The sequence below is a fragment of the Triturus cristatus genome, chromosome 2_2, assembly GCF_964204655.1.
Source record: "Triturus cristatus chromosome 2_2, aTriCri1.1, whole genome shotgun sequence".
NCBI classification, from domain to species: Eukaryota; Metazoa; Chordata; class Amphibia; order Caudata; family Salamandridae; genus Triturus; species Triturus cristatus.
In genome coordinates, this window is record NC_140582.1 from 1,222,056,089 (window position 1) to 1,223,209,521 (window position 1,153,433).

Consider the following 1,153,433-nt stretch of genomic DNA (forward strand, 5'->3'; position numbering starts at 1 on the left):
GGGTGGGGGCCTTGATCTACTGTAATCCCTTTGATGTGAGGTGTTTCCCTTACAGTGGGGGCAATAACTGCATCCGCAGGGCTAGGTGATGGCCTGGGGTCGGTTCGGACAATCGGGCGCAGAGGAAGGGGTTTATCAAAAGGATGTATGACCATGTATGGGATGAAAGGAGGTGTTGGTCAGGCGCGGGATGTGGTTCCATGGCAGGGTCACGCAGAAGGAGAGGGTTTATGGCCCATGTATGAGAGAGCGGGGGGTGGCCGGCGCGCGGGGGGATGTTCGCAGCGCCAGAGGGACGCGCTGGCGATCGGCAATGAGCGGAGAGAGGGGCCATGGTGTCTAAAATGGCCGCCGTGTGTTTCTGCGTGCGGCGCTGGAGAGAGACAAGATGGCGCAGATAATGTTCAGTTACGAACTAAATTTCCACAGTCCTCCCTTTTAACATATCTCGCCAGCTTGTTTAGTTCGGATCTATCCCCATAATACCACGTACTTCTACCTCGTACAGAGCTTTCATATGTTCTACTTCAAAGTTCAGAGTCTTAGGGCAGATGCAGTTCGTGAAAAGTGAACATAGAGGTGGCAAGCATTGAATCCCCAGGCAACATCCACACAGTACCACAATTGGTATTAGGATAAACGTAAACAACCTCCACCCCCAACTTTTAATAGTGTCCCAAAACCAACTCCCAAGCGACCATCCTTCTTGCTCCTGATGAACCTCAGCGGAAAGTCTGTGGAGGTGTTCAATCGCCTTGTAGACTGAGGGTGAGTTATCCGGTACGTAGGTGCAACAGCTGGACCCAATGATGCGGCATGCTCCTCCACGATCAGCCAGAACCACGTCTAGAACGAGGCGGTTCTGAAGAGCTACCAGGCGGACGGCCTGAAGCTCAGCGGTGTTGTTGGTGAGGATGCCGGCTGTAATGTTCATTGTGGTTTCGACTGCCTAGGTTAGGTGCCGGATGGCACGGCTGTTTGCCATTGGACCCCATAGTGGAACAAGTCCCTTTACTGCATCCATGAACTGTGCTCCAGTGGAGTCGGCTTGTACAATGTCCTTTGCACGTTTCTGCCGGTGATGGTTTGCTGGAGCCACATATGTTGGAGGAAGGATAAAAGCGATGTAGCAGGTGCCTCCCCAACCCTTCGGAAGCCAGGTGTAGGCCATAGTACCACAGACGAAGTACATATTTGGGGAGGCAACAAAGGAGGGTGGGTCAACTGAGTCCAATGTTCGGGTGATGAGACAGGAACTGTCGCCTACCGGCTGTGTCCCTAGGCCTTCGAGGCACACCAGACCTGTGATGTTGACGACGGATAGGGCCACTGTTAGGGTGGCTGCCGTTCGATCCGGAGGTAAGAGAAGGTGGGTCTGGCTGGGTTATTGAACACCTGCATTTCAACTCGCTCCTTGGCAGGGATGTCCATATGGAAAGAGGTGTTTGATCTCAGCGGACAAAAGGGGGCAGAGGTTTTTCCAGTTTGGTTCAGCCAGAACCCATGATAGAAGTGCGACACCGTTTTGCCGGAAATGGCATTGTCCTTGTAACTTTCTTGCAGGAGGATTAGCCAAGCGAGGCAGGAGCCATGGACAGAGAAGGGCGAAGGGATGAAAGGGATAGAATGTCCAGTGGCATGTGGTAGCAATCCACAGATCCAGCAGTTAGTGGCATTGGCGGCAAGATTGTGTTGGTGGAGCAGTTGCACAAAAGAGTTATTCCAGAACTCCTTACGTCTTTCTCGGAGTTAGGGTGAGAGTGAAATCAGATGGTGTTCTTTCATGGTGGTGGGTTGAGCAGTGGTCAGCAATGTCTTATGAGCGGGTGCGTTTTCTTCCATGATCCAGAAAGTGACCATGAGAAGGAGGCAAAGGAGAAGGGTAATAAAAAGTGCAATAGTCTTTGAGCTGTGCATTTTGTCAGTCTTTGGGTTTTTGTAGTGGATCTTCGGACGTCCGGTTGCTTCCATCATCTTCATATCGGGCGCTTCCATCACCTTCAAGGGACTCGGTAGCGGGCAGGACCACAGACTTTGTTTAGTTTCTCTCCTGGAGGCCTTTGAGGTGACTAGGCTACCGCTCTGAGATTTCAACCTAGTTCGTGGTCTGCTTAGCCGAAGTTCCCTCCTTTCGCCGTAGGTTATACCCTTCTTTGGATGGCACAGTGGGATCGGGATATTCAGTCAATTCAAGTGTCTCTGTATTCGGGTAGCAGCTCAGGGATGGTCGGTCTTTGTCCAGAAGTTCCTCTTGGGCGGTGATGTTGTCGGTGGTCGTCAGGGTCGATGATACCTTCTTGCAGTGGTGTGCATGCAGCCAATTACGTTTCCCCTCCACTCGAAGAGCTGTTCGGGTGGTGATCAGGACTTGCAGGGGGCCCGTCCACCGGGGCTCCAGTCTCTTGGTGCGCTGGAAGTTGCGCACTAGGACAAAGTCACCGGGTTGGATGTCGTGTCCGGGGCCCCTGGAAGCATCGGGAATGGCTTGCAGCACCTGCTGATGGATAACAGACAACGTTTTAGTTAGATTGTACAGATAGTCAGACATGAGGACGTCCGGGACGTCGTGAATGGATGCTGGTTTTGGTGCAGTCCAAAGGTTCATGGGTCGCCCGAAGACGACCTCGGTGGGGGTTAAGTGGTGTTTGGTAGGAGTGGAACGCATTGATAGCAATGCTAGTGGGAGGGCGTCTGGCCATTTCATTCCTGTGGTGGCAACTATTTTGGCTAGTTTGAGTTTCAATGTGGCATTATGTCGCTCAACCAAGCCTGCAGATTGGGGGTGGAAGACCGCATGAAACTTCTGTTTTACACCCAACCCTTTTAAGATGAGTTGGATAACTTCGGCTACGAAGTGGGGGCCGTTGTCGCTCCACAAAATTCGACAAAGGCCGTAGCGGGGGAAGAATTCTTTCAGTAGTACTTTTGCGGTAGTCATAGCAGTGTTGTCGCGGGTTGGGTAGGCTTCCACCCATTTGCTGAAGGCGCACACAACGACAAGCACGTACTTCAGGGTTTGGCACCTTTCTAACTGAATGTAGTCCATCTGTAGGACTTCAAAGGGGTGACTAGGAACCCCAAACCCTCCCCGGGGTACAGCAGTTCCTTTACCAGGGTTGTGTTGGAGGCATATCAGACATTGTTGGACTAGGCGTTTAGCTGAGTCTGGGATTTTGTCGTTGTGCCAGACTTTGGAGATGAGTTCAATCATGGGGGCAGACCCTATGTGTGCGGGGGAGTGTGTCATGGTCAGCATGGGAATCAGGTATGAGTCAGGTAGCAACCATTTGCTCGTGTCTCTAGTTCGCCAGCAGCCTTCATCATCTTTCAATCCCACCCGTGCCCATTCAGTCACTTCGTGTGGTGAGCTGGCCAATTGTATGTCTCTAATGGTTTCCCTAGCATCCTTCCATTTTTCAGTTTGTGACCTGGTCACGTACATGCGTGTTGTTGACCTATTCTCGGCTGTGGTTCGGGCAGTGATGTCAGCCAGCGCATTTCCCTGTCCTATAATGTCCGTCACCTTTTTGTGTGCCTGGCATTTGATCACAGCTAGCCGTGTGGGGAGGAGGACTGCTTCGGTCAAAGCGGAGACTAGATCTCCATGTAGGATGGGTGTGCCATGGGAAGTCAGGAATCCCCTCTCCTTCCATAGGAGTCTAAAGTGGTGAACCACCCCGAAGGCGTACTGGCTGTCGGTGTAAATGTTTGCGGTTGTCCCTGCTGCTAGGATGCACGCTCGTGTGAGAGCAATCAGCTCAGCCGCCTGTGCGGATCGCTGTGTGATGCGGGCGGTTTCAACAACTGTTCGGGCCGTGGTGACTGCATAGGCAGCTGAGGTGGTGCCGTCGGGGAGCTTGATGCATGAGCCATCCACCCACAGTTCTCCGTCAGGGTCCGGGAAGGCAGTGTCTCGGAGGTCGACCCTACTCTTGGTCTGTTCATCGGTGAGGGTCACGCAGTCATGTATAGGGGACGCATTGGCGTCCGTGTCAGGGAAAGGTAGCATAGTGGCTGGATTCAGGGTGGTGCATCGTTTCAGCGTGATATGGGGTGCAAGCAGAGTCAGCTCGTAACCAGTCAGTCGTGCGCTAGTCAGGTGTTGAGTCTTGGTCTGGTTCAGGAGGGTGTCAACTGCATGGGGTACTAGCACGGTGAGGGGGTTTGAAAGCACGATCCCCTCACTTTGTCGGATAGAGACAGCAGTGGCGGCTACTGCTCAAAGGCAGGCGGGCAAGTCTCTGGCTACAGGGTCGAGAGTGACAGAGAAGTAGGCGCAAGGGCGTTGCTTGGGGCCTATGGACTGTGTTAGGACAGACAATGCGCACCCCTCCCTTTCGTGGGTGAAGAGGGAGAAAGGTTTAGTGTAGTCTGGGGTCCCTAGGACTGGTGCTGAACAAAGGGCATCTCGTAATTCCTTGAAGGAGGATTGGCATTCGGGTGTCCAGGGGAGGGGGAAGGGGACGTCTTTGGCCAGCAGGGAAAGCAGAGGTTTTACGATAAGACTGAAGTTTGGCAACCACTGTCGGCAGAAGGAGGTGAGGCCTACCAGGGACCGCACTTGCTTCTGGGTTTTGGGAACGGGGGTTTCTAGGATGGTCTGAATTCGATCAGGAGTAAGCTTCCTCCCATCTTTGGATAGGAGGTGGCCTAGGTATGTCACTTGGGGTTGGCAGGATTGTAACTTCTTCCTGGAGACCTTGTGACCATTCTCCGCGAGGAAGTGGAGGAGGTGGATGGTGGCTGTGACTGCGAGTGGAGTGGTGTCGGCCGCCAAAAGAATATCATCGACGTATTGTATTAACACCACTCCATCTGGTAGTTGGACTGCATCTAGTTGTCTTTTGAGGGCTTGGCTATAAATGCTGGGACTCTCAGTGTAGCCTTGGGGTGCCTTACAGAATCTGTACGAACGGGCTTTTAAGGTGAAGCCAAAAAGGTAGCGGCTGTCTGGGTGGATGGGGATGGAAAAGAATGCGTTCTTGAGATCAATAACAGTGAAGGTAGTGGCAGTGGATGGAATCAGGGTGAGGATGGTGGTGATGTCTGAGACTACGGGGTACTGAGGTATGACTACTTTGTTAACTTCTCGTAAGTCAACAATGAAGCGGTATGCTTTCCCATCTCCTTCGCCTTGTTTCTTTACAATGGGTAGGATAGGGCTGTTGCAAACATTACTGACTACTTCTTCTACCACTCCTGCGTCGACTAGGGACTGGATGATTTCCACCAATGCCTTCTCGCCTTCGGGCGATATCCGATACTGTGGAAGCTTGGGGAGCACCGCGTCCGGTCGGACAGTTATGCGTACAGGGTCGATCACCATGCGTCCTACGTCTGAGTCGGTTTTAGCCCACAGGTGTGAGGGTAACGTGTCGAGTAGGGACAAGTCAGCATCGGTTATAGAGAACATACGTCGCGTGAGGCAAGGCCTGAACAGATCTGGGTTATCGTGTAGTATAACTCGGACTCCGTCTGGGGAACATCTGATGGTAGCTCGGAAATATTTTAGTAAATCAAGACCCATAATAGCGTCGGGGGTGTTGGAGGAGAGCAGAAACGTTGTGTCAGTGGTGTTATTTTCCAAGTCAAAGGAGATTGGTGCGGACAAGGGATTTGTGGAGGGCGTTCCATCGAAGCCTATCGAGGTTACGTGTGAGCCAGACAAGGGTGCCCTCGGAATCAGTCGTTTAGATAATGCACTACGTGTCGCCCCGGTATCTACCAAAAATGGAGACTTTGTGCCCAGGACCTTAGCAGTGACGTAAGGACCTTGCTGGTCAACACAGAGTTCGACTGGATCCCTCCCTTGACCCTGGCGGTCCTATGCGAAGTAATGAGCGTTTTCATAGTCGGACTGTTGACACTGGTTCTGTCGGGGGCGGTCAAAGATGTTTGGTCTGCCTGGCCTGTCGCTGGTGGTGTCGTTCGTGTACCCTCGTCCCTGTCCTCTATTTCTGGGGCTATTTGCTATGTCTCTTGTGTCCCTATTCTTGTTCATATCCAGAAGGACCGGGCACTGGGATTTCCAGGTTCCAAACCCTTTGCAGAACGCGCAATGATTCTCGTCTAAGTCCCTGCGTCCACCGTAGGGTGTGGGTGCATGGTCTCTAGGGGGTAGTTTTCTAGGAGCAGTCGGTTGGTAATTTCCCTTGGGAGGTTCCCTTCCTATGGTCACCCCTTGCAGCTGTGCGATCATTACCCTTTCCTTCAGTTCCTTTTTCTTTCTCTCGGACGCCCTATCGTTCTCGTTCTTTTGGTGTTCGTAGTACTGGGCCATCTGGAGGATAGCCGCGGGTTTGGAGGCTGCCCAACTACTCTCGCTGGTCTGTAACTTCTGGGAGACTTCCTGTGACAGACCCTTCACATAATTCTGGACAAAGAGGTGATGTCCGGTTGCAGTGGCCATGTCCTGGCCACTATAATCGGAAAACACTGTTTCGAATCTTGAGAAGTATTCGGACACATCCTCCTGGGGTTTCTGGCGGCAAGCCGTCACTATCGACCAGTCTACCTTCCTTTCTGGGATTAGGGTCTTCAATTTCTGTACAATCTTGTCTGGGAGTTCCAATATGGCTTTTAGAGGTTTCTGTCCAGGTCCTCGCTGTTTGTCTATGGTATCGAGTTGTGTCCAGGTATATCCGAACGGCTCAGCGTGGTCGACTTTCCGGATTTGCTTCCACACATCCGCCGGCAGACACAACCCGAAGAACAAGTCGATATCTGCCAAGGTCATTATAGTTGAACCTAAGGCCGTACCTAGTTCTGTGTAAAAGGCAGTCGGGTTCTTTCTTAAGTCGGGTAGGGTTTTTCTAAAGGTCAAGATGTCTTGTCGGTCCCATGGCTGATAGACCCAGTTATATACAACCCTTCCCTTCGCATCTTGGTGGTTGATGTCGTCGTGTGTTCCCTGACCTCGTGGGGGGACCCAGTAAGAAGCAGCTTCCTTGATGGGCCTCATGGTATCAGCTTTTCCTGCCTGTGGTTCAGTCGCTATGGGGGTCTCTGCTTTGGTTGTCTGTCTGTGTTCTTTAAGATGCCGGAAGACTTCGAGTGTACGAGTGAAGAGGTCCGTTACATCTCTCTCTCCCCCCTCCCCAATATCTACCTTCCTATACAAGGTTGCTAAGCCTTCGGGACCTCGATCTTGGTACCTATCCTCATAGGCATTCAGGGTGTGATAACAAAGTCGTACGACAAAGTGTCGTCTGTGGTGGTCAGCATGCGAGTTATACAGGTCTGTTACAAACTCCTCACTTTCCTTCCGTTCTACTAGTGTTCTTACTACCTTATCGATTTTGGCTCGTTCATCCTTTGTTAGTCGATTCACTCTGGCGGAATCCCTCTTTCTCATCTCAGGGTCATCTAACGTTATTGCTAACGTTGTGTTCAGTACAAGTGGCTCGGCCGGCGCGGAGGCCGTGAGGACCGAGGCCTTGGTACTGCTTTCGCTTGCGTTCGGGGGTTGCGGGTACTGCACTATGGGTTGGGAGGGAGCATATGGAGGGGGCATGTAGATGATCGGGGGACCTAATAGTAATTCGTCATTCACTCGTTGCTTGGAAGGTAACTCAGGGTAGAGCGTAGAGGAGGCCCTAACAGGGCACTGGCCTGATGTTTCAAACTCCTGTTTTAGTTTAGCTTCCTTTCTCTCCTTTATCTCTTCCTCTAACTTTCTAGCGGCAAGGTGAGCTGCCTTACGCAATTCCTTTTCTGCTTTTACTTCTTCCCTCTTTTTCCGTTGTGTTGCTTCTTTGCGCCACATGCCGATACTGTCAAGCATAGTATGCGTCGTTTTATTGCTACGTAGAGCTATTTCTAGCGTTTCTATTTTATGATCATCAAAGGATCCCATCAGTGGCCACTGACTCTCGGGGTCCTTCTTTGTATATTTATGCCATAGTTTGCTATAAGCTACGGCGACTAGTCCATATTTAGTAAACATGTCCTTATTAGGGGTGCCTTCCAGTGGAGCCGGATGGTTCATCTCTAATAAGCGGTCCGGGCATAACCAACTACCAATCAGTGGGGAGAAGATAGGCATGACGGGTTACAACGGGGACAAAAGTCTGCACTACCTATCTTTTCACTGCTTGCAAAGACTAGATAGAATATCTCTATTCTACGTTATTTGCAAGTAGAGAATACCTCCAAAGAACCAATATCGAACAACCAATGTTCGGACAATCACTCAACCAAATGGTGAGAAAGAGATAGGCACGACGGGTTACAACGGGGACAAAAGTCTGCGTTACCTACCCTTCACTATTTGCAAAGACTAGACAGAATATTTCTATTCTTCGTTATTTGCAAACAGAGAATATCTCAAAGAACCAATATTCTTCAAAACAATCAATGTTCGGACAATCAATCAGTGGGGAGAAAAAGATAGGCACGACGGGTTACAACGGGGACAAAAGTCTGCGTTACCTACCCTTCACTATCTGCAAAGGAAGAGAGAGTATTTCTACTCTTCCCCTTTTGTAGACAGCGAATATCTCAAAAAGAACAATCAAATAAGCAATACTAGTATTTTCAATCAATCAATCAATCGTTTCGCAATTTGTCGTGTTACACGACCTTACCCGGACCGCATGGACAGTTTCTCGTCTTCCGTCTCCAGCGACCGATCGTCCTCTACTCTCCGTATTTGCCGCGGCACTCCTGATGGTTCCCAGTCAGGACCGTAGATCACTCGAGAGAGGTCTGCTCGGAACCAGTGAAGTTCGGATGATCGGCTGCCAGACGAGGGTCTATCAGGCAGGAGCTCTTCCCGATCGTTGCAGTCGTTCACTTTGTCGTCAGAACCTCTCCCACTGGATCCACGTGTTGCTGATGGGCCCCACGCTTGGGACGCCAATTGTTAAATGGTAGCGGCACCTTCAGTCGATAACCTTCAAGTATTGCCCGGCGGTAATCGCCTCTTATACCATTCGATGATTAACCAACAAAAGAGGCAGGCGCCGGAGACTGGAAGGCAGGAAACAAAGTTTTATTCCGTCGGAGCAGAACACGTCAGATCGGACAGCAAGGTATCGTTTCGAGGTGCTCTACCCACATCTCTGAGGCCTGGCCTCTTATACACAGGTTTATTGCTTTATTACACGTGGCACATTCTTGTTAAGACTTTGATGTACGGAAAGGCATCCTTGGAATCCCCACTTCAAGCTTGTTCCTACACATATCTACAGTGGAAGTCCCCACCCCACCCACAGTAGGAGATGGCTATCACACAGCTGGACATTCCGCCAATTCCCGGGGGTGTGTGCGACTGGTCGGGTCTCAGGGGGTGGGGTGTGGATCTACTGTAATCCCTTTGATGTGGGGTGTCTCCCTTATAGTAGGGGCAATAACTGCATCCGCAGGGCTAGGTGATGGCCTGGGGTCGGTTCGGACAATCGGGCGCAGAGGAAGGGGGTTATCAAAAGGATGTATGACCATGTATGGGATGAAAGGAGGTGTTGGTCAGGCGTGGGATGTTGTTCCATGGCAGGGTCACGCAGAAGGAGAGGGTTTATGGCCCATGTATGAGAGAGCGGGGGGTGGCCGGCGCACGGGGGGGATGTTCGCAGCGCCAGAGGGACGCGCTGGCGATCGGCAATGAGCGGGGAGAGGGGCCATGGTGTCTAAAATGGCTGCCGTGTGTTTCTGCGTGCGGCGCTGGAGAGAGACAAGATGGCGCAGATAATGTTCAGTTACGAACTAAATTTCCACACGCTTACTTTAAATCAAGATCCGCTCCGTGGAGCAGACCCTGGTACCTCTTGGTTAACGTTATTTGCCAGTCATGAAATGTCGCACCTGTGAATAGCCAGGGTGACTGCCTATCAAAGGTTCAATGAAAGGGCGGGCCAATGTCAAAAATAATACTGCCCCTGTGTCTAATGACGTATATCGTGCATTTTTTCTTGTATCGTGACTGTGCCGGTGGCTGGGCTGTTATAAATCTTCACTAGCTGCAATGTGAAAATAAACCTCCTAGGGGAGCACCGCTGCCGGGAGAGCGCAGAGAGCTGCAAGGGCCATGGAGGTCAAGGACACCGAGCTCTGCGAGAGCCTCATCCTGTGGGTAAGTGACTGGACGGGCAGGGAGCGCAGTGTTGAGGTCGGGTAAGAAGGGTAGAGGGACAGAGGGCACCTCTCCTGGCTTACGCCTTTACCGGGCAGTCAGATGCACCCCAGTCTCCAGCTCCCGTGTACAACTACTGTCAATAGAAGCTCCATCATATATATACATGCCTACGGGACAGTAGTAACACCTGCCTCGACCGCGGCGCTGCAGGCCAAACACCTGAACACAGAACTACTTCCAGGGACATATAATCAGTTAGAAAAGGGGTGGTAAGGTAGGTTAAATAATTATATAATATACAGTGACCAGAAACCACTTCAAGAGGGAACAGTATTTGTATCGTACAAGTATTGCATAATATAGAAGGTGTGCGTTCAAGCCACCTTACAAGGAAATAACTTAATAATGGAACACGCCATGTTACTGGAGTGGTGAACGACTTAACGGGGGTAACATCATCAAGAGCTAATAGGGGCATCAGACAACTTATTGCGCCTTACACATTTATGTCTTATTTCGTATTCGTTTATTGTGACAGCAACACATGTTGGCATTAAATGATGTGCAGCACACGTAGCATCCGGTGAGGGTGCAAAACATTTTACAAAGGCACTTTGTAATAAGCTGAACGTTTTACAGCGATGCGCATTGTAGCATTTTAGAGGGGCGCCGAATGTCAGATGCACAAATATTTACTATCGTGCATAGACTCAGAACGTCTTACTGGAGTGCAGATATGCCAATTTACAAGGATAGACAATGGAATATTGGTGTTAATAGCCTGCCGTTTTACCTGGATCTCTTACAGGTGCAAGGATTAAATATGTGGCCCCTGGCACGCAAGTATACATTTAACTGGTCAACATACAAGCTCCAGAACCTTTAACTACAGAACACACGTGGGTACTTTCTGGAACACGGAATATTTCAGAAGGGTGCATGAGCATTGTAGCATCTTGCAAGGGCACATCGTTCCCTACAAAGGCACATACTTAGCATATTGCAGAGATGTAGAACGTCTTAAGGACCACAGACCTTCATCTGCATTACAAACACAGAGACTGGCATGCACATTTGCACAAAATGTATACTTACAGGGAAACCGATCCTCTTGTAGGGGCTCATTAATTGCCTTTTATAGAACAGAGCTTTCGCAAGGACGGAGGACATAGCATTTAGCTGACCACGTTATTTTAAAGGGGCACATACTTTGACTGGGCACACGTGTATTACAAGGAACATACATATCACCGTACCGTAGATTAGAGCATGTTAAGAGTCCATGTACTTGCTGCACAACAAGGTTACAGACTATCTTGAAGGGTCACATACAAAGTATGTTAATGGAGACGACTCGCGTGTAGCCGCCGATAGGAGCACTAAACAACGTATTTGCTCACAGAATTGCCTTTTGAGCTCAGTACGTAGATCAAAGAAAATAAAAGGCTCCCTTTTCTGCCCCTACACCCAGCGAGACTCTCCTTGCGTCCTCTGACCCTGTCATTTCAGGTACTATCCTTATCCTGCTGTAAAGTGTTGGGCTTTGTGCAGTAGGAAACTTCTAGTGGCTAAACAAACAAGTCACAGTACGAATTATTTCCGGTGCTTTGTACTGTAATGCTGTGGGAGACAGTGGAACAGTCCACGTCTTCCGTAGTGGTAGGGGGAGGTCCTGTTAGACCACCACCCCCCTGAATAGTGCAATAAAGGTTGGGCTCGGCGGATGCCGAGACCACGTGACCAGGTTCATAAAAAGCCCAGGGCTCTGGGCGTGGCTCAGTTCAGAGCTGGCCACTAACTTATTATATGCGTGTCATCATAGTGCCATATTTACCCTACGCCTGGACCCCGGGCCGCGACCCTACATGTACTACGTGTGTTTACATCGTCGATATCACAAGTTTATACCACAGGGAAGTTGAATAAATGAGCTAATATTTCAGAGTTCTCGACGTAGTCAGAGAGGTAGCAGTCACTGTACTCAGCAGTTCGGCTGATTTCTGTGCCATACATTTATAGCTCGGTGCAGGCATGATGAGTCGCATGGGAGATCTTGTAGTTCGAAAATGGAAATTAATCATGAAGCTAAGATAACCGTAGAGTGTGTACATCGAGGCAATGAGTATGTAAAAGTCTGTCAGTCAGTCAAAAATTCCTTATTGAACCAAAAGCTAGTCATAATAGCACAAAGAATAAATACAGTCATAATTGATAACAGATAAAATAATCAGATCGACAGGTTACTAATACAAAATATTTTTAAAAAATCGAAAAACAGAACAGCGACATTCACATTCCATAAAATGTACTAAATTTCATATCAATTAAAAAAAGGTATGGCCATACGTATTTCTGGAGAGGCGAAGGATTGAATATATCCTAACCCTCTTTATATGAACTAAAGTGCTTTTATAGGAGAAATGAACGTAAAAAACAAACTCTTACTGAATGATAAAAAAGTGCAAGATAGCATAAAGTGTATGGTCGATTGACTTTAAACAATATCACAGGGATATTTCAAAGAAATGGCAACCCATAAGCCAACAAGTGGAAAAGCTTCAAAAGGATGGTTTTAGCCTCAAACTAGTCAAATAGAATATGTGCTGTGGTGTAGCAAACCATTTTTAGTATGATTCAATGCCAGAGATTTTAGATATTTGCATATAGCTTATAATAAACTTGATCCAAGAGATTTTTCAATTCGCACCTTTTCACGATGTGAAACAAAGCTGTTTTCAACTCTCTCCTTAGTCTGTGGTCCTATATTTTCAAGGCAATTATAGAGCATACTCAAATCCAGGGAGTCAGACTTTTTTAACGTAGGCCAGTCATAGAATGGTGTTCCTATTATCGAGATTTAAACAGTCTTTTAGAACTTCCCTGGAGAAGCCAGCTCTAGGGGTACTCCAAAATTTAGATGTAAAAAAAGGGGTAACAGGTCTGTGACAGTGGTACAAATAGCATTTGCAATGCAATAGGTCTCGCATTTACGCGAGTTTGAGCTATTGACATTGCAAATACCAATGCCTTATATCTTAAAAGGCATTGTCATTTACAATGCTAATAGCTTAAACTCGCGTAAATGCAAGATCAATTGCATTGCAAATGCTTGTTCTTGCATGATACCAATGCTCGGACTATGTGATTATTCCGGGCCTATAGGGTAGACTACAGCATCCTTCCTTGACCTGTAATGTGTTGTTATGCTCTCTGACCTTCCCGGACCTGTCTGGTTAGTATTGAGTGGCTTGTTTTTTGTAAATGTTTTTATTAATTTATAGCCGTTCAATCATAGTACAATACTTTAAACCAGTGTTACATTTCGTAAACAATTGTATATAAGAGGTAACCCCTCAGGGATATAATACCATCCTATCGAGAAATAAATGCACATAACCAGCTTCTTGTATCAATACATACAGTATTGTACTGGAACGTAGATAGGTCACTCTTATCAAGAAAAACATAACATCATAACTTAACTTGCCCATCCCACCACCCCCGAGTCTCATAAGGAAAACCTAGATCCTGATACTTGTACTACAGGCCAGGTGATGCGTGTGTACAGCCATTTCTACACTGCGCTCAGGGTAAGAGTCCTGTGGACTTGCTAGCTCGTCAGGACTGTCACCTCCAATATTTTGTTCTCCTGTTACTTGTGAAGTAAGGCCCTCCCCCTTGTGGACCTCCATGATCATGACATACCAGGCCCCCACATCTTTTTCTAGTTTATTATCCCTTCGGACCCGTCTCATCTGAATTAGCTCTGCCGTCGCCCATTCCTGCAAATTCCCAGTCCACTTCCCCTCCGTGGGGGGCATCAGATTCAACCAACTAATCGCGATCCTTCTCTTGGCCAAAACCAACCCCAACTGGAGCAATCTACGTGTAAGCTTTTTCCCTTTAGGTCTCGGGAGTAGTCCCAGCAACACCTCTTTAGTAGATTGGGGTAGCGTCCACCTTGTCACTCGACGTAAATTCCCCAGTATTGATCCCCAAAAGAGACACAGCTCTGGACAATCCCGTATCATATGTAAGAAATGAGCGTTGCCGTACCCACACCTGGGACATCTAGCAGGGCAATCCGGTTATATTTTATGGAGTACACTTGGTGTCAGATAGGTTTTATGTACTATATTAAATTGTGTAAGTTTAAATCTGGTATTTGAACTTATGCTTTTAACCCCTTCATGTACCTTTTGCCATTCGGAGTCCGTTAGGGGTTCTCTCAGCACCGCATCCCACTTAGCTTGAATAGGGAGCGGGCGCATATGCAAGTCCCCCCTCACTGCCCTATAAATGTGTGATACCAGTCTAAGACCCCCCGCAAAAGTCACAAGAGCCAGAAGAGTGAGGTAATGGGTGGCTCTTCCGGGATCACCGGCCACACCTCTCGTGCGACTGCTGAAATCTTGGTGTATTGAAGATATTGCCCCCTGTGTAACTCGAACGTTGATTCCACCTCCTCGCTGGTGATGAACGTTTGTCCCCAGTATAAACCCCCCATCGTGCAACAGCCCCCCTCCGTCCATCTGAGAATTGACATGGTTTGACCTATTTGTTTAAACGGCACCACCGCCCACAGCGGGGCCTCCAGGGCATAGGGTGCTCATTTCACCGCAGTATTAATTGTGAGTTCCCAAATTACCCCTACATGTCTGATAATATATGGGAGGTCCTCTGGTACTCAGGATCCCATCATAAGGAGGGGAGTGAGTACTTTCCAACAACCGCCTCTCCCTGTTGTCATTCTCATCTAGCCACTGGGTGGCGTGTTGCAGCTGTGTCGCCATGTAATAAAAGCCCAACCTAGGAACCTCCAATCCTCCCCACTCCCATGTCCTTTGTAGTGTATCCAGTTTCACCTTTTTCCTTTTGGACCCCCATAAGAGATCCACCAATAGGCGATCCAGCTTACGGAAGTACATCCACAGAATACGATAGAGGGAGTTCTGCATGGTGTATAAGCACAGCAGGAGAATCACCCTTTTTATTAAGGCTACTCGTCCCATCAGGAACAGGGGTATTTCATTCCAGAATTTGATTGATTTAAGGATACCTTCCACACAATTCCCCATATTGCGTTCCAGGTAGGCCTCCTGTGTGCACGACAGCTTAATACCAAGATAGTGTATTGAGTCTCTAATCCAGATCATCCCCACCATGGGTAACTAACCCTCCTCTTTGCCCACCAGGCTCCCCATTCGGAAAAGCTTAGACTTCCCTGGCTTAAGGCAAAGCCCTGACATTTCACCATAGCCATTTAGCTCCTTGAGGAGCTCGTGGACTGCTTCTTTTGGAAGACCGGGGTATACCAAGGTATCATCAGCATACATTGACACCACATGAACCGTCCCCCCCAGCAAAATCCCCCGGTGTGCCATCCTACATCTAAGGGAGGTCGCCAAGGGCTCTATCGCAAGAGCGAAAATGAGCGGCGGCAAGGGGCAGCCTTGTCGAGTACCTCTCAGCAGTACTAAGCTAACTGATACCCGATTGCAAAGGCAGATCCGAGCCGTTGGCTTATTATATAACATTTTTAACCATCTCAAATATCGATCTCCCAGTCCCATCCGCCCAAGCACCATCCGCATATAATCCCATTCAACAGCCAAAGGCCTGTCGGATATCCAAGAGACACAGAGCCCAGTCCTCCTCCCGCAGGTGCGGCGTGTGCCAGACATGTGCAAGTCGGCGCAGAGTATGCATTTTATTCCGACCGGGAACAAACCAAGCCTGGACTGAATGGACCAATTGGGTCATCTATAGCAAGAGCTGCGCCGCTAATACACCACTCAGAATTTTCTCATCAATTTTCAGCAGAGAGATGGGCCTGTATGACGAGCCTGGGGAGAGGGGATCCCTATCTGGTTTCAAAATCATGGTCACTGGTGCTTCTATGGAGGCAGGAAGGATCCCCCTATCTAGAGCCTCATTATACACTGCTAGCAAATGATCTACCAACTGTGGGGCAAATGTTTTAAAAAATTCAGCTGGGAGACCGTCATTCTATGTGCACTTTTCCGGTTTTAATTTTTTGATCGCTGCTAATATTTCTCGCCCAGTGAGTGGCGCCCCTAGAGCTTCAGTATCTTCATCCTCAAGGGTGGGAAGTGTATGTCCCCCCAAAAATCCTGTAATGTCTGCGGCCGAGTCTGTTGCAATCAAACATGTCTGATGTAAATGAGTTGTGAATTCCTGTATAATCGCATCCTGGGTATATACCTTGTTTCCCATATTATTGCGAAGCTTAAACACCGGATTATGTAACATCTCTGTGCAGATGAGTTGTGCCAAGATACAATTGTTGCCTGTAAGTGGTATATTTGTGTTTCTCTAATCAAGACCAAGCCTCAAGGAGGTCACCACGAAGTCGAGTCCACTCTGTCATGTCAGCGGAAGTCTTATATAGTATATGCTCTAGGGTCTGTAGATGTTTTTCTAAAGTGTCAATATCAGCACTAAGTTGCTGCCGGACTCCATAGGTAGTCCTCATGCAGACCCCCCTAATAACAACCTTCATTGCCTCCCAATCCATGGAACTAGCAGCTGTGAATCCCCAGTTTCCCCCAAAATAATGACTAAGGGCCTAATGTAGGAAGACAAATACTGATCGCAAACGCGGAAATTCGCAGAATTTCCACGTTTGCGATTGCAAATCAGCCATGCGCCATATAGGGGCAGAAATACCGAATCACTAATTAAAGAATTGATAAAATAAAGAAAAACAGTTTGCGATTCTTTATTCAGCGAATATGCCACACAGACTCACTAATTTGCGGGTCGCTAAATAAGTAATCGCAAAATCAAGTCGCAAACCAATGTACATAAACTCGAAAATACCGATTTCTTGAAAAATCGCTAATTTGGAGTCGCAAAGTAAAACTGACTCAAAGCAGGTGGTAACCAGGTGCACTGCATATAAACAGCCCCAGAATGCATCTGCGTGAACACAATGGCAGCCCTCTATGTCATTGCAAGGCGGATGCAGATGCAAGCTGCAGCACTGATGATCTGCAGATGACAGGAACGCGTATACAGATTGCGCATCACACTATTCCAACTGGCAGAGGCAGAAATCTATGAGAGGTACAGGCTTCACCCCACCACCATCCTAGACCTGATACGTGACCTGCACCCACTCCTGGAGCACCAGACACCAAGGGCACACGTGATACCTCCACATGTACACGTCGTCTGTTTCCTGCATCTACTAGCATCCGGCAGTTACCAGGGGGTAATAGCCATGGCTGGTGGTGTCTCACAGAGTTGCCTGTCACGCTTCTTCAACACATTCCTGGATGCCATGTTGCAAAGAATGCACCACTACATCCTGTTCTCCAACACACAGGCGGAACTGCATAAGACAAAGATGGACTTTTATCAGAAGGCCCAGTTCCTACATGTAATAGGGTGAATTGACGGGACACATATACCAATGTGCCCCCCCCTCTTCTACTGAGTACATCTACCGCAACCGCAAATCTACACATTCAATCAACGTACAGGTCATATGTGATGCGACTCACAACATTACTGACATCGTTGCTAAATTTCCTGGGAGCACGCAGGATTCCTACATCTTCACGAACAGTGGGATCTACATCCTTCTTGCTGGGGGGGATTTGGAGAAGGATACCTGCTAGGTAAATCTGTGTGACACGCCCTGATGTATACCTTTGATGTATCTATTGCTGACTGTGAATAATCTTTCTTCCTTTAACAGATGGCAGCGCATATACGATGCGTGCATTTATCCTGACTCCATACCTCAACTCATCTACCCCAAGTAAAAGGAGATTTAATGTTGCCCATAAATCTATGGGGAATGTGGTGGAACGTACATTTGGACTCCTGAAAAGCAGGTTCTGCTGCCTCCACAAAAGTGGAGGTGCACGGCAGTACCGGCCTCTGATCTGCTGCAAAATAATAGCTACATGTGCCATGTAGGCCACAAAGAAGGGAACACCCGTGGAAATCACTGAATCTGAGGATGAGGGTGACGATTGACCACAGAACAGCTCTGCAGGTGTTGCAGCAGCACCAGATGGGAGACAGAGACGGGCTGAGATCACACACAACTATTTCTGAGTAAGTAATGAGACAAAGCGAGTAAATGCAATTGTGGTACGGTGTTTTATTGACCTTCAGTCAGGCAATTGGACAGCACACCGCCACAAAATCCACAAAATGAAGGCCTCACAGTGCCTCAACAACCCCAGCATGGCATAGATACTCTCCATGCAAATTCCCAAATCCCATCATTTGGTCAAATGGGTTAATTCACTTATCTCCCAATTTCAGGTGTTGCCTGGTATTATTTTCTGCGCCAATGCGCAGCACTGCTGCCTTTACTAGGCACACTGTCCTCCCTAGAGGTCTGTCCTGCGGCTAGTCTGTGCCTTCCACTGTGCCTCCTGGACTCCTGTATTCGGGGAGTGATACTGCTGCGGCTTGTTGCCTCTTCACTTTCCCCAGTATCCTCCGATCCTGTGGTAGCGATTTGCGTGGTCTGTAGCACTTCCAAGGAACTGGTGACTGTGACCAACCCCCTGGCGACGTCACGGCTGCAGTTGGCCATCTCTAACTGCATGGCCACCGTGCGCCTGCTAAGGACAGAGGTGGCTGTGCATAGCCGGTTCACTGCCTTCGTGTAACCATCCATTCTCTCTGTCCCTGCGCCTTGCCCCACGTTCATTGTCCATCTTGCTGCACACAGTCTCACAGCCTCTGCCATGTCCCGCATGCCCTCAGTCACAGTGTTGTTAAGGCAGTATGTGCCCTCCTTCATGTCCCCCATGTTTTTGTTAAGGGCCACCATCTGGCATCACATTGACTGCATTGTTTTACCTTGAAGCCACTGCACCTTGAGCATCTTCCCCTCCAGGCCTGCAAAAACACTGGACTCCTCGCCCTGTGCATCAGGACTGTGTACCCTTGGTCGGTGTCGTCCGGCACCTGGGCGGCCACGCTCCATGGGGGATTGTGTCCCTGGTGTCTGTTCAGCCTCCTCCTGCATGGACTGTTGGGCTCCCATGCTCTCCTCCTCTGAAGCCTCCATCTCCTGGAGCCTACCCACTGTATACCTCCTGGCTCTTGGTGGTGGTGGGACCTCAGCAGGTGACAGGGCCTCCTCATCCTGGGTGTTGGGCTACCTGGGTGCCTCTTCTGTCTCCCTTTCTGCAGCCTGGCGCGCTGGGTCACCTGTGGATACAGAATGTCCATTTACTCACTTGTCTAGCAGCATTAGCTTTTCAATAAATGTCATGACTGCCAATCAAACTGACTGTCCCCCGCATGCTTATTTACTTATGTGTGTGACATACATTTGGGTTGAGGGGACTAACTGTTATGCTATGTGTTAATTGGGACTACATCTCCCATGATGCATTGCTGGTTTTTGGCACAACATGGACTGGAGTGGGATTCATACTGGGTCATTAGGGATTGGGGCTAGGGAGGGGGGGGGGGGCACAGCATGCTGTGCATGCATCTTACCTTGTCTGTTGGCTCCTCTGGCAGAGCTGTCCGCGTCTCCGATGCCAATGACGCTCTCCGGCTGGAGGGTGGACTCTACCAATTGATCCAAGTGAGTTGGTATAGGCGCATTAGATAACCCGCCATCTGTCTGTTTGGCTTGTTTGAGCCGGTCAGCCACCCTCTCCTTGGCACGTTTGCGGAGGTCGTACCAGCGCTTCTTGAGTTCGTCTATCGAGCGCTGGGTGACGCCGATGGCATTGATTATTTCCTGGTTTAAAAGCCAAATTCTTCTTTTCTGTGATTCAGGCACGTGCAGGGATTTTTTCCCGAAGAGCTGGTCATGATCCTTCACCACCTCCTCAATTAACCTCCAACTCCCTCTCACTAATTTTGTGTTTTCTCTTCCTCTCACCAGCCTCCTTTCCCTTCTCCTGTGTGTCCATGGTTGTTTTGGATGTGTGCAAGGTGGTTGCTGTGCAGCTCCTTTGTGTTTGGTTCTGCTCCCTGCCTCTCCCACAGCTTCAGGCTCAGTGTAACAGCATGTGCCTGCCCACTTCCTGGTTGTGAGGTCATCAGGATGCACCGGATTGGCTGATTCACATATTAGCGATTTTTTGAAATAGCGGATTCGCTAATACTGATTTGGTAATGCAAAATCGCTATTACCGATTCGGTAATGCGAAATCTGTATTTATTTTTTGTGATTTTTACCGAATCGCTATCTTTTAGCGATTTTTTAAATTTTTATCTACATTGGACTTTGCGAGTTCTTAATAGCGATTCGGTAAAAATCGCTATTAAGAACTCGCAATTTGGGTTTTACCTACATATGGCCCTAAGTGCCTCTGTCACGATTTGCACTTATGAGGGGTCTGTAAGGGCCTCAGCTCGAAGCCGCCATAGTGGAATAGGTGGATATCCCGGTCAACTGGATAGCGTCAACAATAATGGTGCATGGTCGGATAGATATCTCGGTAAATAGGAAATGGCCTGCGTGGTAGCGGACAGGCCAGCGGTAAGACAACAATGGTCAATGCGGGAGAAGGTATGAGCTGCGGGGTTATAACAAGAAAACTCCCTTTTTGTGGGATTGCACTCTCCATTCGTCGCAAAGTTGCATACCTTGAAGGATACCAGTGAGGGATCTCAGCATGCGGGGTTTGGTAAGATCTGGGGGGTTCCCTATCCAAACCCCCGTCAAATATACAATTAAAATCCCCAAAAAGAAGGACCTCAACCCCTAAGTACGGGGTCGACGCCTTTAAGATTGTTGGGAAGAAATTAGGGCAGTCCGAATTGGGGGCATAGACATCGATAATATATATTTCCCTCCCCTCCCACCTCCCAAGCAGGATAAAATACCGTTCGTCAGGGTCTACAATATGTTGAAGGTGTTGAAATGGGATGCTTGGTGCCACCCATATAAGTGCCCCTCATGCAAAACCAGAGTATGATGTGGCGTAGATCTGCCCCCTCCATTGCTTCCGTAGGCTCAGTAATGTGTTCCCCCATATATGTGTTTCTTGCAATCCTGCTATTGCTATCCCGTACCTCTTCGGGAGGGCATGTATCTTTCGACGGTTATCTAGGCCTGCCATCCCACGGACATTCCAGTTACGGACCTTCAACATTTGTACTGTCATGACAATAGGACATTAAGCACCTACTGTGCATGCCCCTGAGGTCAGTGTGCCCATCTTGTTGGTTCCCCAGCCTGTGTATCCAAGTGCAATTCTGTGTGATTCTTTTGGTTGGTTCCCTCATAACAAAACCATCTTATAAGAAATGAACAAACCCGTATCCCCCTCCCACCCTTGGGCAGTAGTATAAATTGGTATTTGCATCTCCTGTTCCTCACACCAAACGATACATACCGCCCCAAACCACCCTCCACCACCCCTCCTCCCTTAGACATTCCAAGATCAGTTTAGTCTGCTTAAGGCATTGACCCAAGCCTTCATTATCTAATATGTCAATAATTGCGTCTTCTAAACGCTGTGCAAGAGAACTGGTGACGCCGGGGCGCGAGATTTCTCTCAAGCCTCCCCGACGGTCCTGGTCTCTAGTGGAGCCATCCGTGCTCCCAATGGAACAAACGCGCCATCTGACCCCCAACCTATATCTAATATAAATTAAGGATAGGCCATAAAGAAGAAACGTATTGGAGCAGTCAGAAGTACTGCGCCCTCAATCAAAAAATATAGATCTCCCATGGACCCATAATGTAACAGTTTCGATCAGATATGTCAGATTGCCGTCCTATTTGTAATACAAAACAGAACTTATCTGTACATTACAGCAAGCAATGTTCAGTGCATGGAGTTCATTCTTTGGTGCTGCTGGGTCTGCCAGCCCCCCGCTCAATGTCCACCAAATCTGCAACCACATCTGAGTCTGAGGCCTGCAACGTGCCGTCCTGTCTGATTGTGATATGACCCAGGCTCATCGTTCTTTTTTGTTGTTTCTGACGTGTAGGCTGTCTCCGTCCCCTCGAGGAGGACTGCGAAGACGGTGTCCCAATTGAACTCTTAGAAGGGACCAGGCATCTCCCATCCAGGGCCCTGGTATTCAGCCAGTCACTCGCTTCCCCTGCCGAGAAGAACAACGATCGCTCCTCACTCTCCACCCTGAGTTTCGCCGGGTGCATGAGGCTATATTTTAAGTTCTCTAAGTCTCTGTTTCCACTGTTCTTGGACCTTTGGGTGTAGTCCGGGAATATTGCTATGGAATGTCCCTCAAAGAAATATAGCTTGCCGCTGCGGAAATGTTGAAGCAAAAGATCTCTATGCAGGAAGTTGAATAATTTTCCAATTATGGAACGAGGAGGCGCTCCAGGCCTAGGGGGACAACCAACGCTCTGTGTGCCCACTCCACACTAAAGAACTTAGACAAGTGTTTGGGATCCATTTCTCGAGTTATCCAGTATTCCAAGAACAGACCCACATTCGGCCCTTCCACTCTCTCAGGAAACCCCACAAATCTTAGGTTCCCTCTCCTGGAGCGACCTTCTGTGTCCTCTGCCCAGTCGTCGAGCTTGATCATCTATCGCTTCAGCTCCACCACTGACTCGCTAAGGTTCTTTACCTCTTTCTTGAGGGCCTCCGTGTCTTTCTCAGTGGTTGTCACTCTGTCAGAGACTTTCCTGAGATCGCACCTTAGTAAATTAACATCTATGGCCACAGCATCTATCTTCTTGATCATATCGTCCCTGGTGGATTGGACGGCCTGGATAACATCCATCAGTGTTGGTGCATCCTCGGCGGCTTCTTCCATTGTTCCCTTTTCCGTTATAGGGTCCTAACTGCTGTTCTCCGGACCATGGGATATGGGTTGAGCATAGTTTAATATCTTGTTGGATTGTGATTTCCCTGTTTTATCTTTTCCAATACTGTTCCAAAAGTTGCAACAAGTTTATCTATATGGTCCCTCTCCGTGGGAGGTGCAGCCAGACTGTATCTCTCCCCACTGATTCGAACTCCATGAAAGCTCTTGCACTCTCTCACATGAAGTACCTCCCCCCTTAACACGTATAAACAGAATACCAGTTATAAGTGGACAGTTCTACTATCCTCGGTTCCGGAGTGAGAGCCTCCTAGCCACCTCACCGCTTAGCTGTCATTCAAGGTGGGAAGTCTAATCAGGCAGTCCACGACCACCTGTTAATGGGAGCTCTTCAGATCACTCTTCACGTTTCCAGGCTACAGGGGTAGGACCCCGAAATCGTCTCCTTTTCTGTCTAGGCCCTCCTCTACCAGACACCTCTGGACACCACAAGATTCAAGTGGTTTCCCTGACATTTCCCTGGGATCCCACTTTTCCAGGATTCATCAGTCCTACCTCGCACTCAAAGGAGGTGGGTCTCCAGTCTACGCCGCACTTATCTCCTGGGGTGCACCACCCTCGACCGGCCCGTTGCTTGGGCATTGACGGCATACTCAGTTGGATCTTCCCCAGCAGGTGCTCCAATCGTGTGTCACTGTGTCTTCGGCCCTCAGGGTGCGTTTCTGAGCGCGTACGTCTGCTGCACTCTACTCAGTGCTGCCGTAGTTCAACCTCCGCCATCGGGTTGGATCGCGATTCCACCTCTGCAGGGGTTTATCTAGCTTCCCGGGACCTGCCCAACTCTTCGGGTACTTTAGTGTACCGAGACTGCCTGTCCGGGAGCCATCTCCTCTCACAACTAGCGCAGGACTGTCTGCCTTCTCCCTCTCTCCCAAAGCAGGCAGCGCCGCTCCTCCGGGGGTCGCAGCACGGTTATTCCACCCACATTGGGGCCCGTTAGAGCTGCAAGGTACAGAGCCTCCACTTAGTCCTCCTCAGGCCACTCCCAAGATGGCGCCAGTCGCTCGGCCAGGCCCAAACTCAGCGATCGTCGCCCTGGGATCCACGGGTCCGTTCAGCTCTCGTCTGACTGCGGATGATCTAATGGGTCTCTGGGGAGCAATTCCTTTACTGTTGGAAGGAAGGATATCTCAGGATTCATCTAAATCGGGCGACGGCACAGAGCTCTCTCAAAGCCCGTCTACGCAGCCATGATGCAAAGCCCCGCCATTGAGTGGTTTGTTAAGTCAATTGAAATTGCCTGAATCTGTAACCTGGAGTTTGGCAGCAAAACGTCACTGATTGTTTAATACATTAGGGAGCATATCAATCAAAAAGTCATGCTGCGCAGCAAGCTACCTTAATGCGCTGGGTGACAGGGAAAGGGCAGGAATGCGCTGTATTTAACACAATATTGCGCATTCCTGTCATTTCCGGGCGCTGGCGTGCAATGTGCTGCCTAGCGCCAACACAGGCACCCCTGCACTATAGTTGTAAAGGACACCTTCCTGCACAAAAACAATCCCCTCAGGCATTTTCCTCTTTCTATATGTGCTGCACAATGCAGTACACAGAGAAAGAGGAAAACATTAGGAGAACTAAACATATTTATAATTGCTTCGCCTCCCCTCGGGATGTGTAGCATTATGGTGCATTCCCAGGCCTACCACTAATGATAATTCTGGGAATGCACCAAAATCATGGATGCTGCGAGGTAAAACACCCATGCACCACCCATGAAATGCCTCCTCGGGGCAGAGTAATGCAATGCAGCGACTTGTGCTGCGTTGCATTACTCTAGATTTACCAAGCCACTCAGTGACATGCAGGGGGGCTTGCATGGCTTGATGAATCTAACCTAGGAGTTGCTTCGCTCTTGCGCCCCGTTGTGTGGCACAAGGACGACGCAACTCATGATAAATTTGGCCCTATATGCCTGTCCCGTTGATGAGCGATCAAGTAGTGATTTTGTATAGAATATCATAGCATAACATGGATTTTATCAGATTGAGAATCCGAGGATTGCTAGGGTATAGTTTATTTTGAGGTTACTGGTAGTAGTGTGTTATTTTGTGGTTACAGGTAGGAGGTAGAACAGGCATAGGGCTTGATTTAGAGTTCGGCAGACGGGTTACTCTGCCACAAACGTGATGGATATCCCATCCTCCGTATTGCAAGTGCGTTCTATCCTATGAGTCTTGTAATACGGCGGACAGGATATGCGTCACGTTTGTCATGGAGTACCCCGTCGGCGGAACGGTAAATCATGCCCATGGTTAAATATGTGTGTGATGTGTGTGGGAGGGGCCTATAGGTGGAGTCCTCCATCTCATTAGTCTGGAAGCAGGGCTTCAGTTGCCAAGTAGCTGCCGCTACTTCTAACATTAGGTGGAGACGTATTATTTATGGGTGGGATGGCGTTTTTATTGTATTTTATCTGTATGGTGAGATCATTGCGAGGCTATGTTGGTTGGGGTTCCTCGGTGTTGGCATGATGTCCTCATTGGCACTGTTCCATAGCTCTGGACCGTACTCTACTGATAGAAGGCATTATTATTATTATGGCCCAATCCTGGGGTCAGTGTTTGACGACATCATCTTAGGACCAGCCATGTTTCACTTCTTCTGAATTTGAAGTGTTTTTTTAAGCTTTGAATCTAGATATTTTCAAATAAAAAATTTACCCATTGGGACAAATGTATGATCTAATATGCATATAGCAACATGCAATCCGTGCACACATTTAATGACTTTGAAAACAACATTATAAAGTTTTAAGTTTAATTTGAGCATCACAGTCAGTGCTCCATGAATGGAACCATTTATTAGGCAAATGATAACCCATCAAATGCGATATTTATTCACTTTATTCCTAGTGTCGCAACGCATCTTTGTAGATATTTGTGATGACGTGTTGGTCTGCACATGACTGGGATCCTTGAACAGTCTTTCAGAATATTTATAGCGTCTGAGTATATTCAGCAAGGTGATCACACAATTGGATATACATGTCTGTTTTACCCATTACATTTTCAAAGCATCAGAATGGGATATCGTTCAATCATCTCCACAGCCTCCTCAGGACACAGCACAAGGAATGTGAATTATTCACAGAAATACACAGGTTGGACCAACATCCCAAAATACTTCAAAGTTACACTGAGCTAAGAGATCGCTATTTGATATAGTAGTGGAGAGGAACCATATTTAATGTACAACAAATGAGAACACTTTAAATTACCCCACAGCACCTCAAGCCGCACTGATGTAAAAGCCTATAAGGTCTGACTCCTTCCTGTCGGACCCTCCAATCCATCTCAGATCACACTCCTTCTAAAATTCTGTCATATCTGTCATTTGTTATTGTTTAGTGCACGGTTACTCGTGAGTGTCCCGGCGCGATGTCTTTAGGGGAGCAGGGGACTAGCAGATGAAAAGATACGTTTTAAAACATTTCTTGAATGCTGACAGGTCATCAATACTGCGTAAAGCCAGGGGAACAGCATTCCACGCGGCCGCAGCCCTCCGAGTCAGAGACCTTCCTCCCAATAATAACACCATGAACGTCGCCCACCCTCATCATTCATTGAAATGGGAAAGAAAGAAAGTGTTAAGGTGTCCCGATAATGGCCAAGATATGACACTAAATAAGACCCTAAGTCTGGAACAAGTAATCAATATGTCAAGGCCATTAAGAAACAGCCCTATACAATTCATCAAATAGATGCAGTTAAAGCTGACGTCCACTCCTCTCCCATTTTCTTAAAGATATGTCCAGGACCCCATCTCTGACGCCTGTAATATACACCCATTTCTAAAACTATGACAAAGGTATTCAACCCTGATAACGTTTAGTATTTAAGACAACACGTGGCGTAGGACGGAGAGGATGGTCCGCCCCAGGTAGCATGAGTTTTGGGGGCAGCGGCCTCCCCCCAGCTCTTACTGGCAATCGCCAGAACGCAGTAGCGACTCGTGGAGGGAGTGCCACGGGGTGGCGGGGCGGGGAAGGGGCAAGGTGGGGGGTAGTAAACTCTGGCTCACGGCCGACCGGAGTAATGTAACGAAATAAATAAATAAAACTAATTTCATTTCGCCAAATGTCTTTCAGTGTGCGCTACTGCCCCCCACCCCACCTTCGATGCAGCAATCGCAGGTGGCAATTCGAGAAATGGCCATCACCCGGCCCGACTCTTCATTATGGGGGCCGCGGGGTGGCAAACGTGGAGACCGACCCATGCAGTAAAAGGTCTAGCTATGTAACTGATGACAACCACTCGATCCCTTAGGTAGAGAGGTCTTTCGCCTCGTGTTATCCTACAAGATACCGTCCGAAGTTGATCTTGGTAATTGGCGACATTCTGAGACGCTCATGCATCTTGCCTGAGCTAATAAGAGGCGAGTACACGGGGAGAACTGCTACCGCAGTGAGTGTTTGCCTCTCGCAGTGAATGCTTCCTTCTTGGCTCTTCAGTTAACAGCAGCCTGAGCTGTCCACAAGGTATGCAGTCACCACTTTATCCCAAGAAACACTAGTCCACAGGCTACTCTGCTTCATGCTCTCCCAGGGTAGTGCAGAGAAGTAGGTTTAGATGACATTTTAACTATGTTAGAAATGTTAATTTTATTTTCATTGTTTGCAATGTGCCCGCTTGCTGTTTTTAAGATATCCTGTGTATTGTTTTCAGATGGGCTATTATGTCCAATGTCCCTGTTATCCATTTGTGGCACTGTGTTACACTTCTGGGCTGTGAGAAGAGATTCTTATAATTATTTTACATCAAATCTCTTTCCGCGCCTGGTAGTATTATAGCCTGTAGACGGTTGCCTTGACAACGAGTGTGTTCATTAACAAATAAATGTGTGATTGGGCCGTAAAGTGGTCAGTGACTAAAACTAAGCTTAACAGACAATATGGAACGTCAAGTATGTGACCGGAAGAATGGGTAGTATAGGTGCCCAATTGGTAGCCAAAGACTTCCATGTTAGCGAGAACAGGGGAGACCTGGCATAGTGCTGGTGTGTCAAGCCAGATGCTAAGATCTTCTGCTAGGTACAGGTTCTCGTGATCCAAAGTGATGTCCACTATTCAGTCCAGAAGGGAAGCTGTGAAAGCAGTATTGTGTGGGGTGGATTGGAGATGGAAAGCAGTGTAGGGAAGGAGATGTGGCATAACGGCCTGAGCTCCCAACTTTGAAAATGGATGGACTTCCAGCATCATATAAACATCCTGTGATTCTGGGCATATGACTTGGGGCCATATTTATGAACTGGTTTGCATCACGTTTGCACCACGCACCGTGGTACATGCGCGACGCAAATATTAAGTGAGATTTCTCAACCCACACAAGCCACTTTGTGTGGCGTTGAGTTGCTCATGAAAGCTGGAGTAAAGCAACGCAGTGCAAATCGCTGTGGTGCCTTTCTCAGCGCTAGAAGGACATTCCATGGGTGTGAGTGGGTGTTCTATGCAAATGCCATAGTTTTTGACGCATTTCCAAATTTACCAGAACTTGTAAACCTTGGAATACGCCAAAAAGATATACCCTCCCAGGAAAGGTGTAACGTGGAGACATTTTTTTATTTTTCTTTTTTCACCTCCATGCACACCGCCCTCCAATACTCATCACGTCTCGAGGGCCACCAGAAGAACAGCACCACCAAATTCTTCATAATGAGGTAACTCGTTATATTTTTCAAAGTTTCAAATAGCCTCCATCGCTCACGGGGCCATAACAAGCAAAGTGCAAGAGTGCATACAAACAGAAAAGTGACCTACGCGTTTCGGCTTGCGCCTTCCACTGGGTCATAGAGTATTGTGCTGAGTGTCAATTTAAAGGGAAAACACTCCCTTTCGCCACCACCAATTAAAAACACGTATCACTTTTAAAGGGGACACAACCACTCATTAGGTTAATAAATTCATCGTTTTACTATACCAAGCAGATTTCATGTAAGATATATTAAGCAGCATGTAAAGATAAATGAAATTTCTTTTAACCTGTAAAGTATACATAGTCAGGGACCTGTTGGTAATTGGTCTGACCAGGATTAAAGGTTTTTCGATGTTTTTGTCTGAAACATGGAGTATGCTACGGTCAGGACAAATTGTATGTGGAAAGATACATATATATGTACATATGATGTTGTATATATTGCTGGAACAGAGGTGCTCCTTCACTTACTTTTAGAATAAAGTTCTATGGGGATAAAGTAACCACCTCCATGACAAAAGGATTAATGTATGAGTGTGTAAATACTTTTTTATGTAAAGCACTCATGTCAGCCTACGAATTATATATGGCTGATTTTCCACCAGTAGTGTTATCAATCCACATGTTAATTGATACTATTCCCTGGATATACTAGATATACATAAAACACAAAATAATCACTTCTCAATATATATGCAAAACAGTAGATTTGCTATGCTTGATAAACCATGACGGTGTACTCCTATACTGATCACTTATTATAATGCACAGAATAACAGATTGGTTCAAGTTCATGATAAGATATGTATGGTTAATTTCCACCACATGTTTAACATATGTCAAAGTGCAAAGTGCATGTTTCAATCTCAAAAATGCAGAAAATACCTGCTAGTTCTATAGTTTTCTTTTTATCGTTCACTATATTGAGAAGAAGTCTAATTCATAGTGCAAATTACTACTCAAGAAGTGACACATGCTAGCATAGAGCATTCTGAATAAAGTGCATGGTGCAATATTCCACAAGATGCCTAAAACCATCAAGAAGAAACACTAACTCAAGGTTCTGTTTTCCGTTAAAGTGTATGGTGCATGACTCTTAGAAGTACCTCAAACTACCAAGGAGAACACCTGCTCCTAGTTCTATGTCCTTACTATAGCATTTTCCTTTAATTTATGTTCATAAGGTGGTCAATATAATTTCCCTCAAATCTGGTTAAAGTGCAAAGTGCAACAGTACTCTGTTATATAGAAAGTGACACGTACAATCTTAGGCTACCAATAAACAAGTATTATCCATAGTTATACATTACTTCTGAGATCAGGTCATAGCATTAGTATTGGTTAAAACACAGAAATCTATATGGAGGAGAAAAATATAAAAGCCACTGTTGTCATAGGTTCACGATCTAGTAAAAACCGCTTTCAAACACAATAGTCTTACAGAAAGGTGTACAGTTCTGCATCCATATTCAGGCCCCAGGGATTTTCTGTGCCCAAATTAACAATCCATTGTGATTCGGCATGCCTCAAGGCTAATTCTCTATCCCCTCCTCTGATCTTTATTGGGATATGTTCAATGCCGGAGTAAAACAGGTGGTTTGTGTCAAAGATGCCATCATGCTGTTTCAAAATGTGCTTAGCCATTACATAAGTAAAGTATTTGTTGGTCACAGCCTGCAGATGCTGGAGGATGCGTAGCTTAAGTTTATTCACAGTACTCCCAACATAGCGTTGTCCGCATCCACACTGCAATATTAACAATAATGGGGTGACCCGGTGTCCCTCAGAACCTGGGTATTAAATATTAAACAAAAACGATTGGTTCTGTTGGGATATGTGCAATTGCTTAGGGTACTGTTTGCAAATACAGAGAACAATTTCTTTTTTATAAAACATAAAGCAATGTTTCCCGAAGGAAATTTATTCACACAAGGAGAAAACACACACACAAAAATAAGAGTAAAAAATGTATTTTAAATGAGTATCAAATACTAAACGGCTATCACAGTTATACATTCAATTATATCAAAAAACAATGAGTGACCGTGGTGAATAAAGTGACAGTCAGTGAATAAGTGATATAAACAGTACACTTTATACAAAACAAATACATGTGGAATGAATGAGGGGGGGGCGGGGAAATATGGAGAAGGTTTTGTCTTGTTCCTGCATCCACACTCCAGCAGATACACCACATGCGTGGTCTCGCATGTGATCCTTTCTTTGATGGGTTTTTTAAAACCTTGGATAGTTGTTATTTCCACCATATTCCGCCCATAATTGCAGGCTTTGCACTTATGGCATTTGACAAACCCCTTGTGAGATAACCAGGTGCTTTTTTGGGCATTTTTGTTGGTGAAGTAATGTTCACATGTTGTGCAATGGCTGGTTTAAGATCTTGGTCCTTTTTAAAAATATTCCAGTGTTTATTGCCTGCTTCACTCTGATGTTAGAACTATTAAAATCTGTGATGAACCTTGTTGTTTCAGCAGTGGATTCAATCTGTATCTTAGTGCTTTTGGGTAGTAGTAGATCCTCCCTCTTCATGTTGGTAGCCCTTAGCCGTGCATTTTCCAAAACCATAACGGGATATCCTCTCCGTAAAAAACGGTCGAACATTAGGTCTACTTGTCATGTGTACTCCCCTTCCTCAGAGCAATTCCTGCAAGCCCGCAGGAACTCGCGATACGGGATGCTCCATTTTAGGGCTAATGGGTGTGCACTGTTTGCTGATAGAATGCTGTTGCTAACCCTGGGCATAGTACTACGCTACGCTCATGGAGCCTGCGTAGTTTGTGCTACTACGCACTACGCAAATTACACATAGCACAGTGCAAAAACTGTACTGAAACACGTAGCCTAGCAGCAAAATCAACAACACCCACAAGTGCTTTGATGAAGCAATTTTACATGCTAAAAAGCATATAACCAATTCACAAAAGTGAACTTGGAGAATGAAAATATTAGGCAATAATCCTAATCTAGGACCAAGCAGATGCCTTGAACACAAAGAGCATATCATGCTGAACGATTCAGTGGTGGTCCCTTCCTCCTAGGACCACCCCAAGCACAGTTATGGGCAAAAATACAATCCCAACCAAAGGCCCTGCAAAGCATTATGGAACGAGATTAGCAGTGGGCAGTGAATATTATAGTGTCCAATATCAAAATAATTCTACAAAGAGCTGCAGTTGAGCTAGTCGTTACTAGATGTCCCTCACGAGTCAAGTGCAAAAGAATTGAAACCCTTTCATGAAGCTTTTGCATTTGACTCGTGAGGGACATCTAGTAACGACTAGTTGGACTGCAGCTCTTTACTGGGGTGAATGTATGGAATTGTTCTGCATTCTGTCCAACTGTTTTTGTCACCCCGAGTGGGATGGGTATGCCCAGATGTGGGTCCTGTGCTCTCCATGCCACTGGAATCAAGCTATCCTGGCTGAAGAGGGGTGAAACCCCGAAACCGGTCCTAGGATGCTTTTTTCTAGTCCAGGGAGGACCTGGCTTGGCAGTTCGGGCTGGGCTGTTCCCATGAGGCACAGGTCAAGACTAATTTGCATATGGCTCAGTGCTTAATTTGTGCCGGTGCTTTCCGGTGCTTAGCACCGGCACCTAATTATCAGGGCCGGGTCTACACACTCAGGTGCACGTAATTGATTTATACAAGTAATTTACTTGCTTCGCTAATGCTACGGGACTTGGCAGTGGCAAAACTCAAGTGTTTTACTTCCCGTACGACTCCAGACTCTGGAGACACTGTCTGCAGACTGTACGACTTGTCACTCACACTTCACTTCACACTACTTCTGAGTTCTCAATGATCAGATTCTTTCTGATCTCACATACTGCTCGCTCGCGTTTTGCGGCTCGATTGTTGCACTGGCGCAGTGGGCGCCGGCCGGGCGGGACACTTGAGCAGGGCTCGATTTTGGTTCTCGGGGGTTGGGGGCGGGGGCTGTATGCGGCAGCGTGCGCACTGCGCAGATTTTTTCAAATTGTGGATTGATTGCACACGCCACGCATTCAGTGCCACGCCCCAGCATAGCCGCACCTAGTCTTCTTGGTTCTTCGTTCAACGGCCGTTCACTGACACTCACTATTAGTACTGAGTGACCCGGCCGGACGACGTTGTGACTGAGCCTTGAGTTAGCCAGGGTCTGGCAACAGCGGCTGCACCAGGTGAGAGTGAGACAGGGCCTCCTAGCAGGCCTAAGCCCTAATCAGAGAAAGAGACAGTTAATAAAGCTGCGCAGCAGCTGGCATTGCATAGAGAGAGTCCTAGACCACTAGTCCCGAGTGCCACGGCCACCCACGTCTCAGGTCCCACTCACTCAACTGAACCCCGCCACTGTCTCCGGCGCCCGGCTGTCCCATTCCCATCATCCAGTCCACTCCCAGCCAGTTTGCGAAGTGTGTTGCGGCCTGGGCGCTCCTCTGACTCTGAGCCTCAACCTGACCTGTGCGTGCCCTGGCTCTGGCTGAGCCGAGGAGCTAGAGATTCATGAATGATGAATGAATCTCCAGGCAGGCAGGCGGCAGGCCTAATACAGCAATGAGCAATCAATCAGTTAATAAAGCTGCGCAGTAGCCGGCAGAGTCCCGAGTCTCACGGCCACTTGACACGTCCCAGTGGTAGTGTAGGAAAGAATGTCTTCGTCTCATAAGGTTGTATTGATTATAGATAGCCGAGGTCGAAGTTTCTTTGCATCAACCCAAAAAAGTATCCCACCTCTGGCAAGCAGTGCAAGGACCAAACACGCTATCTGTAAGTGTCGTGCCTTCAACCGCCCAAACATCAGTTAAATGAAGTAAAAATTGTATTCTGGGCCTGATGAAAATGGATTTCTGGTCATGAAATAGAAGCAGTTGGTTGTCACTTTTTTTTTAAAAAAAAGGTGTCAGCAGTTTGCTTCAGCGAGTAAGGTGCCAAGTCAGAATGACAGTAAACTTGTGATCTGGGCAATCAATAAGGTGCTCCGATAACTTCTGCTTCATTACACTTATAATAAGAAGCTATAGATCTGCGGCACATAAAATGTTGATAAAAAGGAGACGTGGGCACTGCTGCCGGAGGGCTCGCCAGCACCTACAGTAGGTGCAATATTGCCATCTATAGTTTGTGCGCGTGTATTTTTTCAAAGAGGAAATTCGGTGTCGGGTTGGGGTGTGGGTTGGGTTGGCCGGTTGGGGCTGTGTGTGCGCGCTGACTTCCTTTCAGATTGCGCATTCGCTGTATGATGAGGTTAAGGTTGGGCTGGCCCGGCTGGGGCATCATATGTTCCGGTCTGTTTAGATTTCTGGTCTCTGTACTGCAGCATTTTGGTTTTATACTTTCTTAGTACAATGCTGTCGGTTTCAAGTGTTTGGTTTAGGGCCCCTAGGGGTTTGTTATTTTAAAGGTTTCAGTCTCTGGTGTTTTGGCCTCTGAAGTACACACAGACGGAGTATTAGATCTTTATGGTCTCTGGGGGCAGTAAGCGTGTGGCATCACTGATGCAATGCAACAGTCAGCACCACCAGGTGACTCGAGGCAGGGCCGGCCGGTCACCGTGTCGTAGTGTAGGAATGATGAGCAGTACTGATGATGAGATGCACAGACCGGCGGCTGACTAGTTCTATCCGCCGCCGGCCATACACAGGCACACTGACTGTAGTACACACAGGTTTTTTTTTACTGAAAACTTAATGGAAGTGAAACCCCAGCTTACAATGCGTCGAGAGAGACTGCTGCAGCCTGCTACTGATGATAGCTCGCCAAGCTCGGGGTGTATACAGCCTGCTGCTGCGAAGATTGGTACACGAGATGAGGGTCATGGTCATCTGCATCATATGGATGGTGGTTGGGTCAGGTCCATGCTGAGAGGACTGCAAGACTCCCAAAGTCCCATGTTATCTATAGCACTACAGCAGTAGCGCGGACGCTATAGACAGCGCATGGCACCCATGTGGATTGTTGTTGATTCCACAGGGCAGGCTGATATTACTGTTTATGCATTGGGCATGCCATCATCATTCACAATGCACTGCCATTGATGGAGCGGCTAGAGATTCTCCACTCGGTGCTGCTGTGCACCATGGTGCAGTACTGCCATGGTAGTGCTAATGAAAACCTGTCAAGTGTCACTAAGATGTCTCAAGTTTGGGACTTTTTAGATGCCCTAGCTGGCCCTGCTGAAGTGTGGGTGCAGAGCAAACTGCAGCTCCCTCCAAATTATTAAAGTGCTCTCTTAATAATATTGAGATACTCTGCTAAACAAGGCCCATATCTTTCTTCATATTTTTACAATGCACTCTTTATCCGTATATGTATGTTTGTCATAACTGTGTAGATAGGTAGGTCAGAATTTCCATAGCAAGAGCTTCGTTGTTAATTCTGGTGGTGCTCAACGAATCTGCATAATGTTAATACACTTATCACCATCAGGCACCAGCACAGTGGGCACTGCACAAACCGATACTGACTAATCTAATTTAAAATGGCCCGGCCGGGGTTCAGTTAATGTTAAACTGTCCCGCCCTGCCATGTCCTCCATTCACAGATTCCTCCCTGGGCCCTGCTTCAGAGTGGCTAATAATGCTAAAGCTGGCAAAAAAGGGCCCGGCCAGCCTGCCCTCGTAATATCCTCCATTCCTTCCCCCCTGCAGAGTGTCTAAATTAAATGTTAAATCTGTGCAGGCTTGCAAAAAACTGCCTCATCTGTGTCTCGCTATCGCTCCTCTCGCAGTCCTGGAGAATGCCCGCTATCAGGGATGGCGCAGACTGCAGACAGGCAATTGAAACCTCAACCTAAGCTCTAACTGTGGGTGCAACAGGTCTGACGGCCCATGGTTCCATTGCCTGCCATTTGAGCAGTAAGAAGTTGCAAATTTTACTATTATAAATCCAAGATCAGTATAAAAAATATGATGAGCCATATATAAATAAATCCCATTAAAAGTAGGATGTTAAATAATCTGGTTGCCTTCTTTCCTGTACCAGGCAGTAAGTAAATAGTTGCACATGCAGCACACCTAATAATGAGCACAGCATAGTCTTAAAGGCTCTTTAAGTGTGCGGCATGCCATGGTCTGTGCTTGTACATTTGTAATGTGTAATCGTGCCCAGTGTCCCTTAATATGTGTTAAAAAAAGAGATGATGTGCAAAGAGACTGACAGGAGTAGGTCAGCGTCAGCCATCAGCCTCGCAGTGTCCTCCATTAATTAGATTCGAACTTCAAAGCAATATATAACGTGCGCCGCCTGAGCATTTGATTAAACAGGAGGCCCGTGGACTTTTCGTGCCACTGGCTTTCTTCAGTGAGTCGTGCGGATGTATTTTTCTCAAGAATTGTTTGCTTTTATTTATGGCGGAGACTGACAGAGCTGCAGTTTGTGTCTACTAAGTAGACAAATACCTTGGGCTTCATGAAGTTTATTTATGCCTCTCTACTTTCTTAACTTCCTTATTACTAACAGCCGCAAAACAGAAGCATGGTAGCAAGAGGGAGGTGAGCTGAGGAATAACTTAGAAGATGCCAGTAGGGAGGAAAGGGTAGGAAGCAGAGAGAGAGACAGAGGTAAAGAGGGGTGAGCCCTGAGGTCACATACCAAGAGAGAGATGACAGAGCAAGAGATGGGTGAGGAGAGAAGGAAAGATATATAGAAAGACAGGGTGTTGAGGGAGGGATAGGTAGACTAGAGAGAAACTAAAGTAAAGACAATAAGAGTTGGAGGTAGACAGGGGGGGCGTGGCGGTGAGATTTAGAGAGAAAAATAGAAGCAAGAAGAGAGAATACTGGGGACTTTGCTACATTATGCTGCCAAACAGGGCGATACGCATCTGTGATTGTTCAACAACTTTGAGCGATGTTTTTAATTTCCAGGACAACAAGGTTATGGTGAAAATGTCTCTATTTTGCTCTGGAGAAAAAATATTTGTCTAGTGTGGCCTGCAACAAAACTGTAGTCCAAATTATCTACTTTAGGACTTCGTTTCTTACTCCCGAATGTCATTACATTGAAGTTTATTTATCAAATGTGTAAGTTTGATGATGTCTTAAATTAGCCTGCACAGGTGCTCAAGCCCGAACATAGATGTAAAGTTATCCCTCACTGATACACCCTAATAGTAGCTACAACACACAGTTGTTGCAGGAATCTCAACAAAGAATCTCTGCCAGCACAGTATCTCTGGGAGAGGCTCGGGATAGCTTGCCATTTCACACTAAACACAGGCCTACCGGCTGCCTGCAAAGTGCCCTTGAGGCCTTGCTTAACCCAAGAAACGGGTCTGCATTTCGGCTCTGGGTAAGTCATTTTTTCCCATTTAGAGGGATGACGGCTCACCTCGCTAGCCCATTCCTTAGATTGCCTTAAGTTAAAGTGCCAAGCCCTGGAGGTACCAAAGAAAACATACCGAATGTGACAGCAGGAGTAGGGTCCCTATACAACCTGTGTCTTCCTCACAGGACTCACGTGGCTTCAGAGACCTATGTTAAGCCATCTTGAATCATTACTGCTGTTTCGTAGAGCTATTCCTACATACATATCATTAACAAATAACAACTAGCAATGTCTCTGGTAGCTACTCAACTGTCCAAAGCATCAGCCGATGTGCAGGTATTCTACCACAGCACTGGATAGAGCAGGAAGTTGAGGCACTTGGGGTTGGTGAGTTTAGGATTGTGGAAAGATTTGGTTCATACTTTTGAGTTCACCAACATCACTCAACAAGCAGTGGGCTTCTAAATGCTCCACTGTAACATACCACACTCTCACCACCTGCGCCGGAATGGGCAAGGCTCATTTGCTAGGTTTGTCCTTAGTGTGATGTTTGGATTTTTCTCAATCTTATGACTTCATTCAGTGATGTAACATTGAGGGCAGCACCAACACTCTGAAAATTGTTCCAGCCCCAATGGCTTGGGTACCTTTCTTTGACATTTTCATGCTTTTTGGCCTGGCCCGGGTGCCTTTGTGTGACGTTTCTATGCTTTCTGGCCTGGGTGCCTTTGTGTGACGTTACCATGCTTTCTGGCCTGGCTCGGTGCCTTTGTTTGACATTTCTATGCTTTCTGGCCTGGGTGCGTTTGTGTGACGTTTTAATGATTTCTGGCCAGGGTGCCTTTCTGCGACGTTTCCATGATTTCTTGCCTGGGTGCCTTTGTGTGATGTTTCCATGCTTTCTGGCGTGGCTGGGTGCCTTTGTGTGACATTTCTATGCTTTCTGGCCTGGCTGGGTGCCTTAGTGTGACATTTCCATGATTTCTGGCCTGGGTGCCTTTGTGTGACATTTCCATGTTTCCTTGTCTGAGTACTTAGGAGTGTGAGATTTCCATGCTTTCTGGCCTGGGTGCTTATGTCAGGTCATCATTTATGATTTACTTTGCTTTGAAAGTTAATACAGCGAAATATGTAATGGAAAATGTGTTGCGCACCATTTTGGTTTTTCTTTTTGCAAAATGTTTTTGAGGGGAGAATTCCCCTTCAGGCAAACACCTCTGGCAGTCATCTAGCTTGCTGTGCTCGTGTGCTATGCACCGTATGGGGGCTGGTGTAACAAAACTTGCCATGGCTGCTTTGGGTTCCCTTAGTGTCAATTAATTAATTTTTGTGAATAACAGTGTGTAACTAACTCCGCACACTGCCACCTCACCCTGCTTTTGTTATACCGGAAGCCAAAGCATAAAATTGAGGCAAACTTTATAGACTTTGTGTCTCTTTCGAGTGAGCGCTGCAGGGCAGGCAGGGGTATGAGTTGGAAAAGGCCTGAATTTGGGTGGCCATAGTAGGAGGAGGATCCATTTGGATTGTACTTGTAGTCAGTCATGGATGGTAATATATGTGCAGATGCAGAAATGTCTTTGGTGCAAACTGCAAATAAATATTACTTGTGCATGTTACTTAGAGGAATTGACATCACACTTCGCACAAGTCTAGCGTGTTTTCTTTCACTTTGCTTCCCTAGAATGTCGAACACTGGACAGAAGAAGTTTTCAAGCTACTTCACAAAATTTAAGCCCAAAGATGATGAGGAGCCTGCAAGCAAACTTGCTAGAAAAGACCATGTACTTCCAGTGGATGAAGGGAACAAGTAAGATGATGAAGTGCGAGAGTAGGCACTAGATGAAAGGGACACCACTGCTAGCAGCAGCGTGATCACCTCTACAGAAGAAAAGACACAAGATAGTCCTCTTCGAGATGAGCAGTATCAGGCTGTGGATATTGATACAGAGACAGAGGAAACGCCAAGCACTAGCAAACAGTTTGACATATCAATGAAACCACATTCAGAGTTTTTAGGAAAAGCATTCTTCCTAAAGGTTGGAAACATGACCAAAAAATATATTTCCAACGCAAGAATCCGTGGTTAATTGTTAAAGGCCCTAACCTTGGCTGTTCTGTGTGTCGCCAAGTCCGTGATCTTGGTGCTAAGAAATCCAGGGGAATGAAATTGTCCAAAGAATGGACTGAGTCTACTGTGAAGGCATATGGCACCAATATAGAACAGCAGAAATCATTGAGGGAAAAGATTGGAGAACATGCACAAAGCAAGGCTCATATTACAACTTTAAAAATCTTAGAAAATGCAAAAAAAGATCCTTTATTGAAAGTAACTGCAAAAGCGCAATCTTTACAAATGTCAGCAGCAGCCAGAATATTCTGAGTAGCTTATAAGGAAGCAAAGCGGAACAGGCCAGCATATGGTTTTGAAACCGAGATAGACTGCCACCAGTTGAATGGACTAGATATGGGGTGAATTTTGCACTCCAATGTAGCTTGCTCAAACATACAGCGCCACAAAGCCTCAGAAATGAAGAGGAAGATATTTGCCAAAATTATTGAACTTTCCCCAAAAGTAAGTACTAGATGAAGCCACTGCATTAAATAGGAAAAGTTCTTTAATTGTGTACATGCGAATGCAGCTACCTGGCATGGGCTCCCCAGCTAATAATTTTGTTGACCTCATTGAGATGAGTGATTTGTCAGCTGACGGCACAGTAAACAGTTTACTATCTGCACTAACAATAGATCCAGTTAACATAGGTGAGGACTTTCTCTCCAAATGCCTGGTTTCAGTTGCCTGTGATGGAGCTTCTGTGATGTTTGGCCGCCACAGTGGTGTTGTGAAGAGGTTGCAAGAAAAAATCTCTCCCAATATTGTAGCCTGGCACTGCTCAGCACATCGCCTGGAACTTGCCGTTCATGATGTTATGAAAAATATTGGTGCTACAAATCATTTCAAAAACGTACTCGATAAGCTGTATTCTCTATTTGCCACATCTGTTAAAAACCGTTTGGAGCTAAAAGAACGTGCAGAAGCTCTTGACATTCAGCTTTGCAGAATAGGTCGAGTGAGATACTCGTTGGGTTGCATCAAGCTTCAGAACAGTGGAGGCTATTTGGAATGCTTGCCCTGCTCTCTACAAGTACTTCACTAGAGCAGCCGATGATGGTTCCCGTGACAGTTCAACACAAAATATGTACACAGGCCTAGGAAGGCGGTTTTCATCTATCCAGTTTGTTGCTAATCTTGGGCTCATGTATGATGCTCTTCAGGAGTTATCAGAGTTATCACTCGAGTTACAGAAACGTGAGTCTACAATCATTGATGCTCAACGAGTTATTTGTCGGCAAATTGCAGTGTTTGAGGCAATGGTAGACAGGCAAGGGAACCACTCCTCACAGTGTAAAAAGGGCATAGAAGAAAATATATTCCAAGGTGTGATGCTGCACAAAGGAAAGACCACTGATAAAATCATTGAACAGGGACAGATTTTTCGTAGTCTTGCAGAAAATCTAAGACATTGTTTGTTGTCTACAGGAGGTACTAATTGTACCGACAAAAAGACGGAGTATGATACACTGATTAGCGAAGTGAAAGTTTTATACAAACAGTACTGGCCTGATGAGCTACCTGTTCTTTATGGTGAAAGTGATATTGAGTCTCTGTGTAAACGATTCAATATTGCCAGTCGAGAAACCATACGAGCTTACAGAGAGTTTAAGGAATCTGGAGGGAAAGAAATTAAAAGGCAGTTCAAGGAGCTTTTGATGGCCTTACACACTATTGCAATCAGTACTGCAGAATGTGAGCGGGGCTTTTCTCAAATGAATCTTATTTGCACATCTACAAAAGCATCGTTGCTGGCTGAAACAACATGTTCTTTAATGTTTTTAAATCCTGTTGGCCCATCGTTGAAGAGATTCAACCCGATCCCCTATGTTCAGTCATGGCTTGCAAAAGGACGAAGAGCAGCTGATGACACTAGGAGTAAAGAAAGGAAAGAGGAAGACTTGGAATGCACAGGCAATTTAGACTGTTTTTGGGCATTTCTAGAAAAATAGATGCTAGCCAATTCCAACCGACAAAACACTTGTCATTGCAATGTTTTGAAAAAGTTAGGCTTTTCTGTGTTTGGATATTTAATTATTGTTCTAGTTTATATAGGTTATTTATTTGAAATTATAACACTTTGTTGACAGTGTCAATTTATTTAATTTTTTGCTATATTTATGTCTTTTCCTTTTTTTTGGATGTTATATATATTGTTATATTTTATATGTTATTTATTTTGTTTTTATGAGACAATCCTTTTTCGTTTTTCATTTTAGAACATGTATATATTTATTTGACTGTATTTATCTATATTTTAGTTTGAGTCATTTTGTCTTTATTTATTTATATTTTGTATGGTACTCTGGTCATTTTGCGCTAATGGGTATGACTTGAGATACAGAAATTCAAACTGCCCAGCCAGCCACTACCTATTCTTTTGGCTTGGGTACCTAAAGGACTTTTTGGGGGAGTTAACATTTTTCTGTGCTTTGTTAATATCCAAATCTTTAATTAAAAAAAGTCATATTTTGAATATATATGCCTCTTTTCTAATCTCTGTCTTGTCTGTATGATGCAGAACTACATTTGGAAACGCCAGTTAAGTTCCATGTTTTTTACTATTCAGAATGTCTAATAAATGCACATATAGCTCCATGCCAGGGAGTAAGTTATAGTAACCAGCCCAATTGTTAATCACCCTTTTTAATTGTTTTGTCACATAAGCTATGTAGAAGTTGTAGCTTTGATCTCATAGACTCTATTAAAAAGGGCATGCCCTACCCCAAATCAGCACATAGAGCACTGGAATTGTCCCTTTTCATTGCATTAGTTATTTTATCTAATTTATTCCAAAATTGTACTTTAAATGCACTTTTGATTTAATCTTTTTCAAAATGTTCACAGGGCAGGGGAACCTCCTATCTAAACCTTACTATGAGGAAGGCAGGCTCCCTTGCTGAACTCATCTGACTTTTCGCAGTGCCAGTTGAGGATGTGGGTGGAGCTAATAGAGGAAGTGGGTGGAGCCAGTGGAGGAAGTGGGTGGGTCCAAAGAAAAGTAGGTGTGGCCTCCGACAAAGATTTGAGCACTTGCAGTTCAAATTTTACAAATTAAGCACTGGGTGAATGTATGATATTGTTCTGCATTCTGTCCATCAACTGGTTTTTTGAAATTGATGAAATGTGTGGCGTACAAAAGGGAAAAGTATTTTTAGAATGACATTTTTCAAGCACATTTTGTGAAACCGGATTAACAAGAATCATTCAGGCGTCAGCTTCGCGTGTGACTTCATATTCAGAGTTACAACAGGATGAAGTGGTGCATCTTTTTATTTGGAAGCTTACACCTGGCCTCAGTGCCACAAACATGTCCGCTGAACTGCTGCCATTCAAAGGATGTAGGACCTCATTTAGACAATACTTTGACACATGACAGAACAGCAAGCCTTCCTGCTGCACTGTTGTGTGTCAAAATAAAAGGGCAGTAATGCACCATGTCTACATGGTACAGCGCATTCCTGTCCTTTAGCCCTGCGCTAGTGCACAGTGGGCTGCCATGTGCCAACGCAAGCACCCTTGCACCATTGAGTTAGGGTGTCTGCATTGTAGGGGGGATTGTTTTTGTGCAGAAAGGGACACCTTCCTCCACAAAAACAAGGACAAGAGGTGTGTTTCTGTGTGTGCTGCAGAATGTAGAGCACATAGAAAAAGGAGAAACAAGGAGAGATAAAGGTATTTCTTCTCTTTGTACCTCCGTTATGCCTCTCCTGGGCAGGTGTAGGAGTCTGGCACATTCTCAGGTGTACGTAACCATGTAAATCTGGGAATGCATCAGAATCCATGGGTGTTGCATGGGAACACCCACAGCAACACCCATGGACGCAGAGTAGTGCGTTAACGGGAGCATATTTACAAGTCTGTGAAGGTGATTTTACACGGCCTTGTAAATATGGGCAGACACACTGCGCTGAAGGTGCATCAAAAAAAGTGACATACCGGCGGTACAATGGGCTTGTAAATAAGCATCATAGTAGCTGGTAAAGATGTTTTATAGAAAAAGGTGTATACAAGTTAAATGACAGCCCTGTTCTGTAAAAGCAAACAAAGTGGCACCTGGTGTGTGAGAATGCGAGTGAATGTAAGTGGCTTGAATGTTCACCATTTTATCTTCTTTCTCACATACATCCATGAATGAACAGACTCTTGTTTCGGCGCCTGGTCTGCTGTGTTATTTGGTAATTCTATGAATAAGGCAACAGGACCCTTTATAGCTGAGCATGATGACTTTGTTTGCCTAGAGGAAGGAATATGCTACTTACCAGTATGCATCTGTTCTTGGCATGTAGAGCTGCAGATCTACACACTTTTGCATAGATCGCCATCTGGTGTTGGGCCCGGATGTTTGCAGTTTGTTTTTCCTCTTGGAAAGTGTTTGGAAGTCACGAGGTCGGTGACTCCTCCCTTGGTTCGTATTGCGCATGGGCTTCGGCTCCATCCTCAGATTGTTTTTCGCCAACAGGGAAAGATGGAGCGTAGTAATAATAGTGAAGAAACCCATGTGTGTTGTATCTAAATAAGATAGACTGGAACAGATACAGGTAGCCGGGGAGGCGGGTGGGCATGTGTAGATCTGCAGCTCTACATGCCAAGAACAGATGCATACTGGTAAGTAGCATAATCCGTTCGAGGCATATGAGCTGCAGATTACACACTTTTGCATAGACTATATAGCAGTTCCCAACCCTAGCGGCGACCACCGGTATCTGTTGCAGTAGTTTGAAAAAGTGTTTTTAGTACAGCCTGACCCACACTAGCTTGTTGCTTGGTTTGCACATCTACACAGTAATGTTTAGTGAAAGTGTGCGGTGTTGACCATGTAGCTGCTTTGCAGATATCATCTAATGGGATGTTCCCTAGAAAAGCCATAGAAGCCCCTATCTTTCGTGTAGAGTGGGCTTTAGGGGGAACAGATAGCGTGCGTTTTGCCTTGTGGTAGCAAATCTGTATGCATTTTACAATCCACCTAGCTATCCCTAATTTAGAGATGGGGTTGCCTTTATGTGGTGGAGAGAAAGAGACAAAGAGTTGTTTTGTCTTTCTGAAAGGTTGTGTTCTCTGGATATAGTAAAGTAAGGCCCTTTTAACATCCAGTTTGTGTAGAGCCCTTTCTGCAACAGTTTGAGGTTGCGAGAAAAAAAACGGTAATTCTACCGATTGGTTTAGATGAAAGGGGGGAATGACTATGGGTAGGAATTTTGGGTTGGTACGGAGGACAACCTTGTTCGGGTGCATTTGGAGAAAAGGTTCTTGTATAGTAAGTGCTTTTATCTCACTGACCCTTCTAAGGGAAGTGATGGCTACAAGGAAAGCTGTTTTCCATGTGAGAAATTGCAGTTCACATTTATGCAAAGGTTCGAAAGGCGGTCCCATTAGCCTTGTGAGAACTATATTTAAGTTCCACACAGGTGAGGGTGGTACTCTGGGGGGAATTATTCGTTTGAGGCCTTCCATGAAGGCTTTAATGGCAGGCACTCTGAAAAGTGATAGGTGCTGTCTGTTTTGTAGGTAAGCGGCGATTGCGGCGAGGTGTAGCCGAATGGATGTATATGCTAGGTTACAACTTTGTAGATGGAGTAAGTAGCATATGATGTGCTGTATAGACACGTCTAGAGGATTGATTGTGTTGTTATGGCAATAAACAACAAATCTTTTCCACTTTGCTGCGTAGCAGGCTCTAGTAGTAGGGCGCCTAGCTTCTCTGATGACATTCATACAGTCAGGGGGAAGGTTAAGGTATCCGAATTCTAGGATCTCAGGAGCCAGATCGCAAGGTTGAGCTGAGCTGGGTCCGGGTGTCTGATCTCTCCATGGTTCTGGGTTAGGAGGCATGGTGAGAGGTGTAACTTTTGGTGTGGCACTACCGAGAGTTCCAGCCGCGTGGTGTACCACGGTTGTCTGGCCCATGTTGGAGCTACTAGAATCAGTGTGAGGGAGTGCTGTTGTAGCTTTCGCACCACTAATGGAATTAGTGGGAGAGGTGGAAAGGCGTACGCAAATTTGCCTGACCAGTTCATCCATATCGCATTGCTTTTGGACAATGGGTGTGGGTATCTGGCGGCGAAGCTTGGGCATTTTTTGTTTTCGTGGGTGGCGAAGAGGTCTATGTGTGGATGCCCCCACATCTGAAAGAATGGGTGAAGAACCTGCGGGTGAAGTTCCCACTCGTGGATCTGCTGCGTTTGTCTACTGAGCAGATCTGCCATGGTGTTTTGGACTCCTGAGACATGTTGGGCTAGGAGAAAGATTTTGTGTGGAATTGCCCATCTCCATATGCTCTGTGCTAGTTGAGAGAGCTGTGGAGAGTGTGTGCCGCCTTGTTTTTGAATGTAGTACATGGCCGTCATGTTGTCTGTGCGAATAAGGACTGCCTTGCCTAAAATGTGAGTGTGAAAGGATTTTAGGGCTAGAAAGATTGCCAGTAACTCCAGATGGTTGATGTGGAGTAACTTTTGTTGCGGCGTCCATGTGCCCTGCACTGTGAGGTGTAATAGATGAGCTCCCCAGCCGGAGAGCGATGCGTCTGTTAGGATTATTTGTGGAAGCGGGTCCAGGAACGGTTGACCTCTGGAAAGATTCGTGGTGTTCCACCACTGCAGAGAGCGATGGGTGCGACCATCTACCAACACCAGATCTGTCAGTTGCCCCTGGGCCTGGTTCCATTGGCGCGCTAAGCACTCTTGGAGTGGACGCATCTGGAGTCTTGCATGAGGCACTATGAAAATGCAAGAGGCCATCATCCCTATCAGTTGCATAAACACTCTTGCTGGGAGAGAGTGTTGAGGTATGAATCTTTGACGCAAAGCCTGAATGCTTGCAATCCTGGCTGGATTGGGGTAGGCTATGGCTTTTGAGGTGTCTATGGTGGCACCGAGGTATTGCTTTGTGTGGGATGGTATTAACTGGGATTTTTGGTGGTTCACCGTGAAACCTAGCTGGTGAAGTAGTTGGATTGTAGTGGCGGTGTGATGTACACATTGATTGTAGGACGTGGCTTTTATTAGCCAGTCGTCCAAATATGGGAAGACGTGAATGTGCTGTCTTCTGAGGTGTGCTGCCACTACCGCTAGGCCCTTGGTGCTTTTGTGACCCCGAATGGGAGCACCTTGAACTGGTAGTGTTGCCCGTCCACTAAAAATCTGAGGTACTTTCTGTGGGCATGGTGTACCGGAATGTAAAAGTATGCGTCTATCAAGTCCAGTGTGGTGAGAAAGTCGTTCTGGGAGAGGAGCGGAAGTACCTGCTGAAGTGTTACCATGTGAAAATGGTCCGAATGTATGTATGTGTTTAGAGGCCGGAGATCTTAGATAGGTCGTAGAGTCTCGTCTCTTTTTGGTATCAGAAAATATAGGGAGTAGACCCCTAAATTTTGCCGATTGGCGGGGACCGATTGGCGGGGACTTGTTCTATCGCCTCTTTTTGTAGGAGGGAGATTACCTCCTGTTTTAGTAACGTGGAATGTTCTTGTGACATTGGGCGTTGCCTGGGTGGAATGTTGGGGGAGGTAGATGTCAATTCTAGGCAGTACCCGGAGCGAATAATTTGGGTCACCCATCTGTCTGATGTGATGGACTCCCAGACGTGAAGGAAATTTTGTAGTCTGCCCCCGACCGGAGTGGGATGGTCTGGAGGGAGCAGGGGGAAGTCATTGGGTAGGCGGTGTGGCAGAGCGGGCGGTATTTGTTTTGCCTCTGTCTTTATTGTTATTGCCTCTATAGCCGCCTCTTTGATAACCCCTTGTGAAGGTGGATTGAGCAGGGGATTTATAGGACGTGGACGCGCTATCTGAGGAGTAGCCTCTGTCCGTGCCCCGAAATGAAGAGTGGTGAAAAGAGCGCCTAGGAGGGTGTCCCATAGATTTCGCCATATCTGTGTCTTTCTTCATCTTCTCGAGGGCCTCATCTACCTTTGGACCGAATAGATGTTCTTGGTCAAATGGATGATTTAATATGGAGGCTTGTACCTCAGGTTTAAAACCTGAAACTCTCAGCCAAGCATGGCGACGGAGGAGGACGCTAGTGTTAATGGCCCTGGAGGCTGTGTCTGCTGCGTCTAAGGCACAGCGTATAGAGGTGTTAGTCATGGTCTTACCCTCTTGAATTAATTCATTGGCCCTATTTCTGTATTTTTCTGGGAGATGGTGCATGATGGTTTCTAGTTCATCATAATGCGCTCTGTCGTATCTGGCCAATAGCGCTTGAGTGTTGGCGATACGCCATATATTGGCTGCCTGTGACGCAGTGCGCTTTCCTGACGCGTCCAGTAGCTTTAACTCTTTGTCAGGTGGTGGTGCTTCGCCTGACGCCTGGGAATTTGACCTCTTCCATGCAGTGGATACCACTAGGGAATCTAGTGGCGCTGGCCCTTGGATGTAGGCAGGATCTGTGGGGGCAGCTTTATACTTTTTCTCTATGCGTGGGTTTAGGACCCTAGCCCTGACTGGCGCATGTTTTATTACCCCTTTGAGCATAGGTAGTATAGAAGTAGACCTATGTGCGGTATCAAAGGTGTCTAGGAGGAAATCTTCCTCTACTGGGTCAGTGTGTAGCTCTACCCCATGATAATGTGCCGCCCTCTGAAGTAGGTGGTGAAAACCTAATGAGTCTTCTGGTGGAGATGGCCTGGATGGATAAAGGTCATCTTGTGGGACATCTGGAATGTCTGGATTATTATAATCGTCCCATGGGTCTGGGGATCCTGTAGGGGTGGGGTCTTGTGGCACATCTGCTGGAACGTAGTATGGGTCCCCCTGATCATCATGGTCTGGAGACGGGGTCGGTGAGCGATGAGGCAGGGGTGGAGAAGGCGGAGGGGGCGGAGGTGGAGAGGGTGGAGGAGGTGGGGAAGGCACTCTGAAAGGGGAGGTAGCACAGTCTTTCCTCTTTGGAGGTGGAGGCGGAGCTGGTTGTGCTAAATGTCCAGTTTTTGGATCCTTGGTAAGTGTCTTTTGCAAAGGATCTGGTGTAAACAGTTCTTGAGACAATGGCTGTTCGGTCGGCGCCGAAGGTTTCGGGGCCAATGGCTTTTAAGGCTTGTCCATGCCGTGCTTTTTTGGATCCTCCGATTTTTTGGTCGGCGCCGAGGCAGGCTTCGGCGCGGGAGTGTCGGTGCCGAGGGCCTTATGATGTTTGGTCGGTACCGAGAGGCTGGGTTTCGACACCGAGGGCTTTGGTGCGGAGCTCGGTGTCGTGGTAGAGGCCGATCTCTTTTTCGGTGCAGAAGTGTGTTTATCGGCACCGCTGGCAGGCTGGCTCGAGCCAGAGCCGCCGGAAGGCTTATTAGGCTTCTTTACCGGGCCCGAAGGTGGGGTGTTCGAAGCAGTGTCTTTGGTCTTGCCTAGGCCCGGAGGTGAAGGCGTGACCGAAGCCTTTTTGGGTGTCGGCGCGGGTGTGGGAGGGGGTATTTTACTCACGACCCTCTGCGCAGGGGTGATGTCCTCCACATCCGAGTCGTCGGCTTCGGAAGCACTGACGAGGTCCTCTTCGGTGTGCTGCTGTCCCGGAGCTTCGACGTCGTCCCCGAAGATGTCGACTGGAACGGAAGTCGAGGAGTGCGCCATGTTTCGTCTGGCCCTTCGATCTCGAATAGTCTTTTTGGATCTGAAAGACTTGCAGGCGGGACAGTCTCAAGCCTCGTGTTCAGGGGAGAGGCAGAGGTTGCACACCTCATGAAGATCGGTGTGGGGAATTTGGACCCACATCGAGGGCACTTCTTGAATGGAGTTCTATCCATCAGCCGGGACAGGAGCTTGGATAGGCCCGAAGGCCGCCGTCGACGACTGGAATCGAAGGTGTATCGAAGAGAAGGTGGTTGAGGAGATCAGGATCTGAACAATACTGCGAAGAGCGAGGATTCGCTTCGATCGTCGAACTGGAAATGTTCGGAACCGGAGCGCGAAGTATTACATCCGAGCCCGATGGCGGAAAAAAACAATCGGAGGATGGATCCGAAGCCCATGCGCAATACGAACCAAGGGAGGAGTCACCGACCTTGTGACTTCCAAAGAGTTTCCAAGAGGAAAAACAAACTGCAAACATCCGGGCCCAACACCAGATGGCGATCTATGCAACAGTGTGTAATCTGTAGCTCATATGCCTCGAACACAGAATTATGGAAATATCAGATTTGCTATTAATATTATAATTATTACCAGTTTTATCAATATTACACCTCCTGAAAGATAAAGGCAACAGCAGGAATAGACTTCATTAGTTAATGAACAAGTTACTACATTCTTTAGCCACTGTTTTTTAAAGCAGGTCAAATGTTACAATGATTTTTTACAGAATTTCAGAATGTTGTAGGCGTTGCTTCCCTCACTTGCTGGCGACGCATTGTTTGAACACCTGACGTCACTTGGCTCTTGCTGGGTCTGCCTCATATGTCGCTACACACCACACTCACATCCCTCACAACAGCTGTGACATCTGTACCCATCCCATTATTGCAGCCCTCATTTCTCAACACAGCCTTGTCATCGCAACCCATCAAATTGTCACAGTTGTTGTCACTCACAAGACTCACTATTGCTGCCTCTCACATTCAAATCGCTCACCATCACAACACATCCCCTTCTTGCACTACTTGCTACAGACCCATCATCACAATTCGAGTCACTATCACTCACCATTACTACCCATCACATACACATCGCTCACCATCACAAGACATTCCACTCTTGCTCTACTTACTACAGACTCATCATAACAACTCACCACACTTCCAGTCACTATCACTCCTGATTACTGCCCATCACATACACATCACTCACCATCACAAGACATTCCACTCTTGCATCACTTACCACAGCCTTCCCATCACCATCCATTACACAGCGACATCACTCACCAGTCTTGGCGCCTTCACATTCCTATCACTCACAACCCTCATCAGCACGACACTCTCACATGATTTACCTCTGTCACCAAAGTTATCAAAACCACTCTTACTGTACTCACCGACCTCATCATTGCCACCCGTCTGCTCTCACATCACTCACTACAGTGTCAACAATATTTCTGACTGTCTTGCGTTACTCCCCAGTCCCACCATCGCTACCCTTCACACTCTGGAATTACTCACCACATTCTTACCATTGTCATTCCTGTGTTCAGCACCCTGCTGTCCCAGTCCAACCATAGTGATACTTGTGCAGCCTTGAGGGTGCTTGCTGTGTCCTGCCCCCTGACACAATAGTGCACTGCACAGCCCCAGTCTACATAGGCACCTGGAGGCAGTGTAACACATGATCGCCTCTACTTGCACAGCACAACCTCAACCTACAGAAGGAATGTGTGCAGCTCACGACCTGCCGCCTTCCTGCACCGTACACCTCTCGCCTGCCATGGGATGTAGACTCTGCCTCCACAGGTGAGCAGTATAGCGCCTTCATCTCAACTCTCACCCTTTATCAGCTGGCAAGCCAATCACTCAGAAGCGCACACTCTCTCTCAGGGTAGAACCCCCCAGAATCAGAAAACAAACGACCTACACATGCGCCTTTTCCGGATCAGCTTCCAGGATTTGGAACTCTCTAAAACCCAAGGTTCGGTCTAACCCATCGATCCACGTGTTCAAAAAAGAGGTGAAAAGGATCTTAATGAACAGCTTGGTCTCTTAGGAGTCACGATGAGTCCGTCCCCTGATCTCCGTAGCCGCTACAATGACTGGAATACCAGTACAAGGCTGAAGCACATGCATTCCCAGCAGAACCCACACAAACTACCACCCGGGGTCCTGAAACGGACCCGACACAAAGCAGAAAACTATTCCAATGATGCATAAAAATGGGAGATTGTCCATTAATAACTCTGTTACTGCATACCAGCCATATCTGACTGGGGTTCTTAAAAGTTGATATTTGTTTTTTTTAGAAGTTATTCTTATGTATCAGATCTTTGTTTATGGTTGTCATATGTACAGTGCTCTGAAATAAATACAAATAAATAGAGGGTTTTCATAGCTGCTGCCGGCAACGGCTGACTCTTGACCTGTAACTTCAGCAGCAGCGCCTGCGCGCAGCTGGATGATGCTGACTGTTGGAGACTCTTGGAGGGCTGTGATATTAACAAAACAGCCCATGCTCAATTCATGCACTCAAACATTCATCTAGCGACCCATCCACCCATAACGTCACTGTTAAACCAATGCACTCAGTCACTCACCCATTCTCTCTCTTTCTTCCAGTCTGTCCCCTGTGCTTCAGACTCACTCCCCAACCATGCTCCGCACACTTCCCCTGCCTCTTTAGTTGTACATTCATTCACCCATTCATCTCCCCTCCATCCATGCCCTCAATCACTTACTCATTCTCATGTGAGTCTACAACTACACAAGCAGTCAACAAAGAAGCACTTTGCCTTATAAACCTGACCTATTGGCTTTGCCAATGCTTGTTTTCATTTGCAAGTGATATTAATGACCTGCTCCCTCCTTCCCTTCCTCTCCTGGCCCACGCACCACCTCTCCCTCCCCTTATGCTGTTCAATTAATCTCAGCCTCTCCCCACCCTCCCTCTGTTCTCATGTTTTGTACACTCCCTTTCTTTTATCATCTGATCACTTTCTCATGTCACTCTTGTACTTACATGCGACGCTCCTCCTGTTTCACTCAAATCATTTCCAGTGAGCTACAGATGTTTAATAGCCAGTCCTGTGCCCTTCTCTGTATTTAAGACAGTTTATTGCTTAAGGAAATAAAAAGTAATGTCTATATCATAATAACAAATTCAACAGAATCACTATTGGAAATTTTGACAAAATATCTGAGCTTTGCTGGTGATTTGACAGGTGTGAACAAGCAATAAAGAAGACAAATCACAGTTACATGCCAGATACAATTACATGCAGATCACAATTACATGTCACATACAGTTTCATGTCAGATTACAATTACATGCCAGATACAATTACTTCACTGAGAAAAGATGACCCAGGATAGTGGAAGCAAAACTGATAAAGACAACTAGTCGAGAGATTCATGCTTCACACCCAAACTTCTAAGGGCCGAGCAAAATATTAGAAATATCTGTGCGCAACAAGATGTTTCCACCTGGCTTTTCGGACCCTGCTCCCTTTCTTTCCGGATCCCGCGTCCCCTCCTTTTCTCTGCACTCTGGATGTCCTCAATGTATCAAGCCAGGGCCTCAATAGCCCATGTTGATGTCTTAGAGGCAAGAATCAATCATAAGTGTTCGTGTCCTGGACATATCTTATCTGAAGCTGGACTAACACCCATTCAGAAGAAGCCTTTCCTCGAGGGTAAGTAATTACTTCACAGCTGTGATGCTCGGCTTTAAAATAAGAAAATTGACAGATTATTCATATCTATGCTGGAAAATACACCATTTGTGACTCTTCCTTTATAAAAACTGCTGGGGAGAATTACTTTGGATTAGAAATCTGTCAATAACTTAATCCAGAATTCCTTATTTATGAATTATCCAACTTGTAATATTGTGAAAGAAACCCCTCCTGGTGTTTTTCCCAGAGCTCGAAGGCGCCTGGCCTGTTGGCATTAGTTCCTCTCCCGCAGAGACTTTGGTAATCAGCACAGCCCGCTCCCTCACGGCCATCAGTGATTGGATGCGCTCCATGTAGCCCGGGTTGGCTTCATCTTTCTCTGACTGGATCAGCAGGTCAATGTACTCCGGCGTTGAGAGCGGGTTTGGCTTCAGGGCGATATCTTCTAGTCTCCGGAGACACTTGCACAGCGCGTCAATGAGATCTGCAACTCTTTCTTCAACGCAAGCAAGCTCCTCGTTCAGCTGCTGAAATATCCCTTCAGTCGTCATCACTTTACCACGTGCCTTCTCATAGATCTCCTTTAAATTGTGGTAAGTTCTTTTCTCAGTCTTGGTTTCATAAATCCATTTGTATTTCATATTGTAATGAATTTTCCAGATACAGCGCCCTGGACACACTCTGCAGTTCTTATTTTTATCCATTGCCGAACAGTTATGCTTCTCATCATCATCAGCAATCAGACATGGATAGTGACAGGTGTAGTGACACTTCTGACAATTAGTTATGACACCAGTTACATCTTTTTTCTCTGGTACAGTTACAGACACTTCATACTCAAAGTTATGATTGGCTTTCATCTTGTCCTTGTTCTGCTCCAAGATCGCCTTTGTTTTCCTGATCTCCTCCTGCTTTGCCAGACCAGCTTTGATCTGAGGCTGCAGACCTTCCACAACAACCTCTAGCTGCTTGCGCTCATCAAGAACTTCCTTGGTTAATTGCAAGCTTTTGGTTTCCAGCGTGTTTAGTGATGTAAAAAACCTCTGGAGGTTGTTCACACCCATCTTCCAGAACATCTTATCAAAGTTTTCATCCTCTTCTGAGTCCTCTGTGGATTCATCGTATCCATTGGAAGCAAACAGGGCAGAATTGTTAAATTTGAAATGGGCAGGGGCACCGTTGACCATTGGACAAGGCATCTCTGCCACTCTAATTGCTTCAAGCACTGGAGGTTTTTGTCCATCGGCGAAGGTGATCAGTACGAGTATGTTATCGGCCACATCTTTCCCAAAAATAGAGAGGATGGAATCAAATATATATCTCTGTGAATGGGTGAGACGAGCCAATGAGGACTGGACTACAAAGCATACTGCGTCTAGATGATCAACACCACCGGATGTAGAAAATAACTCTCTGATCTGTTCAACGAGGAAGCGGTCTCTCTCGATGCCCCTAGTGTCGCCGAATCCTGGAGTGTCTATGATAGTGAGGCTGTAGGGCACCTGGAAACCCTCTTGGTGAATGAGGCGATACGAAGTTATTGAAGAGGTCTGGCTCTCCGCTTGCGATCGACTGGTCTCTTCATCAATTAGTTTAAATCGGAAATCATCCTCCCACTTAACTCCTAAGATGTAGTTGGCCATCCCATTAATTAAAGTGGTTTTTCCTGACCCTGTTGCTCCAAGTAGCATGATCACCTTGTCATCATAGGTGGGTTTTTGTGGTCCAAATGTGCACTTCTGCAGATGTCCATCCGCGTCAATCTTCTGTCTGTGAAGCTGAAGTTGGTGAATGGATGGATTGCTCTTTTCTTTCTCAATCGGAATGCTCTCATTTAGAAAGTCCTTTGCTGAATGGAGATTACGAGCTGTTGAGAGAAAAGTGTACACACTTTTACATATTTGTTTAAATAATTGAATAATGCCCAGCAGATTATTATGCAGTGTGAATGATCAAAATAATTATTCAGCAAGTGGTTTCCTGCATGCCTCTTATATTTATAGATTCATTAGTGGTTGTTTCATCTCTGTTTGTTTGTGCATTGGGCAGGATTCACAATATTTTTTAGCACCTTAGTTAAATGTTGGGGCACAAAATATGGCATCTGAGGGTATAACCTGGATGCTCCTATTTCAGGATTTGCAGCTATTTAAATCCACCGAACTCACTGCCAAAAAACGTGCGCCAATCTGGCTGAATTCACGTTCTTTATTTTGAAATGGGGTAGGGTGACCATTAGAAAGATATGTAGCATCTACGGAGTGGTAATTCATTGGACATTATTCTATTTGTACTCCCAATAAGGTAGGAGGGAGGGCACACATTGGGCGGAATTCCACAAAACCTTGATATTTTAAGGCAAGAAAATATAAATATACTCAGTTGTAGGAGGACAGCAAGGAAGGGTGGGTTTGTAGATTTCAGCAGACTGCTGAGGTCACTTTTAAGTTGAGAGTTCATGGTGCTATCTATCTATCTCTCCGTCCATCCATCCATCACAAGTTTTGATGTGGTTATCACACAGGATGAAGTGGTATAAAAATACACATATAACAAGGAACCACAAAATAAATATTTATAACCATAACAACAAACTCCAAATCACCCTTCGGAGCTTTAACACTCTCAGGGCTACTAGGATCGTGCCATGGAGGACCCAATTATATTCAAGGATATCCAATAATGCAGCAAAAAATGCTAAGTATGTGGCACATTTTCTGGCAGTATTACTTTCATCCATTCAGTTAGAAAACAATAATTTTGTTAAATCTGCAAAATATGCAGCATAAGCAGAATATCTCTAATCATTCAGCATTCCTGCAGCCAAAGGATCACAAATGCACTGACATCGTTTTTGCCCATATTTTCCCAGCAATTTGTTTAAGAACGGTAAAAAAAAAAAACATTCTAATTCCAATTGTAGGAAGCTGGCTCTGTATATACTATACCAAATTAAATATCCAAGAAAGAAGTGACTCAAACAGATAGATTCACCAAAGAACAAAAATATATTTCCACTACAACGTTTCAGCTTCCGCCTTCCTCGGGTAGGACAAGATGGTTTGCTCTGTGGCTGCACAGATGACACAGCTGAATTTCAAAAAGCATCAGGAGTGAAGATTCCATTTGGAATGTGGAATCAATGCAGTCCCGAGAGCTCTTGAGATATGCAGTAATCAGCTTGTGTTGTCAGTAATGTTCAGTCCATCTGGATGCAGTGATTTTAAACGGTACATCCAGAAGTTATCCCTGGAGTCCAGTAGTTCTTCCTTTGAAACATGTTCCACAGGGAAAATCTTCAAATCTGATAGTGAATGATCCACAAGGTTCAAATAATTAGCTACAGGCTGGTCAATTTTCTTATTAAATATTGCAGATTTGTGGTTCCTGAATCGTGTATGGAGGTCATTCACTGTTTGGCCTATATATTGTTTTTTTACAGCTTTGCCGTTGGCACTGAATCACATAAATAATGCATGTTGAGCAACATGTAAGATGCTGCCTTATTGCATAGGTCCTTCTCGTAACCGAACTAGTTACAGATGATGTTTGTTAAAGATATTCACACGTGATGCACCTTTTAGAGTCACAGCACTGAACCCCTGCATTTGTTACAGCTTGCTTGAGTTCAGCTCCCACAATAAGAGATCGTAAATTTGGAGCTCTGCGGTAAGCAATGACTGGTAGTTTTGGAAAAACCTTTTGCAATTTTTCACAACTGGACAGTAAGGGAAATGTTTTTGGAATTATACATCTGTAGTTAGGAGCTGATGGATGATAGTCAACTACAAATGGAGTTCTGTCTCTTTTGTTTCTGCCGTTGGTATTCCAAATAAGTGCTTCTCTGGGTAACTGCAAAGACTTGTCAATTTGTTGCTGTATGATATGCAGAGGATAGCTTCGCCTTTTAAATAATGTAGCAAGCTCCTGTAGATGGTCTTTACAGGTTTCCTCATTGCTGCAGATGCGTCTTATTCTGAGTGCTTGGCTGTAGATGATGCTCAGTTTACTGTGGTGTGGGTGACATGGAGTCCAGTTTAGATACAAATGAGCATCTGTAGGCTTGTGGTACAGATCAGTTGTAATTTTGTGTTCATGAATTGAGTAGCACATCCAGAAAAGGGAGATGAGGCTTCTGTTTAGTATTGCTGCTGGTAAATTTGATGGCAGGATGGATATTGTTGATATAAGCTGTAAATTGTTCCAATGTTCTTCTTCCTGCATTCCATATTATAAATATGTCATCAATGTATCGTAGCCATACCAGTGGTTTGATGCTAGAAGTAGCAAGTATACAGTTCTCTAGTTTGCCCATTAAGATATTTGCATAGGATGGAGCCATCCGAGTGCCCATGGAAGTCCCTTGTATCTGCAGATAGTGTTTTCCATTGAATGTAAAATTGTTGGATTTAAGGATAACTCTTGCAAAGTTGGTAAGCACATTTGTTGATGGCTTTTTCACAGTTCTTTTATCAAGAGCTTCAGATAATGCCATAAGCCCATCCTCATGTGGTATATTGGTGTATAATGATGTAACATCAAATGTAGCCAGAAGAGTATCATCATCAAATGTGTAGGTTTGGTTTAATTTTTCAATAATCTGAAGGAAGTGACTGGTGTCTTTAATAAATGATGGAAGTTCCTGTACAATGGGCTGGAGGTGCAGGTCGACAAATAAAGATAGTCTCTCAGTGGCTGTGTCATTGCCAGAGATGATGGGACGGCCAGGATTGTTAATTTTGTGAATTTTGGGAAGCATGTAAAATCTCCCAGGTCTTGGTTTGGGATGAACAAGTATATCTGCTGTTGTTTTACCAATGAGGTTTAAACTCCTGTATCTTACAACCATGTTCTTAATGTCTTTGATCCCACAGAAGACTTGAACAGTTTCTACAGGTTTGCAAGTGTTGGTATCCATTAGTTGTCTCATTCCTTCCTCAATATAATCACTTACTTTCATGGCAACCACTGCACCACCTTTGTCTGCCGGTTTTATAATGACACCCATTCTCTATTGAAGGAGGTGGAGAGCTTTTCTTTCTTCTCGGGTGATGTTATCAAAAATCCTTTTAGGTGTTGATTCCTTGATGAGTTTCTTGATGGATAAAATGTATGTATCAAGGACAGGATTTCTACCACATTGAGGAGTCCTTGATTTGGGATGGCGGAACTTCTTAAATGGATCTGGAAGGTAGCTTGGCAGATCAACATTAGAATTATTGTAAAAGTATTCTGCATCATGTCTCGAAGGTTTTTAGGTCTCTCATCAAGTTGGCAGTATTATGGTCCTTCAGTACAGGACAGAAAGAGGCCTTTGCTCAACAGGTTCAATTCCCATGGTGATAGAAGCCCTCCAGTCAGGTCAATAACTGGGTCGGGTGTCTGGAAGGGTTGTAGCTGACTGATGCTATGCAGCCTTTTTTTCTTATAAATCTTCTATTCTTTTTATGCTGTTTACTCACAGGGCGTTCACTGACAAGAAAATCTCAAAAACAGAATGATTTATGAAGTGGTGAGTTGGAAGAGGAGGTATATGAAATCTTAACATCTCTTTTTAGTTTTGCAGATTTAATTTCAATCACGTATGAATATCTTTTACAAATATCATCTGTAACTAGTTCTGTTACGAGAAGGACCTATGCAATAAGGCAGCATCTTACATGTTGCTCAACATGCATTATTTATGTGATTCGGTGCCAATGGCAAAGCTGTAAAAAACAATATGTAGGCCAAACAGTGAATGACCTCCGTACAATATTCAGGAACCACAAATCTGCAATAATTAATAAGAAAATTGACCAGCCTGTAGCAAATCATTTCAACCTTGTGGATCATTCACTATCAGATTTGAAGATTTTCCCCGTGGAACATGTTTCAAAGGAAGAACTACTGGACTCCAGGGAAAACGTCTGGATGTACCGTTTAAAATCACTGCATCCAGATGGACTGAACATTACTGACAACACAAGCTGATTACTGCATATCTCAAGAGCTCTCAGGACTGCATTGATTCCACATTCCAAATGGAATCTTCACTCATGATGCTTTTTGAAAATTCAGCTGTGTCATCTGTGCAGCCACAGAGCAAACCATCTTGTACTACCTGAGGAAGGCGGAAGCTGAAACGTTGTAGTGGAAATATATTTTTGTTCTTTGGTGAATCTATCTGTTTGAGCCACTTCTTTCTTGGATATTTTATTTCTTTGTGACTCATTGTATCCTTTGGGATCCGGATTTTTGCCCTGGCTGGCTGTTGTTTTCTTGTGATCCTTCATCTTCAAGTATACTATACCAAATTAAGGTACAGTGTGCACTGAGTCCAGGGAAATCCCCAGAGGTAGGCAGTGGCTAAATTTTGTAAGTACCAACAGCTCTCTTTGTGATAGTTTGGGAGAGCAGTTAGGCTTATTCAGAGGGTATTGTATTCACTCAATTAAGACTGAAGGCACTCACTCAGAGACTGAATCCAGACCTATTAGGTAACTATAAAAAAGGTGTACGTATGTTTTATCTTTAGAACCAAGCAGGTCTTGGCACAGGTAAGTAAAATATACTCTCAAATGCAAGACTGTACTAGGAAATGCAGTTGTGGTTGAATTTACAATCATTACAGGTTGGTATTGGTTCAAAAACAGTTTAATTTACACAGTAATTACTTTTGGATTACATCAACTACTCAGGGTGGTATGCCTAAATACCACAGCAGGGATCTCACAATACACCGTAAGTAAGACTTTTCAAGTTTTACAGTGTAGTTTCTTTTTTTGCATACAAAACATGAGTTCAATACCTAAAACATTTTAGGTACAAAAACACATAACATCGGTTCTCATGAGAGAAAAATGGGTATCGGTTACACAGGTAAGTACTTGACTCACAAGTGGGAGTTATGGGGGCTAGGACCAAGGTTCCCCAAGGTCTAGGTTGGCTCTCAAGTTGCACCACCAAAAGCACTGGGGCAGCCGTGTGCAGAGTGCAGGGGCCCAATGTTAGCCAAGGGAGCCTTCGGTCAGGGGCTGCTTATGAGCAGGCCACAGAGGTGTGGGAGCAAAGCTCCTGGAGTTAAGATCAACACTGCAGGGGCCAACAATCAGCACAGGAGCTGCACCACCAGCGGCACTGGGTCAGCCGGGTGCAGTGTGCCAAGGTGACGTCGGGGACCCAGTGGATGTCAATGGAGATCTTCAGTTCAGTAAAGACACTGTAGGCTGGGGCAGGGAGAATTCCTGGAGGAAACCACTGGCTGGAGAGGTAAGGTGGGACCTTGGGGGATGCCTGGACACTGTCGGTTGGGCCACCCAAGGTCGTGGGCAATGGGTGTAAGGGGCTCTTCTAACCAGCTCCGGTCGCGGTCAGGTTTGATCTGTCCGGTTGAGGTTGCAGGCGTCGTCTTGGAGATTGAGGGCAGTCAGGGAACACCAGGTCAAGTTTGCAGAGCCACCTGGATTCAGATTCTGTGGGTGAGTTTTGGCTTTAGCAAATCACGGGAGACAGAGTCTGTTAGATGACTGCAGGCAGGTCCTCCGGGCTCTAGGGGTTGTTAGCTGCTGGAGTGGCCGGGGTTCTCACTGTAGGCAGGTTTAAGTCGGGACAGGCCAGTAGATCTGAGGTCCAAGCAGTAGGCATCCTCTGCTTCCTGTGTCAGCATGCCTCTTCGGTCCTTCTTTCTATCTTGAATCTGAGGAGACAAGTTTAGGGTCGCCCCTAAATACTAAATGTAGGGGCTTTACAGGGGCGTTTAGGTCGAGACCAATAGTTCCCTTCCTTGGGGTGAGTACACCCCCTATTATAACCACCCTCCAGTAGGAGAGGGGAATAAGCTTCTTCGTAATGGATTGGGTCCCCTCATCTCTGAGATGGACGGGACTGAGATGTGTGCTTCACCTCGCCTCCCCCAATTGAGGGTTGGGGTTGGCAAAGGTGGGCACACAGCTCCTCCTATCTCAGTTTTCCGCCGATTCTTCTGCCCAAAGTGGGGATCAGAACCAGTGGGAGCCAGATGCAGGGGCAGCAAAAGGCAGGGACAGCGTACAAAGACGGCAGGCCTTTGAAGTTTCTTCTTTCGTGGACCCAACTAATCCTGGGGGAGGAGGCATGACACCTCTGCCCAGGATGAGCTTTGTCTCTGGACCCATAGAGTGGAGGCTCTCTACCCAGGGGTCCTGAAACCAGTCTGGTGGTGGTAAATGACAGGTAGCTATTCAGGAACCACACCAAGGCTGGACGTTTTTCAGGGGGTATCTCGAATATGCCCTCTGCGTGCATTGTACATTAAATCCCACACTGGCATGGCATCAGTGTGGGTTTAATGTGCTGAGAGGTTTGCTACAAAACTTCCCAGGTTTTAGTAAAGCCATAATGGAACTGTGGAGTTCATATTGACCAACTCCCAGACCATGTACTCTCTATGGCTTTACTACACTTACAATGTCTAGGAATGGACTTGGACACTGTAGGGGTACAGGGCTCATGCCACTGTACCCTCAGCTGAGGCTAGTGCACCCTGCTAGAGGGGTGACTTATCTAGCCCTGTAGTATAGTGTAGTCCCAATAGTACTCCGTCATGCAGGACCTACGATGTTTATGGATAACATATACCGTGCGTCTGGTAGCAGACAGACTCCGTACACCCCGCCGCATATGTTAGCCTTTGGTTTGCATTAGCTAGCTCGCAGTGCCACTAGAATCTCCTATTATCAGAGAGATTAGTTTTTGGCAACCTCAGAACATAATAAACCTCAGACTCATGGAAACAATAGATTACTTTTCACCCAGTCACTCATGCTTGCTTGTTTTGCTCTCAGAGAGATACAAAGAAGAAACAGTCGAACATGTTTACAATAAGAATTTATTGTACAGTAGTTCTTCTCATGTAGAATAAGTTCGCAGTTACTACTGTAACACAGTGGCAGAGATAAAGAACCAGCAGAACAGTGAATAAGAAGGAAAAGTATTCTACCATTTTGCAACAGTCATGAACATATACATGAATATAAAATGCATTTATAAAATAAATTGCGTACTCCTAAGATGCCTGTCTAGATTTACCTAAGTGTACCTAGCATGTGAGTAGGTACTATATAGCCTAAGCCTAAGAGCCCATAAGCCAAGAATCCCACTAGGCTTTAGTCAAACCCCCATACATGAATAGTGAGAGTATGGGACTTCGTCCTGGACTTGAGCTGGATACCCCGCAAGGGATCGTTATACCACTGTCAGCTGGCACGATCGCATGCCGGAGCTGCAGCGTCTCTGGTCAGTGTGTCTGCCTTGAAGTCTTGGTTCCCTCCTGCCTTCTGATAGCAAGAGGTGCTGTATTTATACAGTCTATGTATGTGTGTTACCCATTGTTCAGTATGAGGATGAAATCTTGTGCGTCGATGGGACACGTGAAGTGTACCGCCTGGAGAGTGTACTCATCAATTATTCATATGTGCTAAGGATGACGTCTTTGGAATTTTGATTGGGAAAAACCCACCCTCGGAATGGAACTAGGTTAAAGGTTTAGTCCATAAAAGGTTGCAGTCCTTATAAGGCATTTTGTCATTATTTGGAGTTATGTCCTTATAAGGGTCATTCATATGAAATAACGGGAGCTGATGTATGGAAAGTGTATGATGTTTCCTGGACATATATTAGGGTACCAATATGAAATATAACACCCACTCCACCTTATACTTAACAATAATAATACACATTTTGTAAATACACATTTATAACAGTGGCAGTGTATACATTTATTAAGCAGTGTTTAAAATGTTTCTTAACATTTAAAAAACAAGGAAAATTCTTTGGTAATGTTTGATATTGTAATAAAGTTCAGCAAATCACGGTTCTAAATGAGTTCGATTACACAAGTTGAACTACTGTAAGCGTACTTGGAAGACCATGCTTTGGTATGGAAAGTGTCAATTTGCAAAAAGTTATTTTAAAAATAGATAGGGAAGGAAAAAGTTCCATATTCGTTCCCAGCACACGGTGAGCCAGATTCAGATTAGAAGTCCTGGCTGGGAGACATAACATTATCACTGCCTGCTACAGCAGGGGACAATTATTGCAGTACCTCGTATAGCACGTCAAGTTAGCATAGATGCAACTACTCATTGTGAATAGCTGATAGGCTGCCACTGCTGAATTCGGAACCTCAGTGTCAATGCTGGAGCTGAAATTTAATTAAGTCATAAATGGCACCTGCGGCTCCTCAAGAGAGGCATGCGTCAAGATGGGAATACGCTGGGGACAGAGTTGTGCATGGGACCACAAGGGTTCCAGCCTGGAGTCTAAGTCCGCTGGCGTCTCCGTCAGAGGTGTCAGACAGATGTCCAACTCGCATTCGCTTCCGCAGAACAGGCATCGGAAGACAGTTACGATGCAGTCCTCAAAGACTGGTCTGAATGATAAGAACCAAGAAGCACTTAGTTCTCGTAGGTGAGGTGCACCGAAATGCCGTATCATGCGCTCACGGTAATGTCTTTCCAGGAGAGCTTTCGCAATCTCGCTGGCCGATGGTCCGTCCATTGCGCAGCAGGTAGACGATAATCAGGATTCCAGCTACAGCGAGCAGTATCAGAGGTAGACCCCTGAAAATGCTTTCAAACAGACAGTGTATGAAGTTAGAAATAACTCAGAGGATTGTCTGGAATGTGCTAAGAAATTCGGACCCTATGGTCTTAAATAGGTGAATAATGCCACTCGTATCATACATGTTAAAGATACGACCCACCATTTCTACGAAATGTAGGGGGCAATTTGTTCGAATTAGTGCCTGGATCTCTGTTGAGGTCCTTGTACCCTGAAGTTCAAAGGTTTCTTGAGCGGAGGTCAGTGGCACGGTTTGCTGTAAAAGCATGGTTTTCATTCTCATAACAGTAACAAACTGTATCAATGAAACATTCAGTGAAGGCCATACTAGCGCCTCCCTGACTGTATTTGTCGGAGGAAACAATACTTGCATACAGCAAGTAACCCTGGTATTCACGGTTACCAGATATGCAATGCCTGGAAGCATGCCACAACAACCTTGATCGTTCAGCATCAAGTAACTCCGATTCGAAAGTAACTCTAACACTGGCGATATCACAGCAGCTGGTGTTCCTTTCATGTGGCAAGACAGATTTGAAACTGAACCATTACAGACTCCGTGCAAAACGATATCTTGGCATGTGAGAGAACCTCTTAAAGCATCCTTGCAGTTGGTACCACTAAGAAAAACTTCTCGATCCCCACTCCAGTATCGAAACTTATATGGTAAATCCCAAGATTTCTTAATGTATTCTTTACCCAATTTTTCATATGTGCCTGCCTGCCATTGGTCGAGGCAATAGTGAAACTGAACTGTAGTGACCGGGAGAGTGATTTGGCCATGGATTAGTTGATGCTAATTAAGCCACTGTAAATGGTAGCCTGTCCAGTTTTTCAATTTGCAGCATTGTATATTTAGCTCCCCTTTGTGCCATTTCTATCTGTGTATCAGTTAGATTGTATTCTGAAGACAGAGATGTACCGTTTATAAAACGCCAAGGCACAAGGCCTGCACGCAAAGATTGCAGCGTCCAGCTCAATAACATGATAGAACGGAACTGTGATTGGCCGTTTTGTAATATGGCTAAATCCTGTTCCAGTATGACAGTAGCAGAAGATACAATGTTGCCCAATGAATATACTCTGGAGGTCAGAGTTGGTGACCCATTATCCACCAAAGCAAAAGGTTTTTCTAAGTTTATACGGTCTATTTCCCGTATTCTCTCTGCGGCTTCTTGTTGGGAAATAGTCCAGATTTCATTATAAGCAGCATAAATGCCTGCATATATGAAACGTTTTTGACGTCGTTCCCTAGGTCCTAGTAAAAACTCCCCAAGATCCATATCTTGTGAGAGTAAAGATAAGTGTTGCTTCACTTCTGCAAGTGTTGAGGTCTCTAGCCATTGTAGGCACAACTTCCCAACACTATAGGATGTCACTACCCCTGGATGTTCTCTCTGTACATAACGCGGGTCTGGCCTATGCATACCGAGTCCCTCGGTGATGTGCAGGAACTGTTTATGACACGTGTTTGTGTCTAAGGTAGGCCTGGGCGAAAATTCCGTTCCGCTTGCGGAAATTGCGATAATTTGACAGTTTCGCGTTCCGCGGAGAGCGCAAAAACGTCAATTTCCCCAATCCACATTTTTCCGGATATTTGTTTCTTGCTCGCACCGTCAAAAAATACATTTTCTCGTGCGCGCGATCGCCTTACCTGAATCCCCGCGTTTGCCGACAAGTTTTACCGATCCGGTCGCGTTCTCCACGAGATGTTTGATTGTTGGTAGCCATTTGCGCTGTCTCGCGACCGTTCGCGCCTGCATTGACGTCATTCGTCGCGCGATCACGTCATTCGATCACGTCTTTCTTCTCGCGATCATGCACCGCGAGACAAGTGAAAACAAGATGGCTGCGCCCGTGAGCAACCGCATGGGTAAGTTGGCCAGCCGTGATCACGCAGAAAATACCGCGAACGGGCGGGAAAAAAACTTCCGCGTCGTCGCGATATTTCCACGTGTTTGCGGAGATTATTAACATTTTTGCAATAGTTTGCGAAAGTGAATTTCGCAAATTCCGCCCACCCCTAGCCTAAGGGCCAAACCGCTCACTTCTTCCAATTGAGGTCTGTTCTATTGTACTTTAGTATGTCATCTACTGTTGCCCCTTTCGTTGTAGGAGAATTCTGCCACCCCTTTGTTGGTGTTGGAAACTTTAGTGTTTAGGTCCTTTATCTTGGCTATTCCAAGACAGGATGTCTGTTGCACAGTATCATTTAAAAAGATCTGCTGTGCAATAAGGCATGCTCTAAATAGTGCCTCTGTACCCTGGACTAGCCAGTTCCTTGAACCCCAAATCGATTTTGTGTCAATTTCGTCTTGCCATAGGTCGAAACACTGTTCAGACAATTTGTCCAAAAAGGAAGCATAGTAAATCTGTTTAGTGTTTGTCAACATAATTTTCAGCGCTGATGTTGGTGCAACCTTATAATAAAATGTGGCTGAATCTGTGGTGTTAAACCCTGAAAAGTATGCAAATTTTTGTGCAAATGTTTGTGAACTACTTCTTGGTGGTGTTGGGCAATGTTCCCACTGATTGTATTCAAATACATTCCTAGGAGAAATGGATTTGTGCAGAAAATAATGACCATATTGCTGGTAACAGTACAATTTATCATAATCTGATGAACCATTTAACATTTCATTATTAGAAAATGCAGCAATTTTCTCCAAATCAGATAACATGTTATGAACTGTTTCAGTGTCCTAATCCTCGGAAAATGTACTGGAGGTAATAAAATCACTTAATGAGATTTTAAACACATGATTAAGTTTGGTCGGTCCGAATAGGTTGAAATCAACCTTGTCCCATACTATACCATCGGGTATAGAAAGAGCTGTGATGTTCACTGATGACAAGTCTCTTTGTTCACGATGGGACGATGTGTGTGGCTTCAGGAGGATGTTGACCTTTCGGTCTGCGGAATCTTGTTGAAGATAGTGTCCATTAGTTCAATCCAAGGTGATACCAGGTATGTCTTTTGAAGAAAGATAAGAAAGTCCTTTAATTCTTGCTTGAATGGTGCTTTGGCTGGCGTTGTTTCCGGCTCACTTGGGTCCAGTGAAAATGTATCATAGTTCATGAAAAAGCCAGAAGCTGTACGATCAATTGTTTTAATTGCATCGGGATTAGTTGAAATGTTATTTTCCTCTCGTGAAGGAATGTTGCTGTAGACGTCTGTATTAGGTCTAATTGCAACTTATGAATTATTCAGATTTGCATTTTTAATTTGAATGTTTGGTTCAAGTGGAACAAGTTCCATAGCATTGTTGCTTAGTCCTTCATTCCTTACAGGTGGCTCTTCAAACGTGATGAGTCTTTCTGTTTGAACTTCTTGGATTGTAGCTAGAGGAGGAAGTCTGCTACATTGGAGTCCACTGGGCCTACTATTTAGTGTCCGCCACATAGTATGGTTTGATTAAGTCGATTGAGACAAATCTTTTCTCCTTTTTACCAGCAAGAGGCAGGAACAGCACAGTTCTTGTTCAGTATACTGCAAGGACTGGTACAGGTTTTGTGTAAGAGGGTCCAAATTTCTTTTTGTCTGCAATTTTCTCTCTGACCAGATCCCCCACTTTTGGGATCCAGACAGGTCTTGTCGTGACTACCTTGACTTCTTCAATGGCGGTCTGCTTTAGATGGACATTGCTTTGTTTTGTCCTGGATTCTTTTAGATCCTGTAAAACAACCAAACTATCATGGATATCAAATGGTTTTTCCATCCACCACTGTGCCTTGACACTCAAGATCAGGTACCCACATTTGTGTCCCAAACAGGACCTCACATGGAGTGACTCCCCCTAGAGAGCTTCTTGGCTGGTTATTTAATGCCCGCTGAACCCCATACAGGTGTGTGACCCAACTACCGCCCTTGCCTAATATCCTATCTGTTAAAGATTGCTTTATGTCACTTTTTTCTCTCCACAACAGAATTTCCCTCAGGATGATACGGAGATGAGAACTGCAATGCTACGCCCATTCATTCCATGGCCTCTTCGTATGCCCGAGAGCTAAATGCAGGGCCGCGGTCAGAGTGTAACGTGCTAACTGCGTATGTACCGATGAAGTTTCACAAATCTTTTATAACAGTTTGAGCGTCAGCAGAATGCTGAGGCCAAACCCATAGGAATCTCGAGCATGAATCCACTGCTACCGTGATATACCTGTAAGCCCTGTCCCTTTCTAGGGGCCACAGGGGTCCAAGTATACATATGTGAGAGGTTTGTCTGATTTCAGTAATGGCGGGAGTGCAACGGTGGAGTCTTTCATCTGTTGGCAGATGTCAAATTTCAAGATATAGTCCTTCATTTGCTTAGTTAACCCTGGCCACCAATAGCGCTGTTTCAGTAAAGAAATAGTCGCATTTACGCCTGTGTGCGCAGAGCCCCAAAACTCATGTGCAGCTAGTATTAAACCTTGCCTACAATCCATATTTGGTATTCCTCTATCCCCCACTCCAGGAATCCGAGCATATGGAATGTTTTGTGCATCTAACTTGTAGGAGTATTTGAGTGAAAATGTTTTAGGTACAGCTGTGCTGCCTTTGCGTGATGCGATGACAGCCACCATTATATCTCCATCTATTCTCGTTTTTGAACGAGTCAGCACAGATACGGACGCTGTGCGTATAGCCCCTTTCGTGGCTTCATCAGCCAATGAATTCCCTTTGACGTGCACGCCATCACGTTGATGACTCAGTGTATGGATCACGTGAGTCCTTGGTAGTTTCTGAAGGCACGCCAAAGGCAAGCCCGTCTGCACCCATCCGCGCCTGACCGTCACCTGGCACCAGTCACTCTGCCCGTTTTTGTCTTTTCCCCCTAAACATTACGGTCTTATATTCGCCCTCATCAATACCAGTGATGACGATCATCAAATATACCAGCCAGGAGTTACACTCCTTAAACAAAACTTGTACCCGGGGAACATATGCCCTTCCTTCCTCTATCACCGATAATCCAGAGTACCTACACACCACTAAGGCAGCCGTACCAATAGTGCACAACACCACTCTCCCTCTGCCCACCGGTCCAAAGCCTTGATTTCGAGTTTAAGGCACTATATTGTAACACACGCTCCCTCCCCAAACACTCAATTGAAGTCTGGTCTCTACTGGAATCGGAGAAGCCAGACCTCTGCTTTTTTACTGAAACATGGCTAAACGAGTCCTCACAGCATGATGTAGCAACAGTACTCCCCCTTGACTACCGAATGATCAGGCATGAGAGGATAGGGAAGAAAGGAGGCATAGCCATTGCATTCAAAGCAAACATCAAATTACACACCATAGAGGCCATCCAGGCTGACTGGGGCGAAATCTGTGTGTTTGCAATAGAGAGCACAAGAAGCAAAACATGGAAAGACGCGCTCTTGTACAGACCCCCGGGAAATAAAACCCATTTCTCAAATAATCTAACGGAAACTATTGCACCACATGTTCTCGCGGCAGATAAGTTTATTCTCCTCAGAGATTTTAATCATGCCGAGCTTAAAAATTACCCCTATTCAGGAGACCTGATCACCAATCTGGCCTCACTGGGCCTAAAACAATTGATAACAGGCCCTACCCATATCGCCGGTCACACTCTAGATCTGTTATTCACCAATTCACCTCACATAAAGATCAATCAAACCCTCCCCATCCTATGGTCAGACCATCACCTTATAAGCTTTCAATTGTGCCAAATGTTGTCTCAACCTGCCCCAAAGAAAGAGCAGAAGCTTAGTCGACCAAGGAACAAGATTAACTTGGAAACATTTTTGACAACTTTTGTTCCCATTCCCCCTTCTGAAATGATTAATGTAAACGAGGTTGCGAAAAAATTTGATGCAGCCATTATCAAGTGCTTGGACTCTTGCCCCAAAGAAGGAAACAAACTGTCCTAAAAAACTATCACTCCTGACTTAAAAAGCACAAAAATAGCCGTCAGGAAGGCAGAACGCAAATGGACACACACAAAAAGTGTACTAGATAGGCAACACTACACCAATAATACATGGATAACATAGCCACTGCCAAAAAATTCTATCTTGGAGTACATATCAATCAAGCCTCCAATTCCCACAAGGAACTTTACAAAATCGTGAAGGAATTCACCCCTCCCCCAACCCCAGATACATCGATACAAACCATCTCACAGGAGTGGGTGAACTCAACTTGTAATAATAAAATAAACAATATCCACAAAGGTTTTCCACAGATCACAAACACACTGTATAGTCAGAACAAAACCAAACTTCGAAAACACTTATTCTCTCAAAGAATTTAAGAAACTTACAGAAGAGGACACCTCCGTTCTACTCAGTAGGATGAAATCTGGTTCACCTACTGACCCTGCATCCTCACAGATCCTATCCAAAATTGGTCCAGCACTCATTCCCAACCTAACCCAAATCTTGAATCTCTCACTCTCAGTGTGCCTGCACACTGGAAGAAAGCTATTATCAGACCTATCTTAAAAACAGCTGACCCCAAACAACACGCCAACTATAGGCCCATCTCTCTCCTACCCCTGTTTGGCAAGGTAATGGAAGCAGCAGTAAACCAGCAATTATCAACATATCTGGAAAAAAACAATTTATTGGATCCATCCCAATCAGGCTTCCTGTCCTATCATCGTACCGAGATAGTTCTGGTGGAGATCATTGATAACATCAGGCTTTCCCTGGATGCCAGACAGTCGGCTATTCTCATCCTGCTAGACTTGGCAGCGGCCTTAGACACCATCTCGCATGGCATCCTTCTGGAACATCTATGGGAGCTTGGTGTCGAAGACCCGGCCCTGAAATGGCTTGAGAGCTACTTGTCGGAACGGTATACAAAAGTACAAATAGGGAGTTTCTGTTCCAAAAGTCAACTTATTGAAAAAGGTGTCCCCCAGGGATCTATTTCAAGTCCCACACTTTTCCACCTTTACGTGTCGCCCCTGGCCAAAATTATTAGAGACTATGGCTTTGATACAGTCTCCTATGCCGACGACACGCAGTTGATCACTCTCGACCCAGATCCCACTTACACCCAACGCAGATTTAAACAGTGCATGTCATCAGTAAATGAATGGATGTCAACTAATCACTTACTCCTAAACGCAAGCAAAACAGAAATTATGCTCTTTGGAGACGCACAACACGCATGGACCACGGCCTGGTGGCCCTCCTCACTGGGACCATGCCCTCCACCCAAAATAACAGTTCGTAATCTGGGAGCTATCATGGACAATAAACTCTCCATGATGGACCATATCAACTCCTTGGTCCATACCAGTTACAAAATAATGCGCTCCTTAAGGAAAATCTTCAAATGGATTCCCCTCTGCTCTAGGTTGCCCCTTGTACAGGGCTTAATCATCAACAGATTGGATTATGGCAATGCGCTGTTTGCATCCCTAAATGAAAGACTCCTGCCAAAACTACAAGTGTTGCAAAACACGGCAGCTAGATTGGTCCTGAATCTGCCTTCCCAATCCCCATCAGCTCCGAGCCTTAAAACCCTCCATTGGTTACCAATAAGGAGTAGGGTCTCCTTTAAGCTATGTTGCTTGACTCACAAAACCTTGAACAACCAGGGTCCGATCTATCTAGCTAAGAAACTGGTTAAATATCAGTCGGGGCGCTCCCTCCGCTCATTAAACAAACACTTGTTGAGGATCCCCAAGGTTTGGACTGTAAAACATGGGGACAGATCCTTTTCTAAAACTGCACCGAAACTATGGAACTCACTGCCGCTACTACGTCGCCCGGAAACAAACCATAAAAAATTTCGGAAAGATCTCAAAACATGGTTATTTTAAACTCTGTTTCTCCCTCTAGCTTCTTGTGTTGGCAAAGCGATATGAGACCTAAGGGTGAAATATGCGCTAAATAAATATCTACTACTACTTGGATTTCAATTCCGCTACCTGTTCCCATAGCATTTTGTGCCACCTTTTGCATCTTTAAACCCGTTCTGCTCCCAATGTTGTAAGTACTCATTGTACGACTGTATACAATAACAAATCGCACACGATTAGTGCAGGGAATTCGTGATCCGTATTTTTAAGTGCAAGTATTAGTGCTTTTAATTCTGCCAACTGAGCCGTGCAATCTCCGAGAGTTTGTGTTTTTGGGCAACTAGGATGAAACTTGCCATCATGCATGCAACCTTTAACGATAGCACATGCTGAAAAATATTGCTGCTTAACTTCCTTTGGCTGGATGCGCAGATCCGTCAGTGTATATGATATATTCATACTGTTCAAGAGGCAAGATTTTATTTGGTAGAGGATGTTCTTGTTCATATTGCAGGAATGCCTGAGTTTTTAAACTGGGATCATATCTGTATTCAACGTCTGTTGCAGTAAGAGAATTAGCCCATTGAATCCACCTGGGATGTAGCGCTTTTGCATTTGGGATGCTGGCCTTTGTAACAGCTTCTAAAGCTATGCATTTCCCCTGAGCCAGTGCTCTTTCTCTTGCTACCGCTGTCTGAACGGCTGTCAGGATTTTCTCTGCTGAAGTGAAACGCATTTCTGAATTTGTGTACAGGTGTGATTTGTAGGCGATTGGTACAGTTTCTCCCTCATTAAAGGTCAAATATGTGTACCCGCATTGACCCGCTATTATTCGGATCACTAAGTGGCGTACGTTTACGCGTGTCTGTAAGTATTTGGAAGCAATCATGTCTTCCTGGAGTAAACGAAGAATATTAGTATGTTCCTGTGTCCAATCTCTGGCTGAAAAGTCAGATTTAATTAAGCCATAGAACGGTTTTACCCTTTGTGCGTAATCTAAAATGTATGTCCTGGCGAAATTTAGAAACCCTAGTATTGATTGTAAATTTTTCAATGATTTTGGAGGCTGGAGCAGCGCACACTTTTCTAAAACGTTCACTGCCAGACTTTTTCCCTCACTTGACAGCTCATATCCCAAGAATAGGACATTGAGGTGGGCGATTTTCGACTTTTTAAAGTTGAACTTGTAGCCCTCTGCGGCAAATCCCATAATAATGGTGCTTACCCTGGTCAAGTGCCTCATCAAGTCGTTGTCTGTCAGATATATATCATCCACATAGTACAACACTTCTACATCAAATTTTTTAAGTAACTCTGTTACTCTTGCTGAAAATACACCTGGGCTGTTTTTATACCCTTGTGCTAGATGACAAAATTGTCGTTGGGACCCTAACACCCTCAAGGCGGTCAGATATCTGCTTTCAGGCGCTATATATTGGCAGAAAAATCCATTTGAGATATCAAGTGTGGTTTTGTATTTTTTGCGCACAATGTTATTCATTAATGTGGCACTATGTGCATTGTGGACAGCAAATGTCTTTGTGCATGAGTTTAAATGTCTGTAATCTAAAATTAGACAATAGGTATTGTCAGGTTTAGAGACGGGAAACAAAGGATTGTTCATTGGAGAGGTACATTTTTCAATGACCCCCTAGTATTCAAGTTGATCTAAGATCTCCCTGACCTGTTTTTTAGCTTCTTGTTTTATTGAATATTGTCTCTGAGCACTAGGTGAAACTTTTAACGGGATCACATGGTAGGTTGAGTTCTCATCCCACCCTGCATGATTTTTGTACAGTGCTGGAGCTTGGGCTACTGCTCACTTCTGTGCATATGCATGTTTTAAGTGATCGGGAAAGTAGTTTGAAAATGCAGGAAAAATCATACTTTCTCCTCTTGGGCACTCCATAACGAATGCAGGCGGCCAATCTTGTTCTGCTAACAGGATGTCATAACCAGATGATAAGTTCTTCCAAAAAAGAGCTTTTGCTTTCCTGGGCTTGTCCCCCTCCAGCCGGAGTGTTACCTCATGTAACCTATGTGGGACGCTCACCCTGGTGTCTGGTGTTTCCACCGTGATGTAATCATTCAACTCCGCTGTCACGAGAAATTCCTTCAGGTTCAAGCGAGCTATTGTAACTTCTGCCACGCTGTCTAGCATCGTCAGAGCCCATTCCTCGTTCAGACGTCGTTTCCTCAGAATTCTGGGCATGTCTGATTTTCAGATCAGCAACTTTTTTTCTTAAATTGAGGTTTTGGATTTTGCTTCTCTTCTTTTTAAGAAGTAAAGTCTTGAGAGCGCTGCTTGTCTCTAGACTGTATGCGCTCCTCTCTGTGTTCTGACCGTCCTTCTCTTTCGGAGCCTTTCTTCGAGCCCTGAAAGGAATGAGAGGAACGTGTATCAGTATCCTGATACCTGTCAGGTTTTCGAATATTGTCCCTATTCCTAAGGTTGTGCCTCTTTTCAGAGGGATCCTTTTGAGGAGACCTACCTCGGGAATGAGATCTTTTGTCTTTAGAGTTTTCTTTTTTTGTTATCCCACTTCTTTTTAGTAGAAGTCTGTTTTAACTGTCCTTTTCAGGACTGCCCTGTAGTTGAGGTTTTAAAGCTTTCCCCCCAAACTATCCCTGCCTAATTCTGCGTATGCAGTTGCAATTATTTTGGGTAGTTCATTCTCCTGTTCTAGTGGGGAGAACTTCCGTAGGCATTGGCGGATTGCCATTGATGCTGCTTCCTCTTTAATGTTTGCTAGTATTATGGCTGAAACATGGTCGTAGTTCTTTATAATTTAATCCCTAAGTTAAGGGCAGGTTCTGCGCCATAGTCGTTTTGTATTTGTCTTAATGCATCTGGTATTACTGCCAATGAAGGAATACCATGAGTTCTGGTATATATGGCAGCAAAGACTGTACTCCAAGAGGTGTAATCCTCTAACTGTGGTGTTATTCCCATGGCGAAACAGATTGTTAACCTTCTGTGTTTTTCAAATGGTGTAGTATTTGGGAATACTGCTTCCAACTGGGTTAGTTTTTGAGCTATCCAGAAAGGAATTTGTTCACGTTTTGTGGGCACTTTGTTCCTTACCGCGGGTAATGTTTGTGGAGTAATTTTAGTACCTGAGCTCTTTGTAGGAGCTGCAGTAGTTGTAATTACTGTAGGTTGGACTGCAAGTGTCCTCAAGACAAAATGTGTCATGTTTCTCTAGAGTTTTATCAACTCTTTGTGCTGAACAAGTAGTTCATCCTGTGGCATTGCGTCAATGTCTGAATGTGGTGCATAGGTTTGCTAATATCGGCCATGTTGATCCTCGTATCCCTAAAGGACCAAGTCTTGTTCTTATGTGGGGCAGGGCGCCATTAAACCAGAAGATATGTTCCTGGAAAGTAAGCGGAATCTCAGTCTCCTCAAAAGGAGTGTAGACCGCTGCAATGTCATCATGTATGTAATAATGAAAACATTTTGTTACAGCATCTGCTGCTGGGAATATAACCCATGAGTAGAATACCTCTGTTCTGAAATCTTCGTGTACCTCTATCACGAATATTACTACACTGTTTGAGTAGATTAACTGTTAAAGTATGTCTTACTTTGGCTGCTATTTGTATTGCATTTGCATCTTCCTCACCAGACTGATTAAGTCCTTGGTTTAAGGCTCTCTCCTCGTCAGACATCGTGTTTAAGACACAGAATAACTGTCCAAGGAAATTATGAAAAAGATTGTATGCAAAGGTTTTATGCCCAATTTGGGGAATTTGTCTTTCAAGCTTGATTAACCAACAGCCAATACATAGGATATCTTGCCTACTCAGCTGTGGCACAGTTTTTCCCACTTACTCCAGACGTCTCTGGGTTTTATAAGTAGGGTCCCTGAGAATAAGAATAAGCACGACTGAGCTACTCAGTTTATACTGTTGAGTAAGTGCGCCTTCAATATACCACGTTGGGCAATATTAGACCACGTTGGGAGCCATGTAGTGTAGTCCCAATAGTACACTGCCATGCAGGACCTACGACATTTACAGATAATATATACCGTGGGTCTGGTAGCAGACAGACTCCGTACACCCCCGCCGCATATGTTAACCTTTGGTTTGAATTAGCTAGCTCGCAGTGCCACTAGAATCTCCTATTATCAGAGAGATTAGGTTTTGACAACCTCAGAACACAATAACCTCAGACTCGTGAAAACAATATATAACTTTTCACCTAGTCACTCGTGCTTGCTTTGCTCTCAGAGAGATACAGAGAAGAAACAGTTGAACGTGTTTACAATAAGAATTTATTGTACAGTAGTTCTTCTCATGTAGAATAAGTGCGATGTTACGACTGTCACACAGTGGCAGAGATATAGTTCTGTACAGTGAATAAAAAGGAATAGTATTGTTCTACCATTTTGCAACAGTCATGAACATATACATGAATATAAAATGCATTTATAAAATAAAGTGCATACTCCTAAGATGCCTGTCTACATGTACCTAAGTGTACCTAGCATGTGAGTAGGTGCTATATAGCCTAAGCCTAAGAGCCCATAAGCCAAGAATCCCACTAGGCTTTAGTCAAACCCCCATACCTGAATAGTGAGAGTGTGGAACTTCGTCCTGGACTTGAGCTGTACACCCGCAAGGAATCGTCAGACCACTGTCAGCTGGAGCGATGGCATACCGGAGCTGCAGCGTCTCTGGCAGTGTGTCGGCCTTGAAGTCTCGGTTCCCTCCTGCCTTCAGATAGCAAGAGGTGCTGTATTTATACAGTCTATGTACGCGTGTTACCCATTGTTCAGTAGGAGGATGACATTGGGGATTTAACCTTGTGCGTCGACGGGAGAGGTGAAGTGTACCCCCTCGAGAGTGTACTCATCAATTATTCATATGTGCTAAGGATGACGTCTTAGTAATATTGATTGGGAAAAACCCACCTTCTGCATGGAACTAGGTGAAAGGTTTAGTGTATAAAAGGTTGCAGTACTTATAAGGCGTGATGTCCTTATAAGGACTTATGTCCTCATAAGGCTCGTTCATATGAAATAACGGGAGCTGATGTAGGGAAAGTGTATGATGTTCCCATGACCTATATTAGGGTACCGATATGAAATATAACAGCCCCCAGACAACGGTTGCAGGCATGGCACACAGGGATGTGTACTATGTCGACTCTTTACTTTTGTCTGCACCAAAACACGCAGCTTGCAATGATAGTGTGTTAGTGTTAAGGTACAGGGCTTCTATCCATGGCCCAAGAGGTGCTGCAGCCCCTAGAGGCCTTCCCTGGTCCCTTGGTAGCCATGGTACCTTTTACATGGGGCTTACATTTGGCCAGAGATGTGCCAATTGTGGGTACACAGGTACAGCTTTGGAAAAGAACACAGGCCGTGGGAACCTGTTTGGCAGGGACCGAGGGTACACCAAGTCAAATTGTGTATCACGTGTCAGGCAAAAAGTCAGTATAACCTTCAAAAAGGGACACTTTCCCACACAACCCCCTCCCAAAAGAAAGAGGATGAGACTAATGAGACTAACCAATAGAGTCTTCATTATCTAAGTGGAAAAATCTGGTAAAGCCATCTGCATTGGCATTGGTAGTCTCAGATCTATGTTCCACCTGTGAAGTCCATTCCCTGTAGGGAAATGGACCACCTCAAACGTTTTGGATCTTCCCCTTTCATCTGCATTTGCCATTTGAGAGGTCTGTGGTCAGTTTGAACCAGGAAGTGTGTACCAAACCGGTACTCAGTTTATTTAGAGCCCAAACCACAGCAAAGACCTCCCTCTCAATGGCACTCCAACGCTGCTCCTGGGAGTAGCTGTCTACTTATGAGAGAAACAGGTTGGTCTTGTCTCTCATCATTGGTCTGGGATAGGACTACTATCCCTAGCTCAGAGGCATCAGTCGGCACAATGAACTGCTTGGAGTAATTTGGAGCATTGAGAATAGGTGCTGAACACATTGCCTCTTTAGGGTGTCAAAAGCCTTTTGGCAGCCAACTGTCTAGTTCACTCTCTTGGGCATCTTGTTGGAGGCAAGTTCTGTGAGAGGTGTCACAATGGATCCATATCCCTTCACAAACCTCCTGTAGTACCCAGTCAAGCCTGTTACAATAGAGTTTTAGGTGGTTCACATGTATCACCCTTTTGGGGACATGCTAGGGCCCAGGTCTACCAAGTAGGTGACCTCACTTTTTTTCTTAAGGCTAGGGTAGGGTCACTCCATTTGTCCTGGACCCTTGGTGCCACTGGCTCCACAACCCACACCTGTTCTGGTTGGAATTCTGCCAGTGCAGCTTTTTGGTCATACCAGAACTTCTGGAGCTCCTGGCCGCCGCAAGATTCTTGGTTGCTTTCTGCATATAATCTGTCATCCTGGAACAAAGTACATAGTCCACCACATCTTGTTTTGGAACATGATGGGTGTTAGAAATGGGGGTCTCTAGTTGGCAATGGCTGGCCACTGTCCAAGTAGGGACCCTTCTTCCTAAGTCAGAGTAAGCTGACTACACCCTTTGATAACCCCTGCTCAACCCTGTGGTAACATAGCACGAGCAGCTAGGCTTATCTCAGAGGCATTGTGTGAAAAATGTATGACCATACACAGTAACACAGTGAAGAACACTACAAAGAGAGCACATAAGGAGTTATATAAAAAATAAGTATCTTTATATATATATAGACTTAACACAAGACCAATAACAGTAAAAAGCCACAATAGTAGAAAATTAGGGTTACTCTTAAAATGTTGCAAAAATAGTTCAAGGTGTGGAAAGAGGAGTTCAGTTCAAGGCAGTGGTCTCTGTGACCCTTTCACTCACAAGGTACTTGGATTCTGTAGCAAAGCAACAAAAATGTCGCTAAGGAGTTGTGGCGATGATTTTCCTCACGCTAACCAGCGATGCATTGAATCCTTGCCGCAAGGGAGGATGATGCGCTGATCTGTGTGCAGGACAAAGCGACAAACTTCTGCACGCTAAGCCGGCGATGCGATAAAATCCTTGCCGCGAAGGGAGGATGTTGCACCGAGCCTGTTGCGTGTGCAATCATGTTGCGATGAAAGAAAATTACGCTCCGCGAGGGAGCGACGATCCTGATGCGATGCGATGAAAATGGCGAATGCTCGGCGTCCGCTCTGCGATGTCGTGAAGCGATGAACTCTATGCAGTGATCTTTGGTTAGCGAGCGTTTTGAGGCCCGCAAACATGCAATGCGATAATCTTCGGGTTAGCGAGCGTTTGGCAGCCCGCAGACAGGTGATGCGATGATCTCCGGTAGCGAGCACTCGGCGGCAGCAGAGCGACGATTTTCCTTACGCTCTTCAGCTGCAGTGGCTAACTAACGGGTGGTAGCGATGATTTACAGCACTCTCTTCTCCACAGTAGAACTAGAGGCCCTGGAACTCACAGGAGCCTCACCTGCAGATAGAAATCCTCGCTGGGAGGAAACAGGAGGCTGGTAGTGAAGTCTGATGTGCCTGAGACTCCTGCAGGAGGCTAGCTCTCTTCTAGCCCTTGGGTGATTGTTGTAGCAAAAATAAAAGTTCCTTCAAAGTCCTTTTCCTCTTCTTCCAAGTCCAGTAGTAACCACTGCAGGCCAGTCCAAGAAACAGCACACAAGCACAAGGACAGTCCTTCTCCTGCAGATTCCTTCAGTTACACGGACAGAGGTTCTTCTTGTTGTCCAGGAGCAATACAAATTGTAGGGGTTTCAGCACAGATATTTATACCCCAAAAGTCTTTGTTCTCAGAAGCTACAAGACACTGAACCCAGCCAGAACCAGTTCTGCCCAGTCCTGGAGCACTTTGTTTACCAGGCTGCATCCTTCCTTTCAGAATGCAGGGCAGAGACATCAGACGCACCACAGGCGGTGGAGCCAGCATTGTGGAGGGAAGGCACAGTCCTATTCAGGTCCCAGGTGCAACTCCTCCCACCCATCTAGATGAGGATCTCTCTATTTACTACTGGGACACCTCACCCTGTCTCCTGGAATTCCCCAGCCCTGTCACTTCAGAACCAGACAGCCAATACACATAACAGCAGAGCACACTGGAAGGCTTAGGCAAGAAAATGCCTACTTTCTAAAAGTGGTATTTTCAAACACAGAATATAAAAATAAACTTCACTAAAAGATGTATTTTGATATTCTGAGCTCAGGCATACTAAATTCGTTTTTCTACCATGTTCTTTGGGTCAGTTAGGAGTATAGAATGTAATGGTCAAACTGCCCATTCTGGTCTATGGAGAACAGGTAGCCTTACAGTAGTGAAAAACGAAATTGGGTGTAATTCACTACCAGGACATGCTACACACAGCAGGGCATGTCCTACCTTACACATACAATGCACCCTACCATAGAGGTGACTCACATTATGCCAAGGGAAGGTTCAGGGGCTGGGAAGTGGGTGCACTTCACAGCCAAGATGGCAGTTCTGGACTGCACACAGACACTGCAGTGGCAGGTCTGAGACACACTTTACAAGCGGCTTCTGTAGGTGGTGCAAACCAGCGCTGCAGGCCCACCAGCAGCATTTGGGTTACCAGCCCTGGGCACACACAGGCCACGCTACTAGGGACAAACAGGTAAACCAAATAATCCAATCAGGGATATACCAATTCACTGTCATATTTACCAAGGGAGAGCATATGCACTTTATCACTGATCAGCAGTGGTAAAGTGCCCAGAGTCATAAAGCCAACAAAACAGGTTAGGAAAAATCCAGGAGGAAGGCAAAAAGCTTAGGGATGACCCTGCAAAAAGGGCCATTTCCAACAATGGGGTTTTTCCCATCCTTCCCTCACAAGTGAGTGTTCCCCTTACAGGGTGGCCAAACAAAAGTTCAAAGGGTGAAAACCCTACTCTCCTCTGTGGCACCTCTTTGTAGGCAAAAGAAGGCTGGGCAATAGAATATCCCATCTCCTTTTGAGCTTTTTAGGGGGTCCCATTATCATGCCTTTCAATGTCTTGCTGAACCTTAAACAAGACCATTGATTTGTGGATGGTAAGGTGTTGTGAACTTGTAGATCACTTCACACTCATCCCACACGTGTTTTAAGTATGCAAACATGAAGTTGGAACCTCTTTTTGATACTACCTCCTTATGAAACCCTATCTTGGTGAAGACACCAATAGGGCCTTGGCTACCACAGGGCCTGTAGTAGTCATTAGGGGAATGGCTTTAGGATACCTAGTAGCATGATCCACTACTACTAGTATGAACTTGTTTTCTGAGACTGTGGAAGGTTCAAGTTTACCCACTATATCCACACCTAGCCTCTCAAAGGGGACCCCAACCACTGGTAGTGGAATTAAGGGGGCCTTTGGGTGTCCTCATGTATTGCTACTGGCTTGACAGATAACACAGGAGTTTACAAACCCCTTCACTTAAGTGGGAGACCTATCTTTCCCATGTTTTGGCATGGCCCAGGTGTCTTGCCAGGGGGATGTCATGGGCTAGAGTGAGTAAAGAATTTCTATACAACTGGTGCACTACCACGCTCCTAGTGGCACCAGGTTTGGGGTCTCTGCTCTCAGTGTACTGAAGTGCTTCCTCCCAATAGACTCAATGGGAGCCACTGACATCTCCCTGCTCCTGTGCAGTAGCTTGCTGCCTCAGGCCTACAAGAGAAGGGCAGACCTGCTACCCAAGGCACAGCTGTTCCCTAGAGGGTCCCTCTGAGCCCAACATCTCCATCTCGTAAGGTTCAAGCTCCATGGGCTCAGTTCCCTCTGGGGCTGAAAAGTACTCTCCCTGAGGAGAGGGGTCCTGATCTTTTTGCTGTGGGGAAGCTGTTTCACCAGTCTTCCTATCTTTTCTCTTGGGAGGTTGGGCCATCATTTCAGGCTCCAACTCTCCTTTTTCACTCTGGGCTAGGCACTGTGCTCTTGTTTTCACACACACACACACACACACACACACTATCTCAGGGATTTGCAGCATGGCTGCATGTGTCTTTCTCTCTACCTCAGCCCAGGCTGAGGTTTCCACATACTTTCCAAGCAGACAGGCGGCTGTGAGCTTTGGACAGACCACTACCTGCTTCAGGCCAGCCAGCAAACCCAACCCCCCCAATCTAATGTTACCATAGCCATGGCATGGTGTAACACTGACAGCATTGGTAACTGGATAAGTTTTTCCATTAAGTATTGCTCTGGGGAAACCAGTGTAACCCCTTTCATTTGGTCACCCCTAGTGGTTGTCTTGGTAAGGCTTGTCTTGACCCTGTGGTCCACCTTCTTTCCCAATTCTTGGGGAGAAAATGAACCTAAATCGACCAGATACTGCAGTTACTTAAAATGTGTTCCCTCATAAACAAATTATAAAGTCCCTCATAATTCTGCACTTTACTACCAGTCAACCAGCCATCTAGCGTCTTTACTGAGTAGTCTACAAACTCCACCCGGGACCCGTGTTAGTTTTCACAGCTGCTTAGCTTTGCTGCCGCCGATCCTGCTCTCCTTTGCATATTTTGCACACATCCTAGTACTGTATTAGAACGATTTGTTTATGGCATTATTTTAAAATGTTGATGTGATATTGTTAACTTATTTTTTTTAAAACAAAAACGACTTGATTTTATTGGGAACAATCTTAAGAGGAGGGTGGTGGGTATCGAACCAGGGATTCCAGGATATCAGGAAGTGGGGAAAATCTTTTGTTAGCGACCCGCCATCTTGGGCAAGGCGCGGTCTAGTGGTTCAATCGACGGAGATGTTAAAACAGGACGCTGCGCTGGCGCGCAGCGGGCAAGCCGCTCGGCGCGCCTAAGGCAAGCCCGTCTGCGCCCGTCCGCGTCCCGGATGTGGCGGATGGCGCCGGGTCTGGTTCCCTGGGTAAGAGGACTGGTTGTCAAAACGATAAGCGCATCAGCTATAATAGTAGCGATCTCCAAGACCTTGGTAGGTGTGTAAATTGTTGCCCCCATTCCTTCTCTGTCGGTAACATGAGGGAACTGAGTTGTGAGATGTGTCACTGGACTCTCCCCCTCCCCTCTACTATAGCTAACAAGCCATTGCTTGGAGAACATACCCCTGGCCTTTCAGTCTTAACTAATCAATTGGTTAATAGTGACTGAACGTTGATGCTCCTTAACACCCGCTCTATGAGGCAGCATGAATTTCCAATTTTTGATCTACTTTCGGAGCTTAAACCTGATGTGCTGTTTTTGACAGAAACATGGCTTCACGAAGGATCTAATCCAACCATTGCCAACGCCATCCCCCCCTAATTACCTTATTTTAGGGAAAGATCGATCAGGGGGACGAGGCGGAGGAGTTGCGATTATTTATAAAAATACATTTACCTGTACTATTTTACCTAATTTTGTCTTGGAAGACGCTGAAAGCCTAGGCTTCCTGTTAAAGATGTCGCCCCATCAGTCAATTGCAGGTATATCTATCGACCTCCTGGTCAAGCAAAAAGCTTTGTAGATATGCTTAACACGGCCATTGCTCATCTGACTGCAAAATATAAACAGTTTAGTTTTAGGAGATTTTAATATTCATATGGATTTGTGCTGTGATCACGATTCTCTGAAGTTTTATGAATCTTTGAATATGTTACACCTTACTCCTTATGTCTCCCTTCCCACCCAGGAAAGGGACCACACTCTTGATCAGGTTTTTTCCTCGGACATGATTGAAATGGCTCCGCCTCATCCTTTGGTATGGTCTGATCACTATTTACTTACCTTTAAAATAAAGAAAACACTTGTCCAGTCTCCTAAGCAGTATATGGAGCGTACTAGTAGTCTTAGATCTTTTGACCTAATGACCCCGGCGGCCCTAGGAGCTTTTCTTAAGGACAGCCTTACGCATGATGCTCTCACCCTAGAGAGCTGGTTGGAATCCTGCGTAAATGAGCTTGCCCCCCTTAAACTCCATGTGGCAAATGGAGGCAGAGCATCCGCTCCCTGGTTCACGGAGGCTCTCAGGAAGAGCAAGAGCCTTTGCAAACGCTTAGAGAGAATCTGGAGGAAAGATTTTAACTTTATGGCTAAACAAACGTATAAGGCGACATTAAAAGCATATTATACTAAAGTTCGCCTGGAAAAAAAGAACTTTTTAAACGGAAAAGTTGAGATGGCAGGCAATAAAAGTAAAGAACTTTTTTAAATTGTTAAAGATTTTACGGCCCCTTGCGCGATAAAGAATCCTTTTACTCCTACAGAGGAATGGACAGTGAGTATAGCTCAATACTTCGATACCGTACCGCATGACCTTCTTCTTGATCGCCTTTGTGGATGCGGTATTGGCGGTACTGTCCTGCAGTGGTTCCGGTCTTACTTAGCAAACCGTCAGCAAACAGTCTGGTCTCCCCCTTTTGCGGCACCCATTCAATCTATGAATGTGGGTGTCCCTCAGGGATCCATTTTGAGACCGACCTTGTTCAATGTGTTTATGGCCCCCTTGGCATTACTGGTTGAACCTTTCGGCGCTAGGATCATTTCCTACGCCGATGATACACAACTATTGTTTACCTGCTGTAAGGGCGAAGTTCTTGATGGGAAGAGGATAAACCTTTGCCTATCCGCAGTATTTGGATGGTTTAATCAGAACCAACTTCTCTGCAACTCCGAAAAATCTGAAATGAATTTCTTTGGCTGTAATCCGGGGGACGAATGGCGAGAATGGTGGCCATCTAATATGTCTCCTCCCACCACCCTGGCCACCACAGTCAAAAATGTAGGGGTCAAACTGGATAAAGATATGTCCATGAAATCCCAGGTCCAATCGGTGGTTGGTACCCGTTTTGGCCTCCTGAGGATGATACACAACTTTCTTCCTTTACTTTCAGTTTCTCATAGGAAGATAGTTGTGCAAGCTTTGATACTGTTACGTCTTGATTATGTGAACGTCCTCTAACTTGGCCTACCAGACTACCTGATTAGCCGTCTTCAAGTGATTCAGAACGCTGCAGCCAGAGCTATACATATGGTCGATCGTAGGACCCATATGACCCCACACCTCAGATCTTTACACTGGCTCCCAGTATGCAAAAGGGTGTTTAAGGCACTGATATTGGCCTTCAAGGCATTTCACAATATCGGGGCTCCGTACTTGAGAAATAGATGTCAGCTCTATCTTCCATCTCGTAATCTACGATCCTCAACTTCTTGTTTGTCACGGATCCCAAGGTTCTCACGCTCCCGATTGGGTGGTCACTCCTTCCAGGTGGTGGCCTCCGGGCTTTGGAACAACTTACCCCTTGAGTTGCGTCGTGAAGAGAATCTTCTGTGCTTCCATCACAAGTTAAAAACATGGCTGTTTGCATGATCGGCGGCTCGGAGACACCACAGATATGTTTTTGTCACTGGTCCCCCCTGTTAGCGCCGGGACACTCCTGGGAGTAGCCGTGCGCTTTAAAAATACCCAGTAACATTAACATTAACACCCAGGACTGACTGGTATTTCTGAGCCCCCTGAATTTAATTCTGTACTCCTGAGTTGTGAATCCAAATCCCTCCATCAAGGTAGCCTTCATGAGTTCATAGGACTTTGCTTCTGCCCCAGTAAGGGACAAAACTTCGCAGTAGTAGGGTAGAAGTAGGGCCATAAGTCTCTGCAGTTACCAGAGAACAGTTCCCAAAGAGTGCCCCCCAGTGTGCATTCTTCACTTTTCTAGCTTCACAAGCCCTCTCAAAGGCTGTGAACCACTTGGTGACGAGATAAACAAAGGGAGAGAGAAGAATGGGCTAATTCACTTCCCCTGCTATAAATTATGAATGTGAGGACATTTTGGGACCCTACAGACAGCCTTAACCTACACTCTCCACATCAGCACTGCACACTCACCTAACAAAACCTGCTCCGCTGTAGCCAGGTGTCAGAGCACACCCAAGGTACACTCGGCGCCTTGGGTGGGACCCGATGATGAAGCACGACACCAACTAGGTTGGTGTGCGAGGGTCCTCATAAAAAACAAATGTGTGTTTTTCATGTCTACCCCTGAAAAGCGCAGGTGTCTTTTCTGGCGTATTTACAGACACTAGCAGCTTCCTTTTTAACTAGTAGCTAGTTCTCATGGATTCATAACCACTTGGTTATATCATCACCATCCTCACATTTAGAGACAATCCCTTTGGGGATTTTGGGATCATAGTATCATTCTCTTTCTTGATTTTTTGGTCGAACATTAGTGCGCATGCACTGTCTGCAAGTCCTGCTGTTATCACTCATACGGAGTGTAATCATGCCTGCTTTTACAATTGGTTTACTCTTGCGTCCCTTTTATTTCTTGCCTTCGTATGTGATTGCACTCCGATACATTTCCAGTTTTATGCGAGGAGCATTGGTAAATTACAGTTTCCCTACATTGATAAGTGTTGTTTATTCTTTGAGGACTACTTCTCTATTTAATTGGATGCTTCTGTGTGGCACGGCGCACTTTCACTTTAAGCATGGTAGCTGCCTCTTGCTTTTGTTTATGCACGACGCGATTTCAAGTATGGCTTCACATATTCGTTTTGCTGCTTTTGTTCATATGTTTTTACCACTTCCCCAAAAGTAATGTTTTTAATTTTTTCTTCCCATTATTTTTTGATCGGATACCGATTCCAAGTGCACCGTGACAAGCTATCATGCATTTACGATCTTTTAATGTTAGTTTCTGTAAATGTATTATTGGAACTGAGGACTTACTACACCTTTACATGCTCTGCCAACTTTAATACATTTGATTACAGTTTGTGGTGAGTTTTACAGCAACTTTATATCCCCTTTTCTTTGCGCGGTTTTACACGACCAAGTGCTCCAGTTTATAAATTTATCCCAAATCCCCAATTCATAATGTAGTTTAATTTCTTTTTCCATTAAGTTTAGAACGGCCTTGGGGTCTTGGTGCAATTGTGATGAAACCCGGGGTCTTACTGCACCAGAACATGCTTTTATGGTTGCACAAGTGCAATGTCTTCATTTATCTTTAAGGTGGGTCTCCATGCCTTGAATGGCCATAGGGTATAAGTAGGTTTGATAAAACCCGGGGACTTACTGCACCATTACACTCTCTTATGCTTCCCAGAGTGAGTGCAATGTTTTAGTTTCTGTTTAAGGTGGGTCTCCATGTCTAACTGCATCATGACACGCTCTCCCGCGTCCACGACATTAAAGGATTTTACTTTATAATTGCCAGGACTTTTACAGCAACCTATTTTTATGAAGATAATGGGTACTTTTTTTTTTAGGCGTGTGTGCCACACATTTCCCTCGCAAAGGGATGTTAGTGGACCACGACAGCTATGTCTATCAGATATACAATGTGATAAAATATATTGCTAATGCAGGTAAAATATATTTGCTCTACAACAGTGCTCACTTTTATATTTCCTGTGGTTTTGCTGTCATAAGAGCAACACACTTCCCCGAACCATCTCTAACTGACACGCTGTCATGCTTTTTTACGACAGAAAAGGAATGTGTTTTATATTTTCTGTAACTTTTACAGCAACCTATTTACATGAACATATTTGTTATAATCATTTTAGGGGTGTGTGTGGAATGGATAAAATATATTGGCAATACAGGTAAAATATATTTGCTCTATTGGAGCGCTCCTTTTCTATTTTTGTGGTTTAGCAACTATAACAGAAAGACACTCCCCCAAACTAAAAGTAATTTTTAAAGTCAGATTTGCTCTATGCGGTGACTTACCCGTCCTAAGGTTTGATTGCACCGTCACAGCGCATAGAAGCAAATCTTTCTGGTAGGAGCGCTTTACTTTCTACAGTCGCTAAGGGAGAAGTGCTTTCTCACTTCCCCGACTATAAGACATTTTGTTTAGTGACATATAGTGAAGCTACAACGGTTAAAAAATATAATCATGTACTTATGGCTGTTGGGTCAGGTAGGCAAAACAGATAACAGCAGATACAAGCCATTATTTGTGTTGCATACAGGACACAAGTCCTAAAAAAAGAAGTGGGGGGACGCTGACGTCACGACAGGAAGTGACGTCACGAAAGGTGGCTTGCACCATCACTCATTGCTTCTCCTCGCTCACCCCTTAGGTGCGATTGCATCAGAGAAGCCAGCGCGTGAGCAGCGTTCTGAATGAGCTCCGATCTCGCCCCAGAGAGGCCAAAGAGTGAATGTGTGGCTCCATTTGCTCCAGTTATCGAGCTCCCGGTAAAATAAGTGGGTGGACGCCGTCCACCCGCGTGGTACCCAGACTCGAGCCCTGGTTGCATAACATCCCCTCAAGCAGTGAATTTGGCATGCCGTTGAAGGCCTTTCATCATTATCTGCGTCGCCATCTTTTGTCAATCTGGGATCAGCCCCCAGACACTAACAATAGGAGCTTTTCACCACATGCTGTTACACTTTACACTCCCTTCAGAAATCCCAGCCAGTTGTCTACTTTCTTTCTCTGCTTCTTTCACTTTAAGGTTGGAAATACAAACACTTTACAATTAAAAGAATACAAAGCAAACTAAGTTCCACTGGAAAATGTTGGTTATTTCCAATTTACAGTTGTAAACACTAAAACAGTTGAAAAACAATCCTACTTGTTTAGTGTATTTTAGTGCAACATTGGTGTAGGCTACTTTTTTTGGCGCACATTATAGGTGCGATTTTACCTGCAAAACGACTCTTAAATTCAACAAAGTGTAAAATATGTTTCCAATGTACCCAACAATATTTTTAGCCGATTGAAGCATGCTTTTTTAATGTATTTACCATGCTTGGTACTGTTTAGAAGTGTGGTGCTAGGAAATTTATAAATCATACATACTTTGTGCAAGCCGCTCCCTTTATTTGTTTATGTGGTTTTGCAGCCATTACAGCAACACACTTCCCTGAACCATCTTTAACTGACTCACTCTCTGGCTTCCACAACAGTAAAGGAATTTGTTTTATATTTGCCATAACTTTTACAGCAATCTATTTCCATGAACATTATGTATAAGATTTTTTTGCGCTGTGTAATGCATTGATGTTGTGTTTGACTTTTGCTCTGACCCTGGTTCTTCATGCACCATGACACGCTCTCGCAACTTTAAATTTTGATTTCTTTTTGCAATGAATTTTAGAGCAACCTCTTTAGGTCGAGCCTAGCGCAGTGCGCATGCGATGCTCTAGCAAACCGGCCTCTAAGAATCACTTCAGCTTTTGTAGAAGCTTGTGCATGTGGTGCTCACATACCATTGGCCTTTGCGTCTGACTTTAGCATGCAATTGGCCAAAGGCGTGTGGATGTCCCAGCTTTTTGGGAAATGTTTACTCCCAGAACGTTTTGCTCTCAGGAGCCAGCAGCGGCGTGCAGGGGCCATCTGTTTTGGCTCAGGCTTCCTTTCCGCTTTCATTAGCAGGTGCGTCCCCTCCACCCTGGACAAGGGACACACCCCACCTCCACATTTCTGTTTGCATCAGCTCTAGCTCAGTAGATGGTTTAAGTTTAGTTTATGAACACACACCACATTTTTTGTTTCCTGCTTGTCTTGTGCTCTTATATTGATACATTACCGGAGCAGATGTTACATGTTTGGTTATTTTTATTTTGGGCCGTGACACGAGGTGTTTGTACTACACACCCCCCACCCCGCCTTCGGACACTTCTGGGCCATGAGACAAGGTGTTTGTCCTTCGTTGCATGTTTGGTTATTTTACTTCTTCTAAAATTATCCACCTTACTAAGGCAAACAAGAAGCCTCAGCACTCCTTGCAGCGCCACTATAGCCATACAGGGGCTTAATTTGAACAGGTGTCTGCCGGGACACTCATCAGCAAAAGGTATTAAAACATGCAAATTTGCAGGTAAAACGTATACCATGCCATAGGGCAGTTCATAAATGGGCCCAGTGGCACTACACCACCTTTAGTAGCTACATATTTGCATGTTACTAAACACCGTGTTTTAATCAGCAACATTCCCACCTCCCCTCCCCCTCTTGCAATATCCACATTAGTAAGGCAAACAAGAAGCTCCAGCACGCGCCACCATAGCCATACAGGGTCTTAATTTCAACAGATGTTTGCTGGGACACTCATCAGCAAAAGGTATTAAAACATTCAAAATTGCGGGTAAAACATATCTTGCCATAGGGCAGTTCATAAAAGGGCCCAGTGGCACTACACCACCTTTAGTAGCTACATATTTGCATGTTACTAAACACCGTGTTTAATCAGCAACTATTAGACTTGGCATTTTTTGGAACGTTTCGCCTGAGTTTTTGCTTTCTGACCTCCCGGTTTTGACTGTTTTTGCTGCCGTAACGTTTCTGCGCACTTATCGCACTGCTGATTAGTGGTAAGGTGCAGGTGCTCCTGTAGTAAAGTATGTTATGGATTGATGTTTTCATGATTGGATATTTGATTTGCATGTCAGTCCATAGTTGTTGGAAAACGAGGCAGCATCTGTGAGGCCTGCACAAATAACCTGACTACATTTGTCCTTCACTGGGAACCAAACACCCAATTGTAGCACCTGACTCGGAGGGTAGCGTTGCAGAGCAGTCTGATGCTTACTCAAGGGAGGTGGTGTGGGCTAGTAATCGCCATTTGCAGGTGCACCAAAAATAACACTCAATAATTGATTGTCCAGTCTGTACTTTGCTTTATAAAAGTAAGAGTACATTTATTAAACACACAACCTACTCAATACTATGCACCAATTTACAAATATACATAAGCTGTTGGAATTACTTTGTGACATTGCATAACATCTCCACCCCTCCTGCGGGGGGGGGGGGGTGGGGTCTAGTACCACCACTCCCGTGTATGCACATCAACTTGCCCCCAATGCAAATAGTTAAACATAACCTGGAGCGATGGTCTTGCGCACTGGCACCATCCCAGTGGCGACCCACCCCATTACCTCAACAAGCATTAAAAAGGGGTAAACCTGCCTTGGTGACACATGACCCTGACTGAACATCTCCTACTGACCTTAAAGTATGCACCTCTATATCTTAAGGGCTAGCAGCTGCAATTACAGCCCCTAAAGGCATCACAGATGAAATCACAGGATTGCGCATATACAGCCAGACACCCTAGCAGGACTGTCTGGCAACATAACCCCACTTGGCTTATGACATCTCCTTACACATGTGACTTACAGTCCCTTCAAAAGAAATACTCCTGGCAACTACACTTCTCCTGCAGTGCGCCTCTTCACTTTAAAAGGAATCACAGGTAAAAGCATGGGATTACGTAAATACAGCCAGACCCCCTAGCAGGAAGGTCCAGCAACATAACTCCATTTAGCTTAACATCACCTTACACAGGTACTTCAATTTACACATGTGATTTTCAGTCCACCTAAAAAGAAATAACCACTAGTAAATGCATTTCGGTGCAATTACACTACTTCACCTCCAGGGGTTGCACTTCTCCACACATCCCCAACTCAGCCCTTCACTTCATGATGCACTTCTCCACACACCCTCAGCTGTAGAACAAAAGTTCCAGCCTAGAAGGTGCTTAAATGCTAGCTGAGCCCTTGAGGGGTAGTTTCCTTTAGGGCCCCATGACACGGAGGGTGGGACTTTTCTTCGTGCTGGAGGGGAAGACTGCGCTTCTCCAGCAGCTCCCCCAGCACCTTTTCACAAGTGAGGGGGACCCCCCTCCTCTGGGGACCACAAAGCACCAAAACAGCAGATTTCTTCGTGCTGAAGGGGGGGGAGAGACTGCGCTTCTCCAGCAGCTCTCCCCAGCACCTTTTCACAAGTGAGGGTGACCCTCCTCCTCTGGGGGCCACAAAGCACCAAAACGGCAGATTTCCAAATGCCCGGCGAGGCATTATGGGGCGCCTCATGCTCCTCTTTACCAGCCCCAGCCGCTGGGAACACTCTCCTCTGCCCTCGGGGTCTCTGAGAGAGTAGATTCAGCAGGGTGCGGTCATCACTGGCTCCCAGCGCCAGCCTTTTGCCGGGCTGTCCTCCTTGGCCTCTCTTCTCCCTGCGCAGAGGCCACTGCTCCTGCGCACCGGTCCTGGGCTCTTCTTCTGGTGCTGTTAGGGTCCTGGGGGCAGTCAGAGGGTCTCTCCTTACAACTGCCCATTGCACCAGGCCCCAGCACCTTCAGCCTCAGCAGACCACACCCCAGAGAGAGCTTCTCTTCCTGTGCAAGCACTTTTTAAAAGTTGAGTAGGGGGCTGGCAGGAAGTCTCTGTTGGTCCTATCAAACAGCGACACATCACTTTCCTGCCCCTGCTCCCTCCTTGTCCAGCCTCTGGGTTTGTTCAAAATGGCGTCATCCAGTGTCTCTGGCCACATGGCCTCTGAAACCCAACTCCTTCCCTCCTTGGTGCAGCCTGGTGCCTGGCACCTAGTGATGGATGAGCCTGTAGCCCCACCCATCATCTCTTCAAGGAGAGGAGGCCCTCGCTTGTGGAAGAAAGGTTATCAATCCATCCAGCTGAGGTCAGCCCTCAGCCGGGGTCTGGTCATGGCTGGCTCAGAGAAATATGACAGTTCTGGATGACCCAAAAGCAGTACAAATATGACTTTGGACTCTGCAGAATACTTTTTTTCACATTCGCTACATTGACTTAAGTGCGTGTCTGGAATCAGTAGGTCTAATGGAAGTTAATCTAGCCATGGGCCCCACATCCCCATAGGGGAATATGAAGTGAAAATACAGTAAAACACACTGACTTTCCCTGGCATGTTTCTTTCCAGTGTATAAAGCCTATTCCATGTCACCACCCAATACTGCATAAGTCCTGCCACACCATTCACTTTGTAGCTGCTCCTGGACTGCGCACGCTAGGAATCTCCCCTGCGCAGCCCGTACACGTGTGCACATGCATGTACACACGTGTCTGCATGTAACCAGCCCGGTGTCCCTTACTCCAGCTGCTGCGCAGTGGCCTGGTCAAGCCAGGGGAACACCAGTAAAATCCCCATGCAGTCTCTTACATCCTGAGTTTACTGTGGGTAAGTCCCAACTTATGAGGCTCCCCCCACAGTAAAAGCTCAACAATTAGATGCTCAAAAAGCTAAAAATCTGGGCGGCCCATAGTGTCAGAACCACCTTCTAACAATAGTAAAGTGCACTAAGGGTGCTTGCGAATCAAATGCTACTCGTGGGCCTGCAGCACGGAATGTGCCACCCACGCACACAACACGGAAAAAGGTATCTCAGACCTGCCATTGCATAGTCTGCACGCAGCTGCGACAGCCATGTTGACGCGGCCCGTGCCCACACTGGTCCATCACAGAACTTTCCCTTTTCGTACATGTCAGGTGCCCCTAAGGTAGGCCCAAGGTACCCCTATGGGCAGGGTGCATTGTATGTGAAAGGCAGGACATGCCCGAGTGTGTGTGGTGTGTCCTGATAGTGAATACAGCCAAATTGTCTCTTCACTATTGTAAGGTCACCCCTTCCCCTGTAGGATCTATCGGGCCGTTCGTTTATAACATCTTATAAATCCAACAGGCCTGGGGAAGGAGTTAAGGAAATTAAGTTTAAAATGCATGAACTCGGAATTTAAAGATGCAGCTTTAAGCCACGGTGCCCTTTTTATTGTGAGTTCATAAAGGCCACTTTTAGAAAGTGGGTATTATTTTGCCATCCTGTGTGCCTCTGCTGGAATGTGGATTGCCGGTCTGAGTTTTGGATGACAGAATGCTGGGGAGCAGGTGTGGCTCCAGATAGTCTAGGTAGGTGACATCCTTGCACCTCAAACTGCCTCCTCTCCCTCTGCCAATGCCATCTCCACCTCCTGCCAGGAAATCACACTAGAGTAGGCTGGACTGGTTCTGGCCAGACACAGATACCCTCTGCTGAAAGATCAAAGGATTTTGGTGTACAAATACTGGGGCCCAGACCCCTGAACTTTAGAACTCATCTGGATCAAGAAGAGTGGCAAGAAGAAGAGCCGGAGAAGCTGTGAAAAGGAACGACTGCTTTGCTGGGTGCTTTGCTGGGCTGGCCTGCAGTAGCTGCTTCTGTCTTGGGCAGTGAAAGGCCTGGACTGGATTTTCTGCGACCTGAATTGCGAGTCTCTCCAAGGGCTTGAGGTAGAGCTTGCCCCCTGTTCACGAAGCCTCAGGAACAACAAAGACTTCAAGTTCTTCTGCCCGCTGCACTGGGGACTGTGTGTTTTGTCCTGCAAACAGAGGAAAAGCAACTCAACAACATCTACGACGCCGCTGCAGACTCCGTGTCCTGAAGGCACCGCAGAGGGCACCGCCACAACGCCGCACCACAACCTTGGTCTCATAGACGATGCCTGTTGACGCCGCCACCGAGCTGCTGCTTGCACCACGACCTAAAGGCACCTCACTCCGCACCGCCTCACGCCGAAGTTTGGCCCCGCAGAGAGCACTGCCGCAATGCCGCACCGCAAACTTGGTCTCACCGGCGACACCTGTTGATGCCGCCACCGAGCAGCTGCTCGCATCGCGACCTGGGGGCAACGCACTTTGCACCGCCTAGCTTTAAGAGCCTAGCTTCAAGAGGACGCCACCGCCCCACGGCGAAGTCTACGCTGCTGCTTGCACCGAGGTTCAAAGGCACCACTCGTAACTCACACGATGCACCATCCTCATCCAGCACCGCAGCCTTGGCCTACCGACTCCCGTTCGTCAGCCATCGACAGTGCTTCAGCAGCGACAATGCTGCTGCTTGCACCGTGACCTGCTAGCATCGTGACGAGCACCACCTCCAACTCACACCAAGAACCTGGTCTCACCGACGCCGCCATCTGACACCGCCACCGAGCCGCTGCTCGCACCGCGACCTGAGGGCACCGCACACCGCAGCACCAGACGCCTGGAGCCCGACCTGCAATGCGAGTGACTTGAAGGGCCTCAACGCCCTGCATTTCTCACAGGTACTGTTTGCGGGTCTTCCGGACACCGTAGCTGGCCCACGACCCCGCGACCAGCCAGAACTGTTGGATTTGTTGTTCACGACCCCGTGATGGCCCCGGACGGAGCTATCGACATCAAGGAACTGTGTTTGAAACTTATTTTGATAACTGCAGATTTTTAGGTATACTATTGTAGATTTTTATCGTATTTGGTCTTGTCTTAAAGTATTTAAAAATATGGACTATTTTTCTAAACTGGTGTTTTACTGTTGGTTATGTGCAAACGCTTTACACACTGCCTAGCTGCTCGTGCCAAGCTACCAAGGGGGTGAGCAGGGGTTATTTTAGGAGTGTAACTCCCTTATCCTGACTAGAGTGGTGGTTTCTGCCTCGCTTTGGCGCAAGTCTCAGCTAGCCAGAAATCCAATTTCTAACAGCAACATACCCCACCCCCACCCCCACTCGAAATATCCACCTTACTAAGCGAAACAAGAATTCCCAGCACTCCTGCCAGCGCCACTATAGCCATACAGGGGCTTAATTTCAACAGGTGTCTGCCGGGACACTAATCAGCAATAGGTATTAAAACATGCAAATTTGCAGGTAAAACATATACCATGCCATAGGGCAGTTCATAAATGGGCCCAGTGGCACTATACCATCTTTAGTAGCTACATATTTGCATGTTACTAAACACCATGTTTTAATCAGCAACATACCCACCTCCCCCACCCCCACCCCCAATACCCTGAAACCGGTCCCAGGATGCTTGTTTCCGGTCCAGGGAGGACCTGGCCTGGCAGTTCGGTCTGGACTGTTCCCATGGGGCACAGGGTCAAGACTGATTTGCATATGGCTGGGTCCAAACTGGGGTGGCGTAGTGGGCAAAAGAACGATGGATTTAACCCAGATCGTTTGACTGGGGGAGAATGTTTGCATTGTCAGCATTCCGTCCATCATTTGTTTGCTGTAACACTTTTTGCCCTATTTGGGATGGGTATACCCAGATGTAGGTCCCTTGTTCACTGTGCTATTGGATTCAAGCTAGCCTGGCTGAAGAAAGGTGACATACCCTGAAACCGGTCACAGGATGCTTGTTTCTGGTCCAGGGAGGACCTGGCCTGGCAGTTTGGTCTGGACTGTTCCCATGGGGCACAGGGTCCTCCAAGGTGAGGTTTGCAAAGGTGAGCTCACCACTCCTCTTAGCTCGGATTTCCCGCCGATTCTCCCTCCCAAAGTAGGGGTCAGAACCAGTGGGAGACCATTTCTGGGGGCAGCAAAAGGCTGGGATACCACTGGAGTTTTTCATTTTACTTGTCCATTACTTTGCTTGAAGCTCTTATTAAGTTTTGAGATACTATGTGTATGTGGGTTAGTAGATTTCATTTAACTTCTTTGTTTTTGGCTGCAAGGATTGGTGATAGGAAATAATTTGTCAGTCTAACCTGACAAGATGCACAATTGAGGGAGCAGATGCTAAGTTAAGTGTATACTTTGGAACTATATTCTGCATTGTGAGGGGCATCGTGTCTAATGTTTACTGTAGTGCAGGGCGATGTGTAAGTGATGCTTGCTGGGGATACCATCCCAAGATAGCAAACACTTGTCACCTGTATGGTTTGGAGATGTTTCGTGTGCATGATGTTAGTAGGAGTTGTGTCCAATGTTCGTCAAGGAACTCGTAGGAACGCGTTACCCGTATACCCGAACGCGTATACCTGTTTTCTGTTCTTCACCGGTCTGTGAGCGGGCACTGAAGGATCCGGTCAATAAAGACTCTTCTCTGCCGAGTTCGCCTGAGAGTCCTTTCTTAACAGTTTGGCGATGAGCTGTCTCACCGTGTTGGGGACGGTGGTGGAATTTTTCCCCAGCCTTCTTTTTGCCTGCTTACCTGCTGGGTCGTTTTCTGTTCTTCACCTCCAGAACCCATTCTCCAGCCACTGTTGTTCGAGCTAGTTCCAGATTGGTGTGGTGTTGGTCTTCATTCCCTGGTGAGTCCGCTCCATATTAGAGACCCCGCATCTCACTGGGAACCCTCTGACTAGGATGTACTGCACAGCGCGACACCGCTCTGTTGAAGCCTTGTGGTAATTTCAACTTCTAGTGTTGCTTGGCGTTCCTACGAGTTCCTTGACGAACTCTCAGTTGCTGCGGCGCACTTCTTTGCGCAACGCCACCTGGAGTCTGCCTTGCACGGTCCGCCCTATCTTCCTGTCACGGATCTTACTGCCAAGCTTCTCAGGGCTCTCCTGGGCCTTCTTCATTACTCTGCTCCGGTTGCCTCAGAGCGCTCTTTTCCTCTCAAGGCTCCCGATGCTTCTGTGGGGAGCGGACGTTTCCGCCCCTCCCATGTGACTTGGGCCTAACTCCTCCCGCTTTCCCTTCAGCGGCCAAGACGCCTCTTTCCTTTCATCAAGGAAGTTAGTCGTCCCTGCTATTGCCTGCCTGCATTTTCCGCTGACGGGCACAGCCCTACTAGCCTGCCAGCACTTCAGCGTTGACAGGCACAGCTTCTGTTCTCTTCTATTGACATCTGTGTGTTGGCATAGTTTCTTCAGGCACAGTTACCTCTGCAATTGCCTGCCTGCCTGCCTGCTAATTCTTTGACTGGCACAGTGTTATTAGCCTGCTGGCACCTCATCTCTGACAGGCACAGCTTCTGCTATTCTTTCATTTATATTTCCATTTTGAAATGTTTTTCTTCTGATTTTCTCATCGTCATGCTACATTGGATTTGACTTCATCCAATCTTTGTATATCATTGTTGGCTTTTCGTTATTATTTGTGTATTCAATTCCACTCTTTTATGTTCTCTTCTCGCTTTCCCTTTATTCTCTGCACTCTTACTTTATCATTCTTCCCGTCTCCTCACAAATCCTTCCTTTCATCATTCATCCTTCCTCTGCTTATTTTATTTTATTTTCTTTCCTGCCTTATTATTATTTATTTTTGCCCCCCTCTCCTTTGCTTTCTCTTTCTGTCATGTCTGCGTTTGATGTCACAACCTCCATCATTTCTTGATGAGGCAGGTGATCCCCTCATTCCATGGAAAAAATGGATACATTTATTTGAGTCTTATCTTATTGCCATTAGTGGTGACAGGTTTTCCGCAGTACGCAAACATGTTCTCCTGCACAACTTAGGGAAGCATGGTAGAGAAATGTGATGACTTGCCTGATTCAGTATCCGATAATGCAAATATTGATGCTGAGGGGGAGGGAGATGTTCAACATGACGTGTATCAATTAACCTTAAAAAAATTGGAAGCTCAATTTGGGGAAAAAATTAATATTGCACTAGAGCGTCACAAGTTTTTTATGCGTGTTCAAGAAAAAAACGAAAAAGTGATTAATTATATAGCTGTATTAAGGGGTTTAGCTTCAACTTGTGATTTTGGAACTTTGACAGAGTCTCTTATTAGGGATCAGCTTGTCAGATGCACTAGTGATAAGAAAATACAAGAAAGACTTTTGGCGGAAGCCCCAGATCTAAAACGCGCCATTGACATTGCTAAGAGTATAGAACATACTGCATATTGTATGAATGAGATGAAAGAAGCAACTGAAGTCAAGCAAGTTTAAGACGGTAATGTAAACAAAATCTCTAACAGAGACACCAAACATAAAGTCCCACTTACGGATTCTGCGAAGCAATTTGTCAATGGGAATAGACTTAAATGCTACAGGTGTGGTAACCCTAACCATTTGGCAAACAATGTAAAGTGTCCAGCGAGAAGTGTCACTTGTAGTAAATGTAAAAAAAGGGGGCATTTCTGATTCCCAAATAAATGTCACCCACATGATTACGAGTGAACCAGCTCCTCAAGTGCCCGGTGAAGACATTGTTTTACAAGTTTGTAACTTTTCTGAGTGTTGTAGCAATGCGTACCTAGATCTGTTCCTTTGCTTGTAAGGGAACCCCTAAAAAATGAACTTGACAGGTTAGAAGCTAGTAAGGTCATTGAAAGAATAGAAAGCTCTGAATGGTTGGCCCCCATTGTAGTAGCGGCCAAGCGTGGAGGTAAGGGCATTCGCTTATGTGTGGAACTCAGAGATTTAAATGCCAATATCGGGGTAGTTAGACACCCTCTCCCCAACATTAATGAAATGCTTTCTGTCATACAAGGAGCTAACTTCTTTACGGTTTTAGACCTATCTTCAGCCTATCATCAGGTTGCTCTTCATCCTGAGTCAAAACCCCTTACATCCTTTATAACTCCGTTTGGAGCATACCAGTTCTCAAGATTGCCGTTTGGTCTAGCATCTGCTGCGGCAGTATTTCAACGCATAATGCAATACATATTACAGGGTCTAGATAAAGTACTTTGTTTCCAGGACGATATCCTGATTCATGGAGCGTCAGCTTTGGAGCACAACAAAATTCTGGAAGCTGTTTTGACTAGACTCAGCAGGCAGGTTTCACTACTCGAAGAGAAAAATGCAAAATTGGGGTGAAATCTGTTGTCTACCTAGGCCACACAATTTCAAGTGATGGAATCAAACCTAAATACAACCTGGTTGACTGTTAAATTGGCTCCTGCTCCCACGAATAAAGAAGAACTTAAATCTTTTTTGGGTTTGGTTGAATACATGTCCAAATTTGTCAAGAACTTTGCTGACCAAGTCCAACCCCTCAGAGAACTACTTAAAAAAGGAGTACCGTTTGAGTGGAATCACCAGAGTCAACACGTTTTTACACACATCAAGGAAGCCATTGCTAAAGCGCCTGTTTTTAGTGCATTTGACCCTAACGCAAAAACCACCTTGACTACGGATGCCAGCATGAAGGGTTTGGGAGCTTCACTTACTCTGCGAACAAATGGTCAAGAAAAAGTAATAGCATTTACATCAAGAACATTAAAAGATGCCGAACTCAACTACTCCACAATAGAGAAAGAAGCCCTTGCATGTTACTGGGCCATAAATCACTTCAAATATTTTTTATGGGGGATTCCATTCTCATTGAAGACTGATCAGAAACCTCTGCTCCCTTTGTTCACTACCAAACGTCTAGAATGTGCCACTCCACGTATTTCTAAGTGGGTACTGGGTCTTCAAGGCTTTAACTACTCCATGATCTATGTACCAGGAACTGAAAATCTAGTAGCTGATTGTCTTTCAAGGCTCCCGTTGACCAATGAGAATCCTTCGTATAACCCACCTGATGAGACCATCCTCTCAGTCGAAATTCCAGCCATCAATAAAGAAGAATGGGAAAAATCCGTAAAGGATGACCATGATCTCTCTTTGCTTAAGAACACAATTTGTAAGGGTTGGCCTGAAACCATAAAAGACGTACCAAGTTCTGGTTTGTGAGAGAGGAATTGTCTATCGTAAAAGACCTTGTCTACAGGGGGAGTAGAGTCATTCCTCCAACTGACATGTATGAGCGCATTATCCAAATTGCACATGAAGGTCACCCTGGTAGAAACATGACAAAAAGCAAAATCAGACAAGACTATTGGTTTCCCAACATGGACTCCATAGTTGAGTACCGAGTAAAGAATTGTGTGGCTTGTGGAACCAGTGACAAAACCAAGGTCATCCGGAAATCGCCTCTTTTGCCCATGTCAATCCCCAACAAGCCCTGGGACAAGTTGGGTCTGGATAGAATTGGTCCTTTGAACCTACTCAGGCATTCTCAAAGATTCATGTTCGTTCTAATTGATTATCATTCCCACTGGATTGGACCATAATATCCTAGCAGAGTAAACAGGAGACCTATTATAATGACCTTCAAAATTGCCATCTGCCACTTGGGTCAACCAGGTAATATAAAATACGGGCATTAGCTTGTTTTTTAAAGAGAATAAGAACCCCTCTAATATTAACAGATTGGTTTGAACACACAGAGGAGTCTACCCATTTTTTATTTTTAAGAATTTCAATAGTCTCTTCCTTAAGAAGATGTGTTTCCTGGAGGACCTGCGTGGGGAATCTTTTAAATATTGCAAGATTTTAGCCCTTCTGGACCTCACGTGCAAGCTATTGACATTCCAGGACAATATCCGAGTTGTTTTAATGGCTGTTTAAATCCGAAAACTCTGGCCCGCTCAGGACTATGGAAAGACCAACACCAGACCGGTCGAAATCCAACAGCGACTATCTGAGCTAACTCTGAAGCGAATGAGGACATTTTATGTTTTATACCCCTGTGCTCCCCACCACACACCCAGTGTGGCCCCCCGGAGAACCCCTCCCCCATTTGTCTGGACATATGGAGTGCAGATGCTGGCACCCAGAGCAGCCAGTCCTGTCTCTATATGTGTGTAAAGTTTAAATAAGTCAAAAAAGAAGAAATTTCAACCCCAACTAAGGAATAAACGAAAATGAGTGAATTAAAAAAAAAAAAAAGTTTTAAGTCATCATTATGTCATTCTATATAAGAAACAGAGAGAAGGCAAGATCTAGGGAGAGGAGGCTAGGCCCAAACTTAACCTGGAGAGTATAGTACGGTCATTAGGAACCCCCCCCCCCCCCCCCATAGTTTCAAGTAACTCGTCTGCCTTCTGAACTGATCTAATGTTGTGCATTTTGTTGTTATACATAACTTTCAGAGATGCTGGAAATTTCAACTGAGCCACGGCACCAAGCTTTTTAAAATCATCCAACTTCCTCCCCAACTCCCACTGCCTTTCGAGGGTTACTCTGGCAAGGTCTGAGCGGATTTCAAAAGAAAAGTCCCTGGCTTTCAATGATTTGGCCTTTAAAGCCATGTTGAGGATCTTATCCTTCAAAGAGTAGGTAAGGAAGTTGATGAGAATTTTCATAGGCTTGGTTCGATTGGGATTCCTACGAAACGGGTCCCTATGTATTCTCTGTATGTCGTTACTCAGGGTCTCCTCTGATTCAGTAAGCTGCAGAGAGGCTTTAAGCAGAGATAATATACGGCTTGAGGTCGGCTCCTTCACACCCCTCCGGAATGTTCAAAAGTGAATATGCTACTTACCAGTATGCATCTGTTCTTGGCATGTAGGGCTGCTGACATTCATATCTGTGCATAGATCGCCGCCTAGTGTTGGGTCCGGATGTTTGCACGTTGTTGTCCTGGAAGAGTCTTCGAAGTATCCTTGGATAGGTGACTCCTCCCATGGACTACAGTGCGCATGGGCATCCTCTCCATCCTCAGATTGTTTTTCGCCATTGTGGCAGTGATGGAGTAGATACAGAAAGTGATGACCATGCTTGCAATAATTCTGAGAGCTGCAGCTGCGACAGGCGCCGGGGAGGAGGGAGGGCGATATGAATGTCAGCAGCCCTACATGCCAAGAACAGATGCATACTGGTAAGTAGCATATTCAGTTCGAGGCATGTGGGCTGCTGAATTCATATCTGTGCATAGAATACATAGCAGTGCCCTCTATTGGCGGCGGCTACCCGTGCCAGCTGCAGCGGTCTGAAAAAGTGTTTTGAGAACAGCCTGTCCTACAGCTGCCTGCTGTTTTGACTGCACATCTACGCAATAGTGTTTTGTAAATGTGTGTGTAGTGGACCATGTGGCTGCTCTGCATATATCATGCAGGGGAATATTTCCTAGGAAGGCCATGGAAGCCCCCAACTTGCGTGTTGAGTGGGCTCGTGGTGGAATAGTTAATGTGCGTTTTGCCTTTTGATAACAGATTTGAATACACTTAACTATCCATCTGGCTATCCCTGCTTTGGAGATGGCGTTACCTTTGTGGTGTGGGGCAAAGGCAACGAATAGTTGTTTTGTCTTCCTGAAGGGTTTAGTCCTGTCGATGTAGTACATGAGGGCCCTCCGTACATCTAGTGTATGTAATGCCCGCTCTGCAACAGTTTGTGGGTTTTGGAAGAAAACGGGCAGTTCAATAGTCTGGTTCATGTGGAACTGCGATATTACTTTGGGCATGAATTTGGGGTTGGTACGTAGTACGACCCTGTTGGCGTGAACCTGAATAAATGGCTCTTGAACGGTTAGTGCCTGGAGTTCACTAACTCTTCTTAGGGAAGTGATCGCTACCAGGAAGGCTACTTTCCAGGTAAGGAATTGAATCTCGCATGAGTGTAGAGGTTCAAAGGGTGGACCCATCAGGCGTGTGAGGACCAAGTTGAGGTTCCACATTGGAGCCGGTGGGTGACTAGGTGGAATGACTCGTTTGAGTCCTTCCAAGAATGCTTTGATGGCAGGCACTCTGAATAGAGAGAGGTGCTGCCTGGTTTGCAGATAGGCTGATATTGCGGTCAAATGGACACGTATAGAGGTGTACGCCAGATTGCATCGGTATAGGTGTAAGAGGTAACATATGATGTCGTGGATGGATGCGTCCAGCGGGTTAATGTCATTATTACCGCAATAAATGACGAACCTTTTCCATTTGGCTGCATAGCAAGCTCTTGTAGTGGGTCTCCTGGCCTCCTTGATGATGTCCATGCAGTCAGGTGGCAGATTGAGATAGCCAAACTCTAGGACTTCAGGAGCCAGATCGCCAGGTTCAGCTGTTGCGGATCTGGGTGCTGAACCTCTCCATGGTTCTGCGTCAAATGCGCGGGTTTGATCCGCAGCCTTTGATGCGGTACCACGGAAAGTTCGAGGAAGGTGGTGTACCACGGCTGGCGTGCCCACGTGGGAGCAACTAGGACGAGTGTCAGGGAGTGTTGTCGGAGTTTGCGAGCCACCAGCGGTATCAACGGTGCTGGGGGAAAAGCGTACGCAAATCTGCCGGACCAGTTCATCCATATCGCATTGCCCTGCGACTGCGGATGTGGGAATTTGGCGGCGAAGCTTTGGCATTTTGCGTTTTCGCTTGTCGCGAATAGGTCTATCTCTGGGTGACCCCACTGCTGGAAGTACGGTTGGAGTACTGATGGGTGTAACTCCCACTCGTGCATCTGGTGGCTGTGTCTGCTGAGCAGATCCGCCATCTGGTTGTCCTTGCCGGGGAGGTGTTCTGCCATGAGGAACATGTTCCTCTGAATGGCCCACTTCCACATGCTCTGAGCCAGATGAGACAACTGTGGAGAGTGTGTCCCTCCCTGTTTCTGTATGTAGTACATTGCGGTCATGTTGTCCGTCCGGATCAACACGACCTTGTTGCACAGATGTACTTTGAAAGCCTTCATGGCCAGGAAGATTGCCATCAGTTCCAGAAGGTTGATGTGCATCTTCTTCTGTTGTGTCGTCCATAGTCCCTGCACTGTGTAGTGTAGTACATGAGCTCCCCATCCCTGGAGAGACGCGTCCGCTGTCAGTACTATTTGTGGAACAGGCTCTTGGAACGGTCGCCCCTTGCAAAGGTTTTGTGGATTCCACCAATGCAGAGAGTTGTATGCCCGACCGCTCACCAACACTAGGTCTTTCAACTGTCCTTGAGCCTGATTCCACTGACGTGCTAGGCACTCCTGAAGTGGGCGCATATGTAATCTCGCGTGCGGGACTATGAAGATGCAGGAGGCCATCATGCCTATCAACTGCATAAACACTCGCGCTGGAAGCGAGTGATTGTGTTTGAACTTGGAGATCAGCAGTTGTATGCTGTTGATCCTCACTAAACTTGGCTGAGCTGAGGCCGCCAGAGTGTCTATAGTCGCGCCCAGGTACTGTTGTACGTGTGCGGGCTGGAGATGGGACTTTGGGTAATTTAGTGAGAATCCCAGACTGTGAAGAAGGTGAATGGTGCGGGACATATGGCTTGCACATTGCTGGGCCGACTTCGCTTGAACGAGCCAGTCGTCTAGGTAGGGGTAGACGTGTATATGCTGCCTCCGTAAGTGTGCTGCCACCGTAGCTAGGCACTTCGTGAAAACCCTGGGCGCTGTTGTCACGCCGAAGGGAAGGACTTTGAACTGATAGTGCTGCCCCTGAACAGTAAACCTGAGGTATTTTTTGTGTGAGGGGTGGATGGGTATGTGGAAGTACGCATCCTTGAGGTCCAGTGATGCTAGGAAGTCTCCCTGCTTGAGAAGCGGAAGGACTTGCTGTAGAGTGAGCATGTGAAAGTGCTCTGAAAGAATGTACTGGTTCAGGGGTCTCAGGTCTAATATAGGCCTGAGCGACCCGTCCTTTTTTGGAATTAAGAAGTAGAGGGAGTAAACCCCCGTGCCCTGCTCGTGGATGGGTACGAGCTCGATAGCGCCTTTTAGAAGCATACTTTCTACCTCTTGCTGTAAGAGCGTTAAGTGCTCTGAGGACATAGGACGGTTTCTTGGTGGTATTGTGGGTGGAGTGGAAGTTAACTCCAGACAGTAACCGTGTTTTATAATATCTTTGACCCACCTGTCCGTGGTGATGGAGTTCCACGTGGACAGGAACCGTTGTAGCCTTCCCCCGACAGGTGTTATGTGGTCGGGAGGAAGGGAGAGGGCGTCACTGCTTGTTCTTGGGGGAGGACCTGGTGTTGCCGTAGCCACGTCCTCTGCCCTTGGTACTGGAGCCACGATAGCCACCTCGGGTGTTCTTATCGTAGGTGGTCTGCGTATTACCCTTGTTATATGTTTGTTGTGACCCCTGTCCTCTACCTGCCCCCTTGTTTCCGGGGCGACGAAAGGAGCCGCTCCGAAAGGACTGAGTTTGTAGGGCGCCCATGGACTTTGCAGTGTCCGTGTCCTTTTTTATCTTCTCGAGGGTGGTGTCAACCTCAGGTCCGAACAAAAAGTCGGGGTTGACGGGCTGATTAAGTATATTGTTTTGTACCTCAGGCTTGAATCCTGAGATACGTAGCCAGGCGTGACGTCGTAGGATGACGCTAGTGTTGATGGCCCTGGCAGCCGTGTCTGCAGCGTCTAGTGCACATTTAATGGCAGCATTTGTGAGTAGCTGTCCCTCTCTGATAAGGATTTCTGCACCTTCTTTGTAGGGGTCAGGGAGGTGCTGAAGAAGTTGCTCCAGTGTGTCATAGTGCGCTCTATCGTAGCGAGCGAGGAGCGCTTGAGTGTTAGCTATGCGCCATATGTTTGCAGCTTGTGCGGCAACTCGCTTGCCGGAGGTCTCTAGCACCTTGGACTCTTTGTCCGGGGGAGGAGCGTCACCCGTTGTCTGCGAGTGTGCCCTCTTGCGGGCATTCGCCACAACGATGGAGTCGAGTGGTAATTGGCCTCTGATGTAAGTAGGATCCCCAGGTGCTGATCTGTATTTTTTATCGATCCTGGGGTTTATCACTCGTGCCCTGGTGGGTTCCTTGAAAATGTCAGTGGCTGGCTTGAGGACCCCCTTCAACATTGGCAGAGTCTTTACATGTCTTTCTGAGGATGCAAAGGTGTCCATTAGAAAGTCATCTTCGATGATATCAGAGTGAAGCTGTACATCATGGTTGTTTGCCGCACGTTCAATCAGAGCGTTGAACGCCGCAGTATCCTCTGTGGGTGATGTTTTTGGCCCATATAGTTGTGTGTCCTGTGCATCAAGAGGTGCACTGGGGTCTGCAGGGTCGCCCCAAGTTTGGTCAGGGTCCTGCTGGTCATCAGGGTCCGTGTCCACATGGTAGGGGACTTGTTCATCCAAGTAGTCCCCCAATGCATCCGTGTCGGAGCGTGTGGGGGAGGCCCGGTGTGGATCCTGGTAGGGTGAATAGAAGGGTTCATACAGGAGAGGTTCTGAGTCCACAGGCAGCTTCCTCTTTAGCGGGATCCTGAAAGGCTCCAATGGCGGTTCCGAAGTTATCCTTCGGCCGTGGAGAATCATCCTGCCAGTGTCGGCGTCGATGACGTGTGACGGAGACGGCTCGACAGGTGTAACCGCAGTTTTGGTGACCTGTGTCCTGAGTTGAAACGCCTTCGGGATTGTGGGTGGAGGCAAGCCGAAGGTAATGCTGGTCGGCACCGACGAAACCGCCGGAGCCGAACCGGAACCCGACGGGTCCTGGAGGGCGTCCTTGGATCTGCAGCCTGGCATCGCGCCAGGCCGTACTCGGGGCGCCTTAGAGGTCGTGGCCCCCGCCAGGGTCGTCGAGGCGGCTGCAGATATCTTCTGCGCCCGTGGCGCATCGAGTCGAGGTGCGGAGATCACCGTCGACGTCTTCGACACGTGAGGTTTTGGTGTCGTCGAGGGAGTGCTGCGAGGCGTAGCAGGCGGGACGGCCCTCGGTGTCGGTGGCGTCGACGCCGGTAACCGGGCAGGTTTGTCGGCGCCGATGACCTTCTTCCGTTTGTCGACTCCCATGTCGCCCGTCTCGAGTTCGGCACCGAAGTCTCTCTTGGTGCGGTCGGTGCCGACCCGGTGCGCTGGCGTCGAAGGTGTTGAAGGCCTCGATCCGACTAGCGCCACTTTCAGTTTCGGTTTCGTAGGAACCTGAGCAGCTTTCGGTTTCGGTTTCGTGGAAGGGAAACCAGCTGGCTTAAGCGGTAATGGCTGCCGCTGAACGTCCGAGGCCGGGCCCGAGGGCGGGGCCGAAGGACTGCGTGATAGGTCTCGGGTAAGGCCCGAAGGCGATCCCTCGACCGGAGCCATAGTCTGTGGCGCTGGTGAAATTTCGGTCTGAACAGGTAGGCCTTGTTCATCATCGGAGCTACTCTCTTCGGCTCCTAAGGCCTCCTCGTCGTCTCCTACCTCGGTGTCGTCTTCACCTCTGTGGAAGAGTGACTCGTCGGCCTCGTCCGATCCGGGTTCGTGTTCGTGTTCGGAAACGGGACTGGAGGGTAAGACTTCTACTTCTTCGACGTCGTCAGCCTCGTCGAAGATGTCAGCTGGGGCCGGTGCCGCGTGCTGCGCTTCGAGCCTCGCCGCTCGACGATTCCGCAGAGTCTTCTTTGAACGGAACCGGGCACAGGCCATACATGTCGATTCGTCGTGGTCCGGCGAAAGGCATTTGTTGCACACCGGATGGACGTCGATGTGTGGGTACTTCGCATTGCATACCGGACACCTTTTGAATGGCGTCCTGGATTCCATCGTCGAAGTAGAGTCGATGGACAGGCAAATGCGAACAAAGTCGGTGCTGAAAGTTAGTAAACTAACAAAAAGTATCGAAACCCGATCGATAAACAGTACCGACGCGAACTAAAGGCCTTGTGGCCTCGACAAAAGTTTTTCCTAACTTGAGCTAAGATAGCACATCCGAACCCAATGGCGGAAAAAAACAATCTGAGGATGGAGAGGATGCCCATGCGCACTGTAGTCCATGGGAGGAGTCACCTATCCAAGGATACTTCGAAGACTCTTCCAGGACAACAACGTGCAAACATCCGGACCCAACACTAGGCGGCGATCTATGCACAGATATGAATTCAGCAGCCCACATGCCTCGAACCTGAAGATTATTCCTGCGGGAGTTATTCTCCAACGTCTCCATTCTGCCACGCAGGGCCTCTTCCTCCTTTTTAAGAACCTGAATGTCAGACTCACCCGCCCCAAGATGGTTTTTTTAATTCTCCAACAGAATTCTCTAAGGTGTCAGGCCTGGAGTTTAAAAGATCCACCTTTCTCTCCAACGACTCATAAAAATTTCTAATCTCACCCTGATTAGCGGCGGATACCGCAAAACCCTTCTTTATGTCCTCTGATAATGTGGAGAAAAGGACCTCCAAAGAAGCTACTGAGGGGCCACTCATTTCCTGATTCTTGGAGCCATTCACTGTCCCTCCCCCACCTTGGTCAACTACTGCCACCTGACCTACAGGGCCCGTCTCTTTATCAGGTCCCACCTTTAGCGAACTCTCAGTGCCAGGCGTTAGTTTTGCTGCTGGGAAAAGCGGGCTATCAGTGGACTCCATGCTGTCAGGGACTGATTTTACTGATGGTTGCCCTTCTGACCCTCTGCTGAGGACCGCACCCTGCTTTGTAGTGTCCAATACCTATGGCTGAACTCTAAAATATGACCGTAGAGATGGGATGATCTTAACCTTAATATCAGCAGGATTACTTTTAAGCTTCCCAGGCTTAATGCTTCTGCCTTTAACCTGATATGTTTGAAAGGCTGAACTACCGGTAAATATTTCTGCAATAGGGGGCCTGCCGAAAGCCTGACTTTTACCAAGGCCGTCTCTTCCCTGCTCTTCTGGGGCCGTTTGTTACTATTTGCACCCAATTTAAATTTAGCAGATCCTTGGGTAGCCCCCCGCATTTTTTCCTTTTTTGTTCTGGCCTTTAGTTTGAATAACAAAAGCCGATCTCACCTGAGGTGTGGGACGAACCTGGGGACAAAACTGGGGCTCCTGAGCTCCCAGTATCTGTGGCTCCCTCAGTAGCTGAACCGGCGACTACGCAGACAACACAGACGGGACAGTCAGTTCCAGAGTACCCGCTTTTACTGGAGCCTCAGTTTCCTCTGCTCGTCCCCGTCGTTCCCGTCATGTTTCAGTGGGTCAGGATGCCAGCAGGTGCTGACGCTGCCCCGGAGGAGCCCGCGAGCGACTGCTCTGTGGCCCCTCCTAAGCTCCAGGGCGACCTCTGACCAACGGGACGGGCAGGAGAAATGGCGATCTGCCTGTCCCCCCAGGTACATCCCAACAGTCCCGGCGCGACGGCCCAAGAGGAGAGTCCAAAATAAACGGCCCAAAATTAGACGTGCTGCAGCCTTATAAATGAAGCCATTCTCGGTGACAGGAATACTGCTCTCCATGCAGCTGGGATCAGAAGACCCTAAAACTCAACAGCCCCCACACGCGAGAGTCAGTCAGCTAAGATGCATCAGCGTGATGATGAGTTCAACAGTACAGTTGCTCAACCTTTCACCCTTCCGGACAAGATGAGCTCCAATTTTGTTGGGCAATCAATGACTGTATCCAATCTGAGGATCTCAAGAGACCCCAGCCAAAAAGCTAGGGACAGCAGGCCTACCGGAAACGCTGATAAAAAGCTGGGTGCGGTCAGAGGGAGAGGGGGTGCCAGGGATGGTGCACTCCTTCAAGACTTACCTCCATTCCAAGCATAGTCCACTCACTTTGCTCCAACCTTGTGGAGCAATCTAGGAAAACATTCTGCCCTGACTTCCAACCCCACGAGGCGGTATAGGGCATGAAGGGGGCCACAGAGCAGCCCATGACCCTCTTCCTGTGGGGCAAGGGAAACAATAAACTATGTTACTCAAGGAAATGCCCAAACTAGAGGAAAAACACCCAAAAAAATAGCCCAAAAAGAAGACGCTGGATAAAAAGGCAGGGTCGAGATCAGCCTAAGTCAAAGTAACCAATGTCCCAAGGGAGTGCCCCGTAGCACACCAGGTGCTGTGAACAGGGAGATGCACAAACATAAAAACATATTTCTGGGGCACGTTGCAAGCATCAGATACAACAAACTGCAACACAAACCCGCCTCCCATATTTCTGCTCACATGTAGTGGACTCACAAGGACTGAAAAACACAACTCACATCAAGTGCAACTGGGGGCATTATCAAAACGGGTAGCCCCCCCCCCCCCCCCCCCCTCCCCAGCAGGAACATTTCTCGGGAAGGGGCCACACAGCAACCACGCTCTTATGCATGCACCATGCAAGGCGTTTTTTGAAACACTGGTGACCCCCATAGAACCCATGCCAATGTCCCAATCCTGTCCCTCCCTAAACTCATGGGACCACTCCACACCATACCCAACACTGGTCTGGCCACCCAGAGCCAAAATGTCAGAAAAGGTCTGAAAACACCCTAGTAGGAAAGGGTGGTTGTGGGGGGGGTGGGCTTAACGGCTTATAAAAATAAGATCTGTCTCTTTATAATGTTTTTAATAATCATCCTTATTCCCCTAATCAATGAAAGACGTATCCAACAGGGGCCATCTTCAAATACCTCATCAGATCGCGACTGGAAGGTTGATGAGATCACACCCCTGTGGAAATATACAGTTTCTCCAAAACCACTGAGAACAGATCATATGTAACTAAGCTGAATTAAGAGTCAACAAAGTTCTTATTCAAAACCAGTAGCTGCACGGGCAACAAAGTGCACCAACGCCGACTTGTCATCAACCCCCAAGACCAAAAGAAAAACAAATTAGAAGGAAGAACAAACCATGGGCCCTCAGTGAGGGGTCTGCTTAACACACACAGCCCTCAAAGAGGAGGGGAAAAGGGCGTTGGTGCGCCATTACAACGTGCGGTTGAGCCCTTCCATGGCGATATCACCCTAGAACTAAAAACTGCGAACTTCCATGAATTGGTCAGAAGGTACAGAGCCACCGAAGGAGCGCAGATGAGTCCCAGGGGACTCATACCTAGAACTGCGGCGTTACAACAAAAGTTATGTATATTTATATGGTTATGTGTGATCGGTCTACTATGGATAGTTCCACACTTGAATACTACCGAGGAACTGCAGAGTCGAAAGAAGTTTACTAAAAGAGAACTACAGTGCCTGTGCAGCGTTCTCTCATACATTACCTATAATTACACGAAACAGAATACCAGCATCCCACATGCACTGCAGTGCTCTTTTGCATAATACATGGTGCCAGCACATGACCACAGTCACCTCCCTAGCATCTGCCAGGTCACGTTATACCTGTTCATTAATCCCACATATGATAGGTGCAGACAGGCTTTACTTGCCCCAAGAAGTAGCCCCAGAGAAAGCAAAATACCTTATGCACCTCTACCTATGTAGAATAAGGGCCAAGATCCAATGAAATAAGAACCACACAGGGTAGTTGTAAATATAACACGATACGACACCATCCCAACAGCTCAATACATCCTAACTGAACCCAATGATATTCAAACTGGGCTGGAAAGAATGTGTAGATAGGCCAAATAGAAAATATATCCCATGGCCCCATGATTCCTCAGAGAAAAGATTTGAGGTGGCAATACCCCCAACTCAGTGCAAAAACACATCTTCTCCAGTGCCCATCTGTGACCAAGAATGGCTCTTAGTGTAACCAGGGCAGTCTTCTTAAACAACAAATGGTCTACTGACATGGATTCCTATATACGGCCGTCCAGCTCGGGGATGAAAAGGGGAACACCCCATGTCAGGAAATATGGGACACCGAGGTGGGTGGATACACTTTGTTAGAAAGGAAGGGTCAACCCCGGATTGTACGGACACTAACACTGTATTGTAGGAAAGTGCCTCTTTTGACATGGTTAGCCCCCAATTTTTGCCTGATGAACGATGTCATTTTGAACTGTAAGCGCACTGGTTCCTAACCAGGATCCCAGTGCCAGATCTTCTTCCCAAAAACTGTACCGCAATTAGCACAACTTCAGTTACCCCTGTGGGTCCCAAGTAAGTGGTACCCCTGGTACCTAGGGCATGGGTACTGAAGAGGGTCCTTTACGGCTGCAGTACTGGTTGAGCAACCGCATGGACCCCTCACAAAGACTACGCATACTCAGTGGCCAGTATGGTACAGGTGTGGCGGGCGGGGGGCTTGAGAAAAAAGAAATTCACTTACCAGATTGCTGCGTCTCTCCTCTGTCTCTCCCATGTCGTGTCTCTTTTGCGCGTCTTCCATGAAGCACCCAGGCTCCCCATAGCCAATCACAACACTGAAATGCAGTGTTGTGATTGGTTTGAGCACTGTGATTCAATGCTCAGATGGGAACAAGGAGCCTGGGCATGTTCTCCACCCAGACTGTAATGCACCCTGTGTGGAGAACATGCAAAGTGTGCATGACGGTTTGTCCGAGCCAAGACGGCCAGCCAAAGCGTCATGAGCTATTTGGAGTGCAGCAACCACTCCTCCTCCCCGACATCAGGATAGCCAAGCCACGCCTGCGCGAACCTGGTGATACTAAAAATAAAATGATAACTTCCGTTGTTATTTCATTTATTTTTTACACTGGCCCGCGAGCAGTGGGGCGACGCTCCTTTGCCTTAGTGGAGGAGCCGCCACTGTGTATACTGCCACTGCAGACTGCGTGTCTTATTACAGAGAAATCTGAAGCGTCAACACAGCACACAGCCGTGTTCCATGCCTCCTATACACTGCATAAAGTATAGGTAAGTCACCCCTACTGCAGGCCTTCTAGCCCTAAGGCAGGGTGCACTATATCCTATGTGTGGGCATATCAGCATGAGCAGATATGCCCCTACAATGTCCAATCTAGTTTATGATTCTGTAAGTGAACAGGGAAGCCATAAAGAATACATGGGCTGGATACTTGTCAACACAAGCTTTATAGCTCCATGTTGGCTTCACTGATTTCTAAGATGTTTGGTACCGAACATCTTGTCTTAACAAATCCTTTTTAAGCCAGTGTTGGATTTATTAATAAAAAAATTTTTTAAGAGTTATATAGCGCAAACTTGACCCGAAGATATCAGGTATCAGAGCGCTTTACATGAGCACCCGTTTCATTACAGAAGGACACATTCATTTTTGTGAGGCACGGGGAGATTAAGTGATTTGCCCAGAATCACAGGATGTCGGGTGTCCCTGCCAAGACTCGAAAGCAGTTCCACAGCTTCGAGGTCGACCGCTCTAGCCATCAGGCTACATACTCTCCCCAATTAATTCACACAGGAGATCCTTTTAGAGGGTCCCCTGAAAACCTACCAAGCACTGGTGTGGTCTCTGACTTGTTTTCGCCAGTCTGCCACCATCAGACATGTTTGTGACCTCCGAAGGTGCGAGCCAGCACTCTCAGAGGTCAGAGACAAGGCCTTTTCCTCCAGCACTGGATGGCCTTCCTGGGCGGGAAGCTTCAAAGGCAATGCCGCCTTTGAAATCCAACACAGGAACCTCCAGATAGTGGGGGAGGTCAAGCCCCCTTTCCTTCTTCACTTTTGGTGGGAGAAAAGACGGGAACATTTGTTAGATTAGGAGGAGGGTCCCCACTTAGTCTACACCACGCCTAGAGCGGGGCAGATGATGCAAACCCTCTCCTGAAATTCCACCATCTTGGCATAGGGGAAAAACAACCTATTGGGGTTAGGGTAGTGCCCATTCCCACAGGATGTGGTCACTAGATGGTATAGACACTCCAAAGGTAAGTAGCTTTCAGTATTTATCTGATACCCCACAACCGGAACATCAGATTTGATGGACCAAAGAAAACCAGGACAAAGAAGATCCGCTGCAGGAGAAATTAAGCCTTGTTGCAGAAGAAAAAAGGTGCAAAACCCTGCCTGCTGCCTGAAGGACTCGACAATCGCTGCCTGCTGTGTCCTCCTGAATCTGAAAGGACTCTAGGAACCCTGGAGCACCTCCAGCCTTTGAGAAATCACCAACAAGCTTCCTTGGAGTGAAGGTATCACTCCCATGCACACCACAGGCACCAATCCTGTGGAGTCTGGTTTGTCAAATTGCTGCTCCCCGATGGCCTTGACACAGCACTAAAGCAAGAAAAGGTATAACCCCTCCAGGGGGGTAGATCTGTCTCCCTACCAAGTTTGGGGATACCAGAACCAACCGGAGCCGCAGCGTAATAATGCCCAGGGTACAGGACCCCCAACAGCAAACATCAAGATGAAGAGTCTACACTGGACTCCCAAAGTACCAGAAGCAAGCAGCCATTGAGGGAAATTGAGACACGCGAAAACGACTTCCTGAGTGGGCCAGCTGTCCCAAGATGCACGCCGCTCGACTGATCTGTTCGCTCTGTACCCTGCCAGACTAACAAGCTGTGCTCCCAGAGTCCCCAAGGCCTTGTGACCTGCTCCCTCTAAGGAGACCCACCGGATTTATCTGTAAGTCCTCCAGTGCAGTGTACTTTCAAGTACCTTATTCGTCTTTACGTGCCACCTTTCAAGACCCTCAGCCCTCTGTTCTCGGCCGATCTGGGTTGCTCCCGAACTTCTCCTGCCGGAACTTTGGCCCTAGTCCCGACATTAACCTACAACGAGAAGGTGAACTTTGTCAAAGCATTGCCTGAATTTATATGCATTTTTCTACTTCTTTCCCATTACTTTCAATGGTGCGTAATAGCGCACAAGTGATATATTTTCCGAACTTTGAAAAATCGTAACTCTGAAAGTACTTACCTTAACTGTGTTCATGGTCTTAAAAACTACATAAAAATCAATTTTATTTTATAAATTGGTCTTGGATTTATTTTTGTGTGTGTCTCATTTATTGCCTCTATGACCACCACAAATGCTTAGCACAACCCTCTGATAAGCCTAACTGCTCGCCCACACTCCCACAAAAAGAGCATTAGTATTATCTAATTTTCCCTCCGTATACCAACTGGTGATTAACTGGACTCTCTACACAGTGTACTTCATTTTAGTACGCTATACAGAGAGTTGGCTTCCTACATTGTTGGTTCAGCTGTGGGATAGAAGTCTGCATTTACAGGAACTACTTTGTCAATTTTTTTCAATTGGTTTATTTTTTGTAAATTCCTGCTAAGGCCATGGTTAAGTCCCTGAAACTAAGTGGCTATAAATTTAAAAATCTGTACTTTAGTTAGGGCAAAGTAATTTAGTGTGAAGTTATTTTTTGACTTCATAAATAGGTCCCAACTTTAGTAAAATAATGCATGATACTCAGGAGCTTGACCTTACCCCATACATAGACCTGAGCCATGCTCAAAGTAGGGCCCTCCGTATGGGCTATGGTATCAAACCAGGCAAAAGTCTCAAGAAGGAATATCTCACACAGCTGATAGCTCAGTTTGAGAAAGATCATCCAGAACGGGTAGCCCGGTGTGAGGATTATGAGCTTGTTATTGTATATGATGCCGAGAATGGACATGAGTCATTCTACTCAGAATCATGTGAGGGTTCTTCAGAGGAGGACCTCCTACTAGAAAGATTGACCAGGAGACTGAACTTAAAAGCTCTGCTAGAAAGGCAAAGGAAAGAGATGGGCCTCTGGTGGCAGCATACAAATAAATAGGGAGAATGAAGGTTCTTTTGACTCTAAACTCCCCAAAGGGGATTGTCCCAAAATAATCAGATGGTAATGACATCACCAAATGGTTCACTGCATTTGAGAGAGCCTGTATAGCAAGAAAAGTGGCTGGAAAATATTGAGCTTCATCTTGTGAGAACTATTCTCAGGAAAAGTCAGGGATAGACTCCTGACATTGAATGAGAAAGATGCGGAGTCTAATGACCTCAAGAAGGGTACCCTGACCGCATGCTTTGGACTAACCTCTGGGTTTTTCAAGTCTCCCTGAATCTTGATCTGTATTCTTCAGAGTCAGTCCTGGGTGGAATTTGTTGACCTTTCACTGAAAACACTAGGTGGTTGGTTAACAGGTAACAATATGAATGGCTATGACGGGATTTTCTATTTAATTATGAAGGAGCATCTTTTAAGTAATTTTTACAATGGAAATTTGCATCAACATCTGATAGACCAAGGTCCACTTTCTCCTCTAGAGTTGGGGAAGAAGGCAGATTCCTGGGTCAAAATAAGGGTGACCAAAACTACCACTGTTGGTGGTGACCAGGAGAAATAGGGCAAAAAGCCCCTGCCCCCACCAAGGGAACGATGGAGACCAAAAAGAGAAAAACAAAAAGGAGTCTTCAGGCCCCCAAAAACTGTTCAGGAGGGTGGGCCCAGAAACTCTTCATAGCCCAATGGTGGGTACGAGGGTAAGCACTGAGATCCCAAAAAGGCTTGGTGTCAATACTATAGGTCACTTTGACACTAAACTGGAGACCCGGTCTGTAAAAAACCAGAAAAATGCCTCAAGTCCACCTGCAATAAATGCAGTTGCCAACCTCCAGATGTGATCACAGGAGAGCACTTGCCATGTCAGGGAGCTCACTGAGGAGACTCTAGTAGAGGATATGGATGTAGCCACCTTAAGCAGTCTGGCCCACTAACATGCAAAAATACAGACAGCACCCTGTTAATAATGAGGTTATGATAGAGGCATTAAAAGACCCTGGTGCTAGTGTCACCATGGTGACCAAGCAACCGGTGTCCTCTGAACAGTATCTGCCTGGCCAGACCTATCAGATCACCAACGCTGGCACTTAGACAACAAACCATCCCATGGCGATGGTGTCCTTTGACTGGGGAGAGGTTGCTGACCAAAAAGAGGTAGCAGTATTTTCATTCCAGTTGATTCTTGATTTTGCAATGATTTGGAGTCCTCAGCCTGGGCGGAGTCAGAACTGAGAATCTATGCAGAAATGCCTGGAATCCCACACTGGGTGGGTGTAAAAACCAGAGCAAAGAGCAGAGCCCAGAGTGGAAAAGAGGTGCTGGAGTCGAGAAGAATGGTCCAGCCCTCCAAGAGTAAAGGCAGACAGACTGGGAAACCAGCTACAAATCAGACACCAGACCCTTCTCCTCAGATGGAAGAAGAGGGAGCTGAGTCTCAGGACTTGGAGCCTCACCAGGCTGAGCATTTGGGGCCAAGGGGACCCTCTAGGGAAGATCTGTGCCAGGGGCAAAGAACCTGTTCCACTCCTGAAAGCCTGCAACAGCAAGCAGCTACACAGGAAGGGGGTGATGACAGTGGTTGTCCCAGGACCAATTGGGAGGATGGGATGCTTTACACTGAGGCCAGATACCCTAAACCTGGTGCCACTAGAAGAGTGGAAGTGCCTCAGGCATTTAGGAAATTCTTCCTCCCTTCGGCCTATGACATCCCCCTAAGCTGGACACCTTGGCCAGACCAACACTTGAAGTAGGCTAGTCAGCCACTTCTAATGGCCAGGGATACACCAGAAGGTGATGGAGTTGTGTAACTTCTGTGCAACCTGCCAAGCCGGTGTCAAGATAGATGGCCACCCATAAGCCCCTTTAATTCCACTCCCAGTGGTTGGGGTTCCCTGTGAGAGGGTAGGGATGGATACTGTTGGACCCTTGATCCTCCTACAGCATCTGGAAAACAGCTATTTTCTGGTGGTAGTGGATCATGCCACCATGTATCCTTAGGCTATTTGCCTTAGGACTACCACTGCCCCTGGGGCCTCATTGGTATATTTACCAAGGTGGGCTTGCTTAAGGATGTGGTTTCAGACAGAGGTACAAGTTTCATGTCTGGATACCTGAAACATATGTGGAAGGAGTGTAGAGTGACGTACATGTTCACTATCCAATTCCATCCACAGTGTAATGGCCTTGTTGAAAGATTCAACAAGACCATGAAAGGTATGATTGGTGGGCTCCCTGAAAAACTCAGAAGGAGATGGGATGTCTTACTTCCATGCTTGCTTTTTGCCTACACGGAAGTTCCACCGAATGGAGTGGGGTTCTCCCCATTTGAACTTTTGTTTGGTCATCCTGTTAGGGGACCATTGTGCCTTGTGAAGAAGGGATAGGAGAAGCCCCTTGTTGAACGTAAGCAGGACATAGTGGACTATGTGCTTGACCTCTGCTTTAGCATGGCTGAATACATGGAGAAAGCAAATAAAAACCTTGAGGCCAGCCAGGAGCTCCGGAAGCAATGGTATGACAAAAGGCTGCTATGGTTGAGTTGCAACCGGGACAGAAGGTAGGAGTTGGAGTCAGTGGCTTTTAGGGCTCTCTAAGATAAGTGGAGCGGGCCCGACCCTATCCTAGAAGGAAGAGGGGAGGTCACCAATCTGGTGGACCTTGGCTCTTGGAGGAACCCCAAGAAGGTCATTCATGCAATCCGCCTTAAACCCTACTATGACAGGGCAGCTGTGACCATGAGGACCAAGAAGCAACATTGAAAAAGGCGGGTCAGACGAAGGAGTGGTCTTGCCAGACACCCTCACTGCCCAAGAGCAAACTGATTGCAGGCAAGTCCTAAATAGATTTGCTGATGTCTTCTCTTTGACCTCTGGTCAGAGTAGCTAGTGTACACATAATGTGGACACTGATGAAAGCCTACCTGTCAAAAATAAAATATACAGGCAGTTTGATCATGTGAAAGAGAGCATCAAGATGCTTAAATTGGGAGTCATAGTGCCATCTGAGAGCCCCTGGGACCGTTCAGTAGTCCCAAAACCTCATACCCAGAGGGATAAAAAAGAGATGAGGTTCTTTGTGGACTATAGGGTCTCAACGCTGTGACCAAAACGGATGCACGCCCAATTCCTAGGGCAGGTGAACTGGTTGACAGGTTGGGAGAAGCCAACTATTGGAGTACCTTTGAACCCACATCAGGGTACTAGCAGATAGGTCTAACTCTAACTCTGGAAGCAAAAGAAAGATCGGCATTTTCAACCCCAGATGGGCATTATCCGTTTACTGTGATGCCATTTTGTCTGAAAAATGCACCTGTCACATTTCACATGTTGGTGAACGAAGTCCTTGCTACATTGGATCCTATAGTGCAGTTTATCTAGATGATATTGCTGTCTTTAGCTCCACCTGGCAAGATCACTGATCCTCCTTGGAAAAGCACTAGAGGCTCTGAGAAGTGCAGGCCTCCATATCAAGGCAAGCATGTGCCAGATAGGGCAGGGAAAGGTTCTATTCTTGGGTCACACTGCTGGCGGAGGACAGGTTCAACCACTCCAACCCAAGATTCAGATCATTCTGGACTGGGTGGCTCCAACAACCCAGACTCAAGTCAGGGCCTCCCTTGGCTTGACTGGGTACTTTAGGAGGTTTTTGAAGAATGATGGCACCTCTCACAGAACCAACCTCCAAAAGAATTCCCAAAAAGGTCTACTGGACAGTGAGCTGTCAAAAGGCTTTTGACACTATGAAGGAAGCAATGTGCTCAGCACCCATTCCATTCTGAAAGCTCCAGGTTATGCTAAGCAATTCATTGTGCAGACTGATGCCTCTGAATATGGGATAGGAACAGTTCTATCCTCAAGAAATGACCACGGTCAAGACCAGTTTGTGACTCATCAGTAGAAGGCTACTCCCCAGGGAACAGTTTTGGAGTGTGATTGAGAGGAAAGTCTTTGCTGTGGTCTTGTCCCTGAAGAGGTTGGGACCATACCTGTTTGGCTATCACTTCACTGTTCAAATCGACTACAGGCCTCTCAGATGGTTAATGCAAAGGAAAGGTGAACATTCCAAACTACTAAGGTGGTCCATATCCCTACAGGGAATGGGCTTTGAAGTAGAACACAGACCTGGGACTGCCCATGCAATGCAGATGGTCTTTCCAGGTTCTCCTACTTAGAAGATGAAGACACTCTAGGAGAAGGTTAGTCTCATCCTCTTTGGTTTGAGGGTGTCATGTAGAAAAGTGCCTCTTTTGACATAGTTAGCCCCAACTTTTTGCCTGATATGATTTCGAACTGCAAGCACAATGGGTCGCTGCTAACTAGGTTCCCAGTGACAGATCTCCTTACCAAAATCTGGACCATGATCGGCACACCTTCAGTTACCCCTGTAAGTCCCTAGTAAGTGATACTGCTGGAGCAGGGTTTTCTATTGAAACTTGAACTTCAGTTTATGTTCTGTTTGTCATAATTAAAACTATTAAGAATTAATTACTAGATATTAATTGCTGTTGAGTGGTTTTTTACTAATCAACTTTACTAATGAAAGGATCACACGTGGGAATGCATTTGTGTGGCTATATTAATACGTGAACTAAGTTGTTGAGCTAATTAATTGAATACGTGTGGCTAAAGTGTTATTTGTTATGTGTTTGCGCTTTGAAATAATATGTTTTAATGCTTCTTTATGTTGCAGATGGCTAGATAATTACATACACATAAGGGTATTAGTGGGAATTAACACTGTATAATTATTACGATGTAGTAACATTGTTTGTGTTTCTTTTAATTAAGATTGTCCATTCTGGCCTAGTGAAAGATGGCCGATATTTACAGCCTGCATTTGAGTAGATGAAATACGAAGAGAGGCCTCGCTGAATATGGTTGAAAACCTGACCTCGGCCTCTGATGACTGTATTAAAAGTTTCCGTGAGGACAGCAGCTCTGGGCTCGTTTCCAGCTATCCTTGGAGAGGAACAGTAGATACAATGAACATTTTGATAATCTTGCATTGGCTTCACTATAATTCCGGAGAAGAGCATCTATGAATGTTGCAGTTTTCAGTTTGTGCTTCCTTCTTCAGTGTTTTTATTTTTGTGATATTCGAGAGCGGAGGGTTTTTCTAAATGTTGCGAGCCAACATCCTTTCCTGCTCGCTCTGCTCAGCGGACGTTTGGAGCTTGTTTGTAACTTTTAATGTGTAAGTTTTAGTATAAATATTGTTAGACTAGAGAGGGTCTAGGCCACTTCTTCCCGAACTTATGCTCGAGAGGATCGATGCTGATTGAGAGGACGGCGACTCGGGAGACTTTACTGAGAGACCTGTCCTGACCCAATTACGACATTTAGCTAGAATAGGTAACTATGAGAATAATGATTTTGCTATTGGATGTCTTTCATTTGAATTAATTTAGATAAATAAATAACCTTTGTTTGAATTCCAGTGTCGGGTGGTTATTTCTTTGTCATTTATTGACATCTCAAATGTGTTCTTATTGTTTAAATCATGACTCAAGACTAATCAATTAGGTCGCATTGACCTCAGTTTAGATGCAGATTGATTTAGGAGTTCTCTCGTATATTTAGTGTGGATAGAGTAATAGAATGAATATTGGTGTGATGGGCCCTAGCGTGTGATGAGTGTCTGTGCGTATGACTGTGGAATTACTCTGTCCATGGAAGTAGGGAGAATTTATATGCTCTGATCTGCAGCAGTTTCCTGGTAGCAGTATGATGGTTTGATTATTGTCTTGATTTGATAGATTGCTTGTACATAGGCTTTTGGATTTATTGGTTATTGATTGATGTTGATATATGTACTAACACTAGATGTTGAAGTCGTTGTATTGAGTTATATGTAGTGTGTACGGCTTCTGGAACGTAGGGAGCTGGTGACGGTTCCGTAGTAGGGCAGAGGGAAGTGAGTGCTGCTCTCGGGAAAAACAGGATTGTTGGCCCTGTACGTATGCAGGGAAAAGCGTGTGACAATTGAAGTTGCGCGTCGCATTGTCTGGGTTCAGAATCAGTGACATCGTCGTGTGTTACTACTAGAGATATATTTCCTGTATAAGAGGAGTGTGTATGATCGCGAAGGTTATCTGTGAAACTCTGGTCTTAAGTCCCAGGGATCCGTAAGGTTTGCCGTTAAAGCTTACTGCTGGAGAAGTAATAGGTATTCTCTGAGCTTGTTTGAAGGACTGGGCAGAGGTAAGCGCTGCTTGGTTAACGTGTATTATAATTCTGTAGCAGGACAGATTGTTCGCTGTTCTCGGGAAAAACAGGATTCTGTGTAAATGTGCTACATTTTCTGGTGTGAAAGTGCATGAATGTATGAGCATTTAGTTGATTGTGAGACTCTTTGGAGCATTCCGGGAGGAAGCAGTTAATGGATGCATGTTAGAAGGGCAGAGTAGAGGGATGTGCTACTGTGTCAACGAAAGTAATAATTCCATAGTGGAGCAGAGGTAAGTGCTGTTCTAGAGAGAAGCGGGATTCTTGTGAGAAAGACCTTTCTTTACTATTCTGTGGTTAGCGAAGCAGACAATGGAGATGTTTATATGTTGCAACTAATAGATTTTGTAGAATCTGAAACAGAGTCTACCAAGAAGGCTTTGTAAAGGAGGGGTAGACGAGTGACAGGAGACAGGAGTAGAAGCGACTGCAGCGACTACTGACGTCAGAAAAGACCGCGCTGTGATTGGACGGTGGATTAGAACAGTGCTCGCGCTGTGATTGGTGTGTTGGTGTGAGTCGCGCAGGGATTGGAAGGAGTACAGGGTGACGTAGACGCTCCAGGATTGGTGCGTTGGTGTGAGTCGCGCTGTTATTGGACAAAGATCGTACAGTTGCGGAAAAGTCTAGAGGTTGTGGTAAACGCAAAAATGTATTACCAAACGGAGGAAAAGAAGAAAAAATCCTTTCCATTAAAATTAAAAAGTGGTTCGACAAGGATAAGAACGTAATAACTAGAGAAGGTGAATTACTACCTCCGACAAGAACTTCTCCATCCTTTATGGTTGCGAAATATGGGTATCATACTTGTATTTGGTTAGACAATTGGGCGAAGTACACTAAAGAAGATGGTGTTTTAGCGTTTCCGGAACATGGTTCATTTAATCTGGCCGTGTTGAGAAATTTACGGGAGAAAATGATGTGTCTAGAGCCTAGACCAAGGCCGACACAGTTTGAGGCATTGGTAGAATGGGAAGATGAGGTACATGAGCGAGAAAAGCAGAGGAGTGGAGGTAATTATAGATACATTTTTGGGAGGAAATATGATCGTGAAACTCATCATGATCGGATGAGGAGATGGCGAGATGCTAGTATGTCAGAGGGATTGTATCCTATGAGAACTATTGAAGAGACGGAAGGGAGGAAAGGTACGGAAAAGGTACCTGATGCAGAGTTAAGAAGGTATGGGGCTAATGATTATGAGGATGAAGTCTTGGATGACATGATTTACAAGAGACCACCTCCATATAGACCAGAACCAGAAGAGAGAACGCCAGTTACTACTCCCATAAGAGATACTTTGCGGATTGTTAAAACAGAAATTGCGACACCTGATTTGAAAAGTGGTAGCTCTTTCGCAGAAAGGGAAAGAGAGAGGGAGCGAGAGAGAGAGAATGCAATCGGGGATGAGAAAACAAGAGAATTAGCTAGAACCACATCTGAGTTGACTGAGAAAATTAGAGAACTAATGAAAAATCTAGAAGCTGTTACAGTGCCTGTAACCATTGGTCCGGTTATGCCTATTTTTGATAAGCAAAGAATGGGTGAAAATGGTTTGACAGTTCCCTATGTAGGAAATGGTTTGGTTGGTTCTTCGGAAGAGTCAGGAATGAGGACGGGAGAGATTCATTTGAGACAGTTGAGACATGACATATGTAGTGGAGAGTCAGATGTACAGCCTAATTCAGGATTGAATACTGGTTGTTTAGGAGGATCAATATTGAAACCACAGAGGATGGCAGAACAAGTGGGTGCAGTGAAAAGATCTACAGAAATAACAGCTGAGGATTTGAATGATTGGTTGAAGGTTCTCCAAAAGAAGGATAAAGATTCTCAGGCAATTGATGTAGCTAGGTTGCGTATAGAATTGGAGGAGCTTATTGCGGGAACAATTTGTACAGAAATGTTGAAAAATCGTGATGGAGAGTTGTTATTCATGTGCAAGAGTATCACCTGGAGGGCTAAGAGTACACATGACAGGTTAAAAGGAATAGCAAGTGAACTAGGAGTTGATATGGATAAGGTAAAAGCTTTGCAGAAGCCTTATAGAGTGGATTTTTCTGACAAAGATATTGAGAATCTAAATGATGTTGGCAGAACAGGGCAGATTAAGGAAATGATTTCCTTATTGCGAAAATGGGGTGATGTGGAAAAGTGGAAGGATAGGTGGTACAAGAAAAGGGAAGATTCAGTGGACAGGACTTACTCAGCATTTCCCATGAGAGAAAAAGAGAAAACAGTGGATGCTTATCCTATGAGAGAGATTCCTGGAGGAGGATATGTACATGTTCCATGGACTAGGCAGGATATTTTGTCATTTACGAATGATTTCCCTCGACTGAGAGAAAAGCCCGTCGAGTGGTATAGGCAGGTAGACAGGTTTGTGAAATTGTCAAAAGTGCTGTGGATTGACTTGAATAGTCTATTTGATATAATTGTTCCATCAGACTTGTGGGCAGAGTGTAAAATAGTTGTGGATTGGCCTGCTAAAGAATACCCAAGGGATCAGAAAACAGGAGCTCCAGACCCGGGGGTTATGAGAAAATATGAACAGGTTATTGTGTTTCTGAAGAATAAGGTACCCCCTAAAGAGACAGACTGGGTAAAGATAGATCGAACACATCAGGAAGCAAAAGAATCAGTTCATGCTTTCTATGAAAGGCTGATATTGGCTTTTAAACAGTTTAGTGGAGATGAACACCTGGGTGATAAGGATTTGAGTCATTTTGTATACAGATTTGTATATGGCTTGAGACCTGAAATCAGTGAGATGATTCGTGAGCACACAGTCGATTGGCAGAGTAAGAAGATTGATGAGATCTTAAGACATGCGAAATATTTCAGTGATGAAATTGAGGCAAAACAAAGAAAGCTGAAGGAGAAAGCAATGTGGGCACAGGTGAAAGTTGCAGAAAGACAAGAAGCACAGCTGGTGGAACAAGCAAATAATCCAGGAAATAGGCCCAGATATGGCACAAGGAAAGGAAAGGGGAATTTAGAAGAGGCCAAAAAGAAGTTCCCGTGTCACAACTGTGGACAATTGGGGCATTGGAGATCCGAGTGTACGAATCCACCATTAGTAAGTAATGAGAATAAATCATTGAATCAACAGGTGCAGAACGAGGGGTGTATTCATCAGCAACAACAGCAGAAGGTTGTCAGACAGCAGAGTCAAGAGCCAAAACCGCCCTTGCCGCAGAATAGAGCGTCTCAGAAATATAACCAGGACTCAGGATTCTACAATGATGAGCAGGTAAACAAACCGAGACGTACTAACCCGATACAACAGTACTGGTTAAAGAATGAGGGGAGTGAGTCTGAAGGGGACTATTGACGGTGCCGAAGAGAGGAGGAAGAGTGCATACTTGGAGCAACTCTAGAAATAGACCAGGCAGGACCATTTGTAGATGGGAAAATAAATGGGGAAAGTGTTACTTTTTTAGTAGACACAGGAGCGACAAGATCAACTGTCAGGTCAGCAGATATAAGAAATCTTCCTCTCTCGGACGAAGCAATCCAAGTGGTTGGCGTAGCTAATACACAGATTAAGACTCGTCTTACTGAACCAGTAAGGGTAAGAATAGGGAAATTTTCAGATATGCACAGATTTGTCGTGTGCGACACTAGTCCAGTGAATTTGTTAGGTAGGGTCTTATTGTGTAAAATGAATTGCACAATTTTTTGTACTCCGGATGGAATAGCCTTTGAGACACCGGATGAAGATGTCTTATACAGGATGACTCTAGATAATAGAGAAAGTGAGATTGTTGGAACATATGCTGTGTTTAATCCAGATGATTTGCCTCAAGAGCTGAGGAACACAGTAAAAGCAGCAGTTTGGGATTTTACTGGAGAAGATGTGGGATTGATGAATAATGTAGATCCAGTGAAGATTACAGTGAAAGAGGGAATCACTTACCCTAATATCCCACAGTACAGACTGACACCAGAAATAATTGAAGGAATAACACCTATAATAGATAAGATGATTCAGCAAGGTGTTTTGAGAGAGTTACTGAGTAGCCTGTGTAATTCACCGATAATGGGGCTGAAGAAACCTAATGGGAAATTCAGGATTGTTCAAGATTTGAGAAAAGTTAACAAAATTGTGGTATCATGTTGTCCCATTGTGCCAAATCCATCAGTGATTTTGTATCAGATTCCTCATGATGCTGAGTGGTACACGGTAATTGATTTGTGTCATGCTTTCTTTTCAATTCCATTGCATCATGACAGCCAGCCGATTTTTGCATTTCGGTTTGGACAGCGTATTTTGGCATGGTGCCGTATCCCACAGGGGTATACAGAGAGTCCTTCAATATTTAATCAGTTGCTGAAAAAATCATTGGAGAGTTTGATCATGCCTGAAAGCTCAGTACTAGTACAGTATATTGATGACCTACTGGTGGCATCGAAGACACGTGAAGCTTGTGAAGTAGATACCATAGCTTTACTGAATCATCTGGCAGATGGAGGGTTAAAGGTATCTCCAGCCAAATTGCAGTTAGTACATTATCTTGGACACAATATTGAAAAGGGTCTGAGAAAAGTGACCAATGACAGAATCAAAATTATCAGAGGAATGAGAGCCCCAATGACCCAGAGAGAGGTGAGGATGTTTCTGGGAATGGTGGGTTATTGTCGTCAGTGGATAAGTAATTTTTCCCTGATAGCAAAGCCACTGGTTAAATTGACTAAAAGTGAAGTGAGAGACCCATTGGAACTGAATGCAGAACAAATGGCAGCATTTGAAGAATTAAAGAGCAGATTGTGTGAAGCTCCTGCTCTGGGAATGCCAGACTATGAGAAGGAGTTTGAATTGTACTGTAGTGAGAGAAATGGATGTGCACTTTCAGTGTTAATCCAGAAACATGGACGTCTGAGGAGGCCAATTGCGTACTTCTCATCAACACTTGACCCAGTAGCTGTGGGTTTGCCAGGTTGCCTGAAAGCAGTAGCTGCTACATGTAGAAGCTTGGAACAGAGTGAGGGTATAATAATGGGATATCCTGTAAGGGTGTTCGTACCTCATGATGTGGCAATTCTTTTGACAAGAAGCAGAACTCAATATATGTCACATAGTCGGCTGACTAAATATGAAAAAATCATTCTGGGAGCATCAAATGTAACTCTTGAGAGATGTGTGAATGTGAATCCAGTGACACTGTTGCCAGATGCTGAAAATGTGAATGTGGGAGATGATGTTGATCATGATTGTTTGGATGTGCTTGATTACTGCACAAAACCTAGACCAGACATAAGAGATCTGCCACTTCCTGAAAGTGATCATGTGCTGTTTGTGGATGGATCATGTTTGAGAACAGAGGAGGGTGTGCTACGTGCAGCATATGCAGTGTGTAAGGTTTCAGAAGTTATGGAAGCTTCGTCTTTGAAAGGAGTTAGATCTGCTCAAGTGGCTGAATTGGTGGCATTGACAAAAGCTTGCAAGATTGGGAAGAATCTGAGAGTGACTGTGATGACTGATAGTCAGTACGGATTTGGAGTGGTTCATGATTTTGGCCAACTTTGGCTACAGAGAGGTTTTTTGACGTCGAGTGGGACTCCTATAAAGAATGCTGAAGTGATTGGGAAGTTGCTTGAGGCGATACAGCTGCCTAAAGAACTAGCAGTTGTGAAATGTGCTGCTCATGGACAAGAAGATGATTTTGTTACCCTTGGTAATCGCTTTGCAAATGACATAGCAAAGTATTGTGCAAAGAACAATCATTCGATTAACAGGGGAAGAGAAAGGGAAATGTCTTTTTGTTCTGTGATGTTTACTAATGTCCTGGAAACATGGGATGAAGTGAAACAGTTGCAGGATGAAGTAGGAGATGAGGAAATGAGAGATAGGATCAAGGCAGGTTGTGCCCCAAGAGAGAAAGATCATGTTTGGATCTATAGGGATGGAAGACCAGTCATGCCAAATTCCATGTTGTCAACAATGGCAAGAATGTATCATGGCCAGGGACACCTAGGGAGGGACGCTATGATTAGGTCCTTTAAACAAACCTGGTACAATGCAAAGTTCAGGCTGATTGCAGAGAGCATCTGTCAGAGATGTTTGATTTGTCAGCAGTTCAATACTGGAAAGAAAACAGTGGTGAGCCTAGGAACAATAGGCAGAGAAGGAGGTCCTTTTATCAGGATGCAAATAGATTTCATTGAAATGCCCCAAGTGAACAGATTGAGGTATGTTCTAGTGGTAGTCTGTTTGTTCTCAAGGTGGGTGGAAGCATATCCGACTAGGAGAAATGATGGAATAACAGTGGCGAAGTTACTGTTAAGGGAGTTGATTCCTAGGTACAGGTTCCCAGTGACAATTGAGTCAGACAGAGGGGGACACTTCTACAATGAGCTTATGAGTTTAATTTGCGAAGCATTGAGCATACAGCAGAAGTTACATTGTGCATACAGGCCAGAGGCTTCTGGTGTTGTTGAACAGATGAATGGCACAATCAAAAACAGAATTGGTAAGATGTGTTTAGCCACTGGAATGAAATGGCCTGATGTCTTGCCTCTAGTGCTAATGACTATTAGGTCTACACCAGACAGAACTACAGGGTTGAGTCCACATGAAATATTGATGGGACGAGCAATGATACATGCATTCGTGCCTGTCAACAAGTTGATGACAATAACTGATGACATGATTTTGGATTACTGTAAAGGCCTGGCTGACGCAGTTCATTCTGTGTTTCACCAGGTTGGAGAAGACGCCACCACACTTGAAAAGAAGCAAGCCCATGATCGGAGTCCAGGGGACTGGGTGAGAATAAAGGTGCACAGAAGAAGAAATTGTTTGGTTCCAAGGTGGGGAAGGCCAAGACAAGTCATTCTGACTACGACGACTGCTGTGAAGTGTGCTGGAGTGAAGAACTGGGTGCATGCAAGTCATACTCTGAGAGTTCCAAATCCGAAAGATGGGACTGGTAAAGAATACTTTGAAGAGTAGCGCCAAGAAACCGCAGGTGTACGAGCGCTTTACAAGTATTTTAAAACTCAAACTCAAGAGTCAGATTTCAGTGATGATGCAGACACTGAACCAGTGAGAAGAAAAAAGAATCCTGAAAGGGGGGGGGGGGAGAAAGAGAGACATGTGATTCTTTTTTCTTACCAAGAGAGGCTTCAAGAGGAACATTGAGGATCTCAGGAGAAAGTTCAGATTCTGGAAAGGTGCCTGAAGTTTCAACGAGCAGTGAAAAAGAAAGAAAGAAAGAAGAGGAAAGAGCAATTCTACAGAGACTACACCTGAGTCAGATGAAGGGATTGAGAATCCACCTGAGATTACTTTTGAAGAAGTAGGGTCAGAAGTAGATAGAGAGGGACAGATTGCGGAAGACCCCCGAGGAGGTGTAGGGAAAATTCCTGATAAGCTAGGTGAAGGGACAAGTAGACAGCAAGAAGTTTGCGTGTCGGAGACTCGAGGAGGGACAGTAGAAGGGAAATCTCAATCGGTGGAGACGAAGTCTGTGGGAAAAGAGAAAATCGTTGATGAACAAGAGGCAAATGAGACAGAATCGGATGAGAGTGAGAATGAGAAACCAGAGGGTCGAGTTCTGAGAAAGAGGACTTGGATTGGAGAGAGAAACAACAGGGAAGTGAAACAGAAAAGGAGCGTAAAGGGAGATCTTTGGCCTAACAAGATAAAGAGGCTGAGGTATCGACTGACACGAGCAAATTCATCAAAGGCTGAACAGGTGAATGAGGTGTCGAGTCAGAATCAAGCAAAAGGGGAAGAACAAGAGAAATCAAAGGAACCAGAGGAGATTAAGAGAATCAGAAAGCCCAACCAGAAGTATAGGTCACCGGAATGGACGTATGTGGCACTGTCTGAAGAGGAAGAGGCAGAAAGTCAAGGAAATCCAGAGGGGGCCTTACGGGAAGTGGTTGAGGAGGAGAAGTCTGTTGGAATCCTGAAAGTTATCTTGACTGACATTGGAGAAGAGTCAGATGCTCAGGATATTGAAGATCTGATACAATTTGATGTTGCTGAATAAGAAGTGAAAAGTGATGAAAATCCAAATTGAGTGAACTAAAGGAGTCACTTGGGAAAGAGTGAAAAGAAGAGTTCTGAAATTAACAGATTTTAATTCTAGGGATTCGGTAGTGGTGTAGTAGAGGCTAAGCCAAAAGACACTGCCAAAGTAATAAGATGGCTAACACAGAAAATAATCAAAGTAGATGTACCTTCTTGAAAAGATGGTGTAGAATGTGCTGCTGTTGTACAGGATTATAAATGCTACTATGGAGCGTACTTGCTTTACTAGTTACTTTTAGAGTTACAATAGATACTTTTGGAATACATACTGAGAATGTGACTAACATAGAGAAGAGTTCACAGAAAGTAGTTCCAACTATAATTAGTAACATTTACATACATAAAGATAGGTCAATTAATGATTTTTCTAGCAATGTTTTTTCAAAGTTGTTGTACGAATACGTAAAGACAATGGAAGTAAGGGATTGCTACGTCTATATGCAATTGCCTGCATCCGTTTCGGAGGGAGTTACTTATCATCATCTTCCGGCTACGTATGGGATTTCATATAGTGTGTTAAGTAGTGTTTTTTATTTGCTAGGGAAAATAGATTATGAGATGTCTAATAAAGATAACAGTTTTGGGCAATTGCCTATGAATAAAAAACTGAATCCAGCTAAAGAAGCTAACATTTTTGGTGAGATTTTTATTGAGACAGAAGAATTAACATTAGATTATATTTTTAGAAACAATTTAACTTGCAGTTTGAAAGAAGAAGAAAAGGCTTTCCTAGACATGGTAGAGAAAAGGAGAGTGAGCATGCATGAAAAGGCAGGGGAATATAAAATGAGTGAGACAGTGTGGGACATTGAGATGGGAAAGGAGTTGAAGAATGGGGCCAGTCCAACTTTGGCTTTGGATGCACCACAGAAGGGTAAACTATGCATTACTAGAAGGAAATCCCAATATGATAATTATTTCGTTGGGACTAGTGAGTGTCATGATACATACTTTATTGCAACAGGATGGGGATTCAAAGGAGGAGAAGATCCAGTTTTCCCGGGAGTGTATTATATTTGTGGGAATAAGGCTTATTACAGGTTGCCTGACCATTGGTATGGCACATGTTATGTTGGCCTGGTCTTTCCAAAGATTTTCCATATAGATAAGATAGAAGATGCAGAACAGATTAATCTACTAACGCGCTTTAAAAGAGAAAGTTGGTCAGAAATTGTAGGAGATATTTTTGGAGCTTTAATTCCAGCAGTGGGAATTTCATTGAATGCATATGGGATTCGGAAGCTGTCAACAGTGGTGGATCGCTTATCGACAAGCACCGCTGGAGGGTTTCTGTTGGTGAATACAGAGATGGTTGCCTTACGCGCCATGTCAATGCAAAATCGACTTGCCCTTGATATTCTATTGGCCAAAGAGGGTGGAGTCTGTGGAATGCTGAAAGTTCAACATTGTTGCACTTACATTCCTGACGAAAGCAGAGATCTAAAGGTCTATATCAAAAATATTACTGATTTACATGAAGAATTAGTACCACTGGAAGCCGAAAGTATCTGGACTAAAATGGCTAATAAGATGATTGCTGTTAAGAATTTTATTGCTAAGATAGGTAGTACCATATTTGGTAGAATATTATTTCAATTGACGTGTGATTGTTGCTTTATTAATTCTTAGATTAGGGTGTTTATGTTGTAGAAATAGGAGGAGTAAGAAGAAAATAGTAAAAGAAAATCTTAAAAAGGTCAAAAAGAGATCCACAAGAAATAGAATTAGAAGAATTTAGAGAGAGCATGTATTTAGAAACTAGAAAAGAGGAAGAAAGAGAAACTGGTGTGTAGCATGTATGCAAAAAGACATTTGAACTTCTCCTAGAAATTGGGAACTAAATTTTTGGGGTTGGATTTTTGTGGTGATAATATATCACCAAAGGAGGGATTGCTGGAGCAGGGTTTTCTATTGAAACTTGAACTTCAGTTTATGTTCTGTTTGTCATAATTAAAACTATTAAGAATTAATTACTGGATATTAATTGCTGTTGAGTGGTTTTTTACTAATCAACTTTACTAATGAAAGGATCACACGTGGGAATGCATTTGTGTGGCTATATTAATACGTGAACTAAGTTGGTGAGCTAATTAATTGAATACATGTGGCTAAAGTGTTATTTGTTATGTGTTTGCGCTTTGAAATAATATGTTTTAATGCTTCTTTATGTTGCAGATGGCTGGATAATTACATACACATAAGGGTATTAGTGGGAATTAACACTGTATAATTATTACGAAGTAGTAACATTGTTTGTGTTTCTTTTAATTAAGATTGTCCATTCTGGCCTAGTGAAAGATGGCCGATATTTACAGCCTGCATTTGAGTAGATGAAATACGAAGAGAGGCCTCGCTGAATATGGTTGAAAACCTGACCTCGGCCTCTGATGACTGTATTAAAAGTTTCCGTGAGGACAGCAGCTCTGGGCTCGTTTCCAGCTATCCTTGGAGAGGAACAGTAGCCACAATGAACATTTTGATAATCTTGCAGTGGCTTCACTATAATTCCGGAGAAGAGCATCTATGAATGTTGCAGTTTTCAGTTTGTGCTTCCTTCTTCCGTGTTTTTATTTTTGTGATATTCGAGAGCGGAGGGTTTTTCTAAATGTTGCGAGCCAACATCCTTTCCTGCTCGCTCTGCTCAGCGGACGTTTGGAGCTTGTTTGTAACTTTTAATGTGTAAGTTTTAGTATAAATATTGTTAGACTAGAGAGGGTCTAGGCCACTTCTTTCCGAACTTATGCTCGAGAGGATCGATGCTGATTGAGAGGACGGCGACTCGGGAGACTTTACTGAGAGACCTGTCCTGACCCAATTACGACATTTAGCTAGAATAGGTAACTATGAGAATAATGATTTTGCTTTTGGATGTCTTTCATTTGAATTAATTTAGATAAATAACCTTTGTTTGAATTCCAGTGTCGGGTGGTTATTTCTTTGTCATTTATTGAGATCTCAAATGTGTTCTTATTGTTTAAATCATGACTCAAGACTAATCAATTAGGTCGCATTGACCTCAGTTTAGATGCAGATTGATTTAGGAGTTCTCTCGTATATTTAGTGTGGATAGAGTAATAGAATGAATATTGGTGTGATGGGCCCTAGCGTGTGATGAGTGTCTGTGCGTATGACTGTGGAATTACTCTGTCCATGGAAGTAGGGAGAATTTATATGCTCTGATCTGCAGCAATACCCCTTGTACCTGGGGCATGGGTACTGAAGATGGTCCTTTGGGGCTGCAGCACTGATTGTGCCACCCCAGGGACGCCTCACCAAGACTATGCATACTGCCATTGCAGGTTATGTGTCTTGATGCAGAGAAATCCGAAGAGTCAACATGGTACACTGCCCTGTGTGCCATGCCTCCTATACACTGCATAAGGTAATGGTAAGTTACCCCTACTGAAGGTCTTATAGCCCTAAGGCATGGTGCACTATGTCCGATGTGTGGGCATTTCAGCATGAGTAGATAAGCCCCTACAATGTTCAGTCTGTTCTGTGATGTAAGTAAACAGGGAAGGATACTTGTCAACCCGAATTTCCTAGCTCCATGATGGCTTCACTGATTTCTAAGATGTTTGGTACCAAGCATCTAGCCTTAATAAATCCTCACTGATGCCAGTGTTGGATTTATTCATAAATTCACACAGGAGACCATTTTAGAGGGTCTCCTGAAACCCTACCAAACTGTGGTGTGGTTTCTGAATTGTTTTCGCCAGCCTGTCACCACCAGACATGTTTCTGCCCTCATAGATTGAGAGCCAGCACTCTCAAAGGACCGGGACAAAAACTTGTTCTGGGCAGAGGTGCTTCACACCTCCTCCAGAACAAGATGGCCAACCTGGGCAAGAAGCTTGAAAGGGAATGCCGCCTTTGAAGTCCAACCGAGGAAATTCCAGATAGTGGGGGAGACCAAGCCCCCTTTCCGGGTCCATTCTTGGTGGGACGAAAGGCAGGAAAATTAGTTGGATTAGGAAGAGGGTTCCCACTTAGCCTGCACCACCCCAAGGGCAGGGCAGGCGATGTGAGCCCCTCTATTCAAATTCTGCCATCTTGGAATGGTGAAAAGACAACTTATCAGGGCTAGGCGAGTGTTCCATCCCGCAGGATTTGGTCACTAAAGGGTGTAGACACCCTAAAGATAAAAAGCCCATTGGCAACCCTCCTGTGGTACTTTTAAAAGACTGGGCTGGAGGTAAGGGCGAGGAGGCTTACCCGGTTCCACAATAATGCCTTTTATTCAAATAGGTTTGATAGTTTAATAGACAGGAATTGTAATCAATATAAGATTTCCATGAGTAATGGTTTTCTTCTTTCCTTTCTTCTCTTTTTTGGATGTCAGGCGTGGCTGGAGTTCCCCCAGGATGTTCTCGGTATGGAGAGAAAAGGAGTATTAATTTGGGGTTTAAAGGTCCTGTCTATAAATATCAGCCACCAGCACCAGTTTGTGGGAGAAAAAGACAGAATAACTCGGTGAAAGTATATTCCGAGGTACGGAGTTTGTCTTCTTTTTAAAATGTGAAATGGAAAATTAAATAGGTGTGTCCCTTTTTCCTTTCATTCTTGCACACATCCTCCCACTCCAATAGATATAAAGCAATTGGCAAAGAAAATACAAAATATATATCTATATATGTCTATAAAGGTGTTTTCAACTTAAAGCAATTTGGTCCCAAAATCTGTAATATTTGTATTGTCAGCTTCACAAATATTGCATTAGGGGACTTGTAGTCCATTGTGTTGGACCTGTAATCAGGGTAGAGAAAAAGAACAAACTCAGGCGTCCCTCTATGATTGTGGCCCGTGTTTCTTCCCCCACTCTCCTCCCTCAACCCTTTCCCCAGCAGCGCCCCCTGGCCACGGTTCCTCATGCGCTCAGCCGCAACTCTCAGTTGCGGCGGCTAGACTGCAACCTCCCGGGCTATCGACCACTCACCTGGTCCCGATTAGGAGTCCATCTCCCGGCAGGGAGTCGCCCACTGTTTCAGGACATCGGCTCCTGTAATGGCTTTGTCGCCAGGCAGACACATCTTCTCTTCCACTGGCGAGGTCCACGTCCATCTGCTCCTGGGCAAAGGTTCCCATCGCTCCTCCTGGGAACTCACGATCTCGTTCCTTCTTCCTCTCTCGTCCAGGGTCAGAGCTTTTTTCTCTCCCGCAGTGATCTCCCATTGGCCAATCTCTGTTTAAAGAGATAGTCCCTTGTTTTGGTTTTGAATGTATGAGTTACCTTGTTTTCTTTATTCAAGGTACGACTGCTTCGAGGAACACCATCGTGCTGCCAATCAGAAGCAGGGCTGATAGGAGAGGACCCCCAGGTAAGTGAGTTCTCACAGCCACTAATATTTAGGTGGCACACCGAGATCTGAACATCAGATTCAAAGGACCAAAGAAAACCAGGGCAAAGGAGATCAGCTGCACAAGAACTGAAGCCCTGTTGCTGAACAAAAAGGCACCAAACCATGCCTGGCTGGCTGCTGTGCCGTCCTGAACGTGAAAGTACTCCAAGAACTCCGGAGCACCTCTTGCCTTCGAGAAATTACCAAGAAGCTCCCTTGATATCACTGCCTTGCACATCACAGGCACCAATTCTGTGAAGTTTGGCTTGTCAACTTGCTGCTCCCCAACAACATTTGCCGCAGCACCGAAGCAAGAAAAGGCACAACAGCTTCGGAGGGTCAGATCTGTCTCCACACCAAGTTTGGAGACACCAGGACCTACCAGAGCCGTGGCGTACCAATACCCGGCATGCCGGGCCCCCAAAGGCAACACTGAGAAGAAGAGACCACACAGGACTCCCAAAGCACCAGAAGCAAGCACTCATCAAGGGATGTCAAGACACCTGTGACTCACTTCCAAAGTGGCCCAGCTGTCCTGAGATCGCCTCTCCAAGTTGCCTGCTCCGGACCACAAGGACCTCAAGACACACGCCACCTGGCTGACCTGTTCGCTCTTCACCCAGCCCTACTGGGCCTGGCACCAACAAACCAGCTGTGCTCCTGTGGTCCTCAAGCCCTGGTGACATCAACCCTTCAAGGCGGCCCACCGGACATACCTGTAAGTCCTCCTGTGCAGTGTACTTTCAAGTGGCCCCTTTGTCTTCACGCGTCAGCTTCCAAGACCCTGAGCACTCTACTCCCAGCCAATCTGGGAAGCTCCAGAACTTCTCTTGCTGGAACTTTAGATCTAGTCCTGACATCAACCAACAATGCGAAGGTGAAATTCGTGAAAGCTTTGCCTGAATTTATATACATTTTTCTACTTCTCTCCCATTACTTTCAATGGTGCGTAATTACACACAACACTAATATATTTATAGAACTTTGTAAAATTGTAACTACAAAAGTACTCACCTTAGCACTGGGTTCATGGTCTTAAAAATGGCACTAAAAATGTATATTATTTTTATAAATTTGTATCGGATTTATTCTGGAGTGTGTCGCATTTATTGCCTCTGTGAGCACAACAAATGCTTAGCACTACCCTTTGATAAGCCTAGCTGCTTACCCACACTACCACAAACAGAGCATTAGTATTATCTACTTTTACCTTTGTATACCTACTGTGGATTCACCGGACTCTCTACACAGTGTACTTTATTTTAGTACACAATACAGAGAGCCGGCTTCCTACATGTATTCCTTATGTTAGGAAAAGGAACACTTCCGATGGGCACGAATGCTAACTGCGGAGTGATATTATATATCCCGGATATGCAATGGAGCATTTCCATGATGGACTATTACTGGCTGTGAGGCGCTTATGCCCCCACTTAGCTCTTTTCCAGATGGAAGGGACTGTGTTCCCTGGTCACCTTGCACACCAGACCCTGGTCCTTCCTGGAGACGAGTTATCAGACTTGTACCAGCAACCGTAAAGAAAAAAGACAACCTTGCTGTACCAAGCCTGTGAAAGGAGAGCTGCTGACTATTTTGGCTGGGCACAATTCGAATTTAAACTATTCACAGAAGCACAACTGGAGCCAGGGGGACCCTTCTTAACCCTGCAAACAAAAGTGAATGCCCGCTGGTTACAAATAACCCGGTGGGAGATGCTCAAAATGAGAGCACTGAGCTCGGCCTCAATTCTATCAAAGAAATGAGAGCGATCCGCCTCTTGGGAATGCAGCACTGATATGTACTGGACTTAATGACAGCGAGGGAGTGGTGTGTGCCAACATCAGAGCCGCTTGCTGTACTTTCATCACTGGGAATGACATGGAAAATGGAACCGTGATGCTTGCCATTCAAGAACTGCACAATCTACAAAGAAACATGAGCAAAGAAGAAGGTGCCGATGAGCATGAGTGGTTTTCGAACTCATTCTCCTGGCTCCCACGATGACTATCCGGTTTATGTAAATCACGGTTACCAGTTATCATTATGTTGCCATTGGTATGTGGGGTTATACAATTGGGGTTAACCTGCTGTAAAAATGCAGTCCTCAAACTGGAAAGAATGCAGGTAAATAGGAAGGTAGTTGCCAAAAGCAAGCATAAGGAACAAGAGGCCCTAAGTAATGTAGCTGTCAGATCCATGAGTTAAGTAGTGTAGTTGAAAAATCAACAAGAGGGGGGAATGTTAATATGGAATTCTATGCATTCAACAATGAAAATGAAATCTCATCCTTATTAACAGGATGGCACGTTGTGAACTTCACATCAACCTCAACTCGCAAATATGTAGTCAAGCAGTAAACCTGACAGACACTGCCACACATGATTTGAGGGGAAAGATCCAATTAAAAGAAAAATAGTTCATTTTTTCAGGGGGTTGTTTCACCCCAGAAACCCTGCCTAAATATATGCCCTGTGTCGCCACTGCTGAACCCCGCTACAGAATAGCCTCTGCTACAGGGGCAGTGTGGTGGATGTAATTCCACTGGAGAATGTTCCACTGGCAGAGAATCTTCCCGATGAGAGATTCCCATTGCCAGTCACTTCTAGATCCAACTTATTGCTACCAAATACAGACTATGCCAAAGTTAGCTTTGAATTTGCACCATAGTCAGACACAACCATTTTTCTTAAATCTGAATGTCTGAAGTAAATATAGGTATTTTTTGGCATAATGAGAGCTTGAACTAGCTGGAAATAAACAGGGGTCCCCAAAATACGTCTTTCAGGGGCCCTAAAAATCCTTAAGACAGCCCTGATTGCTGCAGCTGCAACTTGAACATCAAAAGGTACAGACTGCCGCTCATTTCAGCCCAGGGCGCGAGTCCAGTTTCCATCTCACTGCCATGAGATGCTTTCATTTGAAAAGACTTGCAAGACTGGATCTTGTGACCAGTGCCAAGTCCAGACCGGGATCGTAACTGGGGTGCAAGCTGAGAGATTCAACCCCTTACCACCACCCCCCGGCATAGACCTGAATTCAAAGCTGCCTGCCCGCGGTCTCCATTTAGTGCAGCCCACTTGAGGTCTGTAACCTCCTTGAACAAAGTGCCTTATTGGATCTCAGCCCTGAGAGCCTAAGCCATTTCGATGCAGCACCTTACTACCACAACTGCTTCCACTTTGGTGTCAGTCATCCAGACCCCTCCTGATTCCCCACTGACCACTGTTGTTTGCAGTAGGTCTGACTTTTGGCTGTCACACAGTCCAGAGACCATGGACCTGTGACCCTCTGCCATTGCAGCAGCATCTGAGCAACGTATTCATGTGACTGCTGAAAACCAAGAGTGAATGGCTCTTGTGGTGAAGCTCACCTGTTCTAACTGGGGTCCTCGCTAACCAGTGAACCACTGGTTTCAGGTTCCTGCACATGATCAGTTCCAGAGCCCTGCATCTTTGTCACTGCCTGAAGCATTGATCATGTGTTGTGGGCCCTTCAAGAACTGAGATCTAAACTCTTTCCTGCTACTACTGTCAAGAAAGCCCTGTGGGAGGTCTTCTGGAAGCACTATAACATGGTTTTCCGTCCCGCTCCCATACAGGTACTCTGTTCTTTCTCCAAACCTTTTAATTACGCCTGGCCGGTGACCAACACTACTCTTATTCTATCCCCTTTTATTCTCCCTTGTACAGCCCCGACAAATGCAGTTGTAACCCAGTCCTGAAGATGACCTGAATTGATCACAGGTTGAAACGTCGTCGACCACCCAGCACAACTTTTGGTTTTCTAACTTGTTCATGACTCTGAATTTCCATAACAATTTCATAAGGACTTGTTGCTTTTTTTGCAACCATTTAAGTGATTGTATATTTTTCTTGTGCTGTTTTTGCAGTTTTTCCTTGCCTCACTTGTGCTGTTCACTTATTTGCATGAGCACTGTTGTGCACAAGATTGTATGGGTTACACCCACATTTAATGTAAATAGTGCTAAAACTGTTTTTTTGTATTCATTCCCCTTAAATACAAACTACTCCTAACATTTTCGAATAACCATTGATGTCTACTTAATTCATTCTTTCTGCAATTATTGTGCATGTTTTATATAATTGTCTATGTATACCAAAGTAACACCCAGCCTTTACGCCGAGATGTCACACTAGGAGCAGTAGTATCAAGTTTTCTTGAGTACCCCGACTTAGCAGAAATAAAGAATTACTTTGTCAACCAAAGGCACAAAGCTTCCTCAATAGTCATACAATTGCAAGATATATATGCTGTAAACTAACTGGACCTTCTACCATTCTTCAGGAGTAAACTTTTTCCTTCCAACATCTCTAGAGAGTGAACGTCAAAGTCTTGGGAAAAGGTAGTTGGCAATTCAGTGAGCTTGCAGGAGTATATGTGCGACACAAGGTGCAGCTGCAGTGTTTGTTGAAAGGAGTGTTAGTGGCCCCAGAGTTCCTGAAGTCGACTTTATCATGAGTCGTCGCAACTTCACTTGTTGCCAATCTTAGCAACATGATTCCTTTTGCGATGTAAACTCATATCCAGTGGAATGATGCAGAGATTACAATTACACATGCGTGTGTCCAACACAGGCTCCCGACTACCCCTCTTACCTGCAGGACTAATGTGGCAACTTTCTTGAGGGTTGCATCCATGCCAATTGCTTGTATATATTCCATCTTTTGTAATAATTCCATCTTCTGTATTTATTCGATCTTTTGTTTTCAGTTCATCATCTGTATTCAGTCCATTTGTATTCGTTCCATCTTTTGTATTCAGTTCATCATTTGCATTCAGTCCATCTTTTGCATTCGTTCCATCTTTTGTACTCTGTCAAGAGTAGAAATTAAGTACAATAATATTTATAAAAAAAATATACAATTGTTCTACATAACGCCAATTCATAAAAACTCTAGTGCAATATATGACTATTACCGTGGTACACAAATGATTAAAAACCTCAGGCCATATGTATCAATGTTAGGTTTTGCGATTCTCAAATAGCGATTTTTTGCGAATCGCTATTTGAGAATCGCAAAACGCTATGTATGTAGGATTTGCAAATGTTACGAATCCTACATATTCCTTAACTGCGAATTGCAAATTGCGATTCGCAATTAAGCAATACCTCCCCATTCTTTCCTATGGGCCTAGAGGCCCATAGGAATGAATGGGAAAACAGTCTCAATATGCGATTCTCAATTAGAGAATCGCAATTATACATACCGTGTCTGTGTTCTTCCACAGACTCCTGTCTGACCCATTTGAGGGCAACAGGATAAGCAGGGTTTGTTTACTGGGCCTCTTCCGAGTTGGACTTTTTCCAGTGGTGTCCTGGGGCCTGGCCTACTCTGCCTCATCTTTCTTCTTTTCCCCTCTTTCGGTCTCTCACTCTCTATCTCTCTCCCTATGTCTTTCTTTCCCTGTCAGCCTCTTGCTAATTTTCTTTCACTCTCTCCTCAGAATGTGGGCCCGGCTCTTTCTGGCTTCACTTTTTGCTCTCTTTAGTTCCTTACTTTCTCTCTTCTACCTTTATCGCTCTCTTTTGTCTGCCATTTTTCACCTTCTTTCACTCTTTCTTCCCTTTTCCCTGCAACTTCTCTCCTATCTTCCTGTTTTCTCCCAGTTCCTGCAGTCTGCCCTGTGCTCCCAGCTTCAATGGGGATGTCTCCAGACAGTGTCCTCTATCTACATAAGGCTTGTAGCCCTTCCTTTCTGCCTCCCCTGCTTCCTTTCAGGGCCAGTGCCACAGGCTTTTTGATTGTACAAAATGGAAGTAGCAGGTCCCTCCTCTGCTGCCCACAGAGGGGTTTGTCGAGTGGTGGGATGGTCCATGAACAGCTGCGGGGGAAGGAAGATGCTCTGGCTACATTCTTATTATTTCATCACACACAACCCCCTTCCAGCCTTCTATGACTCAGTGTCACACACGCGTGGTTTTTCGAACAAAAACTCCACGGGTGCTTAGAGTGTGTGCACGCTGTAATGTTCTCGGTCTGCACCGTCAGCAGTCCCAGCTTTTTCATTCTACAATGATAATCGCAAAATAACCTTGTCCACAAGATGGCAGTACATACAAGGGAATGGATATAGCAGCCCATAGTAACCACATTCTTTCACTTTTTTAGGTCGAGCCTAGAGCAAGCGCACATGCGCTGCTCTGCGAGGCGTATTATAGAGGAGTAGGTGAATAGAAGTTCTGCCCATATTTGCGATTGACTTGTGTCATTGTCTGTCCTAAATGCTGGCTTCTGATTTGTCGATAGGCTTGTTAGTCCCTCCTTAGTACCTTATCCTCTTCATTTGTCACCTCCCTTGGCGACTGGCTCCTTTACTTTGAGTGTTACACGGTACTGTTATTTAGACTGTGAGCACTATTTTCGTTAATGAGGTTCTCCTACTGCAGGCACGACGTGCTTTGGTGCCTTCCCCCCCCCCCCGCCCACCTGCCCTCCCTCACGTTGTCCGTGCCTTCTCCCCCCGTATTGTCCGTGCCTTCTCACCCCACACCACCCCCACCCTCCCATTGTCCGTGCCTTCAAAATCCTCCCGCCTATCTCCCTCCCTGTTGTCTGTGCCTTCTACCACCCCCCAACCTGCCCTCCCTCCCTCCCGTTGTCGTGATGCCAATTATTTGCAATGCAATAGGTCTCGTGTAAATGTTTGATCTATTGCATTGCAAATGCTTGTTCTTTCTACTCTCTCCTCGATTGTTATTTTTGTTTCCTGCTTGTGTCTTTGATGCTTGTATTGTTTAGGGAATTTACGAACCGTGTGCAGCTGTAGCTGCGGCGCTGCAGGGGCAGTGTATTCAGGTGCACTGGGCTTCAAGAGACTGCGCTCCTGTGTTGTACAAATTGGAGTTTTGGTATATTTCATTTCCTTACCTTACTTTTAATATTTATAACACATTCAGTAACTGCACCGCGTGCAGCTGCGATGCTGTGTATGCGGACTCGCCGGACTTTGAAAGGGGCACGCCTGCGTATGTAGGGGTAGATTTACAAGTAACTGACACATCTGCACAGATGCGTCAGTTTCCCTGCGCCTGCGTGCAAAACCCCTGCGCCACCACGGATGCGCCATATTTACAATACAGCACACGATGGCGCAGGGATTGACAGATGTGTCAGAAATTCTGACGCATCTGTTGGCGGAAAAGTCGTGCATTGCTGGAGTCGTGTCGCAAGCACGATGAACTCCAGCAAAGCATGCCGCGGTCTATTCTCAATGCACTGTGTCACTCCTTACGCCTGCTTCAAGCAGGCACACAGTTTTGACACAGAGGTGTCCTAGAAGTGACGTAGTGAAATTTTGTAGATTTCACTGCATCACTTTTATGAGGCTTTCCTGCGTGGGAACGCCTACACTTTATACATTATACCTGATGCTGGAATTAAGTCACGCAGGGCTTTACAATGTGACGCATCTGCCTAGATGCGTCACATTGAAATTTTCCAGCATCTTTTACACCACGGTGCCGTTGTGACACAAAAGTGTCGTAAGGGGCTTGTAAATCTGCCCCGTAATGTTTAACTATGGCTTCCTGCTGCTGAATTCCTGAGCAGCTGTAGCTGTGGCACTGCAGGGGAGGTATATGCGGGGGCACTGGTCTTCAAAGGGCTGCGCTCCTGTGTTGCAGAAATTGGAGTTTTGGTACATTTTATTGGCTTACTTTTAAATATTTGTGGCACATTCACTTACCGTGCCGCATGTAACTGTAGCTTGCGCGCTGTGTATGCGGACTCACTGGGCTTGAAAGGGGCACGCCTACGTATGAAATGTTTCACAAAGGCTTCCTGTTGCTGCATTCCAAGTGGAGTGGTTTGAAGCAGGCACAGCTGCAGGGGAGCACTGGCCTTTAAAGATACGCTCTCATGTTGGTATGTTTTGTACGTTGTCAGACTATGGGATTGTAGTTCCACCAGGTGGATTATGGGAAGTGTAGGCCAACTGTGGCCATGCTTACCACAGCTCACAAGGCGGCGAGCTGGGGGCTGTTTTCAGGAAGAGATTGAAGCATAACTCTTGTGATTCTCACATACCCCCTCCCTTCACACAGACTGCAATAAATGGAGTCTCTCACCTAGAGTTTACTCGCTCCTCAAGCCCCTGATCAGAGGTTTATGTGTAGCACCCTGTCAGGTCAAGGGATGCACATGTGGCCACACCAGGCTCCTCCTGTTCCAAGCACATGGCCGTGGGTACTGCACGCTTCTTGTTTATGCTGGAACTCTCAGCATAGAAAACATAAAACCACACTTAGCTTGCTTTTTTCTCATTTATGTCTGCGTTCTAGATATATCCTCAAACCTGTATATGGGGGTGGACTCCCCCATGGGGTCAATCAATGCCTAAGAAGGACCTCTCTTAAGGGTTTCTGTTCATTTATAAAGTGTCAGATAAGATTACCGAGTGCCTTCGCTTTCCAATACTGCATAGAGTCACTTATGACGTCTTTTGTACGTACAGCAGGTAAAAGAGCGTGATGAGATCAAAAGAAGTTTAGTGACGATAATACTGCTTGCGAGCAATTACTGTAGCCCTATTAGCTCCATAAATTGATGTTTAAAGTGTACCATTTTTGAAATATCTAAAGCAGATATCATTCACGCTGTACATCTACTACAGTTCAAAATGTTAATAAGTTTGTGGTAGTTTATAATGTAAAATGTACAAGCTTCCGTGCAAATGTAAATGGTTTATTTTCTCTGCAAGCAAAATGAATGTTCCTAGAAACAGAAAAATAATAAGAATTGATTAAGCTATCGATTTAACCATTTACTCAATGTAACACACCTCTTAGCTATCCATTTGGTAATTGTGTCCCAGATGGAATGAATATGGCCATTAAAGAAACAGTTATTTGACCGTAGAAATAATGGATTAAATGGAATCAATTCATTTAGGGTGATGTGAACATCAAATAACATTACAAAAGGACTACTTGCTTACTGCATTCACTAACTCAAACATGTTCAAGTGTAATTTGTTCAGTGTCAGAAAGGAATATGCTACTTACCAGTATGCATCTGTTCTTGGCATGTAGAGCTGCAGATCTACACACTGTGCATAGATCGCCATCTGGTGTTGGGCCCGGATGTCTGCAGTTTGTATTTCCTCTTGGAAAGTCTTTGGAAGTCACGAGGTCGGTGACTCCTCCTTTGGTTCGTATTGCGCATGGGCTTCGGCTCCATCCTCAGATTGTTTATCGCCAGCAGGGAAAAAATGGAGCGTAGTTATAACTGTGAAGAAACCCATGTGTGTGTATCTAAATAAGATAAACTGGAACAGATAAAGGTAGGCGGGGAGGCGGGTGCGCGTGTGTAGATCTGCAGCTCTACATGCCAATAACAGATGCATACTGGTAAGTAGCATTTGCCGTTCAAGGCATATGAGCTGCAGATTACACACTGCATAGATTATATAGCAGTACTCGCTCCTAGCGGCAACCACCAGTATCTGTTGCAGTGGTTTGAAACAATGTTTTGAGTACAGCCTGGCCCACACTAGCTTGTTGCTTAGTTTGCACATCTACACAATAGTGTTTAGTGAAAGTGTGCGGTGTTGACCATGTAGCCGCTTTGCAGATATCATCGAAGGGGCTGTTCCCTAAGAATGTCATGGAAGCCCCTATTTTACGGGTAGAGTGGGCTTTAGGGGGAACAGATAGCGTTCGTTTTGCTTTGTGGTAGCAAATCTGTATGCATTTGACAATCCACCTAGCTATCCCAGATTTGGAGATGGGGTTGCCTTTATGTGGTGGTGAGAAAGAAACAAACAGTGGTTTGGTGTTACGAAAGGGTTGTGTTCTCTCGATGTAGTAGAGTAAGGCTCGTTTGACATCTAATGTATGGAGAGGTCTTTCTGCAACGGTCTGTGGTTGCGAGAAGAATACGGGTAGTTCCACAGATTGGTTTAGGTGAAAGGGAGAAATGACTTTAGGGAGGAATTTTGGATTAGTACGGAGAACAACCTTGTTATGGTGCATTTGCAGAAAAGGTTCTTGAATGGTGAGTGCTTGTATCTCACTGACCCTTCTGAGGGAAGTGATGGCTAAAAGAAAAGCAGTTTTCAATGTTAGGAATTGAAGTTCACATTTGTGTAGAGGTTCAAAGGGAGGCCCCATTAGTCTCATGAGAACGATGTTTAGGTTCCACACAGTTGAAGGTGGCACTCTGGGGGGAATTATTTTTTTGAGGCCTTCCATGAAGGCTTTTATGGCAGGTACTCTAAAGAGTGATAGATGTTGCCTGTTTTGTAGATAAGCTGCTATGGCTGCAAGGTGCAGTCTAATAGACGTGTAGGCTAGATTGCATCTTTGTAGGTGTAGTAAATAGCCTATGATGTGTTGAATGGTCACATCTAGGGGATTGAAGTTATTGTTGTGACAATAGACCACAAAACGTTTCCACTTGGCTGCGTAGCAAGCTCTAGTGGTAGGTCGTCTAGCTTCTCTAATGACGTTCATACAGTCTGGGGGGGGAAGATTTAAATAACCGAATTCTAGGATTTCAGGAGCCAGATGGCAAGGTTGAGCTGAGCTGGGTCCGGGTGCCTGATCTCTCCATGGTTCTGGGTTAAGAGAGGTGTAGCTTTTGGTGCGGTACTACGGATAGTTCCAGCAATGTGGTGTACCACAGTTGTCTGGCCCAAGTGGGAGCAACTAGGATGAGAGTTAGGGAGTGTTGCTGTAGTTTGCGCACCACTAATGGAATGAGTGGGAGAGGTGGAAAAGCGTACGCAAATTTGCCTGAACAGTTCATCCATATCACATTGCCTTTGGACAATAGGTGTGGATACCTGGCGGCGAAGCTTGGGCATTTGGCGTTTGTGGGTGGCGAAGAGGTCTATTTGTGGATGCCCCCACAGTTGAAAGTACGGGTGAAGAACTTGTGGATGTAGTTCCCACTCGTGGATTTGTTGTGTTTGTCTGCTCAGCAGATCGGCCATAGTGTTTGACTCCTGGGACATGTTGGGCCAGGAGAAAGATTTTTTGGGGTATGGCCCATCTCCATATGCTCTGTGCTAGCTGAGAGAGCTGTGGAGAGTGTGTGCCCCCTTGTTTTTGTATATAGTACATGGCTGCCATGTTGTCTGCGCGGACTAGGACTGCCTTGCCGGATATCTGTGTTTGAAAGGATTTTAGGGCTAAGAATATGGGTAGTAACTCCAGATGGTTAATGTGGAGTAACTTTTGTTGAGGCGTCCACCTGCCCTGCATGGTGTGATGTAGTAGGTGAGCTCCCCAGCCAGAGAGCGATGCGTCCGTTGTCAGTACTATCTGAGGAACCGGGTCCAGGAACGATCTCCCTTTGGAAAGGTTTTTGGTGGTCCACCACTGCAGAGAGCGATGGGCACGACCGTCTACCAACACTAGATCTGTAAATTGACCCTGGGCCTGGTTCCATTGGCGTGATAAGCACTCTTGGAAAGGACGCATTTGGAGTCTTGCGTGGGGTACTATGAATATGCAAGAGGCCATCATTCCTATGAGTTGCATGAACACTCGTGCTGGAAGAGAGTGTTCCGGCTGAAATTTGGTGCGTAGAGCCTGAATGCTTGCTATCCTGGCCGGACTGGGGTAGGCTAGCGCTTTTGGGGGTGGGGGGGGGGAGGGGGAAGAGTCTATGCTGGCACCGAGGTATTGTTTTACGTGGGACGGTTGCAGATGGGACTTTGTGTGGTTTACTGTGAAGCCCAGTTTGTGAAGTAGCTGGATAGTGGCGTGAGTCTGTTGTACACACTGGTTGTATGAGCTGGCTTTTATTAGCCAGTCATCTAGGTATGGGAAGACGTGGCTGTGTTGTCTTCGCAGGTGTGCTGCCACTACCGCTAGGCATTTGGTAAACACTCGCGGTGCTGTGGTGACTCCGAATGGGAGCTCTTTGAATTGATAGTGTTGACCGTCCAATACAAACCTGAGAAACTTTCTGTGAGCTTTGTGAACGGGAATGTGGAAATAGGCGTCCTTGAGGTCTAGGGTGGCAAGGAAGTGGTTTTGGGAGAGCAGGGGAAGTACCTGCTGGAGTGTGACCATGTGGAAATGGTCCGAGTGTATATAGTGATTTAGGGGTCTGAGGTCCAGGATGGGCCGTAGAGTGTCGTCTCTTTTTGGTATTAGAAAATATAGGGAGTAAACTCCCATATTTTGTTGGTGGGCAGGAACTAGTTCTATTGCACTCTTTTGTAGGAGGGAGATTACCTCCGGCTTTAGAAGTGACAAATGTTCCTGGGACATTGGACGTTGTTTGGGTGCAATGTTTGGGGGGGGGTAGATGTTAGTTCGAGGCAGTAGCCTGACCGAATTATCTGTGTTACCCATTTGTCCAGACAGGAAGAAAATTGTGGAGTCTGCCCCCGACTGGAGTGGAATGGTCTGGGGGGAGTGGAGGGAAGTCATTGGGCAGGGGTGGAGGCAGAGCGGGAGGTGTTAGGTTTGCCCCTGCCTTTATTCTTGTTTCCCCTGTAGCCGCCTCTCTGGTAACCCCTAGTGAAGGTGGATTGGGTAGGGATTTTATAGGCTAGTGAAGGTGGATTGGGTAGGGGTTTTATAGGAAGTGGAGGCGTTGTCTGAAGAGTAGCCTCTGGAGGTGCTTCGAAAAGAAGAGCGGCGAAAAAAACGCATGGGAGTGTGTGACTGTAAGGCTCCCATAGACTTTGCCGTATCGGTGTCCTTTTTCATTTTTTCCAGGGCAACATCAACGTTTGGCCCAAAGGGGTGGTGTAGGATGGAGGCCTGCAACTCTGGTTTGAAACCTGAAATACTTGAAACCTGAAATACGTAGCCAGGCATGCCTGCGGAGGAGGACGCTGGTGTTAATTTCCCTAGAGGCGGAGTCAGCTACATCTAGGGCGCAGCGAATGGAGGTGTTGGTAATGGTTTTATCCTCCTGGATTAGTTTGTTGGCTCTATTCTTGTATTTGTCAGGGAGGTGTTGCATTATGGCTTCTAGTTCGTCATAATGTGCCCTGTCATATCTTGCCAAAAGCGCTTGTGTGTTTGCGAAGCGCCATATGTTGGCCTCCTGGGATGTAGTGCGCTTGCCAGAGGAGTGTAGGTGTTTGGACTCCTTATCAGGTGGTGGTGCTTCGCCTGATTCCTGGGAGTTTGCATGCTTCCTTGCAGTGGAGACTACCAGGGAGTCTACTGGTGCGGGCCCTCTGATGTAGGTGGGGTCTGTAGGGGCTGCCTTGTACTTCTCGATGCGAGGGTTGATAACTCTGGCCCTGAGTGGGTCTTTAAAGACCTCCGGCGCATGCTTGATAACCCCTTTAAGCATGGGCAGGATGGAAGTGGTCTTGTGTGTAGTATCAAAGGTATCGAGGAGGAAGTCCTTCTCAACGGGTTCTGTATGGAGATCAACTCCGTGGTAGTGTGCCGCCCTATGGAGTAGTTGGTTAAACCCCATTGTGTCTTCGGGGGGGGGCGGGGCGACGGTCTCGAAGGGTAAAGGTCGTCCTGCGGGACGTTGGGGACGTCTGGAATGTTGCAGTCGTCCCATGGGACTGGGGAGTCTGTAGGAGTGGGGTCCCCTGTGGGCTGGTCATGGGGCCGTCCCCTGTGTCATCGTAGACATTGTCATCATCCTGGTGTGGGGGAATGATAGATGGGGGAGGTGGTGGAGGTGAAGGCATTCTCAAAGGGGAGGTAGCAAAGTCTCGTCTCTTTGGAGGTGGAGCTGGGGCAGGCTTGTCCAGTGGTCGCTTTTTGATGCTGAGCATCAAATGTCCAGTTTTAGGGTCCTTGACCAGTGTTTTTTGTAGTGGATCGGGCTGAAATAGTTACTCTGTGAATGGCCGATCCGTCGGCGCCTAAGGTGTCGGAGCCGTAGGTTTTTTAGCCTTGTAGTCTTTTGAACTGTGCGGCTTAGAAATGTTCGGTTGTTTCCTCGGCTCCGAGATGACTTTCGGCTTCAAGGTGTGGGTCTCGAGGGCTTTGGATTATTTGCTCGGCTCCGGGGACGGTGTCGGTACCGAGGAGCTAGTGCTTGTCTTCGGCGCCGAGAGCTTCGGTGTGGAGCTCGGCACGGAGGAAGAGGCCATTTTCTTTTTCGGCGCCGGTGCGGAGGAGTGTTTCTCGGCAACGACGGCAGGCTGGCTCGAGCCCGAGCCGCCAGAAGGCTTGGTGGGCTTCTTAACCGGGCCCGAAAGCGAGGTATGGGAAGCAGTGTCTTTGGTCGTGCCTAGGCCCGAGGGCGAAGGCGTGACCGAAGCCTTTTTCGGTGCCGTCGAGGGTGGGGGTCGATGTTAGTACTCACGCCCCTCTGTGCCCGAGTGATGTCCTCGACATCTGGGTCGTCGGCTTTGGAGGCGCTGACGAGGCCCTCTTCGGTGTGATGCTGTTCTGGGACATCGACGCCTTCTCCGAAGATGTCGTTGGGGATTGCTGTCGACTAGTGTGCCATGGTTCTCCTTGCCCTTTGGTCCCGAATGGTCTTCTTCGACCGGAAGGATTTGCACGCCGGACAGTCTCGAGCCTCATGTTCTGGAGAGAGGCAGAGGTTGCACACCTCATGGAGATCGGTGTGGGGAAACTTGGACCCACATAGAGGACACTTCTTAAATGGAGTCCTTTCCATCAGCCAGGACCGGAGCTCAGGTAGGCCCGAAGGCCTTTGTTGACAACCGGAATCGAAGACTTCGACCGATGAGAGCCACTTCGAGTGTGGAGATTGCGATCGAAACAATATCGCGGAAAGGGAAGGATTGCGCGCCGATTAGAAGAACTGGAAACGGTTCGGAACCGGAGGGCGAAGAATACATCCGAGCCCGATGGCGGAAAAAAACAATCTGAGGATGGAGCCGAAGCCCATGCGCAATACGATCCAAAGGAGGAGTCACATACCTCGTGACTTCCAAAGACTTTCCAAGAGGAAAAACAACTGCAAACATCCGGGCCCAACACCAGATTGCGATCTATGCACAGTGTGTAATCTGCAGCTCATATGCCTCGAACATAAACATATTGACACATGCCGGCCAGCGCTGCCAAGCTCGAGCGTCTTTTGGTGGCCCACCTGGTGACTGAAGCAATCGGCGTAATGCATTTCCAGGGTATCTTTCAGCATGGCCCCAAGAAGCCCTTAGCAACCAGCTGGCTGTACTGAATGAATGACATTTTTAATGTATCAATTAACAAAAACAAAAAAAATCACAGAATTTCGGCATTTGCGATCACAATTGAGCTCAGTGGTATGTATGAAAGAAAAACAGCATCGCAAAATAAGGAATTGCAAAATTTGCTATTTCCTATTTTGCGATTGCATTTAAGGAATCACAAATTGCTATTTCTTAAATGCATTAGCACAGAAAAAGTGCAATTTGGCCTTAAGGAATTGAAAATTGCCACCAACATCAAGTTGGTGGTAATTTGCGATTTCTCTGAAAAATTCACTTTTTTGCATTTGTCAAAGTGCCTTAGGGCATGTATGTGTGCCACATGTGCACACATGCACATTTCAGGGGTGCAGCAGGGTGTCGTTTTGACACCCTGGCACCCTTGAAATTGCATTCTCAATTTGCGATTCTCTAATTGAGAATGTCTTCCCATTCATTCCTATGGGCCTCTAGGCCCATAGGAATGAATGGGGAGGTATTCCTTAATTCGCAATTAAGTAATATGTAGGTTTCGCTAAATTATTTTCAAATCCTACATACATAGCGTTTTGCGATTCTCAAATAGTCATTCGCAAAAAAAAAAAAATATGGCAATTCGAGAATCGCAAAATCAGAGTTTGATTCATATGGCCCTCAGTCCTTTTCCCCATTTATTTTTAGGTCGAGCCCTGAGCCAGTGCACAAGTGCTGCTCTGGGGTTGAGTAGTGATGAAAGCCCCGCCCACTCCCCCACCCATCTTTTTCATTGGCTTATGTGTTCGTTCTTCCTAAATGCTGCTTTCTGATTCGTTTATAGGCTTGTTAGTCCCTCCTTATGACAGCCATGTCATTTGCATCTTTCCATGGCTATTGACCCTTTACTTCAAGTGTTGCACGGTATGTGTTATTTAGAATGTTACAGAAAACAAATCATGGTCGGAATGCTGACAATGTGAGCACTATTTTCTTCCTGTGCCTTCTCCCCCACCCCCCTCCCTCGGTCCGTGCTTTCTCGGCCCCCGGCACACCCTTTGTTCTTGCTTTCTCGCCCCTCTGTCCGGCACCTGCCCGCACTCCCGTTTGCAATGCAATAGGTCTCGCACAATGAGAGTCCTATTGCATTGCAAATGCTTGTTAAAATGAACATCAGCGATAATTACTGCTCTGATCTGGGCTGTGCCGCTAACCACAAACAAGAGGAAAAGCTGTGCCCACAGAAAGGGCCCAGAACCAACATATTTCTCAAAGCACAGACCTGGCACTCTATTCTACGGGCCTTCGGTGTAGACTGAAGCCCAAACACCAGGAATGATACATATATATATATATATATATATATATATATATATCTCGCTCTCACGCTCGCATTTTTTTCCTCTCTTTCTCGCTCTCTCTCTCTCGTATTTTTTCCTCTCTTTCTCCACTATGTTGAGGTTCCCAAACTGTATACTGAAGAGAAAGGGATCAAATTCCTGGACACAAAGCTCGTGAAGGCTTCCGGTCTGGCTTGGTTTCACTTACCTCACATAAACCACTGACAAGTTGTTCATTATGTACCACACGCCCACATTTTTCCAAAGGTACATTTTGGATGGTCAAATCTGAAATTTACCAGGGGGTGAAAAATACGTGGTAAATAACTGGATATGCCGATTTGGGGGATGTAAGTACAAAAATACGCTGCATGTCCCATTTTGAGTAGAATAATCATAATAAGGTGCTACTTAATGGACGGATACATTTTGCCCCCTGCGCGCGCCCGGAGCATGTTCGGTGCGATAAATATCGCTTCCATTTTCGGGCCGAGCAGAATTTACGCCAACGTAGGGAGCAGCACATGGCAATGCCCAGGCATGCGATGAATGTGGAGTACAGTGAGAAGTGTAACCCGCAGGTTCCGGTTGTGTACGGCTGTCGTGCTGTTCGCATAGCCGCCTTTTCATTTTATTTTTAAAAAAAACAGGCGTCCGGAGCAATTCTCTTATGGTATCGGAAGTGGATTCAGAACTTTTGTCCGAAGATGCAGAAGACCTGCCTTCAGATTTATTTACTTGCATTTCTCCTCCTCCAGGCTGGCAATGTCCTAGCTCCTTTTGTGGCTTAATTTGAGCCGGTGGTTTCAGGTAATTGGCAGCGGCACTTAATTGTCATCCCTGGGGCCCGGGACAGTCTGCCATAAGGTAGTACTATCTGGCTAATTCAGCAACAGTCACTTTTTAACTCAATATACATTAAATGATTATCACTTGCCGCCTTAGCCATTCTTATAGCTTTGGGGGCCTGGATTAGTCCTTATTGTCACGCTTGCAGGAGTGTGATGGGGAGTACTTGTGTTGTTACTTTCATTGGCAGGGTCAATATGTGGTACAAGCTGCAGAGGCCTGGCGAGAGCCGCAACACTAATTTTGTTTAGCAAATTAAGCACTCGAGTTATATCTCTCCCATATACAGGGGAGATTTTGCGGCTGCCCTCATTATACATGGTAAGTCAGCTGGTCCAGAAGGTGGCGTGGGCTTGAAATAGGATGATGTGATGTAGTTGAACTTCACCAAGCCCCAGGAGAGACGTGCCCCTGGTGAGGAGAGCGCTGTACCCGTCGAGGGGAAGTGGACCAAGGTTTATTATTCTCAAATCGGTCTCAATATGTGGCAACCCCTTTGATCACTGATGACCTCATAACCTACAAGAACTGCAAACTAGAAACAAGTCATGCTGTTGCCTTCAGGAGCCTTGAGACCCCCCTGTTGCCATGGTAACGGCAAGGATGAGAGGGATAGCAGCTGCTGCCAGATTGAGGTCCATGTGTGGAGGTCCCAGGCCCGCATATGGAGGCCTGAAAAGCCCATCTCAGCCCCAACATAGATTGAGGGTCCTAGACAGAGTGAGGGTGCCTGAAGTCGATGCATAACTACTGACAACCAGGACCCTGTGAGGGTCCCGGCTCCCAGGTACTCGGGGAGGGATTGAGGTCTGGGTGCAAAGCATGTGCAGGCTTACACATGGGCAACATAGTCCAGGCACAGACACAAATGGAATTCAGCCCTAAGCTTGGGAATGGAGGGGTCGAGCATACCCAAACTGGATTCATCAATTTATTTTTATTTTAGTTGATTTTTTAGTGCACAAACTCCACTTGTACAGAAGAAAGTGCACAAGCATCAGCCGGAGGCCAACCATGCACTGAAACCATAACAGCAGATGTTTTACAGAGCAACTTTGGTCATGAATCACAGGGGTAGAAAGCTGGCAGCATATGGGAGGTGTACAGTGGCAAACGAGATGTTGGTGCATGAGAAGTGGGGATACAGGGTTTCAGCGGCCTATAGCACAGGTTTAAAATCAACAAAAAATAGATGGGAAAGAGGTTGGAGCAGTAGTGAGAATACAGGAGAGTAAAAAGGCTGCAAAGGAATCTGTTCTAGGGGCAACCCTCTCACTGATGGATGGTGACTTTGAGAAGGGGTCTCACAGCAGCTTTGGTTTTGAAAGAATGATACACATTCAGACCCTGCTTGTTCCTGCTGTGAGGCGAGAAAATAAACAAGGCAAAAAAGGTTTTACTCAAGCAAAAATGTTCATAAATTGTAAAGAATTTCTTTAGGTTTTTCAACTCCACACTTGAAAACTTTTCACAGAAAACCAGTCAATGTTATCCTATGGAGGAAAAACGTTTTATTGGTTTTAAGATAAGTACTTGGTTGTGGGAGTTGGTGTTCTGAGGTTAGTCTCAGGGGTCCCCCAGGGTCAAGGATGCACTCTTGTTACACCCTCAGAGGCACTAGGGCGGCCGGGTGCAGCGTGCTGAGGCCCAATGTTATCCAATGGGTGACAGGTGGCCTCAGGTGTGTGGCTGCTGGCGAGCAGGCCACAAGATTGTGTTAGGCTCGGGGTAAAAGGGGATCCTGTTTAGCACAAAAAGTGCACCCTCAGCAGCCCAGGGGTGGCTGGGTGCAGGGTGCTGGTTTGGCTTCGGGTGCCCTGTTGTTTTCAATCAGGATTTTCAGTTTTGGGATTCAGGTGCACGCTCGGTCCAGGAAGACTTCCAGGAGAAACCAACAGCTGGGCAGGTAAGTTGGAGGGCTCGGGGACGTAGGTGCACCTCGGGTTCTCTTCTCCAGGGCGGCTGGATGCAGGGGTGTATTTCGAGGTTGGATTTCACCTTACCGGGCCACTCACGGTTGGGTGAGTCTCCGTGCAGAGGCTGCAGGTGACCTCGTGGAGTCCTGGAGGGGTCAAACCACAGTGGACTCAGACTCTGGAGCACTGGGAGACCTCACTGGGATTGGTGGGCCACACAAACTCGGGCCATAGGCGACTGGTGAAGTGGTGGTTCCAGGAGTCAGGTTTCTTTTTCCTCATCAGGCTCGGACTCATTCTTTGGTGTTTCTTCTGAACAGAGCTGCTGTTCACAGTAGATTCAGTCTTTGTTGAAAGCAGTCAGTCAGTGCTCCCAGGGGTTCTGGAGGTAGATGCCTGTAGGACAAGACGTGTTTTGGTGCAGGACCTCAGGAAACTGCAGACGGGCCGGTAGGGCTGGGGCCAAGTCAGTTGTTCTCTGCAGTCTACTCTGCTGGGCATCCTCTTTCATCCTTTTTAGGTCGAGGACTACCGGTCTGCTGAAAGGCAGAACCGGAAGTCGGAGATTTAATGACTTGGAGAAGAGGGGCTTGAAACCGCCCCTCTTCTCCCCTGTTCTCCATTGGCTGGCCTCGTAAATGCTGGCCAGCCACTGGATGTGGTAAATATTTAAATTACCTGTACTATTTTTTATGCGGTAAAGTCTAGTAAGAATAACTCAGTCAAAATAAGAGGCAGAATCCGTGGTATTAGAGGTTCTGAAAAGGACTTTATTCCTTACAAAGGAATTATGGTTCGAACCAGGCAATCATATTCCATCACCACGAAGGTTCAGGAAGGGATAGGCAATACATTATTGACAAGTAATGATATATATATGAAAAGCATTACATTAAGACAGATGCAGGAGGCGTAACAGCTGATAATACAGATAAGAATACACATACGTAATGAAAATAGGCGTAATAATAGGCGTATACTAGAAACGTCATTTAAAATGATGTCACAAGTGGGTGGATCCATAAGAGAATCCTGCAGTGTCAGCAGAAATATTTGGCAGAGATGCGCGCGCAGCCGCATGACGTGTGATTGACGTGCAACTAGAGGGTGAAGGGGAATTGACATTTAGCTCTACATGTGGAGACAGAAGTCTGGGGGGTCAGGTCAACCTAATCCCAAATCGTATCTAATATCTTTGTTTAAGGAACTGTTTTATCCAAAAGGAAAGGTCTCTCGGACAGAATCTATTCTATACTGACTGTTAGTGCATGTACAAGCGTCTAAGTGTCTACATGAGATGCGAGGGGGCAGGAATCTTCCATGGTAACAGGGGCTATGAATTACTTGCATGAAGACAGCGAGGCCGGGCCCTTTGCTCGGTAGCTGGAAGGATGTTTACCTAAACTACTAGACAGGAATGCATTGGATGAGGAGCGGAGCAGATAACTTGAAGGCTGAATACAGTTTTTGGCAGGCAACAGGCCGCGTCAGGCACCGTTAGCCGCGCAGGGAGTAGGACAAAGTTCATGGATATGAATGCAGGTCCAGGCTGGAGCATTTCAGAGGCAGAAGCAGGAAAAGGCTTGATGGCAGAATTCAGGGCCTACTCGCCTGAACTGTAAAACGTGAAAAGTGAACCATATAAAGTCGGTGGCCAATCATACTTAGGAATGGAATATCCGACCCATTCATGGCGGATCTGAAAGAGGACATGTTGACGTTGGACGCACATGTATTTGCGTCTTCATAGCTGGAACTGGAGGGAACATACATGTACTTGTAGCATGTACATGGAGCCGTTGGGGTCTAAGATAGGGGACATAACTGATCATAAAATTCATATTTCCTCATTCCCTCCTTGTCCCCTACGGACCCTTCATGAAATATCCATCTTCATCAATCCATCAATCTGTTCATATAGCATCATTTGTTCTTCTTTCTTCTTCCGGGATCTTGAATGAAAATTTGAAGGCGGGATACACGATGTGGCACACAGACCACAAATCGCTGGCCCACATTGTAGACACAAGCAGCAACTGAATAGTATGAGAAAGCCAATACCTAGGAAGGATAGGATACTTCATCCCCAGGCTGACAACACGCTCCAGAACCAACCGGACCAAGTCCAGGTGCCTGGATTCTGGTGTATCTGGCTTACGATTTTATGAAGTCGAGTTATGGCTTTATATACTGACGGCGCGTTTTCTGGTATGAAAACACAGCAACTTGATCCGATGACCCTACAAGCTCCGCCCCTATCGGCCAAAATGACGTCAAGGACAAGACGATTTTGAAGAACAACAATCCGCATCGCAGACTGCTCCTCTGTTAAGTTGCCTAAGGCGGAAGTAGTTTCATTCACTACTGCTTCAAGGGTTCTAGTTAATCTACGTATCAGCTTACTATTAGTGACTGTACCTATGTAGGGAAAGAAACCTTTATTGAAATCTGTGTATTGCTCCCATGCTGTTTCAGTGTAGTCGACAATCGGGAGATCTCTCTGCTGTCTATTGTGTATTAAATGGGTATTCCTATGGTAATCAGGCGGGGCTAGGAAAACAGGTGGCAGAAGGAATGCAATGTAACAGGTACCATCCCAATCTAGGGGTAGGCGCATATATGCGGTGTGACCACAGATGAAGTAGGAGTGACGGGAAGCTCTAAATGTGGACTTGCCTTTATCACTGAATTCTATTACAGTGGTACATTTACTATGACCCATGTGTATTGAACCATTCTTTCTTACACATAATTCGCCTCTAACTGGAAATACTGACATAGCGGGCAAGATTGGTGTAGCTTCGGATTCAACATTCAGGATCATGAGGTTAAGTGTAAAGTTACCTAATCCATATACTTCATTTTCTAGATCAGTCCCTGTTCTTTTGGGAAGTCCCTCCTTGTTAGGGTAGCAGACTTTAAGTAAAACTAGGTTCAGGTTTCCCCATACCCAGTTGTCTTGATAAACTACTGAATTTGAATCTAAGGAATTAATCAAACTAAACCATGCTCCACAGGAGCCATTGTGTGTGAATGGATACGGAAAGAGGGGCAGAACTCCCCTGTATTTCTGATAGGGAGGGAGTCGGCCACATATCCAACAATTTGTAGCATTGCTGGTCTGATGAGAATGATGTAACATACTAATGAATGTATTGTTGCGCAGCGCAAATCTATAGGACAACTCATGCGGAGGTAATTTGCTAAAAGAATGTTCGGCAGTAGCATTGAAAGCACGCTTGGAAATAGGGTAATACATGTGTAATAATATACTGGCAATAATAATCAGAAGACTTAGAGAAAACATAATTAATAATGTCACTATGCAGTGACTACGAAGTGATTTACAGTACGCATGTTTCTTGAGCTGTTTCTGTCTATTTCTCTCTCTATTTCGGTCTAGAGGATACATGTCAGAGACAAATTCAACCGATTCACCTTGAAGAGGACTTAAACAATCAAATTGTCTGACTTGCTAGACCTTAGTTTCAGTTTATAATTCTCCTTTTCTGGCTTATCAACCAGGGGGAGTTTTGAGTCAGTCTGTGAGGAAATGCAGGGCTGAAAGTTCAAGTCAGATGGTAATCCATGAAATTTTTTGATATGGCTCGAGTGCAACCACCCTTTGCGTCCCTCAATCTTCACAGCTGTCCTTGTGGTCAATAAGACGAGCTTGGGCGACTGCCAGCGAGGCTCCAGCGGGTTCCTTCTGTCGAAGTTCCTTACAAGCACAAGGTCCCCCGGAACCACGTCATGGGGCTTCACCTCAGTGTTATCGGGGAAGGCTGCAGCTACCTGTGAACGACAAGATTGTAGTGCAGACATCAAGGAAGCCAGGTAATCTGTCAACATATTACAATCAACATCAGTGATTTTACGAGGTATAGGCGTCCCCCACATATTTGGTGGTCTACCGAAGATCACCTCATACGGGGATAGCCCTGTTCGAGAGTGTGCTACCATTCTCATGTAAAAGAGCGCAACTGGTAAAGCTACTATCCAGTCGACACCTTTTTCTCTACATACTTTGGACAGTCTAATTTTCAGAGTTTGATTATGTCGCTCCACGAGACCTGCTGCCTCGGGATGTCGAACACAGTGGAATTTCCATTGGTAGCCTAACAGAAGTGAAACATGTTTCATTAGCTCGGATGAGAATGGCTGGCCATTATCTGAGTACACGACACTGGGCAAACCATACCGTGGGAAGAATTCTCGAACTAACTGTTTGGCAGTAGTCGGGGCAGTGTAATCTGAGACGGGATACGCCTCTGTCCACCGGGAAAGAGCGCATACAACTACGAGGACATATTTGAATCCTCGACATTGTTCCATCTGGATATAATCCATCTGGAGGACTTCAAAAGGGTGATCGGGAGGTTGAAATCCACCCTGCTCTACAGGTACGCCTTTTCCTGGATTGAACTGACAACAAATCATGCAGGTACGTACTTTCTGTTTAGCTGCTGCTCGCAAGTGTTTATTGAACCAAATGTGTTGAATACTGTCTAGCATAGCTTTCTCTCCTAGGTGCGCTGGACTATGTATTGTGTTAATGATGACTTGAACCATGGAGTCAGGAAGAAACCATATAGATTTTCCCTTCGTCATCCATCCTTGATCCGTTTGGATCCCTCCTAATTCAGTCCATCTCTTTATTTCTTCTGGTGTAGCATGTGTCTGTATGTCAATTACATCAAGGGCGGGATCCTTAACTGTCATGCAGTGTGTTGGTGTCGGAACTATTGTCTTTGTCGTGTCAGTTGTATGGGTCTGATTCTGAGCAGTCTGTTTAGCTGTTCTGTCAGCTAGGTCGTTACCCTGAGAAATAATGTCAGTCACTTTCGTATGGGCCTTGCACTTCATAATCGATATTGCAGTAGGCAGATGTATTGCATCTAACAGAGCTTGAATAAGGGGACCGTGCTGGATGTGGGCACCGTGAGAAGTTAAATAACCTCTCTCTCGCCAAAGCACGCCGAAGTCATGGACGACTCCGAATGCATAACGTGAATCTGTGTATATGTTGACTTTCTTATTTTTGGCTTGAATACAGGCTTGTGTCAGAGCGATGAGCTCTGCTGCTTGAGCTGACAAGGTATCGATACAATTTGTTTCAATAACTTCAGTGTCTGTTGTGACTGCATAAGCGGCCACTAACTCTCCTGTATTTGTTCTCATGCATGAACCATCTACATACAATGTCAGGTCTGGATCTGATAATGGAATATCTGTCAAGTCTTGTCTGGGTTTCGTCGTAATAGTAATGACTTCAATACAATCATGTGCCAATGGGTCTGTTCCACTTAATGGCAAAAGTGTGGCAGGATTTAATGTACTACAACGTCTGATTTCTATGTGAGGCTGGAACAATGTCAATTCATAACCCGTCAGTCTTGCTATAGTCAAGTGTTGTGTTTGGGTCCGGTTCAAGAGAACCTCTACTGCGTGTGGTACTTGTACTGTCAATTGATGTCCTAACACTATGGCATCGCTTTGTCTGATTGCTAAAGCTGTTGCTGCGACTGATTTCAGGCACGCAGGAAGAGCCTGAGCTACGGGATCTAATGTACTAGAAAAATAAGCACATGGCTTGTGTGATCCTGCTTGTTCCTGCGTGAGTACTGACAAAGCAGTACCTTCACGTTCTGTGACAAAGAGTGTAAAACGTTTGCTGTAACATGGTGTTGCTAAAACAGGTGCTTGACATAAAGCTTTCTTTAAGCTTTCAAAAGCTTGTGTATGTTCCTGAGTCCAAGGGAGGACAGTCGATGTCGCTGCCTCCTGTGTTGTCAACTGAATGAGTGGTTTTGCTAGAAATGCATATTGAGGGATCCACTGCCTAAAGTACGAAGTGAGGCCTATGAATGCCCGCACCTCCTTTTGTGTCTTGGGTGGCGGCATGTTAACAATTAACTGGATGCGGTCGGGTGTAAGCGGTCTTCCCCCCTTGGACAGCAAGTGCCCAAGGTACACAACTTGCTGGTCACAGAATTGCAGCTTCGAAGGGGACACTTTGTGCCCCTTGTCGGCTAAGAAATGTAAAACCGTCAGTGATGCTTTTTCACATTCAGGTTCGCTTCGGGCGGTGATCAGCAGATCATCGACGTATTGAAGCAGGGCAGTGTTAGCTGGCATGTGGATACTGTCAAGTTCTCTTTTCAGTGCTTGGCTATAGATGCTGGGGCTTTCTGTGAATCCTTGAGGTGCGCGTGTGAATTTAAAACTTCGTCCATTTAAACTGAATCCGAACAAATATTGGCTTTCCGGATCGATTGGGACGCTAAAGAAAGCGTTCTTGAGGTCAATTACAGTAAAGAACGTTGCTTCTGAATCTATGGCTGTTAGCAATGAAGAGATATCTGGGACCATGGGGTATTGTGGTACAATGCATTTATTTAATTCTCGCAGATCAATAACTAATCGATATACTGGCGGTGCTTTTGGATCAGTTCGTTTAAGAATCGGAATTATCGGGGAATTACATACATTGGAGTCGGTTTCCACGACCACTCCTTGTGCAATGAGCTCGTCAATGATTTGCAGCAAAGCCACTACAGCATCTGGGGGTAACTTGTATTGTCGCATTCGTGGTAGTACCACTCCTGTTTTGAGTGTGACTCGATATGGTGTAATGTGCATACAACCTACATCAGTGGGGCCTTGTGCCCATAAATGTGCAGGTAAGTTCTGTAACCGGTGATCCATGTCTCTAGACACGTAGTGACCTTTAAAGTCACGCAAAAATAGTCGTACTCCGTCCGGAGAACAACATATTATAGCTCCTAGAGCCTTCAATGTTTTTATACCTAACAAGTTTTCTGGACATGATTTTGTAAGCAATAGATCTGTAGTCCGTGTTAATGGACCGACTGTGAATGCAAGTGGTTGCGATACTTCGTTAATAGTGGGCTTTCCCGAAAAACCAAGGGAAATATTTTGTGAGCCTGAGAGGGGTGCCCCTGGGACTTCGTTGTGACTTATAGTTGTTCTGCTTGCCCCTGTATCGAGTAGAAACTTTCGGTCTTTCCCTAATACTTGACTCTGCACATAGGGACCCTCCTGGTCTACAGGAACCTCAATAAGGGGTAATCCAACTTCCCTCTCTAGGCTATTTCATGTGTAGCGCTGATACACTGGATAGTCATTTTGTGCATACTGGTACATCTGTTGTGTCGTGTTTTGTGTTGCAGCAATAGGCTGTGGCTGTTGTTGTAGTTGTTGTTGTTGTTGTGGTGCGGTCTGTTGTACAGCTGGCATAGGCTGTATATTCGGAGGTACTTGTTGTTGGATCTGATCCTGTCTAGGCGGACGTGGTCTCTCCTTCGTTATACCCGTAGAGATATTATGTTTCAAGACTGCGCAATCGTGTATATAATGACCTGGCTGTTTACAATAGTTGCATGTCCCTCTAACAGGACCCGCTGAATCATTGGACTGCGTCGTACCCTTTTTATGACCGTCAGCTGGAACTGACTGCGCAACAAGCATTTTCATTTTCGTGTCTTTCATACTTCTTTGTTCATGTTCTTGTTCTTCTCTAATTCTATTGTGATGATATTGTAACATTTGTAACATCTGTGACGGTGTGTTACCTTGCCAAGTACTCTCGAATTTCAGTACTCTATTCTTAACTTGGGGCAAGGAATTTTCAACTAATTTTGTCACAAACAGATGTGGATACGACTCACTACTTGCTTTTATGCCACTATTAATACCAAAACATTTTTCAAATCGGGAATAGAAATCACTAGTGTCTTCATCTCGTTTTTGTTTACAGGCTGAAATTGCACCCCAGTCTTCCTTTTTCGTAGTCAATAAACGTGGTAGTACCTGCACTAATAATCCTGGTAATGCTGTAGTCTTTTCCCCAAGCCCTGAACCTGCAGCTCGGGCCTTTTCTTCGTTCTCTAATGCTGTCCAATCTATCTTTTGGTCTCCCACCTCCCATTCCTTTTCCTTGAGTTTCTCGTAAATACCGGCAGGCAATAAGACTTTTAATATTTTCATAATGTCAGGGTAAGTATACTCTCCCATGAGTAACATGTCTTTTATCTCACGGTGGAAACCTGCTGGGTCTTTGTCATGGCTAGGTACTACTTTCTTCATTTCTAATAATTCAATTTTAGTTATGGGCGCGTACACAAACACGCGTTTAAAAGTATTGTCATCACCTCTGACTGGGTGCACTTCGCGTAAGGGATTCTGTCTGTCTATGTGATACGTTTTTCTTTCCTTGGGGGGGACTGAAACATGTTCTGGGCATACGAAGACAATGTACTGGTGTCGATATTCTAGAATTTCTTTAATTAAATCAGTACCTGAACCTCTCCATTTGTTCGTGAGTAATTCTATCAGTATATCAGGTAGGGGACCAGGATCGGAGTGTTGGCTTTTATACAATATAAGGAGGTGTTGTATCATGTATATACCCGCTAAACGCTGTTCGTCTGGGGTAAGATTCAAAAACGTGTGTGCTAGCGCATCATCACTGTATTTTTCAGAACTGTCAGCCCATTGTACTGCTGACCTGGCTAATTCTTGTTCATCCATAGAATCGAGCATGTGATACCCCCTTCGGTCTCGAAGTAATTTATCAGCAGCCTGGAATAGGTGTTCAGGGGACCTTGCATTTAACATAGGGGCTTGAAAATGTCTGTTGCATTCCGGACGTATCGGACGTATTGGATCATTAAAGTATCTGGTATTGTTACGAGGTCTTCCCCTACCTACATAAGCTATCGTTTCTAATTGTCCCGTGGGCATTTCTGATTCTTCCTCCTCCTCTCCCTCTGATTCAGTTTTGTCTGCCTCCAATCTGGCTTTATGTATTCGTTCTATTTCTTTGCGGATCTTTCGGCACATAGCTACTATACACGTCTGTTTATCATGTTTTCCCTCTGATATATTCTAACCCCATCTGGTAAGTACTTGCATTTCATCCTGATCTACCCCAGGCCTATCTCTGTCTCTGATCAAGCAGTTTATGAAGAAGCGTAACAGTAATCTCTGTATATCCACTTTCTGGTAATCCATGGCTTCGTCAATACTTTCAGGGCCTTGCCCTGTTTGGACAAAGCGATATATATTGTGTAGATGATTAACCATTCCTGGTAGTGTCGTTAAATATATTGAAGCTCGTCGTATACGCAGTGATGATAGCAGCATTCTGTCATTTTTACCGGGCACTTGATCATATCTACAATCCACAAGATGTTCCTTAAACATGTCGGACGTTGCTATTTGGGGAGTACGTTGGTTTGCTAAATCTCTAAGAGACGATTTACTTCGTGACGGTGGTGTGGCAAAAATTGCTGTCGCACCTCCTGTCGCACCTTCCGAGGTGCTAGGCACGAAAGGATTTGTGGGATGTAAGGTAGAAACTGTGGATGCAGGAAAAGCGGTGGAAACAGATGGACCTATTGGAATGTGCGGAGGAGTTTGTTGTTGCGGAGTTGGGGGCGGATGATCTCGGGGTTGAGCACCATCGACAGGTGGCGTGTGTGGTGGAACATTAACATATTCGGGAGCTACATCGTCTAAATAGGAGGAAAGGAAAATATCTTTTGCGGTCTTGGGATGTGCTTTAATCGGGAGTAATGGGGGTGGCAAATCTTTCGGTATTTCCGGGGTGGCCTTAGGTAAACCTTCGGCCAAAAGAGGATACATACCATTCATAAGAGTGTTTCGTTGTCTGTCTACTTGTTCTGTTTTTACTCGGATACCTTCCTCAACTAATACGTTTTCTCGGGCTTTATTTGAGTTCTCCCTACTTTTCTCTTCCTGTCTGAGCGCTTTCTCTGTGCGCCTATGCGATTCTTTACGCCATAACTCAATGGCATCTTTCTGTGACTGTCTGGCTTTCTTTTTCCATAATTCTTCTTCTACCCTCATGATGCAATCTGCATCCCATGTCCCAGCTGCGGGCCACCTCTGACTTTCTGCTAAATCCTTGGTGTAGTTCACCCATAAGTCAAGATATAGTACGGCATCTAGGCCATGTTTATGATACATAAAGTACCCTGGAGTGTCCCTAGGTGGAATGGGAACAGCTTCTTCGAGTACTCCTTTTCTAGTTTTGATCTGTCTTAATTTTGAAAAGAACGGCATCTTTAAACCTTGCTACTTGATTCTTATTCAAACTGGACTTGAACACAATTAATACAATAAACACAATAAGGAACACTCATTCATACCACAATTTTTAAACACATTAAAACATTTAACATTTAACATTTAGCATTTAACGAACAATGATAATTAGAAGGAAACTAGTCACTGACATAATACTAATACTAGATAATACTGAATTATATACAAAACATACTAGATATACTGCTAAACAGTACAGATACACTGCTAAAACAGTGCAGACCGGATCTGTGTACCCAAACCCGTCATGACCGGCACAAATTAATGTGCACGTCTAAATGCCTCCCCAGCAACGGTACTCACCGGGTAGCACGGAACGGAAGGCCTCGGAACTGAACTGAACTGGACCGGACTGGACTCGACTCGACTCAGAACTTCGGAACCTGGTGGGCCTCTGTATACCTCGGATCTTGCTCTCTCAGCTAGGCTCTGGTCGGGATACTTCGCACTTCTCACCGCCTCGTCTGGGTGTTGATCGCAGCCTCAGTCACCCCCGCTTGGCCGGAGGGAGATACAGGAAATCCTGCGGGTACGCGTTTTGTCCGTCCAGCTGTGGCAGGAGACCGGGCCTGCAACGCACCTCCGGCGCGTGAGATGAGAAAGTGTCCCTGTTCGGGCGCCAATTTATGTGGTAAATATTTAAATTACCTGTACTATTTTTTATGCGGTAAAGTCTAGTAAGAATAACTCAGTCAAAATAAGAGGCAGAATCGGTGGTATTAGAGGTTCTGAAAAGGACTTTATTCCTTACAAAGGAATTATGGTTCGAACCAGGCAATCATATTCCATCACCACGAAGGTTCAGGAAGGGATAGGCAATACATTATTGACAAGTAATGATATATATATGAAAAGCATTACATTAAGACAGATGCAGGAGGCGTAACAGCTGATAATACAGATAAGAATACACATACGTAATGAAAATAGGCGTAATAATAGGCGTATACTAGAAACGTCATTTAAAATGATGTCACAAGTGGGTGGATCCATAAGAGAATCCTGCAGTGTCAGCAGAAATATTTGGCAGAGATGCGCGCGCAGCCGCATGACGTGTGATTGACGTGCAACTAGAGGGTGAAGGGGAATTGACATTTAGCTCTACATGTGGAGACAGAAGTCTGGGGGGTCAGGTCAACCTAATCCCAAATCGTATCTAATATCTTTGTTTAAGGAACTGTTTTATCCAAAAGGAAAGGTCTCTCGGACAGAATCTATTCTATACTGACTGTTAGTGCATGTACAAGCGTCTAAGTGTCTACATGAGATGCGAGGGGGCAGGAATCTTCCATGGTAACAGGGGCTATGAATTACTTGCATGAAGACAGCGAGGCCGGGCCCTTTGCTCGGTAGCTGGAAGGATGTTTACCTAAACTACTAGACAGGAATGCATTGGATGAGGAGCGGAGCAGATAACTTGAAGGCTGAATACAGTTTTTGGCAGGCAACAGGCCGCGTCAGGCACCGTTAGCCGCGCAGGGAGTAGGACAAAGTTCATGGATACGAATGCAGGTCCAGGCTGGAGCATTTCAGAGGCAGAAGCAGGAAAAGGCTTGATGGCAGAATTCAGGGCCTACTCGCCTGAACTGTAAAACGTGAAAAGTGAACCATATAAAGTCGGTGGCCAATCATACTTAGGAATGGAATATCCGACCCATTCATGGCGGATCTGAAAGAGGACATGTTGACGTTGGACGCACATGTATTTGCGTCTTCATAGCTGGAACTGGAGGGAACATACATGTACTTGTAGCATGTACATGGAGCCGTTGGGGTCTAAGATAGGGGACATAACTGATCATAAGAAGAGGTCAGTCACTCCGATTAGGCCCCGTCCTTTTCGGATCGGGGGGCGTGTTTTTTAAAGAAAGTCTCATTCTCTCCTCCAGCCAATGGCTGGAGGAGAGAAAAGACAAACACGCCCCCGAATCCGAAAAGGACACTGCGTTTCTCCGAGGCATTTCTTCTTGACCTCGGAGAAAGGCAGTGGTGTGCCTTTTGCTCTGCCTTGTTTGGGAGAAGCGTGGGGGGCTTGGTGTGGAGCAGAGAGCCTCTTAGGTAGCTCTCAGCACAAGGCCCCCTCCAAGGCCCCTCCTCAACGTGGCATTAATTTGTAAATTGGCAGATGTAGGAGTACAGATAGCTGGACATGGCTGGACGGAAATCAGGGAATTCTTTTTCCACCGTCACGTCCTTTAGAGCACTGGGCAGGAAGTTGGAATTCTCAACAGTTGCCAAAATTGGAGTCTAAGTTTTATTTTCAAAATTACACCAAAAAACAAACAACTAGGTTAGGTCGATGGCCATTTAGAATGCGCCACATTTTAGAAATGCTCTGTACAGCATTATGCAAATGTTGTTTCCGCGATAACCACCGGGAGAAAAGCACACACTGTCTGTCTCAACGTGATTGCGTCGCCCTGTGTGTCAGAGCCGGAGGTCGCCGTCGTTATTTTGCGGAATCTGCGAGAGATCAGCAAGTGACCAGCAACAGCACAGGGGCCTCGCGCTCAGGTCATCAATCAATCCATCCAGATTTTAAAGGAAGGGGCTCCAAATGGTGAAGGTGGCAGCGCTCCTTATTGTTTGCGCATTATTCAGTACAAGAGGCTGCGACCGCCCTCCATCTTTCATCTCCCAGCACAGGCAGCGTCGAGGCTCGCGCTCTTCTGTCCCTCCAGCAGAACCTCCGCAGGACAGACAGAGGCCATTATCAATCTTCCGCAGCAGCATCGCAGCAAAGAGGCCCTTCCCGCCCATACAGCACCAGTGAGGCCCGCGTCACACCTCCGAGATGCCCACCTTCGTAATGAACACCAACGTCTGCAAGGACGCCATCCCCGAAAACCTGCTGGGCGAGCTCACCCAGCAGCTGGCCAAAGCCACGGGCAAGCCGGCCTCGGTGAGTGCAGGCAGTGTGGGGTGGGGGGTGCAGAAGCACGCCTCTCCCTTTCTTTAGATTACATGAATGTTTATTTATTTGTCTTGAAGTTTCATTTCGGCGAGGACAAGCCCCCTCGGATGTTAGGGCGCATCGCATTAATGCAGTTTATAATTGATGAGGTACACATGGCCACCTTACCACATATTGAAGAAATAACATATGGCAGGCGCGCAACACCCATTGAACTCAAAGGGCTTCAGCCCCCCCCCCCCCCCCCCGTCGTGCGTGGCAGCCCGGGATGAGACCGCTTCCCGGGCAGACACAAATTTGCGCCCGAGCACTTCACAGGTCTTTAAAAAGACCATTTGCATGTTCATGAGGCCTCACTGTTGTTTCACCCTTTCTAAAAGCCCCTTCAGCTCCACTCTGCCTAGATTCAGCCCCCCCACCCCCGAAATCAGCGCCACTCTGCCTACTGTTTAAAGATTCAGCCCCCCCCTGAAATTTTTGCTTAGCCCCCCCCCCCCAAAAAAAATTGTCTCTAGTTGCGCCTCTGACATATGGGATACAGAACGAGCTTGCAGCGCCCCAGCATCATAAATTACAAAACGTTTAGTTTAGTATTAAAAGTCTGAAGACCAGTCCTGTATCTTCATTACACACGAGTGCATTCTGGGAATCGTAGTCCAGGTTTAGTTCACTTGGACCAACAGACCTGAAAAAATAAAGTCTGTGCCATGCTTTTGAAGTTGATCCAATTAGTACCGTTGAGTTGGATGATGTAGCTCGTGCTAGTCACAGCACTGAAGATGGGAGATTTTAATGGTGTTCTGTACAAAACAAACGCATTCTACGATAACGGTATTAAAGTAATATAACAAGCATTTACAATGCAATGGTCTCGGCATTGGTAAAGTTAGAGCTATTGGCATTGCTCATTACATTATTTTTGTTTATGTTTTTGTTTTCAAAACATTTAAAGAAACGGCATTGTCATGAGCAATGCCAATAGCTCTAACTTTAACAATGCCGAGACCGTTGCATTGTAAATGCTTGTTGTTCTTAGGTTGTGGGAATCTGCCTTCTTGGTTCAGGGCTGCCCCTAAATACTGTATTTAAGGGGTGTTTTAGGGTTCATGAGGTCAGCACCCATTGGATACTGAACTTCGGGTGACTACACCCTTGGTGTGATCACCCTACGTGGGGGAGAGAGCACAATCCCTAATCCTGATTGGGGAGTGCCTGGCATCTGCAAGATTGCAGGCACTGAAGTGTGGGCTTCACCTCGCCTCCCCAACCTGAGGGGTGGATTTGGCAGAGGTGGGCACACCTTCTGGGCTGGCTAATTTTTCCCGCCTGTCGTCCTGCCGAAAAGGAGGGGAGGCAGGAAGGGGGATTACTCCTGATAGCAGGAGAGGCGGGGGGGGGGGGGGGGGTCGCATTAGAAATGCTGCAAGGCCTTTGAAGCTCCCATGCCACAGATGGCTCTTTCTGGCCTGGGGAGGCGTGAACACCTCCACCCAGGAAAGGCTTGGTTTCTGGGCTCAGGGAACAAAGGCTCCCACCCCAGGGGTCCAGAAACATGTCTTGTGGCGGCAGGCTGGTGTGTACCAGTCAGGGAACCCACCAGAGTCTGGTCGTTTTTTCAGGGGGCATCGATAAGATGCCCTCTGAGTTCATTTTTCATTAAATCCCACAATGGTATGTGTGGGTTTAATGTGCTGAGAAGTTTGATACCAAACTTCTGAGTTTTCAGTGCAGCCATTATGGTGCTGAGGAGTTCTTAATGACAAACTCCCAGCACCATATACTCTTAATGGCAGCACTGCACTTACAATGTCTAAGAATGGACTTAGACACTGTAGGGGTACAGGACGCACGCAGCTGTACCCTCACCACTGGTAAAGTGCACCCAGCTAGAGGGGTGACTGATCTATGCCAGGGCAGTGGGTTGTAGGCATGGCACACAGGGATGTGTGCCATGTCGACTCTTCACTTTAATTTGCACTAAGACACACAGCCTGCAAAGACAGTGTGTGTGTAAAGGTATAGGGCCTCTGAGGGCGGCACAATAAGTGCTGCAGCCCTTAGTTGTCTTCCCTGGTCACAGTGCCCTGGGTATCAGAGATGCCAATTGAGTTTGTGTTAGTTTTGGGGAAAGAACACAGGCCCTGGGAACCTGATTGGCAGAGACCCAGGGCACATCAAGTGAAAGGGCATCAGTAGTCTGGAAGAGGGTGGTTACGGCAACAGAAACCCACTTTCCTACACAAATCTATTGTTTGAGCTCAGAAAAGAGAAAGTAGCAACCTGTGGAATGCTGCAGTTTGTGGAACCTGGGACTTAGATATTCTTGACACTACAAGTCCACATGCGTCATATCGGATTGGAAAGGTTAGGTTGACAAGTGAGCCATAGAGTTACATAGGCTAACATTCAGGGCTGGATTTTCTACCCTTTCAGGTAACACAAAGCAGCAAGGCAACTTGCTGCGCTGTGTGAAAGGATGAGAGCAGAAATGTTACACATCTGCTAAGATATGGCACATTTTTGCTCTCATTGTGCTGGAGCACTAAAGGTAGCCTAGCGCCATCAAAGACACCCTGGCAAGAGTGCCTGCATTACGGGCAGGATTGCTTTTGTGCAGGAAGGAATACCATTCATAAAGGCCTATTCTTCTTTCAATATGTGGTGCCAAATGCAGCACACATGGAAAGAGGAAGTAACAGGGATAAAATGACGATATTTCTTCTAGTTACGCCTATCTCAGGTAGGTGAACCCTTTTGGCGCAAACCCAGGTTTACTCCCATTAGTAAATCTGGGTTTGCGTCAAAATACATGGGTGAAAGCATGGGACGCCCATGCTCTATCCATGCAGCGCCATCCCACAGCAGTGCAATGCGAAACAGTGAAAGGTGCTGTGTTGCGTTCCATTTCCTTACAAAGTCACGCAAGGTGATGCAAATGCGTGGCTTTGTAAATCTCGTCTAACATTTTCGTCCAAAAAGTGGCACAAACACAATGCAAAATGTTAGTGAATCGGGGCATAAAATCTTGTCCATCGCTCTCACCACACCATAATATATGAAGGAAGGAACTAAAATGAAGAAAGCTGTAATAAAGGGGAAACATATCAAGAAAAGTGATAGGCAACAATTATTTTTACAAAAAGTAATGATGACAAAAATACAAAATGTTTCAAACTAATTATTAGGTAGAGCATTCAAGACCTCTAGTATATACTTATATATGTATGTACTTTGTGGGCTTTGGAGATCAGTCCTAGGACTTGTCTGCTTCCGCCTAGGGACATTTTTTTCTGTTCAACTGCCTCTATTTAAAACGACCAGCAGAGGTCAGTAAAATACCAGAATCACTTTAGCATTCTCTATATTCCAGTCCATAGAAACTGTCCACAAGCACCCGTAGACAATAATATTTTTTTCAAATCTGGTATTTTCAGTGATATGACCAACGAAGGCCCTGATTTTATATTAAAAAAACAGAGCTTTGGACTATACCATTTCCAGCTGAAAGGCAATATTTCTCTCCATGTGTTCTCATACCTGGTGTTGCACGCAGTTTGGTACTTATTTTCCCTCCATGTTACAGAACAGTAGATGTTTCAGCACCCTAATGTGCTGCATAGCTAAATACATATAAGGTCCCAAAGGTGAGACCGATGCATTGCAAATGCTTGTTATATTTTACTACTAGACAGGGAATCACAAATGCAGTTATCTTGCAGACAAAAGGGGCATAATTTGAATGGTGCAGCAGGTACAGTGGCACAGGGCCCAAAAGTTGTCAGAACTCCTCTAAACACATAATATTGCTATTATATCAAATGATGCTATTATTTTTCAGTTTTCAAAATTTTGCTTTTACTTATCCACACTCTACCACTAGTAACACAATATTTTGCCTTTTTGCACATAAAGTCATAAAACTTTAACAGACTTTCTGCAACTTATATTGTACAACTACTCAGCAAGCTACAACTTACAACAAAAACAGCTTATTATTAATCACATAGGAAAAACCTAATCGATTTACCAAAGCTTGTTCTGTATCCTTTGTCTCTCACGCCAACACTCTTCCCACTTCTCTCTCATGCTATCACTCAGCAGACCTCTCTCATTTCTATCTCTCAGTTCCCTCCTTCTCTAATCTGTCGCTCTATACTCACCTTCTTTCCAGCTCTTTCCCACAGTTCTATTCCTTTTTCTCACCCTCGGTTTGCTCATTGTCTCCCACCCCATTACTCTGATCTCTCAGCCAATCTCTCTGGCCTCTTCTTCACACCATTACTCTGCAGACCTTCGGTCTTTCACTTGGTCTCTCAGTTCTCCAACCTTTTCCCTCTGTACTCTGCTTCTATATCCTCTTTTCTCTCAGTTCTTTAAGTCTCTCTCACCCTACAGTTCCCTTCTCATCACTTTGATTTTTCCCTCTCATTCGGACTCATCATCAAACAGATGTATTCACATTTGGTAAATGCATAAAAGTATAGAGAAATATCACAGTGCAAAATAGTCAAAAACATGTTAAAATCACAATTAGTTGTTTATTAAAATATTGATATTCTAAGACATATCCACCGCTAAAAACCAACAGCATAAGTTACTAAGGTATAAAAAAAAAAACAACAATTAATTTTCAGCAATAAAGATAATAAAAACAAGTTATTAAGACAGAGAAGTTAAATCAGCACCACTCCTGCGTAAACTCATTCGGAGTCCCACAGCATACTATGGCTAATATTTTAAAATCCTTACATTAGCTCATTATCAGGGAATAAGCAGTTATAAACAAACTATTGAAGCTGAGCCAATAAAACAGCCCCCTTCTCGGATTAACTTTTCCTGGTCTGCAAAACTGAATTTAAAAGGTTTTCAGTCATAAAACAGACGAAAAGGGTTTCCAATGTATTGATCACGACAAGGGCTACGGAATGAGAGAATACACTCAGTTTGGTTAACATCAGGGTGATTAATTTTTTCCTTTCCATTTTATAAAAAGAGCAGAAAAATAAAATATGCAACATAGTTTGTGGGGATCGGTCATCACTAGGACATAGCGATAAACGATTTAATGAATATGCTTGACCTTGGTAACCTACCATTAAAGGAAAAAAAATCAGTCTCATCCTAGTCAATAAATATCGGTGCATAATATTTGTAACAGAGGAGAGATAGGAATCATGCCCCGTGGCCACTCTAGGCAGGGGCTGGTAAGATAAAACCGTAATTCAACTTTGATTACGTTGCCATCTTTCTAGTTCACACTTATTGACAAAAACCTCTTAACTTGGATTTAGAAAAAGACAAACATTTTGAGGGTGATCCAAACAGGCAAGCTAGGCCCAGATCTGTGAGGGACTGCTTAACGTATGCTAGCCATGGGATACTGTTGGCTCGGTCAAGATTGAGTATATCTTTTATTATCACTTGATTTATCATAACTGAGTCCCTTTTCAGATATTCAACCATAAAAGGAGTGGGCCAGTTTGATCGAGTCAGTAATGAAAGGGAGGCCAAGTTCTTTATGGGCAATCAAGCTCAGGTACGCCGGAGGGGCTGAGAGCAGCTTTTTAACAAATTTATCCTCCGCTCTCTGCACGGCACCCGTTTGAGCTTTGCCCCACATTTCAGCGCCATAAGTGGCTATGGCTACAGATTTTGCCAGCTAGATTTCTACCATTTCCCTGCATGGGTTTTTACCCAAGTTGGAAGCAAATTTCCACAGAGCAGCTATGCTTCTTTTCAACATGTTTGTTCTGTTTTCAACCATAGCAGACCAGTTTAGTTTGGAGTCGAAAAAGAGACCTCAGCAAGTGAAAGACTCTACACATTCTAGGGAACCCCATCTAGGTGTAGTGAAATTGGCTTTTTTCTTCAAATCCCTGCAGCCATAACAAAAGTTTTCGATTTGTTGACAAACAAACCCAGTTCAGCCATATAATTCGAATTTATATCAATTAAACGCTGTAGGGCCTGGGGTGTTCTGGCCATCAGGACCGCATCATCTGTGCAGAGCAGGCAATGAAAAGTCACCTGCAGATGGAATGTCCCTAAATTTGCAGTCACATCTTTGTTAAGTTTGTTGGTATATAAAAAGAAAAGAAAGGGGGCGAGGACACACCCCTGTCGATCCCACTTTCCAATTCTCAAAAATTTTGTGCATTCCGCCTGTTTTCCAAACCTGATTACAGCCCCTGTCTCTCTATACAACTCTAATAAAAAGGATTATGTAGTTGTCCACACCCATCGACTCCATATGACTCACAATTTTGTGTGGCTCACACAGTCGAAGGCTGCGGACAAGTCCATAAAAGCCATATAAAACCAAACTTTTTTTTTTTAGTTTAAATAGCTTTATTGAATCAAATAAAGAACAAGGTACAAAAATGTAACATCAGTCATCATATACGAAGAAATAATGGATAAAAGTTAAGATAACGAATTTTGACATAGAAAACTATAATCAAAGTTATAAGCAATTAAAGAAATATGTACCATAACACATTAGCATTTTTGGGTTTTATATGAAAAAAGAAAGAAAAAAAGAAAGGGAGAAAGAAAGAGAAAATAGATCGAGAAAGAAAGAAGAATAGCAAAAGATAGAAAGTCAGCACTTTTACCCGATATATTAGATGCAAATATCCAATAGGGAATATTGTACAATCACCAATGTCAAAATAATAGCAATCAATTATGAAAGAGGTTTAACACTATACTCAAGGCGGTTGAAAAACAAAGGTAGTGTCCTTGTTACGTAATGCAGAAGAGGATAAGTAATTGGTAAGGGGAGGCCAGAAGGCTTCTTTTCGGAGGAGTTGTTGAGAGGTGAGTGCAGATGCCCTGTCCAGTCTGTGATGGGAACATAAAAGATTCCCCACGCGGAAACATTGACTTTAGAAGCCTCCTTCCAGTTGGAAGTGATAACCTGAAATGCAGTGGCAAGTAACAGATCTACAAAAGTGCCCATCCTATAAGCACCGAACCAATGTATGGAATTACTACCCAGAAATATGGAGTAGTTAAAGTTCAAGGAAAGCTTTATTCGGCTGCTTTTTAAAACAGACATAAAAGCACATAATCATTTCATAATATTTACAGAAGTATAACAATAAAACAACTCAGTAATTATGTAACATTTCCTGTATTGAAGCACCTTCTTTAAAAACACTGCTAATCTCCACGCTATATGCTCATTTTCCAGTAGCTGGAGTAAAAACATGGCTGGGCGACACTGGCTAAGCCCCTGACTTTTTTATAAATGGAATAATCCATACTTTCCTTGGCTCGATATAAAATTTACAGAACAAGACTAGGTGCATAGTGGATTGTTCAGAGATTTTGTCACAGGGACACGGTAACAAATCATTTAATCTATGTACATTTCTCAATCTGAACCTACTTAAAAGAAATCTGTCGAACATTCCGGGTACGAAGGATAGGTAAGGCTCCATTCCCAGGGTTATACGTAACAACTGATGTTGCCTCACACTAATTTTAGAAACTTCCCCTACCATTCTGATAGATTCCAGTAATTGAAGGCCCTCTTTTTTTAGTGTCTTTCTAGGAATCTCCAGCATGGAGGCTGGGTTTGAAAAATATTCTGGATGACCCAGATCGTTCATGAAATCGTGGACAAATCTAATCCAGGGAATCATTAAGGCCCCCTCCAACTTCAAGGTGTCTTGCAGGATCTCCCTGTTTAACCTAGTCTGATCTTTACACTAAACTCTATGCCACAAGAGTATTGTCTCTATTTTTATGAGATCGGCTATATAATGAAGACCCATCTCCTCATGGCAGACATACGAAGAGGTACTGGGGGGTACAGAAAGAATATACCTTAGAAAGGTGTTTTCAACCGTTTGTAGCGGAATGGTGTTTACAAAACCCCACAGCCCTGCCCCATAGGTTGCCATTGTAATTTGGCTTTGTAGATTTGCAGGAGTTCTAGGGGTGGTTTGCTGCCTAGTGTTTTGGCAAAAGTTACTAGGGCTGATGTTGATCTAGTAAATGCCAGTTTTTTAGCAGAAATGGTTTGAACCCATGAATCATGCTGATTGAATAAAATACCTAGGTAGGAAAAACTTCTGGTTGAAAGTAGCTTCTTCCTGTCTAGGAACATTTCTCGTGTCCTCTGTGTCCCTGGTCTGCATCTCATGACGTAGGTCTTAGAGATGTTAGTATTAAGACCTAAATCCTTCATAAAATCGCTGAAACTATCCAAGGCTCTCTGGAGGCCATTTTGGGTGCGTGCAATTAGCACGGCATCATCCTCATAGAGAAGTGCGAATATGAGCCGGCCTCCAGCTTGGGGAAAGTCTTTTCCCTTCAAATATAGAGTATATATCAAAAGGAAAGTTAGAGGATTAGATGGAGGAAATTAATTTACAAACCTTGTTCCAAAAAAAGAGAATTGTTAGGTCAAAGGAAAAGAGAGTGTAAATATGTGCCAGGGGTGTTTTTACAGGACTAACAGTTGGGGGATAGGTCAAAACTGAATTTAGAGAGATATAAAGAGGTTGGAAACATTTTTTGATAGAAATAATAAAGTGTTTGAGTGGTGCTAGCATTGCATGAAGTATGATGAATTTGTGACCAAATAGAGTTCCATGTATGTATAGGAAGAGTGTGTTGCAAATCCGACTCCCATAAAATTTCAATATTACTCTTGGGATGAGTGGGGAGAGAGAAATGGAGATATTGATATATATGAGAGGCCCAAATGGAGAGGGAAGTAAATAATGGATTAAATGATGGGTCAGAAGAAGAGGATGCTCCAGACAGAAGGGAACGCTGTTGAGTTAGGAGGAAAAGTAACAGGCAAGTCAAATTTAGTTTGCAATTCCTGAGTGGATAGAAACCGCATATCCTGTAATAAGTGTTTAACCTGGAAGATCCCTTTAACAGCCCAGACTTTTCAAAAAAGGGTACGATTGGAAAGTTTAATGGATTTATTATGCCATAGGGGAGAATCCAAAAATAGTTGAAAAGGCGAAAGTGATTTTTTAAGGACCGGATTTAAAGTCAATTTGAATTGTGAAATTGTTGGGGATTTAAACAAACAAGGGAAAAGCGTGAAATTGGCTAACAAGGAAAAGGGAAACGGATGAACCACAGACTCCTCCAATTTATACCATAGAGGCGCAGTGGATTAATCCGAAGAAGACATATAAGGTAAAACCTGATGTATTAATAAGGAGGAGTGGTATTGACGGAAATTGTGAAAGTTGACACCTCCCCTATCCTTAGGAGCAAACAAGGACGATAGAGATACGGGCTTTCCAGCCGTTCCATAGAAATTTACTCAAAATACCATTAAGAGTTTTAAAAAAAATTACAGGGAGCCTCACTGGTAGTATGGACAGGAAAAAATTAACAGGAAGCCTCATCATTTTGGATGTATACAACTTGCCCCACCAAGACAAAAATAGGGGGGACCATTTTTCTGCCATACCGGATATCCTTGAAATAACATCCTCCAAGTTAAGATGCACCGTTCTAGCGATTGAAGAAGTGTATTTTACTCCCAAATATTTAATGGAATTGGTGTTCCACTTAAAATCGGTTCCTTCAATCATACTTTTCAAACAATATTTATTTAATGGCAATACTTCGGATGAGGAAAATTTAATTTATATCTGGACAGGGCTGCATATGAAGATAAAAGATCTGAGAAAGCGGGCAAGGAGATGGAAGGATCAGAGAGATATAATAAATATCATCCGGATATGCGGTGAACTTGATCTCAATTGACTTATGTGTAAAACCTCTAAATGCGGAAGAATGACGTAGAGAAAGAAGAAAGGGTTCAAGGGATAAGATAAAGAGCAAAGGAGAAAGAGGGCAGCCTTGACGAGTCTCTCATTGGAGGGTAAAATAGGAAGAGTGAAGTCCATTGACAAAAACTGAGGTGGTGGGAGAGGAATTTAACAAATTTATAAAAGATAGAATAACAGAACCAAAAACCATGCCACTTAATTGCGCCCATCATAAAAAGCCAGTGAATGCGATCAAAAGCCTTCTCCGCAACCAAGGAGATGGCTGCAACAGGAGAGAAACTCTTAGACGCAAGATGAATGATATTTAAAAAATTTCTAGAATTATCCGCCAACATTCTGCCTTTGACAAACCCAGTCTGCTCATGGACAATCAGATCAGGGTTGATTGGATTAAGACGGACGGCCAGTACCTTAGTAAAAATGTTGCAATCTAAGTTGATTAAAGAGATGGGCCAATAATTAGCACTGGATGGATCCTTCTTTGGGATTAAGCAGATCATGGCCTTGAGAAAGTAACAACGAGCCTCATTCTGAGAAATAAAATACTGAAAGAGATAAAAGATGAGGAAGAAGAGTCTGTGAAAAACGGGAATAAAATTCTGCGATAAACCCAACTGGGCCAGGGGCCTTATCTTTAGGTAACATAGCTAGGGCTGCCTGGAGCTCCGAAAGGGACAAATCTTTCTCTTATAAAGAGCAATCAGGAGAGGAAGGAGAACGAGGAGGCAATGATGCAAAAAATGACTCAAAAGCAATATCCGATGGAGAAGATTCAGGAGTATATAAGGACATATAGAAATCCATAAAGCATTTTAACATCTCCTCATCTTTGAAATGATTAAGTCTGTTATCATCAGTGATATTAATTATTTTGGAGCGTTGCGACTTGACCGTCAAGTAGTTCGCAAGTAATTTACCAGCCCCATTACAGCCACCGTAAAATTTAGGTTTAATTTTAAGCAACATCCCAGCAGCCTGTTCTGTCGATTTCCTGTTAAAACTCAGTTTGGCTTGGGCAAGTTTAAGGGTATCATCGTTTTTAGAAGAGAAATAAATATGTTTAAGCTGTTTAATCGAGGATAGTAGAGCAGCTGATTCATGGAGAAGTTGTTTCATTTTGACGGCAACATAATCAATGATAAAACCTCTGGCTGTTGCTTGAAAGCATCCCAAATGGGGTGTGAAAAGGGATGTCAGGACTAGTATTGATGATAAAAAGTTCTGACAAAAGTCTTTGAAGCGCGCAATAAATATGGGGTCTTTGAGTAAGTAATTGTTAAAGAGCCATCTACGAGATTTGGAGGGCTCCGAAGGGAGATCTAAATTAATAAAAACAGGAGCATGGTCGAAACAACAATAGAGCCAATTTCAGCATGGGTTAGGTTAAGAATGAGATGAGGACTCAAAAAATATAATCAATTCTGAGTGGGGGAGTAAAAAGAAAATTCCAGGTTGTCCGGATTATATATTCCCCAAGCAACCACCAGCCCTCGTGAGTGAATAGTATTAGTAAATGTTGTATGTATTTTATTAGGAATGTATTTTGCATTGAATTTTCTGTCAATGAAGGGATCAAAGACCTTATTGCAATTCCCACCCACCATGAGGTTAGAGTCAGGGCAGGAGTGAAGGGTATGGGATATAGACTGCCAAACCTGTGTCTACACCAGTGGGACCATAAATGTTAAGAAGAGAGATAGGGTACCATTTATGGTAATATGCAAAAGAAGCCATCTGCATCCCTCTCCTCCTTGTCAACAAGAATAGAGAGGGACTTGTGAAATAATGTAACCACTCTATTTTTCCTGTCTTTAGCAGGAGAATACATAGATCCTACCCATTGTTTTTTTTAGAGAATTAATATCTGCATCATTAAGGCGAGTCTCTTGAAGCATAGCAATTTTACAACGCATTCTAGATAAATGGGTAAGTACCCTTTGTGTCTTGACAGGATTAAGCAAACATTTCATGTTCCAAGATATTATACGAACATTGTCAGTCATAGTAAAAATGAAGAGATATTAAATAACATCATGAGCAATGTAATATTGATAACATTAAAAATAGAACAGGCAAACATTTTGAACCAACAAGTAGAACATTACATAATAAAAGCAGATAGAGAAGATGAATAATGAGAGAGTGAAGGGCAAGAAAAAAAAAAAAGAAAAAGTGATCAAAAATGGTATATTAAAAAAGCTCAAAGGGTATAGGAGAAAATAAAAGAAAGAAAAGGAAAGAAAAAGAAAAGGAAGGAAAAAGCAAAGGAAGAAAGAGATGATGTAGAAAGAAAAGTTGACTAGAAGTCCGAAGACTCCAGTCAAAGGAGCCAAAGCATATTGCCAGAGTGAGGAAGTTAACAAATGGTGGCGAGGAGCTGCGAAGAGAAGACAGACGAGAGTCAAGGTAGACAGGGAAAAGTGACTGAGACCAGTAGATAAGTAGGAAAAATATAATAAAATAGGGAGCAGCAGCGTAGAGGCAGAATATATAAAGTAACCTAAGGAACAACTATAATGTGAACAATTATATGTACAAACTCATTGTAATGGAGAGGGAAGACTTACCAATAAGTGAAGTACTAGAGACAATAGGAGTAGGAGGGGAAGCACACTGAGGAGATAACAGCAAGGAATGGAGTCCATACTGAACATGGTGAATCTGTGAAGAAAAACCACAGAACCATTAGAAGATGTTAAGTTATGAGGATAAACATGCAACGTTCGCAAAGTAGACAAGCAGGTAAGGACAAAGAAAAACATCTAAATTGAAAAAAGTTAAGGATTTGGGATACAAAAATCACGGTATAACATAGCTGATTAGGTCTGCTATGGAATGGGAAATGAGAGGATTTGAGCTAGCCTGTGACCTTGAAGAATGTTGTAATTGCCCCTTACCCATAATTTCGTGGATGGTCACCTGTGGTGGGCAGTACCTAGGATCCAAACCTATATGGTCTAAACCATTAGGATCCAAACTAGGGGCCATCTGATTTGACATCTGATTTGCAACACAGGGGAGACCAGTGAAAGTTTGTCTGGCTCATAACCAAGGTGTCTCTTTTTACAATTCAAACATAAATTATGACAATACAAAATACGATTTTTGCAAATTTTAAAGGCAACAGAGGAGCTGTCCATAGCTTGTGGTCCGGGACTAGAATTAGCAGGGCTACTATTAGACACCACCGCCGTGTGTTGCACTAGATTGTTCAATAACAAACATTGTACAGTGCGATCTTTGGATTCTAAACGGGCATAGATCGATTGCAGAAGTTGTTTAAAGTGATCAAGAAGGTCGCACCAATTTGGGGAGATGTAGTCTCAGGGTGTAGCTGGCCAATCCTACATGTGGATGCCATTGACGGGGCGGCCTTTCTGATCTTAGCGGGTCAATTAGGAGGCAGTATTGCAGGGCCCCTTTTCCTTTTCCCATTTATTGTGCAACCTGTGAGATTTTGAGGAAGCAGCGGAGTGACCACAGATGGTTCGGGAAGAGCATCCCCATGTCATGCCGTTCCCCCACCTGACTTGGAGAGTCAACTGTGTTAGATTCCTTCCCTGCCCCCGTCCCCAAAGAAAGTCTCTTTTCAGTGAGGGTGATTTATTTTTCTAGGGCCGATGTTGCCTTGGACAAAAAGGTATCTAATGAATGAAAGAAAGGATCTTGTAAAGCGCAAAGCTACTCAAACAAGAGCATCCCGGCGCTAGAGGAACACAAGTGACAGGACCCTGAGGCGCATCTAGTTCTTAGAGACAGGTTTTGAGATGTTTCTTGAAAGCGTTTAGATCAGTTGTAGCTCTCAACGGGGCAGGTAGTTGGTTCCACGCTTGGGTGCTTAGATACCCAAAAGATCCATCCCCCATACGGGCCAAGAATACTTTGGGGATGCGGGCGAGGTCAGATGAGGAGGATCTTAGTGGCCTGGCTGGGGTGTAGCGGCTAGCGCACCTATAAAGATAGCTGGCCCCCTTGCCATGAAGGGCCTTGAAGAATAACACCAGGGCTTTGAACTTAATCCTTTCCTTCACTGGAAGCCAGTGTAGGGTCTTAAGGTAAGGGGCCATGTGCCACCTAGGTTTAGGTCTAAGAATCGCCCTGGCCGCAAAGTTGCCCAGGTGCAGGATATTAACGTAGTCCACTCTAGAAGTCACCAGAGCCTGGACCACTATTTTCCTGGTGTCAGGTGGAAGCAGCGGGAGGAACTTTTTAACATACGAAGCATGTCAAAACATTTGTCAGGGTTACATTTCAGGTGATTAGCCTTGAGCCAGTTAAATACCTTTGTGAGACAAGATCTGAATATATTTCCATCAAAGTCAATTCCCTTGTCGCAGGTGAAGATCAGCTGAGTGTCATCAGTGTAGGATATAATTTTGGCGCCATTGGCCTGTGCCAACGGTGTGAGGGGGGACATATATGAATTAAAGCCCCGAGGAACTCCTACATTCATACTAGGCATGGGGGATGAAAAAGGGGCACCCATATTTCCTAAGATCTATCTGTTAGGAAAGTGGTAATCCAGGCTAGTGCCATCCCACCAATGCCCAAGTTGGTCAGTCTATTGAGAGGTTTCTCATGTGGGACCGTGTTAAACGTCGCTGACAGGTCAAGTAAATATAAGGACGGCACTACCCCCCCGGTCAAGTTTTTCCTTTAGGTGATCTGTTAACTTCCAACAGAGCAGTCACTGTGCTATAACTGGCCTAAAAGCCAGATTGGGTCATATGCAGCAGGTTGTGGCTCTGTGTGATCCGAAATTGCTCTGTTCATATGTTTCTCTAGAGCCTTAGAAAGAGCCGAGAGGAGGGAGATAGGCCTGTAGTTCTCTGGATCGATGGGTCAGAAGTTGTTTTTTTAATGAGTGGCAAGATTCTTTGAAGTCTCAGTTACCTCCTCTGTCGCAGGCGTCTTTGTTTTTGCCCATGTTGGACCAGAAGGTTTGGAATGACGATGTTAGAGGGGGGCCCCGCCCAGCCTCCTCTGGACTCTGATGAGCATGGATAGGTCTGCCCTTGACCCCGGCTTCACCCGGGCACGGCCTGTGATCGTCCCGCACAGTGGGGGGGCCGCTGTGTCCTTTCAGAGCATCTGGGCGTGGGAAAGGTGGTCCGGCATGTGGTGGTTCCTGGGGGCTGTAGTCTATAGCCTGGCTCAGCTCATCTGTGTCCCCCCACAGCGGGGCCTCTCGGCGTCATTTAAGCTCCTCCGGGTGCGGGAAAGGTAAAGCGGCGTGTGGAGGAGCCTGTAGTCTATGCCCTGTTTCAGTTTGTCTGTATCTGACTCAGTTCTCGCCTCCTCTCACCACACCACCCGCTCTCGACACTCTTGCACCCTTAACACTACTCCATTCTTCTATTTTAGGCTATTGTGCCTTTCTTCGTTTTTTTCTCTCACTCTGTGCTCCTTTCCGTTCCTCGTCTCTCTGGTCCCTTCTTCTCTCTGTCCTTTCTTTTTCATGCCATCACTCTATTCTCTCACCCAATCAGTCTGTCTCATCCTTATAATTGCCACATTGCTGTTGCATTGCTATTACACTCTATCTTGCAGTTCTCTCTCACCTGCTTTCTGAACCTACTTCTACATACGCTACTTCCTACCATATACGTACACTTTCTTCCCTCATCTAATTTCCCATTTAAGTTCTCTCTGTCTCTCTCCCAGTTCTCCTCTACTAACTTTGGCTCATCACTAGTTCCATGTCTATCCCTCCTTCCTCCTTTGCCCCTCCTCAGAGGTGTTTGAGAATGGGCGCTCCTAGGGACAGAGCTTTGCAGAGTAAATGACACAAGTGGCAGGACCTCGGAGTAATGAGATGGAAAGAGTGGGAGTTCTTGGTGCCCTTTTGAGGTTTAGATTAACGTGGGTCATTGGCTAGGCAGATACTTCCGCAAAGTGTAAGGAATATGCTACTTACCAGTATGCATCTGTTCTTGGCATGTAGAGCTGCAGATCTAACTTTTGCATGGATCGCCATCTGGTGTTGGGCCCGGATGTTTGCAGTTTGTTTTTCCTCTTGGAAAGTCTTTGGAAGTCACGAGGTTGGTGACTCCTCCTTTGGTTCGAATTGCGCATGGGCTTCGGCTCCATCCTCAGATTGTTTTTCGCCAGCAGGGAAAGATGGAGCGTAGTAATAACAGTAAAGAAACCCATGTGTGTTGTATCTAAATAGGATAGACTGGAACGGATACAGGTAGCCGGGGAGGCGTGTGTAGATCTGCAGCTCTACATGCCGAGAACAGATGCATACTGGTAAGTAGCATATTCCGTTCGAGGCATATGAGCTGCAGATTACACACTTTTGCATAGACTATATAGCAGTACCCAACCCTAGCGGTGACCACCGGTATCCGTTGCAGTGGTGTGGAACAGTGTTTTTAGTACAGCCTGGCCCACACTAGCTAGTTGCTTGGTTTGCACATCTACACAGTAATGTTTTGTGAAAGTGTGCAGTGTTGACCATGTCGCTGCTCTGCAGATGTCATCCAATGGTATGTTCCCTAGAAAAGCCATAGAAGCCCCTATCTTCCTTGTAGAGTAGGCTTTAGGGGGAACAGATAGCATTCGTTTTGCTTTGTGGTAGCAAATCTGTATGCATTTTACAATCCACCTAGCTATCCCTGATTTAGAAATAGGGTTGCCTTTATGTGGTGGAGAGAAAGAGACAAATAGCTGTTTGGTTTTTCAGAAAGGTTGTGTTCTTTGGATATAATAAAGTAAGGCCCTTTTAACATCCAGTGTGTGTAGAGCCCTTTCCGCAACAGTTTGAGGTTGTGAGAAAAAAAACTGGTAGTTCTACCGATTGGTTCAGATGGAAGGGAGAAATGACTTTGGGTAGGAATTTTGGGTTGGTGCGGAGAACAACCTTGTTCTGATGCATTTGGAGAAAAGGTTCTTGTATAGTGAGTGCTTGTATTTCACTAACCCTTCTAAGGGAAGTGATGGCCACCAGAAAAGCTGTTTTCCATGTGAGAAATTGCAGCTCACATTTATGCAATGGTTCGAAAGGCAGTCCCATTAGCCTTGTGAGAACTATATTTAAGTTCCAGACAGGTGAGGGTGGTACTCTGGGTGGAATTACTCTTTTGAGGCCTTCCATGAAGGCTTTGATGGCAGGCACCCTGAAAAGTGATAGGTGCTGTCTGTTCTGTAGGTAAGCAGCAATTGCTAAGAGGTGTAACCGAATGGATGTATATGCTAGGTTACACCTTTGTAGATGGAGCAAGTAACATATGATGTGCTGTATGGATACATCTAGAGGGTTGATTGTGTTGTTATGGCAGTAAACAACAAATCTTTTCCACTTTGCAGCGTAGCATGCCCTAGTAGTAGGGCATCTAGCTTCTATGATAATGTTCATGCAATCAGGGGGAAGGTTAAGGTATCCGAATTCTAGGACCTCAGGAGCCTGATCTCAAGGTTGAGCTGAGCTGGGTCCGGGTGCCTGATCTCTCCATGGTTCTGGGTCAGGAGGCATGGTGAGAGGTGTAACTTTTGGTGTGGCACTACCGAGAGTTCCAGCAGTGTGGTGTACCACGGTTGTCTGGCCCATGTTGGAGCTACCAGGATGAGCGTGAGGGAATGCTGTTGTATCTTTCGCACCACTAATGGAATCAGTGGGAGAGGTGGAAAAGCGTGCGCAAATTTGCCTGACCAGTTCATCCATATCGCATTGCCTTTGGACAATGGGTGTGGGTATCTGGCGGCGAAGCTTGGGCATTTTTTGTTTTTGTGGGTGGCGAAGAGGTCTATCTGAGGATGCCCCCACTTCTGAAAGAACGGGTGAAGAACCTGTGGGTGAAGTTACCATTCGTGGATCTGTTGCGTTTGTCTGCTGAGCAGATCTGCCATGGTATTTTGGACTCCTGGGACGTGTTGGGCTAGGAGAAAGATTTTTTGCGGAATTGCCCATCTCCATATGCTCTGTGCTAGTTGAGAGAGCTGTGGAGAGTGTGTGCCCCCCTGTTTTTGAATGTAGTACATGGCAGTCATGTTGTCTGTGCGAATGAGGACTGCCTTGCCTGAAATCTGCGTCTGGAAGGATTTTAGGGATAGGAAGATTGCCAGTAACTCCAAATGGTTGATGTGGAGTAACTTTTGTTGCGGTGTCCATGTGCCCTGCACTGTGAGATGTAACAGATGAGCTCCCCAGCCGGAGAGGGATGCGTCTGTTAGGATTATTTGTGGAACCGGGTCCAGGAACGGTCGCCCTTTGGAAAGATTTGTGGTGTTCCACCACTGCAGAGAGCGATAGGTGGGACCGTCCACCAACACCAGATCTGTCAGTTGCCCCTGGGCCTGGTTCCACTGGCGTGCTAAGCACTCCTGGAGTGGACGCATCTGGAGTCTTGCATGAGGTACTATGAAAATGCAAGAGGCCATCATCCCTATCAGTTGCATAAACACTCTTGCTGGGAGAGAGTGTTGAAGTATGAATTTTTGACACAGAGCCTGGATGCTTGCAATCCTGGCAGGATTGGGATAGGCTATGGCTTTTGATGTGTCTATGGTGTCACCGAGGTATTGCTTTGTGTGTGATGGTATGGGGACTTTTGGTGGTTCACCGTGAAACCTAGCTGGTGAAGTAGTTGGATTGTAGCGGCGGTGTGGTGCACACATTGGTTGTAGGACGTGGCTTTTATTAGCCAGTCGTCCAAATATGGGAAGACGTGAATGTGCGGTCTTCTGAGGTGTGCCGCCACTACTGCTAGCCACTTGGTGAATACTCTTGGTGCTGTTGTGACCCCGAACGGGAGCACCAATTGGTAGTGTTGCCCGTCCACTACAAATCTGAGGTACTTTCTGTGAGCATGGTGTACTGGAATGTGAAAGTATGCGTCTTTCAAGTCCAGTGTGGTGAGAAAGTCGTTCTGGGAGAGGAGTGGAAGAACCTGTTGAAGGGTTACCATGTGAAAATGGTCCGAATGTATGTAAGTGTTTAGAGGCCTGAGATCTAAAATAGGTCGTAGAGTCTCGTCTCTTTTTGGTATCAGAAAGTACAGGGAGTAGATCCCTACATTTTGCTGATTGCCAGGGACTTGTTCTATGGCATGTTTTTGTAGGAGGGAGATTAACTCCTGTTTTAGTAACGTGGCATGTTCTTGTGACATTGGGCGTTGCCTGGGTGGAATGTTTGGCGGGGGTAGATGTTAATTCTAGGCAGTACCCTGAATGAATAATTTGGGTCACCCATCTGTCTGAGGTGATGGTCTCCCAGACGTGAAGGAAATTTTGTAGTCTGCCCCCGACCGGAGTGGGATGGTCTGGAAGCAGCGGGGGAAAGTCATTGGGTAGGCGGTGTGGCAGAGCGGGCGGTATTTGTTTTCCCTCTGCCTTTATTATTATTGCCTCTATAGCCGCCTCTTTGATAACCCCTTGTGAAGGTGGACTGAGGAGGGGATTTGTAGGACGTGGATGCGCTATCTGAGGAGTAGCCTCTGCCCGTGCCCCGAAAGGAAGAGCGGCGAAAGGAGCACCTAGGAGTGTGTGACTGTAGGGCTCCCATAGATTTTGCCGTATCAGTGTCTTTCTTCATCTTCGAGGGCCTCATCAACCTTTGGACCAAATAAATGTTGTTGATCAAATGGGTGGTTTAATATTGAGGCTTGTACCTCAGGTTTAAAGCCTGAAACTCTTAGCCAGGCGTGGAGACGGAGGAGGACACTGGTGTTTATGGCCCTGGAGGCTGTGTCTGCCGCGTCTAGGGCACAGCGTAGAGAGGTATTAGTTATGGTTTTTACCTCTTGAATCAATTCATTAGCCCTATTTTTGTATTTTTCAGGGAGATGGTGCATGATGGTTTCTAGCTCATCATAATGCGCTCTGTCGTATCTGGCCAATAGCGCTTGAGTGTTGGCGATACGCCATATATTGGCAGCTTGTGACGCAGTGCGCTTCCCTGACGCGTCTAGGAGCTTGGACTCTGTCAGGTGGTGGTGCTTCGCCTGACGCCTGAGAATTTGATCTCTTCCTAGCTGTAGATACCACTAAGATCCAGTGGTGCAGGGCCTTTAATGTAGGCAGGATCTGTGGGGGCGGCTTTATATTTCTCTATGCGTGGGTTTAGGACCCTAGCCCTGACTGGGTCTTTAAAAACCTCTGGCGCATGTTTGATTACCCCTTTTAGCATAGGTAGTATAGCAGTAGACCTATGTGCAGTATCGAAGGTGTCTAGGAGGAAATCTTCCTCTACTGGGTCAGTATGTAGCTCTACCCCGTGATAATGTGCCGCCCTCTGTAGTAGGTGGTGAAAACCTAACGAGTCTTCTGGTGGGGATGGCCTGGATGGATAAAGGTCATCCTGTGGGACATCTGGGATGTCTGGATTGTTATAATCATCCCATGGGTCTGGGGATCCAGTAGGGGTGAGGTCTTGTGGCACATCTGCTGGATCGTAGTAAGGGTCCCCTTGATCATCATGGTCTGGAGACGGGGTCGTAGAGCGAAGATGCAGGGGTGGAGAAGGTGGAGGGGGCGGTGGTGGAGAGGGTGGAGGAGGTGGGGAAGGCACTCTGAAAGGGGAGGTAGCACAGTCCTTCCTCTTTGGAGGTGGAGCTGGTTTGTTCAAATGTCTCTTTTTTGAAGACAGTGTCAAATGTCCAGTTTTTGGATCCTTGGTAAGTGTCTTTTGCAAAGGATCCGGCGTGAATAGTTCTTGCGACACTGGTTGTTCGGTCGGCGCCGAGGTTTTCGGGGCCGACGGCTTTCTAGGCTTTTCTGTGCCGTGCTTTATTGGAACCTCCGATTTTTTGTTTGGTCCCGAGAGGCTTCGGCACGGGAGTGTCGGTGCCGAGGGCCTTATGATGGTTGGTCGGCACCGAGAGGCCGGGCTTCGACACCGAGGGCTTTGGTGCTGAGCTCGGTTTGGAGGTGGAGCCCGATTTTTTTCTTCGGTGCCGAAGGGTGTTTTTCGGCACCGCTGGTAGGCTGGCTCGAGCCCAAGCTTCCGGAAGGCTTATTAGGCTTCGTTACTGGGCCCGAAGGTGGGGTGTTAGAAGCAGTGTCCTTGGTCTTGCCTAGGCTCGGAGGCGAAGGCGTGACCGAAGCCTTTTTGGGTGTCGGCGCGGGTGTGGGAGGGGGTATAGTACTCACGACCCGCTGCGCCGGGGTGATGTCCTCCACATCTGAGTCGTCGGCTTCGGAAGCACTGACGAGGTCGTCTTCTTCTGTGTGCTGCTGTCCCGGAGCTTAGACGTCGTCCCCGAAGATGTCGACTGGAGCAGAGGTCGAGGAGTGCGCCATGTTGCGTCTGGCCCTTCGATCTAGAATAGTCTTTTTCGATCTAAAAGACTTGCAGGCGGGACAGTCTTGAGCCTCGTGTTCAGGGGAGAGGCAGAGGTTGCACACCTCATGAAGATCGGTGTGGGGGAATTTGGACCCACATCAAGGGCACTTCTTGAAGGGAGTTCTTTCCATCAGCCGAGACCGGAGCCGGGAGAGGCCCGAAGGCCGCCGTCGACGACTGGTATCGAAGAAGTGTCGAAGAGAAGGTGATTAAGATGATTTGTATCTGAAGAATCCCGATGAACGAGGATTTTGCGTCGATCGTTGAACTGGAAAGTTCGGAACAGGAGCGCGAAGTATTACATCCGAGCCCGATGGCGGAAAAAAACAATCTGAGGATGGAGCCGAAGCCCATGCGCAATACGAACCAAAGGAGGAGTCACCGACCTCGTGACTTCCAAAGACTTTCCAAGAGGAAATACAAACTGCAAACATCCGGGCCCAACACCAGATGGCGATCTATGCAAAAGTGTGTAATCTGCAGCTCATATGCCTCGAACAAATAGTTTCATCTTTGATTGAGAACAGAAAGGACCCCCTGATAATAATCAACGCTCCTAGGAGAGGGAAAATATATTGTAAGTAAAGACCCTAGGCAGCCTACTGTTTGACTGTGAAGTTCGGTAATATAAGGAGAGCCAAGCAAAGCAAATAACATTCACCATTCCTTTTTTATTATCAAAAATATTAATTTTAAAATCAACACAGAATATTGATCACTCTATTGAATCATTCCTGTTCAACAATTGTTGTCGCACGAGACGAACACGGTGCAGATCACTGCCAATAACACTGAACATGTAAACCTCGATATCCATGACACTATCCAATAACAGAAAGAAAAGAGAGGAAACAAGATTACATTAGGGCTGCTGTCTCCTAAGCAGTCCCACTAACATTATTTAAGGACACATACTGTGTATACACAGTCTACTACATATTAGTTTGGACTGGTATCCATACCTCATCGTGGTTTTGCCCTAACTTTTGGATGCCTATTTTATACCAGTGGGAAGGCGGTTTGGTAGCTGAAACACGCGTTGATACGATTCTACCAAGAATTAGCCACGACCTAAGCCAAATATACTGCATTGTACTTATGAAGAAAGATTATTTCTGCGACCTGTATATTTATGTATCCTATTACGATATGATTATCAGACAACTTTATCTAGTTCTCATAGAGCAGGACCGATTCAATGGAGTCACCAATATTCTGTGTTGATTTTAAATTGTATATTTTTGATAAGGCTGCCTAAGGTCTTTAGTTACAACATAGTTTCATCTTTTACACTTCTAAAATACTTGAAATCAAACTTAAGCTAACATAACCAAAGATACACTGTCTTCCATCTTGAAATAATGCTGCACCACACCCTGCATTTGCATTTCTCGCGAGGAATGCGCATGTGTGGGTGCCCGCGCACGTGCAGTTTTCAAGAAGAAGTTGCGATGGAGGAAGAGGGACGCCGCAGATAAGGTAAGAAGTTTTTGTAATCTTTAAATTGCTTTTTTTTCAAACTTAAACAACTTTGTTAATAGCACGGGTGGGAGGCGGGTGGTGCGTAGCGGGGCTACGCGGAGTGTGCGAAGATTATTTTCGTCGCCGTGGCACTTCGCGTAGCCCCGCTACACCCACCCCTAGTTATAACAAGACTCATCACATCTGAAATAACATAATTTATGAGAACATTGTGTATGATAGCAGGGTGAGTTATACTTTATGTAGTGTGGATAGTGAGTCGGCAACACTCTGAAGGTGTGTGAGTTTTAGTACTTCGACAGGGGCATTAATTATAATTGGAAGTTATAAATGTAGAATTTCAAATGTTTGGAGAAGTTAAAAAAAAAAACAAATGAATAGTTTTCCTAAATAGAAACGTATGATGAACCTTTCTTTTTTCATTGAATGACAATCGATTTACATTTTTATAAAAATGTGTTCCAAATGGTAGTGCTTTGAGTGAAGTGTCGTAGAGTAGAGTGTCGTAAAGTGGCATAGAGTGCAGTATAGTGTTGTAGAGTGGTGTGACAAAGAGTGGCGTAAATGTAAATGTATGTGTCTTGTAAAGCACACTGCTGCCCTGAGGCGAGTGGAGGAGTGTCGCAGAGTGAAGTGTCATCGAGTGGGCAGTTGTACAGTAGAGTGTTGTAGAGTGTAGTAGAGTTGTGAAGAGTGAAGGGGCATACAGTGGGGTAGAGTGTTCTATAGTGGAGTGTCATGTCGTAGAGTGGAGTGCATAGAGTGGAGTGTCTTAGAGTTAAGTATCATAGAGTGAAGTGTCATGGATTGTAGTGTCCTGGAGTGGAGTTTTGTTGAGTGGCATAGCATGGAGTACAGAGGAGTAGCGTGTCCAAGAGTGGAGTGTTGTCGAGTGGCATGTTGTACAGTAGATTGGAAGAGAGTGTCATACAGTGTAGCAAGGTGGTGTGTTGTACAATGGAGTGTCATACAGTGGAGTGGAGTGTCATTGATTGGCTTAAAGTGGAGGGGCATAAATTCGAGGTGAGTGTTCTAGAGTAGAGTGGCATAGGGTGAAGTGGCGTGTTGTAGAGTACAGTGGAGTGGTGTAGAGTGGAGAAGTGAGCAGAGGGGAGTACTGTGTCAGAGTACAGTGGAATAAAGTGGTTTGGAGTGGCATAGAGAAAGTTACGTAGAGTGTTGTAGTGTGAAAGTGTCGTACAGTGACAGAGTGGAGTAGAGTGTTGTATAGTGTCATAAAGTGGAGTAGAGTGAAGTGCTATAGAATGGAGTAGAGCAATAAAGTGTGGCAGAGTGGAGAGGCAATGCATGTTGTAGAGTGAATTAGAGTGTTGTAGATTGGAGATGAATGGCGTGGCATACAGTGGAGTGCCGTAGAGTAGTATGTTGTACAGTGTGGTGTCATAGAATGTCGGATCGTAGAGTATTGTGATGTACAATGCCATGGCGTAGCATGGAGTGGCATTGAATTGCGTAGACTGGAGTGGTGTGTCAGAGTAGAGTGTCCTCTTATAGAATGATGTGTCGTACAGTGTCTTACAATAAAGGGTCGTACAGAGCAGTGGTATAGAGTGGAGTGGCATAAATTGAAGTGCCGTAGAGTAGAGTGGCGCAGAGTGGAGTGGCTTGGAGTGGTGTAGAGTGGAGTTGGAGTGGCGTAGAGTAGGGTGGAATGTTGTAGAAGAGGGGTGTGCAGCACAGTGTCTTACAATAGAGGGGCATAAAGTGGAGTGGCTTAGAGGGTAGTGGCATTGAGTCATAGTATAAAGTGGTGTAGAGTCGAGTAGGGTGTCATAGGGTACAGTGGAAAGGTGTAGGGTGGACTGGCATGTCACAGAGTGGTGTGTCATACAGTGTCTTACAATGGAGAGCCATAGAGTGGAGTAGATAGAGTGGCGTGGCGTGGCGTGGAATAGTGTAGAGTGGAGTAGCATAAAGGGGATTAGCATAGAGTGGAGTGGTGTGGAGAAGAACAGTGTAGAGTATATTGATGTACAGTGTAGTGGCATGCGGTGGAGTGTGGTAGAGTGTAACATGAAATAGTGTACAGTGGAGTGGCGTTTGACTGGAGTGTCATAAGGTGGAGTGGTGTAAAGTCGAATAGCGTTTGGTGGGGTTGCATGGAGTGGGGTGTTGTGGAGTAGAGCGGAGTGTATTAGATTGGAGTAGTGTCACATACAGAAGAGTAACGTCACGTTATAGAGTGGCGTGCCCTACAGTGTCTTACTATGGAGAGGCGTGCACTGCAGTGGCGTAGAGTGCAGTGGGATTGAATGGATTGGCGTAGAGTGAATTGGCATAGAGTGGCATAGCATAAAGCGGAGTGGCATTGAGTGAAGTAGAGTGGCGTAGAGTAGATTGGAGTGTTGTGCCATAGAGTAGCGTGTTGTACAGTGTCTTATAGTGGAGGGCGTAGAGAGGAGTGGCATTGAGTGGAGTGGTGTGCAGTGGTGTAGAGTGGAGTGGGGATTCGTAGAGTACAGTGAAGGGGTGTAAAGTGAGGTGGTGTGTCTTAGAGTAGAGTGGAGTATCATATAGTGGTGTGTCATATAATGTCTTACAATGGGTGGGTGCCGAGTAGAGTAGCACAGAGTTGAATAGGGTAGAGTAAAGGGGTGTACAGTGGAGGGGTGTAAAATGGAGTGACAGAGTGGAGGGGAGTGGACGGTCGTCGAGTGGAGTGATGGGGTGTATAGTGGAGTGCTGTAGAGTGGAGTGGAGTCGCGTGGCATACAGTAGAGTGGAGTGTTGTGTCATGTTGTACAACAGAGCGGAGTGGCATGTCATGAAGTGGCGTGTGATACTGTGTCTTACAGTGGAGAGCCATAGAGTGGAGTGGCAAAAAGTGAAATGGTAGATCATAGAGTGGAGGGGATGTTGTAGAGTGGAATGGTGCGTAGTAGAAGGGAGTGGAGTAGAGTGGTGTGTCATAGTGTGACATGGACTGTCGTAGAGTGCCGTAGATTGCTGTGACTTTTGATAGTCGAATGGCATGCCGTACAGTGGAGTAGAATGGCGTGTCGTAGAGTGTTTAAATGAACGTAGGGGTAAAATTACTGATCGTATTTAGATGAAATCTGGCAGGAATATAGATTATGGGGTAGAAAGGGACGGATTTCATAGTATATCTAAAGGGGTTCAGTAGTTTTGAAATTACAAGGCACAAACAGTGATGTTTTGGGTCACAGTATACTATGGTTATTTCATGGTATATGGTGGGACATCGCGATCACAAAACAGCATAGGATTGGGTAATAAAGTCATCACAAAATTAAAAGGTAGCCATATTGTGTAGACCACACTAAATGCCTTATTACGAGAAAGGTCGTCCATTGACTGCCAGACTCGTAGGGTTGTGGAGGTGGCGGTCCAGCCACTGCCTCACTAGAGGTTGGACGTATTATAAGTTTGGCGGTCAGACTGCCATTTGACTGCCGCATCTGCCAGGAAACCACGTTACCTGGTGGTCAAGGGCTCAGCATATGCTGGCAGTGTTGCTGCAGCACCGCCATGCATACTTTGATTTTCCCTACTGCCAGCTTTACATGGTGGTCAGCATCCATTTAAAGCTGGCAGTGGGAAAACAAAGGGGATCCTTTAGGGCCCCCTTTGCCCCAAGCAGGTATGTGCATGCAGTGGGCACATGTTGCATCCCCCTGGGGGCAGGCAAACCCCTAGTTCTAGCACGGCATGGACTTTACAGTCCATGTAGTGCTGGGACATGCTGTGGTGGTCTATGGCATGGCTGTATTAAAGGCTCATTGAGCCTTTGTAATGCACCTATGTGGGACCGCCACATTGCGTGTCCACCAGACAGCAATTTGTATTGTAATCTGGCAGAAGGGCAGCGTTTGGGTTTGCGGTGCGGTAGCTGGGCAGTTGTGAACCGCTCGCTCCCCACCGTCAAACTTGTAAAAAGGCCCTAAGTCTGCGTTCTGGGTTTTAAGGAGAAATATAGTGTAGTACTGTTTTAGAAAAGTATAGGAAGGAATGAGGCAGTGTAGCTAAGTCTGTAAAGGTAGGGAAAACTGTTTTTATAACTTTATATATATTTTTTAAAAGTGTATCATGGTACTTACAAATATTTTTTTTAAATGAAGTATATTAAAAATGAAAAAATAACCTGTACCGCACTATATCTACCCTGGTCTAAACAATATTTTGCTCTTACAATATAAAAACAAGCCATATTGTTTAGACTACACTTTTTAAAGGGGATATACAGTGTAGTACAGTGGATTTCAAACTTTAAAAAATAAAATAAAATTTAAGTACTGCAGTACTTTCTATGTAGTACTGTGGTACTCAGGGAAACATTTTTAATATATCAAGTAATAAAGCTACTTTTCTCTACCTTGACAGACATAGCTAAAGTGCATTTCTAAAACAGTGGTACGCTATATTTCCCCTTACAACCCAGAATGCAGATAAAGGGCCCGATTACAATGTCGGTAGGACCACCACTGACAGGCCATCGGTGGTGGTCCGACCGACAGACAGCCTTTCGGTCTGACTGCCACATTATGATGCAGGTGGTTAAACCCTTGTCAGATCTACTGATCCTGATGGGGAGGCAGTCGGAATTGCAATCTCTAATGATTGCGATGCCGAGGCAGGCATTGCCATCGGGATTACGATTTCCCTTTCTGACAGCCTTTTCATGTCGGTCCGTCTGCCACGAAAAGGCTGTCAGAAATGGACTTTGGTGTCCCCAAACAGGGCTCCCATCACTCGTGGACCACTGTAAAGTGGCCCTGTGGCGCATTTAGTGCTCCCACTCACATCCATGCACCTTGTATATTAACAAAAAGGACCCTTTCTACAATATAATTGAGATTCTTTCCAATTTCTGGTCATTTTGCTGGTCCGTCCCTAAAAAGTCTGAGGAAAATACGTAGGTGAAAAAATGCACTCTGGGGCCCCCCTTTTAACTTTGCACCCCCTTAACTAATCACCACAAAACTTTGCATCGTCAATCAATGCAGAAAAATGAATACGTTTGCAAAGTTTCGTAGAAATTCGTCAATCAGTGGCAAAGTTATTATAGAGCAAAAATCAGGGAAAATTCCTATATTTCGGAATCATTACCTACAGTTGCTACGGCCGCTCTCTCATATATATACACAACTTAAATTGGGGTTCATTAAATGTTCCTCTTGTAGAGCCTGTAAATTCGGAGTGAACACAGATACATATTCCACCCCTTTTAGCCCCAACTTGGTAAAAATCCAGGGTAGATTCACTTGCAAAACAGAATTTGCAGTGTATGTTCTGACGTGCACCTGTGGGCTCAGTTATGTGGGCAGCACCAAGCTACAGGTGCACGTCAGAATCCTACAACATTTGCGAGCCATAGTCAATAATGATTCTTCCTACCCAGTGGCTAGGCATTTCAAAATGGTGCACAATAACGATTTGAAATGTTTGACGTACTATGTAATAGCAAATGTACCCAAATTGCGACGTGGGGGAAACAGGGAAAGAATCTCAAGGCAACTGGAATCTAAAATGATTGTTGAATTAGATAGTAAGACCCCTAATGGTTTAAATAACACAGATGAGATGTATCATTTTTTGTAAGTACTATAGTGTTACACATTTGGGCTTACTCAGGATAGAAAACATTTTTACATTTTTGGATTATGAATAATAATAAATCGATTTACTAATTTTTAATTAATCTTTGGGTACTCCCGGAAGTGTGTTATTGGTTGTTTGATCTTTGATCATTCAGTTAAAATGACTGATTCCTCTTCCCTTTTCAATTTGCACAGAAAAACATCAATAGGTTTTAGTTAGGTTTTAGCCCGAATTTTAACTTTGTTGAATGTGGGTTTTAGCCTTCTTTTACCTGTTTTAAGGATGTTCTTATAGGTTTAGGTGCACACACTTTTACAGTTTTTTATTGCACTTGCACTTTGTGGTGATCCATGGATGGATCAGATAGTTAGCACTTTTAACTTAGGTGTGTAATACTTCATTGATCTGTCTGTCAATATAAGATTTAGTTGAATAACATAGCATTTAGGCTGACATTTTTTACTTGTTGGGACATATATACGATCATAAGACTAATACTGTTCTATCCTCTTAAATTGTTGCATTTTGGTCATATATTTATTCACCAAAGGCGTTGACAATGTTAACATACTTTGAGGATTAAATGTGTTTTTTAATATATAAATAATTTTTTATTAAAAACTTTATTTATTAACATATTTATTAGCTTTTAGAATTAGCTTGAGTATTTATGTCTCTTTTTGGTCATAAAATGTAACACAACTGTCAATTTATAAGCATTTAAGCAGCAATGATTCAACATATGTGGAGAAAACAGACTTTTCGTAATACCAATGTTGTGCAGTATTTTACCCACTTTCTATGTCTATGCACCATGTGGTGTGGACACTCCAATCACTGTTTAGCATTTAAAAATAATGACGAAAGTGTTTCAAGCTGACTTGTGAGCAAGGGCTTCTGAAGCCCGAAACGCGTCAGGTTCGAGGTTGAGAAAAGAATAAACGTCATCTAACCTCATTCGTTTGGGTTTGCGTCTCTGTTCGCCATTGCTGTGGAGGTGCAGGGAAATCTTCGTTGTATATATATATATATATAAATAAAAGGGAATTTCAATGAGGTCCCAAATTGTCAAAAGTAGCCCTGAAATTCACTCTAAAAAATGTGGCTACAGCCAAGAGAAGGGTTCTACAAATGCTCAACATGTAGAGCATGTAGATTTGGAGAAAATACTACGAATTATATGACCCCTTTTAGTCCCACTGAAATCACGATCAAAGGCAGCTACAACTGTAGAACTGAGTATGCTGCGTATGTTCTGACATGCACCTGTGGCTTAAGATACGTGGGCAACACAAAGCTACAGGTGCATGTCAGAATATTACAACACCTGCGAGCAATCGTAAATAACGACACAGTGTACCCAGTTGCCAGGCATTTCAGGCTTGAACATGGCAATGACAAAGTGCTTAAAATATTTTGTCATTGCTGCTGTTCCTATCCCCCGTAGAGAAGGGAATAGGTAACGGTCATTGCGCCAACTAGAATCTCGCATGATCTTAGAGCTAGATAGCAGATCCCCTAGAGGGCTTAACAACACGGAAGATCTGCACAATTTACTGTAACTTATAAAGAGAAGATATGCGATCCAATAGCGATCATGCGGACAAAAAATGCCTATGGCCACAATAGATGTAATAGTACGAAAACTAGTGGACACATAAGACCAAACCAAGATGGCCATGTTGTGGCATGAATATAGGAACTACCTGTTCTTCAGCTGCTAATTCATTGTTTTTTAAACCCACTGTCCTTTTTAACCGTATAAATGTAGTTGCACTAGCACTTTATACCTTGGTCAGGGCGGCTGCCCTCCCAAGACAACAGCACTTGATTTGCATTAAGGTATGCACTTTACACATAAATCTATCTATGCTCTAGCACTCATCAGAAGACATCCCCAATATATGTAGATGCTATAATATTGTGGATGGTGGACCAAGAACATATGGGGCTACAATAATTTACAGCATTAAGGCAGTAATAGGAGGAGCACTCCGGATATGTCCGATTGGCAGTTCAGTCGTCAAATTAATATTAAATAATTTTAAATTGCATTCATGCAACAATGTAGAAAGGTTTTTATATTATATATTCGTTATTTATCATGAAATGAATCGCATAATATTTAATTATATATGTATTTATTTATTGAATCACGATACATCTGAATATTGTGACTGAACCAATGCTTAAGTAGTGTAACAATATATCTGCATTTTTGCAGTTAAGAAGCACGTGCACTTTTAAATTTTGTGAGACTCTAGGCAATGTCGCCTACTGAAACATAATTTACAGCGCAGTAAAGAGAGATAAATATACAATTGCCTGATGTATAGAGCACACCGATTGTAAAACTGACTATGTGAGACAATGCAACATGCGATGTTGTTTATGTTTATTCATCACGTGACACGGGGAAAGCAAAACACAATAACGTAGGTGGACTGCGTTTCCGCATGTGAACAAGGACACTCTAATGTCCGAAACGTGTCATATGGCTATGTGAGATAAAATAAAGACTTGATTTTACCATGCTATACCGAAGTCCGTGGATCTCTCTTCGCTGGCTGGAAGTGGGGAGAGCCAGTATCCTGTTCGATATAGAGATATATATATATATATATGTGTATGTATAATTTTTTTGACTGAAAAAACCAAAGGCTACAGGGACGTTCTAGTTAGACACAGATTTCACTCATTCAAAACCATTCAAATTAAGCCGTTATAGTTACTTGAGCTAACTATAACTTTGTAATACACTCAGAAACTTTTAGAAAACACTCAATCCCTGGATGATGTCAAGAGTGAGGTCATCAGAGGTGTCATTCATAATATCGTCAGTGATGTCACTGACCATGTCATAAGTAATATGTGAGGGTATAAGCAGTGCATTGCGGGGGTGTAAGTTATAGTTCGCACAGGTGACTATAACTGCTGAATTTCAATAGTTTTGTACGAGTAAAATCAGAGCCTAACTAGAACGTCCCAGTAATCTTTGTGTTTTTTTCAGTGAATTTCTAAGGGTATTTAAATTCTATTCTCTAACTAATGTCCTTGTAACCTCTGTTTTTTTCCAGTGAATTTCTCCAATTTTTTGATGTTATTTGCAAACTATAACATCCCTGTAACCTTTGGTTTTCTAAGAAAATTCTTAAGATTTTTACATTTGTATATCCTAACTGTAACCTGTAACCTGCGCCATGAGACTCACGCTGAGTGATATGTGCGCGATATAAACTCTCCTGATTTGATTTGAACCTTTGAGAGTTAGTGAGTGCATGAGTGTTTCAGGGTGTGTGTTTGAGTGTCTCAATAGGCATGTGAGTGTCTGAGTGGGTCTTAGAGTGGCTCCAGAAGTGTCTCAATGGGTGTGAGTGGGTCCATACATGTCTCAATGGGTGTTTGAGTGTGTGAATGAGTGTCTGCATGGGTTTTTGAGTGGGTGTCAGAATGTCTGAGTGGGTTTGCGAGTGCCTCCATGAGTGTGTGTCAGTCTGTGAGTGAGTGCATGAGTGTCTGAGGGGGGTCTGTAAGTGGGTGTTTGTGTGTCTCGAGTGGGTCTGTGAGTAGGTGTGCAAGTCTCTGAATCGGTCTGTGAGTGCATGTATCTATGACTGGGTCTCTGAGTGATTGCATGAGTCTATGAGTGGGTCTGTGATTGGGTGCGTGAGTCCTTGAGTGTGTCAGTGTCTGAGTTGGTTCATAGGTCTCTGAGAGGGTTTGTGAGTGGGTGCATGAGTGGCTCAGTCTGTTAGTGGGTGTGTGAGTCTGAGTGGATCTGTGAGTGGGTGTGAGTGTCCGAATATGCTGTTTTACCCTCTTCTGCTCGGTTTTGCCTTTCTGCCCTTAGTTTTGCCTTTTATTTATTTATTTCGAAATTTTTATTGCGCAAACAAATACCCGAAGGTGTCTCGGCGCATATGACAGAATAAGAGGCTAAGCCGCAGGATTACTGGTTAAACAGCCATGTCTTTAAGAGCCTACGAAAGCTTTTGTGCTCGATTTTCTGTGGCCCACTCCCTGGGCCTATTTCAGCTCCGGGACCTGGCCAAAATTCAATGTGGGGGCCATGTGGGTAATTTTGGCCCTGGGGACACAATACCCTGGGGACCAGTCACAGCTACCTGGTTGCCCTGCCCCCACCCAGGACATCCAGTGTGTATCATTGGGGACTATGGGGAAGAGTCTCATGGCTCCCGCGTTCCCAGCCTGCTCCTTGCCTTCTATGGAAGCCAACATTGCTTCTGCATGCAATGAGCTACTAAATATGCAGCTCCCTGCTTTTGGGAGCAATCGTTTCATCTGTTTCCTATACCGCATGGCAGGGAAAGAGATGACAACTCTGCTCCTAGCAAGCCGGATCAGTTTAACAGCTTCTGCTTGCTGACAGCAGAGTTAGTGATGGCTCTCACTTAGCGAGAGCGGTCACAACTCCTGCCAAGCAAACAGCTAACTCCAGAGGGTGGGCACATCTGGAGATAGAAGGAGCCGGCCCTGGGGGTGGCGGTACCCAGGGCCATTAATGGCTTCAGAAATGGGGGGGGCTGCGGAGTACCCCTTCTATTTGCCATGCATGGACCGGCCCCGGGGAGGTGGTGGTCCCCAGGGGTGCCTGTGGCCCGAGAGGGGGCCATATGGCCTCCCTCCCATTTTTTATATGTATTTGCCCTGGGGTGACGGTGGTCCCCAGGCATATGTGCGCCGCAGGAGGGGTGGGTCCCCAGGGCTCTTAGAGTCCAACGGCGAGGGGTCACACAGACCCCTCCTTAATTTCAATAAAGCCCTAGGAGGTGGTGGTCCCCAGGGTTCATAAGGGTCTCAGGAGGAGGGCTCGTGCCCCTTCCTTTATTTTTTTAATTTATGTGCATGCCCCCTGGACCTGGCCCACCCAGGAGCTTTGTTGAAAAAAGTACGGAAGCCTGTGTTTGTTTTTTTGCCATGAAGGCATGAATCCATTGGTTTTAGATGCTAATTTGTTTTTAATAAAAGCTATTTGGCCCTAGCAGGGTCCGTTTGGGACCCCAGCCCCACGGCTAGGGGGGTCAAGGTATTCCTACCCTGCCCCCTTCATTTATTTATTATGTAGGTTTTTTTTTTGGGGGGGGGGGGGGGACTCGGCCTCTTGCTGCCAGTAGTTCATGGTTGAAGTGTTGGCAGCCAATCAGATCTCTACATGAGATTGGGAAGATTCACAGAGGGTTCTTGTCCCTAGATATACTAATTTGGTTTTCTTTTAATAACTCTAAAACTACTGAATGGATTGACACCAAATAACAAAAAGGTCGCTTTCTGGACCAAGAGCTACCGGTCTGCGAAATTTGGTGCCATGCCGTCCAGCAGCTAGTGCTAAAGTCGTATAAAAAAATTCCTATTAGAATTTACATGGGAAATGCAAATTTCTTTAGCCCCCCCCCCCCTCTTTCATGGCCCACGCTTCATGGATCACCACAAAATGTTCCATGCACAACTAGAATGACCGGCATACTTTTTGGGAAAATTTCTTAGGGATTCGTCTAAAGGAAGATAGGGATGGGTGATTTGACGGTCAATGGCACCCAGGGATAAATCACTAAAAGCATTTATCCTTTTTTAGGTCTCGCTGAGTCAGCGCATGCGCTGCTCTGCGAGAAATTGTGTGTGGGCCTAGCGCTTATGTGCACGCGCGCAGCCGCCATCTGTCTTTGATCGCGATCACTTTCGCGGGCCGCGCGGTCGTGTCACTTTCACGGCCGCGCGGCCAATGCTTGTTGGTGGGATGTTTAAGCTGCATACTTTTTTAGTGTTGCCGATACATACCTATAACCAATGGCAGAAACTGCCATGACCGTATTATCACTTTTTAAAAACAAAAAATTAAAGCAGCAGATTGGCACCATTTCTGACGTTATTCGTAATACCCTTTCCTCCACCATTTACGCCCAGCACAACAGCACTTGTTCGTAATTGCGGAGGGGTGCAGTGAAGCAGATCCAGTCAAGGTGGCCATACTCAATGTCACGCGGTGAATGCAGCGCTGTTGGCCCTGACACTGCATTATGCTGACCGGTGTTTTGATGCAAATACAGTCATTTGGATTTTCGTCCCGACGTACTAAGTGTGGGCTCAGGTGTTGCATGTGTGTTGCAACATTGCTGCTTGTGATTAGGTCTCGTGTGTAAAGATTTTACATCCAGGCTGTGCATTCGGACAAGCATTTTGACCAACAACAAGGATTAATGCGTTTTACGGCCCTTTGTGCACACTTTACACTACCCCCATTGTGGTGTACGCCAGCCCTTTGCCAGCCTCTGACACTCTTGTTTTTACCCCTACATTTGCCGCTGACCGCGGCCCCCGCAGGGGGCCACTCGGCGCCTTAGTGGCCCCGGGGCCCCGGTCACCCCTCCCCACTCCCTCCTTCGGGGGGGGGGGGGGCGGGGGCGGGGATCCCGATTGTTGCCCCCCTCCGTGTCGAGGGCCGGAAGTGACGCGAAAGGCGCGTCACTTCCGGGCCCAGGTGTGAGGGGAAGACTATTTAGCCTTCCCCCACCCTCACTGGCGACCTCTTTGTCGCCCACCTCGCCTTTTGCGCCGGACACGCCGTCTCGGGAGGTCGTCCATTGTCCCCCCTGCTGGACACGATTTCAACTGGTTGGCTCGTTGTCTGTCGATCGTCGTTTTGCGGTGAGTTTTGCGTTCCTCGGTGACCTGATGTTGCCACTGGCCACGGTGTTCATATCTAGGCCCGGGTGCTGGGCCTCCAATTTTGTATCCGCGGGGGGACAAATTGAGCGGGAGTCGGGGCCCGCAGTCTGTCGGGTGCGCAGGCTCCTGGCATGGATCAGGACAGGAACCGGTCAGAACGAGGCCGATGGGCAGAGAGGAAGACCAGCTTTCCTGGGCAGTCTGGTTGGTGGTAATTAGCGCCGTTGCCTTGGGTTACAGGCCCGGGCCTGTGTTCCTTCGTCGCATTATAGAAGAATGTCGGATTTGAGCAGGCGGGTCTTGGTACACTTGGTGACGGAATCAGTCTATGGCAGTTGTGACTATGTGAGCGGTGGCTCTTTCGGGATCCCCCGGTATGTGCCTTCGCCTAAATGAATAAGGAAAGCACATAAATTAATTTGAATGGCCAGCAGGTGGCAGGCAAAGGCTACAAGGGAAGTAAGTTGTCTCATAACAGCTGAGATATGTTTATAACGATCCCGGTTATACCAGTTTCTTGTGTGCTGATTTTCTTTGCCGTATTCATTTCAATATGCTTCCTGGCCCTACCATAGGACAGCTAGACACAGCAGGGAACTGTAAAGTGAGATCGATTTGTTGGCATGGGAGGACATTGAGTTTCACGAAGCAGCATTTCAGCTGAGGTTTCGCCGCAAAGAGTTTCAAAGGCTCTTTCATAATTAAAGCTTCTATTGCTACGACTGAATAAGAAACCGGATTAGGATAGTGCCCAGGGGAGGTAGCCAGGATGCTGTTCTTGGTGTATTTTAAATAAAGGGATTTCGATTTGCTGGTTAGACGTCGCCGATTTTGTGCCCTAGGGGCCATATGTATGCCCCGGGTGGAGCCCTGTTGGCCTGATTGTTCATGCCCTTCGTGCCTCGGGTTGATCGGCATGTTTCCCTCAGGTGTGGGGGCAGATACTGGTGCTTGTGCAAACACCTGGGGGCAGGTAGCTTACACAAACACCTGGGAGCAGGTAGAGACAGTAAAAGTTTGATGGGCGGTGCAGCTCAGCCGGGGTCCCAGGCTGGGCAAAGGAGCGGGCGGAAGTCCACTTCCTACGCCCATGCACATAACTATCCCTGAATATTAAATGTAAATATCATTAGAATTTGGACGAGTGCGCATGTGCATTTTCAATGATCCATCCAAAGAGGGCATGAAAAAGCTGAAATTGGATCATGAATTCAAAACTGTTCCTAACAGGGGCCCCCAAAATATGCTTGGCCCAGGGCCCCCAAAATCCTTTAAATGTCCCTGGGCGGAACTTCTCGCATCACCGACTCCCGAATGCCCGGCCATGCGTGTGATTTTCAAAGCTTGGGGCAAAGGTGACCGTTGCGGAAGTTGGGGAGTGCGGGCCACGCATGGCTGATGCCATTGAGCTGCGGCCCCGTCCCCTTGTGTCGATGGTTGTGCCCTGCAGCCTGCCTGCTCCCGGGCGTTGAAGAGCCTGGGGCAGGCCTCGGGCCGCGTCATTTCGTTGCATCGGGGGAAACGGGGCGAGTAGTGCAGGGCTGCCCTCGCGAGGGCGGCGCCGCCCACCGGTGGGGGTGGCGTCCAATGAGCTGTTGAGGCTCGCGATACCGACGACTGTATTGCCGGAAACAAAGGGGAAAGGGTTGTGGTCCGTCGGCTGCGCGCCGCCTCTGGTGCAGTAATGCAGAGGGGGCGAGACGCGAGGTCGCGTCCACATTCTGTGAGTCACTTAATCACTAATTCACTCAATTCCCCGTGCCTAATTATATGTACGTAAACATGAATTTAATTATGGTTCTATGTAGAGCGTTCGCTACGATGAGGTGGCCTAACGGCCAGGGCGCTCGACCTCGGACCTCGGGAACTAGGTTCGAGTCTCGGTAATGCCGATGAACTTCCTGTGATTCGGGGCAAAACACTTGATCTCCCCGTGCCTTACAAAACGTGAATGTGGGTCCTCATGTAACGGAACGGGGGCTATGTAAGGCGCTGTAATACTTAATTGGTTTCGGGTCAAGTTCGCGCTATATAAAACTCGGCAAATATTTTCAATGCCTTCGGGTCGAGCTCGCGCTATCTACAATACGCGTAAAGGCGTAACCTATACATGAACCGAGGCTCATGTCCTCAAGGTCCGCTAGGAGCGGTGCCAGTTCACTGAGGCTCGGAGAATGGACGGGAGCGGTGGGAGCATCCCAGTCCCATGGTGTGTCCTCCTGTGCGGGACCCTAATCTTTAAAACGGTGTCTTTTCACCAATATCAGCGTGAGAAAAGAGGTTGTGGCGGAACGGCCAGAGCTGCCGACATTGTAAATAGGAACCAGGTTCGAGCCTCGGCGTCGGCAAAACATCCCGTGATTCGGGGCAATTCACTTAATCTCCCCGTGCCCAACAAGAAACAAGCAACCTCGGAGCGGGGGTCCAGGGTGCGAGAGTCGGTATTGTCTTTTATATTGAATGCGGAGACGATTCATAAAATATGCATAAAAGCATAATCGAGACATGAACCACGCCTCATGGCTTCAAGGTCCGAATCTGGTTCGGCAGACACCTTCATCCCCAGCGAACGGATATGGCCCAAGGGAGAGTGGGGAGCGGTGCCGGTTTCTGAGGCCGGGCGTATGGACGGGAGCGGTGGGAGCATCCCTGTCCCATGGTGTGTCCTCCTGTACGGGGCCTTGTCCGCCTGTCGTGGCATCTCCTCACCCCCGCCGCACTGACTCTGGGGGTGCGAGGTCTTAGAGCTTCGGAGCCGCGTCCGCATCGCGAGTCGATAGGCCTCCCTGATTCCACTCGTAGGGAGCAAATGCGTTTGTCGGCTTTTACATCGGTGCTCGGGTACAGCGCTTTCAGACCTTCGCGATGTACAACTATAGTTGGGTTGTGATTTGAATAGCGAATGGCCCTTGGCCCTGACAACGATACAGGGTACTTAACCAGGGGCGAGCCGCGAGGTCGCGTCCACATTCTGTGATTCGGGGCTAATCACTTAATCACTCCGAGCCTCAATGTGTATGTAAATACGGTGCTACGGGATATATGCATAAAGAGCGAAACGTATACAAGGACCGAGGCTCAGGTCATCAATCTCAATCTGGTTGGTGTTTCGAGTCTCGGGGCCGCATTCTGTGATTCGGGGCACATCACTTAATCTTAACGCCCCCGTGCCTAAATATGTATGTAAATGCGGTGCTTCACGCTCCAATACCTTCGGGTCGAGTCGCGCAGGATAAAGAAGATATGCAGAGATTTCCAACTTAGGGGCAGGGAAGCAAGGTTCGAGTCTCGGGGTCGACGCCACATCCTGGGATTCCGGGCGAATCACTTAATCCCCCCGTGCCTGAATGTAAGCGGTGCTCATGTAAAGCGCTCTAATACCTTAGCGCTATATAAATCTACATTAAATAAATAACACTTGAATGGTGCTTGGCCCTGACAATGATACAAGTGACCCCAAGATGCGGGGGCAAAAGTACAAAATAGCCATTGTCATACAAGGCGTATTTGGTCCCCGGGACATTACGTCACATGCTTGACAGAACCTGGTCGAGCGCCTCCTATACCTTGTTCAATTGCGCTCACCTTTCAATTCTCTCTCCTAGATCGTGCTTGGTGTCCGGTTGACCGACGGAACCCGCTGGTGACAGGACAAGGGTGTAAGTGGCGCAGGGGGCAAATTACCGATACCTTTGCGCTGTTGAAACATGCACAATTGGAACACTAGGTGGGCTCTCCCCACGTTGCCTGTGATGTGTTTATCGCCGGTTTTGAATGAGGGAATGGGACTAGATTGCTTGCTGGCGGTGGACCTCGTGCACGTTAGTTGGTATGGGAGCAGACAGCCAATAACCCGCGCACCCGGCGCACGGTGGGAGCGGGCATGAGCGTGCGTGGGTCCTTTGCCTTGGGACGCTTGCTCGCAAAGTTACAGTTTCAGGTTACATTGATTCTGTATCGGTTGGCGTACCTTTCGTTTGGTCCGGTAGAGCACACAGGTTAGTGATCGCCCGCGGGGCATACTTCACAATGGCGGTCGCCCTCGCGAGCGAAGTAAATTAACGGGGGTGCGGCCGGCTTGAAGCCGCATACCCTGTGCCGTGGGAGCCGGTAGGAGACTAGTGTGGGTTCACAGCCCCAAGGCACCAGCACTGCAAGGCTGGGAGCTGCCTGGGTCCCCGCTGATCGCGGTAAGTGCAACCCCTGTGGCTCTCCCTGGTTAAGGTTAAGGTTATCGCCCCCCCTCCAGTCGGCTACGCTGCCGTCGAGGGTGGGGGGGGCATGCAGTGGGCTGCGTGCGGCAGGCGTAATGGACCTGGCTCGGGGATCGTTTAGTATGACACGAATCTGGTAAGCCCCCCGCGCTTGAATGTGTAATGTAAATAAGGTGCTCAGGTAAAGCGCTCCAACACCTTCAGGTCGAGTTCGCGCTATATAATTCTGCAACATGTATTGCTGATTTCCTATAGGGCAGTTAAATGACACAAGTGCGTGCATTGTTCACATACGCGATTATGGGCATTAATAAACCCCCGGCACCTCAATGAAAATCTGGTGCGGTGCTCGCGTGATCCGGTTGGGGAGCGGGTAATATGGTACGAATTTCTTAAGCACCCCTTGCGTAAAGATGTATTGTAAATACGGTGCTCATGTAAAGTGCTCCAAATGCCTTCCGGTCGAGTTCGCACTATATAAATATGCATCATGTAATTGCAGGCTTCCGATAAGGCAGATACATGATACCAGTACATGCACTGTTCACAGCATGCGATTACGGGTTTACTAATCCCTCCACGCACCGCAAGGGTTAATCGGGTGCGGTGTTCGCGTGACCTGGAATGGGTTTCGTGTTCTGTGGTACGAATTTCTCACGCTCCCCGTGCCTGTACGTGTAACGTAAATACAGTGCTCATGTGAAGCGGTGCAATACCTTTGGCGGCGAGTTCGCGCTATACAATATGCAACAGGTATGTGCTGGCTTGCTATAAGGCAGATACTTGATAAAAGTGCAGGCTTCGTTCACAAGTCTTTGCTCTGATACCTTCAGGTCGAGTTCACGCTAGATAAATATGCAGCATGTATTGCTGATTTCCTATAATGCAGACACATATTCCACTGCAACCATAGACAGAGTTCGGGTTGCTTATGTGGGCCGCCTTCAACGGTCACTGATATGGGGAACTCACACATATCTAACTGTAACCTAGACACCCGGGTGGGTGCCTAGTCGGGCAGGGCAACGCAACCGAGATAGAATGGTAGTTATTATCTAATGCTAAAGGAAGTCTGGATTGAGCCACTAGATGGTGTAGATATGGGTGCAGCTCAGCGCCCCAATCCCATTGAATTCGGGGACGCACTGGCATAGCGGCAAAAGAATAAGTGGTCACCACATAGCGCATCACTAGGGCCTAAATCACGGCAAGGTTACCGGCGTGATTGTCCAAGTGGTTGCGGGTGCGCCGCTCGCGAGCGGATTGCAACCCGTGGTTTTCCTCTGTCTCAAATCGCCGATAGTTCATGGTTAAGCCGTTTGGCCTGCAGAACACTGAGCTGGGCTCCATAACCAAGAGTTAGGCCTGCAGGAGGATTAGCTGAAGGAACCATATAGGAATAGGTCCAGATGTACTTTGGCGGGCATTCCCCTGCAACCAAAGACAGATTTCGGGTTGCGCAATGAAGACCTTCCACCCGGCTGGTGGGTGGTATGGTTGTTATATAGCAAGTGTGCGGTCGTTCAAAGTTTGGTAAAGACCACGTAGAGCCCCAGGGCATCAGGGCATTATTGACCGTGCAGCACTCGCTACGTTCAGAATAGGGCCGGTATTTGCACCAAAGTCTCCGGTTGGTTCCCACAGACTTGTCTGCTCCCAAGGTTATCCTCCAGGGGTAGAACTTGAGACTAAGGGGGTATTGCCTGCTTCGGCGGCACAAATAAGCGATAGCTACGCCGGGATGGAGTTACCATGCAGGTCCTGCCACCACTGGGTTCCCCCCAGGTGATGGGATCAAGTTAGGTGGGACCGCGAAGTCTACGGTTCTTGGGAAACTTCCTGCAGTAGGGCATTTAGCAACAGATAAGATACCAGCGTGTGAGTATCAGATATCTGCTTTCCAGCAGCTCCGTGCCCTGGGAGCACACGCGTTGCCCTAACTCTGTGGCCCTCCCACAAGGGAGCCGGGTAGCAAAACAAGTGAATAGGCTCCTTAGGCGGGCCTCTGGCCTTCAGCTGAGTGTAATCACCATCAATTGAAGAGAGGCCCAGGTAAAAGGGGCTTTCCGTAATGCTTGGAGGACCATTGCGGTTGGTGGCACCCCCCACCGGAATCACTGGTCGCGTACGGCAGCTGCAGGAGACTGGTGCTGCTGTCCTAATATCTGGGGTGTCAGCGGGGCAAATACAAGGGGACATTATGACAGCGCGCAACGCTTAAGCCAAACAGATTCCCGAAGCTGGTATGCCTATGGGATCATCACTGAGGGATCCGTAGGGGCATAATTCCTATAAGGTATAAGGGATGGTGGGCAGGGGCAAGAGTCGCCCCTTGCCCATGGTCACGCGCTGGCAGTGAGGTGCACTCCTGTGCCCCAGGTTAACTATCTGAGGGGACTGTACAAATGTTAAGTAACCCTTCTCGTCATAATAGTCAAAGCGGGCAGGCCCAGGATTGTGAATAGGTGTAACCTTCCCGCTGGGGGGCGAATAGTTATCGCACATCTTCACAGGCCCCTCTATTTCAACAGACCCCATCCGATTGGGATAGCGTCTAGGGATTGGGGACATAGATGGGGCCATCTACAATCCAGGAGCTATAGCTCACTGGTATGTCTTGGGCCTGTGGTTATAAGGGATCTCACAGGGTTTGAGTCCCGCCCAAAGGGGTTTGGGCTTTATTCGCCATGAGATGATCCGGGGGAATGTAAAGGGGTACTTCGACTTGGATGGAGTACACCTCTCCCAAAGAGGCATGGACCTGTTTTATTGGATTTAAGCGAAGCATTGGTGAATAGAGGGTGCAGGTAAAGAGCTAGGTTGGTGGGGGGCCCTGGCTGCGACGGTTAGCCGCCTCCAGGGCTGTGGCGGAGTTACAGGGCGATCTGGAAGCAGGCCGGTACAAAGGGTACCTCTGCGCGGCACCACGTGGTGCCTGAGCCAAAACGAGGAGCCTCCAGAGAGGTCCCGGAAGCCGGTCGGCGCCCCGCTAGGCCTGTGGGCGGTTGTGGGCCTGAACAACCGGGGGCTTGCTATGCGACGCTCCGCCCCGAGAGGGGGGGTGTGAGTAGAATCTCAACGGCACGTGATCGAAAAAAGAATCACTTGGGGGGCAGCACTTGAGGGTCGTTCCCGTGCTGCCCGGCTCATCAGGCGGGGCAGGTGAAGTAGATGGCCGCCTGCCCTTGGATTGCCCGTAAGATAACCCACCTATTACATATCCTGGAATTATGTAATAAATCCTGCAGCATTTGTTACCCAGTTACAACTGTTTCTTGTGTCTTCTTTGGGTAACCTAATTTGGGGGAGGGGGGAAAGCGGGGTGCCCCTGGGGGTACTATGCCGCTGACCGCGGCCCCCGCAGGGGGCCACTCGGCGGTCGGCGCCTTAGTGGCCCCGGGGCCCCGGTCACCCCTCCCCACTCCCTCCTTCGGGGGGGGGGCGGGGGCGGGGATCCAGATAGTTGCCCCCCTCCGTGTCGAGGGCCGGAAGTGACGCGAAAGGCGCGTCACTTCCGGGCCCAGGTGTGAGGGGAAGACTATTTAGCCTTCCCCCACCCTCACTGGCGACCTCTTTGTCGCCCACCTCGCCTTTTTACCCTCCCTACCGCTTACCCGGCGTGGTGTGGTGGGGTGGGGTTTTTGGCTGAACGTTTTAATGTTTTCTTTTCGTTGCAGGCGGAGTTACAGGGCGATCTGGAAGCAGGCCGGTACAAAGGGTACCTCTGCGCGGCACCACGTGGTGCCTGAGCCAAAACGAGGAGCCTCCAGAGAGGTCCCGGAAGCCGGTCGGCGCCCCGCTAGGCCTGTGGGCGGTTGTGGGCCTGAACAACCGGGGGCTTGCTATGCGACGCTCCGCCCCGAGAGGGGGGGTGTGAGTAGAATCTCAACGGCACGTGATCGAAAAAAGAATCACTTGGGGGGCAGCACTTGCGGGTCGTTCCCGTGCTGCCCGGCTCATCAGGCGGGGCAGGTGAAGTAGATGGCCGCCTGCCCTTGAATCGCCCGTAAGATAACCCACCTATTACATATCCTGGAATTATGTAATAAATCCTGCAGCATTTGTTACCCAGTTACAACTGTTTCTTGTGTCTTCTTTGGGTAACCTAATTTGGGGGAGGGGGGAAAGCGGGGTGCCCCTGGGGGTACTATGCACTTTTACATGCAGGAAGTGTGCGCGTGTGAAATGTACATAATTAGCATCGCATATACTGTGCATTTGAAGAATGCTTTATGTACTTATGAGATTGCCCTCAAAACCTGCTGTGTGTGTCCTCAATACAGGGATAGGCTTGTCCTTGTGCTGTAATGTGCGTAGAACTTTGTATTTAGATTGAGTAATTACCACAGAAATCAACGTTTGAGAGTCTATTTCCACATTTCCCAGCATTTCACCATGTTTTATTGGCAAAATCTGTGTATAGAAAGAAACTCGTAAATGCAGTTTTCAGCCAACTTCCGTTTCCACCACAAACGCAATTACAACAAAACTCATCAGGACCATATACGTGACTGCATATATACACTTATGGTCAGGCAGCCGCTTTAAATCCCTCCCCTAATGGAATTCAGTTTACACTACACAAGATCAAAGGAGAGGCAGCCAGGATTCGGTCTGACAGGAGTCATATAAACCGGGCACTGGAAAGGAGCGGCTGCATCGCGGGATATATAAATATGGCATTTCACTCTCTCTCACTCTCGTAACTCAGCCGTGGAATGGCATTCTGAGAATATACTGGAGCCCAGGCTACTCCAAATAGCTCTGTCTTGCAAATACATCAAAAGTGGCGCGAAAACTTAGCACGAAAGTGGAAAATCTATAGAAAATAAAAAAAACTTTACTTACCTTTCTCCGCGACCGCATCCCGCGTCGCCGCCTCAGCTCCTGGTGCGTTTTAGGCAGCCTCCCTCCTCCTGCTCCCCTAAGCCAATCACAACGCTGCAGTGGCATCGTTGTGATTGGTGAGGCGCAGCGGAAAGCGCCCCAGCTAGGCCATTTTTTGTCTATGTAGGCTGCTGCATGCAGCCTACATAGATCACAAGCATTGGCATAGCCAATAGGTCTCGCTTTTGGGACCTTAGAAGTATTTAGTTTTGCAGCACAATATCCTTGGTGCAACAACATCAACTGTTGCATGGCTAAAAACTTATAAGGTCCCAAAGGCGAGACCTATTGGCTATGCCAATGCTTGTTTTATATAGCCCTTACATGCAGTGTTTGAAGAGGAGAAAGTGATTCACCCTACTTCCCCCAAACCATTTATGCTAATCAGACAAAGACTGCACAAATCTCTAGCACACGCTAAATAGAGTGTTCAAATTAAATCAAACAGCCAATTAATGCACATTGAGCCAAGTAATTTGCCCTTGCTCAGGAATTTCTTCTTTTCTTTACTATTTTTGTCTCTTGTTGGACTCTTTTCTTGTTTCTGTAGACAGCATGTGTTTCGTCTTATAGGGAATACCCCAAGACCTCTTCAGAGCTACAAAAAAATAACAGTTCACCCTCATCACATATCATTATCCATGCCATTTTCTACACAATTGTCGTCTCATTGCTGTACGATTAAAAATCCAGCCCACGAATAGTTACATGGAATGGTGAGCAGGCATAGGCACTATTCACAGGTAGTGAAAACCCTAACAAAGCCAATCTTCAAATTCATAACCCTTATTTATGGACTATGTATGTCGATCCAATCAGACACATTGGTGGCGTGGTATCACATGGTGTGCAAATAAATTATCGCAAGTTGGTGTAATAAATGCCCAAACGTGCACCTACATCCCTGGTGGCGTGAGCAAAATCTTGTTATCTTTACACCAAATTGAATCCAAAGTAGGTAATTGTAAGACCTGGGGTCACCAAGCCCTAAGGGGGTAACGTGACTCGAGCGGTTGGGTACCCAAAGGCTTATGTGTAAAGCGACCATACAACACACACATCCTCTGAAGCAGGGAACGCACACAATAAGGGACGCCACACTGTAGGGTTTATGCAAACAACTCAAGTTTATCTAAACAGATAGGCGTAAATACAGTTCACTAGAGGTAAATACAGTTCACTAGAGGTAAATACAGTTCACTAGAGGTAAATACAGTTCACTAGAGGTAAATACAGTTCACTAGAGGTAAATACAGTTCACTAGAGGTAAATACAGTTCACTAGAGGTAAATGCAGTTCACTAGAGGTAAATGCAATTCACTAGAGGTAAATGCAATTCACTAGAGGTAAATGCAATTCACTAGAGGTAAATGCAATTCACTAGAGGTAAATGCAATTCACTAGAGGTAAATGCAATTCACTAGAGGTAAATGCAATTCACTAGAGGTAAATGCAATTCACTAGAGGTAAATGCAATTCACTAGAGGTAAATGCAATTCACTAGAGGTAAATGCAATTCACTAGAGGTAAATGCAGTTCACTAGAGGTAAATGCAGTTCACTAGAGGTAAATGCAGTTCACTAGAGGTAAATGCAGTTCACTAGAGGTAAATGGCCTTCTCCACATAGGTTAGCATCTGTTGCACCAATCATACATAACGGTGGTGTAGGCAGTACCTGGTGACCTCAGCGCTATATTCCCCCACAATTCCCCCTGGGGCCCTAGGCCACACTCGTAGACCTTGACATCCGTTGTACGGACGGGGAATCGTAGCGCCACACCTGGGGTCTAGTAGGGGCTCAGGACCGACTTCGCGGGCTTCCCGCCCTCCTGGTACCCTTAGCGCCTCAGTGGGCGGTTACCGCGCTACTCGCACCAGTCAGGCCTTGTACACTCTTGAACCATGTTCACGAACCCAGCGCTACTCATGATAATTGCGTCGTGAATCCTTGTGAGCAGAGCCTGCGAACATAGCGTTACTTGTACTAATTGAGCATCGAACACTTCAGAGCAAAGCCTACCAACACAGCGTTACTCATAATAATTGAGCATTGAACACTTCAGAGCAAAGCCTACCAACACAGCGTTACTCGTAATAATTAAGCCTTGAACACTTCAGAGCAAAGCCTGCGAACAAAGCGCTACTCGTACTAATCAAGCTTCAAGTACTTCTGTGCAGTTCGTGGGGCACAACGCTGCTCAACAGTCTCGGAGGAGAGGGGCAATCCCTCGGCGGGGTGTCACAGTCTCGGGTGAACGGGGGGGGAACTCCCACAGAGGGGGAATCCGGGTGTCGGGGTGCGGTGCCGCTCCCGGTCTGTAGGGGGCGCACCGGGTCTGTCCCAAGCCTCCCGGCTTACCTTCATCTCGACGTCTGGAGGCGTCCGACCCAGCTCCGGACTCCGCAGTAGATCCTTCCGGGACGGGGCCGGCCACGGCCTTACACACCTCCGCATGCAACTGCCCCGGCAGCGACGGGGCCCCGGGCTTCTCCGCGGGCCACGCTGTGGTGATGATGCACACTTCAGGCTTCTGGGCCGCGGCGGTGAGCGCGCTCTGGTCCCCGCACACAAAGGGGGGGGGGGGTCAAATTAAGCGGGAGAGCTCCGCGCTCAACGGGGATTGATGCAGGGGATCCCAGGCCAGGTCAGGGAGCGCAGGGGTCTCAGCGCTAGTACCTGGTTGATCCCCAGCCGTTCTGCAATCAGCTTGAGCGTAAAGTTTCAGTGTTCAGGTTCGACCTGAAGTCTCAGCATTCAGGTTCAGCATTCAGTTGTGACATGAGGTCTCAGCATTCAGTTTCAGCATTCAGGTTCAGCATGCAGTCGTGACATGAGGTCTCAGCATTCAGTTTCAGCATTCAGGGGTGACCTGAAGTCCTGATGGCGCAGATGTTTCCGGCGCCCTTGGGGGTTTCTGTTCCTGGGGGGTAGGGATTGAGTTGGCGACTAGGTCCGTCCTAGTCAGGCGGGCAGAGGGTCTCTGGGTCCTCCTACTGCTGGGCAAGATCAGTGGGCTTTACAGGATCCCTCACTCACTTAACAGGCAGCAACTAAATCCTGTCACTCTCAGAGGCATAAGTCCCAGGCTAGGCCCTACCGCCTAAAACTCCTGCATGGATTTTCCAGCTCTGCTCTACCCCACTGGCCAACTAACTAGAAGGTTCCAGCACATTCCAGGAGCTTCCCCATTCTACCTATGGGACAAAAAAGGCGGGCTGGTGTCGCAACATTGTTGTGGGGTCCCAGACAGCTCCTGGCAGCTAGGGTGCTACTAATAAAGACCACTCTGCAGTAGCAGGGGTCTGTGGCAGCCATCTTGGGAGAAGGGAGCACCTGCACCTTAACACTGATTGGCAATGAAAAGGCGCCCGGAGACCTAAGTCCAACATAAAAATGAGGGTGGAAAAAATGAGGCACGATCAAAAATAGAGGGGCTGACAGGTCCAACAGTAATCATTCCACACAATCAATAACGCCTGTATATGGACAAGAAGCTATCCTGAGAAATTTGGACCAAAATAAATATGAAATTTGAAAGTGTGATGAGTATCCATCAAGCCCCATCACTCCAGGCTTATCAATGACAAAACTAAAATAGTAAATTGCATTATATCAGAATAACAGTCAACTGAGTCAACACTCACTGCAAAGTATTTAGTCTCCCTTAATCCTTTCATGTGTAGAGCAGATGTGGATGTCCCTTAACTTTCTTGTGAGCCTCCCCTTTCCAATTCTATCCATGCAATCTGTTAGTCATTAAATCCAAGGATCCAGTGACAATACCACCAAACTACATTATGAAGCATGGTAAAGTAAAACTACCACGCTTAGCTGCAAAGCGGGACATGTGTGCGTGAACAGATATTCAGCAATGTAACAGAACTAAACGGCCAAGTCCCCGCATCAGTAATTTTTACAATATATCTCCTCGACTGGGGAGCACCAACCAATCTGTAAAGGGATACAAGTATAAACCATTAGTCCCAGTTAGAACCACACAATCACCACATTAATCTATAGAGATGTTCGCCCATACTTCAGCTTACCTAGTCGTGGTTGACATTCCGTATCTTGTCTTGCTGCCAGTACATTGAAACTGTCAAGAGTACCAATCGGAGCCGAAAATCCAGATGAACCCAGTTGCTAATCCTTCCAGGATAGATATGGAGATGGGACTCTCTCAAATTGGGCATATATCATGTCACCATATTTGTGTGGTGTAACCGGTGAAAATGGACTAATAAGCTAGTATCGCTCCTAATGGGGACCACACCACCTATGTTAATGTTAATTGCGATTTGTAGAGCGCTTAATACCGGCAGGTCTCCAAGTGCTGCAAGAAAAATAGCTACAGTCCCCACGAGGGAATGTTACCCCTGATTGGTCTGCGTTATGCCAAGGCTCCTGTGAAGAGGAGAGTGTTCAGTTTCTTCCTGAATGGAAGGAGGGATTTTTCGGACTGAAGGTGGCCTGGCAGCATATTCCACAGTTGCGGGATGATGACAGAAATTGCTCGCTCTCCTTTAGTTGTGTAGTTAAACCGTGGGTATTTTAGTTGCCCACCCCTGGATGACCTTAGGGTGCGGCCAGGGACGTATTTCCCCAGGCGCTCTTTGATGTATCTTGGGGCCTGTCCATACAGGGCCTTGTGGGCAATACAAAGGCCCTTGAATCTAGCCCCCTGTTTGATGGGGAGCCATTGAAGTTTTTGCAGCATGGGAGTGGCGTGTGCATCTGGGGAGCTTGACAATCAGCCTGGAAGCATCATTCATCACCACCTGAAGTTTGCCTAGCAGCTTGTCCGGTAACCCAATGTAGAGCAAGTTACCATAATCTAGTCGTGACATGATCAAATAGGTCACCATAGTACCCATGGTGGAAAATGAGAGGAGGGATGATAGTTTCCTCAACTGCCTTAGCAGGCCCACACAGGTCCCGAACACCGTGGATACTTGGTTGGACAGTGCGAGTTTGGCATCTATTTTAATATGCATCCAGACATGAGCTGGTTTCTAGGAAGTTGGATAAGGTTCTTGTGACTAACTTCTCTATGACTTTTATAGGGAATGGTAACGACGAGATGGGCCTATAATTGGCCGGGCATAGAGGGTCTAAAGAAGCCTTTTTTAGCAGAGGTGTCACTACTGCCAACTTCCAGCTGTCTGGAACCACGGCTGTCGCCAGTGACTGGCAGCAGATGGTATACAACGGGGGCAGCAGCTCTGCCTGAAGCGCTTTCCAGATCTTATGTGGCAAAGGGTCAAGTGGAGAGCCCGAGGATACACCATTAGCCAATGCATAAAATTCCTCCAAGGAAGGGGTGGGAAAACAGGACAATTGAAGTTGCCCCACTTTAACCTCAATCCCCTCAGCACCCGAAAGATAAAGGGGGTTCTGGTGGAGAGAGCCTTGCCGAGGCCGGCTGGCCCGAAGTCGAAAGGCCAGTTAAGATGGTCTTAATTTTTTCCTCGAACGCAGAGGCCAAAGAGTCGCACAGTTCCTGAGATGCTACAGTGACTGGTACTGCGCAGGCTGGATTAGCCAAATTATTCACCAGTTTGAAAAGGGTCTGTACTTTATTAGAGGCCTTAGCCAGGGAAACTTCCAAAAACTTCGCTTTGGCCATCCTTAGATGGGCTTTGTAATCCTGCAAGGCCTGTTTATAAGCCACACGGTCCGGTTCCCCGTATCCTCTCCTCCAAGCGCGCTCTGCCTGTTTACAGCAAAGTTTTTGCTGACTAAGATCGCTAGTGAACCAGGCATTAACTCTCATGGGTTTGTCCTTCACCCTCCTTAGGGGGACCAGTTCATCTAAGGATGTCAAAATTTGCTGACTAAGGGCAGCATAGCTCTTATCCACAGTATCCCCCACAGAGAATGCTTTGGGCAGTAGTGTAGGTAGACTTGACCCCCTTAACAGGCGAGACCATTGCCTACTGAATTTAGGCCTATCCGGACCACCTTCACTTCGCAGTCCTCCCGGCAAAAAGATAGACATGAGGACCAGAGCATGGTCAGTCCAGCATTGATCCATGACCCTATTAACTACAACCAGCTCCTTGTCAGCGAATACCAAGTCCAGTGTGTGCCCCTTCGCATGAGTAGGAGACTGCACCAGCTGTATATTACTACACGCTTGGCAGACTTCTCTAAAGGCCAGATCTTGCGGGCCAGAGGGCCATAGATTAAAATCGCCCAGCACTATGAACTAACATGGGAGTTAGATAGATCATAGATGAGATCAATAAATTGCTGGAAGGACGAAGCGGTTCCGGAAGGCGGTCTGTAGCAGAGAAGATCTGCTAATACTGTACCACCCCGAGCCGTTAGGGAGAAGCCCATGAGCTCAAACGCTATCACTTCTTTTACTTCAAGCTGTGAAAGGGAGAGCGTGTCCCTACAGATGAATCCCACCCCTCCCCGAAGTTCGGGGGATAGGTCTTATGAAGTAGCCCGGTGGGCAAGCCCAACCGAGCTCCATTCCACTGTCCGTTCTAGTCCAGGTCTCGGTTATGAATAAGATATCCAATTTGGAGGACTTGACTAGCAAGGCGATCTCATCATGATGTTTAACAAGAGAGCGAACATTGAGCAGACCACAAAAAAGAGTGGTCTGAGTAGGTGACCGCATGGTAAGTTGAATATCTGGAGCCGTGAGGCAATTCAAAGCGCACAGTTCCTCCTGAGTATATACCAAGTGCGGAGTAGCCGCCATTGTCGAACCGGGAGCAACCGGGACGTGAACGGGCGCAAACGGGCTTACCTCTGGCGCACCTCCGGTGCGCCCACGGCGCGCCCGCTGCGCGCTTACGCTGCGCGCCTGCTCACCCATTCCAATTAGTAGTATTACGCCACGCGTGGTCCGCCTAGTAGAGCCGCTGGACCCAACCAATATGACGCCTGAAGTGTCCCAAAGCCTTCACTCACCCACCCAAGATGGCGGTCGGAGCGCCGCAAGCCAGGAACCCCCACTGACTAAATCCCGCTGAATGCGGGTGCAACACCAATTACAATGCAGGTAAGCCTGACTATCCCCCAAGTAGCAAGCGCCTAGTGGCTGGCAAAGAATTTAAGGCAACACGAGCAGCGCAAATTTAAAAGCAAGTGCCCAGTGAACGAGAAATAATTAAAATGACAATGCACGCGATGACAGAAAGGTCAATTGGTTGAATCCATGGGTTGCTGTCCATAGTAATGGCCAATATCTCCGTTTTGTCTGGGTTAACCTCAAGTGAATTGGCTGTCATACAGTTTACCACATATCTCGTATGTCTTGCACATGTGTAGGCTTGTGGGATGTTGTCAATTTTTAAAATCATTTGTGTGTTTTCCGCGTAGTTAAACACCTGGCAGTCCATCTGGGCAAAGTCCCTCACTAGTGGTCTGAGATAGATGTTAAACAGAAGTGGGGACAGTGCAGACCCTTGCAGGACTCCACAGGTTATAAACCCCCTGTCAGACACAGAATCACCTGTCTGAACTTTTAGGGTGCGATCTGTTAGGAAGGAGGTAATCCAATGATGTTTCGTCTCACCGATGACAATGTCCCGGTTTCTTGTCAGGAGTTGACAGTAATTGTCTGTCGAACGCCGCTGACAGGGCGAGGAGGACCAGGACACACAGCTTCTTGCTGTCAGCTGTGAGCCTGATTTCGTCCAGTACGGACAGCATCACCAGCTCGGTGCTGTGGTGGGCTCTAAAACCTGCCTGTCCCAGAGTAGTTAACATTCTTCCTAAAGAAGAGGACGTGTTGTTCCATAATTTTAGCCAGAAAAGGAAGTTGAGAGATGGACCTATAGTTTTTCATGTTGGTGGTGTCTGCTCCCATCTTTTTAAGTAGGGGGATTACTCTAGCTTCCCTAAATTTCCTGTGGACCTTTCCTGTTTCTAGCAAGAGGTTAATCAGGGAAAGGACTTCACTCAATCGCAGGGAGGGCTGGTTTGAAAATCCTTGGAGGGCAGGGGTCCGCGGGTGAGCCGGACTTGATTCTGGTCACGATGTGGAGCAGAGACTCATGGTCTAGCTTTGGGAAGGAGGTGATCGATTCTACCCTGTCTCTGTGAGGCTCTGCCCTTGCAAAAACATGCTGGTTAATGGGGGTATTGTCTATGTCTGCTAGGATATCTTTTACTTTGTCTAAGAAGGCGGTCAGGAACCTGTTGCAGTGTTCCTGGCTAGTGGGAGCTTCTTGTATCTGATTTTGGCTGAGATCCATCAGGATTTTGAAGGTTTCTTTTTGTTTGTCTGCCTCCATAATCCTAGATTAATAGAATTCAGCCTTTTTACTGAGGATGGCATTTTTGTAGATGGTTAGTCTGGACCTATATTCTGAGTGCCTGCGGCTCATAGGCTTTGTGCCACTGTCTTTCGCAGTGACGGAGGGTCCGTTTCAGTCCCCTTAGCTCTTCCGTGAACCAGGGGGCACCCTTGCCCTTGTATTTGATGTCTGCTACCAGTTAGTTGGAGATAGATTCACTCCTCTATTCGAGATCCTCTGTCCAAGTATTCCTTGGTGTGATCTCGCAGAGTGTTCCCTAAGCTCTTTTCCTCAATTCTGTTCCAGCTACGCACCGTTTTCCACTTAGGAGGAGGGCGTGTGGAGCGGCTAGTTTGGGGGATCTGGAGACTGATTAAGTAGTAGTCTGACCACCCACAGGGAGTCGTGTCCACCAGATTAACCTGTGGCTGAGTCGACCAGATGAGGTGTAAGGTATGACCTTACTCGTGGGTGGGTGTAACCACAATCTGCTGCAGCCCCAGTGTGGACATAGTTTCCTCTAGCTGTTGGGCCTGTGCCTCTCTTGGTTGCTGGTCCCAGTGGTAGCTAAAGTCCCCCACCACCACAAGTTGTTTGAACCGTGAGCGAAGATAGGTGACAATTTCGGTGAGGTGGTCAATGAACCGCGGGGGAGCTCGGGGGGGGGGGGGAGGGTGGGTTGGGGGGCAGTACAACACTGAGAAGTTGGCCTGGCATATGCTGTCTCCTAGTTATAGGAACACCTTGCACCAGCCCAATTCGACTCTTATTGATGATAGGTTTAAGACAACCTTTAAAGAAAGCTTTCCTAGTGGTAGTTGTGGAGAGCAGCCTTCAGGCTAAGTCTTGAAGGAGTGTTAAGCTTATTGTTTTACCATAATAACCTCTTGAATAACCAAATGAAAGAGTAGCCCACACAGGTATATATATAAAATATATGTATTTATTCTAGACAGAATCCCACAGTCTCTTTATGAAGCTGTGGCAAAGTTACAATATCAAACAAGCATTGATAGACACAATAAATAGCACTATTAACATTGGGCCCCGGGGGGGGGACCAAACCATATACTAAAAAAGTGGTATAAGAACCACGACAATTCTACAGGCAATGCCTAGGGCATTTAGGATCGCTGGCCCCTTAAGAATCCACCCCAGGTTATGAGGAAGGGGACCCACGGGAGGCGCGTGCAGTGGAAGTAGCTGCTATCGGGATCTCTATTACAGCCTATGGAGAATGTCGCGGTCGGAAATAAACAGTTTAAAAATACTTCTAGCAGGAGTGCAAAGTTAAAACTTTAGACTTCAGCTTTTGAGGAGCCCACTACCACGAGAGTACCGAGGTACCACTGTTACCTGCCCTAGGGAAGCCAGGTGCATAGGTCGTTTCTGCTGTCGGGTCGCGGGCTGATTTTCAATGGGAAAATAGTCAAAAGTTCTGCTAGCCAAAAGCGTCGATGATTCCGTGACGATCAAAGATGTTAAGATTGTAGAGAAGAACCTGAAAGCAGAGGGGACAGAGTCTGGGTCACGGCAAAGTGACCGGGAGGCTCAAAGCAAAGAGCCCTTCGATGTTGGGTGCTTCAGGTGGAAAGTGGTGTAGCTTGGATCTGCAGCCACGAGCTCCGGGAGGCTTCAAGGAAGGCCAGCTTGTGGAGGACGACTGTCCCACGTCGGATGAGGGTCGCTGCGGTGTTAGTGTCCGGAATGGATCCACTAAGCCTTGGCAACCGCAACCCACCAAAGATGAACAAATCTGCTACAGTGCAGACCCACGAGGTCTAGGAGAGGTCTCCTTCGAGAAGGCTGTAGAGCAGGCCTGGAGCAACCAGGGGAACTCTTGACTTTGGAGTGCGTAAAAGGGCACCCACGGGCCACCGGAGGCGGCTAGGGCGCTGGTCTTTGGCACAATTGCTGTAGAGTGGTTGGCTCGAAAATGGGCCAAAGCACAACTTTCACACTGGTCAGGGTTGTGTGCTACGCAAGAGGTGGCCGGTGTCCTGGGGTATTGGGGATCTCGGCACCCACGCGGTCCACGGTGCCCAAACTCGTTGAGCACACTCACTGGCCTCTGGGATGCGCTGGAAACCCACCTCAAGGGTTCTGGAAGTCGTCGAAGTCCGTAGGAGCAGCGAGGTTCCAACCGGGTCACTTGCAGTGTTTCAGGTGCCTGCCAAGCAGGGGAGTAACTACTTTATCCCAAGGGAGATTTCTTCCGTCAGCTGGGCAGCAGCAAGTTGAAGGTCAAGACTGTAAAGTTCAAGATTAATCTGAGGCTTTGGGGCCACGTTATTCACCTTTATCCCCAAGATTAGGGGAGTGTCCAGAGTAGTGTCCACCAATGAGAGGTGAGGCGGGAAAGGGTGGCTACACCCTCTCCCCTTTGTGTGTTTCCCGCCTGGGCGAGGGGCAGGATGCCCCTGAACCGGTTCCAAGCAGTGTATGCAGAATGAGGTCTCTGCAGCTGCCTACGTGCAACCCTGAAAGGACATTTGGTGCACCCACCCTGTTCTAACCCACATTATCCTGTCTGGGGAGATGCTAGCACCTCCCTGCCACAGGAGCCCTATTGTCCAGCTGGCGAGGCTGGGGTTTTCCCCAGCAACAGCCAGCCAGGGTCGTGTAGGTGGCGGGCAGTAGCCATTTTGTGTTACTTGTGCACTTTTAAATTGGTGTCCAAATTCTACCGCTTTTCCCATATTGCCCCTCTAGCAGGGGGAATCATACCCTCATGCCCATGGCTGGACTGGGGGTATGATTCCTACATGTTTGACACCAAACACGATATGGTTCTGTGTAGCCATTCTCAAGTTATCGCGTTATCGCGATAGACTTATAATGCGGTTAAGAGTATATGGTATGGCTACACTACAAACAACCCAGCAATGATTTTATGAAGGTTGCAGAGAGGCCCTACTCATGTAGGGGTCCCCCCTCACACATACCTCAGCACCCTGCCTTGTAGGATTACCAAGGCCTGCTATAGGGGTGCCCTTTGAGAGTATATGTGTTGTAATGGGGTGGGATATAGGGTACCTATATCCCTGTAAGGGGTGCTAGCACCACCTTACCCAGACTACAGTAGTGGTCTGGTGGTGTCAGTTTGTATGGCTGTCCCAGGGTGGCACAATAAGTGCTGCAGCCCTGGTAGGCCTACTGAGGGACCCATGCCCTGGGTACCATCTACAAGGGACTGTCAGGGCACCCTCAGCATCCAATTGGTTTGTACCCAGGGTACTTCACATTAGATTTAGGGAGAAAGCAGATAGGCTGGGGTCCTGGATAGCAAGCGCCAGGGACTCTGCCGGTTTCCGCCCGTTTACCGAGTCTATCCTCAGATATGACACCCTAACCTTGCTAAACCTTAGAAAAGGGACCACCTTAAACTGCCCTTGCCTGGTACCGAAGGATCTGCCCTTAATTCCCCCCAGACTACTGTTCTGGCTGTGCCTCCAGTATTCCGAGGATTCTTAACATCCCCATTTCCATTAAGGAAGGGAAGAGGGGAGAGGCCGAGACCAAGAAGGATCGCTCTTAAGCTTGCATTTTGTTAAATGCAAGGTCCTTAGTCAAGCATAGCCTTGAGTGTGCTAGACTTATGGAGGAACTGGAGGTTAAGGTAGCCTTCATAACGGAAACATGGACCGATCCATCTGCAGGGCCAGACATGGTGAAGGCCACCCCCCCGGATTTCCTTTCCTATATTATGGATAGGCCATTAAGGAAAGGCGGAGGTTTGGCGGTGATATATCACGATTCCGTCAAAGCTTCCTTCCAACCCATCCCCATGGACACTTGCGAAGCACTATTTTTTAATCTCATGTTAACCCATCACCAATCTTTTAAGGGCTGTCTTGTGTATAGGCCACCTGGGACCCGGAACTCCTTCCTGGCCTCCGTCGGGACGTTATTGGAGGAGGGGCTGCTTTCCAGGGCCTTTACAGTCCTGGGAGATTTTAACTTCCACCTAGAATCAAGGGAAGATGGGGACACCATGGCTTTGCATGACCTAATGCTGTCAGCAGATCTTAGGCAGCAGGTTGAAGGACCCACGCACATGGGAGGGCATACCCTGGATGAGATTTTTTCCAACCAAAGTAATCTTCATTTCCAGTGCCTTCTCCCTCTGGCCTGGTCCGACCATGCTGCAGTTCAGTTTGAGATACGACTTGGCAATCTTGGTAAGGAAACCATTGGTCGAAAAAACAATATAAAAATCCGAGCCTGGAATAAGGTGGAGGAAGCTTCTCTTAATAAGATGCTATCCTCCTCAGCAGCCTGTATGTCAGATGAAGTGGAGAGCGCTTGTCAAAATTATACGGGCTGGCTGCAGCAGGCCTGTGACAGACTGGCTCCGATTAAAGTACTAAGGCCAAAGAGAGCACAGCCCTCCGCCCCATGGTACTCGCAGGAGCTCAGGATCCAAAAGCTCAACTGTAAGCAGCTTGAACGCGCTTGGAGGAGCAACTATAAAGAAGCCGAGAAAAAAGCGTATAAAATTGGCCTGCAGACCTATAAACAAGAAATTGCGTCAGCCAAACAAAGATACTTTGCCGCTCAAATTTTAGTCTAAAAACGCAGCAAAAGAACTGTTCAAGACGGTGGCGATGTTGGCATCGCCAAAGCCAAGGCCGGTTCAACCGAGCCAACAACTATGTGAAGACCTGGCCGAATTTTTTCTAGCCAAGGTGGAAGTTATTTTCGGGGTTTTTAGTGAGGGAAGTACTGGCTCTATGGACGTGAGCAGGGAAGGCCCGAGGTCAGAGCATGTTTCCGGCCCAACCTTTGACAAATTCCGGACAATCTCTACACTGGATATACAAAAAGGTTTGATGGAAATTAACTCAGGCTCCCCTTTTGACACCTGCCCCAGCAGGGTGGCTAAACTGGCTTCGGGTCTGATTGCAAAGAGGCTTACAAGCATATTTAATCTTATGTTTGAAACTGGTCTCTTTCCAAGGCAGTGGAAACTAGCATCGATTTTACCATTACTAAAAAAATCCAACCTTCCAACCAATGATCCTAATAGCTTTCGCCCGATCGCCAGACTTCCCCTACCGGCCAAGCTGGTCGAAAAATTCTTGAACAGACAACTCAGTCTCTTCTTGGTAGATACACAGGCGCTTGACCCTACTCAATATGGCTTCATGCCAGGTCACAGTACGGAGTCCGCTTTGGTTAAAGCCACGGAAGAGATTAGGGAGGCAGTGGATCAGGGAGGTAAGGCGGCACTGATCCTGCTCGATCTGTCCGCAGCATTTGATACGGTCCACCACTCAATACTCCTTAATCACTTAAAAACGTGTGATATCGGTGGCAAAGCATGGGACCTTATCAGATCCTTTCTTACAGATAGAAAACAAGTGGTAACTCTGGGGGAGTTCCAGTCTAAACCTTTTTCCACACCTTGTGGTGTCCCTCAAGGGTCATCACTTAGCCCCACCCTTTTTAACATTTATGTGAGCGCACTGGCACCTGTTATTGGCGCATATGGATTTGGTATCACCTCCTACGCAGATGATACTCAAATTGTGGTATCTATGTCTCCAGGGGGGGAGGTTGATACGGAAGGACGTCTGTGGGAGTGCATGCTGGCAGTAGGGAGCTGGATGGCTAAGAACTGCCTCAAATTGAATTTAGAGAAAACTGAGGTTATTCTGTTCGGAAACACCTCCAATTTCTGGACCCCGGCCTGCTGGCCCGATTCTATGGGTACGCTCCCAGTTCCGGTTGCAAAAGCCAAAAACCTCGGCATAATACTCGATGATAGACTGACGCTAGAGCATCATATTAAGGAGGTGACATCCAAAACTGTACACCATCAGGATGCTGAGGAAAGTGCTACCCCTGTTGCCCCAGGATAGCAGACACATGGTGGTCAGGGGGCTGGTTTTGGCTAGACTGGATTACTGCAATGGACTTTATTTAAACGCGCAACACAGAGCATTGAGTAATCTACAGATTCTGCAGAATGCTGCAGTTCGTCTACTTACGGGCTCCTCAGGATTTGCTTCGGCTTCCTTGGGAAGAAAAACCTTGCACTGGCTCCCTGTCAAAAGCCGAATTCGGTTCAAGGCACTGACCATGACCTTCAAGGCATTGCATGGCCTAGGCCCAGAATTCCTAAAGGACCGACTACACTGGTATGTGCCGGGTAGAAGCCTGCGGTCAAAAGAAGCTAATCTGGCCCATGTTCCGCGCATTAGGAAAGCCCGCTGGGGTGGTAGGAGTTTCATCTATGGGGCCACGAAGGCTTGGAACGACCTTCCTCTCTATCTCAGGACCATGACAGATCTTCTGCAATTTAGAAAGCAACTCAAGACCTGGCTGTTCCTTAATGAATAACACCGGTCATCCATTTATTAGCTCCCCCAGTTTCAGGACTCTCAGGGTATTCTAGACAGCGCCAGGACACCTCCGGGTAATTGCTGCGCTTTACAAATTTCAATAACATAACATAACATAATTGCTATACTTGAGGTGTTGGTACAAGCTTTGGCCATTAAAATATCTGCTCCTTCTGGTTTTTCTCCAGCTAATTTTTCTACGGTCAGCAGTTTGTTAAACCGTATCGCCACCCCTCTACTCTTTTCCCGGCTGGCCTATTATGCCAAAGGGCATCATAACCTGAGGGTACTGCTGCAACTATATTTGGCCCCCGAGTCATCGTCAAGCCATGTTTCAGTGAGTGCGAGGATGTCGGGAGAGTCTTCTTGCAGGAGTGTGAAGATCTCCAGGCAGTGCTTCTGGAGTGAGCGTGTGTTGAGGACCAAGATTCTTCTCCCTCTTCTTCTGCATAATGAGGAGTTCTTCTGCCAGGAGTAGACTACCTGTGGACCCAGGGGGAAAGCCCTATGTTCTAGAGCCCTTAATTCTGCCCCAGAGTATGACAGGATTCGACCAGGGGTCCTGGCCCCTGGAGCTGTTCGGGCACGGACGGGCGCAAACGGGCTTGCCCTAGGCGCGCCCGCTGTGTGCATCTGCTCCAGCGTGCAATCGAGGCATTTTGCATCCCTCACCCCTCCCCGCCAATCAGCCCTGCAGGCAGCAGCAGCTGACTTCCCCCGTGGCCAGTTGGAGTCAGGTCTGTGCCCCAATATTAAAACCACATCAAATTCAAGTTCTATTTACACTGCTCTACAGTATTTGAAAGGAAAAATTAAAAAGCAGGTCTGCTCTGTAGATTAAACAAACATGCACCACCTGGGATGCTGTAGCGCGTCTTCTCTAAACTGCGCGTCTGCTCCAGTGTGCAATTTTAAGGCGTTTCGAGTCCCTTGCCCCTCCCCGCCAATGAGCCCTGCAGGCAGCAGCAGCTGACTTCCCCCTGTGCCCACTAGACCGTGTCCGTGAAGCGGAAGTGTGGAGGGGGAAAGCCCGGTGAGTTGGAGCCAGATCTGGGCCCCAATACTAAAACCACATCAAATTCAATTTCTATTTGCACAGTTCTACAGTATTTGAAAGGAAAAGTTAAAAACCAGGTCTGCTCGGTAGATTAAACAAACATGCACCACCTGGGATGCTGTAGCGTGTCTTCTCAAAGAACTACAAATATATCCCGGAAAGTATCCATTTCGCTATCCAAATGTGAGATACAATAATAACATTAGTAGAACAAGATTTAGAAAAAATAAAGTCACTATTCCTTTTGAACCTCAGCATACATGGTACTGGTTAGAAATCAGTGCTTGTCCTTGTAACGATATAGTAAAAAAAAAAATTGCGTGGGATACAGAATTCATAGAAGTCAAATTTGTGAGTGACAAAAAAGTGTCTATGTGTGTTCTCCACTTTGTTGAATACATATCCATAATTTGATACATAATCCTTCTTTGGCAGTAGCATTGTAATGGCAGAATTACCCATATATCCTCATAACAATACAGTACCCAATTTGACACAGGAAGTGAAATTATAGCATGTGATTATAAAGCTATACCAATTCTCCTCTGTTAATGTAGATATCAATACTTCCTCGAATAACAAAATAGGGTCAATAATATCAGTAAGGTGGCAACACCTAACGCGCCATGATTGTTTGTGCTAATTAGGAAAGCAAAGTCCCTTTGGATATGAAACTGAAATATATTTAGAACATCCGTTAAACCTGCATCAATCCCCCAGGAAGTATTGAAATTCGAGATCTAAATTTAATCCCTTTTCTACAGCCTGTAAGCACATGATCCACATGGCTTCTTTATTCCTTAGTACAAGTTCCCGGTTACCTCCTCTGGGGTCTCTGTGTATATGTGCAATCCCAAAGAATATAAAACCCCTATGTGGTCCCTGTGCATCACATTCTCTCACATTTATCGCGATAGGGTATCTCTCATTTTTGTTTTTATAGCCCTTATATGGTCACTCACTTTCTTTCAGCATCCTGATGGTGCTACCCACATATACTCTGTCACATTTGCATTTGACAAAGTACACCACACATGTGGTATTGCATGTTATATTAGGGCAAATGTCATAAGTCTTACTTTGGCACTAGCCCCCTTACACATACCTCAATGTCCACATTTAAAAAAAACTGACTCAGGTCACTCATCCAATGATTTCTAGGTACAGTGGTGGGGAAACTCGGACTCCATCTGGTTAGTAATGTATGACCCCTGCGAAGGGTGTTGAGAGGGTTTTATCTGCTCTCAGTATATGCCAGTGTCTCCTCATGCTCTTAAGTACCTGTCCAGATGTTTGTGTGTAATCAGTAATAAGGCGTTTCTTTTCAGATCTATCTTTCTTAATGCTTCTAGTACCCTGGGTATTAATTGTTTATATTTTATCCTTGGCCTTGTGAATAGTCTTCGAGTGATACCCTCTGATTGTGAAACGGTTTCCTATGTTCTGTATACATGCATGGATATCTTGATCCTGACTGCAGTTACGCCTAGTACACATCATTTCACCATAGGGTATTGCTTGAATCTGACTCGTCGGATGTGTGCTAGAAATAGGGGTGGGCGGAATTTGCGTAGTCGCGCTACGCAAAGCTCCACGAAACGGTAAAAAATCTCCGCGAGCATGCAGAGTTCCACGAACACGCGGAATTGCTTATTCTGCCCATTCGCAATGCTTGTTTCCTGTTCGCGAATGCTGTTTGCGTGCTCAGGGGGAAATATCTTGCAAACACGTATTTCGAAAGCACAAACAAGCAAAAAATTCAGTGAAGCTACGGAATTTTGGGCAATTCTGCGTTCTCCGTGGAACGCGAAATTACCCAAATTCCGTGAGCGGAACGGAATTTACCACCCAGTCCTAGCTAGAAGCATGTAGGAGTAAATTACAGACTGTCGGTTTCCGGTATAGTCTACTATGCAGGACATTATTTGAAATGAACAGTTCCGTGTCCAGAAAGGGGATTCATTTTGTACTACTGTAATGTGTATATTTGATTTCTGCCTCATTAGTTTTAAGAAAGTCACAGAATTCCGTCAGTTTTGCTGTTGTACCGGTACATATCATTAACCATTCATCAGTGTACCGACCCCAGTACAGAATATATATTCTGTACACTGGCCACCCTTTTGGCCCTTTTTCATGGCTCCCGCTTTATAGATCACCCCGAAACTTTCCATGCACAACTAGAATGACCGGCATACTTTTTGGGAACATTTCTTAAGGATTCGTCTAAAGGCACCCACCGAAGATATAGACAAGTCAAACGCTTTTTCTACTGAAACTATGTCCTGGGTTGTTATAGTTAAGATCTTGTTTCCATAGGAAATGCATTATTGTGTTGCTAATAACTTTGGCACCATTTGACGAATCTCCAATAAACCTTCCCAAAAAAGGGGTCTTTTTTACCTACTTTGTGCATGGAAAGTTTTGGGTGATCCGTAAATTGGGGGGCGGGGCAAGAAAAAAGGGTCCTAAACAGGAAAATCCCCACACATTTTCTACAGACTTCTTTAAGAAGAATTACCGCAAAAAATATAGTTGTATATCTAGACGGTTCAGTCCGCGAGAGGCTTGCAAAAGTCTCATGGGAGCACCAGTTTAAAAATAGAGGATTCTGATTAGCTTAGGGACCTTTTCTCCCTTGGGCCAATTCACTTCTGCAGGAGACAGACACCCATGAGAGTGAGCTCTGAGTGGCTGCTAACTGGCATTTGGGATGCCATCAGTGATGTCACAAATGATGTCATAGAACACGTCATGAGTGATGCCATAGGTGAGGTCAAAAGCAGGTTATGTCAGGGTGCAAGTTATAGTTAACCGGTGAATACCTGTGTTTTTTTTTAGTTCAAAACGTTAATGCGCCAGGACACTCTCGAGTATTAGTGCGCGTTATAAGTATTGTATAACATAACATAAGTATTGTATAACATAATGTTGTTACTGACATATTCACCTAACTATAACATTACTATAACCTTTGTTTTTTCTTTACTGAATTTCTAAGGTTTTTAAACAAAAACATATTTACCAACACACCTAAATCTAACATCACTTTAACCTTTTTAGGTCAAGCGTGAGCCAGCGCGCAAGTGCTGCTAGGTGAAGAGCTGTGGAAGTTCAGTACGGAGAGAAGCTTTGCTCACTTCCCGCCCTTATTTTTCATTGGCTTGTGTGTTTGTTGTTTGTAAATGCTGTCTGATTCATTATGAGGCTTGTTAGTCCCTCCTTAGTACAGCCATGTCGTCATTTGTATGCTCCCATGGCTACTGGCCCCTTTACTTGGTTGTTACACGGGGCATGTACTATTTCATTTACTACGTTTCTCCAATCTTGGCCTTGCTGCTGAGCAGCGCAGATCCAGTGGTAGCTGCTCCAAAACAAGGGGGCGACCAGCACCCCAGTCCAGGGCTCTGCCAGCCACAGCCATGTCTCGGGGCTCCATCGAGATCCCCCTGCGGGATACTGAGGAGGTAATATGAGGGGGCGGGTGGATCGAGGGCAAAATGGGGAGGGTGAGGGGTGCACATGCACTGCAGCACCCTCTTTCTGCTGTAGACTTGGCAATCCAGTTTCCGGGAGCCCGACAGCTGCTCTGTGTAGCTGCAGAAGGATAGAAACAAAGGGGACTAGGAACAATATTAAACCCTAGTGGCTTCACTGTTTACGAAATCTAGCGCAGCAGATTGTATGATTCCCTAGAGGAAAACCAATCGGATTTGAGGCGCGGCATGTCACTGAATGCCTTCTCTCTCTTAGTGGTTTCAATGTAATGCTCTGCTATTTGTCTTTACAGTACATATCCTAGACCACTGAAGTGCCACTTACTGTAACTAGCACCGTCTACTCTCAGTGAACTTCAGTGTAGTTGTAGACTAGCTAGGCTCATGTACTCTGATGACTCAAGGGGCAGGTCATTTTATTCTTGGGCGTTAAGCATTTTGTACCACAGAGAGACCTAATTTTTTACACCGCAAGTTTATTTTTGTCAACGAACGCTCCCTTTATGTGTCCTCTTTTTGGACACCGGTTTGTGAGCTTACGATGCGGTGTTGCAGGGCATGGCTTGACCGCCAAGCATGAGGACTACGAGGCGGTAGAGCTCCTGACGTCGATAGCCTAAAATTGCCAAATATCTGTCACATATCTGTTTGCTACCCCCCAAACTGTCGGAGGGGTGTATGTGACACCTCTGCTGTGGTGCTGACCACGGAAAAGTGATTTCTCCAAGACTCCTGGGCAGCGATGGACAGGAGTGACAATCAGGACCCACTTCCCCGGGCTCGAGTAATTGAGTGGCTGGCCGAGATCTCCACAAGGGACGGCCGTGGATGCGGAGTTGTTGAGGCGCCCTGAAAGTTTGTGTCTACCATCTCGCTCCTGGCTTCCGCTATATACAGGGGACATCTTGCTGCTTGCCCCCGAACCCTCCCTCTTCTACCTACTGAAGCCATGCGAATGCGGTAGCTGCACGGACCTGAGGTGTATCGGCGGTCTGTGGCGCTGCTCCGGATTTCCTGACTGTTTATTGCCCAGCGGTCCTGTCGGAGGTCAATGGGCAGGGACGCAGCTTGGTGCGCTACTTGCTGAGGAGGACGCCCTTTGAGAAGGAGGACCGGGAGCTGCCCGATCGCTTTGCCCGCCAACCAACAACGAGACAGATGGCTGGAGGCCACGCAGCCACAATCCGGTGTGAGTTGCTAGGGGAGCAGTAAACTCTGGGCTTATTCTTTCGCTGCTGTGTTTGGTGCGCGTCAGACTCTCGACTCCCGGCAACGCATTGGGGGTCACCCTGGTCATGTATAAATGGCAGCCGGCCGTCCTTATCATTACTGAGACCCTTCCCCCCCCCCACCCCCAGCAAGTAATAGCAGGACACTGCGGTGGGGTTGGTGGAATCTCTCGTAGTTACACGTGGGCACGGCTATCCCAGTGAGCCAGGTATGTTCTACCAGGGGTGCCTAGACTGATACATCAGCATAGCGGCCAAGGAGACCTTTTTGGAGCACTGGGATCAGTGCATGCTGCATTTGTTAGCCCTGGCGGCCCCCTGAGTGTCTGATTCTGTGTGCTGCGGGTGGCAAGTGGACCGCGTGTGCGCAGTACTGGTGAACAGTACCCTGTTTGCAATGCTGCACCATGTCGGGCCGAGGGGGCAGTGGTCTTCACTTGCAAATGAAGTTGGATAAATACACAACACCTAAAGGAGGCAAACAGGAGGGGAACACTAAAGGGGAGACGGAGAGGTCGTTGATATCATCCGAAGGAGAACCAACGCTGGCGTATGTAAAGGCATCCATAGCGGGGGTGCGTACCTCTCTGGAGCATCGAATGGACACCATTCCAATTGATATGGCATTGCTACTGACTGATTTGAAAAACACGAGTGAGAAAGTGAAAAATATGGAGTTGATGACCAAAGACCTGAGTAGCGACACCCAACGAATGGGCAGGGAAATCAAAGATCTCCAAATGGCGCAGAAAAGAATGGATGCCCAATTAGATGACTATGAAGGCCACGCACGACAAAATAACATCAGAATTATTGGAGTCCCTGAACGAGCGGAAGGACCGCCCGCGGACTTGTTTGTCGAGGACTTAATCATGAACCACTTACGTCCCAAGACGCTCTCTAAATTCTTTACGGTGGAAAGGGCACAGAGTGCCAGGAGGAAGAACTAAGCCGGGTGCCCTTTCGAGACCTGCTAACTTCAGGGGCCGGGACTGGGACAGTGTTCTACAGACGGCACGTGCTAACCCCCGTCTAAGAATTGATAACAGTGAACTGTCCTTTTTCCTGGATTTCACCATGGCGGTTCAGCACCGGCATCGCACCTACCATGATGTTAAGAAACTGCTGAGGGATAATGGAATTCATTATGCAATGTTGTTCCCGGCCAAGCTACGCGTAGAAGCAGATGGCAAGACCTGGTTTTTTGACACGCCGAAGGCAGCACAGGAATGGTTGGAGGGCTGGAAACCTGCGAAGAGTCACAACAGCAGATGAACTGTAGACATTGGGACTGCTAAAGGACTGTATTGCCAAGCCGTACACCGTTGTCACGGATACATCAACATCGCCCCCCCGCTCTCACCGACACAAGATGGATCAAGACGCTGACCTGAGCAGGTCAAGTGAACATTTTCCGCATTATTTGCATGTGATGTATGTTCATATATAGTTCTTCGGGAGTGTACAATAGCGGTGGAGGGTCCATTGGGTGGGAATCTACTGCCTCTGCCCCCCCCCCCTTTAATTACTAGTTAGTTTATTAGTTAGGGCGACAGGCACTCTGCATTATTGGGATCATGGGCATTTCCGAGCCCAGAGTGCGGATGAGCAGGGTGGGCAAGTGGGGGGTGTGGGAGTTTTGTTCTAGTGAGTATAGTTTTTTTCTTGTCACAGTATTGTAATTAGCAAGCCTAAACACAGAATATGCATTGACCAAGGGCTTGACGTTGAAAACACTGTGATTCACACAGGGATCTATTGTCTACGGGTGTGTGCTCCGGGGACACAACTAAACATCTGCCCCCCAAAGGCTAATCTTCGCACGCGCTATGGGCACCCCGAGTGATAAGCAAATTAAGTTACTATCCTGGAATGTAAATGGTCTGCGAGATAAATTTAAACGAGGAATTGTTTCACAGTTCCTTCGGCGCCATGCACCAGAAGTAGTGTTACTTCAAGAGATGCACATCATAGGAAACATGTGCAGTGCCCCAGCCAAAAAGTATCTACTGATGATTTGGGGAGATACACAGTGGTATCGGGGAAGTGGGAGGGAGAAGCGCTGACACTCTTGTCATTGTATCTACCACCGGGCTTGCAAGACACTACACTCATGGACCTGGGGAGGACACTACTTACGTTCCCCACAAGTAGATTGCTAATAAGAGGCGACTTAAACTCAGTAGTTTCGGGGACAACGTCCCAGAGACATACCTCAAATCAAATCAGGTGTTTGTTAAGCGCAACTACTCACCCGTAAGGGTCTCAAGGCGCTGGGGATGTGGGTTCGCAGGTTCCAGTCCATCAAGGAGGGGGTCTGTCGAAGAGCCAGGTTCTGAGGTTTCTTGCGAAGATGAGGAGCGATGTTATCTGTCTGAGGTGGAGCAGAAGGTCGTTCCAGGCTCTGGCCGTGCGAAAGGAAAAGGAGCGGCCTCCCGATCTGGTCTTTCTGGTGCGGGGGACCACGGTGTAGGAGAGCTGGGCTGATCATAGGGTCCTATGGGGTGCGTGGAATTTGAGTCGTCTGTTCCGGTGTCATGGAGGGCCTTGTGAGCGTGGGTTAGCATCTTGAAGGTGACTCTAGCTTCGATGGGGAGCCAGTGGAATGTGCGCAGGTGATGGGAAATGTGGCAGTGTCTTGGCAGGTTGAGGACCAGTCTTGCGGCGGCGTTTTGGATGTTCTGTAGCTTGCAGGTGAGGTTTTTGTTTATTCTGGCATAGAGGGCGTTGCTGTAGTCGAGCCTCCTGGTGACCAGGGCGTGAGTGACGGTCTTTCTGTGTTCGAGGGGGGATCATCCATTTGGCGACTGCTTCCATGCCTTCTTGAAAGTTGTCTGGCGGTGTTGGGTTCGTAGGATAGGGAGAGGATGAGTTGGGTGTCGTCTCTGTATGACACAATGTTGAGTCCGTAGGTTCCAACGATGGGGGCAAGCGGAGCCATGTAGACGTTGAAGAGCGTAGGGCTGAGGGAGGACTCTTGGGGGACTCCGCAGGTGGTAGGTGTAGGGTCTGAGAGGAAAGGGGGGACTCTGACCCGCTGTGTTCTGCTGGAGAGGAAGGAGCGGATCCAGTCGAGGGCCTTGTCTTGGATCCCTGCGTCGTGAATTAGGGTGCGGTGAGAGACTGTGTCGAACGCCGCTGAGAGGTCGAGGAGGATGAGGGCTGCTGTTTCTCCTTTGTCCAGTAAGGTACGGATGTCGTCTGTTGCGGCGAGGAGGGCGGTTTCCGTACTGTGCTTTTTTTTTTAAGCCGTATTGGGAGGAGTCGAGGATGTTGTGCTCTTCGATGACTGTGGCGAGTTGGCTGTTGATGGCTTTCTCAATGACTCGCTGGGAACGGGAGCAGGGAGATGGGTCTGTAGTTTTTGAGGTTGGTGGGGTCCGCCAAGGGTTTTTTCCTGAGGGGGTTGATCTCGGCGTTTTTCCAGAAGTCAGGGAACGAGGCGGTTGCCAGGGAGCGGTTGATGGTGTGGCAGAGCATGGGTGCAATGGTGTCGGCGGCTCTGTTGAAAATGTGGTGGGCGGGGGGGGGGCCCCGGAGTGGATTGACTTCATCGTCTTCAGTGTGTCTTCAGTGGTGAGGGCTGTCCAGTTGTCGATCGCTGGCTTCCTTGTGTCGGGGGTGGTTGGTGAGGGTTCAGTGTGTTGGTTGTCTTCGAAGTTGTCGTAGATGCTCTTGATTTTGTGGTGGAAAAAGGTGCTGAGTTTGTCGCAGAGGTCTTGTGAGGGAGGGATGTCGGTGGACTCGCTGGTGGGTTTGGCTAACTCCTTGATGATGTTGAAGAGTTCTTTGCTGTTGTGTGCAGGAGTGGAGATGGTCTTCAATTGCTTTTTTCCTCGTTTTTCTGATGAGTTGATGGTGGGCGTTGGTGGCGGCTCTGAAGTTGTTGTGTGCTTCTGTGAATTTGGTGTTCCACCAGGCCTTTGAGGCGGCGGCAAGTGCGTCTGGACTCTCGAAGTTCGGTGGTGAACCATCTAGCTTTCTTGGCATGTGTGTTGTTGTTTTTCTTGAGAGGTGCTATGGTGTTGGCGCTGTCGGAGATCCATTTGTGCAGGGTTCGGGCTGCAGCGTTGTTTTTCACGATGGTTGGGGTGGAGTTGCGGAGTGATGAGGTTAGCTGGTCGTCTGATTCTAGTCCAGTTTCTTCGTGGGAGCAGGTGCTGGTGTCTGTGGATGGTGGGTGTTCTGAAGGTGAAGTGGACGCATCAATGGTCAGTCCATGGGAGTTTGGTAGTGTGGCTGAAGGTGATGGAGTTTCCTGTTGTGAAGAGGGGGTCGAGGGTGTGTCCTGCTGAGTGCGTGAGTTCGGTCACTATCTTACGGAGTCCAATGTTGGAGGTTGTCCAGGAGGGATGTGGTACTGGGGTCCAGTTGGTTGTCGAGGTGGAAGTTGAGGTCTACCAGTAGGGTGTAGTTGGTGGACGCGATGGCATGTGGGGAGATGTCGGTGATGGAGTTGGCGAAAAGTCCACGGGTGCAGGGGGGGGGTCGGTAGATGAGGGTTCCTCGGAGGGTGGAGGTAGGGCTGGCCAGTATCTTGAAGTGAAGGTGTTCAATCAGGTCTGTGGGCTCGTCGGGGAGTGTGCTTAGGCGGAGGGTGGATTTGTGGACGATGGAGATTCCTCCTCTCGGGCGGGTGGGGCGGTCCTTCCTGGAGATCTTGTTTCCTTGGGGAATGGCGATGGCGATGTCCGGTACCGAGGTGGTGTTGGTCCAGGTTTCGGTAAAGAATGCTAAGTCCAGGGTAGTGCTATCAAGGAGGTCCCAGGTTTCGGTGGCATGTTTGTGTAGGGATCGGACGTTGAGGAGGATGCATTGCAGGGTCTTCGGTTCGGTTGTGTTCTTGCGGGCGGATTGTGCTGGGTCAGTGGTCTTGGCGGTGCAGCAGATGTGCTGGCAGCGGTGACAGCTGAAGGGTCTGTGGGTGTCGGCTGGTGATGCTAGCTTGCAGTTGTTGTTGCGGCCTGGGTTGAGAGCGTGGAGTGCCACTGGATCGTAGCGTTGGAGGTGCAGAGATCCAGGGTTCCTGGCGCTGGTCACAGTCGGGTCGCGAGCGGGCGCAGACCGGCTTGCCTTTGGCGGCCGCCATTGAGTAGGGGTCGGGGAGGGCTAGACAGCTGGGAGGCGGGAGTGGGGAGGGGAGCTGGATTGGGCCGGTTGCACTGTTCATGCTGCGGTGGAGGGGCCACAGGGGCAGCAGCGACGGGGAAGAACGGGCTGAAAAAAGCAAAAGGAAACAGGCGAAAAGAGAGAGAAAAGTGCAAATAAGGCAGCAAAAGTGCAAGAAAGAGTGGAGGAAAGACACAGAGGACACAGGAGAGTGAAGGGGGAGCTTGAAATGAGGTGAAAGTGACAGAAAATGGATGTAAGACCCAGAAGGAGAGAGATAGAAGTGAGGGAAAAAATGAGTGAAAAAAGGAGAGAGAAAAAACAGAGCAAGAGAATGGAGACAGAGGTCCACTGGACCAACAGGGATGAGTTGCAGATGAAACCTGCGGGTGGGAGAGGGCCTCAAACACCAACACTCGAGAGTGCAGGGGCTTGGGGAAGGCCTCACTTAATGGTGGAGCTGCGAGGGAGGGAGAGCAATTTCACGGACAATGAGTCAGTGGTCTTACCTCACAGCTGCACCGCCCGCGTTTCTTGGAAGCCATGGGTCTGGTAGACATGTGGAGGGTGTATCACCCTGCAGAGACACAATACACGTTCGACTCTGGGGTACACAAAAGCTTTTCCCGCTTGGATTATATCCTCACCCCGGCTCTGTCAGAGAAGTACTATATCTGGCCAGGGGGGATATCTGACCACTCCCCAGTTTGGTTACATATGGTATATGGGAGGGAGGAGTGTACTCGGGTCGCGCTGACCTACCCCGGGTCTCTTCGAAACTCAGTTAAATTAAATAAAAGCAAGAGATTGAAAACTACTTTGCTGAAACCTACGGCACGGTTGCCTTGGCGCCGGTCCTTTGGGAGGTCTTTAAAACAGTGATACGAGGATATGCCCTGTCCCAGATCCCGACTGGAGGATGAAATTCTCAGATTGGAGGAAGGCCTCCTGATGTCCATGGACTAAGACGCAGCACACATTCTCCACTTGAAGCAAGAGGAATATAGTTCCGAGGCACGAGAAGCCGCTAAAACTATACTCAATCGCAAACTGGGGAGCGTGTACGAGCAGGGGGCCAGGACCGGGAAATTGCTAGCCTGGTTGGACAGGAGGGAAGCAGTGAGCCGACTGGCCACAGAACTCAGGGCAGCGGGTGGGGAAAAACGTACTGATCCGTAGGCTTTCAAGGACTAGTTCGTCCGACACTGACTTGGTCTACACTTCTAGGCCCCTCAGACAGGAGGTATTTCTCAGTTGCAGATAGCACTTCGCTGGAGGAGGACATTGCCACAGACGATAGCGCAGGCTATTCCCTCCTAAACGGAAAGGAGATGGGCCCTAAAGGCCTCCCAATTGAACTGAGTAAATTGAGGCCTGATAAAATAGCCCCATACCATAGAGCCATGTTCATGGAGAGTCTAGAGGAGGGATCTCTTCCCCAGGACCAAAGATTGGCTACCCTGGTGGTGATACACAAGGAGCTGCACGTTGTATCGACCCATATCGCTGTTAAACACCGAGGCCAAAATTCTGGCCAAATTACTCGCCACCTGCCTGATTCGCGTTCTTCCAGAATTGGTCCAATCCGGCTTTATGCCATCTTGTAACACATCCCTGAATTAACGAAGGGTGCAGGGTGTTCTGGGAAGGGCTGCCACCATTGCGGAAGATGCAGTAGTGATGTCTTTGGAGGCCACTATGGCATTTGACACCATTGAATGGCCATACCTGTTCACCATCCTGGAACGGTTGGGGTTCGGCCCTAAATGTATTAGTTGGGTCCGACTTGTACACTGACCCATTAGCACAGGTGGTGGTCAACAATAAAAAAATCTTCTGACTCCACAGGGGAACTAGACAGGGATGCCCCCTGCCCCCCCTGCTGTTTGCTCTTACACTGGAACCCTTGGGCGGCTTGATCCGACGTGACACTTTCATAAGAGAACAGCGCTGGGCTAATGACTGGGAGGACGGGATATCGCCATCTGCAGATATCTTGTTGTACTTGCCTTCCCCCAACAGATCCCTGCGTAGAGTCCTTAACATCTTCACCAATTTGGGCACGTACTCCGGATACACCATTAATTGGTCAAAGTCGTTAATTTATGTGCTACAGGGTAGGCCTCCAATCCCACAGCTTAAAATAGTGACAGACTGGTTTAAGTATTTGGGGATTTTAGTCACCAAGGATCCCAAATTATTTTACAGCACTAACCTCTCACAGCCGTTGCAGCGACTGAAATCTGACGTAGCACATTGGCAGTCTCTTCCACTATCTCTATTGGGGAGAGCCGCATTGTTTAAAATGATGTCTCTACCCCGGTTTTTGTATGTCCTCCAGAACTCGCGTAGTCCGGTCCCTGAATCGTACTTCAAGCAGGTGGAGAGCGCGCAGCGGCCGCTCCTTTGGGGGAGTGTTCGGCCAGGTATTGCGTTCACAGTTAGTGTGGAGCTGGTATGATGGGGGGATTGGTTAGCCCAATATTAAAAAAATACTACCAGGCAGCACACCTAGCTGCTATTAACCATTGCACATACCGGCCCCTTATGGATCCAGGCTACGCCATGGATGGATGGCTCGTCCCCGGGGGGGAAATTACACAAGAGCATTGTATTCAAAACTGTCCAAATTTCCTCTTACGGCCCCACACAGCACTCGGCACAGATTTGTCACTAGGCCCAGAGGAGATGGGATGGGCGACAACTATAACACGACTCACTTCATTATGGGACTCTGAACAATTGGGGGATTTCTGGAAAACAAAGGGGTTTGATAAATGGGATAGGGATCTCCAGAGTGGGTGAAAAAAAAAAAAAAAAAAAAAAAAAAAGAGGTAATGCCATTTACAGCCCTGATTCTGATACATGCTGGTGCGGCACACGCTCTACACTGTTATTCCAAAGGGGTAGACCCCTCCTGAGGCTTCCTCTCTCAAGGATAGGCACCTGGACGGCTATATGCCCAAGAGGGCAATCTCCCTGACCTACCTAAAGCTTACAAATCCCTCGCCTGACCCCCTCCTTCGGCTCCGTGCAGCATGGGAAAGTGACTTAACAGAACTTGATGAGGAAGAGTGGGTGTAAGTGCTGGCATCACCGTGGGAGGGGGCTATATCCTCTAAGCTCAAACTGGTGCAACTGAAAATATTGCACAGGAGATATGTTACCGGCACGGCTCTGGTTAGAATGGGATATGGCACTGACCCTAATTGCAGGAGGCGGTGTGGTTGGGAAGGCTCCTTTTTTCATGTTCTGTGGGAATGCCCCAGCATAGCAAGGTATTGGAGGGAGGTCACCTCATGTATGGGGGAAGTTCTGGGACAGCAAATAACAATGGAAGCCAAACGGTGTCTCCTCAATATATGGAAACTGACCGATTTAAATAGTAAAGAACGGACTTGGGTAACGTTAGGCTTATAGTCGCTAAAAAGAACATTGGTTGGAAGTGGGGAGTACACATGGCCCCGACGCTGGGGAAATGGAAAAGGGATATGGACTGGTCCATGTTTAGAGAAAAAACTGTATGTCACAAGAGGATGTCCCAGGAAATGGATGCAGATATGGGGGAAATGGAACGAATATAGAGGGCCCATTTTTGAGCTTAGTACCCTAATAGCTGATCATAAACTAGATTATCTACTTCGCAGGATAGTCTGAACTGTGTTTTATGTATCACAAACTGCCATGCCTTGAGCCTTTTCTGTAAATGTATATAATGTGAATATGTCTTTTCTCATTGACAATAAAATAAAAAAAGAATGCTGTGTTGCGTATAACCTCGCTAACGACACCACAAAACACCAGGAGCCACCACAGCTGGTCGGTAGGCACTTTTTAATAGAAGAAAGCCGGAGGGCTGCTGTGTACTCTTTTATACAGCTCCAAATGTAGAGTTAGTGACCCCAATGTGCAGACTAACACACCGGGGGGCTTTATGGAAGCAGAGCTTTGTGAAAAAATCTATATTTGTGTTCAAAGTGATATCTGTGAATGACACAGATGTTAGGCGTACCTGTTAGTATTAGTTTAGTCCCTTACTCATATTGGTTTTCGAAAGTGAACTGGGGTGTCCAGCGATAGTTAGATATTTTCCATTTGGCCTGCTCAATGTAGAGGGGCTACACGTTTTAGGTTAATTTAGATGCCACACCGAGTACAGTATCCAATAGTTATGGTCTAATTAAATTCCAAAATAATGTGTTAACTGTAATAGTGTTCATTATGATACATGGGATTCTATAATCAATGTATTAAAACCTGGTGAATTCTTTTTGATAATCAGCGAATTGTGATGTACCTAGTAGCAGATTATAAAGAAAGTACATCAGAACACAAGTATAATAACTTGTTCGGGTAGTGCGGCTCCTCTGGAAGTCCAAGGGCACATAGCAGGGCCAGAGCCTAAGGGAGCAGCTGGAGCCAGAACCCGCCGCATGAGACGGACCAGGTAAATGTGGATTGTGTAGAGGGGCACACGTAGCGTTACACAGCTTTTCAAACAACATGGGGGATGTGGGGTCTAGAATCATGCAACACAACATGTTTTGGTGCCTTCTAGCCCCTCCTGTTTTGCCTTCTTCCCCCTCTACCCCCCCTCCCTTTGACTGTGCCTTCTTTTCACCTCCCTCCTGTTGTCCGTGACTACTACCCCACCCCCACCTGCCCACCCTCCCATTGTCCGTGCCTTCTCCACCCTTCTCTCCCTTTGTCCGTGATGCCAAGTTGCCAACATTTGCAATGCAATAGGTCTTGCAGAAATTGGAGACCTATTGCATTGCAAATGCTTGTCTAACTAAGCACTTGATTCCACATTTCTATTGCTTCCAAGCACTGTAAATAACGGGAGCCACTGTTACCTAGTTTAAAACTACTCAGTTTACCAAAGGCTATGCTGGCCTTGCTAGTATGCCCATCTGTAATCTGCAGAGCACCACAGGTTTCAACTGTGACAGATTAACTCACTGAAATATTCCTTCACCTCTTGACCTAGCGTCATAAGGGAGCTGCCTGAGTCCACAAGCCAGGCTTGGTCTGAAAGAGGCTTTAACTTCTATGTCATTTGCTTGTTACTGACCAGGCCATTGGTGAACTACAGGCATGCCACCTGGTAACAGGTTCAAAGACTAGAAACACGTCACACTTTTTAGCAGCAAGATACAAGTTCTTTTGGGCAAGTATGGTTCCAATGCGCATAGACACCATCCTGATAAGGCACTAGATTATCAGCCTGACCAACGAGGCAGTATTCCATTAACCTGGAATTTGAATCACCCTCTGGCGAAATAGGAAACTTAAAGGGGACTTTGGAACCAAAAAGGATCCATTTTGACACTGCAGTTCCTCAGGTCACACAACGTTCTACAAGCTGTTATGTTTTGGTGCAAACTACTGGAACTGCAGTAGCTGGTAGATTCCTCACAATTTCCCTATATTCCAGGCGTATATCTTTCAATTACAAAGCATGTAAGGTGAAGTGTCCTTTCAAGTGCAGTGATGGTTCATACATTCTTATTATGTAAATATAGAGAATAGTGTCCGTGTTTATTAGCAGCGACAGCGGTCATCTAGAGGAGATGTTCCAATCAGGAACATGATTAATTAGGAGTTTAACAAGGGGCAGATTCTGGGAGGAGTGTTTAAAGTCAGGCCTCATGGCATTACCTGTGTTTGCAGAAGGACGTATGTGTTTGACAGAGAAGGAAGATGGCTGGCTTTTAGCAGAACGCAAGAAAGAAACTTAACAGTTTTACCAGTGTTGTTAGTTCAAGTCTAATTAGTACAGGCCCAGCAATTCTGCGGTAGAGACCAGCTCACAAGGTCAGTGCTCTCAGCCTACCAGCGTCCTGCTAGCCTGACCTCATCTCTCCCTACCCACTTCCCTTCTCCCAGGTCAGCTTACTCGTACCACCGAGTCTGTGAAGGCTATGAATTGCTTCTCTGCTGGTACCAATGTGGGCACAACACTGCGGAAAATGGACGGTGGGTGGAAGCAGCACCACAAACTACAGGAGGGAAGGTTGGAGGAACACGGAGTGGGAGATGTACACGAGGAAGCCAGCTCAAAAGACACTCTGGAAGAGTGCTTAAATACAAATAAAAAGTAGCACCTAAAACAAGCATTTGCAATGCAACAGGTCTCGCATACATAAAAGGCAGTGCCATTTACAATGTCAATAGCTTAAACTCTCGCAAATGCGAGATCAACTGCATTGCAAATGCTGTTTTTATTTTTTGTGAAATATATAATTATCTACTGGCGGTCGCCACGGAGGTGCGTTGCAGAGTGTTGTAAAAAGGGGTGTGGCTTCTGCACACCTCTCTGCAACGCAGCTCCCTGGCGCATACTGGAGGTACCTGGTGGGCTAGTTGGCCCCCGGGGGACCTCAGGATTGAAGAGGAATTAATTCCCCAACTTAAAACGCGCCACAGGGCGTGTTTGAAGACATGTCACCTCAGGCCCGCTCCCTTCCTTCACCATTGTGCAAACGCGCCCTGTGGCACGTTTTAAGTTGAGGAATTAATTACCCTTCAATCTTGAGGGTCCCTGGGGGCCAACTAGCCCACCAGGTACCTCCAGTATGCGCCAGACAGCTGCGTTGCAGAGAGGTGTTCAGAGGCCACGCCCCTTTTTACACCTCTCTGCAAGGTGCTTACTGGAAGTACCTAGTGGGCTAGTTTGACCCTAGGGACCCTCATGATTCAAGGGGACTTAATCTCCCAACTTAAAATGCGCCATGGGGCGCGTTTACACACTGGTGAAGGGAGGCGACGGGGCTTGAGGTGATGTGTGCAAACACGCCCTGTGGTGCGTTTTAAGTTGGGGAAAAAATTCCTCTTCAATCCTGAGGGACCCTGGGGGCCAAGCAGCCCACCAGGTGCTTCCAGGAACTGGCACTGCGCTGCGTTGCACAGAGGTGGTGCAGGCCGAGCGCCTTTTTACATCTCTCTGCTACGAAGCTCTGTGGCGCTTACTGGATGTACCTAGTGGGCTAGTTGGACTCTACGGACCCTCAAGATTGAAGGGGAATTATTTCCCCAACTTAAAATGCGCCACAGGGCGTGTTTGCACAGTGGTGAAGGGAGGGGATGGTGTAGGAAAGTGGCTCTATATATACTGGACCGAAGTAAAATCAGCCGAACTACGAATTCCGATTTACTCACCTGTTATCAGGAGAGACCTCAGTGCTGAATCCTTAAGCCCAGTACTGATCCTGAAAAGTAATTCTAACCGTACTTACCAGTAACTTGAATTTCATTCCATAGGCTAACATTGACTGGTTTCACTTGGAAATTCTTCTGTGTGGGGAGTTATGGAACTTACAAATATTCCTCTAAAATCAGCCGAACTACGAATTCAGATTTACTCACCTGTTATCAGGAGAGACCTCAGTGCTGCATGTTTAAGCCCAGTACTGATCCTGAAAAGTAATTCTAAGCGTACTTACCAGTAACTTGTATTTCATTCAATAGAAATCCATTATGTGGTTTTCAGCAGAAAAGTTTCTAAGTGTCGATTTTTGGAATGTACAAAAATTCCTCTAAAATCAGCCGAACTACGACTTCCAATTTACTCACCTCTTATCAGGAGAGACGTCAGTGCTGCATCTTTAAGCCCAGTACTGATTCTCAAAAGTAATTCTAACCGCATTTACCAGTAGCTTGAATTTCCTTCCATAGGATATCATTGCCTCCCACCCCTGTTCCGGTTTAATAGTACTTCCGTGAGTCATTGAACTCACGAGCTCGTGGATGAAGCACCCGCTTGCCTGTGAGAGGTACCAGACCTGAGAAAGATGTTGGCAGCCTACTCAGCAAACCCCAGATTTCAAAGACTGTAAGCTCTACTGATGACTGTTAAAGAACCAGAACCACGTGTCTAGAGGTCAGCACTATCTGCGCCAACTGTGGCAAAACACTCGAACACTCTTGAAGCAAGCAAGTAACTGAAACTGCAATTACCACAATGTCAGTGGAGAACCTTGCTGGGAGGTGAAGCGGTGTGCTCCCACCCCTGTTCCTGTTTAATAGTACTCCCGTGAGTCATTGAGCTGACGAGGTCGTGGATGAAGCACCCGCATGCCTGTGAGAGGTACCTGACCTGAGAAAGATGTTGGCAGCCTACTCAGCAAACCCCACATTTGAAAGACTAATCTCTACTAATGACGGTTAAAGAACCAGAACCATGTGTCTAAAGATCAGCACTATCTGCGCCAACTGTCGCAAAACACTCGAACACTCTTGAAGCAAGCAAGTAACCGAAACTGCATTTACTACAATGCCAGAGGCGAACATAGCTGGGATTTGAAGCGGTGTGCTCCCACCCCTGTTCCGGTTTAATAGTACTCCTGTGAACATGGAGAGACCACAGTGCTTCATCTTTGAGCCCAGTACTGATCCTGAAAAGTAATTCTAACCGTACTTACCAGTAACTTGAATTTCCTTTCATAGGCTAACATTGACTGGTATAACTTGGAAATTTTCTAAGTGTGCAGTTTTGGAACTTTAAAATATTCATCTAAAATCAGCCGCACTACAAATTCCGATTTACTCACCTGTTATTAGGAGAGACCTCAGTGCTGCATCTTTGAGCCCAGTACTGATCCTGAAACGTAATTCTAACACTTATAAATTCACCCAGGCATTCTCCTAGCAGTGTTCTAATCATTCAGTCAGTATCCAAGTACTCATGCAGCGAGCCAGGCATTAGCACATGGACTGCCTCAAACCCCTATCCACTATGCATGCAGTATCCTAACTAACCAACACACTTATAGTTCTGCACTTATACATTCAACAAAAAAAACAATATTTCAGTTTCAATAATTTAAAAAACATTTTTATTTCCATTGATATTAAAAATATAATGTAATTGAAAAAATAAAATATGTAAAAATAAACAGTCAAAAAACTGTAAAAATCAGTATAAAAAATACACATAACTATTATTACATTTTAAATTATCATTTAAAAAAACCTTCGAAATTCACTGAAAAAACCATAGGTTTCAGGGCTGTTATAGTTAGCTGGACATTTCACTCATAGAAAACCATTGAAGCACTGAGTGGTACTGTGTAAAGTGTATGTTGCATTCAGTAGAGTTTAACTATGTGGTGTGTAATTATGTGACACTGAGTGGTATTTGGAGTGTATGTTGCATCGAGTGCAGTGTAATTATGTAGCATATAATTATGTGGCACTGTATGTTATTATGTGAAGTGTATCGATGTTGCATTGAGTACAGTGTAATTATGTGGCACTAAGTGGTATTATGGGGAGTGTATATTGTATTCAGTAGAGTGTAATTATGTAGCATATAATTATATGGCACTGAGTGGTATTTTATGGAGTGTATGTTGCATTGAGTAGAGTGTAAGTATGTGGCATGTAATTATATGGCACTGAGTGATATTATGCCGGAAAGGGAAGTAAAATACCGCACCAACAAGCTTTACCTAACACTGGGAGCAAGAACAAATGAAAAAAACATTCTCCTCTCCCCCCTTATTGCAACTGGCTGTGAGCGTCGCAGGTATACTCAAATATATTGGTGGATAGGATAATGTTTACAGATCACCTCATAGGTGATTCACATCTGCAAAATACATTTTAAATGCACATGATAATGCTTGCGACTGATAGAGCGCACATAACACTAACTTGTGAGGGTGCACTATACTCATGATTACGATGCACCCATATATCATAGTGTCACAATGTATTATGTTTAGATAATGCATTTATTCTACACAGTAAATAAGAAATGGAATGTGCATATTGAAAAGAATGTGCATAGTTTAGAAGACACCTTTATTTCGACATATATAAGTGAGCAATTTAAAAGTATATTCATGAAAATATAACTGAATGTGTTAAAGTAGCCTGCAGTCTAGTCCTAAAGCTGCAGGCTGCTTAGGAGTTTGTTCTCAGCTACTGAAGAAATAATGGAATGTATTTTTGGATGTGCCGAAACAGTGAGCTTTCCTCCCATTGCAGGTATAAAGAATTTCACATCGTTATTTTAGTTAGGGAGCTAACTGGAATGTCTTTGAACAGCCTGAGAAGCGAGAGGGGAGGATATTTTCTTTGCCTGGCCTACCTACACTCCAAGGTCACAAGAGGCAAAGAAGATTTAATTAAAGAAGTCCTGGAAATTCACCAAAACTTTGGAGAAATGAAACAAATGTCACGTGATACCTTTGGGAGGGGGCTGAATTCATCCTTTTTGTATTGTGCGCACGGACAGAAAAATCAGACTTCTAGATTTTCGTCGGAGAAGGAGCTCCATAGCCTTAAGCTATTTTGACTCTTTCGACAGGAGTACTTCTAAGGAAGTCTGCACGTGAGGACACCTTTGAGAAAGAGATAAGGTAACCAACTAGAAACATCAGAAATGAGTAGTGTAGGGAAAGATTATATATGCTTTCCTTCCTAATGAAAAGGGACTTGGACTTCGCCTCCATCTTGGGTTGTGTGTTAATCTTGAGTTTATTACTCTGTGTCTTTTATGCCGAATCAATTATATGCATAGATTTGGCTCTGTATTCATTTTTCTGTACCTATATTCATTGACACTTCAGTGTGTGTATATCTAATTATTTTTGGCCGTATAAAAAAATCCATAAACTGGAATTCGGAGTCTGTGGTCTTTAAAGCAGGACTACATTGTAAGTATAATAAGTGATATATGTATTTCCCTCAACTTTCAGTAGGCAAATAAAAGACCATCGCGCTAAATTTGGAAGATAAGGCAAGGTCCGAATTTGGCGTTACCAAATGGTAGCAGAGGATGGTTTGCCTCTACAGTGAGGGAAATTGAGGGATTTAGAGTAGAAGTGGAGTTTAATCTGGTTCTGGACTTGGCGTAGAAGACAGTGGAAGAACGGTGAGTGACGGAGATCGGCGGATGCCGATGGTGCAGCGGAAACAGTGATAGAGCGAGTATGAAATTGTGTGGTGTTCGATTTCGGTGATGTTTTAATTATGTGGTGTCTAGCGAAGTGAGTATGCCAGTTGAGTGAATGTGGGTTAATCGGTTTACTGATCTGGACACGTGCAGATCAGGAAGTTTTGGTGAGCGGACTCAAGAGAAGTCCAAGATCCCGGGATAGTTGTGTCTGTAATTGTCCGATTAGAATTTATGTCGTGAAGCGCTATCGATGATCCACTTGTGGTAGGGAACTTTGTGTGAATGTGTGAGTGAAGTCGCGGTGGAAAGCCTCAGGTACCGGGGGTAGACTACGGTGATTAGGTGACCAACGCAGGTCGAGGGTCACAGCGGACATTCTTGTAAGAGTGTTCTATCGATCTTTTAGCGGACGGACAATTTCTTGTTTATATTACTGTTAGTTATTGCGGCTGTTGTAGTGTGCGAAGAGAAATTGTAAAGGAGGGTGAGCCGCTGCAAGGAGGGAGTTGTGACGTCAGACAGAGCAGCGCTGGGATTGGTGGGTTGGTGTAACACCGCGCTGGGATAGGTTGAAGATCGCCAATAACTTTCATAACGAATTCGGATTGCAAATATTGATTTTAGGATGAGGTGTTTCAAGGTTTTGCGCTTTGTGTAACGGTGACACCGGAGTGGTAACTAGGGTGGGAGAGGAAGCGCCACCGGAGGACACTCCAGCACATTACATGGCAACTAATGTAGGGCTCCATACTATAGTGTGGTTACAAAATTGGCACAAAATTACTGACGAGGGGGATTTGGCTTTTCCTCGTTATGGGTCATTTCGGATGGCGGTATTGTACCAGCAGCGAGGGGCGATGAATGATATAAAGCCTCCGCCTAGACCAACACAATTTGAAGCTTTAGATGCATGGATGAGAGCCGCAATGGTGAAGAGAAGCCACACAGGGAAGGATAAAGAAGGCAACAAAGGAATATCAGGATGCTAGATGGGATGCACAGTTGAAGAGGTGGAGAGTAGACACTATAGAGGGAGAACGCCTATATCCATTAAGGTTGTTAAAAGGGGTGTCTGAGGGACAGAATAAGACAGAAGAGGATAGTGATACAGATGATAGCTTCCTAGAGAGATTGTTAGCGGAACATCCGCCACCCTAGACTCCAAGGTGGAACAAGAAGGATTGAAGCAGCCTGAGGGAGCGTCAAGAGTAGATTGAACAAGTTCAGAAGAGCAGACACTAGGAGTACGAGGAAGAATAGGACTCAGAATTCCAGGAGGTTATGGAGGGCCAGCATATGTAGATACCGAGCATAATGGAAGTGCATGCGCTTGACAGTTACCAGACTCCCTTACTGTACCAGTTACAATTGGACCTGTGGTTTCGAATTATAATCCAAATGAAAGAGCAGGTGACAGACAACAACAACATATTAGGGAAAGAGAAGAGACTATGATAGGGGGAAGTCTTACCATGAGTGGGACAGGTATGGTTCAGAGGCCAGTGGAAGCTAGCACTCCATTACCGGCTACTGCCGATCTGTTAAGGATAGACAGTGGGTCGGAACGAAGATGCACGGGAGCCTTGGCAAATTGTAGGTCAGATCTTAGAATGTGGGTCCAACCAGTGAGGGAATCAATGCTACCGAGAGACGAGCGGGATATGAGCAAGAAGCCCTTAGAGTAACGTTTCCACTGCACGGGTTGTGTGAAGGTAACCATTGGAGAAGTCGAAGTTTTGAAAGAGAAAGCAGTCCAGTGTTGAGAATGGAGGAAGGTGCAATCCCAAGAAGGACACAAAGTTGTGGCAGGGAAGATTGTGGGAGTGATCAGAATCAGAAAATGATACAAATGGCAATAAAAGCTCCATTGTTAGATGTAGTCAGATTGAAAATTGAAATAGATGAAGTGATAGAAGGGAATCTGCCATTGGAAAGGATTGAAACGTATGATCCCAGTGAGTTGCTATTTTTAGCTAAGGATGTGACAAAAAAGGCAAAGCGAGCTCATGGAGCATTGGTGTAGTTAGCCCGAAGGTATGAGGTGGATTTGACCAAGACAAAATTGATGCAGGGAAGTTGCAGATTGAATTATACGGATCAGGATTTAGAGGAAAAACGAACAGGATTGAAAGCGCAGATTAGAGATTTGATTATAGCGATGAGACCATGGAGAGAATGAGATAGATGGGAAGAAAGATGGTCGAAAAAGAAAAAGCGCAAAGAAAGTACTAGGAGACACAGCGCCTCCAGGTGGAGGGACAGGAGCAGCAGGAAATTACCCTTTACGAGAAGTACAGAATGGAGCAGGGGTGATTTGGCAGCGTTCACAAATGATTTTCCTCGGCTGAGGGAAAAACCTGCAGATTGGTATAAACAAATTCATCGGTTTGTTAAGATCTCGAAGGTCTTATGGATTGACTTGAATACCCTATTTGATATAGTGGTTCAGGGTGATTTATGGACGGCATATAAGGTGGCTGTTGACTGGCCTGTTGCAGAACCAGCTAGAGATCCAGTGACGAATGGTCCTTCAGAGGAGGTGATGAAGAAATATGAACAAGTGATTACATGGTTGCAGTCTAAAGTTGCTCCACAGACTGTCGATTGGCTTAAAATTGATCGTACTACGCAGGACCCTAAGGAATCGGTGCATGATTATTATGAGAGATTGTTAGTGGCCTTTAAACAACATAGCGGATTGGATACTGTTGAGCCACAGGATATGGGACAGTTTGTTTTGAAATTTGTGTTAGGATTAAGAACTGATATTAGTCTAATGATACAACACCATTTGATATGTTGGCAGAACAAATCTGTTGACGAAATTTTGAGATATACAATATATTGTAGTGAACAGGTAGAAGCCGCACAAAAGAAAACGAAGGAAAAGTTAATGTTAGTACAGTTGAGAAATGCTGAACATCCAGATTGGGGGAAAGGAGCAATGGGTTGAGGAAGTGGAAGTGGTAGAAGAATGAATCGACAGAGTGTACCACAGCCTGGACAGGGCAGGGGAAGGGGTATGGGAGCTGAATGGCTGGCCAATCAAAAACGAGTGACAGCAGGTCATTGTCACAAAATCGGGCATTGGAAGCACGAGTGTAGATCAAATTCAGCAAATCAATTGCAATATGAGGGAGAGGGACAATTGCCAGAGGGGGAAAATACTGTGACAAGACCCTTATCCATGTATGGAGGCAATTGTAAATCTCAAGTGCAAATCCCACAGCCTCCAAGAATACCCATGAATAATCAAACGTATCGTCAAATGCCTTACTTTGGGATAAAGGACAGATTACACCAAATACTGGACCCTCATGAGTGTCAGAGGGGGGAGCAGGGAGACTACACTTTGAGTGCTGCCCTGGAAGTGGATCAGAGAGGGCCATTTGTAGATGCAAGGTTGAATGGACATTCTGTTACCTTTTTGCTAGATACTGGAGCTGCGCGTTCCACTGTACGGACAGAAGTAGTCCCAGATTTAACACGATCAGGCAAATGGATTCAAGTGGTAGGGGGGACCAATTTAAATATGACTAACGCATTGACATATGAACTAGCTGTGCAATTAGGAACATTTCAGGACAAACATCAATTCGTAGTGTGTGATTCTAGTCCAGTCTGTCTATTGGGATGAAACCTGTTGTGTAAATTAAACTGCACCATATCATGCACTCCGAGAGGTATAGAGTTGCAAACATATGATGATGACGCAGATTTTAAAATGGCTAACATGAGTTTGTGTGCAGAACTGTTTGTGGTTCTCACGATCGACGATTTACCATATGATTTGAGAGAGCCAGTTTTACCGAAAGTGTGGGACTTTACCGGTGAGGACATTGGATTGATTAGAGGTGTTGTGCGTGTGAAAATACAGGTCAAACCTAATGCTGAATTTCCACGTATTCCAAAATACAAATTGACTCCAGAAACTATGGCAGGAATACAACCTGTAATTGAATCCATTATTGCACAAGGCATTCTGAAAGAGATAAGAGGAAGTCCCTGTAATTCACCAATTATAGGACTACAGAAGCTTAGCGGCAAGTACAGAATAGTGCAGGATTTACGCAAGGTCAATGAAATAGTGATCCCATGTTCTGTGGTACCGAATCCAGCGCTTATACTTTTCCAGATACCCTGTGAAGCCGAACGGTTCACAGTCATTGATTTGTGTCAGGCATTCTTTTCTATACAATTGCATGAAGACAGCCAGTATATTTTTGCATTCAGGATAGACAACCGTGTGTTAACATGGTGTTGTATTCCTGAAGGGTACACAGAAAGCCCCTCTAGCTTTAGCCAGTGTTTGAAAAAGAACCTTGAAGGATTAGTGATGCCCCAAAATTCAGTCTTGGTCCAGTACATTGACGACCTGTTGGTCGTGTGTGAGGCTGAGGATACTTGCAGGATTGACACAGTGGCTTTGCTCAATCACTTGGCAGAAAATGGACACAAACTGTCTCCAAATAAGCTCCAATATTGTCAGACAGAAGTGCAGTATCTAGGACATCAACTGAGAAAGGAACACGCAGGGTGTCACCAGATCGTATAGACAATTTTGCAAATGGGAACTCCCAAAACACAGAAGGAATATGCTACTTACCAGTATGAGTCTGTTCTTGGCATGTAGAGCTGCAGATCTACACACTTTTGCATAGATCGCCATTTGGTGTTGGGCCCGGACGTTTGCAGTTAGTTTTTCCTCTTGGAAAGTCTTTGGAAGTCACGAGGTCGGTGACTCCTCCTTTGGTTCGTATTGCGCATGGGCTTTGGCTCCATCCGCAGATTTTTTCGCCAGCAGGGAAAGATGGAGCGTAGTAATAATAGTAAAGAAACCCATGTGTGTTGTATCTAAATAAGATAGACTGGAACAGATACAGGTAGCCGGGGAGGCGGGTGCGCGTGTGTAGATCTGCAGCTCTACATGCCAAGAACAGATGCATACTGGTAATGAGCATATTCCGTTCGAGGCATATGAGCTGCAGATTACACACTTTTGCATAGACTATATAGCAGTTCCCAACCCTAGCGGCGACCACCGGTATCCGTTGCAGTGGTGTGGAACAGTGTTTTTAGTACAGCCTGGCCCACACTAGCTTGTTGCTTGGTTTGCACATCTACACAGTAATGTTTAGTGAAAGTGTGCGGTGTTGACCATGATGCTGCTTTGCAGATATCATCTAATGGGATGTTCCCTAGAAAAGCCATAGAAGCCCCTATCTTCCGTGTAGAGTGGGCTTTAGGGGGAACAGATAGCGTTCGTTTTGCTTTGTGGTAGCAAATCTGTATGCATTTTACAATCCACCTAGCTATCCCTGATTTAGAGATGGGGTTGCCTTTATGTGGTGGAGAGAAAGAGACAAATAGTTGTTTGGTCTTTCTGAAAGGTTGTGTTCTCTGGATATAGTAAAGTAAGGCCCTTTTAACATCTAGTGTGTGTAGAGCCCTTTCTGCAACAGTTTGAGGTTGCGAGAAAAAAAACGGTAATTCTACCGATTGGTTTAGATGGAAGGGGGAAATGACTTTGGGTAGGAATTTTGGGTTAGTACGGAGGACAACCTTGTTCTGGTGCATTTGGAGAAAAGGTTCCTGTATAGTGAGTGCTTGTATCTCACGGACCCTTCTAAGGGAAGTGATGGCCACCAGAAAAGCTGTTTTCCATGTGAGAAATTGCAGTTCACATTTATGCAAAGGTTCGAAAGGTGGTCCCATTAGCCTTGTGAGAACTATATTTAAGTTCCACACAGGTGAGGGTGGTACTCTGGGTGGAATTATTCGTTTGAGGCCTTCCATGAAGGCTTTAATGGCAGGCACCCTGAAAAGTGATAGGTGCTGTCTTTTTTGTAGGTAAGCAGCAATTGCTGCGAGGTGTAACCGAATGGATGTATATGCTAGGTTACACCTTTGTAGATGGAGCAAGTAACATATGATGTGCTGTATAGATACATCTAGAGGGTTGATTGTGTTACGTTACAACAAATCTTTTCCACTTTGCAGCGTAGCAGGCTCTAGTAGTAGGGCGTCTAGCTTCTCTGATAATGTTCATGCAGTCAGGGGGAAGGTTAAGGTATCCGAATTCTAGGATCTCAGGAGCCAGATCGCTAGGTTGAGCGGAGCTGGATCTGGGTGCCTGATCTCTCCATGGTTCTGGGTTAGGAGGCATGGTGAGAGGTGTAACTTTTGGTGTGGCACTACAGTTCCAGCAGCGTGGTGTACCACGGTTGTCTGGCCCATGTTGGAGCTACTAGGATGAGCGTGAGGGAGTGCTGTTGTAGCTTTCGCACCACTAATGGAATTAGTGGGAGAGGTGGAAAGGCGTACGCAAATTTGCCTGACCAGTTCATCCATATCGCATTGCCTTTGGACAATGGGTGTGGGTATCTGGCGGCGAAGCTTGGGCATTTTTTGTTTTCGTGGGTGGCGAAGAGGTCTATCTGAGGATACCCCCACATCTGAAAGAACGGGTGAAGAACCTGTGGGTGAAGTTCCCACTCGTGGATCTGCTGCGTTTGTCTGCTGAGCAGATCTGCCATGGTGTTTTGGACTCCTGGGACATGTTGGGCTAGGAGAAAGATTGTGTGGAATTGCCCATCTCCATATGCTCTGTGCTAGTTGAGAGAGCTGTGGAGAGTGTGTGCCCCCCTGTTTTTGAATGTAGTACATGGCAGTCATGTTATCTGTGCAAATGAGGAATGCCTTGCCTGAAATCTACGTCTGGAAGGATTTTAGGGCTAGAAAGATTGCCAGTAACTCCAGATGGTTGATGTGGAGTAACTTTTGTTGCGGCGTCCATGTGCCCTGCACTGTGAGGTGTAACAGATGAGCTCCCCAGCCGGAGAGCGATGCGTCTGTTAGGATTATTTGTGGAACCGGGTCCAGGAACGGTCGACCTCTGGAAAGATTTGTGGTGTTCCACCACTGCAGAGAGCGATGGGTGCGACCGTCTACCAACACCAGATCTGTCAGTTGCCCCTGGGCCTGGTTCCACTGGCGTGCTAAGCACTCCTGGAGTGGACGCATCTGGAGTCTTGCATGAGGTACTATGAAAATGCAAGAGGGCATCATCCCTATTAGTTGCATAAATACTCTTGCTGGGAGAGAGTGTTGAGGTATGAATTTTTGAAGCAAAGCCTGAATGCTTGCAATCCTGGCAGGATTGGGATAGGCTATGGCTTTTGAGGTGTCTATGGTGGCACCGAGGTATTGCTTTGTGTGGGATGGTATCAGCTGGGACTTTTGGTGGTTCACCGTGAAACCTAGCTGGTGAAGTAGTTGGATTGTAGTGGCGGTGTGATGTACACATTGATTGTAGGACGTGGCTTTTATTAGCCAGTCGTCTAAATATGGGAAGACGTGAATGTGCTGTCTTCTGAGGTGTGCCGCCACTACTGCTAGGCACTTGGTGAATACCCTTGGTGCTGTTGTGACCCCGAACGGGAGCACCAATTGGTAGTGTTGCCCGTCCACTACAAATCTGAGGTACTTTCTGCGAGCATGGTGTACCGGAATGTGAACGTATGCGTCTTTCAAGTCCAGTGTGGTGAGAAAGTCGTTCTGGGAGAGGAGCGGAAGAACCTGTTGGAAGGGTTACCATGTGAAAATGGTCCGAATGTATGCAAGTGTTTAGAGGCCTGAGATCTAAAATAGGTCGAAGAGTCTCGTCTCTTTTTGGTATCAGAAAGTACAGGGAGTAGACCCCTAAATTTTGCTGATTGGCGGGGACTTCTCCTATGGCATGTTTTTGTAGGAGGGAGATTACCTCCGGTTTTAGTAACGTGGCATTCTTGTGACATTGGGCGTTGCCTGGGTGGAATGTTTGGGTGGGTAGATGTCAATTCTAGGCAGTACCCTGAACGAATAATTTGTGTCACCCATCTGTCTGAGGTGATGGTCTCCCAGACGTGAAGGAAATTTTGTAGCCTGCCCCCGACCGGAGTGGGATGGTCTGGAGGGAGCAGGGGGAAGTCATTGGGTAGGCGGTGTGGCAGAGCGGGCTGTATTTGTTATGCCTCTGCCTTTATTGTTATTGCCTCTATAGCCGCCTCTTTGATAACCCCTTGTGAAGGTGGACTGAGGAAGGGATTTTTAGGACGTGGACGTGCTATCTGAGGAGTAGCCTCTGCCCGTGCCCCGAAAGGAAGAGCGGTGAAAGGAGCGCCTAGGAGGGTGTGACTGTAGGGCTCCCATAGATTTCGCCATATCTGTGTCTTTCTTCATCCTCGAGGGCCTCATCTACCTTTGGACCGAATAAATGTTCTTGGTCAAATGGATGGTTTAATATGGAGGCTTGTACCTCAGGTTTAAAGCCTGAAACTCTCAGCCAAGCGTGGCGACGGAGGAGGACACTAGTGTTGATGGCCCTGGAGGCTGTGTCTGCTGCGTCTAAGTCACAGCGTATAGAGGTATTCGTTATGGTCTTACCCTCTTGAATCAATTCATTGGCCCTATTTTTGTATTTTTCTGGGAGATGGTGCATGATGGTTTCTTGTTCATCATAATGCGCTCTGTCGTATCTGGCCAATAGCGCTTGAGTGTTGGCGATACGCCATATATTGGCTGCCTATGACGCAGTGCGTTTTCCTGACGCGTCCAGGAGCTTTAACTCCTTGTCAGGCGGTGGTGCTTCGCCTGACGCCTGGGAATTTGATCTGTTCCTTGCAGTGGATACCACTAGGGAATCCAGTGGCGCTGGCCCTTTGATGTAGGCAGGATCTGTGGGGGCAGCTTTATACTTTTTCTCTATGCGTGGGTTTAGGACCCTAGCCCTGACTGGGTCTTTAAAAACCTCTGGCGCATGTTTTATTACCCCTTTGAGCATAGGTAGTATCGCAGTAGACCTATGTGCAGTATCAAAGGTCTCTAGGAGGAAATCTTCCTCTACTGGGTCAGTATGTAGCTCTACCCCCGTGATAATGTGCCGCCCTCTGAAGTAGGTGGTGAAAACCTAATGAGTCTTCTGGTGGGGATGGCCTGGATGGATAAAGGTCATTCTGTGGGACATCTGGGATGTCCGGATTGTTATAGTCATCCCATGGGTCTGGGGATCCTGTAGGGGTGGGGTCTTGTGGCACATCTGCTGGGTCGTAGTATGGGTCCCCCTGATCATCATGGTCTGGAGACGAGGTCGGAGAGCGATGAGGCAGGGGTGGAGAAGGTGGAGGGGGCGGAGGTGGAGAGGGTGGAGGAGGTGGGGAAGGCACTCTGAAAGGGGAGGTAGCACAGTCCTTCCTCTTCGGAGGTGGAGCTGGTTTGTCCAAATGTCTCTTTTTAGAAGACAGTGTCAAATGTCCAGTTTTTGGATCCTTGGTAAGTGTCTTTTGCAAAGGATCCGGTGTGAATAGTTCTTGCGACACTGGTTGTTCGGTCGGCGCCGACGTTTTCAGGGCCGATGGCTTTAGGCCTGTCTGTGCCGTGCTTTTTTGGAACCTCCGATTTTTTGTTCAGTGCTGAGACAGGCTTCAGCGTGGGAGTGTCGGTGCCGAGGGCCTTATGATGTTTGGTCGGCACCGAGAGGCCGGGTTTCGACACCGAGGGCTTTGGTGCGGAGCTCGGTGTCGAGGTAGAGGCCGATCACTTCTTCGGTGCCGAAGGGTGTTTTTCGGCACCGCTGGCAGGCTGGCTCGAGCCCGAGCCGCCGGAAGGCTTATTAGGCTTCTTCACCGGGACCGAAGGTGGGGTGTTGGAAGCAGTGTCTTTGGTTTTGCCTAGGCCCGGAGGCGAAGGCGTGACCGAAGCCTTTTTGGGTGTCGGCGCGGGTGTGGGAGGGGGTATAGTACTCATGACCCTCTGCGCCGGGGTGATGTCCTCCACATCTGAGTCGTCGGCTTCGGAAGCACTGACGAGGTCTTCTTCGGTGTGCTGCTGTCCCGGAGCCTCGACGTCGTCCCCGAAGATGTCGACTGGAGCGGAGGTCGAGGAGTGTGCCATGTTGCGTCTGGCCCTTCGATCTCGAATAGTCTTTTTCGATCTAAAAGACTTGCAGGCGGGACTGTCTCGAGCCTCGTGTTCAGGGGAGAGGCAGAGGTTGCACACCTCATGAAGATTGGTGTGGGGGAATTTGGAGCCACATCGAGGGCACTTCTTGAAGGGAGTTCTTTCCATCAGCCGAGACGAGCCGGGATAGGCCCGAAGGCCGCCGTCGACGCCTGGAATCGAAGAAGTGCCGAAGAGAAGGTGATTAAGAAGACCTGGATCTGAAGAATACCGATGAGCAAGGATTTTGCGTCGATCGTTGAATATTACATCCAAGCCCGAAGGCGGAAAAAAACAATCTGAGGATGGAGCCGAAGCCCATGCGCAATACGAACCAAAGGAGGACTCACCGACCTCGTGACTTCCAAAGACTTTCCAAGAGGAAAAACAAACTGCAAACATCCGGGCCCAACACCAGATGGCGATCTATGCAAAAGTGTATAATCTGCAGCTCATATGCCTCGAACAGAAGTCTGCATGTTTTTGGGAATGGTCGGCTATTGTTGACAGTGGATCTCAAACTTCTCCTTGCAAGCAAAACCACTTTTGAGGTGGACTTGAAAAGACATTAGTGATCCGGTACTATGGGATGATGACAGCTTGAGTGCCTTCTATGAGCTGAGAGAGAGCCTATGTCGCGCTCCAGCACTGGGAATGCCAGATTACAATAAAGCATTTTCGCTCTTTTGCTGTGAGAAGGACATGGCGCCCGTAGACCAGTGGCTTACGTTTCAGCTACATTAGATCCTGTAGCTTCTGCGTTGCCCAGATGTATCAAATCCATTGCTGCAACAGGTGTCAGCATTGAAAGATGTGAAAGCATAGTGATGGGTCATCCACTTATGGTGTATGTGCCACATTCAATGGAATTAATAATGACAAGGACAAAGACAGCACTTCACGAACAATAGGCTTACGAAATATGAGCAAGTCATATTAGCTGCTGAAAATGTTACAATGAAGCATTGTACTACACTGAACCCTGCTACATTGTTACCTCTGCCTCAAGAGGACAGAGAAGATTGTGAGGAGTACGACTGTCTAGATGTTACTGAACTGTCTACCAAACCCAGACCTGACATTGTTGATGAACCGCTGCCCGAATCGGATTTGATCCTTTTTAGGTCTCGCTGAGAGACATTTTGTATGTGGGATTTTCAAAGTTCTGCCTGTGGCCTAAAGCTTGTGTGCACGTGAGCGTGCAGCTGCCACGTGTTTTTCCTCCACAGTGCTTCGATAGCGATGCGATCACTTTCACGGGCCGCGCGGCCAATGCTTTCTCTAAATCCGTTTGCCCCTTGTTGTCTACTTTTTTACTGTCCTTCGCTTCTGCCCCTCTAAAATGTACACGATTTATATGTACACTTCTGTTTATCCGATCCTTGTTCCGCATCTCTGTTTTTCCCCTTTCTTTCTCCCCTCTCAGTCTTCGCTCTATGTTACTTTGCCTAATTGTGATTCTAATTGTGATTCTTACCCTCTCCCTTCCTCTCTCTCGCCACGTCAGTTTCTCGCGCTTTTATCCAACCTTTCTACAATTCTCGATTTCTTTGCCTCTCTAATTGCCTTCATTATCTACCCCTTTATAGTCCCTCTACAGTTCTTTCACTTTGTTACACGCTGGGCCGTCTTTCTACTTGCCCCTCTTTTGTTTTCTTCCTTCTTTTATTGCAGTTTTAAATAGCGCGAAGTCAACTCGAGGTTATCGGAGCGCTTTACTTGAGCACTAGTTGCATTACGGACGGACACATTCATTTTTTTGGCACGGGGAGACTAAGTGATTTGCCCAGAAACACAGGATGTTTGAGCCTCCTGCCAGACTCGAACCTGACTACCCAGCTACAAAGTCGGCTGCTCTAGCCACATTGATTCTATCTCCTCCCACGCTTCCTCCTCGCGTACTCTTGCCTCAGGGTATTCAGCAACTCCTGCCTGCCCTGTTTCCTGACCTCACATCTGCACCCTGCCCCGCCAACCACGGGAGATGTGTTTGCATTCCTTACGAATATACCTGCTCCGGGGCTCCTCTGTTCCCCTTTCACCTACCTGCTTCAGAGCGCCTACATCTCTCTTCATCGTTACTTTTGCTTGTTCCTAGACTCCTATCTACCTGGTGTCTCGTCCGTCCCTCTGCCTGCTCTGCTCCTGTATCTCCTTGCCAGCTTCGGCTTCCCTCTTCCTACCGCTCTGCCCGCTCCTGCCTTCTCTCGCTTTATCCTTCTGCCTGCTCCGGCTCCTACTGTCTCTCTTCTTACCTCTCTGCCTGCTCCTTCTCGTGCCTCTCTGCTTGTAGGGTCCAGTTTCTCTGCTTCTCCGCGGTGGGGCGCCAAGGATTGGGTCCAGATGTGCCCCAGCTGCAGGACGGGATCGCACAAGACATGCATGACACACATCTCACAATTGTGCAGCCTCCTCGTTATCACCTGACTTATGAGGAAGACAGCAACATAACTCCAGAAATATATTGGACCACCCACCTATGTGTTATAACACATGTTGCATCTTCAACAATCCACACATATACAGTGAATAATGTGCTTGTAAAGCTCATAAATGAGCATACATACCCAGGCAGGCTTTAGGGCAGTGCGACAGGTGCGGCTGCACTGGGAGCGGACCTGGGGAGGGGGCACGGACCTCAGGAGGCGTTATGTGTTTAGCAATAACTTACAATTTCAAACACCTTCTGCAGATTAACTTGTGCATCGAACCTTCGGGCATAAAATGCATAAGAAACGTGGGTATCAAGGTTATAGTGATATTCAAACATATTTATATTTCATAAATCATTAATGTCTTAGTTAATTTATTGTCTATCTTCATATGTTCATATATTCATATAGAATTTGCTTATAGAACTTGTTCTTGCCAACATAGACATTATTCTTTACAGGGATAGCAAGTACGAGTTATGTTCACTGTGCTCGTAAGCTTTGGGCTTTTTCAAGTCTGAAAAATGTTCCAATGGTAATCATTATAAATGTAGTATGGGCAAAACTAGATATGAATTTCATAGGCTTGGATAAACACTTCGCAAGCCACAGTCCATGCTTGTAAAAGGTAATCACACTGCGGAGGCGCGACACGTGGTGCGCATAAAGTAACATGAAATTAAGTCATGTCTTCCAGGTGTTAAACCTATTTAGGTAAAAACTTAAAAACTATACTTAATAATTTATTATAGCCTAGTCATGTCCTCAAGGGTCCCTAATGTGAATTAAGCAGGAATCAGACTGAGACAAACTGTAGGAAAAGAGCAACAGAATGGGGAAAGGATGGACCAGAATGGGGTCATATGATGAAGTTCTGGCAGCTTGTTGTATTAAGATATTTACACTTCAGGCCTACTTTGTGCTCACACTATCCGCTGGTCATTTTGTCTTCTTCAGAAAGAATTATAAAAATTGCAGCTAAATGAATGGCCTTTGTGTGTAATAATTGAATATTAACTTTAGTGAAAAGCCTGCTATGTCAGTAGTTTGGACTATTAATTTATTTATGTATGTACCGTATCACAAACCAGTAGCACAGCACCTTAGTGACTAAAGAAAGCTGAATGTATTAGAACATAAAACATTTAATAAAGGGTTTTGACTATGGCCTCATATGGGAGGACCTTCATACCAAATTGTTTAGTTGCTCCCGACGTGTTGACCGTTCTAGTTGAATGCTTTGCAGAATAAATAGGTTTTCAGGAGTTTTCTGAACCGGAAGTAGTTGTCTTCACAGTCAGGCCCCCCCCCCCCAAGATATTGCAGCCTGGACTACCAAACTTGCGGCACAAAAGGGGGCCATTTGTCAAAGTGTGGTGCATGTATTTGGTTCAGGTAACCAGATGCTGGAAGAGAAGGAAACGCTTTGGACTAGTGTACAGATGATACACAAGGATGTCTGCTTGTAGCACACATTTGTAATGGGTGGCACGACTCTCGTCGTTTTATTTTACATCCATGACATTGTTTGCACTCCTTTTTGATGTAAATTCTCAGAAAAATCTTCTTCAGATTAATTTTTCGCAATTGTTGTAAATAAATCTTTGTACTGTGTCACATTCCCACTACACCAGGCTGAATTTGTCTTCTTGAAAGTGTTTTAATGACTTATTTGTGAAGCTTTCTATTACCATATACACAGTAACTTTGAGGAGCAAGACATGCACACATGGTCACCCTCACTCTAATAGAGTTTAAAGCGGTTTATTGTTAAAGCTTTACACTGCTTTGCTCTAGTCTTCCAAACATTTCATTAACAAGCATTGTCATAGCCAATAGGTCTCGCCTTTGGGACCTTCTAAGTGTTTAGCCATGCAACAGTTGATGTTGTTGCACTAAGGATATTGTGCTGCATAACTAAATACTTATAAGATCCCAAAAGCGAGACCTATTGGCTATGCCAATGCTTGTTGTTGATGGTTCATGTTTAAGAGACAATGAAGGGTATCTTAGAGCTGTTTTTGCGGTTTGTACTATTTTGGGAGTAGTCACGATCAAGGACCACGTCCTCTCAAGGATCAGCTTATACCTTACAGACCGGCCAGACAGCTTCGATCCACTACTCTCAATCAATTAGTGGTTCCACGTTCCAAAACAGTCTCCTGGGGTGACCGCCGATTCTCAGTTGCGGCTCCCAAGATATGGAACACTGTGACACAACATATCAGAACCAGTCCGTCACTCTCTTTGTTTCGCAAGAAACTGAAAACCTGGCTGTTTAGTCAGTGACATTGCTCATGATCTTTTGACGTCTTCCACACCTCGGGGAAAGACAGCTGCCTAGTCTAGCGCCGAGACGCCTACGGGTATTCGTTCGCGCTTAATAAATGTCAAAAATAAATAAATAAAGCTGCCTGTTTAACAAGAGTATATTCTACTCAGGTGGACAAAATTGTTGCTCTGACACGTGCCTGTATTGTTGCAGATGGAGTTCGAGTGACCATATATACAGACAGCCAATACGGGTTTGGAGTGGTTCACGACTTTGGACAGTTATGGTCTCAGAGGGGATATTTAACGTCATCAGGATCCCCATCCCTAATGGAGAGTATGTGCAACAATTACTAGAAGCCTTGCAGAGACCAAAGTCCATAGCAGTGTTGAAATGTGCAGCCCATGGGAAAAGGGATGATTTTGTTACAAAGGGTAATAACCTATGCTGATGAAGTAGCCCGTTTCTGTGCCGTACATGTTTGTATTTTAATGCAGGCTATGTAGGGGAAATTGCAGAGGAGACTGTGCTCAGCAGGATGTTGGGTGTAGCCGATACATGCGATGAGGTTAAGCGACTGCAGGATGAGGTCTCAGAGGAGGAAGCAGAGTCATGGGTCAGAGCAGGCTGTCAGAAAAGAGATGATGGTATTTGGGTATCAGATGAAAGCAGTACTACCCAATTGTTTACTGAGCCCAATGGCAAGGCAAATTCACGGAGCAGTTCATCTTGGAAGATGCCATGGTGCGAGTGTTTAGGCAGACGTGGTTTAACCCCCGATTTCACAGAAGCAGTCTGTCATAGGTGTGTCACATGTCAGCAAATGAATGTGGGAAAGAGAACTGTGGTTGCAATGAGTCACATTGGAAGATTAGGAGGTCCTTTTAATAGGATACAGTTAGACTTCACTGAAATGCCCAGATGTAACAGGCTGAGATATGTTTTGGTGGTGGTCTGTATCTTCTCACGTTGAGTTGAGGCGTATCCCACTAGGCAATGTGAAAGTCTCACAGTGGCAAAACTGCTCTTAAGGAAACGGATACCGAGGTTTGGAATTCCGACCTCGGTGGAAACAGATAGAGGAACACATTTTCATAGTGAACTCATGAAATTGTTGTGTGCAGCTTTAAAAATCGATCAAAGACTACATTGTAGTTACAGGCCCGAGGCTTCTGGTTTAGTGGAGCAAGTAAATGGCACAATAAAAATGAGTGTCCAAGGTGTGTTCGTCGACTTTATTGAAATGGCCGGATGCGCTCCCTTTGGTCCTCATGAGTTTGCGCAGTACACCTGATAGGAGAACAGGGCTCTCTCCCCTCGAGATATTGATGGGAAGAGCTATGCAACTGCCTACGGTGCCAGCTACAGCATTGATTAACATCACAGATGATTTGGTTATGGATTATTGTAAAGGACTGGCTGATGTGGTTACTTCTGTGTCTCACCATGTTGAGGCTGCGACTGCATCCACCTCGATAGACTTGCTGCATGATTTGAGCCCTGGCGACTGGGTCGTGGTTCGAAAGCACGTGAGGAAAAGTTGTCCCGACGTCCGTTAGAAGGGACCCTACCAAGTACTTCTCATCACAAGTACAGCGGTGAAGTGTGCAGGATTGCCAAACTGGATCCATGCTTCCCATACTCGCCGAGTCCTAGACCTGTGGATGAGACAACTCCTCTTGTTCCGAGAAGTGCAATCGAGAGTGCAACAGAAACAGAAAGAACAAGACCAATTGTGAGGACTCTCGACAAAGCAGAACAATCGACTGAGCAAGAAAAGACAAGTCAGACCATTCCAGAAGTGAATGCAGACTCAGATCGATGATATTGTGGAGGTGAACTTTGAGCCAAAACAGAGTGAACCCTCTGGTACAAACGGATCAGATCAAGAGGAAGAACGGAGAACAGAGATCGCAGCTGCAAAGTGGCCAACAAAGAAAGAAAGACTGAACTTAAGGCTTGTATCTGAAAAAGATCTTACTCCGATTCCTGAAACATCTGAATCTGATCAAAATGAAACTGAAGACAGACCGGACGGTCCGAGACGATCCAGAAGAGAGAGAGTACCGTCTCGAAAGTACGCCTCTCCTGAGTGGATGTACCCGGCTACAGATGCAGAGACCGAGAGAATCTGGGAGACTGGGGACCAGTACAGTGAGTCACGAAGAGAGTACCTTGAAAATTGAACTTCAATTGATAGTCCCTGGAATCGATGCATTCGGAATACTGACTTTGACAGTTCCCAATTTACCAAGGCTGAGTGGATTGCGCTTTTTGATACTCAATCAGGTCCATTTCCCTACCTTTGGTCGACAGCCAACTGCACAAGAAATGGGAGAAATTTGTGCTGAAATTCTGAAACTTGTTCTTACTATGCTTGGTTCAAATATCAATGACGAAGAATGAACTATAAATTAATTTTTATTAGCCGTATAAAGAAGATAACCTAGCCCGAAGAGGAAGAAGACGTAAATTTAGGAACTTTCCAATAGAGAGAAGAAGTGAGAGTAGGACCAACTACATCTCTTCAATAGGCTTAGTATGGTTGAATTGGACATGGAGTGAAAAATACAAATCGAATAAAGAAAAAGACAACAAAGACATTGTACACGGTTACACTAAGCAAGAAATAAATACAGAGACTTTGATCAAATAAAGAATCAAGATGGAGTCCAAGAAATCAACACAGAAACAAAAATGCATAATTGGTACCCTTAGAGTTGTGGTGATTATTGTCATAACTGTGGTGATTGTTGCATCGTTGGTGGGGTCTCACGATACTGAGAGGAATGACATGACACCAACCCCATCCACAGCAGATATAGGCGAGGGTGCTTCAGCCAAGGAGTAAGATAGGATTAGGGAAACTAGTTGAATGTTACATGTAGATTTGTCAACAGGAGATTTTACCTTGAATGCATATGCTCGTTTGTTATACGAGTATGTGGACATGATGGAAGCAAAAGATTGCTACTTCTGCATGCAGTTACCCGCATCAGTAGAAGAAGGCATTTGATATCATCACTTACCTTTGACTTATGGCATCACATGTAGTGTGTTGCTGAGCAGGTTTTATAGTAAGGCCCACTTTGAGTACTATTTCTCTAATTATGATGTAGTACTCTCGGAAGTTCCAGTTCTAAAGTATATGAATAAGTATGATTATTATAAGGAGGTGAGAGGATGTCTAAGTATTTTGTGCCTACCATCACATTAAACACTTCTTATGCTCACAGGCACAATTTGACCTGCATGTTAACCGATATTGAACAGAAATTTGTAGATCAGATAGAAGACAGTCATAGACAGACCTTGTTCAGACCAGACCCAAAGCATAAAGTTATCCCATGGATAAAGGAAGAATTAGATCATAAGGCAAAAGGAAGCTCTGGTCCTATAGCATTAGACTTTCAGCAACAAGGCAAGTTATGCATTAGACACCGTTCAACTTATTATCACAAAATATTTGTGGGTGAAAGTGACTGAACATATTTTCCTCATCGAGGAAGCAATAAGACAGGCTTTACTGGATAAATTAACTGTAGTACCAAATGTGTATTTTGTGTGTGGTAAAAGTGCACATGTGAAATTGCCCAAAAATTGGTATGGCACTTGCTACCTGGCAGTAGTATTCCCCAAAATGTTTCATGTAGATGATCTATGGCCTTAAGAAAGAAAAGGCGGCCACAGAGGAAAACGTGGTGCAAGTGCTGCAGAAGTTGTTGGTGATATATCTGGAGCTATGATACCAGGTGTAGGTGTAATTCTAAATGATGTGAAAATCTGAAAATTGGCTACGATAGTAGATAAACTCTGTAAGTATGTGGCGTGTAATTATATGGCACTGAGTGATATTATGCCGGAAAGGGAAGTAAAATACCGCACCAACAAGCTTTACCCAACCCTGGGAGCAAGAACAAATGAAAAAAACATTCTCCTCTCCCCCCTTATTGCAACTGGCTGTGTGCGTCGCAGGTATACTCAAATATATTGGTGGATAGGATAATGTTTACAGATCACCTCATAGGTGATTCACATCTGCAAAATACATTTTAAATGCACATGATAATGCTTGCGACTGATAGAGCGCACATAACACTAACTTGTGAGGGTACACTATACTCATGATTACGATGCACCCATATATCATAGTGTCACAATGTATTATGTTTAGATAATGCATTTATTCTACACAGTAAATAAGAAATGGAATGTGCATATTGAAAAGAATGTGCATAGTTTAGAAGACACCTTTATTTCGACATATATAAGTGAGCAATTTATAAGTATATTCACGAAAATATAACTGAATGTGTTAAAGTAGCCTGCAGTCTAGTCCTAAAGCTGCAGGTTGCTTAGGAGTTTGTTCTCAGCTACTGAAGAAATAATGGAATGTATTTTTGGATGTGCCGAAACAGTGAGCTTTCCTCCCATTGCAGGTATAAAGAATTTCACATCGTTATTTTAGTTAGGGAGCTAACTGGAATGTCTTTGAACAGCCTGAGAAGCGAGAGGGGAGGATATTTTCTGTGCCTGGTCTACCTACACTCCAAGGTCACAAGAAGCAAAGAAGATTTAATTAATGAAGTCACGTGATACCTTTGGGAGGGGGCTGAATTTATCCTTTTTGTATTGTGCGCACGGACAGAAAAATCAGACTTCTAGATTTTCGTCGGAGAAGGAGCTCCATAGCCTTAAGCTATTTTGACTCTTTCGACAGGAGTACTTCTAAGGAAGTCTGCACGTGAGGACACCTTTGAGAAAGAGATAAGGTAACCAACTAGAAACATGAGAAATGAGTAGTGTAGGGAAAGATTATATATGCTTTCCTTCCTAATGAAAAGGGACTTGGACTTCGCCTCCATCTTGGGTTGTGTGTTAATCTTGGAGTTTATTACTCTGTCTTCTATGCTGAATCAATTATATGCATAGATTTGGCTCAGTATTCATTTTTCTGTACCTATATTCATTGATACTTCAGTGTGTGTATATCCAATTATTTTTGGCCTTATAATAAAATCCATAAACTGGAATTCGGAGTCTGTGGTCTTTAAAGCAGGACTACATTGTAAGAATAAGTGATATGTGCAAAACGTTCTAACTTTCAGTAGGCACATAAAAGACCATTACGCTAAATTTGGAAGATAAGGCAGGGTCCGAATTTGGCGTTACCACACTCAACTAGCAAAATACTACAATGTAAGATTTATGTTGCCATCGTCTGACAGGAGTCTCCTACAACTCTATCTTCGGAATAGAATGGTCGGAAAGCTAGGGCTCCAACACCCAGGCGATTGTGACTTCAGCCTTTATGACTCGCCTAGGAGGACCGAGTCTGCATAGCACATGGCAGTCGGAGGCCTGGAGGCATAGGAAATCTGCATACCAGAAGTTCTTCACCCTCCCAGTCCGACAGCCTGCGAGTAGGAAACCCAACCCTTCCTGCTCGGCCATGCCTAAGACTCCGATCCCTATATAACCTCTTACAGGAAATGTACCCCCTCTCTTTTAAACGTAATTACTAACTAGAAGCCTCCACCCCATTCCTCGATGGTGCTCCAATAGTTTATAGCCTCATTCCAGAGCACCTGTAAACCTGGACAATAGGTGGTCACCAGGGTAAGCAAGACAAATCGCCCCTTTGGCCCCCCGTTCCTGATTTAAGCACAGGAACATCCTATGGGCAACTCATGGGTCTGGTGACTAAAAGAATACAAATATATATCCTCGGTCCCACGTCAGACCCTCTGTTATGGATAGGTCTGAACTGGGTGATTCTTGGCCTCCCCCGGCCCCATGGATAGTGACCTCAATAAGATCCTCTTAGGCCCCCCTCAGACCCAGGCCCGATAAGGCATTCAGACCGCTTGAGGTAGGTGATAGGTCTGCCCAGGACATCTGTTCTGTGCGTCCGTGCGGCTCAGGTACCTCTGGCTGATGCTGGGAGCAGAGTCTGGTGCGTGCCACCAGCTGAGCAGGCAGGGCAGAGAGGTTAAAGTGGGGGCAAGCAAGAATCCCAGAATACGAAGGGCTATAAAGGCTGCCGTGGACCCACTTGACTACAGCACATGCAGGGGCACTGCAGACATTAACACTGCAGTATGGTTTCTACTGGGCAGTGGAGTGGGCACGCAAGGAAAACAGGCCTTAGGATGGCATTACCGGGCCATACAGGGACAATAGTGCACGAAAACGGCAACACCAGGGCCATGCATATACCACTGCACATTCGGGTTTATGCTGGAGTACGGAAGGACTACAGTGTGCGAGGCTGGCTGTGCCGGAGGCATGTGTGCACATCTGCACTTTAGGGTTTGTGCTGAAGTATGGAGGGATGATAGTGCGTGAGGATGGCCGTGTGGGAGGGAGGTATGCACGCACACACTGCTGTGCACTAGGGTATATACTGGAGTACGGAGGGACGATAGTGCTTAAGGATGAGTATGTTGGAGGCATGCGCAGGCACGGCTGTGCACTAGGGTTTATACTGGAGTACAGAGGGACGACAGTGCACGAGTACGGCTATACTACAGGCATGTGCACATGCTGCTGTGCTGGAGCAGAGTTTTCTGTTAGAAAATTCTGGGGCTTTTGAAGCTCTGGCATGTCTATGCGTTTTATTAATTTATTAATAATTAACAACTAATTATTTGTCTTGTGCAAGTATGTTTTACTTATCAACCTGTTTGTCCTAACACGAGAGAAAGCTACACGAGGGTTAGCTTATGTTTGCTGTTTCTGTATTTACAATAACGTGCAAGTTTTCATGTTTAAATGTTGCTGTGTGCTATTTATTTTGAGCACAAAACGCTGTCTGAATTAATGCTTTTTATGTCGCAAAGCTAGATAAATGCATACACATAAGGGTATTAGTGGGGTTAACACTGTTTAATCATTATGCTGTAGTAACCTTTATTTTGTCTCTTTAATTAAAGATGGTCTATTGTGGCCTATGGAGGCCTTTATGAAATGGCTGAGAATATTTTGAAGCCTGGCTGTGCCGTGGCGCAATCTGTGATGTGGCAAGGGAGACCCCTGCTGGAAATCGGTTGAAGACAACTGACCGTAGTCCTTGAATGAAAATTTCTATGAGGACATCAGCAGTTTGGAGGATCTCCAAAAGAAATGATTTGTCCTTGGTGGACAAAGGAGCTTCTGAAACGAACAATGAGCTGTAGCCTGGCTGCCGAGGGAAGCGGAATGAGTTAGATACTTTAATAGTTTCTGTTTCTTGGTTCCTGTTCCGTGGTTACGTCCTGTGACTTTTCCGGAGCGGAGATTTTCAGATGTTGCAATGTTACATCTCTTCCTTCTCGTTCTGCTCAGTGATACAGTTTTACTTGTCAATTTTATGTGAGTTTCCATTGTATTTTTCATTATAAAAACTGTTAGCTTAGGGAGGGCCCACTCCCACTCTTTTGCCACTTGCCATTTTACCTTCGCTGCGTGAACTTGCGTTGCTGAGGACTGATGCTGAGGACTGTCCTGGGAGACTTTGCCAAGAGACTGGTCCTGACCCGTTCTGACATTTAGTTAGAATAGGTAACTATGAGAAATGATTTATTCTGATTTACTTTGACTAATTTTAGATAAAGCAATATAACTTTTAAACATGGTGTTGAATATTTCTTTCCTTGTCAATTATTGAGTATATTTTTGGTCATTGTTGTATAGATTGTTTATAGTATGTTTAGGGACAACCACTATAATCAGGTCCTATCGCCTAGATATAGATGCAGGGTGGTTTAGGAGTTTTCTTCCCACAGGTTTATTGCTGGTAGAGTATTTGAGCGTATGTTAGTGAAATGGGCCCCAGCGTATGATGAATGTATGTGCGTGTAACTGTGAGATTACTCTATCCGTGGTAGTGGGCATATTTTTGATACCCTGATCTGTATCAATTTCTCTGGTAGCAGAGGATGGTTGTAGATGGTTGTCTTGATCTGATAAGATAAGATAAGATTGCTTGTAAATTAGCTTATTGATTATTGATTTATTTTGATGTTGTTGGTATATGTACTAATATTATATGTTGGAGTTGTCATGTTGAGTTATATGTAGTGCTTCTGGAATTTGGAAGCTGGAAACAGTTCCGTAGTAGGGCAGAGAAAGGTGTATATGCTGCTCTCGGGAAAGACGGGATTGTAAGGAATTACGTGTGACAATTGAAGTTGCGCGTTCACATTGTCTGGGTTCGGAATCAGTGACATTGTATGTTACTATTAGAAAACATTTCTGGTATATAAGGAGTGTGTATCGTAGTGAAGGTTATCTGTGAAACTCTGGTCTTAAGTCCCAGGGATCCGTAAGGATTGCCGTTAAAGCTTATTGCGGGAGGAGTAATAGGTATTCTCTGAGCTTGTTTGAGAACTGGGCAAGGTTGCTTAGTTAATGTATGTTATAATTCTGTAGTGGGACAGATTGTGCGCTGTTCTCGGGAAGCAGGATTCTGTGTGTATGTACTATATTTTTTTTCTTGTATGAATGTGCGTGGATGCATATACATTAATTGATTGTAAGACTCTTTGGATAAGTCCTAGAGGAAACAGTTATGAGATGTATGAAAGTTGTTGACTCTTGAGAAATAGACACTCTTTTACTATTCTGTGGTTAGCGAAGCAGACAATGGAGATGTTTTATGTTGTAACTAATAGATTTTGTGAAATTTTGACACACGAAGTCTACTGAGAGTTTTTGTAAAGGAGGGGTAGACAAGTGACAGAGACAGGAGACAGAGACTGCAGCAGCTGTTGACGTCAATAGGTCCACGCTCTGATTGGATAGTGGATCAGAATAGTGCTCGCACTAGGATTGGTGTGTTGGTGTGAGCCGCGCAAGGATTGGTAGAACTGTTTAGTGACGCAGACACTCCAGGATTGGTGCGTTAACTCGTATTGTATATTTATAATACGGAAAGAGTAGAGAGTTTGATAAGCGCTTACTAAGATGTATTACCAAGAAGAGAAAAAGGAAAAAACCTTCTTTGGAAAAGTTAAGATGTGGTTTAGCAAGGATAAAGAGGTTAAGACAAGAGAGGGTGAGTTGCTATCTTCAGCGAAAACACCTGCATCCTTCAGCCATGAAGAAAAGGTTCCTGAGTCAGATATGAGAAGATATGGAGAATATGAGGATGAGGTCCTGAATGACATGATTTACAAGAGACCACCTCCATATAGACCAGAACCAGAAGAGAGTACACCAGTTGTTTCTCCTTTAAGAGATGCAGTTGAGAAAGAAAAAGTGACATCTGAATCAAGAGGTAGTAATTCTTTCAGAGAGAGAGAGAATAGAGGTAGTGAGGAAAATGCTAGACAATTAGCAAAGACGACAACAGAACTGACTGAGAAAATTAGAGAGTTAACGATGAATCTAGAAGCTGTTACGGTGCCTGTAACTATAGGTCCGGTAATTCCAGTGTTTGATAAACAGAGGACAGGTGAGAATGGACTGGTAGTTCCATATATTGCGAATGATTTGACAAATTCAGCTGGTCCTTCAGGAGATTCAGATAAAAGGACAGGGAGAAGTGACCTGAGACAAACAAGACATGACACATGTAGTGACTTGAGACAAACCAGACATGACACATGTAGTGAACTATTGGATGTTAGTGAACCTAGTTGTTCAGGGATGCCAATTTTAGAACCACAGAAAAAAGTGGTTCCAGTGAGAAAAACTGCAGAAATAACAGTTGACGATTTAAATGATTGGATGAAAGTTCTTCAGAAAAAGGATAAAGATTCACAAGTTATTGATGTGGTTAAGTTACGTATAGAATTAGAAGAGCTTGTGACAGGAACAGTTCCAACAGAAATCCTGAAAAGTCATCATGATGGTGAATTAATGTTTATGTGCAAGAGCATAACATGGAGGGCAAGAAATACACATGACAGGCTGAGAGCAATAGCAAATGAGCAAGGAATTGACATTGACAGAATAAAGGCTTTACAGAAAACGTACAGGATGGATTTCACAGAGAAGGACATAGAGAGTTTGAATGCTACTGGTAGAACAAGACAGATTAAGAAAATGATAGCACTATTGCGAAGATGGGGTGATGTAGAAAAGTGGAAGGATAGGTGGTATAAGAAAAGAAAGGAATCTGAAGATAGAACAACTTACTTAGCATTTCCAGTGAGAGAAAAAGAGAAACTGAATGTGAATTCAGCGACACTTTTGCCGGATATTGAGAATGTGGGTATAAAGATGGAAGATGATCATGATTGCTTAGATGTGCTTGAGTACTGTACGAAACCGAGACCAGATATCAGGGATATTCCCTTACTTGAGAATGATTATGTGTTGTTTGTGGGTGGATCATGCCTGAGAAATGATAATGGTGTGCTATGTGCAGCATATGCAGTGTGCAAAGTTTCAGAGGTTGTGGAAGCATCACCATTGAAAGGAGTGAAATCTGTGCAAGTTGCTGAATTAGTGGCATTGACAAAAGCTTGTGAGATTGGGAAAGATTTGAGAACAACAATATTGACTGATAGTCAGTATGGATTTGGAGTGGTGCATGACTTTGGCCAACTATGGCTACAAAGAGGTTTCTTGACATCGGGTGGAACTCCGATAAAGAATGCTGAGCTGATTGGAAAATTGCTTGAGGCGATACAGCTGCCTAAGGAGTTAGCGGTTGTAAAGTGTGCAGCACATGTTACAGGGGAGGATTTTATCACTGTTGGCAACAGGTATGCTAACGATGTGGCGCAATATTGCGCTAAAACGAATCAGTCAATTAACAGGGAAAGAGAGAAGGAAGAAATGTCTTTCCCTTCTGTGATGTTTACTAATGTCCTAGAAACGTGGGATGAAGTGAAGCAGTTACAAAATGAGGCAGGAGAAGAAGAGAAACAAGATTGGGTTAAGGCAGGATGTGCTCCAAGAGAAACAGACCATGTTTGGGTCTACAGGGATGGCAGACCAGTGATGCCAAACTCAATTTTGTCGTCAATGGCAAGGATGTATCATGGCCAGGGACACCTGGGGAGGGACGCAATGGTTAGGTCCTTTAAACAGACCTGGTACAATGCAAAGTTTAGGACAATTGCGGAGAGCATCTGTCAAAGGTGTTTGATTTGTCAGCAATTTAACACTGGGAAAAAGACAGTGGTGAGTCTAGGGACAATTGGCAGAGAAGGAGGTCCTTTTACAAGAATGCAAATTGATTTCATTGAAATGCCCCAAGTGAACAGACTGAGGTATGTTCTAGTGGTAGTCTGTTTGTTTTCAAGGTGGGTGGAAGCTTACCCGACTAGAAGAAATGATGGATTGACAGTGGCAAAATTACTGTTGAGGGAACTGATTCCTAGGTTCGGGTTTCCAGTTACAGTTGAATCTGACAGAGGTAGACACTTCCAAAATGAACTCATTGGTTTGATTTGTGAAGCATTAAAAATACAGCAGAAGCTACATTGTGCATACCGACCAGAGGCTTCTGGTGTGGTTGAGCAGATTAATGGCACAATCAAAAACAGAATCGGAAAGATGTGTTTAGCCACTGGCATGAAATGGCCAGACGTTTTGCCTCTAGTCTTGATGACCATGAGATCTACTCCAGATAGAACTACTGGTTTGAGTCCGCACGAGATAATCATGGGACGTGCTATGCGCCATGCATGCGTGCCTGTAAATAAGTTGGTGACAATAACTGATGACATGATTTTGGATTACTGTAAAGGCCTGGCTGACGCAGTTCATTCTGTATTTCACCGGGATGGAGAAGAAGCTACCACACTTGAGAAGAAGCAAGCCCATGATCTGAGTCCAGGTGACTGGGTAAGGATTAAGGTGCACAGAAGAAGAAATTGCTTGATTCCAAGGTGGGGAAGGCCGAGACAAGTCATTCTGACTACAACGACTGCAGTAAAATGTGCTGGAGTGAAGCACTGGGTACATGCAAGTCATACTCTGAGAGTTCCAAGCCCGAGAGAGGGAACTGGTGAAGAGTATTATGAAGAGTCAGATTCCAGTGATGGTGAAGATCCTGAAGATACAGAATCAGTGAGAAAAGAAGCAGAGAGAGCTTCAAGAGAATCACTGCGAGTATCAGAGAGAAGATCAGATTCTGTTAAAGAGCCTGAAGTTTCTGAAGTTTCAAGTAGCAGTGGAGGAAAAAGAAAAGAAAAGAGAAAACACACAGAGACTACTCCTGAATCAGAAGAGGAGGAGATTGAAGAACCACTTGAGATTATTCTTGAAGGAACAGGGTCAGAAGAAGATAGAGAGGGACAGATTGCGGAAGACCCCCGAGGAGGTGTAGGGAACATTGATGAGGAGCTAGGTGAAGGGACAAGTAGACAGCAAGAAGATTGCGTGTCGGAGATCCGAGGAGGGACAGAAGTAGGGAAGTCTCAAATAGTGGTGAAAGAATCTGTGGAAGAAAAGAAAACTGCTAAGAAACGAAAACAAGAGGCAATTGAAACAGAATCGGATGATGAAAATGAACAAACAGAGGGTCGAGTTCTGAGAAAGAGAACTTTGATTGGAGAAAGGAGAGTTGAAAAAGTGAAGCCGAAAAAGGTTGTGAAAGGAGATCGTTGGCCTAACAACCAAGTTAAAAGGGTGAAATACAGAATAATAAGAGCAAATTCATCAAAAGCTGAACAAGTGAATGAAGTATCCAGTCAAACTTTAAAAGCTGAAAAAGAAGAATGGAAGAAATTAAAAGAACCAGTAGAAATAAAAAGAGTTAAAAGACCCAACCAAAAGTACAGATCACCGGAATGGTCTTATGTGACACTGTCTGAAGAAGGAAAAGAAGAAACAGTGACGCGAGATAATCCGGAAGTGGTCTTGAGAAAAGTGGTTGAGGAAGATACTGGTGAAATCCTGAAAGTACTCTTGATTGACATTGAAGAAGAGTCAGATATTGAGGATTTAAAAGTTGGAGATCTGATACAATTTGATGTTGAAGAAATTGGAGTGAAAAATGATGAGTATCCAAACTGAGTAAAAGAAGGATTCACTTGGTCTAAGTGAACGGAAAGATCTTTGAAGAAGCTGAAGAGTTTGGAACAAACGTTGAAGATTTGAAAATTCTAATTTCAGTAGTGGAGTAGTGGAGGTTAAAGCAAAATGGCTAACATAGAGAATAATCAAAATAGATGTGCCTTCTTTAAAAGGTGGTGCAAGATGTGCTGCTGTTGTACTGGATTATTAATGCTTCTATGGGGTGTTTTAGTTTTATTAGTTACTTTTAAGGTTGAATTTGGGATGGACACAGAGAACATGACTAATATAGAGAAGAATTCACAAAAAATAGATCCAATTAGAAGTAGTAATTACATACACAAAGATAGGTCAATTATAATTTTTCTAGTAATGTTTTTTCTAAACTATTATATGAATATAGAGGAAAGGAGAATAAACATGCATGAGAAAGGGAGAAAATATGAAGTGAGTGAGACAATTTGGGATATTGAAATGGGAAAAGAGTTGAGAAATGGGGCTAGTCCAACTTTGGCTCTAGATGCACCGCAGAAGGGTAAATTATGCATTACCAGAAGGAAATCCCAATATGATACATATTTTGTGGGGACTAGTGAGTGCCATGATACATACTTCGTTGCGACTGGTTGGGGTTTCAGAGGTGGTGAAGATACAATTTTTCCAGGAGTGTACTATGTGTGTGGGAACAAGGCTTATTACAAGTTGCCTGACCATTGGTATGGCACATGTTATGTGGGTTTAGTTTTAAGGATTTTATTGCAAAAATAGGTAGTACTATTATAGGTAGAATATTGTTTCCTTTGTCTTGTATAATTGTTGCTTTACTGATACTAAGTTTAGTGTGAGTGTGTTGTAAAAACAGGAGAGGGAAAGAGAAATTGAAAAAATGAAAAGAAAAATAAGAATTCGGAAAATTCGAAAAGAGAACCAGAAGAGATTGAATTAGAAGAATTGAGGGAGAGTGTTTATTTAGAGACAAAAAGGGATGATGAAGGAGTGACTGGTGTTTAATGTTGTGTAAGGGGAAAAGACATTTCTGATTTCTCCTAAAATGGGACTAAATTTTCACAAATTTTTTTTTGGGTTTATTTGGTGATAAAATCACCAAAGGGGGGATTGCTGGAGCAGAGTTTTCTGTTAGAAAATTCTGGGGCTTTTGAAGCTCTGGCATGTCTATGCGTTTTATTAATTTATTAATAATTAACAACTAATTATTTGTCTTGTGCAAGTATGTTTTACTTATCAACCTGTTTGTCCTAACACGAGAGAAAGCTACACGAGGGTTAGCTTATGTTTGCTGTTTCTGTATTTACAATAACGTGCAAGTTTTCATGTTTAAATGTTGCTGTGTGCTATTTATTTTGAGCACAAAACGCTGTCTGAATTAATGCTTTTTATGTCGCAAAGCTAGATAAATGCATACACATAAGGGTATTAGTGGGGTTAACACTGTTTAATCATTATGCTGTAGTAACCTTTATTTTGTCTCTTTAATTAAAGATGGTCTATTGTGGCCTATGGAGGCCTTTATGAAATGGCTGAGAATATTTTGAAGCCTGGCTGTGCCGTGGCGCAATCTGTGATGTGGCAAGGGAGACCCCTGCTGGAAATCGGTTGAAGACAACTGACCGTAGTCCTTGAATGAAAATTTCTATGAGGACATCAGCAGTTTGGAGGATCTCCAAAAGAAATGATTTGTCCTTGGTGGACAAAGGAGCTTCTGAAACGAACAATGAGCTGTAGCCTGGCTGCCGAGGGAAGCGGAATGAGTTAGATACTTTAATAGTTTCTGTTTCTTGGTTCCTGTTCCGTGGTTACGTCCTGTGACTTTTCCTGAGCAGAGATTTTCAGATGTTGCAATGTTACATCTCTTCCTTCTCGTTCTGCTCAGTGATACAGTTTTACTTGTCAATTTTATGTGAGTTTCCATTGTATTTTTCATTATAAAAACTGTTAGCTTAGGGAGGGCCCACTCCCACTCTTTTGCCACTTGCCATTTTACCTTCGCTGCGTGAACTTGCGTTGCTGAGGACTGATGCTGAGGACTGTCCTGGGAGACTTTGCCAAGAGACTGGTCCTGACCCGTTCTGACATTTAGTTAGAATAGGTAACTATGAGAAATGATTTATTCTGATTTACTTTGACTAATTTTAGATAAAGCAATATAACTTTTAAACATGGTGTTGAATATTTCTTTCCTTGTCAATTATTGAGTATATTTTTGGTCATTGTTGTATAGATTGTTTATAGTATGTTTAGGGACAACCACTATAATCAGGTCCTATCGCCTAGATATAGATGCAGGGTGGTTTAGGAGTTTTCTTCCCACAGGTTTATTGCTGGTAGAGTATTTGAGCGTATGTTAGTGAAATGGGCCCCAGCGTATGATGAATGTATGTGCGTGTAACTGTGAGATTACTCTATCCGTGGTAGTGGGCATATTTTTGATACCCTGATCTGTATCAGCTGCACATTAGGGTTTATATTAGAGCATATAGAATCTATAGGTTTTGTGGACTATACGGGGGCATGACCACACTACAGTATGTAGGGGCACGGCACGTCATGCAGAGGTAATGGGGTTTGAAGATTGCTTTACCGCAGCATGCATATACACCAGGCGTGCAACACCCCTTGGTCTCACTGGGCTTCAGCCCCCCCCCCCCTCCCCCCGTCGTGTGTGTCAGCCCGGTCGGAGATAGCTTTGCGGGCTGGCCTCCGTCTAATATGCAGCCGCACCCGAGTACTTGTTAATCAGGCATTTGCTGTGTTTTCACCCCTTCTTAGAGCCACTCTGCCTATGGCTGGAGGAATTAGCCCCCCCAAAAAAACTTATTTCAGCTCTAGTTGCCCGCCTGATATACACAGCAAAGCATTAGGAATCTTAATAGGTATGAATGCAGAGACGATTATATATAATGGAGCTAAGGGTGTAAAATGAAGTCTCCCCAGCATACTGCAGCACGCAATGGTTTGTACCGAGCAGGGTTATAGGGACGCTGCAGCACCAGGGCGGATACTGGGCTGTGTGGGAGCATTGCAGGGCATGGAGGACTATAGAAGAGCCCATGAAGGAACAAAGAGGTAGCAGAGGGCTGTAGTGGGGCACATGTGCACGCTGCAGCAGACGGGGTATACTGTGCAGGAACAGTGCAGACTGTGGAGAACAGGAAGGAGACATGCAGAATGAGATATGCAGGAGCTAGATTTGGGCATGTGAGCACATTGTAGCTGGCAAGGGTTAACAAGACATAGACAACGAGGCACCGCACCTGCTAGTTCGCGTAGGCAATACACCGTGGGATGCGAGGAATGCAGCTGAAGCGTCCCGTGAGTGGTGTGCGTGCTGTAAGAATGCATCCGCGAAAGCGATGAAAAACCAAGCTTTTAAGTGTGACCCGAAGCAGATGGCACACTGCGTGCCTCTGCGCATAACCGCAAAGTCTAGGCCGTAGGCGTCAACATTCTAAGAAAAGGTGGGACAAAAACCCGCCTTTACCCAATGGCGTTCTGTCTTTCAAAGAAAGACGCACGCAAAGGCCAATAGGCTGTCACGTGCTCGAAAGTCTGCTGGCAGACTTAGGAGCACGTGTGACTACAATTCACCGTCCCCTGCAAGGACCCATGCTGTAGTACCTCTTCATTTTGACCATTTATTAATGCATTCAGAAGTCCTGAAGGCGTGAAATTATGAACCATGAGTAATCCGGTTCCCTACGAGGCCATAGGTTAGGGTACACCTTAGCGAGTGCATACCGCCATGGTCCCTGGTCCTGAAGAAAGCCTAGCAACTGACAAACACAGGCTAAAACAAGTAGACCCAACGTTTAAATTGGCCAGTCACATCCTGAATTAACTCAGTTGCAACATCCACCACACATTTTTAATCTAGCCTTACTATCCCACCATTAAAAATTCTTCAGGAATAGTAAAGACTATTTGATCTCCACCTGCTGCACCATCACTTGCACTTATCAAAACACATCCCGCTCCACTGTAATCAGGCGTTGAAGCACACCGGAGAGGGATTCGGCCTCTCTGGTGGGGGCCCGATGATGAAGCATGTCACCAACTAGGTTGGTGAGTGAGGGACCTTTATAGAAACATGAGTGAATCCGGTTGATAGCCTAATTTCTAAGTATGCCTACAGAGGTAGGACATGTGGAGAAAGAGGAATAAAGGTGCAGAAAGAAACAAGAGAAATTCAGAAAGAGGCAACAGAAGTCCTGAAACAGGAAGAAAGGTGCATAAAGAAGCAAGAAATATGCAGAGAGAACAAACAGGTGCAGAAAGAGGCCTTATTGCAAAGTCATCCTGTGCCCCTAACTTTTTGCTGACTGGTACTGGTGTTAACTCACTCTGACTAACCAGGCCTGGAGCCAGAGCTATGCTGAAAGACACTTAGAATACAGTGAAAACACCTACATGCACTAGGGTACACTATGGGTTGGGATAACCCTGTAATTGGCATGACCGCCCCTTTAAGGCCCTGATAGGGAAGGGGGATTAAAACTACCTTTAAGTCAGAGGTGCTAAAACAGGCAAGAGAGGTACAGAAAGAAGGAAGCAAGAGAAGTACAGAAAGATGCAAGAGAATTGCTGAAAGAAGCAACAGAGGTGTAGAAAGAAGCAAGCGAAGTGCAAAAAAGGCAAGTGAGGTGCAGAAAGAAGCAAGAGCAGTGCAGAAAGAACTAACAGTGGTGCAAAAAGAGGCAAGAGAGGTACAGAAAAAGGTAGGAGAGGTGCACAGAGGCAAGAGAGGTACAGAAAGAGGCAGGAGGGGTGCAGAAAGAAATACGAGAAGTACAGAAAGAAGCAAAAGAGGTGCTGAAAGAGGCACAAAAGATACAGAAAGAACAAGAGAAGTACAGAAAGAACCAACAGAGGTACAGAAAGAGACAAGAGCGGTGCAGAAACAGGCAGGAAATGTACAGAAAGAGGGACCAGGGGTGTAGAAAGAGGCAGGAGAGGTGCAGAAAGAGAAAAGAAGGGTACAGAAGGAGGCGAGAGGGGTACAGAAAGAAACTAGAGCAGTGCAGAATGAACCAACAGAGGTGCAAAAAGCAGCAAGAGCGGTACAGAAAAAAGTAGTAGAGGTGCACAAAGAGGCAAGAGAGGTACATAAAGAGGCAGGAGGGGTGCAGAAAGAAGGAAGAAAAGTGCAGAGAGAAGCAACAGAGGTGCTGAAAGGGGCGTGAAAGGTGCAGAAAGATCAAGGGAAGTGCAGAAATAACCAACAAAGGTACAGAAAGAGGCAAAAGAGGAGCAGAAACAGGCAGGTAAGGTGCAGAAAGATGAAACAGGTGTGCAGAAAGAGGCATGAGAGGTGCAGAAAGAAGCAAGTGTGGTGTAGAAAGAGGCAACAGAGGTGCATAAAGACGCAAGACCAGTGCAGAAACAAGCAAAAGACATGTAGGAAGAGGCAAGAGAATTGCTGAAAGAAGCAACAGAGGTGTACAAAGAAGCATGAGAAGTGCAGACAGAGGCAAGTGTGGTGCAGAAAGAACCAATAGAAGTGCAAAAATAAGCAAGAGCAGTATAGAAAAAGGTAGAAAAGGTGCACAAAGAGGCAAGAGGGGTGATGAAAAAGATAGGAGAGGTGCACAAAGAGGTAAGAGAAGTACAGAAAGGAGCAACAGAGGTGCTCAAAGAGGTGCGAAGGGTGGAGAAAGAGCAAGAGATGTGCAGAAAACCAACATAGGTACAGAAAGAGGCAAGAGGTGCAGAAAAAGGCAGGAAGAGGTACAAGGGTGCAGAAACAGGCAAGAGAGGTGCAGTAAGAGAAAAGAGGGGTGCAGAAAGAAGCAAGAGGGGTACAGGATGAACCAACAGATATGCAAAAAGAGGCAAGAGGAGTGCAGAAAGAGGCAGGAGGGGTCCAGAAAGAAGGAAGAAAAGTAAAGAAATAGGCACAAGCTGAAAGAAGCAACAGAGGTGTAGAAAGAAGCAAGATAAGTGCAGAAAGAGGCAAGTGAGGTGCAGAAAGAAGCAAGAGCGGTACAGAAAAAGGTAAAGAGGAGCACAAAGAGGCAAGAGGGGTACAGAAATTTGAGAGGTGCAGAAAGAAGCAACAGGAGTGTAAAAAGAGGCAAGTGAGGTGCAGAAAGGGCAAGAGAACTGCAGAGTGGAAATAGTTGCAGAGACAGGCAAAAGGGGTGCAAAAAGAGGGAATAGGTGGGCAGACTGAGGCAAGAGAGACGCAGAAAGAGGCAAGGGGTGCAGAATATGACGAGAACTACAGAAAGAGGAAATAGGGGTGCAAAAAGAGGCAACAGGGGTGCAGCAAGAGGCAACAGGGGTGCAGCAAGAGGCAACAGGGGTGCAGCAAGAAGCAAGAGTCAAGGGGAGTAGAAAGAAGCAAGAGTCAAGGGGAGTAGAAAGAAGCAAGAGAGCTGTAGAAAGAAACAAAAGAAGGACAGAAAGAAGGAACAGACCTGCAGAGAGAGGCAAGAAAGGTTCAGAAAAGAGGAAAAGGGGTGCAGAAAGAGGCTTGAGTGGAGCAGACAGAGGGAAGAAGGGTGAGGAGAGAGGCACAAGGTTTGCAGAAAGAAGGCACAGAGGTGCAGAAAGAGGGGTGCGGAGTGGAAAAAAAGGCAAGAAAAGTGACCCCTTTGAGCTAGAAACAAGGCTTTTTCTGTTCAAATCTGCAGATTAGGCAGCACATGATGGAGTATGTGGCTAATGCGGAAAATGTATAATCGTGTGAAAGTTGGTGCAGCCAAACAGTCACATAATTCCAGTGGCCCTGCTTATACCTCTGACTAGGTCCAAAAGTGCTCCTCAGCGAGTTCTTTTTTTTTTCTCATTGAGTTCATAGTTTAGCTTCTATGGAAACGAGGAAGACTAAACCTGAGGTTACCACTCCACAACACAGACTACCATACCACATAATTGCTCTCCATAACAAATAATCCCCACTCTACATAATTCCTATACACTAAATACCACATACTTTCTATCCACATAATTTCACTGCACAACGTACCACATAATTCCCCTACACACAACGTACATCCACTCCATGTACGTATTTAAGGTCGAGCATTCAAGACCTCTTGTATATACTTTAGTATATACTTACATTTGTATGCACTTTGTGGACTCTAGAGATGACACCTAGGACTTGTCTGCTTCCGCTTAGGGACTTTTTTTTCTGTTCAACTGCCTCTATTTAACTGCCTTGAAATAAAACGACCAGCAGAGGTCAGTAAAATTCCAGAATTGCTTTCTGCTGAGAAATTTTTTTTATGACAACTGCCTCTAACTAACTTTCTGCAGAAGTAATTAAAGTACCAGAATCACTTTAGCATTCTCTAGATTCCAGTCCATAGAAATGGTCTTCCACAAGCACCCATAGACAATTTTTTTTATATCTTGTATTTTCAGTAATATAACCACCAAAGGCCCTGATTTTATATTAAAAACAGAGCTTTGGACTATACCATTTCCTGCTGAAAGGCAATATTTCTCTCCATGTGTTCCCATACCTGGCGTGTCACGCAGTTTGGCGCTTACTTTCCCTCCATGTTAAAGAATAGATGTTTCAGCACCCTAATGTGCTGCATAGCTAAATACATATAAGGTTCTAAAGGTGAGACCGATTGCATTGCAAATGCTTGTTTAACTGGTAGTCACGTTTGCAATGTGGTGGAGAAAGGGGGCTGGGCCTCCAACCAGCACTCAGGTATTCCGCTGCGTAGGACTTACAGGAGGTACCAGGAGAGCTTCTTGGCCCCCAAAGATCCTCAGGAGTAAAGTGGACTTCATCATCCAACCAGTACTGTGCCAGGAGACACGATTGCAGAGTGGTGGAGAAAGGTGAGCATGGCCTCTGAAGACCTCTTAGCAATCCCACTGTGTTGGACTTAGTGGAGGTAACAGGAGGGGTAGTTGGCCCCCAAGGACATCCTTGGGGGCCACCTACTCCTCCTGTTACCTCCAGTAAGTCCCACACAGAAGCATTGCTAAGTTCTCATAGCAGGCCATGCCCCCTTTCTCCACCACTCTTCAAATGCACCTCCCATCAGATTATGGGATGGGGATAAAGTCCACTTCACTCCTGAGGGACATTGGGGGCCAAGAAGCCCTCCTGGTACCTCCTGTAAGTTCCACATAGTGGAATTCCTGAGCGCTGGTCAGAGGCCCAGCACCCTTTCTCTACCACTCTGCAAATGTGTCAACAAAGCATATTTCTCCGCCTCTGACTTACAGGTAGTTTAAATCTCCCTGCCCTATTATGTACTAGGGCATTACAGGGGAGGTCATGCCAATCACAGGGGTACCCCAACCCATAGTGTACCCTAGTTTATGTAGGTGTTTTCACTGTATTCTAAGTGTCTTTTAGCATAGCACTGGGCCTGGTTAGTCAGTCAGTTACCACCTGTATTATTTCCCCAACTTAAAATGCACCACAGGGCGTGTTTGCACTGTGGTGAAGGGAGGGGATGGTGTAGGAAAGTGGCTCTATATATACTGGACCGAAGTAAATCAGCCGAACTACGAATTCCGATTTACTCACCTGTTATCAGGAGAGACCTCAGTGCTGCATGTTTGAGCCCAGTACTGATCCTGAAAAGTAATTCTAACCGTACTTACCAGTAACTTCAATTTCCTTCCATCGAATATCATTGCCTGCTTTTTGCTGAAAAAGTTTCAAAGTGTCGATTTTTGAAACTTACAAATATTCTTCTAAAATCAGCCGAACTACTTACCAGTAACTTGTATTTCCTTCCATAGGAATCCATTGTGTGGTTTTCAGCAGAAAAGTTTCTAAGTGTGGAGTTTTGGAACTTACAAATATTCCTCTAAAATCAGCCAAACTACGAATTCCGATTTACTCACCTGTTATCAAGAGAGAACCCAGTGCTGAATCTTTAAGGCCAGTACTGATCCTGAAAAGTAATTCTAACCGCACTTACCAATAACTTGAATTTCCTTCCATAGGCTAACATTGACTGGTTTCACTTGGAAATTCTCCTAAGTGTGGAGTTTTGGAACATTAAAATATTCCTCTAAAATCAGCCGAACTACGAATTCCGATTTACTAACATGTTATCAGGACACAAAGAACCAGAAACACGTGTCTAGAGATCAGCACTATCTGCGCCAACTGTGGCGAAACACTCAAACACTCTGGAAGCAAGCAAGTAACCGAAACTGCATTTACCACAATGCCAGGGGTGAACCTTGCTGGGAGGTGAAGCGGTGTGCTCCCACCCCTGTTCCTGTTTAATAGTACTCTCATGAGTCATTGAGCTGACGAGCTCGTGGATGAAGCACCTGCATGCCTGTAAGAGGTACCAGACCTGAGAAAGATGTTGGAAGCCTACTCAGCAAACCCCAAATTTCAAAGACTGTAATCTCTACTGATGACAGTTAAAGAACCAGAAACACATGTCTAGAGATCAGCACTATCTGCGCCAACTGTGGCGAAACACTCGAACACTCTTGAAGCAAGCAAGTAACCGAAACTGCATTTACCACAATGTCAGGGGCGAACCTTGCTGGGAGGTGAAGCAGTGTCCTACCACCCCTGTTCCTGTTTAATAGTATTCCCATGAACATGGAGTGACCTCAGTGTGGCATCTTTGAGCCCAGTACTGATCCTGAAAAGTAATTCTAACCGTTCTTACCAGTAACTTGAATTTCCTTCCATAGGCTAAAATTGACTGGGTTTCACTTGGACATTTTATTAAGGTGCCGATTCGGATCCTGGAAAAAATTTCCCCATACGAATCGTATCCGGGATTTTTTTTCCGTACGAATCGTACAAGTAGCGTACAAACTGCCAAGTACGATTCGTATGGGAAAAAGTCCATACGAATCGCATTGGGAAAATATCCCCACACGTCCTCGGGTCGGAAAATGTGTCCGACACATCCTCGGACGATTTACCCTACGAATCGGAAAAATGAAGTCCGACTGCGCAAGTACGATCCGTCCCGTCCTTCCAATTTTACAACCGTATGGAAAATACACCGTATGGACCGAACTGCAATAGCAACCATGGAGACATGTGCCCGCATACGCACCGAACCCCCCCCCAGCTCCTGCGGATGTACGTGCCGTACTCCCACCCGTGTATGTACGAGTCGAACCCCCACCCGTGTATGTACACCCGTGTATGTACGAGTCGAACCCCCACACGGGGGTTCGACTCGTACATACACGGGTGTACATACACGGGTGGGGGTTCGACTCGTACATATGCGGGTGGGGGTTCGACTCGTACATACACGGGTGGGGGTACGACTCGTACATACACGGGTGTACATACACGGGTGGGGGTACGGCACGTACATCCGCGGGGTCTGGGGAGGGGTTCGGCGCGTACCGGTCCCCCAATTCCACTCGCATCGCGCCGTACTTCGCTTTTCCGGCACTTATTGGGTGCCGTAAAAATATTGCCGTCCGGACTGGTGTCGGTTCGAATCGTACTTCCTTGTTCGTGAAACAGAGCCGGACTGTGTCCCGATGTCACGTCGGCCCTTTTCTCGGATCACATTTGTATGTATATTTTCGTCGGTCGGTGTTTTTTACGATTCGTACGGAAATGGTGTTTCCGTGCGAATCGTACTTCCATGTTTGTAATGTTTTTTTACCGGGTACGAGTCGGACGGAGAAAACCCTCCGACCGACGTTTCGTACCCGGTTTTTCCAGGATCGGAATCGGCACCATAGTGTGCAGTTTTGGAACTTTAAAATATTCATCTAAAATCAGCCGCACTACAAATTCCGATTTACTCACCTGTTATCAGGAGAGACCTCAATTATTCAGTCAGTATCCAAGTACTCATGCAGCGAGCCAGGCATTAGCACATGGACTGCCTCAAACCCCTATCCACTATGCATGCAGTATCCTAACTAACCAACACACTTATAGTTCTGCACTTATACGTTCAACAAATAAACAATATTTCAGTTTCAATATTTAAAAAAACGTTATTTCCATTTATATTAAAAATATATAATGTAATTTAAAAAAAATTAAAAGTTAAAAAACTTTAAAAATCAGTATAAAAAATACATATAACTATTATTACATTTAAAAATTATCATTTAAAAAACCTTCGAAATTCACTGAAAAAACCATAGGTTTCAGGGCTGTTATAGTTAGCTGGACATTTCACTCGTACAAAACCATTGAAATTCCTCCGTTATAGTTAGTTGTACTCACTATAACTTGCGCGCCCGCAATCCACTGCTGATGATGTCACATATTACATCATTCATGACATGGTCAGTGACATCACTGATGACATCATCCACGTGACAATCAGATACACCTCATCATACACTAGTATAACCTGTCATCACTCACTGTAAAATACAGAGTACCATATTTGAATCTATTGACACACCAATACAAGTTTCTAAAAACCCACTCGGTGATTCCTAGATCTACATACACATGTAACACTTACCTATAGATTCACTCATACATGCTGTCAATGATCACTAGAACACCATCAAATATACTTATACACCTATATCGACATTACACACCAGCACACATCCTAATCACTTATGAAGTCATTCTACTCATTTATGCAAACAATGGATCATACTTACATTTACTCAGCTACACACACATACAAACACCACTTCATTTATTCATATAGATAGTAACTCATACTTAGTGTTATAAAATCACTATAACAAGTATACAGTTATCTATACAGTCACTCATACAATCACTGAGTCTTATGTATACTTATTTATATACAACTGTTACATACACTGCCTTTTATTTTTCTAGTTTGTTGGACATGTACCATTAAGAGATATATTTGCTCATGAGCACACCCATAAAGATATTCACTCACCCACACAACTGTTATAACATGTAGTCTTAACCTCATACCTACTGAATCAACTATTCACACATCTTTCGGCAGTCACACACCCCCCACCGAATCACACACACATTCACTCTCCCATACAAATACTCAGTTAACTAATCAACAACTAATATAGACTTTCACATAGCTAGTAACCAACTGGTACAGCAGTTTACACAACAACTGACAAAGTGATACAGATATTCACACAGTTTAATCACTATCCAATATATTTAGTGAGACACTATAAAATAGTCAGGTAAACAGTCAATCACACTGCTACTAAATCCTCCATCCAGATATTTATATATCCACTCATTCTTCAATGAAGATTGCTATATACATCATACATTTTTAACTAACCAACCAAACCACATTCACTGGATGATGTCATCAGTGATGTCATTTGAGATGTCATCAGTGACGTCATCGGCAGTGGATTGCAGGCGCGCGAGTTATAGTGAGTACAACTAACTATAACGGAGGAATTTCAATGGTTTTGTACAAGTGAAATGTCCAGCTAACTATAACAGCCCTGAAACCTATGTTTTTTTCAGTGATCTCTAAGGTTTTTTTAAATGCTAATTCCTAACTACAACAGCCCTGAAACTTATGGTTGTTTCAATGAATTTCTAAGGTTTTTTAAATGCTAATTCCTAACTATAACAGCCCTGAAACCTATGGTTGTTTCAATGAATTTCTAAGGTTTTTTAAATGCTAATTCCTCAATATAGTATGTCTGAAACCGATAGATAGGTAGATGCCATGGTGTATTTAAGAGTGAGTGGGTGTACAAGTGTCTGAATGGATGATATAGTAGGTGTGTGACAGACTCTATAAGTGAGTGATTAAACCGGTCTTCTTGAATGCATGCGTTAGTGACTAATCTGTGTGAATGTCTGTTTGTCTGTCAGTTGGTGTGTAAGCGGCTGCCTGGCTACATGAGTGTCTATGAGTTATTGATTGGGTGTCTGAGTATCTGTATTGGTGCCTGCGTGTGGGTGGTTGATGTGTTGCTGTGGTTAGATGTGTGAGTTAGTGATTTACTGGGTGTATGGGTTCAAGAGTGTATCTGTGCAGGTCTGTAGGGTGGGTGAGTGTGTGTGTGTGTATGGGTGTGTTGGTGAGTGGATGGATGTCTCAGTGGTACATGTTGATGGTGGTGACCATCAATAAACACAACTTCATAGTGAAACAAGTGGCTATACTGCAAAGGTGGATTCTTACCATTATCTGCGGACAGGACAGCAGGTGAGCCCCAGCCCAAGTTGAGCTAGATCTGGTTAGCATCTCGCCTACGTTGGATATGCAATTCATCTACTGCTGCTATAGGCTGGGACAAACTCATTATGGGCAGGAATAACTGGGAACTTCATGGGTCAAACATGTCACTGCGTAAACAATTTAAACAGTGGTGTAAACCAATTGAGGAGAGCTGAATTGTTGAAGCAATCTGTAACACAATGGATTTTGAAGGTTGGCTAAAGATTCAAGCAAATATGGCTCTTTTCAAGAAAACCTAGGAAGATTCAGACAATCTAAACATTTTATATTGGAAACAGTACTAGGGCTGCAGTCATATCGGACTGATTGTCTCAAGGGATTCACACAAAATTCATGAAGTTCTGTTTGCACGGATTGCTTACCTAAGAGGCGACTGCCTGAGGGATACCAAACTTTCCTCCTGTTGTTGAAGATTCTGTAGAGACAAATTGGAATCTGTATCACACTTGACTTGACATCTGCACCCAACCATTAAAAGATCATAAACGCTCACAGAGACCAGGGCTTCACAGACTGAAGGACACTACTATAACACAGTCCATGGGTGAGTGCCTAAAAGGAGATGGTCAACAGATTAGCCGCTTAACCAAATTTACTGACATAATATTGCCAAAGCTGGACATCACCTCACTTACAAAACAGTGAGTGACACTAACTGTTGTTGGACATCCTATTCCATGTGCTGTTACCCGGACTTCTGGACTCATAATTATCCTGTTCATGTTTTATCAGTCACCATGTCCCATTTAGTCCATACTCCATGTGTCATATAGTCAATGGGATTCTGGCAGCTGAATGGCACCCTGTCTCAATGACTCTGAACATTCAGCCGCTTGTGTCCTGTAGAACCCCCCCCCCCCTCTTGCCGAGAAGAATACAGCCACCCTTTCCCATATGCTCTTAGCTGGCCTGTGCTATGGCTCCCGAGGGAACAAATAAATATGCAACATTGCCAATCTCTCCCTTGTCTCTTACGGTTACTCAAGTCCAAGCACACCTCCTGACCCGTGTGTCCTAAGGTTACCCTGTCCCTTGTGCCCTAAGGTCTGCTTCCCCTACTAACCTGGCCACCAAATATATTTATATGTTGGGTATTCGCTCTGCTCCGTACGCATTTGATGTGGTTTGAGACATTAAAACCTTCAAGAGGTCAAGCACCCACAGATCTGTCAACAGACACCGGTAGAATATTGCCAGGCATCAGTAGATCTGCCTACAGACATGGGTAGAATAATGCAAACCATCCACAGATGTCTACAGATAAGAGTAGAATATTGCCAAGCATCTGTCGACCTGTCTACAGACACAAGTAGATTACTCCCAAGCATCCGTAGATCTGTCTACAGACACGGGTAGAATATTGCCACGCATCCTTAGATCTGTCTACAGACATGGTTAGAATATTGTCAAACATCCGTAGATCTACCTACAGACACGGGTAGAATGTTGCCAAGCATCTGTGAATCTGTCAATAGACATGGGCAAATATTGGCAAGCATCCGTAGATCTGTCTACAGAAAAGGGTAGAATGTTTCCAAGCATCCGCAGACCTGCCTAAAGACACAGGAAGGATATTGCCAAGAACCCACAAATCTGTCTACAGACATTGGTAGAATATTGCCAAGCATCCATTGATCTGCCTACAGAGACGGGTAGAATATTGCTTTCTCCTTGTGGTGTGCAGACAGACTATCGACTTGGAAATGTCAAACTACAGAAATATCAAGCCCTAAATATTGTGAGTCAGAAATATCGACAGCAAGAATACCGTGGTCAAGAATATTGATTTTAAGGTAACAAATAGCGTTTAAAAAAAATAGAAGCCAATAAGATCATTTGCAAAAATACAATTGTTTAAAATATCGATTTTTTTAATTAGTGTTATGTATTTTAGTAAATATTTTAAATGTATGAGATGTATTATTTTTGTACAAGAATGTATTTTTTATGTGTTACATTTTTTTGTAGTTATCAATTTTATTTTTATTCATTTTGTGTTTTTTAGTTCCGTAGCGGGTTTAGGAGGGGGGGGGGAGAGAAATAGGGTGGGAAGTAATTTAATTATAATAAATTAATGATTTTTTTATTTACTCATATTTATTTAATTGAAATTTTATATTATTAATTGTGGGAAGTAAATAATTAACTAATTAATAATTGGCTGTTATACAATATTATTTAATTAATTGCTAATTAATTATGGTAATTGTGTAATTCTTTTGGTGCGGGTTGTGGGGTTTATAGGGATAAAGGGTGAGAAGTAATGTATTTTTAATTAATTATTATATATTAATTAGTATTAATTGAAAATTAAACATGTAAATTGTGTAATTAATTTTAGGTGCGGGTTGTGGGGTTTATAGGGGTAGAGGATGGGAAGCAATTTTTTTTAATTAACAATTAGTCGTTAATAAATATTAATTAATTGGAAATTAACTATGGGAATTGTGTAATTCATCTTAGGTGAGGGTTGTGGGGTTTATAGGGGAAAGGACGGGAAGTAATTTGTGTTTCAGTAATTAATAATTAGTTCTCAATTAATATTCATTAATTAAACGAAGATTAAATATAGAAATTGTGTAATTAATTTTAAGTGTGGGTTTTGGGGTAAAGGTTGGGAAGTAGTTTATGTTGAAATTAATTAATAGTTGATCATTAATATGAAATAATGAATTGATATTTAATTAGGGTAATTGTTTATATTTTTTGTGTTTGGGTTTTACTTTTATAGGGGTAAAGGGTGGGGAGTAAATTAATTTTACTTAAAAATTAGCTAAATAGTATTACATTTTTTATCGAAAATAAGTTTTAATTTTGTAATTAATTTGTAACTGTTTAATTTTAGCTGTGGTTTGTGGGGATTACATGGGTAAAGTGTGGAAAGTGTATTAATTTTTATGAGTTTATTTGTTTTTTAATTGATATTTCTTTGATTGGTAATTAATTATGTAAGTACATTTTGTTTTTAATTTAGATGTGGGTTGTGAATTGTGTGGTATTATAGGGTAGGGAAAAAAAGTACATTTATGTAATTAATGTTTGTTTCTAAATAATGTGTAATTAAAAATATTTTTGTTTGAAAAGTATACTTTATTTTATATAATATTTGTAGGTATGTGTCATATGCATTTAACAATATGTTTGTTAGTTTTGTAATGTTAAATATATTTGTATTTTAATATATTTATATTTTTTGTATTTATTTTTTAAATATTTTTGTTGTTAATATTTAGTTTGTTTTTAATTATTTTGAACTGACTGGAGTGAGAATATTAATTGTTATCCCTCCACAATCCAACACTTTCCCTACTGTTGCACTCACTGGAGTTGGAATAGTAATTTTTACCTCTCCGCAATCCAACACTTTCCCTATTGTTGCACTCATTCGAGTGGGGATAGTAATTTTTACTCCCCCGCTATCTAACACTTTCCCTACAGTTGCACTGACTGGAATGAAAATAGTAAATTTTATTTGTCCGCTATCCAACACTTTCCATACTGTTGTACTCACTGGAGTAGGAATAGTAAGTTTACCTCTCCGCTGTCCTACAATTTCCAATACTGTTTAACTAATTGGAGTGGGAATAGTAAATTTAACTGTCCGCTATCCAAAACTTTCCATATTGTTGCACTCATTGGAGTGGTAATAGTAATTGTAACCCCTACGCTATCCAACACTTTCCCGACTGTTGAACTGACTGTAGTGGTAAATTTAAGTTTAAAGATTTTTAAATAGTTTAATGTTTTAATTTCTAACAGAATGTTTTTTTAATTTATTTTAGGTTATTGGTATATGTGTTTAACTGAATTTTAATATTTAACATTTGCAATTTATAGAAATTATTTATTGTGAACAATATTAATTCAATGTTAATAATGGGTATTTAAACCAGTATTATAAACATAAAGCTAATGAAGCAGCAACATACCAATGGTACACAAATACAACAAATATGGCACATTGAGACTAAGTCAGTGTGAAATTACATTGTAACATTAACAGACAGTATGGTGCTGATTCCAATCCGTTAAAAATATTCCCCGTACGAATCATATCCGGATATTTGTACGTACGAATCGTACAAGTCCCGTACAAACTGGCAAGTACGATTCGTATGTAAAAAAATCCATACGAATTGCATTGGGAAAATTGCCCAACACGTCCTTGGGTCGGAAAAAGTGTCTGGCATGTCCCCGGACATTTTTACGTACGAATCGGGAAAATGAAGTCCGAGCGCGCAAGTACGATCCGTCCCGTCCGTCCGAATGCACAACTGTATGGAAAAAACACCGTACGGAGCGAACTCCCATAGCAACCATGGAGACGTCCAAACATGTGTCCGCATACACGCCGAACACCCCCCCAGCCCACCCCCCCCAGGTACGCGCCGTACCCCCAGCCCCCACCCCCCATGTACGCGCCGTACCCCCACCCCTTGCTGGTCATCCTGTATAGAAAGGTCACCATTGTCCTCATCTTATGGGGCATTCTTAGCTCTTGTGTATGCTGAATTACCTGCGCCATGGTTCCTACTCTCCCTTCACCCTGTCCCTTGTGTCCTACATTGGCTTTGTGCCGTACACCTATGCTATACGTGCCCCTGGTGTATTTGGTCACCCTGTGCCATCTGCTAGATGTAGTCTCCACTCTGTGAACACAGTCATCCTGCCGCCTGTACCCCTTTCCCCATGTACTCTCAAAGCACCCTTCACGTGCCCTAAAGTCACTGTACCCCAAACACACTCTTCCCTGTGTGCCCTGTAAGAGTCCTGCCCCATGGTTTTCTACCCCTTTTGCCCTTCTGTAACCCTGTCCCATGCACTCACGGTGCCCCATCTGCGCTGTGCCACCCTGTACCAGGTGCCTGGGCTGATAGTCACCGGTCCCTCTGCTCTTGAACACCCTGGCACATGCATTGTTACCCTCCCTGTCCTAGCACCACCACGTACACTCACTGTTCACCATTAACCATGTGAGTGAACATGGCAGACAGCCTCACCCATGACGTGGGTGCACCGGGCAGCCCTGTGCATTCAGTTCTTTCGGGGACTTGCTTTGGTGTCTTCTTTCCTTCCGGTTCTCTGCTCTACAACCCCTGCACGTGCTTCTCTCTCACGGTCCGTGGCTTATATAACGTGTCACGTGCACTCTACAGCATAACGCACCAGACACAGATATCAGAAGGTCGGATCCTGGAAGTCACGTGAACGCTGTGTTTGTGCACTGTGCTTTAAAAGGGCCGGTGCTGTTCGGTACTCCGTACCTGCACATCTTAACCTTGATAGGGCGAGGGCCAGTACTTCTTGGCACTGGGTACCTGCACTTCCATATTTCCATTTAATGAACCCTAACTCGAGCTCGGGGTAACTGGGATTTATCATACATCTGCCAACCGTCGCCTCGACTATGAGGTCCATATAGACCTCAGCTATAAAATAAAGACTGGCATCTTTGGTGACTTTAATCGGGTCCGTCCCTTCAGCCCCCGTCTCGTCCCTCCGAAGCGTCACATTGTTGGACACACTAAGTCCTCATGTGTTATATTGTTACCTCAATAGGTTACTCTGGCCGTCGGCCTGTGCTGCGTCCAGCGCGGGGCGGGGGTTATGGTTCGGGGTCACTAACAAACCTAGCGTGAGGCCTGGTGGGTCATTAACAGTAGCCCACTACTGCAAACCACAAGCGCTCTGTCGCATTTCTAAGCGCTACAAGCCTACCGCCATACCTGCCAACTCACATGATGCCACCGTGTGACACACGGAATCGGCTCCCATCACACGTCTCCAGGTGAAGAGCCGATGTGCCACCGTGTGACACACGGAATCGGCTCCCATCACACGTCTCCAGGTGAAGAGCCGATATCACACGGTGGCAGGGGAAACGAGCTGAAAACCACTGTAAATAGTGGCTGTCCAGCTCGTTTTCTGAGGCGTTGAACTGCCGAGGCCCTTTAAGCGGTGTGAAAACACCCCAGAACATCGGCACCAGCCTCAACAAGCTTTATTTTGTTTGGGAGGAGGGGGGTTGGGGCCAGGGTGGGGTTCAAAAGTGCCTCGTAGGTACAGCTTGACACGAGGCCCCTCCCCTTTCTAGGCCTCGCCCCTCCTCACATTGTGAGATTGTTCGGCTGGTATTCTACAATTTAAAACAGGATCAGAGCACCACGTCTTTCTGGTAACACACAAAACCACAGATTTCATAGCAAATAACCTTCAAACCAATTACTAGCCCAACCCACAGTACAGCGCTTTGGAGTCTGACAAGGGTTATGAAGCGCTACACAAATGCAGGTACAGTTGCTGCTATTTTTCATCTGTACTGTTTTTTCTATATGGTTTGTTTGGACTCATCGAGTCTACTCCCAATATTCACCGCCCCCCTCCTCCAAGCCCCCACCCGGCCTTGCCATTAACCCTTAGTTTACTTCGATTGACTACTCTTTCATTCCTGTAACCTACAGCCTCAGACTAACATGTACACCACACGAGGACTGGGACTACAACCCCCAGAATGCACCGAGTCGCTAATTAAACCCCCAGGACTAGCACAGGTGAGCTCGTCTTGTCATGAAACGTCACAGCATAAATAAACTGAAGTAAACAAGGCAAGGCATGCATCTTACGGAATCTCTTCTTTTCAGTCGTCTTCGTTGCTGCCTCGGATTTCTCTCGAGTGTCCCAGATAAAAGCCCTCACCCCTCCTATTTATAGCGCTACACTTGGAATAAACCTAAGTTCCTGCCTTCCGCTGATTGGCGGATGAAAGCGGGACGGTTATGCGACCCCTTTCATCCAAAGCCATGGTCAGCGGAGGGGCGGCTCTAAGGGGCTTTCACTTTGTGCCTGCCCCGCCCTCGGGATCTCCCTTCCTTTCATGGAAAGCCGTGATTTACAGGAAAAAGAAACTTGAGGGGGGATAACAAGCACTGGCAGAGTCAATTGGCCGCGCGTATGCGAAAGCTATTGACTCTGCCTGTTTGACAATATCGTTAGGCTATGTTGTAGAGCAGTGTGACCGAGCAGCAAAAGTAAAGATAGTAAAAAGGCACAATGATGGGGTCAGCGCTATTTTGTTTTACAAACAGGGTGGATGTGTCAACGCGGACAATGGGAGGGAAGGAACAACAAGGGGGTGGGAGTTAAGAGGCAATAAAATAAAAGTGCTATACCGCGGCTGGCCGCCCCACAGCGCTAGTTAAACTTGGACAACAGCGGGGAGGAGGGGTGGAAGAAGCAACACGGATTTTGTGTGGGTGCAACTCGGAGAAGGGGTGGTTGCAACACAGAGAAGTGGGTGGGAGGGGAGGAAGCACTTTGTGCAATGGGGGCATGGGAGGGGAAGAAGCAATAGTACCTCAATCACATGGCGAGCACCTGCAGCGAAAGGACACTAATCGCGATTAAGCAATCAGTACTTGGTCCATGCTCCACACAAAAGACAAGGAAGTTAAGCCGACATGCACGGCCCAATCAGGAGGCAGCAAAGAAGAGTGACAATGAAGCCACGCATGGTAAGCAATATGTAGGCTCAAAGCCCCTTATACTAGGTGTTAGAAAGTCACCCTTTTGGCATGTTAATCCCACCCCCCCCTTTTTGTGCGCTGACTGGTACTGATGTTAGCTGACTCTGACTGTGCCCTGAGCCCTGCTAGTCAGGCCCAGGGCCAGTGCTATGTTAAACACATGCACATGCATTGAGGTACACTTATAATTGGCATTACCTACTTTATAAGTCCCTAGTAGACAATAGGGTAAGGAGATTAAAAACGACCTATAAGTCCCTAGTATGTAGGGGGGAAGAAGGGGACCACAGAGGACTGAATGCAGTCTCTAAGACTGATGTTCACCCTATATGTAGAGCTGATGTGCTTATTGATAGGATAAGGCTGCTAAGTATCTGATTAGATTTGATTTGGCTTCCGGCTACTGGCAGGTTTCCCTCACTGAAGGAGCAAAGGAGAGGTCAGCATTCTCCACCTCGGAGTCCATCTCAGAGGGACATTACCAGTTCAAAGTGATGCCCTTTGGCTTAAAGAATGCCCCTGCCACCTTCCAAAGGTTGGTGAACAGAGTCTTGTCTGGGTTGGAGCAGTGCAGTGCAGCACATCTGGACGATATAGCTGAATACAGTTCCACCTGGGAGGATCAATGAGGGAAGTGCTTCAGGCCATGCAGCAGGCAGGTCTGACTATTAAGGCAAGAAAGTGCCAAATAGAGCAGAGTTCTGTGGTGTACCCAGGCTACCTGGTAAGTGGAGGACATGTACAGCCTCTTCAGGCCAAAATTCAAACTATTTTGGATTGGACAGCTCCTGTTACCCAGAGTCGGGTCAGGGCATTCCTTGGACTGAAAAGGTACTATAGAAGGTTTGTTCAGAATTATGGGACCATCGTGGGGCCCCTGATAGAACAGACTTCTAAGTAGAGGCCAGAAGAAGTGGATTCGACCCCAGAGTGTCAGAAAGCTTTTGACACTTTGAAAGCTGCCGTGTGTTCAGCACCAGTGTAACTGCTGACAAGGTTTCTTTTCACTCTCTAAGATATTGATTTCATACAAGTGGATGTATTCTTATGCTGCGGGGGGATTTGGTTAGGTAGTCTGGGAATTGTGAATGTTTTTACTTGTCGCTAGGGGACTTGCTCATTTTTAGTTGGGGGAAGTAATTTTGAAAACAAGTGCTGCTATTTTAACTATTTGGAGCTTCCTCAACTCCTGTTCTTAAAACGAAACGCTGGATCATTTTTTTATGCTTTTTTGGAGTGTGTGTAACTCCTCTTCTTTTTCGCCCTTCACACTATCTGCATACAGGGCATAGCGGCCATCTTGCCTGTGCCGTCTGCCATTTGCGAGTAGCGCTCTAGCTCTCACACGCTGCATGCGCCCATTTCTAGCCCTATTTAATGGGCTGGGCTCGGACGCGCAGCGGGCGCACCACTGGCGCGCCTAAAGCAAGCCCGTCTGCGCCTGTCCGCGCCAAGTCAGCGGCAGAGGCTAGTTATGCTGCCCGTTCTGCACTTATTGTTGGAGCCCGCCTCCAGTTGTCAAGTGAGTTCCTTAAATCACTTCGGCCGCCCCCCCTGCCCCTGTCTTGGTTGCAGGCTCGCACCCTTTAGAGCTGATTTCTCGTGTGCTGACTGCAGCTCTGTTTTCAATCTTGAGCTCCTCTCCGCTCTCACCAACTCCCCGAGAAGGCAGCGTGTGAAAGCTGCCTTGATAAATGCTAGATCAGTGAGGAAACATCACTCTGAGGTCTTTGAATTGCTGACGGATAACGCCCTCGACTTGTTGTTTGTTAAAGAGACCTGGCTGAATGCCAGTTCCAACCCTATTATTGCACTGGCCACCCCTGTTGGTTTTAAATTCTGTAGGGTGGACTGCCCTGTTGGTAGAGGAGGTGGTGTAGCGATTCTCTATAGAGAGAACTTAATATTTCACAGTGAAGTTTCTAGCCTACGGGATGGGTGTGAGGTTTTGGATTTCACCATTCATTTTTCGGATCATTTTACATTGGGCGGCTCTCTTATTTATCGCCCCCCTGGCCAAGCCAGTGCGTTCTTGATATCTTGTGGGGATGCCCTAGCTGAACGCTCATTAAGTTTTTTCCACTTCTTGGTTTTTGGTGATGTGAATTTTCTTCTTGACCAATAAGATACAAAAGAGTCGGTGGATTTCCTTGATTCTCTTCAACTTGCTCACCTTTCTCAGTGGGTTTCTCTACCCACGCATCAGGGTGGCCACATTCTCGACCCTATTTGCTCTAACTTCCCAGTGGTAGTGGACGACCCTTCTCCGGTCCCTTGGTCGGACCATTTCCTCATCTGTTTCTCCTGGGATATTAGTTGGCCAGTTCAGCCCTATTGCTCTACCCGTCCTCCGATGTTTACTAAAATCGATCCTTTGCAATGTAAGATTTCCTTGGCTGCTTCTAGGCCCACTCTCCAGCAAGATCTTACGGGGTGTGTGGCCGGGTTTACGAGGTGGATTGCTGATGCAGTGTCCTCACTTTCGCTGCCCCGCACATCCAAGCTTACCAGGGAATCGCCTTCTAAACCTTGGTTCCTGCCGGAGCTGAAAACCCAGAAACATGAGTGTAAAGTGTTGGAGAGGGCCTGGCGCTCCAGTGGCTATTGCCCCTTGGCTAAGCTCACGTTGAGTACTAAACAAAAGAGCTATTATGCAGCGATTGCGGTGGCTAAAAGTCAATACTTTACATCACGTATTGACCAGGCGAATAATAACTCCAAAGAAATCTTCTCAATTGTGAAAGTTTTATGTCCCCGTTAGCTTTGGTGCACCCCGCTCCTGTTACAGAGGATTGGTGTAACATACTGGCCAGGTTTTTTCAGGACAAAATTTTGGACATTAAAGCCACTTTTGCCATGAACACTTTCACACCTGTCCCCTGTACCCCTGTTTTTCTGTCAGCTGAATCTTCCTACAATTTTTCTTCCTTTTCTGTGGTTGATCTTTCTACCTCCCTTAAAATTTTGATGGCCTTAAAATCAGGCTCGCCCACAGATCCTGTACGGCTAGACTTTTGGCTTCCGTTGCGGATTGTGTTAATCCGGAGGTCAATCAGATCATTAATATGTCATTGCGGGAGGCCTGTGTTCCAACATCTTGGAAGCAAGCTAAAATTCTTCCCCTTCTTAAGAAACCATCTTTGGACCCTTTTATTCCTGGAAATTATCGTCCTATTTCGTTGCTTCCTAGCCTGGCCAAGGTTTGTGAAAAGGTGGTCACTAATCAGCTTACTGAATATGTGGAGGCCTCTGGCCTGTTCCATCCAGCACAATCAGGGTTTCGGGCGGCTTTTAGTACTGAGTCTGCCTCACTGGAGGTGTCTGAGGTGATTAGAGAGTGCCTTGATGCCGGTGGGAGGGCAGCGCTGGTTATGCTGGACCTCTCGGTGGCCTTCGATACGGTGCCTCATGCCCTGCTTCTCAATCGCCTCTGAGAGATTGGAATTTCTGGATCTGTGTGGGGCTGGATTAGGTCTTTCTTAGAGGGCCGTTCTCAGCAGGTTTGGCTTCTCCGGTGTGCTTCGGCTACACGGATAGTGGCCACTGGTGTTCCACAGGGGTCATCCCTTAGTCCCCTCCTTTTTAACATCTATGTTACTCCGCTTGTTTATCTGGCTGAAACCTTGGGGGCTAAGGTGATGGCCTATGCGGATGACACCCAATTGCTGTTTTCCTGGGGACGGGATGAGGACTCAGTACTCCCTGCTCAACACTGTCTTACTTCATTTTTTCCGTGGCTCACTCAGCTTAAATGCAATGAGGAGAAATCGGAGAACCTCTTGTATGGTGCCTTCCCTGACGACTTCAGAAGGAGATTATGGCCCCCTGGTTTTCCCCTTCCTTGTTCTAAGGGTGATTCCGTCAAGAACCTTGGGGTCTGGTTCAGCAAGAACCTGATTTTTTCCTCGCAGGTAAAGAAGTTAACGGGTTCCTGCTTTAGCATTCTTAGGTCTTTGAGGAAGTTCCTTCCTCTTCTGCCCAAGGCTGCGAAGGAGACTGTGGTTTGTGCGCTAATCTTTTGCGCCTTGATTATGCCAATGCATTGTATGCTGGCATTCCGGGTTACCTGTTGGATAAATTACAGGTGATTCAAAATGCTGCCGCCCGTCTTCTGCTGGGCCTTTCCAGCAGATGTAGTGTGCGTTTACACTTGCGATCGCTGCATTGGCTTCCAGTTAAGGCCCGTATAAAATTTAAAATCTTATCCATTGCTCATAAAGCCCTGTACGGGTTGGGCCCTAATTACTTACAGAACAGGTTAGCTTTCTACACCCCGGTAAGACAGCTGCGTTCGTCTTCTCAACTTCTGGCAGAGACTCCCCGATTTAAGCGCCTTAGACTGGGCGGCTGTTCTTTTTCCCGGCTGGGAGCGCAGGCTTGGAATGCTCTGCCATTGACTTTGAGGGGCATCAAAGACCGTGCGATTTTCAAAAAGAATCTGAAAACCTTCCTGTTCTAGTCTCCTTATCTGCGGCTGTGTTGATCCTTGTCTGGCTCGCGCCGGGACACTCTTTGGAGTATCCGTGCGCGCTACAAGTGTATATAACATAACATAACATAACTGGCCCCTGACTACACAAAGGAATTTGTTGTTCAGACAGATGCTTCCGAACAATGGATTGGGACAGTGTTGTCACAAGTAAATGAGGAGGGCCTTGATTAGTTAGTTGCCTTCATTAGCAGGAGACTCCTCCCCAGAGAAAAAAGATGGTTCGCCATTGAGAGGGAGGCTTTAGCTGTGGTTTGGTCCCTGAATAAGCTGAGACCATACCTGTTTGGTAGTCTCTTTCATGTTCAAACTGACCACATACTGTAGGAAGCTGGCTCTGTATATATTATACCAAAGTGAGGTATAGTGTGCACAGAGTCCAGTGGAACCCCAAAGGCAGGCAGAGGTAAAGGTAGATAGCACCTCACTCTCTATTTGTGGTAGTGTGGGCGAGCAGTAAGGCAGTATCAGAAGACAGTGTTAAGCATTTTTTGTACACACTCAGTCAGCAAATGAATTCACACACTCAAAGACTGAACTTCATACCAATTGTTTTTGTATAAAAATATTCTTTTAGTTATTTTATTTCCTAGAACTGTGCAGGCTTCCAAGCAAGCCTGGCACAGGTAAGTAATAAGTAGTTTGCAGTAAATATACAGATTGTAACACAGTTTGGATTGCAATTGTAAATGCACTTTGTTTTGATTTACAGTATTTTTAATGAGAAATGCAATGCTTTGTAAATACAGTACATATACTTTGTATAGGATTTTGAGTAAAATTGCAGGTAAGTTACTTTTTTACACAGTGTAGTACAGTGTAAACTGGTAAGTAAAATTGTTTTTGCTAGTTAGTACAATTTGAAAGAATTTCTTTTGGTTTTCAAACTCCACACTTAAAAACTTTTCCAAGAAAAACAGTCAATGTTATCCCATGGAGGAAAATAGTGTTATCGGTTTTAGGGTAAGTATTCGGTAGTGGGAGTAGAGGCTCTGGGGGTAGACTCAGGGGTCCCCCAGGGATGCACTCTCATTACACCCTCAGGGGCACTAGGACAGCCGGGTGCAGAGTGCTGAGGCCCAGTGTTATCCAATGGGGGTTAGGGGGCCTCCGGTTGGTGGCTGCTGATGAGCAGGCTACTTGTTTGTGGGAGCAAAGCGTCTGGACTTTAGCTCAGGGCAAATGGGCAAACAAAGTAGCACCAAAGTAGTACCCTGAGCGGCACTAGGGCGGCCGGGTGCAGGGTGCGGTTTCGATGTCGGGCGCCCTATTGTTTGCAATGGGGAACCTCAGGTTTGCAAAGGCACTGCAGGCTTGGGGACGAAGGTCTTCTGGGTGCGACCACCACTTTGAGAGGTAAGTTGGGATTTTGGGGGTTGGTTAGGCACCATTGGTTGGACCACCCAAGGCCGTGGGGCGTCGGATGAGGGGGGTTCCTTTTAGGGTCCTTGGTGACGGAGGAATTACACATTTCATTTCCCCTATTATAGATACTTGGCCTCATAGGCTAACATGCCAATATTTTATAGACATTAAACACCCAAGCACACATCAAATTGTTATTGAAAATTCTTCATATGTCATAGTATCATGCAAGGTACAAAGAAACTGTCCATTTCTTTCTGTTTTTTTCTTGTTTGTTCTTTATATTTAATAGTTCTTCATGTTTCCAGTCATTATGCAGTTCCCAAGCCAACACGTGTTTCGTCGCCTCAGTTGTTTGTACATGCGACTTGATCACGGCTAGGTAGAGAATAGTATATACTTCATTTAGTTACGCCAGTTGTTATTCGCAATTATTTATTACTACTCATAAGCAAAGGGAAAACACTTAATGATAAAGTGCTACCAGGGGAAATGGAGTGGCGCGATGCCGGTTTAAATGTGAGCACCTTCTAGTGTAGTGTTTAAACATGCACAAAGTGCCTTTTGTGACATCATAATCGCATATTCGTAAAGGGGAAGAAAAATATTGGGTTATGTCTTTTTATGCATCTAGCAAAGACCACACAATTGAGAAGTGTTTAAAATGTGAATGTGCACGTGACGGTGATTAGCCTTATGATCAGAGTCCAAATCAAGAAGAAATAAAAATAAAAGAAGTGGTGTTCTTAAATTTAAACCTGAAGGATCACCCAGTGACAGAAACCGAACTGCCGCCTCTTGGAGAAAAAATATATCAGGTAGAAGAAATTTCAAAAACGAAAAACCACTTAACACAGAGTCTCACTGACCTGAAAAGAATCGGTATAATTATATCTGTGCAGAGAAACAAGAAGCAAATCCCCAAAAGGGGTTAATATTACAATACTGCAAGATTCCTGTAGAAACAAGTCTTAGTAGGTAAGTACTGTGTGTAAGAGTTAAGAATCCAATGATTAAAAACACCTAATTGAAGTGTTCAATCTTCTATAATGGGGGCAGAAATGTGAGCTGAAGGTGCTGAGCAGAGCACAAATTAAGCAATAATAACAACATAAATGATGACCACGGTCAATAAATGGGTGCAAGGGCTGCAATCTACTTTAAGCGGTCTGAAGTTGTCAAAAGCGAGAAGTTATCGTGGCATGGCTTCGATGTCTGAAACTCACAAACACGTAAAAAAGGCATTGAAGGAAATTAAACTCACTTGTTTAATTATGGTACCTTCGAGCTGAAGTTTGCCATTTTGGGCATACATGAAGACATTGCCAAAAAGGCCAAGCGGAGCAAGGAGCACAGCGCAGTCGAATTTTTTCTTTGCCTCTTGAATCCTGTTGGCATGACTTTTGTGCACTTTTTTCAGGTGGTTTGGGAGGGGGTAGTGTTGCAGGGATTCTGCTCATGCACAGAACTATGCGCAGGAAACCAGCACCTCAGTGAATTGTGGTGTACCAAAAACTCACCTCAGAACCCAGAACCCCTATCCGACCAGCATCAGTGTCCCATTCGTTATCCGTATTATCTCGGAGGTCCCAATGTATAGACAACCCAGAACAAGCGACTTAGAGTATTCTCAGGAATGGTGGGAATCAGAAATACCTGTTCGTTATTATTCTCATATCAGTCCACAACAAGAGGAAACAGAGACACGATAGAGTTTAAAATGTTTATTTTATAAACTACGTGTACTAAGATGCAATACTTTGGCTAACATAAGCAGGCAAATGATTAAAAATAAAACCATCAGCATTGTTACAATACCATAGAAAATAAAGGGAGAAATCATGTTATAAATGACAGTGGAATACAGCCACCTTCCCTTCACAAATGAGCTAATATTATTAGACTAATAGAAGGTGTCTAGGCTTGAATGGGGAACCCCATACCGTAAAGAACAGCTTAGTTGAATCACATCACAGGATCAGGTGTGCTCTGCTCTTGGGAAAGCTCTTCTTCAGAGTGTGTGTGTAAAGCACGCAGACCGCAATATTAAAAGCCCTCGACTTTCAGGTATTTGCAGCTGTGTGCGTGTTATGGCTAAATAGTGGGCCGATCAACCTGAACTCAAAAACATGCATTGTCTGGCGACCCAGACTGTTTCTTTACACAATGTTCAGACCAAGGTCGCAGCGCATGTCTAGGGATGTGAACAACAGGCAGTTCTCATTTGAAGAAAAGGCGAGCAAGCAGTTTTCAAATAATAACATGTATCTGCAGTGTCGTGTGCAAAAGCAGCAAAAGTGGCAAGATGGCTTTCTAATATCTAACGCGCTTATGCTAACATAGCAATGTATGTATATAAATCGCAGCCCTCACTAAAGTAGGCACCAACGAGAGGGAGAAGGTGGGGAGTGGACAGGGAAAGCAACAACAGGTAAGGGGGCACCCCGGACAGCAACAACGCAGAATGGCAGTGAAGGGGAGGGGCAAGCAACAATGCAGTAGGGGAGAAGGATGAAGGGGCACAAGTAAAACGAAGAAAGTACCTGTGAGCAGTGGAATGACATCAGGCAAGGGGAACAGTACTTACACCATGCTGCAGTTTATCGACAAAAACACAAAGAGGAAGTAAAGTCGGCACTCGCTGGCCAAAGAGAAACAAGGAAACAAGAGTGACATTGTAGCTAACCCATGATAAACAATGTGCATTCTCCAAGTCCCCTGTAAGTAAGCAAATGTCTCAAAAGTAACAGGATATGCGTTGCCTTATGCATGGCCTGATGTGTAGAGCATGGGGGCGTGGCAAATAGTCAAAGAGGTGAAGTGGCAAACATACTGAAGGACATAAAACAATCAAAAAAGCCCCCAAAACATTTAGGGTCTCCAAGGTGAAGGCAAAAGAGTTTATAGGGAGCGGGCAAGAAAGTATGCCGCCTCAGGGGAAACAGCTATTACGAGCAGCCTTTGCCACGCAGGTAAGTATTTTATTTTTTTAAATAACATACTTTTTATGTAATTTTAAAACTAAATAATTTTTTCTTTTTATGTAAATGAAAAAATACAATACATTTTAAGGTTTAGTGATGGGTAGAAATAAAGGTGGGTAAGGGTGATTTTAGGGTTTAGGAGTGGTTAGAAGTAAAGGAAGGTAAGGGTGATTCCAGTCTTTAGGGGTGGTTGGAAGTAATGGGAGGTAAGGGTGATTAAAGGGTTTAGGGGTAGGTAGAAGAAATGGGAGGCAAGGGTGATTTTAGGGTTTGGGGACAGGCAGAGATGAAGAGACTTAAGGGTAATTTTAGGTTCAGGGATTGTTAGAGGTAACAGGATTTATGGGAGATTTTAGTGTTCATGGATGGGGAGATATGGGAGTTTTCAGGGTTCTGTGGTAGATTGAGGTAAAGGGAGGTAAAGATTAATATAGGGTTCTGGGTGGTTAGAGATAAAGGGAAGTAAGGGTGAATTTAGGGTTTGGGGTGGGTAATGTCGTAAGTCCCTCGGAGGCCTCTCAGGATCTGTTCGTTGCTCAAATGGGTCCACCTATTGACACCCTCAATTCCGATTTGCCATAGAAGCACGGAAAATTAAGGTGGTCAATCGGGGGAAGGAAAGGATGGGAACAGCGGGGAGGGAGACCTGTGAACATAAAAAGAGATATTCAAAACAACTGATACGTTCACAATATCTAAAGCACCAATCATTTATGAGAACCTTCTTTCTGATATACCTGTAAAGGAAAATAACTGGCGTCTGTGGTCACCTAGGAAATATGATTAAGTAATTTCAAAGCCTTCCAAAAGGCAATACCATGGTTTTTTCAAGTCACCGAATTTTGAATGACTCACGGTGCGTATACTGTGAACAGAAATCAATGTATCAGGTTTGTGCACTGGATATACTTAGAACAATCACACCCGTAGTCACGCTACCACTCATACCCACCATACGTGGTGTTTGTTCGGGCTTCACAAGGGAGGAAGGTTTAACTTCCACCTCTCACTGCTCCCCCTGCTAGAAGACGAACAACAAGACATATGCCACATATATTAACACCAACTTAATGAACAGCAAAGTACTCTGGTTGCAATAATTATGATAACAGTGTGTTACGTCACATACATATAAATGATGATTGTATGAATGTTCTTTCTATACCACCTGGTATAATTGTAGCATCATTCAGAATGTCTAGAAGAGACTTTTATGTGAACCCCGCCTTGCTCTCTTTTCAAAAGCAGGTATCCGGGTTTCCAAGGAAAAAAGGAATGCTCGAGAAAATGTCATGCGCTATTCGAAATAAAGACTTCTTAATCTCTGTGCGGTCATCAGGCTCAGAAGAAAGGATTTGTTGGTGTCAACGACACCCTTACCGCACATCAAGGAAACACGGGTCCAATTCCAAAACGCAGGGATCGCCGACCCGAACAGGATAATCTGCGGCGTCTTCCTCGATGCTGCAGACTTACATAGCCTTCTGGGAGTTTCTAGCATCACTTCCTGTGTGCGCGCGACACAGCGCACCGGCTTCTGGGAGCTGTAGTTTCTTGTGGCGGCGCGTCATGGAGACGGCCGAATTCTTCCTCCCAATTAATTCGTAACCCCTTGAAGATGGCGAGATATTTCCCCTAAACAGCCTCCTTTTGTTGTTGGGGCTGAGGGGAGTGTACAGCGGTTGTTGGGTCCAGGTATGTGAGAGTACATCCCTCTTCCGAAGACCGCTTACACGAATTAGGTTTGTTGGGATATTTCGCATGAAAGGCCTTGATTCTCGTTGGAGCATGCATTCCAGGCCCTCTTTCCCACAAATTCTCCTCTACTCCATACCCTTTCCAGGACACCAAATACCACAGTTTGGAGCCTCTCATTTTGGAATCCAATATTTCACGGACTTCATATTCCGGCTCATTATTGACCTAAATGGGACAAGGTTTCTTCTTCACAGGCGTATAAGAGGGTTTCAAGAGGGATACATGAAAAACAGGATGCATTTTCATGGTGTTTGGAAGAGTCAATAACATCGCAACAGGTGAGATAACCTTCTTTATCCTGTAACGGCCAATGAACCGTGGATTAAAAACACTATATTTACGGAAACAAATGTTTCGAGTGGATAGCCATACCACATCCCCCACCTGATATTTAGGATTAGGTTGGCGGTGTTTATCGGCCGTTGCCTTATATCGGATCTTGGCTTCTTTCAGGTTTTTGTAGGTTTGTTTCAGGGTTTGTTGTATGTGGGTTATTCGTTTCTGCGCTTTAGGCACCTGCGGGTTGGCTGCAGGTTCAATCAATCAATCAATCACTGCATTTGTAAAGCGTGCTACATACCCGAGAGGGTCTCAAGGCGCTGGGGAGCGGGGGTGCTACTGGTCGAAGAGCCAGGTCTTGAGGAGTCTTCTGAAGGCCAGCAGGTCCTGGGTCTGTCGTAGGATGGTGGGGAGAGTGTTCCAGGTCTTGGCGGCGAGGTAGGAGAAGGATCTGCTGCCGGCGTTGTTTTTTCAGATGCGGGGGACTGTGGCGAGGGCGAGGTTGACTGAGCGGAGGCTTCGGGTAGGGGTGTGGAAGCTGAGTCGGTTGTTGAGGTAGGTGGGTCTGGTGTTGTGCAGTGCTTTGTGTGCGTGGATCAGGAGCTTGAAGGTGATCCTTTTGTTTACGGGGAGCCAGTGCAGGCCTCTCAGGTGGAGTGTGATGTGGCTGCGGCGGGGGACGTCGAGGATGAGTCGGGGCCGAGGCGTTCTGGATGCATTGGAGTCGTCTCAGGAGCTTGTTTGTAGTTCCTGAGTAGAGGGCGTTCCCGTAGTCGAGTCTGTTGGTGATGAGGGCCTGGGTAATGGGTATAACTCAGGATGAGTCAAGGGTATAACTCGAGGATGGAATCCATAGCTACTGTAGAAAGGTGCTATTTTAGTGGATTGATGCTTTGCGCTATTATAGGCGACTTCAGCTAGACATAGTAACTCAACCCACTCATCTGAGTTCTTCGTTAGGTAACACCTTAAGTATTGTTTTAGCGTTTGGTTCAGTCTTTCGGTTTGTCCGTCTGATTGTGGGTGAAAACTGGCTGACTTGGAGGACTTCATGTGAAGAGCCTTACACCATGCTTTCCAAAACCTAGCAGTGAACTGTGGTCCCATATCGGAGACAAAATTAGTCGGGAGACCATGTAACCGAAACACATGCTGCATCAGTAACCCTGCCAGTTGTCCTGAGGTAGGTTCCTGTGCACAGGCAATGAAATGGCCCATTTTCGTAAGACAGTCCACAACCACCAAGATGGCTGTACAGCCTTTGTCTTTGGGGAGTCCCACAACGAAGTCCAAGGAAATAGTTTCCCAAGGCACCAACGGGGTAGGAAGGGGTTGTAGCAATCCTTGTGTTTTTCCATGTTCTACTTTGGACTGTACACAGGTTTCGCACTTGCGGATCATATCTTTAACTTCTGTTTCCATCAAAGGCCACCAGAAGTGGCTTTGTATCCTGTCAAGAGTTTTTTCTATCCCATTATGTCCTGCACTGTGATAGTTATGACACCATTAAAAAACGTATTTTCTTAAGGCCAAGGAAGGCACTAACAGCTGTTTACCTTTCATAGGTAGTCCTTCTCGAACTCTTTCCTAAACTCATTCCAATCATATAATAAGGGATCATCCCTACGTACGAAAGGCACTGCCCACTGCGCTGCATCCCCAGTTAAATAGGAAATCATCAACGCAACCCTAGCCTCATTGGTAGGAAAGGCCTTGGGCCTGCAGGTTAAGTGTAGCAATATTTGGGTCATAAAGACCTGAACCTTGGTGGCATCTCCGTGGAAGCGCTCTGGCGCTGCCAGAGGTATAGGACTAGGAATCTCCACCATAAGTGGTGCCTGAAGAGGAGAACTTCCAAACTGCCAGGAACTACCCTCAGTACTACATCCTGCTTGGACACGGAAAGGATTTCTTTGTATGTTATCTACCTTTTCTTGTAGAGCTGCTGTTTCGACCCTAGAGGCCGCCACATCTTGCTGAGCACTAGGGTGGCCAACACATCCTCTAAGGTGGCCATAGTCGCAACAAACCAACCAGGACAGGTATATTATTTTAAGGCAGATTATTCTAAGTCCCTCGGAGGCCTCTCAGGATCTGTTCGTTGCTCAAATGGGTCCACCGATGGACATCCTCAATTCCGATTTGCCATAGTAGAACTGAAGCTTAAGGTGGTCAATTGGGGGAAGGAAAGGATGGGAACAGCGGGGAGGGAGACCTGTGAACATAAAAAGAGATATTCAAAACAACTGATACATTCACAATATCTAAAGCACCAATCGTTTATGAGAACCTTCATTCTGATATACCTATAAAGGAAAATAACTGGTGTCTATGGTCACCTTAGGATGATGAGTAAATCATTTCAAAACCTTCCAAAAGGCAATACCATGGTTTTTTCAAGTCACCGAATTTTGAATGACTCACGGTGTGTATACTGTGAACAGAAATCAGTGTATCAGGTTTGTGCACTGGATATACATAGAACAATCACACCCGTAGTCACGCTACCACTCATACCCACCATACATGGTGTTTGTTCTGGCTTCACAAGGGAGGATGGTTTAACTTCCACCTCTCACTGCTCCCCTCTGCTAGAAGACGAACAACAAGACACATGCCACATATATTAACACCAACTTAATGATCAGCAAAGTACTCGGGTTGCAATCATTTTGAGAACAGCGTGTTACGTACCACATATATATATATATATAGTACTCGGTTTGCACTTTTTCTGAGAACAGCGTGTTACGTCACACACATATAAATAATGATTGTATGAATGTTCTTTCTATACCACCTGGTATAATTGCAGCATCATTCAGAATGTCTAGAAGAGACTTTTATGTGAACCCCCCACTTGCTCTCTTTTCAAAAGCAGGTATCCGGGTTTCCAAGGAAAAAAGGAATACTCGAGAAAATGTCATGCGCTATTCAAAATAAAGACTTCTTAATCTCTGTGCGGTCATCAGGCTCAGAAGAAAGGATTTGTTGGTGTCATCGACACCCTTTCCGCACATCAAGGAAACACAGGTCCGATTCCAAAACGCAGGGATCGTCGACCCGAACAGGATAATCTGAGGCGTCTTCCTCGATGCTGCAGGCTTACAGAGCCTTCTGGGAGTTTCTAGCATCACTTCCTGTGCGCGCGCGACATGGCGCACCGGCTTCTGAGAGCTGTAGTTTCTTGTGGCGGCGCGTCATGGAGACAGCCGAATTCTTCCTGCCGACTCGTTCGTAACCCCTTGAAGATGGTGAGATATTTCCCCTAAACAGCCTCCTTTTGTTGTTGGGGCTGAGGGGAGTGTACAGCGGTTGTTGGGTCCAGGTACGTGACAGGTAAAGGTAAAGAAAGGTAAGGGTGAAATTAGGGTTTGCAGAGGGTAGGGTTAAAGGGAGGTTAGGGCCATTTTAGGGTTCGGGTGGGTAGGGGTAAAGGGAGGTAAGGGTGATTATAGGGCTCAAGGGTGCATAGGGGTAAAAGGGAGGTAAGTGTGATTTTAGAGGATTTGAGCGCGAATTGAGGATTGGGAGGTAAGGGTGATTCTATAATTCAGGGGTGCACAGAGATAGGGGCGATGTTAGTATTCGGGTGGGTAGAGGTAAAGGGGTAAGTGTGAATTTGGGGTTCAGGATGGGTAGAGGTAAAGGGAAGTACTTATGATTTTGGGTTTCAGGTGGGTAGAGGTAATGGATGGTAAAGTTGACATTAAGGTTTGGGTGTGTAGACGCGAAAGGTGGTAAGGGTTTTTATGGTTTGGGGTGGGTAGAGGTAAATGGATGTAAGGTTAATTTTAGAGTACAGTGGTGGGTAGAGGTAAAGGATAATTGGGGTGATTTTATTGTTTGGGGTGGGTACAGGTAACAGAATGTAAGAGTGATTTTAGGGTTTGGTGGTAGATGTTAGGGGTAAAGGGAGATAAGGGGAAATTGAGGTTTTAGGGAGGGTACAGGTAAAGGGAGGAACAGGTGGTTTTAGCATTCTGGAGTGGGTTGAAGTAAAGGGAGGTAGCGGTGATTTTATGATTTGGGGTGAGTAGAGGTAAAAGTACATTTGGGTGAGTATAGGTAAAGGAAGGTAAGGGTAAAAGTAGGGTTGCTAGTGGGTAGAGGGAAATGGAGGAAATTGTGATTTTGGGGTTTGGGTAAGTAGAGGTAATGGAAGGTGAAGGTGAATTTAGGGTTCGGTGGGTAGAAGTGAAAGGAGGTATGGGTGAATTTAGTATTCAGGGGTGTATAGAGGTAATAAATGGTAAGGGTGCTTTTACTGTTTGGGGTGGGTAAAGTTAGAGGTAAAAGTAAGTAAGAGTGATTTTAGGGTTTGCCGTAGATAGCAATAAAGGAAAGTAAAATGAATATAGGGTTCAAGGTGAGTTGAGGTAAAGGGAGGTAAAGGGCATATTAGAGTTTGGTGAGGGTAGAGGTAAAGGGAGGAAAGGGTGATTGTAGGATTTTGTGTTGGGTTGAGGAAAAGGAAGGCAAGGGTAATTTTAGGATTTAAGGTGGGTAGAGGTAAAGGGAGGTACGGGGAATTTAGTGTTCGGGTAAGTAGAGGACAAGGAAGTTAAGGGTGGTTTTAGGGTTTGGAGATGGGTACAGTTAACAGAAGATAAAGGTGGTTTGAGGGTTTAGGGGGTGGGTAGATGTAAAGGGTGAATTTAGGGTTCAGGTTGGGTAGAGGTAAAGGCAGGTACTTGTGATTTTGGGGGTCAGGTATGTAAAGGTAAAGGAAGGTGAAGGTGAATTTAGGGTTTGGGGCAGGTAGAAGTTAAGGGAGGTAAGGGTTTTTATGGTTTAGATTTGGGTAGAGGTAAAGGGATGCAAGGGTGATTTTAGAGTTCAGGGGGGGTAGAGGTAAAGGAAGGTATGGGTGATTTTGTTGTTCGGGTGGGTAGAGAAAAAAAGGGAGGTAAGGGTGATTTTAGCGCTTGATGGTAAATAGAGGTAAAGGGAATTAAAGATGAACATAGGGATCAGGGTGGGTAGAGGCAAATGGAGGGAATAGTAAATTGAGGGTATGATGGGCAGGGTTAAAGGGAAGTAAGGAGGGATTTAAGGTTTAGTGAGGGTATAGGTAGAGGGAAGAAAGGGTAATTTTTGGATTCTGGGGTGGGTTGAGGTAAAGTGAGATAAGGATGATTTTTGCGTTTTGTGTGGGTAGAGATAAAGGGAGGTAAGGCTGATATGAAGGGTTTGATGTGTAGAGGTAAAGGGAAGTAAAGATGAATATAGGCTTCTAGGTGGGTGAATGTAAAGGGAGGTAAAGATGAATATAGGGCTCTGGCTGGGTAGAGTTAAAGTGAAATAAGGATGCATTTAGGGGTTCAGGTGGGCAGAGGTACAGGAAGTAAGGGCGAATTTATGGTTTGATTAAGGCAGAGGTAAAGGAAGGTAAGATTAATGTTAGTGTTATGGATCAGGAAGGTCAGGGTGATGGAAATTGTGGGTAGTGGTAAAGAAAGGTAAGGGTGATTTTAAAGTTTGCGGCTGGGCAAAGGTAAAGAAGGGTGAGGGAGGTAAGGCTGATTTTAAGGTTTGGGATGGGAAGAGGTAAAAGAAGGTAAGTGTGATTTTAAGGTTTAAGAGTGGGTAGAAGTAAAGGAAGGTACAGGTTATTTTAGGGATTAGGGGTGGGTAGTGGTAAAGATGAAACATAATCCTTCTGAAATCACACTTTTGATGATGAATAAAACATCCACAAAATTATAAAGGGGTAACCAACAAATTAGTAAATGTAACACAGCAGCAAACATCAATTCAGAAAAACACATACTGTATGATAACAGTCTTAATCTAAGGGAGTATGTTTACAGCTTCATCATTAATGAAAGCAACTGGCGGATGAAATGTACATTTCGTTAATTGGTCACTGTAGCATCTTACCCAGCCCGGGTACCCGCCAATGACAGCGCCACACATGGAGCTTGGTATTGCACATTGTTATTCTTCTGCGTATAGCTGCAAACTCCACATTCTAAACCATCCTTCACTGCATTCCGCTCTACCACATACGTCACAGCTCTACAGAGTCCATCAGGAGCCAAAAGGGTTCCGTCATTGCAAACTAACAAGACAGTACATCTACCTCTCTGTTAAAAAAAACTTTAAATTGTTTACAAAAAATATATATACATGTACAGTTAAAGCTCCCCAATCAATCTTTTTGGCACTCATATAATTCAACCTGATCTTGCCACTGCAAACTGGCACTGTTAATATCCAGGCTCTGCATTGACGTGTAGGAGCAACAGCATTCTGAGGTTCCAGAGCCCGTCTCTCCTTTAACATCTAGATCAGATGAGTGATGAGCCAACTGCCTAAAATTAGAAGAGTCTCTGGTGATAGACTTCCGAGGGCACCAGGCAATTACCATGTGTCCCTTTGTAGACACTACTTGAAAAGGTTCTGCATCGAATGGAGCATCAGACTTTCTTCTCTGCATTTGGCGGGTGAGCACTCGAGCTCCTTCCTTAAAGATTAAATGCTTTTTGTTCAGATGCTCTAAAAAGCCTTTCAACTCTCGAATATTAAAAGGCGGGCCATTGTCAGATTTCAGTATGGCTTGGCTGACACACCCCATGTTGCAAAGAGGCCATCTATTCTCTCAATGACTTGGTCTTGATTGGTAGATTGGATATCTTCGATTAATGGAAATTGTGAGCATTTGTCCACAATCATCAGGTGATGTCCTTAGTCAAGTGGCCCGAAAAAATCAATCGCTCCTCTCTCCCATGCGTGCTTTGGGAATTATGACATGCGTAAACTGTGGTGAGTAGTTATTGTAGAAAAGCAGTTGTATATATGTCAAGCCTTTAATTCTTCATCAACTCTCTCATTGAGATAAGGAATCCAAACTCGGTCTCGGAGTGCTCGTTTAGTGGCAACGATTCCACAATGTCTTTCATGAGCCACTTGAATTTTTTTCTGTCATAGACTCTCAGGAATCAGGATTCTTAACCATCGCAGTATAACTCCTTCCTGTTGTATTGACTGGTCATCTTTGACATTTTTGTATTATTAACCATCTCTGGTGAGAGGTCGAGTGTGTTGGTTCCATGACTGATTTGTAAATATATCCTTTAACTTTAGCATGTCGCTGTAATGGATTGTGGCTGCGATAATTAGAGCTAATGAACTGGCAGCTGGTGTGTTAGATTTTACAATGAAGTTAATATAGGCTTCAGACGTCTTGGATCCAGTACCATGACCTTGTATAGGCACTCTAGAAAAGGAGTCCGCAGGGTTGGGAGCCTTTCCTAGGCAATGCACAGTGATATAATTGTATTCTTGTAATCGTAGTCCCCATAGTTCAATGCAAGGAGGCATGTTGGTCTTTGGTTTGCCAAATATATTCAGAAAAGCTTGATGATCAGTTACCAGCGTAAACGGCATTCCTTACTGGAAGGCAGGGAAGCCAATACCACTGCTAAACTTTCTTTTTCTGGTTGTGAATAAGCATGGTAAACACAAGTACACTGTTTCAAAGTATATCTGGGTCCGTGGATGATGGCTAGGCCAGTTGACCTCAGCTTCCTGAATCTATCATTGAAGGTGATGGAGCATCCATATTTTCCCAAGGGGCCCAAGCCTGAATCTAGGAGGACCACCTAGAAGAGATATACATACACCAACGTAAGTGCGGTAGGTTGTAGTTAAACACTTTAATGAGAGCACCCTTACTCTCTTAGTGATGACTAGGTTTTCTATTTAGGTCCTGATGAAACGCCATTAGATCCTTTTGGACTACTGAGGGTGTAAAAAATGTCGACCCATTGTCTGTAGTGTAGGAAGTCCCGCACATAAACCTATCTAATTTGTTTCCCTGACCAATTCCCATTTCCTGTTTTTATCCTTGACATAGGTCCACTTCCAAGAGTAAAACTACAGCACCAGTACCTATAGTCAATTTTAATTCTCCCCAGCAAAGATCACTCTTGCGGGGCCGATCGGGCATTGCAGTGAAGGCCCAGCGAGGAGCACACCTGATGAAGAAGCATGCCACCTAATGGTGGGTGAGGGCACTTGCTCCTAAAATGCAATTGCTTTGGGTGACCACTTTTCCTCCTCGAATTGATAGTGAGGATTAGCTACTTTGGAACAGTGTACCTTTGTTTACCATAAGTGCTAATTTGGGTTAACAACGTACACTGGTCCATGTAGAATCTCCCAGTCCCCTGATTTTTTTGTGTGAATAAGCATGTTATGTTTGGGACAAACGTCTACTTGAATATGCCAAAATATGCCTTCGATCATTCATGTGTCCACTGTGCTGCGCAAGAATAGCTCCTAACCCGACTGGGCTAGTGCCAACAACAACCTCTGCATGAAGCTTCAGATTGAAGTAGGCCTTTTTAGTCGCTTTCTCAGGGCAGGTTTGATTTTCTTAAAACTTTTCTCAGAATCATGTGACCAATGAAATGAAACATTTTTTTTATCAAGTCTCTTAATGGAGCACTTATAGTAGCAAAGTCTTGTATGTATTCAAAACAGTAACTGGCCATGCCAAGAAATGAACGTACCAAAGACACATCTTTTGGGGGAATCAGCATTTTGACAGCGCTGGTACTTTAGGAGGATCAGGTCTCATACCCCCATCAGAAAAGATATGTCCTAAGAATTTTAGCTCTGTCTTATGGAACTCACACTTGTCTGCATTCAAGGTCAAACCTGTATCAGCAAGTAGATGACACAGCTGTGAGAGATCAATATCATGCTCCTTTTGTGTAACTCTTTAAACCAATATTTCATCACTGTAATTGAACGCATTCATCACAGGCTGTATGATACGTCGAACCAAGTCTTTGAAAAAGTTTAGCAGCTGAAGACACCAAAAACCTAGGGCATCATTAGGATGGCGGGCGGATCCTGCCGGTAAAAGGGACCGCCACCCATGTGTGCGGGGGTCTCGTGTGTGACATTAGGATGCGCTCGCCACACTGGCGGAGGCATCCTGCATTTTTAACATTGCGGCGGGCGGTGCTTTCTGCACCGCCCTCCGCAATGTTAAAAATGCATGTTGTGCATGTGCGTGCAAAACATGGCATGCACCCCGCGATGCCTGCCATTTTGTGCATGCACATTTAGGGGGGTACCATAGGTACCCCCCATGAGCCCCCCCAACATCCTGGGGGCCCGCAACGGGCCCCCAAACTTGAAATCCGCATGCCATTGCCGCCACGGAAAGGCACCCTCCCGTCTGCATCCTGATATTGATGGCGGTGTCTAGCAGACACCGCCACCATATGAAATCCTTTTCTGCCCGGTCGACTTGTTGACCGGGTGGAAAAGAGGCGGACGGTCTTCCCATCCGCCATGGTCCCCCCGCCATACTAATATGGCTAGGATGTAGGGCGCCATGCGGGCGGTGGTGATCCACCCTACATCCTAATGGGCCCCTTAGTCTTTTGCATTTAAACAAACCAACTTGCATAGAAGGTTGTACTGTACCTGCAATTTATTTTTAGCTATAACTGATGCTAACCTTTATTCAAATCAATGCGAGAGAAAACCTTTGCATCATTCAATTGCGTTATCATGTTAGCTATGTGTGGAACTGGATGGCGTTCTCATTCAATTGCCTTGTTTGCCTGACGCATGTCAACACAAATGCGTACTGCTCCTTCACATGCCTTTTTAGGCACTACCACTAAGGGATAATTCAATGGCATTGGATCAGAAGAATGCTCAATGATATCATGCTGGGGTAACGATTCAAATTCGTTTTCAACAGCTTCTTGGAAAATAAAAAACAAAAACAATTCCTTTATGTCTTTGAGCGATAGGTCTGACATCATTAATGTGCAACTTTACTTTCATAGTCTTAAGTTTTCCCAACCAATGAAATAATGAAGGAAACTGACTTACTATTTTGAGCTGAGCATTCCTGTTGTAGTTTACGGCAATCAGCCCCATATCAGCAGTTGTGCTGAAGCTGAGTAAACGGGCACTTGACGCTGTACCTTGAAGCACATGCATGGGTGCTTACACCTTCGTTTTCTTGTGTTTCATTGCCGCTGCAAATGAACCTTGACAATTTAATGGCTTCGTGGCAGCCCACGTATACACTTTAGTTTTCAATGGCATAAGTTGCAGTAATGGAAACAATTCATTATATTGTATTCATTGTATTTCTCCTCAGGCATGTTTATTGAACCTTTTATTTTCAGGCTAATCTTCGGACAATGCTTGAAAGACTTTGGTGCTTTGGCATGTCGACTTTTCTTGGACTGACATTTTTCTTTATATGCAGCTAGTCCAACATGTGCGTGCTTTTCTGAGGTAAACAGCGACATGGCACAACCATCTTCTTCACTTTCACCTGTTATCGAGGCAGAAGAATTAGTTGACACTGATTTACATGACGGTCAATTTCGTTCAGTGTCGATCAACTAATGTCGCTGTTCACTGACCGCTACCTGAGACCTTTTGTGCTCCAATTTGGAATTTTTATTCCAATTTAGACTAGATGTTTTTCAGGAAGTGAGCCGAAACCAACCCATATCCGGGATACTTAACTCAGACTGTATGGTACAATTGAACTTGAAGCTGAGATAATACCAGATTCTAAAATCCTTTCAGGTGAACGTACTGTCAATGGGATATTGTATCAGACAAAATTGGCTAAATTGGAACAAAGCTGTTTTGGAATAAAGAAAATGAAAATGCTCAAAACCAAGAACAATGTTTGAAGACTGGATTCTTAATCATTGCATGTGCCATAAGGCTATATTCAAGTTGGGGTCCATAAAAAAAAAAAGGTTTATAAAATGAGGTTGAAAAGTGTTCTAAATTTGCTAAAAAGCCCTAGGCACTGGAAATGCACTCCAGAAATATTCAACTATTTTCATAGTGAGCTAAGTATGTGTTAATATTGATAAATACGATGTCAATGTACACCATAATATATGTATGTATAAAAACGAATTTGCATCACCGTTGTTGAATTCACCCGATGTGACCTCCCTCTCAACCCTAGTCAGAAATACATGGTTAGGCAGGCCCTACGACCTAGGCCTGAAACAACTGATTGACAGATCACAGGTGTGAGGACATGTTAAACGTAGACAGAGCACGCCAACAGGAAAACCAAGATCGATCCCACAGATAGGCAGTGACACCACAACAGTCTCAGGAGGTTGGCACCAATAAAACAGGTTGGCCAGAGGGATGTGCATTCTCAAAAACACCATAAAGTTAGATTCCACACTAAGTTAGGAATACACAGCTAATCAGAGCACAGCATGCATATCACAAGAAGTGATCGTGCGCTCCTCATGATGGTCATCTGGACACATACCCACACAAGGATGAGGCCCATCTTCACTCCTTCTCAGGGCTCGAAAAATCTGAAAAATGGTACTAGTCCTGCAGGACTAGTACCTTGAAAAATCTCCTCGCCCTAACTGTGACCTACTTGACCTCCGTCTCTGAAAGCGGAGCAAAAGTGACAAGATAACAAGATTTAAAGGCATTTTTATTGCTCATTTGCTTTGTGAGCAATAAAAAGGCCTTTAAATCTTGTTATCTTGTCACATTTTGCTCCGTTTTCAAAGACGGAGGACAAAAGTTAGTATGTTTTCTTACTCGCCAGAAAGGGCGAGTAGGACCTAAAAATAGCTCGACCTCATAAAATTTACCTCGCAAATGCGAGCAGTCGAGTGGATTTGTCGAGCCCTGCTTCTCAAACCCACGATTTATGGCTTAGTGACTAGGCCCAAAGATCTGTCACCAAAGGAATGCATAAATTGTTTTATCATGATTCATGTAAAGTATAAAAGGATGGCCGAAAGCATGTACTTTGAGACAGTCTTCAGACCCCGAGTCTGTTGCCTGATCACCCGGCCATTGCGTTTAATTAAACAATTCCTGTTTTGCCAAACGCCTCTTGTCTTTCATTTTTTCAAAGGTTAATTTGTATTCGAGCAACACGTGTATGGTCCTCCATGGAGTATTGCAAGTTTGACTATGCTAAGTTACTTTTTAGAAACCCATGGAAAATATTCAACACAGTTTCACTTAAAAAGATTAAAAATCCATACATGAAATAAGGAGTTGAGATATAGCAATTTCAAAAGGCTTACCTTTTATCATGTTACTTATTGACACATATACATTTCACTTAATTTCATTTTTCTATTCGCCCACTACAGGTCAAGCCTCAGTCATATATTATGACATATTTATTTATTTAGTGTTTTATATAGCGCAAACTAGACCCAGGAAAGGGTATCAGAGCGCTTCACATATACAAAGAAAAGTCGTATTAAACAGTACTAGAGCGGTTAAAAAAAAATATATATAGCATTGAAGTTTTAAACATTGTAATAGAAACCTATAAATGTAGTTACCTCAAAGGTCAAGAGAGGCGAGGAGAGAATAAAATGGAGAAAAACATTTGTACAATCATTAATACAATAAAAGTAGCGTAGAACATAGCTTATCATACATTCAGGCTTGTTCTGGGTATTCTCAGTGTGACAGTAGGGGAAGCAGTCTTCATGCAGAAGTTTCCGTGTGAGTACGGACCATCACGATGCACCTAGTGAGAGAGTGAGGAACTTCAACTAGAGTCTGGTAATGGATGAGATTACAGACAAAGATACTCCCCCGGCTTGGGTGAGTAGAGTGATTATCTGAATGAGGCTTCTAGGACATGTATTGAGTGTTACTGTGGATTAAGGGAGCCAGCCAGCCAGCCTGTGAGAACCTACATTTCACCCTTGAGTTCTCCCCATCCACCACTTTCTCTGGTATTCTAGTCTATCGACCACCTGGCACCCTCAACAACTTTATCACTAACATGACGGATTTAGCTGCCAACCTAGTGCTCACCTCGGCAAATTTCACCTTGCTGGGCGATCTTAATTTACACCTAGACGATCCGCTTGATTCAATAGCCAACAGTTTTCGAACCAACCTTCAGTCCATTGACCTGTTCCAGAAAGGCTTTCAATCAACGCATGTCAAGGGGCATCTCTTCGATCACATCTATAGCAATCTAGATAGCTTAACCGTCGAGGATCCAGTACCACTACCCTGGACCGACCACTTTTTAGTACCCTTTACATGGTCCACATGTTCCCCCTCCATCTCACAAAATCACAATAAGCACCGGGGAAGAAAATGGGCCTCCCTCCCACTTTCTAAGTGGAAACTGGCTCTTATAGAACATCTACCCCCAAAAGTGATCAATCCCAATACAGCCACTGTCAATTTTGATAAATGGATCTCCAGTTCCCTTGACCTAGTCCATAATAAACATGAAACAAGTATTGAGTGCAACTTTGGTGTTCAACGCTCATCCACCTAGGGTGCCAAGATCCGTATACACAATCATTGGAACAGATATAATTTTAACAAAAACCACCAGAGCACATCATATGTAAGTTACTCTCATCCTTTGTGCAATCTGCACTCTTCTTCAATGAATGTTCTTATATTAACGAGTCCCCAATCAATAAGAATCACGTGGTGTAGATCAATCAGATTTATTTAGTTTATATGGCATAATGTTCCACATGCATTTCCAACATGTGTGTACAGTCCCTGTATTTCAATTCACAAATCCACAGTCTATTCCAAACATGAATAGTGATGCAAACAGACAAAGAAAGAACAGCCACCGCGTGTAAAAACCAAAATCTCCAATTCCAAGTGTATGTTTTAGTGTTACAAATACACATTAATATGTTAAGAATATAACGGGGTATAATCACCTATAACCATGTGAGGATTACAATTCCCAGATAAATTTAGGGCGTCTCACCTTACTAGCAATGTATTTCACACCCTATTTATCTCAATCAGTATAACTTCCAAGAGCGTATTGTTCAATATTCAAAGTACTGGGATTTTTTTATTTTTCCTACTGTTATATAGATAAAGCTGTTTGTTAATAATCTTATTTGAATACTGATATTTATAAGCGAGGGAAATCAGAAATTCCCAAGTCTTACCTTAATGTAAGATTCGCGTTTTAAATCTCTGCACTCAGTCATATATATATTGTATCCAATCCTAGTCCTCTGTCTTCACCCATGTTATGGAGCTATAATACGTTCCATGTATATTATAAAAAATATTCTATTAAAAACCGCTATTATATACTTACATGGCCTTAACTCACATGTACTTGTAAACATATCCAACCCCATTGCTTACCTCCCAGTATAGTCAAATGAACTTGTTGCCTCTCTATCAGTCTCAAATTCAAAATGTGAGACATGAGCAAAATTACATCTTTGCTATATGCCCGTTAGTTCTTGATTATATAAACACTACGAAGTACTGTAATTAAACCCTGCTATTCTTGCGTCTTTGTTAAGACTTTATATTTCCATTATACTGCTTCCCTTGCAGCGCTCTTTACCGTTCGCTCCCATCCTTAAATTGTGTACCCCAATGGTCCCAGCTTGTGTTCTACGGCCACTCCGTTTCTCATAGGTTACGGCATTTATTATTCCTGTCTCCACCTATAACTCACCGCGCGGTAGACTTGTAATCCACGTCCCAGCCTGTTTCCGAAGTTCGTTCAACCGCCTGTCTTTCCCCACTCTCTTTTTCAACTCTCACGTTAGTGCCAAGATAGAAGAGGGACAACTATTTCCAAAGTAAATGTATCGCATGCTAATATGGCGGCCATCTTATAGTTTCATTTCAGAGATCGGTCACGTTTCTATTGCTGTTTTACGTAGAAAGCTACAAATTTATGCTTAACGATTCCAATTCTTTGCCAATAGTTAAAGGACTGTCCTCCTTTATCCAACACATCACTTATAACATGGGATTAATTAAAAATACCCCAATTCGGTATCATCTCTTTTCTCAAACATCTCAAGTTAGTACCCAAATTTATAGAGAAACAGCTCTTTCTATAATCACTATACCGCATATTAATGTAGCGGCCATCTTGCAATTGACTTACGGGATTAGTCACAATTCTATCGCAAATACAAGCATAAAACTTCCATTCTCTTATCAATAATTAAAAGACTGTCTTCCTTAGTCCGATGCATCACTAACAACATGTAATGATTTAAAAACAACCTAATTTAGTATCAACCAATTTCTAAATATCATGAAATATACATAGGTACCCAATGTTCAAACATGTTGTGCTTTCCACATAATTTATGCCCTATTTGACACAGTACATTTACATCCTATAATTTAGGACTTATTTCTATTAACAATATATCGCACCAATTATGCCTGATTTTTAGAGGATCCCTTCCATGTATAAACATGGAATCTGTGCAAGCCCTTTAACCATTTCAACTTATTTTATGCATTTTCTCTCCAAATCACATTTCCAACAAAATGTACGTCAGATCATTAGAGAAGGCGACGTGTAGTCATCTCAGTATAGCATCATTTAGCTGATTTTAATCCTACAGTGATATTTTCTTACTATGCAGGAATGGTATATTACGCCATAGGTAGATGTTTAAACCTCTTTTATGACACTTTGCATTCATTTTTACTATATAATCTCTATTCCAATAAATCATATTGCTAATGTAACACATAAGCTCACTCCAGTGCATCCAGCGCTGCCCGACTAGTGCTTAGACTACCCAGAAGAGCCGCATCTTCAGCGGCCCTCCGGTCTTTGCATTGGCTCCCGATCAGAAGCAGGGTAGAATTCAAAGCACTATGCACGTGCCATCGGATCATCAATGGGAGGTCTCCTCTCCCTTTGATAGGACTGCTGACGTCTTATGAGCCGTCCCGCTCCCTGAGATCTTCCGGCTCAGGACTCCTGGCTATCCCCAAGGTGTCTAGAGCACGGATGGGCGGAAGATCCTTTAGGTATCTTGCAGCTTCTAGATGGAACACACTACCCATAGCATTGCGACTAGAACCATCAGAACTAATCTTTAGAGCCAAGCTTAAAACTGCACTATTCGAACAGTAAGGTATTCCACTTCTGTAGGTTCCAGTAAGTATCTGCTCCTCAGCGCGGGGACACGCCGCTGGGCGTCACCAAGCGCTTTACAAAACCCCCTAAATAGAAATAGAAAATAGAAATTCGAAAAAGAGTTCCTTATCAATGTTAATTCCCTGTTCCACAGCACGTAGGGAGATAATCCATTTGCTTTCTATCTGACGCAATTTAGAGATTCTGTTTCCACCCCTTTGTCCCAGTTGTACAACATCAATGCCATGAAACCCTATATTAAGGATCTCTTTGTTTGCATGTATAGTATTAAAATGTAGTGCAAGTGGGTATTGGGTGTTATTATTGCGGATAGCCCATATGTGTTCTTGTATTCTTTCTTTCAAGGGCCTTACAGTACTGCCGATATAGATTTTGTTACAAATACATTTTATACAGTAAACTACATATGTAGTATTGCAGTTAATTAAAATGATTGACAGTGTGTGTTTTAGCACTATTCGATTGAAATTTGGTAGTCTTATTCATGGCAAAACAACATACACTACACATTCCACATTTGTAGAATCCCTTGGGGGTGGTGGGTAACCATGTACTAGTTCTCTGAGGTGGAATGTAACTCGAGCATAGTTCTTGTCTTAATGTTTTCCCCTTCTTAAATGTAATTGAGGGCTTGGTGCCAATCTTCTCATGTAGGCTCCCATCTTCTAGTAAAAGATGCCAATGTTTATTTAAAATTGTATACAGGTCCGTGCTTATCGATGTATAGGGTGTAATGAATCTGATTTTTCTAACCTTAGACCCCTTTTTATTACATCTGTGTTTAAGAAGTGAGTTCCTATTTCTTTTATTAACCTTTGCTCGAGCCTTCTCAATACATCTTTGCCATATCCTCTGGCCAAAAATCTCCTTTCCACTAGTGAGAGGTCTTTATTTAACATAGTACCATCACTACAATTTCTCTTTGTTCGCACCATTTCTCCAAATGGGATTGAATTAATCTGTGAAATTGGATGTGAGCTTTCTGCATGTAATAATGCATTACACGCGGTTGATTTTCTATAGGGAACTGAAAGTAATCTACCATTATCAACCATAATGGTAATATCTAGAAAATTTATGCTAGAAGTACTTTGTTCCTTTGTAAAGCTCAAATTGAAGGAATTATCATTCAAATATTCAAAAAACTGGTCTAGTTCATCAAAAGTCCCTGCCCAGAACATTAGAATGTCATCAATACATAGATACAGAATGTTGTTCAATAGGTTCACAGGTCCCCTACGCCATATATGTATCAGCTCAAAATACCCCATATAGAGGTTGGCCAAAGACGGGGAAAATGTTGCCCCCATGGCCACCCCTCTAATCTGGCGGAACCAGCTTTCATTATGCAAAAAGATGTTATTATTTAAAACCAATTCAATCATTGCCAATAACATTGTAGAATGCTCATAAGTTTCTATCGGTCTTGTGTTAAAAAAATGACGTACTGCATCCAAGCCAAGTTTACCTGGAATACTTGTATACAATGCACACATGTCCATTGTTACCAAGTAGTGCCCAAGAACCAAATCAACATCTCCATTTTTATTCAAAACATCTCCCGTGTCCAAGGTGAATGAAGGCAAGTTTGTAACTAGCGGCTGCAAAAAAACGATCTATATATTCCGAAATTTTCTCCGTGGGAGATCCGACACCAGATATGATGGGTCTCCCCGGAGGAAACTTTCCACCTTTATGTACTTTGGGTAGACAGTAGATACATGGATAAGTAGGTACATCATTAAACAGATATTTAATTTCCAAATCAGAGATCAAACACTGTTCATTCCAAAGTTTCAGAAAACTATATATTCTCTCTTTAGTTTCTTTTATGGGATTACCACTCAGTTTTATATATGTCATAGTATCACTAAGTTGTCTGTCTATTTCCGAAACATAGTCCAGATGATTCATCAGGACTATATTTCCACCCTTGTCAGCCTCTCGGATGACAAGGGAGTCCATTTTCTTGAGGTTTGCCACCGCATTTCTTTCTTCTACAGTGATGTTCTGTCTGTAAAATTTGCGTTTAGTGTAAAATGTATCCTCCATTTTATAGAGGTCAGACATGACATTCTGCTGGAATTTATCAATGTTATTGCCTCCCTGTAACTGGGGAGTAAATCTAGATTTAACTTCGAATCCACTATCAATTTTTGTGTAAGTATCTAAGCCTAAATCTGCAGCCACTGTTTGTAATGTTGGATCGTCCCCATGGTCATCGAGACAGAGTAGAAGATGTACATCCTTAATGTCTTTAATGGATGGGTTGGAGTCACTCAAATTTGATGGTAAACATATATTGGTAATGTTAGGTCTATCTTGGAAATATTTGAACAATTTAATATTTCTGACAAATTTGAAACAACTGATATGGAACAATGAAAAATCCGGTATTGAGCTCGGACAAAAACCAAGTCTCTTGCTTAATATTTTTATTTCTGGGTTTGACAGTACATGTTCAGAAAGATTGACAATATTGAAATCATCACATGGCACAATATCATGGGGGTACTCTACATCTTTTGAGTGTGAGCCACCGATCTTGTTGTTACCCCTACTTTTTCTTTTTGATCTAGTTCTTGATTGACCCCTCCGCGTTCTTTTGTGGTCATATCTTTTTTGAAGGCTTGTTTGTTGCCTTTCCTGAATCTTTGCAGTTCTAAAAAAAGGAGTCAGAACCCGTAGCTACTACACTGCTGTGGGCTTTTGAAGACTCGCCACTCGTCACACTGCTATTACTAGACACATTGGACATACTTGTTAATTCTGGCGTCTGTGATGTGCATTCGGACCCTTCTTTATTCATATTTGGTTTTATGTTGTCAAATTTTCCGGCAAAGGTATATACCCTTCCACTGCGATAATCTCGCTCATCCCGTTTGATTTTTTGGGATTTCTTTTCTCTTAAATACATCTGATGTTTCTGCAATTCGTCTTTAAGAATAGCCCAATTGCGTTCTCTGACACCTGGTAGATTTAGATCTTGTATCTCTTTCTCCAAAAACTTGATATAAAGCGTACATGTGGAAGGAGATGTTAGCCTGCTGTAGTATTACAGTTAAAGGTTCGATATAGAGATTAAATAATGATGGGGATAGTGTTGAGCCTTGTGGTACTCCTAGTAGGTTGGGGGATGGTGTGGATAGATTTCGATTCACAAGGAATCTTTGCGTTCTGTTGTCTAAGAAGGATTTAAACCATGTTTGTACCGTTCCCAATAAACCCATCCTGTTTAAGTCTCTCGAGAATTTTGCCATGGTTAACAGTGTCAAAAGCAGATGAGTGGTCAAGTACTATAAGCAGACATGATTCATTACGGTCTAATGCTAGTTGGGCGTCATCCACAATATGTAGGATAGCTGTCTCGGTGCTGTGCTCGGGTCTGAAGCCTGATTGGCAGGTGTCAAGTAGCTTGAATTCCATAATGTGTTGGTTAAGCTGCTGAACACATTTTTCTGTTACTTTGGCTAACATTGGAATGTTGGTTATCGGCCGGAAATTGTTTGGGTCCGCAGGGTTATCTCTAGGTTTTTTTAGGATAGGGTGACTTTTCCGGTTTTTAGGCAGTTCAGGATGGATCCTTGAGAGAGCGATGCATTGATCATCTTGGTCCAAATGGGGATGATGGCTGTCAGGCAACTCGACGGGAGGGGGTCGTTGTAATGGTTGTTAGGTTTTTATAGACAATAGGATTTTGGTGATGTCTCTATGGTCATAAAGGTTGAAGGAGGACCAAGTGGGCTTTATTTTTGGATCCTGACAGAGTAAGTTGAGTTGGATGAGTGATTGGGGAATTTTTAGGGGAAGCGGGTTATCAGCGGCAGTCTTGAGTTCCTTCTCCAGGGAGGTGGCATTAGCAGTAAAGAAGGAGGAGAATTCTTCGCTGCTTAAATGAGATTTCGATGTCAGGGGTGCGGATTTGGGCAGTTTGTTTTATTGCTGTTTTAGTATTTCGAATAAATTCCTCGATCAGTTTTTGGCGTTGTCTAGTTCTAACCTGAAGAAGTCTTTTTTAGATTTTAGAATACTTTTGTTTTAGGAGTTTCTGGACTTTCTTAGGAGTCTTAAGTGAGGGGATGAAGGATGTTGTCTCCATTGCAGTTCAGTTAGTCTCAGTTTGCGCCTTTCTTCATTAAGAGAAACATTGAGCCAAGGGTTTTTGTCTTTGCCTGGTATCCTTATGAGTTTTGGCGGGGCTAGGTCGTCAATAATGTTTGTCATTGTGGAATTTTAGTGTTCCGTGAGCTCATTGACGTTCTCCATATTGGTGGGAGGGAGAAGTTCTTTCTTGTATTGTGATGTTAGTAATTCAAATTTTCGGTTGTTTGTGTCACATACCCATTGTTTAGGTTAGAACCTAGATGGAATGTGTAGGGTTAAAAAAATAGAATTCGGAAAATCTTGCAATCTTGGGTAACATAATCCAGCTCAATTGACTGTATAGGCTTGTACAGCTGTGCTGTCTCTGCAGGTACAGGGATCATACAGGCAGTGATGTGATAGTTGTCCTAAAATACCATCTCTCCAAGAATATCCTTCATATGGAGGAGGACGCGCTCTGGCACGCCATATCAGTCACCCAGGCCCTCTGATAACCCTTCGGATACTCACTGCATACGCTGACCACTTTCTACCCAAATGTATGCTTGTTTTCTGGTTCCACAGCTGCTAGGATAGCGACTAGACACAACCTGTTCCTTCATAGCTGAAGACATGCTGTTCACTGAGTCTATCATGGGACTGGAGGACATGGTAACTTCAGCAAATTGGTTTTTGCAGCAGCCCCCCATTTCCTCCCGCAGTCCTTTATGGAAAGGATGAAGATTCTGCATCTAGGCAGTAAACTGGTGAGCTACATTCTGCCAGTATGGGGGCGCTGGGCTTGTTTTATTTAAAGTAGAGACACCACTGTCGATAAAATTGAGATAAATCTTCAATGTGAGTGTGAAGAACTGGGGTTTAGCTGCAGTTATCCCCCCACCCACCTGTTGCCCCCTTTATAGCTACTGGATGCCAATTTTTGACTCTGACAGTGCACGGAGGACTGCTAACCAAACCTCAGTGCCAGCGCTCCTTCCGCAAAACAAGGTGTTGTCTAATTGTGCTATTGGCTAAGGACATTGGAGCCCCTGTAAGTCCCTAGTAAATGGTACTGGGGCACCTAGGGTACGAGTGCTAAAAAGGGTCCCTAAGGGCTGGAGCATATCTTACACCACCCGGAGGGACCCACATGCAAATTCCACCCAAACTGCCACTGCAGGCTGTGTGACATCATGCAAACCATTAGTGGATGCACAACATGACACACTCATGTGTGCCATGACAACGTCACTGCATCTAATATATGTAAGTCACTGCTACCACAGGCTTTTGAGTCCTAAGGCAGGGTCTGGCTTCTCTCACAGGAAAGGACCCTTTTGTCCAGAGCCCTTTGGCACCTGGACAGGCGGGAACATCTGCTATGCCGGAGGCGTGTTGCAATGCCATGCTTGACACACCTTTAGGGTGACCAGCTGGTAGTGAACACAACTTTAGAAATTCCACCGTATTGTGTGTGGTGAAATTAAGAATTCTGGGACAGGGTGATTCCCACTCCCCACAAGAATTGGTCATCTGGGGGTGTAGTGACCCCAGGGGTAAGTAGCCCCTTGGCTACTACCCTTCACTCCCCTTAATGCCCCTAAATGGAGTATTTAGGGGACTCCCCTGATACCAGAACTTCAGATGGATCAAGAGTGGGGGTGGACGAAGAACAGTCCTGCCACGAGCACCGAGAAGCAACAACTGATTTGGCGCCAACCCTGCCAGCCTGACTGCTGCCCCCAACAATCGTAGAAGAAGCAGACTCGTCCTGCCGTTGTGCAGTCACCAAGAAACCCGGAGGGCTGCCAGGGCTTCAACAATTGCCTGAACAAACTCCCTTGCGATAGAGGGGCTACTCCACTGCTGCAGAAGTAGCAGCAGGCACCAAAGGCGCAAGGTGCGGTCCACCGAGTTATCGCGCCAATCAATCAGTCAGGGGGTTTAAAGCATGCTACTCCCCCGTGCAGCTCCGGTTCAGACGAAGAGTCAGGTCTTGAGGCTCCTCCTGAAGGTGTGCAGAATGGGGGAGAGTCTGATGTTGACTGGGAGCTCATACCAGGTTTTGGCTGGGATGTAGAAGGCTCATCCACCCGCTCTGGCTCTGCGGATGTGCGGGGTTTCTGCGAGGTCAGCAGAGTGGAGGTTCCTTTTGGGTATGTGGAATAAGAGTGGGTGAGTAGCTTGAAGGTTACTGTCTTTTCGACGGGGAGCTAGTGGAGATTTCGCAGGTGTTGGGTGATGTGCTCATGCCATGGGATGCCAAGGACGAGTCTAGCCGCGGTGTTCTGGATGGTCTGGTGTTTGCGTAGCCCTGGCCATCCGACACAGTAGCTGCCCAGAAAGAGGACCCTGTGCTCCTGAAAGACAGGTCTGTTCTCCCACTGAGTGAGAGGACACCAGGACCAACCGGATCCGCACAGGACCAATACCCAGGTAATGGACCCCTTGCCAAGGTTTGTTGCGCTCAGTTCAGACACCAACGCCAAGGAATACCGACCTGCATGTCGAGGGACTTCAGGGACTGTGAGACCCATTTCGTGAGTTGTCCTGTTTGCCCCTGTTCTGCAAAACAAAGAGATGAGTCTGTGACCGCTGCCACCAGACGCCTCAAAGCACCAATGCACCCACAATCCAGAGCCCAAGCCCAAGGGAGGTGACAGTGCCAAAGGGGTCCCCAGACCCACAAGAGCTAAGCCAATGCTTAGGTTTGCCAAGAGTAGTCTTCCAGTCACCACCTGCATCCTCTTTCTGCAGGCCCCCTCCAACCGCGAGAGACTTCTGTACCAGAATCCAATACAAAAAGACACCACTGCACCCGTTTCCCACACGCTGAGGAGAAGTGGACCGAGGATCTCACTGTGTAACCAAGGAGCGCATGGGTTGAGCTCACCAATGGGTTCCGCCGAACTAGTTCCCTGGTCCCTGCTTGCATCCCCATTCTGACCAGACCGTCCTCCCATTGAAGTGAAAGGGACACCTAATGCCCTGCCACACTTCTGCACCCAGATGTCCTAGAACCTCCTGAAGTGACATGTTGGTGTGGCCTTGGACCTTGCCCTATACTCACCTTAAGCCCCAAAGAACAGTCCTCTAAATTGCTGCTAAGTGCCTGAATGCAATACATGTTTTGCCTTCATAGGATAACATTATTGGTGCATAGATTGCAGTGTCCATTTTTTAAAACTGTAAAAATTCATAACTTGAAAGTACTTACTCGATTCCGATAATCTTAGTACCTGAATTTATATAAAAGTATGTGTTATTTTTAGGTCTCGCGCCTAGCGTTGCAGATCTTTTGTAAGGGGTTTTGAAAGCTGACCACATGCTCATGCGTGTGATCAGGCTTTCGCTGGCAGGCATTGGCATTCGCGTGTTTTTTTTAAATTTTTTAAAAAGGCACGCGATTGGGCAAAGGCGGGTGCGTGTCCCGCCTTTGCACGCCCATTCCCACCGGTGGCCAGCACGTGCAGCAGCGCGCGTTTGCCTAGCTGCCGCACTTCCTCCCCCCCGCTCCTCTGTGGTGCACGCGCACCACTGGTTTGTGATTTTTGTTCTATCCCCATCTCTCTCCGTTTCTTTTTTAGTAGAAGCAGGGTTGCTTGACCAGGTCATGACAGCGCCCATGTTTATCTGATTTCCTTGCTTTCACTCTTGATGCGCTAGGCGCACTGTTTGCTGTGGTTGTGTATTTTCAGAATTCCGTTATTGTTTTTAGAATTCCTGCATGCTTTTGGTGCCTCAAGGTGCGTGAAAGAGACTGAAAGATGGCCCAATAGTGCTATACAAAACACCTGTACAAAGGCAAACATACATCCATGTTTTCAGAACCACGTGGATTTAAAATAAATAGGAAAATATGTTCACTTCATCAGGGATGTTTTAAGGACTGCAACATTTCAGTGTCGAATTTCTTGTGACTAGAGGCATGGATCACTATTCCTTTCAGTATATGAAACCGTTGAGGCATTTCCATGCCAATAATATTTGTGAAATAAAGCTTGTTCTTTGTTATTTAGGGACAGGGGTCTCCGTAGGGGGCACAGAGCAACGGGAAACCAAAGGTACAAACGCAAGGACGGGGAAAAAAGAACGAAATGACACAAGGACGGGAAAAAAACGAAACGAAAGCCCTTCATGGTCCTCACAACCCCATAGCATTACAGACCCTCACAGCTGTGCGGGGCAGAAAAACGTCGTCACGGTTCCAAGGCAGTGTGAATAATCATTTCTGGAGCGCAGCCTGCTGGCTGCGCCGCCTTTGTCAGGTGAAATTGTGTTGGGTCATCACGCTGGCCCCTGTCCCACCCCCTTCTCACATTCTAGAGACCCGGGGCATTTGTGACCTGGGCTGTCATTTGAAAGTGAAATAACAGGCTAGCATTGAACTAGGAGGCTATTCTGTAGAGTTGCGCTCTAGTCTTCGCTAGCGCGATGATGTAGGCGCGTGTCGGCTATTTTGTAGGCCGTTAGTAGCGCCGGACCCGCGATCCTGTTGGACGTTCCCCGGCGCTCTCCCTGCAGTATTAAATGTTATATTTGGCTAATAAACCTACTATACCCAGTACCAAGGTGTGAGATCTAATGCTTCCTAACCCGTAACACCCACACTACAAATGGCGACGAGGGTGGGATGTGCAAAGAAGAAGACCGAAGAGAGCTCGAGCACTAGGAGCACGTGGCCAGGAACCAGGGAAGCAGGCCCAGAACCACACAGGTATCAGGAGGGAGAGCGCGGCACAGGGGACGTTCGGGCCTCTAGCAATATTAGAAGGAGCAGGCACCTCGTATCGCACAGGGAGAACCCCTCAGCCACAGCAAGGGCCACAGTCATAAGAAACAAGGGGGAGCTACACCAAGCCTCAACCGGCCAAGACAGCACACCACTGGGCAGGCAGTGCGGGGAAAGCGGTGACTCCTTCCAGACCACCCAAGGAAGCCACAGGCAGTCCGGGAGACAAGGGGCCCACCAGTAAGAGGCCAGCCAGGCTAAAGACTTGAGAGGCAGAGGAGACCCTGGCGGAGCTTGCATTGCATAGTAGAGGCGGCGGAGCGGCGGCACACCAGAACCCCCCACGCCAGCAGAGACAGAGTGCGCCGGGCAGTCCAAGGGGAGAAGACGAGTCACGGAGGGGAGGAGCGGAAATGTGCGCCCAACCGTCCTCACTCACGACACCGATCCCCTTCCTACCCAAACCGGGTGAACCATCTATGAAATGGGAAGACTGGAGAGAATACTTCATGAACTATGTAGAAGCCCTGGAAGACGAGGCAGGAGAAGGGTTCCCCAGCAAAAAGAAGAAAAGGATTTTGCTGCACAATCTGGGACCAGAAGGAATCAGAGTCTTTCAGAATATAGTTCCCACGCCGAGGCAGGCGGCAGATGACGACGTGTTCCAGCATACCTTAGACGACTTAAACAAACACTACAGACCAGCGGTATGCACGTCCATAGATAGATACAACTTCCAACAAAGGAAACAGGCAGAAGGGGAGTCCATAGACGAATACGTAGCGGCTTTAAGGAAATTAGCCGTCACATGCAAATTTGGCACGCTACATGATGAGTTCATCAAAGACCAAATAGTCATGCACACCAACAACACGACGATACAGGACAAGTTGTGGGTCAACGGAGACGCGACATTAAAGGAGGTTACAGCCATGGTGAAGAAGGCGGAGTTATCGAAGCGATGCGCAGAAGCAGCGAAAAAGGAGGCGTCCTCGAGGCCCATGGTGAACAAAGTCACGGAGGCAGAACCGCCGGAGAGAGGGAAAGGAGCGGCGGGGGCACGAGGACGCAAACCAAGTGGACGTCCAGACCGACCCCGGCGAGGAAACCGGGCTCGGAGGGCAAGAACATGTGCTACAGGTGCGGCAGTCTAGCACACCCAGCGTACGACAAGCGATGTCCGGCCTTCAAAGCCAAATGCATGTTTTGTGGAAAAATTGGGCATTATGAAAAAGTATGTCGCCGCAAGCTGAAGAAAACAGCGGTCAAATATGTTGCACGAGAGGAGGAAGAAACGGAAAATGGAGAAGATGATGACAGCGTACTGTGCATAGACGAACACGTACTGGGAATAAGTTGCAACCTCTCAAAGAAACCACAGAGTGACCTGGTGATACGAGGGGTACCAGTACAGATGGTAGCAGATTTGGGATCCCCTTATACCATCATACAACGCAGCGTGTGGGAGAAACAATTCAAGAACCACCTAGGTGACCATCTGGAGCCTCCAGACATCCGTCCGGTAACCTTCACAGGAGAACCCATCCCGATAGTGGGATACCGCTGCCTAAAGTTCGAATTCAAGGAACGACACGCCAGTTGCAAGTTGTATGTGGCAGAGAAAGGCCCATCGGTCCTAGGATGGGTAGATCAAGGAGATCTAGGGATACAGTTGAATCCAGGCGGTGTCACACAGGTCTTGATGACCGGCGACGGAAGACGTCCAGAGACAGGGAAGTTGAAGACAGAATTCCCCAACGTGTTCGGGGGCAAAGTGGGAAAACTAACAAAATTCACGCACAGGATTGAGCTCAAAATGGATGCCAAACCAGTGTGTCACAAAGTGAGGAACATCCCGCTGGCCATCAGAGAACAGGTGCAACAGGAACTTCACAGACTGGAAGAGAACGGCATCATAGAACCAATAACGAGTGGTTGGCCCCATTGGTGGTCGCAATGAAACCAAATGGGAAAATACGTCTCTGTGTGGACTTGAGGGAACAGAACAAAAACATAATTGTAGAACGGTTCCCCTTGCCAAGGATAGCCGAGATGTTAGCTAAAACCAAAGGAGTGAAGTGGTTCTCGACTATAGATCCCACGTCCGCGTACCACCAGATCGCACTACACTGGACTTGCAGGAAACTAACGTCCTTCATAACTCACTTCGGTTGCTACCAGTTCCGCATAATGCCTTTCGGGCTGGCCTCAGCGGCAGCCGTATTTCAGAAGTTGATGCACAGACTATTCAGCGACGTAGAAGGAGTGCAATACTTTCAAGATGACATCCTGATAATGGGCATGGACAAAGCTGACCATGACGCCAAGTTGTTTAAAGTCCTACAAGTGCTGGAACGCAACGGACTTACAGCTGAATGGGAGAAGTGCCGGTTTGGAATGACGTCGGTTACGTATTTAGGGCATGTGATCAGTGACCAAGGGATCACCCCCAAACAGTCCAACATCAAGGCGATATGCGATGCTCCACCGCCAAGGTCCAAGGAGGAAGTAAGGTCGTTCTTAGGCATGGGCGAATTTTATAGCAAATTTGTACAGCACTTCACCACAAAGACGCACCATTTGCGACAACTTCTACGGGACAAGACCAGATTTGAGTGGACTGAAGAAACTCAAGCGGAGTTCCAGAGGATAAAAACAGACATCAGCACAGCCGTCCCCCTGAGCGGGTACGACCCACGAGCCGGATCGGTATTGACGACAGATGCCAGTGAGCGGGGACTGGGAGCAGTCCTGATGCAGGAATCGGAAGGAGGAAAACTGTCCACCCTCAGCTTTGCATCCAGATCGCTGTCCCCCATCGAACAAAAGTACAGTGTGATAGAAAAGGAAATGCTGACGGTAGTCTGGGCCATGGACAAGTTCCGTCAGTTCCAATGGGGCACGAGATTCAAGCTGAGAACGGACCACAAGCCCCTGATCAAAGTCCTCACATCATCAGGACATGCCACGGCGACACCCCGCATCGCGAAGATGACGTTAAAATTGTTGGATTACAGATACGATGTGGAGCACATCCCAGGACAAAGGAAGAAAGTGGCCGACTACCTGAGTCGAGCGTCAGCCATGGAGGAAGCGCCCAAGGCGTCGGAAGATGAGGACATCAAAGTAGCATTCATGGAAGATCACGAACGAGTGATAAGCGAGCAAGAGTGGAAGGAAGCGTATGAAACAGACACAGACTTGGAGGCAGTCAAGCAATGCATCATGAGAGGATGGCCAGACAAGAGGCACATGGAGGCAACGCTCAGGAAATTCTTCGAGGTGAGAGAAGAGTTGTCTGTCTGTGATCAAGGGATTTTCCTGAGGAGAGGAGAGAAAGTTGTGCCTCCCAACAAGTTGATTCCCCACCTTCTAAATCTCATCCACGAGGGCCACCTAGGAATCGTAAAGACTAAAATGATGGCGAAGCAGACGTACTGGTGCCCGGCGATGGACAACCAGATAGAGAGGCATGTGCGGGAGTGTGGCCAATGCCAAAAAGCAGACAAGTCACTGAGCCTGATGCGACCACCCCTAGGGAAATTTGACAACCCAGAGAACCCATGGGAGGACCTATCCATAGACATCCTAGGCCCGATATTGGACAACCAGGGAACCCAAAAATATGTGTTGGTACTCGTGGATAGGTACTTCAAGTGGCCGGAGGTGGATGTACAAGAAGACATGGATGCTGATAGAATATTAAAGTTCCTGACGACTGTATTCCTGAGAGAAGGAATCCCACGCTCTCTCCTAAGTGACAATGGGCCTCAATTTGTATCAGAAAAATGGAACACCTAAATGGGAAGGAATGGCATCAAGATTAAACACAGGTCTATATACCACCCAGCAGGGAATGGCCTAGCCGAAAGATTATTATTATTATTTTTTTTTTTTGAGTTTCCAAAACCTTTATTTGCAAGTAGGAGATACACCGGGCCAGCTGCCCACACTTCACATGACAATAACTGGGCACCGCCCAAACGGGTGAGTCACCCCACCGATATTTAACACAGCCATTCAGCCGACATCCCGGAGGACCGGCGGCGTCTCGGTTGCCCGACGTGGGAGCAATACATCCTTCAGTGACTAACTGCTGTGTGCAGCCCCGTCGCCGCCAGCCTATGTAAAAGCCTGTAGATATCTCAGGGAATCAGGTACTGTCAGCCTGAACTGGCGAACCCAGCCACGCTCCCATGCACTCCACTCGCATCCCCTCCCCCCACCCCCCCCCCCCACCCTCCCTTCGCACGCGCACTGTCCCGTCCGGTCATCCTTCCCCATCTGTGTGTATCCGTCGTCACATCAGCCCAGCCCTGCCAGTCACCACACTCCGCCCCTATCATACAGTTTCCCAATCCATACCGCACTGTCACTCTTCACGTTGCCCCCGCACCAACGACCCTGCGGGTCCTGCTATAGACCTTCACGCAGGACCCCCCCGACTATCGTCCTCGCCATTTCGCAAGCCATCGCCACTCTTCCCCACGGTCATCCCTAGTTTGGATCAGGGGTCGGGGCACACTCAGCACTCTCACTTCCATCGGGCTCCTCCCCCTGGGCCGCCTCCCCGGCCGCCGGCTCCGGGGCCGCGGTCGAGAGGTACGTTCTGTATAACCCCCAGAAATTCTTGGGACGACTTTTCAGCGGCAGCAGTTCACTATAGGTCTCCGCCTGTGTACTGCAATACAGCATATCCCTGGCCCACCGTTTCTTGGTGGGAAGGGGCCCCCTCATCCAGCAGGCGGCAACGACCCTTCTAGCAATGAGCAACGCCATGTCCACTAAACGGCGCAACGCCACCGGGAGAGGCCGGGAGTACCCTATCAGCGCCAGGGCTGGGTCTGGGGCAATCTCCGTGCCCAGGATCCGGCTCAACTCAATGAACACCTTGGCCAAAAACTTAGCGATCCCAGGACAACGCCAAGACATATGCATAAAGTCCGCCACTGGGACATGGCAACGTTCGCACTCTGCAGACGCTCTGAGCCCGTACCGATGCAATCGCTCCGGGGTATAGTACACCCTCTGTAGGTACTTGAAATGCACCAATCTGTGCCGGCCGTTAAGTGATATCGCCTTGGTGCTGACGCAGCAGTACCTCCACATCTCGTCTGTGAACTCTAAATGCAGGTCACCCTGCCAGGCGACCCGCGCCGTGGCGTGTATACGCGCCGTTTGCCGGTCTCCCATTCTTTTAAGATTCGAGAGCAATTTAGGTGGTGCTACCGTTTTGATAATGTAGGTGAGTTCCGGAACCTCCGGAGGCTCTGCCATGCCCGGGCCCAGCGCGACCGACAGAGCTCTGCGAACCCTGTGGAACTGAAAGCGCTGCAGAAGCGTGTGGGCAGACTGCGCCAGCCCAAGCTGGTCTCATGTCTTGACCACCCCATCCGCGAATAAGTCCTCCATCCGTGTGATGCCCAAGGCGCCCAATGCCTGTACCACTCCTCTCTCACGCAGCGGGGGGAGCCAAAGCACCCATTCCACCGGCAGCAAAGGGGAATACAGAAGAGCGCAGTCGTGCGCCCTCATTAACGCCTGCCATGCATGAGTTGTGGCCTGGAGGGAGTCCAGTCGCCCCACCGAGCGGCTCACCGGTTGAAAGACGACCGCGGGCAATGGGAGCGGGTCCGCGAACAGACGCTCCAAGATAACATGTGGGACATCAGCGCTGGCATGTATCCACGCGTGCAGGTGTGCCGCCTGCGCAACCCTGTAGTATCTCTCCATGTCCGGAGCCCCCAGTCCTCCCAGTTCGTACGGAAGAGTTAACACCTTCCATTGTACTCTAGGCTGTTTGCCACCCAAGGCCAACCGTATTAGGGTTTGGGTCAACTGCTTAAAGAAGGCCCTAGACAACACGATGGGGATGTTGGTGAAGAGGAACAGGAATCTCGGTAAGATGACCATTTTCATAATGGCTATTCTGCCCAGCAGAGATAGGGGCAGTCGATTCCACGTCTCCACGTCCTCAACCAGCTTAGCGTACGCGACTCCGTAATTTTCTCTAAGTAGCACCTCAGGGTCTTTATGTAGCCGGATCCCCAGGTACCTAACTGCGTCCGTAGTCCATTGCAGTGGGTAGTCCATTGGAAAAGGCACCGTAACCGGCGTCAACGGGAATGCCAGTGACTTGCTCCAGTTCACCTTGAGGCCAGACAGCGCCCCGAACCTGACCACTTCCCGCAGTATGGACGAGAGGTTCGTCTCCGGGTCCCGGACATAAAGCAGCGTGTCGTCTGCATACGTGGAGATGCCAATTTGATAGGTGGGAAAGTTAATGCCCTCATAGCGGTGGTACTCTCTAATAGCGCACGCCAAGGGTTCCGCCACCAGGGCATAGAGGAGAGGGGAGAGAGGGCAGCCTTGCCTGGTCCCTCTGCTGATCCGGAAGGCTTCCGTGACCCGGTCGCCCAATCGTAGCCTGGCTGTGGGCCGATAATATAGTGCTCCCAGCATCTGCAGAAAGGGCTCCCCCAATCCGATCTTACGTAGCACCCGTACCATAAAGGGCCACTCCACCGAGTCAAACGCTTTTTCCATATCCAGGAAAATGGCCAAAGCCTTGTTTTCAGGGCGCACATGTTGCATGGTCCCCAGAACCGTGCGAATATTGTATGTAAGGTTTCTGGCCGGTATGAATCCCGCCTGTTCCGGGGCCACGAGTTCCGGCACCAGCAGTGCCAGACACGTGGCCAGCACCTTAGCGTACAACTTTGCATCCACATTGATGAGGGAGAGCGGCCGGTAAGAGCCACACGCGTTAGGGGGCTTCCCTGGTTTCAAAATAGTGACTAAAAGCGCTTCGCGCTTAGTGTCTGGCATGTAGCCATCCTGGCATATGCCGTCGAATAAGGTGATCAAATGGGGGAGAAGCTTATCTTTGAATGCTTTATAAAAAGCCACCGTCAGTCCATCGGCCCCAGGGGCGCTGCCAGACCGCATCCCCTCTAGTGCCTCCAAGATTTCGTCCTGCTGTATGGGGAGCGACAGGAACTCCCTCTGAGAGTCGGACAGGAAGGGCATTTTGATATAGCTGAGGTAATCCTCTATTTCCTCCTCCATCTGGGCGGACTTGGCTGTGTAAAGCCCCGCGTAGTAGTCCCGAAATTCGGCGCATATCGCCTCCTCCCCAGTGACCACTGTACCGGCCCCCGTAACCAGCTCATCGATGACCAGGGGCGTCCTGCTGTTGCGCAGAATTCTCGCTAACAGTGAGCCCGGGCACTCACTCTCCCCATACGCTCGGGCCGTGGCATACTTGCCCATATGTTGCACCTCCCTGTCCGCCTCCCTATGATATTCCGCGACCAGCGCTTGAATCTGGGCCCCCACCGCAGGGTCCGCAGAGGACCGCTGGCACTCCTCCAGAGTTGCTAGCTGCGTCTCTATGGACTTAAGGCTCCCCCGTATAGATTTTAGGACCCCAGAACCTAGCCGAAAGATTTAACAGAGTCATAATGGGGTCCGTACAGTCGGCGATAGCGAGTGGTAAAGATTGGGAAAAAGAACTGAAGAACATGGTATGGGGGTATAGGATCACACCTACCAGCACGGGGTACAGCTCATTTCAGATCCTAAGGGGAAGAGACCCCTTCACGAAAGACAATGTAGCCTGGAAGGAGCGTACCATCACGAGCATGTGGTCCCCTGCCGTACTACACCACAATCTAGAGAAAGCGCAGAGGATCTATACGGACCACTACAACAAAAGGAGAAATGCAAAAGAGACTGAGCTAGAGCGAGGTGAATGGGTGAGAGTCAAACTGGCCCAGTTACGGAAAAAAGGGGACAGTAAATTCAGTAAGCTGTTACAGGTGGAAGAAGTTTTCAACCGGTCGCCCCTACTCAGTGATGGGAGGGTGTGGTCACAGGATCGTATGTCCAAGTGCAACAAGATCATGCAATGGAACGGAAGGGAAAGAGGACAGGTAATACCCTCCCGGACACAAGGGACTGAGACTAACCCGGTGGACACTACCACAAGCAACCCGGGAGACAAGGGAGAAGATACTAACGCACAGGAGGGTAGTGAACTGTGTACCTCTGAACTCGGGGAAAACTACTACGGATCTCCCAACAAAGAAGTTTCCCCAAGTGTCGAAGGGGGAGATGCCAGGACCTCCCAAGAGGGTACCAATCACGCCTCCAGCACTCCAGTGAGATACACTCGGACTGGTAGGACTGTGGTGAGACCATCGAAGTTCAGAGACTTTGAGATGGGAGATGGACGGGAGCGTGCACGCAAGTAGACGCTTTGTGTTAATTGTTAATGGGAAAAAAAGGGAGATATGTAGAGTTGCGCTCTAGTCTTCGCTAGCGCGATGACGTAGGCGCGTGGCGGCCATTTTGTAGGCCGTTAGGAGCTCCGGACCCGCGATCCTGTCGGACGTTCCCCGGCGCTCTCCCTGCAGTATTAAATGTTATATTTGGCAAATAAACCTACTATACCCAGTACCAAGGTGTGAGATCTAATGCTTCCTAACCCGTAACACCCACACTAAATATTCCTTCAAAAGGAAAGCAAAGCCCGCATGCGACACTACTCCACTCCAGTCTCCTGCAGATTAAAACGGAACACGGAATTCACGTTTTACTGTGCGGAGATTAAGCCTGTTACCTTGCCCTGCGCCCGGGACAAAGGAGGCCTTATCTATCTGTCGGATTGGGTTTAAACAAGTGATAAAAAGTCGTGTGTGGATGATTGGCACTCTAAAGAAGGCGGCGCGAGAGACGTTTAGCCTCATGAATGAAGATGAAGCAAGATGTCGTGTCGGGGCACACTTCAGAACCGAGCAATGCACGCCAGAGTTTAGCTGCGGGGCCCCCGAAAGAGCGAATTACAACAAGCATTTGCAATGCAATAGGTCTCGCATTTACACAAGTTTAAGCTATTGGCATTGTAAATGAAAATGCCTTTTTTAACATAAATAACAGGCATTGTCATTTACAATGCCAGTAGCTTAAACTCGCGTAAATGCGAGACCGATTGCATTGCAAATGCTAATTTTCAAAGTGCTGCGAAACTACCAAATGGGCCAAATGCGCTGGTGGCTTTTAACCGCATGGAGCCCAGAGCGATGCGAGAGTTTATTGGTGTGGCTGTGTTTTCAAGAGAAGAGTGAGGCGGGCTCTCAGTGGACTGCAGGGGGGATCCGCTCTCACATCAAAGGGAAGGCCCTTGCTAATCCCTTTTAATGAATCGCCATTTGCATGAGGTGACAACATGCGCAGGGATAAACACGGGTCATCTTAAGCAAACACTTTTGGTTGCCCACAACCCCCTCTGCGCCCCCCGTTCCATCTGATCTGCTTAGAAAACTATTGCGGACTGAGAGCCTTACCTTGCGAGCTTGTTTTTGTTTTAATTCTTTGAACTCACTCACCATTCCCTGTACTCCTTAATTTCATGCATGGGGGTCAACAGATAAATGTTAGTTCTGCACGCTGAAACCCACCCCTGCAAAATAAAAATAAACAAGCAGAACAGTAATTTTTAAAAAACTGAATTTCCATGAGGCATTACTCCACACAAACGAGATTTCATGGCAGGATGTTTTCAGTCAGATGGTCTGTGCCACTGAAACACAGTGCACAGGTCACGAGTGTGAATCCTTGTGAGGCCCTATCAGCCTTCCATCCTGCCCAGCTCGATAAAAGAGTGCCATTAAACTGGTTAACAGCTACATGGTAACATTTACACCATTATAAAAAGTGTAAGTGAAGCATGAAGCACAAAATTTAAAAATCAAAGTACAACTGCTGTTTTAGTCAAAGGGGTGTTTGGCAATGACCGGCAGTGAGCGCACCCAGTCCATTATTCCTCCTGTATGGCCAGCGTAGAAACATGCGTATCCCCAAAACAAAGCTATTACGAAACTAATGGCAATCTACTACCCAGCGAGAATGTGGCGTAACATACAGAGCTACGGACTTCGGGCCTGGGATACCAGGTTCGAGTCTCGGTTCTGTCTGTGCTTATAAAAATATGTCGATCATACGAATGAAATGAAACAGTAACAGACTCGTTGAACTCCCTTTAATTGCTGAATATTATAACCGCAAAGCGAAGCCGCTCATAACACTGAAAGTAAACAATGGCATACCCAGAAGCCGGCAGTGGTTGAACTCAAGATTGATTTCCAGAGCATGGGCTCCGCATTTCAACCACAAGTAAATATTGATGTGAATGGAAAGACAATGGAGGGCCGAGAGCACTCTGTAGGCAACTATTAAAAAGTTCATAAGTTATAATCTCCCGAGCCCTTAAGGGCACATGTCTTGTGATTCCAGCTGCCGCCCTTCGCCCCAGATGGAGTCATTTGAGTCAGACATACCTTCGCAGGTTAGCAGACTTTCAAACATTGATTACTAGAGAGACAAACATGGCATCCAAGCAGAACGGTGAACTTTAAAACAAGCAGGAAGGGGGTGGCAAATGGTGTTCACGGGCACTTTGATGTCCTCAGTGGCCGCGCGGCTCACTGAAAACATCAAAGCGCCCGCGAAATGTAAGTGATCGCAATCGCGATCACACTTCAAAGCGCGGCTGTGTGACAGGCGAAAGTGAAAGAAAACGAGTGCTTTCAGGCCTCCAAATGGTGCGCGCGCCCGGCACACATGCACTGTATTTGGAGGCCTGAGAGCACTCGTTTGCACTTCCAAAAGTGCTTACTATAAGTCTCGCCAGAACAGCGCTAAAGCGCTGTCTCAGGCGAGACCTAAAAAGCATACAGCTCGCTAAAGCATGAAAACGGCCCTAAAAAGATTAGCTGCCCATGTTTATATTGTAAGTTATTTTAAATGTTATGCAAATACGCTCAATGTATGTCACCCCAGTGCAGTCATCACACACCACATCCAATCGAAGGGACTGCGCAACACTGCCTGTATTGTAGCTTTCCTTTGACCAAAAGCCCATATGTTTACAACTACGCTCTCACACTTATGTGGCTAGCACCCCGGCTTCATCTGGCCACCACTGACTAGGATTGAGGAGGGAGAGCAGCTAAACAGGTTTTTTCTCCTGGTAATGGCATTTTTCTCCTCACTACACGAATTAAGCTTGTTTCTCACTCTTTTGATCCCGTGAGCGACATCATCTACATGCACTTCCAAAGGTACCATGAACGCATTCGCCTTTTTATTGCCACGTTAGATGCTTTGGTATATGGTTTGCCCAGGTTGTTTTTTTCTTTGCAGAGCCCACAGATATTTTTGGAAAATGATCTGCTCACTTGAGGTGCAAATTCTGGGAGTGGCTTATAGTTTTGAACTTTCTACTTTTCCCCAGAAAAGCCAAGGAAAATCGTTCTCAGTTTTGAGGACACATTGGCGTTTGGTGTGATAAACAGACCATTTGATGAAGGACGAAGCCTCCTGGGATGTTTCCATTGCACCCGTTAGCGTGAAGTCGGACACATTTGGTTCCAGCGTTGGTAGTTCTTAGGTTCGTTTCCAATAAATAAAGCTCAGGATCAGGAAATGGCTGCTGGGTACAGGCTGAGTGTAACAAGCCATAATAGTTTAACAGAGCAAGATCTGGTTAGAGCTGTTCCACTATAGTGGAGGGGTACCCGGAGAAGAGGGAGCCATCAATTTCTGGTATATGGTGGTGAAGGAGGAAGCTCAGAAAACGCATCAGTGTGCCATCCCACATCCTAAGTGAACGTTCCATTTTGGTTGGAATGCCAATTGTACAGAGGCATTATCCATTTTCTGGTAACAGCCTGTGTGTAGGTAGTGTGGATATCAGCTATCCTGCAATATTGAAGGTAGCTCCAGTTCTGCCTTCTTCATTCAGAAGATGTTGAAGGATAAGGACAGGATCCCAGATGGAACTAATGTAGAACCAGAACAATTTTTTTACTTAAAAATGTGCACAACATCTATAAATCTAACTTTATTAAAATATGAGGGGTTGTCTGTGATTTGAGTGTTGGTGCGAGTGCACAACATATACCACAATTCCCTAGTAATGAACCATTAAAAACTTTCAGAAATACACATATGGAGCAGGTCGAGATCATTGGGCCCTTTCTCCTACAGTTTTTTCCCCATTCATTCATTTTTTCCTCACATATACATCATTCTCTTGTTGCTGTAAATAACGACTACAAAGCCGATTTTCTGATCGCTCTGTTCATATGGAGTCTATGAACAATGACAAATTACATTACCCATGCTTCCCGGTTGCAGTTCCAGGTGAAACAAGCAATGCAACAGGTCTCGCATTTGCGAGAGTTTGAGCTATTGGCATTGTAAATGACAATGCCTTTTATTTATGTGTTGTTATTCAAAAAGGCTAAATAAAAGGCACTGTCATTTACAATGCCAATACCATAAACTCTCACAAATGCGAGACCTATTGCATTGCAAATGCTTGTTATAAATTTGTGTCGGATTTCTTTATTTAGTGGGTGTCTCATTTACTGCCTTTGTGTGTGCAATAATGCTTTGCACTAGCCTCTGATGTGCTGAACTGCTCGTCCACACTACCACAAAAGGGAGCATTTGTGGTGTCATTAGTTCCTCTGGAATTCCATTGGGGTTTTGGTGCACTACATAGAGAGCCAGCTTCCTACAGTTAGTCAGAACTAACCTAAAATATTATCACTGTTATTCCCAGAATACCTTACAGCAAAGTCATATGAAATGACTTAGCTCTTTATTATGACTTTGGCGGTCTTAGAGGAGCCGTTACACTGCCGCCTGCTCCAAGACTGCCAACGCGATAAGAAACAACCTGCCAAATCACAACTTTTTTAGTCTCTGGTGGGCAATTCTTTAACAGTCCCACGGCGGTGTCTATGAAAAATGGAATAGGAAAGGCAAAGGCAGTTCCTGCACTGCATGAACTGTCAAGTCCATGGCCTGCAGGGACCTGGGTGCATGCATAGAGGGAGGGGGGCTCAATATGTGCCCCCCTGCATGTACCCCATGGCCCTGAGGCAACAGGGAACTCTGTAGGGCCCCCTTTTGATTTGTGATTTATAGAGCACATGGCTACCCGAGGACTTCCCAGCGCTAAGAGACTACTGCTAAACGAAGGCTAGAGATAGATTAGTGATACTGCTTAAATAGCCATGTTTTGATCGACTTCCGTAATGCAGCTTCCTTTGTCAGTATTCGAGATTCACGTGGTAATGAGTTCCACAACTCGGGTGCAAGGTGAGAGAAGGCTCTACCTCCCCACCTGGCTCTCCTGATTCTTGTCGATCTTACCAGTCGTTCGGAGCTGGATCTCAGGCTTCTGTTTGGGACGTAAAGGGTCAACAGGTTTCTAACTTTACTTGGGCCCTAGTTGTGTAAAGCTCTGTGAGTCATGACGAGTGCTTTGAATTTGATTGTGGCCTCCACCGGAAGCCAATGGAGTTCTTTGAGATGTTTCCTAGCTGTCTCCCGGATTGGGGCCTTGCACACTAGCCTTGCTGCAGCGTTCTGGACCGCCTGGAGCCTGTTGATCATGAATTTAGGAGCCCCTAGGAAAAAGTGAATTTCCGCAGTCCAGGCGTGACGTGACCAAGGAGTGGACTACTGTCTTTCTAAGCTGTATAGGAATACGCTCGAGGATTTTGTGGAGCATTCTAAGTAGTCCTAAGCATGCACCTGTCAGTTTCTTAGCTTGGGTCACCATTGTTGGGTCCTTTTAGAGCCAGAGACCCACATTTTTAATAGATTCCTTCGGAGTGGGTGGGCTACCTAGGCAATTGGGCCAGCTGATTAAAGGCCTGGGGACAGCCTAGTTACTGAGGAGCATTAGTTCCGATATATCCCCATTTAATTTTAAACAGCTTTTGTCATCCAACCCATCACTCTTTCCATACAGGGAGCTAAGGTGCCAGAGTCCCCGTTGATTCTAGGGTCTAAGGAGATCACCAACTTGGTGTCATCAGCGTAGGTTGTCATGAAGACATTCAAATCCGAGAAAACAGAAGTCCTCATTCTTGGGTCCACCCCCTCTGCATAGGACGATACCTGGTGACACCCACCCTCGGAAACACCCCCACCCTGATGGATCATGCATGAAACATCGGCATCATACTAGACTCATCGCTCACAATGAACTGCCAGATCAACACCTTACCCTCGGCCTGCTTGAACACCGTCTGCCTACTCCAAAACACATTCAGAAGGATCCCCATCTGAATCCATGAAAACAGTCACGCATGCCCTCATCACTAGCAGACTGGAGTACGGCAATGCTCTTTATGCCGGAAGGAACAAGAAACTACTTAGCAAACTTCAGACCGCCCAGAGCGCTACAGCCAGGCTGATCCTAGACATCACCCATCGCAACCACATCACCCAGCACCTCACGACCTCCACTGGCTCTCAATTGAAAGAAGAATAACCTTTAAGCTCCTCACTCACACATAAAAGGCCCTCCGCAACACCGGACCAGCATATCTGAACAACCGCCTTTCCTTTCACTCACCCAAGAGGCACCTTCGATCAGCTGACCTCTCTCTGTTCACCATTCCACGCATCTACAAGACTAGAATGGGAGGAAAGTCCTTCTCCTACCTCACAGCCAAGGCCTGGAATAATCTCTCCCTCCACCTCCAGCAAGCCCCTACACTGCTCCAGTTCAGGAAGGACCTCAAGACCTGGCTGTTCGGATAACCCCAGCACTCAATGGAGCCACCCCCTCCCCTCTAGTGCTGTGCGACCCTCGCCGGTGAGTAGCTGCACTTTACTAACCCCTCATTGATTGATTGATCCCCCAACCAGTACTGCACCAGGAGGCTCATTTGAAAATTGGTGGAAAAAGGGGGTGGGCCTTGCAGGAGCTCTCAGCAATCCTGCTGTGTGGTGACGGGAGGTGTTCTTGGCCCCTGTGGACACTCAACATACAAGGGGACCTCATTCCCCAACCAATAGTGTGCCAGGAGGTGGAGAAAGGGGGCGGGCCTCCGGTGATCTCTCAGCAATTTCGCTGTGTGGGACTTACTGGAGGTAACAAGAGAGATTGTTGACCCCCAAGAATGCTCACCAGCCAAGGGGACTTCATCCCCCAACACGTTGTGCACCAGGAGGCCCCTTTGCAGAGTGGTTGAGAAAGGAGCAGGGCCTTTGGTAACTTACCCCGGGGCTGGCCTTTTAAAAAAAAAAAAGAATTTATTAGGGGAGGGGGCCGAGCAGTCCCACCCCCACGCCCATATTAACCCTGCGGAGCCCATCTCTTGGCCATTTAGAAGTGGGGGAGGGGGCTGCCCGTCCCCACTCCCCGGGCCGAATTCGGCCCCGGGGACTCTATCCGCCGGCCTTTTTTAAAATTATATTGAAGTTTGGGGAGGGGCCCCCCTCCCTGGCCAATTTCGGCCCCATGGACTCCATTTCCTGGGCCTGGCCATTTAGAAATAGGAGGGAGCTGTGTGGATCCTCTGCCCGGGCTGATTTCGGCCACAGTTACCCCATCCCTTGGAGCCTAGCTATTAGTCTTGGGTGCCCCAGGGTACCCAGTTTGCATTGGGACCGCGGGGGGAGCTTCAAGGCCCCTGCGATCCCTGCAGGCTCCCTGCCTGCTAAACATGCAGCTACCTGCTTCTGAAAATAATTTGCCTGTTCCCACTTGCTTGACAGTGAGCAAGAAAACAGATTAAAGCTCCGCTTCCAGCAAGCGAGAGCATTTTCACTGGTCTCGCTTGCTGGACGCAGAGTGTTTGCTGTGGCTTGGTAGGAGCTGTTAAAGCTTCCGCCAAGCCACAGCAAACAGCTATGCCCCTGGACATAGCAGGAGCCGGCCCCAGGGGCCATCTAGGGTTTGATGCAGTAGAAACTGCCCCAGGGAGGAGGTACTACCAGGGGCGAGAACGGCCAGGACGGGGGCCGCGCAGCCACCTCCCATTTAAAAAAATTAAAGTTGGCCCCAGGAAGGTGGTGGTCCCCGGGGGGTCTGTGAGACACCCATTGAAAAAGGAAATAGCCCTGGGGAGGTTGTGGTCCCCAGGACACTGGGGCCCACCAGCCCCCAATTTATATTGCAATAGTTTAGGGAGGAGCCGGTCCCCCGGGGCACATAGGTGTCCGCAAGACTGCCCATTTCTTTTCCATATTTATGGCCGCTTTCCCTGGGATCTAGCACACCCGGGGGCTTAACAATAGAGAAGCACAAGAGCCTGCGCTTCTTTTTTTCATATTTAAAAAAAATGCTATTTGCCCTTCTCTTTTTTATATGTTTTTTTGTGGGACTCAGCTCAAGCCGAGTACCAAGATGGCTGCCAACATTTCCTGGTTTGAACTGTTGGCAGCCAATCAGATCAAATTGAATCTCTTTTAATAACTCAGCAACTACTGAATGGATTTACACCAAATCAGAAAAAGGCTCTTCCCTAGACCAATATCTACCTTTCAGCCAAATTTGACGTAATTTAATTCAGCAGTTCTGTAGCCATGTTTAAATTTCCTATGGGGATTAACATAGGAGAAAACGCGTTTTGGAACCCCTCCCCTTTTTCACAGCCCCATTTGACGTATCACCACAAAACTTTCAAGACTGCAGCTTAAGTAAGCGTTGTATTAGTTTTGAGAATTTCACGACGATTTGTCAAACAATGCCAGAGTTATTGGCAAAACAAAAAATACTCATCATATGGAAACTAGGTTTTAAATATAACTACCTACTGGCGGACGCCAGCAGGTAAGATATATATAACAACATATGTAAATGTATTTTACATACGTGTTCTACAAATTACTAATGGTGAAACTGCGCAGTGCTTGTGGAGAGTGAAAAAATGATTCATAACTAAAAACATGAGGGAAAGCTTGGTTTGTACTAATATATTGAATTCACAGCAACCCCATCCAAGCACTAGAACAAAAATAGAGTTGACATTTTGACTTGTTAAGTTAAGATTTTAAAATGAACCAAGTCTTCTTCAGGACAAAGTGGTGTATACACCCTCTGTGGTGAAAGGAAATTGGGGTCAGACATGTGTAAACAAGTACATACAAGTAGAGTGCAATGAGATCCACCACCTAACAGGATTGATTGGAGATCACTGGCTTGACTGAATCAACGATATGTGCTATTCTAAGAGACAAACAAACAACAGAAGTGTGAGAAATTATACCCTAAGGCTATATATACTCTAGGAATTGGAAGTAGCAATCTCTACTCCAAATTGTAGTGAACAGGTTTGAAAAACTCTGGGGTATATTTACAAGCTCACAAACAAACACCGATTGAAAACAAGAGGGTCCTGAGGAAACTTTTAAAGACCACCCGGGACTTATTCCCCAAACTACACTTACATAACAGTACGAAATCCCTGGGTCTATACTATTTACTATTAAAGAATGTGTCCACAACTACATGACAAATAAAGACAAACACAGATACCACCATGGAAAAAGTTAGGCATTTCCCTTTTTAGGACAAAATCCCTCACTCACCAAAAGGTGACATGCTTCATCATAGGGACTCTCCTCTCAAAGGAAAAACCTAGTTCCTTTGAGGGCTACAACCCTCTCAATGAGAGGGGAGCTCAGGGATGTTTTGTCACACCGAGGATAAACTAAATCCTCATATGAAGAGCAATAAGATAGTTCAAAGGTGAGGGTGCAGTGCAAAACAAGTGAAAACAGTGAAACTAAAACTAGCTAGGAGGTGTCGATACTGAATTTATTCTAAGACACCAACTGCTAGGATTAAAACCAGAGCACCAGCGGTATGGATTTATAACCGCTAAGGTGAAAAAGAAAGTTGGTCAACATGTTACAACCTTAGTACCCAAACGTGGGTTAGGCTTTCTTCAGACCTCAGTCCAGCCGTTATAGTATGGACGAGTATACCCGCAACTTCTGGGTACTCAGACCCACCTCAGCCTGGCAGCCGCTCAGGAAGGGGGCACCGCTCTCTCCATCGGTACTCCGTGACAAATTGAGCCGGCGACCAACAGAGAAAGCGGTGCCCCCTTCCTGAGCGGCTGCCAGTGCCAGGGACCACTGCCTGCCCTTAAAAAATTAAATGAAAACGTTTCATTTTTTTAAAGTGCATCCGTTAAGGAAAACGGGCTGCATTTATAAAAAAGAAAAAAAAAAAAGCTGCTTTATTTAAAAGCAGTCCTGGACATGGTGGTCTGCTGAGCCCAGCAGGCCACCATCCATGGGAGGGCCTGTCATTCCCAATGGGCTTGTAAATTGCGAGAGGCTCATTAATATTCATGAGCATCACAATTTGCGACCCTATTGGGAATCGCAAACAGTGTTAAACACACTGTTTTACATGTCAAATAGTGCCTCGCAAATTGCGAGTCGCAAATTCGACGCAATTTGCGAGGTGCTATTTGGCGGGTTGTACAACAGGCCCGTAATTTTTAAAGACGTTTCTGTGGCAAAATGGCTCTGCCTTATTTACAAGGCGGTGTTAAGCCACTTAATGTGGCTTAACGCGGCCTTGTAAATAAGACACCCTTTCACGCTTTAGTTAGCGTGAAAGGGTTGGGCAATGGGTGTTGCAGTGGGCTTTCTGCCACAGGGTGGAGTAAATATGGGACAGCAGCAAAATTAAGCCCAACTGGCGCAGTGAGGAGAAATGCTTTATTTCTCCTAGTTTTTGCTGTTTCTATGTGCGGCAAAACGCCATGCATAATTATTGATGGGCAGGAAGGTGTCCCTTCCTGCACTTAAAAAATCGTTTTAAAAATGACGAGTTGCAACTTTTATGTGTGCTGCACAAAGCAGCCCGTATAGAAGTTACAAACGCCATTTAAGATTGATTATGTGCAAGGGGCACCTTCTGCACATAAGCAATCATTTCCACAATGCAGGCCCCCTTGCACTATGCTTGCATTGGCAATAGACAGCTGTAAATAGCGCCAGCACAGGGGGAAACAAAGGACTGCACTGTATTGCAAATACGATGCAGCCCTGTGTTTCCAAAGTGGCGGAGCACGGCGTTAAGCCAAGACGGCTAACCCTGTGCTCCGCCACTTCCCTTGTGTATATATATAGCCCTCCTTGTGTAAGTAAATGAGACTGTGGTTAGGTTTAATTTCACCAAAACATATAATTCGGCCTGAAAAACACTGAAAAGAAACTCATCAAGTATTGATAGGGGGCTATGTAAATCACAAAATCCACGATAGTCTGAAAATTACATAAGCAATCTGTTAGAGAAATGGATGAGGAAGGGACTATATGGAGCCAAGGAAAAGTAATAATCACCTTGTGCTTCCACTCGAAGAAATGAGAAGCTGCAGGTGGCCTTATGGTCAAGATTCAGGTTATTAACACCGCCGAAAGGTGTCTGTCAAATACAAAAAGAACAGATGATGGACGGAATGCTAAACAAATCAAACTTTTCACCCCAAGTCACAGATCAGGGTTAAATCGCTTTTTTGCACGCCACGCCATTCCACTTTAGACCCAGCCATATGCAAATCAGTCTTGACCCTGCTGCCCATGGGAAGAGTCCTGCCTAAACTGCCAGGCCAGGTCCACCCTGGACCAGAAATAAGCATGCTAGGCAATGTTCCCTACTAATTTGTTTCCTCTGTGTGCGGCAGTGTTAGGTCTCTGTGCGCTGCAGCCAATGCTATGTGCGCCAAGAACCAGACCGTGCATGTGGGTGCAGCGACAAATATCAGTGCAAAAATCACTCCAAACGTTTTGCTTAAAAAGTGAAAATATGGTGCATTTCAATACATAAAGCACCACATGATGGGTTTTAAGGCACGTTTGCAATTTACATACACACACCATGACATGAATTGGTTACACAAGCAAGCTCACTTCGGCTTTAGTAAAAGTACAAGACTCCAACGGTGGTACGAAGATACGATTTCACTAAAGATTCTCAACTAGAGCTCCGTTCATAGGTTGGGGAAATGTTGGGAGCCTCTACAAGATCGCATAACTGGGGGCACATGTTATGCCCCCTGTGTGCATGCACCCCTAGTGCCTGCAGGGCATGAACTGTTGACATAGCAACCTCGAGTCAATGCTTTGAATGCTCTGAGAATACTTTTGAATTTAATTTGGAAAGTTCTCTTTCCAATAGAGGAAGACTAGGTGGCTCTCCCTCCTCCAGACCACCAAACTATACATGTTACATGGACATTTATGAAACGGACACCTATGTATAAATTCTACCTGTACTGAGTGAGTTGTGGGTGCCTACATACCCCGCCACCTTCCTTTTCTCTGTATATATATATATATATATATATATATATATATATATATATATATATATATTACCTACTGGCGGTCGCCAGTAGGTAGTTATAGTTAGGACCACGTTTCCATAGGAAATCCGCAACATTCTATTTTGAATAACTTTTGCGCCGGTCGACGAATCCTCGCGAATTTTTCAAAATAGGTGGGGCGCTACGCTCCGCTCCTACCCTGAAAGTCTCGGGGGGATTCGTCAATCGGGGGCTGAGATAAAAGGGGGGTCCCAAAACACGTTTTTCCCATGCATTTTTCCATAGGACCTTTAGACACAGCTACAGCCCGAACGGCTGAACAGAATTACTTGAAATTTGGCAGAGAGGTAGTCCTCAGGTCAAGGAAGTGCCTTTTGTAGGTTTGGTGTAAATCTGTTCAGTAGATTCTGAGAAAATAGCCTTTAAATCAATATATATATCTGAGCCAGCTTACGGTGCGCTTACGGTGCGCTTACCGTACGCGTACGGTGACGTGCGCGAGCGCGATTCTGATTGGCTCTTAGATCTTAGTAAACATTCGAATCGGCCGAAACCAGGAAGCGGCGGCCGCCATTTTCTCTCTCGCACTGAGAGTGTGGATTAAAATACAAAGCACAAAAACATGTAAAGGGGCTGTTTGGACAGCTCCAAAGCACCTAGCCATGTTGAGGGAGTCCCCAAAGATCCCCCAAGGCCAAAAACGGAATTTTTATTTTTTCGCTAATTTCGCCGATTACGATTACCGTACGCGTACGGTAAAAAAATATTTTTAAAAAAAAATTATCCACACTCTCCCCACCCCGTGTGCAAATGGTGCCCGAAGGGCACCATTTGTGCATCGGTTATAACAGGTGTGAAAAATTAAAATATTACCTTTCAAAAAGAAGTGCATCATATGTCCTCCATGTGCGCACGGTGCGCGAAGCGCATCGTGCGTACATGGCCCATCTAGCGTAACGTAGGCACGCGGTGCACGTAGCGCACCGCGTGCCCACCGTGCGTGCACGGCACTAACTGCGTAAAGTGGGCGCGTGGTGCACGAAGCGCACCGCGTGCTCACTGTGTGCGCACGGTGCGCGAAGCGCACCGTGCGTGCACGGAACGAACTGCGTTAAGTGGGCGCGCACGCCACGAATGGCGTAAAGTAACTTAGCATTTAAAAAACCGTACAAATTCACTGAAAAAACCATAGGTTTCACACACGTTATAGTTAGGAATTAGCATTTAAAAAACCTTGCAAATTCACTGAAAAAACCATAGGTTTCACACATGTTATAGTTAGCGGAAATTTTACTGATAAAAAACCAATGAAATTCCCCCGTTATAGTTAGTGCAGGCAACTATAACTCACGCGACCGCAATCTTCTGCTGATGACATATGTGTCTTTATGAAAAAAAAATATTTGAAATATATGTATAGCTAAAAATTTATGGAAGAAGACATGGGCAAATAAGTGTCTAAATACAGTATTAGCATCAGCAGAGGATTGCGGTCGCGTGAGTTATAGTTGCCTGCACTAACTATAACGGGGGAATTTCATTGGTTTTTTACGAGTGAAATGTCCAGCTAACTATAACATGTCTGAAACCTATGGTTTTTTAAGTGAATCTGCAAGGTTTTTTAAATGCTAATTCCTAACTATAACGTGTGTGAAACCTATGGTTTTTTCAGTGAATATATATATAGATATATAGATATAGATATATATATATATATATATATATATAGATATATATATATATATATATTAGCACTCCAGAATTTCTTTGTTGAATAAAGAAATGAAAGCACTCACAGGTGGCGTATCCACGGGTCTTTTATTCCCAGAACAAACGCGTTTCCGCGAACTGCCTTCTTCGGTGTTGTCGGCACACCGTAAGACGCCATTATTTAAACATCACTACGTGTCTTAAACATAGATATCGACAGAGGACAGCGTGAATGTTACAGAGTTTAGTGACGCCATTTTGTAACGTAACAATTTCATATATATACACACACGATACTAACCAGAGAATCTGTAGGCCAGAGTAGTATGGTACACATTGTTTACAGTTATTGATTCATTAACCGAACAAACTTGAATAAATTAAGGCAGTGACCACATTGAATAAAATGTTCACCGTTTGCATCAAGGTTGATGTCCTGCTAACTATAACATGTGTGAAACCTATGGTTTTTTAAGTGAATATATATATACCATCTACATTTTAACAGCCGCATCTGAAGAAGGCTAACCGTGCCGAAATGCATTATGCCCATGCTGTATCTAAATAAAGTCTTCCATGGTTTTCCCGAAGAGGCCTCGTACCTTTCCTTACTTGGAGTGGTTTCCTTTGGATATATATATATATATATATATATATATATATATATATATATATATATTCATGCTCAGGCTTGATTTCCGTCAATTCGGGAAGCACTCGGACATCGTTGCAGGGCTCCAAGCATCAGCCCCATTTAAAAGGTACGTGAACGCCAGCCATCCGACTTCATTAACAGTCCTTCTGCCAAAACGCCCGACGCGTTTCGAAAATCTTTCTTCTTCAGGGGCATGGTTTCAGGGAACACTCGTATTCACTTCCCAACTCCTTTTGTGCACATAGTGACGTGCCCTGGATGGGCGGCTCTGATGAGACTTCGCTGTGCCTTGTGGGAGTTGTAGTGTGACCGGACAGTGTAGCGTCCATTGCAAGTGCACAACATGTACTGTAAATGTTCAAAGCTCACAGATGAGCCTCAGTTGGCGGGAGTTCACTAAATCCAGCAGCGATGTCCCACGTCTTGGGGATTGTGAGATACTTGTCCCCGTGGCCCCCAAGTTACCAGGGTGGTGCTTCCCGGCGGCACGGACGCCGCCTCATATTCATGCTCAGGCTTGATTTCCGTCAATTCGGGAAGCACTCGGACATCGTTGCAGGGCTCCAAGCATCAGCCCCATTTAAAAGGTACGTGAACGCCAGCCATCCGACTTCATTAACAGTCCTTCTGCCAAAACGCCCGACGCGTTTCGAAAATCTTTCTTCTTCAGGGGCATGGTTTCAGGGAACACTCGTATTCACTTCCCAACTCCTTTTGTGCACATAGTGACGTGCCCTGGATGGGCGGCTCTGATGAGACTTCGCTGTGCCTTGTGGGAGTTGTAGTGTGACCGGACAGTGTAGCGTCCATTGCAAGTGCACAACATGTACTGTAAATGTTCAAAGCTCACAGATGAGCCTCAGTTGGCGGGAGTTCACTAAATCCAGCAGCGATGTCCCACGTCTGGGGGCTTGTTAGATACTTGTCCCCGTGGCCCCCAAGTTACCGGGGTGGTGCTTCCCGGCGGCACGGACGCCGCCTCATATTCATGCTCAGGCTTGATTTCCGTCAATTCGGGAAGCACTCGGACATCGTTGCAGGGCTCCAAGCATCAGTCCCATTTAAAAGGTACGTGAACGCCAGCCATCCGACTTCATTAACAGTCCTTCTGCCAAAACGCCCAACGCGTTTCGAAAATCTTTCTTCTTCAGGGGCATGGTTTCAGGGAACACTCGTATTCACTTCCCAACTCCTTTTGTGCACATAGTGACGTGCCCTGGATGGGCGGCTCTGATGAGACTTCGCTGTGCCTTGTGGGAGTTGTAGTGTGACCGGACAGTGTAGCGTCCATTGCAAGTGCACAACATGTACTGTAAATGTTCAAAGCTCACAGATGAGCCTCAGTTGGCGGGAGTTCACTAAATCCAGCAGCGATGTCCCACGTCTGGGGGCTTGTTAGATACTTGTCCCCGTGGCCCCCAAGTTACCGGGGTGGTGCTTCCCGGCGGCACGGACGCCGCCTCATATTCATGCTCAGGCTTGATTTCCGTCAATTCGGGAAGCACTCGGACATCGTTGCAGGGCTCCAAGCATCAGCCCCATTTAAAAGGTACGTGAACGCCAGCCATCCGACTTCATTAACAGTCCTTCTGCCAAAACGCCCGACGCGTTTCGAAAATCTTTCTTCTTCAGGGGCATGGTTTCAGGGAACACTCGTATTCACTTCCCAACTCCTTTTGTGCACATAGTGACGTGCCCTGGATGGGCGGCTCTGATGAGACTTCGCTGTGCCTTGTGGGAGTTGTAGTGTGACCGGACAGTGTAGCGTCCATTGCAAGTGCACAACGTGTACTGTAAATGTTCAAAGCTCACAGATGAGCCGCAGTTGGCGGGAGTTCACTAAATCCAGCAGCGATGTCCCACGTCTGGGGGCTTGTTAGATACTTGTCCCCGTGGTCCCCAGGTTACCGGGGTGGTGCTTCCCGGCAGCACGGACGCCGCCTCATATTCATGCTCAGGCTTGATTTCCGTCAATTCGGGAAGCACTCGGACATCGTTGCAGGGCTCCAAGCATCAGCCCCATTTAAAAGGTACGTGAACGCCAGCCATCTGACTTCATTAACAGTCCTTCTGCCAAAACGCCCGACGCGTTTCGAAAATCTTTCTTCTTCAGGGGCATGGTTTCAGGGAACACTCGTATTCACTTCCCAACTCCTTTTGTGCACATAGTGACGTGCCCTGGATGGGCGGCTCTGATGAGACTTCGCTGTGCCTTGTGGGAGTTGTAGTGTGACCGGACAGTGTAGCGTCCATTGCAAGTGCACAACATGTACTGTAAATTTTCAAAGCTCACAGATGAGCCTCAGTTGGCGGGAGTTCACTAAATCCAGCAGCGATGTCCCACGTCTTGGGGCTTGTTAGATACTTGTCCCCGTGGCCCCCAAGTTACCGGGGTGGTGCTTCCCGGCGGCACGGACGCCGCCTCATATTCATGCTCAGGCTTGATTTCCGTCAATTCGGGAAGCACTCGGACATCGTTGCAGGGCTCCAAGCATCAGCCCCATTTAAAAGGAACGTGAACGCCAGCCATCCGACTTCATTAACAGTCCTTCTGCCAAAACGCCCGACGCGTTTCGAAAATCTTTCTTCTTCAGGGGCATGGTTTCAGGGAACACTCGTATTCACTTCCCAACTCCTTTTGTGCACATAGTGACGTGCCCTGGATGGGCGGCTCTGATGAGACTTCGCTGTGCCTTGTGGGAGTTGTAGTGTGACCGGACAGTGTAGCGTCCATTGCAAGTGCACAACATGTACTGTAAATGTTCAAAGCTCACAGATGAGCCTCAGTTGGCGAGAGTTCACTAAATCCAGCAGCGATGTCCCACGTCTGGGGGCTTGTTAGATACTTGTCCCCGTGGCCCCCAAGTTACCGGGGTGGTGCTTCCCGGCGGCACGGACGCCGCCTCATATTCATGCTCAGGCTTGATTTCCGTCAATTCGGGAAGCACTCGGACATCGTTGCAGGGCTCCAAGCATCAGTCCTATTTAAAAGGTACGTGAACGCCAGCCATCCGACTTCATTAACAGTCCTTCTGCCAAAACGCCCGACGCGTTTCGAAAATCTTTCTTCTTCAGGGGCATGGTTTCAGGGAACACTCGTATTCACTTCCCAACTCCTTTTGTGCACATAGTGACGTGCCCTGGATGGGCGGCTCTGATGAGACTTCGCTGTGCCTTGTGGGAGTTGTAGTGTGACCGGACAGTGTAGCGTCCATTGCAAGTGCACAACATGTACTGTAAATGTTCAAAGCTCACAGATGAGCCTCAGTTGGCGGGAGTTCACTAAATCCAGCAGCGATGTCCCACGTCTGGGGGCTTGTTAGATACTTGTCCCCGTGGCCCCCAAGTTACCGGGGTGGTGCTTCCCGGCGGCACGGACGCCGCCTCATATTCATGCTCAGGCTTGATTTCCGTCAATTCGGGAAGCACTCGGACATCGTTGCAGGGCTCCAAGCATCAGCCCCATTTAAAAGGTACGTGAACGCCAGCCATCCGACTTCATTAACAGTCCTTCTGCCAAAACGCCCGACGCGTTTCGAAAATCTTTCTTCTTCAGGGGCATGGTTTCAGGGAACACTCGTATTCACTTCCCAACTCCTTTTGTGCACATAGTGACGTGCCCTGGATGGGCGGCTCTGATGAGACTTCGCTGTGCCTTGTGGGAGTTGTAGTGTGACCGGACAGTGTAGCGTCCATTGCAAGTGCACAACGTGTACTGTAAATGTTCAAAGCTCACAGATGAGCCGCAGTTGGCGGGAGTTCACTAAATCCAGCAGCGATGTCCCACGTCTGGGGGCTTGTTAGATACTTGTCCCCGTGGCCCCCAAGTTACCGGGGTGGTGCTTCCCGGCAGCACGGACGCCGCCTCATATTCATGCTCAGGCTTGATTTCCGTCAATTCGGGAAGCACTCGGACATCGTTGCAGGGCTCCAAGCATCAGCCCCATTTAAAAGGTACGTGAACGCCAGCCATCTGACTTCATTAACAGTCCTTCTGCCAAAACGCCCGACGCGTTTCGAAAATCTTTCTTCTTCAGGGGCATGGTTTCAGGGAACACTCGTATTCACTTCCCAACTCCTTTTGTGCACATAGTGACGTGCCCTGGATGGGCGGCTCTGATGAGACTTCGCTGTGCCTTGTGGGAGTTGTAGTGTGACCGGACAGTGTAGCGTCCATTGCAAGTGCACAACATGTACTGTAAATTTTCAAAGCTTACAGATGAGCCTCAGTTGGCGGGAGTTCACTAAATCCAGCAGCGATGTCCCACGTCTGGGGGCTTGTTAGATACTTGTCCCCGTGGCCCCCAAGTTACCGGGGTGGTGCTTCCCGGCGGCACGGACGCCGCCTCATATTCATGCTCAGGCTTGATTTCCGTCAATTCGGGAAGCACTCGGACATCGTTGCAGGGCTCCAAGCATAAGCCCCATTTAAAAGGTACGTGAACGCCAGCCATCCGACTTCATTAACAGTCCTTCTGCCAAAACGCCCGACGCGTTTCGAAAATCTTTCTTCTTCAGGGGCATGGTTTCAGGGATCACTCGTATTCACTTCCCAACTCCTTTTGTGCACATAGTGACGTGCCCTGGATGGGCGGCTCTGATGAGACTTCGCTGTGCCTTGTGGGAGTTGTAGTGTGACCGGACAGTGTAGCGTCCATTGCAAGTGCACAACATGTACTGTAAATGTTCAAAGCTCACAGATGAGCCTCAGTTGGCGGGAGTTCACTAAATCCTGCAGCGATGTCCCACGTCTGGGGGCTTGTTAGATACTTGTCCCCGTGGCCCCCAAGTTACCGGGGTGGTGCTTCCCGGCGGCACGGACGCCACCTCATATTCATGCTCAGGCTTGATTTCCATCAATTCGGGAAGCACTCGGACATCGTTGCAGGGCTCCAAGCATCAGCCCCATTTAAAAGGTACGTGAACGCCAGCCATCCGACTTCATTAACAGTCCTTCTGCCAAAACGCCCGACGCGTTTCGAAAATCTTTCTTCTTCAGGGGCATGGTTTCAGGGAACACTCGTATTCACTTCCCAACTCCTTTTGTGCACATAGTGACGTGCCCTGGATGGGCGGCTCTGATGAGACTTCGCTGTGCCTTGTGGGAGTTGTAGTGTGACCGGACAGTGTAGCGTCCATTGCAAGTGCACAACATGTACTGTAAATGTTCAAAGCTCACAGATGAGCCTCAGTTGGCGGGAGTTCACTAAATCCAGCAGCGATGTCCCACGTCTGGGGGCTTGTTAGATACTTGTCCCCGTGGCCCCCAAGTTACCGGGGTGGTGCTTCCCGGCGGCACGGACGCCGCCTCATATTCATGCTCAGGCTTGATTTCCGTCAATTCGGGAAGCACTCGGACATCGTTGCAGGGCTCCAAGCATAAGCCCCATTTAAAAGGTACGTGATCGCCAGCCATCCGACTTCATTAACAGTCCTTCTGCCAAAACGCCCTACGCGTTTCGAAAATCTTTCTTCTTCAGGGGCATGGTTTCAGGGAACACTCGTATTCACTTCCCAACTCCTTTTGTGCACATAGTGACGTGCCCTGGATGGGCGGCTCTGATGAGACTTCGCTGTGCCTTGTGGGAGTTGTAGTGTGACCGGACAGTGTAGCGTCCATTGCAAGTGCACAACATGTACTGTAAATGTTCAAAGCTCACAGATGAGCCTCAGTTGGCGGGAGTTCACTAAATCCAGCAGCGATGTGCCACGTCTGGGGGCTTGTTAGATACTTGTCCCCGTGGCCCCCAAGTTACCGGGGTGGTGCTTCCCGGCGGCACGGACGCCACCTCATATTCATGCTCAGGCTTGATTTCCATCAATTCGGGAAGCACTCGGACATCGTTGCAGGGCTCCAAGCATCAGCCCCATTTAAAAGGTACGTGAACGCCAGCCATCCGACTTCATTAACAGTCCTTCTGCCAAAACGCCCGACGCGTTTCGAAAATCTTTCTTCTTCAGGGGCATGGTTTCAGGGAACACTCGTATTCACTTCCCAACTCCTTTTGTGCACATAGTGACGTGCCCTGGATGGGCGGCTCTGATGAGACTTCGCTGTGCCCTGTGGGAGTTGTAGTGTGACCGGACAGTGTAGCGTCCATTGCAAGTGCACAACATGTACTGTAAATGTTCAAAGCTCACAGATGAGCCTCAGTTGGCGGGAGTTCACTAAATCCAGCAGCGATGTCCCACGTCTGGGGGCTTGTTAGATACTTGTCCCCGTGGCCCCCAAGTTACCGGGGTGGTGCTTCCCGGCGGCACGGACGCCGCCTCATATTCATGCTCAGGCTTGATTTCCGTCAATTCGGGAAGCACTCGGACATCGTTGCAGGGCTCCAAGCATCAGCCCCATTTAAAAGGTACGTGAACGCCAGCCATCCGACTTCATTAACAGTCCTTCTGCCAAAACGCCCAACGCGTTTCGAAAATCTTTCTTCTTCCGGGGCATGGTTTCAGGGAACACTCGTATTCACTTCCCAACTCCTTTTGTGCACATAGTGACGTGCCCTGGATGGGCGGCTCGGATGAGACTGCGCTGTGCCTTGTGGGAGTTGTAGTGTGACCGGACAGTGTAGCGTCCATTGCAAGTGCACAACATGTACTGTAAATGTTCAAAGCTCACAGATGAGCCTCAGTTGGCGGGAGTTCACTAAATCCAGCAGCGATGTCCCACGTCTGGGGGCTTGTTAGATACTTGTCCCCGTGGCCCCCAAGTTACCGGGGTGGTGCTTTCCGGCGGCACGGACGCCGACTCATATTCATGCTCAGGCTTGATTTCCGTCAATTCGGGAAGCACTCGGACATCGTTGCAGGGCTCCAAGCATAAGCCCCATTTAAAAGGTACGTGAACGCCAGCCATCCGACTTCATTAACAGTCCTTCTGCCAAAACGCCCGACGCGTTTCGAAAATCTTTCTTCTTCAGGGGCATGGTTTCAGGGAACACTCGTATTCACTTCCCAACTCCTTTTGTGCACATAGTGACGTGCCCTGGATGGGCGGCTCTGATGAGACTTCGCTGTGCCTTGTGGGAGTTGTAGTGTGACCGGACAGTGTAGCGTCCATTGCAAGTGCACAACATGTACTGTAAATGTTCAAAGCTCACAGATGAGCCTCAGTTGGCGGGAGTTCACTAAATCCAGCAGCGATGTCCCACGTCTGGGGGCTTGTTAGATACTTGTCCCCGTGGCCCCCAAGTTACCGGGGTGGTGCTTCCCGGCGGCACGGACGCCGCCTCATATTCATGCTCAGGCTTGATTTCCGTCAATTCGGGAAGCACTCGGACATCGTTGCAGGGCTCCAAGCATCAGCCCCATTTAAAAGGTACGTGAACGCCAGCCATCCGACTTCATTAACAGTCCTTCTGCCAAAACGCCCGACGCGTTTCGAAAATCTTTCTACTTCAGGGGCATGGTTTCAGGGAACACTCGTATTCACTTCCCAACTCCTTTTGTGCACATAGTGACGTGCCCTGGATGGGTGGCTCTGATGAGACTTCGCTGTGCCTTGTGGGAGTTGTAGTGTGACCGGACAGTGTAGCGTCCATTGCAAGTGCACAACATGTACTGTAAATGTTCAAAGCTCACAGATGAGCCTCAGTTGGCGGGAGTTCACTAAATCCAGCAGCGATGTCCCACGTCTGGGGGCTTGTTAGATACTTGTCCCCGTGGCCCCCAAGTTACCGGGGTGGTGCTTCCCGGCGGCACGGACGCCGCCTCATATTCATGCTCAGGCTTGATTTCCGTCAATTCGGGAAGCACTCGGACATCGTTGCAGGGCTCCAAGCATCAGGCCCATTTAAAAGGTACGTGAACGCCAGCCATCCGACTTCATTAACAGTCCTTCTGCCAAAACGCCCGACGCGTTTCGAAAATCTTTCTTCTTCAGGGGCATGGTTTCAGGGAACACTCGTATTCACTTCCCAACTCCTTTTGTGCACATAGTGACGTGCCCTGGATGGGCGGCTCTGATGAGACTTCGCTGTGCCTTGTGGGAGTTGTAGTGTGACCGGACAGTGTAGCGTCCATTGCAAGTGCACAGCATGTACTGTAAATGTTCAAAGCTCACAGATGAGCCTCAGTTGGCGGGAGTTCACTAAATCCAGCAGCGAAGTCCCACGTCTGGGGGCTTGTTAGATACTTGTCCCCGTGGCCCCCAAGTTACCGGGGTGGTGCTTCCCGGCGGCACGGACGCCGCCTCATATTCATGCTCAGGCTTGATTTCCGTCAATTCGGGAAGCGTTTTGGCAGAAGGACTGTTAATGAAGTCGGATGGCTGGCGTTCACGTACCTTTTAAATGGGGCTGATGCTTGGAGCCCTGCAACGATGTCCGAGTGCTTCCCGAATTGATGGAAATCAAGCCTGAGCACGAATATATATATATATATATATATATATATATATATATATATATATATATATATATATATATATATATATCAAAACCACACTCCCTCTTGGTATATATGTTACCCAAGAGGCTGGCACACCCAAGGTAAGTTTGACGCTTCTGAAATCCAGCGGCAAAGTCAGGCAAAACCTCTCCGTTAATTTCGGTCCGACGCGTTTCTGGCTCATAGCCCTTAATCATGGACCAGAAGAACGGTGACAGCAGGCAAGGTTACTACTAGTGAAATCCCTCTTTTATTTCCAATTTCGGCAGTTGAAATTCAAACAAGTATGCATGCATCTTGGGATTAGTAGTTTTCTTCAATCAGACCCCAGTGGGTGAGCTTGCACGCTGTCACAGTCCTTTACATAATTATAAATCGGGAAACAATTGTCCTTCTTTCCGCGATGCAACAATCACCAGAGCACCCCTCATTCCGCCCTCGTCAATTCACACGAAGGCAGACCCGCACCATAAAAGCAGTGGTGCCGAGCCGTGGCCTGGGTGGGCCACTAATGTGTTTGCAAAAAGGAGTTACCCAAGAGGCTGGCACACCCAAGGTAAGTTTGACGCTTCTGAAATCCAGCGGCAAAGTCAGGCAAAACCTCTCTGTTAATTTCGGTCCGACGCGTTTCTGGCTCATAGCCCTTAATCATGGACCAGAAGAAAGGTGACAGCAGGCAAGGTTACTACTAGTGAAATCCTTCTTTTATTTCCAATTTCGGCAGTTGAAATTCAAACAAGTATGCATGCATCTTGGGATTATATATATATTATCTACTGGCGGTCGCCAGTAGATAGTTATAGTTAGGACCGTGTTTCCATAGGAAATCCGCAACATTCTATTTGGAATAACTTTGGCGCCGATTGACGAAGCCTCGCGAAATTTTCAAACTAGGTGGGGCGCTCCGCTCCTTCCCTGAAAGTCTCGGGGGGATTTGTCAAGCGGGGGCCGAGAAAAAGGGGGGGTCCCAAAACGCGTTTTCCCCATGGATTTTTCCATAGGGACTTTAGTCGCAGCTACAGCCCGAACGGCTGAACAGAATTACGTGAAATTTGGCAGAGAGGTAGCCATAAGGTCAAGGAAGTGCCTTTTGCAGGTCTGGTGTAAATCTGTTCAGTATTTTCTGAGAAAATAGCATTTAAAGGCATATAAATATCTATACGCGTGCAACGTGCGCGCTGGGTGCGCGCACCCTGCCGTGCGCATGCGCAATTCTGATTGGTTGTTAGATCTTTAGATCTTTGTAAACATTCGAATCGGTCGAAACCAGGAAGTGTCGGCCGCCATTTTGTCTCTCGCACTCTGAGGGGGTGAAAAACAAAGGTGGAGAACGTGAAAAGGGGGCAGGCTGGACAGTTCCTGACCCCCTAGCATTTGTCTGGGGGTCCCAGAAGGACCCCCAAGGGCCAAAAAAAGATTTTACTTTTTTTGGGAAAAATCGCTGAGTGCGCGCAACGTGCGCGCACGGTGGAAACGGAAAAAATTCAGCGAACTTCGCGCAATGTGCGCGCATGGCCTGAACTGCGTAATGGGGGCGGGCGGTACGCGAAGCGCACCGTGCGCGCACCGTGTGCGCACGGTAAAAAAAAAAATATATATATATATATATTAATAAATACATAACTTTGCATTTAAAAAGCGCACAAATTCACTGAAAAAAACATAGGTTTCACACACGTTATAGTTAGGAATTAGCATTTCAAAAACCTTGCAAATTCACTTAAAAAACCATAGGTTTCACACATGTTATAATTAGCAGGACATTTCACTCGTGAAAAACCAATGAAATTCCCCGGTTATAGTTAGTGCAGGCAACTATAACTCACGCGACCGCAATCCTCTGCTGATGACGTCAGATATTACATCACTGATGACATATGTGTCTTTTTGAAAAAAAAGAATTGTAATATATGTATAGCTAAAAATTATTGGAAGAAGACATGGGTAAATAAGTGTCTAAATACAGTGATGTAATATCTGACGTCATTAGAACAAAGACTTTTGGGGTATAAATATCTGTGCTGAAACCCCTACAATTTGTATTGCCCCTGGATCTCAAGACCAACCTCTGTCCGTGGAACTGAAGAAAGCTGCAGGAGAGGACTGTCCTGGTGTTGTGTGCTGTTCCCTGGACTGGCCTGCAGTAGTTTTCATTGGACTGGAAAAAGGAGGGAAAAGGAGCTGTAAGAGAACTTTTTAATCTTGAACCTGCAATCACCCAAGGGCTAGAGAGAGAGCTAGCCCCCTGACTGAATTATCGCTAAAGCCTAAAAATTATCGCTACAGAGCGTAAAGAAAATAGTCGCATCGCTGCTGCTGAAGACCCGCTGGCCTGATCATCGCCCCGCACGTTTGCGGACAGAAAATTATCGCTACAGTTGCTGAGCGTCCGGAAAATCGTCGCTAACCCCCGTTAGCGAGCGGCCGTGACCAAAGCGTGAGGAAAAACATCGCTAACCCGCCGAAGCGACATTTCTTGTGGATTATTTGACACCATCTCAGAACTGTGAGTAAAAAGGGTCGCAGAGACCCCTGTCCTGAACTGAACTTTACCTTTCCCATTGGAACTATTTTTGCAGCATCCAGAGAGAACTATTTCTGTACAGTATCGTGATTTCCACGTTATTTGGTCTTGTGATAAGTCTCTATAAATATAACTATTTTCTTTGATAACCACTTGTGCTGTGTCCCTTTGTAGTGTTCCTCACTGTATTTGCTATGTATGATCATCAACGCTTTACACACTGCCTCTGAGATTAGCCTAACTGCTCGTGCTACATTACCACAGGGTGGAGCAGGGGTTGTCAAAGGGGTGCAGCCCTTCACTCTGACTTAGAAAGAAGCGTCCCTGCTTGGACAGTGGCCACCCACTGCCAACCAGAGACCCCCATTTCTAACACTGTCCATGTTATAGGAATGGTGTGTGAGCGGATCTTACATTGTCACTTCCCTTGCTCTCACTATGTGTGTGTGTGTGTGTGCGTGTGTGTGTGTGTGTGCGTGTGTGTGTGCGTGTGTGTGCATGTGGGTGTGTGTTGGATATTGCTGCCTGTTCTGAGTGGAAGCAAAGCTGAGGTACGGGACACTTGCACACATCAGCCATGAGTGTGTCTGGGTTGGAAGGGTGTGGGAATGTCAGTGTGGCCCATGTGGGAGGTGTTTTGGTGCCTTGCATGAAAGGCAGAGGGTGATCTCATAGTGTTAATGGTTCACATATTTACACTGATGCTTGGAGAAGTACAAAGGTGACAACCTGACATCTTTATTAAAGAAAGTTCTTCATAAGCTACTAGTTGTAAATTGTGCACCACTGAACCTGGTTATTTTGGACCATTGCATGCCTTGGAATCGTATTGAATAAAAAAATAAATGAACTGGTTGTTGATATAACTAAAAACAATCAAATGCAGCTAGGGAAGAAACAGCCTCTCTGCTCATGGAGCATTTTTATTCAAAGCGGGGGAGGGTCCATCGCACTGTCTTTGCTGTGCTTGTTCCTTGCACTTCTGTTTGGAGAAGGGAGCTTTCATGGCTGCTGTTCAAGCTGTGGAAATATTTTGCCTTTAAAAACAATGCAGGACAATCTCCAAACAGGAGTAATACCTTTGTAACCTTGAATCTGGTGTGATATACAGTGGAATTCATAGAAAAATGTGAGGTTACTTCTGCAACAGGAGAGCCTGACGCTGGACTGAGGAGCCAAGTGTTCGTGTCCAGATCTATTTTTATCCTTCAAGTTTCACTTTCCCCAAAATCATGCTCTTCCAGGAAACGGGTGGTGGAAAAACGAAAGCGAAACCTAGTTTGCAGCAGCCTGCCTACTAACAAATAAGACAGGCTGAGCATTGGGCGCTTGGCACAGGCTGGCATTGTGCAGATGGGGCACCATGAGTGCATGGGACACAGTGACCCTAGGGCAAATGGGATCGGAATAGAAAAGGGAACACGGGCAGGACATGTACAGATGCACATATGGAGGAGAATGTTTGGCGTACAGTGACTGGAGGGCACAGATGGAAGGGTGCTTTGAGAGTACACAGGGAAAGGGGTACAGGCAGCAGGGTGACTGTTCAGAGTGCACAGGCGACCGGTATAGCCTGGCAGCAATGGGCACAGGAGCATTGACAGCTTCATACACACACACAGGCACACACGTGCACAGGCATGCAGACACTCACACACACATACACACACATTCACCCACTCGCACTCACACACACTCTCTCCCACACACACACACACACACAGTAAAAGCAAGGGAAGCAGCAATGCATGATCCCCTCACACACCACTCCTATAACATGGACAGTGCAGTGGAACTTTCTCACCTAAGAAACAGGTATGCTATGATGGCAGCAGGAATCAGAACAAGCCCTGAGCAGCACTGGCACGGAGGTCACAGTCATAGCCCAGCAGCAGCCAAGCAACTGCCCCTCACACAGCCATGCAACAAGTATGGAGAAAGTGCAGGCTCTTCTGGCAGCACTGTGGAGGGCAGCAAGGGGAGCAGGAGCCTTGACCATTACACACACTCACACTCACACGCACACCCATACACACACATGCACACACACACGCACAGGTGACCGGTAAAGCATGGCTGCAAGGGGAGCAGGAGCCTTGACCATTACACAAACACTCACACCTCCAGTTATCACACGAGAAGTAAGTAAGCAAACACCTTTAGAATTCTTAGCCACCAACGGGCATCAGAGGTGCAAACTCCCAACAAACAACCTGTCACACCTGTATGGAGTTTGTGAGGCACACACTCAGATGTATCTAAACTGGGGCGACCACCGCACTCCATGTCATCAGACACCACATCCAGTCCAGGGCTTCAAACCCACCACTCGTGGCTTCCAGGTGTGTCTGTCTCATTAGCTAAACAGAAGGAAACTAAGACCACAACATTGAGAGTACGTTAGGGTGTGGCATCGGCCCTGCACTAAAAACAGCACGTAACTCTGCAGATCACATGAATTTCAACGAGAGGCTCAGCTTTCTTTTCGTCTTCCACCAACAGACTCAGGGGCGAAATTACAGATCCTGTGGTAATTCCCTATTTCCTAGACATCTCTTAGTTCCCAAATATAAGGACCTAGTACTGGTAGCATGGCTGAGGAGCAAGATGGCAGACGTGTGCTGCTGAAGCTCCTGGAGTCGCTGAATATAATTAACAAATCCTGCCTCCCTGAGAAGCGTGGGCTCTGGTGGAGTTGCGATCACGCCTTTTTGGGCCGACAGACGAATTTGTAGGGAGTCGGGCCACCGCTGCCATTCTGAGTGGCCCCGCAGACTGGAGTGGCCTGCAGCAGCATTGACGGGCCTAATGACGAAACTCCGGCACCATCTGCTGGAGGCTATGGGCCCAGGTGAAGAGGTCTAAACCCGCCAGACCCCCATGCTGGATGCCCGTGTGAACCGGATCACGCCCCTCTGAGACGCCCCTATTGGACGCATAATGGGGAGGTGGGAGTGCTCCCACCTCCTCCTTTCCTCCGGGGACCGGTCTGACCGCCACAATGGCGGCGCGCGCTAATTAGCGCTCGGCCTTTTTCAGGAGGCACGGCCCCCTCCAGGAGGACTGAGAAGAAATTCCGTCTGCAGCCGCTGAAGGCTGTGTGGCCCGGGCCAGGGGGCACTGCCCCCTCCAGGAGGACTGTGAAGGACATCCGGCTCCAGCCACTAGAGGCTGCACGGCCCGGGTCAGGGGACATTGCCCCCTCCAGGAGGACAGTGAAGAAAGTCTGGCTCCAACCACTGGCCCCTCCAGGAAGACTATAGGCCTGTGGTCGATGGACGACTTTGGAGGGAGCCGGGGGGCGCCACAGCCATTCCAAAAGGCCTGCCGCCGCCTTGATGGCCCAATGATTATTCTCCAGCCATGGCCACCAGGAGCACTGAAGCCAGGACAGGAGGTGCCGCCCCACCCCTACCATGCCTCTGAGGCTCCAGGAGCGAGCCGAGCGGGTAGAAGGCGAGCAGGGCCGGACTACGAGCCCAAAGCAGCCTGGCAATTTTGTAGGACAAGCACCCCCACCCCTCAACCTGGGCAAGTGTGAAGCACTGCTGCTTTTGTTACTGGGGGCTGATATTGCAGCACTGCTGCAAACACTGCCCCCAGTCACAAAACTGGCCCCCACCGCTGGAAAACCGGCCTCCACCCTTCCAGCCTCCTGGGGACATGTCTGATGCCTGCTACGGCCAGTCCGGCGGCCCCTGAAGGCAAGTGTCACTGGCCACCTCCCCTCTCCCCTTCTCTATTCCTCTATTGCTCAGCCCTGTGATCTGAGTGCCGGGGGCGGGGGGGACTGCAGCATGGGCTTCCTAACTCCCTGACTTCTGGCCTCTGGGGCACAGCCCCCTTTACTACAGTTGCGCCCTGGAAGGACCGAGGGGCTGTGACTCCCTTTCTACTGTGAAGAGGACCTGGGGGTGCTTTGATCATTCATAGGGGACCTGAAGAGAGTCATACTGGTAGTGACAACACATCTTGGATATACCCCGGGAGGCATCCCGAAGCTTGGACGGTCCTCACTCCTATCGTAAATCTAACAATGCATATATTCACTTTCTACGTGTCCCCTCTAGAGCCTACGGCACGGTCAATGACTTGCAGCCTCCAGATCCCAGCAAACTAGCAAACTACGCAAAATAACTTCGACGGAGTTGGCTTGCGCAAGGGGTACAGCTTATCAGACGGATACTTTCCCCCGGGCCCCCCACTGCGCCCTGTGCCTTAAACTCCATTACGGGGGCTGCAGAAATTCTGCATACTTGCGCCCGGATGCGCATGCACATGCGGGGGTGGCCACAGGCCCACTGGAAAGAATGACTCCCCCGGCCCCCGCACCCCGACAGCCTACCTATCGGCTGTCACTGCCCCTGGAGTTACATGGTTCTGACCGCTAAGGACTGAAGACTATTCTTACCAATCATGACCTTACCGCCACAGGACAACATAGGTGCCCGGCTATCTGTCCTCCCCCTCAGCCCACTAGGAAGGTCATGCCCTGTAAGACTCAACTACAACCCTTCGCCCCCAGGAGAGCCGGGTCGTTACCCCCTAGGTGCATGCCCATGTAACTATACTCTCGTTCCCACATTACGCACCGTGTCCTCGGGAAACTGCAAGCAAGCATAAAATTAGCGCATCCGTCAGTGTACTGCCCTTCTGACAGGCTATAATCGTACACTACTGTGCATGATACTATGTACCAATGCACTGAAGCAAACTTCTCCCTGAGTCACAGGGTAAAGAAGCTTGCCATTCACGTGAGACAGAACCAATGGGCTAACTCTATTCCTGTTCCCAACTTACGCCACATGACCTTGTGAAACTGTATGCAAACATGAAAATAGAACATCTGTCCGTGTATTGCTCTATTGCCAGGCGAAAACTTACACTACGTACCAATGCACTGATGCAAACTTCTCCCTGCGTCACAGGATAAAAATTGCAAATCATATGAACAGAACCGATGGGCTACAGCAAATCCGCCGAAACCAACCCGGCGTCGCGGATGGCGAAACTCATGACTCTTGAACTGGAAGATGGTGAGGCGTGACCCATCGCCACGTAGCAGAAGTGGCCCTGACAGCTCACCGTTATCGCGGTGTGGGGCACCTCACAGATGTCACCCTCATGGATCCACCATACCTAAAAACACTGATGCTTAGTGCTCCTCGCCTTTGCATAGGTACCGTGATACAAGCATGGAGGGTGACGAAACCCCAGGCATGTAAATCTTGATTGCACCAGCACAAAGGGTGCATAGGTACCGTGTGACATAGCCATCCCAATGCTTCCGCACTCAGGCACCAGGGTGCCGAGATTTTTCTTGATGCCATACATAACTCATCCTAAGTATATGCGTACAAAAAAGTGCATAGGTAATGTGTGACAAATCGCAGGCCTGTCTTGCGTACGTGTACCAGCACACAGGTGCAGAGCTATAGGGTGACATACTAGCGTCCAATGCATACGTGTACCTGAGATGGGTGCATAGATGTTATTTGAGAATCGACTTCTAATTCATATTCATATTTCTAACAGCACCTGCTTGCTTATGAGACTCTCGAAGGTGCAACCGTGAGGTCTGGGATGTAGTGACATCATAAGTACTAATAATGCATGTAAATGACCACACAGAGGCAGGCGCCTCTCGAGACTGTCATCAAAAGACTTGTAGAATATTGACGTGACGTCACCCCGGTTTGAAACGCCTTTATGCAATGCCCATAGTAAGCAGCTAACAAAGCCGTCTTCATGCTTTAACACGCAGGGCTATGTTCGCAAGGCTTTACTTGGAACTACAAGAATAACGGATAATATACCGTATATATACACCTTGCTGGCTGACCTGAAGCAGGGCTTTTACACTTTCCATTGGCATCGGACTTTCAATTCTGACCGCCTTGCATAACCTCAGTTCCATTACATAAGGAACATTGCATGTGACTTTCAACGGGAGCGCCTAGCATCGCGCCATTTGCATTGAGGGAAGGAAGATTGACACTCATATTACAATCAAGAGCACCTAGCATGGCACCAGTTGCATGTACTTGAGGAACATTGCAATCAGACTTTCAATTCTGACCGCTTAGCATAGCGCCATTTGCATTACGTGAGGCACTTTGAAAATCATATTACAACTAAGCGCGCCTATTATAGCACCAGTGCCTTTACTTGAGGAATATTGAACTCGGACTTTCAATTCTGACCGCTTAGCATAGCTTACATAAGGAACAGTGCATGTGATTTTCAATGAGAGCGCCTAGCATACCGCCAACTGCATCAAATGAGGAAAATTGAAAAACATATTACCAATTAAGAGTGCCTAGTCTAGCCCCAGTTGCATTTACCTGAGGAACCTTTGAAATCAGACTTTCAGTTATGACCGCTTAGCATAGCCTACATAGGGAACATTGCACATGACTTCCCCTGAGAGTGTCTGGCACACACTCTGCCTTTTTTTAAAAATTTATTAGATCCCATATGCCACCCATGGTAAACCAATCACTGTCATCAGATAGAGAGCATATGCCCTACCGGCACTGATCAGTAGTGCCCCTGAATCTAAAGGCCTCTTGCTTCTGCCCATGATGTTGTTTTACATTGAAAATACAGTTATTGAGCACTGTGGTGTAGAGAAGTACCTTCTACGCACCGTATTAGCTGTTAAATTCAGTTGCTTCCTGTACAGTTTTTTGCAGAGCTCACGTTCACCAGAGGGCAACTTGGCGCTGATTCACAGATATTCATTGTTACCCAACTCAATGGTATTCAGTTTATCAACTCAGAGCTCACGTTCACCAGAGGGCAACTTGGCGCTGAATCACAGATGTTTATTGTTACCCAACTCAATGGTATTCAGTTTATCAACCCAGAAGGATAAAGGCTGAATGAACCCCCCGAGATTTGAAACTGGGACCAGGAGGTCCAACCCAGGCCCCTAGAATGGACAATTAGCCCCTTAAGCCCCCAGGCCCAACATTAGTCTGACTCCTATGTGTTCTGCCTAGATTCAACAATATCTAAAAAAGAGTGGTGTATGTGGTGGCCAACAATATTACTGAATGTCCCCTGCCCAACCACTGGTTAGACTGTTAATAGGCTGACCTTAGTGCTTGTTGATAAAATTCTCATTTCAAATCCCCCCCCCCCCACCGAGTGTTACAAAAAAATTCACTTACCACCCACTCTGGCCTGTATCATTGGGCGTGACATGGGTGTCCAAACAATCAGCCATGCGTGTTTTCATAAACCGCTGTATAGTCTGCCTCGCCACAAGGTAGCGTGCTAACATGATGGTAAATGGGATGACTCCGCTATACTCTTCTTAAAGGGAATAGTTGCGTACTCATGTTATGCGCTACAAAAAGGAAGCCTCAGGTGCGTGCGTAGAACACTGCTGCCACGACAGTCATCCCTACTTGTATGTGTGTGAAAGCGTGCTGCCCTTCTCGAGCATCCCGCCCCTATAACACCGCTTGATGTACTGTGCATGGCGCCTCCCACAAATGCCAAGTGTTACCGGTGTGCGTATCAAGGTTCCATCAGGCTTACATCGTGCTACACTTACTGTCCGATGTAAAGAGTAACTGCACACCCATTCACAGTTTCGAAACATCTTTCCAATCTATTGCGAAACCTTATAAACAATAAATAACTTCTCAACATTGCGTGCCAAACCTTCTTGGAGTGTCAAAAGCACTATACATAACGGGCGCTCATATCACCCTGCTGCGCTCAATCTACCCACGTGAGAAGGTTTACAATTATACTGGCTCCACCCCTGGATACCCAAACCCGGTTGAATCTGTGGGGTCCCTTGTAAGCGACCAACATTGCCGACACGCGTAGGTGTACTGGGCGATATAAAGACGCTTGACAATTCAGAGGTAACACACGCTGTAACACCCATGTGGTAACAGCCACTTTGATAAAACATGGTAAAACTCACGCACTAACAACCCCTTGTTAACACCTCAGAGGTAACCCTTACGCAGATTAACACATGGTAACAGTCACGCGGCGCTCGGCTTTTTCCAGACACTTTTGTGGTTTTCACTACATCTCCAAATACAGGAATTTAACCACTCCCATGGGTCTGATGTGTACATTTAAAGACACTTTGGTGGTTTTCACTACATCATGCATTGCAATTCCAGCTTTACATAACAAAGTCTTTAAGAGCCTTCTTCAGACTAGCCAGCAATTACTGTGTACTAATGTAACATCTGGGGACATCAGACAGTCCACAGTGCGCCTTCTCTCAGCTGTAAAACCATTGCACAATTCCGAGGTCAAACTGGAAACTAACGTGATGATGTAGTTTTCCAGCACCCAAACACACCTTTTCTTCTTTATTAAGCTCTAAGTAAATGTCTCCAAATTTGTGGTGGAAAAATGTGCCAGACTAACTAAATGGTGCTTCTAATTCTTGCCTTTAAAAAACTTGGCTTCTAGATAAAGTTCCCTCCAACCAATAAGCTTTGTTTAATTAGGCCTAGATTTACTAAGGGCTGTTCTGGCACTTGTGTGATGCTGCACAAATTTGCAGTGCGCCCCCAGGCTTTTATGATAGTAAGAAAATCGACACAGTGCTTTGTGTCACTTTGTGCCACACGAACGCCTGGCCAAAGCCCTACTAAATATAATCCTTTATGTCTTAAAAAATTCCAATAAATTCGTTTTAGGGATAATTGATGTGCAAATAACTTGCAACACACCACGACTTGTCTCTATGTGCAAAATAGTTCATAGCAGAAGTTTAATGAAGAAAAGAGCAGATAATCACAAGAAGAAAGATTATAAACTAAAAAATATACTAAAGATTATCACTTGTTAGACAGACCTGGACAACTGCGCATTTCTGTTGAACATGACCGACTGTTGATTATGGTCTGAACTTTGTCCACCGCCATCATTTGACATAACGTGTATGGTCAGGCGAAAACAAATGACCATAAACGAAGCGGTATTTTCTTCTTTTGCTCGTGTGTAACTGTTTATTTTTATCGTTCAAAATGAACTGTTGAAGCAAAATTAACTATTGAACTACGTAGACGGGGCCCACCGCACCCGAGGCCTCACTCTGCTCACCCAGGCCTGAGAGGGCGGTGCCGGCCGAGCCCGCGTTTCCGCCTGGGCCTCGCCGCCTTTGAACCGGAGCGCGCCTTGAGAGAGTTGGATTGCATATTTTAGGAGTTTACAAAACTCCCTGGAGCCAGATAAGAACCAGCGGGTATCAGTCACTTCACCGCAGTCCTCCGCTCTACCACCTGAGCTATCGAGGGCTCAGCCAGCCGCGTGTGCTCAAAAGGTCTGCCAAACTGCTGCCGCACGCGCCCCGTCACCTCACCTCGCTTTAGAGCTTAGTTATTTTATCAAGGCGGGCGACTGACTGCGAGGAGAAATACCATAACTAGCGCGCAAAGAGATCTAATGAAAATAATCAATAGGAATTGAACCCGTATCCGTGCGAGTAAGAGTCTCCGGCCTCAACCCTTATGCCAGAGTGACTTTGTCAACCCGCACGGGGAACTTACCAACTACCCATTGGCAGGGCAGAGCGATGCACACTGGTCCCACCGAGGCTCGAACCCTGTCTTCCAGCACCCAAGGCGGCAGTTCAGCCGACGGACCACATCCTCTCCCCTATGCTGCCCGCCATGCCGCGATGTCTCCGGCGCGAATCCTCCTCGGTGTGCCGCTGTCTGCTCCTCCCCGGGACCAAAAGCTCCTTCGCCACTCCTGCGCTGAACCCACGATACCGCAAACCTGTAGGGAAACAAAGAGGAAAATACATTACGGGCCGCTGGTGGCCCGGGTGCTGAGCCCATGGGGAGAGCAGAACAAGAGACTGTTCTGCTCCCTACACCCCCTTTTAAGGGGGGGGGGGGTGCACGGGCCAGGCCGGTCTAAATACGCCGGACCCCCATGCTGGATGCCCGCGTGAACTCACGCCCCTCTGAGACGCCCCTATTGGATGCATAATGGGGAGGTGGGAGTGCTCCCACCTCCTCCTTTCCCCCGGGGACCGGTCCGACCGCCATAATGGCGGCGCGCGCTAATTAGCGCTCGGCCTTTTCCAGGAGGCACGGCCCCCTCCAGGTGTACTGAGAAGAAATTCCGGCTGCAGCCGCTGGAGGCGGTGTGGCCCGGGCCAGGGGGCACTGCCCCCTCCAGGAGGACTGTGAAGGACATCCGGCTCCAGCCACTAGAGTCTGCACGGCCCGGGTCAGGGGACATTGCCCCCTCCAGGAGGACAGTGAAGAAAGTCTGGCTGCAACCACTGGCCCCTCCAGGAAGACTATAGGCCTGTGGTCGATGGACGACTTTGGAGGGAGCCGGGGGGCGCCACAGCCATTCCAAAAGGCCTGCCGCCGCCTTGATGGCCCAATGATTATTCTCCAGCCATGGTCACCAGGAGCACTGAAGCCAGGACAGGAGGTGCCGCCCCACCCCTACCATGCCTCTGAGGCTCCAGGAGCGAGCCGAGCGGGTAGAAGGCGAGCAGGGCCGGACTACGAGCCCAAAGCAGCCTGGCAATTTTGTAGGACAAGCACCCCCACCCCTCAACCTGGGCAAGTGTGAAGCACTGCTGCTTTTGTTACTGGGGGCTGATATTGCAGCACTGCTGCAATCACTGCCCCCAGTCACAAAACTGGCCCCCACCGCTGGAAAACCGGCCTCCACCCTTCCAGCCTCCTGGGGACATGTCTGATGCCTGCAACGGCCAGTCCGGCGGCCCCTGAAGGCAAGTGTCACTGGCCACCTCCCCTCTCCCCTTCTCTATTCCTCTATTGCTCAGCCCTGTGATCTGAGTGCCAGGGGGCGGGGGGGGGGGCTGCAGCATGGGCTTCCTAACTCCCTGACTTCTGGCCTCTGGGGGACAGCCCCCTTTACTACAGTTGCGCCCTGGAAGGACCGAGGGGCTGTGACTCCCTTTCTACTGTGAAGAGGACCTGGGGGTGCTTTGATCATTCACAGGGGACCTGAAGAGAGTCATACGGGTAGTGACAACACATCCCGAAGCTTGGACGGTCCTCACTCAGTGGACCGATGGCTATTCCTTACTCCTGACACGAATGAAGATGTGGCCAATGTTCCCCGTGTGAGTCCCTAGGATGACCAGAGGAATGAACCATTGTTGCTCTCCTCCAACCCCCAGAGCGACACCTGGGCTCGCTCCCTTGCAGAGCGCACTTACTCTCAGGTTGCTCATGCCTCTCCCACGATGGTGGTGTTGCAGGCACTTGCTGTCACACCGGCAATAGCCTGGAGGTTGCAAAGATGGCAAAAGATAAAATGCCCCCAGGCAGAGCAAGCTAGTTAAAGTCACAAAGCTGATTCCACAAAATGAAGACCCCCCCCAGACTCCTCTCATCGAAGGCCCCTGCCGCCGGCTCCACCATAAGCAGTGAGGAACTACTCTGCGCTGTTCATGACTCCTCACAGGGAATAGAGCCCAGGATAGGAGAGGTACGGGAGGATGTTGTGCAACTTCAGCAGGAGCTGTACGACTCTATGGGTCCTGTGGTGGTGGGCCGCATCTGTTCCCTCGAAGACAAACTACAACAGACGGTGAGGCGCTTGCAAATAACGAGGGGTAAGATGGAGGCAAAGATTGAGGCCTTGAAGGTTCATAACCACCTGGTTTAGCTTTGTTCCCTTCCCTTCCTTTTCTCGCTCATAATGCATACATCACTACAACATCACTTCCATGACATCTGTGACCTGTGTCCTCCAGCCTATTACAGACTCCGAGATGTGGCCACAACTCAAGGTACTGACCTGGAGTGATAATGGGCCACTAACTAAAATCAAGAGGGGAGCAACTCTCAGATATGTTAAAAGAGTGTCGGCAGCAGTTCTTCTCCTTCAGGATATCTACTTATTGGGCACAAACAGCCCCTTCCTCAGCCGCTCTGGCTACACTAGTGTATTCAATGACTGGTTCACAAGTGGAGCTAGGGGAGTAGTTGTCCTGTTACACCACACTTGTCTGATAATTATCACCAAGTCTCGTCTGGACTCTCTGGGCATGTACGCGATCCTGGAGGGCACTTTGTATGGACAGTTATGGACCCTAGACAGTGTTTATGTGCCCCCGGACTTGCTTGCCACCACGCTAGGAGGCTTATCAGACATGATGCTATGTTCTCAGTGGGGCATACTGATTCTGGGTGGGGATTTTAACACCATCATGGATAGATCCATGTTTAGAACCCTGGCCCTCAACAGATGGGCCATCTCCTTGGGGTTGGTCGATATACGGTGCAAGTGGCATCTCCATGAAACAGCATTCATGCATTGCTCTGCATTGCATAAAACGCATTCCAGACTCATCTTCTTTTTTATTCCAGCTGACTCCCTGCCCATGGTCCAGAACACCCGTATCCTTCCCCAAGACCTCGCAGCTTGAGTTTAATGTGTAATAGCTCAGGGAGGACACCTTGGTTGACCTCCTACGTGTTGCCATAATGCAATACTTTTACTTGAACCAGCACTCTGTGCATTTCACACTGTGTCTGTGGGAGGCCTTTAAAATAGTGTCCAAGCAAGAGTATTTGTAGCTGTTTCTGACTGTTAGAAAGACAAAGATGTTAGTGTCCTGGAGACCCAGATCTTCTCGCTGGGACAGTTACCCTGAGGTGAGGTAGTCTGCCGACTGTGCACAGTGCCTAGGGGATCTCTGTGAGACACAAATGCAAGTTCCATTATTCGGCAAGAGGCGCTAAGCATAAAAAAACTAAGACTGGATAAAAAACTGGGAGGGGTAAACCTAGCAGACTTTAGAATCTTCCAGACAGCATTTCTGGCAAAACAAGGGGTCTACTGGATATCACCTCCTCACAGATACACACCGGTATGGCTACAAGTCGAGAGAGCCATACTGAACAATTTAAAACCAATTGTGCTGTTAACAGCTAACAAGCATCTTCACACCTCCAACTCCTTTTTTAAAAATCACAAAAATTGCCCTACTAAGAATAGATTAAAAAATGGAGAACAGCATAAAGGACTCGAAGCTGGAGTCACTCTGGGCCAATAGCAAGATCAGATACAAGGGAAAATGCCTAGCCCTCGACACATGGATAGAGAGAGGCATCTCCCACCCAGCCCAGCTAGAGGAAGGGGGATACCCCACCACGTTCTGCGTACTGAAACCTAGACATAACCTAACAGACATTGAGTTCTACAACTTCCTGAAAATCAAAACAGCCCTATCCAAAGCCTTAAAACACATAAACTAACAAGCATTGGCATAGCCACTAGGTCTCGCCTTTGGGACTTATAAGTGTTTAGCCATGCAACAGTTGATGTTGTTGCACCAAGGTTATTGTGCTGCATAACTAAATACTTATAATGTCCCAAAGGTGAGACCTATTGGCTATGCCAATGCTTGTTCGAGTTGCAGTGCTGCTGGACACCCTGCTGAGTCACAAACGGTGTCTTGACAGGGTTACCACGGTTCAGGCCAAAGACAAAGGGGTATTTTAGTGTCAGGCACATGTTTGGTCTGCTTCAAATATACTGATATTTTTTTGGGTTTAGTACTGCAAATGTAGCCGTTTCTTGTGGCCAGATGTGCCATCCCTGGCTGCAACATCCCGGGAGGCCCATTTGTAAAATAATGCATCTTAAACTCAGACTTGTATAAATAAACACAACGGTGACAGTGAACAGTAGCCCTTTTACATATGTCCAATCAAAGGGGGATTTCTGTATCTAATTCTTCTCCACTCCGAATAAACACTAGAGCAGAAATAACTCCTGACCTCCCTGGCTAGCGAAATCTTTTTAATGCAGTACCCACTTTCGAATTCAAGAGCAGTGTTACTGCATTAATTATTCAGACATAGAGAGGGGGTGAAACGACCAAAATTAAAGATAAGAAAAAAACCTAAAAAAACCAGAAAGAACAAGTAGGAAATATATACTTCTGAATTTACTGTATTATTTTATGTAAAGTATTATGGAGTGTAAACAAGACAAGGCCACAGCGTAAGTAATTGCTTAACAAAAATCACTTAAACGCCCCAGACAAAAATATAACCAACTGTGGAAATCCTAGCTCTACCACAGATTCGCTGCGCTTGCAAAAAAACAGAAAATCAGTCTGTTCATTAGGTTAAGCCCTTTTCCAGGTAGGAATGCACTGACTTGCAACAAAGTCCTTATTTCGATTCCTGTCACATTATATTACACCTACGAACAAGCTTTTCATTTACCATGGCAGGCATTACATGTTTTATCTAGCACTGTCGAAAATAAAATTCATTCATGTTCTAAGTTTACTGCAAAAAATATGTCTGTCACGCTCTGAAATTGTGTACTCATTTCTTTTTTTGGAAACCGCACATTTGTGTATTTATTTCTCACAGGGTTATGACTAAAACTAATTCACCTGTGTTGACCAGGGATACCAATTTCAAAATATGAAAATTGATACTCACTTTTCTGTCTGTAGTTTTTTTCTTTTCTATGTGCTTACGTTCAAATACGCAGGCTGCTAGAATTAAGTCTCTCAAGATGGGATTAATACAGGGCAGTAGGAAGTCAAATGTATTTTTAGGCAGTACCATTCATAGGAGGCGACTGCCATCCACGCAGCACCGAGAGCAGACCAGTTTAAGGAGAGCCTGAGACTCAGATGAGGACCCTCCCTTAGGGAAAGAATATTTATTCGAGCGTCTTGTTAAATAGCGTAGGCTGTGTCCGGTTTATTCTTGGTGCCCAATTAAATGGCACCGTTTACTCTCGATTTTTTAGCGCATCTTCTTAAAATGGAAAGAATTTCGACCATTTAATCTAATGGAAACAGACAGTGAAAACATAGGTATCCTGCTCAACCAATTGTACGTGTAAAGTTTGGATCATGTAACTCATGGTGCCTTCCCATAAACAAGCATAGGCATAACCAATAGGTCTCGCCTTTGCGACCTTGTAAGTAAAGAACAACAACTGAAGTGTAAGACTTCACGTTTACATTTACTGCATCCTAAATACGAAGTAAATGTAAACGTGAAGTGTTATACTTACTTACAAGGTCCCAAAAGCGAGACCTATTGGCTATGCCAATGCTTGTTTGTATTACTCTTGCATTTGACTCTACATAGAGCATTGGTTTGGAGGTGGGTTGTCTCTCTTTTTCCTGTACTTTATTCAACATAAGTTACTTTTGGGAACCCTGTGTTGTTGCTGTTTTACATTTATATCATGATGCTGTATATTATTAGCTAAACGCTAGTTGACTAGGAGCATCATTTTCAATGCAATATCAAGAATGTAATGAGTAACAGCAAAATTGTCCTGCATTTGTACAATGTTACGAACTAAAAAGTATTTTTTTTCTATGCCTGCATTTTGTTGATCTGGGAATTTTAAGGTGATTCAAAATGACCTTCAAAGCGACGTTCTTTGTTGCGAAGAAAGGGTACACAGTATCCGAAACGTGTTGACCTGGCTGTGGGTAATATAAATAAACACAACTGAAGTCAACTTATAGATGCCAGCACTTCTTTAGTGACAAGACACAGAGGATTTTCTCATATATATTTGTACATGTAGAAATAATTTAAAAAGCACTTGCCTTAAATGATGTGAAGTAATGGTAGTCCCTATGTAAAAACTCCTGATGTAAAGGTACTCTCGGTGTACTTACCTCGAAGTAATGACACCTTATGTAGTGGACCAAGATATAACAGCCTATACGATACTCTGATTTTTAATAATGGTAATGTTAGTGATGCAGCGCGGAAACCTAGGTAACGGGGAAAAAGGACGAGACCCGTACCAATATCCTCCCTTCATCACAGACCAGACATCACACTAACGCTTTCACACATGCAGTCATTGGTGGGACCCATAACACCAACATCCACACGTCACTTCACACTGGTCTGCACATACAGGAGAGATGAGCGGTTCAAGCGCTGGACATGAAAAGAATACCTTATTACTTCTAGGAAGAAAAGTTATAGTACATATCTATACATTAATACCCTTTCTCCTGAAGATCTCAATCTTAAACATCAAGGCACTCCTCCCACGTGATCGATGGATCAAATTGGTTTGATTGGTTGATGGTGATTTAGAACCAGCCGAAACACATTTCAAGATTTCGATCTTACCTCCCTCAATAAATCACAAACGCATTTGCTTGTTAATAAATAATTGTTTATCTATTTTATCATAAAAGGTTAAGTTTGCATTTAGAAAGTTTATATTAATTTTTATGTAAATCACAGAACACCATATTTACCTAATCTGGCTATCGGGCGTCCTCTAAGTCATTGGCTTGTCAAAATCAAATTGGCTGTCTTTCGGTCATTAGCAGCAAAATTCTTCGTGCAGCACGCTACAGTCCCAAAGAATAGGCAAGGACCAGAGACATGCAAGCATCAATCAATGCCCATAGATTTAAGAAAGTTTGCAGTTCATCAGATTAATGGGCAGCATTCGGGCCGTCAAAGATTCAGGAACGCAACAGTCACCCTAGGCAGTAGCTTCGCGTAGCGTCACCGTCTTCCTCGTCGAGCAAAAGGAAAGGGTAGCAGCAATCGATCGGATGGACTTTTTTTGTCTGTATTCTACCACGCAATTTATAATAAAAATGGGGTAAAGAAGATACAATTTGTAAAATTTGGACAGTCATGATTGGTCGGTTGAGATCGTCCGGCAGAGTCTTTGGGAACTTGGTACAGTTCAAAGATGACATTAAAAAGTCAGTCCGTTCTAGTTCTTTGTTAAGAGTCCTTTGTTTTTCAGTTTGGCTGCGATCCCACCGTGGCCTTGCTCTGGAACACTAAGGCACAGATCATGACGAGGCCACAGGGACGTTTTGTCGCACAGGCGCACTTCACTCCAAACCTCGTGGAACAGTGGCCATCACCTCATGTCGTGTCAGCGGCCATATTGGATTTTAGGCCCAAAGGATAACGTAAGCGAAACAAACACAAAAGAGTAATTAATACATAGAAATAATGAATCTAATGTTAACCCCTTGCTAATCCCTCTATGTGTATGTATTTATCTAGCGTATAGCGACATTTAAAGCATTCATATTCACCTTTAGGTCTTCCTTCTCGAGCAATATTACGAAAACGTTACCAAAGCCACATATATCATGCAATATTCTATTTAATACCTATACTACTGTTAGTATGCGTACGGATTTTAGTCATAAAGATTATTTAGTCATGCAAATTGCAGATCCCATGTATATTTTGTATATTAATAATGTTGATTAGGAAACATGCAAAACTCATTTAATAATATTATGATTAATAGATTATATAATTAGTATATTCATGCAGAATAGGGGGGGTATACAAAATGTTGTACTCCCCGCTCCATCAATCCCCCCTTTTGTGATTTTATCAGCACACCATTAAAAATGTTGTATTCATTTTGTCATGAAAGTTAAATGAATTCTTGTCTTTTAATTTACATCTCTGTTTCCCCAAATTCTTTTCTTCTGGCTGTCTGATACATATTTTCTTTCATCTCCTCTAATTCTTTAAACTCTCTCTCTTGTCTCTTATTCTGTCTTCTTTTCAAATTTTCTCTTTTTAACTTTTTCTGGATTTTCTTTCTTTTATGACATAGACATCCTAATCCTAATATTAATACTATGAAAATCACACATGTTAATGGAAATTAGATTTTACCTAAAAAGGTACTACCTAAGTTTACTAAGAAATTTTTAATAGAAGAAAGTTTCTTTCCAATCTTTTCCCAAACACTTTCAAACTCCAGTGGTGCAATTTCCTCATGCAGATCAGTTATATTGTTAATGTAAATTTTCAAATCTTTACTTTCCTCTGGAATGTAAGTACAACAATGTTGAACTTTCAGCATTCCACAGACTCCACCCTCTTTTGCCAATAATATATCAAGGGCAAGTCGATTTTGCATTACCATGGCACGCATGGCAACCATTTCAGTATTTACCAATAAAACTCCTCCAGCGGTGGTTGTTGACAAGCGATCTACTACTGTTGATAGTCTTCTAATTTTGTTTGCATTCAGAGATATTCCCACTGCTGGTATCAATGCTCCAAAGATGTCACCTACAATTTCTGACCAAGATTCTCTCTTACTACATGCTAGATAACTACCTAAGTTATGTACACTATCTTCTCCTCTTCCCATGTGGAATATTTTTGGGAAAACCAGACCTACATAACATGTGCCATACCAATGGTCTGGCAAACGATAATATGCCTTGTTCCCACAGATGAAATATAACCCAGGAAAAACTGGATCATTTCCCCCTTTAAATCCTCATCCACCCATGATTCGGTATGTATCATGGCACTCACTGTTACTTACAAAGTAATTATCATATGCAGTTTGATTCCTTTTAATACACAATTTTCCTTTCTGAGGCCAATCTATAGCCATAGGTAGACTAGCTTCTCCTTTCAAATGTTTTTCTATTTCCACATCCCAAACAGTCTTTTGATCTGTTCCCTCATGAACTTTTCTTTGCATCTTTAATCTTCTTTCTTCAACCATATCTAAAAATTTATTTTCCTCTTTCTTTAAACTGCAAGTCAAATTGTTTCTAAATATATATTCTAATATTAGTTCTTTAGTCTCTAAGAAAAATTCACCCTAATACCTTTGCAGGTTTTACCTTATTTAGCTTGTTAATTGTAGGTACTTGTGAAAATATGTTATCTACATCTGAAAAATAATATTCTAATTTCCCTGTTTTGTAAAACAGACTAGCTATTACACTACATGTTATTCCATAAGTTACCGGAAGGTGATGGTAAGTCACTCCCTCCGATACAGATGCAGGTAACTGCATACAAACGTAGCAGTCCCATCCGTCCATTGTCTTTACATATTCATACAGTAGTTTCGAAAATACATTGTTAGAAAAATCAGTTATAGACCTGTCTTTATGCAAATAATTTCTATCTATTTTAGTAAGAAATACCCTTTGAATCTTTTCTATATTAGTTTTGTTTTCACTATGTCCTTCTATTGTGTCTATGGTAACCTTAAATGAGATCATCAGAGCTAGTACACTCCACAGAGCATTAGTAATCCTGTACAACAACAACACATTTTACACCATCGCTTCAAGAATACACATCCATCTTTTCTACTATCTGTTTTTGCCATCTTTGTAAGAATGATCAGTGACTTTTGACTTAGCCTCTTCTACTTCACTACTAGTTTGTCTAACCCAAGGCTCTAAGCACCTACTTGGTTCTACCAGTTTTGTCTTTTCCCGTATTCTATTGTCTTTCCATTAGCAGCATTCTTGTCTTATTCAATTTGGCATTTGATCGTCCTTCACTTTTCCTTCGTAATCTTGATACAGAACTTCCTGAACATCCGTTTCTTCTCCAATATCGGACAAGATAACTCTCAGGATTTCAGATTCTTCGTCTTCCTCAACCACTTCCGGTACAGTCACCTCTGGGTTTTCTTGGCTATCCACCTCTTCTTTTATTTCAGGCAGGGCCACATAAGTCCATTCCGGCGACTTATACTTCTGGTTAGGTTTTCTCGTTCTTTTGCTTTCCTCTATTACAATTATTTCTTCGTCTTTTGATTTTTTTTGACTAGATACTTCATTCACCTCTTCAGCTCTTGGTGAATTTACTCGTGTCAGTCGATATCTCAGCCTCTTTATCTTGTTCGGCCAAATTTCATCTCTTGCCGACCTTTTCAGCTTACTTCCTCTATAATTCTTTTCAGTTCTCCATGCTCTCTTTCTCAAGACCCGACCTTCTGGTACTTCGTCTTCACTTTCCTCCGATTCTGTTTCAACTTGCTTTTTACTTTCAACAGCCTTTCTTTCCACCACTTCTTTTGTTTTCCCTACTTCTGTCCCTCCTCGTGTTTCTTGCACACAATCTTCCTGCTGACTATTTGTCCCTTCTAACTGGATGCTGGAGTTCCCTACACCTCCTCGGGGGTCTTCCGCAATAATCTTTCCCTCTCTCTCTGTATCTGGCACCTGTCCATCTACTTTTGTTATTTCAGGTGGAATCTCTCTCTGTTTTTCATCTGGAACTTCCTTATCAACAATCTCTTTAATTGTCTTTTCACTGTCTTTTTCTTTTCTCGAATGTAAAGTTACTTGTTCAGTCTCTGAGTCTGAGCTGGTATCAGAAATCTGTAACCTTCTTCTCAAAGAAATACTTCTAGGGGCAAAAGTCAGATCTGGCTCTGTTTCCGCCCTTTCAGAATTTTCTCTTGTTCTTGTTTCTTCATCATCCGATTCAGAACTTGATTCTGATTCATTGAAATATTCTCTTGTTGTGGATTTCCCCACCGTGGGACCAAACAGTTCCGCCTTCTGTGTACTTAGATTCTCACACAAAACAAGAACTGGGGGTCTAATGACAAACAGCACAAAAGTGATGAAAAGGACTAAACTTTAGTGCAACAAACCAAGCCTAGAGCAGAGCATGGGTTACCATCAATCTTACTCGAAGGACGGAGCAAATGGTGAGAGAAAAGTAGCTCTCTTGATCATTTATATCATCTGGTGATCCAACTATTGGCAGAGGTGTGTCCCTTGATTATGGGGACTGCCTCGCTAGCTTGAAGCTCTATTGCTCGATCGGGCTGATGAATGTTAGCCAGAGAAAAGCCAGATGCAAAAATTGTAATGAACAAGGATAGTAATCCTGTGAAGTGCAGTGCAAAGAAAAGGAAACAGTGAGGACTAAAAAAGGTTGTCTAGAGAGAATAAACCTTAATATTCCAAGTGCTCTGCACACCTTGATTAAAAGAGTGTAACAAAGTTATAGCAGTGCTTCCAAGTGACTGCTATATAAAGGTCAACATGTTTCAGCCATCCGGGTATACTACCCACGGCTTTCTTCAGGACCTATGTTTCTCTAAAACATGCTGCTGCAAATAATTAATACACTTCTGAACGTGAAATGTGACCACACATATCCATCATGTGTGGGGTTAAACAAGATTGAAAAGAATACGACCTTAAACATACTTAATCCTCTAGATCGCAGGGTGCAATCATCACCTAAAAGAATAGAACAGTTATTGCACAAAATCTATGCACAAACCTCAAAAAAGTGCTGTCATTAAGACATAAGTCTGTCTTTTCATTGATTCAAAGCATATATAAATTGCTTACCCCACGTAATCTGGGATTGTACCTCACCTACCCTGGAACCTGGCTCGGGTGTAGGAGGCCCCGCTCTATATCGTGGGTGACAAAAGAAGAAAACATTTTTTCTCTATTTTTGTTTTTTTAATTTTTTTATTTTATTCTATTATTTAATACCCGAGAAATCCACTCGTATACCCCGGTATTGTTATGGCATGATGCTCAAAATAAAGAATCTACACTCTCGCTGAAGCATACTCTCCTTAAAATCACTGCTTGCTGCCAAATTCTCATTAATCACCTATACAAGGTCTCTCTTTAAAAGCTATAGTCTAGGCAAACTCAAAGGTCGACCATCTTGCTAAGACCACAACTAGATATCCTTGTGGCTGTGATTTAACAGTAGAAACACAAAACGAAATAGTGTGTCTTTCATGATGGGCCAAAAACGCACCAAAACGCACAAAAAGCACCAAAGAACACAGGCTGGACCCATCAAGGAAACCAGCGCTTACCTGTCCGTCATTGCCCCAGGACTAACCGAGCAGGATGGGAGGCAACGACGAGACCAGGACGAGCGCTTAAATCCCGCTGTCTAACTCAGCTGGAAACAATCAGCGATGTAAGCCACACCCGCTGAGGCCGCACGCCGTTGCGTCCACGCGGCGTCTGGTTAAGACTACAGGATGATGTCATCCTACATGGGACATGTAGTTCTGTTAGTGTTCCAAAATATAAACCACCAATTCTGCGACAAACAAGTGCTATATAATCACATGTTGAGTAATGTCTGTAATACTACACGCCATGGAACAATGTATATACACCAGGGTAGTCTGTCGGCCGCATATACGGCCACCTAATCGCCGAATGTCAGCCTTAAATCGTAAAACTACAGAATGATGTCATAGAAAATGGAGTTGTAGTTTCTGTAGGAGTCATAGTTAGAGTGACGTACTACATTCATATTATGCTATTTGTAACTGGTACTTTCGTTGTTACTTAGCCTTACACTACTTTACATACATGTGTGTATATGCTTTCATTCTTAAAATTCCGTGTCCTGCTCCTCAATGTTGATATGGTAGGAGCGGAATTATTAACCCTTGTAGGTGCACCTACATACGGTATACTGCGTGCGCTCTAAGTGTTTTGGTGGACCACCGAGTTGAGGAAATATGAATTTTTATGGTCAATTGTGTCCCCTATCTTAGACCCCAACGGCTCCATGTACATGCTACAAGTACATGTATGTTCCCTCCAGTTCTAGCTATGAAGACGCAAATACATGTGCGTCCAACGTCAACATGTCCTCTTTCAGATCCGCCATGAATGGGTCAAATATTCCATTCCTAAATATGATTGGCCACCGACTTTATATGGTTCACTTTTCTAGTTCTACGGTTCAGGCGAGTGGGCCCTGAATTCTGTCATCAAGCCATTTCCTGCTTCTGCCTCTGAAATGCTCCAGCCTGGACCTGCATCCGTATCCATGAACTTTGTCCTACTCCCTGCGCGGCTAACGGTGCCTGACGCGGCCTGTTGCCTGCCAAAAACTGTATTCAGCCTTCAAGTTATCTGCTCCACTCCTCATCCAATGCATTCCTGTCTAGTAGTTTAGGTAAACATCCTTCCAGCTACCGAGCAAAGAGCTTGGCCTCGCTGTCTTTTTGCAAGTAATTCATAGCCCCTGTTACCATGGAAGATTCCTGCCCCCTCGCATCTCATGTAGACACATAGACGCTTGTACATGCACTAACAGTCAGTATAGAATAGATTCCGTCCGAGAAACCTTTCCTTTTGGATAACACAGTTCCTTAAACAAAGATATTGGATACGATTTGGGATTAGGTTGACCTGACCCCCCAGACTTTTGTCTCCACATGTAGAGCTAAATGTCAATTCCCCTTCACCCTCTAGTTGCACGTCAATCACACGTCATGCGGCTGCGCGCGCATCTCTGCCAAATATTTCTGCTGACACTGCAGGATTCTCTTATGGATCCACCCACTTGTGACATCATTTTAAATGACGTTTCTAGTATACGCCTGTATTTACGCCTATTTTCATTACGTATGTGTATTCTTATCTGTATTATCAGCTGTTACGCCTCCTGCATCTGTCTTAATGCAATGCTTTTCATATATATATTATTACTTGTCAATAATGTATTGCCTATCCCTTCCTGAACCTTCGTGGTGATGGAATAAGATTGCCTAGTTCGAACTATGATTCCTTTGTAAGGAATAAAGCCCTTTTCAGAACCTCTAATACCACGGATTCTGCCTCTTATTTTGACTGAGTTATTCTTACTAGACTTTACCGCATAAAAATAGTACAGGTAATTTAAATATTTACCACATAAATTGGCGCCCGAACAGGGACACTTTCTCATCTCACGCGCCGGAGGTGCGTTGCAGGCCCGGTCCTCTGCCACAGCTGGACGGACAAAAACGCGTACCCGCAGGATTTCCTTTATCTCCCTCCGGCCAAGCGGGGGTGACTGAGGCTGCGATCAACACCCAGACGAGGCGGTGAGAAGTGCGAAGTATCCCGACCAGAGCCTAGCTGAGAGAGCAAGATCCGAGGTATACAGAGGCCCACCAGGTTCCGAAGTTCCGAGTCGAGTCGAGTCCAGTCCGGTCCAGTTCAGTTCAGTTCCGAGGCCTTCCGTTCCGTGCTACCCGGTGAGTACCATTGCTGGGGAGGCAGTTAGACGTGCACATTGGTTTGTGCCGGTCCTGACGGGTTTGGGTACACAAATCCGGTCTGCACTGTTTTAGCAGTGTATCTGTACTGTTTAGCAGTATATCCAGTATGTTCATGTATATATAATCTAGTATTATCTAGTATTAGTATTATGTCAGTAGTTAGTTTTCTCTTAATTATAATTGTTCGTTAAATGTTAAATGTTTTACTGTGGTCAAAAATTGTGGTATGAATGAGTGTTCATTATTGTGTTTTTTCGTATTAATTGTGTTCAAGTCCAGTTCAAGTAAGAATCAAGTAGCAAGGTTTAAAAATGCCGTTCTTTTCAAAATTAAGACAGATCAAAACTAGAAAAGGAGTACTCGAAGAAGCTGTTCCCATTCCACCTAGGGATACTCCAGGGTATTTTATGTATCATAAACATGGCTTAGATGCCGTGTTATATCTCGACTTATGGGTGGACTACACCAAGGATCTAGCAGAAAGTCAGAGATGGCCCGCAGCTGGGACATGGGATGCAGATTGCATCATGAGAGTAGAAGAAGAATTATGGAAAAAGAAAGCCAGACAGTCACAGAAAGATGCCATTGAACTATGGCGTAAAGAATCGCATAGGCGCACAGAGAAAGCGCTCAGACTGGAAGAGAAAAGTAGGGAGAACTTAAATAAAGCCCGAGAAAATATATTAATTGAGGAAGGTACCCGAGTAAAAACAGAACAAGTAGACAGGCAACGAAACACTCTTATGAATGGTATGTATCCTCTCTTGTCCGAAGGTTTACCTAAGGCCACCCCGGAAATACCGAAAGATTTGCCGCCCCCATTACTCCCGATTAAAGCAAATCCCAAGACCGCAAAGGATATTTTCCTTTCCTCCTATTTAGACGATGTAGCTCCCGAATATGTTAATGTTCCACCACACCCACCACCTGTCGATGGTGCTCAATGCCGAGATCATCCGCCCCCAACTCCGCAACCACAAACTCCTCCGCACAATCCAACTGTTCCTGCATCCACAGTTTCTACCTTACATCCCACAAATCCTTTTATGCCTAGCACCTCAGAAGGTGCGACAGGAGGTGCGGCAGCAATTTTCGCCACGCCACCATTACGAAGCAAATCGTCTCTTAGAGATTTAGCAAATCAACGTACACCACAAATAGCAACGTCCGACATGTTTAAGGAACATCTTATAGATTGTAGATATGACCCAGTGCCCGGTAAAAATGACAGAATGCTGTTATCATCACTACGTATACGACGAGCTTCATCGTATTTAACGACATTACCAGGAATGATTAAACATTTAGACAATATATATCGCTTTGTCCAAACAGGGCAAGGCCCTGAAAGTATTGACGAAGCCATGGAATACCAGAAAGTGGATGTACAGAGACTATTGTTACGCTTCTTCATAAACTGCTTGATCAGAGACAGAGATAGGTCCGAGGTAGATCAGGATGAAATGCAAGTCCTTACCAGATGGGGTCAGAATATATCAGAGGGAAAACACGATAAACAGACATGTATAGTAGCTATGTGCCGAAAGATCCGCAAGGAAGTAGAACGAACACATAAATCCAGATCGGAGGCAGACAAAACTGAATCAGAGGGAGAGGAGGAGGAAGAATCAGAAATGCCCACAGGACAATTAGAAACGATTGCTTATGTAGGTAGGGGAAGACCTTGTAACAATACCAGATACTTTAATGACCCGATACGTCCGATACGTCCAGAATGTAACAGACATTTTCAAGCCCCTATGCTAAATGCGAAGTCCCCTGAACACTTATTCCAGGCTGCTGATAAATTACTCCGAGACCGAAGGGGGTATCATATGCTCGACTCTATGGATGAACAAGAATTAGCCAGGTCAGCAGTACAATGGGCTGACAGTTCTGAAAAATACAGTGATGATGCGTTAGCACACACGTTTTTGAATCTTACCCCAGAAGAACAGCGTTTAGCTGGTATATACATGATACAGCACCTCGTTATATTGTATAGAAGCCAACGTTCCGATCCTGGTCCCCTACCTGATATATTGATGGAATTACTCACGAATAAATGGAGAGGTTCGGGTACTGATTTAATTAAAGAAATTCTAGAACATCGACACCAGTACACTGTCTTCGTATGCCCAGAACATGTTTCAGTTCCCCCCAAGTTGGAAAGAAAAACGTATCACATAGACAGACAGAATCCCTTACGCGAAGTGCACCCAATCAGAGGCGAAGACAATACTTTTAAACGCGTGTTTGTGTACACGCCCATAACTAAAATTGAATTATTAGAAATGAAGAAAGTGGTACCTAGCCATGACAAAGACCCAGCAGGTTTCCACCGTGAGATAAAAGACATGTTGCTCATGGGAGAGTATACTTATCCAGACATTATGAAAATATTAAAAGTTTTATTGCCTGCCGGTATTTACGAGAAACTCAAAGAAAAGGAATGGGAGGTGGGAGACCAAAAGATAGAGTGGACAGCATTAGAAAACGAAGAAAAGGCCCGAGCTGCAGGTTCAGGGCTTGGGGAAAAGACTACAGCATTACCAGGATTATTAGTGCAGGTACTACCACGTCTATTGACTACGAAAAAGGAAGACTGGGGTGCAATTTCAGCCTGTAAACAAAAACAAGATGAAGACACTAGTGATTTCTATTCCCGATTTGAAAAATGTTTTGGTATTAATAGTGGCATAAAAGCAAGTAGTGAGTCGTATCCACATCTGTTTGTGACAAAATTAGTTGAGAATTCCCTGCCCCAAGTTAAAGGTAGAGTATTAAAATTCGAGAGTACCTGGCAAGGTAACACACCGTCACAGATGTTACAAATGTTACAATATCATCATAATAGAATTAGAGAAGAACAAGAAAATGAACAAAGACGTATGAAAGACACGAAAATGAAAATGCTTGTTGCGCAGTCAGTTCCAGCTGATGGTCATAAAAGGGGTACAACACAGTCCAATGATTCAGTAGATCCTGTTAGAGGAACATGCAACTATTGTAAACAGCCAGGTCATTATATACACGATTGCGCAGTTCTAAAACATAATATCTCTACGGGTAGAACCAAGGAGAGACCACGTCCGCCTAGACAGGATCAGATCCAACAACAAGTACCTCAGAATACACAGCCTATGCCAGTTCCACAACAGAACGCACCACAACCACAACAACAACCACAGCAACAGCCACAGCCTATTGCTGCAACACAAAACACGACACAACAGATGTACCAGTATGCACAAAATGACTATCCAGAGTATCAGCGCTACACATGAAATAGCCTAGAGAGGGAAGTTGGCCTACCCCTTATTGAGGTTCCCGTAGATCAAGAAGGTCCTTACGTACAGAGTCAAGTATTAGGGAAAGACAGAAAGTTTCTACTCGATACAGGGGCAAGCAGAACCATTATCCGTCGCAGCGAAGTCCCAGGGGTACCCCTCTCAGGCTCACAAAATATTTCCCTTGGTTTTTCAGGAAAGCCCATTATTAATGAAGTATCGCAACCGCTTGCATTATCGGTCGGTCCATTAACACGGACTACAGATCTATTGCTCACAAAATCATGCCCAGAAAACTTGTTAGGTATAAAAACATTGAAAGCTCTAGGAGCTGTAATATGTTGTTCTCCGGAAGGAGTACGACTATTTTTGCGTGACTTTAAAGGTCACTATGTGTCTAGAGACATGGATCATCGGTTACAGAATCTACCTACACATTTATGGGCACAAGGCCCCACTGATGTAGGTTGTATGCACATTACACCATATCGAGTTACACTCAAAACAGGAGTAGTATTACCACGAATACGACAATACAAGTTACCGCCAGATGCTGTTGTGGCTTTACTGCAAATCATTGACGAGCTCATTGCACAAGGAGTGGTTGTAGAAACGGACTCCAATATATGTAATTCCCCGATAATTCCGATTCTTAAACGAACTGATCCAAAGGCACCACCAGTATATCGATTGGTTATTGATCTGCGAGAATTAAATAAATGCATTGTACCACAATACCCTGTGGTCCCAGATATCTCTTCATTGCTAACAGCCATAGATTCAGAAGCAACGTTCTTTACTGTAATTGATCTCAAGAACGCTTTCTTTAGTGTCCCAATTGATCCGGAAAGCCAATATTTGTTCGGATTCAGTTTAAATGGACGAAGTTTTAAATTCACACGCGCACCTCAAGGATTCACAGAAAGCCCCAGCATCTATAGCCAAGCACTGAAAAGAGAACTTGACAGTATCCACATGCCAGCTAACACTGCCTTGCTTCAATACGTCGATGATCTGCTGATCACCGCCCGAAGCGAACCTGAATGTGAAAAAGCATCACTGACGGTTTTACATTTCCTAGCCGACAAGGGGCACAAGGTGTCCCCTTCAAAGCTGCAATTCTGTGTCCAGCAAGTTGTGTACCTTGGGCACTTGCTGTCCAAGGGGGGAAGACAGCTTACACCCGACCGTATCCAGTTAATTGTTAACATGCCGACACCCAAGACACAAAAGGAGGTACGGGCATTCATAGGCCTCACTTCGTACTGTAGGCAGTGGATCCCTCAATATGCATTTCTAGCAAAACCACTCATTCAGTTGACAACACAGGAGGCAGCGACATCAACTGTCCTCCCTTGGACTCAGGAACATACGCAAGCTTTTGAAAGCTTAAAGAAAGCTTTATGTCAAGCACCTGTTTTAGCAACACCATGTTACAGCAAACGTTTTACACTTTTTGTTACCGAACGAGAAGGTACTGCTTTGTCAGTACTCACGCAGGAACAAGCAGGATCACATAAGCCATGTGCTTATTTTTCCAGTACATTAGATCCCGTAGCTCAGGCTCTTCCTGCGTGCCTAAAATCAGTCGCAGCAACAGCTTTAGCAATCCGACAAAGCGATGCCATAGTGTTAGGACATCAATTGACAGTACAAGTACCACATGCAGTAGAGGTTCTCTTGAACCGGACCCAAACACAACACTTGACCATAGCAAGACTGACGGGTTATGAACTAACATTGTTCCAGCCACACATAGAAATCAGACGTTGTAGTACATTAAATCCTGCCACACTTTTGCCAGTAAGTGGAACAGACCCATTGGCACATGATTGTATTGAAGTCATCACTATTACGACGAAACCCAGACAAGACTTGACAGATATTCCATTATCAGATCCAGACCTGACATTATATGTAGATGGTTCATGCATGAGAACAAGTACAGGAGAGTTAGTGGCCGCTTATGCAGTCACAACAGACACTGAAGTTATTGAAACAAATTGTATCGATACCTTGTCAGCTCAAGCAGCAGAGCTCATCGCTCTGACACAAGCCTGTATTCAAGCCAAAAATAAGAAAGTCAACATATACACAGATTCACGTTATGCATTCGGAGTCGTCCATGACTTCGGCGTGCTTTGGCGAGAGAGAGGTTATTTAACTTCTCACGGTGCCCACATCCAGCACGGTCTCCTTATTCAAGCTCTGTTAGATGCAATACATCTGCCGACTGCAATATCGATTATGAAGTGTAAAGCCCATACAAAAGTGACTGACATTATTTCTCAGGGTAACGACCTAGCTGACAGAACAGCTAAACAGACTGCTCAGAATCAGACTCATACAACTGACACGACAAAGACAATAGTTCCGACAACAACACGCTGCATGACAGTTAAGGATCCTGCCCTTGATGTAATTGACATACAGACACATGCTACACCAGAAGAAATAAAGAAATGGACTGAATTAGGAGGGATCCAAACGGATCAAGGATGGATGACAAAGGGAAAATCTATATGGTTTCTCCCCGACTCAATGGTTCAAGTCATCATTAACACAATACATAGTCCAGCGCACCTAGGAGAGAAAGCTATGCTAGACAGTATTCAACACATTTGGTTCAATAAACACTTGCGAGCAGCAGCTAAACAGAAAGTACGTACCTGTATGATTTGCTGTCAGTTCAATCCAGGAAAAGGCGTACCTGTAGAACAGGGTGGATTCCAAACCCCCGATCACCCTTTTGAAGTCCTCCAGATGGATTATATCCAGATGGAACGATGTTGAGGATTCAAATATGTCCTCGTAGTTGTGTGTGCTCTTTCCCGATGGACAGAGGCGTATCCCGTCTCAGATTACACTGCCCCGACTACTGCCAAACAGTTAGTTCGAGAATTCTTCCCACGGTATGGTTTGCCCCGTGTCGTGTACTCAGATAATGGCCAACCGTTCTCATCCGAGCTAATGAAACATGTTTCACTTTTGTTAGGCTATCAATGGAAATTCCACTGTGTCCGACATCCCGAGGCAGCAGGTCTCGTGGAGCGGCATAATCAAACTTTGAAAATTAGACTGTTCAAAGTATGTAGAGAAAAAGGTGTCGACTGGATAGTAGCCTTACCAGTTGCGCTCTTTTACATGAGAATGGTAGCACACTCTCGAACAGGGCTATCCCCGTATGAGGTGATCTTCGGTAGACCACCAAATATGTGGGGGACGCCTATACCCCGTAAAATAACTGATGTTGATTGTAATATGCTGACAGATTACCTGGCTTCCTTGATGTCTGCACTACAATCTTGTCGTTCACAGGTAGCTGCAGCTTTTCCCGATAACACTGAGGTGAAGCCCCATGACGTGGTTCCGGGAGATCTGGTACTGATCAGGAACTTCGACAGAAGGAACCCGCTGGAGCCTCGCTGGCAGTCGCCTAAACTCGTCTTATTGACCAAAAGGACAGCTGTGAAGATTGAGGGACGTAAAGGGTGGTTGCACTCGAGCCATATCAAAAAATTTCATGGACTATCATCCGACTTGAATTATCCGCCCTGCTTTCCTCACAGACTGACTCGAAACTCCCCCTGGTTGAAAAAACTGAAAAAGAAAACTATAAACTGAAACTAAGGTCTAGCAAGTCAGACAATTTGATTGTTTAAGTCCTCTTCAAGGTGAATCGGTTGAATTTGTCTCTGACATGTATCCTCTAGACCGAAATAGAGAGAGAAATAGACAGAAACAGCTAAAAAAATATGCGTACTGTAAATCACTTCGTAGTCACTGCATAGTGACATTGTTAATTATGTTTTTCCTAAGTCTTTTTATTATCATTACTAGTATGTTATTACACATGTATTACCCTATTTCCAAGCGTGCTTTCAATGTTACTGCCGAACATTCTTTTAGCGAACTACCCCCGCATGAGTTGTCCTATAGATTTGCGCTGCGCAACAACACATTCATTAGTATGTTACATCATTCTCATCAGACCAGCAATGCTACAAATTGTTGGATATGTGGCCGACTCCCTCCCTATCAGAAATACAAGGGAGTTCTGCCTCTCTTTCCGTATCCATTCACCCACAATGGCTCCTGTGGAGCATGGTTTAGTTTGATTAATTCCCTAGATTCAAATTCAGTAGTTTATCAAGACAACTGGGTTTGGGGAAACCTGAACCTAGTTTTACTTAAAGTCTGCTACCCTAACAAGGAGGGACTTCCCAAAAGAACAGGAACTGATCTAGAAAATGAAGTATATGGATTAGGTAACTTTACACTTAATCTCATGATCCTGAATGTTGAATCCGAAGCTACACCAATCTTGCCCGCTAAGTCAGTATTTCCAGTTAGAGGCGAATTATGTGTAAGAAAGAATGGTTCAATTCACATGGGCCATAGTAAATGTACCACTGTAATAGAATTCAGTGATAAAGGCAAATCTACGTTTAGAGCTTCTCGTCACTCCTACTTCATCTGTGGTCACACCGCATACATACGCCTACCCCTAGATTGGGATGGTACCTGTTACATTGCATTCCTTCTGCCACCTGTTTTCCTAGCCCCGCCTGATTACCATAGGAATACCCATTTAGTACACAATAGACAGCAGAGAGATCTCCCGATTGTCGACTACACCGAAACAGCATGGGAGCAATACACAGATTTCAATAAAGGTTTCTTTCCCTACATAGGTACAGTCACTAATAGTAAGTTGATACGTAGATTAACTAGAACCCTTGAAGCAGTAGTGAATGAAACTACTTCCGCCTTAGGCAACTTAACAGAGGAGCAGTCTGCGATGCGGATTGTTGTTCTTCAAAATCGTCTTGTCCTTGACGTCATCCTGGCCGATAGGGGCGGAGCTTGTAGGGTCATCGGATCAAGTTGCTGTGTTTTCATACCAGAAAACGCGCCGTCAGTATATAAAGCCATAACTCGACTTCATAAGATCGTAAGCCAGATACATCAGAATCCAGGCACCTGGACTTGGTCCGGTTGGTTCTGGAGCGTGTTGTCAGCCTGGGGATGGAGGATCCTATCCTTCCTAGGTATTGGTTTACTCATTCTATTCAGTTGCTGCTTGTGTCTACAATGTGGGCCAGCGATTTGTGGTCTGTGTGCCACATCGTGTATCCCGCCTTCGAATTTTCACTCAAGATCCCGGAAGAAGAAAGAAGAACAAATGATGCTATATGAACAGATTGATGGATTGATGACGATGGATATTTCATAAGGGTCCGTAGGGGACAAGGAGGGAATGAGGAAATATGAATTTTTATGGTCAATTGTGTCCCCTATCTTAGACCCCAACGGCTCCATGTACATGCTACAAGTACATGTATGTTCCATCCAGTTCTAGCTATGAAGACGCAAATACATGTGCGTCCAACGTCAACATGTCCTCTTTCAGATCCGCCATGAATGGGTCAAATATTCCATTCCTAAATATGATTGGCCACCGACTTTATATGGTTCACTTTTCTAGTTCTACAGTTCAGGCGAGTAGGCCCTGAATTCTGTCATCAAGCCATTTCCTGCTTCTGCCTCTGAAATGCTCCAGCCTGGACCTGCATCCGTATCCATGAACTTTGTCCTACTCCCTGCGCGGCTAACGGTGCCTGACGCGGCCTGTTGCCTGCCAAAAACTGTATTCAGCCTTCAAGTTATCTGCTCCACTCCTCATCCAATGCATTCCTGTCTAGTAGTTTAGGTAAACATCCTTCCAGCTACTGAGCAAAGAGCTTGGCCTCGCTGTCTTTTTGCAAGTAATTCATAGCCCCTGTTACCATGGAAGATTCCTGCCCCCTCGCATCTCATGTAGACACATAGACGCTTGTACATGCACTAACAGTCAGTATAGAATAGATTCCGTCCGAGAAACCTTTCCTTTTGGATAACACAGTTCCTTAAACAAAGATATTGGATACGATTTGGGATTAGGTTGACCTGACCCCCCAGACTTTTGTCTCCACATGTAGAGCTAAATGTCAATTCCCCTTCACCCTCTTGTTGCACGTCAATCACACGTCATGCGGCTGCGCACGCATCTCTGCCAAATATTTCTGCTGACACTGCAGGATTCTCTTATGGATCCACCCACTTGTGACATCATTTTAAATGACGTTTCTAGTATACGCCTGTATTTACGCCTATTTTCATTACGTATGTGTATTCTTATCTGTATTATCAGCTGTTACGCCTCCTGCATCTGTCTTAATGCAATGCTTTTCATATATATATTATTACTTGTCAATAATGTATTGCCTATCCCTTCCTGAACCTTCGTGGTGATGGAATAAGATTGCCTAGTTCGAACTATGATTCCTTTGTAAGGAATAAAGCCCTTTTCAGAACCTCTAATACCACGGATTCTGCCTCTTATTTTGACTGAGTTATTCTTACTAGACTTTACCGCATAAAAATAGTACAGGTAATTTAAATATTTACCACAGAGTGGTCACGCACGCTAACGTGAAGATGTATGAGACAGCCCAATGGATGTCTTCCTGATCCTTTGTCATACTCCCGATCATGTGCCACAGGGGTAACCGACTTATTAGTAATACTCCCATCAACTACAGGCAAACAATCAAAAGAAAATGTATTTATAATGCCTGAAGCAACAGAGACTTATCAGTGTGTCGTGGGCAAACCCTGAAATACCCAAAAACTCATCTAGGACAGAGTATTGTATCCCCAGTGTATTATATCCAAGCAGCACCTCATTCTAGGAGTAAGCGACTTTTTAGTATCACTTCCAAGCACTTCAGGTGATCAATCACAAGGAAATCTATTTATAGTGCCAGAAGCAACAGAGACTTATCAGTGTGTCGTGGGCAAACGCTGAAATACAAAAACACTCATCTAGGACAGAGTATTATGTCCCCAGACAGCATCTCATTCAGTCATGGAGGGAAACACCTTTTCTGACAAAACTGGCTACGTTCCTATGTCACAACTATGCCAGATTGTAAACCAGGTACCTACAAATTGGTCCAAGGTATATCGTCATTTAGACCCAGAGTGTCACTCTGGAGCTTATGGACCCATTTTTGTTCTTTAATGAACAGGTATCTGGAAATATCACTAGTATGGGAAATCGGTTTCTCCAATACTGTCCAATGAAAATCTTCTGCGGCATGATTAGCTTCTGCGAAGTGTCTGGTGAGTCTAGTAGTCAGTTTTTTGCACCTGAACGTGCTTTTATGTTCCAGCATGCGTGCCCTCACTTTGCGGGTTGTCATTCCCACATATCGGGTACGGCACGGGCACGTGAGTAGATAGATTAAATTGCTACTGTTGCAGTTAGTAAACTGGGTTTGGATCCAAGGGCTGTTGGATCCTATGTCGATTGTTGTAGTGTGGGTGGTTTGTGGGCAGACAGAACAGCCCCCGCACGGGTGGTGTCCAGTAACTGGCGATAAATCCCATAATGTTCCCACTGGCCGAGTGATACCCACCTGGGGGCGTGTGTGAACCAATCTGTCTTTCAGGTTACCTGATCTTTTGAACGCAAACAGCGGCAAAGCAATCTTCTCGTTGCAGCTATTTAGGATCCACCAGTGTTTCTTGATACTTTTCTTGATTTTGTTAGATAGAGTACTAAATGTATTGACAAACGTCAAACGTTTGAGAGATGGTTTAGGTACAGGTGGGTCTAACAGAGCTTCACGGTGGTTATTAGAAGCTCTCTTAAAAGACCGTTTGACCAGTTTGCGTGGGTAGAGTCTCTCTATTAGTTGTTCAGTTAAGAGACTAGAGTGTCTTGCAAACCCCTCCGTGGTAGAGCAGTTCCTTCGAACCCTTAAAAACTGGCCATAGGGCAAATTATCCCTAAGGGCTTTCGGATGCTGGCTGTCATATCGTAAGAGCGAATTACGCGCCATGGGTTTCCGATACAATTCGCTCGCAAGACCCTGTGGTGTTACAAAGATGGATAAATCCAGAAAGGCCAGGCGCGTCTTATCACTCTCTACTGTAAATTTTAAGTAGTCATTGCGTGTATTTAACCACTGGTGAAATAGGCCAATGGACTGTTGGTCACCCCGCCAAACCACCAAAACATCATCAATATAGCACTTCCATAAGCGAATAGATGTAAGGAAGGGGTTAGTGGGGGTCAACACGTGTTCCTGCTCAAAAGAATGGACATATCGGTTCGCTAAGCTGGGCGCGAAAACGCTGCCCATGCTGGTACCTGAGATCTGCAAATAGATGGTACTCTCAAACTTAAAAAAATTCTCTTTCATCGCTAGTCGAGCCAAAGACATGATGAAATGTACGGGTGCAATGGACTGCAAATCCGTAGCTTCCAAAATAGAGCATACTGTGTCCAATGTCTCATTTTGGGGGATTGATGTATACAAAGATTCGACGTCGAAGGAGACTAAAAAGTCTGTCTCCGGGTCGAATTCAGTCCCCTGGGCTCAGATCATGAGCTTGCTTTTTTTCAAGGGTGGTGGCATCCGCTCCAACTTGATGAAACACAGAATGAACTGCGTCAGCCAGGCCCTTTCAGTAATCCAACACCAAGTCATCAGTTATAGGCAACAGCTTGTTGACTGGTATGTGTCAGGGTCTAGCCCTCGCGCCTGCCGAACGAACTACATTTCCCAGAATTCCGGGGGTTGGAACTACTACTCCCATCAGCCTTTGCGGTAGGACCGGATATAGGAGACGCTAACTGAAACGAAGGCGTTCGTGATTTTGTGGAACCAAGGGAGCGGCGGCTACCCTTCAAAGGTCCGGTAGTTTTCCCTTTTTTTGGAGTGGTAGAGGTGTACACGGACCGGGGACTTTGTTGAAGTGCTGGCGTGCGGTCGACTGAATTCCCGAAGACGCACTCGACCAGACACTGACACCCAGGCGATAAACGGAGAGATTTAAACGGAGCCGGACGACAGTACGGTGAGTCCGGGAGCAGCCGAGAGGCGGTGCCTTCGTGCAAGTATCCCAGCGTACATACAAGTGGCGGAGTGCGAGGGGCAGGTATACTCTGCATTGCCGTCACGAAGACAGCCTTAAGTGGATTACAGGTGCCAACGCGGGCGTCGGTAGTTGATCACTACGCCCTACCGTGGTTGGAGGAATCCCAGTGTGGGGACAAAGCCTTGGTTAAAAACTTCGGGGTATATGCTGTTAATATACCCCGCAACACGATATTCTTGTTTTGTTTACTTTGCTGCTACTTTAGGGGGGATTTGTTGAGGAGCAAAACCCTTCGTACTCAGGAGTTAGCTCCATGGATTCTTTTAGAGGTTAAGCAGCCCTCTCATGAGGGTAGGTAGTATATATCTGCATTTTCTATAGAGCATGACAGGTGGCTTGTCTTCATGTTTATGGATCTGGGTTCTTGTGTGTCCATAGGAAGAAGGGATAGCGGAAGCGTTCCAGGGATAGAGCCAGTGTGCTGAGACCTCACAGGTGAATCCTTAAATGATTGTAGCGAGAATCTAATGAGAGTAGCATGTATGCCTTATGTTAACCCTTTTGTTTATGTTTTCCAGCTTCCTTTCCCTGCTGACCCTCCCTTTCCCTTCCTTTTGGGTTTTTTCCCTTTTTGGGGATTTTTTCCCTCACCGTATCGTTCGAACACCCTGTGTTTCATACTTCAGGGTGTTGGGAAGGTCCGGAGGTGGAGCTTATTGCTGCGTCTGGATTCCGCAGAGTGAGAACCTGACAGAATCACGAACCCACGAATTGCATTCTGCCCGATTCAGTCGCAGCAATAATGGCGTCCATGGAGGAGGTGTTACATGCCTTAGTATTGGTACAACAGGAGTTGGCAGCATCTAGAGCCGAAACTACGGCGTTAAGAGATAAGGTGGACCAATTATCTAGGAACCCTTTTAGTGCCTCCTCTTCAGCATCCCCCATTCAGGTCACGGTGCCCCCTCCCATTCCGTTGGCTACTCCCGAGAGGTTTTCTGGCGACCCTCGGAAAACACAAGTGTTTTTGACTCAGGTGCTAATGCACTTTTCTTGCAAGCCAGCCTCTTTCCCCAGCAATCATTCGCGCGTGGCCTTCGTCATATCATATTTGGCAGGGGGACGCCGCCAATTGGGCTGTGCCTTTGGTAAGACGGAACGATCCTATTTTATCAGATTGGCCAGCCTTTAAGGAGGAATTTGAAAAAATGTTTGATAGAAGGGCCACTACTTTCAGCGCCGACAAAGAACTCCTGGAGTTACGACAAGGAAAAAATGAATTAATTACCTATTTAACTACTTTCAATCGGTTGGTGGCTGAGGCAGACTGGCCTGAGGAAAAGAGGATGTCCCTTTTTTACCAGGGGTTGAAGGAGGAGTTGAAAGATGTAGTGGCCCAAGTGGACCCTCAACCAACCACGTGTGTGGATATGATTAATTTGGTTCTACGTCTGGATAGTCGTATGACAGAGAGAGGGGGTAGCAGGAGACGATGGGACAGAGGGCTAGGTCCTTCGGAACGGCCAGGTCGGAAGTCAGGGGGAGGACCAGAAGAGAGTGTCGAACCGATGGAAATTGGGGCTCTTCGAGCTCAGTTGTCCAAGGAAGAAAAGGAAGCCCGGAGAACGCAGGGTCTCTGCATGTACTGTGGTAAGAAGGGGCATTATGTTAGAGAGTGCCCCTTCAAACCCAAAGCCTCTGGGGGCAATCGATTCAAGAGAATAGCGGTCTCTTCTGTAGTATCAGAGGAGGAACCGGTTGAGGCCCCTAGACAGAGGGAGGAGGGAGGTCAGACTTGGAAACTCACCTCTTTATCCACCATTGGGGTGGGTGAAACTGAATCACATCTTGTTCTGTGCATGGAGCTTGCATGCAACCTCCAAACCCATCAAGTCTCGGTGATGGTGGACTCCGGTGCAACGGGTAACTTTATAGATGACGGGTTGGTATCCCGTCTAGCCCTGCCCCGGGTTCCCCGAGATAACGCTGAGGACGTATTAGCAGTAGACGGACAGCCGTTGAAATCAGGTCAAATAACCGAAAGGACCAGTGAGGTGGGGCTCACCTTTAGGGCACAGGGAATGGTACACTCGGAGATAGTGGCACTTAATATCATAGCCGCCCCCCAATACGAGGTGATCTTAGGTATGCCCTGGTTGCGCCTACACAACCCTGGGGTGGATTGGAGGTCTAAGTCGATTCATTTTTTGCCTGAATACTGTCAGGAACACATGTCACATTCTCCTTCGACTCATATAGCAGTGTTAGCTTCCCCGTACTTGGCTGCCACTGCAGTGGAAACCGATGTACGACTTCCTGTGGAGTACAGTAGTTACAGTGATGTGTTCAGTGAGGTCAGAGCGGAATCATTACCCCCTCATAGGGAGTACGATTGCCGCATAGACTTGGTGGAGGGGGCGAACATCCCAACCTGCAGAGTATATGCCTTGTCGGTTCCCGAGACCATCCACCTCAAGGAGTACATTGATCATTATCTTCGGTTGGGTTTCATCAGGCCTTCACGCTCTCCGGCAGCCTCTCCCATTTTTTTTATTGCGAAAGCCAATGGGGATCTAAGGGCATGTGTGGACTATCGCGTCTTGAATAAAAACACCGTACGCAACCGTTATCCTCTCCCCCTCATCCCAGTGTTGCTTGACCAGGTGAGGGAAGCCCAGATCTATATCCGCTTGGACTTGCGGGGGGCTTATCACCTGGTTCGAGTACGCGAGGGGGATGAGTGGAAGACGGCGTTCAAGACGCGATACGGCCTCTACGAGTACACAGTAATGCCGTTTGGGCTATGTAATGCCCCGGCGGCTTTCCAATTCTTCATCAACGATGTGCTGAAAGAATATGTGGACCGTTTCGTGGTCATGTACATAGACGACATCTTGATTTACTCCACGAATGAGTCTTGTCATACCGAGCATGTGTGTCGGGTATTAGAAAAACTGAGAGAAAATAGTTTATATGTCAAATTGAGCAAATGTGAGTTTGGTGTACGTGAGGTGGAGTTCCTGGGGGTGAACCTCAGTCCCCAGGGGTTACAGATGTCGGATAGAAAGGTCAGGGCGGTAGTGGATTGGCCCACCCCAAGAAACGTTCGTGAAGTGCAAAGTTTTTTGGGGTTCGCCAACTACTATCGCCGGTTCATAGGGCAGTTTTCTCACACGGCTCTTCCTATTACTAGGTTGTTGAGGAAAGGGGTTCCCTTTGCTTGGTCCCGAGAGGCCGATGAGGCCTTCCAGTCCCTAAAAAGAGCGTTTACTACAGCCCCAGTTTTGGCGCATCCTGTCCCAGAACATCTGTTTGTGGTGGAAGCAGACGCTTCGGAGGAAGCAATTGGAGCTGTGTTATCCCAGCGTAATGCACTCACTGGTTTTCTCCACCCGGTAGCCTTCCTGTCAATAAAATTGAGCCCTGCTGAAGTCAACTATACTATAGCGGAAAAAGAGCTTCTGGCTATCAAGAGGGCTTTCCAGGAGTGGCGGCACTATCTGTGGGGGGCCAGTCAGGCGGTAACCGTCTATACAGACCACAAAAACCTGCAATACATGACCTCGGCGCGACATTTAACGCAGCGTCAGATGCGTTGGATGTTGTTCTTCGCAGGGTACAATTTCGTGGTCACCTATAGACCGGGCTGTGAGAATCGAAAGGAGGACGCACTGTCCCGTCAGGAGGTGCCGGGGGAGCAACCGGAGACCACCCCTCAGGCTATCATTCCGGCTACCAAGGTACTTGGTGTGATTCGGGTTGAGAAGTTTTTGGACACCATTAGGGAGTCCAGATCCCTAGGAGCCTGGGAAAGATGGGCGGCGAGGAAACCCGGCAGGGCAGTGAAACAAGGGCTACCTTTTCAAGGAGAGGGACTGTATGTACCCACGAGGAAAATGCAGAAAAAAGCCTTTGTCTGGTGTCATGTAACGCCCATGGCTGGTCATCCAGGAGTAACCAAGACTGTGCATTTACTTCGGAGACACTTTTGGTGGGATTCGATGGTAACGGATACTCAGAGGTGGGTAAGGGAGTGTGCAGTTTGCGCCAGAGCCAAGGGGGAGAACACCCACAAGAAAGGTCAACTAATGCCCATGCCCACGCCAGCTCGCCCATGGCAGAACATAAGTTTGGATTTTATAACTGGGTTGCCCAGGGATAAAGGACATTCAGCTATCTTGGTAGTAGTGGATAACCTAACCAAGATGGGTCACTTTGTGCCATGTTCAAATCTTCCCACCGCCAGTCAGACTGCTCAACTACTAGCTTCTCAGGTTATACGATTGCACGGCCTGCCCCGAGTGATAGTGTCTGACAGAGGACCTCAGTTTGTTGCCCGTTTTTGGAAAACATGGTGTCAGGCACTAGGGGTGGAAGCGGCGCTATCAACAAGTTTTCATCCACAGACTGACGGGCAGACCGAAAGGTTAAATCAGACACTGAAGAAATACCTCCGGTGTTATTCCGAGGCAGCTCATGAATCATGGGTGGATTTGTTATGGGTGGCCGAATTGGCGTATAACAATGCCTGGCATTGTTCTACGGGCATGTCACCGTTCAAGGCCAATTTCGGGTACGACGCCAATACGATACCCATTGACATCCCTTCGGCCGTTCGGAATCAGCCCGCTGTACTGGCACACGTACGCAGGTTGAGGAAAGTTCACAAGGCAGTACACACCCAAGTGCTGAAGGCAAAAGCTGCATACAAGCATTGGGAGGATAAGCACAGGATCCCGGGTCCTCAATTCAGAGTGGGGGACAAGGTGTGGTTGTCAACCAGATACATCCGTTTCAAGCTACGAAGCATATTCCACCCACGCTTCATTGGTCCGTATCCTATAGTGAAACAAGTCAACCCCGTGGCCTACAAATTGCGGCTGCCGTGTTCGTTACGGATACATCCTGTGTTCCATGTGCATTTACTAAAGAAGGCCTTCACGGCTCAAAGGAGGACACCCCCACCGGTGTGTGGGGATGACGGGCTTGAATATGAAGTGCGGTCGATCCGCGATTCAAAGCTGCGTAGGGGACGGTTGTGGTACTTGGTCTCCTGGAAGGGGTATCCGGTCGAGGATGACTCCTGGGAACCCTGGAGCAACGTGCATGCCCCAAAAGCCGTGGCGTCTTTTCATCGGAGGTTTCCATCTAAGCCTGGTCCTAGGAGGCGCTGGGGAGGGGGACGTACTGTCAGGGTCTAGCCCTCGCGCCTGCCGAACGAACTACATTTCCCAGAATTCCGGGGGTTGGAACTACTACTCCCATCAGCCTTTGCGGTAGGACCGGATATAGGAGACGCTAACTGAAACGAAGGCGTTCGTGATTTTGTGGAACCAAGGGAGCGGCGGCTACCCTTCAAAGGTCCGGTAGTTTTCCCTTTTTTTGGAGTGGTAGAGGTGTACACGGACCGGGGACTTTGTTGAAGTGCTGGCGTGCGGTCGACTGAATTCCCGAAGACGCACTCGACCAGACACTGACACCCAGGCGATAAACGGAGAGATTTAAACGGAGCCGGACGACAGTACGGTGAGTCCGGGAGCAGCTGAGAGGCGGTGCCTTCGTGCAAGTATCCCACCGTACATACAAGTGGCGGAGTGCGAGGGGCAGGTATACTCTGCATTGCCGTCACGAAGACAGCCTTAAGTGGATTACAGGTGCCAACGCGGGCGGCGGTAGTTGATCACTACGCCCTACCGTGGTTGGAGGAATCCCAGTGTGGGGACAAAGCCTTGGTTAAAAACTTCGGGGTATATGCTGTTAATATACCCCGCAACACGATATTCTTGTTTTGTTTACTTTGCTGCTACTTTAGGGGGGATTTGTTGAGGAGCAAAACCCTTCGTACTCAGGAGTTAGCTCCATGGATTCTTTTAGAGGTTAAGCAGCCCTCTCATGAGGGTAGGTAGTATATATCTGCATTTTCTATAGAGCATGACAGGTGGCTTGTCTTCATGTTTATGGATCTGGGTTCTTGTGTGTCCATAGGAAGAAGGGATAGCGGAAGCGTTCCAGGGATAGAGCCAGTGTGCTGAGACCTCACAGGTGAATCCTTAAATGATTGTAGCGAGAATCTAATGAGAGTAGCATGTATGCCTTATGTTAACCCTTTTGTTTATGTTTTCCAGCTTCCTTTCCCTGCTGACCCTCCCTTTCCCTTCCTTTTGGGTTTTTTCCCCTTTTGGGGATTTTTTCCCTCACCGTATCGTTCGAACACCCTGTGTTTCATACTTCAGGGTGTTGGGAAGGTCCAGAGGTGGAGCTTATTGCTGCGTCTGGATTCCGCAGAGTGAGAACCTGACAGTATGAACACATGACGCATTGCTCTTCCCATGATAATTTCATGGGGAGTCAAGCCTGTGGCTCTGTCTGGAATTGATCTAATAGTCATGAATACTAGAGGCAAGACATCAGGCCATTTCAAACCCGTGGCTAAACACATTTTCCCTATTCTGTTTTTGATAGTACCATTCACTTGTTCCACCACACCAGAAGCCTCTGGGCGATAGGCACATTGTAGTTTTTGTTGTACATTCAATGCTTCACAAATAAGTTTCACGATCTCATTATGAAAATGTTTTCCTCTATCTGACTCAATTGTTACTGGGAATCCGAATCTGGGAATGAATTCCCTTAACAGCAATTTTGCTACTGTAAGTCCATCACTTCTCCTTGTTGGGTATGCTTCTACCCATCTAGAAAACAAACAGACCATTACTAGAACATACCTCAACCTGTTGCAGGGAGGCATCTCAATTAAATCAATCTGCATTCTGGTGAAAGGCCCTCCTTCTCGACCTATTGTTCCTAGACTCACCGCTGTTTTTCTTCCAGGATTGTACTGCTGACATACAAGGCATCTTTGACAAAGGCGCTCTGCTACAAATCTGAACTTTGCATTGCACCAGGTCTGTTTAAATGACCTAATCATGGCGTCTCTCTCTATGTGTCCCTGTCCATGATACATCCGTGCCATAGCAGACACCATGCTATCAGGCATAACTGGTCTTCTATCCCGATAGACCCACACGTGATCCTTCTCCCTTGATGCACATCCTGCTTTTACCCACTGCTTGATTTCCTCATCTCCTGCTTCTTTCTGCAATTGCCTCACTTCCTCCCAGGTACCCACAATGTTAGTAAACATTAGGGTGCAAGAATTTGTTTCTCTCTCCTTCGCCCGATTTATAGAATTCTGATTTCGTGCACAGTATTGGGCCATATCGTTGGTGTATTTGTTGCAGACAGCAGTGTAATCTCCTCATTGGCTATGAGCAGCACACTTCACAATGGCTAATTGCTTAGGCAGCTGTATCGCCTCAAGCAACTTCCCAGCTACTTCAGCATTCTTTATGGGAGTTCCACTCGAAGTCAAAAATCCTCTCTGTAGCCACATTTGGCCAAAATCGTGCACAACACCAAACCCATACTGACTATCAGTTATCACAGTCACTCTCACATTCTTTCCTATCTTGCATGCTCTAGTCAAAGCAACAAGCTCAGCTACCTGGGCTGATTTTACTCCCTTCAGGCAGGATGCTTCCATTACTGCTGCAACTGTGCATACTGCATATGCTGCACTCAACATTCCGTCATCTGTTCTCAAGCAAGACCCATCTACAAACATCACAAAATCACTTTCTGGCAACTGTACATCTTTTATATCAGGACGTGGTTTGGTACAGAAATCGAGTACATCCAGACAATCATGATCCATTTCGTCTCTGACCTCAACATTCTCAGCGTCCGGCAACAACGTTGAAGGATTCACATTCAAGCATCTCACAAGGCTCACATTCGTTGCACCTAATATGACTTTCTCATATTTAGTCAGCCGACTATGTGTCATGAACTGGGTGTGACTCCTTGTTAAAAGGATTACCACATCATGAGGTACAAACACTTTCACAGGATATCCCATCACAATTCCTTCACTCTGCTCCAAACTCCTACAGGTAGCAGCCACTGCTTTCATACACCCAGGTAAGGCTACAGCTACTGGGTCTAGCATAGATGAAAAGTATGCAATTGGTCTTCTCAGTTTTCCATGTTTCTGTATTAATACAGAGAGTGCACATCCATTCCTCTCACTGCAGTACAACTCAAACTCTTTTTCATAGTCAGGCATTCCTAATGCTGGCGCTTCACACAAACCATCTCTCAATCGCTTAAAAGCTGCCAATTCTTCTTTATTCAACTCAATGGGATCTCTCACATCACTTCTCGTCAAGCGTACCAAAGGCTTTGCAATCAGGGAGAATTTACTTATCCACTGACGACAATATCCAACCATTCCAAGAAACATTCTCACCTCTCTTTGCGTCATGGGGGCTCTCATTCCTTTTATGATCCTGATTCTGTCTATTGTTATCTTTCTTAGTCCTTTTTCAATGTTATGGCTTAAATAATGTACTTCCTTTTGGCAAAATTGTAACTTTGATGGTGACACTTTAAGTCCTCCATCGGCCAAATGATTCAGCAAGGCTATGGGGTCCATTACGCAAGCTTCACGAGTTTTCGACGCCACAAGCAGGTCGTCTATATATTGTACTAACACTGAATTCTAGGGCATTTCTAGGTTTTCTAAGGACTTTTCCAATATCTGATTAAAAATTGAGGGGCTTTCTGTATACCCTTGTGGGATTCGGCACCAAGCCAAAATACGTTTGCCAAAACGAAACGCAAACATTTGCTGGCTGTCACAGTGCAATGGAATGGAAAAGAAAGCATGGCATAAGTCAATCACTGTATACCATTCTGCATCATGGGGAATCTGATACAAAATCACAGATGGATTTGGTACAATGGGACAACATGACACAATAATTTTGTTTGTCTTTCTCAAATCTTGTACTATCCTGAACTTCCCATTAGGCTTTTTAAGTCCCATAATTGGGGAATTACATGGACTACTCATTATTTCTCTCAAAATGCCTTGTTTTACCATTTTCTCGATTATGGGAGTAATTCCTTCAATTATCTCAGGTGACAATTTATATTGAGGGACATTTGGGTAGCGTATTCCTTCTTTCACTGTTATTTTTATTGGGTCCACATTTCTCATTAATCCTACATCTTCTCCCGTGAAATCCCAGACTTCTGCTTTTACAGTCTGTTTCAATTCTTTTGGTAGTTCATCAGGGTTAAATACAGCATAGAGTTCAGTAACCTCATTTTCCCTATTAGCCATAGTCATTTTATACAGTACGTCTTCATCAGGGGTCTCAAATGCTATACCATCAGGGGTACAGAATATAGTGCAATTCATTTTGCACAATAAATCTCTACCTAACAAATTCACAGGACTTGAATTGCACACAACAAAGCGGTGCATTTCAGAGAATTTCCCTATACTAACTTTCACTGGTTCTGTAAGATGCATTTTAATCTGTCTGTTGGATACACCAACTACTTGGATTGTTTCATCCGAGAGAGGAAGATTCTTAACATCAGCTGACCTAACAGTTGATCGAGTAGCACCAGTATCTACTAGGAAAGTAATATTCTCATTATTTACCTTTCCGTCCACAAATGGGCCTGTCTGGTTTACTTCTAGAGTTGCGCCAAGTACGCACTCCTCTTCCTCCCTTCGGCACCGTCAATAACCTTCTTCTGACTCACTCTCATCACGTTGTAGCCAATACTGCAAAACAGCGCTAGCGTGCGGCAGCTTAGTTACCTGTTCTTCGTTGTAGAATCATGTCTCATTACTGTATTTCTGTGAATTTACGCTCTGTGGAAAAGGCGGTTTTGGCACCTGATTCTGTTGGGTAACAACCTGCTGCTGTCGCTGCGGTTGACCACTCACCTCATTCTGCACCTGTGGATTCAATGATGCATTTTCATTATTAGCACTTGGGTGAAATTTACACTCAGATTTCCAATGCCCTATTCTCCCGCAATTATGACATGGCCATTTATTTTTAGCTTCTTCTATATTAAAATGTCCCTTACCTTTCCCGGGAGTGAATTTTGGTCTGGGTCATGTATTATTTGCTTGTTCCATTAACTGAGCTCCCTGTCTTTCTGCTATGTTCATTTGTGCTCACATAGCTTTCTCTTTTAATTTACGCTGTTTGGCTTCAATTTCATCACTAAAATATTTTGCATGTCTTAATACTTCATCTATTTTCTTATTCTGCCAATCTACAGTGTGTTGCTTGATCATTTCACAAATTTCAGGACGTAGACCATATACAAATTTGTATACAAAATGACTCAAATCCTTTTCGCTTAAGTTTTCGTCACCACTGAACTGTTTAAAGGCCAGAATTAATCTCTCGTAATACGCGTGTACTGACTCCTTACTTTCCTGATGAGTTTGATCAATTTTTACCCAATCAGTTTCTTTGGGAGGTACTTTATTTTTCAGAAAGGCAATAACCTGTTCATACTTCTTCATGTCTTCCGGGTCAGGGGCTCCTGTCTTTGGATACCTAGGGTATTCTTGTGTAGGCCAGTTTATCATAAGTTTGCATTCTGTCCATAGATCTGCTGGCACTATTATGTCAAATAGACTGTTTAGATCAATCCATAATACTTTCAATAATTTTACAACCCTATCCACTTGCCTATACCACTCGACAGCCTTTTTGCGTGGTCAAGGGAAATCATTCATAAATGACAAAATATCTTGCCTTGTCCAGGGGACATGTACATAACCTCCACTTGGAATTTCTCTCATAGGGCATTCTGTCCCTTCTTTTTCTTTTTCTCTTACAGGGAAAGCTACAAAAGTTTTATCTGAGGCATCATCTCATTTTCGGTACCACCTGCTCCTCCATTTATCCACATCTCCCCATTTTCTTACTAAAATAATTATATCCTTAATCTGACTTATTCTTCCTGTGGTGTTCAAATTTTTAATATCTTTTTCAGTGAAATCTACTCGATATGGTTTTTGTGGAGCCTTTACCTTTTCAATATCTATACCCATTTCATTTGCTACTTCTTCTAACCTTTCATGCAGATTTTTTGCTCTCCAAGTTATACTTTTGCACAGAAATAGTAATTCCTCATCCTGATAAGTTTTTAACTTTTCTGTGGGAATAGTTCCTACTATTAATTCTTCTAGAACCATTCTAAGCTTGTCCACATCTATTGATTGGGATTCTCTGTCTTTTCTCTGTAAGCTCCTCAACCATTCGCTTAATTCTTCCGAAGTAGGACCTACTGGTTTCTTTTCATTGCTTCGTTCTAGGTCTTTTGGAGACTCTAATACTGATTTCATAGTCATTGTATGTCTTTCTGCTATATTTGGGCTTAATATCAGGTTTCTAGGAACATTTCGCTTGATTGTACTCATTGTTTGTCTCCATGGGTTTTCATCTGAATTTTGCTTTGGCCTCTCAATCTGTTTATTACGGTTATAAGGGACCGTTAAACAATGTTCACTATCTTTCTGTTTGTCAAAAATAGGCATCACAGGACCTATAGTCACGGGAACAGTCACAGCTTCTAAATTTTTAGTCAATTCTCTGATCTTTTCTGTTAATTCTAAGGTTGTTTTTGCCAATTCTGCCGAATTTTCACCACTCACTTTATCATCTGATTTTCTCTCTATCTCTCTGAAGGAATTATTTTTCCCTAGTTCTTGGGGTACTTGTTCAATTTTAATGTTTCGTAGAGTTTCTCTCATTGGGGCAGTAGGTGTTAACATGTCAGATTTTGGTTGATACGGGGGTGGATTTTTATAAAACATGTCATCAAGAACATCATCCTCCGATTCATGCACTCCATACCCTCCTGATTCTACATTATGTCTCTTTTCCGTACATTTTCTACCTCCAACTTCTTCAGCATTTCTTACAGGAAACAAACCATCAGTCATACTTGCATTTCGCCACCTCCTCATTCTGTCATGATTTTCATGTCCATATCAACCAAACATGTATCTATATCTTCCGCCACTCCTCTGTCTCTCTCTGTCATGCATCTCATCTTCCCATTCCGTCAATGCTTCAAACTGTGTTGGTCTAGGTCTTGGTTCTAGATTCATCATTTTCTGTCTCAAATTTCTCAAAACCGCTAAATTAAACTAACCATGTTCTGGAAATGACAAAACTCCATCATCCTTCGTGTACTTTACCCAATTGTCTAACCAAATACAAGTATGATATCCGTATTTCGCAACCATAAAGGATGCAGGTGTTTTCGGTGGGGGAAGCAACTGTCCTTCCCTAGTCACAATCGGTTTATCCTTTTTAAACAATTTCTTGATTTTCCCAAACCAAGACTTTTTCTCCTTCTCAGGTGGATCGTAATACATAATTTTGTCTATTCTGGGTATCGCTAGTTTTCTCCTACGACTATCCTGTTGTTTTAACCAATCGTGGAGCGACTCACACTAACACACCAATCCGAAGCGTCTATGTCACTTCTGTAATTCTCCAATCCCAGCGCGACTCACACTAACGCACCAATCCGGAGCGTTGACGTCACCCTGTAATTCTCAAATCCTAGTGCGGCGTACACTAATGCACCAACCAAGAGCGTCTAATTTTTCTTACTGATAGCCAATCCCAGCGCGGCTTTTCTGACGTCAGCCTTACTCGCTGTGGCGGCTCTCACTCCTGCTCCTGTTGACCCCTCCTTTACAAAATTTTCTAGGCAAGCTTTTCACGTTCTTTAACTCACAAATTTGTTAGTAACAACACAAAAACGACACCATTGTCTGTTTTGCTAATCAAAAACAGTTAATGACCTTTCTCACAAGAATTCCGTCTTTCCCGAGAGCAGAGCTTACCTCTGCCCTACTACGGAATTATTACTTCCGTTGATAAAGTAGCACATCCCTCTACCTTACCCTTCTAGCAAGCATGGGTTAACCGATTCTCCAGAATTAAGACACCTAGTTGGAGACGCAATGCTCCTGAGAAATAAAACCAGAGTTTCGCAATTATCCTGAATGCCTTTCATTCACGCGCTTTCACACGGAAAAATGTAGTTCATTCACACAGAATTCTGCCTTTCCCGAGAACAGTGAACAGTCTGTCCTACTACAGAATTATGACACTCGTTAACAAAGTAGCACTTCCCTCTACTTTATCCTTCTAGCAAGCTTAGGGAACACCTATTATCTTTCCAGTGATAAGCGTAATCAGAGCTCCTTCTGGACTCCTGGTACATAAGACCAAAATTTCACAGGTGACCTTTGCTACCATGCACTTCTGTCATACAGGAAAAATCTCTAATGGCAACACACGACGATGTTATTGAATCGAACCCAGACAATGCGTCGTGCAACTCCAATCGTCACACGTTTTCCCTGTGTACCCACAGGACAACAACAATTCCATCTTTCCCGAGAGCAGCACTTACCTCTGCTCTACTACGGAACCTTTACAAACTCCCGACTTCCTAAATCCCAGAAGCCATCAAACAACATCGAACTCAACGCGACTCAACATAGAGTGTTAATACATAAACCAATACCAATCAATAATCAATAAGCAATTTACAAACAATAATCACCAAGCCAAAACAATAATAACCAAAACTGATGCAGCGCGGAAACCTAGGTAACGGGGAAAAAGGACGAGACCCGTACCGATATCCTCCCTTCGTCAATGACCAGACATCACACTAACGTTTTCACACATGCAGTCATTGGTGGGGCCCATAACACCAACATTCACACGTCGCTTCACACTGGTCTTCACATACAGGAGAGATGAGTGGTTCAAGCACTGGACATGAAAGGAATACCTTATTACTTATAGGAAGAAAAGTTATATTACATATCTATACATTAATACCCTTTCTCCTGAAGATCTCAATCTTAAACATCAAGGCACTCCTCCCACGTGATCGATGGATCAAATTAGTTGGATTGGTTGATGGTGATTTAGAACCAGCTAAAACACATTTCAAGATTTCGATCTTACCTCCCTCAATAAATCACAAACGCATTTGCTTGTTAATCAATAATTCTTTATCTATTTTATCATAAAAGGTTAAGTTTGCAATTAGAAAGTTTATATTCATTTTTATGTAAATCACAGAACACCATATTTACCTAATCTGGCTATCGGGCGTCCTCTAAGTCATTGGCTTGTCAAAATCAAATTGGCTGTCAAGCAGCAAAATTCTTCGTGCAGCACGCTACAGTGCCAAAGAATAGGCAAGGACCAGAGACGTGCAAGCATCAATCAATGCCCATAGATTTAAGAAAGTTTGCAGTTCATCAGATTAATGGGCAGCATTCGGGCCGTCAAACATTCAGGAACGCAACAGTCACCCTAGGCAGTAGTGTCGCGTAGCGTCACCGTCGTCCTCGTCGAGCAAAAGGAAAGGGTAGCAGCAATCGATCGGATGGAGTTTTTTCTCTCTATTCTACCATGCAATTTATAATAAAAATGGGGTAAAGAAGATACAATTTGTAAAATTTGAGCAGTCATGTTTGGTCGGTTGAGATCGTCTGGCAGAGTCTTTGGGAACTTGGTACAGTTCAAAGATGACATCACAAAGTCAGTCCGTTCTAGTTCTTTGTTAAGAGTCCTTTGTTTTTCAGTTTGGCTGCGATCCCACCGTGGCCTTGCTCTGGAACACTAAGGCACAGATCATGACGAGGACACAGGGACGTTTTGTCGCACAGGCGCACTTCACTCCAAACCTCATGGAACAGTGGCCATCACCTCGTGTCGTGTCAGTGGCCATATTGGATTTTAGGCCCAAAGGATAACGTAAGCGAAATAATGAATCTAATGTTAACCCCTTATCCCTCTATGTGTATGTATTTATCTAGCGTATAGCGACATTTAAAGCATTCATATTCACCTTTAGGTCTTCCTTCTCGAGCAATATTACGAAAACGTTACCAAAGCCACATATATCATGCAATATTCTATTTAATACATATACTACTGTTAGTATGCGTACGGATTTTAGTCATAAAGATTATTTAGCCATGCAAATTGCAGATCCCACGTATATTTTGTATATTAATAATGTTGATTAGGAAACATGCAAAACTCATTTAATACTATGATTAATAGATTATATAATTAGTATATTCATGCAGAATAGGAGGGGTATACAAAATTTTGTACTACCCGCTCCATCATTAGGATCCATGCTTCTGATCAGAACGTAAAAGCCTTAGATAAGCACTTCCTTACCTACTGCATACCTGAGTTATCTGCGATTCTTCTACCTGTATAATAATTGAGTAGGAACAGGTTAGGCCTGCCAGAGGCACATCACGAACCAGCTGCCTGACACCCCACATCAGCCCCCTGCCAGGTTGGATATGCTGTATGTCTGAACAATCACAGAGACCTTGTCAGACTGTATAGATCATGTTCTTGAAAATCCATCTCCCAACCCTACCCATTTTTGTCCACATTCACAAATCCAGTGATAACACACCCCACGCTCCCCTCTCTCTGCCTCAACTGATATGGGCTATCTGCCCCTCCCTTCATTAGCCAAGCAGTAACCAATATGAAAAAAAGAAAGTAGAAAGAACAGGACAGAAGACAGAGTGAACAGCACAGAGAAGCAGAGTGAGCAGGACAGAACAGCATGGACAGAGGAGTAGAGGTCCGTGGGTGGGTAGCAGAGTGAACAAGACAGAAAAGTGGAGGGCCATAGAAAGAGGAGAAGAGTAAACGGGATAGAGCAGCAGAGTTGCATGGACCGAGAAGTAGAGGGGCATGGACAGGAGAGAGGATCCGGGTGAACAAGAAAGAAGTAGAAAGAACAGGACAGAGAAGCAAAGTAAACAGGACGAAGGAGTGCAGTCAACAGGACAGAGGAGCAGAATGAACTGGACAGTGGAGCACAAACAACCAAACAGGAGCAAAGAGAAGCGAGTTCACCAGCGAGAATTGGATACAGACAGTAGAGAGTACACGACAAAGGTTGCAGAGTGCCAGACAGAGCGAGAAGAGAGTGAGATAGTGGGAGGGCCTGATAGAGAGGCAGAGAGCCAGAAAGAGAGGTGTGGGCAGGGTCAGAGAGAGAGAGGGGTCAGACAGCCCGGCAATGGAGGAATTGTGATAGACCGAGCGGGCATCGTGCCTGACAGAGAGCTATAGAGCCGGATGGACAAGTAACAGAATAGTAGGGCAGGGAGACAGTTAGAGGGGGTAGAGAGACATTAGAGGGCTCATCGTGCCCGACAGAGGGTAAATATAATGCTTGAGGTAGGGTGCAGAGAGCCGGGCAGAGGAGGACAGCATGCCTGGCAGAGTGGCCATCGTTCCAGATATGAGGTGGAGACTTACTCAGGGGCAGTGTGCCAGAGAGAGAAGGCGGCAGTGTCCCGGACAGAGGGATCGGTGTGCCAGGCATTGAGGCAGCGAGCCAGAGCGGGGGCGGCTGAGCTGGAGAGAGCAGGAGGAGAGATGACGTGACAGGAAGGAGACCAGGAAGCGCAGGTGTGGAAGAGGGCGGGGCCAGCCATGTGAATCTTTACACACTGATAAGAATGCCGAACTGGAACCGGCAGTGATGCAGAGGACTCCGGCAGAAGCTCGCATGGGAATGTTGGTAGAGTGCAATGGCGCAGATAAACTGTGTAATGCATGAGCAGAGCAAGCGATGCAGACAACAGACTGAGGCTTGAGGTGATTGAGGAGCAAGGGCTGGGAACAGGTCCTGCATCGTGAGTAACAGCAGACCTGGGAGACAGTGACGGATGCAGCACAGAATGACAGCTTCAAAAGGGACAGGGATAACAACATAAACATTGACGCTCACAGTTCTTCTGAGACTACCCATAGTGAAACCAAGGTCATCTTCCTGTTACACCCCAAACTGCACCGAAGTCTAAAGAGTCAACGCATCCTCAAAGATAACAAGAGTGCGTGTCTCGCGCTGAAAGAGGAGGAGGCAGCAGGGGGAGCGGAGAGAGGAGGGGGCCTGCACCTGATTCCCTTGCGGGAGCAAGCAGGAACCATCTGTTAATTACAAACAAAGTTCAAAGCTCGCTCCCGCAAGGGAATCGCCAAACGTGCACGCATTGTCATTGAAAGCAATGCAACGCGTGCATGTTTTTGAGGCCAAAATTAAATCGATTAATGAAGGTCTCCTGTGTAGCGCATGTGTGCTGCGTAGGCGAGACCTAATAACAGCTGCCTGCCTGTGCTTACTGCTCATGTCGCTGTGAGAGAGTCTACGAGTCACGCAGCTGATTGTAACTAAGTTATGAAGGTCTTTTAGTGTGCTTTACCTATTGACTGCAATTTTGGCTAGAGTCTGGTAAATGGATGTCGTTTATATTTCTTACGCTTTGCAGGTCTAAAGTCAGCCCTCACGCCCTTCCTTGCCTCTCTCTGAGAAGTCATTTTTCCCAGACTCTGATTTCATGTTTCTCACCACACAGCCTGCACTCATCACAGAGAGACTGTTTATTGAAGCGGAGCCACCCCCACCTGGGGGCTTTCTTTTCACCGTAAAGCAAACAGTGGTGCTGCGTGCAGTGCTTAATTTGTAAAACAGTTTGAGCCAGTGTCCTTCTCGAAAGACCACTGCAGCCTGCACCGCCCATACCCTACCAGTGCTACCAATAACAGAACACACTCACTTCCGCCTCAGCTCCGGACCACCACCTCTTCCCAGGCCTTCAAAACTGACCTCAAAGCTCTCCTCCTTCAAAGACATTCCGAAATTTAATTCACGCCCTCTTTTTTCTGAAGGAAGTCCTTCCATTATAGGAAATTCTTTTCTCCATGCCTATAGAAGTGCCTTCCCACTGTGTTCTTGTGGTTTGAGTGTCTGCCATTTAGTGCAGGATTATACCTTGTACTTTGTACTCTTTTGTAACATGCACACGTCACCTTTCCTTTTGTAACGTATAGTTTGCTACCTCTTGTATTTTGTTTGCTTTTGAAACATGCACAATTGCCACCATTGCCTCATGTAACGTAACGTTTGTTTTAGTGTTTTGAGTGTCTGCCATTTATTGCAGTTTTTTACCTCTATGTGTACTTTGTACGCTTTTGTAACCTGCACACGTCACTTTTTCCTTTTGTAACGTATCGTTTGCTCCCTCTTGTATTTTATTTGCTCCTGATACTTGCACAATTGTCACTATTGCCTTATGTAACGTAACGTTTGCTTTTGTAACATGCTCACTTGTAACTTTTCTCCTCATGTATCATCACTGTTCGTATTGTGAAGCGCTCTGACACCTTCGGGTAAAGTCCGCGCTATATAAAAACACATCAAATAAATAAATAAATAAATACATCACACTTATACAAGTGTGACAATTCAGACTATTTCAGGCCTCACAAACCTATAATAATAGCATGAGAGGCTAATAGTATTCATTTTCAATGTATATTGATTTAATAAACACGCTTGCTGTGCTCACCTCAAAATTAAAAAGACAGCACCACCATGTGGTGGACTGTCACTAGAGTGAAAAAACTCGAGAGGTGGCCCCACTGTCCAAGGGAACAGGGCCCTCTATATCAGTGTGAAAAAGACAAGTTTCCCCTGGATTTAAAAATTAACATCATCACTTACACTTACTTTCAAATCATTCTTACGGAGCATATGCCTTTACTTAAATCAACATAGAATTACAATCATAACAATGTAAATAAAAACAAATTAATATGTAGCGCTTACAAATATTCTATTTTGTATTAAAAAAGGGGAAACAAGCATTGGCATAGCCAATAGGTCTCGTCTTTGGGACCTTATAAGTGTTTAGCCAGGCAACGCTTGATGTTGTTGTGATGCAGCGTGGAATCCAAAATCCTCCCTTTACCACAGACCAAAGGTCTCACTATCACATTCAATCAATACATTCACTGGTGGGGCCCATAACACCAACATTCACACTTTACTGGTCTGTTTTTCCCGGGAGAGGATTGTTCCAAATGCTGACATGAAAGGAATACCTTATAACCTAAAGAAACAATAAATTTACATAGCTATGCTTTAACATATCCTATATCAATCCTTCTAAATATCCCTTCCATGTGACACGATGGATCTGTGTTAGTTGCGTGTTTAGGTGAACTTCTAATTCTCTCTCTTACCTTCTGATTTGAACATTTCTCATGAATAAACAACACAAAAAATTTAAATGATTAATAATTAAACTTTATCTCAATTAATGCAAATCTGGAAGGAAATGTTATTCAAAACCGCAATTTACCATATTTACCTATTCTGGCTAAATGTCGTCCTCTAAGTCTATCAGGTGGTCCTGCAGCATGCTACAGTCCCACAGATTGGGTTGAGACCATAGGAGCGTACCCGTCAATCTATGCCCATATAATTGGTTCAGTTCATCAGGAAATTGGGCAGCAATTCAGTCCGTCAAAGATTCAGGGAAACAGCCGTCCTGCAGGGTCACCGTCCTCTCCGTCAGCATAACGTCAGGAAAACAAAAAGCTCGTCGACAACCTCACTTTTCTATCGATTTTTATAATAAAATCACTGTCAAAAAGTATCAAATATTTGGATTTCGGCTCTCCTGATTGATTAGATCATTACACTTGCTGGTTCCGGTTTTTAAAGAAAGTCCATTGTCTGTTATTTTGGCGCTTTTCCCAGGGCGACCTTGGTGGGTACACTCTGCCTGGGGTCAGGAGAAGGCCACTGCTGTTCTTTCTTGCGCCGGCGCACTTCACCCAGAAACTCGTGGAGTATCGTCGTGTCAATGAGGTGGCCATCTTGTGCAGGGCAGATTGGTCAACTTAAGCAAAACAAACACAAAACGTAAGTAATACATAGAAATGGCTAATAAAATGTTAAACCCTCACTAATTCCCCTATGTGTGAGTAATTATCTAGCATGATAGCAACATTCAAAGCAATTATACTTATTAATTAATGCGACCTACAATTTACGTCACAAAAGCAAAATTTAACATGCAATATTCGAATTTCTCTAATATGAATATGCGTACATATTTTAGTTTACATATTAATTAAGCCATGCAAATGAAAATCCCACGTGTAATTCATTTATGTAATACGGTTGGTTAATACTTCTCACATCAAACAATTAGTACGATTATAATTAATTGATTTTTCTAATTAGTATAAACATGCAAATGGAGAGGGTATACGACATTTTGCATTACCTGCTCCAGCAATCCCCCCTTTGGTGATTTTTATCACCACACCTATCAAAATGTTGTGTTCCTCTTTACGGAAATTTTTGAAATGTGTTCTTGCTCTTATTCATAATTCAGTTTCTCCTAATTCTTCTCTTTTTGCTGATTTATACATGCTCTCCTTGAACTCTTCCAATTCTATCCCATCAAATTCTCTTTCTTGTTTCTTGTCTTTTCTCCTTAATTTTTCTCTTTTTAATCTTTTCTGATTCTTATTATTTTTACAACAAATACAACCTAATCTTATCACTAATATTATGAAAATTACACATGTTAATGGAAACAATATTTTACCTATAAATGTACTACCTAGCTTGACTAAGAAATTTTTAATAGCTGATATCTTCTTTCAAAACTTTTCCCAAACACCTTCAACCTCCAGTGGTGCTATTTCGTCATGCAATTCTGTAATATTTTTAATATAAATTTTAAGATCTTTACTTTCATCAGGAATGTAAGTGCAACAATGTTGAACTTTCAGCATTCCACAGACTCCACCCTCTTTTGCCAATAGTATATCAAGGACAAGTCGATTTTGCATTACCATAGCACGCATGGCAACCATTTCAGTGTTTACCAATAAGAATCCTCCAGCTGTGCTTGTTGACAAGCGATCCACTACAGTTGATAATTTTCTAATTTTGTTTGCATTCAGAGATATTCCCACTGCTAGTATCAATGCTCCAAAAATGTTGCCCACAATTTCTGTCCAAGATTCTTTTTACTACGTACTAAATGATTACCTAAACTATGTACATCATCTTCTCCTCTATCCATATGAAAGATCTTTGGGAAAACCAGGCCTACGTAACATGTGCAATACCAATGGTCTGGCAAACAAAAATATGCCCTGTTCCCGCAAATAAAATATAGTCCAGGGAAAACTGGATCTCTTCCACCTTTAAATCCCCATCCACCCATGATTCGGTATGTATCATGGCACTCAATGTTACCTAAAAAATAATTATCATTTACAGTTTGATTCCTTCTTATACAAAATGTCCCTTTCTGAGGCCAATCTAAAGCCATAGTTGGACTAGCTTCACCTTTTAAGTGTTTTTCCATTTCTACATCCCATACTGTCTTTTCCACCTTTCCTTCAGATGCCTTTCTTTGCATTTTCAGTCGTCTTTCTTCAACCATGTCTAAGAATGTCTTTTCTTCTTTCTTTAAACTGCAAGTGAAATTGTTTTTAAATATGGATTCTAATGTTAGTTCTTTAGTTTCTAAGAAAAATTCACCTAATACCTTAGCAGGTTTCACCTTATTTAGTTTATTAATTGCAGGTACTTGCGCAAAAATGTTATCTACATCTGAAAAATAATATTCTAATTTTCCTGTTTGATAAAACAAACTAGCTATTACACTACATGTTATTTCATATGTTACTGGAAGGTGATGATAAGTCACTCTTTCTGAAACAGAGGCAGGTAACTGCATGCAGACGTAGCAGTCCCTTACATCCATTGTCTTTACATATTCATACAATAATTTTGAAAACACATTGTTAGTAAAATCAGTTATAGACCTATCTTTATGTAAATATTTTTAATCTATCACAGTTGGTACTACCTTTGGAATTTTCCCTACATTTGTTTTATTCTCACTATGTCCGTCTAATGTATCTATAGTAGCCTTAAAGGAAATTAAAAGGGCAAGTATGCTCCATAGAAGCATTAGTAATCCTGTACAACAACAACACATTTTACACCAGCTTCTCATGAATGTACATCTACCTTTGCTACTATCTATGTTAGCCATCTTTGCTAGAAATGGACAGTGTCTTTTGACTTAGCCTCTTCTACTTCACAACTAGTTTTCTAACCCAAGGTTCTAAACCTTCTTGGTTCTACCAGTTTTATCTTTTTGTCTTATTTTATTGTTTCTTCATCAGCAACTTTCTTGATCTATTCAGTTTGGCATCTCATCATCTTTTGCCTTCTTTTCATGATCCAAATACAGAATTTCCTGAACTTCCGTTTCTTCTTCCCCAATGTCGGATAAGAGAACTCTCAGGATTTCTGATTCTTCCTCTTCTTCAACCACTTTCAGTACAGTCTCCTCTGGATTTCCTTGACTATCTGCCTCTTGTTTTCTTTCAGGCAGAGCCACTTACGTCCATTCCAGTGACTTATACTTCTGGTTAGGTTTCCTTACTCTTTTGCTTTCTTTATTCACAATTGTTTCTTCTTCTTTTGATTTCTCCTGACTCGTCACTTTATTCACCTGTTCAGCCCTTGGTGAATTTAATTGCGTCAGTCGATATCTCAATTTCTTTATTTTATTTGGCCAGCTTCATCTTTTGCAGCTCTTTTCAACTTACTCCCTTTGTCATTCTTTTCATTTCTCCAAGCCCTCTTTCTTAGAACTCGACCTTCAGGTATTTCATTTTCGCTTTCTTCAGACTCTGTCTCAACTTGCTTTTCTTTTCAACAATCTCCTTTTCCACCACTTGTTTTGATTTCTCTACTTCTGTCCCTCCTCGAGTCTCCGACACGCAATCTTCCTGCTGACTACTTGTCCCTTCACCTAACTGGATGTTGCATTTCCCTACACCTCCTCCGGGGTCTTCCGCAGAAATCTGTCTCTCTCTCTCTCTGTACCTGTCCCTTGTTCACTTAAACTGGTTATTTCAGGTGCAATTTCTCTCAGTCTTGCATCTGGTACTTCCTTCTCACTTATTCCTTTTATTGTCTCTTCATTGTCTTTTTCTCTGATCTTTTTATGTTCTTTCCTGGAACATTGCTTTCCTTGTTTGTTTTCAGAATCTGAACTAGTATCAGAAATCTGCAATCTTCTTCTCAGAGAGCTACTTCTGGGGACTAATGTTAGACTTGATTCTGTTCCCCCCCTTTCAGAGTTTTCTCCTGTTTTTGACTCTCCGTCATCTGACTCAGTACTTGATTCTGATTCATCAAAATACTCCTTTTCTGTGCTGTCCACTGGATTTGGAATTCTTAAGGTATGACTCGCATGGATCCAATTTTTCAGTCCAGCACACTTTACAGCTGTGGTCGTGGTCAAGATGACTTGTCTCGGTTTTCCCCACCTTGGAACCAAACAGTTTCTTCTTCTGTGAACCTTTATCCTTACCCTGTCCCCTGGGCTCAGATCATGGGCTGGCCTCTTTTCAAGGGTGGTGGCATCCGCTCCAACCTGATAAAACACAGAATGAACTGCGTCAGCCAGGCTTTTACAGTATTCCAACACCATGTCATCAGTTATAGTCATCAGCTTGTTGACTGGTATAAACACGTGTCTCATGGCGCGTCCCATGATGATTTCATGGGGGCTTAACCCTGTAGTTCTGTCTGGAATTGATCTAATAGTCATGAGTACCAGAGGCAAGACATCAGGCCATTTCATACCTGTGGCTAAACACATTTTCCCTATTCTATTTTTGATGGTACCATTCATTTGTTCAACTACACCAGAAGCCTCTGGTCGGTAGGCACAATGTAGTTTCTGTTGTATATTCAATGCTTCACAAATCAATTTTATGATCTCATTATGGAAATGTACTCCTCGGTCTGATTCAATTATCACTGGGAACCCAAACCTAGGGATGAATTATCTCAAAAGTAGCTTCGCCACTGTCATCCCATCATTTCTTCTTGTTGGAAATGCTTCCACTCACCTGCAGAATAGACAGACCATAACCAGAACATGCCTCAATCTGTTACAGGGAGGCATTTCAATGAAATCCACTTGCATTCTGGTAAAGGGCCCTCCTTCTCGACCTATTGTTCCTAGACTCACTACTGTCTTTCTACCAGGATTGTATTGCTGACATATTAGGCATCTCTGACAAAGACTCTCTGCTACAAGTCAGAACTTTGCATTGTACCAGGTCTATTTAAATGACCTGATCATAGCGTCTCTCCCTATGTGTCCCTGGCCATGATACATCCGTGCCATGGTAGACACCATGCTATCAGGCATAACTGGTCTTCCATCTCGATAAACCCACACCTGATCTTTCTCTCTTGGTGCACATCCTACTTTTATCCACTGTTTCATTTCCTCCTGCTTCTTCCTGCAATTGTCTTACTTCTTCCCATGTTCCCACAATGTTAGTAAACATCAAGGAGCAAGAAAACGTTTCCTTTTCCTTAGCCTGATTGATAGTATTCTGATTTCGTGCGCAATATTGTGCCATGTCATTTGCATACCTGTTTCCCGTGGTGATATAATTACCTCCGTGTCTATGAGCAGCACATTTCACAACAGCCAATTGCCTAGGCAGCTGTATTGCCTCAAGTAACTTTCCAACCACTTCAGCATTCTTAATAGGAGTTCCACTTGAGGTTAGGAAACCTCTCTGTAGCCATAGTTGGCCAAAGTCGTGGACAACTCCAAAGCCATACTGGCTGTCAATTATCACAGTCACTCTCACACTTTTCCCAATCTTACATGCTCTAGTTAGGGCCACTAATTCTGCTACTTGGGCTGATTTTACTCCTTTCAGATAGGATGCTTCCAAAACTGCTGCGACTGTGCATACTGCATATGCTGCACTCAGCACTCCTTCATCTGTTCTGAAACAAGACCCATCAACAAACATCACAAAATCACTTTCTGGTAAATGTACATCCTTTATATCTGGTCGTGGTTTTGTGCAAAAATCAAGTACATCCAAACAATCATGATCTGCTTCATCTCTGACTTCCACATTCTCAGCATCAGGTAATAGCGTTGCAGGGTTCACATTTAAGCATCTCACAAGGCTTACATTAGTTGCACCTAATATGACTTTTTCATATTTAGTCAGTCGACTATGCGTCATATACTGAGTACGACTCCTTGTTAAAAGGATCGCCACATCATGAGGTACAAACACTTTCAATGGATAACCCATCACAATTCCTTCACTCTGCTCCAATCTTCGACATGTAGCAGCTGCTGCTTTCAAACACCCATGTAAAGCTACAGCTACTGGATCAAGCATTGATGAAAAATATGCAATTGGTCTTCTCATTTTCCCATGCTTCTGTATCAACACAGAAAGTGCACATCCATTTTTTTCACTGCAATACAACTCAAACTCTTTCTCATAGTCAGGCATACCTAATGCAGGTGTTTCACACAATCCATCTCTCAATCGTTTAAATGCTGCCAATTCTTCTTTATTCAAATCAATGGGATCTTTCACATCACTTCTCGTCAATCGCACCAAAGATTTTGCAATCAAAGAAAAGTTGCTAATCCACTGACGACAATATCCCACCATTCCCAGAAACATTCTCACCTCTCTTTGGGTCATGGGAGCTCTCATTCCTTTTATGATTCTGTCTATCGTTATTTTTCTTAGTCTTTTCTCAATGTTATGCCCTAAGTACTGTACTTCCTTCTTGCAAAACTGTAATTTTGATGGTGACACCTTCAGCCCTCCATCTGCCAAATGATTCAATAGTGCTATAGTATCTACCTCACAGGCTTCACGTGTTTTCGACACCACAAGAAGGTCATCGATGTATTGAACTAATACTGAATTTTCGGGCATTTCTAGACTTTCCAAAGACTTTTTCAGTAGCTGATTAAATATTGAGGGGCTTTCTGTATACCCCTGGGGGATTCGGCACCATGCCAAGATACGCTCGCCAAAACGAAATGTAAAAATTTGCTGACTGTCATGGTGCAATGGGATAGAAAAGAAAGCATGGCATAAATCTATCACTGTGTACCATTCTGCATCATGGGGAATCTGATATAAAATCACTGATGGATTTGGTACAATGGGACAACATGACACAACACTTTTGTTTACATTTCTCAAATCTTGTACTATCCTGAATTTCCCATTAGGCTCTTTCAGTCCCATTATGGGTGAATTACATGGACTACTCATTATTTCTCTCAAAATTCCTTGTCTGATTATTTTCTCTATCACAGGAGTTACTCCTTCGATTATTTCAGGTGTCAATTTGTATTGAGGGACATTTGGATAGCGTATTCCTTCCTTTACAGTTATTTTTATTGGATCTACATTTCTCATTAGTCCTACATCTTCTCCAGTGAAATCCCAAACTTCTGCTTTCACAGATTGTTTCAATTCTTTGGGTAATTCATCGGGGTTGAATACAGCATAGATTTCAACAGCTTCATTTTGTCTATTGGCTATTGTCATTTTATACAGTACATCATCATCTGGTGTTTCAAATGCTATTCCATCTGGAGTACAAAATATGGTGCAATTCATTTTGCACAGCAGATCCCTACCTAATAAATTCACAGGACTGGTATCGCACAAAACAAAGCGGTGCATTTCTGAGAATTTCCCTATGCTAACTTTCACTGGTTCTGTAAGGTAAGTTTTAATCTGTCTGTTGGACACACCAACTACTTGGATCGTTTCATCCGAGAGAGGAAGATTCTTAAAATCAGCTGATCTAACAGTTGATCGACTAGCACCAGTGTCAACTAGGAAGGTAATATTTTCATCACTAACCTTCCCATCCACAAATGGTCCTGTCTGGTCTACTTCTAGAGTTGCGCCAAGTACGCACTCTTCTTCCTCCCTTCGGCACCGTCAATAGCTTTCTTCTGTGTCACTTTCATCGCGTTGCAGCCAATACTGCGAAACAGTGCTAGCGCGTGGCAGCTTATTTACCTGTTCTTCATCGTAGAATCCCATTTCTGCTCTGTGGAAAAGGTGGTTTTGGCACCTGATTCTGTGGTGTAACAATCTGCTGCTGTTGCTGCAGTTGACCACTCACCTCATTCGGCACCTGTGGATTCAATGAGGGATTTCCATTATTAATACTTGGGGGAAATTTGCACTCGGATTTCCAATGCCCTATCCTACCGCAATTATGGCATGGGAACTTCTTTTTAGCTTCTTCTATATTACCCTTTCCTTTCCCGGGACCAAATTTCTGTCTTGGTCCTGTATTATTCGCTTGTTCCACTAATTGAGCTTCCTGCCTTTCTGCTACCTTTACCTGTGCCCACATAGCCTTTTCTTTCAGTTTCGCTGTTTTGCCTCAATCTCATCACTAAAGTATTTAGCATGTCTTAGTACTTCATCTATTTTCTTATTTTGCCAATCAACTGTATGTTGTTTTATCATTTCACTAATTTCTGGACGTAAACTATATACAAACCTGTATACAAAATGACTCAAATCCTTTTCACTCAGATTCTCATCTCCACTAAACTGTTTAAAAGCTAGTATTAGCCTTTCATAATAGGCATGTACTGACTCCTTACTTTCTTGATGTGTTCGGTCAATTTTTACCCAGTCTGTCTCTTTGGGAGGTACTTTGTTTTTCAGGAATGCAATAACCTGTTCATATTTCTTCATAACCTCAGGGTCTGGAGCCCCTGTTTTTGGATCTCTAGGGTATTCTTGAGTTGGCCAATTTATCATGAGTTTGCACTCTGTCCATAAATCTGCTGGTACTATTATGTCAAATAGACTATTCAAATCTATCCATAATACTTTAGACAATTTTACAAACCTATCCACCTGCCTATTCCACTCGACTGGCTTTTCGCGCAGCCGGGGAAAATCATTTGTAAAAGACAAAATGTCCTGTCTCGTCCATGGGATATGTACGTATCCTCCTGCTGGAATCTCTCTCATAGGGCATTCTGTTACTACCTTTTCTTTTTCTCTTACTGGAAATGCTGCAAATGTTTTATCTGAAGCATCATCACGTTTTCTATACCACCTGCTTTTCCATTTTTCCACATCTCCCCATTTTCTTAACAAGACAATTATATCCTTAATTTGACTTATCCGTCCTGTGGTATTCAAATTTTCAATATCTTATTTTCAGTTAAATCAATTCGCTATGGTTTTTGCAAGGCTTTTACCTTTTCAATGTCTATTCCCATTTCATTTGCTACTTCTTCTAGTCGCTCATGTAGATTTTTTGCTCTCCATGTCACACTTTTGCACAAAAATAGTAATTCCTCATCTTGGTAAGTTTTTAATTTCTCTGTGGGGATAGTTCCTACTATTATCTCTTCTAATACCATTCGTAATTTGGCCACATCTATTGATTGAGATTCTTCGTCTTTTCTCTGCAGACTTCTTAACCATTCACTTAATTCTTCTGTAGATGGTCCTACTGGTTTTTCTATGCTACCCTGTTCCGGATTCTTTTGTGGTTCTAACAATGACTCTACTATCGTTATACTCTTTTCAGGATAATTCTGTCTTATGAATGGATTGTTTGAAACATTTGGTTCGATCATACTTATTGTCTGTCGCCATGAATTCTCATTCTGGCTCGGTTTTGGCTGTTCAACCTGTTTATGGCTTTTATAAGGAACTGTCAAACAATGTTCGCTATCTTTTTGTTTATCGAATATGGACATTACTGGACCTATCGTTACTGGAACAGTTACAGCTTCCAAATGTTTTGTCAGTTCTCTTATTTTCTCTGTTAAGTCTAAGGTTGTTTTCGCTAATTCTACAGAATTTTCACAATTTATTCTATTCTCTGACTTCTTTTCAACTTCTCTAATGGAGGTACTCTTCTCTAAATCTTGCGACATTGGTTCTGTCTTAATAATTTGTAAGGTTTCTCTCATTGGGGCACTTGGTGTTAACATTTCTGGTTCTGATCGATACGGTGGTGGATTTTTATAAAACATGTCATCAAAAACATCATCCTCAGATTCATTCACTCCACACCCTCTTGATTCTACATTATGTCTTTTCTCTGTACACTTTCGTCCTCCATTATCCTCTGCAGTCCGTACAGGAAACAGACCTTCAGTCATATTAGCATTCCGCCACCTTCTCATCCGATCATCATGACTTTCATGTCCATACTGTCTACCGAACATGTACCTATATCTTCCTCCACTTCTCTGTCTCTCTCGATCATGCATCTCATCTTCCCATTCTGTTAATGCCTCAAACTGCGTCGGTCTAGGTCTTGGTTCTAAATTCATCATTTTCTCCCTCAAGTTTCTCAAAACTGCCAAATTAAATGAACCATGCTCTGGGAAAGCCAGGACACCGTCATCCTTCGTGTACCTAACCCAGTTGTCTAACCAAATACAAGTGTGATATCCATATTTCGAAATCCATAAAGGATGCAGGGGTTTTCGGTGGAGGAAGTAACTGTCCTTCCCTAGTCACAATTGGTTTGTCCTTTTTAAACCACCTTTTAATTTGACCAAACCAAGACTTTTTCTCTTTTTCTGGTGGATTGTAATACATTTTCCTGTTTTCCGTGTATCGCTAGTCTCTCCTTACAACGGTACTGTTAATTTGTCCAATCGTAGCGCGACTCACACTAACGCACCAATCCGGAGCGTCTACGTCACCTCGATGATTCTCCAATCTCAACGCGACTCTCACTAACGCACCAATTGTGAGCGTCTTCGTCACCCTGTAATTCTCCAATCCTAGCGCGGCGTATACTAGTACACCAATCAGGAGCGTCTACGCCTCCAGACCACTGGCCAATCCCAGTGCGGTCTTTCTGACGTCAACAGCCGCTGCTCCTGCTCCTGTTTCTACTGACCCCTCCTTTACAACATTTCTCGGTAAGTTTTCCAACTTTTCAAATTTACAATTCTGTTAGTAACAACATAAAAACACCACCATTGTCCACTTCGCTAACCATAGAATAGTAAAATGACCCTTTTCTCAAGAACTCCATCTTTCCCGAGAGCAGCGCTTACCTCTGCCTTACTACGGAATCGTTACTTCCGTTGATAAAGTAGCCCATCCCTCTACCTTACCCTTCTAGAAAGCATTAGCTAACCGCTTCTCTAGAATTAAGACACTTAGTTGGAGACCCAATGCTCCTGAGAAATAAACCCAGAGTTTCGCAATTAACCGGAATGCCTTTTCATTCACACACTTTCACACGGGAAAATGTAGTACAACCATACAGAATTCTGTCTTTCCCGAGAACAGCAAACAATCTGTTCTGCTACAGAATTATAACATTCCTTAACAAAGCAGCTCTTCCCTCTACTCTGTCCTTCTAGCAAGCTCAGAGAACACCTGCTACCTTTTCAGTGATAAGCGTTATCAGAGTACCTTCTGGCCTCCTGGTACCTAAGACCAAAATTTCACAGGTAGCCATCGCTGTCATACACACTTCTCTTATACAGAAAATGTCTCTAATGGTAACACACAACGATGCTACCGAATCGAACCCAGACAATGCGACGTGCGACTTCACTCGTCACACGTTTCTCCTGTGTACCTACGGGCAACAACAATTCAGTCTTTCCCGAGAGCAGCGCTTACCTCTGCTCTACTACGGTACCGTTACAAACTTCCGACTTCCTACATCCCAGAAGCCATGCAAACAACATTAAACTCGACGTAACCCAACATAGAGTGTTAGTACATAAACCAATCAATAATCAATAAGCAACGTACAAGCAATATTCACCAAACTCAAACAAACCATAACTCTGCTACCAGAAAAACTGATGCAGCGTGGAATCCAAAATCCTCCCTTTACCACAGACCAAAGGTCTCACTATAACATTCAATCAATACATTCACTGGTGGGGCCCATAACACCAACATTCATACTTTACTGGTCTGTTTTTACCGGGAGATGATTGCTCCAAACGCTGACATGAAAGGAATACCTTATAACCTAAAGAAACAATAAATTTACATAGCTATGCTTTAACATATCCTCTCTCTTACCTTCTGATTTGAACATATTCTCTCTCTTACCTTCTGATTTGAACATTTCTCATGAATAAACAACACAACTCATTTAAATGATTAATAATTAAACTTTATCTCAATTAATGCAAATCTGGAAGGAAATGTTATTCAAAACCGCAATTTACCATATTTACCTATTCTGGCTAAATGTTGTCCTCTAAGTCAATCAGGTTGTCCTACAGCATGCTACAGTCCCACCGTGTTAGACCCGGCCTTGTGGCATGGCCATCCCTGACCCCTAGCCACACTCCCTGACCCGTACACCTCATTCAGTCCCTCAGTACACGGCCTAGCCGGTCCTGCCCGCCAGGACCCACACACACCCGACCCAGACTTCCCTGTCCGTGCCCTCCATCTTCCCAGCACCACAAGGCCCGCGTGCCCACTTCATGCACCTACGATGGCCGCCCGGCCCCAGCACAACCCAGGCCTAGAGGCGCCGCCCCGGCTGGGGAACATCGCGCTCCCATGGAGTGAGAGAGGGAGGAGCAGTTTCCACCGCACCTCTGGCCTCCCCTCGGGAGATGGGTTTCGATCGGCCCTCCGGCCTCCCTGAGGGCTGGCTCCACGCCTGCTGGGTGTCTGGGACTCCTCCCGACCCGGCCCTGAAAGGATCAAAGGACAACATGGCAGGAAACTCCAACGAGCGGCCCCCAGGTGCTAAGACCCCTGCCTACACGGACCCCGGACATCAAAGAGGGGTTGACCTATAACAAGGGGTGCTCTGAGACTATCTGGCAGATTCGACTCTGGAACGACGAGGGCCCTGCTGACGTGGTCGCGGCTCCCTTGCAACCTTGAAACCTCTGAGCCCTGCTGAGTGACTCGCGGCTCCCCTGAAGATCGTAAGACCTCCGAACTTGTGCTTGAGCCCTGCTGAGTGACTCGCGGCTCCCCTGAAGATCGCAAAACCTCCGAACTTGTGCTTGAGCCCTGCTGAGTGACTCGCGGCTCCCCTGAAGATCGTAAGACCTCCGAACTTGTGCTTGAGCCCTGCTGAGTGACTCGCGGCTCCCCTGAAGATCGTAAGACCTCCGACCTTGTGCTTGAGCCCTGCTGAGTGACTCACGGCTCCTAACGACTCCCTTGGACCGGCTGGACCGCAGCGTATCCCCAGCTCGAGGATTGTGAGCTGTGCGTTGGGTACGCCCCTGCATTGATCTGGATCCCCAAAGACTGTCCCGCTACCCCCTTTCCCTACCGAGACTCTCTGAGCCCGTGCTCTATTTGTACATATCCACCTTGGTGATCATAAAGATCCGACGAAGTTGAGTAGATAAAAGATCTGTTCCCAAGAACCTACCGTGTGGTGTCTCTTTGTCGTGTGGTGCCGTGTGTGCGATCCTAGATACGAGACTCTTCCCCTGAGGAGTCTCCCGCCAGTGCCCGGCTACGTTACCCCGAGGGTAGGTCTCAGGGTGTTCAGGTAACCTCCCTGTCTCCCCTGGGGTCGCCTTCCAACATTGGTGGCAAGCGACGGGATTCGGGCCCATCATCTAGAGATCGTACCGTAAGCGGCTGACGCACTACCGGCAAAGACGGCAGAAGAAAACGCCATGAGTCTCACAGAAACCAACGCGAGTGCTGTGTTCCAGGTGGAACAACTGGAAGAGTACGCGCACAAAGAACTGAAGCAATTCTGCAAAGAACTAAAAATCGCTACCACTGGTCTCAACACCAAAGAAGATATGCAGAAGGCACTGAAAGCTTGGGTGGAATCCGGAGCCCCCCGCCCAGAAGGAGCGGTGGAGCTCCACGACAAAGCTGGACTCTCCCCAAGAGAAAGCAGCAGCAACCTGGTACGAAGCTTCGTACCAGACGGGGGTCTATCCCCGGAAGAACTCGCAGACAGAGAGAGAAGTCGTAATCACGAACTCGAACTGGCCAAACTGAAAATTGAGGGCGAGTTAAAATTAGCTGAGAAGAAGCTAGCAGTGGAACAGATGCGAGTACAAGGCGAACTGGAAGAGAAGAAACTCCAACGAGAGCACAAAGGACGAAGACTTCAACTGGAGCACGAACGCAGCTTGAAAGAAATCGAGCTCAAGGCAAGGAGCGAAGAAGCTCGACCCCCGGAGAACCGGGGGGCGCCACCACCGGCGGAACAGAAGGTCCACATCCCCAAAGATGTGGTCAAGGAATATTACAAAAACGATGACATCCAACAATGGTTCAAGGCCTACGAGGTCGCCATGACCTCCCACCGAGTCCCGCAGAAAGATTGGGGGGCCGGGTTGTGGGCCGATTTTTGAGCGAGGGGAGAGACACCCTGCTCGACCTACCATCCTCCATGCAGACCTCCTACAGCCACATGAAGGAGGCCCTCCTCACAAGGTATGGCCTCACCCCGGAGATGTACCGCCAGCGGTTCCGGGACTGCAAGAAGATCCCCGGCACCACGTGGGTGGAGTATGTGAACTTTTTCAGCCGTGCATTCGACGGGTGGATTAAGGGCAGCAAAGTAACCACCCTGGACGAACTAACCAACCTTATGTTATGGGAACACCTGGCGGCGAACTGCTTTGTGGAGCTACACCAGCATCTGCTCGACAGCAAGCTCACGGATCCGAGGAAGCTGGCTGTCGAGGCGGATCGCTGGACCAACACCCGGGTCTCCCGGGGCCCTGTAGGAGAATACCCCCGAGCCAGTCAGGGACCACCCTGCCAGAGAGGGGGGGGAAACCAGGGAGGGCAGAGGGAATCCCAGTCCAGTCCTCCGAAAAGCCAACCTCCGCACTTCCCGGCACCCCCACCAGCTGTATCCGGTCCACCCGTGAGACGGGGGCACCGGGTGACCATCACTTGTTTCCGTTGCCAGAAGCCCGGGCATTACGCCAATGACCCCGAATGCCCCATGGCCCTGCACATCCCCACTACAGCCCCCCCAGCCAGACAGATAGCCAATGTAGCCCTAGGGGAGGAGATTGAGGAGACCGTAGAATGGGATCCCGCCGCCATGGCCTTGGTATCATTAGGAGACAGAGATATGGTGCCTGGGAGCCTCCGGCCCTCCAACACGAAGAAATACGGGCAGCTAGTGATGATCAGGCCCTTTGCGACACCGGGGCGAGCATCACCGGTGTCCTCAGCCACTTAGTCCACGAAGACCAGATCCTCCCCAATATATTTTGCACTGTAATTGCAGCTGACAACACTGAGAGTCTCTGTAAGGTAGCCCTGGTGCCTTTTGAATGGGGCGGAGTGGTCGGTAAATTGAAAGTAGCAGTAAGAACCTCCCAGCCGGTCGACTGTCTCCTGGGGAACGACCTAGAAAGTTTCCCCTGGCAGCAAGTCGAGCGCAAGGCCCACCTGGGGATGATAGGTCTCCCCGAGTGGGTGTGCGCCACCACCCAATCTATGGCGGCCCAACTGCCCCCCCTTGGGGAAGTCGAGGACGCACCTGCCAACGAGGACAGGATTGTCCCAGCCGAGGTCCCCCACACCTCCCCACGTGGAGAATCTGTGGCCAGCGACGAACCCCTACCGTCCGACCCCGCACAGATCGCAGAATTAGGTGATCTGCCCGAGTTGGCCCAGTGGCGCCACGAGGGGGGCCCCTCCTGAGAGGAGTTCTGCCAGGAGCAAGCTACCTGTCCCTACCTGGTCGGACCCCGGCAGCAAGCAGAGGCCCAAGCCGCGGGCGACCAATCTGGAACACACCGGCTATATTGGGAAAATGGCCTTTTGTACAGCGAGCAGAAGTCGGTGGAGCTAGGATCAGCCCGGATGCTGGTGGTACCCCTACGCTTCCGAGACTTCCTCCTGGGCTTGGCCCACGATGTCCCCCTCGCAGGCCACTTGGGCCAAGACAAAACCTACAGTCGCCTAGTGACTAACTTTTACTGGCCTAAAATGAAAGCAGATGTAGAAACCCACTGCAAGTCCTGTCCCACGTGCCAGGCTAGTGGGAAAAGTGGAGGAAAGCGCAAGGCTCCCCTCCAACCCTTCCCTGTCATCAATACCCCGTTCGAATGGGTCGGGATCGACATCGTGGGGCCCCTGGACCCCCCAACCTCACAAGGTCTCCGCTTCATCCTCGTCCTAGTGGACCATGCCACCCGATACCCGGAGGCCATTCCCCTACGCACCATCAACGCCCCTGTGGTGGGCCGGGCGAAGATGGGGATCTTTTCCCGTGTGGGTTTTCCCCGCGAGGTCGTAAGCGATCGCGGGACGAACTTTATTTCCAAATACATGACGTCCCTGTGGCAACAATGTGGAGTGTCCTATAAGTTCACCACCCCGTACCATCCCCAAGGAAATGGCCTAGTAGAGCGGTTTAACCGGACTCTGAAGGGGATGATCGCGGGCCTGGAAGAGCCCCTCCGGCGCAAGTGGGATGTCCTGCTCCCCTGCCTTTTGTTCGCCTACCGGGAAGTTCCCCAGAAATCCTTGGGGTTCAGCCCCTTTGAGTTACTCAACGGGCACCCCGTCCGGGGGCCCCTCAGCCTGGTCAAGGAAGGGTGGGAGGCGGCGCCCCGAGGCCCCCCCCGAGATGTGTTCCGATACGTTCTGACCCTCCGAAACCAGACTAGGAAGTTTCGAGAAATGGCCGAGGCCAACCTGGAGGCGAGCCAGGTAGAAATGAAGCGCTGGTACGACCAGAATGCCACTCTGGTCGAGTTCCAGCCGGGCCAGTAGGTATGGGTCATGGCCCCCGTGAAACCTTGCGCCATCCAGGATAAATGGACCGGGCCCTTCAAAGTCGTTGAGCGGAAGAGCCAGGTCACGTACTTGGTGGACGTCCAGTCACCTCGGGACCCCCTTCGGGTCCTTCACGTGAGCCGCCTTAAGCCTCACTTCGTGCGGACGGAGTTGAGTCTGCTGCTGGCCACCGATGACGGGGCTGAGGAGGAGTCAGATCCCCTCCCTGACCTCCTGTGTACCAAGGAGAAGGATGGCTCCGTGGAAGGAGTGAACCTCTCTCCATCCCTCACTTCCCAGCAACGCGAGGACTGCCGCCAGCTCTTAGGGCAGTTCCCCGACTTATTCTCTCTCGTCCCCAAAGTCACCGACTGGTGTGTCCATGACGTGGACACCGGAGACAGCCCGCCGGTGAAGCAACGAGCCTACCGAGTCCCTGATCGAGTCCGGTCCTGCATTCAGGCCGAGGTCTCGAAGATGTTGACCTTGGGGGTGATCGAACCCTCAGACAGCCCCTGGGCCAGCCCCGTGGTACTGGTCCCGAAAGCAGCGGCCCCCGGTGTCGCCCCAGAACTCCGATTCTGTGTGGACTACCGGGGACTCAATGAAGTCACCCGAGCTCATTGACCGTCTCGGGTCGGCTCATTTCCTCAGCACATTCGATCTAACCTGCGGGTACTAGCAAATTGCACTCACAGAAGGAGCCAAGGAGCGGTCCGCCTTCTTCACCCCGGATGGGCACTATCGCTTTCGCGTGATGCCCTTCGGGATGAAAAATGCCCCGGCCACCTTCCAGCGACTGGTAAATAGAGTCCTGGCCGAGCTAGAAAAGTTCAGCGCCGCATATCTAGACGATATCGCGGTTTTCAGTTCCGAATGGAGTGAGCACCTCCAGCACCTCCGAAGGGTGCTAACGGCCCTGCGCCAGGCAGGCCTCACAGTAAAAGCCAGCAAGTGTCAGATTGGGCAAGGTTCGGTGGTCTACCTAGGGCACCGAGTCGGAAGCGGGCAGGTCGCCCCTCTGCAGCCTAAGATCGACGCCATCCTAGCCTGGGAACCACCCACTACCCAAACGAGCCTTTCTGGGCCTCACCGGCTACTACCGGAGATTCATCCGGGGGTACGGCAGCCTTGTCGGTCCCCTCACAGGACTCACGTCCAAGAAACAGCCCAAGAAAGTGCAGTGGACCTCTGCCTGCCAGGAGGCGTTCGATGCCCTGAAAGCGGCCATGTGTACTGCCCCCGTGCTCCAGGCCCCCGACTACTCCAAGGAGTTTGTGGTACAAACTGATGCCTCCGAGCATGGCATTGGGGCAGTCCTGTCACAGGTGAATGACCAAGGCCTAGACCAGCCCGTAGCCTTCCTCAGCCGAAGGCTGTTACCCAGAGAACAGAAATGGAGCACCATTGAGCGCGAGGCGTTCGCCGTAGTCTGGGCCCTCAAGAAATTACGACCCTATCTGTTCGGCACCCACTTCAAAGTCCAAACCGACCATCGCCCCCTGCGATGGCTCATGCAGATGCGAGGGGAAAACCCTAAACTATTGCGGTGGTCAATCTCCCTCCAGGGGATGGATTTCACCGTAGAGCACCGCCCTGGTACTGACCACGCCAACACTGACGGTCTCTCCCGGTTCTTCCGCCTCAGCGAAGAGAACCCCCAAGAGGATGGGTAGTTCTCTCCGGCTTTCAGCTGGGGGGGACGTGTGTTAGACCCGGCCTTGTGGCATGGCCATCCCTGACCCCTAGCCACACCCCCTGACCATACACCTCATTCAGTCCCTCAGTACACGGCCTAGCCAGTCCTGCCCGCCAGGACCCACACACACCCGACCCGGACTTCCCTGTCCGTGCCCTCCATCTTCCCAGCACCACAGGGCCCGCGTGCCCACTTCATGCACCTACGATGGCCGCCCGGCCCCAGCACAACCCAGGCCTAGAGGCGCCGCCCCGGCAGGGGAACATCGCGCTCCCATGGAGTGAGAGAGGGAGGAGCAGTTTCCATCGCACCTCTGGCCTCCCCTCGGGAGATGGGTTTCGATCGGCCCTGAGGCCTGGCTCCACGCCTGCTGGGTGTCTGGGACTCCTCCCGACCCGACCCTGAAAGGATCAAAGGACAACATGGCAGGAAACTCCAACGAGCGGCCCCCAGGCGCTAAGACCCCTGCCTACACGGACCCCGGACATCAAAGAGGGGTTGACCTATAACAAGGGGTGCTCTGAGACTATCTGGCAGATTCGACTCTGGAACGACGAGGGCCCTGCTGACGTGGTCGCGGCTCCCTTGCAACCTTGAAACCTCTGAGCCCTGCTGAGTGACTCGCGGCTCCCCTGAAGATCGTAAGACCTCCGAACTTGTGCTTGAGCCCTGCTGAGTGACTCGCGGCTCCCCTGAAGATCGCAAAACCTCCGAACTTGTGCTTGAGCCCTGCTGAGTGACTCGCGGCTCCCCTGAAGATCGTAAGACCTCCGAACTTGTGCTTGAGCCCTGCTGAGTGACTCGCGGCTCCCCTGAAGATCGTAAGACCTCCGACCTTGTGCTTGAGCCCTGCTTAGTGACTCGCGGCTCCTAACGACTCCCTTGGACCGGCTGGACCGCAGCGTATCCCCCAGCTCGAGGATTGTGAGCTGTGCTTTGGGTACGCCCCTGCATTGATCCGGATCCCCAAAGACTGTCCCGCTACCCCCTTTCCCTACCGAAACTCTCTGAGCCCGTGCTCTATTTTTACATATCCACCTTGGTGATCATAAAGATCTGACGAAGTTGAGTAGATAAAAGATCTGTTCCCAAGAACCTACCGTGTGGTGTCTCTTTGTCGTGTGGTGCCGTGTGTGCGATCCTAGATACGAGACTCTTCCCCTGAGGAGTCTCCCGCCAGTGCCCGGCTACGTTACCCCGAGGGTAGGTCTCAGGGTGTTCAGGTAACCTTCCTGTCTCCCCTGGGGTCGCCTTCTAACACACAGGTTGGGTTGAGACCATAGGAGCATACCCGTCAATCTATGCCCATATAATTGGTTCAGTTCATCAGGAAATTGGGCAGCAATTCAGTCCGTCAAAGATTCAGGGAAACATCCGTCCTGCAGCGTCACCATCCTCTCCGTCAGCATAACGTCAGGAAAACAAAAAGCTGGACGACAACCTCACTGTTCTATCGATTTTTATAATAAAATCACTGTCAAAAAGTATCAAATATTTGGATTTCGGCTCTCCTGATTGGAGGATTCGATGTCATCCGTCGAAGTTCTCATGAAGTTTGTCCATTAGATCATTACACTTGCTGGTTCCGGTTTTTAAAGAATGTCCAATGTCTGTTATTTTGGCGCTTTTCCCAGGGCAACCTTGGTGGGTACACTCTGCCTGGGGTCCGGAGAAGGCCACTGCTGTTCTTTCTTGCGCAGGCGCATTTCACCCAGAACCTCATGGAGTATCGTCGTGTCAAAGAGGTGGCCATCTTGTGCAGGTCAGATTGATCAACTTAAGCAAACCAAACACAAAACGTGATTAATACATAGAAATGGCTAATAAAATGTTAGACCCTCACTAATTCCCCTATGTGTGTGTTATTATCTAGCATGATATCAACATTAAAAGCAATTATACTTACTAATTAATGCGACCTACAATTTACGTCACAAAAGCAACATTTAACATGCAATATTCTAATTTCTCTAATATTAATAGGCGTACATATTTTAGTTTACATTTTAATTAAGCCATGCAAATGCAAATCCCACGTGTAATTCATTTATTTAATAAGGTTGGTTAATACTTCTCACTTCAAATAATTAGTACGATTATAATTAATTGATTATTCTAATTAGTATAAACATGCAAATGGGGATGGTATACAAAATTTTGCATTACCCACTCCAGCAGTTGCACCAAGGATATTGTGCTGGATAACTAAACACTTATAAGGTCCCAAAGGTGACACCTATTGACTATGCCAATGCTTGTTTTACTTGTTTGTCATAAGTTACAATCCTACGAGTGCACAGTGACCTATAAACTGTCATCAAAGTGCTGCATGAAAACTGAAAGGTATAGGTTAGACTAGTATGAATTTTCCAAAGTCTTAAATTATCCTAAAAGTGCTAAAAGGCTTTGGGTAGAAAAGCATTCGTCTTAGTAAAGCCAACCCCAACCGCTGTGGCACATTTTAAATACTGAGCTTGCGCTTCTCCAGACCAAACACGCTCAAGACCATGAAGAGCCTGGATGACATCTGACTCATACACCTTGTAATCCTCCTTGTTTTATTTAACATTTCCTTAAGATTACTTTGCACACGTGATTCATTGTCTCTTTATAAGGTCAGAACACCTTATACTGGTATGGTTATCACTCATAAACAAATGAAATGAATGTGGGAGAGGGTCGACACTGGGTATTCTGGGCTAGCGGCCCCAAGCATTTCCTCCATTGGCTGCTTGAGCGAGTGCGTTCAGCAGCCCTTGAACTCCATAGTGTGTGTCCTTGGTTTCTGACAGTATTAATTACAAAGAGGAGGAGAAATAGTGTTCAAAGGGCAAGCAACATGCACTTCTCCATCTATAGACACAGTATTGACTTTTTTGATACAACCAAGTCGTATCTCCTCTCTCTCATGCTCTCTTGCTCCTTTCCTCCCATACCATCTTTTTATTTCACCTCCTGTCTGTTCTCTACCTCATTCCACTTCTTCTTTTCCTCCATGTATCGCCACCCTCCAAATCCCTACGAGTCTCTCCTTCCCTTGTGGTTTTTAATTCAACCCTGCTATATTTACTGTAACTCTGCATAGATAAAGGCCTTAAAACCCAGTCTGTATACCCGGCAGGGGCACGCGCCAGGCCACCACATCCCACAATGCCTTTGTGGGCTCCTGCCTTCGATGTGGATAAATTACTAGACCTCCTAAGTATTAACAACTTTACAAACATAATGGAGCTCGCAGAAGTGTCGACTAGAGCGGCCCATATTAAACCCACCTATAGAGGCAGGGGCTCGACTTCCACTATTGATTATAGTTTTACTACTGCCCCTTTAGGGAATTGTGTATTAAAAGCTTAGGTGATTCCCACACTACAGGGGGATCACAATCCTGTCAATCTAACCCTGAGTTCTATGTCTAGACCAATCTATGATATAGAGTGTGGTGCTAGGGACTTGTCCCCCTCTACTGACATTCTCAGATTAGTCTGGCATGGAATAGACAACAAAGCCATATTTGGCAGGATGGTAAGAACTCACCCTGAACTGATCGACACTTGTTTGTCGTTTAAGGAACATAACCCGGAGGTAGTCGTCGCCTTCTCACATCTTTGTGCAGGAGTTAAAACCTTGTTGTCTAGGCCTAATAAGAAAGCCCACCTGGACCCAGGTTGGTTCAATGTTGATTGCTCCTCAGCTAATAACAAACCAAGAGATAGTTCCCTTATTAAATCTCTCAGATTATGTTATAAAAGAGCTATAGCAACTAGAAAGTAGGCAATCATAAGAGAGTATTGGGACAATCTTGCACGGGCCACCGCGTTAAAAAATGGTAAGGATTTTTGGTCGGCCGTTAAAGGCATGAGGTCTCTAGGGAACCCCATGTCTCCTATTAGTTGCAATATCTCTAGTGAGTCCTGGGAAGCGCATTTTAGTAAGATCTATTCTGCTCCGGCTGTACCTATAGTCATTAATGAGTATATAATGACTAACAGGGTTTCGATTGACCTATCGGAGGTAGAGGAGGCTATCGATCAGAGCCTGGGAGGTAAAGCCCCTGGCCCAGATGGCTTGCCCATCGACCTTATCAAAAGTCATCCTGATTTTTGGGCGCCCCTATTGTTGAATGTTTTTAATAATTTAATTAATTCCCCTATACCCCATACTTGGTCCTTCAGTATTATTGTGCCTATTTTTAAAAAGGGGGACCGCTCAGACCCGAGTTGTTACAGGCCAATTTCCCTGATTGATAATATGCTGAAAATTTGGGGGAGGGTCCTGTTTAACAAAATTAGGTCATGGGCCGAGGAGAGTCAGATTTTACATCCTTGCCAGTTGGGGTTTAGGAGTAATATCGGTACTGTTGAACAATGCCTCAACCTCAACTTGATTATCGGCAAATATAATGTAGCTAAGAAAACACCTATATATTTGGTATTCATGGATCTCACGTCGGCCTTCGACTTTGTTAACAGGTCTCGGCTGTGGACTACCCTTTGAAACTATGGTCTGGATGAGTCCCTTGTATCCTTTTTAGCTTATCTGCATAAAGACCTACACGCCCAGGTGCGCATAAGCAGGGACGGGGAGGTCTAAAAAATTATTGAAGTTAGTAGAGGGGTCAGGCAAGGATGTGTCCTGGCCCCTCTTTTATTCATCTTGTATATCAACGATCTGAATAAGTCTCTGATAACATTGACCCAAGACGTCCCACGCATTAACGGCAATAAACTTCCGGCCCTGTTAAATGCCGATGACGCGGTGCTGATGGGCCGCACCCCAAAAGTCCTTCGTATTCTGGTGCGTGGTTTTGTAGAGTTTATGGCCGCCTTGGATTTATGCACTAATTTAAAAAAATCTTTTTTAATGGCGTGTGGGTCAAAGAAGCATTTTAAGTCATCAATAGTTTTAAATTCCAATAGTTTACAGAGCACTCGCACTTTCCCATATCTTGGTCTGGTATTTGCCTCAAATGGATTATGGGCGGACCATGTGGCTTATTGCAGGAGGAAGTTCACAAACTCTACTAACACGATACTCGGGCTATCAAAGCCCAGGAATACAGAGGTGGTGTCTGCCACTGTTAAAAGTTTTAGACTCCAATGTATACCTATTGCCACTTATGGCGCTGAAGTTTGGGGACATACTAATAGTGGCATCATCCAGGATGAGGAGAATAGATTCTGTCGTAAAATCCTGGGTGCAACTAATTCTTCCTCTAAATATGCCTGTCACTGTGAACTTAACCTGCCATATATTGAAGATTACATTAAGGCTCGCCCAGCATTATTTTGGCTGAGAGTTTGGAGAAATCCCGCGGCCCAACTAACCAGAGAGATAATATCAGACTGTTTGAAATGTGATAAGGGAATGAACATACCTTGGTTGGCAGTGGTACACAAAAGTTTATCCAGTGTGAATTGCGAACACTTATTTTTAAATCCTTTAGACCTCGGCACTATTAGCAGTAAATCCCTTCAGATGGCTCTCTATGCATTCTATAGGGATGCCAGATTGGATAAAGAGCGCAAGAAAGTGTCAGTCGCTAGATATATGTGTATTGAGAATGTTTCACGTACACCTTGTAGCTATTTATTAAAACCAATTAGTAGCTGGGAGAGGGGGCTACTCTTCCGGCTGAGGACTGACACCATGAAATTTATGCTCTCCTTTCCCGCTGGGTTTACCTCTAACCTTGATCTACTGCCATGTCCATGTAATAGCCAACAGAAACAATCGATGTTGCACTTTTTATTTTTCTGCTGCTATTATTCAATACTCACTAAAAGGTTTTTACTTCCGTTTTTTAAAGCCTCACTGGAGACTGACTATAAGGTTGCATATGGGAAGGTCATTGCTTTAAAAAATGATGAGCTAACCTTTCGGGTTTTCTCTTTTTTGAAGGCGGCGGTACGTACTCGTAACTCTATGTGCCCCTGCTGATTCCTTTGTATTTTACCTTGATATTTTAACTTTTAAGATTGATGTCATTTTAATGGATACTGCACTTTCTATCTTGTGTACTGTACTCCTGGAGGACTAATTTTAATTTCAACTGGATTCTTTTTAACTGTCCTTTTGTTGCTGATATCTTTCGTTGAATATGCTGCTGTTTGTCTGCACTTTTATGGATATGTATTTGTATCCGAATAAAGTTTATATTGATTGATTGATTGATTGATTGATGTGGATAAAAAGGGAAACAAACAGACTGTCAGTTTGCCTTCATTCAATACAGTGCAAACGCATTCCCTCGCGGACTTCTCCACCAATAGGGGAGGCGCAGTGTGTAACCATGCTAGTCAAGCAGCACCTTACAACTGTGCAATCAGTTGCTGTGCATGGTCTCTTTGTCGGCAACCCCCAGTGTCAGGCTCAAACCCCAGTGTAAGGCCTCTTTGCTCATGCTGTTGTGTAACCTAAGAAACACTGCATTCATCCACTATAGAGTGCGACATGTCTTATTGCGTGAAGCTGAGGGTGGCCCCAGGCGCTCGGTACCTCCATGGCGTCGCTAAGATGATCCGGTGAGCCAAAACAACACACAAAAAAACAACTAAAAAGGCCACACTCAGCCGAAAGATGGACGGTGGGAGGGGGTGTCAAGCTTGTCCTTTGTACATTAACCTGTATACCGCCCTTGGAAAAGTTTAAAGTTATACTGTGGCTATCGCTTGATATTTTCCCCCAATTTTAGCACCATATATTTCATGTTGGTGTTTTTGTGCCATTCTCAGCATAAACTGTGGGGTGATGTTTTTTCCGACAGGCACCCCATGTATGCATTCTGGGACACGGCGAAAGTGAACGGGCAGGTTGCTGGAGGCAGATCGCTACAAAGCTCGAATTTCAACACACGTAACGGAACGCACATTTCCAGAAGTTTTTTTTCCTCATGGGAAGCGCGCACAAACGCGAGCAAGCAACCATCACCTATTGCGCAAACATTTGGCTTCCTCTGTGAGGGGATGTTGCTGCAAAAATCAGAAATGAATGTGTATTTATTTATTTAATTTATGCTAAGAGACAGAGCAAATCGAACGCTCCTCATGTGATTTTATTTCTGGGAAAGTTTTAGTTTTTTTTTTCCTTCGAGTCCTTCATGTTTGTAAATATGCTCTATTTCTGTGTCTTACTTTGCTTCCATGCAGAACGATGTTGATTTTGGCATGATTTTGCATTAATGCAGATGGAAGATGGAGGCCGGTTAAAATGTTCCGAGGGCATAATATAACAAGCGTGTTCCTCACGCTAAAAGGAGGCAGCAGGGGGAGGGGCAAGAGGAAGGGGTGAGTGAAAGTGTTGCACTTGCGAGAGCGAGCAGCGCCAGGAGCGATAATTGCTACCATATGTCGGCGCTCACTCCCGCAAGTGAATCTCCATGCGTGCACGCGTTGCCATTGAAGGAAATGGAACACATGCACGTTTTTGGCTGAAAAGCCAAAGCGATCGGAAAAGGTATTTTTGCCTATGCAGCGCATGCGCGCTGCGTAGGTGAGACCTAAAAAGTGACTAGGAGTACATTGGCTCTGAGATCCAGAGCGTACAGTACAATCACATCAATAAAAATTCATAAAAAGCATAAAATTAATAAACATAATTCAATTCACGCACAGTGAATTAAAATACGACGAAACAATTAAAAAACATATATATCAAACTACAGACGGAAACCCAATTTGCACAGTTCTATATAATGTTGCCCAATTTGATCCAACACAGCATGTTCAGAAAGAAGACCTGGTGGAATTACTAATCCTATCCATGGAATTTGTGTGGGTTGGATTCTTTAAAAAAACTGGTGTCGACACGTTTCGGTGGTTTTAGAAATGATGATTAAAAAGGCCTCCTTCTTCAGGACTCAACACATATAACCAAACAGCAGATTTGTATTGTGGCAAAAGAAATTTGTCACGTACTGCAAATGGCAGATGGCTGGCCTCTATTTCGAAATCTCCATATGCATAAATGTGCGTACAGATATAATTGTCTGTCTCTTGTCTCCTAGTGGTAAATATATCTCTGGTATAACTGGTAGCTTTTCCTCTAGTTATTGCACTGCCTTCTATTTGGCAATTATTTACAACAGTGTTACCATTGTCCAAGGAACATATAAAATTATCGCAGGGTTTATCTCACAATGTGGATTATTTTACACATCCACCAGTTTATTTGCGTAGGTCTGAGAGGTTCATATCCCCTATTTACTCATACCCTCTCGGTATCTTATTTTCCTTATTTTTTTATTCGGCCCCATCAGGTCCAATAGAAGAGTTTCCTTTCAATTTCGGCGTCACCGCTTCGTTTTCATAATGTCACATTGGACATTATGACATAGCCTCGACGTAAAAACTCAGCGCTTAGCATAGTGTGCCGCCCCACTGGTATTTTTCTGCTTCTGTCATTGCATCCAGATATATAATTGAGCAAGTAACATTAAACCTACAACAAGCCAGAGCTATTGGCTTTGTCCGTGGTTGTTAGTTGCATATAATAAATAAGAAACAACTATGGCTTTGTTGTATATAATATTGAAAATGTTTCGGTTCTGAAATGATGAGACTGTGAAAGAACTAAAACGAGTCTCTATGAGTTACATCAAAGTCTTTGAGCAGTGGTACTGTTGCAGTTTAAAGATTTTCTTTTCCAACCTGAGGATGAAGCCAGAAATGGACAGCCCGCTAGGGACCTATCTCGGGCACCCGCTTTTAAGAACTGTCAGTGCTCAGCACCAGCAAGACCAAACCCGCTTAAAGCCCTGCAACTTCCATAATTTACAGTTCTTTAAATACTTATAGTGCCCACCAAGAGGCATTGGAAGGACCCCCTGACTTTAACCCACTAGAGGCTAGGCTGATGATGGGCCCGCTGGGTCGTCAGCGCATGTCCCCCCTCTAGAGGTCCCTGTTAATTAATACCCCAGAGTAGACCCTTTATATAAACTCTGGATGAGCTGGGACGCTGACGTGGGTGCGCTTGACGACGACTGACAGGAGCCTACAATGTCAGCGCGGGTCATAGTAATCCTGTCTAATCTTAGAAGTCAACGGAGTATATATCATAACCCTGATAGGCTGTGGAGATGGGACGGGCGAGGTCACCATGCTGCATGCAATGTGGGGACCCCGGGGGTCCTTCTTTCGTGTCATGTGGCCCTGTCCTGCCCTTACAATGTACTGGACTTGAATCCGTGACCAGATGACCCAATTGCTACAATCCCCGGCAGAGCTGGGCCCCAGGGTGCCGCTTCTGGGGATCATGGATGGCTAAGGTAACAAGGGGTGACTAAGGGCGTTTGCACTTACAGGCTATCGAATGCCCAACGACACATTGCTACAAACCCCGGCAGAGCTCGACCCCAGAGTGCCGCTTCTGGGGATCATGGAGGGCTGGGCTACCAAGAGGTGCCAAAGGGCGCTTGCAAGTAGAGGCTATCTAATGCCCAATGACACATTGCTACTGTTGGACCCGGCCTCGCAGAGCGGCCCTCCGTGCACCCGCACCACCGGAACCTGGTACCTGCAGCCCCAACCACCCGGCCCAGCCGGTCCTTCCTACCAGAACACCCGCACCCGGCCCGGACATCCCCGTCCAGGGCCTCTCTCCTTTCGGCCACCCCGGGCCCGCATGCCCCCTTCATGCGTCAAGATGGCCGCCCGGCCCCAGCGCGACCCGGGCCTAGAGGCGCCACTCCGGCTGGAGGACATCACACTTCCAGGGGGATGAGAGAGGGAGGAGCAGTTTCTATCGCACCTCTGGACTCCCCTGGGACGATGGGTTTCGATCGGCCCTCCGGCCTCCCTGAGAGCTGGCTCCACGCCTGCTGGGTGTCTGGGACTCCTCCCGCCCCGGCCCTGAACGAGATCAAAAGACAATAGCAGGAAATCCCGACAAGCCCCCCCAGGTGACAAGACCCCTGCCTCCACCGACCCCGGACATCAAAGAGGGGTCGACCTATAACAAGGGGCGCTCCGGGTCGGTCCGGCAGATTCGACGCTGGAACAACGTAAGCCTGCTGAGTGACTCGCGGCTCCTGAAGATCGTAACATCTCTGAACTTGCGCCTAAGCCTGCTGAGTGACTCGCGGCTCCTGAAAGATCGTAACATCTCTGAACTTGCGCCTAAGCCTGCTGAGTGACTCGCGGCTCCTGGAAGATCGTAACATCTCTGAACTTGCGCCTAAGCCTGCTGAGTGACTCGCGGCTCCTGAAAGATCGTAACATCTCTGAACTTGCGCCTAAGCCTGCTGAGTGACTCGCGGCTCCTGGAAGATCGTAACATCTCTGAACTTGTGCCTAAGCCTGCTGAGTGACTCGCGGCTCCTGAAAGATCGTAACATCTCTGAACTTGCGCCTAAGCCTGCTGAGTGACTCGCGGCTCCTGGAAGATCGTAACATCTCCGAACTTGTGCCTAAGCCTGCTGAGAGACTCGCGGCTCCTTGAAGATCGTACACCTCTGAACCTGTACCTGAGCCCGCTGAGTGACTCGCGGCTCCCCCAGACTCTCACGGTCCCGCCGGACCCCGACTACGACCCCGTATCCCCCGGCTCGAGGATTGTGAGCTGTGCGCCGGATACGTCCCTGCTTGAACTTTTGCCAAAGACTGTCCCGCTACCCCCCTACCTTTCCGAGACTCTTGAACCCGTGCACACCTTGTACATAGTTGCCGTGATAACCCACTTGATAAAGATTGTTTCTGAGAACAACCGGTGTGATTCCTCTGTGTCGAGTGGTGCCAGAAGTACGATCCTAGCTGCGAGATTCCTCCCCCTGGGGAGTCTCCCGCCAGTGCCCGGCTACGATACTTTGAGGGTGGGTCTCAGGGTAGTCAGGACCCCCTTTCCGGGCTCCTCTGAGGTCGCCGTCTAACAGCTACAAATCCCAGCAGAGCTAGACCCCAGGGTGCCCCTCTGGAGATCATGGATGACTGGGCGACTAAGAGGTGCCAAAGGGTGTTTGCACGTATCTAATGCCTACGACACATTGCTACAAACCTCGGCAGAGCTTGACCCCAGGGTTCCGCTCCTAAGTATCATGGATGGCTGGGCTAACAAGAGGTGCCAAAGGGCATTTGCACGTATCTAATGCCCAATGAAACCTTGCTACAAACCCCGGTGGAGGTCGACCCCAGGGTGCTGCTTCTAAGGGATCATGGATGTCTGGGATGCCAAGAAGTGCCAAAGGGCGTTTGCACGTATAGTCTATCTAATGCCCATGGCACATTGCTATAAACCCCGGTGGAGCTCGACCCCAGGGTGCCACTTTTAAGGGATCATGGATGGCTGGGCTACCAAGAGGTGCCAAAGGGCATTTGCATGTATTTAATGCCCGACAACACATTGCTACAAACCCTGGCAGAGCTCGACCCCAGGTTGCCCTTCAGGGGATCATGAATGGCTGGGCTACCAAGAGGTGCCAAAGGGAGTTTGCACGTTTCTAATGTCCAGGACACATTGCCACAAACCCCAGCGGAGCTCGACCCCAGGGTGCCCTTCTGGGTATCATGGATGGCTGGGCTACTGTTGGACCTGTTTTTTTTTTTTTCAGGTTCACCCCTATGTTTATTTTTTGCAGGTTCACCCCTAAACTTTTTGCATTTCTCCCAGCCTTTTTCTCTGTGTAGCGTTAGTGGTTTTAGGCCTCTGGGCACTTTAGCACTGTAGTTCAGTGTAAAGTGCGTGCACATAGGATTGCATGGGGGATTCCCTGCTCAGTGTGTATCAGTAGTAATCCCTGTTATGAGAGGAGCAGTATGGTCAAGTCTGGTATGTAGGAAATTATGAGAATAAATGCTGCGCAATGGTGTGCGCAGATTTATTATGACTATGTGAGAAGTGCCACTTGGCATTTCTGTGTGCTATGTGTCTGCCTGCCTGATATGAATTGGGATATCCATAATTGGCTCATTTGGTTTAACTGTTAGTCCCTAGTATAAATGCACTGTGTGTGCCCAGGGCTGGTAGACCAAATACTGCTGGTGGGCCTGCAGTGCTAATTTGCACCACCCACAGAAGCAGCTTTTAAAGTATGTTTCAGACCTGCCATTGCAGAGTCTCTATGCAGCCAAGAACTGCCTTTGTAACTGTGAAGTGGACCCACTTCCCATTCCCTGCACCTTCCCTTCGCACCATGTAAGACAACCCTATGGCAGGGTCCATTGTATGTGACAGGAAGAACATGCCTAGGTCTGTGTAGCATGTTCTAATAGCGAGTTAACCTCCCTTTCACTGTTTACTAGTGTGAAGCTATCCATTCTCATAGGCCGGAATGGGCAGTCTAAGTATTACATTCCATAATCCTACCTGACCCAAGGAACCTGATAGGAAATTCGAATTTGATATGTCTGAGCTCAGGATATTGAGATACATCTTTTAGTAAGGATTATTTTTATATCCTGTGTTCGAAAATACCTCTTTTAGAAACAAGGTATTTTCTTGCCTAAGCTTTCCAGTAGGCCTTGCTAGTATGTGTACTGGCCGTCTGGTTAAGGAGCAGCAGGGCCAGCTGGGTCAGACCTGGCTGGAGAGAGAGATCGGCATTCAAAGCATGAGGAGGGGGGATTCTTTGATCTGAGCAGGGCTGTGCCTGGCAAGCTAAATGATGGCTCCACCTCCCACTGTGCGTCTGCTAGCAGACCCCCTCTCCCTGGACGTCAGGATGCAGGCTGGTAATAAAGATGCCCCAGGGCCACACAGAACTGGTTCTGGCTGGGTTCAGTGACTTATGACTTTTGAGAACAAAGACTTTTGGTGATATAAATATAGGGGCTGCGACCCCATGGTTTGTTCAGTTCCAGGATGCCATGATGCTGTACTAATCCTGCTGGGGCGTGCTGCTGCTGGGGCCCAGGAGGATCTGCCATGAGGACTGCCCCCTGGGCCCTGCATTGCCCCCTCGATCTCCATGGACTTATTCCTTTTTTTGTTGCAGGACCTTTGCTTGCTTCTAGCGCCTCGTGAGCGCTACGTTTTATTTTACCTTTCTCCCAAGGGGGAGCATGTAGGCTTCTGCAGCGCTGCGCTGCATGAGGAGGAAGAGGGATTCACCCCCCGAGCTGCGGAGGAGCGGGTGCACACCCAGCTTCATGCTGATTTTTCTTTGATGCAGGTGCCCACCCTGCGTTGTCTGCCCTAGCGGATGCCCACCCCGCTTTAGATCGTTTTGTGCCGAGGCAGGTTATCCCTCCTTGCCGCCATGAAGAAGAAAGCCTGACCGTGATCCGCTGCCTGCCTGGTTGTGGGCGGGGCCTTGTGGATGGAAGCGCAAGAGGCGGAAAACGTCCCAGGCGGGAGCCTACCCCGCGCCGGGACGTGCCAAAGAGGGGACAGAGAATGCCTAGCGGGGCTCCCGTGAGTGATGAGAGCCCTGATGACAGGAGAGAAGTGGAAGGCGCCTGGAGCCTGGCGGGCTCCACATCCAAGTCCTGGGTCCCAGGAGGGGCCCCGGGTGAAGTGAGGAGAGCCCACCAAGGCCGCCGATGCCGGACGGGGCTCCTGTGGTGAAGAGGGAGCCCCGCGTGCAGCAGCCGTCTGAGAGTGAGGCGGAGGGGGCCTGAGGCACATTGTCGGTGTCTGCCCCTGCCACATGAGAGTTCTGCCGCAGTGGAAGCTGGGGGAGTCCCTCCAGAGAGCCCGGTGAGTGGGGGCTCGGTCATTGATTCGGTGGGGGTGGTGTCGGGGCACATGGTCGGTGCCCGCCCCCTGTGGCAGCCCTGAGGGCCACATGGTGCCTGTGCTCGTGTCACAGCTGCCCCGTCTGATAGCGGGCAGCTGCAACGTGTAGTGCCTTCATTTTTTCACAGTCGCGCCGCCATTGCTGGTAACTGCATCGTGGAGGCAATTTTGTTGTAAAGGCTCCAGAGTGGGGCCCCCCCAGGCACCGTGGTGCCAGGCCCCTTCCCTATTCACAGCTGTGCCGCACCAGCACGGGCAGCTGCAACGTTTTGCGCACACTTGTTCAGGGGCCCATTGAGTGCCCAGGCCCATGTCAGCTTCACAGCTGCCCAGCAAGTAGTGGGCAGCTGCAACGTTTAGGCCAACGGTTCTTGGGGACATTTTCTTTTAAGAGAGAAATAGGAGTGAGATGCACTCCTCTGCCTCAGTACTTCCACAGCTGCAAGGCAATTAGCGTCAGCGGCACCGTTTAGATCTGCGCAGTTGCGCACATGGATTCCGCTGCCTTGGCAGAAGCTCGCACTTTGGGGCATAGGGCATTTGAGCCCCTTTGAGAAGGCCAGATGGCCAGGGAGACTGTTAGGTTTATAGGGCGCCAGGCCCTAACGTGATTTATGTGGTGCTAGGAAATATGATGCATGTAGTATGATTTACACACCCTGTTTTATGCCTCTAAATGTGGTTTTATGTATGAGGTTTATGGCATAATGTGTTTAGGCTTATGTATTTTACACCTAGTGTAATGATGACTGGATAATATGATTTATGATGTCCTAATGTGTTTTATACTTGCAAGGCCTATTGCCTCAGGTGATGATTGGATAAGGTAGTATGCTTGCGATGCCCATTGCATCTTGTGATTTATTCCCTACTGTGGTTTATGTTGTTGATTATGCTGCTGAGACTTATCAGCTAATATGAGTTATGCTTAGGAGGGTGTCTAACGCTAATGTAGTTATTACCTCATCCCATGTTATGACCTTCTAGGTTGTTGCCTCCTGCTAATGTGGTTTCTGCTTGCGAGGCCTATGGCCTCATGCAAGGATTACATACTGAAGTTATGCTTGCGATGCCCATCGCATCTTGTGATTGATCCCCTATTGTGGTTCATGGTGGTGATTATGCGGTTGATACTTATCCACTAATGGGATATATGCCTAAGGTGGTATGGCAACGAGATTCATCCTTGATGGGATTTAGGTGCCCTATGGCGGGGCTTCCGGGCCGGAGGCGGAGCTTCCGGCCCGGAGGTGGGGATTCCGGCCGGTGGCGGAGATTTAGCCATGGCCGAAATCTCCACCTCCGGCCCGGAAGCTCCGCCTCCGGCCCGGAAGCCCCGCCTCCGGCCCGGAAGCCCCGCCTCCGGCCCGGAATTTCCAGCCCGAGTGCGGACGTAAAGTTAGTAGTCGTAAATCCATTCTGTGAATACCATAAGTAGTAAGTGCATTCTGTGAATACCAAAAGTAGTAAGTGCATTCTGTGAATACCACAAAGTAGTAAGTTTAGGATTTAGTCTTAAGTTAATTCTGTGAATCGGGCCCTAGGTCTTTATATAAAAGATTTCTTGAAGGCAGGTTGCTAAAATACAGTTCTCTTGTAAGTACTAATCCAGTTACTCTTAAAGGCTTAAAGGCAGTCCACAGTTGTAAAAAATGGCACAGTTCTATAAAAAATAAGCTCCTTTGGGGGGTTGTGCGCTTCGTAGCGCCTCAGGTACGCTTCGTACCGCTATTTTCGTACGTCGTGCTGTTTCTCACGCTTCTCGCGTGAGTACGCGTATGCAGGCGTTGAGCCAGACGGGCCGTACCTACGTAGGTACGCGTCGAACTTGTTCCAGGCTTCGCTTGCCAAGTCTCACGCTTCCCGCGTGTGCGCCGGCAATGCTTTTCGATGCTGTACGGTCCGTACAGTGACAGGGACGTGCCGTACACAGACGGCAACACGGGTACGGCTCGAACACGGGCAGTACGGGTCAAACTACGGTACAAGTCACAAGGTATCTCAAAGGCAGGGATGCGCCGTACAAAGGCAGGTATGGGCCGTCCCAAGGGGTACAAGTTGAAAATACTTTAAAAGCAGGTACGGTCTGTACGACGGCAAGTACGGGCCGTATCACGTGCACAAGTCCCAAATATTCCCAATGTAGGTACGGCTCGTACGAAGGCAAGTACGGGCCGTACTTTAGCGCGAACAGTCCCAAATACCTTTATTCTTTCACGGGGATGGTCACTGCAGCCTCATGTTTCCACGGGGAGGTGTCCCACGTCGCGGTGTCGTCCCTCACAGTCATAGGGCGGCGGTGCTTCGTGGTGCACTCGAGGAAGGTCTCAGCCACACGACCAAGGTCAGAGGAGGGGGTAGCAGCTCCTGGGCAATTCTTTGCGCGTTGCAGCGCCGATGGCTTCTCAGTAGATCACCAGTATGTCGCAGGTCTTTGCGGGTTTCTCAGCGGCGCGGGGTCGCCCAAGTTCGGTGCACAGACGCTCCGGTTCCTTTCCTTACGGTGCGAGCTACGGCTCGGAGGGGCAGGTACTCGCGGTGCTGGGACCAGGTAGACAGGTTCTGGCGGTGCTCGTGGTAGCCCCAGGTGGCAGATGTCGCGGTGCTGGGAAAGGGGGAGAGGCACACAGGTTCTCTGGGAGTCAGCTTCACGAAATCGCTTCCAGCCACTTCTCCTCTTCTGGGGAAAGGTAGCGCCCACTGTTCCTGGGGCGCAGATCAGGGGGCAAGTTCACTAGCAAGCCCTTGGAGATTGTTTCAAGCACAAGTTGATCAAAAGTCTTTTTCTGTAGTCTTTTCCTCTCCTTCCAGCAGACAGGTAACCACTGCAGGCCAGTCTCTTAGGCAGAGAGACAGTACTCCTCCTTCAGCTTCTCCAGGTCCTTCTCCTTCAGGCAGAGGATCGTCTTGGCGCAAACAGGATCTGATTTCTTAGGAGCAGGGCTCCTTCTTTTATAGCACAATTCTTTTGCTCTTTGTCGCCAGGGGTCCTGGGCCTGGCTCAGTCCAGTTTTGGAGCACTTTGTTGTGGTGACTCTGCTCTTTCTTTCAGCAGTAGGGCAGAGACATCAGCCGCTCCACAGGGGGCGGAGCCGGCATTGTGGAGGCAGAGCACAGGTCTATTCAGAGTCAAAGGTGTACTCCTCCCACCCATCCTGGTGTAATCTCTCTACCCACCACCTGCCAGCCAGCCTGTCTCCTGGAATTCCCCAGCCCTGCTCCTTTACTGTTACTAGGCAGAACACACACACACAGCAGAGGCGGACTGAAATGGCCAGGTCAGTAAATACTAACTTTCTAAAAGTAGTATTTACAAACACAGGATATTAAAATAAACTTTACTAAAAGAAGTATTTTATTATTCTGAGTTCAGGCATACTAAACTTGACTTTCTATCATGCTCTCTGAGTCCACTGGGATTACAGCATGTAGTAATTCCAGCAGCCTATTCTGGCCTATGGAGAGCAGGTAGCCTTCAATAGTGAAAAACGAAAGTGGCTGTAATTCACTATTAAGACATGCCACACACATCAGGGCATGTCCTACCGCATGCCTACAATGCACCCTGCCCTTGGGCCTACCAGAGGGGTGACTAATATGTAGTTAAGGGAAGGTTTAGGGACTGGCAAGTGGGTGCACTTGCGCAGTCAGTGCGACAGTACCAGACTGCACGCAGGTTCTGCAGTGGCAGACCCTAGACACATTTTACTAGGCCGCTTCAGTGGGTGGCACAACCAGTGCTGCAAGCCCACCAGCAGCATTTGTATTTACAAGCCCTGGCACTCCTGGTGCACTTTACTAGGGGCTGATAGTAAACCAAATAAGCCAATCATGGAATCCAATCAATGTCAACATTTTACCATAGGGAGAGCATATGCACCTTAGCACTGATCAGCAGTGGTAAGGTGCCCAGAGTCATAAAACAGCCAACAACAGGGCAGGAAAAATACAGGAGGAAGGCAAAAAGTTTAGGGATGACCCTGCAAAAAGGGCCAAGTCCAACAGCTATCTAATGCCCAACGACACATTGCTGCAAACCCCGGCAGAGTTCGACCCGAGGGTGCCCTTCTGGGATCATGGATGGCTAGGCGACCAAGAGGCGCCAAAGGGCGTTTGCGCGCATAGGCTACCTAATGCCCAACCTCACATTGCTACACACCCCGGCAGAGTTCGACCCCAGGGTGCCCTTCTGGGGATCATGGATGGCTGGGCTACCAAAAGGTGCCAAAGGGGGTTTGCACGTACAAACTCCCGCGGAGCTCGACCCCAGGGTGCCCTTATGGGTATTGTTAGACCTGGCACCTTGGCGTGAGTCTCCCTTCCTCCTTTTGTCGCTGTGCCTCATGTGATTTTATGGTGTTGGCCGCTCAGCGCGCTGTGCCACTGCCAACCAGTGTCGCGGTGCGAGTGCTCCCTTGTAAATTGTATATGTTGGTTGGATTCCCTGATTGGATTGTTTGATTTACTATCAGACCCCAGTAAAGTGCGCCAGGAGCGCCAGGGCATGTAAAGGCAAACACCGCTGGTGGGCTTGCAGCACGGGTTGTGCCACCCACAGAAGCGGCCGGTAAAATATGTCTAAGGTCTGCCATCGCAGAACCTGCGTGCAGTCTGGTACTGACACGCTGACTGACAAGTGCCCACACTTGCCGGTCCCTGAACCCTTCCCTTAGCTGCATGTTAGTCACCCCTCTGGTAGGCCCACGGGCAGGGTGCGTTGTGAGCCTAAGGTAGGACAAGCCTGGATGCGTGGCATGTCCTGGTAGTGAATGACCGCCATTTTGTTGTTCACTACTGCAAGGCTACCCTGTTCTCATAGGCCAGCATGGGCGGCCTGGATTGTTACACCCTATGATCCTAACCGACCCAGGGAACATGGTAGAAGATCGAGTTTAGTATGCCTGAACTCGGAATAATAAGGTACATCTTTTCGCAAGGTTTATTTTAATATTCCGGGTTTGCAAATGTCGCTTTTAGAAAGCTGGCCTTTGCTTGCCTAAACATTTCAGCCGCCTCTGCGTGATGTGTACCTGATGTCTGGCTGGTGTGAGTGACAGGGCTGGGGGAACCCAGATGGGCAGGGCTAGGTAGCCTGGTGGTGAATAGGACGATCGACAGGTAGATGGGTGGGAGGAGTGCTCCTAGGCTCTGAATAGGACAGTGCTCTGACCCCTCAGTGCCGGCTCCGCCCCCTGTGGAGCGTCTGAGAACTCTGCCCAGCACTCTGAAAGAAGAAGCCTGCATCGCGTAAACAAAGTGCTCAGAAACCGGACTGAACTAGGCAAGGGCCCCCCTGGCCTGGGAGAACAAAAGATTTGTGGTATAAATGGAGGAGCCCTGCTCCTGAGAAACCAGATCCGCTTTTGACCAAGAAGAATCTCTGCCTGAGGAGGAGGCACCGGGAAAGCTGTAGGAGGAAGACTGTCCCTATCCTGGGGGATTGGCCTGCAGTGGTGACCTTGCTGCCAAAGGGGAGAAGAGAACCTGTTGCTGAAGACTTTACTTTACTTTTACTTTCAAGACTTGTGCTTTTCCAAAACGATCTCCAAGGGCTTGGAACTGAGCTTGCCCCCTGAACTGAGCCCCAGGACCATTGGGCTCTACCTGATCTTCACTCGCCTGCTGCTGGACTGTGGTGTCCTTTCCCTCGCCGGAGCTGTGACCCTCGTGCCCAGTCCCTCCCTGAGCCGTGACCAGGACTGCTTAGCCGCCCCCGCCTTGGGAAGAGCCTCGCTCGATCGGAGCCGCTCCCCCTACGCTGTGCTGGGCTGCCCCTGTCACCTCGCTTGCTGGAGGCTCACTGTGCACCTTCACCCTCCCGCCGGAATCGGCGTTGTGAGCATCTCCAAGCCTCGGACGGCCCGGACGCATCTGCGTGCCCGGCTGCCCCGCTTTGTTCACCCGCCACCTGCAACACCCCGCTCTTGTCGTGAGCCTGAAGATCAGACACCCATCGTGAAGTGTGGGAGCCCCGGACGCCACCTCGCTCTTCTGTCGAAGGGCCGCTGAAATCCCGCACCCTCCTTCGCATCAAGAAACAAGGTACTGTACTTACGAACTCGACCACGAGCTCGCATCGGATCAAGGGTCCGCAACGTTCTGATTTCCCTGTCATCTGCCGTGTGCTTCCCGGTCGCCGCTTCAGCACGGAGTACGCTGAGGCCTACAGCCACCTTGTGCCCGCCTAAAGAACTTTCCGTAACAAAGAGAACTTTACCGTATTCCTACGAATTGTGGCCCCACCAGTTCAACGTTACTGGGCCTTGTATTTGACTCTGCTGAAACTACATAAAAGCTTATTTTTATATACTACCTGATTGGTGTCCATTTGTGGTGCATGCAAGGGGTTTACTGTATGTGTAATTGCATTTGCTTAACCGTGTACGCCTGAGACTTAGCCTAGACTGCTCGCGCCACGCACCTAGAGGGTGAGCAGGGGTTATTCTGGGGAGTCATCCTTCGCCCTGACAAGAAGTAAAGGGTCCCTGCTTGTTGTGGGTTCACACCTGCGTCAACTAGAGCCCCCTCATTTCTAACATTGGTGGCAGCGGTGGGATTTACGGATTTGCATTTGTGGTTTGCGTATAGTGAATCACTGATCACCACGTAGTGAGAGCAGACCAGTAACACAGCCACAAGGCTAGCATTTGTTTTTGTTTTGCCAAGAATCTCCGTTGTTAGAGCCATGCCTGGTTCACTTTCTGCCGGAAGGGCGGCTTCCATAATCTCTGGGTTTGAAGACGTAGATTGGGAGGAAGACGCACTTCAGAATCGTACCAATGAAGAATTGAAAGGTTTGTGCTCCAAGTTCAGGATTGCCCAAACTGGATTAAAAAACAAGGCCCAATTCGTGAAGGCGCTGAGGGCCTGGTATGAGTCAAAGGCACCAGAGAATCAGGTGGAAGTGGTTCCACCAGAAAGTGTCCATGAGTTTGGCAGAGGCCTGTCGCCAGAAGAATTGGCAGACAGGGCAGCAACCCGGGCACACGAGGTGGAAATGGCAAAACTTCATGGGCAGATGGATATGGAAAAACATAGATTAGCCATGGAAGAAAAGAAACTACAATTAGAGCATGACATGAAGCTGAGGGAGCTGGAGCTGAAAGCAAAAAGTTTGGAGCTTAATCCCTCTGGTGGCAGCACACCGCCAGTACCGGCGGAACCAAGAGTTTATATTCCCAAGGATGTAGTGAAGGAGTTCTTCAAGAATGACGACATCGGGCAGTGGTTCAGAGCCTACGAGGTAGCCATGTCTTCCCACCGGGTCCCTGAGAAAGATTGGGGAGCGGGGTTGTGGGGACGGTTCCTGAGTGAAGGGCGGGACACACTGTTAGATTTACCTGCTGATGTTCATAATTCTTATGCCCATATGAAGGGAGCATTGATGGCTAGGTATGGGTTGACCCCTGAGTTATATAGACAGAGGTTCAGGGGTTGCACTAAGATTCCCAATAGTACGTATGTGGAGTATGTGACTTTCTTTTGCAGAGCGCTGGATGGTTGGGTAAAGGGTAGTAAGGTGAATGATTATCAAGGGCTTCTTGATCTAATGGCATGGGAGCACTTGTCCAGTAATTGTTTTCCTGAGCTACGCCAGCACCTGATAGATAGTAGGCTGACTAACCCGAGGAAGCTTGCTGAGGAGGCGGACCGCTGGGTCAGTACCAGGGTCCACAAGGGTACCGTGGGAGATTCCGCCAAAGGTGGGCAGGGTCCCCAGCAGAAGAGTGGGGGGGACAGGGGTAAACAGAAGCAGTTCCAAAAAGGGCCCCAAAATAGTCCCCAAGGGAACCAAGGGAAGGGTTCTCAGCCTCCCCCACCCCAGAAACCGACCGGGGCCCTGACAGGTCCTCCTGTTCAGAAGGGGCCCGTAAGATGTTACAGGTGTAACAACTTGGGGAATTTTGCCTCTGATGTAAAGTGTCCGTTGTTTGGTAAGCCAGCACCCACTGGTGCTCCACCCCGGCAGGTGACTAGTGTAGCCTTGGGGGAGCAGAGGGATGTCCAAGGTGGGTGGGGTCCCGCAGAGATGTCCCTGGTCTCGCTAGGAGACCGTGAAGTGGTCCCTCCAACCCAGCTGCCTGAGAACACTAAGAAGTACAGGCAGTGGGTGACCATAAATGGCCATAGGGTGGAAGCTCTTAGAGATACAGGAGCCAGTGTGACAGCTGTCAGGTGTCACCTGGTGTCTCAGGAGCAGGTGGTCCCCAATGCATTCTATCCCGTTGTTGCCGCTGACAACACAGAGAGGCACTGCAAGGTGGCTCAGGTTCCCTTCGAGTGGGGGGGGGTCTCTGGTACTCTTCAGGTAGCTGTGAGGCCCGCCATGCCTGTAGACTGTTTGTTAGGGAACGATTTGGAGAGCTCACCTTGGGCTAAGGTGGAGCGGAGTGCTCACCTGGAGATGTTGGGTATGCCAGATTGGGCGTGTGTCACCACACGGTCCATGGCAGCCAGTAGAGGTACTCAAGAGGTCCTGGAGCCTGAGAGGGAGGCCCAGGAACCGGCCTCAGAGAGAAGGAGCAAGGGGCGCGGGAAGCCGGCCCCTGAAGTTCCCACGGTCCAGGAGGAAGCAGACCTTGAGGGGGATGCCCTGGAGCCTACAGGGGAACAAATAGCTGAACTGGGAGACCTGCCGGAGCTGATCCATTGGCAGCAGGAAGGGGGTCCCACCAGGGAGGACTTTTGTAAGGCACAGAAGGAGTGCCCTTCTCTCGTGGGTATGCGGCAGCAGGCTGCAGACCAGGCCGCAGGTGATCAGTCAGGATCACATTTCGTTTACTGGGAGAATGACCTCCTATATACAGAGCCTAAGGTTGCTGAGCCTGGGTCAGCCCGTGCGCTGGTGGTACCCCAGGACTTCAGAGCCTTCCTACTGGGGCTGGCTCACGATGTGCCATTGGCAGGGCATTTGGGGCAGGACAAGACCTTTGAAAGGCTTGTCACCCACTTTTATTGGCCTCAAATGCGCAGGAGTTCGGATACTCACTGCAGGACATGCCAGACTTGCCAGGCAAGTGGAAAGAGTGGGAGGAAGCAGAAGGCTCCACTCCAGCCATTCCCTGTGGTCGGTACTCCATTCCAGCGAGTGGGGATTGACATTGTAGGGCCACTGGACCCCAGGACAGCGATGGGCAATAGGTTCATCCTGGTCCTGGTGGACCATGCCACCCGGTACCCGGAAGCCATTCCTCTGAGGACAGTGACGGCCCCCGTGGTGGGACGTGCACTGATGGGAATTTTCTCCCGAGTGGGATTCCCTCTAGAGGTGGTGTCTGACCGAGGTACCAATTTCATGTCCAAGTACATGAAATCTCTTTGGCAAGAGTGTGGTGTAACCTACAAGTTCACCACACCTTACCACCCCCAAGGAAACGGGTTGGTTGAGAGATTCAACCGAACCCTCAAAGGCATGATAATAGGCCTAGAAGGACCCATGAGGCGCAAGTGGGACGTCCTCTTACCATGCCTTCTCTTCGCTTACCGTGAGATGCCACAGAAGTCTCTGGGGTTCAGTCCCTTTGAGCTTCTGTATGGTCACCCAGTCAGAGGACCTCTAAGTCTGGTCAAGGAAGGCTGGGAGCAATCTCCCAGGAAACCTCCCCAGAATGTATATAGCTACATGCTGGCCTTCAGGAATCAGACTAGGCGTTTCAGGCAACTTGCTGAGGCAAATCTGGAAGCCAGCCAGGAGGAGATGAAGCGGTGGTACGACCAGAATGCCACTCTGGTAGAGCTTCAGCCTGGGCAGAAAGTATGGGTCTTGGCCCCCGTGGAGCCATGTGCGCTCCAGGATAAGTGGACCGGTCCCTTTGAGGTGGTGGAGCGCAAGAGTCCTGTTACCTACGTGGTGGACCTGAAGTCTCCTAGGAACCCCTTACGGGTCCTACATGTCAACCGCCTCAAGCCCCACTTGGAGAGGTCCCAAGTGGGCATGCTCTTGGCAACAGATGCGGGGATGGAAGAGGAGACAGAACCTCTTCCTGACCTCCTGTCAGCCAAGGAGCAAGATGGGTCAGTGGATGGTGTCATCCTCTCTTCCACCCTGACCCCTGAGCAACAGAATGATTGTCGCCAGTTGCTGGGACAATTTTCTGATCTGTTTTCCCTGGTCCCTGGTGTCACTGATTGGTGCGTCCATGATGTGGACACTGGGGATAGCCCACCTGTGCGGCACAAGGCCTACAGGGTGACTGACAGGGTGAGGACATGCATCAAGGAGGAGGTCTCCAAGATGTTTGCACTCGGGGTCATTGAGTCTTCTAGCAGTCCTTGGGCCAGCCCCGTGGTCTTGGTCCCAAAGACTGCAGCGCCGGGAGCCACACCCGAACTCCGGTTCTGTGTGGACTACAGAGGACTCAATTCAGTCACTAGGACTGACGCACACCCCATCCCCAGAGCTGATGAGCTCATCGATCGGCTAGGGGCTGCCAACTACCTCAGCACGTTTGATCTAACGTCTGGGTATTGGCAGATCGCCTTGACCGAGGGGGCCAAAGAGAGGTCAGCATTTTCCACCCCAGATGGGCACTACCAGTTCCGGGTTATGCCATTTGGGATGAAGAATGCCCCTGCCACCTTCCAGAGATTGGTCAACCAGGTGTTGGCTGGGCTGGATTCGTTCAGTGCAGCCTACCTGGATGACATCGCCGTGTTCAGCTCCACGTGGGAGGAACACTTGCGTCACCTCTGGGAAGTGTTGATGGCGCTGCGTAAGGCAGGCCTCACGATCAAGGCGAGTAAGTGCCAGATCGGGCAGGGTTCAGTGGTGTACTTGGGACACCAAGTTGGGAGTGGCCAGGTGGCACCCCTTCAGCCCAAGATAGAAACCATCCTGAATTGGGAGGCGCCCAAAACCCAGACAGAGGTGAGAGCCTTCCTAGGTCTCACCGGGTACTACAGGAGGTTTGTCAAGGGGTATGGCAACATGGTTGCCCCCTTGACAGCGCTGACTTCGAAGAAGCAGCCCAGGAAGGTGATCTGGACTGACACCTGTCAGAAAGCTTTTGAGGCCTTGAAAACTGCTATGTGCACGGCGCCCGTGCTCTTGGCTCCCAACTTCTCCAAAGAGTTTATCGTTCAGACAGACGCTTCAGAGCATGGTGTGGGGGCTGTTCTTTCACAGATTAATGAGGAGGGCCTAGATCAACCCGTAGCCTTTCTTAGCAGGAGGTTACTTCCACGGGAACAGAGGTGGAGTGCTATTGAGCGTGAGGCATTTGCTGTGGTCTGGGCGCTGAAGAAGCTAAGACCCTACTTGTTTGGGTCTCACTTCCGGGTTCAGACGGACCACAGGCCCCTCAGATGGTTGATGCATATGAGGGGTGAGAATCCAAAGCTGTTGAGGTGGTCCATTTCCCTACAGGGGATGGATTTCACGGTGGAACATCGCCCTGGTACGGATCACGCCAATGCTGACGGTCTGTCCAGATTTTTCCGCCTCAGTGATGAGGAACTCCCTGGGGTAGGGTAGTTCTCCCCACCTTTCAGCTGGAGGGGACACGTGTTAGACCTGGCACCTTGGCGTGAGTCTCCCTTCCTCCTTTTGTCGCTGTGCCTCATGTGATTTTATGGTGTTGGCCGCTCAGCGCGCTGTGCCACTGCCAACCAGTGTCGCGGTGCGAGTGCTCCCTTGTAAATTGTATATGTTGGTTTGATTCCCTGATTGGATTGTTTGATTTACTATCAGACCCCAGTAAAGTGCGCCAGGAGCGCCAGGGCATGTAAAGGCAAACACCGCTGGTGGGCTTGCAGCACGGGTTGTGCCACCCACAGAAGCGGCCGGTAAAATATGTCTAAGGTCTGCCATCGCAGAACCTGCGTGCAGTCTGGTACTGACACGCTGACTGACAAGTGCCCACACTTGCCGGTCCCTGAACCCTTCCCTTAGCTGCATGTTAGTCACCCCTCTGGTAGGCCCACAGGCAGGGTGCGTTGTGAGCCTAAGGTAGGACAAGCCTGGATGCGTGGCATGTCCTGGTAGTGAATGACCGCCATTTTGTTGTTCACTACTGCAAGGCTACCCTGTTCTCATAGGCCAGCATGGGCGGCCTGGATTGTTACACCCTATGATCCTAACCGACCCAGGGAACATGGTAGAAGATCGAGTTTAGTATGCCTGAACTCGGAATAATAAGGTACATCTTTTCGCAAGGTTTATTTTAATATTCCGGGTTTGCAAATTTCGCTTTTAGAAAGCTGGCCTTTGCTTGCCTAAACAATTCAGCCGCCTCTGCGTGATGTGTATCTGATGTCTGGCTGGTGTGAGTGACAGGGCTGGGGGAACCCAGATGGGCAGGGCTAGGTAGCCTGGTGGTGAATAGGACGATCGACAGGTAGATGGGTGGGAGGAGTGCTCCTAGGCTCTGAATAGGACAGTGCTCTGACCCCTCAGTGCCGGCTCCGCCCCCTGTGGAGCGTCTGAGAACTCTGCCCAGCACTCTGAAAGAAGAAGCCTGCATCGCGTAAACAAAGTGCTCAGACACCGGACTGAACTAGGCAAGGGCCCCCCTGGCCTGGGAGAACAAAAGATTTGTGGTATAAATGGAGGAGCCCTGCTCCTGAGAAACCAGATCCGCTTTTGACCAAGAAGAATCTCTGCCTGAGGAGGAGGCACCGGGAAAGCTGTAGGAGGAAGACTGTCCCTATCCTGGGGGATTGGCCTGCAGTGGTGACCTTGCTGCCAAAGGGGAGAAGAGAACCTGTTGCTGAAGACTTTACTTTACTTTTACTTTCAAGACTTGTGCTTTTCCAAAACGATCTCCAAGGGCTTGGAACTGAGCTTGCCCCCTGAACTGAGCCCCAGGACCATTGGGCTCTACCTGATCTTCACTCGCCTGCTGCTGGACTGTGGTGTCCTTTCCCTCGCCGGAGCTGTGACCCTCGTGCCCAGTCCCTCCCTGAGCCGTGACCAGGACTGCTTAGCCGCCCCCGCCTTGGGAAGAGCCTCGCTCGATCGGAGCCGCTCCCCCTACGCTGTGCTGGGCTGCCCCTGTCACCTCGCTTGCTGGAGGCTCGCTGTGCACCTTCACCCTCCCGCCGGAATCGGCGTTGTGAGCATCTCCAAGCCTCGGACGGCCCGGACGCATCTGCGTGCCCGGCTGCCCCGCTTTGTTCACCCGCCACCTGCAACACCCCGCTCTTGTCGTGAGCCTGAAGATCAGACACCCATCGTGAAGTGTGGGAGCCCCGGACGCCGCCTCGCTCTTCTGTCGAAGGGCCGCTGAAATCCCGCACCCTCCTTCGCGTCAAGAAACAAGGTACTGTACTTACGAACTCGACCACGAGCTCGCATCGGATCCAGGGTCCGCAACGTTCTGATTTCCCTGTCATCTGCCGTGTGCTTCCCGGTCGCCGCGTCAGCACGGAGTACGCTGAGGCCTACAGCCACCTTGTGCCCGCCTAAAGAACTTTCCGTAACAAAGAGAACTTTACCGTATTCCTACGAATTGTGGCCCCACCAGTTCAACGTTACTGGGCCTTGTATTTGACTCTGCTGAAACTACATAAAAGCTTATTTTTATATACTACCTGATTGGTGTCCATTTGTGGTGCATGCAAGGGGTTTACTATATGTGTAATTGCATTTGCTTAACCGTGTACGCCTGAGACTTAGCCTAGACTGCTCGCGCCACGCACCTAGAGGGTGAGCAGGGGTTATTCTGGGGAGTCATCCTTCGCCCTGACAAGAAGTAAAGGGTCCCTGCTTGTTGTGGGTTCACACCTGCGTCAACCAGAGCCCCCTCATTTCTAACAGGTATCATGGATGGCTGGGCAACCAAGAGGAGCCAAAGAGCGTTTGCGCGTATAGGCTTACTAATGCCCAACGACACATTGCTACAAACCGGGGCAGAGCTCGACCCCAGGGTGCCCTTCTGCTGATCATGGATGGCTGGGCTACCAAGAGGTGCCAAAGGGCGTTCGCGCATATAGGCTATTTAATACCCATGACACATTGCTACAAACCCCAGCCGAGCTCAACCCCAGGGTGCCCTTCTGGATATCATGGATGGCAGGGCTACTAAGAGGTGTCAAAGGGCATTTGCACTTATCTAATGCCCATGACACATTGCTACGAACCCCAGCAGAGCTCGACCCCAGGGTGCCGCTTCTAAGGGATCATGGGTGGATGGGCTACCAAGAGGTGCAAAAGGGCGTTTCCGCGTATAGGCTAACTAATGCCCAACGACACATTGCTACAAACCCTAGCGGAGCTCAACTCCAAGGTGCCGCTTCTAAGGGATCATGGATGGCTGGGCTACCAAGAGGTCCCAAAGGGCGTTTGCACACACCCAGTGCCCAACGACACATTGCTACAAACCCCGGCAGTACTGGACCACAGGGTGCCGTTCTGAGGATTATGGATGTCTGGGATACCAAGAGGTGCAAAAGGGCGTTTGCGCGTATAGGCTATCTAATGCCCAACGACACATTGCTACAAACCACAGTGGAGCTCAACCCCTAAGGTGCCGCTTCTAAGGGATCATGGATGGCTGGGCTACCAAGAGGTACCAAAGGGCGTTTGCATATACCCAATGCACATTGCTACAATCCCCGGCAGTGCTGGACAACAGCGTGCCCTTCTGGTGATCATGGATGACTGGGCTACCAAGAGGTGCCAAAGGACATTTGTTCATAGAGGCTATCTAATGCCCAATGACACATTGCTACAAATCCCAGCGGAGCTCAACCCCAAGGGGCCGCTTCTAAGGGATCTTTGGATGCCTGGGCTTCCAAGAGGTGCCAAAGGGCGTTTGCACTTAGAGTCTATCTAATGTCCAATGACACATTGCTACAAACCCCGGGAGAGCTCGACCCCAGGGTGCCTTTCTGGGGATCATGGATGCCTGGGCTACCAAGAGGTGCCAAAGGGTGCTTGCACGTAGAGGCTATCTAATTTCAAATGACACATTGCTACAAACCCTTGCAGAGCTCGACCCCAGGGTGCCCTTCTGTGGATCATGGATGGCTGGGCTACCATGAGGTCCAAAGGACGTTTGCATGTAGAGGCTATCGAATACCCAACGACACATAGCTACAAACCCCGGCAGAGCTCGACCCCAGAGTGCCCCTTCTTGGGATCAAGGAGGGCTGGGCTACGAAGAGGTGCAGAAGGGCGTTTGCGCGTATAGGCTATCTAATTCCCAATGACACATTGCTACAAACCCCGTCGAGCTCAACCACAGGGTGCCCTTCTGGGATTATGGATGGCTAGGCGATCAAGAGGTGCCAAAGGGCGTTTGCGCGCATAGGCTACCTAATGCCCAACATCACATTGCTACAAACCCCGGCAGAGTTCGACCACAGGGTGCCCTTCTGGGGATCATGGATGGCTGGGCTACCCAAAGGTGCCAAAGGGAGTTTGCACGTACAAACTCTCGCGGAGCTCGACCCCAGGGTGCCCTTATGGGTATCATGGATGGCTGGGCTACCAAGAGGAGCCAAAGAGCGTTTGCGCGTATAGGCTTACTAATGCCCAACAACACATTGCTACAAACCGGGGCAGAGCTCGACCCCAGGGTGCCCTTCTGGGGATCATGGATGGCTGGGCTACCAAGAGGTGCCAAAGGGCGTTCGCGCATATAGGCTATTTAATACCCATGACACATTGCTACAAACCCCAGCCGAGCTCAACCCCAGGGTGCCCTTCTGGATATCATGGATGGCAGGGCTACTAAGAGGTGTCAAAGGGCATTTGCACTTATCTAATGCCCATGACACATTGCTACGAACCCCAGCAGAGCTCGACCCCAGGGTGCCGCTTCTAAGGGATCATGGGTGGATGGGCTACCAAGAGATGCAAAAGGGCGTTTCCGCGTATAGGCTATCTAATGCCCAACGACACATTGCTACAAACCCCAGCGGAGCTCAACTCCAAGGGGCCGCTTCTAAGGGATCTTTGGATGGCTGGGCTACCAAGAGGTGCCAAAGGGCATTTGCGCATATAGGCTATCTATTGCCCAATGACACATTTCTACTAACCCCGGCAGAGCTGGACCCCAGGGTGGCCTTCTGGGGATCAAGGAGGGCTGGGCTACGAAGAGGTGCCAAACGGCGTTTGCACGTAGAAGCTATCTAATGTCCAATGACACATTGCTACAAACCCCGGGAGTGCTCGACCCAAGGGTGCCTTTCTGGGGATCATGGATGCCTGGGCTACCAAGAGGTGCCAAAGGGTGCTTGCACGTAGAGGCTATCTAATTTCCAATGACACATTGCTACAAACCCTTGCAGAGCTCGACCCCAGGGTGCCCTTCTGTGGATCATGGATGGCTGGGCTACCATGAGGTCCAAAGGACGTTTGCATGTAGAGGCTATCGAACACCCAACGACACATAGCTACAAACCCCGGCAGAGCTCGACCCCAGAGTGCCCCTTCTTGGGATCAAGGAGGGCTGGGCTACGAAGAGGTGCAGAAGGGCGTTTGCGCGTATAGGCTATCTAATTCCCAATGACACATTGCTACAAACCCCGTCGAGCTCAACCACAGGGTGCCCTTCTGGGATTATGGATGGCTAGGCGATCAAGAGGTGCCAAAGGGCGTTTGCGCGCATAGGCTACCTAATGCCCAACATCACATTGCTACAAACCCCGGCAGAGTTCGACCCCAGGGTGCCCTTCTGGGGATCATGGATGGCTGGGCTACCCAAAGGTGCCAAAGGGAGTTTGCACGTACAAACTCTCGTGGAGCTCGACCCCAGGGTGCCCTTATGGGTATCATGGATGGCTGGGCTACCAAGAGGAGCCAAAGAGCGTTTGCGCGTATAGGCTTACTAATGCCCAACAACACATTGCTACAAACCGGGGCAGAGCTCGACCCCAGGGTGCCCTTCTGGGGATCATGGATGGCTGGGCTACCAAGAGGTGCCAAAGGGCGTTCGCGCATATAGGCTATTTAATACCCATGACACATTGCTACAAACCCCAGCCGAGCTCAACCCCAGGGTGCCCTTCTGGATATCATGGATGGCAGGGCTACTAAGAGGTGTCAAAGGGCATTTGCACTTATCTAATGCCCATGACACATTGCTACGAACCCCAGCAGAGCTCGACCCCAGGGTGCCGCTTCTAAGGGATCATGGGTGGATGGGCTACCAAGAGATGCAAAAGGGCGTTTCCGCGTATAGGCTATCTAATGCCCAACGACACATTGCTACAAACCCCAGCGGAGCTCAACTCCAAGGTGCCGCTTCTAAGGGATCATGAATGGCTGGGCTACCAAGAGGTCCCAAAGGACGTTTGCACACACCCAGTGCCCAATGACACATTGCTACAAACCCCGGCAGTACTGGACCACAGGGTGCCCTTCTGAGGATTATGGATGTCTGGCATACCAAGAGGTGCAAAAGGTCGTTTGCGCGTATAGGCTATCTAATGCCGAACGACACATTGCTACAAATCACAGTGGAGCTCAACCCCTAAGGTGCCGTGTTAGACGGACCGGGAGGGTCGGCCGAGGACAAGGGGAGAGGTCTCCGGGGAGAGCCGTCTCCAGCGATCGTACAGACAAATAACTTCCCCCCCCACAGACAGATACCACACAAGGAGATGAGTTAGCGTTCTTTATAAGCACTTCTTACGGTACGATGAAAAGTTACAAGGAGGTCTGGACTCAGGGGTCCCCTCGTTTCAAGTCTCTCAAGATGGGAAAGGGGGTAGCGGGACAGTCTGGTTACCAGTCTGGTAGTTGAGGTGGTATGGTGGGTAGCTCACAATCCTCGAGCTTAGGTGGTCTAGCTGGTACGGGCCGCGGCAGCGCCAGCAGGTCCCAGTGAAGATGGTCGATACACGGGCCGCGGCAGCGCCAGCAGGTCCCAGAGAAGATGGTCGATGTACGGTCCGCGGCAGCGCCAGCAGGTCCCGGTGAAGATGGTCGTTACAACGGGCCGCGGCAGCGCCAGCAGGTCCCGACGAGGATGGATGTTGCAGAAGGCCGCGGCAGCGCCAGCAGGCAGGACGATAGATCACAAGATAGGGCTACGGCAGCGCCAGTAGTCCGTCAAGGCTGAGTTCTCTCGGTGTCTCTCGACTCCAGGATACAACTGCCTTCCTGCTCCGCAGCTGCTCCAGTTATAGGGCAGGTGCCCTTTGATGTCCGGACCCTCGCACTTGGGGGTCGGAGGGTCCGGGATGAAGGTGTCCAGACACCCAGCGGGGGGGTGGAGCCGGTGCCTGGGGGAGCTGGAGGCGATCCTCACCTGGCGGGGGAGAGTCCTTGGCACTTCGTCCTCCCATTGACCTGCCAAGTGATCCGCTCACCTCCTGGGTGGATGGTGGTGCCGGGATGTCGGGGCCGGCCAGGCCCAGGGTTAGGGTCGGGGGGAGGCCACGCGGCCTCGTGGCGCAGGGCCCAAGATGGCGGCTTGACCCTGCCGAGGGAGCCGGTGGTGGCTTGGGCCCGTGCTACAGGGAGGTCCGAGGGCAGGAGTTCCGTCGGGAGACGGGGTGCGGGTGATTCTCGTGGGCCGCGCCTGGGGGGCCGGGGCTTGGGCCCTGTCATGCGGGGAGGGCGCAAGCCCTTCGTGTGGCCTGTCCAACATGCGTCCCCCCCAGCTGAAGGCGGGGAGAGTCACCCATCTCCTTGGGGACTCTCTTCGTCGAGGCGGAAGAAGCGGGACAGGCCATCTGCGTTGGCGTGGTCTTGGCCTGGTCGGTGCTCCACGGTGAAGTCCATTCCCTGCAGGGAGATGGACCAGCGCAATAGTTTTGGGTTTTCCCCCCGCATCTGCATCAGCCACTGCAGGGGTCTATGGTCGGTTTGTACCCGGAAGTGGGTACCGAAGAGATAGGGCCGGAGCTTTTTGAGGGCCCAAACCACTGCGAAGGCCTCCCTCTCGATGGTGCTCCAGCGCTGTTCTCGGCCCAGGAGACGTCGGCTGATGAAGGCCACCGGCTGGTCATGACCCTCGGGGTTCACTTGGGAAAGAACCGCTCCGATGCCGTGGTCGGAGGCGTCTGTCTGTACTACGAATTCCCGACTGTAATCGGGGGCCTGGAGCACAGGGGCGGTGCACAGGGCGGCCTTCAGCTTTTCGAAGGCCGCTTGACAATCGGGGGTCCAGTTAATCCGCTTTGGTTGGTTCTTGGACGTGAGACCCGTGAGGGGCCCCACAATGCTGCCGTAGTCCCTCACGAACCGCCGGTAGTAGCCGGTGAGCCCCAAGAAGGCTCGGACTTCGGTCTGAGTGACGGGGGGCTGCCAGGACTGGATGGCAGCAATCTTAAGTTGCAGTGGGGCCACCAGCCCGCTCCCCACCTGGTGCCCCAGGTAGGTCACGGACCCTTGACCAATTTGGCATTTGCCGGCCTTAATCGTGAGGCCGGCCCGCTGGAGGGCCTGTAGGACCTCCTGGAGGTGGAGGAGGTGGTCGGACCAGTGGCGGCTGTATACAGCGATATCGTCCAGGTAGGCAGCGCTGAACTCTTCGAGCCCCGCCAGGACCTGGTTCACAAGACGTTGAAATGTAGCGGGGGCGTTCTTCATGCCAAAGGGCATGACCTTGAAGTGGTAGTGGCCATCGGGGGTAGAGAAGGCGGATCGTTCTTGAGCTCGGGGTGTGAGACCGATCTGCCAGTAGCCCGCTGTTAGGTCGAAGAGACTGAGGTAGCGGGCGGCCCCCAGCCGGTCGATCAATTCATCCGCTCTGGGGATAGGATGAGCGTCGGTTCGGGTGACAGCGTTCAAGCCCCGGTAGTCGACGCAGAATCTCAGTTCAGGTGTGGTGCCGGGGGCAGCGGCTTTGGGGACCAATACAACTGGACTGGCCCAGGGACTGTCCGAGGGCTCGATGACCCCGATCGTGAGCATTTTGGCCACTTCCTCTTGTATGCAGGCCCGTACCCGATCTGGTACGCGGTAGGCCCGGTGCCGGACAGGGGGACTGTCCCCGGTGTCTACGTCGTGCAAGCACCAAGGGGTGACCCCGGGAGTGAGGGAGAACAGTGAAGCGAACCGCAGCAGGAGGTCCCGGCAGCCCTGGCGTTGCTCTGGGGTGAGGGCATCGGAGAGCCGGACCCCGTCCACGGAACCGTCTTTCTCCTGAGTCTTCAGGAGATCAGGGAGAGGCTCGGAGTCTTCTTCCGCCCCACTGTCTGTAGCCATCAGGAGGCTGAGTTCTGAGCGCACAAAGTGTGGTTTGAGTCTGTTGGTGTGGAGGACCCGAAGGGGGTTCCGGGTGGTCCCCATGTCGATGAGGTAAGTGACGGGGCTTTTGCGCTCGACCACCTTGAAGGGCCCCGTCCACTTATCTTGCAAGGCACATGGTTCGGTGGGGGACATCACCCACACTTGTTGTCCAGGTTCGAACTCGACGGAGGAGGCATTGTGATCATACCATCTCTTCATGTCTTCCTGGCTGGCCTCGAGGTTCGCCTTGGCCATCTCCCTGAAGCGCCGGGTCTGATTACGTAGGGCCAGGAGGTACTTGAAGACGTCTGGAGGGGTCTTTAGGGGGGCCATCTCCCAACCTTCTTTGACTAGGCTGAGGGGCCCTCGCACAGGGTGCCCGTACAGGAGTTCGAAGGGGCTAAAACCGAGGGACTTCTGGGGAACTTCCCGGTAGGCGAAGAGGAGGCACGGGAGTAGTACATCCCACTGGCGACGGAGGGGCTCTTCCAATCCCCCAATCATCCCCTTGAGAGTGCGGTTGAATCGCTCCACTAGTCCGTTCCCTTGGGGGTGATAGGGGGTCGTGAATCGGTAGGTGACCCCGCACTGTTGCCAGAGGGACTTCATGTATTTGGAGATGAAGTTCGTGCCTCGGTCGCTGACGACTTCTCGGCGGAAGCCCACCCGGGAGAAGATCCCCATTAGGGCCCGGCCAACCACCGGAGCTGTTACTGTTCGTAGAGGCACCGCCTCGGGGTAGCGGGTGGCGTGATCCACCAGTACTAGGATGAACCTATGTCCTTGTGCCGTGCGGGGGTCCAGGGGCCCCACAATGTCTATTCCTACCCTCTCGAACGGGGTGGTGACCACCGGGAAGGGTTGTAGAGGGGCCTTCAGCTTACGGCCACTCTTCCCGCTGGCCTGGCACGTGGGGCAGGACCGGCAGTGGTTCAGGACGTCGTTCCGCATCTTCGGCCAGAAAAAGTGGGTCACTAGGCGACTGTAAGTTTTGTCTTGGCCCAGGTGTCCAGCCAGGGGGACATCGTGGGCCAGATTGAGCAGGAAGTTTCTGAAGCGGAGAGGTACCACCAGCACTCGACCGGCCCCTAGCTCTGCGATCCTCTGTTCGCTGTATAGCAGGTCGTTCTCCCAGTAGACCCAGTGAGTTCCGGTGGAGTCCCCTGCGCTCTGGGCGCTGGCTTGTTGGCGGAGTCCCTCGAGGGAGGGGCAAGTCTTTTGCTCCTGGCGGAACTGTTCTTGGGTGGGCCCCCCTTCTTGACGCCACTGAGCCAGGCCAGGGACGTCCTGGAGGTGCGCGTCCCCTTCGGTCGTTGGCTCCGGGGGGTTGGCCTCATCGTTGTCTTCTACTGGGGCGACCGGGGGCGGAGGTGCTGGCCATTCCGGTTCTTCTGGTCGGGGAACGGCACGGGCTGCCCTGGACCGGGTGGTTACGCAGGCCCAGTCCGGGAGGCCCAGCATCCCCAGGTGCTCTCTTCTCTCGACGGTGGCCCATTGGGAACTCTCAAGGTCATTCCCCAGGAGGCAGTCCACGGGGGCATCATCCCGGACCGTCACTTTCAGCAGGCCGGAGACCCCTCCCCATTCGAAGGGGACGCAGGCCATTTGACACAGACTTTCGGAATTGTCAGCTGAGCGGACGGGGCAGAGAATGTTCGGCAGGATCTGCTCGGGTTTCACCAGGTGACAGCGGACGGCCGTCACACTGGCGCCTGTGTCACGTAAGGCCTCGGCCCGATGCCCATTAATGGTCACCCACTGACCGTATTTCCTGGTGTTGGCGGGTAGGGGAGCCCGCGGGACTATGTCTTTTCCCCCTAGGCACGCTAGAACCATGGCGGCCGGTTCCCACTCTTGCTGGGCCGGCTCATACTCTTCCTGTTCCTCTGACAGTCGTTCTTCCCCCAGGGCGGCGGCAGCTACCTGGCGGGGCTTGGGTGTTTGGTTCTGCGGGCAACTCGGGTCATTGGCGTAATGGCCGACTCGCTGGCATCGGTGGCACGTGACATTGGCTCGGAACCCTGGACGCATCGGGGGGTTTCCCCGGCCGGCCGGGGGCGGGGTGCTGGCCACGGGTGTTGCCGGGAGGGTGTCTCTCCCTCGCCCCTGGCCTCCTCCTCCTCCCCGAGGACGGTGCTGGCCTTGGTTGCTTCGGTTCTGCTCGTGCGGTCCTCTCCGGCCCACTCGGGTGCTCTCCCATCGGTCAGCTTCAGCGGCGAGCTGCCGGGGGTCGGTCAATTTACTGTCGAGGAGGTGCTGCCTGAGCTCGACGAAGCAGTTGTTCGACAGGTGTTCCCATACCATGAGGTTAAAGAGTTGTTCGTAGGTCGTTACATGGCTCCCCTTGATCCACCCCTCGAAGGCTCTGCTGAAATAGTTTACGTACTCCACCCAAGTTGTACCCGGGATCCGGGTGCAATCTCTGAACCTCTGGCGGTACATCTCGGGTGTGAGGCCGTAGCGGGTGAGGAGGGCAGCCTTCATGTGGTCGTAGGACGACATTTGGTGATCTGGGAGCTGCAACAGGGCATCGCGACCTTCGTTGACGAACCTCCCCCATAGTCCAGCTCCCCAATCACTCCGGTCGATCCGGTGGGAGGTCATGGCGATCTCGTAGGCTTTGAACCACTGTTGTATGTCGTCTTCTCGGACATACTCTCGGACAACATCCTTGGGGATGTGGACTTTTTTCTCGGTTGCCCCTGGGGTGTGCGGTCGCTCAGGCACCCCCGTCTCTTTATTCTGTTTCCGAAGTTCTATTTCCGCCAGTTTGCGCTCGTGTTCGAGTGTTATTCTTTTTTCCTCAAGCTCTCTCTGTCTCTGTTTTTCTTCTCGCTCCTCTCGGAGCCGCAGATGCTCTAGATTTAGTTTCTGCTCGGCTAACTTTAGTTCACCGTCCATCTTGAGTCGTGCCATTTCCAACTCGTGTAATCTGGTCCTTTCTCTTTCCTGGATCTCCTCCTGCGAGAGGCCCGTTCCCCTCTCCTCGGGAGCCGTGGCGTTCCCCTGTGGTGCGACACTGTTTTGGTCGGAGGATCCGGTGATCCCAGTTTCTGCCCACGACTCAAGGGCGCGCTTCAAATCCTCTTTGGTACTCAGGCCGGTGGTAGCAATGCCTAGTTCCATGCAGAATTGTTTAAGTTCGCGGTGGTTATACTCTTCCAACTTATCCATTTGGAACTTTTCAGTGGAACTGCTATCTTTAGCTGACATCGTGGTTTTGTCGTGGGGTGAGCTACTCTCTGTACGATTACGCGTTGATTCGGATCGCGCCGCTGGCCACCAATGTTAGACGGACCGGGAGGGTCGGCCGAGGACAAGGGGAGAGGTCTCCGGGGAGAGCCGTCTCCAGCGATCGTACAGACAAATAACTTCCCCCCCCACAGACAGATACCACACAAGGAGATGAGTTAGCGTTCTTTATAAGCACTTCTTACGGTACGATGAAAAGGTACAAGGAGGTCTGGACTCAGGGGTCCCCTCGATTCAAGTCTCTCAAGATGGGAAAGGGGGTAGCGGGACAGTCTGGTTACCAGTCTGGTAGTTGAGGTGGTATGGTGGGTAGCTCACAATCCTCGAGCTTAGGTGGTCTAGCTGGTACGGGCCGCGGCAGCGCCAGCAGGTCCCAGTGAAGATGGTCGATACACGGGCCGCGGCAGCGCCAGCAGGTCCCAGAGAAGATGGTCGATGTACGGTCCGCGGCAGCGCCAGCAGGTCCCGGTGAAGATGGTCGTTACAACGGGCCGCGGCAGCGCCAGCAGGTCCCGACGAGGATGGATGTTGCAGAAGGCCGCGGCAGCGCCAGCAGGCAGGACGATAGATCACAAGATAGGGCTACGGCAGCGCCAGTAGTCCGTCAAGGCTGAGTTCTCTCGGTGTCTCTCGACTCCAGGATACAACTGCCTTCCTGCTCCGCAGCTGCTCCAGTTATAGGGCAGGTGCCCTTTGATGTCCGGACCCTCGCACTTGGGGGTCGGAGGGTCCGGGATGAAGGTGTCCAGACACCCAGCGGGGGGGTGGAGCCGGTGCCTGGGGGAGCTGGAGGCGATCGTCACCTGGCGGGGGAGAGTCCTTGGCACTTCGTCCTCCCATTGACCTGCCAAGTGATCCGCTCACCTCCTGGGTGGATGGTGGTGCCGGGATGTCGGGGCCGGCCAGGCCCAGGGTTAGGGTCGGGGGGAGGCCACGCGGCCTCGTGGTGCAGGGCCCAAGATGGCGGCTTGACCCGGCCGAGGGAGCCGGTGGTGGCTTGGGCCCGTGCTACAGGGAGGTCCGAGGGCAGGAGTTCCGTCGGGAGACGGGGTGCGGGTGATTCTCGTGGGCCGCGCCTGGGGGGCCGGGGCTTGGGCCCTGTCATGCGGGGAGGGCGCAAGCCCTTCGTGTGGCCTGTCCAACATGCCGCTTCTAAGGGATCATGGATGGCTGGGCTACCAAGAGGTGCCAAAGGGCGTTTGCAAATACCCAATGCACATTGCTACAATCCCCGGCAGTGCTGGACAACAGCGTGCCCTTCTGGTGATCATGGATGACTGGGCTACCAAGAGGTGCCAAAGGACATTTGTTCATAGAGGCTATCTAATGCCAATGACACATTGCTACAAATCCCAGCGGAGCTCAACCCCAAGGGGCCGCTTCTAAGGGATCTTTGGATGGCTGGGCTACCAAGAGGTGCCAAAGGGCATTTGCGCGTATAGGCTATCTATTGCCCAATGACACATTTCTACTAACCCCTGGCAGAGCTGGACCCCAGGGTGGCCTTCTGGGGATCAAGGAGGGCTGGGCTACGAAGAGGTGCCAAACGGCGTTTGCACGTAGAAGCTATCTAATGTCCAATGACACATTGCTACAAACCCCGGGAGAGCTCGACCCCAGGGTGCCTTTCTGGGGATCATGGATGGCTGGGCTACCATGAGGTCCAAAGGACGTTTGCATGTAGAGGCTATCGAATACCCAAAGACACATAGCTACAAACCCCGGCAGAGCTCGACCCCAGAGTGCCCCTTCTTGGGATCAAGGAGGGCTGGGCTACGAAGAGGTGCAGAAGGGCGTCTGCGCGTATAGGCTATCTAATTCCCAACGACACATTGCTACAAACCCCGTTGAGCTCAACCACAGGGTGCCCTTCTGGGATCATGGATGGCTAGGCGATCAAGAGGTGCCAAAGGGCGTTTGCGCGCATAGGCTACCTAATGCCCAACATCACATTGCTACAAACCCCGGCAGAGTTCGACCCCAGGGTGCCCTTCTGGGGATCATGGATGGCTGGGCTACCAAAAGGTGCCAAAGGGAGTTTGCACGTACAAACTCTCGCGGAGCTGGACCCCAGGGTGCCCTTATGGGTATCATGGATGGCTGGGCTACCAAGAGGAGCCAAAGAGCGTTTGCGCGTATAGGCTTACTAATGCCCAACAACACATTGCTACAAACCGGGGCAGAGCTCGACCCCAGGGTGCCCTTCTGGGGATCATGGATGGCTGGGCTACCAAGAGGTGCCAAAGGGCGTTCGCGCATATAGGCTATTTAATACCCATGACACATTGCTACAAACCCCAGCCGAGCTCAACCCCAGGGTGCCCTTCTGGATATCATGGATGGCAGGGCTACTAAGAGGTGTCAAAGGGCATTTGCACTTATCTAATGCCCATGACACATTGCTACGAACCCCAGCGGAGCTCGACCCCAGGGTGCCGCTTCTAAGGGATCATGGGTGGATCGGCTACCAAGAGGTGCAAAAGGGCGTTTCCGCGTATAGGCTATCTAATGCCCAACAACACATTGCTACAAACCCCAGCGGGGCTCAACTCCAAGGTGCCGCTTCTAAGGGATCATGGATGGCTGGGCTACCAAGAGGTCCCAAAGGGTGTTTGCACATACCCAGTGTCCAACGACACATTGCTACAAACCCCGGCAGTACTAGACCACAGGGTGCCCTTCTGAGGATCATGGATGTCTGGCATACCAAGAGGTGCAAAAGGGCGTTTGCACGTATAGGCTATCTAATGCCCAACCACACATTGCTACAAACCCCGTGGAGCTCGACCCCAGGGTGCCCTTCTGGGGATCATGGATGGTTGGGCTACCAAGAGGTGCCAAAGGGCGTTTGTGCGTATAGGCTATCTAATGCCCAACGACACATTGCTACAAACCCCGTGGAGCTCGACCCCAGTGTGCCCTTCTGGGGATCATGGATGGTTGGGCTACCAAGAGGTGCCAAAGGGCGTTTGTGTGTATAGGCTATCTAATGCCCAACGACACATTGCTACAAACCACGGCAGAGCTGGACCCCAGGGTGGCCTTCTGGGGATCATGGATTGCTGGGTTACAAAGATGTGCCCAAGGGCGTTTGCGCGTATAGGCTATCTAATGCCCAACGACACATTGCTACAAACCCCGGCAGAGCTCGACCCCAGGGTGCCCTTCTGGGGATCATGGATGGCTTGGCTACCAAAAGGTGCCAAAGGGGGTTTGCACGTACAAACTCCCGCGGAGCTTGACCCCAGGGTGCCCTTCTGGGTATAATGGATGGCTGGGCTACCAAGAGGTGCCAAAGAGCGTTTGCGCGTATAGGCTTACTAATGCCCAACAACACATTGCTACAAACCAGGGCAGAGCTCGACCCCAGGGTGCCCTTCTGGGGATCATGGATGGCTGGGCTACCAAGAGGTGCCAAAGGGCGTTTGCGCATATAGGCTATTTAATACCCATGACACATTGCTACAAACCCCAGCCGAGCCCACCCCAGGGTGCCCTTATGGATATCATGGATGGCAGGGCTACTAAGAGGAGTCAAAGGGCATTTGCACTTATCTAATGCCCATGACACATTGCTACGAACCCCAGCGGAGATCGACCCCAGGGTGCCGCTTCTAAGGGATCATGGGTGGATGGGCTACCAAGAGGTTAAAAAGGGCGTTTCCGCGTATAGGCTATCTAATGCCCAACGAAACATTGCTACAAACCCCAGCGGAGCTCAACTCCAAGGTGCCGCTTCTAAGGGATCATGGATGGCTGGGCTACCAAGAGGTCCCAAAGGGTATTTGCACATACCCAGTGCCCAACAACACATTGCTACAAACCCCGGCAGTACTGGACCACAGGGTGCCCTTCTGAGAATCATGGATGTCTGGCATACCAAGAGGTGCAAAAGGGTGTTTGCGCGTATAGGCTATCTAATGCCCAACGACACATTGCTACAAACCCCGTGGAGCTCGACCACAGGGTGCCCTTCTGGGGATCATGGATGGTTGGGCTACCAAGAGGTGCCAAAGGGCGTTTGCATATACCCAATGCACATTGCTACAATCCCCAGCAGAGCTGGACAACAGCGTGCCCTTCTGGTGATCATGGATGACTGGGCTACCAAGAGGTGCCAAAGGACATTTGTTCATAGAGGCTATCTAATGCCCAATGACACATTCCTACAAACCCCAGCGGAGCTCAACCCCAGGGGGCCGCTTCTAAGGGATCTTTGGATGGCTGGGCTACCAAGAGGTGCCAAAGGGCATTTGCGCGTATAGGCTATCTATTGCCCAATGACACATTGCTACTAACCCCGGCAGAGCTGGACCCTATGGTGGCCTTCTGGGGATCATGGATTGCTGGGTTTCCAAGATGTGCAAAAGGGCTGTTAGAAAGGCTGGCCTCAGGGAAGGTCAGAATAGGTACCTGACCACCCTGCGCCCCACCCTTCTGGGAGAAGTAGCCGAGCACTAGCCGGAGACCCCCTCAGGGCCGGGTCTCGTGCCTAGGATCGTACATGCTGATTCAGCACCTGGCAACACAGAGACACCACACCGTAGATTCTGGAGTACGTATACTTTATCTTGGAATATCAGGATCTTTATGATCCGCAGAGGCATATGTACAAGTAGAGGAAGGGCTCACAAAGTCTCGGTTGGGGTATGGGTACCGGGACAGTCTTAGGATCTGGGTAAATGCGGGAGCGTATCCGGCGCACGGCTCTCAATCCTCGAGCCGGGGGATACGAGACGATCTTTGGGGCCCAGCCGGACCGGAGTGTCTCTTGAGTATGTCCAAAACTGCAGGGCTCGAGTCCGGGTGTCGGAGGTCGGACAATCTTCCGGGAGCCGCGAGTCACTCAGCAGGGCTCAGAGTTCTCTAGGGTGCAAGGTGAGCCGCGACCACATCAGCAGGGCTCGGGTGTTTTTAGGCAGAAGTCCGTCTCTGCCAGGGGGAGCCGCGACGCTGTCTGCAGGGCACACCGAGGTTCCAAGAGTTCCGTCGGGTTTTGGGAGGATGTTCTTCAGCCGCGACCACGTCAGCAGGGCTCGTTTCGTTCCAGGATTCAACTGCCGAGGGTCCCAGGGTGCCCCTTGTTATAGGTCGACTCCTCTTTGATGTCCGGAGTCCTCACGGGCAGGGGTCTTAGCGCCTGGGGGCCGTTTGTTGGGGGTCCCTGCCACGCGACCCTTTGATCCTTTCAAAGCGGGTTCGGGAGGGATCCCAGACACGCAGCAGGCGTGGAGCCAGCCCTCAGGGTGGCCGGAGGGGCGATCGAAACTATCTCTTGGGAGGAGGCCAGGTGTGAATGAAACTACTCCTCCCTCTCCTGCTCACCAGGAGCTCTCTCTCCCCCCAGCCGGTATGGCGCGGCTAGGCCGGGGTTGCGCTTGGGTCGAGGGCAGCCATCTGGGGTGCTGGGCCGGGTCACTGGAGGCCGCGAGGCTGATGGAAGGGGAAGGGTGCCCGGTGTCGGGAAGATGGAGGGGAGGACGTGGGTAACCCCGGGTTCTGGGTCGGGTAGGCTACGTGAGTCAGGGTCGTGTGGGGTGTAGAGGTCAGTCTGGTGTCGCTACGGGTCTGAATGGGCCACGCCACGAGGCCGGGTCCGACATGGGCGTTTTCGCGTATAGGCTATCTAATGCCCAACGACACATTGCTACAAACCCCGGCAGAGCTCGACCCCAGGGTGCCCCTCTGGGGATCATGGATGGCTGGGCTACCAAGACGTGCCAAAGGGCGTTTGCGCGTATAGGCTATCTAATACCCATTGCTACAAATCCTGGCAGAGCTCGACCCCAGGGTGCCCTTCTGGGGATCAAGGATGGCTGGGCGACCAAGAGGTGGCAAAGGGCGTTTGCACGTATAGGCTATCTAATGCCCAACAACACATTGCTACAAGCCCCGGCAGAGCTCGACACCATTGGTGCCCTTCCGGGGATTATGGATAGCTGGGCTACCAAGAGGTGCCAAAGGGCGTTTGCGGGTATAGGCTATCTAATACCCATGACACATTGCTACAAACCCCAGCGGAGCTCGACCCCAGGGTGCCCTTCTGGGGATCATGGATAGCTGGGCTACCAAGAGTTGCCAAAGGGCGTTTGCACGTATAGGCTATCTAATGCCCAACAACACATTGCTACAAACCCCGGCAGAGCTCGACCCCAGGGTGGCCTTCTGGGGATCATGGATGGCTGGGCTACCAAGATTTCCAAAGGGCGTTTGCACGTAGAGGCTATCAAATGCCCAACGACATATTGCTACAAACCCCGGCAGAGCTCAACCCAAGAGTGCCGCTTCTTGGGATCAAGGAGGGCTGGGCTACCAAGAGGTGAAAAAGGGAGTTTGCGCTGATAGGCTATCTAATGCCCAACGACACATTGCTACAAACCCCAGCGGAGCTCAACTCCAAGGTGCCGCTTCTAAGGGATCATGGATGGCTGGGCTACCAAGAGGTGCCAAAGGGCGTTTGCACATACCCAATGCCCAACGACACATTGCTACAAACCCCGGCAGAGCTGGACCACAGGGTGCCCTTCTGAGGACCATGGATCTCTGGGCTACCAAGAGGTGCAAAAGGGCAATTGCGCGTATAGGCTATCTAATGTCCAACGACACATTGCTACAAACCCCGTGGAGCTCGCCCCCAGGGTGCCCTTCTTGGGATCATGGATGGCTGGGCCACCAAGAGGTGTCAAAGGGCGTTTGTGAGTATAGGCTATGTAATGTCCAATGACACATTGCTACGAACCCCGGCAGAGCTTGACCCCAGGGTGCCTGATGGGGATCATGGATGCCTGGGCTACCAAGAGGTACCAAAGGGCGTTTGCACGTAGAAACTATCTAATATCCAATGACTCATTGCTACAAACCGCGGCAGAGCTCGACCTCCATGGTGTCTTTCTGGGGATCATGGATGGCTGGGCTACAAAGAGGTGCCAAAGGGCATTTGTACGTATCTAATGCCCAACAACACACTGCTAAAAAAAAACCCGGCAGAGCTCGACCCCAGAGTGCCGCTTCTTGGGATGATGGATGCCTGGGCTACCAAGAGGTGCCAAAGGGTGCTTGCACGTAGAGGCTATCTAATTTCCAATGACACATTGCTACAAACCCCGGCAGAGCTCGACCCCATGCTGCGTTTCTGAGGATCATGGATGGCTGGGCTACCAAGAGGTGCCAAAGGGCATTTGTACGTATCTAATGCCCAACAACACATGGCTACAATCCCCTGCAGAACTCGACCCCAGGGTGCCCTTCTGGGGATCATGGATGGTTGGGCTACCAAGAGGTGCCACAGGGCGTTTGCACGTATAGGCTATCTAATGCCCAACGACACATTGCTACAAACCACGGCAGAGCTTGACCCCAGTGTGCCCTTCTGGGGATCATGGATGGCTGGGCTGCCAAGAGGTGCCAAAGGGTGTTTGCACGTTTCTAATGCCCACAACACATTGCTACAAACCCCAGCAGTGCTCGACCCCAGGGTGCCCTTTTGGGTGTCATGGATGGTTGGGCTACCAAGAGGTGCCAAAGGACATTGGAACGTATCTAATGCCCATGACACATTGCTACAACCCTCTGCGGACCTCGACCCCAGGGTGCTGCTTCTAAGGAATCATGGATGGCTGGGCTACCAAGAGGTGCCAAAGGACATTTGCTCATAGAGTCAATCTAATGCTCAATAACACATTGCTACAAACCCCAGCAGAGCTCAACCACAAGGGGCCGCTTCTAAGGGATCGTGGATGGCTGGGCTACCAAGAGGTGCCAAAGGGAATTTGCACGTATAGGCTATCTAATGCCCAACGACACATTGCTACTAACCCCGGCAGAGCTGGACCACAGGGTGCCCTTCTGGGGTTCATGGATGTCTGCGCTACCAAGAGGTGCAAAAGGGCGTTTGCATGTATAGGCTATCTAATACCCAAAGACACATTGCTACAAACTCCCGCGGAGCTCGATCCCAGGGTGCCCTTCTGGGGATCATGGATGGCTGGGCTAGTAAGAGGTTCCAAAGGGCGTTTGTGCGTATAGGCTATCTAATGCCCAACAACACATTGCTACAAACCACGGCAGAGCTCGACCACAGGGAGCACTTCTGGGGATCATTGATTGCTGGGCTACCAAGAGATGCCAAAGGGCATTTGCACGTAGAGGCTATCTGTTGGAAAGGCGTCTGCCGGGAGGGGGTTCGATACACGTCTTGCCCACCCCTTTGACCCACCTCTCCCAAGTAAGCCGAACCAGGCGCGCACACCCTGATCTGCACTGTGAACAGAGGGATACCACACGTATTCTTTGTAGGACGATAAGTTCTTTTATCGATGGTTTCAGGGGATCTTTATGACCCAAAGGCAAATAGTACAGCAGTGGCACAACGTACCACAAATCAGTCGTGGGGAATGGGGGTAGCGGGACAGTCTTTCACGATAGTGTCTCTGCGAAATACCCTGCGGAAGCTCACAATCCTCGAGCGGGAGGGTGTCGTGTCTCTGGGCGATCTCTTTACGAGTCGTTCTCAAGGGGAGCGCCGCGAGTCTCTCAGCAGGCACAGGTGGTCGGAGTTCAGGAGCCGCGATTCCGTCCGCTGGGCTCAGATGGTTCAATAGCTGGGGGGCCGCGAGTCACTCAGCAGGCCTAGGTGGATCAGTGTTCGGGAGCCGCGACCTCGTCCGCAGGGCTCAGATGGTTCAATAGCAAGAGGCCGCGAGTCACTCAGCAGGCCCAGGTGACTTCAGCGTTCAGGAGCCGCGACAGCGTCAGCAGGCTCAGATGGTTCCAGGTCTTCTCTGTCCTTGTTCCTCCGGCACCCCTTGTTATACTCCGCTGGTCCTTTGAAGTCCGGAGTGCTCGCAGAGGGGGGACTGGGTGACGGAGGGGGTTCGGCGGGATTTCCTGCCGCTCACTTCTTTGGTCCTTTCAGGTGGGTCTGGGAGGGACCCCAGACGCTCGGCAGGGGAGGCGCCTGCTCCCCAGGGGCCGGGTGGCCGATTGAGTCCTCCCGGGGAAGGCGACCCGAGGTGTGACTGTGCTGGCACCTCTGGGTCTGGCTGGAGGGTTCCCGCTCCCTCGGTTGGGCATGCGTGGTAGGGTGTTGAGTCTGTCAGGTCTCTGGCCGGCCCGTGTATCGGGGGTGGCTGGGGCGGCCGGAGTCGGGGATGTCGTGTCTTGAGGGTGGTTGCAGGTTGGCGGGACGATGAAGAGGGCAACGCCGTGAGGCCGGTCTCACACGCGTCCCCCCCAGCTGAAAGGCGTGGAGAACTACCCATCCACTGGGGGGTTCTCCTCGCCGAAGCGGAAGAACCGGGACAGGCCTTCGGCGTTGGCATGATCCGTCCCGGGGCGATGTTCGACAGTGAAATCCATTCCTTGGAGAGAGATGGACCATCGTAGTAGCTTGGGGTTCTCCCCCCTCATCCGCATTAGCCACTGCAAGGGCCGGTGGTCCGTCTGTACTCGAAAATGGGTTCCGAACAAGTAGGGCCGCAGTTTCTTGAGGGCCCAGACTACGGCAAAGGCCTCTCGCTCTATAGTGCTCCAACGCTGCTCTCTCGGCAGCAGCCTTCGGCTGATGAAGGCTATGGGCTGATCAATGCCCTTGTCATCAAACTGCGAGAGCACGGCCCCGATGCCATGTTCGGATGCGTCGGTCTGGACCACGAACTCTCGGGAGTAGTCGGGGGCCTTGAGTACGGGAGCGGTGCACATGGCGGTTTTCAAGGCGTCGAACGCCTGCTGGCACTGGGGGGTCCACTGCACCTTCTGCGGAAGCTTTTTGGAGGTCAACTCTGTGAGGGGCCCTGCGATACTACCATAATTTTTAAGGAACCTCCGGTAGTACCCCGTAAGGCCCAGGAAGGCCCGAACCTCTGTCTGCGTGGTGGGGGGCTCCCAGGACTTGATGGCATCGATCTTCGGCTGGAGAGGGGCGACCTGGCCGCTGCCCACCTGATGCCCCAGGTAGACCACGGAGCCTTGTCCGAGCTGGCATTTGCTGGCTTTCACTGTCAGGCCCGCTTGGCGCAGGGCCATTAGTACTTGTCGGAGGTGCTGGAGATGCTCGTGCCATTGAGAGCTGAATACGGCGATGTCGTCAAGGTACGCTGCGCTGAACTCCTCGAGTCCGGCCAGGACCTTGTTCACCAACCGCTGGAACGTGGCTGGGGCGTTTTTCATCCCGAACGGCATGACCCTGAAGCGGTAGTGGCCATCTGGCGTGGAGAAGGCAGAGCGCTCTTTCGCCCCTTCCGTGAGAGCGATCTGCCAGTACCCACAGGTCAGGTCGAAAGTGCTGAGGAACTGGGCGGCCCCCAGGCGGTCGATGAGCTCGTCGGCTCGGGGAATAGGGTGAGCGTCTGCGCGGGTGACCGCATTGAGCCCCCGATAGTCTACACAGAATCTTAGTTCGGGGGCGACCCCTGGGGAGGCAGCCTTTGGGACCAGAACCACCGGGCTGGCCCAGGGGCTGTCGGAGGGCTCGATGACCCCTAGGTTGAGCATTTTCTGTACCTCGGTTTTGATGCAGGTGCGGACCCGGTCAGGCACCCGGTAGGCTCGGTGTCTCACAGGTGGGCAGTCGCCGGTGTCCACGTCGTGGACACACCAGTCGGTCACCCTTGGAATGAGGGAGAAAAGGTCTGCGAATTGTCCGAGCAGCTGGCGGCAGTCGTCGGCCTGCTGGGGAGTGAGGGTGTCCGACAGTCTCACACCCTCCACGGAACCGTCCAGTTCTTTTGTGCACAGGAGATCGGGCAGGGGTTCAGTGTCCTCTTCTGCCCCCTCATCGGTGGCCAGTAGCAAACTCAGTTCTGTCCTTACGAAGTGGGGCTTGAGACGGTTTACGTGGAGGACCCGGAGGGGGTTCCGTGGGGATTGTACGTCGACCAGATACGTGACCTGGCTCTTCCGTTCGACCACCTTGAATGGGCCAGTCCATTTGTCTTGTAGGGCGCAGGGTCTCACCGGAGCCATGACCCAAACCTGCTGGCCCGGCTGGAACTCGACCAAGGTTGCGTTCTGGTCATACCAGCGCTTCATTTCTTCTTGGCTGGCCTCGAGGTTAGCCTCTGCCAGTTCCCTAAACTTCCTCGTCTGGTTGCGGAGCGCCAGGATGTAGCGGAACACATCTGGGGGTGTCCCCCGGGGGCTTGTCTCCCAGCCCTCTTTGACCAGGCTTAGGGGCCCTCGAACGGGATGTCCGTACAGCAGTTCGAAGGGGCTGAACCCCAGAGACTTTTGGGGAACCTCCCGGTACGCGAACAGGAGGCAAGGGAGGAGGACGTCCCACTTCCGGCGCAGGGGCTCTTCGAGGCCCAGGATCATTCCCTTCAGAGTCCGGTTGAAGCGCTCCACCAGGCCGTTGCCCTGGGGGTGGTAGGGGGTCGTGAATTTATACGTGACTCCGCACTGCTGCCACAGGGACTTCATGTAGCGGGATATAAAGTTCGTGCCGCGATCACTCACAACCTCGCGGGGAAATCCGACCCGGGAGATGATCCCCATGAGAGCCCGGCCCACCACGGGAGCCGTCACGGTGCGGAGGGGGATGGCCTCGGGGTAGCGGGTGGCATGGTCCACCAGGACGAGGATGAATCTGTGGCCCTGGGCGGTCTTCGGATCTAGGGGTCCCACGATGTCGATGCCGACCCGCTCGAACGGGGTACTCACAACGGGGAACGGTTGTAAGGGAGCTTTGCGTTTTCCGCCACTCTTCCCACTGCCCTGGCACGTGAGGCAGGACTTGCAGTGTGTTTCTACATTCGCTCGCATCTTGGGCCAATAGAAGTGGGTCACCAATCGCTGGTAGGTCTTGTCTTGGCCTAAGTGTCCTGCCAAGGGTACATCGTGGGCCAGGCCCAGGAGGAGGCTCCGGAACCGCAGGGGTACCACCAGTACTCGTGCTGCGCCTAGCTCGGCTGACTTTTGCTCGCTGTAGAGGAGGCCATTGTCCCAATAAACCCAATGGGTTCCGGTCTGATCACCGGCGACCTGGGCTTCGGCTTGTTGTCTAAGTCCCTCGAGGGAGGGGCAAGTGGTCTGTTCCTGACAGAACTCTTCGCGGGAGGGCCCCCCTTCGCAGTGCCACTGGGCCAACTCGGGCAGTTCTTCGGGTTCCATCGGGGCCTCTGGGGAGGAAGGTTCCGGTCCTTCCCCTCGGTTAGTGTCTCCTTCTTCCTCGGAAGGAGGGTTGTCTGCTTCTGGTAGGGGGTCCCTGTTCTCGGGGAAAGTGTTCGGTAAGAGGGCTTCACCGCCCTTGGAGGGGGCCACTCGTGCGGTCATGGAGTGCGTGGTGGCGCAGACCCATTCCGGTAGGCCCATCATCTCTAGGTGGGCCCTTCGTTCTACCTGCCCCCACGGGGAATTTTCCAGGTCGTTGCCCAGGAGGCAGTCTACGGGCTGCGAGTTCCGGACCGCTACCTTCAGTTCTCCGGAGACCCCTCCCCACTCGAAGGGCACCAGGGCCATCTGGCAGAGGCTCTCAGAATTGTCGGAGGATACGACCGGACAGAGGGCCCCGGCTAGGATCTGGTCTTCGGAAATTAGGCTGCGGTGGACCGCGGTGACACTCGCCCCGGTGTCGCGAAGGCCCTCAACTCGGTGGCCGTTGATAGTCACCTGCTGTCGGTATTTCTCTGTGTTGGCGGGCAAGGGTGTCCCGGGGACCATCTCTCGATCCCCAAGGGAGACCAGGGCCATGGCCGCCGGTTCCCATTCCTCGGAGTCTTCCATTTCCTCCCCCAGAGCCACGGAGGCCATCTGCCGGGTCGTGGGGTTGGTCGTCGCGGTTCGCTGGTACTGGGGACACTGGGGGTCATTGGCGTAGTGTCCGGGCTGCTGGCAGCGGAAGCAGGTGATCCTAGCTCGTGGACCTGGTCGTCCTGGGGCTCCGGTGCTGGCTGGAGACTGGGCCGAACCCGCCGCTGGTGGGCTGCTGGGGGGGCTGGTGGAGGACCCCCCGGCAAAGTCTCTTGGTCGGCCGTGGTTCCCTCCGCCCCTCTGGCGGGGGGGACCCTGACTGTTGCGGCCGTAGTCCCCCACGGGGCCCCGGGTGGCCCGGGTGTTCACCCAACGATCAGCCTCAGCAGCCAGCTTCCGAGGGTCGGTGAGTTTACTGTCTAGGAGATGCTGGCGCAGTTCTATAAAGCAATTGGCCGCTAAATGTTCCCAGGCGATCAGATCGAACAGTTCTTCGAAGGTGGAGACCTTGCTGCCCTTGATCCAACCGTCCAGAGCTCGGCTGTAGAAGTTCACGTATTCGACCCACGTGGTGCCCGGTATCTTTTTGCAATCTCGGAACCGTTGTCGGTACATTTCGGGGGTGAGTCCGTACCGGCCCACGAGGGCTTCCTTCATGTGGCTGTAGGAGTTCATGACCGCGGAGGGCAGATCGAGCAGAGTGTCCCTTCCTTCGCTTAAGAACCGGCCCCATAGGCCAGCCCCCCAATCCTTCTGCGGGACTCGGTGAGAGGTCATGGCGACTTCGTATGCTTTAAACCACTGCTGGATATCATCGTTCTTATAATACTCCTTGACCACATCCTTGGGGATGTGAACTTTGGTTTCCCCGGCGGGAGCGGGCTGGGGATTCCCGGGCGGCTGTGACTTTTCGTGTCTAGCCCGCCACTCAATTTCCTTCAGGCGGCGCTCATGTTCTAGCTGGAGTTTCTTTTCGTCGTGCTCCCTTTGGAGTCTCTTCTCTTCGAGTTCCCGTTGTAGCCGTAACTGCTCGACGGCTAACTTCTTCTCTGCCAGTTTTATCTCTCCCTCGATTTTTAGTTTTGCCAGTTCCAGTTCGTGGTTGCGGCCTCTCTCTCGGTCCCCTAGTTCCTCGGAGGACAGGTTCCCCTCTGGCCCGTTGTTTCTCGCCGGGGTGCTCGTTTGTTCATGGGTAGAGTCTCTTTCCGTTTGGGTCGGGGGCGCCCCCGTCTCGACCCAGGCTTTCAGTATCTTCTGGTAGTCTTCCTTTGTGCTCAGTCCGGTGGTAGCGATGCCAAGGTCTTTGCAAAACTGTTTTAGTTCTCTATGCGTGTAATAGTCCAATTGATCTTCTCGGAACGGTGAGCTTATTTCGGTACCTGTGGCACCCAGGGAGGTTTCTCCTTCCATTTCTGTTTGGTAGTGTGTCAGTCGTTTACTGCACGCTCTCCTTCGGTGTCGGCTCGGATCCCGTCGTCTGCCACCAAATGTTGGAAAGGCGTCTGCCGGGAGGGGGTTCGATACACGTCTTGCCCACCCCTTTGACCCACCTCTCCCAAGTAAGCCGAACCAGGCGCGCACACCCTGATCTGCACTGTGAACAGAGGGATACCACACGTATTCTTTGTAGGACGATAAGTTCTTTTATCGATGGTTTCAGGGGATCTTTATGACCCAAAGGCAAATAGTACAGCAGTGGCACAACGTACCACAAATCAGTCGTGGGGAATGGGGGTAGCGGGACAGTCTTTCACGATAGTGTCTCTGCGAAATACCCTGCGGAAGCTCACAATCCTCGAGCGGGAGGGTGTCGTGTCTCTGGGCGATCTCTTTACGAGTCGTTCTCAAGGGGAGCGCCGCGAGTCTCTCAGCAGGCACAGGTGGTCGGAGTTCAGGAGCCGCGATTCCGTCCGCAGGGCTCAGATGGTTCAATAGCTGGGGGGCCGCGAGTCACTCAGCAGGCCTAGGTGGATCAGTGTTCAGGAGCCGCGACCTCGTCCGCAGGCCTCAGATGGTTCAATAGCAAGAGGCCGCGAGTCACTCAGCAGGCCCAGGTGACTTCAGCGTTCAGGAGCCGCGACAGCGTCAGCAGGCTCAGATGGTTTCAGGTCTTCTCTGTCCTTGTTCCTCCGGCACCCCTTGTTATACTCCGCTGGTCCTTTGAAGTCCGGAGTGCTCGCAGAGGGGGGACTGGGTGACGGAGGGGGTTCGGCGGGATTTCCTGCCGCTCACTTCTTTGGTCCTTTCAGGTGGGTCTGGGAGGGACCCCAGACGCTCGGCAGGGGAGGCGCCTGCTCCCCAGGGGCCGGGTGGCCGATTGAGTCCTCCCGGGGAAGGCGACCCGAGGTGTGACTGTGCTGGCGCCTCTGGGTCTGGCTGGAGGGTTCCCGCTCCCTCGGTTGGGCATGCGTGGTAGGGTGTTGAGTCTGTCAGGTCTCTGGCCGGCCCGTGTATCGGGGGTGGCTGGGGCGGCCGGAGTCGGGGATGTCGTGTCTTGAGGGTGGTTGCAGGTTGGCGGGACGATGAAGAGGGCAACGCCGTGAGGCCGGACTCACACTATCTAATGCCCAACTACACATTGCTACAAACCCCGGCAAAGCTGGACCACAGGGTGCCCTTCTGAGGACCATGTATGTCTGCGCTACCAAGAGGTGCAGAAGGGCGTTTGCGCGTATAGGCTATCTAATGCCCAACGACACGTTGCTACAAACCCCGGCAAAGCTCGACCCCAGGGTGCCCTTCTGGGGATCATGGATGGCTGGGCTACCAAGAGGTGCCAAAGGGCGTTTGTGCGTATAGACTATTTAATCTCCAATGACACATTGCTACAAAACCCGGCAGAGCTTGACCCCAGAGTGCCGCTTCTTGGGATCAAGAAGGGCTGGGCTACGAAGAGGTGCCAAACGGCGTTTGCACGTAGAGGCTATCTAATTTCCAATGACACATTGCTACAAACCCCGGCAGAGCTCTACCCCATGGTGCCTTTCTGGGGATCATTGATGGCTGGGCTACCAAGAGGTTCCAAAGGGCGTTTGTGCGTATAGGCTATCTAATGCCCAACAACACATTGCTACAAACCACGGCAGAGCTCGACCACAGGGAGCACTTCTGGGGATCATTGATTGCTGGGCTACCAAGAGATGCCAAAGGGCATTTGCACGTAGAGGCTATCTAATGCCCAACTACACATTGCTGCAAACCCCGTGTTAGAATCCGGGGTCTCTTGTTGGCGCAGGTATGCACTTGCGACAAGCAGGGACCCTTTCCTCTAAGTCAGGGCGAAGGATTACTCTGGGAAAATAACCCCTGCTCACCCTCTAGGTAACGTGGCGCGAGCAGTCAGGCTAGATTCCAGAGGGCATTAGGTTAAGCATTCAAGATGTCCCACACAACAACCACCAACCCACCACACAGAGACACAAGAATGTATTTTTGTAAAAATAAACTCTTTATATAAAAAGGTTTCTTCAAGCAGGCTTTAAAAATACAGTTCTTCTCTTCAAAGTACGCTCCAGTTACTTGTACTGATTTTTCAGGAGTCCACAGTTCTTAAAATGGCAAGTCTTACTTCAAAATACACTTATTTGAGGTCTGTGCGCTTCGTAGGGCCGTCGGTACGCTTCGTAAGAGTTTTTAGACGCGTCGTGCCGTTTCTCACGCTTCTCGCGTGAGCACGCTTTACGAGGACTTGAACCGTACGGACCGTACCCTCGTAGGTACGCGTCGTACAAGTCCGGTACGCCTCTTGCCAAACCTCACGCTTCCCGTGTGAGCAACGTCTATATATTTTCACCGGTACGGACCGTACCTTCGCTGGGACGCCTCGTACAGCTGGTGCGACCCGTACCAAAGCTCACGCTTCACGCGTGAACAGCGCGACGCCAGCGCTGGTACGGACCGTACAAAGGCAAGTACGGGTCGTACGAGGGCGCTTTCAGCTCACAGTACCTGGATCTTGGTAGGGGGTTCGTGGCGGCCTCAGCAGTCCCGCAAAGGGCGTCCCGCGTCGCGTTGCAGTCCCGACTCTTCAGTGGACGGCGATGCTTCGGGGGCGCTCGGGATGATTCTCAGCACACCACGGAGGTGTCAGAAGCAGGAGGGGCAGCTCGGGGGTAATCCTCAGCGGCGCAGCGCTGCCGGCTTCGGCCAGATGGCGAACCGGGTGCTTTTGGGTCCTCACAGTGGTCTCGGCGGCGCAGGGTCGCAGAGGCTCGGCGCTTGGACACCAGTCGTCTCTCCTCACGTTGCGAGCTACAGCTCGAGGGGGCAGTTGCTTGCTTTGATCAGACCAGGCAGGCTGGTTTTCACGGTGCTCACAGCAGCCCGGGCAGCCAGAAGTCGCGGTGCTCAGTGAGATGGAGGCACACAGGTTCTCTGGGGTCAGCGTTGCAGGGTCACCCACAGCAGCTTCCTCTTCTTCTAGGGGAAAGGTAGCGCCCAATGTTCCTGGGGCGCAGTTCAGGGGGCAAGTTCACACGCAAGCCCTTGGAGATTGTTTAAAAGCACAAGTTGAATTTCAAAGTCTCTCTCAGTCTTTTTCTCCTCTCCTTCAGCAGCAAGGCACCCACCACAGGCCAGTCTCTCAGGCTTAGAGACAGTACTCCTCCATGCAGCTTTCCCAGGTCCTTCTCTTCGGGCAGAGGTTTTTCTTGGCGTAAACAGGATCTGATTTCTTAGGAGCAGGGCTCCTTCTTTTATACAGCAATTCTTTTGTTCTTTGTCGCCAGGGGGCCTGGGCCTGGCTCAGTCCGGTTTTGGAGCACTTTGTTGTGGTGACTCTGCACTTTCCTTTCAGCAGCAGGGCAGAGACATCAGCCGCTCCACAGGGGGCGGAGCCGGCATTGTGGTGGCAGAGCACAGCCCTATTCAGAGTCAAGGTGTACTCCTCCCACCCATCCTGGTGTAATCTCTTTACCCACCACCTCGCAGCCAGCCTGTCTCCTGGAATTCCCCAGCCCTGCTCCCCACTGAAACTAGGCAGCACACACACACACAGCAGAGGCGGACTGAAATGGCCAGGTCAGTAAATACTAACTTTCTAAAAGTAGTATTTACAAACACAGGATATTAAAATAAACTTTACTAAAAGAAGTATTTATTATTCTGAGTTCAGGCATACTAAACTTGACTTTCTACCATGCTCTATGAGTCCACTGGGATTACAGCGTGTAGTAATTCCAGCAGCCCATTCTGGCCTATGGAGAGCAGGTAGCCTTCAATAGTGAAAAACGAAAATGGCTGTAATTCACTAATAAGACATGCCACTCACATCAGGACATGTCCTACCTTATGCCTACAATGCACCCTGCCCTTGGGCCTACCAGAGGGGTGACTAATATGTAGTTAAGGGAAGGTTTAGGGACTGGCAAGTGGGTGCGCTTGCGCAGTCAGCGCGACAGTACCAGACTGCACGCAGGTTCTGCAGTGGCAGACCTTAAACACATTTTACTAGGCCGCTTCTGTGGGTGGCACAACCAGTGCTGCAAGCCCACCAGCCGCATTTGTATTTACAAGCCCTGGCACTCCTGGTGCACTTTACTAGGGGCTGATAGTAAACCAAATAAGCCAAACATGGACACCAATCAATGTATACATTTTACCATAGGCAGAGCATATGCACCTTAGCACTGATCAGCAGTGGTAAGGTGCCCAGAGTCATAAAACCGCCAACAACAGGTCAGAAAAAATACAGGAGGAAGGCAAAAAGTTTAGGGATGACCCTGCAAAAAGAGCCAGGTCCAACACAACCCCCTTCCAGCCAAAACGCAGGGTAGACCAATCCCCACCGTGATGGTCTTCCCTGCTTGGGGCGATAGAACAAGGACCTGGCCCGCAACTGCAGGGGCAGACTCCAGTTCTACGCCAATCTGAACCTATTGGACTCCCTCTGTCCATACTCTCAGGGCCCCCCAAGCCAATCCATGGGGAAGCCTTCTCCTCACCTGTGGACACCACCTGTGCAGCACCTAACCTTAACTGGCCCACAGGTGTGTCCCAACAGACAGACAGCAAAATGCTACAGTGGCCACTGACAGTAGTCAGGGATGAGACCCAGGCCGTATGCCTCTCAGGGCTCTCAATCCTCTGTGGCGCCAGGGAGCGGGGGGCAGTAGCCCCAGGTGCTTGGCACCCTTTGTCCATTCTCCCCCTTGTCAGGTCAGGTATGACATCCTGGCACTGACCCACCAGCCCCAGGACTGTACTCGGCGGCTGGACCAAAGACTGGGGTGGCCTCTCCCACACCTAGTCCTCCTCCTTGGGGCTCTGTACCCTCCCACCTGGAGTGGTACCCCCTTCCAGAATTGCCAGGGCACCTGGGGCAGGTGTCCTGCGCAATTCGCCCACCAGTTCAGGGGTTCTATCCTGCAACTGGGCATCCAGGTCAGGGGGGACACCCTGAACCTGGCCCTCCAACCTAGGGTCTAAACCCTTCAGTTGAGCCGGGGTCAGAGGCGAGGCCTCCCTCCCTCTGCACCCCCTTCCAGAGTACTGCCCACTCCCAACGGGCGTGGTACCCCTAGAAGCAACATGGGTCAGGACACTGATTACAGTTATCCCACCCTCCAGGTCAGTCAACACCTGAACCTGGCTTCCCAACCCTGGGACCAACCCATGCGGTTGAACGCTCGCCTGGCGCACCAGGACTTGGAGCACGCATGCCCCCCCTGAGGTTGACACATAACTCATGTGTCGTGTGACAGTCTGCCTGGCGCAGATCTTCTGACCCCTGTCCATCTGACAGTGCATGAAGATCCCCCAGGACAGAAGTGGTGTCACCATGGTCATTCACTGGTGACGCAGCCCTTCCGGCCGGCCCCTGGCCCACTGGTTTTGCCACTGGGGACTCTTTCCCCCTCTCACCCCTCAATCTGGACCTCTGCACCCTCCCAACTGGAGCGGTACTGCCAGACACTAGAACTGAGGGAGGCTTGCCTACAGACACTACCCGTTCACCAGACACTAGGGGATCCTGCACAATGGGCAGTCCCTCTGGACAGACTAGGCCCCCCGCCTGGTGTTCCCTTAAAGAACCATCCAGGCTCTGAGACTGGGTTTCGGGCACCTGGGGGCACGCAGCCCCACACTCACTCCTTCTCCACTGAGACAGGACGTGAGCCCCTACACCCCTCCCACTACCATGGGACCTAGCTGAGTTACTCTGCACCACTTCCACCACTCTGGGTTGGAAGATACCTGAGCCACTCCCCATGGGGTCACTCCCCAATGCCTCTCCAGACCCCCTGGAATCCACCAAAAGGTCTGCCTCCAATGTGGGCTCTCTGCGGTCAGAGAACTCACCCTCACACAGGTGTTGGCATAGCTCTGGAAAACAGGGACTTACAATATGCTCTCCCACAATTGGATCACACAGCCCCCTAGCAGGGTTAACCAAACTATCCTTCACATTACCATCCAGTGCCTCACACACATACTCCACACCACTCTCCTGAGATTGGCAAGACAGTATCTGACTGTCTCTGTCACACAACCCACACTCTTCTGGGCGGTTTTCACACTCACCCACCAGGACTTCAATTTTGGGGGAACCCCTCTCCCTGCACCTCTCAGCTAGAGTCAGTAGAGTGTCCCTCCCACCACTAGGACTATGAACTCCTGCACCAGTTACCCTATTCCCTTCAGGGATACTGCGTACTACTGGAGCTACGTCATGCCCTTGAACCTCCTGGTGTATGTTAACCCCCTCCTTCAAGTCAGGCGCCACATCTCTGGGTGTGCGTACTACTCTCTCAGCACTAGACAATTCGATATTGCTGCCACCATCTGAGCTGGATTCCTCCTCCCACTCAGAAAAGCTCAACCTCTGAGCTGCGCACTTTTCTTGTTGCTGGGCTGAGACACTCATGGCCTCAAGCCTCTTGAGCTCCATATCATATTTCCTCATTATAAAGTCATGCTCCATTTGCATTTTCTTTTCTTCCAGAGCCAGCTTCTTGCTCTCTAGCTCCAATTGGGCATTTACTTCCAGCTCTGCCAACTGTATTTCATGATCCCTGGCCGCCTGTCTGTCTGCCAGCTCCTCTGGCGACAGGCCTCTGCCAAAACTGCGAACGCTTTCCGCTGGTTTCAATGGTGTAACTTCCTTAGTTGCACCCCTTGATTCAATCCAGGCTTTCAGCGCCTTGTAGAGATCTGATTTGTTCTTGCATCCGGCATGTGGAACCTTGAGCTTCCTGCAGAAGTACTTGAGTTCAGTTCTCTTGTAGCTGTCCAGTTTTGACTCATCCCATTCCATTCCTAGGATTTCAGGGGTTGATTTCTCAATGCTGTTTGGGCCAGGCATGACTCCAAACACAAGGGATCTTCTTTACTTGGCAAGCGAAAATAAAACATATTTCAAAGTTCTGTGGCTCAAGCTACTGGACTGTCCTCACTGTGCAATGGTTAGTAATCACTGCGCAGACACCAAGAACGCAAATCCGTAAATCCTCACCGCTGCCACCAATGTTAGAATCCGGGGTCTCTGGTTGGCGCAGGTATGCACTTGCGACAAGCAGGGACCTTTTCCTCTAAGTCAGGGCGAAGGATTACTCTGGGAAAATAACCCCTGTTCACCCTCTAGGTAACGTGGCACGAGCAGTCAGGCGAGATTCCAGTGGGCATTAGGTTAAGCATTCAAGATGTCCCACACAATAATCACCACCCCACCACACAGAGACACAAGAATGTATTTTTGTAAAAATAAACTCTTTATATAAAAAGGTTTCTTCAAGCAGGATTTAAAAATACAGTTCTTCTCTTCAAAGTACGCTCCAGTTACTTGTACTGATTTTTCAGGAGTCCACAGTTCTTAAAATGGCAAATCTTGCTTCAAAATATACTTATTTGAGGTCTGTGCGCTTCGTAGGGCCGTCGGTACGCTTCGTACGAGTTTTTAGACGCGTCGTGCCGTTTCTCACGCTTCTCGCGTGAGCACGCGTACGAGGACTTGAACCGTACGGACTGTACCCTCGTAGGTACGCGTTGTACAAGTCCGGTACGCCTCGTGCTAAACCTCACGCTTCCCGCGTGAGCAACGTCTATATATTTTCACCGGTACGGACCGTACCTTCGCTGGGACGCCTCGTACAGCTGGTGCGACCCGTACCAAAGCTCACGCTTCACGCGTGAACAGCGTAGCGCGACGCCAGCGCTGGTACGGACCGTACAAAGGCAAGTACGGGTCGTACGAGGGCGCTTTCAGCTCACAGTACCTGGATCTTGGTAGGGGGTTCGTGGCGGCCTCAGCAGTCCCGCAAAGGGCGTCCCGCGTCGCGTTGCAGTCCCGACTCTTCAGTGGACGGCGATGCTTCGGGGGCGCTCGGGGATGATTCTCAGCACACCACGGAGGTGTCAGAAGCAGGAGGGGCAGCTCGGGGGTAATCCTCAGCGGCGCAGCGCTGTCGGCTTCGGCCAGATGGCGAACCGGGTGCTTTTGGGTCCTCACAGTGGTCTCGGCGGCGCAGGGTCGCAGAGGCTCGGCGCTTGGACACCAGTCGTCTCTCCTCTTGTTGCGAGCTACGGCTCGAGGGGGCAGTTGCTTGCTTTGATCAGACCAGGCAGGCTGGTTTTCACGGTGCTCACAGCAGCCCAGGCAGCCAGAATTCGCGGTGCTCAGTGAGATGGAGGCACACAGGTTCTCTGGGGTCAGCGTTGCAGGGTCACCCACAGCAGCTTCCTCTTCTTCCAGGGGAAAGGTAGCGCCCAATGTTCCTGGGGCGCAGTTCAGGGGGCAAGTTCACACGCAAGCCCTTGGAGATTGTTTAAAAGCACAAGTTGAATTTCAAAGTCTCTCTCAGTCTTTTCCTCCTCTCCTTCAGCAGCAAGGCACCCACCACAGGCCAGTCTCTCAGGCTTAGAGACAGTACTCCTCCATGCAGCTTTCCCAGGTCCTTCTCTTTGGGCAGAGGTTCTTCTTGGCGTAAACAGGATCTGATTTCTTAGGAGCAGGGCTCCTTCTTTTATACAGCAATTCTTTTGTTCTTTGTCGCCAGGGGGCCTGGGCCTGGCTCAGTCCGGTTTTGGAGCACTTTGTTGTGGTGACTCTGCTCTTTCCTTTCAGCAGCAGGGCAGAGACATCAGCCGCTCCACAGGGGGCGGAGCCGGCATTGTGGTGGCAGAGCACAGGTCTATTCAGAGTCAAGGTGTACTCCTCCCACCCATCCTGGTGTAATCTCTCTAACCACCACCTGGCAGCCAGCCTGTCTCCTGGAATTCCCCAGCCCTGCTCCCCACTGAAACTAGGCAGCACACACACACACAGCAGAGGCGGACTGAAATGGCCAGGTCAGTAAATACTAACTTTCTTAAAGTAGTATTTACAAACACAGGATATTAAAATAAACTTTACTAAAAGAAGTATTTATTATTCTGAGTTCAGGCATACGAAACTTGACTTTCTACCATGCTCTCTGAGTCCACTGGGATTACAGCGTGTAGTAATTCCAGCAGCCCATTCTGGCCTATGGAGAGCAGGTAGCCTTCAATAGTGAAAAACGAAAATGGCTGTAATTCACTAATAAGACATGCCACACACATCAGGGCATGTCCTACCTTATGCCTACAATGCACCCTGCCCTTGGGCCTACCAGAGGGGTGACTAATATGTAGTTAAGGGAAGGTTTAGGGACTGGCAAGTGGGTGCACTTGCGCAGTCAGCGCGACAGTACCAGACTGCACGCAGCTTCTGCAGTGGCAGACCTTAGACACATTTTACTAGGCCGCTTCTGTGGGTGGCACAACCAGTGCTGCAAGCCCACCAGCCGCATTTGTATTTACAAGCCCTGGCACTCCTGGTGCACTTTACTAGGGGCTGATAGTAAACCAAATAAGCCAAACATGGACACCAATCAATGTATACATTTTACCATAGGCAGAGCATATGCACCTTAGCACTGATCAGCAGTGGTAAGGTGCCCAGAGTCATAAAACCGCCAACAACAGGTCAGAAAAAATACAGGAGGAAGGCAAAAAGTTTAGGGATGACCCTGCAAAAAGAGCCAGGTCCAACACCCCGGCAGAGCTGGACAATAGGGTGCCCTTCTGAGGACCATGTATGTCTGCGCTACCAAGAGGTGCAGAAGGGCGTTTGTGCGTATAGACTATCTAATGTCCAATGACACATTGCTACAAAACCCGGCAGAGCTTGACCCTAGATTGCCGCTTCTTGGGATCAAGGAGGGCTGGGCTACCAAGAGGTGCCAAACGGCGTTTGCACGTAGAAGCTATCTAATGTCCAATGACACATTGCTACAAACCCCGGCAGAGCTCGACCCCAGGGTGCCTTTCTGGGGATCATGGATGCCTGGGCTACCAAGAGGTGCCAAAAGGTGCTTGCACGTTGAGGCTATCTAATTTCCAATGACACATTGCTACAAACCCCGGCAGAGCTCGACCCCATGGTGCCTTTCTGGGGATCATTGATGGCTGGGCTACCAAGAGGTGCCAAAGGTCATTTGTACGTATCTAATGCCCAACAAGACATGGCTACAAACCCCGGCCGAGCTTGACCCCAGGGTGCCCTTCTGTGGATCATGGATGGCTCGGCTACCAAGATGTGCCAAAGGGCGTTTGCGCGTATAGGCTATCTAATGCCCACCGACACATTGCTACAAACCCCGGCAGAGCTCGACCCGAGGGTGCCCTTCTGGGGATCATGGATGGCTAGGCGACCAAGCGGTGCCAAAGGGCGTTTGCGCGCATAGGCTACCTAATGCCCAACATCACATTGCTACAAACCCCGGCAGAGTTCGACCCCAGGGTGCCCTTCTGGGGATCATGGATGGCTGGGCTACCAAAAGGAGCCAAAGGGTGTTTGCACGTACAAACTCCAGCAGAGTTTGACCCCAGGGTGCCCTTCTGGGTATCATGGATGGCTGGGCTACCAAGTGGTGCCAAAGGGCGTTTGTGCGTATCGGCTATCTAATGTCCAATGACACATTGCTACAAAACCCGGCAGAGCTTGACCCCAGAGTGCCGCTTCTTGGGATCAAGGAGGGCTGGGCTACGAAGAGGTGCCAAACGGCGTTTGCACGTAGAAGCTATCTAATGTCCAATGGCACATTGCTACAAACCCCGGCAGAGCTCGACCCCAGGATCATGGATGCCTGGGCATGGATGCCTGGGCTACCAAGAGGTGCCAAAGGGTGCTTGCACGTAGAGGCTATCTAATTTCCAATGACACATTGCTACAAACCCCGGCAGAGCTCGACCCCATGGTGCCTTTCTGGGGCTCATGGATAGCTGGGCAACCAAGAGGTGCCAAAGGTCATTTGTACGTATCTAATGCCCAACAACACATGGCTACAAACCCCGGCTGAGCTTGACCCCAGGGTGCCCTTCTGGGGATCATGGATGGCTGGGCTACCAAGAGATGCCAAAGGGCGTTTGCGCATATAGGCTATCTAATGCCCAATGACTCATTGCTACAAACCCCCACGGAGCTCGACCCCAGGGTGCCCTTCTAGGGATAATAGATGGCTGGGCTACCAAGAGGTGCCAAAGGGCGTTTGCACGTATAGACTATCTAATGCACAATGACACATTGCTACAAACCCTGGCAGAGATCGACCCCAGGGTGCCCTTCTGGGGATCATGGATGGCTGGGTGACCAAGAGGTGCCAAAGGGCATTTGTATGTTTCTAATGCCCACGAACCATTGCTACAAACCCCAGCAGAGCTCGACCCCAGGGTACCCTTTTAGGTGTCATGGATGGTTGGGCTACAAAGAGGTGCCAAAGGGCATTGGAACATATCTAATGCCCATGACACATTGCTACAAACCCTGCAGAGCTCAACCCCAAGGGGCCGCTTCTAAGGGATCATGGATGGCTGGGCTACCAAGAGGTGCCAAAAGGCATTTGCACGTATAGGCTATCTAATGCCCAATGACACATTGCTACTAACCCCGGCAGAGCTGGACCACAGGGTGCCCTTCTGGGGATCATGGATGTCTGGGCTACCAAGAGGTGCAAAAGAGCATTTGCGCGTATAGGCTCTACTGCCCAACGACACATTGCTACAATACCCCGCGGAGCTTGACCCCAGGGTGCCCTTCTGGGGATCATTGATGGCTGGGCTACCAAGAGGTGCCAAAGGGCATTTGCACGTAGAGGCTATCTAATGCCCAACAACACATTGCTACAAACCCCGGCAGAGCTCGACCCAATGGTGCCCTTCTGGGGATCATGGATGGCTGGGCTACCAAGAGGTGCCAAAGGGCGTATTGCACCTTTCTAATGCCCATGACACATTGCTACAAACCCCAGCAGAGCTCGACCGCAGGGATGGATGGCTGGGCTAACAAGAGGTGCCAAAGGGAGTTTGCACGTATCTCATGCCCAACAACACATTACCGCAAACCCCGGCAGAGCTCGACCCCAGGGTGCCCTTCTGGGGATCATGGATGGCTGGGCTACCAAGAGGTGCCAAAGGGCGTATTGCACATTTCTAATGCCCACGACACATTGTTACAAACCCCAGCAGAGCTCGACCCCAGGGATGGATGGCTGGGCTAACAAGAGGTGCCAAAGGGCGTTTGCACGTTTCTAATGCCCACAACACATTGCTACAAACCCTGTAGAACTCGACCCCAGGGTGCCCTTCTGGGGATCATGGATGGCAGGGCTACCAAGAGGTGCCAAAGGGCATTTGCACGTAAAGGCTATCTGTTAGAATCCGGGGTCTCTGGTTGGCGCAGGTATGCACTTGAGAGAAGCAGGGACCCTTTCCTCTAAGTCAGGGCATAGGATTACCTCTTTAAAAATAACCCCTGCTCACCCTCTAGGTAACGTGGCGCGAGCAGTCAGGCTAGATTTCCAGAGGGCATTAGGTTAAGCGTTCAAGATATCCCACACAATAATCACCACCCCACCACACAAAGACACAAGGCTGTATTTATATCAAAATAAAGTTCTTTATATAAAAGGTTTCTTCAAGCAGGATGTCAAAATACAGTTCTTTCACTTAAATAAGGTTCCAGTTACTTGTATAGCTTTTAGGCAATCCACAGTTCTTAGAATGGCACTATTCTCTTCAAAATGAGCTTCCTTGGGGTATTGTGCGCTTTGTAGCGCCTCCGGTACGCTTCGTACCGCTATCTGGGCGAGTCGTGCTGTTTCTCACGCTTCTCGCGTGAGTACGCGTATGCCGGACGTGAACCATACGGACCATACCCTCGTAGGTACGCATCGTACACGTTCGGGGCGCCTCTTGCCAAACCTCACGCTTCCCGCGTGAGTGCCGGCAATGGATTGGATGCTGTACGGACCGTACAGAGGCAGGGACGCGCCGCACACGGACGGCAGAGCAGGTACGGCTCGTACAAAGGCAAGTACGGGTCGTACCAAGGCGCACAGGTCACAATACCTTGGTTCTTGTAGAGGGGGGTTCGTGGCGGCCTCGTAGTCCCGCACAAAGGCGTCCCACGTCGCGCTTCAGTCCCGGATCTCCAGGAGACGGTGAGGCTTCGTGGGGCGCTTGGGGAGGATCTCAGCGGCCACGATGATTTCAGGAGCGGGAGGGGCGGCTCGGGGATGATTCTTAGCGCGTTGCAGCGCTGTCGGCTTTCCTCAGGGTGGCGAACCAGGTGCTTGATGTCCTTACAGGGATCTCAGCGGCGCAGGGTCGCATAGGCTCGGCGCTTGGACGTCCGGGGTCTCTTCTTTGCGTTGCGAGCTATGGCTTGGGGGGGCAGTTGCTTGCTGGGCTAGGGCCACGTAGGCCGGCCTTGGCAGTGCTTACAGCGGCCCCTGTGACAGACGTCGCGGTGCTCGGAGAGAGAGGGGAGCACACAGGTTCTCTGGGGGTCAGTGTGACAGGATCACCTCCAGCAGCTTCTCTTCTCCTTGGGGAAAGGTAGCGCCCACTGTTCCTGGGGTGCAGTTCAGGGGGCAAGTTCACCAGCAAGCCCTTGGAGATAGTTTGATGGCACAAGTTGAATCAACGTTTCTGCTTCAGTCTTTTCCTCTCCTTTAGCAACAAGGCACCCACGACAGGCCAGTCTCACAGGTCAGAGACAGTACTCCTCCTTCAGCTTCTCCAGGTCCTTCTCTTCGGGCAGAGGTTCGTCTTGGCGCAAACAGGATCTGATTTCTTAGGAGCCAGGCTCCTTCTTTTATAGCACAATTCTTTTGTTCTTTGTTGCCAGGGGGCCTGGGCCTGGCTCAGTCCAGTTTTGGAGCACTTTGTTGTGGTGACTCTGCTCTTTCCTTTCAGCAGCAGGGCAGAGACATCAGCCGCTCCACAGGGGGCGGAGCCGGCATTGTGGTGGCAGAGCACAGGTCTATTCAGAGTCAAAGGTGTACTCCTCCCACCCATCGTGGTGTAATCTCTCTACCCACCACCGGGCAGCCAGCCTGTCTCCTGGAATTCCCCAGCCCTGCTCCTTACTGTTGCTAGGCAGAACACACACACACAACAGAGGCGGACTGAAATGGCCAGGTCAGTAAATACTAACTTTCTAAAAGTAGTATTTACAAACACAGGATATTAAAATAAACTTTACTAAAAGAAGTATTTTATTATTCTGAGTTCAGGCATACTAAACTTGACTTTCTACCATGCTCTATGAGTCCACTGGGATTACAGCGTGTAGTAAATCCAGCAGCCCATTCTGGCCTATGGAGAGCAGGTAGCCTTCAATAGTGAAAAACGAAAATGGCTGTAATTCACTATTAAGACATGCCACACACATCAGGGCATATCCTACCTTATGCCTACAATGCACCCTGCCCTTGGGCCTACCAGAGGGGTGACTAATATGTAGTTAAGGGAAGGTTTAGGGACTGGCAAGTGGGTGCACTTGCGCAGTCAGCGCGACGGTACCAGACCGCGCGCAGGTTCTGCAGTGGCAGACCTTAGACACACTTTTCTAGGTGGCTTCTGTGGGTGCCACAACCAGTGCTGCAGGCCCACCAGCAGCATCCGTATTTACAAGCCCTGGCACTCCTGGTGCACTTTACTAGGGGCTGATAGTAAACCGAATAAGCCAAACATGGACACCAATCAATGTATACACTTTTCATAGGGAGAGCATATGCACCTTAGCACTGATCAGCAGTGGTAAGGTGCCCAGAGTCATAAAACAGCCAACACCAGGTCAGAAAAAATACAGGAGGAAGGCAAAAAGTTTAGGGATGACCCTGCAAAAAGGGCCAAGTCCAACACTATCCAATGCCCAACGACACATTGCTACTATCCCCGGCAGAGCTGGACCACATGGTGCCCTTCTAAGGGATCATGGATGGCTGGGCTACCAAGAGGTGCAAAGGGGCGTTTGCGCGTATAGGCTATCTAATGCCCAACGACACATTGCTACAAACCCCGTAGAACTCAACCCCAGGGTGCCCTTCTGGGGATCATGGATGGCAGGGCTACCAAGAGCTGCCAAAGGGAGTTTGCATGTAGAGGCTATCGAATGCTCAACGACACATTGCTACAAACCCCGGCAGAGCCCTACCCCAGAGTGCCGCTTCTTGGGATCAAGGAGGGCTGGGCTACGAAGAGGTGCCAAATAGCGTTTGCAAGTAGAAGCTATCTAATTCCAATGAAACATTGCTACAAACCCCGGCAGAGCTCGACCCCAGGGTGCCTTTCTGGGGATCATGTATGCCTGGGCTACCAAGAGGTGCCAAATGGCGTTTGCCCGTAGAGGCTATCTAATGTCCAACAACACATTGCTACAAACCCCGGCAGAGCTCGACCCAATGGTGCCCTTCTGGGGATCATGGATGGCTGGGCTACCAAGAGGTGCCAAAGGGCGTATTGCACGTTTCTAATTCCCACGACACATTGCTACAAACCCCAGCAGAGCTCGACCCCAGGGATGGATGGCTGGGCTAACAAGAGGTGCCAAGGGGCGTTTGCACGTTTCTAATGCCCACGACACATTGCTACAAACCCCAGCAGAGCTCGACCCCAGGGTGCCGCTTCTAAGAGATCATGGATGGCTGGGCTACCAAGAGGTGCCAAAGGGCATTTGCACATAGATTCAATCTAATGCCCAATGACACATTGCTACAAACCCCAGCGGAGCTCAAACCCAGGGGGCCGCTTATAAGGGATCATGGATGGCTGGGCTACCAAGAGGTGCCAGAGGGAATTTGCACGTGTAGGCTATCTAATGCCCAATGACACATTGCTGCTAACCCTGGCAGAGCTGGATCACAGGGTGCCCTTCTGGGGATCATGGATGTCTGGGCTACCAAGAGGTACAAAAGGGCGTTTGCGCTTATAGGCTTTCTAATGCCCAACGACACAGTGCTACAATATCCCGCGGAGCTCGACCCCAGGGTACCCTTCTGGGGATCATGGATGGCTGGGCAACATGAGGTGCCAAATGGTGCTTGCACGTAGAGGCTATCTCATTTCCAATGACACATTGCTACAAACCCCGGCAGAGCTCGATCCCATGGTGCCCTCCTGGGGCTCATGGATGACTGGGCTACCAAGAGGTGCCAAAGGTCATTTGTACGTATCTAATGCCCAACAACACATGGCTACAAACCCCGGCCGAGCTTGACCCCAGGGTGCCCTTCTGGGGATCATGGATGGCTGGGCTACCAAGAGGTGCCAAAGGGTGTTTGCGCATATAGGCTATCTAATGCCCAATGACACATTGCTACAAACCCCCACAGAGCTCGACCCCAGGGTGCCCTTCTAGGGATAATAGATGGCTGGGCTACCAAGAGGTGCCAAAGGGCGTTTGCACGTATAGGCTATCTAATACCCAACGACACATTGCTACAAACCCCGGCAGAGCTCGACCCAATGGTGCCCTTCTGGGGATCATGGATGGCTGGGTGACCAAGAGGTGCCAATGGGCGTTTGCATGTATCTCATGCCCAACAACACATTACTACAAACCTCGGCAGAGCTCAACCCCAGGGTGCCCTTCTGGGGATCATGGATGGCCGGGCTACCAAGAGGTGCAAAAGGGCGTTTGCGCGTATAGGCTATCTAATGCCCAACGACACATTGCTACAATCCCCATAGAGCTCGACCCCACGGTGCCCTTCTGGGGATCATGGATGGCAGGGCTACCAAGAGCTGCCAAAGGGCATTTGCATGTAGAGGCTATCGAATGCTCAACGACACTTTGCAACAAACCCCGGCAGAGCTCTACCCCAGAGTGCCGCTTCTAAGGGATCATGGGAGGCTGGGCTACGAAGAGGTACCAAACAGCGTTTGCAAGTAGAAGCTATCTAATGTCCAATGAAACATTGCTACAAACCCCGGCAGAACTCGAACCCAGGGTGCCTTTCTGAGGATCATGTATGCCTGGGGTACCAAAAGGTGCCAAATGGCGTTTGCACGTAGAGGCTATCTAATGTCCAATGACTCATTGCTACAAACCCCGGCAGAGCTCGACCCCAGGGTGCCTTTTCTGGGGATCATGGATGCCTGGGCTTCCAAGAGGTGCCAAAGGGCGTTTGCACTTAGAGGCTATCTAATGTCCAATGACACATTGCTACAAACCCCGGGAGAGCTCGACCCCAGGGTGCCTTTCTAGGGATCATGGATGGCTGGGCTACCAAGAGGTGCCAAAGGGCATTAGCTCGTATCTAATGCTCAACAAAACATTGCTACAAACCCTGTCAGAGCTCGACCCCAGGGTGCCCTTCTGGGGCTCATGGATAGCTGGGCTACCAAGAGGTGCCAAATGGCGTTTGCGCGTATAGGCTATCTAATACCCATGACACATTGCTACAAACCCCAGAGGTGTTCGACCCCAGGGTGCCCTTCTGGGGATCATGGATGGCTGGGCTACCAAGAGGTGCCAATGGCCGTTTGCACGTATCTCAAGCCCAACAACACATTGCTACAAACCCTGGCAGAGCTGACCCGAGGGTGCCCTTCTAGATATCATGGATGGCAGGGCTACCAAGAGGTGCCAAAGGGCGTTTGCACGTTTCTAATGCCCATGACCCATTGCTACAAACCCCAGCATAGCTCGACCCTAGGGTGCCCATTTGGGTGTCATGGATGGTTTGGCTACCAAGAGGTGCCAAAGGGCATTGGAACATACCTATTGCCCATGACACATTGCTGCAAACCTCTGCGGAGCTCGACCCCAGGTTGCCGCTTCTAAGGGATCATGGATGGCTGGGGTACCAAGAGGTGCCAAAGGGAATTTGCACGTACAGGCCATCTAATGCCCAACGACACATTGCTACTAACCCCGGCAGAGCTGGACCACAGGGTGCCCTTCTGGGGATCATGGATGTCTGGGCTACCAAGAGGTGCAAAAGTTTGTTTGCGCGTATAGGCTATCTAATGCCCAACGACACATTGCTACAATACCCCGCAGAGCTCAACCCCAGGGTACCCTTCTGGGGATCATGGATGGCTGAGCTACCAAGAGGTGCCAAAGGGCGTTTGCGCGTATAGGCTATCTAATGCCCAATGACACATTGCTACAAACCACGGCAGAGCTCGACCCCAGGGTGCCCTTCTAGGGATAATAGATGGCTGGGCTACCAAGAGGTGCCAAAGGGCGTTTGCACGTATAGGCTATCTAATACCCAACGACACATTGCTACAAACCCCGGCAGAGCTCGACCCAATGGTGCCCTTCTGGGGATCATGGATGGCTGGGTGACCAAGAGGTGCCAATGGGCGTTTGCATGTATCTCATGCCCAACAACACATTACTACAAACCTCGGCAGAGCTCAACCCCAGGGTGCCCTTCTGGGGATCATGGATGGCCGGGCTACCAAGAGGTGCAAAAGGGCGTTTGCGCGTATAGGCTATCTAATGCCCAACGACACATTGCTACAATCCCCATAGAGCTCGACCCCACGGTGCCCTTCTGGGGATCATGGATGGCAGGGCTACCAAGAGCTGCCAAAGGGCGTTTGCATGTAGAGGCTATCGAATGCTCAATGACACTTTGCAACAAACCCCGGCAGAGCTCTACCCCAGAGTGCCGCTTCTAAGGGATCATGGGAGGCTGGGCTACGAAGAGGTACCAAACAGCGTTTGCAAGTAGAAGCTATCTAATGTCCAATGAAACATTGCTACAAACCCCGGCAGAACTCGAACCCAGGGTGCCTTTCTGAGGATCATGTATGCCTGGGGTACCAAAAGGTGCCAAATGGCGTTTGCACGTAGAGGCTATCTAATGTCCAATGACTCATTGCTACAAACCCCGGCAGAGCTCGACCCCAGGGTGCCTTTTCTGGGGATCATGGATGCCTGGGCTTCCAAGAGGTGCCAAAGGGCGTTTGCACTTAGAGGCTATCTAATGTCCAATGACACATTGCTACAAACCCCGGGAGAGCTCGACCCCAGGGTGCCTTTCTAGGGATCATGGATGGCTGGGCTACCAAGAGGTGCCAAAGGGCATTAGCTCGTATCTAATGCTCAACAAAACATTGCTACAAACCCTGTCAGAGCTCGACCCCAGGGTGCCCTTCTGGGGCTCATGGATAGCTGGGCTACCAAGAGGTGCCAAATGGCGTTTGCGCGTATAGGCTATCTAATACCCATGACACATTGCTACAAACCCCAGAGGTGTTCGACCCCAGGGTGCCCTTCTGGGGATCATGGATGGCTGGGCTACCAAGAGGTGCCAATGGCCGTTTGCACGTATCTCAAGCCCAACAACACATTGCTACAAACCCTGGCAGAGCTGACCCGAGGGTGCCCTTCTAGATATCATGGATGGCAGGGCTACCAAGAGGTGCCAAAGGGCGTTTGCACGTTTCTAATGCCCATGACCCATTGCTACAAACCCCAGCATAGCTCGACCCTAGGGTGCCCATTTGGGTGTCATGGATGGTTTGGCTACCAAGAGGTGCCAAAGGGCATTGGAACATATCTATTGCCCATGACACATTGCTACAAACCTCTGCGGAGCTCGACCCCAGGTTGCCGCTTCTAAGGGATCATGGATGGCTGGGGTACCAAGAGGTGCCAAAGGGAATTTGCACGTACAGGCCATCTAATGCCCAACGACACATTGCTACTAACCCCGGCAGAGCTGGACCACAGGGTGCCCTTCTGGGGATCATGGATGTCTGGGCTACCAAGAGGTGCAAAAGTTTGTTTGCGCGTATAGGCTATCTAATGCCCAACGACACATTGCTACAATACCCCGCAGAGCTCAACCCCAGGGTACCCTTCTGGGGATCATGGATGGCTGAGCTACCAAGAGGTGCCAAAGGGCGTTTGCGCGTATAGGCTATCTAATGCCCAATGACACATTGCTACAAACCACGGCAGAGCTCGACCCCAGGGTGCCCTTCTGGGGATAATAGATGGCTGGGCTACCAAGAGGTGCCAAAGGGCGTTTGCACGTATAGGCTATCTAATACCCAACGACACATTGCTACAAACCCCGGCAGAGCTCGACCCAATGGTGCCCTTCTGGGGATCATGGATGGCTGGGTGACCAAGAGGTGCCAATGGGCGTTTGCATGTATCTCATGCCCAACAACACATTACTACAAACCTCGGCAGAGCTCAACCCCAGGGTGCCCTTCTGGGGATCATGGATGGCCGGGCTACCAAGAGGTGCAAAAGGGCGTTTGCGCGTATAGGCTATCTAATGCCCAACGACACATTGCTACAATCCCCATAGAGCTCGACCCCACGGTGCCCTTCTGGGGATCATGGATGGCAGGGCTACCAAGAGCTGCCAAAGGGCGTTTGCATGTAGAGGCTATCGAATGCTCAACGACACTTTGCAACAAACCCCGGCAGAGCTCTACCCCAGAGTGCCGCTTCTAAGGGATCATGGGAGGCTGGGCTACGAAGAGGTACCAAACAGCGTTTGCAAGTAGAAGCTATCTAATGTCCAATGAAACATTGCTACAAACCCCGGCAGAACTCGAACCCAGGGTGCCTTTCTGAGGATCATGTATGCCTGGGGTACCAAAAGGTGCCAAATGGCGTTTGCACGTAGAGGCTATCTAATGTCCAATGACTCATTGCTACAAACCCCGGCAGAGCTCGACCCCAGGGTGCCTTTTCTGGGGATCATGGATGCCTGGGCTTCCAAGAGGTGCCAAAGGGCGTTTGCACTTAGAGGCTATCTAATGTCCAATGACACATTGCTACAAACCCCGGGAGAGCTCGACCCCAGGGTGCCTTTCTAGGGATCATGGATGGCTGGGCTACCAAGAGGTGCCAAAGGGCATTAGCTCGTATCTAATGCTCAACAAAACATTGCTACAAACCCTGTCAGAGCTCGACCCCAGGGTGCCCTTCTGGGGCTCATGGATAGCTGGGCTACCAAGAGGTGCCAAATGGCGTTTGCGCGTATAGGCTATCTAATACCCATGACACATTGCTACAAACCCCAGAGGTGTTCGACCCCAGGGTGCCCTTCTGGGGATCATGGATGGCTGGGCTACCAAGAGGTGCCAATGGCCGTTTGCACGTATCTCAAGCCCAACAACACATTGCTACAAACCCTGGCAGAGCTGACCCGAGGGTGCCCTTCTAGATATCATGGATGGCAGGGCTACCAAGAGGTGCCAAAGGGCGTTTGCACGTTTCTAATGCCCATGACCCATTGCTACAAACCCCAGCATAGCTCGACCCTAGGGTGCCCATTTGGGTGTCATGGATGGTTTGGCTACCAAGAGGTGCCAAAGGGCATTGGAACATATCTATTGCCCATGACACATTGCTACAAACCTCTGCGGAGCTCGACCCCAGGTTGCCGCTTCTAAGGGATCATGGATGGCTGGGGTACCAAGAGGTGCCAAAGGGAATTTGCACGTACAGGCCATCTAATGCCCAACGACACATTGCTACTAACCCCGGCAGAGCTGGACCACAGGGTGCCCTTCTGGGGATCATGGATGTCTGGGCTACCAAGAGGTGCAAAAGTTTGTTTGCGCATATAGGCTATCTAATGCCCAACGACACATTGCTACAATACCCCGCAGAGCTCAACCCCAGGGTACCCTTCTGGGGATCATGGATGGCTGAGCTACCAAGAGGTGCCAAAGGGCGTTTGCGCGTATAGGCTATCTAATGCCCAATGACACATTGCTACAAACCACGGCAGAGCTCGACCACAGGGTGCCCTTCTGGGGACCATTGATGGCTGGGCTACCAAGAGGTGCCAAAGGGCATTTGCACGTACAGGCTATCTAATGCCCAAAAACACATTGCTACAAACCCCAGCAGAGCTCGACCCCAGGGTGCCCTTCTGGGGATCATGGATGGCTGGGTGACCAAGAGGTGCCCATGGGCGTTTGCACGTATCTCATGCCCAACAACACATTACTACAAACCCCGGCAGAGCTCGACCCCAGGGTGCCCTTCTGTCGATCATGGATGGCTGGGCTACCAAGAGGTGCCAAAGGGTGTTTGCACATTTCTAATGCCCACGACACATTGCTACAAACCCCAGCAGAGCTCGACCCCAGGTGCCCTTTTGTGTGTCATGGATGGTTGGGCTACCAAGAGGTGCCAAAGGGCGTTTGCACGTAGAGGCTATCTAATGTCCAATGAGACATTGCTACAAACCCCGACAGAGCTCGACCCCAGGGGGCCTTTCTAGGGATCATCGATGGCTGGACTACCAAGAGGTGCCAAAGGGCATTAGCACGTATCTAATGACCAACAAAACATTGCTACAAACCCCGTCAGAGCTCGACCCCAGGGTGCCCTCCTGGGCATCATGGATGGCTGGGTTACCAAGAGGTGCCAAAGGGCGTTTGTGCGTATAGGCTATCTAATGCCCATGACTCATGTGAGAAGTTGGCCTGATGTATGATGTCACTAGTTCTAGTGTACACCTTATATCAGTCCAAATACCCTTATGGTGATTGGTTGTAAAGTCAACCTTATAGACCAGCTATCCTAGTGGTAGCATGGACAAGAGCCGTCTTAGGCTAAACTCTGAATGGCATGTGAAGCCAGCTGTGATACCATATATAATCCCTTGAATACCAAATGAAAGGACACCACAACAGATATATATATAAAATAAAGTGTATTTATTCTAGTCAAACCCTCAGCACTCTTTATGAGATTAGAGGTAAGTACAATACAGTCTTATTTAAGCATACATTAAGTCACACAGGTAAGTAATACAGTTAGGCCCGAGGGGCCACGCAAACCATATACTAAGTAAGTGGTATAAGGACCACTGTCACGGAAATAGAATAGGCCTAGGCCTAGGGAATCGCTGGGGCTACACTACACTAGCGTTAGTTAGGAAGTGGGAGGCCCACGGGATTCGTGTGCAGAGTGGAAACACTCACGCGTAATGCGTAAAAGTCAATAGCAATAGTACAGTTTAGAAAACGGTAGATTTAGGACACTTCCGGAGTAGCTAGGAAGTTGAGACTTGAAAACTAGACACTAGGATAGTCACTATCCTGATGAGCACCGGAGTACCCAAGTTACCTAGCCCACAGGCTGCGGGTGCATAGGGGTGAAAATGCGTCGTTTTCGTCGTCGACTCCTATGGATGCCTGAAGAAAGATGCTGACAGGCAGTCAGTGAAGAGTGTCCGGGGGATCCCAAGGCTGGGATCAAGAAGAGAGGAAACCTGCAAGCAGAAGGGACAGAGTCAAGGTCACTAGCCAGTGACCACGTGGAACCAGGAAGGAACCAGGCGATGTCGTGAAGATTGCAGGTGAAGGTGAAGCTTGTCGCTGCAGCCAGGAGGACCAGGAAGCGTCGAGGACGACCAGGACCAGGAGGCGAGCTGTCCCACGAAGGCTCTTGCTGTCTGCGGCGTCGAAGTTGGACTAGGACTCACCAAGCCTTGGCAAGCGGAACCCACGAAGAACGGAGGACTTGCTTCTGGTGCAGACCAGGAAGGTCTGGGGTGCTTCTTCTTTGCAGAGAAGCGGGAGCCAGTCTGGAGGAGCCAAACCAGCGCAGAAGATTTCAGGGTGCGTCGTCACAAAGGCCACTAGCCAGCGGGCAAGCAACCGGACAGACGCGGCAAGCAGGAAAATGCTGAAGGGCCCCACGCAGGACTCGTGGAGTGTGGGGGGCTGATCTTCAGTGCAGATGGTGCTTGGGGTTGGGGCTTCTCAATCCCCGGTGCACAACTTCGAGGGTACCTCAGAAGCTGCGCTTTAAGTTACTAGCCACTTTTTCCAGGTAGCCGGTCCCACGTCGCTCGTCGCCTCCACGGATCTCAGCTCTGCTGTAGATGTGGATCAGGGTCGGAGAAGTCTGGAAGTCAAGGCTCTGGTCGGGCTCTGCAGTCGGTTCCTCGTAGAACGTGGGCAAAGCAAAGGGTAGTCTCTTGATGGTGCCTGTTTGCACAGGGTAGCCACTCCTTGGCTACAAGGGAGATTCTTCAGTCTTCTTCTTTCGTCGAATGTCGAAGGTCCAGAGTTTCTGTTCAGTTTTGCAGGTTCAGGATAATCTAAAGTCTTGAGGCCCAACTCCCACTCTTATACTAATCTGGGGGGCTGGGATACCTGCTAGGTCACGCCTTATGGGTGGGACCTGGGAGGGGGTGGTTACACCCACTTCCCTTTGTCCAGTTTCGCGCCAGAGCTGGGGCTGGAGTGCCCCAGCGCCGGTTTGAACTGGACTATGCAAGGAACACCTTGTGTGCCCCAGGCATGTCTCATTCCTTTCAGCCCACCCTGCCCCAATACACTAAAGGCTGTCTGGGGAGGTGCTAGCACCTCCCCAAGCAGGAAACCTATTGTCCAGGCCTCCCTGGCTGGGATCACTCCCAGCTGCAGGAGGTCAGACTTGTGTCGTGGCAGCAGCATCCATTTTGTGATGCTGAGGCTTTGGTCAGAGGCTAACAGTTGAAGTATGATTTTAACATGTCTTTCCCTCTAGAAGGGGGGAATAATATCCTCATCACCAGAAATGGTATGGGGGTATTATTCCAAAGTGTTAGACACCTTACACGACATGTTTTGATAAAGCCAAACCATAGTTACCATAACCGTTTAAGATTATAAGGCACTTTAAGAGTATATGGTAGGCTATATCATAGAACAGCTATAAGGGCATGGTTCCGAAAGCTGCAGACAGGCTCAGCTCAGGCTAGAGCACCATCTCACATGTTACCAAGCACTCTGCCTCCAGGATTGTTAAGGCCTGCCATAGGAGTGACTGATAGGTACACATGTGTCTATATATAAGGGTAGATATAGGCATACTATATCTAAGCAAGGGGTGATTACACGACCTTGCCCCAGCTGAGTGGTCAGCCAGTTGTGTCTGATTGGAAGGCCAGACCAGGGGTGGCATAATTCATGCTGCAGCCCCTGGGAGGCCTAGGGTACACCTATGCCCTGGGTACCTAGGGTACACTGTACAGGGTCCAATAAGGTGATCCTTACCAATTGTGAATGTACCTAGGGTACATGGAGTCCATTTTAAAGAGAGAGCAGACAGCCTGAGACCCTGAATGGCAGGATCTCAGGCCAACTAAGTCGAAAAACCAGCTAGACACTAGGCAAAAAGTTGGGGGTAACCATAGTCAGATATCCACCTTCCTACAACTCATTACTACAAACCCTGGCAGAGCTCGACCCCAGGGTGTCCTTCTGGGGATCATGGATGGCTGGGCTACCAAGAGGTGCAAAAGGGCGTTTGCGCGTATAGGTTATCCAATGCCCAACGACACATTGCTACTATCCCCATAGAGCTCGACCCCACGGTGCCCTTCTGGGGATCATGGATGGCAGGGCTAACAAGAGCTGCCAAAGGGCGTTTGCATGTAGAGGCTATCGAATGCTCAACGACACTTTGCTAGAAACCCCGGCAGAGGTCTACCCCAGAGTGCCGCTTCTAAGGGATCATGGGAGGCTGGGCTACGAAGAGGTACCAAACAGCGTTTGCAAGTAGAAGCTATCTAATGTCCAATGAAACATTGCTACAAACCCCGGCAGAGCTCGAACCCAGGGTGCCTTTCTGAGGATCATGTATGCCTGGGCTACCAAGAGGTGCCAAATGGCGTTTGCACGTAGAGGCTATCTAATGTCCAATGACTCATTGCTACAAACCCCGGCAGAGCTCGACCCCAGGGTGCCTTTTCTGGGGATCATGGATGCCTGGGCTTCCAAGAGGTGCCAAAGGGCGTTTGCACTTAGAGGCTATCTAATGTCCAATGACACATTGCTACAAACCCCGGGAGAGCTCGACCCCAGGGTGCCTTTCTAGGGATCATGGATGGCTGGGCTACCAAGAGGTGCCAAAGGGCATTAGCTTGTATCTAATGCCCAACAAAATATTGCTACAAACCCTGTCAGAGCTCGACCCCAGGGTGCCCTTCTGGGGCTCATGGATAGCTGGGCTACCAAGAGGTGCCAAATGGCGTTTGCGCGTATAGGCTATCTAATACCCATGACACATTGCTACAAACCCCAGCGGTGTTCGACCCCAGGGTGCCCTTCTGGGGATCATGGATTGCTGGGCTACCAAGAGGTGCCAAAGGGCGTTTGCGCATATAGGTTATCTAATGCCCAACGACACATTGCTACAAACCACAGCAGAGCTCGACCACAGGGTGCCCTTCTGGGCGTTTGCACGTATCTCAAGCCCAACAACACATTGCTAGAAACCCTGGCAGAGCTCGACCCGAGGGTGCCCTTCTAGATATCATGGATGGCAGGGCTACCAAGAGGTGCCAAAGGGCGTTTGCACGTTTCTAATGCCCACGAACCATTGCTACAAAGCCCAGCATAGCTCGACCCTAGGGTGCCCATTTGGGTGTCATGGATGGTTTGGCTACCATGAGGTGCCAAAGGGCATTGGAACATATCTATTGCCCATGACACATTGCTACAAACCTCTGCGGAGCTCGACCCCAGGGTGCCGCTTCTAAGGGATCATGGATGGCTGGGGTACCAAGAGGTGCCAAAGGGAATTTGCACGTATAGGCCATCTAATGCCCAACGACACATTGCTACTAACCCCGGCAGAGCTGGACCACAGGGTGCCCTTCTGGGGATCATGGATGTCTGGGCTACCAAGAGGTGCAAAAGGGTGTTTGCGCGTATAGGCTATCTAATGCCCAACGACACATTGCTACAATACCCCGCAGAGCTCAACCCCAGGGTACCCTTCTGGGGATCATGGATGGCTGGGCTACCCAGAGGTGCCAAAGGGCGTTTGCGCGTATAGGCTATCTAATGCCCAATGACACATTGCTACAAACCACGGCAGAGCTCGACCACAGGGTGCCCTTCTGGGGATCATTGATGGCTGGGCTACCAAGAGGTGCCAAAGGGAATTTGCACGTACAGGCTATCTAATGCCCAAAAACACATTGCTACAAACCCCAGCAGAGCTCGACCCCAGGGTGCCCTTCTGGGGATCATGGATGGCTGGGTGACCAAGAGGTGCCCATGGGCGTTTGCACGTATCTCATGCCCAACAACACATTACTACAAACCCCGGCAAAGCTCGACCCCAGGGTGCCCTTCTGTCGATCATGGATGGCTGGGCTACCAAGAGGTGCCAAAGGGTGTTTGCACATTTCTAATGCCCACGACACATTGCTACAAACCCCAGCAGAGCTCGACCCCAGGTGCCCTTTTGTGTGTCATGGATGGTTGGGCTACCAAGAGGTGCCAAAGGGCATTGGCACGTATCTAATGCCCATGACACTTTGCTACAAACCCCTGCGGAGCTCGACCCCAGGGTGCCGCTTCTAAGGGATCATGGATGGCTGGGCTACCAAGAGGTGCCGAAGGGCATTTCCACATAGAGGCTATCTAATGCCCAGTGACACATTGCTACAAACCCCAGCGGAGCTCAACCCCAAGAGACCGCTTCTAAGGGATCATGGATGGCTGGGCTACCAAGAGGTGCCAAATGGCATTTGCGCGTATAGGCTATCTAATGCCCAACGACACACTGCTACTATCCCCGGCAGAGCTGGACCACAGGGTGCTCTTCTAAAGGATCATGGATGGCTGAGCTACCAAGAGGTGCAAAAGGGCGTTTGCGCGTATAGGCTATCTAATGCCCAACGACACATTGCTACAAACCCCATGGAGCTCGACCCCAGGGTGCCCTTCTGGGGATCATGGATGACTGGGCTACCAAGAGCGGCCAAAGGGCGATTGCACGTAGAGGCTATCGAATCCCCAACGACAGATTGCTACAAACCCCGGTAGAGCTCGACCCCAGAGTGCCGCTTCTTGGGATCAAGGAGGGCTGGGCTACGAAGAGGTGCCAAACAGCGTTTGCAAGTAGAAGCTATCTAATGTCCAATGAAACATTGCTACAAACCCCGGCAGAGCTCGACCCCAGGGTGCCTTTCTGGGGATCATGTATGCCTGGGCTACCAAGAGGTGCCAAAGGGCGTTTGCACGTAGAGGCTATCTAATGTCCAATGAGACATTGCTACAAACCCCGACAGAGCTCGACCCCAGGGTGCCTTTCTATGGATCATCGATGGCTGGACTACCAAGAGGTACCAAAGGGCATTAGCACGTATCTAATGACCAACAAAACATTGCTACAAACCCCGTCAGAGCTCGACCCCAGGGTGCCCTTCTGGGCATCATGGATGGCTGGGTTACCAAGAGGTGCCAAAGGGCGATTGCGCGTATAGGCTATCTAATGCCCATGACTCATTGCTACAAACCCCAGCGGAGATCTACCCCAGGGTGCCCTTCTGGGTATCATGGATGGCAGGGCAAATCAAGAGGTGCCAAAGGGCATTTGCACTTATCTAATGCCCATGGCACATTGCTACAAACCTCGGTGGAGCTCAACTCCAGAGTGCCGCATGTAAGGGAACATGGGTCGCTGGGCTACCAAGAGGTGCCAAAGGGAATTTGCACGTAGAGGCTATCTAATGACCAATGACACATTGCTACTAACCCCGGCAGAGCTGGACCCTAGGGTGCCCATTGGAAATCATAGATGGCTGGGCGACCAAGAGGTGGAAAAGGGCTTTTGCGCTTATAGGCTATCTAATGCCCAACAACACATTGCTATAAACCCCAGCAGAGCTCGACCCCAGGGTGCCCTTCTGGGGATCATGGATGGCTGGGCTACCAAGAGGTGCCAAAGGGCGTTTGCGCGTATAGGCTATCTAATGCCCATGACACATTGCTACAAACCCCAGTGGAGATCAACCCCAGGGTGCCCTTCTGGGGATCATGGATGGCTGGGCTACCAAGAGGTGCCAATGGACGTTTGCACGTATCTCAAGCCCAACAACACATTGCTATAAACCCCAGCAGAGCTCGACCCCACGGTGCCCTTCTGGATATCATGGATGGCAGGGCTACCAAGAGGTGCCAAAGGGCGTTTGCACGTTTCTAATGCCCACGACCCATTGCTACAAACACCAGCAGAGCTCGACCCCAGGGTGCCCATTTGGGTGTCATGGATGGTTGGGCTACCAAGAGGTGCCAAAAGGCATTGGAACATATCTATTGCCCATGACACATTGTTACAAACCCCTGCGGAGTTCGACCCCTGGGTGCCGCTTCTAAGGGATCATGGATGGCTGGGGTACCAAGAGGTGCCAAAGGGAATTTGCATGTATAGGCCATCTAATGCCCAACGACACATTGCTACTAACCCCGGAAGAGCTGGACCACAGGGTGCCCTTCTGGGGATCATGGATGTCTGGGCTACCAAGAGGAGCAAAAGGGCGTTTGCGCGTATAGGCTATCTAATGCCCAACGACACATTGCTACAATACCCTGCAGAGCTCGACCCCAGGGTACCCTTCTGGGGATCATGGATGGCTGGGCTACCAAGAGGTGCCAAAGGGCGTTTGCGCGTATAGGTTATCTAATGCCCAACGACACATTGCTACAAACCACAGCAGAGCTCGACCACAGGGTGCCCTTCTGGGGATCATTGATGGCTGGGCTACCAAGAGGTGCCAAAGGGCATTTGCACGTACAGGCTATCTAATGCCCAAAAACACATTGCTACAAACCCCAGCAGAGCTCGACCCCAGGGTGCCCTTCTGGGGATCATGGATGGCTGGGTGACCAAGAGGTGCCAAAGGGCGTTTGCACATTTCTGATGCCCATGACACATTGCTACAAACCCCAGCAGAGCTCGACCCCAGGTGCCCTTTTGTGTGTCATGGATGGTTGGGCTAACAAGAGGTGCCAAAGGGCATTGGCACGTATCTAATGCCCATGACACTTTGCTACAAACCCCTGCGGAGCTCGACCCCAGGGTGCCGCTTCTAAGGGATCATGGATGGCTGGTCTACCAAGAGGTGCCAAAGGGCATTTGCACATAGAGGCTATCTAATGCCCAATGACACATTGCTACAAACCCCAGCGGAGCTCAACCCCACGAGACCGCTTCTAAGGGATCATGGATGGCTGGGCTACCAAGAGGTGCCAAATGGCATTTGCGCGTATAGGCTACCTAATGTCCAACGACACACTGCTACTATCCCCGGCAGAGCTGGACCACAGGGTGCTCTTCTAAAGGATCATGGATGGCTGGGCTACCAAGAGGTGCAAAAGGGCGTTTGTGCGTATAGGCTATCTAATGCCCAACGACACATTGCTACAAACAGTACGAAATGTGGATTTTTCTTGTTTAGACACTGTAACTTAGTGATGGGTTCTTTGATGTAGGGACCCTTTGATGGTGTGTGTGATAGTAAATACGTTAGCTCTTCATTATTATTTCCGCGATAGCGTCATTAATACACATCATTAACACACATGATGGGACTACATAGTTTCAGGCATTTTGTATAACACCTTTGGGTGTGCGTCCTTTGTTTAGTCAATACGCACACTTAGAATTACGAGCTTTTTGGTAATACAGGTGTTACGGCGTTAACTCAAAAGGCATGATGTACATGTGGCCACTCAGTATATTAGTATTAGGTGGTGTTTTTCATGGTCATCAGCTGTTTATTCTGCTTTTAGAATTGAAGTTTGTGTACTGTATGGAGCCATTTTGCTCCTGGATATTGTTTATTTTTTTAGTTGTTTGGTTGCGATTGACAATGATTAGCCATCAGGTTACTGTGTTTTGATTCTTGTTTTGGAGCTCCCCATTCTTTTACTAAAAGCTATGTCAGGTCCTTAATGAGAATAATGCTTTCCCTGACACCTTTATATAGCTATACCTAATATTGGTTTGTATATCGTTTTTCCAGAGCGGTGCCCCATCCTGAGCTGTTGCCAGGTTGAGGTGTTTCGTTTACCCAGCAGACTACGGGTAAGCCTTGGTTTTTCTTATTTTCATGTTGCTTTGCCATTCCAAGCACTGTCTCACTGGCACGTTTTAAGCATAAGCACGGATGAATTGTATATTATTCTGTGTTTATATTTTTTTCTTTAGGAAATATTTGTTCGTGTATCCTTTTATATTTACATCACTTACACACTTTTGCAGCAGCATCATTAGAGGTCCTGATGAAAGCGTAGTCCACGATAGGGCTTTTTGCTGAAACATGTCGACCATAATTTTTCAGCTCACCCAAGCGGTTTAAATCTATACTGCTGGTGCACTGTTTTTTAACTCTGGCAGAGAATGTATTAGAATAAAATATACAATTTGCGTTCTCTAGCTAGTTTTAATCACATTTTCTTCACATTTGTTTATATTTTGCGCTGCGCCCTTCTCACATCTCTCTTTGCCCATCATTTGTGGATTTAGCAAACTCAATTTATATTTGCAAAACATCCCTGGGCTCCTTCCTCGTAGAGAGGGAGTTGTAGCCCCCAGAGGAACTAGGTTTTTCCTTTGGGAGGAGATTCCCAAATGATGAAGCATGTCATCTATGGTGAGTGAGGGATTTCATCCTGTAAAGGGATATGCCCACAGTTTTTTGCTGTGAGGTTTAGTCAATGTTTCAGAGCTGGGTGGCTGATTGAATGGTAATAGTGCTTTGATACACTTTTGCTGATAACACTTCATTTATTATTTGACCCCAAGATTTCGTACTGTTTTTTGATACATGTTATGGGGAGCAAATCTTGTTGTGGTCGTTAAAATTCCCTAAGACCCTCTCGTTTTTGAACTGTATTGTTTGTTGACATTGCTACAAACCCCATGGAGCTCGACCCCAGGGTGCCCTTCTGGGGATCATAGATGGCTGGGCTACCAAGAGCTGCCAAAGGGCGATTGCACGTAGAGGCTATCGAATCCCCCAACGACAGATTGCTACAAACCCCGGCAGAGCTCGACCCCAGAGTGCCGTTTCTTGGGATCAAGGAGGGCTGGGCTACGAAGAGGTGCCAAACAGCGTTTGCAAGTAGAAGCTATCTACTGTCCAATGAAACATTGCTACAAACCCCAGCAGAGCTCAACCCCAGGGTGCCTTTCTGGGGATCATGTATGCCTGGGCTACCAAGAGGTGCCAAAGGACATTTGCACGTACAGGCTATCTAATATCCAATGACTCATTGCTACAAACCCCGGCAGAGCTCGACCCCAGGATGCCTTTCTGGGGATCATGGATGCCTGGGCTACCAAGAGGTGCCAAAGGGCGTTTGCACATAGAGGCTATCTAATGTCCAATGAGACATTGCTGCAAACTCCGGCAGAGCTCGACCACAGGGGGCCTTTCTAGGGATCATGGATGGCTGGGCTACCAAGAGGTGCCAAAGGGCATTAGCACGTATCTAATGCCCAACAAAACATTGCTGCAAATCCGGTCAGAGCTCGACCCCAGGGTGCCCTTCTGGGGATCATGGATGGTTGGGCTACCAAGAGGTGCCAAAGGGCGTTTGCGCGTATAGGCTATCTAATGCCCATGACACATTGCTACAAACCCCAGCGGAGATCGACCCCAGGTTGCCCTTCTGGGTATCATGGATGGCAGGGCAACCAAGAGGTGCCAAAGGGCATTTGCACTTATCTAATGCCCATGGCACATTGCTACAAACCCCGGTGGAGCTCAACCCCAGAGTGCCGCTTCTAAGGGAACATGGGTGGTTGGGCTACCAAGAGGTGCCAAAGGGAATTTGCACGTAGAGGCTATCTAATGACCAATGACACATTGCTACTAACCCCGGCAGAGCTGGACCCCAGGGTGCCTATTGGAAATCATAGATGGCTGTGCTACCAAGAGGTGGAAAAGCGCTTTTGCGCGTATAGGCTATCTAATGCACAACAACACATTGCTACAAACTCCTGCGGAGCTTGATCCCAGGGTGCCCTTCTGGGGATGATGGATGGCTGGGCTACCAAGAGGTGCCAAAGGGCGTTTCTGCGTATAAGCTATCTAATCAATCAATCAATCAAAGCATTTGTATAGCGCGCTACTCACCCGGAGGGTCTCAAGGCGCTTAGGGAAGGGGGGGTCCGCTACTGCTCGAACAGCCAGGTCTTGAGTTGCTTCCTGAAGGCGAGGTGGTCTTGGGTTAGGCGGAGGTGGGTGGGGAGGGAGTTCCACGTCTTGGCGGCTAGGTAGGAGAAGGATCTTCCTCCTGTTGTGGCTCTTCGGATGTGGGGGACGGCGGCGAGGGCGTGGCTGGTCGCTCGAAGCTGACGGGTGGGAGTGTAGAAGTTCAGGCGATCGTTGAGGTATCTAGGGCCTTGGTTGTGGAGAGCATTGTGTGCGTGGGTGAGGAGTCGGAACGTGATTCTCTTGCTGACGGGGAGCCAGTGCAGGTTTCTCAGGTGTGCGGAGATGTGGCTGCGTCGGGGGATGTCCAGGATGAGTCGTGCTGAGGCGTTCTGGATGCGCTGGAGTCTTTTTTGGAGTTTTGCAGTGGTTCCGGCGTAGAGGAAGTTGCCGTAGTCCAGTCAGCTGGTGACGAGGGCCTGGGTGACCATCTTCCTGGTTTCAGTGGGGATCCAACGGAAGATCTTACGTAGCATGCGTAGGATGTTGAAGCATGACGAGGAGACGGCGTTGATTTGTCTGGTCATGGAGAGGGAGGAGTCCAGGATGAAGCCCAGGTTGCGTGCGTGGTCTGTTGGTTTGGGAGCACTGCCAAGGGCAGGGGGCCACCAGGAGTCATCCCAGGCGGAGGGCGACGATCCCAGGATGAGGACTTCCGTCTTATCTGAGTTCAGTTTCAGGCGGCTGTTCTTCATCCACTCGGCTACGTCTTTCATCCCTTCGTGTAGGTTGGTTCTGGCGGTGGCGGGGTTGTTGGTGATGGAGAGGATCAGCTGGGTGTCGTCGGCGTAGGAGATGATGTTGAGGTTGTGTTGGCGTGCGATGGCCGCGAGGGGGCTCATGTAGATGTTGAACAGCGTGGGGCTGAGTGATGATACTTGTGGTATGCCGCAGATGACTTCGGTGGCTTCTGATCTGAACGGGGGGAGGCGGACCCTCTGTGTCCTTCCGGCGAGGAAGGAGATGACCCATTCCAGTGCCTTCTCCTGGATTCCGATGTTGTTGAGGCGCTGCACTAGGGTACGATGGCAGACCGTGTCGAGCGCCGCGGAGAGGTCCAGGAGGATGAGGGCCGCTGTTTCCCCGTTGTCGAGCAGGGTTCGGATGTCGTCGGTGGCTGCGATGAGGGCGGTCTCGGTGCTGTGGTTGGTCCGGAAGCCGGACTGCGAGTGGTCGAGGGATCCATTCGTCTCGAGGAAAGCGGCCAGCTGTCTGTTGACGGTCTTCTCGATGACTTTGGCAGAAAACGGGAGGAGCGAGATGGGGCGGTAGTTTTTGAGGTCGGTGGGGTCCGCTGATGGTTTCTTCAGTAGGGCGCTGAGTTCGGCGTGCTTCCAGCTCTCAGGGAAGGTTGCGGTGTCGAAGGAGGCGTTGATGATGTCCCGTAGATGGGGTGCGATGACGGAGTCGGCCTTGTTGAAGACGTGGTGAGGGCAGGGGTCGGTTGGTGATCCGGAGTGGATGGAGTTCATCGTGTGGATGGTGTCTTCGGTGTTGACCGGGGTCCAGTCGCGGAGGGTGGTGGTGGGGGGCGTTGGTGCGGTTGTAGGGTGCGTTGGCTGTGTGCTGAAGCTGTTGTGAATGTCTGCGATCTTGCTGTGGAAGAATGAGGCGAGCGAGTTGCAGAGGTCTTGCGATGGGGTGATGTCGTTGTTTCCGGCGCTGGGGTTGGAGAGCTCTTTGACGATGTTGAAGAGTTCCTTGCTGTTGTGGGCGTTGTTGTCCAGTCGTTCCTTGAATGCAGTTTTCTTGGTGGCGTGGATCAGTTGGTGGTGTTTTCGAGTGGCGAGCTTGAGGGTGGACACATTGCAACAACCCCCAGCAGAGCTGGACCCCAGGGTGCCCTTCTGGGTATCATGGATGGCTGGGCTACCATGAGGTGCCAAAGGGCGTTTGCACGTATAGGCTATCTAATGCCCAACAACACAGTGCTACAAACCCCAGCAGAGCTCGACCCCAGGGTGCCGCTTCTAAGGGATCATGGATGGCTGGGCTACCAAGAGGTGCCAAAGGGCGTTTGCACGTAGAGCCTATCTAATTTCCAACAACACATTGCTACAAACCCCCGTGGAGCTCGACCCAAGAGTGCCGCTTCTTGGGATCAGAGAGGGCTGGGCTACGAAGGGGTGCCAAACGGCGTTTGCACGTAGAATTTATCTAATGTCCAATGACACATTGCTACAAACCCCGGCAGAGCTCGACCCCAGGGTGCCTTTCTGGGGATCATGGATGGCTGGGCTGCCAAGTGGTTCCAAAGGGCATTTGCACATATCTAATGCCCAACAACACATTGCACAAACCCCGGCAGAGCTCGTCCCCAGGGTGCCCTTCTGGGGATCATGGATGGCTGGGCTACCAAGAGGTGCCAAAGGGCGTTTGTGTGTATAGGCTATCTAATGCTCATGACACATTGCTACAAACCCCAGCGGAGATCGACCCCAGGGTGCCCTTCTGGGTATCATGAATGGCAGGTCTACCAAGAGGTGCCAAAGGGCATTTGCACGTATCTAATGCCCATGACACATTGCTACAAACCCCGTTGGAGCTCGACCCCAAGGGGCCGCTTCTAAGGGATCATGGATGGCTGGGCTACCAAGAGGTGCCTAAGGGAATTTGCACGTATAGGCTATCTAATGCCCAACGACATATTGCTACAAACCCCGGCAAAGCTCGACCCCAGGATGCCCTTCTGGGGATCATGGATGGCTGGGTGACCAAGATGTGCCAATGGGCGTTTGCACGTATCTCATGCCCAACAACACATTGCTACAAACCCCGGCAGAGCTCGACCCCAGGGTGCCCTTCTGGGGATCATGGATGGCTGGGCTACCAAGAGGTGCCAAAGGGCGTATGCACGTTTCTAATGCCCATGACACATTGCTACAAACCCCAGCAGAGCTCGACCTCAGGGTGCCCTTTTGGGTGTCATGGATGGTTGGGCTACCAAGAGGTGCCAAAGGGCATTGGCACGTATCTAATGCCCATGACACATTGCTACAAACCCCTGCGGAGCTCGACCCCTGGGTGCCGCTTCTAAGGGATCATGGATGGCTGGGCTACCAAGAGGTGCCAAAGGGCATTTGCACTTAGAGGCTATCTAATGCCCAATGACACATTGCTACAAACCCCAGCGGAGCTCGACCCCAAGGGGCCGCTTCTAAGGGATCATGGATGGCTGGGCTACCAAGAGGTGCCTAAGGGAATTTGCACGTATAGGCTATCTAATGCCCAACGACACATTGCTACTAACCCGGCAGAGCTGGATCATGGATGTCTGGGCTACCAAGAGGTGCAAAAGGGCGTTTGCGCGTATAGGCTGTCTAATGCCCAACGACACATTGCTACAAACCACGGCAGAGCTCGACCCCAGGGTGCCATTCTGGGGATCATTGATGGCTACCAAGAGGTGCCAAAGGGCATTTGCACGTAGAGGCTATCTAATGCCTAATGACACATTGCTACAAACCCCGGCAGAGCTCGACCCCAGGATGACCTTCTGTTGATCATGGATGGCTGGGCTACCAAGAGGTGTCAAAGGGCGTTTGCACGTAGAGACTATTGAATGCTCAACGACACATTGCTACAAACCCCGGCAGAGCTCGACCCCAGGGTGCCTTTCTGGGGATCATGGATGGCTGTGCTACCAAGAGGTGCCAAAGGGCGTTTGCGCGTATAGGTTATCTAATGCCCAAGGACACATTGCTACAAACCCACGCAGAGCTCGACCCCTGGGTGCCCTTCTGGGGATCATGGACGGCTGTGCTAATAAGGGGTGCCAAAGGGCATTTGCACATATCTAATGCCCAAGGACACATTGCTACAAACCCCAGCGGAGCTCGACCCCAGGGTGCCCTTCTGGGGATCATGGGTGGCTGGGCTACCAAGAGGTGCCAAAGGGTGTTTGCGCGTATAGGTTATCTAATGCTCATGACACATTGCTACAAACCCCAGCGAAGATCGACCCCAGGGTGCCCTTCAGGGTATCATGGATGGCAGGGCTACCAAGATGTGCCAAAGGGCATTTTGCACTTATCTAATGCCCATGGCACATTGATACAAACACCGGTAGTCCTCGATCCCAGGGTGTCGCTTCTAAGGGATTTTGGGTGGCTGGGCTACCAAGAGGTGCCTAAGAGTATTTCCACGTAGAGGCTATCTAATGCCCAATGACACATTGCTACTAACCCCGGCAGAGCTGGACCCCAGGGTGCCCATCTGGGGATCATAGATGGCTGGGCTACCAAGAGGTGCAAAACGGCGTTTTTGCTTATAGGCTATTTAATGCCCAATGACACATTGCTACAAACCACGGCAGAGCTAGACCACAGGGTGCCCTTCTGGGGACCATTGATGGCTGGGCTACCAAGAGGTGCCAAAGGGCGTTTGCACGTTTCTAATGCCCATGACACATTGCTACAAACCCCAGCAGAGCTCGACCCCAGGGTGCCCTTCTGGGTATTATGAATGGCGTGGCTATAATGAGGTGCCAAAGGGCATTTGCGCGTATAAGCTATCTAATGCCCAACGACACATTGCTACTAACCCGGCAGAGCTGGACCCCAGGGTGCCCTCCTGGAGATCATGGATGACTGGGCTACCAAGAGGTGCCAACGGGCGTTTGCGCGTACAGGCTATCTAATGCCCATCGACACATTGCTACAAACCCCGGCAGAGCTCCACCCCAGGGTGCCCTTCTGGGGATCATGGACGGCTGGGCTACCAAGAGGTGCCACAGGGCGTTTGCACGCATAGGCTATCCAATGCCCAACGACACATTGCTTCAAACCCCAGTGGAGCTCAACCCCCAAGGTGCCGCTTCTAAGGGATCATGGCTACCAAGAGGTGCCAAAGGGTGTTTGCACTTAGAGGCTATCTAATGCCCAATGACACATTGCTACAAACCCCAGCGGAGCTCGACCCCAAGGGGCCGCTTCTAAGGGATCATGGCTACCAAGAGGTGCCAAAGGGTGTTTGCACATACCTAATGCCCAACAACACATTGCGACAATCCCCGCGTGCCCTTCTGGCGATCATGATTGACTGGGCTACCAAGAGGTGCAAAATGGCGTTTGCGCGTATAGGCTATCTAATGCCCAACAACACATTGCTCCAAACCCTGGAAGACCTCGACCGCAGGGTGCCTTTCTGGGGATCATGGATGCCTGGGCTACCAAGAGGTGCCAAAGGGCGTTTGCACGTATCTAATGCCCATGACACATTGCTGGGAGCTGGAGCCGCCCCTCTGTATCCACGGGGCTCAGGAGAATAGATTTCTTGTCGTTCTATATATATCATATCACAAAGATCAATAAACAGATTTTTTTTTAAAGTGCAGGTCCATGCTGAACAACCTTGGATGCCTCCTCTTTGTGACGGCCTTGAGGAACTCTCTCAGTCCAGCACAACGCATGCTATGTCAGACTGTTCTTTCAGTGCTCTGATGCTACCACCGACCCCGCCCTTGCAACCCATAAGGACTTGGGTGCCTTCTTTAGTTATTACCTCTCCCTCAGTCAGTCTCTCTCTCCCTCAGTCAGTCTATCTCTCTCTGTCAGTCAGTCAGTCTTTCTCTGTCAGTCAGTCTGTCAGTCAGTCTCTCTCTGTCAGTCAGTCTCTGTCAGTCTGTGTCTCTCTCTGTCAGTCAGTCTCTCTCTCTTTCTCAGTCAGTCTGTCAGTCTCTGTTAGTCTCTCTTTCTCAGTTAGTCTCTGTCTTATTCTCTTTCTGTCAATTAGTATCTGTCAGTCAGTCTCTCTCTACTCTCTCCACTGTCTTTCTCCACTCCCTCTCTCCACTCTCGCCACTCTCTCCACTTTCTCTCTCTCCACTTTCTCTCTTTCTCTCTGGGGGGGCAATGGATACATTACCTGCAAGGTCCACGGGCCGCCAAGGAAGGCCTGCCGGGCCGCTGGCGGCCCGCAGTCCGTACTATGAGTACCACAGCTAAAGACTATGGCCCACATGCATCAAAGCAAAATCCAGTCGCAAACGGGCAGATTCTCAGAATCTGCACCTTTGCGACTGGGATTTTTGCATTTGGGATGCATCATCCCAAATGCAAAAATCGCAAATTAAGGAATCTCTGAATTGTGATTCCTTAAATTGCGATTGCATTTAAGGAATCCCAAATTGAGATCCCTTAAATGCAATGCATGAAAGTTTAAAAATTAGCGATTTCGCTAATAGGGGGAGCAAATTACCATGAAGTTGAACTTTATGGTAATTGGCAAAAACTTTGAAAAATGCACTAAAGTGCATTTTTCAAAGTTCCATTTTACACACACACATGCCCTTGGGGCATGTGTGTGTGCAAGATGTATTCATATGCAGATTTCAGGGGTGCAACAGGGTGTCTTTTTGACGCCCTGGCACCCTTGAAATAGCATGAGCAATTTGCGATTCTCTAATTGAGATTAGCAAATTGAGAAAGTCTTCCCATTCATTCCTATGGGCCTCTAGGCCCATAGGAATCAATGGGGAGGTATTCCTTAATTGCGACTCGCAATTTGCGAGTAGCAATTAAGGAATGTTTAGAAATCGCTATTTTGTAAGCGATTTCTACATGCATAGCCTTTTGCTATTCCTTATTAGCGAATCCTTATTTTTCGCTATTAAGGAATCGCAAATGGCATTGTTGATGCATGTGCCAGTATAGCTGTAGGTATTGCGAATATCTCGGAGAAGAGATTGTAGGTCTTTTTTTTCAAGTGTAACAAATGCTAACATTTTCATCACAGTGGAATAAGCAGAAGGGGCCCTGCATGCTGGGACGGCTGCACTCTAGTATTTCATATTCTTATGAATGCTTGTGGCGAGCCCTCCTTGTGGTCGTTCTTCACTCCCCTATGGCCCCTGTGCCCCACTCTCACGCTTCCATGTGTGCCCTGTCCTAATGTTCCCTATTTCTTCCTGTCCCATGTGTCCTAGATTCACTCTGTCCCACACAGTCTCATGATGCCCTGTGCCAGGCGTTCGTTGCTAAATCTTTCCAATTGTCATTAGACAGGCTGCTGCAAACTAGGTTTCACTTTCGTTTTTACACCACCCGATTTCCTGGAAGACCATGATATTTGAGAAAGTGAATCTGGGGGATAAAAAAAGACCTGCACGAAGATACTTGTCTCCACAGCGGCACTGGGAACAAAAGTATCCCTGGTAAAAATGATCTCACAGCCCTGCTCCCGCCTTCCTGTCTCTCCAGGTCTATCTTTCCTCTTTCTCCTGAAGCCCCCTGCCCCTTCTGAAGATACCCGGAGAAGTTGGGGGTTCCAGCAGCAACCTCCTGCCCTAAATAAGCATTGGCAAAGCTAAAAAAGCCTTGCCTATGCAAGGGCTAAAGGATTTGCCAATATGTTTTAGCTGTGTTGTTTCCCTGCATGGCTGCTGTTCAGCATAGCAAAAATTAGTGGGGCAAAGGAGAGTGACGTGGAGTGTTATGCAGTGGCTTAGAGTGGTGTAGAGTAGCGTTCAGTGGCGTGGAGTGGAGTGAAATGGAGTAGTGTGAAGTGTTGTCTAGTTCTTTGCAGTGAGTAGAGTGGAAGACTGTAGAGTGGAGTAGATTTGAGTGGCGTAGCGTTTCAGAGTCGTGTAGAGTGTCGTAGAGTGGAGTGGTATAGAGTGTTCTGGAATGGTGTAGAGTGAAGTGGCATGGAGGGTGTTGCGTGGAGTAGAGTGTTGTAGAGTGGCATAGAGCAGAGTAGATTGTTGCAGGGTGGAGTGGCATAGAGTGGAGCAGTGTAGGAAAGTTGAATGACATAGAGTGGCATAGAGTGGAGTAGCATAGTGTGGAGGGGAGGGGAGTAGCACAGAGTGGAGGAGTGGAGTAGTGTGTTGTAGAATAGAGTGGAGTAAAGTGGCAAGGAATGGCACAGAGGAAGTTGCGTACAGTGTCACAGAGTGGAAAAGTGTTGTAGAGTGGAGTATTGTAGAGTAGTGGCATAGAGTAGAGTGTCAGGGAGGAGTAGAGTTTAATGGAGTAGAGCGTCATACAGTATCATATAGTGTGGTGTTGTAGAGTGGAGGAGAGTGGCCAAGAGTGCAGTTGCATAGAGTCTAGTTGTTCAGAGTAGAGTGGAGTCAGTAGTGCAGGGTAGATTGCAGAGGTGTAGAGTAGAATGGCGTAGAGTGTGATGGCGTCGAGTAGAGTGATGTAGAGTGCAGTGGCGTGGAGTGCAATGGTGCAGAACAGATTAGAGCGGCGTGGAGTAATGCAGAGTGTAGTTGCCTAGAGTTCAGTAGAGTTGAGTGATGCAGAAAAGATGCAGTGGCCTAGAGTGCAGTGGCATAGAGTAGAGTGGTGCACAGAGCAGTGGCTTAGAGTATTATAGAGAGGGATAGAGTGCTGTGACGTAGAGTGCAATGGTGTAAAGTGGCATAGCGTGTAGTGGCGTGGAGTGCAATGGTGTAGAGTAGATTGGCGTTGAGTTCAGTGGCGGAGAGTGCAATCTTGTAGAGCAGAGTAGCATAGACAGCAGTGGCGGATTAGAGTGGCGCAGATTAGAGTGGCACAGAGTAGAGTGGTGCAAAGTAGAGTGGTGCAGAGAACAGTGGTATAGGGTATAGCGGTGCAGAGTAGAATAGAGTTGTGCAGCATGCAGTGGCAGAGCACGCAGTTGCGTATAGTTTTGCAGAGTAGAGTATAGTGGCATAGAGAGCAGTGGTGCAGAGTAGTTGGCGTAGAGTGCAGTGGCATAGAATGCATTGAATTTGACTATATTGGTGTTGAGTACATTGGGGTAGAGTGCAGTGGTTTATAGCAGAGTGGCATAGAGCAGAGTGGTGCAGTGTAGAATAGAGTGGCTTAGCGTGGCGCAGCATAGAGTGGAGTGGCGCAGACTGGATTACAGTGCCATAGAGTACAGTGGCATAGAGTGCAGTGGTATAGAGTAGATTGTTTCCGAGTAGAGTCAAATGGCATAGAGTGTAGTGGTGTAGGGTAGATTGGAGTGGTGCAAAGTAGAGTACAGTGGAATTCAGTAGTGGCGCAGATTGCAGTGGCATAGAGCAGAGTGATACAGAGTAGAGTAGAGCGGCATAGAGTGCAGTGACATGGAGTGGACTGGTGCAGATTAGAGTGCAGTGGCATAGACTAGAGGTGTAGAGTGCAGTGGCGTAGAGTGCAGTGGCGTAGAGTGCAGTGGCAGAGAGTGCAGTGGCACAGAGTGCAGTGGCATAGAGTAGAGTGACATAGAATGGAATATCATAGAGTTGAGTGGTGCAGTTTAGAGTTTAGCGGCCTAGACTGGAGTGGTGTTGAGTGCAGTGGCGAAGATTGCAGTGGTGTATAGTAGAGTGTGGTAGAGTGCACTGGCATAGAGTAAAGTGGTGCAGATTTGAGTAGAAAGACATAGAGTGTCATAGAGTGCAGTAGTCCACAGTAGATTAGAGTGGGATAGAGTAGAGTGGAGTAGAGTGCACAGTGGATTATAGTAGTGTAGAGTGGTATAGAGTAGAGTGCACTGGCGGTGAATGCAGTGGCATAGAGTGCAGTGTTGCAGAGTAGAGTAGTGTGGGGAAGAGGACATTGGCATAGAGTAGAGTAAAGAGGCATACACTGAAGTGGGGTGGAATGGAGTGCTGCAAAGTTGAATAGAGTGGTGTGGAGTGAAGTGGCGTAGTGTGTAATGGTGCAGAGTAGAGTGGAATGGGGTATGCATGTTGTGGTAGCGCACCGCCAATGCAGACAACACATCTTCAATTGAAATGACCATTACATTTGCACAGACATACACTTTTACAGTTTTAAAATAATACAGGTCACAAACAATAATGTGTGATAATGTCATCACCTAGTTTATTGATTTATTTTGATCGTATTATAATATTTCATCCCACCACACTTCAGAATTATGAAACAATTTGCTTCATCTGTGCTTTTGGAACTTTGATATATTCTGAAATATGTTTTTTTTTTAAAACTTTATTTTCAATTTTCAACACATGAACATACAGCACCTCATATATAGTATACATTGGGTTCAGTTCACACTCAAGAGCGGTACAGAGTAATTGGAACGTAAGAGAAGGCAGGTAACGGTGATACAAATCCCATCAAGTACAGCAGCTCCGCATTGACACATCGCGACATTTGCAAGGCCATCCCCTCCCCACCGCCCCCCACCAGCCTCCCACACCATGTAATAATAGGGAGATACATAGTACCCTCCCACGGCATGTAGTAATTAGTCAGGCGACTCAGTCACATCAGCACTTCCCGCCCTCAATAAGTAACAGTGCAGCGGAGCCCATATATCAGCAGGTCTCGATGTAAGCGGTAGGAGTTCAGAGTATGTGGCAAGTTGTTCCTGACAGTAAGTGAGGTCCTGCAGCCATTCCTTAAATTTGGGGGCCCTTCCCCTGCCCCATCTACATGCAACTCTCCGCTTGGCAAGTAGGAAGGCGAGCGCCACAAATTTACGGCATGCAGCTTGTATTGGCACTACATATCCCAGGAGCGCGAGAACAGGCGAGGGTACAATCTCTGAATTAATCATTATGGAGAGAGCCTCAAAGACCTCCCTCCAGTATTGATTCACTGCATGACATTCCCACGCCAAATGAAGAAAATCCGCCATAGGGGCGCGACATCTATCGCATCTGTCATCTTCACGAAGGTGATATCTATAAAGCCGAGCCGGGGTATAGTACACTCTGTGGATATATTTATAATGAATTATTCTGAGGCGACTGCTCGCAGAGATGCGATCTGTCTGCTGCAGGCAGAACTCCCACTGCTTGTCTGTTAAGGGAGCCTGCAGTTCACGGTCCCACTTCTCCCGAACCTCTAGCTGCGGGGCAATGACCAGGGTATGTACCGAGTTATAGATCCTAGAGACCAACCTGGTGGGGGCCTCGTCAAAAAGGATGCGCTGTAGGGGAGCTACAGCGTGGGGCTCGTTTGGGAAGTCAGACGTCAAGGCCTTAATCCCCTGCCGAAGTCTGATGTAGAAAAACACCTCTAGAGGAGAAGGGTGGGTGTCACCGCATAAATGCTCCAGCGTGCGGAAAGTACCATTATGGTATAGGTCTCCCCATGTCCTAACATTGAGAGAGCCAGTCCACCTACGGAACCCTCCTTCCTGCAACAGGGGCATGCTAGGGTGATAAATAAGGGGCAAAAGCGGTGCATATAACATAGGGGCCTTCAGTCTAGCAGTGATTTTATTCCAGGCCAGCACAGTGCTCGCCACCGTCGCCGCCAGCGCTTCCTCCCCCCGCAGCGAGCTATATAACGCACCCTCTATGGGTATCGGGTGTGAAAGCCAATGCTCCGCAGCAAGTTGGGGCATATATCTCGGCTGATGGATCCAAAAGTAGGCGTAGTGGGCCTGCGCTGCCTGGAAATAGAGCTCGAAATCAGGTATCCCAAACCCGCCCTGGATATAGGGCCGAGTAAGGACCTCCCACTTGATTCTAGGCGACTTTCCTCCCCAAACCAGTCTGAGGAGCTCAGTACGAAGGCACCGAAAAAAATAACTGCCCGGATGAAAGGGTATATTTAAAAAGAGATAAAGCAGCTGTGGTAGTATCACCATTTTTATCAATGACGCTCGCCCCGCCATCGAGAGGGGGAGCGTTATCCATCTAGTAACGTAGTCAGAGATACGAGTCATCGTCGTCCCATAGTTGGCTCTCATCAACTCATCTTTGCCCTTCTCAATGTGAATACCCAGGTATTTAAAGTCTCCCTCACTCCAGGCGAGGGGGTAATCTAGCTCAAAACGCTCAGTAGCTGCAGTAAGAGGGAAGATCCGCGACTTGTTCCAATTAATAATAATCCCTGATAACTTGCCAAATCGGATGAACTCCCTAAGAATCGGATTAAGATTAGTGCTGGGGTCTCGTATATACAGCGTAATATCATCCGCGTACATAGAAATCAGGATCTGTCTTTGAAAGCATCTCAATGCCTTGTCCTTGTGGTGTTGCCTAAGTTTCGCTGCAAGGGGCTCCATAGCTATGGCAAATAGAAGGGGCGATAAGGGGCAACCCTGACGAGTTCCCCTTGAAATGGGGAATGCCGCAGAAAGAGTACCATTGATCAACACCGTGGCCGTGGGCGACGTATACAAGAGTCGTATCCACGAGATGAAGATGAGTGGGAACCCCATACGTTCCAATATGCTAAAGACATAATCCCACTCCAGGGAGTCAAAAGCCTTTGAGGCATCCAAAAATACAGCTGCCATGGGGAGGTCCCCGTGTACGGAATTAAGGATCGAGAAAAAGGTGCGCAGGTTATGGGAAGTCGCCCTGCCGGGCACGAAACCTGCCTGGTCGGGCAGAACCAAGTTAGGAAGGAGCAGATTGATACGAGTAGCGATTAATTTTGCCAATATTTTCACGTCACAATTAAGCAACGAGAGGGGTCTATAGGAGTCACAATCATTTGCGGGCTTCCCAGGTTTAAGCAAGGACGTAATGAGGGCCATGCGCATCGATGGGGGCAGGCGGCCCGTCTCCAGGGCGTCCTCGTATACCTCGCGCAAGACGGGAGCCATAAACTCCATGTAGGTCTTATAGAATTCTATTGGTATTCCGTCTAGACCAGTCGCTTTGCCCGACCGCATGTGCATGATGGCCTCACGCACCTCTTCCAACGTAAAGGGGGTGCTCAGGAACTCCCTCTGGGCATCACTAAACCACCCCAGGGAGACGTCCTCTAGGTACTCCTGTAGCTGCAGCTCCCCCGTACGCGTTGACTTGTAGAGCTGATGATAATGCCCCACAAACGCATTAAGTATATTCTTAGTGTCGTTATAGACTCTCCCCTCAGCCTCCCTGATTTCGAAAACGGTGGTGGGAGGCCGCATCAATCGGATCGTCGCCGCAAGAGCTTTCCCAGGCCGTTCGCCCTCTCCATAACGCCTGGCGACCCAATGCTTACCCCTAAACTTCAGTTCCCTATGGGCCTCAGTCGAATATTCTGTCAGTTTTTCGCGTAGGAGCGCAAGTGTAGAGTCATCTGGCATGTCGGCCAGCGATCTTTCCAATGTCTTAAGCTCCGTTTCCAGCGTATTCAAGCGTGATAGTATGCTTTTTAGTACACCAGAACCTTTTGCGATGCAGATACCCCTTAGGGTCACTTTAAACGCATCCCATATAGTTTCCACTGCATGTACCGAGTCTTTATTACGTTTAAAAAAATCAAGACATTCTTCTCGCAGTTCTTCTTGAAACACCGCATCCAGCAGCATCCGTGGTTGCATACGCCATGCTGTCACTGGGGGGGCTAGGTCAGCCGCTCTCAGTGTGACGCGGACTGGCGAATGATCCGACAAGGTTCTAGGGAGATGCTCCGCGTTAGTCAGAGCTGTGTAGAAGGGGGGCGAGATGAAAACATAGTCCAGTCTGGCCCAGGATCCGGCATGTGCCGTAAAATGTGTGCCCTCTCTAGCATCAGGATGAAGGCTTCTCCACGTGTCTATCAGTGCATGCTCAGCTAGTATGTCAGAGAACAGTGTGCGTGCTTTGGTGAAGTGGTGCGGGGCCGGATGCGACCTGTCCGTATTCGGATCCAGCGTGAGATTGCAGTCCCCTCCCCAGACAAGGCTCCTAGGGCCCAATCCCACAATGATCGCATTTAGGTCCACGAAGTACTGTGGATCATCCACATTGGGTCCATAACAGCAGATCAGGGCAACCGCCACCCCACCCAGCCTCCCCCACAATATGCAGTGTCTCCCATGATCATCGCTATACATGCCCTCCATAATCCAGGGCACCCCCCGTTTCACCAGGATTGCTGTACCCCTAGAGTAGGAGGAATAGGAGGAAAACAAAGTGCAAGCCGCCCAGCGACAAGCAAAGGTGTGTGAAGTCTGCGGTCGTGTATGTGTCTCTTGCAGGAAGGCTATGTGGACATTATGTCGATCTAGGTAGGATAATATCTGCCTCTTTTTTCTGGGGTCCCCCAAACCTCGCACATTCCAAGTTAATACGTTTAAGTCAGTGTCCGGTTTAACCATGCTTGTAGCAAAAGGAATCCCTTTCCACCATTATATCACCCCGCATGCAAGTAACATGCGTGCACATGCGAAAGCTCAATCCTGTCTGCCGCCCACTGCGACGGCGTGCTTCATAATCTACGGCCTTGCCGGCGGTCTCACCCAGTAGCTTGCGGGCGTGCGCCTGCATCTCAAGTATTAGGAGGAGCTCTCCTCGCATGACCTCAGTATGCAAACCTGTACGCTCCCAGTGCAAGAAGACTATAAAATACATGGTGCTAAACATAACAAGAACATTGCAAAACAATACCCCCCCCCATTCTCCAACCCCCGAGTCCTTCCCAGAACAACCCTCCACTGACAGCACACCCCACCCACCAGATCGGGAGGGCAACCCCCGTAGAGGAGGCATAGTACTAAGGGGGGTGCAGAACCGTCCTAAGATAATGTCCCAACGCGACACAAGTCTCGCCAGTAACCAAATCTCAAGTTGACCCATTCCCCGCCCAGAGGACCTCACGGCTGCATCAGCAGACACTATCCGTAACACTGGTATATGCCCCTGTCCGGTCCGCAAGCAATATGAGGCTATCTCAGAGAAACCCCAGCGCTCGCAAGGGGCATAAAACCCCAGGAAGGCCTCGCCCCCACCCACTGAAGCGTCCCCAACTTGCCAGCATCCCAACCCCACCCCCCACCCAAAACTCCCCACAACACGCTCAACGTGAGCAATAGAGTCAGTACAGTTATCGGGGTACTCCCTATGAGGTACAGCAAGAGGGCACCCGTATCCACTCCCCAAACCCCGTCCCGTCCCAACAGCAGGGGAGAGAAACGGGGGGGGGGAGAGGTGCCTGGAATACATTACCGCCACCATCCCAAAGCCGGCCATAGCAGTTCCTTGTATAGAGGCACTAGCTGGTGCCACAGTTCCATCAGATGCGCCGCGGTGCCGCCACCACCGCCTCCAGCTGCCGGCACGGCCAGGAATAACAAATGTCAGGGGCTCCCACTAGGTGTCAGCCACAAAGTCCTCTGCATCCCGGTCAGGTTCCCCATTCCGCACATTCTTAAGAGTCTTCAAAAAATCGTCCACTTGTTGCGGGTTGGTGAAGAAATGCTGTTTGGCCTGGTGCGTGACTCTCAATTTTGCCGGGTACAAAAGTGCATAATCAATTTGCTGAGCTCGCAGCTTCCTTTTGACCTCAAGAAATTTACGCCTCTGCTCCTGCACGACAGGAGTAAAGTCCGGGTATATCGTGAAGCTGACCCCATCACATGACAGCGTTTTGTTCGTGCGTGCAACCCGCAAAGCTGCATCCCGGTCACGGTAATTCAACAGTCGGGCAATTATGGGCCGAGGCGGGGCGCCAGGCTTAGGCCGCGGTCCCAGGGAGCGATGCGCCCTCTCAACAATAAACTGCCGCGACAGCGTCTCACCTCCTACCGTGGCCAGGAGTATCTTTTCAACGTAGTCCTCCATGCGTCCGGTATTGGTGGACTCCGGCACACCAACCACTCGAATGTTGTTACGGCGACTACGAGCTTCCAACTCCTCGTTCTTTGCAGCTATGACCCTCAGTACGTTATCCATTCTCGTGAGCTGCGCAGCCTGGGATGCAGCAGAGTCCTCGCGGTCAGATATCCTCCGTTCTGCTTCAGCGATACGCTCCTCATGTGAGTCTAGTTTCTGCGCAAATGCGTCCACTCTCGATGACAGTCGATCCACCTTGTCCACGACAGTAGCAAAACCCTGCCTCATTTCTTGCATCAGCTGTCGTAAATCCGCTGTCGGAGGGTCAGTGCCTGCCCCCTCGGCGGGCGGGACGCCAGATCGTCCCGCATCCTGGGCACTACGAGCATCTTTCTTCGCTGCAGGGGCCTCAAACGACAGCTTGGACTGGCGGCTGTCGTGCTTACCCATCAGGAGCCGATATCGTGGGCCCCCGGCCGTGTGCAAAGGGGCGAGCCACCGGCGCCGTCCAAATCAGGGTCAAGGAAGCCAGTCGGCGCAAAGCACTCCCACAGTGTCCACAGTACACAAATGCAAAGGGGGGAGGATGGACTGCCACCACTGCAGGCCCCTCCAATGCCGCTCACGTGTTAATTGGGCCTCTCAGCAGCCATGAAGACTCACCATCTAATGGGCAGCAGGACCAGCAGTGAATGTACGGTAGGTCCCAGAGGGGGCAACGGTCCAGCATTCAGGGGCTCCAAAAACCTCAATCACCGCACTCCACAGTGGGGCCAGCACTATGCTGTTGCAAGGCGCAGAGATTCCACAAGTATGGCAGGCGCCCCAGCGTCACCTCCGTATGTCCCCTCACCTCTTCACGAGCAGCGGCGCGCCATTCCTCCTCTGCTCCTCGTAGTGCACCGTGGCGTCCTGGCCTCGTCTCTCCCGGCTCGCCGTTACCTCGGGTCAATCGCTTGGGCCTCCAAGGCCGATCGAGCCTCACGACAGATCTTCCCTGCACAGCCGTTCAGCGCCGCTCTCAGGAGCCCCGCGCCGTTTCTCGACCCCAACATGGGGGGGGGGGGGGGGGAGGCCAACACGACCACCAAGAAACTGCCGCCGCGAGCACCGCCGCGGCCAGCAAGCCACCAGAGGCCCGCGTCTTCTCCTCCCGTCTCTCTGGTCACAGCAGCGCAGGGGGGGGGGGTCCCGTGCCGCCTCCCAATCCTCCGCCGTTAGAAGCAGCTCGAACTGCAGGGCGACTCGGGCCGTCAGTGAGGCCTACCAGCCTCGTGGGGCGCCCCGGGCTGTCGTGAACTGCACATCCGGGACCACGCTTCACCGCTGCACAGCTCCGCACCCGCTCCAACTCCGGCCGGCGATATCTCCTGTAACTCTTATGCCATAGGTTCCAAACTTTCACCAGGCAACCTCCTCGGCAGCAGCAACGAACATCCGCGGTGTTCGCCGGGGAATCGGTGGATTTAGGAGGATAAATGAAGGATTATTCTTCCAGGCAGCAGGAGCCTCACAGCAGTGCGGCCATTCTGCTCGCGCGCCCTCTAGCGCCCCCCATATTCTGAAATATGTGCATAGTTCATTTACAGGCATTTACATTTTGTTGTGTGCTAGAAAAAAAATAACACTGTACAGCCTCAAGCACCCAACCCTGTAGCCAGTATGATTGTCACATAAATCCAGTCACTTTCAAGTCAGAGAAAGAAAAGTAAACAATAACTTCCCTGGAAGACTGAGCCTGACATTTGACCTCTCTCTTTGAATGCACAGCAAATGTGACAAGATAATAACAAGATTTAAAGGCCTGTTTACAGAAATTCAGTACTGGTGGAAGAATACAGTAAATAGGGTTTGAGCAAGGGAAGGGACGAACTCAAGCTGGACAGCCTAAAACAAGTACAGCCAGCAAATAGAAAGAAAGCAAAGGTGAGTTACAAACCACAAAGCCGATGGTAAGCGATTGGGTGAACGCATTCCCAGGGAAGCTTTCCAAATGTCACCAAGATGTCATTAGCAAACCAGAAAGCTACGCTGATGAGCGATAGCCACTCAACACATGCATGAGGGCCAAAATGTGTCACTTTACGTTGCCTTAAGTCAATTGGTGTGGAGGGTGCAATAGGAGTGAGAGGAGCCAATGACTCCACATGCAAACATTAAGCATTATTACAACTGATATGTTTATTCTCTTCAGCAACTCTTTAAGTTGTTTCTATTATCCTTTATTATTTAATAAAAAGCACATTGTATAATTATTACTATTCTTACACCATACCGTAGACTTTAGGGGATACCGGTAGTCAGGTCAGGGAGGGTGTCACATTAAATAAGTGGGGAAAAAGAAGTAGAAAACTTCAAAGAAGAAAAGTGAATCAAATAGAGGCTTACATAGTGTCATTTACACTTTTTCAGCCACGTCTACTGTTAGTGGTATAGTTAGTGGTGGTTTTTAGGTACACCTCAAGCTTATGCATTACATGGTAGGTCTCTATGTTGTATGTTAGTTTAGATGTGTTCCTTAATTGGATTTTAGTGTCTTAATTAAAACAAATATGAATGTCAATCCAATGTGAAATACATTGTAGGCAAGTGTGGTATTCCACAGCATGTTGCTTCCATATCACCAAATAAGTTGCCTGAAATATGAGGAGAAGTCATGTGTCAAGTCACTTGTAAAGCACGTGTTTAATTCACGTCATGTAGGTTGTTCAATGTTCCGATATCCATGCATACATAGGGGATAGAATGGCGGATGTAAGTCCACCGCAGGGCTGGCGGTGGACATTCGTCCTAGATCGAAGCCTGGAAAACTGACGGTCAAATTAGTATGGCGGTGGCAACCGCCGCTTTTCCGCCGGTAGCAATCCTCACAATTGCCTGGCGGGCAGAGCTGGACCGCTACAATGGTGGCGGTGCCCGTCAGATATTACATCACTGTATTTAGACACTTATTGACCCATGTCTTCTTCCATTAATCTTTAGCTATACATATATTACAAATATTTATTTTTCATAAAGACACATATGTCAGTGATGTAATATCTGACGTCATCAGCAGAGGATTGCGGTTGCGTGAGTTATAGTTGCCTGCACTAAACATAACGGGGGAATTTCATTGTTTTTTTACGAGTGAAATGTCCAGCTAACTATAACATGTGTGAAACTTATGGTTTTTTAAGTGAATTTGCAAGGTTTTTTAAATGCTAATTCGTAACTATAACGTGTGTGAAACCTATAGTTCTTTCAGTGAATTTGTACGGTTTTTTAAATGCTAAGTTATGTATTTATTAATTAATTTTTTTTCAGGTTTTTCACCGTGCGCGCACCATGTGCGTACCGTGCGCTTCGCGCACCATGCGCGTGCCGTGCGTGCGCGGTGCGCGCACATCGCGATTTAAAAAAAAAATACAATTGTTTTTTTCTCCCTTGGGGGTCCTTCTGTGACCCCCTGACCAAGGCTAGGGGGTAAGGAACTGTCCACTCTGCCCCCTTTTCACGTTCTCCACCTTTTTTTTCACCCCCTCAGACTGCGAGAGACAAAATGGCAGCCGACACTTCCTGGTTTCGACCGATTCGAATGTTTACCGACATCTGACAACCAATCAGAATTGCGCTCGCGCACGGCAGGGTGCGCGCACAGTGCGCGCATTGTGCGCGCGTATACATATTGATATGCTTTTAAATACTATTTTCTCAGGAAATACTGAACAGATTTTCACCAGACCAGCAAAAGACACTTCCTTGACCTTATGGCTACCTCTCTGCCAAATTTCACGTAATTCTATTCAGCCGTTCGGGCTGTAGCTGCGACTAAAGGTCTATGGAAAAATGCATGGGGAAAACGCATTTTGGGACCCCCCTTTTTCTCGGCCCCCGCTTGATGAATCACCCTGAGACTTTCAGGGTAGGAGCTGAACGGAGCGCCCCATTTGTTTTGAAAATTTCGCGAGGATTCGTCAACCGGCGCCAATGTTATTCAAAATAGAATTTTGAGATTTCCTATGGAAACTAGGTTGTAACTATAACTATCTACTGGCGACCGCCAGTAGATAATATATATATATATATATATATATATATTGTCATTTGAGATGTCATCAGTGATGTCATGAGTGATGTCACTGACCATGTCATGAGTGATGTAATATGTGACGTCATCAGCAGTGCATTGCGGGCGCGCGAGTTATAGTTAGCTGAACTAACTATAACGGGGGAATTTCAATGGTTTTGTACGAATGAAAAGTCCAGCTAACTATAACGCCCCTGAAACCTATGGTTTTTTCAGTGAATTTCTAAGGTTTTGTAAATGCTAATTCCTAACTATAACGTGCCTGAAACCTATGGTTGTTTCAGTGAATTTCATAGGTTTTTTAAATGCTAATTTCTAACTATGCCTACAGAGGTAGGACATGTGAAGAAAGAAGAAAAAACGCACAGAAAAAGAAATGCAGAAAGAAGCTTCAGAAGTCCTCAAAGACGAAGAAAAGTGCAGGAAGATGGATAATGTGCAGAAAGAACAAACAGAAGAGCAGAAAGAAGCCTTGTTGCAAAATCATCCTGTACCCTCAACTTTTTCAGACGGATACTGGTGGTAACTGAGTCTGACTAACCAGTCCTAGAGCCAGTGCTATGTTAAAAGACACTCAGAATACAGTAAAAACACCTACATACACTGGGGAACACTATGCGTTGGGGTCCCCCTGTGATTGGCATGACCTCCTCTGATAGCCCCTAATATATAATAGGGCAGGGGATTAAAACTACCTCTTAAAACGCGCCACATGGCGTGTTTGCACACGTCACCTCAGGCCCCGTCCCCTCCCTTCCCCACTGTGTAAACATGCCCTGTGGCCGTTTTAAGTTGGGAGATTAAGTCCCCTTGAACCCTGAGGGTCCCTAGGGTCCAACTAGACCACTAGGTACCTCCAGTAAGCGCCACAGAGCTGCGTTGCAGAGAGATGTAAAAAGGGGCACGACCTAGACCACCTCTCTGCAACGCAGCGGAATGGCGCTTACTGGAAGCACCTGGTGGGCTAGTTGGCCCCCAGGGTCCCTCAGGATTGAAGGGGAATTATTTCCCCAACTTAAAACGCGCCACAGGGTATGTTTGCACACATCACCTCAGGCCCTGTCCCCTCCCTTCCCCAATGTGTAAACACGCACTGTGGCCGTTTTTTAAGTTGGGATTAAGTGCCCTTGAATCCTGAGGGTCCCTAGGGGCAAAATAGCCCACTGGGTACGTCCAGTAAGCACCATTGCAGAAGGTGTAAAAAGGGGCATGGCCTGCACCACCTCTCTGCAACGCAGAGCAGTGGCGCTTACTGGAATCACCTGGTGGGCTAGTTGGCCCCCAGGGTCCCTCAGGATTGAAAGGGATTTATTTCCCCAACTTAAAATGCGCCACAGGGTGTGTTTGCACACGTCACCACAGGTACTGTCCCCTCCCTTCACCACTGTGTAAACGCGCCCTGTGGCTGTTCTAAGTTGAGAGATTAAGTCCCCTTGAATCCTAAGGGTCCCTAGGGTCAAACTAGCCCACTAGGTACCTCCAGTAAGCGCCACAGAGCTGCGTTGCATAGAGGTGTAAAAAGGGGCGTGGTCTCAGAACACCTGTCTGCAACGCAGCTCCCTGGCGCATACTGGAGATACCTGTTGTGCTAGTTGGCCCTCAGGGACCCTCAGTATTGAAGGGGAATTAATTCCCCAACTTACAACTGGCCAGGGGGCACATTTGCAGAGTGCTGCAAGGAGGGGGCGTGGCCTCCGGCGCGATGTTGGTCTTTTATTTATTTTTATTTATTTATTTATAGAACCACCTAGGACATGCTGGACAAACCGTATGTACCTATCACCATGACGATTTGCGTGATATTCATTAAAAGGCGACTATGCATACAATGAATCCACGTGGAATGTATTTACACTGCTAGTGATGCTCTGACGTGTCTGACGCCCTGCCGTGCCTAATCCCGGCGCCCCCGACGGTGGGTACTCTCCAAGTAGACACTCTTGTCATTTATTTATACAAACATGGGTAGCTATTGACGGGCACATTGAATACACACGCACACCAAGCCATTCAAAGGGGATTCGACACAAATTCGACCAAACTATGAAAGAAACCCCCCTCACGGTTAATAAAAGACACATCCACCGCCGAATGTGTAATACTTTTTATTTTACTCTTTGGAAAGGAGACGAACCTCACTTGAGAGTCACAGCGTGCTCCTGGTTGAGCCCAATGCTGTGTTACACCCACCAGTGCCCGCCGAGTGCCACACACCTCTGTGTTGTATTCCACCAGCTAGTGCGCATGCTATGACACTCTCTAGCCCATGTGCACTGTAACACCACCCCGTGAATATGTCGTGCCACACTTGCCTTCGCACAGGTTATATTGCCCCATGTAACGTGCCTTCTTCGTTGCCTAGGTTATAACGCACAGCGCTATGCCATGCATATTACAACCTGGGATCCATATCTTTGTCACAGTGCATATGCAACGTTACACTCCCCAGCACATATTTTATATTACAACTTTAGAGACTAGTTAGGTTACACAACACTGCCCTGTGCATATTACACTCCAAGGCGCATATCGCATAAAACGCGCTAGTGCCTGTGCTATCTCGCACTCTCCAATAAATCTGTCATTGCACACAATGTATTGCATATTATATTTCACGCCCCGGTTCATCTTATATCACACTTTTTGGTGCATAGTTTATACCATATACTATATCTAGTTTTCATTTTCAATTGTGCTCTCAGGACTATGTTCTATATAACACTGCGTCCACCTACCCTTTTCACGGGCATTACATTTTGCGATGGGGGGTGGAGGGTCAGGGGGTGCTTCTGCCAAGTGAGCCCGGAGTCACAGTCACAAACGTCCTCTTCTTCCTGAATAAAAGTGAGATTATGCTGCATACTCGTTCATATTTTAAGTAGTTCGCACAGACACACATTTTAAAAACAATAAAGTTCCTAATACCCACCTTCTCTGAACAGTTAGCTTCCTGCCCCATCCACCTCCTCCCTATCTTCTGTTGTCTGAATCCATGGACTAGCCTCCTCCCTCCTGCCATGCATGGTCTGATGTGCTGCCACTGCCCTCCATTTAGCATGATGTACCAGTCCACTCCTCCTGCCCTCCATTGCCTAATTCTATGACCCATCATTGACCTCATGCTTAGCCTCTGTGCTTAGTTTGCTGCCCCTATTCTCCTTCCCCCTGCCCTCCGATGTCTTTGTGCATGCCCCTGCTCCATCCTTTTTGCCCACCATGTTCCATGGACCTGCCACTCCTATCTACTCTGAGTGTTCTGTTGAGCTGCCACTCCCCTCCCACCTGCCTAGCTTTGTCAGATGACTGTAAACTGTCCCTGCCTCCTCCTCCCTGCCTGTCCACATGCCATGCCCCTATCCCCTTCCTCCTGTCCTCCATGGTCCATTTTACTGCCACACCCTTCTGCCCTCCATGGTCTGGTGTTGTGCTGCAACTGCTCCTCCTGCCTGCCCCGCGCGGTCTGTTGTGAGGCCCCTTCCCCTGAACTCTCTTGTCTGTGCCCAGGTCCTGACCCTCCCTTCTATCCTCCATGATCCTTTGTGCATGCCCCTGCACCCTCCTTCTTGCCCATCATAGCCATTGTGCTGCCACTAACCCTCCCGCTTGCCATGCATGGTCTTCTGTGCTGCCATGGCCCCTCCTACCTTCCCTGTGTGGTCAGCTAGCTGCCCCTGACCCCCTCCCACCTTCCCTCCATGGTCTGTGAGTATGCCATCATAGTCTCACTGTTGCTCTCCATGGTGTGTCTTGTTTCTAGTGCCCCTCCTGCCTGACCTCCATGGTCATCTTGCTGCTCCTGCCCTGCCCCCTTGCCCCCAGCCCTCTGTTTCCATGTGCAGACCCCCTATTCCCTCCCTCCTGGCTTGTCTGTTCCATTGTAATGCCCCTGATCCGTCCCTCCTGCCCTTTATGGTCTGTTATGCTGCAGCTTTCTCTCCTGTCTGTCCATTATGGTCAGCTAGCTACCATTGCCTCTTTCCCATCTGTTCTCTGTTGTCCATGTGCATGGTCCTGTCCCCTCCCTATTGCATTCTATAGATTGTTGTGCTGCACTCCCGTCCCGCATTCGCTGTGTGGTGTATTGTGCTGCTGCAAACCCTGATGCCTGCCCTGTAGGGTCAGTTTGGTGCACCTCTCCATGTCCCTCCTGTCCTCTGTTATCCGAGTCCATGTCCCTACCCCAATTCCTCCTGCCTACCATGATCCAATGTACCATACTTGCAAACATTTGGAACTTGTTAAGAAGGAGATTTATTTTGAAAAAAAACCTGGGGTATTGATTTTCCCCTTTGAGTTACATTGAAAAAGAGGAGATTGTAGACAGGAGACAGATCAAATAAAGCCCATTTGAGCTTAAAAACATTGGACATTTCCTGGCTGAAACGGGTCTGTTGGCATATATGGTTGTACTACCACTGCCTCTTCCTTCTGCCCGCAAAGGTCTATTATATTGGCACAGCCTCTCTTGCCAGTCCTGTAATGCTGGTTTGTTGCCCCTGCCCCCCTTTCCACTGCCCTCCATAGTCTGTTGTGCTGCCACTGCCCTTCCTGCCTGCCCAGTGTGGTCAAATTGTTGCCTCTGCACTCTCCTACCTGCCTTCAATTTTCAAAGTCCGTGACCCTGGCCTCTGCTTCTCAACAGTATCCCAATGAACAACTAGATTGCTAACATTCTATATTTATTACAAAAGTGTGGAACGCCTGATGTCATCTTGATGTAATCAAAACTGTATTACCTAGAGCATTTCCTTTGGAAATTACATATATGAGAGGGTCTTATTTGCATCAAAATTATGGTTAGTGCTCTAAAAAACTAAAATGAGGACATATTTTCTGAGTTTTCAAATAGCGACAAAGAACTTTTAAATTATTTGTAATATTTATGTTTTTTTATCCAGTTGACCACTTGATTAAATGTTGCACCTAGGGGAGAGGATGTGGTGTTACTTCCAGAGCTGCAGACTTTGCAACTGGGGAATCAGGTTGGAGTTTCTGCTTCAGCTCAACATTCTGTGATTCTGGTCAAATCACTTAGTCTCCCCATGTCTACAACCAAAATGAATTTGATCTTGTGTGATGTAACCAATGCTCATGTAAAGCACTCCAATACCTGACAAGTCTGCACTATATAAAACTGCAAATACACAAAAAATAAGTGTTTTGCACACTTCTGTCATTGGGCTACATGTGGGTGATATTTGTGCTGCATTTGGGCTCTTTTGTCTCTGGTGGCCATCTTGGGAGATTTATTTGTTATGTAGTTTCCTAATTTCCTCATTTACTGCAGTCTCCTCAGTAGGAAATGCTTTCAGTTTTTTTACTTTGATTCCATCAAGAAGGTATTCTGATATGTCACACATTTGCCATAAATTCTGAATGTTAGCACTCTAGTTGCTCATTAGATCACTGTAGTAAAGCTACTGCTCACCACGGAAGTCTGCTGCTGGTATTCAAAGTGCATGTTTCAGTCTGCATGTCAGAATTTTTTTATGAAATAGAAGAGGATTTGAGAAGTCAAAATGTGCCCTAATTTTAATTTCTGCAGCATCAATCATAATTTCTATGGCAAAATGAACCCCCTCATTTTGTTCCTTTGTAAATTAAATGTTTTAAGTGTACCACTTTATTCCAATCAAGATGGCTTCAGGTGTGCCATACTTTTGTCATAAGTAAGACTGTTAGCGCTCTAGTTGTTCTTTAGAACACTCTGGGAAGCTGCAGTAGAACACAAAGGAATAAACTGACAGTCTCTTCCTTTGTTGGATGTACGTTTTACTGAGAATGTCAGACTTCATTCTCACATGACTGAGAAAGATAATGTGAATTTACAGAAAATATGCTCTCAGTTTAGCTTATAGATCACCTTCCAAACCTCTGTGGGAAAAGCATGAGAAAATAGTTTTCTCTCAAACATGATTCATGATATCGCAGCAGAAGGCTTTTTCACATGGTAAAATCACCTTAGAATATACCACCATTCCTAAAATGAGTATGGTACCATCAACAAATGATTTATAATGTAACTAAAGTCTTAAAACCTTCTATTAACTGCAATGCTTTTTAATGAGGTGCTATCATGTATATTGGTCCCAAGATGGCTGCCAACACTTCTTGGATGAAGTACTGACAGCCAATCAGATCTCCCGATGAGATGTGTGGTTAGGCTCCGCCCAGATATACATGTGATTTTGATTTTGATTTTCTCAGGAACTACTGAACGGATTTACACTATTTAAGCAAAAGGCACGAGTCTGAACTGAGGACTACCTCTTTGCCAAATTTGGTGTAATTCTGTCCAGCAGTTCGGGCTGTAGCTGCGTCAACAGGTCCTATGGGAAAATGCATGGGGAAAACGTGTTTTGGGACCCCCCTTTTTATTCGGCCCCTGCTTGATGAATCTTTTCAGGATAGGAGCGGACCGGAGCTGGCCAAAAGTTTAGAAAATTTCGCGAAGATTTGTCAATTGGCGCCAACGTTATTCCAAATAGAATGTTGCGGATTTCCTATGGAAAATAGGTCCTAACTATAACTACCTACTGGCGACTGCCAGTAGGTAATATATATATATATTACCTACTGGCGGTTGCCTGTAGGTAGTTATAGTTAGGACCTAGTTACCATAGGAAAATCGCAACATTCTATTCCCAATAAATTTGGCGCCGATTGACGAATCTTCACGAAATTTTCAAAACTTATGGCCCGGTCCGTTCCTATCTTGAAAGTTTCGGGGTGATTCGGCAAGTGGGGGCTGAGAAAACAGGGGGGTCCCAAAACGTGTTTTCCACGTGTAATTTCCCATAGGAAACGTTAAACATTGCAACAGCCCGAACTGCTGAACGGAATTAAACCAAACTTGGCAAAAAGGTAGCCCTTGGTTCAGAAAGATCCCTTTTTGTTAAATGGTGTAAATCCGTTCAGTAGTTGCTGAGAAAATAAAAATTAAAAAAGTTTTGATATCTATGGCCACGGGGGATCCGCGCACCCTCCCGATCACGAGCTTCATGCTAACTGGCTGTCAACACTCCAAATCAGGAACTGTTGGCAGCCATCTTGTGCCTCGGTAGTACCGAGTGTTGGACTTGGCCCTTCTGGCCAGTTCACCCCTAGAACTTTTTGCATTATCTTAGCCTTTTTCCTATGTTGTACTAGTGGTTTTAGGCCTCTATGCGCTTTCACACTGTGTCCCAGTGGAAAGTGCGTGCGCTCTGTGTATGTTTAGTGAGACTGACCTGCCCTCCCATAGGAATGCATGGGGGATCTGAGTGACTGTGTTAAATCCTGATGTGAGAGGAGTGCAGGGTCGAGTTTGGTATGTGTGCACCCGTGAGAGTGAATGCTGCGCAATGATGTGTGCGGCGTTACGGTGTCTCGTGTAGAAGTGCCACTTCTAGAAGCTGGCCTATCTGTATAATAGATGTGCAGTGACTGTCTGGCTTGCGATTGGCTGGTGTGTCTGGCTCCAGGAGTCAGGATGGGTCTGCCCCGGTGGTGAATGGAGAGAGCTGCATGTTGATGGCAGGGAGGAGTACACCTGGGACCTGAATAGGGCTGGGCTTTCCCCACACAATGCTGGCTCCACCCCCTGTGGTGCGTCTAATGTCCCTGGCCTGTCCTGTGAATAGGGAGAGGGGCTGAGCAAAACAAAGTGCTCAGGAACCAGTTGCATCTGGTTCGCCCCTTCCCTGCACCTTTGGAGACAAAGGATTCTGTGTATAAAAGAGGGGCTGTGACCCCATGAAAATGTTCTTGTTCTTGGACTAGAAACGACCAGGGGCGTGCTGCTGCTGGGGCCCAGGGGAAGGCTTGCCTCCCTGGGCCCTGCCCAGCCCCTGGATGCCTGATGGACTTCTGGGACCTTTTTGGATTGATTCTCTTTTGCCCCAGGACCTTTGCATTCTTCTAGCGCCTTGGAGCGCTTTAATTTAATTGGCCCCCTTTGATTAGAGAGGGGGCCTTTGTGCCGTGTCCTTGCAGCGATGGGCTGCGATCATTTTCGAGGGAATCCCGATGTAGGGATTTCCCCTCTGTCGTTTATTTCATAGCGGGAGCCCACCCCGCGTCTTGGCCGCATTGAATATCCTGTGTCATGGATGCGGGTGCCCACCCCGCTCATTGTCCGTCCTGGCGGGTGCCTACCCCGCTTACGTGCCGTCCCGGCAGGTGCCCACCCCGCAGTTGCCGCCACCTCGCTCGGATTTCCCGAAGCTGGAGCCCACCCGGCAAGTCCACAGTGTATTCCCTTACGGGAGCCCGTCCCGCACTCCTAAAGCGGCTCGCAGGAGCGGGCTGCCACTCGTGACCCGGAAGTGCACCGCGGGGGGGGGCGGGGCCTGCACCCAGAGCACATCTGGAGCCTTGCGGGCTCACAGTCAAAGTCCCGGTCTCGAGAGAGGGGACCGGGCGAAGCAAAAGCAGAGGCTGAAGGCAGGCGGGAGCCCACCCCGCCTGCGTGGCAGCTGCGGAGTGCAGCTGGATCCCCAACGGGGCTCTCATGGGAGAGAGAGCCCTGCGTGCCGCCCGTGGTCTCAGGAGAAGCAGGAGTGGCTGGAGGAGTTCCGGTGAGCCCGGTCAGTGAGGGCTGGGTGGGAGAAATCGCCGATACCGTTTGGTGTTAGACCCATAGTACTGAGTGGTCCCACCAGGGAGCGGGCCACTCCAACGAAGGGGGCATGTTGTTTGGTGCCAGTGCTTCTGTCCTGAGCGGCCCCGCCTGCCAGAGGGCCACTCCAACGACGGGCATTATTGTTTCTCGAGCCCCAGATGGCTCCAACGCTATGGGGGCATGTTTATCTTAAGAGCCCCGTGTGGCTCCAACGCTATGAGGGCATGTTTTGTTTTTAAGAGCCTACGCACTCCAACGAGGATGTAAAGCTTCTGTAGAAGCTTCAGGTGGGGCCAGTGAGGGCCCCGTGGCAGTCAGAGCGGCCCCGTCTAGCAGCGGGCTGCTCCAACGTTGAGTATAATTATCTTAGAGCCTGATAGCTCCACCGAGGGGGCAAGTGCTTTCTCTTTCTTAGGGCAGGATTATTCCAGGAGCCAGTGTGCTCCAGGGGGACATGTGTATGTTTAAAGCCCGTGCGTGGCTGCAACGTTGGGCGCCTATTAATTTCAGGAGCCCCGTGTGGCTCCACAGTACTGGGGGGTAATGGCAAAATGCGCGACGGATCCACGGATCTGGCCGCAGAAAAAAAAAACGCAGCGGAGGCTCCCGCACTTCACGGTCCCCAATGGAGAGGGCCAGCCCCCCTCCCCAATTATAATTTTTTTTTTTTTTTAATGGAAAGGCAGGCCCTGGGGGATGGGGTCCCCGGGGCCATGAATGGCCTGAGGAGGGGGCCACACAGCCCCCTCCAATTTAAATATATAAAAAAACTGGCCATGCCCTGGGGGATGGGGTCCCCGGGGCCGATTATGGCCTCAGGAGGAGGACCACAGGGCGTGTTTGCACACATGTCACCTCAGGCCCTGCCCCCTTCATTCACCACTGTGCAAACGCACCCCCTGGCGAGTTGTAAGTTGGGGAATTAATTGCCCTTCAATACTGAGGGTCCCTGGGAGCCAACTAGCCCACCAGGTGCCTCCAGTATGCGCCAGGGAGCTGAGTTGCAGAGATGTGTTTAGAGGCCACGCCCCTTTTTACACCTTTCTGCAACGCAGCTCTGTGGCACTTACTAGAGGTGCCTAGTGGGTAGTTGGACCCTAGGCACCCTTACGATTCAAGCGGACTTAATCTCCCAACTTAAAACAGCCATAGGGCGTGTTTACACGGGGGTGAAGGGAGGGGACGGGGCCTGAGGTGACATGTGCAAACACTCCCTGTGGCACATTTTAAGTTGAGGAATTAAGTCCCCTTTAATCCTGAGAGTCCCTGGGTCCAACTAGCCCACCATATACCTCCAGTAAGCACCACAGAGCTGCGTTGCAGAGAGGTGGTCCGAGGCCATGCCCCATTTTACACCTCTCTGCAATGCAACTCTGTGGCACTTATTGGACATATCTGGTGGGTTAGTTGTCCCCCAGGGACCCTCAGGATTCAAGGGGACTTTATCCCCCAACTTGTTTGCACACATGTCATTTCAGGCCCCCTCCCCTCTCTTCACCAGTGTGCAAACGCACCCTGTATCGGGTTTTAAGAGGTAGTTTTAATCCCCCTGCCCTATTATATACTAGTGGCTTACAGAGGAGGTCATGCTAATCACAGGGGTACCCCAAAGCATAGTGTTCCCCAGTGTTTTCACTGTATTCTAAGTGTCTTTTAGCATACCGCTGGCTCTAGGTCTGGTTAGTCAGAGTCAGTCACCACCTGTACCCGTCTGAAAAAGTTGTGGGCACAGGATGATTTTGTAACAAGGCCTCTTTCTGCTCCTCTGTTGGTTCTTTCTGCATATGTCTTGCTTCTTCCTTCACTTTTCTTCGTCTTTGAGGACGTCTGTTGCTTCTTTCTGTGCGTTTTTTCTTCTTTCTTCACATGTCCTACCTCTGCAGGAATAGTTGGAAACTAGCATTTAAAAAACCTTTGAAATTCACTTAAAAAACCATAGGTTTCAGGCACGTTATAGTTAGAAATTAGCATTTAATAAACAAGTGCGAGCCATATAACCTAGCAGTAAAAAAACACTTAAAGTGTCTGTGTTATACATTGTAAGATATGTAATTATATCTGCAATGCGTGGTGCGCTCCGCGCTGTGTGAAGTAAGTTACTTTCATTATGGGAAGGGACAGGGAGTTTTTAAGGTATAACGCTACCCCCTGTCTCGCACGGGCCCCAGTGCAGAGAGCAGAGAGAGAGCTTTGCCCTCCCCAGTAAAACTGTGACACACTGACATGTGTGTGAAGATAAACCTTAGTAGTCAGTACTATGTTGCCCAATTATGATAAGTTGATGAAAGTGAGATAGAGCAGCCCTGCGGGCCCGTGTGCAGATTTAGTGTGAATTACATGATATTGAGTAGAGTACATATAAACCAGGCTCACTGACTCACGAAGGATGATGAGATAGAGCAGTCCTGCCTGCAGATGCTAACTTTTATTATAAGAATAGACAGGTGACCTTTGAGGAATGATGGTACCCCATTGTTCCCCAGCTTTCCCACTCAGCCCCAGTGCCAAGAGCAGAGAGAGCCTGCCTGGTAAAAATGTCACGCACTGACCCGTGAAGATAAGACTGAGACAGAACAGGCCTGCACCGACAGGAAACAATACAGCCTCTTGAACATGTGCATGCTGTTTTGGGAAGGTGTGAAATACTTAACTGCGGCTCCAAGAAGACTACGCAACTACTTTGAAGCTCTTTGTGTTGTTCTGCTTGTAAAGCACACAATGTAAAGAAGAACTGTGAGTGACTGGGGTGTGGCTTTAACACGAAGCTAAGCAGCCAGTTTAAATTATGTGTTCGTTTGTAGAAGAAAAGCACACGCTTAAAAGGAGACCAGCGAACTCGTTAGCTGCGACTACTATTAAACAAACGTTAAACCATGCAGTAACTTAGCCCAAAAAAAGAAGAAAAAAAAATCTGTTTGGATGTGTGTAGGAAACACACTATAGAAAGCAGTTTAAGCATTTAGTACTTTCGTAACATTAAACGTTTGGCTGAAAATCCACATAACACATAAATAAATTCCAATATTAATTACACTATGTGTTTGTGTACCTGGGATGCTTCAGATTATTAAGGGCAGAAATATTATGCACTTTATAAGCATAACGTGCCTGCCTAAAAAACACATCAATATCGGAAAATGTAATTCTGAAAAAGACGGAAACATAGTAAACGGCTGTTAAACAAAACTGTGTTTGTATGTGGAAGGCATAGTTTTATCACGGGTAGTAACTTGTTGCAGTTTATAAACATTATGCCTAAGGAGAAAACATTTGTGTTTGTACCTAGAAGGCAGACAGTTATTAAAGGCTGAAATCTTAGCACTTTTAAGAAGATTACGCGCTTAATTGCAAAATATGTTATGTTATGTCCGGTATTTATAGAGCGCGCGGCTACTCCCAAGAGTGTCCCGGTGCTAAAAAACAGAACACGCACCCGAACAACAGAAAGATGAACCAGAGTACCAGGCGACAAAATGCTAGTTGAGCCGATTTACAATTGGGATAACCATGTCATGAGCATTTTTCTAAAGGCAAGCAGATCCTGGGCCTGACGGAGAGGCAGGGGGAGGTTGTTCCATAGGCCAGAGGCAACCGCCTGAAAAGAGCGACTTCCGACCCGCGCAAGAGCGATTTTCGGCACAGAAGTCAGGAGTTGAGATGAGGATCTCAGAGTACGTTGAGGGACATAGCGGGGGAACCTATGTCTTAAGTAAGGAGCTCCAATCTGATTAAAAGCTTTAAACACAAGAACCAGGGCTTTAAAATAAATTCTCTTCTGGACCGGCAGCCAGTGCAGGGAGGACAAGAGCGGAGATGTCCGAGTGCTGGAGGGGACCAGGAAAATGGCCCTAGCTGCCGCATTTTGAATCACCTGCAAACGGGAGATCAAATAGCTAGGGAGACCCAAATACAAAGAATTTGCATAGTCCAGACGCGAGGTAACCAAAGCCTGGACTATGATTCTTCTGTGAGAGACAGAAAGCAAAGGTAAGAAGTTCCTCATCATTCTTAAAATCCCGAAACAAGTCCCTGCAACAGACTGAATCTGGGATTTCATAGAAAGCGAGGAGTCCATCTTGACTCCGAGATTCTTAACCACGTTCACTGACGACCCAGGGGGGGACAGATCCCGCGGCCACCAGTTATGCCAGATCTCACAGGGGCGGTGGCTAAAGAAGATAATCTCGGATTTGTCAGGATTACATTTCATTTGGTTATCCTTCAGCCACGAGAAGACTTCAGAGAGACAGGTATTTATTGCATGACCATCAAACTCGGCGCCCTTCGCACAGGTGAATAGCAGCTGAGTATCGTCTGTGTACGATACAATCTTTGCCCCGTGTTGTTCAGCGAGGTGAGCAATAGGGGTCATATAAAGATTGAACAGAGTAGGGCTCAAAATAGAGCCCTGCGGGACCCCAACATTCAAAGGTGGAATAACAGCTTCAAACGGAGGGGACCATAAGGTTTGAGGACGATTACTGAGAAAGGACCTGATCCAACTCAGTGCCATGCCGCCTACACCCCCCTCGGCCAGTCTTTGCACCAGTCTGTTATGGGGCACGTGTCAAAAGCCACGGAGAGGTCCAAAAGGACCAACACCGCGTTGCCTCCCCTGTCAAGCTTGGCTTTAATGGTCTCAGATATTTCTAAAAGGGCTGTTTCGATACTGAAATTACCCCTAAAACCAGACTGACTAGGGTGCAAAAGATGGTTAGTCTCAATGTACTCAGTGAGAATGGAGTTAACATATTTCTCCAAAACCTTTGCAAAAAAAGGAAGCAGCGATATGGGACGGTAGTTGCAAAATAGCACAGTTTTGTTTTTGCCTTTGCATATTAAAGTATGTGTATCTTGAGGAATAGCGCTGCTAGTTTGTGCCTTAAAAAGGACTGTGTGTGTATGTAAAGGGATAGCAATGCTTGCATTGCATAGATTTTCCCTTCCTTCGTAAGCACTGCATATGTATGTGGTATTTTAAAGGGTAGCGCTGGTGTGTTTGGCCTTGCACATCACTATTTGTGTATTTTGAGTGATAGCGGTGCTGTATGTGTTATTGTACATAAATATATGTGTGTCTAAACACATAGCGATGCTGTTTTCCTCCAGCCAGAGATATCACTGTGCGTGTTAGAATAGTTGTGGTATTTTGAGTGATAGCACTGCTATATTATTCTTTGCACATCACTTGTACTATACTGTGTGCAGCAGCACAAATAGAGAAAGGGGAGCCTCATAAGTCCCTTAACCCCTTTGCTGCCAGGCCTTTTCCCCCTCCTGTGCCACGCCCTTTTTTGGCTATTTGGGGTAGTGCGCGCTGAGGCCCCTGTAACTTTTTGACCACATAAGGTATCCACGCCAAATTTGCGTCCTTTTCTTCCAACATCATGGGGATTCTGAAGGTACTCAGGGTTTGTGGATTCCCCTGGAGGGGTCACAGAAATTAGCCAAAATACAGCAAAATTTAGGGTTTTTTGGGAAAATGGGAAAAACGGGCTGAATATGAAAGCATCTGGGTTTTTCCCTGCAAATGTTATCAAAAAAGGGTTTGTGGGGCAGAAATCACAATTTTCCCAGCTTTTAGGGGATACCAGACTTTTGTCAGAAACCCAAAATTTTTTACAAAGTTGTGGCATTTTTCTGGGACATAGCCTATTTTTGCTATTTTTTGTGCTTTCAACCTCCTTCCAGTTAATGGTAGAAATGGGTACAAAAGCAATAATGGATCCTGCAAACCTATACATTTTAGAGAAGTAGACAAAATTCTGAATTCAGCAAGGGGTCGTTTGTGTAGATCCATCAAGGTTTCTTTATAGAAACTAACAGTTAAATATAGGATAAATTGAAAATTTGTTGAAAAAAAAAGCCTTTTGTGTCAACGTTTTCACCTGTAACTTCTTCTAATTTTGACAGCTCTTTGAAAGCTATATACCGTTACATCAGCTGGACATTACTGGTTGTGGGGATATATAGGACTTGTAGGTTCACCAAGAACCCGACGAACCCAGAGCCAAAAACTGAGCAGCAACTTGCAATGGTTTTTTATTATGTACCGGGTATATAGTAATTATTCTGTAAAAATGTGTACATGGAAAAATCGGTATGAAAGACACCTATGTATTTCTGAAATGGGAACAAAATATAGAGTTTAGAAACAGTAGATATTTGCACATTTCCGAAATTGGGATTACTCATACTAGCATGAGAATTATCAGTCATTTTTTAGAATGACCTCTTTTTTACACAATGTCTTTCATTTGGAAGGCAGAAATGCATCGAAAGTCAATAGGTAATAACAGTTCCTTTACAAATCTGAATTACCCTAAGTCTCCCGATAAAAATGGTACCTCACTTGTAGGGGTAGGCATAGTGCCCACGACAGGAAATGGCTCAAAACCCAACGTGAACACACCACATTTTCACAATGGAAAATTACCCTTTTTTAGCAAAGTGCCTAGCTGTAGTTTTTTAACCCTAGCTCTGCCGGCACCTAGGGAAACCTAGCAAACCTATACATTTTTGAAAACTAGACACCCAGGGGAATCCAGGATGAGGTGACTTGACTGCCTCCCACCAGGTTCTGTTACCCAGAATCCCTTGCAAACCTAAACAATTGCCAAAAAAAACACTTTTTCCCCCACATTTCTCTGGTGGAAAGTTCTGGAATCTGTGTGGATTCACAAATTTCCACCCATCCCGCGTTCCCCCAAGTCTTCCGAGAAAAATGGTACCTCATTTGTGTGGGTCAGCCTAGTGCCCGCGATAGGAAACGGCGCAAAACGTAACGTGGACACACCTCAATTTCGTAGAGAAAAATGACCCTTTTTTGGCAAAGTGCCTAGCTGTAGTTTTTGAACCATAGCTCTGCCGGCACCTAGGGAAACCTAGCAAACCTATACATTTTTGAAAATTAGACACCCATGGGAATCCAGGATGGGATGACTTGACTGCCTCCCACCAGGTTCTGTTACCCAGAATCCCTTGCAAACCTAAAAAATTGCCAAAAAAAACATTTTCCCCATATTTCTGTGGTGGAAAGTTCTGGAATCTACTTGGATCCACAAATTTCCACCCACCCAGTGTTCCCCGAAGTCTTCCGAGAAAAATGGTACTTCACTTGTGTGGGTCAGCCTACTGCCCGCGACAGGAAACGGCGCAAAACGCAACGTGGACACACCTCAATTTCGTTGTGAAAATTGCCCCTTTTTTGGCAAAGTGCCTAGCTGAAGTTTTGGAACCATAGCTCTACCGGCACCTAGGGAAACCTAGCAAACCTATACGTTTTTGAAAACTAGATACCCAGGGGAATCCAGGATGGGGTGACTTGACTGCCTCCCACCAGGTTCTGTTACCCAGAATCCCTTGTAAACCTAAACAATTGCCAAAAAAACCACATTTTCTCCACATTTCTCTGGTGGAAAGTTCTGCAATCTGCGTGGATCCACAAATTTCCACCCACCCCGCGTTCCCCAAAGTCTTCCGAGACAAATGGTACCTCACTTGTGTGGGTCAGCCTAGTGACCGCGACAGGAAACGGCGCAAAACGTAACTTGGACACACCTCAATTTCGTAGCGAAAAATGACCCTTTTTTGGCAAAGTGTCTAGCTGTAGTTTTTGAACCATAGCTCTGCCGGCACCTAGGGAAACCTAGCAAACCTATCCATTTTTGAAAACTAGATACCCAGGGGAATCCAGGATGGGGTGACTTGACTGCCTCCCACCAGGTTCTGCTACCCAGAATCCCTTGCAAACCTAAAAAAATTGCCAAAACAAACACATTTTCCCCACATTTCTGTGGTGGAAAGTTCTGGAATCTGCGTTGATCCACAAATTTCTACCCACCCCGTGTTCCCCAAAGTCTTCCAAAAAAAATGGTACCTCACTTGTGTGGGTCGGCCTAGTGCCCGCGACGGGAAACGGCGCAAAACGCATCGTGGACACACCTCAATTTCGCAGTCAAAAATGAACCTTTTTTGGCAAAGTGCCTAGCTGTAGTTTTTGAACCCTAGCTCTGCCGGCACCTAGGGAAACCTACCAAACCCACACATTTCTGAAAACTAGACACTCGGGGGATTCCAGGGAGGTATGGCTTGCGTGGATCCCCCAACGTTTCCTTACCCAGAATGCCCTGCAAACCTCAAATTTAGCTGACAAAATCAAATTTTTCACACATTTTTTGTGTGGGAAAGTTGTGGCATCACCGGGCTGACACAAATTTCCTACCACCCAGCGTTCCCCCGGGTCTCCCGATAAAAACGGTGCCTCACTCGTGTGGGAGGCCCAAGTACCCGCGACAGGCAAGGGCCCACAACGTAGTGAGGCAACATGAAAATTGCCTACCTCAAAACGACCTGGTTTTGCAAGGGGGTCACCTGGGTTTTTGGCCCGGTGCTCGGCGGCCACCCAGGGGAACCTACCAAACCCACACATTTCTGAAAACTAGACACCTGGGGGATTCCAGAGAGGTATGGCTTGCATGGATCCCCCAACGTTTCCTTACCCAGAATGCCCTGCAAACGTCAAATTTAGCAGAAAAATTCACCTTTTTCACATATTTTTGTGTGGGAAAGTTGTGGCATCACCGGGCTGACACAAATTTCCTACCACCCAGCGTTCCCCCGGGTCTCCCGATAAAAACGGTGCCTCACTCATGTGGGAGGCCTAAGGACCCGCCACGGGCAAGGGCCCAAAACGTAGTGAGGCGCACTACGTTTAGGACCCTTGCCTGTTGAGGCGCACTACGTTTTGGACCCTTGCCTGTCGCGGATACTTGGGCCTCCCACACGAGTGAGGCACCGTTTTTATCGGGAGACCCGGGGGAATGCTGGGTGGTAGGAAATTTGTGTCAGCCCAGTGATGCCACAACTTTCCACACAAAAATGTGTGAAAAAGGTGATTTTTTCAGCTACATTTGAGGTTTGCAGGGCATTCTGGGTAAGGAAACGTTGGGGGATCCACGCAAGCCATACCTCCCTGGAATCCCCCGGGTGTCTAGTTTTCAGAAATGTGTGGGTTTGGTAGGTTTCCCTAGGTGGCCGCCGAGCACCGGGCCAAAAACCCAAGTGACCCCCTTGCAAAACCAGGTCGATTTGACATAGGCAAATTTCATGTCGCCTCACTACGTTTTGGGCCCTTGCCTGTCGCGGGTACTTGGGCCTCCCACACGAGTGAGGCACCATTTTTATCAGGAGACCCGTTTTGGGCAGCCCCCACCCCTATTTTTTTTTTTTTTTTAATTCCCTGGTGTCTAGTGGTCTTTTTGCCTCCCCGGGGGGGGGGGGGGGGGGGGGGCAGATTGGGGCTGTAATGGTGGTGGGTGGGTGGGGGCATTGGCGTGCCCGTTTCGGGCAGCCCCCACCCTAAAAAAAACTGAAAAGAAATCCCTGGTGTATAGTGGGCTTTCTGCCCCCTCGAAGGGGCAGATTAGGGGCCAATGCCCCATCTGCCCCCCGGGGGGGCAGAAAGACTGTGATAATTGGGGGGTGGGGTGGGGGCATGGGCCTGCCCGTTTTGGGCAGCCCCCACCCCTATTTTCTTTTTTTTAAAGTCCCTGGTGTCTAGTGGGCTTTTTGCCCCCCCGGGGGGGCAGATTGGGGACTACTGCCCCCATCTGCCCCCGGGGGGGAAAAAAGACTCCATGGTGCCAACATAATTAGGGGGGAGCAAAGGCCCTTGCCCAAGGGGCTGCTCCCCCCTCCCTGGTGTCTAGTGGGTGGATCCCTGCTTGGGGATCGCCCTCCTGTGGCGATCCCCAAGCAGAGATCCACTGGGGAGGGGTACCATTGGAAAGGGGAGATTCTCCCCTTTCCGATACCTCTACCGTCTTTCTACGTGCTCAGGGGGCTGAGATAGCCCCCTGAGCACATAGAAAGTGAAACTGAAATGAGCCTCCTGGCTCATTTCAGTTTCACTTTCAGTGTAATGACGTCGGCGATCCATGCGCGCTGATCGTCATTGCACTGAAAGCAGGGGGGGGGGGCCTCGGGAGCTGGGGAAGCTCTTCCCCAGCTCCCGAGGCTATTTTCAGTGAAAGGGAATCTATCTGGTGCCCGCACCAGAGGGATTCCCCAGGGAATGCCCCATGACGAGCTGGACTCGTCATGGGCACAGCGCGACTGTGCGCCATGACGAGTCCAGCTCATCATGGGCACAGAAGGGGTTAAAAGTAGCCGTCACTCTTACTTGTAAAAATAGATTTTAGAATTAGCAGATGTAAACCTGACCTTAAGGATAACGAAAAGGAGCAGCACTGCGCCTACGATTTAATGTGTCTGTGTTTTGAATTATGAGAGATCTGATTTTATTTGCAGTGTGTGGTGCGCTCCGTGCTGTGTGAAGTAAGTTACTTTGATTATGAGAACGTACAGGGAGTTTTTAAGGACTAACGCTACTACCCTTCCCCATGCAGGGCCCCAGTGCCGAGAGCAGAGAGAAAGCTATGCCTTAAAAAGAGCTATGCCCTCCCCGGTAAAAGTGTGATGCACTGACCTGTGTGTGAGGATAAATTTTACTAGTTACTACAATGGCACTGTATGTTTTTCCCTGTAAGGCATGCTATTAGCACGGGCTGTAAATTTGGAGAGATAGCGCTGCTGTCTTATTTCTTGCACATTACTTGTGGTATTCAAAAGGATAGTGCTGCTGTCTTTGTGCTCAATGCAAAAACAACAGTTGATGGACAGAATGCAGAGCAATGTCATACATTCACCCCAGTACAGAGATCTGGGCCTAAATCTATCGTTTTTTGCTTACCATGCCGTTCCAGTTTGAACTCAGCCATATGCAAATCAGTCTTGACCCTGTGCCTCATGAGAACAGTCCAGCCCGAACTGCCAAGCCAGGTCCTCCCTGGACTGGAAACAAGCATCCTAGGACCGGTTTCGGGGTTTCACCCCTCTTCTGCCAGGATAGCTTGATTCCAGTGGCATGGAGAGCACGGGACCCACGTCTGGGCATACCCTTCCCACTCGGGGTGACAAATGCAAAAACAACAGTTGATGGACAGAATGCAGAACAATGTCGTACATTCACCCCAGTAGAGATATCTGGGCCAAATTCCATAGTTTTTTTGCTCACCATGCCGTTCCAGTTTGAACCCAGCCATATGCAAATCAGTCTTGACCCTGTGCCTAATGGGAACAGTCCAGCCCGAACTGCCAAGCCAGGTCCTCCCTGGACTGGAAACGAGCATCCTAGGACCGGTTTCGGGGTTTCACCCCTCTTCAGCCAGGATAGCTTGATTGCAGTGGCATGGAGAGCAAGGGACCCACTTCAGGGCATACCCTTCCCACTCGGGCTGACAAATGCAAAAACAACAGTTGATGGACAGGTTGCAGAACAATGTCATACATTCAACCCAGTACAGAGACCTGGGCCTAAATCCATTGTTTTTGCCAATGTGCAACATTCTGTCCATCATCTGGTGTGTTTTGCTGTTCGCCCTATGTGGGAAGGGCATGCCCAGACGTGGGTCCCGTGCTCACTACGCCACTAGAGTCAAGCTATCCTGGCTGTAGAGGGGTGAAACACCGAAACTGGTCGTAGGATGCTTGATTCCGGTCCAGGGAAGACATGGCTTGGCAGTTCGGACTGAACTGTTCCCATGAGGCACAGGGTCAAGACTGATTTGCATATGGCCATGTCTGAACTGGGGTGGCGTGGTGGGCAAAATAACGATGGATTAAACCCAGATCTGTGACTGGGGGTGAATGTTTTGCCAATGTGCAACATTCTGTCCATCATCTTGTGTGTTTTGCTGTTCGCTCTATGTGGGAAGGGTATGCCCAGACGTGGGTCCTGTGCTCACTACGCCACTGGAGTCAAGCTATCCTGGCTGAAGAGGGGTGAAACCCCGAAACCAGTCCTAGGATGCTTGATTCCGGTCCAGGGAAGACATGGCTTGGCAGTTCGGACTGGACTGTTCCCATGAAGCACACGGTCAAGACTGATTTGCATATGGCAATATCTGAACTGGGGTGGCATGGTTGGCAAAATAACGATTGATTAAACCCAGATCTGTGACTGGGGGTGAATGTTTTGCCAATGTGCAACATTCTGTCCATCATCTTCTGTGTTTTGCTGTTCGCTCTATGTGGGAAGGGTATGCCCAGACGTAGGTCCTGTGCTCACTACGCCACTGGAGTCAAGCTATCCTGGCTGAAGAGGGGTGAAACCCCGAAACCGGTCCTAGGATGCTTGATTCCGGTCCAGGGAAGACATGGCTTGGCAGTTCGGACTGGACTGTTCCCATGAGGCACAGGGTCAAGACTGATTTACATATGGCCATGTCTGAACTGGGGGTGGCGTGGTGGGCAAAATAACGATGGATTAAACCTAGATCTGTGACTGGGGGTGAATGTTTTGCCAATGTGCAACATTCTGTCCATCATCTTGTGTGTTTTGCTGTTCGCTCTATGTGGGAAGGTATGCCCAGACATAGGTCCTGTGCTCACTACGCCACTGGAGTCAAGCTATCCTGGCTGAAGAGGGGTGAAACCCCGAAACCGGTCCTAGGATGCTTGATTCCGGTCCAGGGAGGACATGGCTTGGCAGTTCGGACTGGACTGTTCCCATGAGACACAGGGTCAAGACTGATTTACATATGGCCATGTCTGAACTGGGGTGGCGTGGTGAGCAAAATACCGATGGATTAAACCCAGATCTGTGACTGGGGGTGAATGTTTTGCCAATGTGCAACATTCTGTCCATCATCTTGTGTGTCTTTGTGCTCAGACATCACTGTGCGTGTCAGAATAGTTGTGGTATTTTAACTGTTAGCGCTGCTATATTAATAATTGCACATCACTTGTGGTATACTGTGTGCAGCAACACAAATAGTGAAATGAAAGACCTATAGGTTCTTTGCAGCAGCTGGCACTTTTTATTTTGAAATTAGATCTTACATTCTGCAGATGTTAACTTGACCTTAAGGATGACGAGACAGAGCAGCCCTGCGCCTGCAGATTTAATGTGTCTGTGTTTTCAATAATGAGAAAGCTAATTTTATTTGCAATGCGTGGTGCACTCCGCACTGTGTGAAGTAAGTGAGTTGGATTATGAGAATGGTCAAGGGGGTTTTAATGGAGAACGCTACAACCTTCCTCGCGCCGGCCCGGAGTGCTGAGAGCAGAGAGAGAGCTGTGCCCTCCCCAGTAAAACTGTGACGCACTGACATGTGTGTGAAGATAAACCTTAGTAGTTGTATTTTAAAGGGTTGTGCTGCTGTGTCTTACCTTGTACATCACTGTTTGTGTATTAAGAGTGATATCGCTGCTCTATTTCTTATTGTACATAAATAAATGTGTCTCCAAAGAGATAGCGATATCTATTAATCCTTGCACATCACTTGTGGTATATCGTGTGCAGCAGCACAAATAGGGAACTGAGAGGCCCATAGGTCCTTAGCAGCAGCAGGCACTTTAGATTTTAAAAATAGATATTAAATTTTGCTGATGGAACCCTAACCTTAAGGATGAGAAGACGGAGCAGCCCTGCGACCACGTAGCAACAATGATGAGGCAGTGAGGGAGAAGGATAAAATGCCAGCGAGTGGCAGGGACAAGTACAGGCTCCATAGAACAATAAGCATAGTAAGCGGGAGCCGCTGCAGCAAAGTGTCTGTGAGCGGGGGAGCAGTGGCTTACACCAACAAGTTTTAAACAGTGCTTACTTGCTTTTAGTTTGTAAGAATCCCACAGTGTAACAATTCCCACAGCTTAACTTCGTTCGTTACGTGGAGAATTGTGAAGATAAAAACGGCAAACACCCTGCGGCCATAAAGAACACTGTTAGCCTGGAGCAGTGGTGAGACGGTTAAACAGGAAAATAACCGTTGTAAACAGGAGCCGCTGCCGCAAAGTGTCCGTGAAGCGCTCCAGGAGGACGCACACACAGCGTCCACTAATAAATCCGTTACCACGGAGTAACAATACGGAGGCAGTTAGAAAAAATGCTAAAATACTGGCGACTGGCAGACACAAGTACAGCTCCGTAAAACAATAAGCGCAGTAAGTAGAAGCCGCTCCTGCAAAAAAATATATATAACGCTTGCAATGGAGTCAAGTTAGGTGCAAGACATGGTACGGGAAATGCTCTGCTATCGGAGACAAAACAAAGCCTAAAACGCATTCGAAAACACATGTGTGTGAAGATAAACCTTAGTAGTTGTATTTTAAAGGGTAGTGCTGCTGTGTCTTTCCTTGTACATCACTGTTTGTGTATTAAGAGTGATATCGCTGCTCTATTTCTTATTGTACATAAATAAATGTGTCTCCAAAGAGATAGCGATATATATTAATCCTTGCACATCACAGGCGAAATGCTTTGCCATCAGAGACGAAAGAAAGCCTAGTGCTTTAAAAAAGACATGGTATGGGAAATGCTCTGTAATCGGAGACAAAACAAAGGCTAAAACGCATTCGAAAACACATGCTAGGGGAAATGCTCTGCTATCGGAGACAAAACAAAGCCTAAAAAAAAGTCCTCCAATGCTACCGTATCTCTTCAGACCACAAAGTATCACGAGTAAAAGGGCCAATAGCTGTAGGCGTAAACAATCTCCAAAAGGAGGGACTTTAAGACTGCTTGCACCAACCACAACTCGAAGGGAACTCGGGCGGTTTAAGTGACACACCAACTAATGAATCAAAAGTCCGAAGGAAAAAGAGGCAGTTACCAACATCACATAGTGTAGACAGCATCTCTCGTCAATACAGCGCATGCGCTGCCTAGGCGAGACCTAAAAAGCGCTCTTCTTGCAGATGCGCAGTCGGAGTCGGGACTCCTGCTGTTCTCGCCTGCGTGCGATGTGCGTTTGTTGTTGACTCTGTCATGCGCACTTGAGGCTATGAAGCAGCTGCCAGCACAGGCCGGAAATGTAAACAGATGAATTGTCAAAGCTGTCAATTCGTCTGCTTACATTTCTTGCTGCCCGATCAGTGAACAGTTTTTCTTGTTGATTGCCTTGTGGGGCGCTGCCCCGGCGCCCCTAATTGACCAGCCAACACTGCTTCTTCCCCCCTATACACTATGGACTTATAGGTCGTCTTTAGTCTCCTTACCCTATTGTCTTCTGTGGACTTATAGAGTAGGTCATGCCCATTTTACGTGTAACTCAATGCGTGTGCATGTGTTTAACATAGCACTGGCCTCCGGGCCTTACTAGCAGGGCTCAGGGCACAGTCAGAGTCAGCTAACATCAGTACCAACCAGTCAGCGCACAAAAAGGGGGGTGGGATAAACAGGCCAAAAGTGTGACTTTCTAACACCTAGTATAAGGGGCTTTGATCCTACCTATTGCTTACCATGCGTGGCTTCATTGTCACTCTTTTTTGCTGCCTCCTGATTGGCCCGTGCATGTCAGCTTAACTTCCTCGTCTTTACTACATGCACACGTGCAACTCACCCCACATTCTCTCCCTGCAGTGCTCAAGAACAGACATTAGAGCCAGTTTGTGGTTTCCACAGCGTAGCCTTTTTTTAAAAATTCATATCAACATTTCAAATTGCTGGTAAGCGGGGCGTGGCCGGCAGCCGACAAGAATGGCCGCTGCCTAAGAGTGCTCCCGCTTCCCCGTACACAATCTGGTGTTATCCTGTGCATCCCATTGACCAACCCGGCTATTAATGGGCAAGCGGACGCACCTGGGGCGGCAGTGACGGTCCGGTGGATTTTGACGGCTCGAGGAGAGAGCCCCGGTCCCAGAGTTGAACGTGGTGGATCCGTAATGGCGGCCTCACGGAGATTGCTGCCGATGATCGTGGCTCTGGGACAATGAAGGAACAGCTGTCTGGCGGTGAAAAGAAGCACGCGGCGCTCGGACCCCGGGAGACGCGGGGCTGACTTGGCGCTGGTAGTGAGTCTCGGCGCATGCCTGCGGTGCTCCGGAGCCGGGGAGAGGAGCGTCCCACATCTCGCGGGTGAGGCCCATACGGGGCCCCGGTCCGGGGACCCAGATTTATCTCTACTGGGCCCATACATTGGCGGCAAGGATCGGGCGGCCCTGGTGAGAGACGGGCCAGCCCACAGTCTCGTGTATTAGCACCAGGAGCGGCGGTGCGGCGGTGCAGCCCCACGGTCGGGGGCGGCGCCCAGGAGAGGAGGCGGCGGCTCTGCAGCGGTGGGGCTCGGTGCGCGAGTCCCCGGCCTCGGTGAATCCAGAGGGCCTCAACTGGCCTGTAGCAGGTGCACATGCAGGCAGCGTAAGGTGGAGGACAAGCCTGAAGGGGGCAGAAGAAGCTAGCGTGGACGCTGGCTGAATGAGCAGCAGACACGAGGCATCCTTGCTGGCAAGTTGCAGTGACCAATACACCTATAAGAACTTTATGAGGACGTGTGCATAAGAACGTCAGATGGGCCTACAATAAAGGGACAGCACCTGGGGCTGTGGGCGATGCCGATAGTGGGTCGAGCAGTGGCAGTGAAGATCTTCAGTGGGGTCGAGGTTGAGGTGAGGCTTTGAATTCTGGGGCTAAGGCCCTTCCCCAGGGCTCTCAAGCAAGGGGGATTTGTCATCTCCAGGACCCCATCCGGGGCGCCCACCATCTCCCACTGGGAGAGACCTTCACTCCCACACTTGTGGGTGGGGAACGTCGCTGGCACACCAGCGGAGGTGGCATACCGGGCCCTCTGGAACTCCCAGCTGGCATTGAGTGGACTCTGGGCCTTTTGCCGAAGAGGAGGGGGTACGCTCAGCGATAGCCCTCAGGAGGGTCTGGGGTTGGTCCAGGATTCATCGAAGCGGCGGTCTCGAGGGAAACCCGACAGGCCGGCGACGACAGTGCGGCACTCGCTGGGCAGGCGGCGGGAACTACCCGGGATCATCCTGGCCCGGTTCTTCGACACATGAGACTCTTTGGGACGAGAGTGGTACCGGGCGAGGGACATAGAGACCCCCGGGACCGCAAGTGGCGGAGTGTTCCACCGTGCAGTACTTGGCAGTGTATACGAAACGGGGTGTTGAGAATCCTGGGAGGAACACTTGCGTGCTCTAGTACCTGCCGCGGTGCGGCCGGTGTCCCCCAGTGTGGTCCTGGATTTTCACCTCGTGCTAGCGTTGTTGACCTGCATTCATGGCGACTGGAGGAAGGGGCCCTAAGGCAAACGCCCAGAAGCAATTGACCAAGTTCGCCTGGTCCAAGACGGGAGACAAAAGTGGATCGCCACGGATGGAGTCGGACGAGGTCACTGCTGTCCCCACGCAGGGAACAGAGCCCACCCTACATGATGTAATGGCAGCAATTAACGGTGTGCGCGCCTCCATAGACTCGGTTACGGTGGAGGTCTCCCTCATTAGGGTGGACTTTCGGAAGATGGATGAGAAGGTAAAGGAGCTCAAGACAGTCACCAGTGCTTTACAGGCCGATACCGCAGAGCTACAGGTACAGGTGGCGGATTTGAAAAAGACGCAGGAGCGGATGGCCCAACAGCTCGATGACTATGAAGGCCGTGCTCGCTGCAATAATATCCGCATCTTGGGAGTTCCGGAGTGGGCCGAGGGGCCATCGGCGGATCTGTATGTGGAGGAACTTATCCTTAAGCACCTCAGGCCTAAGACTCTGTCCAGCCACTTCTCGATTGAAAGGGACCACAGAGTGCCCGGGGGCAGGCCTAAACCTGGGGCACCCCCGAGGCCCCTCATCACCCGAGTGTTCAACTATCGGAACAGAGACATTATCCCACAAACCACAAGGTCCAATCCTCCGTTTAAAAAATAGAGAATAACGAGGTGGCCTTCTTTCCTGACTTCACGGCCAAGGTCCAGGCCCAACGTCGTAGCTTCCAGGCAGTGAAACGTGAACTGCGGGACAGAGAGATTAAATATGCTATGCTGTTTCCAGCAAAGTTAAGAGTGGAATAGGATGGTAAAACCTGTTTTTTTTAATCGCCTGAGGAAGTGTGGGACTGGATGGAGGGCTGGAATCGAGTGGGAAGCCAAAGACAAAACCGTACTGGCAGACCGGGCCAGCGGAAAGGTGACCAAACCGCAGCTCAAAGTGACGATGCAGCGGAGGTACTTGATCAGACGCAGAAGGATAGAGTGACAATCCCCTAAGGATGCCATGCTGGGCTGGTGCCCTGCTACGTGAGCATACCAAAGGGGAGTGTGTTGGGTTGCGGGTAACAGGTTTACAAATACTGCAGTGGGGAATTGGAGATTGGACAATGGTAACTGTAACTATTAGACGAGAGACTCTAGCCGGGTTTGAAATGAAGGTACTACTGGGATGGCAAAACCTAATCAACTGTGATATGTAAAAGCGGGGACGGGAGTGGTCTAACCCCGTGCTTTTTCAGCATCTTAGGGTGGGAGAGAGGCACTCTGCCAGGTTGGGGTGTGGGTAGTTCTAAATCCACAGGCAGGGGGGCAGGGAGGAGGGGGGGTTTGGGAGGGAGGGGAAGGGGGAGAAGTTTATTTGTTCATTGTTTTAGTGGTAAGCACTGTTGGTATGTGATCCTCATACACAAAGGGGCCGAGTTGGAAAGTGGACAGACACTAATGAGGTGGAAGTTGCAGGCTCTTTATCCGTTCAAATTGATCCGTAAACCTGGGAGATGGGTACCAGATAGCTATGGGGGGGAAATAGAGACCGAGTTCTCTCTGTCCTAACCTGGAATGTGAATGGTCTAGGCGATAAGATAACAACATTTAAAGCGGCATTTCCCCGACGTGGTTCTGTTACAAGAAACACATCTTGTGGGACAGAAGACTAAAGCCCTCACCAGGTGGGGGTATAAACTCCTGGTCCACTCAGATTACACCACGGGTTCGCGGGGGACGGCGATCCTGGTAAAGAGAAGCATACCCCGTATTGTCCACAAGACTTGGACTGACCAGGCGGGTAGGTTCTCAGGGGCAGAGGCCCAGTGGGAGGGGAGGGACATTAACATAATTTCAGTCTACCTGCCGCCTGCCTTGGGCAGGGCAGCCCTGTCGGAACTAGGACGTAGGTTGACAGGACTTCGAGAGGGTCCGTTGATCAATGGGGGGGGGGATTATAACATGACACTGGACGACACGATTGATCGCAACCCACCGAGATCAAGAGCAACATCTAGCGGGCTGATGGCTGAATTCACGAAGGCGCTAGACCTTATTGATGTGGGCCGAGTGCTCCACCCTACTGGAAAAATATTCACATATTTTTCAAACGTGCACCACAGCTCATCCCGTATTGACTACTTCCTCACACATTCGACATCTATAGGAAATTTTGCTCAGATCCGAGTTCTTCCTAGAGGTATATCAAATCATTCCCCAGTTTGGGTAGACTTTACGCACTGGGAGAAACAAGCACGCTCTACTATAGTCCTGCATCCATGGCTTCTACAAATACCTGACATAAGGGAGGAACTCCGGGAACAAACAAAGTAACTACTTTGCAGAAAACGTGGGCTCTGTTGAATCCGCACAAATAATCTGGGAAGCATATAAAGCGGTCTTGAAGGGACAAGCTTTGTCTTTAAGGACAGGCTATGTCAACAAGAAACGGGAGCTTCTGGCCCAGGTGGAGAGGGACCTCCTTGAGCTGGAGAGGGAGCATGCACGTGATCCGTCAGCTGACACATGCCGCAGACTTTTACTGAAACAAGAAGAGTATTGGATGAAAACCAGAGAACACATGATAGCTAGATATCGCAGCACCCAACATGGAATCTATGAAATGGGGGGGATAGGACAGGCAGGACTCTGGCATGGTTGGAAAGGCGAGAGCAGGGCACGCGGTGGGTGCACAGGCTGCTGAAGTCGGAGGGTACGAGTGTTACCCACCCTCGAGAAATTGCAGAGGAATTTGCGGTCCACTTGGAACGAGTGTACTCTCCCTCTACCCGTTACACGGCCAACGACTCGTATCAGCTTCTCCGGGACTGTGCGGTACCGGTCCTCTCAGACAATGACAGAGACACTTTAGACCGGGACCTGTCAGATGACGAGATTAGTAAGGCCATTGGACAGATCAAATCCGGGAAAGCGATGGGGCCCAACGGTATACCGGTTGAGCTCCTAAAAGCCACTGCCTCTCGAACCGTGCTGCACCTAAGGGCCATGTACGAAGAAAGTCTGGAGATGGGCAGGTTACCTGTGGACCAACGGCTAGCTACCATTGTAGTTATTCCCAAGCCGGGAAAACCAGCAGATAGGTGTAGCTCCTACAGGCCAATTTCGTTGATTAATGCGGAGGCAAAAATGTTGGCAAAAGTTCTAGCAAATAGGCTGGTGACGGTTATCGCTTCCCTGATACATCCGGATCAATCCAGTTTTATGCCAGGGAGGAATATGGCGCTCAATATAAGATGATTCCATAATGTGATGGCCCGCAGGAACTTTATCGCAGAAGATGCGGCGGTGCTGTCTCTCGATGCCTCAATGGCATTTGATTCAATAGAATGGCCATACCTGTTCGCTGTCCTAGAAAAGGTGGGACTCGGCCCTAAATTTATAGCCTGGTTGAAGCTCCTATACACTGACCTGATAGGACAAGTAAGGGTCAACAGCTATACGTCCCGGACATTTAGTCTACAAAGAGGTACCAGACAGGGATGTCCGCTGTCCCCGCTGATATTTTCTCTCCTTTTGGAACCCTTGGCGGCGTGGGTGCGCCGGGATGGTATGGTGAGGGGATTGAGTTGGGCAGATGGAGTGGAGGATCGCATATCCCTCTATGCGGATGATATACTGCTATATCTAGCTTCCCCATACAAGCCTATACGAGTAGTGTTGGTCATCTTCACAAATTTCGGGGAAATACTCTGGGTATGCGATTAACTGGCATAAATCTACTTTGTTCATGTTGCGGGGCCAGGTCCCTCGACTTCCGGCTCCCTGTACCATAGAGGTGGCGGAGGAAGGGTTTCGATACCTGGGGGTCTTGATCACCTCGGATCCGGTTCTTTTTTACAGTTCCAACTTGGCTCCGCCACTGGCGAAATTGCGTGCCCATGTTAAGCACTGGAGGTCCCTTCCTCTGTCACTGGTGGGTTGGGCTGCCCTCTTTAAAATGCTGGCCCTTCCCCGGTTTCTATATATACTCCATAACTGCCCGCACAAAGTCCCAGACTCCTATTTTAAAGCAGTGGAGGGCGAACTACGCACTTTGCTGTGGAATGGGAAAGCTCCCAAGGTGGCGATGAAGAAATTGACAAAGAGCTGGTATGATGGAGGCATAGCATTGCCTGACCTGCAACTTTACTATTGGGCTGCCCAGTTGGTGACTGTCTACCACTGGATACACCATCCCCCCGATGACCCTGCGTTCGTCTTAGATAGATATCAGTTGGATCGATCTGGTTACCTTGGGGTCCTATACTCCATAGATAGGAAGACTAAGCAGCAACTTTTCGGGCCCACCCAACACACACTCGAAATATGGCGCACAGCAAATCCTCGTTTGGGATGGGCGGGTATCCTATCTAGGGCAGCGCCACTATGGTATACACAGAAGCTAGGTATGCTGTGTTATCAGCCTGGGTTTGACAAGTGGGACCTAATAGGAATTTCAGCAGTAAAAGATCTGGTCAAAAAGGGGTCGATACTCTCATTTGAAGACCTGCAGAGCCAATACCACCTGGCCCAGGGAGAGTTGTATAGATATTTGCAAATAAGGCACGCACTCCATTCGGCGTTCCCGACCCTAGCAGATATACCGGAATCGTCCCCTTTGGAGGACCGCTTGCTGGACGCACCCCTTCAAACTAAAGCGATATCTCTCACATATAAAAAGCTGATCAACAATTTGCCAGACACCTTCTCAAGGCTTAGAGACAAATGGCAGGACGACCTAGGCCCGATAAGTGATGAAGATTGGCAATTGCCTCTTATGTCCCCCAGGGTGGCGGCTATCCCGCTTAAATTTAGGCTTATTCAGCTAAGAATACTTCATCGATCATACATGACCGGGATAACCCTAGCAAAAATAGGATCCAGACCTGATGACCTTTGTTTGAGGGGATGTGGTCATCAAGCCACCTTCTATCATATTCTATGGAGCTGCCCTGCCTTGAGGGTTCTGTGGGAGGGTGTAACGAAATGTACGCCGACAGCCTTAGGAAAGGAGATAGTGTTGACTCCACAACTGGGGCTGATGAATATATGGGACGCCACTGATATTAATGAAGTAGAACAACAATTCACTACACTGGGATACACTTTGGTTAAACGGGAACTGGCAAGAGGTTGGGGTGGAGCGAACCCGCCTTCCATCTCGGCGTGGGCAAAGGAGCTTGACAGATGCATGTTGGCAGAGTCATACGTTTTTGTGGCTAGAGAGTGCCCCCAAAAATGGGATCGGAAATGGTCTAAGTGGACCAAATATAGCGGAGATATCTGTGTGTCCCCTATGAAAGACTTAGAGATGCGTAGAACGTTGAAGAGAGTGGGGAATCTGTGATATTCACCTCACGTACAGTATTCACATGCAATGTATTGATTGATTTGATAAAGTGTTGTCTATTTATTTCGTATGGCTGTCAATGAAACCAATAAACAGTTTATTTAAAATAAAAAATAAAAATAAAAAATTGCTGGTAAGCAAAGCTCGTTATAGGAGAGATATACATCAATTATACATTCATTTCATAGATATCAAAATCAAGATGGAAGATGAATACACAAGTCAAATATCATATTCCACATTCCAAGAACGTCCACCCCCCATTGTTGTGAGATCCGCGGTGCACAGTGTGCCAGCAGGCTCCATCTTGCAACAGCCCCCCCAGTTCTACCCAGGGCATCCATGTACCCTTCCTAAAGGGAATTTACAGGAAAATCATTGGGTCATCTTCACCACATCTCCATCTTCTCCAATCCCAGAGAAGAACCATAAACTTAAAACAGGGCTTCGTATAGCGCATCGGCCCTCCAGGTGTAATCCCCCAAGTTCCAAAACCTGGCATCGCGGGGTAGGGCAGAAGAGTCCAGGGACCACCGGCAGGTCAGTCACTCCTCCCTCCTGCCTGGTGCCCACACTAATCATACCCCGCTAAAGGGGCAGTCTGACCAGAATCAGAACTCTTGTGTATCCCCCCTTTATTATCTGCCAGGGACACCGCCACCTCAGGGGTGAGTGGGTAGTTGATGTACGATTACTGATCCTGGTCCACAGCAGAGCAGGCGTGAAGCAGAGGGACAAAGACGAAGCTTTCCGTGGCGTGCTGGCTTTAATAGACCGGCAGCTTGGTTGCGCCTCTTGATGATGTCCCCGGGTGACCCTCCATGGCCATTTCCTGTGCCAGATCAAGGCTCCTGCCCGTGGCGTCCCTCCTCTAGTTGCGGGGCGCCTGCTCACTGTGTGGAGCATGGACCAAGTACTGATTGCTTCATCGTGATTAGTGTCCTTTCGCTGCAGCTGCCCGCCATGTGATTGAGGTACTATTGCTTCTTCCCCTCTCGTGCCCCCATTGCGCCTCTTCCCCTCCCACCCCCTTCTCTGTGTTGCAAGTGCAACCACCCCTTCTCCGAGTTGCACCCTCACAAAATACATGTTACTTCTTTTGCTCCGACCCCCCACTGTTGTCCATGTTTAACAAGTGCTATGAGGCGGCCAGCGCCAGCCGCGTTATAGCACTTTTATCTTACAGCCCCATTGGCTGTAAACTCTCACCCTCTCTTTGTTCTCACCCTTTCATTGTCACTCCTCCTGCCTTTAAAAAGAAAGCGCTAACCCCATCATTGTGCCTTTTTACTATCTTTAATTTTAGCATGCTGCACGGTCACACTGCTCTACAACATAGCTTAAAGATATTGTCAAACAGGCAGAGTCAATAGCTTTCGCACAGGCGTGACCGATTGACTTTGCCAGTGCTTGTTATCCCCCCTCAGGTTTCTTTTTCCTGTAAATCACGGCTTTCCATGAAAGGAAGGGAGATCCCGAGGGCGGAGGAGGCACAAAGTGAAAGCCCCTTGGAGCCGCCCCTCCGCTGACCATGGCTTTGGATGAAAGGGGTCTCATAACCGTACCGCTTTCATCCGCCAATCAGCGGAAGGCACGAACTTAGGTTTATTCCAAGTGTAGCGCTATAAATAGGAGGGGTGAGGGCTTTTATCTGGGACACTCGAGAGAAATCCGAGGCAGCAACGAAGACGACTGAAAAGAAGAGATTCCGTAAGATGCATGCCTTGCCTTGTTTACTTCAGTTTATTTATGCTGTGACGTTTCATGACAAGACGAGCTCACCTGTGCTAGTCCTGGGGGTTTAATTAGCGACCGGGTGCATTCTGGGGGTTGTAGTCCCAGTCCTCGTGTGGTGTACATGTTAGTCTGAGGCTGTAGGTTACAGGAATGAAAGAGTAGTCAATCGAAGTAAACTAAGGGTTAATGGCAAGGCCGGGTGGGGGCTTGGAGGAGGGGGGCGGTGAATATTGGGAGTAGACTCGATGAGTCCAAACAAACCATATAGCAAAAACAGTACAGATGAAAAATAGCAGCAACTGTACCTGCATTTGTGTAGCGCTTCATAGCCCTTGCCAGGCTCCAAACCGCTGTACCGTGGGTTGGGTTATTGGTTGGTTTGAAGGTTATTTGCTATGAAATCTGTGGTTTTGTGATTGACCAGAAGGGCGTGGTGCTCTGATCCCGTTTTAAGTTGTAGCATACCTGCCACTTGCAGAACTGTGTGAGGAGAGGGCGTGGCCTAGAAAGGGGAGGGGCCTCGTGTCAAGCTGTACCTACGAGGCACTTTTGAACCCCACCCTGGCCCCAACCCCCCTCCTCCCAAACAAAATAAAGCTTGTTGAGGCTGGTGCCGATGTTCTGGGGTGTTTTCACACCGCTTAAAGGGCCTCGGCAGTTCAAAGCCTCAGAAAACGAACTGGACAGCCACTATTTACAGTGGTTTTCAGCTCGTTTCCCCTGCCACCGTGTGATGTCGGCTCCTCACCTGGAGACGTGTGATGGGAGCCGATTCCGTGTGTCACACGGTGGCACCATGTGAGTTGGCAGGTATGGCGGTAGGCTTGTAGCGCTTAGAAATGCGACAGAGCGCTTGTGGTTTGCAGTAGTGGGCTACTGTTAATGACCCACCAGGCCTCACGCGAGGTTTGTTAGTGACGCCGAACCATAACCCCCGCTCCGTGCTGGATTCAGCGTAGGCAGACGGCCAGAGTAACCTATTGAGGTAACAATATACAACATATGAGGCCTTAGTGTGTCCAACTTGTGACGCTTCAGAGGGACGAGACGGGGGTTGAAGGGACGGACTCGATTAAAGTCACCAAAGATGCCAGTCTTTATTTTATAGCTGAGGTCTATATGGACTTCATAGTCGAGGCGACGGTTGGCAGATTTAAAATAAACCAGTTACCCGAGCGGGGGTGCATTAAATGGAAATATAGAAGTGCAGGTACCCAGTGCCCAGAGTACTGTTTGCTAGTGAGGACTGCCAGTGCTTTCCCATCAGTGCGTTGCACCAGTGCCAAAAAGTACTGGCACTCGCCCTATCAAGGTTAAGATGTGCAGGTACACAGTACCGGACAGCACCGGCCCATTTAAAGCACACTGCACAAGCCCAGTGTTCACGTGTCTTCCAGGATCCGACCTTGTTCTGATGTCCCAATGTCTGGTGCGTTATGCTGTAGAGTGCACGTGACACGTTATATAAGCCACGGACCGTGAGAGAGAAGCACGTGCAGGGGTTGTAGAGTAGAGAACCGGAAGGAGAGAAGACACCAAAGCAAGTCCCCGAAAGTACTGAATGCGCAGGGCTGCCCGGTGCACCCACCCCATGGGTGAGGCTGTCTGCCATGTTCACTCACACATGGTTAATGGTGAACAGTGAGTGTACGTGGTGGTGCTAGGACAGGGAGGGTAACAATGCATGGGCCAGGGTGTTCAAGAGCAGAGGGACCGGTGACTACCAGCCCAGGCACCTGGCACAGGGTGGCACAGCGCAGATGGGGCACCGTGAGGGCATGGGACAGGGTTACAGAAGGGCAAAAGGGGTAGAAAGCCATGGGGCAGGACTCTTACAGGGCACACAGGGAAGAGTGTGTTTGGGGTGCAGTGACTTTAGGGCACGGGAACAGCTGCGCAACGCCTACTATAGGACTATAATTTACCTAATGTGCACTACGGATACCAGAATCCTTTAGGAACTTACACACCTGAACCCACTGGAGGGCAATAAAGTTGTGTTTCAAAAGCGAGTGCACCTCCACCTTGGGTCTTTGTCTGCAAAAGCTGTTAAACTGCCTTTGAGAAAGGAGCTGGGGGCTCTGCATCGCGTCAGGCCAGGAAAGAATTTCGGAAGCATTTTGCCGGTTCCCCTACATGAAAAGATTTGGAGGAATCAGCCTGCCTTGGAGTGCGTCCCCGAAGCACAGGGCATCCTTGATTTGTTGCCGTGATTAAATGTTTCCATTTTGTTGCCCAAAGATGAGGATGCGCTCCAACTACAGTTAGGTTTCACACCATTTATTCACTGGAAAGTGGCATTTCTTCCCGACATTTCAGTTCTTGGCATTACCGTTTGAAAGCTATCCCTCTTCTTCGTCAGAGGCCAATGTGTGTGTCCAATTTCTGCTGAGCACAGACCTCTGCTTATTCTAATTTATCAGCCTCCGGTGTGCTGTTTTGGTGAAATCCTTTAAAAGGCACGCTGGGATCTGTAGTCTCATAATTGCAATTCAATCACCCTCCAGTGGGCTCGGACACATCCACGCAAATTAAGAACCAGTTTTAAGCTCTCCAGTGGACCTAGGGATGGGGGAATTACACTTTGCCAATTGTTTTTCTGCAACGCCATTAAGGAAAAGACGGTTCTCTTCCCTGCGGACCCTTGTTGATTTCATGGACTGTGCACTCCTCCGGGGCTGCCGTGATTAAATGTTTCCATTTTGTTGCCCAAAGATGAGGATGCGCTCCAACTACAGGTAGGTTTCACACCATTTATTCATCTTTGGCCTGGGCCACCCCTCTGCAACGCAGCACAGTGGTGCTTACTGGAGGTACCTGGTGGGTTACTTGGCCCCCAGGGACCCTCAAGATTGAAGAGGAATTAATTTCCCAACTTAAAACGCGCCACAGGGCGTGTTTGCACACATGTCACCTCAGGCCTCACCCCCTCCCTTCACTACTGTGCAAACGCGCCCCCTGGAACGTTGTAAGTTGGGGAATTAATTCCCCTTGAATACTGAGGGTCCCTGGGGGCCAACTAGCCCACCAGGTACCTCCAGTATACGCCAGGGAGCTGCGTTGCAGAGAGTTGTTCAGAGGCCACTCCCCTTTTTACACCTCTCTGCAACGCAGCTATGTGGCGCTTACTGGAGGTACCTCGAATGAGTGCAACAATAGGGAAAGTGTTGGGTAGCAGAGGAATACAATTTACTATTCGCACTCCAGTCAGTGCAACAGTGGGTATAGTGTTAGATAGCGAAGGGGTAAAAATTACTATTCCCACTCCAGTAACTGCAACAGTAGAGAAAGTGTTGGATAGCGGAGGGGTAAAATGCACTATTCCCACTCCAGTCAGTGCAACAGTAGGGAAAGTGTTAGATAGCGTAGGGGTACAAATTACTATTCCGACTCCAGTGAGTGCAACAATAGAGAAATTGTTGAATTGCGGAGAGATAACATTTACTATTCACATTCCAGTAATTGTAACAGTAGGGAAAGTGTTGGATAGCGGAGGTGTAAAAATTACTATTCCAACTCCAGTGAGAGCAACAGTAGGGAAAGTGTTGGATAGCGGAGGGATAACAATTAATATTCTCACTCCAGTCAGTTCAAAATGAAAACAAACAAAATATGAACAACAACAAAAATATTTAAAAAAATAAAATATAAATATATAAACAATTAATACAAATATATTTAACATTACCAAATTAAATTAAAAAACATATTATATTGTTAAATGCCTATGACACATACCTACAAATATGATATAAAATATAATTTTAAAACAAAAAATTTAATAAAGAAATTATTTAGAAACAAAAACATTAATTATTACATAAATGTACTTTTTCCCCCTACCCTCTAATACCACACAATTCACAACCCACATGTAAATTTAAAAAAAAGTTACTTTGATAATATTTCTTTCACTGGTAATAATTTATCTATTAAAAAACAAATTTAAACTCATAAAAATTAATACACTTCTCACACTTTACCCCTGTAACTCCCACAAACCACAGCTAAAATGAAACAGTAAAAAATTAATTACTCCATTAAAACTTATTTTCGATTAAAAAAATTAATAGTATTAAACAACTAATCTTGAAGTAAGTAAAATTAATTTACTCCCCCACCCATTATCCGTATAAAAGGAAAACCCAAACACAAAAATATAAACAATTACGCTAATTAAATATCAATTAATTCATTCATATTACTGATCAACTAATTATTAATTAATTAAACATAAATTACTTCCCAACCTTTACCCTAATAAACACCAAAACCCACACCTAAAACTAATTAGACAATTTCCAAATTTAATTAATATTAATTAAGAATGAATAATTATTTACTGAAACATAAATTACTTCCCACCCTTTCCCCGATAAACCCCACAACCCTCACCTAAAATTAATTACACAATTTCAGTAATTAATTTACAATTTATTAATTAGTATTTATTAACGACTAATTATCAATTAATTAAACATAAATTATTGCCCACCCTTTACCCCTGTAAACACCACAAACCGCACCTAAAATTAATTGCACAATTTCCATGTTTAATTTTCAATTAATTAATACTAATTAACTACTTATTATTAATTAATTAAAAATACATTTCTTCTCAGCCTTTAGCCCTATAAACCCCACAACCCACACCTAAAAAATTACACAATTACCATAATTATTTAGCAATTAATTCATTAATATTGTGTAACAACCAATTAATAATTAATTAATAATAAATTACTTCCCACAATTAATATTATACAATCTCAATTAAATAAATATGAATAAATAAAAAATAATCATTAATTTATTATAATTAAAATACTTCCCACCCTATTCCCCTTTAAACCCACAACCTGCCAAGGAACAAAAACGCACAAATTTAACTAAAATAAAATTGATAACCTCTAAAAATTTAACACATATATTAAAAAAAATAAACAATTCTTATGCAAAAATAATACATCTTATACATTTAAAATATATACTAAAATACATAACACTATTTAAAAATCGATATTTTAACCCGTTGCGTGCGCCCGTCGACCAACGGCCGTCGCGAGCACTACCTCGGTAGTTGGCCGACCCGGCCCCGCCCGCGCAATAGAACGCCCGCATCGAGGCTTATTTTGCGCCACGGTTAACGGGTTGAACAACTATATTTTTGTAAATGATAATATTAGCTTGTATACTTTTTAAAAACAATATTTGTTACCTTAAAATCGATATTCTTGAGCACGATATTCTTGCTGTTTATATTTCTGACTTACAATATTTAGGACTCAATATTTCTGTAGTTCGACATTTCCAAGTCGATATTCTGTCTGCACACCACAAGGAGAAAGCAATATTCTATCCGTCTCTGTAGACAGATCTTTGGATGCTTGGCAATATTCTACCCATTTCTGTAGACAGATCTGTGGGTGCTTGGCAATGTTCTACCCGTGTCTGTAGGCAGGTCTGCGGATGCTTGGCAACATTCTACCCTTGTCTGTAGACAGATCCATGGATGCTTGGCAATATTCTACCTGTCTGTAGACATATCTGCAGATGTTTGGTAATATTCTAACCATGTTTGTAGAAAGATCTACTGATGCTTGGCAATATTCTACCGGTGTCTGTTGACAGATCTGTGGGTGCTTGAACTATTGAAGAAGGTTTAACATCTCAAACCATATCAAATACGTACGGATCAGGGTGAATACACAACATATATATATTTGGTGGCCCTACTGTTAGTAAGGGAGGCAGACCTTAGGGCACAAGGGACAGGGTAACCTTCGGACACAAGGGACAGGAGGGGTGCTTGGACTTGAGTAACCATAAGAGACAAGGGAGTGATTGGCATTGTTGCATATTTATCAGTGTGCCCTCCAGGACCATAGCACAGGCCAGCTAAGAGCACATGGGAGAGGGAAGCTGTATTCTACATGGCAAGAGGGGGGTTCTACAGGACAAGCGCGGCTGGATGTTCCCTGAGTCAGTGAGACAGGGTGCCAGAATCCCATTAACTATATGACACATGGAGTATGGACCAAGAGGACACTGTGACTGATAACACATGGACAGGATAATTATGAGTCCAGAAGTCCGGGTAACAACAGTACATAAAGTAGGATGTGCAACAACACTTGGCGGCACTCACTGTTTTGCCTTCCAGGTGTGGTTTGGGGAATAAGTGAGGCGTTGTCCAGCTTTGGCAATATTATGTCAATAAATATGGTTAAGCGGCTAATCTGTTGGCCATCTCCTTTTAGGCACTCACTCATGGACTGTGTTATGGTAGCAGCCTTCAGTCTGTGAAGCCCTGGTCTCTGTGAGGGTTTATGATTAAGGGTGGGCGTAGTTCGCGAAGTAGCACTTCGCGAAGCTACGCAAAGTGAAGTTCGCACTACGCGAGCTACGCGTAGCACTTCGCGAACTGCGAAGTAACATGTTCGCACTGTGCAAGATGTTGTTTTCAATGATTGCACAGTGCGGACAAGCAACCGGCACTGTGCAATCATTGAAAATGGTATCTTGCACAGTGCGAGCTGTAGTTTTCTGCTGCTCGAGTAGATTTTTACTCGAGCTGCAGCTTTCTCAACGCGAACTGGTAGTTTCTCATCGCGAGCGGTCGCGAGCATACGCGACCCCTCGCAATGAGAAACCTGACCTTCTCGCGTTGGGAATCTCGCCGGGAGGTTTATTTTCCATGCTCGCGATCGCGAACAAGGAAAAAGTCTCGCCAGGATGTCATTTTGCTTGCTCGTGGTCGCCAACTTGACGTTGAGGACCGCGAGCAAGCAAAAAATGACCGCAGCACTACGCAACACTACGCTACGCGTGTTCGCACTGTGCTACGTGCAGTTCGCGTAGCGCGAAGTAGCGCGAACTTCGCAAACTACGCGAGCGTAGCGTAGTGCTTCGCCCAGGCCTATTTATGATTTGTTACTGGTTGGGTGCAGATGTCAAGTCAAGTGTGATACAGATTCCAATTTGTCCCTACAGAGTCTTCAACAACAGGAGGAAAGTGTGGTATCCCTCAGCCAGCCGCCTCTTAGGTAAGCAATCGGTGCACATAGAACTTCATGAATTTTGTGTCAATCCCTTGAGACGATCATCCCAATATGGCTGGAGCCCTAGTACTGTTTCCAATAAAAAATGTTCTTGTTTAGATTGTCTGAATCTTCCCAGCTTTTCTTGAAAAGAGAAATATTTGCTAGAATCTTTAGCCAACCTTCTAAATTCATTGTGTAACAGATTGCTTCAACAATTCAGCTCTCCTCAATTGGTTTACACCACTGTTTAATTTGTTTGTCCAGTGACATGTTTGACCCATGAAGTTCCCAGTAATTCCTGCCCATAATGAGTTTGTCCCAGCCTATGGCAGCAGTAGATGAATTGCATATCCAAAGTAGGCGAGATGCTAACAGATCTAGCTCAACTTGGGCTGGGGCTCACCCGCTGTCCTGCCCGCAGTTAATGGTAAGAATCCACCTTAGCAGTATAGCCACTTGTTTCACTATGTTGCTGTGTTTATTGATGGTCACCACCAGGCCACTGCCTTTATTTTATTCAAACGTGTTCCAATAAGGGTTACGTACAAGATGACTATCTCATCTTCAAACTGGAGCCACAGGATGTGCTAGTCACCCATGTCGACGAGAACATTTCTGATTCCTACATGAGCTTCCCCGACAGCTTTGTGACTACCAGAGCCTCTCTCCATTCAGGAAGCTTCTAAAAACCCATCTTTTCTGAGGTATCTTGGTTTGGCTATAGTATACCGTCCTAAGCGCGGAGATACCCCTTACGGGGTGATTTGGGCGCTATATAATCAAATTAATTAATGAATAAATACGTCAGCTGTACATACATTAAATATAAGTTAGACCAGCGCACAACACTGCTTAAGGCTGTGATTATGTAGTATTCTTTTAGTCATCCTGATGCTGTCACCTACTTTTACCCATTGCCACGTGTCACATTGGAACATTTGTATCATCCCTTGAATTAAATTACCCATTTGATGAAAGTCCTGCCTAGTAGCCCACGGTTCACCCTATCCAAAGCTGAAGAATAGTCGAACAACACACAGACAGTGGTATTAAAGAGCCCCCAACCCATCTGCAGTATGTTTAAGAAAATAAAGTTGTCAAGAGTCACACATCCTTCCCTATTCCAGCAGTGCTAGATTGGCAAGTAATTATTTGGCCACTGAGCAAAGAGGAAAGAGTTGGATAGCATAAAAGATCTAATACTAAAATAGAGCTGATGACTGACACGTGAAGAGACTGTTGGAAGGTACTACTGAGCAGGTGGCTCCAAAACACAGCCCATAATACAGCCTGTAAGAAACAGGAGTATTAGTTGAGGGTGGTAAGTACCCACTCCAGTAATTATCACAATCTTTGTCAGGGTCATGCACTAAAGTCACCAAATAAACCTAAGCTCAACCCCCTGATAGCTCTGGCAGAGAGCAGACAGGCTAAACTTAGAGCAAAGTGTAAAGTATTTATGCAGCATCAAAACAGTAATAAAGTTGAAAGGCAAAACAATACAAATCCGAAACTGAATTAGAGAAATAGAGTTAGGTTCTAACGTTTTGCAATTTTTGTTGAACTCTCTTCAGCTCTTTTTCTGTAGCTGCTTTAAAACGTTCATAAGGGAATTAATATGGGAAATAAATGTTTTGAGACTCACACCCCTGCCCTTGCTCAACGGATCACCCCCAAACTTTCCGTTGAAGGGCAGAGGTGGATGACCTTTTTTGGAACAAAAGTTATACTCTTTGTAAGGAAACTCTGACCTAACTATAACTACATAATGATGAAGGCTACTGTGATATATATTCAATGAAAAAACCACAGGTTTCAGGGACATTATGGTTAGTTGGACATTTCACTTGTACAAAACCAGAGAAATTTGGCCGTTGATGACATCACATATTACATCATTCATGACATGGCCAGTGACATCACTGATGACATCTCAAATAACATCACTGTCACTCAAATGACAGGGGGCCCCCTCCCCAGGCCGTTTTTGGCCCTGGGGGCCCCATCCCCAGGCCATCTTTTTTATTTAAGAAAAGGGAGTGGGGCCGCTGTCCCCACTCCTGGGCCACTCCTGGCCCCGGGGACCCCATCCCCTGGGTCCGACCCTTTGCGTTGGGGCCTGTGGGGGGAACTCCAATACACCCACATTCCCGCCGGCTCCCCGCCTCCTACGGGACCCGGCATTGCTTTTGAGCAAGGGTAGCTGCTGACACCAAATCCCCTTGCTCAAAAGCAATCCTGCTTTGCTTTATTGAAGCAGAGTTTGCTATGGCAGGGCGGAAGCCATGCTCTCGCCCTGCCATAGCAAACAGCAATGTCCCGGGGGTGGGCACTCCTGGACATTGCAGGAGCCGGCCCTGGTAGGTGGCGGTCCCCAGGGCCATCAAGGGCTCCTGGAGGGGTTCGTGCATGGAAGAAGGTGCTGAGTTTGTTGCAGAGGTCTTGTGAGGGAGGAATGTCAGTAGACTCTCTGGTGGGTTGGGCGAACTCCATGATGATGCTGAAGAGTCCTTTACTGTTTTCCTCATATTTCTGATGAGTTGGTGGTGGCTCTGAAGTTGTTGTGGGCTTCTGTGGATTTAGAGTTCCTCCAGGCCTTTTCGAGGTGCCGGCATGTGTGTCTAGTTTCTCGAAGTTCGGTTGAAAACCATCTGGCTTTCTTGGTGTGTGTGTTGTTGTTCTTCTTGAGGGGGGCTATAGTGTTGGCGCTGTCGAAGCTCCATCTGTGCAGAGTTGGGGCTGTGGTGTTTGGGTCATCATTCTCTGCGGTGGTTGTGGTAGAGCTGCAGAGTGAGGAGGTGAGCTGGTCGTTAGTGATTTTGGTCCAGTTTCTTCGTGGGAGCAGGTGCTGGTGTCTGTGGATGGTGGGTGTTCTGAAGGTGAAGTGGATGGTCTGTCCACGGGAGTTCGGTGGTGTGGCTGAAAGTGATGGAGTTTGCTTTTGTGAAGAGGGGGTCAAGGGTGTGTCCTGAGTGTGTGGGTTCGGTCATGATCTGGCAGAGTCCAATGTTGTGGAGGTTGTCCAGGAGGGATGTGGTGTTGGGGTCTAGTTGGTTGTCGAGGTGGAAGTTGAGGTCTCCCAGCAGGGTGTAGTTAGTGGATGTGATGGTTTGCGGGGAGATGATGTCCGTGATGGAGTTGGTGAAAGGTCCGCAGGGTCCGGGGGGCTCAGTAGATGAGAGTTCCTCAGAGGGTGGTGGTAGGGCTGGGCTGTATCTTGAAGTGTAGGTGTTCCATCAGGTCTGTGGGCTCGTTGGGGAATGTGCTCAGACGGACGGTGGATTTGTGGACGATGGCGATTTCTCCTCCAGGGCGGGTGGGGCGGTCCTTCCAGGAGATCTTGTATCCTTGGGGAATGGCGATGGCAATATTTGGTCCCGAGGTGGTGTTGGTCCAGGTTTCAGTGAAGAATGCGATGTCCGTGGTGGTGCTGTTGAGGAGGTCCCAGATTTTGGTGGCCTGTTTGTGGAGTGAGCGGCCGTTGAGGAGGATGCATTGCAGGGTCTTCGGTTCTTGTGGCGAGTTGTGCTGGGTCCGTGTTCCTGGCGGTGCTGCAGGTGTGCCGGCAGCGGTGACAGCTGAAGGGTCCATAGGTGTCGGTTGGTGATGCTAGCTTGCAGTTGTTATTGCAGCCTGGGTTGAGTGCACGGAGTGCCGCTGTGTTGTAGCGTTGGCGGTGCGGCGGTCCAGGGTTCCTGGCGCTGGTCGCAGTCGGTTCGCAGACGGGCGCAGTGGCAGCCATTAATTAAGGGTCGGGGAGGGCTGGACAGCTGGGAGGCAGGAGAACTGGCTCAGTCTGGTCGCGCTGGGGGGCCCGCGGGAGCAGCAGCGGCAGGAAAAACAGGGTAAAGCAAGCAATAAGGAAGAAGAAAAATGTAAAGAGTAAAAGGGTGAGAAAAGAAAAGAAAAAGATATAAAGGGTGAGAAGAATAAAGGGTGAAGGAACAGAAAGCAGAAGAGTGCTGTAAAGAGTGAAAGGGTGAAAAAGCTGAAGGGTGAAAATGGAGCAGAATGGGGCAGATGCGGAGCAAGAGAAAGGAGTCAAAGATCCACTGGACCACCGGGGATGAGGCGCAGGTATAACCTACAAGTAGAGGTGGGTCTAGAAGACCAACACTACGGGAGTGCAGAGGCTCAGGAGAGGCCTCACTTAATGGTGGAGCTGCGAGGGTGGGAGAGCAGTTTCAATGACAATGAGTCAGTGGTCTTGCTCACCTGTCCCCGCAGCAGCCGCCATTAAGTAGGGGTCGGGGAGGGTTGGACCTCAGTGATTGTATAAGAGATTAAGTATGTGTTAGTATCTGTATGAATACGTGAGGTGGTGTGCATATAACTGTATTGGTGAGTAAATTAGTGTGATTGATTCTTTGCATGACTGACTAGATGTGCGTGTAACTATGGATGAGTGACAGTGTGTGAGTGTCTGTATAGGTGTAAGAGTGCAAATGATAGTGCTGTATTGATAAGTGACTGCATGTATGAGTGACTGTATGTGTGAATGAGTGGATGTGTATGTAGACCTAGGAATCAGTGAGTATGTAGTAAGTGGTATTGGTGTGTCTATTGTTTCAAAAATGTTAGTCTGTATTTTAGAGTGGGTGTATCAAAGGTTATATTAGGGCGTGAGGAGGTGCATCAGATTATCACATGGAATATGTCATCAGTGATGTCATTTGAGATGTCATCAGTGATGTCACTTACCATGTCATGAGTGAATATGTAATGTCATCAGCAGTGCATTGCGGGGGCGCGAGTTATAGCTAGCTCAACTTACTATAATGGCCAAATTTCTCTGGTTTTGTACGCGTGAAATGTCCAACTAAATATGACGGCCCTGAAACCAATGGTTTTTCAGTGAATTTCAAAGGTTTTTAAAATGCTAATTTCTAACTATGACGACCCTGAAACCTATGGTTGTTTCAGTGAATTTCAAAGGTTTTTTAAATGCTAATTTTAAACTATGCCTACATAGGTAGGACATATGCAGAAAGAGGGAGAAAGGTGCAGAAAGAAGCAAGAGATGTGGAGAAAGAACCCACAGAGGGGCAGAAAGAGGCCTTGTTGTAAAGTCATCCTGTGCCTCCAACTTTTTGCTGACTGGTACTGTTAGTAACGGAGTCTGACTAACCAGGCCCAGAGCCAGTGATATGCTAAAATACACTAAGAATACAGTGAAAACAACTACATACAATAGGGTACACTATGGGATGGAGTATCCCTGTGATTGGCATGACCTCCCCTGTAAGCTCCTAGTACATAATAGGGCCGGGGGATTAAAGCTACCTCTAAGTCAGAGGTGCAGAAAGATGCTTCTTTAACTAGTAGTCCCATTTGCAGAGTGGCAGAGAAAGGGTGCTGGGCCTCCGACCATTACTCAGGAATTCTGCTGTGTAGGACTTACAGGAGGTACCACGAGGGCTTCTTGGCCCCCAAAGTCCCTAAGGAGTAAAGTGGACTTCATCCCTCATCCCGTAGTCTGACAGGAGGCGTGTTTGCAGAGTGGTGGAGAAATGGGGCGTGGCCTGCTATGAGAACTAAGCAATCTCGCTGTGTGGGGCTTATTGGGGGTAATAGGAGGGGTAGTTGGCCCCCAAGGTTGTCCTTGGGGGCCAACTACCCATCCTATTACTTCCACTAAGTCCAACACAGTGAGATTGCTAAGAGGTCTTCAGAGGCCACGCTCACCTTTCTCCACTACTCTGTAATCGCACCTCCTGGTACAGTACTGGTTGGGGGATGAAGTCCACTTTACTCCTAAGGGACTTTGGGGGCCAAGAAGCTCTCCTGATACCTCCTGTAAGTCCTATGCAGTGGAATTCCTGACCGCTGGTTGGAGGCCCAGCCCCCTTTCTCCACCACTTTACGAACATGACTACCAGTTAAACAAGCATTTGCAATGCAATCGGTCTCACCTTTGGAACCTTATATGTATTTAGCTATGCAGCACACTAGAGTGCTGAAACATCTATTGTTCTTTAACATGGAGGGAAAGTAAGCACCAAAGTGCGTGACACGCCAGGTATGGAAACACATGGAGAGGAAATGGTTTAGTCCAAAGCTCTGTTTTTAATATAAAATCTGGGCCTTCGGTGGTCATATCACTGAAAATACAAGATATGAAAAAAATATTATGGTCTACGGGTGCTTGTGGAAGACAATTTCTATGGACTGGAATCTAGAGAATGCTAAAGTGATTCTGGTATTTTACTGACTTCAGCTGGTCGTTTTCTATCACAAAAGTTAAATAGAGACAGTTGCCAGAAAAATAAAAAGAGGGTCTCTCAGCAGAAAGCAATTATGGTATTTTACTGACCTCTGCAGGTCGTTTTCTGTCAAGACAGTTAAATAGAGGCAATTGAACAGGAAAAAAAGTCCCTAAGTGGAAGCAGACAAGTCCTAGGTCTGATCTCCAGAGCCCCAAAGTACATACAAATATAAGTATATAATAATTATATACTAAAGTATATACAAGAGGTCTTGAATGCTCGACCTAAAAAGTATTTGTAATTTAATAGGTCTCGCAACTGAAAGAGTTAGAGCTACTGGCGTTGTAAATGTTTTTTACTAATGTTTTTTTGGAGTGGAGTGGAGTGGATGTACTTTGTGTGTAGTGGAATTATGTGGTATGTTGTGCAGTGAAATTATGTGGATAGAAAATATGTGGTATCTAGTGTATAGGAATTATGTAGAGTGGGGTTATGTGTTATTGAGAGCATTTATGTGGTGTGGTAGTCTGTGTTGTGGAGTGGTAACCTCCGGTTTAGTCTTCCTCGTTTCCATAGAAGCTAAACTATGAACTCAATGAGAAAAAAAGAAGGAATCACTGAGGAGCACTTTTGGACCTAGTCAGAGGTATGAGCAGGGCCACTGGAATTATGCGACTGTTTGGCTGCAGCAACGTTCGCACAATTATACATTTTCCGCATTAGTCACATAATCCATCATGTACTGCCTAATCTGCAGATTTGAACAGAAAAAGCCTTGTTTCTAGCTCAAAGGGCTCAAATGTTTCTAAAAATGCAGCGGCAAGTGTTACAGCGTGGTGGAAACTCCTTTGTAAAACTAGAATCGTCACTTGTTATTTATTGTTAAATGTGGGTGTTAAATTGGTACTAATGGTGTGCAAGCCAATCTTGCTTCTTTCTGCACCTCTCTTGCCTCTTTCTTCATTTCTGTTTCTTTCTCCATCTCTTTTTCCTCTTTCTGTTCCTCTTACCTCTTTCTGCACCTCTGTTCCTTCTTTTTTATGTACTTCTTTTGTTTCTTTCTGCACCCCTCTTACCCCTTTCTGCATGTCTGTTGCCTCTTTCTGCATTTCTTTTGCCTCTTTCTCCACCCCTCTTCCCTCTTTCTGCATCTCTGTCGATTCTTTCTGCACTTATCTTGTGTCTTTCTGTACCTCTCTTGCTTCTTTCTGCACCGCTCTTCTCTTTCTGCACTCCTCTTGCCTCTTTCTGCACCTCTGTTAGTTCTTTCTGCACTTCTTTAGTTACTTCCTGTACTTCTCTTGCTTCTGTCTGCACCCCTCTTGCCTTTCTCCAGCCCTCTTTCTGCACTTCTGTTGCTTCTTTCTACACCTCTCGTCTGTCTATACACCTCTTCCCTCTTTCGGCACCTCTGTTGCTTCTTTGTGCACCCTTCTTGCCTCTTTATGCACCCATCTTCCCTCCTTTTGCATACTTCTTGCCTCTTTCTGCACCTCTGTTGCATCTTTTTGCACTACTCTTACTTCTTTCTGTACCTTGCTTGCTTCTTTCTGCACCCCTCTTCTGTCTTTCTGCACCCCTGTTCCTACTTTCTGCTTTTCTTTTGTTTCTTTCTGCACCCTTCTCGCCACTTTCTCCATCCCAGTTGCCCCTTTTTGCATTGTTGTTGATTCTTTCTGCACTTCTCTTGGCTCTTTTTCCACCGTTCATCCCTCTTTCTGCACCTCTGTTGCTTCTTTCTGCACTTCTGTGCCTTCATATGCAAACCTTGTGCCTCTCTCCTCATCCTTCCTCCCTCTTTCTGCTCCACTCTTGCCTTTTTCTGCACCTCAGTTCCTTCTTGCTGCACTTTTGTTTCTTTCTGCAACTTTCTTGCTTCTTTCTGAACCCTCCTGCTTCTTTCTCCATCCCTTTTCCCTCTTTCTGCACCTTTCTTGCCTATCTCTGCAGCTCTATTCCATCTTTCTGAACTTCTTTTATTTCTTTCTACTGCTCTCTTTCTTCTTTCTACACCCCCTTGCCTCTCTCCTCACCCTTCTTCCATCTTTCTATACCCCTGTTGCCTCTTTCTGCACCTCTGTTCCTTTTTTATGCATTTCTTTTGTTTCTTTCTGCACATCTCTTCTTTCTGCACCCACTTGTGCCTCTTTCAGCACCCCTCTTCCCTCTTTTTGCACTTCTGCTGCATCTTTCTGTACTTCTTTTGTTTCTTTCTGCACCTTTCTTCCCTTTTTTGCATCCCTCTTGCCTCTTTCTGCAGTTCTCTTGCCATTTTCTGCACCCCTTGCCTCTTTCTGTACCTCACTTGCCTCAGTCTACCCTCCTGTTCCCTTTTTTTGCACCCCTTTTGCCTGTTTCTGCACCCCTCTTGTCTTCCTGCAATCCTCTTCTTTAGTTACTTTCTGTACCTCTCTTGCTTTCTTCACCCCTCTTGCCTCTTTCTCCATCCCTCTTCCCCCTTTCTGCACTTCTGTTGCTTCTTTCTGCACCTCTCATCTTTCTCCATACCTCTTCCCTCGTTCTACACCTCTGTTGTTTTTTTCTGCACCTCTGTTGCTTCTTTGTGCACCCTTCTTGTCTCTTCATGCACCCCTCTTCCCTCTTTTTGCACACTTCTTGCCTCTTTCTGCACGTCTGTATCTTTCTGCACCACTCCTGCCTCTTTCTGTACCTCTCTCACCTCTTTGTGCACCTCTTCTACCTTTTTCTGTACAGCTCTTGCTTCTTTTGCACCTCTGTTGGTTCTTTCTGCACTGCTCTTGCTTCTTTCTGTACCTCACTTGCATCTTTCTGCACTTCTCTTGCTTCTTTCTATACCCCTGTTGCTTCGTTCAGCAATTCTCTTGCCTCTTTCTGCACTTCTTGTGCCTCTTTCTTCATCCCTCTTGACTCTTTCTGCACCTTTCTTGCCTCTTTCTGCACCTCACTTGCTTCTTTCTGCACCCTTGTTATTCTTTCTGTCTCTTTCTGGACCTCTGTTGCTTTTTTCTGCACTTCTCTGGCTCTTTCTGCACCCTTTGCGCCTCTTTCAGTACCCCTTTTCCCTCTTTCTGCACTTTTCTTGCTTCTTTCTGTACCCCTCGTGCCGCTTTTGGCACCCCTTTTCTGTACCTTTTTTGCCTCTCTGCAGCTCTGTCCCTTCTTTCTGCACTTCTTTTGTTTCTTTCTACAGCTCTCTTGCATCTTTCTATACCCCCTTGCCTCTTTCTCCACCCCTCTTCCCTCTTTCTGCACCCTGTTGCCTCTTTCTGCACCTCTGTTCCTTTTTTCTGCTCTTCTTTTGTTTCTTTCTGCACATCTCTTGCTTCTTTCTGCACCCCTCTGGCCTCTTTTTGCACATTTGTTGGTTCTTTCTGCACTATTGCTTCTTTCTGCACCTCACTTGCCTGTTTCTGTATTTCTATTGCTTCAGTGTACACCTCTGTTGCTTCTTTCAGCAATTCTCTTCCTCTTTCTGCACTTCTTTTCCTTCTTTCTGCACCCCTTATGCCTCTTTCTGTGCCTCTTTGTGCACCTCTCCTATCCTAGCTTTTTCTGCACCCCTCTTGCCTCTTTTTGCACCTCTGTTGGTTCTTTCTGCACTGCTCTTGCTTATTTCTGCACCTCACTTGCCTCTTTCCACACTTCTCTTTCTTCTTTCTACTCCTCTGTTGCTTCTTTCAGCAATTCTCTTGCCTCTTTCTGCACTTCTCTTCCTTCTTTCTGCACCCTCCTGCCTCTTTTTGTACCTCTCTTTCCTCTTTGTGCACCCCTAACTCTTTCTGTACTCCTCTAGCTTCTTTTTGCTCCTCTGTTGGTTCTTTCTACACCTCTGTTGCTTCTTTCAGCAATTCTCTTGCCTCTTTCGGCACTTCTCGTGCCTCTTTCTGCACTTCTCTTGCCTCTTTCTGTACCTTTCTTCACCTCTCTTCCCTCTTTCTGCACCTCACGTGCTTCTTTCTGCACCTCACTTGCTTCTTTTTGTACCTCTCTTGCCTCTTTCTGCACCTCTTCTATTTTGTTCTGTACAGTTCTTGCTTCTTTTTGCACCTCTGTTGGTTCTTTCTGCACTGCTCTTGCTTCTTTCTGCACTTCTTTTGCTGCTTTCTGCACCTCTCTAGCTTCTTTCTGCACCTCTCCTGCCCCTATTCTTGCTTCTTTCTACACCTCTGTTGCTTCTTTCAGCAGTTCTCTTGCCTCTTTCTCCACCCCTTATGCCTCTTTCTGTACCTCATATGCCTCTTTGTGCACCTCTCCTATCTTTTTATGCACCCCTCTTACTTCTTTTTGCACCTCTGTTGGTTCTTTCTGCACTGCTCTTGCTTTTTTCTGCCCCTCACTTGCTTTTTTCTGCCCCTCACTTGCCTCTTTCTGCACCTCTGTTGCTTCTTTCAGCAATTCTCTTGCCTCTTTCTGCACTTCTCTTCCTTCTTTCTGCACCCCTCCTGCCTCTTTCTTTACCTCTCTTGCCTCTTTGTGCACTTCTCCTACCTCTTTCTGCACCCCTGTTGGTTGATTCTGCACCTCGCTTGCCTCTTTCTGCACCCCTTTTTCTCTTTCTGCACCTCTCTTGCCTCTTTCTGCACCCCTTTTCCCTCTTTCTGTACCTTTCCTGCCTGTTTCTGCACCTCTCTTGTCTCTTTCTGTACCTCTGTTGGTTCTCTCTGCACTTCTCTTGCGCTTTCTCTACCTTTCGTGCCTCATTTATCACCTTTGTTGCTTCTTTCTGTACTTCTCTTCCTTCTTTCTGCACCCCTCCTGTCTCTTTCTCTACCTCTCTTGCCTATTTGTGCACCTCTCCTACCTTTTTATGCACCACTCTTGTCCCTTTTTGGGCCTCTGTTAGTTCTTTCTGCACTGCAGTTGCTTCTTTCTGCACCTCACTTGCCTCTTTTTGACCTTCTCTTGCTTCTATCTACACCCCTGCCTCTTTTTGCACCTCTGTTGCCTCTATGTGCACCTCTCTTGCCTCTTTCTGCACTTCACTTGCTTCTTTCTGTATATCTCTTGCCTGTTTTCGCACCTCTGACTTAGAGGTAGTTTTAATCCCCTGCCCTATTATGTACTAGGGCCTTACAGGGGAGGCCATGCCAATCACAGGGATATCCCAACCCATAGTGTACCCTAGGGTATGTAGGTGTATTCTAAGTGTCTTTCAGAATAGCACTGGCTCCGGGCCTGGTTAGTCAGAGTGAATTACCACCAATACCAGTCAGCAAAAAGTTGGGGGCACAGGATGACTTTGCAACAAGCCCTCTTTCTGCACCTCTGTTGTCTCTCTCTGCATATCTCTTGCTTCTTTCTGCACCTTTCCTCCTCTTTCTGGACTTCTGTTGCCTCTTTCTGCATCTCTCTTGCTTCTTTCTGCACCTTTCTTCCTCTTTCTGCACATGTCCCACCTCTATAGGCTAATTTAGAAATTCGCAATTAAAAAACCTTAGAAATTACCTGATAAAACCATAGGACTCGGACATTATAGTTAAAAATTACCATTTAAAAAACCTTAAATATTCACTGAAAAAAACCACAGGTTTCAGGGACGTTAAAGTTAGTTGGACATTTCACTCATACAAAACCAGAGAAATTCAGCCGTTATAGTTAGTTGAGCTAACTATAACTCACGCCCCCACGCTCAAACTTTCGTAAATGCGACACCTATTGCATTGCAAATGCTTGTTTTAGGTGCTACTTTTTTATTTGTATTTAAGCACTCTTCCAGAGTGTCTTTTGAGCTGGCTTCCTCGTGTACATCTCCCACTCCGTGTTCCTCCAACCTACCCTCCTTCCCTCCTGTAGTTTGTGGTGCTGCTTCCACCCACCGTCCATTTTCCACAGTGTTGTGCCCCCATTGGTACCAGCAGAGAAGCAATTCATAGCCTTCACAGACTCGGTGGTACGAGTAAGCTGACCTGGGAGAAGGGAAGTGGGTAGGGAGAGATGAGGTCAGGCTAGCAGGACGCTGGTAGGCTGAGAGCACTGAGGTCAGGCTAGCAGGACGCTGGTAGGCTGAGAGCACTGAGGTCAGGCTAGCAGGACGCTGGTAGGCTGAGAGCACTGAGGTCAGGCTAGCAGGACGCTGGTAGGCTGAGAGCACTGACCTTGTGAGCTGGTCTCTACCGCAGAATTGCTGGGCCTGTACTAATTGGACTTGAACTAACAACATTGGTAAAACTGTTAAGTTTCTTTCTTCTCTTTCTTGCGTTCTGCTAAAAGCCAGCCATCTTCCTTCTCTGTCAAACACATACGTGCTTCTGCAAACACAGGTAATGCCATGAGGCCTGACTTTAAACACTCCTCCCAGAATCTGCCCCTTGTTAAACTCCTAATTAATCATGTTCCTGATTGGAACATCTCCTCTAGATGACCGCTGTCGCTGCTAATAAACACGGAGACTATTCTCTATATTTACATAATAAGAATATATGAACCATCACTGCACTTAAAGGACACTTCACCTTACATGCTTTGTAATTGAAAGATATACGCCTGGAATATAGGGAAATTGTGAGGAATCTACCAGCTACTTCAGTTCCAGTAGTTTGCACCAAAACATAACAGCTTGTAGAACGTTGTGTGACCTGAGGAACTGCAGTGTCAAAATGGATCCTTTTTTGTTCAAAAGTCCCCTTTAAGTTTCCTATTTCGCCAGAGGGTGATTCAAATTCCAGGTTAATGGAATACTGCCTCGTTGGTCAGGCTGATAATCTAGTGCCTTATCAGGATGGTGTCTATGCGCATTGGAACCATACTTGCCCAAAAGAACTTGTATCTTGCTGCTAAAAAGTGTGACGTGTTTCTAGTCTTTGAACCTGTTACCAGGTGGCATGCCTGTAGTTCACCAATGGCCTGGTCAGTAACAAGCAAATGACATAGAAGTTAAAGCCTCTTTTAGACCAAGCCTGGCTTGTGGACTCAGGCAGCTCCCTTATGACGCTAGGTCAAGAGGTGAAGGAATATTTCAGTGAGTTAATCTGTCACAGTTGAAACCTGTGGTGCTCTGCAGATTACAGATGGGCATACTAGCAAGGCCAGCATAGCCATTGGTAAACTGAGTAGTTTTAAACTAGGTAACAGTGGCTCCCGTTATTTACAGTGCTTGGAAGCAATAGAAATGTGGAATCAAGTGCTTAGTTAGACAAGCATTTGCAATGCAATAGGTCTCCAATTTCTGCAAGACCTATTGCATTGCAAATGTTGGCAATTTGGCATCACGGACAAAGGGAGAGAAGGGTGGAGAAGGCACGGACAATGGGAGGGTGGGCAGGTGGGGGTGGGGTAGTAGAGGAGAAGTCACGGACAACAGGAGGGAGGTGAAAAGAAGGCACCGTCAAAGGGAGGGAGGGTAGAGTGGGAAGAAGGCAAAACAGGAGGGGCTAGAAGGCACCAAAACATGTTGTGTTGCATGATTCTAGACCCCACATCCCCCATGTTGTTTGAAAAGCTGTGTAACGCTACGTGTGCCCCTCTATACAATCCACATTTACCTGGTCCGTCTCATGCGGCGGGTTCTGGCTCCAGCTGCTCCCTTAGGCTCTGGCCCTGCTATGTGCCCTTGGACTTCCAGAGGAGCCGCACTACCCGAACAAGTTATTATACTTGTGTTCTGATGTAATTTCTTTATAATCTGCTACTAGGTACATCACAATTCGCTGATTATCAAAAAGAATTCACCAGGTTTTAATACATTGATTATAGAATCCCATGTATCATAATGAACACTATTACAGTCAACAAATTATTTTGGAATTTAATTAGACCATAACTATTGGATACTGTACTCGGTGTGGCATCTAAATTAACCTAAAACGTGTAGCCCCTCTACATCGAGCAGGTCAAATGGAAAATATCTAACTATCGCTGGACACCCCAGTTCACTTTCGAAAACCAATATGAGTAAGGGACTAAACAAATACTAACAGGTACGCCTAACATCTGTGTCATTCACAGATATCACTTTGAACACAAATATAGATTTTTTCACAAAGCTCTGCTTCCATAAAGCCCCCCGGTGTGTTAGTCTGCACATTGGGGTCACTAACTCTACATTTGGAGCTGTATAAAAGAGTGCACAGCAGCCCTCCTGCTTTCTTCTATTAAACAGTGCCTACCGACCAGCAGTGGTGGCTCCTGGTGTTTTGTGGTATCGTTAGCGAGGTTATACGCAACACAGCATTTTAAGCACACAAACCGGTGTCCAAAAAAAGGGCACATAAAGGGAGCGTTTGTTGACAGAAATAAACTTGCGGTGTAAAAAATTATGTGATCGGTTATTGGGTCTTTCTGTGGTACGAAATGCTTAACGGCCAAGATTAAAATGACCTGCCCTATGAGTCATCAGAGTACATGAGCCTAGCTAGTCTACAACTACACTGAAGTTCACTGAAAGTAGAAGGCGCTAGTTACAGTAAGTGGCACTGCGGTGGTCTGAGATGTATTGTGAAGACAAATAGCAGAGCATTACACTGTAAACCACTATGAGAGAGAAGGCATCATTCTGTGCCACGCCGCACCTCAATTCCTATAAGCTCTCCTCTCGGGAATGATACAATCTGCTGTACTAGATTTCGTAAACAGTGAGGCCACTAGGGATCAATATTGTGCCTAGTCCCCTTCGTTTCTATCCTTCTGCGGCTACACAGAACAGCTGTCTGGCTGCTACTGGATGAGATTACACCAAATTTCACAGAAAGGTAGTGCTTGGTCCAGAAAGCGACCTTTTTGTTATTTGGTGTCAATCCATTCAGTAGTTTTAGAGTTATTAAAAGAAATCAAAATTTGTATGTCTAGGAACACGAACACTCTGTGAAACTTCCCAATCTCATGTAAAGATCTGATTGGCTGCTAACACTTCAACCAATGACTGCTGGCAGCCAGAGGCTGAGTCCGCAAAAAAACCTAAAAAATAAAATAAAAAAAAGAAGGGGGCAGGGTAGGAATACCCTGACCCCCGAGCCGTTGGTCTGGTGTCCCAGAAGGACCCTGCTAGGGCCAAATAGCATTTATTTTTAAAAAAATTGCATCAAAAACCAATGGATTCATGCCTTCATGGCAAAAAAAACAAAAACAGGCTCCCGTACTTTTTTCAACAAAGCCCTTGGGTGGGTCAGGTCCAGGGGGCATGCACATAAATAAAAAAAAAATAAAGGAGGGGGCATGGGCCCTCCTCCTGAGACCCTTATGAATCCAGGGGACCACCACATCCCCGGGGCCAAATACATATAAAAAATGGGAGGGAGGCCACATGGCCCCCTCCCGGGCCATAGGCACCCCTGGGGACCACCACCTCCCCGGGGCTGGCCCATGCATAGTAAAGAGAAGGGGTACTGTGTGGCTCCCCTTTCTTAAGCCATTAATGGCACTGGGGACCACCACTCCCAGGGCTGGCTCCTGCTATCTCCTGATGTGCCCCCCCCTCTGGAGTTAGCTGTTTGCTTGGTAGGAGGTGTGACAGCTCCCACTATGTGAGAGCAAACACTAACTTTGCTCTCAGCAAGCAGGAGCTGTCAAACTGATCTGGCTTGCTAGGAGCAGAGTTTTCATCTCTTTTCCTGGCATGTGGTCAGGGTAACAGATAAAACGATTGCTCCCAAAAGCAGGGAGCTGCATATTTAGTAGCTCCTTGCATGCGGAAGCAATGCTGGCTTCCACAGAAGGCCAGGAGCAGGCTGGGACTGCGGGAGCCTTGAGACTCCCCCATAGTCCCTAATGATACACACTGGATGTCCTTGGTGTGGGCAGGGCAACCAGGTAGCTGTGACTGGTCCCTAGGGAATTGGGTCCACGGGTCCAAAATCACCCACATGGCCCCCCATTGAATTTTGGCCAGGTCCCGGAGCTGAAATAGTCCTGGGGAATGGGTCACAGAAAAAGAAGTACAAAAGGCAAAACAATGGACAGAAAAGGCAAAACAGAGCAGAAGAGGGCAAAAAAGAGCAGTAAAGGCAAAATGGATGGCAGAAAAATGAGCAGAAAAGGCAAAACAGAGGGCATAAAGGCAACCAGGAGAGGCAAAACAATACAGAAAAGGCAAAACAGAGCAGAAGAGGGTAAAACAGAGCATATTCGGACACTCACACACCCTCTCACAGATCTACTCAGACTCACACACTCACTAACAGACTAAGTGAGACACTCATGCACCCACTCACAAACCCACTCAGAGACCCATGAACCCACTCAGATACTCACGCACCCACTCACAGACACACTCATAGACGCATGCAATCACTCAGACCCAGTCATAGATTCATGCACTCCAAAAAGAGCCACTCAGAGACTCGTGTACTCACTCACAGACCCACTCAGGGACTTGCATACCTACTCACAGACCCACTCTAGACACACACCCACTTACAGACCCACTCATGCACACACTCACAAACTGACACACACTCATGGAGGCACTGGCAAACCCACTCTGATTCTGACACCCACTCACAAACCCACTCAGACATGTATGGACCCACTCACACACCCATTGAGACACTTATGGAGCCACTCCAAGACCCACTCAGATACTCACATGCCTATTGAGACACTCACACAGACACATCCTGAGACACTCATGCACTCACTAACTCTCAAAGGTTACAGGTTACAGTTAGGATATACAAATTTAAAAATATTAAGAATTTACTTAGAAAAACAAAGGTTACATGGATGTTATAGTTAGGACAGTCACAGGGGTATGAGAGGCAATACGTTGGAGGATTTTTCACAGTATATACATGAAGAATTAAAGAATCCACGATGATGCTTGTGTTCTTGTGTTGTCTTTATTCTTGGTGTGCTCACAGTTCAATACAGCCTTGATGTGCTCAAAGTTCGACACAGCCAACGCGTTTCGCCCAAACATGGGCTTCTTCAGGGCAAAGTAAATGAACAATAAAGCATCTTGGAGCAGGTTGGGTGTTGGTGTGAATTCTCGAAAGTTCCGTGACTGAGAGGTCAGAGTAAGGAAATCTCTCAGTGGGTTCGCTACGATGATCCTGAGAAAAAACAAGGAGACTGTGAAACGCCTCCTATTGGCTAATCCTAAGTAAGGATGTGGAAATTCAAATATAGTAGTGAGGTCCGTGTGTAGGGAGCCTTCAGCGCTGGTACGTCCGTCGAGGTAGATCGGTGTTCTAGTTAGGATATAACATTAAAAAAGTAGAAATTCACTAAAAAACAAAGGTTACATGGATGTTATAGTTTGCAAATAATATTAAAAAATAGGAGAAATTCACTGAAAAAACCAAAGGTTACAAGGACATTATAGTTAGAGAATAGAATTTAAATACCCTTAGAAATTCACGGAAAAAAACAAAGATTACAGGGACGTTCTAGTTAGCCTCAGATTACACTTGTACAAAACCAATGAAATTCAGCAGTTATAGTTACTTGAGCGAACATTCAATGAATGTGTCATTGTGTAACGAGACTGGTGCTAAGTAAAGCACTCTGATACCCTATTTATCGGGTCTAGTTCACGCTATATAAAACTTCCACAAAAGAACTATAACTTACGCACCCGCGAGGCACTACTTATGCCCTCACATATCACATCACTCATGACATGGTCATTGACATCACTGATGACATCACTGATGACATCACTGAGGACATCATCCATAGAACCACTCACACACCCACTCACACCCCTATACAACCTCTTAAACACCCACTCACATATTCACACAACCATTAACATGTCCATACAAGTACTCACACAACCACTCACTCATCCATAGAGCCACTCACACACCTACTTACTCACTCATACAGCCACTCTGTCATCCTTACAGCTATTCATACCAACAATCACTCACCCATACAGCCTCTCGCAAGGCCACACACTCATCAAACAGCTACTCACACACCCACATATTCACCCAATCAGCCAATAACACCCCCTCACTCACCCATACAGCCTCTCAACACAGTCACTCACTCACCCATACATGCACTCACACACTCACTAACACACCCAACACAACCGCTTACATACCCATTCACACATCATACAACCATGCCCACATCCGGTCACTCGCCCATACAGCCATTCACACAGACACTCTCTCCAATTCAGCCACTTGCATACTAACTCACTTAATCAACCACCCACTCAAACAGCCACTCACCCATACTGCTACACTGCACACTGTCACTCACTCATACAGCCATTCAGAAACCCACTCACTCCTCCATACAGTCACTCACACGTCCACTAACACAGCCACTCACTCACACCACTACTGACACACCCACTCAGCAATACAGCCACTCACACAGCCCCTCATTGACTCTCCACACAACTACTCACACACCCACTTATTCACAAATAAGCCACTCATGCACCCATCACACACCCAGTATCTCACAAAAATTGAAGCAATCCTTAGTAGTACACAAACTATACTAAATTAACTTTTGTAATACCTGTTTAACACTCAAACTTTTAGAAAACACTCAATCACTGGATGATGTCAACAGTGATGTATTAGTGGTGACATATGAAATGTCGTTAGTGATGTCACTGATCATGTCATTAGCGAGGTAATATGTGAGGTCATAAGCAGTGCATTGCGGGGGCGTAAGTTATAGTTAGCTCAGGTAACTATAAATGCTGAATTTGAATGGTTTTGAATGAGTGAAATCTGTGTCTAACTATAACGTCCCTGACTAGAAAGCAGGGTGTGCAAATGGGTACTACACCCTCACGTACAGACATGCCCCCCCCGAAAAACAAACCCCCCTTCCAATGGGATGCACTTGAACACCTCACCCCTGACACCTCACACACCAGACCATCAATCCTAGGACACCTTAGCAAACATGCACCAATGCTACACAAGATTCACGGCACACTAGATGTGAATTTGACATCTTGTCGACTACGAATTAAGGAATCCAAAATGTTGCAATCTACAATGAATCAATAAGTCTGAAATGCTGCAATTCTTTTCACTCACTAAGTTTAGTATATGCACATTTTTTCTATGTCTATTGTCACGTGGTTTGTGTGACCACAAGTAAATCTTTTAAATGGTGTATGACCCAGGTGGTCGAAACATGTTCTTTTTGTCACTGAAAAATAAAATTCTGCAAACCTGATCGAGTGGGCTCGTGGATCTGCTTCTTTCTGTTTCTTGTTGCAAGTGGAATATATATATACATATATATATAGAGAGAGAGAGATATGATAGCAACTCTGTAGATAATGATTTCCAAATATTGGAGTTCCCCTGAATTTTGCTCTTTAATAACTTTGCCACTGATTGACGAATCTCTATGAAACTTTGCAAACTTATATACTTTTCTGCATTGACAGATGATGCAAAGTTTTGTGGTGAATAGTTAAGGGGGTGCAAAGTAAAAAGACGGGGTCCCAGAGTGCATTTTTTCACCTACGTATTTTCCTTAGACCTTTTAGGGACGGACCAGCAAAATGACCAGACGGATTTTCTTAGAAATTAGAAGGAATCTCAATTATAGTGTAAAAACTGTCCTTTTTGTTAATAGACATGCTGCAAGGTTGTGAATGGGAGCACTACATGTGCCCCAGGACCACTTTACAGTGGCCTTTGAGTGATGGGAGCCCTGTTTAGGGACACCAAAGTCCATTTCTGACAGCCTTTTCATGGCAGTAGGACCGCCATGAAAAGGATGTCAGAAAGTGACATCGTAATTCCGATGGCAGTGCCTGCCTCGGCATCACCATCATTAGAGATTGTGATTCTGACTGCCTCCCCATCAGGATCAGTAGATCTGACAAGGGTTAGACCATCTGCATCATAATGCAGCAGTTAGACCGAAGGGCTGTCGGTCGGACCACCACCGATGGCCTGTCGGTGGTGGGCCGACCTACATTGTAATCAGGCCCTTTGTCTGCATTCTGGGTTGTAAGGAGAAATATAGTATACCACTGCTTTAGAAGTGCATAGGAAGCAATAATGCACTTTAGCTATGTCTGTCAAGGTAGAGAAAAGTAGCTTTATTACTTTATATATTTTAAAAAATATCCCAGAGTACCACAGTACTGCATAGAAAGTACTGCGATACTTAAAAATGTTTTTTTTAATTTGAAATACACTGTACTACACTATATTTCCCCTTAAAGTGTGGTCTAAACAATATGGCTTCTTTTTAATATTGTAAGAGCAAAATATAGTTTAGACCAGGGTAAATATAGTGCGGAAGAGGTTAATGTTTCATTTTTAATGTACTTAATTAAAAAAAAATATTTGTAAGTACCATGGTACTTTCAAGGTACTACCACAATACTCCATACACTTTTTAAAAATATATATAAAGTAATAAAACTAGTTTTCCCTACCTTTACAGACTTAGCTACACTGCTTCATTCCTTCCTATTCGCCTCTAAAACAGTACTACACTATATTTCTCCTTAAAACCCAGAACGCAGACTTAGAGCCTTATTACAAGTTTGGCGGTGGGGGAGCGGGGCGGTTCACAACAGCCCGGCTCCCACACCGCAAACCTAAATGCTGCCTGCCTGCCAGATTACAATACAAATTGCTGTCTGGTGGACATGCAGTGTGGCGGTCCTACATCGGTGCATAATACCGCCATGCCATAGACCGCCACAGCACGTCTCACCACTACATGGACTGTAAAGTCCATGCCGTGCTGGAACTGGGGGGTGCCGGCCCCCAAGGGGGGTGCAACATGTGCCCCCTGCATGTACCTACCTGCATTTGTGTTCCCACTGCCAGATTTTACATGGGGGTGCTGACCACCATGTAAAGCTGGCAGTAGGGAAATTAAAATATGCATGGCGGTGCTGCAGCAACACTGCCAGCGTATTCTGAGCCCTTGACTGCCGCGTCACCACCAAGTAACGCGGTTCCCTGGCAGTTGCGGCTGTCAAATGGCAGTCCGACCGCCAAACTTATAATACGGGGGCCCAACCGCTGGTGCAGCAGTGGCAGGACCGCCACCTCCACACCCTTACGAGTCTGACAGTCCATGGACCACCTTACTCGTAATAAGGCCTTTAGTGTGGTCTAAACAATATGGCTACCTTTTAATTTTGTAATGGCTTTATTACCCAATCATATTCTGTTTTGTGACCGTGATGTCCCATGGTATACCATGAAATAACCATAGTATACTGTGACCCAAAACATCACTAACTGTTTGTGCCTTGTAACTTTAAAACTACTGAAGCACTTTAGATATACAGTGAAAAAGGACCCTTTCCACCCCATAATCTATATTCCTGCCAGATTTTTATCTAAATCCGTTCACTAATTTTACCCCTACATTCGTTTAAACAACACTCTACGACACGCCATTCTACTCCACTCCCTTCTACTACACACCATTCCACTCTACGACATGCCCCTCCACTCTACGATATACCATTTCACTTTTTGCCACTCTACTCTATGGCCCTCCACTCTAAGACACTGCATCATACGCCACTTCATGACACGCCACTCCGCTTTATTGTACAACATGACACAACACTCCACTCTAGTGTATGCCACGCCACTCCACTCTACAGCACTCTACTCTACTATACACCACACCACTTCACTCTATGACAGTCCACTGCACTCTATGTCACTTCATTTTACACCCCTCCACTGTACACCCCTTCACTCAACCCTATTCAACTCTGTGCTACTCCACTCGGTGCCCTCCTATTGTAAGACATTATATGACACACCACTATATGATACTCCACTCTACTCTATGATACACCACTTCACTTTACACCTCTTCACTGTACTCTACGATCCCCCACTCCACTCTACACCACTGCACACCACTCCACTCTACGCCACTCCTCTCTATGCCCTCCACTGTAAGACAATGTACAATGCACTACTCTGACACAACACTCCAAGCTACTTGCCACACTCTACTCTACGCCACTCTACTTCACTCTATGCCACTCTGCTCTACGCCATGCCACTGTACTCCACTCTATGCCAATTAACTCTGCGCCATTCCATACAATCCCACTGCACTCTACGCCACTGCACTGCACGCCCTCCATGGTAAGACACTGTAGGACACGCCACTCTATAACATGACACGTTACTCTACTGTACATGACACTACTCCAATCTAATATGCTCCGCTCTACTCCACAACAAGCCACTCCACCCTACGCTATTCCACTTTACACCACTCCACCTTATGACACTCCACTCTATGCCCCTCTATTGTAAGACACTGTACTGCACACCACTCTTATACAACACTCCACTTCACCCTACTCTACAACACACCACTCCAGTCTACACCACTCCACTCCACTCCACAATACACCATTCCACTATACGCCACTCCACCTCCACTCTACGTCACTCTGAGCCACTCCACTCTGCACCACTCCACTGTACGGCACTTCAATTTATGTCAATACACTCAACGCCACTCCACTCTAGACCACTCTACACCACTGCACTGTACGCCCCTTTATTGTAAGACTCTGTACGACACATCACTCTATGAAAGGACACTCCACTCTACTCTACGACACACCACTCCCGTCTATGCCACTCCATTCTAGGTTATGTTATGTTATTAGAGATTTGTAAAGCGCACGGCTACTCCATAGAGTGTCCCGGCGCTGAACATACTGGGTGGGGCTAACTGTAAGCTCTAAACTAGCAAAATTCGCGCTAATATCCAGTTTGTCAGAAACTTCCTAAAAGGAAGAAGCTCCTGCATCTGTCTGAGTGCCAGCGGCAGCTTATTCCAAAGTTGCACTGCTTGTACCTGGAAGGAGCGACCACCAATTCGAGCATGGGCAGATGTAGGAATATGGGCTAACTGAAGTGCCGCAGACCTCAGAGCACGACGCGGCTAGTAGAATTGTACTCTCTTCCTCAGGTAGGGGGCCCCCATCCCATGAAGGGATTTGAAGGCCAAGACCACGGCTTTAAAGACTATCCTCTTACGGCTAGGCAGCCAGTGCATGATTCTCAGGTGGGTGGACATCCGAGTTCTGGGGCCCAGCATATGTATTGCTCTGGCCGCAGCATTCTGGACTACCTGTAAGCGTGTCAACAGGTATTCAGGGATGCCCAAATAGAGAACGTTGACTTAGTCCAGCCTGGATAGTACCAGCGCCTGGACCAAAGATTTCCTGTTTGCCACCGACAGAAGAGGCAAGAACTGCTTCAGCATTTGAGCACTCCAAAACACAAACCTGCTACAGCTTGTACTTGGGCATTCATAAATAAATTGTCCTCCATCCTGACTCCTAAATTTTTACCAGTCTTTACCGAGGCGGTGGGAGGAGACATGTCCTGTGGCCACCAGTTTCGCCACACATTAAATCTGAAGGGAGACCAAAAAGGATAATTTCCGACTTATCGGGATTACACTTTAGTTGGTGGAATTGGAACCAGGAAAACACTTCTGACGGGCAAGAGTTTATCACTTCCCCTCTAAAATCTGTCTTCTAATCGCAAGTGAAAAGCAATTGCGTGTTGTCCGCATATGACACAATCTTGTCTCCTTGGGCTTCAACCAGATGCGCCAAGGGGGTCATATAAAGATAAAAAAGTGTGGGGCTAAGAATTGAACCCTGCGAGACCCCCACCTTTAGGGAGGGAATGGGTGCTGCAAAAGGAGGAGACCAGACCGTTTGTTGACGGTCTTTCAGAAAGGAGGAGAACCATCGGAGAACCGTGCCCCCACAGCCGCATTCTTGGAGCCTGAGAAGGCGATCATGAGGCAGGGTATCGAAGGCCGCTGATAAATCCAGCAATATCAGCACAGCCTTTCAGCCCTTGTCTAAGGTCTCATTAATGGCCTCAGACCTCTAGAAGCGCAGTTTCTGTACTAAAATTAGACCTAAACCCAGATTGACTTTCGTGGAAAACTTGATTGGTTTCCGCATAAGAGGTGATCACGCCAACGCCATTAACATATTTTTCCAGTACCTTCGAAAAAAGGGAAGCAGTGAGATTGGCCTATAATTTGCGCTAATAATTTGAGGCTAGCTCTGGATCCGCCTTTGTTTTTATAGAGGGAGTATTTTGGCATTCTTCCACCTGTCCAGGATAAGCCCAGACTCCAGAGAGGTGTTGAGAATCCGATTTAACACAGGGTTAAATACCTCTGCTAACGATGCCAGCAACTTGGCTGGACAGGGGTCAGAACGGGACCTGGATTTAAGGGCCTTCATGATTTCCAGAAAATTGTCGAAAGACATGGGGGGAAACTGCATGAGCAGCGGACTCCTTGGCTGTGTCAGCAGGGTGAAAAACGCTTGAATTTTACCTTCGGTCACAGGCTAACTCAAATCCTCTCATTTCCCATTCCTGTAGCAGACCTAATCAACAATTTATGAATCTTCCCCCTGCAGTTTGCCGCTGTGTTCTAATTCTAGTTAATGTGCCTTTACTCTGATCCAACCAAAGAGAATCCACACTCCAGCTTATGGCCAAGGCCCAGCACTGGATGACACAAAATTCAAATAGAGGCAATCTTATTCATAATCAAATGATAATGGCCAGAAGAATGCCCTGGATTGGGTCAGATGTAAAAACAACCAATAGTGACTGTCATCTTAAACTTCGACAATAAATGGCTAGTGAGAGACCTATTAGAGAGTTTACCGGCTGCCCCCTCATCTCAATCCCTGATTTATGCAGTCCATTTGTTTTTTTTTTATAGCCCTGCAATAGTACATAGTTCTATAACACACATCCAGGGCCACCCTTCAATGAGAATTGGCCACAAGCCAGACCAGTTGGCCTTGGATACTCTTTCCCTCTCAAATAGGTACTCACCGTTGGAAGATATGGGGCCCGATTCACAGAACTAACTTAAGACAAAATCCTAAACTTACTACCATTTTGGTATTCACAGAAGGCACTTACTCATTTTGGTATTCACAGAAGTTAGGACTCCTAACTTTAGGACTCGTAAATGCATTCTGTGAATATCGAAAGTCTTAAAATAAGGATTTTTCTCAATTTAGTAGTCCTAAAGTTAGGACTCCTAACTTTAGGACTCCTAAATGCCTTCTGTGACTCCCGAAAGCCTTAAAATTAGGATTTTTCTCAGTTTAGTAGTAGTAAAGTTAGGAGTCCTAACTTAAGGACTGAGAAAAATCCTAATTTTAAGACTTTCGGTATTCACAGAAGGCATTTAGGAGTCCTAAAGTTAGGACTCCTAACTTCTGTGAATACCGAAGTGAGTAAGTGTCTTCTGTGAATACCAAAATGAGTAAGTGCCTTCTGTGAATATGAAAATGGTAGTAAGTTTAAGATTTTGTCTTAAGTTAGTTCTGTGAATCGGGCCCATGGAGTCTTGCCACTGACTCGTTTTACCTTTAAATCATTCGCCTCCTCCGTCTAGTTTACATCACGAAAACCAAACAGACCTCCCCTTGGTACCGGTTGAGAGGGAACCGAATGCTGTTCTAGACTCACAGAGTAGTAACACACCTCTACCAATCAGCCCTATATCTTCTTTACCTGAGCCAATGACGACCCGCTCTCAGGTGTTCTCAAGGGATATAACGTTTCTCTCATGGAACATAGCGGGTTATGAAAACAAAAAAGATAACCAATATTGTTATAAAGTGTTTCTGAATGCTGATATTATCTGCTTCCAGGAAACTTGGGCAGAGCAGTCGTCCTATGTAAATGGCTACTGTTCCCTTGCTACGCCAGCACTTCATCAACATCAGGCAGATCTAAAGAGGGCTTACTTTCACTTTTAGCAAATACGATTCCCCTAGGTAAGGTGACTTTTACAAATAACTCGCCTTACTTTCATATTATCCCAGCAGAAGGATCTGGGGACATTTATTTATTAATGATTAATTTCTAAAATAATAATTTTCCAAATCTCACACAAGTCACAGACGAGTTGGGGGGAATACTGGAAGCCCTTCTACCTCATGACCCACACTCAATTTTTTTAATCTGGACTGGTGATTTTAATGTGCATTGCTGCACCAATTTAGACCAATGTATCTGTGGGATAACAGACACTTATGATTTGCCGCTCCTCCATTTTAATCATCATAACTACGAAAATGTCTTAAACAGTATGTTATTAACCTGGGACCTGGTCATAATAAACCTGTGTCACCCCTCTAGGTCAACTTTTCCTCACCTTCCAACAAACGAGGGCTATTTCGACAATTGATTTTACAATGATTTAAGCTACCTTTGAGAGAAGTATTAAGTCCTCTATGGCTGAGTTGACAGAATTTAGTGATCATGCTTTCCTCCTCTTTTGCCTTGTCTGGCCTCTCTCTGCTAAGACCAGCCCTATCTTTGCCCCAAAACATATCCTGAGTAGAAAAAATAGATTTACACTAAAGTGGGAGGAAATAGATCCAACTTCTTTTCTCCCAAAGGTTTTTAAGAAGGTGCTACCCGAGATCCAATCCTGTTTAGATGCCCACGCTGGCAGCTACCAAGTAGTCACAGAATTTAGAAGAATTTTATCATCTATTAGTTCTAATCTCCCTCACTGAGCTACAAGTAACACTCCATCGGTGACTAGATGGTTTGAGACAAATTGCTTGAAGGCTTCCAAACAACTTTGCACTGCTCTTAAAATATATCCCAGAAATAAAGATTTGATAAGGAAGCTATGAGCTGACTATAAGACAGCTAGGGAGATGAGAAAGAAGCAGTTGTGGGACGAAGCATGGGAAAATGTATGGGGGGCCTCTAGGAGTAAAGACAGCAAGGCCTTTTGGACGGTGGCAAATGCCCCTTTTTTGCAGGATCAGGGTGGTCCCTCTCTTGATATCCACATAGAGGCATACACCTGGCTATCTCATTTCCAGAACATTTTTCATGAACATAGGGATAGTACTATAAAAGAACCTGAGGATCTGACGGTGGCCCAACTGTGGATGGAATTTTCCTTAGAAGAAATTGAGCTTGCACTCTCCCAATCACCTGCTTTAAAGGCAGCGGGGCTGGATGGGGGCCCGCTGGATATTTTCCTTGTACATTAAAATTTGTGGTCCCCACTCCTGACCCAGGTTTTCAACGCTGTTATCAAAGTGGGTCCCCCGGAATCCTGGAAACAATCCGTGACTATTCCTATATATAAGGGGTGATCCCTCGAACACCGCTAATTACCGTCCAGTCTCCTTGTGGGATAGCATCGCCAAGCTTATGGGGAGATTGCTTTTAAATAGATTGGAGGATTGGGCAGATGAAAATAATTTTTTAGCCAAGACCCAATATGGGTTCAGAAAGGGGAGGAGCACAATTGATCAATCCTTAAATTTAGCTTTGTTCGGAGCAAAATAAGTCCATGCGAAAAAAGGTTGGTTTTGGAGGGGCGTGGCTTGATCTGCCACAAGATGGCCACAATTCACGGAGGCTCCGTGCATCAGTTGAGAGGTTTCCCGATGCGGAGTGGTGGCGTTTATTCCCCAACAACATGAAAAGGCATACTTCAGAGCACTGACGCGGGAGAGCAGGTAGCGTTTGTTTTTCACATAGTTATGCAGTTTTTCGCTCCCGCTTCTCCCGCATAGCGTTTCCCTCAGTGAAGGCACTTGCGGCCACCATTTTTTCTGCCACGGGTCGTGGTGGTGACTGGCTGCTGGTTCCCCGTCCTGGCTAAAAACTGCCAAAAAGGTCACTGGAATATTTTTTTTTTTTGGTGATGCTCTATTGTATACGTGGTCCCTCTTTTTTTATAATTTTAAGGCTAATCTTGCTTTGAGGGCTATCAGTGGTTCACGGCTGATTAAAGAGGTTACAGGAATTTTTTGGAGCTGCTCTACTGTATAATTTGTCCCTCATTCTTATAAGTTTAAGGCTGACTTTGCTTTGAGGGCTATTAGTGGTTCACTGCTGATTTTTCCTACTCTTCTCACCTGTTTGTTTGCTGTCAACGAAGGAGAGTAAATACATGCAGAATTAAAGATCTTCTAAGCGACGTTCTCCTGCTGCACAATATCAGCTCTGCTCCTTTACCTTACATTGGTGATATCTTTTGCTTCATCATTATATATAATTAAATCCTTCATCTAATCAAAAGATTGCCTCTGCCACCATGTCTAGTATACGTAAGGACTCTACCATGTCTACGTCAAAATGCCAAAAGAAGGAGCTGGGTTCTCCCTCCACATCTCCAATTCCCATAACATTGAAAGATCTCATGGAGGAGATAAAGAATTAAAAACCCTTCGTAATTGAAACCAACTCTACCCTTCAGAGACTGGAAGACAAATGGATCAATTAAGAGTCAAGGGTTACAGTGGTGGAACAGAGGATTAGTGATACTCAGGATGTGATCCCCAAGGTGGACGATATGTCTAGAGAAATAGCTATGTTCAAACAGCAAAATCAGGACTTGGAAAATTGCAGTAGGCACAAAAATCTCTGTCTTTATGGTATTCCTGAAGGTGAGGAGGGCTCCAACATGATTGCTTTTCTTAAACTTCACAGTCCCAAGCTAGTTGGTCTCAAAGAAGGTACTATCCTCAACCTGCAACGTGCGCATTGAATTGGTCTTCAACCTGGGGGCTCCCTCTCTGCCTCGTCAGCCAGCCGCCCTAGAGGGATAATTGTTCTCTTCTTGGACTATACTGAGTTATTGATGGTTCTGTCTGCAGCAAAGCAAAGGAGGCAGATGTTGTGGTCCGGCCAAAGAGTTTTTCTCTCACAGGATGTGGCTCGTGCCACCTCGGCTCGTCGTAAGGAATTCCTTTCCTTTCGTGCTGCTCTCCGCTCCATGAATGCTCGATATGGCCTTGTCCATCCTTGTTTTTTTAAAGTTACTTACAAGGAACGGACCTATTCTTTTGACTACCCTGAAGATTTAAGACCAATTGTTTCTCGTCACAAAGGAGAAGAGATGGACTTTGGGAAAGCCTGAATAATTGCTGTTATACAATTTTTTTTGTATCCCAAATGCTTAACTTTTTTCAATTTATATGTTTAGATGTTTTTTTCTTGTCCTTACCTGGTTGTCTACTTTGCGAACGTTGCATGTTTATTCTCATAACTTAACATCTTCTAATGGTTTTGTGGTTTTCCTTCACAGATTCACCATGTTCAGTATGGACGCACTTCCTTGGTGTTATCTCAGTGTGCTTCCCCTCCTACTCCTATTGTCTCTAGTACTTCACTTATTGGTAAGTCTTCCCTCTCCATTACAATGACTTTGTTGCATATAATTGTTCACATTATATTTGTTCCTTAGGTTACTTTATATATTCTGTCTCTACGCTGCTGCTCCCTATTTTATTATATTATCTTTTTCCTACTTATCTATTGGTCTCATTCGCTTTTCCCTGTCTACCTTGACTCATGTCTGTCTTCTCTTCACAGCACATCGTCTCCATTTGTTAACTTCCTCACTCTGGCAACATACTTTGGCTCCTTTGACTGGAGTCTTCGGACTTCTTGTCAACTTTTGTTACTACATCATCTTTCTTCCTTTGTTTTTTACTCCCTTTTCTTTTTCTTTCCTTTTCTTTCTTTTGTTTTCTCCTATACCCTTTGAGCTTTTTTAGTATACAATTTTTGATCACTTTTGCTTTTTCTTTTTTTCTTGCCCTTCACTCTCTCATTATTCATCTTCTCTATCTGCTTTTATTATGTAATGTTCTACTTGTTGGTTCAAATTTTTTGCTCGTTCTATTTTTATGTTATCAATTTTAGATTGCTCATAGTGTTATTCAATATCTCTTCGATTTTACTATGACTGACAATGTTCGTATAATATCTTGGAACGTGAAAGGTTTCCGTAATTCTGTCAAACAAAGGTGCTTACCCCATTATCTAGATTGCACTGTAAAATTGTTGTGCTCAAGAGACTCACCTTAATTATGCAGATATTAATTCTCTCAAAAAACAATGGGTAGGATCTGTGTATTGTTCTCCAGCTAAAGACAGACGAAAAAATGGAGTGGTTACATTATATCACAAGTCCCTCTCTATTCTTGTTGAAAAGGAGGAGAGGGATGCAGATGGATTCTTTTGCTATTACCATAAATGGTACCCTATCTCTCTTCTTAGCATTTGTGGTCCCACTGGTTTAGACACAGTTTTGGCAGTCTATGTTCCATACCCTTCACTTCTGCCCTGACTCTAACCTTCTGGTGGGTTGGGATTGCAATCAGGTCTTAAATCCCTTCATTGACAGAAAATCCAATGCAAAATACATTCCTAATAAAATGCAAAAAACTTTTACTAATACTATTCACTCAAGAGGGCTGGTGGATGCTTGGAGAATATATAATCCGGACAACCTGGAATTTACTTTTTACTCCCCCACTCATAATTCTACATCCAGAATTGATTATATTTTTTTGAGTCCTCATCTCATTCCTAACCTAACCCACGCTGAAATTGGGTCTATTCTTATTTCTGACCATGCTCCTGTTTTTATTAATTTAATCTCCCTTCCGAGCCCTCCAAATCTCGTAGATGGCGCTTTAACAATTATTTACTCAAAGACCCCATATTTATTGGGCGTTTAAAGACTTTTTGTCAGAAATTTTTATCATCAATACTAGTCCTGACATCCGTTTTTACACCATTTGGGATGCTTTCAAAGGGACAACCAGAGGTTTTTTTCATTAATTATGTTGCCGTCAAAAAGAAACAACTTGTCCATGAATCCGCTTCTCTACTATCCTCTATTAAACAGCTTGATAATACTTATTTCGCATCTAAAAATGATGATACCCTTAAACTTGTCCAAGCCAAACTGAATTTTTACAGGAAATCAACAGAACAGGCTGATGGGATGTTGCTTAAAATCAATTCTAAATTTTACGGGGGCCGTAATAGGGCTGGTAAGTTACTTGCAAACTACTTGAAGGTCAAGTAGCAACGCTCCAAAATAATTAATATCACTGATAACAGACTTAATCATTTCAAAGATGAGGAGGTATTAAAATGCTTTACGGATTTCTACATGTCCTTATACACTCCTGAATCTTCTCCATCGGATATTGCGTTGGTGTCATTTTTAGGTCTCACCTAGGCAGCGCATGCGCTGTCTCTTCGAGACTTCAAGTAATCTGTATAGCTAGGCAAACTCCACCTTCTTTACCTACTTGCTTTTAATTAGTTTATTGCCTTGTCTGTTTGCCTTTTTTTTCGTTGTAACAGGCTAATGTTCTTTGTAGATCAGCCTCTTTTTTTGGGGAACGCCTATGCAGCACTGACTAAGTACAGTAAACATGCTGCACATGAAGTGAAGTCTTTCCCTTGGAACTCCTTTTTTTTCGTGGCTTGCATACTCAGGATTGCCGTGTTTGATGCCTCCAGTTTTGCAGTAATTTTTGTTCTTTTCTCTTGTTACAAGCTTTTTTATTATAGTGGTAATTGTACTTTTTGTGCTCTTATTGTTAATATGTTTAACCATTTTTTTGTTGCAATGAGTTTTTGTGTATATTATTGTTAGCTGTTCGTGCATTACTGTTTTAAATGTACGTGTGTTGTGCTCACAATTTCTTTTTTTTTTTTTTTTTGGAACCTAATTTTTGGGTCACTTACTGCTCTGTGCGTTTTTTTTTTTTCCGTTAATTTCTGTTTCGGCGAATATTTTTAGTTGATGGTGATGGGCTAAATTGGATTTTTTTAACCGACTGCATGTATTGTGTACGTACGCGTGTAGAGGACAGTGGTGTACGTTACTGCATCTCCATTTCAAAGCGCAGCTGATAGACTAATTAAATTGGTGCCCTTCCTAAAACGTTTCATTTACAGATTTTTTTATAGGGCTTAATTTGTACCATATGTATTGCTAGTGTGCTTTAGTGCGCACTAGCATTAGTGGTACAGCAGGTGCAGTGACACCAAGACACATTGGGTTTCTGTGTATCCCACTGGTAGCTGTTCCTGCATTAATTTTTCAAATGTACGTGTGTTGTGCTCGCTCCTTTTTTGGGGGGAACCCAATGTTTGTGTCACTTACTGCTCTGTGTGTTTTTTTTTGTTTGTGTTAATTTCTGTTTTGGAGAATATTTTTAGTTTATGGTGATGGGCTAAATTGGATTTTTTGAACCGGCTGCGTGCATTGTGTACGTATGCGTGTAGAGGACAGTGGTGTACGTTACTGCGTCTCTATTTTAAAGTGCAGTTGATAGAGACGAATTAAATTGGTGCACTCCCTAAAACTTCTCATTTACAGATTTTTTTATAGGGCTTAATTTGTAACACATGTAATGCTAGTGCGGTTTAGTGCGCACTAGCATTAGTGGTGCAGTGACACCAAGACATATAAGACAGAGGTGCCGGACAAACAGTGGTCAGAAGCATTTTAAGCACCAGCACAACGGATACAGATGAATTAAATTGCTGTACTTCCTGTAACGTCTTTTTAACATATTTTTACTTAGGGCTTAATTTGTAACATATGTAATGCTAGTTTGCTTATGAATTTTCCGGGTTAAATAGCATACTTTATTTATGGGTAGCATGCTTAATATTTAGCCCAGAAACTGTATGAATGGGCAGGAGTAGTGCTTTAAAGGCTAAAATATACCTATTTATTGAATTAATTATGATTTAATACTTGCTGTTTGACAGCTGCGGCTACTGGACTTAATTTGTATCGTTTGAGTTGCTGGGGCTGCTATTAAATTGTTTTTTGTAATGTTAGCAGAGATCCTATTAACAGCATGGGCATAGTTCACACTGACAATTTAGACGCATGCATTAGTGGTGCAGCAGGCGCAGTGACACCAAGATACAGAGGAGCAAGGGGCCTGCCCAACAATATTTTAAGTAAAGCTAATGATTTAATGTACATGGGCGTAGCATTTTGTTTTTAGTGCTTTCTTGTTTATTAGTTTACGGCTTTTGACTGAATTTCCTGGGTCCGTACTTTATGTAAAATATAGACAAACATGAACTATTTTTATTTCTTGATGACAACAAAGTAATAGCATTTTGTGTGCATTTAAAAGTATGCAAATGTGAAGGGGGAGTTCTGTTTTTACCCCTTACTTCAGCAGTGAGTTCCATTTTCTTTTCCGAAGCTTATCATCCTGTGGTTAGTTGATTTGCATCTCACAGATGCTGCCAGGCAACAGATTACAATCTTTACTACACTGCTTAAAGCACTTAATAATCCTGGTCTGGTTTCGTTTCCAACTGGTGATAACATGTGATATTTCACACTACACCATACTTTCGGTCTGTGTTTTTTGTCTGAACTAAATGGCAATGCATTTCAATAGCTTTGCCCAGTTACAAATTAAACGTACGCAAATAATTTTGTTGAAATAGTTTAAATCGTATTGCCTAAAACATATTGGTTTTTGTGAACACGAAACTGCTTATATTTTTCTACACGTTTAAAAAAGTAGCTACAAATGTTTTTAGGTCTCTCCTGAGCCAGCGCATGCGCTGACCTGTCTAGACATTTAGTGAGTGGGCTTTTGAAATGCGACCACAAGCTTTTGCTTTTGGCCTAAAGCTTGCCGTTATGCGCGCGTGCATGTGCACAGCCACCATCTGGCTTTCCTCTTGCTTGCTCTCCAGACCAGCGCATGCCCCTCCCAGATCATGCAGGCACCTAACATGAGGGTGACGTATGCCACAACTGTTCCATGTTGAGCTTAATTAGTTCCAATTAAGCTCAGCGCACCAGTATTTATTCTCGACTTTCCCTTCTCTGCCTGCAGAGATGGCCGTCATTGAGGTAAAGACAACAACACTCGAATGCCCGTTATTGAGATTCTGTTTTTCGCCTATCATATCTTCCTCCCCGAAAGGGAACTACTTCTTTACAGATCCTATCTTTCTAAAAAAAATCCTGCAGGATTGTCCATTCTCTTCATGCGTCCCACAGAGGATATTCAGCCTCCATTTAAAGGTAACATACACTGTTTTGTGAGTTATACTCAGGATATTTTTGAATTTCCATTAGAGATTAACATAATGCATACCTTACGAATATTGTGGCTTGTGTGACATTTTCTACTTTGCAACACAAGAGGGCGCCAGTCATACAAATACAAGTTGCACACGATCCTCCTTTTCTTCAGGACAAATAGGTCACGTACACTTATTCCTATAATTTGCATTTACTAGCAAGCAGGTTGTTGTTCCCTGGGTCTGTCGCGAGCAGATTCATGGAGTCTGCTCTCCCGGCTCACTCACATCAAATCTCTAGCTGTATTAGTTCCCATAAACTTCTCCAAACACATTTATCAACCTTCAGAAAGCGTAAACAAATTCACAATAATAATACAACATGTAGCACCAAGAATCCACATGGTGATGTCTGTGTGCACAAGAAAAATGTTCCATTGATGGTTATTTTAATTATGTTAGATGCTCAAATTATTCCTCAATTTCTCAACACGTTTTTATAAGTTACTTTTCAAGTTACACTTCAGACATCCCCTTATCATTTTATATAACAATAAACCTTTGTCATCGTTAATCAACCCCTTTTACAGATGTAACTCAGCATTATCCCCAATGCATGCATAGTTATTCATATATAGACTACTGTTAAAATGTTATTGTGGACTGAACTCGGAGCTTCTGGGCAAACATCAGTTTTATGACCGGTAATGCAAATTACATTCTGCTTCCCCAGTGGTCCCCTTGGCTGCAGAACCAACCATTATGCCTACCATTAAATATTTCACATGCCCCATTATTGCATTGCACCTGCATCATTGTACTGTAGTTTGCTGCCTATTGCAAGTGGCCTTGCCTTTATTGCATACTACATTGTGCAAAAACTGCTGTAGTACAGCCTGATAATGTAACCTCTCAGCAGAGGTCCTAAGCATCCGATGGTATTTTGTCAGCCATGACCCCTTCAAGAGTTTAAATAAATTGGTTTGGCCTTATTCTGTTTGAGTGATTAATTAGAATTCTGAAAATGTGGCACAAATCCCGACTTCATGGGCATATATTGGGCTCCCTGATTTAAATATCCGATCACATTATTTACTCCCATACATATTCTTTTTGCATTTGTAGAATCTGGTGAGTTGGTGTGCTGCATTACCTATTTTCATGGTTATTGTCCAACTTAAAGAGTGTGGGTTAACCCTTCAATGACTGTCTTCTGTTTTTCAAGAGTCTACTGACCAGGAATTAACTGTTGCCATTGATTTTAAGGAGAAGTCCAGCTTATTTAATTTATGCAATGCAATAGGCATTTTTACATGAAGAAAAAGCTAACAGTATACCCTGTTTGACATGATCGCCAGTGAGTTTCTATAAGGGATATTACAAAGTGATATAGTTCTCCCTGTATGATTATTCTCTAAAGTCTTCAACTGTTTAAACCTAGATCTTTTTTTTAACACCTCAAGACACAGATCTGAAGTTTGGCTCCTACCTATTTGTTTTTTTTCCATCACCAAAAAGGCAAAAGTATACACACAGTTCCACGCCACACAGTTCAACTCCACGTATTTCATCCAAGCCACATAATACGACACCAAACCACATAATTCAATTTAACACACACATCCAATCCACACCACAGAATTCCACATCATACCACAACATTCAACAGCACACCACATAATTAAACTCCACTACACACCACTCTACAAAATACCATTCCACATAATTGTACTCCATAACACACAATCCCGTTCCACATAATCCCAGTACACTGAATACCACATATTTACTATGCACATAATTCCACTGCACACCTTCCCACATAATACCACTACACAAAATAACTCCACACTACACTATTCCACAACTAACAATGCCAATTCAACCCACATAATTCCACAACAGACCACATACATACGCTCATAACATGTGAATAAAAACATTATCATTTAGAACGCCAATAGCTCTAACACAAGCAAATGCGAGACCAATTTGCATTGCAAATGCTTGTTATTATTAGTTGTTATTTTGTCAAGAGAAAAAAGGGCCTGGGTTCACATTATTTGGCAACTTAATGCAAGTTTTCAGCTTCCTGCATTATATTCCTTTTGTTAGTTTATGTTACCGAGAGCACCAAAAGTATACATAATGTGGCTTTAATTAAAATATTGTTACAATATCGGCTGAAAGTACAACTAAATAATGGCTTTGTTACATTTGCTTTTATAGTGCTTAATTTGTAGCTATAGTGGTGCAGGGGTTATTATAAAAAGTCAGTCTTTTCAAGTGTATTTTGTCCTGTTAATTTATTGAGCAGTGTGCATACAAACTGTGCAAATGTGTTGGTGAAGTTATTTTGGAGCTCAAACTGCAAATGCTTATGTTGCAGTGCCCACGGGCCAGCGCTTTTTGTATTGTGATTGCTTTGGTTTTTTTTTCCGGCATTTTACAAAGTTTCCCCGCTTTGGACTCCTTGCTTAATTTATAAACTCTTTAAAGTTCACGAAAACTGTTTTATTTGCTGCGCGCACCCTGTACGGATTAGGGAAGGGTGGATTAGGGAAGGGTACACCGGTGCACATTTCAAAAGCAGTCAACCTAAACCTTGCTTCCATTTATAGCCACAAGTGTTTCTGTAACGCTGGTTTTAGTGCAGTGCTTGTTTGTTTGGATTGCTTATGACGTGGTTAAAGGCTTTAAAATGTGTACTAGAATGTTAGCAAATATCTTATTAAGAGCATTGGCATGTTTTAGAGTTCACATATATGCGTATGGATTCGTGGTGCAGCAGGTGCAGTGACACCAAGACACAAAGGACAGAGGGACCTGCGAAACAGTGGTTATATTTATTTTAAGCACCAGCACAACAGCTAGAGACTAATTCAATTACTGCACTCCTTGAAATGTCTTTTTAACAGATTATTTCCTATGGCTTAATTTGTGACACATCTAAAGCTAGTGCGCTTATTAATTCTCCGGTTTAAATAGCATACTTTATTTAGGGGTAGCTTGCTTGACATTAAACGCAGAAACTGTGGAATGGGCAAAAGTTGTGCTTTAAAGGCTAAAACATAGCTATTTATTGACTTATCTATTATTTATTACTATCCTTCTTACAGCTGCGTTTACTGGACTGAATTTGTATTTTTTAGTGTTGCCGGGGCTTTTACTAAATTGTTCTTTGTAATGTTAGCAGAGATCCTATTAACAGCATGGGCATGGTTCACACTTCAGATTTAGGCGTATACATGAGTGGTGCAGCAGATGCAGTGACACCAAGACACACACAACAGTGGGATCCTTAATCACTGGTTATCTGCATTTTAAGATTCTGAACAACAGATAAAGAATAATGAAATGGATACTGGTTGCTACCAGTTTTTGCATAGCAGTGTTTTATGCATGTTTGTTCTGACCCGACCGTTATCACCGTTATTATCATGCCTAGTTACACACTCTCGGTGTCTGCAACTGTTAACTGTTTTTCTTTTTTTTTTTTAAAACAATATTTAATGCTTCAGAGTTGCTGAGGCTCATATTTAAATGTGCACCGGAATGTTAGCAGGGATCCTATTAACAGAATGGATATGGTTTGTACTTTATATTAAGGCATATGCATTAGTGGTGCAGCAGGTGTAATGGCACCATGACCCAGATCTTACATTTATGCGTATGCATTAGTGGTGCAGCAGGTGCAGTGGCACCAAGACCCAGTGGACATAGTTGTCCGCAAACAGTGCAGTGGTTGTTTGATTTTATTTGCTGGCATTTCACAAAGTCATCCCGTGTCTTGATTCTTCTCTACATTTACAAACTATTTAAAATTTACAGGAAATTTCGAATTAACTGCACACACCTTCTACGTATGCCGGTACAGGACAGAGGTGCACATTTTAAAAGTAGTGAACCGAAACAATGCTTACATTTATAGCCACGATTTTTTCTTTAATGCTTTGTTTTAGCAGAGTGCTTTTTTTTCTATATATTATAACGGGTTTGAAGGCTTTAAAATGTTCACTAGAATGTTATCAGAGATCCTATTAAGAACATGGGCATGCTTCAGTGTTCACATTTATGCGTATGTGTTATTGGTGCAGCAGGTGCAGTGACACCAAGACACAAAAGACAGAGGGGCCGTACAAACAGTGGTCATATGCATTGTAAGCACCAGCACAATGTATACAGATGAGCTAAATTGCTGCACTCCCTGAAACTTCTCATTCACAGATCCTTTCCTAGGGCTTAATTTGTATCACGCAGTGAACCAGTGCTTCTATATTTTATATCTGGTTTGAAGGCTACAGGACAGAGGTGCACATTTTAAAAGCAGTGAACTGAAACCCTGCTTACATTTATAGCCACGAGTTTTCTTTAACGCTTTGTTTTAGCCCAGTGCTTTTTTTCCTATATGTTATGACGGGGTTGAAGGCTTTAAAAATAATGTGCACTAGAATGTTAGCAGAGATCCTATTAAGAACATGTGCATGTTTCAGTGTTTATATTTGTGCCTATGCATTATTGGTGCAGCAGGGGCAGTGACACCAAGACACATAGATCAGAGGGGTCTGCCAAACAGTGGTTATATGCATTTTAAGCAGCAGCACAACAGTTAGAGATGGATTAAATTACTTCACTCCTTGAAACATCTTATTAACAGATCCTTTCCTAGGGCTTAATTTATGACACATCTAATGCTAGTGCGCTTATTAATTCTCTGGTTTAAATAGCATACTTGATTTAGGGGTAGCTTGCTTAACATTTAGCGCAGAAACTGTAGGAATGGGCAAAAGTCGTGCTTTACAGGCTAAAGTATAGCTGTTTATTTAATTATTTACAATTGAATACTAGCTTCATTACAGCTGCGTTCATTGGAATTAATTTGTATCTTTAGTGTTACCAGCGCTCTTATTAAATTGTACTTTGTAATGTTAGCAGAGCTCCTATTAAGAGCATGGGCATTGATCACACTTCAGATTTTGGCGTATACATGAGTGGTGCAGCAGGTGCAGTGACACCAAGACACAGAGGACAGTTGGGCCCTTAAACACTGGTTATCTGCATTTTAAGAATCTGAACAACAGGTAGAGAATAAATAAATGCCTGCTGGTTGCTACCCGTTACGAACTATTTAAAAATCACAGGAAATGTTTAATTGATTGTGCGCACCTTGTACGGATGCGGGTAGAGGACACTGGTGCACATTTTGAAAGCAGTGAACCTAAACACTGTTTACATTCATAGCCACAATTCTTTTTTTAACGCTTTGTTCTAGCGCAGTGCTTGTTTTTTTCCTATAAGTTATTACGGGGTTGAAGGCTTGAAAATGTGCACTAGAATGTTAGCAGAGATCCTACTAAGAGCATGGACATGTTTCAGTGTTTATATTTATGCGTATGCATTATTGGTGCAGCAGGTGCACTAACACCAAGACACATACGACAGAGGAGCCTGCTAAACAGTGGTCATGTGCATTTTAAAAACCAACACAACGGATACAGACTAATTTAATTGCTGCACTCCTTGGAACATTTAATTTTTTTTATTTTATTTTATTTTTTTGAAAACCTTTATTTCGAAATTCAGGACACAGCTATTCAGCCGACAGCCCGAAGGTTCGGCAGCATTGCAAGTTAGATACAGTAATGCGTCCCGGATACAGTACGAAGAGTAATGCAAAGGTCCAATTTTAAATAAACACAGAAAAAACACACAACAAACCCCAGCAAGGCAGAACATTGAAATCCCATGGCGAAAGCCCCCAGGGGAGGCAGGACCCCACTCATCTACTAATTATAAGACTGTGTGCGGAGGAAGAAGGGGAACAGCAGAGGCCCAGAACGGGTACCTAAACCAAACTGTGCTGGAAGGTAGGTCAGGGGGAAAGCTGTTCCTCGGGAGGTTCCAGATCCGGGGCAAGACATATTCCCCCCCTATATTGGTTCCACCGCCCCCAGATGGCGTGCCACTTCCGGGGGCGACCTCTAGAGCAGTAGACCGTCTTCTCCCTAAACATGCTCCAATCCATGTTCTCCTTCCACGCGGTCAGTGTAGGGGGACCCGAGGAGCCCCATAATCGCGCGATATCCCTCTTAGCCACCATGTTACCCAGAGTCACCCATTGGGTCTGTGCCTCATCAAGATCAGTGGGCCCCCAAACGTTCAGGAGGCAACACCGCGCCTCCGGCTGTACCACAATGCCCGTCACCTCCCCCATAACTGCATGGACTCTCCTCCAGAACTCCACAATGACCCCACATTCCCAAATGATGTGCAGGAAAGTACCCACCATACCACATCCCCTTCTGCACAGGCCATCCTCCGAGAATCCCATGTGGACCAGCCTTGGCCCCGTAACATACACCCGGTGCAGTATTTTGAGCTGCACCAGTCTCAGACGCGACGGGATCGCAACCTCCTTAGGCGAAGAAACCGCTGACTGCCAGTCCTCATTATCCAACTCGAGGCCATCCCTGGTCCACTGCTCTCTCAGCCCCAATAGCAAGTCTGCCCGGACGTTTATCAACTTCTTATATATGAGCGAAATCGTGCTCTCGGGCATATGACCATCAAGGACTCGGTCCTCAAGGGGAGAGGACTCCGGCACCTTCTCACCCTCCACTAGGACTGATCGGAGGGCGTGACGCAGCTGGATATACCTAAAATACTCTGAAGGCCCTAGCTCAAACTCAGTCTGCAACTCCTCGAAAGACTTCACCCTCCCCTTATGCAGCACATCCCCCCACCTTGGATATACCTATCAGGTCCCACTTATCAAAGCCCTTCGTATGCCAGAGTCTTCCCAACCGTTCCGATTCAAACAATGGGGTAGCGAGGGTTAGCCTGTCCTTCCAGCCCAGCGAGTCGGTCGCCATCTTCCATATGCGCACCGCCACACCTGTGGGCCCCGTGAGGGACGAGTCTAGGGACCGCGAATACAACGCCCTGTAGTAGTTGCCGCCGCGCAGCAGCCACCTATCCATGGCATACCCAGGGCTGAGGGCAGGACCGTAAAACCCATGGTTGATCGCGCTCAACTGCGTGGCCCAGTAGTACCGTCGGATGTCTGGGAGCGCAATGCCCCCATCGTACCATGGGAGCGTCAACTTTGAAATAGCTATTCGCGGCCGCCCATCCCACAGCAACGTCCTTTGGAGGCCTTCGACCTCCCGAAAGTATTTAGCCGGTACCCAGTCCAAGGTGTTCTGGAGGGCGTAGAGGAAGCGGGGAAGAGACATCATTTTGAACAGGGCCGCACGCCCAACAAGGGAGAGCGGCAGCCTCCGCCAACCCTCAACATCTCGCCTCAAGCGTGCCAAGGGGGGGAGCAGGTTCCTCTCATAGCGCACAGCAGGATCCATGGATATAAAAATCCCCAAATACACAAAACCTTGCTGGGCAACCTGTATCGAACATGTTCTAGGGATCGGTGGGACCTCGCCACTAAGAACGTACAAGTACGATTTGCCCCAATTAATCACAAGCCCGAGTTCCTACCGAACGATGCGAGTACGTCACAGACCACTATAAGTGACTTCTTAGGTGAGGCAAGATACAGCAGGATATCATCGGCATAAAGTGAAATCCGGTCCTCGTGATCAGGCGACCACCGAAGGCCCCGTATATCCGGGTGCCAACGTATCCACGCAGCCAACGGTTCAAGGGCGAGGGCGAACAACAGAGGCGACAGGGGGCAGCCCTGCCGAGTACCCCTTCCAAGCTGAAACGGAGCAGATGCCCGACCATTCACCACGACATTCGCTAGTGGCCCCTCGTACAGCAACCGGACCCAACTCACAAACCCGCGACCGAAACCAAACTTGGCCAGCACGGGCCATAAATATGCCCACTCCACCGTGTCAAAGGCCATCGTGGCATCGAGAGATGCCACAACAGCCGGTTCACGCAGCGTGCCCGCCCTGGCGATGACGCCATGAAGACGCCTAAGGTTCAATGCTGTGTTTCGGTGCGGGATAAAGCCAGATTGATCCGGGTGGACCAGATCGCCAAGTACTCTAATCAGACGGGTTGCCAGGAGTTTGGCCAGAATTTTCGGCTCAGCGTTGAGGAGTGAAATGGGCCGATAGGAGGCGCATCTATCTGGGGGCTTACCCTCTTTGTGTATGACCACGATCGACGCCAGCCGCTGATCCAACGGAAGGATCCCATCTCCCCGCGCCTCCAAGAACATGGCGCGCAGGTGAGGGGCGACCCTATCCGGGAACAGTTTGTACAGATCGATCGGCAGTCCGTTCGGTCCAGAGGCCTTACCCGAATTCAACGCGCGAATCGCCCCCGCCACCTCATCAACCGTGATGTCGCCATCCAAATCGTCCCTATCTATGTCAGAGAGGCAGGGCAACTCGATATCACGAAGGAGATCAGACGAGTCCTCGGGCGGCCTGTCCGACACAGAGGAATAAACCCTATGAAAATACTCCGCGAAACACTCCACAATCCCTTCAGGTTCCACAATCACCTCTCCCCCCCTCTCCAATCAACTCTGGCACCACTCTATTGACCCGTTCCTTCCTGTCCAGCCACGCCAGGAGTTTCCCTGCCTTATCTCCAACATCATACAGACGGCCCTGTTGTTCCCTGCTGAGGGTCTTGGCGGCGTCAGTCACCAGGTCCCTATACTCCGCCTGCTTCAAGCAAAGCTCATGCAATGAGGACTCTGTGACCTCCTCCTCCATATCCCCTTCAAGGGCCGCAATCTCCTCCTCTACTTGCCGCACTTCGCAATCCCTCCGATTCTTGGCAGTCACCACCAGGGAGAGGGCCTCCCCCCGAAGCACGGTCTTAAAAGCTTCCCACAGCGAGATCGCCGAGTCCACGGATCCCAGATTGTCCTTAAAGTAATTATCTACCTTCTTTACCAGGGCGCTGCGCATCTTGGGGTCTCGGAAATACCAAGGGTTAATGGGGGCCACCCTCCCTCCTCCCTCCCGACCGAGATCCAGCCGGATCCACACTGGCGAGTGATCAGAGATACCACGTGCCATGTGCCTCGCCTCGGATATCAACGAGGCATGTGCGGCCAAAGTGAGCAGGTAGTCAATCCTGGAGAGGCTACCATGCGCCCCGGAGTGAAACGTGTATTGACTCTGTGTGGGGTGCCGGAGCCTCCAGCAGTCTATCAGGCCAAACGTGTCTAGGAGGTCTGGAAGCCATTTCTGAGCCCCCCCTGTGTCCCTGGGCGGGTATCTATCCAGCAGTCCGGAACCCACAGCGTTGAAATCCCCTCCCACTACCAGCATGCCCCCCGGGAGAGTCAGCAAAGCCCTGCCCAATTCAGCAAATGTGGCGGCCTGCAGGGCCGGCGGGACATAAACCGAAACCAAAACCAAAGTCCTTCCTTCCCACCGCCCCGCCACCGCCACAAACCTCCCCCTATCGTCAACAATGGTGGAGTCCACCTCAAAAGGCAACGATGCTCTAACGAGGATGCCCACCCCCCTGGACCCAGAAGAGAATCCCGAGTGTGCAATGAATTTATACCCCTTCCTATTCAGGGCATAGCACGTATTGCCTATGAGGTGCGTCTCCTGCAGCAGTACAACGTCTGGCATTGAGCGTTTCAGAAATTGCAAAACAATCCCCCTCTTAATGCGATCCCCCAAACCATTAACATTCCAGCTTATAACACTTAGGCCTCTACCCCCCATCCTCAAACGGAAAGAGGCCCACCCCACACCCGAGGCGCCACCATGGAACAGCCCTGAGGATAATCATCATGCCTTGCAGATATAAACCCCCCAACAACAAACTCAAACTCCCCATAACTCCCCCCACCCTGCACCCCTGCTGCAGCTTAAAAAGCCCCCCCAACTTGCAATGTGCCTGTCGCCCCACAAAAACAAAAATCTACAAAAAGTACCCCAAGGGAGGAAAAGAGCACCCCTCGTCCTCCCGCAACCCTCCACAGTTACTGCACTCTATTCAAATCTACAAATATGGTCAAATCAAGTCAGGCCGGCTTTGAGTTATCAGCCCTGTCCATCCCGGCCACTGTCTCCATGCTCAGCTGTGTCGTCCCCGGTCCGTCGCCGGGGCAAAGCGTCCAGCCATTCATCGGCCATAACAGGAGAGTCAAAAAAGAATGTCCGATCTTCATGCACCACCCGTAGTCTGGCGGGGAAAAGCATGGCATACTTTAGGTCCCGCTCCCGAAGCCTTCGCTTCACCCCCAGGAAGCTCTGTCGCTGTCTCTGCACCTGCTGGGTAAAGTCCGGGTAAAAATTCACCGACGCATTCTGGAAGGGGACTGGGCCCGTCACCCTCGAAGCTTGCAGGATAGCGTCCCGATCTCGGAAATGAAAGAGCCGGGCGACAATCGGCCGCGGCGGGGCACCCGCCTTGGGACGTCCGCCTGGCACCCTATGGGCCCTATCCACCGCAAAAAACTTCCCAAGGCCCTTAGGCTTCAGATGATTGAGGACCAAATCTTCCACCAGCAGGTCCGCCGAAGCCTCATCCGAGGACTCCGGGACCCCGATTACGCGCACGTTGTTGCGCCTGGACCGGCTCTCGAAGTCCTCCAGCCGGCGGGCGGCGAGGTCACTCTCGGCCCTCAGCTTCCGGACCTCGTTCTGCAGGTCCGCGACCTCATCAGTGAGGCCCGTGGTCTTGTGGTCCAGGTCCTTAACGCGCTCGTTTGTCTTGCCCAGGTCCGAGCGGATCAAGTTGACATCCACCAGGATGGCATCCACCTTATGCGCCAGGACCTCGAATTGCCTCCCCATCGAGGTCTGCATCCCATCAAGCGCGCCCATGACATCCTGCAGGGAGAGCTCCGGGGTCCCAGGCGAGTCCTGCTTCTGGGCATCCGGCACCTGGCTCGATCCACTCGGCGATGTTTTCGGGAGGGCGTAGCGGTCCATACTATTGACTTGGGAGTACGTTCCCCGCCTGGTGGACTTAGTCTTCAGCCTATCTCCTTCTGCCTTGCCCGACATAATGGACTCCAAGCAGTCCAATGCAGTGAGGACCGTCCCCTCTCAGAGAGAGGTATAAGGAGTGAGCAGGTCCGCCTTGTTCTTCCAAAATAGCCCACCGAGCGTCCCTGGGGTATAGAACCACCCAGAGCACTACAGTGTCCAGGCAGACAAAGGGAACGAAACCGAAAGTGAAAGAGCGAGGGCCTCCGTCCGGTAGTTCACACCTCACCAGGCCGTTGTTGATCAACTAGGAGTCTGGCATCCTGCCAACTCTAGCCCCTGGCATCTCCGGGAGTTAGGCCGCAATCTTTCGCCAGTCATAAGTCCGGTTCCCGGTGGGCGATCCGGTCGCGGGTAGCATCAATCGCCTCCCTGACAACTCAGCAACACGGTACCATGCATACCATCAGGATTTGAGTCAGGATAGTCGATGGAGGGCGCGAGGGTCTCGGGAGCTCTAAGCTCACGCGGCCATCTTGGTCAAGCGCTAGGCTCCTCCCCCCTTGGAACATTTAATTGATTCTTTCCAAGGGCTTAATTTGTTACACATCTAATGCTAGTGTGCTTATTAATAAGTAGGTTTAAAAAGTATACTTTATTTACTTTATTTATAAAACAAAAACAAAACACTATCACTTACAATGCCATTAGCTGTAAATAAAGCAAATGCGAGACCTAGTGCATTTTCAATGCTTGTTTGCATTGTTACCTCCTCGTTCTCCTCCCTCTCTTGACTGCTCTTTATTAGAGAAAGATTTGTCCCTTTCGGAGCTCAAGGCAGCCCTAGCTATGTTACCTAAAGATAAGGCTCCTGTCCCAGATGGGTTTACCGCAGAATTTTATTTCCGTTTTTCACAAACTCTTCTTCCTTACCTTTTATCTCTGTTTCAGTATGTTATTTCTCACAATGAGGCTTGCAGTTCCTTTCTCAAAGCCATTTATTTATGTATTTTTAGAGTTTTATATAGCGTGAACTAGACCCGAGACATAGAGTATCAGAGCGCTTTACATGAGCACCAGTTTCGTTACAGATGAACACATTCATTTTTTTTAGGCACGGGGAGATTAAGAGATTTGCCCAGAATCACAGGATGTTGAGCGTTGCTGCCGAGACTCGAACCCGATTCCCCAGGTCCGAGGTCAACCGCTCTAGCCGTAAGGCTACATCCTCTCGCCATGATCTGCTTAATCCCAAAGATGGTTAAGGACCCCTCATCCTGTGCTAATTATCAGCTCATCTCTTTAATCAACTAAGATTGCAAAATTTTTGCTAAGGTACTGGCCCTCTGTCTTAATCAGGTCATCCCTGATCTGATTAGCCACGAGCAGACTGGGTTTGTCACAGGCAGAATGTTGGGGATAATTCTAGAACTTTTTAAAATATCATTCATCTTGCATCTAAGAGTTCCTCTTCTGTGGCAGCCATCTCCTCGGATGCGGAGAAGGCTTTTGATCGCATTCACTGGCTTTTTATGATGCACTCACTTGTGGCATGGTTTCGGTCCTGTTATTCTATCTTGTATAAATTTGTTATATACCTCTCCCACCACCTCAGTTTTTGTCAATGGACTTAAATCTCCCTATTTTACTCTCCAGCGAGGTACTCGTCAAGGCTGCCCTCTTTCTCCTTCGCTCTTTATTGGGGGGAGGTTGGATACATCCAAAATGATGAGGCTTCCTGTTGTTAAGTTTTTTCCTGTCCATGCTACCAGTGAGGCTCCCCGTAAAACTTTTTGAAACTCCTAATGGATTTTGAGTAAATTTCTATGGAACAGCTGGAAAGCCTGTGTTGGACTTGGCCCTGCTTGCAGGGTCATCCCGAACTTTTTCGCCTTTCCCCCTACCCCTTTTTGCTGTATGTGCGTGATTGAATGCTGTGCAATAGTGTGCAGAGGTTTGTTTTCACTGTTTGAGAAATGTCACTTTTAAAATGGACGCAATTGCTGTGTGCTTTGTGCCGGCTGCCTGAAGAGGGTTGGCGGTCTAGTGTTCGGAGTGACAGGGTGCCCTACACCTCCCCCACATTGACAGTTGGGACTGGAACTGCCAGGAGCCTTCTAGAAGGTTCTAGCCCTTTCTGGTAGGTGTGGTGAGGTGGCTATATATAGGGGGGCTGTGCCTCCATGTGCTCAGACGGTGCGTGGACTTGATTGAGAGGGGACACTCTGCCAGGAGGTACCGCCACATGAGCCTGTGTGCTGGCCCCTGTGCTCAACTGTACCCCTCTGCTGTCCACTGGGCTAGTGAGAGCCCTTTGCTGGAGGACTGCGGTGCCAGGAGGAGTGCCACTGGATGGGGAATGACCGTTCCCAGGAACCGCTGTCCTGATGAGTGCACCCTGCCTGCTTATCTTGCCCAGTATTGGCTGCCTGCTCTCCTGCCCTAGTGCCTCGTGAGCGCTACAGCTTTATTTTGTGGGATCTAGCACCTTGAGAGTGCTATATTGGGCTTGACTGTACTCCCAGGAGGGGAGGAGCGTGGGCGCTACTTTCATGTGTGGGACTGTGTGCCCCTGGCCCCCAGCGCCTCGTGAGCGCTACATGTGGAGTGCCAGGAGAAGCGGCACTCTATAATTTGCTGGCCTATACTTTAAGGAGAAGAGAAGTACTATATGGCCCTTTCCAAAGAGAAGTGGAGCGCCGCCTTGTGTCCCTGAAGCTCCTGGTGGGACCTTGTGAGCGCTGAATTCAAGTGGCCAGTGAAGGAGCGTGGATCCTGCTGTGCTGAGGGTGTGACGTGCCTTATGGGATTCCCCCTGGGCTGATGAACGAAGAACGGGAGGGAGACTACCCCGTGTTTCCCTCCTTCGCGGGTGCCCACCCTGCAATTGCCTGCTTTAAAACCATGGGTGCCCACCCCACGTGAGTACGCTACACTGTCGTCAAACTAAGGCGGGAGCCCACTCCGCGTGTTTCCTGGGAGAGCTGACATAAAACCGTCGCGAGTGCCTACCCTGCATTCATGCTTGGAAGAATAGCGGGAGCCTACCATGCGTGTATGCTGACAAGCGGGTGCCCACCCCATGGGTTTATTGCCACATCTGCTCGCGGCGACCCGAAGCCGGAGGTTGAAGGCGGGACCCGGAGCAAGAGGCAGCCGAGGCCACCTATTCCCCGCGGCCGAAGGAGGAAGTGATGCCTGAGCAGGACTCTCGTGAACCGGAGAGAGAGCCCCGCCTGCTGCTGAGTTCCAGAGGATCGTACCGGGTGAAGACAGGGGCTGGTGCCAAAGAGGTGCTGCTGTCTGTGGGGCTCTCCATGAGCTGAGGACAGACCCGGGTGCAGCCGAAGTCGTCAGGAGCCTCGCGGGCACCAAGCCAAAGTTCAGGTCCCGGGAAGGGGGACCAGGCGAAATGAAGGGAGCAGGGATGCCGAAGGCACACTGCCGGTGCCTTGTTCCACCCAGTAGAACCCCGGAGCAGCGCGAGGAGTCCTGGTGAGTGGGGCTCAGTCTGCTGGTGGTTGGAGGGTGTGTCTGACAGTGGGCAGCTGCAACGGTTTGGGAACACTTGGCCATTACTTTGGAATACCGAGTCCCCGAGGGGACTCCAACTCATTCAGGGCTGGCTCACTTTCCACAGTGGCCGTGGCAACGCTGGGCAGGATATTGTTTTAAGACCCCCAGTGGGTGGGCAGTTTTGATTACCGAGCACCAGGGAGAGGCCCCAACGGACCCGTGCTAACTTTACCCTACACAACTGCCCCGTTGGACAGTGGGCAGTGGCAACGATGGGGGCACACAGTGTTTATGCTTGCGAGGCCTACAGCCTCATATGATTTACGGCATAAGGTGGTTGAATACTAATTTTATGCAATGTATAGCTACGCTGCTGGTTTTATGTGTAATGGGTTTTCTGCCTCATGATTTAGACCTAATGTATCTATGCTAATAAGGTTTTGAATGCCAATGTTGCGCATGCAGTAATGTTATGCCTAAGGTGGTGTGCTACCCCTAAGATGCTAATATGTTTATGCATAATGGGATAATGTCTTATGTATAATGCACTTATGCTAAGGATGATGCCTAATGTCTTCCCCTAATGCTTACATTGTTGGTGTTCAGCCTAATGTGCGTATTCCTGAATGTGACTTAGGCTTAATGAGAGGACCTAATATGTGTGTAGGCTAATGTTGATGCCCGATGCTCGCCTGCTCATGCCTACTCTGGGTGCTGCTGCATGATAATGTTTTTTTCCCTAATGCCTACATGGTTGGGTTATGTTTATGCCCCATGCTGTTGCTGTTATGCATAATGGGGTTCATGCTAATGTGCTGAGCTGAGTTCATTTATTTACCCGTTGCTATTGGTGGTGAAGACCTGGCTCTTCATAAAAGCACCTCTGGGACCTCACACCTACACACCTGCCCAAGCACCTGGATACCCTTTCGGTGATTAGTGCACTATATAAATCAATATAACATAACATAATATAGCATATGGACAACAACTCAAAAGTGAACTCAAGTTAGAGAATGTGTGTACGTCTCAAAATGCAGCTTTTGGAAAGGTCATTTGAGGACCTGAGGCAAGTTTACAAACTAAAGAAAATGTGCTTGTACCGTGCTGTTTAAAAGAAAGGAAGTGTTGAAGGAAGGAAGGAATACATTAAAGATGGAAGAAACAAATGAAGGCAGGAAGGGGAGTACTGGAGTGAGGAAATTGTTATGGATTAAAAAAGGAGAAACTAAGAAAAGAATGTGTAAGGAAGAAATGAAGAGATGGAGGGAGAAAGGAAGTGAACGATGTGTGATGGATGAATTGAAAGAAGGAAGAAAATCAGAAGAAAAGGTTGAAGATATGAAATGAAGAAATTAATGAAGGGATTAAGGAAGGAGCAGGAAAAAAAGTAAGGAACGAATGAAGGAAGAAGGAAATAATGCACCAAGGGAGGAAGAATGGGGAAAGAATGAGGATGTAAGAAAGCAAGAATGGCAAGAAGAATGGAAGCATGGCTGGCGGTGCTGAGGAAGAGAAAAAGGAAAGGAAAAAGATGGTACGAAGGATAGAAAGGAGGTCAAGGGAATGGATAGGGGTATGAAGGTACTGGGTCAAAGAGGGACAGAGGGAATAATTACAGTTTAATATTGCAAAGACTTTGATAAACAAAATATTCAAATACATTTCTGTGTCCTTACCACACTATGTATGTTGTAAAGCATATATTCACCAGAAAGGGTCTTAAACCACATTAAAAATGTTGTTATCCAACACAATGACACTAATCTTAGCGACCTCAGAAAGATGAAAGACTGGGTGGCCACACCGAGGTTTAGATTTATGACCCTAAGCTCAAAGTAGAGTTACAAAGGCCCATCATGAGCGCACATGGTAAGCACTCTAACACCTGGCTTTTAAATGTTCTGCTCTCCTACCCTCCTTTATCCTGCATTGCTCTTTGACCCCATATCCGACCTGTGTCTCCCTTTATACCACGTGCTGTTCTCCCACCCCTCTGGACAATGCATTATTCCCTCTGCTTCACCACCCTGGACCTGGCAGTGTTCTCTATCCCCTTTAGACCCTGTGTTTATCTTTGCAGCATGCTAGTGTCTGCCCTCTGAGCTCTCTTGGCACCCTTGCTTCTCTCTGCCACTCTGCTCCTATTTACTTCTCTCTGCCCCTCTGCGGTGCTCTCTGCTCCTCTCTGCCCCTCACTTCTCTCTGCCCTTCTCTACCGCTCTCTGCTCCTCTCCTGTGCTGCATGTTTGAGCCTTTCATCTCCTTTGGACCCTGCACAGGCCCGTCCTCCCCAGACCCTGAACTGCTCCTGAGTCGACCCCACTCCAGACACCAGTCCACCCACTGAATGTGGAAGTGAATTACCCTTTGTATAGTGATGAGATATTTACTAGGCTTCACTAACGGAGAATTCGGCCATTCAATGGGCAGGATCTGTGGTGCTGCATTATATGATGAACAAAAGCATCCATTACTAACACCCATGTGCTGCTCTCTGTTATGAGCTGGCAATATCAAGAAGCCTACACTATTGGGAATTAATATAGTACTTCTGAGGCTGGCCAGTTTCTAGCCCTACAACCTTTGTTAGATATTAGATCAGAGATACAGTGGCACAGATGACCAGGGCAGGAAAACAGAATTTATTAAAGTTGGATCAAGAGCCAGCATTCGTTCCCAGGTTCGTAAATTTCAAAGCTGAGAATGGGCTAAAACAAACCAATCATAATACAAATATTCATAGGTGAGTCACACACTGGCACTACTTTTTCTTTTACGTAGCAATCAGTACCACAGTTGGGTGGCAGTGTAAATGATAGTTTTTTTTATTATTATCCAACTGCCAAAATCACATGTATTGATCCTAGAAGCATGAAAGGCTGTGCTACCAAAACGAGATTCAAACGTGCGGCCTTTCAGCTGTCCTCTTTAAGCAGTACAATGTGGTACATAAATAAATGTGTAGATGACTAGCTCAAAGGGTTAAAGTGCCCATTGCAGCAACTGGTTTGTATGAAGCAGGTCTTTGCTCTACTGGTAAGATAGCCAGGGTGGCAAATGCCCTTCCTAATGCCCTTGCTGTAGATGAGCAGTGAGTAAGAAAATGCCACGCGCTATCCTCGTTAAGCAAGTTCGTGTTCTTGCTGCTGTGATTCAGGCATAGCTTTCATAGCACAAGACATACAGTTTAATCTTTGAGGTGCTACATCGAGCTTTCATTGATTTCAATGTGAGTACTAGTGAGCTGGAAACCAAATACCACCAAAAGTGGAAACAATAGTGTGGCCTGAACATCTACTTCTCCAGATACAGAAATGTGTTCTACTGACCCCGACTAGTAATTAACGTAAACGAAGACAGAAAGCCCATGTTAGAATTAGTAGAGACCTTTTATTTGAAGTTTTTCGTAAGAATCCTTTCCAGGCCCTTGCAGAATGTTAAAACATGAAGAGATGATCAGTACCTTTCTCTGATTAGGTTGGCAACGCAGAGTCAAGAAACATGAAATTAAAAATATGAGGCCAGCAGAAGGGGGTTGTCGCTACTTTGATTTACCTGATTTAAAAGCAGGAAGGCGGAACACAGGCTCTTGCAGCCCCTCTGAGTGCACTGCCGATGGAAAGAGCGACTGAAGGTCGGCGGAACACAGGCTCTTGCAGCCCCTCCGAGTGCACTGCCGATGGAAAGAGCAACTGAAGGTAGGCGGGTCACAGGCTCTTGCAGCCCCTCTGAGTGCACTGCCGATGGAAAGAGCGCCTGAAGGTAGGCGGGTCACAGGCTCTTGCAGCCCCTCCGAGTGCACTGCCGATGGAAAGAGCGACTGAAGGTAGGCGGGTCACAGGCTCTTGCAGCCCCTCCGAGTGCACTGCCGATGGAAAGAGCGACTGAAGGTAGGCGGGTCACAGGCTCTTGCAGCCCCTCCGAGTGCACTGCCGATGGAAAGAGCGACTGAAGGTAGGCGGGTCACAGGCTCTTGCAGCCCCTACGAGTGCATTGCCGATGGAAAGAGCGACTGAAGGTCGGCGGGTCACAGGCTCTTGCAGCCCCTCCGAGTGCACTGCCGATGGAAAGAGCGACTGAAGGTAGGCGGGTCACAGGCTCTTGCAGCCCCTCCGAGTGCACTGCCGATGGAAAGAGCGACTGAAGGTAGGCGGGTCACAGGCTCTTGCAGCCCCTCCGAGTGCACTGCCGATGGAAAGAGCGACTGAAGGTAGGCGGGTCACAGGCTCTTGCAGCCCCTCCGAGTGCATTGCCGATGGAAAGAGCGACTGAAGGTAGGCGGGTCACAGGCTCTTGCAGCCCCTCCGAGTGCACTGCCGATGGAAAGAGCGACTGAAGGTCGGCGGGTCACAGGCTCTTGCAGCCTCTCCGAGTGCACTGCCGATGGAAAGAGCGACTGAAGGTAGGCGGGTCACAGGCTCTTGCAGCCCCTCTGAGTGCACTGCCGATGGAAAGAGCGACTGAAGGTAGGCGGGTCACAGGCTCTTGCAGCCCCTCTGAGTGCACTGCCGATGGAAAGAGCGACTGAAGGTAGGCGGGTCACAGGCTCTTGCAGCCCCTCCGAGTGCACTGCCGATGGAAAGAGCGACTGAAGGTAGGCGAGTCACAGGCTCTTGCAGCCCCTCCGAGTGCACTGCCGATGGAAAGAGCGACTGAAGGTAGGCGGGTCACAGGCTCTTGCAGCCCCTCTGAGTGCACTGCCGATGGAAAGAGCGACTGAAGGTAGGCGGGTCACAGGCTCTTGCAGCCCCTCCGAGTGCACTGCCGATGGAAAGAGCGACTGAAGGTAGGCGGGTCACAGGCTCTTGCAGCCCCTCCGAGTGCACTGTCGATGGAAAGAGCGACTGAAGGTAGGCGGGTCACAGGCTCTTGCAGCCCCTCTGAGTGCACTGCCGATGGAAAGAGCGACTGAAGGTAGGCGGGTCACAGGCTCTTGCAGCCCCTCCGAGTGCACTGCCGATGGAAAGAGCGACTGAAGGTAGGCGGGTCACAGGCTCTTTTAGCCCCTCCGAGTGCACTGCCGATGGAAAGAGCGACTGAAGGTAGGCAGGTCACAGGCTCTTGCAGCCCCTCCGAGTGCACTGTCGATGGAAAGAGCGACTGAAGGTAGGCGGGTCACAGGCTCTTGCAGCCCCTCTGAGTGCACTGCCGATGGAAAGAGCGACTGATGGTCAGGCCATATGCTTTACAAGCACAGCACAGCTCGTCAGTTTGGAGTGGAGACTGGTACACAGAACTGTATGTGAAGCTAAGTTGTAGCTTCAGTTCATCCGCATACTAGGGAGGCCAGGCCTCATCCACTCCGGGAAAGAAAAGCCCGGGCCTCCTGCCTCACAAATTAAATACATTTCAGTTCCTGAGAAAACAGGATCCAGCCCGGCAGCAGCGGATGCAAATTGTATCATTTTGCCATGCACAACACAGGCTGAGAGGGGCTAGGTGACATGCCCCCCCTGCACTGTGGGGCCTTATGTTGCAATGCTCTCTTCTCTCCCTCGTCAGTGAGCTCGGCCCAAATATGCACAGTGCCGTGACCCGGGCACCAGAACTTCTCTTTCCCTCTCAATCTCACTGAAAGTAACCACCCATGTTCCGCTTCCCTTCCGAGGCAGAGACCATACTGAGGAATGCAAGAGATTGAAAATGGACCATAAAACGTACAGTGTTCCTAAGCAGCCATCAAGCATTGGCAGTCACAACGTGTCCTTAGATTCAATAGACCCGGCTCTGTGAAATAAGTGCCAATGCTGAGCTCCGAAAAGCACCGGCACAAATTAAGCACTGCTGTGGGTCATCTGTTTCCATTTTTCCCGTTAGCCAATTTCATGCATTCCCTGTATTTATTTAAATCCCCAACCATTTCACAATTCATATTGACTTTCAATCCAGTCCTTAAAAAGATCCCTTTCGCCTTTGCAACAATTTTTTGATTCTCCTATATGGCATAATAAATCCATTAAACTTTCCAATCGTACCCTTTTTTGGAAAGCCTGGGCTGGTAAAGGGATTATCCAGGTTAAACAATTATTACAGGATATGCGGTTTCTATCCTCTCAGGAAGTGCAATCTAAGTTTGACTTGCCCGTTATTTCTCCCCTTAAATACGACTCTTTAAGATTGCTCCTAACTCAACAGCTTTCCCTTCTGTCTGGAGCATCCTCCTCTTCTTCTGACCCACCATTTGATCCATTATCTACTTCCCTCCCTGTTCGGCCTCTCATATATATCGATATCTCCATTTCTATCCTTCCCACTCGTCCCAAGAGTAAAACTGAGAGTCGGATTTGCAACACACTCTTCATATACATACATGGAACTTGATTTGGTCACGAATTCATCATACTTCATGCAATGCTAGCACCACTCAAAAACGTTATTATTTCTATCAAAAGTTGTTTCCAACCCCTGTATATATCTCTAAATTCAGTTCTGACCAATCCCCCAACTGTTAGTTCTGTAAAAACACCCCTGGCACATATTAACACTCTTTTTTTCCTTTGTCCTAACATTTCTCTTTTTTGGAACAAGGTTTGTAAATGAATTTCCTCCATCTAATCCTCTAACTTTCCTTTTGATATATACTCCATATTTCTGGGTAGTAATTCCATACATTGGTTCGGTGCTCATAGGATGGGCACTTTTGTAGATCTGTTACTTGCCACTGCATTTCAGGTTATCACTTCCAACTGGAAGGATGCTTCTAAAGTCAATGTTTCCGCGTGGTGGAATCTTCTATGTCCCCATCACAGACTGGACAGGGCATCTGCACTCACCTCTCAACAACTCCTCCGAAAAGAAGCCTTCTGGCCTCCCCTTACCAATTACTTATCCTCTTCTGCTCTGCATTACGTAACAAGGACACTACCTTTGTTTTTCAACCGCCATGAGTATAGTGTTAAACCTCTTTCATAATGTTCATATTTGATTGCTATTATTTTGACATTGGTGATTGTACAATATTCCCTAGTGGATATTTTATCTAATATATTGGGTAAAAGTGTTGACTTTCTATCTTTTGCTATTCTTCTTTCTTTCTTTCTCCATCTATTTTCTCTATCTTTCTCCCTTTCTTTTTTCTTATGAAACCCAAAAATGCTAATATGTTATGGTACATATTTCTTTAATTACTTATAATGTAATTGTAGGAGAGTAGGGTCTGCAATCCTATGATCACCCAGATTTTTTGCTTTTGCTTCATTGGTTTACGACTTTCCCTGGCTGGGGGCCTGCCAATCAGACCCACAGCCTAGCTGTTCTCTCTCGAAATGAACACACATGTACATTAGGTGCATCCACTAATTGGAACTAGGCCGCCTTGTCAGTCCCTGTCTCAGCATACCACAGGTATCCAGGGCATCGGTGTACCCAGGGCCTACCAGGGGCTGCAGCATGTACTATGCCACCCCTGGATGGCCGCCCAAATCTGACACAACTGGCTGCACGACAGCTGGGGCAAAGTGGTGTAATCACCCGTTGCTGTAGGTGTAGTATTCCTATACCTAACCCTAGAATGGACACATGGATTCCTATCAGTCACTCCCATGGCAGGCCTTATCAATCCTGAAGGCAGAGTGCGGGGAATCATGTGGGACGGTGCTCTGGCGCGAGCTGAGCCCGTCGACGGCTTGCGGAACCAAGTCCTAAGAGCCGTTCCATGGTGACGCGGGCCAACTACTTTAAAATGCATTATAATCCTTGCGGTTATTTGCTAACTTTGGCATCGCATCACCTACACATGTCGAGTAAGGTGTCATACGAATTGGAATACGAACCCCTCGCCAATTCTGGCGACGGGGTTAGCATTCCCCCCTTTTAGAGGGGCACGACATGGAAGTAACCTTGAACCCCGGTTAAAAGTTGACTCAAGCCTCAGCCTCACAAAATGGATGCTGCCACCAGACACAAGTCTGACCTCCTGCTGCTGGGAGACCTTCCAGCGAGGGGAGCTTGGACAAAGGGTTTCCTGTCGAGGGCGGTGTTAGCACCATCCCAGACAGGGTTTGTGTATCCCAGGTAGGCAGGGCTGAAAGGAAGGTGATTGCAAGTAGCACCCCGGTGCTCACTGTGCATAGCCCGGCTCAAACCAGTTTCGGGGGCAACCCTGCCCCTGAGCTGGGGCGAAGCCGGACAAAGGATAGGGGTGTAACCACCCCCCTCCTGGCCCCACCCATAGGTAGGACCTAGTCACGGGCCAGCCCCTTTTCTTAGAATAAAGGTAGGAGCGAGTCCCCTTCCCAAATTGGATAATTCTGAATCTTGAACTACTTTCCACAAAAGGAACTCTTGACTATTTCTGAAGACTCTCCCTTGTGGCTAAGGAGTAGCCACCCTGCACCAGCAGGCACCACCTAAGCGCCTGCGGTTTGCTGCACGTCTCTCCCACGGATCAAGACTGCCCAGCTCGACGAGACCCGGGTTCCCTGCCATCTCTGACCTCTACCTACATCGTCAGCCCAGCTGAGAGTCGTAGGTGTGACGAGACCTGCGGGACCGGCCATCTTCAGAACCTGCACGACGCTTATCTAGCACGCCCACCGAGGGACCCTCGAGTGAGTGCACCTAGGGTTTGAGAAGCCCTAACCCTGAGCAGCTCCAGCACCGAAGTCTGCCTCCCCAGCATCCACGAGATCTGCGTGGGGGCCCTTCCGCTCCTCGCTGTTCACCGCGTTGTCCGACCACTCGCCGACCGGCTTGTGGCCCTCTTCACGACGCACCACGATAGTTTGTTTTCATCACTGGTCTGGTTGCTCCAGACTGGCTCTTGCTCCCCTTCAACAGAGGAGTACCTCGGGCCCTCCTGGTCCACTCCAGACGCCATCTTGACTCCACCGCGGGGGTTTGCCACTGCCAAGACCTGCTGCCCCACTCCTGGGCCCAGCATCATCGACAGCAGACACCTTCGTGGGACAGCTCGCCCTCCATCCTGGTCGCCGCCGCGCCTCCTGGTCCGAGGAACAGCCGAGTCCGACGTCATCCACTCACCTGGTCGAGGTGACTTCAGCCGGTACCTTCCTGGTACCCACACGATCGCTGGCTAGCGGTTGAGAACTGAGTCCCCTCTGCTTTCAGGTTTCCTTCATCACCGATCCAGGCTTGGATCTCGCTGAACATCGACACTGGTCGCCTGCCAGCAACTTCTTCTTTCAGGCTCCTGAGACTACAACGAGGACTCCCGACATCTTGCCGAACCTCACGCAGCCGCAGCCTCTGGGCTAGGTAACTCGAGCATTCCGGTGCTCCATCGCAGGTTCGCTCTACGAGTGTCCAGTTAATTTTAGTTTAGTCCCACTGATCGGATCACTCCGGAATCAGTAACTCCAGACTCCAACCATTCGCATTTCACTGTTAGTGTAGATGGTTTCTCGTGCCCTCGGGCATTTGTGTAAATTGTGCAACTGAAGTATTATTTTCATAAGAGTTTTGTAGTGTGCTTAGCTCCCTGACTCATAAAGAGCCAGGGTAGTCTTGTTATAAATAAATATCCTTTATTTTCATAACAACTTGTGTGGTGTCCTTTCACTTGACGTTCAAGGGGTATATGTGATGGTAAACAGCTGGCTTAACACGCCCTCTAGAGTTTAGCCTAAAGACTGCTCGTATCCACACTACTAGGATAGCTGGTCTATACGGTTGACTTACAACCAATCATCAATAAGGGTCGTTTGGAATGATACACAGTGATCACTAGAATAGTGAGCACTACATATCAGGCCAACTTCTCACATTGGTGAGCAGCGGTTGGGATTTGAGCTTGCTGTTGGTTACCACACACGTATCCTAAGAATATCAAAGTGAAAGATCACATAAGTACCCAGGTACATATAACTTAACTTAGAATACTCTGAGTTCTACTGAACCAGCTGTTGTAGTGTAACAGGGCTTAGCACACCCTGACTACAACTCTTAGCAAGGGATCAGTAGGTAAACAAATAGTGTAGGTAGGTGCATCACTTACACCTCACTAGAAAGCATGTCGGTCCACGGAGAGTCTGCAGAGACTCCCTTAGTGGTCAGTGACCCTCCACAGGTCGTGTCACGATATGCAGCTCTTAGCTTCAAGGAGATGAGACAACTGTGTGCCTCCAGGAAGCTAAACCAGGGTTCTAACCCTACCATCGCATTTCTGATAGGTCTCTTAGAGACGTACGATGCTAGGAGGTCCTCTAACACAGGTCCCCCCAATGCTGATGGGAACATGCCTCCCTTAGAGGGAACCCTTGGTGACCCGGACCTCGACCTCCATACAGAGGAGGAAGACGAGGAGGAGTTATCAGGAGACGAGGCAAACAAAGGTCCAGTGGTAGTCGGCAGGCTTACGAGGACCAACTTAAGCAGGCATGAGAATGGAACCAGGGGAGCCCCGGGCCCACGCTCAAGCAGGCCTAACATTGGGAACGGACGAGCTAGGTCTCTCTCCAGAGGCTCTAACAGATCTGTTCGTACACATGTCTTTCAGGCATCTTCTCAGAGAGGAATGACGTCCCCTCAGAGAAGGGAGCATGAAGCGAAGATGAGGGAAGTCAATCTGAGGATCGAGCGGGAAGAACTTGCCCTCACCAAAGAAAGACTTGCCTTAGCCCGAGAGCAGAAATTAAGTGGGTTAGATCCCACTGGTGGCAGCATTCACATTAGAGAGAAAGACAGGGGTATAGACACTAGACACCTGAGTAAAATAGTGCCCCCCTTTAAACAAGGGGACGACATCCACAAGTGGATAACTGCTTTGGAGAGGGCCTGCACTGTCCAGTGCGTCCCCCAAAGTCAGTGGGCAGCTATACTGTGGCTCTCCTTTGAGGGTAAAGGACGAGACAAGCTCCTCACTACTAGAGCTGAGGATGCAAACAACTACCAAGTCCTGAAGAATACACTGATTGATGGGTTTGGCTTAACCACTGAGCAGTACCGGGTGCTGTTCAGGGACACCCAGAAAATTCAGTCTCAGGATTGGACTGACTTTGTCGATTGTGCCACTAAGGCTTTGGAGGGCTGGTTGCTGGGTAGCAAGGTTACTGATTACACAGGATTGTACAATCTTATCATGAGAGAACAGATTTTAAACAACTGTCAGAACCAATTGTTGCATCAGCACCTTGTCGACTCGGATCTGACCTCTCCCCAAGAATTGGGAAAGAAGGCAGACAGATGGGTCAGGACAAGGGTCAAGCAGAACCAGACTCAGAACCAGGGTGGTCAGAAGAAAGCAGACCAAAAGGGTAGTAACAAGAACAAACAAAATGACCAGAAGTCTTCGACAGGTCCCCAACAAACCAAAGAGGGTGGGGGTCAGGCTTCACAGAAGAAGAAGACTCAAGAAGGCCAGTCAAAAAGGTGGTGCCAATACTGTAAAAGTAAGACTCACTGGTTTAGTGAGTGCACCAAGAAAGGAGGGCAAACTCCTGCCACTGCAGCCCCTAAGGCACCTGCACCCCCTAGTACAGTCAGCAGTGGTAGTGCGCCTCCCAAGGCATTAGTTGGGTTAACCTTGGGAACCGAGGGGAGTGACGACTTAGTCAGCACGCTCACTCAGGCCGTCCTTGTCTGTACAGGGGATATGGATATGTCCCCAGGCGCCAGTCCCAATACTTTGGGCAAATACAGACCGACACCTTTGATCAATGGAAAAGTGGCTCAGGCCTACAGGGACACTTGTGCCAGTGTCACCATGGTGACGCCTAACTTTGTGGACCCTGGACAGATCATGCTAGGTACCGATTACCTAGTGACCAATGCCAGCAATGTCGCTACCAATCACAGTATGGCAGTTGTTGATTTCTCCTGGGGAGGGGTAAGTGGCCCGAAAAAGGTTGTGGTTAGTTCAGACCTCCCCGTAGAATGTCTGTTGGGCAATGATTTGGAAACGTCACAATGGTCAGAAGTGGAGCAGAGGACTCACATGGAAATGTTAGGCTTGCCAGCACATGTCCTTGCTGTGACCAGGTCACAGGCCAAAAGATGCCCCACTGAACAGGTGCTGGATCCTGGAAGAACGGACCAGACACCTTCCAAGAAAAGGAGCAGTAAGGGTAAGGCTTCGCCTTCCCCCTTGCCCCAGGTCGTGGATCAAGTCTCTGAGGAGGGTGACCTTAAAGAACTGAGGGAAACTGAGCCGAAAGAGCTTGAACCTGGTCAGGTTGAGTTTCTGGGCTCAGGGGGACCCTCCAGGGAAGACCTGGGGAAGGCACAATTAGACTGCCCCTCACTTGAACCCCTCAGACAGCAGGCTGCTGCTGAGGCTGCAGGGAACGCCACAGGTACCCACAAAGTGTACTGGGACGATGGACTCCTGTACTCCGAGGCAAGAGACCCCAAACCTGGCGCGACCAGGAGGCTGGTCATCCCCTTGTCTCTGAGAGGTTTCCTTCTTACCTTGGCCCACGAGATTTCCCTTGCAGGTCACTTAGGCCAGAATAAGACTTGGGACAGAATTGTTCCACACTTTCACTGGCCCCACATGTCCGAAGATACGAAGGAGTTTTGCCGCTCCTGTGTCACTTGCCAAGCCAGTGGTAAGTCAGGTGGCACGACAAAGGCCCCCCTCATACCACTACCAGTGGTGGGGGTACCCTTTGAACAAGTGGGGATCGACATTGTCGGACCAATGGAACCCCAGACAGCATCAGGGCACAAGTTTATACTGGTGGTGGTGGACCACGCCACCAGGTATCCTGAAGCTATTCCCCTTAGGACCACTACAGCACCTGTTGTGGCACGAGCCCTAGTTGGAGTGTTCTCCAGAGTGGGCTTCCCCAAGGAGGTTGTCTCAGACCGAGGTGCAAACTTCATGTCGGGATATCTGACTGCTATGTGGAAGGAGTGTGGTGTCAACTACAAATTCACCACACCCTATCACCCACAATGCAATGGGCTTGTTGAGAGATTCAACAGGACCCTCAAAGGGATGATTCATGGACTACCTGAAAAGCTTCGGCGGAGATGGGATGTCCTGATACCCTGCCTCTTGTTCGCCTACAGAGAGGTCCCGCAGAAGGGGGTTGGCTACAGCCCTTTTGAGCTTCTGTTCGGGCATCCTGTAAGGGGACCCCTTTGTTTGGTAAAGGAAGGATGGGAGAGACCTCTCAGAAAGCCGGCGTCAAACATTGTGGACTATGTGCTCGGTCTCCGCTCGCGGATGGCGGAATACATGGAAAAGGCATCTAAAAACCTTGAGGCGAGCCAAGAATTACAGAAAGCTTGGCACGACCAAAAGGCTGTCCTGACTGTGTACCAGCCTGGACAGAAGGTGTGGGTGCTGGAGCCAGTGGCCCCAGCAGCACTCAAAGACAAATGGTCTGGGCCCCACACGATCATTGAGCAAAAGGGAGAGGTCACCTACTTGGTAGACCTAGGAACTCCCCGGAGCCCCCACAGGGTGCTCCATGTAAACAGGCTCAAGGCATATGTCGACAGGGAGGGCATGGGCTTGCTCATGGCCACAGATGAGGGACAGGAGGAGGAGAGTGACCCTCTCCCGGACCTGCTCTCTCAGAACCCTGACGATGGGTCGGTAGATGGTGTTGTCTTTTGCGGCAGCCTCTCTGGACATCAACAGGATTGTAAACAGGTTCTTCAATCCTTTCGACATATGTTCTCTCTGACACCCAGTCAGACCAATTGGTGTACCCATGAGGTCGACACTGGGGACAGTCTGCCCGTAAAGAGTAAAATCTATCGACAGCCTGATCATGTCAGAGACTGCATCAAGACAGAGGTGCAGAAAATGTTGGAGCTGGGAGTCATTGAGCCCTCGGACAGCCCCTGGGCTAGTCCCGTAGTTCTCGTGCCGAAACCTCACACCCAGGGCGGTAAGAAAGAGATGAGGTTTTGCGTGGACTACAGAGGCCTCAATGCAGTCACTAAGACTGACGCCCACCCGATACCAAGAGCAGACGAACTTATAGACCGGTTGGCTTCGGCCAACTACTTAAGTACGTTTGACCTGACAGCTGGGTATTGGCAAATCAGGTTAGCTGAGGAGGCCAAGCCCAAAACAGCATTTTCTACCCCGGGTGGGCATTATCAGTTCGTGGTAATGCCCTTTGGTTTGAAAAATGCACCTGCCAACTTCCAAAGGCTGGTGAATCGAGTTCTCACTGGGTTGGACGACTTCTGTGCGGCGTATCTGGACGATATCGCTGTCTTTAGCTCCACCTGGGAGGATCACCTGGTCCACCTGAGGAAAGTGTTAGAGGCCCTGCAAAAGGCAGGCCTCACTATCAAGGCCACTAAGTGCCAGATAGGGCAGACACAGGTTGTATACCTGGGCCACCTTGTAGGTGGAGGCCAGGTTCAGCCATTGGAGAGCAAAATACAGGCCATCCAGGACTGGGCTCCTCCAACCACCCAGACTCAGGTTCGAGCTTTCTTGGGCCTGACTGGTTATTACCGGAAATTTGTCAGAAATTATGGGTCCATTGTGACCCCGCTAAACGATCTGACAAGTAAAAAGATGCCAAAAAAAGTTCAGTGGACAGCAAGCTGTCAGAAGGCATTCGATGACCTAAAGCGGGCCATGTGCACAGCACCTATCCTAAAGAGTCCAGACTACTCCAAACCATTCATTGTCCAAACAGACGCTTCGGAGTTGGGTGTGGGAGCTGTTCTATCTCAACTGAATTTTGATGGTCATGACCAGCCCATAGCTTTTATTAGCAGGAGGCTGACCCCCAGAGAGAAGAATTGGTCAGCTATTGAGAGGGAGGCCTTTGCTGTGGTTTGGGCCCTGAAGAAGTTGAGGCCATACTTGTTTGGCACTCAATTCAAGATTCAGACCGACCATAAGCCCCTCTTGTGGCTAAATCAAATGAAGGGTGAAATCCCCAAACTACTTAGGTGGTCCATTTCCCTACAGGGGATGGACTTCACAGTGGAGCATAGACCTGGCACTGATCCTGGCAATGCAGATGGGCTCTCCAGGTATTTCCACTTAGAGCAAGAAGACTCACCTGGTCAAGGTTAGCTTATTGTCCCAAAGTTTGGGGGGGGGTCATGTAGGAGAGTAGGGTCTGCAATCCTATGATCACCCAGATTTTTTGCTTTTGCTTCATTGGTTTACGACTTTCCCTGGCTGGGGGCCTGCCAATCAGACCCACAGCCTAGCTGTTCTCTCTCGAAATTAACACACATGTACATTAGGTGCATCCACTAATTGGAACTGGGCCGCCTTGTCAGTCCCTGTCTCAGCATACCACAGGTATCCAGGGCATCGGTGTACCCAGGGCCTACCAGGGGCTGCAGCATGTACTATGCCACCCCTGGATGGCCGCCCAAATCTGACACAACTGGCTGCACGACAGCTGGGGCAAAGTGGTGTAATCACCCGTTGCTGTAGGTGTAGTATTCCTATACCTAACCCTAGAATGGACACATGGATTCCTATCAGTCACTCCCATGGCAGGCCTTATCAATCCTGAAAGCAGAGTGCGGGGAATCATGTGGGACGGTGCTCTGGCGCGAGCTGAGCCCATCGACGGCTTGCGGAACCAAGTCCTAAGAGCCGTTCCATGGTGACGCGGGCCAACTACTTTAAAATGCATTAAAATCCTTGCGGTTATTTGCTAACTTTGGCATCGCATCACCTACACATGTCGAGTAAGGTGTCATACGAATTGGAATACGAACCCCTCGCCAATTCTGGCGACGGGGTTAGCATTCCCCCCTTTTAGAGGGGCACGACATGGAAGTAACCTTGAACCCCGGTTAAAAGTTGACTAAAGCCTCAGCCTCACAAAATGGATGCTGCCACCAGACACAAGTCTGACCTCCTGCTGCTGGGAGACCTTCCAGCGAGGGGAGCTTGGACAAAGGGTTTCCTGTCGAGGGCGGTGTTAGCACCATCCCAGACAGGGTTTGTGTATCCCAGGTAGGCAGGGCTGAAAGGAAGGTGATTGCAAGTAGCACCCCGGTGCTCACTGTGCATAGCCCGGCTCAAACCAGTTTCGGGGGCAACCCTGCCCCTGAGCTGGGGCGAAGCCGGACAAAGGATAGGGGTGTAACCACCCCCCTCCTGGCCCCACCCATAGGTAGGACCTAGTCACGGTCCAGCCCCTTTTCTTAGAATAAAGGTAGGAGCGAGTCCCCTTCCCAAATTGGATAATTCTGAATCTTGAACTACTTTCCACAAAAGGAACTCTTGACTATTTCTGAAGACTCTCCCTTGTGGCTAAGGAGTAGCCACCCTGCACCAGCAGGCACCACCTAAGCGCCTGCGGTTTGCTGCACGTCTCTCCCACGGATCAAGACTGCCCAGCTCGACGAGACCCGGGTTCCCTGCCATCTCTGACCTCTACCTACATCGTCAGCCCAGCTGAGAGTCGTAGGTGTGACGAGACCTGCGGGACCGGCCATCTTCAGAACCTGCACGACGCTTATCTAGCACGCCCACCGAGGGACCCTCGAGTGAGTGCACCTAGGGTTTGAGAAGCCCTAACCCTGAGCAGCTCCAGCACCGAAGTCTGCCTCCCCAGCATCCACGAGATCTGCGTGGGGGCCCTTCCGCTCCTCGCTGTTCACCGCGTTGTCCGACCACTCGCCGACCGGCTTGTGGCCCTCTTCACGACGCACCACGATAGTTTGTTTTCATCACTGGTCTGGTTGCTCCCCTTCAACAGAGGAGTACCTCGGGCCCTCCTGGTCCACTCCAGACGCCATCTTGACTCCACCGCGGGGGTTTGCCACTGCCAAGACCTGCTGCCCCACTCCTGGGCCCAGCATCATCGACAGCAGACACCTTCGTGGGACAGCTCGCCCTCCATCCTGGTCGCCGCCGCGCCTCCTGGTCCGAGGAACAGCCGAGTCCGACGTCATCCACTCACCTGGTCGAGGTGACTTCAGCCGGTACCTTCCTGGTACCCACACGATCGCTGGCTAGCGGTTGAGAACTGAGTCCCCTCTGCTTTCAGGTTTCCTTCATCACCGATCCAGGCTTGGATCTCGCTGAACATCGACACTGGTCGCCTGCCAGCAACTTCTTCTTTCAGGCTCCTGAGACTACGACGAGGACTCCCGACATCTTGCCGAACCTCACGCAGCCGCAGCCTCTGGGCTAGGTAACTCGAGCATTCCGGTGCTCCATCGCAGGTTCGCTCTACGAGTGTCCAGTTCATTTTCGTTTAGTCCCACTGATCGGATCACTCCGGAATCAGTAACTCCAGACTCCAACCATTCGCATTTCACTGTTAGTGTAGATGGTTTCTCGTGCCCTCGGGCATTTGTGTAAATTGTGCAACTGAAGTATTTTCATAAGAGTTTTGTAGTGTGCTTATCTCCCTGACTCATAAAGAGCCAGGGTAGTCTTGTTATAAATAAATATCCTTTATTTTCATAACAACTTGTGTGGTGTCCTTTCACTTGACGTTCAAGGGGTATATGTGATGGTAAACAGCTGGCTTAACACGCCCTCTAGAGTTTAGCCTAAAGACTGCTCGTATCCACGCTACTAGGATAGCTGGTCTATACGGTTGACTTACAACCAATCATCAATAAGGGTCGTTTGGAATGATACACAGTGATCACTAGAATAGTGAGCACTACGTATCAGGCCAACTTCTCACAGTAATGATACATATTTATTTAATTGTTTATAACTTTGATTATAGTTTTCTATGTCAAAATTTGTTATCTTAAGTTTTATCCATTATTTCTTTGTATATGATTATTATACCTTTTGGTACTTCTTATGACTGATGTTACATTATTGTACCTTTTTCTTTATTTGATTCAATAAAGCTCTTTAAACTGAAAAAAAGGGGTCGGTTTTATATGGCTTTTATGGACTTGTCCGCAGCCTTCGACTGCGTGAGCCACACAAAATTGTGGGTCATATGGAGTCGATGGGTGTGGACAACTACATCATCCTTTTTATTAGAGCGTTGTATAGAGAGACAGGGGCTGTAATCAGGTTTGGAAAACGGGCGGAATGCACAAAATTGTTGAGAATTGAAAAGTGGGTTCGACAGGGGTGTATCCTCCCCCCTAACTTTTCTCTTTGTATACCAACAAAGTTAACAAAGATTTGACTGCAAATTTAGGGACATTCCATCTGCAGGTGACTTTTCGTTGCCTGCTCTTCTCTACGCAGAATATGCGGTCCTGATGGCCAGAACACCCCAGTTCCTACAGCGTTTAATTGATATATATTCGAATTATATGGCTGAACTGGGTTTGTTTGTCAACAAATCGAAAACTTTTGTCATGGCAGCAGGGATTTGAAGAAAAAAGCCAATTTCACTCCACCTAGATGGGGTTCCCTAGAATGTGTAGAGTCTTTCATTTGCTTAGGTCTCTTTATTGACTCCAAACTAAACTGGTCTGCTATGGTTGAAAACAGAACAAACATGTTGAAAGAAGCATAGCTGCTCTGTGGAAATTTGCTTCCAACTTGGGTAAAAAGTAAACCCATGCAGGGAAATGGTAGAAATCTATCTGGCAAAATCTGTAGCCATAGCCACTTATGGCGCTGAAATATGGGGCAAAGCTCAAACGGGTGCCGTGCAGAGAGCGGAGGACACATTTGTTGAAAAGCTGCTCTCAGCCCCTCCAGCTTACCTGAGCTTGATTGCCCATAAAGAACTTGGCCTCGCTTTCATTACTGACTCGATCAAACTGGCCCGCTCCTTTTATGGTTGAATATCTGAAAAGGGACTCAGTTATGATAAATGAAGTGATAATAAAAGATATACTCAATCTTGACCGAGCCAACAGTATCCCATGGCTAGCATACGTTAAGCAGTCCCTCACAGATCTGGGCCTAGCTTGCCTGTTTGGATCACCCTCAAAATGTTTGTCTTTTTCTAAATCCAAGTTAAAAGAGGTTTTTGTCAATAAGTGTGAACTAGAAAGATGGCAACGTAATCAAAGTTAAATTACGGTTTTATTTTACCAGCCCCTGCCTATAGTGGCCACGGGGCATGATTCCTATCTCTCCTCTGTTACAAATAATATGCACCGATATTTATTGACTAGGATGAGACTGATTTTTTTTCCTTTAATGGTAGGTTACCAAGGTCAAGCATATTCATTAAATCGTTTATCGCTATGTCCTAGTGATGACCGATCCCCACAAACTATGTTGCATATTTTATTTTTCTGCTCTTTTTATAAAATGGAAAGGAAAAAAATTAATCACCCCGATGTTAACCAAACTGAGTCTATCCTCTCATTCCGTAGCCCTTGTCGTGATCAATACATTGGAAACCCTTTTTGTCTGTTTTATGACTGAAAACCTTTTAAATTCAGTTTTGCAGACTAGGAAAAGTTAATCCGAGAAGGGGGCTGTTTTATTGGCTCAGCTTCAATAGTTTGTTTATAACTGCTTGTTCCCTGATAATGAGCAAGGATTTTTAGAAAATTAACCATAGTATGCTGTGGGACTCCGAATGAGCTTACGCAGGAGTGGTGTTGATTTAACTTCTCTGTCTTAATAACTTGTTTTTATTATCTTTATTGCTGAAAATTAATTGTTGTTTTTTTTTTATACCTTAGTAACTTATGCTGTTGGTTTTTAGCGGTGGATATGTCTTAGAATATCAATATTTTAATAAACAACTAATTGTTATTTTGACATGTTTTTGACTATTTTGCATTTTGATATTTCTCTATACTTTTATGCATTTACCAAATGTGAATAAAACTGTTTGATCATGAATCGGAATGAGAGGAAACCATCAAAGTGATGAGAAGGGAACTGTAGGGTGAGGGAGACTTAAAGAACTGAGAGAAAAGAGGCTATAAGAAGCAAAGTACAGTGAGATACGGTTAGAGAACTGATATGCGGGCCTGGGACCTCCACACATGGACCTCAGTCTGGCAGCAGCTGCTATCCCTCCCATCCTTGCCGTTACCATTCTTATAGCTTTGGGAGCCTGGGAGAAGTGTGGCTCAATGATTAGAGCGGCAGACCCTGATGCAGAGGTCTAGCCCGGGACCAGGGTTCAATTCCCCGCCTCGGCGGGTCTTGGGCTCAAAAATTCCACGGACCTGATAATTCTCGCCTCGGTGCCATTCTAATCATGGAGTCCCACTCTGCAACTCTGGGCAATAGCTTGCTTAATCTCCACAACGGCCCCCACAACGCTAAGGATGCCTGGCCTCCACCTTGGGGGTGCCCAGGAGTGGACGCCTCACAGGGAAAGCCAGGATGGGTTCCACAGCGGTATTCGTACAAGCGCCTTGAGACCCTTGCGGGTGAGTAGTGCGCTATACAAGTATCAATTTACATTTACAATACTCCTTATTCCCACTCCTGCAAGTGTGACAATAAGGACTAATCCAGGCCCCCAAAGCTATAAGAATGGCTAAGGCGGCAAGTGATAATCATTTAATGTATATTGAGTTAAAAAGTGACTGTTGCTGAATTAGCCAGATAGTACTACCTTATGGCAGACTGTCCCAGGCCCCAGGGATGACAATTAAGTGCCGCTGCCAATTACCAGAAACCACCGGCTCAAATTAAGCCACAAAAGGAGCTAGGACATTGCCAGCCTGGAGAAGGAGAAATGCAAGTAAATAAAACTGAAGGCAGGTCTTCTGCATGTTTGGACAAAAGTTCTGAATCCACTTCCGATACCATGAGAGAATTGCTCCGGACGCCTGTTTTTTCTGAAATAAAATGAAAAGGCGGGTATTCGAACAGCACGACCGCCGTACACAACCGGAACCTGCGGGTTACACTTCTCACTGTACTCCACATTCATTGCATGCCTGGGCACTGCCATGTGCTGCTCCCTACTTTGGCGTAAATTACGCTCGGCCCGAAAATGGAAGCGATATTTATCTCACCGAACATGCTCCGGGCGCGCGCAGGGTGCAAAATGTATCCGTCCATTAAGTAGCACCTTATTATGATTATTCCACTCAAAATGGGACATGCCGCGTTGTGTACTTACATCCCCCAAATCTGCATATCCAGTTATTTACCACGTATTTTTCACCCCCTGGTAAATTTCAGATTTGACCAACCAACATACCTTTGGAAAAATGTGGGCGTGTGGTACATAATGAACAACTCCTCGGTGGTTTATGTGAGGTAAGTGAAACCAAGCCAGACCGGAAGCCTTCACGAGCTTTGTGTCCAGGAATTTGATCCCTTTCTCTTCAGTATACAGTTTGGGAACCTCAACATAGTGGAGAAAGAGAGGAAAAAATACCCTCTCTTGAGAGAGAGAGAGAGAGAGAGAGAGAGAGAGAGAGGACTAGAGCGGAAGAGAGAGAAAAGAAAATCTCATTCCTGGTTTTGGGCTTCAGTCTGCACCGAAGGCCCGTAGAATAGAGTGCCAGGTCTGTGCTTTGAGAATTATGTTGGACCTGGGCCCTGTCTGTGGCCACAGCTTTTCCTCTTCTTTGTGGTTAGCAGCACAGCCTGAGCAGTAATGATCGCCGATGTCCGTTTTAACAAGCATTTGCAATGCAATCGGACTCGCATTACGCGAGACTTACTGCATTGCAAACAGGAGTGCGGGCGGTTAGAGGACAGAGGGGCGAGAAAGCAAGAATAAAGGGTGTGCCGGGGGCCGAGAAAGCACGGACCGCGGGAGGGGGGTGGGGGGGGGAGAAGGCACGGGAAGAAAATAGTGCTCACATTGTGGAAATGGAATGGAATGGAAATGGTATTTATAAAGCGCGACTGTCTCTCCGGAAGAAGCATCCTGGCGCTGACTGGAAGGGGTATAGAAGGATGGAATGGAGCAGGGTTAGATGGTGTTCCGCACATACTCGTCAGAAAGGCTAAAGATCCATGTTTTCAGTTGTTTCCTGAATTGGCCTTCCTTGGTGAGGGATCTCAGATGCTGGGGCATAGCGTTCCATGCTTTGGAGGCAAGGTGAGTAAGAGTTTTTCCCTCTTTGGTTTTTAGGTTGAAGTCGGCTAGTGGTATTAGGTTGTTGTTGGAGGATCTCAGGGTCCTCTGGGGGTTGTAGTGGGGATAGCGTTTGATCAGGGACTTGGGACCAGTGTGGTTGAATGCTCGGAAAGCCACGGTTAGGATCTTGAATAGGATCCTTTTGTGCAGGGGTAACCAGTGGAGGGTTCTTAGGGCGGAGGAGGCTGAAGATCTTCTGGGGAGTTTAAACACCAGTCTAGCAGCCGAATGCTGAACACTCTGCAGTTTTTTGAGAGTGGCTTTTTTCACACCTGCCAAGAGACCATTACAATAATCTAAGCGTGAGAGGATTAGCGCCACAGTTACCGTCTTTCTTGCTTCAATTGGTAGGAAATCAAAAATTTTTTTGAGGGATTTAATGATTCCGAAGCAGCTTCCTGCCTCTGCTCTGGCATGCTGGTCGAAGGATAAGTCGGTATCGAAGGTGATTCCAAGGTTTCTTGCAGTTATGACGGTCTGAGGGGGGGCTGTGGAGTCCTCTGGCCACCAGAGATGAGGACAGAAGTTGACGTTTTTCCCCATGGGAAGGATCTCAGTCTTCCCTGTGTTACACTTAAGATGGTTAGTTTCCATCCATAGGAAGACATCTTTCAGGCAGTTTGTTAGATTTTGTTCGGCAGTCGTGGAGTTTTCATCAAGCGGGACTATGAGTTGGGTATCGTCGGCGTAAGATGTAACAGTGATAACGTATGATTCGATCAGAGAGATAAGGGGTATGAGGTAGACATTAAAAAGTAAAGGACTTAAGATGGAGCCCTGTGGGACTCCTGATCGAATCTTTTTCTCAACTGAGCTGAAAGGTCCTAGTTTGATGGACTGTGATCTTTCGGTAAGGAAAGATGTTATCCAATCTAAAGCTAGGTCAGAGATGCCGATGTCCCTAAGTCTATCTAGGAGTATGAGGTGGGAGATTGTGTCGAACGCTGCCGTGAGGTCCAACAAGATCAATACAGCGTTTTTCCTTTGGTCTAGGAGAAGTTTTATGGAGTCAGTCAACTCAATCAAGGCTGTTTCCGTTGAGTGCTGTGAACGGAATCCTGACTGTTGGGGGTGGAGGATATTATTCATTTCCAGATGGGTTTTAAGTTCCCTGTAAACTATTTGTTCTTTGATTTTACCCAAGACAGGGAGGAGGGAGATAGGGCGGAGGTTGGTTAGGCCCAACGGGGATTTGTTTGGTTTTTTCATTAAAGGTTTAACAATGCCATGTTTCCATGCCCTAGGGACAGTAGCAGTGCTGAGGAAGGTGTTCACTATTTCATTTATGATGGGATTTACAATGTCAATCAGTTGATGCAGAATACTGGGAGGGCAGGAGTCAGAGGGGGCACCTGACTTGCATGCTAGGATGACGTCCTTGGTCTGTGCCAGGGTGACTTGTGAAAAGGTCTTTAGGTAGGCCGTGGTATTATCTTCTTGTTCCTGTCTGAGGGAGGACTGGGAACGTTGGTATAGGGGGAAATCTTTCTGAATAATATTAATTTTCTCTTCAAAGAAGTCTGCTATTCTGTCGCAGAGATCTTGGGAGGGAGGTATTTCAGACTGTAAGGCTTTAGGATGAGTGAAAGATTTCACTATTGAAAACAGGGTTTTTTGCTTTTGTTTGGCCTCATTAATGGTTCTGGTGTAGAATTCTTTTTTGGCGTTTTTTATAGTGGAATGATAGCTTTTTCTTAGTAGGACGTAGGAGTTTCTGTCCGCACTATCATATGTTTTTTGCCATTTGCGTTCTCCTTTTTTGCACAGCAGGTGAGCTTTGGCTACTTCTGGTGTAAACCAGGGGGCATTAGTTTTAGTTATTGTACCTGCTTTCCTAATGCGTTTGGGTGGAGCACGGATTTTAATTTCGTGTGATATCCAATTGTGGAAAGCTTGGGAGTCTTGTTCAGCATTTCCAGTCATGCTGGGGATCTGGGTCTCAAGGGTGGGTTTAAGTTTGAAGGCTTCTTCTACCTTTTTCCAGTTGACCCGGTTCTCTGTAGGTACACAGGGTTTGAAGGCGTTTATATAATGGGGGGTTCTGATAGAGAATGGGATCAAGTTGTGGTCGGTCCAGATTTGTGGGACTGTGGTGTGGGTTTCTAGGTCAGGGAGGTTGGAACAGACCCCATCTAAAGTATGTCCCGCTAAGTGGGTGGGTTGCTTGATCATTTGTTGGAGGTTGAAAATCTCCAAGGTTTGGTGGAAGTTAAGAGTCTGTGCATCCTCTATGGAATCGAGGGGTAGGTTAAAATCACCTAGCAGGGTGACATGAGGGTATCTGATTAAGAGTTGGCCGAGGGTGTCACTGAGGGAGTCTAAAAATTTGGTGGCGGTACCTGGTGGACGGTAGATAAGTCCTCCTGAGAATGAGGTGGATTCATTGAGTTTGATAGAGAATCCAAGGGATTCGGCTCCTTTTAGTGAGTCGAGGGTGAAGGTGTGGCATTTAAAGGAGTTGCGTAGTAGCAAGGCAACTCCTCCGCCTCGTCCCTTTAGTCTGTCTTGCCTGAATATGGAGTATCCTTGTGGAACAGCAGTGGCTAGGTCAGGGTTACTATTGTTCGTGCGCCAAGTCTCCGTTATGAAAAGGCAGTCAAGATTTGACTCCTGAATGAGGTCATTAATGTCCTGGTTGTTGCAGGTCATGGATCTTGCGTTGATCAACCCTCCAATGAAGGGTGGGTTTTTTTCCCTCGGGTTAACCTGGGGGGCTGAGGTGTTAGCCGGGGAGGAGGTCCATCTGCAGAGCCTGCAGCTAAAAGGCCCCTGGATGGTGTTAACGTCAACTTTACAAGTGCAGTGTGCGCTGCTGCGTAAGTTCTTTAGTGAATTGGCTTGGTACATTAAAGTGGGGGGACCGGGGGCAGAGTTTCCTGCGCCTGTCGCGGTCTTGGCGCGGACGGGCGCAGACGGGCTTGCCTTAGGCGCGCCTTCGGCGCTCCCGCTGCGCTCGTCCGCTGCGCTCGCGCTGGTGACACATTTAGGGAGAGGGGTTGTGGGCGTGTCCTGCCAGGGGGCGTGGCCTCGTGTCTCGAGTGTTGGCGTGGTCAAAGTAGTGCACCTGACAGCGCTATATCCGCTCAGGTGAAGTGCTTGCCTGGCGGTATGGCCCAGAGTGAGCTTCCAGTCAAGAACAAAGTTTTAAAAAATGTCAAAACAAGCAAATACAATTTTAAAACAAGCGAGTATGTCCTCCGGCTTCCGCCTCAGACGAATTGTCAGCATTCCGTCCATCATTTGTTTTCTGTAACACATTCTAAATAACACATACGTGCAACACTCGAAGTAAAGGGTCAATAGCCATGGAAAGATGCAAATGACGGCATAAGGAGGGACTAACAAACATATAAACCAATCAGGAGGCAGCACTTAGGAAGAACAAAGACACAAGCCAATGAAAAAGATGGGTGGGGGGGGAGTGGGCGGGGCTTCCCTCAGTAGTACACCCTAGAGCAGCGCTTGTGCACTGGCTCAGGGCTCGACCTAAAAATAAATGGGGAAAAGGACTGAATGGCAACTGAAAGAAGAAAAATGTGAGAAAAGATTGAAAATGAAGCGAAAGAAGGAAGGAATTGGGAGATATGTCTGAAGGATTAATTAAGGAGAGAAAACAAGTGGGAGAATGGCAGAATGACAAAGAAATGAAGAAGGAAGGCGAAATTAAGGAGAAGGGTGTGAAGGAGAAACGAAAGCAGTGGAAAGAAAGAAAGAAAGGCTTGAAACTGGAGCAGTGAGGAGGAAAGTCTGAGCCTTGGTGCAGATGGGTGCTCCTCTCTAGGTCTGTTTGGCAGCTGTAAAGTAAATGTTCCCTTCTGCCTAGGAAGGAGCCTGGAGGAGGCAAGGGGCATCTTTTGTTTTCATGAAATGGAAGAAGCCATTGTAGGGCAGGGAGGAATTGACAAGAGGCGTCTCCAAGAGTCATGCAGGAGTGAATGTAACTATGAGTAAGTACCGTGACGAATGTGCAAGTCTGAATGAGTGAATAAATGCAGGGATTATTGAGTGCAGAAGGGTATGTATGAGTGCATGGGGTGAATGATTGTGGCAGGGAATGAAGGTAGTATGGTGTGAGTGTAGAGAATGCGTGCGACAATTAGTAGGTGTGGTGGAGTGAATGTATGGCCAGGCGGGAGTGAATGAGAGCAGACATGAACAAGCAAGCACCGGAATGAATAGGTGGGCGTATGGAAGTGAATGAGTGCAGCATAAAGTGAGCGTCTCAATCAGTTAGTGCAACAGTGAGAGAATGTGTGAGTACAGACAGCCTCCTACTTCCACAACAAGATCGCGGACATACACAACAGCTTCAGCACACAGCCAACGCACCCCACGACAGCACCTGCACCTGCCACCACCACCCTCCACGCCTGGACCCCGATCAACACCGAGGAAACCCTACGCACGATGAACTCCATCCACTCCGGATCTCCAACCGACCCCTGCCCTCACCACGTCTTCAACAAGGCCGACTCCGTCATCGTGCCCCACCTGCGGGACATCATCAACACCTCCTTCGACACCGCTACCTTCCCGGAGAGCTGGAAGCATGCCGAACTCAGCGCTCTACTGAAGAAACCATCAGCGGACCCCACCGAACTCAAAAACTACCGCCCCATCTCGCTCCTCCCGTTTACGGCCAAAGTCATCGAGAAGACCGTCAACAAGCAGCTGGCTGCCTTCCTCGAGACGAATGGATCCCTCGACTACTCGCAGTCCGGCTTCCGGGCCAACCACAGCACCGAGACCGCCCTCATCGCTGCCACTGACGACATCCGAGCCCTGCTCGACAACGGGGAAACAGCGGCCCTCATCCTCCTGGACCTCTCCGTGGCATTCGACACTGTCTGCCACCGCACCCTAGCGCAGCGCCTCAGCAACGTCGGAATCCAAGAGAAGGCACTAGAATGGATCATCTCCTTCCTCGCCGGAAGGACACAGAGAGTCCGCCTCCCCCCGTTCAGATCAGAAGCCACCAAAGTCATCTGCGGCGTCCCTCAAGGCTCCTCACTCAGCCCCACCCTCTTCAATGTCTACATGAGCCCCCTTGCGGCCATCGCACGCCAACACAACCTCAACATCATCTCTTACGCCGACGACACCCAGCTGATCCTCTCCCTCACCAACGACCCCGCCATCGCCAGAGCCAGCCTTCACGAGGGGATGAAAGACGTAGCCGAGTGGATGATGAACAGCCGCCTGAAACTGAACTCAGACAAGACGGAAGTCCTCATCCTGGGATCTTCGCCCTCCGCCTGGGACGACTCCTGATGGCCCCCTGCCCTGGGCAGCGCACCCAAACCAACAGACCACGCACGCAACCTGGGCTTCATCCTGGACTCCTCCCTCTCCATGACCAGACAAGTCAACGCCGTCTCCTCGTCATGCTTCAACATCCTGCGCATGCTACGTAAGATCTTCCGGTGGATCCCCACCGAGACCAGGAAGACGGTCACCCAGGCCCTCGTCACCAGCCAACTGGACTACGGCAACTCCCTCTATGTCGGAACCACTGCCAAACTCCAGAAGAGACTCCTGCGAATCCAGAACGCCTCAGCAAGACTCATCCTGGACATCCCCCGACACAGCCACATCTCCGGACACCTGAGAGGCCTGCACTGGCTCCCGATCAACAAGAGAATCACGTTCCGACTCCTCACCCACGCACACAAAGCCCTACACAACCAAGGCCCAAGATACCTCAACAACCGCCTCAACTTCTACACTCCCACACGCCAGCTTCGATCAACCAACCACGCCCTCGCCGCCGTCCCCCGCATCCAAAGAGCCACCACAGGAGGAAGGTCCTTCTCCTACCTGGCCGCCAAGACGTGGAACTCCCTCCCGACCCACCTCCGCCTGACCCAAGACCACCTCTCCTTCAGGAAGCAGCTCAATACCTGGCTGTTCGAGCAGTAGCGGACCTCCCCTCCCCCAGCGCCTTGACACCCTCCGGGTGAGTAGCGCGCTATATAAATGCTTTGATTGATTGATTGAATGAACACATGGTGGATGAAGTAGTTAGCAGCAGTAAATGAGTGCAGCAGTAAAATCTAAAGTACTAGAATGAATGGATAAGTGACTGCACAAGAGTGAATGTGCGTAGCAGAGAGCTAGTGTTACTGTGAGCGAGTGGACGATGGAAGCACTGAATAACTGCAGCAGCGATGGAAAGAGTGCGTCAGTGAGTGAAAATGTGAAGGAGTTAATACACGGTGGATGAATACATATATTTAGGTAACGCTGTTATGTTAACTGGAAGGAATCTCTTCGGGAATTCCTGGCAGGCGTAAGTCAAATAATTTTTGTCATAAACCTATGTTCACAACCAAATTTTACTTTGTGATCCTGGCCCATTGTCTCCTGCAAAGAGAGGGACCTTTGCTTGTCTCCCTCTTAAAGTAGCCGGAGACCACTTTCATTACCTGGGGATGTGGGTGACAGGAGTCTTGAGAATAGATTGGGATTTATATAATGCCCTCCTCATTAGGCAAACAAAGTCGAAATTGGTGCACTGCTAACACTGCCACTCAATATCATGTAACGCATCACACTTTTCAAAAAGAGAAGGGCCGTGATTGGGCACAGGCAGGGGCGTAGCTTAAGAGGGGTGTTCAGGGGGTGGTGTGCCTTCCCCCAAATAAATGCATTTATGGCTTCATAGTTGGGTCTGCGGTAGGCCTGGGTGTTAAATTCCGTTCCGCTCGCGGAATTTGTGGAATTTGGGTAATTTTGCGTTCCGCAGAGAACTCGGAATTGCCAAAAATTCAGCGGCTTCGCGGAATTATTTGCTTTTTCACACTTTCAAAATGCATGTTCACGAGATATATCTCCCCGAGCACGCAAACAAGAGTTTGAGAACAGGAAAAAAGCCTCGTGAACATGCGAACAAGCAATTCCGCGTGTTCGCATAACTTTTGCGTGCTCACAGACATTTTTTACCGTTTCGGGGAGCTTTGCGTAGCGCAACTACGCAAATTCCAACCATCCCTAGTCTGCAGACCCAGAATTGGATCTGCTGCACCTGTGTTGGATTTTCCAACTTGTGAGATTCACACCCCCAGAGTCAGGGTCGGATTGGGATCACAATTCGGGCACCCCTTAAAGTGGCCCACATTCCTGGATTTCACCCATTTATAAAACCGCATTTGGCTAGCCTCATTAGGCTCATTTTCAGAGAAATGTTTGATAAATTACATATCTTAAAGTTCATAGAGCCGGAAACATTGGTGAAAGCTAGAAGCACTACATCTTGGCTGGGCAAGTGTGGTGCAAAACATGGCCCAAAAGCAAACTCCTGAAGTGGCAATGTTTGCCACCTGGCCATTTTTAGGTCTCGCCTTGATAGCACAGGCGCTGCATGAGCTGTCTCAGCGAGACATAAAGTAATCTGTATGTTGGCTGAAACTCCGTGTAATTTCTCCTGCCGCTTGCGATTCGTTTAACTCTGGCATTGCTGTTCTTAGCTTGCTTTCTGTTGGCTGTTGATACGATGCATCACTTCCGTTTTTATCTGAAGCAACACCGACCAACTACAGTTTTATTGCGCTGTAGGGCTTTGTCAGTTTTGTTTAGGGACTACTTGTTTACCATGGCCTCTGCTTCACTCGCAGGCACGCCCATACGTTTTGTATTTATACACATGACATGCTTCTTTACACCATGGCGCCCACTTTTGTATTTATACACAACATGCTTATTTTCTTTTGCAGGGCGTTTAAATAACTTTGAACAATTCAGTGCGGCTGACATTTCACGAGCTCTGAGCATTCAGACCCAAAGCTCCATCTCCCTGTAGGCTGGCCTTCCGCCTACCACCAACATCAGTCTGTTTATTTAACTCTCCTTCCACCCCCCGCTGCCGACTTAAGGTGTTCTAACCATTGCCTTTGTAATTTTATTTTTGGTTTTGACTCCCACTGTTTATTTAATTTGTGCTGATCGATATCTTTTTTTGTAGGAATGGCAGAGCCGAGACTTGAAACCGGTTCCCAAGTACGAAAGTCGGCAACTCTGTACTTTTCACCACGTCCTCTTATATCGCTTACTTCTTTTTCTTTTTGGGACTGCACATTCAGTTTATTAATGAGCTTGTTCATCCACTGGGAGCTGTGTATATTGAGCCTCCCATCGAAACTCAAACCCGGTTCCCCAGTCTCAAAGAGGACTACTCCAGCTGTTACGCCACATCCTTTAACTTTGTCCACACACTCCATACGAGTGCGTGCGTTTAAACTCTTTCGCCTCTTCTTTTATGTTTTATTTTGCACTTTAATATGGTGCGAACTCGACCTGAAGGTTTTGGAGTGCTTTACATGAGGAGCCAGTTGCATCACAGATGGGCACATTCATTTTAAGGTACGGAGAAGATAACTGATTTAGCCAGAATCCAAGGATGTTGTCCCGCCAAGACTCGAAACCAGTTTGAAGAATAGTGTCTGTGTGTGTGCCGGGGGCGGGAGGAAGGGGCTGCCGCATTGTTTATTTTGTAAGCAGAAGCTGCTTCAGTTATGGCAAAAATACCATCTTTTGCAAAAACGTTTTTGCGCTCTACAGTTTGTTTGCCCCAGCTTGAATTTAGCACAAATGTAAATTGGTGGATGACTGCGCAAACTCGCTCATAGTAGCGATTACTACTTGTGTCCTCACTTCAAAACATCATAACGTCCCTCTAATCCAAGTTTGTTTTACAAATATCCACTTTCTCATGCTTTCACACAGAACATGTTAACCTTGTTCTGTAACATGTTGCTGTTTGAAATCCTGCTGTGAAAATGCAATTACTAGGTTTTTTCTACAAGCGTGTCTCCACATGCTGGTAAATATAAAATGCCATGTATGCTGTAAATTGAACACGCGTCCCCTAAGGAGGTCTTCCTCAGAATGGCGGAGTGACCTGATCTTTCTAACACCAACCAGGAACATCATGGCGATTAGCTATCGATTTTCACAACAGCAAGACCTTGAGGGCTCCCAAGGGGCGGGATCACACACACCTTAACATTTCAGTTAATTACCCTTGTACATTTTTGTCCTTATTTAAAGATCTCCAAATAATTTGTTGTTTGTATCAACCTGCCCTGCAACATTCCAGCCCCATTCTGAGTAAAGGCAGCAATGTAACAATTGCCTTCTGTAGTGTCCGAAATAATTACGACACAAAATATAGGCTGAAGAACTTCCCTAAAACTTATTGATGTAACTAGACGATTATGTTGAGAACACATTCTTAAAAAGAATTGCCATTTTTCTTTAATTTTTCTCTGGTTTGCATAAGAGCTATAGCACATTCATTCATCCATCATACGTGAGGGATACTGTTAATGCAGATTGGATTTATCTCAGTGGGTTGCATCAGAGAAGCGTTCACATTTGGTCTTCGAGGATCCCTGGCTGCAATCTTAAACTGAAAGCCCTCTTCCCCTCCCCGCTCAGCCCCCACTCCCGGCACCCGGAACAGCTGCTTTCAGCTCAGCAGCAGTAGGCGCTGCTCCAGTTAGTACAATGGTATAGCACTCTATTGAGAGAATGCCTTTTGTTGTCTTGGGCTGTGTTACAATGACAACAAGCGTTTGCAATGCAATCAGTCTCAAATTCACGCAAACTTTAGCTATTAGCATTGTAAAGGACAATGCCTTTTATTAATGTTTTGGGTTTTAAATAAAGGCATTGTAAATTACAATCCTAATAGCTTAAACTCTCGCAAATGCGAGACCTATTGCATTGCAAATACTTGTTTAACCAGCATTACTGGTATTTCAATGTCCTGGTCTTAGCAAAATGAAGAAAATCACCAAATGCTGGTATTTTCTCCTCTGATCAATATGTACTTTAAAACAATAATCACACGGTGAATGGAGTTTAAAATGTGGTCAACAGCTGCTTTAATGATCCGTGACAGATAGTTAACCATATCAACAAAGAAGAAGGATCATTTTTATTATTGTATAAAGAATCCTCTCTTATTATTATTCCAGCCTTTGCAGACTCTTAAAACATGAGCAAATAGAAGATTATTTTTTATTGCAGTTTTAGCGTGAACTCAGGCCAAGGGCAGCGATTATCTGAGAACCAGTCACATTAAAAAAAGATCAAATAATTTTTGTTTTAGGCCTTTTTCTTTTAGGCCTTGGGCAGATAAGTCATTTTCCCAGATTCCCAGGATGTTGAGCTGAGGCTGGGACTCGAACCTATTTCCAAATTCAGCAACTCTGACCCTAACATTGCATCTTCTCAAATGTTCTTTCTGTGAAAGGTGCCTCACAGCGAGGCCTATGCAAACATATACCCCCTCTACCAAGGCCTGAAAGACTGGTGCTGAGGTGCCAACAACAGGCCCCCAGCGGGGCCCCTTCACTTACTCATTGCCCTCCCCCGCCAAGTATAGCCTCAGGGATGGCCTCGCAGGGGAGGGGTGAAGTAAAGCACAGGCTGCTGCTGCTCCAGGGGAGCTGAGGTGATAATGGCCCAACGGCCGCATAACCTGCTCCCAGCCAGGCGCAGTGGCCAGAATACTGACTGAGCGACATTGCCCACCTATGATGCTGGCTCGACATTACAGTGGCCGGGCAGGGAAGAGACAGTATGGCTCTGTGGGCCGGTTGATAGAGTTCACAAAAACCGGCCCTGGCAAACAGCTCAGCCGCAACCCCCAACCCCCGGGGGGCCGGCCGAGCTCATTACCAGGGCTGGTTTTGGTTCCCAGTCCGGCCCTGCCGGGCAGGGAAGAGACAGTAAGGCTCTGTGGGCCGGTGGATAGAGTTCACAAAAACCGGCCCTGGCAAACAGCTCAGCCGCAACCCCCAACCCCCGGGGGGCCGGCCGAGCACTTTACCAGGGCTGGTTTTGGTTCCCAGTCCGGCCCTGCCGGGCAGGGAAGAGACAGTAAGGCTCTGTGGGCCGGTGGATAGAGTTCACAAAAACCGGCCCTGGCAAACAGCTCAGCCGCAACCCCCAACCCCCGGGGGGCCGGCCGAGCTCATTACCAGGGCTGGTTTTGGTTCCCAGTCCGGCCCTGTCGGGCAGGGAAGAGACAGTAAGGCTCTGTGGGCCGGTTGATAGAGTTCACAAAAACCGGCCCTCAAGTGGCCCTGAGACACTGGCCCATCAGCCAATGCCCGACTCCCCGCCTTCCCAATCCGATGCAGCCCAGAGTCTCACCGACTAAACTACGCCCCTGGGCACAGGAGCACCTCCCCGCAAAGGGAATGCTCCAGAGGTGATAGAAGGTCAGAAGGATGGAGCCTACCCAGTCAGCAATGAAAAATAACAAAATGCTTTATGAAAGTTCTTAATTTTATTCTTGTTTGGTACCTTGTTATGTTAGTTTTGTAAGGCACACAGCTACCCAACAAGGGTTTCCCAGCTGCATAAGGTTACCTGCTACATAAATAGTAATTAACATTGCTGATATTATAGTGAATTAAATATAACAGGTTAAAAGTAACTAAAAGTCCATCCTGTTTTAAAGTAGAATGAATTGCGTTTAGCTTCTGTTGTATTTTATGGTCTAGATTTTGAAATGGAAAAGCAAATCTAGAATTGGAAGGTAGAAAAGAAAGAACCACGCTAAGAACGCCAGAATGTCAAATCGTGTTTGCTTAAAACCTGCACTGGCGGAAGGTGCCACACTTAGGAGGGTCACTTGGTCACTCTGGAAGTATTAGTCACTGACGTCAGCCCTCTCCAGCATGCACGAGAGGCCTTCCTGAACCTGGATGGTCAATGGCCACTCATCTAACGCTGCTGGGAAATTATTTTTGAGCTGCTGAGCTTCAACAGAAAGCAGAAGTGGCGGTGTTCTCCTTTGCATGGCAATTGATAGTCGTTCTGTTTGCAAACGCATTAAGAACAAGCCTTTGCAATGCAATAGGTCTCGCATTACTGATAGTTTGAGCTACTTGGGTAGCATTATTATTTGCAATGCCAATAGCTCAAACTTTCAGTAGGGCGAGACCTATTGCGGGGGGGATTTTCTCTATTTCAGTACATTTCAACAAGTGGAAACCAGCGCCGACGCGTGTTTCGGTGTTAGCCCCGATGTGGGTACCACCTTCCTCAGGGCTACAGAATCGACAACACAAAAGCAGTGTGATGTGACTGTCACGAAAAAGGGAATTACAAAACAGGTATGGATGTCTGGATGCAAATGATACAGTTCATTAACTGTGGTTCACAAGACACTGGAAAAAGCAGAGTGGTGTGAGGAACTTGTGCACAGATAATACTTTACAACAAAGGAACCAATTCGGACATGAACTATGATTATAGTTACGTAATCTAAATAAAATAAATTAAAGATAAACAAATAGATTGGCCTAAAAAGTGAAAGAATGTGGTTACCATGGGCCGCTATATCCATTCCCTTGTATGTACTGCCATCTTGTGGACAAGGTTATTTTGCGATTATCATTGTAGAATAAAAAAGCTCTTCCAGTTAACTGAGCTCAAATGAGCCGTCTGGGGGCTGCTGACGCTACTACAGTGTGCCCACATTCTAGCACCCGAGGAGTTCTTGGTCGAAAAATCACGCATGTGCCTTGAACCCAAGTGACACTGAGTCATAAAAGGCTGGACGGGGGTTATGTGTGTTGAAATAATAAGAATGTAGCCATGCCGGGAGCCACGAGAAGATTTATTGAAATGCACCAAAAGCGAATGAACACAGTACTTTGTAAACGGGAACTGATAAGAGCACCCTTTTAAGATATATTAATTACAATAGATTTCACAGGCACAGCTCAAGCGCTGTGCAGGCGAAACCTAAAAATGCGATCAGAAAAGAAAGTGATATACAAAGGATGAAGGAGAGAGTTGAGTTATTGAGTAAAACAGACGCTATCAAAGAACTAGTGAGTAAGAAGAATACAATGAGAGCAAACATGGAAATGGCACAAAAGCAGACAAGTTCAGACATGGGTGGGAGAAAAGAGAGGTCAAGTTGAGGTGGGTGTGCTACAGATGTCAAGACACCAGAGCGTCTTCCTCCCCTGCAGCTGTTCATGGACTATCACATCACTCGACAAACCCCTCTGTGGGCAGCAGAGGAGGGGCTGGCCACTTCCATTTTTTGCAATCAAAATTCAAAAAGCCTGTGGCACTGGTCTGAGAGGAAGCAGGGGAGGCAGAAAGGAAGGGCTACAAGCCTTATGTAGATAGAGGACACTGTCTGGAGACATCCCCACTGAAGCTGGGAGCACAGGGCAGACTGCAGGAACTGGGAGAAAACAGGAAGATAGGAGAGAAGTTGCAGGGAAAAGGGAAGAAAGAGTGAAAGAAGGTGAAAAATGGCAGACAAAAGAGAGCGATAAAGGTAGAAGAGAGAAAGTAAGGACCTAAAGAGAGCAAAAAGTGAAGCCAGAAAGAGCCGGGCCCACATTCTGAGGAGAGAGTGAGAAAATTAGCGGGAGGCTGACAGGGAAAGAAAGACATAGAGTTTGAGATAGAGAGTGAGAAACCGAAAGAGGGAAAAGAAGAAAGATGAGGCAGAGTAGGCCAAGCCCCAGGACACCACTGATAAAAGTCCACCTCGTAAGAGGCCCAGTAAACAAACCCTGTTATCCTGTTGCCCTCGAATGGGTCGGACAGAAGCAGTCTTTGTGGAAGATCACAGACAAGGTATGTATAAAATAGGTTATTGGGTATCAAGGGGACAGGGAGGAACAGCAGGGCTAGTTCACTTCCCCTGAAATATATGTATTATCAATGGGAACTAGCCTCAAAGGGCATAGGGATAGTGTGCTTGTACGGAAGAAAGAAATATTATTTCTTTTGAAAGCCCTCACCTACTAACCTAGTTGGTGGCACGCTTCATCATCGAGCTCCAGCCGGTGACACCAAATGTGTCCCGGGTGTGCTTCAACGCCTGTTTACAGCGGAGCTGGTTTAGTGGTGAATGAGTGTGCAGTGATAGCGTGTGAGTGTGAATTAAAAACTGTCCTCGGGTCCCAATTCCTATACTTGGTAATTATATTAGCTGGCCCTTGGCAGTGTTAAAAATAAGGCAATGGATGTGTTGTGGAGTTATCTAAGGTCTCCCACATCCTGTGTGGTCAACATGTTTCAGCCAGGCCTTGGTAATGAGCTGGCTTTCTTCAGGACCTATAAAGGTGTGAAGTGCTCGTGAAGTGATGTAAAAAGGCAGGGTCAGGAATTGAGTGTAAGTGACCCGCTATGTGTTGCACTCGCTAAGGTGCAATATGGGTAAGAGGGTGCTTCCCTCTGTGCTTTATACCTGTAAAAAGAAAGGACCTAAAATAATACAAACAAACACATAATGAATGGAAATTAGCATCCCGGAATGCACATGTATCTTATGTGCTTTAATGACGTTGTGTCCCTGTAGTAACCACAATGCTAAAATAGTGGCGCGGTACGGACTGTGACATGGTAGTTGGTCGGCGGTTAAAGCTATATGTGCATATAATCAATAGCGGAATCACGCCATGCTGCTAAATTGGTGGCAGACAGTTAAAAGATTACAAATGGTTACTCGTGAGATTATCGGAGCAAAACTTCATGAATATCCGGCATGGGATCAACTTAAAAACGCCTTCTATTAAGTTAAAGAGGAGACATACAAAAGGTAAGTGAAGTCGCCTAGAGATCAAATACAGGATCTGCCGTGGCCTCGAGAGTCAGCAAGTCCTCACAGTCCCTACTTACTTGGTCCCTGCGTCAGCATCTACTTGGTATGCATCGGATCTCCGTGGATGTTCACCCTCGGTGTGCTCAGGCTTAAATACTCCCTGCCATGTGCCAGCGTGAACCACTTCCTCAATTGTGTGAGTAGCGTCTGCAGTGGGAGAAGAGGGGTAGACATAGAGGAAAGACTAGGTCCTCACTGTGTAGGTAGACCTAGAGGAAAGACCTCACTATGTGTAGTACTATTTTCTTCAGTTGAGGAACAATAAACATTGGGTTATGAAAGTAAAAGGTAAAAACTATCGCTTCAGATAATGATTATTTAATTGGGGTGCAAGAGGTGGGAAATTATATATATGCCCAAATCGCACAGAAAAAAGGGAATTTGTTAAAACAAAAGATTTGGCACTTTTTACTGAGACTATGCTGTGCACTCCAGAGTGTATTAGGATTTGTCAAATGGGATTAGATCAGCGCGTGGGTAACAGGCATCGTACGGTCCAGGTAAGCTGTGTTCAGTATGACCTGGTGAGAACCTCAGTCATTAGTATATCTGTGGGCTCAAGAATTCAGACTGTGTCGGGGGATATTGTCGTTCAACCCCTGTAGGTGGGTGGACAGGCGGTAAATCCAACATTGTTCATGTTTTAGCAAAAATTTGCTGTTGTTGACCCTCATATGTTCCACTACAGTCCAGGACATGTCATTAGTTGTATCTCCTTTTTGGAGGTGATGGTCCGTTAGTTTGCAAATTTTTTTGCACCTGATGGTACTACGGTACTACAATGCTCCACACTTCTTGCTTTGACTTTGAGCATATTCATACCAATGTAGCGTAGTCCACATGGACATTCGATCAAGTAGACTACATTGGATGAGTTGCAATTCCTATGTTTTATCTGTCGCCATATCCAGATCAAGTGTCTTAATGGGGCTTGTCAAGTGGCAGATGCTACAATCGCAACATGGGTAGTGCCCGACCACATCAGGGAGGCCCCAGGCATTGAGTACTGAGTTTGTAGTGATTTTTTGGGTCACTTTGAGTCTCATGGAGACTAGTCGGTCTTTGAGGCACCTATCGCGCTCCAATTAAATAATCATAATCTGAAGCGATAATTTTTACCGTTTACTTTCATAACCCAATCTTTATTGTTCCTCAACTGAAGAAAATAGTACTACACATAGTGAGGTCTTTCCTCTGTCTACCTACACAGTGAGGGCCTAGTCTTTCCTCCATGTCTACCCCTCTTCTCCCACTGCAGACGCTACTCACACAATTGAGGAAGTGGTTCCAGCTGGCACATGGCGGGGAGTATTTAAGCCTGAGCACACCAAGGGTGAACATATACGGAGATCCGATGCATACTAAGCCAAGTAGGTGCTGACACGGGGACCGAGCTTCACCCAAGTAAGTAGGGACTGTAAGGACTTGCTGACTCTCGAGGCCACAGGAGATCCTCTATTTGATCTCTAGGCGACTTCACTCACGTTTTTGTATGTCTCCTCTTTAACTTAATAGAAGGCGCTTTTAAACCGACCCCAATGCCGGATACTCATGAAGCTTTGCTCTGATAATCTCACGAGTAAGCATTTGTAATCTTTTAACTGTCCGCCACCAATTCAGCAGCATGGTGTGATTCCGCTATTGATTATATACACATATAGCTTTTACTGCCCACCAACTACCACGTCACAGTCCGTACCGCACCACTATTTTAGCATTATGGTTACTACACGGACCCAACGGCATTTAAGCACATAAGACATGTGCATTATGGAATGCTAATTTCCATTCTTTGTGTTTGTTTGTATTGCTTTATGTTCTTTCTTTTTACAAGTACAAAGCACAGAGGGAAGCAGCCTCTTACCCATATTGCACCTTAGCCAGTGCAACACATAGCGGGTCACTTGCACTCTAATCCTGACCCTGCCTTTTTAAATCACTTCACGAGCACTTCCACACTTATAGGTCCTGAAGAAAGCCAGCTCATTACCAAGGCCTGGCTGAAACATGTTGACCACTCAGTGGGAGACCATAGATAACTCCACAACACATCCATTGCCTTGTTTTTAACACTGCCAAGGGCCCGCTAATAAAATTACCTAGTATAGGAATTGGGACCCGAGGACAGTTTTTAATTCACACTCACACGCTATCACTGCACACTCATTCACCACTAAACCAGCTCCGCTGTAAACAGGCGTTGAAGCACACCCGGGACACATTTGGTGTCACCGGCTGGAGCTCGATGATGAAGCGTGCCACCAACTAGGTTAGTAGGTGAGGGCTTTCAAAAGAAAAAATATTTCTTTCCTCCATACAAACACACCATCCCTATGCCCTTTGAGGCTAGTTCCCATTGATAATACGTATATTTCAGGTGAAGTGAACTAGCCCTTCTGTTACTCCCTCTCCCCTTGATACATAATAATTTAGCAGGGCACAGCTGTGAGAGCACACATACAAGACTGCCCAAAATGGCAGAAAACTCTGGCCTAACATTCACTGAGAATGACGTCAGTGAAATTCTTGCAGATCCCTCCTTTCTTTTTTTAGTTAAATATTTTTTTTTAATTGAATATAAGAAAACACAGGGTTACAAATATAAACTAATCAATAATGTTCAGAATATAAGCATACAAACATTAAAAAAAAAAAAATAGTAACTGCATAATAGGATAATTGTACATACAAGGTGACAGAATATATAAACATTTATAATAACGTGCTTAAAATGATAATAAATTAAAAACAGGGAGAAAGAGAGTATACCTAAGGAAAGAGATATAAAACTAGGATATTACAGTGGTATACAAATAACCTGTGTGAATGTTAAAATGAATATAATATTTAAAGGGGTAGAGTAATTTTTATAGAGGAAAGAGACAAGAAAAAAGAGAGAGAGAAAACGAAAGAAAGAAAAAAGGAAACGATAGAAGAAAAGAGAAGAAAGAAAGGAAGAGAAGGAGAACTCAGTAATAAGGATAGAAAGGGATTATAATGATAATGAAAGATAAGTCGTAAAAGGTAGCCACAGTAAATCAGATTTAATTTGAAGGTGTAAAGCAGACTGAGGAATAGAGGCAATTCTATGCTCATCACATATATAATTCCACCAATGTAAAAAGGATAATTTAGAATTGTCTTTCCAGCAGGTTAATATGACTTTAAAAGCCACCGCAAGAAATAAATCAACTAAAGGATGTGGGATTAGCTTGAGCCAAATCAGGCGACATGGTGCCTAAGAATATATTATGAATATTAAGTTGAATTTTGTAAGAGAAAATCAGGGTACACTTTGACCATATAGCAGTCCAGAATGTATAAACCTTCGGACAATAGAATAATAAATGCAATAAAGAACCTTCAGCATTAAGACAAGACCAACACAATGATGAAGCAGAGTGGTTAAACTTATTTAACAAAAGGGGAGTAATGACAACTCTATTAAAGATAAAGTACAGGGATTGTGTGATATTAGCAGCTTTGGAAGTCTTGAATATTTTCTGCCAAAACTTATCCCATTGCGATATCGACCAAGTCAAAGAAAGGTCATGTTCCCGCTCTAGTTCAACCTTAGATTTAGTCCGTGTACCAATAGGGGTAGACAAAGATTTCTAGATAAAAGAGGCACTAGGAACAGTATCAGCAGAGCTTTGATATAGTGGAGTATCAGGAAGAAATGAAGCAGGAGTTGGTAGAGAGAGACATTTCTGTGCACAATCCTGAAGTGTTAAAGCTAAAGTATTATACTGTTGAATACAGGAGTCAGGTAATTGAAAAGATTCTTGCAACTGATGGAAAGAAAGAATTACACTATTCACAAACATTTGGTGTACATAAATAAGACCCTTTTCCTTCCATTGTTTGTAGTAAAATGATTTGTGACGAAACTTAATGTATTTATTAAACCAAAGTGATGACGCTAGAAAAGATTGATAATCATACAAATTCGTAAAGAAAAGTGTATGTAACAGAAATTGAGAATGTTTCAAAATAGGGTATTTGGACAGAAAAGTACAATTAGTCATGTGAACAACATCTCGCATTGAAAAATCATTTAACAATGAACATTCAACATTGACCCATGAAGGTTTAGGTGAATCCTGATAATCTTTAGATAGAGCATAAAATTGACGAATCAAAAAGGCATTATGATATAAAGCAAAATCAGGTAATCTTACCGCCCCCCCCCTCATTCTTAGGACGAATCAATTTAGACAAAGCAATACGTGCATGTTTGTTGTTCCAGAGAAATTTAGTGCATAATGAATTAATCTGAGAAAAATAATATTTAGGAATTTTAAAAGGTAGCATAGATAATATGAACAGAATCTGAGGAACAATCATCATTTTAATTGTATCAAGTCTACCCCACCAAGAGAGGAACAGAGGAGACTAGATGTTTAACAAATTAGCAATTTTGAGTTTTAAGGCAGTAAAATTATGGGACAATGTGTCCCGAACGTTGGGGGAGAACCATATGCCAAGATATTTAATTTTTTGGGGACACCAAGTGAAATTAGATGAGTCAAATATATATCTATAGCATGAAGGGTTTAAGGGTAAGATCTCAGTTTTAGAAAAGTTTAATTTGTAGCCAGAAACCTTAGCGAATGATGCAATTTCCTGCAAAAAGTGGGGTAGGGAAGACACAGGATTAGACATATAAATAAGAACATCAACAGCATATGCAGATAATTTGATTTGTTGGGTCTTGAAATTAAAACCATTAATGAGGGGGTTATTTCTAATACGTTCCAGAAAAGGTTCCAAGCATAACAAGAAAAGTAGTGGTGAAAGGGGGCAGCCCTGACGAGTACCTCTTTGGAGAGAAAAATAAGGGGAGAAGAGACCACTAACAAAAATACATGCTTTTGGATTGGTGTATATTAATTTAACATATGAAATAAACTTTGGACCAAAACCAAACCACTGTAATGCATGAAATAAGAACGCCCAATTAACACGGTCAAAGGCTTTTTCTGCATCCAGGGATAAAGCAGCAAGTGGGGCTGGATAATTCCTACTAAGAGCAATAACATTGGAAAACATTCTGGCGTTATCAGAAGCCAAACGACCTTTAACAAAGCCAACTCGGTCTGGTTTAATGAGAAGAGGGATAATATTTTCTAAACGAGAAGCTAACATTTTTGCAAAAATGTTACAATCATAGTTAATTAATGATATAGGATGAAAACTTTTGCAAAAGGAGGGGTCTTTATCTGGTTTGGGGATTACAATAAAAAGGGCTTCCAAAAAAGAACCACAGGCTTGGGAGTTTGATATAAAGGAATTAAAAAGTTGTAACAATTTGGGAGCAAAAATTGAGGAGAAAGTGGAAAATAATTCTAATGAAAATCCATCAGGGCCAGGGGCTTTCGCTTTTTTCATAGATTTAAGAGCATCAGTTAATTCTTGTAGAGAGATCTTCTTCAAGGGGCTCGAAATTATCCTGGGAAATTTTAGGCTTGGGGATATCTCGGAAAAAAGAAATAAAATCTTCAGAGGGCATGGTAGTTTCTGTATATAAGAGATTGTAGCATGATTGAAATGTGGAGATAATATCGGAATCAGATGAAAGGAGTGTGTTGTTCGATTCCAAATGAATGGGACCAATAACTTTACGTTCTGATTTGATTTTTAGATAATTGCTAGCATTTTCCCAGCTTTATTTTGTCCTCCATGAAATTTCGATTTAATCTTAAGGAGGATGTTACAAGCGTCCGCAGTGACTATTTTATTCAGGGAGGATTTAGCCTTAATTAATTCTTGTAGTGATGAGGGAGATTTAGAATAATAATAGTTATGTTCTAACGTTTTTAGAAGGGTTAGGGTTTCTTTATATTTAGTGTGCAGTAATTTTTTCTTCCTTGAGGAATATGCAATAGTGAATGCTCTAAAGGAAGCTTTAAAGGCGTCCCAATTGTTGTGAACGGAAGTGTCTGAGGAGTTATTAAAGGTAAAGAATTCCTTAATAAAAGAAGTCGCGTCTAGAATAAAGGAACGGTCCGATAGGAGGGAATTATTAAAACGCCATCTACCTTGTTTACATGTGGTGAGAGATAGGTCGATAAGGGTGGAGACAGGAGCATGATCGGATATATATATGGATCCAATGTCAGAAGATTGGAGACAATGTAGTAGTGATTTGGAAACCAAAATATAATCAATACGGGATCTGGTATGATGGACGGGTGAAAAGAAGGTAAATTCTAAAGTATCTGGGTTACATGTTTTCCACGTATCAAATAATGGGCGAGAGGAAATGGCTGTCTGAAATGATTTGTGAGATTTGTCAGGTTTGAACTTACAGTTGGATTACCTATCAGAAAACTGATCTAACCAATTGTTGAAATCACCCTCAACCACAATATTAGAATTAGCACATGACCATAGTTTCAGCTTTATAGAGTGCCAGAAATCAGAATCTGGTTTAACAGGACCATAAACATTGATATAAGTTATTTGTCTTTTATTTATAAAAACCTCTGCCAATACCCACCGACCATCAGGGTCACACTCTGACGATATAATCTGTGCATTAATGGATTTATGGAACAATATAGCAACACCACCATGACGATCAATAGCAGGAGAAAAAACAATTTGATTAACCCAGTGGCGTTTAAGTTTAAGGGATTCTTTGTCATTGCAATGGGTTTCCTGTAAAAAAGCAACTTGGGTATTAAGCTTAGCAAGGTGAGACAATACCTTTTGACGCTTGACTGGATGACCAAGACCACGAACATTCCACGAAGTCACATTAACCATAACTCTGGGAACAGGTAAACATGAGGGAACAGGAGCACAAAACTGCAAAATCGACAAGACAAAAGAAGGAAAGACAATGTTCAATATGTGAAAAGAGAGACTTAATATTAAAAATGAGACGGGTACAGAAAAAACGGATTAAAGCTGAGTAAGAATGAGTAGATGAAAAGAAGAGATAGACAAAAAGAAGCAAAAGAGAAAAATTAGAGGAGAAACATTATCCAAAAAGTAGGACTAAACATAAAAAGAAACAGAAACGAGGGAAATGAAAGAGAAAGAAAAGAAAGGAAGAAAACAGAAGAAAGAAGCATACAGATCAAGGATTAGCATCCAGATCTGTATGGAGAAGGAAAGCCGAAAAAAGAGGAGCATAGTGACGCCAAAGGACACGGACCACAGTAATAACTACAAAAGATGATTGAGAACCTCATGAGTACAATAAGAACAGATAATCAGAGGATATCAAACAGGCAAATCAATTTATAATCTAATTAGCAATCCTAAAATATAAGAAAAAGTCAAACATTTGTATCCATGCCCTGAGGTGAGAGACTATGAAGAAAAAGTTTAAGTTTATCCGGATCATCAAAGGAACGTGACCGGCCATCATGTGTAATTTTACAAAGGCAAGGATGGAGAATTCCATATTGAATGTTGAGTTGTCTCATCCGAGGTCGCAAAGCAAGAAATTCCTTGCGACGGGTATTTGTTGCATTGGAAATATCCTGAGATATGAAGATATTATGGCCTGACCAGGCAAGACGGCGTTTAAGTCTTGCAGCCTTCAAAACTTGCATAAGCTCGGTGAATTCCAAAAAAAGCATTATGATTCCACGTGGCTTGTTGGCATAAGGAAGAAGACGCCCCAATCGGTGAGCTCTTTGTATATTGAGGAGGCTCGACGATGGTTGAAGATCTAACAGTTCTGGAAGGAATTTCTGCAGAAAAAAAACCATGTCGGAACCTTCAACATTCTCCGGAAGACCATAAAGGCGCAGATTATTTCTACGATTGCGATTTTCAAGATCCTCTGTGTGGATTTTTAACTTATGGATTTCTTGTTCCAGTGTGGGGATCTTAGAAGTGATGTCTTGTCAATCGCTTACACGCTGTTCAAGTTCCAAGACTTTACCCTCCATGACAATCCATCTCTCCTCAATCTGCTTTAACTTTTCGTTAGTCTTGGACATAAAGGGTTGAAGGCCACGTACCTCGTCTAGTATAGAGTCCAGGACCGGGTTTTGTGAGGAGAGAATAGGAGACGGAGGATCATTTTTATGTCTTTTTGGCTTGGTACCGGAGGAGGAAGAACGAACAGCGTGGGAATCACTAGCCATTGTGATTTAAAATGCTCTGCGATGGACAAAAGTTAACGCAAAAATATAGTGAGAATGTTCCATATATTAATAAAATACAGATATTGTATAGAACTCACCACAAGTCACAAAGTGGAATAAAAATGAAATTGAACAATAGTGACATCAAATCCTCCATACAGAACATAGCAAAAAAAAAAAAACGTCTCAGCTGGCATAAATTGATGCAAAAAATGCCATTCCAGTTGGAGAAGCCGCAGTATAGAAGAAGTCCGGCCAAAAACGATGCACTGGCATGACAAATATTGTGAGAGGCGCTGAGTGACGTTAGCGGTTAAGGCATTGCCATTAGGTATTTTTAATATGGGCTGCCATACCATCCATTTATACCGAAAAGTGCACTGAAATGCTCCTTGCCTCAAACAGACCACTTGCATCAGTTGGCATTGGGACATTAACAAAGTGACACACCAAAAAGCAACTGAAGTGAGCACTTATGTCGTAGGGTGCACCCATTGTATTATTAAGGAGGCAGTAGGCAAAGTTTGGCAGTAACACGCTAGATGCAGCGTTCTGAGGAAAGAAAACGCGGGCGCCGCAATACAAAATGGCGGGCGCCCGCGAGTCACTGAGGTGAAAATCACCGCCGCAGCGTATGGGCTCGTTTGCTGTATAACGACGATTCAAAAGCGGTATTCGAACTCACCGCATCATCATTCAGCCATGCCCGCCTTCCAAATACAGGGACAACATCCGAATGAGGCTCTGCACGGGTTAGAGGTCCCGCGTCGCTGCGGAGCCTACACCGGGTCCGCCATTTCGCTTCGGCGCTCAAGCCACGCCCCAGATCCCTCCTTTCTAACAGACTTCAACATATCACAAACCATAGCACAGACTACTGATTGGGACACACTTACTGAGAAAAAGCGCAACTGCATCCGCACAATCCTACACGGTGTAATTCTCACCGAATACCTTCGCACCAACATCGCGCCTCGAGGCCTACTGGTGACCAATGCCCCAGGATCTTCCTGGAGGATGCCTCTTTCAGGCGGGCTGGGCACAGATCGCCTGGCATTGCACCAGAGATTGGTTGATCCTGATAATAAAAACAGCTAAACGATTATCAGACGCCATGATTATAGACATTCAGGCCACAGAAAGCCATTTCAAAACCACAATAACATCTTTCAAACACCGGAAGAAGCAAAGGGAACCAAGGCCTCCTCGACCACTCCATAGCACCAGAAGAACCTGAGCTCAGTGGGAGATCACCTTCTGCAACACCCTGGGAATTAAGGGGATCGGTGGAAAACAATACAGGAGACCCCCTGGCTAGGGAATCAAAAAGGCATCCGTGGACCAGGCCTTCCGAGAGAGAATCAAGGAGTAGAAATGGGGAAGAAGGGCATTGCTCTCTGTGGCAAACAGGTCCAGCCAGGGGAACCCGAACCTCAGACACATCTCCTGAAAGACCCTGGGGAGAGAGACTGACGACTGGAACCACCGATCCGCAGGCCCATTCTCTCTCCCCGGAGGATAGACTTCAGTCAAATAAAGAAAATTCTGCTCTGCCCATAGCCCCACCTCCCTGGCTAAGGGAAAGAGACACCCTCCTCGACCCCAGATGACAAACATAAGACCTTGTGACCTGATTGTCCATCTGGACACACACTCCAACTCCTGATGGAAGGGAGGAAATGAAACCGAGCCGCACAAACCACAGCCAGCTCTTTCCGTTTGGAAGAATGGAGAGACTCCCCCTTGCTCCACAACCCCTGGTCAGTAAGGCTTCCCAGCACTGCATTCCACCCTCGACCACAGGCATTGGTGGAAATGATCGCAGGAGGAGAAGCACTCAACCGATGACCCTTGTTGAAGTTGTCTGGGTTTATCCACCACTGCAAGTCCAGCACCACCTGGCGAGTAACAGGAACTCAGGCCTCGAAATTCTAAGACCCCAGTTATGCAGAACATGATGCACCAAGGGATAGAGATGTAGCTAGCTCCAGGAGACCAGAGCCAGAGTGGACTCCATCTCTTCCTGACTTTTAGGCACAATCTCACTGGAGCAGACGGGAAAGACAGGAGGGATGATATGTGCAACATCAGCCTGTCCCTGCATGCAGGAGCCAGAAATACCTCTCCCAAGTCCATCCGAAAGAGGGCCCCTATAAACTGTAGAGAGAGGGACGGCTGAAGGTGGGACTTTGAGGCGTTGAGCAGAAATCCATGCTTGCGCAACAGAACACACACTTCCTCGCCATCTTGGCAAGCCTTAGAACAAGAAGGAGAGGCAATTAACCAATCATCGACGTTATAAAACATCTGAATACCACAAGAGTGCCAAAAACCCACCCGGCAGCAGCTTGGCAAAAACCCTGGGAGTCTACGCCAAACCGAAGGGGAGAGAGCAAAACTGGTAATGGTGGCCCTCCACCGAAAACCTCAGGAATTGTTGATGAAGAGGACCAATGGGGACGTGCAAATATGCATCCATCAGCTCTAATGATGCAAGGAGCATGCCCCGTGTCAACCGGGGAAAGATACTCTGCAGGGTGACCATCTTGAAAGTCCTTGTGACCAGGAACAAATTCAGTGCCTTCAAATCATTATTCTGCTGCCCGGAAGATGGCCACGGGGACGTGAGTCGGGATGGCACCCGCGCCGAGGTCCGCCTTCACAGAGATATTGGGACCTTCCAGGGCACCCACAGACCTCAGTGTGGTGCGCCAGGATGCCTGATTGATCGCGCCTACCTTGGTTACCTTGGGGTGCACGGACGAGCGCTCGATCCCTCTTGAAGCGAGAGGGGTCCAGGAGCAGCCGCAACACCAACATGGCGGCTCACGAGTAGCACTGCCGAGCCTCCCGCTTCGCGGTGTGGAGCGGTGCCAACACTTTCAGCCAGCAGCGGTGTAACTCGAGCTTGCACCGACAGCCTCACCGGTCCCCTGGAACGGAGGTGACCGGAGCCACAAGCAAAGACCCAGCACCTCCGGCAAGCTGCCGAAATCCACAAAATGATGGCCACCTCGGAAAAACGGCTTTGAGGCGTGACACCTGGCAAAAACGGCGCACTTGAGATCTGAGCAGACAACCGGGGTGAGGAGCGGAGTGAGGACTTGGCGGCAGAATAACTAATTCAGCACTATGCGGTGGCTGGTACCGTCAGAAAACAGTGAGAGTGCCTGACTCTGCTTGTGAAATGCGGACTTGTGCAAGCGCTGGGGACCGAGTAATTGCCCCCAGGGGACCGCGTTGTTGAAGAGATGATCGGCAGACCCTGAAGGGAAGCTCGGAGGCCTGCATGAATATTAGACTGTTGGGCTGCCGGTTTGCCTGACTCCTCACGCCTGGCTTTAAAATGGCGCCCGAAGCTCCATTACCCCACACGGGCCTGCAAATGGTTTTCTGTGGGCTCAGGCGCATTGCGGAGGCTCACGACTGGTCAACTTTGACAGTATGAAGAGGTGCACGCGACAAACAAAAGAGAGAGCCCACCAACCAGAACCCACCGCTTAACGGATGCTGGGAGTCGTCCGGGAGTAGCAGTGACTCCATCAGGGCGCCCATGCTGATGCAGCTACTGGAGGGACAGTGGTGGCCCACTCCAACTGATGATCTACTTCCTTCACCACCAGTAAAGCTCATGATTGCTCATAAACCCAATCCTGGGAACTGGCTTATCTCCAACAACAAGGGACATGAGCATCACTCTGCACCTGACCCCAAAATGGCTGCCACCGATCCCATCTAGCTCAAGGGAAAGTCTTGTGGCTGAGACTGTGGGCCACTCGCATGTATCTGAATTCTTGATTTTTGATCACCTCCTGATCATCCCTCTTATTCCGGCGAAGCCCGAACCGCATGACCGAATCCCTGTGGAGCTGCACCGACAGCTATAGGGGAGACTAGTTCACCGCTTTGGCCGTAACCTACCCAGCTGGACCTCGGATATATGTCTCGTCTCGTCTTGTCTCCGCTGCTGTCTCCTTTCAATTGGTCTCCCTGCTCCCCCTGTTATTTTTTTAATCTTGATACTCGTTCGACGGAGCCTGTACCGCATGACCGATTTCCGGTGCAGCTGCACCGACAGCTGTAGGGGAGACTGGCCCTGGCACACCGCTTTGGCCGTCACCTACCCAGACGGACTTCAGACATTTGTTTTGCCTTTTTCTCCACCGCTGTCTCTTCCACTGGATTCCCAGCTCCCACTGTTCTTTTTGAATTTTGAAACTCATCCGGCGAAGCCCGATCCGCATGGCAGATTCCCGGTGGAGCTGCACCGACAGCTATAGGGGAGATTGGCCCTGGCACACCGCTTTGGCCGTCACCTACCCAGCCGGACTTCAGACATATGTCTTGCCTTTCTCTCCGCCGCTGTCTCCTTCCAATGGTCTCCCAGCTCCCCCTGTTCTTTTTGAATCCCGACACTCGTCTTGCCACTAACTCCTGTATTGAATTTGTAATTTTTTGTGATTAATGTGAATTTTTCTGTAACTGGCAACATACTTGTTTCCCTATGTAAAGCGCTCTGATACCTCCGTGTCTAGCTAGCGCTATATAAAACTCCCTAAATAAATAAAGAAAGAAAGAAATGACGGAATATAATGAGTACCTCACACAGGCAAAAATTACCAAATTTCAAAAAGACCTTAAAAAATTCTTGTATACAAAAATGTATCCCTACACAGAGGATAACTACACTGCTCCCCAAAAGCAAGACCAATCCAGTGACATTTCGGGGGATAACAGCTCGATCGCAAGTGATTCCAGTGCAGGCTTACACAAATCTAGAGGGAAGGGATGACAACAACGGTGGCAACAACCATGGGCCACGCCAGATTTTCAAGGTCAAAACTATGGACCTCCGCCGTTTGCCCACCCACCCCTAAATCCATACTTTGGGTGGCCCCCCATGTATCACTTCGGACCCCAACCCATCTTTCAAAATAATCAAAGGCCGCCTTTTTCAGAACGTGGCTGAAGACCAAGAGGATGACGAAGGAACCAACAGGTCTATTGGTCAGAGGAAGAAGGACCAGTGAGTGGCAACACTAGGAACAAGACGAGAGAACCACAACAAGGGGCGAGCAGACATCGCTAAGAATGCAAGATTCGAAACCCACATCCCTGGTATTTTATTTATCCTCGATTCCCCTTACACAGAAAGAAGAAGACGTACTCAATACAGGACTGTCCTTTGTACCTACCACATGGCTAGACAAGTTTCAACTACACACCGAACTGGCTGAATTCTCCTGCAAACTCAAATTGAGAGCATTCTTTGAAAAGCAATCAGCCACAGAGCCTACCATTAACACCAACAATAATGAAACAGGCCTGAAACCTAAATCGACGTTCTTACCACCACCAACTAGCATTCCCGTGGAAATCATCACGTTTGAACAAGCAGTCTACAATGAAGTTGAGAGGATGGAACAACCCAAGACCTACAATAACCTTTCCAAGGAAGAAAGGTTAATAGTTCACAAGCTACAAGACAACCCGAACTTAGCCATAAAACCAGCCGACAAAGGGGGCGGAATTATAATTCAGAACAAGGACTACACAGAGGAGTGAAGAAGGCTTCTTAGTGACTCTCGCAATTACAGACGCCTGAGAAATGATCCCACAAATGACCTACAATCAACTATCAAATTTCTAGTTGAAAATGCAGAAGAAAATCAACACATCTCCAAACAGGAGGCATACTACCTTTGTGTTGGCAACGCCAAGGTACCATACTTCTACACCGTCCCCAAGATACACAAAGAGACCAGACCACCACCCGGTAGGCCTATCGTCTCAGTGATAGGTTCCCTCCTTGAACCCCTCTCCCGGTTCTGCGATTTCTTCTTAAATCCACTGGTACAAAATGCATCCACATATATAAGAGATACCAAACATCTTCTCAAAGTCATAAAAGACCAGGAGTTTGACCCCACTTCACAACACTTAGTGGGGCTCGATATAGAGAGCCTCTATACTAGTCTCCCACAAGATGCCACCTTAAAAGTGCTCCACGACATCCTGATGGAGACCCAGTGGGAGTATACTACCCCGAGGGCCTTTATCCTGAAATGTGCCACATTGGCGCTAAAAGATAACTATTTCGAGTTTGAGGGTGAATTTTACCTTCAAACCAATGGTGCATCAATGGGCAGCGTCTTCGCCCCCAGTGTAACGGGCCTGTACGTCCACCAATTTGAGCAAACACACATACTAACAACTGTCAACCCTCACTCTCACAACATCAAGCTGTGGCGTCGATATATCGACGACATTCTCATGATCTGGTCCGGGTCACAAGACACCCTAGCCACCTTTCTCACCTGCCTCAATGACCGTGATCCATACTTACGATTTACCAGCACAGCCAGCCCCATGAACATTGCTTATCTGGACCTCAACATTGAGGTAGATGCAGGTAGGCTAAAAACCACAGCATACTACAAACCCAAGGCCAGAAATTCACTGTTCCAATTCGAGAGCTTCCATCCCTCGGAGAACCTCCCCTTCGGCTAATTTCTACGTATACTTAGAAATGGTAGCAATGTATCAGACTACCAAAAGCAATCAACGCAGCTGGCCATAAAATTACGTGAGCGGGGATACCCCGACAAAATAGTCCAAAACATCAAAAAATGGGCCTGCATTCAGAATAGAGATGCTCTCCTGGAAGACAACACGCGGGAGGAACCCACCGCTCTCTTGACATGTGTCACCACTTATAATGAGGCATCGAACATGGTGTCTAAAATAATCAGAAAGAACTTGCAAATCTTAAACACTGGGAAAAGGAACTGGGACCAACCGCTTTTTGCGTACAAAAGAGCCAGCAGCCTGAAAGACCGACTAGTCTCCACGAGACCCAAAGTGACCAAAAAAATCACTACAAACTCGGTACTCCATGCCTGGGGCCTCCCTGATGTGGTCGGGCACTACCCATGTGGCGATTGTAGCATCTGCCTCTTGACACGCCCCACAAAGACACTTGATCTGGAACCCAGAAAAATATGGCGACAAATAAAACATACAAATTGCAACTCATCCAATGTAGTCTACTTGATCGAATGTCCATGTTGACTACGCTACATTGGTATGACTACGCTCAAAGTCAATACAAGAATTGTGGAGCACCGTAGTACCATCAGGTGCAAAAAAAACATTAGCAAACTAACGGACCATTACCTCCAAAAAGGACATACAACTAATGACATGTCCTGGACTGTAGTGGAACATATTGAGTGTCATAACACGAACAACAGCAAATTTTTGCTCAAAAAAGAACAGCGTTGGATTTACCGCCTGTCCACCCACCTACAGGGGTTGAACGACAACATCTCATTGCACAGTTTGAATTCTTGAGCCCACAAATATACTAATGACTGAGGTTCTCACCAGGTCATGCTGAACACAGCTTACTTGGACCGTACGATGCCTGTTACCCACGCGCTGCTCTAATCCCATTTGACAAATCCTAATACACTCTGGAGTGCGCAGCATAGTCTCAGTAAAAAGTGACAAAACTTTCGTTTTAACAAATACTCTTTTTCTGTGCGATTTGGGCATATATATCATTTACCTGGCTCCCTGTATACAGGTGCATCTAGTCCACCTATCGCACCCCAATTAAATAATCATAATCTGAAGCGATAATATTTACCTTTTACTTTCATAACCCAATCTTTATTGTTCCTCAACTGAAGAAAATAGTACTACACAGAGTGAGGTCTTTCCTCTGTCTACCTACACAGTGAGGGCCTAGTCTTTCCTCTATGTCTACCCCTCTTCTCCCACTGCAAACGCTACTCACACAATTTAGGAAGTGGTTCCAGCTGGCTAATGGCAGGGAGTATTTAAGCCTGAGCACACAGAGGGTGAACATCCACGGAGATCCAATGCTTACCAAGTAGGTGCTGACGCAGGGACCTTTACCCAAGTAAGTAGAGACTGTAAGGACTTGCTGACTATCGAGGCCACTGGAGATCCTCTATTTGATCTCTAGGCGACTTCACTCACCTTTTTGTATGTCTCCTCTTTAACTTAATATAAGGCGTTTTTAAGCCGACCCCAATGCCGGATACTCATGAAGCTTTGCTCTGATAATCTCACGAGTAAGCATTTGTAATCTTTTAACTGTCTGCCACCAATTTGGCAGCATGGCATGATTCCACTATTGATTATATGCACATATAGCTTTTACCGCCGACCAACTACCACGTCACAGTCCGTACCGCACCACTTTGTTAGCATTATGGTTACTACACGGACACGATGGCATTTAAGCACATAAGATACATGTGCATTCTGGGATGCTAATTTCCATTCATTGTGTTTGTTTGTATTGTTTTATGTCCTTTCTTTTTACAGGTACTAAGCACAGAGGGAAGCACCCTCTTACCCATATTGCACCTTAGCGAGTGCAGCACATAGCAGGTCACTTACACTCAATTCCTGACCCTGCCTTTTTAAATCACTTCACGAGCACTTCACACACTTATAGGTCCTGAAGAAAGCCAGTTCATTACCAAGGACTGGCTGAAACATGTTGACCACACAGGATGTGGGAGAGGGGAACAACCTTTACAACGCAACTGTTACAACGCACTACACTTACAACGCATTTTTTACAACGCATAATCCATTACAACGCACTACACTTACAACACATGACACTACAACGCATTTTTAAAAACTACCTTTACAACGCATTCCATTACAACGCCTACCATTACAACGCATAATATTACACTACACTTTCCAACACTTACCCTACTGTTGCACCCCCTGGAGTTAGAATAGTAATTTTTACCCCTACACTTTCCAACACTTACCCTACTGTTGCACCCCCTGGAGTTAGAATAGTAATTTTTACCCCTATACTATCCAACACTTGCCCTACTGTTGCACCCCCTGGAGTTAGAATAGTAATTTTTACCCCTATACTATCCAACACTTGCCCTACTGTTGCAACCCCTGGAGTTAGAATAGTAATTTGTACCCCTATACTATCCAACACTTGCCCTACTGTTGCACCCCCTGGAGTTAGAATAGTAATTTGTACCCCTATACTATCCAACACTTGCCCTACTGTTGCACCCCCTGGAGTTAGAATAGTAATTTGTACCCCTATACTATCCAACACTTGCCCTACTGTTGCACCCCCTGGAGTTAGAATAGTAATGTTTACCCCTATACTATCCAACACTTGCCCTACTGTTGCACCCCCTGGAGTTAGAATAGTAATTTTTACCCCTATACTATCCAACACTTGCCCTACTGTTGCACCCCCTGGAGTTAGAATAGTAATTTTTACCCCTATACTATCCAACACTTGCCCTACTGTTGCACCCCCTGGAGTTAGAATAGTAATTTTTACCCCTATACTATCCAACACTTACCCTACTGTTGCACCCCCTGGAGTTAGAATAGTAATTTTTACCCCTATACTATCCAACACTTACCCTACTGTTGCACCCCCTGGAGTTAGAAAAGTAATTTTTACCCCTATACTATCTAATACTTACCTTAAATGCAATGTTATATTATGCGTTGTAATGGTATGCGTTGTAAAGGTATTTTTTTAAAATGCGTTGTAGTGTCATGCGTTGTAAGTGTAGTGCGTTGTAATGGATTATGCGTTGTAAAAAATGCGTTGTAAGTGCATGCGTTGTAAAAGTGTGCGTTGTAACGTCATACATCCTGTGGGAGACCTTAGATAACTCCACAACACATCCATTGCCTTATTTTTAACACTGCCAAGGGCCCGCTAATAAAATGACCTAGTATAGGAATTGGGACCCGAGGACAGTTTTTAATTCATACTCACACGCTATCACTGCACACTCATTCACCACGAAACCAGCTCTGCTGTAAACAGGCATTGAAGCACACCCGGAACAGATTCGGTGTCACCGGGTGGAGCCCGATGATGAAGCGTGCCACCAACTAGGTTGGTGGGTGAGGGCTTTCAAAAGAAATAATATTTCTTTCTTCCGTACAAGCACACTATCCCTATGCCCTTTGAGGCTAGTTCCCATTGATAATACATGTATAAATTAGGCACATCTATGGTAAAGGCTCTGAGAAGGGAGGAAAAAGCTTAATAGAAACGTTAAGAGCATGCGCATTAAGGAGTCAAATTAGGAGCACTGTTTGGTTACACTCACTACAGGCCTACTTCAGTCCCTGTCCCATGCAGTGCAGTGTAAAAAATTTGCTTAACTGATCAGTGAACATTTAATATCAACAGATAATTTGATTATATTTGATAATATTGTTTTCCAGACTAACTTCCAGCTGGGTGCGTGGACATCCTACAAAAAGAAGATTACAAAAGATGGAATGAATACAAAAGATGGAATGAATACAAAAGATGGAATTAATACAAAAGATGGAATGAATATCAAAGATGGAATGAATATCAAAGATGGAATGAATACCAAAGATGGAATGAATACCAAAGATGAAATGAATCCAAAAGATGAAATGAATCCAAAAGATGAAATGAATCCAAAAGATGGAATGAATACAAAAGATGGAATGAATACAAAAGATGGAATGAATACAAAAGTTAGACTGGATACAAAAGATGGAATGAATACGAAAGATGGAATGAATACCAAAGATGGAATGAATACCAAAGATGAAATGAATACCAAAGATGAAATGAATACCAAAGATGAAATGAATCCAAAAGATGAAATGAATCCAAAAGATGAAATGAATCCAAAAGATGAAATGAATCCAAAAGATGAAATGAATCCAAAAGATGGAATGAATCCAAAAGATGGAATGAATACAAAAGATGGAATGAATACAAAAGATGGAATGAATACGAAAGATGAAATGAATATAAAAGATGGAATGAATACAAATAGTGGAATGAATACAAATAGTGGAATGAAAACCGAAGATGGACTGGACACAAAAGATGAAATGGATGCAAAAGATGGACTAAATACAAACGATGGACTGTATACAATAGATTTAATGAATACAAACAATGGACTGAATACAACAGATGGACTGAATACAACAGATGGACTGAATACAACAGATGGACTGAATACAACAGATGGACTGAATACAACAGATGGACTGAATAACCAAGATAAACTGAATACAAACGATGGCCTGAATACAAACGATGGACTAAATACAAACGATGGCCTGAATACAAACGATGGCCTGAATACAAACGATGGCCTGAATACAAACGATGGCCTGAATACAAACGATGGCCTGAATACAAACGATGGCCTGAATACAAACAATGGAATGAATAGAAAAGATGGACTGAATACAAAAGTTGGATATAATTCAAAAGATGGGCTCAAAACAACAGGTGGACTGAATACAACAGATGGAATGAATACAACAGATGGACTGAATACAACAGATGGACTGAATAACCAAGATAAACTGAATACAAACGATGGCCTGAATACAAACGATGGCCTGAATACAAACGATGGCCTGAATACAAACGATGGCCTGAATACAAACGATGGCCTGAATACAAACGATGGCCTGAATACAAACGATGGCCTGAATACAAACGATGGCCTGAATACAAACGATGGCCTGAATACAAACGATGGCCTGAATACAAACGATGGCCTGAATACAAACGATGGCCTGAATACAAACGATGGCCTGAATACAAACGATGGCCTGAATACAAACAATGGAATGAATACAAAAGATGGACTGAATACAAAAGTTGGATATAATTCAAAAGATGGGCTCAAAACAACAGATGGACTGAATACAACAGATGGACTGAATACAACATATGGACTGAATAACCAAGATAAACTGAATACAAATGATGGCCTGAATACAAACGATGGCCTGAATACAAACGATAGCCTGAATACAAACGATGGCCTGAATACAAACGATGGCCTGAATACAAACGATGGCCTGAATACAAACGATGGCCTGAATGCAAAGAATGGACTGAATACAGCAGATGGACTGAATACAGCAGATGGACTGAATAACCAAGATGAACTGAATAGAAAAGATGGAATGAATACAAAAGATGGAATGAATACAAAAGATGGACTGAATACAAAAGATGGACTGAATACAAAAGATGGACTGAATACAAAAGATGGACTGATAGCAAATGATGGAATTAATAAAAACGATGATCTGAATACAAATAATGGACTGAATACAAATGATGGACTGAATACAAATGATGGACTGAAAACTAAAGATGGACTGAATACAAAAGATGGACTGAATACAAAAGATGGACTGAAAACCAAATATGGAATGAAAACCAAAGATACACTTAATACAAAAGATGGACTGAATGCAGCAGATGGACTGAATGCAGCAGATGGACTGAATGCAGCAGATGGACTGAATGCAAAAGATGGACTGAATGCAAAAGATGGACTGAATGCAAAAGATGGAATTAATACAAAAGATGGAATTAATACAAAAGATGGAAAGAATACAATAAATTTACAGATCAATGGTAAGTCATGCAACCATCATGAAAGTGGCCACATTAGTCCTACAGGTAAGTGGGGTAGTCAGGCACCTTTGTTGGACGCACGCTTCTGTCCTAGTTACATGTATAATTGTAATCTCAGCATCATTCCACTTGGTTTGAGTTTGCATCATACAAGGAATCATGTTGCTACGACTCATGATAAAATCGACTTCAGGAACAATGGGGGCACTAACAATTCTTTCAACAAATACTGCAGCTGTACCTTGTGTCACACATATACTCCTACAAGCTCACTGAATTGCCAAGTACCTTTTCCTAAGACTTTGACGTTCACTATGTAGAGATGTCGGAAGGAAAAAGTTTATCCCTGAAGAATGGTAGAAGGTCCAGTTAGTTTACAGAATATATCTCTTGCAATACTATGAATATTTAGGAAGCTTTGTGCCTTTTGTTAACAAAGTAATTATTTATTTCTGTTAAGTGAGTGTACTCAAGAAAACTTGATACTGTAGCTCCTAGCATGACATCTTGGCGTAAAGGCTGTTTGTTACTTTCGAGTACCTTAATTTTATACATCCCACAGGGCTTTCTTGACAGTGGTAGCAGGAAAGAGTTTAGAACTCAGTTCTTGAAGGGCCCACAAGACAATCAATGCTTTAGGCAGCGACAAAGATGCAGGGCTCTGGTACTGATCGTGGTGCAGGAATCTGAAACGAGTCGTTCACTGGTTAGCAAGGACCCCACTTAGAGCAGGTGAGCATCACCACAAGAGGCATTCACTCTTGGTTTTCAGCAGTCACATAAAAAGGTTGCTCAGATGCTGCTGCAATGGCAGAGGGTCACAGGTCCATGGTCTCGGGAGTGTGTGACAGCCAAATGGCAGATATACTGTAGACAACAGTGGCCAGTGGGGAATAAGGAGGGGTCTGGATTACTGACACCAAAGGGGAAACAGTTGTGGTAGCAAGATGCTGCATCACAAGTACCTAGGCTCTCGGGGCTGAGATCCACCATGGGGAGGGCACCCTATGGCACTTTGTTCGCGGAGGTTACAGACCTCAAGGGGGCTGCACTCAATGGCAGCCATGGGAAGACAGCTTTGGATTCAGCTCTATGCCTGGGGGGGAGGAGTGGGTTGGGGTTGACTCTCTGTTTGCATCCTAGTTGTGATCTTGGTCTTGACTTGGCACTAGTGACAAGCCTCAGGCGTTGGAAGTCTTTTCAAATGAAAGCTTCTCTTGGCAGTGAGATGGAAGTTGGATTGAAATGAGCGACAGTTCAAGTTGCAGCTGCAGCAGCCAGGCCTGTCTAAAGGATTCTTAGGGCCCCAGGAAGACATATTTTGGGGACCCCTGTTTAGTACAACTTTCAATTTATGACCAATTTCCATCTAGTTCAAGCTCTCATAATGCCCAAAAATACCAATATTTACTTCAAGCATTCAGAATTAAGAAATGTATTTGTGTGTGATTATGGAGCAGATTCAAAGCTAACCTTGACATAGTCTGGAGGTTGTAGCAATAAGTTGGATCTAGAAGTGGATGGCAATGAGAAATTCTCATTTGGAAGATTCTCTGCCAGTGGAATATTCTCCAGTAGAATTTCATCCACCACACTGCCCCCGTAGCAGAGGCTATTCTGTAGCGGTATTCACCAATGACGAAACAGGGCATATGTTTAGGCAGGGTATCTGGAGTGGAACAACCCCCTAAAAAACATAAACTATTTTTCTTGTAGTCTAGTCTTTCCCTTCAAATCAAGTGTGGTAGTGTCTTCGTCAGGTCTCAGGAGATCAGCATTGTAGTAGCAATGGCACGGACCCTTGAGGTGAATTGTCCCTCCTGCACAACACATGCGTAGGGCAAACAGAACAAGCAATTACAACACATTGGGCCTTTGTTGCTTGAGTTCGAAAATCCCTTAAATAACAAAAGACAAGAGGCATATGGCAAAACAGGAACAGTTTGTTTAATTAAACATTACAGCTGGGAGAACAGTTGCAGGCACAAGGTCTGAGGATTGTGTCAATTTACAATGAGTATGCGTCCTACTTTTATACAAAAAATGATGGGTAATAAAAGTTTCCATCTTACCATATATGGTGAGGAATGATGGTTGCTGCCTTTGGAGTTGTAAATGAATTGTTTGATGGTTACCACAGGTGTGTTTCGACCTCGCTTGGACACAATATGACCAGGTGATAACGTATCGAGATGTACGGCATGGGGAGCGCATGTTCACTGTGTGCACTAGGTCTGGATTGGCTATGTGTTCCTAACTCATAATGCATCTGACTTTTTATGTTATTTTAGGAGCACGCGTACCCTTTCCAGCCATGTTTGCTTTATTGGGTAATCTCCCTTGACCCTTGTAATGTTGCTGCGCCTACCTGTGGGATCGCATTTGCCTGCAAGTTGCGCACCCTCCCACCTGTAACTTATCAATCAGCACTCCCGGGCATTGGTCTCAGGGCCTATTTGCCTACGTATTTGCTAGTCAAGGTTGATGTAGAGTTAACAACGGGCGAGCCTGGTAATAAGGATGAGATTTAATTTTCATTGTTGAATGCATCGATTTCCATATTAATATTCCCCTTGCTAGTTGATTCTTTATCTGCACTACCTAACTCATAAATTTGACAGTTACATTATTTGGAGCCACTTGTTCCTTATACTCGCGTTTGAACCTGCATTCTTCCCAGTTTGAGGACTGCATTTTTACAGCAGGTGATCCCCAATTGTGTATTTATTTATTTATAAAGTTTTATATAGCGCAAACATGACCCACGGGGGTATCAGAGCGCTTTGCAATATACAGTTGTTGCGCCATTCAGTACAAAAGAGGTAGATAGGAGTATATAGGTGGCATAGTAGACTAGTAGTAATTAAGGAATGTGTAACCCCACAGACCAATAGCAACATAATGATAACTGGCAACAGTGATTTATATAAAACAGATAGGTATTGTGAGAGCCAGGAGAACCAATTCGAAAACCACTCTTGCTCATGGGCACTTCCTTCTTCGCGCATGTTTCTTTGTAGATTTTGCACTGCTTGAACGGCAAGCGTCAGTGTTACATTGTTCATATCATTCTCTGTGATGTTGGCACACACCTCTCTCTTCATTGTGGTCATTAAGTCCAGTACATATCAGTGCTGCATTATCATGAGGCGGATTGCTCACATTTCTTCTTTGATAGAATTAAGTCCGAGCTCAGTGCACTAATTTTGAGCATCTCTCACTGGGTTATTTGTAGCCAGCAGACATTAACTTTTGTTTGCAAGGTGAAGAAGGGTATCAACCCCCCTGCCCCAGCTGTGCTTCTGTGAACAGTCCAAATTAATCTGGAATGTCTTTGAGCTGTGCTCAGCCAAAATTGTCTGCAGCTCTCCTTTCACAAGCTTGGTGCAGCAAGGTTGTCTTTTTACTTAACAGGTGGTGGTACAAGTCCTATAATTCTTCTCCAGGAATGACTAGTGTCGGGGTGTGGAAGGTGATCAGGGAACACAGTCCCCTCCATCCAGGAACAAGATAAGGGTAGGTGCACGCGCCACACAGCCAGTAATAGTCCATCAACATGGAGGTGCCCGATTGCATATCCAGAATATATATTCTCACATCTGTGCTCATCAGATGCGTTCTTTTTCCTCTGAAACATAAGGAATACATGTAGGAAGCCGGCTCTCTGTATAGTTTGCTAAAATGAAGTACACTGCATAGAGAGTCCAGTGAACCCCCAATTAGTATACAGAGGTAAAAGTAGATAATACTAATGCTCTTTTTGTGGTGGTGTGGGCGAGCAGTTAGGCTTATCAGAGGGTATTGCTAAGCATTTTTTGCACACAAAGGCAGCAAGTGAGAAACGCATTGAATTAAGAAATACAACACCAATTTATTAAAATAACACATACTTTTATATGAATTTAGATACCAAGATCATTAGAATCAAGGAAGTACTTTTCGAGTTATGAATTTTGATTTGTTTCAAAAGCTGACAGTGCAATTTCTGGAACACTAATGTTATCCTATGGGGAAAATATATATTGTAATCGGGCACTTGTCAGCAGCTTATGGGACCCTTCTCCTGGACTTTAGGTGATTATGGGGCAGGGTCCAAGGCCACACCAATAGGTCACCTCGGAGGCTCTGGGGCGTCCGGGTACAGAGGTGTTGTGCTCACAGAGGCAATAAATGAGACACACTCTCAAGAATAAATCTGAGACCAATTAATAAAATTAATATCAATTATGTATTTTGAAGACTATGAACACAGTTCTAAGGTAGGTACTTATGGAGTTACGATTTTTCAAAGTTCGGAAAATATATTACTTTTGTGTGCAATTACGCACTATTGACAGTAATGGGACAGAAGTAGAAAAATGCAAATAAATTCAGGCAATGCTTTCACGAAGTACACCTTGTTTTAGCTCGATGTCTGGACTAGGTCCAAAGTCCCAGCAAGAAAAGTTCTGGAGCGTCCCGAATCGGCCAGGAGAAGAGAGGTGAGGGTCTTGGAAGCTGATGCGCAAAGTCAAAGGGGGCCACTTGAAAGTACACTGCACAGGAGGACCTACAGGTGAGTCCGGTGGATCTCCTTGGAGGGAGGAAGTCGCAAGTGCTTGGGCACAGCTGGTTATTTGGTGCCGGGGCTAGTGGGGCCTGGTGCTGAGTGAACAGGTCAGCCGGCTGCGTGCTTCTTGAGGTCCTTGAGGTCAGGAGCAGGCAATTTGGACAGCTGATCTTGGGACATCTAGGCCACTGAGGAAGTGGGTCTCAGGTTTCTCAACATCACTTGACTTGTCATTGCTTCTGGTGCTTAGGGAGTCTGGTGTGGACTCTTCTTCTTAGTGTTTACCGTTGGGGGTCCAGTACCCCGGGTATTGGTATGCCACGGCTCCGGTAGGTCCTGGTGTCTCCAAACCTGATGGGGAGACAGATCTGATCCTCTGGAGCTGTTGTACTTTTTCCTACTTTGGTGCTGTGTCAAGGTCGTCGGAGAGCAGCAAGTCAACAAACTGGACTTCACGGGATTGGTGCCTGCTGTGTACAGGGGAGTGATACCTTCACTCCAATGGAGCTTCTTAAGACTTTACCTGGACTGGAGGTGCTCCGGGGTTCTTGATGTCCTTTCAGGTTCAGGACGGCATAGCAGGTAGCAATGTTGAGTTCTTCAAGCAGCAGGCAGGGTTTGGCACCTTTTTCTTCTGCAGCAGGGCTTCAGTTCTTTTGCAGCAGGTCTTCTTTGTCCTGGTATTCTTTGGTCCTTTGAATCTGATGTCCAGATCTTGGGGTGCCACCTAAATACTGAATTTAGGGGCCGTGAGAACTCATTTTCCTGGGTGTCCTCTTCTGTCGGTCCTCCTTGTGATCAGCAGCCCGATGGTGTTCCTCGACGCAGTCGTACCTGGAATAAAGAAATCAAGTTGACTCTTACATTCAATACCGAAACGAGAGACTGCCTCTTAAAAAAGGCCCCTTAAAGATTGGCCAATGGGAGATCGTCACGGGAGAGGAAAAGGAAGCTCTGACCCCAGAAAAGAGAGAAAGAAGGAACAAGATTGGGAGATCCCAGGAGGAGCGAAGGGAACCTGTGCTCAAGAGAAGAGGGATGTCGACTTCGCCCGTGGAGGAGAAGATGTGTCCACCTGATGAGGAAGCCGCTATGGGAGCCGACGTCCTGAAGCAGCGGCGGAGTCCCTGCCAGGAGATAGAGGACACCAAATAGGGACAAGACGAGTGGTGGATGGCCACAGAGGTTGCAGTCTAGGATGAGCATGTGAGTACCCATGGCCCAGAGGGTGCTGCTGGGGAAAGGTTTGAGGGAGGAGGACGGGGGACGGGGAAAGGGACACCGGTCACAGTGGTGGAGGGACGCCTGAGTTTGTTCTTTTTCACTATGCTGATTACAGGACAAACACTTGGGACTAAAAGTCCCATGATGCAATGTTTGTGAAGCTAACAATACAAATATTAGAGATTTTGGGACCAAATTGCTTCACGTTGAAAACCCCTATATATATATATATAGCCCTTACTGCTGCCTTCAGTGCCACCACAGAGACCGGGGACTCCATTCCCCAAGTGCCCTAGCGCCAGGAGGAGCCAATGAAGTCCCAGAGCGCCCAGGGGTGCATAAAATCACCGGATGGCTCCCGTAGCGCGGGAGCCCTTACTGCTGCCTTCAGTGCCGCCACGGAGACTGGGGACTCCATTCCCCAAGTGTCCTAGTGCCATGAGGCGCCAATGAAGTCCCACAGCGCCCGTGGTGCATAAAATCACCGGGAGGCTCCGCAGCACCCGAAGGAGACTGGGCCACCCCTTTGAGTACTGTTAGCAGATTCTACCGGGCTTGTGACTCTACCAGGCAGCTGATATAAGGTTAGTGCCCCCAACAAACTGATGTGAGCTCCCCACTCCCAGCACTTGCAGGAAGCTCTTTTTTCCCTATGTGTCCACCACACCTACAGCCCAGCATAGACCAAAAGAAATCCTGAGCCCTGGGTAACTATCCTCAACACGAACTACTGAGAAGTTCCACTGTGGCCATAACCCCTTTAAAAGATTGAGTCTTTCACTGCTACTAGCAAACATCGGAAAACACTTATGCATGGGGAAAAATCAATCTGCTGCTTTGCAACCTGCACCTTCTTTACAACCATCCTCAAGTGACAAAATGCTACAGAGGGCCATTGGCGCAGTTGCTACGGAAATTGAACCGACCAAAAGGCGCCTCTCATTAACCCCGGATCTAGCCCTACTTCCCACCATCCATGACCCTGTTAGTCCCCCCTCTGCCTTAGCCTTAGACTCGCCAACAGACCACCCAAGGAGATGCGCAATGGGCTGCGTAACACACACTGTTGAGATACAACCGGAGGGCGCTGGCCCAAAAAAAGGGAAACCCAAACTTGACACAAACTTGACACCCCAGAGGAAAAAACAAACAGAGATCAAAGTATCGACCGGTGACTTGGGGGTAATTGGGCCAGAGGCATTACTGCAAGTGAGTCTTGAGCAGCCACCTTGGGTGGCTATCCTGGTAGTGGACCTTCAAGTTCAAATCAGGTCCATTGTAAAGGATGAACTTAACTATTTACTGGAACGGGTTGACCAACTATTGTCATTGGTTGACCTTTGAGTGGGTAAGGAAGAGTTCCCAACTAACACCCCTCAGAATGGACCTCGGGATCAGTCCTGTTGCAGATGATGTAGCTTTCAGACCTCTTCTATTTTGGCGCGCCTTTGAAGTACTCCCAAACTGGCTCCGTATAGGGATGAGCTGAGAGAAGTTATGGGCCTTCAAAGTACGGGAAAACTCCCACAGTTGGCATATATTAGGAACACCTGCCAGGTTCTGGAGAGGGGCAATTTGTGGAATACTGCAGAAGAAACCTGCCCCGTGACCCCTAGAAAGGTACTCTTAGAGACCTATAGAGAATACAAACTGGCCCAGATATGGAGGGGGTCCACGCCTGGTCATTTAACCCTTAGGTTTCTGGAAGTAAAAGCCCAATACAGGCTAGAATTGGTGTTAGACGATATTCAGCCACTCCTTGCGAAAAAGCTATTCCTCCAATTCTGACATGGGGTTCTGCTGCTCCGATCATTTACCAACAAGTGGACGGGCGCCACCAATCTGGCTAGCCCAGAGTGCGAGCATGCAGAGGAAACTGAAATTCATGTGCTATTCTTCTGCCAAGGCTATAGGAGGTCAAGGTCCCGTTGGCTGCTACATTTGTGCAGGAACCTGAGGTCCAGACACTGTTACGAGGTGTTTAGGTTACTTAAGTTAAGGTTAGTTAAGTACGATACCGATATGCCCATTGTGTTCTTCATCTCGCGTTTTTTGTATTCTATGTGGTGTACTCGTAGGGCTATCTTAAAGAAGAGCCCATAGGCCAACCCCCAGTACACCACTATGCATTATGACAATACCACTATGCATTATGACAATCAGGCCCTGTACTTTCCCTCTTAAAATGAATGAAATAAATGGTGTTCCCTATGTTTAGCACTATTTTAAACAATTAGTGTTTTATGAATCGCTGTACTTCTTAAATTGTCTTTTTTTTTTCTTCTCTCTCTCTCTTTTCATACCAATTGTTGTAAACAGTCTAGGCTTTTTTTCCTTGTAAACTCGCTAGCCCCTGTCCCACCTGAGGCCTGTCTAACATGTATGGCCCTAATTACAAGCTACAATCTTATTATGGATGAAGCTTTGAATATGCATTCTCTCGCTCTCAGAAATTGCAAGATAAGGCGGCGGGTTCCTGGATTTAATGGATCTTTCTTAAATTTTTATGCCCACATTTTTATCCTGACATTGTCACTGTCTTTTTTAATTAAATTGTTTTTTATACATCACAATTGGATACCTTTCTACCCAAAGGCATTCTATTTTCTCCTTTTTAAGTTACCATATCTGAATGAAATTGATCTTTTTTTTTTTTAAATCACCCCATTGTTCATGCATATGCACTTTATTGATTTTTACTTTGCGGCTAATGCAAAGGCCATACGCTGTGTATATATTGTACAAACCTTTCTAGGCTAGCGACAAGAGGAGCTGACCTCGCCAATCCAAAATCTCAGATATCGCCAGCAATTTGTATGTAACGTATTGTATTTGTTTTACTTGTGCTCTAATGGCCCTAGTGGCCGAAATAAAGATCTTTGTTACTGATATATGTACATGTGTGTGTGTGTGTGTATATATATATATACATATATATATATATAATCTACTGGCGGTCGCCAGTAGATAGTTATAGTTAGGACCGTGTTCCATAGGAAATCCGCAACATTCTATTTGGAATAACTTTGGCGCCGGTTGACGAATCCTCGCGAAATTTTCAAAATAGGTGGGGCGCTCCGCTCCGCTCCTACCCTGAAAGTCTCGGGGGGATTCGTCAAGCGGGGGCTGAGAAAAAAGGGGGGTCCCAAAACGCGTTTTCCCCATGCAATTTTCCATAGGGACCTTCAGTCCAAGGTACAGCCCGAACGGCTGAACAGAATTACTTGAAATTTGGCAGAGAGGTAGTCCTCAGCTCAGGGATGTGCCTTTTGCAGGTCTGGTGTCAATCTGTTCAGTAGTTCCTGAGAAAATCAAAAGTAAAATCATATATATATGTGGGCGGAGCCTAACCACACATCTCATCCTGAGATCTGATTGGCTGTCAGCACTTCATCCAAGAAGTGTTGGCAGCCATCTTGGGACCAATATACATGATAGCACCTCATTAAAAAGCATTGCAGTTAATAGAAGGTTTTAAGACTTTAGTTACATTATAAATCATTTGTTGATGGTACCATACTCATTTTAGGAATTGTGGTATGTTCTAAGGTGATTTCACCATGTGAAAAAGCCTTCTGCTGGGATATCATGATTGAGAGAAAAATATTTTCTCATGCTTTTCCCACAGAGGTTTGGAAGGTGATCTATAAGCTAAACTGAGAGCTTATTTTCTGTAAATTCACATTATCTTTCTCAGTCATGTGAGAATGAAGTCTGACATTCTCAGTAAAACATGTACATCCAACAAGGGCAGAGACTGTCAGTTGATTCCTTTGTGTTCTACTGCAGCTTCCCAGAGTGTTCCAAAGAACAACTAGAGCGCTTACTGTCTTCATTATGACAAAAGTATGGCACACCTGAAGCCATCTTGATTGGAATAAACTGGTAACACTTAAAACATTTAATTTAAAAAGGAACACAATGAGGGGGTTCATTTTGCCATAGAAATTATGATTAATGCTGAAGAAAGAAAATGAGGGCACATTTTGAGTGACTTCTCAAATCCTCTTCTATTTCATTAAAAACTTCTGACATGCAGACTGAAACATGCACTTTTAATACCAGGAGCAGACTTCCATGGTGAACAGTAGTTTTACTACAGTGATCTAATGAGCAACTAGAGTGCTAACATTCAGAATTTATGGCAAATGTGTGACATATCTGAATACCTTCATGATGGAATCAAAGTAAAAAACTGAAAGCATTTCCTACTGAGGAGACTGCAGTACATGAGGAAATTATGAAACTTCATAACAAATAAATCTCCCAAGATGGCCACCGGAGACAAAAGAGCCCAAATGTAGCCCAAAATCACCCAGATGTAGCCCAAATATAGCCCAATGACAGAAGTGTGCAAAACACTTATTATTTTGTGTTTTTGCAGTGTTATATAGTGCAGACTTGTCAGGTATTGGAGTGCTTTACATGAGCATTGGTTACATCACACAAGAACAAATTCATTTTGGTTGTAGACATGGGGAGACTAAGTAATTTGACCAGAATCACAGAATGTCGAGCTGAAGCAGAAACTCCAACCTGGTTCCCCAGTTGCAAAGTCTGCAGTTCTGGAAGTAACACCACATCCTCTCCCCTAAGTGCAACATTTAATCAAGTGGTCAACTGGATAAAAAAACATAAAGATAACAAATAATTTAAAAGTGCTTTGTCGCTATTTAAAAACTCAGAAAATATGTCCTTATTTTAGTCTTTTAGAGCACTAACCATAATTTTGATGCCAATAAGACCCTCTCATATATGCAATTTCTAAAGGAAATGCTCTAGGTATTACAGTTTTGATTACATCAAGATGACGTCAGGCGTTCCACACTGTTGAGAGCCAGGGGCACGGACTCTGAAAATTGAAGGCAGGTAGGAGGGTGCAAAGGCAACAATTTAACCACATTGATTTAGCAGGAAGGGCCGTGGCAGCACAACAGACTATGGAGGGCAGTGGAAAGGGGGGCAGGGGCAACAAACCAACAATACAGGACTTGCAAGAGAGGCTGTGGCAATGTAATAGACCATTGTGGGCAGAAGGAAGAGGCAATGGTAGTACAACCATACATGCCAACAGACCTGATTCAGCCAGGAAACGTCCAATGTTTTTAAGCTCAAATGGGCTTTATTTGATCTGTCTCCTGTCTACAATCTCCTCTTTTTCAATGTAACTCAAAGGGGAAAATCAATACCCCAGTTTTTTTCAAAATCTCCCTCTTACCAAGTTCAAAATGTTCGCAAGTATGGTACATTGGATCATGGAAGGAAATGGGGTAGGGACATGGACTTGGATAACAGAGGACAGGAGGGACATGGAGAGGTGCACCAAACTGACCCTGCAGGGCAGGCATTAGGGTTTGCAGCAGCACAATACACCACACAGGGGATAAATAGACGTAATATCGAAAAAAAACTATCGAGTGGACAGAATATCGAGTTTTAAATATAGAATGGACAGAATATCGAATTGCCAAAATATAGTGGTGAAGAATATCGAAAAACAGGTAAGAAATATCGATTGCAATAATATAGAAGTAAGTAATATCGACAGTCATAATATAGTTGTTAAAAATATCGAATTTTTTATAGTGTTTTAAGTGTTAGTATATGTGTTAAAAGTATGTATTAATATTGTAATGTATGTTAGAATATTTTTAAAGTAATGAATTTTATGTTATTTTATTTTTGTGTAATTTAATTCCGTAGCGGGTTGTGGGTTTATAGGGGAGTAGGGTGGGAAGTAATTTAATTATAATACATAAAACAATAATTTATTGGAATTATTAATAATTTTTAATTTAATTTTGCGTTTTACTTCTGTAGCGGGTTGTTGGTTTATAGGCGAATAGGGTGGGAAGTAATTTAATTGTTATTAGTTAATTATTAATTGGTATTGAACATTAATTGGTTGTTGATTAATTATTAATTGGTAAATAATTAGTATTAATTGGTAATTAATTTGTATTAATTGTTTAATTGATAATTATGTTGTATTTATTTAATATTTGTAGTGGATAGTGTGTTTATAGGGGAATATGGTGAGAAGTAATGTAATTGTGAAAAATTGATTATTTAAATAATTTGTGTATATCGTTAATCAATATTTTATTAATTAATGATTAATTGGTATTATTAGCATTTATTAATGTTTGTTATTGAAAAACAATTGGTTGGTAATTAATTATTAATAGGTAATTAATTAAACAAAAATATATTGGTATTTATAAATAATCAATTATTAAATCTTGTGTGATTGGTAATTAATTGTAATACTTGTTTTGGTACTAATAATTAATTAATTGTTAACAAAATATTAATATTTTATTTTCCCTACTTTTGCACTTACTTGAGTGGGAATAGTAATTTTTACCCTTCTGCCTTGCAACGCTTTCCCTACTGTTGCACTCTCTGGAGTGGGAATAGTAAATTTTACCCTACGCTATCCAATGCTTTCCCTACTGTTGCACTCTCTGGAGTGGGAATAGTAATTTTTATCCCTACGCTATCCAACGCTTTCCCTACTGTTGCACTCTCTGGAGTGGGAATAGTAATTTTTACCCCTACGCTATCCAATGCTTTCCCTACTGTTGCACTCACTGGAGTGGGAATAGTAATTTTTACCCCTACGCTATCCAACGCTTTCCCTACTGTTGCACTCTCTGGAGTGGGAATAGTAATTTTTATCCCTACGCTATCCAACGCTTTCCCTACTGTTGCATTCTCTGGAGTGGGAATAGTAATTTTTACCCCTACGCTATCCAATGCTTTCCCTACTGTTGCACTCACTGGAGTGGGAATAGTAATTTTTACCCCTACGCTATCCAACGCTTTCCGTACTGTTGTATTCTCTGGAGTGGGAATTGTAATTTTTACCCTCCCGCTATCCAACGCTTTCCCTACTGTTACATTCTCTGGAGTGGGAATAGTAATTTTTACCCTACCGCTATCCAAACGCTTTGCCTACTGTTGCACTCACTGGAGTGGGAATAGTAAATTTGACACTCCCGCTATCCAACGCTTTCCCTACTGTTGCACTCTCTGGAGTGGGAATAGTAATTTTTATCCCTACGCTATCCAATGCTTTCCCTACTGTTGCACTCTCTGGAGTGGGAATAGTAATTTTTATCCCTACGCTATCCAATGCTTTCCCTACTGTTGCACTCTCTGGAGTGGGAATAGTAATTTTTACCCCTACGCTATCCAACGCTTTCCCTACTGTTGCACTCACTGGAGTGGGAATAGTAAATTTTAGCCTCCCGCTATCCAATGCTCTCCCTACTGTTGCACTCTCTGGAGTGGTAATAGTAATTTTTACCCCTACGCTATCCAACGCTTTCCCTACTGTTTCACTCTTTGGAGTGGGAATAGTAATTTTTACTCTCACGCTATCCAACGCTTTCCCTACTGTTGCATTCTCTGGAGTGCGAATAGTAATTTTTACCCTCCCGCTATCCAACGCTTTCCCTACTATTGCACTTACTGGAGTGGTAATAGTAAATGTTACCCGCCTGCTATCCTACGCAGAAAATATTGAATATTTTTAAGAAATATTACGTTAATATATATGTATTCATTTTTTTTACTTACATTAATTATTTATTAATTTTAATGTTATTTAAGTATTTTTAAGTATGTGTCAGTTAATTATATGTATTATTTCATTAATTTTACATTACTTTTAAAACATTTAAATAATTCGATATTTTGACTAACTATATTATTTACAACGATATTTTGGATTCTATATTTTTGTACTTTCCTGTTTGGAGATAGGGAGTCGATATTTTGGTATTCTATATTTTGGCATCAATATTTTTGTAAGCCTATATTTTTGTAGTCGATATTATGTCAGTGATCCCACACAGGGCATGCGGGACGGGAGTGCAGCACAAACAATCCATAGAAAGCAAGAGGGAGGGGACAGGACCATGCACATGGACAACAGAGAACAGAGGGGCAAGAGGCAATGGTAGCAAGCTGACCATAATGGACAGACAGGAGAGAAGGCTGCAGCATAACAGACCATAAAGGGCAGGAGGGACGGATCAGGGGCATTACAATGGAACAGACAAGTCAGGAGGGAGGGAGTAGGGGTCTGCACATGTAAACAGAGGCCTGGGGGCAAGGGGGCAGGGCAGGAGCAGCAAGATAGCCATGGAGGTCAGGCAGGATGGGCACTAGAAGCAAGACACACCATGAAGAGCAACAGCGAGACTGTGATGGCATACACACAGACCATGGAGGGAAGGTGGGAGGGGGTCAGGGGCAGCTAACTTGACCACACAGGGAAGGTGGGAGGGGCCATGGCAGCACAGAAGACCATGCATGGCAAGTGGGAGGGTTAGTGGCAGCACAATGGCTATGATGGGCAAGAAGGAGGGTGCATGGGCATGCACAAAGGACGATGGAGGATAGGAGGGAGGGTCTGTGCACAGACAAAAAATTTCAGGGGAAGGGGCCTCACAACAGGCGGCAGGAGGAGCAGTTGCAGCACAACAGACCAGGGAGGGCAGAAGGGTGTGGCAGTACAATGGACCATGTAGAACAGGAGGAAGAGGATAGGGGCATGGCATGTGGACAGGCAGGGTGGAGGTGGCAGGGACAGGTTACAGTCATCAGACAATGCTAGGCAGGTGGGAGGGGAGTGGCAGCTCAACAGAACACTCAGAGTAGATAGGAGTGGCAGGTCCATGGAACATGGTGGGCAAAAAGGATGGAGCAGGGGCATGCACAAAGACATCGGAGGGCAGGGGGAAGGAGAATAGGGGCAGCAAGCTAAGCACAGAGTTAAGCAGGAGGTCAATGATGGGGCATAGAATTGGGCAATGGAGGGCAGGAGGAGTGGGCTGGTACATCATACTAAATTGAGGGCAGTGGCAGCACATCAGACCATGCATGGCAGGAGGGAGGTGGCTAGTCCATGGATTCACACAACAGAGGATAGGGTGGAGGGGGATGGGGCAGCAAGCTAACTGTTCAGAGAAGGCGGGTATTAGGAGCTTTATTGTTTTTAAAACGTGTGTCTCTGCGAACTACTTAAAATATGAACAAGTATGCAGCATAATCTCACTTTTATTCAGGAAGAAGAGGACGTTTGTGACTGTGACTCTGGGCTCACTTGGCAGAAACACCCCCTGACCCTCCACCCCCTATCGCAAAATGTAATGCCCGTGAAAAGGGTAGGTGAACACAGTGTTATATAGAACATAGTCCTGAGAGCACGATTGAAAATGAAAACTAGTTATAGTGTATGGTATAAACTATGCACTAAAAAGTGTGATATAAGATGAACCGGGCGTGAAATATAATATGCAATACATTGTGCGCAATGACAGATTCATTGGAGAGCGCGAGATAGCACAGGCACTAGCGCGTGCTATGCGATATGCGCCTTGGAGTGTAATATGCACAGGGCAGTGTTGTGTAACCTAACTAGTCTCTAAAGTTGTAATATAAAATATGTGCTGGGGAGTGTAACGTTGCATATGCACTGTGACAAAGATATGGATCCCAGATTGTAATATGTATGGCATAGCACTGTGCGTTATAACATAGGCATCGAGGAAGGCACATTAGATGGGGCAATATAACCCGTGCGAAGACAAGTGTGGCATGACATATTCACAGGGTGGTGTTACAGTGCACATGGGCTAGAGAGTGTCACAGCATATGCACTAGCTAGTGGAATACAACACAGAGGTGTGTGGCACTCAGCAGGCAATGGTGGGTGTAACACAGCATTGGGCTCTGCCAGGAGCGCGCTGTGACTCTCGAGTGATGTTCGTCCCCTTTCCAGAGAGTAAAATAAAAAGTATTACACACCTGGCAGTGGATGTGTGTTTTATTAACCGTGAGGGGGGTTTCTTTCATAGTTTTGTTCGAATATTTGTCGAATCCCCTTTGAATGGCTTGGTGTGCATGTGTATTAAATGTGCCCGTCAATAGCTACCCATGTTTGTATAAATAAACGACAAGGGTGTCTACCGGGATTAGGCACGGTAGGGCATCAGACATGTCAGAGCTTCACTAGTGGTGTAAATACATTCCACGTGGATTCATTGGATGCATAGTCGCCTTTTAATGAATATCACGCAAATCGTCATGGTGATAGGTACGTACGGTTTGTCCAGCATGTCATAGGTGTGTCTATAAATATATATTTTTTAAAAATAATAAAAAACAGTGGCCGGCCCTGGGGATTGGGGTCAAAAAAATATAATTAGGAGACAGGTCCTGGGGGATGGGGTCATCAGGGCCAATAAATTAGAATAAGAAGGGGAACCACACAGCCCCCCTTGTTAAAAAAATAAAATTAATAAAAGACTGGCATCGTGCCGGAGGCCACGCCCCCTCCTTGCAGCACTCTGCAAACGCGCCCCCTGGCGAGTTGTAAGTTGGGGAATTAATTCCTCTTCAATACTGAGGGTCCCTGAGGGCCAACTAGCCCAACAGGCATCTCCAGTATGCGCCAGGGAGCTGCGCTGCAGACAGGTGTTCTGAGGCCAAGCCCCTTTTTACACTTCTCTGCAACGCAGCTCTGTGGCGCTTACTGGAGGTACCTAGTGGTCTAGTTTGACCCTAGGGACCCTTAGGATTCAAGGGGACTTAATCTCTCAACTTAGAACAGCCACAGGGCGCATTTACACAATGGTGAAGGGAGGGGACGGGGCCTGAGGTGACGTGTGCAAACACGCACTATGGCACGTTTTAAATTCGGGATATAATTTCCCTTCAATACTGAGGGCCCCTGGGGGCTGACTAGCCCACCAAGTGCTTCCAGTAAGCGCCACTGAGCTGCATTGCAGAGAGGTGGTCCAGGCCGTGCCACTTTTTACACCTCTCTGCAACGCAGCTCTGTGGCACTTACTGGAGGTACCTAGTGGGCTAGTTGGACCCTAGGGACCCTCAGGATTCAAATGAACTTAATCTCCCAACTAAAAACGGACACAGGGCGTGTTTACACAGTGGTGAAGGGAGGGGACGGGGCCTGAGTTAACGTGTGCAAAATCGCCCTGTGGCCTGTTTTAAGAGGTAGTTTTAATCCCCCTGCCCTATTATATACTAGGGGCTTACAGAGGAGGTCATCCTAATCACAGGGGGACCCCAACGCATAATGTTCCGTATGTAGGTGTTTTCACTGTATTCTAAGTGTCTTTTAACATAGCACTGGCTCTAGGACTGGTTAGTCAGACTCAGTTACCACCAGTATCCGTCTGAAAAAGTTGAGGGTACAGGATGATTTTGCAACAAGGCTTCTTTCTGCTCTTCTTTTTGTTCTTTCTGCACGTTATCCTTCTTCCTGCACTTTTCTTCGTCTTTGAGGACTTCTGTTGCTTCTTTCTGCACTTCTTTTTTTTTTCTTTCTGTGCATTTTTTCTTCTTTCTTCACATGTCCTATCTCTGTAGGCATCGTTAGAAATTAGCATTTAAAAAACCTTTGAAAATCACAGAAAAAAACCATAGGTTTCAGGCACGTTATAGTTAGGAATAAGCATTTAAAAACCTCAGAAATTCACTGAAAAAAACAGTGATGTCATGAGTGATGTCATTTGAGATGTCATCAGTGATGTCATGAGTGATGTCACTGACCATGTCATGAGTGATGTAATATGTGACGTCATCAGCAGTGCATTGCGGGCGCGCGAGTTATAGTTAGCTGAACTAACTATAACGGGGGAATTTCAATGGTTTTGTACAAGTGAAAAGTCCAGCTAACTATAACACCCCTGAAACCTATGTTTTTTTCAGTGAATTTCTGAGGTTTTTTAAATGCTTATTCCTAACTATAACGTGCCTGAAACCTATGGTTTTTTCTGTGAATATATATATATATATATATAGCATACTTCATGCCAATAGTGGACATCCAGCAAAACTTAAATGGAGCATCCCCTACGGGGAAATGTTAAGAGCCAGAAGGAATTGCTCAGAAGTGTCAGACTTTAACCTGCAAATAGATGAGATGAGTCAACGTTTCTTGCAACGAGGTTACCCTATGGATGTAATCCTAACTGCAATTAATAGAGTTCAGAACAAAAACAGAGATGAATTACTCCAAGTAGGTCGGAACAAAGAGGACACTGCAAACATAACGAGACTCATTATTGATTTCAACAACCAAAGTAATGTATTCAAAAAAACGATTTCTAGACATTGGGGAGTACTACTGCTTGATGAAACCCTGAAGAAAATTCTGCCTCCCGGACCAAGAATTACCTATCGAAAGACAGCCTCTCTGGGAGATATTCTCACACAAAGCCATTTTGAAGTTAAACCATTAATCACCAAGTCCTGGTTAACCACACCGGGATTTTGGAAATGTTCAAAATGTAAGGCATGTGAACAGGGCAAAAACATCACCTCTTACCAATTACAGAATGGCCATCATGAAATGATTCAAGACCACATTACATGTGAATCGAAATATGTAATTTACAGACTGGAATGCCCTTGTCAGAAATATTATATAGGTAGCACAATCAACAAACTCAAACTTCGCATCCTACAGCATCTGCGTGCTATCAAGAATAAGGATTTCACATATCCTATGGCAAAACATTTTCATGACTTCCACTCAAGTGACAATAATCAGCTTAAATACTCTGGCATCAAAATTGTCAAGCAGAAGGAAAGGGGTGGAAATTGTATTCTTGAGTTAAGAAGAGCAGAATCAAGAATGATACTACTAATGGGTACTGAAAACCCATTGGGACATAACTTGGATGCTGAACTACATGTGCACCTTTAATGAGACTTAAATTGATGACCTATGATGGGCTCCTCTCTGTTTCTTTTTCTTTTTGCACTTGCATATATTTCCACGGTTGATCAACAAATTGCCAATTGTTCATTATCTTCACTGCATCTCTCCTTAACCACCTACTCCTTGATTGTTGTTGATATAGACATATGGAATTCACTTTGCAACATTTGGAATTTTTTAGATGATTCTAGGTTGGGAACGTTATGAATTCTGACAAAAAATGCACTTTGTCTATTGACATTACATACTTTATGTAAATAATCATCTTAGACTACATTATCTAGGATTGCCTAACCTTAATTCTCTGACAGGCTTAAGGTACTTTACCTTGATCGCGATTCATCTTCAATTCCAAACTGCCTGAGATTAATTGTAATAATTTTCTAACTTTATCCGAATTAACAACAAATACCGTGGTGGATGAATTATTGTGATTCACAACTGATCTAAATTCTTATTTACTTGTAAATAATATATTTTGATCGACGATGCGATCTATGTCCAGTATGTTTTCACTTTCTACTATTAATTTGTAAATGTTGCTTTAAATAGACACTCTGGACAATAGGACTCTATGGTCCAGTTGAAGGCTGAGTGCCGAAACGCGTCGACCGTCCTTTTGTGCGTGTTCTTGAAGATTTATGCTGAATAAATACTAACGGAGATTTCTCTGTGGTGCCGTGCTTTCCTTTGCTGCGACGAACCCTGGGACTCGGGGTGAAGCTAGAGAGAAGTTTGTTTCATATATATATATATATATATATATATATATATATATATATATATATATATATATATATATTTCTGTTGATATATATATATATATCAACAGAAAGGAAAACTGACGCCTCTTGTTTCAGGAATAGATTTACGCTTTATTTGGCATTACAAGGCTGGCAGCAACACTCTCCTTCCTGACAGCTTTCCCTGAAGCCTTTCTCACAGGTGAGCAATTTATTTGATTTATTTTTCGTCATGTGACATCAAGCCCCAATGGGCAAACTGCTTGAGAATGTGTTAGTCTTTCGGTCATCAATAAACCATAATGCACTTCGATAGTCAAGGTAAAATACCCATCCAGGCTGCGGCGCAGTACTTTCAATCTCTGTATAATACTTTGAAATACTTTAAAAGGCACAGCAGTCTTGCAGAGTTCATTGTATTACATTGCACAATGCTTAAAATATACGAAGTGCCTGCCACCCAATTCTTCCAATGTCTCATGCAGCGCAAATGTCCTGAGCCGGCAAGAGAAGGTAAAATACCCCTCTCGCTCCCTTGCACTCCTCCACTTACTGTGTTAATCCTTGGAAAATCCATTCCCAGAGTGGAGGAGGCGGGTCAGTCTCAACAAACTGTTTCCAGAAATTCAAAATCCTCCGAATTGAATGGAGACCAGGACCCTGACAGGGCGGCATCAGTCAGACGGGAACGGAATATATATATTGTATTTTCTTAGAAAATAGCTTTATATCTATTGGAGTGGGAGGATGTGTGGTAAAGAGTGAAAGAAAAAAGGGGCACATATATTTCATTTTTCCCTTTCATGGTTTAAAAAGAAGACCAACCCAGTACTCTGGAAGATGCTTTCATGGGGATATTCTGTCTTTTTCTCCCAAAAACCGGTGCTGGTGGCGGATAGTTATAGTCAGGACCTTTAACCCCATATTTACTGCTCATTTTCTCTTTACACTGAGAACATCCTGGGGAAACTCCAACCATGCCCGATGTCTTAACAAGAATAGAAAGGGAAGAAGAAAACCATTACTCACAGAAATCTTATGTTGATTACCATTCCTGTCTATTATACTATCAAATCTATTTGAATAAAAGGCATCATTGCAAAACCAGATAAGCCTCCTCGCCTTTACCTTCGGCCCTAAAAGTTCCACAGGGCTGTTACAAGGTGAGACAGGTAGTAGCCAATGGGCTACTTACCTTTAGGGTGTCTACACCCTCTAGTGACCACATCCTGTGGGAAGGGGCACTACCCTAGTCCTGATAGGTTGTTTTTCTACCATCCCAAGATGGTGGAATTTCAGGAGAGGGGCTCACATCTCGTGCCCCGCCCTAGGGGTGATGTAGGCTAAGTGGGGACCCTCCTCCTAGTCTAACTAATTTTCCCACATTTCCTCCTGCCAAACGTGAAGCAGGAATGGGGGCTTGGCCTCCCCCACTATCTGTACGTTCCTGGGTTTGATTCCAAAGGCAGCATGGCCTTCGAAGCTTCCCGCCTAGGAAGGTCATCCTGTCCTGGAGGAGGTGTGAAGCACCTCTGACCAGAACAGGCTTTGTTCGTGTCGTCTGAGAGCGTTGGCTCTCACCCTATGAGGGCAGAAACATGTCTGGCGAAAACAAGACAGAAACCACACCTGTGCTTGGTGGATTTTCAGTGGACCCTCTAAAACTGTCTCCTGTGTGAATTTATTAAAACATTGAACACTGGCATCAGTGAGGATTTATTAAGACAAGTTGTTTGGTACCAAACATCTTAGAAATCAGTGAAGCCATCATAGAGCTAGGAATCTCATGTTGACAAGTATCCAGCCCATGTACTCTTTATGGCTTCCCTGTTCACTTACATCATCACAGAACTGACTGGACATTGTAGGGGCCTATCTGCTCATGCTGATATGCCCACACGTAGTATGCAATGCACACTGTCTTAGGGGTGACCTACCTGAACTTTATGCAGTGTATGGGAGCCATGGCACACAGGGTTGTGTGCCTTGTTGACTATTCAGATTTCTCTGCACCAACACATGCAGCCTGCAATGGCAAGATCCATTGTCTTGTTGAGGTGGCACTACCAGTGCTGCAGCCCCAGAGGACTATCTTCAGTACCCATGCCCTAGGTACCAGTGGTACCACTTACTAGGGACTTACAGGGGTAACTGAAGGTGTGCCGATCATGGTCCAGATTTTGGTAAGGAGATCTGTCACTGGGAACCTGGTTAGCAGCGACCCATTGTGTTTGCAGTTCGAAATCACATCAGGCAAAAAGTGGGGGCTAACCATGTCAATAGAGGCACTCCCCTACATGACCCCCTCCCCCCTCAAAATAAAAGATGATGGGACTAACCTTCCCCTAGATAGTCTTTATCTTCTAAGTGGAAGAACCTGGAAAGGTCATCTGCATTGGCATGAGCAGTCCCAGGTCTGTGTTACACTTCAAAGTCCTTTCCCTGCACAGCTATGGACCACCTTAGCAGTTTGAGGTTTACACCTTTCCTTTACATTAACCATCTGAGAGTCCTATGGTCAGTTTGAACAATGAAGTGAGAGCCAAACAGGTATGGTATCAGCTGCTTAAGGGACTATACCATGGCAAGGTTTCCCTCTTAATGGCTCCAACGCGGTTCCCTGGGGAGTAGCCTTCTACCGATAAAAGTCACAGGTTGGTCTTGACCGTGGTTATTTATTGGGGATAGAACAACGCCTATCCCATGTTCACAAGCATCAGTCTGCACAATGAATTTCTTGACATAATCTGGAGCTTTCAGAACAGGTGCAAAGCACACTGTTTACTTCAGAGTGTCAAAAGCCTTTTGACAGCTCACTGTCCAGTTCACCTGGTAGGACATTCTTTTGGAGGTTAGCTCAGTGGGAGTTGTCATAATTCTTCACAGATGTCCTGTAGTACCCAGTCAAGCCAAGGAAGGCCCTGACTTGAGTCTGGGTTGTTCGAGCCACCCAGTCCAGAATGGTCTGGATCTTGGATTGTAGTGGTTGAGCCTGGCCTCCACCAACAAGATGGCCAAAATATACAAACTTTCCCTGCCCGATCGGGCACTTGCCTTGATAGTGAGGCCTGCACTTCTCAGAGTCTCTAGTACTTTCCAAAGGTGGATCAGGTGATCCTGCCAGGTGGAGCCTAAGACAGCAATATCATATAGATAAGCTGCATTGTAAGATTTGAATGCAGCAAGGACTTTGTTCACCAATCTTTGAAAAGTGTCCGGTGCATTTTTCGGACGTAAAAGAATCACAGTAAACTGATAATGCCCGTCTGGGGCTGAAAATGCAGACCTTTATTTTGCTCCGGTAAGTGCTATCTGCTCGTACCCTGATGAGAGATCAAAGGTACTCCGATATTTGGCTGCTCCCAACCTGTCAACCAGTTCATCTGCCCTAGGAATTGGGTGTGCATCAGTTTTGGTCACAGCATTGAGGCCCCTAAAGTCCACACAGAACCTCATCTCTCTTACCACCGAGGTTATGAGGTTTGGGGACTAAGAGAACTGGGCTGGCCCAGGGGCTCTCCGATGGCTCTCTGACTCCCTATTCGAGCATCTTGCTTACTTCAGCCTTGATGCTCTCTTTCACACAATCAGACTGCCTGTAGATTTTGTTTTTGACAGGTAGGCTTTCATCAGTGTCCACATCATATGTATACCAGCTAGTCTGAACAGAGGTCAATGAGAAGAGGTCAGCAAACTGATTTAGGACTTGCCTGCAATCAATCTGCTATTGGTTTGACATGACCACTCCTTCCACTGACCCATCTTTTGGATTGTTTTAAAGGAGGTCAGGGAGAGGTTCATTCTCTGCTTTCTGATCCTCATCTGTAACCATGAGCTTTGTCACATCTGCCCTGTCATAGTAGTGTTTAATGCGGTATACATGGATGATACTCCTGGGATCCTGCAAGAGCCAAGGTCCAACAGATAGGAGACCTCCCCTTTTCTTGCTAGGAGAGGTTAGTGCCCACTCCACTTATCTTGGAGAGCCCTAAGAGCCCCTGGCTCCAAAACTCCCATCTTCTGCCCTGGTTGGAACTCAACCATAGCAGCCTTTTGCTTCTGGAGCTACTGGCTGGCCTCATAGTTTTTATTTGCTTTCTCCATGTATTCAGCCATCCTGAAGCAGAGGCAAAGCACATAGTCCACTTTGTCCTGCTTAGGTTCAACAAGGGGCTTGTCCTATCCCTCCTTCACAAGGCACACTGGTCAACTAACAGGATGACCAAACAGAAGTTCAAAAGGGGAGAACCCCACTCCCTTCTGTGGCATTTCCCTGTAAGCAAAGAGCAGGCATGGAAGTAAGACATCCCATCTCCTTCTGAGTTTTTCAGAGAGCCCACCAATCATTCCTTTCATGATCTTGTTGAACATTTCAACAAGGCTATTACACCGTGGATGGTATGGGTTAGTGAACCTGTAGGTCACTCCACACTCCTTCCACATGTGTTTCAGGTAGCCAGACATGAAGTTTGTACCTCTGTCTTAAACTACTTCCTGGTGCAGTAGGAGGGTCAAGGGGACCAAACAGTGTCAATCCCTACCCTCTCAAAGTGAACCCCAAACACTGAGTGAAATTAAGGGGGCTTTTGGGTGGCCAACTGTCTTGCCACAGGATTGGCAGGTGGCACAGGAGTTACAAAACACCTTCACCTTTTGGTGTATCCCTGGCCATTAGAAGTGGCGGACTAGCCTACTCCAAGTTTTGGTCTGGCCAAGGTGTCTGGCTAGGGGGGATGTCATGGGCCAAAGTGAGGAGGAATTCCCTAAAGCCTGAGGCACTAAAACTCTCCTAGTGACACTAGGATTAGGGTATCTGGCCTCAGTGTAAAGTATCCCATCCTCTCAATAGGTCCTGTGGGAACCACAGATATTCACCTATTTACTGTGTAGCAGCTTGTTGCAGGCTTTCAAGAGTGGGACAGGTCCTCTACCACTGGCACAGATCCTTCCTAGAGGGTCCACCTCGGCCCAAAAGCTCAGATGGTAAGGCTCCAACACCTGAGGCTCAGTTCCTTCTGGGGCTGACTCATCTCCCCGAGATGAATGGCCTGGTGTCCCCTACCGCAGCTGGAACAAGGTCACGGAAGACCAGCTCATCACAGCCCTCGCCCGAGACCCACCGACAAACACCACCAACACGTACACAGCCGCCTACAACCTCAGGGAATGGATCGACGACTGCGTCAACACTCTCGCCCGATCAAAAAACCCTCAAACAGAGGCACCGACCGAAAGGCCAGCTAGTTCACCACTGACCTCCAGGAATCCAAGCAGACTTGCTGAAGACTCGAGAAAGTGGCGCCACGAAAAGACACCGGACAACCACGCAGCCCTACAGAATGCCAGGCGCAAGCACCACCAACTCATTCGAGCCACCGAAAGGACCTCCTTCAAGGAACGCATCGACAACAACGCACACAACAGCAAAGAGCTCTTCAACATCGTGAAGGAGCTCTCCAACCCCAGCTTCAACAACATCCCACTGTCGCAAGACCTATGCGACTCCCTAGCCACCTTCTTTCATCGCAAGATCGCAGACATCCACGACAGCTTCAACACCCAGACCCTTCCCACAGCTGCCAATACTGCAGACTCACCTGCTCTCCTGGACCCTCGTTAACGACGACCATGAACAACATCCACTCGGGCTCACCATTCGACCCCTGCCCTCACCACATCTACAACAAAGCAAACCGCATCATTGCACCCCAACTTCGGAAGATCATCAACAGCTCCTTCGAGACCGCCACCTTCCCGGAAAGCTGGAAGCACGCCGAGATCAATGCCCTACTCAGGGAAACCCACAGCGAACCCAAAGGACCTCAAGAAATGAAGGTAGTCACCAGCTGGATGCAGACCAGCTGCCTTAAACCCAACTCAACTCAGATAAGACAGAGGTCCTCATCCTCTGATCCATGCCCTCCACCTGGGACGACTCTTGGTGGCCGCCCGCCCTGGGAGCCGCACACACACCCACCAACCATGCACGCAACCCGGGATTCATTATGGACTCATCGCTCTCAATGACCCCGCAAGTCAACGCCGTCTCCTCCTCTTGCTTCAACACCCTCCGCGTGCTCCGCAAGATCTACAGATGGATCCCCACCGGAAGCAGAAAGACGGTCACACAGGCCCTCGTCAGCAGCAGACTGGACTACGGCAGCGCCCTGTACGCAGGGACCACGATCAAACTCCAGAAGAGGCTCCAACGCATACAAAACGCCTCCGCATGCCTCATCCTCGAAATTCCTCGCCACACCCACATCACTGCCCACCTGAAAGACCTGCACTGTCTCCCAGTCAAGAAGAGGATCACCTTCAAGCTCCTCACCCATTCCCACAAAGCACTACACTAGCGCCGGGACACTTTCGAGTAGCTGTGCGCTGTACAAATTAAAGATAACATAACATAACAATGCGGGACCAGCATACCTCAACAACCGTCTCACCTTCTACACCCCGAACCGTCAGCTTCGCTCCGCCGACCTCGCACTCTCCACCATCCCACGCATCCACAGGACCTTCATTGGCTGAAGATGATTCTCCTACCTCGCTGCCAAGACATGGAACACCCTCCCCACATAGCGGCGACAGACCCAGGACCTGCCGAACTTCAGGAGACTTCTCAAGACCTGGCTGTTCGAGCAGTCGCTGTACCTCCACCCCCCGATCAGCACCTTGAGACCCTCACAGGTAATTAGTGGGCTCTACAAATATTTGATTGATTGATTCTTCTAGACTCCAGCACCTCTTTTTCACTCTGGGATCTGCACTGTCCTCTGGTTTTTACATACACCGAGTGTGGGATTCCAAGCATGTCTGCATGGATTCTCAGTTCTGCCTCAGCCCAGGCTGAGGACTCCAAATCATTGTGAAACAATCAACTAGAATAGATGAAGACACTGCTATCTCTTTTTGGCCTGCAACCCCTCCCCATTCAAAGGACACCATTGCCTTGGGATGGTTTGTTGTCTCATTATCAGCATTGGTGACTGGATAGGTCCTTTCAGGCAGATACAGTTCAGAGGACACCGGTTGCTTGGCCAACATGGTGGCACTAGCACCAGTGTCTCTATATGACTCCACCCTAACCCCGTTAATAAGAGGTTGCTGTCTGTATTTTTGCATTTTAGTGGGTCAGACAGTTTAAGGTGGCTATATCCATATCCCCTAGTAGTGTCGCCTCAATGAGCTCCCTGACATGGCCAGTGCTCTCCTGAGATCCCATCTGGAGATTGGCAACTGAATTTACTGCAGGTGGACTTGAGGCATTTTTCTTGTTCTTTGCAGCTTGCGATCTACAGTTTTGTGTCCAAGTGACCTACAGTAATGACACCAAGCCTTTTTGGGATCCCTGTTCTTACTTTGGTACCCCCTTGGGCTGTGAAGAGTTTCTAGTCCCACCCTCATGAACAGATTTTTGGATGCCTGAAGGAGACTATTCTTGTTTTTTTCTATTTTTATTCATCATCTTTCCGTTGGGGGGTCTTTTTAGCCTCTTTCTTTTAGTCAGCCACACCAGTGGTAGGTTTGGACACCCTTATTTTGTGCCAGTGGTCTGCCTTCTTCCCTAACTCTAGAGGAGAAACTGGAACTAGGTGTACCAGATGCTGTAGCTTCACATTGTAACAATAACTTAAAAGATGCACCATCATAATTAAATTGTACAGCCCTTCATAGTCATGCACATTGTAACCGGTTAACCAACCACCTAATGTGTTCTGTGAAAACTAAATGGATTGCCTCCAGGACTGGATCTGGATTTTTCAAGTCTCCCAGAATCTCAGTTTGTATTCTTCAGTGGTTAGTCCAAAGCCCTCAATCAGGCTACCCTTCATGGGGTCATAATAGTCAGCATCTTTCTCATTCAATGTCAGGAGTCTATCCCTTCATTTTCCTGAGACTAGTTCTAACACGAGAGAAGCCCAATTATTTCTAGCTACTCGCTATGCAGGCTCTCTCAAACACAGTGAACCATTTAGTGATGTCATCACCAGCTGAATAATCGGGGACAATCCCTTTGGGGAGTTTAGAGTCATAAATAAGAATCTTCACTTTCCCTATTTATTTGTACGCTGTCACCAGAGATAGGTCGTTGGATTTTCTATGTCCACAAGTTGAGCTGGTCAATATTTCTAGCATGAGGTCCTCCTCTGAAGGACCTTCACCTGATTCTGAGTAGAATGACTCATGCCCATTCTCAGCAGCATCTAAATTAACAGGCTCATCATCCTTAGACTGGGCTACCAGTTCTGGATGATCTTTTTCAAACTGACCTACCAGTTGTCTGAGATATTCCTTCTTGGGACTTTTGCCTGGTTTGATACCACAGCCCTTAGAGAGAGCCCTACATTTGGGAATGGCTTAGATCTATGTAAGGGTTTAGGTCATGCTCTTTAACTTGCATTATTTTACTAAAGTTGGCACCTTTTTATGAAGTTAACATTCCTTTGTTCTAACTAAAGTACAGATTTTTACATTTCTTTTTTTTTTTGTGTTCAAAATATTTTATTGAAATTTTATAATGGACAGCAACAACATAGACATACAAAAAAAGAGTAATAATAAACTAAAATATCTAATACAATTCGTACAAAATCATTATCAAATTCATTCCAATAGAAAAGAAAATAGTCATATTCTTTATAAACTTAAAAGGAGGGGGGGAAGGGAAACATCTAATAACAAATTATTGAGTAAGCAATAAATAGAGCTACTATGACATATTAAATAATATAAAAATCGTAAAAAGCAGTACAATACATAAACATACCCCTAAGATGCAAAATAGATATCAACAGGAATCCAAAAAGAGTGATAGGAAATAGGATTATGATTAACCCCAGACAAAGATAATTGAGCACCTCTTCTTGTAAAGATAACCCAAGACCACCAAGCATGAACTGATAACTTAGAAACATCTTTCCAACAAAAGGTAATAGATTTTAACGCAGCAGAAATCAAAAAATCAAAAAGCCTACATTCAAGAGTACTTAGAGATTGTGATAATGTAACTGATTTGCAAATTAACATTTTATATGATAAGTCTTCATGTATATTTAACAACTTCTTAATAAAATCCCAAACTTCTGTCCAGAATTTTGCAATTAAAGGACATTCAAAAAGCATATGTCGTAACGAACCAGGATGCAATTTACAATGCCAACAAGTGTCAGACTGAAGGAGTTTAGCCTGGAATAAACGTAATGGAGTCCATAAAGAATTAAATAAAATATAGGAATTGGTTTGATAAAGTGAGACAGGTAACCAACCAGAAATATTTCTAATCCATATAATTTCCCATGAATCATTAGACAATGTAAGTGAAAGTTCATTATTCCAGAAGGTTGCAATCATCGTTATGTTACTTCCTAAAGTGTTAGATAATTTTTTATATAAAATGGAAACACCATTAGCTTTCAGCGATATAGTTTGAATATACACGGATAGATCAGCTGTAACACTAGTCGGAATAGCTTGCGGAAAGGAATCTAAAATTTAATTAATTAAATAATCATATTTAATACGATCAGATTGAGTTAAACCAAACCTTGTTTGTAGATCCTCAAACGGTATAAAGGTATTGTTGGAATAAATGTCTTTAAGATAAAAAATACCCGCTTTAATCCACGAAAACCAAAATCTAATGTTCCTATTTAGTTTAATGATATTGCTATACCATAATGATAATTCAACAGTGTTATACATGGGGTATAGAAAAATGGAATCTAGATCATTAAAAACCATTTTAGTGGATTTAAGAACGATAGATTTATGAAAAAATGATGAGTTGTTAGACATAGTTAACAGAGTTGGTAATGGGAACGGCTTCACAATAGATTTTTCAATTTGGAGCCAAGAAGGTGGATTATGTAAAGGGGAATGAATAAACCATATGGCACTTTGTTTTAAAATAAAAGCTTTGTGATAAAGAAAAAAATCTGGGATACCAAATCCAGCATTACATTTAGACATTCTTAATTTTTTATAACTGATGCGAGGTGATTTGTTATTCCAAAGAAATTTGGAGAGAAGTTTATCAATATCTTTATAAAATTTTAATGGGAACTGAGTAGGAATCATGGAAAGAGTATAAAATATTTTTGGAGCAATATTCATTTTAATAGATTCCAGTCTACCCCACCATGAAAGATGCAGTGATGCCCATTTAGACGTTTTATCTTTAATATAATCTAAGACAAAATTACAGTTTAAAGTCATTGTAGATTTTATAGATGAGGAAAATAAAATACCAAGATATTTTAATTTAGTCTTTTGCCAAACAATTTCATTCATAGGTATCATATCAGGAGTACAATAAATGTTTAAAGGGAAAAATTCAGTTTTATTAGTGTTTAATTTGTAGCCAGACACCATAGAATATTTTGTTATAATCTCTAATAAAGAAGGAAATGAGGATAAGGGGTCACTAATAAATAAAAGTACATCATCAGCATACGCTAAAGTTTTAATAATAATCTCATTAATAATAATTCCTTTAATGTTATCACATTTTCTTATAGATGTAAGGAAAGGTTCAATGCCAATTAAAAACAATAGCGGGGAAAGGGGACATCCTTGTCTAGTACCTTTAAAAAGGGAAAATTGATTTGAAACTTGGCCATTAATAAATAGACGAGCAGTAGGAGCACAATATAGAGCTGAAATCATACGAATAAAATTATCGCCAAAGTTAAATGATGATAAAGCATGGAATAAAAATTGCCAATGCAATTTATCAAAGGCTTTTTCAGCATCCAGAGCCATAATTCCTGAAGGACTAGTTAACGTATGACCCTGTTCAATGACATGTAATAAAGTTCTTGTATTATTTGCAGAGTGTCTATTTTTCATAAAACCAGATTGATCCGAATGTATAATAGAATCTAGTACAGGGGATAATCGTGTGGCTAATATTTTGGCATATAATTTACAATCTTGATTAATTAAAGAGATAGGGCGATAATTAGATACAAGGGTGGGGTCTTTATCAGGTTTGGGAAGAACGATAATTAAAGCTTCAGTAAAAGATCCTGAAGTAATTCCCGTAGAGCCAAATGTTGTGAAAAGTTGAAATAATAAGGGTAAAAGATGGGATTGAAACTCTTTATAAAACTCCGCCGGGATACCATCAGGACCCGGAGATTTATTTTTTTTAAGAGATTTTATAGCGGCTAAAATTTCATCCTTAGTAATTGGAGAGTCAAGCCCCATTTTATCTGATGGAGAAATTTTAGGTAGACCACATGAAGATAAAAAAGAATCAACTAAAGATTCATTATGAAACTCAGGTTTATCATATAACTTAGAGTAAAAATCCAAAAATTCATTCACAATATCTTTATGAGATAAAGCAATTTTACCATTGGATCCGTGAATAGAAGTGATTTGAGTTTTATCCTTTTTGATACACAAGTAATTCGCTAACAATCTTCCAGATCTGTTTGCATTAAAACTAAATTTAGCTTTGGCCTTAGAAATCTGAACGCCAGCTCTATTACTAAGAATTGTATTAAATTCATATCAAAGCTTTTGCAACCTACTTCTATATTGAGGGTCATTAGACGAAATAAAAAGTCGTTCATTTTCCGCTATTTGCTTTTCTAGCTTTTTAATACTGGCATTAAAAATCTTATTTTCGTGAGCCATAATAGAAATAGTAACCCCTCTAATATAAGCTTTAAAAGCATCCCATCTATTAACCAATGAAGTAGTACCTTCAGGGTTAAATTGAAAAAAATCATGAATGGCAGAGAGGAGCTTTGGTTTATTAAGTTCATTGAGAGCTATACCAGAATTCATTCTCCATCTAGGCTGGTTAGTAAAGGTTGAATTTAAATTTAAAATACAAGAAACCATAGCATGGTCAGAGACATCAATGTTGCCAATCCTGGGGTTACTAACACAGTTGATCAGCTGTTTCGAAACTAATATGTAATCAATCCTAGAATGTTATGTTATGTTATGTTATTTTCATTTATACAGCGCACAGATACTCGGAAGTGTCCCGGCGCTATAGACCGCTGGGGAACCCGTCCTAGCTATCCCTGTGAGATGGTCCCTTTCTGGGTATCTCCAAGGTGAAACCAGGCATCCCCTGCCTCTGTGGGGGGCCGTTGTAGAGATGAGGCAAGCTTAATGCCCAGAGTTGCCGAGTGTGTTCCTGGTTAGAGTAGGTACCGAGGCGAGAATTATCGAGTCCGTTTTGACCCTGGTCCACGACCCTGCCGCGTCGGGAATTGAACCCTGGTCCCTGGCCGATTCTCTGCTTACGGATCTGCCACCTCTAACCCGTGAGCCACACCTCTCCACTGAGAATGAGAATTATGTGGGTTAGAAAAAAAAGTAAAACATTTTTCTGTAGGGAAGTGTAAACGCCAAATATCAACTAACTTAGTGGTTTGAAGAAATAATCTAAAAGCAAAAAAAACCTTAGGGGGGTGGAATTTAGTACGAGATATTCTATCTAATAAAGGATCAGATATGACATTAAAATCACCTGCAACAATTAAAGGTACATTACCAATTTTTACAACCTCCGTTGAAAGAGTAGACCAAAAAACAGGGTCATCTGCAGTAGGGCCATAAACATTTAATAAAAATAAGATAGAATCATGAACTTTAACCTTAACAATTAAATATCTCCCATCCGTATCTGTAATTTTGCTCAAAACTTGGCAATGTGCTTTTTTCGCGCATAATATAGCTACACCATTTTTCTTGCCATTAGCAGGAGAAGAAACAATATTGTCAACCCATTTTTTCTTCATATAGTTTAAAATTTTATCATCTATATTAGTTTCTTGTAAAAAACAAAAATCAGCTTTGCAACTACCCAAATAATCCAAAATTTTTGTACGTTTCACAGGATGGCGTAAACCTTTAACATTCAGTGACACTACTTTAATATTAGCCATGACAAAATAAAAAGAGAGAAGGGTTAGAAAGAAGAAGGTCAGAAAAATACACAAATGTTAAGAAGAAAGTAGCTCCAAAACACACAAAAGGGAATGGAAGAAATAAAACATAGCAAAAAAGACAAACAAAATACATAAATATGAACATTGGGACGCACACACGCTCTACAAGCATGGCCAGAAACCGCTGGAGCCCAAAATATTATGAGTTATATAAATCTGTCAAAGAAGATCATACAGGAAAGAATCAAGTGGTAGGACCCTGAGTGTCCATAGTTTGCTGCACTTGTTGATCCAGAAATTGTCGCAGATCTTCAGGACGCTGAAAGGATTTTGAAAAATTATCTTTCCATATGCGCATAGTTGAAGGGTCAAAAGCCATATTGGTATCCAAGGCTTCTTAATCGTGGGCGAAGATCAGTAAATCCCTTACGTGTTGCAACAGTTTCCTTGGCAAAATCTTGATGAATAAAGATTTTGTGACCATTGACCAACAATGAAGGAATTTCTCTAGCTGCTTTTCTGATCATAACCAAATGATGGTGACGGAGAACTTTAAATATCATTTGTCTAGGCTTGGTATGTTGAGGATTGCGACGTGAAGGAATTCTATGAGCCTTATCAATTTCAAATTTTTCTGGAAATTTGACATTTAAAAGACCAGGAATTAAGTTCTCTAAGTATAGTCGACAGTTAGATCCCTCAACCTCTTCTGGTAAATTAAATATGCGAAGGTTGTATTGTCTATTGCGATTTTCCATGTCCAAAAGTTGTGAGCACAGAGGTGATATTTTCGCCACAAGTGGAGTAAAAGCGTCGACTTTAACTTTATTGTCCTGTATTTTAATTGAGTTGTCTGAGATTTTCATCGACATACTCGCCATTTCCTTTCGTACATTTTTTATTTCAGTCGCAATAGTTTCTGTATTAGCACGAAGAGCCTGAATTTCCTCCAAAATTAAAGAAAGCGAAGGTTCAGATGACTCCACCACTTTTGATTTTATTGGGGGCGGTGAAATCTGCTGTTTTCTTTTATTGTTGAGAGGATTTCTATTATCCATTTTTGAGAAAAAATAATAAAATTTGAATAAAATTGAATAGTTTATGAGTAAAAAGAGCGAAAAGATGCAAAGCAATCCTCCAAAATACTGGTGCAGCAGCTAAACTGGACTAGGGGAGTGGCTAGGCCCAAGCCAGGCCCTTTCCTGAAGTATGCTCCGCCCCCCCTGACAGACTAACCAGGCAGTCCCTCAATGCAGAGCTCGGAGCAGGAACCAGGGAGCCAGAAACACGATTTCCCACGATCAAAAAGGCCCGAAACCGCTTCACAATGCTGGTAAGCCTATAATGTTAGCAGCGACCTCCTTTTAAACAAAATTCTGACAGACATTCGTCGTTTTGTATGGAAAAACGGGCGAAAACGCGGAGGAGCTCACCGGGTGGCGGCCATCTTGATTCGCGCGCTCGCGCGTCTCCCAGATTTTTACATTTCTAGACACTTGGTTTCAGGGACTTAACCAAGGCCCTAGTAGTTAATTTGATACATTTAGAAAATAATTGATGAAATAAAAAAAAATTGACTAGCTAAGGTCAATTTTTGTATTTACTCATGTGGTCACTTATTGACCAAGTGGTTCCAGCAAATGCAAAAGTCTTCTATCCCACTGCTGAGCCAACAATGTAGGAAGTCCGTTCTCTGTATAGTGTACGAAAATGAAGTACACTGTGCAGACAGTCTGGTAAATCCTCAGTTGGAAAGTAGATAATACTAATGCTCTTTTTGTGATAGTGTGGGTGAGCAGTTAGGCTTACCAAAGGGTAGTGCTAAGCATGTTTTGTGCTCACAGATGCAATAAATGAGACACACGCTAAAAAAAATTATCCGAGACCAATTTATAAAAATAATATAAATTTTTATGTAATTTTTACGACCATGCGCATAGTTCTAAGGTAAGTATTTTCAGAGTTACGATTTATCAAAGTTTGGAAAATATATCACTTTTGTGCGCAATAGCGTACCATTGAAAGTAATGGGAAAGAAGTAGAAAAATGGATATAAATTCAGGCAATGCTTTCAGAAAGTTCACCTTCTTGTTGTAGGTCGATATCGGGACCAGGTCCAAAGTTCCACCAGGAGAAGTTCGGGAGTGTCACAGATCTGCCGGGAGCATAGTGCTGAGGGTCTTGGAAGCTGGTGTGCACAGATGAAGAGGGCCACTTGAAAGTACACTGCACAAGAGGACTTATAGGTAAGTCTGGTGTGTCTCCTTGGAGGAAGGAGGTCACAATGGCTTGGGGACCATGGAGCACAGTTGGTTAGTCGGTGCTGGGGCTGGTGGGGCCTGGTGCTGAGCGAACAGGTCAGCAAAGTTACATGCGTCTTGAGGTCCTCACAGTCAGGAGCAGGCAACTTGGAGAGGTAATCCTGGGACAGCTGGGCCACTCACGAAGTGGGTCTTGGCTGTCTCGATGGCCCTTGATGGTTGCTTGCTTCTAGTGTTTCGGGAGTCCAGTGTGGACTCTTAATCTCAGTGTTTGCTGTTGGGGGTCCTGTACACCGGGTATTAGTACGCTGAAGCTCCAGTAGGTCCTGGTGTCTCCAAACTTGGTAGGGAGACATATCTGACCCTCTGGAGATGTTATACTATGTCTTGCTTCAATGCTGTGTCGAGGTCGTCCGGGAGCAGCAAGTCGACAAACCGGGCTTCACAGGATTGGTGCCTGTAGATTGCAGGGAAGTGATACTTTCCCTCCAAGGGAGCTTCTTGGTGTTTTCTCAAAAGGCCGGAGGTGCTCCAGGGTCTTCTTGTAGTCGTTTTAGATTCAGGATGACACAGCAGGCAGCGATTGTCAAGTACTTCAGGCAGATGGCAGGGTTTGGCGTCTTTTTCTCCTGCAACAAGACTACATTTCTCGGGCAGTAGGTCTTTTTTGTCCTGGTTTTCTTTGGTCCTTCAAAGCTGATGTTCAGGTCTCGGGGTGCCAGCTAAATACTGAATTTAGGGGTGTTACAAGGGGAGACAGGTAGCAGTCCTCTACACCAGAATCAACAAATCTCTGCTCCGAAAACTCCAGACCATCCAGAACACCGCCACCAGCCTCGTCCTCGGCATCCCACAACACCACCACCTCACCCAGCAGCTATGAGACCTTCACTAGCTCCCCATAGAGAAGAGAGTAACCTTCAAGCTACTCACTCATGCCTACAAATGCCTCCACAACACCGGATCCCAATACCTCATCAAAAGAGTCTCCATCCACGCACCCAAAAGAAACCTCCACTCCGCGGACCTTGCCGAAACCCTATGCATCCGTACAGCCAGAGCGGGTGGAAGATCTTTCTGATACATTGCAGCAAAGACCTGGAACGAGCTCTCGCTCAACATCAGAAGCTCCCCCACTCTGCACACCTTCAGGAAGAGCCTCAAGAACTGTCTCTTTGGTTGGATCAGAGCTGCACGACCCCCCCCCCCCCAGCCTTGAGACCCTCAGGGGGTGTAGCGTGCTTCACAAATCCCTGATTGATTGATTGATTGAGCCAATAGGCTACTTATCTTTAGGGTGTCTACTCCCACTAGGGACCACAACCTGTGGGAAGGGGCGTCACCCATAGTCCTGATAGGTTATTTTTCCACCATCCCAAGATGGTAGGCTTTTAGGAGAGGAGTTCACATCACCTGCCCCGCCGTAGAGGTGGTGTAGGCTTAATGGGGACCCTCCTTCTAATCTAACAAATGTTTCCACCTTTACTCCCTCCAAAAGAAAAGCAGGAAAGGGGGCTTGGCCTCCCCCACTATTTGGAGGTTCCTGGGTTGGATTTTAAAGGCGGCATTGCCTTTGAAGCTTCCCGCCCAGGAAGGACATCCTGTCCTGGAGGAGGTTTGAAGCACCTCCGCACAGAGCAGGCTTTGTCTGTCCTTTGAGAGCACTGGCTCCCACCCCATGAGGTCAGAAACATGTCTGGTGATGGCAGACTGGTAAAAATAAGCCAGAAACTACACCAGTGCTTGGTAGGCTTTCAGGGGACCATGTAAAAAAGTCTCTTGTGTGAATTTATAAATAAATATTCAACACTGTCATCAGTGAAATTTTATTAAGACAAGATGTGTGGTACCAAACATCTTAGAAATCTGTGAATCTATCTTGGAGCTAGGAACTCATGTTGACAGCTATCCTGTCCATATACTCTATATAGCATCGCGGTTCATTTACAGCATCACAGAATAGACTGGACATTGTAGGGGCATATCTGCTCATGCTAATATGCCCACACATAGGATATAGTGCCTTAGGGCTAAACGGCCTGCGGTAGGTGTGACTTACCTATACCTTACGCAGTGCATAGGAGGCATGGCACACAGGGATGTGTACAAAACCGTGATATCCCTGGGTCTAAAGAGCTACATAAAGCCCTGTAGCATCTATACCACAAGTAAAAGAAGGCTCAACCTACACAGGAAAGTCCTAACTTAAGGACGGAATCCCATCACTCACCGAAGTGACATGCTTCATCATCTGGGATCTCCTCCCGGCTGTAACTCCTAGTACAGCCGATGGCTACAACCCTCTCACTGTGAGAGAGGAGCACAGGGATGTTTTAATGTTGTTACTTATTAGGATATACCAAAATCCACCAGATGTAGAGTTACGTATATTATGTGAGTGATGAGCGCAGTGCAAAAAAGTGAAGTGTAAACGAAAACTAACTACCAAGAGAGAAATTATTTTATTAGATATCTCTTGATGTTAGATGGCGGTATCGTTTGGTTACCAATGTTCAGGATGGGCCAGTGTTTGCGTATGCTTTTCTGGATACCATTTGACAACGCACTGAATGTATTAATGCACGTTAGTCCAGGTGTATTGGGCTTAGGCGCTCTAGTTTCCAGAAGTGCCTCTCGGTTGTTGTTGGAGGCATGGTTCATGGACTGGCGTACCAGTTTTCTAGGGTATTTCCTTTCTTTCAATTGTTAGGAGAGTGATTCTGCGTGTTCAACAAATTTCTCTTTAGTAGAGCAATTTCGTCTGACACGGAGAAATTGCCCATATGGCAAATTAACACAGAGTGATTTAGGATGGTAACTACTATATAATAGTAGTGAGTTGCCTGCCATAGGTTTCCTATATAGTTCACTCTGTAGGCCAGCTGCAGTAGAGAAAATCCTTAAGTCAAGGAAAGGCAAGCTATCCTTGTAAAACTCCACTGTAAAGTGGAGAAAGGTGTTCCTAGAATTAAGCCATGCCTGGAACTCATAGAAGGTATTTTCTTCTCTTCTCCATACCACGGAAACATGGTCAATATACCTTTTCCATGTCAAAATTCGCTCATGGAAAGGATTGACAGTTTTTAACACATGTTCCTGTTCGAACAGATGGTCATAGAGATTGGCCAGACTGGGCACAAAAGCACTGCCCATCGAGGTCCCAGATGTTTGTAACTATGTGGTATCTTCGATTTTGAAACAATTCTCTTTCATTGCTACCCTAGTGCACTCCATGATGAAGTTCACAGGAGTGATGGAGTCTGGATCCTGATTCCCAAGAAGCAGTCTAATGGCATCCGAGGTCTCATCTTGGGGGATGCACGTATATAAAGACTCAACATCAAAACTGACCAAATAATCAGTAGTAGTATTGAATTCAATCTGTGGTATCATCCGGAAATGAAATTAAATTGAAATTAAATATTTATAAAGCGCGCGGATACTCACACGGAGTGTCCCGGCGCTAATCTCGTGGCAGGAAAACCTCAGCACATACTAACCCCGCCTTTAGTTAATGTTGGAGCAGCCATGTTGTTTCCTAAAAGACAGCAGGTCCTGTGCTTGCCTCAAATAAAGGGGTAGTTCATTCCATAAACGCGCAGCATGTACCTGAAACGACCTTCCTCCAACCCGAGATTTTATGAACTTGGGGATCACCATGAACGATTGCTTAGAGGATCTAAGGGCCCGTCGTTTCTGGTAACATTGGATCCTGTTCCTCAGGTACACCGAGCCCGTATCGTGGAAAGCCCGATAGGCAAGAACTAAGACCTTAAACTGAACCCTTTCCCTCACCGGGAGCCAATGAAGGGTTTCCAGGAGGGGTGACATACGAGTTCTGGTGCTTACTCTGAGAATAGCTCTGGCCGCAGCGTTCTGCACAACCTGCAGCCGATTGAGCAAGTACTCAGGCAGCCCCAGATACAGGATGTTCACATAGTCCAGCCTTGATGTAATCAGGGCTTGCACAACGATCTTGCGGGATTCTAACAGTACGAGAGGAAGGAAGTTCTTCACCATTCTTATCAAGCCGAAACAGGTGCCGGCGACCGACTGAATTTGGGCTTTCATCGTAAGGCTCGAGTCCAGCTTAACTCCTAGATTTTTGACCATGCTAACTGGGGCCAAAGGAGGAGACATATCACTGGGCCACCATTCAGTCCAGGCCTCGTTTGGGGAGCAACCGCAAAAAATTATTTCCGATTTTTCCGAGTTACATTTCAGTTGGTTCAATCGTAGCCACGAAAAGAACCTCCAGTGAGACATTCTTTTATCTCCTGTCCGCGAAAGCACGCTCCTTTATCATAAGTGAATAGGAGCTGCGTATTGTCGGCATAGGAGATAATCTTTGCTCCCTGACACTCAACTAAAAAAGCGAGAGGGGCGATATATATATTAAAGAGGGTAGGGCTCAGGATGGAGCCCTGCGGGACCCCTACTTGCATTGAGGTGATATTCTCTGAAAATGGCGGAGACCAGATTTCCTGTTGCCTCTCCGAAAGGAAAGAGGCAAACCATTTGTACACCGTACCCTCGTCCCTACACTCTGCCAATCTACGCAGAAGCGGGTCATGGGGCACAGTGTTAAAGGCCGCAGAAAGATCCAGCTGTATCAAGACAGCGCTTCCCCCTTTATCCAGTTGAACTTTGATGCTTTCAGAAACCTCCAGTAAGGCTGTTCCTGTACTGAGAGAGGCTCTGAAGCCCGACTGGCTCTCGTACAGCGCATGGTTACCTTCAATGAAGTCTGTTAGTACGAAGTTAACGTACTTCTCCAAGGCCTTTGAATAAAAAGGCAGCAGGGAGATAGGCCTGTAGTTAGATGCGATCATAGGCTCAGCTGAAGGCTTTTTCAACAACGGAATAATTTTAGCCCTCTTCCAGCAACTCGGTACTATTCCACATCTAAGGGAAGAGTTAAGGATTGAATTAATTGCTGGGTTTAGGGGTTCCGCAAACTTCTTCAGAATCCTAGCTGGGCAGGGGTCGGACGGAGAACCCGACTTCAGAGAGGACATATTGTCGAGAGATTTTTCTAGGGAGATGGGAGGGAAAAAGGAGAGTGCACCGCACGACCTCAGTGGCCGAACACCGAGCGGCAAATCCACTTCAGAAAGACCCGTAGGGGCAAAAGATTGTTGGATCAGATGGATCTTGTTGTGGAAAAAACCTGCCATCTGATGGACCCAGTTAAGGGTAGGGGTGAAGGTTTTGCGTACAGCACCAGGTGATGTAAAATCTTGAACAATTTTGAAAATTTTCTTTACTTTTATTCTCCGCCTCTTTTATTTTTAAGGTTAATTTTTTTTTTCTTGTCCACCCGGACATCGTTATAGTAGGCTTTCAAGGCTAGTTTGTAAATCATTCGGTCAGTGTGATTATATTTGATACGCCAGATTCTTTGTAGGCGCTTACAAGCGCTTCTGCGTTCCCTAAGTGTCGTTGTGAACCATGGTGTGGAGGCACGATTACTTGTGCCATTCCACCTTTTATGAGGGGCCAATACCCTCACCTGGTCCTCCAGCCATTGCTCCAAACCAGGAGCATCGATTTCTGGATCTCCGCTAACTGGAATCGGGTGCTTCCCAAGGGCATTCTCTATGCTGTCACATGTAACCTTATTAAAGGATCTAAAAATAACAGGGTGGAAACAATAATAGGAGACAATGCTTATATTTCATTGAGATGAAGGATGTGACATAAGTGAGCGACTCAGTGAACGCGCCCACCGGACCTGGTGGCCTATACACCAGGATGCCCGTAATGGATTGGTGCTCCGATATAGTTAACACAAAACTGAGGCTTTCCGCTTCGGCGATATCCTGGACCAGGAGGGTGGCGCAGGACAGAGATGCTTTAAAAATAATACCAAAGAACCACAGTTACACCCAGGGTCTGGCCCGGGGAGGGAACTAGAGGCGTTAGGGCACTAGAAATCGGTCAGCCTCCAACCAAAGCTATGAACCACAGAAAGGACCGTTTCTAGTTGTATATAAGAGATGCCCAAACTAGTGGGGGCAAATCACAAAAATTGACGGACTGGCATCACACACCACCAGGTGTCATGCTTCATCATCTGCCAGTCCTCGCCCTCTAAAAACCGCGTTTGATAGAGGGCGGGCATGCACCTGGAGACAGGGATGCACTTCTAAACTAAGTGGGGGCCCAAACAAAAAAAGGAGTGAGTGAATTTAAAAACCATCATAGTATGCTTGAACGATTTTTTATTCAATGGGGTTACTATGTTGGATTAAAATATATAAGTGCGGTGAGTGGGGACCTTATGATCCCGTCGCCGCTGTGAATTAGTGATTGTTAAGAGGGGGTCAACATGTTTCTGCCTGTATTGTCCACTTGGGTACGTGGCATTCGTCAGGACCTTAGATATTGGGCTCCAATCTTACCACTGGGAGTGTAGGCCTATAGCCAGCTGCCACCTGTTTAGAGAAACCCTATTGAAAAACCTATTTGCCCCATGGGAGGGGTAGGGGGGGAAGTCCCTGTAGCCACATTAGTTCAAGGTGTACTCCCCGCTAGAAAACCTAGCGCTGCATGCGTCCAGCCTCCTCCCCGGTCACCGAGGAGGAGCCCAATATCCAAGGTCCTGACGAATGCCACGTACCCAAGTGGACAATACAGGCAGAAACATGTTGACCCCCTCTTAACAATCACTAATTCACAGCGGCGACGGGATGATAAGGTCCCCACTCACCGCACTTATATATTTTAATCCCACAGAGTAACCCCATTGAATAAAAAATCGTTCAGGCATACTATGATGGTTTTTAAATTCACTCACTCCTTTTTTGTTTGGGCCCCCACTTAGTTTAGAAGTGCATCCCTGTCTCCAGGTGCATGCCCGCCCTCTATCAAACGCGGTTTTTAGAGGGCGAGGACTGGCAGATGATGAAGCATGACACCTGGTGGTGTGTGATGCCAGTCCGTTAATTTTTGTGATTTGCCCCCACTAGTTAGGGCATCTCTTATATACAACATCAAAAATAATACCCACACCACCCCCTTTTCCTACAGGACGATCCTTCCTCAGAAACTGATAGTCTAATGGAATAGCCCCTGCTATTGTTGGATTGTAGCCATCATTCAACCATGTCTCGGTTACAAACATGACATCAGGGCTAAATTCCACTAGTAGATCATATAATTGGGCTTCATGTTTTTTAATAGAGCGTGTATTATGGAGAAGGAACTTCAGAGGGACTTTCTCCCGGATCCAAAACTGGGTCCTGTCTTGCCATGATCGAGCTACCACCCCTCGAATTTACACCAGAACGGTCCACTGCCCAATTGCACCTATGGTAGGCCGCCAGCGTCTCGCTCCCCCTAATCGCCCCAATCTGACAGCATCCCTTTACCTGACCTCTAATGTCCAGGAGTTCCACGTTGCTATAGACCAACGGCATCCCCTGTTGGGCCCGGACTCCGGCAGCATTTCCGGCTCCGGACTCCTCCAGGACGCTGACGGGCGCAGACAGACTTGCCTTAGGCGAGCCAATAAAACAAGACGCTGCGCGCTCGCGCAGCGTCTTGTTTTATCGGCGCCAGGTCTTAGCAACTAGACCGCGCTAGGAGTAAAGATGGCGGACTCGGGCACGTCAGTTACGTACTGATGTTCGAGTCCCCCAACCGCAAGGAGAATACAAAATACAAAGGTAGCCTCCGTTCCCCACAATTTCCCCTGCAGAGCACCACTATTCAATTAAATTTCCCCAGAACAGTTGTAGTCTTTAAAATGCCCCAGAAGCTCCAAATCCGTTTCCTCCAAACTAAAATTTTAAAAATGCCACTACCCCTACACCACACCAGCAGCAGTAGCAGGTTAGCAGGACATGCACTCAACAATTCCACACACACTGACGGCAGGCAAGTGCAGCGCTGTCAATTTCCAAATACGAGATCCTGAGAATATCAGTTGTGTTTTTGAGATATGTGGGCATCTCACTGACCATCGGGCGTAGAAAATGGTCCACAAAAGTGGAAAAGGGTTCTAGTGAAGGGTTCTAGTGAAGACCCTATGCCCGAGATAATCAGGCGTCCCGGTGGTGGTCTTTGTGGTCTATGTATCATTGGCAATACATAAAAGTACGGCATCACGGGATGCAAAGTGGTCAGGAAAATTGCTTCATTCATCATGATCCAACCCTCAGTCTTAGCTTCTTCCACAAGGCTATTGATCTTAGGTACAATTCTCTGAGAAGGATCAGATCTTAAAGGTTGGTAGAAGCGAATATCTCCCAATTGCCGCAGACATACGGCGCGGTATGATGGTGTATCCGTTACGACGATGGCCCCGCCGTTGTCAGCCGGCTTGATGAACATATCTCCTGCCAAAGTTTGTAGAGCCCTCCTCTCATTTGTTGGCAGATTATGAAAATACCAATTTTGAGAAGTGCTCAGGGAGTTGAGGTCATTAGTTACCGCTTCCTCGAACGTCAGAACTTGAGGCGGGACTGAATGAATAGGGGGATTGAAAGTAGAGCGAACTTTTAGACCTGAGTTGGTTGGCTCTATTTCCACATTGGTGGTATCTCTCTCTCTTTAAAGAAAAATTTAAAGCGTATCTTCCTGAAAAAATGTGCAAGTTCACATTGTGTCTGGAAAGGATCTCCTCCAAAACTAGGGACAAAACCTAGCCCTCTGTTCGGGACAGAATGTTCGTCAGATGTCAAGACACGATTACTGAGATCGACCACTAAACTGCTTCCGTGCTTGTCCCTGGTTGTGGTGTCACTTTTTTCTTGCTGCGTATACTCCTCGGTGATGGTGGAGGGCCCCTGTGCACCTGGGCCTGTTGGTTTCTTCGTCTTCCTCGAACGCCCTCGGCCATACCCTAAAAAAGGCTGATTAGTGTAGAATTGAGGATGGGGTTGAAAAGGCAACGCCTGTAGAGGAAAAGGCGGATTAGAGTAACCCCATGGTCCAGGGGGCCACCATTGTGTCTGTGGGGGGCCAAACGGTCCAACTCTCTGGTAAGATCTCCTACCACGCTCCTGATTTCTGTTCGATTGTCCTGGTTGATTAGATGAATCGGAGTCACTAGACCACTCGTCCGTGCCTGAAGGTGAATAGTTTAATCCGTAGCGTTTACCTTTCTTGTTGAACTCAGGTGGTAAGTAGTTGTCACCAACATATGGGTGCACATTCTCCATTGAGAAACGCGCAAAATCTTTCTTAAATTTCTGAATTTTTGTAGTCGAGATGAAATCTGAATTCTTTCGTAGTTTTATTAGATTCTTCATTGTTTTTTTTTTTTAATAGAGTAACCAAAATGACAGATTTAATCTGTGCAACAAGTGTCTGTATTTCAAGTAGTATGGTATGCGCAACGCGTTTGGCTGTGCTAATTATTAATATAATTATCAATATAAGCCAGTCACGTGTCCACTGATCCTGACAAAGCGGCACAACCACGCTGCTATCTTGGAGGAGGTCGGATTACCGCCACACAAGTGACTCACAGCGTGGGACACCGCAACTACCGAAACGCAGCCCGGTCCTGACCATCTTGGTGAGGGAAGGGCGGCCAGACTGCGACGTTGGGCCTGGGGCCCGTCGGACCCTGCCTGGGTGGCGCGGCTGCTCTCCATCCCGGAGGAGGTCGGATCCTGACCGCAATAAATTGGAGGGCAAGCAGAACTGAAGCACTCGGAAGCTTGATGTTTGACCTGCGGTGCCGTGAGGCCCAGAGGGGTGAGAGCTGCTGACGAGGGCTTGAGTGGACAAGGCCGTCCCTGCCCGGAAAACAAAGCACCCGGTGCCGGTGGAGCCCTTGGCGTTGCGGGACACTGGTAGGTGGAAGACCCCTCCCCTGCCTATCGGAGGAGGCCTACTGCATCGGGGGCCACTGGGGTCGAGGGACAGCTGTGGGACAGCTGGATTGCTGATGCGGCCTGTGGCAGATTTGACTGGGCCCACACGCGCCTCCAGGGGCACATGCCGATGTGGAGCAGGGCTGCGCCCTAGGAAAGCCAGATGAGTGAGGTGAAGCGAGGAGGATCTGGAAGCGGGACCCACTGGAAGCCAGTCCGGGAGGCCACATGCAGGCCGGTCTGACCTGTCTGACTGGTAGACCGAGGCATCCCTTAGTGAGAGAAGTACGGGGCCAGTGGGGGAACTGAGAAGCTGAGGAGGTGGGGCTAGGCCAATACTGAGGACTTATCCACACTAGAGCCCCGAGGTAAGCCACCAGTGGTGGAGAACGGAGCCAGGGTTGTGCTGAGGTGCCGAGACGAGGTGCCCGGGTGCGCTTCGTTGGTGGGTCTTGAGGTGCCGGTCCGCTTGCAGGGGTCCTGGAGGGGACATCTTGAGGAAGAATTGTGGGGCTAGCTACGAGGTCCATGCACAGAGGAGCAGACCCCTGGTGAGGTTGAAGATAACAGGTAGAGATACCCGAGGGGTTTCCCTGACGGGTAGGGTCCCATAGGATATTGTCCGACACTGCTGGCCGGTCACCATGGAGAAGGACAGTCACGAAGGCGTAATCTAAAAAAATATCGAACTATGCACAGCCCATATTACATGGCCCAGATGCTAGACAAGAGGACCCTGCACTGGGGAAGGGGGCATCAGAGGAAGCTGATGGGGATGCACCAGCGCTAAAGGATATAATCCAGGCCATTCAGTCGACCAGAGACGATATGGTCCAGAAGATTGACGCTGTGGCCGTAGACGTTAATTAATTGAGGTGTGACCTCCGGACAGAGTGACTGCCACAGAGAAAGACACAGAGGTCTTAAAGGAAGAAGTTAAAAACCTTAGTGCCACTGTGGTGGAACTGAAGCGACAAGTGATAAAGTTGGGTGAAAGGGTAGAGGACTCAAAAGGAAGGTCAAAGAGAGGGAACCTGAGATTTGTTAGGTTCCCTGAGAAAGCGTAGGGCCCCTCAGTGACACTGTTCCTGTAGGACTGGATAGTTCGTGAAATGGCTCCAAAGCAGTTGTCAAAGTTGTCAACGTTTTTCAGTATTGAACGAGCGCATAGAGAACATAGGCCCCCCCTAGACCTGGATCGCCTCCCCGAGCTATCATTGCGAAATTATTTAATTTCAGGGATAGGGATCTTCTCCTCCAGCTTTCCCGTAGTGGATGGCACTTCTTCTCAAAGGTCAATCCATATCAGTCTACCCCGATTACACCCAAAGAGTTCAGAAACAAAGAAAGACCTTTATTGCAGTCAAACGGAGGCTGAGAGACCTGAACTTTTATGTTCCCGGCGAAATTACGAGTGAAGAGTAGGGGTGGGCTGAATTTGCGAAATTCACTTTCGCAAATTATCGCAAAAATGTTAAAAATCTCCGCAAACATGCGGAAATATCGCGAAGATGCGAAAGTTTTTTTCCCGCCCGTTCGCGGTATTTTCTGCATGGTCGCGGCTCGCCAACTTACCCATGTGGTTGCTCGCGGGTGCGGCCATCTTGTTTTCAGTTGTCTCGCGGTGCATGATCGCGAGAAGAAAGACGTGATCGGGCGCGAACTGTCGCGAGACAGCGCAAAAGGCTACCAACAATCCAACATCTCATGGAGAACGCGACCGGATCGGGAAAACTTGTCGGCGAACGCGGGGATTCAGGTAAGGCGATCGCGCACACACGAGAATGTATTATTTTACAGCGCGAGCAAGAAACAAATTATCGCTAAGCTGCGGAATGCGGAAATTGTGACATTTTCGCGCTTTCCGCGGAACGCGAAAATGTCAAATTATCGCAATTTCCGCGACCGGAACGAAATTTTAGCCCAGGACTAGTGAAGAGTGAGGGCCGTGCCTTATTTTTTTTCTCTGCAGAGGAGGCGAGGGACTGGCTAGACACCAGGGCCCCAGAGGGAAGATGACTGCTACCCTCTACACTCTCCACTGGGACATCGTCTGCAAAATCACCCCTGAGGGGCTGAGGACAATCTACTCGACAGGTACAGCACAAGAGGATGATGAGCCTGGGCCGCATCGCTGTCCTCCAGGACGGTACATTACAGGCTTCAGTTTCAGAGATCGTGCCGGACTCGATGGACATTCTAGTCTGATCCAGAGACCCAGGCAGCGGCCAAGAATGAGCTCTGCACGCTGAACAATCGTGGAACAGTACAGATAAGTCCGTTATGAATATGTATCGTGAGGGGGTCCATGAGAGACTGGTTCGAGGATTTACTATTGGGGTTCCTACGAGAATCGTAACTTATTTCTTCTATCCACTCAGTCTAATTGGTCATTATTTACACTGCAAGCATGGGCAGCCGCTGGAGTAGCGATGCCCCCCCACCCGAGTGCAAGCCTGCCGAGGAAGCTTGAGAGCAATCTCATGCCCGACATAGCCATCTCTCTCGCACAGCGCCCGATAGTCGTTACCACCTGTATTTCAGCTAAAGTGAACTGGGCATCGGCCCTGGGAATGTTAAGCTGTTGTTGAAGTACTTACAGGGAGGGGGGGATGTATGGGGCGGTGTGTATTGTTTCTTCTATGGATCACAGGATACACATTGGAATTCATACTGCTGCCCATGGGGGAGGGGGAAGAGGGGAGTGGGTTTGTTCTTTGTTTGCAAAGAGGGGAGTGGGTTTGTTCTTTGTTTGCAAGTTTGTTCATTTGTTGGGGAATTTTTGGGGTCACACAGGATTACACCATGCCATGCAGTCCTCTAGGTCAACAAGACGGACTTACCGGGGGAGGAGGAACACTCTTTTGACACTTACTGCCACATCATCATGACAGTACAAACGCTGAAGGTTCTTAACCCCTTCCATGCTCATGAGCGTCGGTTGAGCTGTGCTCATGACGGAACCGTTCCGTCATGAGCCCGCCCGCGCAAGAAACGGTCAGCACCGCGGCGGAATTCGCGCCGCATGGAAGGGGTTAATGGGATGTTCGAGGATTTGCCAGCCTTGACAAATGCCTTTCTAAAGAGATACAGGATAGCAATTGTGGGGCTCCAAGAAATACACATATGGGGGAACACAATAGCAAGCTTACTGAAAAGATAGTGGGGTCAGATATATGCCACCTCATACTGATTTTACACGGGGGCACTGGTGTGGATGGTGGCGCGTGTCCTATTCCTACCCATCCAACATGTCCTGTACCCTGAAGGGCGGTACGTCCTTTTGTTTGGGAGGTGGGAAGGGAGGGAACTTTGTATTGTAAATGCCTATGCGCCTAACTCAGACTGCCCGACCTTTTTCCAGCAGTTCTAAAGGCTGCAACACTATATGTGGGTGCAGAGATTCTCCTCTTTGGAGACTTTAACTGCTTCTTTGATGGGGAATTGGATAGAGAGCCCCCTAGAGAGAACACCAAATCTCGCATGACTAGATCCCTTGCAGGCATCCTTCAAGGCATGCAGATACGAGATGAGTGGAGGGCACACAACCCCACTAAAAGAGTTTTCATTGTTTCACTCCCACAGCGAATACCTTTTCCCGAATTGACCACTGCAGCCGGTCTTTCTGCCACAACGGAGGGCATTTTAAATTTATCACGATATTTGTCCGACCATGCACCATTGCTACTGACCTTGACTAGGGGGCCGGGACAAGCTGCCATCCCACTACGGCGACTTCAGGCGGATGCACTCACGGACTCTTCATATGCACAGACTGTGGTGGAGGCCTTGCAACACTATTTTGGGGAGAACTGGGGATCAACATCCAATAGATCCACAGAATGGGAGGCCATGAAGGTTGTCATTAGGGGGGGTTGCATGAGGACCACGTATGTGGTCCAACATCAGCTTAGTACCAACATCGACTCCTTAGAAAAACTACTAAAGACCCTGAATGACACTCTGCACAGGGTTCCGGCCGATGTGGCAGAGTGGACGCGAGTACGTGTGGAGTTACTAGAGGCATGGTCCCGATTAGAGGAACACAGATATCACACTTATAGGCAGAGACTACATATGGAGGGGCATAGATCAGGAGAGCTCTTATCCCGATTACTTCGGATGGAGACAGAACACGCACCCGTGTTGCAGCTCTGCAATAGTATGGGGAACATGGTGCACACGCAGAACGCGATTCTGAAAGAATTCACGACGCACTTACTACAAACATGCTCGTCTGCCACCCAGCATAGGCAGCTTGCACTGCGGGACTTTCTTGATGGGCTAATGCTTCCCACCCTGGGGGAAGATGAAGTTGAGGCCCTAGGGGTGCCAATTTCTATGGAGGAAGGACTAGCTTCGATTAAGGAGCTGAAATCAGAGAAGTGCCCCAGGAGCGACGGACTCCCAGCAGAGTTTTATAAAACCTTCGACCCACACCTAGTGGAGCGCCTCCTTGAGGTATTTAACAAAGCCTTGGCCTGTAGGGTACTTCCTAACACCATGATGGAAGCACTAGTGCCCATGATCCTTAAGCCAGATAGAGATCCCCTTTCCCTTTATACGGCCATCTCCTTCATGAATATTGATGAGAAAATACTAAGTGGCGTGCTGGGGGCATGACTCTTGCCATATGTGACCCGACTAGTTCACTCAGACCAGGCCAGGTTTATTCCCGGTCGAAATATGATGCATAATTTGTTCAGATTCGCGCATATATGGCATGCACCAGACCTGCGGGAGGAGGGCTGGGCTCTGTGTCTCCTGGATACTGGATATCCAGCAGACCTTCGACTCTGTTGAATGGGTCTACATGTGGATGGTGTTGGATGGAATGGGGTTAGGGGAAATTTATATAGGGTGGCTGAAACTGCTCTGCACTAAACTGACGGCTTGCGTCTGCCTCCGGAATCAGGTGTCTGATAGCTTCGAGCTCCAGAGGGGTACCCGACAGGGTTGCCCCCTGTCACCACTTCTATTCGCCCTCGCGATGGAGGCCCTGGCGATCACCCTTAGAAATGAGATGGAGCAATGGGGGATACAGTTGGGAATTGCTGCCCACGTGGTGTCAATGTACACTGATGATACACTGGTGTACCTTTGGCATCCTGAAGAGGCAGTACCTGTGCTCTTTCAGAAGCTGACGGGCTTTGGGGAAAAATTGGGAATGTGCCTCAAACCGGGGAAGTCTAAGCTCTTCCCCATGGGAATCCCGGTGGACACGGAGGAGGGCGTTGCCCCTGGTGGGAATGCGATGGGTCAGGGAAGAAGTACGTTACCTTGGGCTAAGGCTAGTAGACACACAGGCTGCCTACCTGGAGCAAAATATGGGGAGTCGCGTGGAGGGCATCCGCAAATCGATTGAGTTCTGGCGAGACCTACCATTGTCTCTAATGGGCTGTGTTGCCCTGATAAAAAAGGTGATCCTTCCGCGCTGTTTGTATGTCATGCAGAATTCCCTTTATCGTATACCAGAAGAGTATTTACGGCTGCTAGACCGCCTGCTGGTGGACCTGCTGTGGGGATCCAAAAGGAAAAGGTTGAAATTAGACACACTACAGTGGACATAGGAACAGGGGAGATTGGAGGTCCCTCGCTGGACCTCTATTATGTGGCGACACAGCTTCAACATGCAATACACTGGCTGGACGAGAACGACAATTAAGAGAGGCGGTTACTGGAGGGCACCCACCCGGGGTCTCCCCTCCCTGACCTTCCTATGATGGGATCGAGGGTGTCCGAACGACTCCCGTACATTGTTAGACATGTTTCTGCTACCTGGGAGGATGCAATTAAAACCATGGTGAAATGGGTGCCTTATGCCCCGGATGCCCTGCTGTGGGCAGTAATACCATTTAAACGTATAAGTCACACCATGTTGATTTCCAAATGGACGGAGGGAGGCTGCCGCATGATGGGGGATTTATTCTTTGGTCAGCAGTTCCTCACTAGGGAGGAGGCGGAATCAGTGTTTGAGTTGGGCAGTGGGTAGTATCTCCAATACACGATAATCTCGGCAGTCGCCCACGAGTTGTGGCCAATGTTCCCACAGGAGCCGCCCACATGTGCTACTCTACAGGCTCTCTTGACATTGGCGGGGGGACATAGGCTAGTTTCCCACATCTACAGGGCACTAAGGGAGGACATAACTACGGACCCCTCCCAGTCCAAGCTAAATGGGATGCGCTGGCAGAGGAACCTTTAACAGACTCGGAATGGAAAAGGGTGCATGAGGGGGTCAAGCAAGTTAGCTCCAATACCAAATTTATACTCACCCAATTCAACCTTTCAATCAAACCTACCTGACTTCATTATTACTACACGAAATATATCCGGACCGCCCTGCCCACTGTCCCAAATGTGGTTATACCGATGACCATTTCTTACATATGACCAGGGACTGTCCAAATTGAAGCTATTCAGGGGGTCGGAGCTAGGCTGCCTGCGGGAAGTTACTGGGTGGACGCTGGCTTACTCCATCAAAGAGGTACTTCTGGGACTCCTCCCTAGACCTAAAGGGAGAATGCTTACGAGGAAATTTCTCCAGCTTGGGCTCGTGCTGGCCAAGCAGAGAATAGCAATCAGGTGGATGAGCACAACGCCCCCTAAGGTGGAGAGCTGGGCTAAAGACTCACAGGAATGGACAACAGTGGAACTAATCCACATGAGGCGAGTTCGGAGGGATGAAAAGTTGGAAAACAATGTGAGGTCCTGTTCTACCATGATCACAGAGGTCCTCATGGAGGGGGTACTCACCTCACATGGGATGGAGGGGAGTCGAGCTGACCCTGCCGGCTCAGGGATGGCAGTACCGTCTGGGAGCAACCGTAGTCCGAGAATGTAGTAGAAGCACCACAATAGCGAGACATAGTTGGAATTATGGTACATGGTATGGGGGGGGAGTTTCCTTCTCGTGACCCTGGGGGGTGGAGGAGGGACTTGTTACGTGTTAAAATGTTATGATTTATTTCCATGAGACACTGCTGTTTATGTCCGGACACAGTATTATGTTTCATTATTTCAAGCGCTCAGTTGTGTACACGTCCTATCCTTACAAGGAATGTATTAACAGTTCTGGTATAATCACCTGTGATGTGTAATTACTGTCATGATCTTATTGTGATTCTGGACGACCATCAATATATAATAAAAAATGTATTTAAAAAAAATTTAAAAAGTTAGCAGGGTTTAGTTCTAGGGTGATATTGCCATGGAAGGGCTCGCCTGCATGTTGTAACGGCGCACCCACATAGTTTTCCCCTCCTCTTTGAGGGTCTCTGGATTTTTCCTCCTTCCATTTGCATAAGTTTGGTAATTTATTTTCCCTTTGGTCGTTGGGGTTGATGACAGGTCGGCGTTGGTGCACTTTGTTGTTCGTGCGGCTACCTGTTTTTGAATTAGAACTTTGTTAACTGTTAATTCAGCTTAGTTACATATTCTCTGTTCTCAATGGTTTTGGCAAACCTGTATTTTACCATATGGGTGTGATCCCATCAACCTACCAGTCGCGATCTGGTGAGGTATTAGAAGGTGACCAAAGTTGGATATGTCTTTCCGTGATTAGGGGAGCAAGGGTGATTTTTATAAACATTATTAACGAGACAGATCTCATTTTTATAAGCTGTTGAGCCCCCCCCTGTCCTTTTAGAGTGGTTTCAGTCCTTTTCTGACATTTTGGCTCTGAGTAGGCAGATCAGTGTTGGGTATGTTGTGGAGTGGTTCCATGAGTTCACGGAGGGACAGCATTGTGACATTAGCAGGGGTTCTATGGGTGTCACTAGTTTTTCAAAAACACCTTGCATGGTGTGTGCATAAGAGCGCGGTTCCTGTGCAGCCCCTTCCCAAGGAATGTTCCTGCTTGGGGCTACCTGTTTTGATATCACCCCCAATTGTTTGCTGTATGTTGAGTTTTTCAGTCCTTGTACGTTCACTACATGAGTGTGGAAATATGGGAAGCGAGGGCGTTTTGCCGTTTGGTGTTGCTTATGTTTGCAACGTGCCCCGTAAACAAGTTTTTATGTTTGTGCATCTCCCTGTTCCCAGCACATGATCTATGTCTATGTAGGGGTATTTGTAGAGCGCACTGTTACTCCCAGGAGTGTCCTGGCGCTAACGGTAGAAAGGACAGCGGCGGGGAGGAGAAAGTAATTAACAAGAATAAAGCCAGGTTTTCAGTTTCTTTCGAAACAGAGGAGTTGATTCAATGTTTCTTAGGTGGAATGGCAATTTATTCCAGAGGACAGACCCAAGGTAGGAGAGAGCCTTGCCCCCAGTCCTCATCTTTCTAACACAGGGGATGTTTGCTAACAGCAGGTCAGATGAACTGAGAGTTCTACGTGGGGTATAGAAAGTGATTTTCCGATTGAGGTACTCTGGTCCGGTCCCATGTAGGGCTTTCAGGGTAACAAGTAAGGTCTTGAACATCACTCTCTTCCTTACTGGGAGCCAATGAAGGCTTTTCAAAAGATGGGACACATGTGTGTGGTGTGCTATGGGGCCCTCCCTTTTAACATCAGTTGCTTTGGCGTTGGCTGATCTTGACTCTGCCATTTTATCTGGCTTCTACTTTTTGGGCAATTTTTGGGTGGTTTTCTTGAGTCGCATAGTTCAATATTTCCCTTGCCCCGCGGTGAGAGGGTCTTGGCTGCTCTTTGGGCCCCACTGCGCCCTTTACCGCCCCGTGGAGTTGGAAGTCAGGGCAGACTATTTTCCTTCATTGTGCCTGCAAGGTTGGAGCAACGTCAGTGGACTTTTCTTGGAATGGAAGTGAGCCTGGAAGGGTTGTACTTGGTGCCCTGCATTCCATCTCGAACAGGGGTAGAGGCTTGGAAGCCTCCAACCCTGGCACCCCCCTCTTCCTCGGATCGCACCCCGCTTTTTATCAGTGTTTCTGGAGGGCCCGCTGTCCCTAGTTTTTGGCTTGGGTCTCTGGAGCTCTTCAGATTAGATGCAATCGTTGATTGGCTAACGAAATTGTTGCTCATCTTGTTGATCTCCAGAAGGGTGAAAGGTTGATTAAACCCTCAACTGGAGTCTTGAACTCCTCATCATGCTGAAGCATCTTTGCTTAGTGACTCACGCGGGTGGGGCCTGCGGAGTTTTAGGGTCTTATCATCCCAGGTTCAAGAAGAACATTGTTCTCGTCCCCGAGGATGGCTTCAATTATAACTGAAAGCGAGGCCTCCATTGATTTGAAGGCTTCTAGAGCATTTGGGGTGGGGGCTATCGAGACAACACGCCATGAAGGAAACACCAAGAATGATCATGCTGCCCGATAATGGGGTCCTTCAGGGTTGGTGATTGGAATGCGTCCTATTACACTTTGGCTGCAAGACCTGGGTGTCTGCCTTTTAAACAATTCTCTGATGCTGTTCCACCACCTCCTCAGACTCCCCTGCCCCCAGGGTGAGGACAGCGAACCCTGCCCTGGGTGATAAGCAGTAGAGCGGGCCTTGGTTTCTGTAGGCACCTTAGGTAACCTGATTATTTTGCTCTCCCGTAGGATTACTATGTCGTTCATGTGGACACCAGATCAACACAGACCCCAGCGGCCCTGAATTCATTCCTTGACACAAATTAAAAAAATTGTACCCCCTCAATGCCGCCTGTTAGTCCTTTCTGATCTGATACAATTTTTAGGCGTAGGGGAATTCTGCTGATCTTTATCATAGTATGTGAACTACTGGGGGTTAAGTCTCTGGGATTATTATTACCTGTCTTCGGTCTATTTACTGTCTTTCATGACTCTGTGGTTGCGTGAAGGCGCTACCTCCACACACTGTTGCCGCTTCTTGCTCGGGTCGTGGTGCAGGTCCCTGTTGTGCTGAGTTCCCTATCTCTGGTTGCTGCTGCCACGAGCTCGCCCAATTACTTGATCTCTGCTGCGGTTATGTGGCGAACAGCAGATCACCCTGTGACTGAGTGAGTGTATGATATGTTTTGATTACCTTGTGCTTAGTACTGAGGAGATACGTTAACCATATCCTGTCACGTGGGATTTTGTGGCACCTGCCCCTTATTCTCTAACCTATGCTGCTTTTGCTGCTCGTAGAATGTCTTTATCCGGCATGCCTCTACCAGGTGATCCTGCCTACGGTAATAGTAGCACACTCTAATGACTGGTTGCGGCCAGCCTTCCTGCCCTCCACTACCATAACCTGTTTGTGTTCCTGAACTGCCTTTTTGGAACCCTTTAAAGTTTTGCGGGAAAGCCCCTATTGTGACTAGTGACATCTGCACAACTACGGCCATCGCTGCTCCGTTGTTGGTATTTTTTTTCAAACTGTGCTGTACTGATTTTGCTGAGTCTCTTTGGGTCTGTTCCTACTTGTCTCTATCCTTTTCTTTCTTTTTCTTATAGGTGTGGAGTATATGAGCTTGTATTTCCTGCCACAGTTTGGTATCTAAACCAACTATGCTGTCCAGCCCGTTCTGTACCTCGATGGGAACACTTTCTTCAAAATATTATAAAAAAACTTGACTTATGGGTAGGTGTTGGCCCACGCACAGCTGTCTGGTTTCCTGTGCCCATCTTTCTCTCATTCTATTGAGGAAATCATTAATGCTTTCCTCTGGCTTCATGATCTCTGCCATTAGCCCTCTCCCATCCAGGAGGTCAGGAAATATTTCCCTGAGGGTGGTCCATATCTGCTGCATATGTGTATTAAATGCAGGCTCCTCATTCTGGGTATTTGTTTGCGGGATTGCTCTAATGTGAGTTTGAATGAACACCGTGTTTGCTGCTCCACAATTAGGCTGCTCGTTATGTCATCCATCACTAGATTGATACCTGCAGTGTTTTCCTCGAAGCATGTAATCCATTTCCCTGCCCCATCCAGCAATTACAGCAACTTTGTTCTCAACCCCTCTTTATCCATCTGGGCCCATGGCTCGTATATAATCCCCGCCGCACCCTTCTGCAGTAACTGGAACATTTTTATTCCAGGTGACTCTACAGGTTTCTCCTCAACATAGCGCTCCCATCTTGTGAGTCATTGCTGCATGTAGGGGAAATTCCAACTGGGGTTTCCTCCTTCATTACAGTGTATCCTGACTCCAAAGTGGTTCGAAAGCCTTCTCAACTCCTTAGATGGCATATTCCGCAATGGCAGGAAAGAAATGATTCCTTTTGTTATTTAACCCTCACACACCCTATTGGTATCATGCTTCATCATAGGGTTCACCATGACTCCTTAAGGTCATGGTGGGCTCGACCATATTTTAGGGAGCTCTTAGGAGATGTAGGCCAGGGGGACTTGAAGATAAAAATCCTACTGCACCGCCAGATATCCCTTTATTTGTGGTGATATAGTGGATATTGAAAATATGATATCGGGTCTTTATTGGAAGTTATGGTCCTAAGACCCTAAGAGACTGCCAACATGTTTCAGCCCAAAAGTGGGTGGCCAAAATTGGTCCTGGGCGTTTGTCAGGGCAAAATTCGAGATTTCCTCCCTGGTTTTTATCAAAAAGCAATGTTAGCTAACCCATATTTTAGTTTTTGAAGTTGCAGAAAGCTGCAACCTTCGTGAAAATGATTATATTTTGTGAAAAACAATCGCAATTGGGAGAATACTTATCTCCCTTCTTCCAGTTACGAAAAATTCCGCCCAATTTGAGGGGAATGCAATTATCAATGGGGTCCCGTTTGGGTTACCTTGTAGTCACACGTACTCCAAAGGTCCTGCCCAGCGGTCAACCTATTTGGTGTGTCGGATCCCCGGCTCGCATCTCAAATGATCCTTCCCTTGGCCAAGACCTGTCATAATAGTCTCTCTCCGCAGTCCAATCAGCGAATAGGTCGCAAAATGCGTACGCAAAAGTCTTACCTTCCATTTTGGCTAATATTTCTTTTGGCATTAGTTAATTTCGGTTGTGCACCCATGCAGAGCAGTGCGTATCCTTGTTGCTTCTTCCCTCCTGTGTACACACAGATGTAGGAAAGTGCCCCTTTTTGCATGGTTACCCCCCACTGATTGCTTGGCACAGATGCACTTTGACTTGGTGTGCCCTGGGTGCCTGCAAATTAGGGTCCCAGGGCCTATGATCTTTTCCAAATCTGTACCTATGTACACCCAACTGGCACATCTCTGGCCACAGGTAACCCCCTTCTACGAGGTACCATGGGTACCAAGAGCAGTGTGACCAGGGAAGGCCTCTAAGGGCTGCAGCACCTATTGTGCCACCCCTTAGAGGCCCTGTACCTAAACATCCACCCCCTGCCATTTCAGGCTGCATGTCTTGGTGGAAAGAAAAGTGAAGAGTCGACATGGCACACATCCCTATGTAGCATGCCTGAAATTCACTGTTTGTGGCCTAGGTAAGCCACCCCTCTAGCAGGGTGCACTAGACCACAGGTGAGGGTACAGTTGCCTGAGCACTGTGCCCCTACGGTGTCTAAGTCCATTCTAAGACATTACAAGTACAGAAAAGCCATAAAAAGTAGATAGTATGGGAGTTAGTCATTAAGAACTCCAGAGCTCCATAATGGCTTTGCTGAAAACTGGTAAGTTTGATGGCAAACTTCTCAGCACATTAAACCCACACTGATGCCAGTGTGAGATTTAATGTAAAATGCACACAGAGGGCATCTTAGAGATTCCCCCTGAAAAACGACCAACCTTGGTGTGGTTCCTGAATGGCTGCCCACCATTTGCCACCACACATCTCAATCCCCTTCATCTTGGAGCTGAGGGTACCCAGCCAATTAGGAAGAGGCTCATGACCTCCCTCACTGGAGGGTGGCACAATAATGGGTGTACTCACCCCAAGGAAGAGACCTATTGGTCCCTACCTGCACCCCTCTGAAACCACCCCTAAATTTAGTATTTAGGGGCAACCCTTCTTGCCTCCTCATATTCAAGTAAGAAAGAAGGAGCGAAGAGCCGTGCTGACCCAGGAAGAAGAGTAAACCAACTGCGCTGGCCCCAGCCCTACTGGCCTGTCCTAACTCTGACCTGACTACAGTGGAAACCCTGGTGTATCCAGCATTCAGCAGCCCCCCAGAGCCCGGAGGACCTGCCCTGCACTCAACTTACAGACTCTATCTCCGGTGAGCACCGGATTTGCTCAACGAAGACTCCAAGAACAGAATCCGGATGCAAGAGGGTGTCCACGGTTCTGCACTACTCTGCACCTGAAGTCCACTGCCCGAGTTCCAGTAGCCCAACACCACGAGGAGGTCTCCCCCGTGATCCTGACATGGGACCTGGTGATCGCCCACCTCCCTCAAGCTTCAAGCCGACGCCTGCAACCTCAACCTGAAGGGTCCCCCCCGAACTCGACTGGAGCTGGTAAGAAGACCCGACGCCAAAAGACAGCCCTGCGCCTGATGCCCCATGGCCTTGGGTGGCCCAACCGATGGTGTTCAGGCATCCCCAAAGAACCCAACTTACCTCTTCAGTCAGTGGTTGCCTTCAGAAAGCATCCCTGACCAAGCCTGCAGCATCTTTTCCAAACTGGAGAGCTCCATTGAAAGCAATAGGGTCCCCAACGTCTTCTTTGAAGTCCCTGTGCCGCTTGTGGTGCAGCTCCTGTGCTGATTGTTGGCCCCAGCAGTGCTGATCGTAACCTTAGGAGCTTTGCTTCCATTACCGAGTGGCCTGCTCGCAAGCAGTCTCTGACCCAAGGCCCCCTTTGCCACATTGGCTAACGAAGGGCCCCTGCACTCTGCACCCAGCCGCCCAGTGCAGTTGATGGTGCGATTTGATTGCCTAACTGGACCTTGGGGAACATTGGTCCTAAACCCCAAAACTCATATTCGTAAGTCGTTTACTTACCTGTTAACTGTTAACACTCTTTTTCCCACAGGAACCCATGTTACGAGTTTTCTGTTCCTAAAAATGTGTTGATCTGTGTTTTGTATGAGAGAAAAAGTAACTGTTCCTTAAATGTGAAAAAGTCTTACTTACCTTGTATTGTAGTATCCACTGTGTGATATCCAGACATATCACCCTGAGTAGTCCATGTAATCTAAAAGTAACGCAAAATTAATCTTACTGTAATCATAATGTATTTTTAACTGCTTTTAAAGTAATACAAACCTGTAAACAATTCCAGTACAATCCACATTCTTCCCAGCGCTGCACCCTGGACCTGCCCCGCTTCCATTATGTAAAGAGCATGCTGTCCTGTACTCTTGCTCTAAGTCCGGGTTGCGTACTCTTTCTCTCTCGAGCATCTGGTCTCGCCTCTCTTCCTCATGCCATTTGGCCTGCTTGAAATTCACATTCACTCTCCATTTCCTCCTCGGCTACCTGGGCCCTGTAGCCCCACCCTCCTCATCAGTTCCCGGGGGACTGGAGCTCACTTCCTCTGCCAAGCTTGCTGTGTCACTATCAAGAACTGCCATAAACATTCCTGGCACTCGTTTATGTCCCCCTGAACCAGTGGGCATGTGTGCTTTTCAGGCCTTTGAAGTGTCACGTGTTGAGCATTTTGGACAGGGAGCTGAGCCTTGTGGACCATCCTTGGGGACTTGAGATGTGGTAGAGGTGTCTGGGATGGTATACTTTTGGATTTCTTGGGCTCAGACCTAACTGTCTTTTTTTGGTGGTGGGCTCATCGGCTTCTACTAATGTTGGATTTTAATATCCTAATGCAGGGGGAGCTGGTGTGAGTACGTCCATCACTGCATATGGTGGGTGAGGTGCCAACGCCTTGCTCGCTATCGGCATTGTGAGGCTGTCGGTTTTAGCTTCTTCAAAGATGCCCATAATTCTAACATTTACTCTCTTTTGTCTTTCTTTTGACCTGCATATTTAGTCTTTATATGTGTTTTCGTATGTTCAATTATATTTGTGTCAAATGTTTCCTCCTTAGGCCAGGGAAATGAGTGTGCCGTTGTGTGTAAATGCCCCTCTTGGCAAAACTTAAATAATTCTCTTTATCTGTTTGGGGAACCTAAATCCCAAATGCTTCAATGGAGAATCCATGACAATGTTAGTAATTTGAATAAATGCAACTCAAATCACGTTTTGTAGTTTTGTTTGTCTAATCGAAGTGGCAATCGTATTTGGCACACTCTTACAATTTACATACTAAGCGCTTAGTGCTTACAATATTTGTATCAGACAGTGTGACTGAACAGTTCAATTAAAACAAGATAAAAACGCATATGTAGTATTAGAACATAGGGCAAATATGCAATATGTTAGAATAGCATCTGCAAGATCTATGTTTTTCACACAATACAGTTTGCAATCAATAATCAATACGGCATCATCACATACATAATACAGTTCAATAATGGCTGACAGAAAAAATTACTTTGTGAAGCCTCTGCATTAATTGGATCCATTTAACAACCCTTTCTCTGATGAAGTGGCAGCATGTTTCACTCCACATTAATAGCCTCTTCTGATCTGACTAGAGGACCAATTCTGTTTGAAGTGCTTATAATAATACACTCAATTTGGTACTAGAAAATGCCATGTCAATGCCTGGTGTGCAGTGAGTTTTGAGGGTTCCACACAGCTATCTACAGAAAACGTCATTGATCTACCTCATGAGAGAAGAACAGAGAAATAAACAAAAATGACATTGTCATTCAGGTCGCCAGTGTCATGCTACTACAATGGCTTTGACCACATACCTACCTAAATATGACCGAGCACTGCTGCATACGTACAACCCCCACTCATCATCTTGCCAGCTTCAGTCAGGTTCACACAGCTGTAGTCAGAGGAACCCATGAAGAGAACAATGGGGCATCACATCTGGTGTGAGGAGTGGAGCCCCGGAAGAGTATATGGGACATTTAAAGACAGATATGAGATGACTTGCTTTGCCCTTGCACAGGTCTCGCTTGGCATGCTGACCTAAGCGGAAAGTCACCCATGTGTTCAACCTGAGCCTACTGTTACCTCGAGCAGCGCTGCCTGCTTCAACTCTCTTCAACCCTCTTCCACTTCCCACACCCCAGCAGTTCAGTTCTGGCTCTCTGATAAGTCTCACATGTATTTAGTGCACCGCCATGTCTGGTTCAACTTGGCTCCAGGGCATTCACACTTAGCTGAAGGGTAGCACCATGTCCAGCCCAACCTTGAAATGTTAATCCTCGCAATGCTCTCCAAAGAGAGCAGAGCTTTGGCTGCAAGTGCCAGTGAGGCAGTTTTTTTCTTTTACTTGTCTCCTGGAGTGCAGTGTGTGAAATTAAATTAAAAAGAACAGAATTATTTTTTATAACAACAGGTAAGGGATTTGAGCACTTACCTGAGGGCCCCTGAAAGGTGAAGGACCATGGGCAATTGCCCCCTATGCCTATGCCTAAAGACATCTCAGTGAGCATGTATTTTCCTCAGTCCTAGTGTATATTACATGCTCCTGTACTAGTGCTTGGGATGCTCGCAGTAAATTCTACTTTTTGGAAACTCTAGGCACTCCTACTGGGGGAATATCATTCACAATATGAGTCAGATTATTAATATACTTGGTAATGCCCTCACTATTTGGAATGTACGTGCAACACTGATTTTCTACTACATCACAGACACCTCCATCTTTAGCCAGAAGCATATCTAAAGCCATTCTCTTTTGGATCACCTTCAATCTAATTGCAAGCATCTCTTTCGTTATCAGAGCTAAAACACATGCTATGTTACTTGTTGTAGGAAACTTGTTTTTCTTTTCAGTAGCCCCCCCCACACTTTTTGCCTGGTATATGATGCAACTTTGACTCAATTGCTCTTGGTTCCTGCTAACCAGGTCCCCAGTGCCAGTGTTCTTTCCCCAAAACAAATTGATTGATCTATTGATCGCCAATTGACCAGACCTTTAGCACCTATGTAAGTGCCTAGTAAGTGGTACCCCTGGTACCTAGGGCATGGGTATGTAAGAGGGTTCCTAAGAGCTGCAGCATATATTCTGCCACTCTAAGGGACCAAGCACCAAAATCATGCAGACTGTCCCAGTAGGCGGTGTGACAAAATACCCTAAAAAGTGAAAACACGACACTGCATGTAATATTTGTAAGTCATCCCTACAGCCCTAAGGCAGGCTGCATAATATTACGTGTGAAGACATATCTGTATGAGCCGATATGCCCCTGTGCTGGCCAGTTCAATTACTGACAGTACAAGTGAAAAGGGAAACCATTTTAAGGTACGTACTGGGCACTGGTCAGAATGAGTTTCCCAGCTACATAATGGCTTCACTGAAACCTATGGTTTTTGGTACCAAACACCTCATATTAACAAACCCACACTAATTACAGTGTTAGGTTTATTATTACATGCACCTAGAGGGTACCTTAGAGTTACCCCCTAAAAACCTACAGACCTGAAGTGTGTTGACTGACTGGTCCTGTCCAGCCCACCACCACGGCCATGTTTCTGTCCCTCTGGAGGTGAAACCTTGTGCGCCCTGAGGTCGGGAACAAAGCCTTCACTGACAGGAGGAGCTGTCCCCTCCTCCAAGCAGGAGGACTAGTAATCTGGATATCAAGGCAGGAGGCATCAAAGGCCTCCACCCCCTGTGATAGGTAACCCTGGCTTCCCCCATACAGGGAAAACCCCTCTCCCTGCCCAGGTCCCGGTTGGCACCAGGACAGGCAGAATATTTAGCTAGTCTGTAGGCGTGTTTAGCCCCAGGCCAGTAAAACCCCTAAGGTGCGCTACCTGAAGTGAACACGACTAGGAAAATTCAACCATCTCAGTTTTTGGTGGAATTTGGTCCTTTGGGTCTGGGTTATGCACACTTCCTACAGGAAGTAGTCATTTAGAGGGTGTATTCACCCTAAAGTTAGGCAGCCCATTGGCTACTGCCTGACATGCCCTATTATGCCCCGAATTGCAGTATTTAGATGGTACCCCTGATGCCAGGACTTCAGATTCGATGGACCAAATGAAGAAGTGGACTGAGAAGTTTGCTGACCCAATAACAGGGGAGCACGACTGACTTGGCACCAACTCTTCCTGCCAGCATGCTGCACCCGACCCTAGTTGAGAAACCAATTTGTTCTGCTGCTGTGCAGACTCCAGGAAACCTGGAGGGCTGCCAGTGCTTTGCCATTCACCAGAGAACTCCCTTGGTAAAGGAGTTACTCATCTGCAGCCGCAGGCACCAAAAGAATCATGGTACGGTTCACCGTCCTGCCACTCACCGGGACTACCAAAACTGCAGCCACCCAGGATAAGGTAGCTATGCCACCACAGGTCAGATCTGTCCTCCCTCCAAGTGTGGGAATGCCAGGACTGACCTGAGCTGCACAGTACTAATACCTGGGGCACAAGACCCCTTGCAGTAGCCAATGCTTGTTGTGTCTAGTCCAGACACCGACACAGAGGAAAGCCGACCTCCATGTCGAGGGACTTCAGGGACAGTAAGACCCACATTATGAGTGACCCAAGTGTCCCTTTTGCTCCCCTTCAGCAGAAACCAAGACAAAGACAGATCCTCTGACTGCCACCACCCGACACTTCAAAGAACCTCTGCATCTGTGCCCCAAAGCCCGAGTTCGAGAGAGGTGATGGTGCCAACGTGGTCCCAAGACCCTCAAAGGCTGAGCCCTCCCTTGGGTTTTCTAAGACTGGACTTCCAGTCACCGCTGCATCCTCTTTCTGCAGGCACCCGCCAACCACAAGTGACTCCAGCACACAAACCCGTTGCCAAAAGAAACCACTGCATCCAAGACCCACAGCCCAAGGAGAAGTGGATCAACAGTGTCCCTACGTGCCCAAGCACCGCAAGGGTCGAGCACCCCTATGGGTTCCCCAGGTCTGGCCCCAGAATCCCAGCCTGCAGCCTCTTGCTGACCGGACCGCTCCCCGTTGAAGTAAAGGGGGCACTCGACACTGTAACACACATCTGCACCTGGCTGCCTCAGAGCCTTCCGAGGTGATCTGTTGGTGTGGCCTTGGACCCTGCCCCATAATCACCTAAAGTCCAGGAGAAGGGTCCCATAAGCTGCTGACAAGTGCCCGAATACAATACATATTTCCCCCCATAGGATAACATTAGCGCTCCAGAAATTGCACTGTCAACTTTTGAAACGTATCAATATTCATAACTCGAAAAGTACTTACTTGATTCTAATGATCTTGGTATCTAAATTCATATAAAAGTATCTGTTATTTTGATGAATTGGTGTCGGATTTCTTCATTGAATGTGTTTCTCACTTGCTGCCTTTGTGTGCAATAAATGCTTAGCAATACCCTCTGATATGCCTAACTGCTTGCCCACACTACCACAGAAGAGAGCATTTGGGGTGTCATTTGTGCCTCTGTAAGCTAATTAGGGTTCGCCTGGACAATTTACACAGTGTGCCTCTATTTAGTTTGCTATATAAAGATTCACCTTCCTACACTAGTCAAATCCTCGACTAAACTAGACAATTCTCTAATCTTTGCATCATTCAAAGAAATCCCTCAAGGAGGAATTAAAACACCAAAGGGCCTATTACAATGTCGGACAGACGCCGTCTCGTAACTGAGGCCAACTGACTTCCTGTTGGCATTTCCAACCTCCTGATTATTTGCATATGAGGACTGTGGTAATGACCTCCCCATGTGTAGTTAAGGCTCATTCTACTAGGGGAATGGCATCTTACTGGGCAGAATGGGCAGAAGCATCCATAGTAGCTGTCTGCAGAGCTGCCAGTTTGGCTTCCCCTTCTTTTATTTATCGGTTCAGGTTGAATGTGGTTCAGGGTCCTAGGTTGTCTCTTGGATCAGCGCTTATTGTAAAATCAGTGTCCACTGAATTAGGGTCTGTTTTTTTTACTTGGGGATTTGGGCATTTTTCTTTGATTATATGTAGGGCACCCATGTAGGACCTGGGGTCTCCAGGCCCTATGGGGGCGGTAACGTGACACGAGCGGTCGGGCAACCAGAGGGCTGTGTGTTAAGCAACCATACACCATGCACTTCTCATGGACGGGGGACACACACAATAAGTGACGCCACACAGTTGAAATTATGCAAATACTTCAAGTTTATCCAAGTAGAACACGTTAGATGCAGTTCATGAGGTAGCAGTACATTTCATAAGTTGATAACACAATAGCTAGCGATGTACATATCAGTCAGGAGCTATTAAGGCTGTTCATACCATATATGCAATTCAGGGAATAACAGTACTGCTTAGGGCACAGCTACCAATCACGTAGCTGTACACGCGCGCTTTACCTTCCTGTCGCGTTGTGCGCGCTAACTGGTGACGACCTCAGAACGGGGCATCTAGCTTGGAGAGCTACTCGTAATCTCTGGCACATAGCACTGCAATGGGGAACATGAATAACAGCGCGCTACTCGTAATCAGTAGCGCGTAACACTTCAATATGGCACATGAATAACAGAGCGCTACTCGGAATCAATAGCAGGGAACACTTCCGTATGGCATGTGAATAACAGAGCGCTACTCGGAATCGATAGCACGTAACACTTCAGTATGGCATAGGGATAGCAGAGCGCTACTCGGAATCAATAGCAGGTAACACTTCAGTATGGCATATGAATCACAGAGCGCTACTCGGAATCGATAACTCTTAGTACTGTGAAGCGGAACATATAAAACAAAGCGCCACTCGTAATCACTGACTCTCAGTACTTTGAAGCGGAGCATATAACACAAAGCGCCACTCGTAATCACTGACTCTCAGTACTTTGAAGCGGAGCATATAACACAAAGCGCCACTCGTAATCACTGACTCTCAGTACTTTGAAGTGGAGCATATAACACAAAGCGCCACTCGTAATCACTGACTCTCAGTACTTTGAAGTGGAGCTTCCAGCGGGGAGCGCCACGGGACTCGGGGAGCAAGTCTCTAGGCTCCGGTGCAGTTCGTTGAGCACCGCGCTTCAGTACTGCTCGAGGGGGCACACGGGAAGGATCCCTCGGCGGGGTCTCTTCCGTCGCGCAGACAGGGGGGGGGAATCCCACGGAGAGGAAACTCGGCTAAGGGTGCGGTGTGGCTCCCAACCCACAGGGGGCGCACCGGGGGCGATCCCAGCCTCCGGGCTTACCTCGATCTCGGCGTCAGCAGGCGTCCGCTCCCACGATGATGGGGGAACTCGGCCCCGGCCTCGCACACCTCCTCATGCAGCTGCGACGGCAGAGACGGGGCCCCGGGCTTCTCCGCGGGCCTCGTGACACGGCAGGGCACTTCTCCAGGCCTCCAGGCCGCGGCGGTGAGCGCGCCGGCTTCGTCATCACAGGGGGGGGGCTCAAATTAAGGATGGGGTTCTGTGCTCAGCGGAGCACGCTGCCGGGGGTCCCAGACCAGGGCAGGAAGCGCAGGGGTCACAGCGCTAATACCTGGTCGATCCCCGGTGGTTCTCCAGTCGGCTTTGCATCAGGGTGCAGGGGTCAGTCTGGACACGCAGTCTCAGTGCTTGGTGAATAGGTTTTAGAGTTCAGTCTGGACACGCAGTCGCAGTGCTTGGTGAATAGGTTTTAGAGTTCAGTCTGGACACGCAGTCTCAGTGCTTGGTGAATAGGTTTTAGGGTTCAGTCTGGACACGCAGTCTCAGCATTCAGTTTTGGTTCTCAGCTGTTAGATGAAGTCTTGTAGGCGTAGATGTATCTGGCACCCTTAAGGGGTTCTGTTACAGGGGGTTAGGAATGGAGAGGGCGACTAGATCCTTCCTAGTCAGGCTGGGCAGAGAGTCTCTGGGTCCTCCTACTGCTGGGCAAGATCAGTGGGTTTCACAGGGTCCCTCACTCACTTAAGAGGCAGCACCTAAATCCTGTCACTCTCAGAGGCATAAGTCCCTGGCTAGGCCCTACCGCCTTTACTCCTGGTGGATTCTTTCAGCTCTGCTTCACCCCAATGGCCAACTCACCACAAAAGTTTCCCTCCCTCTCTTAAGTAGCCCTAGGTCAGGTGACCTCTAGCCAAGGCGGCAAAAGAAAAACCACACCTCCCTTCTAGAAGGTTCCAGCACATTCCAGGAGCTTCCCCACTCTACCTATGGGACAAAAAGTCGGGCTGGTGTCGCAACATTGTTGTGGGGTTCCAGTCAGCTCCTGGCAGCTAGGGTGCTACTATGACAGACCACTCTGCAGTAGCAGGGGTCTGTGGCAGCCATCTTGGGAGAAGGGAACACCTGCACCTTAACACTGATTGGCAATGAAAAGGCGCCCGGAGACCTAGTCCAACATAAAAATGAGGGTGGAAAAAATGAGGCACGATACAAAAATAGAAGGGGAGACCACCCTAGGGCTGACGGGTCCAACAACCCAGTTTTCAGTTTTTATGGATTTATACATATAAATACAGACGGAAATCTATATTTCCTTTGTCTGTATTTATATTTATAAACGGCAAAATACTAGCAAATTTTGCCATGCTGCCGTCGGGTATTTTGCTACCGACGGGGCACTTGGAATGGAAGATAAGGCGCTTGTACCCGTGGCAGACTGTGCTGGATGAAGGAAGGCAACCGGCACGGAGCGAGACTGGGAGAGTTGAATGAATGATAAACAGGACGGCTTTTGTGCTGGCAGCGCGGAGTGGGGGTGCCCTCTGTTCAGTGACTCGTAGGTCACGGTGTCTCGTGCTGGTGAGGGCTTTCAAGAGCAGGGCACCGGGTAGAAATAAAGGGACACAGACAGACTGAAGCAAAGTGTGGCTAATGGACTTGGGATGCCTGTAGTAGAGACTTCCCACACTTGCAGGGAGGTAGTATGCTTCCCACACTTGCGGTCCTAGCTGCACTCGATGCTTTGTGAAAATTCATGTCACTCTGTCAATGAAAGCCTAAATGGCTCCCACGCAGCCTTTCCATTTCATCATTAGCCATTTGCCACATTTATCCGATTGGCCGCACTCTGCTAGTCCTACCAGCGTGTTACCCCAAAGAATTGTGGTCCATGAAATAGCGTCGGCGGGTACGCCTATGCCAAAAGTTTAAAATGAAAATGAGTGTCGCGTTAGCCATCCCTGGACACGTGTTTCGAGGTAGTTGCCTCTCGTCAGCAGGGAGTAGGTATGTGTGTAGGGTTGCTGCGTAGGCTGCCAAAAAATATTCTCCGGTATAGTACCACTCAAGGCGCGCAGGTGCCACATCTACATTTTCTACAGGTGTCAGACGCCCTGACGAGGGTTGTTGTTTAGATTGCTGTCCTCCGGCTTCACGGCACCGATCCCGTTTCCTTTCAGACCAGGCATCTCAGGGCTGTGTTTTTTTTTTCTTTCGCAAACAGCACCGCAACTGTTTGTTTAATTTAAAAAAAAATAATATGGGCACGTAGCTCCCACCCGTGTCTCGTGTAAAAGGCAACTCTCACAGGGGGTAGATACTGCCCGCAGTCTGGTAAGAAGGGGTGAAATAAACAACAAAGCCTTGTTAACATGTGAATGGTCTTTTTAAAGACATGTGAAGTACTCGGGTGCGGCTTGTCAGCTTTGTTATCTCACACAGCAAGGAACTCCATCTGATTTGAAGCACAATCTTTTGGAGATGTTGCGTCGCCTTTAGGAGTAAGAGATACATACTCAAGCAGGAAGGAGAGCGAGAACGACAAAGCAGCAGAGCCCGCTAATTAGCCGTCCAAGATCTATCATTTTTTTTCCTAAATTGTACAAAATAGATCTTCTACTATGCTGTATTGTAGGCGAGCATATGACATCATGGAAGCCTACGTTAGCACGTATGAACGTTTATGAGGCTTTTTTTAAATAACAGATAATTCAGATAATGCCTTTTTCACCTGTTCCAGTGGGAAAGAAGTTTAAAGCACCAGAAAATAAAAATAACATTTGGGCAGTAAAACTCCAAGAAACCAGTCCTAGGTTTTATTAATGCGTGTCCGCTGACATTTTCTGATTTAAGGAACATGTGTTAGGCCAAAGATACTATACAGATGCTACAAAAGTAAATGTAGGTGCTAAAAGGAAAAACCACCACAAGACAAAATACGGAACCTGTACTCCAGTTTGGCTCTGTGAAATTCTAGGGGGCCAGAATTTCTTGTCTGCTGTATGTGTGCAGCCAGCAAGGTACAGAGCAGAGGCTGTCTATGCGGCGATGCCGGCGAGCAAGGTGTGGTAAATATTCTATTACCTGGACTGAATTTCATACGGAGTCTTAAATAAAATAGCTCAGAATAATAAGAGGCAGAATCCGTGGTATAAGAGGTTTCTGAATGGGCTTTATTCCAAAATGGCCGACTCGAGTCGCGGCCTTCAGGTTCCGTCACCACGGGGGTTCAGGAAGTGAAGTACATACTTTATTGACAGGAAATTGCTTTTATAGAACATACATTACAATGAAACCAATGTAGAAGGCGTAACAATTGATAAGAGAAACGATACTGTAAGTGCGTAACCGAAAATGGGCGTAATAAGGAGTAAAAAGAAACATGATTGGTTATGATGTTATGCATAGGTGGATCTATAAGATAATACTTGGCATAGATGCGCGCGCAGCGGCATGACGTGTAATTGACGTGTAACTAGGGGGTGAAGGGGACTTGACATTTAGCTCTACATGTGGAGACAAAAAGTCTGGGGGGTCAAGTCAACCTAATCCCAAATCATATCTAACATCCTATGTTTAAAGAACTATGTTATCCACAAGGAAGGACTCTCGGACAGAATCTATTCTATACTGACTGTGTGTACGTGCACAAGCGTCTAAGTGTCTACACTGAATGCGAGGGGGTAGGAATATTCCATGGTAACAGGGCTATGAATTACTTGCATGAGGACAGAGAAGATGGGCCTTTTTGCTTGGTAACTGGAAGAATGTTTACTTAAACTACTAGGCAGGAATGCATCGGCTGAGGGGGAGGCAGATAATTCGAAGGTGAAATACAGTTCTTGGCAGAGAGTAAGCTGATGTCAGGCTTCGTGAGCCGCGCAGAGAATGAGACAAAGTTCATGGTCACAGATGCAGGCTCGGGCTGGAGCTTTCAGAGGCAGAAGGCAAGAGGAGTTTTGATGACAGAATCAGGGCCTACTTGCCTGGACTGAAAAGTGGAGAAACTTAGCCATATAAAGTCGGTGGCCTTTCATACTTAGGAATCGAATATCCAGCCCATTGATGGCGGATCTGACAAAGGACATGTTGACGGTGGACGCACATGTATTTGCGTCTTCATAACTGGAACTGGAGGGAACATACATGTACTTGTGACATGCACGTGGAACCGTTGGGGTCCAAGATAGGGGACATAACTGACCAGAAAAATCCATATTTCCACATTCCCTCCTTGTCCCCTACTTGCCCTTCAAGAGATATCAATCTTCATCAATCCATTGATCTGTTCATATAGCATCATTTGTTCTTCTTTCTTCTTCCGGGATCTTGAATGAAAATCTTGATGTGGAATGCACGATGTGGCACACAGACCACAAATTGCTGGTCCACATTGTAGACATAGACAGCAACTGAATAGTATGAGAAGGCCAATACCTAGGAAGGACAGAACTCTCCATCCCCAGGCTGATATCACACTCCAAAACCACCCGGACCACGTCCACGTGCCTGGATTCTCGTGTATCTGGCTCACAATCTTATGAAGGCGTGTTATAGCTTTATATACAGATGGCGAATTTTCTGGTATGAATATGCAGCAGCTGGATCCGATGACCCTACAAGCTCCGCCCCTATCGGCCAGGATGACGTCAAGGACAAGACGATTCTGGAGAACAACAATTCTCATCACCGATTGTTCCTCTGTCAGATTGCCTAGGGCGGCTATAGTCTCATTCACTACAGCTTCAAGAGTCTTGGTTAGCCTACGTATCAGCTTACTATTTGAAATTGTACCTATATAGGGAAAGATACCTTTATTGAAATCTACATACTTGTCCCATGTCGTCTCAGTATAATCGACAACTGGGAGATCTCTTCGCTCTCTATTGTGTACTAAATGAACATTTCGATAATAATCAGGAGGAGCTAGGAAAACAGGTGGCAAAAGGAATGCAATGTAGCAGGTACCATCCCAATCTAGAGGCAGACGTATATATGCGGTCTGATCACATATAAAGTAGGAATGGCGAGAAGATCTAAATGAAGATTTACCTTGATCACTATATTCTACTGTAGTAACGCATTTGCTATGGCCCATATGTATGGAACCAACTTTTCTTACACATAATTCACCCTTAACTGGAAGTACTGACATAGTGGGCGGAATTAGTTCAACTTCGGATTCGACATTCAGAATCATAAGATTGGGTGTAAAATTACCTAATCCATACACTTCATTTTCTAGATCAGTTCCTGTTCTACTGGGGTGACCCTTCTTATCAGGGTAACAGACTTTGAATAAAACTAGATTCAGATTTCCCCATATCCAATGGTGTTGATAAACTGCTGTGTCTGAGTCTATGGAATTTAGTAAACTAAACCATGCTCCACAGGAGCCATTATGTGTGAACGGATGGGGGAAGAAAGGCAGAACTCCTTTGTTATTCTGATAGGGAGGGAGTCGGCCACACACCCAACAATTAGTGGCATTACTAGTCTGATGGGAATGGTGTAACATACTAATGAAAGTGTTATTACGCAGCGCAAGTCTATAGGATAATTCATGTGGGGGTAGGTCACTAAAAGAATGTTCATTAGTTATATTGAAAATATGTTTAGAAACAGGATAATACATATGCAACAATATACTTGCAGTAATTATTATAAAACTCAAGAAAAATAAAATTAATAATGTCACTATACAGTGGCTACGCAGTGCTTTACAGTATGCATGTCGTTTCAACATTGTTCTTGATTGTTCATGATTCAGACTCAAGGGATACATGTCGGGGACAGATTCAACCGCTTCACCTTGGAGAGGACTTAAACAATCAAATCGGCCGACGGCCTGGGTCTGAGTTTTAATTTATAAAGGTCTGTGCTACTGGCCTCAGCCAAAGGTAGCTTTGAGTCAATGGGTGAAGACACACGAGGAGGACTGTTTATATCCGAAGGAAGTCCATGAAATTTCTTGATGTGGCTTGAATGGATCCAACCCTTTCTTCCTTCGATCTTCACGGCTGTCCTTGTGGTCAACAGGACCAGCTTAGGTGTCTTCCACCTGGGCTCCAGTTGAGTCTTTCTGTCAAAGTTCCTCACAAGGACATAATCGCCCGGGATTACGTCATGGGGTTTCACCTCAGTGTTGTCAGGAAAAGCTGCAGCTACCTGTGAACGACAAGATTGTAGTGCAGACATCAAGGAAGCCAGGTAATCTGTCAGCATATTACAATCAACATCAGTTATTTTACGGGGTATAGGCGTCCCCCACATATTCGGTGGTCTACCAAAGATCACCTCATAAGGGGATAGCCCTGTTCGTGAGTGTGCTACCATTCTTATGTAAAATAGTGCAACTGGTAAGGCTACTATCCAGTCAACACCTTTCTCCTTACATATTTTTGACAATCTGATTTTCAAAATTTGATTATGTCGTTCCACGAGACCTGCTGCCTCGGGGTGTCGGACACAATGAAACTTCCACTGATATCCCAGCAAAAGTGAAACATGTTTCATTAATTCGGATGAAAAAGGCTGGCCGTTATCTGAATATACAACACGTGGTAAACCGTACCGTGGGAAGAATTCTCGAACTAGCTGCTTGGCAGTAGTCGGGGCAGTGTAATCCGATACTGGGTACGCTTCAGTCCATCGGGAAAGAGCGCAGACAACTACAAGAACATATTTGAATCCTCGACATCGTTCCATCTGGATATAATCCATCTGGAGGACTTCAAAAGCATGATCGGGAGGCTGAAATCCACCCTGCTCTACGGGAACACTTTTTCCTGGGTTGAACTGACAACATATCATACAGGTACGGACTTTTTGTTTAGCTGCAGTTCGTAGATGTTTATTAAACCAAATGTGTTGAATGCTGTCTAGCATAGCTTTTTCTCCTAAATGCGCCGGACTGTGAATTGTAGCTATAATGGCTTGGACCATAGAGTCAGGAAGAAACCATACAGATTTCTCCTTTGTCACCCATCCCTGATCTGTCTGGATCCCTCCTAGTTCAGTCCATTTCTTTATTTCTTCTGTTGTGGCATGTGACTGTATATCAATTATATCAAGTGCGGGATCCTTAATCGTCATACACTGTATTGGTGTCCGAACTATTGTCTTTGTCATGTCGGATGTGCGAGTCTGAGCAGTCTGTTTAGCTGTTCTGTCAGCTAAATCATTGCCTTGAGAAATGATATCAGTAACCTTCATGTGTGCTTTACATTTCATAATCGATATAGCTGTGGGCAGATGGATTGCGTCTAACAAAGCATGGATGAGAGACCCATGCTGAATATGGGTCCCATGAGAAGTTAAATAACCCCTCTCTCGCCAAAGCACCCCGAAGTCATGTACAACTCCGAATGCATAACGTGAATCCGTGTATATGTTAACTTTCTTACTTGTGGCTTGAATACAGGCTTGTGTTAGAGCAATAAGTTCTGCTGCTTGGGCTGACAAAGTATCTATACAGTTTGTTTCAATAACCTCAGTGTCTGTTGTGACTGCCTACGCGGCCACTAAATCTCCCGTATTTGTTCTCATGCACGATCCATCTACATATAACGTCAGGTCTGGATCTAACAATGGAACGTCTGTTAAGTCTTGTCTGGGTTTCGTCTTTATTTCAATAACTTCAACACAATCATGAGCTAGTGGGTCTGTTCCAATTACAGGTAAAAGTGTAGCAGGATTCAATGTATTACAACGTCGGATCTCTATGTGTGGCTGAAACAATGTCAGTTCATAACCGGTAAGTCTTGCTATGGTCAGGTGTTGTGTTTGCGTTCGGTTCACAAGAACTTCTACTGCATGTGGTACTTGTACTGTCAATGGATGTCCTAACACTATGGCATCGCTTTGTCTGATTGCTAAAGCTGTTGCTGCCACTGATTTCAGGCACGCAGGCAAAGCCTGAGCTACGGGATCTAATGTACTAGAGAAATAAGCACATGGCTTGTGTGATCCTGCTTGTTCCTGAGTGAGTACTGACAAGGCAGTACCTTCGCGTTCTGTAACAAAGAGTGTAAAATATTTGCTGTAACATGGTGTCGCTAAAACAGGTGCTTGACATAGAGCTTTCTTTAAGCTTTCAAAAGCTTGTGTGTGATCCTGAGTCCAAGGGAGGACAGTCGATGTGGCTGCCTCCTGTGTTGTCAACTGAATGAGTGGTTTTGCTAGAAATGCGTACTGAGGGATCCACTGCCTACAATATGAAGTGAGGCCTATGAAAGCCCGCACCTCCTTTTGCGTCTTGGGTATTGACATGTTAGCAATTAACTGAATGCGATCTGGTGTAAGCTGCCTTCCCTCCTTGGACAGCGAGTGACCAAGATAAATAACTCGCTGGACACAGAATTGCAGCTTAGAAGGAGACACCTTGTGCCCCTTGTCGGCTAGAAAATGTAAAACTGTCAGAGAAGCCTTTTCACATTCGGGCTCGCTTCTCGCGGTGATCAGCAGATCATCGACATATTGAAGCAGTGTAGTGTTAACTGGCATGAGGATACTGTCGAGTTCTCGTTTCAGTGCTTGGCTATAGATGCTGGGGCTTTCTGTAAATCCTTGAGGAGCGCGTGAGAATTTAAAACTGCGCCCATTTAAACTGAATCCGAACAAATATTGACTTTCCGGATCTATGGGGACGCTGAAAAAGGCATTCTTGAGATCAATTACAGTAAAGAATGTTGCTTCGGAATCAATGGCTGTCAATAATGATGAGATATCGGGGACCACAGGGAATTGTGGCACAATGCATTTGTTTAATTCGCGTAAATCAATAACCAATCGATATACTGGCGGGGCTGTAGGATCTGTTCGTTTAAGAATCGGAATTATCGGTGAATTACATACATTGGAGTCTGTTTCTACAACTACTCCTTGGGCAATTAGCTCGTCAATGATTTGTAGTAAAGCCACTACAGCATCTTGCGGTAACTTGTATTGTCGCATTCGTGGTAGTACCACTCCTGCCTTTAATGTGACTCGGTATGGTGTAATGTTCATACAACCAACATCAGTAGGGCCTTGTGCCCATAGATGTGCTGGTAAAGTCTGTAATCGGCGATCCATGTCTCTGGATACATAATGACCTTTAAAATCACGTAAAAACAATCTTACTCCTTCCGGAGAACAACAGATAATAGCCCCTAGGGCTTTCAATGTCTTTATACCTAACAGGTTTTCTGGACAAGATTTGGTAAGCAATAAATCAGTAGTTCGTGTCAAGGGACCAATCGTAAGTGGAAGTGGCTGTGATACCTCATTAACAATAGGCTTTCCTGAGAAACCAAGGGAAACATTTTGAGAGCCTGAGAGGGGTGCCCCTGGAACTTCACTACGTTTTATTGTTGTTCGACTTGCCCCCGTATCGAGTAAGAATTTTCTGTCTTGACCTAATAATTCACTATGTACATAAGGTCCTTCTTGATCTACAGGAATCTCAATAAGGGGTAAGTCAACTTCCCTCTCTAGGCTAGTTCATGCGTAACGCTGATACTCAGGATATTCATACTGTGCAGTCTGATACATTTGTCGTGTTGTGGTTTGTGTGGCAGTAGCAGGCATCGGTGGTGCAGCTGGCACAAACTGTTGCTGAGCTGGCATGGACTGTCCATGCTGCGTAGCTCCTTGTTCATTCTGATCCTGTCTGAGTGGTCGTGGTCTTTCTTTCGCAATACCTATAGCTATATTACGCTTCAGGACTTGACAATCGTGTACATAATGGCCTAGTTGTTTACAGTAATTGCATGTTCCCTTTACAGGAACTGCTGAATCTCCGGAATGTGTCACACCCTTTTTGTGACCATCCGCTGGTACTGTCTGGGAAACTAGCATTTTCATTTTTGTATCCTTCATACGTCTTTGTTCGTGTTCTTGTTCATCTCTAATTCTATTGTGATGATACTGTAACATTTGTAGCATTTGTGACGGAGTGTTACTTTGCCAGGTACTCTCAAATTTCAATATCCTATTCTTCACTGGAGGCAATGCATTTTCCACTAATTTTGTCACAAATAAATGTGGATACGACTCACTACTTGCTTTTATACCACTATTTACACCAAAACATTTTTCAAATCGGGCATAATAATCACTTGTGTCTTCATCATGCTTTTGTTTACAGGCTGAGATTGCACCCCAATCTTCCTTTTTCGTAGTTAATAAACGTGGCAGTACTTGTACTAGTAAACCTGGTAATGCTTTAACTTTATCCCCGAGCCCTGAACCTGCAGTTCGGGCCCTTTCCTCTGCTTCTAATGCTGTCCAATCTATTTTTTGGTCTCCCACTTCCCACTCTTTTTCTTTCAGCTTTTCATAAATGCCAGCAGGCATTAGCACCTTTAATATCGTCATAATATCAGGATAGGTATACTCTCCCATCAGTAACATGTCTTTAATTTCTCGGTGAAAACCCGCTGGGTCTTTGTCATGACTGGGTACTACTTTCTTCATTTCTAACAATTCAATTTTTGTTATGGGTGTGTATACAAATACACGGTGAAACTGATTGTCTTCGCCTTTTATTGGGTGCACTTCTCGTAAGGGATTTTGTCTATCCATGTAATACGGCATTCTTTCCTTGCTGGGCAGCGAGAAAGGATCTGGGCTTACAAAAAGGACGTACTGTTTACGTGACACTAATATTTCTTTAATTAACTTGTTACTAGAACCTCTCCATCTATTCGTGAGTAGTTCAGTTAATATATCAGGTAAAGGACCAGGATCAGCATGTTGGCTCTTATATAATATAAGGAGTTGCTGAATCATATAGATTCCAGCTAAACGTTGTTCATCTGGACTGAGGTTAAAAAACGTGTGTGCTACGGTCTCATCACCGTATTTTCCAGGACTGTCAATCCAGTGGACGGCTGATCTGGCTAATTCTTGCTCATCCATGGAATCGAGGAGGTGGTAACCCCTTCGTTCTCGGAGTATTTTATCTGCGGCTTGAAACAAATGTTCAGGAGACTTCAGATTTATTATTGGCGTCGGATACGTCCTGCTATTATTTGGACATACAGAGTGTATTGGATCAGAAAAACATCTAGTATTATTACAGGATCTTCCTCTACCTACATAGGCTATGGTGTCCGATTGTCTTACGGAATCCCCTGATTCGGACATTTCATCTTGCTCGAACTCGTCTGTTTCCAATCTTTCTTCATGAATACGTTCTATTTCTTTACGGATCTTTCGGCACATGGCTATTATACAATTTTGCTTATCGTGTCTCCCTTCTGATATATTCTGGCTCCATCTTGTAAGAATAAGCATTGCATTCGGGTCTACCCCCGGTCGGTCTTGATTTCTGATCACACAGTTTATGAGGAAACGTAACAGTTCCCCCTGTATCTCTACTTTCTGGAATTCCATAGCTCTATTAATATATTCTGGATCTCGCCCTGTTTGAACAAAATGATATATTTTCTCTAGATGCGCAGTCATTCCTGGTAACTTCGCTAAATATCCTGCGGCTCGTCTGATGCGTAATGATGCCAGGACCATTTCGTCCTCTTTACCGACCACTGGGTCATATCTACAATCTATAAGAAGTTCCTTAAGCGCACGTTCACTTACGAATTTAGGTGTACGTGAATGCGCTGACTCTTGAAAAACAAGTTTATTTATTCTAGGTGGCGTAAAAGTATTGCTAGCACCTCCCGTGGCCCCATCTGGGGCGTCGGGTGTGAATGGATTCGTCGAACGTGACACAGCAACTATAGGTGTGGACACAGCCATGGAAGTACCTGTAGGGACAGATGCGGAGACAGATGTGCTTGCCGGAACTTGTGACTCGACTTGTTGCTGTAGGGATACGGGTGCTGGATCTTGGCGTTGGACCTCCCTGGTATGCGGTCTATGTGGGGCGGAATTAGCATACTCGGGAGCTGCGTCATCTAAATATGAGGAAAGAAAAACATCTTCCGCTGTTTTAGGGTGCCCCTTAGGATGTGCCTTGATTGGAAACAATGGGGGTGGCAAGTCTTTTGGTATCTCTGGAGCAGCCTTAGGTAATCCTTCGGCTAGAAGGGGATACATACCATTCATAAGGGCATTTCTCTGTCTATCCACTTGTTCTGATTTCACTCTGATACCTTCCTCAATTAATAGATTTTCTTGAACTTTATTTGAACTTTCTTTACTCTTCTCTTCCTGTCTACGTGCTTTTTCTGTACGTCTATGAGATTCTTTACGCCATAACTCAACAGCGTCTTTCTGTGACTGTCTGACCTTTCTTTTCCATAATTCTTCCTCGACTTTCATGATGCACTCTGCATCCCAGGTTCCCGCTGCGGGCCACCTTTGACTTTCTGGCAATCCCTTGGTGTAATCTACCCATAAATCAAGAAATAATATAGCGTCTAAGCCATGTTTGTGATACATGAAGTGCCCTGGAGTATCCCTAGGAGGAATAGGGACGGCTTCTTCGAGTACCCCTTTCCTAGTAGTGATCTGTCTTAATTTCGAAAAGAGCGGCATATTGACAACTGATCCGATACTTAATTTTGAACACACTTAATACAAAAAACACAATAATGAACAGTCATTCATACCACAATATGCAGGACGTTTTAACACATTAAACATTTAACATTTAAATGAACAACAATGATGATCGTCTGCAAAACTAAATCACCAAGCATAATTCTCGACAATAACTAGATACTTCGGAATACTTGATATACTGCTAAACAGTACATATACACTGCTAAACAGTGCAGACCGGATTTGTGTACCCAAATCCGTCTTGACCGGCACACCCTATGTGCGCGTCAACACGCCTCCCCGGCGATGGTACTCACCGGGTAGCTCCTTGAAACGGAAGGCCTCGGAGAATGGACTGGACTCGATGACTGCGGACATCGGACCCTCTGGACATCGGGACTTCGAAAACCTGGTGGGCCTCTGTATACCTCGGATCTTGCTCTCTCAGCTAGGCTCTGGTCGGGATACTTCGCACTTCTCACCGCCTCGTCTGGGTTGATCGCAGCCTCAGTCGCCCCCGCTTGACCGGAGGGAGCTACAGGAAATCCTGCTGGTACGCGTTATGGTCCGTCCAGCTGTGGCAGGAGACCGGGCCTGCAACGCACCGCCGGCGCGTGAGATGAGAAAGTGTCCCTGTTCGGGCGCCATTATGTGGTAAATATTCTATTACCTGGACTGAATTTCATACGGAGTCTTAAATAAAATAGCTCAGAATAATAAGAGGCAGAATCCGTGGTATAAGAGGTTTCTGAATGGGCTTTATTCCAAAATGGCCGACTCGAGTCGCGGCCTTCAGGTTCCGTCACCACGGGGGTTCAGGAAGTGAAGTACATACTTTATTGACAGGAAATTGCTTTTATAGAACATACATTACAATGAAACCAATGTAGAAGGCGTAACAATTGATAAGAGAAACGATACTGTAAGTGCGTAACCGAAAATGGGCGTAATAAGGAGTAAAAAGAAACATGATTGGTTATGATGTTATGCATAGGTGGATCTATAAGATAATACTTGGCATAGATGCGCGCGCAGCGGCATGACGTGTAATTGACGTGTAACTAGGGGGTGAAGGGGACTTGACATTTAGCTCTACATGTGGAGACAAAAAGTCTGGGGGGTCAAGTCAACCTAATCCCAAATCATATCTAACATCCTATGTTTAAAGAACTATGTTATCCACAAGGAAGGACTCTCGGACAGAATCTATTCTATACTGACTGTGTGTACGTGCACAAGCGTCTAAGTGTCTACACTGAATGCGAGGGGGTAGGAATATTCCATGGTAACAGGGCTATGAATTACTTGCATGAGGACAGAGAAGATGGGCCTTTTTGCTTGGTAACTGGAAGAATGTTTACTTAAACTACTAGGCAGGAATGCATCGGCTGAGGGGGAGGCAGATAATTCGAAGGTGAAATACAGTTCTTGGCAGAGAGTAAGCTGATGTCAGGCTTCGTGAGCCGCGCAGAGAATGAGACAAAGTTCATGGTCACAGATGCAGGCTCGGGCTGGAGCTTTCAGAGGCAGAAGGCAAGAGGAGTTTTGATGACAGAATCAGGGCCTACTTGCCTGGACTGAAAAGTGGAGAAACTTAGCCATATAAAGTCGGTGGCCTTTCATACTTAGGAATCGAATATCCAGCCCATTGATGGCGGATCTGACAAAGGACATGTTGACGGTGGACGCACATGTATTTGCGTCTTCATAACTGGAACTGGAGGGAACATACATGTACTTGTGACATGCACGTGGAACCGTTGGGGTCCAAGATAGGGGACATAACTGACCAGAAAAATCCATATTTCCACAAAGGACTAGTGAGTTCCTGCAATGGTAACTGTACATTTCAGGTCGAGGACTCCCCAATCCACTGCAGAGGTCTGACATGGGTTTTTTGACTCAAACATGGACGCTCTACATTTAACAAAATCTGTAGGTGAGACAAAGTGGTCTCTCTTCAAAGGGGCAAAATTTTCAGTGACAGCTATTGGATGGAAGGAAGACAATTTCAATTTGTAGAACAGCTGCATGATTCATTTTTAGAAACATTTCAAATTTGAATAATGACCTAGGAACCTAAGAGGAACCCCTGCCGAAGCCCGGAGAAGCACAAGTGATGTATCCTTTGTGACCGTCTATCCGTTACAAACAAAACCAGCCCCTTAGAGAGGAAATACTATTAATGAGGCGGCACGGCACCTGTCACACCAAAACCAGGCACTACCGCCCTTACGACTGCACATACCGACTGTATGCGGAGGTCGAAAGAAAATGCATGAGGCAGACCAGGTCTGGCTGTGATTACTGTTTAAAAAAAAAAAGGCAAATTGAGGGACCAGCACACAACATGGCGACCAGCTGACACCCAGCCTGAGCAGCCTCCATGCAACAGAAAATGGCTGAAACATAGGAGAAGGAGCCTAGGGGGAGGCACGGCAGTCTCGAGGCCTGTCTACAGAGCTAGGATTCATTAACAGAGTTTTTTGTTAGAAGCCCCCAGGGTACCAAACACCAAAGGCCCTATAGTTATGCTTCCACCTCGCGCTCCTCTCTCCACCCTACACTTCCTGCCCTTTTTTTTTAACCAATTTTTTATGTGTTTTCTAGTACAATATAGATTATATTGTACTAGAAAACGAATAAAATTGTCAATTTAAATAAATGTGGAAAAATACTAGCTGTAGCGTCGTGGCAAAAATAAATGTGGATAAATACAGAAAAAATGCCCAAAAAATAAATATGGATAAATACAGACGGAAATGGCAAAAAAATAAATACCATAAAACCATAAACCATAAAAATTACTGGAAATTACTGGAAATTAATTTATAAATATTTAATAATTAATCAAGGAAAAATTAATTACTTGCCACATATAAACACCACAACACACACCTAAAATTAATTAAACAATTAACATAATCAATTGATTAATTAAAAATAACGAATTATTAAACTATTAATTAATCAATTAACACATTAATTATTCAATAAATGTATATATAATTAAATTACATACCCACCCTATTCCCCTATAAACCCACGACCCGCTACGGAAGTAAAAACGCAAAATTCAAATAAAAAAAAATATTAACTACGATAAATTATAATTTAAAGCTATATAATTAAATTACTTCCCACCCTATTCCCCTATAAACCCACAACCCACTACGGAACTAAAACACAAAATTAAACTTTAAAGAAATTAATAACTACTAACATTTTAAAACATATAATAACATGACAAACAATTCTCATTGAAAACACAAAAATACACAAAATTACTAAAAATTCGATATTTTTGTCAACTATATTTAATACATCGATATTTTTTTAATCGATATTACTTACATGTCAGTCAATATTCTTGTCCACGATATTTCTGTTGTCGATATTTCTTTCCCATGATATTTCTGCTGCGATATCCCTGCTCTGCACCTATCTGACATTGTGGCAGGTGCTGCTAGCTGCAGCATCCGCCACATTGTCCAAAATGCACTGTTTACATTTCCCTGCACTACATGGCAGGCACCACGCGGTGCCTGCCACCTGGTGCAGGGGGGTACCCCCCAGTGCACACCCACCTCCCCCCAGCACAAGGGGGGCCCACAATGGGTCCCCAAATGCATCCCCGCCAGCCTGTGAATGGCGGTTGAACTGCCATCCATGGCTGGCGGGGATGAAGCATCCTAATATGGCGGACGGTGCCTACTAGGCACCACCACCATTCTAGGTATGCTTTTCAGGTCCGCCAGGCAATCGGAACGATTGCCTGTGACGGACCCGTGGCGGTCGGTCTTCCCGTCCGCCAGCAAACTGCCCGCCATCCTAATTTGGCGGGCAGTGAATGGCCGCAAGTTGGCGGTGAATCTGCCACTGGCAGGCTGCCAGTGGCGGATTCACCGCTATCGTAATCAGGCCCAAAGTATTTCTATTGCAAGCCAGTGAAATTGTCTTTTGCTTTGTAGAATGTGATGTAGGTTTAGAGCATAGTGATTTGTCAGACAAAGTGCAGCATAACTAAATACACTGAACTATCGATTCTGCTACGGCTCCCTTGCCATGTAGCTATGAAGTATGGAAAATAAAGAAATATGTAAAGCATAAGAGCTTGTTAGACACTCATAGCCTCATTCACAAAGGTAAACTCATTCTTCTGTGTAAGTTTACATTTCTTTGGGTATTCAGAAACTACAAGTTTAATTTTATCAGTAGTAATTTTATGACTGCAGAGACCATGCCCGTGGCGAAGCCTCCGCTTACAAAAAGATAGGTCTGTCCTATCTTTTTATGTGCAGAGTTCTCCTACCAATAGGACACACTTAAAAAGTCTGTATCTTTGATGCAATGAATTTGCTCCCTCTCAACTGTGGAATACACTTCATCTCTCTTCGAGAACTGTGCAGCCATGCTGCTTTTCAAAAGATTCCCAAAACGTGTCTGTTTACCATCTGAGTATGGCTTTCTATTGAAGAGATTCTGTATCTTGAACATGAATACCCTCTACGATTGCGACTCATACATTATTTCAGCTATTATATGCCTGGTATGTGAAATAACAAAGGTCATTCTAGACTTCAGATGTACAGAAGGTACAATATTCCCAAACAGATGCATGATCTGAATAGAATGTGTCCATCAGATTGTAAATCCAGCGAGGTGACCGATTTTCGAGTATAGATTCTACTCTTTTCGGTATATTCAGTACTAAAAGCTGAATTTTACTTTTCTTCCCAGTGTTTACCTTCAGTGAACAAACTTATTTTGTTGGCTGATGATTTTGATGTGGGAGAAAGACACTCCCAAATTGCATCTTGATTGAGCAAAGTAAGCAAGTGTGAAGTTCTCCAATGCAGCTGTAAAACAAACATTGGCATTGACAATGCGTCTGGCTTATGAATGAAAGAGCCTTGTGTGTCATTGATGGGTTTAGGCACTCAATAAGTCATCATACATGCAGTCAGTTATTTATCTTTACACTCATGCATCCATCCATTCATTCATTCACTGACTCATTCCTGCAACCACCCTCTGACACAACCGGCAATAAAACACACAGAAACTCAGCAACATATGCAAGATTAAAAGAATACAATTAGAAAAAAAAACATACTGCTGTCTAAACAAGATGGGTGTATGCTTGCTATGACAAAACTAAACATTGTAGCAGGTCTTCGTCTTGAAAAGGTATTGCAAATAGGCTATTGTTGTTTTAAAGTTCAAGAGGGAGTTACGGGCACCAAAACCACTGCTCACTATGGTAATCTACGAGACACCATGTAGCAAAAGAACTATCTGCAGGCTTTAATCGCGAGCAATAACAATCCGGCCTTAAATAACTATTGACTTTAACATATGCTTTTCACAAACAATGTCAGGCCTACCGCCTGTATAGTAACTTTTCATAATACACAACCGGGCATATAGCCTTTATTATTAGCTTGTCACCATAACCAACTCGAGCCCATTGTACTGAGTGTAAGCTTTCCTCGAGGCAACCATCTGGTATACAGTCATAAAATTACAGTTGCCAAAGCAAAATAGCCTCTCTCCCGGTTGTGGCGTGCGGGGCTGATTGCATCCCCGGAGTGCCTGAGGTGTGGCAGGGAAGAGGGCACATTCTTCCACACTATATGGCAGTGCGTATCCCTAGATAAATTCTGGAGGGGAGTGTTGGCATGCCTCTCGGAAGTGTTGGGGTGGGAGCTCCCCCGCTCGCCGCGGCTGGCTCTACTTCACATCATGGAGGATATAGGGAGCAACATATACAAACGTCATCTTATGTTGCTGGGACTTACACTGGCCAAGCGGGATATTGCAAGGGAGTGGAAGGCGGCACGAGCTCCTTCCATGACGAGATGGAAGAACGGCCTGGATTTCTGTATGGGGCTGGAGCACCCCGTTTTTGAGGCCAGGGGGTGCCCACGCAAGCACTATACGATCTGGAAACGATGGGCAGAAGCCCCCGTAGAGAGGGAGATCAATCCACAGGGGCAGCTGTACACGGAAGTTGGGGGCCATGGGGGGGGCAGCGCGGGGGTGTGCACGATGCGTGGGGAGAGTGGGATGGATGGAAGGGGGAGAGTAAGACTAGTTGGAGGAAGTGCGATCATTGGGTGTTGGGGGGAGGGGGGAGTTGGGAAGGGTGGTTGAGGGGTTTTTGAATATACAATTGTCTATTGCCTGTATGTACATGTATGAAGGATATGGCAGACGTCTCTGGGTTACAGGGCTCTACATGGTGATGCCTAAATTGACACAATAAAATTTGTTTTAAAAAAAAAAGAAATAGCCTCTCTCCTAAGAAAGCCTAATAAAGATCGTTATAGTGAATCTCTTCTGTCCCCACGGTTTGTTCATGTAACTCAACGGCACGAAAACCTTTGTCTAGAATGCAAATCTGTGAAATTCCATGTAACAAAATACCTGCCTTTATGTTTTAGTACAGTATAATTGCAATCCATACTTACAAGCCTATTGCCTTTAACGCATGTTTTTCAAAATAAGTTGGTCAGGCCTACTGGCTTTGTCATAACATCTCACAATAAAAAGATCATACCTATGAAATCTGGAATAGGGTTTACACTTTACCAAAGACTAGCTTATTCAAGTGCACTTAAAATTACAATCAACATGCATGCACTTATAAAATTACAAAAATGTAAATAAAATACAGCTCGAATAACAATATACAAACCCTCTTAACACAGCTGAACAAGAATCATCACAGTGAAACCGCCCAGGGTTTGTCAGAGTGTGTGGGCAACGCCAAAACCCGTGCCTACTGTGCGAATCTGTGAGATTCTAAAATACCTATCTATACTTCTAATACAATACTTACAGTTGAAGGCTTACTGGCTTTAAAAAATGCTTTTGATAATTACTAAGCTAGGCCAACTAGCATTTTCATAATGTTTGATGATAAGCAGACAAGACCTGTTGCATTGGACATTACATTTCTAGTGCACTAAACAGGCACATTGCTTGTCATCATAACCAACTCAGGCCTATGGTTTTAGGCGCAACATTTTTCACAAGGCAACCATCAGACACACGATCATAAAATTAGAAAAGTTAGAACAATGCAGCTGGCTAAGCAAGGTACTGTCTTACCTAAGATGGACTAACAAGGATTCTCACAAAGCAAATCTTCCATATATCCACAGTTAATTCACACTGAGTGACCAACACCTACTATGGCAGTCTGTGAGATTCAATGTAACAAAATACCTATCTGTAGGCTTTAATTTAGAATAATAACACGCCAAACTTAAATAGTTATCAACATTAACATACGCTTTCTGCAATAGATACATCAGGCCTAGCGCCTTTTCATAACATTTCATAATTAAGAGTTCAGGCCCGTAGCCGTGAGCATTGGCTTGCCACCTTAACAAACTCAGGCCGGCTGTATAGACTATAAATTTGTAACAATCCAAAAAGTGCAATATAAACAGTGCTTTTAAACACTGCCCAATCAAATCCTTTGCTCAGGGGAAAAACATGTGGGTGTAGCCTAAGCCCCTCTCTCAGTAGGACCGTAAAAGCTTTTTTTTTATTTTTTACATAGGGTCAAGTGAGAATTGCACTGTCAAGTCAGTCAGAAATTCTTTATTTTGGTCTAATTTAGACCATAAACAGACCACATATCCATAATCAGATCATACAACAGTACAAGAGCTTCAGAATTTAAAAACAATACATTCACATCATGAAAACAGTACATCAGCATAAGGTAACTGTCAGAATCCGTCCCAGGTCCGATACTCCTCAGGATTTGGGTGACGCTATATGGGGTCCACCTCTCGACGTCACCAACTTCCTGCACTAAAGGCACGGAAGACTGGAGCAATCAAGCGAGGGAAGGGAAGGATGGGAACAGCGGGGAGTAGAACCTGTAAAGAAAGAATTAACATCCAACAAAGAACATAAAAATGTTGCCACATCAGTTTACTACACTCGATAATTCTCGCTAACAATTCAGCAGTCCCATCAAGGATTATTATCTACTTAACACTCACACTCACTCTCGATGGCGCAAACATACACCTTTGAGCCTGCTGACCCCAAAACACATAGCATCCCCCTAATCTTTGGGAAATTATTTCGATAAGACCTCTAAATAATACAATAACTGAAGAAAAGTCTTTTCCTTCTCTGATCCTTATGATTAGAGAACAAACACGACGATGTGTCGGGGTCCTCAATAAACATACGGAACACAACCCTATGGAAATCCTTCCTAGCCGTGAACCTTAATTGTCTGTTCTTAAGGTTTTTGTAGGATACAGTCTGGAGAACTGCTTTTCTTTTCTCTGTAACTCAGGCCCCTTTTCTATCACCAGCCTCAGCTCCCAGCCTGACTATAAATTAGAAACCTGTCCTAAATCAAATACTGTACGTGGCGGTTACTTCACCGCTTGAAAGACTACACCCTCACGATTGCAAGGTTGCCTAACTTTCACGATTTTTCAGAGTTTCAGTCTTTAGGCCAGAGACTATGACCCATGTCCAGCACAATACTCAGGGGTATTTACAATTGTCTCCACGTATACTTGCTGTTAGTGGAAACTCCGGATACCGTTTTCCTCCTACACGCTGCCTTCGCGTGTAACGCGCACTCCAAACGCCACACTTCCTTGGTGACGAAGGGTCTTGCAAATGGCTTCCGGTCCGACCTCGTCCCTCTAGCCACTCACGACGGTAATGCCTATCTCCTGGAAATGTGGTCTCTGCCGCCTGATGCTCGAACGCCGATCTCTTCGGCCGCTGTGAACCAAATCGCGGGAAAAACAACTGAAACCCGTTCCCGCTCCTCGAGTCTTCGGATTCAATAATTACGCACAACTTCGTGCGTGCGTTCAGGGCGCTTTATGTCCGTAACTCCTCCCACTCATGCACCGGGCATTCTGGGAATCTTAGTCGTGGCAGGCGCTCGCAGTCCAGAACCTGACAGTAGATCCCCCGCCAGGCGCCTCCTAGAACCCGGTTTCTCGGGGTGTTTCCGATAGAAAGACCTGAGTTTGGCTGGCGCGTGCACGTTGGCACTGGGCAGCCATGAATCCTCCTCCTCCGAGTACCCCTTCCAGGAGATTAGGTACCACAGGTTTCCACCCCTGTACTTGGAATCCACCACACGTCGTACTTCGTACTCCTGACCGACATCCGTGGTTATAGCCGGTGGAGGTTTACGCACTCCTCCTTTTGCAGGTTTTAGCAGACTACAGTGGAACACCGGGTGTATCCGCAAGGAGCCCGGGAGCCTTAATTTATACGCTACCAGATTCACCTGTTTCATCACTCGATAAGGGCCGATGTATCGTGGATGGAAAACGCTCCGTAATTTAAACCGGATATTTTTGGTGGACAACCACACCCGGTCCCCTTTCTTGTACTGCGGGCCCTCCATTCTATGCTTATCCGCCCAGTCTTTATACCGCAGTTTGGCCTTCACCAAATGTTTCTGTACTCTTAAGTGTTCCTGTCGCAACTCTCGCAGGTGTTCTTGTATAGCAGGCTGATTGATGACACGTCTTGGCATAACAAACGGCAAAATCCTAGCGTCATATCCGAAATTGGCCCTGAAAGGCGAAATCCCAATGGAACTGTGGGAGGCGTTATTATAAGCCAACTCGGCCATCCATAACAAGTCCACCCATGATTCATGAGCGCGTTCTGCATAACATCGTAGGTACTTTTTTACTGTTTGATTTAACCTTTCGGTTTGTCCATCTGTTTGTGGGTGGAAACTGGAGGACAACGCTGAATCGATATGCAGAGCCTTACACCACCCTTTCCAGAAACGCGCCACAAATTGAGGGCCTCTGTCTGACACGATAACCTGCGTTATTCCATGCAGCTTCACTATGTGTTGTAACAACAGTTGTGATGTCTGTCCAGCGGTAGGCAGTGTCTTGCAAGGAATAAAATGTCCCATCTTTGTGAGGCTGTAGATAACTACTAGTATGGCAGAATGCCCGTGGTCCATAGGGAGGCCTGTGATAAAATCCATGCTGATGTTCTGCCATGGCGCACAGGGGGTAGGTAAGGGGACCAGTTTGCCTCTGCGGGTGGATGTGTCTGTCTTCCCCCTGGTGCAATCTTCACACCTCGACACCCACTTCTTTACGTCCTGACCTAGGGACTTCCACCAAAAGTATCTTTGCACCAGAAGCGTGGTTTTTAGAATGCCCGGATGCCCTGCCAAAGGAGAGTTGTGGCACCATTCAAAAGCTCATTGTCGAAGGGCTTGTGTGGGTAAGAACAATTTCTTGTTCATGAACGGCAGTCCCCCCTGGATCTTGCGTTCTTGGCATTGGTCCGCCCAAATGCTCCAAGCCTCCTGGCTCCTGTTTGTTCGTATGCTTTCCAGATACTCTTCTGCGCGTATGGCACAAATTACCATGGACGGTGATATAATAGCCTCTTTGATTTCCTTCTCTGCTCCTTCAACCGCCATCACTCGGGACAAAGAGTCGGCCTTTCGGTTGTCTGCTCCAGGACGGAAAGTGATGATGAAATTATACTCTTCAAAGAAAAGCATCAACCTCATCTGTCGAGGTGACAGACACCGGGCTGTTCGCAGATACTGTTGATTCCTATGATCGGAATAAACAGTTACAGGGAACCTAGCACCCAATAGATATGGGCGCCATTCCTGGAATGCCTTTTTAATCGAGAGGAGTTCTTTTTCAGCAATATTATAATTCCTCTCTGCCGGCAACAATTTCTGTGACAGGTATGCCACCGGGTGAAGCTGCCCTGTGTTTTTGTCCCTTTGTGAAAGGATGGCCCCTATAGCTTCGTTAGATGCATCTGCCTCGACTATGAAAGGAACATCCAATTGTGGGTGTCTCAAAACAGGTGCAGACGTAAACGCCTCTTTTAGATATTCAAAGGCTTGATTGGCTTCGTTGGTCCAGGCGAATGCTACTCCCTTTCTAAGCAAACGGGTAATCGGAATGGCCCTTTGTGAAAACCCTTGTATAAATCTCCGGTAATAGTTCGAAAACCCCAGGAAGCACTGTACTTCCCTCACGTTTTTTGGAACCGGCCACTCCTGTACCGCCTGCACCTTTCTCTCTGACATACTCATACCATCAGGACGGAGTATCACTCCCAAAAATTCCACTTCTGTCACACCAAACTCGCACTTGCTTAGTTTGCAAAATAATCTGTGCTTTCTCAACTCCTCCAATACCTGGGACACATGTTCCTGATGATTATTGACTTTCTCTGAATAAATCAATATGTCGTCTATATATACGACCACTGTTCTGTCCACGAAATCTTTGAGGACATCATTCAAAAAGTACTGGAATGCCGCCGGGGCGTTACACAACCCGAACGGCATTACCAGATACTCAAAAAGACCATAGCGAGTTTTAAAAGCAGTCTTCCACTCATCCCCTTTACGAATGCGCACCAGATGATACGCCCCTCGGAGATCCAACCTCGTGTAAATCTTAGCTTCCCTAACTTGATCCAAAAGGACAGGGATGAGGGGTAGAGGATACCTATTTCGTACTGTATTCTTGTTTAGCATGCGATAGTCGCAGCACGCCCTCAAATCCCCATTAGCCTTCGTAATAAAAAACAAAGGCGAGGCCGCCGGTGACCGAGAAGGACGAATGAACCCTATCTCCACAAAATGGTCTAGATATTCTCGGAGATGTTTCGTTTCTGGTTCGGAGAGCGCATAGACCCTACACGTGGGAATCGTAGCACCTTCTACTAGATCTATTTGACAGTCATACGGACGATGTGGCGGAAGTGACTCTGCCTGTACTTTGCTAAACACATCTGCAAAGATTCGATATTCTGTTGGTAGGACAACGTCCTTTTCGGTGGCAGTGGCTGCGACCCACGTGTTAGCCAACACGGTGGCCCCCGAACTCTCTCCTTGCATCATATGCTCTTGACAGTCCTCAGATAAGAACTGAACGGTTCGACGTCTCCAGTCGATGGTGGGATTGTGAAGTCTGAACCAAGGCATTCCCAGAATTACCTCATATTGCGGCGCGTCGATGATGTTCAATGCCAAAGAGTCAATGTGTCTCATCTCGCCTACTCTACAAGTTAACTTGACAGTCTCAGTTTGTTCTATGAGAAGTCCCGAGGTGAGAGGTTTGCCATCAACCGCTAACACTTCCTCCGGGATATCGCGCTTAGTCTTTCCTATAGCTAATTTTTCCACCAGTCCTTGATGGATAAAATTACCCGTGGCCCCGGAATCCAACATAGCGTTGATCTGAAATGTTTGTATGCTGGTTTCTAACCACATACTTAATTCTAAATGTCTTTCTGTCTCGCCCTGTGGTTGAGTGTCCAGGGATGGAATCTTCCACCTGGGAACCTCTACCACCTCTGATGGGTCCCCCCCCTTTAATGGGACTTCTACTTCCGCCACCGTGGCTATAGCTTTTTTATTCCTGTAATTGCCCCCTGGTTTTTTAGGCCTAGCGGGACACTCACGGACGTAATGCCCCTTCTTTCCGCAGTACATACACAAGCCTTGTGTTCGTCTGCTCTCTCTTTCAGTCCTTGACAATTGAGCATGGACCGCACCCACTTCCATGGGCTCTGCCGCTGCCTCACTTACCGTGGTCTCTTTCCTACTTCTCTCTCCCCAAAACCGATCCCCACCTCTGTCTGTAATTCGACCATCCAAACGCAATGCCAGACTAATGAGGGCCTCGCAGGTTCTGGGCTGAGGATCAATTCGAGCGATAACATCCTTTAACTCATTACATAATCCCTGATAGAAAAGAGACATTCTCTTCTCTTCTGGCCACGCCGCTTCCGCTACCAACCGATTAAATGTTGTTAAGTAAGTTACTAATTCCGTTCTCCCTTGTTTTAACTCCAAGAGCTCCCTGTCGGCGCTAAAAGTGGTAGTTCTCCTGTCAAACACCCCTTCCAAAGCTACTCTAAACTCATCCCAGTCTGATAAGACAGGATCGTTATGGCGTACTAAAGGCACCGCCCAGTTGGCTGCATCTCCAGCCAAGTAAGAGATAGCAAACGCCACCCTAGAATGGTTAGTAGGGAATGAGGAAGGCCTACAGGAGAAGTGCATCAATATCTGGGTTAGGAACACCTGTATCTTATGTGGGTCTCCTGAGTATCGCTCAGGATTCGCTAAAGGAATGGGTGGAGATACATTAACCTGAACAGGATGTACACTTGATCCCACATCAAACGGGTTCCTTGACAACCTATCCACTTTGTCACGTAAGTCCGCCGTTTCGGCCCTAGAGGCCGCCAACTCCCGCTGTACTGCGGCTAGTGCAACTAATACCTCTTCCATACTGCGTCTATAAACCACCCCCCGAACCGGGAGGAGCCTCAATACTTGGGTGCGTAATTCTGTCAGAATCCGTCCCAGGTCCGATACTCCTCAGGATTCGGGCGACGCTATATGGGGTCCACCTCTCGATGTCACCAACTTCCTGCACTAAAGGCACGGAAGACTGGAGCAATCAAGCGAGGGAAGGGAAGGATGGGAACAGCGGGGAGTAGAACCTGTAAAGAAAGAATTAACATCCAACAAAGAACATAAAAATGTTGCCACATCAGTTTACTACACTCGATAATTCTCGCTAACAATTCAGCAGTCCCATCAAGGATTATTATCTACTTAACACTCACACTCACTCTCGATGGCGCAAACATACACCTTTGTGCCTGCTGACCCCAAAACACATAGCATCCCCCTAATCTTTGGGAAATTATTTCGATAAGACCTCTAAATAATACAATAACTGAAGAACAGTCTTTTCCTTCTCTGATCTTTATGATTAGAGAACAAACACGACGATGTGTCGGGGTCCTCAATAAACATACGGAACACAACCCTATGGAAATCCTTCCTAGCCGTGAACCTTAATTGTCTGTTCTTAAGGTTTTTGTAGGATACAGTCTGGAGAACTGCTTTTCTTTTCTCTGTAACTCAGGCCCCTTTTCTATCACCAGCCTCAGCTCCCAGCCTGACTATAAATTAGAAACCTGTCCTAAATCAAATACTGTACGTGGCGGTTACTTCACCGCTTGAAAGACTACACCCTCACGATGGATGGATGGCACCTATAGCTTCGTTAGATGCATCTGCCTCGACTATGAAAGGAACATCCAATTGTGGGTGTCTCAAAACAGGTGCAGACGTAAACGCCTCTTTTAGATATTCAAAGGCTTGATTGGCTTCGTTGGTCCAGGCGAATGCTACTCCCTTTCTAAGCAAACGGGTAATCGGAATGGCCCTTTGTGAAAACCCTTGTATAAATCTCCGGTAATAGTTCGAAAACCCCAGGAAGCACTGTACTTCCCTCACGTTTTTTGGAACCGGCCACTCCTGTACCGCCTGCACCTTTCTCTCTGACATACTCATACCATCAGGACGGAGTATCACTCCCAAAAATTCCACTTCTGTCACACCAAACTCGCACTTGCTTAGTTTGCAAAATAATCTGTGTTTTTTTTCAACTCCTCCAATACCTGGGACACATGTTCCTGATGATTATTGACTTTCTCTGAATAAATCAATATGTCGTCTATATATACGACCACTGTTCTGTCCACGAAATCTTTGAGGACATCATTCAAAAAGTACTGGAATGCCGCCGGGGCGTTACACAACCCGAACGGCATTACCAGATACTCAAAAAGACCATAGCGAGTTTTAAAAGCAGTCTTCCACTCATCCCCTTTACGAATGCGCACCAGATGATACGCCCCTCGGAGATCCAACCTCGTGTAAATCTTAGCTTCCCTAACTTGATCCAAAAGGACAGGGATGAGGGGTAGAGGATACCTATTTCGTACTGTATTCTTGTTTAGCATGCGATAGTCGCAGCACGCCCTCAAATCCCCATTAGCCTTCGTAATAAAAAACAAAGGCGAGGCCGCCGGTGACCGAGAAGGACGAATGAACCCTATCTCCACAAAATGGTCTAGATATTCTCGGAGATGTTTCGTTTCTGGTTCGGAGAGCGCATAGACCCTACACGTGGGAATCGTAGCACCTTCTACTAGATCTATTTGACAGTCATACGGACGATGTGGCGGAAGTGACTCTGCCTGTACTTTGCTAAACACATCTGCAAAGATTCGATATTCTGTTGGTAGGACAACGTCCTTTTCGGTGGCAGTGGCTGCGACCCACGTGTTAGCCAACACGGTGGCCCCCGAACTCTCTCCTTGCATCATATGCTCTTGACAGTCCTCAGATAAGAACTGAACGGTTCGACGTCTCCAGTCGATGGTGGGATTGTGAAGACTGAACCAAGGCATTCCCAGAATTACCTCATATTGCGGCGCGTCGATGATGTTCAATGCCAAAGAGTCAATGTGTCTCATCTCGCCTACTCTACAAGTTAACTTGACAGTCTCAGTTTGTTCTATGAGAAGTCCCGAGGTGAGAGGTTTGCCATCAACCGTTAACACTTCCTCCGGGATATCGCGCTTAGTCTTTCCTATAGCTAATTTTTCCACCAGTCCTTGATGGATAAAATTACCCGTGGCCCCGGAATCCAACATAGCGTTGATCTGAAATGTTTGTATGCTGGTTTCTAACCACATACTTAATTCTAAATGTCTTTCTGTCTCGCCCTGTGGTTGAGTGTCCAGGGATGGAATCTTCCACCTGGGAACCTCTACCACCTCTGATGGGTCCCCCCCCTTTAATGGGACTTCTACTTCCGCCACCGTGGCTATAGCTTTTTTATTCCTGTAATTGCCCCCTGGTTTTTTAGGCCTAGCGGGACACTCACGGACGTAATGCCCCTTCTTTCCGCAGTACATACACAAGCCTTGTGTTCGTCTGCTCTCTCTTTCAGTCCTTGACAATTGAGCACGGACCGCACCCACTTCCATGGGCTCTGCCGCTGCCTCACTTACCGTGGTCTCTTTCCTACTTCTCTCTCCCCGAAACCGATCCCCACCTCTGTCTGTAATTCGACCATCCAAACGCAATGCCAGACTAATGAGGGCCTCGCAGGTTCTGGGCTGAGGATCAATTCGAGCGATAACATCCTTTAACTCATTACATAATCCCTGATAGAAAAGAGACATTCTCTTCTCTTCTGGTCACGCCGCTTCCGCTACCAACCGATTAAATGTTGTTAAGTAAGTTACTAATTCCGTTCTCCCTTGTTTTAACTCCAAGAGCTCCCTGTCGGCGCTAAAAGTGGTAGTTCTCCTGTCAAACACCCCTTCCAAAGCTACTCTAAACTCATCCCAGTCTGATAAGACAGGATCGTTATGGCGTACTAAAGGCACCGCCCAGTTGGCTGCATCTCCAGCCAAGTAGGAGATAGCAAACGCCACCCTAGAATGGTTAGTAGGGAATGAGGAAGGCCTACAGGAGAAGTGCATCAATATCTGGGTTAGGAACACCTGTATCTTATGTGGGTCTCCTGAGTATCGCTCAGGATTCGCTAAAGGAATGGGTGGAGATACATTAACCTGAACAGGATGTACACTTGATCCCACATCAAACGGGTTCCTTGACAACCTATCCACTTTGTCACGTAAGTCCGCCGTTTCGGCCCTAGAGGCCGCCAACTCCCGCTGTACTGCGGCTAGTGCAACTAATACCTCTTCCATACTGCGTCTATAAACCACCCCCCGAACCGGGAGGAGCCTCAATACTTGGGTGCGTAATTCTGTCAGAATCCGTCCCAGGTCCGATACTCCTCAGGATTCGGGCGACGCTATATGGGGTCCACCTCTCGATGTCACCAACTTCCTGCACTAAAGGCACGAAAGACTGGAGCAATCAAGCGAGGGAAGGGAAGGATGGGAACAGCGGGGAGTAGAACCTGTAAAGAAAGAATTAACATCCAACAAAGAACATAAAAATGTTGCCACATCAGTTTACTACACTCGATAATTCTCGCTAACAATTCAGCAGTCCCATCAAGGATTATTATCTACTTAACACTCACACTCACTCTCGATGGCGCAAACATACACCTTTGAGCCTGCTGACCCCAAAACACATAGCATCCCCCTAATCTTTGGGAAATTATTTCGATAAGACCTCTAAATAATACAATAACTGAAGAACAGTCTTTTCCTTCTCTGATCCTTATGATTAGAGAACAAACACGACGATGTGTCGGGGTCCTCAATAAACATACGGAACACAACCCTATGGAAATCCTTCCTAGCCGTGAACCTTAATTGTCTGTTCTTAAGGTTTTTGTAGGATACAGTCTGGAGAACTGCTTTTCTTTTCTCTGTAACTCAGGCCCCTTTTCTATCACCAGCCTCCGCTCCCAGCCTGACTATAAATTAGAAACCTATCCTAAATCAAATACTGTACGTGGCGGTTACTTCACCGCTTGAAAGACTACACCCTCACAATTGCAAGGTTGCCTAACTTTCACGATTTTTCAGAGTTTCAGTCTTTAGGCCAGAGACTATGACCCATGTCCAGCACAATACTCAGGGGTATTTACAATTGTCTCCACGTATACTTGCTGTTAGTGAAAACTCCGGATACCGTTTTCCTCCTACACGCTGCCTTCGCGTGTAACGCGCACTCCATACGCCACACTTCCTTGGTGACGAAGGGTCTTGCAAATGGCTTCCGGTCCGACCTCGTCCCTCTAGCCACTCACGACGGTAATGCCTCTCTCCTGGAAATGCGGTCTCATCCGCCTGATGCTTGAAAGCCGATCTCTTCGGCCGCTGTGAACCAAATCGCGGGAAAAACAACTGAAACCCGTTCCCGCTCCTCGAGTCTTCGGATTCAATAATTACGCACAACTTCGTGCGTGCGTTCAGGGCGCTTTATGTCCGTAACTCCTCCCACTCATGCACCGGGCATTCTGGGAATCGTAGTCGTGGCAGGCGCTCGCAGTCCAGAACCTGACCGTAACAACCTTGAAGGTCCAACAGAACAGGTCACTTTGTGTATTTGTATATAATAATCAATATAATTTAAAACAGCAGCACATAATTCTACTGCACCAAGTTGTTGTAAAAATGTTAGAGCCAACTGGTACTGCCTAATTTTCACAGACTTTAAAACAGCACATGAAAAGTATTTTTCATGAACTTTCAGAGAATGCATCGTGCTTTGTGGAGTAACATTATCACAGGGGCATTTAGGAAGGGTTCTAAACTGAGACCCATGGACAGGAAAGGCGTAAAAAAATGAATGATGCTAAGTTTGAGCCTTGTTAAACAAAACTTGTATTGAGGGTTACAAAATAAAGCATGATAAGGCTCCAAGCCCTGGATGTAAGAAAAAGTGAGTGAGCAGCCACTGTTTGCACCTTCGGAGCTTTAACTGCTCAGAGTTTAGACAAGTGATCAGAAAAATATTTTGACCCTTTCCTTAGATGAAACAGTGATCGCTAAAGGATTATAGTAATAATTCCTAAGGCCCAATTGCTCAAACAAATGCTTAGTGAATTTCCGCCGCAGAATATTATCTGCACTATCCAATGCTAAGCATGCGCAGTTTTCACAAGGATTAGCCAGAGACGGCGAGGAAGAGGAGGAGGGCAGCCCGGGGATGCCGCAGTACAGGTAAGTGTTTTTTCTTTTAATTTTCATTAAAGTCTAATTTATTGTTACTAGGGGGGGGGGTGGAGGTGGGTGGAGGCGGTTGGCGGAGCGGAGTTTGTTCCCAACTCTGTGGACCTCTGCGTAGTCCCGCTACGTCAACTATGCCCAGGGTTAACTTATATATGCTGTTGCTTCACATCTCCTTGGAAGGGACACAGTGTAAAATAAAAAATACACAAATCTCGCCGTCTCAGGCCTTGGACAGCAGAGATTGGCCAAGCTATACAGGTTTATTGAGCAATGATAGAACTCAGGTTAATGGACTTTACAGGCCTGGTCTTTACAGGGGGGGAATTGTAGATCTCCCGGTTATTTATTTCTCTAAGATTTTCAGGTAATTTAACATTTGATGTCCTCATAAACGTAAGATTTGTTGGCCAGTTTCCATGTGCCCTTATTTGCAGAGTTGTTTGTTCTCTCTGCTGGTTTGAGCTGCGAAGGCTGTATGAGCTAAAACGGCCAGACTGGGAACAAAAAGCAGCAAATGAGTTGTAGCATATTCATAATAAACAAAGTGAGCAAAGAAGTCCAAGCGCATAGCAACAAGTTACATTAATTTCGATTTGGGCATCAAGTAGGGCTTAATGTAATACGTTGTTTGACACCTTACAGTGCCAACTTTAGTAGTCCCAGTCAGACGTTAGCAAGGTTGAGGTGTCAGCGTGCAACTCTGCACTCGCCAATGGGGCTGCTAACCTTTTCAAAAGTAAAAATATCAATTGTGACAGGTAAAAATAGATGTTCCACTTTTTAATACACAGTGTGAATTTGTTAGACCACGCTCGATTCAATGCACGGGAGCAGAACGCCGCAAGTTCCCAATGCCCCTCCCAGGTTCTCCAGCACAGCACTTACTGCACGTGTGCCAAAGAAACCCAAGGTGGGAAAGGGGATGGGACAGAGAAGAGACGGCCACACTGCTGCTTCTTATTTTCTTTCTTCTGACTCTTCCTTCTTGTCTTCTTCTGGCTAGCACGACAGCTTAAGGACTGTAATATAAGTAACACAATTAGTCCTACGTCTATCTGCTTTTCTCCCTATATTACTCTATCGTCTTATTACCTACCCTGTCTGAGTGTGACCCTTGCCTCTCTTCTGTTGTGTGTCTTTTCTTTTTCTTGCTTCAATGTGCTGTAACTGAAGTTTTTAGAGTGTTAATTCTTTATTGGGTATCTCTCTTTCTTAACTCTACCTCTTACACTTACAGGTTCCTCACCTATCGGAATTACAGCTGGGAGATACAAGGGATTGTGTGTTGGTGAGTATCTTTCTGTCTTGCTTCACCTTCTATACAATGAGGAGCTATGCTGTTCGATATTCAATACAGTCTAAGTCTCTTTCGATATGTATGTATCTAGTTCAGGAATTCTCTTTGTGTTTTTCTCCTTACATAGCAGGTATCATAACTCGAATGTGTGTCTTGCATTAAGTGCTGGCAGATATACCTCGCTCAGCCTTTAGATTGATTTACTCGTGACTAGACGCTTCGCCGCTTTACACTAGCTCAAAATAACTGGCACAACCTCACAGAGCTTTCTCTACTGCAAACGCGAATGTCTAAAAGCTAGTCACTTCAATATTCACTAGCGCGTACTCCAACTGCTCCTCACGGAACAGTCTTACCGCGCTCTTCAGTCGACTCAAATTCCTCACGGGACGGACACGACACTCTCCTCCAACGTCTTCCTCAGAACCTCTGGAACAGGGTATGCTGCAAACGTGGTGCGCGACGAAGTTTTCCCTGTCTGCTTCGCGACGCACCTCAGCAACCTACTCTCCATCAATACTCAGGTGAAGTGCGCCACAGCACAGGCGCTTCACCTGGATCTACCTGATTGCGAGTGAGCACTAGAGCGCTAACTCGCTGTCCAAACTGGAGGCTCTTGGCGGCCATCTTAGAATCAGTTTTGGTCAATAGTTTACATTGGTCTTTTGTCTTCCTGATTCTTCCTTTTGCCTTTACCCTTACAGTGTTCACAAACAATGTTTTCCTGACTCGTGGTTTGACAATCCTGACAGTACCCTCCCTCAAAGTGCTTCCTTTCAGCTTGGGCTTTTTGGGAAATTTACTGTGAAACTCCTTAATTAACCGAGGGGCATGAATGTCTGAGGATAATACCCAAGATCTTTCCTCGGGACCATAACCTTTCCAAACCAACAGATAGTACAGTTTTCTCTTCCGCACCTTTGAATCTAATATCTGTTGTACTTCAAACTCCTCTCCTTTCTCAGTTTGGATTGGTTTGGGGGGCTTGTTGATTCTTGACCCACTCAATGTCGTTTTCAATAGAGATACGTGGAATCCTGGATGTATGCGCAACCCCTTGGGCAACTTTAACTGATAGTTTAGGGTACTCAATTTCTTGTCTATTTGATAGGGACCTATGAATCTTGGTTGAAACTTCCTGACTCCCTTAAGTTTCAGATTTTTTGTATTCAGCCAAACCCTATCACCTTCCTGTAACTCAGGTTCCCTTCTTCTCTTTTTATCTGCATAGTATTTGTAGCTCTCTTTTGCTTTGGTTAGATTTTTAGTGGCTAGACTATACACTTGTGTCATGTGTTCAACTAAATCTGTAACTGCTGGAACATCCACTTCCTGGAAACTTAATGATTGATGGGGATGCCTACCCGAGTTCAAATAAAAAGGGGAATAACCAGTGGACATGTTCTTAGCATTATTATGCGCAAACTCTGCTGCCCACAGGTAATCTGGCCAATCTCCCTCTTGATCTAATAAACACAGTCTCAGATACTGTTCTAATTCTTGATTGGCACGCTCTGTCTGCCCATCAGATTCAGGATGATAACTAGTGGAATATCTAGTTTCTATATTCAATTTTTGGGTGAAGGCCTTCCAAAAATGGGATAAAAATTGAGAACCCCGGTCTGATATTAAAACCTTTGGAATACCATGTGCTCGGATTATATTTTGACTAAAAGTGTGTGCTGCCGAAATGTCCACATCCGGGATGTCGGAGAGAGCAAGATGAAGTCAGCGTGAGTGCTCGCGCTGCTCGGCTGCTCACGCTGGACGCGTAGATGATCGGCTAGCCGCCCTGCGTCCCCGCGATGCGATGCCAGTTCGCAGAACACAGAGAACGCTGAGAACGCTGAGGCTGTCATCAAGAAGCTACGAATCTCCGCAGCAATTATATGGATGCGGTATTTCTAAGGAAGGAAGAATTAAGGCCACCTTTCGTTTATTTATTTGTACATCGGATTTCCTGCCTCCGGCCCTGCCTCTGCTAGAGCGGTGCTTTAGCGCGGCCTTGACCTGGACCTCATTACTTACTGCACCTTTGGCTCCTGCTTTCAGCAATTTCAACATGAGCGCCCGGGGAGCCAAGAAGGGTGGTAAAATGAAGACAGCTTCCACTCTCGAGGCCAGAGATCGCAGGAATACAGCATCTGCAGAAGCAACTTTCAAACCCAAGCAAGAGGTTAGTGGCAGCAAAATACTGCTGGGCAGAGCTGGGGGGGGGGCGGGCTGCCTAAAGACGTTAAAAACTCCCAAGTTGCAAAAGATTTAACCCCTATGCAGCCCCCATTTGCAAAATTGTTTTTGGGAGCCAGAGCCCAGTCCTCAGGCGGTACTTCCAAGTCTCTTGTAAGCCCCACCGAGAGTGTCACTGAGAGCATCACAACGGTTTCACTAACTACGCTGACTACACCAGCATCTGCATCTAGCTCACAGCAAGAGGCCTGCTTAGCGGCTAACCAAGAGACTACTTTGGCAGAAAACGGACCTAAGGAAATTCTAAGCACTGACGGCGACATTAGCACCAATGGTACCAATGGTACCTCTGTGGCACTACCAGACCAGGCTGCAAACTTGGGCATCTCTCTCTGTGTACCCTCTATTAACCCCCTAAAAGGGGCGTCCATGCAACAAGCTCTACCAACTCTGCCTCTTCTTGCGCAGGAACCTGGCAGCGACTCAAAGATCGATACCCTTCTCAAAGCGCCTGAAACACAGATGTCGGGTATAGCCAACTTTATTCAGCACTTAGAGGCTCCTCTCGTCGTACAAGCTCCCTGGACCCCAGAAGTAGGACCTTAGCATTTCTATTCTGTCTCCGATAGCACACCCACCTCCTCAGGCGAGGATGGGTCCAACACAAGTGAAGGGGACAGCGAAGCCTCAATCCAGGACACTGGCACGGTTCAGCGACCAAAGAAACCTAGAAGTAAGAACAAGCGGCGTAGCCAGCTGAAATGGGACTACTCAGACTCCCAAATGTCTTACCCTCTGGACGATGATGACCCCAATACTACACAGTGGGGATCTACCAAAAACCTGCCGGCAGACCCAGCTGAGCCATCCCTCGCCTCTATCCTAGCTTCCATCAAAGAGTTTCAGGAGGAGGTCCGGGCCGATAACCGCGCGGCCAAAAGTGCTTCTAAGAAACTTCAGGGAGGAATAAGAAGGCTGAATAAAACCTGCACTGACATCAGTGACCGCGTCTCCATGGTGGAGGCACGTACCGAGCACCTGGAAACCGAAGCCGTGGCAATTAAACAACAGAGCGAATCCAACAGTGCCTGCCTGGTAGACCTAATGGCTAAGATGGAGGACCAGGAAAATCGCCAGCGCAGGAATAACCTTCGTCTGCTTGGCATTCCGGAAGGGAAGGAAGGGGACGACCCGAGACGCTTCATTGTGAAACTTTTGCAGGACTCTTTCCCTGACCAACAGGGCTGGGATTGGGATCGCGAGGTCCAGAGGGCGCACCGCTTTCCCTTCAATCAGAGACAGCAACACGGCCGCGGTAACACCACTGGAGGACAGCCAAGGGTATTCCTGGTTTACTTTGGCAATTTTCTTCTTAGACAGTTAATATACGACCAGGCTCGCCCCAACTCCAAGAAAGGGGCCAATGGTATAACATTCTTCGCTAAACCTGACTTCTGCCATCAGACAGTAGAGCGAAGATGGCGTCTGAGACAACTGATCTCTCCGTTTCAGCAGCTAGGGGCCGAAGTATATTTAATGAACCCTGCTAGACTTAAAGTAATTGTTAATGGGGGGACCAAAGTTTTTCTTTCTGAAGTTAAAGCTGGAGAATACCTGAACGAGCTAAAATCTAGGAAGAAACTTAGATGAAAAGTTAATTTTCTTCTGCCCCTGTTATTCTCTCTTTACTCTTATTCTTACTCTCTATAAATATGCAAACCTGGTTTATGGTCATATCACGGCAGCATTATGTGAATCTTCAAACCTGACATAATGGGCAACCCTCCTGGGTTTCTTTTTTCTTTTTCTTTCTGATTATTTGCATCGCTGTTTGCTTCATTTTCTCAAAGGAGAGCAAGGGGGCTACTAGCCGATTGAAAAAGCTTAATTTGGTTTTTCTTATGGCGTGGCTGACAGCCGGGCCTCATGACTGATTATCATCATTCAGGTTATTCCTGATTGCTCAGATGAAGGGGGGGGGTGGGCAGGGTGGGGGGGGGAGGGGCACTAGAAAAGGCACAGAAGAATCAAGGGCACTTTTTGGCACATACATATTTTTGTACTCACTTGGTAAGATATTGGGCAAGGAGAATGTTTTATTCTTAACATTTAGATGGCTAGGATAGATTCACTCAGGCTTGTCTCTGCTAACATTTGCGGTTTGAATGATACTTTTAAAAGGCAAAATGTTGCTCAAGGCTTACGTTCATTAGGGGGCAACTTAATCTGCCTTCAAGAGACCCACATAGAGTGTTCACAGAAGCACTTGTTAGATACATTAGGGTTTAAAGTTATTGGGGCTACTACACAGGGTGTCAAGACAAAAGGGGTAGGCATTTTGGCGGATAGAAGACTTTCTCTTAGCAATCCCCGGGTTAAATCAGATCCGCTGGGCCGATGGGTGATAGCTGAATGCCACCTTACCTTTAACCTTCCTTTTACCCTCTGCTCACTGTATGGCAGCAATGTAGATGACCCAGGGATTATTAACATGGTCTCAGGGGAGCTGGCCCACTGGCCTACTCCTGTCATCCTATGTGGTGACCTCAACATACATCTGCCCTCTGACTGGAAATTTGATAATAAATGGAGATATAAAGGCAGAAAACCCCGAGTATATCAAGCACTAATGAACCTTGCTCAGACCCACGGATTGAGTGATGTCTGGGCCAGTTTAAATCCCACACAACCTGGCTATACCTTCTTTTCGGCCCCACATAGCACCTTTGTTAGATTAGACTACTTCTTTGTTTCATCTTCACTCCTTAGCAACTGTACCATAGACATTGCACCTCGATTTATGTCAGATCACAACCCTCTTATAGTAAATATTAAGGGATTAGGGAAGTGGAAGGAGGCACCTAGATGGAGCTTCGAGAAAGCCCTGCTACAAAATCTTGACTATAGGGCTTATATGCAAGGTTGGATCCAAGAATTTCTGGAAATAAACGTCGGAACCGCTTCCATAATGACTGTCTGGGATACACTAAAGGCGGGGGTCCGGGGCGAAACTTTGAGTTTCTCAGCAAGGAGAAATAGGAAGGAGAAGCTGGTAATTAATGATTTACAGGAGAAATTAAGAAGAGCAGAAACAAACTTGGTCCTATTGGTTAAGTCAGGACAAGATACCGAAAATGCCCAAAAAGAAGTAGTCCTCGCTAAAGCAGATATAGGGGCAGTATTTGCGGAAAAAACTGCAGCTAAGTGGGCAGCACAGCGGGAAAAAAATTACGAGTGCAGTGATCGCATCGGGCATCATCTAGCCGTCCAATCCAGGCAACAATCTACAAGCATTGAGATACACACAATTAAACTAACCACAGGGAACGAGACCAATGATCCTAACGAAATACTGAAGGGATTTCAGGAATTCTACTCCGACTTATACACTGAGGAGAACTGTAGTGCGGCCGGCCTACTCGAAAGCGAGATAGCCAGCTACCTAAGCGAGATAGATCTTAGACAGCTCACCCCTGATAACACTGAACTACTAGAACTTACTCCAACCTGGGACGAAATCTTGGAAGCTTTATCTAGTTTACCAGATGGGAAAGCTGCAGGAATGGATGGTATTCCTGTAGAGTTCTACAAGATCTTCGCCCCTCAAATCAAAACTATATTCACCGATGTAGTTAGGTCTATCTTTAATGGGGCTTCTCCTCCTGCTTCTTGGTCCAATGCTAGAATCTCTATATTCCTCAAAAAGGATAAGCCCCCACTGGAGATGAGTTCTTACAGACCCATCACCCTTATTAATTGTGACTCTAAAGCCTTCTCTAAAATATTGGCATCCAGAATCTCGTCTGTGATCGAGTCCTTAGTTTCTGAGCGGCAACATGGTTTTATTCCTAAAAAAGGCACCACAGAACATGTCAGGAGAGCCATTACCCTGTTTGACGCAGCGCAGGTAGCAGGAGACCCGATGTCTTTAACACTACTAGACGCGGAAAAAGCATTTGATCGGGTCTCCTGGCGGTTTCTGTGGGCTGTCATGGGCAGGATGGGTTTTGGGACGAGACTCACTCAGGCGGTACAGGCATTATATCTACAACCAAAGGCATGTGTCTCCATTAATGGGCGACTCACTGATCAATTTAACATCTCCCGAGGAACAAGACAGGGCTGTCCCTGTTCCCCGCTGTTATTTGCCTTATACCTAGACCCATTCATTAAACAAATTGAAAGGAATCCCGCCATCTTAGCAATCAGCACCCAGGGCATTAACACCAAAATTTTGGCTTACGCAGATGACCTGGCCATAACATCCCCTGATCCTGAAAACACCATAATTGCATTAGAGCTAGAGGCACAAAAATTTGGGAAAATCTCGGGCTATGCCTTGAACAAAAATAAAACCCAAATAATTATAAATAAAGAAATTACCTGGACTGACGCAAGGGTGGTGCCAAAAGCTAAATACTTGGGGGTTTCTATATCTGCTAGTATTGATGAAATTGTAGCAGATAACTTAACTACTCTCGCTGTAGAAACCAAGAAGGCCCTTAAAAAGATTGATAACCTCCATTTGACCCTCGTTGGAAGATGCAACGTCATTAAGATGACATACTTCCCTAAACTTCTTTACTTTTTCCGTACCGTACCTCTGGAATTTAGCAAAGCTAATCTACAGAAATTTCAGCAAATCTATACGCAATTTATTTGGGCCTATTCACAACCAAGGAGGGCTCTAAAGCAGCTATCTCTTCCTAGAGAGCGGGGTGGGTGGGCCTTCCCTAACATTATGCTCTACTACTGGGCCGCAGTGATGCAATATAGTTCTGAGCTGGTGAGAGAACCCCCCCCAGAAGCCACATTTGGTCTCTCTTCACCATTTAAACTTTTACTCGGTGAAGACCACTGGGGCTGCCTCCTCCGAGAGACCTCTTTCGGATACTACAAACGTGTGAGATTCAAGACCCTCATGAACTCATACAAGGTTTTTCGTAATATCCGCCGAATATTTGGGCTGGGAAGATTTAACTATTACTCTCCCATTATGACAAATTGTAATCTTCCCGCCATTTTTGGCAGGTCCTACTTCTTAGACTGGCACAGGGCAGGTATCACGAAACTGGGGGATCTCATTTCCAGCGAGGGAGTCAAATCATTCGCAAACCTGCAACTTAAATACAGTCTGAAAAATCAAGATGTTTTCAAATATTTTTCCATCTCTAACTTCCTCTGCAGAAAGGTTGGGGGTAAGGCAGGATTCACGGAAGTAGATCTTCTCAACAAATTACGCGACGCCACGGCCCCTCGGATAGGTCTTTTGTATAATATACTAAATAGACAAACCCCAGACGACCTACAAAAGATAGCAGACAAATGGCACACCAAACTCGATTCTTCATCTAGTATATTTTTTAACTCATTAGTATTATCCCAAAATATTTTGCTTTCAGCCAAACTACAGGCACAACACTTTAAAACTATTTTTTTTCTGTACATTACCCCCAACAAGATTGCTAAGTGGGGAGCTGGCAAAGGGACTTTATGCCCCCGGTGTTCTGAGTTTGGTGTCGACTCAATCCACATTTTTGCAACCTGTCCTAAACTTGTCTCAACCCTTCGTAAAATACAGGAATTTCTAGGGGAAGTCACCTCCCAGACTACTGTACTAACCCCAACAGTCATCCTGCTGGGGACTCAATCTGAAAACATCAGGATCAAAAGCGTGGGCCTAACCTTCATTGCAATGGCAGTCTGGAGGATCTGTGTTGCTTCCGCATGGTTAGATACTGATCCTCCACCATTTTCTCAGTGGCTGGCCAGACTAGTCGCTACATACCACCTAGAAAAAGCAGTTTACGCTAGGAAAGGGCGCAAAAGCCGGAAGAAGGGCCTGGATGTGTGGGGAAAACTGACTTCGTGGTTAGAACAGCCGGGCTGACCCGGCCTGTTTTTTTTTTTCTTCTTTTCTTTCCATGCTTGTTCCTTTTCTCCTATGCTGTCACACTTTTTCTTGCTTCTCTCCTTTCTGAGGTCTGGACTACCTTTCATTACCTTCTTTTTTATTTTTTATTTCACTTCTTCTTTTCTTCTCTTTTCCTGACTTTTATAAACGCCATTTAATTATGTTTTCCCTTTTCTTCAGTGCCTTTGATTCAGTATATACACAGAGTGGGGGGAGGGGGGAGGGATGGGCGCCTTGAATATCTTTTCTCTGTACCATCCTTTTTTTTTGGATTTTGCAAAATAAAAATTTTAAATAAAAAAAAAAAAAAAAAAATGAAAAAAAAATAAATAAAAAAAAAAAAAGTGTGTGCTAGTGTTTTAGCTGTGGGTAATCCCTTTAAAGGTACAAAATGTGCCATCTTGGTAAAAGCATCCACACAAACCAATATTGTGTCAAACCCCTGACTCGATGGCAAATCTACAATTAAATCTAAGGTAACTGTATGCCAGGGATAAGGTGGTGTGGGTAAGGGTCACAAGAACCCTTGAGGTGCTTGCCGCTCCGATTTTCCCCTAGCGCAGATCTCACATGTGGCTACATACTGGCGTATATCTTTTCTCACATCCGGCCACCAGAAACGTCGTCTCACCAATTCTTCTGTCCTCGTAATGCCTTTATGACCTGCCAAAATGGTATCATGACATTCCCTTAAGGCCTTTTGCTGCATTTCTAGCGTGGGCAAATATAGTGCACCATCGTGATATGGTAAACCTTCTCGAATTTCTCGTCTTGAATCACCTTCCAACCAGTCTGTCATTTCCTCCAATGTTATTGCATTCTGATTCTCCTTCTTTTGGGTCTCATGCAAGATCGCTCCAACCAGCCTTTCCGCAGGGATGATAGCCTGATCCTTGACTTCTTCCAAGACTCCTTCGGTACCCAGTCTGGATAGGGCGTCTGCCTTACCGTTTTGCAACCCAGGTCGAAAGGTTATAACTAAGTCAAAATCTGCGAAATACAATGACCATCGCAATTGCCTAGGGGTTAACGTTCTGGCAGACTTTAAAATTTTTTAATTCCTATGATCTGTGTACACAGTGACCACATGTCTTGCACCCATCAAATAATGCCTCCAATCCTTAAAAGCATCCTTGATGGCTAACAACTCCTTTTCCGTTATAGTATAATTTATCTCAGCTGCTGTCAATTTCCTGGAGCGGAAAGCCACTGGATGCAATTGTCCTGTTGTCTTGTGCCTTTGAGACAACACTCCTCCCAACGCCAAATTAGACGCATCAGTTTCTACAAAGAAAGGCTCCGAAGGATCTGGATGGAGTAAGATCGGTGCTGTCGTGAAGTCTTTCTTTAATTGAATGAATGCCTCCTCAGCTTCCTTTGACCATTCGAATTGAACCCCCTTCTTTAACAGTCTCGTAATGGGGATTAACTTCTTGGAGAAGTTTTGAATGAACCTCCTATAGAAGTTCGCGAATCCAATGAAACTTTGAATTTCTTTCACTGACTTAGGGGTTTCCCAATCTATGACTGCCTTGATCTTATGCTCATCCATGGTTATTCCGCTTGGCGCAAGCACAAACCCCAGAAACTCCACTGTAGTCACATTGAAAGCACACTTCTCTAACTTGACAAACAAGCTGTTTTCTCGCAATTTCTGTAAGATCTTCTTAACATGTACCTTATGTTCTTCTTCGGTGTCAGAATAAATTAGTATATCATCTATATATACTATAGCACTCTGATCTATGAACTCCTTCAGTACATCATTTATGAAATGTTGAAAGGCAGCTGGAGCGTTGCACAATCCATAAGGCATTACTTGATATTCATAAAGCCCATGCTTAGTCCGGAATGCCGTCTTCCATTCGTCTCCTTCACGAATTCTGACAAGATGGTAAGCCCCTCTCAAATCTAATTTCGTGTAGATTCTTGCTCCTTTCACCTGATCCAATAGCACAGATATGAGGGGTAAAGGATAACGATTTTTGATGGTTATTCGATTGATCGCTCTATAATCTATGCACGTTCTCAATTCTCCGTTCTTCTTTGGAATAAAAAATAATGGAGATGAGACCGGAGATTGGGACGGTCGAATGAATCCATTCTCAAGGTATTTTTGTATATACTTCTTCAAATGCTCATCTTCTCGCTCTGTCAAGGCATAGATTCTAGTGCAGGGAAGGTTGGTCCCTGGTTCCAGATCTATTTTACAATCATAGTCTCTATGCGGAGGGAGTCTTTCAGCCTCCACTTCGTTAAAAACATCCTGAAATTCATTGTATTCTTCTGGTAGTCTTATTGTACTTATCACACAAATGGTCGTCTCCTTCTCACTCAAATGATATGCCGGTGATTCCTCTTGATTTCTTTGACAACCCCTGTGGCAATTCAACTTGCAATACTTAGAATCCAAGGCTATAGATCGTGCCTCCCAATCAATAGTTGGATTATGCTCGGTGAGCCAAAGGAGACCTAGAATCAATTGAAACTGTGGAGCATCAATTAAATTGAATTCCAGAATTTCTAAATGTCCTTCTTCAGATTCTAGCTCTACTGGCTCAGTATGGCTCACAATGGGTCCCGATGAAAGATTTGTCCCATCGACAGTTCGCACCGCTTCACTCTTCTCTTTCTTGATAGCCTTCAATCCGATCTTTTCGGCGAACTTAAGGTCACAAAAGTTGCCCGTGGCCCCAGAATCAATCATGACAGTGACTTGTGTAGCATTTTTTCCCGGAACCGTAAGGTCATCATTAGCACCAGATGTGGAGATGCTGATTGCAGGGTATTTGCCAGGGTATGAGCTTCTGGAGTTGTCTTTGATTCTGCAACCACCAGTCCAACTCCATTTACTGGTGGTACGAGGCGTTTTCCGCCCGCGATTGCGTGGGTTTCTTGGGACAATTACGAACGAAATGTCCCCCATTTCCACAATATAGGCATTGTTTATTAACTCTTCGTCTCTCCTTCTCTTCCTTCGAGAGAGGACCTCGAATGGTTCCAATTTGCATTGGCTCTCCTCCCTTGACTGAGTCCAAATCCTTGCTCCCTTCTGTTCTGATTCTATCAAATCTTGGTACACTAGGACGATATTCTCTTTTTCTCTCTCCTCTCCTTTCACTTTGACGGAAGTCAATTTCTAAAACCAAATCTATTAGCGCTGAAATCTCTGTGGGTCTGTTGGGCACTTGCGCTAAGGCATCCTTTAGTTCATCTTTTAAACCACGATAGAACACTGCAGCTCGTTTGTTCTCCGGCCATTCAGTCTCTACTACCAGCTTATTGAACTGGGCCAAGTAGGCCACCAAGTCTCGGTTGCCTTGTCTTATTTCCAATAGTTCGTTGTCGGTTGCTTGGGAGACCCTTCGTCGGTCGAATATTCAAAGAAATTCTTTCTTGAACTCCTCCAAATTGTATAATATTGGGTCATTTCGGGTCACTAGAGGCATTGACCAAGACGCCGCATCTCCGCTTAAATACGACAAAATAAATGCCACTCGAGACTACGCATCAGGGAAAACTGCCGGACGGCACATGAAGTGTAAAGTGCACTGTGTTAGGAACACTTGAGCCTTCTGGGGGTCTCCTCCAAAACGCTCAGGAGGTGCCAACGGAATTACCGGGGACAGAGAATGAATGACTTGAGTTGTTATCTTAGGGTGGGGAACTGTAGTGTCACTAAGATTCCCTTCTTGTGGAGCTGGATAATTTAAACTAGGACTAGATACGAAACTACTCACTTTTTGGGCCAAATCTGTAGTCTCTTTCTTAAGCTCCCTATTCTCTTCCCGAACTGTTATTAACTCCCTTTGTATTCCTTCTAAGATTTCTCCTAGTTTCTTCAAGTCCAAACCTTCCGCCATTCTGCTCAGGTGCTATTCAAACCGTGGGCACTTCACTCTGTCAGACCACGCTCGATTCAATGCACGGGAGCAGAACGCCGCAAGTTCCCAATGCCCCTCCCAGGTTCTCCAGCACAGCACTTACTGCACGTGTGCCAAACAAACCCAAGGTGGGAAAGGGGATGGGACAGAGAAGAGACGGCCACACTGCTGCTTCTTATTTTCTTTCTTCTGACTCTTCCTTCTTGTCTTCTTCTGGCTAGCACGACAGCTTAAGGACTGTAATATAAGTAACACAATTAGTCCTACGTCTATCTGCTTTTCTCCCTATATTACTCTATCGTCTTATTACCTACCCTGTCTGAGTGTGACCCTTGCCTCTCTTCTGTTGTGTGTCTTTTCTTTTTCTTGCTTCAATGTGCTGTAACTGAAGTTTTTAGAGTGTTAATTCTTTATTGGGTATCTCTCTTTCTTAACTCTACCTCTTACACTTACAGGTTCCTCACCTATCGGAATTACAGCTGGGAGATACAAGGGATTGTGTGTTGGTGAGTATCTTTCTGTCTTGCTTCACCTTCTATACAATGAGGAGCTATGCTGTTCGATATTCAATACAGTCTAAGTCTCTTTCGATATGTATGTATCTAGTTCAGGAATTCTCTTTGTGTTTTTCTCCTTACATAGCAGGTATCATAACTCGAATGTGTCTCTTGCATTAAGTGCTGGCAGATATACCTCGCTCAGCCTTTAGATTGATTTACTCGTGACTAGACGCTTCGCCGCTTTACACTAGCTCAAAATAACTGGCACAACCTCACAGAGCTTTCTCTACTGCAAACGCGAATGTCTAAAAGCTAGTCACTTCAATATTCACTAGCGCGTACTCCAACTGCTCCTCACGGAACAGTCTTACCGCGCTCTTCAGTCGACTCAAATTCCTCACGGGACGGACACGACGCTCTCCTCCAACGTCTTCCTCAGAACCTCTGGAACAGGGTATGCTGCAAACGTGCGCGACTAAGTTTTCCCTGTCTGCTTCGCGACGCACCTCAGCAACCTACTCTCCCTCAATACTCAGGTGAAGTGCGCCACAGCACAGGCGCTTCACCTGGATCTACCTGATTGCGAGTGAGCACTAGAGCGCTAACTCGCTGTCCAAACTGGAGGCTCTTGGCGGCCATCTTAGAATCAGTTTTGGTCAATAGTTTACATTGGTCTTTTGTCTTCCTGATTCTTCCTTTTGCCTTTACCCTTACAGTGTTCACAAACAATGTTTTCCTGACTCGTGGTTTGACAATCCTGACAGAATTACTGCAACTGGGGTCAGCGTGTAACTCTACATTAGCCAACTAGGCAACCGAGTCTTTCCATAGTAAAAAATACTGTTTCACGTTTTTACTATCAGAACATGGGAAATACACGTTCAGCCCATGGAATAAGTTGCACCATCCCTTAGGGCTCGATAGGCCTATCTTAGGGGTTACTTACATATATTAAAAAGGGAGGACTGGGCTTTGTCATTACCTTAAATGGCAAAGATGACTTAGCAGTTTATAACTGCCCTTCCAGCCTGCAGTGACAGATTGGGGTGGCACAACAAGTGCTGCAGTCCCTGAGGGGACACTAACTTACAGGCCCTGAGTACCATGTACTAGGGACTTATAAGTAAGTTAGGTTATGCCACTTGGGTATAACCCAACAAACCCACATTTTAAGGGCGGGCACTAGCACTCAGGTTGGCATAGCAGACCTCTGTGCACTCGCAGAGTTGAAAAACCAGCAGCATACATCCAAAACTTTAAGGGTTACCATACAAAGAGAGGCATTTCCTTATAGAAGGAAACTGAGAGGATCTAGTGATGGGAAGTATGTGAAAGCGTTAAGACAACTAAGGATGTGACTGTGGGTAGATCCTACATAGGACTCATCTTGATTGTGACAGTTACGAAGGAAGCTCCACACACGGTTGGGGGTGCCCCTTACAAGACCTACATGTAATGTATCATTAGACGTCGAAGGAGACAATAGAATACACACGGCCCGATTTACAATGGTAAAGTTAGGCCAAAACTCTAGGTTTAGACCAAAAGTCTAACTTTACTACTTTTCGGTATTCACAAAGGTAAGTTACTAGTGGTATCTTTACGAATGCAGAGTTTCCACACGAAGGCGGAGTTTTCACAATCGGGGCGGAATCTCTGCACTCGGTGTAGTTCCCTGAGTGCGGAAACTCAGCAGTCGTTAAGATATTACTCGTAACTTACCTCTGAGAATACAGAATAGTGATAAAGTTAGACTTTTGGTCTAAACTTTGACTTTTGGTCTAACTTTACCCTTGTGAACTAAGCCAACAAACCGGTGAGCTCTGAAGACAATGTAGTAAGCTTTAAATGCATTTTACACAGATACAGGTGTTGGTGGTGCAGATACTTCGAGAAAATGCAACAAATAATGTTTTACTCCAACAAATGCATCCACTGTTTGGAGTTGATCTAACTCTTTTGATGTGATTAGACTCGTTATCTTGATGTAAATATATACTGATGTAAAGCGTTCTGATACCCTCTGGAATTGCCAGCACTATATAAAACTGTTAAATAAAATAGGAAAAAAGCATCCCACTCAAATTTTGGGCGATAAATTTGGGGAATGTCCTTTCATTGAACCGGTCAGGGAAATTTCCATATTTTTTCCTCCCAAAATTCCATGGACGTCACTACTAGTCTGCAAGTGCAGGGTATCACACACAACCCTTTTTTCGCAGGTCCTGTGTTGGTTCGGTAACCAGAATATTCATATCTAATGATACGTGTCCTGTGTGATGCATCAGAACAATGGAGCCGGCCCTCTCCCAATGGTACCCACTAGCCCTTCAAGGGGGTTTCTTCTTTGAAGCCTGACTTTTGGGGCCAACACCTGTGTGGCATCCTGCAGAAGGGAGGTAACACCTCCTTCCAGAGCAGGTCCCTAATGTATCCGTTCCTGGGAGTCATATGAACATCTACCAAGGAGGGAAGAAATCTGTCTCGACGACAGAACCCTGTGTGCAACCGGTAGGGGTCACAGGCCATTAAAGGCAACAAAGTGTCAACTTTGTTAAACTTGCACACTGTAACTTGTTACATTAATTTCGACTTAAGAATCAAGTCGTGCTTAATAAGACGAGTTCCTTGATATGTTGTATGACCCACTTTGGTCGCACCATTCCAGAGTCAGCACAGTTGAGGGGTCAGCGTGTACCTCTGCACTAGCCAATTGGGCAACAGTCTTTCCATAGTAAAAAACTGTTTCATATTTTTACTATCCGAACATGCTAAATATATGTTCTGCCCATGGAATATGCTGAACTCTTCCTAGGGGACTTGATAGGTCAGCCAAAGGGATCACTTGCACACATGCCAGATGGAGGTCTGGCTTCGTCATTACTCTAAACGGCAAAGTTGGGCTAGCACTTTAAACTGCTCTTCCAGCCTGCAAATGGCCAGCTGGGAGTCTCGTATTACTGGTGGCACACCTAGGGTGGCACAACCAATGCTGCAATCCCAGGGGTGACCCTCTAACTTACATGTCCTGGGTGCCTCGGGTACCATTTACTAGGGATTTATAGACAAGTCCGCTTAGCCAATTGGGTAGTAGCCAATTCGGCATACATTTTCAAGGTTAAGGGCACTGGCAATGAGGTCTGGTTAGCAGGCCTCCGTGCACTCTGAGTCAAATCACCAGTAGCATCAGTTCATCAGTTATCCAGACAAATGCAGTGTTCATCCAAAAATGAAATTCACTAGCCAGAAAGACTTCCACTGTCCACCAACTCACCCCACCCACTTCTCCATCCTTTCACTCACATATTGACACCGGCATTCAACCCTACACATACACATCCATTTTTAACTGCTTACTTACTCACTCATTCATCCATGTACTTACTTATCCACACAACTATTCTTAAGCATACACAACAAATAGAAAAGGGTGTTTACACGATTGAGGCACACTGCGCTGTACTGTATATGTGAGGAGGAAAGTTTCACTAATGCTTCCAGAGCTTTGCCTGTTTTGTGATGGTAAGAAGCTTGTATTGATAGATGTAGTGCTATAACTTTTAGCTCAGAGTGGAAAGCTAGTACAGGTGTTACTATGTTATACCTGTTCCGTGAGGGAGGGAAGCTTGCACTGCTGATGCCCAGCCCACTTGTTCTGCTATCAATGACGGTGGTGTGATAGTGCAGGAGAGGTTTGCATTTCTGCTGCTGTAGGGTAGCTATTTTGTGAGGTTTCGATTCTAACACTACGGATAGTGTGCTACACCTTTTCTAGGAGAGAGTGAAGCTTGCACTCAAGCTGCTATGAGGTACTTGTTGTAGGAGAGTAGGATCTGCTTCACATGGGTACCCCCACTTTTTGCTGGTGTTTCACTGTTTTTCTACCTTAGTCTGGCTGTGGCCCTGCTAATCAGGACCACAGCCAAGCTGCTTCCTCTCTAAAATGGTTTCCATGTACATTAGGTACATATCTAATTGGATTCTGGAGTGCCTTATAAGCACCTAGTATATGGTATACTATGTACCTAGGGCATAGGTACCTCAGAGGCCTACCAGGGGCTGCAGCATGTATTATGCCACCCCTGGGAAGCACTCCATAATGACACCACAGGTCTGCTACTGCAACTTGGGTAAGGGTGTGCTTGCACCCCTTACTGTGGTATAGGCTACCTATATCACTACCTTATACAGACACATATAAACCTATAAGCCACTCCTATGGCAGGCCTTGACTATCCTGAAGGCAGAGTGCTTGGTTTTATGTGAGAGGGTGCCCAAGCATGAGCTGAGCCCCTCTGCAGCATTCGGAAATACTTCCTTGTGTCTGTTCTGTGATACAGCCATACCATATACTCTTAAGTGCATTATAACCTCGCGGTAAATGCTCACTTTGTGATGGCTGCAGCAAAACATGTCGTGTTTGGTGTCAAACGCTTTGGAATACTACCCCCCCCACCAGTTCTGGCGGCGGGGGTAGCATTCCACCCTTCTAGAGGGAGAGACATGTTCACACTGGCTAATCCTGGTTAAAACTTTCCAAAGCCCTGGCATCACAAAATGGATGCCACTGCCACAGACACGGGTCTGGCCTCCTGTTGCTGAGGGAAACTCCGGCAAGGGTGGCCTGGACAATAGGTTTCCTGTCACCACCTTCCCAGACAGGCAGATGTGTATTAGGGCATGGTGGGTGCTTTTGAGACACTGCCTGGGGCACACAAGGTGTCCCTGTGCATAGCCCAGTTCAAACCGGTTGCAGCGGCACTCAGTCCCTGCTCTGGTGCGAAACTGGACAAAGGGGAAGGGGTGTGACCACCCCCACCCCAGGCCCACCCACAGGTGGGGCCTTAGAGTTAGTCCATCCCCTAAACTTAATATAAGTATAGGAATCCAGTCCCTAGGACTTTAGATTACCCTGGACGAACCTCTGAAACATATATCCTGGACCTTCGACTTTCTAGCACAACTAGAAGATGGAAGAAATCTCCCTTGGGGTCAAGGAGTGACTCCCCTGCTTGGCATCACCAGAGGTGGATTTCCAGACTTCCCCGAGGCTACCCTGAGTCCATAGCAAAGCTGAGGCCCGTGGCTATCATGGGTAATGTGGAACCATGACCCCTGGACACCGTGAACTTTTGCAGCAACACTACCTTCCTGCTCATCCTCGAAGTTGTGCTTTGGGCTTCGAGTAGCCCCAGCCTTGAGCACCTCCTGCACTGAAGATTGTTGGCCTCCACTTCACGAGTGATCCGTGGGCCAGCTTCAAGTGCGACCGCTCGAGGCTCCTTCGCGATCACTAGCCTGTTGTCTAGCAGGTCCCCACGAAGGCAACTCCACTTCTGCTTGGGCTTTTCTGGTTGCTCCAGACTTGCTCTTACTTACCCTCGCTGGGTGAGTCCATCAGACCTTGCTGGTCTGCACCGCAGTCCTTTCTCTGATTTCCTGAGACTTGCCGTTGCCAAAGCTTGTTGGGTTCTTTCTGGACGCCGACACCGCAGCACTCAACAGACTTTGTGGGACAGCTCGAATCCGGCTCATCGACACCTCCTGGACCTCCTGGCTGAAGAGTCAAGATACCCGTCAACTCACCTGAAGCACCCGACATCTGTGGACATTGGTCCATCCTGCCCTAGGTCACTGGCAAGTGACCCAAACTCTGTCCCCTCTGCTTTCAGGTTCCTTACATCCTAGATCCAGGCTTGGATCTCTCTGGACACTTCTCCTCTTCACGGCAGCAGTTCTTTGCCTGCTTTCATTGGAATCGACGACGCGACCCGACACCAAAAGACACCTATGCACCTGGCTTCCCTGGGTGAGGTAACTCGAGTACTCCGGTGCTCTCGTGGGTTTTAACCCTAGAACTGTCTAAGTCCAAAAGGGTTTGGTCCTAGCTCGATTAGACGTGTCCCTAATCTTTAAAATTCCAACCCCGACATTCCCCATAGAAGATAATAGGAACCAGCGGTTGTGTTTCCACACTGCATACGGCTCCCGTGGGTCCCCTGTGTCACTACCTTGGGTGGTTCCTTGGGGTCCCAGCGATTCTAGAGGCAATAGGCCTACTGCCCATTTCAGTCGTGGTTCTTATACCACTTTTTTAGTATATGGTTTGGTGCGCCCCTAGGGCCCAAACGTGTATTTGTTCTTTTACTGATGCTTAAACACTTGTAACTAAAGTACTTCGAACTCCAGTCTCATAAAGAGACTAGACGGGTGTGTGTTATCTTAAATACATATATTTTGAATATATACCTGGTGTGGTTGTCTTTTCATTTGATCATTCAAGAGATTATAGACTGATACAACAAGCTGCTTTACATTCCTTCAAGACTTAGCCTGAATGCTGCTCTCCATAGCTACCACTAGGATAGCTTTCATATAAGGTTCTCTTTTACCTATCACCATAAGGGGTTGCTTGGACTGATACAAGGTGCCCACTAGAACTAGTGGACAGCATATATCAGGCCACCTTTTCACACTTGTACTGTGAAAGAGGATGATTTGCACTGGTAAAGTCTGGCTGTGCTTTTTATATGTTGGACGCTTTCACTGCTGATGGTGTGCTGCACCTATTCTGTGAGGTAGAGAAGTTTTCTTTGAAGCTGTCCTGCTATTGTTTCAGAAGCGTTAAGCACACATTCTGTATTGTGCCAGGGGGTGTCTCTTGGTATGGGTTCAAAGCGGTGTGAGCATCCAGTGGTGGTCCCATTCCATGAAAGATCTGAAGGTCTAGAATCTTGCTACCAATTTCAGAGAAATATACTGGATATTTCTGCATGTTCTAGGGTTCTTGAATGGTCAAGAGGAGGTAGTTAAGTACCAGCTTGGGTAAGATGTGTTTTTAACATAGGAGTTCTACCTTTATTCACATTAAAATCATTTAAAATCATGAACTCTAAAATACATATGCCAAATTTTCATCTTGTAGTTAATGCTTTAAGTTTAGATTTAATTGCTTACCTAATTTAGCATGAAAATACTAGTCAGGCCAATATAGGTTTATAGTTTCCATCCTCATAAAGCAGCTGGAGGGATAATGCCCCTGCACCAGAGAATTGTAATGTAAGGTTGCATCTCAGCTGTGATTTCTAAGCAAGATAGCTCAATGGGTCAATGCTTTTGGTATAGAGATCCTTGTATAGCTTTTGGGTCAAAAGTTACAATGATGTTAAAATAACTAAATGAGTTATGCCCTCCCTGCAAACAATTGTCTCACAATGAATGCATATGTTGGAAACGTAGGACCAGATGTACGACCAACCAATTTGCGACTCGCAAATAGCGTTGCATTTGCGACTCGCAAATTTGGAAGTGTAACAGTGTCTCAGACACTGTTTGCGGTTCCTAATGGGGTCGCAAATAGCATGCCTCATTAATATTAATGAGGCAGGCGCAATTTACGACCCTATTAGGAATGGCTAGCACTCACACGGATGGTGACCTGCTGGAGTCAGCAGACCACCATGTCTATGACTACTTTTCAATACACCAGTTTTTTTTTAAAAATGCAACCCTTTTCAGTTTCATTTTTAAGGACAGGCAGTGGTCACTCAGACCACTGCCTGCCCTTAAAAAATATTTTTTGACCCACTCACAAAGGGGGAGAGGTCCCATGGGGACCCCTTCCCGTTTGCGAATGGTTTACCACCTACTTGGAGTAGGTGGTAAATTGCAAGTGTTTTGCGACTGCATTTGCGGTCGCAAAACATTCATACATACAAATGCGAGTCGCTATTAGGAAGGGGTATGCCAAGGGCGTTCCTTCCTAATAGTGAGTCGCAAATCTCATTTCGCGAATCGGTAAAATTTACCAATTCACAAAATGAGGTTTGTATATGGCCATGCCCTAAATTGCGGTCGCAAATGGGCCAATTGCCCGTTTGCGTCTGCAATTTAAGATCGTACATCTGGCCCTAAATCTTTCATTCTTCTAAGACATACATTTGTTCACTTGAGTAGGTGTAAACACTATGAAGCGTTGAATAAATCATTTTGTATCATGAGATTGTCAGTCAGTCAAAAAAAGGCCTTTATTTGGTATTTCGCAACCTTAAAGCACACAATAAAATAATTTAAAAACAATCAAATTAAAAACGATATTTCCAAAAGGGTAGTTCATTTTTAACATTTTTCACAGTTTTTATATGATTTTCAGTCCCGTTTTTGACCTCATTCACTTATTTCATGTCTGCTTTTTGGATAAGGTTGCCAATCAATGTGAAGAACTTTACCCCACGGCAAATTAAAATGTTTGATGAGCCCCCTATCCAGCAAGTTACAGCCTGCCTGCAGGTGCGGATGTTTAATTAATTTAAGATACTTTTAAGAGCTTCCGTCTTTCGTCTTTTACTGTGGGGCAGATGCACATCAGATGGCATATCGATTCTTTGTGGTATCCACATAAGCGACAGTTTTCGTCTTGATATTTACCTTTCCAGGTTGGTAGTAAGTCCTTGGTGTTATGATCTCCTAGTCGGTACAGCATAAACCTCTTTTTTAGTGTAAGTCGAAAATGTGCTGTTAAATAGGCTTGCGGTTTGAGCTTTGTATATGAATTTATTACCGACCAGGCATGTCGACGTTTAACTAATATATTTTTATCTTCCAAAAAGGACAGTTTCCTTGCAGAGGCATTACACACTCTAGTAAATGCTGTTTTTTCCACCTTACTGTCCCAAACCTCTTGAATATCTAATGCTGTCAGGGTTGCTCTCAGGTATTCGCCCCATGTATTCGATGTTCTGATCAAACTGGGCCTTTATTTCTGCCCAGCATAAGTTATTCAAGGATCCGGATTCCGAACTTCGAAATTTCCAACACAATTTTAGGAAGATGGCTTTTCTATGGTATTCCTGGTTATGAAGGCCGAATTGTGCTGGTGACGTGGCTTTAGGAAGATTAAAAACTGCTTTGTATACTTTTGTCTGCAGCTCATTTAGAAAATCAATTTACTGACCGTGCTATATTTCTAGGCCATATGCCAATGTTGGGAGTAGTTGTGCTGGCGTTACTTTCAGGAGATGACTATACACAGAATCCAGACCATCCACAACGCCACAGTCTGACTCGTCCTCGGGACTCCACGCCACGAATACATGACCCAACACCTATGAGACCTCCACTGGCTCCCTTTCGAGAAGAGGGTCACTTTCAAACTCCTTACCCACGCCTACAAATCCCTCAACAACATTGGACCCAAATACATCAACAAGAGATTATCCTTCCACATACCCAAGAGAAACCTCAGCTCCACCGATCTCGCCCTGGCAGAGGTCCCCCGCATCTGCATAAACAGAACAGGCGGGAGAGCCTTCTCCCACATCGCAGCCAAGACCTGGAACGAGCTCCCCGTGAACATCAGATGCTCCCCTACCCTGCACACATTCTGGAAGGACATAAGACCTGGCTCTTCGACTGATCCGGAGCTCTCCCACCCCTCCCCCAGCACCTTGAGACCCTCACTGGTTAGTAGTGCGCTATACAAACCGCTGATTGATTGATTGACTAAAGGAAGGGCAGCGCAGTTTCTTTTGCAACTGTTTGTAAGCGAAAATTCGTGATTGGGCTTTTGCATTTATTTCTGTTTTCTGATCTGTGAAAAACAGGCTTTGGCCCAGCTTGATGCCCAGGTATTTATATGAGCTGATTTCCTCTATTTGTTCGCCCTTTGAGTGCCATTTATATTTACCAGGCCTGGAACCTGCAAGACACCCACCTTTGTTTTCTTCTTATTTAATTCCAAACCTAGCCGAACAAAGTAATCTATCAGGTTATTGATAACTCTTTGCAACCCAATTGGAGTTTGGCTCATGACCACTATGTCATCCGCATATTGCAGGAACTGTATTAGCTCATATGCCAGTTTGGGAGGGTGGCCATTTACTTTTAACAGGTGGATGTTTAGATCGGCGAGATATAGATTAAATAGACTCGGTGACAAGACGCAGCCCTGTTTCAGTCTGTTGTTTGTATTTATCTTAGAAGATACTCTGCTGCCGTCTCCAAGCTTACCCAAGCCCAGGTTTCTCTATATAGGGCTATTATGATGTCAATTAATTTTTGTGGTAATCCCCATGCTTTCAATTTCACCCAGAGGCGATCTCGTGGCACTCTGTCAAAGGCTGATTTTAGGTCGAGGTAACATGCAAATAGTCCGGATTTTTGGTTTATAGCTTTTTCTGTTAGGATTGTCAGTGCTGTCAGGTTCGTGATAGTGCCCATTCCATCCCTAAAACCTGTTTGATATGTCGGGATTATACTTTTTTCCTCCGTCCAAGCCTGTAGTTGTTGTAAAATGCATGATGCGAAACGTTTTGCCTCAACGTCAATCAGGGCTATGAGCCTGTAATTTCCAGGCTCGGTACGACTTCCGTTTTTATAGATTGGGTGAAATAGGTTCTGTTGGAGGGAGGACCACCGGGGAGTCGGGGAGACTACTCCGGGGCACCTTCCTACCGCAAAGTTACAGCCGAGCGCCGCCGAGAAGCCTCCTGGGAGAGGTCCTTCTCCTGTGATCGTACTAGGCCCAGTAACACCACCACACACGACTCCGTATCAGTTGCTTATCTTGGTACTTTATCAATGGTAGCACATTCAATATATTTACAGGGGGATCGAGTGATCCAGAAGAGTCTCAATGTCTTTGTGGGGGTAGGGTAGCGGGACAGTCTTAGTGCCAGCCTGGTACGGGGAGGTTCTGCGCCAGACCTTGCGGGCTGGTCTCAAAGCAGCTCGGACGTGGGGAGCCGCGACGGTGTCTGCAGGGCTCGGGTGGTAGTTCCGCTTGGGTCGAGCCGCGACACAGTCAGCAGGGCTCCGGTGGTAGGTCTGCTTCGGTCGAGCCGCGACGAGGTCAGCTGGGCTCTGATGGTAAGTTCAACAAGGTCGGGCCGCGACAGCGTCAGCAGGGCCCCAAAGGTTCGTGAAGGTCTTTTAAGCACGATGGAGCCGCGACGTCGTCAGCAGGGCTCAGAGTGTGGTTTCAGGATGAGTCTCTCTCCATAGGGTCAGCCGCGATCCGATCAGCAGGGCTCTTGACTCCGGGATACAACTGTCGTCTTGTTGCCGGGTCACCCCAGATATAGGTCTGGAACCCTTTGATGTCCGGACCCTTGCGCCTGGGGGGGCGGAGAGGCCCGGTAGGGAGCGGCCAGACGCCCAGCAGGAGAGGCGCCAGGCCCCAGAGAGCTGTGGGGCGATCGCACCTAGGTGTGGAAGGACGGTTGGGGGTCCCATCGATACTGCCCTCCGCCGGGAGTGGGAAGGGTTCACGTGGTATCCCCCGGGCCAGGGGTTGGCGGGTGGAGCGGGGTCACGTAGGTGGTTACGTAGAGTCACGTACAATCCAAAATGGAGGAGCCCCGAGGTGCATGGGACCTCGTGCGGCTTAGCGAGGGGGAACAGGACCACGCCACGAGGCCGGTTCCAACAGGTTCCCTCTCCTGGAGTTTGGAGCCTTATTTTCGCAATATGGATGGTTAAAGAGTGGCGTGAGGTAATTTGCCCAAAATTCAGGTTCTTGCTTAAAAAGTGCATTTGGGAGACAGTTTGGCCCTGCTACACCTTCAGTTTTCAATTTTTTTATTACTTCTTTTAGTTGCTTAGTTTTAATTAGGGTATTTAAGTCATGGTTATTGAGTTTCAGTAGGTCTCCTTCCAATTGTGCGTTTTTCTGTTTGAGGGGGCTAATAGAAATTTGCTTTCCCTCCTCCGATATTTTCAAGCCTATTTCGCCCCAATTGTGTTTACCATTTTTTGTGTTATTATACAATTTGTCGATATGTTGTGTCCATGCTGCCTTGCTTATTGCCGCGTTTTGATGCATTCCTATTCCTTTTGTTAGATTGTTTATTGTCCCCCAAAATTCACTGCTATTTGGCAATTTACTTGCCCAGAGCAATTTCTCCCAGAGATTTTCAATATGCACCTTTTTTGCCTCCCTACACCTATTCTTATATTCCTTTCTCATTTCTGTGATCTTACTGTTGTCCATAGCTATTCCCATTCTTGCTGCTACGGCCTTGGTTTTTGCCTCCTTTGCAATTTCCTTTTCAGGTCGCGCGGCTGTATATTGTACTGTGGTTCGTTTCTGGTGCCATGGGTCAATTGATGTGCTGGAATTACTGGAAATTTATTTAGCAAGGTCATTCCTTGGTTCTCCCAATCTTGTTCTAGTGAGTGGACACTCAATGGCCTGGTGTTATTTGTCCACGGTTGTAGGAGAGTAGGATCTGCCTCTTATGTTGCCCCCACATTTTTCTGATGTTTACACTGGTTTCTGGCTATAGTATGGCTGGGACTGCTAATCAGGGCCGCAGCCTCTCTGTACTCTCTAAACAACTTGGAGTGCATATTAGGTGCACTAGTGATTGGATACTGTGGTACCTTATGAGCCCCAGAGTATATGGTACCTTAGGTACCAAGGGCATAGGTACTTCACAGGCCTACCAGGGGCTGAAGCATGTATTATGCCACCCCTGGGAAGCAGACTAAATCTGACACCACAGGCCCTCTGCTGTAGCCTGGGTGAGGTAGTGTTAGCACTCCTCACTGAGATATAGGTTCACTATATCTCTTCCTGCACACACATTTAAACCTATCAGTCACCCCTAAGGCAGGCCCTATCAATCCTGAGGGCAGGGTGCTTGGTTTACATGTGAGGGGGTGCCTCTGCCTGAGCAGGGCCCCTCTGCAGCTCTCAGGGTCTATTCTCTGGGGCTGTTTGTGAATGCGGTCAAACCATATAATCTTAAATGCATAATAACCTCGCGGTTAATGCTAACTTTGGGATGGCTGCATCAAAAAATTTCGTGTTTGTTGTCAAACGCTTTGGAATCATACCCCCACACCAGTAACTGGTGTGGGAGTATGATCCCACCCTTCTAGAGGGATAGACATGTACCTTCTGTGGAAACACGGTAGAATCCTGAAGAGCCCTGTCATCACAAAATGGATGCCACCAGTCACAGACACTGGGCTGCCCTCCTGCTGATAACCAAAACTCGCAGTGGAGGAGGCCCAACAATAGGCATACTCTCACAGGGAGGTGTGACCACCTCCCAGACAGGGTTTAGTGTATTGGGGCTGGGTGGGTGCACTCCTAGAGTGCTTTGAAGTCCTGCACTGGGGGAGCAGTAGGCTCCTCTGTGCATACACCAGTTCAAACCGGGTCAGGGGCTACCTGCCCCTGCTCTGGCGCGAAACTGGACAAAGGGAAGTGGGTGTAGCCACCCACTCCCCTGACCATCCCATAGGTGGGGTCATATAGCTAGTCCCTCCCTTCCTTCTAGTATAAGTTAGGGAACCCTTGCCATTGCAAACTAGATATCCCTGGACGACGCTCTGAAGAAGAATCCTGTACCTTCGACGTTCCACTACCTCTGGAAGACGGAAGAATCTCCCTTGGAGTCAAGGAGTGACTCCCCTACTTGGCAGGTACCAAACTTTGCAATCAACGGTCGCAAACATTCCCGCTCCCGCCGGAGTCCGAAGTCCCTGTAGCCCAGGAAGAGGATTTCCTGACTTCTCTAAGGCCATCGTGAGTCCCCAGCGACGCTGAGACAAATGGACCCCACGAGTGACGAGGAACCGCAATCCCTGGGTACCGTGCACTATTTTTGAGTGCAACCTCTTCATGACGTTCTACAAACTTGTGTATTGGACCTCGTGTGATACAAGCCTCCAGCAGGATTTCCACCGAAGATCAGAGGCCTACCTCATCTCGAGTGACCGTGGGCCCCTGTTGAGTGAATCCTCCCGAGGCGTCTTCGCGATCCCTTGCCGGTTGGCTTGTGGGTCCCCAGAAGACTTTACTACAGTTCCAATGGACTCCCCTGGTTGCTCCAGGCCTGCCCTGACTTACCCTTGCTGGGTGAGTCCCTCAGACCTTGCTGGTCTGCACCGCTGACTTTTTGTCCTTTCCACAAGACTTGCTGTTACCAAAGCTTGTTGGCTCCAATCTGGTCGTCAACACCACAGTAAGCTGCAGACCTTATGGGACATGCTGAATCTAGCTCCTGGTCATCGTCGACACCTCCTGGACCTAGTGGCTGAAGAGTCAAGACACCCATGATCACCTGAAATCACCCGACGACTGTGGGCATCCATCTTTCTTGCCGCGGGTCACTGCCAAGTGACTTTGAACACTGTACCCTCTGCTTTCAGGTCTTCCTTCTTCTGAATCCAGCCTTGGATTCCACCGGACACTTCTCCTGTCTTCACAAGCAGCAAGTCTTCTTTGGCTCCCATTGAAAACGACGCTGCGACCCGACACCAAAAGACACCTATGCACCCGGCTTCCCTGGGTGAGGTAACTCCAGCACTACAGTGTTCCTGTGGGTGTTGGCTCTAGAACTACTTACCCTGTAAGTGACTTGCTTGTAGACTCTCCTGAAGTATCCTTAAACTTTAAATTTCCAACCGCGACTTGCCCCATAGAAGTCAATTGGGATCCGCGGCTGTGTTCTCCCACTGCACGCGTCTCCCGTTAGTCCTTTACTTACCTGCCTTGGGTGGATTAGTGAGGCCCCAGCGCTTCTGAAGGCCCTAGGCCTTTTCTCCTCGCAAGTTGTTATCTCTAAGTCTCTTTTTTAGTATATGGTCTCGTTCGCCCCTAGGGCCCCAGCCATATTTGTGCTTAACTTATTGTGAAATGTTGATTTGTGCGTATGTTCCTGACTTCTAATCTCATAAAGAGATTAGTAGAGTGTGTCTAGAAATAAATACATATATATTTGATATATATACCTGTGTGGTGTCCTATCATTTAGTAGTTCAAGAGATTATAAGGTAAAACAAGCTGCTTTACATTCCTCTAAAGACTTAGCCTGAAGGCTGCCCTCCACAGCTACCAATAGGATAGCTTTCTTTAAAAGGTTGTCTTAAACCTATCTACCATAAGAGTCCAATTGTACTGGTGCAAGGTGTCCACTTTAACTAGTGACCAGCATATGCCAGGCCAACTTCTCACAACAGTGTCCGTTATTTGTTTGATATTTGATCCTCGCCACTTTAATCTTCTTTGATTGTGTATTTCTGGCATTTTGGCTAAAGCTGTTGTGTTCCTTTTTTGAAGCAGGTTTACGTTTTATGCCAAGGAGGTGGTCGCTCTCCGGACGGATATTAATACAAAAGGAGTCAACTAAGTGCATGAGTTCCTTACTGACAATAGTGTAGTCTATGGTGGATTGTTTATTTCCACTCACAAATGTGATGCCAGCTGGTTGATCCCCCTTTGTATTTCCATTCAGAATGGTAAAACCTAGCGTTTCCAGTACTCGTTTTAGGTTGTTAGCTTCAGACTAAGTTTGGCTCTTTCTCTTATTCGGATTACCCCTTATTAAATTGCTATTGAAGTCACCTGAGGTTATAATCTCGTAGTTTTGATGTGTGGCTTGCATTGCCTTAATCAGGTTTTTCAGGCATAACAATCTTTCCTTTTTCTTCTTTTTATCGGTATGGATATATATATTTAAAATCAATAACTGCCAGGGCTTTGTATGTGTGGGTCTTTTGCACTCCAATTTCATGGCTTGCATCCAATGTTCTCCCGTGCCCAGTTCTTCTGATTTCCAGTCCTGTTTTACTGTAACATACATTGACAGTCCCCCCTTGAGTGCCCAAAGTTTGAAGTTTTTCTTCCAAAACGTGATGTTCTTCGTAGCCAACAATAGATCTTGACGTTAGATTCCATGTTTCTTGTAATAAGATTATATCAAATCTTTGCAAGAAGGATAAGGTCTCCTGGTCCTGACCCATTTCACTGAAACCATGGGTGCTCCATGAACAGATTCTTATTACTTCTTCCTTTTGTAAGATTGATTGGACCTCTATGAACTGTTCCCTTCGAGAAGTTTTACTTTCATCAGGGTCGTTGTTGGCTCAAGATTTGGGGAACCCATAACCAGTCTTGTTTTTCTTCTGTCTGTTGTGGTCGTTGGGGGCTTGGGCTGTGTTTGTTCGAGCTTTTTACCTGGTTTAGTTGTGCATTGGGTGTGATACTTATCGCCCCCTCAAAAATGATGTTGGTCTTGTGTTATTACCTGTTGTTTGATATGCCTCTTTCTTATGTATGGATATTTGGGGTGTTTCGTGTATGTTAGTGATATGCCCCATGCTTCGAAAACCGCTCTTGTTGAATATATCAGCGCCGCTATTTCGTTTGAAGACCATGTTGTAAGGGTTGCCTCTGTTTCTGTTCTTTTTTCCATTTGCAGAAATTCTACGGCCAGGAGATCTGCTGATGTGATGTTCCTTAATTTTGGGATCTCTTTGAACAGCCTCGTTAGGTTTCCCCTATTTAGAAGATCCAGTCTGCCCTTAGTTGGGTATTCTGGCACAAAAATTAGTTTTTGGTTATGCTCCGCTGGGTCACTTTGTCGGTTTTGGTTTTGATTTGTACTCATTTTTTCCATTAAGGATTGACAGGCCGTATTTCCATTTGGCCCTTGTTGTCTTCAAAGGGCCTTTCCTGTGAGAAAGTATTTGATGTTCCCTCACCAATTATTTCAATTTCTGATTTTACTGTCTTTTGGCTTGTACCTATCCGTACAAGTTCTTGTGTGGTATGCATTTCAATTGGTAGTTTGCAGAACCGGCCCTGTATGTCCAGGATTATTTTTATTTGGTTGCTGTGGCTTTTGCCCGTTTCTGTTTGATTTACTGGCATTTTTGCTATTAGTGTTGATATCCTAATTTCCTGGTTTGTTGTCTGAACGTTTTGCATTCTTATTAGCGAACTTATGTCTACTTGCGCTATGTTTTTTGTTTCTAGAATTGGAAATAAGACTTGTGAATCCATTAATCTTCTATTTTCTCCTTCTTGTTTTGTGATTACGGTTTTAAGATCGAATCTCATTTTCGTGGTTCGGTGCTTGCCTTGACGTGTTTTGTTGGTTTCATTCCCTCACTTGGGTGACTCAGTGTCTTCCTGTTTTCTTGTTCTGATAAAATAGATTTACTTTGAGGGGATGTATTTGGGCTGACCATAAGGTCTTGCCAGTTTGACCCTGGGCTGCATGTGTATGCTTTTGATGTGTTCTCACTGCGGTTGTTGATGTTATATTTTGACTGTTGGATGAATATTGGGTTGATTTGTCTTTTTACCAGGGCTGCTTGTTTACTAGCGTTGTGCCTGGCTTTCCGAGCTCGTTTGTGTTCTCTTTTTGTTTGAACAATTGTTAAACAGTGTATAGGCATTGATTTATGGGTGTTTTGCTTGTTTCCTGCCCGGTTTGTTTCATTGACTTCCTTGGTTTTTATGCTACCATCATGCAAGGAATTGCATGTCTTCGTTGCTGGACCTACTATACCTTGTTTGTTGTCCATTTGTTCTGTTATGGTCATGCAGTCCGTGCTTTCAGGTGGTTGGACGACACGTAAGATTTCTGTCAGTATTTCGGGGAGAGATGCCAGTTTGTCTATTATCTGACCACATCCACAATTTAGATTTAACAATTGTCTTTTGGCTTGAACATCATTTTTATTTCCTTTTGTAAATTGTGCTGTAATTGTGTCTAGTTTTGTATTTATTCCTGCAATGTGTACCGCGATTAGGTTAATTAAATCAATCAGGACCCCTAATTTGTCGGATTGGAAATTTAATACACCTATTGCTTGCTGTAGTGTTCTTAGCAGAGTTTCGCTCCATGTGGCTGTATGGATGGATTTCGTCAAAATCCCCGATATTGAATCTATTCCACTAACTGACGAGATCGTGATAGTGGGTGATGGCAGCTTTCGCCTTTCTGGACGTTGAACATATCTATCGTTGTTTCTTCCCTTCTATCCGTCCTGACTAGGTGAGTGTTTTATGGGTGTGGAGGCGACCCCCCCCCCCCCCCTTCCTCCCTGACTTTCCATTTCAGAGGGGGGCCGACTACTGGGATTTTCCCTTGCTTGTTTGCGTGAATGTCCTCTTCGGTTTGTGTATTTAGTTCGAAGGCTTGGATAAGGTCAATATCAATTGAAATGGAGAAAGAACTGATCAATTCATCTATTTGTATTATATCTTGGGGCCCAGTTTTACCTGTGCCTCCTTTTTAGGTCTCGCCTAGCGTTGCAGCACGAATGTGCTGCCATCGCTTTGCGAGGCATGCAGTATACACTATAGTGTGGAAGCTTCGTGGAAGCTCCGCCCACTCTCCAGCCCCTCTTCTTTATTGGCTTAGGTTACAAATGCTGCCTTCTGATTTGCTTTAAGCTTGTTAGTCCCGCCCCATGACAGCCATGTCAGTCATTTGTATCCTTCCATGGCTACTGGCCCCTTCACTGCACAGACTACTTTCTTCCAATCCCTCCCTAACCCTCCTCCCACATCTTCTCGCCGCCCCCCTTGTGCCTCTGTTGCTGCTGTCTCTGTGGTTAATTATGTGTCCCTTAGGACGTCGCTGGTTCCGTCGTACAGCCTGGCTTACACACCTATCAACTCTCCAGGAGCACGGAGAGCGCTGCATGCATCACCGCCGCCGGTCCGTGACCAAAGTGAAGTACTAAGGGCCGGTATTTTATCACCACCGGCACCAAATCTCCGAGACTGCTGCGTGTTCACTTTTTAATCACCACCGCTACTCGAGCTGCCTACCCGAGGCCGGGTCCGTGACTCGAGAGGAGCCGCGTTGGAGTGAGAACCGCGGGTTGGCAATGCTTGTTTAAAAAGTGCGCCTCATTTGGGCTCATGGAGAAGCGGGAGTCCACCCCGCATTTGCTAGCAATGAGAGGCGGGAGCCCACCCCGCATATCGTGAAGATCTGCCGAGATCGGCCAGACCCGCTACCTCGAGAAATACAGGGGCGGAGCATACAGGCCAGCAGAGGAAGTTCCCGTGTGCCAGTTGTATGCTGTTTTTGTTGGACTTAGTGATTTTAATACAGCGCAAAAGGTTTGAGCCCCTGCCAATGCCCCCCTATAGGGTGGTAGTGACTGCATGATCATCCTTCGTTAGCAGCACACAAGCAGCCAGCGCCCCTCCCTGAGGTCAGGTGATGCGGCAGGCAGGGCTGCTCGGGCGGTTGCGTGCCTCTGTTTACATCCCGTCCTCGTTCGCTCTCTATTGTATTTTCTACTGTTGCTACTGCAGCGTTTGCTGTGTAACAACGGGACTAGACTTCTGATCTGCTCAGTTCCACACACAGGGAAGACGCGCTGCGGAGCCTAAACCAGCTTTTATGGCGTTGACCCCTCCTTCTGTGCCAACCTGGGCCAGAGCTCCGACCTAATCCCTTCTCCCTTCACCCCTTTGACGCCCAGAGCGGCCTCCAGTGCTGTCTCGGAGATAACTGGGTCTCGGAAACAAACAGGGCGGCCAGAGAGCAGAGCAGTCTCTTCCAAGCTCTCTGCGAGACAAGGTGGCAACATTTGTGTAGTATGTAACCCCTGCGCAGACTGCTTGACAGGAGACATAATCCTCTATGGAGTGTGGAGGCATAACGCCCGAATGACAGCCCCGCCTTCACCTCTGTCGAAACACTCCAGTCAGACACACACACACAGGATGACAGGCAGTCACACACATTATGTCTCAGAGGCACGCACACCAACAACACACAGACTGGCACACCGCCAATGAGACACTCAGACTAGCGTGCATACACACATCAGCCTCAGCCAGTCAAACTCGCAAATAATGGCACACACATTCAAGCACACAGGGATATAACCACAGACACACTAACACACCATAGACCGTTATGGAGATATGCGCATGCATACAGGAATGCAAACCAAGCATACTTACAGACACACCAGCACTCACAGGCACACATATACGCACTATCAGTCAGACACTTCACAGACACACGTATAAACACGGTCAGACACTAAGAGGAAACCACAGGCACATGCGCGCAGAGGTAGTCAAACAGTAGCGCATACATGCGTGCACAGCAGCAAGCAAACATGCATGCATCCAGCAGGACCTCCACAGTCACACTTACACCTCTCACCCTGCTCACACACCCACTTGCGCGCACACAATGTGGACCTCAAAGTGGTGGGATCAATAATCTTTGTTGGGTACAAAATATGAAATGCACCTCTTGCAATTTGGTGCCACGTTTTTAAACAAAAACCACAGTTGCCACTAGCATCTGCCAGGGTGCTATAAACGTCCCTGAGCTGCTTTCAGTTCTGCCACAAACACGTCACTGCGAACGCGCGGTGCAGGCTGCAGCCAAACTCCATACACACCATCGCACAGTCAAAGGCAGAGAATCAGAGCGGAGTCAACGCCTCATCTCAGATTACAGGGGCACAGGCATTGCTATAGAGGCGAGGTTATACTTAATAGATTTGGAGATGGGTAGATACACGGGTAAATGGCTGAGAGAGTAAACAGACAAATGGACAAAGGAGAAGACAGACAAACCCCAAAGGATGGACAGATGGATGGTGCAAGTCAGACAAGAAGGCTGGGTAGACAGATTGACTAACGAATGGGACATACAGGTATAGAGACAGTGTAAACAGAGAAACTGTTCTGTGAATGGCAGCCATTAAAACATTTAGCCCACTGTCCTGTACCACTCCAGTAATATATTGCATTAAGTGAATGAATGGATACCTTGTTTGTGTATTGGCAACACTTGAAAGCAGCAATGTTCACAGCATAGCGTCGGACATAATTGTTGCTAAGATTGGATGATATTTTATTATTTCTGTTTTTTTCTAAAGCACAAACATTATCTTGCAGGACGTCACGGCGCTTTACGTAGTCTGAGAGACTGACATTTGATTCAAGATGTACCTATAGTGTGGCATTGCTAGAGATCGATAAAGTGATACGAATTTCTTCTCAGGGACATTATTGAGACGGTAGGAAGTCATTCAAAAGAAACTAAGTGAGCATTGCAGTTTGGGGTGCTAGTGATTATGAATACGACTTAATATACTGAGCTCCAACTTTAGGGCTCTCTGAGTTTTCCGAACCCTTTCAGCGCCTAGTTCGCACTCTCAGCCGGGCAGACGTTGTGTGTGCTACCACTTAGAGAGCTTTCTGTAATTGTTGAAAACCACTGAAATCCCCATAAGGGTTGCCTGCTTTTACACAGTTGCACCTTTCTATTGAAGGACACAGTCATTTCAGTTTGCTAATTCTGTCCTGCACTTCCTACACGTTTGATTGTTCCTTAGTTCCTTTACCATGTGCACAGACATTGGTCCATAGAAATTGTCTTCAAATCTTGTATTTTAAGTAATATGACCACAGAAGACCCAGATTCTATATTAAAAACAGAGCTTTGGACTATACCATTTCCCGCTGAAAGGCAATATTTCTCTCTATGTGTTCCCATACCTGGTGCGTTACGCAGTTTGGTGCTTACTTCCCTCCATGTCAAAGAACAGTAGATGTTTCATCACCCAGGCTAATGTGCTGCATCGCTAAATACATGCAAGGTCCCAAAGGCGAGACCGATTGCATTGCAAATGCTTGTTTATCTTGATTCTTTCCGCTTTCCCCTTCCTTACTTGTGTCTGATGAGGCCATGGGCAGGTGAACCTGTGCTGTTGTTTTTATCAACCCCCTTTTAATAGGTGCTTCTTTATGATCAACTGCCCCTACGCCTATTTCCTGACCGTGTTTTCTGTTTTGTGGGGTGTTTTCACTTATTTGCGGTGGTTCTCCTTGCTGTTTTGAGGATAGGGGGCTTGCGTCTTCTTGTTTTTTGGGGGGGCTAATGGATTTTTTGGGGATTATGGGGCCTTGCAAGCTGGAAGCCTCGTCTGGGGAGGCGTGAATTGCGGCCATCGGGTCCTTTAGAAAGTAAAATGTCTGTTTTCCGTTTCCGCACCCCCTGAATTTGAAAAGCGCTGGTTCTGGTGTCAGAGCTGAGACCAGCCTCTCTTTTTGCCAAGTAGATTTCTCTTTCTTTTTCTTTTTGTTTGAAATAGGAGTTAAGTCTTTTGCTCGGAGGTGCCTGACGGATTTTCCCTGATCTCATGCTCCTTGCAACTTGGCTTTACCCTCTGATTATGAAAGGAAACAATGGCTCATGTGGGTTGATACTCAATAATATAATTTACAACACAAATCACAATAAATAAAAGGGTTAAATGTGGCGTCAGAAAGAGAAGTTAGCCTCACACGTCAGACTTAAGGTAGAAAAAACATTTTTTATATATTCCACAATAAACGAGCACTTTGAAAATTTCAAAAACAATTTCACAATATACAAATTCACAATCTACAAATAAATAACAATCTTACTAACAAAAACAAAACACAATCTTAGTACACATTTGTGAAAAGTGTCCCAATGAAACCAGTGGATAAACATAAAAAAAAATACCCAAAAAAAACTATACCACATACAACGGTTTCAATTTATCGTTATAAAGGCGATCAAAAGGAAAACATTAGAATGATCTATGACACTTGTTCATTTCAAGTGTCAAAAAATATTTTTGATTCGCCTATCTCGTCATTTTGAAGTCATGGAAGGTCTACAAACCTCGATTTGTGGACCATCCAAGATTAATCGCCCAGTTAGCTCTATAAATTAACTCATTGATTGTAATTTCTCTAAAAGTATGTGGGTTTGCACCTAATCAGCAAAGGCACTTTCTTTAGTTAAGATCTACTTTCATGCCAAGATTGGTAGATTTCTGGTCAGCATTGTTTCTGGAGTGGAGAGCAAAGATTCCTATAGAAGTTAAAATTCTAAACTCTTTCTAACCAGCCCATTAAGTGACCATCACTACCCGATAGATTTTTAGATTATAGAAAAACTTTGTTGCACTTCTATAACTTCGCCCCTCTTCAGATGAGTCTGCCATTCCCACATAAGACTAAGGGTGTATATTCACAAGGAAATTTTGAAGCGCGGAGCTGCACCAAATTTGGCAGCGCTGCGCTCTGACATTTCTAACTGCAGGGATGCGCTGTGTTTACAGCAATATGGCACACCCCTGTGTATGCGCTGGGCTAAAATTAACAGCATTGTGCCAACGCAGGCACCCTTTCACCATCGTGCAAAGGTGCCTGCATTACAGGGAATGATTGTTTATGTTCAGGAAGGAGTAAAGGTCTGCTTTCTTGCTACATTTAGGGTAATTCTGTTCAGCAATATTTCTGTGTAGAAGAAGATATTCGTGCAAATGGAAGTTGGAAGGGTAAATGCAACGTTTTTGACACTTTTCCTTTTTCTGATCCCCACTTTATAAAACTTTGCATGCCAAACTCAAGTGGATGAACTTTTTTATTTGGAAGTTTTGGGCAAAAGATATGTTTGATGGTCTTGCAGCAGGAGCTTTGGTTGCTGGTTGATCCTTTATATTCTGCATTGGGCAGCTATTTTGAATATGGACTGCTACACCCTGAACATATATAGACGGCACAACAGGCAACTCCTCTCCTTAGTATTAAGTACAGTCTGCGACAAAATGAGAGACTGGGTATGTTTCACATCCTGATGAGACCCTTCGAATTGCCAGACTGGGTCGAAACATTGACAAAACTCAGGGATTGGTCAGCTAAAACATTTTTGGGCATTTTTATCAAAGGCTACTTTGCTTTTGCACCACGTTGTGTGATGCAAAAGCAACATAACCTTGAAATGTGATTTATCAAGGCAAGCAGGGCCACCTTGCATGTCCCTGAGTTGCTTAATAAATCCAGAGTAATGTAGTGCAGTGCAAATCGCTGCTTTGTGCTACTCTGCCACAGGGGGGCGTTCCATGGGTGGAGCATGGTTGTTCCCATGCAACACCCGGGATTTTGATGCATTCCCAGATTTACCATTACTGGTAGACCTGAGAATGTGCCAAAATGCTACACATCCCCATGGGAGGCGTAACAAGGAGAAATATTTGAAAAGCTCCTCGTTACTTCCTCTTTCTATGTGTGCAGCACACATAGAAAGAGGAAAATGCCTCAGGGGTTGTTTTTGTACAAGAAAGTGTCCCTTCCTGCACAAAAACAATCCTCCTTGCAACGCAGGCACTCTTGCACCATGGTGCCAGGGTGCCTGCGTTGGCGCTAGGCAGCAGGATGTGTGCCGGCGCTGGGAAAAGGCACATTTCTGTCCTTTCCCTGTAACGCAGCGCAGCAAGGCAACTTGTTGCGCTGCGTTACATTTTCATAAATATGGCCCTTCATTCTCAAGGAATTAGCATGTTTGCACTTGTGACATGCTACACACAGGGGTGTACACTGTTGTATCTATATTATGTGGATCACTAATTTTATTGTCACAGAAGTCTCTTTTTGAGCACTCCACTGTCGTCACTCACATTATCGTTGGTAGATGTCAAGAAAAATTTATTTTAAGCTTTCTGATATAAAAAGGCCTCTGTGATCCATTTCTTGCTTTTGCGTGAAAAAAATTGTTAATTCAAGAAACATTGGGCTTGCATATGTGAGACAGGCCTGTACGTGAACGAGATCCACCGAATCTTTGTATTAGATGTTATTACAATGAACTGATGGATTTATTACATTTGTCACTTAAGTTGCATACTTTGCAGATTTCGGAAAAATAATGTTTCTAGCACAACTGCATGAAAATATGACTGCCAGACAATGTGCCTCAATATTTGCCACTTTTGCTGCATAGTTTAGAAAACCTCGTCACATAATTTACATAAACTTGCTGCATAATCGCATTGGCCCTGACATTGGTAAAGCATTGCAAAGATGTTTTGGGGTGACTGTTATGTCAAAGTCAGTCAAAATTACTTTATTTCCATGAAATATATTCTTATAGAAATATTACACACATTCGTAGTTCATAAAAAGATAAAAAGCATAAAAAAAGAACACAATTTCAGTTCTTAAAAACAACAGTGCATGGCTGTATTCCTTTACACAACTACTTGTAGATTATGCAATTTCAAATATATAAACATAAACATTTCCCGACCCAATACAATCTACAGTCCAAGTCTCACATATATTTAAAACCGTTAACTAAAAATGATAGAAAAGTGATGAATATAAGAACAATTAATTCTGTCCCAATAACATTTTAAAGCGCAATGTGCATTTAACCAATATCAAGTCGGATGTTTACCCCAATCGGGATTCTGGGGTACACTATGCATAGCAGCTTTTCGCAACATTCCTGATTGGGGACCCACTAATTTACTTCACATCACCTTGCTGAGTGTAATCACATCCACACAGACCTGGATCTTAAACCCAATGGGGAAGATAATACCAGCTGAGTCTTTATGATTTTGCACTAATACTGACCAACGACGATAGCCACATCTCGTAATCTAAGACTATAAATCAGCTCAAGCCCTGCATCACAGGCCGAAGTATCTTTTTCCTTGCCTCAATGAAGAATACACAATTCAACAAGGAATGGCTCACTGAATATGTCCTACCTCTCTTACAGGGGCACTGGCAATTGTTCCTAACAACCTCTGTTTTTAATCCTTTAATATGCCACCCGGGGTCAATTCCCACCCTCAAGCTCAAGACTTCATTCCACAAGCGCTTGTCTGGAATATTCTATAGGTATGGGAACAAGTCAGGGCTCTCCTGTGAAATGAAGAAGGGAATGGCTGAGGTCTTAATTTTAAGATGATACAAATCCTCTGTCCATTTAGTTTCTATAGCACTTTGCTCGACTGAACTCTTTATCTGGTTAATCCAATCCACTTCCCCTCCTTCTATACAACTCTCTGGAACATTCAAATGCTTTTGCATTATTATCATCGGATTACTTTTCCCAGAGAAGATTGTCATTATCTCAGGTAAGATTTGCTCTGACAATATGCCGCATGGGGGACCATCTTTAACAGACACATTAAAGCGCAAGGCTCTGGCATCAGACATCACACTCCAGGCTACAGTTCCCAACTCCCTCCTTACAGTTTGGATCATAGAATTTTTAGGGAGATCAAGAATTAGTTTTAAGGAATTATCTTCTAGCCCTTCTCATATTATTCGCCTGTCCAAAACCAACACCTCTGCTCCATATAAGGCATGTGGAATTAGCTTACCCTGAATTACTTTGCTTAGTGGCTCCAAGGTGTACCTGCCAAATTTACGGTCCAACCTTTTCACCCCATTCATTACTGCAGACAGGGCAAGCCTCAGAGCAGCCATTTGTTTATTCCTCCTCAAATCATCTGAAAACATTAGACCTAGATATCTATGCTCTCTAACCTGCTCTAATCTTACATTACCAAGGAACCACGCAAATGTCATTTTCCTCCTAGCAAAAAACATTGTTTTTGTCATATCAACATTTATTGTTAGCTGTTTTCAAGGCAGTAAGCATTGAGGCATTTGGTTTCCATTGACGCCCAATAGGTGTAAGATCCGTCACCGCCAGATCATCTGCGTACATGAGGCAACTGATGTGCCTTCCTCCAACCTTTGGTGAAAAACTGTGTTGCACACAGTGTCTGGAGAAAGTCTGCAATGAACACACTCCTGGCAGATGGCAAGATGATAGCTGGACCCCATATCTGCAAATCTAAAGTTTTTCACCTGAGGAAACTGGTGAACAGAGACCATCACATAGTCAATGGGCAGTTTACTTTTACCAATGATGTGCAGGAAGGGAAACCTTCCTGTACATAAACAATCATTCCCCCCAACGCAGGCACCCTTGCACTATGGTGCAAGGGAGCCTGCGTTGGCTCTAAGCAGCTGAAATTAGTGCCAGCGCAGGAGGAAACACAGGGCTGCACCGTATTGTTGTAAATACGGTGCAGCCCTGCGTTTCAGAAGTGGCGGAGCACGTGCCGTTAACCCAAGAAGGCTAATGCCACACCCCATCACTTCTTTGTAAATATGCCCCACTATGTCAAGACTGTAAAGCGTTTCAAACATTAAAGCATTTCAAACATTGTCTGTGCGCTGTACACTGCACCACACATGCAAAGTTTAAAATGTTGGACAAATACATACATTTCTCCAAGTTAATGCTTGCCTCATGGAACAGAAAACCATGTCTACAAATATTAATGCGTAGGCCATTGTGTCAGAAACCATGGTTGTTAGTGTGGCTCCCATGTGCGACCCAAGGGGCGCCACTTTGAGGCAAAATAACGCAAAGTAGTGCAAATGTACTAGGCAATACCTTGAGCTTTTTGGCGCAAAACGTGTTGTGCTGGAAAGTAAATGAATCAGCACTTTGCAGCAGTTCGCATCATTTTGGGTGACTGTACTGGCACAAAGTGTTGATAAATCTGCCCCTAAATGCTCATTTTGGGGTAGTTAGCTTGAAAAAAACATTTCTTCAAAGTACAGAAGCTATGGATGTTTGATTGGTGTAGGAAAGTGCCTCTTTTTGCACTGGTGTTCCCTAGGTCGCTGCCAAACAGGTTCCCAGGGCCTGTGCTCTTTCCCAAAGCTGTACCTTTGTACCCAAAATTGGCACCTCTCTGGCCACAGGTAAGCACAGTAAAGGGTACTTTGGGTACTAAGGGCACTGTGATCAGGGAAGGCCTCCAAGAGCTGCAGCACCTATTGTGCCACCCTTAGAGGCCCTGTACCTTAACACCCACATACTGCCTTTACAGGCTGCGTGTTTTGGTGCAGAGAAAAGTGAAGCGTCGACATGGCACACATCCATGTGTGCCATGCATGCAACCCACTGCCTGGGGCCTAGGTAACTCACACCTTGAGCAGAGTGCACTAGCCCCAAGTGAGGGTACAGTGGCACGAACCCTGTACACCTACAGTGTCAAAGGGCCAGATGTACAACCTGAAAAATAGAGCCTCGCAAATTGCGTTGCATTTGCAACTCACAATATGCTAGGAGATATTTGGCATGTACAACAGTGTGTTTAACACTGTTTGCGATTCCCAATTCCCAATGGGGTCGCAAAATTGTGAGGCTCATGAATATTAATGAGCCTCTCACAATTTGCGTACCCATTGGGGATGGCAGCCCTCCCAATGATGGTGGCCTGCTGGGCTCAGCAGACCACCGTGTGTTGGACTGCTTTTAAATAAAGCAGCTTTTTTTTAAACATGCAGCCCGTTTTCCTAAAAATGAAACATTTTCACTTCATTTTTTAAGGGCAGGAAGTGGTCCCTGAGACCACTGTCTGCCCTTAAAAAATAATATTGCATGCATTTGCAGAGAGGACGGGGTCCCCTGGGGACCCATTCCCATTTGCGAATGTATCACTACCTACTTGAAGTGGGTGGTAATTTGCGAGTCGCAAAATATTGGTACTCAGCTTTGCGGTCACTATTAGGAAGGGAACACCTCTTCCTAATAGCGAGTCGCAAAACAGTATTTTGCGGTTCGCAATTTATTTGCGAGTCGCAAAATACTGTTAGACCTGTTTGCGCATGCTAAAAAGCATGCGCCCATGTACAAAGACCCGTTTGCGCACGCTAAAAAGCGTCGTACATTTGGCCCTTGGTCCATTCCTAGACATTGCAAGTGTAGTAAAGCCATCAAGAGTGTATGGTCTGGGAGTTGGTCATTAAGAACTCCACAGCTCCATAATGTCTTGTTAAATGGTAGAGGCAGTTGCAGTCGATAACCTTTCAAGTATTGCCCGGCGGTAATCGCCTCTTATACCATTCGAAAATTAACCAACAAAGAGGCAGGCGCCGGAGACTGGAAGGCAGGAAACAAAGTTTTATTCCGTCGGAGTAGAACACATCAGATCAGACAGCAAGGTATCGTCACGAGGTGCTCTAGCCACATCTCTGAGGCCTGGCCTCTTATAGACAGGTTTATGACTTTATTGCAGGTTTATCATACATGGCACATTCTTGAGATCGCTTTGATACATGAAAGAACATCCTCAGAATCCCCACTTCAAGCTCGTTCCCACACATATCTACAGTGGAAGTCCCCACCCCACCCACAGTAGGAGATGGCTATCACACAGCTGGACATTCCGCCAATTCCCGGGGGTGTGTGCGACTGATCAGGTCTCAGGGGGTGGGGGGCCTTGATCTACTGTAATCCCTTTGATGTGGGGTGTTTCCCTTACAGTAGGGGCAATAAACTGCATCCGCAGGGCTAGGTGATGGCCTGGGATCGGTTCGGACAATCGGGCGCAGAGGAAGGGGGTTATCAAAGAGGTGTATGACCATGTATGGGATGTCGGTCAGGCGTGGGATGTGGTTCCATGGCAGGGTCGCGCAGAAGGAGAGGGTTTATGGCCCATGTATGAGAGAGCGGGGGTGGCCGGCGCGCGGGGGGATGTTCGCAGCGCCAGAGGGACGCGCTGGCGATCGGCAATGAGCAGGGAGAGAGACCAGGGTGCCTAAAATGGCTGCCGTGCGTTTTTCAGTGTGTCACGCTGGGGAGAGACAAGATGGCGCAGATAATGTTCAGTTACGAGCTACATTTCCACAGTCCTCCCTTTTAACATATCTCGCCAGCTTGTTTAGTTCGGATCTATCCCCATAATGCCACGCACCTCTACTTCGTGCAGAGCTTTCATCTTTTCTGCTTCGAAGTTCAGAGTCTTAGGGCAGATGCAGTTTATGAAAAGTGAACATAAGGGTGGCAAACACTGAATCTCCAGGCAACATCCACATAGGATCACAATTGGTATTAGGATAAACGTAAACAACCTCCACCCCCAACTTTTAATAGTGTCCCAAAACCAACTCCCAAGCGACCATCCTTCTTGCTCCTGATGAACCTCTGCGGAAAGTCTGTGGAGGTGTTCAATCGCCTTGTAGACTGAGGGTGAGTTATCCGGTACGTAGGTACAACAGCTGGACCCAATGATGCGGCATGCTCCTCCACGATCAGCCAGAACCACGTCTAGAACAAGGCAGTTCTGAAGAGCTACCAGGCGGACGGCCTGAAGCTCAGCGGTGTTGTTGGTGAGGATGCCGGCTGTAATGTTCATTGTGGTTTCGACTGCCTGGGTCAGGTGCCGGATGGCACGGCTGTTTGCCATTGGACCCCACAGTGGAACAAGTCCCTTTACTGCATCCATGAACTGTGCTCCAGTGGAGTCGGCTTGTACAATGTCCTTTGCACGTTTCTGCCGGTGATGGTTTGCTGGAGCCACATATGTTGGAGGAAGGATAAAAGCGATGTAGCAGGTGCCTCCCCACCCTTTCGGAAGCCAGGTGTAGGCCTTAGTACCACAGACGAAGTACATATTTGGGGAGGTAACAAAGGAGGGTGGGTCAACTGAGTCCAATGTTCGGGTGATGAGACAGGAACTGTGGCCCACCAGCTGCGTTCCCAGACCTTCGATACACACAAGACCTGTGATGTTGATGACGGATAGGGCCACTGTTAGGGTGGCGGCCGTTCGTTTCCGGAGGTAAGAGAAGGTGGGTCTGGCTGGGTTGTTGAACACCTGCATTTCGACTCGCTCTTTGGCAGGGATGTCCATATGAAAGGAAGTGTTTGATCTCAGAGGACAGAAGGGAGCAGAAGTTTTTCCAGTTCTGTTCAGCCAGAACCCATGGTAGAAGTGTGACATAGTTTTGCCGGAAGTGGCATTGTCCTTGTAGCTTTCTTGCAGGAGGATTAGCCAAGCGAGGCAAGAGCCATGGACAGAGAAGGGTGAAGGGATGAAAGGGATAGAATGTCCAGTGGCATGTGGCAGCAATCCACAGATCCAGCAGTTGGTTGCATTGGCAGCAAGATTGTGTTGGTGGAGCAACTGCACAAAAGAGTTATTCCAGAACTCCTTACGCCTTTCTCGGAGTTGGGGTGAAAGTGAGATCAGATGGTGTTCTTTCATGGTGGTAGGTTGGACAGTGGTCAACAATGTCTCATGAGCGGGTGCACTCTCTTCCACGATCCAGAAGGTGATCATGAGGAGAAGGCAAAAGAGTAGGGTAATAAAGAGCGCGATAGTCTTTGAGCTGTGCATTTTGTCAGTCTTTGGGTTTTTGTAGTGGATATTCGGACGTCCGGTTGCTTCCATCATCTTCATGTAGGGCGCTTCCATCACCTTCAAGGGACTCGGTAGCGTGCAGAAACACAGACTTTGTTTAATTTCTCTTCTGGAGGCCTTTGAGGTGATTAGGCTACCGGTTCGAGATTTCAACTTAGTTCGTGGTCTGCTTAGCCGAAGTTCCCTCCTTTCGTCGCAGGTTATACCCTTCTTTGGATGGCACAGTGGGATCGGGATATTTCATTAATTCAAGTGTCTCTGTATTCTGGTCGCAGCTCAGGTATGGTCGGTCTTTGTCCGGGAGTTCTTCTTGGCCGGTGATGTTGTCGGTTGTCGTCATTTCTCAGTTTGTGACCTGGTCACGTACATGCGTGTTGTTGACCTATTCTCGGCTGTGGTTCGGGCAGTGATGTCCGCCAGCGCATTTCCCTGTCCTATAATGTACGTCACCTTTTTGTGTGCCTGGCATTTGATCACAGCTAGTCGTGTGGGGAGGAGGACTGCTTCGGTCAGAGCGGAGACTAGATCTCCATGTAGGATGGGTGTGCCATGGGAAGTCAGGAATCCCCTCTCCTTCCATAGGAGCCCAAAGTGGTGAACCACCCCGAAGGCATACTGGCTGTCGGTGTAAATGTTTGTGGTTGTCCCCGCTGCTAGAATGCATGCTCGTGTGAGAGCAATCAGTTCAGCCGCCTGTGCGGATCGCTGTGTGATGCGGGCTGTCTCAACAACTGTTCGGGCCGTGGTGACTGCATAGGCGGCTGAGGTGGTGCCGTCGGGGAGCTTGATGCATGAGCCATCTACCCACAGCTCTCCGTCAGGATCTGGGAAGGCAGTATCTCGGAGGTCAACCCTACTCTTGGTCTGTTCGTCGGTGAGGGTCACACAGTCATGTATAGGGGACGCATTGGGGTCAGTGTCAGGGAGAGGTAGCAGAGTAGCTGGATTCAGAGTGGTGCATCGTTTCAATGTGATGTGGGGTGCAAGCAGAGTCAGTTCATAACCAGTCAGTCGTGCGCTGGTCAGGTGTTGAGTCTTGGTCTGGTTCAGGAGGGTGTCAACCGCATGGGGTACTAACACAGTGAGGGGGTTCGAGAGCATGATCCCCTCACTTTGCCGGATAGAGACAGCAGCGGCGGCTACTGCTCGAAGGCAGGCGGGCAAAGCTCTGGCTACAGGGTCAAGAGTGGCAGAGAAGTAGGCACAAGGTCGTTGTTTAGGACCTATGGACTGGGTTAGGACAGACAACGCGCATCCCTCCCTTTCGTGGGTGTAGAGGGAGAAAGGTTTAGTGTAGTCTGGGGTTCCTAGGACTGGTGCTGAGCAAAGGGGATTTCGCAATTCTTTGAAGGAGGACTGGCATTCGGGTGTCCAGGGGAGGGGGAAGGGAGCGTCTTTAGCTAGCAGGGAAAGCAGAGGTTTTACAATAAGGCTGAAGTTTGGCAACCACTGTCGACAGAAGGAGGTGAGGCCGACCAGGGACCGCACTTGCTTCTGAGTTTTGGGGACAGGGGTTTCTAGGATGGTCTGAATTCGGTCAGGTGTAAGTTTCCTCCCGTCTTTGGATAGGAGGTGGCCTAGCTATGTCACTTGGGGTTGGCAGAATTGTAACTTCTTCCTGGAGACCTTGTGACCGTTCTCCGCAAGGAAGTGGAGGAGGTGAATGGTGGATGTGACTGCAAGTGGAGTGGTGTCGGCCGCCAAAAGAATGTCATCGACGTACTGTATTAACACCACTCCATCTGGTAGTTGGACTGCATCTAGTTGTCTCTTGAGGGCTTGGCTATAAATGCTGGGGCTCTCAGTGTAGCCTTGGGGTGCCCTACAGAATCTGTATGAACGGGCTTTTAAGGTGAAGCCGAACAGGTAGCGGCTGTCTGGGTGGATGGGGATGGAAAAGAATGCGTTCTTGAGATCAATAACGGTAAAGGTGGTGGCAGTGGACGGAATCAGGGTGAGGATGGTGGTGATGTCCGAGACCACGGGGTACTGAGGTATGACTACTTTGTTAACCTCTTGCAAGTCAACAATGAAGCGGTATGCTTTCTCATCTACCTCACCTTGCCTCTTTACAATGGGTAGGATAGGGCTGTTGCAAACATTACTGACTACTTCTTCTACCACGCCTGCATCGACTAGGGACTGGATGATTTCCACCAATGCCTTCTCGCCTTCGGGCGATATCCGATACTGTGGAAGTTTTGGGAGCACCGCGTCCGGTCGGACAGTTATGTGTACGGGGTCGATCACCATGCGTCCTACGTCCGAGTCGGTTTTTGCCCACAGGTGTGAGGGTAACGTGTCGAGTAGGGACAAGTCAGCATTGGTTATGGAGAACATACGTCGTGTGAGACAAGACCTGAACAGATCCGGGTTATCGTGCAGGATGACTCGCCCTCCGTCTGGGGAACATCTGATGGTAGCTCGGAAATGTTTTAGCAAATCAAGTCCCATAATAGCATCGGGGGTGTTGGAGGAGAGCAGGAATGTCGTGTCAGTGGTTTTATCTTCTAAGTCAAAGGAGATTGGTGCTGACAAGGGGTTAGTGGAGGGCGTTCCATCGAAGCCTATTGAGGTTACGTGTGAGCCAGACAAGGGTGCCCTAGGAATCAGTCGTTTAGATAACGCACTACGTGTCGCCCCAGTATCTACCAGAAATGGAGACTTTGTGCCCAAGACCTTAGCAGTGATGTAAGGACCTTGCTGGTCAACACGGAGTTCGACTGGATCCCTCCCTTGCCCCTGGCGGTCCTATGCAAAGTCATGGGTGTTTTCGTAGTCGGACTGCTGGCACTGGTTCTGTCGGGGGCGATCAAAGGTGTTTGGTCTGCCTGGATTGTTGTTGGTGGTGTTGTTCGTGTACCCTCGTCCCTGTCCTCTACTTCTGGGGTCATATGCTATGTCTCTGGTGTCTCTGTTTTTGTTCATTTCCAGAAGGACCGGGCACTGGGATTTCCAGTGTCCGAACCCTCTACAGAACGCGCATTGGTTCCCGTCTAAGTCTCTTCGTCCAGTGTAGGGTGCAGGTGTATGGTCTCTAGGGGGTAGCTTTCTAGGGGCGGTTGGTTGGTAATTTCCTTTAGGGGGCTCCCTTCCTATGGTCACCCCTTGCAACTGTGCTATCATTACCCTCTCCTTCAGTTCCTTTTTCTTTTTCTCGGACGCCCTATCGTTCTCATTCTTTTGATGTTCGTAGTATTGGGCCATCTGGAGGATAGCAGCGGGTTTGGAGGCTGCCCAACTACTCTCGCTGGTCTGTAGCTTCTGGGAGACTTCTTGTGACAGACCCTTCACATAATTCTGGACAAAGAGGTGATGTCCGGTTGCAGTGGTCATGTCCTGGCCACTATAATCGGAAAACACTGTCTCAAATCGAGAGAAGTATTCAGACACATCCTCCTGGGGTTTCTGGCGACAAGCCATCACTATCGACCAGTCTATCTTCCTTTCTGGGATTAGGGTCTTCAATTTCTGTACAATCTTGTCTGGGAGTTCCAATATGGCCTTTAGGGGTTTCTGTCCAGGTCCTCGCTGCTTGTCTATGGTATCGAGTTGTACCCAGGTATATCCGAACGGCTCAGCGTGGTCGACTTTCCGGATTTGCTTCCACACATCAGCCGGCAGACACAACCCGAAGAACAAATCGATATCCGCCAAGGTCATTATAGTAGAACCTAAGGCCGTACCTAGTTCTGTGTAAAAGGCAGTCGGGTTCTTTCTTAAGTCGGGTAGGGTTTTTCTAAAGGTCAAGATGTGTTGTCGGTCCCATGGCTGATAGACCCAGTTATATACAACCCTTCCCCTCGCATCTTGGTGGTTGATGTCGTCGTGTGTTCCCTGACCTCGTGGGGGGACCCAGTAAGGAGCGGCTTCCTTGATGGGCATCATGGTATCAGCCTTTCCTGCCTGGGGTTCAGTCGCTATGGGGGTCTCTGCTTTGGTTGTCTGTCTGTGTTCTCTTAGATGCCGGAAGACTTCGAGTGTACGAGTGAAGAGGTTCGTCACATCGCACTCTCCTTCCTCCCCAATGTCTACCTTCCTATACAAGGTCGCTAAGCCTTCGGGACCTCTATCTTGGTACCTATCCTCATAGGCATTCAGGGTGTGATAACAAAGTCGTACGACAAAGTGTCGTCTGCGGTTGTCGGCATACGAGTTATACATGTCTGTTACATATTCCTCACTTTCTTTTCGTTCTACTAGTGTCCTTACTACCTTATCGATTCCGGCTTGTTCATCCTTTGTTAGTCGATTCATTCTGGCGGAATCTTTCTTTCTCATCTCAGGGTCATCTAACGTTATTGCTAACGTTGTGTTCAGTACAAGAGGCTCGGCCGGCTCGGAGGCCGTGAGAACCGAGGCCCTGGTACTGCTTTCGCTTGTGTTCGGGGGTTGTGGGTGCTGCACTATAGGTTGGGAGGGAGCGTATGGAGGGGGCATGTAAGTGATCGGAGGACCTAATAGCAATTCATCGTTCGCCCGTTGCTTGGAGGGCAATTCAGGGTAGAGCGTAGAGGGGGTCCTAACAGGGCACTGGCCTGATGTTTCAGATTCTTGTTTTTGTTTAGCTTCCTTTCTCTCCCTTATTTCTTCCTCTAATTTTCTAGCGGCAAGGTGAGCTGCCTTTCGTAGTTCTTTTTCTGCCTTTACTTCTTCTCTCTTTTTCCGTTGCGTTGTTTCTTTGCGCCACATGCCGATACTGTCGAGCATAGTAGGCGTAGTTTTATTGCTACGTAGAGCTATTTCTAGCGTTTCTATTTTATGATCATCAAAGGATCCCATCAGTGGCCACTGACTCTCGGGGTCCCTTTTTGTATATTTATGCCATAGCTTGCTATAAGCTACGGCGACTAGTCCATATTTAGTGAACATGTCCTTATTAGGGGTGCCTTCCAGTGGAGCCGGATGGTTCACCTCTAATAAGCGGTCCGGGCGGAACCAACTACCAATCAGTGGGGAGAAGATAGGCATGACGGGTTACAACGGGGACAAAAGTCTGCATTACCTATCTTTTCACTGCTTGCAAAGACTAGATAGAATATCTCTATTCCACGTTATTTGCAAGTAGAGAATACCTCCAAAGAACCAATATCGAACAACCAGTGTTCGGACAATCAATCAATCAATGGTGAGAAAGAGATAGGCACGACGGGTTACAATGGGGACAAAAGTCTGCGTTACCTACCCTTCACTATTTGCAAAGACTAGACAGAATATTTCTTTTCTACGTTATTTGCAAACAGAGAATATCTCAAAAGAGCACTATTCTTCAAAACAATCAATGTTCGGACAATCAATCAGTGGGGAGGAAAATAGGCGCGACAGATTACAATGGGGGACAAAAGTCCGCGCTACCTACCCTTCACTATCTGCAAAGGAAGAGAGAGTATTTCTACTCTTCTCCGTTTGTAGGCAGTGAATACCTCAAAAAGAACAATCAATAAGCAATACTAGTATTTTCAATCAATTAGTCAATCATTTAGCAATTCGTCGTATTTCACGACCTTACCCGGACCGCGTGGACAGTTTTCTCGTCTTCCGCCTCCAGCGCCCGATCGTCCTCTACTCTCTGTTATTGCTGCGGCACTCCTGATGGTTCCCAGTCAGGACCGTAGATCACTCGAGAGAGGTCTGCTCGGAACCAGTGAAGTTTGGATGATCGGCTGCCAGACGAGGGTCTATCAGGCAGGAGCTCTTTCCGATCGTTGCAGTCGTTCACTCTGTCGTCGGGACCTCTCCCACTGGATCCACGTGTCGCTGATGGGCCCCACGCTTGGGACGCCAATTGTTAAATGGTAGAGGCAGTTGCAGTCGATAACCTTTCAAGTATTGCCCGGCGGTAATCGCCTCTTATACCATTCGAAAATTAACCAACAAAGAGGCAGGCGCCGGAGACTGGAAGGCAGGAAACAAAGTTTTATTCCGTCGGAGTAGAACACATCAGATCAGACAGCAAGGTATCGTCACGAGGTGCTCTAGCCACATCTCTGAGGCCTGGCCTCTTATACACATGTTTATGACTTTATTGCAGGTTTATCATACATGGCACATTCTTGAGATCGCTTTGATACATGAAAGAACATCCTCAGAATCCCCACTTCAAGCTCGTTCCCACACATATCTACAGTGGAAGTCCCCACCCCACCCACAGTAGGAGATGGCTATCACACAGCTGGACATTCCGCCAATTCCCGGGGGTGTGTGCGACTGGTCAGGTCTCAGGGGGTGGGGGGCCTTGATCTACTGTAATCCCTTTGATGTGGGGTGTTTCCCTTACAGTAGGGGCAATAAACTGCATCCGCAGGGCTAGGTGATGGCCTGGGATCGGTTCGGGCAATCGGGCGCAGAGGAAGGGGGTTATCAAAGAGGTGTATGACCATGTATGGGATGTCGGTCAGGCGTGGGATGTGGTTCCATGGCAGGGTCGCGCAGAAGGAGAGGGTTTATGGCCCATGTATGAGAGAGCAGGGGTGGCCGGCGCGCGGGGGGATGTTCGCAGCGCCAGAGGGACGCGCTGGCGATCGGCAATGAGCAGGGAGAGAGACCAGGGTGCCTAAAATGGCTGCTGTGCGTTTTTCAGTGTGTCACGCTGGGGAGAGACAAGATGGCGCAGATAATGTTCAGTTACGAGCTACATTTCCACAGTCTTTACTAAAACCTGGTGGCAAACTTCTCAGGAATACAAAAAGAGGGACAGAAGAGGCCGTTTCCATTCACAAAGGAATGGGAGGTCCAGTAGGAACTTCTCAAACTTCTCAGCACATTTAACCCACACTAATGCCAGTGTCAGATTTTTTGTGCAGTGCACACAGAGGACATCATAGAGATGCCCCATGGAAAACGACCAGCCCTGGTGTGGTTCCTGAATGGCTGCCCACCGTTTGCCACAACCAGACAGGTTTCTGGACCCTTGGGTAGACAGCCTCCGCTCTCTGGGTCCAGAGACAAAGCCCATCCTGGGAAGAGGTGTCATGCCACCTCCCCAGGATGGGTTGGGTCTACAAAAGGGTAAACTTCAAAGGCCTGCTACCTTGGTATGCAGTCCCTGCCTTTTGCTGCCCCCAGCAACTGGTTCTCACTGGTTCTGACCCCCACTTTGGGCAGGAGAATCGTCGGGAAAACCGAGCTAGGAGGAGAGGTGAGCCCACCTTTGCCAAACCCACCCCTCAGGTGGGGCAGGCGAGGTGAAGCACACATATCAGTCCCCTCCATCTTGGAGATGAGGGGACCTAACCAATTAGGGAGAGGGTCATGCCCCCCTCCCACTGGAGGGTGGCCTAATAGGAGGTGTACTCACCCCAAGGAAGAGATCCATTGGGCCCAGCCTACACACCCCTGTAATGCCCCTAAATTTAGTATTTAGGGGCAACAATGAACCTTGCCTTCTCAGATTTGAGGACGAAAGAAGGACCGAAGAGCCATGCTGACCCAGGAAGAAGAGGACGCCTACTGCTTTGGCCCCAGCACTACCGGCCTGTCCACCCCTTACCTGCCAACAGCAAGAAACTCGGTGAGTCCAGCAACTCCCAGAGCCCGGAGGACTTGTCTGCACTCAACTAACAGGCTCTGTCCCCTGTCAGCACCGGATGTGCTCAAGCCAAGACTCACCAACAGAATACGACTCCAGGTGGCTTCGCAATCCTGACCTGGGATCCGAGGACACCCGAATTCCCTCAAGCTCCAAGACGAATCCTGCAGCTTTAACCTGACTGGTCCCCCTGACCATGACCAGAGCTGGTAAGAAGAACCAGAGGCCCCACGGCCTTGGGTGGCCCAACCGACGGTGTCCAAGCATCCCCCGAGATCCAAAATTACTTCTACAGCCGGTAGTCTCCTCCAAGAAGTCTCCCTGCCTGAGCCTGCAGCTTCTTTTCTGAACCAAAGGTCTCCATTGACATCCACTGGGTCCTCAACATTGCCTTGGCACCCTGCACCCTGCCACACCTGTGCCGCTGGTGGTGCAACCCCTGTGCTGATTATTGGACCCTGCAGTGCTGATCTTAACTCCCACAGCCAAGTAGCCTGCTCGTGGGCAGTCCCTGACCGAAGGCCCCCTTAGGCCCATTGGCTAACACTGGGCCCCTACACTCTGCACCTGGCCTCCTCCGTGCTGCTGGTGGTGCAAATTGAGTGCCAACCTAGACCTTGGGGAACCTTGGTCTTAACCCCCCAAAACTCCCACTCGTGAGTCGAGTATTTTTCTCCCATAGGAACCAATGTTATGTGTTTTTGTTCCTAAAATGTTCTGTGATGAACTGATGTTTTGTATGGAGAAAAAGTAACTGCAAATCCTAAAAAGTCTTACTTACAGTGTATTAGGAGATTCCCGGCATGGTATCTAGGCATACCACACGAGTAGTCAATGTAGTGTAAATGTAATCCAAAAGTATTCCAAAAGTAATTACTGTGTAATTTAAACTGCTTTTTGAACCAATACCAACCTGTAACGATTGCAGATTCAACCACAACTGCTTTCCTAGTAAAGTCTTGCATTTGAGAGCATATTTTAATTACCTGTGCCAAGTCCTGCTTGGTTCTAAAAATAAAACCTAATTATACCTTTTTTATACTTACCCAAATGGTCTGGATTCTGTCTCTGAGTGTATGTAATCAGTCCTTGATTGGGTGAATACAATAAATGCTTAACACACCCTCTGGATAAGCCTAACTGCTCGCCCACACTACCACAAAGAGAGCTGTTAGTACTTGCCTAATTTAGCCTCTGCTATACCTCTGGGGGACTCCCTGGACTCTGTGCACACTATCCCTTAATTTGGTATAGTATAGACAGAGCCAGCTTCCTACAATTGAAATTAGAATGTTTATTGCTTTTTCTTACCATTCTTGAACAAGTTGTTGGGAGGATATGGGCAATAGTGATGTCAGTGTATTTGTGTGATCCTTTGGCTGCAGGATTGCTGAATGATAAGAGATATTCTGCTTATGCTGCATATTTCACCCAAAATATTGTTTCTAGCTGAATCGATGAAAATATTACTGCACATTTTTGCAGTTTTTTGCTGCATTATTGGATTACCTTGACGCATAATTTTGTCCTCCATGACACAATCCTAGTAGCCCTGAGAGTGTTAAAGCTCTGCAGAGTTTGTTGTTATGGTGATGAAATCTGTATTTCTGGGTTCCTTGTTATATGTGTATTTTTATACCACTGCATCTTGTGTACTACCCACATTAAAACCTATGAGAGCGAGATAGATAGACTGACAGACAGACAGACAGACAGACAGACAGACAGACAGACAGACAGACATAGATAGATAGATAGATAGATAGATAGATAGATAGATAGACACATAGACAGCACCTTGAACTCTTAAGTTTGAAGTGACCACATCAGTCTGCTGAAATCTACAATTCTACCCTTCATTGCTTTACTCCTACAACTAAGTATATTTATATTGTCCTTGCCATAAAATATCCAGGTTTTATGGCACTCTGCCCCATTTATGCACCCACTCCAACCTTTTTGGGAGTACAAAAGAGATGTATGTCCAATGAATTACCACTCCGTAGATCCTACATATCTTTCTAATGGTCGCCCTACCCCATTTCAAAATAAAGAACGCTAATTCAACCAGATTGGCGCATGTTTTTTGGCAGTAAGTTCAGTGGATAGAAATAGCTAGAAATCCTGAATTAGGTCCATTTGGGTTATCTCCTCAGAAGCCATATTTTGTGCCCCTACATTTAACTAAGGTGATCTTATGGATTGAGCCCAATGTAGCAACCAAAAGAGATGCAATATCTAGCAATGAAGCTATAAATGTAAAAAGAGGCATGCAAAAAACCACGTACTGAATAATTATTTCGACCATTCACACTGGATATTAATATGCTGGGCAATTATTTAATTAATTAAGAGTATGTAAAAGTGTGTATACTTTTCTCTCAACAGCTCGTAATCTCCGTTCAGCAAAGAACTTTCTGGAGAAAAGCATTCGGATTGAGAAAGAAAAGAGCAAGCCGTCCATTCACAAACTTCAGCTTCACAGACAGAAGATTGACGCGGATGGACATCTTCAGAAGTGCACATTTGGACCAGAGAAATCTACCTATAATGAGAAGGTGATCATGCTACTTGGAGCAACAGGGTCAGGAAAAACCACTTTAATTAATGGGATGGCCAACTACATCTTAGGAGTTAAGTGGGAGGATGATTTCCGATTTAAACTAATTGATGAAGAGACCAATAAATCACAAGCAGAGAGCCAGACCTCTTCAATAACTTCGTATCGCCTTTTTCACCAGGAGGGTTTCCAGGTGCCATACAGCCTCACTATCATAGACACTCCAGGATTCGGCGACACTAGGGGCATCGACAGAGACAGGTTCATCGTTGAACAGATTAGAGAATTCTTTTCTACACCCGGTGGTGTTGATCATCTAGACGCAGTATGCTTTGTAGTCCAGTCCTCATTGGCTCGTCTCACCCATTCACAGAAATATATATTTGATTCCATCCTGTCTATTTTTGGGAAGGATGTGGCTGACAACATACTCGTTCTGGTCACCTTCGCTGATGGTCAAAAACCTCCAGTGCTGGAAGCAATTAGAGTGGCAGAGATGCCTTGTCCGATGGTCAACGGTGCCCCTGTCCATTTCAAATTTAACAACTCTGCCCTGTTTGCTTCCAATGTATGCGCTGAATACACGAATGACGCCGAAGAGGATGACAACTTCGACAAGATGTTCTGGAAGATGGGAGTGAACAGCCTCAAGAAGTTTTTTACATCACTAAACAAGCTGGAAACGAAAAGCTTGCGATTAACCAAGGAAGTCCTTAAGGAGCGCAAGCATCTCGAGGTTGTCGTGGAAGGTCTTCAGCCCCAGATCAATACTGGTCTGACAAAGCAGGAGGAGATCAGGAAAACAATGGCGATCTTGGAGCAGAACAGGGATAAGATGAAAGCCAATAAGAACTTTGAGTATGAAGTGCCCAAAACCGTAGCAAAACAAGAAGCAGTAACCGAGTTCATAACTAATTGTCAGAAATGTCGCCACACCTGTCACTATCCATGTGGGATTCCTGATGATCGTGAGAAGTGTTACTGTGCGGCAATGGATGAAAATCAGAACTGCCGTATTTGTCCAGGGCGCTGTGTCTGGAGTGTTCATTTCAATCAGAAATACAAATGGGATTATGTAGTTGAGATTGAAAAAGGAACTTACCAAGAGTTAAAGGACAACTATGAGAAGGCACATGGCGAAGTGATGACGGCTGAAGGGATATTTCAGCAGCTAAATGAGCAGCTTGAAAGCGTTGAAGAGAAAGTAGCCGAGCTCATAGACGCGTTGTCTCAGTGTCTCCAGAGACTGGAAGAGATCGCTCTGAAGCCAAACCCGCTCTCAACGCCGGAGTACATTGACCTGCTGATCCTGTCGGAGAAAGAGGAAGCCAAGCCGGGCTACATGGAGCGCATCCAATCACTGATGGCCATGAGGGAGCGGGCTGAGCTGATTACCAAAGTCTCTGTGGGAATGAAAGTAATGCCACCAGGCAAGGCGCCTTCGAGCTCTGGGAAAAACACCAGGAGGGGGTTCTTCCAGAATGTTCTAAGTTGGATAAATTATAAATAAGGATCTCTGGGTTATGGTAATGACACATTTGTAAATTGAACGAATTCTCCCCAGCAGGGTTTATGACTGAAGAGTCGTGAACAGTGTATTTTCCGGCATAGATATGACCAGTCTGCCAGTGTTCCTACTGCTAACTTTAAAGCCCCAATCACTTTCATCCGAGGAAAGGCTTCTGCGGTGATGGTTAGTCCAGCTTCAGACAACACATGTCCAGGATGCAGAACACTTACCAGACTCTTGCCTCTTACGTCAGACATCTAAGACATCAACATGGGATATTGAGGCCCTGGCTTGATACAGTGAGGACATCTGGAGTGCAGGTGAATGTAGGGGACCCGGGATCTGGAAAGAAAGAGTGCAGGGTAGGAAAAGCCGAATGAAAACATCTTGTTGCAGACAGATATTTCTAATTTTACTATGACCGCAGAAGCGTGGGTGTGGCTGCAGGAATCTCTCAATGTATTGTCTTTATCAGTTTTGCTTCCTCTATCTTGAGTCATCTTTTCGCAGTCATTTAATTGTATCTGACATGAAATTGTATCTGACATGAAATTGTATCGTAATCTGACATGTAACTGTGATCTGTCTTCTTCATTACTTGGTCACACCTGTGGAATCATCAGTGATACTCATATATTTTGGCAAAATTTCCAATAGTGATTTTGTTGAATTTGGTTTTATGATATAGGCATGACTTAATTTCTGTAAGCAATAAAATGCCCTAATAAAAGGAAACCAGATGAAGAAGGGCACAGGACTGGCTATTAAACATCTGTAGCTCACTGGAAAGAATATGAGTGAAACAGGAGGAGCGTCGCATGTAAGTACAAGAGTGACATGAGAAAGTGATCAGATGTGGAAAGAAAGGGATTGTACAAAACATGAGAACAAAGGGAGGGTGGGAAGAGGCTGAGAGTAATTGAACAGCATAAGGGGAGGGAGAGGTAAGAAGGGAAGGGCAGGGGAAGGGAAGGGAAAGGAGGGGAAGGGGGAAGTGGTGGTGAGAGGGGCAGGAGGGGAAGGGAAGGGGGGAGGGTGTTGGGGTAATACATATCACTTCTATATGTAAACAAGCATTGACAAAGTCTGTAGGTCAGGTTTATAAGTCAACGTGCTTCTTTGTTGGGTGACTCGCATGAGAATGAGTTAGTGGTTGAGGGCATGGTTGCAGGAGAGATGAAAGGGTGAATGAATGTACGACTAAAGAGGCAGAGGAAGCATGCGGGCATAGGTTGTGGCGTGAGTTGAAAGCACAGGAGACAGACTGGAAGAAAGAGAGTGGATGGGTGAGTGACTGAGTGCATTGGTTTAACAGTGACGTCATGGTTGGATGGGTGGCTAGATGAATGTTTGAGTGCATGAATGGGTGAATGGGGCATGGGCTGTACTGTTGATACAGCTGATAAAATTGAGAGTTGTGATGAAGGCGCTATACTGCTCACCTGTGGAGGCCAAGCGAGGTCGCAGAGGTACTGTGTGTTTCTACACATGGGTCCTGTGGATGTGTTTTAAAGTTCTGGTTATGAGTCTGTGGTAAGTATTGTAAGGGGTGTATGTTGTGATGGTGAGCGATGTGAATGTGATGGGTAGTAATGGTAAGTGATAGTGAATGTGGAAGTGTGATGATGAGTCTGTGGTGAGTAGTGAAAGAGGGGATGTGCTGTGATGGGTGAGTGATATGAATGTGAGGGGTAGCGATAGTGAGTCTTGTGAGTGACATCAATTGTGACAATGCGATGGATTAAGATGATGAGGCTGTGTTGAGAAATGATGCCTGCAACAATGTGATTGGTACAGATGGCACAGCTGTTGTGAGGGATGTGAGATTGTGGTAAGGGGTCTGAGAGTATGGTGAGGGGTTTGAGGGTGTGGTGTGTAGTGACATATGAGGAAGACCCAGCAAGAGACAACTGTCTATTGTGTGAAGTTAAGTCTTCAAACAATACGATCACAGCAAGTTAGGGAAGAAATGGCTGCATTGGAGTTGATACTAGAGCCGTCGCTCGGGAGATGTCGATGGGGTGCGTAGAAGGTGTCACACTGTGTTGACGTTGATGAAGCAACTGGTGAATTCCCATGTGACGTGAAAACATTGTTTTATAAACCTGTTCTAAAGAAGCAGGCATTCGATCAGGCTGACTCAGATAATTACAGACCGCTTGCTAGCGGCCCCTCATTGGGCACACTCTTGTGTGATAGTAGGATAACAGTTACATTTCTCAGATAGATAAACATCTTCCTCAAGCAACGGATCCAACATGTCCTCATCCTACCCCCGTTCAGTTGGTGTGCCTCGGGCTCACCTATAGCACCTTTGCTCTACAATATTTATATAGGCGCCTTCCGGAACTGGTGAATTCATCCACATCTTTCTCATCTAACACAACTGCGCTGATGACATTCAGATCATTTTAAAATGAAAATAATCCTTACAGGTCAAAACTTCAGGAGCCACTGAGTGACTAAGGACTGTGGATCTCTGGGTGCTAGTGAATAAGCTCAGACTCAGTTCCCTTGAAAACCAACATTATCACCTGTGGATGTGGTAAAAAAAAACATTTGAATGTATGCAAGCCTATCTTTCATTACTTTCCACCCAGTGCATAAAATTCACGCTCACACTGCGGCGCCAAGTTTGGAGCAAACTCCCTAGGAATCAGACATTACATGCTCCACACCAGCACTCAACACTAATAGATGGTACCTCTTTTAACACCCTTCTCTCATCCAGGCACTTCAGAATCAGAACCACTAGCACCTGGTCTACAAGCACTTTAGAACCACAACAAGAGATAGGAAAGCACAATAGAAATCTGTCAATACAATGTAACAGTTGACATAAACATGTCCTCCTGGTGCAGCCTGGGCTTCCAAGTCCATGCACTACTATGTTGCTTTGGGAAAGAAGCAGTTATGTACAAATAAGAATCGGAAAATGCACACACATGCCTCAGATTTTTAAATTTCATACAAAGTGTAAGTATATGCCCTCCCAGTGCAGACTGGACATCCAAACACACATCACAGTTTGTACAAAATTAAAAAATATTAAGTGCCAAAACAGCCTCTACTATCAGTCATTTAAGAGCACATGCACTAGAACTTTCTTTACATTCCAGAGATCTCGTATGGGTCAGCATGTCAAATCACCAAATATTACTTAAATGGATTTTGAGCGGTGTAGTCCCTAGATGGACTTTGGTGCTACCAGCTAGACTTGTATCAGTTTAAGACATTTCAAAGGACATTTTCAAATTATAGCAATGCAGAATACATTTAGTCCTATAACAATGACTGACATTGAAGTCTCAACCTTAAATGCATTATTTAAGAAAATATTGTCATATTGGAATTAATCATGATAGTCATAATCAATAAATCGTAAAACAATGTTTAGCTAGAGAGCAGAACTCAGTAAAAGTTCAGATCAGCAAAGTCCAGGGTATAAATTGAGAAAGAAACCCCACATAGATTTGCCTTCTAAAGTAAAGTGAAAGGGCTCTCTCTGCACCAAGGAATCCCATATTCAGTTTTCTGAACATACATTCACTCTCCTCCATAGGCATGGTTCATGGATTCTGAACCAATGAAAATAAAGCAAAAGAGAAACGTTTGCAACTGAATATATTGGACAAAATTCTCACAAGTCTACAGATCAGTCACAGACCGCACCTGCGCATGGGACAAGTAGGTTTATTCTTGAATGTGTATGGCGTTGCAAATTTGGTCATCAGGTGGAAGAAGTACAGACTCTAGGTGGGCTCAGGTAGGCTTTATTCATCGTCCTCACTGCTCCACTCCTGTCACAGCCTACATGCCTCAAAGCATCTCCCAACATTCCCAGTCACACTTCAGAACCCTCAGTTGGAGCGTTCTACTCAACATAAAAGGGGAGAGGAGAAGGAAGGTACCAAGTGGGAAGATTCCAAATGACTACGCATATTTCCCCATAGGGAAACAAAAGGAAGGAGAAGAAACTCGGTGCACTGAAAAGGGAAAAGGAGGGGTAGAACAGGGAAAGGAGAAGAGAGATTCAGGAAGGTAACCACAGAGAATAGCTGGCAATTCCAAATGAAACAATTCAGGTATCCATGACATAGTCTTTAAAGACTGGCACTTTGGCGTCTTGGCGTGCTGTGACCTCTCTGCTGCAGAGACTAGACTCCCTTCCGCTTGAAGAACTCCCACTGGTGGGCAATTGATGAGGGTTGTGGCGAACCAGTCTGTCCATGCTCCAGCATTGTCTATTGTTCATTATGGCTACATTTAGTTTAATTTCAGCAATGTGCATAGGTTGAAAGAATTTGGACATAGACCCTTCCCGGCCAACAGGCTTCTTTACATACACCCAGACCACTACATTCCATAGTTGACACTTGGTGCCATGATTCCCATTGTATTGGCTCTCGTACTTGGCTTGGTAGACTGTCATTTTGTCTTTGACCAGGTTGGAATCCTGAGTAACTCTGTCCCCCAGCCCAACCAAGCTGGAAACATTTTAGTACAGTGTTTCCTCCCCTAAAGGGCTGTAAAGGGCGAGACTCCCATTACAGAGCTGGGCGTGATATGGTAAGCCCACAACATCTCCTGAAAGGCGTTTTCTACTTCCAAACGATTTGCGCAGGCTAACTGGATACATTCCTTAACCATGCGGTTGATAGTCTCACCAGCCCATTGGCCCTGGGGCACTATAAAGCAGTCTTAAAGTGGGAAACATTGAGATGTGCCAAAAAATCCACCATGGCAGAAGACGTAAATTGCACTCCGTTATCTGTTATGATAGTGGCCAGGATCCCTTCAGACTAACAAGAGTCTTTCAAAAATGTTATGATGTGCTCAGTGGTGATTTGGTGAACCATTCATGTAATAGTAACTGGGGGAGAAAAGTTGATAGAAATTGCCAAATCGATTGAACACACTGAAGTATGCCTGAAAAAAATCCGATCCACATCCTCCAATGAATGGGTTTCCGTAATAAAAGAGCTAAATACAGAAGATGAGATATATAAATTAAGGAATCCTAACGGTGCCAGACCCAAATTCGAAAGCTAGAACAGCAAACTCAAATGTTATCGTTGTGGGAGTCACCAAGTCAGGCCAAATCCGCCACTTGCAGGAAGTGCAACAGAAGGGGTCATTTTTCGAGAGTCTGCAGGGATTCCTACCACAAAGAGAAACTCAATGAAATCAGAGAAAAGGAGGCGGTCACTCAATCTGTCAAGAAAATAATTTTACAAGTGGGAGAGCTCACCACGATCCATGCTGTCAACTATCCAGTCTGTGACATCAGGCTAGATGGCAACCCCATCAAAGTGTTCGCTGACTCTTGCTCTCCCTACACCTTCATCAACTTAGCAAATTTTAGCAAGATGAGAATTGCCAAGGAGGAAAGTCTTCAAATCCCTGACATTGCCCCCAGTGGGTATAATCGTGACCCCATTTCCCTCAAGGGAATGTTCAAATCCCTCATCACCTTCAAGAATCGCATTACAGTAGGCGAAGTCTATGTGGTCCAACCTATTGGGGTGCCAACATAAATAAATAATTGGGGCTAAAATGAGATTCCAACAATCCAGAGCAAGTCCTATCGATCAGTCAATTTATTAAAGGGGACAGGATCTGTGAGGAATTCCCTGAAATATTCAATGACAGACAGGGCCTACTTAAAGCGTTTCACCACAAAATTAAACTGAAAAAAGACTCCAAACCGGTCGTGCACAAAACCAGACCCATTCCTCACCTTAGGAATGAGCCGTTGAAGAATGAACTGTGCAGGTTACAAAATCAAGGGATTATTGAACCAGTTGAGAGCGCTGACTGGTTGGCACCCATTGTGATTGCTAAGAAAGACCAGGGCAAAGGGATCAGGCTGTGTGTGGACCTGCGTGACCTCAACCGAAACATCTGGATTGACTTGACAGACATCCACTTTCTCGGATCCACGAAATGTTGAGCACCATGCGCGATGCAGTGTGCTTCTCGAAACTCGACCTGTCAAGCATGTACCACCAAGTTGAACTTCATCCCCAATCTAGGTGGTTGACGGCTTTCACCACTTCAATGGGATCTTTCATGTATTGCAGAATGCCGTTCGATCTTGCGTCTGCTGCTGAGGTGTTCCAAAAAATCATACAACGCATCCTGGAGGGAATTCCTAAACTTCTCTGCTTCCAGTATGATATTTTAATCTATGGGGCCACGGTGGAAGAACATGACATGTGTCTAAGCCAGGTCCTGGGTAAACTCAGAGATGTGGGACTCACATTACAAAGAGAGAAATGCCAAATTTGTGTGAGTATGGTGGAATACCGGAGTCAATCAATTTCAAAAGACGGATTTAAACCAAAAATGTGCTTGTTGTAGGCTGTTCAAGAGGTAGTCACGCCAAAATACAAAGAGGAGCTGGAGTCCTTCTTGGGACTAGCAGAGTTCATGACAAAATATGTCCGGAAATTTTCAGATCTTTCTCATTGTACATAAGAACCATGCACAATTCATTTGGCTGGAGAAACATCAAAAAAGCCATTCTGTCTGCCCCATAATTGTGTAACTTCCAGCATAGCAGGAAAACTATACTCAGCACTGATGCCAGCAGCAAGGGCCTGGGGGCTACCCTCTCACAGGTCATTGAGGGTAAAGAGAGAATCACGGTCTTTGCATCTCGTGCCCAAATGAAATCAGAAGCTAACTACTCAGTGGTAGAGAGAGAGAAGCCCTTGCATGCTTTTGGGCAGTCAAACACGTTAAACTTTACCTGTGGGGCACCCAATCCGATATCCTGACTGACCATAAACCCCTCATGCACATGTTCTCCACCAAAGGATCTTGAAACAGCACACCAAGAATAGCTGGGCCTAGAGATTTTTTGATACAAACTGGAATACATCACAGGTAACCTAAACATGGCAGCGGATTTCCTCTCCAGATCCCCCTTAGAGAATATGGAGGAATGTGAAACATGTGAATACCCTTTCTTGGCTATCAACCTCCCAGCCCTCACCGATGATGAGTGGAATGCAGCTATTTCAGAGGACTTGGTGCTTGCCAAAGTCAAAGCTTATGCTCTTCAGGGGTGGCCAAACAGCAGGAGTGAGGTTGAAGAAGTGGTGAAAGCGTTTTGGGAAGTGAGGCACGAAATAAGTATAAGTAATAACCTTATACTCAGGAATTACAAAATCGTACCCCCTTCAAGGTTAAGGGACCTATTTATCAATCTTTCCCATCAAGGTCCCTTGGGTGGCCACGTTCCCCTTGAACACTTCAGGGCAGATTTACAAGCCCTGTGACGCAGCGGCGGCGTAAAGCTAGTGCTATGCTACGACGGATTTACAACGTGACACATCTAGGGAGATGCTTCATGTTGTAAAGCCCTGCGCCACATAAAACCTGCGTCAGGTTTCATGTGGGGGTTCTGGTGCAGGGTGGGCGTTCCGGTGCATGAAAGCCTCGGAGAAGTGCCTGAGTGAAATCTGCAAGATTTCACTCAGGCACTTGTCTGACACCGCTGCGTCAAAACCTTGCGCCTGCTTAAAGCAGGCATAAGGCTTGATGCACCACGTTGTGTATGGGCAGGCCACGAGCATTGCTGGAGTTGAGTTGCGCTTGCAACATGACTCCAACAATGCGCCACCCTTCCGACGGGAGATGCATCACGCATCTGTTTATCCTTGCGCCATGATGCGCCGCATTGTAAATGTGGCGCATCTGTGGTGGCACAGGGGTAAACTTGCATGACGCATGTTATCTGGCGCATCTCTGCTGATTTGCAGGGATGCGCCAGTCGTCATAAATCTGCCCCCTAGTCGTGACCGGAGTATGTCATCGACCGCTTTTGAAAACAGCAGAGGGCAGTCCGTCGGAATACAAAGACTCTGCCTCAAGGTTCAATGGTTAGGCAGCCAGACGTAAAGGAAAAAAAACAGTACCTTATTTGAAGATTACAACAGCATGTTACCCATGGAGTAAAGAGAAGGGGAGGAGACGAAAGCCAGCTCGTCGCCAGTGTTACAAAATTGGTCATCAGGTGGAAGAAGTACAGACTCCAGGTGGGTTCAGTTAGGCTTTATTCATTGTCTCCACTGTGTAGAATAGAAAAAGTATATTTGCATGTTGTTTCATATAAGTTAGCATTCGAGGCACCATTTTATGTATAGCCGCCATTTTAAGTCATACTTGAAACTAATATCACGTGTATTCCGAGAAAGGACCCAAGTTGAGTTTTGTTTCCCAGATGTTAGGTTTTGCTTTGCTTTGCTTTGCTAGTGAATCGATCATCCTCATTAGTGCATTCTTTCCAGGTAGATAAAGGCCTTTTCCCACTTGTCTAGTGGCAGGCCCAGGGAGAATGACCTTGGCTAGTAGATAATGGGTGTCCGGCCTCAGAATCTAAACTTATCCTCTGCATTTCTTTGTTAGTTGCAGTCTTCTGGAAAATTCCACTGTGGGCGTGTTTTCACCTGGTACGGAATGTACATAATGTATCGTTATGCTTGTTGTCAGACCCTCTGCTACACTCCTAGCGACTGGGCAGACAGGGCTCCACTCTGAGTGTGCCTAAATAAATAATTATTGGTTTGTATTCCCTACTGTCTGATTGACTCTTCTTTTTGTGTGGAATGCTGAGAGGTGGTCTTTTGTGTGACCTCGATGACCTGAAACGGGTCACTTCCTTCAGTTGGCACCCAAACAGGGACTCCTTCAGGTAAGTGACCGATCCCCTTCCGCGGACGGGGGGGAGGTCGAGGCCATCGTTGGGACGAACTGACGGTTCAGGGATCCCTGTAAACAGGAGCATTGATTGCTCACAACTGCCCCTTCCGTCCTGCCAGGCGGTGCCTCTCCCAGTGGTCATCCCAACAGGAGTCCTAAACTGAAAAACCCTTGAATTAGGCCTTTTGGTCTGAAGAGTCGGCAGTGGAGAATGAATTTCAATCAATCAGGGTTTTTTTAAGTACGCCACTCACACATGAGGGTCTCAAGGTGCTGGGGAGGTGGCTGCAGCTCCGGATCAGTCGAAGAGCCAGGTCTTGAGGCTCGTCGGCAAGGTGTGCAGAGTGGGAGAGGGTCTGATATTGACTGGGAGCTCGTTCCAGGTCTTTGTTGCGACGTAGGAGAAGGCTCTTCCACCTGCTCTGGTTCTGTGGATATGTGGAGTCTCTGCCAGGGCAAGGTCGGCGGAGCGGAGTTTCCTTTTGGGTACGTGGAAGTAGACTCTTTCGCTGAGGTATTTGGGTCAGATGTTGTGGAGGGATTTGCCTGGCTGGTGGCTCAGTAGACTAATGCATCTACTGCAGGGGCCTATGTTCAACTTCATGGTAACAGGTTCAAATCCCGGCAGGTCCACTCAGCCTTTCATCCATCTGAGGTCGATAAAATGAGTACCATTGAGTTGGGTAACAAGAAACATCTATTATTCAGCGCCAAGATTCCTCTGGGTGAACGTGCGCTTTACAAATACATATGTTATGTTATGTAGGTGTGGGTGAGTAGCTTAAAGGTTATTCTCTTTTCGATGGGGAGCCAGTGGAGGTCTTGTAGGTGCTAGGTCATGTGCTCATGTTGTGGGGTTCCGAGGACGAGTCCTGCTGCGGTGTTCTGGATGGTTTGGAATCTATGTAGCAAGGTTTTGTTGATTCCGGCGTAGAGTGCGTTACCTTAGTCCAGTCTGCTGGGTATGAGTGTGTGGGTGACACTATTTTTGCATTCAGGGGGGATTCACTTGAAGGTCTTGCAGAGAATGCAGAGGGAGTTGAAGCAGGTGGAGGCGATGACGTTGATCCGGTGGGTCACGGAGTGGGAGGAGTCTAGAATGATGCAGAGGTTTCGGGCATGTTCTGATGGAGTGGGTGGGTTTCCGAGGGTAGAAGCCCACAAGGTGTTGTCCCAGGTGGTGGAGGACCTCTGTCTTTTCCAAGTTGAGCTTAAGACAGCTATTGTTCATCCAGGCTGCGACATCTTTCATTCCTTCCTGGATGCTGAGTCTGGTGTCTTCGGGGTTCTTCATGAGGGAGAGGATGAGCTGCGTGTCGTCGGTGTAGGATATTAGGCTGAGCCCATGCTGTATAACTGTTCTGCTTGGGTTTTTCCTCCTGATAGAACCTGCTCCACAGAGCCTTTTTAACCCAAACCAGAACGTTACCCCCTCCCTAGGGCCTTTTTACACCTAAATAACCACATATATGCGTACCACCTAAGGACAGGGAATTCCTATTATAATTATATATGGAGGCCTCACAGCCTCGCAATCTCAGACCCATTCGGCAGTGACACCCACAGTCTCGCGGCCCTTGTTAGACCCAGAACCTCCTACCCATTCGGCAGCGACACTCAAAGTCTCGCGGCCTTTGTTAGACCCAGAACCTCCTACCCATTCGGCAGCGACACTCAAAGTCTCGCGGCCTGTGTTAGACCCAGAACCTCCTACCCATTCGGCAGCGACACTCAAAGTCTCGCGGCCTGTGTTAGACCCAGAACCTCCTACCCATTCGGCAGCGACACTCAAAGTCTCGCGGCCTTTGTTAGACCCAGAACCTCCTACCCATTCGGCAGCGACACTCAAAGTCTCGCGGCCTTTGTTAGACCCAGAACCTCCTACCCATTCGGCAGCGACACTCAAAGTCTCGCGGCCTTTGTTAGACCCAGAATCTCCTACCCATTCGGCAGCGACACTCAAAGTCCTCGCGGTCCCAGACGGACCCAGATACTTCTACCCAGGCGGCAGCCTGCAAAGTTCTCGCGGTCCCAGACGGACCCAGATACTCCTACCCAGGCGGCAGCCTGCAAAGTTCTCGCGGTCCCAGACGGACCCAGATACTCCTACCTCGGCGGCAGCCTGCAAAGTTCTCGCGGTCCCAGACGGACCCAGATACTCCTACCTCAGCGGCAGCTACAAAGTCCTCGCGGTCCCAGACGGACCCAGATACTCCTACCCAGGCGGCAGCCTGCAAAGTTCTCGCGGTCCCAGACGGACCCAGATACTCCTACCTCGGCGGCAGCTACAAAGTCCTCGCGGTCCCAGACGGACCCAGATACTCCTACCTCGGCGGCAGCCTGCAAAGTTCTCGCGGTCCCAGACGGACCCAGATACTCCTACCTCAGCGGCAGCTACAAAGTCCTCGCGGTCCCAGACGGACCCAGATACTCCTACCCAGGCGGCAGCCTGCAAAGTTCTCGCGGTCCCAGACGGACCCAGATACTCCTACCTCGGCGGCAGCTACAAAGTCCTCGCGGTCCCAGACGGACCCAGATACTCCTACCTCGGCGGCAGCTCCAAAGTCCTCGCGGTCCCAGACGGACCCAGATACTCCTACCTCGGCGGCAGCTACAAAGTCCTCGCGGTCCCAGACGGACCCAGGTACTCCTGCCTAGACAGCAGCCTCACATGTGCTCATCCTATGGTTACCACGACATGCAACAGGGGAATCGGTACCACTATGTATCAGATCACACAAGGACTGTTAGTTGAGCACAACCTGTTCTCCAGTTTGAGGAGCTCCCTTCTCCCTTGTTCAGTTACCACTTACCTGTCCAGGATCGTCCTCTGTACAGATCAAACTACAACTGACTAGAAGAATAGGCCATCCTCTCATACAAGAACACGCAGCACTTGTTGGTTCATTACAATCGGGACACTTTATTAGTCATTACATACGCAGTCACATAACATTGCATCATAGCACACGACCTACAAAGAAAAGTAAAAGGTCAAGTTGTATACTCTAATAGTAATACATTATATATATAGACAACCTGCAAGGAAAGTAAAAGGTCAAGTTGTATACTCTAATAGTAAAGGGTTAACGTCACCTGGTTATATACTCAAAGGTCATCTAGGTTCCCTTTCCGTCTGCGCCTTGGCTTCGCCTGGAAGTCACACCTCTGCAGTCACAGATTTACTCCCTTCTCTTTTTCCTCCGAGTCACTGGAACCTCCTCCTCATCAGCTGATCTCTCCTCTTTAGATTCAGGTTCATCATCTGTCTTCCCTGGAATAAGTAGTAGCTTTACTGCTAACGGCCAGATGCCGCCTATGGTCTAGAAGCAAGTGCCAGTCTCTGCCTCAGACTTTCACTAATATAGATGTGCATTCTCTCATGGAAATTTCCAGCTCGAAACCTGCCGCCCACCAAATTCCTGTACCTCCCCGTGCCAAGGACACGTTCCCAGCCGGCCGGCCTGTTGTAGTGTCTTCAGCATGAAGGAGAATACAATCCTTCGATAAGGGCCGGCCTGAACCGGTTCTCTCCAAGCGAATAACACCTCCTAACTAAAACACTGCCTATGACCTAGAAACTTCCCAAGCTGCTAGAGCAGGAGGAAAGATGGAGTCTCTCCCATTTAAGGCCTACCAGGCCTGAATGCAGCACAGCTCCATTAGATACCCTTACTACAGAACATATTACCCCTAATGCTAACAAATCTATCCCCTAGGATATGTATGCAAACCCTGATCTATGGGGAAGAACACAGGGTCATGTTGAAGTGCCTAATAAATAGGCTCTATACACTACTCTAACCCTTAGACTTGAATGGAAAGAGACTGAAGTCACATAGACTGCCCTGCAACACCGGAAGGCCGGGAAAATCGAGCAGTACATTCCACCCTTGACTTCAGTCTATTATACATTCAATAAACATGCTTTCCCGTTTAAGGCCTACCAGGCCTGAATTCAACACAGCTCTATGAAATACCCTCACTATAGGGCAAGTTATCCTCAAGGCTACCGAATCTATCCCCTAGGATATGTATGCAAACCCTGATCTATGGGGAAGAACACAGGATCATGTTGAAGTGCCTAATAAATAGGCTCTATACACTACTCTAACCCTTAGACTTGAATGGAAAGAGACTGAAGTCACATAGACTGCCCTGCAACACCGGAAGGCCGGGAAAATCGAGCAGTACATTCCACCCTTGACTTCAGTCTATTATACATTCAATAAACATGCTTTCCCGTTTAAGGCCTACCAGGCCTGAATTCAACACAGCTCTATGAAATACCCTCACTATAGGGCAAGTTATCCTCAAGGCTACCGAATCTATCCCCTAGGCTATGTGTGCAAACCCTGATCTATGGGGAAGAACACAGGATCATGTCGAAGTGAATAATATCTCTCCCGTTTAAGGCCTACCAGGCCTGAATTCAGCTCCATGAAATACCCTTACTATAGGGCAAGTTATCCTCAAGGCTACCGAATCTATCCCCTAGGCTATGTGTGTAGGCCCTGAGCTATGGGTAGGAGCACGGGATTGTGTCACAAATGTCTAATAGCTAGGCCCTATTCACTACTCCAGTCCTTAGACTCGGATGGAAAGAGACTGAAGTCATATGGATTGCCCTGCAACACCGGAAGGCCGGGAAAATCGAGCAGTACATTCCACCCTTGACTTCAGTCTATTATAAAAAAAAAAAACGAACTGATCTATGTCTAGTACCAAGTGTGCAGAATTGAAGCATTGAAGGAATACACGTGAATAAAGCAACAGATAGAAATCAAAATGCCGATAATAATCAGAATACCTAACAATCGTGTCCATGTTTAAGCAAAAGATAATCAATGGCTGCTCTATTTTGCAAAATGGCTCTACGTTCACCCTGGGCGTCTAATAGTAAGTCGGATAAGACTGTAGAAGTATGATTAATAGATTTGACCATCCAGCAGGCCATTTTCTAAATAGATTTGGCATTATAGACTGCCAAAGCAGAAACACCAATAATTCTCATCCACACAACTTTACACCCACAGAGAAATTTGAAGCAAGGTAGAGTCAAAAGGCAGAATCACATTAGACCACGTCAAAGCCAATAGGTCGAAATCATAATTCACCTAACCTAAATAACATTATACGCTAAATCCCTCAGTATACATCATTGAGCACATGTGTGCACCACCACCCACAAGACTGCACCTCAACATACCATACCTTCTATTCTTGGAAAGACTATTTCACTAAAAGGCAAAACACACCTAGGTCAGTACAGAATGGTGGTGGTTGAGGGTCACCATAGAGTGTCAGACCACAAGAGGCTGATTCACTACTTTGCACCCCATGACCCTTGATCATCACCATTCGCATATGTCAAAAACAAAATCTAGCAAATAGCAACTGTATTACATAAGTGAAAAGCAAAATGATCATGAAAGTACTGCATATCGCAGTTGAAAGCAACTAAAGTAAAAGTCACAACTACTAAAAAGCACATGTCGAAACAGCAACTCATATTGTGAAGCTGCTACACAAAAATACATAGCTCAAAACAAAGCATGACTTGAAAAGCAGCAAAAAACTCATCAAAGGTATGTGATAATCACTGTAGAGCAAATAAAGTTCGCATTCTCCAAACACATGTAGTAGCCACAACTACAGGAGCAGCTAGAAATAGCTCATAGACATCCGGATACATGTGGAATGGATACAGAAAATAAATCAAGCAAGCTGTTGAACGCACCTAATGCTTCTAATGATTAAAGTGGAGACTCCACTGTCAAACTCAGATATAGTAGCAATAGCCACAAGTTATCACCGTTCACTAACTCAAAAAAAGTATCTACTCAGAGTGCTGCAGAGCGTCTCTATTCATGTCCATCCCTAAAAAAAAAAAACAGTCCTGCAGCATGAAAAAACACACCGCCTTCATGCAAACAACGTTGGCCGCACGTGAAGGAAAAAGTTCCATACTTCGACGATCCCATGTCGCTTGGAAAGAAGCAGGCCATCATGCTCTCCGGTACACATCAGCAGCTGTATCTTCTTGATAAGGGAGGACCCCATGCAGTCTGGATAGCCACCGGCATCAGCCGCCACCGTCTCGTATTACTCCAGGCTTGGGGGGGGGAGGGAAGGGAAGGGGGGAGGGGAGGGGAGAGGGAGGGCCCCACTCACACGGGAGAAGGGAGTCCCACTCACACGCGGAGAACTGGGCGAATCTGGAAAAGAAACAAGAATCACTTTTCTTGCAAAGAACATTTTCAAAAGTACAATATTTTAATTTCTGTCTATATAGGTCTCCTCCAGCTCTGGGGAATCGGGTAATAATACCACTAACACTTTAGCCTCTAAAGTCTTGATAAAATCCCTCTGTTTCAATACACAGCAAGAAGGGCTGGGGCAGTCTCCTTCTCAGACTTCTCTCACTGCACCCCTCACAGGTTCAGCCCCCCTTCTCAAATCTCCGCGGACTCTAAATGGCCTCTTGCCAAAGATAACAAGCAGGGACTACTCCGCCTTCAAGGTTGGAGAGAATTGCACGCCTGCCAACTCACTTGGACTGTCTGCGACTCTGCTCATGGGGGGGGGGGCCTGCGCCTGTGCAAGCCTCCCAGACAGTTATGCCCAGGAAGCCGTCCCTACCCACGGAGGAGAGGAGCTGAGATGAGATGACCCCTCCCGTAGGAATTCCTTCCCGGACTTCACAGAAAGCCTGAGCTCTGCCCAGCGTTGCTGGACGATCTCAATGCAAGTCTCCCAAACAGCAATCTGAAAGACGCTGTCAAATGACCCACTGCCAGAACAGCTATTTTACAGGTCTGAGAGGAAAAATAGCTGTAACTCCTGCTTACCTCAAACAAGACTGCACATGTCTTAAACTGAAAATGCTGTCCCATAGGTAAATCACATAGCCTCTAACCCAGCTTTGTTCAGTATTTGTTGGGGCGCAAAAGCACAATATGTGCCCAGCATCTGAAATAAAAGGGACCTATTAATTCCCTGCACTTTCCTGTGACTAAAAAGGGCACATTGCTCTAGAAGCACCTTAGGAAATAAATGTACATGTTAATGAAGAGACCACATATCAGACTTATTGTACAGAATCAGCTGTGCACATCCAAAATCACATTGTTGCAATCATCTTTTAAAGCAAAATATATCATACAGAGTCAAGTGTAATTTATGTCCGCAACCGGTGATCGAGAAGCTTACAACATTAGTCTGTTTACTTTTATGCACATTCCATGCAGGCTGAGAAAACTCCCTAGAGGAATTAATTAAAACCGCCTGCGTAGCTCATAGCCTGCCAGCATTCTCTGTAACACTTATCACACCTGAATCATTCTGGCATGGAAAAGTGAACAACTTCACAGCCTGGTACACGTTTAATTGTGACGTCAAAGATATATTAGCAACCTGGGCATCAACCAGCTCTGTGTTCAACTTACTACGTTCTCATTGCAAATGCCCACATGTGTAATGCATGGTAACCAACACATGAAAATAACACCGCTGTCTCTCTCCAAGATGCCATCAATCACCTGCTGAATAACACCCTTCCTTGCAACTACGGAGACTGGAATTTCAAGGGAGTCCCACGTTTCAGAGCCACGGTTTGAGATCTTACATGCACTTTACAACTGAAAACAGTAGATATGCATTCCTTAACTAACACTGGAAAGGGATCCAGCCCTCTCTGCCTCACGTAGCAAGCTATTTACAAGCACCCTTCAGAAGACACGCTGAAATATACACATACCAATTCTAAAGCAGCACAATGAGCTCACTGCACGAGCCAGCACATCATACCGTCTGCCCCCATTCAAATAAATCAAGTGATGTTCAAAAGTCTGTCTCCAATTACTCAGCCCACTCCCGGGCTAGGGCTTCACAAGGCATTGTATCCCAGCCGGGAATATCAATGGGCAACTTAAAAGCATATGTACAATGTTAAGAACAGATTGCAAAAAAGAGAGAGAAGAAAAGAAAGAAAAGAAAGAAGAAGAAAGGCTTGACACAGCAGTATATCACAAAGAACATACAAACAAAGTCACGCACACACTAGAAGCAAACACGGGACCACACAACGCACACAGAATACGTAAACTGTTCACAACGCCAAATGTTCTGCTTGGGTTTTTCCTCCTGATAGAACCTGCTCCACAGAGCCTTTTTAACCCAAACCAGAACGTTACCCCCTCCCTAGGGCCTTTTTACACCTAAATAACCACATATATGCGTACCACCTAAGGACAGGGAATTCCTATTATAATTATATATGGAGGCCTCACAGCCTCGCAATCTCAGACCCATTCGGCAGTGACACCCACAGTCTCGCGGCCCTTGTTAGACCCAGAACCTCCTACCCATTCGGCAGCGACACTCAAAGTCTCGCGGCCTTTGTTAGACCCAGAACCTCCTACCCATTCGGCAGCGACACTCAAAGTCTCGCGGCCTGTGTTAGACCCAGAACCTCCTACCCATTCGGCAGCGACACTCAAAGTCTCGCGGCCCTTGTTAGACCCAGAACCTCCTACCCATTCGGCAGCGACACTCAAAGTCTCGCGGCCTTTGTTAGACCCAGAACCTCCTACCCATTCGGCAGCGACACTCAAAGTCTCGCGGCCTGTGTTAGACCCAGAACCTCCTACCCATTCGGCAGCGACACTCAAAGTCTCGCGGCCTGTGTTAGACCCAGAACCTCCTACCCATTCGGCAGCGACACTCAAAGTCTCGCGGCCTTTGTTAGACCCAGAACCTCCTACCCATTCGGCAGCGACACTCAAAGTCTCGCGGCCTTTGTTAGACCCAGAATCTCCTACCCATTCGGCAGCGACACTCAAAGTCCTCGCGGTCCCAGACGGACCCAGATACTTCTACCCAGGCGGCAGCCTGCAAAGTTCTCGCGGTCCCAGACGGACCCAGATACTCCTACCCAGGCGGCAGCCTGCAAAGTTCTCGCGGTCCCAGACGGACCCAGATACTCCTACCTCGGCGGCAGCCTGCAAAGTTCTCGCGGTCCCAGACGGACCCAGATACTCCTACCTCAGCGGCAGCTACAAAGTCCTCGCGGTCCCAGACGGACCCAGATACTCCTACCCAGGCGGCAGCCTGCAAAGTTCTCGCGGTCCCAGACGGACCCAGATACTCCTACCTCGGCGGCAGCTACAAAGTCCTCGCGGTCCCAGACGGACCCAGATACTCCTACCTCGGCGGCAGCCTGCAAAGTTCTCGCGGTCCCAGACGGACCCAGATACTCCTACCTCAGCGGCAGCTACAAAGTCCTCGCGGTCCCAGACGGACCCAGATACTCCTACCCAGGCGGCAGCCTGCAAAGTTCTCGCGGTCCCAGACGGACCCAGATACTCCTACCTCGGCGGCAGCTACAAAGTCCTCGCGGTCCCAGACGGACCCAGATACTCCTACCTCGGCGGCAGCTCCAAAGTCCTCGCGGTCCCAGACGGACCCAGATACTCCTACCTCGGCGGCAGCTACAAAGTCCTCGCGGTCCCAGACGGACCCAGGTACTCCTGCCTAGACAGCAGCCTCACATGTGCTCATCCTATGGTTACCACGACATGCAACAGGGGAATCGGTACCACTATGTATCAGATCACACAAGGACTGTTAGTTGAGCACAACCTGTTCTCCAGTTTGAGGAGCTCCCTTCTCCCTTGTTCAGTTACCACTTACCTGTCCAGGATCGTCCTCTGTACAGATCAAACTACAACTGACTAGAAGAATAGGCCATCCTCTCATACAAGAACACGCAGCACTTGTTGGTTCATTACAATCGGGACACTTTATTAGTCATTACATACGCAGTCACATAACATTGCATCATAGCACACGACCTACAAAGAAAAGTAAAAGGTCAAGTTGTATACTCTAATAGTAATACATTATATATATAGACAACCTGCAAGGAAAGTAAAAGGTCAAGTTGTATACTCTAATAGTAAAGGGTTAACGTCACCTGGTTATATACTCAAAGGTCATCTAGGTTCCCTTTCCGTCTGCGCCTTGGCTTCGCCTGGAAGTCACACCTCTGCAGTCACAGATTTACTCCCTTCTCTTTTTCCTCCGAGTCACTGGAACCTCCTCCTCATCAGCTGATCTCTCCTCTTTAGATTCAGGTTCATCATCTGTCTTCCCTGGAATAAGTAGTAGCTTTACTGCTAACGGCCAGATGCCGCCTATGGTCTAGAAGCAAGTGCCAGTCTCTGCCTCAGACTTTCACTAATATAGATGTGCATTCTCTCATGGAAATTTCCAGCTCGAAACCTGCCGCCCACCAAATTCCTGTACCTCCCCGTGCCAAGGACACGTTCCCAGCCGGCCGGCCTGTTGTAGTGTCTTCAGCATGAAGGAGAATACAATCCTTCGATAAGGGCCGGCCTGAACCGGTTCTCTCCAAGCGAATAACACCTCCTAACTAAAACACTGCCTATGACCTAGAAACTTCCCAAGCTGCTAGAGCAGGAGGAAAGATGGAGTCTCTCCCATTTAAGGCCTACCAGGCCTGAATGCAGCACAGCTCCATTAGATACCCTTACTACAGAACATATTACCCCTAATGCTAACAAATCTATCCCCTAGGATATGTATGCAAACCCTGATCTATGGGGAAGAACACAGGGTCATGTTGAAGTGCCTAATAAATAGGCTCTATACACTACTCTAACCCTTAGACTTGAATGGAAAGAGACTGAAGTCACATAGACTGCCCTGCAACACCGGAAGGCCGGGAAAATCGAGCAGTACATTCCACCCTTGACTTCAGTCTATTATACATTCAATAAACATGCTTTCCCGTTTAAGGCCTACCAGGCCTGAATTCAACACAGCTCTATGAAATACCCTCACTATAGGGCAAGTTATCCTCAAGGCTACCGAATCTATCCCCTAGGATATGTATGCAAACCCTGATCTATGGGGAAGAACACAGGATCATGTTGAAGTGCCTAATAAATAGGCTCTATACACTACTCTAACCCTTAGACTTGAATGGAAAGAGACTGAAGTCACATAGACTGCCCTGCAACACCGGAAGGCCGGGAAAATCGAGCAGTACAATAACAATGGCAGCAAGGGGGGGGCATGTAGATGTTGAAGAGCGTGGGGCTGAGCGAGGATCCTTGGGGTACTCCGCAGTTGATCTCTGTGGGTTCGAAGATGAAGGATGGGAGTCTGATCCTTTGGGTTCTGCTGGTGAGAACGGAGCGGATCCAGTCGAGTGCGGGTCCCCGTATGCCGGCATCGTGGATTCTGGCGGCGAAACTGTGGTGAGAGACAGTGTTGAAGGCTGCGGAGAGGTCTAGTAGGATGAGGGCCGCTGTGTGGCCTTGGTTGACTAGCATGTGGATGTCATCGGTGGCTGTAAGGAGGGCAGTCTCAGTGCTGTGGTTGCTGCGGAATCTGGACTGGGAGGAGTTGAGGATGGCGTTCTCTTCGATGAAGGTGGTCAGCTGGACGCTGACGAATCTCTCCATGACTTTGGCTGCGAAGGGAAGGAGAGAGATGGGCCGGTAGTTTTTCAGGTCTGTCGGGTCAGCTGAGGGTTTCTTGAGGAGGAGCTTGACCTCTGCCCACTTCCAGTCGTCGGGGAAAATGCCTGATTTGAAGGAGGTTTTAATGGTCTGGCATAGTTCGGGGGCTATGGTGGCAGTGGCTCTGTGGTAGATGTGTGGCGGGAAGGGGTCTGTGTGGGCTCCTGAGTAGGTGTTCTTCATGGTCATGGCGGTGTCTTCGGTGGTAGCCAGTTTCCAGGTGGTGAGGGTAGGCTGGTTGTCAGTGGTGGAGAGGAGGGTGGTGTCTGGAGTCTGTTCGCTGAAGTTGTCATAGAGGGCCTTGATTTTCAGGTGGAAGTAGGAGCTGAGCTTGTTGCAGAAGTCCTGGGATGGTGTGACATCCGTGGCTTCACTGGGAGGTTTGGTGAGCTGCTCTATGATGTTGAAGAGTTCTTTTGCGTTACTGGCATTGGTGTGGATTCTGTTCTTGATAAAGGTCCTCTTGGTGGCTCTTATGCGCTGGTGATATTCAGTCATGGCGTTACTGTAGGTGTTCTGGTCTTCGGTGGTTTTCCTGTTGCTCCAGAGTATCTTGAGGCTTCTGCAGGAGCGCATGGCTTCTTGAAGGTCGGTGGTGAACCAGGCAGCCTTCAGGGGGCGTTGTCTGACGGGGTGGCAGAAGGGTGCAAGATTGTCTGTGCAGCTGGTGATCCAGCTGTATAGTTCTTTGGCTGCAGAGTTGGCGTCGGTCGTAGTGGTGGGGGAAGAGGGTGGTGTTGAGGTGTTCAGAGGAATGCAGAGTTAGTGAAGTCCCTTGTAGCCTGGTGAGTGGCTCAGGTAGGCAAGGTCACCTCTGACACAGAGGATGATTCAGAAGAGGTAGAAGTGGAGGGTGAGGATGACCCCTTGTTATATTCCATATAGGTACCATAATATAGGCCTCGGTAAACTTGTTACCCTTCACCTATATTCTCTAACTACATTAAACTTGTCACGGTTTACAGGGACTGACCTTTTACCTAGATATTACACTGCATTCAGAACGCGTTTTTCCCTAGTTCGAAATCTCATACATTATGCATGAAGATTCTTGGAAGCACAGCAAGACTGCCATCTCCTGTATACAATTTATGCATAAAGTTCATGCCCAACGTCATTCTTAGGCCGACACAGTTATACAGCAATGTAGGAACCCTGGGGAGACCTATCGGTATATAAACATCACATCTTGCTAAGATAGACAGAGGAGACCGAAACTTCCCGGCCGACACACTGACCAGAGACGTAGAGGTTCCTGCATGCAGACACTCCAGCTCGCAGTGGTCTTAACATCCCTCGTGGGGTGTTCAGCTCGAGACCAGGACTGGGTCCCATAGTCTCACACTTCAGGTAATAGGGTTGACTAAATCCTAGAGGGATTCTTGGCTTAACACCTACACCCATGCTAGGTACTTAGGTACATCTAGTTAGGGAGGCATCGTTGGAGTACGCATCATTTTTCATGTGTTTTTTATTCTTGACTATATTCATGATTATAGTAAGATGGTAGAACTATACCATCCTTTTACCTTTAGAGTACTGCTAATCATGTATATCTTATACTGTCTAATGGTTGTTGTAGCACATCTATTCTACACCGGAATAACAACTGTTCAATAAATGATTATTGAAAACGCCCAGCTTGTTTTTTTCAGGGTATCTCTCTGAGACAAACTAAGTAAGCATGAGTGACTGAAGTGAAAGGTAGTATATTGTTTCCACAGTTCTGAGGGATCAGGTTTGTCATGTTCAATGGTTGCCAAGAACTATTCTCTCCTTGGTAAGAGGAGATTATAGTGGCACTGTGAGCTAGTTGGTACAAAAGAGCCAACATACCCGGTGGAGGTCAAATTCATCTGACACCAATCCTACAGTGTCTGTTCTCATAACACGCATATCCTGTATACTTTTTATAGGAACTACACGATATGGCACCACCAACGTTGGTTGGGTACTTTTTTAACAGTAGAATCTGCGTAATTCAGTCGTGCCATTCTCAGGAATCGTTATTCACAAAACACCAGAGATGTCTGGAGTGGGTGGGCTAAACTCCGCCACAGCTGAGTAGGTGAAAGATCCTATTTATTGGCTGGTGGTTAATCCAGCTTGAAGGACACAGGGTTCCTAAAATTGTGCAAAACACCTTATCTTAAGTTTCCTTGAAAAGTTATTCTTCTCTAAAACAATGAATGAAGGCACGGATAACGCTGAAAGAGTCGTGCAAAACTTGCACCTTTTGGATGAAGAAGAAAATGCAAATGCAATTCACATTGCAGAAACTATTATAAATGCAGTCACCCTGAAACTGCTTGCACATGGTTTAACACCTAGGGGTGGCGTAGTAGCTTTCGTGATAGAGGCACACAAATCATACAAAACAGAGGTATTTTATTCTTGGGTTACATTCCCAGCAGAAAATGCACGGACAAAAACAGTTCACTTCTACACAGAAGGGGATGAACCAGAGGAATACTGTCCGTATGTGGACATTGAGGTTCCGCTCACGTACAAGAAACACTTATACTGGTTTAAAGGCGCCCTACCCCATATAAGAGACAGAGTAAGACTCAGTCCGCTCAGAATTGAAGGAGCAACATGGCCAATATTAGCAGCCTACACACCACATCCTGACATTGAAACAATTCCATGACCAGACTTACTCATACTTCACAAAGAATTAATAAAACTTTACAGAAACATGACGCAATTCGTCATGAGGACACTTAATCCAGCCAGCGATGGTAACAACAAATACAGCTCACGTTCAAAACACAGCAACTAAAATTACACCACAAACATTACATACAGTATTGGGTAAGATGCCCGCAAAATATAAACACATGCCATTCTGGATAGCTCAGGAAATAACACTGCTAGTAGCAGTATTCCCAAATAATACCCCTTATGAAAAACACAGAATGCTGACAATCTGTTTCCCCTGGGGATAACACCACAAATAGAGGATTGTACCTCGTGGGGTACAGTTTTCGCTGCCATATAGACCAGAACTCATGGTATCCCGTCATTAGCTGTAATACCAGATGTATTGAGACAAATACAAAATGAGTACGGATCAGAGCCTGCTCTGAACCTAGGGATGATGTTACTAGGTAACTATGCCAAGGTATCAGCAATGATATTAGCAAATATTAAAGGGGAGGCAGCATCAGTGGCTATACGCCAGCGCCTAAGGGAGTTAAGACCTTTACAACAGGAACACGAATTACCCAAAAAATTGAAACTGCGTATGCAGAATTCGGCAGGGACAGTTTTGGTGGAAAAGAGTTAAAACCACAACTGATGGGTAGTCCCGAGAAGGAGACATTCAAGCAGACACCTATTTCTTCTTAAAAGAAGTGGGACGATAACAAAAAACAAAAAGTAAAAAAAAAACACATCTCAATCCTGAGGTAGATCTACTCCACAGGTGCCCTCCGAAAGGAGATGTAATCTAAGGAATAGGGATAATATTAGGAAACCTGACAGGTATCAGGATACTGATGCACGTTCCTCTCGTTCCTTTCAGGATTCATCAACAAACTCCAAGAGGGAAGGTCAGGTCAGGCAGACAAGAAGAGCGTACAAAGTCCAGGACAAGCATAAAGCTCAAGACTATACTTCCAAGAAAGAAGATGAAGCCAAACCAAAACTACAGTTCAAAAAGAAGAAGGTTGCAGGTCTAAAGATCAGACATGCCCAGAATTCTGAGGACTCGGCAACTAAACGGAGAATGGGCTAGACAGTGTGGCAGAAGTAACAATAGCTCACCAGAACCTGATGGAATTTCTGGTGACAGCGGACTTGAATGATTATATCACGGTGGAAACACCTGATACTAGGGTAAGTGTCCCACATAAATTGTATGAAATAACGCTCCAAATGGAGAGGGACAAATGCAGGACAGTTAAAGGTCTCTTTTGGGAGAACCTGACGTTTGGTTATTACATTTTGTAAGCTGAACAAAATTGGCCACCAGCATTCGTCATGGATTGCCCTAGGTGAGAAACGGTAATTTTAACGGCATTTTCCAACCATGTTCCCAAATATCTAAATACACATATGCACAGGAGTGGGCGGTAGCCCAAGCCCCGGCATTACACAAAAACCATGTTGGATGGAATGAGGAATCAACCCACCACATCATTCCACTAAAAACTACTCCAACTGCACAAAGGCAGTATCCAATAAAGCAAGAAGCTAAAAAACAAGTCAGGGAGATCTTAGATCAACTTGAATATCAAGGGGTGATTGAAACTTGCACCTCTCAAATGAATAACCCTTGGTTTCCAGTATCAAAACCAGACAATTCATAGAATTTAGTTTTATATTACAGACATTTAAACAATTGCACTAAGACGTTTGCAGTTCAAAATGCACACATTGTGCGGAAAAAATACAAAACGATAGATATCTCAAATGGATTTCTTTGCCAAAATATAGCACCTGAGAGCCGATATTTAACAGCATTCTCAGTGCTAGGATCTCAACGGCAATTTTGTCTACTCCCCCAGGGGTATAAGAACGGCCAGAGGTTGTTTTCGGCTAGGGTAACTGAGTTACTTCAGAATCTGGACGTGGAGGCCTTATCCTATGTAGATGATATTTATCTAACAGACGATGACCTGGAGGAACACTTGAACAGAGTGAATACCATAATTTTGGGATTTGCCCCTGAGGGTTACAAATTCAACTTAAAAAAAATGAAAATAGCCCACCTTAATGTCCTTTTTCTAGGATGTGAGCTTTCAAGTGAAGGGAAAAGCCTAGCAGCTAACTTTTTAGAAAAATGTGCGCTGCTCCAACCTTAAATCATTAAAAAATGTACAATAGATCCTGGGATTCCTAAATTTTGGCAGAGCATACATTTTGGATTACGCAGAAAGAGTAGAACCTTTCTACCATTTAATAAAACCTGACTTTTCAGTTAGACAATGGGCACAGGAACACACAGATACTCTTTGTTCCTTACAAGCTGACATGATAGCTTCAAAACACTTACAGACGTGTGAATGTACGCAACCCGGTGATCCGAATAGTTGTGGTTAAAATCTGGGTACACCTATCTAACATATCATGAAGGTGAAACAGTACCAATAGCATATAAATCACATTTGTACACATATGCTGAGATGTGTTTTGCATCATCTGAAAAAATACTAACAGCAGTATAGACTGCTGTAGTTAGAGAAAGAGCCCTGGCTCAAGGGAAACATATAATAGTGGTTACCCCGGTTCCAGCCTTGAGGCTTCGACAAAGGCTAGCATTCCCAACTCCAAAGCCTTACATCCACAGTGGATACAATGGGCTAATTCTCTCACTGCAGCAGATGTAGAATACAGGTACGACAAATCTACAAACACAAGCATTTCTGCAATACAAACAAGAATATCCTCTACCAAACGAAATAATGCCTCTGGATCAGTATGAATACATTATTTACACTGATGGTTCTTCTCAACCGGCCATAGGGAGTAAAAAGCAATACTGTGCCGCGTGTGCTATTGTTAAAGGACGTAAGCAGGATGGAAAGTTTCATCTCAAATGCACAAAAACACAGTCTCTTGGAGATTGTACGGCGCAGATAGCAGAATTAAAAGCACTAATACTGGCACTGGTAAATATGGATAGAGAATTCCCCTCACTAATCATGTGTGATTCCTTTTACTGTATACAGTCATACAATGAATATTTACATCCCTGGGGATAGAATGGGTTTAAAGATGCAAAAGGTGGCACAATTAAGCATAAAACGCTATGGGAACAGTTAGTGGAGTTGTAAAACGAAATACCAAGGGCTCAGTTGATACATATGCTGAGTTATCAACGTGATGGCGTTCACGTTGAAAGAAATTCATTGGCCGCTGAGGCCGCAAAGGGGGCTGTACGCACAGCTTCTGAAGCTGCAATCACTCGTTCAAAAACTAAAATAAACAGGGAGATAATGGTTGCAAATACTGCCACACACAATAACTCAGCAGTACCAAAAAGATTTGCACTCAAGTAATCCTACAAGTTAGATGCAAACAATGTTCCATTTGCTCATATTCCTGGAGTGAGGGATATAGTAATACCAAATATGGATCATAGATTAGGATTAATCCTAGCAGCACACAAGGGTATAGGATCTGCACATGCATGAGTTTCAGCAACTTTTTCTCTATTAAAACAGCGTTACTGGTGGCCAGGACTGAGAAAGCAGATTTAGGACTACGGGGCCGATTCACAGAACTAATCTGAGACAAAATCCCAAACTTACTACTTTTGGTATTCACAGAAGGCATTTAGTAGTAGCAAAGTTAGGATTTTATCTTAAATTAAACTTAAGTTTCGGTCTTAAGACAAAATCCTAACTTAAGACAAGATCCTAAGTTTAGTACTACTAAATGCCTTCTGTGAATACCAAAATTAGTAAATTTAGGATTTTGTCTCAGATAAGTTCTGTGAATCGGCCCCATCGTCTTGAAATGCAGCATCTGTGAGGGATGAAAGGCTCCACAGTAACACATCCAGTGCAGACTCCATTAATAATATTATACAAACCGCTGGCGTGTGTTTATTTGGACCACTGCGGCCCCTTACAGTCTGATGGGGCTCACAAGTCTATCATGGTGCAGTGGATTCCTGCTCTAGGTTCATATGGGTGTGACTCCATGGCTCGGCTAATGCTCACACTGTTATAAAAGATTTGCGAGTCTTTATAGGGACATATGAAATCAGCACACTACATTCTGACCGTGGCCCCATGTTTTGCTCTAGATCTTACAAGGAAGCCATGGGAAGACTTAGTGTAGCATTGTGGTACTCCTCTCCATACCATCCAGAGGGAAATTCATTTGTGGAGAGGAAAAACTGAGACTTAATGCAATCTTTAACAGCTAGAGTATTAGGCCCAGGGGGAAATTGGGTAAAAGATCTGTATGGAGTTCATAGGGCATTAAATAAATCAGCCAAGAAGCTCTTTAGGGGGTGTCACTCCTTATGAGGTTCAATTTGGGATGAGAATGTGAGTACCTGATCTTGATTGTGAAGGCACAGTGGCGGATGAAAAACATTTTGACATCCATAAACGTTTGGCTGTTTTACAGGACCTGAATGAATCCAGGGCACTACAGAGTAATGTCCAAGTGAAAAGGACCACCACTGGTGAAGTAAAAAGTGTCATGGCAAGATCTGTCCGGGTCCCTAAAATCGGGGATCTGGTCAGAGAAAAAATAGCGGACAAAAAAGAATTTGAGCCATCATGCAGAAAGCCTGTACCTGTCCTGGCAGTTGAAGGAACAAGAACAGTACTTCTGCCACTTCCTGCCGGTAAAAAGGAGAAAAGATTTGTTTCAATTGACTTAATCAAACCACACCATGTGGCTGATGCTGAGTAGTAGGCCGCGTGGACTCTGGAGTAACAGACACTTTTCTCTCACGACTATACAAGAAGTTCAAACAGAAAGACTCATCACGTTTGAAGGGTCACCTGCACGGATTGAGGACTAAGCAACAATGCATTCCTCTTGACACTGAAGTTCAAAATGAGAACTTCACTGAAAGACAAATTTCTATTCGACCAAACACGGATATCTACGTCAACATGCCCCAAGAAGAAGAAGCTACAGTTTCATCAAAACCTGCAGAACTTCCGAAAATTGATCAAACTGCATCTTGGTTTTTCATTGACTTTGACACTTTTTCATGAGATCCAAATGAACCTGAAATGACGCCAGCCCAAAAAACTTGTCTACTGCGATTTAAAGACTTTCTGAATTTTAATAAAAAGACTTACCTGGTATCACCTTGGGTGGAACTCTGTGTATCTACTGGAATACTTTTCTTTCTTTTCAGGGTAGGCCTAGTAACTGTGTTTAGAATGCTTATTAATGGAACTTATCTTCGAGAAAGCTCTGCGGCAAAAAAAGTTAATGTGATTCTGAAACCGCATCTATCATCACATCGTAAAAAGGAGAGACCTATCATCAGTGAACATTACAGCAGTTCCTATACCTGATGATATAATATGGGACAAGGTTGATAACGATATATTTGGCCTGACTGAACTTTTAAAAATACCACATTTATTTAAAATATAATTAAGTGATACGGTTACCTCCAGTACATTTTCCGATGATTGGGATTAAGAAACTGTAAATAATATTGTGACCGGGCGGGCTTGCTGCGTGAACCCGATGTCGAATGGTGGTCAGCAGTGCCTCCACCTCTCCCTCTTGTTTCCTCACAGCAGGATGACTGGCCGCAATCCACAACTTTATTGACACCCACAGAGACAGAACCTGGAGACGGTTCGTTTAACTGGGGCTTTCGCTTTGATGAGACTCCGCCTACGGCCGACGTCAGTGCATTTCCACCAATAAGAACAGGGGAATCCCGGAAGACTGTGTGTGTCACCACCGGAGCGGAGGAAGTAGAGTCGGGAGCCGGAGCATTTTGGGTGCATCGTGAAACAGCCAATGAGGACGAAGGAGAGCGAGGAACAAGACCATCAGCTGCTGAGGAGAAGCCAGGAGGCCAACGTCCCCACGCATCGCCGAGCCACGCCCCGGAGGAGCGTGGCTGGCACAGGTACGAGATAAGTTCTCAGGGTGGGTTGGGAGGAGGGGTCATCCGACCGTCTAAGTCGTGAGCCCTGAAATCCCTGATTTTAACCCTCACGCCACACTGGTTCCCCACCCGAGCACTTGACCTTCGTATCTCGTTGTTCACTCGTTTGCTTCACAACGTGCACAGAGTGTGGTGTCTCCTTCACTCCCGGTCCCTCTTGTCGGTGAAAGACACCGGACAACATCCGGACACTTTTGTTTTCCTTTTTTTCTCCCGTAAACCGTTCCTCGCTTGACGGATCCGGACGGAGCCCACAGATTGGTCCCTGAAAGCAGGAAGACGAGACGGAAACCCCTCAAAGAAGGCGAAAAGCAGCCAGCAGAAAGGATCCCACCCAGTTTGCCACAGAAAGACTAACAAGTCGGCACAAGCGTGTCTTCCGTTCAATAAAACCCTAGCTAAGCAGACCTGCCTCACGACTTGTTAATCCTACCACGCCACAACTGGTGTCAGAAGTGGGATCAACATCTCAAACCATCAGTCAATCTACGATGGAGGCGGTGATCCAACACCTCATTAAAGGTCAAGAAAATTTAGAAGGGCAGTTGAGAGACAAATGATGTCTGCACAAGCAGACCGTGAGGTATTCAAAAATAACATTACAGCCCAGATAGAGAGTCTGCAGAAGGTAGTGCATGACCCCAGCCCCTCTCTTCCACTTGAGATACGTGCCCCCTCTCACAACCCCTCCGGTATATTGCTCCAAAAGTATATAACCGGGGAAGATCCAGACGCCTTTTTATTGACTTTCGAGCGGGCCGCCAGAACATTTGGATGGCCCGAGGAGAAATGACCGTTTTTCCTGGCACCCCTCCTGTCTGGTGAAGCCCAGTCAGCATACCAAATCGCCAATGCCACAGGGAACACCCCCTACCAAGAGATTAAAGAAGTGATACTGGACCATTTAGGTCTGGATGCTGAAGCCTATAGAGTACGGTTTCGCAAGGAAAGGGGGGTACCAGGTGAGAATCCGAAAACATTATTTTTCCGACTGAAGATGGCAGCAAATAAATGGCTCAAGCCAGTCTCTAGTACCAAAGAGGAAATAATGAATAGGGTGTACCTGGAACAATTCATGGAAGCTCTTCCATATGGTACCCAGAGGTGGCTCAAGCAACATTCTAACCTCTCTCCCGAACAAGCCATCGAGATGGCCGCACATTATTCAAGAGTGCAACCCAGAACTCAGGTGTGGGACAATGAGAAAACCAAAAGCAGCCTACCCCCTAAACCGGAGAAGAAACTGAAACCCTGGATGGACTATCCAAGATCTAAACCTACCAGAGCGGAGTTGCCTACAGTTAGGGGACCGCAATGTTTTGAGTGTGGTGACTGGGGCCACATTGCCCGTCTATGTCCGAGAAAGAAACCAGCGGATGAGCCCATGGAGATGGGGTACATCCCGAAGGCCGTAATGTATTCTGCAGAGATGGGGTCATCCTTTTACGTACGTGTACAGGTGAATGGAAAGTTGGTAAAAGCCATGCTAGACTCAGGGTGTAAACAGTCGGTAGTACAAAAGGCCCTGATACTTCCCACCCAATACGTCCCCGACACCATAGTTCACATCCGTTGCGTACACGGAGATGTAAAGCCATATCCCCTTGGACAGGTCACTATGGTCCCTCTAGACAGAAACCCTTGTACAGTACGGGTGGGAGTAGTTGATTCATTACCTGAGGATATCATTCTAGGGGTTGACAATCCTGATTTCCTCTCCTTGTTTCAAGAGAAGGTAGGCAAACAAACAGCTGATCAGGGAAAACCCCTTCCGGCCTTCCTTACACCCGACCCCTGGTTGCTAGACCGCAGTTTTCGCTTTTCCAAAGCTAATGATGCCACCCTTTTCAAAGCCTGGGAGACAGCCCACAACAACCAGGGTAACTCATCCCCTGTTTTTCCCCGCTTTTTGATCAACAAGGACCTTTTATACCGCGAAGCAGGCACTGGAGAACCAAGGCAGCTATTGGTCCCCGTACCCTTCTGGGAGCAGATACTGTTTTTCTCTCATGCCCACCTCACAGCTGGACACTCGGGGGCAGAGAAAACAACAGAGAGCGTATTACGCCATTTTTTTGGGCAAGGGATCTATAAAGACATCCAAAGGTATTGCCAAACTTGTGAAAATTGCCAGAAAAAGAACATGCAACGGCCCCCAGCAGTCCCCCTTCAACTTATGCCGATAATTGGAACCCCTTTTGAGAGGGTCGGTATGGATTTAATAGGCCCTCTGCCGAAGACCACCAAAGGACACCTCTACGCATTGGTAATCGTCGATTATGCCACGAGATTCTCAGAAGCCTTTCCACTTCGAGCACCTACTACCAAAAACATTGCTGAGAAATTCTTGGAACTATTCTCCAGAGTGGGTTTCCCCAAAGAAATATTGACGGACCAAGGGACACCCTTCGTCTCCAGACCAATGAAGGAAGTCTGTCGGTCCCTGGATCTTCAACGTCTGCGTACCTCAGTATATCACCCCCAGACAGATGGCCTGGTCGAGAGGTACAACCGCTCCTTAAAAACTACTTTGAAGAAAATGCTCACTGTCGAGGGCCTACTACCATTGGCACTGTATGTGTTACGCGCGCAGGTACAAAGCAGTCTGGGCTGTTCCGCATTCGAAATGCTGTACGGGCGACAACCCAGGTCTCTCCTGGAGATGACCAAGGATGCCTGGGAAACCGAAGAGGAGAATGACCAGCGATCCCTGTTAGAATATACACAGCAGCTGAGGTCAAAATTGGGAAAACTGAGGGACCTCGCCTACTCCAACCTGGAGAAGAGTAGGACTAAACAAAAGAAATATTATGACCAGGGAAAGAAATAGAAGAAACTGTCGGTCGGTGATTGGGTGTGGGTTCTACTCCCCTCCTCCACCCGGAAGTTTTAAAGTGAGTGGCTAGGCCTATATCCGGTATTGGAAACTTTGGGCAATACCACGTACCGGGTCCAGATATCTCCAAATCGAGTGCAATGCTACCATATCAACATGTTAAAAAAATGGTTGGGACCACTGCCTAAAACGGCCCACCTCTCATTGCCAACTTCCTCCCCCAGCGAGTCTACGCTAGGACAACTCGTGGTAAACAAGGACCTCACACATGACATGAAGGAGGAGCTTGGCCAAATGCTGTTACCTTTCGCACACGTTTTTTCGGATATTCTAGGGAAGACCACTCTTGTCGAACACCGGATAGAGACACAGAAGGGGAAAACAGTGAAACAAAAACCCTATAGGATACCTGCAGCAAAAAGAGCAGCAGTAAGAAGCAAGGTGCATCAAATGCTCAGGCTTGGGGCATCCGTCCGTCTAACAGCGACTGGTCCTCACCAATCGTAATGGTTCCAAAGCCAGACGGAACGACCCGCTTCTGTATGGATTTCTGTGCCTTAAACGAGATATCGACCTTTGATGCCTACCCAATCCCCAGGGTTGACAAGCTTATCGAGAAGCTAGGTGACTCCAAATACATCACAACATTTGACTTAACTAAGGGGTACTGGCAGGTGCCCCTCCGAGAAGAGGACCGAAAGAAGACTGAGTTTGCTACTGAAGATGGGTTGTTCGAATTCACCGTTCTTCCTTTCGGACTCCTCGGGGCACCTGCCACATTCCAAAGACTTATGAATACCCTCCTTCGGGCATACCCCTCCTTTTGTTCAGCGTACCTGGATTATATAGTTGTTTTCAGCGGGACTTGGACAGAGCACTTACAACACCTAAAGATCATTCTAAAAACACTAGGCCAGGCTGGACTGCACATCAATTCCAAGAAGTCCCGAGCCGCTTGTCAAAGGGTAAAATATCTCAGCTATGTGCTGGGAGATGGAGTAATCGCCCCTCAGGAAGAAAAAGTAAAGGCCATAACAGAAACGCCCTTTCCTTCCAGCAAAAGAGAACTGCGGGCGTTCTTAGGCCTAATTGGTTACTACCGACGTTTCGTCCCGCAGTTTTCGGACCTAGCAACTCCGCTGACGGACGTCCTCCGAAAAGAAGCACGACAACGACAACTTCTTCATCCCTCACCAGAAATGTTAGATGCTTTTCGAACCTAAAAAAAAAATCATCACCACAAGCCCCGTACTCATTTCCCCGGATTTCAGTAAGAGCTTTCTTTTGTCCACCGACGCTTCTAACTCTGGTCTAGGGGCGGTGTTATCCCAGATAGGGGGGGATGGACTAGAACACCCCGTCCTATACATCAGCAGGAAATTGTTTCCCCGAGAGTGCAAGTAACCCACAATCTAGAGGGAGTGCCTCGCCATTAGGTGGGCCATTGAAAAGTTACGCTATTACCTAGAGGGTAAACCATTCATCCTGTACACGGACCATGCCCCTTTGCAGTGGATGTATCGCAACAAGGCCCAGAACCCCAGGGTGCTCCGCTGGTTCTTGTCCCTGCAACCCTTTTCCTTCGAGGTGTGCCATAGAAAGGGTAAGGACAACGGGAATGCAAATTACCTGTCCAGGGTGTTCCCTCTCCCCGATCGGGAGAATCCAGGGGGGGAGGTATGTGACCGGGCGGGCTTGCTGCGTGAACCCGATGTCGAATGGTGGTCTGCAGTGCCTCCACCTCTCCCTCTTGTTTCCTCACAGCAGGAAGACTGGCCGCAATCCACAACTTTATTGACACCCACGGCGACAGAACCTGGAGACGGTTCCTTTAACTGGGGCTTTCGCTTTGATGAGACTCCGCCTACGGCCGACGTCAGTGCATTTCCACCAATAAGAACAGGGGAATCCCGGAAGACTGTGTGTGTCACCACAGGAGCGGAGGGAGTAAAGTCAGGAGCCGGAGCATTTCGGGTGCATCGTGAAACAGCCAACGAGGACGAAGGAGAGCGAGGAACAAGACCATCAGCTGCTGAGGAGAAGCCGGGAGGGCAACGTCCCCACGCATCGCCGAGCCACGCCCTCGGAGGAGCGTGGCTGGCACAGGTACGAGAAAAGTTTTCAGGGTTGGTTGGGAGGAGGGGTCATCTGACCGTCTAAGCCGTGAGCCCTGCAATCCCTGATTTTAACCCTTACGCTACACTGGTTCCACACCCGAGCACTTGACCTTCGTATCCCGTTGATCACCCATTTGCTTCACAACGTGCAGAGTGTGGTGTATCCTTCATTCCCGGTCCCTCTTGTCGGTGAAAGACACCGGACAACATCCTGACACTTTTGTTTTCAGTTTTTTTCTCCTGTAAACTGTTCCTCGCTTGACGGATCCGGACGGAGCCCAGAGATTGGTCCCTGAAAGCCGTAAGACGAGACGGAAACCCCTCAGAGAAGGCGAAATGCAGCCAGCAGAACGGATCCCGCCCAGTTTGCCACAGAAAGACTAACAAGTCGGCACAAGTGTGTCTTCCGTTCAATAAAACCCTATCTAAGCAGACCTGCCTCACGACTTGTTAATCCTACCACGCCACAAATATGTTGTCTGATTTAGAAAAATCTGCTGCCTTTTCTAATAATGAAATATTAGAAGACACGTCAGACTTTGAAACAATGTGGTTGCTATCAACATTATGGTCATCACTTTCTGAATAAATCTGCTAATCCCAGAAATGTTTTCACATACCACCAATGGGAACATTACCAGACACCACCAAAAAGTAGTTCAAAAACGTTTGCACAGAAATTTTCACATTTTTCAAGGTTTAATACTTCAGACCCGGCCTCATTTTGTTATAAGGTTGCACCTACACCAGCACAGAAAAATATGTTGACAATCACCAACCAGATTTATTCTGCTTCCTTTATTGCCCAGTTGTTTGTGTTGAAATTTTTTATTAGCATTTCAGAATCATTAAACAAAAACAAGAAAACTCAAATACAAGTAATAAGGGTAAGGATCATATGATAGAGATTAAAAAGTAAATTCATATATAAAACAATATTTAATATTATGCTATCTAGGACAATAAATATATATAACAATATATAAAGGAAAGAGTGAAAAAGCATACACAATCAAGTTTTAAAAACGAAATGATAACAAATACAAACATGTTAAAGTAAAAAAGGATTCCATATCTGTGAAAATAACTCTAGTTGATCTTGAATATTATATATAATCCTTTCGTGCGAAGCATTTTGAATCATAGCAGATAACCAGGACTCTTGAGATGGTGGAGTGGAAGATTTCCATTGTCTTAATATACAGATTTTAGCAGTTGCAAGCGCGGTATGTAGGAAACGAGATTGTGGTTTAGAAAGAGTGGGAACATTTCTGAAATCATGTAATATAATATTAGCTGTGGAGAGGGGTAACTGCAGTGAGATAGACTTATGTAAGGTCTGACCTATGTAAGACCAATAATGTTTAACCAATGGACAAGTGCAAAGAATATGAACAATATCACATCCAGAAGCATTACATCTCCAACAATTTGAATGTGGTAACAAGCCTGCCTTATATAATCTAACCGGAGACCAATGCCAGTCATGTAGAATTTTAAATAAGCAAAACTTTAAACGAGCTTCTCGAGCTCCCTTATACAAACCATCTAGTATATTCATCCATTCCATATCTGAAAAAGAAGTCTGTAAACGTGTTTGCCATTTATGACGGAGATCGCAGGATAATGGGTGTGAAAATAATTGAGATGTAATTGTTTTGTAGAGACCTGAAATGACACCTTTCTGTTTGCCCCAAATTTGTAAATAAAACACTATTGTTGATATAGATAATGACCAAGGTGTGGCACCAAGAGCTTTGAGAAGAAATTTTCTAAGTTGATCGTATTTGGCATGCTGCAGCGGAGGTAAGTTGAATTCATCCGTTAACTGTGATAGAGGTTTAAGATCCCCGTCATGGAGAATTTGGTCTAGTGTGAGAATGCCTGCCGATTTCCATTGAGGCCATAGAAAGCTTCTACCTTTAATGCGTATTCTGGAGTTGTTCCATATAGGAGCCTTTACATGTAAACGAGAATTAATGCCCAAGATACGATGCACTCTTTGCCATATCTTACGCATTGCAGACAATAGGGGGTTACGTGGATCTATTCGGCTTGAACCAGATCCATATAAAACTGCAAGACCATTTGTTGCAGAGAGAAGATGTCGCTCAACATGGACCCAATGTGGTGTATTTAAATTATCTTGGTGCATGTATGAGAGCTGTGATAAATGCAAGGCAATGGTATAATGTTCAATGGAGGGAAGACTGAGACCACCATAGGAATGATGAGCATTTAATTTATGTATAGCCAGACGAGGTTTAATAGAACCCCATATGAAAGATTTAATTTTGGAATCTATAAGGCGCAATGTGGATAAGGGAACATGAAGAGGAAGCATACCAAGAATATAAAGAAAGCGCGGTAACGTAACCATCTTCACCGTTTGAACTCTACCCCATAAAGACAGACCCAGCGCTTTCCATTTATCAAAATCTCGTTGCATCTGAATGATTAAAGGCCCTAAATTATCTGATACCATGGCGTCCAATCCCTTATTTACCAAGATACCTAAATATTTTAACCGAGAAGGTTGCCAATGAAATGGATATCCCTGTATCACATCCCTTGAGGTGCCATCTGAAATGGGAAGTGCTTCACTCTTATCCCAATTTATTTTATACCCAGAAAAAGAAGAAAATTCCTCTATAATTTGAAGTAACGATGGTAAAGATCTGTTTAAATCAGTAATAGTGAGCAGTATATCATCCGCATATAGATAAAGTTTAGATTCACCCACCGGTAAGGAAATACCGACCACATTGGAAGATTGCCGAATAGCGGCCGCTAAAGGTTCAATGGCTAATAAAAATAAAAGCGGGGAGAGGGGGCATCCCTGGCGGGTGCCTCGCTGTATAGTAAAAGTATCGGAAGTAAATCCTCCACAATTGACCAGTGCAGTGGGTTGTTCATATAACAATTTAATCTTTCTTATAAATTGTTCTCCCAAACCAAATTTTTCTAAGATTAGGAATAAATAATCCCACTCCACTCTATCAAATGCCTTTTCAGCGTCTAATGATAATGCCAAAGCATCATCCTGTAAAGATTTAGCAGTATGCAGAGTGTGAGCTAGGGAGCGTAAATGATTTCTGGAAGATCGACCAGGTACAAAGCCCACCTGGGTATTATGAATGAGAGAGGGAATAACTCTGCGCAGACGAGAAGCAAGAATACTAGCTAGAATTTTAATGTCACAGTTAAGAAGTGAAATGGGACGATAACTGCTACAAAGAAGTGGATCTTTTCCTGGTTTTGGTAAAACTGCTATTACTGCTTTATTAGATATATAACCTAAGGTGGAAGTACGTTCGGCTTCTTGAAATGCCGCATGCAAACAGTCTATAATTTTATTTTCGGACCAGCGATAAAATTCTGCTGGAAAACCATCCTCTCCTGGTGCTTTGTGATAAGGAAGTTTAAGGATAGCGTGAGAAATCTCTTCTTTACTAATGTCTTCATCCAGTATGGATCTATCTTCATCAGAAAGAGATGGTAGTTCTAATCCATTTAAAAAAGACAACATTTTACCCTGATCTATATGGGCGTCTGGAGTGTATAAAGATTTATAGTATGTGGCAAATTCATTAGCAATATCCTGAGGACATGTTAACATGGAACCCTTAGAGGATTGTAAAGCAGGGATAGCCATAGCAACCTCTCTTTGCTTCAATTGTGCTGCTAGAAGTCTACCCGCTTTTTCACCCTGTTCATAATGTCTTCCTTTCATTTTTTGTAAGGCATATTCCGCCTTGGAGGTGAAAAGAGAATTTAATGCCATGCGTGATTGTTCCAGTAATTTTCGATTTTGTAAAGTAGGGCTTTTAGTATATAAACGTGTGAAATTGGTTATGTCTTGTTCCAATTGATTTTGTTTAGCAATATTTTGTTTGTTGAACTGGGCTGCATCTCGCATAAGTCTACCACGAATATCAGCTTTAGCGGCAGCCCATATGACCCTGTGAGAATCCACTGAATTTTGATTAAATGTGAGATAATCATGAAGATGTTCTTGCAATTGTTTTTTACCAAGGGGTGTTTTATGACGTTGGATGTTCATTCTCCAGGGTTTACGACCTGGTTTGGGTGTCCCAGTCTGTAGGCACAAGAGGACCGGAGAATGATCAGAGATGGATGCCTCCAAAATACAAGAATCTTGGATTGATTGGACCGTTCTTTGAGAAATTAAAAAGTAATCCAATCTTGATAAGGTGCCATGGGAGGGAGATGTGAATGTATATTCAACATCATTTGGGTGTGATAAGCGCCAATGATCTATAAGGCCGTTGTCTGCAATGATATCATTCATAAGGGCTCTGTCCGCTGCATTATTCTTATCAAGAGGTCCAGTTTTGTCCAAAACTGGATCTCTCACCAGGTTCCAATCGCCTCCGATGATGTATTGTGAGGCATCAATCTCCGACAGCAAATGATTCAAACGTAGAAAGAAATCTTTTTTAGCACCAGTAGGAGCATAAACTGAACCCACACATATATGAATATTACCAATGCACATTTTTGCAAAAACATATCTGCCTTGTGAGTCTTCCCATGTTTTAAGTACACGAACTGGTAATGTTTTTCTGATAAGGATTGCTACCCCACATTTTCGAGTAGGGCCTGCTTCTGAAGAAGACCCATTGCTGATACTACTGTGGATAACTTTACCCACCCAATCGCTACGAAGTTTTTCAGACTCGAGTGTATTTAGATGAGTCTCTTGAAGAAGAGCCACATCCACCTTTTTAGATTGTAAATAGGAAAGAACCTTCTTCCGTTTGATATAGTGTGTTAATCCATTGACATTCCAGGATATAGCAAATAAATCATGAGCAAGGACCATGTTAGAAATAAAAATAAATAAATAAAATAAAATTTAAAAAAAAAAGAAAAAAGAGAGAGACTTGCAAAAAGATGTGATGGAAATGGATATAGAAGAGGAAAGGAAAAAAGCCACCAATAAGAAAGATAAATAAAGATAAAGTATAGAAAGCAAATAAAGAAAGATTTATAGACTACAAAAGAATAATAGAAAGAGTATAATAGAATAACAATAGACTTTTAACCGCGGGTCTGGGCGCACTATAGCACCGCTCTGGGCCGGAACTCCATTAATAAGGAAAATCCAGGGCTAGAACATTTAAAGAGAGAAAAAAGAAGGGGAAAAAAAGCAATTTAAAGTGGCCAATAACATTGATATGAGAAGCTAGGAAAGAAAACCCTGAAAGAATAAAATAAAGTAAAAATAGAAAATATGAACTAAGCTGGTAAGGAATATAAAGGGATATAAAATCTGCCCTTTAAAGGATAGCATATTAAGAGAGCATAACATTTATATTATAACATTTTGGAAATATATTAGAAGATTTAAGTCATAGTAAACTAAATATTGATAAAGATATAGGATTTGAAATCTATAAATATCTAAGAATAGGTCAAATAGTCATCATAGAAAAAATAACTATATTGCATGTGATAGATAAATCATGCACTAATAACCTATAAAGGACATCATCAAGAAATATAATAGTAGTGAATAATCAAAATCCATAACCTAAATAATAGCCCTAATAAAAGATAAGCATGAAAAGTTAATACTGAGACATTTTGATGACTAATATATGTAAAATGCTACAGAGTTGTGACTATCTATTCATGAATACAGGAAAATAAATAGAACATTCCAAAAGGACAAGAGAATTTAACCAGTAAAACAGCACAGAGATCATCTATATCTGTCAATTAGAGAGACATAAGCAAAAGTACCTGCAACCTATGGCTTAATAAGTTATATAGGAGCCATGACATCAAAATTATTTCTCATTAGAGGCAGACTTTAGAGGAGAACTGGACTTATCTCGACGTTTTTCCTGAGTTAAGGTGGAGACAGTGTTTAAGGCGGAAGATGTATCATCTTGACTGCGAATAGACCGTTCAAATTCTCTGCCTCTTTGACGGGATTCATGTAGATTGCGACGCATGTCATCCACAGATGTGGGAATAGCTTGAGGATTCCGAGAAGGAGCAGGGGTAGGAGCAGACTGCGTGTCCATGTCTTGAGATGTCATGTCAACCAAAAAACGTTGTAATTCATCTGGATTGTAGAAGTCTCTGGTGTCCCCATTCTTAGAGACTCGAAAGCGTGCTGGATCAAACAAACCATACTTAATGTCTAATTTCCTCAATTGAGGTCTCATGGAGAGAAACGCTTTCCTTCTTTCATTGGTGTCACGGGAAAAATCAGCTGCCAATCGTATTTCATAACCGTCATAAGAGTAGGAACCCTGAGTACGTGCTGCTATCAGTAGTTGTCGAACTTGCTCATGCCTTAGGAAACAAGCAATAAGGGGTCTTGGACGTGTGTCTTTACCGTGCCGTGGATGACCTAATCGATGTGCTCTCTGGATCTCAAGCGGTGGATCGAACTGTATGCCAACTAATTTAGGGAGTACATCACACAAAAAGGCTCTGGTATTCTGGCCTTCAATTTTTCTGGAAATCCCAAAAAACGAATATTGTCTCTTCTGCTGCGGTCTTCTAAATCCACTAACTTACTACGCAGAAAAAGAAGTTCTTCATCTCTAGACTGCGTTGATGCGATTTTATTTTCAACAATTGTCAAACGTTGATCAAGACCCTCTGTTTTAGCATGGAATAGTGCTATGTCAGCTCGTATTGATTTAGTTTCTGAGGTAAGAGATGAAATGTTTATATCCATGTCTGTTAGCCGACAGCTGATTGTTGAAATTTCTTGGAAAAGATGATCCATGGCCGCATTGGATACCGCCAAGGAAGTATTATGTGCCTTATTAGAAGTTGATGCAGTGGAGTTTTTTCCAGACATCTTGCGTGGTTGTTTTAATACATCAGCAAATAAAAGTGAATGAGAAGGTGTGTTTCCACTCTTGTTATTAGACATTCACTTCTAACTTCAAATGTCGGGGAATATTTAAAACTGCAGACAAATAACCCTTCAAGTAGAGCGATCCAAAAAGCAAGATATAATCAAGTGCTACTGGAGTCAAAAAGCATTGAGGAAAATATCGCAGCAGTTTTATGTAGATTAGAAAAGTAAGCAACCAGTAAACCTGCAGCTGAGAAATCTCCTTATTTTAATGAAAATTATCATGAGAGAAATACTTAAGTTGTGAGGAGAAAAATAAATGAGGAGTTTGCGCTATATGAATAGCATTGATGCATATTGATGTACATGCAGATAGCATTAAACCTTTCAGGGAATGCTGGAAAAATCACTGCAACAATCATTTCCCTCACTTTCTTTCAGTAATAATCCTCATGTGAAAGGAAAAAAAAAAGCAGATTGCGCAGTTCTGCACTTTGATTATGTTAAGTCTCAAGTGGAGTTGTCATTCATCATATATAAAATATGAGACCGGGAAGATTACATTCAGACTGAGGCCTGCAACACTTGTAGCCCAATTAGCAGGTAAGCAGTGAATATAATGTGCTATCAACTCACTTCCTTTTTTAACACATGTCTGTACACTGATTACTTTTAGCCAAAAGAAAAGCTACCTTTTTTCATAAATACATTTTCCATTGTTAGTCCATTTAGCAGAGGAGTCAGCAGGAATACAAGTCACACATGCTCCAGGAAACATAAATTATTACTGGGCCCGGCAGCCATGTGTTGAAGCAATGTTTCTTATTTCACTGAAGCAGTTGAAAAAAAGCTTAACCTTAACCCAGAGAACATAAATTACTGCTGGGCCTGGCAGAAGTGTATTGAAACAATGTTTCTTGCTTGAAAAGGAACTGTGGAAAAATGCTTAAAAAGGCAACTTAATAATATGAGACAGCAGAATTTCTTTAAATTGTTGTATTAGCAGTGAATTGTGAGTGGTTTTTTCCTCAGAATACAACACTTCAGTTATAGATGATTATAAAAAGGGCCGGTTTACCTCATGAAGAAAAAAATTTTTTTGACCGGGAATGTTTCCTCCAGCCGGTGTCTCTGGAGTCACAGCCCAATTAGCAGTGAGGTCATCGGAGTTCAGGTTAGGCAAGCACGGGGATCCTAGGATTCTGCAAGGCCCGGCAAGCCACAATGTATCCACACTTCAGAAAAGCCAGTTAGAGATGGTCTAGCAGGACAGAATTTTCACAGCTGACAGCTTCAATGTTCAGATTGCTCAGAAATGCCAAAAGAACATCCTTAGACACCTGCAAATAGATGTTCAGTCCATTTGAGTGCCGGCCCAGAGCAGAGCCTCACAGTTAGGCGGCCATCTTCCTACGTGGCCAGACCACGCCCCCCCTTGCCCAGTTGTTTGAACAAGGTTTTGATTTATGGAAAGACACCATAAAAACCGTCTGGGGCACTAGGGACTGGCAGGTCCAGGGAACAGAGGCACTATTTAGAGCATGCCTTGTTCCTCAACAAATAATGTTTTTGAATGAAACAGTGCAACAAACAACTTGTCTTGCATTAGCCAGGAATAAAGATTTGAATACACCTCGGTGCCAGCACCATCACACACTGAGGGTAACATAACATCACAAGAAGAGGGTACAATAGATGATATCATGCAATACAATAGATCAGATCCCGATTGGAAAAGATGGTTGATTTGGCCCACAGACACCAATAACTGTCAGGAAAGATTCTTGGGTAGAACTACAGGATTTAGTATCAATAGGCCAGATCCACGCTATGAGACAACACCCAGGGGTAGTGACATCATACACTGTTGGGACTTTATGCCTCAATTGGCTAAAATCCTCAACACTCACACAGGTGAAACAACACTTATCCTTACTTACAGAGGATATGGACCTACGGGATTTTTTGTTAGGTCCTAGGAAATCACGTCACAAACATTTCTATTATGCTGTCTATAATGAGATTTGGAAAATATCACAACAGTAGACCGTGGAAAGATTACGAGAAATAGATCATATTCATCTAGAGAAAGCTCTAGCAGTGGTCGAAAATGGGTTAGCCGCTTTGCCACGGCGGACATTCTACCGGGGTGCGGCCAAATCCAATGCGTGCGCAGATCAGACACCCACGCCCACCGTGTTTGAGGCATCGAAAAGATTAACAACACTAACTTCCAGGATATATTCACTAGGCAACATTGTATCATCTGCTATCGATGTACTAGAACAAAATGTGTCCATATTTCAACACGGGCAATCACAATTGCATTCTATTATGTTATTAAGCTGGATGCTGCAAGCTATGCGCGCAGGATATGTGCAATGGCGTTTCATAAACAGCACATCTCTGTTTTCCTCGTGCAATCTGACAGTAAAACAGATAGAAATGGCACAAAGGGGAGCAAAGTATACAATACTGCACATTGAAGAACTGGACAGATGGCAGAATCACCATCAATCAATCAATCAATCAATCAGGGGGATTGTAAGCGCGCTACTTACCAGTGAGGGTCTCAAGGCGCTGGGAGGGGGTACGCCACTCCATGCAGCCGAAGAGCCAGGTCTTGAGGGCCTTCCTGAAGGTGTTCAGGGAGGGGGCGCATCTGATGTCTGCTGGTAGCTCGTTCCAGGTCTTGGCTGCGATGTGAGAGAACAATCTCCCACCTGATCTGGCTCTGTGGATGTGCGGTGTTTCGGCCAGTGCGAGGTTGGATGATCGCAGGTTTTTTTTGGGTATGTGGAAGTTTATTTTGTGGTTGAGGTATTTGGGTCCGTTGTTGTGCAGACACTTGTAGGCATGGGTGAGGATTTTGAAGGGATTCTCTTCTCCACGGGGAGCCAGTGGAGTCGCCTCAGGTGTTTGCTGATGTGTTCGTGCCGGGGGATGCCGAGGACGAGTCTGATCGTGGTGTACTTTGCAGTTTGCGGAGTAGGGACTTGTTGATGCCGGCGTAGAGTGCATTGCCATAGTCGAGTTTGCTGGTGATGAGTGCGTGGATGACTGTTTTCCTCGATTCGGGGGGATCCATTTGAAGGTCTTTCGGAGAACACGGAGGGTGTTGAAGCAGCTGGAGGTGACGGCGTTGACCTGTCGATTCATGGTGATTAATGAGTCGATTATGATGCTGAGGTTCTTGGCGTGGTCTGAGGGGGTAGGTAGGCTTCCGAGGCTGGTGGGCCACCAGGTGTTGTCCCATGCTGATGGGGTGGTTCCAAGGACGAGGACTTCTGTTTTCTTGGCGTTGAGTTTTAGGTAGCGGTTGGTCATCCAGACTTCCATTTTTTGCATTCCTCTCTGGAAATTGAGTTTAGTGGTGGTGGGGTCTTTGGTGAGGGAGAGGATGCGCTGGGTGTCCTTGGCGTAGGATACAATGTTGAGGTCGTGTTGTCAGACGATGTCTGCTGGGCGGGTGGCCATGTAGACGTTGAAGAGGGTCGGGCTTAGAGATGACCCCTGTGGTACTCCGCAGGTGATGTCGGTGGGGGTGGAGGGGAAGGGTGGGAGTCTGATTCTTTGGCTTCTTCCAGTGAGGAAAGAGCAGATCCAGACTAGGGCAGTTCCTTGTAAGCCGGCCTCGCATAGTCTGGTGATTAGTGTGCGATGAGAGACGGTGTAAAAAGGCTGCAGACAGGTCATGGAGGATGAGGGCCGCGGAGTGGCCCTGGTCCAGGAGGGTGCGGATGTCGTCTGTGGCGGCGAGTAGGGCAGTCTCTGTGCTGTGGTTAGCTCGGAATCCGGATTGGGATGGATACAGGACGGCATGTTCTTCGATGAATTGGGTCAGTTCCCTGTTGACTGCTTTTTCTGCCACTTTGGCTGCGAACGGGAGAAACAAGATGGGCCGGTAGTTTTTGAGGTCGGTGGGGTCCGCCGTGGTTTTCTTGAGCAGGGGCCTGACTTCGGCGTGCTTCCATTCGTCTGGGAAGGTGCCTGTTTTAAAGGTGGTGTTGATGGTGTGTTTGCAGTTGGAGTGCGATGGTGTCCGTGGCTCTGTGGTAGATGTGAAGAGGCAGGGGTTGGTAGGGGCCCCCAAGTGGATACCTTTCATGGCCGTGGTGGTGTCCATGGTCGTGGTTGGTGTCCAGTTGGAGATGGTGGGCTGGCTGGTGTCTTGGCGAGGTGAGGGGCTGGCTGAGGTGTCTTGTGGGTGGTCGGTGAAGTTATCGTAGAGTGTTCTGATCTTGAGGTGGAAGAAGGTTCTGAGCTTGTCGCAGAGATGCTGGGAAGGGGTGATGTCTGTGGTTTCGCTGTGTGGGTTGGTGAATTCTTGGATGACCTTGAAGAGTTCCTTGGAGTTGGCGGAGTTGGTGAGGATTTTGTTGTGGATGAGGTTCCTTTTAGTTGTTCTGATTTGGCAGTGGTAGCCTGTCACAGCATTCTTGTAGGCGGAGTAGCTGTCGGCTGTCTTGGTATTCCTCCAGTTCTTTTCCAGGTGTCTGCAGGTGCGTCTCACTTCTTGGAGGGTGGTGGTGAACCAGGCTGCTTTTCTGAGGTGTTGTTTGCTGGGGTTGCGTAGCGGGGCGAGCTCATCTGCGCAGTTGGCGATCCACGTGTGGAGTTCTCTTGCTGTGGTGTTTGCATCAGATGCTTAGGTGTGGTTGTCTTTGGAGAGGGTGGAGTTCAATTGCTCATCAGTGATCTTGCTCCAGTTCCTGCGTGGCAGACGAGGGGCTGGTTTAGGCGCTTTGGGTTTCTCGACAGTGAAGTGGACGCAGTGGTGGTCAGTCCAAGGAGGTTGCGTGGTGTGGCTGAAGCAGACGCTGTTTCCTGTAGCAAAGAGGGGGTCTAGGGTGTGCCCTGCCCTGTGTGTTGGTGTGTTGACGGGTTGGCTGAGTCCGATGTTGGCGAGGTTGTCGGGGAGGATGGTGGAGTTGGGGTCGCTGGGGTTGCCGAGGTGGAAGTTGAGGTCTCCAATGAGTATGTAGTTCATTGACGCGATGGCGTGGGGTGCGATGAAGTTGATGATCATGGTGGCGAAGGGGGCCCGGGGGGTCTGTAGATGAGTGTTCCACGGAATGTGGTCTTGGGGCTGGTCTTGATTTGGAAGTGCAGGTGTTCAGCGGGGTGGAAGCTCTCGCTGGAGGTGGCGAGGTGGAGGGTGTTTTTGTGGACTGTGGCGAGGCCTCCCCCCGGGTGGTTGGGGCAGTCCTTCCTCTGGATCTTGTAGCCGTCTGGGATGGCGGTGTTGATGTCGGGGCGGAGGCGGCGTTGGTCCAGGTGTCTGTCAGGAAGGCGGTGTCGGGTGATAGAGAGTCCAGTAGGTTCCAGATTTCATTGGCGTGCTTGTGTACGGAGCGCGCGTTGAGGAGGATGCAGCTGAGGGTGGCATCGGTGTTGGTGCTGGTGGTGTTGGGGGTCGGAGTTGTGGTGAAGGTTCGGCAGCAGTGGCGGCAAGAGAAGTGGCTGTGGGTCGTGTTCGGTGAGGCCAGTTTGCAGTCTGCGTGTCTTCTGGGGTTGAGTGCGAGGAGGGTGGCGGTATCGTAGCGGTGGAAGGTCGTGGATCCAGGGTTCCTGTCACTGGTCACGGTCAGGCGCAGACGAGCTTGCCTTAGGCACGCCATCGGCACGCCTGCTGCACGCAGCCCCCATTAAGGTGCCGATTCCGATCCGGTAAAAAAAATCCCCGTACGATTCGTATCCGTTTTTTTTTCCGTACGAATCGTACAAGCACCGTACAAACTGGCAAGTACGATTCGTATGGGAAAAAATCCATACGAATCGCATTGGGTAAATTCCCCCACACGTCCTCGGGTCGGAAAATGTGTCCGACACGTCCCCGGACGATTAACCGTATGATTCGGAAAAACTAATCCGAGCGCGCAATTGCGATCCTGTACGGCCGTCCGATGTTACAACCGTATGGAAAAAACACCGTACGGACCGAACTCCCATAGCAACCATGGAGACATGTGCCCGCATACGTGCCAAACCCCCCCCCAGCCCCCGTATGTCCTCGCCGACCCCCCCCAGCCCTCGCATGAACGCACCGAACTCCCCCAGCCCCCGTATGTACGTGCCAAACCCCCCCCAGCCCCCGTATGTACACGCCAAACACCCCCCCAGCCCCGTATGTACGAGTTGAACCCCAAGCCCCCCCGCGGATGTATGCGCCTAACCCCCCCAGCCCTCGTATGTACGCGCCGAACCCCCCAGCCCCTGTATGTACGCGCCAAACACCCCCCCAGCCCCCGTATGTACGCGTCGAACCCCAAGCCCCCCCGCGGATGTACGCACCAAACCCCCCCAGCCCCTGTATGTACGCGCCGAACCCCCCCAGCCCCCGTATGTACGCGCCAAACACCCCCCAGCCCCCGTATATACGCGTCGAACCCCAAGCCCCCCCCGCGGATGTACGCGCCGAACCCCCCCAGCCCCCGTATGTACGCGTCGAACCCCAAGCCCCCCGCGGATGTACGCGCCGAACCCCCCCAGCCCCCGTATGTATGCGCCGAACCCCCCCGCCCCTGTATGTACGCGCCAAACACCCCCCCAGCCCCCGTATGTACGCGTCGAACCCCAAGCCCCCCGCGGATGTACACGCCGAACCCCCCCCAGCCCCCGTATGTACGCGCCGAACCCCCCCCAGCCCCCGTATGTACACGCCAAACACCCCCCCAGCCCCCGTATGTACGTGTCGAACCCCAAGCCCCCCGCGGATGTACGCGCCGAACCCCCACCCCTGTAGGTACGGTGCGGACCCCCAGCCCCCCCGTAGGTACGGAGCGTACCCCCACCCCGTAGGTACGGTGCGTACCCCCACCCCCGTAGGTACGGTGCGGACCACCAGCCCCCCGTAGGTACGGACTGTACCCCCACCCGTTTATGTATGGAGCATACCCCCCCACCAGTGTATATGTATGGACCGTACCCCCCCCACCAGTGTATGTATGGACCATATCCCCAACCGTGTATGTACGGACCGTACCCCCACCCGTGCATGTATGGAGCGTACCCCCCCACCAGTGTATGTACGGACCGTACCCCCACCCGTGTATGTATGGAGCATACCCCCCCACCAGTGTATGTACGGACCGTACCCCCACTCGTGTATGTACGAACCGTACCCCCACCCGTGTACGTATGGAGCGAACCCACACCCCACCAGTCTAAGTACGGAGCGTACCCCAGGCCCCAACACCAGCACCCCCACCCAACATCGCGCATGTACGAGTCGTACCAAGCCAGAGCAAAGGACAGCACTGTACAACAAAATGGCCGATGTACGCACCGTACAGACGCTAAAAACACTCGTACACAACCAGGACAAAGCAAAACAACACAAGAAGACTCAATTCGAATCGCACAAAGCCACAAAACATGTCCAACAAGCCCAAATACAACCTATTCACTGACCAGCAACTGTCAAACACCTAAACAGAGGCCCAAAACACAACCACTCCTTATAACACACCCACCTAAAGTTCAAACACAGCCACACCCACTAATGGACCAATAAAAAGGCCCAACACACACAAACCATGATCCTTTGCAACAGACCCACTGCTGCCAGACCACACAGAGAAACAACTGCACCATACTACAACCTCCACTACACCTTACACCTGCACACCTTCACACAACCACCTTCACAAACACCCCCTCATCACATTCACACACACACCTTCACAACCACACCCACACACCCACAACCATCCACACCCACAACCCCCACAACCATCCACACCCCTCACCCCTCACCATGCCCACTAACAAGAATCCAAAGTTCACTAGCCGAGAGTTGGAGATCCTTGTGGACGAAATCATCATAGTCGAGCCACAGCTCTTTGGAACATTGGTCAGACAGACCAGCATATCAGAAAAATCAGCCATGTGGCAGAGGATTGTCGATGCTGTGAATGCTGTTGGGGCCACCAGAAGGACCAGGCATGAATGCCAAGCCAGGTGGTACGATCTGCGGAGGCGTGTCCGAGGCAAAATGACGGAGGAGCACAACCAGGCCAACATAACTGGAGGAGGGCCGCCCCGCAGACCCGTACACTACCATCCCTGGGAGGAGAATGTGATGGCCACGCTGCCGCCGGTGGGAGTGCACGAAGTAGAAGGACTCCGAGAGCCTGGTGAGTACACAACCAACTCACCTCACATGGAGGGAACGCCATCCACAACCAAAATCCCAATCATGCACGCAACCACCCCAAAGCTATCGCCTGACTCAACCACACTCCAAAAACACGCACATGCCACTAGCGCCACCATGCCCCATGCACCCAGCTAGACAATGCCAAGTTACAGGCCACAAAAAACACCAAGACAAGACACGGTAACCCGGATGGCGGGAGTGTGGGCCTCAAAAATCACATAGTGCAACTCAGAAGCAGACAACAATGCCCTCAGCCCATATGGTCTAGGTCACAGCCAGACAAACAGTGTGTCCCCACACAGTAAAGACGTGCCTGCAAATGGCGGACGCGTCGCATGAAGACATGGGTGTGAAGGCACATTTTGCACATAACAGCAGCTAATGAACAGCCAACACTGTGAAAGAGAGGCAGCACACACCACCACAGCAGGAGCGCAGACCCAGACACTACACCCAATGGGTGCCTGGAGATTAGAAACAAACCCACATGAACAAGCCAAGGGCCATTCAAAGACCTGCAAACTGTGTGTGCCTAGGAAGCTGGGCTGAGGGGATAGAGGGTGACAGACAGAGGGAGGGAGAGGGGGAGAGAGAGGGAGGGAGACAGAGGGGGACACAGGGAGACGGACAGAGGGAGGAGGCAGACACAGGGAGGGAGTAAGGGAGACACAGGGAGACGGACAGAGGAAGGAGGCAGACACAGGGAGGGAGAAAGGGAGACACAGGGAGACGGACAGAGGAAGGAGGCAGACACAGGGAGGGAGAAAGGGAGACACAGGGAGACGGACAGAGGAAGGAGGCAGACACAAGGAGGGAGAAAGGGAGACACAGGGAGACGGACAGAGGGAGGAGGCCGACACAGGGAGGGAGAAAGGGAGACACAGGGAGACCAATTCACCCTTGGGTGGTGTGGGTATGTCTGCTCATCAGCAGGTGGACTGCGTGCATGTAGACAAGGGTAGGCAGTGCCTGAATCCCACTCTCTTCTCCATGGCAAAACACTGGGCCATGTGTCAACCTGTGCACAAGTAGATCATCCCCTACCTGCATTCTCTAAGTGTGTGGAACAACACCATTTGCCCACGTACAGTGCAACACTGAAGGCGGCAATGCATGGCTTGCCACACCTGCTCACTCCACTGCTGACTGCAGCCACAAATGACGCAGCAAGTTAGAGTGTGTCACACATAGGCAAAGTCTCAAAAGCTGTGGCCAAGGGAAATACCCATGCAGAAGTGCATTGTGAGCGGAATGCAAGACATATCCAAATACCCAGAGGAACTGTGCCAACTTTGAAACTAATGAAACATGGATGTTGCATGGAACAAAAATAACATTGTCTCTCTCACACACAGGTCAACGTGTGGGACGAGGATCCTACCGGCAGCGACGACTCTCACCACTCTGTGGACGACCCCGACCAACCTGGCCCCTCTGGTGTCCAACCACCTGCAGAACCTGCGTTAGGTACAACTGGGCCAACCACCACCCCCACTCCTGCCACATCCCAGGAGACACCCAGGAGCCCTGCCCGCCCACCACAACGCAGCCAGTCTGACCAGGAGGGACACGGTGCACCGGGCACCCAGGAGGAGGCAGGCGACAACGCAAATGCCACCCGTCAGGGGTCCCGGAGACCTGATATGCCCACAAGGGCAGGCCAGGCGCAAGTGGGCAGGGGTGGTGGGAGTGGAGGACGGCGGAGGCGCGAGCCTGACCAGTTGGCTGCGGAACCGGTATATTCCCATGTAAGAAACATCCTGGAAACATACCGGCGTGACACCACGGGCATCAGCCAGGTAGTGGAGGCCCTCAACGAACTAAAGAACATGCAGGCCGAGCAACATGCCTGTCAACAGCAACACCAAGGATGGATGGAGGACAGACAGGCTGAGCTCTTGACGGTGCTCATGGAAATGAACCGTTCACTCCGTCGGATAGCCGACAACATGGGCAAGTCTCCCTGTGCCACTAGGCAAAGAACATCACCACCCACAGGGAGGGATCAGGAGGAGGAGGATACATCCGACGGAGCGTCACAAGCATCGTCACGGCCTGCTTCTGAGGGTCCCCGCAGGAGGGCGGGTCATCCACGGAAAAGACCGTGAGGGTCAGCGCAACAGCACCATCTCCCAGGACACCTGGCCTGGCACCTGGCCCCCTGGCCCAACAGCAGCACATCAGCAAATGACATTCTCTGCCACATGGACTTGCTGGTCACTGTCTGACCAATGTTGACAAAGACTGTGGCATGGACTCTGATGATTTACAATGGCAAGGATACCAACTACGCCAGTGAACTTTGGATTCTACACACCCGGAAAGCACCTCTTGTCATCCCCCCCCAACACGTACCCCAACACAAATAAAACTTTTCACAATCAAGAGATGATGCCTACATTTTGCATTATTACATTACATGTGTGTTGTAAAGTCTAACCATGCCTGAGTTCTTATATCACTTCAACCATCCATACCCTGGGGTCTGAGTCTGCCACAGGACACACATGGGTCACAATGTATTATCCAAGACAGACATGGAGCACCATACACACCCGTGATGGGCCCAACCAGCTCAGGGGGTGGCCGCACAACCGTGCCGACAGACATATTTAGTAGAGCAACAGTCATGCGCAGAGGTCAGGGATCATGTGGAGTGTCCTGGGGGGCTCCCAGGTATGTGTAGACAGGTGGCAGAACCATGTCCTGCAAGCTGGAGTCAGGTGGATGCGGATAATGGTGGCCTGGCCAATGTTGGATGCATGGGGATGGCACATGTCACAATACCAACACAGTCATGGACATCATGCACAATACAGATTCCAATCCCTGACAAACAGCTTGCATCTTGCTACGCTACACATAGACACATAGCCACTATCACTGAGAACTATGCCAGACATGCCGTATGCACCGTGGCAACACACCAGCATTGACTGAGAAGAGGCACCTTGGAGGCATAGGGACACCTTTATTAGACATGTATTCCGGAATGCAAAGGCAACCCGGATTACACATACACAGGTCATGTGGAGTAACATGTGTGTCCAACACTGGCACCCCCCTTCTGCACCACATAGGCTTGAAATCCATGGAACTGGCACACAAGTGACGGGTAACAGCTAAACACCCCCTGCTGCTCACGTAGAGGCTGCTATACACCATTGATCCTCTGATGTGGAAGTCCCACACCATGTCAAGCCGATGCAAACCGTATGTTTCCGATGGCAGTGTTACACACATTGATGCCTTCATCACAATCCACTATCCCATTACAGATGACTGTCAACAAGTCTGACCATCTATTCTGGTGAATGCAGCTACATGTCATGTGCCCCATGGTGATGCTACATGTCTGCAGAGGAACCAAACATCAACAGGAGCAGTGTGCACACATTCTAAACAAATACCACACCCAAAACACCCCTGATGCATCCCTTACCCTAAGGAGATTTCCAAACTTGTCCGTGCATGTAACGCTGAGTCAGCACACGTTGCTGTGTCCATGAGGAATAGCAGTGCCACAACAATGCAACCAGCAGACGGCATGCGCAAGTACCTGGGGATGAGAGACACACAAGAAGTCAGCCACAAGAAGCACATCCACTTGCATGTGCATGTACTCGACACATATAAGGATGACAACATGCTAGGTCACAATTATGACTCCGGAAATACACTCATCAATTGCATCATCACTCGAGTGACACATCCAAACACACCTCTGACTCACGTGGCATACATGCAGATGGACACACACATTGCAACACATGCCACACAAGGCCCAATGCGTGCACACTCAGACACTGGAACTCACCACTAAGCAAAGAAGTCGTGTATGAGCCGACTCCGGATGTCCTCTTGCGGCTCCACATCCTCCACATCACTAGCCTCATCACCAAGCCCTTCATCCTCCACGGGTGGATGGTCCTGATCATCCGGATCCAGGATGAGTGGCACAGCTTTCTCAACTGCCATGTTGTGCAGCATGCAGCACACCATGAAGATTTTGCAGACCTTCACCGGTGCATATGGGAGTGCGCCGCCGGTCTTGTGTAGGCACCGGAATCGGCTCTTCAGAAGGCCAAACGTCCTCTCTATCACTCGCCTGGTCCGGCCATGGGCGGTGTTGTAGCGGTGCTGGGCAGCCGTGCTGGGGTTGCGGAGAGGCGTGATCAGCCATGGCATGTTGGGATAGCCAGCGTCCCCTACATGGAAACAACATGGACAAAAGTATGTCAGGAGAAGCTGTCGGACAGGAATTGTACGCTAACTACAGGACTGACAGAGTGTACCCACCAACAATACATGCACGTTGGTTGCGCAGCTGCATCATCATTTCCGGCACCCTGCTACGCCTCATGATGTAGGCATCGTGTGCTGATCCTGGAAAACGAGCACAGACATGGGAAATCACCATGTTGGACAGACACACCACAAGGGCATTGATGGACTGGTAGTGTTTGCGATTCCTGTACGCCACCTCCTGTGCCTGTGGTGGTACCAAAGCCACATGTGTCCCATCTATGGACCCAATGACATGGGGCATCCCTCCCAGGGCATAGAACTCACGCTTGACACCTGTCAACTGCTCAGGAGTTGGGAACTTAATGAACTCATCCAGGTGCAGCAACATGGCCTCTAAAAAATCATGCAGAACCCGGGTAAATATAGTTTGAGACATCCCACCCACATGAGCAATGGTATATTGAAAGGTACCCGAGGCAAAGAAATGTAGGGCTGCCATTACCTTCATCTTGGGTGTCAGTGCCCTAGGATACCTGTGTAGCGGTTGCAGGTGTGGTGCCAGCCTTGCCGTCAAGTCCTCAATCAACGGTTGGGGGAAGCGGTAGCGGCGTATACAGTCATTCTCACGCATGTCAGTGAAGTCCAGAATTGGTCGGGCAAGAGGCGGAGCCCTGCAGTAATTTGGAAGTGACAAGGAAGAGTGAGTGCACTACAACAACAATTTCTATGTACTGAGCACATGTTCATCTGTCAATACACATATGCTACATACGGAGTCAGGTATGTGCTATATGCCCTGGACACGTATGGCAGCCAGGTGACACTCCTACCAAGACCCAGCTACAAACGGGGATTGTGAACCTCCACATCCCATGGCATGGGACGAGCTGTGGCCCAGTGTAAGTGAACAGCCAGACGCATTACAGGAGTGACATACATCCACATATCAGCAGATGAAGGATGTTGATTGCAGAGACAGGTAGCGGAACACTAGAGCCACAGGTCACATGACATAGAACTAGGACAGACCACACACCTTGCCATGAAGGTATACATGTCATGACTGATCACACATACATTGAGAGTGTGCAGATATGTCCTTGTTACGCTACTCCGTGTTTCATGCATACATACACACCTTACGTCGGATTCCACATGTGGCCTGGTGTGCGTAACAGTGTGCCATGCCCATCTACACACAGACACATGTTGGTTGCAGCAACTGCAGATGCATTTGAAGGAACACCAACAGCAAGCTAATGGGAACACACCACACATACATGACATAGTCACATCGTGCAACGCAGGTAGTCACATGTCAGGTGTGAAAACCCCTGTTGCTGGCATCAGGGGACAGTTGCGTGTGTTGTTGACTGTGCCATGGCAGTGACGCTTTTCTCAAGTGTTCTGTACTACATGCACACATGTCATAGGAGTGAAGGGGATGTCTGGCACATAGTGCACCATCACACATGACATCTGTACACATCTCATCATACATCTATTGCCTTCACAACTCAGGAGTAATGTTCCACAACACAGCCTTTCACACCTGTGCCCCACACATGTAGTACTGCACAGACAATGCCTTGATGTCCAGCCTTGGACAAGTATGTCAGCTCTATTCCTTTCTGTGTGCTGCCTGTCACCACTGTCAGGTGTGAAAGGCACCGTACATATGCTCTGAGGGCGTGTGTACGTTCCCTAGCACTATGGGAGTGCTGCCGTAGGCCTACCCATAGTGATACGGACCGTACACGCACGTGTACGCTCCCTATCACTATGGGTTTGCACGCGTAGGTGTACCCATAGTGGTACGCACCGTACACACGTGTGTACGGCCCGTATCACTATGGGTGTGCTCACGTATGCGTACCCGGAGCGTACACGCGTGTGTACGGGCCGTATCACTATGGGTACGCCTACGCGTGGAAACCCATAGTGATACGGGCCGTACACGCGTGTGTACGGTGCGTATCACTATGGGTTTGCACGCATAGTGATACGCGTGTACGGTCCGTTTCTATGCATTTGGGGTGCCCTAGGGCCCTGGAACGCACCGTACCTGTGTGTGAATATCAAAATTACATAGGGGACACATGAGGGACAAGTATAAAGCCCTACATGCATGCTGGTTGTCATGGAGACCGAGTTTAAAGTTTGAATTTTTTTCATCAGTTGGCCAGCAAATGTCGGTTTGAAAGAATCTACTTTGTTGCAAAGTGGTTGTTGACTTGACGTCATGCTCAATTTAAAAAAAAAATGCAAAGGCCCTCACTGGGGTAGGTTTAAAGGGATTGGAGGAAACATAGGATGCAAATGTGAGTGACCAATCACTCTGTACTCCTGTGAATGAAACAGGGCAGCAAGGCATATATAAGGCAGCCAGGTCCTATGAGAGACCACTTGCCTGCACATGCTTTGATTCCACAACACTGCTGCTGCTCGTGATTCCTCTGGCACCATGTCCAGGTCTGTGGAGAGGGCCCAGCCTTTCACCCAAGAGGAGATCCAAGCCCTGCTGGATGTGATCCTCCCACAGTACACCATGCTGTATGGTCGACCAGGGGTTCAGGTGAGTGCTGAGTCCACTAGCAAAGACTGTGCCCCTTTTTTGTGACTGTGACTTCTGCCATTGTGTCCAGGTGTAACACACATGCAATGTACTGTAGAGTGGGTCCCAGGGGGGGGGAATGCCTAATGTCTCCCAGCCAGAGCATGCTGTGGTGAATGTCTGCTCTCCTCACTTGCATTGTGTTTACTGTGACAATCACTGCATGGTGCATGACACATTCTGCCAGTCTAATCCTCCTGGGAATGTTGTTTCTACAGTCCTTATGTGAATCTGTGGTCCCCCCAGTGTGACAGGTGGCAGTACCCACAGATGTGTGTTTGTTGTGTACCTGTGCTGAGAGTGTCCAAATGATGTGTTTGTCCCCTGGACATTGGTGTGTGTGTGTAAGTCCCCTGTCATGTGGGTGAGTGCATATGTGGAGTGTAGCACCCCAGCTGCATGAGGGATGGATATACCCTGCCCATCTGATGTGAACAGGGAGCAGTGCTGTGTGTCTGCGGTGATGGGCCAGCCCCACACCTGTGACACCCCCCAGTCTAGTGGCACATGTGCAGAGTGAGGTTTGTAGCTGCAGTTGGCAATGGCAGGTGATTGTCCTGTGGCTGTGTGTGTCTGTGTACTCTGCTGAGGTCGCGTCAGTGGCCTGTGGCATGTGACTGCTTTGAGGTGCTGCACATAATCCTGTTGTTGCTTGTGATGCACGTTGTGAGCCTGGATCATTGATTGTGTCGTACCCCTCATGCCACCTGTGTACTCTACAATGCCACCTAGTGCATTTTGCCTTCCACAGAGGAAAATGTCCCTATGACAAAGGTGTAATGAGTTTGATGCATACTATGCCCTGTTAAAACCAGCCAAATTGTTCTAATGTGTGTCTCTGTGACATGTCGCAGGTGTATTGATGTTGTCTCACTTTTTCATCCTCACAGGTAGGCGCCTGTGCCAAGGAGCAGATCTGGAAGGAAGCCGTCAGTGCCGTGAGGAAGACGGAGGGTCGGAAGCGGCGCCTAGCCCAGGTGAGGAAACGCTGACAGGATATCCGGTGCTGGACGCGGAGGATCGCACGGGTCCTGCTGGGGGACTAACCTGTGAGCCAGAGGAACCATGGGCGCCGCCGTCTGACCCACATCCACAAGCGTGTGCTGGCGGTGGTCTTCCCTGATATGGACAGGTGCTTACGGGAAAAGCAGCAGCAGGAAGGGGGTAGGTACATGTGTGTTTGTTGTGTGTCACCAGCATTTGTAAGTGCACAGTTGCGTGGATACACTGCCAGGGTTTCAATGTGCAGTGCAGTTCTTGTTCCCCAAAGTGTAGCGGTGCTGTCCTTCCTCCCTTCCCCTCCTTGCCATGTGTACCCTGGTCTGTGTGTAGTCACACTTGCACAAGGTTATCTAGGCTGCCAGTTTATCCATGTGCCCAATGCTTGCAGCTTCATGTGTGGGGGTGGTGTGTAACAGGTTTTGGGACCTTGCCTGTGCCCTGTCCAGTTCAGTACTTGTGGGGTCCATGTCAGTTGTCACTGATGCTGAGTCCAGACATAGGAGTGTGTCTCAAAAGTGTAATGCTTTACAGCATGCATGTCCTATTTTGTGGCCTGTGACATGATGTGCATGAGTGTGAGATATGCAGAGTGCAGGGATGGTGGCTTGTGTTGCAGTCATTACCATTCAGGACCATGGAGTAGTGTGGCCACTACTGTCCCCTGGGGCATCTTTTCCTAGGTATCCTGTGTGTCATCCAAAAATGTTGACAATCTCAGTGTCTACAGCATAGGTTGTGCTCTGTGCCATTGTATCCTGGCACCATTTGTATTTACGTAAACTCTGCTACATGTGTCCACTGTACAGGCTGACCAAATTTTCCTTGTTCATACTCACGGGGGCCAGTGCCTGTGTGTCTTGGTAAAATAATCTGATGATGGCCATTTGTAGATGATGTATTTGTACCGGCGCACCTGGGGTATTTTGTGTCCAATCAGGATTTCTTGCAGGCCATGTGTTTTTATTCCAGACTAAGAGATGTAAGTGTTTCCTCTGTCTCAACAAATTGTCTCATGTAGGGGGTGGTTGGTGTGGGCAAGGCCTACATGTCTAAACCTGAAGTCTCCTTGCTAGGTCTGGCCAGTGTGTGATGTTTGTCTGGACATACACTCAAGGTGCAGTGACCCATTCATGTTGGGAATGTTTTTTAAGTATTACCTTTGCAGCATGTGCCTGAAGTTAATTGACATGGTTCCTGCTCATCCCTTTTTACGCCAACGGTGTGTGCTGCAGATGCTGTGCTGGATTGTCCCCAGTGCCTGGCTCCTCTGTCCAAATCCATATCATGTTATTTGCTTTTGTGTCATGCTCTCCATAGTTTCTCAGTGGCATGGTGGGTCAACCAACTGTGTGTTGCAGGGCCTACATATGTACCTTGTATTGTAGATATTACTCATGTTGCTTTTCAGGCTATGCACTGTGACCTATGTGGATTTGACTCATGTGACATATGTATACAGGTGTCTGATTTTTTCCTGTCTCTTCACCTTGCCCACAGCATCGCCGGGGGAAACCGAGGGAGACACCGGCACGGACCGTGAGGAGGGAGCGAGCACCAGTGCCAGCAGTGACATCTTGGCTGGCACATCGAGTGGAACGGAGGCCGAGGGGAGGGATGCGGAGGACCTGTCCAGTGCCACTACAGAATATGAAGCTGACGGGTCCGAGGCTGAGCTCTCCGAGGGGGCGGAGGCTGCTCCGACAGCTGAAAGCAGCACGCCATCTCTCCCCGCCCCCTCCATTGCCATCACCGGCCTCCCACTTGCTCGTGTCCCTTCCCGGCGTGCTAGGTCACCACGTGTCTCCTTCCTGCCAGGCACCGCACACCCTGCCCCTGTCTCCACTGCTGCCGCCAATGCCGAGTCTGTGGACATCCTGCGGCAGTTGCAGGTTGGTCAGACTGCGATGCTTAATGTCCTCCATGGCCACAGCCGAGTGCTCAATCACATGGAGGCATACTTGGAGGGCATTTCAGCCGCGTAGTCTGACCAACGCAACTTGCTGAGGTCCATAGACTCGACACTGACTGCAGCAGTGGGTCTCCTGCAGCGCTACATCCCACCCCTACCCCTGCCCCATCCACACTTCCCACTCCCATGCCTGTCCCACCTACACCCAGACGTCAGCATGCACGCGCCACACCAGACACAGGCACCACACCAGCAGGGCATGGCAAGCGCACACCTCCTGGCACGCACACACAGGGTGAAGTAGGCACACCCACTGGGTCGGGGGGCAAACGTAAGACACGCAGCCAGAGTGGGAGTCCGCATTCCGCAAAATCCACTCCCTCCAAATCCACTCCCCTCAGCTCTCCTGGCCACGAATCCAGCAAAGACTCCTTCATGGGCGCCCTGTCCCTGAGCCCAAAAGTGTCACCACCCCGCAAGCGGTCAAAGGAGTCCCCGGTCAGGGTATTTGAGTGCCCCCCCCGTCCACACCCTCCCCCAGTAGCGCTGCGACCCATCCCTCCGACCCCCCCCCTCCTTGAGGCCTGTGGTTCCTTCGGGTGCAGGGGAGACGCTGGGGGACCTTGCTGACGTGTGCAGCGCCATCCTCACCACCACCTTTGGCGCTGCCCCACCCCCTGTGGTGGAGTCCTCCGTCCCTGCACCCACGACGCCTACCCTTGCCCCTTCTGTCCCTGCGGTGCCTGGTCCTTCCCCCCCCACATGATGCCCCCCCCCCCCTGTGGAAGACAGGGTGGTCTGAACTGTGCAGGCAAGCTAGGGGACACGCGTCCCACTGTGTCCCCCATCCGGCTGTGACTTATGGGCTGCCCTATGGGCTTTGTAAATATTGAACTTTCTCCAAACAACCATTTATTGATAATGCTGAATAAAGCAATTTTTTTATTAGAACACTACTGCTTTACTGGTATTGCTGTTGGTGGGGCTGCTACATGATTTTGGGTGGTGATCATGTGTTGGGTGTGTGGGAAATGTAGTAGTGTGCTGGTCATAGGGGGGACCCTGGTATCTGTGTGCCATCACAAGGTGTTAGCTAAGTTTCTTTGTTCATGTAAGCAGTTACTGCATGGTGACATTGTCCCAAGGTGTGTTCCTTCCTCTGTGTACCCTGACATCTTCCCTGCAGGGTGTTTCCAATATGTGGTGCTGAGCTGTGTCTACATTAGCTGGGTGTGTGACGGACCCCTTCAACTTTGGCCATGCATGCAGAGCGATGTCTCCACCTGCATCATTCGTGGCATCCTTGGTGATCACTGTACTTGTGTATGTAGTCTGTTGACATGAATTCATGTGGACATGTTCCCTTTTAGGCACTATGCATGTGTGTACTCCCAGCCTCGCACACATGTGTTACATGTACTGCAGGGTCTTTGTGCACCTGACTGACAATTGTGGCCATTGGATCTGTGGGTACTCCACCCTTTTTCTTTCCATGGGCACTGCTGGGAGAACTCTGCACCCACCCCTCCTGTGTCTGGGCACTGCTGGGAGTGATAGGCACCCACCCCTCCTATGTCTGGGCACTGCTGGGAGTGATAGGCACCCACACCTCCTATGTCTGGGCACTGCTGGGAGTGATAGGCACCCACCCCTCCTATGTCTGGGCACTGCTGGGAGGACTCTGCACCCACCCCTCCTATGTCTGGGCACTGCTGGGTGGACTCTGCACCCACCCCTCCTATGTCTGGGCACTGCTGGGAGGACTCTGCACCCACCCCTCCAATGTCTGGGCACTGCTGGGAGTGATAGGCACCCACCCCTCCTATGTCTGGGCACTGCTGGGAGTGATAGGCACCCACCCCTCCTATGTCTGGGCACTGCTGGGAGGACTCTGCTCCCACCCCTCCTATGTCTGGGCACTGCTGGGAGTGATAGGCACCCACCCCTCCTATGTCTGGGCACTGCTGGGAGGACTCTGCACCCACCCCTCCTATGTGTGGGCACTGCTGGGAGTGATAGGCACCCACCCCTCCTATGTCTGGGCACTGCTGGGAGGACTCTGCACCCACCCCTCCTATGTCTGGGCACTGCTGGGAGTGATAGGCACCCACCCCTCCTATGTCTGGGCACTGCTGGGAGGACTCTGCACCCACCCCTCCTATGTCTGGGCACTGCTGGGTGGACTCTGCACCCACCCCTGCTATGTCTGGGCACTGCTGGGAGGACTCTGCACCCACCCCTCCTATGTCTGGGCACTGCTGGGAGTGATAGGCACCCACCCCTCCTATGTCTGGGCACTGCTGGGAGGGATAGGCACCCACCCCTCCTATGTCTGGGCACTGCTGGGAGTGATAGGCACCCACCCCTCCTATGTCTGGGCACTGCTGGGAGGACTCTGCACCCACCCCTCCTATGTCTGGGCACTGCTGGGAGGACTCTGCACCCACCCCTCCTGTGTCTGGCCATGTACGCTCCGAACATACACGGGTGTGGATACGCTCCATACATACACGGGTGGGGGTGGGGTCCGTACATACACTGTTGGGGTGGGGGTACGCTCCATACGTACGCGGGTGTGGGTACGCTCCATACATACACGGGTGGGGGTACGGTCCGTACATACACTGTTGGGGTGGGGGTACGCTCCATACATACGCGGGTGTGGGTACGCTCCATACATACACGGGTGGGGGGGTGGTCCGTACATACACTGTTGGGGTGGGGGTACGCTCCATACGTACGCGGGTGTGGGTACGCTCCATACATACACGGGTGGGGGTACGGTCCGTACATACACTGTTGGGGTGGGGGTACGCTCCATACATACGCGGGTGTGGCTACGCTCCATACATTCACGGGTGGGGGTACGCTCCGAACATACACGGGTGTGGGTACGCTTCGTACATACCCGTACCCACGCTCAACAATACTGGTGCGGCACGTCCCCAGGCCTTTGGCACGTGGGAACGGGCCGTACCGCCATTGTTGGGGTGCCGTAGGGGTACGCACCGTACCCAGGCCTTCAGTGCGTGGGTACGAGTCGTACCACGCATACCCCTACATCACCCCACCAATGGTGGTACGGCCCGTACCCAGGCCTTTGGCACGTGGGTACGGGCCGTACTGCCATTGTTGGGGTGACGTAGGTGTGGGCGTGGTACGACTCGTACCCACGCTCTTAAGGCGTGGGTACGGTACGTACCTGTATTGTTTTGTTGCCGGTTCGCGTCGTCACCCACTTCCGTTGTGGCGGACGCTGGCGTTGCTGGACACGCCCCCACCCCCTCGTAGTGACCAGGGCCTGGAGGTCAGGTATGTCCAGGGCATGTGTGCTGTGTGACTTGGGTGGGGGTTTTGTCTCCTGCCCCTGCCCCCCCCCTTTGCCCCTGGGTGTTGTTCTGACCTTCTGCGGCATCTGCGTCGATACCTGTAGAGGAGGTCGACTGCTATGAGGGCCGGGATGACACATAGGTTGGGGTCCATCTCTGTCCGTCGCGTACAGGTGCTCCTTGTGCGCGTCGTCCTGATTCCCCGGCAGTTTTTGGCTGCCGGAAAATATAATCCGTGCGGGGTGACGTCGGTACGAATCGTTCTTCCTGGTTCGTGAAATGCAGGCTGCATGCGTCCCGACGTCACGTCGGCGCTTTCCCGGATCAAATTTGTATGTTTGTTTTCGTCGGTCGGTGTTTTGTACGAATCGTACGGAAATAGTGTTTCCGTGCGAATCGTACTTAGCTATTTGTAATGTTTATTTCCCGGGTACGTGTCAGATGGAGAATACGCTCCGTCCGACGGTTCGTACCCGGTTTCTCCAGGATCGGAATCGGCACCTAAGTAGGGGAGGGGGGCGGGACTGGAGGTAGGGAATCCACAGAATGGTTAATCCATAGTCACATAACTCTGCTGGTCACAGCCTTTCATTTCCAATATTGCCTAGAACAAATGCAGGCAGGCAGATATGAAGAAATTGGTAGGGAATCTTGGGAATTACCGTACAGATTTCGATGCCAGCGTTGGGGAAAAAGAAGTGTTTCTAAGCGGTACTAACTGCTAGAATACTTTAAGTGGAGCACTTATATGCCAGGATATAATGTTTCATGGGGCATGTAACTGTTCAGTAGCAAACTTGTCCTGTCACTTGAGGGGAGCCCCACCTGTCGTGATCACTCCAGTGTTCAGACTACTCTCAAATGGGAGTTACTTGATGCTGAAGAATCAAGGTTGCTGTGGGATGCTTCCGGGCATCGCATATCTGGTAACCGTGAGTTCCAGGGTTAGTTGCTGTATGCAAGTATTGTTTCCCCTAACACATACAGTCAGGGAGGCGCCGCTATGACCTTCTCTAAATATTTCATTAATATGGTTTAATTCTTTGAGCAAAATGAAAACCATGCTTATACAGAAAACCGTGCCCTTAACCTCTGCTCGAGAGACCTTTGATGTTCAAGTAGCAAGGTCTTTGGCAGAGATACAGGCACTTATACGTACAAATTGTCCTTTCCATTTCGCAGAAATGGTAAATTGTATCTTTCAAATGTCTGATACGACAGGCATTGTCCACCTATTTAAGACCATAGGTTCTGAACTGTTAAGCACCTTTCAGACAGTCCTTGGAGTTATATCAAACTTTATACACTCCGTATTTGGAAGCATATTTGGAGGGCTGCCGCTGATCCTGTTTGTAATAGCAGGTATCCTGATTGTCATTTTTCTGCTACTCAATGGACATTCTGGTCACCAAGGAGATGGAAACAGTACTCCTGGAGCGCAAATACCGTGATCGCATGGTACAACTTCTAGGCACACCTTGCCTAACGGAACTAAGGGGCTCATTAGGATGGCGGGTGGAGGCACCTCCGCGGTGCTGGCGGAAAATCTAATTTTCTGCCCTCCAGCAGCAGTCCTCGCGGCCGCCATATTACAATAGGCAAACATAGCCCATTTTCTGTCCGCCGCGGTGCAACGTGAACTGGCATAAAAATGCGCCCGCCACCACGGCGGTGGGACCCAATAGAGACCCCCCGCTGTGCGGAATGATGTCCTGTCCGCCGTGCAAATCAGGATGCCCCAAACAGCCCGTCACACTGCAGCGGACAAACCACCCAACCGGAGATAGCAGAAGCATGACAGTGGAGCACCAAACCAGAATCCTGGTCCCCTCCACCCAGTCCCCTCCGCCCGGTCCCGACCGCAATGGATCCAGCTTTACAGGCGCTTCCAGTGCTGTACCTGATCCACTACCAGCAAATAATGGACCGTTGCGGACAATGTCACAGGTATGCAATCACACAACTCCGCACACAACACACAACTCCTGGGCTGTTATACGGTTCCTGTCCACATCAGACACTCTGGTGGGGACAGGAAAACATCCCCAAGTGTACCCACATATGTCCTACCTGTCACAAAATCATCCCATCGCATCCGGGTCACCCCTCAACCGTGAAATCAGAGCAATGCCCCGCTCACATCACAGCAGCCGTGCAGGACCACCATTTTGGACAGCGCCACTCTGCCCGTGACCATGAGCGGAAGCGTGTTCCAGAAGCGTACTTGGGATTTAATGGCCGCGAAGGCCCTGCCCAGGTTACCATCTATTAGCTCTGCCGGCTGACGGTAAATGCGGAGTCCTAAGTATCGGAAGGTGTCACCCCTCCACTGCACTGTGGAGAAGTGTGGCTCAGGGGTTAGAGGCGGCAGACCCGGAAGCTGAGATCGGTCCTGGACCAGGGTTCAATTCCCCGCCTCGGCGGGTCTTGGGCTAAAAATTCCACGGACTCGATAATTCTCGCCCCGGTGCCTCCTCGACTCATGGGTTCACACTCTGCGACTCTGGGCAATAGCTTGCTTAATCTCCACAACGGCCCCTCGCGGCGGGATGCCTGACTTTCACCTTGTGGATACCCTGCTATCTCACAGGGGAATACCAGGACGGGTTCCCTAAGCAAGCGCCGGGAAACCCACTGCGGGTAGCTGTGCGCTATATAAGCTCAACTACATTTACATTTACATTTACACTCTGGTGCCATTTAAGACATAACCAGGGTCCTGCCGCCCCTCGCCGAACGCGTAAAGGTAAGACTTGCTGGCGTTCACCCGGAGCCCCGAGAGGGCAGTAAAATCGCGCAGGACGTGGGCCAGCTGAGACGGAATGTCATCGACGTCCCGTACATACACCAACAAATCGTCTGCATAAAGTGACACCTGGTGTACAGCGTCCCCTAGTGGTATGCCAGCCTCCGTCCGCTCTCGTATAGCCGCTGCCAGGGGCTCCATCGCCAGAGCGAACAGGAGCGGCGACAGTGGGCATCCCTGTCGGGTTCCCCTGCATATCGGTATGGCGTCGGATATATATGGCCCCAGTCGCACCCGCACCTTAGGGTCTTTGTAAAGGAGACCCACCAGTTGTAGAAACTCCAAGCCAAGGTCAAATCGCAGCAGAAGTGCCGAAAGATACCGCCATTCCAGGCAATCAAATGCCTTTTCCAGATCTAGTATTAGGCAGCCTGCCCTGGGCCACTCCCGTGTACTGTCTGCCGCCACCCTGAAAAATCTCCTCAGGTTCAAGGACGCACTGCGCTTTGGCACAAACCCATTCTGGTCTGTGTGGACTAAGTGTGCAACCACTGGCGCCATGGAGGCGATGGCGTCTCCTATCTCTTCCAGTGTAAGAGGACAGTTAAGGGCCTCCATCTGCTCAGCAGTGACCGTAGGCAGTCGCGCCTGTCCGATAAACCACTCGAGATCCTCCCCCGAGCAGTGTCCCCGCGCACGGTACAGTTGTGCATAATGGTCTGTCATGACCCTATGAATGTCCCGGTGGGTGCACATAAGCTCTCCCCCTGGCATACGTATCGCCGCGACTGGGGCTCAGGTAAGCTCCTGCTTCAGGAGCCAGGCAAGCAGCCGACCGGCCCTGTCAGCCGATGCATGCGTGCGGGCCGTGTGTGCCGCATAATTCAGACACCTCAGGCATTCTAGGAGCTCAGCGTGATCGGCGCGCAGGTCTGCCAACTGTTGTGCTCGCGCACCGCCCCCCTCTCCCTCCCGCTTATGCTGGAGCAGCCGGGATTCGAGACGGGTGAGCGACCCCGCTATCTGCCTCCGCATATTCCATGTGGTCCCTAAACAATGACCGCGAATCACTACTTTAAGCGCGTCCCATTCCACCCGTGCGTCGCTCGCTGTGCCCTCATTGAGCTTGTAATAGGAAAGGAGCACGTTTTCCACCGACGAGCGGAAGGCCGGGTCTTCCAGCGCCGTGGGCTGGAGTATGGGGTATGGGAGAACGACCCGCTTCCCAGCTAAGTCGGAGCCTCAGGGGGTTATGATCAGAGTGTGTGCGCCACAAATACTCTGCGCTCTCCACCAGTGGCAGCAGCGCCTGGGATCCCCCAATCCTATCCAACCGCACATGTAGATCATGCGTAGAGGAATAGTAGGAATAGATTCGATCCGTGGGGCACCGAGTACGCCAAATATCCAGCACCCCCCACTGTGAAAGCCAGTTGACCAACGCACGGGCCGTGGAGGCAGCGGTCGCCGCGCGGAGCGGGGGGAACGACCTGTCCAGATGCACATCTAAGACAGAGTTAAAATCCCCTCCAAGCAGCCAGGGAATTCCGGCGTACGGAGCTACCGCCAGTGACAGACGTGCGAGGAAGGGTATTTGGTCAACGTTCGGGGCATAGATCGAAGCCAGTAGTACAGCTTGGCCGTTCAGCGTTCCCCTTACCAATGTGTACCTACCCTCAGTGTCCACAGACACATCTTCGCTAACAAACGGGACGCCCGCTCTGACCCACACGAGGGTGCCGCTGGCCTGTGCCGAGTACACTGTGCCATACACCTGGTCTCTCCAGCGCCGTCGCAACTTCTCTAACTCGGGCTGCGTCATGTGCGTCTCCTGTAATAGTGCGATGCCGGCTGAGTGTCGCTGCAAGTAGGCGAAAACGGAGTACCTCCGCGCGGGAGTGTGCATACCCCGTATGTTCCACGTAATAATGTTAACACGTGTCATGGCGCAGCTGTGTTTTGTCGGGGGGGATCGGGCTCAGGGTTAGTGGCAGCCAGTTTGCACTGCAGTGAAGGAAGGGAGCTGTGATCTGAGGTAACAATATTAACATAACAATAACAAGTGTTTAACGGCTGGGGCGAATCGCACAAGTGTGTCCGTCCAAACTTACGTAGCCCTACGCGGGTGAAAACTAGGTCAGGGTGTGACCTGGGGGTAGTGACGTGTGGAGGAGTGCTCGCCACCATTGTCCCCGTGTGTCATCCAAGTGTGGTGTGCCTCTAAGGAATGCTACCCAGTGGTGAGTGGTGCGACTAGTGAGGCGCAGGCAAGAAACCCCCGGGAGCCACCCACATCTACTGTTTCCCTCTGGGGAGACCCATCCTGAACGAGCAGCCGTGACCACAACAGATCCCCCTCCCAGGTCAGGAGGACCACCAGGCTGGTTCCAGGGCCCAGGCTCTCCCTCCACTCCCCCCCGGACATCAGGCAACTTCATGATACTTGCACAAGCGATAGTTCTCAGGCCATCTCTCAGTCCAGGATACCATCCGCGGTCTGTGGGGTAACCACCGGCCCACCGAGGGCTTCAGAGAGGGATGTCGTCGGAGACGTTGACCCGCTCACCAGCACCTCGGGTCGCACCTCCTGGTCCGATCAGTCCTTCTGGCTCGGACTGGCCAGTGTCGTGACCGCCTGCAGCACATTCCGACGCTCTTGTCGCATTTTCTCCGGCGTTGGAGCTACTGACCGCGCCGGCATCTTGCGCGCTGTTCTACGTCGCTGATGACGCCTGTCTCCTCTACTGGGGCGGGCTCCGTCACCCGGGTCTGCCGGCCTCTGCTCAGTCCATAGGCCCTTCTCCTCTAGCCAGTTCCAGACCTCCGCTGGGGAGTCAAAGTATTGAGTCTTTCCTTTGGCGACCACACGCAGCCTAGCAGGGAACAGCAGCGAGTACGGCAGCGCCAGTTCGCGAAGCTGGCGTTTCACTGCCATATAATTGTTTCTACGGCGCTGCACCAGCGCGGTGTAGTCCGGGAAAAGCATCACTTGACTGCCGCTCACCGAAAGACCATTCATGTTACGGGTCTCTCTGAGGATGGCGTCCCTGTCTCTCTAGTTCAGCAACTTGAACAGGAATGGGCGCGGCCGGGCGCCCGGCAGCGGCCCCTGAGCAGGCACACGATGAGCTCTTTCCACCGCGAAGTGAGTCGACAGCTTCCCAGGCGGCATGACTGCTCGCAGCCAGTCCTCCACATATTGTTCCGGGTTTCGCCCTTCTTCTCCCTCCGGCAGGCCCACGGCACGGACATTATTGCAGCGGGAGCGCCCTTCAGCATCCTCCGCCCAGTCTTCTAAGGCGTGAATACGATCCAGCATGTCTTGTAGGGCAGCGGCGTGGCTGCGAGCGACCGGCTGCATCTCCGTCAACGTCTTCCCCTGGGCAGCAACCGTGTCCGCCAGCCTGCGGTGGTCTGCATGAAGGAGCGTGAAGTCTGAGGTGACCTTATCAATGCGGTTCTCCAGTGACGTCCTAGTGTGCTCCAAGGTTGTCCCTATTCTCTCCACTGCGGCCAGCACAGAGTCCATCTTGGCCGCCAGCGCCGCGGTCGATGACGGACCCTCCTCCATCCCCTCATGAGGGCGGGTACGATTAGGAGTCGGTGCCTGTTGTGGGCCCTGCTGCAACTTGGCGCGCATGCGGCCCATCACTAGTTGCTGCGCCGTGGGCATCCGCCACCAATAGCCCAAAGACTAGTTGCACCCGCAACGTCCTCTCACCAACCGCTTCAGGACAGCCGCCGCCAGACCGCAGCCGGCACCCGTCTGGCCGGCGCCCCCAGGGAAGGCCCACCCGGGCTATCAACACAGGATTTGCCACACTCATCCAGCCACAGGCAGAGGTCAGGATAGCCGGGTGAGTCGATGCTGCAATGGGCTGGTGACACCCCGACACACCAAGCAATGCAAAGGTAGCTTCGGCTCGGGTGGGCCTCTTTCACTTTCGCCCGACAATGTCAAGTTCCCCGCCTGGTTGGGTAAGGACAGCTGGGAGAAGTAGGCAGCCCCGCACCCGCCACGCGAAGGTCTCGCAGCTCTCTTAAATTCACCGGCTGAGCCGTCACCAAAGGGGGCCGTGGTGGTTAACTCCAGATTAGCTCCACATGAGCAGCGCCATTGTCCGCGGCCTTGTGGTTGTCTCGTAGTTGTCCTCACCTGCTCAGCAGCAGCCCGCCGGGCAGTCCGCATGTGCAGGAGTCCCGGTGCAGCGTATGGGGTCCGGGCAGGGCGAGATCCCCAGCGGAGCTTCAGGTCACGCACATGTGAGCACAGGATGATTCGGGAGTCATTCGGGTGTCAGCGATCGGCTCCTCCAAAGCTTCCCATGCCATGGCGCCGTGCGGTGCACGTTCTCGACGGGTAGGTCTCAGTATGGCCGCCGCCACTCGGGTCTCCTATCTCCCCGCTGCCCCCAGCGCCAGGCCGGTGCGGCCGGTTTCCGGCAGTCCGCAAGCGTGGGAAGTTTTGCTGCTCCCAGTGGGCTTCGATCACCGATCCCTCCACCTGTCACGGTGCCCAGGTGTATCGCCTCCAGGGCCTGGTCCTCACGCCCCCTGGCACCAGGGCGCTCCCAGCAGTGGCAGTTCGTTCCAGGACGCCTCCCGGCGCCTCCAGCGCCGCAGTATCAGCGTGCCCGCAGCTTCCTCCACCACAGCCACGCTGCAGCCTCCGTAGCCAGGGGGAGATCGCCCCCACGGACCGCTCGCCCGCACTCAACAATTGCCGCCGCTCCGCGGCTATTTCCGGCCAATGCTCCGCGGGAGAGCCTCACGGCCCTCGCGGCCCACCGCCACTCGCCAGCCTCCGGCTCGGGCGTCCCCGGTGCTCCGCAGCCCGTTTTTTGGCACCACAGCTCTCCGGGGCTCCACCGGCACCCCCTCCGCCTCACAGCACCTTGCCGCCAGTATCAGTGGCGAGGACAGCACCGCAGGATCGCCGACTACAGGATAAGTCAGGGAAAAGGTAGCGGAGCTCTACAGAGTCGCGTCCACCATGTGGCTCGCTAGCCACGCCCCCCCACCAACCCTCCACTCATGTCAAGCAAACTGAGTCCAATCCCAAAATGAAGGCTCACACTGCATGTGAATAACCACTGAACTGTCCACACTGCCTGTCAAGTCACACACAAACACCCAACACTGACACCCAGACACATACTCATACTATAGGGTAGCAGCAATGGAGATCAATAAATGGGCTAGCCAAAAGTGTCAGGAATCGTAGGCATCGTAGGCAGACGCGCCTACCTAGCGTGTAAGACTACATATCCCAGCAGCCTCCGGGGCCCGGAAGTAGACGTCCTTATAACGGCGTCCCACCCGGCCGGAGGTGTGCGTTTTTCATTTTACTAGGAGGACGATCGGAGAACGTAGCAGCGGAGCGTTGTGAGCAGGTCGACGGCGAGAACCCGTTTCCCGAACACCCGACTGACGGACGCCCCCGTGGGGGCGTGTTCCCAGCGGCCGGCGGCTGAAATGAAGAACACGGAGCAGGTAGGAATCGTCCCTGACTCCTCTCCCCGGGAACCAACGCTCGTACTCAGTTTGCGGAAGAGCGAACTGAACCCTTGCCGCAGAAAGGCAGTATTTGTACTCGTAGCACCATAGGAGGTGTACATTCTTGTTTCCACGATCTAGGGTGCCCAAACCCCCTACAAACCCCCCGCATCACCCCGAGAAGGGGAAGCACTCACTCTGTTCATTACGGACGGGGGTACAACTGGCTTAGTAATTCAGGCTCGGATGAGCAGAGAGACAGCGGGTGTCCATACACCTAACTGGGTATTCAGGAAGAGCGCGGGCTGCGCATTTCCCCTCAAGGCGGTGCTCCGGGTGAGAGATAACCAGGGAGCACTATGGTACATACTGAGGCACGACTCTTAGCGTGTTGATCCTCACGTTGTGAAGGAGCGCTATCACTGTGAGAACGCCGGCGGCGGTTGTACACTGTGGAAGCCTACCAGGGGTTCTTGGAGTACTCTATTGATAGCTTGGAATAGGATCCCTTAGTCTGAAGGAAGACTGAGGAAAGGCCATTGCGTTGCGTGGCCGGTATTAAGTTCTGGACATTGAAAGACACAGGATTTGTCTGTGTGCTGTAGATATATGGTTTGGTGGTCCTGAGAGAGGCATCTCAGGGATCACGGGGAAAGGACTCCCACTACACATGGTAATTGCAGGCACTAGCGAGACCTAAATGAGAGTAGATATAAGTGTTGCTCTTATCTGAATGTTATTCTTTTTTGTCTTTCAGGTTCTATTCCCTGCTGTCCCTTCCCCCCTTCCTTTTTTCCCTCACCTGATCGCCTCTGGGCTCTATAACCTTCTGGTTGGAGTCCGGGGATATCGGGAGGTGGACCCCTGTTACGTCGCCCGGACCCTGAGGAGCCCTGTAATCCTAACAGAATAACGCACCCACGATACGTGCTCCTCCCGGTCCGGGGTGTGCGACATGGCCACCTTGGAGGACGTAGTGCAGGCATTAGCCTTAGTCCAACAGGAACTAGTGGCATCGCGAACAGAGACGGCAGCCTTGAGGGACAGGGTAGATAGGCTGACACGTAACCCCTTTGATGCGTCCACAGCGGGTGGCCCCCAGATTCAGGTGACGGTGCCACCGCCCATTCCCTCGGCTAGCCCTGAACGATACGCCGGAGATCCACAAAAGATACAAATCTTCCTGACGCAGGTCATGCTACATTTCTCATGTAAGCCATCGTCTTTTCCCACCAATCACTCGCGGGTAGCTTTTGCCATTTCATATCTAGTGGGGGACGCTGCGTCTTGGGCGGTCCCGTTGGTTAGAAACGATGTCGTTCTGTCCGACTGGGACGCGTTCAGGACAGATTTTGAAGCAGTGTTCGATAGACGAACCACCACGTTCAGTACCGACAGAGAGTTGTTATCCTTGAGACAAGGAAAGAGCGACCTGGTTACCTACCTCACCTCTTTTAACAGGTTGGTGGCGGAGGCGGCATGGCCCGAAGAAAAGAGGATGTCCCTGTTCTATCAGGGTTTGAGCGACGAGCTCAAAGACATAGTGGCGCAGATAGACCCCCAGCCTACCACTTGCGCCGCCATGATGAATCTAGTTTTGCGCCTGGATGGGCGCATGGCCGAAAGAGGGGGAGATAGATACAGAGGGGGAGGCTCCACGTACAGATATACCCGGAGGGAACCAGCTCCCTTGGCCACCGACAGCGAACCTATGGAGGTTGGGGCAGTGAGAGCCCCCTTGTCCAAAGCGGAAAGGGAAAGCCGCCGCACCCTGGGCCTGTGTATGTATTGCGGGAAACGCGGGCATTTTGTGCGCGAATGTCCGGTAAAGCCCAAGGCCACCCATATTCCCTACAGGGGAAAGAAGGCGGCGGTTTCTACAATGAGTAAAGAAACAAGCCGCCAGGAGAGCGGCCCGTTGGGAACCTCGGGGGACACTGAGTGGAGAATACCCTCGTTGACCACGACCCGTTCCACAGACACCGAAACCCACATAGTACTGCAGGCAGGACTAGAAGTAGGGCAGCAGGTGCATCAGGTCCTAGTGATGCTGGACTCGGGGGCCACTGGCAACTTTATAGATCAGGGGTTGGTCAGAACCTTATCCATAGGGGTCGTTCCACGGGGGTCCTCGGAGGAAGTACTGGCCATAGATGGGAAACCTTTGAAATCTGGTCGCATTACGCTCCACACAGAAAGTCTTAAGATGTCCCTAAGGGATGGGGCCAACCACCATCTTGAAGAAATTGAACTAAACATCATAGAGGCCCCTCAATATGAAGTCATTCTAGGGATGCCATGGTTTTGTAGCCACAACCCGACGGTGGATTGGAAGGAACGGACGGTCCGGTTTCTTTCACCCGGGTGTGCGGAGCGGTGTCTGCATGAGCATCAAGCGATAGCCCTAGCATTGACGTATCCCTTTTATGTCGCTACCGCGGCAGAAAAAGAGGTGGAATTACGGGCGGAGTATTCCGGTTTTGCAGACGTTTTCAATAAAACTCAGGCTGAACGTCTTCCCCCACATAGAACATACGATTGTCGGATTGACCTGGTGGAGGGAGCAGTCATCCCCACGTGTAGGGTGTATGCACTGTCAGAGCCGGAAACCCGCCATTTGAGAGAGTACTTAGACCACTACCTGGCTCTGGGGTTTATAAGACCATCCCGATCCCCTGCAGCATCGCCGCTATTTTTCATAGCTAAGGCCAATGGTGAGCTGAGAGCGTGTTGCGACTACAGGAGTCTGAATAAGAACACCATCAGGAATAGGTATCCGTTGCCACTCATCAGCGTCCTGTTGGATCAAGTGCGTGATGCAGTAATATACACCAGGCTAGATCTACGAGGGGCCTATCATTTGGTAAGGGTCAGACAGGGGGATGAGTGGAAGACTGCGTTCAAGATCCGTTTTGGGCTCTATGAATACCTGGTGATGCCGTTCGGGCTCTGCAATGCCCCGGCGGCATTCCAGTTTTTCTTGAACGAAGTCATGAGGGAGTATATGGACATCTTTGTAGTCATCTACATTGATGACATTTTGATCTACTCAACCACAGTGACAGAACACACCAGACACGTAGGGTTGATTTTGGAAAAACTAAGGGCCAATAAATTGTATTGTAAGCTCAGCAAGTGCAAGTTTGGGGTGAATACTGTGGAGTTCTTGGGAGTGAATCTGAGTCCGAATGGGTTGAACATGTCGGAAAGAAAGGTGAAGGCGATTCGCGAATGGCCCATTCCAGGGAACGTTCGGGACGTTCAGAGTTTTCTGGGATTCGCAAACTATTATCGCCGTTTCATACAGGAATTCTCCCAGATCGCTGTGCCGATTACTCGTCTGCTTCGTAAAGGAGTGCCGTTTGTGTGGACAACGGAAGCCACCACAGCGTTTGAGCACCTCAAGACAGCGTTCACCTCGGCTCCCATACTCCGGCATCCTCAGATGGATGTCCCGTTCATAGTGGAAGCCGATGCATCGGAGGAGGCCATAGGGGCCGTTCTGTCCCAACGAGACAAGAGCACGGGGAGGCTGCACCCGGTTGCCTTTCTCTCCAAAAAGTTAGATAAGGCCGAATTGAACTATACTGTCGCAGAGAAAGAACTGCTGTCGATAAAAAAGGCCTTTCAAGAATGGCGTCACTACTTGTGGGGGGCGCAACATACGGTGACGGTCTATTCGGACCACCGAAACCTTCAGTTCATGAAGACGGCGAGGCATTTGACACAAAGGCAAATGCGATGGACTCTCTTTTTTGAGGAATATGACTTCCTAATCACCTTCAGGCCAGGCTCAGAGAACCGGAAGGCCGATGCACTGTCTAGACAGTCCATGGAGGAAGATCATCTCGCCCCAGCACCTGTGGCTATCATTAACCCGTCCAAGGTAATCTGTGTGTTAAGGGCAGACCGATTCATGGAGGAAGTGCGGATCAGCCGTTCCGTGGAGGAATGGAAAAAGTGGGCTCAGGTGGATACTGTGCGATGTCTAAAGAAGGGACTCCCTTTCTATCGAAATAGGCTGTTCCTGCCGACAAGCTCGCTGCAGCGCCAGGCGTTTCAATGGTGTCACGTTTCGCACGTGGCAGGTCATCCAGGGATCAGGAAAACGTTGGAAGCCATGACAAGACACTTTTGGTGGGAAACCATGTCCCACGACATCCATCGGTGGGTGATGCACAGCGAAGTATGCGCCAGAACCAAGGGAGAAAGATGCCCAAAGAAGGGGAAACTGCTCCCTCTACCTACGCCCCAACAACCCTGGAGGAACATCAGTCTAGACTTCGTAACCGGTCTCCCCATGGATCAGGGGTGCTCGGCTATCCTAGTCGTTGTGGATAGTTTGACCAAGATGGGTCACTTTGTCCCTTGTAAAAACCTCCCTACGGCAGGACAGACCGCACAGCTGCTGTTAACTCATGTGGTGAGATTCCACGGCCTGCCGGCCGTGATCGTTTTGGACCGAGGCCCTAAATTTATAGCCAGTTTCTGGAAAACATGGTGTAAGGCGCTGCACGTGGAGTCCGCCACCTCTACCAGCTTTCATCCGCAGACCGACGGACAGACGGAGCGCCTAAATCAGATTTTAAAACAGTTCCTGCGGTGCTATGTGTCAGAGGCACAAGGCTCCTGGGTATCCTGGCTTTGGTTGGCAGAGCTGTCTTACAACAACGCCCTGCACAGTTCCACAGGAGTGTCCCCGTTTATGGCAAACTTTGGGTACAACGCTAAAACGCTACCGGTAGAAATACCAACAGAGGTGGACGATCAACCTTCGGTGCAAGCGCATGTCCGCGCTCTAAAAAGACTGCATCGGAAGACTCAACAGGCGCTACGGGCAGCCAAACAGTCCTATAAGAGGTGGGAAGACAGGAAAAGGATCGATGGGCCTCAGTATGCGGTGGGGGACAGAGTCTGGGTGTCCACCAAGAACATCAGGTTCAAGCTTCGCAGCATTTTCCACCCACGCTACATAGGTCCGTATACCGTGGTGCGACAAGTCAATCCGGTGGCGTATCGACTCCGGTTGCCAGGCTCTCTCAGGATCCACCCAGTCTTTCATTGTAGTCTGTTGAAGCCAGCAGTAACCGCCAGGAGGAGAGCCCCGCCACCTATTTGCGGTGAACACGGGTTGGAATACGAGGTACGGAGCATCCTTGACGCGAAGTACCGCAGGGGCAAGTTGTGGTTCTTGGTCGCTTGGAAGGGGTACACGGCGGAGGACGATTCCTGGGAACCGGCGGAGGCGGTGCACGCGCCGACCGCGGTGAAGAGATTCTATGACAGACATCCAGGGAAGCCGGGTGCTAGGAGGCGCCTGGGAGGAGGACCTTCTGTCAGGAATCGTAGGCATCGTAGGCAGACGCGCCTACCTAGCGTGTAAGACTACATATCCCAGCAGCCTCCGGGGCCCGGAAGTAGACGTCCTTATAACGGCGTCCCACCCGGCCGGAGGTGTGCGTTTTTCATTTTACTAGGAGGACGATCGGAGAACGTAGCAGCGGAGCGTTGTGAGCAGGTCGACGGCGAGAACCCGTTTCCCGAACACCCGACTGACGGACGCCCCCGTGGGGGCGTGTTCCCAGCGGCCGGCGGCTGAAACGAAGAACGCGGAGCAGGTAGGAATCGTCCCTGACTCCTCTCCCCGGGAACCAACGCTCGTACTCAGTTTGCGGAAGAGCGAACTGAACCCTTGCCGCAGAAAGGCGGTATTTGTACTCGTAGCACCATAGGAGGTGTACATTCTTGTTTCCACGATCTAGGGTGCCCAAACCCCCTACAAACCCCCCGCATCACCCCGAGAAGGGGAAGCACTCACTCTGGTCATTACGGACGGGGGTACAACTGGCTTAGTAATTCAGGCTCGGATGAGCAGAGAGACAGCGGGTGTCCATACACCTAACTGGGTATTCAGGAAGAGCGCGGGCTGCGCATTTCCCCTCAAGGCGGTGCTCCGGGTGAGAGATAACCAGGGAGCACTATGGTACATACTGAGGCACGACTCTTAGCGTGTTGATCCTCACGTTGTGAAGGAGCGCTATCACTGTGAGAACGCCGGCGGCGGTTGTACACCGTGGAAGCCTACCGGGGGTTCTTGGAGTACTCTATTGATAGCTTGGAATAGGATCCCTTAGTCTGAAGGAAGACTGAGGAAAGGCCATTGCGTTGCGTGGCCGGTACTAAGTTCTGGACATTGAAAGACACAGGATTTGTCTGTGTGCTGTAGAGATATGGTTTGGTGGTCCTGAGAGAGGCATCTCAGGGATCACAGGGAAAGGACTCCCACTACACATGGTAATTGCAGGCACTAGCGAGACCTAATTGAGAGTAGATATAAGTGTTGCTCTTATCTGAATGTTATTCTTTTTTGTCTTTCAGGTTCTATTCCCTGCTGTCCCTTCCCCCCTTCCTTTTATCCCTCACCTGATCGCCTCTGGGCTCTGTAACCTTCTGGTTGGAGTCCGGGGATATCGGGAGGTGGACCCCTGTTACGTCGCCCGGACCCTGAGGAGCCCTGTAATCCTAACAAAAAGTGAAGTGGAAAGTGCTGGAAAGTCATGAAGCAAGCCACAAAGCATGTGTACATCACGTGCAAGAGAAGGAACATGTCACACCACCCTAAGCCCATCAAATCATCAGACCTGGGGCCACAGTGAGTGAAATTAAACCAAAGTGACCGCTGTGCAACAACTCAGGGATACATAAAGGTAAGCCATGCATAGGCACAGGAATGATAGGAAGTATCTGAAGTCAAACAGTGAGCAGCCACACATCTATCTCAACTTATTTGACATGTGTATGCCATCAGCACAACACACATGGCTCATTGTCACTCTCCCTGACTGTCAAACACAAGTTGGATCCTTCACACATACCCCTCCTCTATCCAACTCACACCTGCAGCACTCAACACCAGTGTTAAACACACAGAATGGTGCAAAAGATGTCCTGTCAGTAAACTGACAACAAATCACACTCGCTGGGGTACATCCACAAATATCACACACACACTCAGGGATGCCTGAAATAATGCTGACACAAAAACACAAACCTCACAAACAACATACACAGAAGTATAAGCCCACATATGGCCAGCCAAACAGTGGGAAGGCAATGGGACCCCAGACAGAACAGGAGTACATAACATTTTCACTCAGGGCCAATGCACAGACACCATACCCCAACACAAACAAGAATTGCATTAACTCAAAACACTCATGAACACAAACTGGCATCAATGGGACAACAAGCTAACACAGACAGAGACACCACACCACCCATCAAGTCAGCATGGTGTCATAGTGTACCACAAGCATAAACATGCACAATCCTGACAAGTGACAGGTCAAAGATAGGAGGGCATAACACTAGTGTGCACTCAAAACAAGCCCAGTAGCAAGAACACAGCTTGCTGCATGTGACAGACACACAAGTACTGCACACCACACTTGCAACACAAATCAGAATGTATCAAAATGCACACACTACTCCCACACAATGGTGCCGATTCCGATCCGGTAAAAAATGTTTGCGTACGACTCGTATCCGTATTTTTTTACGTACGAATCGGCCAAGTATGACTCGGACGTGAAAAAAACCTACGAATCGGGAAAAGTGTACGAGAGGGCGTCGGGAATTTTTATGTCCGAATATCGTCTGGAAAAGTGTATGAGAGGGAGCCGGACATTTTTACGTGCAAATCGTAAAACAGAAGTCCGAGCGCGAAAGTACAATCCGTACCGCCCGCCCGAATACACAATCGCATGTAAAATGCCCCGTACGGAGCCAAGACAGTAGCACACATGTACACGGGTAAACTTGTGCCCGTGTACGAGCCATACAGCCCCCCCACCCCCCAATATGTCAGCACCGTACACCCCCCTGTCCGCACTGTACCGCAGCCCCGCAACTGTACGTGCCATACACCCACATGTACGTGCCGTACCCCCGCATGTACGCGCCGTACCCCAGGCTCGCACCTGTACGCGCCGTCCCCCCCATGTACGCGCCGTACCCCAGGCCCGCACCTGTACGTGCCGTACCCCCCATGTACACGCCGTACCCCAGGCCCGCACCTGTATGCACCGTCCCCCCCATGTACACGCCGTACACCATGCCCGCACCTGTATGCGCCGTACCCTCCCCCATGTACGTTCCGTACCCCAGGACCACACCTGTACGTGCCGTACCTCCCCATGTACGTGCCGTACCCACACATGTACGCGCCGTACCCCACATGTACGCACCGTACTCCAGGCCCACACCTGTACGCGCCGTACCCCCCCATGTACGCGCCGTACCCCCACCTGTACGTGCCGTCCCCCCATGTACGCGCCGTACCCCCACATGTACGCGCCGTACCCCCGCATGTACGCGCTGTACCCCAGGCCCGCACCTGTACGTGCCGTACCCCCCCCATGTACGCGCTGCACCCCAACACGGTTCCCCAGCACCCTCACCCAGCATCGCATATGTACGGACCGTACCTACGCGAAAAAGACTCTTACAGAAACAGGACACTGTAAAACAGCACAAGGAGGGTCATTTCGAGTCGCACAACACCACAAAACACGTCTACATGACAAAATAAATCTCAATGACTGACCTGGCACATCCAAACAGGCAAACAGAGGCCCAAAATCACAACCACCTCTTATAACACACCCACCAAAATTCAAACACAGCCACACCCAAAAAAGGACCAATAAAAAGGGCCTACACACACAACCCATGAGCCTTTGCAACAGACCCACTGCTGCCACACCCCACAGAGAAAATACTCAACCTTACTTACACCCTAACTACACCTTAACTCACACACCTTCACACAACCTCCTTCACAAACATCCCCCTCTTCACATTCACACACACACCGTCACATTCACATTCACACCCACAACCATCCACACCCACACCATGCCCACAGACAAGAATCCAAAGTTCACAAGGACGGAGCTGTACATCCTTATCAACGAAGTCATCAGAGTCGAGCCACAGCTCTTTGGAACATTGGTCAGACAGACCAGCATAGCCCAAAAAACTAACCTGTGGCAGAGGATCGTCGATAAGGTGAATGCTGTTGCGCCCATCCGAAGGACCAGGAATGAATGCAAATCCAGGTGGTACGATCTGCGCAGGGCAGTCAAGAGGAAAATGAATGAGGACGGTGAGGTGGCTGGGGCGCAGGGTGTTGAAGCTGAGGTGTGCAGATGCACCCTGGATGTGGACAAGTTTCCTGGGAGTTTGGATGTACTTGCTCCGTAGAGGGCAGGGCAGTATTTGACACGGATGTTGTCATGGACCTGGGGGATGGTCTGTCTTTTCTTGGAGTGGATCTATCTGTGGATCATGTGCATAATGCAGAGGGTGTTGCAGCATCAGGTACAGATGCTGTGGACTAGCATGGCAAATGTGAGCGAGCAAAACATGATGCACACCATCTTGTGTGTGGCCACTGGGTGCTTGTGCAGGGCTCTTGCGGGTGGGACACAAGCACTTTACCCAGCTGGAAGGGGACAATCCTCAGATGATCATCTCAGTCCTGTACAAGTCCAGCCTCAGGTGGCTCATGTTCAGCCATTCATCAATGGATCTCATGCATTCTTGAATAATGGAACTGCCAATGTCTGTGTCTTGGTTGAGGGTGAGGAGCACATGGCTGTCAATGGTATACGAGCTGATGATGAGGTGCTGTGCGCATGTGATGGGGAGAGGGGGTGTGAGAAGTTGGCCTGGAATATATGCTGTTCACTAGTTAAAGTGACCACCTTGTACCATGCCAAGCAACCCTTATGGTGTGGTTGTAAGTCAACCTTTTCGGACCAGCTGCCCTAGTGGTAGCGTAGGCTAAGCAGTCTTTCAGGCTAAACTCGTTTTGGCATGTTAAGCAGCTGTTTTACCATATGTAACCCCCCTTTATACCAATGAAAGGACACCACACAGATATATATTCAAAATATATATGTATTTATTACTCAAAGTATCCCCTAGACTCTTTATGAGCACAGGAGCACAAATCGTTAAACAAGAAAGTATCACAATATACAAAAGTTGCACTTTATATGGATAGGCCCTGGTGGCCACTCAAACCATATACTAAAATAGTGGTATAAGTACCACGAACAGGAAAGGGAGAAGGCCTAGGGCCTCTAGAATCGCTGGGCCTACAAGGAGCTAACTTTGGTTAGTGACCAGGAGGTCCACGGGTCGCGTGTGCAGTAAGGAAAGTTACACGCGGGCGCCCATAGGTTTTCAATGGGTGCGTAATTGTTCAAAAGTTACTGCTAGAAGGGTCTTCTGGTTGGACTACGAACTCAAGACTTCAAACCTAGACATTAGAGATGTTACTCTACACTTGTGCACCGGAGTGCCAGCTTTACCTCACCCACAGGAAGCGGGTGCATAGGGCTCGAAGTGCGTCAGGTTTCGTCTGTCTGTTCAATGGAGCCTGAAGCCACAGGTGCTGCAGGCGATCGGTCCAGAAGAGATGCGGTGGATCCAAGGATGGATCGGAAGTGTAGAAGACCTGAAAGCAGAGGGGACAATGTTCACAGTCACTAGCCAGTGACCGGCGTGGCACCAGGTAGGTACCAGGCGATGTCGGGTGCAAACAGGTGAAGAGGTGTAGCTTGTCTCCGCAGCCACGTGGTCCCTGAAGGTCGATGACGTCCAGGAGTCGAGTCACAAGCTGTCCAGCGCAGGCTCTCGCTGTCGGCGGCATTGGCGACTCGGAAGAAGCAAACAAGCCTTGGCAAAAGCAGGAGTCGCAGGAAGTGGAAGAAAGCTTGTAGCTCTGACCAGCAAGGTCAGAGGGGCTGCTCCTTTGGAGGGAAGCAGGGGCCAGTCTGGAGCAACCAGACCAGCAGTGTAGTTTTTCAAAAGGATCGCCAAGATGGCCACTAGCCAATGGACCAGTGACCGGGTAGGCGCGTCGAGTCGCAAGGTGCAGAGGGGCCCCACGCAGATCGTGGAGATGTTGGAGGGCTCACCTTTGGTGCAGATGCTGCTCGGATGTTGGGCTTCTCAGGACCCAAAGCACAACTCGGAGGGAGCCTCTGTTGTCGCGCTTGCAGCTTGTCAAGTGTCTTCCAAGATGGCTGGCTCCACGTGTCTCGATGCCTCCACGGGTTCCTTCTTTGCAGGGACTGTGGATCGGGCTGTGAGAGGTCTGGAGGTCCAGTTCTTGTCGGTCTCTGGGCTCGGGCTCCGGCGGCGGCAAAGCAGACGTCGATTCGCTGGGTGGTGCTTGCGTTAGCAAGATGGTCACTCCCTGACCATAGGGGAGATTTTCCTTCAGTCTTCTGTGCAGCAGAACGTCGAAGTTCCCGTCTTCTTCTTAGTTACAAGTTGATTCCAGGATGTCTAAAGTCTTGGGACACAGCTCCTACCTTTAAGCGGATTCTAGGGGCCGGACTACCTGCTAGGTCCCTCCCTAAGAGTGGGACCAAGAAGGGGGGTGGTTACACCCCCAATCCTTTGTCCAGCTCGCCCCAGGTCTGGGGCTGGTGTGCCCCAGGACCGGATTGAACTGGCATATGCACCGAGGCTCCTGGTGAGCCTCAGGCATGTCTGGTTTCTTTCAAGCCCTACCTGACCAATACACAAAATCCTGCCTGGGGTGGTGCTCGCACCTCCCCGGGCAGGAAACCCTTTGTCCGCATCTCCCAAGCTGGAAGGACTCCTAGCAGCAGGAGGGCAGACTTGTGTCGGTGGTGGCGGCGTCCATTTTGTGGAGCTGAGGCTATGTCTGATTTTACCCGGGTTTCAGGTTCCGTACATGTCGTGTCCCTCTAGAAGGGTGGAATGCTAACCCCGTCGCCAGAATTGGCGAGGGGTTAGTATCCCAATTCGTATGACACCTTACTCGACATGTTTTGATAAAGCCAGACCAAAGTTAGCATTTAACCGCGAGGTTCATAATGCACTTAAGAGTATATGGTATGGTGATATCTGGAAACGGTAGAAGGAAGTTGTTCCGACCACTGCAGACAGGCTCAGCTCATGCCAGAGCACCGTCTCACATATAACTAAGCACTCTGCCTTCAGGATTGTTAAGGCCTGCCATAGGAGTGACTTATAGGTTAACATGTGTCCCATTTAAGGTTAGGTATAGGTATACTACACCTAAGTAAGAGGTGGTTACACCAACTTACCCCAGCTGAGTGATCAGCCAGTTGTGTCAAATTGCTAGGCCAGGCCAGGGGTGGCATAATACATGCTTCAGCCCCGGGTAGGCCTCAGATACACCAATGCCCTGGGTACCTAGGGTACACTGGTACAGGGGCTCACAGGGTGATCCAGTTCCAATGGGTTATGCACCTAAAGTGCCTAGTGTCAATTTAGTAGAGAGAACAGCAGGCTGGGGGTCTGATTAGCAGGCCCACAGCCTCAATATGTCGAAAACCAGTGAAGCAAAAAGCAAAAATTTGGGGTGACCATAGGATAGCAGACCCTACTCTCCTACACAACTCCCCCCCCCCAAACGCAGGGACATTAAACTAGCCTTGACCAGTCGAGTCTTCATGTCCTAAGTGGAAGTACCTGGAGAGACCATCTGCATTCCCATGGTCCGTACCTGGCCGGTGCTCCACTGTAAAGTCCATCCCCTGTAGGGAAATGGACCACCTAAGCAGTTTGGGGTTTTCACCCTTCATCTGATTTAGCCACAAGAGGGGCTTATGGTCGGTCTGAATCTTGAAGTGAGTGCCAAATAAGTATGGCCTCAGCTTCTTCAGGGCCCACACCACAGCAAAGGCCTCCCTCTCAATAGCTGATCAATTCTTCTCTCTGGGGGTCAACCTTCTGCTAATAAAAGCAATGGGTTGGTCTTGACCATCTACATTAAGTTGTGACAGCACAGCTCCCACACCCAACTCAGAAGCATCTGTTTGGACAATAAACTCTTTGGAGTAGTCAGGACTTTTCAGGATAGGTGCAGAGCACATGGCCTCCTTCAGGTCATCAAATGCCTTTTGACAGCTTACTGTCCACTGAACCTTTTTGGGCATCTTCTTGGATGTCAGATCATTAAGAGGAGTCACAATGGACCCATAGTTCTTAACAAACTTCCTGTAGTACCCAGTCAAGCCCAAGAAAGCTCAGACTTGAGTCTGGGTGATTGGAGGGGACCAGTCCTTGATGGATTGTATCTTACTCTCCAGTGGTTGAACTTGGCCTCTACCTACAAGATGGCCCAAGTGCACAACCTTACTCTGCCCTATCTGGCACTTAGTAGCCTTGATAGTGAGGCCTGCCTTTTGCAGGGCCTCAAGTACCTTCTTCAGGTGGATCAGGTGATCCTCCCAGGTGGAGCTAAAGACAGCAATGTCATCAAGATATGCTACGCAAAAGTCATCCAACCCAGTAAGGACTTGATTCACCAACCTTTGGAAGGTGGCAGGTGCATTTTTCAGACCAAAGGGCATTACCACAAATTGGTAGTGTCCTCTTGGGGTCGAAAATGCTGTCTTGGCCTTAGACTCCTCAGCTAACCTGATTTGCCAATAGCCAGCTGTCAAATCAAATGTGCTCAAAAACTTAGCAGAAGCCAGTTTATCTATGAGCTCATCTGCCCTTGGAATAGGATGTGCATCTGTCCTAGTGACAGCGTTGAGACCCCTGTAATCCACACAGAACCTCATCTCTCTCTTGCCATCTTTGGTGTGAGGTTTGGGGACCAGAACCATTGGGCTAGCCCAGGGGGTCTCTGAGGGCTCAATGACACCCAATTCCAGCATCTTTTGTACCTCCGTCTTTATACAGTCCCTGACGTGGTCAGGTTGCCTGTAAAGTTTGCTCTTCACAGGAAGACTGTCACCGGTGTCCACCACATGGGTACACCAGTCAGTTTGACTAGGTATCAGTGAGAACATATGCTGAAATGATTGTAGAACCTGTCTACATTCAATCTGCTGATGCCCAGTGAGGTTGCCTCCAAGGGTCACTCCTTCAACTGAACCATCTTCAGGGTTCTGAGACAACAGGTCTGGGAGAGGGTCACTCTCTTCCTCCTGTCCCTCGTCTGTAGCCATGAGCAAGCCCATGTCTGCCCTGTCAACATATGCTTTTAACCTGTTAACATGGAGTATCCTGTGGGGACTCCTGGGAGTGCCTAGGTCCACCAAGTAGGTAACCTCTCCCTTCGTTTCCAGGATTGTATGGGGTCCAGACCATTTATTTATTTATTTATTTATTTATGGGTTTGTAACGCGCCGGCATCACACCCGAAGGTGTATCTCCGCGCGGAGCTGTAAGGAACAGTCAGGGCAGCGCTCCAACTAGAACAGAGTGGTTTTAAGGAGTTTCCTAAAGGCCAGGTGGCTAGAGCAATCTCTGAGAGAAAGAGGAAGATTGTTCCACAGACGAGGGCCCCTGATGGAAAGGGAGCGACCCCCCTGTCTGGTCTTGTTGTGTCTAGGAACCTGAAGTAGCAGCTGATTGCTGGACCTTAGAGTGCGGGAAGGGCGGTGGTATACAAATTTCTCCGCAAGGTGAGGTGGACCGAGGTTGTGAAGACCCTTGTGCACCACACAGCAAATCTTGAATTCCACCCTTTTCCGGATGGGGAGCCATTTGTCTTGGAGTGCTGCTGGGGCTGCTGGGGCCACGGGCTCTAACACCCATACCTTCTGTCCTGGCTGAAACTCAACCAAGACAGCCTTTTGGTCATGCCTAGCTTTCTGTAGGGCCTGGCTTGCCTCAAGGTTTTTAGAAGCCTTCTCCATGTATTCAGCCATCCTGGAGCGGAGACCAAGTACATAATCCACTATGTCTAGCTTAGGCTTTTTGAGAGGTAACTCCCATCCTTCCTTCACTAAACACAGTGGGCCTCTTACAGGGTGCCCAAACAACAATTCAAAGGGGCTGAACCCAACTCCTTTTTGTGGGACCTCTCTGTAAGCAAACAGAAGGCAGGGCAGAAGGATATCCCATCTTCGCCTGAGTTTCTCAGGTAATCCTTTGATCATGCCCTTTAGAGTCTTGTTGAATCTCTCAACAATCCCATTACATTGTGGATGATAAGGGGTGGTGAACTTGTAGTTGACACCACACTCCTTCCACATTGCTGTCAGATATCCTGACATGAAGTTTGAACCTCTGTCAGAAATCACCTCCTTAGGAAAGCCCACTCTGGAGAAGACTCCAAGCAGTGCCCTGGCCACAGCAGGAGCTGTGGTTTTCCTTAGGGGAATTGCCTCTGGATACCTGGTGGCATGATCCACTACCACCAGTATAAATCTGTTCCCAGATGCAGTCTGGGGGTCCATTGGTCCTACAATGTCTATCCCCACTCTCTCAAAGGGCACTCCCACCACTGGTAGTGGTATTAGGGGGGCCTTTGTAGTGCCACCTGCTTTGCCACTGGCTTGGCAGGTCTCACAGGAGCGACAAAACTCCTTGGCATCTTCTGACATGTGGGGCCAGTGAAAGTGTGGAACAAGTCTGTCCCAAGTCTTATTCTGGCCTAGGTGACCTGCTAAAGGAATTTCGTGGGCAAAGGTGAGAAGGAAGCCCCTAAACTGCAGAGGTATAACCAACCTCCTGGTCGCGCCAGGCTTGGGGTCTCTAGCCTCTGAGTAAAGGAGCCCATCATCCCAATATACTTTATGGGTACCTTGAGCATTCCCAGCAGCCTCAGCAGCAGCCAGCTGTCTGAGGGGTTCAAGAGATGGTCAGGATAACTGAGCCTGCCCCAAGTCAGCCCTAGAAGGTCCCCCTGTCCCCAGAAACTCAACCTGGTCAGGTTCAAGCTCTTCAGGGACAGTTCCTTCAAGGGTCTCGAGATCATCCTCCTGGGAAGACTGATCATCACTTGGAGGCAGGGGGGAAGGTACAGCCTTAACCCTCCTGTCCTCCTTCTTGGGAGGTGCTTGGTCCATTGTTCCAGGATCCAAGACCTGAGGTTCAGTAAGGCACTTTTTGGCCTGTCACCTGGTCACAGCAAGGACATGTGGTGACATACCTAACGTCTCTGCATGTGTCCTGTACTCCACTTCTGACCATAGAGAACTCTCTAGTTCATTGCCCAACAAACATTCTACTGGGAGGTCTGCACTAACCACAACCCTTTTGAGGCCAGTTACCCCTCCCCATGAGAAGTTAACAACAGCCACACTATGTGAAGTAGTGGCATTGCTGGCATTGGTCACCAGGTAATTCTCACCTGGTATGTACTGTCCAGGGTCCACAAAGCCTGGTGTCACCATAGTGACACTGGCACATGTGTCCCTGTAGGCTTGAGCCACTTTTGTATTAATCAATGGAGTCTGTCTGTACTTGCCCAAATTATTGGGGCTCACAGTCAGGGACAAATCCATGTCCCCATCACAGATCAAGACTGCCTGTGTAAGGGTTCTGTCTAGGTCAGAATCTCCTTCAGTTCCCATAGTGATTCCCACTACACCCTTTGTCTGGGGTCCAACACTGCTAACAGTACTACTGGGAGCAGGTGCCTTAGGGGCAACAGTGTTGTGGGCTCCACCCTTCTTACAATCACTAGTCCAGTGAGTTGTATTTTTGCAAGACTTGCACCAGGGTTTCTTTGGACCTTCTTTCTTCTTCCCTTTAGATTGTTGGGACCCACCCTCGTTAGTACTAGTTTGGGGCCCTGTTGAAGACTTCTGGTCTTTGGATTTCTGATCATTACCCTTTTGGCACCTGTTTTCTTCTGATCACCCCCATGGCCCTGGTTCTGGTTCTTTTGCTTAACCCTGGTTCTGACCCATTTGTCTGCCTTCTTTCCCAATTCTTGGGGAGAGGTCAGATCCGAGTCAACCAAGTGTTGATGCAGTTGCTGGTTTTGACAGTTATTTAAAATCTGTTCTCTCATCATCAAATTGTACAATCCTGTATAATCTGAAACCTTACTTCCCAGCAACCAACCCTCCAAAGCCTTAGTGGCACATTCAACATATTCAGACCAGTCCTGAGTCTGTGCCTTCTGGGTATCTCTGAACATTAACCTGTACTGCTCAGTGGTTAAGCCTAACCCATCAACCAGGACACTCTTCAGGACTCTGTAGTTTCTGACATCCTCTTCTCTAACAGTGAGGAGTCTATCTCTGCCTCTACCTTCAAAGGAGAGCCATAGGATTGCTGCCCACTGGTCCTCAGGAACCTGCTGTACTTTGCAGGCTCTCTCAAGAGCAGTCATCCATTTGTGGATGTCGTCCCCACTTTTGTAGGGGGGCACAACCTTGGACAGGTTCCTATTATCAAAGACCCTATCTTTGTCCCTTGGGACAATGCTGCCACCAATGGGTATAGACCCACCCTCTCTAGGTTGCCTAGCCTTGTTCAGTTTCTCTTCCATCAGAGCTACTTCTAACTCCTGTTTCCTGATCCTCAGCTGAGCTTCCTGCATTCTGGCCTCATGCTCCCTCCTCTGAGGGCTGGTCATCCTTTTCCGGGACTGACCCTGAGAGCCTCTAGAGGCATGAGAGGCATTAGAGTCACCTGAGTGATTCCTCTGTCTCCCAGACCCCTGGTTAAGTCCACTGGGGAGGCCCAATGGTGGGAACCCATTGTCCTTCCCTAATAGTCTTAAGTTAGCTGTGCTAAGTTCAACACTTGGCACTGGGCTAGTTCTCCCATCAGAATCACTACTACTATCAGAATCGTCACCCTCGTCACTCTCCTCCCTATGCTGATCCTCATCATCTTTATTCTGATTCTGATCTAAGGGGCGACTGTTAGGAAGGGGTGCTTCAGTAGCATCTTCAGAAGGAGGGCCTCCTGTTCCAGTCCCTGAGGGGCCTAACTGGGGGGCTTTCTTGAGAGCTCTCTGATGTTCATCAGCTTGTAAGAGTTCTCTGCGTTCAGCAGAGGTAGGGTTCTTGGGCTGTTTAAGGCCCCTGGAATTAGCCAACTGCCTGAGCTCTTTCTGATTTAGGGTAGCAAAGATGGATGGTGCCCTCTGAGGGGTCACTCTCAACAGAGATGGGTACCTTGGACCCCTCCGCCCCAGCCATTGCTCTTAAGTGTGGGTGGAAGTGTTGCAACTACCTACACTTGGGGTTTCCTACTAAACCTATCTAGCAGTTGTAGTCAGGGTGTGCTACTCCCTTTGCTCTACAACAACTAAGTTCAGTAGAACTTAAGTATATAACTAACTTGTTTTATATGTACCTACAGGTACCTGTATGATCTTTCAATTGGTTACAAAGAGATTACAGAGGTAAAACACAGCAAGCTCAAATCCAACCGCTGCTCACCAATGTGAGAAGTTGGCCTGGTATATGCTGTTCACTAGTTAAAGTGACCACCTTGTACCATGCCAAGCAACCCTTATGGTGTGGTTGTAAGTCAACCTTTTCGGACCAGCTGCCCTAGTGGTAGCGTAGGCTAAGCAGTCTTTCAGGCTAAACTCGTTTTGGCATGTTAAGCAGCTGTTTTACCATATGTAACCCCCCTTTATACCAATGAAAGGACACCACACAGATATATATTCAAAATATATATGTATTTATTACTCAAAGTATCCCCTAGACTCTTTATGAGCACAGGAGCACAAATTGTTAAACAAGAAAGTATCACAATATACAAAAGTTGCACTTTATATGGATAGGCCCTGGTGGCCACTAAAACCATATACTAAAATAGTGGTATAAGTACCATGAACAGGAAAGAGAGAAGGCCTAGGGCCTCTAGAATCGCTGGGCCTACAAGGAGCTAACTTTGGTTAGTGACCAGGAGGTCCACGGGTCGCGTGTGCAGTAAGGAAAGTTACACGCAGGCGCCCATGGGTTTTCAATGGGTGCGTAATTGTTCAAAAGTTACTGCTAGAAGGGTCTTCTGGTTGGACTACGAACTCAAGACTTCAAACCTAGACATTAGAGATGTTACTCTACACTTGTGCACCGGAGTGCCAGCTTTACCTCACCCACAGGAAGCGGGTGCATAGGGCTCGAAGTGCGTCAGGTTTCGTCTGTCTGTTCAATGGAGCCTGAAGCCACAGGTGCTGCAGGCGATCGGTCCAGAAGAGATGCGGTGGATCCAAGGATGGATCGGAAGTGTAGAAGACCTGAAAGCAGAGGGGACAATGTTCACAGTCACTAGCCAGTGACCGGCGTGGCACCAGGTAGGTACCAGGCGATGTCGGGTGCAAACAGGTGAAGAGGTGTAGCTTGTCTCCGCAGCCACGTGGTCCCTGAAGGTCGATGACGTCCAGGAGTCGAGTCACGAGCTGTCCCACGCAGGCTCTCGCTGTCGGCGGCGTTGGCAACTCGGAAGAAGCAAACAAGCCTTGGCAAAAGCAGGAGTCGCAGGAAGTGGAAGAAAGCTTGTAGCTCTGACCAGCAAGGTCAGAGGGGCTGCTCCTTTGGAGGGAAGCAGGGGCCAGTCTGGAGCAACCAGACCAGCAGTGTAGTTTTTCAAAAGGATCACCAAGATGGCCACTAGCCAACGGACCAGTGACCGGGTAGGCGCGTCGAGTCGCAAGGTGCAGAGGGGCCCCACGCAGATCGTGGAGATGCTGGAGGGCTCACCTTTGGTGCAGATGCTGCTCGGATGTTGGGCTTCTCAGGACCCAAAGCACAACTCGGAGGGAGCCTCTGCTGTCGCGCTTGCAGCTTGTCGAGTGTCTTCCAAGATGGCTGGCTCCACGTGTCTCGATGCCTCCACGGGTTCCTTCTTTGCAGGGACTGTGGATCGGGCTGTGAGAGGTCTGGAGGTCCAGTTCTTGTCGGTCTCTGGGCTCGGGCTCTGGCGGGAGGCGGCGGCAAAGCAGATGTCGATTCGCTGGGTGGTACTTGCGTTAGCAAGATGGTCACTCCCTGACCATAGGGGAGATTTTCCTTCAGTCTTCTGTGCAGCAGAACATCGAAGTTCCCGTCTTCTTCTTAGTTACAAGTTGATTCCAGGATGTCTAAAGTCTTGGGACACAGCTCCTACCTTTAAGCGGATTCTAGGGGCCGGACTACCTGCTAGGTCCCTCCCTAAGGGTGGGACCAGGAAGGGGGGTGGTTACACCCCCAATCCTTTGTCCAGCTCGCCCCAGGTCTGGGGCTGGTGTGCCCCAGGACCGGATTGAACTGGCATATGCACCGAGGCTCCTGGTGAGCCTCAGGCATGTCTGGTTTCTTTCAAGCCCTACCTGACCAATACACAAAATCCTGTCTGGGGTGGTGCTCGCACCTCCCCGGGCAGGAAACCCTTTGTCCGCGTCTCCCAAGCTGGAAGGACTCCCAGCAGCAGGAGGGCAGACTTGTGTCTGTGGTGGCGGCGTCCATTTTGTGGAGCTGAGGCTATGTCTGATTTTACCCGGGTTTCAGGTTCCGTACATGTCGTGTCCCTCTAGAAGGGTGGAATGCTAACCCCGTCACCAGAATTGGCGAGGGTTTAGTATCCCAATTCGTATGACACCTTACTCGACATGTTTTGATAAAGCCAGACCAAAGTTAGCATTTAACCGCGAGGTTCATAATGCACTTAAGAGTATATGGTATGGCGATATCTGGAAACGGTAGAAGGAAGTTGTTCCGACCACTGCAGACAGGCTCAGTTCATGCCAGAGCACCGTCTCACATATAACCAAGCACTCTACCTTCAGGATTGTTAAGGCCTGCCATAGGAGTGACTTATAGGTTAACATGTGTCCCATTTAAGGTTAGGTATAGGTATACTACACCTAAGTAAGAGGTGGTTACACCAACTTACCCCAGCTGAGTGATCAGCCAGTTGTGTCAAATTGCTAGGCCAGGCCAGGGGTGGCATAATACATGCTTCAGCCCCGGGTAGGCCTCAGATACACCAATGCCCTGGGTACCTAGGGTACACTGGTACAGGGGCTCACAGGGTGATCCAGTTCCAATGGGTTATGCACCTAAAGTGCCTAGTGTCAATTTAGTAGAGAGAACAGCAGGCTGGGGGTCTGATTAGCAGGCCCACAGCCTCAATATGTCAAAAACCAGTGAAGCAAAAAGCAAAAATGTGGGGTGACCATAGGATAGCAGACCCTACTCTCCTACAGGGGGGTCCTGGACACTCTGTAGATTGACATGCTGAGAGATGATACCTGTGCCATGTGCCAGACGATGACACCATACTACATGCTGAAGCCTTGAGTCCCCCTCCCGTGCCCTTGCTGGGGTACAGAGACGGTGGGAAGTAGTAGGGACATGACCTGGTTGGTGTGACAGGGCCTGGAAGGCGGGGCAGCGCTGTGTAGGCAGTTGGAGTTGCACACTCAGCATGCAAAGGTGTCGTGTGTGTGCCCAGGGTATGTCTGACAGCAGGCGTTAGATGTGCGGATGGACATAGCTTGGAGTGTGGCTGCTACATCAGACTGTAGTGTGATGTGGGTTATGCAAGGACAGGATGGTGGTGCAATGTGCACCTCGCATGTGCTGATGGTCTAGCCTTTGACACCGCGTGGCGGCAACAGTGGCATAGACAAGCTGAGGACAGCCGAATGAATGGGTGGAGGGAGGAAGTGAGGAGCATCTTGGAGGCGTGTGTGTTGCCAAATCTGGATACTCTGTGGGCACTTGCTGCAGGGGCCGCAGCAGCAGGCGGCATGTCCTGGAAAATATGCCAGAATTTTCACACAAAGACTAGGATGTCAGAAGGACAACTGCAACAGGCGCGTGTGTAAAGGAAGGAGTGTCCAGTGTCACATGGCACACCCAGAGACAATGCATGCACAATCACCAAAGATGAATGACACCAGATCAGGCAACTGAAGGCCGATCTGCCCACAGGAGACACACCCTCAGCAGGTGTTGATGGCCCATTGTGTGGACCTACATGCCAAACAACATACTTGTACTTCATGCACAATATGGATCTTAATCCATGTGCAACTGCATGCATGTTGCTAAACTACACATGGACTCCTATGCATAATCTTCCACAACTATGCCAGATATGCCGCATGCAAAGTGGCAAGAGACCTGCATTGACAGAGATGAGGCACCTTGGAGTGTGAGGAACACCTTTATTACTCAGGCTCACACTAAGGGAAATGCATTAATTGGAACAGACTCACAGGTCATTTGGCTGACCATGTGTGACCTACACTGGACACCCCCTTCAACACACAGATGTGGTAAATCCTACTGAGCTGGCACACAAGGGAAGGGGGCGAGCCTAACACCCCTTGCTGCACACGGAGAGGCTGCAAGTCACCATTGAGCCTCATATGGGGATGTCCCACACTATGTCCACCATTGGCATCCCGTATGTGCCTGAGGGAGGTTGTACACACATTGCTGCCTTTATCCGAATCCACCAACCATTACAGATGACTGTCAGGAAGGGTGACTATCAATCCATGGGAGCCACGCCACATGTCATGTGCCCCATGGTGAGTCGACATGTATGCAAACATGCACAGGAGCAGTCCCCACATGTCCCAAACACGTACCACCCACAAAATGCCTTGCTGCACTCCTTACCCTAAATGACTTTTCACCATGTCTGTGCATGTAACGCTGATTCAGCACACGTTGCAATACTCATGAGGAATAGCAGGAGTCCAACGATGACCCGAGCAGACGACAGGCGCAAGAACCTGTGGATGACAGACACACAACAAGTCACCAAAGAGCTAGTTATCCGCAGACATTAACATCTACTCAACAGGAATGATGCTGTCACAAATGCAATTAAAAAAATTAGAGTCTCAGCTAAAATGTGTGGAATGACATCATCACTTGAATGACACATCAGAACACACCTCCAAGTCGCTTAGCACACAGTCATCTGGACACACACATTGCAACACATGCCACACAAGGCTCAAAGCGTGCACACTCAGACACAGGGACTCACCATCATGAGAAGAAGATGCGTATGAGCAGACTCCGGATGTCCTCCTCCTCCTCCTCCTCACTTTCCTCGTGCCCAAGCCCCTCATCTTCCACGGGCGGATGGTCCAGCTCATCGGGATCAAGGATGAGTGGCACTGCCTTCTCCACTGCCATGTTGTGCAGCATGCAGCACACAAGGAAGATTTTGCACACCTTCACCGGGGCATATGGGAGGGAGCCACCGGTCTTGTCGAGGCACCGGAATCTGCTCTTCAGGAGTCCAAACGTCCTCTCAATCACGCGCCTGGTCTGCCCATGGGCGTCGTTGTAACGGTGTTCTGCGGCTGTCCTGGGGTTGCGGAGAGGTGTCATGAGCCATGGCATGTTGGGATAGCCAGAGTCCCCTACATGGAAACATCATGTGAAGAAGTTGGTCAGGAGATGCCGTAAGATACAAAGATAGCGCTAAACACAGGACAAACAGAGTATACCCACCAACAAGACATGCTCGTTCGTCGTGCAGCCGCAGCATAATTTCTGGCACCCTGCTACGTCTCATGATGTAGGCATCGTGTGCTGACCCTGGAAAACGGGCACAGACATGCGAAATAAACATGTTAGGTAGACACACCACAAGGGCATTAATAGAGTGATAGTGTTTGCGGTTACGAAAGGCTACCTCATGTGCCTGTGGTGGTACCAACGCCACATGTGTCCCATCAATGGCCCCAATTACATGAGGCATCCCTCCCAGGGCATAGAACTCACTCTTGACACCTGTCAACTGCTCACGAGTGGGAAAATGGATGAATTCATCCAGGTGCTCCAACATGGCTTCTAAAACATCATGCAGGACACGTCTGAACATGGTCGTGGTTGGAGGTGTAGTTCCAGGCGGGCGGTCAAGTTCTCTATCAACTCTTGTGAAAACCGGTATCTTCTGATGCAGTCATGTTCACGCATGGCACCCAGGTCTGGCATTGGTCGGGGGAGAGGCGGTGCCCTGCTCAGATTTGGAAGGAATGACGAAGAGTGAGTACATTACAACACCAATGTCAATGAACTGAGCACATCTTCAACAGCTAATACACATCTGCTAAATACAGAGTCAGGTCTGTGCAATACATCCAGGACATGTATGCCAGCCAGGTGATACTCCTACGAAGAGCAAGCTACAATAGTGGATTGGCAAGGTCTACGTGACATGCCATGAAACGAGCTGTGGGCCAGTGTAAGTGAACAGCCAGACACATCACAGGAGTGACAGACATCCACATATCGGCATTTGAAGGATGTGAGCTCATACAGACAGCTGGTGGCAAGCTAGATGCAAAGGTCACATGTCATTCAAAAAGGACAGCTCACACACATTTCCATGAAGGGGTACATGTCAAAACATGATAACACAGACATTGAGACAACGCAGCTATGTACTCATTTCGAAAGACCATGTTCGAGGCATACAGACACATGTTACGTGGGATTCCACATGTGGCATGGTGTGTGTAATTGTTTGCCATGCACACCTACACACAGACACATGTTGGATGCAGCAACAGCAGATGCAGTTGACGCAACACCAACTGCAGCCTCATGGGAACACATTACACACACATGACATGGTCACATCGTGGCACGCTAGTAGTTACATGTCAGGTGTAATTATCCGTGTACCTGGCATTAGGGGACAGATGCGGGTGTTGGTGACTGTGCCATCCCAGTGATGCAGTGCTTGACACGTTTGTACTACATGCACACATGTGCAAAGTGTGAAGGGGAAGTGTGCCACCTAGTGCCCCATCACACATGACATGTGTAAACTGCTCATCACGTATCTATTGTGCCACAACATGAGGAGACATGTGCCACATCACTGCCTGACACACCTAGGCCCTGCACATGAAGGACTGCACTGACAATGACTTGATGTACAGCCTTGTGCGAGTCTGACACCTCCATTCCTTTCGTGTGCACCTCCTATCACCAGTGTAAGCTGTGAAACGCAGTACACATGCTCTGAGGCCGTGTGTACGGGCCGTACTCACGCGTGTATGGCACGTACACGCGTGAGTACAGGCCGTACACGCGTGAGTACGTGCCGTATCACTAGGGCCTACAGTAACACAACTATAGTGATACGGCCTGTACTCACGCGTGTACGGCCCGTACTCACGCATGTACGTGCCGTACACGCATGAGTACGGGCCGTATCACTATAGTTGTGTTACCGTAGGCCCTAGTGATACGGCCCGTACTCACACGTGTATGGCACGTACACACGTGAGTACGGGCCGTACACGCGTGAGTACGTGCCGTATCACTAGGGCCTACGGTAACACAACTATAGTGATACCGCCCGTACTCACGCGTGTACGGCACGTACACGCGTGAGTATGTGCGGTATCACTAGGGCCTATGGTAACACAACTATAGTGATACGGCCCGTACTCACGTGTGTACGGCACGTACACACGTGATTACGGGGCGTACACGCGTGAGTACGGGCCGTATCACTATAGTTGTGTTACCGTAGGCCCTAGTGATACAGCACGTAGTCACGCCTGTACGGCCCGTACTCACGCGTGTACGTGCTGTACACACGTGAGTACGGGCCGTATCACTATAGTTGTGTTACCGTGGGCCCTAGTGATACGGCACGTACTCACGCGTGTACGGCACATACACGCGTGAGTATGGGCCGTACACGCGTGAGTACGGGCCGTATTACTAGGGCCTACGGTAACACAACTATAGTGATACGCCCCGTACTCACGCGTGTATGGCCCATACTCACGCGTGTACGGCACGTACGGGCCATATCACTGTAGTGATGGTGCCCTAGGGGTACGTGTGAAACGCGCCGTACCTGTGTGGGGATTTAAAAATCACAATGGGGACACATGAGGGACAAGTATTAGGGATTAAATGCATGCTGGTTGTCATGGATACCGAGTTTCAAGTTCAAAATTTTACATCATGTGGTCTGGAAAAAGCAGTTGGCCACATTATACATTGTTGCAAAGTGGTTGTTGACTTGACATGATGCTGCAAATTCGAAAGATGCTAAGGCTGTCACTGGTGTATGTTTAAAGGGATTGGAGGAAACGTAGGATGCAAATGAGTCTGACCAATCACTCTGTACTCCTGTAAATGAAATAGGCCAGCAAGGCAGAACCCATGAGAGGGCACTTGCCTGCACAACATGTCAGTCGATACCACTGCTGCTGTATCGTCTCCCTCTGGCACCATGGCAAGGACTGTGGAGAGGGCCCAGCCTTTCACCCAGGAGGAGAATGAGGCCCTGCTGGATGTGATCCTCCCACAGTACCCCATGCTGTATGGTCGACCAGGGGAGCAGGTGAGTGCTGACTCCACTACCTTTGCCTGTGCACCTTTTTTGTGTCTGTCACTTCTGGCATTGTGTCCAGGTGTGACAGACATGCAATGTTGGTTGGAGTGGGTCCCAAGGGGGGTGGATGGATTATGTCTCTCATGCAGGGCTTGATGTAGTTCATGTGTGCACTCCTCACTTGCATTGTGCTTACTGTGACATTCACTGCATAGTGCATGGCACATTCAGCCAGGCTAATCCTCTTGGGCATTCTTGTTCTATTGTCCTGCGGTGATTCAGTGGTCACCCCGGTGTGACAGGTGACTGCACCCACAGATGTGTGTGAGTTGAGTGGAGCTGTGGTGAGAGTGGTGAGAGTGTCCAAATTATGTGTACGCCCCCTGGACATTGATGTGTGTGAATGTTCCTTGTCATGTGGGTGAGTGTCTATGTGGAGTGTTGCACCACAGCTGCATGGAGGAGGCAACTGCTCGACCCATCTGATGTGAGAAGTAAGCTGTGCTGTGTGTCTGACTTGCTGAGCTAGCCCCACACCTGTGACACCCCCTGGCAAGTGGCACATGTGCAGAGTGAGGTTTGTATCCGCTGTTGCCAATGGCAGGTGATTGATCTGTGCCTGTGTGTGTCTGTGTACTCTGCTGAGGTTTTGTCAGTGGCCTGGGGCATGTGACTGCTTTGCGGTGCTGTCCATCAGCCTTGTGTTGCTTGGGATGCACAGTGTGTGCCATGATCAGGGATTGGTTCGCACCCCTCATGCCACCTGTGTACTTACTATGCCATGTAGTGCATTGGTGCGTCCACAGTGGCAAATGTCCCTATGACTAAGGTGCTATTACTTACCAGCATACTATGCCCTGTTCAACAAATCAGAGATGTTCACTTGTGTGTCTCTGTGACATGGTGCAGGTGTAGTGATGTGGTCCCACTTTGTCATCCTCACAGGTAACCGCCTACCAGAAGGGGAAGATCTGGAAGGAGGCCGTCAAGGCCGTGCAATCGGTGGAGGGTCGCAGTCGACGCCTGCCACAAGTGAAGAAGAGATGGCAGGACATCCGGTGCTGGACCCGTAGGTTCGCCCGGGTCATGCTGAAGGAGGAGGCTCCACGCAAGCATGGCGGGCGCCGGCGCCTGACCCACCAAATGAAGCGTGTCCTGGCGGTGGTCTTCCCTGACCTGGATAGGCGGATACAGGAGTTACAGCAGCAGGAAGGGGGTAGGTACATGTGTGTTTTTTGTGTGTCGCCAGCTTTTGTAGCTGCTCAGTCACCTGGAAACACTGCCAGGGTATATATGTGCAGTGCATATCCTGTTACCCCAAGTCAACCTGTGCTGTTCTTCCTCCCTTCCCCTCCTTGACATGTGTTACCTGGTCTGTGTGTTAACACTATTGCACATGGTCATCTAGGCTGCCAGTTAATCAAGGTGCACACTGCTTTCAGCATCATGTGTGGGGGTGGTCTGCCTGTGCCCTGTCCTGTTCAGTCATTTGGGGGTGCATAATTGTTGGCACTGATGCTGAGTCTCAACATAGGAGTGTGAGGTTTCAAATGAACAGACTTGCAGCATGCATTACCAATGTTGTGGCCTCAGACATGATGTGCATGAGTGGGAGATATGCATAGTGCCGGGACGGTTGCTCCTGTTACAGTCAGCTCATTCCAGGACCATGGAGCAGTGTGCCCACTACAGTCCCCTGACACAGCCTGCCCTCCTAATCATGTTTGTCATCCAACACTGTGCACATTCACTGTGGGTTCAGCATGGCTCTGCCTCTGTGGCATTGTTCCCTGGCCTAGGTTGTATTTTTCACATGTGTGCTACATGTGTCCACTAGACAGGGATACACCAGTTTGCTTGTGCATACTCACACTGGGCAGTGCCTGTGTGGCTATTCACAACAATCTGTTGATATTTGTTTGTGACAAATATGTTTTGCCAGCCATACAAGGTGATGTTGTGTTAATGAAGCTAGTTTTCAAGCACAGTTATTGTAACCCTGAATAAGAGGTGTCACTTCTTGATCGGTATCAGTCACATTGACACAGGTATGGGTAGGTGTGTGCAGGAGGGGCGTACATGTTCAACCCTGATTTTTCATTGCCAGTTCTGACTTGTGTGTGATAATTCGCAGTACAGAAAGTCACCGTGCAGTGCCCCCGTGATGTTGGCCAGTGCTTCATGTTCGTGCTTCGTAGCCTGTGTCAGTTTTTGACAATCATGTATCCAGCTTGTACATTTTTTGCACCTGTGTGTGGTTCAGATGCTACACAGTTGTGACTTTGTGTGCTGACATCTGTGGGTACATTCGGGCTTGCCATGCTGGTGTCCCCACAGTACAGCTAGGCTTTTTTTAAAAACAATTGCAGGCCCATTAGCTCATGCATTGTCCTGGGTGTGGACATGTGTGCCACTCCAGATGACAGTCAGTAGGTCATATGTGTAGCCAACTGTGTAATCAGGTGACGGATAGCCATGTGACAAATGACATTATTCAAGTTGTTACTCAGAGAAATTGTCCCTTGGCACTCACTACACCTGTCAACATGTCTCAATGTTTCATATGCTTGAACTTGTTGTTTTGTTGTGAAGGACAATAATGTGCCTGCATGACAGATGTCTCCCAAGGAAGTGCACAAGCCACCACCTTTACACTTTCCAGGGACACGCTGGCACATTTTAAAGTAAGGCACAGTTTGAACAAAACTTGTTTAGAGTTCATACATATAAATGTTCCCTCAGTGTGGTTGCATTTGGGTTAGTCCTTGGTTGTTGCTGATACCAACTTACGAGTGTCAAGTCATCCAGACCACCGTGGTGCCATGTATATGTACTTACTGATACCCCATTTCTGCATAACAGTGGCTTATTTGAATGAGTCTGGCAGCTCAGACAATGACTGTGTACATGTAGTTTGGTGTGCACCTCCTTGTGTGACTTCTGTTATCCAGACACATGTGTGTTCTGTTCACAAAGTGGCACATTCCACATTCCAGACATGTCCATTGTGTAAAGGGTTGTTGTGATTCTCCAGGAATCACAATGTATTTATTTGGGGTTTCCACAGTACTCACAGGTCTCTGAGTGTGGGGACACCTTCTACATTGGCATGTGGTATTTGGCCTTGGATGGGACAATACTGTTTGGTTCACAGTGAACGAGAGGTGGCATGCCTTCATAGTCTTGCTGTGCTCAACTGATCCCAGACACTAGCTTCTCAGGATCTTGGAATTTCATGATTTTTGCTTTTGTGTCCTAATTTTCATTGTTTCAAAGTGGCATGGTGGGTCAACCAACTGGGGAGTGCAGGGCTTACATATGTGGGGAGTATTCTAGATGTTACCCATGATGCCTTTCCTGATATGCACTGTTGCCTATTTTGTTTGGACTCATGTGTCAGATGTATACAGGTGACTGATTTTTTCCTGTCTCTTCACCTTGCCCACAGCATCATCGGAGGACACCGAGGGAGACACCGGCATGGACGTGGAAGAGGGATCGAGCACTGGTGCCACCACTGCTGAGGAGTCGGCGGCATCAAGTGGCACGGAGGGCGAGGGGAGTGAGGCGGAGGACCTGCCCAGTACCAACACTGACTACGAAGCTGACGGGTCCGAGGCTGAACTCCCTGAGGGGGCGGAGGGTGCTCCAACAGCTGGCAGCAGCACTCCATCCGTCACCGTCCCCTCCATTCCCATCACCGCCCTCCCACTTGCTCAGGTCCCTTCTGTCCGTGCTAGGCAAAACCGTGTCTCCTTCGTGCCAGGCACCGCACCCCCTGACCCTGTACCCCCTACTGCCCTCACTGCCGAGTCTGTGGACATTCTGCGGCAGTTGCAGGTTGGGCAGGCATCGATCCTGAATGTCCTCCATGGCCACACCAGACTGCTGACCCAGATGGTGTCGTACATGGAGGGCATGTCATCAGCGATGTCTGACCAACAGATGTTGCTGAGGTCCCTGGACTCGTCACTGACGGCAGCAGTGAGTCACCTGCAGCGCTGCGTCCCCCCCACCCCTGCACCATCTACAAGTCCCACACCCATGCCTGTCCCAAGCACACCAAGACATCCACACACACGCACCCCACCAGACACAAGCAGCACACCACCACGTAAGGGCAAGCGTACACCTCCTGACACGCACACTCAGGGGGAAGCAGGCACACCCACTGGGTCTGGGGCACACAGGCAGGCACGCAGCCACAGTCCTCGTCCACATGACTCACTCCCCAGTCCCTCCGATGTCACTCCCCTCGGCTCCCCTGCCCCAGAATCGGCGAAGGAGGCCTACTTGGCTGGGCTGGGCCTCAGCCCCACTAGTTCATCTGGCTGCAAACGGTCAAGGCACTCCACGGGTAGGGGAGTTAAGTCCCCCAGCCTGTCCACCACCTCCCCCAGTAGCGCTGCAACCCATCCCTCCGACCCCCCCCCCCCTTGGGGCCTGTTGTTTGTCCGGGTGCAGGGGAGACGCTTGAAGATCTGGCAGAAGTGTGCAGCGCCGAGCTCACCTCCACCTTTGGCGCTGCCCCACCCCCTGTGGTGGAGTCGTCCGTCCCTGCACCCACCACACCTAACCTTCCCCCTCCTGTCCCTGCGGTGCCTGGTCCTTCCCCACATGATGCCCCCCCCCCCAGTCGACGAACCAGAGGGTTCTGATGTGCAGGCAAGCTAGGGGGGACGCGTGGCCATGTGTCCCCCCCCAAGGACTTCATATCTGGACTGGCCTTTGGCCTTTGTACATAGTGTTCTTTGCTACATCTTTTTTTCATGCTGAATAAAGCATTTTCTTTTTTGTTTTGAAAAGTATTGCATTTCATGTATTGATGTTGATGCTGAGGCTCCAGGAGTTGGGGTTGTGGGAATGTGTTATGTTTCATGGAAATGTTGTAGTCTGCATCTCATGGGGTGGAACCTGGTATCTGCGTGCCCTCACAAGGTCTCTGCAAAGAATCTTTGGTCGTGTCTGCTCTTTGTGTTTGGAGACATTGTCCGTAGGAGTGTTCCTTCCTCTGTGGCACCTGACATCTCCCCTGCAGAGGGTTGCACAATTGTTGTGTTGACCTGTGTCTACATTTCCTTTGTTGGTGATGGATCCCTTCAACTCTGGCCATGCCTGCTCAGCAATGTCTCCGGCTGCATCGTCTGTGCCATCCTTGGTATTCAGTGTACTTGTGTATAGAGCATGTTGCCATGCCTTCATGGAGAAATTGTCCCTTTTCCGCACAATGCATGTGTGTAATCCCAGCCTAGCACACATATGGTACTTGTTCTGCAGGGTATTTGGGCACCAGACTCACAATTGTGGGCATTGTATCTGTGGGAACTCCACCCTATTCCTTCCATGAGAGACAACATCTTGGTGGCTGTCACAGTACCTGTACATTCCTATCAGTCCTGGGATGTGCGTGACAGTGTGTGTTCCCTTTGGCTCTCTTAGTTTAGTAGGCATTGACATGACCATACAGTCTTGTGGCATGATCTCTGTGTGTGTATTGTGCTGCATTCGCCAGGGGTGGGTATGCATGTGTGATTTGTCCTCACACCCACATGTGGTGTGTCATGCAGTTGGGGAAAGACATCCATCCTCATGGGAGTGGGACACTGCTGTCAGTGATGTGTTGTTATGGCACTATCAACATAGTCCAAATTTCGGGATGCGTACATACACCCATGGAATTGGGATCATCTGATAATGATGTACACACCCCCATGTCTGTGTCCACTGCTGGGAGTGATAGGCACCCACCCCTCACATGTCTCTGTCCACTGCTGGGAGTGATAGGCACCCACCCCCATGTCTGTGTCCACTGCTGGGAGTGATAGGCACCCACCCCTCACATGTCTGTGTCCACTGCTGGGAGTGATAGGCACCCACCCCTCACATGTCTCTGTCCACTGCTGGGAGTGATAGGCACCCACCCCCATGTCTGTGTCCACTGCTGGGAGTGATAGGCACCCACCCCTCACATGTCTCTGTCCACTGCTGGGAGTGATAGGCACCCACCCCCATGTCTGTGTCCACTGCTGGGAGTGATAGGCACCCACCCCTCACATGTCTCTGTCCACTGCTGGTATTCCTCTGCACCCACCCCCACCCCCATGTCTCTGTCCACTGCTGGGAGTGATAGGCACCCACCCCCATGTCTGTGTCCACTGCTGGGAGTATAGGCACCCACCCCCATGTCCCTGTCCACTGCTGGTATTCCTCTGCACCCACCCCCATGTCTGTGTCCACTGCTGGGAGTGATAGGCACCCACCCCTCACATGTCTCTGTCCACTGCTGGGAGTGATAGGCACCCACCCCCATGTCCCTGTCCACTGCTGGTATTCCTCTGCACCCACCCACTTGCCCCCTTGCTGTGGTACACTGCTGTCCTGGGCATACACCACCCCCAATTTACAGCTGATGTGCTGCACCAAGCCGTAAACCAACATTCGTGGCGTGTGTACACCTTGTATCCATCATGTAATATGGCCGTAGGGGTACGGGTGGTACGGCCCATACCCGTGCATTCATAGGGTGTGTACGGGCCGTACCACGCGTACCCCTACGTCACCTCTACAATGGTGGTACGGCACGTACCCATGCCCCCAGAGCATGGGTACGGGCCGTACCATGCGTACCCCTACTTCACCGCTACAATGGTGGTATGGCCTGTACCCAAGCCCCCAGAGCATGGGTACGGGCCATACCACGCGTACCCCTACCTCACCTCTACAATGGTGGTACGGCCCGTACCCACGCCCCCAGAGCATGGGTACGGGCCGTACCACCATTGTAGTGTTGACGTAGGGGTACGCGTGGTACGGCCCGTACCCATGCTCTGGGGGGCGTGGGTAGGGGCCGTACCACCATTGTAGCGGTGACGTAGGGGTACGTGTGGTACGGCCCGTACCCATGCTCTGGGGGCATGGGTACGGGCCGTACCACCATTGTAGTGGTGACGGGTACAAGTCGATGTCCACTTCCGTTGTGGAGGTAGGTAGGGATTGGTGGACACGCCCCCCCCGGAGTGACCAGAGCCTTGAGGTCATTTATGTGCAGGAGATATGTATATTTGTAATTGGGTGGGGGTTATGTTTCCTGCCCCAGCCCTCCCACCCCCCTTTGCCCCTGGGTGTTGTTATGATCTTCTGCGGCGTCTGCGTCGGTTTCTGAACACGAGGTCGTAGGCTATGAGGGCCGGGATGACGCGTAGGTTTGGGTCCATGGCTGTCCATCGCGTACCGGTGCTCCTTCTTCGCGTCGTCCACAATTTTGCGGGAGTTTTTGGCTGCCGTAAAAAAAGAGCGGTGCGGAGTGACGTAGGCACGGATCGTACTTGCTGGTCCGTAAAACGATGCCTGACTCCGTCCGGACGTCGCGTACGCGCTGTCCAGATTCAGATTTGTATGTATTTTTTTGCCGGTCGGTGTTTTGTACGACTCGTACGGAAATTGTATTTCTGTACGAATCGTACTTGCGAGTTTGTAAGGTGTCTTTCCCGGGTACGAGTCAGATGGAGAAAACGCTCCGTACGACCATTTGTACCCGGGTTTTACAGGATCGGAATTGGCACCAATGTCATGCAAATAGAACAGCACACACAGAGCATCTGTCAGCAGAAAGAGACACCACAGGCCAAACACTGCATACATCAACAACAAAAACACAACAGATGCACATGCCAATCCATCACATTGCAAACTCAGCTGGACATCAGGGGGGTGCACACCAGGCAAATACAAGGCAATGTAAATGTAAATGTGCAGATATTTATATAGCGCAAATCACCAACCGGTCTCTAAGCGCTTGCTTAGGGAACCCGTCCTGGTATTCCCCTGTGAGATAACCCAGCAGTGCATCCACAAGGTGAAAGCCAGGCATCCCGCCACGAGGGGCCATTGTGGAGATTAAGCAAGCTATTGCCCAGAGTCGCAGAGTGTGAACCCATGAATCAAGTATGCACTGGAGCGAGAATTATCGAGTCCATGGACAATTTATGGACTCAAGACCCAGCCGAGCCGGGAATTGAACCCTGGTCCCGGGCTGACCTCTGCTTCCAGGTCTGCCTACTCTAACCAGTGAGCCACACTTCTCCACATCACTGCATGCAGGCCAAGCAGGGTGTGCACACCAACCAAATCAGTAGCACACACATTTCAGTGCCACAACATGAACCCCCACAACACAAATCAGCACAGCACACAGACAACATCACACTCAGGAAGGGTAACAGTACCTCAGCAAACACACGTACAGCTAACCCAACACCCACAGATGCACAACTCAGAGACACCCAGGTGCAAACAACACGACCAGAGGACTGTGCTGCCCAAACAGTTGCACTGCACATGAGCAACCATTACTGTAAACCAGTACAAGAAAATAACACATAACTAATTGGGAAACTGTCCTGAGTGGCACATTGGTCATGTGCACAGATCAGCATGACAAAGCATAGTGTAACAAATGAAGTGGTGGGTAGTCTCACACACTGGCAACCCAAGGGGTAGGTAACATGACATTGAAGTGGCTTGTACGTCAGTAGTGGACAGGTCAGGAGTGTACTGTAAACAAACACATGGAGGAGTCACTCACAATGGGTAGGCATCAGAAGCACAGATAGGTGATGCTATGACTCCACATCCCACATACCATACTGGAGCCAAAAATGGCTCAGCTGACAGCAATGCATGAGAAAATTCACTAACAATGTCAGTGTGGCGGAGCAGGTCTGCACAGTGAGCACAAACAGTAACAAGACACATGGCTGATCAACAAAACACAACACAGACTTGGCAGTCACACACTCTGCATACTCACAACTGGCACCAACAACAAGTAGGTGTCCCCCAGGAGTGCAAGGACACACCAACACACTGCACAGTGCACAACCTTAAACTCCTACATCTGCCCACAAGCACATGGCAGACAATTCAAACAAACAGGCACCCAGCTCCTGGGTCATACATGTGTGCAGTTGGCATTTCAGGGGCACACACACATCAACACTACTGACAGTCACCCCTTCACACTTCATGACCACTCCAGTGCACACATTCAAATGTACCCATGTGACTAGGAAGACAGAAGATGACCATACATCAACGCTGCTGTTCACACATCAGGAAAGATCACACAGACATGATGGACACTGGCCAGCCTGCCTGTAATCCTGTGGATAGAATTCCCCGCTGTACTGGTAGTGCATCCTAACATGACGTGTACAATTTAGCAAACCTGACCATAGAATAACTAGGATAACAGTAGATCATCACAAACAACCATCATTGCACCCCTCAGAGTCAAGAAGAACTGAAGGTGAATGGACATAATATAGAAGGTAAAATATCGATATGACATTATATTGAATTTTTAATATCGAATGTACCAAAATATCGTTTGTTAGTATATCGAATGCCAAAATATCTATTTTTTTTTTATTTCAAATATCGAATGTTAAAATATCGAATATAAAATATCGAAAGGACAAAATATAGTTATTTTGTTAAGGTAAGTAATATTGAAAATGATAATGTAGAATGTTAAAAAATATCTAATTTTTTAAATATCAAAATTTTATGAATGTTATAATAATAATGTAAAAATAGTATCGATAATAATTGTTTAAAATGTATTAAAAAATTATTTGTTTTATAAATTTTAGGAGCGGGATGTTGGGTTATTAGGAGATAAGGGTGGGGAGCGTTTTAAAAATATCTATATTAATAATATGTTAATAAAACATTTTTTTCTTGAGAGTAAATATATTTTTAGGAGATAATAATATTTATTTTTTACAAAGGTTATTTATAATATAAATTTTAGAAGTGGGATGTTGGGTTATTAGGGGATAAGGGTGGGGAGTTTTTTTAAAATATCAAAATGAATAATATGTTAATAAATTTTTTTTGCGGAGAGTACATTTATGAGATATTAATAATTTTTAAAATGTATAAAAAATATATTTGTAATCTAAATTTTATGAGTGGGATGTTGGGTTATTAGGTGATAAGGGTGGGGAGTGCTTTAAAAATATCCAATTTAATAATATGTTAATTTAAAACATTGTTTGTTGAGAGTAAATATATATTTATGAGATAATCATTTTTTTAAATTATAAATATATTATTTGTAATGGAAATTTTAGGAGTGGGATGTTGTGTTATTAGTGGGTAAGGGTGGGGAGTGTTTTAAAAAATTAGAAATTTATAATATGTTATTAATATTTAATAATTGTTGAGAGTATATAAATGTAAAATATTTAAAAAAAATTAGTTTAGAATGTTTACATTTTAGAATATTAAAACATTTAAAATTTTATATACAATTTGATAAATTTGTATTTTATTTGTATATTTATTGGTTGTTTGTGTTGTGGTGTTTTAGATATATTTTATATGATTAATATTGTTATATCTAATTTTGTAGTGGTTTGTTGTATTGTAAAGGTATAAAGGTGGGCATGGTTAAATTTTTTATAAATTGGTAAAATCTTTATTAATAATTAAATCATTAGAGATTACAAGATAAATTTAAAAATTAAACACTTTACTGGTGAAATAATTTACATTTTTAGAAATGTAATAAATATCTATTTTGATAGAATAACTAATAATTGAAATTTAGAACTTTTCAGTTTCTACATGTAAAATATTTTAATTTAAGAAGTTGATATTTGAAATGTTAGAATATTTGATAGTAAATTATTATATTAGAATTTAGTGGGAATTGTTATATAAAATATTTACTAATATTTTATTTTTTAAGAATACATACATATGTTTTTTTTCTATCCAGAATCTTCTGTAATTTAAAAGTGACTGGAGTAGGAATAGTAAATTATATTTAATTACTATCCAGCACCTTCCCTGATTTAATACTGAGTGGAGTAGGAATAGTAAATTTTATTTATTTACTATCCTGCACCTTCCCTGATTTAATACTGACTGGAGTTGGAATAGTAAAATGCATTTATTTACTATCCAGCACTTTCCCAGATTTAATACTGAGTGGAGTGGGAATAGTAAATTATATTTATTTACTATCCAGCACCTTCCCTGATTTAATACTGATTGGAGTTGGAATAGTAAGTTATATTTATTTACTATCCAGCACCTTCTCTGATTTAATACTGAGTGGAGTGGGAATAGTACATTTTATTTATTTACTATCCAGCACCTTCCCTGATTTAATACTGACTACTGTTGGAATAGTAAAGTATATTTATTTACTATCCAGCATCTCCCCAGATTTAATACTGACTGGAGTTGGAATAGTAAATTATATTTATTTACTATCCAGCACCTTCACTGATTTTATACTGACTGGAGTTGGAATAGTAATTTTTCTTTATTTACTATCCAGCACCTTCACTGATTTTATACTGACTGGAGTTGGAATAGGAAATTGTATTTATTTACTATCCAGCAGCTTCACTGATTTAATAGTAATTGGAGTGGGAGTAGTAAATTATTTTTCATTTATATGTTTTTTAGATAAATAATAGTTTTAGGGGGTATTTTTTATTCATGTGTAATAGTATTTTTTTAAATGCTTGTGTTTTTATGAACAGTTTATAAAAATGGAAATTTTGTGAAATAATCAGACTTTGAAATTTGGTGAATGAAGTTTTCATTTTTATTAGAATATAGTTAGTTGGATTAGTTATTTTTTATTGGGTACATCATATAATCCTGAATACATATGTTGAATATTTGTATAGCATTTATTATTTGTCATTAACTTTGTGATATATATTACAATATTTACATTATGGTGCTGATTCCGATCCGTTAAAATAAATTTGCGTACGACTCGTATCTGTATATTTTTACGTAACAATCGTACAAGTGCCCTACAACCGCCGAAGTACGATTCGTACGTGAAAAATACATACGAATTGCTTAGGGAAAAGGGTACGAGAGGGAGCCGGACTGTTTTACGTACCAATCGTAAAACTGAAGTCCGAGCGCGCAAGTACGATCCGTACCGCCCGTCCGAATACACAACCGCATGGAAAAAGGCCCGTACGGAGCGAACGCAGTACCACTCATGTACACGGGTAAACTTGTGCCCGGATACGAGTCGTACAGTCCCCCCTCCCCCGCATATGTCAGCACCGTACCCCCGTATGTCAGCCCCGTACCCTAGGCCCGTGCATGTATGCACCGTACCCCAGGCCCGTACCCCAGCCCCGGGCATGTACGCACCGTACCCCAGCCCCGTACCCCAGACCCGTACATGTACGCACTGTACCCCAGCCCAGTGAATCTACGCACCGTACCCAAGCCCTGTACCCCAGGCCCGTACATGTACGCACCGTACCCTAGGCCCATACATGTATGCACCGTACCCCAGGCCCGTACCCCATCCCCGTGCATGTACGCACCATACCCAAGCCCCGTACCCCAGGCCCGTACATGTACGCACTGTACCCCAGGCCCGTACATGTACGCACCGTACCCCAGGCCCGTACCTCAGCCCCGTGCATGTATGCACCATACCCCAGCCCCGTACCCCAGGCCCGTACATGTACGCACCGTACCCCAGGCCCGTATCCCAGCCCCGTGCATGTACGCACCATACCCCAGCCCCGTACCCCAGGCCCGTACATGTACGCACCGTACCCCAGCCCCGTACCCCAGGCCCGTACATGTACGCACCGTACCCCAGGCCCGTACTCCAGGCCCGTACATGTACGCACCGTACCCCAGGCCCGTTTCCAAGCCCCGTGCCTGTGCGCACCATACCCCAGGCCCGTTCCCGAGGGCCGTACATGTACACACCTACCCCAGGCCCGTACCCCAGCCCTGTGCCTGTACGCACCGTAACACCGTACCCCAGCACCCTCACCCAGCATCGCGTATGTACAGACCTTACAACAACATTGCAGATAGAGCACGGTACACCAACATCGCGTATGTATGCACCTTACCTACGCGAAAAAGACTCGTACTGAACCGGGACACTGTAAAACAGCACAAGGAGGGTCAACTTAACTCGCACAACACCACAAAACACGTCTACAGTAGAAAATACATCAAAATGACTGACCTGGCACATCCAAACAGGCAAACAGAGGCCCAAACTAACAACCACCTCTTATAACACACCCACCAAAATTTCAAACCCAGCCACACCCACAAATGGACCAACAAAAAGGGCCCACACACACTAACCATGAGCCTTTGCAACAGACCCACTGCTAACAGACACCACAGACAAACAACTGCACCCATACACCTTAACTAACACAACCTCCTTCACACAGACCTCCTCTTCACATTCAGACCCACACCGTCACATTCACACCCAACAACCCACAACCATCCACACCCACACCCCACACCATGCCCACAGACAAGAATTCACAGTTCACAAGAGAGGAGCTGGACACAGCTCTTTGGAACATTGGTCAGACAGACCAGCATAGCTGAAAAATCACGCATGTGGCAGAGGATCATCGATAGGGTGAATGCTGTTGCGCCCATCAGAAGGACCAGGCATGACTGCCAAGCCAGGTGGTACGATCTGCGGAGGGCAGTCAAGCTCAAAATGAACGAGGACTACGCCCAGACCAACATCACTGGAGGTGGGCTGCCCCGCAGACCGGTACATTACCATCCCTGGGAGGAGAAGGTGATGGCCATGCTTCCGCCGGTGGGAGTACACGGAGTCGAAGGAGTGCCAGAGCCTGGTGAGTACACAAACAACTTACGTAACATGGGGGTAATGGCATCCACACCCCAACCACACCAAATGCACGCAATTACCACCAAGCCATCACCGGACCCAACCACACTCAAAAACAATGCTCATGCCACTAACATGTCCATGCCCCATTCACAAAGCAAGGCCATGCCATGTCCCAGGCTCCACAAACCACTAACCCAAGACTGGATGTCGGGGATGCTGGGAGGGTGGGGCTCACAAAACACATTGTTCAACTCAGAAGCAAGCACCATTGCCCTCAGTCCATTTGGGCCAGGTACATACCCATGCACCATGCTCAATGCACAGGGACTTGCAAAGTACTGACAAGGTAGCTGACACTTGGCCCTGCTGTAGGCAGCACAAGGCCCTCCTGTGACCACTGTACAGTCAAACACCAACACCACAAGCTCAGATATCTAGCACAGGAACTCACACTCACTGTCATGCCAGCATGCTCCATGAGGGGACAGACACATCACCTGGGAGACCCAATGCCAAATCAGACTACACCCAACAGCAGGCCCTGTCACACACACCACTTACACAAGCACACCCCCCCCGGGGCAGGCAACGGATTTACCCACTCTCACAATGGACATGTGACACAACAAGATCAATCCATAGCCAAATAAGCATCCAAGCCAAATATCTACAGGTCAAACACACAGGAGAACATATCAATCTGTCCCCCGCAACATACCCATCCACAAGTGAACATTGAGAGGAATGCTAGGCACATACAACTACCTGGAGGAACTGTGCCAACTTGAATATGTATGAACCATGGATGTCGCATGAAACAGCATTAACATTGTCTCTCTCTCACACACAGGGCAACGTCATGGATCTCCCCCCAACAATGGGGGGGAACAATCACAGTCCCAGGCTCGGCAGGAAGGTGATCCCACCGGCAGCGACGACTCTCACCACTCCGTGGATGACCCAAACCAACCTGGACCCTCTGGTGCCCAAGTCCCTTCAGCACCTGCGTCAGGTACATCTGTGCCAACCACCACCCCCATTGCTGCCACATCCCAGGAGACACCCAGGAGCCCTGCCCGCACAGAACAACAGAGCCAGTCTGACCAGGAGGGACAAGGTTCTCCGGGCACCCAGGAGGAGGCAGACAACCCCGCAAATGCCATCCCTCAGGGGTCCCGTAGACCCGATGTGCCCACAACGGCACTCCAGGCTCGTGTGGGCAGGGGTGGTGGGAGTGGAGGCAGGAGGAGGCGCGTACCTGACCAGGCAGCTGAGGGAACTGGTATGTCACACATACGCCACATCCTGGACACATACCTGTGTGACACCAGGGGCATCAGCCAGATAGTGGGGACCCTCACAGGGATGAAGGTGACCCTCGACGGAAAAGACCGTGAGAGGCAGCGGACCATCCACATCTCCCAGGTCACCTGGCCTGGCACCTGGCCCTCTGGCGCAACAGCAGCACCTCATCCAATGACATTCTCTGCCACATGGACTTGCTGGTCACAGTCTGACCAATGATGACCAACACTGTGGTCTGGACTTCGATGACTTCCAATGCAAAGGATCCCATCTCCCCCTGTGAACTTTGGATTCTATGCACAGTGTATAGCACCTATTTTTCCACACTAAACACGCCCCTCACCGAGAATAAAACTTAATTTCTCTACTCATATGTTGCAGTCATTTTGCATGAGTACACAACCTACGTGTGGGGAAATGTCAAACTATGCCTGAGTGTTGAAGTAACTCCAGCCATCCATACCCTGGGATCTGAGTCTGGCACAGGACACACATGGGTCACAATGTAACATCCAATACAGACATGGAGCACAATACTCACCCATGATGGCCTTAAGCTACTGAAGGGGGGCTTGCAATACTGTGCCGACAGACCAATTTTGAAGAGTATCATTAATGCGTAGAGGTCATGGCTCATGTGGATGTTCACGGGGAGGGAGTACCAGGTATGTCTTGCCAGGTGGGAGAACCATGTCCTGCATGCTGGAGTATGGTGGATGTGAATAATGGTGGCCAGGGCAAGGTTGGATGCACGAAGATGGCCCAATGGGCTTTCGGATGACAGACGTCCAAGGTTGGTTTGGGGTCTGGGGTTGTGGACTGCCTCCTGAGTGTGGGTGAGGAGTCTGAAGGTCATCCTGCAGCAGACAGTGATCCATTGCAGCTATCTCTGGTGGACGGTGATGTGGCTGGGGCGCGGGATGTTGAAGCTGAGGTGTGCAGATGCACCCTCGGATGTGGACAAGTTTCCCGTGAGTTTGGATGTACTTGCTCCGTAGAGGGCGGGGCAGTAGTTGACACGGCTGTTGTCGTGGACCTGGGGGATGATCTATCTGTGGATCATGTGCATCATGCAGAGGGTGTTGCAGCATGAGGTACAGATGCTGGTGATTTGCATGGCAAATATGAGCGACAAATCCATGATGCACACCATCTTGTGTGCGTGGCCACTGGGTGCTTGTGCACGTCCCTGGCGGGTGGGACACAAGCACTTGACCCAGCTGCAAGGGTACAATCCTCAGATGCTTACGTCAGTCCTGTACAAGTCCAGCCTCAGGTGGCTGATGTTCAGCCATTTATCAATGGACCTCATGCCTTCTTGAAGGTTTGAACTGGCAATGTCTGCGTCTTTTGTGAGGGTGATGAGCACCTGGCTGTCAATGGCATACGAGCTGATGATGAGGTTCTGTGCGCATGTGATGGTGGAGAGGGGGGTCCTGGACACATTGAAGATTGACACGCTGAGAGATGATCGCTGGGCCATGTGCCAGATGACGCCACTATACTACATGCTGAAGGCTTCAGTCCCACTCCCATGGTCTTGATGGTGTACAGAGCCGGTGGGGAGTAGGAGGGACATGACCTGGTTGGTGTGACAGGGCCTGGAAGGCGGGGCAGCGCTGTGTAGGCAGTTGGAGTTGCACACTCAGCATGCAAAGGTGTCGTGTGTGCGCTTAGGGTATGCCTGAGAGCAGGTGGTTGATTTTCGGATGGACATTGCTTGGAGGGTGGCTGCAACATCAGACTGTAGTGTGATGTGGGTCATGCAAGGACCTGAGGGTCGTGCAATGTGCACGTTGCATGCACTGACGGTCCTGCCTTTGGCACCGCGTGGCCGCAACAGTGGCACAGACAAGCTGATGACAGCCAAATGAATGGGTGGACGGAGGAAGGGAGGAGCATCTTTGAGGCGTGTGTGTTGCCGAATCCGGGAACTTTGTGGGCCCTTGCTGCAGGGGCTGCAGCAGCAGGCGGCATGTCCTGGAAACTATGCCACAAGTTGCACACAAAGACAAGGATGACAGAAAGGACAACTGCAAATGGCGTATGTAAAGGAAGGAGTGTCCGGTTACCCATGGCACACCCAGAGACAATGGATGCACAATCACCAAAGATGACTGACACCGGATCAGGAGCTGCGCACAGGAGACACACCCTCAGCAGGTGTTGACGGCCCGTTGTGGGGACCAACATGCCCAAATACATACACAACCATTGACTTCATGGACAATAGAGATTCTAATCCATGAAGAACTGCATGCATGTTGCTAAACTACACATAGACACATATGCACAATCTTTGACAACTATGCCAGAGATGACGCATGCAAAGTGGCAAGAGACCTGCATTGACAGAGATGAGGCACCTTGGAGTGTGAGGAACACCTTTATTACTCAGGCTCACACTAAGGGAAATGCATCAATATGAACAGACTCACAGGTCATTTGGCTGACCATGTGGGACCTACACTGGACACCCCCTTCACCACACAGATGTGGTAAATTCTATTGAACTGGCACACAAGTGAAGGGGGTGAGCCAAACACCCCCTGCTGCACACGGAGAGGCTGCAATTCCCCATTGAGCCTCTTATGGGGATGTCCCACACTATGTCCACCCATAGCATCCTGTATGTTCCAGAGGGACGTTTTACACACATTGATGCCTTCATCAGAATCCACAAACCATTACAGATGACTGTCAGGAAGGGTGACTATCAATTCATGGGAGTCATGCTACATGTCATGTGCCCCATGGTGAGTCGACATGTATGCATGGTAACACAACATGCACAGGAGCAGTCCCCACACATTCCAAACACGTACCACCCCCAAAATGCCTTGCTGCACTCCTTACCCAAAATGACTTTTCACCATGTCCGTGCATGGAACGCTGATTCAGCACACGTTGTAATACTCATGAGGAATAGCATGATGCCAACGATGACACGAGCAGACGACAGGCGCAAGAACCTGGGGATGACAGACACACAACAAGTCAGCGAAAAGATAGTTATCCACATACATGGTCATTTACTCTACAGGAATAATGTTGTCCCCATGCTAATTTAAAATTTAGTGTCTCAGATAAAATGTGTGGAATGACATCATCACTCGAGTGACACATCAGAACACACCTCTAAGTCACTTAGCATACAGTCAGCTGGACACACACATTGCAACACATGCTACACAAGGCTCAAAGCATGCACACTCAGACACAGTGACTCACCATTATGAGAAGAAGTTGCATATGAGCTGACTCCGGATGTCCTCCTCCTCCTTCTTCTCCTCCTCCTCACTTGCCTCGTGCCCAAGCCCTTCATCCTCCACGGGTGGATGTTCCTGCTCATCGGGATCCAGGAAGAGTGGCACTGCCTTCTCCACTGCCATTTTGTGCAGCATGCAGCACACGAGGAAGATTTTGCAGACCTTCGCCGGGGCATATAGGAGGAACCCGCCTGTCTTGTGAAGGCACCGGAATCGGCTCTTCAGGAGTCCAAACGTCCTCTCAATCACGCGCCTGGTCTGCCCATGTGCGTTGTTGTAACATTGATCTGCAGCTGATCTGGGGTTGCGGAGAGGCGTCATCAGCCATGGCATGTTTGGATAGCCAGAGTCCCCTACATGGAAACATCATGTAAAGAAGTGGGTCAGGAGATGCCGTAAGATACAAAGATAACGCTAAACACAGGACAGAGTATACCCACCAACAAGGCATGCTCGTTCGTTGTGCAGCCGCAGCATCATTTGTGGCACCCTGCTACGCCTCATGATGTAGGCATCGTGTGCTGACCCTTGAAAACGGGCACAGACATGGGAAATCATCATGTTAGGTAGACACACCACAAGGGCATTAATAGAGTGATAATGTTTACGGTTGCGATAGGCTACCTCCTGTGCCTGTGGTGGTACCAAAGACACATGTGTCCCATCAATGGACCCAATTACATGCGGCATCCCTCCCAGGGCATAGAACTCACCCTTGACACCTGTCAACTGCTCACGAGTCGGAAAATGGATGAATTCATCCAGGTGCTCCAACATGGCTTCTAGAACATCATGCAGGACACGGCTGAACATAGTCTGGGACATGCCACCAACATCAGCTATGGTGAATTGAAACGTACCTGTGGCAAAAAAATGTAGGGCTGACATCACCTTCATCTTGGGGGTCAGCGCAGTAGGATACCTGTGTCGTGGTTGGAGGTGTGGTTCCAGCTTTGCGGTCAAGTTCTCAATCAACTCTTGCGTGAATCGATAACATCTTATGCAGTCACGTTCCCTCATGGCACTCAAGTCTGGCATTGGTCGGAGGAGAGGCGGTGCCCTGCAGAAAATTGGAATGAATAACGAAGAGTGAGAACATAACAACATCAATGTCAATGAACTGAGCACATGCTCAACTGCTACTACACATCTGTTAAATACAGACTCTGGTCTGTGCAATACATCCAAGACACGTATGCCAGCCAGGTGATACTCCTACGAAAAGCCAGCCACACCCGTTGGTTGTCAAGTCTACATGACATGCCCTGAAACGAGCTGTGGGCCAGTGTAAGTCAACAGCCAGAGACATCACAGGAGTGACATACATCCACATATCTGCATTTGAAGGATGTCATCTCATACAGACAGCTGGCGACAAGCTAGACGCACAGGGCACATGTCATTAAAAATTTACATATCACACACATTGCGATGAAGGGGTACACGTGAAAAACGAAAACACAGACATGGAGACGACGCAGATATGTCCTCATGTCAAAAAATCATGTTAGAAGCATCCAGACACACGTAACGTGTGAATCCACATGTGGCATGGTGTGCGTATATGTGTGCCATGCCCATATACACACAGACACATGTTAGATGCAGCAACAGCAGATGCAGTTGACGGAACACCAACAGCAAGCTCATGGGAACACATGACATAGTCAAATCGCTGCACGCTGGTAGTTAGATGTCAGGTGTTAGTGTCCCTGTCCCTGGCATCAGGGGACAGTTGCGGGTATTGGTGACTGTGCCATACCAGTGATGCAGTGCTTGACACGTTTGTACTACATGCACACATGTGCAAAGTGTGAAGGGGAAGTGTGCCACATAGTGCCACATCACACATGATATGTGTACACAGGTCATCACACATCTATTGTGCTAAAACATGAGGAGACATGTGCCATATCACTGCCTGACACACCTAGGGCCCGATTCACAGAACAAACTTAAGACAAAATCCTAAACTTAGTACCATTTTGGTATTCACAGAATGCACTTACTACTTCTGGTATTCACAGAATGAACTTACTACTTTTTCGATTCACAGAATAAACTTACTACTTTTGCTATTCACAGAATGGATTTATGACTACTAAACTTACGGCCCGAAGGTGGGGATTCCGGCCAGTGGCGGAGATTTAGCCATGGCCAAAATCTCCACCTGTGGTCCGGAAGCTCCGCCTCCGGCCCGGAAGCCCCGCCTCCAGGCCGGAAGCTCCACCTCCAGCCTGGAAGTTAGTAGTCGTAAATCCATTCTGTGAATAGCAAAAGTAGTAAGTTTTTTCTGTGAATCGCAAAAGTAGTAAGTTCATTCTGTGAATACCAGAAGTACTAAGTGCATTCTGTGAATACCAAAATGGTACTAAGTTTAGGATTTTGTCTTAAGTTTGTTCTGTGAATCGGCCCCCTAGGCCCTGCAGATGAAGGACTGCACTGACAATGACTTGATGTACAGCCTTGTGCGAGTCTGAGACTTCCATTCCTTTCTTGTGGGCCGCCTATCACCAGTGTAAGCTGTGAAACGCACCGTACACACACTCTGAGGGCGTGTCTACGGTCCGTATCACTATATTGGTGTTGGCTTAGGAGTACATGTGTGTGTACGGACCATACACACGTACGTGTACTACCGTAGTACATGTACGTTGTTAGACGGACCGGGAGGGTCGGCCGAGGACAAGGGGAGAGGTCTCCGGGGAGAGCCGTCTCCAGCGATCGTACAGACAAATAACTTCCCCCCCACAGACAGATACCACACAAGGATAAGATTTAGCGTTCTTTATATGCACTTCTTAAGGTACGATGAAATGGTACAAGGAGGTCTGGACTCAGGGGTCCCCTCGATTAAGTCTCTCAAGGTAGGGAAAGGGGTAGCGGGACAGTCTGTTTACCAGTCTGGTAGTTCGGATGATATGGTGATTAGCTCACAATTCTCGAGCTTGGTGGTTTAGCTAGTACGGGCCGCGGCAGCGCCAGCAGGTCCCGGTGGAGATGGTCGATACACGGTCCGCGGCAGCGCCAGCAGGTCCCGGTGAAGATGGTCGAGGTACGGTCCGCGGCAGCGCCAGCAGGTCCCGGTGAAGGTGGTCGTTACAACGGTCCGCGGCAGCGCCAGCAGGTCCCGACGAGGATGGATGTTGCAGAAGGCCGCGGCAGCGCCAGCAGGCAGGACGATAGTTCGCAAGGTAGGGCTACGGCAGCGCCAGTAGTCCATCAAGGCTGAGTTCTCTCGGTGTCTCTCGACTCCAGGATACAACTGCCTCCCTGCTCCGGAGCTGCCCCAGTTATAGGGCAGGCGCCCTTTGATGTCCGGACCCTCGCACTTGGAGGTCGGAGGGTCCGGGATGAAGGTGTCCAGACACCCAGCAGGGGGTGGAGCCAGCGCCTGGGGGAGCTGGAGGCGATCGGCACCTGGCGGGGGAGAGTCCTTGGCGCTTCGTTCTCCCATTGACCTGCCAAGTGGTCCGCTCACCTCCTGGGTGGAGGGTGGTGCCGGGATGTCGGGGCCGGCCAGGCCCAGGGTTAGGGTTGGATGGAGGCCACGCGGCCTCGTGGCGCAGGGCCCAAGATGGCGGCTTGACCCGGCCGGGGGAGCCGGTGGTAGCTTGGGTCCGTGATACATGGAGGTCCGAGGGCAGGAATTCCGTCGGGAGACGGGGTGCGGGTGATTCTCGTGGGTCACGCCTGGGGGGCCTGGGCTGGGGCCCTGTCATGCGGGGAGGGAGCCAGCCCTTCGTGTGGCCTGTCCAACATGCGTCCCCCCCAGCTGAAGGCGGGGAGAGTCACCCATCTCCTTGGGGACTTTCCTCGTCGAGGCGGAAAAAGCGTGACAGGCCATCCGCGTTGGCGTGGTCTTGGCCCGGTCGGTGCTCCACGGTGAAGTCCATTCCCTGCAGGGAGATGGACCAGCGCAATAGTTTTGGGTTCTCCCCCCGCATCTGCATCAGCCACTGCAGGGGTCGATGGTCGGTTTGTACCCGGAAGTGGGTACCGAAGAGATAGGGCCGGAGCTTTTTGAGGGCCCACACCACTGCGAAGGCCTCCCTCTCGATTGTGCTCCAGCGCTGTTCTCGGGCCAGGAGACGTCGGCTGATGAAGGCCACCGGCTGGTCATGACCTTCGGGGTTCACTTGAGAAAGAACCGCCCCGATGCCGTGGTCGGAGGCGTCTGTCTGTACCACGAATTCCCAACTGTAATCGGGGGCCTGGAGTACAGGGGCGGTGCACAGGGCGGCCTTCAGCTTTTCGAAGGCCGCTTGACAATCGGGGGTCCAGTTAATCCGCTTCGGTAGGTTTTTGGACGTGAGACCCGTGAGGGGCCCCACAATGCTGCCGTAGTCCCTCACGAACCGCCGGTAGTAGCCGGTGAGCCCCAAGAAGGCTCGGACCTCGGTCTGGGTGACGGGGGGCTGCCAGGACTGGATGGCAGCAATTTTAAGTTGCAGCGGGGCCACCAGCCCGCTTCCCACCTGGTGCCCAAGGTAGGTCACGGACCCTTGACCAATTTGGCATTTGCCGGCCTTAATCGTGAGGCCGGCCCGCTGGAGGGCCTGTAGGACCTCTTGGAGGTGGAGGAGGTGGTCGGACCAGTGGCGGCTGTATACAGCGATATCGTCCAGGTAGGCCGCGCTGAACTCTTCGAGCCCCGCCAAGACCTGGTTCACAAGACGTTGAAACGTGGCGGGGGCGTTCTTCATGCCGAAGGGCATGACCTTGAAGTGGTAGTGGCCATCGGGGGTAGAGAAGGCAGATCGTTCCTGAGCCCGGGGTGTGAGGCCGATCTGCCAGTAGCCCGCTGTTAGGTCGAAGATACTGAGGTAGCGGGCGGCCCCCAGCCGGTCGATCAGTTCGTCCGCCCGGGGGATAGGATGAGCGTCGGTCCGGGTGACAGCGTTCAAGCCCCGGTAGTCGACGCAGAATCTCAGTTCAGGTGTGGTGCCGGGGGCAGCGGCTTTGGGTACCAATACAACCGGGCTGGCCCAGGGACTGTCCGAGGGCTCGATGACCCCGATCGTGAGCATTCTGGCTACTTCTTCTTGTATGCAAGCCCGTACCCGATCTGGTACGCGATAGGCCCGGTGTCGGATAGGGGGACTGTCCCCGGTGTCCACGTCGTGCAAGCACCAAGGGGTGACCCCGGGGGTGAGGGAGAACAGTGTAGCGAACCGCAGCAGGAGGTCCCGGCAGCCCTGGCGTTGCTCTGGGGTGAGGGCATCGGAGAGCCGGACCCCGTCCACGGAACCGTCGTTCTCCTGAGCCTTCAGTAGATCCGGGAGGGGTTCGGAGTCTTCCTCTGCCCCACTGTCCGTAGCCATCAGGAGGCTAAGTTCTGAGCGCACAAAGTGTGGTTTGAGTCTGTTGGTGTGGAGGACCCGAAGGGGGTTCCGGGGGGTCCCCATGTCGATGAGGTAAGTGACGGGGCTTTTGCGCTCGACCACTTTGAAGGGCCCCGTCCACTTATCTTGCAAGGCACATGGTTCGGTGGGGGACATCACCCACACTTGTTGACCAGGTTCGAACTCGACGGAGGAGGCATTGTGATCATACCACCTCTTCATGTCTTCCTGGCTGGCCTCGAGGTTCGCCTTGGCCATCTCCCTGAAGCGCCGAGTCTGGTTGCGTAGGGCCAGGAGGTACCTGAAGACGTCTGGAGGGGTCTTTAGGGGGGCCATCTCCCAACCTTCTTTGACTAGGCTGAGGGGCCCTCGCACAGGGTGCCCGTACAGGAGTTCGAAAGGGCTAAAACCGAGGGATTTCTGGGGAACTTCCCGGTAGGCGAAGAGGAGGCACGGGAGTAGTACATCCCACTGGCGACGGAGGGGCTCTTCCAATCCCCCAATCATCCCCTTGAGAGTGCGGTTGAATCGCTCCACTAGTCCATTCCCTTGGGGGTGATAGGGGGTCGTGAATCTGTAGGTGACCCCGCACTGTTGCCAGAGGGACTTCATGTATTTGGAGATGAAGTTCGTCCCTCGGTCGCTGACGACTTCTCGGGGGAAGCCCACCCGGGAGAAGATCCCCATTAGGGCCCGGCCAACCACTGGAGCGGTCACAGTTCGTAGGGGCACCGCCTCGGGGTAGCGGGTGGCGTGGTCCACCAGTACTAGGATGAACCTGTGTCCTTGCGCCGTGCGGGGGTCCAGGGGCCCCACAATGTCTATCCCTACCCTCTCGAACGGGGTAGTGACCACTGGGAAGGGTTGTAGAGGGGCTTTCAGCTTACGGCCACTCTTCCCGCTGGCTTGGCACGTGGGGCAGGACCGGCAGTGGTTCAGGACGTCGTTCCTCATCTTCGGCCAGAAAAAGTGGGTTACTAGGCGACTGTAAGTTTTGTCCTGGCCCAGGTGTCCAGCCAGGGGTACATCGTGGGCCAGGTTGAGCAGAAAGTCTCTGAAGCGGAGAGGTACCACTAGTACTCGACCGGCCCCTAGCTCCGCGATTCTTTGTTCGCTGTATAGCAGGTCATTATCCCAGTAGACCCAGTGAGTTCCGGTGGAGTCCCCTGCGCTCTGGGCGCTGGCTTGTTGGCGGAGTCCCTCGAGGGAGGGGCAGGTCTTTTGCTCCTGGCGGAACTGTTCCTGGGTGGGCCCCCCTTCTTGACGCCATTGAGCCAGGCCGGGTAAGTCCTGGGGTTGCGTGTCCCCTTCGATCGTTGGTTCCGGGGGGTTGGCCTCGTCGTTGTCTTCTACTGGGGCGACCGGGGGCGGAGGTGCTGGCCATTCCGGTTCTCCGGATCGGGGGACGGCACGGGCGGCCATGGACCGGGTGGTTACGCAGGCCCAGTCCGGGAGGCCCAGCATCCCCAGGTGCTCTCTTCTCTCGACGGTGGCCCACGGGGAACTCTCAAGGTCATTCCCCAGGAGGCAGTCCACGGGGGCATCATCCCGGACCGTCACCTTCAACAGGCCGGAGACCCCTCCCCATTCGAAGGGGACGCAGGCCATTTGACACAGACTTTCGGAGTTGTCGGCTGAGCGGACGGGGCAGAGAATGTTCGGCAGGATCTGCTCGGGCTTCACCAGGTGACAGCGGACGGCCGTCACACTGGCGCCTGTGTCACGTAAGGCCTCGGCCCGATGCCCATTAATGGTCACCCACTGACCGTATTTCCTGGTGTTGGCGGGTAGGGGAGCCCGCGGGACCATGTCTTTTCCCCCTAGACACGCTAGAACCATGGCGGCCGGTTCCCACTCTTGCTGGGCCGGCTCATACTCTTCCTGTTCCTCTGATAGTCGTTCTTCCCCCAGGGCGGCGGCAGCCACCTGGCGGGGCTTGGGCGTTTGGTTCTGCGGGCAGCTCGGGTCATTGGCGTAGTGGCCGACTCGCTGGCATCGGTGGCACGTGACGTTGGCTCGGAACCCAGGACGCATCGGGGGATTGCCCCGGCCGGTCGGGGGCGGGGTGCTGGTCACGGTTGTTGCCGGGGGGCTGTCTCTCCCTCGCCCCTGGCCTCCTCCTCCTCCCCGGGGACGGTGCTGGCCTTGGTTGCTTCGGTTTTGCTCGTGTGGTCCTCTCCGGCCCACTCGGGTGCTTTCCCATCGATCAGCCTCAGCGGCGAGCTGCCGGGGGTCAGTCAGTTTACTGTCGAGGAGGTGCTGCCTGAGCTCGACGAAACAGTTGTTCGACAGGTGTTCCCATACCATAAGGTTAAAGAGTTGTTCGTAGGTTGTTACCTGGCTCCCCTTGATCCAACCCTCGAAGGCTCGGCTGAAATAGTTGACGTACTCCACCCAAGTTGTACCCGGGATCCGGGTGCAATCTCTGAACCTCTGGCGGTACATCTCGGGTGTGAGGCCGTAGCGGGTGAGGAGGGCAGCCTTCATGTGGTCGTAGGACGACATTTGGTGATCTGGGAGCTGCAGCAGGGCATCGCGGCCTTCGTTGACGAACCTCCCCCATAGTCCGGCTCCCCAATCACTCCGGTCGATCCGGTGGGAGGTCATGGCGATCTCGTAGGCTTTGAACCACTGTTGTATGTCGTCTTCTCGAACATACTCTCGGACAACATCCTTGGGGATGTGGACTTTTTTCTCGGTTGCCCCCGGGGTGTGCGGTCGCTCAGGCATCCCCGGTTCTTTATTCTGTTTCCGAAGTTCTATTTCCGCCAGTTTGCGCTCGTGTTCGAGTGTTATTCTTTTTTCCTCAAGCTCTCTCTGTCTTTGCTTTTCTTCTCGCTCTTCTCGGAGCCGCAGATGCTCTAGATTTATTTTCTGCTCGGCTAACTTGAGTTCACCGTCCATCTTGAGTCGTGCCATTTCCAATTCGTGTAGTCTGGTTCTTTCTCTTTCCTGGATCTCCGCCTGCGAGAGGCCCGTTCCCCGCTCCTCGGGAGCCGTGGCGTTCCCCTCTGGTGCGACACTGTTTTGGTCGGAGGGTCCGGCGATCCCAGTTTCTGTCCACGACTCAAGGGCGTGCTTCAAATCATCTTTGGTACTCAGGCCGGTGGTAGCAATGCCTAGTTCCATGCAGAATTGTTTAAGTTCGCGGTGGCTATATTCTTCCAACTTATCCATTTGGAACTTTTCAGTGGAACCGCTATCTTTGGCTGACATCGTGGTTTTGTCGTGGGGTGAGCTACTCTCTGTACGATTACGCGTTGATTCGGATCCCACCGCTGCCACCAATGTTAGACGGACCGGGAGGGTCGGCCGAGGACAAGGGGAGAGGTCTCCGGGGAGAGCCGTCTCCAGCGATCGTACAGACAAATAACTTCCCCCCCACAGACAGATACCACACAAGGATAAGATTTAGCGTTCTTTATATGCACTTCTTAAGGTACGATGAAATGGTACAAGGAGGTCTGGACTCAGGGGTCCCCTCGATTAAGTCTCTCAAGGTAGGGAAAGGGGTAGCGGGACAGTCTGTTTACCAGTCTGGTAGTTCGGATGATATGGTGATTAGCTCACAATCCTCGAGCTTGGTGGTTTAGCTAGTACGGGCCGCGGCAGCGCCAGCAGGTCCCGGTGGAGATGGTCGATACACGGTCCGCGGCAGCGCCAGCAGGTCCCGGTGAAGATGGTCGAGGTACGGTCCGCGGCAGCGCCAGCAGGTCCCGGTGAAGGTGGTCGTTACAACGGTCCGCGGCAGCGCCAGCAGGTCCCGACGAGGATGGATGTTGCAGAAGGCCGCGGCAGCGCCAGCAGGCAGGACGATAGTTCGCAAGGTAGGGCTACGGCAGCGCCAGTAGTCCGTCAAGGCTGAGTTCTCTCGGTGTCTCTCGACTCCAGGATACAACTGCCTCCCTGCTCCGGAGCTGCCCCAGTTATAGGGCAGGCGCCCTTTGATGTCCGGACCCTCGCACTTGGAGGTCGGAGGGTCCGGGATGAAGGTGTCCAGACACCCAGCAGGAGGTGGAGCCAGCGCCTGGGGGAGCTGGAGGCGATCGGCACCTGGCGGGGGAGAGTCCTTGGCGCTTCGTTCTCCCATTGACCTGCCAAGTGGTCCGCTCACCTCCTGGGTGGAGGGTGGTGCCGGGATGTCGGGGCCGGCCAGGCCCAGGGTTAGGGTCGGATGGAGGCCACGCGGCCTCGTGGCGCAGGACCCAAGATGGCGGCTTGACCCGGCCGGGGGAGCCGGTGGTGGCTTGGGTCCGTGATACATGGAGGTCCGAGGGCAGGAATTCCGTCGGGAGACGGGGTGCGGGTGATTCTCGTGGGTCACGCCTGGGGGGCCTGGGCTGGGGCCCTGTCATGCGGGGAGGGAGCCAGCCCTTCGTGTGGCCTGTCCAACATACGTGTACTACCAGTGTGTACACGTACGTGTACATGTACACGTAGGCACTGGGAGTACACATACGTGCACTATGGTAGTACGCGTACCATAGTACATGTACGTGTACTCCCAGTGCCTACGTGTACGTGTGAAACGCACCGTACCTGTGTGGGGATTAGAAAATTACATAGGGGACAAATAAGGGAAAAGTTTTCGGCCCTAAATGCATGCTGGTTGTCATGGATACCGATTTTTCTGTTCAAATTTTTCCATCAGGTGGCGTTGAAAAGTCAGTTGGCAACAAAATACAATGTTGCAAAGTGGTTGTTGACTTGACATGATGCTGCTAATTTGAACCATGCAAATGCAGTCACTGGTGTATGTTTAAAGGGATTGGAGGAAACGTAGGATGCAAATGAGTCTGACCAATCACTCTGTACTCCTGTAAATGAAAGAGCCCAGCAAAGCAGATATAAGTCAGGCAGAACCCATGAGAGGGCACTTGCCTGCACAACCTTTCAGTCGACACCACTGCTGCTGTCTTGGCTTCCTCAGGCACCATGTCAAGGTCTGTGGAGAGGGCCCAGCCTTTCACCCAGGAGGAGAATGAGGCCTTGCTGGACGTCATCCTCCCACAGTACCCCAGCCTGTATGGGAGACCAGGGAAGCAGGTGAGTGCTGACTCCACTACCTTTGACTGTGCCCCTTTTTTTGTGACTGTCACTTCTGGCATTGTGTCCAGGTGTGACAGACATGCAATGTTGTTTAGAGTGGGTCCCGGGGGGGGGGGGAATGGCTTATGTCTCTCATGCAGAGCATGATGTAGTTCATGTGTGCACTCCTCACTTGCATTGTGCTTACTGTGACATTCACTGCATAGTGCATTGCACATTCAGCCTGACTAATCCTTTGGGCCATTTTTGTTCTAGAGTCCTGAAGGGATTCAGTGGTCCCCCCGGTGTGACAGGTGACTGTACCCACAGATGTGTGTGAGTTGAGTGGAGCTGTGGTGAGTGTCCAAATGATGTGTACGCCCCCTGGATATTTATGTGTGTGAATGTTCCTTGTCATGTGGGTGGGTGTCTATGTGGAGTGTTGCACCACAGCTACATGGAGGAGGCAACAGCTCCACCCATCTGATGTGAGAAGTAAGCCATGCTGTGTGTCTGACTTGCTGAGCTAGCCCCACACCTGTGACACCCCACATGCAAGTGGCACATGTGCAGAGTGAGGTTTGTATCCACTGTTGCCAATGGCAGGTGATTGATCTGTGCCTGTGTGTGTCTGTGTACTCTGCTGAGGTTGCGTCAGTGGCCTGGGGCATGTGACTGCTTTGAGGTGCTGTCCATCAGCCTTGTGTTGCATGTGATACACAGTGTGTGCCATGATCAGGGAGTGTGTCGCACCCCTCATGCCACCTGTGTACTTTCAATGCCATGTAGTGCATTGGGGCTTCCACAGAGGCTAATGTCCCTATGACAAAGGTGCTATTAGTTGGCAGCATACTATGCCCTGTTGAACAAATCAAAGATGTTCAAATGTGTGTCTCTGTGACATGGAGCAGGTGTAGTGATGTTGTCTCACTTTGTCATCCTCACAGGTAACTGCCTACTAGAAGGGGAAGATATGGAAGCGGGCCGTCAGGGCCGTGATATCTGCGGAGGGTCACAGTCGTCACCTAGCCCAAGTGAGAAAACGCTGGCAGGACATCTGGTGCTGGACCAGGAGGATCGCCCGGGTCCTGCTGGGGGACTCACCTCCACGCCCCCACGGCGGGCACCGACGCCTGACCCACCAGATGAAGCATGTCCTGGCGGTGGTCTTCCCTGACATGGATAGGCGGTTACAGGAGGGACAGCAGCAAGGAGGGGGTAGGTAGATGTGTGTTTGTTGTGTGTCACCAGCTTTTGGAGGTGCTCAGTCGCCTGGATACACTGCCAGGGTTTATATGTGCAGTGCATATCCTGTTCCCCCAAGTCAACCGGTGCTGTTCTTCCTCTCTTCCCCTCCTTGACATGTGTTCCCTGGTCTGTGTGTAATCACTATTGCACATGGTCATCTAGGCTGCCAGTTAATCCAAGTACACACTGCTTTCTGCATCATGTGTGGGGGTGGTCTGTGACATGTGTTGGTATATTGCCTGTGCCCTGTCCTGTTCAGTAATTTGGGGGTCCATAATTGTTGCCAATGATGCTGAGTCTCAACATAGGAGTGTGAGGTTTCAAATGAACAGACTTGCAGCATGCATGACCGATGTTGTGCCCTCAGACATGATGTGCATGAGTGGGAGATATGCATAGTGCTGGGACGGTTGCTCCTGTTACAGTCAGATCATTCCAGGACTATTGAGCAGTGAGCCCACTACAGTCCCCTGAGACACCCTTGCCTCGAAATCATGTGTGTCATCCAACACTGTGCCCATTCTCTGTGTGTTCAGCATAGGTTGGCCTCTGTGACATTGTTCCCTAGCCTCATTTGTATTTATGTAAAGTGTGCTACATGTGTCCACTGTACAGGGTGACCCCATTTGGCTTGTGCATACTCACACTGGCCAGTGCCTGTGTGTCTATGGACAACTATCTGTTGATGGTTGTTTGTCACAAATATGTGTGGGCAGCCTCACAAGGTGATGTTGAGTACATTTAGGAATTCTTGATGCACATTTTAGTAAACCCAGATTAAGAGGTGTAACTACTTGATCTGTCTCAATCACATTGTCTCAGGTATGTGGGGTTTGTGCTGGCAAGGCTTACATGTCCAAACCTTATGTCTCCTTGCCAGGTCGGACCTGTGTGTGATAATTGTCTGGACAGACACTCAACATGCAGTGACCCAGTCATGTTGTGCAGGGTTTAATGTTTGTGCTTTGCAGCATGTGTCAAAATGTAAAAGACATGGTTCCTGCTCATCCATTTTTGGCACCAGTGTGTGGTCCAGATGCTACGTAGTTTGGTCTGTGTGTGCTGACATCTGTGTGGACATTCTTGGTTCCCATGAGGGTGTCTCCTCAGTGCAGGTGCTCCTTATTCCGCCACAATTGCAGGCCCATTAGCTAATGCATTGTCCTGTGTTTGGACATGTGTGCCACTCCACATGACAGGCAGTGGGTCAGATGTGTTGCCAACTGTGTCATCATGGTACGGATGGCCATGTGACAGGTGGCATGATTCAAGTTGTTAGTCAAGAAGTCTTGTACCTTGGCACTCACTACACTTGTCAACATGTCTCAATTTTTTATATGCTTGACTTTGATGTTTTGTTGTGAAGGACAATAATGTGCCTGCATGACAGATATCTCCCAAGGAAGTGCACAAGAAACCACCATTACACTTTCTGGGGACACGCTGGCACATTTAAAAGAAAGGCACAGTTCGAAAAACACTTGTTTTGAGATTATACATATACATGTTCCCACAGTGTGGTTGCATTTGGGTAAGTCCTTGGTTGTTGCTGATACCAACTTACGAGTGTCAAGTCATCCAGACCACCGTGGTGCCATGTATATGTACTTACTGATACCCCATTTCTTCTTAACAGTGGCTTCTTTGAATTAGGCTGGCAGCTCATACAATGACTGTGTAAATGTAGTTTTGTGTGCACCTCCTTGTGTGACTTCTGTTATACAGGCACATGTGTGTTCTGTTCACAAAGTGGCACATTCACACATTCTAAACATGTCGATTGTGTAAAGTGTTGTTATTCCCAAGGGATCACAATGTATTTCTTTTGGGTTTCCAAAGTACTCACAGGTCTCTGAGTGTGGGGACACCTTCAGTATTGGCGTCTGTTATTTGGCCTTGGGTGCACCCATACTGTTTCGTTCACAGTGAACAAGAGGTGGCATGCCTTCATAGTCTTGCTGTGCTCAACTGTTCCCAGACACTAGCTTCTCAGTATAATTGGATATCGAGTTATTTGCTGTGGTGTCCTAATTTTCATTGTTTCCAAGTGGCATGGTGGGTCAACCAACTGGGGAGTGCAGGGCTTACATATGTGCGGAGTATTCTCGATGTTACTCATGATGCATTTCCTGCGTGTCCCCGCCTTTCCCGCCGCTGCCTTCCCTGCGGCCCCGCCCCCCGCCAGCCGATTGGGCAGACCCTCCCTACCGGCTCCCTTCTTATGATGCCTCCCCGCACGCGCAGCAGTCACGCGCAGCGGGCGCGCCGATTGTGCGCCGAAGGTGCGCCAAAGGCAAGCCCGTCTGCGCCTGTCCGCGCCTGGACCGTGCCCAGCACCAGGACCCCTGGACCCCACCACCGAGGCAAGACTACACGACAGACCTACGACGCCGCAACCCTCCACGCACTCAATGCCGGCCAGAACCCTGCCTGCTACCGCGCCACCCCGAGGCGCACCCACGGACCCTTCGCCTGCAGAGCCTGCCGACTCACCTGCTACCGGACCTGTACCACTCCCACCGAGCCCAACACCAACAGCAACCACCTGAAATGCATCCTGCTCAACACCCGCTCCGTCCACAGGCACGTGTGGAATTCTGGGACCTGCTCGACGCGACTGCACCTGACGTCGCCTTCCTCACCGAAACCTGGATGAACGCCTCCTCAGCGCCCGACATCGCCATAGCCATCCTGGACGGCTACAAGATCACCCGGAGGGACCGCATCAACCAGACGGGAGGAGGCGTCGCCATCGTACACAAGAACACCATCCGCATCTCGACTAACTCTGACGAAACCTTCACCGCCGCCGAACACCTGCACTTCCAGATACACACTGACCCCAAGACCCCAAGGCACCCTCATCTACAGACCACCGGGACCACGCACACAATTCAGCGAAGACATCGCAGACTTCATCAGCCCACACGCCCTTCCCTCCGCTGACTACATCCTCCTAGGGGACCTCAACTTTCACCTGGAGAACAACAACGACAGAAACACCACCGCCCTGCTGGACAACCTCGCCAACCTCGGCCTCAAGCAACTGGTGAACACCCCCACCCACTACGCCGGCCACACGCTTGACCCCGTCTTCTCATCCAGCAAGCATATCTCCTTCAGCCACACCACCGGACTCCACTGGACCGACCACAGCTGCGTCCACTTCAGCTTCAGAAGAACTACGACCCACCACCACCCACAACAGGTTCCCCGCCGAAGCTGGAGCAAGATCACCTCCGAGCAGCTCACCGCCTCCCTCAGCCAGAACACTCCGACCAGCACAACGGACCCCAACGAAGCAGCCAGCAACCTCACCAAGTGGCTGACCACCTGCGCCGATGACCTCGCACCACTAAAGAACCCTCCCAGCAGACCCGGCAGCAAGAAAACCCCCTGGTTCACCAACGAACTCAAGGAATCCAAGAAGAACTGCCGCACACTCGAGAAAGCCTGGCGGCTCGACCACACCACAGACAACAGGACCGCCCTCAAGCACGCCATCCGCAAACACCATCAGCTGATCCGCGCCACCAAGAAGACGGCACTCAAAGAACGACTGGACAACAACACCCACGACAGCAAGGAACTCACTCGCCTTCCACCGCAAGATCGCCGACATACACAACAGCTTCGACGCACAGACCACGCACCCTACCACCAAACCAGAGCCCGCCACCACCACCCTCTGCAACTGGACCCCGATCAGCACCGAAGACACCACCCGCACGATGAACACCATCCACTCCGGATCACCAACCGACCCGTGCCCACACCACGTCTTCAACAAAGCCGACGCCACCATCGCACCCCATCTCAGAGACACCATCAACTCCTCCTTCCACACCGCCACCTTCCCGCAGAGCTGGAAGCACGCCGAGCTGACCGCCCTCCTGAAGAAACCAACGGCGGACCCCACCGACCTCAAGAACTACCGTCCCATCTCACTCCTTCCTTTTCCGGCCAAAGTCATCGAGAAGACCGTCAACAAACAGCTTGCCGCCTTCCTCGAGACGAACGGATCCCTCGACCCCTCGCAGTCCGGGTTTCAGGCCAACCACAGCACCGAGAGCGCCCTCATCGCTGCCACCGACGACATCAGAACCCTGATCGACAACGGGGAAACAGCGGCCCTCATCCTCCTGGACCTCTCTGCAGCATTCGACACCGTCTGCCACCGCACCCTAGTGAAGCGCCTCGGAATCCGAGAGAAAGTGCTGGATTGGATCATCTCGTTCCTCACCGGAAGAACCCAGAGAGTCCGCCTCCCCCCGTTCAGATCCGAGGCCACCGAAGTCATCTGCGGCGTACCACAAGGATCTTCACTCAGCCCAACCCTCTTCAACGTCTACATGAGCCCCCTCGCTGCCATCGCACGCCAGCACTACCTCAACATCATCTCCTACGCCGACGACACCCAGCTCATCCTCTCCCTCACCAACAACCCCACCACCGCCAGAGCCAACCTACACGAAGGGATGAAAGACGTCGCCGACTGGATGAGTAACAGCCGCCTTAAACTGAACTCAGACAAGACGGAAGTCCTCATCCTGGGATCATCACACTCCGCCTGGGACGACTCCTGGTGGCCACCGGCCCTGGGCACCGCTCCCAAACCAACGGACCACGCACGAAACCTGGGCTTCATCCTGGACTCCTCCCTGTCAATGACCAGACAAGTCAACGCCGTCTCATCCTCGTGCTTCAACACCCTGCGCATGCTTCGCAAGATCTTCAGATGGATCCCCACGGAAACCAGGAAGACCGTCACCCAAGCACTCGTCACCAGCCGACTAGACTACGGGAACACCCTCTACGCCAGAACCACCGCCAAACTCCAAAAAAGACTCCAACGCATCCAGAACGCCTCCGCACGACTCATCCTCGACATCTCCCGACACAGCCACATCACCGGACACCTGAGAGACCTGCACTGGCTCCCCGTCAGCAAGAGAATCACTTTCAGACTCCTCACCCACGCACACAAGGCTCTCCACAACCTGGGCCCCAAGTACCTCAACGACTGCATGACCTTCTACACGCCCACCCGCCAGCTACGATCAACCAGCCACGCACTCGCCACCGTACCACGCATCCGCAAAGCCACCGCCGGAGGAAGATCCTTCTCCTACCTGGCAGCCAAGACGTGGAACTCCCTCCCCACCCACCTTCGGCGAACCCAAGACCATCTCTCCTTCAGGAAGCAGCTCAAGACCTGGCTGTTCGAGCAGTGACCTACCCCTCCCCCAGCGCCTTGAGACCCTCCCGGGTGAGTAGCGCGCTTTACAAATGTCATGATTGATTGATTGATTGACTGATATGCATTGTGACCTCTTTTTTTGGACTCGTGTCAGATGTATACAGGTGACTGATTATTTTCTGTATCTTCACCTTGCCCACAGCATCATCGGAGGACACCAAGGGAGACACCTGCACGGACCTGGAGGAGGGATCCAGCACCGGTGCCACCACTGCGGGTGAAGTGGCACGGAGGGCGAGGGGAGTCAGGCGGAGGACCTGTCTAGTAGCAACAGCGACTACGACGCTGACGGGTCCAAGGCTGAACTCCCAGAGGGGGCGGAGGCTGCTACAACACCTGGCAGCAGCACTACATCTGTCACCATCCCCTCCATTCCCATCACCGCCCTCCCAGTTGCTCCGGTCCCTTCTGTCTGTGCTGGGCAACACCATGTCTCCTTTGTGCCAGGCACCGCACCCCCTGCCCCTGTCCCCCCTGCTGCCCTCACTGCAGAGTCTGTGGACATTCTGCGGCAGTTGCAGGTTGGCCAGACATCGATGCTGAATGTCCTCCATGGCCACACCAGACTGCTGACCCAAATGGTGTCGTACATGGAGGGCATGTCATCAGCGATGTCTGATCAACGGATGTTGCTGAGGTCCATGGACTCTTCACTGATGGCAGCAGTGAGTCTCCTGCAGCGCTTCGTCCCCCCCTACCCCTGCACCATCCACACTTCCCACTCCCATGCCTGTCCCAAGCACACCCAGACATTCCCAAGCACGCACCCCACCAGACACAGGCAGCACACCAACACGGAAGGGCAAGTGCACACCTCCTGTCACGCACACTCATGGGGATGAAGGCACACCCACTGGGTCTGGGGCACAAAGGCATTCACGCAGCCACAGTCCGAGTCCGCATGCCTCACTACCCAGTCCCTCCAATGGAACTCCCCTCGGCTCCCCTGCCCCACAATCTGAGAATGAGAGCTATTTGGCTGTGCTGGGACTCAGCCCCACTGGGTCACCAGCCCGCAAACGGGCAAGGCACTCCACGGGTAGGGGAGTTGAGTCCCCCCCCTGTCCACCCCCTCCCCCATGAGCACTGCACCCCATCCCTCCGACCCTCCCCCTCCTCAGTGCCTGTGGCGTCTTCGGGTGCAGGGGATACTCTGGACGACCTGGCAGAAGTGTGCAGCGCCGTGCGAACCTCCACCTTTGGCGCTGCCCCACCCCCTGTGGTGGAGTCGTCCAGCCCTGCACCCACCACACCTACCCTTCCCCCTCCTGTCGCTGCGGTGCCTGGTCCTTCCCCACATGATGCCCCCCCCAGTCGACGAACCTGAGGGTTCTAATGTGCAGGCAAGCTAGGGGAGACGCGTGGCCATGTGTCCCCCCCAAGGACTTCTGATCTGGACTGGCCTATGGCCTTTGTAAATAGTGTCCTTTAATCATTTTAAATTTAATGCTGAACAAAGCTTTTTCTTTTTCCTTTGAACACTATTGCATTTCAGGTATTGATGTTGGTGCTGATGCTCCAGGAGTTGGGGTGGTGGTAATGTGTTAGGTTTCTGGGAAATGTTGTAGTCTGATGCTCATGGGGTGGACCCTGCTATCTGCGTGCCATCACAAGGTCTCTGCAAAGAATCTTTGGTCGTGTATGCTCTTTGTGTTTGGAGACATTGCCCCAAGGAGTGTTCCTTCCTCTGTGGCACCTGACATCTTCCCTGCAGCGAGTTGCACAATTGTTGTGCTGACCTGTGTCTACATTTCCTTTGTTGGTGACGGATCCCTTCAACTATGGCCATGCCTGCTCAGCAATGTCTCCGACTGCATCGTCTGTGCCATCCTTGGTAGTCACTGTACTTGTGTATTGAGTATGTTGCCATGCCTTCATGGAGAAATTGTCCCTTTTCCGCACTATGCATGTGTGTAATCCCAGCCTAGCACACATATGGTACTTGTTCTGCAGGGTATTTGGGCACCTGACTCACAATTGTGGGCATTGTATCTGTGGGAACTCCACCCTATTCCTCCATGGGAGACAACACCTTGGTGGCTGTCCCAGCACCTGTACATTCCTATCAGTCCTGGGATGTGCGTGACAGTGTGTGTTCCCTTTGGCTCTCTTAGTTTAGTAAGCATTGACATGACTATACAGTCTTGTGGCATGATCTCTGTGTGTGTATTGTGCTGCATCCACCAGGGGTGGGTATGCATGTGTCATTTGTCCTCACACCCACATGTGGTGTGTCATGCAGTGGGGGAAAGACATCCATCTTCATGGGAGTGGGACACTGCTGTCAGTGATGTGTTGTTATGGCACTATCAACATAGTCGCAAATTGGGGATGCGTTCATACACCCATGGAGTTGTGGTCATCTGAGGATGATGTACACACCCCCATGTCTCTGTCCTCTGCTGGGAGTGATAGGCACCCACCCCCATGTCTCTGTCCACTGCTGGGATTCCTCTGCACCCACCCCTCACATGTCTCTGTCCACTGCTGGGAGTCCTCTGCACCCACCCCCATGTCTCTGTCCACTGCTGGGAGTGATAGGAACCCACCCCTCACATGTCTCTGTCCACTGCTGGGAGTCCTCTGCACCCACCCCCATGTCTCTGTCCACTGCTGGGAGTCCTCTGCACCCACCCCCATGTCTCTGTCCACTGCTGGGAGTCCTCTGCACCCACCCCCATGTCTCTGTCCACTGCTGGGAGTGATAGGCACCCACCCCCATGTCTCTGTCCACTGCTGGCATTCCTCTGCACCCACCCCTCACATGTCTCTGTCCACTGCTGGGATTCCTCTGCCCCCACCCCTCACATGTCTCTGTCCACTGCTGGGAGTCCTCTGCACCCACCCCCATGTCTCTGTCCACTGCTGGGAGTGATAGGCACCCACCCCTCACATGTCTCTGTCCACTGCTGGGAGTCCTCTGCACCCACCCCCATGACTCTGTCCACTGCTGGGAGTGATAGGCACCCACCCCCATGTCTCTGTCCACTGCTGGTATTCCTCTGCACCCACCCCTCGCATGTCTCTGTCCACTGCTGGGAGTCCTCTGCACCCACCCCCATGTCTCTGTCCACTGCTGTGAGTGATAGGCACCCACCCCTCATATGTCTCTGTCCACTGCTGGGAATCCTAGGCAGCCACCCACCCACCTTTCCGCACCCTTGGTGCAGTACACTGCTGTCCTGGGCATACACACCCCCCAATATACTGGTTATATGCTGCACCAGGCCCTATGACAACATTTGTGGCGTATGTACGCCTTGTATCACAAATGTACTGGTGCCCTAGGGGTACGGGTGATGCGGTCCGTACCCACGCCCTCAGAGCGTGGGTACGGTCCGTACCACTATTGTAGTGGTGATGTAGGGGTACGCGTGGGATGGACCGTACCCACGCTCTGAGGGCGTGGGTACGGGTTGTACCACGCGTACCCCTACATCACCACTACAATGGTGGTACGGCCCATACCGACGCCCTCACAGCGTGTGTACGGTCCGTACCACGCGTACCCCTACGTCACCACAACAATGGTGGTACGGACCGTACCCACGCTCCGAGGGCGTGGGTACGGGCCGTACAACCGTCGAAGTACGATTCGTACGTGAAAAGTACATACGAATCGCTTTGGGAAAAGGGTACGAGAGGGAGCCAGACTTTTTTACGTACCAATCTTCGAACTGAAGTCCGGGCGCGCAAGTACGATCCGTACCGCCCGTCCGAATACACAACCGCATGGAAAAGGCCCTGTACGGAGCAAACGCAGTACCACTCATGTCCCCGGGTAAACTTGTGCCCGGGATACGAGTCGTACAGCCTCCCCTCCCCCGCATATGTCAGCACCGTACCCCCGTATGTCACCACCGTACCCCCCCATGTCCGCACCGTACCCCAGCCCCATACCTGTACGCACCATACCCCATGCCCGTACCCCAGCCGCATACCTGTACGCACCGTACCCCAGGCCCATACCCCAGCCCCGTACCTATACGCACCGTACCCCAGGCCCGTACCCCAGCCCCGTACCTGTACGCACCGTACCCCAGGCCCGTACCCCAGCCCCGTACATGTACGCACCATACCCCAGGCCCATACCCCAGCCCCTTACATGTACGCACCGTACCCTAGCACCCTATCCCCAGCCCCGTACCTGTACGCACCATACCCCAGGCCCATACCCCAGCCCCGTACCTGTACGCACCGTAACCCAGGACCGTACCCCAGCACCGTACATGTACGCACCGTACCCCAGGCCCGTACCACAGCCCCGTACCTGTACGCACCATACCCCAACACCATACCCCAGCACCCTCACCCAGCATCGCGTATGTACGGACCTTACAACAACATTGCAGATAGAGCACGGTACACCAACATCGCGTATGTACGCACCTTACCCACGCGAAAAAGACTCGTACTGAACCAGGACACTGTAGAACAGCACAAGGAGGGAGAATTCAACTCGCACAACACCACAAAACACGTCTACAGTAGAAAATACATCTCAATGACTGACCTGGCACATCCAAACAGGCAAACAGCGGCCCAAACTCACAACCACCTCTTATACCCCACCCACTTAAATTTCAAACACAGCCACACCCACAAATGGACCAATAAAAAGGGCCCACACACACAAACCATGAGCCTTTGCAACAGACCCACTGCTGACAGACACCACAGACAAACAACTGCATCCATACACCTTAACTTACACACCTTCACACAACCTCCTTCACAAAGACCCCCTCTTCACATTCAGACCCACACCGTCACATTCACACCCACACACCCACAACCATCCACACCCACACCGCACACCATGCCCACAGACAAGAATCCAAAGTTCACAAGGGAGGAGCTGGACATCCTTGTCACCGAAGTCATCAGAGTCGAGCCACAGCTCTTTGGAACATTGGTCAGACAGACCAGCATAGCAGAAAAATCACGCATGTGGCAGAGGATTGTTGATCGGGTGATGTTGTTGCGCCCATCAGAAGGACCAGGCATGAATGCCAAGCCAGGTGGTACGATCTGCGGAGGGCTGTCAAGCACAAAATGAACGAGGAATACGCCCAGACCGACATCACTGGAGGCGGGCTGCCCCGCAGATCGGTACATTACCATCCCTGGGAGGAGAGGGTGATGGCCATGCTTCCGCCGGTGGGAGTAAACGAGTCGAAGGAGTCGCAGAGCCTGGTGAGTACACAAACAACTTACGTAACATGGGGGTAATGGCATCCACACCCCAAATACACCAAATGCCCGCAACTACCCCCAAGCCCTCACCGGACACAACCACACTCAAAAACAACGCCCATGCCACAAACATGTCCATGCCCCATTCACAAAGCAAGGCCATGCCATGTCCCAGGCTACACGAACCACAAACTCAAGACTGACTGTCCGGGATGCTGGGAGGGTGGGGCTCACAAAACAATTGTGCAACTCAGAAGCAGACACCAATGCCCTCAGCCCATATGGCTCAGGTTCATACCCATGCACCATGCACAATGCACAGGGACTGGCAAAGTACTGACAAGGTAGCTGACACTTGGCCCTGCTGTATGCAGCACAAGGCCCTCCTGTGACCACTGTACACTCAAACACCAACTCCACAAGCTCAGATATCTAGCACAGGAACTCACACTCACTGTCATGCCAGCATGTACCATGAGGGGACAGACACATAACCTGGGAGACCCAATGCCAACTCACACTACACCCAACAGCAGGCCCTGTCACACACACACCCCTTACACAAGCACCCACCCCCGGGGCAGGCAACGGATTTACCCACTCTCACAATGGACATGTGACACAACAAGATCAATCCATAGCCAAATAAGCATCCTAGCCAAAATTCTACAGCTCAAACACTCAGGAGAACATATCAATCTGTCCCCCGCAACATACCCATCCCCAAGTGGACATTGAGAGGAATGCTAGGCACATCCAACTACCTGGAGGAACTGTGCCAACTTGAATATGTATGAAACATGGATGTCGCATGAAACAGCATTAACATTGTCTCTCTCTCACACACAGGGCAATGTCATGGATCTCCCCCCAACAATGGGGGGGAACAATCACAGTCCCAGGCCCGGCAGGAAGATGATCCCACCGGCAGCGACGACTCTCACCACTCCGTGGATGACCCCAACCAACCTGGACCCTCTGGTGCCCAAGCCCCTGCAGCACCTGCGTCAGGTACATCTGTGCCAACCACCACCCACATTCCTGCCACATCCCAGGAGACACCCAGGAGCCCTACACGCACTGAACAACAGAGCCAGTCTGACCAGGAGGGACAAGGTTCTCCGGGCACCCAGGAGGAGGCAGGCAACCCTGCAAATGCCATCCCTCAGGGGTCCCGTAGACCCGATGAGCCCACAATGGCAGGCCAGGCTCGTGTGGGCAGGGGTGGTGGGAGTGGAGGCAGGCGGAGGCGCGAACCTGTCCAGCCAGCTGAGGGAACCGGTATGTCACACATACGCCACATCCTGGACACATACCGGCGTGACACCAGGGGCATCAGCCAGGTAGTGGGGACCCTCACAGAGATGAAGGGGACCCTTGACGAGATGAAGAACCTGCAGGCCGAGCAACATGCCAGTCAACAACAACACCAAGGACGGATGGAGGCAAGACTGGCTGAGCTCCTGGCGGTGCAAACGGACATGAGCCGTTCACTCCGTTGGATCGCCGAAAACATGGGCAACCCTCCCTGTGCCCCCAGGCGAAGACCACCACCAGCCACAGGGAGGTAGGAGGAGGAGGAATTGTCTGACGGAGCCTCACAAACATCGTCAAGCCCTGCATCTGAGGGTCCCGCGAGGAAGGTGGGTCGTCCACGGAAAAGACCGTGAGAGGCAGCGGATCATCCGCATCTCCCAGGTCACCTGGCCTGGCACCTGGCCCTCTGGCACAACAGCAGCACCTCATCCAATGACATTCTCTGCCACATGGACTTGCTGGTCACAGTCTGACCAATGATGACCAACACTGTGGTCTGGACTCTGATGACTTCCAATGCGAAGGATCCCATCTCCCCCTGTGAACTTTGGATTCTATGCACACTGTATAGCACCTATTTGTCCACACTAAACACGCCCCACACCGAGAATAAATCTTAATTTCTCTACTTATATGTTGCACTCATTTTGCATGAGTACACAACCTACGTATGGGGAATTGTCAAACTATGCCTGAGTGTTGAAGTAACTCCAGCCATCCATACCCTGGGATCTGAGTCTGGTACAGGACACACATGGGTCACAATGTATCATCCAATACAGACATGGAGCATAATACTCACCCGTGATGGCCTCAAGCTGCGGAGGGGGGGCTTGCAATACTGTGCAGACAGACCAATTTGGAAGAGTATCATTAATGCGTAGAGGTCATGGCTCATGTGGATGTTCACGGGGAGGGAGTACCAGGTATGTCTTGCCAGGTGGGAGAACCATGTCCTGCATGCTGGAGTACAGTGGATGTGAAGAATGGTGGCCAGGGCAAGGTTGGATGCACGGAGATGGCCCAAAGGGGTCTCGGATGACAGACGTACCAGGTTTTTATTGTGTCTGGGGTTGTGGACTGCCTCCTGAGTGTGGGTGGGGAGTCTGAAGGTCATCCTGCAGCAGACAGTGATCCATTGCAGCTATCCCTGGTGGACGGTGATGTGGCTGGGGCGCCGGATGTTGAAGCTGAGGTGTGCAGATGCACCCTGGATGTGGACAAGTTTCCCTGGAGTTTGGATGTACTTGCTCCGTAGAGGGCAGGGCAGTATTTGACACGGCTGTTGTCGTGGACCTGGGGGATGGTCTGTCTTGCCTTGGAGTGGATCTATCTGTGGATCATGTGCATCATGCAGAGGGTGTTGCAGCCTGAGGTACAGATGCTGGTGATTAGCATGGCAAATGTGAGCTAGCAATCCATGATGCACACCATCTTGTGTGCGTGGCCACTGGGTGCTTGTGCAGGGCTTTTGCGGGTGCGACACAAGCAGTTGACCCAGCTGTAAGGGGACAATCCTCAGATGATTACCTCAGTCCTGTACAAGTCCAGCCTCAGGTGACTGATGTTCAGCCATTCATCAATGGATCTCATGCATTCTTGAATATTGGAACTGGCAATGTCTGCGTCTTTGGTGAGGGTGAGTAGCACCTGGCTGTCAATGGCATACGAGCTGATGATGAGGTGCTGTGTGCATGTGATGGTGGAGAGGGGGGTCCTGGACACATTGAAGATTGACACGCTGAGAGATGATCCCTGTGCCATGTGCCAGATGACGCCACCATACTACATGCTGAAGGCTTGAGTCCCACTCCCATGGCCTTGCTGGGGTACGGAGCCGGTGTGGAGTAGGAGGGACATGACCTGGTTAGTGTGACAGGGCCTGGAAGGCGGGGCAGCGCTGTGTAGGCAGTTGGAGTTGCACACTCAGCATGCAAAGGTGTCGTGTGTGCGCTTAGGGTATGCCTGAGAGCAGGCAGTTGATTTTCGGATGGACATTGCTTGGAGGGTGGCTGCAACATCAGACTGTAGTGTGATGTGGGTCATGCAAGGAAATGAGGGTTGTGCAATGTGCACGTTGCATGCGCTGACGGTCCTGCCTTTGGCACTGCGTGGCTGCAACAGTGGCACAGACAAGCTGATGACAGCCAAATGAATGGGTGGAGGGAGGAAGGGAGGAGCATCTTTGAGGTGTGTGTTGCCAAAACCGGCAACTTCGTGGGCCCTTGCTGCAGGGGCCGCAGCAGCAGGCGGCATGTCCTGGAAACTATGCCAAAAGTAGCACACAAAGACAAGGATGTCAGAAAGGACAACTGCAACAGGCGTATGTAAAGGAATGAGTGTCCAGTTACCCATGGCACACCCAGAGAAAATGGATGCACAATCACCAAAGATGACTGACACAGTATCAGGAAACTGAAGGCCGAGCTGCGCACAGGAGACACACCCTCAGCAGGTGATGACGGCCCGTTGTGGGGACCAACATGCCCAAATACATACACAACCATGGACTTCATGCACAATAGAGATTCTAATCCATGAAGAACTGCATGCATGTTGCTAAACTACACATAGACTCATATGCACAATCTTTGACAACTATGCCAGAGATGCCGCATGCAAAGTGGCAAGAGACCTACATTGACAGAGATGAGGCACCTTGGAGGAACACCTTTATTACTCAGGCTCACACTAAGGGAAATGCATCAATATGAACAGACTCACAGGTCATTTGGCTGAACATGTGGGACCCACACTGGACACCCCCTTCACAACACAGATGTTGTAAATCCAATTGAACTGGCACACAAGTGAAGGGGGTGGGCCAAACACCCCCTGCTGCACACGGAGAGGCTGCAATTCCCCATTGAGCCTCTTATGGGGATGCCACACACTATGTCCGCCCATAGCATCCCGTATGTTTCTGAGGGAAGTTTTACACACATTGATGCCTTCATCAGAATCCACAAACCATTACAGATGACTGTCACGAAGGGTGACTATCAATTCATGGGAGTCATGCTATATGTCATGTGCCCCATGGTGAGTCGACATGTATGCATGGTAACACAACATGCACAGGAGCAGTCCACACACATTCCAAACACGTACCACCCCCAAAATGCCTTGCTGCACTCCTTACCCAAAAGGACTCTTCACCATGTCCGTGCATGGAATGCTGATTCATCACACGTTGCAATACTCATGAGGAATAGCAGGAGGCCAACGATGACACGAGCAGACGACAGGCGCAAGAACCTGGGGATGACAGACACACAACAAGTCAGCGAAAAGATAGTTATCCGCATACATGGTCATTTACTCTACAGGAATAATGTTGTCACCATGCTAATTTTAAATTTAGTGTCTCAGCTAAAATGTGTTGAATGACATAATCACTCGAGTGACACATCAGAACACACCTCTAAGTCACTTAGCATACAGTCAGCTGGACACACACAATGCAACATATGCCACACAAGGCTCCAAGCGTGCACACTCAGACCCAGTGACTCACCATTATGAGAAGAAGTTGCGTATGAGCTGACTCCAGATGTCCTCCTCCTCCTCCTCATCCTCACTTGCCTCGTGACCAAGCCCTTCATCCTCCACGGGTGGATGTTCCTGCTCATCCGCATCCAGGATGAGTGGCACTGCCTTCTCCACTGCCATGTTGTGCAGCATGCAGCACACGAGGAAGATTTTGCAGACCTTCGCCAGTGCATATGGGAGGGACTCGCCTGACTTGTGAAGGCACCGGAATCGGCTCTTCAGGAGTCCAAATGTCCTCTCAATCACGCGCCTGGTCTGCCCGTGTGCGTTGTTGTAACGGTAATCTGCAGCTGATCTGGGGTTGCAGAGAGGCGTCATCAGCCATAGCATGTTGGGATAGCCAGAGTCCCCTACATGGAAACATCATGGAAAGAAGTGGGTCAGGAGATGCTGTAAGATACAAAGATACGGCCAAATACAGTACAAACAGAGTATACCCACCAACAAGACATGCTCATTCGTTGTGCAGCCGCAGCATCATTTGTGGCACCCTGCTACGCCTCATGATGTAGGCATCGTGTGCTGACCCTGGAAAACGTGCACAGACATGGGAAATCAGCATGTTAGGTAGACACTCCACAAGGGCATTAATAGAGTGGTAATGTTTACGGTTGCGATAGGCTACCTCCTGTGCCTGTGGTGGTACCAAAGCCACATGTGTCCCATCAATGGACCCAATTACATGGGGCATTGTAAAAAGTAAATCTTCGCAAGTTGTTTAAACCAGGAAAGGTTTATTAGGTTCAAGAGATGATAAACCCCATCCAACACCAACTCCTGCAACTGCCAATAGCTCGTTGCTTACATTCTACCCCAGCTGAAGTTCCAGACATTCCAAGTTCCAAATCCAATGCCCTAGCAACCTAGAACCAATGCATGTGCTAACATAAGAACACTACATCATCTCCCTTCTCAACAAAACACAAAGAACATATAACCAATGTCAATACAATAAAAGAATTATACACAAAAAAACATAAAACAAAAAAACACATTCAAACAAAGTCATTGAACTTAGCAGGATGCCGAACAACCCTGCGAGGTCTAACAAATCTTTGAGGTGTACCCGTTCCTTGAGATGATCCCACATCGGAACCTTCTGGAACCTCTCTGGGTTGACACTTTGCAACCCTGTTCAAGTTCCAAACTTTATGATTACTGATTTTCACTGCATTCTTGAAAACCTTAATCACTCTGAATGGGGAACTAAACTTTGATTTAAACTTGCCTAAACGGGGAGATTTTATTTTCACCCAATCTCCTACAGAAACTACTGTGTGCTTGACAGCTCTCCTTTCATCATACCATTTCTTCCTTTTTTCCTTAATCTCACACTCTCTTTCTTTCCAGCCCGCCACACTACCAGCATTCTCATCAATTAACAGTCTCTTAGAAGACACCCATGAAGGACACACCTCCATGTTAGCTACTCTCCTTTTGAACAAACGAAATGGTGAAACTCCTGTGGAGGAGTGAGGAGTGAATCTATACTCCCTAACCTTTTTCATCATAGCTACCTCCCAGTCCATTCCACTTGCCACCGCATGTTGTACCGCCTCTTTTAACACCTTCACAAATCTCTCTACTACCCCATTGCTCTCGAAGTGATAAAGAGCTGCCTTCTTATGTTTAATCCCTCTAGAAACCAAAAAGTCCTCGGCTACCACAGAGGTGAATTGTACACCGTTATCAGACAGTATGGACTTGGGAAATCCTTCCCTCTCAAATAAACCATCCAAAATTCAATCACCACCGAAGATTCTACAGAATTGACAATCTTAATTTCAGGCCAGCGAGAGTACATATCTAAACAAACGAGAACGTATACATCCTGTGATTTTAATCTAATGGGGCCCAAAATATCAATAGCTATGTCCATCCAAGGCTCATCTGATTGCTCCCTCACTACCATGGGTTGCGTTCTACATTTCAACACCTTGTCACTGCAAGCACACTCTGAACAATTCCTGACTTCTCTCTCAATCCACATATCCATGGCGGGCCAGCAATAAGCTTCTCTTAGTCCTTCCTTAGTTTTCACTATTCCCATGGGACTGGCATGTGCACTTTTCAGTAACTTCTCCCATAAGAGACGAGGAGGAATCAATCTACTGCCTCTTAGTAGAATACCCTCTACCACAGACAAATCATCTTTCACTTGCCAAAACCCAGTGAGTTCTTCACTACACTCTTTCTTGTCACACCACCCCTTTGAAACCATATTAATCACTTTTTGCAGAAGTTCATCCTCAACCAGGGCCTTTTTCCAATCATCTTCAGATACAATTCCATCACTCAGCAGACATACATCAACCTCCTCCTCAAATTCTTCCCCACCAAACTGATCATGTTCTTGTGGTTCCTCACGCACTGTGCCCAGTCTTGACAGACAGTCTGCAAGTATATTAGAGACACCTGGGAGATAAGAGACACTGAAACTAAATTCTTGAAGTGCAACCACCCACTTGCGTATTCGATGAGACACGAAATCAATGCCTTTTTTTGTAAAAACCTCCTTCAACGGTTTGTGATCCGTTAGGACTTCAAACCTGTTGCCCCAAAGAAATTTTCGCAATTTACGAATAGACCAATATATAGCCAGAGCCTCTCTTTCTACAACGGAGTAGTTCAACTCTGCTCCTCGCAAAGGCCTGGACATAAACAAAACCACTTTGTCTTCCCCCCCTGACCTTTGAAATAGAACTACACCTAAACCTTTAGAGCTAGCATCAGTCATTACATAAGAAACCTTTCTTGGATCAAAACTACTAAGGTCTTGTGCGTGATTTAAACAATTCTTAAGGTTCTTAAACTCTTCTTCACACGCAGTAGACCATATAAATTCACAACCCTTTTTTAAAAGTTCGCGTAAATTTCTGGTGACCAGTGCAAAATTAGGGACGAATTTATGGTAAAATTCCGCCATTCCTAGAAATTTTACCAGTTCATCTTTATTCTGTGGAGAATTTAGCTTGTAAATAGCATCAACTAGAGATGGTTTGGGCTTAATTCCATTGCTAGAGACTAGGTGACCTAAATATTCGATTTCACCCACATCAAATTTGCATTTATCCGCTCTTAAGGTTAGTCCTGCCTCACATAACTTTGTTAAAACCATCCTCATTCTTGCATCATGCTCTTCAGAACTGACCCCAAATACAAGAACATCATCCTGATATATTTTGATGCCCAAAACGCCCTGCAAGACACGTTCCATCACTCTTTGGAAGACAGAAGCAGCGGAAATTAAGCCAAAAGGCATTCTCAAAAATTTAAATGTGCCAAAAGGCGTGACAAACGCAGTTAGATCTTGAGAAGAGGGGTGTAATCTGACCTGATGGTAAGCAGAGGAAAGATCGATAGAAGAGAAATGCTTCGCCTTACCAAGTGAACACAGCATCTCATTAATATTTGGCAAAGGGTAATGATCCACCACCACAGCCTTATTGAGTTCTCTCAAGTCAACACATAGCCTGGCCTCTCCATTCGCCTTACGAGCCAAAACTATAGGAGAAAGCCACTCAGTGGCCTCTACTTCTTCTATGATTCCATTCTTTTTTAATTTGTCAAGTTCGACCTTCATAATCTCTTTTGCCCCTAGTGGAACATTGCGAACTTTAGCCACCTTAGGTACAGAGCCAGCTTTTATTTTTATTTAGTGCATATAATTTTTAAGACACCCTAATCTCTTGTCGGAAATTTCTGGAAACTCTTTTACCCATTTATTACATCCCGCTGTAACATGACCGACAGTAGGCATGTCTTTTAAACACACCGAAGGATTTTGATTAGGATCCAAAAAAACATACAGGTCACGTTGATGGAACCAACTCAACAGTGAGTCACCCTTCATTGAAACATACATTTTTGCAGGAACAATTCTTCCTTTATAATCAATTGTCCCCCAAAACCATCCTAGAAGATCAATAGTTTCTCCACTGTACCCCTTTGGTCTTATATCCGGTCTCATCAAAATTCTTTGGAATCAACGTCACCTTTGCCCCTGAATCAAACAACATTTTTACAGGTGCATCATTAATTAAAACAGAATCTATGGGTCCGCCAGACCCTTTAATTTGGCATATCTCATTTTGATCAGCCTCATCCTCAAATAAATAAACCTCTCTAATTTTCTTTTGTTCTCTAGTAGACCTACAGCACTTTGTAAAATGACCTTTGCGACCACACATTTTACAGATAGACTTCCATCCAGGACAGTCTTTAAAATTTGCAACATGACCTACATTGCCACATCTAAAACATTTAACTTGAGAATATTTTGAAACATTAGATTGATTATCAGACTTATATAAATTTAAATTTGACTTAGCCATAGGTTTTGAAGTTTCATGTAAGTTCTTGTCTTTAGTACTATCCACTTTCAAAACGGCACTTTGCCCTTTGCTACTAGAAGAGTCCTTATCCTTTTGAATCGCTTCAAGACACACTTTTGAGTGTTCGTATGTTTTAGCAATTGTGACGACGTCATGCAAAGAAGGATTATCCTTCTGCCACAAATTGTCTTTAGCTTTATCAACACTGCACCCTAGCATCATTTGGTCCCTGAGACGTTCTTCAAGTGAAGCTCTAAAGCTGCACGTAGAAGCTAACTTGCGTAGTTCTGTAATATATTGTTCAACCGTCTCTTCAGATTTTTGCATTCTTCTTCCAAAGTGGTATCGTTCTAAAACCATGTTCACTTTTGGTAAATAATGCAAATCAAGTTTCTTTATAGCAACTTCAAATTCATTGAGTCCTGATGCATCACCGTCTGACAAATCGGGAAGATGCTCGAAGACTTCTTGCCCCTCAGGACCTAAACAATGCATCAACAGAGAGGTTTTCCTCTCTGCGCTGAGTGAGGTTCCACACACACGCGCATAATGACTAAAAACTTTTTTCCACTTCAACCAGGGAATCGCAGGGTCACCAGGTGCAGACAAAAAAAACGTTGGAGCAGGTACGTTCTGCATTGTCAGACAAGAAACCCAGTAAAAAGTTGTGTAGTAAAAAACACTAGAGAATATAAAAGTTCAATGTGTGGCTCTGGTATTGAGAACACATAAATAAAACCAAATAAAACTATGACAAATGTGAGAACTTCACTACAAAAGGCTTAATTGGCACTTCCAATAGAGATAAAGCACAAGAAAATAAAGTCACAAATGTTCACAGAGGTGTGCGCATCACCGGTTAAGTAATGAGCCAAGACAACACGTGGCTTTTAATACGGTGTGCGCATCACCGAAGTAATGCGCTGAAGATGTGTTTTCTAATAAGCTTGTACACGGTTATTTATGCAGGTGTGCGCATCACCGATTCCATAACGCGCTGAATGCGAAGTCTGCACAACTTTAGCCACGAATGCAAGAGCATCACGGACTCCGTAACGCGCTGAATAGCAATTGTGAGCGCAGGGTGTAACCAAGGTTACGGACAATGCTTCAAAAATTCAAGATGGCCCCTTTACGTAACGTCGTTGCGTTAAAGACGCTCTGTTTGCAGGGGAAGGCAGAGTCAGCACAAGCCCGCGAGAGCAGAATTCTTCTGAGTCTTGAGAAGATAGCGCGAGGGACTCGGATTTATACAAGAAAAGCTTTCGAATTTCCTCGCACCAGGAGACTTATAAAATGTAGCAAAAGACTCACTTAACGTCCAGAGACCCCCAGGAACCTGCTTCTCTTCAGGAATTCATCGTTTTAAACAGAGGAGACCGAAAAGCAGCTCAAGTAAGGTCCGATGCTTTTCTCGCTTTCGATTGATGTGTTGAGGTTGATCTCCGAAGCGTGGGAAGTTCCAAGCGTCGCCAAATGTAAAAAGTAAATCTTCGCAAGTTGTTTAAACCAGGAAAGGTTTATTAGGTTCAAGAGATGATAAACCCCATCCAACACCAACTCCTGCAACTGCCAATAGCTCGTTGCTTACATTCTACCCCAGCTGAAGTTCCAGACATTCCAAGTTCCAAATCCAATGCCCTAGCAACCTAGAACCAATGCATGTGCTAACATAAGAACACTACAGGCATCCCTCCCAGGGCTTAGAAATCACCCTTGACACCTCTCAACTGCTCAGGAGTGGGAAAATGGATGAATTCATCCAGGTGCTCCAACATGGCCTCTAAAACATCATGCAGGACACGGCTGAACATCGTCTGTGACATGCCACCAACATCAGCTATGGTGAATTGAAACATACCTGTGGCAAAAAAATGTAGGGCTGCCATCACCTTCATCTTGGGGGTCAGTGCAGTAGGATACCTGTGTCGCATTTGGAGGTGTGGTTCCAGCCTGGCGGTCAAGTCCTCAATCAACTGTTGGGAGAATTGTTAACGTCTTATGCAGTCACGTTCCCTCATGGCACCCAAGTCTGGCATTGATCGGGGGAGAGGCGGTGCCCTGCAGAAAATTGGAATGAATAACGAAGAGTGAGTACATAACAACATCAATGTCAATGTACGGAGCACATGCTCAACTGCTACTTCACATCTGCTAAATACAGAGTCTGGTCTGTGCAATACATCCAGGACACGTATGCCAGCCAGGTGATACTCCTATGAAAAGCCAGCTACACCCATTGATTGTCAAGTCTACATTACATGCCCTGAAACTAGCTGTGGGCCAGTGTAAGTCAACAGCCAGAGACATCACAGGAGTAACATACATCCACATATCTGCATTTGAAGGATGTCATTTCATACAGACAGCTGGCGGCAAGCTAGACACACAGGTCACATGTCATTAAAAAAGTACAGATCACACACATTGCGATGAAGGGGTACATGTCAAAACTGATAACACAGACATTGAGACAACGCAGATATGTCCTCATGTCGAAATACCATGTTCAATGCATACAGACACACCTTACGTGGAATTCCACATGTGGCATGGTGTGCGTAGATGTGTGCCATGCCCATCGACACACCGTCACATGTTGGATGCAGCAACAGCAGATGCAGTTGGTGGGACACCAGCAGCAAGCTCATGGGAACACATGACACACACATGACATAGTCACATCGTGGCACGCTGGTCGTTAAATGTCAGTCATCAGTGTCCCTGTCCCTGGCATCAGGGCACATTTGCGGGTGTTGGTGACTGTGCCATACCAGTGATGCTGTGCTTGACACGTTTGTACTACATGCACACATGTGCAAAGTGTGAAGGGGAAGTGTGCCACATAGTGCCCCATCACACATGACATGTGTACACAGGTCATCACACATCTATTGTGCTAAAACATGAGGAGACATGTGCAATATCACTGCCTGACACACCTAGGTCCTGCACATGAAGGACTGCAATGACAATGACTTGATGTACAGCCTTGTGCGAGTCTGAGACCTCCATTCCGTTCGTGTGCGCCTCCTATCACCAGTGTAAGCGTGTGAAACGCACCATACACACGCTCTGAGGGCGTGTGTATGGTCCGTATCACTATAGTTGTGTTGCCGTAGGTGTACGCCATAGTGATATGGCCTGTACACACGTGTGTACAGGCCGTATCACTATGGCGTACACCTACGGCAACACAACTATAGTGATACGGCCCGTACACGCGTATGTATGGGCTGTATCACTATGGCGTACACCTACGGCAACACAACTATAGTGATACGGCCCGTACACGTGAGTGTACAGGCCGTATCACTATGGCGTACACCTACAGCAACCCAACTATAGTGATACGGCCCGTACATGCGTGTGTACGGGCCGTATCACTATGGCGTACACCTACGGCAACACAACTATAGTGATACGGCCCGTACACACACGTGTGTATAGTAGTGGTGCCCTAGGGGTAGTGTGAAACGCACCGTACCTGTGTGGGGATTTGAAAATTACTTAGGGGACACATGAGGGACAAGTATTAGGGCCTAAATGCATGCTGGCTGTCACGGATACTGAGTTTCCAGTTCAAATTTTTCCATCAGGTGGCCTGGAAAAAGCAGTTGGCCACTGTTAGAACTGGGGGTCTCTAGTTGGCAGAGGTAGGTACCTTAGACCAAATAGGGACCCTTGCTTCTAGTCAGGGTACAAGGACACACACGGTAGATAACCCCTGCTCACCCTCTAGGTAGCTTGGCTCGAGCAGACAGGCTTATCCCCAAGGCAATGTGTAAGGTATTCGCACTTAACATCTACAATGACCCCCCTAGTACACCACAAATGTAGACCACACAGGTGATTATATCAAAAATATATCTTTATCTAGTTTCAGCAGTGTCAATCAAGTATCAAAAGGGGGTTGCACATTACTCGCTTTCTTGTGTTATCAGGATCGTAAGAAGATAGTCTCTAGTCTCTTGTGTGGTTCAGTATTCAACAAAACAGAATCAGTTCGTAGGCTCTTGGTGTTTGAATAGCCACGTTCCTCTGGCGGTGCTTCTGCGCTTATTATTAAAGCGCTCCTCTCCGGCTGCTCGGTGCAGAGCTTCCACAGCTCCCGAGCGATGGACCAATCCGGTCGCGGCTCCCTCGACGAGCCCCCAGTGACGATGTCGACGTCACCGGAGTCAGCCACTCACAGCGCGGCTCCTCCAGCCAAGCCTCCTATCAGCAACCAATCAGGTCGCGGCCTCCTCGTTCTCTTCTCCGCGGCTTCGCAGAGCGGGGAAGTGCAGCTCTTGATCAGTTTCAGGCCCCCGGGCCGCGGCGGTGTATCGCGGGCAGAATATTCCACGGCGCCCCATGTCAGCGGGTCGATCGTGACGCCGCCAAGCCGTACAGCAGCCTAGTTAGCACGGGGGACGCCCTCAATCCTGCGGCCACAGCAATACACGTGCCGATGAGCACGTCGGGCTTCACAATGTGGCAACCGGTGTCAGGCCAAAATCAGCGCGGCACTCTCCAGCAAAACAGAGAGCAGCCAGCGCACCTCCCGGGGCAGATGTTTAGCAGCTTGGTAGAACAGTCCACGGTCCTTGCAGCACACAGCAGCGTAGATGGGACACAGCAGAGTTTTTAAAGTCTTGGCAACCTTTCTATCCCTGGGTTGCAAAACAGGAGGCCAGCTCTTCTCAGGCCCTTGGAGATTCAGAGTTGAAGACACAGCACACAGCAAAGTCTTGTTAGGTCAAGTAGGTAGGGTCACAGCACACAGCAAGGCCCCTTCTCCTCCTCAGCTTCAGTTGCACAGCAGAACAGGTCAGCCCTTAAAGTCTTTGAAGTCATTGTGCAAGTGGGTCCTGAGCCCGGTCTGATCCAGTTCTGGGTGTTGCTGGAGCACTTTGTTTTCCTGGCTTCTGCTTTCTTTTCAGAGTGAGGGGCAGAGTCGTCAGCCGCCCAGCAGGAGGTGGAGCCAGCAGTGTGGCAGGCAGGCACAGCCCTATTCACTCCCAGGTGCTATCTCCTCCCTCCACTCTACTTGCAAATGTCGCCATTCAGCAAAGGGCTGACTCAGCCAACCTCCTGAGGGATCCCCAGCCCCTGTCACTCTCAAGCCAGACAGTCAATCCACAAGCATGCCCAGGCACACAGAAGGGTCAGACAAGAGAACAGCTACTCTCTAAAAAGTACTGTTCTCCAACTCAGGATTTAAAAACAACCTCTCCTAAAAGATGTGTTATTAAATGCTGAGCTCAGGGATATCAAACACTCATTTCTTATCTTGTTCCTATGAGAAGATAGGCTGATAGCCATTGGCACCAGCCTCCCCCATCTTAGCCTATGGAGCGAGATAACCTTGCAGCAGTGAACACACAAAATGGCCGCGGTTCACTACCAGAGCATGGTACCTGCACTAGTACATGCTCTACCTTTTACATACACTGCACCCTGCCCAGGGGGGTACCTTGGGCCTTCCATAGGGATGACTGATGTGCACAAAAAGGGAAGGGTTAGGCCTAGTCAGTGGGGACACTGACCAGGGTGACATGGCAGCCCGGGGACTGCAGGCAGGCCTGCGGTGGCAGGCCTGAGACATCATTTTAGGGCTACTCATGTGGGTGGCGCAATCAGCGCTGCAGGCCCACTAGTAGCATCTGTCATCACCAGCCCTGGCACACACAGTGCACTTTACTAGGGACTTCATGGTGATACAAATATGCCAATCAGGTATATCCAATCAATATGATATTTTACACAGGGAGCACTTACACTCTGGCACTGGTTAGCAGTGGCAGTGTGTCCAAAGCATCTAAACCAGCAAAAACGAAATCCAGCACAGCATCAAAAATCCAGGCAGCAGAGGCAAAAGATAGGGGAAAAACCCACGCCAAGGATGTCAGGTCTAACACGTGTCCCCTCCAGCTGAAAGTGGGGAGAACTACCCTCCCTCTTGGGAGTTCTCATCACTAAGGCGGAAAAACCTGGACAGACCATCAGCATTGGCGTGTTCTGTACCGGGACGGTGTTCCACCGTGAAGTCCATTCCCTGTAGGGATATGGACCACCTCAACAGTTTTGGATTCTCACCCCTCATCTGCATTAACCATCTGAGGGGCCTGTGGTCGGTCTGAACACGGAAGTGAGTCCCAAACAGGTAGGGCCTCAGCTTCTTCAGGGCCCAGACCACAGCGAATGCTTCCCTTTCAATCGCACTCCACCTCTGTTCCCTGGGGAGTAGCCTCCTACTAATGAAAGCTACGGGTTGGTCCCCGCCCTCGTCGTCCATCTGTGAGAGTACTGCTCCCACGCCTTGCTCTGAAGCGTCTGTTTGCACTATGAACTCACTGGAAAAGTCAGGTGCCTTAAGCACTGGTGCTGTGCACATTGCAGTTTTCAGGGCATCAAAAGCAGTTTGACAGGCCTCGGTCCAATTCACTTTCCTGGGCTGATTTCTAGAGGTTAGTTCTGTCAGGGGGGCAACAATGGTGCCGTAACCCTTGATGAACCGTCGGTAATACCCGGTGAGTCCTAGAAAGGCTCTCACCTCTGTCTGCGTCTTGGGGGGTTCCCAAGCCAGAATGGTATCAATCTTCGCCTGTAGGGGCGCCACCTGGCCGCTCCCCACTTGGTGTCCCAAATACACCACTGATCCCTGCCCTATCTGGCACTTGCTGGCCTTGATAGTGAGGCCTGCCTTCTGCAGAGCCTTCAACGCTTCACAGAGGTGTTGCAAGTGTTCCTCCCAAGTGGAGCTGAACACAACAATGTCATCCAAGTATGCGGCGCTGAATTGCTCCAGCCCGGTCAGTACCCGGTTGACCAGTCTCTGGAAGGTGGCAGGGGCATTTTTCAATCCAAAGGGCATGACGCGAAACTGGAAGTGCCCCTCTGGTGTTGAAAATGCCGACCTCTCCTTAGCCCCCTCAGTTAAGGCAATCTGCCAGTACCCCGAAGTCAAATCAAAGGTGCTGAGATACCTGGCAGCTCCTAACTGATCCACAAGCTCATCAGCTCGGGGGATGGGGTGTGCGTCAGTTTTGGTGACCGCATTGAGCCCGCGGTAGTCCACGCAAAACCGAAGTTCTGGCGGGCCACCGGCTGTAGCAGCTTTCTTGGGAACTAAGACCACTGGGCTAGCCCAGGGACTGCTGGAGGGCTCAATTACCTCTAACGCCAACATCTTGGAAACTTCTTCCTTGATGCTGGCCCTGACCTTGTCAGCTACCCTGTAAAACTTCTGTTTCACCGGTAGACTATCTCCAGTGTCCACATCATGGACGCACCAATTGGTGACACCTGGGGTCAGGGAGAACAGGGAGGCAAACTGACCCAACACCTGGCGACAGTCTCTCTGCTGTTCTGGGGTCAGGGTGGGCGAGAGGACCACACCATCCACTGACCCGTCTTGCTCCTTGGTTGCCAGGAGGTCAGGGAGAGGATCACTATCCTCTTAACCACCATCATCTGTAGCCATGAGCATTGTCACTTCAGACCTCTCAAAGTGGGGCTTGAGGCGGTTCACATGCAAGACTCTCAAGGGCTGCCTAGGAGTCTTCATGTTGATCAGGTAGGTCACCTCACTCTTGTGCTCTACCACCTCGTATGGCCCGTGCCACTTGTCACGGAGCGCACAAGGCTCCACCGGCGCCATCACCCACACTTTCTGCCCAGGATGAAATTCTACCAGAGTGGTATTCTGGTCGTACCATTTTTTCATCTCCTCCTGGCTGGCTTCTAGGTTCTCTTGAGCGAGCTTCCTGAAGCGCTGCGTCTGGTTGCGGATGGCCAGCACATAGCTGAACACATCCTGGGGGGTTTTCCCACGGGATTTCTCCCACCCCTCCTTCACCAGTGTTAGAGGTCCTCTAACAGGGTGACCATACAGCAGTTCAAAGGGACTGAACCCTAGGGACTTCTGAGGCACCTCCCTGTAGGCAAACAACAGGCATGGTAACAAGACGTCCCACTTCCGTCTCATGGGCTCCGCTAGGCCCATAATCATACCTTTCAGGGTGCGGTTGAACCTTTCAACCAACCCATTTCCTTGAGGGTGGTAAGGAGTGGTGAACTTATAAGTTACCCCACACTCCTCCCACAGAGACTTCATGTACCTAGAGATGAAGTTGGTACCCCGGTCGGAGACCACCTCTCTGGGGAACCCCACGCGGGAAAAGATCCCCATCAATGCACGGCCCACCACGGGGGCTGTGATTGTCCTGAGAGGGACTGCTTCCGGGTAAAGGGTGACGTGGTCCACCAAGACCAGGATGAACCTGTTGCCTAAGGCAGTCTTGGGGTCCAGGGGCCCTACGATATCAATGCCCACCCGCTCAAAAGGGGTGCTCACCACAGGAAAAGGTTGGAGGGGTGCCACGCACTTTCCTCCGCTCTTACCACTGGCTTGGCATGTTTGGCAAGACTTACAAAAGGTACTGACGTGCTTCTTCATCTGGGGCCAGTAGAAGTGGGTGACAAGCCTTTGATAGGTCTTGTCTTGCCCCAGATGTCCTGCGAGAGGCACGTCATGAGCCAGACCCAGTAAGAAGTTCCTGAAGCGCTCGGGTACCACCAGCACACGGGCTGCACCGGGCTCAGCAAACTTAGGCTCACTATAAAGTAGGTCATCCTCCCAGTAGATCAAATGTTCCTTGGACCCTAGGCCTGCTGCCAGGTCTGCAGCCTGTTGCCGCACACCAATGAGAGAAGGGCACTCCTTCTGAGCCTGGCAGAATTCCTCCCTGGAGGGACCACCCTCTTGCTGCCAATGGGTCAGCTCAGGCAATTACCCCAGTTCGGCCACCTGTTGCCCTGTAGGTTCCAGGGCGTCCCCCTCAGGTTCTGCTTCCTCCTGGACCGTGGGAACAGTGGGGGCCGGTTTCCCGCGCCCTCTGCCCCTTCCTCTCCTGGCAGGTTCCTGGGCCATTGTTCCAGGCTCCAGTTCTACTAATCCACCCTTACTGGCTGTCATGGCACGTGTGGATACACAGATCCACGCTGGCAGACCTAACATTTCCAAGTGAGTTCTGCGCTCTACGTCCTTCCATGGAGAACTCTCCAGGTCGTTACCCAACAGACAATCTACCGGCAAGGCATCACTGACACAGACTTCCAAGGTACCAGAGACTCCCCCCCATGTAAAGGGAACACGCGCCATCTTGCAGAGGCGCACTGAAGTGTCCGCTGCCACTACTGGGCGGAGCACATTGGGAATGACTTGCTCTTCAGACACCCACTGACACCTGACAGATGTCACACTAGCCCCGGTGTCTCTCAGAGCCTCTATCTCCCTCCCATTGATGGTCACCTTTTGCCCGTACTTTTTAGTGTTAGCGGGTATCAAGGTATCCTGGACCATCTCTTGGTCTCCTAAAGAGACAAGGGTCATCATAGCTAATCCCTCCTCCCCACTGGAAATCAAATCCCCTCCCAAAGCTACACTAGCTAACCCTGGGACTGGAGCAGCAGCTGGTGCTGGGGGTTTCTTGGGACATTTAGGGGCGATGTGCCCCACTTCCCTACAAGCATAGCAAGTAGGTGGTGGTCTGTTATCCTGTCTGCCCTTATGGGGCCAAGACTTCTTAGGCTTTGGGGCTTGGGACTCCTTTTCCTGGGAACTGTTTTGGGGCCCTTTAGAGAACTCCTTATTGTTACCCTTGTCCTCCCCACCTTTCTGCTGGGGACCCTGTCCACCCTTGGCTGGGATACTTACCACCCCTTTGTTGACCCTGGTGCTAGTCCAGCGGTCTGCCTCTTTAGCAAGCTCCCTGGGATCAGTTAACTTGCTGTCTAAAAGATGCTGGCGCAGCTCTGGAACACATAGACTACTCAAGTGCTCCCAACTAATCAAGTGACACAACCCCACATAATCAGTTACTTTGCTGCCCTTTATCCAACCTTCCAGTGCACGCGTGTACATACTCACACACTCCACCCAAGTACTTGAATCAAGTTTCTTGAAGTTCCTAAACTTCTGGCGGTACTGTTCTGGTGTAAGCCCATACCTGAGGCATAAGGCCTCCTTCATAGTGGGGTAGGTTAAGGTCCCTGCTGCTTCTAAGGGTGCTAACACATCCCTCCCAGAGGCCTCAAAATGCTTCCACAAACCTGCCCCCCAACTCTTTTCAGGCACTTCATTCATCTTCAAGGCAAGCTCATAGGATCTAAACCATGCATAGATATCCTCACCCCTCTGATAATTCTGCACCAAATCTTTCGGTATGTATACTTTACCCGCCTGTACTGGTTGTGCGCTGCCACCATTCGGACTGGACTCCACCTGTTTAGCTTTAATGTCCAGCTCCCTCATGCTCAACTCATGAGCCAAATGGAGTTTTCTCTCTTCCAAAGCGAGAGCATTCCTCCTCTCCTCCGCCTTCTTCTCACTGTCAAGGCGCAGTTTCCTCTCTTCTGCTTGAGCTTTGAGCTTAAAAAGTTCAATCTCATGGGCCCTAATCCTCTGATTCTCCTCCAGCTCCTCTGGAGAGAGGCCCCGACTGGAAGGGGTGCTGCCAGCCCTAGATTCTGGTCTATTCACTAGCAAATCACTGGATCCAAATCCATGCTCCTGTGCACCTTCCTCTCCAGTCAAATCCTCTGGCGTAACATGTTTGGCCTCCCACCAGGCCCTCAGAGCTTTCTGTAGCTCTTCCTTGTTAGCGCTGCCCTTCACTGGGCATCCAAGCCGCTTGCAGAATTGCTTTAGTCGCTCCTTTTTATATGTGAGCAGCTCCTTTACTTCGAATTGCAATTCTTCCTCCTCGCCTACTTCATTCAGAGACATGATGCTTCCTAGATCTTCCAAGAATAGGTTTCAAAAATGTTGTGCAATGCAACTGCTAACTAGACTAGTGATGTACAAAGAATCACTGCAGTTCAAGTGCAAATACTGGTTCTAATCCGCACCGCTGACCACCAATGTTAGAACTGGGGGTCTCTAGTTGGCAGAGGTAGGTACCTTAGACCAAATAGGGACCCTTGCTTCTAGTCAGGGTACAAGGACACACACGGTAGATAACCCCTGCTCACCCTCTAGGTAGCATGGCTCAAGCAGACAGGCTTATCCCCAAGGCAATGTGTAAGGTATTCGCACTTAACATCTACAATGGCCCCCCTAGTACACCACAAACGTAGACCACACAGGTGATTATATCAAAAATATATCTTTATCTAGTTTCAGCAGTGTCAATCAAGTATCAAAAGGGGGTTGCACATTACTCGCTTTCTTGTGTTATCAGGATCGTAAGAAGATAGTCTCTAGTCTCTTGTGTGGTTCAGTATTCAACAAAACAGAATCAGTTCGTAGGCTCTTGGTGTTTGAATAGCCACGTTCCTCTGGCGGTGCTTCTGCGCTTATTATTAAAGCGCTCCTCTCCGGCTGCTCGGTGCAGGGCTTCCACAGCTCCCGAGCGATGGACCAATCCGGTCGCGGCTCCCTCGACGAGCCCCCAGTGACGATGTCGACGTCACCGGAGTCAGCCACTCGCAGCGCGGCTCCTCCAGCCAAGCCTCCTATCAGCAACCAATCAGGTCGCGGCCTCCTCGTTCTCTTCTCCGCGGCTTCGCAGAGCGGGGAAGTGCAGCTCTTGATCAGTTTCAGGCCCCCGGGCCGCGGCGGTGTATCGCGGGCAGAATATTCCACGGCGCCCCGTGTCAGCGGGTCGATCGTGACGCCGCCAAGCCGTACAGCGGCCTACTTAGCACGGGGGACGCCCTCAATCCTGCGGCCACAGCAATACACGTGCCGATGAGCACGTCGGTCTTCACAATGCGGCAACCGGTGTCAGGCCAAAATCAGCGCGGCACTCTCCAGCAAAACAGAGAGCAGCCAGCGCACTTCCCGGGGCAGATGTTTAGAAGCTTGGTAGAACAGTCCACGGTCCTTGCAGCACACAGGAGCGTAGATGGGACACAGCAGAGTTTTTAAAGTCTTGGCAACCTTTCTATCCCTGGGTTGCAAAACAGGAGGCCAGCTCTTCTCAGGCCCTTGGAGATTCAGAGTTGAAGACACAGCACACAGCAAAGTCTTGTTAGGTCAAGTAGGTAGGGTCACAGCACACAGCAAGGCCCCTTCTCCTCCTCAGCTTCAGTTGCACAACAGAACAGGTCAGCCCTTAGAGCACACAGCAAGGCAATCTTCCTTTAGTCCTGCAGCAGTCCGTCTTTCAGCAGAGTTCCTCTTGATTGTAGAATCTAAAAATCTGTTGTCAGGGGTCTTGTACTTATACCCCTAAAAGTCTTTGAAGTCTTTGTGCAAGTGGGTCCTGAGCCCGGTCTGATCCAGTTCTGGGTGTTGCTGGAGCACTTTGTTTTCCTGGCTTCTGCTTTCTTTTCAGAGTGAGGGGCAGAGTCGTCAGCCGCCCAGCAGGAGGTGGAGCCAGCAGTGTGGCAGGCAGGCACAGCCCTATTCACTCCCAGGTGCTATCTCCTCCCTCCACTCTACTTGCAAATGTCGCCATTCAGCAAAGGGCTGACTCAGCCAACCTCCTGGGGGATCCCCAGCCCCTGTCACTCTCAAGCCAGACAGTCAATCCACAAGCATGCCCAGGCACACAGAAGGGTCAGACAAGAGAACAGCTACTCTCTAAAAAGTACTGTTCTCCAACTCAGGATTTAAAAACAACCTCTCCTAAAAGATGTGTTATTAAATGCTGAGCTCAGGGATATCAAACACTCATTTCTTATCTTGTTCCTATGAGAAGATAGGCTGATAGCCATTGGCACCAGCCTCCCCCATCTTAGCCTATGGAGCGAGATAACCTTGCAGCAGTGAACACACAAAATGGCCGCGGTTCACTACCAGAGCATGGTACCTGCACTAGTACATGCTCTACCTTTTACATACACTGCACCCTGCCCAGGGGGGTACCTTGGGCCTTCCATAGGGATGACTGATGTGCACAAAAAGGGAAGGGTTAGGCCTAGTCAGTGGGGACACTGACCAGGGTGACATGGCAGCCCGGGGACTGCAGGCAGGCCTGCGGTGGCAGGCCTGAGACATCATTTTAGGGCTACTCATGTGGGTGGCGCAATCAGCGCTGCAGGCCCACTAGTAGCATCTGTCATCACCAGCCCTGGCACAACAGTGCACTTTACTAGGGACTTCATGGTGATACAAATATGCCAATCAGGTATATCCAATCAATATGATATTTTACACAGGGAGCACTTACACTCTGGCACTGGTTAGCAGTGGCAGAGTGTCCAAAGCATCTAAACCAGCAAAAACGAAATCCAGCACAGCATCAAAAATCCAGGCAGCAGAGGCAAAAGATAGGGGAAAAACCCACGCCAAGGATGTCAGGTCTAACACACAAAATACAATGTTGCAAAGTGGTTGTTGACTTGACATGATCCTGCTAATTTGAACCATGCAAATGCTGTCACTGGTGTATGTTTAAAGGGATTGGAGGAAATGTAGGATGCAAATGAGTCTGACCAATCACTCTGTACTCCTGTGAATGAAAGACCCCAGCAAGGCAGATGTAAGTCAGGCAGAACCCATGAGAGGGCACTTGCCTGCACAACCTTTCTGTCGACACCACTGCTGCTGTCTGGCCATGTGACAGGTGGCATGATTCAAGTTGTTAGTGAAGAGGAGTGGTACCTTGGCACTCACTACACTTGTCAACATGTCTCAATTTTCTCAATGCTTGACTTTGATGTTTTGTTGTGAAGGACAATGATGTGCCTGCATGACAGATGTCTCCCAAGGAAGTGTACAAGAAACCACCTTTACACTTTCCAGGAACACGCTGGCACATTTAAAAGAAAGGCACAGTTCGAATAACACTTGTTTTGAGATTGTAAATATACATGTTCCCACAGTGTGGTTGCATTTGGGTAAGTCCTTGGTTGTTGCTGATACCAACTTACCAGTGTCAAGTCATCCAGACCGCCGTGGTGCCATGTATATGTACTTACTGAAACCCCATTTCTTCCTAACAGTGGCTTATCTGAATAAGGCTGGCAGCTCATACAATGACTGTGAACATGTAGTTTTGTATGCACCTCCTTGTGTGACTTCTTTTATACAGGCACATGTGTGTTCTGTTCACAAAGTGGCACATTCACACATTCTCAACATGTAGATTGTGTAAAGTGTTGTGATTCCCAAGGGATCACAATGTATTTCGTTTGGGTTTCCAAAGTACTCACAGGTCTCTGAGTGTGGGGACACCTTCAGCATTGAGGTCTGTTATTTGGCCTTGGGTGCACCAATACTGTTTCGTTCACAGTGAACAAGAGGTGGCATGCCTTCATAGTCTTGCTGTGCTCAACTGTTCCCAGACACTAGCTTCTCAGTATAATTTGATATAAAGTTATTTGCTGTTGTATCCTAAGTTTCCTGGTTTCCAAGTGGCATGGTGGGTCAACCAACTGGGGAGTGCAGGGCTTGCATATGTGCGGAGTATTCTAGATGTTACTCAGGATGCATTTCCTGATATGCACTGTGACATATTTTGTTTGGACTCAGGTGTCAGATGTATACATGTGACTGATTATTTTCTGTCTCTCCACCTTGTCCACAGCATCATGGGAGGACACCGAGGGAGACACCTGCACGGACCTGGAGGAGGGATCCAGCACCAGTGCCACCACTGCTGGCGAGTCTGCGGGAGCAAGTGGCACGGAGGGCGAGGGGAGTCAGGCGGAGGACCTGTCTGGTGGCGACACCGAATACGACGCTGACGGGTCCGAGGCTGAACTCCTCGAGGGGGCAGAGGCTGCTGCAACACCTGGCAACAGCACAACATCTGTCACCGCCTCCTCCATTCCCATCACCGCTCTCTCAGTTGCTCCGGGCCCTTCTGTCCGTGCAGGGCACCACCATGTCTCCTTCGTGCCAGGCACCGCAACCCCTGCCCCTGTCCCCCCTGCTGCCCTCACTGCAGAGTCTGTGGACAATCAGCGGCAGTTGCAGGTTGGCCAGACATCGATGCTGAATGTCCTCCATGGCCACACCAGACTGCTGACACAGATGGTGTCGTTCATGGAGGGCATGTCATCAGCGATGTCTGACCAACGGATGTTGCTGAGGGCCATGGACTCTTCACTGACGGCAGCAGTGAGTCTCCTGCAGCGCTTCGTCCCCCCCTACCCATGCACCATCCACACTTCCCACTCCCATGCCTGTCCCATGCACACCCAGACATTCCCAAGCACGCACCCCACCAGACACAGGCAGCACACCAACACGTAAGGGCAAGCGCACACCTCCTGGCACGCACTCTCAGGGGGATAAAGGCACACCCACTGGGCCTGGGGAACACAGGCATACACGCAGCCAGAGTCTGAGTCCACATGCCTCAATACCCAGTCCCTCCAAAGACACTCCCCTCGGCTCCCCTGCCCCACAGTCTGACAAGGAGAGCTACTTGGCTGTGCTGGGACTCAGCCCCACTGGGTCACCAGCCCGTAAACCGTCAAGGCACTCCACGGGTAGGGGAGTTGAGTCCCCCCCCCTGTCCACCCCCTCCGCCAGTAGCGCTGCACCCCATCCCTCCCACCCCACCCCTCCTTAGTGCCTATGGCTTCTTCGGGTGCAGGGGATACTCTGGACGACCTGGCAGAAGTGTGCAGCGCCATGCTAACATCCATCTTTGGTGCTGCCCCACCCCCTGTGGTGGAGTCGTCCAGCCCTGCACCCACCACACCTACACTTACACCTCCTGTCCCTGCAGTGCCTGGTCCTTCCCCACATGATGCCCCACCCCCCAGTCGACGAACCTGAGGTTTCTAATGTGCAGGCAAGCTAGGGGAGACGCGTGGCCATATGTCCCCCCAAGGACTTCTGATCTGGACTGGCCATTGGCCTTTGTAAATAGTGTCCTTTAATAATTTTTCATTTAATGCTGAATAAAGCATTTTCTTTTTCCTTTGAACACTATTGCATTTCAGGTATTGATGTTGGTGCTGATGCTCCAGGAGTTGGGGTTGGGGTTGGGGTAATGTGTTAGGTTTCATGGAAATGTTGTAGTCTGATGCTCATGGGGTGGACCATGGTATCTGCGTGCCATCACAAGGTCTCTGCAAAGATTTTTTGTCGTGTATGCTCTTTGTGTTTGGAGACATTGTCCCAAGGAGTGTTCCTTCCATTGTGGCACCTGACATCTACCCTGCAGGGAGTTGCACAATTGTTGTGCTGACCTGTGTCTACATTTCCTTTGTTGGTGACGGATCCCTTCAATTATGGCCATGCCTGCTCAGCAATGTCTCCGGCTGCATCGTCTGTGCCATCCTTGCTAGTCACTGTACTTGTGTTTTGAGTATCTTGCCATGCCTTCATGGAGAAATTGTCCCTTTTCCGCACTATGCATGTGTGTAATCCCAGCCTAGCACACATATGGTACTTGTTCAGCAGGGTATTTGGGCACCTGACTCACAATTGTGTGCATTGTATCTGTGGGAACTCCACCCTATTCCTTCCATGGGAGACAACATCTTGGTGGCTGTCCCAGCACCTGTACATTCCTATCAGTCCTAGGATGTGCGTGACAGTGTGTGTTCCCTTTGGCTCTCTTAGTTTAGTAGGCATTGACATGACTATACGGCCCTGTGGCATGATCTCTGTGTGTGTATTGTGCTGCATCCGCCAGGGGTGGGTATGCATGTGTCATTTGTCCTCACACCCACATGTGGTGTGTCATGCAGTGGGGGAAAGACATCCATCCTCATGGGAGTGGGACACTGCTGTCAGTGATGTGTTGTTATGGCACTATCGACATAGTCGCAAATTAGGGATGCGTTCATACACCCATGGAGTTGTGGTCATCTGATGATGATGTACACACCCCCATGTCTCTGTCCACTGCTGGGAGTGATAGGCACCCACCCCCATGTCTCTGTCCACTGCTGGGAGTCCACTGCAACCACCCCTCACATGTCTCTGTCCACTGCTGGGAGTGATAGGCACCCACCCCCATGTCTCTGTCCACTGCTGGGAGTGATAGGCACCCACCCCCATGTCTCTGTCCACTGCTGGGAGTCCTCTGCACCCACCCCTCACATGTCTCTGTCCACTGCTGGGAGTCCTCTGCACCCACCCCTCACATGTCTCTGTCCACTGCTGGGAGTGATAGGCACCCACCCCCATGTCTCTGTCCACTGCTGGGAGTCCTCTGCACCCACCCCTCACATGTCTCTGTCCACTGCTGGGAGTGATAGGCATCCACCCCCATGTCTCTGTCCACTGCTGGGAGTCCTCTGTGACCACCACTCACATGTCTCTGTCCACTGTTGGGAGTGATAGGCACCCACCCCCATGTCTCTGTCCACTGCTGGGAGTCCTCTGCACCCACCCCTCACATGTCTCTGTCCACTGCTGGGAGTCCTCTGCACCCACCCCTCACATGTCTCTGTCCACTGCTGGGAGTGATAGGCACCCACCCCCATGTCTCTGTCCACTGCTGGGAGTCCTCTGCACCCACCCCTCACATGTCTCTGTCCACTGCTGGGAGTGATAGGCACCCACCCCCATGTCTCTGTCCACTGCTGGGAGTCCTCTGTGACCACCACTCACATGTCTCTGTCCACTGCTGGGAGTCCTCTGCGACCACCCCTCACATGTCTCTGTTCACTGCTGGGAGTGATAGGCACCCACCCCTCACATGTCTCTGTCCACTGCTGAGAATCAAAGGCAGCCACCCACCCACCCGCCCGCACCCTTGGTGCAGTACACTGCTGTCCTGGGCATACACACACCCAAATATACTGGTTATATGCTGCACCAGGCCCTATGACAACATTCGTGGCGTGTGTACGTCTTGTATCACAAATGTACTGGTGCCCTAGGGGTACGGGTGATGCGGTCCGTACCCCGCATTCATAGGGTGGGTACGGTCCGTACCACCATTGTTGTGGTGACGTAGGGGAACGCGTGGTACGGCCCGTACCCACGCTCTAAGGGCGTGGGTATGGGCCGTACCACGCGTACCCCTACATCACCACTGCAATGGTGGTACGGCCCATACCCACACCCTCAGAGCGTGGGTACGGGCCGTACCACCATTGTTGTGGTGACGTAGGGGTACGTGTGGTACGGCCCGTACCCACGCTCTGAGGGCATGGGTACGGTCCGTACCACCATTGTTGTGGTGACATAGGGGTATGCGTTGTACGGCCCGTACCCATGCTCTGAGGGCGTGGGTACGGTCCGTACCACCATTGTTGTGGTGACGTAGGGGTACGTGTGGTAGGGCCCCTACCCACGTTCTGAGGGCGTGGGTATGGGCCGCACCACGCGTACCCCTACATCACCACTGCAATGGTGGTACGGCCCGTACCCACGCCCTCAGAGCGTGGGTACGGTCCGTACCACCATTGTTGTGGTGACGTAGGGGTACGCATGGTACGGCCCGTACCCACGCTCTGAGGGCGTGGGTACGGGCCGTACCACGCATACCCCTACATCACCACTGCAATGGTGGTACGGACCGTACCCACGCCCTCGGAGCATGGGTACGTGCCGTACCACCATTGTTGTGGTGACGGGTACGCGTCCACTTCCGTTGTGGCGGTACGCAGGGATTGGTGGACACACCCCCCGAAGTGACCAGACCCTGGAGGTAATGTATGTACAGGATATATTTATTTTCTATTGGGTAGGGGTTATGTTTCATGCCCCTCGCCCCCCCCCCCCCCCCTTTGCCCCTGGGTGTTGTTCTGACCTTCTGTGGCGTCTGCGTCGGTTTCTGTGCACCAGGTCGTAGGCTAGGAGGGCCGGGATGACACGTAGGATGGGGTCCATGGCTGTCCGTCGCGTACCGGTGCTCCTTCTTCGCGTCGTCCTCAATTTCCCGGGAGTTTTTGGCTGCCGTAAAAAATGAGCCGTGCGGAGTGACGTGGGCACGAATCGTACTTGCTGGTCCGTAAAACGCTGCCTGACTCCATCCGGACGTCACGTACGCGATGTCCCGGATCGGAATTGTGGGTATTTTGTAGCCGGTCGTTTTTTTGTACGATTAGTACGGAAATGGTATTTCTGTACGAATCGTACTTGCTGCTTTGTAAGGAGGATTTCCCGGGTACGAGTCATACGGGGAATACGCTCCATACGACCATTCGTACCCGGGTTTTACAGGATCGGAATTGGCACCTCAGTGTTGACATTTGGAGAAATCTCCAGAGGCACTGATTAAAATTATAGTAGTATCCTTGTATAGCTGTATGGGGGTATGTTTTTAAAATTCAATGAATCATGGCTACTTCAAAATCCATTATTATTTTATCTGGGAAGTAATTTGGATTTTCTGTTTTTATTTTGTTGGGAATTTCTAGATAGGTAGTTTGAGTTTTATTTGGGAGTAAGCAGTAGATGAAGGGAATGTTAGTATTTTGGTATATAGCATGTACTGTGTACAGTTGATAAAATGGCTTTGGACATATTTTAAATGTGCCATCTGTCATCCAGGTGTTGCATTGTTGGAGTTTTGTTAAGTTATTTGCAGTGGCAAACATTATTATACGTTTTTCACTTTTGTTATTGTCAAAGAAAATAAATGGCTCTTTATTATGGGTAATGCTTAGTTTTTGTGGGATGTTTACTTCTTGGAAAGTTTTAGGGATAGGCATGGTAGTTGTTGTTTTCTTTTTTTGTCTAATTATAATTTTTTTTAATGCATCAATGGATGGTAATTGTCCAGATGCATGTTGGGGTATTTGTAGTAGCTGTTCTTTTAATATTTCACTAGTGGGTTTTTCTGTGCTAGTGCTTGCTTTTTTGATATTTTCTAAAGCTCCTCTAATTTCAATTTCAGTAATATTTGGGGGGTGGTTGTGCTCATTGACAGATAATACAGTAGTTTCTTGAGTTATGGCTCTTCCGTAGCATTTGTTAGCATAGTACTTGCTACCTTCAGTCATGGTGGTGTGTTTAGTTCTAAAGAAAATGTAGCTATAATTAAGTTAATATAATGTGATGAAATATTTTGTTAGAAAAATATACATTTGTTGATATATACTTACAATGTTGATTTAGATGTTGAAAAGATTTTTCTTTTGATGTTTGGTGGCTGTTATTTTTTGTATGGAGTTGGTATATCTGTTGATATAATAAAAATAATGTTAATATATTTTCAAGTATTTGTTGTAGGTGATAGGGGAATTGGGAAATGGTTTGTTTTAATTAGCTACAGTATCTTTTTTCTTTAAAGTAATTATTTTATATACTTACTTTTTGATTAGCTTTATTTTCTCAGTTGTTGTAGATAATTATTGTTCTTGCTGGAAGAGTCTGTAGTGGAGATATACATAAATGAAAGCATTTTTTAGTTTATTTTAATTTAGTTGTATTTCTTAGAACTTTTTAGCACTATTAATGTTTTATAAAAGATTAATTACTTACTTTTTGATTAGCTGTCTTTCTTTATTTGTAGATGAATTTTCTTGTGGTTGCAAGTATCTGTAGTGGAGATATAAGTAAATGAAAGTGTATTTTATTTTAATATAATTTCCATGCATTTGTTACAACTTTTTAGTACTATTAAAGTTTTACAAAAGATTATTTACTTACTCGTTTCTGTTTGAGGTTTTCTTTCAAAAGTGTATCTTGTCAGGAAATTATCTGGTAGCATTTTATCTTTAATTTTCTTGTAGTGTTGAAGTGGAAAAGAGAAAATATATTTTTTTGTTTTTATGCTGTTGTGTTAATTAGTTACTTTCTCTCATTAGTCGGTTTAGTTACTCCTAGATTTTGATTTGTTGTTGTGTTCAGTTTGAATTTTTTTTCTTGGTGTTTCCATATATGGAAGATGCTATTTAAGTAGTAGTAATGTATTTTAAGTATATTTCATTGTTTAAATTTTATTTATAAGTAATTTAATGTTATATATTTTGGTGTTTATTTTGTTTAGTATATAGTTTTTTTATTTTATAAGTGGTTTTAGTAAGTACTATCTATTTTGGTTTTAATGTGTTTGTAAAATGGCTATTTATATTTGTTAATTGTATTGTGTATGTTTATGTTGGTAAAAAGTCTGTTTTCTATGCATTTATATGTTATAATGTGTTTTATAATGAATCGATATTATTATTGGTTCGATATTGTTGGCTGTCTATATTTTGATTTTCGATATTATGGTTATTAGTTAATTGTATGAATTTCGATAGTTGTATATTCAATATTTTGTTTTTCGATAATGTTAGGAACGATATTTTTTTTAGTCGATATAGTGGGTTCGATATTTTAGTACATTTTTAATTAAGTATTGGTGGTCGATATTGTCGTTTATGATATTTTGGCATTGATATTTTGTGTAGTCGATATTTTGTCTCTCGATATTAAGTCACTGATCCGAACTGAAGTCCCTATCACCTCTGGCAAACTCTGAAAAAGTGGAACAAGCAACTGGCAATGTCAAAGTGGCATACAGAGCATGTGTCACATGAAACCATACCCGTCCAATAACGTTTTTATTAAGCAAGGACACTGACAAAGCAGACAACAGGAGTAACTGTCTTTATTACAAATTACCCAGAGAGGCATCAAAAGTAGACAACAGCAAGGCCAGTGGCCAGTCCATAGTTCAAAGTCTGTGCATGAGAACCTGCACAGAGACTGGGCATCCTAAGTTATAAACAGCAAGGCCATTGGCCAGTACAAAGTCGAATAAAGTACATGTGTGCTTGAGAAACTGCACAGGGAATGGGCATCCTAAGTGATAAACAGCAAGGCCATTGGCCAGTACAAGTGCAAAGTAGGTACATGAGAACCTGCACAGGGTTAGACATACTTTTTAATACTTCACAAATTTCTGACTTTTCTATTGTTTTATTGAGCGTCTCGGTGTGCTGCTGAGATATCTGGGGAAACTCCAAAAATTCCAGATAGGACTGTAATTCTGATTCCTCGACTTCCAATGTATCTGCATAGATTTGTTTGAAATGAGAAAGGAATACCTCTGATATTGCCTGTTTATCCTCTTCTAGCTCGCCAGTAGAAGGATTTCTAACCTGGCTGATAGTTTGCGTCTCTGTCTTACTTTTCGTAGTCCAACCCAGGAATTTGCTGACTTTCCTCAAAGACCTTTTGTTGGTACGCCTTGCTTCCTTTGATCTCCTCTAGCAGAAAGAAATCTTTCACGCGATATTTTGCTTTTAACAAATCTTGCTGTAATACTTTAAAGGTATGTTCTGAAATTTGCTATAGAATCTAGGTTTTGTCTAATTTCCTCTACTGCGAACTGTATCTCCGAGATCTATTGCCTGCATTGTTTATTTAACCTGAGCTTATAGGCTATCGAATGTTTCTAAAGGTGGCTTTGAATGCCTCCCAAACCACAAATATTGGGGCAGTATTTACATTAAACTGGAAAAATTCCCTGATAAAAATTTTTGTTTCGGCCACCCAAGTATTGTCTCCCAGTAGAGATTTGTCGAACTGCCATCTTGCTCTCTCTTTCGGTTTAATCCTCAGCCTTAGCGTAAAAGAAACTACAGAGTGATCAGAAAAAGAATTGACCACTATCTCTGATTACCGTTGGCCAGCAGCTTATGCACAAGAAAAAATAAAAACGAGATGCCATTCTATATCTTGAGGAATAACATGGAAATTGAGAAAAACTGGGGTGTTTATGCCTCCAGGGGTCCGTTAAGGCTAAATCCATTAACAGAATTTTTATTACCTTTGCAGGTTTGGGCTTTGACTGTCGTTTTCTCTTATTTTAGATGTCTAGTGCCAAATTCAGTATCTAATTAAAGTCTCCCCAAGAATCAGTATACCTTCCGCAGTCGCTGCAAGTTGATAAATCTGCTCAAGCGCCACAATATCATCTTCTACGGGACTGTTAGACTTGGGGGTCTCTAGTTGGCACAGGTATGCACTTGTGACAAATAGGGACCCTCTCCTCTAGTCAGGGTAAAGGGGTACACTCCTAAAATAACCCCTGCTCACCTGCTTCGTAGCTTGGCACGAGCAGACAGGCTTATCTCAGAGGCAGTGTGTAAAGCATTTGTGAACACATACAGTAATCAAGTGACACACTACAGATGGACACCACACAGGTTTTATATACTAAATAAGTATTCTTTATACAGATTTACCACAAGACCATTAAAAGACGAAAATACACAATACTCTTACCTTAGATGGTAGAATTTAGCTTAGTTCTCTTTAGTTCTTAAATGCGACACTTTAAGTCAATGTACCTTTTAGATGTGACACGCAGGGCAACGAAAGTGTTGCAACGATGTTGATTCGATTAAAGTTTTGGTGCAAAGAAATACAGACGTGAAGATCTTCCAGATGCGGCACGCTTCTCCGATGTTGCGAAAAGACTCGATTCGATGCGTCAGCTACAGCAGCGACACACTTTACATGATGTGATGACAGCAGCCATGGCGGCGACACTCTTCTCCGACGTTGCGGGACGCTTCCACTCGATGCGACAGCTTGCAGCGGCGACACACTTTACGCAATGCGACGACAACAGCTCTGACGACGGCACGCATCTCCGTGGATGCGAGGCGCTTTTCTTAATGTGGTGCAATGCGACAACTACGATGGCTGCGATGGCGACATACTTCTTCCTCGAGGCGAGACTTTTCTCTTGATGCGGTGCAATGCGTCACCTAGGATGGCTGCGATGGCGACACGCTTCTTCAGCATTGCGAGACACTTCTTCGATGATGGGGTGCTGGGGGTTGAAGTCTGCTGTCCCTGAGACTTCAGCAGGAGGCAAGCTCTTTTCCAAGCCCTTGGATATCCTTCACAAGTTGAGCAAAAGTACACACAAAGTTCCTTTCTCCTCTCTTTGGCAGTAGGCAGCCCCTGCAGGCCAATCCCCCAGGTTCAGGGATATTCTCTCCTCAGTTTCTTCTTGGTTCCTCTCCTCAGCAGAGTTTCTTCTTGTTTCCCAAAGTGATCTAAATTCTTGGGATCAGGGTCCCAATACCTATACCCCGAATTCCTTTGTCCTCTGAGGGCAGAGGGGTCTTTGCCTTGTTCAAACCGGTTCTGGTCAGTCCTGGAGCACTTTGTTTACCTGACTCCTTCTTTCCTTTCAGAGTGCAGGGCAGAGACATCAGACGCACCACAGGAGATGGAGCCACCATTGCGGAGAGACGGCACAGCCCTATTCAGGTCCCAGGTGCAACTCCTCCCACCCATCTAGATGCAGATTTCTCTATTCACCACTGGGACACCTCACCCTGTCTCCTAGAATTCCCCAGCCCTGTCACTCAAACTCCAGACAAGGAATACACAGCCTAGCAGAGGCATGTTTGAATGGTTAGACAAGAAAATACCTACTTTCTAAAAGTGGTATTTTCAAACACAGAATGTTAAAACCAACTTCACTAAAAGATGTATTTTATCATTCTGAGTTCAGGCATACTAAATTCGAATTTCTACCATGTTCCCTGAGTCAGTGAGGATTATAAGATGTAATAATAAAACTGCCCATTCTGGCCTATGGAGAACAGGTAGCCTTGCAATAGTGAAAAACGAAAATAGCTGTAGTTCACTACTAAATCATGCCACACACACCAGGGCATGTCCTACCTTATCCTTACAATGCACCCTTCCCTTGGGCCTACCATAGGGGTGTCTGATATGAAGAAAAGGGAAGGTTTAGGGACTGGCAAGTTGGTGCACTTGCCCAGTCAGCATGACAGTACCAGACTGCACGCAGGCTCTGCAATGGCAGACCTTAGACACACTTTTACAGGCTGCTTCTGTGGGTGGCACAACCAGTGCTGCAAGCCCACCAGCAGCATTTGGATTTACAAGCCCTGGGCACTCCTGGTGCACTGTACTAGGGTCTGACAGGTAAACCAAACCAACCAATCATGGAATCACAAATCATACCTCAATTTACAATAGGGAGCACTTGCACTGTGGCACTGGACAGCAGTGGCACAGTGCCCTGAGCAATTAACACCAGCAAAAACACATGATGCAACAGCAAAAAATGGAAGGGAGACCCACGCCAAGGTGCCAGGTCTAACACGTGTCCCCTCCAGGTGGGGAGAACTACCCTACCTCCTGGGAGTTCTCATCACTAAGGCAGAAAAATCTGGACATACCATCAGCATTGGCGTGTTCTGTACCGGGACGATGTTCCACCATGAAATCCATCCACTGTAAGGAAATGGACCACCTCAACAGCTTTGAATTCTCACCCCTCATCTGCATCAACCATCTGAGGGGCTTGTGGTCTGTCTGAACCTGGAAGGGAGTCCCAAACAGGTATGGTCTCAGCTTCTTCAGTGCCCAGACCACAGCAAAAGCCTCACGCTCAGTAGCACTCCACCTCTGTTCTCGTGGAAGTAACCTCCTACTGATGAAGGCTACAGGTTGATCTAGGCCCTCCTAATTCATCTGTGATAGAACAGCCCCCACACCATGCTCTGAAGCGTCTGTTTGCACTATGAACTCTTTGGAGAAGTTGGCCCGCAGATCTCAGCAGTGAGTGTTTAACTCATGGAACCACCCTGCTGAATATCCGCACCTGCAACCACCAGCTCAAATTAAGCACTGGCTGCAGGCTTCATCATGAACTGAGCAGGGACAGCGCAGTCACTTTACTGGCTGTCTTGAGTGCAGAGGCACAGGTGCGAAACACTATGGACCAGGCCTAGTGATCTGCACAAGTGGCATGTAGTTTTGTCGGGATGTGTTAGAATCCGGGGTCTCTGGTTGGCGCAGGTATGCACTTGCGACAAGCAGGGACCCTTTCCTCTAAGTCAGGGCAAAGGATCACCTCTTTAAAAATAACCCCTGCTCACCCTCTAGGTAACGTGGCGCGAGCAGTCAGGCTAAATTTCCAGAGGGCATAAGGTAAAGCGTTCAAGTTGTCCCACACAATAATCACCTCCCCACCACACAAAGACATAAGGCTGTATTTATAGTAAAATATATTTCTTTATATAAAAGGTTTTCTTTCAGGCAGGTTGCATAAATACAGTTCTCTTGGGGAAATAATCCAGTTACTCTTTAAATGCTCAAAGGTAGTCCACAGGTCTTAATAATGGCAAAGTTCTGATTAAAATAAGCTTCTTAGGGGTTCTGCGCACTTCGTAGTACCGTTGTTAGGCTTTGGGCAAGGTTTTTAAAGGGCCTTGCCGTTTCTCACGCCTCTCGCGTGAGCACGAGTACGCTTGCCGAATCTCACTCTTCTCGAGTGAGCACCGGTAATGCTTTTCAATGTAGTTCGGCTCAAAGCAGGTACGGTTCGAACTATGCTGCTCCCGAGGCCAGTACGGTTCAGACCAAGGCTGGTACGAGTCGAACCAAGGTTGCTAAGGTTCAAAACAGGATACTTCAGGGGTCAGTACGGTCCGTACAAAGGCAAGTACGGGCCGTATTTACGCACAATTATTTCAGATGGACGTACCCACAGTACGGCTCGAACTACGGGGCAAGGCAGTACGTTTTCCAAGCGCCATGAATTCAGATGGAAGTACGAACAGTACGACTCGAACTACCAGGCAAGGCAGTACGTTTTCAAAGCGCAATGAGTTCAGATGGAAGTACGGACCGTACGTAGGCAGTTACAGCCGTACTTTTCGCGCGATGGTCACAAATACCTTCTTTTCACGGGGTTGGTCACGGCGGCGGCCTCGGGTTTCCACGGCACGGTGTCTCACGTCGCGGTGTCGTCCCTCGCAGTCAGAGGGCGGCGGTGCTTCGTGGGGCACCCGAAGAAGGTCCCAGCCACATGACCAAGGGCAGAGGAGGAGGAAGCAGCTCCAGGGCAATCCACAGCGCTGTTGCAGCGCGATCAGCTTTTCAGGGGATCACAAGTGTGCACAGGGCCTCGCGGTGATCTTGACGGCACAGGGTCGCCAGGGCTCGGTGCGCAGGCCTTCAGGTGCCTTTCTCCGCGTTGCGAGCTATGGCTCGGAGGGGCTGGTACTTGCGGTGCTTGGACCAGGGAGGCAGGTCCTTGCGGTGCTCGTGGTAGTCCCAGGTGGCAGATGTCGCGGTGTGGAGAAAGGGGGAGAGGCAAACAGGTTCTCTGGGGATCAGCGTCACGGAATTGTGTCCAGCTACTTCTCCTCTTCTGGGGGTAGGTTGCGCCCACTGTTCCTGGGGCGCAGATCAGGGGGCAAGTTCACAAGCAAGCCCTTGGAGATTGTTCAGCACAAGTTGATTCAAAGTCTTTTCCTTCAGTCTTTTCCTCTCCTTCCAGCAGACAGGCACCCACTGCAGGCCAGTCTCTCAGGCAGAGAGACAGTATTCCTCCTTCAGCTTCTCCAGGTCCTTCTCCTTCAGGCAGAGGTTCGTCGTTGCGTAAACAGGATCTGATTTCTTAGGAGCCAGGCTCCTACTTTTATACACCAATTCTTTTGTTCTTTAGCGCCAGGGGGCCTGGGCCTGGCTCAGTCCAGTTTTTGGAGCACTTTGTTGTGGTGACTCTGCGCTTTCCTTTCAGCAGCAGGGCAGAGACATCAGCCGCTCCACAGGGGGCGGCGCCGGCTTTGTGCTGGCAGAGCACAGGTCTATTCAAGAGTCGGGGTGTACTCCTCCCACCCATCCTGGTGTAATCTCTCTACCCACCACCTGGCAGCCAGCCTGTCTCCTGGAATTCCCCAGCCCTGCTCCTTACTGTTGCTAGGCAGAACACACACACACACAGCGCAGAGGCGGACTGAATGGCCAGATCAGTAAATACTAACTTTCTAAAAGTAGTATTTACAAACACAGGATATTAAAATAAACTTTACTAAAAGAAGTATTTTATTATTCTGAGTTCAGGCATACTAAACATAATTGTCTACCATGCTCTATGAGTCCACTGGGATTACAGGGTGTAGTAATTCCAGTAGCCCATTCTGGCCTATGGAGAGCAGGTAGCCTTCAATAGTGAAAAACGAAAATGGCTGTAATTCACTATTAAGACATGCCACACACATCAGGGCATGTCCTACCTTATGCCTACAATGCACCCTGCCCTTGGGCCTACCAGAGGGGTGACTAATATGTAGTTAAGGGAAGGTTTAGGGACTGGCAAGTGGGTGCACTTGCGCAGTCAGCGCGACAGTATCAGACTGCGCGCAGGTTCTGCAGTGGCAGATCCTAGACACATTTTACTAGGCCGCTTCTGTGGGTGGCACAACCAGTGCTGCAAGCCCACCAGCAGCATTTGTATTTACAAGCCCTGGCACTCCTGGTGCACTTTACTAGGGGCTGACAGTAAACCAAATAAACCAATCATGGACACCAATCAATGTATACATTTTACCATAGGGAGAGCATATGCACCTTAGCACTGGTCAGCAGTGGTAAGGTGCCCAGAGTCATAAATCAGCCAACACCAGGTCAGAAAAAATACAGGAGGAAGGCAAAAAGTTTAGGGATGACCCTTCAAAAAGGGCCAGGTCCAACAGGATGCTGGGAATTTTTGTACCAATATTTGGACCCAACCATTGGTAGAAAAATAAAATGTTATGTTTAGCTGATTTATCAGTGCAAATTTGAGTTTGTAACTGATCGTCAGTGCATCGTTCACTGTAAAATGTTGTCAAAACCTGTACACAATTGTCCAGCAGTTTAATTGCACATGATTTGGCACTTGGCCTGGTTCTCAATAAAGCTCCTTCCCTGTGCCCCTCTCTACCTGAGCAAATGTGCTCTTCTGTATCTGTGCAACCCTTGTGGTAGGGTGTGCCACGCATGGCTTCCACCTTGTAACCAACACAAAGCGCACTGAAACAGCTAGCAGGCACTATGGACAGTATTTCTAAGGTGCCAACATACCTCAGTGAATTAATACTAGTCATTGACGTCTCATGTGCTCATGTGTATGGATAACGCAGGAAAAACCAATTAATCTTTCCCAGGTCGGTTAATTTGAGTATCGCTAGATTGGATACTTAATGCTTAGAAACGGCAGAAGTGGTATAAAGCGCTTTGCAACTAATATTGACTAATGTTGCAATTTGCCAACGACCCACAGGCTGGTGCTGCAATGCTGGCTTTCCAATAGCACAACTCAGTGCTTAGAAACGGCAGAAGTGGTATAAAGCGCTTTGCAACTAATATTGACTAATGTTGCAATTTGCCAACGACCCACAGGCTGGTGCTGTAATGCTGGCTTTGCACTAGCACAACTCAATTGCTTTGAAACTGATTGTTTTTCGTATTTACAGTATTTTGTCAGCCCTCGTCTGTCTGACCTCTACCTTGCTTCAGAGTGAACAACGCTGCTACTGAGGGGCAACTCTAGAAGTAGCCATAATCAACATATTTCTGTGCCCTACAAGATTGAAGCTGGGGAACCAGGATTGGGTCTGGCAGGAGGCTCAAGCATCCTTTGATTCTGGGCAAATCACTTAGTCTCTTCGTGCCTAAAAAAACAAGCATTTGCAATGCAATAGGCCTCAGATTACTGAAAGTTTGAGCTTCTGGCGTAGCATTATTATTTGCAACGTCAATAGGTCAAACTTTCAGTAATGCGAGACCTATTGCATTGCAAATGCTTGTTTTAAAAGACCACATCCCTGAACCCAGACAAAGCAGTGGTACACATTAAAAAAATAACATAAGAAAAACAGCTGACATTTGACATTTTCCAATTATTTAAAAAAAATGCACTGGGTATTGTTTATTTTTTCTCGATTTACTTGATGTCTATTTAAGAGCATGGAGTTCAGAGGCAGTCCAAACTCCTCCTGCACGCCCCAGGGAAAAGAGCAGAGATGTAAAGGAGGGGCTGGGCAAGCACGAGAACAATTTCCAGGAGAGGCTGGTGGGACTGGGTCAGCTGTGGGTACATAGACCAGCGGAGGGCCTCTGCTACAGCAGCCGCCCTCCTCCTATTTTCCATTTCTGGCTCGGTGGAGAGCAGATTTGCATGCAGCAAGCCACAAATTCCTCACCTTTGCCCTTTTCTTCTTTTCCAGGTGCTGTTGATCAGTCTGCATGAGCCCAAAAATAAAGGGCAGAGGAGGTCAAGGGCGGGGCCACCAAAGCATCCTGATGTGACCACTGTAATGGTCACAGTGGGGGCACTAAATGAGGTGTGAATCACGGCAGCAGCAGGGCCATCAGAGGTAGCCGTTTTCGCACTAACCTAAGACTGATGGCCCTTTCAGATACAGGGGGGAAGGGAGAGGAGGTCATGGGCACTGAAGAGGCCTTCCTCGATGTGCACCACACAGGCAGAATTAAAAAGTCATAATTTTTAAGTAGGACTATTCTTGCCGTCCCGGGATGCTTTTTTAAAACAAAGAAGTAGGGGAACGGACTGAAATAATTTTGGAAAGTAGGGGCACGCCGTGCCCTTCCGATCCCGCCCACTTCTACCACTGTGTACCGCCAGAAACAAAGCACCCAAAAGTAACGCCAACAGGTTTCAAGATGTAAAAAAATGTTGACAGTGCTATGCCCCCTGATTTGCTTGGCCGTTTTGGCGCTGTCTTCATGTATGGCCAAAATGGCAAACTTCAGCTCAGAGGTAAAATAATTAGACAAGTGGGTTTTATTTCCTTGAATGGCATTTACGTCTTTGTGAGTTTCAGACATCACAGCCATGTCATGATAATTCTCCCTTTTGACAACTTCAAGATTGCTTAAGTACATTGCAGCCCTCTCATCAATTTATGGATGGCGGCTATCATTTATTTTTGTTATTATTGCTTAATTTGTGTTCTGCTCAGCACCTTCAGCTCACATTTCCTCTGCCCCATTATAGAAAATTGATGCATGAATGTGTGTTTTAATTTCTTGTTGGTTTACATTTGCTGACAAGGTGTTATTGTCATTTGTTCCTGGTGGAGGCAAAGAACAATCCCATACTAAGGGAACAGATCCCTGCCCCTCATGGACAGTGCTGGCCGCGTTATAGCGCCTTTTTTCAATCTAATTTTCAGCCATGCTGCACAGCAGCCATGCTACTGTACAAGATGTCTCAAAGACATTGACAAATCAAATTGCTCTTGCACACACAAGACCTATTGGCTTTGCCCACGCTTGTTTAGGGCAGGGGGTTGTTGTTGGCCCCTCTGCCACTTTCCACAGCTTCCCCGAGTAGGAACAGTAGGCAGAGGGGTCTTCAGGAGGGAGAGGAAAGAGAGACATTGAGAGAGAGGAGGTGATAAAGAAAGGGACAGGAGCAGTTCTGCTTTGAACATTTTTAGCAGGGATGCTAGTGGTCGCCAGTCTGGACCTGGAGCCATGTATCTGCGTCCAGGTCTTTTTTTATATCTCGTCTGCCAACAGTGCATGCGATCTTGCTGTGAGAGGTATTTCTTAAAATAAGCAGCTTTGAGCCTGCCTATTTCTTACCATTCGTTGGCTTCATTGTCCGTCTTTTGAGCAGCCTCCTGCCCTCACATGGTGGCTTAACTTCCTTGTCTTTTGTGTGGAGCATGGACCAAGTACTGATTACTTCATCTTGATTAGTGTCCTTTCGCTGCTGTTGCTCGTCATGTGATTGAGGTACTATTGCTTCTCCCCCTCCCGTGCCCCCCTTTATTCGTGGTACTCCTTCCCCTCCCCCCACTTCTCCGAGTTGCATCCACACATTCTCCGTTTTGATTCTTCCCCGCCTAATCACCCGCTGTTGTCCATGTTTAACTAGCGCCATGAGGTGGCCAGCGCCAGCCGCGTTATAGCACTTTTATCTTTACTGCCCCATTGGCTGTAAACTCTCACCCTCTTGTTGTTCCCAACCTTTCATTGTCACCCCACCCACCTTTAAAACAAGCATTGGCATAGCCAATAGGTCTCGCTTTTGGGACCTTATAAGTGTTTAGCCATGCAACAGTTGCATAACTAAATACTTATAAGGTCCCAAAAGCGAGACCTATTGGCTATGCCAATGCTTGTTTCTGTTTATTACTGCTCTGTAGTAATGGCGGCGCATGGGTGCCACCATTACTACATAGAAGTAATAAACAGGAGAAAAAATGGTCTCGGCAATATTATAGGTAGAGCTATTGGTATTGCTCATTATTTTTTTATTATTTTTGTATCCCTAAATAAATGGCATTGTTATTTCTATTGGCATTAGTTTTTTTTTTGCATATGTGATACCTATTGCATTAGCAGAGAGAGAGTGAGGTAGTGAGATAGAGAGAGAGAGTGAGGTATTGAAATAGAGAGTGAGGTAGTGAGAGAGAGTGAGGTAGATAGAGAGTGAGGTAGTGAAAGAGTGAGTTAGTGAGTGAGGTATTTTCTGACGTAGTGAGATAGAAACAGTGAGTGATGTTGTGAGATAGAGAAAGATTGAGGTAGTGAAAGAGAGTGAGGTAGTGAGGGATGTTGTGTGGCGCTGAATGAAATCATGCTGATAGGAGTTATGTGGCATGATAGCTCTGTTGGAAGGAATGCAAGAGAGAGGCGACAGAGAGAAGGAAAAGCTGGTAAGGATGAGAGTGCATAACATGGGAAAAAGACAGAATGAAGGGGAGAGAAGAAAAAGGAAGCAGGAAAAGTGGATAGAGCGGCAAGTGAGAGAAAGGCTAGAGGATGGAAGAGCGAGGAGGGCAGAAAAGGGAATGAAAGGAGGAAAAGGGACAGCAAGAGGAGTGCGAGAAAGGAGAAGGAAGAGAAAGAAAGGAGAAGAGTGGTAAGAGTAGAGGAGGAGGGAGGCAGACTCAGAACGGGGAGAGCTGAACCGGCTGCAGTCAGTGCAGTCGATGCTGGTCCGCACATGAGCCTCACTGAACTCTTGATGTAATCCCTACATGTTCATGTTAAGCTAGAGCTTTTGAACTGTGGTGTTCATCCGTGGCTTTGGGATTTTCTTCCACAGCAGCCAATCAGCAAGCAGGTTCCCGGGGAGGCGAGCGGACCACCATCAGAGCCAATCAGCAATCACGCTCCGCTAGACTTTTACCGGTTCCTAAAACAAGAACTCAACTGCCACTCGGCATACCTCCGAGTCAACCTCAAATATATGCCAGAGCTTATCTGCTGACACCCAAACCGGCTCGCAGGAAGGGCGGGGTGGCAGTGGCCGGCCAACCACATCTACCAGCAAGGCCCTCGATTTCTGAGACCTGCGGGTGTGCCAAAACACAACTCACAGAGGCAGGGGCCCCGCGGGCAGTCACAAGAGCAGGCTCGCGTCCATTCCGAATGTCTCTACCTGAGCTTCTCGCTCGCCCTTCACTGTGTGATGCGATGCCCCTGGAGGGAGGGGGGGAGTTTGGCTATAAAGCCCCAGATTCCGCGCTTGGCTCAGTGGCCTGTTTCTCACCTGCAAGCCAGTTCTTGAGCTGCACGTTTCATTCGCTGCTTTCCGGCACTCGTAGTTCGAGTGTTTGAAGCAATGCCTCTGCATGAAAAGAAACTAGCTGAAAAGAAGCAGTACGCTTGACACCAGCAACAGCAGACCGAAAAGGACCCCAAATGGTGTTCTGGAACTTAACGGTGTTGCTGATCCGGAAGGTATGTCTGACGCCTCTCACAAAGCTCTAGTACACAAAACTAACGAGACCCAGAAGATGGAAACATGGAACAGGCACTAATGTGTCGCATTTGTATAGCACCTCATACCCCGACGAGGCTCCAAAGCGCTTCTGGGCTACCACGGAAAAAGCAACTCAGTTTGCTGTGCCTGCTTAGTAGATTGTGGATTTATACTGTGGGTTGTGGGCCAACGCGTTTACAAGTGCAACACACATTAACACAGCACACATTTTACCTCAAAGATCAGTAACATCCTTGTCCGATGGGTATAGAGAAAATGCCTCTCCCTGTAATAGATTACAACCTTTAAACAACCATTACCAGTACCTGGCGGTAGTAGCCGCCATCGACTATGGGCTAAACCACACTCTGTGTACTGCTGGCATTGAGAGGAAGACTCGAGTCCATGTCACAGAAAAGATGCGAGAGGAGGACGAATGAACAAAATGGAGGCAGGATGGCACCGTTCTGACACAAAGGAAACGAGTCTTTCAAAGGGGAAGTAGGTAGGAGACACCTCCGCCTTTCTCCGAGGCGAAGTAGAAATGCCTCGGAGAAACGCAGTGGCGATTTCAGATTCGGGGGCGTGTTTCTTTTTCTCTCCTCTTGCCATTGGCTGGAGGAGAGAAAAACACGCCTGAGAAAGGGCGTGGCTAAAAAGTGGAAAGAAGAGCACGGAACACGCCCCCGAATCTGAAAAAGACGGAGCCTCTTTGGAGGGACGGCTCTCTCCTCCAATGGCTGGCCTCCGTTTAGGAAGCCAGCCAATGGAGGAGAAGCAAAAAGAGAGGCGGGCTAAATAGCCACTCTAAGAATCATTAAATCTCCGACTTCCGGTTCTGCTTTTGGCAGACCGGACGGTCCTCGACCTAAAAACGGGCTCACTGAGAACATCAAAGCGGCCCTGAAAGTGAAAGTGATCCCGATCAAACATCAAAGCGGCCGTGAAAGTGAGGCGCGCGCCCGCGCACATGCACTGTAGCTCTAGGCTACAGTGGTAGCACTTTTTTGAGCCCTCACAAAAAGTCTCGCCAGACCAGCGCATGCGGTGGGTCAGGCGACACCTAAAAAGCGCTGGCTCAATCATAGCGCCTTTACTTACCTTTACTTTGAGCCATGCTGCACGGTCACACTGCTCTACAATATAGCTTAAAGGTATCGTCAAACAGGCAAAGTCAATAGCTTTCGCACAGCCGTGCCCAATTGAGTTTGCCAATGCTTGTTATCCCTCAAGTATCTCTTTCCTGTAAATCACCGCTTTCCATGAAATGAAGCGTGATCCCGAGGGCGGGGCAGGCACAATGTGAAAGCCTCTTGGAGCCGGAGCGCCCCTCCGCTGACCATGGCTCCGGATGAAGGGGGTCGGCTAACTGTCCCGCTTTCATCCGCCAATCAGAGGAAGGCACGAACTTAGGTTTATTCCAAGTGTAGAGCTATAAAGGGGTGCTGCGGGCTCTTATCTGGGACACTCGAGAGAAACCCGAGGCAGCAACGAAGAGGAGAGAAAACGAGCGAAAGAAGAGATTTCGTAAGGTGCGTGACTTTGACTTGTTTACTTCACTTGCTATTTATGCTGTGACGTTTCATGGCAAGACGGACTTACCTGTGCCAGTCTTGGGGGTTTAATTAGCGACACGGTGCATTCTGGGGGCTGTAGTCCTAACCCTCGTGTGTACGTTAGTCTGAGGCTGTCGGTTACGAGAATAAAAGAGTAGTCAACCCGAAATAAAATAAAGATTAATGGCAAGGCCGGGTGGGGGCTTGGAGGAGGAGGGGGGGGGGGGGGTGGAGAATATTGGGAGTAGACTCGAGGAGTCAAAACGAACATTATAGAAAAAAGTACAGATGAAAAATAGGAGTAACTGTAAGTGCATTTGTGTAGCGCTTCATAACCCTTGTCAGGCTCCAAAGCGCTGTACTGTAGGTTGGGTTAGTGCTTGCTTAAGGTTATTTGCTATGAAATCTATGTGGTGTTGTGTGTGATTGACCAGAGGGGCCGGTGCACTGATAATGTTTTTCGTTGCAGCATACCAAATTGGAGAACAATCTCACAGTGTGAGGAGGGGGCTATGTCTACTACACACTCTTGAACCCCAACCCCCCCTCTTCCCAAACAAAAGAAAAAAAGCTCGCTGAGGCTGGTGCGATGTCCGGGGGTGTTTTCACACCGCTTAATCATGGACCCCGGCATTTCAAAGCCTCTGAAAGCGAGCTGGAAATCCACAATTTACAGTGGTTTGCAGCTCGTTTTCCCTGCCATGCCACCGTGTGATATCGGCTCCTCACCGGGAGACCGTGTGATGGCAGCCCATTCCGTGTGTCACAAGGTGACACTGGCTGAGTTGGCAGGTATGGTGGTAGGCTTGTAGCGCTTAGAAATGCGACAGAGCGCTTGTGGTTTGCAGTAGTGGGCTGCTGTTAATGACCCACCAGGTCCCACGCGAGGGCTGTTGGTGACGCCGATCCATCCACCCCCGCCCCGCGCTGGACGCAGCACAGGCCGACGGCCAGTGTGTGTATTCTGGAGTGGACAGAGGTCCACAGGATGGTCTGCATTAACCCCCCACCCCGCAACCCCTTGAGGTATACATCATACGAGGCCTGAGAGTGTCCACTTGTGACGCTGCTGAGGGGCGAGAGGCGGGGGGGGGGGGGGGGTGATTGAATCCAGGGATGGACTAGATTAAAGTCACCAAAGATGCCAGTCTTTATTTTATAGCAGAGGTTTATATGGGATTTATAGACGAGGTGACGGATGGCAGATTTAAAATAAATCCCTGTTACCTGAGCGGGGGTGCATTAAATGGAAATATGGAAGTGCAGGTACAATGGGGCATATTTACAAAATAACTGCTGGTGCTCAGACCCCGACGGACCCGGCCCACTTAAAGCCCTGGCTGGTACGCAGTACCGGACAGCATCGGCCCATTTAAAGCACTGTGCACAAACACGGCGTTCACATGACTTCCTGGATTCGACCTTGTTCGGGTGTCTCAGTGTCTGGTGCGCTATGCTGTAAAGTGCACGTGACACATTATATAAGCCTCGGACCTGCGAGAGAAGCACGTGCAGGGGTTGTAGAGTAGAGAACCGGAAGGAGAGAAGACACCAAAGCAAGGCTCTGGAAGTAATGAATACACAAGCCTGCCCGGTGCACCCATCTCATGGGTGACGCTGTCCGCCAGGGCACAAGTCCTATAAAAAGAATTGGGAGGACTGACAATATGCAAATGACCTCATGATGTCACAAGCTGAACGTCTCCCCATATCTGAAAATTACACCGGGATACGTTCAGCATATTTCTGTGGGACCCAGCTTCTTGGCAGGGGGGACGGCATCCACCCTGTGAAAAGAGTGGGGGGACGCCGTGTACCTCCGACTCGAGCCCTGCTGTCCGCCATGTTCACTCACACATGGTTAATGGTGAACAGTGAGTGCACGGTGGTGGTACTAGGACAAGCAGGGTAACAATGCATGGGCTAGGGTGTTCAAGAGCACAGGGACCGGTGACTACCAGCCCAGGCACTTGGCACAGGGTGGCACAGCGCAGATGCATGGGACAGAGTTACAGAAGGGAAAAAGGGTAGAAACCATGGGGCAGTTCTCATACGGGGCATAAAGGGAAGAGTGTGTTTGGGGTACAGTGACTTTGCTTTGAGAGTACACAGGGAAAGGGGTACAGGTGGCAGGATGAGTGTTCACCGAGTGGAGACTGCGCATCCAGCAAATGGCACAGGGTGACCAAATACTCCAGTGGCACCTATAGCATAGGTGTACAGCACAAAGCCAATTCAGGACAAAAGGGACAGGGTAAAGTAGGGCACAGTACAGAATATCAGGGCGCCATAGTGTGTCCATAACACACAAGGGATAGTGACTAGTGATAGTAATTAAGACCCCCAACCCTTGGTCTAGGTCCACTCTCTCCCCGCAGCTCTGCTGTGCCATCTCTTGCCTCCAGACCCCGACCTCCTCCTTGGGAGGTTCGAGGCTGCTGCCCGCTCCTGCACCTGCTGCCCACTCAAACTGGGACCAGACTGCCTGCAACCACCGTAATCTTTCTCAGCCGTTGTTTTTCTTAATTTTTCCCTGTTGTGCCACTGTTATTGTGCCCATCTGTGTCTTGCTCTAATTCCACCTCTGTTTTTATTTTCTCATGCCTGCCTGTTCCTTACACCTTTTGCTGCTGCTGCCCCTGTGGCCCCTCCACCTCAGAACTCCCACTGGGAATTCACCCCCCCCCCCCGGAATTCCCCGCTCCCGTCTCCCAGTCTCTCCTCCCTCCCACCTCCCCTACTTAATGGCAGCCGCGTGCAGCGGGCACGCCAAAGGCAAGCCCGTCTGCTCTCATCCGTGATCCAACTGCGGCCAGCACCAGGAACCCTGGAACTCCCACTACCCATCGCTACGAAACAACCACCCTCCTCGCACGGTACCCTGGAAGACCCAGAGAATGCCAACAGGCCTCACCGAACAAGACCCACGGCCAGTTCTCCTGCCTCCACTACCACCAGACAATCACCGCCATCCCAGGCTCCAACACCGCCGACGCCAGCACAGGTGACACCCTAAAATGCTCCGTACACAAACACGACATGGAAATCTGGAACCTACTCGACTCTTTCTCGCCTGACATCACCTTCTTCACAGAGAACTGGACCAAAGCATCCCCCGCCCGACATCAACACTGCCATCCCAGACAGATACAAGATCCAGAGGAAAGACCACCCCAACCACCCAGGAGGGACCTCGCCATCGCCCACAAGAGCACCCTCCACCTCACCACTTCCAGCGAAACCTTCCCCTCCGCAGAACACCTGCACTTCCAGATCCAGACAACCACCAAAGCCACACTCCAAGGAACCCTTGTCTACAGACCCCCTGGCCCCCGAACACCCTTTGCCACCACCATCACCGACTTCATCGCACCCCACACCATTGCCTCAACAAACTGCATATTCATTGGAGACCTGAACTTCCACCTTGACAACCCCAGCAATCCCAACTCCACTATCCTTCGTGACAACCTCGCCTGCATCAGACTTAAACAACTCGTCAACACACCGACCCACAGAGCAGGACACACCCTCGACCCCATCTTCGCAGGAGGAAACTGCGCCCAATTCAGCCACACAACGCAGCCAACATGGAGCGACCACCACTGCGTACACTTTGCCATCAACAAACACAAGGCACCCAAACATGCCCCACACCCCCCATGAAGGAACTGGAGCAAGGTTACCGACGAGCAACTTATCTCCACCCTCACCCGAGACAACCACACCTGGGCACCCAACGCAGACAATGCAGCTAGAGAACTCCACACCTAGATCTCTGACTGCGCAGACATGTTTGCCCGCTGCACAACCCCGACAGACAACGCCCCAGGAAAGCCGCCTGGTTCACCACTGCTCTACAAGAAGCCAGATTCACCTGCAGACGCCTGGAGAAGAACTGGTGAAACACCAAGACAACCGAAAACCACACCACCTACAAGGACCCCATGACGGACTACCACAACCAGATCAGAGCCACCAAGAGGAACTTCATCCACAACAAAATCCTGGCCAACTCCAAGGAACTTTTCAGTGTCATTCAAGAATTCACCAACCCACGCAGCGAAGCCACAGACATCACCCCATCCCAAGACATCTGTGACAAGCTTGGAACCTATTTCCACCTCAAGATCAAAAACCTCTACGACAACTTCATCGACCATCCACCAGGTGCCACAGACGGCACCTACCCCCCCCCCCCCCCCCCACCCCGAAACACCACTCAGCCCACTATCTCCAACTGGACACCGATCACGGCCGAAGACACTGCCTCGACCATGAAAAGCATCCACTCGGGGGTCCCCACCGACCCCTACCCCCCTCACATCTACCACAGAGCCGCAGCCGCCATCGCACCCGAACTACAATGCACCATCAACACCACCTTCAAAACGGGCACCTTCCCAGACGACTGGAAGTGCGCAGAAGTCAGACCTCTGCTCAAGAAGCCCACAACTGACCCCACCGACCTCAAGTAATATCAGCCCATCTCACTCCTCCCCTTCGCAGCCAAAGTTGCAGAAAAAACTGTTAACAGGAAACTGACACGATTCATTGAAGAGAATGCCATCCTCGACCCATCCCAATCTGGATTCCGAAGCAACCACAGCACTGAGACCGCCCTACACGCAGCTACAGATGACATCCACACCCTCCTGGACCAAGGCCAATCTGCAGCCCTCATCCTACTTGACCCATCAGCGGCCTTCGACACCATCTCCCACCGCACACTAGTCGCAAGAATACACAGTGCAGGCATACAAGGAACAGCCCTGGACTGGATCCGATCATTCCTCACTGGAAGAAGCCAAAGGATCAAACTCCCACCCTTCCTCTCCGACCCCACGAAAATCACCTGCGGAGTCCCACAGGGTTCATTCCTGAGACACACCTTCTTCAATATCTACATGGCCCCCCACACAGCCATCATCCTTCAACACGGCCTCAACATCGTATCCTACCCCGACGACACCCAGCCCATCCTCTCCCTCACCAAAGACCCCACCACTCCCAAACTCAACTTCCAGAAAGGAATGCAAAATGTCTCAGTCTGGATGACCAACAGCTGTCTGAAGCTCAACGCTGAGAAGACAGAAGTCCTCGTCCTCGGTACTACCCCTTCTAAATGGGACAGCACCTGGTGGCCGATCGCCCTTGGAAGCCCACCTACCCCCTCAGACCACGCCAAGAACCTCGGAATCGTACTCGACTCATCACCAGCAGACTGGACTATGGAAACGCACTCTACGCCAGCATCAACAAGTCCCTACTCCGCAAACTCCAGACAACACAGAACACTGCTGCCAGACTCGTCCTTGGCATTCCCCGACACAAACACATCAGTCAACACCTACGAAGTCGCCACTGGCTCCCCGTGGAGAAAGGAGTCGCTTTCAAAATCCTCACTCACACCTACAAATACCTACACAACAACAGACCCAAATACCTCAACGACAGAATCAACTTCCATGTACCCCAAAAGAAACCTCCGATCTTCCAACATCGCATTGGCCGAAACCCAGCGCATCCACAGAGCCAGAGCAGGTGGAAGATCCTTCTCTCACATTGCAGCCAAGACCAGGAACAACCTACCAGCAGACACCAGACGTGCCCCCTCCCTGAACACCTTCAGGAAGACCCTCAAGACCTGGCTCTTCGGCTAAACAGATCTGCGGACCACCCCTCCCACCCCCATCAGCACATTGAGACCCTCACGGGTGAGTAGCGCACTTACAATTCCCTGATTGATTGGTTGATGTACTTAAGGGAGAGTAAGACCCATGACGTAGGTAATTCAGCATACACAAGGACTAAACGCCCCATAAGATGACAGTAATGGTGACCATTCAATGTATGATGACCAGCAAGGTACAAGGAGAAAGCAATATTATATCTGTCTCTGTAGATAGATCTGTGGATGCTTGGCAATATTCTACCGGTGTCTGTAGACAGATCTATGGATGCTTGACACTATTCTACCTGTGTCTGTAGACAGATCTATGGATGCTTGGCACTATTCTACCCGTGTCTCTATACAGATCTACGGATGCTTGGCAGAATTCTACCTGTGTCTCTAAATAGATCTATGGATGCTTGGCACTATTCTACCCGTGTCTGTAGACCGATCTACGGATGCTTGTCAGTATTCTACCCGTGTCTGAAGAAAGATCTGCTGATGCTTGGCAGTATTCTACCTGTGTTTGTAGCATATCAACAGAGGCTTGGCAATGGTCTACCCATGTCTATAGAAAGATCTGTGGGTGCTTGGAAATATTCTACCTGTGTCTGTAGACAGATCTACGATTCTTGGCAGTATACTAGCCGTGTCTGTAGATAGATCTATCGGTGCTTGGCAGCATTCTAGCCATGTCTGTAGAAAGATCTGTGGATGCTTGGCAATATTCTACCTGTGTCTGTAGACAGATCTTTGGATGCGTGGCAATATTCTACCTGTGTCTGTAGACAGATCTGTGGATGCTTGACCTCTTGAAGAAGGTTTAACATCTCAAACCACATCAGATACTCACAGAGCAGGGTGAATACACAACATATATATTTGGTGGCCTTACTGTTAGTAGGGGAAGCAGACCTTAGAACACAAGGGGCAGGGTAACCGTAGGACACAAGTGTCAGGGGGGTGCTTGGACTTGAGTAACCATAAGACACAAGGGTGGAGATTGGCATTGTTGCATATCTATCAGTGTGGCCTCAGGGGCCATAGCACAGGCCAGCTAAGAGCACATGGGAGAGGGTGGCTGTTTTCTAAATGGCAAGGGGGGGTCTACATGGCACAAGTGGCTGGGTGTTCACAGAGCGAGTGGGACAGGGTGCCATTCAGGTGCCAGAATCCCATTGACTATATTACACAGGGAGTATGAACCAAAAGGACACTGTGACCGATAACACATGGACAGGATAACTATAAGTCCAGGGGTCCGGGTAACAACAGCACATGGAGTAGGATGGCCAACAACACTTGGCGGCGCACACTGTTCTTCCTTCCAGGTGAGGTTTGGTGAATAAGTGAGGCGTTGTCCAGCTTTGACAACATAATGTCAACAAATTTGGTTAAGCGGCTAATCTGTTGCCCATCTCCTTTTAGGCGATGACTCATGGGCTGCGTTATAGTAGTGGCCTTCAGTCTGTGAAGAATTGGTCTCTGTGAGTGTTTATGATCTTCTACTGGTTGGGTGTAGATGTCAAGTCAAGCGTGATACAGATTCCAATTTGCCCCTACAGAGTCTTCAACACAATCAAGAAACTTTAGTATCCCTGTGCCAGCTTCCTCTTAGGCAAGCAATTGGTACAATCAGCAAAGAGAACTTCATGAATTTTGTGTGAATCCCTTGAGACGATCAGTCCAACATGGCTGGAGCCCTAGTACTGTTTCCAATCTAAAATGTTCTTGTTTACAGTGTCTGAATCTTCCCAGGTTTTCTTGAAAAGAGCAATATTTGCGGAATCTTTAGGCTACCTTCTAACTTCATTGTGTTACAGATTGCTTAAACAATTCAGCTCTCCTCAATTGGTTTTCAACACGGTTTAAATTGTTTGCCCTGTGACATGTTTGACCCATGAAGTTCCCAGAAATGTTTGCCCCTAATGAGGTTGTCCCAGCCTATGGCAGCAGTAGATGAATTGCATATCCAAAGTAGGCGAGATGCTAACCAGATCTAGCTCAAGTTGGGCTGTGGCTCACCTGCTGTCCTATCCGCAGATAATGGTAAGAATCCACCTTAGCAGTATATGCCACTTGTTCCACTATGATGTTGTATTTATTGATGGTCACCACCAGGCCAATGCCTTTATTTTAGTCATAATATGTTCCAAATGTGGTTACGTCCAGGGTGACTATCTCATCTGCTCACTGGAGCAACAGGATGTGCTGGGCTCCCATGTCGAGCAGAACATTTCTAATTCTCTGCAGAGACATTCCTACGTCAGCTGTACAGCTTTGCAAAGCGGAAACACCGGGCACGGTGTGTTTTACATTATTATTAAACAATATTTCTAAAGCGCCTTGTTACCCATGGGCATTCCCGCGCTATTGCCTGCGTACACACTGAACTGTGAACCGTAGTTTAAGGGAAGAGTAATGTTTTAATCTGTTTCCGGAAAATTAGGTAGTTAGGTTGGGATGTCAACTCTAGACTACATTAATTACTCAATCCGTGAAAACACAAATACTAATACAGAATAAGTATAAACAGTTTATTGTTTTCTTATTAATATTCTTATAACTTTTTGGTAGATTTTTTTTTTTTGTTGAAATCATGTATAGGCAAAGATAAATATATTTACAATCTTAATACTAAATTATGAACCACATGTATTCTCTCCCTTTGACAGCTGGTACATTTCATATGCTATCATGAATCTGTGTTTCAAGTAGTGAGATTGTCATAATTTCAGTTCATTTGTACACACATCATTTTTTTCTCTTTTTTCAACTTTAGTCAAAAGAAGTGTATATTAAAACCCATTAATCACGTAAAACTTTATGCACAGAGACTGGCGGCTTGTTGACAAACAATGCGTTTCGGCTAGGCCTTCGTCAGGACTCCGTCTCAGTGGTTACTAAACAAGAAGAAAACATGATTATAGTCTAGAGTTTAGATGCCCATTTGGATAAATCAAAAATATATACTGCAATACTAGGTACCCAGTTGATAAAGGGATCTAGTCCGAGGTTTCTTTCCTTGAGACAGAATCAGACAACGACAGTTTATAACAGTTACATGCAGTTAAAAATTACTGATTAGTTTAACTTACAAAATCTCAAAGACAAAAGTGTGAAGTATAAAGAGATAGAAAACCTGCAGCCTACTCAGCAGCCGTAGGGAAGAAGAACAGTGTACTTACACTGATTTCGAAAAAAATCCAGATTCCATTTACTCTCGAAATCCTCTGACTCACAAGGCCGATGGGTCATTTCGAAGCTTGCCAAAGATAAGGTTGAATTTTATGTAGCTAACATTTACGCTCCAACTAAGGACGAAACATCCTTTTGGGACAAACTTTATTGCCAATTAGAACAACTTCCTAATACAGCTACCATTATCCTAGCGGGGGACTTCAATCTACCTCTAGACTCACATCTAGAAAAAAACTCGATTTCCATTTGTTCCAAATAAATCACACAAAGTCCTGAAGAAGAAATGCTTGAAATTCAACCTGACTGATGCTTGGAGGATCCAAAACCCTGCAGAAAAGGACTATACATTTTACTCCTTTCCCCACAAGTCGTACTCGCGTATAGATTATCTCTTGATCTCCAACAACACACTTTGCAAGGTAGAGCGCACATCAATTGAACCCATCGTAATCTCTGACCATTCCTGTATCACATTATCTATCTCTGACCCCGCACCACAAAAAAAGCAATCAACCTGGCGATTCAATGACGAGATATTAGCTGATCAAGACAATCTAGAGACAATTAAAAACATGATTCATAATTTTCTTGTTGAGAACTAGGCTGGTGAGACATCAGACCTGACAAGATGGGAGGCCCTGAAAGCTACAGTAAGGGGGGAAATAATCAGGATAAGATCAAAAATGAACAAAATAACAAACTCTAATTTAGTGAAGTTAGAGACAGATATCGCGGAACTAGAAAAAAATACATATCACTAACAAAAACGAAGATACCCTTAATAAAATTCTCAACTTGAAATATGAATATAATAGAATCATCAGCAACAGGGCAGGGTTATGGATCAAGAAGGAAAAAAGCATCAAACTATGCGAGTCTAACAGGGCTGGCAAATCCCTTGCCGCTTATCTAAAATTTAAAATACAGAGATATGCCAATAACACCATAAAGGATAAGGTAGGGAATATTATTAGTAACCCGCAAAAAAATAGCGGACACCTTCATGGACTTCTATAAAGAGTTATACAAAGAAAACACAAACGTAAAGCACTCAAAATGTCATGACTACATAAACAGTATTACTCTCCCTAGCCTAACAGACCAAGAGAAATCATCAATAAATGGCCCAATCAATGAAAATGAGATATTGATAGCGATCAACAAGTTGAAAATGGGTAAAGCCCCAGGCCCCGGCGGATTTAATGCCACATTTTTCAAAACCTTCGCTCTGTCCCTACTGTCACCACTTTTGAAGCTATTTACTCACTTCTCAGAAACTGGCCAAGTCACAGGCACGCCTGCGGAAGCAACCATAATCGTCCTACCAATGAAAGGTAAAGATCCCCTCTTTCCTAAAAACTAGAGGCCGATATCACTAATAAATCTGGATTGCAAAATCTACGCATCAATTCTTTTGAATAGAGCTCAACAACATATCTCTAAACTAATACACCCATCTCAGGTGGGATTCTTAAAACACAGGCTCTCTAGTGACAACACACGTCTGTTATGTCATACCATAAAAAAGGCTAGACTTCTCGACTCTCCCACTGTTGCCATCACATTGGACGTGGAAAAAGCCTTTGGTAAGGTTGAATGGAGATACCTAAAGGCTGTTTAAAAGAAGTTTAATTCGGGCGATAACTTGATCAAAATGATAATGACTCTCTACTACAATCCCTCTGCTAAAGTTAGAGCTGGTGGTATAGTCTCCCCTGCTTTCAACCTGAGCCAAGGGACTTGGCAGGGCTGCCCCTCATGCCCCCCTCTTTCTCCTGGCTTTGGAGCCTTTCCTCCAACATATTAGGGAAAATATAGACATTACTGGTGTCTCCTTTGGTTAATTATAACTGAAGGAGCCCCCAACGCAATCCCAGCACTGATGAATACCATTCACCATTTCTCAGAAGTATCTGGATATTCCCTTAACAAAGATGAATCCGAGGTAAAACTACTCAGTCGCTATGGTGATAAAAGTATTCTAGGCTCGTCGTGTCTAACCTGGCAACAGAACTCTATCAAATGCCTAGGTCTTGAGTTCACAAATAAACTAATCACCACTCCACATACTAACGAAAAAAGTGTGTATAAAAAAATAGAATCACTTGTAGACTACTGGTCTCCCAAATTCTTATCATGGTGGGGAAGAGCCAAAATGCTGAAGATGATGATAACCCCTCTCGTCAATTATCTGATTAGCATGCTGCCCATGTTCCTATTAGAAGAATTCCTAAAAAATATTGGCAAAACCTTTAGCAAATTCCTATGGCAGGGCAAAAAGCCCAAAATCTCTATGAAAAAACTCTAGCTGTCCAAGAATAAAGGGGGCATCTTTCTACCCATTTTCAGAAACTAACGGCCTTCTTTTGCAAACAGGGTGCAAATTAGTTTATGGATGACCTGCCATATATACCACCCTGGGTGGCGATAGAGAAGTCCCTCATTCAGAACATCCCTCTCGCTGCCTTAGCTACGATGGACATATCCCATTTACCGCACTCAAGAAACATCATACAAAACACCAAAAGAGCCATCCTACTCCTTGATTCCCGCTTGGAGGTGAAGATAAAACAATCTTACTTATCCTCCTTATGGTACAACCACATACTCAAAATTGACGGTTCTCCATTCTTCTGGACAGACTGGTCCCGCAAAGGCATTAATCTAGTACAAAACATCTACAAAAACTTTTCTCCAATACCATTCTTAATCCTGCAAAATCGGTTCAATCTTACAAACCTAGTCTTTTACAAATTCCTTCAGCTTAAAGTAGGGCTAACCAAATTGAATCTATCTGGTACTAATCCCTCTATCACTACCCACCTGCTTCACCTATCCAAAGTAGGACATCTGGTCTTGTGCATATAAAAAATTATCTTACCAAACCAAAACAAAACTCTTTCTCGTTACCAACACAAGTGGGAAGCCGATTCTACCAAATTATATATTGTTTTCAATTGGTCCGCCATCAACAAGTCTCCCTTTTCACATAAAAGTTCACCTATCCTTTCACAAACTAAATTTATGCTAATAAATAGGACCTACTGGACTCCCGCTAGACTTTTCAAGGTAGGCCTTACAAAAGACCCCGCCTGGTGGTGCTGCAACACACACAAGGGTTCCCTTGCACACATGCTGTTCGAGTGCCCCCTACTCCACGACTATTGGGTTAAAGTGCTCGATTTCATCACACATACCCTCAATCTCCCCATGAAAGACTTCTCATACGTTATACTGGACCCTTTGGACCCTCAACTCAAGAACGACAACGATTGGTTACTCCTGGCTCTAATGCTTACTCCAGCCTACAAACTAGTCCTAAACAATTGGAAAACTTCACAGCGGTCTGTTTTTCTAAATGCTAGACTGGTTAACATTTCTTAGAGGCGCCGATAACATTGCTCTCCAGTCCTTCCCGTGGAGATACGGTGCTCAATTTGGAACATGCTAAGCACAAGTGCCTTAATCTATAAACCTCCATGACTTCTCAACTCTCTCTGTCCACACTGTAGTTGACTTGCCCATGCACCTTCAGCTTCCTCTACACGGGGCCCTACTACCATATGCGCTACTATCTTCCCACATTCATGTGAGACAATACCATTTTATTCACCCCTGTGCAGTCTGATATGTCATAGATGTTAAGGTAAATATCTTTACCTGACTTTTAACATGCCTGTTTCTAATGCTCATGTTTGTATAAATGATATTGTATAATATGTATGTATGGCATGTTAGCTCACTCCATATGAAATGTAATGTCATGCTATGTAACCCTGCAGTATTAATTTCTACATGCCTGTGTATTGTTCCTTATGAACACTACTGATCTACTCCTAATGTAGAATGTTTGCGATGCTTACATCTATATGCCTTTGTATCACCCCTTAAACATTGTACCGTTCAACTCCTATTGTAGTATGTTGACTGTTTCATCATATGCACAGCTTCCTTCCCCTTCCCCAGGTGTCACTTTCCTTTCCTACTGTAGATTAATTTCGGTTACCACTGTATTTTTCTGTTGCAACATTTAGTAAAATATTTTGAACTAAAAAAAAAAAAAGTCTCAATGGGGTGGAAGGAGCTTTGTGGGCAGTACATCGAGACTTTGGAACTCCCTTCCCCTTGAACAGAAACAGATAACAGATCTGCTGGCATTCAGGAAAACCCTAAAACATGGCTTTTCAATCAATATGTTCCTTTTTCGCTGCTTTCCAATTCAGTTGGTTACCTGTATTTTTTTAGTCCAGCACCTAGACACCTCATGGTATTAGTGCCCTTTATAAGTCTTAAGTAAAAAGGTTTTGTGGAGCATGAAACTTGTCATACTTGAGTATCCAGGCGCTGAATAGGTGCGGGTTCTGTAAGAAGGATCAGCCCGGTTTTCAGTTTCTTGAGGAAATCCATTAATGGAAGTCCATTAGTGGCATGGCTGACCTGATGTGCTGGGGGATGTCATTCCAGGTTTTGGCTGCCAGGTAAGAGCAGGCCCTACCTCTTGTCTTGCTTCTATGGATAAGGGAGGTGTGGGTGAGTGTGAGTGATGCAGAGCAGAGGTCCCTGGTTTTTTGGTGCAAATGTAGACGGTGGTTGAGGGAGGTGGGACCTTGGTTGGGAAGTGCCTTGTAGACCTGGGTGAGAATCTGGAACTGGCAGTGTGTCTGAATGAGGAGCCAGTGTAGTTTTCAGAGGTGAGGTGTGATGTGTGTGCAGCGAGGAAGGTGAGGATTAGTTTTCCAGCAGCATTTTGGATGCTTTGCACCTTGTGCAGCAGGTGTGCGTAGATGCCACAGTTGCGGGCATTACCGTAGTACAGTCTGCTTGTGATGAAGACTTGAAAACTTAACTTGATGACCAACAGTTCCCATTCAGATACCATAAATGAAATGAAATACCAGCATTTGTACAGCGCACATCTACCTCTGGAGAGGTGTTCAGGCGCTGGGAGCCGTCAGGAAGATGAAGCGAGCTATCGCACAGAGGGGCTAAGTGGGATCGGGATGCATGAACACTGAGGCTGAAGTGAATTTGTCTTGAGTAAATGAAAGGACCTGTCTGTTTCCGTAGACCAATAGAAAAGTATATTTTTCTTCAAGAGTCTGGCAATGAGAGTCACTATTTCGGAAAAAGTTGTTGATGAATCTTCTATAAAGTTGGCGAACCCCAGAAAGCTCTGTAATTCCTTTATAGAGGAAGGGGTCAGCCAATCTGGTTCTAAAACCACACCTAGATTTTTGACCATTTGTGAGTGGGATAGGGAGTGTGCTGAGCTCCAGAGGCAACCACGTTCTGGACCAAAAGGATTTTTCCTATCCATAGTTATACCTTTAGGTGAAAGAAAATACCCCAGAAATTCCACTGTGGTGGTGTGAAAGTTACTTTTTTTCCAACTTGGCAAATAAGTTGTTTTCTCGTAACCAGTGTGAAACGTTTCTCACACGACAAACCTGTTCTGTCAGATTCTGAGAATAAATAAAGATGCCGTCAATATACACAAAGATACAAATATGCAAGAACTTTTTCAGGACTTCCTTAATAAAAAATTGGAATGCTGACAGAGCATCAGAGTCTGTAAGGCATAGCAATGTATTCAAAAATACCTGAATTGGTACGGAACGTGCCCTGCCACTCATCACCTTTCCTGACTCTGATTAGGTGGTAAATGTCTCAGAGGTCCAATTTGGTGTGGATAGTTAACTTCTATATCAGGTCCAACAGGACTGGTTCGAGCTGTAAAGAGTAATGATTTTTACTGTGATCTTATTAAGGGACCTGCAATCTATACACTGGTGCAATACCTTGTGTTTTTCAAGAACGAAGAACAACGGTGACAATATGGGCAAGGAAGAATGGCGAATAAACCCAATTTCTTACAACTCATTGAGGTATTTTCTCAAATGTTGTTTCGGTTCTGAAAGGGCTTAAAGAATATTACAAGGTAGAGCTGCCCCCAAGGAAAATATCAATATGGTAGCCAAAATCTCGATGGGGTGGTAACTACGTGAGTTTTTCTTTTTTATCAAAGACGTCTTGAATGCTATGATACTTACTGTGTAGTTTGTGTATCAGTTTGGGTGAGCAACTGCACACGGCAAGAGTTTTATAAGGTCACAAGCAGTTTAACAACAAGTGGTTCTGCAGTTCAGAGAATCTAGGGTCACCAGGCACAAGACCCAATCTATCTGAGGGTTATAGAGTTGCAACCAGGTCACTCGGAGGATGGCTTCAAAAGTAGGTGAGTCGATTAGATCAACAAATTGATCCTGGGTCGACTGTTTTCACACACTAATAAGGGAATTGTTTAAATTGGATCAGACCAGAAGACCGCTTTGAGCCCCCAACCACTCGTACTGGTCTGGTTCTTGTTTTTTTATCTGCTCTATGTTCAATGTGGTTGTCAAAGTTAATCTAAAAAAATTCTGATTGCTCCAGAGTCCAGCAACATGAAAAGAATATTTCTCTGAGGTGAAATTATTAAGGCGTGTAAGAATGTTAAATGACATGGAATCTTACCTACGCTAGATACTGTGAGGTCCACTCTAGATCCTTACTCAGCAGATGACATAACTCTTGCTGAGTTTTCTAGTTTTATGAATTCTTGTCATCAGTGACAGCCACTAGTTTACGTGTGTTTCTTAGTTTGGCTGAACAGTCTTGGGTGAAATGTCCCACCTTCACACAATATAGGCAAATATTTAGTTTCCGTCTTCTCTCTTTTGCATCAGAAGTTATGCCTCCGTTCTACATAGGTTCAAAGTGTCTTGAACCTTGGTTTTTCTTTTTTGGTTTTAACTACAAGAAATTTGGTCTCAACATGAGGGTGCCCACCTATTCTCTGTCAACAAGCGATTTAATTTGACCATGAGGTCTATGAACTCAGAACAATCTTCAGTGGGGGGGGGGGGGGGGGAAACATTTTGTCAGCTGGGGTCGATAGTTATTTAATTCCTTCTTTAGACATTGATTTTCAAGTCTTAAGGCCTGTTCTACACCTAAAATGTTAGCTGAGGCTCGGACCATGTCTAGATCTATGGATGTTTCTTCAGTCAAAGCCTGCGCTAGGTTTTGAGTATGTATCTGATCAGGAGTCTCCTTATCATCCAGGAGGAAATATGTTTTGTGGCTTGACTTTCTGTCAAGACCATTATCTGGAATCTCAGATCTTCGGGAGTTATGATGCTGGACCTCCTCTCATCCCTAAAAAAACTCTCGACCGGGGATTGTGTACTAGAGAGTCAACAGGTCTTCAGCAGGGATGATGCTGGACCTCCTCTCATCCCTAAAACAACTCTCGACCGGGGATTGTGTACTAGAGAGTCAACAGGTCTTCAGCAGGGACGATGCTGAACCTCCTCTCATCCCTAAAACAACTCTCGACCGGGGATTGTGTACCAGAGAGTCAGCAGGTCTTCAGCAGGGATGATGCTGGACCTCACCATCCCTAAAACAACTCTTGACCAGGGATTGTGTACCAGAGAGTCAACAGGTCTTCAGCAGGGATGATGCTGGACCTCCTCATCCCTAAAACAACTCTCGACCGGGGATTGTGTACTAGAGAGTCAACAGGTCTTCAGCAGGGATGATGCTGGACCGCCTCTCGTCCCTAAAACAACTCTAGACCGGGGATCGTGTACCAGAGAGTCAGCAGGTCTTCGGCAGGGATGATGCTGGACCTCCTCTCATCCCTAAAACAACTCTCGGCCGGGGATTGTGTACTAGAGAGTCAGCAGGTCTTCAGCAGGGATGATGCTGGACCTCCTCTCATCCCTAAAACAACTCTCAACCGGGGATTGCGTACTAGAGAGTCAGCAGGTCTTCAGCAGGGATGATGCTGGACCTCCTCATCCCTAAAACAACTCTCGACCAGGGATTGTGTACCAGAGAGTCAGCAGGTCTTCAGCAGGGATGATGCTGGACCTCCTCTCATCCCTAAAACAACTCTCGACCGGGGATTGTGTACCAGAGAGTCAGCAGGTCTTCGGCAGGGATGATGCTGGACCTCCTCTCATCCCTAAAACAACTCTCGACCGGGGATTGTGTACCAGAGAGTCAGCAGGTCTTCGGCAGGGATGATGCTGGACCTCCTCTCATCCCTAAAACAACTCTCGACCGGGCATTGTGTACCAGAGAGTCAGCAGGTCTTCGGCAGGGATGATGCTGGACCTCTTCATCCCTAAAACAACTCTCGACCAGGGATTGTGTACCAGAGTCAACAGGTCTTCGGCAGGGATGATGCTGGACCTCCTCTCATCCCTAAAACAACTCTCGACCGGGGATTGTGTACTAGAGAGTCAACAGGTCTTCAGCAGGGACGATGCTGAACCTCCTCTCATCCCTAAAACAACTCTCGACCGGGGATTGTGTACTAGAGAGTCAACAGGTCTTCAGCAGGGACGATGCTGAACCTCCTCTCATCCCTAAAACAACTCTCGACCGGGGATTGTGTACTAGAGTCAACAGGCCTTCAGCAGGGACGATGCTGAACCTCCTCTCATCCCTAAAACAACTCTCGACCGGGGATTGTGTACCAGAGAGTCAGCAGGTCTTCAGCAGGGATGATGCTGGACCTCATCATCCCTAAAACAACTCTTGACCAGGGATTGTGTACCAGAGAGTCAACAGGTCTTCAGCAGGGATGATGCTGGACCTCCTCATCCCTAAAACAACTCTCGACCGGGGATTGTGTACTAGAGAGTCAACAGGTCCTCAGCAGGGATGATGCTGGACCGCCTCTCGTCCCTAAAACAACTCTAGACCGGGGATCGTGTACCAGAGAGTCAGCAGGTCTTCGGCAGGGATGATGCTGGACCTCCTCTCATCCCTAAAACAACTCTCAACCGGGGATTGTGTACTAGAGAGTCAGCAGGTCTTCAGCAGGGATGATGCTGGACCTCCTCATCCCTAAAACAACTCTCGACCAGGTATTGTGTACCAGAGAGTCAGCAGGTCTTCAGCAGGGATGATGCTGGACCTCCTCTCATCCCTAAAACAACTCTCGACCGGGGATTGTGTACCAGAGAGTCAGTAGGTCTTCGGCAGGGTTGATGCTGGACCTCCTCTCATCCCTAAAACAACTCTCGACCGGGGATTGTGTACCAGAGAGTCAGCAGGTCTTCGGCAGGGATGATGCTGGACCTCCTCTCATCCCTAAAACAACTCTCGACCGGGCATTGTGTACCAGAGAGTCAACAGGCCTTCGGCAGGGATGATGCTGGACCTCCTCATCCCTAAAACAACTCTCGACCAGGGATTGTGTACCAGAGTCAACAGGTCTTCAGCAGGGATGATGCTGGACCTCCTCTCATCCCGAAAACAACTCTCGACCGGGGATTGTGTACCAGAGAGTCAGCAGGTCTTCGGCAGAGATGATGCTGGACCTCCTCTCATCCCTAAAACAACTCTCGACCGGGGATTGTGTACCAGAGAGTCAACAGGTCTTCAGCAGGGATGATGCTGGACCTCCTCATCCCTAAAACAACTCTCGACAGGGGATTGTGTACTAGAGAGTCAACAGGTCTTCAGCAGGGATGATGCTGGACCTCCTCTCATCCCTAAAAAAACTCTCGACTGGGGATTGTGTACTAGAGAGTCAGCAGGTGTTCAGCAGGGATGATGCTGGACCTCCCCTCATCCCTAAAACAACTCTCGACTGGGGATTGTGTACCAGAGAGTCAGCAGGTCTTCAGCAGGGATGATGCTGGACCTCCTCTCATCCCTAAAACAACTCTCGACCGGGGATTGTGTACCAGAGAGTCAGCAGGTCTTCAGCAGGGATGATGCTGGACCTCCTCTCATCCCTAAAACAACTCTCGACCGGGGATTGTGTACCAGAGAGTCAGCAGGTCTTCAGCAGGGATGATGCTGGACCTCCTCTCATCCCTAAAACAACTCTCCACTGGGGATTGTGTACTAGAGAGTCAGCAGGTGTTCAGCAGGGATGATGCTGGACCTCCCCTCATCCCTAAAACAACTCTCGACCAGGGATTGTGTACCAGAGAGTTAACAGGTCTTCAGCAGGGATGATGCTGGACTTCCTCATCCCTAAAACAACTCTCGACCGGGGATTGTGTACTAGAGAGTCAGCAGGTCTTCAGCAGGGATGATGCTGGACCTCCTCTCATCCCTAAAACAACTCTCGACCGGGGATTGTGTACCAGAGAGTCAGCAGGTCTTCGGCAGGGATGATGCTGGACCTCCTCTCATCCCTAAAACAACTCTCGACCGGGGATTGTGTACTAGAGAGTCAACAGGTCTTCAGCAGGGACGATGCTGAACCTCCTCTCATCCCTAAAACTACTCTTGACCGGGGATTGTGTACCAGAGAGTCAGCAGGTCTTCAGCAGGGATAATGCTGGACCTCCTCTCATCCCTAAAACAACTCTCGACCGGGGATTGTGTACCAGAGAGTCAGCAGGTCTTCAGCAGGGATGATGCTGGACCTCCTCTCATCCCTAAAACAACTCTCGACCGGGGATTGTGTACCAGAGAGTCAGCAGGTCTTCGGCAGGGATGATGCTGGACCTCCTCATGCCTAAAGCAACTCTCGACCGGGGATTGTGTACCAGAGAGTCAGCAGGTCTTCGGCAGGGATGATGCTGGACCTCCTCTCATCCCTAAAACAACTCTCGACCGGGGATTGTGTACCAGAGAGTCAGCAGGTCTTCGGCAGGGATGATGCTGGACCTCCTCTCATCCCTAAAACAACTCTCGACCGGGGATTGTGTACCAGAGAGTCAGCAGGTCTTCGGCAGGGATGATGCTGGACCTCCTCTCATCCCTAAAACAACTCTCGACCGGGGATTGTGTACCAGAGAGTCAGCAGGTCTTCGGCAGGGATGATGCTGGACCTCCTCTCATCCCTAAAACAATTCTCGACCGGGGATTGTGTACCAGAGAGTCAGCAGGTCTTCAGCAGGGATGATGCTGGACCTCCTCTCATCCCTAAAACAACTCTCAACCGGGGATTGTGTACCAGAGAGTTAGCAGGTCTTCGGCAGGGATGATGCTGGACCTCCTCTCATCCCTAAAACAACTCTCGACCGGGGATTGTGTACCAGAGAGTCAGCAGGTCTTCAGCAGGGACGATGCTGAACCTCCTCTCATCCCTAAAACAACTCTCGACCGGGGATTGTGTACCAGAAAGTCAGCAGGTCTTCGGCAGGGATGATGCTGGACCTCCTCATGCCTAAAGCAACTCTCGACCGGGGATTGTGTACCAGAGAGTCAGCAGGTCTTCGGCAGGGATGATGCTGGACCTCCTCTCATCCCTAAAACAACTCTCGACCGGGGATTGTGTACTAGAGAGTCAACAGGTCTTCAGCAGGGACGATGCTGAACCTCCTCTCATCCCTAAAACAACTCTCGACCGGGGATTGTGTACCAGAGAGTCAGCAGGTCTTCGGCAGGGATGATGCTGGACCTCCTCTCATCCCTAAAACAACTCTCGACCGGGGATTGTGTACCAGAGAGTCAGCAGGTCTTCAGCAGGGATGATGCTGGACCTCCTCTCATCCCTAAAACAACTCTCGACCGGGGATTGTGTACCAGAGAGTCAGCAGGTCTTCAGCACGGATGATGCTGGACCTCCTCTCATCCCTAAAACAACTCTCGACCGGGGATTGTGTACCAGAAAGTCAGCAGGTCTTCGGCAGGGATGATGCTGGACCTCCTCATGCCTAAAGCAACTCTCGACTGGGGATTGTGTACTAGAGAGTCAGCAGGTGTTCAGCAGGGATGATGCTGGACCTCCCCTCATCCCTAAAACAACTCTCGACTGGGGATTGTGTACCAGAGAGTCAGCAGGTCTTCAGCAGGGATGATGCTGGACCTCCTCTCATCCCTAAAACAACTCTCGACCAGGGATTGTGTACCAGAGAGTCAGCAGGTCTTCAGCAGGGATGATGCTGGACCTCCTCTCATCCCTAAAACAACTCTCGACCGGGGATTGTGTACCAGAGAGTCAGCAGGTCTTCGGCAGGGATGATGCTGGACCTCCTCTCATCCCTAAAACAACTCTCGACCGGGGATTGTGTACTAGAGAGTCAACAGGTCTTCAGCAGGGACGATGCTGAACCTCCTCTCATCCCTAAAACTACTCTTGACCGGGGATTGTGTACCAGAGAGTCAGCAGGTCTTCAGCAGGGATAATGCTGGACCTCCTCTCATCCCTAAAACAACTCTCGACCGGGGATTGTGTACCAGAGAGTCAGCAGGTCTTCAGCAGGGACGATGCTGAACCTCCTCTCATCCCTAAAACAACTCTCGACCGGGGATTGTGTACCAGAAAGTCAGCAGGTCTTCGGCAGGGATGATGCTGGACCTCCTCATGCCTAAAGCAACTCTCGACCGGGGATTGTGTACCAGAGAGTCAGCAGGTCTTCGGCAGGGATGATGCTGGACCTCCTCTCATCCCTAAAACAACTCTCGACCGGGGATTGTGTACTAGAGAGTCAACAGGTCTTCAGCAGGGACGATGCTGAACCTCCTCTCATCCCTAAAACAACTCTCGACCGGGGATTGTGTACCAGAGAGTCAGCAGGTCTTCGGCAGGGATGATGCTGGACCTCCTCTCATCCCTAAAACAACTCTCGACCGGGGATTGTGTACCAGAGAGTCAGCAGGTCTTCAGCAGGGATGATGCTGGACCTCCTCTCATCCCTAAAACAACTCTCGACCGGGGATTGTGTACCAGAGAGTCAGCAGGTCTTCAGCACGGATGATGCTGGACCTCCTCTCATCCCTAAAACAACTCTCGACCGGGGATTGTGTACCAGAGAGTCAGCAGGTCTTCAGCAGGGATGATGCTGGACCTCCTCTCATCCCTAAAACAACTCTCGACCGGGGATTGTGTACCAAAGAGTCAGCAGGTCTTCGGCAGGGATGATGCTGGACCTCCTCTCATCCCTAAAACAACTCTTGACCGGGGATTGTGTACCAGAGAGTCAGCAGGTCTTCGGCAGGGATGATGCTGGACCTCCTCTCATCCCTAAAACAACTCTCGACCGGGGATTGTGTACCAGAGAGTCAGCAGGTCTTCGGCAGGGATGATGCTGGACCTCCTCATGCCTAAAGCAACTCTCGACCGGGGATTGTGTACCAGAGAGTCAGCAGGTCTTCGGCAGGGATGATGCTGGACCTCCTCTCATCCCTAAAACAACTCTCGACCGGGGATTGTGTACCAGAGAGTCAGCAGGTCTTCGGCAGGGATGATGCTGGACCTCCTCTCATCCCTAAAACAACTCTCGACCGGGGATTGTGTACCAGAGAGTCAGCAGGTCTTCGGCAGGGATGATGCTGGACCTCCTCTCATCCCTAAAACAACTCTCGACCGGGGATTGTGTACCAGACAGTCAGCAGGTCTTCGGCAGGGATGATGCTGGACCTCCTCTCATCCCTAAAACAACTCTCGACCGGGGATTGTGTACCAGAGAGTCAGCAGGTCTTCAGCAGGGATGATGCTGGACCTCCTCTCATCCCTAAAACAACTCTCGACCGGGGATTGTGTACCAGAGAGTCAGCAGGTCTTCAGCAGGGATGATGGTGAACCTCCTCTCATCCCTAAAACAACTCTCGACCGGGGATTGTGTACTAGAGAGTCAACAGGTCTTCAGCAGGGACGATGCTGAACCTCCTCTCATCCCTAAAACAACTCTCGACCGGGGATTGTGTACCAGAGAGTCAGCAGGTCTTCAGCAGGGATGATGCTGGACCTCCTCTCATCCCTAAAACAACTCTCAACTGGGGATTGTGTACGAGAGAGTCAGCAGGTCTTCAGCAGGGATGATGCTGGACCTCCTCTCATCCCTAAAACAACTCTCGACCGGGGATTGTGTACCAGAGAGTCAACAGGTCTTCAGCAGGGATGATGCTGGACCTCCTCATCCCTAAAACAACTCTCGACCGGGGATTGTGTACCAGAGAGTCAGCAGGTCTTCGGCAGGGATGATGCTGGACCTCCTCTCATCCCTAAAACAACTCTCGACCGGGGATTGTGTACCAGAGAGTCAGCAGGTCTTCGGCAGGGATGATGCTGGACCTCCTCTCATCCCTAAAACAACTCTCGACCGGGGATTGTGTACCAGAGAGTCAGCAGGTCTTCAGCAGGGATGATGCTGGACCTCCTCTCATCCCTAAAACAACTCTCGACCGGGGATTGTGTACCAGAGAGTCAGCAGGTCTTCAGCAGGGATGATGCTGGACCTCCTCTCATCCCTAAATCAACTCTCGACCGGGGATTGTGTACCAGAGAGTCAGCAGGTCTTCAGCAGGGATGATGCTGGACCTCCTCTCATCCCTAAAACAACTCTCGACCGGGGATTGTGTACCAGAGAGTCAGCAGGTCTTCGGCAGGGATGATGCTGGACCTCCTCTCATCCCTAAAACAACTCTCGACCGGGGATTGTGTACCAGAGAGTCAGCAGGTCTTCGGCAGGGATGATGCTGAACCTCCTCTCATCCCTAAAACAACTCTCGACCGGGGATTGTGTACCAGAGAGTCAGCAGGTCTTCTGCAGGGATGATGCTGGACCTCCTCTCATCCCTAAAACAACTCTTGACCGGGGATTGTGTACCAGAGAGTCAGCAGGTCTTCGGCAGGGATGATGCTGGACCTCCTCTCATCCCTAAAACAACTCTCGACCGGGGATTGTGTACCAGAGAGTCAGCAGGTCTTCGGCAGGGATGATGCTGGACCTCCTCTCATCCCTAAAACAACTCTCGACTGAGGATTGTGTACCAGAGAGTCAGCAGGTCTTCAGCAGGGATGATGCTGGACCTCCTCTCATCCCTAAAACAACTCTCGACCGGGGATTGTGTACCAGAGAGTCAGCAGGTCTTCGGCAGGGATGATGCTGGACCTCCTCTCATCCCTAAAACAACTCTCGACCGGGGATTGTGTACCAGAGAGTCAGCAGGTCTTCGGCAGGGATGATGCTGGACCTCCTCTCATCCCTAAAACAACTCTCGACCGGGGATTGTGTACCAGAGAGTCAGCAGGTCTTCAGCAGGGATGATGCTGGACCTCCTCTCATCCCTAAAACAACTCTCGACCGGGGATTGTGTACCACAGAGTCAGCAGGTCTTCAGCAGGGATGATGCTGGACCTCCTCTCATCCCTAAAACAACTCTCGACCGGGGATTGTGTACCAGAGAGTCAGCAGGTCTTCGGCAGGGATGATGCTGGACCTCCTCTCATCCCTAAAACAACTCTCGACCGGGGATTGTGTACCAGAGAGTCAGCAGGTCTTCGGCAGGGATGATGCTGGACCTCCTCTCATCCCTAAAACAACTCTCGACCGGGGATTGTGTACCAGAGAGTCAGCAGGTCTTCAGCAGGGATGATGCTGGACCTCCTCTCATCCCTAAAACAACTCTCGACCGGGGATTGTGTACCAGAGAGTCAGCAGGTCTTCAGCAGGGATGATGCTGGACCTCCTCTCATCCCTAAAACAACTCTCGACCGGGGATTGTGTACTAGAGAGTCAGCAGGTCTTCGGCAGGGATGATGCTGGACCTCCTCTCATCCCTAAAACAACTCTCGACCGGGGATTGTGTACCAGAGAGTCAGCAGGTCTTCAGCAGGGATGATGCTGGACCTCCTCTCATCCCTAAAACAACTCTCGACCGGGGATTGTGTACCAGAGAGTCAGCAGGTCTTCGGCAGGGATGATGCTGGACCTCCTCTCATCCCTAAAACAACTCTCGACCGGGGATTGTGTACCAGAGAGTCAGCAGGTCTTCAGCAGGGATGATGCTGGACCTCCTCTCATCCCTAAAACAACTCTCGACCGGGGATTGTGTACCAGAGAGTCAGCAGGTCTTCAGCAGGGATGATGCTGGACCTCCTCTCATCCCTAAAACAACTCTCAACCGGGGATTGTGTACTAGAGAGTCAGCAGGTCTTCAGCAGGGATGATGCTGGACCTCCTCATCCCTAAAACAACTCTCGACCGGGGATTGTGTACTAGAGAGTCAGCAGGTCTTCAGCAGGGATGATGCTGGACCTCCTCATCCCTAAAACAACTCTCGACCGGGGATTGTGTACCAGAGAGTCAGCAGGTCTTCAGCAGGGATGATGCTGGACCTCCTCTCATCCCTAAAACAACTCTCGACCGGGGATTGTGTACCAGAGAGTCAGCAGGTCTTCGGCAGGGATGATGCTGGACCTCCTCTCATCCCTAAAACAACTCTCGACTGGGGATTGTGTACCAGAGAGTCAGCAGGTCTTCAGCAGGGATGATGCTGGACCTCCTCTCATCCCTAAAACAACTCTCGACCGGGGATTGTGTACCAGAGAGTCAGCAGGTCTTCGGCAGGGATGATGCTGGACCTCCTCTCATCCCTAAAACAACTCTCGGCCGGGGATTGTGTACTAGAGAGTCAACAGGTCTTCAGCAGGGATGATGCTGGACCTCCTCTCATCCATAAAACAACTCTCGACCGGGGATTGTGTACTAGAGAGTCAGCAGGTCTTCAGCAGGGATGATGCTGAACCTCCTCTCATCCCTAAAACAACTCTCGACCGGGGATTGTGTACCAGAGAGTCAGCAGGTCTTCAGCAGGGACGATGCTGGACCTCCTCTCATCCCTAAAACAACTCTCGACCGGGGATTGTGTACCAGAGAGTCAGCAGGTCTTCAGCAGGGATGATGCTGGACCTCCTCTCATCCCTAAAACAACTCTCGACCGGGGATTGTGTACTAGAGAGTCAACAGGTCTTCAGCAGGGACGATGCTGGACCTCCTCTCATCCCTAAAACAACTCTCGACCGGGGATTGTGTACCAGAGTCAACAGGTCTTCGGCAGGGATGATGCTGGACCTCCTCTCATCCCTAAAACAACTCTCGACCGGGGATTGTGTACCAGAGAGTCAGCAGGTCTTCAGCAGGGATGATGCTGGACCTCCTCTCATCCCTAAAACAACTCTCGACCGGGGATTGTGTACCAGAGAGTCAGCAGGTCTTCAGCAGGGATGATGCTGGACCTCCTCTCATCCCTAAAACAACTCTCGACCGGGGATTGCGTACCAGAGAGTCAGCAGGTCTTCAGCAGGGATGATGCTGGACCTCCTCTCATCCCTAAAACAACTCTCGACCGGGGATTGTGTACCAGAGAGTCAACAGGTCTTCAGCAGGGATGATGCTGGACCTCCTCATCCCTAAAACAACTCTCGACCGGGGATTGTGTACCAGAGAGTCAGCAGGTCTTCAGCAGGGACGATGCTGGACCTCCTCTCATCCCTAAAACAACTCTCGACCGGGGATTGTGTACCAGAGAGTCAACAGGTCTTCAGCAGGGATGATGCTGGACCTCCTCATCCCTAAAACAACTCTCGACCGGGGATTGTGTACTAGAGAGTCAGCAGGTCTTCAGCAGGGATGATGCTGAACCTCCTCTCATCCCTAAAACAACTCTCGACTGGGGATTGTGTACCAGAGAGTCAGTAGGTCTTCGTCAGGGATGATGCTGGACCTCCTCTCATCCCTAAAACAACTCTCGACCAGGGATTGTGTACCAGAGAGTCAGCAGGTCTTCAGCAGGGATGATGCTGGACCTCCTCTCATCCCTAAAACAACTCTCGACCGGGGATTGTGTACCAAAGAGTCAGCAGGTCTTCAGCAGGGATGATGCTGGACCTCCTCTCATCCCTAAAACAACTCTCGACCGGGGATTGTGTACCAGAGAGTCAGCAGGTCTTCAGCAGGGATGATGCTGGACCTCCTCATGCCTAAAGCAACTCTCGACCGGGGATTGTGTACCAGAGAGTCAGCAGGTCTTCAGCAGGGATGATGCTGGACCTCCTCTCATCCCTAAAACAACTCTCGACCGGGGATTCTGTACTAGAGAGTCAACAGGTCTTCAGCAGGGATGATGCTGGAGTTCCTCATCCCTAAAACAGCTCTCAACCGGGGATTGTGTACTAGAGAGTCAGCAGGTCTTCAGCAGGGATGATGCTGGACCTCCTCTCATCCCTAAAACAACTCTCGACCGGGGATTGTGTACCAGAGAGTCAGCAGGTCTTCAGCAGGGATGATGCTGGACCTCCTCTCATCCCTAAAACAACTCTCGACCGGGGATTGTGTACCAGAGAGTCAGCAGGTCTTCAGCAGGGATGATGATGGACCTCCTCTCATCCCTAAAACAACTCTCGACCGTGGATTGTGTACCAGAGAGTCAGCAGGTCTTCAGCAGGGATGATGCTGGACCTCCTCATGCCTAAAGCAACTCTCGACCGGGGATTGTGTACCAGAGAGTCAGCAGGTCTTAGGCAGGGATGATGCTGGACCTCCTCTCATCCCTAAAACAACTCTCGACCGGGGATTGTGTACCAGAGAGTCAGCAGGTCTTCAGCAGGGATGATGCTGGACCTCCTCTCATCCCTAAAACAACTCTCGACCGGGGATTGTGTACCAGAGAGTCAGCAGGTCTTCAGCAGGGATGATGCTGGACCTCCTCTCATCCCTAAAACAACTCTCGACCGGGGATTGTGTACTAGAGTCAACAGGTCTTCAGCAGGGATGATGCTGGACTTCCTCATCCCTAAAACAGCTCTCGACCGGGGATTGTGTACTAGAGAGTCAGCAGGTCTTCAGCAGGGATGATGCTGGACCTCCTCTCATCCCTAAAACAACTCTCGACCAGGGATTGTGTACCAGAGAGTCAGCAGGTCTTCAGCAGGGATGATGCTGGACTTCCTCATCCCTAAAACAGCTCTCGACCGGGGATAGTGTACCAGAGAGTCAACAGGTCTTCAGCAGGGATGATGCTGGACTTCCTCATACCTAAAACAGCTCTCGACCGGGGATTGTGTACCAGAGAGTCAGCAGGTCTTCAGCAGGGATGATGCTGAACCTCCTCTCATCCCTAAAACAACTATCGACCGGGGATTGTGTACCAGAGAGTCAGCAGGTCTTCAGCAGGGACGATGCTGAACCTCCTCTCATCCCTAAAACAACTCTCGACCGGGGATTGTGTACCAGAGAGTCAGCAGGTCTTCAGCAGGGATGATGCTGGACCTCCTCTCATCCCTAAAACAACTCTCGACCGGGGATTGTGTACCAGAGAGTCAGCAGGTCTTCAGCAGGGATGATGCTGGACCTCCTCTCATCCCTAAAACAACTCTCGACCGGGGATTGTGTACCAGAGAGTCAGCAGGTCTTCAGCAGGGACGATGCTGAACCTCCTCTCATCCCTAAAACAATTCTCGACCGGGGATTGTGTACCAGAGAGTCAGCAGGTCTTCGGCAGGGATGATGCTGGACCTCCTCATGCCTAAAGCAACTCTCGACCGGGGATTGTGTACCAGAGAGTCAGCAGGTCTTCGGCAGGGATGATGCTGGACCTCCTCTCATCCCTAAAACAACTCTCGACTGGGGATTGTGTACCAGAGAGTCAGCAGGTCTTCGGCAGCGATGATGCTGGACCTCCTCTCATCCCTAAAACAACTCTCGACCGGGGATTGTGTACCAGAGAGTCAGCAGGTCTTCAGCAGGGATGATGCTGGACCTCCTCTCATCCCTAAAACAACTCTCGACCGGGGATTGTGTACCAGAGAGTCAGCAGGTCTTCAGCAGGGATGATGCTGAACCTCCTCTCATCCCTAAAACAACTCTCGACCGGGGATTGTGTACTAGAGAGTCAACAGGTCTTCAGCAGGGACGATGCTGAACCTCCTCTCATCCCTAAAACAACTCTCTACCGGGGATTGTGTACCAGAGAGTCAGCAGGTCTTCGGCAGGGATGATGCTGGACCTCCTCTCATCCCTAAAACAACTCTCGACCGGGGATTGTGTACCAGAGAGTCAGCAGGTCTTCAGCAGGGATGATGCTGGACCTCCTCTCATCCCTAAAACAACTCTCGACCGGGGATTGTGTACCAGAGAGTCAGCAGGTCTTCAGCAGGGATGATGCTGGACCTCCTCTCATCCCTAAAACAACTCTCGACCGGGGATTGTGTACCAGAGAGTCAGCAGGTCTTCAGCAGGGACGATGCTGGACTTCCTCATCCCTAAAACAACTCTCGACCGGGGATTGTGTACCAGAGAGTCAGCAGGTCTTCAGCAGGGATGATGCTGGACCTCCTCTCATCCCTAAAACAACTCTCGACCGTGGATTGTGTACCAGAGAGTCAGCAGGTCTTCAGCAGGGATGATGCTGGACCTCCTCATGCCTAAAGCAACTCTCGACCGGGGATTGTGTACCAGAGAGTCAGCAGGTCTTCGGCAGGGATGATGCTGGACCTCCTCTCATCCCTAAAACAACTCTCGACCGGGGATTGTGTACCAGAGAGTCAGCAGGTCTTCAGCAGGGATGATGCTGGACCTCCTCTCATCCCTAAAACCACTCTCGACCGGGGATTGTGTACCAGAGAGTCAGCAGGTCTTCAGCAGGGATGATGCTGGACCTCCTCTCATCCCTAAAACAACTCTCGACCGGGGATTGTGTACTAGAGAGTCAACAGGTCTTCAGCAGGGATGATGCTGGACTTCCTCATCCCTAAAACAGCTCTCGACCAAGGATTGTGTACTAGAGAGTCAGCAGGTCTTCAGCAGGGATGATGCTGGACCTCCTCTCATCCCTAAAACAACTCTCGACCAGGGATTGTGTACCAGAGAGTTAGCAGGTCTTCAGCAGGGATGATGCTGGACTTCCTCATCCCTAAAACAGCTCTCGACCGGGGATAGTGTACCAGAGAGTCAACAGGTCTTCAGCAGGGATGATGCTGGACTTCCTCATACCTAAAACAACTCTCAACCGGGGATTGTGTACCAGAGAGTCAGCAGGTCTTCAGCAGGGATGATGCTGAACCTCCTCTCATCCCTAAAACAACTATCGACCGGGGATTGTGTACCAGAGAGTCAGCAGGTCTTCAGCAGGGACGATGCTGAACCTCCTCTCATCCCTAAAACAACTCTCGACCGGGGATTGTGTACCAGAGAGTCAGCAGGTCTTCGGCAGGGATGATGCTGGACCTCCTCTCATCCCTAAAACAACTCTCGACCGGGGATTGTGTGCCAGAGAGTCAGCAGGTCTTCGGCAGGGATGATGCTGGACCTCCTCTCATCCCTAAAACAACTCTCGACCGGGGATTGTGTACCAGAGAGTCAGCAGGTCTTTGGCAGGGACGATGCTGAACCTCCTCTCATCCCTAAAACAATTCTCGATCGGGGATTGTGTACCAGAGAGTCAGCAGGTCTTCGGCAGGGATGATGCTGGACCTCCTCATGCCTAAAGCAACTCTCGACCGGGGATTGTGTACCAGAGAGTCAGCAGGTCTTCGGCAGGGATGATGCTGGACCTCCTCTCATCCCTAAAACAACTCTCGACCGGGGATTGTGTACCAGAGAGTCAGCAGGTCTTCGGCAGGGATGATGCTGGACCTCCTCTCATCCCTAAAACAACTCTCGACCGGGGATTGTGTACCAGAGAGTCAGCAGGTCTTCAGCAGGGATGATGCTGGACCTCCTCTCATCCCTAAAACAACTCTCGACCGGGGATTGTGTACCAGAGAGTCAGCAGGTCTTCAGCAGGGATGATGCTGAACCTCCTCTCATCCCTAAAACAACTCTCGACCGGGGATTGTGTACTAGAGAGTCAACAGGTCTTCAGCAGGGACGATGCTGAACCTCCTCTCATCCCTAAAACAACTCTCGACCGGGGATTGTGTACCAGAGAGTCAGCAGGTCTTCGGCAGGGATGATGCTGGACCTCCTCTCATCCCTAAAACAACTCTCGACCGGGGATTGTGTACCAGAGAGTCAGCAGGTCTTCAGCAGGGATGATGCTGGACCTCCTCTAATCCCTAAAACAACTCTCGACCGGGGATTGTGTACCAGAGAGTCAGCAGGTCTTCAGCAGGGATGATGCTGGACCTCCTCTCATCCCTAAAACAACTCTCGACCGGGGATTGTGTACCAGAGAGTCAGCAGGTCTTCGGCAGGGATGATGCTGGACCTCCTCTCATCCCTAAAACAACTCTCGATCGGGGATTGTGTACCAGAGAGTCAGCAGGTCTTCAGCAGGGACGATGCTGAACCTCCTCTCATCCCTAAAACAACTCTCGACCGGGGATTGTGTACCAGAGAGTCAGCAGGTCTTCGGCAGGGATGATGCTGGACCTCCTCATGGCTAAAGCAACTCTCGACCGGGGATTGTGTACCAGAGAGTCAGCAGGTCTTCGGCAGGGATGATGCTGGACCTCCTCTCATCCCTAAAACAACTCTCTACCGGGGATTGTGTACCAGAGAGTCAGCAGGTCTTCGGCAGGGATGATGCTGGACCTCCTCTCATCCCTAAAACAACTCTCGACCGGGGATTGTGTACCAGAGAGTCAGCAGGTCTTCAGCAGGGATGATGCTGGACCTCCTCTCATCCCTAAAACAACTCTCGACCGGGGATTGTGTACCAGAGAGTCAGCAGGTCTTCAGCAGGGATGATGCTGGACCTCCTCTCATCCCTAATACAACTCTCGACCGGGGATTGTGTACCAGAGAGTCAGCAGGTGTTCCAGAAAGGAAGGGGGGGAAGGGAGAGAACGAGAGAAATACGAGATTCATCTTATGGACGGGTATTCAGGACTCTACTATGAGTTCTTCTGATGGGCCAGCCGGCTCTTCCTTCAGACCATGTCTCTTTTCTTTTCTCAGATCGTATTTGTTTTCTGGGAAGTGTCTAAGAATCTTCTAAAAGAGATAGAAAAATTAACATTATGTCAAAACGCTTGTCAACACTAATAGAACTTATCATTGAAAATCACACTGTACATAGTACATTCTGTCTTCAATATTGCTGAGTCCAGTTAATCTCTTTCTCTTCATGCAGTAAGGTCACTAATCCTTAAAAATATCTGACATAAACTTCTACTTCTCTTCAATTGTTATTGTACTTTAGAGTGGGTGCAGGAGCCTTACCTTTGAATCCTTTCATTGTCTGTGGATTTTCGGTTGTTCACTCTAAGTCTTTCATTGCATTTACAGGTCCAGGAAGTTCAGGACGTGAATGCGCTCGGCCAGACTCCAAGATGATGATGCTGCCAGACCAAGGTATGAAGGGTTCTAGCTTTTCTTCTCTGCGTTGCTCTCTCCATGCAGGTGTAAAGCCAAGTAAGACCTTGTGGCTTGGGTCTGGTAGAAATACTCGCGCCCAAGCTGAGATAGCTACCGAAGACACTCGACTACCCAATCTCTCATTTTTCTTGCGGAGTTTGAGTACAAAGTTAGCTTGGGAAACAGTGAAGAACTCAACCCATAGCAGTGCTTAATTTGTGTCAGTGGTTTCCCGGTACTTAGCACTAGGACTTATTTAACAGGGCTGGGTCTATTGATTATATCTCCTGTGGGTGGTGGGCCCAGTAGTTAATAAAAATAAATGTACCTGTCCGTGCTGTCCTCCTTCGGTTTGGCTGTCTGTCTGGTATTGCCTGGTATGGTTCCAGATAACATCCCACCCAGGTCCCGCCATGATTACTGCATGTCAGTAGTGCACGTCTGTCTTTCACCAAGGAGCATGTATTCCCATTGGATAATCACAGCTGATGGCAGGCCGAGGCTGTGTGAACTGGGGACGAGGCAGGGCGCGAAATCTCAGGTCTCAGAAAACACTTATTGCAAAGTCGGAGTAAATTAAAAGTGCGTAGATAGGTCGCATAGCATACTTAACAGCTTGCATGCCCTGAACAGAATCCACCTAAAGCAGGACATACATAATTCATTCTGCCTGTCTTTTGCATGCTCGTGGCCTGGGCCTACCACCAAGTGCAGTCCATGTCAGACAGATGGTGTACGGTGTTCTGCAGCTCTATATAACAAGCATTTGCAATGCAATCGGTCTCGCCTTTGGGACCTTATATGTATTTAGCTATGCAGCACATTTGCCGGGGTGCTGAAACATCTACTATTCTATAACATGGAGGGAAAATAAGTACCAAACTGCGTGACACACCAGGTATGGGAACACATGGAGAGAAATATTGCCTTTCAGCAGGCAAGAAGGATGTGCACAGCCTCAGGCGGTAGCAGAAGGAACCGGGGGTAAGAGAAGGCCAATGAAGGATGTTTGCATACGGCGTGTGCTTGTATCTCCTGTGAACTGGCGGTGCTTTGACTGTGTATACAGGGTTCGCCAGTGTACAGCAGAATTCTGTACTCCTGTGTACAGGGGGAGGCTCTGAGTGCACGCGCTCCGAGAGTCCGTATCTATGTGCACTGTAAGAGACGCTTTGTACAAGTTTGATTTGAGTACCTCTGTGCACAGTGAGTAAATGCACCCAGATTGTGCCTGCATTTATTTCTATGTACACCAAGGGTCTGTGTTGCATGTGTGCCAGTGGCTCTTATTTCTGTGCCTATGTCTGCGTGCAGTGAGCGACTGCATCTTAAAGTGCAGTGAATGTCTGTGTATTTCTTGGGAAGAACCTGCACCTCCGTGTACAGTGGAAGGGGCTTGTACCTCTGGGTTCATGTGTGTCCTCTTCGTTGTGTAAAAGCCCACCTCTACTTCCATTTTCTCGAGTACCTCGAACCATTGTGTACATATGTGGCACTCCCTCTGTGTACCATGAGCGCCCTGCACCTCTGAGCAATGGAATGGGTGGCACCTCCGTGTAGGGGAGAGCATTGAGGGCGATGTGAATCAGTGTCAGTCAGTCATTGTCAGTCAGTCCGTCATAATCAGTCAGTGTCAGTCAGTCAGTCAGTGTCAGTCAGTCACAATCAGTAGTGTCAGTCATTGTCAGTCAGTCCGTCACAGTCAGTCAGTGAGTCAGTGTCAGTCAGTCACAATCAGTAGTGTCAGTCAATGTCAGTCAGTCAATGTCAGTCAGTCAGTGTCAGTCAGTCAGTCAGTCAGTGTCAGTCAGTCACAATCAGTAGTGTCAGTCATAGTCAGTCAATGTCAGTCAGTCGGTGTCAGTCAGTCACAATCAGTAGTGTCAGTCATTGTCAGTCAGTCAGTGTCAGTCAGGCAGCCAGTGTCAATGAGTAGTGTTAGTCAGTCAGTGTCAGTCAGTGTAGGAGAGTAGGATCTGCACCTTATGTTGCCCCCACTTTTTTATCTGATGTTTACACTGGTTTCTGGCTATAGTCAGGCTGGGACCTGGCCAATCAGGGCCCCAGCCCCTCTGTTCTATATTAGAGGCACTAGTGATAGGATACTGTGGTACTTTATGAGCCCCTAGTATATGGTACCTTGGGTACCACAGGCATAGGTACTTCACAGGCCTACCAGGGGGTGAAGCATGTATTATGCCACCCTTGGGAAGCAGACTAAATCTGACACCACAGGCCTGCTACTGCAGCCCGGGTGAGGTAGTGTTAGCACTCCTCACTGAGATATAGGTTCCCTATATCTCTCCTTACACACACATGTAAACCTATCAGTTACCCCTAAGGCAGGCCCTATCAATCCTGAGGGCAGGGGGTGCTTGGTTTCCATGTGAGGGGGTGCCTCTGCCTGAGCATGGCCCCTGTGCAGCTCTCAGAGTCCATTCTCTGTGGCGGTTTGTGGATGTGGTTAAACCATATACTCTTAAGTGCATTATAACCTCGCGGTTAATGCTAACTTTGGGATGGCTGCATCAAAACATGTTGTGTTTGGTGTCAAACGCTTTGGAAGCATACCCCCACACCAGTAACTGGTGTGGGAGTATAATCCCACCCTTCTAGAGGGATAGACATGTACCCACTGTGGAAACACGGTAGAATCCTGAAGAGCCCTGGCATCACAAAATGGATGCCACCAGTCACAGACACTGGGCTGCCGTCCTGCTGCTGACCGAAACTCGCAGTGGAGGAGGCCCAACAATAGGTATCCTGTCACAGGGAGGTGTGGTCACCTCCCAGACAGGGTTTAGTGTATTGGGGCTGGGTGGGTGCACTCCTAGAGTGCTTTGAAGTCCTGCACTGTGGGAGTAGTAGGCTCCTCTGTGCAAATGCCTGTTCAAACCGGTTCAGGGGCTACCTGCCCCTGCTCTGGCGTGAAACTGGACAAAGGGAAGTGGGTGTAACCACCCACTCTCCTGACCCTCCCATAGGAGGGGTCATAGAGCTAGTCCCTCCCTTCCTTGTAGTAAAAGTTAGGGAACCCTTGCCATTGCAAACTAGATATCCCTGGACGACGCTCTGAAGAAGAATCCTGGACCTTCGACGTTCCACTACCTTTGGAAGACTGAAGAATCTCCCTTGGAGTCAAGGAGTGACTCCCCTGCTTGGCAGGCACCAAAACTTTGAATCAAACATTCCCGCTCCCGCTGGAGTCCGAAGTCCCTGCAGCCCCGGAAGTGGATTTCCTGACTTCTCCAAGGCCATCGTGAGTCCCCAGCGAAGCTGAGGCAAGTGGACCCCACGAGTGATGAGAAACCGCAATATCTGCGTATCGGGCACTATTTTCGAGTCCAACCCCTTCACGAGGTTCTACGAACTTGTGCATTGGACCACGTGTGGTCCAAGCCTCCAGCCGGATTTCCACTGAAGATCAGAGGCCTACCTCGTCTCGAGTGACTGTGGGCTCCTGTTGAGTGAATCTTCCCGAGGCATCTTTGCGATCCCTTGTCGGTTGACTTGTGGGTCCCCAGAAGCCTTTTCTACAAAACCAAAGGGCTCCCCTGATTGTTCCAGGCCTGCCCTGACTTACCCTCGCTGGGTGAGTCCCTCAGACCTTGCTGGTCTGCACCGCTGACTTTTTACACTTTCCACAAGACTTGCTGTTACCAAAGCTTGTTCAACACACAAGGTAGTGGTGGATATTGAGTCGCACAATCACATGAACAATTAAGTCAGATGATGAGGCAATTCGATACAGTACATATACTTAGTTGTGAGACAAATATTTTGAAGGTGCCAACTCGAGGTCAGATATCCCACTACCACGGATATCAATCAAACAGAAGAAGAATACGAAGAATACATTTATTGTTTAGTTAATAAAAACCATAACAATATAACATTTGTTAACAGTGCATAATACCAATAAAATCAGTTAAAAAAATATTAAAAAACAGGTACTTTTTTCATTAGGTTTTGAGCCGTTTCCTTCTACAAATAGCCAATATGTCAATAAATTTAGGCTATTATCTGAAATTTGTTCTGAAGTGCCGTCGTGCTAGTAGCTTAATGTTAAAACATACACGTTTGCAATTTAGTTATAAATAATATAGATTATGTGCAAAAATTTAATTTTAAAAGAGCAATTGTGTACAACAGCAGCAGGGTGAGCAGGCAAGTTCATTGTTCGTTCAAAGGGGCTTTCTTGTGACTGAGGATAAGTCCTTAAGATCTGACTGAGACGGATCCATATCTCATTCGGAGTTTAGAGAAACGTTGATGATTTTTTGGTCAGTTACCAAGTTTTTTAGCCGTTTTTGTTCAGCAAGCGTTAAAAATTTTGCTAGGCGGCATTTTAACTGAGTGTTGTCTGGATTAAAACATGCTAGTACCGCTTGTCTCCTTGTTCGGATACCCATTATGTTAAATAGGTTTTTTAGGAGTTTCTGCCGGTCTTGAGCCATATTTTTGCATAGGCAGATTAAATGTAAAATGTCACCTTGCTTAGCTTTGCACAGGCTACAGGAGTCTTGACCTATCCGCCGTTGCCATGGCGGAAGATGTTGGGCACAAGGCAGAACTCCCAGTCTGTACTTCAAAAAGCTCATTTTTGCTGCTTTAGAGTACCCCTGGTTGAAGTATGTTTGTGGGGTCAGAGACTTATATGTGTTCAGAGTCATCCAGGCATGAGCCCTATTAGCAAAGGTTGCCTTGTCTTCAATCAGTGACGCTTGTTTAATGACCTTCCAGGCTAGTTTTTTAAAAGCGTAGTATCCAATTTGGGCGTCCCAGAGTTCCTGTAGTTTAGTGTATTCCAAGGCTGACTGGAGGTAAGCTCTGGCTTGGGACGTGTCTCTGTGTTGCAGTTCTTGCCACAGCAAGCTGTTAAGCATGTGGGATCGAGAGCTTTTGATCTTAAACCAACAGATGATATATGCACCTTGTCTGGCGAGATCTTGTCGCAGGAGCCCAAACTCCAACCTAACCTGGGCTGGAGAGATGTAGTTTGGAAGACAAAACATTTGTTTATAGGCTTTGACCTGCAGGTTGTCTAATTGCTTAGCGTCTCTGCCCCGCATTGCTTCACTACCGTATGCAATTGTGGGAAGAAGTTTTGCCTGGGCTACCCTTAGTAAGGGGATCAGGAGCGGCCCCGTGAGTTTGTGCGCAAGATTTTTCAGAGTTATGGCCATTAACAAGCCCTTTCTTCTTTTCTCCTTCATCTGAGATTTAAACAAGCCTCCTTTGTCTATTATTACTCCTAAGTATCTATACTCATCTGCCGCGTCAATTTTTCTATTACCGAGGAACCAATTTCTCTGGCGTATCGTTTTGTTTTTTTGGATTGTCATCGTCCGAGTTTTTTGCAGATTTATCCTTAGATTGTTCTCTTCGGCGTAGTTCTGCATTGCCGTCAGGAGGTTCTGTAGTCCGACGTATGTGTGGCTGAGCAGGACTACGTCGTCTGCGTACATTAGGTTGGACAATGCAATCCCACCTAACCGCGGGGAATGAGAGTTACAGGTATTAAGTACTTTTGGCAGATCAGCCAGATATAGATTAAACAGGGTTGGTGCAAGCACACAACCCTGTTTCAAGCCTTTTGAGGTGTAAATTTTCTTGGAGATGTGACTACCATCGCCTAGTTTCACCTGCACTCAGGTATTTGTGTGTAAAAGCTTCAGCATTTTTACCGTATGTGCTGGTGGACCCCATTGATCCAGTTTCCTCCACAGTCTGCCTCTATCCACATTGTCGAATGCAGCACTAAAGTCGATGTAGCACAGGTGTAATGGTTGCTTGGAGGTTTTGGCTGCGTCGATTATTAGGGATATTGTAAGGATGTTGGTGGTGGTTCTTGTTGATTTACGGAACCCAGTTGGATTCCACGGTATAGTAAGACTGGCCTCTGCCCAGCTTGTTAGTTCTTCAAGTATTGTACCTGAAAAGTATTTTGCCTCATTATCAATCAAAGCTATTAGGCGATAGTTTGTAGGATCAGCCTTGTCCCCTTTTTTATGGATTGGTGCTATGATTGACCCTTTCCAGAGTTCTGGTATTATTTCCAACCGCCTGATGTCTGTGAATAAAGAATGAAAAATATCCACCCAGGCATCCGGCTTAGCTTTATAGAAAGCCGGAGGAATGCCATTCGGGCCTGGTGCTCCTTCTCTCCTTCCTTTTACAATTTGTTTCCTTATTATTTCCAGGGGATGATGGCTGGCGTCACTTAGTTGGCTGTTTTCATTGTCACCAGGTTCTTGGTTGCTCGGGTAGGTTGAGGTCTGGCTGATATGTACTTGCGGCGTAAAAAAGCTTGTTTGATAATTGCCAGGTGTTTCAGTTGGATTATTAAAATGGCTTGACAGGTAGTTTATCCATGTTGATTCTGTTATGTTTGACCCAATTCCGGTGTGATATGGACGGATGATTCCGTTGACTGTTTTCCAGAAGCGACTACTGTTGTTGCATTTTATGTCGCATAGTAATTTTGCCCAGTGGTCATTCTCAGAGTCTCTTTTGATGTGCCATTTAAGTTTCTTCAATTTTGCCCTTTGCTCTTTTAAGTTTGTTCGAAGAAGAGTATTCCACGGTGAATGTCTTAGGTTGCACAGGGCTGCATTAATTGTTTTTTTAAGAGACTTTATCTCTACTCACATTTTTTTCCGAGATGTTGTGCTTATTTCGTATGGGCTGTAGCTCCCGGTTGTTGTTATTATTTTTTGCTAATTGACTTGTGAGTGTGTCGGTGAATTTTTCCCAGGTTTCTATTTGATTTCCTGGGCTTTCAGCTAGTTTATTGAAAAGTTGAATTGCAGCGTCAGCTTTAGTAGCTATATTTGTTGTTGTGCAGTTAATCCTCCGTAAATTAGAGGTATAAATAATCTCCTGGGTTGCTTCTGGCGAGATTGTCTTTGAGGCTATACAGGTTATGTGGAATTCTTGTGGGCGATGGTCACTGTCTCCTTTATCCCCCATTCTGAACCCACCAATGTGTTCAAAAAGTGCAAGATTTACAAAGGTGTAGTCCAAGATAGAACTAGTTGTTGAGGAGTAATATGAGGCTACGGGTGGAATGTCATCTGAGAATCTGCCGTTTAGTGCACGCAGGTTTAAGTGTTCCAGATCATCTAGTAGGTGGTTGTTGCGCAGGTTCTTCTTCTTCTGCTGTGGAACGTGTTGTTTAGGGATATTATAAAGGCCTGTTTGCAGCACTATCTCATATCCCTGAGCCGAGCCAATAAGATGTTGGTTAAAATCCCCAGACAAAATGATCAGAGGATTCTCTGTCGCCATATAAATTTCTGTCACATGTTTCACTAACTCAGTGGCATCTTTTATTTTGCGTTTAGGATGAATGTATGAATTTATCCTGATCACCTCATTTTCTTTATCCTCAATGTAAATAGGAGTTTTAACTGTTATAAATGTGTTTGAGTTTAGATCCATCGTTGTTACTGATGATATACGGGTTGTTGACATGTAAGTGGCCAGCCCCCCAGAGCTGTGACCAAATCTTCCGGATCTTATTGCCGGTATGGAGAGACACGTGTATCCCTCAATTTGTTTCGGGGTCGTGAGCCAAGTTTCCTGCAGTAGTATTATGTCGTGGGCCTTGATGTAATTTAGGAAGTCTGGATCAGTTATTTTTGCAGCTAGGCCATTTATGTTCAATGAACAGACTTTAAGGCCTGTTGTTCCACCTTGTTGATCAGGTCAATCCAACTCTGTGTGTCTTTTTATGGTACGTGATATTGTTTCCATTTTCCGAGCCTGGTGTGTTGGAGCCCGTGATTGAGATGTTAATTCCTGTTTGTGCCTGTAGTCATCAATGCTCCTTTGGCGAGATCTCCCACGGGCGCCCTTGAGGATACTCGTTGGTGGAGTATTATCCACTTGTTGACCTGTGCCGTCAGTATTTATTAGTGGTGCCGGGTATGCTGGGTTTTCAAATGGAAGTATCTCAATACCCCATTTTTTAAAAACATGTAATTCTGCCAAGATTAGTTTTGCAGTTCCGCTAGAGGACCATGTTGTTTTTGTTACTTCCATAGGTTGAGGATTGTTGGTGTTTACAAACTCTATGGATATTAGATCCGTTGATCTTATCACAGCTAAAGTTGGAATTGCTCCCCTGATTGTTCCAGGCCTGCCCTGACTTACCCTCGCTGGGTGAGTCCCTCAGACCTTGCTGGTCTGCACCGCTGACTTTTTACACTTTCCACAAGACTTGCTGTTACCAAAGCTTGTTCAACACACAAGGTAGTGGTGGATATTGAGTCGCACAATCACATGAACAATTAAGTCAGATGATGAGGCAATTCGATACAGTAAATATACTTAGTTGTGAGACAAATATTTTGAAGGTGCCAACTCGAGGTCAGATATCCCACTACCACGGATATCAATCAAACAGGTCATACATGGCCCGTAATACAAACACACAGAGAAACCCCGGCACTCTAATCAAATAAAACCAATTACATTAGTTTGAAATTAATCTTATGAACTGCAAGCACCAAATAAGAGAGATAACCACTTGATGTAGAGAATGTTACGAAACGTAGAAATATATGCTGTGAACCCAGATTTAATGATTGTCAGACACAAAGCACTTCATCTAACATGTTGCATCCCATGTCAGAGAAAACATCAAGAAAAAATTTGGTGTACACATTGCATTTCGTGCAGTTCTTATAAGCACAAATCTTGACACGTAGAGCGTTCTATCAGAAACAGCCAACGCGCGTTTCGTCACCACCGTGACTTCCTCAAGGCTTCAATTCCGGTGCTCAGAAGAAAGTAGGGATGGCTATAGTAGGCCTGGTCCCCTGGGTTCTCCGAAGTCCTAAGAATTCTTTCTGGGAATCCGGATATCCAATGTCTCATAAGTTTATAGAGAAGTATATCAAAGCTTATTCGGCTTTATTCGGATGGTGGAAAGGGCTATCTTGTGCTGGGTCGCCTAAACTCTCCAAGGTCCTGGAGTGTGTTAGAGTCCCGTGAACAATTTCATAAAGGGTTGGAGCGATTTGGCAAAGAAGAAATCCTGCTTGCTAGAAGTACTGATTCTCTGCTGTCTCACATCCAAAAGTAATGGATATCCATAAAAGTATCTCCGAAAAGGTATAAATAAAAGTTTCTGCAAGCTCATATGCTCCGCTCTCGTCAAATATCCCGTGAGTTCAAGATTTCAAGGAACCATGATAAGATCCTCCGGTCCGCAATACGCGCCGTCCTGAGATTCCTGCTGTCCGTGGACTTCCTGCATGTACCAAAGCTTGTTGGCTCCAATCTGGTCACCGACACCGCAGTAAGCTGCAGACTTTGTGGGACACGCCCAATCCAGCTCCTGGTCGTCATCGACGCCTCCTGGACCTCGTGGCTGAGGAGTCAAGACACCTGTGATCACCTGAAATCACCCGACGACTATGGGCATCCAGCTTCCCTGCCCCTGGTCACTGCCAAGTGACTTTGAACACTGTCTCCTCTGCTTTCAGGTCTTCCTTCTTCTGAATCCAGCCTTGGATTCCACCGGACACTTCTTTTGTCTTCACAAGCAGCAAGTCTTCTTTGGCTCCCATTGAAAACGATGCCGCGACCCGACACCAAAAGACACCTATGCACCCGGCTTCCCTGGGTAAGGTAACTCCAGCACTACGGTGCTCCTGTGTGTGTTGGCCCTAGAACTACTTGCACTGTAAGTGACTTACTTGTAGACTCTCCCGAAGTGCCCTTAAACTCTTAATTTCTAACCGCGACTTGCCCCATTGAAGTCTACGGCGATTCGCGCCTGTGTTCACCCACTGCACGCATCCCCCGTGGGTCCTTTACTAACCTGCCTTGGGTGGTTTCGTGAGGCCCCAACACTTCTTAAGCCCTAGGCCTTGTCCCTTTGCAAGTCATTGTTCTTAAGTCTCTTTTTTAGTATATGGTCTGGTACGCCCCTAGGGCCCCAGCCATATTTGTGCTTAATTTATTGTGAAACGTTGATTTGTGCATATGTTCCTGACTTCTAATCTCATAAAGAGATTAGTAGAGAGTTGTTTCATAATAAATACATATATATTTGATATATATCCCTGTGTGGTGTCCTTTCATTTGGTGATTCAAGAGATTATGTGGTAAAACAAGCTGCTTTACATTCCTCTAAGACTTAGCCTGAAGGCTGCTCTCCACAGCTACCACTAGGATAGCTTTCTTGCAAGGTTGTCTTAAACCTATCTACCATAAGAGTCGAATTGTACTGGTGCAAGGTGGCCACTTTAACTAGTGAACAGCATATACCAGGCCAACTTCTCACAGGGAGGAAGCTGAGAACATATTTAAATTAGGAAAAGGACAATATCTGCAATATGTGAAAATCTCTGCAGTGGCCCAGGAAATTTGGCCCACATTCCCGCAGGAACCGCCTCTGAACAAATAAAAGGTATAAAAACATATATGAAAATACAAACAACTTAAAAAGTAGAGTTACTACAATTTAAGCTATGATTTAATATGCAATTAAAATAGAAAAAACATTATAACTCCATGGTAATAAAAGATATAAAAACATGTCAATCAAAGAAAATACATTTACTACCCATTATCCAGCGTAAGCAACAGCAGAGAAATGATTTCACCTTGGAGGGGTCAGTCTTACTATTCCCACTTCAATGTTAACAACAGTATAGAAAATGGTAGACTGTAGAGGAGTTAGATTCAGTATTCCCTTTCCAAACTAAGCAACATTTGGGAACATGTGAGACTTTGGAGGTATTTCCTGTTCCCACTCCTGGCGGAGCAGCCATAGAAAAAATGTTTGGACTTTGGAAGGCTCAGATTTACTATTCTCACCCCAAATGAAGCAAAAGTAAGCAAAGTGTTGAGTTACTATTCCCACTCCACAATGAGCAGTGAGAAAGTGAAAGCTAAAAAACAAATACTTTATGTGAGTAACCATTGGCTCCCCAGCTCATCATTCAGTGGGTTGCACTGGATACCCAATGACAAGATTAAAATATTATACTTAATTACTACAGTTCTTCCCCATCCCTTCCAGTAGGACTGATATACCTTCCAAACATCTCTAGTTTACTGTCTCTGTTGAAGGGGAGTTTTTACTGAAACCTAAATAATACATTTGTAATCATTGTGCTGCAACCTTAAAGTCACTCTTTGTACCTTCTAATTGTGGGTACCCGCCCTCTGCTGCTGTGACAACCTTGGGAAAACTGTCATGCAAAAAAAAGTCATCAGTATTATGTAACACATCTGTAACAGTTTTTAGTTTCCTCCCTCACAGCACCTCTGCATCAATTACACATGTGTATCATGGATATTTCAAGCCTTTAGAAAGTAAGTTAAATCACTTCTGTAGCTTCATGTAACAGGATCTAATCAACTATAATTATCTACTCTTTCAAAATAGTTCTGATTCAATACTTAAGCTGTCAGAGTTTGTTTCTCCAAGCAATATATGCTTCAAATACTTCTTTAGGTTCAGATTCCTTCTCATCCCCATTTCATGGAAACAATAACTGCCTCTAAGGTATCTGCAAGAGCTGGCCTACAGGCCCCACGTGCAGTGTTGTTAATCCCTACATCTGAGCACAGGAGGTGCTTAGAACGAGCAGTAGGCCGGTTATTCTCATTATTTCAATCGTATGAGTATTTTACATCGCAATTCCCCATACGCTGTGTTTTAGTTTACATTTCATCAGTAGGACTACTATGTGTGGGCATGTCTGCTCAGTGAGCGAATACTTCAATGGCAGCCTGAGCCGAGTCAGTGCCATCCTTAGAATGTTGGATATTTGAACTTAGCAGGAAAAAGGTCTGAAAGGGACTGGCATCTGCTCATTTGGAAGCGGCAGAGGTTGAAGGCAGGGGGTAAACCAGTGAAGAGCTACTTACCAGGTTCTCCTGAGGAGATATTGTAGGCTGCAGTCCCAGGGTAGAGTTTGTGTAGACTGACCCTACCTGGGATTTTTCCCATTCAAATATAGGAAAAGTGCCAGGTGTCTGAAATCCTAGCCTGGGTGCAGATTACACCTATTTCAGTGTGACACTCAGAGATCAGAGCAGGTCATCATAGGATTGACAATGTCACATTAAGTGGTCTTTGCAGTTAGATGATTCGTTCCCAATTTACGCGGTCTAGGAACACGGCAGATAGGATGACTTGTAAATTCACTAGGAAGTTGTGTTCTGACATTAATGCTGCAAATTCCCCCATTATCTCAGAGGCAGAGCAGCAGTAGGTTAGGGAAGGGTAACCCTTTACTTACATCCTTGGACAAAGGGCCCTGCTCCCAGCCCTCCGCAGGAATCCGACCCACGTTGTGCATGGCTTTCCGTCTGCAGGGTGTGGTTCCGTCTGCTCATGGCCAAGGCCATGGCCTGCACCCAACATTCCCTAGGTGGTTAATGCCCACTGTACACAACCTTCAGCACAACAGCAGTGCAAAGGAGTCTGTGTGATGTCTAGAAATGGTTGTGTAGTGGAAGGTACTGTTGCAGTGTAAAAAAGCGATGCCAACACTGTATGTGTGCTTTACACTGCGGCACACATGCAAAGTTTAAGAAGTTTAGCTCAATAAATACATTTCTTCAAGCTAATGCTTGCCTCAAGGAAATAAAATCCTATGTTTAAATGTTTGTACATAGGGCTCAGTGTCAAAAACCATGGGTGATAGCGTGGCGCCCATGTGCGACTCGTGGGACGCCGCCTTGACGCAGATAAACAAAGTAGTGTAAATGTACTAGATGTTTTAGGCAGCTTGCCAGAGCAAAACAATTTTGTGCTGGAAAGTCAATAAATCAGCGCTTTGAAGCTGTTTGCATCCCTTGCGGTGACTTTGCACTGGCACAAATGGTTGATGAATCCTCCCCATATGTTAATTTTGCGATAGTTTGAAAAAACCTTTGTCTTCAAAGTACAGCTAACTATGTGTGTTGACTGAATTAGAATGTTTGTGGTTTGTTTACCATTCATGAACAAATTGTTGAAAAAACATGGGCAATGGTGATGTCAGTGGATTTATGTGATCATTTGGCCGCAGGATTTACTGTGTAATGAGATTTCCTGCTTTTGCCTCATCATTTGCAGATTTCATCCAAAATATTGTTTCTAACTGAAATGGATGAATATAATACGGCCAGGAAATGTGCTGCATTATTGGAAATTTGCTGCCTCCTAATTTCGACATCCTTGATGTATAATTTGTTCCTCCATGACGCAAATTCCTAGTAGCCCTGGAAATGTTGAAATAAAGCTCTTAAGAGCTCTAAAGAGTTATTTGGGGATTGTTGTTATGATGATAAAATCTGTATTTCATGGTTCCCTTTTATATATGGGTTTTTATACCACTGCCTCTTATGCAATAGATCGGTAGGGAGACAGACAGACAGATAGATAGATAGAGAGATAGATAGACAGACAGACAGACAGACAGACAGACAGACAGACAGACAGATAGACAGACAGATAGACAGACTGATAGACAGACAGACAGACAGACAGACAGACAGATAGATAGATAGATAGATAGATAAATAGATAGATAGACAGACAAGTGAGCTGCCTTTCGTAGTTCTTTTTCTGCCTTTACTTCTTCTCTCTTTTTCCGTTGCGTTGTTTCTTTGCGCCACATGCCGATACTGTCGAGCATAGTAGGCGTAGTTTTATTGCTACGTAGAGCTATTTCTAGCGTTTCTATTTTATGATCATCAAAGGATCCCATCAGTGGCCACTGACTCTCGGGGTCCCTTTTTGTATATTTATGCCATAGCTTGCTATAAGCTACGGCGACTAGTCCATATTTAGTAAACATGTCCTTATTAGGGGTGCCTTCCAGTGGAGCCGGATGGTTCATCTCTAATAAGCGGTCCGGGCATAACCAACTACCAATCAGTGGGGAGAAGATAGGCATGACGGGTTACAACGGGGACAAAAGTCTGCATTACCTATCTTTTCACTGCTTGCAAAGACTAGATAGAATATCTCTATTCCACGTTATTTGCAAGTAGAGAATACCTCCAAAGAACCAATATCGAACAACCAGTGTTCGGACAATCAATCAATCAATGGTGAGAAAGAGATAGGCACGACGGGTTACAATGGGGACAAAAGTCTGCGTTACCTACCCTTCACTATTTGCAAAGACTAGACAGAATATTTCTTTTCTACGTTATTTGCAAACAGAGAATATCTCAAAAGAGCACTATTCTTCAAAACAATCAATGTTCGGACAATCAATCAGTGGGGAGGAAAATAGGCGCGACAGATTACAATGGGGGACAAAAGTCCGCGCTACCTACCCTTCACTATCTGCAAAGGAAGAGAGAGTATTTCTACTCTTCTCCGTTTGTAGGCAGTGAATACCTCAAAAAGAACAATCAATAAGCAATACTAGTATTTTCAATCAATTAGTCAATCATTTAGCAATTCGTCGTATTTCACGACCTTACCCGGACCGCGTGGACAGTTTTCTCGTCTTCCGCCTCCAGCGCCCGATCGTCCTCTACTCTCTGTTATTGCTGCGGCACTCCTGATGGTTCCCAGTCAGGACCGTAGATCACTCGAGAGAGGTCTGCTCGGAACCAGTGAAGTTTGGATGATCGGCTGCCAGACGAGGGTCTATCAGGCAGGAGCTCTTTCCGATCGTTGCAGTCGTTCACTCTGTCGTCGGGACCTCTCCCACTGGATCCACGTGTCGCTGATGGGCCCCACGCTTGGGACGCCAATTGTTAAATGGTAGAGGCAGTTGCAGTCGATAACCTTTCAAGTATTGCCCGGCGGTAATCGCCTCTTATACCATTCGAAAATTAACCAACAAAGAGGCAGGCGCCGGAGACTGGAAGGCAGGAAACAAAGTTTTATTCCGTCGGAGTAGAACACATCAGATCAGACAGCAAGGTATCGTCACGAGGTGCTCTAGCCACATCTCTGAGGCCTGGCCTCTTATACACATGTTTATGACTTTATTGCAGGTTTATCATACATGGCACATTCTTGAGATCGCTTTGATACATGAAAGAACATCCTCAGAATCCCCACTTCAAGCTCGTTCCCACACATATCTACAGTGGAAGTCCCCACCCCACCCACAGTAGGAGATGGCTATCACACAGCTGGACATTCCGCCAATTCCCGGGGGTGTGTGCGACTGGTCAGGTCTCAGGGGGTGGGGGGCCTTGATCTACTGTAATCCCTTTGATGTGGGGTGTTTCCCTTACAGTAGGGGCAATAAACTGCATCCGCAGGGCTAGGTGATGGCCTGGGATCGGTTCGGGCAATCGGGCGCAGAGGAAGGGGGTTATCAAAGAGGTGTATGACCATGTATGGGATGTCGGTCAGGCGTGGGATGTGGTTCCATGGCAGGGTCGCGCAGAAGGAGAGGGTTTATGGCCCATGTATGAGAGAGCAGGGGTGGCCGGCGCGCGGGGGGATGTTCGCAGCGCCAGAGGGACGCGCTGGCGATCGGCAATGAGCAGGGAGAGAGACCAGGGTGCCTAAAATGGCTGCTGTGCGTTTTTCAGTGTGTCACGCTGGGGAGAGACAAGATGGCGCAGATAATGTTCAGTTACGAGCTACATTTCCACAGTCTTTACTAAAACCTGGTGGCAAACTTCTCAGGAATACAAAAAGAGGGACAGAAGAGGCCGTTTCCATTCACAACGGAATGGGAGGTCCAGTAGGAACTTCTCAAACTTCTCAGCACATTTAACCCACACTAATGCCAGTGTCAGATTTTTTGTGCAGTGCACACAGAGGACATCATAGAGATGCCCCATGGAAAACGACCAGCCCTGGTGTGGTTCCTGAATGGCTGCCCACCGTTTGCCACAACCAGACAGGTTTCTGGACCCTTGGGTAGACAGCCTCCGCTCTCTGGGTCCAGAGACAAAGCCCATCCTGGGAAGAGGTGTCATGCCACCTCCCCAGGATGGGTTGGGTCTACAAAAGGGTAAACTTCAAAGGCCTGCTACCTTGGTATGCAGTCCCTGCCTTTTGCTGCCCCCAGCAACTGGTTCTCACTGGTTCTGACCCCCACTTTGGGCAGGAGAATCGTCGGGAAAACCGAGCTAGGAGGAGAGGTGAGCCCACCTTTGCCAAACCCACCCCTCAGGTGGGGCAGGCGAGGTGAAGCACACATATCAGTCCCCTCCATCTTGGAGATGAGGGGACCTAACCAATTAGGGAGAGGGTCATGCCCCCCTCCCACTGGAGGGTGGCCTAATAGGAGGTGTACTCACCCCAAGGAAGAGATCCATTGGGCCCAGCCTACACACCCCTGTAATGCCCCTAAATTTAGTATTTAGGGGCAACAATGAACCTTGCCTTCTCAGATTTGAGGACGAAAGAAGGACCGAAGAGCCATGCTGACCCAGGAAGAAGAGGACGCCTACTGCTTTGGCCCCAGCACTACCGGCCTGTCCACCCCTTACCTGCCAACAGCAAGAAACTCGGTGAGTCCAGCAACTCCCAGAGCCCGGAGGACTTGTCTGCACTCAACTAACAGGCTCTGTCCCCTGTCAGCACCGGATGTGCTCAAGCCAAGACTCACCAACAGAATACGACTCCAGGTGGCTTCGCAATCCTGACCTGGGATCCGAGGACACCCGAATTCCCTCAAGCTCCAAGACGAATCCTGCAGCTTTAACCTGACTGGTCCCCCTGACCATGACCAGAGCTGGTAAGAAGAACCAGAGGCCCCACGGCCTTGGGTGGCCCAACCGACGGTGTCCAAGCATCCCCCGAGATCCAAAATTACTTCTACAGCCGGTAGTCTCCTCCAAGAAGTCTCCCTGCCTGAGCCTGCAGCTTCTTTTCTGAACCAAAGGTCTCCATTGACATCCACTGGGTCCTCAACATTGCCTTGGCACCCTGCACCCTGCCACACCTGTGCCGCTGGTGGTGCAACCCCTGTGCTGATTATTGGACCCTGCAGTGCTGATCTTAACTCCCACAGCCAAGTAGCCTGCTCGTGGGCAGTCCCTGACCGAAGGCCCCCTTAGGCCCATTGGCTAACACTGGGCCCCTACACTCTGCACCTGGCCTCCTCCGTGCTGCTGGTGGTGCAAATTGAGTGCCAACCTAGACCTTGGGGAACCTTGGTCTTAACCCCCCAAAACTCCCACTCGTGAGTCGAGTATTTTTCTCCCATAGGAACCAATGTTATGTGTTTTTGTTCCTAAAATGTTCTGTGATGAACTGATGTTTTGTATGGAGAAAAAGTAACTGCAAATCCTAAAAAGTCTTACTTACAGTGTATTAGGAGATTCCCGGCATGGTATCTAGGCATACCACACGAGTAGTCAATGTAGTGTAAATGTAATCCAAAAGTATTCCAAAAGTAATTACTGTGTAATTTAAACTGCTTTTTTAACCAATACCAACCTGTAACGATTGCAGATTCAACCACAACTGCTTTCCTAGTAAAGTCTTGCATTTGAGAGCATATTTTAATTACCTGTGCCAAGTCCTGCTTGGTTCTAAAAATAAAACCTAATTATACCTTTTTTATACTTACCCAAATGGTCTGGATTCTGTCTCTGAGTGTATGTAATCAGTCCTTGATTGGGTGAATACAATAAATGCTTAACACACCCTCTGGATAAGCCTAACTGCTCGCCCACACTACCACAAAGAGAGCTGTTAGTACTTGCCTAATTTAGCCTCTGCTATACCTCTGGGGGACTCCCTGGACTCTGTGCACACTATCCCTTAATTTGGTATAGTATAGACAGAGCCAGCTTCCTACAATTGAAATTAGAATGTTTATTGCTTTTTCTTACCATTCTTGAACAAGTTGTTGGGAGGATATGGGCAATAGTGATGTCAGTGTATTTGTGTGATCCTTTGGCTGCAGGATTGCTGAATGATAAGAGATATTCTGCTTATGCTGCATATTTCACCCAAAATATTGTTTCTAGCTGAATCGATGAAAATATTACTGCACATTTTTGCAGTTTTTTGCTGCATTATTGGATTACCTTGACGCATAATTTTGTCCTCCATGACACAATCCTAGTAGCCCTGAGAGTGTTAAAGCTCTGCAGAGTTTGTTGTTATGGTGATGAAATCTGTATTTCTGGGTTCCTTGTTATATGTGTATTTTTATACCACTGCATCTTGTGTACTACCCACATTAAAACCTATGAGAGCGAGATAGATAGACTGACAGACAGACAGACAGACAGACAGACAGACAGACAGACAGACAGACATAGATAGATAGATAGATAGATAGATAGATAGATAGATAGACACATAGACAGCACCTTGAACTCTTAAGTTTGAAGTGACCACATCAGTCTGCTGAAATCTACAATTCTACCCTTCATTGCTTTACTCCTACAACTAAGTATATTTATATTGTCCTTGCCATAAAATATCCAGGTTTTATGGCACTCTGCCCCATTTATGCACCCACTCCAACCTTTTTGGGAGTACAAAAGAGATGTATGTCCAATGAATTACCACTCCGTAGATCCTACATATCTTTCTAATGGTCGCCCTACCCCATTTCAAAATAAAGAACGCTAATTCAACCAGATTGGCGCATGTTTTTTGGCAGTAAGTTCAGTGGATAGAAATAGCTAGAAATCCTGAATTAGGTCCATTTGGGTTATCTCCTCAGAAGCCATATTTTGTGCCCCTACATTTAACTAAGGTGATCTTATGGATTGAGCCCAATGTAGCAACCAAAAGAGATGCAATATCTAGCAATGAAGCTATAAATGTAAAAAGAGGCATGCAAAAAACCACGTACTGAATAATTATTTCGACCATTCACACTGGATATTAATATGCTGGGCAATTATTTAATTAATTAAGAGTATGTAAAAGTGTGTATACTTTTCTCTCAACAGCTCGTAATCTCCGTTCAGCAAAGAACTTTCTGGAGAAAAGCATTCGGATTGAGAAAGAAAAGAGCAAGCCGTCCATTCACAAACTTCAGCTTCACAGACAGAAGATTGACGCGGATGGACATCTTCAGAAGTGCACATTTGGACCAGAGAAATCTACCTATAATGAGAAGGTGATCATGCTACTTGGAGCAACAGGGTCAGGAAAAACCACTTTAATTAATGGGATGGCCAACTACATCTTAGGAGTTAAGTGGGAGGATGATTTCCGATTTAAACTAATTGATGAAGAGACCAATAAATCACAAGCAGAGAGCCAGACCTCTTCAATAACTTCGTATCGCCTTTTTCACCAGGAGGGTTTCCAGGTGCCATACAGCCTCACTATCATAGACACTCCAGGATTCGGCGACACTAGGGGCATCGACAGAGACAGGTTCATCGTTGAACAGATTAGAGAATTCTTTTCTACACCCGGTGGTGTTGATCATCTAGACGCAGTATGCTTTGTAGTCCAGTCCTCATTGGCTCGTCTCACCCATTCACAGAAATATATATTTGATTCCATCCTGTCTATTTTTGGGAAGGATGTGGCTGACAACATACTCGTTCTGGTCACCTTCGCTGATGGTCAAAAACCTCCAGTGCTGGAAGCAATTAGAGTGGCAGAGATGCCTTGTCCGATGGTCAACGGTGCCCCTGTCCATTTCAAATTTAACAACTCTGCCCTGTTTGCTTCCAATGTATGCGCTGAATACACGAATGACGCCGAAGAGGATGACAACTTCGACAAGATGTTCTGGAAGATGGGAGTGAACAGCCTCAAGAAGTTTTTTACATCACTAAACAAGCTGGAAACGAAAAGCTTGCGATTAACCAAGGAAGTCCTTAAGGAGCGCAAGCATCTCGAGGTTGTCGTGGAAGGTCTTCAGCCCCAGATCAATACTGGTCTGACAAAGCAGGAGGAGATCAGGAAAACAATGGCGATCTTGGAGCAGAACAGGGATAAGATGAAAGACAACGAGAACTTTGAATATCAAGTGCCCAAAACCGTAGCAAAACAAGAAGCAGTAACCGAGTTCATAACTAATTGTCAGGTGTGTCTGTACACCTGTCACTATCCATGTACGACTGCTGATGATAGTAAGAAGTATGAATGTTCGGCAATGGATAAAAATAATAACTGCACAATGTGTCCAGGGCGCTGTGTCTGGAGTGTTCATTTCACTCAGAAATACAGATGGATTTATGAAACTGAGATTCTTAAAGGAACTTACCACGAGTTAAAGGAGATGTACGAGGCTGCATGTGGCGAATTGATGACGGCTGAAGGGGTATTTCAGCAGCTGAACGAGGAGCTGGCTGGCCTTGAAGTGACAGTAGCCGAGCTCATAGACGCGCTGTCCAAGAGTCTCCGGAGACTGGAAGAGACCGCCCTGAAGCCAAACCCGCTCTCAACGCCGGAGCACATTGACCTGCTGATCCTGTCCGAGAAAGAGGAAGCCAAGCCGGGCTTCATGGCGCGCATCGAGTCACTGAAGGCCGTGAGGGAGCGGGCTGAGCTGATTGACAAAGTCTCTGCGGGAGTGAAAGTAATGCCACCAGGCCAGGCGCCCTCGAGCTCTGGGAAAAACACCAGGAGGGGTCATTTCCAGAATGTTCTAAGTTGGATACATTATAAATAAGGATCTCTGGGTTATGGTATTGACACATTTGTAAATTGAACGAATTCTCCCCAGCAGGTTTTATAACTGAAGAGTCGTGAACAGTGTATTTTCCGGCATAGATAGGACTAGTCTGCCAGTGTTCCTACTGCTAACTTTAAAGCCCCAATCACTTTCATCCGAGGAAAGGCTTCTGCGGGGATGGTTAGTCCAGCTTCAGACAACACATGTCCAGGATGCAGAACACTTACCAGACTCTTGACATCTAACACATCAACATGGGGTATTGGCCCTGGCTTGATACAGTGAGGACATCTGGAGTGCAGGTGAATGTAGGGGACGCGGGATCCGGAAAGAAAGGGTGCAGGGTAGGAAAGCCAGGTGAAAACATCTTGTTGCAGACAGATATTTCTAATTTTACCATGACCGTAGAAGCGTGGGTGTGGCTGCAGGAATCGCTCAACTTATTGTCTTAATCAGTTTTGTTTCCTCTATCTTCAGTCATATTTCCTCAGTGACGTAATTGCAATCTGACATGTAATTGTATCTGACATGTTATTGTATCTGGCATGTAACTGTAATCTGACATGTACTTGTATCTGACATGTACTTGTATCTGACATGTAACTGTAACCTGACATGTAGCTGTGATTTATCGCCTTTATAGCTTGTTCACACCTGTGAAATCACCAGCCATCCTCAGATATTTTGTCAAAATTTCCAATAGTGATTCAGTTGAATCTGGTTTTATGATATAGACATGACTTTTAATTTCTGTAAGCAATAAAATGTCCAAATAAAAAGAAAACAGAGATGAAGAAGGGCACAGGACTGGCTATTAAACATCTGTAGCTCACTGGAAATGATTTGAGTGAAACAGGAGGAGCGTCGCATGTAAGTACAAGAGTGACATGAGAAAGCGATCAGATGTGGAAAGAAAGGGAGTGTACAAAACATGAGAACAGAGGGAGGGTGGGGAGAGGCTGAGATTAATTGAACAGCATAAGGGGAGGGAGAGGGGGTGCGTGGGCTAGGAGAGGAAGGGAAGGAGGGAGCAGGGTCATAAATATCCCTTGCAAATGCAAACTAGCATTGGCAAAGCCGGTAGGTAAGGTTTATTAGGCAAAGTGCTTCTTTGTTGAGTGCTTGTGTAGTTGGGTGACTCACATGAGAATGAGTAAGTGATTGAGGGCATGGATGGAGAGGAGATGAATGGGTGAATGAATGAATGTATTACTAAAGAGGCAGGGGAAGTGTGTGGGACATGGTTGGGGAGTAAGTCTGAAGCACTGGGGACAGTCTGGAAGAAAGAGAGTGAATGGGTGAGTGACTGGGTGCATGGGTTTAACAGTGATGTCATGGTTGGATGGGTCGCTAGATGAATGTTTGAGTGCATGAATGGAGCATGGGCTGTTTTGTTAATATCACAGCCCTTCAAGAGTTTCCAACAGTCAGCATCATCCAGCTGCGTGCAGGTGGTGGTGCAGAAGTTACAGGTCAAGAGTCAGCCGTTGGCGCCAGCAGCTATGAAAACACCTTATTTATTTTATATTTGGTGTTTTATAAAGCGCAAACGCGACACAAGGGTATCGGAGCACTGTACATATGATGACCATCAACAAAGATTTAATACATAAAAACAAATATCAACTTTAAAGAACCCCAGTCAGATATGGCTGGTATGCAGTAACAGAGTTATTAATGGACAATCTCCATTTTTATGCATCCTTGGAATAGTATTCTGCTTTGTGTCGGGTCCGTTTCAGGACCCCGGGTGGTAGTTTGTGTGGGTTCTGCTGGGAATGTATGTGCTTCAGCCTTGTACTGGTATTACAGTCATTGTAGCGGCTACGGAGATCAGGGGACGGACTCCTCGTGACTCCTAAGAGGGCAAGCTGTTCATTAAGACCCTTTTCACCTCTTTTTTGAACACGTGGGTCGATGGGTTAGACCGAACCTTGGGGGGTAGGGAGTTCCAAATCCGGAAAAGGCGCATGTGTAGGTCGTTTGTTTTCTGATTCTGGGGGGTTCTACCCTGAGAGAGAGTGCGCTTCTGAGTGAGCGGCTTGCCAGCCGATGACGGTTGAGAGTTGAGATGAAGGCGCTATACTGTGGAGGCCAGGTCCACATCCCATGGCAGGCGAGAGGTGTACGGTGCAGGAAAGCGGCAGGTCGTGAGCTGCACACATTCCTTCCGTAGGTTGAGGTTGTTGTTGTAATCTGGTCCTGTCTCCTTTTTCCCTTTTCTCCCCCCTCCTCTCCCTCGCCTTATGGGCTTGCCCAGCCTTAGAATGTTGGAGCTGAAGCTCCTCTTAGAATGTTGGCATATCACTGTGAGAGGCTGAAGGATCCGTATGAATAAACGTCAGTCTCTACTTCTGTGCGTTTTAAAACTTATTTTACAACATTAATCTGGCGACGAGTTGTCTTACCGTGCTGGGGACGGTCTGGATCCTTCCCCCAGTGCCTTTCTGCCTCTCATTGGAGCTTCCTGGCGGTGGTGTCTCCTTTTTGCCATCGTTCATTTCGTGGAGTGGCCGTTCCAGAAGAGGATTTTCAGCATGTTCTCGCAAGGCTCCTGACTCCTGAGTCCCTGGCTGCTAAGGTGATTGGCGCCCCTGAGTTCTCGGCTGGGTTGCTGGTTGTTGCGACGCCTGCTGTTGGACCCGGCCTCGTGGCGTGGTCCTGACCCCATTGGATTGTGCCCGTTCCCCGCCCCGACCTCCACGGGCCACCCTTTCGAGCCGCACAGAGACCCCTCATCCCAAGCCGCACGAGGTCGCATACACCTCGGGGCCCCGCCATCTTGTTGGCTTCCACGTGACTCTGCACACCAGCCTACGTGACCCCCCTCAACCCGGCCTTGGCCCCAGCGAAGCCCCGACATCGAGGCACCAAGAACTGGCCAGGGGGTACCACATAAACACTTCACGCTCCCGGCGGAGGGCAGTATCGATGGGACCACCAACCATCCTCTCACACCTAGGTGCGATCGCCCTCCAGCGCCCCTGGGCCTGGCGCCACTCCTGCTGGGTGTCTGGCCGCTCCCAACCCGGCCTCTCCGCCCCCCGGGCGCAAGGGTCCGGACATCAAAGGACTCCAGACCTATATCTGTGGCGATCCCGCAACAGGGCGGGAGTTGTATCCCGGAGTCGAGAGCCCTGCTGATTGAATCGTGGCCGACCCTACGGAGAAGAACTCTTGCTTGAGACTCTACCACGAGCCCTGCTGACTGCGTCGCGGCTCCATCTTGTTGAGATCCTGAAACCTCCCGGAACATCGGGGCCCTGCTGACGCTGTCGCGGCCCAACCTCGCTGAAACCTCCCTCGGAGCCCTGCTGACGTCGTCGCGGCTCGAGCTGAACAGAAACCACCTTAAGAGCCCTGCTGACCTGGTCGCGGCTCGACCTTCACGAACTGAACGCCAGAGCCCTGCTGACGCCGTCGCGGCTCGACCACTCCGAGATCCGGAGGCCCTCCAGCTTGAGGATAAGAACTGGGCCCCAGGTACCCTCGTACCAAGCTACTGCTAAAGACTGTCCCGCTACCCCATTCCTACCAAAGACTCTGAGACTCTTGTGGATCCCTCGATCCTCCTCTTGTAAATATTGACAACCGTAACTTCGTAAGTGCTGATAAAGAATTGCTCGTCTTGATAAACATCCTCGAGTCCTGTGTGGTGGTGTTACTGTGCTAGTACGTCATAGGAGAAGGACCTCTCCCGGAGGCTTCTCAACAGTGCTCGGCTACTTCGTGCAGGGTGAGGGCCCCTCTGGGTGGTCTCTCCGACTCCCCCGAGGCCCGCCTTCCAACACCTGCCCAGTGCTCTGTCCGATGAGTTGTGGGGACTCCGAGCCGGTGAGTCTTTGGCTGCTGAGTTGGTCGGCGCTGCTGCCTAGTTTGCTGTCTGCAATTGCTTTACTTTACTCCCGATGACAACGCACGGGTTGGAGCAAGCTGGCCGTTAATCATTGAGTTCGGGATGTCGGATGCCGCATGGTTCATGCATATGTTTGCTGCCCTTCGCCAGCGTTACTGTGCTGCGTCGTGAAGGAAGTGGGGAACTCAAGGGTCGAGTACGCGTGTGCTGCTCTTCGTTGGTATTTCTGCCTCCTTGATTCACATCCTGTTAGCGCTCAGCGACGTTGTTTCCTCTCATGAAAGTGTTCCCGCCCCTCCTCTGACTGAACCCCTCCGAGGCCGCTCCGTAGCAAGACACTGCTCTCCGGTTTCTCCGGCACTGCTCCACCTGCTGGGGATATATATATATGGCACTCTAATCTGTTCTCTTCAGCTTTTCCAGCCTGCTTCGAATTATCGCTGACAGGCTCAGCTTAAGCAAGTTCAGTGCCTATATTTCTGTACACTCCTTCTGGTTCTGTTTCAGGCATAGTGGGTTACATTACTGGTGTTTTATATTTTTGCCATTTATTCCTCTGTGATTTTCTATACTTGCTTGCCTCTCGTTTCTTTATTTTCCTCACCTCATCTACCCATCTCCGTTCCTTTTTCTCCCAATTTTCCCTGTCCATTTTTTCTTTTTCCACCTTCTTCAATATGTCCGCATTTGCAATGGCTCAACCCCCTCCCTTCCTTGATGACAGTGGGGATCCTGTTATCCCTTGGAAAAAATGGGTAAACCTATTTGAATCCTACCTTATTGCCATCGGGGGGGGGACAGGTTTTCTGCGGTACGTAAACAACATGTCCTACTGCATAATCTGGGAAAGCAAGGGAGGGATATTTTTGATGACCTGCCTGATTCTATTGTTGAAAATGCAAATGAGGGACCTGGGGGCGAGGGAGATGTCCAATATGATGTGTATCAGTTAACGTTATTGGAACTGGAAGCTCAATTTGGTGACAAAATTAATATTGTGTTAGAACGCCACAAATTTTTTTTGCGCATTCAAGGGAAAAATGAAAAAGTGATAAATTACATTGCCGTTCTGAGAGGTTTAGCCTCTACATGTGAGTTTGGTTTGTTAACTGAGTCACTAATCAGAGATCAGCTAGTAAGGTGTACCTGTGTTGGAAGGCGGGCCTCGGGGGAGTCGGAGAGACCACCCAGAGGGGCCCTCACCCTGCACGAAGTAGCCGAGCACTGTTGAGAAGCCTCCGGGAGAGGTCCTTCTCCTATGACGTACTAGCACAGTAACACCACCACACAGGACTCGAGGATGTTTATCAAGACGAGCAATTCTTTATCAGCACTTATGAAGTTACGGTTATCAATATTTACAAGGGGAGGATCGAGGGATCCACAAGAGTCTCAGAGTCTTTAGTAGGGACGGGGTAGCGGGACAGTCTTTAGCAGTAGCTTGGTACGAGGGTACCTGGGGCCCAGTTCTTATCCTCAAGCTGGAGGGCCTCCGGGTCTCGGAGTGGTCGAGCCGCGACGGCGTCAGCAGGGCTCTGGCGTTCAGTTCGTGGAGGTCGAGCCGCGACCAGGTCAGCAGGGCTCTTAAGGTGGTTTCTGTTCAGCTCGAGCCGCGACGACGTCAGCAGGGCTCCGAGGGAGGTTTCAGCGAGGTTGGGCCGCGACAGCGTCAGCAGGGCCCCGATGTTCCGGGAGGTTTCAGGATCTCAACAAGATGGAGCCGCGACGCAGTCAGCAGGGCTCGTGATAGTCTCTGTGAGAAGTTGGCCTGATATATGATGTCACTAGTTCTAGTGTACACCTTGCATCAGTCCAAACAACCCTTATGGTGATTGGTTGTAAAGTCAACCTTATAGACCAGCTATCCTAGTGGTAGCATGGACAAGAGCAGTCTTAGGCTAAACTCTGAATGGCATGTGAAGCCAGCTGTTATACCAAATGAAAGGACACCACAACAGATATATATAAAAATAGAATGTATTTATTCTAGTCAAACCCTCAGCACTCTTTATGAGATTCGAGGTAAGTACAACACAATATTATTTAAGCATACATTAAATCACACAGGTAAGTAATACAGTTAGGCCCTAGGGGCCACGCAAACCATATACTAAGAAAGTGGTATAAGGACCACCTTCACAGAAATAGAGTAGGCCTAGGCCTAGGGAATCGCTGGGGCTACACTACACTAGCTTTGGTTAGGAAGTGGGAGGCCCACGGGATTCGTGTGCAGAGTGGAAACACTCACGCGTAATGCGTATAATCGATAGAAATTGTACAATTTTGAAATAAGCAGTTTAAGGACACTTCTAAAGCAACTAGAGAGTCAAGACTCGGAAACTAGACCCTAGGATAGTCACTACCCTTGTGAGCACCGAAGTACCCAAGTTACCTAGCCCACGGGCTGCGGGTGCATAGGTGTGAACTTGCGTCGGGTTTCGTCGTGGACTTCTATGGATGCCTGAAGGAAAGTTTCTGACAGGCAGTCAGTACAGAGTGTCCGGTGGATCCCAAGGCCGGGATCAAGAAGGAAGGGTACCTGCAAGCAGAAGGGACAGAGTCAAGGTCACTAGCCAGTGACCACGTGGAACCAGGAAGGAACCAGGCGATGTTGTGAAGATTGCAGGTGAAGGTGAAGCTTGTCGCAGCAGTCACGGGGACCAGGAGGTGTCGATGGCGACCAGGACCAGGAGGTGAGCTGTCCCACGAAGGCTCTTGCTGTCGGCGGCGTCGATGTCGAGTCAGGACCCAACAGGCCGGGGCAAGTGGAACTCACGCAGGAAGATGAACTTGCTTCTGGTGCAGACCAGGAAGGTCTGGGATGCTTCTCTTTCACAGAGGAGCGGGGGCCAGTCTGGAGGAGCCAGACCAGCAAGATGAAAACAAAGGTTCGTCGTCGCAGAGGCTACTAGCCAGCGGGCCAGCAACCGGACAACACGTCGAGCAACACCGGTGCAGAAGGGCCCCACGCAGGACACGTGAAGTGTGGGGAGCGGATCTTCTTTGCAGATGGTGCTCGGGATGGGGGCTTCTCAATTCCCCAAGCACAGCCTCGAGGAAGCCTCAGAGTCGCGCTAGTCAGTTACTAGCCACTTTTCCCAAGTCGCCGGTCCCACGTCCCTCGTCGCCTCCACGGGTCTCAGCTTTGCTGGAGATGTGGATCTGGGTCAGAGGTGTCTGGAAGTCTCGGTGCTGGTCAGTCTCTGCAGTCGTCCCTCGTAGGATCAGTCGCAAAGCAAGCAGCGGTCGCTGGATGGTGCCTGGTTGCCCAGGGTGGTCACTCCTTGGCCACAAGGGAGATTCTTCAGTCTTCTTCTTTCGTCGAATGTGGAAGGTCCAGAGTTCTGTTTCAAGATGCAGGTTCAGGATAATCTAATCTCCCAAGGCCCCAGCTCCCACTCTTATACTAATCTGGGGGGCTGGTTTACCTGCTAGGTCACGCCTTATGGGTGGGACCTGGGAGGGGGGTTGGTTACACCCCCTTCCCTTTGTCCAGTTTCGCGCCAGGACTGGGGCTGGTGTGCCCCAGCACCGGTTTGAACTGGACTATGCATGGAACACCTTGTGTGCCCCAGGCAGTGTCTCATTCCTTTCAGCCCACCCTGCCCCAATACACTAAAGGCTGTCTGGGGAGGTGCTAGCACCTCCCCAAGCAGGAAACCTATTGTCCAGGCCTCCCTGGCTGGGAGGGCTCCCAGCAGCAGGAGGTCAGACTCGTGTCTGTGGCAGCAGCAGCATCCATTTTGTGATGCTGAGGCTTTGGTGAGAGTTAAACAGCAAAGTAGGATTTTAACATGTCTCTCCCTCTAGAAGGGAGGAATAATATCCTCATCACCAGAAATGGTATGGGGGTATTATTCCACAGTGTTAGACACCTTACACGACATGTTTTGATAAAGCCAAACCATAGTTACCATAACCGTTTAAGATTATAAGGCACTTTAAGAGTATATGATTGATGTACTTATAGAGCGCAGCTATCGCCCTACGGGCATCTTGGCGCTTGCATTGGGAACCCGTCCTGGTTTTTTTTCCCTGTAAGATAACCCGTACTCAAGGTGAAAGCCAGGCATCCCGCCGCGGGGGGCCGTTGTGGAGATTAAGCAGGCTTGCTGCCCAGAGCTGCATAGTGTGAACTCGTGCTTAGAGTGGGCACCGAAGCGAGAATTATCGGGTCCGTGGACGATTGGGCTCTGGACCCTGCCGCGTCGGGAATCGAACCCAGGTCCCGGGTCTGATCTCTGCTTCAGGGTATGCCTCCTCTAACCAGTGAGCTACACTTCTCCACAGGCTATATCATAGAACAGCTATAAGGACATGGTTCCGAAAGCTGCAGACAGGCTCAGCTCATGCTAGAGCACCATCTCACATGTTACCAAGCACTCTGCCTCCAGGATTGTTAAGGCCTGCCATAGGAGTGGCTGATAGGTACACATGTGTCTATATATAAGGGTAGATATAGGTATACTATATCTAAGCAAGGGGTGATTACACGACCTTGCCCCAGCTGAGTGATCAGCCAGTTGTGTCTGATTGGAAGGCCAGACCAGGGGTGGCATAATACATGCTGCAGCCCCTGGGAGGCCTAGGGTACACCTATGCCCTGGGTACCTAGGGTACACTGTACAGGGTCCAATAAGGTGATCCTTACCAATTGGGTATGTACCTAGGGTACATGGAGTCCATTTTAAAGAGAGAGCAGACAGCCTGAGACCCTGAATGGCAGGATCTCAGGCCAACTAAGTCGAAAAACCAGCTAGATACTAGGCAAAAAGTTGGGGGTAACCATAGTCAGATATCCACCTACCTACAGTCTCAAGCAAGAGTTCTTCTCCATAGGGTCGGCCGCGATTCAATCAGCAGGGCTCTCGACTCCGGGATACAACTGCCGCCCTGTTGCGGGGTCGCCCCAGATATAGGTCTGGAGTCCTTTGATGTCCGGACCCTTGCGCCCGGGGGGGGCGGAGAGGCCGGGTTGGGAGCGGCCAGACGCCCAGCAGGAGTGGCGCCAGGCCCAGGGGCGCTGGAGGGCGATCGCACCTAGGTGTGAGAGGATGGTTGGGGGTCCCATCGATAATGCCCTCCGCCGGGAGCGTGAAGTGTTTATGTGGTACCCCCTGGCCAGTTCTTGGTGCCTCGATGTCGGGGCTTCGCTGGGGCCAAGGCCGGGTTGAGCGGGGTCACGTAGGCTGGTGTGCAGAGTCACGTGGAAGCCAACAAGATGGCGGGGCCCGAGGTGTATGCGACCTCGTGCGGCTTGGGATGAGGGGTCTCTGTGCGGCTCGAAAGGGTGGCCCTTGGAGGCCGGGGTGGGGAACGGGCACAATCCAATGGGGTCAGGACCACGCCACGAGGCCGGGTCCAACAGGCGTCCCCCCCAGCCGAAGGCAGGGAGAGTCACCCATCTCCTTGGGGGTTCTCCTCGTCGAGGCGGAAGAAGCGGGACAGGCCGTCGGCGTTGGCGTGGTCATTGCCGGGCCGGTGTTCGACGGAAAAGTCCATCCCTTGCAGCGAGATGGACCACCGCAGCAGCTTGGGGTTCTCGCCTCTCATTTGCATTAAGCACCGCAAGGGCCGGTGGTCGGTTTGAACCCGGAAGTGGGTGCCGAAGAGATAGGGCCGGAGCTTCTTAAGGGCCCACACTACAGCGAAGGCCTCCCGCTCGATGGTGCTCCATCGTTGCTTCCGGGGCAGCAGCCATCGGCTGATGAAGGCCACAAGTCTGTCGAGTCCCTTCGCATCTGCCTGGGACAGGACGGCCCCAATTCCATATTCGGAGGCGTCCGTCTGCACAACAAACTCTTTGCTGTAGTCAGGGGCCTGTAGCACAGGGGCAGTGCACATCGCCGTCTTGAGTCTCGAAGGCCGATTGGCAGCGGGGTGTCCAGTGCACCTTCTTGGGCTGCTTCTTTGACGTGAGCTCTGTGAGGGGGCCAACAATGCTCCAATAGTCTCTGATGAACCGCCGGTAGTATCCGGTGAGGCCCAGGAAGGCCCGGACAGCTGTCTGGGTGGTGGGGGGTTCCCAGGCCTGGATGGCATCAACTTTTGGCTGGAGGGGAGCCACCTGACCGCTCCCCACCTGATGGCCCAGATAGGTCACCGATCCTTGGCCTATCTGGCATTTGCTGGCCTTGATCGTGAGTCCGGCCCTTTGGAGGGCGGCCAGGACCACCTTGAGGTGTCCCAGGTGCTCAGCCCAGTGGTTGCTGTACACGGCAATGTCATCCAAATAGGCCGCGCTGAAGGCCTCGAGCCCGGCCAGAACCTTGTTCACCAGTCTCTGGAAGGTGGCCGGGGCGTTCTTCATGCCGAAGGGCATCACCCGAAAGTGGTAGTGCCCATCAGGGGTGGAAAAAGCAGATCTCTCTTGGGCGCCGGGGGTGAGCTGGATCTGCCAGTACCCGGCGGTGAGGTCAAAAGTACTCAGGTAGCAGGCGGACCCTAAGCGGTCGATGAGTTCGTCGGCCCGGGGAAGAGGATGGGCGTCGGTCTTGGTAACAGCATTCAGGGCCCGGTAGTCCACACAAAATCGTAGCTCCGGGGGATGGCCTGGGGCGGCGGCCTTCGGTACCAGGACGACGGGGCTGGCCCACGGGCTGTCGGAGGGCACGATGACCCCGAGGGCCAGCATCTTTGCCACCTCGGCCTGGATGCAGGCCCGCACCCGGTCGGGTACTCTGTAGGCTCGGTGTCGCACGGGGGGACTGTCCCCGGTGTCGACGTCGTGGACGCACCAGGGGGTCACCCCCGGAGTGAGGGAGAAGAGGGCCGCAAAGGGCTGCAACAGTTGCTGACAGTCGTGGCGCTGTTCCGGGGTCAGGGAGGAGGCGAGTTGGACGCCTTCGATGGACCCGTCGTGGACGCTGATCCGTAGGAGGTCGGGTAGGGGCTCGGAGTCGTCTTCGCCCCCATCGTCGGTCGCCAGTAGCAGGCTCAGTTCGGTCCGGGCAAAGTGGGGTTTGAGCCGGTTAGCATGTAGGACCCGGAGGGAGTTCCGGGGGGACTCCAGGTCGACTAGGTAGGTGACGGGGCTCTTCTTCTCCACCACCTTGAAGGGCCGGGTCCATTTGTCCTGGAGGGCGCAGGGGTCAACCGGTGCCATGACCCAGACTTGCTGGCCTGGCTCAAACTCAATGGTAGAGGCGTTCCGATCATACCATCGCTTCATGTCCTCCTGGCTGGCCCCGAGGTTGGCTTCGGCCAGGGCTCGGAACCTGCGGGTCTGGTTTCGTAGGGTCAGGAGGTATCGGTAGACGTCAGGAGGGGCATCTTGGGATTCGTCTCCCAGCCCTCCTTGACCAGGCCGAGGGGTCCGCGGACCGGATGCCCATACAATAGTTCAAACGGGCTGAACCCCAGGGACTTCTGCGGGACCTCCCGATAGGCGAACAGGAGACACAGCAGCAGGACATCCCATCTCCGCCGTAGGGGCTCTTCCAGGCCCTGGATCATTCCTTTTAAGGTTCTGTTGAACCGCTCGACCAGTCCGTTCCCCTGATGGTGGTATGGGGTGATGAATTTGTACGTGACCCCGCACTGCTGCCACAGGGACCGCATGTATTTAGAGATGAAGTTCGTACCCCGGTCGCTCACCACTTCTCGGGGGAATCCCACTCTCGAGAAGATTCCTCGTCTGGGGAGGGTTCGGTGAGTCTGGTATCGGTGTCCGCTTCTCCCTCGCTGGAGGCGGGTGGTGGCGCGGGCCCCTCGTGCTCGGCGGGGTCGGATGCCAGGGACGAGCGGGAGGCCTGGGCGGCCATGGATCGGGTAGTGGCGCAGGCCCATTCGGGTAGTCCCAACATTCGGAGGTGCTCTCGCCGCTCCACTTGAGCCCAGGGAGAACTCTCTAGGTCGTTCCCCAGGAGGCAGTCCACCGGAGCGTCGTCGCGGACAGTCACCTTTAGTAGGCCCGTCACCCCTCCCCATTCGAAGGGGACCTGGGCCATCTGGCTCATGCTTTCGCTGTTGTCGGCCGTCCGGACGGGGCATAGCACATTGGGCAGGATCTGTTCGGGGGTCACCAGGTGGCAGCGGACAGCGGTGACACTGGCTCCGGTGTCACGGAGGGCTTTGGCCCGTCGTCCATTGATGGTGACCCACTGCTGGTACTTCTGGGTGTTGCTCGGGATGGGTGTGCGGGGCACCATTTCTCGGCTGCCCAGGCAGACCAGGGACATGGCCGCCGGCTCCCACTCAGTGGTTCCTCTGTCGAGGGGTTCTTCCTCTTCCTCCTCTTCCCCCAGGGCGGCCGCCGCTAGCTGTCGGGGCGGGGGCCCGCCGGTCCCACTTCTTCGGTTCATGGGGCAGGCCGGGTCGCTGGCATAGTGTCCGGTTTGTTGGCAGCCGTAGCAGGTTATCGTGGTCCGGGGTCCGGTTCTGGCGGGTGCCGTCCCTCTTCGGGCTAGGCTCGGGGAGAGGTGCGGCTAAGGCGGCCCTCGAGGCCGACTCCGGGGTGGTCCGGTGGGAATTTCCCGGTTCCGGTTCGACCCTCCTCCTCCGCCGCGCTGGCGGGGAGGTCCGGTGGGGTTTCTCTGGTACTCCCCCATCGAGTTCCGGGGGACTCGGGTGTTGACCCATCGATCGGCCTCGGTGGCGAGCTTCCGTGGCTCGGCCAGCTTACTGTTGAGGAGGTGTTGTCTTAGCTCCACGAAGCAATTGTTGGAGAGGTGTTCCCAAATGATGAGGTCGACCAGCTGCCCGTAGGTGGTGACCTTGCTACCCTTGATCCACCCTTCTAGGGCCCTGCTGAAGAAGTCCACATATTCTACCCACGTGGTACCGGGGATTTTTTTGCAGTCTCTGAAACGCTGGCGGTACATTTCCGCGGTTAGTCCGTAACGGGTGAGCAGGGCCTCCTTCATATGGTCGTAGGAGGTCATCACATCTTCCGGTAGCTGGAGTAGGGTGTCTCGGCCCTCGCTAAGGAACCGACCCCACAGGCCGGCACCCCAATCCTTTCGGGGCACCCGATGGGAGGTCATGGCCACCTCGTACGGCTTGAACCACTGCTGGATGTCGTCGTTTTTATAGTACTCTTTGACGACATCTTTGAGGATATGCACCTTGGCTTCTGTGGGTGGTAGAGCGTCTCTATTACTGGGGGTGCCGGTCCCCCCCTTCTGGGCCTTGAGTTCGAGTTCTTTGAGGCCCCGCTCGTGTTCAAGGGTCAGCCTTTTTTCTTCCAATTCTCGATGCTGCTTTTTCTCCTCTATCTCTTCCTGCAGCCGTAGCTGTTCTATGGCCATTTTCTTTTCGGCCAGCCGGAGTTCGCTGTCCAGCCGGAGTCGGGCGAGCTCTAGTTCGTGGGTCCAGACCTTCTCCCGCTCTCGTATTTCCTCTGCGGAGAGGCCAGTTTCCAGGCTGTTTCTCCCTCCGGTTGCCGGGGTCGGTGCGGGTGGTGTGGCTGCATTCAGGGGCAGGGGACCTTCACTCTGGGAGGGGCCTGCCTCGGACTCTAGCCAGTTTCTCAGGGCTTTCTGCATCTCTTCCTTGGTACCTAGGCCGGTGGTTGCAATGCCCTTGTCTTTGCAGAACTGTTTTAATTCTTTGTGAGTGTACTTTTCCAACCGTTCTGGTTGGAACTCCATGGTCGCGGTGTTTTCCTGGTTGCTCATGGTTTCCGTTCGTCTGGATGGGTAGAGAGTGGGTTACTTGCTTGTACGAACTGCGTTCGGCTCGGATCCCGTCGCTGGCCACCAAATGTTGGAAGGCGGGCCTCGGGGGAGTCGGAGAGACCACTCAGAGGGGCCCTCACCCTGCACGAAGTAGCCGAGCCCTGTTGAGAAGCCTCCGGGAGAGGTCCTTCTCCTATGACGTACTAGCACAGTAACACCACCACACAGGACTCGAGGATGTTTATCAAGACGAGCAATTCTTTATCAGCACTTATGAAGTTACGGTTATCAATATTTACAAGGGGAGGATCGAGGGATCCACAAGAGTCTGAGTCTTTGGTAGGGACGGGGTAGTGGGACAGTCTTTAGCAGTAGCTTGGTACCTGGGGCCCAGTTCTTATCCTCAAGCTGGAGGGCCTCCGGATCTCAGAGTTGTCGAGCCGCGACGGCGTCAGCAGGGCTCTGGCGTTCAGTTCGTGGAGGTCGAGCCGCGACCAGGTCAGCAGGGCTCTTAAGGTGGTTTCTGTTCAGCTCGAGCCGCGACGACGTCAGCAGGGCTCCGAGGGAGGTTTCAGCGAGGTTGGGCCGCGACAGCGTCAGCAGGGCCCCGATGTTCCGGGAGGTTTCAGGATCTCAACAAGATGGAGCCGCGACGCAGTCAGCAAGGCTCGTGGTAGAGTCTCAAGCAAGAGTTCTTCTCCGTAGGGTCGGCCGCGATTCAATCAGCAGGGCTCTCGACTCCGGGATACAACTGCCGCCCTGTTGCGGGGTCTCCCCAGATATAGGTCTGGAGTCCTTTGATGTCCGGACCCTTGCGCCCGGGGGGGGTGGAGAGGCCGGGTTGGGAGCGGCCAGACGCCCAGCAGGAGTGGCGCCAGGCCCAGGGGCGCTGGAGGGCGATCGCACCTAGGTGTGAGAGGATGGTTGGGGGTCCCATCGATACTGCCCTCCGCCGGGAGCGTGAAGTGTTTATGTGGTACCCCCTGGCCAGTTCTTGGTGCCTCGATGTCGGGGCTTCGCTGGGGCCAAGGCCGGGTTGAGCGGGGTCACGTAGGCTGGTGTGCAGAGTCACGTGGAAGCCAACAAGATGGCGGGCCCCGAGGTGTATGCGACCTCGTGCGGCTTGGGATGAGGGGTCTCTGTGAACTTGGTGAAGATGTCAGTCGTAGAGTACATGAGGCAATACCCGATGGGTAACTAACAGTTTGCAGAAACCAGCCACATCTAAATATTGTGGTGGACTAGCAATGGTGCACAAATAAAACCTGTTTATATTCGACATGATGGACGTCGCCATTTTGGAATGAATATCACTGCTGTTTTTTTCTTTTTGCAGTTTTATATAGTGCAAACGTAGTCCAAATGTATCGAGATGCTTTACATGAGCTCCAAATTACATTATACAAGATCAGATTTTTATTAAGGAATGGAGAGATTAAGGGGTGTATTCATGGGGATAGTCATACAGCACAGAAAGCCACATTGCTGCGTTGCACTGCGTGGCAGGGAAAGGGCAGGAACGTGAGTTATTTAAAAGAATATGGCGCAGTCCCGCCTTATCCCCTGCGCTGGCATCCTTTTGGTTGCCTGGCACCTGTGAAGGCACCCTTGCACCATGTAACTCCATTGCATGCAGGATTGTTTTGTGCACAAAAGCAATTCCCTGAGGCATTTTCCTCTTTCTATGTGGGCTGCAGAATACAGCACGCATAGAAAGAGGGAAAAATAGAAATATGTCTCCACGTTACGCCTCTCCTGGGAAAGCATATCTTTTTGGCGCATTCCAAGGTTTACAAGTTCTGGTTAATTTGGAAATGCGTCAAAAATATGGGAGTTGCGTAGGAACACCCACGCGCCACCCATTGAATGTCTCCCTAGCGCTGAGTAAGGCAATGCAGCGATTTGCACTGCATTGCTTTACTCCAGATTTCTGGAGTCATTCATGGCCACACAAAGTGGCCTTGTGTGGGTACATAAATCTCATGTAAGGTTTACGTTGCACAAGTACCACATTGCATGGTGCAAACGCGATGCAAGCCAGTTCATATATATGGCCCTAAGTCATTTGCCTAAAATCCCAGGATGTTGATCTGATGCTGGAACTTAATCCATTTTCAAAGTTGGCAGCTCAGGCTGTTACACCACATCTCCTCCCCTATGCTGTTCTCCATCTCCAACCCACCCTACATAATACTGCTTTCACAGCTTCCCTTATGGACTGTATAGTGGACATAACTTTGGATCACAAGAGCCTGTACCTAGGGGGCGTGGCCAACTGCCGGAGAAGGTGGCTGCACACTAGCGTGGCTACGGCTCCCGTCTCCTGATCCCCCATTAATCCGCCATCTATCCATAGGCCTGACAGCCAGTAGTCACCCCTGTTTGGGGCTGAATTGGTGAGATAGTGAGGCCACCGGGAGGGGCCTGCTGAGACTTGTGGCCTGTGCAGGGAGGAAAGCCGGGGCGGGTGCACCTTTCCTGGTGGTCCCCTGACCAAGTGGTGAGGACCTCCCTGTCAGAGCCTGCAGCGGAGTGGTGTGCCGCCCCCCCCTCCCCCTCGACTGGCTTTGGTCGGCCAGTGTCTCTGCTCGACGGTGGAGGCGGAGGAGAGAGGAGTGAGCCGAGAGGAGATTGAGGACCAGCGCAGGGCGAGGCCTCGTGGGCCTTTGAGAAAGCAAGGAGCTTGTGACTGACCCTGGTGGTGGGGCAGGCCGGGACCAGAATCTCTGTGGGAGCTGCATGGGTGAAGCGGCTTACCACATTTGATGAGAGCCAGGCAGGGCGCACATCAAGATAAAAGGTGAGACAGCGGCTTCGCCCGGACTATAAATCACCTCCAAATACCTGGGCACTAAAGCATAAACATGTGCAGTGACTCAGAGCTGGCGCCCCGCCTAAGTAACAGTTGCCTTGAGAAACTAAATCGCTGGGGACAAAAACAGAGTCAGTGAGAGTTTGGTAGGAGAAAACTGACAGGTCGAGTGGGGGTCTCTCCCTGGGCAGGCAGCGGGGACTACCTCAAAGCTCCACACAAAAGATAAAGACATTGCTCCAACCCAGCAGTGGCACCAGGGACATGTTGAATGGTAAGGGAGGGCATGGCTCACACCAGCCAAAACTGGATAAGTTCTCCTGGCAAAAGAACCAGGAGGGGGCAAACACTCTATCTGATCCAGCGCAGGATACGCAACAGGCAGCGGCAGAGCAGGGCCCCCCACCCTGCAAGATATACTGGTGGCTATCACCAGCATGTGCACGTCTCTTAAATGATGAATAGATACGGTATCCACGGAAATCTCCCTCATTCACACTGACCTGTGAAAAAAAGATACCAGGGTGAAAGAGGGTGAAGAAGTGACTCAGGGTCTCGTCTCGAATACAAAAGGCTCTGGTGAAACAAATCCGCAAACTGCAGGCAACCAGTAAGGTTCTGGTGGATCAGCTGGACGACTATGAGGGTAGGTCCAGACGGAATAACGTCAGAATTTTGGGGGTGCCGGAGAGAGAGGAGGGGCCAGCTACAGATCTCTTTGTGGAGGAGTTAATTACAAAACACTTGCAGCCCACAAATCTCTACAATTACATTAGTAAGTGCGCACGAGTACCTGGTGATAGATTTAAGCTGGGACAGCCTCCCAGGCCAAGATTGGCACGCATGTTTAATTTTAGAGACAGGGATGTGATCCTTCAGACCACTCACTGATCACCACTGCTCAAGTATGAAAACAATACCGTAACTTTTTTCCCTGACTTTACCATTAAAGTAGAGAAGAAGCAACAAAGTTTCCTCTAAGTCAAGAAAGCCCTCAGAGAGAAAGAGTTGATATACGCAATGCTGCTCCCGGTGAAACGGAGGGTTGAGGCAGAGGGCAAAACGTGGTTTTTCACAGAGCCGGAGGCAGCGTGGGAATGGATGGACAGATGGCGCAGAGTTGGGGATCTGGACAATCCAGACAGGTGTAGGTGGCAGATGGTGAAATCTCAGAAATGGATCGACCCCGAGCTGGAAGAAAGGAATCCCACCAATAAACACCCGCCATCAAGCACATAGTTCACTATACCATAACACCGACAGCCAAGCAGCTAATAAAGCTAAATGTGGTGTGAACTGGGATTTTCCTGTAACAGTGGAGAACAATCAAGTGGAACAATGGACTACACCGTGCATCAGCCAGTGTTGAGGGATAGCAAATGGAGCGGCGTTTCTCTGGCAAGGTGTCTCCACAGTAAAAAATTTCTGAGTATACGGAACGACTACACTCTCACAAATTGAATGTATCACGCCTACTAATTGTGAAAGGGGATGGGAGGGAGGGAAAAACAGGTCCATGTCTCCCCCGAAACAAGGAAGGGAGGGCGACGGGCACTCTGGAATGTTGGGGTGGCAGGCAGTTCAAGAACCGTCATGCAGGGGGGCAGGGAGTGGAGGGAGTTATCAGATTACTGGGTTTAGATTTAGTTCACTCTTCAGGGAAATCAGTGGGCAGTTCAAGTTCATACACAGACCGGGTCACATTTCTTAGCATTGAGGATATCACAGTTTATAGACCATCGCAGCCAACTCAAGCGCATCTATAACACATCTAAACAAGGTGGATGCTCCCGACATGCGAGTCCCCCCACCACCTGTGATGGAATATATACCAGGGATAGGTTCTACCACTAGGGGGGGGGGCTGAGATGGCATTCACACTGCTCTCCTGGAACATCAGTGGGCTAGGAGACAAACTCAAGAGGGGGATAGTGCTACCGTACATTAAACGGCAGGCACCGGATATTGTCTTGTTGCAGGAAACCCACCTAATAGGGAACACTTGTAAGGCACTCGACAGGTGGGGATATAAATTAATTACACACTCTGGCTTCACCACAGGGTCCGGAGGGACAGGGATACTCATGCGAAAAAGCTTTCCCTTTATGGTGGCGCACACTCGTACTGATGCACAGGGCCGTTTTGCGGTATTCTCTAGCACGTGGGAGGGTAGGTGTGTATTATGTTGGTCTATGTACCCCCAGCGCTACATAGTGTGGCCCTACCGGACATAAGCAAGGCAATACTGGACCTGCCGGAGGGGGAATTGGTGATCGGAGGAGACTTAAATATGACACTCTGTGACCATATAGACAGACTCCCGCTTAGAAACACCTCACACACTAAATCTGCTATGTCAGATTTCTTGGGTGCCCTGGGTGTGGTAGATGTGTTGCGCAAGTTTCACCCAAATCACGACAATATACGTTCTACTCAGGGGCGCACAACAGTAGGTCTCGTATTGACCATATCTTGATGCTGGCAGACAAAAGGCACCATTTCACAGAAACTAAGCACCTGTCTAGGGGGATTTCGGATCACGTCCCCTTGTGGGCTAGATATGTATTGGGAAACACTCCAACCCGTAGAACAATCACGATCAACCCATGGTACCTCAAAATCCCACACATAAAAACTAACCTCATGAAATCCACCGATAACTATTTCATTGAGAATGTAGGGTCAGTCCAATTGCCCCAAATTATCTGGAACAGTACTGAAGACGGTACTGAAGGGACAAGCCCTTGTCCTCGCCGTGGGGCACAAGAAAGAGAAGGCCAAAAAACTTGAGGAATTGGAGCAAGATATTTTAGCTAGGGACCAGGCAGCTATACACACACAAGATGAGGCAGCCTGCCACATATTGGAGCTTAGACGTCAGGAATACAGGGATTTGACAACAGAGGCAGCTAGGGAAAAACACAGGGCGATGAAACATAGAATATACGAACATGGAGACCATGCAGGTAAACTACTTGCTTGGCTGGACAGGTGGGAGCGGGTAGATCGCTGGATAATGGCGATACATGGAGAGGATGGGGTAGTGCTGAGGGACATAACAGAGGCTTTCGCAGAATACTTCAAACAACTTTACTTCTCTGTGCCCTCGACCACGATAGAGAAGTCAAGGGAATTATTAGTGGACATACCGGTCCTGACTCTATTGTCGGAGAACCAACAACCACTCGAGGCAGATCTCACAAACGATTGAAGAAACAACAGTGGCCATACACAGTGTACAATCAGGAAACGCTATGGGGCTGAATGGCCTCCCAATAGAGCTCCTCAAAATGACGGCTACCAAAGTGGCACCCCATCTGCTCAATATGTATCTCGAGAGCAAACATGTGGGTGCATTGCAAGAGATCAACGAGTGACATAGTAGTAATTCACAAGAAAGGAAGACCAGCGGAAGACCTTACCTCCTATTGCCCTATATCTTTGCCTATCTTAGAGGTTAAACTTCTGGGCAAACTATTAGCGACACAGCCACTCCCAATAGTCACCAAACTAGAGCATCCTGGTGAGTCCGGATTTATGCCGGGTCGCAATACAGCTCTAAACCTGCGGCAACTGAACGGTGTGCTCAGAAGGAAAGACACTATTTAGGAGGACGCGGCCATATAGTCTTTAGATGCTCGCATAGCCTCCGACACCGTCGAATGGCCATACATGTTCACTGGCCTGGAGCATATGGGCTTGGGGAAAACCTTTTTCGGGTGGATCCAACTGGTTTACGCAGAACCACTCGCGCAAGTAGTGGTGAATGGATATACATCAAAGACGTTCGCCTTAAACCGAGGGACACGACAGGGTTGCCCACTGTCACCAATTATATTTGCACTAATTCTCGAACCCTTGGCAAGTTGGATACGAGCGGATCCTTTAATCCGGGGGTTACGATGGAAAGATGGGTGGAAGGAAAACATTTCTCTCTATGCAAATCAATAGAAGGGATAATTAGGACCCTAGTCTGCGACGGGAAGCCACCCTGCATTGCAGCCCATAAGCTGGTCAGGGGAAGGTTAGATGGGGGGATTGCTTTGCCTAATATCCAAGCATACTACTGGGCAGCACAACTGTCGATTATCAATAAGTGGACACATTACACACAGGATGAGCCAGCCTGCAGCATGGATAAGTGGTTGATGAGTAATGGGGGTTACAGGGAAGCCCTGTATACGAAGCCGAACAGGCAGCAGCTCACCGACCCAACGGCCCAAACAGTCGTCATATGGCACAGAGTCACAAAGAAGCTGGGCTGGAATAACAAAGTGTCACTAAATACACCCTGTGGCAGGAAGAGCAATTAGGCAAACTAGGCCGCTATCAGGGATTCGATAAATGGGATACCATTGGCATATCAAAAGTGGGGGACCTTTGGAGAAAGGGGAAAATACTCTCATATGCTATCCTACAGCAACAATATGAATTGTCGGAGATGGAAGCTTTCCGATATCTACAAATACAACATGCTCTGATGACAGTGCTTCGAGCCGATGAGGAATTGCTGGAGGCCGCGCCACTTGAAGATACACTACTGACAGAGTATATGGAGCACAGGGCGATTTCACTTACCTACCACAGGATAATTAATAACTCACCTGACTCAATACAGCGCCTTCATGAGCGCTGGCAAGCAGATTTAGGGAATCTAGAAGAGGACTGATGCAACGCGCTATCCTCCCCGCGTGAATCCAACTAAAAATACCTCATACATCACACATTTCATGTACTTCTCTGGTTAAGATGGGAAGGCGTGTCGATGCAGAGTGTAGTGGGATGTGTAGGGGCATTGGCACCTTTTATCATACACTCTGGGAATGCCCATCTGTCAGGGTCTACTGGGGCATAATAATTGCAAGCATGAGGGATGTCAGTGACGGAACCCTACAATCATCCCCCAAACTATGCATATTTAATATATGGGAGACAACCGACATGACACTTTCGGAGCACTCTGGATGACCATGGGATTTATAATTGCTAAAAGAAACATTGCTGGGGACTAGATCCAGGGAGATAGGAAATATCACAGATGTAAAAGACAAGGGGGTATATCATCAACAACCGGCGATAATTATCGCTAAGCGCACTTAGCGCTAGGATAATTATCGCCGGCTATCACTTGTTTTTATCGTGGAGATAGCGCGCTATCAGCGACGCTTATCTCCAGAGCGATAAAAATAACCGAGTTAGCTGCCAGATGTGCAATTATCACTGGGATTCCAGCGATAATCGCACAACGTTTGGCGCTACGTTGTTGATAGGGCAGGGCATACTTAACCATGATATCCACCTTCCATTGGATTCATGGCTAAGTCAAACTAAAAGCAGGCGTAAGGAAAGTAGCGATAACCGCGGTTAGCGCTACTTGTCTTTTCGCTAGGCTTGTTAGCGTGCCCATTGATAATTGGAGAGATGCAAAGGGAGGTGTAGGGAAAAAGGGTGCTAACATGCGATTATGCCTTGTTAATAGGGCAAAATATTATCTCCGCTTTTCTGGCTTTTAAAGCCAAAAAAGCGGAGATAAGGCCCTTGATATGCCCCAAGGTGTGAGGGGTGGTGGTGATGTGAATATGATGGGAGGGGAAGGCGACTTGCATTTCATTCATCTGCTTTGAACTGTGATGCTTTTCGATGCTTGCTGTGTAAATGTAAAACTTCAATAAAAAAAGAGTTTACAAAAAAAAACCTGTACCTAGCAGGAGATCTCAGCATCTGGTTTGATATACCAGCACTACAACAGGCCTCCAATGTTCTTTCTAAGATGACGCTATATTTAGTCTGTTAAGCCTAATTTTTAGTCACTGAAAACAATTCCACTTTACGGAGCAATCATACATTTTGTTTTGGTGCTGGTGTTGCAGCGGAAAAACCTGGGTAACGGGGATCAGGACAACAACCCGTACCAAATATCCTCCCTTCGTCACAGACCAGATATCGTATTAACACATTCACACATCAGTCATTGGTGGGCACCAACATTCACACATCACGTTTACACTGGTCTGCACATACAGGAAAGATGAGCGGTTCGAGCGCTTGACATGAAAGGAATATCCTATAACCTATAAGAAAATATTATATTACATAACTATACATGAATATCCTCACAACTACAGATCTCATTCATAAATATCAAGATACTCCTTCCACGTGGTCAATGGATCATTTAGTTGGATCAGTAAGGTGATTTAGACCAGCTAAAACACATTTAAGATTTTGATCTATCCTCCCTCAATAAACGACAAAACACATTCTTGTTAATCAATATTTGTTTATCTAATTATTGCAAAAATTTAGTTCCATCTAGTAAGTTTATTAAATCTTACGTAATTCACAGAACACCATATTTACCTAATCTGGCTATCGGTCGTCCTCTAAGTCATCAATTTAGCCGTCAATCAGTCGGAATTCAAAGTTCTTCAAGTAGCACGCTACGGTCCCAAAGATTGGGTCAAGGACCAGAGACGTGCAAGCATCAATCAGTGCCCATAAATCTTATAAAGTTCTCAGTTCATCAGGAAATTGGGCAGCATTTAGTCAGTCAAAGATTCAGGAACGCAGCAGTCTCGTCGCGTAGTGTCACCGTCGTCTTTGTCAGCAAAAGGAAAAGGAAAAGTATATCCCATCTCTCTATTCTACCATCATTTTTATAATAAAGTAAAGTCAAGATGTTACATTTTACAGAATTTGGGCTTCTCCCATTAGTCGGTTAGGATCGTCCGGTGAGGTTTCACACAGTTCAAGAGGTTATGTCACCGTTCATGATCTTTACGGCTTCTTGTAACCGTCCTTTGTTATGGTACTAGGTGGGCTTCCCACCGTGGCCTTGCTTGGGCACAGTGTGACAAGGGTCATGTAGAGGCCACAGGAACATTCTGTAGCGCAAGCGCACTTCGCCCGAAACCTCGTGGAATGGTGGCCATCAAGTTGTTTTACGTTGGCGGCCATCTTTGCTTTAGGCCCAAAGGACAACTTAAGCGAAACAAACACAAAAGAATAATTAATACATAGAAATAATGAATAAAATGTTAAACCCTCACTAATCCCTCTATGTGCTTGTAATTATCTAGCAGATAGCGACATTTAAAGCGTTCATATTCACCCATTGATGTCATCTGGTGCAACATTATGAAGACATCACAAAAGCAACATATATTATGCAATATTCTATTCAATACATATACTACGGTTAGTATGCGTACATAATTTAGTCATAAAGATTATTTAGCCATGCAAAATGCAAATCCCACTTATCTTTCATATATTAATAATGTTGGTTAGAAACCGTGCACACACATTTAATAATATTGTGATTAATAGATTATTTAGCTAATATACTCATGTAGAATAGGGGGGGGTATACAAAATGTTGTACTACCCGCTCCATCAATTCCCCCTTTGGTGATTTTATCACCACACCACAAAAATTTTGTATTAATTTCATGGAGTTGAAATTAGTTCTTGATTTTATTCACATCTCAGTCTCCCCAATTTCTTCTCTTCTGGCTGTCTTATACATATTTTCTTTTACTTCTTCTAATTCTATGTCTTCAAATTCCCTCTCTTGTTTCTTATCCTTTCTCCTTAAATTTTCTCTTTTTAACTTCTTCTTCTGGATTTTCTTCTTTTTATGACAGAGGCATCCTAATTTTAATATTAATACTAAGAAAATCACACATGTTAATGGAAATAAAATGTTACCTAAAAAGGTACGTACTATCTAGGTTTACTAAGAAATTTTTAATAGAAGATATTTTCTTTCCAATCTTTTCCCAAACACTTTCAACCTCCAGTGGTGCAATTCCATCATGCAGTTCAGTTATATTTTTAATATAAATTTTCAAATCTTTACTTTCGTCTGGAATGTATGTACAACAATGTTGAACTTTCAGCATTCCACAGACTCCACCCTCTTTTGCCAATAATATATCAAGGGCAAGTCGATTTTGCATTACCATGGCACGCATGGCAACCATTACAGTATTTACTAATAAAAATCCTCCAGCGGTGCTTGTTGACAAGCGATCCACTTCTGTTGATAGTTTTCTAATTTTGTTTGCATTCAGAGATATTCCCACTGCTAGTATCAATGCACCAAAGATGTCACCTACAATATTTGACCAAGATTCTCTCTTTCTACGTGCTAAATAGTTACCTAACTTATGTACACCATCTTCTCCTCTTTCCATGTGAAAAATCTTTGGGAAAACCAGGCCTACGTAACATGTGCCATACCAATGGTCTGGCAAATGATAATACGCCTTGTTCCCGTAGATAAAATATAATCCAGGAAAAACGGATCTCTTCCTCCTTTAAATCCCCATCCACCCATGATTCGGTATGTATCATGGCACTCACTGTTACCTAGAAAGTAATTATCATATGCAGTTTGATTCCTTCTAATACACAATTTCCCTTTCTGAGGCCAATCTAAAGCCATAGTTGGACTAGCTTCTCCTTTCAAGTGTTTTTCCATTTCAACATCCCAGACAGTCTTTTCCAATTTTCCCTCAGATGCTTCCCTTTGCATTTTCAATCTCCTTTCTTCAACCATATCCAAAAACGTATTTTCTTCTTTCTTTAAACTGCAAGTCAAATTACTTCTAAAAATATATTCTAATGTTAGTTCTTTAGTCTCTATGAAAAATTCACCTAATACCTTTGCAGGTTTTACCTTGTTTAGTTTGTTAATTGATGGTACTTGTGAAAATATGTTATCTACATCTGAAAAATAATATTCTAACTTCCCTGTTTGGTAAAATAAACTAGCTATTACACTACAAGTTATTCCACAAGTTACTGGAAGGTGGTGATAAGTCACTCCCTCCAATACAGATGCAGGTAACTGCATACAAACGTAGCAGTCCCTCACGTCCATTGTCTTTACATATTCATACAACAATTTTGAAAATACATTATTAGAAAAATCATTTATAGACCTATCTTTATGCAAATAGTTTCTATCTATTTTAGTCGGAACTACCCTTTGAATCTTTTCTATATTAGTTTTGTTCTCACTATGTCCTTCTATTGTAGCTATGGTAACCTTAAATGAGATCATCAGAGCTAGTATACTCCACAGAAGCATTAGTAATCCTGTACAACAACACATTTTACACCATCGCTTCAAAAACATACATCTATCTTTTCTACTATCTGTGTTTGCCATTTTTGAAAAAATGAACAGTGTCTTTTGACTTAGCCTCTTCTACTTCACAACTAGTTTGTCTAACCTAAGGCTCTAGGCACCTACTTGGTTCTACCAGTTTTGTCTTTTCTCGTATTTTAATGAATTTCCATTAGCAGCATTCTTGTTTTATTCAGTTTGGCATCTCATCGTCTTTCACATATCCTTTGTGATCTGAATACAGAATTTCCTGAACATCCGCTTCTTCTCCAATATCGGACAAGATAACTCTCAGGATTTCCGATTCCTCGTCTTCCTCAACCACTTACGGTACAGTCACCTCTGGGTCTTCTTGGCTATCCGCCTCTTCTTTTATTTGAGGCAGGGCCACATATGTCCGTTCTGGCAACTTATACTTCTGGTTCAGTTTCCTCATTCTTTTGCTTTCCCCAATTACAACTATTTCTTCGTCTTTTGATTTCTCTTGACTGGTATTCACCTGTTCAGCTCTTGGTGAATTTACTCGTGTCAGTCGATATCTCAGTCTCTTTATTTTATTTGGCCAAACTTCATCTCATCTTTTCAGTTTACTTCCTTTATCATTCCTTTCAGTTCTCCAAGCTCTCTTTCTTAAGACTCGACCTTCTGGTACTTCGTCTTCGCTTTCCTCTGACTCTGTTTCAACTTGCTTTTTACTTTCAACAGTTGTTCTTTCCACCACTTCTTTGGTTTTCCCTACTTCTGTCCCTCCTCGAATCTCCGGCACGCAATTTTCCTGCTGACTACTTGTCCCTTCTTCTAACTGGATATTGGAGTTCCCTACACCTCCTCGGGGGTCTTCCGCAAGAATCTTTCCCTCTCTCTCTGTATCTGGCACCTGTCCATCTAAATTTGTTATTTCAGGTGGAATTTCTCTCAGTTTTTCATCTGGAACTTCTTTATCAACAATTTCTTTAATTGTCTTTTCACTGTCTTTTTCTTTTCTCGAATGTAGAGTTCCTTGTTCAGTCTCTGAGTCTGAGCTGGTATCAGAAATCTGTAACCTTCTTCTCAGGGAAATACTTCTTGGGACACAAGTTAGATCTGACTCTGATTCCCCCCTTTCGGGGTTTTCTGTTGTTCTTGTCTCTTCATCATCCGATTCAGTACTTGATTCTGATTCATCGAAATATTCTCTTTCTGTGCTATCCACTGGATTTAGAATTTTCAATGTATGACTCGCATGAATCCAGTTCTTGATTCCAGCACACTTCACAGCTGTTGTCGTAGTCAAAATCACTTGTTGTGGTTTTCCCCACCTTGGGATCAAACAGTTCCTCCTTCTGTGTACTTTGATTCTTACCCAGTCCCCTTGGCTCAGATCATGAGTTTGCTTATTTTCAAGGGTGGTGGCATCTGCTCCAACCCGATGAAACACAGAATGAACTGCGTCAGCCAGGCTTTTACAGTAATCCAAAACAATGACATCACTTATAGGCAACTGCTTGTTGACTGGTATGAACACATGACGCATTGCTCTGCCCATGATAATTTCATGGGGACTCAACCCTGTGGTTCTGTCTGGTATTGATCTAATAGTCATGAGTACTAGAGGCAAGACATCAGGCCATTTCATACCCATGGCTAAACACATTTTCCCTATTCTGTTTTTGATAGTACCATTCATTTGTTCCACCACACCAGAAGCCTCTGGGCGATAGGCACAATGTCGTTTTTGCTGTACATTCAATGCTTCACAAATCAATTTTATGATCTCATTATGGAAATGTCTTCCTCGATCTGACTCAATTGTTACTGGGAACCCGAACCAGGGAATAAATTCCCTCAAAAGCAATTTTGCTACTGTGATTCCATCATTTCTTCTTGTTGGGTATGCTTCTACCCATCTAGAAAACAAACAAACCATAACTAGAACATACCTCAACCGGTTGTAGGGAGGCATTTCAATGAAATCTACTTGCATTTTGTAAAAGGCCCTCCTTCTCGACCTGTTGTTCCTAGACTCACCACTGTCTTTCTTCCAGGGTTGTATTGCTGACATATAAGGCATCGCTGACAAAGACTTTCTGCTACAAGTCTAAATTTTGCATTGTACCAGGTCTGCTTAAATGACCTGATCATAGCGTCTCTCCCTATGTGTCCCTGTCCATGATACATCCGTGCCATGGCAGACATCATGCTATCAGGCATAACTGGTCTTCCATCCCGATAGACCCACACATTGGTGCAAGAATTCACTTCCCTCTCCTTCGCCCTATTAATGGAATTCTGATTACGTGCACAGTATTGAGCCATATCATTGGCGTATTTGTTTCCGATGGCAATATAGTCGCCAGACTGACTATGTGCAGCACACTTCACAACGGCCAATTGCTTAGGCAGCTGTATCGCCTCAAGCAATTTCCCAACCACTTCAGCATTCTTGATGGGCGTTCCACTTGATGTCAAAAATCCTCTCTGTAGCCATATTTGGCCAAAGTCATGCACCACACCAAATCCATACTGGCTGTCAGTTATCACAGTCACTCTCACATTCTTCCCAATCTTGCATGCTCTAGTCAAAGCAACAAGTTCAGCTACTTGGGCTGATCTTACTCCTTTCAGGTAGGATGCTTCCATTACTGCTGCAACCGTGCATACTGCATATGCTGCACTCAACATTCCATCATCTGTTCTCAAGCATGATCCCTCTACAAACATCACCAAATCACTTTCTGGTAATGGTACATCTTTTACGTCAGGACGTGGTTTGGTACAGAAATCGAGTACATCCAGACAATCGTGATCCGCTTCGTCTCTGACTTCCACGTTTTCAGCATCAGGCAACAACTTTGAAGGATTCACGTTCAAGCATCTCACAAAACTCACATTCGTTGCACCTATTATGACTTTCTCATATTTAGTCAGCCGACTATGTGTCATGAACTGAGTGCGACTCCTTGTTAAAAGGATTGCCACATCATGAGGTACAAACACTTTCACAGGATATCCCATCACAATTCCTTCACTCTGCTCCAAACTCCTACAGGTAGCAGCCACTGCTTTCAAGCATCCAGGTAATGCTACAGCTACTGGGTCTAGCATAGATGAAAAGTATGCAATTGGTCTCCTCAGTTTTCCATGCTTCTGTATTAATACCGAAAGTGCACATCCATACCTCTCACTGCAATAAAACTCGAATTCTTTCTCGTGATCAGGCATTCCTAATGCAGGTGCTTCACACAAACCATTCCTCAGTCTTTTAAAAGCTGCCAGTTCCTCTTTATTCAAATCAATGGGATCTTTCACATCACTTTTTGTCAAGCGTACTAAAGGCCTTGCAATCAGGGAGAAACCGCATATCCATTGCCGACAATATCCAACCATTCCAAGAAACATTCTCACCTCTCTTTGCGTCATTGGGGCTCTCATTCCTTTTATGATCCTAATTCTGTCCATTGTTATTTTTCTCAATCCCTTTTCGATTCTATGGCCTAAGTAATGTACTTCCTTTTGGCAAAATTGTAACTTTGATGGTGACACTTTAAGTCCTCCATCGGCAAAATGATTCAGCAAGGCTATGGTGTCTATTTCACAAGCTTCACGAGTTTTCGACGCCTAAAGAAGGTCGTCGATGTATTGTACTAACACTGAATTCTCGGGCATTTCTAGGCTTTCTAAGGGTTTCTTCAATATCTGATTAAATATTGAGGGGCTTTCTGTATACCCTTGTGGAATTCGGCACCAAGCCAAAATACGCTTGCCAAAACGAAACGCAAAAATTTGCTGGCTGTCATGGTGCAATGGAAGTCAATCACAGTATACCATTCTGCATCATGGGGAATCTGATACAAAGTCACAGATGGATTTAGTACAATAGGACAACATGATACAACAATTTTGTTTCTCTTTCTCAAATCTTGCACTATCCTGAACTGTCCATTAGGCTTTTTCAGTCCCATAATCGGGGAATTACATGGGCTACTCATTATTTCTCTCAAAATGCCTTGTTTTATCATTTTCTCAATTATAGGAGTAACTCCTTTAATTATTTCGTGTGTTAATTTATATTGAGGGACATTTGGATAACTTGTTCCTTCCTTCACTGTTATTTTTACTGGGTCCACATTTCTCATTAGTCCCACATCTTCTCCCGTGAAATCCCAGACTTCTGCCTTTACAGTCCGTTTCAATTCTTTGGGTAATTCATCGGGGTTAAATACAGCATAAGCTTCAGTAACCTCAGTTTCCCGGTTTGCCATTGTCATTTTATATAGTACATCTTCATCAGGGGTCTCAAATGCTATACCATCAGTGGTACAGAAAATGGTGCAGTTCATTTTGCATTTTGCACAGCAAATCCCTACCTAACAAATTCACAGGACTGGTATCACACACAACAAAGCGGTGCATTTCAGATAATTTCCCTATGCTAACTTTCACTGGTTCTGTAAGATAGGTTTTAATCTGTCTGTTGGATACACCAACTATTTGGATTGTTTCATTCGAGAGAGGAAGATTCTTAACATCAGCTGACCTAACAGTTGATCGAGTAGCACCAGTATCGACTAAGAAAGTAATATTTTCATTATTTATTTTCCCATCCACAAATGGGCCTGTCTGCTCTACTTCTAGAGTTGCGCCAAGTACGCACTCTTCTTCCTCCCTTCGGCACCGTCAATAACCTTCTTCTGACTCGCTCTCATCGCGTTGTAGCCAATACTGTGAAACTGCGCTAGCGCGCTGCAGCTTAGCTAGCTGTTCTTCGTTGTAGAATCCTGTCTCATTACTGTATTTCTGTGAATTTTTGCTTTGAGGAAAAGGCGGTTTTAGCACCTGGTTCTGTTGGGTAACAACCTGCTGCTGTCGCTGCGGTTGACCACTCACCTCATTCTGCACCTGTGGATTCAATGATGCATTTTCATTATTAGTACTTGGGGGAAATTTACACTCAGATTTTCAATGCCCTTACATACCGCAATTATGACATGGGAATTTCTTTTTAGCTTCTTCTATATTAAAATTTCCTTTACCTTTCCCAGGAGTGAATTTTGATCTAGGTCCTGTGTTACTTGCTTGTTCCGCTAACTGGGCTTCCTGTCATTCTGCCACCTTTACTTGTGCCCACATAGCTTTCTCTTTTAATTGACGCTGTTTGGCTTCAATCTCATCACTGAAATATTTTGCATGTCTCAATACTTCATCCATTTTCTTGTTTTGGCAATCTAAAGTATGCTGCTTGATCATTTCACTCATTTCTGGATGTAAACCATATACAAATCTGTATACAAAATGGCTCAAATCCTTTTCACTTAAATTTTCATCACCACTGAACTGTTTAAAAGCCAGAATTAACCTCTCGTACTATGCATGTACTGACTCCTTACTCTCCTGATGAATTCTGTCAATTTTCACCCAATCAGTCTCTTTGGGAGGTACTTTATTTTTCAGAAAGGCAATAACCTTTTCATATTTCTTCATTACTTCGGGGTCAGGGGCTCCTGTCTTTGGATCCCTAGGATATTCCTGTGTAGGCCAATCTATCATCAACTTACACTCTGTCCATAAATCTGCTGGTACTATTATGTCAAATAGACTATTTAGATCAATCCATAATATTTTAGATAATTTTGCAAATCTGTCCACTTGCCTATACCACTTGACAGGCTTTTCGCGTAGTCGAGGGAAATCATTAGTAAATGACAAAATATCTTGTCTAGTCCATGGAACATGTACATATCCTCCTCCTGGAATTTTTCTCATGGGGCATTCTGTTACTACCTTTTCCTTTTCTCTTACTGGGAATGCTGCAAATGTTTTATCTGAGGCATCATCTCGTTTTCGGTACCACCTACTTCTCCATTTATCCACATCTCCCCATTTTCTCAACAAGATAATTATCTCCTTAATCTGATTTATTCGTCCTGTAGTATTCAAATTTTCAATATCTTTTTCAGTAAAATCTATTCGATATGGTTTTTGTAGAGCCTTCACCCTTTCAATATCTATACCCATTTCATTTGCTACTTCTTCTAATCTTTCATGCAGATTTTTTGCTCTCCATGTTACACTTTTGCACAGAAATAGTAACTCCTCATTCTGATAGGTTTTTAACTTCTCTGTGGGGATAGTTCCTACTATTAATTCTTCCAGTACCATTCGTAGTTTGGCAACATCTATTGATTGGGATTTTTTGTCTTCTCTCTGCAAACTTCTCAACCATTCGCTCAATCCCTCTGAAGTAGGGCCTACTGGTTTCTCTACATCACTTCGTTCTAACTCTTTTTGAGTCTCTAATACTGATTCCATTGTCATTGTATGTCTTTCTGCTATATTTGGACCTAGAATCGGGTTATTTGAAACATTTGGCTCAATCGTACTCATTGTCTGTCTCCATGGATTTTCATCTACAATTTTCTTTGGCCTTTCAATCTGTTTATTACTGTTATAAGGACTGTTAAACAATGTTCACTATCTTTCTGTTTATCAAAAATAGGCATCACAGGGCCTATAGTCACTGGAATAGTCACAGCTTCTAAATTTTTAGTCAATTCTCTTATCTTTTCAGTTAATTCCAAAGTTGTTTTTGCTAATTCTGCTGAATTTTCACCACTCACTTTATTATCTGATTTTCTCTCTATTTCTCTGATAGAATTATTTTTCCCTAATTCTTGGGGTACTGGTTCAGTCTTAATGATTCGCAAAGTTTCTCTCATTGGAGCACTTCGTGTCAACATTTCAGATTCTGGTGGATACGGAGGTGGATTTTTATAAAACATGTCATCAAGAACATCATCCTCTGATTCATGCACTCCATACCCTCCTGATTCTATATTATGTCTCTTTTCCGTACATTTTCTACCTCCAACTTCTTCAGCATTTCTTACAGGAAACAGACCTTCAGTCATACTTGCATTCCGCCACCTTCTCATTCTATCATCATGAGTGTCATGCCCATATCTACCAAACATATACTTATACCTTCCGCCACTCCTTCCGCCACTCCTCTGTCTTTCTCTGTCGTGCATCTCATCTTCCCATTCTGTTAGTGCTTCAAACTGTGTTGGTCTAGGTCTTGGTTCAAGATTCATAATTTTCTCTCTCAAATTTTTCAAAACCACTAAATTAAATGAACCATGCTCTGGAAATGCCAAAACTCCATCATTCTTTGTGTATTTTACCCAATTATCTACCAAAATACAAGTATGATATCGGTATTTCGCAACCATAAAGGATGCAGGAGTTTTCGGTGGGGGAAGCAACTTTCCTTCCCTAGTCATAATCGGTTTGTCCTTTTTAAATAGACTCTTGATTTTTCCAAACCAGGACTTTTTCTCCTTTTCTGGTGTATCGTAATACATCATTTTGTCTTCCGTGTATTGCTAGATTTTCCCTACGACTATTCTGTTGCTCTTAACCAATCGTAGCACGACTCTCACTAACGCACCAATCCGAAGCGTCTGTGTCACCTCTGCAATTCTCCAATCCCAGCGCGACTTTTACTAACGCACCAATCAGGAGCATCTACGTTTCTAGCTGACTGGCCAATCCCAGCGCGGTCTTTCTGAGGTCAGCTTTTTCTTGCTGTCACAGCTCCTGCTCCTGTTGACCCCTCCTTTACAAAAACTCTCTCGGTAAGCTCTTTACATTCTTCAAATTCACAAATCTGTTAGTAACAACATAAAAAATGCCACCATTGTCCGCTTCGCTAACCAAGAAAAGGTAATGACCTTTATCACAAGAATTCCGTCTTTCCCGAGAGCAGCGCTTACCTCTGTCCTACTACAGAATCATTACTTCCGTTGATAAAGTAGCACATCCCTCTACCTTACTCTTCTAGAAAGCATTAGCTAATTGTTTCTCCAGAATTAAGACACTAAGGGGCATATTTACAACGAGGCGATGAAAAATTATCGCCGCTTTAGCCGAAAAGCGGCGATAATTTTATCGCTATATTAGCAAGGTCACGCTAACGCGTGAAACCTTGCTTTAGCATGTGGACTTCTAACGCCCAGCTTTGCATCTCTAATCTCACGTTAGCCAGTTAGCGCTAGGATTTTTATCGCCGATGAGATAAGCGTTGCTAATAGCACGCTATCTCAGCGATAAAAATCGGCGCTAGCCGGCGATAATTATCCGAGCGCTAAGTGTGCTCAGCGATAATTATCGCCGGTTGTTGTTGATATGCCCCCTAGTTGGAGACCCAATGCTCCTGAGAAATAAAACGGGAATTTCGCAATTAACCCGAATGCCTTTTCATTCACTCACTTTCACACAGAAAATGTAGTTCATTCACACAGAATTCTGCCTTTCCCGAGAACAGCGAACAGTCTGTCCTACTACAGAATCATGACACTCGTTAACAAAGTAGCACTTCCCTCTGCTTTATCCTTCTATCAAGCTTAGGGAACACCCATTACCTTTCCAGTGATAAGCGTTATCAGAGCTCCTTTTGGACTCCTGGGGGCAGATTTATGTTAGACTTGCGCCACTTTTACGCCGCCGTTGTGTCACTTTTGTGACGCAGCGGCGGCGTAAACCCTGCGCCACGTTGCGCCCTATTTACATCATGACGCATCTATGGAGATGCGTCACGGTGTAATGCCCTGGGCCACATTAAACCTGCGTCAGGTTTAATGTATGCAGGGTGGGCGTTCCATCGGAAAAAGCCTCGGAGAAGTGACGCAGTGAAATCTACAAGATTTCACTGAGTCACTTTTCCGACGCTGTTGCGTCAAAACCCTGCGCCTGCTTGAAGCAGGCGTAAGGCATGACGCAGCCTGTTAGGTATGGGCAGCCCCTAAACATTGCTGGAGTTGCGCCGTGCTTGCGACACGACTCCAGCAATGCGCCGCCCTTACGCCATCAGATGCGTCACGCATCTGTTTATCCTTGTGCCACGATGCGCTGCATTGTAAATGCGGCACATCTGTGGTGGCGCAAGGGTAAACTTGCGTGATGCATCTTTCCTGGCGCATCCCTGCTGATTTGCAGGGATGCGCCAGGAAACATAAATCTGCCCCCTGGTACCTAAGACCAAAATTTCACAGGTGACCTTCGCTCCCATGCACTCCTTTCATACAGGAGATATTTCTAATGGCAACACACGACGATGTTACCGAATCGAACCCAGACAATGCGTCGTGCAACTCCAATCGTTACACGTTTTCCCCGTGTACTTACAGGGCAACAACAATTCCGTCTTTCCCGAGAGCATCCCAGAAGTTATCAAACAACATAGAACTCGACGCGACTCAACATAGAGGTGTCGATTCCAATCCTGTAAAACCCGGGTACGGATCGTCGTACGGAGCGTTTTCTCCGTCCGACTCGTACCCGGGAAAACCACCTTACAAACCCGCAAGTACGATCCGTACAGGAACACAATTTCCGTACGAATCGTAAAAAACACCGACCGGCTAAAATATACATACAAGTCCGATCCGGGACAGCGCGTATGCGAAATTCAGTCAGGCAGCGTTTTACGGACCAGCAAGTACGATTCGTACCCACAGCACTTCGCACGGGAATAATTTTACGGGAGCCAAAAAGTGTCGGAAAAGCTAAGTACGCCACGATGCATTAGGAAAAGTGGGCCGGTACGCACTGTACCCCCATCCCTACACGTCCGCACCGTACCCCCACCCCCGTATGTACGATGCGTACCCCCGTATGTACGGTGCGTACCCCCCCATATGTATGGTGCGTACCCCCACCCCCGTATGTACGGTGCGTACCCCCACGCCCGCATGTACGCACCGTACCCCCAGCGCTATGATCTCGCCATACAGATAAAACACAATAAAAACGCCATCCCACCCATAAAATATGCCTTTCCACTAAATGTTAGAAGTAGTGGCGGCCAGCCACAGGCCCCTCCCACACACATCATACACATAGTTAACTATGGGCCTGATTTAGAGTTCAGCGGACAGGTTACACCATCCCAATGTGACGCATATCCTGTCCACCATATTACAAGTGTGGTAGGACAGAATGCACTTGTTATACGGAGGATGGGATATCCGTCACGTTTGTGGCAGAGTAACCTGTCTGCCGAACTCTTAATCAGGCGCTACGTCTCTTCCACCTCCTACCTGTAACCACAAAATAACGCACTACTATCAGGAACCACAAAATAAACTATAATCTGGCAGTCCTCAGACTCTCAATCTGATAAAATCCATGTCATGCTATGGTAATATATATCAAATCACTACTTGATCGCTCATCAACGGGACAGGCATATCGGGCCAAATTTATCATGAGTTGCGTCGTCCTTGTGCCATACAACAGGGCGCAAGAGCGAAGCAACTCCTAGGTTAGATTCATCAATCTATGCAAGACCCTTACATGGCCCTGAGTGGCTTGATAAATCTAGAGTAACGCAACGCAGTGCGAATCGTTGCGTTGCATTACTCTGCCCCTGGGAGGCGTTTCAAGGGTGGTGCATGGGTGTTCCCTCATAGCATCCATGATTTTGGTGCATTCCCAGAATTATCATTAGTGGTAGACCTGGGAATGCGCTAAAATGCTATACATCCTTAGGGCAGGCGTAGCAAGGAAAAACATGGTTAGTTCTCCTCATTTTTCCCCTTTCTCTGTGTTCAGGTATGGGCAGATATACAAAGAGGAAAATTGCCTTAGGGGATTGTTTTTGTGTAGGAAGGTGTCCCAGTTATAACTCTGGTGCAGGGGTGCCTGCGTTGGCGCTCGGCAGCACATTGTACGCGAGCGCTGGGAAATGACAGAAATGCGCCGTATTGTGTTAAATACAGCGCAGTCCTGCCCTTTCCTTGTCGCACAGCGCAGCAGGGTGGCTTGCTGCGCTGCATGACTTTTTGATGAATTTGCTCCCTAAAGTATTAAACAACCGGTGACGCTTTACTCCAAGGTTACAGATTCAGGCAATGCCATCTTAGCAAGCCACTCAATACTAACCAGACAGGTCCAGGAAGGCCAGAGAGCTCTACCACACATTACTGGTCAAGGAAGGACACTTGAGCCTACCCTATAGGCCCGGAATAATCACATAGCCCGAGCACTGATATCATGTAAGAAAAAAAGGATACTTTAATTTAAGCACAGTGCCACTTAGCAAACCTCCTCACTTCAACTTTACAAACAGCAACTCTATGAAAGAACAGTATAATGCAGTCTCTCCGGCAGATCTTGGATTTCCCCAGGCTCTTTCTCTATGCCTCTTCTCTTCCCCGGACCCACAAGGTATCTGATTGGTTGACCTCCTGCAAAGATAGGACAGGGATCGGACTGAAAACGCAAAGCAACATTACCAACAAAAAGAGATTTGCAGAGCTAATGGCAGCAGGCAGCATATAAACTAAAAAAAATGTGTCTTTCTCTCACACTTTCTCAGCCATCCCCCCCAAGCGCATAGTCGCATTACAAGCTGACCAGGCCTCGATGGTCATCGATCACAAAAGGGAACAATTTCTCATATAGGCTTAAAGCAAGGACAACACACTTCCAACCACACACCCACACAATGCAGTGTGCTGTGTGGAATAAGTGTTTCATAGCCCCACCTAAAGGTAGTAAGTGGTACATAAATGCTATAATACAAATAGAATAAAATACTGATGCACTTTCCAGAAAGGAGATTTTTTTAGATCGAGTTTGACGTTTTTATGTTCGAAGTGGCCCAGACAAGTCCAAACATTCATAATAAGGCATCACACCCATGAATAACTGAAGTTCCAGCGAAGAAAAGGAAGCTAAAGTGTATCCCGAGGAGATGGCTCAGTGAGTTAAACGTCTGCTGATCATATGTGCAGGGCACTGAAAGTGTACTCCGAGGAGATGGCTCAGTGAGATAAGGCTGCTGAGTGTGTGTGCAGTGATCTAAAAGTGTAACACTATGAGATGGCTCAGTGAGTTAAATGGCTGCTGATCATTGTACAGTGATCTGAAAGTGTACTCTGAGGAGATGGCTCATGAAGTTAAACGGCCGCTGATCATGTGTGCAGTGATCTAATAGTGTAATCCTACGAGATGGCTCAGTGAGTTAAACTGCTGCTGATCATGTGTGCAGTGATCTGAAAGTGTACTCTGTGGAGATGGCTCAGTGAGATAAGGCTGCTGATCATATGTGCAATGATCTGAAAGTGTACTCTGAGGAGATGGCTCAGTGAGGAAAACGGCCGCTGATCATGTGTACAGTGATCTGAAAGTGTAACACTACGAGATGGTCCAGTGAGTTAAACGGCTGCTGATCATGTTTGCAGTGGTCTGAAAGTGTACTCTGAGGAGATGGCTCAGTGAGTTGAACAGCCGCTGATCATGTATGCAGTGATCTAATAGTGTAACCCTATGAGATGGCTCTCGGATTTAAACGGCTACTGATCATGTGTGCAGTGATCTGAAAGTGTATTCTGAGGAGATGGCTCAGTGAGTTAAACGGCCGCTCATCATGTGTGCAGTGATAAGAAAGTGTAACTCTCCGAAATGGCTCAGTGAGTTAAATGGCTGCTGATCATGTTTGCAGTGATCTAAAAGTGTAACTGTTAGACCTGTCAGCCCTAGGGTGGTCTCCCCCTCTATTTTTGATCGTGCCTCATTTTTTCCACCCTCATTTTTATGTTGGACTTAGGTCTCCGGGCGCCTTTTCATTGCCAATCAGTGTTAAGGTGCAGGTGCTCCCTTCTCTCAAGATGGCTGCCACAGGCCCCTGCTACTGCAGAGTGGTCTTTCTAGTAGCACCCTAGCTGCCAGGAGCTGGCTGGAACCCCACAACAATGTTGCGACACCAGCCCGCTTTTTTTGTCCCATAGGAAGAAAATGAGGAAGCTCCTGGAATGTGCTGGAACCTTCTTGAAGGGAGGTGTGGTTTTTACATTTGCCGCCTTGGATAGAGGTCACCTGACCTAGGGCTACTTAACAGAGGGAGGGAACATTTTCTAGGCAGTTGGCCAGTTGGGGTAAAGCAGACCTGGAGAATCCACGCAGGAGTTTTAGGCGGTAGGGCCTAGCCAGGGATTTATGCCTCTGAAAGTGACAGGACTTAGGTACTGCCTTTTAAGTGAATGAGGGATCCTGTACAGCCCACTGATCTAGCCCAGCGGTAGGAGAACCCAGGGGCCATCTGCCAAACTTGACTAGGAGGGAACTAGTCACCAACTCAATCCCTACCCCCAAGAAACAGAACCCCTAAGGGCGCCAGAGACATCCGCGCCATTAAGATTGCTGGAACTTCATGCTGAAGCTGAGTGCTGAAACTAAACGCTGGAACTTCATGCTGGAGCTGAGTGCTGAAACTAAACGCTGGAACTTCATGCTGAAACTGAATGCTGAACCTAAACGATGGAACTTCATGCTGAAACTGAATGCAGAAACCTAATGCTGAAGCTCCCTATTGAAACCTAAGCTGAAAGTGACTGCTGGACTGCTGGGGGATCAACCAGGGACTAGCGCTGTGACCCCTGCGCTCCCCGACCTTGCCTGGGATCCCCCCGAGTCAGTCCCACATCGGGCGCTGAGCGCTGAGCCCGCCGTCGCCCCTGCTTAATTTGTCACCCCCCCCCCGGCGCGGGGACCAGAGGTGCACTCACCGCCGCGGCCCAGGACCCTGAAGTCTGCCCCTCATCGAACCGGGGCCCGCGGAGAAGCCCGGGGCCCCGCCGCTGCCGTCGCAGCTGCTGCCTGAGTCGTTGAAGGCCGTGAAGCCGGCTCCTGCACCCACGTGACGAGGGCGGGCTGCGCGTCACCGCCCCCGCCGCTGAGCGCTCTGACTGCGGGGCCAGAACAGTGAAGATCCCCAGAGTGTCTGCCTGTGGAGGAAACCGAGATCAAGGTAACCCCCGGGGGCTGGGAGGTAGCGTGGCCGTGCTGAGGCCTGGGACTCACCCCCCTGCTCCCCGGGAGGTCTGAGGAGGACCCGGTGCGCCCCCTAACGATCGGGAGCGGCACCGCACTATTGCGACCGCTTCCCGGTGCCCAACCGAGACTCTGGTTCCCCTCCGTGGGATTGCCCCCTTGCTTCTAGACTGCCGCGTACAAGGGGACCATTTGCTTAAGGCCTGATTATTACGAGTAGCGCTGTGTTCCCAAGTTCTGCTCTGAAGTGCTTACGGCCTGATTATTACGAGTAGCGCTGTGTTCCCAAGTTCTGCTCCGAGGTGCTTAATACCTGTTTATTCCATGTAGCGTTGTGATCTCCAGTTTTGCTCTGAAGCGCCAGCGGTGTCATGAGTAGCGGTAAGCCCGCAAGTTGTGCCCTGAAACGCTATTAGTTACCCAGGTGTGGCGCTACGTTTCCCAGTCCTAGGTCGAAGCGCTGATAATTACTAGATACCGCGCGAGGTGCCCAAGGCGGATTGAAACGCTAGTGGTGGGAGGGGCGCAGCGCGCTGGTTAACCGCTGTGTTTACCGCTCCCCCAGGTTCGCCAGGGATTGCCAAAGGAACTATGATGAAGCGCTCTTGAATCTGACGCTAAGGTATACAGGTGTTGCCTATTGCATCATAATGAATTGCTGGTGAATCTAACGCTAATGTATTCAGGTACTGCCTATGGCACCGAAATGAAATGCTGGTGAATCTAACGCTGATGTATTCAAGTAATGCCCATTGCCATCTAATGAACTGCATTTGCATCTAACTGCTTAGATAAACTTGATTGATTTGCATTGATCCTACTGTGTGGCGTCCCTTATTGTGTGTGTTTCCTGCTTCAGGGGATGTGTGTGTTGTATGGTCGCTTTACACATAAGCCTTCGGGTGCCCAGCTGCTCGAGTCACGTTACCCCCTTAGGGCCCGGTGACCCCAGGTCTTACAGTAACACTACGAGATGGCTCAGTGAGTTAAACTGCTGCTGATCAGCTGATTAGTGTAATCCTTTTCTGTACCCCCTGTGCCCCTTTCTGCCTGTCTGCCTCTCTTAATTGTCTGTCTGCCTCTGTTTTTATTTTCTGTATTTCGGTTTTCTGGTGTAATTCTTCAGTTGTAGCATTGTATTGTGCCTCGCATTTCCCGCCCGTTTCCGCTCTCCCTTTCCCGCCCCTGCGTCCCCCGCGGCCCACAACCCCCCCGCGCGCCCATTCATCCCGCTCCCGCCTCCCAGCTGCTCCTCCCTCCCACCTTCCCTTCTTATGGCGGCCGCTGCGCAGTGAGGAGAGCGACCCTTGACCCTGTACTCAGGCAGGTCGCTCCCCACGCCGCACAGCACCACCTGTGTGCCTGTGAGAGGCTCACTGCTGCTGCCGTGAGTTTGAGGCCCTCCTCCACCCGCAGGCTTCCACCTGCGCCTCATCCCTGGTGGCCCAGTTGGGAGCCGTAAGTATCTGTGTGCCCCCTGTGCCCACTTTGCCTGTCTGCCTCTGTTATTGCCTGTCTGCCTTCTGTTTTATTTTCCGTATTTCCGGTATTTAGTGTAATCCTTTTCTGTATCCCCGGTGTCCCCTTTTGCCTGTCTGCCTCTGTTTATTGCCTGTCTGCCTCTGTTTTTATTTTCTGTATTTCGGTTTTCTGGTGTAATTCTTCTGTTGTAGCATTGTATTGTGCCATGCTTTTTCTGCCCGTTTCCGCTCTCCCTTTCCCGCCGCTGCGTCCCCCATGGCCCCACCCCCCGCGTGCCCATTCGTCCCGTTCTCGCCTCCCAGCTGCTCCTCCCTCCCACCTCCCCTTCTTATGGTGGCCGCTGTGTGGCCACGTGCAGCGGAAGCGCCGATGGTGCGCTGAAGGCGCGCCTAAGGCAAGCCCGTCAGCGCCCATCCGCGCCTGGACCGTGCCCAGCGCCAGACCCCCTAGCCCTCACAAACACCACAAACCTGATAACGCTACGACGCCAGCACCCTCCACGCACTCAACACTGGCCGAGCACACACCTGCTTCTGGGCCACCCCGAAGCGCATCCATGGACCCTTCTCCTGCCGGAACTACACCAGCCTCCAAACCACCACCACGTCCACCGGTGTAGGACGCAACAGCCTCCGATGCATTCTACTCAACTCCCGCTCTGCCTGCAAGCACGCCATCGAACTCTAGAACCTACTCGACTCCTCCTTCCCAGACGTCGCCTTCCTGACGGAGACCTGGATGAACCCCTCCTCGGCACCCGACATCGCCATGGGACCACACCAACGAAACAGGTGGAGGAATCGCCATCGTCCACAGAAACACCCTCAGAATCTCGACCAGCACCGACGACACGCTTATTGCCACCGAACACCTGCACTTCCAGATCCACACCGACCCCAACACAACACCCATCTACAGACTACCCGGCCCCAGGCCACAGTTCAGCGACTCCATCGCCGACATCGTCAGCACGCACGCCCTTGCATCCACAGACTACATCCTCCTCGGAGTCCTGAACTTTCACCTCGAGAACACCAACGACAGCAACTCCACCACCCTGCTCAACAACCTCGCCAAACTCGTACTCAAACAGCTAGTCACAACTCCCACCCACTCCGCCGGACACACGCTCGACCCCATTCTCCATTCAACCACGTCACCGTCAGCCACACCACCGAACCCCAATGGACCGTCCACCGCTGCGTCCACTTCACCTTTGAGAAGCCTACCACGCACCACTGCACACATCAGGCTCCCCACCGCAGCTGGAGCAAAGTCACCGAAGACCAGCTAGCCACCACCCTCACCCGAAACCCACCAACGGACACTACCGACACCGACTCCGCCACCCTCAACCTCAGGCAATGGGTCGACGACTGCACTAACACTCTCTCCCCAATCAATAAACTCTCGAACAGACGCACTGACAGAAAAGCCATCTGGTTCACCACCAACCTCCAGGCATCCAAGTAGGCCTGCCGTAGGCTCGAGAAGAAGTGGCACCATGAACAGACACCGGACAGCAACACAGCCTACAAGAGCGCCATCCGCAGACACCACCAACTCATCCGAAGCGCCAAAAGGACCTCCTTCAAAGAGTGCATTGACAACAACGGACACAACAGCAAAGAGCTCTTCAACATCGTGAAGGAACTTTCCAACCCCAGCTCCAACTCCAACGACATCCAGCCATCACAAGACCTCTGCGACTCCCTAGCCACCTTCTTCCACCGCAAGATCGCAGACATCCATGACAGCTTCAGCAACCAGGCCCCCCTGACAGACACAGACACCTCAGACTCACTGCCCCCCAGCCACATCGACCCCCTGATCTCCTGGACCCACATCAACGACAAAGACAGCATCGAAATCATGAACACCATCCACTCTGGCTCACCATCTGACCCCTGCCTGCACCACATCTTAAACAAAGCAAGCTCCACCATCGCACCCCATCTACGCAAGATCATTAACAGTTCCTTCGAGACCGCCACCTTCCCGGAGAGCTGGAAGCATGCCAAGATCAACGCCCTACTCAAGAAACCCAAGGCAGACCCAAAGGACTTCAAGAACATCCGGCCCATCTCCCTCCTCCTGTTCCCAGCGAAAGTAATCGACAAGATTGTCAACAGGCAACTGACCCCCTTCCTCGAAAAGAACAACATCCTGGACCCATCCCAATCTGGATTCCGCAACAACCACAGCACCGAAACAGCCCTCATCGCCTTCACCGACGACATCAGGGCCATGCTGGACAACGGAGAAACCGCGGCCCTCATCCTCCTGGACCTCTCAGCCGCCTTAGACACCGTCTGCCACCACACCCTCCGTAAACGCCTCCACAACACAGGGATCCGCGACAAAGCACTGGACTGGACCACCTCCTTCCTCACCGGCACAACCCAGAGTGTCCGCCTCCCCCCATTCCGCACTAAAGACACCAAGATCATCTGCGGCGTACCCCAAGAATCGTCCCTCAGCCCGACACTCTTCAACGTCTAGATGGCACCGCTTGCCAACATCGTTCGATCGTACAACCTCAACATCATCTCATATGTCGATGACACCCAACCGATCCTCTCCCTCACCAAGGCCCCCACCACCGCCAAATCCAAACTCCACGAAGGAGTGTAGGCCATCGCTGAATTGATGATGAACAGCTGCCTGAAATTGAACTCGGACAAGACGGAGGTCCTCATCATCAGATCCCCCCCTCCGCCTGGGACGAGTCATGGTGGCTCTCCACACTGGGAGCTGCCCCGATGCCCACTGACCACGTACGCAACCTGGGAGTCATCCTGGACTCCGCATTGTCAACGACCCAGCAAGTAAACGCCGTCTCCTCCTCCTGCTTCAACACCCTCCGCATGCTCCGCAAGATCTACAGATGGATCCCCACCGGAACCAGAAGGACGGTCACCCAGGCCCTCGTCAGCAGCAGACTGGACTACGGCAACGCTCTCTACGCAGAAACTTCAGCAAAACTCCAAAAACGACTACAACGCATACAGAACGCCTCTGTGCGCCTCATCCTCGACAACCCCCACCACAGTCACATCACAGCCCACCTGAAAGACCTGCACTGGCTCCCCATCAACAAGAGGATCACCTTCAAGCTTCTCACCCACGCTCACAAAGCACTCCACAACACCGGACCAGTGTACCTCAACGAACGACTCACCTTCTACACTCCTAACCGCCAGCTTCGCTCCGCTGACCTTGCCCTCGCCACCGTCCCCGCATCCGTTGAGCGACCGCCGGCGGCAGATCGTTCTCTCACCTCGCCGGAAAAACCTGGAACACCCTCCCCATCCGCATACTACAGACCCAGGACCTGCTGGCCTTCAGGAGACTCCTCAAGACCTGGCTGTTCGTGCAGTAGCAGCATCCCCAACCCCCCAAGCGCCTTGAGACCTTCACGGGTAAGTAGTGCACTCTACAAATGAACTGATTGATTGATTGATTGGTCATGTGTGCAGTGATCTGAAAGTGCACTCCGAGGAGATGGCTGATTGAGTTAAACAGCTGCTGATCATAGTTGCAGTGATCTGAAAGTGTACTCCGAGGAGATGGCTCAGTGAGTTAAATGGCTGCTGATCATGTGTGCAGTAATCTGAAAGTGTAACCCTACGAGATGGCTGAGTGAGTTAAACAGATGCTGGTCATGTGTGCAGTGATCTGAAAGTGTACTCCGATGAGATGGCTCAGTAAATTAAACTGCTGCTGATCATGTGTGCAGTGATCTGAAAGCGTACTCCGAGGAGATGGCTCAGTGAGTTAAACGGCTGCTGATCATGTGTGCAGTGATCTGAAAGTGTAACTCTATCAGATGGCTCAGTGAGTTAAACGACTGCTGATCATGTGTGCAGTGATCTGAAAGTGTAACCCTACGGGATGGCTGAGTGAGTTACACGGCTGCTGATCATGTGTGCAGTGATCTGAAAGAGTAACTCTACGAGATGGCTTAGTGAGTTAAACGACTGCTGATCATGGGTGCAGTGATCTGAAAGTGTACTCCGAGGAGATGGCTCAGTGAGTTAAACGGCTGCTGATCATGTGCGCAGTGATCTGAAAGTGTACTCCGAGGAGATGGCTCAGTGAGTTAAATGGCTGCCAATCATGTGTGCAGTGATCTGAAATAGTAACTCTACGAGATGGCTGAGTGAGTTAAATGGCTGCTGATCATGTGTGCAGTGATCTGAAAGTGTACTCCGAGGAGACGGCTCAGTGAGTTAAACGGCTGCTGATCATGTGTGCAGTGATCTGAAAGTATAACTCCACAAGATGGCTCAGTGAGTTAAACTGCTGCTGATCATATGTGCAGTGATCTGAAAGTGTAACCTAGGAGATGGCTGAGTGAGTTAAATGGCGGCTGATCATGTGTGCAGTGATCTGAAAATGTAACCCTACAAGATGGGTGAGTGAGTTAAACGGCTGCTGATCATGTGTGCAGTGAACTAAAAGTATACCCCTACAAGTTGGCTCAGTGAGTTAAACGGCTGCAGATCACGTGTGCAGTGATCTGAAAGTGTACTCCGAGGAGATGGCTCAGTGAGTTAAACGGCTGCTGATCAGGTGTGCAGTCATCTGAAACTGTACTCTGAGGAGATGGCTGAGTGAGTTAAATTGCTGCTGATCATGTGTGCAGTGATCTGAAAGTGTCACCCTACGAGATGGCTCATTGACTTAAACGGCTGCTGATCAAATGTGCAGTGATCTGAAAGTTTAACCTACGAGATGGCTGAATGAGTCAAACAGCTGCTGATCATGTCTGCAGTGATCTGAAAGTATACTCCGAGGAGATGGCTCAGTGAGTTAAACGGCTGCTGATCATTTGTGCAGTGATCTGAAAGCATAACCCTACGAGGTGTCTCAGTGCGTTAAATGGCTGCTGATCATGTGTGCAGTGATGTGACAGTGTAACTCTACAAGATGGCTGAGTGAGTTCAACAACTGCTGATCATGTGTGCAGTGATCTGAAAGTGTACTTCGAGGAGATTACTCTGTGAGTAAACGGCTACTGGTCATATGTGTAGTGGTCTGAAAACGTATTCTGAGGTGATGGATCAGTGAGTTAAATAGCTGCTGATCATGTGTGCAGTGATCAGAAAGTGTAACCCGACGAGATGGCTGAGTGAGTTAAACAGCTGATGATCATTTGTGCAGTGTTCTGAAAGCTTACTTTGATGAGATGGCTCAGTGCGTTGAACCGCTGCTGATCATTTGTGCAGTGATCTGAAAGTGTACTCCGAGGGAATGGCTCAGTGAGTTAAACAGTTGCTGATCATGTGTGCAGTGATCTCAAAGTGTACTCCGAGGAGATGGCTCAGTGAGTTAAACGGCTGCTGGTCATGGGTGCAGTGATGTGACAGTGTAACTCTACAAGATGGCTGAGTGAGGTAAACGGCTGCTGATCATGTGTGCAGTGATCTGAAAGTTTACTCCGAGGAGATTGCTCAGTAAGTTAATCAGCTACTGATCATGTGCAGTGATCTGAAAGTGTATTCTGAGGAGATGGCTCAGTGAGTTAAACGGCTGCTGATCATGTGAGCAGTCATCTGAAAGTGTAACACTATGAGATTGCTCAGTGAGTTAAACGGCTGCTGATCATGTGTGCATTGATCTGAAAGTGTGCTCCGAGGAGATGGCTCAGTGAGTTAAACAGCTGCTGATCATGTGTGCAGTGATCTGAAAGTGTAACCCTACGAGATGGCTGAGTGAGTTAAACGGCTGCTGATCATGTGTGCAGTGATCTGAACGTTTACTTTGATGAGATGGCTCAGTGACTTAAATGGCTGCTGATCATGTGCGCAGTGATCTAAAAGTTTACTCCAAGGAGATGGCTCAGTGTGTTAAACCGCTGCTGATCATTTGTGCAGTGATCTGAAAGTGTACTCCGAGGGGATGGCTCAGTGAGTTAAACAGTTGCTGATCATGTGTGCAGTGATCTGAAAGTGTACTCTGAGGAGATGGCTCAGTGAGTTAAACGATTGCTGATCATGTGTGCAATGATCTGAAAGTGTACTACAAGGAGATGGCTCAGTGACTTAAACGGCTGCTGATCATGTGCGCAATGATCTGAAAGTGTAACCCTACGAGGTGGTTCAGTGAGTTAAATGGCTGTTGATCATGTGTGCAGTGATGTGACAGTGTAACTACAAAATGGCTGAGTTAGGTAAACGGCTACTGATCATATGTGCAGTGATCTGAAGCTGTATTCTGAGGAGATGGCTCAGTGAGTTAAACGGCTGCTGATCATGTGTGAAGTCATCTGAAGTGTAACCCTATGAGATGGCTCAGTGAGCTAAACGGCTGCTGATCATGTGTGCAGTGATCTGAAAGTGTAGTCCGAGGAGATGGCTGAGTGAGTTAAACAGCTGCTGATCATGTGTGCAGTGATCTGAAAGTGTAACCTACAAGATGGCTCAGTGAGTTAAATGGCTGCTGATCATGTGTGCAGTGATCTGAACGTGTACTCTGAGGCGATGGCTCAGTGAGTTAAACGGCTACTGATCATGTGTGCAGTGATCTGAAACTTTAACCTAAGAGATGGCTCAGTGAGTTATACCGCTGCTGATCATTTATGCAGTGATCTGAAAGTGTACTCCGAGGAGATGGCTCAGTGAGTTAAACGATTGCTGATCATGTGTGCAATGATCTGAAAGTGTACTACAAGGAGATGGCTCAGTGACTTAAACGGCTGCTGATCATGTGCGCAGTGATCTGAAAGTGTAACCCTAAGAGGTGGCTCAGTGACTTAAACGGCTGCTGATCATGTGCGCAGTGATCTGAAAGTGTAACCCTACGAGGTGGTTCAGTGAGTTAAATGGCTGCTGATCATGTGTGCAGTGATGTGACAGTGTAACTCTACGAGATGGCTGAGTTAGGTAAACGGCTACTGATCATATGTGCAGTGATCTGAAGCTGTATTCTGAGGAGATGGCTCAGTGAGTTAAACGGCTGCTGATCATGTGTGAAGTCATCTGAAAGTGTAACCCTATGAGATGGCTCAGTGAGTTAAATGGCTGCTGATCATGTCTGCAGTGATCTGAAAGTGTACTCCGAGGAGATGACTGAGTGAGTTAAACAGCTGCTGATCATGTGTGCAGTGATCTGAAAGTGTAACCCTATGAGATGGCTCATTGAGTTAAACGGCTGCTATTCATGTGTGCAGTGATCTGAACGTGTACTCTGAGGCGATGGCTCAGTGAGTTAAACGGCTACTGATCATGTGTGCAGTGATCTGAAAGTTTAACCTAAGAGATGGCACAGTGAGTTAAACCGCTGCTGATCATTTGTGCAGTGATCTGAAAGTGTACTCCGAGGAGATGGCTCAGTGATTTAAACGATTGCTGATCATGTGTGCAATGATCTGGAAGTGTACTACAAGGAGATGGCTCAGTGACTTAAACGGCTGCTGATTATGTGCGCAGTGATCTGAAAGTGTAACCCTACGAGGTGGTTCAGTGAGTTAAATGGCTGCTGATCATGTGTGCAGTGATGCGACAGTGTAAATCTACGAGATGGCTGAGTTAGGTAAACGGCTACTGATCATATGTGCAGTGATCTTAAGCTGTATTCTGAGGAGATGGCTCAGTGAGTTAAACAGCTGCTGATCATGTGTGCAGAGATCTGAAAGTGTAACCTACAAGATGGCTCAGTGAGTTAAATGGCTGCTGATCATGTGTGCAGTGATCTGAACGTGTACTCTGAGGCGATGGCTCAGTGAGTTAAACGGCTACTGATCATGTGTGCAGTGATCTGAAAGTTTAACATAAGAGATGGCTCAGTGAGTTAAACCGCTGCTGATCATTTATGCAGTGATCTGAAAGTGTACTCCGAGGAGATGGTTCAGTGAGTAAAACGATTGCTGATCATGTGTGCAATGATCTGAAAGTGTACTACAAGGAGATGGCTCAGTGACTTAAACGGCTGCTGATCATGTGCGCAGTGATCTGAAAGTGTAACCCTACGAGGTGGTTCAGTGAGTTAAACGGCTGCTGATCATGTGCGCAATGATCTGAAAGTGTAACCCTACGAGGTGGTTCAGTGAGTTAAATGGCTGCTGATCATGTGTGCAGTGATGTGACAGTGTAACTCTACGAGATGGCTGAGTTAGGTAAACGGCTACTGATCATATGTGCAGTGATCTGAAGCTGTATTCTGAGGAGATGGCTCAGTGAGTTAAACGGCTGCTGATCATGTGTGAAGTCATCTGAAAGTGTAACCCTATGAGATGGCTCAGTGAGGTAAATGGCTGCTGATCATGTGTGCAGTGATCTGAACGTGTACTCTGAGGCGATGGCTCAGTGAGTTAAATGGCTACTGATCATGTGTGCAGTGATCTGAAAGTGTAACCCTATGAGATGGCACAGTGAGTTAAACTGCTGCTGATCATTTGTGCAGTGATCTGAAAGTGTACTACAAGGAGTTGGCTCAGTGACTTACACGGCTGCTGATCATGTGCGCAGTGATCTTAAAGTGTAACGCTACGAGGTGTTTCAGTGAGTTAAATGGCTGCTGATCATGTGTGCAGTGATGTGACAGTGTAACTCTACGAGATGGCTGAGTTAGGTAAACGGCTACTGATCATATGTGCAGTGATCTGAAGCTGTATTCTGAGGAGATGGCTCAGTGAGTTAAACGGCTGCTGATCATGTGTGAAGTCATCTGAAAGTGTAACCCTATGAGATGGCTCAGTGAGTTAAACGGCTGCTGATCATGTGTGCAGTGATCTGAAAGTGTACTCCGAGGAGATGGCTGAGTGAGTTAAACAGCTGCTGATCTTGTGTGCAGTGATCTGCAAGTGTAACTCTACAAGATGGCTGAGTGAGCTAAACAGCTGCTGATCATGTGTGCATTGGTCTGAAAGCGTACTCCGAGAAGATGGCTCAGTGAGTTAAACTGTTGCTAGTCATGTGTGCAGTGATCTGAAAGTGTAACCCTATGAGATGGCTCAGTGTTGTTATCTTTAAACCATCCACACATTTATCCAGGAAGTCAAACATCGAGCATCATCTAAACCATTACACCCAAAATCAATGTACTACTTTTGGTGCATTTATAAGTGTAAACAACACCTCTCTCCTTAATCCTGCAACACAGCACAGTGGCTGGAGCACTGGCTGCATCACTTCCATCTCCAGAGTATTCATTTAATGATTTATTGCCACAAGTTCAGTTAAAGGAGAAGCACCAGGAACAACAACAAAGAGCTGAAGAACCCTTTAGGGGTAAAAGAAAGACTCAAATGATCAGGCGGTGTTTCAACCCTAAAACATATCTAGGGAACATATTCTTACAAACTATCGCCTTAACTCATGGAAATCATCTTCAGCTTATTGGAAGAAACAGGAAGTGCTTTACAATCTAATATTTGACTAAGGGATGTGATGTCACTCCCTCACTTGGCGATGCTACATTTTTTTTTTTTGCTTTAGGTGGGTTTCAAGGTTTTGAAGCAGGTAATAGGATGATTAATCCAACTTGCAATACAATACGTTGTTGTTCCTATGGACAATCATATAGTGCATGTTGTGAAGGCAAACCATTATGGCCTTGCTGAACACCCTATTGTCCCCAGAGCCCTGGACTGTACTAATTTGACAATTATACCACCCAGATCAGTTGAGTATGAAGATGCAGCATTAAACAGTGGTTGTTCTTCCACAATGGCGGAGGAGCGTCGCCCCACTTCTTGCATCGTTTTATTTTGCATTTGCTAGCTGTTAGCCAGCACCGTTGGGAGGGGTGGAGTCGTGGCATGGGGGAAGGGGTAGGAAGAGTACTACGTGCACCCCACTCCCTAAGTGCTCATGTGTGTTTGGCCGGCTTTCTCAGGCCGACCTAAACACACATGTGCACTTAGGTTTTCTCCAGGCCACTGCATTGAGCAGCCGGGCTGGAGAAATTCAACAGACTCCCTAGTCTGAGCAGGGCATCTTTCCTGCCTGCTCAGACTAGAGCAGCATGGGGATTGGACAGGGAGTCTGTCCCAGGGGCTGCTGGAACCAGGCAGTAAGAGGAGAGGGGGCGAAACGAGACGTGACGCTGGAGGTGGCCGGCGGCAAAAGGTAAAGTTACATTTTATATTCTATTTCTCACTACCCCCCCCGCACGATGTCTCCCGCGCGACCACACCCGCCCCATTACTCCTTGTTTATGGTGGCCACCGCTGGCAGCATACCTTGTACAAGTGGTTTGTAATGCATAATGAACAAGTTACTTATCTTTGCTTATGCTTCTTATGGTGGATACTCTAACCGCAGATTCCCGACCTTTTGAATAACCCCAGGCACCAGATTGGATCTGGTGATTTTTCGCAGCAATTCTCTTGTGTGCACGTAGGTGACGTTAAGCGACATTTCTCCTATTATCAAGCTTCACGCTAACCCTGTTAGAGACAAAAAAAGCAGCGCTAACCACGGTTAACGCTGCTTTTTTACGTCTGCTAATTTTCAGACTTAGCCATGTAATCCAATGGGAGGTGTATTACATGGCTAAATCCACCATGGGCTATCAACAAGGATATCCCTATCCTTGTAGTTTTATCGCTGCATTACCAGCGATAACCTCCCAAAATGCCGCTGTCACTGGATTTTTTATCGCCTTGGCGGTTAGCGTTGTTAATAACGCGATAACCAGGAGATATTATCCAGCGATAGCGGACATTAAATAAATTAACGCTAAGCGCCCTTAGCGTTAATTTTCCCTGTTCCTTGTTAATATGCCCCTAAATGTTTCAACAGGAACATGTCTTGGCCACCCATGGAGGTAATAACGTATCCTGCCTCCAACTCGATGACAATGTGCAGGGAGGGCACACTATAAAGCCTTTTCAGTGGTGGTGGGAGATTGTGTAGTACATTGATCCTGAGAGGCTGGGCCCTGTTGGCCGGATCCCCGTCTACCTCAAAAGGGCTGGGAGGTCTGTTGCTGTGGAGGCAGGTTTTGGCGTTGTCTTTGTGGGATGCCTCTTTTCGAACCCTCAAAATGGTGGTATTTGTGGAGAAACTACCACACAGCACTGAAAGGTCAAGGGAGCGCACTGTAGCGCTACTCACTTTAAAGCACTCTAGGGTAGAGTCGACCTTGTCTCTGAAGAGAAGGGCACCATTGAATGGCATTTCATGAACAATGCTTAGATATCACTGGAGAAGCCTGTGGATGTGATCCATGCATGGCCCGAAACACCAAACTGGCACCAATTGCCCTACCCACCCAGTCAGCAGTGCCCATGCTTGACCTATTCACGTACTTTGCTGCATCGTGGTCGTCTTATATGAGCTGCTGAAGATTGGCTTGGAGGTCATCAGGGACTCATCATACCCCAGAATGCATGTGAGTACCTGCGCAGGAAGCAACTTGATTTCATAGATCTGAGGACGAGGCTGGCAGACAAGAACATCCTTTTCCCAAAAACCTCCACCCGTTTGGAAATTTTGTCTGGAGGTGTAGTTAGGAAGGAATTAGGCTTCAACCTGCTAGTGAAGACTTGTACCAAAAGACGTTTGTGTGTGGGATGTTGGATGCGTAAAGATGGGTCCCTCAGGCTGATCTATGTCTCCTAGCAATCAGCCTGTTGACAGAGGGAGCAAGATTCTGGTTTTACCCAGATGTCCAGTAAAGTGTTTGTGAAGGCTTCATTAAAGGGCAGGGGCAAACCTTGGTGCAGGGCAGTGCTTTACTGAAGGTAACCAAAGGTTGAGAACTTATACTGCCCTCCTGACCACCAAAGCAATGGATGCATATTCCTCCATGGAAGGGCCAGGTGGAGAGATAGGGCCAGTGTCAGGAGATGTCTCTAATCCACTGGCCTCCTGGAAGTCCAAAAATATGTTCTCCTCATCATGTAGCTCAGGCTCCATCTCCATCGTCATCATTGTGTCGTTCAGAGTCTGAAAAACATGGCCATTGAAGTGTCACTTCAGTCTGTCATTGAGGTCAAGGTTGGCAATACTAGAGCCAAGATTTATTTATTTTAAAAGTTTTCTATAACGTGAACATGACCACCGAGGGTATCAGAGCGCTTTAGAGTTTATACATCAAGAAGGATACAAGAGGTGAAAACAGAACAACCAAATGAAAAACAAAGTTAACAGTCTTGAAGAGCTGGGCACCCTAGGGGGCCTTGGAAGCAAAGAATCGAAGGCGGAGGTTTCTACATCCATATCGTTTGCTTCCTTGAAAAAGCAGTGGAGGGATTCAGACTATGTAGCGAAACAAGGCTATAGCGGTGTCATGGCACCTATACAGTATGACATTTGCAAACGGAAGAAGCGGAGGTCACAGAGAACCAACAGATCCACAAACCAGAGTTCAGACTCGATCCAGCTAGGGTGTCCGCTAGCGCCTTGGAAGCTCCCTTTCTATGGCAAAAGTGTCTTCCTCAATAACAATTTGAATTCCTTTTTGAAAAGAACAGTAGAGGGATTCAACCTGACTTCAGAGGGCAAGGAGTTCCATATCCTCGGGGCAATACCCGAGAAGCTTGATTTGTAGTTTTTTTTAATTTAATTTTTGGGGTTTAAGCAGTAATGTGCTGGCATTTCTAGAGGCTCTAGATCCACCTGAGAGCTCCAGTTTTTGAGCGAGATACATTGGGGTGTTGAAATGAATGGCTTTATGTGGCATACATGCAATTTTCAGTTGTATCCTAGCTTCCTATGGGAGCCAATTCAGGGATAAGACGGATTCGCTTTCAAGACAGAGAGGACAATATGATTTTCCTCCGGCGTAGCTGATACGTGGGGAACTGCTGGAGGTCTCTGTGTCGGGTGAGCCTGGGCAGACTTCAGAATAGGGTCTAGAGGCACAGCTGGTGATGGATCCGCCACCTGAGAACCAACTGGAGGCCTCCTCAGATCCACAGGGCCCTGAGGCGTGCCAAAGGGAGCCAAACATTTGCACCATGGCCTCTTTGAAGACCTAGATCTCTTGTGTTGCCACCGATGGACTTGGGAATTCGGGCTGGATCAGCAAAATTGCAGGATCAGTTCCATGGCACGGGACTGGGAGAGAGATCGTGAGGTACCCTGACGTCCACTTGATTCTCCTGAAGAGAGTGGCAGGAGGGACGAAAGTCATGCTTCGACTTATGTTTCTTTTTAAATGTTGACTTACTAGAGGATTTGGAGCAGGACAACAACCTTTCACGAGAAGGGTCACAGGAGCTAGAAAGTGTCCATGTGCCTTGAATTACACTGAGACTTATGTGCTTTCCAGCAGGTCCAAAACTCAGAGTTTGGCCTCAAGCTCTTGGATGGACTTTGTGTTCATCATAACGCAATAATCGCACAATTTCAAGTCTTACAAAGAGCCCAGGCACAAGAAACTTACCTTGTGGGGGTCCATCACCAACATTTTTTTGTGGCAATCCTTACAGGGCTTAAATCATGTCCTTTTGTGGAAGGCACATCCCTCATACAATGTAGAAATGTGTAGGAAAACTTTCTGTCAGGAAACAGAAACGAGTGAGCAAGCGCCGGTATGTGCACAAAGAAAGACACTGTTGCTGACCCTTGAAGGTGGTAGTTATATGTGCCTCCAATGTCACTTGAGGGGTGGGATGGACTCCACCTGCTGGCGTGCAAGGGAATGGCAAAGAAAGATCTCCAGACACAGTCGGATGCCTGGGAGTTTTCACAAGGTGAAGAATCTACAGTCAGAAGTATCCATCAGAGGGGCAGAATCCACGCTTCACGTCAAAGTAGGGTTCCATACCCCAATAACACGAGATTGTGGAGAGTCATTGGCCCCTCTCATCCCACTTATGACCCATTGACCTCCAGCACCTCCTTGATTTAATGGTCACCCTCTCCTCCCCAGTCACTTCACTATCCCCTACCTTACCCCCCACCTGTTGGGCCCCTCTACATGTACCCATGTGAAATGAGGCGCATTGTTATTGGATGCACTTTCTTTCAAGGTTGCATTGATTGAAGAGGCACAACTACTGTATGATGGATGGCATCTCAATCATGTGAATTATGGTTATACCTCTGTTAAATACGTCTTACAATACTCAATAAATAAACAAGTATTAAAAAAGAAGTATCCATCAGAATCATTACCCACTGCTGTGCCCGATTCCCAGAATCTACACATAATTCTATGATCTTAAGAAATAACAAATACACCAGCGCCCCACCTATTTTGAAAATTTCGCGAGGATTCGTCAACCGTCGCCAAAGTTATTCCAAATAGAATGTTGCAGATTTCCTATGGAAACACGGTCCTAACTATAACTATCTACTGGCGACCGCCAGTAGATAATATATGTATATATATATATTATCTACTGGCGGTCGTGAAATTTTCAAAACTAATGGGGCGCTCCGCTCAGCTCCTACCCTGAAAGTCTCGGGGTGATTCGTCAAGCGGGGGCTGAGAAAAAAGGGGGGTCCCATTTTCCCCATGCATTTTCCAATAGGACCTTTAGTCAAAGGTACAGCCCGAACGGCTGAACAGAATTACTGAAATTTGGCAAAGAGGTAGTCCTCAGGTCAGGCATGTGCCTTTTGCTTAAATGGTGTAAATCCGTTCAGTAGTTCCTGAGAAAATCAAAAGTAAAATCACATATATATCTGGGCGGAGCCTAACCACACATCTCATCGTGAGATCTGATTGGCTGTCAGCACTTCATCCAAGAAGTGTTGGCAGCCATCTTGGGACCAATATACATGATAGCACCTCATTAAAAAGCATTGCAGTTAATAGAAGGTTTTAAGACTTTAGTTACATTATAAATCATTTGTTGATGGTACCATACTCATTTTAGGAATTGTGGTGTGTTCTAAGGTGATTTGACCATGTGAAAAAGCCTTCTGCTGTGATATCATGAATCATGTTTGAGAGAAAACTATTTTCTCATGCTTTTCCCACAGGTTTGGAAGGTGATCTATAAGCTAACTGAGAGCATATTTTCTGTAAATTCACATTATCTTTCTCAGTCATGTGAGAATGAAGTCTGACATTCTCAGTAAAACATGTACATCCAACAAGGGCAGAGAATGTCAGTTGATTCCTTTGTGTTCTACTGCAGCTTCCCAGAGTGTTCTAAAGAACAACTAGAGCGCTAACTGTCCTACTTATGACAAACGTATGGCACACCTGAAGCCATCTTGGTTGGAATAAAGTGCTAATTCTTAAAACATTTAATTTAAAAAGGAACAAAATGAGGGGGTTCATTTTGCCATAGAAAGTATGATTAGTGATGCAGAAAGAAAAATTAGGGCACATTTTGAGTGACTTCTTAAATCATCTTCTATTTCATTAAAAAATTCTGACATGCAGACTGAAACATGCACTTTCAATACCAGCAGCAGACTTCCCTGGTGAGCAGTAGCTTTACTACAGTGATCTAATAAGCAACTAGAGTGCTAACATTCTGAAATTATGGCAAATTTGTGACACATCTGAATGCCTTCTTGATGGAATCAAACTAAAATACTGAAAGTATTTCCTACTGAGGAGACTGTAGTAAATGAGGAAATTAGGAAACATCATAACAAATAAGTCTCCCAAAATGGCCACCAGAGATAAAAGAGCCCAAATGTAGCCCAAATATCACCCAGATGTAGCCCAAGTATAGCCCAATGACAGAATGTCCCAGAGTGTTCTAACGAACAACTAGAGCGCTAACAGTCTTACTTATGACAAAAGTATGGCACACCTGAAGCCCTCTTGAATGGAATAAAGTGGTAACACTTAAAACATTTAATTTACAAAGGAACACAATGAGGGGATTCATTTTGCCATAGAAATTATGATTAGTGCTGCAGAAAGAAAAATTAGGGCACATTTTGACTTCTCAAATCCTCCTCTATGTCATAAACAAATTCTGACATGCAGACTGAAACATGCACTTTGAATACCAGCAGCAGACTTCCCTGGTGAGCAGTAGCTTTACTACAGTGATCTAATGAGCAACTAGAGTGCTAACATTTAGAATTTATGGCAAATGTGTGACACATCTGAATGCCTTCTTGATGGAACCAAGTAAAAAACTGAAAGTATTTCCTACTGAGGAGACTGCAGTAAATGAGGAAATTAGGAAACTTCATAACAAATAAATCTCCCAAGATGGCCACCAGAGACATAAGAGCCCAAATGTAGCCCAAATATCACCCAGATGTAGCCCAAGTATAGCCCAATGACAGAATGTCCCAGAGTGTTCTAACGAACAACTAGAGCGCTAACAGTCTTACTTATGACAAAGGTATGGCACACCTGAAGCCATCTTGATTGGAATAAAGTGGTAACATTTAATTTACAAAGGAACAAAATGAGGGGTTTCATTTTGCCATAGAAATTATGATTAGTTCTGCAGAAAGAAAAATTAGGGCACATTTTGACTTCTCAAATCCTCCTCTATGTCATATACAATTTCTGACATGCAGACTGAAACATGCACTTTGAAGACCAGCAGCAGACTTCCCTGGTGAGCAGTAGTTTTACTACAGTGATCTAATGAGCAACTAGAGTGCTAACATTCAGAATTTATGGCAAATGTGTGACACATCTGAATGCCTTCTTGATGGAACCAAAATAAAAAACTGAAAGTATTCCCACTGAGGAGACTGCAGTAAATGAGGAAATTAGGAAACTTCATAACAAATAAATCTCCCAAGATGGCCACCAGAGACAAAAGAGCCCACATGTAGCCCAAATATCACCCAGATGTAGCCCAAGTATAGCCTAATGACAGAATGTCCCAGAGTGTTCTTAAGAACAACTAGAGCGCTTACTGTCTTACTTATGACAAAAGTATGGCACACCTGAAGCCATCTTGATTGGACTAAACTGGTAACACTTAAAACATTTAATTGAAAAAGGAACACAATGAGGGGGTTCAGTTTGCCATAGAAATTATGATTAGTGCTGAAGAAAGAAAAATTAGGGCACATTTTGAGAAAAAAACTGAAAGCATTTCCTACTGAGGAGACTGCAGTAAATGATAAAATTAGGAAACTTTGTAACAAATAAATCTCCCAAGATGGCCACCAGACACAAAAGAGCCTAAATGCAGCACAAATATCACCCAGATGTAGCCCACATGTAGCCCAATGACAGAAGTGTGCAAAACACATATTTTTTGTGTATTTGCAGTTTTATATAGTGCAGACTTGTCAGGTATTGGAATGCTTTACATGAGCATTGGTTACATCACACAAGATCAAATTCATTTTGGTTGTAGACATGGGGAGATTAAGTGATTTGATCACGATCACAGAATGTTGAGCTGAAGCAGAAACTCCAACCTGGTTCCCCAGTTGCAAAGTCTGCAGCTCTGGAAGTAATACCACATCCTCTCGCCAAGGTGCAACATTTAATCAAATGGTCAACTGGATAAAAAAACCTAAAGATTACAAATAATTTAAAAGTTCTTTGTCGCTATTTGAAAACTCCGAAAATATGTCCTCATTTTAGTTTTTTAGAGCACTAACCATAATTTTGATGCAAATAAGACCCTCTCATATATGTAATTTCTAAAGGAAATACTCTAGGTATTACAGTTTTGATTACATCAAGATGACGTCAGGCATTCCACACTTTTGTAATAAATATAGAATGTTAGCAATCTAGTTGTTCATTGGGATACTGTTGAGAGGCAGAGGCCAGGGGCACGGACTCTGAAAATTGAAGGCAGGTAGGAGAGTGCAGAGGCAACAATTTGACCACACTGGGCAGACAGGAAGGGCAGTGGCAGCACAACAGACTATGGAGGGCAGTGGAAAGGGGGGCAGGGGCAACAAACCAACAATACAGTACTGGCAAGAGAGGCTGTGGCAATATAATAGACCATTGTGGGCAGAAGGAAGAGGCAGTGGTAGTACAACCATACATGCCAACAGACTCGTTTCAGCCAGGAAACGTCCAATGTTTTTAAGCTCAAATGGGCTTTATTTGATCTGTTTCCTGTCTACAATCTCCTCTTTTTCAATGTAACTCAAAGGGGAAAATCAATACCCCAGTTTTTTTTCAAAATCTCCCTCTTACCAAGTTCAAAATGTTCGCAAGTATGGTACATTGAATCATGGTAGGCATGAGGAATTGGGGTAGGGACATGGACTCGGATAACAGAGGACAGGATGGACATGGAGAGGTGCACCAAACTGACCCTACAGGGCAGGCATCAGGGTTTGCAGCAGCACAATACACCACACAGCGCATGCAGGATGGGAGTGCAGCACAACAATCCATAGAAAGCAATAGGGAGGGGACAGGACCTTGCACATGGACAACAGAGAACAGATGGGAAAGAGGCAATGGTAGCTAGCTGACCATAATGGACAGACAGAAGAGAAAGCTGCAGCATAACAGACCATAAAGGGCAGGAGGGACGGATCAGGGGCATTACAATGGAACAAACTAGCCAGGAGGGAGGGAATAGGGGGTCTGCACATGGAAACAGAGGGCTGGGGGCAAGGTGGCAGGGCAGGAGTAGCAAGATGACCATGGAGGTCAGGCAGGATGGGCACTAGAAACAAGACACACCATGGAGAGCAACAATGAGACTATGGTGGCATACACACAGACCATGGAGGGAAGGTGGGAGGGGGTCAGGGGCAGCTAGCTGACCACACGGGGAAGGTGGGAGGGGCCATGGCAGCACAGAAACCCATGCATGGCAAGCGGGAGGGTTAGTGGCAGCACAATGGCTATGATGGGCAAGAAGGAGGGTGCAACGGCATGCACAAAGGACCATGGAGGATAGAAGGGAGGGTCAGGACCTGGGCACAGACAAGAGAGTTCAGGGGAAGGGGCCTCACAACAGACCGCGCGGGGCAGGCAGGAGGAGCAGTTGCAGCACAACAGATCAGGGAGGGCAGAAGGGTGTGGCAGTAAAATGGACCATGGAGGACAGGAGGAAGGGGATAGGGGCATGGCATGTGGACAGGCAGGGTGGAGGTGGCAGGGACAGGTTACAGTCATCTGACAAAGCTAGGCAGGTGGGAGGGGAGTGGCAGCTCAACAGAACACTCAGAGTAGATAGGAGTGGCAGGTCCATGGAACATAGTGGGCAAAAAGGATGGAGCAGGGGCATGCACAAAGACATCGGAGGGCAGGGGGAAGGAGAATAGGGGCAGCAAGCTAAGCACAGAGGCTAAGCAGGAGGTCAATGATGGGCCATAGAATTGGGCAATGGAGGGCAGGAAGAGTGGACTGGTACATCATGCTAAATGGAGGGCAGTGGCAGCACATCAGACCATGCATGGCAGGAGGGAGGAGGCTAGTCCATGGATTCAGACAACAGAGGATAGGGAGGAGGTGGATGGGGCAGCAAGCTAACTGTTCAGAGAAGGTGGGTATTAGGAACTTTATTGTTTTTAAAATGTGTGTCTGTGCGAACTACTTAAAATATGAACAAGTATGCAGCATAATCTCACTTTTATTCAGGAAGAAGAGGACATTTGTGACTGTGACTCCGGGCTCACTTGGCAGAAACACCCCCTGACCCTCCACCCCCATCGCAAAATGTAATGCCCGTGAAAAGGGTAGGTGGACGCAGTGTTATATAGAACATAGTCCTGAGAACACGATTAAAAATTAAAACTACATGTAGTATATGGTATAAACTATGCACCAAAAAGTGTGATATAAGATGAACCGGGGCGTGAAATATAATATGCAATACATTGTGCGCAATGACAGATTCATTGGAGAGCGCTAGATAGCACAGGCACTAGCGCGTGCTATGCGATATGCGCCTTGGAGTGTAATATGCAAAGGGCAGTGTTGTGTAACATAACAAGTCTCTAAAGTTGTAATATGAAAAATTTGTGCTGGGGAGTGTAAAGTTGTATATGCACTGTGACATATATATGGATCCCAGATTGTAATATGTATAGCATAGCGCTGTGCATTATAACATACACATCGAGGAAGGCACGTTAGATGGGGCAATATAACCTGTGCGAAGGCAAGTGTGGCATGACATATTCACGGGGTGGTGTTACAGTGCACATGGGCTAGAGAGTGTCATAGCATACGCACTAGCTGGTGGAATACAACACAGAGGTGAGAGGCAATCGGCGGGCACTGGTGGGTGTAACACAGCATTGGGCTCAGCCAGGAGCATGCTGTGACTCTCAAGTGAGGTTTGTCTCCTTTCCAGAGAGTAAAATAAAAAGTATTACACATCCGGCGGTGGATGTGTTTTTTATTAACCGTGAGGGGGGTTTCTTGCATAGTTTGGTCGAATTTTTGTCGAATCCCCTTTGAATGGCTTGGTGTGCGTGTATATTAAATGTGCCTGTCAATAGCTACCCATGTTTGTATAGATAAACGACAAGGGTGTCTACTTGGAGAGTACCCACCGGCGGGGGCGCCGGGATTAGGCACGGTAGGGCGTCAGACACGTCAAAGCTCCACTAGCGGTGTAAATACATTCCATGTGGATTCATTCTATGCATAGTCGCCTTTTAATGAATATCACGCAAATCGTCATGGTGATAGGTACATACAGTTTGTCCAGCATGTACTAGGTGTTTCTATAAATATATATATTTTTAAAATATTAAAAAACAAAGGCCGGCCCTGGGGGATGGGGTCCCCGGAGCCATAAGTGACCTGAGGAGGGGGGCAACGCAGCCCCCTCCTAAAGAATTTAAATTAAAAAAAGGCCATGACCCGGGGGTTGGGGTCCCCGGGGCCGATTAAGGCCTTGGGAGGGCCAAATTTAATTTTTTCAACAAAAAAAATTGGGGTGCAGGCCCTGGGGGATGGGGTCCCCAGGGCCAGTAAATTAGAAAAAGAAGGGGGGCCACACAGCCCTCCTTCTTAAAAAAATAAAATAAATAAAAGACCGGCATCACGCCGGAGGCCACGCCCCCTCCTTGCAGCACTCTGCAAACGCGCCCCCTGGCCAGTTGTAAGTTAGGGAATTAATTCCCCTTCAATACTGAGGGTCCCTGAGGGTCAACTAGCCCAACAGGTATCTCCAGTGTGCGCCAGGGAGCTGCGTTGCAGACAGGTGTTCTGAGGCCACGCCCCTTTTTACACCTCTATGCAACGCAGCTCTGTGGCGCTTACTGGAGGTACCTAGTGGGCTAGTTTGACCCTAGAGACCCTTAGGATACAAGGGGATTTAATCTCTCAACTTAGAACGGCCACAGGGCGCGTTTACACAGTGTTGAAGGGAGGGGACGGGGCCTGAGGTGACGTGTGCAAACACGCCCTGTGGCGCGTTTTAAGTTGGGGAAATAATTCCCTTTCAATCCTGAGGGACCCTGGGGGCCAACTAGCCCACCAGGTGCTTCCAGTAAATGCCACTGCTCTGCGTTGCAGAGAGGTGGTGCAGGCCGTGCCCCTTTTTACACCTCTCTGCAATGGCGCTTACTGGACGTACCTAGTGGGCTATTTTGCCCCTAGGGATCCTCAGGATTCAAGGGGACTTAATCTCCCAACTTAAAAAACGGCCACAGGGCAAGTTTACACAGTGGGGAAGGAAGGGGACGGGGCCTGAGGTGACGTGTGCAAACACGCCCTATGGCGCGTTTTAAGTTGGGGAAATAATTCCCCTTCAATCTTGAGGGCCCCTGGGGGCTAACTAGCCCACCAGGTGCTTCCAGTAAGCGCCACTGAGCTGCGTTGCAGAGAGGTGGTCCAGGCCGTGCCACTTTTTACACCGCTCTGCAACGCAGCTCTGTGGCGCATACTGGAGGTACCTAGTGGGCTAGTTGGACCCTAGGGACCCTCAGGATTCAAATTAACTGAATCTCCCAGCTAAAAACGGCCACAGGGCGTGTTTACACAGTGGTGAAGGGAGGGGACGGGGCCTGAGTTAACGTGTGCAAACAAGCCCTGTGGCGCGTTTTAAGTTGGGGAAATAATTCCCCTTCAATCCTGAGGGCCCCTGGGGGCTAACTAGCCCACCAGGTGCTTCCAGTAAGCGCCACTGAGCTGCGTTGCAGAGAGGTGGTCCAGGCCGTGCCACTTTTTACACCTCTCTGCAACGCAGCTCTGTGGCGCATACTGGAGGTACCTAGTGGACTAGTTGGACCCTAGGGACCCTCAGGATTCAAATGAACTTAATCTCCCAACTAAAAACGGCCACAGGGCGTGTTTACACAGTGGTGAAGGGAGGGGACGGAGCCTGAGTTAACGTGTGCAAACAAGCCCTGTGGCGCGTTTTAAGTTGGGGAAATAATACCCCTTCAATCCTGAGGGACCCTGGGGGCCAACTAGCCCACCAGGTGCTTCCAGTAAGCACCACTCCGGTGCGGTGCAGAGAGGTGGTCTAGGCCGTGCCCCTTTTTACATCTCCCTGCAACGCAGCTCTGTGGCGCTTACTGGAGGTACCTAGTGGTCTAGTTGGACCCTAGGGACCCTCAGGATTCAAGGGGACTTAATCTCCCAACTTAAAACGGCCACAGGGCGTGTTTACACAGTGGGGAAGTGAGGGGACGGGCCTGAGGTGACGTGTGTAAACACACCCTGTGGCACGTTTTAAGAGGTAGTTTTAATCCCCTGCCCTATTATATACTAGGGGCTTACAGAGGAGGTCATGCTGATCACAGGGGACCCCAACGCATAGTGTTCCCTAGTGTATGTAGGTGTTTTCACTGTATTCTGAGTGTCTTTTAACATAGCACTGGCTCTAGGACTGGTTAGTCAGACTCAGTTTCCACCAGTATCCGTCTGAAAAAGTTGAGGGTACAGGATGATTTTGCAACAAGGCTTCTTTCTGCTCTTCTGTTTGTTCTTTCTGCACGTTATCCTTCTTCCTGCACTTTTCTTCGTCTTTGAGGACTTCTGTTGGTTCTTTCTGCATTTCTTTTTTTTTCTTTCTGTGCGTTTTTTCTTCTTTCTTCACATGTCCTATCTCTGTAGGCATAGTTAGAAATTAGCATTTAAAAACACCTTTGAAATTCACTGAAAAAACCATAGGTTTCAGGCACGTTATAGTTAGGAATTAGCATTGAAAAACCTTAGAAATTCACTGAAAAAACCATAGGTTTCAGGGGCGTTATAGTTAGCTGGACTTTTCACTCGTACAAAACCATTGAAATTCCCCCGTTATAGTTAGTTCAGCTAACTATAACTTGCGCGCCCGCAATGCACTGCTGATGACGTCACATATGACATCACTCATGACATGGTCAGTGACATCACTCATGACATCACTGATGACATCTCAAATGACATCACTAATGACATCACTGATGACATCATCCTTGTGATAGAGTGGCAGACCTCTTCTTCCCCTAATATAACCTTTAATACACACATTCAAAAATAGAAACTACAATGTTCAAAACAATGGACATACCAATACCAGTTACAACAACCTATTCAGTAATTCTAAGATCCACATACACATCCACTCATTCACCAACAGTCCTATACAGTCACTCATACATGTACTCACTCATCATATGTACTCACACACCTATACATCCTGTTACACAACGCCACTCATCCATAGAGTTATTCACACACATAGTCACTCATGCTAATAAAGAATCAAACATCCATTTACTTGCATATACAGTTATACACACACCACCACACTTACTTCTACAGAAACTTACACATACTTAGTCTTTTAAACAATCACTTATAGAAACACATACTTATTCCTACAGGAACTCTTTCAATCTCTCACTCTCACATATACTCACTTATATACACCAATAGTCACATATACTAGTTTAAAACATATGTAGTTACTCATAAAGACACTATCCACCCATACAGTCCTGCACACATGCTGTCTTCAACACATACAAACAGTGAGTCACTCATTCATGCACCTATGCACTACGTAATACCCCCCACCAAACCATACAGACACTCAGACACTCATACTGATACTCAAAAAACCAACTAATAACCTATATAGACACTCATGTAGCTACTCACCAACCCATGCAGCCACTTATACACAAAGTGAGAGACTGATACAGATATTTACACATTTAAACATTACTCACTACACCATGTATTCACTAAGATACACTTAATCAGTCAGTTATACAATCAATTTTTCATTAAAAAAACCATCCATTTAGACACTTATATACCCATTTATTCTTCCATCGACCTTGAGATATACATATATAAAACATATGTATTTTTCAGAAAAACACACATTCACTGGATGATGTCATCAGTGATGTCATTTGAGATGTCATCAGTGATGTCTTGAGTGATGTCACTGACCATGTCATGAGTGATGTAATATGTGACGTCATCAGCAGTGCATTGCGGGCGCGCGAGTTATAGTTAGCTGAACTAACTGTAACGGGGGAATTTCAATGGTTTTGTACGAGTGAAAAGTCCAGCTAACTATAACGCCCCTGAAACCTATGGTTTTTTCAGTGAATATATATAAATATATATATATATATATATTCACTGAAAAAACCATAGGTTTCAGGCACGTTATAGTTAGGAATTAGCATTGAAAAAAACCTTAGAAATTCACTGAAAAAACCATAGGTTTCAGGGGCGTTATAGTTAGCTGGACTTTTCACTCTTTAAAACCATTGAAATTCCCCCGTTATAGTTAGTTCAGCTAACTATAACTCGCGCGCCCGCAATGCACTGCTGATGACGTCACATATTACATCACTCATGACATGGTCAGTGACATCACTCATGACATCACTGATGACATCTCAAATGACATCACTGATGACATCATCCAGTGAATGTGTGTTGTTCTGAAAATTACATATGTTTTATATATGTATATCTCAAGGTCGATGGAAGAATAAATGGGTATATAAGTGTCTAAATGGATGATTTGTTTTTGAAAAATTGATTGTATAACTGACTGATTAAGTGTATCTTAGTGAATACATGGCTTAGTGAGTAATGTTTAAATGTGTAAATATCTGTATCAGTCTCTCACTTTGTGTATAAGTGGCTGCATGGGTTGGTGAGTAGCTACATGAGTGTCTATATAGGTTATTAGTTGGTTTTTTGAGTATCAGTATGAGTGTCTGACTGTCTGTATGGTTCGGTGGGGGGTATTACGTAGTGCATAGGTGCATGAATGAGTGACTCACTGTTTGTATGTGTTGAAGACAGCATGTGTGCAGGACTGTATGGGTGGATGAGTGTGTGCATGGGTGTGTTAGTGAGTGATAGACTGTCTCAATAGTGTCTTTATGAGTAACTACATATGTTTTAAACTAGTATATGTGACTATTGGTGTATATAAGTGAGTATATGTGAGAGTGAGAGATTGAAAGAGTTCCTGTATGAATAAGTATGTGTTTCTATAAGTGATTGTTTAAAAGACTAAGTATGTGTAAGTTTCTGTAGAAGTAAGTGTGGTGGTGTGTGTATAACTGTATATGCAAGTAAATGGATGTTTGATTCTTTATTAGCATGAGTGACTATGTGTGTGAGTAATTCTATGGATGAGTGGCATTGTGTAACAGGATGTATAGGTGTGTGAGTACATATGATGAGTGAGTACATGTATGAGTGACTGTATAGGACTGTTGGTGAATGAGTGGATGTGTATGTGGATCTTAGAATTACTGAATAGGTTGTTGTAACTGGTATTGGTATGTCCATTGTTTTGAACATTGTAGTTTCTATTTTTGAATGTGTGTATCAAAGGTTATATTAGGGGAAGAGGAGGTCTGCCACTCTATAACAAGGATGATGTCATCAGTGATGTCATTAGTGATGTCATTTGAGATGTCATCAGTGATGTCATGAGTGATGTCACTGACCATGTCATGAGTGATGTAATATGTGACGTCATCAGCAGTGCATTGCGGGCGCACGAGTTATAGTTAGCTGAACTAACTATAACGGGGGAATTTCAATGGTTTTGTACGAGTAAAAAGTCCAGCTAACTATAACGCCCCTGAAACCTATGGTTTTTTCAGTGAATTTCTAAGGTTTTTTAAATGCTAATTCCTAACTATAACGTGCCTGAAACCTATGGTTTTTTCAGTGAATTTCAAAGGTTTTTTAAATGCTAATTTCTAACTATGCCTACAGAGATAGGACATGTGAAGAAAGAAGGAAAAACGCACAGAAAGAAAAAAAGATATGCAGAAAGAAGCAACAGAAGTCCTCAAAGACGAAGAAAAGTGCAGGAAGAAGGATAACGTGCAGAAAGAACAAACAGAAGAGCAGAAAGAAGCCTTGTTGCAAAATCATCCTGTACCCTCAACTTTTTCAGACGGATACTGGTGGTAACTGAGGTTGACTAACCAGTCCTAGAACCAGTGCTATGTTAAAAGACACTCAGAATACAGTGAAAACACCTACATACACTAGGGAACACTATGCGTTGGGGTCCCCCTGTGATCAGCATGACCTCCTCTGTAGGCCCCTTGTATATAATAGGGCAGGGGATTAAAACTACCTCTTAAAACGTGCCACAGGGCGTGTTTGCACACGTCACCTCAGGCCCCGTCCCCTCATTACCCCACTGTGTAAACACACCCTGTGGCCGTTTTAAGATGGGAGATTAGGTCCCCTTGAATCCTGAGGGTCCCTAGGGTCCAACTAGACCACTAGGTACCTCCAGAAAGCACCACAGAGCTGCGTTGCAGAGAGATGTAAAAAGGGGCACGGCATAGACCACCTCTCTGCAACGCAGCAGAGTGGTGCTTACTGGAAGCACCTGGTGGGCTAGTTGGCCCAAAGGGTCCTCAGGATTGAAGGGGAATTATTTCCCCAACTTAAAACGTGCCACAGGGCTTGTTTGAACACGTTAACTCAGGCCCCGTCCCCTCCCTTCACCACTGTGTAAACACGCCCTGTGGCTGTTTTTAGTTGGGAGATTAAGTTCATTTGAATCCTGAGGGTCCCTAGGGTCCAACTAGCCCACTAGGTACCTCCAGTATGCGCCACAGAGCTGCGTTGCAGAGAGGTGTAAAAAGTGGCTCGGCCTGGACCACCTCTCTGCAACGCAGCTCAGTGGCGCTCACTGGAAGCACCTGGTGGGCTAGTTAGCCCCCAGGGGCCCTCAGGATTGAAGGGGAATTATTTCCCCAATTTAAAACGCGCCACAGGGCTTGTTTTTCACACGTTAACTCAGGCCCCGTCCCCTTCCTTCCCCACTGTGTAAACATGCCCTGTGGCCGTTTTTTAAGTTGGGAGATTAAGTCCCCTTGAATCCTGAGGATCCCTAGGGGCAAAATAGCCCACTAGGTACGTCCAGTAAGCGCCATTGCAGAGAGGTGTAAAAAGGGGCACGGCCTGCACCACCTCTCTGCAACGCAGAGCAGTGGCCCTTACTGGAAGCACCTGGTGGGCTAGTTGGCCCCCAGGGTCCCTCAGGATTGAAAGGGAATTAATCCCCAACTTAAAACGTGCCACAGGGCGTGTTTGCACACGTCACCTCAGGCCCCGTCGCCTCCCTTCACCACTGTGTAAACGCGCCCTGTGGCCGTTCTAAGTTGAGAGATTAAGTCCCCTTGAATCCTAAGGGTCCCTAGGGTCAAACTAGCCCACTAGGTACCTCCAGTAGGCGCCACAGAGCTGCGTTGCATAGAAGTGTAAAAAGGGGCGTGGCCTCAGAACACTTGTCTGCAACGCAGCTCCCTGGCGCACACTGGAGATACCTGTTGGGCTAGTTGGCCCTCAGGGACCCTCAGTATTGAAGGGGAATTAATTCCCCAACTTACAACTGGCCAGGGGGCACGTTTGCAGAGTGCTGCAAGGAGGGGGCATATCCTCCAGCGTGATGCCGGTCTTTTATTTATTTTATTTTTTTAAGAAGGAGGGCTGTGTGGCCCCCCTTCTTTTTCTAATTTACTGGCCCTGGGGACCCCATCCCCCAGGGCCTGCATCCTAATTTTTTTTTGTTGAAAAAAATTAATTTGGCCCTCCCAAGGCCTTAATCGGCCCCGGGGACCCCAACCCCCGGATCATGGCCTTTTTTTTATTTAAATTCTTTTAGAAGGGGGCTGCGTTGCCCCCCTCCTCAGGCCACTTATGGCTCCGGGGACCCCATCCCCCAGGGCCAGTCTTTGTTTTTTATTATTTTAAAAATTTATATATTTATAGAAACACCTAGGACATGCTGGACAAACCGTATGTACCTATCACCATGACGATTTGCGTTATATTCATTAAAAGGCGACTATGCATAGAATGAATCCACATGGAATGTATTTACACCGCTAGTGAAGCTCTGACGTGTCTGACGCCCTACCGTGCCTAATCCCGGCGGGTGGGTACTCTCCAAGTAGACACCCTTGTCGTTTATTTATACAAACATGGGTAGCTATTGATAGGCACATTTAATATACACGCACACCAAGCCATTCAAAGGGGATTCGACAAAAATTCGACCAAACTATGCAAGAAACCCCCCTCACGGTTAATAAAAAACACATCCACCGCCGGATGTGTAATACTTTTTATTTTACTCTCTGGAAAGGAGACGAACCTCACTTGAGAGTCACAGCGTGCTCCTGGCTGACCCCAATGCTGTGTTACACCCACCAGTGCCCGCTGATTGCCTCACACCTCTGTGTTGTATTCCACCAGCTAGTGCGTATGCTATGACACTCTCTAGCCCATGTGCACTGTAACACCACCCCGTGAATATGTCATGCCACACTTGCCTTCGCACGGGTTATATGGCCCCATCTAACGTGCCTTCCTCGATGTGTATGTTATAACGCACAGCGCTATGCCATACATATTACAATCTGGGATCCATATCTTTGTCACATTGCATATGCAACGTTACACTCCCCAGCACATATTTTATATTACAACTTTAGAGACTAGTTATGTTACACAACACTGCCCTGTGCATATTACACTCCAAGGCGCATATCGCATAGTACGCGCTAGTGCCTGTGCTATCTCGCGCTCTCAATGAATCTGTCATTGCGCATCAATGTATTGCATATTATATTTCACGCCCCGGTTCATCTTATATCACACTTTTTGGTGCATAGTTTATACCATATACTACATGTAGTTTTCATTTTCAATCGTGCTCTCAGGACTATGTTCTATATAACACTGCGTCCACCTACCCTTTTCACGGGCATTACATTTTGCGATGGGGGTGGAGGGTCGGGGGTGTTTCTGCCAAGTGAGCCCGGAGTCACAGTCACAAACGTCCTCTTCTTCCTGAATAAAAGTGAGATTATGCTACATACTTGTTTATATTTTAAGTAGTTCGCACGGACACACATTTTAAAAACAATAAAGTTCCTAATACCCACCTTCTCTGAACAGTTAGCTTGCTGCCCCATCCACCTCCTCCCTATCCTCTGTTGTCTGAATCCATGGACTAGCCTCCTCCCTCCTGCCATGCATGGTCTGATGTGCTGCCACTGCCCTCCATTTAGCATGATGTACCAGTCCACTCCTCCTGCCCTCCATTGCCCAATTCTATGGCCCATCATTGACCTCCTGCTTAGCCTCTGTGCTTAGCTTGCTGCCCCTATTCTCCTTCCCCCTGCCCTCCGATGTCTTTGTTCATGCCCCTGCTCCATCCTTTTTGCCCACTATGTTCCATGGACCTGCCACTCCTATCTACTCTGAGTGTTTTGTTGAGCTGCCACTCCCCTCCCACCTGCCTAGCATTGTCAGATGACCGTAACCTGTCCCTGCCACCTCCACTCTGCCTGTCCACATGCCATGCCCCTATCCCCTTCCTCCTGTCCTCCATGGTCCATTTTACTGCCACACCCTTCTGCCCTCCCTGATCTGTTGTGCTGCAACTGCTCCTCCTGCCTGCCCCGCGCGGTCTGTTGTGAGGCCCCTTCCCCTGAACTCTCTTGTCTGTGCCCAGGTCCTGACCCTCCCTTCTATCCTCCATGGTTCTTTGTGCATGCCCCTGCACCCTCCTTCTTGCCCATCATAGCCATTGTGCTGCCACTAACCCTCCCGCTTGCCATGCATGGTCTTCTGTGCTGCCATGGCCCCTCCCACCTTCCCTGTGTGGTCAGCTAGCTGCCCCTGACCCCCTCCCACCTTCCCTCCATGGTCTGTGTGTATGCCACCATAGTCTCATTGTTGCTCTCCATGGTGTGTCTTGTTTCTAGTGCCCATCCTGCCTGACCTCCATGGTCATCTTGCTGCTCCTGCCCTGCCACCTTGCCCCCAGCCCTCTGTTTCCATGTGCAGACCCCCTATTCCCTCCCTCCTGGCTTGTCTGTTCCATTGTAATGCCCCTGATCCGTCCCTCCTGCCCTTTATGGTCTGTTATGCTGCAGCTTTCTCTCCTGTCTGTCCATTATGGTCAGCTAGCTACCATTGCCTCTTTCCCATCTGTTCTCTGTTGTCCATGTGCATGGTCCTGTCCCCTCCCTATAGCATTCTATAGATTGTTGTGCTGCACTCCCGTCCCGCATTCGCTGTGTGGTGTATTGTGCTGCTGCAAACCCTGATGCCTGCCCTGTAGGGTCAGTTTGGTGCACCTCTCCATGTCCCTCCTGTCCTCTGTTATCCGAGTCCATGTCCCTACCCCAATTCCTCCTGCCTACCATGATTCAATGTACCATACTTGCGAACATTTTGAACTTGGTAAGAGGGAGATTTTGAAAAAAAACTGGGGTTTTGATTTTCCCCTTTGAGTTACATTGAAAAAGAGGAGATTGTAGACAGGAGACAGATCAAATAAAGCCCATTTGAGCTTAAAAACATTGGACGTTTCCTGGCTGAAACGGGTCTGTTGGCATGTATGGTTGTACTACCACTGCCTCTTCCTTCTGCCCACAATGGTCTATTATATTGCCACAGCCTCTCTTGCCAGTCCTGTATTGTTGGTTTGTTGCCCCCGCCCCCTTTCCACTGCCCTCCATAGTCTGTTGTGCTGCCACTGCCCTTCCTGCCTGCCCTAGTGTGGTCAAATTGTTGCCTCAGCACTCTCCTAACTGCCTTCAATTTTCAGAGTCCGTGCCCCTGGCCTCTGCCTCTCAACAGTATCCCAATGAACAACTAGATTGCTAACATTCTATATTTATTACAAAAGTGTGGAACGCCTGACGTCATCTTGATGTAATCAAAACTGTAATACCTAGAGTATTTCCTTTAGAAATTACATATATGAGAGGGTCTTATTTGCATCAAAATTATGGTTAGTGCTCTAAAAAACAAAAATGAGGACATATTTTCTGAGTTTTCAAATAGCGACAAAGAACTTTTAAATTATTTGTAATCTTTATGTTTTTTTATCCAGTTGACCACTTGATTAAGTGTTGCACCTTGGCGAGAGGATGTGGTGTTACTTCCAGAGCTGCAGACTTTGCAACTGGGGAACCAGGTTGGAGTTTCTGCTTCAGCTCAACATTCTGTGATTCTGGTCAAATCACTTGATCTCCCCATGTCTACAACCAAAATGAATTTGATATTGTGTGATGTAACCAATGCTCATGTAAAGCATTCCAATACCTGACAAGTCTGCACTATATAAAACTGCAAATACACAAAAATTAAGTGTTTTGCACACTTCTGTCATTGGGCTACATGTGGGCTACATCTGGGTGATATTTGTGCTGCATATAGGCTCTTTTGTGTCTGGTGGCCATCTTGGGAGATTTATTTGTTATGAAGTTTCCTAATTTCCTCATTTACTGCAGTCTCCTCAGTAGGAAATGCTTTCAGTTTTTTACTTTGATTCCATCAAGAAGGTATTCAGATATGTCACACATTTGCCATAAATTCTGAATGTTAGCACTCTAGTTGCTCATTAGATCACTGTAGTAAAGCTACTGCTCACCACGGAAGTCTGCTGCTGGTATTAAAAGTGCATGTTTCAGTCTGCATATCAGAAGTTTTTTAATGAAATAGAAGAGGATTTGAGAAGTCACTCAAAATCTGCCCTAAATTTTCTTTCTTCAGCACTAATCATAATTTCTATGGCAAAATGAACCCCCTCATTGTGTTCCTTGTTAAATTAAATGTTTTAAGTGTTACCAGTTTATGCCAACCAAGATGGCTTCAGGTGTGCCATACTTTTGTCATAAGTAAGACAGTAAGCGCTCTAGTTGTTCTTAAGAACACTCTGGGACATTCTGTCATTAGGCTATACTTGGGCTACATCTGGGTGATATTTGGGCTACATTTGGGCTCTTTTGTCTCTGGTGGCCATCTTGGGAGATTTATTTGTTATGAAGTTTCCTAATTTCCTCATTTACTGCAGTCTCCTCAGTAGGAAATACTTTCAGTTTTTTACTTGGTTCCATCAAGAAGGCATTCAGATTTGTCACACATTTGCCATAAATTCTGAATGTTAGCACTCTAGTTGCACATTAGATCACTGTAGTAAAGCTACTGCTCACAAGGGAAGTCTGCTGCTGGTATTCAAAGTGCATGTTTCAGTCTGCATGTCAGAATTTGTTTATGAAATAGAAGAGTATTTGAGAAGTCAAAATGTGCCCTAATTTTTCTTTCTGCAGAACTAATCATAATTTCTATGGCAAAATGAACCCCCTCATTTTATTCCTTTGTAAATTAAATGTTTTAAGTGTTACCACTTTATTCCAATCAAGATGGCTTCAGGTGTGCCATACTTTTGTCATAAGTAAGACTGTTAGCGCTCTACTTGTTCGTTAGAACACTCTGGGACATTCTGTCATTGGGCTATACTTGGGCTACATCTGGGTGATATTTGGGCTACATTTGGGCTCTTTTGTCTCTGGTGGCCATCTTGGGAGATTTATTTGTTATGAAGTTTCCTAATTTCCTCATTTACTGCAGTCTCCTCAGTAGGAAATACTTTCAGTTTTTTACTTGGTTCCATCAAGAAGGCATTCAGATGTGTCACACATTTGCCATAAATTCTGAATGTTAGGACTCTAGTTGCTCATTAGATCACTGTATTAAAGCTACTGCTCACAAGGGAAGTCTGCTGCTGGTATGCAAAGTGCATGTTTCTGTCTGCATGTCAGAATTTTTTTATGACATAGGAGAGGATTTGAGAAGTCAAAATGTGCCCTAATTTTTCTTTCTACAGCACTAATCATAATTTCTATGGCAAAATGAATCCCCTCATTGTGTTCCTTTGTAAATTAAATGTTTTAAGTGTTACCACTTTATTCCATTCAAGAGGGCTTCAGGTGTGCCATACTTTTGTCATAAGTAAGACTGTTAGCGCTCTAGTTGTTCGTTAGAACACTCTGGGACATTCTGTCATTGGGTTATACTTGGGCTACATCTGGGTGATATTTGGGCTACATTTGGGCTCTTTTGTCTCTGGTGGCCATTTTGGGAGACTTATTTGTTATGATGTTTCCTAATTTACTCATTTACTACAGTCTCCTCAGTAGGAAATACTTTCAGTTTTTTACTTTGATTCCATCAAGAAGGCATTCAGATGTGTCACAAATGTGCCATAAATTCAGAATGTTAGCACTCTAGTTGCTTATTAGATCACTGTAGTAAAGCTACTGCTCACCAGGGAAGTCTGCTGCTGGTATTGAAAGTGCATGTTTCAATCTGCATGTCAGAATTTTTTAATGAAATAGAAGAGGATTTAAGAAGTCACTCAAAATGTGCCCTAATTTTTCTTTCTGCATCACTAATCATACTTTCTATGGCAAAATGAACCCCCTCATTTTGTTCCTTTTTAAATTAAATGTTTTAAGAATTAGCACTTTATTCCAACCAAGATGGCTTCAGGTGTGCCATACGTTTGCCATAAGTAGGACTGTTAGCGCTCTAGTTGTTCTTTAGAACACTCTGGGAAGCTGCAGTAGAACACAAAGGAATCAACTGACAGTCTCTGCCCTTGTTGGATGTACATGTTTTACTGAGAATGTCAGACTTCATTCTCACATGACTGAGAAAGATAATGTGAATTTACAGAAAATATGCTCTCAGTTAGCTTATAGATCACCTTCCAAACCTCTGTGGGAAAAGCATGAGAAAATAGTTTTCTCTCAAACATGATTCATGATATCACAGCAGAAGGCTTTTTCACATGGTAAAATCACCTTAGAACACACCACAATTCCTAAAATGAGTATGGTACAATCAACAAATGATTTATAATGTAACTAAAGTCTTAAAACCTTCTATTAACTTCAATGCTTTTTAATGAGGTGCTATCATGTATATTGGTCCCAAGATGGCTGCCAACACTTCTTGGATGAAGTGCTGACAGCCAATCAGATCTCACAATGAGATGTGTGGTTAGGCTCCGCCCAGATATATATGTGATTTTACTTTTGATTTTCTCAGGAACTACTGAACGGATTTACACCATTTAAGCAAAAGGCACATGCCTGACCTGAGGACTACCTCTTTGCCAAATTTCAAGTAATTCTGTTCAGCCGTTCGGGCTGTACCTTCGACTAAAGGTCCTATGGGAAAATGCATGGGGAAAACGTGTTTTGGGACCCCCCTTTTTTCTCAGCCCCCGCTTGACGAATCACCCCGAGACTTTCAGGGTAGGAGCTGAGCGGAGCGCCCCATTAGTTTTGAAAATTTCACGAAGATAAGTCCACCGGCGCCAAAGTTATTCAAAATAGAATTTTCAGATTTCCTATGGGAACTCTGTCCTAACTATAACTATCTACTGGCGACCGCCAGTAGATAATAAAAATGTGTGTCTGTGTGTATATATTTATGTATACATTAATTAAGTCAAAATATAATATTTATTCACAAAAATATATACCTTTCGTATATGAGAAAACAACCATTGATCAAAGATCAAACATGATTATCAAACAAATGTGTCTTAGAAATATTTACAATAAAGCTGTGAGGTTTTTTTTGGAAGGTGTATAAGAGAGTTCGGGTAACGGGGCTGCAGGTGCAGATTGTCTTCTTGGTCCCATTGGTGAAACCTGTTTTGAAGGAAATATGTGGATGGGGAATGGGTTGATGTCTCTCAAGGGAATATGTGGATTGTGATGGGGAATGGGTAGTGCAGCTGATGCCCCATAAGTTAAGGGATATTCGGCCATTCCAGATGATCTAAAATTCTATTCATTTCACGATTTTTGAAAGCTCTCCCTCACTAAAAGGATCTGCGAGGTTTTATGTGGTGTTTGCAAATATTCAATACATACCATTAGCCCTTAGATTGTGTGGCCATAAGTCTGGCACACTGAGCAGGATGCCACTCTCTCCTCTGATGAAGTGATGCACCACCGCTGAACTAATCCAGACTAGTCTTTTTTTTAGTTAATCATAATCTATAAAGATGGGTCAAAGATACAAAGCATCCGGGGGCACATCTTTCGGATCACTTAACAATAACTCTAGAATTAGAACTACCAGTTAGACCGACACATAGGAGATGTACCCAAATCGTGCCATTCTTTTAGAAGAAGACGTGATAAAGAAGTTGAGTGCAGAAACACAAGAGTTCTTTGCAATTAACTTAGATAGTGCCTCAAATCCAATAGGGATTGTCTGGGACACCTATAAAGCCTTTTTGAGAGGATGCATAACATCCCTTCAGTTATCTAGACAAAAGAAATATAGAGCTGAAGTGGGGGAAATTGAGTGTAACCTTCAGCAGCTGGAACAAAAGCTATCAGCCCAGGGGAGTAGTCTGCCGACAGAAGGCACTCTAGCAACACTACAGTCTCTCAAATTGGAACTTGCTGGGGTGATGGAACAAAGATTATTGAAAAAATGGCAAACTAGCAAGTTAACCCACTTCGAATATGGGGAAGGCTGAGGAAAGATTTTAGCCTGGAAGATCAAGCAGGCCATAGCTATAGGCTTCATAAAAGAACTAAGATGTGAATCCACTGGGAACATGCTCAGGAGCTCTGCAGAGATCGAGGAGGCTTTCCAAAATTATTTAGAAAAAGTCTATCAGGAAGACTTGACTGTTCTGGAGGAAGATATTAAGGTTTGGTTGAGCCAAGATGTGCCAAACAAAATCAATGAGGAAGAATCTAAAAATCGTAATAGCCCAGTCATAAGAAATGAGGTGAAGAAAATGATAACAGCAGGGAAATCTGGGAAAGCAGCAGGACCTGATGGGTTACCCGCAGAACTGTATAAATGTCTGATGGAGGTCCTTATCCCTATTATGGGGAAACTTTTCTCTCACACTTTTGAAGAGGGAAAGAACATGCCGTCATCATGGAATGAAGCCACAGTCGCTCTGATACTCAAACCATCGAAACCACCAAACTCCTGTGATTCATACAGGCCCATTTCCCTGCTCAACACTGACTATAAAATCTTTGCTAAGATTTTAACGGATAGATTAAATGGAGTAGTAGGGGGTCTTTTAAATGGGGACCAAAAGGGCCTTGTTCATGGGAGAGGAATTCAGGACCTCACTTATAATTTGATAGGGGCAATAGACTTGGCTACATTAGGCACCCTTGGCCATTATCACCCTCGAAGCAATAAAAGCATTTGATAGTGTCAATTGGCCCAATTTACAACAAATACTGAGGTTGTGTAACCTGGGGGAAAACATCTGTAGGACAGTGAGTTTGATATACCAAACCCCCACAGCCAAAGTTTTAGTTAATGGGAATATGTCTGCCCCCTTTAAAATACAGAGGGGAACCAGGTAGGGGTGCCCGTTATCACCTCTATTGTTTAATTTGTTTATTGAGCCTCTAGCTGAGAAGATCAGACGACATGCTGGAATATCTCCCTTTAAATACAGGAACTGGGAAAAAAAGGTGGCCTTATACGCCGATGATCTGATGGTATATACATCAGATTTAACTACGGCAATTTCAATCTCGTATAATTTGGCTTCACAGTTTGGTCGTGTCTCTGGTTATGAGGTGAACGCGTCAAAGACGGAGTACATGGCATGGAACCTAGACACACAACAATATACATTGAAAAAAGAGATTAGATATCTGGGCATAATGATCTCACAAAACATCGATAAAATTCAAGAAATAAACTGCTACAAAGTTAGTAAGGAGGTATGTAAATCACTAACGAGCTGGGCACACTTACCATTAACAATAATTGGCAGCGTAAATCTTATCAAAATGATGATCCTTCCAAAACTTATTTTCTTATTTCAAAACATCCCTCTAGTTTTTAGAGAAGAGTGGTTGAAGAATCTCCAGTCAAAAATATGCAGCTTTATATGGGCATCTTAAAGGTACACGAATTTCCTGGAATAAAAAAAGGGGGGGGGGGCTGTGTTTGCCGGATTTAATCTTCTATGCATGGACTTTCCTTATGAAGGCAGGGAAAATGCTCTTGAATGAACCCGATGGCTCAGACATTGGGAAAATGTTAAAAGTGATGCTGAAAGATCTAAAGGGAGGGGACCAAGGTTTTATATGCAAATTCGGAGATCCCAGATTTTTTTAAAAGGGACGCCTTAAGATTCTGTGTGGGCTAGCTTCCACATGGCACAAAATCAGGAAGGTATTAAAAAACAGTTACTTTAGTGCAATGGCTCCTATATGGGATGCTCCTGGCTCCCCAGAATTGACCAAGGACTCATTAGCAATACCTTTAAAAATACCGGACTTCTGAACTGGGATCAACTTGTTCAAGAGGGCACTCTGCTCTCCTGAGGAGACTTGCGGAGCTTCACGAGTAATGAGTTGTCCAAATTTAAGTATTTGCAAATGAAAAGTTGGCATCAAGCAGTCGGATCAATTGTTGGTATTTATTTATTTATAAAGTTTTGTATAACGCGAACATGACCCAAGCGGGTATCAGAGCGCATTACATACGAGATGAGGAAGACATAGGTAAATAGCTGTGGGAGAAAAAGTATAAAAATATATATCAAGAACACAATAATATATTAGCAGGCACACTGAGCTCAAGCATATGCCCGTAGCGTATTAAGCAGCAAAACAAGACGGGAGACAAGAGGAGCGAAATTTCTACTTCAGCGCAGTGTTCAACAGTAGGGCTTTCGCTTCTCTTTTGAAGGCAAATGTTGAGGGAATCAGTCTTGTTTCCACAGGTTGCTGAGTTCCATATTCTTGGGGCAATTCCAGAGAATGTACGATTGTAGGTTTTCATTTTTTTAAATTTCTTCGGTTTGAGCAGAAGTGTGCTGGTGCTCCTAGAGGGCCGGTAGGCTCCCGATAGTTCGAGCTTATTTGCTAAGTAAAGGGGAGTGTTGTAGTGTATCACTCTATGAGTCATACATGCAATTTTTAACTGGATCCTTGAGTAAAACGGAAGCCATTTGAGCGATTTCAAGTCCGGCGAGATGTGGTTGGTTTTCCTAGAGCCAGTGATGAGTCTAGTCGCAGCATTTAGTGTTGCTCGAATGGGGGCTAAGCTGAGTTTCGGAAGCCCGCATAGAGTAGCACTGCCGTATTCTAGTCTGGAGATGACTAGTGCTTGCACCGCAGATTTGAAGTCATCGTGGGTAGGTAGGGTTTGAGTTTTCTTAGGATGCTCAGTTGGTAGTTAGCTCCTTTGGTAGATGCTCTGATGTGATCCTGCATGTTTAGGTTCTTATCGAGCACAATTCCTAGTGATTTTGTGGAATCAATGATGTGTGGTGTGCAGTTCAGAGCTGAGAGGTTTTTAAGATATTTCTCAACAATCGTGGCTTGCTTAGCGGGAGAAATGGGGAGGAATTCTGTTTTAAGGGCGTTTAGTTTGAGGTGGTTAGATGTTAGCCAATTAACAGTTTTGTGCAGGGATCCGTTGAGTGACTTGATATCTTCAGGGGAGGCGATTTTCATGTACAGTTGGGTGTCATCCGTTTACATGTGATATTGGATGTTAGAGTCTTTGAGGATTACAGTGAGTGGTTCCATGAAGAGGTTGAAGAGCGTGAGGGAGAGCGAGGATCCCTGGGGCACACCCAACGAGCAGGGAATGGAGTTGGAAAGTGTTTGATTGGATTTGATTCTCTGAGTTCTATTGTTGAGAAAAGAGGCAAACCATTTTAGAACAGTGCCTGAGAGCCCCATCCTACATTCCAATAAGCTCAGTCGATTGTCATGTTTGACAGTGTCAAATGCTGATGAGAGATCAAGTAGTGTGAGTAGGCAAGACTCGTTCTGGTCAAGCAGGGTGAGCGCGTCGTCTACTATATGTGTGATGGCCGTTTCAGTGCTGTGGCCAGGACGGAAGCCCGATTGGAATTGGTCAAGCAGTTGAAATTGCTCAATGTGTTTGTGCAGTTGTTCGTGTACACATTTCTCAAGTAGTTTTGCCAGGGTAGGGATGTTTGTGATTGGCCGATAGTTATTCAAGTCTTCAGGGTCTGCTGTGGGTTTTTTGAGAATGGGGAGAACTAGGCCCTCCTTTAGGCAGTCAGGGATCACACCTTGCAGGAGAGACGCATTGATGATCTTGGACCAGAGTGGGACCAGTGATCCTATCATATATTTAAAGAAGTTGGAGGGGAGGGGATCATTGAAGTGATTTGATGGTTTCATGGTTGAGAGGTTGCTGAAGATGGCAGTGTCGTTGATGGGTGTGATTTGACTCCAAGATGCACTGTTTTTAGTGGAGTGAAATGGTGGAATAGGAGGGGACGAGTGTAAGGAGGAGTCAAGAGAGAGTGAGAGAGCGATCAGGGCAGACTTTACATCTGATTCGATATTACTCGCCTTTTCAAGGAAGAAGTCGACAACGTCATTGCAGTTAGGCTGAGGGCAGTAGATGAGAGGGGATTGAGTAGGAGTGGTATTGGTTTGTGATTTAATCAGCTCAACCAACCTTTCGGGCGATTTTTGGCTTTGTCCAGTTGTGATTTGTAGAAGGTTGCTTTCGCCTTTCTGATGAGTTTATTGTATCTACTCCTTTTTAGTCTTAGGATTTTTAGTAGATCAATGGATGGAGCGGATCTCAATCAATCAATCAATCAATCAATGACACTTATAAAGCGCGCTACATACCCGTAGGGTCTCAAGGCGCTGGGGGGGGGGGGGGTGCCGCTACTGCTCGAACAGCAAGGTCTTCAGCTTCTTCCTGAAGGAGAGGTGGTCTTGGGTCAGGCGCAGGTCGGTCGGGAGGGAGTTCCAGGTCTTGGCGGCCAGGTAGGAGAAGGACCTTCCTCCTGTAGTCGCTCTTCGGATGCGGGGGACGGCGGCGAGGGCGTGGTTGGCTGATCGGAGGTGGCGTTTGGGAGCGTAGAAGTTGACTCGGCTGTTGAGGTAGCTCGGGCCTTGGTCGTGTAGGGCTTTGTGTGCGTGGGTGAGGAGGCGGAAGGTGATTCTTTTGTTGACGGGGAGCCAGTGAAGGTCTCTCAGATGTCCGGAGATGTGGCTGGTTCGTGGGATGTCGAGGATGAGTCTGGCTGAGGCGTTCTGGATCCGCTGGAGTCTCTTCTGGAGCTTGGCGGTGGTACCGGCGTAGAGGGCGTTGCCGTAGTCCAGTCGGCTGGTGACGAGGGCCTGGGTGACGGTTTTCCTGGTCTCGGTGGGGATCCACCAGAAGATCTTCCGTAGCATGCGTAGGATGTTGAAGCACGCCAAGGAGACGTTGTTGACTTGCCTGGTCATGGAGAGGGAGGAGTCCAGGATGAAGCCCAGGTTGCGTGCATGGTCTGTCGGTTTGGGTGCGGTGCCCAGGGCGGGAGGCCACCAGGAGTCGTCCCAGGCGGAGGGTGAGGGGCCCAGGATGAGGACCTCCGTCTTGTCCGAGTTCAGTTTCAGGCGGCTGGTCGTCATCCACTCGGCTACCTCTTTCATCCCTTCGTGCAGGTTGGCTCTGGCGGCGGTGGGGTCGTTGGTCAGGGAGAGGATCAGCTGGGTGTCGTCGGCGTAGGAGATTATGCTGAGGTTGTGTTTGCGTACGATGGCCGCGAGGGGGCTCATGTAGACGTTGAAGAGGGTGGGGCTCAGAGATGATCCTTGAGGGACGCCGCAGATGACTTCGGAGGCCTCTGACTTGTACGGTGGTAGGCGGACTCTCTGTGTTCTTCCGTCGAGGAAGGAGATGATCCATTCCAGCGCCTTGTCCTGGATTCCGATGTTGCTGAGGCGCCGTACTAGGGTGCGGTGGCAGACCGTGTCGAATGCCGCGGAGAGGTCTAGGAGGATGAGGGCCGCTGTTTCTCCATTGTCCATCAGGGCTCGGATGTCATCGGTGGCGGCGATGAGGGCGGTCTCGGTGCTGTGATTGGCTCGGAAGCCGGACTGTGAGGGGTCGAGGGATCCGTTCGTCTCGAGGAAGGCGGCCATCTGCTTGTTGACGGTCTTCTCGATGACTTTGGCTGGAAACGGGAGGAGCGAGATGGGGCGGTAGTTCTTGAGGTCGGTGGGGTTCGCTGTTGGTTTCTTGAGTAGAGCGCTGAGTTCAGCGTGTTTCCAGCTCTCAGGGAAGATGGTGGTGTCGAAGGATGTGTTGATGATGTCTCGCAGGTGGGGTGCGATGACAGCGTCGGCCTTGTTGAAGACGTGGTGAGGGCAGGGGTCGGTCGGTGATCCGGAGTGGATGGAGTTCATCGTGCGGATGGTGTCTTCGGTGCTGATCGGGGTCCAGGCGTGGAGGGTGGTGGTGGGGGGTGGTTGTTCGGTCATGGTGTGCGTTGGTTGGTTGTAGAAGCTGTTGTGTATGTCCGCGATCTTGTTGTGGAAGTATGAAGCGAGGGAGTTGCAGAGGTCTTGCGATGGGGTGATGTCGTTGTTTCCTGCGCTGGGGTTGGAAAGCTCTTTCACGATGTTGAAGAGTTCCTTGCAGTTGTGTGCGTTGTTGTCCAACCGGTCCTTGTATGCTGTTTTCTTGGCGGCGCGGATCAGCTGGTGGTGTTTCCGGGTGGCAAGTTTGAAGGAGGTCCTGTTGTCCGGTGTCGGTTCCTTTCTCCAGACTTTCTCGAGGGCTCGGCAGTTCTTCTTGGAGCTCTTGAGTTCGTCGGTGAACCATGGAGCCTTCTTGCTGCCGGGTCTGCTAGGCGGGGTCCTCAGTGGGGCGAGTTCGTCCGCGCAGTTGCTGATCCACTTCGTGAGGTTGTCGGCGGCCTGGCTGGGGTTCGCTGAGCTGGCAGGAGGGTGCTGGCTCAGGGAGGTGGCGAGCTGGTCT

General features: G+C 47.4%; 4 protein-coding genes and 1 long non-coding RNA gene across 8 annotated transcripts; 3 read left to right on the forward strand and 2 right to left on the reverse strand.

The window, feature by feature from the left end:
- Positions 1–40,222: 40,222 nt before the first annotated feature.
- LOC146863441 (E3 SUMO-protein ligase KIAA1586-like) lies at positions 40,223–40,915 on the forward strand. Its single transcript, XM_085643171.1, has one exon. It carries the CDS (start codon positions 40,223–40,225, stop codon positions 40,913–40,915), a length of 693 nt encoding a protein of 230 aa, XP_085499297.1.
- Positions 40,916–51,627: 10,712 nt separating this feature from the next.
- LOC146863442 (uncharacterized) lies at positions 51,628–573,104 on the reverse strand. 4 transcript variants are annotated; one of them, XM_085642878.1, is made up of 6 exons: positions 293,503–293,656; positions 287,242–287,294; positions 286,823–286,986; positions 178,154–178,247; positions 138,184–138,400; positions 51,628–54,071 (listed from the first exon to the last, which is right to left on the reverse strand). In XM_085642878.1, exons 4-6 carry the CDS (start codon positions 178,238–178,240, stop codon positions 52,390–52,392), a joined length of 1,986 nt encoding a protein of 661 aa, XP_085499004.1. In that variant the 5' UTR covers positions 178,241–178,247; positions 286,823–286,986; positions 287,242–287,294; positions 293,503–293,656; the 3' UTR covers positions 51,628–52,389. The 4 variants fall into 4 exon arrangements, with proteins under 4 accessions (XP_085499004.1, XP_085499000.1, XP_085499001.1 ...); XM_085642874.1 differs by lacking the exons at positions 286,823–286,986; positions 293,503–293,656 and adding an exon at positions 573,084–573,104; XM_085642875.1 differs by lacking the exon at positions 286,823–286,986.
- On the forward strand, positions 572,695–838,457 carry LOC146863443 (uncharacterized). The gene is made up of 7 exons (XM_085642873.1): positions 572,695–572,751; positions 579,772–579,824; positions 609,011–609,101; positions 683,081–685,289; positions 782,771–782,821; positions 795,274–795,324; positions 836,024–838,457. Exons 3-7 carry the CDS (start codon positions 609,018–609,020, stop codon positions 837,703–837,705), a joined length of 4,077 nt encoding a protein of 1,358 aa, XP_085498999.1. The 5' UTR covers positions 572,695–572,751; positions 579,772–579,824; positions 609,011–609,017; the 3' UTR covers positions 837,706–838,457.
- Positions 838,458–849,317: 10,860 nt separating this feature from the next.
- Positions 849,318–857,477, reverse strand: LOC146863444 (uncharacterized). Its single transcript, XR_014978257.1, has 2 exons — positions 856,391–857,477; positions 849,318–852,632 (listed from the first exon to the last, which is right to left on the reverse strand). It is a non-coding gene; the product is annotated as an uncharacterized LOC146863444 (long non-coding RNA).
- Positions 857,478–1,018,125: 160,648 nt separating this feature from the next.
- On the forward strand, positions 1,018,126–1,071,676 carry LOC146863445 (uncharacterized). Its single transcript, XM_085642879.1, has 3 exons — positions 1,018,126–1,018,393; positions 1,050,266–1,050,331; positions 1,069,190–1,071,676. Exons 2-3 carry the CDS (start codon positions 1,050,310–1,050,312, stop codon positions 1,070,869–1,070,871), a joined length of 1,704 nt encoding a protein of 567 aa, XP_085499005.1. The 5' UTR covers positions 1,018,126–1,018,393; positions 1,050,266–1,050,309; the 3' UTR covers positions 1,070,872–1,071,676.
- The last annotated feature ends 81,757 nt before the right edge of the window (positions 1,071,677–1,153,433 follow it).

Bases quoted from the DNA above. Each gene is read 5' to 3' on its own strand.
- LOC146863441 (XM_085643171.1), top strand. From the start codon at position 40,223: ATGGTAGACAGGCAAGGGAACCACTCCTCACAGTGTAAAAAGGGCATA.
- LOC146863445 (XM_085642879.1), top strand. From the start codon at position 1,050,310: ATGATGATGCTGCCAGACCAAG. The intron at 1,050,332-1,069,189 runs GTATGAAGGGTT...TTCTCTCAACAG, and splicing joins GATGATGCTGCCAGACCAAG to CTCGTAATCTCCGTTCAGCA.
- LOC146863442 (XM_085642874.1), bottom strand. The intron at 178,248-287,241 runs GTAAGCAATCCG...TTTTCTTCACAG, and splicing joins CTCAGGCAGTCGCCTCTTAG to ATTCACCATGTTCAGTATGG. The intron at 138,401-178,153 runs GTAAGTCTTCCC...TACTCTTGACAG, and splicing joins CTCTAGTACTTCACTTATTG to AGTACAAAAGATGGAACGAA.
- LOC146863443 (XM_085642873.1), top strand. From the start codon at position 609,018: ATGTTCAGTATGGACGCACTTCCTTGGTGTTATCTCAGTGTGCTTCCC. The intron at 609,102-683,080 runs GTAAGTCTTCCC...ATTGTTTTCCAG, and splicing joins CTCTAGTACTTCACTTATTG to ACTAACTTCCAGCTGGGTGC. The intron at 782,822-795,273 runs GTGAGTATCTTT...TTACACTTACAG, and splicing joins ATACAAGGGATTGTGTGTTG to GTTCCTCACCTATCGGAATT.